General features: G+C 46.7%; 2 protein-coding genes and 1 pseudogene across 9 annotated transcripts in view; 2 read left to right on the plus strand and 1 right to left on the minus strand.

The window, feature by feature from the left end:
• Positions 1–138005: 138005 nt before the first annotated feature.
• On the plus strand, positions 138006–881660 carry USP15 (ubiquitin specific peptidase 15). Of its 7 annotated transcripts, none has more exons than XM_085653348.1 (22): positions 138006–138137; positions 196593–196720; positions 200427–200557; positions 333344–333470; positions 341451–341596; positions 363053–363114; positions 370974–371057; positions 414838–414982; positions 415666–415839; positions 429737–429895; positions 429994–430218; positions 499315–499398; positions 499489–499583; positions 580144–580332; positions 635376–635491; positions 668584–668859; positions 670217–670287; positions 715387–715502; positions 754865–755014; positions 764557–764660; positions 870984–871072; positions 881110–881660. In XM_085653348.1, the coding sequence occupies exons 1-22, from the start codon at positions 138049–138051 to the stop codon at positions 881296–881298; spliced, it is 2949 nt and encodes a 982-aa protein (XP_085509474.1). In that variant the 5' UTR covers positions 138006–138048; the 3' UTR covers positions 881299–881660. The 7 variants fall into 7 exon arrangements, with proteins under 7 accessions (XP_085509474.1, XP_085509473.1, XP_085509478.1 ...); XM_085653347.1 differs by having other exon boundaries at positions 668566–668859; positions 881110–881413; XM_085653349.1 differs by having other exon boundaries at positions 138133–138239; positions 668566–668859; positions 881110–881413.
• A 151867-nt stretch (positions 881661–1033527) lies between these two features.
• The window catches only part of MON2 (MON2 regulator of endosome-to-Golgi trafficking), a 1036128-nt gene continuing 916222 nt past the window's right edge, over positions 1033528–1153433 (plus strand). Inside the window, exon 1 of one of the 2 annotated variants that reach the window (XM_085653355.1) lies at positions 1033528–1033862. In XM_085653355.1, coding sequence (XP_085509481.1) covers positions 1033749–1033862 — 114 coding nt within the window. In that variant the 5' untranslated portion in view covers positions 1033528–1033748. The remainder of the gene's footprint in view (positions 1033863–1153433) is intronic. The other variant, XM_085653354.1, reaches the window with a different exon arrangement.
• Positions 1103863–1104016, minus strand: LOC146855522 (5.8S ribosomal RNA; annotated as a pseudogene).

Raw genomic sequence — 1153433 nt, forward strand, 5'->3', positions numbered from 1 at the left:
TCCCCTCCTATGGAGGTTGTGTGGGGTCTCTTGGGGGTTCTCCCTCCTCCTCTGGGGGTCCAGTTAGTTTAACTATCTATGGGGCGACAGGCACACTGCACATTGGGGGGGCTGTTTGGGCTCATGCAGGGGTGCAGGGAGGGGGGAGTTTTGTTGGGGTGGGTGGGCAGGGATGGGGCGTTGTTTGTTATTATCACAAGGCAACCCTTTTTTTGTGTAGGCTCTACTGTGCTCTCGGGGGGACGAAGGATGGTCTTTGTGTATGATGGGGGGTAGGGAATTGACTTTGTTGTCTTGGAACGTTAATGGACTGGGGGACAGGATTAAACGAGGTGTGGTCCTGCAGTATCTGAAGCGACTCTCGCCTGATGTGGTCTTCCTGCAGGAGACACACCTTATCGGCAATTCCTTCTGCGCCATGAATCGGCGTGGCTACCGCCTTGTGGCCCACTCGGGCTTCACGTCAGGCTCGAGGGGTGTGGGTATCATGGTAAAGAACTCGCTCCCGTTAGAAATTGATGAGGTGCTTCATGATGACAGGGGACGTTACGCTGTCTTGGTGGGGAGAATGGAGGGCAAAGTGATTGTCTTTGTGTCAGTGTACGTCCCACCGGGGTTGCAGTCGACCACCTTTGCAGATCTGGGGCGCCTCCTCCTTGGCCTTCCGGGGGGGCTTCTGGTGGTGGGGGGGGATTTCAACGCGGTGGTTTCTGGAACTGTGGATCGTCACCCCCCTAGGGACCTCCCCCGGGCACAGGCGTGGCTATCCGGCCTCTTGGATACACTGGGATTGGTGGACTGCTGGCGCTTAAAACATCCCACACAGTTGCAATACACTTTCCACTCGGGGGCCCATGGTAGTCTCTCACGGCTTGATTATGTCCTTGTCCCGGCGGCCCATGTCGGGAGGGTGGGGGAGGTGCGCCATTTGGCACGGGGTATCTCGGACCACTCCCCGCTACTGTTGCATGTTGATGTCTTTCCGAGGGCTGCGAGCAGGGTGGTCCCAATCAATTCCTGGTACCTGCGCGACCCCACCATTCGCGCTGACTTGATTAAATCCCTCCAGCGCTATTTTGAGGAGAACGTGGGGTCAGTGCCTTCAGCTATCTCCCTGTGGGAGGCCTTCAAAACAGTACTTAGAGGGGAGGCCCTATCCCTTATTTCCCACGCCCGGAGGCGTGAGCGGGAGGAGGTGACCCGGGTGGAGGCTGAAATAGCGGAGCTGGAGGGTAATCTAGAAGATGGGGTGACGGACGCTGCACTACATGTCCTCCAGCTCAAGCAGGCGGCTTATAGAGCCCTAGTTACGGAGGCGGCCAGGGGCCTTAGTAGAGAGCAACAGGGGCGGCTGTATGATGTGGGTGATAAGGCTGGTAAACTGATAGCGTGGTTGGATAAAAAGGAAAGAGCGAATCGTGTGGTCCCGCTGATTGAGAAAACGAATGGTGTGTGTGTAACTGAACCAGAAGAAATTGTCTCCTGCTTCGCGGAGTATTTCCGCGAGGTGTATTCCCCGGTCTCTTCTTGCTCGGAAGAGGACTCCCGTGCCCTGCTCAGAGATATCGCACTGCCTTCCCTGTCCGGGGAGGACAGGGTGTCGCTGGACGCCGCTCCCACCTCCGATGAAATCGCCCTCGCCATACGCTCGGTCGCTTCTGGCAAGGCCATGGGCCCGAATGGTATCCCTATCGAGCTGTATAAGCTGCGACCGGATACATTGGCGCCTCACCTCCGCGCAATGTTCCTTGCGGCCCACTCAATGGGCTCCCTCCCGCTTGACCAGCGTCTGGCTACAATCGTGGTGATCCACAAGGAAGGGAGACCTCGGGATCGGGTTACTTCTTATCGGCCTATCTCACTACTGAATGCGGAGCCCAAAATTCTTGCTAAGGTACTCGCCAATCGGCTGGTCGGCGTGGTGGGAGATCTGGTTCACCAGGACCAGTCTGGCTTCATTCCCCATCGCAATACAGCCCTTAATCTGCGGCGTTTGCATGGGGTGCTTGCGCGCGTCCCATTCATACGGGAACCGGCCATTTTGGCGTCCTTAGACGCCACCATGGCGTTTGATACGCTTGAGTGGCCATACATCTGGGCGATGCTTGCTAAGTTCGGGTTTGGCCCAGGATTCATCAGTTGGGTCAAATTGCTGTATGCGGGCCCATTGGCACAGGTGGTCGTGAACGGAAGAGTATCGGCCCCGTTCGAGCTGGGCCGGGGCACGCGGCAGGGCCGTCCCCTGTCGCCGCTTCTTTTTGCGCTTGCCTTGGAGCCCCTGGCGGAGTGGCTGCGGTGGGAGCCTTCCATCCGTGGTCTCCGTTGGACCCCCGAGTATGAGGATCGCGTATCCCTATACGCTGATGACATCCTTCTGTACCTAGCCTCCCCACGCAAATCACTTATAGTCCTAGTTGATGTTTTACACTCGTTTGGTCGTAACTCCGGTCTCGTCATCAATTGGGCTAAATCGTGTGTGTATGTTCTCTCTGGGGAGGCTCCTATTCTCCCGCGGGGCTGTCCGATCCAGATCGCCCCGCAGGGATTTCGGTACCTGGGTGTCTTCATTACTCTGGACCCGGAGGCCCGGTATGAACGGAATCTGCTTCCCCCCCTCCAGCGTCTGCGGGTAGATGTCGCACGATGGCGGCGCCTGCCGCTTTCGCCGCTCGGCCGGGCGGCATTGTTCAAGATGATGTCTCTGCCGCGTTTTCTGTACGTTTTGCAGAACACTATGGACTTGGTCCCGGCGCGCTACTTCCGTGAGGTGGAGAGTCTGCAACGCCGCCTGTTCTGGGACGGGAGGCCGCGCATTGCTCTGGCTAAGCTGACGCTCCCATGGTTTGACGGGGGATTGCCCTCCCGGATATTAAACGGTACTATTGGGCCTCCCAGCTCGCTGCCATTAACCATGGCCTCTACGGGCCCGCCTTAAACCCGGCTTTTGAAATGGACAAGATGCTCCTGCCAGGTGGCGACTACAATCGAGCGCTCTACTCTAGCGCGCCCGACGTTCGTCTGACGGGCCCCACGCGTGTCATGGTGCAAGTCTGGCACGCGGCCAATGCAGCTATGGGGTGGAAGGACCGTTTGACCCGGGCATCACCACTATACGCGTCTGAGCGGTTAGGTTCCCTGTGGACCTCTAAGGGCTTTGAGAACTGGGACATGATAGGTATCAGTAAAGTGGGGGATCTTTGGACGAGGGGAGGATTTAAAACGTTCGATATGCTGCAGACGGAATTTCAGTTGCAGGGCAATGAATACTTCCGGTATTTGCAGGTCCGTCATGCGCTGGGTTCCGTCTTCACGGATGTTGCCTCCATCCTGGAATATTCCCCCCTGGAAGATAGAGTGCTGGATGGGCATGTCCCGGACAGCACGATCTCACTTATATATAAAAAGCTGATAAACGACCGCTCGGGCCTGTTGACCGCCCTTCGTGCGGCTTGGGTTGCCGACGGGCTGGAGTTGGACGACGAGGACTGGACCTCCGCGGTGGCCTCCCCGAAGGAGGTGGCCATACCGGCTCGCCTTCGCTTCGTCCAGCTCAAGATACTCCACCGGGTCTACATGACGGGGCCAAAGCTTCTGCGTATGGGCTATGCCGGAGATGGGTTATGTAAGCGTGGGTGTGGTGCTTTGGGGACCTTTATGCATATTTTGTGGGAGTGCCCGGAGGTAGAGGGGTTCTGGCGTGGTGTACATGAGGTGCTGCGTCTGGTTACGCATGTGGCGCTGTTGCCTGAAGCGAGAAGATGCCTGTTGAATGTGTGGGAACCGAATGATTACTCAGCGCCGCAGACGTGGTGGGTGACTCTGGGATATATGGTAGCCAAGCGTGATATTGCTCAACTGTGGGGATCCCAGAGGCCCCCGACGGTCTCGGCCTGGAAAGAACACATGGACTGGTGCATGTTTCGCGAAAAAGTGGTGTATGTGGCGAGGGGTAAGCCTGGGACATGGGTGAAAGTATGGGGCCCCTGGAACGCCTACCGAGGGGGTATCTGTGCGCCACCGCTGCTGCCTGATCCCTCGCCAGCCCCATCCCCTTAGCCGACTCATTCCCCCGCTGCCGGGCATTGGGTTCCCCCAGTCCTCGCTTTGCTCTCTTCCCCCTCTTCACACTTCTGTGTATAGTTGGGATCCCCCCTCTTGGGGAGCACGTGCTGCTATTTTTGATTGTGGGTTGCCTTGTGGGTGTGGTTTTAATTTTTGTTGTTCTTAATTTTAAATGAAACCGCATAATGGGGCCTGGATGATGTGGTTTTCGACATTGTTATCTATTGAGAAATACTCCTCCTGTAATACCACGTGTTCCATGTATATATGTCGTGTGTTCCTACTATTGCTAGCGGCCGGCCGGAAGGTTGTGGGCCCATACTTGTATACTTTTAAGACCTGTAATAAACGGTTTCAAAAAAAAAAAAAAAAAATTATTGTAATTACACATTTCATTAATATTTTTATCATTATATTAACTTATGGTATGTATTTTATTGTGGAATAGGGTGGAGAGTACTTTAAAATAAATATTAATTATTATTCTTTTGGATTTAAATAGTTAAACAAATGTTATAATTAAAATGTTAACTTATTAAAAAAAATAAAGGTGAAAATAATTTTAAAAAATTAATCATTACCTAAGTATTTCTATTTACATTTAGTTTTTCATGTTATTATATTTAGTTGAATAAATAAAGTAATATTTGAAAATGAAAAGCTTTTATTTAAAAAAGAAATTAGGGGTATTAATTAGAGGTATAACAATTATTTATGTAAACATACTGTTTTGGCCATGCTGTTTTTTTTTAATTAGTTGTGATATATCTAAATATATTGGCTGTAGCTACAATAGTAAAGTTGCTCCCTTCCCACCACTGATTTTATGCTCTTAGCTCAGTGTTTATAGAACAGGAGTTAGAATAGTAATTCTGCTCCCCCTTTTTCACTGTCAAAATATAGGCACTGTCATAACTGTTAGTTGAACTGAGGTTAGAATAGTAAATCTGATTGCCATATTTAAATACACTTTCTCAAACGGTATTTAGACTCGAGTTAGAATAGCAAATTTGACCTCCTATATTGTTGTTAGACTAGTGCATTTGACAACTCTTAAATCTATGCGATTGAAAGAAATTGGCTTATTAGTTGAGAGAGGTGAGAGCTGCACTCAAGTAATATTACAATCCTTGTCATGGTGAACCTCACAAAGTCACTAAATAAACTTGTGCTTAATCCTCTGGTATTTATGCAGCACTCAAGCAGTAACGAAGTGCAAACCCAACAGAAGAGTAATACCAAACTAATTTAGAAAATAGAGAATATTTAATAAATAAAATGACACCAAAATGGAAAACAAACAATCAGTAGAACCGGAGTTATGCGGATACAAATTTTAAAGATCAAATAGTGCCAAAAACCTGCGAAATGCCATCTGCAGGTATCTGCTCATGCCAGGCTGGGATCAAGTCAAAAGTTTGTGTGTCAACAAAGAAGCATTGGTTGGGTACGGGACCAAGTGCAGTGCACTGGGAGTTGTGCCTTTGGTATGGGGCTGTGCAGTGCTGCAAAGCAAGACTCTGCATCACGTTGCGTCGGGTCTGTAGAGTCATTGATCCTTGGCAGAGATCCTGAAATGCAAATCGTGGTCCCCAGAAGATTCATGCCCCCAAAACTGTGGAGAGCACTGGCCCACATTATTAATCCCACCTTAAACCCCTTATGGAACAATTTGGGCAGGCAGTTGTAATGACAGCAAGAAGGTTGTTCACGCTTTCCCCATTATGAATGGGGGATCCTGACGATGTCATGAACGCACGCTGTGACCACAACTGCCCGAAGTCATGTGTGGCACCAAAGCCATACTCCCTACCGGTGAAGATGGTAACTCTCAATTTGTTAGATAAATTGCATGCTTGCATCAAGGTAACCAACTCAGCAACGTGTGCTGAGTACACACCCTGCAACCAAGAAGCTTCAGTCACACCTGCAACTGTGCAATCAGCATACGCTGCTTTCAGATTTCCCTCAGCATCACGCAAACAAGTTCCAGCTACAAATAGTACACAATCAGATTCAGGCAACAGAGTCTCTAGGATCTCTGGCCTAGGCTTCGTGCACAACTCAGTCACATCCAGGCAATCATGATCTGCTTCATCTACCACAATCTTATTTCCAGGCAAGGGCATCAAAGTTGCAGGATTCAGACTCGTACATCACATCAGAGTCACGTTCTCTGCTCCCAAAAAAACCTGTTAATACTTTGTGAGATGGCAGCTAGTGAGATGTTCACAATTCACAATTTATCAATGCGAACAATAATATATCACAAAAATACCAAATTATATATCACACAAATTATCGACGTGGCGTTTCGGTGGTATGCAGTTGGTTCACCCCACCTTTTTCAAAGTGATAAAATCAATAAAATTATCTTTGGGTCACATTAGACTATTTCCTGTTTTTTCCTTTTTTTGGATCAGTTTACATCACTTATATCTGTTAAAATGGTGATCACTTTAATTAATATTGAATTTGAAAGGTCACCCTTGCATTCTGAGCGGTGAATCACTCATTAGTCTAAGTTTCTTAACTTCAAATGAGTCTCTTGAATTTCTCTCATTAACTTCATAGAAGACCAAAACCATTAATAATTCAATGGCCTTCTCCACATTGGTGGGCCTTTTGCCGACTTTTGTTAAGTTTGACTAACAAAGACCCGATTGCTGTAACGGAATCGCGGGACTCGAAAGAGTACAGGGCTGAAAGGAAAGAAAGCCCCCTGCAAGAAAAAAAGATTTAAAAAAATCTCATTTCCAGGCAAGGGTATCATAGTTGCAGGATTCAGACTCGCACATCTCATCAATCACGTCTTCTGCTCCCAAAATATTCCTGTTCATACTTTGTGAGAGGAATGCTAGTGAGATGTTACATTTGAGTATGAGTTAGCAAGATCGTGACAGAATGAGGCACATGCATTTTCAACGGATGTCCCATAACAATGCTCTCACTCTGTTCCAAAGTCACAGACGTCACAGCAATAGCCACAGGGCTAAGCGCAGTATCATGCATTTGAGCTAGCACTGACAATGCACAACCTTCACGCTCATTGCAAAACAGAGTAAAGCTTTTGTTGTAGTTGGGCATTTCCAGAGCTGGAGCTCGATAAAGACTCCCTCGCAGTTCAGTGAAAGAGCGCATGTATTCATCATCCCAAGGTACGGGATCTGACACATCTTTGTGGGTAAACTTGGAAGAGGCTTTGCTGTCAAAGAGAAGTTAGAAATCCATTGGCGACAATAGCCAACCAATCCCAAAAACATGCAGACTTCCTTTTATTTTCTTGGTGGATTCATTTTTAGAATTGAAGTTAACCTGTCTTGTGATACCTTTCTGACTCCCTTCTCAATGTGATGTCCTAAATATGGAACATCTCTCTTGCAGAACAGCTGTTTGGATGGTGACACTTTGTCTTTTCTCTGCCAAGTGATTCAAAAACGTGATAATAGTACACATGCAAACCTCCTACGCAATTGACGCCACCAACAGGTCGTCAATGTACTGGATGAGGACAGAGTGACTGGGCATCACTAGTGACTCCAGATTCTTTTTCAATATCTGGTTAAAAATTGAGGGGCTTTCCGTATACCCTTGAGTGACTGCGCCATACCAAGACACGATTGCCGAACAGGAAAGCAAATACAAATTGACTGTCCTTGTGCAATGGGATAGAAAAGAAGGCTTGACACAAATCAATAACAGAAAACCATTCAGCTTCATATGGGATCTGGAAAAGGATCACAGCTGGAATTAGTACAACAGGACAGCATGGGATCACAATCTGATTAACTCGGCGTAGGTCTTGTACTATCCGATACTTCCCATTGGGTTTCTGCAAACCCATAATAGGAAAGCTGCATGGACTTCCCATGATTTCCTATAGAATTCCCAGCTCAATTAATGATTCAATTAATGGTGTAATCCCTGCAATGGTTTCTGGACTCAGATTGTATTGAGAAAACCGAGGGAATTCAAAATTGGGTTTCACAGTAAATCGCACTGGAGATACACCTTTAATTAGGCCAATATCCTTTCCTGTAAAATTCCTACGGATGGCACAGTGTCTCTCAATTCTAGGGGCAAATCATCACTTCTCAGCACAGGAAACAATCCTCCAGCTTCAGAAGTTTGTTTAGTCAATTTAAAAACAATGTCTTCATCATTAGTGTGGAACTCTAGTCCTTTTGGCGTACAATAAATTGAACAGTTGAGCTTATACAGAAAGCCCTGTCTAATAGATTTACCGGACTTTGAATCACAAACACAAATTTGTGAAAATCCTCAAAGGATCCAATTTGAACAGCTATAGGTTTTGTGGCTGGGTTAGACATAATCGATTTGAAACTCCTACAACTTGGATTCTTTCTCCTGAGAGGGCTAAGTTTGAAACTTAAGTTGTTCTCACTGTGGAACGTGTAGCACTAGTGACAACAAGGAATGAGATTGGAGACCCATTTACCTTGCCATCCACATAGGGACCACTCTGATGTACCTCTAAGGATGCGCCACGTATGCATTCCTCCTCTCCCCTCAGGCACCGTCATTGGGACATATCTGAATCCGTATCATCAATCTGGATAAAATATTTGTGGGCTACATTCTGATTCGAATCTGCTTGAGCATTTGTGTGAAGTTCTTTTTTTGAACTGTAGCTCTGAGTCTGCTGATTTATTTGAGGCATCGAGACTCGAGGCATATTTAGATTCTGATTTATTTTTCTCTGAATTGGCTGACCCTGTACCATGTTACTTCTTTGTAACTGTGCATTCCCAATCTGATGAACCTGTCCATTCACCTGATTAAGGAGATTAAACCAACACTCGCGCTTCCAATGCCAAAATCTACTGCAAATATGACACTGGTCAATCTTTTTATTTATCATCTCGATTGAAACGCCTCTATCTCTACCTTACCGTGGCATACCCTGTTGTTATCCTCCCCCTATATCCCGTATTCCAGAATTCAACTGACAATCTCCCTGTATCATATTTGGGAAGTCACCAACAATACCACTGTAACCTTTCTTGGCAGCTTTCATTTGAGCTATAATCAGCTTCTCCTTCAATTTTTAGACTCGAGTCCGTCTCCGCAGTACTTGGTATATCGGAGAATTTTGTCTATGGGCTTGCTTTGCCAGCAAATAAATGTTGCTGTATCATATTGCTGATTTCAATTCTCAATCCATACACAAACCGGTAAAGAAAATGTCCCAAATCCTTTTCCGACACCTTCTCATTTCCACTGTACTGTTTAAATGCCTGCAACAACCGCTCATGGTAGGCGTGCACTGTTTCTTTTAATTCCTGCATTGTCCTGTCGATTTTCACCCAATCTATCTCTTTAGGAGAGATTTCCCCTTTCAAATAGTTATTAGCTCGATTGTACTTTTTCATTACCTCAGGTGATGATCCACCTGTGCGTGGATGTCTTACTGGTTTCAGTTTCCTGCCAATCTATAGCAATTTTGTATTCTGCCATAAATCACCTGGAACAACAGTATCAAATACAGTATCCAAATCCTTTAACAGAACCTTCACAAATCTCTTGACTTGCTTGTACCATTTAACTGGATTTTCTTTCAATCCTGGGAAATCATTTGCAAAGGACAGTATATCTGGTCTTGTCCATGGAACATGTACATACCCTCCTCCATGTACCTCTCTCATAAGAAGCATACTCACTCCCTTACCTACATCATCCTCAAAGACTGAAAACCTTGCATCTGGATTTTCGTTGCTTCCTTCTGTTTAGGCCATCTTCCTTCCCATTTTCTAAGTGTAGTCAATAATTCTTTCATCTGTAATCTCATTCCTAGCAGTCTCATTTTTTTGATGCCTCTGTCACTGAGTCTAATCTATATGATCACTGTAGTGCCTTTGAGTCTATATTTTTGTGCCAATTCCGACAGTTTCTCATGTGTGTTTCGAGCACGTCTAGTGACATCTTTGCATATGATAATAGTTTGTGATCCTGATAAGTAGGTATCCTAGCGAGGCTTAAATTTGCTATTGTTATTTCTTCTAATTCTACCTTGGGTTTTGCTACATCTAAGGTCTTATTCTTTGTAACCTTTGAAGCAGAGGTTCCTTGGGCCCCTGCACTCCTCCCGTATAAAGAAGGAGCTATTTCTTTGATCCAATCATCAAGTTCCCTGGGTGTTCGGCCCACCTGTCTTTCTGGAGTATTTCAAAGCACATCTTTGCTTTGTCCTTCGGCACCTGTTACAAGAGTGGATGGTAAAAGGGGCACATCAGAGTCAGGAGATCCTTACTGAAGGATTCTTCCTGCTATGTTTTGTGACCCCCTTTGTGAGGTTTCTAATCTATTTCCAATTCTCCCACTGAAAGTGGTTTGTTGTGCCGAATCTGAATTTGGACCTACGTTTATTCCACTGGGAACAACTGCTGAAGTCTGAATCAATAATTCTTGATTCGTCTGTCCTGTTCTCGGATCAGTAGTGATATGGACTGAGCCATTTATTCTAGTAGGCACGGCCAAAGTATGTACGTTTTGCCCCCTATTCCCAGACTGGTATAACGAAACTACAGGACCTATGGTTACCAGAACGGTCAAAGCATCCGGAGCAGCTATTATAGTCTGATTATTTGTTTCAGGTCTTTCTGCAATATCACTCACATGTAGCAAAGGATTTTGTGAATTTGGACTTACCGGAATGGCAGGTGCACTTGGAGTTTTCCCACCATAAGAATATACCAAACACTGTGGTTGATCCTCATTTTAGGGTAATGGACGATTTATTTATAATTAATTTAAGAATTTGTAATCAATCTCATTCTCACTAACGTCAGCCTGTGTCATCAGTGTCTGAGACGCCTCAAGGCTTTTCTTCTTTCCTTACACTTCTTCCCTCCTTCTTTCTCTGCAACTAATACAGGATACAAACAAGCTCCCTCAGCTATATCTGTGCTCCAAGCTTTCTACTGTGCATCCCATCTAGCCTCGAAATATTGATTTAAAGTGTTTTATATTTTCCCTAAAATGTTTGCTTCTCTTTCTGATGAATCATGTCCCCATTCACTATGGGCTTCAAATTGCATGGGTCCCGTAGGCGGTTTGATCTCATATAAATGCCTTCGTAAGTTCTCAAGAATCAGAATGTTAATGTTAAATGTTCCATACTGTGTAAAAGCTAACGGCCCATCTTTCTCAGTGTATTTCATCCAATTCTAAAGCTAGGTACATGTGTGATATCCTCTCTCTTGTGTCATGTATAAAGCTGGTGTGCCCTCGGGTGGTATCTGTACTTCTTCTCTAGTGGGCATGGGCACATCTCCCTACATCAAACGCTTTCAATTTTTCAAAATCTTAATTTTCCCCAAATTATTTAATGTCCTTCACAAATGATTCACTTTCTTATTTAGTTACAAGCAGCAAATACCAGAGTGACTCCTCTATGGCGTTTTTAACCTATTCCAGTGCGGCATTACACCAACTGATCAATACCAGCGTGACAGTCTGTGATGTCACCTCACTCCTTGCAACAACCACCCCTCCTTCACAAGCCTCCGTGCGTTTTCTCTTTTAGGCAATTTTCACAAAAATGCAAGCATTTTCAAAACCTTCTTTCTGCTCCACTAAAAGAAAAGATAGTATCAACTCACTCACAAGGTTCAATAAACACACCAATTTTCCTATCTCTAACACCCATTCTAACTGAAGTCTTGACCAGCGCAACCTCACTCTAATCATTACAACCGCTCTGTCTAGTTCTGACTGTATGCGTACAAGCTCCTCAGGATCAGAACGATGCTCAGATTGGGTCCACCCCTCAATACCCCCAATTCCGCATACCATAAAGGCACAGAAGTTTGGAGTGATTGAGTGAGGGAAAGGGTTGTGGGGAAAGGAACTGCAAGGAAGGAGACCTGTAAAGAAAAGATAAAGACAATTAAGGTCCCCACTCTCACTGCTATTAGAAGATAACATAAATATATTTTTTTGTTATGAAAAATACTTTTCACATGGGGTGCTGCCTTATGGAACCAATGACTCTCCTTATGCACCACATTTAGGGGCAGATGTAGGTGGCTAAATACTGGTCGGTAACGCAGAAAATCTGCAAATTTCTGCATTACTGACCGGTATTTAGCCATGTACAATGTAGGTAACAACAAACGCCATTGCAAATAAGGAATCAGTAAAAATAAGGGAAACCAGTTACCGATTCCTTAATTTCCGATTAGCAGACACCGAAACCCCCACATACCGATTCGCTAAATAAGAAATCCTTAAAAACTCGCAAATCGATGTACCAAAAATCGGTAATACCGATTTTTCCATTTTTCGGTATTTTGGAGTCGCTAATTACCACTGACTCAAAGCAGGTGGTAATCACTGCATTTAAACAGCCCCAAAATGCAACAGTGTGAACATAATGGCGGCCCTCTAGGTCATTGCTAGGCGGCTACGTATGCAAGTAGCAGGACTGAGGATCTGGAGACGGGAGGAGCGCGTGTACAGACTGCGTGTTACACTGTTCCAACTGACTGAGACTGAAATCCATGAGCGGTACAGGCTAGACCCCCAAACCATCCTAGACCTACTGTGCCCTCACGGCCGGTCACTCCTTACCTCTGCTCTGCTCCGCTGACGACGACGCCTGCTGCCTGCCACTGCCTGCTGCCTGCCGCCGCCCGCTGCCTGCTGCCGCTGCCTCTCTCCCTCGGGTGGGGGTCAACTCCTGCTCCCCGCCGGACGCGTAGCTTCCTTTGGTGCCTTTTCCCGCCACCGCTGCCCTTGGTGAGTCGCTTCTCCCGCCGCTGACCCCAGACCCGCCTCCCCTCGCCTCCCATTGGTCGCCTAGCCTCCCGCCTCCCAGCCGACCCTCCCACACGGCTACCTACTTAAGGGGACCACGGGGGACCGGTCAGTGTGACCCACTGTGCCCTCACGGCCGGTCACTCCTTACCTCTGCTCTGCTCCGCTGACGACGCCGCCTGCTGCCTGCCACTGCCTGCTGCCTGCCGCCGCCCGCTGCCTGCTGCCGCTGCCTCTCTCCCTCGGGTGGGGTCAACTCCTGCTCCCCGCCGGACGCGTAGCTTCCTTTGGCGCCTTTTCCCGCCACCGCTGCCCCTGGTGAGTCGCTTCTCCCGCCGCTGACCCCAGACCCGCCTCCCCTCGCCTCCCATTGGTCGCCTAGCCTCCCGCCTCCCAGCCGACCCTCCCACACGGCTACCTACTTAAGGGGACCACGGGGGACCGGTCAGTGTGACCCACTGTGCCCTCACGGCCGGTCACTCCTTACCTCTGCTCTGCTCCGCTGACGACGACGCCTGCTGCCTGCCACTGCCTGCTGCCTGCTGCCACCCGCTGCCTGCTGCCGCTGCCTCTCTCCCTCGGGTGGGGGTCAACTCCTGCTCCCCGCTGGACGCGTAGCTTCCTTTGGCGCCTTTTCCCGCCACCGCTGCCCCTGGTGAGTCGCTTCTCCTGCCGCTGACCCCAGACCCGCCTCCCCTCGCCTCCCATTGGTCGCCTAGCCTCCCGCCTCCCAGCCGACCCTCCCACACGGCTACCTACTTAAGGGGACCACGGGGGACCGGTCAGTGTGACCCACTGTGCCCTCACGGCCGGTCACTCCTTACCTCTGCTCTGCTCCGCTGACGACGACGCCTGCTGCCTGCCACTGCCTGCTGCCTGCTGCCACCCGCTGCCTGCTGCCGCTGCCTCTCTCCCTCGGGTGGGGGTCAACTCCTGCTCCCCGCTGGATGCGTAGCTTCCTTTGGCGCCTTTTCCCGCCACCGCTGCCCCTGGTGAGTCGCTTCTCCCGCCGCTGACCCCAGACCCGCCTCCCCTCGCCTCCCATTGGTCGCCTAGCCTCCCGCCTCCCAGCCGACCCTCCCACACGGCTACCTACTTATGACGCCCCCTCAACGACCGCGCAGCGGACGCGCGCAGCGGGAGCGCCGACTGAGCGCCGAAGGTGCGCCAAAGGTAAGCCCGTCTGTGCCCGTCCGCGCCTGGACCGCGCCCAGCGCCAGAGCCCCTGGCCCCCGCGCCCGCCAACCCCCCCGCAGGACCTACGATGCCGCCACACTCATCGCACTCAAAACCGCCCGAGCACCCAGGTGCTACCGAGCGTCCCCGCGACGCACCCATGGACCCTTCGCCTGCCGATCCTGCAACTTCTCCTGCCTCCAAACAAGCACCACGCCCACCAAGACGGACAACAGCAACCACCTCAAGTGCATCCTGCTCAACACCCGCTCCGTCCACAGACACGCCGTGGAACTCTGGAACCTCCTCGACACAGCATCTCCAGACATCGCCTTCCTCACGGAAACCTGGATGAACGACTCTTCAGCCCCCGACATCGCCATAGCCATCCCGGACGTCTACAAGATCATCAGGAAGGATCGCGTCAACCAGACCGGAGGGGGCATCGCCATCGTACACAAGAGCACCATTCGCATCTCGACTGACTCCATCGACGTATTCAACGCCGCCGAATACCTGCACTTCCAGATCCACACCGACCCCAAGACTACCCTCAGAGGCACCCTCGTCTACAGACCCCCGGGACCACGCGCACAATTCTGCGAGGACATCGCAGACTTCATCAGCCCTCACGCCCTCCCCTCCGCCGACTACATCCTCCTCGGGGACCTCAACTTCCACCTGGAGAACAACAATGACCGCAACACCACCTCCCTGCTGGATAACCTCGCCAACCTCGGACTTCAGCAACTGGTCAACACCCCCACCCACTACGCCGGCCACACGCTCGACCCACTCTTCTCGTCCAGCAAGCACGTCACCTTCAGCCACTCCACCGGACTTCACTGGACTGACCACAGCTGTGTCCACTTCAGCTTCAGAAAGAACACGGTCCACCATCACCCGAAGCAGACTCCCCACAGAAACTGGAGCAAGATCACCGCCGACCAGCTCGCCACCTCCCTCAGCCAGAGCCCACCTGTCAGGACTACGGACCCTAACACAGCTGCCCTCGACCTCACGCAGTGGCTGACCTCCTGTGCCGACGACCTCGCCCCACTGAAGAACCCCCTCACCAGGCCCAGAAGCAAGAAGGCCCCCTGGTTCACCGACGAACTTAAGGACTCCAAGAAGGCCTGCCGCACCCTCGAGAAGGCCTGGCTCCTCAACAAGACCGCCGACAACAGAACAGCACTCAAACTCGCGACTCGCAGACATCACCAGCTCATCCGCACCACCAAGAAGAAATCTCTGAGGGAACGACTGGACAAGAACGCCCATGACAGCAAGGAGCTCTTCAACATCGTCAAGGAGTTCTCCAACCCCAGCACCGGCAACAACGACATCACTCCCTCACAGGACCTCTGCGACTCCCTCGCCTCGTACTTCCACCGCAAGATCACCGACATCCACAACAGCTTCGACATTTCACCCCCGCACCCATCGGTCGAACCTTCGCACCCCGCCGCCACCCTCCAGACATGGACCGAGGTGACCCCCGAAGACACGTCACGCATGATGAACACCATCCACTCCGGATCTCCGACCGACCCGTGCCCCCATCATGTCTTCAACAAGGCAGCCTCTACCATCGCACCCCACCTCCGAGACATCATCAACACCTCCTTCAACACAGCAACCTTCCCGGAGAGCTGGAAGCACGCCGAACTCAGCGCTCTGCTGAAGAAACCAACAGCGGACCCGACCGACCTCAAGAACTTCCGCCCCATCTCGCTCCTTCCTTTCCCTGCCAAAGTCATCGAGAAGGTCGTCAACAAGCAACTGGCAGCCTTCCTCGAGGCGAACGGATCCCTCGACCCATCACAGTCCGGATTCAGAGCCAACCACAGCACCGAGACCCCCCTCATCGCAGCCACCGACGACATCCGAGCTCTGCTCGACAACGGCGAAACAGCGGCACTCATCCTCCTAGACCTCTCCGCAGCATTTGACACTGTCTGCCACCGCACACTAGTCCAACGCCTCAACGACACCGGCATCCAAGGGAAGGCTCTGGAATGGATCACCTCATACCTCTCCGGCAGAACACAGAGAGTACGCCTCCCTCCGTTCCGCTCCGAGGCCACCGAAGTCATCTGCGGCATCCCGCAAGGATCGTCGCTCAGCCCCACTCTCTTCAACATCTACATGAAACCCCTCGCTGCCATCGCACGCCAACACAACCTCAACATCATTTCCTACGCCGACGACACCCAGCTGATTCTCTCCCTCTCCAGAGACCCCGACACCGCCAAAGCCAGCCTGCACGAAGGGATGACAGACGTCGCTGAATGGATGAACATTAGCCGCCTGAAACTGAACACGGACAAGACAGAAGTCCTCATCCTGGGACCATCACCCTCCGCATGGGACGACTCCTGGTGGCCTCCGGCACTAGGCACCGCACCCGAACCGATGGACCACGCACGCAACTTCGGCATCATACTGGACTCCTCCCTATCGATGACCAGACAAGTCAACGCCGTCTCCTCAGCTTGCTTCCACAACTTCCGCATGCTCCGAAAGATCTTCCGATGGATCCCGACCGAGACCAGGAAGACGGTCACCCAGGCTCTCGTCACCAGCAGACTAGACTACGGAAACACCCTCTACGCCGGTACTACAGCCAAGCTTCAGAAAAGACTTCAGCGTATCCAGAACGCCTCCGCCCGACTCATCCTGGACGTCCCCCGACGCAGCCACATCACGTGCCACCTGAGAGACCTGCACTGGCTCCCTGTCAACAAGAGGATCACGTTCAGACTCCTCACCCACGCACACAAGTCCCTGCACGACCTAGGCCCAGGGTACCTCAACAGCCGCCTCACCTTCTACACGCCCACCCGCCAGCTACGTTCCGCTAACCTCGCCCTCGCCGTTGTCCCTCGCATCCAGAGAGCCACCGCCGGAGGAAGGTCTTTCTCCTACCTGGCAGCTAAGACTTGGAACTCCCTACCCGTCCACCTGCGGAGGACCCAGGACCACCAGGCCTTCAGGAAGCAGCTCAAGACCTGGCTGTTCGAGCAGTAGCAGCCCCCCTTCCCCAAGCGCCTTGAGACCCTTACGGGTGAGTAGTGCGCGATATAAGTTCCATGATTGATTGATTGATTGAATGATTGACCTGATATGGGACCTGCACAAACTCCTGGAGCATCAGACACCAAGGGCGCACGTTATACCAACACATGTTCAGGTGCTCTGTAGCCTCCACCTACTTGCATCAGGTAGTTACCAGGGGGTGATAGCTGTGGCAAGTGGTGTGTCACAGAGTTGCCTGTCCCGTTTCTTCAACACTTTCCACCTTTCCTGGATGCCATGATGCAAAGAATGCATCACTACATTCACTTCCCCAGCACACAGGCGGAACTGCAGAAAACAAAGATGGATTTTTACCAAAAGGCACAGTTCCCACATGTAATAGGGTGCATTGATGGGACACACATACCAATCTGCCCACCTGCCGCTACAGAGTACATATATCGAAACCCTAAATGTACACATTCCATCAAAGTGCAGGTAATATGCGATGCGGACCACATCATCACTGACATAGTAGCCACATTTCCAGGGAGTACCCATGACTCCTACATATTCAGGAACAGTGGGATCTACACACGTCTGGCTGGGGGCGAATTTAGAGAAGGATACCTGCTAGGTAAATCAATGTGACACACCCTGATGTATACCTTGGATGAATCTGTTGGTGACTGTTATTAATGGCACTTCCTTTCTCACTCAGGTGATAGCACATATGCCGTGCCGGCATTTATCCTGACTCCATACCTCAACCCATCCACCCAAAGTGAGAGAAGATACAATGTGGCACATAGAACTACGCGCAACGTTGTGGAGCACACATTTGGACTCTTAAAAAGCAGGTTCCGTGGCCTCCACAAAAGTGGAGGTGCACGTCAGTACCGCCCCATCATCTGCTGTAAAATAATAGCAACATGTGTCATGCTGCATAACCTTGCCACAAAGAAAGGAACAGCAGTGGAACTAATGGACTCCGAGGATGAGGGTGAGGATTGTCCACAGCCAGAGCACAGCGCAGCAGGTGTGGCAGCAGCACCAGATAGGAGACACAGACGGGCTGAGATCACACGCAACTATTTCTAAGTAAGTAAGGAGGCGCAGCCAGTTACTGTAATTGTGTAACGGTGTTTTATTAGCATAGCACACCGCCACAACATGAAGGGCTTAACATACCAGGCCAATATGCAATGCAGACTACAAAGGCGAAATGGGTTACATCACCCATTTCTCTATACCATGTGATGGCTGGCATTACTTCCTGCGCCCACGTGCAGCACTGCTGCGTTCCCTGGGCACACTGTCCTCACTGGCAGTCTGTCCTTTGGCAGCGCTGTGCCATTCGCTGCGCCTCCTGGACTCAGTTATAGGTGGCGTGATGCTACTGCGGCTAGTAGCCTCTTCACTATCCCCCATCACCTGCACCTGTAGTGGCTATCTGGTTTGCCTGTAGCACTTCCAGTGCACTGGTCATTGTGACCAGCCCCCTTGCCACGTCACAGCTGCAGTGGGCCATCTCCTCCTGCATGGCCACCGAGCACCTGCAGAGCAGAGAGGTGGCAGTGGAGAGGCGGTTCACCGCCTTAGTGTAGTTGTCAAGTTTCTGCCTTTCCCTGCGCCTCGCCAAACGGTCCTCATCCATTTTGCTGCACAGCAGCCTCACTGCCTCGGACATGTCCCTCATGCCCTTAGCCACAGTATTGTTCATGCTGCTGATGCCCTTCTCGATTTGCAGCATGTGTCTATTCATGTGTACCATCTGACGTTGGACTGATCTTATTGCTTTGCCTTGCAGGCGCTGCACCTTGAGCATGTTCCCCCTCAAGACTGGCAAATACACTTTGTTCATCGCCCTGTGAAACTGGACTGGCTGCCCTTACTCTGCGGCGTCTGGCACCTGTGTGGGGGCGCTCGGTGGGGGAATGTGTGCCTGCACTGTTGGCATCCTCTGCCACCGTGGACTGTTGGCCTCCCATGCTGTCATCCTCGGGCACCTCCATCTGCTGGAGGCTAGCCACAGTATGCCTCCTGGCTCTCTGTGGTGGTGGTGAAGATGGTGGCGGTGGTGATGCTGGTGATGGTGGTGTTGGTGATGATGGTGGTGGTGGTGTGGTGTGTTCTGCAGGCGACAAGACCTCCTCCTCCTATGTTCTCTCTCTCCTGGGTGCCTTTCCCGTGTCCCCTGCTGCAGCCCGGCACGATGGCTCGCCTGTGGAGACAGAATGTACATTTGCTCACTTGTCTGGCAGCATTTGCGTAATAATAAATTTCATGACTACCAATCAAACTGACTGTCCTCTGCTTGCTAATTGCTGATGTGTGTCACATGCCTTTGGGTTCAGTGGACTGACTGTTATGATATGTGTTACTTCTGACTACATCTCCCATAATGCATTGTAGGTTTGTAGTAAAACATGTACTGGAGTGGGATTCATACTGCCTCATTGGAGATTGGGGATTGGGGTTAGGGAGTGGGGGGCACAGCATGCTGTGCATGCATCTTACCTTGCCTGTTGCCAGATCTGGCTTCGCTGTCTGCATCCCCAATTCCACTCACACTCTCCGGCTGGAGGGTGGACTCCACCAGGAGATCCAGTGTAGTTGGTGCAGGTGCTGTGTTTCTCCCTCCACCTGTCTGCTTGCTTCCTTCTCTCTGCCATCCTCTCCTTTGCACGCTTCCTGAGGTCATACCAGCGTTTTTTAAGTTCTTCAATGGAGCGCTGGGTTACTCCGATGGCATTAATCCTTTCCTGGATGACCAGCTATATCTGCCTCTTCAGAGATTCAGGCACGTGCAGGGAGTTCTTTCCAAACAGTTTGTCATGGTCCTTATTAACCTCCTCAATAAGGACTTCCAGCTCCCTCTCACTAAATTTGTGTTTCATCTTGCGTTCAGCTGCCTCCTTTTCCCTCTCCTGTTTGTCAATATCTTGGCTGTGATGTCAGCAAAAACTTGGAAGAGTAGCTCCTAGGTTGTTTGCTGTGCTCCCTGCCTCTCCCACAGCTTCAGGATCAGTGCAGGTGCATGGGTGTGGACACTTCCTGGTTGAGGTAATGAGGAAGCACAGGATTGGCTGATTCAACATTTTCCGATTTTTTAAAAATACCGTATCGCTAATTACCGAATCTGTATTAAGGAATCGGTGATACCGATTCGGTAATGGGGAATCGGTTTTTTTTTTTTTGCGATTTTTACGTAATCGCTAAATATTACAGATTTTTACCGATTCAGTAATTTTTAGCGAATTATTACCTACATCGGAAATACCGACTTCTTAATAGCGAATCAGTAAAATTCGCTTTTAAGGACTCGGTATTTCGGAATTACCTACATCTGGCCCTTTGTCTCAAATATCCTTCCTTGCTGATGTGCACAAAAATGCTGCAATACAAACGAATCACAGGTAAATTTAAAAATCCTCATTCAAAAAAAACCTTTATGGTACTAGTGTAAGCCAGGCTATCTGCTATATAGAAATTCATACATACCATGCACACACTGTAAATCCCATGTATGTTTGTCAATGATGAATATTCTTATCAACAAACCAAATAATGTCACCAAACATTAGATTCAGAAAATTCTTTCTTTTCTGTGATGGAAAATATGCAGCCAATAGACCAAAATCATCAAAAAGAAAAATCCTTCAGGTAAATTATATTTACTCACAAAAGAAAATGTTCATCCCAAAGTGTTCATTTATCTCCCAAGTTTAAATGTCACAAGGAGAAAAACTCCTTGTGACTCCTTACAAAAATAGAAGAACCAGTTTTGTATTTTGGGAGATTAGGAAAAAATCAGGAAGTATAAAATAACACTCTGTGATTCAGCAGCACAACAATATTAAAGTAAAAAATCAAATACTCACTTATCTGTATAATGTCAGAAGCCCAGCACATTTTGCCAAAACAGGATAAGAATTACAGCTAAACAGCTGTTCCTAGCAACAGGCTTGTAGAGTGAAGAAGGTCATGAGACTTCCACAAAGAAGAAATGAATTCAAATAAATCAAGTGCTCCCTGTGCTATAGAAAATGAAAACACACCAGCTGGTGTTTTATCGAAGAACAACCAGAGAAATCCTTCCCTGGTACTTTAACAGGAAACTTGAGAATGACAGAAAAGGAAGCCCTCCTTTAGCCACCGAAATTCACAGTTCTTTTTCCTGGAAAACATAGAAATGCTGCCAAAACTGGCAGCAATAAATCCTCACTTCTTCAGCTCACTCCTGAACAAAACTGTATTACCTTTGTCTTTTATTGTGGGTGTATTGAGCCTGAATATAAAACTTGAAGGCACATATGCCTGCCTTTTACTGACACGCTCCCTGTGCACTGAGAGCAGTTGTAATGACTGAAATTCTTCAACCTCACAAGTAAAAGTTCCTTTCACTTATTGGTACTGCCAATGTCTCACACACCTCACCTTCAAAACCACAGCAGACAGTATATAACACACTGAGACCACACGTAGGTGTATATCCCAAGATCTTAGGCCACTTTGGACCTGATAACTTCAACTTCACTGCACAAAGCGCTTCACTCACCACAACTCTAAAGACTTCGCATGACCTCATATGCACAAATTACCGCAATCCAAGCTTAAGCAATAGCAACGTGCAACCCTATTAATACTCACACCACTGTTTCGTTGTCTTCGTCGCACTCCTCCAACACTGGCACTTGGTTACCTTCAACTGAACATAGAGCTTTGGTTTTGGTCAACTTTTAATTAGGGTCTCATTAGGGATCTCAAAGGGATTCCCCCTTATATACTAACTTCGTCAGACAGGAAGCCATTAGACACACTACCAGAATTGTAGCATTACTAGGTCCATATCAGATAATTGCATTTAGTTTCCCTGTCTGAGTTTCATACCTCCAACGAATCTTGTTCCGTGGCGAGAGGAGTTGGAAATAAAGGGTCCTAGCAGTCATCCAGTGAGGACCAGGAATTAGATAACTGAACTACAGACTAGAAATCAGACTCCTATCGATTACTCTCAATACAATACTATAAAGTTATCACGGCTAGCCCAAATCTCCTGAAGAAACGGAGGCGAGCCCAAATCATACACACTAAGAGTTCTGTTATCGTTCAAATCTTTTTATTCTTGAACACCAAGAAATACAGTGTAAAGCGACAGTGTAGATAATACCGACATTAGAATCTAGCAGTCTTGGTATAAAGGAGCAACAAACAAGATCAAAACATCATACACCCTTGTCTTTCCTCCTGAAAAACACTCAAGGTGCTTTGGTAATACTGAAATTACACTGATGCTAGCACTGAGCTCATGTGACAGTCTCACTGTCAGTGGTGGGGACCAATTCTGACAGTCGTAGGACGCGGAGGTATTTGTGGCAAGTCAACTCTCAGAATTCGTCCCCCAGTGTGACAAAACATTTTGTATCACTGCGCCCACTCCTAAGCCAATCTACCTTCCCATTGTTTCAAGGGGTAGATGAGTCGATTGGGTAAGCCCAAGATTGTGTAAGAAGGAAATCTAGGGACATGTGTGTTTAGGTGTCGGTCGATGTCGTCAAGCACTTATGACCAATAGCCCTGAATGCGAGGGCAATCCCACAGAAGCTGCACCACTGTCCCCCCTGCCTCTCACTCTCTCCAGCAGGCTGCACTTTTGTTTGGGTCGATCTTGTGCATGCGTTCTGGGTCTAGTACCAGTACGTGGCTACTTTGGTAAATATTTCGGTAAAGGCTGTGTTGCAGGTGGTATGGCGGGCCCGGCAATATATATCTTCCCACTCCATACTGGTCAAGTGTCTCCCTAACTCCTTTTCCCAACGAGATTGATTAGATTTGTAGACATGTCAGGAGGGTTGGGTGAGGAAGGTATACGGAACTGAGATTAATCGTTTGTCAAGTGTCTTAGAAACTATTCATTTTTCATATGGGGTGAGGTGTCTTTGCATCGCTGTCTTATTGTCAGGATATAAGAGCCAGTGACGTCGTTGTCAGGAGTACAATCACTCTGTCTCTGGAACAGTGTAGTCTGCAAGCAGTTGTGTGAAGAGGATCACCTCTTCCTCATCCATCATGTGTCCTGTCAAACGGCAGAAAGACTGACGCCATCTGGAAAATGCCCCGGGGCTGTTGCCCAGTAAGAAGTCCGGGTTATCGAGTAGTGACATTAAAGGAGAGTGAAAGGAGGATAGGCCATATTTAGTGCCAATTCGATCCCAAGCCTCCATTGTCACTATTATGATTGGAAAGAGATATAGATTTTGGGGCCTGTGTGCTTTCTTTATAAAGGAGATCTTCCAAAGGGAAGTGCCGGCCACTGCACAATCCTGAAATAGCTAGTGTCGCTTCGACTCATCCCTGTTCCATTCAACCAGGTATCGTATTTGGGTTGTCTGAAAGTACAGTTGGAGGTTCGGTATCCCAAGGCCCCCAGTATCGGGGGGGAGATGGCTTACATCTCTCTTCATTCAGGGTTATTTCCCAGCCCAGACAAATTGGTGCAGTTCAGCTTGTAATTTGGGAATCATCTCTTTCGTGAGAGCTCGGGGAAGCGTTTGAAAGAGATACAGAATTTTGGGTAAAATGGTCATCTTTATGACTGTGACTCTTAACAGACGAGACCAAATGTCTCTAGGTCGGTCATGAAGGCCGGGAGGGACTTCGCGGGGCTGTCCAGTGTTGCCAGCATGTCATCAGCGCATAGGCTAATCTTATGCTGTTACCCCCGAAGTGGTCCCAATAATTTTAGGATTGTCGCAGACTCTTTGAGCTAGGGGCGCCATATAGGGGGCAAACAGCAGGGGGGGCAAGGGTCACGCCTGCTAAGTACCCCTGCTAATGGCAAAGGGCACGGAGATACAGCCATTCACCCTGACCAACGCTATGGGAAGGTGATAGCAATTTAGTACCCAAGCCTGGAACCTCTTGGAGATGCTGAAATGGACCAGGACTTGTTCTAGGAAAGAACAGTGAATCCTGTCAAAGGCCTTCTCAGCCTCGATAACTAAAAGCATATATTCTCCCGGAGCGCATGAAGCCTTCTCTATGATATGCAACACTAGTTTAGTGTTGTTTCTAGTCTGACATTGGGGAATAAACCCCTCCTGGTCCAGGTCTACAATGGACGGCATGGAGGGGCTCAATCTGGACGCTAAGATACAGATGAACAGTTTGAGACTGACGTTCAGTAGAGAGATCAGACGATATAAACAACATTGTGGTTTATCCTTACCGGGCTTAGGGATTACCGCCACCAGGGCTGTTAGCATGGAGGGAGGAATAGCTACGGGGGCTGAAAAGGAATTAAATAGCTGCATTAGGAGTGGGGCGAGGATTTGACAGAATGTTTTATAGAATATGGATGGGAAGCCTTCGGGCCCAGAGACTTCAAGATATTTTAGCAGGAGATCGCCAAAATATCCTCATCCACTCAGATCTCGTTATCCAGCGAAGCAATTAGGTCAGAAAAGAGGGGGGATGTGTATGACTTCACAAGATAGGGTGTACCGTCTGCAAGGTCCAGACGTTGACCAGTGTATAGGTCCGCAAATAAATCTTTGAATGCCTCTCCAATGGCGGCATCATCCGTGATCTGTACCCCCGTTTCATCAAGAAGTAAATGGACACCCATCTTCTGCTGCTGCATGCGTAGCATGTTGGCTAGGAGGCAGCCACCCTTGTTACCCTCAACATAAAAGGTGTGGCGAAAATGAAGAGCCACATTTTCAGCTCTCTTGAGGTCAATACTGGCCAGTTGCGCTCAAGCGGTAGTCAGTTGCCACCAAATTCTCGGGCCCGGGTGCACTGATCTATACCCTCCAATTCTTTCACCCGCCCAGACAGTTGATCTCTTTTCTCCCTGTATGCCTTAATATCCGCGGCTGAAATGGCTCAACTACAGAGTTATAGTTGCATGGTCTGACAATGTGGCAGGGAGGATCTCCGCTACGGAGGTAAGAGTAAGAATGTCCTTCGTGCCCAGGAATGATCTAATCTAGCATATGTCTTATGTGCGTGGGAGAAGTAAGAGTAGTCACGAGCAAGGAGGAGAAGTGTCCTCCTAATATCCAAAAACCCTAGGTCCGTGAGCCAACTGTGTTCCTCTTTGGTTAATGCTCCAACCTGGCCGTGCCTCCACACCGACCTGTCCAGGTCATTCTCCACGACTAGGTTAAGGTCTCCCACAACCAATATTCTCCTGGAGTGTGAAAAACGCCCGGAAAGGTTGTGTGTAGGAATGCCTCCTGGACTACATTTGGAGCATAGATGGATGCTACCACAAAGGACCAGCCATTAAGAGTGAGACGGTAAGCTAGAAGGCGACCCCTCGCCTCTGCTACCTTCGGACCGATCCGCCCCATGAAAGTACAAGCCATCAAAAGAGCCAACCCCGCTGTTTTAGTGCGTCCCGAGGAGAAGAATTGGTGTGGGAAGGCTCGTGAACAGTGGCTGTGGCAGTCCTGTGGAAGGAGGGGTGTTTCCTGGAGCAGGCAAAGGTTGGCCTTCGAGTTCTCCAGGAAGGACAGGACCTCCCTATGCTTAATTGGGCTGTTAAGGCCCTTCACATTAAGGGAAATAACCGTGAGAGGAGTGTCCCCCAAAGCATGACAGGGAGGGGCGAGCAGCTGTCCCATTGGCACCCGTTACGTGGTGCGGGAGCCAGTGCTGTGCCTCAATGAATTGGCCATAGCACTCTGTGCCTCGTACCGTAGCATTAGTGAGCTTGAGTAAACCCCCAAAACAGACAAGAACCCCCTAGAAACAGTAAACAAGTAAAAATACATAAACATGGATGTGCTGTTAAGGGAGGAGCAGCTCCAAAGTTCCTAGTGTCAATGAGAGGGGCCGAATCATGGCCTCGCTCCCCCCACCCAACCACCACGGCGCAGTCTGTGATCGTACTTGCCCAGCTGCAACACAGAGAGTACGCTTTAGCCAGTGCCCCAGGAATTAAGTCCAACACTGCTTGTTAGCCCTTGGCAATCATGGCTGGATCAGGTGGGCAGATCTTCTCACCGACTCACGGGAACACCACTGAGGGTGACCACCAGCCGCGTGAGTCGGGGATGTCTAGGATGCTGTGCTTTCGGCTGATAGATCGATATCCAACACCTTGCATGTCTCTTCCAGCGAACGCAGCTGAAAAAGTTTCTCCTCCAAGCGGAAAATGAGGCGGAAGGGATGCCCCATGAGTAAGGCACTCCGATGTTCCGGAGGCGGGAGGTCGCTATTCTGAAGGCGCTTCTCTTTTGCAAAGTGGATGCTGCCAGGTCCTGAAAAAGGGTGGGGTTTTGATCTCGGAGGGTGATAGGATGATTTTCCCAGGCCTTGTGTAGGATGTCCTCCTTCAGTTGGAAGTTGTGTATGCAGACCAGAATGTCTGCCAGGGGGCTGTCTCCCCACGTGGAGGGCTGACTCAGTTCCTTCAAACAAAAAACTGCGCCGAAGAGATCCGCGACATAGCCAGAGAGTTCCCTGCCTTCTGCTTTGGAGGAAATACCCCTGATCTGGATGTTATTCCCGTGACATCTGTTCTCTAGATCCTCCGCATGTGCCTGTAGGTCCAACTGTTGATCATGGAGGTGAAGGATTTCCTGTTTCAGGAGTTTGTGTTCCACATGGCTGTTGTCATGGTCCTCGTCGAATCAAAAGGAGGGAGGGGGAAGCAGAGATTAATTTGGCTTCGGTTAGGTATAGTCAAAATCAATGGACAATGAATCACACGTCCTGTTTTTTGCCAGGGTCTTATAATCTCATCTTTTGGAGACCCTCATTCACATTATGCTTGTAGAGTGGTATATGTTGGTTTTCCACTTGTAGAATACGTGAATTGCATCATCATTGGGTCTAATCACTTGGGTGTTCAGTTCTGCAAGTGATCTCCAGTCTTCCACTGGGAGGGAAACTGTCTGCTTTTTTAACAGTTGTGATTAGAAATTGAAGAGATATATTTAAAAAGGGAGTGAGATTAAAACTGTCTCCATTCCTTAGTCCGGTCTTTTATTTACCAGGGAAGGAGCAAAGTTAAAGGAAGTAGTTGGTGCTGTTGTGGAAGAGTTACTGTTCCACTGCACCAGGTGTGTGGTCGTGGTTGGACGACATGTTTCGGCCCTTGGTAGCCTCTATAGGTCTATGGGCCTTCTTCAGGACCAAAATGCAAGGTTGGCTACTTTTTAGGTAGCTAGTAAGTAGGTAAGTGAGTCACTGAGACTTCTTCACCAGTGAGCCCAATCGCTCTATTTCTGTGACAACACATTACATTGTATGTATTAGTACATTTACTATCCAAGATGACTTCATTATGATGGTCTAAGCTTCTAGCAATCTCTGTGTAATGCTAGATACCTATTTGTGGATTAGGGAGGGCTAGAAAGGTTATATGGGTTACTGGGTGTGGTAAAACATAAAGTTGCCTTCTGGTAGTGAACTTAGAAACAGTGCATTATATTTAATGACTGCTTAATCAGTGCTTGTAAATTTATAGACTTATTGTGGAAAAAATAAAAATCAAAAAAATGAATGGAGCCATATTATGTGAAATTAACTTTCCACGTGGTACTCAAAACTGTAATACGGTAATGCAAGAATTGTGACTTAGGACGACTATATTATTCGCTAGGAGCGATCAGGCCGTTTAAGGGTTGTGAAAACCATGATGCGGCTGTGCACGCATTGAGACTAACAACAACTGCTGTTAATCACTAAACGCGATCTAGCTATTAATGAGTTTGATCGTGTGAAACGTAAACGAATAAATGAGAAAAGTTACCTTATTGAGGGGGTATAAATAGCTCCTTTGGGGAACGGAACAGTGTAGGTCTTGCTCTGTAGGAACAATTTGGAGCGTATGAGACAGTTCTTAGGACCCCCCCAGGACCTGCGCGTTTTGGATGACCTAAACTGAGGGCTTGGTGTGCAGACAGACTCTGGACACCCCCACAGGATGAGTCAGCCATGAGACCAGCTAGCTCTACGGTGGTGTATGTAGTTTCTGGCAACCACTGAACATAACAATCCTGATTCCTCAGGTATCGTGAAAACAATACGGTATCTTTAGCTCAGTCACTTGTGCTTGCTTTTCTAAGAATACACATAGAATGACGATTGGAATGGTTTCAATAATTACTTATTCGTCAAGCGCCAGTCTAGTATGAAACATGTTAGCTGCATGTTAGCTGTGACAATCAAAAGACAGGAGCAGACAAATGTAATCGCTAGTACCAATTTCGTGAAGAGTAGATACATTTCTACCATAGTGCTAATAAGATGAATAAATACATATTATGTCAAACAATAGCCTTGACGTACTCGTACGATGTGTAGCCTACCTAAATGTACCTAGCCTAGGTTTGTGGGTAAAGCCTGTGTATGTATATGTCAGGATAGATCTAATGGAGCCAAGAATCCCCTGGGGTAGTACTAACCCCTCACCTGATGGTTCTGAATAAAGGACCCCGTCTCTGCGTCGAGGATGGCACCCCTCAAGGGATGTCAGGTCTCTGCCTGTCAAAGGATCAGCCTGCAGAGTCTCGGTCCAGCCTGGAAGGAATTCTCCTCTGTTCTGTAAGGAGGAGTGAGGTTCTTTTTGACTAAAGTGGTCACTCCAGGGTTTTTCCAGAATCAATATGTTTTTAAAACATTCACTAATCCTTTGCTAATCCTTTTCTAAACAAAAACACTTATGCACAGCTGGCTATTGGCCATGGATGAGAAAAGTGGGGACCCCTATACAGAATAAATCTACTGTGCTTGGGGACATGTTTATGTACTTCAGGTACAGGGTTTAAGATAGGATACCGAGAGCCTGGTTGTCTAAGAGACAGAAGTTAGCTACTAGGTAAAAGGTCAACTGTGTTTAAGACCGTTATGTCATGTGGATGGGACACAATGTATGTAATCGGTATGTACATGATGGGACTATCCTAGAGAACATGACAATAACTATTCGTGATCGTTAACTGGTACTGCGGAGAAGGATCTTACCTATTCGGCGTCTTGTCTGCTACTGTGCTGACTCTGTTCTTCATGCCCCGAAAGTGGAAACCGCGGGCACGAACTGGCGGATACTTAGAGGCATGTGATTAACATCAAGGAAAGACTAGTTAGGGATCAAGATTGAAAATAGGAAAGGGAAAAAATTATTTTCTCTTAATAAAGAATTTTCTCATATTAAAAATATATGTATTGATGAGTGATGGGAAAATGCTGTAAATACCTATTAGATCTTGCTGCTTGTAATTCATGTGTTAGTTTCTCCTATTAAGCAAAGAACTTGTACTTGAATTGGCAGACAAATAAGAGTTTGTGTCACTGATAAGTAAAATCATGACTACTCTAGTCGTAGGTGTAACAAGTTTGGTTATTCTAATGAGTGCCCAGTTCGATAAATGGCCTGTGTAGCAGTGTCCATAATTCATGTGTATCACTTCATGATTGAGAGCCAGGGTAATACTTCATTCTACATCGTGCATACCTCTGCCCCGCCCAGATAAACAAGTATTTCCACCACACTGATTCTGAATGTCTCAGATGCTGACTGCCTGATGCTCTGGCATTGCCCTGCCCTGGGAGGGTAATGGACTGTCATAGCGACCACTTTAGCCCGCTGCACCAAGCGTGACATCTCTTTTCATTGGGAGGTGTATATATTGCACCTTTTTAAGAGGGGCAGGAAACACAAGGTCACCTCATGATTCTTAGACCTAGGCCTAGTCAGAGCGAAGCGCCTGATTACTAAAAGGTGGAAAGACCCTGTGGCACCCCATGCACAGGCCTGGCATTGCTCATTGCTCAACTGGGCCAGGGCCTCTGCCCTGGCCTTCACAAATTTTCCCTGGCTATTGACTGGGGGACTATTGTAAACATATTGCAGAAGATAGATAGACCTGCCGAGAATGCACAGGGGGAGTTGGAGGCCTAATGCCACATACTGCTTTCACCACTGCGACGCCTAAGGTGGGGCGGCGGCCCTCAATCCCTACTCAGCCAGGCACATCATAGGATCCTAATGTACACTACAAGCAGTCATTCACCTGATTCATCACCTTGAGGCCTTAAGTCACAGGCAGTTACCCCCTCCCCTTTGTAGAGGTATTTTGTCCATATTTTGTTGTACCTTCTGCCCACTGTTCAGAGATGCACTACACCACACATAGATCAGCGATGAGCTGCGCAAATGGATGGCGGAGCATGCACTGGCACCTTCACCCAAGTGCCCTAACGATGCTGACATTTTTAATCCCTCACATTGGACATATTACATACATGCTATAACCATTGTGTCCACATCATATGATTTGCTATTGTATTTTCTCTTGGTATACAGTGTTGTTGATCTATTGCTGTACTGCATTGTTAGAAATTGTAAATTACAATAAACAGATTTAAACAAAAAAGAAAATGATTGAGAGCCAGGGTATGTTATCATTCAGACCTCTGTCATGTGTCATCATTGTTCCTTCTCAAAGAGTATGCGCTCCGCATTACGACCTTTTATGTGAAGGGTTTCTAAGATGACCGATTTGATGTCATCTGTAGTGTGTTTCAGGTTGAGGAAATGGTTACTCATCCGGGTTGTGGATTTGCTGCATTTAATGTTGCTGCGATAGGGCAAAGAACTAGGATTTGGAGGCCAGATCGCGACGCATCAACGTACGCATCACGGGCGTCCCGGAGACTAAAGTCATCACGAAAAATGGAGATATATATCTCTGACCTTTTGAAGGATTTATTCGCGACATATCTGTCACCGCAGTTTGCTGTGGAGAGGGCGCACCGCACTCTCGGAACTCGGCCGCCGGTGGGAGCCCCGCCGCGTCCCATATTGGTGCGGCTGTTAAACTATCAAGATCGGGACGCTATACTGCGACAGGCACGCACTATGGGGTCAATACAACATCAAGGGAATCAAGTTGCCTTCTATCCGGATTTCACACCGGCGGTCCAGGCGGCCAGAAGAGAGTTTCTACCGGCGAAACGGATCCTCATGCAGTCGCAAATCCCGTATTCCTTGCTCTACCCGGCCAAACTGAAAGTATCACACGAGGGCACCACGCACTTTTTCACCGACGCCAAGTCTGCCTTGAAATTTGCCAAACATGTGGGTGGGAAGCCGAAAAAATCAAGCCTTCGACCAGGCGGGACCAACGAGAATCAGCTGAGTGACAATGACTGAATTGTGGGCTATCACGCACACACATTGTCCATGTTTGGGAGGATATTGTTGATGGCTTGTTGGGAGGGAGGGCCGGGTCGCGACTGGTTTGCTTTTGTCGTGAGGGTCGGCCTCTGGTCTTTGTATTTATTTAGCTTGGCTAGTCCTCGGCACATGACCAGTATCTAATTTTTGCTCGTGAGTATGTCATTATAGCATTGCATGCGTGCTTTGTTGTAACGGCGGGTTGAGGAGGGTGAAGTTAATATGATTGTAACCGCAAGTGAAGTTGGAAGTTGTCAATATGCTTAAGCCACTAGGTTGTCCATATTAAGTCACAGTACAGGTCTATCCACTGCAGTTTCTTGGCCACCCTGCACAAGCGGGGGTTGCCGTCCGGCATTCTTTCAACCCCATGGGAAATTTCCCAGATATGTTTTATTGTATAAGTTTTGTAGGGGGGGTATGCTTCAACCAAGTTGGGGGGTTGATGTGGGTGGATGGGTGGGGTTGGATGTCAAGTTTGGTTGGTTTGGGGTTGTATGGCAGGGCTATGGTGGGTATGATGTTCCACATTACGAAACGCAATTATCCTTATTGAGAGAATCTGACGCAACAATCTTAGGTAACGCACACTGCACGGGATTAGCATAAATTGTTTATCCTGGAATATATGTGGCCTTAATGATGGCAGGAAGGCCCGAATGGTCCATGCCTATCTCACGAGACATAACATCGACATATGTCTATTACAAGAAACTCACCCCAGTATGTCTACGTCTGCAAGGCTCAGACATAGCAGAGGGGGGTATTCATACTCCTCGATATACTCAAGTTATGCTAGAGGGGTGGCAGTTCTGCTAAAGCGCGGGCTGGATTGGAGGGAGCGAGAGGTCCACTCAGATACTGAAGGTCGCTATATTATTTTGGTGGGATATTTGGGGGGCACGATGCTGGCTCTGGTGGCACTATATGGACCAAACGTGGACTCGCCGGAGTTTTTTCGGGCAGTCTGGGCGAAGGTCAGAGCCACGGGCTGCACCACGACTCTATGGGGGGGCGATTTTAATGCTATAATCCATGACAACCTGGATAGACAGTGCGAGGCTAGGGCTCACCACACCGCGGCAAGTACGGTTTTGAATACGCTGATAGAAAATGAGGAAATGGTAGACATTTGGCGTATGCGCAATCCTTTGCTTAGGGAGGGTACATGTTTCTCGGAACATCGCCGCGCGTGGTCTAGACTAGACTACTGGTTGATGTCCAAAGATATGACTGGCTGGGTGGTTGAAGTTGGGCACTTGGCGAGAACGCTCTCGGACCACTCCCCTTGTCTTCTGAAGTTATCCCTTCCTAACACTCACCGTGGGGAATTCACCTGGAGGCTACCTCCAAAGGCGCTACTTGATGAGGCATTCAAGGAAAAAATACGTGCGGATATATCTAAGTATTTTGGGCTGAATGCTGGGTCGGTGGGTACGGAGGCGGTCCTGTGGGAGGCCTTTACGGTGGTTATCAGGGGGAAATGTATCTTCAGGCAGGCAGGGGTATTGAAAGCTATAAGAAACACCCTGGTGAATATTGAATCTAAAATAAAAGAGCTGGAGGCCCGCATACAAAATGGTGAGAGCACGGCACTACTTGCTGACCTGAAAGATAAGCTGTTAGAATATGAAGATGAAGCTAACAGAGAAATAAAATTCTTAGGGAAACACGCTGAAGCACGTAGATATGGCGAAGGGGATAGACCAGGCCGCACACTTGCGGGCATGCTCAGATCCAGACGGGCTGCGGCTTTTATTCCTGAGCTGACTAACACAGATGGTACCAAGGTGAGAGGCTCCCCTGCCATAGCGGAGACATTCTCCTCGTTTTATGCCCAGCTGTACAAAGCTAGACTCATGGAGTGCCCGGAGGGCATGCAGGAGTTTCTTGACTCCATTGCTCTGGCGTGGTTCAACGATAGGGCCCGGGAGTATATGCACCTGCCATTTACGTTGGAGGATGTTAAGAAGGTTATCATGAGCCTGCCCTTAGATAAGGCACCAGGCTCGGACGGGCTAACTGTAGCATTTTACAAGACATATGTGGAGGAACTGGCTCCCAGACTACTGGCAGTCTTTGAGGAGGCGTTCGAGAAGGGACTTCTTCCTCCAACGATGCGTGAAGCTATCATAATTACCTTATTGAAGCCGGGCAAACCAGGGGATGAACTGGACTCCTACAGGCCATTATCACTCACCAATGTAGATGTTAAAATTCTGGCTAAACTGATAGCTAATAGGCTCCAGCCTATGCTCCCCATGATCGCTCTGCCGGATCAATCGTGCTTCATCCCTGGCAGGTCCACCTCCCACAACTTACGCACGGTTTTTTCAGTGATACACTACCTCCATCCAGATGTTCAGGCGGCGTTGGTTTTCTTAGACGACACCAAGGCGTTCGACACGTTGGAATGGCCTTACCTCTTTAATATATTGGAGAGGATGGGGTTTGGTCCGCTATTTCTCAGGTGGATAAAGCTGCTCTATGCTGGGCCGACAGCCCGGGTGCGAGTCAATGATCTTCTCTCAAACCCCTTCCTGATCATGCGTGGCACACACCAGGGCTGCCCGCTTTCTCCGCTGCTCTTCGCGATCGCGATGGAGCCGCTAGCAGCGCGTATCCGACAGCACCACATGGATAAAGGTATTGGCTTTAGCGCTCGCAGTCTGCTAATATCTCTTTACTCTGACGATGTCACGCTCTACATCACAGAACCGGAGCGTAACCTAGACTTGGTACTGAGGGAATTTATTAAATTCGGCGGCTTGTCCGGTATATCTATTAATTGGCAAAAGTCGGTGATCTTCCCCCTTACGGACAATACTAGGGCGGTCACCTCGGAGTTTCCGCTTCACTGGGAGAATGATTCGGTAAAGTATCTGGGTGTCTGGATACACAGAGATGTGCAGGAGCTTTGGTAGGGCAGTGAATTGGCTGGAAGACAAAGTGGCAATATGGAGAGGACTCCCGTTGTCACTGGCGGGTAGTATCGCACTGACCAAAATGGTTATCTTGCCTAAATTCCTATATCTCTTTGTTAATCTGCCACTTATACTCACTCAGTCCTTCTTTAACACGCTGAGGTCGCTGCTCCTCTCGTTGATATGGGCAGGAGGGCAGGCTAGGGTATCGTGGGACCTCCTGACGCTTCCGACCAGGCAGGGTGGGCTGGGTGCCCCAGACATGCAACTATATGCCCTGTGTGCACAGGCACAATTCTTACAATATTGGATACACCCGACACCTTTTCACCCGCATGTAGCGGTAGAGGAGGCTGCGGTCGCCCCGGTGCCGCTGCAGGTTGCTGTATATCAAAAATACAAACGCCCAAAGGATGGTTTAGATACGGCAGAGACGCTCAGATGGGCATGGGAGGGGCTGCGTAGACGGGCACAGATTCCGGTATTATATGCTCCTTCAGTCCCACTTGCGCAGAACCCACTTCTGCCCAACATTCGAGATGAGGTGAACGGGAAAATTGCGCAGGCAATGAAACTACACACATTTGCTGATTTATACCCAGAGGGTCAGTTCAGGGATTACCCGACAGCCGCGGAGGGTGAACGGGTACCATTTGGCGAATTGTTTTTGCACCACAAGCTCCGATTGGCTTGTGGAGCCTTGCATGCTAGCTTTCCATCCCAACCACCAATGCTGAATGCGCTGGAGAACATCACCACGTAAATTGATAACCCGCTGGTATACACGTATGCAGACGGACGCCCCTGTGGCGATCTCTGGAGCCCGTCCCAAATGGGACGCTGAATTGCCCACACCTCTGGCGGACACTGAATGGGACTATTGCTGTGCCAAAATGACTGAGCTTTCGCCCAACTATAAGCTCCGACTGATCCACTTTAAGTTTTTGCATCGATACTACAGGACACCCATCAGCTTATATAGAATGGGAGTAAGGGACAATGACTGTTGTTGGCGCAGTGGAGCGCCTGCTGCCACTTTCCTACACATGGCATGGTCATGCCCGGATGTAACCGGGTACTGGAAGAAAATTTTTGACACCATAAATCAGATCCTTGGTGTCCAGGTACCTCCTTCCCCACTATTGGGCTTGTTGGGTTTTGTCAAACACACTCACTTTAAAAAGCGTAAGCTACATGCGCTACTTTTACTGTTTGCAAAAAGACAAATTGCTGTAGATTGGGGGAGGCGCAGGAAACCAACAGTCAAGGTATGGCTGAGAGAGGTCACGTATGGCCAGGCCCAGTTTGCGCTGTTTTAGACCCCGGGATATCTGGGTGCCGTTTCTGGACTGGGCTCGGGATCAACCCACTGCTTCTGCTCAGGCTGAGGGGGGCGAGGCAACTGAGCTACCTGAGAATCCCAGTACCTGAGGTATTACACTGTGGTCTCTTTCATGATCTGTTGTGCTACATAGTTGAATATGTCGGGGGGAGTTACCCTCTCGCCAGGCTGGTCGGGATTAACTATACCGGAGTTAAAGCTAAACAAAATGGGTGTTGTCTGTCTGCCAGAATTGGGCAAAATGTGCATCATGTGGATATTTTATCGTCATGCTTATGTTTCGTATTTCAATCATGTGTATGGATTTCTCTCGCCAATGTGATGCTTTGCTGTATACCCCCACTGTATATGTTTTGGAAAATTGAAAATAAAATATAAAAAATAAAAATAATAAAAAATGTTGCTGCGATGCTCGCAGATCCTTTGATTTGCTCTGTGACAGGTCATGCCTATATATTTCAGGCTGCATGGGCAGGTGATCATGTAAATGATATGAGTAGTGTTACAGTTTGTATGTTGTCTGAGGGTCATTTCAAAGATTTCAGTCAATTGGAGGATCTTTGTTGCTTTCGTGAGTTTACAAATGGAACACAATCCACATGGGTAATGTCCAATGACAGATGTGAGACCCCACATGTTCATTACAGTGACTCTTGGCGGCCTGTTGGTAGGTGGTCTCATGTGGATTAGTAGATTCCGAATATTATTCTTTCTTTAATTGGCAAACCTGGGTTTTGGTCATTTGAGGTTTCCTGACGTGAGTTTCCGCCAGTGTTTGTTGATTGTCTTTTTCACCAACTTGGTAGTTGTGCTGTAGGATGTCTGTGTTCTTTTCTTTTTTAGCAGTTTCCGATATTGATTACTTGCTCTTTTTTGGCATTTCCAGATGATTTTGTCTGGATAGTCTCTTTCATGTAGCTTCGGGCTCAGGTATTTAGCTTGTTCTTTATAATCATGCAAGTTGCTGCAATTCCATCAAATGCGTAGAAATTGGCTATATGGAAGGTTTTCTCTCAGGGAGGCCAGGATGGAAGCTAGTGAATGACAACAGACTATTTTTGGCTGTTGGTTTGTAGAATGTTTTGGTGTTCATGTTATTATTCTCTACGTAGATTGTGATGTCCAAAATGTCTAGTTTATTCTCATCTGCTCTGTATGTAAACCTCAGGAATTCATCTCTTGTGTTTATCCATCCATGGAATTCTGGTTGTGTGTCTGGTGTGCCTTTCCAGATTAATAGTACATCCTCTATATAACGTTTCCAGAACAGGATTTGTGTTCTGATAGGATTGGTGTCATTCAGGATGTGTTTGTCTTCAAAGGCACTGACGTAAAGGCCGGCCAAACTTGGGGCGAACGTGCTGCCCATCGAAGTTCCGTGGGTTTGGAGATAAATTGTGTTTTCATTTTTTTTAAAACTTTCGGTTAAGGCTAGACAGCAGCATTCGAGGATAAAATGTCTAGGGGTGTTGTAGGTCCATTGTTGTTTGAACAGAATGTCTTCAATGGTTTGTAGAGTAGCTTCTTGGGGTAGGCTTGTGTAGAGACTTTCCATGTCCATCCTACCATACGTGAGGTCCCTCCTTGGAATGTTAGGTCCTAAAGTTGATTCAGAAGTCTTTTAGGTACGTGGTGGTGTTCTGTGCAAGTGGTCTTAAATAGTGGTCCACAAATTGGGATAGTGGTTCTAGTATGGATCCAATTCCTGAGACGATAGGTCATTACTGGGGGTGGTGACTTGTCTTTATGGATTTTTGGAAGTGAATAGAAATACGGTGTTTTGGGGGGTTAGTTTCTTTAAAAGTCTGCTTCGTTCTTTGATATCCAATGGTTGGTTTCAGTCTCTTCTACCATTTTTTCTATGGTCTGTTGCAGTATTGGAGTTGGATCCTGGGTGATGTTTTGTAGTATCTCTCATCAGAAAGGAGGTCTGCACATTGTTTTTGGCAATTTTCAGTTGTTAGTAGAACAATACCTCCCCCTTTGTCATCTGGTTTTATGATTAAGCCCTCTTACTCCCTTTTTAAATTCATTGCTTCAATTTCTAATCACAACTGACAAAATACTAGACAGTCTCCCTCAGGGTGGAGGACTGGAGATCACTTGGAGAACCAAACACTTGAGTGATTAGACCCAATGATGACGCAATTCACTTATTAAGCGGAGAACTAACATATACCGCTCCTCAAGCATAGTGTGAATGAGGGTCTCCAAAAGATGAGATCATTAGACCCTGGCAAAAAACAGGACATGTGATTCATTCTCCATTGATTTGTTGTCATGGTCCTCCAGAGTGGCTACACGATCTCCCAAGGAGTCCATATCCCTCCTGAGTTTTCTGAAATCGTTGGAGAGGTCCCTCTTGACTTCCTGTAGGTCCTCTTGAAGGAATGTGAACAGGGACTCGAGGAAGGAGCATGTCACAGGTTCCTCCGATTTCTCCTTGAGTGACACAGAGGGAGTGGGAGCTGCAGGGGTGCGATCCCCAGAAGTTCCACCCACCGGCCTGGAGAGCATCACCTTCACACAGCGTTTTTTCATAGTTCTGCCTGTAGTCATCGCCGGTCAGACCAGCTAGAGTCACCACGGGTTCCATAAGTGCTTGACAGTCCCTACCGCACTGGATTTACCAAGCAGTGGCAGTCCCTCAGGACGATGTCCCTTTTGTTCCCCGCGTTCAGAGTCTACCCCTGGGGGCTGTAGGTCTGCTAGAACCAAACTCGCGTGCTCGCTCCAGGGGTGCTTCTCAGCAGACCGTGCAACGCGGCCAGCTCACACTGAGCCAGAGAGGGGGTCAACCCGATGTCACCAGTGGTATCCTCGGGGGATCCGCTCCCTCCTTAATTCACCCTAGAGGATGCTGTGGGTAGAGGGTCTTGGTTCACGGCCGGCGTGCATCAACAGGAAGGGCTAGTGGCCCTCAGCGGCATTCCCTCACCTCCATCAGGGCCCAGGTCTCTGTCCCAGCCAGCCTCAAGGGATCAAGCCCCTGGCTCATACAGTCGCCGCGTCCCTCGCGGCCTGAATCCGACCCCTGCCACAGACCTCAACCACAGGGCTGGCTTTCTTGGTCCACACACCCCACTTGCCTGGTGCGCTGGTGCCTCGGGTTCCGTCTGTGGCTGGTAGTTCCTCGACTGCTCCTCAACGCAGCAATATGGCGGTAGATTCATTCAGTGCGCCCCACCCAAGACGCGTGAAATGGTCTGGCCCGGGTCTAGGCCCTAGGTACCCAGACAACCTCCTCCAGGCAGACGCAGGTCTCTCTGTCTGCATCTTCTTCTATCCATGGGCCAGGCACACGCTAGGCGCCGGGCAGCCCACTCACTCCTTTCCATAGGGACCCAGGCAGATCCCTCAGCCAGGCCTGCCGCCGGCGCCTTTCAGTTCGCAACCACCCGCAGGCACGAGTGGGGTAGCCGCTACAAGCAGGTCGGTCCAGCCTGGCATCCTCTCTCATGGGCTGCTCTCAACTTGCCGGCCTCCCAGCACAGCCGGCAGTGTCCCCGGCGTTGGATCGGGTTTTTAGGAGAGCACCAGTGCAGCCTGGCAAGTCCAGCTCCTCAGCCGCTCACGGGCAGCTGCAGCAGGGCAGAAACGCTAAATTATGGTGATGGATATGGGCAGCAGGGCCGAAGGGACGGACAGGAACGTCTCACTCGGCCGCCATCTTGGCCACGCCTCCCTAAGAGATCTTTTAAAGCAATGCAAATTAACAACATTAGTATTTGATGTTCTGAGATCTCTCTAATATGAATTGATGAAGAAACAATCATGATAACTGAGTCAGTAAAGTAATTTAAGTTTGGTTTATCAAACTTAATGTAAGCAAGTGCAACAATTACTTCCGGTTCTAAACAAGTTTGGTTAAAATCTAATAGAAAAGTTGAAAGAAGATACCAAAGCTTAAGAGTTCAGGAAAGGACATTGAGTATGCCAGTTCAAGCAGTCTCCTGAGATGGTAAAGACCACTAAACGCACACTGCTTATGCGTCAGTTCGTAAAAGACGCCAAGTGAGTCCGCATTGGTCAAACCAGACTTTGCCAAGGTAAGTTCTGCAAATAATTTCCGTAAGTAAGGATAGTGAGCAGTCAATCCTATCACTAACTCAGGGAAAAAAACACTGTTACATGTTATTAGTTATACTGAGAAATTCTCTCACGAACACTGGATTCACCAAGTCAGGACACTACACATATTCAGTTTGGTCTACATTAAATCGTGCTAATATAATGTGAAAAATATAAAATTGTTTATCATACATTTATAAGAAATAATAAGATGTCATGATCCTAGTATGGCTGTTTATGCACTTGAAATCATTTAGTATGGTTCACAAATAATACGTGTCTGCAAGACAAACTTCAATCTTTTTGAATGTATTAACGTGCAATTACATTTAAAACATTAGTTAATTAAATTCGTTCTGGGTGCACTGCATTAGTACAGGTATGAAATATTATCTATAAACGTCCCATAAAGGCACCATTAGTTAGGAATGTGTGGCACCTACTATTCCTTTGTCATTTCAGTGCCCCAATTTACCTGAGAAAAATACATTTGAATTGAATTCGAGTAAGAGGTACCCAGTGAGCCACTGTGAGCAGCACGGCGTTTCGGCCCCGGGGTCTTGAAAGGCGTGCTGGCCCTCGGATTCTGCCGCCAGTTGCTATGCCTGCAACTTTGCCTCCCGCTGCTTTTCCGTCTTGCCAGTTTGGGAGGGAGAGGTGGGGGGAGCAGACCACAAACCCACGATTGTGTGTAAAAGGCCGCTTTATTGAAACAGGTGCACATAACAGTATAATTCCTCGGCAAACGCCTTACAAAACTAAACCTCACTAATCAAACCACATACCTGACTCCTGACCCCGCCCCCAAAATGTCCCTGAACCCGCCCCCACCCGTACATTACAACATTACAAACAATACAAAGCAATGCATCAAAGTATAACCCCATAAATTCAACCCATCCGTTAAACAACCTCCCCTGCCTGCCTCTTTACAACTGTCAATCACCCAACATGTGTAAACGAACTAAAAATAACCTGCCTACCCTTTCCCTGTCGATAACCCAACTTCAACAATGACCACAAAGCCTCTGCCAACCCTGGCAAACTTCCAATAACCCCCGCACAGCACCTGTTCCAAGCGACAGTACATAGCCAAACCCCTGCTCACCTGTCCCAACAGAAGCCACCTAAAATAAGGAAAAAAGGGGTAAAAAACCCAACCAAAAATACCATACAAAAGGGGAGGGAGGGAGGGCAAAAACTACTCTACGCCAAAGCTCCCAGCCACCAAACCTAAAATGGTGGCCAGGAGCAGGAGCCCAAAGAATTTATAATTGAGATGCTATTGTGCTATAAATAAAATGAGCCCAAAACAAAATGGCTGGCTTGAAAAACGCCCCCCCCCCCCTCCCAAACTGCCCGGGGGGGCCTCCCTGCGTTCGGCTACCCCCCCAAGCCCCTCTTGATTGCTCCAGACTGCACAGCTCTCCTTTACTCTCCCACCTGGCTTGTTGCGGACTGAGGATGCTGCAGCCTGAGGACACCACAGCCTCCCTCCTGTGCTCCTGAGTGTTACAGGTTAGGAGTAGGTGTAGCCAGGCATACATCTCGGAGAGAGTGTTCTACTCAGGGGCTGGAGAGCCGGTCAATTAGTGACGGACCAACGGTTTGTGACTTGCGGCAGTGAGACCCAAGGATACGGGGGTCTCAAGTAAATTTACTCCTGTGTCACCTCTGCTTTTGGCCCAGGCTGCTTCCTGCAAGAGCAGCAAAGGCAGCAAGAATGAGGTGAGCTGGGTGAGGTGTGGCAAGGCTGAAGCAGAGTGGAGCGTGGAGCATTTATCGAGAGCTCAGGGGAGGGGTGTGGCGAAGCACTGGGGGCGTGGTTATCTCTCGGTAAGAGTGGAAGCCACCAGCGTTAAGTCGCAGCAGCTTGTTCCTCCCGGGGGACCCCGCACGCCTCACTCCTTCACTGCCTCACGTCTGTGATCTGGATGGCACTCTCCTCTGGTAACCCACTGTTTTTGATTCCAAAAAGGAATTGGATGAAGGTTTTAATTTGACACTTTAACACTAGGTATTTAGCACTTAAGGAGGAGGAGCAGAGTATTACCCTGCAGGGCCAGTCCTAGGATATGTGGATCCCGGGCAGAATAGGAACATGTGAGGCTCCTAAGCAGCGACGACGTGGAATTGGGCCGGCTAAGGAAAGTTTTTGGGTTTTTTAATAATTAAAATTAAACCAACCCCCGTGACCCCCACACCCGCGACTCATGCTGGCTGCGACTGGGTTTGGTCAATGGTTGTTAGCTGTTTAAGCTAAATGAGTAACAACAATAACTTATTTTCCTTTCCCCTTGTTGTTTTGACCAATAAGTAGCTCCTTCACACACATTTGCATAGAATCATAACTGGAATGCAGGCTCTGCAGAAAGGCCATATTTTGAATGATCATGTACTCTGAACACCTTTTATGACCCACAGACAGGCACAGAGTGAGCGTTGTACTGCCTGCAGCCTAAACTCCAAGGTGCTCAACTGTAGCTGTTATAAACACCTGGAGGCAACTCAGTACACAGGGTATATCATCCAAGAGTAATATGCTGTGAGATGAAATACAGAAACACACATGCTGGAAATAGCTACCACTCTAGGGGAATGCAAGATTAAGTAAAGCATGTGAAATATAAACAGGAACAAAATCACTGCCATTGATTACCATAACATCAGGACCACTGCAATTATGCGACAGGAGAGGGCTAAATTATGTGGAAGGTTGAGTAAATTATGTGGCAAGAAAAGGCAAATTATGTGGCATAATCTGGCACATTTTGAAATAGTATTACTTCATTTTTTTTAACCATTTTTAAACTTGGTAACACTGTTTGGGCACTGGCTGCACCCCATTAGTACCAATTTAACAACCAAATTTAGCATTGGGAAACAGAAAGTTTACTATTCCAGCTTTTCAAAGGACCTTCCCACATGCAGCAAGATGTGTCGCTGCATTTTTAGTAACTTTTGAACCGTTTGAGAAATAAAGCAATTTTATTGTTAAAATCTGTAGATTAGGCAGCAGATTATTGATTATGTGGCAAATGACTCAAACGCATAATTCTACAAAATCGCCGCTGCTTCACAATCGCATAATTCCAGTGGCCCTGCCAAACATGCAGCATCAGACTGGGAAAGAAAATAGGCCCAGTACCAAAATATAAGGGGCCCCCATTAGTGAGTTAATTAGCTAGAAAAGTGTCCCATGTTTGCAAACTGGGGTAGTTTTAAATTGGAAAGATATGCTGTGTAAGTTTTTTGTAAGGTATGGAAGACTACACGGATTTCAGTTTTGTACAGGCAATGTTTGCTTTAATATCATAAACATCAATAGTAAAAACCGTCTCACCTGCCCATAAAGCAGGTTAACAACTAGCCCACAAAACGGCCTACATACTGACCTGACAGCAGGGCTTTAAGTGGGATGAAAAAAACGGGGGTGTCTTTCAAAGGGGAGTTGCTGATGTAATTAAGGGTGTGGCTTAAAAACATGTAAGCTATATAAATCTGTGCTTAGCATAGTCTGCCGCCTGACTGGTATTTTGCTGCCTCTGTCATTGCCTCCAGAAAAATATAAAGTAAAATTACACCTACAACAAGCCAGGACTATTGGCTTTGTCCGTGGTTATTATTAGTTGCATAAGATGAATAAGAAACATCTACGGCTTACTTGTATATTATATTGAAAATGCTCCAGTTCTGACATGATGAGACTGTGAAAGAATTATAACGAGTCTCTTTGAAGTTTTATTGAAGGTAGCGAAGGTGGGCACTGCTGCAGAGTTAAGATTTGTTTTTTCACTCTGAGGGTGAGGGCAAAAATGGAGAGCGGGCCCGTCTCATCACCTGCTTTTCAGAACTTTCATTCATTGTGCAGACACTGGATCAATGTTTTTGCAGGCTAACTTAAGGTCATGAATATAGGGCCCCTTTTGAATGTCCATTTTAATTCACTACCTGGTCTGAGACTCGAATGACCCAGCACACTTTAAACCTGCTCCATCCACTTTTACACGCTGATTCTCTTCCTCTGCGTGCACCTCTTGTCTCACTGCCGTACACACACCTATCTGCTCCCCCATTACTCTATTCAATGTGTCTTACCACTTTAATCCCCCTCTCTGCTCCCTTTCCACTTGTCCTAGGTGAGCAGGTTCCATTGTGATGAGCCAACATCGCAATTCAATCTTTTGCTCTGCACCCAGCAGGATATTCTGCCTTTCATTGATACAGGGCCAGGGCACCCTTCACAGCAAGGGGACTTCAATAAACTTTCTAATTGCTGCCATCAACATGGAGATGCAGCCATTAGGCCCACAGAGACAGGCCTGCAGGGGAGATTGTTCAAACAAAGAAAAAATATAAATTCTTAGGGGACCTCTTGGGCCTCAATAATCTGGAGTCTTTAAAGGTGCGAGGCCCCATGGCTGCGAGCAGGCGCGGGGCCCTGGGCAGCTGCCCACGCTGCCCATGCCTAGCACCGACCCTGTTACCCTGCCATCTTTTGCGCTAAGCCACCTGTATAAAAGCAGTTTTTACCACTGCATTCCATAGGAACAGCAGCGCGCCCACATGTTTGTCTTTGCTGCTGAATAATCTATTTGATTGCCATCAAGCTTGGTGTGTGCCTCCTCCACTTCCTTTCCATGCTTGGAGTAGGTAAGCACAAACGATTGGAGAAATATGTTAATAGAACTCTTTCTGGGTTCTTAGAAACTCATTCACTACTGCATACTTCCCAGACAGGTTTCTGACCACAACATGGTACGGAAACCACTCTCCTAGCAGTAGTGGAGGAATCAAGGAAAATCCTCGACCAGGGAGGAGCAGTGGCCATCATCCTATTTGACCTGAGCTCCACCTTTGATAGTGTCAACTATAACATTCTTCTTGACAGACTCAGAAGGGTTGGAGTCTCAGGTAATGTCAAGGCCTGGATCAAGACTTTTTTACTTGATAGATCATTTCAGATATTTGAAGGTAACAACACTTCTAAAAGTGTGCCACTCACATGTGGAGTCCCCCAGGGTTCTTCACTGAGCCCAACTTTGTTTAATTTCTATTTAAAACCTCTTGCTGAGCTAGTCCTGCCATATGGGGTCCATATCGTCAGATATTCTGACAATACACAGCTAGTGGTAGCATTAAAACATCCGAAAAACTTGCCAGCTAACTTAGAAACCTGTCTGGAAACAGTGGCCAAATGGATGGACCAGTTGTGCCTCAAGCCTAATGGAGACAAGACCGAGCTAATTATCTTGGGCAATCATTCCATCTCTGCATTGGAATTGGGCTGGCCTAACTGTCTTGGCCCTCCACCAGCCCCTAAACACAAGATCAAAAGCTTGGGAGTGTGGTTGAATAGCTCTCTAAAATTTGATCACCAAGCAGTGAAGCTTGCAGCCACCTGCTTTGGTATCATTAGATTGATTTGGAAAATTGCAACTTTTCTTCCGTTACCCACTTGGAGAGTCATGGTTCAGGCGCTGGTTCTCTCCCCCCTGGACTAGGGGAATTCCCTCTACTTGGGTGCCCCTTAATTCACTACAAGGATACTGCAAGTAGTGCAGAATTGTGCAGCTAGGTTTCTACACAATATATATATATATATATATATATATATATATATATATATATATATATATATATATATATATATATATATATATATATATATATATATATATATATATATATATTATCTACCGGCGGTCGCCAGTAGATAGTTATAGTTAGGACCGAGTTTTCTATTTTGAATAACTTTGGCACCGGTTGACGAATCCTCGCAAAATTTTCAAAACAAATGGGGCGCTCCGTTCAGCTCCTACCCTGAAAGTCTCGGGGTGATTCGTCAAGCGGGGGCCGAGAAAAAGGGGGGGTCCCAAAACGCGTTTTCCCCATGCATTTTTCCATAGGACCTTTAGTCGAAGGTACAGCCCGAACGGCTGAACAGAATTACGTGAAATTTGGCAGAGAGGTAGCCATAAGGTCAAGGAAGTGCCTTTTGCAGGTGTCAATCTGTTCAGTATTTCCTGAGAAAATAGCATTTAAAAGCATATCAATATCTATAAGCGCGAACCCTCTGGGTTCTCACCACACTACCGACGGGGAGACCGAGATGGCGCATGTAGATGTAACGGCTGGAAGTGCTGAATTCAGACAGTAAGAGTGTGACTGCCTCGTATATTTGCGAAGGTGTAACTTTGCTTCACCTTCTGTTGAGAAAGTGTGTGTGTGTGTGTGTTGCCTACACTGGGCATACAAAACACTTTTTAAACTGCACAATAGTGTATGTTGGCCTTTGAGTCACAGCCCTGTGGATGCACAAACAGGCTTTGACCCTCTGTACCTCTCCACTGCAGAAAGTCACAGTAGGCCCTTCCACCCTCGCCATCCCATGGAGCAAGTAGAATAGTATTTTACGGTAAGAAGCATACTGCAATCACTTCATTTGCTGAATGACGACACGTATACTTGCCACGTGTCTCATAAAGACCACACCACGCGCGCAATATGTGTGACGTAGCATGGATGGCAAAGTTTGCCACTTGAAATATACTTACACTTCTGGTTTGTATGTCTTTTTTGTTTCCTTTTTTCCTACAGAATCACTTACACTGGTACTACACTGATCGGGGAGCTTGATGCCCACAGCCCCCGTTCCTCCGGTGGTAGGTCCTTTTTGCACCACGTGCAAAAAGGCTGCTCCCATAGTTAGAAACCCTTTGGTCCTGACGAATGCTACGTACCCTACGGGGACATGAATGCAGCAACATGTTGACCACCCTTAACACAGTGAAGGAGAGTAACGTACCAGATCACGTTCACCTCTTTTAATACCATTCATTTGCTCCCTGAATAAATACAGTTTATTGACAATTGTAATGGTTTTTAGATCACCTTTCACTATTTCTATTTCACAGGCCACCACTTAGCTTTAGAAGTGCATCCCTGTCTCCAGGTGTATGCCCGCCCTCTATCAAACGAAGTTTTTAGAGGGCAAGGACAGCCGATGATGAAGCATTACACCGGGCGGTGTGTGAGGCCAGTCTGTCACTTTTTATGAGATGCCCCCACTGGTGATGCATCTCAAGATAACTCTTTAGGAAACTGTAGGAACTCATACTAGGGGCAGCCCATTTTTGTGTATACATATCGTATTGGAGGCTGGCGAGTCCCTAGGCCCCGTGCCTCTAGTTCCCTTCCCCAGCAAGGTAAGGGGCTAGTGTGTGTGGATTATTATGCTACATTATATACGCAAAACTCACTCTGCCAAGACGGCTCTCAAAACATTGCACTGGCTGCCAATAAAGGAGCGCATAATATTTAAATCATTATGCATAGCTCATAAGACCCTCTAGGGAAACAGCCCCAAAATCAATCACTCCCTCATCACCTTCTATCGCCCCCTTAGATGTCTCCACTCATCCAATTTGTTTCTGGCATCTGTACCCAAAATCAAGAGAGCCCGCTCCGGTGGCCGCTCTTTCTCTTACAATGCCTGTAGACCAGTGGTCTTCAAACTTTTTGATGTTGAGACCCCCTTGTCAAACCTTCTTAGGTGTAAGGACCCCTTCTGACAATATTTTCTAGAAAGTGGTTCTCCTCATCATCATCATCTGTCGATAACTATAAATGCCCCTGTTATATCTGCCATCTTTTGGCATATTTACCCTGTTTTTTTCCTTTCTGACCTAGGTTTGACTCTGTTTTTGCTGGTTTAGTGTCTCTGTGCACTTTCTCACTGTTGTTCAGTGTTAAAGTGCAAGTGCTCCTATTGTAAATTGTATTATGGATTGGTGTTTCCATGATTGGCATGTTTGACTTACTAGTAAGTCCCTAATAAAGTGCACTGAGGGTGCTGGGCCTGTAAATCAAATGCTGCTGGTGGGTCTGCAGTACTGATTGTGCCACTCACCCATGCAGCCCTGAAAAGGGTTATCAGACCTGCCATTGCAGAGTCTGCGAGGTTTGTAACTGCAATGTCGACCTGGCAAGTGCACCCACTTGCCAAGCCCTAATCTTCCCTTTTCTTAAATGTAAGTCACCCCTAAGGTAGGCCCAAGGTACCCCTGTGGGCAGGGTGCCGTGTATATTAAGGGTATGGCATGTACTGGTGTGTGTGACATGTCCTGGCAGTGAATTACAGTGTGGTTCTGTTTTTCACTATGGAAAGGCTATCTGTCTCATAGGATAATGGTAGTTTACTTATAACATCTTATGAGCATATCTTCCCATTGGGACAAGATAGAGAAATGGGGTTTAGCTTGCCTGAACTCAGAATATAAAAATGCATCTTTTAGTAAGTAGGCATTTTCTTGCTTAGCCATCCTGTGTGCCTCTGCTGGGTTTGTATATTGACCGTCTGGCTTTGGAGTGACAGGGGCTGGGGATGTGCATTCTCATCAGACAGCTACTGGGGGAGGTCAAGGTGTGTCCTTCCTTTCCCGGATGAGTCAGGGCTGAGCTGAATAGACCTGGGCTGTATTTATAGTAGTGGGAGGAGATTATCTTGCACCAGATTGGGTCTGGTCTGCCTTGGACAATGCTGTCTCCACCTCCTGCCAGGAAGCTGGACCACAGAGGATGGAACTGGTTTGGGCTGGGCACAGGCACTCTCTGCCCAAAAGCACAAAGAGAAACTGAGTATAAATATTGAGGTCCAGACCCTAGAACTGTAGAACTCGCTGGAATCAAGGAACCTTGATGACGATCGCCGAGCTGGTACTTGCACCGTGACCTGTGGGCACTGCACTCCGCCTCGCTTCACTTCACAGCCCTGGTCTCACCAACGCCGTCACTGACTTTGACAACCGTGACCGCACCGTGGCTTGGGGGCACTGCTCGTAAGTCTTGCGACACACTGCCCCGTCCCACACTGCAGTCTGGACCAACCAACCGACGCCAGCTCCCCGCAAAGTGCATATTTTTAAGTACTGTATGTTGAACTTTTATCATTTTAGTCTTGTTTTGAATATATAAAGTATTGGATATTTTTCTTAACTGGTGTGGTGTCCTTTTGTAGTATTTTCAGTGTATTGCTGTTGGTTATGTGCAAATCCTTTACACACTGCCTCTGAAATAAGCCTGACTGCTCATGCCAAGCTACCAAGGGGGTGAGCAGGGGTTTTCAGAAGTGTATCCTCTTACCCTAGGAGGGATCCCTACTTGAACAAAGGTGCAAACCGTTGCCAACTAGAGACCCCCATTTCTAACAGCCCCCAATTACCACAGCAAATATTTTTACGGTGGAGAATTTGTATTAAAAAGTGTTTAGCAAACCAAAGGTCATTGAGTGTAGGGATGTAGCCAAAGGTGCAGCTAAAAACAAACAGCCTTATTTAAGAGGAATTGGCTTAGGACAGCGCTGCAAGTCTTCTTGCAGCACTGCCCAATGACAATGTGAATGGGCAGGAATACACTGTAATATTCCAGTTCTTTTCCCTTCCCAAATTGCTGCTAGCACCAACGTAGGCAGAATTGTTTTTGTACGGAAAGAGGCACCTTCCTTCACCAAAACAATCCTGAGGGGCGTTTTCCTATTTCTATGAGAGCTGCAGAATGCAGCACACATGGAAAGAGGAAAAAACAAGGAGAAATTAAAACATTTCTCCTCGTTACGCCTCCACTAGAGAGGCGTCAGTTTTTGGAGCTGTCCCAGGTTTACGTGATTTTGTAAATATGGGGCAACATCAAAATCCATGGGCTTTGCGTGGCAACCCCACGCAAAGCCCATGGAACACCTCCTTGATGCAGAGTAAGGCAACACAGTGATTTGCACTGCTATGTCTTACTGATTACTCCATATCTATGAGGCAATGCATAGCCATGCAGGGTGACTTTGCACTGCCTCATAGGTATGGTTGAGATGGTTGCGCCACCAGAGCATCAAAAAAAGTGATGCTCTGGCGATGCAAGCTTCTCATAAATAAGGCCAAAATATTCTGTATGTTTTTTAGGTCTTTCACCTTCAGGTATCTACATATAAAATAATGGGCAGTGTAAATGAAAAATAAATAAAATAAATTATTGCTCAGTGGGAAATGGACTGTAGTACATTATGAAACATCTATTAGTTAATGCACTGCAGCGGTCTGTGTGTAACCAGAGGACCACAGAATTAAATCTTAATTGGTGCAGTGGAGAACAGTGATGTGTATTTTTAGTGCTACAAAGTCACAACCTGTGATGGAAAGCACTGTGAATATGTAAGTACATTTTTTATACTTGCATTACACACAGGGTAAGATACAATGTTGCAAAACATGAATATAGTTTTACAATAAAATGGTGCTTTCAAAATGTAGGTTTTAATAATACCAAAGCGTATGTAATGTATTTTTCTGTTTTTTACATAACTGTCCCTTCAACACCTCTTGGGGGCACTAAGGGCTGTGTAATGCAGTTAAAATTAAAAGCAATAACTTCCTAGCCCAGTAGTTAACTCTTTGCACTTCAACTAAAAAAAACACACATCTTTGTCTTCACAAAGAGCTAGAACTGCTCCCAAGCATCCTTTACACTTGCAGATTCCCAACACATTTGCCTTTCATTCAGCTGATAACGATCTCAATTAGCCGTCCCAGGACAGCTGTCTTTTTACAGGGACAAGTGAAGCTGGGGAGTCTGCGACCCCCTTCCTAGGACTCCACGACCCCCCTAGGGGTCGCGCCCCACAGTTTGAAGACCTCTGCTCTAGACTATGGAACACCCTTCCTAGTCATCTTCGATCAACGGCCCATAATCTATCCTTTCGAAAGCAATTCAAGACCTGGCTATTCCAGAATATGTCTTAGAACCCTTAACTCTGTCTGCTTGTTGTCGCTAGCTCTGGGATGCCTAAGGGTATCTATGCGCTTAACAAATGCTGATTAATAATAATAATAATAATAATAATAATAATAATAATAATAATAATAGTAACTATTATAGTTACAGTAAAAACTGCTGAATATTCCTCAGTGACCAGCCAGTCTATAGATGCCTCCTCCAAAGAAAAAAGGTGGCAAACCTTTGGGAACAGTGAAAGGGAGAAAAGCAGGTGGATGACATCAAGCATTTCGTCAACAAGGGATTCTTTAGGCCTTGTGTCTTGTCATGTCCTTTAGGATAGTCCCATCATGTACATACCGATTATATACATTTTGTCCCATCCACATGACATAACGGTCTTACACAGGTAACCTTTTACCTAGTAGCTTACTTCTGTCTCTTCGAGACCACGCTCTCGGTACCCTATCTTAAACCCTGTACCTGACATACATAAACATGTCCCCAGGCACAGCAGAATCATTCTGTAGAAGGGTCACCACTTTTTTTCATCCATGGCCAACAGCCAGCTGTGCATGATCATGTTTATTTAGAAAAGGATTAGCAGAGGATTAGCAACTGTTTTCAAAACATATTGATTATAGAAGAAACCCTGGAGTGACCACTTTAGTATAAAAGACCCTCACTCCCCCTTACAGGAAGAGAGGACAATTCCTTCGAGACTGGACCGAGACTCTGCAGGCTGAGCCTTCGACAGGTAGAGACCTGACATCCCTTGGGGGGTGTCATCCTCGACGCAGAGACGGGGTCCTTCATTCAGAACCATCAGGTGAGGGGTTAGCACTTCCCGGGGATTCTTGGCTACCTTAGGATATATCCAAGCACTTACATACACATGCTTCACCTACATATCTAGGCTAGGTACGTTTAGGTAGGCTACACATCATAGGTGTACGCCAATGCTATTGTTTTATATAATCTGCTTTTATTCATCTTATTAGCACTATGGTAGAAATGTATCTGCTATTTAGGATATTGTTGCTACCGATTACATTTTTCTGCTCCTGTCTTTTGATTGTTGCAGCGAATATGTTTCATACTAGACTGACGCTTGAGCAATAAATAATTATTTAAACCGTTCCAATCATCATTTTATGTGTATTCTGAGGAGAAAAGTAAGCATGAGTGACTGAGCAAAAGATACCGCATTGTTTTCCACGATACCTGAGGAATTAGGGTTGTCATGTTCAGTAGTTGCCAGAAACTACCTACACCGCTGTAGAATACAGGGGGTGGTAGTGGCACTGTAGAGCTGGCTGGTCTAATGGCTGACTCATCCTGTGGGGGTGTCCAGAGTCTGTCTGCACACCAAGCCCTCAGTTTGGATCATCCAAAATGTGCAAGTCCTGGGGGGTCCTAGGAACTACACGATAGTCTCCTTGCCATGATAAAGGGTTTCAAGAGGGACCTGAGGGTGCCCTTGCAGTTGATAAAGTGCATTCCTCAGCAAAATCTCTGGCTGTCTCAATAAAGGACTTTGTGGGGAAGCTTTTTTAAGCCATTTGCATTGCAGGACTCGGCAAATGTGGGATAAGCGGCCACCCCGATGGGGGTGAGGGTGGGCTCCTGAAGGCATTAGATGCCCAGCTTTGGATTTGTTTGGAACTCCGGGAGTTATTCATCCCCTTTTAATCTCCTCCTCTCACTGTTTGTTTCGTCCAGCTAAGCTGAGCTTTGCGAGCTCTGGCGAGGGGTCTGGAGCAACAGAGAGTGTTGAGGGAAATAAGCAAAGCAAAGAAGAATCCGTAAATGGCCAGATGAGGAGAGTTCTGCCTGACATGACTGATATGGTTTGTCAATCGATGGTGGGGATCAAGGGACCACCCCTGCAACAAATATTAACTCCTCACTGTCAGGACCTTCTCCAATGTTGGACGTCCTTCTTTTATGGCAAAGATCTTTACAGAGACTATTTGAAGCCTCTCTTGTGGCAAATTAGTCATTGAGAGTGGAGGCTGGACTTTTAAAGGAGTTCCTTTGTGAACTAAAATCTATTAACTCCTGTATGCCCTCGCTTGTAAGATCAATAGCCTCTCAACCTGTGGGCAGTGAGGAGCTGCCGGCACAAGGAGGGGAACAGGGTTGTTCGACTGAATACATATCCAGAAGACCAATGTTGGTGAGGAAACCAAATCATGGGTGGGGCATGAGTTGTCGTTTGGGTCATTTAAAAGGGAGGAAAGGAAGGAGTTTGGGTACAAAGCTAAGAGCCCTTACTGAGAAGCAGAGGGCGGCTGAAGGCCATGAAGAAACTTACACCCTATAAAGAACCAGCAGGTGACTAGAATGGCAGCATCAGGTAAGAAGGGTGCAAATAAAAAAGTTAAATGTATGGTAAAGGAGGGCCCTGCCCAAACGCAGGCTGGTCCCAAGATCAAGAGTAGAGGTTATACAAGCAAACCTCTAATGGAATTCACCTCCACCTGCAGGCTGTAAGAAGCCCTAAGAGGTCTGAGGGGCAAGGCATGTCCGCTACGGACAACATGATATAGACTTTGGCCAAGACCAGGTAAAGACTGTGTGTAGGGAACGCACGTTAAGCTATATATGTGTATTTTGAAGTGGCCATAAAAGAATAAAAGCAAATAAATGGAAGTCTCTAAATAGATCACATTTATTAAAGGCATTCTCATCCTGCACGGGATTGGAGGAGGTTATGTCAAGGGACATAGAGAATGTAGCCTTCACTCAATCCAAAGCAGGTAAAAAAGTTTAAAAAAAACTTATTAGCTCCCCAATTCTTGTGGACTCGGTACTAGAGGATATTGGCGAGTTTAATAAACTTGGCCTTAGGATTGTGGCTACAATTGAGGTAGAATGTCCTCGTTTAGAATTGCCCCTCCTGGTACACCATGCTGGCCTAAATCCGGAACAATTAAATTTGGTAAATGGAGGGAAGGCAATCCCGGCCCAATCTCGTGTGGTGAGGTATAATCGAGGTACCTTAACGGTAACCATTCTGTAGAATCCAAGAGAGGGAGTGATAGACTCTATCCCACTTCACAATAGGTTTGAGAGTTTAATGATTGATAGGGAGAGTGTCTCATCTTGGGTGGGGGGCAGGTGGACTAGGTAGCGCCTTATCCGCCAGCCTCGGGGTAATATCCTGGAATGTTCATAGGCTGGAAAACTTAATAAGAATGACAGATCTTACCTAAATTTGGAAGGAGAACTGGATAATTTGTTACTAGGAGACCTGGCTGGTGGGTGATTGAAACCACCGAAGTGGGTTTATGCAGTTTGTCAAAGGAGGAATTAAAATGTTACCTGGGCAGGTAAGAAGTGACCTACAGACACTGATATTGACAAAATGCAGCAAAGGAGCTAGAATCATCAAGTAGTGGGTGTCTTTTGGCTTGTTTTCTGGATTTGTATGATGACTGTCTTCGGTACAGTAGCTTAATAGTTCCAAATGTCGGAAAACATGGCGGCCGCTAGCTAGAGCGGTACGCACGCTCCGAGCAGCCTCCTGAAACCCGCACCGCTGCATTTTAGACGGCAGGCTATGCCGACATTTCTGACTCACGGGTGTCTTTGAGACGGAGTGTGGCAGTCTTCAGCTGATCGTAAAGGGTTTTGACAGCGCGAATGTGCTGGTCAGTGGAATCTCTCTCCCCTGCTCCTGCTCCAGCCTTTCTCCCACGTTGGAGACAGGCAGCCGTGGAGTACAGGCGCGGCCGTGTGGCCGCTGCTCGAGGGCTTCATACCACAGTATCAGCCGGCAGAGTAAGAGGGAAACTGACGCCGAGGGACACAGTACTTCATAGGTTTCGCCTTACTGGAGAGACATCGGCATCGGACTCAACTGGAGTGGCTGCTGGTTTGGAGGAGCCGGAAAGACTGGGACGATTTTCCCCCGGCTTGGTTGAGGTGGCTGACGTGATTAAGGATGGATTAAAGACAGTGAGTATTAAAAGTAAAGACCCTCAATTAGGAACCACAAGGAGCAAGACTGGCAATCGAGGTAAGGGGCCCAGGTTGGGAGATACTATACCACAACTCCCAGAGTGCACCATGGGGCTAACTCCAAAAACAAGTCAGGAACCTAATTTAAGCCCAGTCGAGACCAACCGAGAGACTGTAAAGGAGGGGGAAAAAAATACTAAACCAAAAAGGTCTAAAAATAAGAATTTGAAAACCCCAGGAGCTATAACTCCATCACTGCGCTCTTACTTTAAAGCTCTGCTTCAAGTATTAGAGATCACATAGGTTATGGCGGCATCTAGGGGGGAAAGCTTGCAGCAGGATAAGCAAGGAAAGCAGGCTATATCCAACGTTAATGCTATTGCTATTTCCAGCTCAATCTCCCCCTCTAACCCATCTTTAGAAGTGGTTATGCCCGAGGGACCCCTTTTACCTACCCTCCCTGACTCGGCTATGGTCATAGAGACGGTCATAGAGACGGCTATTGTCAGCAAAACATCTAGCCAACAAGATAAAATGCCTGATGAGAGAACACGAAAGGCAACAGCATCAGGGAAGGTGTCGAAACAGGACGTACTAGACCAGGGTCAGAGAGATTTGGGAGTAGGGAATACACTTGAGGCCTTGGTCACCTCTATTGCTGCAATGAGGGAGGAGATAAGACACGATTTTGCAGTCTCTAAAATTAACCAAAATGAAATAAGAGTAACTTGTGAGGTATTAGGTCAGAAGGTGGATGGCCTATGTGAGAGAACTGTAGTATTGGAATCTTCTGTAGGTCTCTTGACTACAGATCTAGAGACTGATAGATCTAAAATAGACACCCTCCAAAGAGATGGGGATAACATGAGAGAGAGGATCGAAGTCTTAGAAAATTATTCAAGACGCAACAACATTAGGCTTCTGAAAATTCCAGAAGGCAAGGAAGGTGCTGATCTTAAAGGCTTTATAATTCGGACATTAAAGGAATCCCTTAACCTTGAAGAGACAATTGAAGAGTTAGACAAGGACATCCAGAGAATCCACATAGATCCGTTTCGTATGAACCCGGCCAGAACTAAACCCAGAAAAGTGTTAATTAATTTTTTGACCTATGCACTTAAAGAAAAAATCCTAAATCTGGCTTTGAAAGCTAGAACAGTGAAGGGTTTGGATTTCTCCTTTGAGGTACGCTCAGACCTTTCCAAAACCACACTTGATAGACAGTGGGAGTTGGGGCAGCGTATGGAGAAATTTAGGTCATTAGGTGCCACAGTCCAGATGAAGTTTCCAGCATTCCTACGGATCATGTACAACAATAAGATGCACAATATCCGTTTTATTCATGATGCCGATGCTCTACTAGAATCGATCAGAGGACATGCCCAGGCCCAGAGTGCAAATTAACTCCGGTGTGATTAGTAGTATCAAAGCTTTTTTGGCCCCTAAAAAGGAAAAACCACACAAAGAAAAAAGAGGAAGAAGGAAAATGGGGGAATAAAGATAAAAGATAAAAGATAAAAGGGAAAAAAAAAGAAAGGATATAAGGGCAGAAAAAGGTGAAATCAGGGGGAGAGGAGAGGAGAGGAAGGGAAAGAAAGAAAGAAGGAGAGGAGAAAGGGTGAGAGGAAGGGGGGAAAAAAAAAGAGGAATAATAGATGAAATAGATCCTAAAAAAAAAACTGAAGGTTGTCTTTAATTACGTAGGGTTTTTTTTTTCTTTTTTGCACTCATATTGGTTGGCAATAGCAGCTTCTCATCTCAAAATATAGCAGCGGGGGGGTCAAAGGGTAGGGCTGTAGGTGGGCGTAAATCTGGCCAGACACCAGGCCAGAATAAGTAGGGATGGGTTTTCCAGGGGGTGAGGAGGGGGAGGGGAAAAGGTTTATATAGTTAAAAATCCTCATGTGTCTACCCTCTTTATTTTTTCAGTCTGTCCTTTTTTCCAAAATCAGATTTTTTACATGCTAAAACTAAGATGTTACCAAATCGGGTATAAAATAGTTCCATGACATTTACTCACTATATGTCCTGGAATGTCAATGGTCTGCGTGTGAGAGATAGACGAGATTGTATATTTGAGGGATTCTCAGGCGCAGATCATAGCTCTCCAGGAAACACATCTCCTTAGAACAGAGGCCACTACCCTGCTTAAAAAACAGAGGTGGATTGATAAATTCTGTTCAACAGATCACAACGCTAATATCAGGGGTGTTGTATTCATTTTCAAAAAGTCTGCAAAAGCTCAAATCTTAGACTGTAAGGAAGACCATACAGGGAGATGGCTACTAGTGAGAGTCTCGCTGGATGGCCAGATTCGTATCTTAGTGGGCTACTATGGTCCCAATTCAGATGATTCCTCACATTTGGATGCTGTTAGAAACCAACTAGTATCAGTCCAAGATCCAGTGATCTGGATGGGCGACTTTAATATCGTCCTTAACCCCAGGCTGGATAAATCAACAAAATCTAGAAAGTGTAGTTCCGTCAAATCTAGACAAACACTTATTACAACTATGTCACAACACGGCCTGGAGGATTTGTGGAGAGAAAGGGTGGGTAACAGGCTAGGGGTGTCCTTTCGGAAAAGTCGCTTTAAACATAAATCTAGAATTGACTAAGCTCTTTTTAGTTACTGCTTAAAAGACACTCTGACAGCGATAGAATATCTACCATCACACCTGTCAGACCATTCTGCATTAACGTTCACTTTGAGTTCTGAAAATATCGTCAAACATTCATCTTGGTCTTTTGACCGGACACTTCTGCTCGAAGATGAAGAGGTGAAATTTCTGCTAGCTGAGTCCTCAGTATTCTTTGATATAATAGGGATTCTGCAGGCTTGGCGGTGGTGTGGTAAACATTCAAAGCCTTTTTAAGAGGTCAGATTACTAATAGAGCCTCTTATAGGCGGAGAATGTATAGAGAGAGGGTAGCTACCCTAGAGCAAGATATGAAACTCCTAGAGCTAAGGATTGACCCGGCCTCAGTAACATCAGAGGGTCAGGAAAAACTGGATGAGTTAAAAACACAATTGAAAAACATTCTACAGGAGAGAGTAAATAAAAGGTGGGAAGCGACCAAGACTTTTCAATTTGAATTTGGCGAAGCCTCAGGGAAAGTCTTAGCATGGAAAATAAAAGCAGACCAAGCCCTCAAATATATTAAGGAAATCAAGATAGAGGGAGAGGCTATGGTAAGATCTACTGACCTAGATATAGGTAAAGCCTTCTTCAATTTTTTTGAGGCAATATACAGGGAAGATCTCCCCAATGACCAGCAGGCAAGAGACAGATGGTTGGAAGCTATCACGCTTCCAACTCTCTCAACGACACAGAGTAAGGCATTAGAATCTGAAATAACAGAGGCTGAGGTCAAAAAAGATATTAGTAAATCTAAAAAAGGGAAAGCGGCAGGCCCAGATGGTCTCCCGGGGGAGGTCTATAGATCATTAGAAACTGTTATTACCCCCGTGCTGAGGGACCTATTTAATGGTATCCTAATAGAAGGAGATTTACCACCTAAATCCTGGGGGGAGGCTACAATTGTACTCATCCCGAAACCAGGTAAATCTCCCCTGGAGTGCGGGTCATATAGACCAATATCACTACTAAATAACGATTATAAAATCTTCACAACAATTATTTCAACAAGACTGGCTAGTGTTATTGGTACTATAGTCCACTTAGACCAAAAAGGATTCATTAAAGGCCGACAATTATCAGATTTAACACACGAACTGATAGGGGCCATAGACATTGCCACAGCCTTTTCCCTACCTTTAGCTACCTTAACCTTAGACGCAACTAAGGCTTTTGATAGAGTCAACTGGTTATATTTGAATGACGTACTTAAAAAATTCAATTGTGGGGAGGGTTTTCGCAGAACTATAAACTTGCTTTATGGTGCTCCTTCAGCCAGGCTATTGGTCAATGGGGTTCTGACGGATGCCTTTAATATAACCAGAGGCACAAGGCAGGGCTGCCCGCTTTCCCCTCTCCTCTTCAACTTATATATTGAACCATTTGCTCAGCTTTTGCGTGAAGAGGCTAATATTCCATCTTTTAGCTTTGGAGAGTGGGAAAGGCGGGTAGCACTCTACGCTGATGATATCTTGGTCTTTACATCTGACCCTTTAAAGGCATTTCCAGTTGTTATTAAGCGGGCAGAAGAGTTTGGTCATATCTCGGGCTATGATATCAACTCGAGTAAAAGCGAAATAATGGCATGGAACCTATTAGATATACAACTGGGGGTAAACATCTCGACCTCCATGCGTTATCTTGGGATAAAAGTTACGCAAGAAGTGGGTAGCATTGGACAAGCTAACTTGGATAGAATACACACAGAGAGCAAAAGTCTTCTAAAATCTTGGACTCACTTGCCACTTTCTATAATTGGCAGAGTAAATTTGGTCAAAATGTGTATTCTTCCGAAGTTTACGTTCATTTTCAATGCTATCCCTATGGCATTTGACCTTAAAACAATAGAAAAATGTCAGCGAGAAATTAACTCTTTCATATGGAACTATAAACCCATCAGAATAGCATGGAAAAAGTTGAGGAGAATAAGAGAGAAGGGTGGGCTTGCTTTGCCGGACTTACTGTACTATGCATGGGCCTTCCAGATGTCACATTCCAGGATGCTTCTAAAAACGCCATCTAATCTTCCTACTGGGTCAATGTATAAAGCTATGCTAACGGGGGCGAATTTAACATCAGATGGATTTATGTTTAAATTTGGGAGCCAGAAATTTTTTTTAAAAATCAAACGAAAATTTTTACAGTCATGGACCAATACCTGGCTTATTATCAGAAAAAGATTGGGTTTGTCATACTATTCTAATTTCGCCACAATTTGGGACTCGCCTGGTCTCCCACTATGTCTGAGAGATAGCCTGTCTTCCGTATTAGAACAGGCCGGTATTATGAGATGGGGTCAGCTTTTTAAGGAAGGATTATTGATAGCTTGGGATGAGCTATACGAGTATGCTGGACTTGGGCTTTCTAGATTCAAATATATCCAACTGGAAAGCTGGGCGAGATCTCAACGTCGCATAGATGCTCATTTAGGGAAGGTTAGCATATCGGAGCAGCGTTTAGTGGAACGACCATTTGGAGGGAAAGAAGTAGCTATATGGTATTGGCAGTTGCTGGAGGAAATTGATGGGGAGTTTCTTCTCCCGGATGAGCTATGGGGGGAGGCGACTGGCCTCCAATGTGAAGAGATGTGGACAAACTCCTTCGGTCTTCTTCATAAAATTGTCAAACCATCATGGTTAAGACGAAATCACCTACTTTCAGCACATCGGGCGTATATAACACCGTTGAAACTGTCTAAATTTCTCCCTGAAAAAAAGTGTAACAAATGTAACCTTATTGGAGCATGTGATGTTCACATGTTCCTGGAGTGCCCGGACATCGCTAAATTTTGGGAGGAAGTGAAGCATACTTTAAATTCCATCTTGAATGCATCCTTGTCAATAACTCTACCACTTGTCATCTTTGGGCTGGAAGATACTATCATTGGCAAAGCAAGGTCCTTCCTCTTCTATGCAATTTTATTGGCCAGAAGGCAAATTTGTATACATTGGGTAGAGAAAACAGCCCCATCACACTCTGGGTGGCTCTCGTCCTTATATGAAACATCTAAAACGGACCTTAATAGATCATGTAGTAAACGTAACGTGGCTTTTTGGAATTTGTTGATCAAGTGGAGATAATATCCCGTTTTTTTTTTTTTTTTTTTTTTCCCCGGGTCCTATGATTATGCCATAAACACTCCTTGGACCGGGTCTAGCCTAGTTACGTTAATGGTCCTGTAGGTTGGAATATACCTAGATGGAGTCAGCGATAGTCTCTCAGAATTTGAGATATTTCCACCACAGACATAACAACTTACGCCTTCGAGTTGTGTAAGGTGGCTGGAATCTCCCATACTGAGGGTAAGGCAAATGAGGACAAAAAGAAAAAGAAAAAAAATAGTTCCAAATGTCTTCATAAATCAGGTCGAGTCCAGGAAGGAGATGTGGGAAGTGTTCCAGAGAGATTTGCTGGTGTTGCCATGAAGTCCTGCCCCCCTGATTCTCCTAGTTGTGGATTTGAACCTTCGCCTTGTTCCAGGGCAGGTAGAGGGTGGGGTTTTTGACATATTAGAGAGTTATGAAATACCCAATGCCATCTTTCCAGAATGTACTCAATCCAAGTTAGAAGTGAAATGTTACAACATTCCTCTCTACGTGAGGTTTTGTTTGCCTAAATGCCCATTTTAAGGGGATATACCAGCAGCCCAAACTTTGTTTGCACAGGAAGGAACCAGTGATGGAGCAAGGACTCGTAGAAAAAAGACTTGCTCGTACGCAATCTGCTCCTTTAACTTACTAACCAGTTATTAAGTTTGTTTTGTGTAAAACTAATGCGCACCACATAAAAACGAGGGTTAGCGAAACTTGGCAATGTGTTTACTAACGTTAACAGAATGAACGAAGGACTAAAGTGCTCTAAACGGGGAATCTTTACTGCGCATGCGTCAACTGCATCTACGTAGTATGACGTTTTAATGCTTGGAGGGAAATTTTTGCACATGAGCAGAAGGCACTAATATTGCGGCTTGAAGGCTCGCGTGCATGGCATCTGCTTTGCTGGAAAGAAAACAAGCTATTAGACTAACGCTAATGCAGGCAAAGTAATAATAAGTAAACTGGAATAGAGTGGGTGGTATACAGTGTGACCACTTTATTCTTGAAAACTAATATTTGTCTTTTGACTTTATCTTTAGAGCACATTTGGGCCTCTCGAGTATGACAGAAGTAAGCAGAACCATGTGATTGATTCGTTCATCTGCGCATGCCGAACGATGACTACAAACTTGAATACAAGCCAAGGCCGCAGAGTGTCCTGGCCTGGGAACTAAGTGGTGAAAAGTTCACTGGAATGAAGGAATATGTGGAAGTTATTATAAATGTTGCAAATGTAATGTGAATACGAGTGGAAATAAAGTTTGTGAATAAAAATTAAGGGGATGGTTCTATAGACAATGGGCTAACTGAAAAGGATGACATGTAAGCATGATGTGATGATCATCCTCCCCTTGCCTGACCAATTAGATTTCAAATTTTTACGATATTGAAACATTAACTGTTGGAACAATCCTGAACGAAAGGTATAACTGAGGTAGCCTTTAGTTAGAGAGACGTCGATGGTGAGATGCTGTGAGCCGTGGGTGTTGTCGGAGTAGCGAGAGATGCTGATGAAGAACCCGAATGCAGAGCCCTCTATCCTAATTTAATTAGGTTAGAAAGAAGATTCCTGGAAAAATCTCGAGGAGCATGAGAGTGTCAGAGGTAACTATCCTGTCCTGAAACCTGGCCTGAAGTTTGGCACCTGAACTATCCTGGGGGACCCTTACCAGCCCTTTGGCCAGGGGTTGGTCTTCACACCAGTCTTGGTAATTTTATTTTCATGATATTTGTAGATGATATTTTCTCCCTGTCCTCTCCCGTTCTGAGCACAAGTCATTGCAAGTGTTCGAAGTATGTGTTGATGATTAATTGAATTTTCTCTCCTAACGAATGAGGCTGTCTGTGTTTTTTGAAGTGGTTCACATGCTCAAAGTTTAGATAACATTTTTAAAACGTTAAAGGAGTCTGTGGTTATTTCAATTTAAAGCATTGATAAGTTAGCTTAATGTCATTATCACCATCAATTAGTTCAACTAATGGTCCATCGACCAGAGGAAAGAACTTGTTGATCTGTGAAGGGTTAGTGAAGGTATCCTAGACTAATCCAGAACTTCTGTGAAAACGTATAAACTTGACAACTCAGAGGTTTTACTCAATTATGTGTTTGATGGGCCCAGGTGAGTATATGGTAGTAGAGTATCTGTTGTTGGTAAACCGCTGGATCACCAGCATTGCCCAATAGATTACATGTTTATACAGGCGTGGTTCTTTGACTTCTGCACGTGGTTCAAGATGTTGAGAATGAGGGGCAGTGATCATTGTTGCTTGAAAGTGGCCTTAGCTGCTGCTACACCTCCTAGGGAGCAGGTGATCCCAATGGAAGTGACTTTTCCTAAATGTTTAACTACAAGAATAGATGAAGGGCAAATGGCCCAGTTGACACAGTATCAAGTCCTCAATGAGCTGGAGGTAGGTGGGACGCTGGCTTATCTATCCTGGATTGGTATTCTAAAACCATTGCTGAGGTAGTTAGACGCCTAATGCCATTAGTACAGTAATGCAATGAGCAGATTAAAAAGGAAAGCCCTGTTGGTCTGCTAAACAGCCGTGGTTTTGACAAGGAGTGCTTACTGGCTACGAGGGAGTTAACAAAAGTAGAAAGGGTCAGACGCTCCCTGAATTCCACAAATAAGATTCATTGTAAAAAAAGAAAGATAAGAAGAAAAAAAGGGAGTATGAGGACCTGGTTAAGACCAAGGAGCAGACTGTTTTAAAAAAACATCTTTATTGGCATTTTCAGTATCTAAGCAAGGCAGGATTATTACAGCACCGTCGTGGTGCTTCCCCTTCCACCCTCTCCCACGTTCTCTGTAATCATTTTCCTTTACCATACTTTTTTTTTAATGTCATCAAAATTAACAATATCCTTTTCCTTGCCATAATGTCTGTACCAACATAACCATACAAACTCCCCTGTTGTGTCTTGGTCTCAAGAGTCATTGTTGGCCTCACATGGAGCTAGCATAATTGCTTACGATGTGCATTCCCTGTCTTTTCTCCCTTCATCAAACTTCACCCTCTAGCACAAACCTTCTGCTAAGTTTTTTGGATTTGGGCGTAGGTAGCAGCCCCAATATTACAACCCGTATTGTCTTGGGAATTATCCACCCTGTGGCAATGTGTATTCGATCTACTATATTCTCCCAGTATTGTACAAGTGATGGACACTCCCACATTATATGAATGAAATGTGCTTCTGTTTGACCACATCTAGGGCATGAGTTTTTAAGATCAGGGTCAATTTTGCTTAAGGTCAGCGGAGTTAGATATGCCTGGTGTATGGTATTGTATTGTATGAGTTTAATTGGAGCTCACCCTTTTGACTCCGTGTATTTTCAACCACTCCCGATCTGTCAGGGGTTCATCTATTGCTTCTTCCTATCTTGTCTTTACTGGGAGGGTCCCCGCTGGGAGATCTTCACTTAGTGCTCTGTGTGTGTGCGAGACCAGTCGACGGCCCCTTGCCATGCAAAGCATTGCCCTTAGCACCGTGGTGCTAAGAAGCAGGCCTGTTATCACTCAAATTGGGACCTTATGATTAGCACACTCCAAGGCAGGAATAAGAGAAAATTCTGGAGGTTAGGCCAGTGGGGGTGTGGTAAAGCCATTTCCCCAGTCAGGTGTACAGTTCCAGAATCTGTTTGGGTAACTTTTTAAACCAATATTTATAAGGCCAGAGAGGAAAACAAGAGGGATAAGTGGCCTAAATTAGGGGAGGAGGCATTGGAGTGTTTCTCTGCCCAATCTATAGTTAAGCTCATAACAACCCTAAACTTAACCAAAGCAGATCGGCCTGATAATATTCCCACAATTGTGAATAAGATTAATCCTATGTGGTGGGGAACTTTCTTTTTTTTAAAGTGTTTACAGACATATCTAAGATGGGTATATTTCCGTACAGCTGGAAGGCTGTGTTAGAAATGGGATTTCTGGTTGGCTAGGGCAGAAACCACCACTCTAGTCAGGGCAAGGGAGTTACAAGTTGAAGATAACCCCTGCTCACCCCCTTGGTAGCTTGGTACGAGCAGTCAAGCTTACCTCAGAGGCAATGTGTGAAGCGTTTGCGCAACACACAGCAGCAACACACTAGGCACACCACAAAAGAAACTCCACACAAGGTTATATCAAAAATAGCCTTTGTATTATCATAAACACATTAGAATCATAATCACACAATACACACTGTGCCAACTGGCACTAGGCAATATTCACAGAGGATTATATACAGGACCAGGCCAATAACTGCTGGTACCATAATGACCTCAGCATTATCACATTAGCATTAGACACCATCCCAAAATATCATAACATGACATTAGGTGTAATCACATCAGCCCCAACCTCATTAGCATAAACACATTACGCATTAGGCCTCACCAGCATAAACACAATATGTAATAACCTCATAAGCATAAACACATTACGCATTAGGTATCACCTTGAGACAATAACAGTAGGCATAAATCACATCATGCAGTAGACATCACATTAGGGCTTTGTGCCCTACCAACATAAACCTGACCCCAGGCCAACTGGTCTTTTACTGGGGCTCACATGCCCTATGTCCAAATGGTTAGGGCGTAAGATGTGGGCCTTTCACTGGCGCCTTGGCTGCCCATGCAGCAGAAACACAGTGCGCAGAGGCGCTGGGGCGTGGTGCAGCTGCCCGCGCTCCTGCGGTGCAGCTGGGGAAATGCGGCCTGGCACAACTGTGCCTCCAGGGTCCCAACTGGGACTCTAAAAATGATATTGCCCAATTGAGAAATGAACGCTGGCACTTCCGGCACTTCTGGAGCACCAACATGGCTCTGGGAGCCCCCTTCACCGGGTCCCCTCTGGTCAGGGATCTCACGGGCACCCATGGGCAACAACAGTGCTTCCCTGCAGGCCCCCACTCACCGGGGCTCTTGGTTGACTCCTCCGGTCTTCTTGGCCGGTAGGGTGCCTCAACAGGTCCCGCCTTCACTCACCGGGCTGTTTTGTAACTACCCTGGTCTTGGGACTCCGGCAGACTACCTGGCAACACACAGGGCTCCCACCGGCACACCGGAGCCCTGCTCGGGCAAGTGCCGACTTCCTCTTGGCTCTTCTGTGGACGCGGGGCTTCCCTCACTGATACAGGAGCCCGGCATCACATCAGGCACCGTGTTGCCTGACTTCCTCTCCTCTCGCCACCTTTCGCTTTCGTCCGAAAGGCCCCGCCCACGTCCAGGCGTCCCGCCTGACTTCCGGCTCAGCTCGGGCCGCGGCGGTTCTCCTTTTAGCGCCACAGTGCGGGGTAGGCTCCCGCCTTCTAAATAGGCATAAAAGTGGGGTGGGCTTCCGCTGATCCGTAAAACGCGGAGTGGGCTCCCGCTTGCAGGAGCACCAAAATGGGCTCCCGCTCAAAAGGCACAAATTCAGGAGAATCCCCATGTCGGGATTCCCTCTAAATAGGTTGCAGCTCCGTGCTGCAAAGCCCCCAGCACTCTCCTTCAGAAATGCAGTTGCAGTGCTCACGAGGCGCTAGGGTCCTCCAGAGTCAAGGGACAAAGCTGGGCCCAGGCAGGCCAGCACACAGGGCCATACAGCAGGGAGGCAATCCCACATGGATGTTCTGCAGCAACAGGTCCAAAGGCAGCACAAAGCACACCATTTTCATGGGGTCACAGCCCCAGTAATTATACCAGTATTCTCTTTGCCTGCCCTGGCACAGGGCTTGGGGGGAACCAATCCTAACTGGTTCTGGGGAGTGTGGAGCACTTTGTGTACAGTGCTCACACCCTCCTTTGTGAGATGGGGCTCTGCCATCAGACACACCACAGGGGGGCGGAGCCAGCATTCACATAGGCAGGCACAGGTCTATTCAGGGTCAGGGGACTACTCTACCCACTACTCCAAATGCAGATGCCCTATTCAGCCTAGCGCTGACTCACCCTGCCCCTCCTGGAGCCACACACACCTCACCAGCTCCTGCCACTCCAAAGCCAGACATGCAATCCACCTCAGGCAGGCAGACACATAGCACACAGAAATGCCAGCTTCTAGAAGTGGCATTTCTAAAATAGTGATAATATATCTGCGCCCACCATTGCACAGCATTTATTATTATTATTCAAACCATACCAAATTTGACCACACTGCTCCTCTAATGTTAGGACTTACCACTGAAACACTTATCAGGGAATCCCCAATGCATTCCTATGGGAGGGCAGCCTCACAGTAGTGAGAAACCAAAACGGCTGTTTGTCACTACCAGGACATGTCACACACTTAAGGTACATGTCCTACTTGTTACCTACAATGCACCCTGCCCTTGGGGCTAGCTAGGGCCTACCTTAGGGGTGACTGACATGCAGTAAACGGGGGGTCACAGACAAGTCACAGCGGCAGTAACACTGTGAGCACAGGCCCTGAAATGGCAGAGGCCTGGGATAGGTTTGAAAGGCTACTTTGGTGGGTGGCGCAATCAGCTTGGCAAGCCCACCAGTAGCATTTAATTTACCAGCACTGGGTATATGAGATACCACTTTACAAGGGCCTGACATGTAAATTAAATAGGCCAAACAGGTGTAGACCAATCTTACCATGTTTACCACAGAGAGCACACACATTTTACACTAAACAGCAGTGCTAAAGTGCCCAGAGTCCTAAAACCACCAACACCATGTCAGAAAAATGGCTAGGAGAAAGGCAAACAGTTTAGGGATGACCCTGCAAAAAGGGCCAAGTCCAACAAGGTGCAATAATTAAGCTGATTCATAAAAAAAGGGGAGTTGGATGCACCTGGCAACTATTGCTTGATAAGCTTGTTAGCTGTTAGGGCAAAATTGTACTCCAAGATTATCCTCATTTCATTAAAGAACTGGATTGAGTGCAATGAAATAGTCCCAATGGAGCAAGGGGGTTTCAAACTTAGGCATTCTATGATTGAACATTGCTTCAGTTTGTGGGCCTTGGGGCAAAAGGCGAAGGAAACAACAGGGAATCTGTTCTGTTGTTTCGTTGATTTTAGCTTGGCTTTTTATTTGGTAGATCTCAGTAAACTATGGGCTAAATTACAACAGCAGGATATTCCTCTGAGTTCACTGGTAATCCTTCAGGAACTACATTCTCAGAATTGGGCCCAAGTGGAGCTTGACTTGGACAGTGCCCTTTCAGAAAGAATACCTCTTCAGAATGGGATAAGACAGAGCTGTGTTTTGGCCCCTAACTTGTTCTCTCTGTTTTTAGCAGATCTCCTGGGGGTGTTGGAAGCCTCCCATTTCTTCTCACAGAAAACAGGGGGTAGACATGTGCCGTACCTTCATTACGTAGACGATCTGGCGAGTTTAGATTTGACTCAAGTAAGCCTACAGAGGAAATTGAATAGTTTTACCCTTATTGTGAGGTGAAAAAATTCAATTTGGAAAAAGCAAAAATAATATATTTTTGGAAAAACTCCAAACCATTAAATGGTTCCTGGGTAATAGAATGATTGGTATCTTCATACAAATATTTAGGTATGACATTTACAAAAAAGCTGAGCTGGACCATATTTTGTCATTGGCTGAGATGCTGACAGCAGCAACTATAGGGGGCTTAATTCGTTTTAAGAATACCTTCGGTGGTCCCTCTTTATCTCCGCTTTTAGCAGTTTATAATCCAATGGTCCCCACTCACTGTCTCTACGGAGCCGAGGTATTGACTTAAGAATGGAGGGAAGCTGAAAGAGGTTTGAAAACAAGTGTTTGAAAAAACTGCTAGGCCTCCCAAAAAGTGAAATGGGCCTCTCAATAAGACTGGAAGGTGAGCTGCAGGCCTGGAAGTTCCTTGCCTATAAAATGACCCTCCGATTTTGGGACAAACTGTGGTCCTGGAAATGGTACAGAAGATATCAGTTCTCTGCACTTCTGAAATTGGAAGGAGTGAGTAATGGTGGGCGGTGCAGGTCAGAAGTAGATTAGAGATCCTTGCTGAGGCCCTAAAAATAAATACATTTAAGTTGGCTGAGGCATCCCTTCTGTGAAGGGCAAACTGAATAAATGGCCTGTAGAAGGGAGTCAAGTTTGGATGATATGGAGTATGCAAGGACCAAACCCTCAGCAAAATATATGCTGGAATAGTGGGAAATGGGTGGGTGTTTCAGTACATATCAGCTTTCCCTGATGCCCTCTTACGATCATTATTGTTAAAATTTTGAGTAGCTGGGGGCGTGGCCTGAGGCGTCAAGATGGGGGTCGCACTCTAAGAGTGCTCCGGACCCCTCCGTCATCTGCCTCGAATCCCGCTGCATGCGGCTGCCATCCGAGTTCCCTACCTGCTTGTGGAGAGCCCCGGACTACACACTTTGCATTGGTGTGCCTGGACTGCTGCTCAGGGCTTCAGGCGCCCTGTTTTGCTCTGGCTTCACCTAGGCCTTGGGGCCGCAACATGGCGGATGATGTTGCGATCGGCAGATGACCGCGGCATAATCCACTGGAAGGAGCCGGTCGGAGCTGCTCCTCCTGACCTGTTGGTGCCCCCGCGAACCACCGCCTGGCCTCCGAGTGCTGCCTTGGCCATCTGCCATCCTGTCTGAGGCTCCGGTTCCCCCGCGCATCAGGCGCATAAGATGGCGGCCTCCGGTGCCCGCGGCCAGTGAACTGTTGAGCCGGGCACCCGCCTTGGGGCTTTGCGCCCCCGGTCTGACCTGTGGAGAAGTGGTGGCACCGTGAGTGGTGGTGTGCAGCAGAAGGAAATGGGGAAGGGAGCAGGGTTCGGCTGCCGTGTCGGGCAGCGGTGCAGGAGGTCGTGCTGAGGCTTCTCGCCCCCCCTCCTTGCTGGCTCCGGTGCTGCAGCCTGTTTGTAATGGGGCGTTAGAGTCCCCCCCCTGGTGTCTGGGACCAGACCATTGTCGTTATGGTGGGCTGACCTGGCGGGAGGGGTATAAGTGCCGATTGGCTGCACATTGCGGGCCGCAGAGCCCCCCCAGGTCACCTGTAGAGTTGCTGGTGGCGGCCTCGAGACCCGAATCCCGCATCCTTCAGTGCTTGCCCAGCGTCTCGGCTGGCACCTGCGGGCCCTCTCACCAGGCCGGCCCTGGGCTGCAGGACTTGAGTGTGGCCTCCCCTGGTGCGGGGAGAAGGGACCGGCTGTCGGTTTGGGCAGCGGCGCAGGTGGACGCGCGTGCCCCTCCTCCTCATTCCCCAGTCTGGCGCTGTGTAGCATTCCTCACCCCCATCCCTGCTGTGGGGCTGACTCCTGGAGCGCTGGTGTGTGCTGGCCTGGCTGGCTGACGTGGTGCGTGATAGCCTGTGTTTGCGGTTCTGGGCCTCCTCCTTGTTGATCACAGTGGCCTACCACGTGTGGCTGACCTCCTGCCCGGCCTGAAGGTGGCATCATCCCTGGTGAGTGGGGTGGGGACCGGCTGTCAGTTTGGACAGCAGCGCGTCTGAAGGGCGAGCCCCCCGCAGGACTGGCGACATGGGACATCTCTCCCCCCCATTCCCACCAAGAACCAGGGTTTGGGAACTGCTGTCCCTCGGGGTGCTGAAATGGCCATCCCCTGCGGCCCCTGTTGTGTGGGGGATGGCGAGGCCGGCGGCATGGCCCACTGGGTGGGTGGTGCTGGTCCTGCTGATATGCCACATCAGTGGTCTACCCTATAAAACGAGGCTCCTTCACTGCTGGGTGGCCGCCTGTGTGGGCCGGGGCTCCGCACACAGTCCCTGAGTAGTGACCTGGGCCCCTCGAACGCTGACGGGGGTCTTGGCCTTCCAGCAGAATCCTCTGATTGCTGGGTTCCTCACATGCCAGGTCATTGACACCCAACCAACGACAAGAGCTGTCGCCAACTATGGGGAGAGACAAGGCTCCTATATCCACACCGGCCCCCACGCATACGAAGATGGACCGGTTTACTACCGCCGAACAGGATCCCCCTGGGAAGGCGACTGGGGGCCCTCCTCCCCCGCAGGGCGGGGATCTCGACACCATCCTTCAGGCCATTAGCGCTTCACAAGCGTCTGTTGAGGGGAAGATTGGAGAAATTAAGGTGGATGTGTCCCTCCTCCGACAAGACCTTCATAACGCCACCGCGAGGCTGACGGTAGCTGAGTCTCATATATCCACTGCGGAAGACGACATCGCACAATTGAAAGAGCAGGTGGCCCACTTCCGCACTCATAGCGGGGAGCTCCATCGACGGGCCGAAGACGCTGAAAACCGCGCACGCCGCAACAACCTCTGCTTGGTGGGGTTTCCGGAGGGGGTTGAAACGGGTCAGGTGGCCGCATTTGTCGAGGCTTGGTTCACATCATGGATGCCTGCAAATACCTTGTCATCTTGGTTTGTGGTGGAAAGAGCTCACCGGTCCCTTGCACCACGGCCGCTCCCGGGCGCTCCGTCTCACCCCATCATCCTGATGGTCCTCAACTTCAAAGACCGGGACGCCATCCTGCGAGTGGCGCTTGTCACAGGTCCTCTCAAATTTCAAAACCACACCATCATGGTATTCCCGGACTACACTAGGGAGGTGCAGGAACTCTGGCGCTCTTACACGGACGTTAAGAAGAAACTGCGGGCCCTTGGCCTACAATATCAGCTCCAATTCCCTGCACGCCTGCAAGTTATTTTTCAGAACACAACGCAATTCTTTGATTCACCACAGGCAGCATGGACATGGTTGACGGAGGAACGGCAACTCCACCAGAGGTGCGACCCCTCCCCGGGGCTCGCCGGTTCCCAGCCCAAGGGGCGCGGTCACCGGGACGCTAGCGCTGCACGCAATCCCGTAGGGGGCGACAGTCACAGGCAGCAGCGCTTCGATCCTCGAGTGTGGCGGCCCATGGGCATCGAGACTCCTCCATCCAGTCGGGCTCTCCGCCTCGCACCAGGCACCGTTCTACTGAGGGCCTATCCAGACCATCTTCGTCACTAACCCGGGTGCGATCTCCCGGACCAGACTCAGACCTTTCTCGCACTCCTACTCTTTGAGGGCATGCAGGGCTCGACAGGCTTTCCTTTAAACACCGGGACGGGTCGTTCCCTCGGTGGGGTCCTCTGACATTGGTAGACTACTAAGTTCATTCACCTTGTTCTAATGCCGCTCCATTGCAGATCCGTTCTCCTGGAGGGGTCTTCCACGCACCTCATACGAACGTTGTAGTTTGTTATTGTTCACATGGGGGGTCGACAGATGCTTCCGTTCCTGAAGTGTAGGGTGGGGGGAGGTTTGGGAAGGTTTTTTTCCCTATGTTGTTATTTTTGTTGTTTCATGTTTCAGCAATCACGGAATGACATACGTTCATCTTATCAGGGATGGATATGCCCTTACAGCCCGCGACTACCCACATCGTCCTGGACCAGGTATCAATTGTCATGACCACTAATAATACGCCAAGGGCGTCTCTCCACGTGTTGCCGTGGAACGTCAAAGGCCTATTCGACCGACACAAACGCACGGCGGTCCTGCGCTATGTGCAATGCCTTCACATAGATATCCTCATGCTTCAAGAAATACACCTCCTAGATAACTGCTGTCCCTTCTTGGCCCGCTACGGGTATGATAGAGTATGGCACTCTGGCTTCTCCAGGGGCTCCCGAGGGGTGGCCATCCTTCTTAGATGCACCCTGCCCATCGTCCTTTCCCGAGTGCTTCACGATCCTCAGGGGTCATCCGTGACTGTCTATGAGTCATTGGCTGGCTCCCCCCTCACCCTCATGTCTGTTTATGCCCCCCCCTCGATGCTTACGCCCACACTTGCACACACCGCTGCCCTGCTGGACAACATGCCTATGAGTAACATGGCAATTGCAGGTGATTTTAATGCAGTTTCGTCCCCGGCACTTGACGCAACGGGTCCTCCCTCCGCTTGGAACAGCCATTGTCCCTATCGTATGACGCCCGCCCAGGCCTGACAACTTGCCCACCTTCGGGATGAAATTAGACAATTGTCCTTGAACGCTGCTAAGCTCCTTTGGAGGTCGTCAGTGGCGAGAATCTATGGGTGGGGGGACAAAAACGGCACGATCCTGCACCAGTTGGCCACATACCCTAGGGCAAATCGCATTATCCCAGAGGTGATGGACGAGGCTGAAATGGTACACAGCGCCCCTGTGGCGATGGCCAACACCTTTGCCGGCTACTATCGGCAGTTGTACACAGCGCACAACCCCGAGCTATCGCTCCCAGTTCTCCTTGAGCGAGGTAGGGTGCGGCTCCGTAGGCTAGAACTGGCCGCACAGAAGGATCTGGATCACCCCATCTCTTGGAAAGAAATTGAGGAAACGATCACCCTCACCTCCTCGGGTAAGACCCTGGGCCCTGACGGCCTTCCTCAGGAATACTACGCGGCATACCATGAAACTCTCATTCCCCACTTGGCTGACTTATTTCGGGAGGCCGTGGAGGGAGGTTCCTTTCCGCCAGAAACAGATATCACCACCATCGTGGTTCTCCCAAAATCCCAGCCTCCCTCTCGTAGATGTGCGGACAATCGTCACATCTCCCTTCGCAACACGGAAGTCACGTTGTATGCCACCATTCTATCACAGCGATTAAAGCCCTACTTTACCCTGCTGGTCCACCCAGACCAATGTGGGACCCGCCATTGTCTCCGGAGGCTGCAACTGGCTCTAGCCCACCAACACTTGCTTATCCCGTACTTAGCACTTCTGTCCATAGATTTCGAAAAAGCATTCGACTCGGTGGACTGGACATATTTGCAGGGCGTACTGGCCAAGATGGGGTTTGGGCCTCAATTTAGGGCTTTGGTTCAGGTTCTCGATGCCCACCCGAGAGCGCGAGTGTTGGTCAATGGGGTACTATCTGAGGCCTTTACCATTGCCAGGGGCACTAGGCAGGGCTGTCCCCTTTCCCCCCTGCTATTCGCCCTGGCGATGGAGCCCTTGGCTTCCCTAATGCGGGCTGAGGATTGTATTCAGGGCTGGGAGTGGCCTAATACTGAAGCTGATAAGATTACGCTGTATGCGGATGATGTCCTGGTCTTCCTAGCTGAACCAGCCTCCTCTGGGCCATACTGTCTCCAGATCTTGCACTCTTTCGAACAGGCCTCAGGTCTGCGACTGAACCCTGGGAAATCAGTTTTGGTTCCCCTGTATCTCTCTAAGGACTGCTACGATTGGCAGTCCACCATACAACTTCGGCGACATTCCTTTAAATATTTGGGGATATGGATAACACTTCTTCCCGAACTGGGCTGGTCCCTCAATGTAACCCCATTGGTTAAGAAGGCCAGGGAGGATCTCCATAAATGGAAGTCATTACCCCTGAAGCCCCTGAGGAGGGTTGCCCTGTTTAAAATGATGATCCTACCCAGATTCCTTTATGTCCTTCAAAATGCTCCCTTTTGCTTTCCCAGGACTTGGTTCCGGGACCTGGACGGTCTGGCTACTAAGTTTCTTTGGAGCAGAGGGAGGGCGCGCTTGGCTCTGTCTACATGCCGGATTCCCTCCTTCGACGGGGGTATGGGGATGACACATTTATATCTCTATTTCCTGGCTGCACGTCTCCTGGTGGTCCACGACTGGTTCAATGGGGGCTGGTCTGATCCGGCTTATAGGCTCGAGCTGAGTGAGCTGGGAATATCTAAAATACAGGCTATGATGTATGGGGGGCCCATTCCATCCCAACTGCCTGATGTGACACGCTCCATGCTATTAGCCTGGCGGGCCTCGTTGTGTCAAACTGGCTAGACGCGCGAGCGGACCTAATGTACGCCCCTCTGGCATGGGACCTGGCTTCGGGAAGTTAGTGGGCTGCAGGGTTTTAAATCATGGGACCTCATTGGCATCTCACAGCTAGGGGACGTGTGGGCTAAAGGCCTTATACTTACCTTCCAAGAGCTCCAAACCCGCTACTCCTTACACTCGTCCCAATTCTATAAGTATCTGCAGATGCGGCATGCCCTACAAACGCACATCGTGGACGACATGAGGCTCCCCGAATATAGCCCCACCGAGGCGCAGAAGCTGATGGGAGACTTAGGTAAGGGGGGCATTTCCCGCATATATAGCTCCTTAGTTAACAACACCCCCACCTCCTTAGACAAGTTGAGGGACCAATGAGTGGAATTGGTGGGCCCTCTCGACAAGGTGGACTGGCGCGATGCCCTTATGGCCCCCTGGACAGTCACCGCCTCTACCAAACTTAAGTTGATTCAGCTCTACTATTTGCACACTGCGTACCTCACTCCCCTGCGCCTTCACCGAGTGGGCCTGCACACAGACGGGTCCTGTACGAGATGTAATCACGTCCCGGCTGACTTCTTCCATGTGGTTTCGTCTTGCCCCCGCTTGGAGCAATTTTGGGGGGATATTGAGGAGGAGCTTACGGAGGAACTGGGATGGGGGGATCCCCACGACCCACATCACTCCCTATTGGGGATCACGGATGGGCTGGATGGGTCCAGGAATGAAAAGTTATTTTTTAATGCAGCCATGATTTTGGCCAAGCGTGACATAGTGGCGGCCTTGAAAAGTCCTGACCCGCCTGACCTTGGGAGGTGGCGCAGATGGGTGGACTGGTGTGGGACCCAGGAGAAAGCCCTCTATATGACAAAGGGGTGCGGCAAAACATACCGAAGGGTGTGGGGGAAATGGTCGGGTACCGTGGAGGGTTTTGATTGAATTGTTTCCATACTTTACCTGTGTATATCTAGTAGGGTTTGCAACCGTGAGATGCATTGTTTACATCAATGTCAACGATTTAATGTCCTCCATGCACTTGCTGATTTGTTTCATGTGTTTGAAAACAATAAAATTTGACTATCAAAAAAAAAATTGAGTAACTTTGAACGCCCGGTACTTAAGGGGTGGGAAATATAATGCTTTTCTGGATACATAGAATAACTGCACATGGGTTAAAGTTCCAGAATTTTAATGTTAATTTTTTATTGAATATGATCATTTATTTAGGATTTGTTGCCACATTTTATAACCACTTTTTATCAAATATGATATAAGATATTGTGATAATGCACTTGCACTTTTATTAAATATGGAATTTTTAGATGTTGTCTGTGCTATGGCAAAAAATATATATATATACTTGGACTAGTGATGTAAGGAGGTGGTGATTTAGTGTCTTACTAAATCATTTTTAAATTGCTTTGAATTTTAAATGTTATGTATTTATATTTTAAAAACATTGTCTAAGCATTAATAAACTTCACTTGACTTGAATTAATCATCATATTCGGTTAAATGTTGATAGTTAAAAGATTTTTATTAGTTGTACGCACACATATAAATGATAATAAAGTATGTTTAGAGATAAACTCCAAGTTCACCATTGTACATGTTTTCTAGCACGTTAATAAAATGTAGTGTGTTTCTTCAATATATCACAACGTACCTTAATTATACAAATGATATCATCTAAACGACACTTTTTCTGCATGCTTTTACGATGCAGTAACTAAAATTGTTTTTCTGCACCTTTTCTATAACGTGTAGTTGGTGCACGTTTAGTAATTTTTCTCTCAAAAAGTGTCATGATCGGTTTTTCTAAGGTCTATAAAGTGTAACTGTAATTTCCTCTCCAACAGGGTCCTTGGGGGAGCTGTAGATCACATTTTAAATTGCTATCTTCTAACATTAATTGTTTGAATCATGTACTGATAAGGGGAAAAATATCTGCTTTAGGCGAATTTGCTAATTTGTATACTGCCAGGGACATTAAAATACCAGTCACTCCGGAATAAAACAATCTAGGTGGAAATGTTATGTGCTGCTTATGGGGAGGATGTGATATAAACATGTCAAAAGGTCAATGCTATCTTAAAACAGGAACAGATTTGTCTACAACACTCTGAAAGCTGAATAATGATGAAGAGTTTTAGATTGATACGCACAATAGCATTAACACAATAATAGAAAATGAACATGTAGTTAAAATATCGACAATATGTTGAGGGAATTCTCTAATGTAGGCCTCAATTACAAATTGGTAAGTGCTGATGCAGCCATCTTTCAGTATGCCATTCTTTGTATTTTTGCCCCACCCTGCACATAGACTATTCGTGTACAAGCAACTTTGTAAACATTGTTTTGAGGTGTAGTGCCACTTTCTCATGTGCAGGATGATGTTTCTTTTCTCTAAGCTCAATAATCCCACAGAGAGTGAATCCTCCCAAGACTTCACCCATTGGGACAACGGTGATTTCTCATGAAAACTGGTCACTGTTAATTAAGTAGCAACATTTCTATTAACAATTTTGGGGTCTGGAGGGCACCAGGGTTGAGAACTGCATGAATCTGAGGAATAGTGCTGAATAATGTGATTTCAGAAACTATCGTTCTTTTTTTACGCAAGATTGTTGCGTGGCCCAACGCATATCGCACCAAAGTGCCAGATCCTCACCCAGGTGAATCGGTGTGATCAATACACCTGAAAGGATATACTTTTGGCTCCTCACCCACTGGTACCACCTGTGGCTTGCGTCATCATCGGACCCACATCCCACTCACCTAGTGTGGGTGGTGTGCTCGACAGGTTTGTAAGCGGAGCGCTTGAACTGATGTTCAAGGATTTGTTTGTGTTAAAATTGCCTGCCGGATCCTAATGTCTTTTTAATTGGTTGGTCCTACTGCCATTAGTGTTATCAAATGCTAACTGTTAAGACCGATCTTGAACAAGTTCTGGCTTTTTAGCCAAAATCAATTTGCATTCTTGGACTTATAGGTGCACATTTCTCAATGATGGTCATAAATTGTAGCTGGATGCATTAAAAGCATCGCTAAATAGAAACATGTTTCCAAAGCTGCAATATGCATGCGAGAGCCTCATCAGCAGCCTTTGCTGCCAGTTTCCAAGATAACCAGCCTGTCCACTAACAGGCCTTTGTAAACTTGCTCATAATAGCCCAGTGCACCGCTGATCTTTATGATGAAGAACAGGCTCAAAAGTCCCAGGACACAAGTGGGACAATTATTTTAGAAAATGGATGCAGCTGAGTGACCTTGTATAAGTACTACAGGTGTGCTGATACTATTTTAAAGTCCTATCCAGACCGTTACATTGCACTCGATACGGTAATATTTGAAATGTACCTCCTTTAATGTGTGGTAGGACCAGCAACAGGTGTTCCACAAAGTGTCACACGTAAGCCACAAATGTCACACATAACCACTCATGTTACACATAAGCAAATAGAAAACTTGCCTCCTGTGGTATTCAAAAAAATGGCATGCCCGCCTTGCAGGAGTGTTGTGTCCCTGCATGGATGGGGTGAGAAACAAGCACAAAAGTGTTCAGCAGCATGCGGGCAAGCAAGTACTAATTTGAAGGAATACATTTCATGATCCCCTGTTTTTGTGTCAGACAACCCACTGCCATCACAGTTGTAAATTGCTGATTTTTAAGAGCATTCTTAAACAAGTTCTGGCTTTTGAGCCAAAATCATTTTGCATTTTGGGACTTATATTACACATTTCTCAATGACAGGCAGACCCATAAATTACAGCTGGATGCATTAAAAGCACCACTAAACATAAACGTGTTCCCAAAGTTGCAATAAGCATTAAAGTTGCTCATCAGCAGCCTGCTGCCAGTTTCCAATGTAAACAAGCATTGGAAATGCAGAAGGTCTCGTATTTGCTTGAGTTAGGCTTTGTAAATGGCAATGTCTTTTAGCCAAGTGTTTTAATTTGGAGTAAAATGGATGTATGTGGTGTGTAGTGGAATTATTTGGGTTGATTGGAATTGTTATTTGTGGAATTGTGTGGTGTAGAGAGGATTTGTGTATTAGAATTATGTGGCATGGTGTGCTGTGGAAATGTGTGGATAGTAAATATGTAGTACTGAGTGTACTTGAATTATGTGAAGTGGGGTCGTGTGTTATGGAGTGTAATTATGTAGATGGTATTTTGTGTTGTGGAATAGCATGTAGTGGAGTTTTATTATATGGTGTGCTGTTGAATTTTGTGACACGATGTGGAATTCTGTGGTGTGGATTGGATGTATATGGTGTGTTGAGTAATTGTGTTGTTGTGTTTAATTATCTGGTTTGGTGTTGAATTATGTGGATCTATCAGGATCTAAATGTGAACGATTCTTGAAGTGTGGGCCTCTTTGTATCCAGTGCTCTGAAACCTAGACTTCCACTGAAGTGCTCATCAGCAGAGTTGCAGCAGGGTTGCAGCAGTTGGAAGCACATATGTACAGGAACGCCTAAAATATTACGTTTGGAATAAGTGGGTAACCCCTCTCTTCTTTCTGTGACCTAGCTCCTAAAACCACCATGTCCTTACAGAGCACCCCGGGTAGTGCGGGGGGATATTGGGTTCCCTGGAGCACTGGTGACCTGTAGGCAGGATGGTAATCTGAGAGTGTGCACCTCGTCGAGTGACAGTCCTCTTTTTTTTGAGTGTGGATCCCTTCAGGCAGATGTGCGGGTGAAACACAGGGACACCCGTGGAACAAGAAGACACAGCACCGGGAACAATGATATTGCTTTCCATCTTGTTGTCTCAATAGGGCGTGCATCAAAGACCTTCATGTGTTTAAAATTTGCACTTGAAAAGAATTTCATGGAGCAAATTGCAGTGCAAGCCCCAATTATCATGTGTGGAGATTTGGTTCAGATATGCTCTTTTGTCGTGCCAACAGTGGCTCTGCCGCGGCCAGCAGGTCTGCCCTGTTAGAAAAAAAGGTGTAACCAGTCCTTCCACATTCCTGCATTGTTGGCAAATGTCCAACAAATCCAGTCAAAAACGACAGTAGGTCAGCATTCCACATAGAAAGTGGTACGCAGAAGACGCTGTTGGTAGTGGCGCCCCTTAGAACAAGCATTGGCATAGCCAATAGGTCTTGCCTTTGGGACCTTATAAGTGTTAGCCATGCAACAGTTGCATAACTAAATACTTATAAGGTCCCAAAAGCGAGACCTATTGGCTATGCCAAGCGGCCATGAAAGTGATCGTGATCAAACATCAAAGCGGCCGCGAAAGTGAAAGTAATCACGGTCAAGCGCGGCGCGCGCGCCCGCGCACATGCACTGTAGCTCTAGGCTGGCCTGGTAGCACTTTTTGGCGCCCTCTCAATAAGTCTCGCCAGACCAGCTCATGCGCTGGGTCAGGCGAGACCTAAAAATCACACATTCCAAGCTGTATGCAGGTAGGCAATGCAGGCAAATCGGGAACAGTGTACCCGGTCTACGGTCCTGCCTACGTCCATCTTTCCTTGGAGGAGCCACAGGTTAGCTGCTCGTGATATAAATATGTGACTTAAATATGTTTATTTCCATTATAGACCTACACAATGCAGCACTATTTGTAAGCGCGCGATGGCATGTCCAAAAGTATAGCGCTTTAAAAATGTTAATGCATACAGGAAGGGAGATTACTTTTTCAAAACTAACAAGCAAGGATGGGGTAGTGGTTAGGGAGGAGACAGCACACAGGGAATGGTGGCTGGGAGGGGGAAGCAGTAACAGAGTAACAGAAGCATTGGCAAAGCCATTATTTTCGGCTTTGGCAAGCCTCAAATGTATTTTTCCATTTATATAAGAGTAAAAGTATTTAAAAGCAACAATGCCACCACCTAAAGTTGCCATGCAAATACTCATTACAAAAAAAGGTTTAAAAAAAACATAAAGAATGGCCTTGTGCAAAAATAAACAAAAAATGAAAGCAGAGATTGGCTATCAGCCATGACATTGTATTGTAATTGCATTTATATAGCGCTTACTACCCCTGACGAGACAGTATAGTGAAATATGAAAGTAATTTGAGTGCTGGATGATATGTTAGTCGGTTATTTAGATTCAGAAGGGTAGCAGAGGGATAGAAGAGGGACAGAGGTTTGCATATATATATATAGCGCTTTTTACCCCTATTGCGGCGTTGAAGCACCTTTTCAGCGAGTAGCACCCTACTCTGGAACCCATAAAAGATTAGTGGTGAATGAGTATAGTGAAATATGAGAGTAATTTGAGTGGTGGATATTACTCAGTTATTTGGATTGAGAAGGATAGCGGAAGGATAGAAGAGGGGAAGAGGGTTGCATTTATATAGTGCTTGCTACCCCTTATGAGGTGTTGAAGCGCTTTTTTCGGCGAGTACCACGCTACTCGGAACCCATAAAGGATTAGTGGTGAATTAGTATAGTGACATATAAAATTTGATAAGTGGACATTTTAGCCTGTTATTTTGATTGAAATTAATAGTGAAGGGATAGAAGAGTGAAGGATTTAGATTTTTTGGGGGGGGAAGTCATAGCAGTAGTGGGAGGCTTGGGATGAGTAAAAAGGGATGTGGAGAGGAAGAGTCCGAGGGAAGAGTTTAGAAAGGCTCGTTTTGGGGGATCAGTATAGTAAAAATAGGTGTCGGATGGTGCAAGGAGGGGTAGAGTGGGGGAGAGTCTAGAAAGGGCTATTTTGGGGGTCATAGTAGTGGTATGGGGTTTGAGATGAATGAGAGAGTGGATGTAGAGGATATATTGCTAGAGGTATTGGGTGAGAAATAGTGTAGTGCATTGGAAAGAGTAGTAGAAAGAGGTTTGAGATGAGTCAGAGCTGAGGTAGAAGATATATTGAGAGAGGTATAGGGTGAGCAATAGGGTAGTGCATTGGATATGCTGAATTAGAAGAAAGTAATAAATATATAGGTCCATAAGTACATGGAAAATTTATAGATGCATAAAGGAAGTAAGTAGATGTAGATTAAAAATATTGATAGAGGTATAGGATGAGAAATAGGGTAGTGCATTGAATATGTTTTTTTGGGGGAGGAAAGTAATAAATACAAAGATGCATTGGCCTGCTCTACGTTTTAAGTTGACGTGTATGCAGGAAAAGAGTTACTCACAGTGTAATGAGCCAATGGAAGAAATGGATGAAGTGGCCTGAACCATTGCCACATGCTATATACTGCGGTGGTCAGAAGCAACATGTGAATGACACAGACCAGTGACTGATGAGGGCTGAATAAAAGAGAGAAAGAAAGAGAGGGAGAGAGGAGCGAGAGAGAGAGAGAGAGAGAGAGAGAGAGAGAGAGAGAATATATATATATATACATACACACACACACATATTAGTAGGAACCTTTTGGAAAACATGAGGCTGGTGAAGCAACTAAAGCGGTCTCTTAGCCAGACCTACATATGGAGGTGGGCAAAGAGCACACCCTAAAAGACGAACAAGGCCAGGTTTCCCCTTTGATATTAACCCTCCATGCCACACATGCTAAGCAAAACCAGCTACCTTCCAAACAAGTATTTTAAATACTAATTAAATTGATTTATGAAAGGGCTGGTATCTATGCAGTAGAACACATAAAGGTTTGCACAGTCGCCCCTTTCTAACAAGCATTGGCAAAACCAAAAAAACATCTCATCCTGTATACCTCTTCACTACATGAAAGAAGAAAAAATGCGCAATGAGCCAGCCACAATTGATGGATGTGTCATTCTGCAGGAGACTGATTACAGACCAGATTGCAGCTGGTCCCATGAAGCTCCATATAAATTAAGTATGGCATTTATAATTTGTGCATATTAACAGCAGAGTGACATGATTATGGTCCTGATGAATGTCTACAAATTTAATTCACGTGAGGCAGAAACATGTTGACCTAGTCAAATAGGGAACATCCATATCCCTATTCCTCATACTATTTTTTAACTCTATCCCTTGGGCCAGCAGAATAAAACAATTTTGTCCCTTGGAGAGATAGTTTTAATTCACCCCCTTATATTATTATTTTTTGCACTCTGTCCCTCACTCACATGCACATTGAAGGATTAAAACACCTCACGCTCCTCTCCTGTGGGAGATTTGTAGCCCACACAGTGTACCTTGCGGACACAGTGTGTCAGAGGGAACCCAATGATGAATTATGTCACCTTGGTGAGTGAGGGTTCTCGTCTTTATGAATAATATTTTTTGTATCATTTAGATAATTAGCACACCCTTATTTTTACACTCACACTTACATTTACATTTAGGTATAGTGGACATATTATCCGGTTACTTGTTGTGAGATTGATTCTGCAGGAGCATGCATGTGCTCTTACATATTGCCGTGTACGCTTCACCACGCGTGAATGCACCTACAAAATGACAAGAGTGACATTTTCTATTTTTGTTTTCATTTACCAATGTAAAACTGCCAATGCCACTTTGATCAGTACATAAGAAATAAATGACATTTTAAATGCACGAAAGTACTTTTCTTGAGGAGGACAGTCTGACAGTGCATGGCAGCTGCAGGATGGTCATTAAAAAACCTTTAAAAATGTAAGTGTCTGCAATGCGTGGGGCAGTGAAGTAACAGAGCAGAGGGTGGGGCGGAAGCAGCGGGGTGATGGAGGGATTAAAATAAATCAACGGAATGGGGCGAGAAGAAGGAGAATAACAGCAAGAGAGCAGCATAGAAAAAGGGTAAAAGCACACAAGGGAGAGAACTAGAAAACACACAATGAAAAAAAAGAAGCTCCCTGAAAGTGTGCAGTGGAAGGGTCCAGTCAGCCAATCAAAGGGATGGTAAAGAGGATATGCTCTTCTGTGGAAAGTGGTGTGTTAGGGGGACAAACAACCATCAAATATGAAGCAAGCAAAAAAAAAAAACAAGCAACAGAATAATTATTGAGAAATGAGTCTTTCAAGTATGGAAGTACATGTTAGAAAAGACAAGAGACTGGTTTATTTTAGTAGGTTTAACCTGCTATAGATGAAGACTTACAGGGATAAACTTTGATCCCTGAACGAGGCACCATAGGTTCAGAACTGAAGGGAAACTCCTTCCTTAAGCCTAATGGTGTAATGCCAATATGTTTTAATGCAGAAATCTTTCTAGCTGCGACCATGATGGATGAGCTTATCAGATACGCTTTTCACTATCAAAGTGAACTGTGGGCAGCATCAGAGTGGTAAAGCAATGCATACAAAGAACACACTTTAACCCCTTCAGTGCCCATGACGAGCTGGACTCGTCATGGGCCGCGGTGGCGCTGTGCCCATGACGAGTCCAGCTCGTCATAGACCCCGCCCGCTAATGCAACGGCCGGCACTGGGCGGGGAAAGGGGCGGGCACTGAAGGGGTTAAGGGCTGGCTGGCATTTCTCTATCAAAAGTGGAAGACTAACTGATTCCTACGCCCACAAAAATGTTCAAGAAAATTGGATGTGCCTTTAAAAACTGGCATTTCTCCAAATACTGAGCTAAACACGGATGACAGGTGCTACATCTGACCTTAGGGCCCAGATTTCGAAGAGGGACAACACAACAGCAATCCTTTCACTAAAGTCTGCTCTAGCACCAACTTTGGTAAATATTTGTTTCCACGGATATACTAATACGTTAGTTTATGGGTTGAGTGCCCGCTGCAAAAAGCTGCAAACAACCTGCAGGTCACATGTTCAAATTTCAGCCAGACTAAATTAGACTCTCATCCTTCCAAAGTCGAACTAATGGAGTACCAGAGAGTTAGGTGATAAAACAGAATCTAGAGCCAAAAAACAAGCTTGTTGTGGGCGATAGATAAAAGGCTGGCATCTTACATAGGAAATATGCCAAGGTTGAAATGAAGGCTTTTCAAAAATATCAGTGTTGGACACACCTAATGAGGGCCCTGTATCCAATCCACCTTTTTGGCTTGGACGCTTCGAGCACTATGAAAAGGAGAAACTAAAATGGTTGAAATATACTGTAAACCCCTTAGCTGATACGAAGAGGCTGCCACAGCACCAAGCAATGTCATGCAATTTACAGCAGCAACCCTTTCCTCTCCTTCACTGACCAACCGATCAGATGCAATATCAGATTGCACCCCACTCTGTTCAAAGATATCCTCCATCCATTCCACATCGTTATTCTCGTTCTCCTTCAGACCTTCTCCTTCTACCACTCCAACATCATCCTCTACTCCCATAGTCACCCTTTTATTTTTTTTTTTTTTTTTTATTTTAGCGATTTCTACAGCGCCTGGTGACCCAAGGGTATCCCCGCGCTATGTAACTTGAACCTATTGAGACGGGAGGTAGTCGAAGGGTGTTACTTGGGAAACAAGTGGGTCTTAAGTTTTTTTCGGAACGCAAGGTAATTGGATTCCAATCTGAGGGCCAGGGGGAGTGCGTTCCAGCCTTTGGCCGCCTGAACGGAGAATTGGCGGCCTCCCGTGCGGACTTTTTTGAATCTGGGAATGTGGACTCGATTCTCATTTTGCGATCGTAGCACTCTGGTTGCTGTATAGGGTGTAATCATGTTGCTGAGGATCGCTGGGCCGGAACCGTTGTAGAGCTTGTGTGTGATACACATTGCTTTAAAGTGCACCCTTTGGCGCACCGGTAGCCAGTGCAGGGTTTTAAGGGCTGGCTTGGCAGATGTTCTGGAGGGGGTGTGGGTGATCATACGTGCTGCCGCGTTCTGTGTGCGCTGGAGTTTCGAGATGGTAGCCTCGGGGGCACCCAGATAGACTAAATTGCTGTAGTCTAAGCGGGACAGCACTAGGCCCTGGATAAGGAGCTTTCTGGACATAGGAGGGAGTAGGGGCAGGATTTTACGAGTCTTACACATGAGCCCAAAACATGTGCCCGAGGTTTTGGTAGCCTGGGTCTTCATCGTGAGTTGTGGCTCTAGCCACACCCCGAGTGTTTTGATTTCAGATTTAGGGGGGGGGATTTCACCGAACACATCGGGCCATATCGTGGGAGGGATAGATGTCCATTGCTTACCGAGTAACATTACCTCTGTCTTTGTCCCATTCAATTTCAAAGATGATTCGTTCATCCAGTTGTGGATGTTTATGAGGCAGTTAGTCAGGTTTTCCGGATGGTCAATCAGCTGGGACAGGGAGACAACCAGTTGGGTGTCATCGGCGTAACTCACCATTTTGATGTTAAATGGTGTTACCACGTCCTCGAGGGGGGCCATATAGACATTAAAAAGCGTGGGGCTCAGGGAAGAGCCCTGAGGCACGCCGCTGGTGAGTGGGAGGGTGGATGAGTGGTGACTGTCATCCCAGACTTGAAAGGTGCGTCCTGTAAGATAGGATTCGATCCATCCGATAGCTGTCCCGGTAAGTCCTGCTTTCGCCAGTCTGCTCAGAAGGACACGGTGGTTGACCGTATCGAAGGCTGCACTTAGATCCAGGAGGATCACTGCCACTGATCCTCCTGAATCTAGTAAGCCCCTTGCCTCTTCAATCACCGCAAGCAGTGCGGTGTCCGTTCCGTGGCCTGGGCGAAATCCGGTCTGGGATTGTCTGAGCAGTTTGTTTGTCTCAAGGAACTGAGATAATTGGATATTTACCAATTTCTCGGTGACTTTACTAATGCCAGGGAGTAGGGATATTGGCCTATAGTTGGTCAGGTCTGCTGGATCCAGCTGGGGTTTTTTTATGAGTGCTTTGACCACCGCACTCTTCCAGCTGTCGGGGACGATGCCATGTAAAAACGAACAGTTGATGAGGTCCGTAATGGTGGGAACTATTACTGGGGCTACTGTCTTAAGGAACCTGATAGGGGCTGGATCCAGGGGCGATCCACTTTTCATTTTTACAAGGGTTCGCTCAACCTCTGCGGGAATGACAGGTCGAAAAGTCTTAAGCGAAGGACGACAGCTGCTTTCAGACAAATTGGGGACCGGACTGCTTTCCGTAAGGCTGGGAAGGCTGGAGGGAGGGAGGGAAGCCAGGATACGGGTGATTTTTTCGTTGAAAAAAATGGCTAATTCATTGCTTCTGTCGACTTTGGGTGTGTTAGAGGAGGAGGTGGTGGGGACCTTGGTCAGCTCTTTGACGATTAAAAAAGATTCTCGGGCTGAATTGGATGCTTCTTGTATGCGTGTGGTATAGTAGGAAGCTTTGGCTGATTTGATAGCTTCTTTGTAAATTTTGACCGCAGCCTGGTAGTCTTCTTTGTTGGCATTTTGCCAGGTCTTTCTCCAAAGACGTTCGGCCTTTTTGCAGTTTTTGCGGAGTGCTCTTAGCTCTGTGGAATACCATGGAGCTGAGCCACGTTTGCCGTTTTTATTTTCCCTATTTCTGAGTGGAAGTATAAGGTCTAGGGAGGCGGTAATCCAATCTCTGAATCTTTTGTCTGCGGTATTTGGGTCTTCTGCCTGGGCAGGGATGTTTTTTTCCAGGGTCTGAGTCCATTCGTCCGTGGAGAGTCTGGGCCAGGTCCTATCCTTGCTAAAAGTGGGGGGTGTGCGATTTTTCTTGGAGGTTACAGGTAGTTGGAAGGAGACCATAAAGTGGTCTGTCCAGGGGAGGGGCAAGGCCTCTTTGGCTGACATTGAAGGCGAGTTTGTAAGTACAGGGTCTAAGAGGTGGCCCTTGGTGTGGGTGGCACCGGAGTTTAGTAACCGGATGTCAAGAGCCGCTAGATCTTGAATCAAGTCAAGGGCTGCCGAGTTGGCCAGGTCTTCAAGGTGGATGTTCAGGTCGCCAACTATCATGTAGTTAGAGAAGGCGTGGGCTTGGGTTGTAATTAGGTCCAGAAGCGAGCTGATGAAGGGGCCCGGAGTGCCGGGAGGGCGATAAATGAGGAGTCCTGTAAGGGAGGTGGTTGGGTTGAGAGTTACGGAGAAATGCAGGCTTTCTGCGTCGGTAACCTGGGCGTCGTAGGTTTTGAAGTGGAGGTGTTCTCGATGGATAATGGCTATCCCTCCTCCTCTACCTAGAGGACGGGGTAAGGACTGAATACAATAGCCCTGTGGGGTTGCTAAGACCATGTCAGATTGAGAATGAGGGCCGAGCCACGTTTCCGTGAGAAAAAATATATCAATTTCATGGTCCTCTATGAGGTCGGCAATCTGAGTCGCGTGTTTGGGAAGAGAGCGGCAGTTCAGAGAGGCAAGGTTGAGGGTGACAGGCTTGCTGGGTCTCGCGGGTAGCCTAAGCTGCGTTGGTTTGCATGAGGGGCAGCTAATGAAGGGTCCCTTGGGATTATGGATGTAATCACAGGACTGCGGAGGAGGTCTGAGGCTCAAAAGGTCTCTCCGGGAGTACCGTATGTTTGAGGGGAGGGAATCAGGCAGGGGTTCTGGCCCTAGGCCCGGTCGTGCGCGGACGGGCGCAGACGGGCTTGCCTTAGGCGCGCCTTCGGCGCGCAAACGGCGCTCCCGCTGCGCTCGTCCGCTGCGCTGGGGGGGTCGGCACATTTGTGCTAGAAGTAATGGGCGTGGCCTCGCAGGGGGCGTGGCTCCGCCTTTGGCGCGCTCTCGGTGATGGCGATTCCCCGAGGGTGGGGGACTGGATTTAGCGCGTCTCAGCAGCGCTTCCAGCAGGTGAGCGAGAGCGTTTTTGTGCTTTGAATGAGCAAGTGAAACAAGTTATTCAGTGACAGTTTTTAAAATTGAACAGTAAAAGAAACCTCCGGCTTCCGCCTCAGAGGGTTGCAAGTGACTGGAGTCGATGCGCTGGGAGAGCGTTTAAGGAGTTGGTCGGTGGGCGTGGCCTCGCAGGGGGCGTGGCTCCGCCTTTGGCGCGCTCTCGGTGATGGCGATTCCCCGAGGGTGGGGGACTGGATTTAGCGCGTCTCAGCAGCGCTTCCAGCAGGTGAGCGAGAGCGTTTTTGTGCTTTGAATGAGCAAGTGAAACAAGTTATTCAGTGACAGTTTTTAAAATTGAACAGTAAAAGAAACCTCCGGCTTCCGCCTCAGAGGGTTGCAAGTGACTGGAGTCGATGCGCTGGGAGAGCGTTTAAGGAGTTGGTCGGTGGGCGTGGCCTCGCAGGGGGCGTGGCTCCGCCTTTGGCGCGCTCTCGGTGATGGCGATTCCCCGAGGGTGGGGGACTGGATTTAGCGCGTCTCAGCAGCGCTTCCAGCAGGTGAGCGAGAGCGTTTTTGTGCTTTGAATGAGCAAGTGAAACAAGTTATTCAGTGACAGTTTTTAAAATTGAACAGTAAAAGAAACCTCCGGCTTCCGCCTCAGAGGGTTGCAGGGTTGCCTCAGAGGGTTTAAGGTTCCAAACTTTTCCATTCTTCAACCTAACAGCATTCCTCAAAACCTCCACCACTTACTGGGGTGCCCAAAATTGACTCTCTCTTTTGGGGATCTTTCCGGGTTTCTTCACTCGCACCCAATCACCAACCTTCACCTGAACATCCTTCACCCCATGTGCTTTGTCAAAATAGCCTTCACACCTTTCATGTGTCGCCTCCAATCTGCTCCTGACCGCTCTGAGCGACCACTGCTCCACCATTCCATTCTTCAGCCACGCCGAAGCAAACTTGCATCTGGGTCTCTTACCTCTCATTATCACAAAAATCATTACGCAAATCACAAAACACCATATTTACCTATTCTGGCTATTGTCGTCCTCTAAGTCATCAAATTTAGTCATCAGCACGCTACAGTCCCAAAGATCAAGTCAGAGACCAGAGACGTGCAAGTGTCGATCAGTGCCCATAGATTTCAGAAGTCTTTAGTTCATCAAGAAATTGGGCAGCAATTCAGTCTGTCAAAGATTCAGGAATCTCAGCCGTCGCGTAGCGTCACCGTCGTCTCCGTCAGCAAAAGAAAATATAAGGAAGCAGCGAAGCAGCCCTCTCTATTCTACCGTCATTTATATAATAGAAATAAGGCCTAAAAAGATACAATATAAAGAATTTGGGCTCATCCCATTGGTCGGTTGGGGTTGTCCGGTGAGGTTTCACTCAGTTCATGATGTCACATCGTCAGGCATGATCCATCCGGTTTTTATAAAAGTCTATTGTCAAAACACTTGGCAAGCATCCCGTCGTGACCTTGCTTTGGTACATCGAGTCTGGGGTTATGTCGAGGCCACTGGTACGTGTGGTTGGCGCAAGCGCACTTCACCCGAAACCTCGTGGAATGGTGGCCATCGCGTCGAGTCAGTCAGGCGGCCATCCTGATTTTAGGCCCAAAGGCCAACTTAAGCAAAACAAACACAAAAAGTAATTAAAACGTAGAAATAAAGAATACAAATGTTAAACCCTCACTAATTCCCTTATGTGCTTGTAATTATCTAGCATATTGAGACATTTAAAGAGTTCATACTCACCCATTGATGTCATCTGGTGCAACATACGATAACGTCACAAAAGCAACATATATCATGCGATTTTCTATTTTTCTAACGTTAATATGCGTACATATGTTAATAATAACAATTATTTAGCCATGCAAAAAGCAAATCCCACATGTATTTCATACAATAATAATTGTTGATTAGATTTCAAGCAAACACATTAATAGTATTATAATTAATAAATTATTCTAATTAGTATAAACATGCAGAATAGGGGGGTATACAAAATGTTGTACTACCCGCTCCATCAATCCCCGCTTTGGTAATTTTATCACCACACCATTAAAATGTTGTATCCCTTTTTCATGTAGTCAAAGTCATTTCTTGCTTTTATTCACATCTCAGTTTCCCAAATATCTTCTCTTTTGGCTGTCTTATACATATTCTCCTTAATTTCTTCTAATTCTATTCCTTCAAATTCTCTCTCTTGTTTCTTATCTTTTCTTCTTAAATTTTCTCTTTTTAACTTTTTCTGAATTTTCTTCTTTCTATGACAAGGACATCCTAATCTTAATATTAATACTAGGAAAATCACACATGTTAATGGAAATAAGATTTTACCTATAAAGGTACTACCTAGGTTTACTAAGAAATTCTTAACAGAAGATATTTTCTTACCAATCTTTCCCCAAACACCTTCAACCTCCAGTGGTGCAATTTCATCATGCAGTTCAGTTATATTTTTAATATAAATTTTTAAATCTTTACTTTCATCTGGAATGTAAGTACAACAATGTTAAACTTTCAGCATTCCACAGACTCCACCCTCTTTTGCCAATAATATATCAGGGGCAAGTCGATTTTGCATTACCATGGCACGCATGGCAACCATTTCAGTATTAACCAATAAAAATCCTCCAGCGGTGCTTGTTGACAAGCGATCCACTACTGTTGATAGCTTTCTAATTTTGTTCGCATTCAGAGATATTCCCACTGCTGGTGTCAATGCTCCAAAGATGTCACCTACAATTTCTGACCAAGATACTCTCTTTCTACGTGCTAAATAACTACCTAACTTATGTACACCATCTTCTCCTCTTCCCATATGAAAGATCTTTGGGAAAACCAGGCCTACATAACATGTGCCATACCAATGGTCTGGCAAACGATAATACGCCTTGCTCCCACAGATAAAGTATAATCCAGGAAAAACTGGATAATTTCCTCCTTTAAATCCCCATCCACCCATGATTCGGTATGTATCATGGCACTCACTGTTACCTACAAAATAATTATCATATGCAGTCTGATTCCTTCTAATACACAATTTTCCCTTCTGAGGCCAATCTAAAGCCATAGTTGGACTAGCTTCTCCCTTCAGGTGTTTTTCCATTTCTACATCCCAAACTGTCTTTTCCACTTTTCCCTCAGATGCCTTCCTTTGCATTTTCAATCTCCTTTCTTCAACCATATCTAAAAACGTATTTTCTTCTTTCTTTAAACTGCAAGTCAAATTATTCCTATATATATATTCTAATGTTAGTTCTTTAGTCTCTAAGAAAAACTCACCTAATACCTTTGCAGGTTTTACCTTATTTAGCTTGTTAATTGATGGCACTTGTGAAAATATGTTATCTACATCTGAAAAATAATATTCTAACTTCCCTGTTTGGTAAAATAAACTAGCTATTACACTACATGTTATTCCATAAGTTACTGGAAGGTAGTGATAAGTCACTCCCTCCGAAACAGATGCAGGTAACTGCATACAGACATAGCAGTCCCTTACGTCCATTGTCTTTACATATTCATACAGTAATTTCGAAAATACATTGTTAAAAAAATCAGTTACAGACCTGTCTTTATGCAAATAATTTCTATCTATTTTAGTTGGAACTACCTTTTGAATCTTCTCTACATTAGTTTTGTTTTCACTATGTCCTTCTATTGTATCTATGGTAACCTTAAATGAGATTGTCAGAGCTAGTATACTCCCCAGAAGCATTAGTAATCCTGTACAACAACAACACATTTTACACCATCTCTTCAAAAATATACATCTACCGTTTCTACTATCTGTGTTTGCCATTTTTGTAAAAATGAACAGTGTCTTTTGACTTAGCCTCTTCCACTTCACAACTAGTTTTGTCTAACCCAAGGTTCTAAGCACCTACTTGGTTCTACCAGTTTTTTGTCTTTTCCCGTATTTTATTGTCTTTCCATTAGCAACTTCCTTGTCTCATTCAGTTCGGCATTTCATCATCCTTCACTTTTCCTTTGTGATCTGAATACAGAATGTCCTGAACATCCGTCTCTTTTCCAATATCGGATAAGATGACTCTCAGGATTTCCGATTCCTCGTCTTCCTCAACCACTTCTGGTACAGTCACCTCTGGGTTTCCTTGGCTATCCGCCTCTTCTTTTATTTCAGGCAGGGCCACATACGTCCATTCCGGCGACTTATACTTCTGGTTAGGTTTTCTCGTTCTTTTGCTTTCCATCATTACAATTATTTCTTCGTCTTTTGATTTCTCTTGACTTGTCACTTCATTCACCTGTTCAGCCCTTGGTGAATTTACTCGTGTCAGTCGATATCTCAGCCTTTTTATTTTGTTTGGGCAGACTTCGTCTTTTGCTGATCTTTTCAGTTTACTTCCTTTATCATTCTTTTCAGTTCTCCAAGCTCTCTTTCTTAAGACTCTACCTTCTGGTACTTCATTTTCGCTTTCCTCTGACTCACTTTCAATAACTTTTCTTTCCACCACTTCTTTCATTTTCCCTACTTCTGTCCCTCCTCGAATCTCCGGCACGCAATCTTCCTGCTGACTACTTGTCCCTATTTCTAACTGGATGTTGGAGTTCCCTACACCTCCTTGGGGGTCTTCCGCAGAAATCTTTCCCTCTCTCTCTGTATCTGGCACCTGTCCATCTAGATTTGTTATTTCAGATGGAATTTCTCTCAATTTTTCATCTAGAACTTCTCTCTCAGCAATTTCCTTTATTGTCTTTTCACTGTCCTTTTCTTTCCTTGAGCCTAGAGTTCCTTGTTCAGTCTCTGAGTCTGAGCTGGTATCAGAAATCTGTAACCTCCTCCTCAGGGAAATACTTCTTGGGACAAAATCTGATTCTGATTTCCCCCTTTCAGGGTTTTCTGTTGTTCTTGTCTCTTCCTCATCTGATTCAGTACTAGATTCTGTTTCACCAAAATATTCTCTTTCTGTGCTATCCACTGGATTTGGAATCCTTAATGTGTGATTTGCATGAATCCAGTTCTTAATTCCAGTACACTTCACAGCTGTCGTGGTAGTCAAAATCACTTGTCGTGGTTTTCCCCACCTCGGAACCAAACAGTTTCTTCTTCTGTGTACTTTGATTCTTACCCAGTCACCTGGGCTCAGATCATGAGCTTGCTTCTTTTCAAGGGTGGTGGCATCCGCTCCAACCTGATGAAACACAGAATGAACTGCGTTAGCCAGGCTTTTACAGTAATCCAACACCATGTCATCAGTTATAGGCAACAGCTTGTTGACTGGTATGAACACATGACGCATCGCTCTACCCATGATAATTTCTTGGGGGCTCAACCCTGTAGTTCTATCTGGAGTTGATCTAATAGTCATGAGTACTAGAGGCAAGACATCAGGCCAGTTCATACCCGTGGCTAAACACATTTTCCCTATCCTGATGGTACCATTCATTTGTTCCACCACAACAGAAGCCTCTGGGCGATAGGCACAATGTAGTTTTTGTTGTACATTCAATGCTTCACAAATCAATTTTATGATCTCATTATGGAAATGTCTTCCTCGGTCGGATTCAATTGTTACTGGGAAACCGAATCTAGGAATAAATTCCCTCAATAGCAATTTTGCCACTGTGATTCCATCATTTCTTCTCGTGGGGAAAGCTTCCACCCTTCTAGAAAACAAACAGACCATAACTAGAACATACCTCAACCTGTTACAAGGAGGCATTTCAATGAAATCTACTTGCATTCTGGTAAAAGGTCCTCCTTCTCGACCTATTGTTCCTAGACTCACCACTGTCTTTCTTCCAGGGTTGTACTGCTAACATATAAGGCATCTCTGAAAAAGACTTTCTGCTACAAGTCTGAATTTTGCATTGTACCAAGTCTGCTTAAATGACCTCATCATGGCATCTCTCCCTATGTGTCCCTGACCATGATACATCCGTGCCATGGCAGACATCATGCTATCAGGCATAACTGGTCTTCCATCCCGATAGACCCACACATGGTCTTTCTCTCTTGGTGCACATCCTGCTTTTACCCACTGCTTCATTTCCTCATCTCCTGCTTCTTCCTGCAACTGCCTTACTTCTTCCCAGGTACCCACTGTGTTAGTAAACATCAAGGTGAAAGAAATCACTTCTTTCTCCTTTGCCCTGTTTATTGAATTCTGATTACGTGCACAATATTGAGCCATATCATTGGCATACTTGTTGCCGATGGCGATGTAATCGCCAGACTGACTGTGGGCAGCACACTTCACAACAGCCAATTGCCTAGGCAGCTGTATCGCCTCAAGAAATTTTCCAACCACCTCAGCATTCTTAATGGGAGTTCCACTTGATGTCAAAAACCCTCTCTGCAGCCATATTTGGCCAAAATCATGCACCACACCGAATCCGTACTGGCTGTCAGTTATCACAGTCACTCTCACACTCTTCCCAATCTTGCATGCTCTAGTTAAAGCAACAAGTTCAGCTACTTGGGCTACTTTCAGGTAGGAGGCTTCCATTACTGCTGCAACCGTGCATAATGCATATGCTGCACTCAACATTCCATCATCTGTTCATCAAGTACATCCAGACAATCATGATCTGCTTCATCTCTGACTTCCACATTCTCAGCATCAAGCAGCAACATTGACCGATTCACATTCAAACATCTCTCAAGGCTTACATTTGTTGCACCTAATATGACTTTCTCATACTTAGTCAGCCGACTATGTGTCATGTAGTGAGTGCGACTCCTTGTTAAAAGAATTGCCACATCATGAGGTACAAACACTTTCACAGGATATCCCATCACAATTCCTTCACTCTGTTCCAAACTTCGACAAGTAGCAGCCACTGCTTTCAAGCACCCAGGTAAGGCTACAGCTACTGGGTCTAGCATTGATGAAGAGTATGCAATTGGTCTCCTCAGTTTTCCATGCTTCTGTATTAAGACAGAAAGTGCACATCAATTTTTCTCACTGCAATACAACTCAAATTCCCTTTTCATAATCAGGCATACCTAATGCAGGTGCTTCACATAACCCATCTCTCAATCGCTTAAAAGCTGCCAGTTCTTCTTTGTTCAAATCAATGGGATCTCTCACATCACTTCTTGTCAGGCATACCAAGGGTTTTGCAATCAGGGAGAAATTGCTTATCCATTGGCGACAATATCCAACCATTCCAAGAAACATTCTCAACTCTCTTTGCGTCCTGGGGGGTCTCATTCCTTTTATGATCCTGATTCTGTCTATTGTTATTGTTCTCAGTCCCTTTTCGATATTATGGCCTAAATAATGTACTTCTTTTTTGCAAAATTGCAATTTTGATGGTGACACTTTAAGTCCTCCATCTGCTAGATGATTCAGCAAGACCATAGTGTCTATTTCACAAGCTTCGTGTGTCTTCGACGCCACAAGAAGGTCGTTGATATATTGCACTAACACTGAATTCTCAGGCATATCTAGACTTTCTAAGGATTTCTTCAGTATCAGATTAAAGATCAAGGGGCTTTCTGTATACCCCTGTGGAATTCAGCACCAAGCCAAAATACGCTCGCCAAAACGAAACGCAAACATTTGCTGGCTGTCATGGTGCAATGGAATGGAAAAGAAAGCATGGCATAGATCAATTACAGTATACCATTCTGCATCATAGGGAATCTGATACAAAATCACAGATGGATTTGGTACAATAGGACAACATGATACAACAATTTTGTTTATCTTTCTCAAATCTTGCACTATTCTGAACTTTCCATTAGGCTTTTTCAGTCCCATGATTGGGGAATTACATGGACTACTCATTATCTCTCTCAAAATGCCTTGTTTTATCATTTTCTCAATTATTGGAGTAACTCCTTCAACTATTTCAGGTGTCAGTTTATATTGAGGGACATTTGGATAGCTTACTCCTTCTTTCACCGTTATTTTTACTGGGTCCACATTTCTCATTAGTCCCACATCTTCTCCCGTGAAATCCCAGACTTCTGCATTTACAGTCTGTTTCAATTCTTTGGGTAATTCATCAGGGTTAAATACAGCATAGGCTTCAGTAATCTCAGTTTCTCTGTTCGCCATAGTCATCTTATACAGCATATCCTTATCGGGGGTCTCAAATGCTATACCGTCCGGGGTACAGAAAATGGTGCAATTCATTTTGCACAGCAGATCCCTACCTAATAAATTTACAGGACTAGTGTCGCACACGACAAAGTGGTGCATTTCAGAGAACTTCCCTATGCTAACTTTCACTGGTTCTGTAAGATAAGTCTTAATCTGTCTGTTGGATACACCAACTACTAGGATTGTTTCATCCGAGAGAGGAAGATTCTTAACATCAGCTGACCTAACAGTTGATCGAGTAGCACCAGTATCGACTAAGAAAGTAATGTTTTCATCATTTATTTTCCCATCCACAAACGGGCCTGTCTGGTCTACTTCTAGAGTTGTGCCAAGTACGCACTCTTCTTCCTCCCTCCGGCACCGTCAATAACCTTCCTCTGAATCGCTCGCATCGCGTTGTAGCCAATACTGTGAAACAGTGCTAGCGCGCAGCAGCTTAGTTACCTGTTCTTCGTTGTAGAATCCTGTCTCATTACTGTATTTCTCTGAATTTTTGCTTTGTGGAAAAGGCGGTTTTGGCACCTGATTCTGTTGGGAAACAAACTGCTGCTGTCGCTGCGGTTGACCACTCACCTCATTCTGCACCTGTGGATTCAATGATGCATTTTCATTATTAGTACTTAGGGGAAATTTACACTCGGATTTCCAATGCACTACTCTACCGCAATTCTGACATGGGAATTTCTTTTTGGCATCTTCTATGTTAAAATTTCCCTTACCTTTCCCAGGAGTGAATTTTCTGGGGCCTGTATTATTCGCCTGTTCTGCTAACTGGGCTTCCTGTCTTTCTGCCACTTTTACTTGTGCCCACATAGCCTTCTCTTTTAATTTACGTTGTTTGGCTTCAATCTCATCACTGAAATATTTTGTGTGTCTCAATACTATCTATACTTCATCTATTTTCTTATTTTGCCAATCTACAGTATGTTGTTTAATCATTTCACTAATTTCTGGACGTAAACCATATACAAATCTGTATACAAAATGACTCAAATCTTTTTCACTCAAATTTTCATCACCGCTAAACTGTTTAAAGGCCAAAATTAATCTTTCATAATAGGCATGTACCGACTCCTTACTTTCCTGGTGAGTTCTGTCAATTTTTACCCAATCAGTTTCTTTGGGAGGTACTTTATTTTTCAAAAAGGCAATAACCTGTTCATATTTCTTCATTACCTCAGGATCAGGAGCTCCTGTCTTTGGATCCTTAGGGTATTCTTGTGTGGGCCAATTTATCATTAGCTTGCACTCTGTCCAAAAATCTGATGGTACTATTATGTCAAATAGGCTATTCAGATTAATCCATAATACTTTAGATAACTTCACAAATCTGTCCACTTGCCTATACCACTCGACAGGCTTTTCGCGTAGTCGAGGGAAATCATTTGTAAATGACAAAATATCTTGTCTAGTCCATATCTAGACATATCCTCCTCCTGGAATTTCTCTCATGGGGCATTCTGTTGCTACCTTTTCCTTTTCTCTAACAGGGAAAGCTGCAAAAGTTTTATCTGAGGCATCATCTCGTTTTTGATACCATATGCTTCTCCATTTATCCACATCTCCCCATTTTCTCAGCAAGCTAATTATTTCCTTAATCTGACTTATTCGTCCAGTGGTATTCAAATTTTCAATATCCTTTTCAGTAAAATCTATTCAACATGGTTTCTGTAGGGCCTTTACCTTTTCAATATCTATACCCATTTCATTTGCTACTTCTTCTAATCTTTGATGCAGAGTTTTTGCTCTCCATGTTACACTTTTGCACAAAAACAATAACTCCTCATACTGGTAATTTTTTAACTTTTTTGTTGGGATAGTTCCTACTATTAATTTTTCCAGTACCATTCGTAGTTTGACCACATCTATTGATTGGGATTCTTTGTCTTTTCTCTGCAAGCTTCTCAACCATTTGCTCAATTCTTCTGAAGATGGTCCTACTGGTTTCTCTACATTACTTCGTTCTGAGTCCCTTTGTGTCTCTAATACTGATTCCATGATCATTGTATGTCTTTCTGCTACATTTGGACTTATAAATGGGTTTTTCGAAACATTTGGCTCAATTGTACTTATTGTCTGTCTCCATGGATTTTCATTTAGGCTCTGCTTTGGCTTCTCAATCTGTTTAATACTGTTATAAGGAACTGTTAAACAATGTTCACTATCTTTCTGTTTATCAAAAATAGGCATCACAGGGCCTATAGTCACTGGAACAGTTAAAGCTTCCAATTCTCTTATCTTTTCAGTTAATTCTAAAGTTATTTTTGCTAATTCTGACGAATTTTCACCACTCGTTTTATCATCTGATTTTCTATCTCTCTGATGGCAATATTTTTGCCTAATTCTTGGGGAACTGGTTCAGTCTTAATGATTCGCAAAGTCTCTCTCATTGGGGCACTTGGTGTCAACATTTCAGATTCTGGTTGATACGGAGGTGGAATTTTATAAAAACATGTCATCAAGAACATCATCTTCCGATTCATTCACTCCATATCCTCTTGACTCAGCAGTTCTTACAGGAAACAGACCGTCAGTCATACTTGCATCCCTCCACCTTCTCATTCTCTCATTATGAGTGTCATGTCTGTATCTACCAAACATGTATCTATACCTTCCGCCACTTCTCTGTCTTTCTCTGTCATGCATCTCATCTTCCCATTCTGTCAATGCTTCAAATTGTGTTGGTCTGGGTCTTGGTTCTAGATTCATCATTTTCTCTCTCAAATTTCTCAAAACCGCTAGACTAAACGAACCATGCTCTGGAAATGCCAAAACTCCATCATTCTTGGTATACTTCACCCAGTTATCCAACCAAATACAAGTATGATATTCGTATTTCGCAACCATGAAGGATGCGGGGTTTTCGGTGGGGGAAGCAACTGTCCTTTCCTAGTCACAATCGGTTTGTCCTTTTTAAACCATTTCTTAATTTTCCCAAACCAGGACTTTTTCTCCTTTTCAGGTGGATCGTAATTTTTGACTTTCGTGTATCGCTAGTCTTTTCCTTAAGACTGTTCTGCTATTTTAACCAATCGCAGCGCGATTCACACTAACGCACCAATCCGGAGCGTCTACGTCACCCTGTATTTCTCCACTCCTAGCGCAGCGTACACTAACGCACCAATCAGGAGCGTCTATATCACCCTGTAATTCTCCACTCCTAGCGCGGCGTACACTAACGCACCAATCCGGAGTGTCTACGTCTCTGGCTAACTGGCCAATCCCAGCGCGGTCTTGCTGACGTCAGCAGCTGCTGCCGCAGCTTCTGCTCCTGTTGACCCCTCCTTTACAAAATACTCTGGGTAAGCTTTTTACGTTCTTCCAATTCACAAATCTGTTAGTAACAACATAAAAACGCCACCATTGTCCGCTTCGCTAACCAAAGAATAGTTAATGACCTTTATCACAAGAATTCAGTCTTTCCCGAGAGCAGAGCTTACCTCTGCCCTACTACGGAATTGTTACTTCCGTTGATAAAGTAGCACATCCCTCTACCTTACCCTTCTAGCAAGCATTAGCTAACCGTTTCTCCAGAATTAAGACACCTAGTTGGAGACCCAATGCTCCTGAGAAATAAAACCAGAGTTTCACAATTAACCCGAATGCCTTTCCATTCACGCACTTTCACACGGGAAAAATGTAGTTCATTCACACAGAATTCTGTCTTTCCCGAGAACAGCGAACAGTCTGTCCTACTACAGAATTATGACACACGTTAATAAAGTAGCACTTCCCTCTACTTTATCCTTCTAGCAAGCTAAGGGAACACCTATTACCTTTCCAGTGATAAGCGTTATCAGAGCTCCTTCTGGACTCCTGGTACCTAAGACCAAAATTTCACAGGTGACCTTCACTACCATACACTTCTCTCATACAGAAGATATTTCTAATGGCAACACACGGCGATGTTACCGAACCGAACCCAGACAATGCGTCGTGCAACTTCACTCGTTACACGTTTCCCCTGTGCACCTACAGGGCAACAACAATTCCGTCTTTCCCGGGAGCAGCGCTTACCTCTGCTCTACTACGGAACCGTTACAAACTTCCGACTTTCTACATCCCAGAAGCCGTGCCAACAACATAGAACTTAACGCGACTCAACATAGAGTATTAATACATAAACCAAAACTTTCCAATAATCAATAAGCTATTTACAGGCAATAATCACCAAACCAAAACAATAAAAACCATAACTCTGCTACCAGAAAAACTGTTGGAGCGGGGAAACCTGGGTATCGGGATTCTAGTCAAAACCCCGTACCTACTATCCTCCCTTCGTCACAGGCCAAATATCACATTAACACATTCACTCTTTCAATCAGTGGTGGGGCCCATATCACCAACATTCACACTTCTCTTCTTACTGGCCTGCACTTACAGGAGAGATAAATGTTTCAAGCGCTGACATGAAAGGAATACATTATAACCTATCGGAAGATTATTTACACATCGTACATTAAACCTTATATCTACACATCATAAACCTGAAACCTTTAAGATACTCCTCCCACGTAATAGATGAATCATTTAGTTGGATTGGTAAGGTAATTTACTCCGGCTAAACACACATAAAATACTGATCTGTCCTCTCTTAATAAATGACCAAAACACATTTGTTTGTTTTTTTTTTTTTTTTTTTTTTTTTTTTTTTTTTTGAAACCGTTTATTGCAGTTTATAAAAGTTACAGGTATGGGCCTACAACCACACGGCCGGCCGCTAGAGCATCAAAAGCATATTACATACATACAGCAAAAAGTCTCTCAGCGGTGCACCGTAGGAAAACAGGGGTAATCTATGGTGCAGGCCTCATAGCTCCATGCCCACAGTACGGTTCCATTTTCTTAAAACAAAACAACATCAACAAACCACAACCGCAAGGCAACCCGCGATCCAAAGTGACAACACGTGCTCCATAAGTGGGGGATCCAAACAGCAGCAAGACTCTGAAGAGGGGGACGGGAGTGAATCAGGGACTGGGGGATCACGCGCCCGCGGCCGAGGGAGGGGGGGCCATCTAGGGAGACGGAGCAGGCGAGGCAGCCGGTAGCAGTGGCGGCTCACAAATACCCCCGCGGTAGGCGTTCCAGGGGCCCCAGAGTTTCATCCACGCCCCAGGCTTACCCCTCGCCACATACACCACCTTTTCACGAAACATACACCAATCCATATGCTCTTTCCAGGCCGACACCGCAGGGGGCCTCTGGGATCCCCACAATTGAGCAATATCACGCTTAGCTATCATGTATCCCAGAGTCACCCACCGCGTCTGCGGGACCGAATAGTCATTAGGTTCCCAGACATTCAGCAAGCATCTCCTCACACATTTGTTTGTTAATCAATATTTTGTTTATCTAAATAATGCAAGAATTTTAGTTCCATCTAGTAAATTTATTAATCATTACGCAAATCACAAAACACCATATTTACCTATTCTGGCTATCGTCGTCCTCTAAGTCATCAAATTTAGTCATTAGCACGCTACAGTCCCAAAGATCAAGTCAGAGACCAGAGACGTGCAAGTGTCGATCAGTGCCCATAGATTTCGGAAGTCTTTAGTTCATCAAGAAATTGGGCAGCAATTCAGTCTGTCAAAGATTCAGGAATCTCAGCTGTCGCGTAGCGTCACCGTCGTCTCCGGCAAGCAAAGGAAAATATAAGGAAGCAGCGAAGCAGCCCTCTCTATTCTACCGTCATTTATATAATAGAAATAAGGTCTAAAAAGATACGATATAGAAAATTTGGGCTCACCCCATTGGTCGGTTGGGGTCGTCCGGTGAGGTTTCACTCAGTTCATGATGTCATATCGTCAGGCATGATCCATCCGGTTTTTATAAAAGTCTATTGTCAAAACACTTGGCAGGCATTCCGTCGTGACCTTGCTTGGGTACATCGAGTCTGGGATCATGTCGAGGCCACTGGTACGTGTGGTTGGCGCAAGCGCACTTCACCCGAAACTTCGTGGAATGGTGGCCGTCGAGTCAGTCAGGCAGCCATCTTGATTTTAGGCCCAAAGGACAACTTAAGCAAAACAAATACAAAAAGTAATTAAAACGTAGAAATAACGAATACAAATGTTAAACCCTCACTAATTCCCTTATGTGCTTGTAATTATCTAGCATATTGCGACATTTAAAGCGTTCATACTCACCCATTGATGTCATCTGGTGCAACATACGATAACGTCACAAGAGCAACATATATCATGCGATTTTCTATTTTTCTAACGTTAATATGCGTACATATGTTAATAACAATTATTTAGCCATGCAAAAAGCAAACCCCACGTGTATTTCATACATTAGTAATTGTTGATTAGATTTCAAGCAAACACATTAATAGCATTATAATTAAGAAATTGTTCTAATTAGTATAAACATGCAGAATAGGGGGGGGTATACAAAATGTTGTACTACCCGCTCCATCAGCATCATTAGTGCTTACCCTATAAGCTTAAACAGCTTTTTTTCACTCCAACTTCCAGTACCTTTGCTTGTTCATAGCTACTTGAATAACCCCTTTCAACACCAGGTTAAACCGTTCCACTGTGCCATTTCCGCTGGGATTATAAAGTGAAGTGGTCTTATGTCTCACTCCAGTTCTTTCAAAGTAACTCCTTGCTGTTTTACAGGTGAACTGCACTCCATTGTCACTCAACAACACCGCAGGAATGTCCTCTGACACAAAAACACTGTCAAGAAAATCCAACACAGTATTAGTATCAACCCTCTCCACAATTTTCACCACAGGCCATTTAGAAAACAAGTTGATCACCGCTATCACAAATTCCTGCAATTCTCCCACTGGTTCAAAAAGATCCACTGCAACACATTCCCAAGGTTGTTCTGGAATTAACCCCTGAATCAACGGTGGCCTTTAAAGTATTTTATGACTCGTCTGCCGAAGAACACACGGAACACCCTCTCACAAACCTCTCCACTGCTCTATCCACACCTGGCCACCAGAACACACTCCTAACAACAGCCTTAGTTCTCACCACTCCAAAATGCCCCTCATGGCAGAGTTGCAGAATACTATCTCTTAGACCCTCTGGTAGCCCGACTCTGTCCCTCTCAATACCACATCCTTGTCCACTGACAACTCCATTCTAACGTCCCAAAAGGGGCGCAACACTTCTGTCACTCCATCTTTCCCAGGCCATCCCTTGCATACATGTTCCATTACTGCTTGTAAAACCTTATCCTTTTTTGTTCTTCATTCCAGTACACTCTCTTAATTGCTGACTCCCCTGAATCTTGAACAAAAGCAATTTTGAAATTCCCCACGGATCATCCACACACTCTTCCATTGGGACCGGCATTCTAGACAAACAATCTGCCACAACATTTTCTCTTCCAGGCACATACACCAACCTGTATACATACTCCTTCATTCTCATAGAAAGCCTTGCCAGTCAAAAACTTCACCAGGGGTCTGTGATCGATCGAATGGTGATAGACTTCCCCCACACAAAAGAACAGAAGTTCTCTAAAGCCCATGCACAAGCTAATTCCTCCCTCTCTATTATTGGATATTTCCCTTCTGTAGGAGACAATGACCTTGAAGCAAAACAAATTATCTTCTTCCTACCTATAGAATCCTTCTGTGATAACACCGCTCCTAGCCCCTTGTCACTAGCATCAGTCGTCAAACAGCACTCGGTCCGGGTCAAAACTACTCAAAGCTGTTACCTTTTCCAGATCAGACTGGACCAGGTTGAACTCCGCCTCACAACTTGTGCTCCATTCAAATTCCACATTTTTCTTTAACATCATATGGATGTTATAAACTTTACTGGCAACATTTGGGATGAATTTTGCATAGTATTCTGCATTCCCAATAATGACCTCACCAGAGCAAATGTACCCACGATGGTATTCACTGGTGAAGGTTTGGGTTTCACACCTTCCTCACTTATCATGAGGCCCAGATATGTTACACTCCTCTGTGCAAACCTGCCTTTGCTGAGCTGCACTGTTAATCCTACATCCTTCACCACACCCAAAACCTTCCTCAACCTTTCCTCATGACTCTCCTTACTCTTTGCGAAAACCAGGATATCATCCTGGAAAAACTTCGCACTTCACTTCTTCCCAGACAGTCTATGCATCAGCCGCTGAAACAGCAGCTGCCGATGCTAGCCCAAACGGCATACGTTTGAATTGGTAACAACCTAACGGTGTTATAAATGCAGTGAGTTCCAAACAAAACGCGCCGGGACGAGCAAGATGGTGCCTGTGTGATTCCCCGTCTCACCCCCGCCTGCGCCACGGGTTCCCTCGGCCGTTAGCTATGCGGCCTGACCAGGTGTTACTGCCTCGCTGGGATCAGTTAATACCAGACTGCTGCTGTGGGTGTGCCGGCGGACTCTCTCGATCTCGAAGAGCTCCGCATTTTCAAAAAATTGCAAGAACGCCGAGGAGATTGCCAACGTTGAGACGCAGCGTTGGAACGCTAAGAAGCCTGACAAACTCGAGACACAGAACTGGAGGGATACATTGTATTGCGCGGAGCCTCCCTTTTTACTCTGGTGAAGGTCGGATCGAGCTGCGGCACTCCCTGCTGGCTTGGAGCGGCCCCGCTTGCCTGTTTGGTTTTTTTGCTGCCTGGCTGTTCTCTCTGGCAATTGCAATACTTGTTGACCTCCTGATGGGTGAGTTGAGCATGTCTTCTCGTGGGGTCCGGGGGGTAAAAGGCAAGACTCCAGCTAACCCCAGTTCCGGCTCCTCAACTGCAACGCTTCACTCTTTGGATGCGGAAGCCAACCCAGTCCGGGTTCCGCAGCAACCACAGCACCGAAACTGCCCTCATCGCCGCCACTGATGACATCAGGACCCTGCTAGACAACGGAGAAACCGCGGCCCTCATCCTCCTGGACCTGTCAGCCGCCTTCAACACGGTCTGCCACCGCACACTATAAACATGCCTCTACGACTCCGGAATCCAAGAGAAAGCCCTGGACTGGACCTCCTCCTTCCTCTCCGGCAGGAACAGAGAGCATACGCCTCCCCCCTCTCGCTCTGAAGCCACCGAGATCATCTGCGGCGTACCCCAAGGCTCATCCCTCAGCCCAACGTTGTTCAACGTCTACATGGTACCACTCACCCACATCGCACGACGGCACGACCTCAACATCATCTCCTACGCCGACGACACCCAGCTGATCCTCTCCCTCACCAAGGACCCCCACACCACCAAAACCAACCTCCACGAAGGAATGAAGGCCATCGCCGACTGGATGAGGAACATCCAACTGAAGCTGAACTTGTACAAGATGGAGGTCCTCATCCTCGGATCCACCCCCTCGGCCTGGGACGACTCCTGGTGGCCGACTGCACTAGGAACACCCCTAACACCCACTGACCACGCACGCAACTTAGGGGTCATCCTCGACTCTACCCTCTCCATGACGAAGCAGGTCAACGCCGTCTCCTCCTCCTGCTTCAACACCCTCCGCATGCTTTGCAGGATCTTCAAGTGGATCCCCACCGAAACAAGAAGGACGGTCACCCAGGCCCTCGTCAGCAGTAGACTGGATTCCGGAAACGCACTCTACGCAGGAGCCCCGGCCAAACTCCTGAAACGGCTTCAACGCATCCAGAACGCCTCCGCACGCCTGATCCTCGACATCCCTTGCTGCAGCCACATCACACGCCACCTGAGAGACCTACACTGGCTCCCTGTCAACAAGAGGATAACCTTCAAACTCCTCACCCACGCACACAAGGCACTCCACAACACTGGACCAACGTACCTCAACAGCCGACTCAGCCTCTACACCCCCATCCGCCAGCTCCGCTCCGCAGACCGCGCCCTCGCCACCGTCCCCCGCATCCGAAGTGTGACCGCCAGCGGTAGATCATTCTCTCACCGCGCCACCAAGACATGGAACACCTTCCCCATCTGCCTGTGGCAGACCGAAGACCTTCTGACCTTCAGAAGACTTCTCAAGACCTGGCTCTTCGAACAGTAGCAGCTTCCCCCCTCACCCCCCCCCCCCCCCAGCACCTTGAGACCCTCGCGGGTATGCAGTGCGCTTTACAAATGTCATGATTGATTGATTGATTAAAAGCAAGTGAGAGACTGTGGGCCTTAAAAAAACATTAAATAAATCTGCTGGTGGGGGGGGCCTCAAAAGATGGGGGCTCCTCTCAACCCTCAGTTGCTAAACTATTCTCTGTTATGGGGGTGGTGATAAGCGCTGGTCCTGCCAATGGGGGTAGACTCTCAAACAATGTTGATGGCAGGATTGAAAATGACTCAATGAAAACAGCTTTGTCTAGCTCAGCCAAACCTCCTGATGCGCAGATTGAGCCTCAAACTATCCCTCTTTTACCTGGCTTACTCGGCTTGGAGCCCGGCCTGACAATCCAAGATCAAGGGCCTCATAAAGATACCTTTAATTTTAACTCGGGCGTCCCTGCTCTTCCTGCTCTCCCTGTAGAGACTGACCTGCTGACCAGCGCTGACTCCAGCTTGTTTCCAATCCCCCAAGACCCTCAGGTTCATACTATTTGGGGCCCCTCGCCCTCCGATGCCTTGGACGCAAAAGGTACTAGTGTTTGTGCTAGTGCTCAATGGCCACCAAATTCTGGCTCTCCAGATCCCCCTGGAGAGCACTTTTTCTCTGTCTCAGACGGTTCAAACTCTCCGGCCGAATTAAGCTCTTCTTCTTCCAGTGACTGCGACCTCTCTGGGCCTAACTTCAGTAATGCCTCAAAAGGGAGAAGCACGGTTCAAAAACAGAAGCACCAGGGGGCGAAAAGTTGGGGGAAGAAGATGGATAAGAGAGATCAGCTCAAATGGGACCACTCTGGGTCTCACCTCTCTTTCTCCTCCAACGGCGAACCTGCAAAAATGGCCTGTGCCCTACAAGATGAAATTGCTGAACCTTCTTTGGCTGCCATACTGTCCTCAATTAAACAATTTCAGGAAGAAGCCAGGGTAGACAGCCAGCAGGCTAAATGTGCTGCTAAAAAATTACAGGGGGGTCTTCGTAAACTTAACAAAACCTGCTCTGACATTTGTGAAAGAGTGACTATGATGGAAGGCCGAACAGAAAGTCATGAATCGGAAGTCGTAACACTCAAGAGCCAATGCTCCGCTCAGGGGGATCAAATGACGGACGTCATGAGGAAATTGGAAGAATATGAAAATAGGCATCGCCGAAATAACCTCCGCCTTCTTGGGATTCCGGAGGGAGTGGAGGGGGAAGATCCTTGGCGCTACATCATAAATCTTCTCAGGGGGGCCTTTCCTGATCTGACGGAGTGGTGTTGGGAGCATGAAATCCAACGAGCTCACCGCTTCCCTTTTACACAAAAAAAAAGCAGTCTGGCAATTCTAATGAAGCCACAAGACATCGAGCCTTCTTGTTTTTTTCCGGAACTTTGTACTAAGACAGCTAATTTTTGATCAAGCTCGACAGTACTCTCAGAAGAGCTTTGAGGGGGTATCTTTTTTCGCCAAACCTGACTTTTGCCATACAACTGTGGAACAAAGATGGCGTCTCCGCCAGTTAATCACCCCATTTCAACAACTGGGAGCACAGGTTTTCCTCATGAATCCTGCTAAGCTGAATGTCATACTGAACGGCGCCTCACGAGTTTTTACGTCAGAAATTAAGGCTCAAGAGTTTCTTACTGACATAAAACCAGAAACATGCCAAGCTAATGCTATTTCTGGATTACTATGGCTCTAGCTAACCTTTGACTCGATAGTTTGCTTTCCATTTATTATTCCTTATATTTTTTGCTTGTTATCTTCTTCTCTTTCTTGCTGGCTTTGGTTTTTCTTTGGGGTGGTTGGTTCCAGACCACAGGGACTAGCAAGCCCCCTTTGGGCCTTTTTTAGTCAATAGTTTGTAACGGCCTGGTGTCTTAGCATATGTCGCAAGCTAAACATAGGCTTTTCTAACATGGCAAGGGACGGGTGGTGGGGCATTACAATAGGCATCCATCATTCAGGTTTTTCCTGATTGCTCATTTTTTGGTGGGTGGGGGGGTGTTTGGGGGGGCTGGAGGGTAGAGTAGGGTTGGGAGGGGGGTGGGGGTCCAGGGAGGGAAGGCTGAATACAAAGTTGTTCCTTTTGTTTCTTTGATGTGTTTAGTGCTTAATGTATCTGAACAGTTAAGTGTCAAAGGTATATCTAGATTGTCGTTAAGTCTGACAAGGGCTATGTTTCTGTGCAGTTTGGGCGGACCTCAGTATGTCTTGATGTGCTTCATTTATGCTGACTTTATGACTCATGGATTCAATAGGGATCCCGGTTGCGCATTATATGTATCTTGCGCACACTTATTTACAGTGTTTCACTACGGTTTTTTTTTTTTAAATCTTGATGAATCCTATACATTTTAAAATCATTTATTTGAATATTTGCGGGTTAAACGACTCTCGAAAAAGGCAGAGGGTAGCTCAGAGCTTATGGTTGATGGGGGCCAACATTGTGTGCCTTCAAGAGACACACATAGAAGGCTCTCAGGTGCATCTTTTAAACACTTTGGGAAACAAAGTTATTGGGGGTACATTGCAAGGAACTCGAACTAGGGGTGTGGCTATTCTAGCACGCCATAATTGCTTACCCCAATCTACCCGAGTTAAATCTGACCCCCAAGGAAGATGGGTGTTTGCAGAATGCCGTATAACTTCCACCTTTTCCTTCACCCTCTGCTCTATATATGGGAATGTTCTGGACGACCCTAGCGTTCTAGATTGTGTTTCAGCAGAGTTGGCACATTGGCCCCTTCCTGTCATCTTATGTGGGACTTAAATATTAATCTACCCTGCAACTGGGGGTTAAATTCTCAAGTTCGGCTGACTACTCGCAAACCTAAAGTGCTTCAAGCCCTTAAAAAATCTAATGCATATTCATGGGCTTATCGATGCCTGGTCTTACTTAAATCCAACTCTGCCAGGCTACACATGTTTTTCCTCACCTCACAAGTCTGTTTGCACGCTTGGATTTCTTTTTGGTTTCCTCCTCTTTAATTTATAATAGTAACATTGATTTACTTCCCCGCATTCTTTCGGACCATAATCCCTTAACCTTCAATATTCAGGGTCTGATTACCCGCAGGGAAACCTCATCTTGGAGCTTTGAGAGAGCACTCCTGTTAGATGAGAGTTACCAGACTCACATGAAGCAGTGGATACAGTCTTTCCTTGATATCAACCTAGGCTCAGCTCCCATTATGGTAGTTTGGGATACACTAAAAGCCTGTGCTCGGGGCGAAACCTTACAATTTTCATTGAGGAAAAACCGGCAGGAGAGCGCACAGCTGATGGAGCTACACGCAAAACTAGCTAAAAAAGAAGAAAACCTTATTTTGCCTTTTCAAGCGAAGGGGGAGACAGATACGGCTCAACTGGCCGTGGCGGCTGTCAGGGTTGAGATCTGCTCAATTCTAGCCGAGAAAGCCGCCTCCAAGTGGGCTGCTGCACGAGATAAAACATATGAGTGTAGCGAAAGGATCGGCCATCAGTTGGCAATGAGAACAAGACTACAGACCACCTCTAATGAAATTAAACAAATTAGGACTTCCTCAGGGGTTATGACCAGTAATCCGGAAGAAATTCGCACAGCCTTTTGCGAATTCTTTCAGGGCTTATACTCAGGGGAAAATGTGGTAGCTCAACCAGATGGGCAATCTGAGCTCAACCTTTATTTGGACCCAATTGTGCTGGCATCCCACAGTAGTGATGAGTGGGAGCAACTTGGGGCTCCTCCCTCCTGGGATGAAATCACCAAGGCCCTGACCAATCTACCCGACGGGAAAGCTACTGGGCCTGACTGTATCCCAGTCAAATTGTATAAGGTTTTTCTTCCCCAAATCAAAGATATTTTTAGTGCTGTAGTAACGCAAATCTTTTATGGTGCCACTCCTCCTCAATCCTGGTCTTTAGCCAAGATTATTGTATTTCCTAAGAAAGACAAACCCCCAACAGAAATGGGCTTGTATCGCCCTATCACCCTTATAAATGGTGACTCAAAGGTTTACTCTAAAATCTTTGCCTCACGGCTCTCGGTCAGAATTGAAGGTCTCATGTCCAGCTAGCAGCATGGGTTTATTCCTGCCTGAGCATATTCGGAGGGTAATCACTCTGCTTTACGCAGCACAGGTTTCAGGAGAACCGATGGCTGTAATACTGCTAGATGCCGAAAAAGCATTCGATCGGGTCTCCTGGAATTTTCTCTGGGGCGTCATGCAGAAAATGAATTTTGGGCCTAATGCCATCCCGGCCATTCAAGCACTATACCTTACCCCTACGACGAGCGTGTCTATAAACGGGACTCTAACAGAACAAATAAAAATCTTGCGGGGGACCCGAAAAGCCTGCCTCTGCTCCCCATTACTCTTTGCTATGTACATTGATCCACTTAGTAAAAAACTAGAGGGAAATCAGGGTATACAAGCAATGAGTAGATTTGGTCTAGTAACTAAAATCATGGCCTACGCCAATGATCTGGCTTTGGTTACACCTGACCCTGAGAAAGCTATTTCTGAAATCAAGGCCGAGGCCTACTTATTTGGTTCTGTATCAGGATACAAACTAAATAAAGGGAAAACGCAAATTATAATCAACAAAAATATCACCTGGAATGATGGAAGAGTAGTGGCCAAAGCTAAATATTTGGGCTTTAACATCTTGGCTGATACCGATCTTATAGTCGACCAGAACATGGACCCTCTTGTCTCAGAGACAAAGAAAGCCTTGAACCGCCTAAACAACTTACATCTTTCCATCGTTGGCCGCTGCCAAATTCAAGACCCTTTTGGGGGTATACAAGGTTTTAACTGCCGTTCGCAAGTATTTAGGTATTGGCAGATTGAATTTTTATACGCCTATTATGAATAATCCCAACCTACCGGATATTTTTAGACCATCGTATTTACAAACCTGGACTGACAAGGGTGTAAAGAAACTAGGTGACATTTGGTCACCTCAGGAGGTTTTTTCTTTTGAAGTACTTCAATCTATCTACAATCTTGACAATAGTGACTGTTTTAAGTATCTTGCTATTAAGTCCTTCTTTCTTCGGAAGACTGGGGGCCCTCAGGCTTTGCCAACTGCGAACTGATTGGGAAACTTTGTGGGACTACGCCACGTATTGGCATAATTTACAACTCTCTCAATAGCTTAATGCCCGATGATATGTCTATAGTTTCAACCAAGTGGCAACAAAAACTGAATATTTCTAACAATGCTTTTAGCTTAGCGCTTAAAACCGCCCAAGATGATTTGCTGTCTGCTAGTCTTCAGGCGCAATTTTATAAAACCTGTTTTTTTTTTATATTTCACTCCTTCTAGGATAGCGAAATGGGGGACTGGGAAAGGTACACATTGCCCGCGCTGTGCAGAGTTTGGTGCTGACTCAATTCACATGTTCGCTACATGTGTTAAACTGGGTCCATTAATACATAAAATTCAATCCTTCCTAGGCCAAGTGCTACTCCAAAATGTACTTCTAACGCCCTCCACTGTCTTACTTGGCATACGTAGCTCAATAGACAGAAAGAACGGGGGGCCTTAATATTCATCGCCATGGCCATCCACACGCTGTGCATTGCGACGGCCTGGCTGGACCCTGATCCCCTATGTCCGTGCATTGGCTTGCTCGGTTTTACTCAATCTCCTCTCTCGAAAAAGCAATTTACTCCAAAAAGGGACATCGGGCCAAGAAAAAGGGTTAATTATCTCGGAGCCTCTTACTCGTTGGCTAAACCGGTCTAATCCCGGAGCAAATGAAGATAGTGCTTAAAGATTGTCTCTATCCAAATTAGGAAACTTTTTTTACTAGAATGTGTGTTACTCTGCCTTTTTTTCATTGCTGAATTATTGCACTGGTCACTTTGTTCGATGCCTCCTTGCTATATTGTTTAATATATAATCTGCTGTGGGGTTCTCCATCTTATGGATGTACTGTTGCACTGGTCACTTTAGCTCATGCTCCTTGGTATAACTACTAATTTTTATCCCTGTTGTGGTGCTCTCAGTCTGATGAAGTAGGGGTCCACTTGTCATTTTATCATGTGATTTTATCTAATTTGATGTCATTTGTTCTGCCCAACTGCTCGCTGAAGCATTTTATACTGTATTTGGATACCTTGGACTTCGACACTCTTGCTTTAACATGATGTATTTTAACTGGCTTTTTTTGATCTGACACTCTTTGTAAAATCTCAGCTGGGGGAAAAGGGGGGTTGCTATACATTGTATTTTTCTTTTTCTAAGTTATGTATTCTTTGGTCACTGCATATTTGAAAAAAAAAAAATGCTGTGATTTTCCTTGTTTCAGGCATGAGCACCACCTGATGATATGCCGCCGAAAGATAAATGGTGGAGAACCAAGTAGCACCTTTGAGAGATGACACCATTCTATTGATCTTTGACAAAGAAAATCTTTCGATCACAATGTTATTATTCAAGTGGCGCAAGTCAATGCATAAACGAATCATGCCAATGCTCTTTCGCGCTATCACCACTAGTGAAATCCACTCAGAGCTTTCCACCTCCTCAATCACGTCCTTTTTCGATCAGTCCATCCAGCTCCTTTGCGACCTCATCTCTAATTAGAATAGGAATCTCCCTCACCTTGTGCACCTTTGGTACTGTGTCTTTTTTTAGCACAATAGTATGCTCAAATCACTTCAAGTCTCCTAAATTCTTTCCAAACCCGTTTGGAAAGTATTTTGACATTAAATTACCCATCGCACAGCACTCGTCAACAATCGACAATTTTTCTTCACTGTTAGGATCCAAAATGATATGTGTAAATTTTTCTGGTCCATCCAAACTAAAACTGATGGTCCAAACTTAGCCACTTAGAGTTTCCCTCTCTCCAACCTACCCTTGAATGAAAATGTCAACCATCTGAAACCCAGCATATTAATTTTTTTCCCCATGAAATCTCAGGGTTTACATCCGTCGGTATCAAATGCGGTCCTACTTTGCTCACAAACTTTTCCTTCCACACCCCTTCATTAACTATAGTGAATGGGGACCTTGACTCAGCAAATATTTTAATTGGAACTCCCCCGTCAACATACCATACACTGGTTTCCCTTTAACAGAGCAATCAGAGATATTAAGTACACAATTTCCTTTCAAACTCTTGACACAGCCCAATTTCAAGTTTTCAATCTCTGCTTCGCTTTCTTCTGGACTGTCACCTTCCAATACGCACTTTACATTACTCTTCCTTCTCCTGCAGACCTTAGAAAAAATGCCCTGTTACCCCACAGTTGCTGCACTTTTGCTTTGCTGCAGGGCAATATTTACTAAATGCCAAGTGATCCCTACTGTCACAACAATAGCGTCTTCTCTCCTCTGGTCTTCTCTCCTTTAAAATACTCCTCTGCTCCTTGCTTTGATTTCTGTAACCAGTGTTCTCTACTTTGTAGACAACCCCTGTCTCCTTTTCCGACTCTTTAGGTTCAGTCGTACACCTTCCCAACATCTCCGCCTTCCGCACAATTGCCAGAACCTCCTGCAACGATGCACCTCCATTGATCCACAGCCGTTATCGAATCGCAGAATCACTTGCATGCATGACCAATTGGTCTTGTATAAAATCGTCATGTAAATTCCCAACCTTGCAATCAATGGCCAATTTCTTCAGTTCCGCTATATATTCGCCCACTAATTCTCCTTTGTTTTGTTTCCTTTATACCGCACAATGCCTATGCATACTTTTGGTGTTAACTAATTATCCAGATCTTTCAAGGCTGCCTCAAAAGCATTAACATCCCCACTTGTAATTATCTTGGGGATGCAAGTGTACGTTTTCAAACCAACCGGCCCTAGAGAATGCAGTAAGATCCTCTTCATTTGCTCCGCCTTCATTTTACCAGCATCATCTACTGCCTTTATGTAATTCACGAAATAGTCCTTCCACTCCACCCACTTCATAGCTTGTTCTGAACCAAATGCCCAAAATGCATGTGGTGGGCTGATAGTAAAATTGTCCTGCGCCATGTTCTTTTCAGGTGCGCAATCCCCTTTTTTTTTCAATACACTTGGCTGCTCACACCCCTCACAGAATGTTTATCAATGTCAATGCACATGGAAGCTTCCGCTCGCTTTTCTCACCTGTTTCTTTAATATTTCATTGTTTACTTGCAGGCTTAGGTGCTCTTCCTCCTTCACTTTCCGCAGTGCGTGCAAAGAGTTTTCCTAATCCATGCAGCGCAATGTATCTAGCTCACTCCGGTTGTTGCCTGGCAACTGTATCTCCTAGTGAATACTTCCCCCAAAATGGCCGTCACGCAAGGTCATGTTGCGCAATCTCACAAAATAACGTGTTGACGAGCCAGCTAATTCTCTCCTCTCACGTTCAACAATGCTACCTGAGAACACTGCTGCCACTTAAAAAACATGGTGGACCGGCGGTTAAATCCGACGGCTTCACATACCTCGACAAAGGTAATGCCTGCAACGTTACATTTTCTTCTTTCCTTCACGTTGCTCAATTCCTGGTGTACCGTTTCTTTAAAGTGTCTTGCAAATTCAATGCATCGGCTTCCTTTAAAACTCGATAGTTCAAAATCCACTGATCTCTTGCACAGGCATAGCCATCTCCAAATAGTCACCAATTGTAATGTTGGCATGCTGCATGAACCACAGCGAAGGTAATCCTCGTAAAGGCCTGTTTATTAGTTGACACATAAGGAAACAGGTGAGAGCCGGGCATCATAGCCTCCACTCTAGGACCTCTCCAAGAACGCTCCACCAATTCCATGCCCCATTCCAATACAGAGTTATTCTACCAACACTACACATAGCCAATTGAGAGATTAGCACTCCAAGTATACACTTCTATCTTGTTAGACCTGTCAGCCCTTTGGGTGGTCCCTCCTCATCATTATTTATTTTGTCCCACTTTTGCCTCAAACCCTGTTAGTATTTTTCCTTTTTGGGAACCACCAGACTTTTTAGTGTTGATGCAGGGTCAGGGAGCCATTTTCCCTACCCCTGGAACTTCTGTCTGAGGGCCTGAAACACAAAATGGTGGCCACCCATTGTCACCTGAGACATAGCTGGAACCTACTAGTACCTTCCAGAACATTCTAGAACCCTGTGACAGTGTGAGGCAGGTTTAGAATGTTGGGAAGCCAGCTCAGAGTTGGCAGTTGGAGTAGGCAGTTGGCACCTGACTGGTGAAGGGAGAGCAGCACAACACTGAAGGAGGAAGGAGTGAGGCAGCAGGGGTGGAAACCTGTGCCTGGAGTGGCGTCTGGAAACCCATCCTTGATACTAGTCCCTACTGACTGAGCCCAGCCTAGAGCCCTGTGTGGGAGAAAGTTAAGAAGAACTAACTCAAGGACCTGAACAGCCGGAACAGGCCTTGGAAGTAAAGAACAGCAAGTTCCTGACCTGTCTATTGGTATCTTCCTGGAGTCCGACGCCGAGAAGCCTAGAGACCTGGGGCCGGAGGTGAAGAAGCGGCGCTGACTGGAAAGCAGACGTCGTACCCGGAGCCGCCAGAGGTCGAGAGAGGGCGCCGACGAAGGTCGTGGAGACACCAGAGGTCGAGGAGGAAGTCACCTGAGGTCGAGTGTGCGGCGTCGACGGGGGAGTGAAGTCCGCCCTCCGGAGTCGCCGGAGACCGAGGTGAATCGTGCCGGAGGTCGGGAGTGGAGATCGCACTCCGGAGTCGCCGGAACCTGAGAAAAGGAGTTCGGGAGTGGAGATCGCACTCCGGAGTCGCCGGAACCTGAAGGGAAGAGCACCGGAGGTCGGGAGTGGAGGTCGCACTCCGGAGACACCCGGAAGTAGGGAGATCGTGTCCCTGTGACGCCGGAGACCGACATCGAGCCGAGGCCGCCCGCCGACATCGATCCGGAACCACCTCACGGCGTCGACAGGAACTGACATCGAGGCGAGGCCGTCCGCCGACATCGATCCGGAACCGCCTCACGGCGTCGACAAGAACTGACATCGAGCCGAGGCCGGCTAGCGACATCGAACCGGAGCCGCCCCACGGCGTCGACACGACTCCGGCGGAGTCGGAAGTTCATAAAGAGGGCAGTAAGTGGAATAGAGGGCGCCTAAGGCCCTGTGGAGCCCTAAGAGACCATCCTAGGGGCTAGAGAGGTGTTAGGACCAGCCTGGGAGTGCCAGGGGTGGACTGAGACTGATACAGTGACCTGTGTGAGGGGTTGTGTAGTTTGGGAGAGCCAGATTCCTAGATTACCTTTGATCTACCTCAGTTTTAGCCTCAGCCTTATCCAAGCTAGGTGAGACACCCTCAGGCCATCCACATAACCACAAGCTGTGATTGGGCCAAATCAACCCTTAGTACCTCACAAATGTGACCTGATTTGAAAGTGTACTGATGGCTTATCTTTATTGAGAGTATTGTATTCTTTGTATTTATCCTATTTATTGTCTCACAGTATTTATTCCCTCACAGTATTTATTTGCCTATGTATTTTATGCACATCTATTTATTCATTGATTATTTATGATCTGAGCTTATTTATTTGACCTACCCTTTTTACAGAAGAAGCTTTGTGTACTGTAAGTGTGTTATTATTTATTTAACCTGCAACTAAGAGAAAACAAGATAAACACAGATATATTTTCATAAATTTTTACGGTGTAGTGTCGTTTTTGGAACGGATGCACGCATGGTTATTGTGAGGGTGTGACGTACGCTTAACACGGTGCCTGACCCCCGACCGCTCGAGCCAAGCTACCCCTTGTGTGTTGGGAAACACCGGGTGACTGCTAACCCGGTTGCCCGGGGTTTTCTAACATATCTACTCTCTTTTCACCTCTGATGCACCAACATCCGCTCTCAACCACCATCTTTCTCCACCTTTTAACCTTGTACCCCAATATCCCCCACGCACCCTCACCTCTCCCTGCCCTACCTCGCCAATTACTCTCCCTCCTGTATCCATCGAGCAACCTAACATGTCATGCTCAGCCCTACTCTCTCTGGAAAATAAGCTAGGATCTCTCCTCATCTCCATCTCCCAGCTTGAACCTACCATCTCACTCTTAAGCACTAGGATTTCCACCTTTACAAACACCCCAATTCCCTTGGCAAATACTCTTTTCCCCAAACACCTGAGAAGCACCTCGCCCCCACGCCCCAAAAAAGCCAATCACAATCTGTCTACTGCAGACATTGTCAACCTATTGACTAGTTAAAAGCCCTCGAAAGCCACCCCCCCTCCTCTTTCCTCTCCAAGTAAGTCTACTATCTTCACTATTCCGACCATCTCTTCTGTCAGAACTGATCATCTGCCTTATTCCTCCCGGGCACCCTCTTACAAGAACAATATCCCTATCACCCCTCATAGCCCAATCGACCCCGTCAGCAAAACAGTCTCGTCAGAGTTGCGCTGTTTGCTCCACAACTGCAGATCTGCAATGAAACACAAACTGGAAATCTCTGACACCATCACCCTTCACAATCTCGACATGCTCGTCCTCACAGAGACCTTGTTCAATGACACCTCTCATTCTATGTTTGATCTTCTGCTACCCACTGACTACTCTATCCTTAGAAATGACAGAACAGACAAGGTTGGGGGAGGTGTTGCAATCATCTTTAGAAACTCCCTTCAACTGAAGGCTTTTCCTAACAGCTCCTTCCGTATATTCGAATGCCTATCTCTTGAGCTTCAAATCCAACACTGCTCACCCCTCGGATTTCATGCCATTTACCACCCGCCTGGTGGCAGCTCTTCTTCTTTTTTGGAGGAACTCACCGACTTCAAGAGTGACCAAAACTCACAAAGTGACAGACAGATCTTCCTGGGACACTTCAATCTTCACTGGGAATTGTTGGAAGATCTCTCTGCTAGTAGGCTGGCCACCTTTCTCTCAGCAAACAACCTTATCCAACACTGCACTGAAACAACACACTCGAAGGGCTCAATTCTGGACCTTGTTATATCTAAAGCAGACATGCTTATTATTGCTATCCCTATTCATGTAGACTGGTCTGACCACTTTCTCATACCCTTCTCTCTTCACCTTTCACACTCTATAACTCTTGGCCATCCTAAAAGGAGTACTACGTGGTTCCGTAACACCAAAAACATTGACCTCGATACTCTCTGTGATTCTGCTATGCTATCACTTCCAAGGCTAGATCCGAACTTGGACGTCAATGATCTCACCTCCCAATGCCTCTCAGTCCTTGCAGTCGAAATCGATAATGTCGCTCCACTTCAAATCAAAAGAAAAAAGCCTATTCCTTCAGCACCTTGGTTCAACAAATCCCTTTATGAAGAAAGGAAGAACCTGAGAATCCTGGAGAAACAATGGAGACAAGCTCCATCCACCACTAATCTTGCTACGCTACGTTCAGCAAGATCCAAGTACCACAAACACATCTTCCTTGAAAAAGCATCACACTTTAAAACCCTCTTCGACTCAGCCAAAAAAAGACCCAAAAAACTATTTGATCTCATCAAAAATCCTAACTGCTCTCCCCAATCCTCAAGCCAGAGGATTCTCCAAAGAAAGCAGAGTAATTCGCTATATTCTTTGATGAAAAAGCAAAATAATTGGTGGATCAGATCATTCATCCTACTCCCTTAGAGGAGCGCAAATCCTTAGTCATTTGGCAGAACTTTGACGCCATCTCTGAAGATGCCCTCTTCAAATGCATCCTCGAAACAAAGTCTTCCAACCATTCTCTTGACCCCATCCCTAGTGACATTGCCATTGATTTCTACACCCATACTCTTTCCTATTGGACCCGTCTGGTTAACCTCTCCCTCAGTCAAGGCTCCCTTCCTATTACCTTTAAAACAGTACAGGTTACCCCTCTTCTTAAAAAACCCACCGCTGATGCGAACGACCTCAACAACTTCCGCCCCATCACTAACCTCCCTTTTCTTGCGAAATCACAGAAATATTTGTAGCGAAACAACTTTCCCGTCGTATTAAGGACAATGATCTTCTTGACAATTTTCAGTCTGGTTTCATTCAAAACTGCAGCACTGAAACAGCCCTGCTGCAAGTGATTGATGACGCGCTGCGCATACTCGATTCAGGGGAGTCTTGTCTTTTGATTCTTCTAGACCTTTCTGCAGCCTTTGACACTGTCAATCACAACACTCTCCTTAACACTATTCAACAGAGAATGCGTTTGGAAGTCACAGTGCTTAAATGGTTTGCCTCTTTTCTCTCTGACAGATCCCAAATAATCAAAATAGCGAACAGTCTCTCATCTCCATTGGCGGTAGGTCAAGGCATCCCCCAAGGCTCAATCCTTGCACCCACTTTGTTCAATCTCTATCTGGAACCATTGGGAAATCTCTTTAGTAAATATGAGATCCTCTACCATCTCTATGCGGATGACACCCAAATATACCATAAGTTGTCCTCCACTCACAATGTCTCGATCCTTAACTCTACTCTCCACTCTATCCAAAACTGGATGTTAACTCATCAACTCATTCTAAATCCATCCAAAACCGAATTCCTCCTACTCTCTTTCTCACTCTCTCCTCTTCCTGTTCAATCTTGGATGGATCAGCTGAATCTACTTAACAATAAACCTATCGTTGTCGACAGCGCAAAATCCCTTGGTGTCGTACTCGACAAAAGGCTCAATCTTCTTTCCCACATCTATTCCATTGCAAAGAATGCTCGATACCAACTGCGCCTTCTTTGGGGGATTCAACGCTTCTTCCCGGAGCAAGACGTAAAAACCCTGGTCCAATCGCTGGCTCTCTCCAGATTGGACTATTGCAATTCTCTTCTTACTGGCCTCCCCAAATACCACCTTTACCCTCTTAAATCCGTTCTCCATTCAGCGGCTCGTTTTATTTTTGGGGCCAAAAGAACTCATCACACCCTTGTTGTCTTCCCTCCATTGGCTTCCCATCGAGGCAAGATCAAGCTACAAAACTGCCTGCATCACCCACAAAGCCTTGCACATTTCCTCCCCTCACTACCTGGCGAATAAACTGAAAATCTCTGGAGGCTCTAGACCGTCTCGTAATGCGGAAAAACTATTGCTTGAGCCCCCCACTTTTAAAAGGGAAAGATCGATGGCTCTATCCTTCTTAGGCAATGCGGTGAGAATCTGGAACTCACTTCCACCATAGCTCCGTACCACGCTCTACCCGGACCTTAAAAATTGACCTCAAATCTCTTCTCTTCCAGAACTAATACACGCCTTTTCAAGTCCCCCAAGGAAGTTATTTCGCTATTGTAAATTTGTATTCTATGCCTGTACAGGTGTCATTCTAGTGTGTTTGTGAGTGACTGCCATCTATTGCTGTATTATACCTCTTCTTGTATATCGTTTGCTTCTGTAACGTGTACTTTTGTAACATTATCCTCATGTAACGTAACTGGTCCTAGTGTGAAGCGCTTTAAAACCTTTGGGTAAAGTCCGCTGTTATGTAAGAAGCCAGAACTCCAACGAAGTAAATATGTAGATTTATTGTAATGCGCAGCACCACCAGATGACATCCGCATACGACCCAGGCAAGCTAGTAACTGCTCTCCAAGAACCCCCACGGCATGGACCCAAAACTCTAGAACATCAATAGAGTCTAAACAGGGCCCGTGCCAACAACATGTTTACATTTGTACATGTTTACTTTTGCACAGCCAACCACATTATACATAACACATCTTCCTCCCTCAAACAAAAGAAACAAAAAAAAAAAATTATGAGTACATTTTTTTGGGGATAAGAGTTACAAAATCAGATAACCATGCAGGTTTTTTACGTAAACGTTTAGTCTCTGAAAAACGTCCATTTTTTTGACTGACCTCAGAGCTAATAGAGTTGGAGGGTAACACAACATCATCACAAATGTTCTGACGTGAAGTATCGCTACTATCAACACTACCATTGTTGTAACTATCAACTCTACACTCTTCTGGGATATCCTCCAAAACATGGCTTTTTTTAGGAGAATAATGAACCTCTTTATACAACTTTCTATCACCTTTAAGTACAGCAATTTTGTTCAAATTCCACACCTTGCCATTAGAAAGTCTGCCAGCCTTTTTCAAAACTTCTTTGACAACAAAGGGACCCATGAACTGACTTTCACCTTTAGAAACCTTCCATGGTTTCTTAACTTTCACAAACATACCTACTTCTACGTTAGGATCTGATTTAAAACTTCTACTAAGGTTAAACCTATGTTTGTTCACAAAATGGGACTTCTCTAACCTCTTTGTCACCTTATCAAGATCTATACGGCATTTGGTGGAAGAAATAAGCCAAGAAGGATTGACTTTTGTCCTTGGTAATCTGCCTCTCATAATCTCAAAAGGAGCACAATTAGTCATATCATTGGTAGTGATCCTGCACTTCCACATGGTCTTCATTACCTGACACTCCCACTTTCCATCACTAACACCAACCATTTGAATTGCAGCTTTAAGTACTCTGTTGAACCTCTCAATTATTCCATTACCTCTTGGATTATATAGTGAAGTGGTACAATGAATAACACCAGTCTTTCTAAAGTATTCTTTCACCTTATTGGATAAGAATTGTACACCGTTATCAGTAATTACACGTATAGGCAAGCCTTCCTCTGTAAACACCTCATCTAAGAACAGCAAAACAGTGTCAGTATTAACCTTATCAACTACTTTTACAACAGGCCATTTAGAAAACAATTCAATGGCAGCAACAATGTATTTGCTCAATGAACCGATAGGACCCATAATGTCCATAGCAATGCTTTCCCAAGGGCCATTAGGAATATGATGTCCTTGCATAATAGGTTTTAAATTCTTCAAAGACTTGTCAGCATTTGCACAAAGGACACATTCTCTGACAATTCGTTCAACAAAAATGTCTAATCCAGGCCACCAGAACGTCCTTTTAACAGACTGTTTAGTTCTGATAATGCCATTGTGGGCCTCATGACCATGTTTGACAATAATATCCCTCAAACCGGAGGGAGGGACGGCTTTATCACCTCTCCAGATAGTATAATCGGAAAAAGACAATTCATCTTTCACCTCCCAAAAATGTCTCAACTCAGGAGAAAGATTCTTTTTAATGGGCCAGCCCCCAATTAAATACTTTCGAACTTCTAATACTTTATCTTTGGAATAATCCATGTTCCAATCTTCAACCTTAATAGGCAGCGCACCCTCATCATGAACCAAGGCAATGCGAAAATCATCCCAAGTATTCCGAATGAACTCTTTCAGGGGTAAAGGGAGTCTGGATAAAAAATGAGCTGTGACATTGTCTCGACCAGGAACATAAACCATCTTATAAATGAAATCTTGTAATGTCATGGACATACGTGCAATCCTAGTAAATGATGCTTTAATTAAACCATCAGTAGTGAGTAATCGTACAAGAGGTTTGTGGTCAGATCTAATCTCACATTCTTTTCCCCGAACAAATACCCTAAAATGTTCAAGTGCCCACACCACAGCTAACGTTTCTCTTTCGATTGTGGAATATTTCCCTTCAGATGGAGTTAAAGCTCTTGACGCATATGCAATGGTGGATTCACTACCATTCTCTCTTTTCTGAGACAGAACGGCTCCCAAACCCTTCGAACTAGCATCAGTGGTGACAATACAAAAGAGCTAAGGATCAAAGTTATTCAGTGCAGCAGCATTACTAATAGCTGATTTGACATCCATAAACCCTTTTTCGCATTCTGCTTCCCATGAAAATTTGCTCTTATTTTTTAAAAGCTGTCTAATGTTAAACACCCTACAAGAAAAATTTCGTACATATTTGGAATAAAATTCTGTCAACCCTAAGAAGGATCGGATGTCATCTTTAGATCTAGGAGAAGGAGCAAGTTGAATGGCTTCCACAAGGTCAGGTTTAGGTTTGACGCCATCAGCACATAGAATATGCCCTAGGTATGTAACAGAGTTAACTCCAAATTTACACTTACAATGTTTAACCGTAAGTCCATTAATGGATAATCTACTGAGGACTACCTCAAGAGCTTGATCATGAGTAGATTTGTTGTCGCCAAACACAAGTATATCATCTTGGAAACAAACTGCATTCTTACAATCACCAAAAATATTGTGCATGACCCGTTGAAACACAGCAGCAGCTGAAGCAAGACCGAATGGCATTCTCTTAAATTGAAAACACCCAAATGGTGTGATAAAAACAGTGTACTTCTTACAATTTTCATCTAAGACAATTTGGTGGTATGCAGATGACAAATCGATACATGAGAAAAGCTTAGCCCCAGAAACCAAAGCCAGCATTTCAGAAATACGGGGAAGAGGGAATTGGTCGACTACAATATTGTTGTTAAGATGGCGCAGATCAATACATAACCTGATATTTCCATTTGAACGTCTGGCCACAACAATGGGAGAAACCCATTCAGAGGAATCAACTCTCTCTATAATGTCACTCTCTACCAATTTATCAAGTTATTTTTTGACTTCATCCCTAACTGTAATATGAATATTTCTTGCTTTGTAAATTTTGGGGCATGCATTGCCTTTTAAAATGATTTTATGTTTGAAATTAATCAACTCCCCAATACTGTCTTTAAATACATTAGGGAACTTACTCAACATGACGCTACCACATTGGTTAGGTTCCCCAATAACCATGACAGGGTCTGGACTATTGGGATTGAGAATAATGTCAAGTCTTCCTTGTTCAAACCACCCTAGAACAGAAGGTCCGTGTTTGGATATATATAATTTAGCAGTACATTCATGACCTTAAAATTTGAATACTAGTACTCTAAAACCAAGAATGTCAATTTTCTCACCTGAATACCCTTGCGGGTTAATATCCTCAGGGTACAACAGGGGACAAAGTTTATCTATAAATTTAGACTTCCATACACTCTTGTTAATTATCGAATAAGGAGAACCTGAATCTGCATAAATTTGTAGCTGTACTCCCCCAATCGTCATCTCACAGATAGGTTTTTTTCTAATTAAATTATTGCCAATATTCAAAATGATAGACTGTCCTTCTGTAATATTTAACATGTGTGACTTTTCAAAATCGCCCTCTTTAGTGTCAAGGTCATTCTCATTGAATTCACCATCCTCAACACACCTTACTTTTTAGGTCTCGCCTGACCCAGCGCATGCGCTGGTCTGGCGAGACTTATTGAGAGGGCTTCAAAAAGTGCTACCAGGCCAAACTAGAGCTTCAGTGCATGTGCGCGGGCACGCGCGCCGCACTTTACCGTGATTACTTTCACTATCGCGGCTGCTTTGATGTGTGATCGCGATCACTTTCACTTTCGCGGCCGCACGGCCGCTTTGCATAGCCAATAGGTCTCGCTTTTGGGACCTTATAAGTATTTAGTTATGCAACTGTTGCATAGCTAAACACTTATAAGGTCCCATAGGCGAGACCTATTGGCTATGCCAATGCTTGTTTATTTTTACTTTTTCTACAAGCCTTGGCAATATGGCCTAAGACACCGCAGACAGAACATCTCTGTTTAATTGCTGGGCAACCCTTAAAACTTGCTAATGTGAACCACTGTCGCACCTCAACTTGTTGGGGTCCATCGGGTATTCTTTAACAGAATTGTTTTTTTTATAATTGGATTTGATTTTGGTATTATCAATCTTAGCTACGACATTGCTAGATTTATTATTTTCATCAACTTTAACCTCTTTTGCACTTCTGCTAGACACTCCTGCCTTTCTAACAATCGCTAGAATATCTTCTAATTTCGAGTCGCCATTCACCCACAATCTATCCTGAATAGAAGTGTCCTTAATCAGTCAGTCAATTATCTTTATTCGATTATTGAAAATCATAAAAGATCGAGCAAAGAAATACATAACAACATTTCATCAGATCATTGAATTTGCATACAATTATCAGAAAAAAAGAAACAATTAAATTTGTACATTTAAAACATACATAAATATTTTAAAAAGAATAAAAAGAAGGGTATATTACAAAAGAGAGGAAGTTCATTTTTCACAGATAAAGTGCCTATGCCTTATTTGGAACTTATTCAAACGTGCTCCTGCCACTAGAAAACTAGCGACAGCGAAGGCTACTTTTATATTAGGAAGAAGTTGCAAGAACAGCAGAGCTGGTTTTACCTGAATAAAGCCCTGAGTGCGTAAAATAGGAAGCAAGTACCTTTTTCTAATCTCGATATAATGACCGCAGAACATGATAAAGTGCATCGTATCCTGAACCGAAAAACAGTCGCAATCACAAGGTTCAGCGTCATCAGGTCTGGCCCAGGTTCCAAAATTACCCAAAATAAAGTGAATTAAATCGAAACGAAATCTCGTTAAGAGAAAACGATGGTAAGGGTTTGTTACCCACAAAAGGTATGGTTCCATTCCAGGAACAGAGGTGAGCAAGAAGTGTTTCCTTACCATGGGTTTTTTTAGCTCTTGTGCTTCCCTTTCCAGAGCGTATAGATTTAACAGGGTATTTTTAACTAATTTTAAATCTTCGTAAGTTATTTCAACTGGAGATGAGAAGAGCTCCGGTCGGCCTGCTAAGGACAGCTGAGTTCTCACATATCTTACCCATGGGATTTTAAGTGCTCTGTCCAGGGCTAAACAATCTTTTAAAATGATGTGATTTAATGTAAGCTCCTGGTTAAGCCAGATTTTTAACCAGCCAATCACTGGTGCTAATTTCAAGGTGTCAGATATATAGCCCAAACCTACCTCTGTATGTAATGCAAATGTCGGGGTTGATTGGGGAACAGAAAGAAGAGATCTTAAGAATTTATTTTCTACATTCTGTATTTTAATGGGGTTAATATATCCCCAAATAATGGAGCCATACTGGGCGACTGACAAGCATTTTGCTTTATAAACTTTAATTATGCTTTCCATAGGACGTGCGCCCAGTTTTTTGGCAAAACCCAGCAGCCCTGCGGTCGCTCTAGCAACAGCGTTACTTTTAACCAGAAGCTGGGGGCCCCAGGAGCCCTTTTCATCAAAAGTCACACCTAAATATGGGAAAGAAGGAACTCTCTTTACCTCCTTCCCTGCGCAGTGAAATGTTAGCGTCTTTTTTTTTCTGCCTGCGTGTCCAGAGATCATTACATGTGATTTATCTGTATTGATTTTCATATCCAAAGATACCATAAAAGCTCCAAAAGATAAAAGGAGTTTATTCAATGCAACTCCAGAGCGTGCAAGAAGAACAGCGTCATCCGCGTACAGGAGGACAGGTATCTTTGTCTCCCCTGCTCGCGGAATATCACTGTGTGATGTTTGCATTACTGTCTCAAGGTCATTAATGTATAGGGTGAATAGTAGGGGGGCGAGTATACACCCTTGTCTAACCCCCCTCTCAGACTTAAAGAGGCAGGTGCATCTTCCTTCCCTAGTGACTCTAACTGAAGTCATAAGATCCTTATGTAGCTCGGCTAAGTAATCAACTAAGGGTGGGTCAAGGCCCATGGCCAAAAGGATCCCCCACAGCCTTGACCTGTTAACCAGGTCAAAAGCTGAGGAGAGGTCCATAAAGGCCATGTACAGTGAACCACCCCTAGCGACCACATATTTGTTTATAATAAGCTCTAGGTTTAGGCACTGATCTAAAGTTCCTCTTTTGGCTCTAAAGCCATATTGTGCATTAGATAAAATACCCTTACTTTCTAAAATCGTGGACAATCTGCCTAACAGGACTCTCCCCAAGATTTTGACACTTGAATCAATAAGAGAGATGGGCCTGTAACAGGCCGGATCTGTCCTCTGTCCCTTCTTGAAGATTGGCACAATGGTCGAAATAGCCCAACTGGGGGGGAAAATAAATTCCCTAGTGGCGTTAAAAATATTAGTTAAAATTTTTGAGCTGAATTGAGGAGCGGTCTTAAAGAAGTCTGCAGGGACCCCGTCTGGCCCCGGTGCCTTTTTGCAAAGTGTATCTTTTAATGCAAGTATCACCTCTTCCTGAGTGAAGGGAGGAATTTGAGTCAATGATTTTAATGCTGTTGTTTCACAATCTGTTGTGGTGTGAGTTTGACTATAAATGTTACTAAAGTGTGACACCCACTGTTCATCTGGGATAATACAGTCAGCTCTTTGATTATCTAGTCCCACAAAATATGGGTGGTTTATGACTGCCCAGAATTTAGCACTGTCTTTCTGTGTCTCGGGCAGTAACAAATCATTCCAAGCCTCATTTTTAATCTCAGATTTCCTCTTCCTAATAGCAAGATTGTATTGTTTCCTCAATGATGCTATCAGTACTCTATTTCTAGGTTTACACTTTAGAGCCTTAAGAAGGGCTGAATGGGCCCTAGAGCAGTTTGTGTCAAACCATCTAGGGCCAATTGTTTTGTTTGACTTTGCCTTTACAGTCAGATCTAAATTAACTTGATGACATATGACACCAAAGGCATCAACCATTTTGGCACTCGGGTTTTCGTTATCTAAACAAATGGCAATTTCATCAACAACTTTAGCCAATGTCTCCTGTAAAAAGGATGTTGGGATAACTTGGTCCCATTTCAGCCTGCGATTTTGATCTTTAAGCTCAAGACCTGTCGCGCACAATGTGTCAATCTTCCTATTTTCCAGGACTCCATATGCTATAACCTCTAAAATCACAGGATTGTGATCGCTAAAAACAGAAGTTTCTACCATATAAACGAATGTTTTAGGTAGAATACTTAAAGAAACAAAAATGTAATCTATGATTGTACCAGAATCATGACCCACATATGTTGGTAGCCTCAAATAGTTTGAGCAGGTACAAAATTCATAAAGATTGAGGGTAGCCAAAAATGATTCCAAAATCTCTCCGCTTGGAGTGTGTTCAAAATGCGGAGATGAAGGATGAAAAGGAAGCATCTCAGTTTCCCTCTGACAACCTGCCAAACAGGGATGGATATTAAAATCTCCCATAAGGATTACCTCAAATTCGAAACAGCTATTCTCAATATGAGTAGATAAGAGATCCTGTAAGGCTAACAAATGCTCGTTAGGAAATTGACTGGTCGAAGAATTATAAAAATTTACAAATAAAATAGGGTTACAGTTTGATAAAGTCAATTCAACCATTAAGCAATTTTTGTATTTAGACTGGATATATCTGGGTTTACCTTTAACGTCAAGAGAAATATACACAACTAGCCCACCCCTAGCTCTTCCTGCTTTACTAGGGACTGCAGGCACTGAGAAATGAGAGTAGCCATCTAGGGGCAAACACTCTGACGTGTCCCAAGTTTCTTGGAAAGCAAGAATGTCATAACTCCTGATTTTATCCAACCACATTTTGTCTTTAAATTTGGTTCTGAGTCCAGCAATGTTCCAGCTCAAAATTCTACAGGCTCTATTGCCTGCGGAGAACTGGAGAGGTAAAACGAGAGCCGGCTGTGGTTCCTCAACATCATTAATTTGACTTGGCAAGAGTCAATCATTTTGGTCCATAAAAGAAAGTGGCGCAAAACGGTTAAACAGTTCCAAAGGTTGTGTAACAGGGTTAAATACAAAGGGTTGTTGTCGTTGGGCTGGTGCGTTATTCCTTATATCTTGACCCCATCTAGAATGAAGATCCCAATTTGTATTCCATCCTAAAACAGGAGTCCTTGGGATTGATACATTCTGTTGTTCCCCGTAAAAGAATTTCAGAGTAAGGGGAACCACAGTGCCTTGTCTTCGTTGAGGGGGAAGGATATTTGCAAGGATATTAGGAAGAACATGTTGGTTTGAAAAGCTCACAGCCACACAATCACCTTTGAATTTTTTTGGACGGTTTCCCAGCCAAGAAACCCTAGATGCTGATTTGATTACACTTGCGAGATGTTGCTGTCCTCCTGGAGCTAGCCGCACATTGCTGGTTAACCAATGTAAAGCTTTGCTACACAGTGAGTTAGAACTTTCCACCGTGCCTCTTTCTAATGGAGGAACATTTGCAAGGACTAACACCACGGGTGTGGCTTCAACAATAAATTGCAGGGGATCCGACGTAGAAGTATGGGGTTGTAATGTTTGCATGTGGGTAACATTCGCCGCAGGGATTGGGTTTACTGGGGGGCACTGGAGCGTAGAGGTCCCAACAACGGCGTTGGAAATCAGTGACGATGGATTCTCCCCAGAGGGCTCTGTTCCCTCTCCGACACCCAAAATAGTTCCATCAGCGGCTTCCCCATGATTATTGTTCAGCAGAGTAACTAGCGTGGTTAAATTTTCAATGCCACTTGCAACTGTATTTTGATGACCACCCAGCTTCTTGACCTCTGCTTGTAATTTATCTATCTTGGATATGAGGGGTTTGATAATGAAATTAATTTTAGTCTCAATAAAGTCCGCAATTTTGTCTAAGAGGGCTTCTTCAATAAAACGAATAGAAGGATCCTCAGCATGATTCATTTGTGTACATTTTGAGGTATTAACCCTCTTCCCTTTAGCCCCAGAACGTAGACCACCCCGCTTAAGAGGGATCTTGGTGCATTGACGTTTGGGTCTAACTTCATGAGCTGTAGGAGTTAAGTCAAATATAGGCACCTGGGATGTCTGAGACTGTGTATCTTGGTCAGAATTAATGTCATTCAAATCATTTATATCACCCTCAATGGACGAATCTTCTGAAGCAGGAGTTACATTGTCCGGAATATCAGGTATGACTTGTGAAACAGTGTCAGCTGACATGGTGGCGCTAAAAACATCTTGTGTGTAAATTTCATCAGACGAGGTAATAGCAAAAGTGGGTGGGGACAAACAGAGTAAGTCCGGTGATTGGCTCAGCCCCAATGACTCCCTCCTTTGCGTATTGATTTTCTGTACAGTCTGAACCAAATAATTGTTCATCTTGTTATTTTGGACTGTAACTGCTTTTTTAGGCATGACTTATACTGTAACCGCAAATCGTGCGATAAGATGAATGTGGGGACTTCTATGTGCTCAACTTACTTGCGCAATGATGTCCGATATGACTCCGGCAGCGTGTGTGGCCCTGCCCCTGCCTCTTCCTGCCGATGAGGGCCGTAGAGGGCCCGCCCTTTGCCCGGGCTTCGCTCCGGGCGTCCCGCGAAGCGGGCCTGACGCTGATTTTATGCGCCTCCTGGCGCCGTTGATGCGTGCGTGCTGTGCGCCGCCGCAACTGCTGCCGGGATTCGTAGTCCCGTGCGGCGGCGCGGGATCTGGCTGGCGATGACTCCTGGCGGTGGCGGCACAAGCGCGTGGTCTGTACGGACTCTTGGCGATGGCGGCGTTCAGGTAAGCTCGGTTCCCCCCGCTCCGCCGGCCTGACGCTGATTTTATGCGCCTCCTGGCGCCGTTGATGCGTGCGTGCTGTGCGCCGCCGCAAGTGCTGCCGGGATTCGTAGTCCCGTGCGGCGGCGCGGGATCTGGCTGGCGATGACTCCTGGCGGTGGCGGCACAAGCGCGTGGTCTGTACGGACTCTTGGCGATGGCGGCGTTCAGGTAAGCTCGGTTCCCCCCGCTCCGCCGGCCTGACGCTGATTTTATGCGCCTCCTGGCGCCGTTGATGCGTGCGTGCTGTGCGCCGCCGCAAGTGCTGCCGGGATTCGTAGTCCCGTGCGGCGGCGCGGGATCTGGCTGGCGATGACTCCTGGCGGTGGCGGCACAAGCGCGTGGTCTGTACGGACTCTTGGCGATGGCGGCGTTCAGGTAAGCTCGGTTCCCCCCGCTCCGCCGGCCTGACGCTGATTTTATGCGCCTCCTGGCGCCGTTGATGCATGCGTGCTGTGCGCCGCCGCAAGTGCTGCCGGGATTCGTAGTCCCGTGCGGTGGCGCGGGATCTGGCTGGCGATGACTCCTGGCGGTGGCGGCACAAGCGCGTGGTCTGTACGGACTCTTGGCGATGGCGGCGTTCAGGTAAGCTCGGTTCCCCCCGCTCCGCCGGCCTGACGCTGATTTTATGCGCCTCCTGGCGCCGTTGATGCGTGCGTGCTGTGCGCCGCCGCAAGTGCTGCCGGGATTCGTAGTCCCGTGCGGCGGCGCGGGATCTGGCTGGCGATAACTCCTGGCGGTGGCGGCACAAGCGCGTGGTCTGTACGGACTCTTGGCGATGGCGGCGTTCAGGTAAGCTCGGTTCCAGCAATGTGTTGTTATTCTAGATAGGAATGTGTCAGACAGATCTCTGGTACTGCACTTGGAGATGCGTGGATGTGTTCACCTTGGCTCCAGACAATAAAGGAGTTGTACACTTGAAAATAGAGTTTGTCATGTGTACACAACAAACACTCATTGGAGGGGGCACCGCATTCGGTTTCGCCCAGGGACCTCTCCCAGCTAAAACGAGCTCTGGACCCAGAGAAGTGTCCTTAATGTGCATGACGACCTGATCCCTAATAAAATCTTCTTGTAGATTCCCAAATTGACAATCCAGAGAAAGTGTTCTTAAAGCAGATACATAGTTATCCACAGATTCGTCAGCATTCTGTTTTCTCTGAAAAAACTTGTATCTTAAAATACCAATGCACACTTTGGGCGAAAAGTAACAGTCAAAGTCGTTGACAGCCACTGTAAAAACATTCTGATCACTGCCACCGCTAATTTTAGACATTTGATTGTAGGCTTTAAGACCTTCAGGCCCTACAGAATGCAGAAAAATCCCTTTTTTTTCCAGAGACATTTTGCCTTTCACATCTAATGTCTCTATGTAGTTGATGAAATATGCTTTCCACTCTGTCCATTCCATGCAGGGATTACCACCAGCAGGCCAGAAGCATTGAGGAGGTGCCAAGTTATAATTTTGAGCACTCGCCATCTTAATTAGAAGAAATGCTTAAATAATTTAAAAAACGAGTGGAGAATCTTTTGCTGACAAATACAGATAAAGGGCTCACCAAAAATACAAACTGAAAGAATAATTTTGAAAAATAGGTATGGAATACCTCGTAGGAGATCAGCGCGTAATGCTCGGTCCACAATGTTGATTACTCGTTGCTAGGCAACCATGTAAACACCAAGAGAATAAGAGAAACAAAATGGCGGCACGTTGCGTACGTACGCGCAGGCAACCATAGAGATGCACGTTGAAGGCAGGAGAGTCCGTGTATCCCTGGTGCTGTACAGGAAACACTACTCCGAGCCTTGTAGAATGCGTAGAAGATCGGCGGAAGACGTCACACCGAGCTCATAAAGCGCCGCAGGAACCATGGAACCTTGAAGAGGTCAGCAGTTGCAGTAAGCGTATTTTTCAAAATAAATGATGAATTTGTTCAAAATCCGTAAAAATAGAATGAACCCAAGTAGAAAATCCTGGTTAAAAATTTTGAGTACATCCCGATGTGTAGACGTCAAAGCACACACCTGCAAGCGGGGAAAGTATTCTTTAAACGCATACGTGAGTTCGTCCTGTTAACCTTTCAATAGTTTTCAGACTTTAACGTTGGTTGCAAAGGGGGAAGATGTGTTACGTTCCTCTTATGTCCCATTCGGGACACCGTTCTTGTTTGCCACCCATGTGTCCCTGCGCGGACACCATACCAGTGAGGTCATCAGCTGTCCAACTGTTCCTTGACAGTTGACAGCTGATCGCCGATCTAGCAAGTCGTCATTCGCTCCTCCCCTGTCGGAGCATGTGTTGGTATTACTAATAAAGGACCTTTCTACTCCACCCCGTGCCTGAATCTTCTTAACAACTTGGCGATCGAGGGCCAACACGGAACCCACGTTCGTCGGAAAAAGGAAAAAAAAACTTTCCTGACAAGAGGCTTGCAGTTTCAAGGATCGGACATTCTAATTTAAATTAAATGAAATTTCGACAGGATTTCACCCAGTACATAGGGTGATTAAGAAACTTTTCATCTCTACGAACTTTATTCATATCTTGGTCGTGTTCAGAAGAGAGAAAAAAAAACAACAACAAGGAACGTTCAGCTTTCTCTGAGGTGAATATTTGCCAATGTGACGCTTTCACTTTAAGAAAATATTTTTGGCAATTTTAAAACTGTCTGATCTACTAATCGTGCAGTTGCTGAGTGATTGTGAGGAGAACCTTCGTTTCAAGCTTATCATGGACTGCATCCAACGTTTCACTCAACCGCTGCAACTGTCATCTGTCAACTGTCATTCGTCAACGGACTTCCATCTCAGCTGCAACATACGTCATCACGCTCTCACGTGATACATGCCGCCATATTGGAAAACCCTCCTTCCTGCACTACGCTGTCTAGTGTTCCTTGGTGACGATCGTCCTGCCTACGACGCACTACGCTACGATCCTGGAATCACAAGTCAATTTCAACGCGCGCACCGAATTTAGCAACGAAACCCTCACCGGTGCAGCGCGTGTTCGAGGATAATTGACACGGAGTAACGAGGACATTCCAACTGTACATCACAAGTAGTAGGTGTTTCCTAAAATTCCCCAAATTGACAATATCTACTGGCATATTGTGTACAATGTAAATCACTTTTGCTCTTTATCGTTTGGCAGATACTGTGATGCACATCACATTAACGCATTTCACATTTCCTATCTTAAGGATCACACTCACCAGTTCACTTCACGTGTACTTGCCTAACACTTCTACTGCCATACTCTGACTGACTAGTTTTAACATAATTCAGTGTCATGGCATCAGGATACGTGTGGAATCTCGCACCTCCCGAGACATTTTTAAGAGCAGGGGATGAGCCTGTTCTCAGATGGGAAGAGTGGAGAGATTATTTTTTAAACTACATTTCCACACTAGAAGAAGATGATGAAGTTAAACCTGAAAGGAAGTATAAGCTACTCATGCATTCATTGGGGGCCGGCGGAATAAAAGTGTACAATGCTATAAACAAAACAATTAGGGCTGAAAATGAAGGTGACGTTTTCAGTAATGCCATTGACGATCTCAATACGTACTATAAACCCAGAGTATGCGTCGGAGTAGACCGCTACAAATTTTTCCACAGAAAACAAGGTGACAACGAATCTATTGACGACTACGTGTCTGCATTGAAAAACCTAGCATTAAATTGTCGCTTTGGAGACTTGCATGATGAACTCATACGTGATCAGATAGTAATGCAAGGATCTAATTCCAACATACAAGATAATCTGTGGGCTAAAGGAGAGTATCCTTTACAGAACATAATTGATATTGCCAGAAAGGCAGAACTTACAGGGCGCTGCGCCAAGGCAGTTCTGGCGGAAACGAAAGAGAAAAATAAAGGTGATGTCGTGGGGAAAGTGGTTGAGAAAAAGAACTATTCCAAACCCAATGTAAATCAAAAAAACTGTAGAAAAGTGTACAAGAAAAATGAAACCAGAACCGAAATTCATTGTTATCGATGTTTGAGTCCCTCTCACTTGGCAAATGATCCTAAATGTCCTGCCAAAGAAATTAAATGCACGCATTGTGGGGTGAAGGGTCATTATGTAAAGGCTTGCAACAAAAGAAAACCGCAAAAAATTAAAATGATTGAGTACAGTGGGAACTCAAGCGAAAATGAAGATGACTATGATGACGTTAACATGTACGTACTAAATATTGATGAGGAAAGGGGCGAAAACGTAAATGTAATAAACACAACAGAAAAGATAACCAAAACAAGAAAACCAATATGTCACATGACGATTGGAGGAATAAATATTGACATTGTGGCAGAATCTGGGTCACCGTACACCATAGTCAACAAACAAGTATGGAAGGATAAGTTTGAACCAAAACTGGGTAATGACCTAGAGAAACCAGATATAAAAATAAGGTCATTTACTGGAGAGCCTATTGAGGTATGTGGTTATAAGAGACTCAATTTCCAATACAAAAGTCGTGACTCAGACAGTAAATTATATGTTTCTGAAGTTGGTCCATCTGTATTGGGGTGGATGGATCAGGGAAGTTTGGGAATCATCCTTGATCCAAGCAGAGAGGAGCCCGTTCTAAGTCTTTTTGATGATGGAAACTACGCAGAATCCTTGCTCAAAAAATACCCCAAAGTATTTAGTGGGACTGTAGGAGAGCTTAAGGGATATCAACATAAAATACAACTCAAACCTATTAACACACCCATAATACATAAAGCAAGAAATATCCCATTTGCCATCAGAGAGGAGGTAGAATCTCAATTGAATCAACTTTTAAACGAAGGGATTATTGAAAGAATCGATGCCTCAGAATGGGTTGCACCTTTGGTAATTGCCAAACGAGCCAACGGAAAATTAAGGCTCTGCGTCGATCTTAGAGACCTCAATCAGAACATTGTCGTAGAACAGTACCCACTTCCAAAAATAAACGAAATGTTAGCTGCCACCAAGGATATAAAATGGTTTTCAACTGTGGACTTGAAGTCCGCATACCACCAAGTGCCTCTACATCGTGACAGCAGGTCACTGACCACTTTCATTACTCCACAGGGATGTTTCAGGTTCACCCGAGTACCTTTTGGCTTGGCCTCAGCGGCAGCTATGTTTCAAAGACTTATGAACCATGTCTTCAAGGGAGTAACAGGTATTTTACTATTTCAGGATGATATCCTGATTATGGGGAAGACCAAGGAAGAACACGATAAAAGGGTTGAGCAAGTTCTCGAAATTTTGGAAAGTAAAGGTCTTACCGCAGAACATGCCAAGTGCAAATTTGCAAGTAAGTCTGTAAATTACCTGGGCCATAAGATAACTGGTGATGGTATTAGCCCAAAAATGGAATTGTTACAAGCAATTAAGGATTCCCCTGTGCCATCCAACAAGGATGAAGTAAGATCGTTCTTAGGACTGGTGGAGTTTTACTCCAAATTTATCAGAAATTTTGCATTGAAAACTTATGATCTTAGACAACAGCTCAAAACTAAGAACAAATTCGAGTGGAACAAGGACTGTGAAACTGCATTTCAAAACCTAAAGAACGACATGTGCACGGCGTTACCATTGCAAGGATATGATTCAACCTTGCAGAACTATTTAGCAACAAGGGTATTGGCGCGGTCCTAACCCAAAAAGACTCCAGGGGCACTGAGTACACAGTGGCTTTCGCCTCGCGATCACTAACTCCAGCTGAGGAAAAGTATTCCGTGATTGAACGCAAAGCACTTGCGTGTGTATGGGCACTGGAGCATTTCAGGCAGTACATTTGGGGAAGGATGGTCCACCTGTGCACAGACCACAAACCACTAATCAAAGTACTGACAACGAAAGGATTATACACAGCATCCTCAAGGTTGGCGAGAATGTCTGTACGCTTATTTGACTTTGTGTACAAGGTACGTTACATACCAGGGGTGAAGAATGTCGTGGCCGACTATCTCAGCAGAATGCCTTTGAAGAATAGGGAGCAGACTGATGAGGAAAATGAAGAAATGTGCATTGCTAAAATTTTTGATGAAGACAGCAGGATTGGAAGAGATGAATGGTTCGCTGAACAGAAGAAAGATGACACCATTGTTCAAGTAATGGAAAAAATTAACGGGGGGTGGCCAGCAAAGAATAGGCTACCAGAAAAACTCAAACATTTTTGGGAAGTCAAGAATGAATTGTGCCAGGAGGATGGATTTTTGATCAGAAGTGGAAGATTCATACCACCTGAGTCGTTACGCACCGATATTCTTAAAATATGCCATGAAGGGCATCTAGGTATTGCTAAGACGAAAAACAGGGTAAAAAACATGTACTGGTGGCCTGGTGTGAGCAGAGACGTTGAAAGAGCTATCAGAGAATGCAAATTGTGCATGGACGCAGACAAATCACAAGTTACATTCAGACCACCATTACAACCCATTATCTCACCCACCATGCCGTGGGAAAGAATAGGGATCGATGTGATGGGACCCATTACTGAAGCGCAGGAACAATGGTATGTGATAGTTATTAAAGATCACTTCAGTAAATGGCCTGAAGTAAAGATAACCAGCAAGCCAGACGCACACAACCTTGTGAAATTTATGGATGAGACATTTTCCAGGGAAGGACTTCCCAAGCAAATAATTAGTGACAATGGCGCACAATTCATGTCTCACATTTTTCAAAACTATATACAAAGACACAATATTAAACATAAAACCACATCTGTGTATCACCCCGCTGCCAATGGTGCAGTCGAAAGATTTAATAGAGTGTTGAAGGGCACTATCAAATTGGCTGCGAACAATAATCTCGACTGGAAACAAGAAGTGTTAAAAACTGTGTGGGCTTACCGCATTACACCTAGTGACACCACGGGGCATAGCCCATTTGAACTTATGCGCGGTAGAACTCCACTATCAAAAGACAATGTGGGGTGGATAAATGCAGCCAAAAGAGTGGAGTGGTCAGCCAGTGCAATCCGAGAGAGACTTATGCAAGCCCAGCACAAAACAAAAGATTACTATGACAAAAAACACGGATGCAAAAATGTAGAACTCAAAGTGGGAGATCTTGTCAAGGTGAGAAGGAGTGGTCACGTGGGGAAAACACAGAATAGATATACCCCCCCTTTGACTGTAAGGAACGTTTATGGTAACTCAGCACGTCTGAGCGACGGAAGAGTGTGGCACTTCTCAGCACTGTCGGCACACAAGTATCCTGCAAACACTGAAGCAGAATCCAAGAAGGATCCCAGTCCAGAGATCTACATGGACAATCAATGTACAGCTGCCAAAGACAACAAGACATCCATAGACTTTTCGGACTACGAGTCTGACTATGAGTTCCCTACAACACCCAAGACTGTGGGAAGAAGCAACACAAGAACCACCATGGAACCATCAATAAGAATAAACGAAAATCAGGCTGTTAAGGAAAACCGGCGCAAGTTGCCACCTACACCGCTTGAAGGGAATTCACCACAAATCCGCAGAACACGTGCAGGGAGGTTGTTGGGAGCACCGGTTAAGCTCAAAGACTATGTTTGTGAGTGAACCTCACCTTGTCAGAGACCTGTTAACCTTTCAATAGTTTTCAGACTTTAACGTTGGTTGCAAAGGGGGAAGATGTGTTACGTTCCTCTTATGTCCCATTCGGGACACCGTTCTTGTTTGCCACCCATGTGTCCCTGCGCGGACACCATACCAGTGAGGTCATCAGCTGTCCAACTGTTCCTTGACAGTTGACAGCTGATCGCCGATCTAGCAAGTCGTCATTCGCTCCTCCCCTGTGGGAGCATGTGTTGGTATTACTAATAAAGGACCTTTCTACTCCACCCCGTGCCTGAATCTTCTTAACACCCAAGTAGAAAATCCTGGTTAAAAATTTTGAGTACATCCCGATGTGTAGACGTCAAAGCACACACCTGCAAGCGGGGATAGTATTCTTTAAACGCATACGTGAGTTCGTCCTGAATGGTGGTGCCACTGATATAAGTTCTCCGATCGTCGCCAAGTTTGTTATGTAAGAAGCCAGAACTCCAACGAAGTAAATATGTATATTTATTGTAATACGCAGCACCGCCAGATGACATCCGCATACGACCCAGGCAAGCTAGTAACTGGTCTCCAAGAACCCCCACGGCACGGACCCAAAACTCTAGAACATCAATAGAGTCTAAACAGGGTCCGTGCCAACAACATGTTAACTTTTGTACATGTTTTCTTTTGCACAGCCAATCACATTATACATAACATCCGCGCTATATAAAAATGCATAAATAAATAAAAGTGCTTGAAATTGAACACATTGGGGAAAAAAGCGCCTAAAATGTGCGGCAGTTACAGTAGTTGATCATGAAAAATTATTCGGCTCAGTCCAAAACCGAGCGCCTGTCCTCTCGGTGTTTTAAAGTTAGAAAATAACACATAACTTGGATTGTGTCCGAGTGAGCTTTTCACTTAACAAGATGGCCGCCACGTTTCTGTCGGAGTTTGGAGAAGAACTTAACTTGTCCTCTTTCTCCCTCTATCGTCGCCGGGAGCCGGCGCGTGGCGTCACTCCCAGCATGCTGCGGGCGGCGGTGGCTGCTGCCTGAGCCTGGGAAGATGGCGGAAGGTGGGGTGGTGGACCTGGAGACCCAGAGGGGCGAGGTTGCGGCGCTACAGAAGACACCCCTTCGGAAGGGAGACACCTGGTAATGGGGGCGGGGCTAGGCAAGGGCAGGTGCGTGTGGGCGTGGCCCCTGCATGGTTGGTGCTTTGGACACTTGAGCATCTTTGGCAATGGCAGGCCAGGGGTAGGTATCTTAAGAAATAAATAGCAGCAGCAGCTAGATAAAAAAAAAAAATGACATGGATACAGAGACCATTGAGGGCAATCATACCACTACGCGCCAAACGTACCACAGAGTAGATAAGAGACAGATGAGAGACATGGATAATAGAGACCAGCAAATGCAAATTTTGTGCAATGGACCAAAGGGCAGCTAGAGAGGCACTAACCTTAAAGACTAGTCTTTACAACTATAAACCACTGTAAACGGAACTGGTGAGTACTGAGTCTTGGGCAGTAGAGAACGTAACTGGCATGTAGAAGGCTATGTCTACGGGGAATGAGCCGGCGAAGCCAGAGAGACAGGTGCTATTGACAACAGCAGAAACGGCTAGAGCGCAGTGCACCAGAAACGCATCATCGGAACCATAAACTTTATCTTAAGAAGTGTATGGTGCATGGATATGTTACTTCATGGTGCTTTACCAGTAGAGACGAATGGGATCCGAGCCCAACTGGCATAGTAGGAAATGCATTCACGTATCGTGCAGTAAAGGTTCTGGAGTGAGACACGAGTCCTTTGGAAGGGTTATTTATACAAGTACATCTGTTAGGCTGAAGATACCAGTCTGCATGTGGATCATGAATGGGGGACGCGCGTCTGCCGATCAGACTGCAGAAAAAGACCGTGAGTCGGCCAATTTGGATCGTGGCATGTTGCTGTCTAAATAAGGCGTGTAACTCTAGGTGTTTGATAGGGAAGAGCATCTGTGAAAATGCAACTGTCTGTGTTTGAAGGAGAATAATAAACCTGCCTTTAAGTGTTAGATTTATAATCGGGAGCGTGTGTGCGGAGATGGTAATAAGCTCTGCTGTCAGTACCCGAAGTTATAAGTTAACTTGCTGTTAATATTTTATGGTAGCCATGATTTCAGTTGTCAATTTCTGGTAGTGGGAGTAACCTCAGCAATCTGTGTTTGAGGGTAGACATAAACCTACTTGACGATAAAAGACATCTGGGAGTCAACATAAATCTAACTGACATGATCTTGGGAAATATTTGGCGCGTGTGGTCAGTGTTTTGGCAGTGATTGGTAAACTTGTTAATGCTGTCTAGTGTCAGATGTAAGTCCGACTGTCAATATATGGTGACTAACAAAAACCTGAAAATCTTTGTCAAAGTGCAGCTGCAACTTTGTCTGTCAGTGTCCCACATGTGTCCTGGTTTCTTTATGGATGTACGCTTTACTGTCAGTCTCGGGGTAAGTAAGTAGCTACTGGGGTGTATGTTTCTATTACCCCTCTTGTATTTTTGTAGTACTGGAGATAGATCTATCTACATCTGTTGATAAATGTTGGTGGACTTAAAGCAAATTATCAGTCACTGAATAGGTTTATTTGCATAAGTTAACTAAAACCATTGCAATACAAAATAAACAAGCATTGGCAAAGCCAATAGGTCTCACCTTTGGGATCTTATAATTTTTTAGCAGTGTAACAGTTGTTGTTTTTGCAATAAGGATTTTGTTTTGGATAATTAAATTTTTTTTTGCTTTTATTGTGTATGGAAATAAGTTTTCTAGCAGTTTGACTTATCCCTGAGTTAATGTGTAAAGCGTTTGTGCAATACGTACATAGCAACACCATACTCTCCTTTAACTATATACTATATCTCAAGCTGAACCAAAACAATGTAAAGAATGTTGAAAAAATGGCAAGCAGAGAAGTTAAGGAGAATGTAGTATTTTGTCAAGCTGTGAAGTGGAATCCTTTAGCAATGCATCGACACCTTGTTTGAAAAAGACTCCCAAGTGTAGCCGTCATCAGTCTGGACTGGTGTGAAACGTCCGAACTGTTACTACCTGTGGTTAAATGGGAGTCGGCTGAAGCTGAATAAAGACAATGGTTTCCTCCTCGTAAAGGTCAGTATCAGCGTTAGGAAAGGCAAATGTGGCGTCACTGCAGTTGCACAAATGGTTGAAGGTTTAAAAGCAATATAGGATGTTTGGAGCAGTCAAAAGCAGAGACCGAAACAGAGATGTTCAATAATGAAGTCAAAACAAAAACAGTTATTTGTACAATAAAAAGAGAAGCAGGGTTGTCTGGCGTTTAGTAAATGCCTAATCTAATAATAACCGGGACAGAGGGAAATGTGAAAATGAGCTCCAATTAGATTAAGTATATTACTTGTGGATGAGGCTGGCTTTGGGGACATAGCACGTGAGTTCAAAATGCAAAAGGCCCGAGCTATATTTATTTTTTGATAAGCCGGAAATGTTTATTTAAGAACGAAAAAGTTTCTAAATCGTGTACGAGGCTGGCTTTGGTGAGAGAGCACGTAAGTTGAAAATGCAAATGGGCCGCGCTCTATTTATTTCACAATAATGCGCCGGAGATGTTTGTTTAATGCCTAAAAAGTGTATCAATTGTGGACAAGGCTGACTTTGAGAGAGAGCACGCAAGTTCAAAATGCTAAAGGGCCGCACTCTATTTATTTAATAATAACGCGCCCGAAATGTTTGTTTATTAACACAAACGTGTACAAATTGTGGATGAGGCTGGCTTTGGTGAGAGAGCACGTCAGTTGAAAATGCCAAAGGACCGCGCTCACACGCCACATGCGTGCTTGTAAAAGTAAAACAAAATCACACTGCTGGCACTGCAATGATGTCTTTGCTGGGGCCGCGCTCTATTTATTTAATAATTATGCTCCGTAAATGTTTGTTTAATGACTAAAAAGTGTATCAATTGTGGACGACGCTGGCTTGAAAAAGTGTATAAATCGTGTACGAGGCTGACTTTGGTGAGAGAGCACGTAAGTTGAAATGCAAAAGGGCCGCGCTCTATTTATTTTGCAATTATGCGCCAGAGATGTTTTTTAATGTCTAAAAAGTGGACTCTATATATTTAATAATAACGCGCCCAAAATGTTTGTTTAATAACGCAAAAGTGTACAAATTGTGTACGAGGCTGGCTTTGGGGAGAGAGCACGTCAGTTGAAAATGCCAAAGGGCCCCGCTCACACGCGTGCTTGTAAAAGTAAAACAAAATCACGCTGCTGGCACTGCTATGATGTGTTTGGTGGAGCAGCGCTCTATTTATTTAACAATTATGCGCAGTAGATGTTTGTTTAATGACTAAAAAGTGTATCAATTGTGGACAACGCTGGCTTTCAGAGAGAGCACGCGAGTTCAAAATGCTAAAGGGCCGCTAATAATAACGCGATGGAGGTGTGTGTTTAATAATGAAAAAGTGTGTAAATCGCAAGACAAGGAGGCACGTCTGGTGAGTGGTGTGCGATGTGCGCGCGCTGTAAGGGTGCCTGCGTGCGATGCGCTTAATGAGCCATGACGAGAGGAAATCCAGATGGCGCCTGTGCGCGTAACCAAAAGCTTTAGGCCACAAGCAAAAGCATGTGGTCAGCTTTTTGAAGCCCCCTTACGAAAAGTTTCACCAGGTCAGCGCATGCACTGCCTGAGGCGAGACCTAACATTTTCTTGTACAATAAAAAAATTGATAAAATACGGTTCTTAAGTGCCAGCAATTGTCTCGGGTCTTATTTTCAAATTTGGGTTTGACCGTTGCACTGTGGCCCCTCCCTTAGGAGATTATCGCCACCCAGACTATTCGGGACTCCCAGGACTGCCTTTATTGCCGTTCCTCTTGTTTTGAGATATTTCTTGTGTAAAGTGCTAATACATTGTTAATTCATGACCTGATGAGCCAGATTCGTATCTGAGTATGTACAACTGCTGCGAGCTATCTGGAGATACAGCCTCGTGGGCTCATAGTTTCGTTTGTCCGGTGGCTGCGACCAGTAAGGTGCGAAGGAGCTATAGGTTTGATTGCTGCTTCCTAGGCTTGGGCCGGTCTCTTTCGGGGACCTTTGTTTGAAGTAATCCGGGATCAGCGTTTGGACTGTTCGAGGGCAAGGTGTAGTTGCAGGGTGGGGATAGATGGCTTCAGGATATACTGAATGGTTGGCTTCCAGTGCCTGGGAGACATCAGTCTTAGTGCTAGTGTTCAAGAGCCAATTTTTCTTAATAATGTGGAGTAACAGAAACCTGTAGTTTTTTAATTTATTATATGTTATCCTTCATGCAATACAGTTTTTATATAATCCTGAATCACTTAAGCTGTCAATGTCCAGGTGTGCACATGCATCTGATTTTCAGTGTCTAGCGGCAAACATAAGCTTGTTTGCCAGTATCCAATGGAAGAGAGGAGAATGTTTGTCCGTATCCAGGGGTAGACTTAAGATGGGCTCTCATTGTCCAAGGGCAGACATACGCCTGGGTTGCAGTGTGCAGAGATAATTGTAATCCTTATTGTCACTGTACAATCAAGACCTAAGCACATCTGGCAGTCTCATGTGTGGTGGAAGTGACAGTAAGAGAGAGTGACACTTAAGCCCACGTGTCTGTCACATACATACACACTGTCAGCAAAGTGGGAAATAAACTCTGTTCTACCATTTAATTCAATTCAATTTTTTATTTTAAGATTCTGAACTGTGAAGGAGGTCAACATGAGAACAATATAAAAATTATAAAATACAATAATATATTCCAGCATACATAACTTTAAAGAAACAATACCAGACAAATCATCAATGCAAATTAAAAAAGTTAAACATTTTGGCACATACCATTTCATTAAGAGGATTAGCGGGCCTCGAGCGCTGATTGTACATTGTATTTTAAAAACACCAGCCTTAAAAAGTGATATCGTGAAAAGTACAAGGAGGGACATGTAAACATTACACGATTTAAATCTTGTACATGGAGATTACACAAATCACAAACTCTCTGTCCCTTAGGGACAGCGTCCCAGATGCCGGTTACTATTTGCAGGGGCAGCAAATTAAATCTCAGCAGTAAAACTGTTCTCTGAACCACCATATGAAGGGTATTCCAAGTGAGATAAGGTTTTTTTCCGTAAACAGCTTTCTTGTATAATCACATTTCTCTCAAGACGCGGCGTAACAAAATGTCCTGGTTTAAACTTACTTTGTCAGAGAATTTTTGTAGATTGCTTTTGAAAAAGTATTCGGATGTAGGAAAACCACTAACATGATCTATCCCCATAATTTCCCTATTTTTTTTTTTAAAGGAACAGAAAAATGTTCTTTTTTCTTTTCTTAAGTTCTGTAACAAAAGTTGTCAATACTTCAGATGTAGGTTGTACAACGCTGCTATGGAATTCAGATAGCAAATCTGACGCAAAATGTGGCCTTCAATTACATTGAAGAATCTCCAATACCTCATATCCATCACCTCACAAGCTTAACTTAAGAAAGAAGGAATTTTTCTCTAACAATTGTTAATACATGGGCAAAATACCTTCTCCCGCACATTTTGTATAATCTATTACGTGCACTAGCTTGCATCGTGCCAGGGTGTGCTACTTCTTTCTGCTGCTCGAGTAGATATCCTACTCAAGCAGCAGCTTCCTCAACGCGAACAGCAGATTTCTCACACGAGTGGTCGTGACCTGCCACCGCCTGTGTTGAGAAATCTTACCCGGAGGAGATCTAGCATGCGATTTTTCTCGATTACCATTTTAACTTTGGTGAATCGTGCAAGAGAAAAAACTCCATTCTGCGTCACTTCGCAGAGTTTTGTGGAACTCCACACGGAGTGGGCAAAACTCAGCGAACACTACCGACAGAGCGGTATTCTTCGCCCACCTCTAATTTTGGGCTCTTTTTTGGATAGTGGCACAATATTGCTACCTTTCAAAGACTTGGCAATGTGTTTTTTCCTGAGCGGTTACAGTGTTCAAATAATGGGAACAAAAAAGCTGCCCAGAGTGTATCCTCCTGTTTAATAATCGAGCTCAGGATTTGGCCCATTGTGCCACACGCTCTGACATTCTTTAGGAAACCCACGATCTCCTGAATTGTAGGGGGCACATACAATCCAACAATTCTGCATCTACTCTCAGTTCCAAAGTGCGACTAGCATTGAGATTTCTGGTATAAATATCGGAAAGCATAACTTCAGGAATAATGAATTTTTGCCCAAAAAATGTTAGTACAAGAGCAAAATAACTTCTCTCACACATTTTGTATAATCTGCTACTTTCGCCTGCTTACAACATAGCCTTACTCGAACAATGTTTTACATGGTAGTATTCACTGCAATTACTCTAGAAGAATTTACCTAAATAGGGATATAAATGAACCATCTCCATTGTTTCATACCCCAGAAACAATTAAAGCTTAAACCCACCCCCCCCCCCCAGTCTAGAGCCCTTCTTCCAAAAATAAGGACCTTACTTTTAAAAATGTTTATTTTTAAGTAATGCTCCTCTGTATACTGTTGCAGTGCGCTAAGGTGCCCCTGGAGACCAACGGCTTAAGTCCAGGGCAACGTCGTCTAACGTCGTCTGCATAAAGGAGACAACATATATCCATTTTGCCAGCTTTCGGAGCCTCCCCCTCTACCTTTCCTACTATGAATAGGAGTTTATTAATATCTAAGGAAAATAACAAAAATGCCAACAGGCAGCCTTGTTTCAGACCATTATGCCTAAACATGAAAAAGTAGCCTGCCAACTAAATGATACAACGAGGCCCAATACAGGGTCCAAGATAATAGAAACTCAAGACCAAAGGCTAACCAGGACAAAGGGCAACTCAAAGAAATTTGTTTTACAGAACTTATTAAATCATTTTATTTTTTTGGATTAATTTTTTGAATTATACACAGATATGTACACAAAATATTTTTATGCTTTAGGTGTATCAATTAATGACACCCAACAAGGTAAAGAGTAAGAAACATAGTAAATTTCACATATAAAACAAATAATCATCCCACACAACTCCATCAGAACAACACAGTCATACTGCTACACATCCAACAACCATTCAACCTCAAATCATATCAGTACAGGTGAAGTAAAAACAATGAGTAATTAGAGGGGAATTTCCGCAGGTCAAATTCCCTAGAAGGAATTTCAGCAGCCCGATGGGCTAGAGAGCACCAGTGAAAACAATCTCGAAAGCCCAAAGTGCTTAAAAACGCCAACGCGCGTTTCGGTGTTATGGCCAGATGGGGGCTACACCTTCATCAGGGCGAGGGAGGGCATGTAGAGTGGGACGAACAAACCTAAGAATAAAAAACTGTATAAGTACATACACATATAAATACACATATAGTTGCCCATAATTTATAAAAAATGAGATGACAAAGACATAATAGAAAAATAGGCATTTCTAATGCGGAATATCACTCGACTTTATGTTGCATTTAATGGTCATAAAGATATCAGCAAAGGAGGCCTGTATAGATAGGCTCAATTGTCACACAGGTTTGCCAGCGGTCAAGAGGAGGAGATATAGCTTTAAACTAAATAACAATTAAAATTCGGAATATAGTGCAGAAGCAGGGAAGAAACGAAAAAGTAGATCAAGAGATGATTGAAATTCTAACCACATGTTTACATAATATAACATATATGTCCAAGAGCATATATCCAAACATAAGGGACGAAGATAGTGGAAAAGGATCTTCACCCGAGACCAGATAATTGAAAAAAATGCACGATACATAGCATCGAAAGCGCATCAAAGAATAAACTAATGAACGCTGTGGAGAGCAGACAAACAACTCAGTCTCGCAACCTTATAGCCCAAAGAAAGGAAAGGGAAGTAATTAAAAACCACATTGCATGAAAAAGGCTTAAGGTAGTGCTCAAGGATATAACAAGACCAGAAGATACCTCACGATAAAAATGGCTCTCAGCAAAAGTAGAGGTTCCCATATGTTACACAGAGTTCCAATAGTTAGAAACAGCCTGGAATATTCAAGCTTCTAAACATGGGAAGGAAACGGAGGCAAGGGTAGAAGATTAGATCCCACCAATTGATAGAATCTAGCTAAAATGGCCAAGGGAGAATTAAAGGGTGTGGCAAGTACCCACCCGAAATCGATCTAGGCGTTAATCCAGGTGCAGAGGCAGGCGGAGCGAGAGCTCATCACCGGTAATCCCGGACAGCCGAAGGTTTTCAATCCATAATAGAGACTTAAAGGGAACAAGTTAATCCCAGTCAGAGATAGGGGGTGCGCAGCGTTGTGACGGATAGGTCAACGTGGCGGTCGGAGCTGGATCTAAAGAAACAAAAAATAAAAAATAAAGGATAGGGAGGGGGGGGGGGAAAGGGAAAGGGTCGTGGTTATCAGTACAAACGTCCGTATTTAGAACAAAAATGGAAATAGGGGAGGAAATAAAGACGGCGAAGTTCACGGGCCACTTACCGGCTTGAACAGCGGGTACACGGGGCGAATAACTCGCTACGAAGCAGAGGATAGCGTGCTTCCACAGGCAGAGGCTCGATAGAACAAATGGCACGTCATAAGAAGGGGCAGGATGCGAGCTGGCCAATGGGAGGCCAGATCTTAATGATGCACAAACTCACGGAAGAAAGCGAAACGGGACTGCGTGATGTAACTATAGGGAACATGCATAGCGGCCATGTTGGGCGAGTATGTCCAAAAAGTTTCAGCAAAGGAGAGTCCCGCTATTCACTATTAAAAGGGGGATGGGGTAAGGGGAGGGAGGAGGGGGGGGGAAGTATGGAAGAGGGAAAAAGGGGAGGGAGGGAGGGGGGGGGGGGAGTTGCCCTTTGTCCTGGTTAGCCTTTGGTCTTGAGTTTCTATTATCTTGGACCCTGTATTGGGCCTCGTTGTATCATTTAGTTGGCAGGCTACTTTTTCATGTTTAGGTTTCTTGTAGCTCCCCTGTTGTACCTGCCCCACATTATTTCAGGGGTCCCCCTTCTTATTAGTTGTTTAGTCACAGCCCTGTGCTGTGGGGGCTTGTTTTGGTCCACTTTGGAATAATTGTGCACTGATTGTTTCCCTTATCTTTTGTTTCTTTGTCTTACTATTTTTCCCTATACCATCTCTCCTTTTTGGTTATCGGTTTGTGATCTCTTTGATTGATCCTAACTCCTCTACCCCCACATCATGGACAGTATCAAGACTTTCGGATTTTCCGATGAAGACTTTGCTAAAATGATCGGCCTAGCTGCTGGGAACGATCAACAATTCTCTTGTAACAAAGGGTTGGATGGGGAATGGATAAAACTCCTCAATTTGAAGAAAAAGAGCAAACGTACTGAATTTCATGCCAAATTCATGCTGGAATATTTAAAAGCAGGTACGATCCCCATCGGACTTAGGGTCAGAAATATACCTGGCCTCTTTATCGAGATTAGACAATTTTTGGAAAAATGGGCACTAATTTCCAACAGATGTTCCAGAGATTGGATGATGTTGATTGTGGAAACTGCCAGGGAAGTTATAACTATTCTCAATAAAGAAATAGAAGAACTTGAAGAAAAATTAAAAAAAGACAACTCTGTGGAAATGGGGAAGAAAAAACTAGAGGAAATCTGTTTAGAACTCGATTCCTTTACGGATTACCTCATAAAGAGGAAAACAGATAAGCTCAGAAAAGACATCCGCGCATTCACTCAAGAACGCGCATACCCCTATTTAACTACGAACTTCTACAACTCCTCTGGAGGCCTCACCCCTGGCAATGATACCCCCAGATGGGGCAATAGACGAATCACCACCTTCTCAGATACCACCGACTCAGAGGGTGAGAGCCCCAGCAACTACGATCCCAATTACCAGCATAGACAAGAGATATTTGAAAGACCAACTATGCCCAATCGTTTTTTAGGCAGCCGCAGGGGAAATTTTCGCCCCAGGACGCGAAACCCACACCAAAGGACCTACCGTCAGGATCAATCCCAACCGCAAATGTACATCCAGACACGCCAACAACAGTGCTGGAAAACGTAAGAAATATCCCGGTCTTTAATCTGTCTACCTCCGATGTGGGCCCTGAAGCGCTGACCTTGCTATCAAGGGGCCTGTCCTTTGTTCCCACTAACAACTTTAGCAAATTTGAACTCCTGAAGGATCTCTATCTTTTCTTCCGCAAGATTAGGCTAAAGAAGTATTTCTTGAATAGAGCCTCCAGTGAAATGGAAGGAAATCTGTCTGGCCTTAAGCCCCCATCTAGCTTTACCCCCTCCTTGGAGGCAGTTGGCCCGGAGGTCGGTATCCTTGAGAAGGTGGTAACCAAAAAGATCTGTAGAATTATCAAATACGTACCCAAACCTCCTAGCAACCTCTCTACTGTGGAAAACAAGACCTTGCTAGCTCTTAAGTCCAACCAAAATTTGACCATCAACCCCTGTGACAAGGGCGGTGGTATTGTGATATTTGATACATCTACATACATTGACAAAATGAATACCCTGTTGGCTGCCGATAGACACTATAAACAAATTGGTAAAAACCCTGAACCCACCTTGAAAAGACGCATTCTTACCCTGGTGGAGGAAGCCGTTGACAAAGGCTACATCTGCCCCAAGGAAGCGGAGTTTTTAACACCGAGCTACACCCGCATGCCTATCATCTACGGGGTTCCTAAAACCCACAAAAACACCCTGGACCCCCCCCCCCCCCCCCTGAGACCTATTGTCTCGACTATCAGTTCAGCCACAGAACCCCTCTCTAAATATATTGATCGGTTCCTTCAACCGTTGGTATATGAATTGGAGTCCTTCATAAAAGATACTGGTCATTTCATCTCTAAAATTGAGGGGACCTCCTTTTTTGCTAATAGGGAATTGTTGGTCACCCTGGACCTCGAATCCCTATATACCAACATCCCCCAGGAGGGTGCCCTCCTGGTCATTCAAGAGATCCTGGCGTCTAAACCTGAGATTACCAACGCGCACTTTATCATTGAATGCCTTAAAATAGTGTTATATGAAAACTATTTTGAATTTAACCACTGCTTCTTCCAACAGATACAAGGAGTTAGCATAGGGGCCTCTTGCGCCCCTAGCATCGCTTGCCTCTATATGGGACAGTTTGAGAATAAGAACATCTACAATGAGATGGCCCCCTTTTATGAGAATGTGCATTCATGGGTCAGATTCATTGACGATATCTTTCTCATTTGGGAGGGTGACCAAACATCTTTGGATGTTTTCCTGGCATGGATCAATGCGGCTGACATCAACCTCAAGTTCACGGCCCATTCCAGTAACTCCCAACTGGAGTTTCTTGATGTTTGGATTAGACATAACCAGAATCGACTCTATGTATCCCTTTTTACAAAACCTACTGCCAGGAACACCTTGTTGCAGTATGGCAGCTTTCACCCTCGCTGCCAAAGGGATAGTATCCCATTCAGCCAGTTTCTCCAAATTCGGAGAAACTGCTCCAACATCAAGGATTTTCTGGGACAAGCCGATGTTCTCAAAAGAAAACTTATCCATCGAGGCTACCCCCAGAAACTCATAAAGGACTCTCTCAAAAGGGCGAGATATTTCAATCGAGACTCCATGTTTCTCCCCAAATAAAAGCAAATCTCTGACAAACTTGTCTGTGTGACCAAACACTCCAGCATTGATCACAAAGTGAGACAGACCATAAATTCATGTTGGCATCTACTGAATACGGGCAATGAAGATCATATCCTCCCGAAGCCCATCTTTGCGTTCAAAAGGAACAAAAACCTTAAGAACCACTTGGTCAAGGGCAAATTACTGGAACCCCGCCCTCTCCATCAAAAAGCCATTATCGGCGCTGGACCGATCTTAGGCAACCACCGATGTGGCAATTGCCAGGCCTGCCCCAATGCCCTTATCGGAGACTCCATTGACCTACAGGAACGTCCGATTAAACTATCTATTATGACAAACTGCCGAACCTCCAACATTGTGTATGTGATCTTGTGCCCATGCTGCCTAATCTATGTTGGAGAGACTGGACGTGAATGTAGGACCAGGATTGGTGAACACAAATCCAATATCAGGACCAAGAAAACATCTGCCCCCCTGGTCAATCATTGGCTCGAAAACAACCACACTGAACAGGACCTTAAGTGGTCTATACTGGAGAAAATTGTGACACATCCCGGAAAAGATCCTGAGCAGATTCGCAAAAAGAGAGAGGTTTTCTGGATTTATCTGCTTAATGCAGTGAATAAGGGCTTAAACGAACACTGCCCATGGGAGAATGCTATTATCTAACCCCTTGGGGCTATGTCCACCTCTGTTCCGCTCTGCAAATATCATTAGAACCTCCCCCCTTCCCCCCCCCCCCTCCCTCCCCTTTTTCCCTCTTCCTTCTTACCCCCCCCAACCCCCCACCCTCCTCCCTCCCCTTACCCCATCCCCCTTTTAATAGTGAATAGCGGGACTCTCCTTTGCTGAAACTTTTTGGACATACTCGCCCAACATGGCCGCTATGCATGTTCCCTATCGTTACATCACGCAGTCCCGTTTCGCTTTCTTCCGTGAGTTTGTGCATCATTAAGATCTGGCCTCCCATTGGCCAGCTCGCATCCTGCCCCTTCTTATGACGTGCCATTTGTTCTATCGAGCCTCTGCCTGCAATAATGCCTGGCAAACGTGTGTAGCGAAGCCCACGTTGCCGCCTGACAGATGTCCTGCAAAGGGACACCCCGTCCCAAAGCAGTAGTAGCCGCCGTGGCCCGAGTAGAATGGGCGCGCAGCCCAACAGGAGGGTCCTTTTTTGCCAAGGAATAACAAATTTTGATGCACAAAACGACCCACCAAGAGATGGTCCGTTTGTGCACAGCTTTCCCCTTCTTAGCACCCACGTATCCAACGAAAAGTTGGTCGTCCACCCAGAACTGCTTTGTGCGGTCCAGATAAAAGGAGAGCGCACGTTTTGGGTCCAGACGGTGGAGCCTCTCTTCCTCTTTGGAAGGATGCGGAGGCGGAAAGAAGGTGGGCAAGGTGACAGACTGCCCAAGATGAAATGGAGTCACCACTTTCGGAAGAAAGGAGGGACGAGGGCCGAAGGACAACCTTGTCCGGATGAACAGACAGAAAAGGAGGCTTTGAGGATAAAGCCTGGAGCTCACTCACCCGTCTAGCCGAGGTGATGGCTACCAGAAAAGCAGTCTTAAGAGTCAGAAGACGAAGAGGACAATTGTGAAGAGGCTCGAAGGGAGCGCACATCAGGAATGTCAAGACAAGATTCAAGTCCCACTGAGGCATTACAAAAGGGACAGGAGGGAACGTGTGAGTAATGCCTTTCAGAAAGCGTGTAACTACAGGGGACTTGAAAAGAGAGGGCTGATCAGGAAGCCGCAAGAAGGCAGAGATGGCAGCAAGATAACCTTTCAGGGTGCCCAGGGCAGAGCCCTGCTGGGCCAAAGAAAGAAGAAAGAGGAGAACCTCAGAAAGAGGGGCGGAAAGGGGATCCACAGCCTTTGCTGTGCACCATGCCACAAATTTGTTCCACCGGCAGGCGTATACCGTCTTTGTGGAGGGACGCCTGACTGCCAGAATGATATCACAGACTTCAGGAGGCAAGTCAAATGGCATCAACTGCCGCCGCTCAATCTCCACGCATGGACAGGTTCGGGTGGAGGACCGTCCCCTGCTGCTGCGACAGAAGATCCTCCCGAAGGGGCAGACGTATCGGAGGATCGGTCAACATACTGAGTAGCTCGGGATACCAGTACCTTCGTGCCCAATCCGGAGCCACCAAGATGACTTGGGCCCGGTCGTGCCTGATCTTCTTCAGCACTCTGGGCAGAAGTGGTATAGGCGGAAAGGCGTACAACAGACCGCAACTCCACTCGTGACGAAAAGCGTCGCCGAGCGAGTGCCGCCTTGGAAATTCCAACGCGCAGAACTGCTGACATTGCGCGTTCTCTTCGGTGGCGAATAGATCTAACCAAGGCTCTCCCCACTGCTGAAAGAGACCTTGCGCCACTTCGGAGTTCAGACGCCATTCGTGATCCATCATGCACCGGCGGCTGAGTTCGTCTGCTCTGGCGTTCAGAGAGCCCGCCAGATGTTGAACCACCAGGGTGACGCCCTGGTGTTCCAGCCACGTCCAGAGGCGCAGAGCCTCCTGACAAAGGGTCCACGACCCCACCCCGCCCTGTTTGTTGCAATACCACATGGCGGTGGTGTTGTCCGTGAACACCTGCATGACACTTCCCCTGACAGAGGGAAGGAAGGCTTTCAGTGCAAGTCGGATCGCTCTCAACTCCAACAAGTTGATGTGGAGACGAGACTCCGCCGGAGACCAGAGGCCTCTGATCTCCGCCTCTCCCATATGGCCACCCCATCCCAGGAGGGACGCATCCGTCACGACGACATGCTCCGGTTGGGGAAGGGAGAGGCTCTTGCCCTTGACCCAATCGTAGTCCGTGAGCCACCACTGCAACTGCTGTGCAGTGCCCTCCGAGATCAAGACATGGTCGGACAGGTTGCCGTGATGCTGGGCCCACTGAAACTTCAGGTCCCACTGCAGAGCCCGCATGCGCCGTCTGGCGTGATGCACTAGTAGGATGCAGGAGGCCATCAGCCCCAGAAGCCGCAATCCTCTTGGACCATCATTGTTCCCTATTGGTATTTATCCAGGTTTCTCTCCGGAAATTGGGTAGCCATATTTCATTTCCAGTTGTCTAGAGACCTGCATATGCTGACCTGCCAGCATCCATGGGCATTCACAATCCCTTTTGTTTGGGGTCCATTATTAATAGGTGCCAGTGTCCAAATCCAACCTGCCTGTTTGGGGTTTAATGTAAAGTTAGCCAACCAGTATCCAGGGTAGATATAAACCCAAATAATAGTATCGGGGTTGAACATAAGGATAGTTGCAAAATACTGAGCATAGACATCAGCCTGCTTTTGGAGACTCATACTGAGAAAGGGAGAGATGGACAAATGTTGTCTATTATTGTATATGTAGTCAAAGGTTTTAGTCGGTATCTGCGGCAGTAGAAAGATTGAGGATTTTTCTTCCTGTTCAGTCTTGTGGAGGTATGAGGCCTATTTTGCTCTTGTGATTTACCAATGTTTTCAAGACTGTCTCATTGTGATAGAGAATAGTTCTAATTCGTTGTTCATGAAGAAAATACATTAGGTTTTCCCTTATCTCTGAGGAAAATGTGGACCATCTGTAGACCCATTCCTTGTATATAACTTTAAGAAGAACAAACCAAACTCAATAGGTCTTGTCTATGCAAGGCCTATTGACCATGCCAATGTTTTTTCCAGCCACGTATAGTAGCACAACTGAAAGTTTAAAAAGAAAAAAAAGCGCTGTGACGCAGCCATGCTGGCTGCGTCATAGAGCTTTTTAGGGTCGAGTGACAGTGCATGCTATCTTGTTTGCGAGACATTATTATTTACAATAAGCCGGTTGCTTACCATTTGTTTGCTTCAGTGTCACTCTTCTTTACTGCCTGCTAATTGGCCAGCGCAAGCCAAGCATCATTTTCGTTTCTTTATGTGGAGCACGGACCAAGCACAGATTGATTCTACTTTACTAGTGCCCATCTGCTGTCAAGGGTGTGGAATTTAATTAAACATCTACTTGTCTATGGGCCAGGTTACTTCTTAAATCAACTTGTCCTGTAACAAAGTCCACTTGTCCCTTTGGTGTCATGTACTGCGGGGACAAATTATGGCAGCAATCTCATTATATAAGAACTCTGATATAGCCTCTCTGATAATGCCAGGGCTCATACCATAGTAGTTGTGAGAAGTTGGCCTGGTATATGCTGATCACTAATTAAAGTGAGCACCTTGTACCAGTCCAAACGGCCCTTATTGATGATTAGGTTAAAGACAACTTTTATAGAAAGCTATCCTAGTGGTAGCTATTGAGAGCAGCCTTCAGGCTAAGTCTAGAAGGAATGTAAAGCAGCTTGTTTACCAGATTAGAACCGCCTGAATGACCAAATGAAAGGAGAACCTCACAAGAGATATATAAAATATATGTATTCATTACTAAACACTCTCTACTGACCTCTTTATGAGATTAGAGAACAAATCACACAATATTAAATCACTAGAACGACAGTAAATAACACAATACACAGCGGGCGACCGAACCATATACTAAGAAAGTGGTATAACAACCACAACTTGACTAGACACAGTGCCTAGAGCACGTAGAATCGCTGGGACCCCAAGGAAGCTCCCAAAGTAGTGACACAGGGGACTCATGGAGGACGGGTGCAGTGTGTGAACACAGGCGCGAGCTCTGTACACTCCTATGAGAAAATCGCGGTTGGATTTTTAAAGATTAAGGACACTTCGGAGAGGACTTTAAGCAAACCCCAGTCCAACATAGAAGGTTTTATGGCCAGCCCTCTTGAGAGTACCAAGATACCCGTGTTACCTATCCCAGAGGAGCCGGGTGTATAGGGGTCAAGTGATGTCGGGAACCTTCGTCGTTTTCAATAGCGTGATGCAGAAAATTGCTGCTGCTGGGAAGATGAAAAGTGTCCGATGGGATCCAAGCCTGGATCCGAGGTGAGACGAACCTGAAAGCAGAGGGTACAGAGTCTGTGTCACTTCACAGTGACCAGGGGCATGATAGACGAATGCTCACGATGTCGGGTGTTTCAGGTGAGTAGAGGTGAAGCTTGACTCTGCAGCCATGGGGACCAGGAGATGTCGACGATGACCAAAGTACGGAGGTGAGCTGTCCCACGAAGAATGTCGAGTGCTGGGGGGGGTCAGTGTCTGGATTGAACATTAACAAGCCTTGGCAACTGCAACCCATGCGGGCAGAGGAAAGATGCTTCGGTGCGCACCAGCAAGGTCCTGGGGACTCTCCAAGCTATGGAGAGTCAGGGCATGTCTGGAGCAACCAGGAAAGCCCACGGAAAGGCAAAGTTACCTTCACAGGGACCAACAGGCCAATGGACCAGGGATCGTGAAGGGACCTCGAGCTGAATCACGAACTACCAGCCCACGGAACACTTGTGCAAGTAGCCCAAAGCACAGCCTCAGGGATCGCCAAAAAGCATAAGCTGCTGCAAAAGTACACGGTGCACAGGGGTTCTGGTTGCACGGTCCCCACGAGGGATACTGGGTTCAGATTTGCTGAGAGCGCAGATTGACCTCCGAGACCATGGGAACCCACCTCCTGTGTTGCCAAAATCTTCGGAGTCCTTCGGAGCTCGGGAGATACAAACTGGTCAGAAGTGTTTAGGTGCCTGCCTTGCAGGGGTGTAACTCCTTTACGCCAAGGGAGATTCTTCAGTCATCCAGCGTCGTGCAGATTGTCGATGTACTTGGTTTCTGTAGCAGAGTTTAGTCCAGGTAAAATCTAAAGTCCTGTAGTCAAGGGTTTCTACTTTATACCCAAGGAAGGGGTGGGACAAACTCTGGGGACCCACCTATGGGAGGGTTAGGAAAGAGGGATGGCTACACCCATGTCCTTTGTCCAGTTTCGTGCCAGAGCAGGAGCAAATGGCTCCTGCAACCGCTTTGTGCTGGTCTATGCACAGGGAGACCAAATGTGTCCCCAGTGCAGACTTCAAAGCACTCTCAGAGGTCACCCACCCAGCCCCAATACACTGAAGCCTGTCTGGGTGGTGGTCACACCTCCCTGTGACAGGAAACCTATTGTCAAGCCTTCCCCTGCTTGAGCTTGGCTCAGCAGCAGGAGGGCAGACACGTGTCTGTGGCTGGCAGTATCGATTTTGTGATGCCCAGGTCGAGAAAGCTGGTACTGGGTAGCCCGGTGTGTCACATATGTCCCTCTAGAAGGGTGGAATCATACCTTCCCTGCCAGTTACTGGCGGGGAGGTATGATTCCAAGGTGTTTGACACCAAACACAACATGTTTCTAAGTAGCCGTTTTAAAGTTAGCATTTACCGCGAGGTTATAATACACTTAAATATATATGGTTGGCTGCATCACAAACAACACCAGAAAATAGGTTCCGAAGGCTGCAGAGGGGCTCTGCTCATGCAGGTGCACCCTCACATAAAACCCAGCACCCTGCCTTAAGGATTAATAAGGCCTGCCATAGGGGTGACTGATAGGGTTATATATGCAGTGATATAGAATGGATATAGTGAACCTATATCTAAGTAAGGGGTGCATGCACCACCTTACACAGGTTGCAGAAGCAGACCTGTGGTGTCAGTTTGAGTGGTCTCTCAGGGGTGGCATAATACATGCTGCAGCCCCTGGGAGGCCTCTGGGGTACCTATGCCCTGGGTACATAGTATACCATATACTAAGGACTGATAAGGGTACCCCGGAATCCAATATGGATTGTACCTAAAGTACATGCAATCAATTTAGAAGAGAAAACAGATAAACTGGGGTCCTGATTAGCAGGATCCCAGTCAGACTAGTCGAAAACCAGCAAAACACCAGGAAAAAAAGTGGGGGTAACTATGCAGTCAGATTCCACCTTCCTACAGTAGTGTTTGAATACTTGCAATCCCCTTATGGTGCCACGTTTCCGCAGATCTATATACTCTGGCTGAAGGTAGTGGTAAGCAACGGTTCCAGGGTTAGAATGCCCTTTGAGTCTGTCCAAACATACTAATTTGCATGTTTTAGGGGTTCTCAACAACTCTTCTCTAATCTGTTCCCATACTGAGAAATGGTGGCAATTTATTCCTGACAATGACAGACGTAACCCTCTTCCAGAGTTGTGAAAAAAGTGGTTGAAGCGAAAGTGAACATGCTAACACTCAGATTTTCGCATGAGCAAATCTACACGTGAAAATTTGCTCATGCTAAAATACAGTTCACAAATATTTACTAGGAGTACTATTTCTTGTTATACTTCTGTAAATTCTTGGGAATTCACTAAAGCTGCATAGATGCACTTAATGCAAGGACACATACCATGTGTGCAATTTTGAGACTTAATTCAATAATTGGGCCCCTAATTTGGTCTGGCGTTGATTGTGACCTTTTGAGTTTATTAAAATTCTGTCTCTCTCGCTGTATCATCTGGCTTCACTATGAGTGACAGCATTCTGCTCTTTCACAAGGAGCGTATCGGCACACAAAGTCGTTTTGTTCAGTGCCAGTAACTACTGTGGCAGTGTGTGCTTTTTGAGACCAAAACAACTTTTGCTTTTGCCAATGTTTGTTATAATTGTGAGGGCCTGGCAGCTCCCACACCAATAAGGTTTTACAAAAACCATGCCAAAACAAGTCACACATTGACTAAACTAATAAGCCGACCACCAATTTCAGACCTACTTGCTTTGGCAGTGCTTGTTTATTTTTGTTTCCCATAATCTTATTGAAACTGGTTACACTGATTTTCCATTATGAATATTTTTGGGAAATACTAGCATGCATCAACACGTCACTAAATGATGCTGCAAAGTAATGGTACCTAAAATTTTACAGTTGTTTAGAGAAATGTTTTTTTTTTTCTGCTTTCATTTTTTTATGAATATTTTTATTTTGAAAGCAAAGAATCATCAATCTTCATTTCAAGCTTATGCAAATATTTTCATCAAATAAGAGTGCATTATACATAGCCTCATATAGCAAAACTTTGAAAACGTGTGTACACATTTTAATACTGGAACAACGCACTGTCAGTAATGCAGTCAGAGCTTATAACAATTACTTAGAGCGCTCACCCTAATAATAAAATCTTTCAATTAATGAACCATAAATACAAGTTTGAACAGCATTAGCATATGGACAAACATATTACCTTAACTTCTGACAGTGCCCTTCCCTGATCCATAATGTGCTGCAGGGGGTTGGGCCTGCTTGTCCCAAGGACAAAATACACATGAAAACTTGTTGCCCTGGACCCCAAACAATATGTCCTGGGCGTCGTGCTGTAGGAATTCCACATCCCTGGCTGCTCAATCTGTGATTAAGGTACTATTTCTTCTCTCCTCTCCCACTTCTCCTGTCCCAGTCTGGCTCTCCCTCCCTTGTATTGTTGACAGACTGGACAAGGAAGGATGGACAATAACGACAAGAAAAAAAACGAAGGGTAGACATAAGGCAGGGCAAGCAACAACAATGTAGGGCAGGAGAGACTGCCTTCAAACACTTGCGCTCTTATGGAGTGCTACAACGAATTATTATTTTTTAAGTATCTCGGAAAGCGTGCATTCAGTGCAAGAGCACTTAGCGCCAAAGGGAACCATGCTTTCAGGGAGGAATGACCAGGAAGTGAAGCCAGCACATGCTAACCAAAAATAAGCAAGGAATGAGAGTGACGATGAAGCCAACCCACTGATAAGCAATGGGATTTGGTGGGGGACGGCTCCAAGTCCCCTGTAAGCTAGCAAAATGTATTGCATCCAACAGCACATACGCAGTCTCAGACAAGGCCTAAAAAATTATAAATGCCAAACTATTTAGTGGGCTGTTAAAATACTTCACTTCTTAACAGCCACTATAAATTTAGGCCAAATATTTCATATTTACTAGCATCTAGAGAGCACCACGAGGAAGAGCTTGCACCTCTTTTTAAAATGTTGAAAGGATTTGCTGAATACATGTTCTGTAAACTATAGCTGCAACAGGAAGAACTGGTCCTAGCAGTATGCTGCCTATGTGCCCAGTCATCATTCATGAAACATTCGGTCCAACAGCTGAGCCCTTGTTTTGAAAGGGAGCTTTTGAAAAGACGACTGCTCTTACTTAATAGGATGATTACCCTGCGTTGTCAATGTGAGCCTTAAATGTAATATGTACTTCATTATACTGGGTACACGATTCATTGATCTGTTATTGTGATACTTTTTCCAGTCAATACTATTACGATCTTCCGAACGCCTCCATAAGGGTATTTGAAGGTGTCGGTTTTTGATGACAGTGTGAGGCCCGGCTATATTATCGTGTTGGTCAGTTACGTTCTCTACAAAGTAAGTGAAAGGAATACCAACGCCTAAAACTTTTGAGTTGGGATTATTGCACTTTTGGTGCACTATGTTTGTCTTTTCTAAAAAATAGTGTTGTAAGCCAAGTTGGGATTTTGTTCGGAGCTTTGTTAAAGGCATTGCATTATAAAGAGATTTTTGGTGAGCAGCATTTTTTAGATTGAAATGCTACCAACTACTTGCGCCTTTTACCTCTGCTTACTCGTAGCTCAGTGGTGCAGTTAGTATTTGGTAACTCCACCATATCAGTCTTTTGTTTTGGAGGAACCACCTGCCAACGCAGGATTCTTCAGATTCGTTGCAACGCAGCAAATGGCTGCTCCGCCGAGTTTGGCTTGAAGAGAGTTCTATAAATAACGATGTATGGCAGATTTATGTAAGTGTTCGTTCGCCCTTTACTTTTCCCGGAATGTCCCTTCTCTGTTTAAGGTAAATACGTAATTTTCCTTTTAAATTGCAGTTTTCAGCGGAGTGTCGTTAAAATGTCCTGGTTCAGCTTTTCCTTTTTCCAGCTTAACAATTAATTCTCAACTCTCCAGGTTTGTCTACCTCTTCCGCATATTGCGGCAAATCTTCAAGATTCCTAGTGGTTAAAAGTACTCTGCTGCCACTAGACGCCTACTTAAACTGTCAAGGCCAGTATCTGTATTTCACTAATTATGATGATTCTAAAGGAATAAGAAACCTTCTGATTGAGGTTTAAGTTTTACACAGTAGAGTCCAGACGAATATAAAATTGTGATGCTTTTGAATCACTTTGTTTTGACTTACTTTTGACATCTGTGAGACCTAATTGATTGCATGTACCTTATATGCTTTCAAATGGCTGTAACATACCATGGAACACTATCTCAGGAGTTCGGGACAGGATTACTGTAATTTACTTTCCCTGCCCTATTTCGTCATGCGAGGAATGGCGGAAATGGGTTCGCACATTTATAAACGTGCCCCATGCACAGGAAATAAGCACCCAGTGTACCAGGCCCATTTACTTTTTGTTAAGAAAAAACAACCCCCCACTTTGGGATCTTGTATTTTTTTCTGGACAAAAGAAGTTTCCAGTACGTCCTCTTTAAACATGGTGCCTAGTCGGCAGACTTCACTGCTGTGAAGGAAGTTGCAACGGTGGTGGCTCCCTTCACATTAGAGAGATCTTCATCAGGAAAACAGGTATTTCGAAGAACATCGAGAGTCCCTCTGCCAAGGTAACTGAAGCCATAGCTCCCACTATAAAGCCTGCATCCAAGCACCCGCCCTGTCCCAAGTGCAAAAAGACAAACGAAATTAGTAATACGATTTTTAAACATTTAGAAATCACCAAAGTTTTGGCTCGCTTTTCTTGTCTTTGGGGTGTTTATTTTGAATAATCATGTCCAATATAGCTATGGAGTTGCCTTCAGTGTTAACTTTTTTTAAATGGTGCATAAGAATAAGATGATGTAACTATCTCACATTCATAATAAGTGATGCAATTTTTAGGTGTCGCCTAAAGACAGCTTTTAGCTGGCCCTTTGAGAAAGACCTCTTTTGCGGTATACCAACAACTTACGGTGGATTTAGAGCTAACCTATTGCTTACCAATGGTTGGCTTTCTTGTCACTCAGATGTTCTTGCTTCTTGTTCGCTTACTTTACTTTCTCTTATTGTCTTTATCTCTCCCCTTCAGCATAGCTTCTTTACCATCCTTTTGACTGGCTGACTCAAATTGTTCCACTGCTTCTATGGAAGGAACTACTTTATTCTTTTTGTTTAAACACTCCATGAAAGTGTATGTGTTTTCCAGCTCTTACTTGTTTTCTGCACCCCCATGCCTGCAAACTCACCCTGCACTTGTTGTGTTGCCCCACCCACTTGCTTCCTCCCTCCTGTCAGTTATTACAGACCCAAAGTTTAATCTGCGGATCCGAAAGAATCTAATCGGCTGGTCATAACATAAGAAGCATATGATAATGCCACCATTACAGGACTCCATTTTCCCTACATGGCTTGCAACGGGCGGGGGTGGGGTGTGACGCTCCAATGCCCTCGAGAGGAAGCTACCACTGGTGTCTCTTCTCATCCACATCACTTGACACTTCACATGGCCTCTGCTAATTAACCCAGAGTCAAGCCCACCAGCCGCATCTATGAGATCAGATGCAAGCAGGACAACACAAACCAACAAGTTGTCTGTAATGGTTTTTTAAACTTCACTTTTTGTAAGGGCCCCCACTTATCTTTAGAAGTGCATCCCTGTCTTCAGGTGTGTGCCCGCCCTCTATCAAACCGAGTTTTTAGAGGGCGAGGACTGGTCAATGATGAAGCATGACACCAGGTGGTGTGTGAGACTAGTCTTTCACTTTTTGTGAGATGCCTGCACTCACAAACTAAAACTAGTACACAGTAGCACTTAGGTCACTATACTAGGAGCGGCTCTTTTGTGGTAAACATTATAGTTTGGAGGCTGCCTCTCCTAGCACCCCGTGCCTCTAGTTCCCTCCCTCAGGTCCTCCCTGAGGTTTTGTGGTTAAACACAGCCCAGAAATGGGGAAATGCCCAGTCTGTGGATGAGCAGAGCGCGGGCTGGGAGACATGGATGGGAGAGGGAGGGGGAACAATGGTGACACAAGGAGGAAGCGCACGCAATGGAGCCTGCTTCAGGAACCATGAAGCGTGGCGTCCGTGCAGCTGGCGGTGGTGGGAGGAGGTTAGGAACATATTTAAAAGTTATAGTGCGACGTCCATAAAGCGAGCACCGCGCTGAGCTACTAAAAAGCACTGCTGGAGACCAGGCAGGACAAAGTGGTTTTAGAAAATAGTGCTCAAATGCTGTAATTAAAGCCTATTGAGTAACAACAGAAGTAAGAGGGCCAGTCCTCATGGGAGGTTACAAATGCAGACAAGGCGGTACTAAGGAGGGACTACTAAGCCTAATCACGAACCAAAAGCAACCATTTAGAAAGGACACTAACAGGAGCCAATTGAAAAGATGGCGAAAAATGGGGCGAGCTTTAAGTCGATACCTCAATGCAGCATGTCTCGAAGAGGCAGTGCATGCACTGCCTAGGCGAGACCTGAAAAGTGAAGAAGGGTCTGGCCACTGACCAAACCGTGGGCTAAACCCGGTTGATCAGGCTTTGAGTAATAGAGGTTGGCTGCCTGTGGAGGTATAAGTAAGGTGTCTGACCAAAGGCCAGGCCCTGCAGCCAACCCTGCTGCACACAGTCAGAGGCTGTGCACAGCAGGAGTTCCATATCTATGGTAGAATGGATGCAGGCGGCAAGGCCCTTTCAACCTGACCGTGTACAGTCAGGGTTGGTTGCCTGCAGTGTATTGACCCTGGTGAAGGGATGGGCAGATGACCTGGCCACCGTCCAGCTCTGCAGCCAACCCCCCCCCCCCCCCCCCCCCCCCCTGTGCACAGTCTTTGCCTCCGTCCGTTGAAAGGTGGCACCTGCGGGGGATGGATGAAACCAAAAGAAACACTGGTTAGTATAAGTATTCATAACTTTCACTATGGCCATGCAGTTTATGAGCGAGGTATGGTTTCCATGGATGTTGCACGAGTTATGGATTCTGATCCCAACCATGGCTTATGAATTTGTGTGTTTTCGGTTTTAATTCGTAACCATGTCTGCACTGTATCTTCATTTTGTAAGCAAATATATATGTGTATATAGTGAAATAATTGGAGCAGTGCACCACCAGATAGTCAATTGTAATCACACCAAGTGGTCAATTCTGTTCATAGAAAAAGTCTTTATTGCGGTTTTCCAACCATATAAATGAAGAACGTCTCAGCCAACGCGTTTCGTTCAAAGAATTGAACTTCGTCAGGGCTGAAAGGAGTATAGAAAAACATAGATAAGAAAACCAACACAGGACCAACTACAAAGAAAAAAAGACACAATACATATAAACACAATTATATATAAAACAATGAAACATCACAATGTGACACATGTTTGAATTATACAATAGACTCTTTGCGTGTATCATTGCGCATAGATATAAATACACCAACACGTTTCAACACCATAACAAACAACAAAAGATCAGGCTGTTAAAATGTGTGTACACAACATAAATTCCAACAAAAACTATTTAAGTACTAAGACAAATTGAAACCTGCCTATATATCACAAACGAGACTTTTCACCCCCTACGATCCCAAGACATATTGTACGTAGTCTGCCATTGGTTCTCCATCGCAATCATATAAATGCGGACTTTTCAAAAATAAATCACTGTGTGTATTTTTCATGAAGCAATCATATAGATGCGGACTTTTCAAAACGTCAATCACTATGTATATTTTTCATAAGGTAAGAGAAAATGAAAAATAAGAATACATATAAGGAAGCTTGTGAATCAGTAAAATGTAGTATTTAATAACTGCATAAGTTTACTTGAACTTATATTAACTCGCTATTCCTATTAAAATGCAAACACATTACAAATGCCTATATTTATAAGCAACCAAGTGGGTGAAATCTAAAGCATGACAAACATGAAGATGCAGGAACACATACCGTACTCCAGAGTGTTTCTCAATCCCACAGTAGGTCCGCTACTTGTATCGTGGGTGGCCCGTCTCAAAATAAAGAGCCTATAGCGTGAACATGAAGTTTCCATCTCCATAATATCTGGTGTGTCTCGTGTGCAGGCGGATGCCTCCTTGATAAGGGCACCACAAAAGAATCTATTGGTCAAAAAACAAGACAGAAAATGACATTCCGTGAGTCATAAATCCCAATACTTGGGATATAGTAAAATTTAAGGGACTATACAACTACTAATCCTCAATAGGAGGGGGATGGCCCAACCCGTACGCATGAGTACACAAACAACAATAATGTGTACTAGCTAAAATGAAAATACGTAAGCAAAATGCAAGCGTGAAAGGTGACAGTATGACAAACCCGCCTTTCATGTAACCTGTGATTTTAAATGCCTCGAGTGAATGAATAATGGTTATAAACTGCTGTGCACGGCTACCCGAAAAAATCACAGAGAGCAACACCCTGTTAGTCTGCCAATGTGCGCTGTGTCGTTAGTGCGAACACACACAACAAATCTAAGTAACCTGTATGGTCCGTATCTAGATATGATAAAAAAAAATGACAGAACTGGAGCCCGCCCTTTAAGTGACATTTGTAAGGTGGTCATACGAGGCATCCAATGTGCGTAAAATAAAAGAATATAATATAAAGGCGAGACTCAATAATACCGTAAAAACAGACAAAGTGATATCCGAGTACCGGCATATGCTGTGTCTGTAAAGCAAACTGAAACAGAACAAAAATCCCGAGAATTTGCTTACCGCGAGCCTGCGACCCTCCGCGCTTCTTCCTCTACAATCCAACAGGTGTGTGATCACGTCCGCCATATGATCAAGTGCGCCATTATTTAAACGCAAGGCGGAAGTGAGAATGCCGGTGTACGTCAATCCCGTCATGGAGACGTGGATCGACGTGAAACACCCGGCCGTGTTTACCGTCTCCATGGGAACCCTAGGGTTCAAAGCTAATAATCGAAAACGGACTCATGTATGAATACAGGAACAGTCAATGGGGAAGAAAGCCCCCTATCGTATTTAGGAAATTCGTAAAAAGTAGAAATAGAAATTACCGATGTTTGCACTGCAAATATACTTTTATTCAGAGCACGGTGTTATGGATATAAGATACGAGGCAAGGCTACACCTCTAATTAACACGCGCAGTCTTACCAAACAGATCACAGCACAGGAGCATTAAAGCACGGTGTTGAGGATATATACTACGAGGCAAGGCTACACTAATAGTAAACGCGAGCAGTCTTGTCAGACAGAACACAGCACGTGGGTGTGATATGGACCCATGGGGAACAACTATAAAATTTAATGTGAGAAAATGAAGAAAAATGTGAAAAATATTTTATTTATGAAAACAAAAGGACACATGGCTGGAGACAGCACATAGTGTTACTGAGGATGCAGTAAATGACCTAAATATTTAGAGAAAAGTTCTATGGACCATACCACCTGGGAAGGTAAAATGACAGCGATATAGGAAGTCACATAAGCACATTTGGGGCCATGTGGGAGAATGGTATCCATGATACAAGTACATTGTATATTTTTCTTAAAAATATTTCTATATGTCATTTTGGCCAAAAAACGAAGATGTAAGGGGCACTGAGGTGTAAAGCCATAGGTGAAGATCCACCCCAAACATGTTCCCAGAGACTATGTAATGGCTCGAGCCATAAGTGATGATCCACCCCAAACCCGTCCCCGGGGACTATATAATGGTCCGAACACCCGATGTATGAGGCAATACGCTATGTGTCCATCAGTAATAGCCTGCCCCAAATGGGTCCATTTTGAGCAGGCAGGTGCTATAAGATCCTTTACTGACATCTCCGAAATTGGGTTAATATTATGTTAGAAAATAATGGAAATCATGGTCAGAGTTGTGTCCTTGATCTACAGACCGTAATCTACATATCCGTTTGGATTCTGTCTGTCTCAGAGTCAGGTCCCGATTCCCACCCCATTTGTTCAGGGGAATATGGTCAATCCCACAAAATAAGAAAGATTTATCCCCCTTATGTGCCGTGTTATAATGGTCAGTCATGGGATAACGTAAGTCATTATTGATAAGAGCACGTCGGTGTTCCTGAATGCGTGTCTTGAGACATCGCACTGTGCTCCCAACATAAATCTTCCCACACGGGCACTCAAGTGTGTAGACTACGTACTTAGTATTGCAGTTGATGAAATGTCCTATTCGATATACCCTGTCCATGTTGTGACTGAATTCTTTACATTTATTGCGTCCAAAGAGGCATATATTGCAGGAAGTGCATGTGTAAAAACCTAAAGGTGTTGTTGGAAGCCAGGTGTTCAGGTTTTTCGGGGTAACCACATAGCTTGGACATAGCGCACTTCTGAGTGTGCGTCCCCTTCTATATACTAGAGAAGGTTTAGTACTAATAAGGGGGCGCAGTTTGGGAATATCCAACAAAAGATGCCAATATTTTCTGAATGCCATGAAAATTCTGTTGCTATGTGCCGTGTAATCAGTGAAAAAACAAACCCTTTCTTTGCTTCCAAACTTGGCCCTCGTCCCAGCTTGTGTTGAGGTCTGTGATCTAGGAAGCTCCATGACTCTGCGTTCTGCTTTATTAAGAGTTATCGGATCATAACCCCTACGTTCAAAACGTTGTTTGATGTCTTTAACATTCCCTTTAAATTTGGTCTCTTCACTACATATGCGTCTTGTCCTAACCATCTCCCCGTAGGGGATATTGGAAATAACTGAGTTTGCATGTGCACTAGTAGCATGCAAAATGCTGTTGCATGCTGTATGTTTCATGAACAAAGTGCTATGTATCTGGCCCTCCTTTATGTAAAAATGTATGTCTAGAAAATCAATGTTTTCTCTGTTGCAGATCATTGTGAGTTGTACATTGAAGCAATTGTCATTAAGATACGCTAAATATTCTCTCAGTTGGATCTCAGACCCAGACCATAGACAAACAATATCGTCTATGAACCTCCCCCAGAACACAATGTTTTTGGTCCAGGGGGAGGCATTTTTGTTCCAGGCATGCTCCCTCTCATACCAGCCCATAAAGAGCCCGGCATAAGAGGGAGCAAACCTGGATCCCATAGCTGTACCCTGTAACTGATGGTACCATCTCTCGTCATGCTTGAAAAAATTATTTGTCAATATGAGATCAACCAAAAAATGTAACAAAGCTGTTCCTAAAGTGAGTGAGACGGACCATGTGGTGTTCAAAAGGATTTTGTTTGGATATTGGAACCCTCACACAACCATCAGGATGTCGTGAATCACGTACCCATCAGGATGTAGTGTTTCATCATCTGGCTGCTCCGCGTCGAGTCGGCTGGTGCAATACCCGACGGGCTCTTGGTTAAGGAGCGCTCTTATGGAGATCTTTTTATCCAATACAGCCGTTAGGTGAGGTGGGAGTGTGGGGCTCTTTTGTAATGTAGATGAGGGAAATGGTTGCTAGTAAAATAGGGAGGGAGTGCTGTCTCTATCAGTTTATTATGAAGCCTCCTTACCTAATTAAAAACTATGAGGTTGAGTGTTGGTAACTTAGGTTAAAGTGCTAGGTTATAGACACTGCCTCATCAGGGTCAACATGTTTCTCGCTCTGAATGAGAATTACTCTAGCGATTCTTCAGGACCTAGTATATTCTATCTACATATGAATTAGTATATCCTAATTGACAATAAGCATTCGCATTTGTAGCTGGTATTTTACCTGCAACTCGGTCTACCCTATAAGCTCCGTAGGATAGCACACTGCAGTTCCTGGTAGGCTACGCAAGGAGTTCCTCGCGTTAGACACGCCGAGTCCGTGTCTCCAGTTGACCTACCCCGCTCTACTAGGACTGGCCCCATAAAGACAAGAGATCACCCCAGAAGCCTCACTGGCTGGCACCGGCACTGGAGAGGGTTAGAGGGGTCTTCCTTCGGTGCCTGGGGCCCTGCTGCATAGAGCACAGTTTGTCGTGAATAGAGGGAAGCATACACTTTGACATGCAGCCAGCGCCTGCTCCACAACACAGTCGTCACATGTGTGCTCTTGGGCAACTATTTACTGTCTGGCACACACTTTCCTCCCGGAAAGGGCATGACCTTCTACATGTGCAAGTTGTGAACATTGCTCAAGGACTTCACAGTTCAAAAGACGTTTTTTGATCTTATGGAGAGCGTCATCCAACTTGGGTGTTGTGAGTTCACGTGATGTCACTGGAGCGAGCAGCAGGGACTGGCCCTGTGCTGCGCTCTGACTGTGGGTGCTCTGTCTGGGGCTGCCTGCATGTCGGAATATTCCGGCAAACGTCTAACGCTACAAAATTTTGCATCCAGAATACTGGCTGCCAAACATAGTGAAGGTAAAGAGCTTGTAGGTAAGTATAAATGTCCTATTCTGAACCGCGCATCGACGTGCATCAAAGATATATATCGCCACGGTACATCTAGATGGAGTTACGAACGGTAAATGTGTTCTTACCTAAAAGCAGGGTCTGGGCCACTGGAATTAATCGATTTTGCGGTCGCTGCGTTTTTTGCTGCATAATCTGCAGATCTGTTCCAAAAAAATGTTTATGCCTTAAATGGGCCAAAAGGTAAGAAAAACGCAGCAACATATGTTGCCACAAAGTGGAAGGCTATTCGCAAAGGGTGACTACTCACTTTTCTGGCGCTTATTATAGTGTTTGGGTATTAAAGTGCTATTAATGAGGTGAACGCTTTCCCCAGGCAGTGCTGGTCTGTGTAAAAATTACAATATAATAAAGCAATACTATCACAAAATGTACATCGTTACGCCACAGAATTTGAGTTTTCTTACTGCATAATTTAGCCAACCCTGCCGCATAACGTGGCTCCTCTCCCGCATAATTGCAGTGACCCTGTAGTTTCCTTCACCTATTTCCGCAGCACAGTATTTCAGACTGAATGTTCTGGTACTACACCGATGCACATGTCTCTTCTTTCCTACAAATGGAACCAGGTGGAAAGTTCTGGAGACGAGATTTGAATCTCATTTGCTCTGGCAAAGAATGCAAGTTTGTTTTAAGTATTTGATGTATTGTTTTTAAGGCACTTGTACGACCAACGTACACTACAAATAAGCAACAAAGTCACGCTGTACATTTTGATCTTTAATAGAGTAATAATCAATGTAAACGCATTTATATAGCGCTTAGAAAGTGAATCCCATATGGAACAGGCGCTGTCATCACTGCAGGCGTGCGTTGGGTTGAGAGTGTAGTGTTAGCCCACACAGCCGCGGAGAGCTTACGCAGACCAGCAGTGGTGGCCAACTGCTGCCCGGGGCTACTTTTCGCCAGCTGGCATCAGGCCTGAGTTTTTCCTGAAGTTGGAATTTTGTAGGGATTTAAATGTCAGTAGTGGTGGGGTGCGAAGGCGAGTGTAAGTTGTATTCTTTAAGGTGGCTTCACTTGAAAGGTTGGCGCCAGCAGGAGGGCGGGAGGTCGCCCACCAGCCTGGCACCAGCAGGGCTGGGAACAAACAGAGGTTTGTTATTGACCCAGTTCACACCCCTTACCCGGCCCCCGGGCTGTGATTGGCCGAGGCGGAGCCTCCTAGCAGCTGGAGACGCAGAGTCCTTGAAGCAGCAGCAGTCCGTGTCAGAGCAGGCAGCGTTGATAGAGGCAGCAAGGGGAGGCTGGAGCCAGACTGTACAGCGCCCACATCATAGCGCCCACATTACCCAGGGATTACTAGAGCTGGAAACGCGCCACCATGTCCACCGTGCAGGTCATCTAAACACTTTTGGGCCGATATCTCACCTCATTAGTACAAGTTTAACATCTGAAGACAGCAGCAAGCATCAGAAAGGGGCCAGTCTCTGTACAGGGCATGGCACTGCTCTGTAATGTGCGTGGCTGCATTTTAGTAACTTTTGATCGAGGACATTTTGTTTATTAAAATCTGCAGAGTATGCAGCAGAGGGTGGGTTATGTGGCAAATCCCTAATTATATGGAAAACACTGCAGTCACAAACTCGCATAATTCCAGTGGGCCGGGCTGAGACCCACTAGCGGGACTTAAACACATGGCCAAGGCTGCAGGCACCGCCTCTAACCGGAGCTTACTGCACAGTCATGTTAGTGGTATTTCTATAGCGCTTTCAATTATTCCAACGCTGCTGTAGTGCTTTGTCCATCTTACAACCACTCCTGAGGAACTAGAACAGCCATTGTATGGTAGTGTCTGTCGCTTGTGTGTGGTTAGAACAGAAGAGAGGCTTTTAGTCTTCAGGCCTTGTTTATGTCATTTACTGTGAAAGTAAAATGTGTCTGTTCTAGGAGAGTGATTATGTGTCTGTTGCGTATGTGTGAGTGTGAAAGGAGACTTTCCATGGCAATCAAGCTTCTTATCAGAAGCTTCGTCATGTTACTTTCCTGTTCCCACCCCCTCCCGTCGGCCGTGTTCTCCACCCCCCAGCCCCCTTCCCATTGTCGTGTTCCCGTTCCCTTTGTTCCCACCCCCCTTCCGCTGCCCCCTCCTGTTCACCGTGTTCTCCATTGCCCCGCCCCATCCTCCTTTCGCAATTTACACCACCTTTTTGGAATCACACTTTTTTTGTATAAATAGCTGGAGAGGATGGGGCGCGAGGCGGGGCATGCCCCCCTAGCGTATGGTGGGTTTGGTGGAAAACAATTAGCGCGGGTTGCTTTTCTCTGGCCGGAATGGGCAGTGTATAACTGTTCTCAAGAAATCCAGACACTGGTGGTGTATTCTGACTTTTTATTGTTTTGGAAGCAAGAACGATGAAACTATTGGGAGTGAGTTCTGCCTTTCCGTGTGTTACACTGCTGCGACCGAGAAGCATTAGTCCCCTGAGCTCTGACATGGACTTTTGAGGGTCCTCGCAGGACATCCTTCTCAGTATTTTACAGAGGATCGGTTTAAAGCAGAAACAGAAGTTGCGGGAGTCACAAACAGTGGATCAGTACATGTACCATGTCATCAACCCCGCTTGTATACCAATAAGTACACACGTCGTAAAAAGCGCTAAACATGATTGCCGGCAGGGCCCTACTGCTAAGTTAAAACCCCTGATGTGGTACTCACGAGCACTCTGCTTCTAGGCGCTTAAACCGAACATTGGGCCATCTTCCGCAGTTGCGAGGGGGCGGCTGAGTTCCTGCTGTTTTTTCACAACGTCCTGGTAAAAGCAAACACTCATAGGGACTGCAAAACTTAGCAAACCATGTGAAATGTAAGCAGGAACAACATGTTTACCTTAACGCTTTTACACTCACTATTTAGAAATCAGTGAGTGCTTTTGCCTGAAAAGTTAAAGACATGACTACAGGGCCCAGAAAGGACCCGTTTTAATGTCCATTGCTTAGATCCTTACAAAACGTAAGCAGTATAGTAAAAAGAACACATCCCTGGACGCAGAGCCGCAGTGCACATTTTGTTTTTCAATCCACACATTGCAGTACCTCCAGGATTGGCGCAGTAGTTGCAAGCCCAGGGAAAACAAAGACAAGAAGAAAAAATAGCGCTCTACTGGCAAACTCTTTAAAAGTGGCGCTAATGTATTGGGGACCTAGGGGGGGGGGGTATAAGACGAGATGTCACGGTTTTCTGAATCACCGCTCCTTGGATGTTTGTGTGTCACCCACGGTTCACAGTTGAGCCCTCGCTGTTCACGGGACGCGCAGTGTAGTTAGTTACTCCTGCCTGTTTCTCTCTCTCTCTCAAGGCCTCTAATTTTCAGCTCATTTATTTGACATTCATTAATTCTGATTCGCCCGAATGGGTAGTCATTCATGTATCTATTCACGTGCACATTACCTAGCGAAGAGGGTTAAAGACAGGGTGGTCCATGGGCACAGACACCCCCTTACAGACACTCGCGGTCGCAGACTCGAAACCCACCAGTCGATCCTCATTCAGGGTCAAACCATGAACACAAAATCTCGTTGTGTAATTACACTCAGCCTTTCATCCTTCAGAGGTCAACCAATAAGCACAGTGTCCTTGTGTAATTGCTCGCTGCCTTTCATCCTTCTGGTACCGACTCGGGTGCTGCGTGGTTGTGGGTTTATAGGGGAATAGGGTGGGAAGTAATTTAATTGTAATTAAATAACAAACATTACAAATGCAACAGGTTTCGCGTTTGTGTATGTTGAAGCAATTTTATTAAAGATATCACTATATATACATATATCCATCCCAATATCACTAATATATGCTTTTATACATGTATAGAACTGTATATGTATGCACACTATGCTATTATATTCCCATATAGACCAACATATATATGCACATATATACACATACAATACATCTGCATATCTAAGTAACGAAAGAATACATGCTTAAATATGCATATTATGTACATTGAAAAATGCTAACACAATAATAAAAACACTTCTAAAAAGAAACACCATTTGCTAGAAAAAATGCTCTGACTTGGACAAAGACGAGACCTGTTGCGTTTTGAATGCTTGTTTTTATTAGTGGCCTAGTCTTTCGGCATCCATTCATGTTTTGTTGACCACTGACTAGTGCTAAAATGCTTGTGTTCTCTCTCTAAAACATGGTAAATTTGGCTTGCCATTTTAATTTACCTAGAAGTTCCTAGTTTATGGTACTACATGTATCCAGGGCCTCGAAGTTAAATGCTGCTAGTGGGCCTGCTAAAGTATAAAAAAAACTAGTGGATGGAATGTTTGAATGAAGCACAGCAACCGTTAATTCCTCGAGGCTGCATCTCAGTCCATTGTTATTTTGCACACCATGCCACCTCAGTTCGGACTCAGCTATGTAAAAATCAGTCTTGACCCTGATCCAGTGGAAACACTAAATACTAGACCAGGTCCTCCCTGAACTGGAACACAAGCAACCCAGGACCGATTTTGCCCTAGTTGTGGCTCATCAGCCAGGTATAGTTTCGTTCCATTGGCCCAGTGTGCACAAGACCCTCATCTGGGCATAGCCTTCCCTCTTAGGATAACATACTAAAGCATACCAAAATTTTGGACAGGCTCGATAAATATACCCTCACACAGTACAGGCAACGTCTCCATAGGGAAGGGGATAAATCAGGTCGACTTCTGGCCTGGATTCTCTGGCGGGAAAGAGCCCCAGATGTGATTGTGGCTTTGCGGGAGCCTACGGGGGGGTCTGGTACACTCTGAGGTGGGACTGCTGCGGGACCTTAAGTCTCATCTCCAGCTGGTGTATACCGCGGACCCTGCCGTTTCCGAGGCGTCCTATCTCCCTTACCTTCAGGATCTGACCCTACGGTTTATCCCCACGCGGGCACAGGAGGACCTTGACGAACCCCTAACACTGGCCGAGGTACGATCCGCCCTGCAGCACCTACCGAGAGCCAAGTCCCCGGGTAGTGATGGGTTCCCTCCAGAGTTTTATCAAGCATTCGAGGGTACGCTTCCCCGACTCCTGTTGCAGGTTTATCTCGAGGCATTTGATTGCGAAATTCTCCCACCGAGCATGGCGCTGGGGGAAATATGCATGATCCTGAAGCCGGGAGTGGATGCCCAAAAGCCTTCCTCGTACCGCCCGATCACGATGATCAACACAGACGTTAAAATCTTGTGCAAGCTCCTGGCCTCTCGCTTAGCGCCATACATGGCTTACTTGGTCCACGAGGATCAGTGCGGTTTCATACCGGGACGCAACACGGCTATCAATCTGCGGCGGTTGAATCACATTCTACATGTGGTGCGGGGTCGGGATGAGCAGATAGTGTTGGTGTCTGTTGACCTCGCCAAGGCGTTCGACGCGGTGGATTGGGGTTACCTTTTGGAGGTCCTCCGCGCTGTGGAGTTGGGTCCCAACTTTTGTCGCTGGATTCGCATTTTGTATACGGCCCCCCGCGCTAGGGTGAAGCTTGGGCGCGCGAGTTCAGAAAAGTGGCGACTGGGACGGGGTACACGCCAGGGGTGTCCCCTCTCACCGTTACTCTTTGCCCTAGCCATAGAGCCCTTCGCTGTCCGGGTTCGGACCGACATGGAACAGTGGGGAATCGGGGTGGGTGACACGTGCAATGTTATCTCCCTGTATGCTGACGACGCTCTTGTTTTATTTGGCTTCTCCTCGGGACGCACTTCCGGTATTGCTACACCACTTAGACCGGTTTGGGGAGGTCTCTGGATTACGACTTAACCGCGGTAAGTCACTGATTTTTCCACTGGCGGGTCTGGACTCCGTGCCCCTGGGGGACTTACCAGATCTCGGGTTGCGCTGGGAACAGGTAGGGTTCCGTTACCTTGGGATACAAGTGGCCCGACGGACACGCAGGCGCTAGCCCGGAACGTAGATCGCATAATCGCGTCCTTACAGCAGTCGGTGTCCTTTTGGAATTCCCTACCGCTTTCATTGATGGGTCGGCTGGCCATCGCTAAGATGGTAATGCTCCCTAGGACTTTATATGTACTCCAGAACTCACTATGTCCGTTGCTGCCACGAGTTTTCAGAACTCTAAACACGTTACTTACGTCCCTGCTCTGGGCGGGCCGGTGCAGTAGGGTAGCTCTTCACACCATTATCCGCAGCTACGAGGAGGGGGGGGCCTGGAAGCTCCACGCTTCGACCTATATTATTACGCGGCCCATTTACAACATGCGGCACGTTGGCTTACAGATACAGACAATTGGGATACACACCTTCTCTCTGGTAGGGTGGACACCCTGACACTGCAGGAAGCACTGATGCAGGGTAGGGGGTCGGACAAGTCCCTTCCCTATATTGTGCGACACACGGCCGGTATATGGCAGCGGTTCGTTGAAAAGGTCTTACGGAGGGCACCCTTTCACAGGGAACTTCCGATCTGGATACTGGCCCCCTTCATCGACATGGGGCAATATATGTCCTTTCAATCTTGGAGGGAGGGCGGGTGCTAAGTTCTGGCTGACCTTTATCCCAACAAGACCTTCCTTACCTACGAGCAGGCGGAGGAGACCTTTGGCCTTGGACGGGGACAATTCATACACTTCCGGGGACTCCAGGAGATGGTGAAGGTCACCTAACCCAAATACCCGGACATTCCACCACTGACACACACCCTGGATGTCCTACTTTCATGCGGTAAGGGTCGTAAATTGATCTCTCTCCTGTACAAAGCCATGAAACAGGATTCAACCCCCCCGGTTCCGCTGTCTCGGGCTGCTTGGGAGACAGATCTCGCCACCCCGCTGGAGGAGAGACAACGGGCACGCATTGGCTCCCTCACACACACAGTTTCTTGTAACGCCAGGTTTAAGCTGACTCACTTCAATTTTTTACACCGCACCTACCTAACCCCGGTATCCCTGAAACGTATCTCTGGGGACAGGGGAGATAGATGCCCTAGATGTGCCGCTGAGAAAGCAGAATTTTTACATTTGGCTTGGGAATGTCCATTGGTTAGGCAGTTTTGGGTGGGGGTGGTTGATCGGATAGTTGCAGTTACAGGCCTTCAGATGGCACCTGAACCCTTGTATTGTCTGCTTGCATTAGTCGGAAACCCAAGAAAAAGAAACTCCTGTATAAACTCCTACAATTAATGCTGGTACTAGACAGGCGCAGGGTGGCAATAACGTGGATGGGGCAGAAGGCCCCGGAGGTGCCCATCTGGCTTCAAGATGTCCGTGAGTGGTCCCTAGCCGAGGAAGCCCACATGCAACTTACTCGACGGGATGACAAGCTGCAGGACGACCTAATGGCTTGGCGGGTCATGTGTGCTTCTGGATTAGCAGAAGGGGAGCCCTCCCCACAGGATACGACGGACAGTGAGGGAAGTGGGTTGGATCTATCCATTGGGTCTGAGCCCGACGGAGAGAAAGAGGGTCGGCCCCAGAAAAGTCCGCAGTGCGATAAAGTGCTGTGCCCGGTTCCTTCCTCACGGTGCTCTGTTTGCACATTATTTATTTTATTTTTTCTTTCCCCATGGTCCCGTTCCCTCCCTGATGCTGCCTGTAGTCCTATGTGCCGTTAACAATTGTAGATTTGCCTGTACACAATGATCTGTTGCCAGTTTGTGTGTTTTCTGTTTTTATAACATGTAAACTGAAAAATAAAGTTTATAAAAAATAAAATAAAAATAAAAGCATAAAAAAAGTGATTGATGGAATGCTTAAATTGATCTCAGCCATTGGTAATTACTTGGGACCGTAGCCCAGTCCATAGTTAGTTTACACACCATGCCACCTCAGTTTGGACCAGCCCTATCCAAACCAGTCCTGACTCTGCTCCAGTGGGAGCAGTCCAACCCGAACTGCTGGTGGGCCTGCAGCACTCATGGTGCACCCACTAGACTAACCCTTTAAAACATGTCTCGGGCCTGCCATTGCAGCCTGTAGTGCAGTTTTAAGCTGCCTGTTCGATCTAGTAAAATAAGCCTTTTGCCAAGCCTAAGCCTAACTTTTAAATACATATTGGTCACTCCTAAGGTAGACCCTAAAATTTTGCAATTGGATATCTCCGGTTCTACTGATTGAGGTTTTGTCATTTTGATCCCATTTTATTTATTTATTTTTCTAAGTTGGTTTGGGATTTTTCTTGTGTTTTGTTTTCACTTTATTACTGTTTGTGTGCTGCATAAATACGTCGCACATTGTCTCCCAAGTTAAACCTCATTGCTTTTGTGTCTAGCTACCAGAGGGTTAAACACAGGTTCATTTAGGGACTTATATAGTTCATGCTGACCAGGATAATGGTTGTTGCCTGAGTGGGGCTTCCACCTCCCTGGAACAATAACCTAATTTCTTACATTGACGGCTAAAGTTAAAGTATCTTTTTGTGTTTGGAGTGGGCAGGGCACAACACCTTTTATCCTTTTTCACCCTCCCAGCACCCTGCTTTTTCACGTAGTCAAGGGCTGAGGAACTGCCTGTTTTCCACTTCACCCTTGGATAAGGTGAGGGAAGACACAGAAGCATTTCACACCCTCACCCTTTGGCATGGCGAGCGGGTATGGCGGTAAGCCTTTGGCATGGCAAGGGATGACAAATTTTCTTTTCCTCCTGGCATTTAGGTATGTTGAAGGGGGAGAAGTGTATCCCCTCTTCGTCCTTGGACACAGTGGAGGAGGGAAGGAGTCTTAATCTGTCCTTTGGGAATTCAAGGGTGATGTTTTTTGTAAATCCTCTTCTCCCTTTGCCATGATGAAGTTGCACAGCCAGGGTATCTGTCGCTGTCCTTAAGCAACTTTAAATAGTTTATTGCATGTACTGAGTGTTGGATACTGCCCCTTTTTGACATCCCCGTGTTTTCCTGGTACATGATGTGATTTTGATTGGAAGGGCACTGTGTTTCTGCTAACCAGGTCCGCAGCGCCAGAACACTTTCCACAAAATTTTACATTTGTGTTCCCCATTGGCAATACCTTTAGCACTCTCTGTAAGTCCATAGTAAATGGTACCCATGGTACCTAGGGCCTGAGCTACTAAAAAGGGTCCCCAAGGGCTTCAGCAAGAATTGCTCATGCAGGACAGCCATTGCAGGCTGCGTATTTTGGTGCAGACAAAAGTAAAAACACGACATGACAGAGTCTTAAAGCAGGGTACTTTATATTACATGTGAGGACATATCTGCAGGAGTAGATATGCTCCTGTGCTGGCCGGTTTTAGTTTTGGCAGCACGAGTAATCAGGGAAGACATTTTATCCCATGTGCTGGACACTGGGGAAAACGAGTTCCTCAGCTACATGATGGCTTCACTGAAAATAGGGGTATTTGGTATCAAACATCTCGTATTCACAAACCCACCCTAATTCCAGTTGTGGATTTGTGAATACATGCACACCCGTGAAAACCTTCCAGCCTCCGGTGTGTTGGCTGACTGGTCTCTGCCAGCCTGCCACCTAAGACAGATTTCTCACCTCCCAGGGTGAGGCCTCTGCTCTCAGGAGGTCGGAAACACAGCCTGCCCAGGAATGGGGTGTTCCCACCCCCTCACTCAGTATAACCTGCTGATTAGCATTCCAAGGCAGGGGAGCTTCAAAGAAGCCCACGCCTTTGAAATGTGAATCTGGCTCATACCACAAACCTAAGCAGCACACAACATAACACTCTACTACATAATGCTCCACACCACAAAATACCATTCCACATAATTATACTCCATAACACACAATCCCATTCCACATACTTCTAATACACTCAATACCACATTCTTACTATCCAAATAATATAACTGTACACCATGGCACAAAATTCCACTCCACACTTGACTTGACTTGGCATAGGTAAGAGACATTTACATTTACAATAGCAATAGCTCTCTCTTTTTTAGCACACAGATCTAGAGCTTAGCTCCTACCTATTTGTTTGTTTTCATCACCAAAAAGGCAAAGTTATCCAGACAGTTCCACGTCACACAATTTAACTCCAAACATTTCCAATCCACACCACATAATTCAACATCAAACCACATAATACAACTCAACAACACAATTGCACAAAGCACCACACAATTCAACATAGTGCCCTAAAATTCAACAACACACCACATAAACTCTAATACATACCACTCCACAACACAAAATACCATTCCACATAATTAAACTCAATAACAGTCTCACTACACATAATTCAAGTACACTCAAAAATACATAATTACTATTCACATAATAGCAGAGCACACCAAGCCACATAATTCCACGACACAAATCCACTTCTCACCATACACTTCCATGCCACACAGTTACACAACTAACTAATCCAATCCAGCCCACATAACCCCACTACACACCACATACATACACTTCATAACACATAGGCAAATACATTGCCATTTACAATGCCAATAGCTCCAACTCAAACAAATGCAAGACCGATTGCATTTCCAATGCTTGTGCTGACTAGCTGTAGGTTCCCCAACTATATAACGCCTGGCCATGGAGTGGTCAGCGCTATATAAAGGCAATTTCAGTTGGTGCCGGTTGCTGCCTTTTTTTCGCGCACGCCCGCACCTCCGTTTCAAATTCGCCACATTACTGTCCAACAGAAGTAGTACGTTTGTTCGCTAATTCGTACACACAACTGCTACATCGGGAGCAGAGCTGCCCGATATTTTTTGGTGCTCTAGGCGAAGGGCGCACTATAACACATCCCCCTCCCACCCTAAGCATATCAGCAGGTTTTATACCTAGCCGACATACGTGACAGCCTAGACTAGGACCATTATAAACAATAGATTTTTTGAGTTATATGCAAACCTCAGATTTTCCTTTTATTTTAGTTTACAAGTACCTATATCGCTGCAACCTCCCATTACGGGATGTACCTGACTTGACTGCTTTAACGAGCTAGCTGTGTATTCTCAATGTTTATCAATTATTATTCAAATTCAAACTGTTTGATGTCGGCTACTCAAAAAAAAAAGCGCCCTGAAGCAACATCCTCCCTACTTGAGCACCATTAGAAAGAAACCAATACCAGATAAGACACGTTTCTGTTTCACTCTTACAATAAGGCATCATATTGTTACTTTGCTTGAAAACATTGACATAGTATTTACATTTTAGCAATTAAAAAAGATGAGCTGCTTTTATTTGGTAGGTTGCCGTCAGCGGGAATTGTGTTCTAAATTTAATTGTTTTGGGTCTGGCCTTTAGGCATCTATATAGTATCATGTAATAAAAAAAATATATGTACATCTAGATAGAGGGGTTTTCGGTCTTCCCTTTCCATCCATTGGCCTGTTGATCTCCCTTTTGTTTTGCTTCTGTCCAATAATCCAATACAGCATAGAGCGGGATCTTTCGCCACGATTGTCAGTATTTTATCCTGATCACATGTGCTCATCCATCTCATAAGAAGTGAACTCCATTTCCAAGGTTGGTGGAACAAACTATTGTATTGTAATTGCATTTAATATAGCGCTTACTACTCCTGACGAGGCCTCAAAGCGCTTTTTCGGCGAGTAGCATGCTACTCCAGAACCCATAAAGGATTAGTGTTGAATTAGTTAGTATATTGAAATATGAAAGTAATTTGAGTGGTGGAAATGTTAGTCAGTTATTTAGATTCAGAAGAATAGCGGAGGAATAGAAGAGGGTTAAAGGTTTACATTTATATAGCGCTTGTTACCCCTGATGGGGTGTTGAAGCGCTTTTTGGCATGTAGCACGCTACAATGCGATTTTTCCGTTCACTCCTTATCATTTTTAGGTCTTGCCTGAGATAGTGCATGGCTGTTGCTTGCGAAACAGCTTGTTAGCTTACAGTGGGCTTAAAGCCTCACCCCCCCACCCATATTTTCCCACTGGTTGGCTGCATTGAAACTCATTTCCTTGATGCTCTTTGTTCATTGCAAGCTGGCTTCATTTCCCCTTCATGCATCTGTTCCTCCCCTGGAGTATGGCCAATGTACTTGGGTTCTTCCACTGTTCACGCTTTCAGAGCTACTTTTTTGTTTTAGTTGAACCACTCTATAGGACTGCATGTGTATGTTGGATGTTTCTACTCCCCTCCCACTCTATCACCCTGTGTTGTTGCTTTCTTTCTCCATGTTTTTGCTTGCCCCCTCCAGTGCCGCTCAGTGTTATTTCTTCCCCACTTCCCCAATCTGTGTTGTTGCTTGCCTCTGCCCGTCCTTCTCTGTGTTGTTGCTTGCTCCTCCTACCCTTCCACCCTTGTGTTTTTATTTTTGTCCCCTCCTGTTGCACTCTGTTTCTTTGCTTGACCCAGTTACACTCCATCACATTGTTTGTCCCTCCCACCCCACTCCATCCGGTTGCTTGCCCCCCCACTCTGCATTGTTGCTTACCTCCTCCTGCTCCATCCTATGTTATTTGCCACCAACTCTATCCTGCATTATTGCTTGCCCCCCCTCCTGCCCAATCCCACGTTGTTGCTTGCCCTCTCTTTCCTCATCACTCCGTTGTCGCTTAACCTCTTCCACCTCGTCATACTTTGTTGCTTGCTAGCTCCCAACCGCCCAATTTTGTTACTTACCACCCTCCTGCTCTATCCCCATTTGTTACTTTGCCCCTCCCACCAGTCCTACGTTGTTGCTTACCCGCTTCCAGCCCATCCCATGTTGTTGCTTGCTTCCTCCAACTCTCATGCCCTCCTGTCCCACCAGCAAAAAACAAGAATTGGCAAAACAAGTATATTTCATCTGTGTGATCTGTTGGCTTTGCCAATGTTTTTAGCCTTTATGCACAGCTGGTGTACAGCATTGCGGAAGGTTTTTTATTAAAAAACAATTACTATGACACTGCTAGCAGTTGCTGCTTTGGATCGGGTTTTTCAAATATTTGTGGCAGGCGGCATTACACCCTCCGTCTGAGATGCCTCCCAATATCAATAAAAAAAGCGATATGATTCGGTCAGCGCAGTCTTCATTCCACTGCTTTAAAAGAAACAATTATTAAGCCATATTGCACAGAAGCTGCACTGCGGTGCAATATGGCTAAAAACATTGACAAAGCCAATAGCTTGCATAGGGAAGATCTATTAGATTTTTCAGCGATTTGTTGTTTATTAGGTCGCGCCTGGGCAGTGCATGCGCTGCTCTGCGAGGAATGCTGTATTAAGGTATGCCATAAAAGCTCCACCCATTTCCCGCCCATATTTTCAATTGGCTCCTATTACTGTCCTTGCAAAATCATTGCTTTTCATTTGTGAATAGGCTTAGTAGTACTTCCTTGGTACCGCCTTGTCTGCATTTGTATCCTCCCCTAACAACTGAACTTTTTACTTCAGTTGTTACACGGTCTGCTTTATAAGTCGGTGAGCACTATTTTCTTCAATGATCTTCCCCTATTCCACCCACGACATAGCAGCAGGCCACCTGCTTTTATATTACTCGTATTTAAATTATAGCACGGTCCGCTTTAACTATAGCAGCCACACTTAGTTAATTATTTATTTTACAGTGCGGGCCGCTTTAACTTTAGCGACTGCGCTTATTCAATTATAAAATTAACTGGGCGGGCCGCTTTCACTTTAGCGGCTGCGCTACACAACCTTTAAATTGATTTTTTTTTCGCTTTGTGTGAAATCGCACCATACACGCTTTCACTTTCTTTAGAAGATGCTCGCTGTAACCTGAATACGGGGAGCAGCGTCTAAAGAAAGGGTCGCGGCCACCATACAGGCACATCAGTGGAAAATATGATTCTTACTGTAGCTAAGAGGTACTCTTGGCTTTCAGTTACTAACCGTTTAAAACATAGTTTAAACTCACAGGGATGACAAACAAGCATTTTCATTGCAATAGGTCTTGCATTTGCGAGAGTTTGAGCTATTGGCATTAAAAATGACAAAATGCCTTTTATATATGTGTTGCTTTAAAAAACACATAAATGAAAGGCATTGTCATTTACAATGCCAATAGCTTAAACGCTCGCAAATGCGAGACCTATTTTATTGAAAATGCCTTTGTCATCCCTGTGAGTTTAAAGTATGTTTTGAGCTTATAGTAACTGAAAGCCAAGAGTACGTCTTAGCTACAGTAAGAATCACATTTTCCAATGAACTGCTTCTAAGGTGTTTCTATACCTGATATTAGTATATATGCCGATTTCTGTTCTTTTAAAATTATAAGCTATCAATTTTTTTGTTGTTTTTAGGGCTTGCGCACTAGTGTTGCAGTGCGCAGCACTGCTCGCGCAGGCAAGAGCCCTTTTGTAGGGGGTTTAACCCCTTCGCTGCAGCGCTGGGGGGGTTTGGGGGGTTTGCGGCGCCGCTATGCTCATGACGGAACCACGCCGTCATGAGTCACGGGCGAGCTGTGCTCATGACGGCGTGGTTCCGTCATGACTCCACCCACTTGCGCTAATCGCCCGCACAGGCAGGCGGAGCGTCCGCCAACGGCCACAGCATGACGGAACCACTCCGTCATGAGCACACGGCGCCCGTGGCTCATGACGGAGTGGTTCCGTCAAGGGCATGCAAGGGGTTAAAACAGAGCCTGGAATCACACACGCTTGTGCGTGTGCTTTTCCGATTGGCCTTTGAGTGCGTGTATTTCCCAAAGACAGCATACAATAGGCCAAAGGCGGACGCATTGCTCAGCCCATGGCCTATTGGTGTCAATTACGCGCACCAAAGGCCATGTGGTTTCAATTATCGTGCCCAGACACGGGCGCGATAATTGAAAACACATGCTCGCTGTGGCGCGCGCGGGCACCACTCGCAGTCCTGTTTTTTTAGGTCTCGCCTAGTTTGTTTACACGCTGCAACACAGACAGGAAATAATGAAAATGAGCAAGATCTGCTCCGTTTTCACAGCTATCCACTATTACGGGATTATACTTGAGTCACGTGTGGGCAGTCTTAAAGTATTAGTTGCTCCTCACGTCTGCCTGCTAACCTGAATGTTGCCTCTGGAGCATTCACCGCTGATGGAGGAGTAGAGCTGCCCAGGGACTACGTGAATAGTACACTGCCTTCTTCCAAATGCTGACCCCATCCCCCACCACTCCCCAATGTTTGAGGAAGCTGTTTGGACGGCGACATGGGCCAGATATCAGTATGATTAAACAAGGGGGCAGACGGCGCATTTGCCAAATCTGTCCTGAACAATAATAGTTTTCAACACTCAGTGGTCTTTTTAATACTTCTACACAGTGTAGTTTTCCAGACCATTTCGAGGAGCTTTGTTGCTTCTATCTACTCATTAATGGATACGTGGGTGGTATGTCTATATATGGCATTTTCTTCTTGTACACTAACTAGGTTATCTTTTTTAATATCTGTTTATTGAGATTTTGTAAAGCATTTAACAGGAAAAAATTAAAAATTTAAAAAAAGAAGAAACATTATACATTCACCTGATACATCATAGGCCATGCCTGCAAGCAGCATCGCCCAAGAACTACGTTAACTATTGATTAGGGGTATGTTGAAGTTTACGTACGATCTTTTGGAGTAAGTACACTCAATTTCGGAAATTTTATGCAAAATCCAGGTCTGTTGTTTAGTGCTATATTTTAGTGTGAATGTGTCTTTGCGTCAGTGTAAAGTCAGCAAGGTGCATCCAACAGAAGATAGAGGCTGGTATAAGGTGGAGTGGAAGCTTTTATTGTGTACACCTCAGCCACAACTAGCTCTAACTGTCACCACAGCGTCCAATAGACCGGGAGCAGCTTATTTTAGAATCTGATGACGCTAAGATAATGTTCTAGTATATTCTTGATGGCAATCAAGGGAGTAAGATGCCACACGTCCCCCTATTTTAAAAAGAAGGTAAATTACCCAAATAAATATACACTATGCAATATGAAAACAAGCATTTGCAATGCAATAGGTCTCGCATTAATAAAAGTTTTAGCTATTGGCGTTGCACATTATAATGCAACACCAATACCTCAAGCTTTCAGTAATGCGAGACCTATTGCATTGCAAATGCTTGTTTTAATTGGTATGAATCTCCTTATTGAGTTGCGTGTATGATGTACTGACTATTGTGTGTATTTATGAATGTCTTACGCCCCCTCTGATAAGCCTATGGCTGCTCGACCAAACTGCCCCCTAGAAGAGCACTTGTTAATTGCTAGAGCCTGTCGGCTTGCAAGGGAATCCCTGGACTCTTGGCATAATAGATCTTATTTTGATATATCATATCAAGAGCGAGCTTCCTATGCTGAGTGTATCACAGAGGCCTCTGTAGTTAGGATTCATGTAGATTATTTCCATCCTTAAAAATATTCTTCTTTTACCGGTCTTCTCCAAATTTTGGGAGGCTATCTTTAGAAAGTGCAGATCATTCCAAAAGTTATAAAGGATTCTTATTTTTTTCTTGTTAATAAAATAGGACTCCCAGTAGCATGTTTTCTGCAGACTTAACAAATGGTTGGCACTGGCAGCTTATTTATGACATGGAGGCCTTCCATCATTCGGTGCCTCTTTTAGGGCTAAGTCTCTCAGACAGCGTTGCTTTCCATTGTTTCTTTGTCACTGTTTTTGCTTGCTTTCTCTTTGATTTTATTTGATTTAGCCCATTCATCTACTGCTTGACCCACCTGGGGAGAATAGCCTGTTTACTATCTCTCTGACTGGCTCCTTTTAGTCTTCCACATGGGACTGCTTTTTGGTAAAAGTTTTGTGAAAGCACTCTATGAAAGTGCATTTCTTTCTCATATTCTATGTATTTTCACCCTTCTCCCACCACATACTTCAATATTAAATAACATCAACCTCACATTTCTTCACTTTTCTCCTGCACCTTTCCTATGCTTTGCAACGACACTACTAGCTTATGCAGTTTTTACTGACTCACAAAGAGAACAGAAATGCTTACAAATAACACTTCAATTCTTGTTTACCAACTACACGTGTTGTCTGTCTGATTACATTCAGCACATGTAGACGATTTCTGCTTACAAGCAGTATATCTAAAGTGCATGTGCTCACAGCTGCATAGCTAGACTGCCTGCGCTTACAAGCAGGGCTATTTATTATCCCTGCTTGCAAACTGTGTGTGTAGTCTGTCTGCTTACAAGCACCACACACTGTGACAGGTATTTCACTTGCACCTTTCCCTGATACAAATGAACACACCACAGCTGTACACAGTAAATGCACCTTCATGCACACACGCTTTCCGTACTCTTTTGTCGTACCTTCTATGTCCAATGCTTGATTTGTCCAGATTTTGGCAGCGTTTGCAGGTCTTGATTTAGTTTTCCGTTAAATTCCCTTTTCTTTCCAAATCGGGGGGTGGGGGCGGGGGGGGGGGAGGAGCAGTGGCATCTGGCATGTTAGGAGGGTGGTGAGGCAGGAGGGAAGAAAATATACAAGTTATAAATACATTTAAAAAAAATTACACTTACCTTCAATCTTGGAGAGACATCCTCTTTGCTCGGGTCCAGGCAGCAGGCTCTAATGTGGGACCAGGAAACTGCAGTAATCAATCCTGACGCTGCTTTCATGCAGCATGAAAGAAGTGACCGGATTGGAGGGAGCGTCGTCTCTTGCCGCTCCTGAGAGCACTGGAGCCCTATGCTGTCTCTAACCCAGCTGTCTTAGACAGGCAGCAGCTGAAATCAGAAAGCTCCGCCCCCGTCCTGATGCTCTACTCGGGGCAGGGTTTTGAAAAATAAAATGGTTATAAATTAACTTTATCGTTTTATTTTTCCATATCTGGGGCCAATTTGGTTAGTGGGGCGATGGCCCTCCGCCTTAACGGAGGAGCCGCCCCTGCTCAGGGGCCCTGCCAGTAACCTTGCATTTGGGCATCACCTTATTGATTAGCAAATCCTGCCAACCCCCTCCCCTAGCCCCCCACAGAACACCCAGTCAAGATTTCCACTCGGTTCCCAGCGCTAGGACCGAAGCAATCCTACACTGCGGAAGGATAGGACAAGGAATTGTGGCAAGTGTTATGGGAGTTCAACCTGCTCTGCATCGGCAAAATGGCAGACTTACGAAGCAGTAGAATGACAAACCTGGCCCTGTCAGCTCCCAGTTTTCGAACACACACGAATACTGAGGATGGTAGGAAGACCTGCTCCCATAAAGTCAGACTTCTCCTTTCCACAAACTCACATTTCTGAAATTCGATATTCTTTCAAAGTTCGAAATTTCTCAATCCCAGACCACATCTGCATTAAACTGACAAAAGCCAAAAAGGGTATTACTTGTCGATGATAGGTGAACACATCTGAGGGATTTCTCTCTGATTGACAAAGACACCTTTGAATCAAAAGACTTCGCCTACTGTCCTTGGCATTAGTCTGGATCCTGCCAAGGAATCCCAATGGACACAAAGTGACTGTTTCTCTATTAAAATGTGCCTATTGCCAACTTGTGGGTACTCCTTGATTTGGGGGACAATCAATAAACCATGTTAAATTGGGTGCGCTTTCCTCATTTTTATTACCATAACCTGGGAGTTCTTCAATACAGAATTGCAGCATTTTAGTCTGTCTATGCGAAATTAGATACCTCTGGCATAGTCTCCTGCAGGACTTTCTTTTACACTGAATGTTCTAGAGGACAATGACGTCAGCCAATCATACCCCATCCAAGTTTCACGTCCTGGGCCACTGGCAAAGATGCAGAATAATAATACAGGGAAATTATCTCACTGATAATGCCCTCTAGAATTTTAATGAATGCTATCTCAACATTATTATAATGCAGTGACAGTCCACTTTTGTTCTTAGAAAACCAGCTACCCCCTCAAATCACAAGTTGACTCTGTCTTGGTGGTGGACCCTCCATAGCAGTAGTTTCCAAACTTTTTAGAACCACAACCCACTTTTTAGAATGACAAACTTTCACGTCACCTAGTTTTAGTGGACGTGAAGTGGGCTTTTTTTTTTTTAATGTAACTAAAGCATCGTGTGGTAGCGCACTGTCATTTACTGACAGCACATTTTACATTGAAATGGGCACTAAATCTGCACAGATGTGCCGTTTTCCTAATAAAGCTGTATAGCACACAAATGATAATGTGTGAACATAGGGTTTTCTGGGAATATGCACCATTTGTGCATGACCAAGTAAATGTATTGATTTGTTTTGATCCTATTGAAATCTATGTTTCAATCACAATTCAGACTTCTAAAAGAAAATGTGCTTCATTTTTCCATAACTGCTGAATGTGCATAGTTTATCTGCAGGTATTTACGTTTTATTTACTGACACCCTACAGCTTTTGTTTTCAAACCCCTGTACCCCAACAAGATTGTCAAATAATTCCCTTTAACTTTCTTTCGGTGACTGCAAAGTAAGAGGTGTTTGTAAACACCAATCATCAGAGTGACATTTGACCACTGTCTTTGAAGCTCACCAAATGTGACGACATAAATACAGAATTTAAAGGCTTTTTTTTATTTAGTGCTTGAATTTTCGCGACCCACCAAAAATCTACTCACAACCCACAGTTTGGGAAACACTGCTCTACAGGCTACTCTCATATAGTTTTGCACTATTAAATACCGCATGCATGCTTACTTGGAGCAGCTGGGATTTTTAAAACCACTATGGGTTTAGTTAAAAAAGGTTATGAAGAAATAAGAGTGTTTGCTTAGTTTACTTGCAAAGCTTTGTCGGGTGACAGCCCTAGGGTGAAGCACCATGGTGACAACGAAAATCACAAAGCAACAGGCAAAGTTATGGTACTCAGACTTTGATTGGTGGATTGAGAATTATACATCATAAGGTTCGCAACTCGCGAAACAGGTGTTAACCAGCAATTCCAGCCTTCTCAGTAAGCATTCTGATTAGTCAGTTTATTGGTTGCATGCTCTGATTGGTGATAGATATTCCAGGATGTGGCATGTTTTTAAAAAAAACTTTACAATCTCTGCTTCAAGGAGGTGCTACCTCCATTAAACCAAGAAGGTTAGCACCTGGACACCCTTTTCCTGGGTAGGTGCAGATTTTATTTAATTCATTCATTAATTTTTAAGCTCGGCCAAAACCCCACTCTTTCTTCACCTGATTAGATATAGATTTTTTCCTTTTGGGTCTCTCTTAAAATAGCGTATGGGCTGTCTGTTGCAAGACATATTGTTAGCTTACAGTAGGTTCAGAGCCCGCCCATTGCTTGCCATTGGTTGGCTTTGGCACTCTCATTTACTTGCTTCTTATTTGACAGCTTCCGTGGGCTTTCCTTCCTCTTCTGGTGTTTGCCTCTCCCATGGAGCATGGACCCATTCATTACTCATTTTTTCCACTGCTCCCCTTTCAGGTGGTATTTTCTTTTTTGGTTAAGCACGTTCAAGACTGAGTTGTATTCTTATTTTTTGCCTGTGTGATTCTTGCCTCACCGTCTCTCCCTCAGTTCTCGTTCTTGCTTCCCCCTGGCCCCATCTCCTTCTGTTTCCATTCTTGCTTCCCCACGCCCCCCCATTTTCCCTTTGAGTCCCCATCCGTCCGCTTCCCTTCTTTGCTTTCCCATCCCCACCATCTGTGCTAAAAATATTTAATATATTCTTACTCTCCTTTCTATTCTAGCCGTACTGGGCCCTTTACGATTAGACAATCTGAAGAATTTCCATTTACCACAGAGTCAATGATCCTCTGATGAATCTTTCTCCGCCGATAAGAGGAGTTGAAATTAGGGTGACCAAACTCTACGTTAGCTTTCCTATGAGGACCATTAATTGACAGCCAGCTCACATATTAAAGATCAAATTTAGATACACCACTCTTAAGACCATGTTGTAGAAATTAAGAATACAACAGGAAAACCCAACCGCCTAAAGAAGTTAAGTCGGGCTAGAATCCTGCAGCCGAAAAGCTCTGCAACTGCAATGCAAAAGAATAGAAGTAACACCTGAAAAATGTATTGTCACAAGTAATTTCTTCAGAAGTTTAGTTAAGAATATCACGATTTGTGTAACCGTGGCAAATATTTAAGCAGGTGTTTTTTTGGGATGGTTATAATCAGAATCCGCCACAGAGTTACATAGTCCTACTACCATTAAGGCAGAAGGATAGTTGTTGGCTAACAGCTCAGGTCCTACAAAGATGGCGAAAAGGGTTCAAAATTAAAGTCCATTAAAGGGAGAGTCTATCAGCAGAAACAAAGAAATAAAGGAATCCAAAAATGGAAATGGTTCTGCAAAGAAGGTTAAGTCCATCAGCTACCAACTGTAGCATTAACCAAACAGTCCAAAAGCAAAGAGAGTTAAAAAATTGATCAACATAGCATCCGAGTCTTGTGTAGGAAAATCAGAATGGCGTTCGTCAAGAAGCAAAAATCAATGGCGTTGCCCCTCCTTTGGGGTTTCTTCTATAACGTTTTTAGGCACGTCCCTCTGAGTTGGCATAACACCACCATGTAAAGACTATCACTTGTCCATACTCTCATGGTGTCACCTAGGCCACTTGCAGCAATAAGAAGTTTTCCAATGCTAGTCATGAGAAACAAAAGGTTCTCAAGTCCTCATGGACCTGACAATGATGGAAAAGAAACGCAAAGTTGCATTCTAAAGTAACAGCTGCAATCCTATTCTCACAGGAATATTTCACTGTGAACGTTAAAGAAACATTCAAGAATGTCGGGGTGTACACATGTACAGGACAAATAAACAATATTTCACTAGTAGAAAATGAACCATTGTATTAAGTCAGGAGAAAGGTCCGCGTTAGAAAAAGCATTTTGAAAAGAACTTTAAGTTAGCATCACATGTTTAAATGAAATGAGCTTTAAACAAACATCGAATTTAGTGAAATTAAATCAATTCAAAAAAGAAATATATTGAATTCTTCACTGGTCATTATTACATGAAATTAGCAAACGTTGGTAAATACTACCTGAATTTTTCTCAACATTCATATAAGGGCATGTTTTTCTAAATTCACCTTTCAAAATGTCTTCCTATATTTTCATAAACTATAGAAGCCCTGAGATCACTATGTGAAGTTGTAATCTTGCACTTCACTTCTACATGTTTTTGCAATGACTTTTCTAACTGGTGTATTCTCAGCAGAAAGCTTTTGAAGCGATAGACCACTTTACTTAGCATCAAAATTCCATCCATATATGTTAATAAGCAATATATGCGTTAGAAATTCATTATTGCAACTAATTTAAATGTGTTATAATGGTCTTGTATGTATGTTTTCTTCATCTTCACGTTTTAAAGCACTCTTTTACAGTGCTTCTACTACACTTGTCTCATTTTCAAATGTCACTATGTCTAATGTGTGCAAAGTGTTCTTTCAGCGTTTCGTCTTTTAATTTGCAAATATGTCGTGTATTATGATTTTTATAAATCGTGCTGCATCACCACCCTAAATTGTCTGTTTGCTTCCCTGTTGTTGTCTCTCATTTGCCCTTCTTTCTCGGTCCCTCCATTCCGCCTTATGTTGCCCTGTACCCACCTACTTCCATTTTTTAGGTCTCGCGTGCGTTGCAGTGCAAAGCGCTGCTCTGCCTCCGCGAGAGATTTTGTAGGAGAGGATTTTCAGAAAAGGGCTTGAAGCCCCGCCCCTCATTTCCATTGGGTAGCGTCAGCGTTTATGGTAAACGCTGGCTTCCCATTGGAAAGGAGGGTTTTTCGTTGCCTCCCTTTGGCTTTTTGGTCCGGCCCGTCCGTACTGGATAACCTGCTTCACGGCTGTCGTGAAGACTTTTCTTATCTGCTTGTTTATTTAACAAGCAGATAAGAAAAGTCTTCACGATGGCTGTGAAGCACACGAGCCAGTGCTCCGGGCTTCCTGCAACCATGCTGCCTTCACGCCTGGTTTTGGTATTGGCTGGGACGGAAGCGAAACATTGTCACGTGATCAAAGGACGCGGACGCTAATATGTGGACGCTGATTTATATGGATGTAATATAATGCGTTCCTTAACTGAGGGGCCTGGTAATGCTTTCCATTCCCATCCACAAAACCTTCTCCCTGAAGAAAACCCCGCCATTGACTGAAGTTACTATTTTTGCAGTTAGTGTTCTAAAACATGAATTTTATTCACTGAGAGGTGCACGCTTCGTGAATTGCTCGCTGCAGCTTAAGGCATGGATGGGTTACTGACTGCAGCTGGTACGGAGCGCGCCACTGCTGCTGTATTTTGAGTTTTTGTGCAGCACATGGCGAATAGTGTCCAGAGTCAGGCACCTTCTGTGTTGGAGTTTTGGTTCAGCACATGGGCATTGTTCAGACCCTTGCACTCCCTGCAGTGGGGTTTTATGCAGCACATGGTGACCAGTGTTCAGTGGCATTTCCTTCAGCAACCCCCTGGCTGCGAGGGGTGGGCGCGCGGTTAAGCGTGGCGTATTGTCCGGTTATTTTGTTTTCCTAGTCCGTTTAGATGCTTTGCCTTATTCAGGTGAAAGTGCTGCTTTCGGGGCACTCGTGCAACCCCCATGTTTAAGTGCTGTTTTCCTCTACAGTCCACATGTCGCTCTCCGGCTGAGTGTGTATTCTTGCCTATGTAGGCTTATTCTCTGCCTTAAAATGCTTATTTGTGCTAGTCCTGAGTGGTGTTTGCTTCCTTGCACGAAAGTGTGCACGCGGAGGCGCCTCCGAGTCTCACAGGATATTCATTGATCTTGGGGTGAATTACCCCCTCTGTGTTTTCATGTATGTATTACTTTAGTCTTCAGATTAAAGTGCTTCCCTCCGAGCCCCCACATTGTGTTTATATTCATTTATCCGTTTTAAAGTGCTTTGTACTCCTCGTGTGACCACTGCCGCGAGTGAGAAGTCGTGTATGGCATGTGCACTTTCTATTTAAAGTGCTGTTTTCAGATTACGTGCTGGTGTGTTCTTGTATGTTTAGTTGGCGAGCCATGCTGAGGCTTTCCTTTCAATCCATGTTACCATCCTCCAGTTGTGTGTGTTCTTGCAGTACGTGTACGGGCTCTCTTGTGTCACACGGCACCCGCTGGAAGGCTGTTTTGCATGTTCGGTGTACCCTGCAAGTGCTCCGCGTTGTTGTGTCCAGTTGGAGAGCCCAAGGATATCACACACGTGAGGATGTTCTTTCATTTGTGTTAAGGTGTAGAGTTCAAGGTGAAATACCCCACGAGCCCGCCCCCTGCTGTGAGGATCTTTTTAGGTCTCGCCTGAGCCAGCGCTTTAGCGCTGCTCTGGCGAGAGCTATAGAAAACGGGGATTTGGAAGTGCAAACAAGTGCTTTTCAGGCCCTCAACTACAGTGCATGTGCGCCGGGCGCGCGCACCATTTGGCAGCCTGCGTGTACATTTCGCGGGCGCTTTGATGTTCTCAGTGAGCTGCGCGGCCACTGCGAACATCAAAGCGCCTGCAAAATGATTACTTTCACTTTGACGTTCGCACTTACTTGGCAGACTGGTTCTCTGTTGCTCTTTCCTCCTCTGCTCTCTCTCCTCAGAGTCCGTCCCTCCCCCTGTTGCAGCAGCTGGCATTACACGGGGGAGGGTGGCTCTTCGTGCCTACCAAAAAACAAGCATTGGCATAGCCAATAGGTCTCGCTTTTGGGACCTTATAAGTATTTAGTTATGCAGCTGTTGCATAGTTAAACACTTATAAGGTCCCAAAAGCGAGACCTATTGGCTATGCCAATGCTTGGTTTTTTTGCAGGTTTTCCTCTGTGCGTTTTGTTTATCGGATTGAGATGCGGGCTCCATTTCAGAGTCTTTGTCCGACCCCTCCCTGCTATCAATGTAAAAGTGCGAAAAGACACAGCGAGCTGTGGGAAATCCACAGAAGATGATGAAGCCCGGCATCTCCGACTTAAATACATTGTTTTATCTTTGGCAAACTGCATTTTAGCTACAGAGGCAGCAGTACTATTAACTGCTGCACACAGTGGTATGGAAGGAGGCGGGCGATTAAAAAAAACTTGAACTGAGCAACAATGCTAGCAGCATGCCCGTCCACTAAAGACTGTCAAAATTGCAGCTGCGCCAGAAAACGCTTACCAATTAACCACTCCCCTGGTGCCTGAGGCACTGCCATTCTGTTCCTGGAGTATCACGAGGCACTAGAGAGTCCATTTGGTAAACAAAAAAATACCCTTAACAGTGCGAGCACACGTTGTAAACAAAACAAGCATTGGCATAGCCAATAGGTCTCGCCTTTGGGAACTTATAAGTGTTTAGCCATGCAACAGTTGCATAACTAAATACTTATAAGGTCCCAAAAACGACACCTATTGGCTATGCAAAGCGGCCGCGAAAGTGAAAGTGATCGCGATCAAACATCAAAGCGGCCGTGCGGCTGTGAAAGTAATCGAGGTAAAGCGCGGCGCGCGCGGCCGCGCACATGCACTGTACCTCTAGGCTGGCCTGGTAGCACTTTTTGGAGCCCTCTCAATAAGTCTCAATAAGTCTCGACATACACTGGGTCAGGCGAGACCTAAAAAACACCTCCTGATTAAGTTGCACGTAAGGGTGCTGGAGGTAAGTACCTAAAACCGCATTCTACAGAGAGAAAAAAGTGCGCGAGCCTTTAATTACTTAAACAAGAAATCACAGGAAATTAACTAGGAAAATAAAAGTGAAAGCAAATGGTTAAACAGGCACTGAAATTGAACAATAACAAAGGGAGGGTCAAATGGCGGGCAATTTAAATCTCATAAGGCTGCTTGGAACAATTTAGGCTTCCTTCACCGAGCCAGAATTTTTGCGACCAGTGTACACTGTCAATCCATTAGTAAATATGCTCGTCCTAGAGAACGGTGGTTTCTGCCCAAATATTCGGTGCTATAATTTGTCAGTCCGATGACATACATTTTATCCAGTTATGAAAGGCGACAACATTCATGCTTGGATAGCCTGCGCCTCAGAGGGGATGGGTGGGTAATTTTCCACTCAGGAGTAGGCCTCCACTCATAAGAGCTTTTGTACTTAATTGGCTCTTTCACAAAAATGTTCCTTCAGTCCTCGCAGGGGTTCTCTCCCCTGCAACTCCACTTTTCTCATATTGTCTTTTTCGTCTTTGAACCTTAAAACACTTGTCAAAGTGTCTGGCAATTTTAAACAAATGCGTATGCCTGGGGGAATTGGTAAAGCCAGAGATGAGGTACTGTGGTGCTCGAAAAAGGTAGATATATTGGTTAATAGGAGTGAAAGTTATCACTTTAAGCCGCCAAGAAGGGACATGGAGAAGTGTGAGTAAAACCGCTCGCCAAGCGCCCTTTCATTTTGTTTTGTGAGCTACATTTGCGGTCATTATTATTTTCAATATTATCAAGCTTGGATGCGCGCGCTCAAAAAGGCATCAAAGGGCCTGCCACGTGCGACGTAACTGCAGCTTAGTTGAAGGCTCAACAATTGGATAGTGTTAAATGTTAATAATACTATTCATATATGTATACATGGACACATGTGACTACCTCTGAATACTCAAACGTAAGTCATATGGTGTGGAGCTGTGTGTCTGTTGCTAGCTAGATAAATGTAGTGGTCTCCAGACTGAAGTCAGTGGTAGGTAGTCTGATTGGATGTACAATTGAACATTGTCATCAGGGGGCAAAAGACATTGTCATTTACAATGCCATTACTTGATTAATGCCTCACGAAGGGAAAAAAAAACAGCAATACAATTTTCAATGCCAATAGCTCAAAACAATGTCATTGCGAGACCTATTGCATTGTAAATGCTTGTTTGTAAAAAGCACATGAACATTATATCAAAACAGGCACATTTTGTGCACATTTTAATTTATTAATCCATCTCCAATTGGTAAATAAAATAAAAAAAATGCATGCCTTGTTTTGTAAGTGCGTGCTTGTGTGTTGGCACACACAGACAAAATTACGAGATGGCCGCATCATTGCAGTTTTTGTTATTTTACATTATTTTAAATCTTTCTGCACAGCAGGAGCGCTGCTGTACAGCATGAGTAAAAATCTTTGCCAGAGCTAGTAAGACTAATAGGTTAGACCATCTGGCTTTGTCAATGCTTGTCAGATTTGGTGAACATGCCTTCAGCGTTTTTAATGTACAAGGCAGGCTTAGCTTCCAGCACTCATGTCAAGGTATTTATTCTTTTAAAAAAGATTGCAAACACTGGACTGCACAGTTGTTCACAATAGCACCACACTGTGTATGGTAACCGACTGCAAGTTTTCCTCCAATTGTTTGCAAAAAGTGATAGGAAAACAAAAGAAGCACCAAAAACTAGAATGCAGCACGCTCCTCTGTGACCCACAAAATTGTGCAGTCCATAGAGAGCGGGTTACATGCTACGCATTCTTTGCCCTTTTCCACATGGGTAATGGATAGTATAATAATGTTAGTGGCTTTACCGCCACTCGCTGATCCCTGCGCTCAGCTTTTTTGTGTGTTTTTATGAAAAGTCATTTAGATAAGGTGGACTATTATATGTATACTTACACATTTTATTGCAGTGCGATGATCAAATTTCATAATGTTCCCATAATGCAATCTATAGAAGAGAAGAAACCAATCATCGTTTGCTGACTTAAAATTATATGGTAACAAGGCCCATAGTCACAAGTCCTACTTAATGATATTTAGTCTCAGTGCATTGACTTCTAGTTAAATATCTTTGGGCCTCCTTATGATGTCGGTCAGGTCGCAATCGACAGGCTGCCAGTTTCTATTTGACCGACCTCTGCAGCGGCAGTCCGTCTGTCGCATTAAGATGCGCGGCGGTCTGGAGGCAGGGCGGAGGGACCAACTGACTGTTCCAACAGGCTCAAGGAGCCTGCCCTACCATTGGACAAAATGTAATTCCCTACAGTAAGGGCGGTGCCTGCTCAGGCACTGCCATATGGGTTGCAATATCCCTTTCAATAGTGATCTGACTGCGATTGAAAGGCTGTCGGAAACTGACTTTGGGGACCCCTAGTAGGGCCTCCGCGACCTCCGCTATGAGGCCTGGGGGGCACCTGTGGCGCCCCCACAAACATCCATCCTTCGCGTGTCAGGCACCACATGGTGCCTGACTTACGGTGCATGAATGTTTGAAAACATCCATTTTACCAATGCGTCCTGTGCTGCGCCCCTTTTACCTACTACAGCATAAGCCGCAATAGAGAAATTGATGTTTTCGGCCACCTCATGGACTGTCGCATGCTCAATTGTCGGATAGAATTGCCAACTACTGGTTGGTCGGTTTACAGTCCAACACGATGCCGGTTGGATGAGCGTCCGACCAGCACCGTAACAAGACCCAGAGTTTTTAATTTGTGTTCAAGAAAAGACATCATAGCTTATATGGATATATGCCGAAAGTCATTTGCTATTTATACTCCTTGTTAAGGCAAGGGAAGTGACCTCAGTACCCATCCAAGATGTGTTTGTCATGAGTCATAATCCCTCCCCGCGCTCGGATATAGCAATATACAGCATATTACAATCCACATATCATCCGTTATTTTATTTACGTGAGACAGAAAATATCAAATAAAACATCTATCATAGCCATGCGCTTCTCTGAAAATGTACGTATTTTTAAGTTGCCGAATTCTAGAATAATTCATTGGTTTTTTCATTTTCATTTTCATAACCAAATATCTGAATTATCATGAACTGGGATGAGACTACTGTGCTGTCTCTTGATGACTTATTTAGAGTAATACATTCCCACACTCCAGTTCTAAAGCAGGTTATGTAAATATATACATATCTATTTTACAGTTTTACCCACCCACATCTCGTGTTTTATCATGCATTGTTTTTAAGCAAATAACTTCAGATGTCAATTTGAAGTAGCTATTATCTGTGCTTGAAAAATTGTTACCTGCCGTTTTTTTTTATTTCCGTCACATTTTTCACTCGAATCTTATTTTCTCTTTTTCTCCTTCCTTAGGTATTTGGTTGATAGTCGCTGGTTCAAACAGTGGAAAAAGTATGTTGGGTTTGACAGCTGGGACAAATACCAGATGGGAGACCAAAATGTATACCCTGGTCCCATTGATAACTTCGGGCTACTCAAAGGTCATTCATTTTATTTATTTTACTTTGAGGCATGTATAATTTACCCAGAGGAAAACATGAGACGCATAGCTGTCTGGTACTATATTATTTTGCATAATACAGTGATTATTAATGTTATTTTTATTGTCATGCCCTGCTCACCATTGCAATGCAGTAGATGTTTAAGAATTTCTCACTGACTGCACAATGCTTCATTTATGTGTACTAAGAACAACGCTAAGTAAACATTGTTTTGAAGGCACTTGTTTTGTCCTGAAGCTTTATATAATCTATTTAATCTCGTTTGTACTTCGAATTAAGTAGTCGCTTTGCCTATTAAAAAATTAGAAAGCATGTCGGATGCCTTTCTAAATTAGCCTATTATTGTTCTATAGAGTACCATGTTGAGGAATATACATGTTTTTCAACTGACATGCAAAGTGTGATGGAGGTTCCTGAACACAGCAAGAGTAGTGATCTTCTAAACCAGAGAGTAGACCACTTAAAAATGTCACACCCCCGTGTTAGGGAGACACTGAGAGTCATTATCAGATAACTGTATGCTGAATGAGACTGGCGAGTTGGAACAAAATAAAAGATTGGCCTGTGAGGGGGTTGAGTGCTGACCCTGTAACCCTCTCCAATGACAGCACAAAAGCTTTGGACTTGAAATTGAGAAATAATACAGAAATTTCCTGCTTACAAAACGAAGTCAAATTTCCTCAGACTCCGAACAAAGTGCGTTTCAGCTTTTTTGAAGGCTATGCAGCCTGCGTTTTAGAAGGCATAGCTCTATAGAAAGACTAATAATAACAAGCATTGGCAAAGCAAATAGGCCTCGCCTATGCAAGAGCTATTGGCAAGGTGTTTTAGTTATGTTGGACACCATTGTGGCTGCTGTTTAGCATGACTAAGAAGTTAGTGGAGTGGGGTAGATTGGAGTTGGATAGATTGGGGTAGAGTGTAATGGAGTAGACTGGCGTGGGGTAGCGTGAGTTAGATTGGACTGTAGTGGCGTGCGGCAGATTACAGTGAAGTGGAGTGGGGTAGATTGGCAAGAGTGAAATGGAGTGGGGTAGATTGGGTGGATTGAAGTGGCTAGATTAGAATTGGGTAGAGTGGAGTGGAGTTGGATAGATTGAAGTGGAGTTGAGATTGAAATGGAGTGTGATAGATTGGGGAAGAGGGGATTGGGGTAGATTGTAGTTTAGTGGGTAGATTAGGGAGGAGTGGCGTAGATTGGGTGGATTAAAGTGTGGTAGATTGGAATGGGGTGGGGAATTTTGGGGCGGGGTTGATTGGGGCGGGGTTGATTGGGGCGGGGTTGATTGGGGAGGTGTAGATTGGGGAGGGGTAGATTGGAATAGGGTACATTGGGCTGGAGTGGTTTTAGGTAGGTTGGAGTGGAGTAGATTGTGGTAGATTGGAAGAGAGTGGGGATATTGGTGTGGGATAGATTGTGGTAGATTGGGGTGGGGTAGATTGGAAGAGAGTGGGGTAGATTGAAGTGGGATAAATTGGAGTGTGGTAGATTGGAGTGGCGAGAAGTTGGATAGATTGTACTGGAGTGTGGAGTGGACTAAATTGGAATGGACAGGGGTAAATTGGACTGGGGTAGATTGCAGTGTAGTTAAGTGGAGTCTGGTCCGGTAGATTGGAGTGGGGTATATTGGAGTTGCGTGGATTGGGGTAGATTGCAGTGAGGTATGCTGAGTAGATTGGAGCAGAGTGGGGTAGATTTGAGTGGAGGGTGGTAGATTGGATCGTTGTGGAGTAAATTGGGTTGGATTGGAGTGTGGTGAGGGAAACTGGGGTTGGGTAGATTAGAGTGGAGGGGGTAGATTGGGTGGAGTGGCCTAGGTTGGGGTAGATTTTATTAAAGTGGAGTGGGGTAGATTGGAGTAAGGTAGAGTGGAGTGGAAGGGCGTGTATTGGCGTGCATTGTAGTGGCGTTAAGACTAGCGGCTTGGTTTGCTGTAGATTTTCTTAGATTGGAGGGGCATAAAGTGGAGTCGCATGTTGTTCAGTGTCGTAGAATGGAGTGGCGTGGCATAGAGTGGAAGTTCATAGAGTGGCGTAGTGTGGAATATACAGTGTGGAAGCGCACTCCCATTGCAGACCACACATTTTCAATTTAAATGACCATTGCATTTGCACCGAAATATGGTTTTGCTGCACTCAAACGATAATGTATGGAAATCTCATCACCTACTGTATTGATGTGTTTCGATTGTTTTTAAATATTTGTTTCCACCGCACTTCAAAATTACAAAAAAATGTGCTTCATTTGTGCTAATTCTGATATATTCTGAACAGACCAGTTAATTCTTTTGTTGTGTACTAGGAAAAAAAAACCATCTTACACCCTCTCCTCTTGCATGGGTACTCAGCAGGTCAGAGAAAGAAAAGTAAACACTAAGCTCCCTTGGAAGACATGTTGACATTTGACCTCTGTCTTTAAATGCACAGCAAATGTGACAAGATAAGAGCAGGATTTAAAGGCTGTTTACAGAAAGCGAGTTTGTGGAAGAATGTATAAAACAAGGTTTGGGCAACGGGAGGTACTAACTCAAGCTGGACAGCCTAAACCAAATAAAGCCAGCAAAAATGAAAGCCAGAAAATGTGATTTACAAACCACAAAGCCAATGGTCAGAAATAGACTGAATGCATTCCTAGGTCAGCTTTCTGAATGTCCTCAAGATATCTTTAGCAAACCAGACAGATGCACTATCTGGTAGGCTTCCTCCTAAAAAGCAGTAATATATCTTGCTTAAAAGCAGAACCTGACCACATTATGAATACCATTGTCTAATTCTGAGCGCTATTGTTCAAAATGCAGTCATGATCATCCGTTTGACTTAAAGGCGGAAAAACTATTGATTCTCCAGGATAGAGCTCAAGTTACCTTGTTTTGTGCATTTGTATAGTGATTTTTCATCCTTTGTATGGCCCTTCTTTATCTTCACAATTTGGGTAACTGTTTCTCTTGGTTCTGGGATTTGCCCATCAACTCGTTTCAGCTATTCAACTAATTTTAAATGTGTCCAAACCACCGGCACCCAGCTGCCGCCAGTGCTTCAGACTCTACATTTGAAAAGAAAGAGTAGCTCCAAAGCCAAAGTAATGTCATTAACATGTCCTTCACTTTAACTCAAAATAGCCACATCTGACCACTATCTAGAGACTCTCTTAGCCTTTACATTTCTGACCTCCACCTTACCATATCAACACCCACTCCAGTATATGATTGTTTAATTACATAATTATCTTCTTGTGTTGACTATTGTAATTGTTGCACACGGTTTAAGAGCTGTTGATTAGTGTCACATAGCCGTTCGTTCAGAGTACATTGTTAGGCAAGATCACTTCAGGGACTGCTGTTTACACAGACCGTCATATCTGTAGGTATTGGCACACCAGCCTGTCGCAGACAAGATACCATTGCTTGAATGAGTAACAGTTTGTTGTTTGTGTAAACATTCAGAATTCAGAGAGACACTAATTGTAAACATAGTCTGAATTCGAAGAGGCACTGTTTCTTACTATCTTGATAAGTTCAAGTTTTAAGCCTAAACCTAACGTAGAAGAAATTAATTATTCAGGCTATTAGTAAGCACCTTTATAGGATAACACACTTATCTCCTACATAGTGTGAAAGCATGTTTGTTATTGATGTAATGTCAAACATATTTTGTCCTGATACACTACTAAAATCTTTTCTTACAGAAAGTGACTCACAGTCTCTTAAGGAGCACCTCATTGATGAACTTGACTATATTCTTTTGCCCACGGAGGGCTGGAATAAATTAGTAAGCTGGTACACTTTGATGGAGGGTCAAGAGCCTATTGCACGCAAGGTAATCTTTAACATTGATTGAGTTTTGTATACAATCACAATGTCTATATTCAATAAGTAAGTAATATTCTTCTAAAACGCGTGAATGCTAAGGCGTCTCAGCGCTAATGAGTGCTATCACTGTCCAGGAGAGAGAGATATACTCAAACACTAGAGACAAAGAGCCAGGCCTTCAAAGATTTTCTAAAGACCAGCCTGCCTGTTTGAGACCTCAATGAGAATGTCATGGAATTCAACAGCTTACAGGCCAAGAGGAAGTGGGAAAAACCTCTGCCCCCCCCCCCACCAATTGCCCTCTTTACCATGGGGTTGACGATCAACCGGGCTGTGGGTGATATTAGGTCACGTCGAGGGACATCCCACCAAAGGGACTTCTGAAAGATGGAAGGGCCAGAACCATGGAGGGCCTTATGTACAATACATAAGGCCTTACATTTTACCCTAGCCTGGACAGGCAGTCAGCGTAGATACCAGATGCTCTTTGATATGGGCCGACATTTTGGAATTTTTTGTAGTAAGCAGGCTGCCGCATTCTGCAAAGACTGAAGCTTCGACTGCTAACACTTCTGTACTCCCAAATAGAGAGTGTTACAGTAGTCTAGCTTTGATAGAACCAAAGTAACTATTATCATTTTTTGTAAGTCTAATGGAATGAATAGAAAGATGTTTTTTGTAAATCTCCAAGATATAAAAACATGAGGAAGTTACAGGATTGATTTGTTCTGAGAAACAAAGTTGATTATCGAACATAACTCCCTTATTTTTTACTTTTTAAACTGGGGATGGGCGCTGCCCTGAGACGACCGGCCACCAAGAATTGTTCCAGAAAGAGGTGTTTCCAGAGAGTTAACGTCTGTTTTCTCAGTTTTCAACTTGAGACAGTTTCCCTGCATCCATCTAGTAATGTGTGCTAAACAGTTGCTAAATTATTTGGCCATGCTGTCTAACTCAGATGAAATTCATACCACTGTCTGTGTATCATCTGCGTTTGATATTGCAGAAAAAACGTGAGATCGAATGAGTTGTGCCAATGGTGTGAAATAGATGTTAAATAGTGTTGGGCATAATGATGATCCCTGAGGCACCCCACAGGAAAGAGCAACAGAGTTTGATGCATACACTCCCAACACCACAGTCTGTTTTCTGTTTGACAAAAAAGAACTGAGTTGGTCTCAGCGCCATAGCCTTGATCCCCAGATTCTGCAGTCGGTTGACAAGTACTTGATGGTTAACCGTGTCAAACGCGGCTGAGAAGTCCAGCAGAATAAATGCCCCCTCCCCTCCCCTGTCTACCTGTATTTGGATGTCCTCCGTAGCTGCAATTGACACTGATTCTGTGCAATGCTGTGGCCTAAAACTGTGTTGCGATGGATCCAAATGTTCATTTGCCTCCAAGAAGGCCTTCAAGACTTGATTTAAAGCTTTTTCTAAGATCTTAGTGAGGAGCGGTAGGCAGGAAGTAGGCCGATAAGTTTTTCCCTCTGTAGGATCTTGTGAAGGTTTTTTTTAAAGATGGGGCGAACCAGAGATTTATTTTCACTCTATTGGAATGTGCCCTAAAGTAAGTACTTTATTTAGAAGTAAGACAAGGTGGGTCGAATTCGTGTGAGGAACCAGTTGTAATGCATAAGGTGGACACGGGTCCATAGGGGATCCTGATTTAGTGGTTTCCAGTAATCTTGTTACTCTTTCCATCGTTAAAGAAGGAAAATTGTCGAACCCATCCTGTGAGTCTTTATGTTATGTTATGTTATGTTATAAATTTTATATAGCGCATCTGTTACCCGTGGGTGTCCTGGCGCTGTTTGGAGGTCATCCTTCAGGTGAGTGAGATAGTCTAAATTGCCTATTAATGTACAAAGAGCCAGGTTTTTAATGCCTTCTTAAAGCTGAGGTGATCCAGAATGCCTCTTAATTGTGGTGGTAGGTTATTCCAAGCCCTAGTGGCTCCAACCAGGAAACTCCGACCACCCCAGTTGGCTTTTTTTGCTGGTGCAATTTTGGCCAGTTTGGCCTCTGAAGAGCGTAAAGTTCTCTTGGGTTTATACCAGTGAATGTGCTTGGTAAGATAAGAGGGCCCTTTGCCCTGGAGCGACCTGTGCACAATACACATGGCTTTAAACAAAATTCGTTTTTTTACTGGAAGCCAGTGTAATTTTTTGATTTCTGGTGAAATAGCTGCATACTTGGGAATCCCTGTGATGAGTCGGGCTGCTGCGTTTTGGAGCAGTTGAAGTTTATTCAAAAGCCCTTCCCGCATATTTAAATATAGGCTATTGCAGTAATCTAGTTTAGAGAGCACAAGTGCTGATATTACCGTTCTTAGACTCTCTTTGGGAAGAAGGGGCAGGATTTTTTTGCAGGATCTAAGCGTGAATGAGGTGGCCGAAGCCACCGCATTTATTTGATCTTTGTGGGATAATTGATTGTCTATCATTATCCCTAGATTTTTAACTTTCCTGCTGGCTGTTGGAAGTGGCCCCATTGTGTCTGGCCACCATTCTGGAGTCCAAAAATTTAGGTCATTCCCAAAGAGGACCACCTCCGTTTTACTAGAGTTCAGCTTGAGGCAGTTTTGAGCCATCCATTTGCCAATCTCTGTCATGCAGTCCCTGAACCCAGAAGTAGTGTTCTGGTGTCCACCTGGTTGCAGGGACACCACAATCTGGGTATCGTCGGCGTATGAGGTGAGAGAAAATCCGAAGGATTCCACCAGCGGGGCTAGCTGTTTTACATATATATTAAAGAGAGTAGGGCTAATGGATGAGCCTTGAGGGACTCCACAGGGAAAGGAGAAAGGTTTGGCTGAGAAATCTCCCAGACTGACTGTTTGCACTCTGTGTTCCAGAAAGGATTTAATCAATTTCCAAGCCAGGCCGCGAACACCGATCTCCTCTAGTCGGTCCATCAGCAGTCCGTGGTGGACCGTATCAAAGGCTGCTGATAGGTCCAACATGATCAGTGCCGCTTTTCCTCCTTTATCTAGGGTGGCCCTGATCTCTTCCGTCGATTTGAGGAGTGCCGTTTCTGTGCTGTGACCCGCACGAAAACCATATTGTGTGGGGTCCAGCAGCTGGCCTGTCTCCAAAAAGTCACTTAGTTGAATATTCATAATTTTTTCCACGATTTTAGCCGGGAACGGAAGCCTAGATATAGGCCTATAGTTGTTGGGGTCATTATTGTCCAGTTGGGGTTTTTTCAGGAGCGGTAGGATAGATGCTGTTTTCCAGGCTAAAGGGAAGTGGCCTTTTGTAAACATCTCATTAATTATGGATGTTAGAAATTTTGTCACTGGATCAGGGGCGAGTTTGAGAACAGATACCGGACATGGGTCCAGTGCGGATCCTGATTTTATTTTGGTCATTAGTTTCCCTAGTTCTGGTGCTGAAATAGGGGCAAACTGGAGTAGCTGGTTTGGTGAGGGATTAGAGTTATTCTGATTAGACGTGTTTGGTTGGGATTTTTGAGGTAGTTGAGAAAAAGTAGAAAAGATTGCATTTACTTTGTCAAACAAATGATTAGCTATCCTGTCGCAGAGTTCTTGGGAGGAGATTAGAGGGGGGGGAACAGGGTGTGCCAACATCATAACTGTTTTAAATAATTCTTTAGAAGAGTTTATATTCTCTCTAATTTTAAGGGCAAAAAATTCTTGTTTCGTTGTGTGCACCAGGTTTTTGTATTCCTTAATGCACTCTTTATATGATGATTTTTCTGCTTCATCATAATTTCTCCTCCAGTTTCTTTCAAGTAATTTGTATCTAAGTTTTTTTTCTCTAAGTTCTGGTGTGTACCATGGGGACGTTGGTCGTTTCCTCGTGTTCTTGCATATTTTTTGTGGGGCTAGCTTATTGCTGACGGCTTCTACCCAGCTATGGTAGTTTCTAGCGGCGTCTTCTAGATTAGAGGGGAGGTTAGGAGAGGTGGCACCTAATAAGTTGTTTAATTCTTGTCCATTAACCTTCCCCCAAGCGCGATATCGCCGAAGTGAGGTTTTACCTAGAGCTTGGTCAGGAGAGGGGGAGGTAACAGAGAAAACTACTGCATTATGATCAGACCAGATCACTGGGAAGATGTCCAGGAACGTGAGTAGTTCATTGTTAGAAAAGATTCCGTCTAGGGTGTGCCCTGCTTTGTGTGTGGGCCCCTGGACCATCTGTTTCAAATCCATTGAGTTCATGAGGTCGATTAACGTATTACTATCTAGGTCTCCTTCTTTCTCTAAATGAAAGTTAAAATCCCCTAGTATCGTATAGGACTTTGAACCAAGTTCGTTTTCGATCCAGCTGGAGGCATGCGAGAGAAATTGAGATTTAATACCAGGGGGCCTGTATACCAGAGTCCCTTTGAACGTATCGCGTTGGGAGAGATAGAAACAGAAGTCCATTGCTTCACAATCTGGTGTTGTTGAGCCCTTAAACATGGCCTTCAATGACTCATGAAAGATTACCGCAAGCCCCCTCCTTTCTTGTTCGCTCTATTGAGTGAATGACAACTATATCCAGGTGGAGTGGCTTTGACCAGATCTGGCCCTGAGGCCTCATTCATCCAGGTCTCTGTAATAAAAGCTATTTTAATTTTTTCATTTTCTATAAACTCCGCACACTCCAGACTGTGTTTGACTAGTGATCTTGTGTTTAGCAGCAGGCATTTAAATGTTTTGTTTTCGTGTGCTCCCTTAGTTCTTTTTTGGCTGATTTGTGTCTTCATTGACACGCCCTTGTGGTGTAGTAGGATCCTTCCGTTACAGTTGGGGCATGATATCTGGTCTATTCCTGGGAGTGTGTTTGGGAAAAGGCCGATACAGCCTGAGTTGTGAAATTTGCTGTTAAGATCATGCAGTTGGGAGCTTGAATATATCTGCCGTATTGCTGCTTTACCAGTAAAGCCGACATTCGGGCTGGCGCTGGTCGCTGATCGTGCGCGGACGGGCGCAGACGGGCTTGCCTTTGGCGCGCCTTCGGCGCGCCAGCGGCGCGCCCGCTGCGCGCGTCCGCTGCGCGTTCGCTCCAGCTTCCGGCTAAATAGCCTGCAGGAGCGAACACTAGAGCGCCAACCAGCCTTCTGTCACTCAATGGCGGTTAGCGGTATGACGTGTGGACCCGTGAGGGGCAGGGCATCCACGAGGTAAAATTACAATTAAGTATCACACAGTAATGTTAAAATACTTAAAATTCGTTACCTAATTTTAAAAGCAGGATAAAACACAGTACGAGCTACAGTGAACACTTGCAATGTCGACCCGGCTCAAGCCTCAGGTGACGTCCGCTCGCGTTCGCTCCGGCTTCCGGCTAAATAGCCTGCAGGAGCGAACACTAGAGCGCCAACCAGCCTTCTGTCACTCAATGGCGGTTAGCGGTATGACGTTTGGACCCGTGAGGGGCAGGGCAGAGTCTTTAAGGTTATCATCTGGATTTCCAAGACCAGAGCAAGCAGACTCAGCCAAGTGTCATGCATTCTGATTAGCGGAGAACTCCTCGTAGACAACGTTTACTTTCTTGTAGAAGAATTCCTCAAGTTTGTTGCAAAAATCTTGATCTGGCTTAAACGGTTTACTCTGATCAAAGTTCGAAAGTGCAGTGACCGTTTTGAGGAGTTTTCTAATTGACTTCCTATCTAAAATATAGTTTTTGCTGAAACAATAGCCGCTTTATACTCTTCAGTAACTATTTTATACCTATTTGTCTCTTCCAAACAATAGTTTAATGCTTTCTTTGGAACAATTCTAATTTCATTTTTTTGTTCGTAAAAATAACAGATGCATGGATAATAACATAATGTAACACAGAATTAAAAACTGCTAATAAATAAAGATACACTAAAACCGCATTCAACTTTTTCTCAAGTAGCCCAGAAAAAACCCATAGCGAATTCATACACTTCAAACTTTAGAAGATAGTGGTTGGGCTGAGGGATACAGCATCATGTTATTATTTGTATAGTATATGGATGATCAGCCATGTAATTACCCTAATGTTTCTAAGCTAGTTGAAGAACAAGGGTATGTGGAACAGATATTTTGGCTCCCCACAATAGCGCCCTAAGAGGAAAAATTGTTCTTACCTGAATAATGCATATATGCAGTTTTTTCACAGGTGAATGGGGTATAGAACTTGTGTACTTAAGATGTGTAGTAGCACTGTGAAGAGAAAACTATACATACCATAAAAGTGCTGCTTGTATTACCCTTTGACTCATGCTGTGGGCTATACCTTCATGTTTTATTTATTTTTTACTTTGTTGTTTTTTTTTGCTACGTTTTTTAGCTTTACTTTACATATCATCCAGCTACATTACTTTTTATATTCTATAGTGTACAAAAAAACAGCACAAGTGTCCTCTGTCCCTAAGGGCAGTGGGGATGTTATCCTTGATCTGCTACAACATAGTATTCTGTTAATAACAGTTACATTTTGTTAAGGATCGGAAGGTTATTCGGCATGACACCCACTCTTCTAAGCAGCTGTTCATTCCTCAACTTTGCTGTAAGTAGCATCGTAAACAAAAGCGCATATAATTCCCTGACTGTTACCAAGCTCTCTTGTAACAAAGCACATTCAGTAAGTATCAACATTATTTAAGGTGGTCTTCTAAATAAACACAGGATCTAAAATAACCACTGGCCCAAAAATGCCAGTCGCCATGGTGTCTTCAAACATGCTTCACTGATGCCTCTTCCCAGTCCCACGTGATTCACAGTTTTAAAATGTCGGCCTGTTGGGCTGCATCTTCTCCACTCCAGTAGGTCCTGTAGGTTTTAGATGGTGTAGTTGTGTTCTTGGGAGCTACTCCAGTAGTTCCTGCAGTTTTTATATAGTGTAGTTGGGGTCTTAGGAGTGTTTGTGGTTTTATTAGTGTGTTCTGTTGCCTGTCCTTCAGGTAAAACGACTTGAATTAGCTTTTCAGCATAATTGCATTGCACCCAATCTATGAACTGAACACAGTATAATTTTTAAAACAGTCAAACTGTAAAGGACTTTAGCAGTAGCAACAACTGTAGATATGAGTGTTAATATTGCAGCTCTGTAGCATGTTAGCCAATTTAAAAAAGATCTTAAAGTTTTAGAATAAATGTCATACAGAATGTTTGATCACTTCAGCTTGTTCGCAGGGTACAGGACTTTTATGTCAGTGATTGGAAAGAAGGAAATATTTCATTTTCACTGTGGGTAACTTGAGAACTATGTACTTTTGCCAGCATGGAGTTCCACGCCTCCATGCACACCTGAGGTCTCCGGCTCCAGGCTCCTCCCCTCCCCTTCGTAGCGCGGCGAGGCTGATGGCGGACGGCAATGAAGGACGCTGATACCGGGCTCCGAGGTTGTGAGATACTGGAACGGAGCGGCTTTCTCTTTCCTTTGTGGCGTTGAAATTCGTGCCGCCTCGCCAAGGGGGGTGCCTTTGATCAGTGGAACGGTGTAGAGTGGAGCCGTTTGTCTTCTCAGGTGGCGCTGGATGTTGGAGGAGTTGGAGAGGACGCCGTTGTGAGTTGTACTTGGGGAGCTTTTTCTCTGCCTGTGTAGCGGAAAACTGCTGGCTTCAGCCGCTGTCTTCGGACCTCGGTGTCTGTATTTGATGGGACGGCAGGACGGCTGGATTTAAGGCTGGATTTAAGGTACAGCGGCTTTGGGCTTGAATCTAAACTTCAGGCATTAATTAATTAATTCTCTGCTGCCCCCGTCTTTTCTTAAATATGGGGAAGCTAACTAATACACGTAAGGCAAAAGCGCTTCGTGTCCAGGTCAGAGAAGCAAAAAACGCCGCCAAGTTATTAAATAAAAATACCATCTGCGATAAAGGCGACGCAGGGGAAAAAATTGACAGTTCTGAAAGCTCAGATGAGATGCAGGAGTCTTTCGTGGAGTTTTCAACAGGTGGCACGTTCTTCTCCTACTCCGGGTACTATTTGGAAACAAGAAGGTTCTATGGATGTGCTAAAAGGTGCTAAATCTTTCCCTCTTTTTGATAAAAAAAAGCAGCATTTCGTCAGATCATTCCCGCTCATGTATGTTCCTCTTCCGCTTCCTCAATCATTCAACCCCCAAATCTTTTGCATAAACCTAACCTCTTGGCACCTTCAACGAGTTTGACGTCTCAACTCAAAGAAAACTCTTTGGAACACTGCTTGAAAATTATGGACAACACTCAGAAAGAGGCTTTGTCCTCGGAAAATTCGGCCACAGCTGCTTCACTGTTCAGCAAGCTCCCCAAAACTGCTGTTGACTTAGTATCAAATGATAGTCACCTTAGTCCTTTGTTAGATTTGGACACTGAGACTGTCGGTGAGATCCAGATGTCAGTCAAAAATATGCTAAATTTAATTCTTGATGAGGTTCGAGAATTAAAGAGGTTTCAAAAGTCTGAGTTGGCTTTGATCAATCAGTGATTGGATAAAATGGAGTATCTTTTTTCTACATTTCCTGCCCGCTTTCAAGAAGCCGAAACTCGCATTTCTAATCTTGAGGATCAAATGATCGAGGTTAAAAAAGATACAAGTCAGCTTTCCCTTACTACACGTTCACTAGAAACTAAACTGGACGATTTGGAAAATTATAATCGTCGTTCGAACCTTCGCATAGTGGGGGTTCCCGAAGGCCTTGAAGGATCCAGTACGTTGCAATGGGCTACCTCTTTTTTAAAATCAAAAGTGATCCCTAATCATGAGGGCGACTTAACTATTACGCGTGCACATCAAGTTCCTGCCCAGCCTTTTTCAAATTCTTCTCTTCCTCGAACAATATTAGTAAATTTTTCTGATATACTGATTAAAGAGACTATTCTTTCGATGGCAATCCAGAAAAGACAATTTTTTGTTACTGAATCTGCGAAGTGTCGGATTTTCTCAGACATGTCTGCCTCCGCAGCTCGGAGGAGAAAAGAGTTTGTCCAAATGCTACAGTTGTTTAAAGCTAAAGGGGCCCAAGCGACGATAGCGCAACAGTCTAAGCTTAAAGTTTTGGTGAAAGGCCAATTTTTTATGATATAGCAGCAGCACAGGATCTTCTTAAGGAGATTTCGACCTCTCAATCTAGTTAGATTGGGAGGAGTATATGTTGAGCTATGTCTTTTTCTGTCCATAGGATGCTATAGGTTTTTTTTTTCTGTGAGCTGATTAACTGGAGGGTGGGGGGTGGGCTAGGAGAGCATGAAGGAGTGCGGAACACAGGGGGCCCAGGGGGGGTTAACAGGTCACCCCAATGAAGTGCGGTAGGTTCCTATGGTCTGCGTGGGAGGAGGAAGTTTGGCCATTGGAGGATAGGGTTTGGGGGGGGTGAGGGTGGTGATGGTTGGGGTGAGGTTGTCGGTGATGGGTGGGATGAATCAAAAAAGGAATTTGATGGTGTCAGGATATGTTTATTTATTTTTTCCTTGATTTCGATTCTAAGTGCCAGAGGGTACATAATGTGCAAGGGGTGGTCTGATGATATTTGTCTTCAGCTAGTTAAACTCAGATTTCAATGTCTATCAAAGAGAGTTTGAAGTTGTTTTCCCTTAATGTTAATGGTTTAAACAATATTAAGAAAAGGCGTGCTGTGGAATGCTGGTTAAAGGCTGAAAATCCATCCGTTATTCTGCTACAAGAGACTCATATTCCCTCTTCTAAATTAGATGGGTTCTCAATGTTTAAATCATGGTCTTCGTTTCGTTGCTTTGCATCATGTGATGAATCTAAAAGAGGGGTGGCGATATTTTTAAATAAGAATATCTATCCTGAAATTATTCATTCAGAAGAGGGAGGTTCAGGACGTTGGTGTTGGGTCTCTTGCAGAGTTAAAAGTAGACAAAGACCCTTCATTTTTGTATGCTGTTATGGACCTTTAAATGACGATTTCAATATGTATGAAGATATGTTCCAATCTTTATTAACGGTGTCAGGCGATATAGTGATTGGTGGTGATTTCAATGTTTTGATGGATCCTAAATTGGATTCATCCTCACAATTAACAAAACAACTTAAACCCAAAGTTTCACAAACCATCTCTAATTATATAAGATTATTGGATCTCTCTGATCATTGGCGTTTAGCCAATCCTTTTAAAAGAGAGTATACTTGCTGGTCGGGCAGATTTAAGTCCTCCTCTCGTATTGATTTTTTTTTAGCTTCACGCAAACTTAGGCTTGGTTCTTATAATACGGTGCATAATGTATTTTCCGATCACGCTATGCTCATTAGGGAATTCATTCTCGGGGATATCAGAAGGTCCCCTAAAAGATGGGTTTTCAATAAAGTTTATCTTAATGACGAAAAATGGGTTTCCGAATTAAAACTTGAGATTAGAGAATTCCTAACGCGCAATTCTGGCACCGCCTCTCCTAGTATTATCTGGGATGCTTTAAAGGCTTTTATTTGTGGAATCTGTATTGGAAAAGACGTTGCCACATCTATGGAGGCTAGGGCCACAAAAAAATCATTAGAACATCGTATACAGGTTCTCAGTGTTCAAAGACAGCAAAATCCTTCCAGAATTATCAAAGATCATTTAAATGAAGCCAAACGAGAATTTAGTTCATTCTTATATGAGCAAGGAGAGGCTTTCTTTCGTAGTCAATACCAGAAACTATACGAAGAAAGCAATCTTACGGGAAGATTCTTGGCTTGGCAAGCGAAAGAACAAGTAGCGTCTAATTTAATTCGGGGGATAAATTGTCCAGCCACGCTTCAATTTACAACTGATCCGCATGAGATAGGTAAGATAATGCATTGTCATTATCAAAAAATATATAGCCATCAGCATAAAATTGACCAGTCTAAATTGAACGCCTTTTTGAGGAAGGCTGCGATTCCTTCCCTTTCCCAAATTGAACAATTGAATATGATGGGTGGATTCTCTTTGGAAGAGGTAGAGTTCGTAGTGAAAGAACTTCCTTTGGGGAAAGCCTCTGGCCCAGATGGGTTACCCGCCGAATTTTTTAAAGTCTTTTTTCCTGCCTTCTCAAATTTTTTTCTCGACCTTCTCAATTCTATGTTGGCAGGAGCTCTTATTCCAGACTCATTTCGTGAGGGCACTGTGGTTAGCTTTTTGAAGCAGGGGAAAGATGCTAGAGATCCTAATTCATACCGTCCAATTACCCTTTTAAATTCTGATTATAAGATCGTTACCAAATTATTGGCTATTCGATTTAATCAGATTTCCACGGATTTGATTCACGAAGATCAAAACGGCTTCATTGTCGGTAGACAGCTGCTGACCAATAATCACTACTTGTCGGAAGCTTTGGATTATTTTTGAGACACAGAGGATTCCAGCACTTATTCTTTTATTGGATGCGGAAAAAGCCTTTGATTTGGTGGTTTGGGAGACACTTTTTATTATTTTGTCACACTTTCATATTCCGCCAAATATCATTAACTTTATTCGAAATCTTTACACGGGTGCAAAAGCAAACATTATTATTAATTCACAAATGGTCGGGTCAGTCTCTGTTAATCGGGGAACATGGCAGGGCTGCCCCCTTTCACCAATTCTTTTTGCTTTTTTCATTGAACCTCTCGCAATTGCAATTCGGAAGTGTGCTGAGATCTTACCTCCGATTCCTTTCATGTCCAAGATAAAACTTTACGCTGACGACATTATGTTACTTATTAAATCCGATCTACAGTCTCAAGTTTCTGCATTCCAACTTTTTGAGGAATTCGAGACTTTTGGGGGTTATCGGATTAATAACAAGAAGACAGAATATTGGTCTGTGGTAATCATAGTCCTGAATTATATCCGGATCTACGGGGCAGTATTAATAATATACCTAAGAGATATCTTTTTTTTTTTTTTCATCTTCAGTTAAAGATCTCTACCGTTTGAATTTTGATCCCCTTCTTCAGAAGGTTCGCTCAATGTTATCGCGTTGGAATAAATTACCGCTTTCAATCTTGGGCAGAGTCGCTTTGATAAAAATGTCTATTTTACCGTTGTTTAATTTTCTGTTTTCAACAATCCCTTGCTTTCTCTCAGGCACTTTCTTTACTAAAATTGAATCTTTATTTTCTTGTTTTTTGTGGGCACATAAAACACCTTGTATCGCGATGAGTACTCTTTTTGAGGATTTAGATAATGGAGGCCTTGCACTTCCAAATATTAGAGATTACTATATCGCCTATTTTGCTCAGTATCTTACCCGATTTAAAATTCCAACTTTAACCAAATTTATACATTAGCTTTTTTTTTTACTTAATTTTTTCGGAAAGTCAAATACCCTCCCCTCTTCTGGTACCTAAATCCCCCAAATTGGTTAGGTATAAAATAATTGCATGTTTTTTTAGGAAGCGTACCACTTGCTTAAAAGATATTCTCTTTCTCTTTTTAATTCCTCCTCTTCTCTTTTTACCTTACTTTCATTTAGTGGGTTGAGTCCAGGCTCTGACTTAATGGCCTATTGGGCTAAAGCTGGTTTTAGCAAAGTGGACGATTTTCTACAACAGTCAAGGTGGATAACCCCTCCGAGATGCGAGTACTACTTTCAGGAAATTTTTTGTTAATCGGGTCTTATAAATTTTTTTATCAATCCTTGCTAAAGTATACTCCCATTTCATTTCCTCATTAAATAATGATCTTTTCTTTAACAATACTCTGATAAGGAAACCCGGAGAGTGGAAACGTTCTCTAGCTCAATCTAGACCATGTGATCTGAGTTCCAAAGCTGTCAAAAAATGGTGGGAACAAGAAAATCATGTTTTATGTTTGACTGCATGGCGGACCATTAATAAGTTACATTTTTCTACTTTAAGGGGAGCTAATTGGCGCAGAATGTTATTTTTTGGCAAGTGGCTTCTATATCGCACCCTGGCGGTAATTGCTAAAATGTACAGTAATTTTATACCTAATTGTTTCAGATGCCTGAACTTTGCCCCAGCTAATTGGACTCATGTTATAATTGATATTCCTAAATGTTAAACTGATGCTTTATGGTTTTGATCCTTATCTTAATTTCTCTGTACCACTTGCCAAACTGGTGTATATTTGCATGGCAGTGGCTAGATCGCTGCTTCTTCAGAACTGGCGTACAAATCAGACTCCATCTATGCATGAATGGTTACTCAAAATGCGTAGAGTAAAGATAAGTGAGCAAAGGTATGCTGTGAGAATTGGGGGGGGAAGAAAATTTGAAAGAATCTGGGGGAATTTTTTCTGAATAATTAATTACCTTTTTGTCCTTTGACTTGTTTTTCGATTTTGGAAACCTGTAAATTATCCATATGTTGATTTCTGCTGCTGAAAGCAGGGTCCCCTGTACAAGAGACGCTGTTCACATTTTTTATGTTCTCTTGATCAATAACTATGTATGACACCAATCAATTCCATTGCCAGGCTGGTGTTTGGCTGGCTCTATTCAGAGCCAACATAGCTGCTTCTATGATAGGCACCAGGATCCCTCAAAAAGTTTCCTGGGAAAACATTTTGACTAAGAGACAGGGAGTGAGATTTAATAAAATGAGCAGGCAGGACAGCATCTGCATGATGGGGAAGATGACGAGGTACAACCGAGGTTGGCACCCTTGCTGAGAAGGAGCTATGAGAGTACATAAAGTAGTGGTTGTGAACAGACGTGAGTAGCATTGAGCAACTTGTTTTTCATGCAGTGCTTTCTGCAACATTAATGCAGAATTACACAAAGCCGTAGCCAGTACAAACCAGTCACAGGGAATTTGCGTCTGGTGGAAACTTCAGTTATGGTACAACTCAAACATTGCATCAGATTGGAGGTAGTGGTGTGAAGGTGGAGAATAAATGTGGCAGTGGACCAAGAGTACACCATCTTGCAGTCTCAGATGACACCTGTTTGATTAAGAGTTTCTTACCAAATTTCATCTACTGCCTTGGGTTGATGTTCATTTTATTTTCATTATATTAATTGTAAATAGTTTTGTAAGTATGCTGTTTGCTTGTTTGGAGAGATAAGTCCCCCAAAGTTTGTGAATTTCAAGGGTGATTTTAGAATTCTAAACAATATTTTGTGGTTTATAGTTGCATGCAAATTGATTACTGACTACAGGTAGTTTGCTTGCTTTGAGAGAGTTCTGTAGGCTATCATATAGAATGATTGTATTTGATGTAACCTTGCACAATCAATGTGAATTATCAGTAACAAAATGTGGCACAAGTTCTGTTGTATGTTTATTTTTGAAAGTGTACATGTTTGACATGATTATTGATGTTTTTTCAGCTAAATTTAAGTTTCCTAGGCAGTGCTAGTGGTCTTTCCATACAAATATGAGGGAAGAGAGTTAGAGATAGAGGGGAGAGGTAAGCAGACATCTTCTGAGGCCTACTTCTGAAGGATATTTATTCTCACCGAATCCTTGCCTGTTGAACATTTTTAAGGCACCAGACTGGATCCAGACAATTTTTACACCAGTAATAGCTCTCTAGTGCTGACAACCGGCACCTTGCCAAGCCAGTTGGTGCTCTGCCTGTTTGCGTTAGTTCCTCTTTTCCTGTACTTTATTCTGGGGCTCTTTTTCAAAGAATTTTACAGTGACTAGGTCGTGTCTCCTCCTAAATTCTTAAGATTTTATCCCCGTTGAAGGTGTCATAAGATGCTTGCCATTTTGGAAAGGAGCACTACACCTTGGCCTGACTTGAGGTACATCAGGGAGATGGAGACCAAGTTATTTTTTTACAAAGTCCCACAACAAAACCTTTAAAAGATCCCTCTCCTCTCCCGACAGAAATGCATCTCCCCAAGTGATCCCCTTAAAAAAGAAAACACAAAAAAGCCACAGGAAGGAGAAATCCGGTTCTTCCTCGAGTGAACATTCCCACGAATATTTGGATGTTCAGCAGCACTGCTCTCTGATGTTAGTGTCTACCTTGTATCCAGTTCTGGTTATTGAAAAGGTGAAATCAGGGTTTCCAGGTCCATCCACCAATAATTCACATTAACATATCTTTAGGGTGGGCCCTTATTCCTCTCTGATAGCCTCCTAGAGTAGCAATGTTCCTTCAGAAATATAGATTTTGATGTCTCTGGCGCCTCTATCGCCTTGCCTCGCCTCTAAAGACTCTTACTTCAGCACTACTTTAAGGAATCTCTTGCCTACCAAGGTACCTCCCATTGGCCTCTGGCCCCAGTCAGTGGCGCTATTCTCAGAAGTGCCTTCTGCGCCAACTCAGCCATCAAAGTGTGCAGACATTGAGTGGCAAGAGGAAGAGTTTGAGCCTCTGCCTAGAGCACAGTGATGGTCTCAACTGTAGGAGACCTTTGGCTCAGACTCTGGTGCCTTAAATCAACATGTCTTATGTGGCTTCCTAATCTTTCATGAGTGATTTATGGTTTTATATTTTTCTTTTAAGGACATTTAGGGCTCCTTTGATCTCTGTTGGACCTTGCTGTCCTGAGTCTTTCTTTTTTACATTTTTTATTTTATAGTGATATATAGGTCAGGTGAGCTGTAATTTGTTTGGGCTTTTTTGTCTATTCTTTCCCAGGTTTCTATTTATATAATCCTGACCATTCCCTTATTTCTTCTCAATCTTTCATAGGTTGCTACTTTCTTGTCCTGAGGAAGACCCTGTTCAAATGACTTCTTGGGGTCGAAACGTCGACTATTTGGTCTCAAACACTTTTACTTTTAGTGCCAGACATGAAGCATATCTAAGAAATCTTTCTTTAATTTGATTCTATTTTGTCAAATGATGTCCATGTGATTAAGACATTTACTTATATGTTCATTCGCACATTAATATACTTTATTTTCACTTGCATTGCGCTGTCAGCTGTAGCACCTATTCTTTACTCGAAATTGACACTGCCTTGTGTATATGTGTGTATATATATATAGGTGTTTCAGGGGTGTTATAGTTAGCTGGACTTTTCACTTGTACAAAACCATTGAAATTCCCCCGTTATAGTTAGTTCAGCTAACTATAACTCGCGTGCCCGCAATGCACTGCTGATGACGTCACATATTACATCACTCATGACATGGTCAGTGACATCACTCATGACATCACTGCCACTCATCCATAGAGTTACTCACACACAGTCACTCATGCTAATAAAGAATCAAACATACATTTATTTGCATATACAGTTATACACACACCACCACACTTACTTCTACGGAAACTTACACATACTTAGTCTTTTAAACAATCACTTATAGAAACACATACTTATTCATACAGGAACTCTTTCAATCTCTCACTCTCACATATACTCACTTATATACACCAATAGTCACATATACTAGTTTGAAACATATGTAGTTACTCATAAAGACACTATTGAGACAGTCATTCACTCACTAACACACCCATACACACACTCATCCACCCATACAGTCCTGCACACATGCTGTCTTCAACACATACAAAGAGTGAGTCACTCATTCATGCACCTATGCACTACGTAATACCCCCCACCGAACCATGCAGACACTCATTCTGATACTCAAAAAACCAACTAATAACCTATATAGACACCCATGTAGCTACTCACCAACCCATGCAGCCACTTATACACAAAGTGAGAGACTGATACAGATATTTACATATTTAAACATTACTCACTAAGCCATGTATTCACTATGATACACTTAATCAATCAGTTACACAATCAATTTTTCAAAAACAAATCATCCATTTAGACACTTATATACCCATTTATTCTTCCATCGACCTTGAGATATACATATATAAAACATATTTAATTTTCAAAAAAACACACATTCACTGGATGATGTCATCAGTGATGTCATTTGAGATGTCATCAGTGATGTCATGAGTGACGTCACTGACCATGTCATGAGTGATGTAATATGTGACGTCATCAGCAGTGCATTGCGGGCGCGCGAGTTATAGTTAGCTGAACTAACTATAACGGGGGAATTTCAATGGTTTTGTACAAGTGAAAAGTCCAGCTAACTATAACACCCCTGAAACCTATGGTTTTTCCAGTGAATTTCTGAGGTTTTTTAAATGCTAATTCCTAACTATAACGTGCCTGAAACCTATGGTTTTTTCTGTGAATTTCAAAGGTTTTTTAAATGGTAATTTCTAACTATGCCTACAGAGATAGGACATGTGAAGAAAGAAGAAAAAATGCACAGAAAGAAAAAAAAGAAGTGCAGAAAGAAGCAACAGAAGTCCTCAAAGACGAAGAAAAGTGCAGGAAGAAGGATAACGTGCAGAAAGAACAAAAAGAAGAGCAGAAAGAATCCTTGTTGCAAAATCATCCTGTACCCTCAACTTTTTCAGACGGATACTGGTGGTAACTGAGTCTGACTAACCAGTCCTAGAGCCAGTGCTATGTTAAAAGACACTTCGAATACAGTGAAAACACCTACATACACTAGGGAACATTATGCGTTGGGGTCCCCCTGTGATTAGCATGACCTCCTCTGTAAGCCCCTAGTATATAATAGGGCAGGGGGATTAAAACTACCTCTTAAAACAGGCCACAGGGCGTTTTTGCACACGTTAACTCAGGCCCCGTCCCCTCCCTTCACCACTGTGTAAACACGCCCTGTGTCCGTTTTTAGTTGGGAGATTAAGTTCATTTGAATCCTGAGGGTCCCTAGGGTCCAACTAGCCCACTAGGTACCCCCAGTAAGTGCCACAGAGCTGCGTTGCAGAGAGGTGTAAAAAGTGGCACGGCCTGGACCACCTCTCTGCAATGCAGCTCAGTGGCGCTTACTGGAAGCATTTGGTGGGCTAGTTAGCCCCCAGGGGCCCTCAGTATTGAAGGAAAATTATATCCCCAATTTAAAACGTGCATAGTGCGTGTTTGCACTCGTCACCTCAGGCCCCGTCCCCTCCCTTCACCACTGTGTAAACGCGCCCTGTGGCTGTTCTAAGTTGAGAGATTAAGTCCCCTTGAATCCTAAGGGTCCCTAGGGTCCAACTAGACCACTAGGTACCTCCAGTAAGCGCCACAGAGCTGCGTTGCAGAGAGGTGTAAAAAGGGGCTTGGCCTCAGAACACCTGTCTGCAGCGCAGCTCCCTGGTGCATACTGGAGATGCCTGTTGGGCTAGTTGGCCCTCGGGGACCCTCAGTATTGAAGAGGAATTAATTCCCCATCTTACAACTCGCCAGGGGGCGCGTTTGCAGAGTGCTGCAAGGAGGGGGCGTGGCCTCCGGCTCGATGCCAGTCTTTTATTTATTTTAATTTTTTAAGAAGGGGGGCTGTGTAGTTCCCCTTCTTATTCTAATTTATTGGCCCTGATGACCCCATCCCCCAGGGCCTGTCTCCTAATTATATTTTTTTGACCCAATCCCCAGGGCCGGCCACTGTTTTTTATTATTTTTAAAAAATATATATTTATAGACACACCTAGGACATGCTGGACAAACCGTACGTACCTATCACCATGACGATTTGCGTGATATTCATTAAAAGGCGACTATGCATACAATGAATCCACGTGGAATGTATTTACACCACTAGTGAAGCTCTGACATGTTTGATGCCCTACCGTGCCTAATCCCGGTAGACACCCTTGTCGTTTATTTATACAAACATGGGTAGCTATTGACAGGCACATTTAATACACATGCACACCAAGCCATTCAAAGGGGATTCGACAAAAATTCGACCAAAATTATGCAAGAAACCCCTCTCACGGTTAATAAAACACACATCCACTGCCGGATGTGTAATACTTTTTATTTTACTCTCTGGAAAGGGGACGAACATCACTTGAGAGTCACAGCGCGCTCCTGGCAGAGCCCAATGCTGTGTTACACCCACCATTGCCTGCTGAGTGCCACACACCTCTGTGTTGTATTCCACTAGCTAGTGCATATGCTATGACACTCTCTAGCCCATGTGCACTGTAACACCACCCCGTGAATAATGCATGCCACACTTGTCTTCGCACGGGTTATATTGCCCCATCTAACGTGCCTTCCTCGATGCCTATGTTATAACGCACAGTGCTATGCCATACATATTACAATCTGGGATCCATATCTTTGTCACAGTGCATATGCAACGTTACACTCCCCAGCACATATTTTATGTTACAACTTTAGAGACTAGTTAGGTTACACAACACTGCCCTGTGCATATTACACTCCAAGGCGCATATCGTATAGCACGCGCTAGTGCCTGTGCTATCTCGCGCTCTCCAATGAATCTGTCATTGCGCACAATGTATTGCATATTATATTTCACGCCCGGTTCATCTTATATCACACTTTTTGGTGCATAGTTTATACCATACACTATATCTAGTTTTCATTTTCAATCGTGCTCTCAGGACTATGTTCTATATAACACTGTGTTCACCTACCCTTTTCACGGGCATTACATTTTGCGATAGGGGGTGGAGGGTCAGTGGGTGTTTCTGCCAAGTGAGCCCGGAGTCACAGTCACAAACGTCCTCTTCTTCCTGAATAAAAGTGAGATTATGCTGCATACTTGTTCATATTTTAAGTAGTTCGCACAGACACACGTTTTAAAAACAATAAAGTTCCTAATACCCGCCTTCTCTGAACAGTTAGCTTGCTGCCCCATCCCCCTCCTCCCTATCCTCTGTTGTGTGAACCCATGGACTACTAGCCTCCTCCCTCCTGCCATGCATGGTCTGATGTGCTGCCACTGCCCTCAATTTAGTATGATGTACCAGTCCACTCCTCCTGCCCTCCATTGCCCAATTCTATGCCCCATCATTGACCTCCTGCTTAAACTCTGTGCTTAGCTTGCTGCCCCTATTCTCCTTCCCCCTGCCCTCCGATGTCTTTCTGTATGCCCCTGCTCCATCCTTTTTGCCCACCATGTTCCATGGACCTGCCACTCCTATCTACTCTGAGTGTTCTGTTGAGCTGCCACTCCCCTCCCACCTGCCTAGCATTGTCAGATGACTGTAACCTGTCCCTGCCACCTCCACCCTGCCTGTCCACATGCCATGCCCCTATCCTCTTCCTCCTGTCCTACATGGTCCATTGTACTGCCACACCCTTCTGCCCTCCCTGGTCTGTTGTGCTGCAACTGCTCCTCCTGCCTGCCCCGTGCGGTCTGTTGTGAGGCCCCTTCCCCTGAACTTTCTTGTCTGTGCACAGGTCCTGACCCTCCCTTCTATCCTCCATTGTCCTTTGTGCATGCCCCTGCACCCTCCTTCTTGCCCATCATAGCCATTGTGCTACCACTAACCCTCCCACTTGCCATGCATGGTCTTCTGTGCTGCCATGGCCCCTCCCACCTTTCCTTTGTGGTCAGTTAGCTGCCCCTGAACCCCTCCCACCTTCCCTCCATGGTCTGTGTGTATGCCATCACAGTCTCACTGTTGCTCTTCATGGTGTGTCTGCTTCTAGTGCCCATCCTGCCTGACCTCCATGGCTATCTTGCTGCTCCTGCCCTGCCCCCTTGCCCCCTGCCCTCTGTTTACATGTGCAGACCCCTACTCCCTCCCTCCTGGCTTGTCTGTTCCATTGTAATGCCCCTGATCCATCCCTCCTGCCCTTTATGGTCTGTTATGCTGCAGCTTTCTCTCCTGTCTGTCCATTATGGTCCTGCCTCTTGCCCCTATGTTCTCTGTTGTCCATGTGCATGGTCCTGTCCCCTCCCTCTTGCTTTCTATGGATTGTTGTGCTGCACTCCCATCCCGCATGCCCTGTGTGGTGTATTGTGCTGCTGCAAACCCTGATGCCTGCCCTGCAGGGTCAGTTTGGTGCACCTCTCCATGTCCCTCCTGTCCTCTGTTATCCAAGTCCATGTCCCTACCCCATTTCCTTCCATGATCCAATGTACCATACTTGCGAACATTTTGAACTTGGTAAGAGGGAGATTTTGAAAAAAACTGGGGTATTGATTTTCCCCTTTGAGTTACATTGAAAAAGAGGAGATTGTAGACAGGAGACAGATAAAATAAAGCCCATTTGAGCTTAAAAACATTGGACGTTTCCTGGCTGAATCGGGTCTGTTGGCATGTATGGTTGTACTACCATTGCCTCTTCCTTCTGCCCACAATGGTCTATTACATTGCCACAGCCTCTCTTGCAAGTCCTGTATTGTTGGTTTGTTGCCCCTGCCCCCCTTTCCACTGCCCTCCATAGTCTGTTGTGCTGCCACGGCCCTTCCTGCCTTCTCAGTTTGGTTAAATTGTTGCCTTTGCACCCTCCTACCTGCCTTCAATTTTCAGAGTCCGTGCCCCTGGCCTCTGCCTCTCAATAGTATCCTAATGAACAACTAGATTGCTAACATTCTATATTTATTACAAAAGTGTGGAACGCCTGACGTCATCTTGATGTAATCAAAACTGTAATACCTAGAGCATTTCCTTTAGAAATTACATATATGAGAGGGTCTTATTGGCATCAAAATTATGGTTAGTGCTCTAAAAGACTAAAATAAGGACATATTTTCTGAGTTTTCAAATAGCGAGAAAGCACTTTTAAATTATTTGTTACCTTTATGTTTTTTTATCCAGTTGACCACTTGATTAAATGTTGCACTTAGGGGATAGGATGTGGTGTTACTTCCAGAACTGCAGACTTTGCAACTGGGGAACCAGGTTGGACTTTCTGCTTCAGCTCGACATTCTGTGATTCTGGTCAAATCACTTAGTCTCCCCATGTCTACAACCAAAATGAATTTGTTCTTGTGTGATGTAACCAATGCTCATATAAAGCACTCCAATACCTGAAAAGTCTGCACTATATAACACTGCAAAAACACAAAATAATAAGTGTTTTGCACACTTCTGTCATTGGGCTATATTTGGGCTACATCTGGGTGATTTTGGGCTACATTTGGGCTCTTTTGTCTCCGGTGGCCATCTTGGGAGATTTATTTGTTATGAAGTTTCCTAATTTCCTCATGTACTGCAGTCTCCTCAGTAGGAAATGCTTTCATTTTTTTACTTTGATTCCATCATGAAGGTATTCAGATATGTCACACATTTGCCATAAATTCTGAATCTTAGCACTCTAGTTGCTCCTTAGATCACTGTAGTAAAACTACTGTTCACCATGGAAGTCTGCTCCTGGTATTAAAAGTGCATGTTTCAGTCTGCATGTCAGAATTTTTTAATGAGATAGAAGAGGATTTGAGAAGTCACTCAAAATGTGCCCTCATTTTCTTTCTTCAGCATTAATCATAATTTCTATGGCAAAACGAACCCCCTCATTGTGTTCCTTTTTAAATTAAATGTTTTAAGTGTTACCAGTTTATTCCAACCAAGATGGCTTCAGGTGTGCCATACTTTTGTCATGATGAAGACAGTAAGCGCTCTAGTTGTTTTTAAGAACACTCTGGGACATTCTGTCATTGGGCTATACTTGGGCTACATCTGGGTGATATTTGGGCTACATTTGGGCTCTTTTGTCTCTGGTGGCCATCTTGGCAGACTTATTTGTTATGAAGTTTCCTAATTTCCTCATTTACTGCAGTCTCCTCAGTAGGAAATACTTTCAGTTTTTTACTTTGATTCCAAAGGCATTCAGATGTATCACACATTTGCCATAAATTCAGAATGTTAGCACTCTTTTTGCTCATTAGATCACTGTAGTAAAGCTACTGCTCACCAGGGAAAACTTCTACTGGTATTGAAAGTGCATGTTTCAGTCTGCATGTCAGAATATTTTTATGAAATAGAAGAGGATTTGAGAAGTCACTCAAAATGTGCCCTAATTTTTCTTTCTGCAGCACTAATCATACTTTTTATGGAGAAATGAACCCCCTCGTTTTGTTCCTGTTTAAATTAAATGTTTTAAGAGTTACCACTTTAATCCAAGCAAGATGGCTTCAGGTGTGCCATAAGTTTATCATAAGTAGGACTGTTAGCGCTCTAGTTGTTCTTTGGAACACTCTGGGAAGCTGCAGTAGAACACAAAGGAATCAACTGACAGTCTCTGCCCTTGTTGGATGTACATGTTTTACTGAGAATGTCAGACTTCATTCGCACATGACTGAGAAAGATAATGTGAATTTACAGAAAATAAGCTCTCAGTTTAGCTTATAGATCACCTTCCAAACCTCTGTGGGAAAAGCATGAGAACATATTTTTCTCTCAATCATGATATCCCAGCAGAAGGCTTTTTCACATGGTGAAATCACCTTAGAACATACCACAATTCCTAAAATGAGTATGGTACCATCAACAAATGATTTATAATGTAACTAAAGTCTTAAAACCTTCTATTAACTGCAATGCTTTTTAATGAGGTGCTATCATGTATATTGGTCCCAAGATGGCTGCCAACACTTCTTGGATGAAGTGCTGACAGCCAATCAGATCTCAGGATGAGATGTGTGGTTAGGCTCCGCCCACATATATATATGATTTTACTTTTGATTTTCTCAGGAACTACTGAACAGATTGACACCAGACCTGCAAAAGGCACTTCCCTGACCTGAGGACCTCCTCTCTGCCAAATTTCAAATATTCTGTTCAGCCGTTCGGGCTGTACCTTGGACTAAAGGTCCCTATGAAAAATTGCATGGGGAAAACGCGTTTTGGGACCCCCCTTTTTTCTCAACCCCCGCTTGACGAATCCCCCTAAGACTTTCAGTGTAGGAGCGGAGCGGAGCGCCCCACCTATTTTGAAAATTTCGCGAGGATTCGTCAACCGGCGCCAAAGTTATTCCAAATAGAATGTTGCGGATTTCCTATGGAAACACGGTCCTAACTATATATATATTTTATCTAATATATATATATATATATTATTCAGAGTTCCTCGATCTCAAGGACGCCACTCACCAAGCAAGTAAGTTGTCAAAACTTCTTTATTAGGAAACTGCGCATGAACCTGCATTTTCAAAAGTCCCCCGACGCGTTTCGAAGCTGCTTGCTTCTTCTTCATGGGGCAGCAAAAAGACAAGTAACGGATTAACGGCAGCCATTCATTTAACCATTGCGCATGCACTCATCGGTGAGTTGCATGCTGGTGGATGCAGTTCAATCTATCCCACAGGTGGGGTCCGTTACAATGTCACAGATAGCAGATCAGGCAAGCTGGCGAAGGAAGCTGAACGTGACACCTGGAACCCACTGGAGGGATGTTGAATTGTAAATTTTAAAGCAAAGAAAACTATTGTGACATTGTAACGGACCCCACCTGTGGGATAGATTGAACTGCATCCACCAGCATGCAACTCACCGATGAGTGCATGCGCAATGGTTAAATGAATGGCTGCCGTTAATCCGTTACTTGTCTTTTTGCTGCCCCATGAAGAAGAAGCAAGCAGCTTCGAAACGCGTCGGGGGACTTTTGAAAATGCAGGTTCATGCGCAGTTTCCTAATAAAGAAGTTTTGACAACTTACTTGCTTGGTGAGTGGCGTCCTTGAGATCGAGGAACTCTGAATAAGATAAGACGCGGCAGCCTCAGCCGTGGAGGATGCACCGCCCGTTGGAAATGTGGTAACGGGACTGCTGGGATGCACCATTCGTCCCGGATAGCAGATCAGGCAAGCTGGCGAAGGAAGCTGAACGTGACACCTGGAACCCACTGGAGGGATGTTGAATTGTAAATTTTAAAGCAAAGAAAACTATTGTGACATTGTAACGGACCCCACCTGTGGGATAGATTGAACTGCATCCACCAGCATGCAACTCACCGATGAGTGCATGCGCAATGGTTAAATGAATGGCTACCGTTAATCCGTTACTTGTCTTTTTGCTGCCCCATGAAGAAGAAGCAAGCAGCTTCGAAACGCGTCGGGGGACTTTTGAAAATGCAGGTTCATGCGCAGTTTCCTAATAAAGAAGTTTTGACAACTTACTTGCTTGGTGAGTGGCGTCCTTGAGATCGAGGAACTCTGAATAAGATAAGACGCGGCAGCCTCAGCCGTGGAGGATGCACCGCCCGTTGGAAATGTGGTAACGGGACTGCTGGGATGCACCATTCGTCCCGGATAGCAGATCAGGCAAGCTGGCGAAGGAAGCTGAACGTGACACCTGGAACCCACTGGAGGGATGTTGAATTGTAAATTTTAAAGCAAAGAAAACTATTGTGACATTGTAACGGACCCCACCTGTGGGATAGATTGAACTGCATCCACCAGCATGAAACTCACCGATGAGTGCATGCGCAATGGTTAAATGAATGGCTGCCGTTAATCCGTTACTTGTCTTTTTGCTACCCCATGAAGAAGAAGCAAGCAGCTTCGAAACGCGTCGGGGGACTTTTGAAAATGCAGGTTCATGCGCAGTTTCCTAATAAAGAAGTTTTGACAACTTACTTGCTTGGTGAGTGGCGTCCTTGAGATCGAGGAACTCTGAATAATATATATATATATATATATGTAGAGACCACGCTGGGGAACACTTGGAAAGCAGCTTTTATTCCTTTGTGGGGCGAATGCATTTCGGCTGCATATCAGCCTTCGTCAGCGCCATAATGTCCAGGAGGCTTTCACTTAACGATTGTATGTCCTGCTGCCCTCTTATTGGCTGAGGGCCCGCTCCGCCCCCTGTAGTACACTGCTCACCTGTTGTCAGTTCGAATGATGTTAATGAACTGCAACACCCAGAAGGCAAAGTGATGAATCCAGGTAGGTAATGCAACGGGGGTGTAACGCCTGGTGGATGCGCGGAAAAGCAGAACAGTTCGTATTTAAAAACCAATTTCCTGCTGGCAAAGGAACATCACGCCTCCTTGTGTCCCCCGACTGCCTCAGCCTCAGAAATCAGGGATTGTATTTGGCAGGGGCAACAAAGACAATGCATGTCGCCCAACATGAGGTTAGATAACCTCATGACCACCGTGTTTCCTCCCCAAAGTCCATGGCGGGTCCCGATCTTCCAATAACTTGGATGCACAGACTGCCACTGCAACAGCGACAAAGCCAGTAACCTCAGGGCCAACTAATGAGGCAGGGGTCTCTGAACCGTGTTTCTGGCACACACGGAAACTAAATACACGAACCTCCTTCTTGCGAATGAGTAGAGACCACGCTGGGGAACACTTGGAAAGCAGCTTTTATTCCTTTGTGGGGCGAATGCATTTCGGCTGCATATCAGCCTTCGTCAGCGCCATATATATATATATTTGTTTTGTCAGAAAACCACTATTCCAAACCTCCTGCCGGCGAGAGGAAAGCACACGAACCATCAGAAATGGTGGCAGAGATTTTTTATTTTTCCAAAGACCTCATACGTGACGCGTTTCGAGCCCTTGATCGCACGTTAACACAAACGCTGAGGCTGTTTTTTTCTTTTTTAAAGATGCAGTGCTACACCCGATCACATGTGATGGAAATAAAAAAAAACTTTTTACTTTTTTCTCCAATCTGAAAGTTCTTAAATAGTTCTTAAAAAGTGAAACAGGGTACGACAACAGTACATAATTGTTCAGCACCGATAAAACATGCGGATAATACATGAGCCATACTGACATAATTATTTAGATAAGATTATTCGTGTTTTTAAAATTGAGTTTGAATTAACTGTTTGCAAATCAACGTACATTTTTTTTTTTTTTAAACTCTTTTTATTATAAGAACTTCGACAACACGGCATAAGTTCACAGAGATAAAAAATAGGCAGTGGCATACACAAGGAGTCATCAGTACACAATATAATTTTACAGTTGGACTCACGGGGAGGGGGAAATATATTGGTCACTCTGTTGGGGGGGGGGGCACAAATCTCGCCTCGGTACATGTTCCAGGGGGTCCACACCTTGGACCACTTCCGGGGGCATCCCCTCGCAATGTAAACAGATTTTTCACGTTGCATGCACCAATCAAGGTCCTGTTTCCAGTCTGCGATTTTGGGTGCATGCGGGGCCCCCCAATGTTGTGCAATATTACGTTTAGCGATCATACAGGCGAGTGTGACCCATTGTATGGCGTAGGCATTGAGGTCTGTGGGCTCCCAGATATTCAGGATACACCTGGGAGCCTCAGGTCGGATCCCAACCTCCAAGACTTCACTAAGAATCGAATGTATCCTATGCCAGTACTTCTGAATTATCCCACAGTGCCATATGATGTGCATAAAAATACCTGGTTGGGTGCACCCCTGTCTGCAGGACCCATCAGCTTGTTTCCCCATGTGTACCAGTTGCGGCCCAGTGAGATATGTTCTGTGCAAAATTTTTAGTTGCTCTAGGCGGAGTCTTGCTGATATTGCGACTGTTTTAGGGGACGAGACCGCTGTCTGCCACCCCTCGTCATCTAATTCTATACCATCCCCCGCCCATCGTTCTCTCAGTAGGGTGAGGGGGTCGTGCATGTTGTTGATCAGCTTTTTGTATGTCAGAGATATGGCCCGCTCGGGCAGATATCCATCAAGGAGTCTATCCTCCAGGGGGGTGCTAGCAGGTGGTGGGACGTCCCTTGGCAGAGCGGTCTTCAGTGCATGTCGGACCTGGAGGTATCGGAATCGCTCCGTGTCTGCAAGTGAGTATTGGGTCTGCAGGGCACCAAACGGTTTTATTCCCCCCGCCTCCCAAAGGTCGCCAATGGTGGAGATACCGATCAAGTCCCACTTGTCAAACCCCTTGGAATCTCCCAAGTATCTTAGCTTTTACGAATCCCAAAGCGGGGTAGCTAGCGTCAATCTATTGGCCCAACCCAATGACTGTGTAGCAGTGTGCCATATCTTAGTCGTGTGTTTGATAGGTCCTGTCAGGGGGAGCTTACCGGGAGCGGAGTACAACGCTCGACCATACCCCCCGCCGGGAATGAGCCAGCGATCCATGCGGAAACCTGGGTCATCGGGGGAGCCATAGGTGCCATGGTTGATAGCGATTAGATGAGCTGCCCAATAGTATTTTTTAATGTCCGGCAGTCCAATTCCGCCGTCATACCAGCCAAGCGTGAGCTTCGATAGTGCTATGCAAGACCTACCTCCCCAGAGGAGAGTCCTCTGGAGGCTCTCTATCTCCCCGAAGTATGTGTTAGGAACGGGATTGGCGGCGTTTTGCAATGCATAGAGGAAGCGCGGCAGTGACATCATTTTGAATAATGCCGCTCTACCCAGTAAGGAGATAGGGAGCGCTTGCCAGTGCTGAATGTCGCTTTTGAGGCGTTGCAGGGGTGGGGTTAAGTTACGCGCATATCGAAGTGTCTGATCCCTAGAGATAAAAATGCCGAGGTATGTGAAGCCCTCGGAGGCTATTGATATGGGGCAGTTTCGGGGTAGTTGCGGTGTGTCACCGTTAAGGACATATATGAGCGATTTCTGCCAGTTAACCCGAAAGCCCGAATATCGCCCAAAGATATCAAGTAGGACAGTAAGGGATCTTTTAGGGGAGGCGAGGTATAGAAGAACTTCGTCTGCGTACAAAGATATCCTGTCTTCCCATCCCGGTGCCCATTGTAGTCCGCGAATGGCAACATCACTACGGATCCAGGCAGTTCGGGGTTCGAGGGCCATAGCGAACAGAAAGGGAGAGAGGGGGCAACCCTGACGAGTACCTCGCCCAAGTTCGATGGGGGCAGATTTTTTGTTGTTCACCACTACCTGCGCCATGGGCGGGGCGTGGAGGAGTTTCACCCAGCTGATAAATACCGGACCAAGGCCGAACTTTGTGAGCACCGCAAATAGATAAGGCCATTCGAGGGTGTCGAACGCCATAGTGGCATCTAAGGAAGCAATGATAGCGTCCTCTCGTATAGTGTGGGCCCTTCCCAGCACCCCGTGCACTCTGCGCAAATTCAGAGCAGTATTCTTCCGTGGCATAAATCCCGACTGGTCGGGATGGACCAGGTCTCCCACAACCTTAATCAATCTGTTAGCGAGAACTTTGGCTAGAATTTTGGGCTCAGCATTTAGTAAGGAGATAGGCCGATATGAGGAGCAGTCCGTTTTGGGCTTCCCCTCCTTGTGTATGGTAACGATCGTGGCCAAGCGTTGGTCCGGAGGCAGTAGCCCCCTGTCGAGGCTGGAGGTGAACATGGACCTAAGATAGTGACCTAGTTTATCAGGGCGTAGCTTGTACAGCTCGATAGGGATACCGTTGGGGCCAAGAGCTTTACCCGGACGGAGCGCTCGGATCGCTATTGCGATTTCCTCAGTGGAGAGGGAGCTGTCTAGGAATTGGCGGTCTGTCTCTGAGAGGGTAGGAAGGGAGATGTCCCTTAGAAGGTCAAGGGAGTCTTCGACAGTGTGAGGGGCACCAGAAGCGTATATGGTAGAGTAGTGGGTCGCAAAGCAAGCGGCTATCTCTTGAGGGTCTGTGACAGGGGTCCCGTCCACTCCCAGGAGTTCAGGGACTAGGCGGCTAGCACGTTCTCTCCTATCGAGCCAGGCAATCAATTTCCCTGCCTTGTCTCCCCAGTCATATATACGGCCCAATTTTTCTTGCCCCAGTGTTCTGGCGCGATCGGTAACCAAGGCCCGGTAGTCGTCCTGACAGATCCTGAGTTCATGGATCGCGTCAGGCGTAGGGTTCGCGCTAACTGCATGTTCAAGCAGGTGCACCCGATGTTCAGCGTCAGAGATGTCTTTCAGTCTTTCCTTTTTTTCCCCCGCTATGAGGGACAGGGCTTGCCCTCGGATTACAGTTTTAAACGCCTCCCAGAGCGTTTGCGGGGAATCGACCGAGCGTTCATTTTCTGCAAAGTAGCTGTCTATAGTTTTGATCAGCTCCCCACGTATCTTAGGGTTCTTAAAGTGCCAGGGATGGATGGGGGCGATACAACCTATTTGCGTATGGTCTAGTACGACGTGGGCCCATAGGGGGGAGTGGTCAGATATACCCCTCGGTAGATGCCGAATTTCGTGAATATGAGCAGCTTGTGAGGCAGGGGCAATCATGTAATCCAATCGGGAGAGGCTGTGGTGTGCGCTAGAGTAGAAGGTGTGTTGTATTTTGTCCGGGTGGTAAGTGCGCCATAGGTCCACCAGACCCATAGCGTCCATAAAAGTGGAGAGTGCGTATGCCGTTGGGGACAATTGGCGCGCCGGGTGCCTGTCTAGTTCACCCGATACGACAGAGTTGAAGTCCCCGCCTATGACAAGCTGCCCCACCGGCAGGGTGAGTAGCAGAGCGCTAAGGTCAGTGAATGTCGTTGATTGCAACCCAGGGGGCACGTATACAGAAAGAAATTTTAGGGTATGCCCCTCCCATCTGCCTGCGACACCCACATATCGCCCACGGTCATCTACAAAGGAGGATGTGATCGATAGAGGGAATGATTTCTTTAGCATAATCCCCACTCCCCTTGAGCTAGATGTGAAGCCAGCATGTGCCACCATCGAGTATCCCCACCTGGACATTGCTCCACACTTGTTACTGATTAGGTGCGTTTCTTGGAGGAGGACGACATCTGGCGACAGTCTTTTAATGTGTTGGGTAACCACCCCTCGCTTGATTTTGTCCCCCAACCCGTTAACGTTCCAACTTAAGACTTTAAATTCCTTGTTGCGTTGCGTACCCATTTACGTGTCGATGAGGAGTGAAACAGCAATAGAGAATTGAACATTATGCCATCAAACATACGATAGTACACAGCTACCGAAAAAACCAACAGTCCCTCCCAACTCCCCCCCCCCTCCCTGCTGCCCTGCACCCCGGGCTTAAAACTACCCATAAAACAAGAAATGCAGAGTGCCTGTCGCCCACAAGAAAAAAAAACAATTAAGAAAAATTAAAATGTAACTCAGCTACAGGAAGAACGTGGGGGGAGGCTATCGCAGGTCCCCGATCCTCACTCCCAAGTGATTGTACATCTAAGCCATTATGTGAAATGGTCCAAGTGGGCAATGGTGCACCATTCCGGGGCACCATGTTCTGTCCTGCAAGAGATCGCCCCGCAGAGCCCCCTTGGCAAGATCATCCACACCGGATGACGGCGGCTCCACCACCCCTAGAGAGGTGTCCCGTACGGCCAACTCGTATATATCAGCCGTCTGAGGGGCCAGTCCTCCGAGGGTCCCCCCGACCCTCCAGCCAGCCAGAGACAGCATCCGGATGGTCGAAGAAATAGGTCTTCCCGTCCGCTTCCACACGTAGCTTCGCAGGGAAAAGCATGGCGTACTTCAGTTCCCTAGCTCTTAGCTGCGTCTTGACCTCTTGGAATGTACGCCGCCGCATCTGCACCCCGCGGGTGAAATCAGGGAAGAAGGTGACATGCGCATTCTCCAAGCGAACCGGGGGGGCCACCCTGGCGGCCTGGAGGATAGTGTCTCTGTCTCGGTAGTTTAGCAGGTGGGCCAGGATTGGGCGGAGCCCCCGGCGTCGGGCGACCTCCAGGCACCCTATGTGATCAACGTACATTTTGACTGCCCAACTTGTAATGCTATCACTTTAAGTGGTGTTGCCATAAATGTTTTGGACTTGATACCTTAAAGGTAACTGACCCAGTTTGTCTTCATTCTGTGTATAAATACACTATGACCGATTTAAAACACAACAAAGCTAATCCCATTTGTCATATATCCTTCGTCTTTGGCTGATTGCAAATATCCATGCTAACAACGATAACAATAAAGTTGTCTTGTTTTTTACTGTGATGTTATTCCAACCCTCATTTCTTATTACTTGATCCGGCTACCTCTAGATTTGACACCGTCTAAATCTATGACATGAGGTAGTATCAGTGTAAGTTTAAAAAGTATGTGCAAATTACGCCTCATGAATAAAGTGCAAAGTGCTAGTAATAAAGTGCTTGAATCAACTAAAGTGCTTGAATGCTTAAATGCATAAATATAACTTACATATAAATTTACTTTAAAAAAGTTATTCAAATAATAGAACAACCTTTCAATCAAAAGATTTTATTTCATATTACCTAATTATTTCAAATTAGTTCCAAGATATCGTTAATTTCTGAGGTGGTCCTATTAAATTGTTTTTTGTCAATACTAAAGTGCATTCTGAATTTTCAACATACAAGGAATCACAATGACTAATCACATTTCTCAACTCCAGCATGGTGCTTTATATAAAAATGCATAAAAAACGCACATCTCATAAAAACCACGCTTTAAAATCTAGAATCTCATAAGAAATAGTGCATGTCCTCAGTGGTGTTAAGGCCGTTGGGGTATTTACTGTCCAGCTCTAAAATAGTTCTGGACTCCAGTTGTCTTAATAAACGTTCTCTGTCTCCTCCCCTACGCTGTTTTGGAATGGCTGCAATCACAAAATACTTTAAATCCTGTAAGTTATTGTTGTGTTGGGCTTTGAAATGTCTAGCTACCGGATAAGCTGTATCATTATACGATAGCTCGCAGATGCTGTAGAATTCTGACGTGCACCTGTAATTTAGTGCTACCCACATATCAAAGGCCACAGGTGCACGTCAGAACATACACAGCATGGTCTGTTCTACAATTGTAGTTGCCTCTGATTGCCTGTTTCTCCTTGCTGAATGGAATGAAAAAATGGGTTGTATTTATTCCAAATTTACAGGCCCGACATGTGCTGCATTTGAAAAAACCCAACTTAGGTTGCATCCAAGATTCCGTTTTGCCTAGTTCTGGACTGCTTTTGACTATCTGTGATCGCATTGTGATCCCTTTCCTGAAAGTAATAGTTGGGACAGTTCTGATTCTAGATGCTAGGATTCCATCTGTTAAAATGATTGGCCAATTTTTATTTATGATTGATCTCAATTTTCTTTCTTGCTGATTAAATGTGAGAATCAATCTTGGTCCTTCATTGTCAGTAGTGTGCTCCTTTCTTTTCCTCTCTGAATCCTGTTCTAGGAGTGAATTGCGTGACCTTGTATTCGCTTTATTGACTGATGATGTTAAAATTGCCTCTCTATACCCTCTTTTTCTGAATCTATTCAGAGCTTCCTCCGTGCAGGCCTCAAAGTCTTCCTGTGTGCTGCAAATTCTTTTTAAACGTAAAACCTCACCATACGGGATATTATCGATGACCTGTTTGGGATGTGCGCTTTGGGCATAGAGTGTGGAGTTACCTGCCGTAGTCTTTCGGTGGAGAGTGGTAGCTAATTTTCCTTCTTTCAAATAAATTTTCACATCAAGAAAATCTACCTCCTTGGCACTAATTACAGATGTAAATTTAAGATTTTCATCATTGTTGTTGATAGTTTCAACAAATTCCACAGCGCTGGTCATGTCTCCTTGCCAAACAACAAAAACATCGTCTATAAATCTTAACCAATGACGAATGTGTCCCTCACATTCAACCGAGTGGGCGCACTTGAGAACCTGTGCCTCCCACCAGCCAACATGCAAGCAGGCATAGCTGGGGGAGAAACAGGCTCCCATCGCGACGCCCTGCCTCTGAATATAAACATCATTTTTGAACATGAAAAAATTGTTGTTCAGACATTGGGTGATCATGTCAATTAACATCACGTTGTGATTAAAACAGTCAATAGGTCGTGAGTTTAAAAAATGTTGGATTGCTTTGATACCTGTTACATGATTAATGCTCGTGTATAAAGATTCTATGTCTAAAGCCATAAGAATACAATCATCAGTCCATTCAATGTAGCGGATTTTGTTAAGAAAATCACCCGTGTCCTTTACATATGACGGTAGTTTTTTAACCAGATCTTGCAAAAAATAATCTATATATTGAGCAATATGCTCTCCCATGCTGCCTATTGCCGAAATAATTGGCCTACCTGGAATTGGGACCCTATTCTTATGTACTTTGGGGATAAAATAGATTATTGGAAGAATTGGACATTCAACATGTAAAAACTTAAATTCATCTAATGAAATAAGACCAGTTTGTTTCCATTGCATCAGCTGTTTTTTCAGGAAGTCTTTGGCTATGTTATATTGTTTGATGTTTGTTTTTTCATAGCACATAGTGTCACTTAGATGTCTTGATGCTTCATTCAAGTAATCTGCTTGTGGCCAAATGACAATGTTTCCTCCCTTGTCTGCTTTTGAAATAATTACTTCGTGATTTTGTTGCAATTTCTTAATAAGCTTTTCATATTGAATGTCTCTGTAACGGCGGGAATACGTTTTCCGCGATACTTGATGGTGAAGTGATTTGATATCTTCTACCACTCTCTCGTGGAAGATATCGATTGCATCCTTAGGCATGTTGGGTATTAAAGTAGATTTGGGTTTGAAAGGACTAGAACCTGCCCCACTTTGTCGAATGTTGGCTTGGACAATCTGAGATTGTGTTGATTGGTTTGCAGGTATTTCCTGTGCTGGTATGTCCGATTCATTACTGAGATTGTGAAGTGTCGGTAACGCTGGAATGTCATAAGCTTGTAATGTATTGTATTGCCTGGAGTTACATTTTCGTCAGAATCAGCGCTGTTGTCTTTTATACCATCTGTAATGGTAAAACATTTTTTACGTTTTAATTTGCGAATAAACTGGAAAACATCCACCCTAGTGCGTGTGTAGTTGAAATCACACCTGGGAGCATAGGTCAAACCTAACGATAAAAGCTGTTTCTCTGCTTGTGTTAGTGTAGAAGTTGAAAGATTAATGATGGTTTTATATGAGTCAAATGTCCAACTAACTATAACGTCCCTGAAACCTATGTTTTTTTTAGCGAATATATATATATATATATGTGTGTGTGTGCATATGCAATCACATCCAACGTGCGGTAGCATCAAATCTAATTTTTGTAAGTGATTCCTTTCTGAACTGTTTTCTTGACATGTGTTTCATTACCCTAGCTCCATGGGAATACAGTGTGCCCCGTAATTTGGATTTGCTGCTAATAGATAGGCCATAGAGGTAGTGTCCCTGGAGAAAAGATGCACTGGACAATACTCCGTTTACGTCTTGGTACTCTAAAAGAATGGGAACCTTGGACCCATTCTAGGCATGAAGCTTTTCACCCTCTGCAATGGGTAGGAGAAGTTCAAAATGGTGTCCCTGGCCCAGCTATTGATGGTCCACAATGCATGGGATTGAATGGTGTACCTGGATCTCAGGACGCTTATGTCTGTTAACCAATAATTTTTTATCACAGATGTTACCTCAGATTCATTGTGGGGTCCCAGCACTACCAATTTTCAGTACTGCCATTTGGTCTCCTCCGCATTCTATGAATCTTCACCCAAGTGCCTGATGTAGTAGTGGCTTTACTCGGGAGATTCGGAGTCCATGTAGTTCTGTACTTGAACAAATGGTAAAACTCAGTCCCCTGTGCTTGTTACTAAACATCTACAGTGCACCTTAATCCTTCTCCTGAGCTTCTCGAGCAATATGCAAAAATCCCACATTGTCCCCACTCAGGTGCTGACCTTTGTTGGTGTGGGGTTTGGACACAGCCTCCTCAGAGGATTATACATATCTGGAATATGAGTCTGATGTTTCTGAATCAAATCCCAATCCCGGCTCTGAAATCCTCTATCTGTAGGAGTTGATCGCCTAAGACCTTTGGTTCATATCAGCTGAACAACTAATCAGTGTGCTAAAGTTTTGGGCAGTTGTCTTGCCCTTCCATTTCAGGTAATGTTGCCTAACTTTTGTTGGGCAACAAATTATCTTTCTTTACATTAACAAACCCGGATATGTGTGTTGTTGGACTCTGGTAGAGTGCTTTATGTCTGTGATGGTGGGCTGATTATATTTGCAGTTGTAGACCATGTATCCGGATTCGCCTCTCATCAGGGTATCACAAATTGGAGTTTCATCCAAAAGTGATGGACATGATCTTCTCTGAGAATGGGATGCCTCAACATAGACCTATTAGCTTCAGCCCTGAACAGGAAGTGTCATATTTTGTTTGCCCTCCGGTTCAGACTGCCACAGGATATAAATAGGACCCTACACAAGAAGGGAATAGGTGTCACCTGCCTACGGTATAGGATGAGCATGAGGCGTCTCTCTATAAGCAAGCCGATATCATAAGCGGGGAGCAGAACCATAAGTAACACAAATACCAGACGATATTAACAAATATATGAAGATATCAAAAAATGCATTGTACACAGATATTTTATTCAAAATAGAAAAATCTGTAAATATTTTCAAGAATGTTTATAATGGTTTTACATATATATTAGAAAATTACCGTAAACATACATATTTTTCTTCAAAATGCACCCACAAAAACAATAATGTATCTCATAAAGTGTCCCCCAGTCCAAGTGAATCACGGCAAAATAATTGCTTTAAAAATCATCTCAATTGCACAAAAGCACTCATAAAGTCAATCATATCACAATTGCATCCATACATCTATCATACTGTCAAAGCCAACCAATAAAATATGCATATATAGACAGGAGCCACAGACAAAACTGGTAGTAGTATCATAAGCAATCCGTTATCTAGGTGCAATAGTACAATGTTGTATAAAGATGAACAGCCAGGTTTTGGCTGGAATACAATGAGTATGAATATCTGTTGTACTAATAACCAAGAATTGTCATATACAATTTCTTCAGTCAAATAACATTGGTTTCATATGCCTGTGGAGAGAGGGAATAGTAAGTTGGGGACTTTTAAGCAATTCACATTCCTCTCTTTCTTTTCATATACCACTGCGTAGTTCTTGTCATACAAAGTGCCGATATGCGATTCAGTGAATGGCTTCAGTGCATCCGCCACCTTCTTCAGGGCTCAAACAAGATGGAATCCAGAAGGTGTGCCATGTGGATAATTGGGGGGAAGGCGGATGCCAAACAAGAAGCAAAATTCAGGGCTCCGTTAGTGGCAAATCATGGCCCTTAGCGTTAATACGCGGTCAATGCCAACGTACGATGCCGACTTTTGATATAACTTCAAGCCAAGGAATAGAATAACTTCGAGAAGGAAGAATCAAGTCTTCGAATAGTAAGATGAGTAAGGACTGGGTGGTCATAGACCCCCAGCAAAGCGGGGCCGACTTCAAAGCCTGTCCAGAAATAGCGCAGCCCACTAAGGGCCCGTACCCGAACATTTGTTTCAAACAAATTCAGGACGCCGGTCACTACAGACAGACCTTCTCGGACATCTTTGTCTGACATCCGGCTCACCTCAGATTCTTTGAGACACTTCACTTTTCAGCCGTACAAGAGTGGGCTCTCGCCCCAGGACGGACTCTTAGTGGGCTGCGCTATTTCTGGACAGGCTTTGCACTCGCCCCAGTTCTCTGGTGGTCCAAGCTGGGTATCTGCTATTTCCACTTGGATGGAGTCTTACTCATCTTACTATTCGAAGACTTGATTCTTTCTTCTCTAAGTTATTCTATTTCTTGGCTTAAAGTAACATCAAAAGTAAATTCTTGAAAATATTTACAGATTTTTCTATTTTGAATAAAATATTTTTGTACAATGCATTTTTTGATATCTTCATATATTTTTTAATATCGTCTTTACTTATGGTTCCGCTCTCCGCTTGAGATATCCGCTTGATTATAGAGACACCTCGCCCTCATCCTATACCGTAGGCAGGTGACACCTAGTCACCTTCTTGTGTAGGGTCTTATTTATAGTCTTACTTTCCAGAAGCTATCTGCCTGTATTTCTTTTTTGGGAACGCTTTCATGTAGTTTGTAGTCGGAAGGCCACAGGGTCTGCTCCCTGCTTTATTTCCTATCCTTTTGTCATTGAAGGTTCTGCAGATGTTGTGAGAGAATCTAGTGCTACTGATTTTTATTGCCTCCAATTGGGTGCAGGGAATTTGGCACACTGATTTGTTGGAACCCAGCAATCTGCCCCCTTATTCTCTTCCACACAGAGTGGAATGGTCTGGTCCTCCATCCCAATCAGCAGAAGCTTCATTTGCAAACATTAAGCACTATCTAGACAACATTTGCTTGCCACTGAAAGTAGCACTTGTCATCCTGGCGACCAAAAGAACTTGCTATCAAGTTTGTTTATTTGGGTTTCTGGTCAAAAATGGTTTCTTGGTGTGAATCTGACAGTTCAGTCCCCTTCAAGTCTCATCTTTGGGATGCCATGTGCGTTCCACTTTCTTTGGACAGCAAGGCTTGGCAGTCACTACTTTGAAGGTTATTAGGCTGCTGTGTCCATCTTTATATTTTTTCCATATCAACCCTCTTTGTTTAGGTCGCCATTAGTGGTGCGGTTTGTAAAGCCCCTTTATTGTTCAGTGGTGGAATTTAATTTTGGTGTTAACCTTGCTTTTGACCTCACTGTTTGAACTGATAACACAATTGCTCAGTCAACTTGCTTACTCTACTGACTGTAGTCATATGGTGGTCACTTTGTGCGTAGGGTTAGAGAATTGCAAGCATTGTTGGTCCATCCATCATTCACTGTTTTTAGGTCTTGCCTAGCGTTGCAGTGCGCATGCGCTGCTCGCTCTGCTCGGCTTCTTGTAATCAAGCCAATTTCAGAAGTGGAGTCCAGGCTTCGCCCGTTCTTTCCATTGGCTTGCGTCATCGTGCATGCTAAACCCTGGCTTTCCATTGTGAGTGAGGCTTTTTAGTTCCTCCTTGTTAACGCCCTCTCCTTTTGGCCCCGCCCACCCGGACTGGATCGTTTATTTGGTGCGTTACACCCACGGTCTCCATAAGTCAGTAAGCACTCTTTTTTTGTTTTTTTTTTTGCAACGCGGTCCTCTTTTTCTTTAGGGACCGCGCTTGTTTATTAATTCATTTGCCGTTTATTTAATTAATTTGCCACGCAAACCGCTTTTACTTTTGCGGCTGCGCTTGTTATTTCCATTGCAGGGCTTGACCGAAGGCCAATCACAAAATGTTGTGCTTTTGAAATACTCCTGCTCTACACATTTTGGGCTCACGGCCGTCGAAGTCAGTCTGAGGCTGCCTAACTGCAAACACACGAGTCTCACGGTATTTTAAAAGCTTTGTAAACATTTGTTGGCTGTCTGCTACTTTTATTGTCTACAGGAATTGGCAGGATGACATTTTGGCACGTATCCGTGGGCTCTTTAAGAGTGCTTGCCCCCACCACTTTATCCAAAGCGTGCTTTGATGCACCGACTTAGGGGCATCTTAAAGGTCTTCTTTCTGCGGGGATGTCTTGGACTGGTGCCCTTTCACCGTTGTCGATCCCATCCGAGTTACACTTTTAAAGTGATCATTCGTAAATAGCCGTTTCAGGAGGGAATGTGTTGCAAGAGCCATGGGTTCCCCACACTGGAAAAATGCATGCTATGTGCAAAGTACCAGTTTATTACACAGGATAGACAGTTCCATAGCGTGTGCCAGGTTTTCAGCCCAAACTAGCATATATTTTATTGGAGTGAAGTCTGACGCCTCAGCGAGCAGTCTTCACCTAATGCCGCTGCCCTCCCTAACTGTGCACCACATGTTCTTCGGAGCATCCATGCTTCTTCACGATAGAGGCTCGTCTTGGGTTAACGCTTGCGGTGAACGTTTCCTGCCTGCACCTGTGTCCCTTTAAAGCCCATATTGCCATTCTCTGTGCGCTGCCTTGTCCTGCCTTGGAATGTAAACAGCTCCTTTGTTCAACTGACTGATGCCTGGAGGCCGGGCCTGCCCCCAGATCTTTCTCAGCAACATGTTTAAGCCGCAGGGGGCTGGTGTGCAGACCACTTACATTTTCACCGTTTCTTTTTTTTTTCCAAACTTTTTTTTTATTTTTGCAATAAACAGAACAAGACACATGAATATTCATTCCATGTAAATCCTTAGACACTACAACAGCCCAGTGTATACCACGAGTAAATACTGCATACTTATAACGTAGTTCCCAGCCAGTATCGGTCTCTCCCATCGCCGCCCTAGAGTCTAGCGTCTCAGTCTGAATCAGAAGTGTCTTCATGTGGCGTTGGCGGTGGGTCACATATATTTCCCCTAAATTTGTTCCATGCCCCCCATAGCTTATCCCACTTGCGGGGGCAACCCCGTCTGAGAAACGCTAAGCACTCGGCAAACATGGCCACGTCCATATCTCTCCCCATACGGTCAGGGAAGGGACCTCCCTCACCCCCCACTTTTGGGCTATGTTCCGCTTTGCTGTCATTATGCCCAGCATGGCCCAGCCCTGGGCCTGACGCCTGAGGTCGTTGGGCTCCCACACATTCAACAATACCACTTTGTTTGTCTTCTTTGCAGACATCCAGACCTCCCCTGTACATATTACAAATTTTAACTAACAACAGTCGGTCCTGAAGAAGGTGGTCTCCCACTGAAACGCGCGTTGACCGCGATTTTGTTTTCATCAGTGCTATTGAAGATTGATTTCCAGCTTGCCAATCTAATCCAATCTGACCAACCTAGCGGTCCGGTGCTTATCCCTTTCCTCCTGTTTTTCCTTTTATATTTAATAATTCCTTTTTGTGAATGAATGCTAGTATGAATGATTGATAATGTTCACATTGTTGTTTAGGATGTGGTAGTATTTATTGTCTTGGATGTCTAGGATGCTATGATTAATTTGTTTGTCATACCAATCATGTGACATGTCTGCACAACATAAAAAATGTAAGTGTATATATACAAAAAATGGAAAAGAAAAAAATATATTTTGACTTGATTTGTATTAAAAATAAAAGATTTTTCTTAACCTAAATATTGCAAAGGATTTATATGTTTATATAAAGACAGTGATAAACTTCAAAGTGACATTTGGCATGCTGCGGAATCTCAATAGATCCACTACTAAATTATATAGGCCGGCTCAGAGGTTAGTTATATTTCCCTTTTCATTGTTCTCTCCCTCCTCTGGGGCCTAAAAGTACAGAGGAAGAACCTTTATCCTCAATGTCCTGCCTTGGAATGTAAACAGCTCCTTTGTTCAACTGACTGGCGCCTGGAGGCCGGGCCTGCCCCCAGATCTTTCTCAGCAACATGTTTAAGCCGCAGGGGGCTGGTGTGCAGACCACTTACATTTTCACCGTTTCTTTTTTTTTTCCAAACTTTTTTTTATTTTTGCAATAAACAGAACAAGACACATGAATATTCATTCCATGTAAATCCTTAGACACTACAACAGCCCAGTGTACACCACGAGTAAATACTGCATACTTATAACGTAGTTCCCAGCCAGTATCGGTCTCTCCCATCGCCGCCCTAGAGTCTAGCGTCTCAGTCTGAATCAGAAGTGTCTTCATGTGGCGTTGGCGGTGGGTCACATATATTTCCCCTAAATTTGTTCCATGCCCCCCATAGCTTATCACACTTGCGGGGGCAACCCCGTCTGAGAAACGCTGAGCACTCGGCAAACATGGCCACGTCCATATCTCTCCCCATACGGTCAGGGAAGGGACCTCCCTCACCCCCCACTTTTGGGCTATGTTCCGCTTTGCTGTCATTATGCCCAGCGTGGCCCAGCCCTGGGCCTGAGGTCGTTGGGCTCCCACACATTCAACAAGTAGCGCCGGGGCTCTGGTACCAATGAGACGCCGCACGCCTGCGACATTGTGCGCATCACCCGCCGCCAGAAGTCTTGGATTGCCGGACATTCCCAAATGGTTTGGTAAAACGTACCCTCCTCACCGCAACCACGCAGGCAAAAGGGGTGCAGCGCTCTGCCCAGTTTGTGCAACAAGTGCCTGGTTTAATATGAGCGGTGTAAAATTCGGAGCTGCACCAGCCGCAGCCGCGACGGTATCCCCGCCTCGCGCGGCGACGCCAGCACCTCGCGCCAAGTCGCCGAGCTCCTCAGCCCACTTCACCCGCAAGGGCCCCATGAGGTCCGGCATGTTATTGATGAGCTTGTGGTACGTGAAGGACGTATCCTTCTTAGGCATATATTCCGTCAGCAGCCTGTCCTCTAACGGGGACGCCTCTGGAACCTCCCCGCCCGGAGTCAACTTTGCGTTTAGGGCATGTTTAATCTGGACGTACCGGAACCATTCCGAGGGAGCCAGGTCATACTGCCGCTGCAGGCGTGTGAATGGGACGACCGCCCCCTTCTCCCACATATCGCCTATCACAGAAATTCCAATGTTATCCCAACCATCGAACCCCTTACTATCCCGTAACCGTCCCAGCTGCTTCGTATCCCAGAGTGGTGTGAGATGCGTCAGGACCCCCCGCCACCCCAATTTGGCCTGTGCCGCATGCCAGATAGATACAGTCTGCCGCAGGGGGCCAATCAACGTCGGCGCCAGTCTCCCATCATATAGCGGCGACAGCATGCCCCGCTCGCCCAATATATCTCTATCCGCCTTAAATGCAGGGTCCGACCGAGGCGCGTGAAGCCATTGATTAATGACCTTTAGCTGAGCCGCCCAGTAGTAGAGTTGGATGTCCGGGAGCGCAATTCCCCCATCGTACCACCCACAAACCAGTTTAGACTGCGCAATTCGTGCCGGCTTGTTGCCTCATAGAAGGCTCGAGACCTGCGCCGCAATCGCACGAAAGTAGGCCGGTGGGACCGGATATGGCGTGTTCTCCAACACGTATAAGAACCGTGGCAGAGCTATCATTTTGAAGAGCGCTGCTCTTCCCAACAGGGTCAGCGGCCGCGCTCCCCAGTGATGTACGTCCCGCTTGAGGCGCTCCACAGGGGGACTCAGATTGCGCCGGAAAAACTCCATTTGGTCTAGTGTAATGTGGAGACCCAGGTATCTGAACGAACCGGCCACCACGCGGAGCGGATACTCCCCCGGCAACCGCGGCGGGGGGCCATGCAATACGAACAGGACTGACTTCGACCAGTTAATCGTGTAGCCCGACGCTCTACCAAAGACCGCACAGATATTAAACAGCGCCAATATAGAACGCCTAGGGGAGGACAGATACAGCAGCACGTCATCCGCATACAGGGAGACGCGGTCCTCCCAGTCGTCAGACCACCTAAGGCCCCGTATCATGGGCTCCCAGCGTATCCAAGCCGCTAGAGGCTCAAGCACCAAGGCAAAGAGCAATGGCGACAGAGGACAGCCCTGGCGCGAGCCACGCGTCAGGGGGAAGTCCTCTGATGTCCATTGGCCGTGACATGGGCTACCGGGTTAGTATAGAGAAGCTGGACCCACGCGCAGAATTTGGGCCCAAACCCCAGATGCCTCAGTACTGCGAAAAGAAAGGGCCATTCAACCATGTCGAATGCCATACACGCGTCCAATGAGAGAAGCACCGCAGGCTCGCGCAAGCGTTCCGCACGGGCCAGCACTCCGTGTAGACGCCTCAGGTTATGAGATGTACTTCTGCCGGGCATGAAGCCTGACTGATCCGGATGGACAATCTCGGACAGGTGCGGCGTCAGTCTGCTGGCCAGCAGCTTCGCAAGGATCTTGGCCTCTGCATTGAGCAGGGAGATGGGACGATAGGAGGTACATTGATCGGCCGGCTTGCCCGCTTTCAGAATTACCACAATCGTGGCCATACGTTGGTCTAATGGGAGCTCGCCCAAACGCAAGCTATGGGAAAACATGTTTAGTAAATGAGGGGCAAGCGTCTCAGACAACTTTTTGTAAAGTTCAATCGGTATGCCGTTAGGCCCCAACGCCTTGCCGGGTTGCAAGGCCCCAATAGCCGTTTGTATCTCCTCTACCGAGAGGTCGGCTTCCAGGGCCTCCCGTGTCGCCGACGAGAGCGTGGGCATCTTGAGGTCTCTAATGTATGTCAGCGCCTCCTCCACCGTCATAGAGGAGGTGGAAGAGTAGACCTGCCGAAAGTGCCCAGCCAGCACACTCACTATCTCGCGCGGGTCGGATGTCTTTTGCCCCTCCCCTGTGATAAGGTACGCAATCCACCTATCGCCTCTGTCGCGCCTGTCAAGCCACGCCAGTAGTTTTCCGGTTTTGTCACCCATGTCATAAACTGTGTGCCTCGAAGCCTCCAGGCGCTGTCTGGCGCGCTCCGCGAGGTGTTCCCTATATTTTGTCTGCGCCAATCGCAGGTCGTGGGAGGCTGCGGGAGACGGGGCCCGAGCCTGGCGGGCCTCCGCTGCCTGAAGCTTAAGCTCCAGTGCCTGCAGCTCAGCGAGTCGCTCACGCCTATACCCCGCAATGGAAGCCATAGCCTGTCCCCGAACGACCGGTTTGTACGCCTCGCAGAGAGTAACAGGGGAGTCAACCGAGGCGACATTTTCGTGAAAGTAAAGGCTCGTCGCCTTCGTTACGGATTTACGAATAACAGGGAGTCGCAGGCAGCTGGGGTGAATCGGGTAAATGCGGCGCCGCGTCAGGTGGTAACGGGTGTACTGCAAGAGTATCGGGGAGTGATCTGATATACCCCTGGGCCTAATTTCTATACTATCAATATTTTGGGAGCAGCCAGCCGACCCCAGGAAGTAGTCTATGCGCGTTAAGCTATTGTGCACCCCAGAGTGATACGTGTATTGCTGCGTCGTCGGGTGATGCTGCCGCCACAAATCTGTGAGCCCAAGTGCCTCCGTGAAGCTCTCGAGACGCGAGACCCCCCCCCCCCCCTCCCCTTAACCGTGGAGGGCACCGGTCACGAATGTCGTTCATCACAGCATTAAAATCACCGCCCAGCAGCACCTCCCCTTCTGGTAAGGTCAGTAGAAACTCGCTGAGCGCCGGGAGCGCCTCGGCATGCAGTGCAGGTGGAATATAAACAGACACTATATTAAGGGGGCGTCCCTCCCACTGGGTATGGAGCGCCGCAAATCGTCCTGACCCATCAACTTTGGCGCCATGCACTATTAAATGGGACTGTCGGCGTACCAAAATGCCCACCCCCCTGGAACCGGAGGTGAATTCAGAGTGGGCCTGCATCGTATAGCCCCACCTATCCATTGCTCTACAAGCGGTGCTAGTCAGGTGGGTCTCCTGAAGCAGGACCACCGTGGGGGCACACCTCTTAATACTCTGCAGGACCAGTCCCCGTTTGATTTTATCTCCCAATCCTCGCACGTTCCACATGAGTAGGGTGAGAGGTCGCACCGGGGCCATATTAGGTGCCGTGGGCGTACTCTGCGTTAGATACGACATATTGGCCGGTGGGGGAAAAGGCCGCAATCACTGCGGCGAACCCGGCGTAGGACATAGGTAGAGCTTTGAGGGCGTGTATAGCGCGGTGCAAGTGTCAGTGTCATCAGCAACTTAAACATACCAACAAAAAACCAATAAACCAGCCCCCAACCCCCAGACCCCCTCCCTGCCTACCTGCCATACGGACCCAGAACTGCCCGCCACCCCAACTCAGCAGAGCGCTCAAACCCCTTAACCCCAAACAGTACTTGCGTGCAAAGGAGCGGGAGGTCCGAGGAAGACCACAACATCCCCTGCCCCAAGGTCCCATAAAGTGTTCGATAGTGAAGCATGAGGCAGACCACTCCGGCGACAGCAGTTCGCTAAGTGCACCAAAGAGCAGCGCGCCCCGAGAGGCGCTTCCGGAGCTGTTATCCGGCGGGACCCTCCTCCGCCACTTCCGTCCGCTGATCCCGACCACCAGGATCCTCCGACCCCCCGGTCTGTCGTCTCCTCCGGTCCGAGCGCCCAGTACCTTGGACCCGTTGCCATCCCTCCAGCCAGTCGTGCGCCTCCTCTGGCGTTTCGAAGAATCTCGTCGTTCCATCTGCCACTACCCTCAGCCGCGCCGGGAAAAGCATAGCATAGGGAAGTTCTCGGGCCCTGAGCTTCTTTTTGACGTCCGAGAAGCTCCTCCGCTGCGCCGCTGTGTAGTCCGGAAAGAAGAAAATTGTGGAGTTCTGGAGGCGGAGGGGCGGCGCCACCCGCGCCGCCTGGAGAATGGCGTCTCTGTCACGGAAATTGAACATTCGGGCCAGGACTGGTCGAGGCGGCACGCCAACCTTCGGTCGGCCACCAGGAACTCTGTGGGCTCGCTCCACCGAGAAAAAGGCTGGGTTGCAGTTTGGACTTTATCAGGTCTTCGACATATAAGTCCATGGCAGGGTGCCCCTCACTTTCGGGAATCCCCGTGATGCGTACGTTGTTGCGACGGGAGCGGCCCTCCTGGTCGTCCAGTCTGGCCGCCATACGCTTGTTTTCGACTTCCAGCTGGGACACTTTTTGCAGGAGATAGCCAGAGTCTTTCGCCAGGGTAGCCGTCACCTGCTCCACATCTGTGACCCTGGCCGACATTTTCTGAAAGTCTGCACGGAGGAGGGACACGTCCGAAGAAATCGACCCCACGGTGGATTGGACCTGCGTCAGAGCAGCCATAATGTCCTCCAGCGTTACTTTCTGCGCCAGAATCCCTGCTATACGCAAATTTATCCAGCTTGCCCTGGTGACTCGCTCGGGCCCCCTTTCCACTCATGAACGCCACGGGAAGCCCCACCAAGGACAGCCCTCCGCCGTTGCCAGTCAGTTGGCGGGGCAGGGAGCCTCGACCGGGCACTGTCCAGCCGAGGTCAGCGCAGGGGCCGTCCATCACAGTGAGTCACACCCCCTGGCACAGTACAGTAGATAGTCGCAGCACTCCAGGCAGGCCAAGGCCAACACAGGGCACCCCGCAGTCCGCAACACCCCCCCCATCTCAGTAAGGGGGGGGGCCGCCAGGGATCTCCAACGACGACGTCATTCAGGGCCACCATACGCTCCTCTAGCGTCCTACGCCGGGCCAGGGCCAGCCCCTGCAACAAGAACTCCCCGGGGCACTCCCCGGGCGCCTCCCGCCACTCGCCGCCTCTGCGAGGCCGTCGTCTCTCGGGCCACTCGAGCCCCGCCTCTCTCCGGCTCCAACAGGGCCCCAGGCAGCAGTCGAGGAAGGGAGGAAGGGAGCGGGGCGCGATCGGCACGCACCCCCCGCTGGGCTCACCACGAGCTGCAGGCGCCCTCCGGAGGGCCCGCCAGGTCAGGCAGATGGTCGCGCACGGCACCCGGGACACCTCCTCCACTCAAGGCCCCCGCGCCAAATGACGGCACAGGCAGCAACACTCCGGACCGCGTCAGGAGCGCTCCGGGCCACGTAAAGACTCGGGAGTGAAAATGCAGTGGGTCGCTTCTCTTGAGCTTGCAATCCAGGGACCTTGTGGGTAGAATCGCACGCGGATAACTTGTCGAATGCGAGGGGAGTCGGCCTCACCCTCGGAGCTCGATCAGGGTGCGGCCATCTTGCTCGGCTGCTAGCCACGCCCCCCCCCACATTTTCACAGTTTCGGTTGGTTTTAAGCAATACTGTAACCGTAATCGTAACTATTGGGATGACTGGTGACCCCTAGAGTGGGTGGGTGGAGCCTCATCAAGAGGATCCAGGTTGGGAAAGAAGCCCTTTACAGCGTAGCCAATCCCAGAATCGTGTTCCTGTGCACAGAGCTAACAGGACAGCCACTTCCCCGCCCGCCACCCCCAGTTCTTCTGGGCTCACTTCTGCCCACCTCCTTCTGCATAGCTCAAACCAAGCTAACGGGCTGCAGAGTCCTGTACAGGGTAATTAGATTTCACAGTAGATGGCTATCTGTCCTTCTGAAACATGTACTTCAGTGCACTTCATTGCGAGGCTGAAGCCCCACATGGCTTCCAAATTGTTCTTTCCGAGCTCTATGATTTAAGAACAAGCATTTGCAATGCAATAGGTCTCGCATTTAGGCGAGTTTGAGCTATTGGCATTGTAAGTGACAATGCCTTTTATTTATATTTTGGTTTTTAAAACCTAAATAAAAGGCATTGTCATTTACAATGCCAATTACTTAAACTCTCGTAAATGCTAGACCTATTGCATTGTAAATGCTTGTTTGCTCAAGTAAGCTGGTCCTTTATATGTGGCGGTTGTTGCTGACCTAGGTTGTATCTTCCTTCCACATAAGCTAGTCTATCACTCTTTCAGCCTTCATTCTCCTCGCCCTAACAAGAAAAAGGAGAGGTTACATAAACTGGATCCCAGGCATGATGTATTTTACTAAATGAACTGTACAAGACAGGACAGAGTGGACGAATAGCTCTTTGTGGTCTTTGAAGGAGTCAAAAAACGCACAGCAGGGACTAAGAGCACTATGTCTCTTTGGATGATAGCTGTTTGTATAAAGGCCTCTTATACCTGGGCCAAGACCTTCCCTTTGCATTTGATCACATTCCACAAAGGCCTTGGCAGTGTCAGGTGCCGTTACCAAAAGCATCCCAGTTGCTGATAACTGTTCAGCCACTTGGTCCTGTTTGCATACCTTTCCTAGCATAACTGTTTCATAACTCAAGAGCACAATGATGAATTTCCCCCTGGGCTGTGTTGCATGACTTCATTTCTTGAGCACAACTAAGTTCTACCTACTGGTGTGGAATCTGCAGGAGGAAGTATTCATCAGAACAAAAATGTAATAATGTTTCTGGTGGATACTGTATCCTTCTGCAGATTCATCACTGTCACCGTTCCCCCTTCACCTTGACGAGTTAGTGCTGATTCATAGTAGGTTCCCAAGAAGGTATTCAATGATATGCTTGCAGTTCCAAATATATTCTAATGCATTCACTCCAATAAAAAGTGACTATTTTATTTCATACATTAGGATAAATAATTCCATAAAAAGTCTGTGGATCAAACATTCATTAAATCCTAGTTTTAAAATCTTCACAAAAGGACAGACTTATTTGGGTTCCGTTTTCCCTTGTCAACACATTTTTCATCAACCGGGCAATTCACCCCATGACTTCCTTAGATCCCGAAGAGTCAATAACAGAACATTAAAAGCATAAACTACAGCATTCCTCACCCATCCATGATATCAGGTCAGCATTACCACTACTATATATATTCACGTGAATTGATTTCACAAAAGAAGGCCTAATGTTCTTCTTTTCTCCTCAAAGAGACATAAATTGTTCAGCATATAACCTGTAAGAAGAGAAATTGAGGATTTATCATGATATCACCACTCATTATCACCACACCCTAAAATAAAAAACCTATCTTTCTAGCAGCAGCGATAATCACCAGACTATGCATACAAACAAAAGTGTAGACACCTGTGTATAGCCAAATAGTATTATCATGGTTAGATGAATAATTACCTGAAACTAACATTTTTTTGTGCGTCAGTTTCTCCATTGATTGTGAAACGACACCTGTATCAAATAAAAACATTGTAGTTCTATATTGTATATTATAGTGTCAGTACTATGCTTTCCAATATAAAACATGCCTAAATTGGTACAGGGCTTGATATATTGATTGAGTTAGAGCATATTAGCCTGGAGATTTGAAAAATGAAAACACTGCTTACTGTATAATAAAGAGCCTAAGGCTACGAGCTCTATGAATATATTGGCTAAATGTACTCTCCTAGAGGGGATGCTATCCTGCCAACAGTCTCTTCTCCATTTTCATTGTGAAATCTATTCGTCGTCCTTTTGTGCTCCTGTATATAGTGATTTTTCAGCTTCATAAAGCAGTGTTGTTATTGTATAGCTTGCAAGTAGGCACCAACTTGTAATGGTAACAGTACACAATAAAAATCCCTCTCAAATTTATAGAAATAGAGTATAATTGAGTTAATACGATGACCTCAAAAAGACAAAAATCCAGTAAGGGACACTGTAGATATGAATTTTAAAAGGTATCAGGCAAACACACCAAGACAAAGTAAAGCACCAACTAGTAGTCACTGTTTGATGGTGATTGGGACCTAGGTGCGATTTTAGGCCGAATGTGATGGAGCATGGATTCGATAAGTCAAGCAGGTTCGTCCCGATCAAAGATTTTACTTTGGCACATAGTCTGTGCAATGGAAGTTGAAATCCTCCAGCAGGACAAGGCTGCCGGCTCTATTAGATGATGTTGTCCACAGTGCCAAATACCTTCTTGCAGCGGGCCAGCTGAAAAGGATTTGCTGTTGTGAAGAAGCTTCAAGCAGGAGAAACCTGGTTCTTCAGTCCAGCAAAGTCTTGCATTGGCCGTATTGGCTGAGATCGGGTGGTTGATCCTGGTACTCCTGCAGCTAGAAGTCAAAACATTTCTAAGCAACACTGCTTTTCAAAAACAGCTGGAGAACTCCAGATAGACACATGCAGTGGTTTTAGTACTCACTCCAGCAGAGGACAACAGCAGGGTCCAGCCAGGGTACAGTTGCTACTGGTCAGCTTGGCACTTTACGGAAAAGGCATCTTGCACCTTGTTGCGTCCCTGTAGCCACGCAAGATTTCAGCCACTGACCCTTGGAGTCCACTTCTTTGTCCTGAGTACAGGTGTTAGCAGGTTCAGTACTTTAGGTCTCCTCACAGGTCTCAGGCAGCAGATGCAGTCCTTCTTTTGATTTTTCACAGGTCCAGAAGGTGTTTTGGGGAGGGTGCCTTGAAGTGCCACATTTATGATTAGCACCAGCTAATGGGTAGGGGAGACTCCTGGCTCCTCCCTTACCGATTGGGTAAATGTTCCCAGGGTCAACCCTCCCCACTGTTGCAAACTTTCCTGTTTGCACTGCTGTTAACAATCCACAGTGCAACTTATTGCCAAAATCCAAAATGAGGGGACCTTTCCTCCCTTATGCATAGCCTGTGTGCCCACCCCCAATTAAGGCTAGAGAAATGAGCTGTCCCTTCTTTTGTGCTCACTCAAAACAAGTTATGGGGTTTGGTTCCCTCCTACTCGGTCTGGTAGCAGCTGGCTGGGAGAACATAGGGTTCCCTTCTCCAGGTCTTACCATAGCCTGTGAGAGGGAAGGACTCTTGGCAAAGTAATTAGGTTCCTGGGTCCACCATAACTGGTTTTCCTGCAAGCAGAAAAAACACCTCCCCACACTCAGGCCATGAATCCTACTCTGGGAGCAGTTTTTACACATCATTAAGGTCAAGCACTGACTAAGTAGGTGCCTGAAAGGTAATGCAAATTAACCTCCAGGAGTTTGATGCAAGTGAAAGGTAACTTTCTAATGGTTATATTTCCTAAATATTTATTAAAAAAACAACTTTGCCATTGTAGTGGGCTTTTAATAAATATAAATAAATATTTTAAACTAATTGTTGAAATTACTAGTTTTTAATATATTTTACCCGAGGAACTTCCTCACTTCGCTCTTGGCATTTCCTGCTTCCCTGGTCCACTACGAGCCGTATGGCACGATTGTGGAGGGAAGCAGGCAGCGGAGCACTTCCGAGGAGGGGAGAAGACCGCCAGGTAGCGTTCTAGTGTCTTAAGTAGACACTACCATATAAGGGTAATGTGTACACAGACGCACCAAAGGCAAGCCCGTCTGCACCTGAAACCCTGGTTCTCGCGGAGGGGAACAGACATTAATGATCAGATACCCCAGAAATTTGCTATTGAAGCTTAGAGGTAGGTAGGAGGCCCCCTCCTGCACTGTGTTGTCTTTTTCAAATCTTTATGAGCAGCAGCAATGTGACTGCTCCTCATGTTGTTTTCCATATGAATTATCCTCAAAAGAAAGTCTGGGTTCATAACATATGGGAGGGCAAGTTCAAAGGGACCTCTACACCTGACATAACTAAAAAGCACACTGCCCCTATTTTAGAGGAGAAACCTAACCGTTTCCTCATAACTTCTCATTCACCCATAAAGCATAAATTGGAGTTTGCTGTTTTCTTGGCATCTTTGTAACCTGACTGGGTCTTTATCATGTAAACATGGGCTAGTGAAGCATCTGGTCCTGATTTAGTGGATGCCATTCAGACAAACTATTCAATCATGAGGGTACACAGGGCCTCTTGGCTGGGTGGGGGACTGGCTATTGTGTTCAAATCTCACTTTAAATGTTTGATAGAAGCTGGATTTGATCTAAAAACATGAGAAACTCTCTATATCAAAATTATTTTATCAGCTACTTGCTCATTTAGAGGTTTGCTGATATACAGACCCCCAGGACCCAGATCTCCTTTTTTAAAGGAGCTAAAATACCTAGTCGAACCTTTTTTAGCTAACATGCTTGACCATCATGGACAATTTTAATTTCCATCTTGAATAGACCAACCACCAAGACTCTCTATCAATTATGGAATTCCTTTCGAGTTTAGGAATGACGCACTTGGTATCTGCCCCTACCCATAAGGCATGTCACAAAGTAGATGGTATTTTTAGGTCTCGTCTGGCGTTGCAGCGCACATGCGTTGCTCGCTCTGCGAGGGCCTTTTGGAATCGATACGGTTTCTGAAGGGGGCTTTAAGCCACGCTCTGCTTTTCAATTGGTTTGCGTCATCGTTTATGTTAAACGACGGCGCGTGATTGGCAATCAGGCTTTTTGGGATTCCGCCTTGTCCACTTTTAGGACGGCTCATTTCGACAGGCCGACGCCATCTTTGTTCCCATGACGTAGGAGGGTGTGCTTCTACCTTGTTTACTGGCTTCTAATTGGTAATTACTTTGGTTTCCGTTTAGTGTTTACTGGCTTGCAATTGGGAATATCTTTGGTTTCCGTTCAGCTGTCGGGAACATTAGCAAAGCGTAGCGATCGGCACGAAAAGTAGGCTTTTGTGCAGCTGTGTGGATTTTTGCTGTGTGGGCACAGTATTAAGTGAAGAAGTTTTGAATCGTAACGAAGAAGTAGTGGTTGTCATGGTGTTCGGGTACAGTTTACATTTTGGTGAAATCAACAGAGAACTTTATTTACTTCAAGACTTGTTCCAGATAGCTTTCCTATAGTTCACATTGGCTAGCGTTAATGTATGCCGAACACACGTGCAGCTATTGTAGTTAACAAATGCTTGTTTTCACTTGGTAAACTTGAGCTGGAGGACGGATCAGAAAACATCCCCTGGTACCTTTCTAGCCTTACAAGCTTTTATTATTGCTGAGGTTGGTGTTGTAGTTAATCACGGCTCCTCCTCCATAGCCGCTCCCACCGTTACCAGGCTCGATAATACGTTGTTGCGGCGCTGTTAACCATAAGTGATAGATTTGCACCAGCTTAATGGCATCTTCAGTGTAAGCGCTGCATAAGCCTCCAGAAGAACCATAATGAGCGGCTGCCTTGTGCTTTTCATCTCTAGTTGCGATCTGTGAAAGCAATGGAATGGGATTACACAGCAAGAAAAAGGGGGCCAAGGCCACTAAAGGAGGGACGAAAAAAACAAGGAAAAGGTGATTATACTGCTCATTTCATTTATAGAAACGCTTTATTTTTACTTACAGAGAAATCTGGTCTGCGCCAGATTATTTATGTAGGCGCACTTTATTTGTAAGGGTAATCAGCGGGCCTGATGTTTTTTCGGGCGTTGTTGGCATTTAGTCTTAAGTGTGGCTTTATGTCGTATTGGTTATAAATGTAAATTGATGTAAAATGTAAATTGATTCTTGTATAGCGCACTACTCACCCGCAAGGGTCTCAAGGCGCTTGTATGAATACCGCTGTGGAACCCATCCTGGCTTTCCCTGTGAGGCGTCCACTCCTGGGCACCCCCAAGGTGGAGGCCAGGCATCCTTAGCGTTGTGGGGGCCGTTGTGGAGATTAAGCAAGCTATTGCCCAGAGTTGCAGAGTGGGACTCCATGATTGGAATAGGCACCGAGGCGAGAATTATCATGTCCGTGGAATTTTTGAGCCCAAGACCTGCCGAGGCGGGGAATTGAACCCTGGTCCCGGGCTAGACCTCTGCATCCGGGTCTGACGCTCTAATCATTGAGCCACACTGCTCCATGAATACACCCATTCTTTATGTGCTGAACGTTAAAGGTGGGCAATGCCCACCGACTGCTGTTTCCGAGTAGCGTCTTTGCTTCTGTATCTTGTTCAGTATTGCTCTCTGGTGCGTAATCCATGCTTTGCTTAGCCACGCTGTTTAAAAGCCATCTTATACAAAGGGTGTAATTTCTTTTTTTACAGAGCTTTTAGCTTTATTTAAACAAATGCGGTACATCTCGAATTGATTATAGTGTTTGTTCACATGTTTGTTGAAGCGTTAACACTTAAGGAGTTATGTACGTGGGGTGCATCTGGTAAACGCCCTCCCTAGTAAATTGCTTTTCTTTTGTGTGAACCTCCCATTTGAGGCATTATCCAGTGTGCTGTTTGTTGCTAGTTCGTCCACTTGACTGGTGCCTTGTGCTCTCCAGTCTACATTGGTTTGGTGCATCCCTCTTGTAGTGAGAGATCAGGATTTGTTTCAGTTTATAAGAAAGATTGTGGCTTCCCGTTAAGTGACAATGTGGTGAAGTGCGTTTTTTGGGGACTATACTAGCTTTTTTTTTTTATTTATTGCTAACAAACAGCTATTGCGACCTGTCAAATGTCCAACTGGCTTTCCTCTAATGAAGTATTTATTCTCCCAAGACCAGGGTGTTCAGTACACAAAACTTTGCAGCTTAATGGTTTTGGTTGTTAGCTAGAATCTGTAGGTCCTGGCTGATATCGGTTTTCGGCCACAATTTTGTTCACAGGAACTCTACTATGTTTAAAGGGACATGTATTCGTAAATTTAGCTGGGAAGCTTTTATATAACAAGCATTTGCAATGCAATAGGTCTTGCATTTTCAAACTTTGACCTGTTAGTATTCTAAATGACAATGCCTTTTATTATTGCAGGTTTTTTAAACACATAAATAGAAGGGATTGTCATTTACAATGCCAATAGCTCAAAATCTTCCAAAGGCGAGACCTATTGCTTTGCAAAATGCTTGTTACTAAGGATATTAAGGTGTGTCATCAATCAGTTATCCCCGTGAGCTGGTCCGATCACAGCGCAGGAGCTTTTTCTTTTACATCTCCGTCAGCAGTAGTCAACCCCTCTGAACCACGATTAGGTCAAGAAGTTGGAAGGGGCTATCTGCTTAAGTCCTGTCCGAAACCTTGGACAGCATACTCATTGAAATCTTGGAGGACATATATAAGGGGGCAGAGGCATTTGCAGAGTGGCTGGAGATGGCGGCCAACAAGATAGATCCCCTCAAAGAAGTCACACAAAAAAAGTACAATGACAGACTCAGGACACTCAAGCAGGCATGTTGCCAACAAGAGCGTATATGGAGTAAACACAAGAAGAGCAAGAAAAAATCATGTATAGGAATCCTATCAAGGTATATAAAATAGCTTTGACTGAGGAAAAATACAAATATTGCACACAAAAAACTGAAAATGCCTCTTCTTCCAGAGAACTCTTTAAGGTTGTGCAACAGATCGCCACCCTCCTGGTCAATGGAGAGCCTGAGGGCTCACAACTATTTTGCAACCACTTAGCAAATTTCTTCAAATCTACGATTGTATAACAACCGACTGGAATGGCCGCACTCTGAAGCGGCTCCGCTACCCTCACCGTCTTTTCTCATTTATCCGGTCCGAAATCGGCAATTACCCCCTTGTTCTAAGGGGCACAGATCCCACGGACACCAGCGCTGCATGAACTGAGCAGCCCAAGCCCGGGCGGGAACAACAGCAGAGGCAAAACGGTGCCCCTGGAGCTCCGCCGAAAACAACATGGCGGCCTGCTCCTGTGTTCCCGATTGCGGAGGTGAGAGGGCGAGAGCATCCCGGTGAGGAAGCGACCGGAGGGCTCAGGGGCAACCCATCAATGAACTGGGACCTGCTGGGAGCCGCGCACGCACCATCTGGGCATAAGCTAGGGACGACCGCAAGTGGAGGGCGGCGCACATTCCCCCCGACCTGCCTACTAATTGAGGCCCCGGTTTGAGGCCTAGTTGCGCGACAGATCCCCCCAGCAGCCCAAGGATCTTCACTGGCCCAGGATACTATCTCACTGGGCCACGTAACTAACCTGCTGCATTGCGGTACTGCCGGGGGCCTAAATAATTGAACGGCGCCTCTGGAGAACTGAAGAAAACAACATGGCGACCCGCCCCAGTGTGCCCAACTGCGGAGGTGTGAGGGCTAGAGCACAGCGGTAAGGAAGCATCTGGAGGGCTCAGGAGTGACCCATACCTGAGTCAGAACCTGCCGGGAGCCACGAACGCACCATCTGGGCAGAGGGGAGGGACGCCTGCAAGTGGGGGGCGGCACATGTCCCCCCCCCCAGCCTACCTACTAGTTGAGGCCTTGGCATGAGGCCTAGTGGTGCGAAGCAACCCCCCAGCATCCCTAGGATCTCCACTGGCCCAGGATACCACCTCACTGGGCCACCTAACTGACCTGCTGCATTGCAGTGTTGCTGGGGGCCTGAACAATTGCTGATGGCCCAGGTTGAGAGAGGCCCCAAGGGCTGAGAACTTGGGCCTGCAGGGGCGCAAGAAAGGGAAAGTCGTCGTGAGACACTAGAATCCACCCTAAATCAAGCCCACAGAATTATAAGTTAAGAAGGCCCCATTTTGAGGACACGGCCTCTACCTTCGCCTAGAAAGCGCAGCAAGCGTTTTTCAACAGCCATTTGGAAGTCCTAAAAGCAGAATTCAATGGCGTTCTTTTACCGGGGTACACCACCGTCTATTTGACCGGGAAAACTGACAGGCCGACGGGGAGGGACACTGTAATTCCCCCTTCCCTGGGCAGGCGGTGGCGAGTACCGATACAAGGACTGCACAGTAAGTGCTCATACCCTGCAATGGCCAGTGGCAGGGGACGCTGGCCCAAAAGACGCTAGCTAAATTTGCATGGGGGAAAACGGGCGACGACACAGACACAGCAGCCAAGGGTAGGGCAAACGACCCTCATCCCAAGTCTCCTCCGTATGACCCTACCCTCCAGGATGTCATGGAAGCAATTGTGGGAGTTCGGACATCTCTAGAATCACGGATTGACACCGTCAACATCGAGATCTCCCTCATCAGAGCGGACCTGCGCAAAATGGACGCCAGAGTGAAAGATGTGGAGGACGCTACAGTTGCATTCACGTCTGACACTAATCTCCTTAAACAGCAAGTAGCCCAACTCCGAAACCAGTAGGCGAAAATGGAAGGCCTCCTCGACGATTATGATGGAAGGGTGCGAAGAAACAACATACGCGTACTGGGGATCCCGGAGCGAGCGGAAGGGCCTGGGGCAGATCTCTTTGTAGAAGACCTGGTAACGAACAAGCTGCAGCCGAAACGATTGTCCGATTATTTCTCCATTGAACGGGCCCATCGAGTCCCCGGGGGTAGGCCCAAGCCTGGGGCTCCCCCGAGACTACTCATTGCAAGGGTATGTAACTTTTGGGACAGTGATTTGATCCTCCAAACGGCTCGTGCTTGACCACCCTTACAGCTGGAGAACAGTGCAATCACTTTTTTCCTGGACTTCACAACTAAAGTTCAGGCCCAGCGACGCAGCTTCTTATCGGTCAAGAAAGCGCTACGGGATAAAGGAATCAAATTCTCTATGCTCTCTCCGGCGAAGCTCCGGGTTGAATCGGAAGGCAAGACCCCGGTTCTTTTCATCCCCAGAAGACACTTGAGACTGGCTGGAGGGAGGCGACGAGTGGGGAAACAAAACAGTGGCAGGCACAACAGGAACACAGCGGATACACCAAACAACGGGGTCGAGCCTCGTGGCTCGGGGGTAGAACACCTCGGACTCGAACGGATGAGTGGGTAGGAGGTAGAACACTGCTGCTTAATGCAGCCCGAATGACTCTTGGGACCTCGACAAGCAAATGAAGGTATGGTGGGAAACGATGTGTAAAGCGGAAGCCCCAAGTTGACTAATGGCGGATGATCACTGTCAATCTGGGCGGAATCGCTAGTACTCTAAAACATGGCCGATTGAAAGTGCTAAGGGGTTCACGAGGATCTTATTGATTTACTGTGTAACATGTATCCATCCTTCATTCACCGTGAGGGTGGGAAGGTTGTACACCAGACACCCACATATGGGAGGGGGGGCCACAGGCACTCTGCCTTGTTGGGGGGTGGGTAGTTTGAAATCCACTGGCAGGGGAGAAGGGAGGGGTGTGGGGGAGAGGGGTGGTTGGAGGGTTATTGTTTCTGTTATCGTTAGTTGTCACTTTGCAAAGAGAATTCTACGTGGTTTGACAAATTGTGACCAAACTCGAGTGATGCCATATACGGGACATGCAGTTGTTCGATCCTCCATAACGGATATCCAGCCCCTACTGAAACACATGGGTGCCCTGCTTGAACTAGTTCCCCTCCCCTCGAGGGGGATATCGACTACGCCCCTTTGATCACATTATTGTTCCACACTGACTAGTATCACAGATACAAAATTGTCCGCCCTCACGTGGAATGTTAATGGGCTAGGGGACAAACTAAAGAGGGGCGTAGTGTCACAGTACCTAAAGAGACACGCACCAGATATAGTCCTGCTGCAGGAAACCCATCTCATAGTTAATAGTTGCAAGGCCCTCAGCAGGTGGGGTTACAAATTATTGGTACACGCGGGATTCACTTCTGGCTAAAAATGGACTGGTATCCTAATGCGCAAGGGCCTAGCTCTTACACCCACTTGTATCTTGGCGGACCCACAGGGCAGATTTGCGGTTCTGGAAGCCACCTGGGAGGGGAAGGCATAGAATGTAATTTTCGGTATATCTCCCTCACGCACTGGTAAAGGAGGCACTTAGCGACCTAGGTAAACTACTATTGGACCTACCGGACGGCACCCCGATAATGGGGGGTGACTTCAACTTGACTATGGACGATACGATAGATAGACATCCCCAACGACCAAATGCTAGACCAAACACCCTCATGGCGGAATTCACTCAGGCCATGGGACTGGCGGATATATGGCGCTCACTGCAGCCGCACATGATGTATTACACCCATTACTCCAATGCACACAAGAGCATGTCCCGCATAGACTACTTTCTTACACTGCTGACGGATGTGGGTCACTTTCAGAATCCCCGCGGGGGATCTCGGATCACTCCCCGGTGTGGGTCGCGCTTACCTTCCACCGACAAAAAACGCTTAGCTCTATAGTTTTAAGCCCATAGCTTCTTAAGATCCCTGATATAAAAGAACAGCTAGCTGAACAGACAGACCACTACTTCACAGAAAACCTGGGGTCAGTGGAGTCAGCACAGACGATTTGGGAAGCGTATAAAGCTGTACTGAAAGGCCATGCTCTAGCGCTAAAAATTGGTTATATCCGACGTCACAATGAACACACACTCGAGGCCGAGAGCGAATTACAAAGGCTAGAGTCACTTCATAACTCCTCGCCCAGTGAGGCCACAGCGCACCGCTTCACTATTAAACGTCTTGTGTATAAAACACTAGTGCGAGAAAAGGCAAGGGCGCTACTACTTTCAACACGACACAGGGTGTACGAGATGGGGGAAAGAGCGGGTCGGATGGTGGCCTGGCTGGAGCATAGGGAGCAGAAACATAGATGGGTGTCTGAATTATCCACTGCCACGGGCGTGAAGATATCTGACCCATAGGTTATAGCAGATAAGATTGCGAGTCATCTGGAGAAGGTATACACACCCTCCACTACTTTTACGTCGGAAGACTCCCGGCAACTACTGATGGACAGTAATTTGCCCTCCTTGTCAGCAACTGAAATAGCCAACCTGGAGGCTGACATCACAGATGAGGAACTCTGCAAAGCCATTTTTAGTGTAAAATTTGGGAAAGCGATGGGGCCTAACGGTATTCCGATAGAGTTCCTCAAATCCATGGCAGCGAAAATAGCCCCCCACCTCAACCTTATGCACTCAGAAAGTCACAAAAAGGGCAAACTGCCACCAGATCAAAGATTAGCGTCAATAGTAGTAATCCGAAAGCCAGGGAAGGCGGCAGATTGTTGTGGCTCGTATAGACCGATCTCCTTAATAAACGCAGAGGCTAAGATCCTAGTGAAACTATTGGCCTCGTGCCTAAACGCTGTTCTGCTCTCCCTGGTCCATGCAGACCAATCTAGTTTCATGCCCGGACGAAACGCAGCATTGAATATTCGCCGGGTGAACAATGTACTTGCGAGGCAACCCTGGGTGGAAGAAGACGCAGTGATTATGTCCTTAGATGCCCCCATGGCATTCGACTCTATAGAATGGCCATATCTTTTTGAAGTGCTTGCATACTTTGGTTTTGGCCCCAAGTTTATAGCCTGGGATCGCTTGCTTTATACTGACCTCCACGGACAGGTGCTGGTGAATAAACGTACTTCAAGGGAGTTCACGCTACGCAGGGGAACTAGACAGGGCTGCCCCCTATCCCCTTTACTGTTCGCGCTTGTTCTTGAGCGGCTGGCGGCATGGGTATGACGAAACGTAGTTTTAAGAGGCCTAAAATGGGACGAGGACACTGAGGACAGAATATCATTATACGCGGACGATATTTTAATTTACCTAGCTTCCCCATACGCCTCGATCCACAATCTGCTCAATAGCTTTACCAACTTCGGAAAATACTCCGGTTATGCCATCAAATGGGCAAAATCAGTACTTTTTGTTCTTCATGGCCCCACACCTAGATTACCCAAAGGATGTAATGTGGAGGTGACCAAGACTGGTTTTAGATACCTGGGAATCTTTATCACCCCAGACCCCAAAACCTTTTATGACAAAATCCTCCACGCCCCCTTGCAAAGATTTAGAGAAGACGTCAGACATTGGAGATCTTTACCATTGTCGTTATTGGGTCGTGCGGCCCTGTTTAAAGTGCTAGCACTGCCAGGGTTCCTTTATACACTCCAAAATTGCCCATACCCTATCCCCGACTCATATTTTGTCAGTTTGGAGGCGGAGGTTCGGACACTGTTGTGGGATGGAGAGATGCCACGTATCACCTTAGGGAAACTGACGAAGAGCTGGTACGACGGAGGCATTGCACTCCCAGACCTACGCCTTTATCATTGGGCATCACAATTAGTGGCAACTAACCATTGGCTATACAGTTCCCCGTCTAACCCGGCGTACCGACTAGAGAGAGATCAGACTGGGCGTGAGGGAGCCCTATACACCAAACCCCTCAAGGGAAGATACTTGGGACCAATGGCTCATACGACCTCCATTTGGCATTTAGCTAACAAACGCTTGGGGTGGCAGGGGAGGTTGACAAAGGCTACGCCCCTATGGGCATCTCCGCCCCTATGGGCATCTCCGCAACTGGGACTACTATGCTATCAAGCAGGGTTTAATAGGTGGGATACGATAGGGATCTCCAATGTTAGGGACCTTCTACAGAAAGGGAAACACGAACTGGCACCAAAAGAAATTTTCCGATATTTACAAATCCGACATGCGCTTAACACAGCCCTAGCAGACCTGACGACTATCCCAGATACATCCCCTCTGGAAGATCGACTTTTGTCTGAGCCCCTCCTGACCAAGTCCATTTCCCTTACGTATCGCAAGCTGTGTAATAACCTACCAGACCCCTTCCTTACTCTCAGAGACAAATGGCAATTAGACCTAGGACCACTCGACGACGAGGACTGGCAAACCGCCTTGATGTCCCCTAGAGAGGCTGCCATTAACCAACGCCTTCGATTGATTCAACTGAAGGTTCTACACAGAACATACCTCACCAGAGTGACATTGGCCTTGATAGGGACCCGACTAAATGCACTTTGCTTGCGTGGCTGTAATCAAGTTGCCACATTTTATCATATACTATGGGATTGCCCCTACGTACGGCACATTTGGGAACGAGCTACGAATAAGATGCAAGAGGCACTGGGGAAACCACTCGTACTGACACCCCCACTGGGAATCCTGAACGTTTGGGAAGCAAATTATCTCACAGACATAGAACAACAATTCACTACCCTGGGGTACACCCTGGTTAAGAGAGCCATCGCTATAAAAAGGGGGGCCGCAGACAAGCCGTTGCTAATAGGATGGGTGGCGGAAATGGACTGATGTATGGTAGCTGAAAAAGAAGTCTGCAAAACTAGAGGTGGGACAAAAAGTGGGGGTCCTGGAATGTCTATCGGGGGGAACTATGCATCTCGCCAACAGTAGAATTTGAAATGTCGCAAAGAAGAACCACTGAAATGTAATACCTACTTGTGATGTTGTGTATATTATTGCGTTTTTCTCTTTCAGAATTCAAACTGTATGTAATGACGATCTGCAAGTGATGCTTGTTATATTGCCAATAAAAATCTTATATAAAAAAAAAACAATCTACAATTGTAGATATCCATAAAGGATTTGAAGCAGCCAACTCCAAACAGAAAGCCTCAATTGGCATTTTGGAAAAACTCATTTGAAACAGATCATGAGACTAAATTACTGTCGATCTTCCAATCTCTTACCCCTAAGATGGTGGAACAATACCTTCTTAACACGAAATCAGGGTCACCCCTTGAAGCCTTCCCACCCGCAGTTCATCTGGCAGCAGTACCATAGCCCACCCTCTTTCCAATTTAATGAACCAAGTGATTATCTCTGGATTTTACTCCCGGAGATGGAAGGAGGTAATTATTAGGCCCCTTCTAAAGAAATCGAACTTGGACAGTATGGATTGCAAAAACTATCGTCCTATTTCACTTGAAGGAAGTGACCCACTTAGGGCCACCCGGGTCACCTCTTACCACCTCTCAGCCTTCTATGCTAAATGAAGAGTCAGAGAAACAGTGGAAAATATATACCAATAATTATTTACTATATACGCTCAGAGCTGGGCAGTCTCGAGAGAATACTACGGAGGGAACTGAGAAACTGCAAGTATAAGGATCTATTATATGCATTGCATGGTCAACTAATAACACACCCACAGTGGAATTTTTCCAACAGATGTGGGCGAACAGCGTAAAGCCAAAAAAGATTTTAACTCTTGTATCTTACACAGCTCAGAACACTTTTAAGGCCGTTCCACCCTCGGCTGCGATCAAACTGCCAGACATGTGGGAGAGGTTCTTTATCGAGGGAAAGCTATGCACTTGCACGTACAGTCCTCGTTACAGAAATAAAACTTAGCAAGGGGCATTTCTTGAAATCAAACAGGATTAGTTTCTATCAGTACATAAAATGGTGCCTGAAAAAGAAAATGGCGTAGCGAATGCTAACTTAGACATAACATTAAAGAGCGTCAACGAGCATAATCTAACACACTGCTTCCCTGTCCAGCAAAGATTCTAGAGGAACATCTTAATATCCATTTGATGAAAGTTAAGGAACAGCAGGGCTGGCTGCGCAATTCTCAGTTCGGCTTCAGGAAACCTCATGTAACGGATACCCCAGTGATTTTAGCCACAGACTGCATTAGGCATTTAGTGGATGAAGGACAAGGTGTGGCTCTGATACTCCTGGATCTATCATCAGCGTTTGATACCATCTCGCCTTTGCTGCTGATGGAACGTCTTCAAGACCTGGATATCACTCATCAAGCCCTGGCCCTTCTTCCTTATGGATTGTTCTCAGAGAGTGAAGCTACATCACTTCTACAGTTTTTTCTCTGCCATGTGGAGTCCGCAGGGCTCCTCATTAAGTCCTGCGAAGAAGGACAAAAATCTTGGAGTTCTTTTATCTACTCAAATTAATTTTAATGCCCAGGTTAATCGTACGGTGGCAAGCTGCATCTGGATCATAAGGATGCTTAGGAAAATCTTCCCGCTTATTCAGCAGTCGGTACATAAGCAAATTGCCCTTGCCCTAGTCATGTCCAGACTGGATTATTGTAACTCGCTATACCTAGACTCCAACATAAGTACCCAGCACGGACTTCAACTGGTACAAAACGTGCTTGCCAGATTAATTCTGACTATTCCTAGGCGCCAGTCTGCCGCCAGGGCACAAGAGGTCTTACATTGGCTTCCTATCAGAAAGCGCATCATGGTTGCACAACTCTTGCTGAGCTTCCTAAGATTTCAACAGCCCAACTAAAAGCCTGCCTCAATGCTGCAGCGAGACTCGTAACAGATACAATAAAATTTGACCACATCACTCCACATCTGAAAGCACTCAAATGGCTACCGTACAAGGCAAGAATTCAGCTAAAGATGGTGTGTATTACACACAAAGCTTTAAACTACAGAACACCACTTTACCTTGCACAGAAAATCACGATTTCTGGAGGCCTTAGATCATCGAGGGTGGTTGAAGATTTCCTACTGAAACCAGCAATGTTCCGTAAGAAAAGAACGTACGATAGAGCATTCTTGGGGTCAGCACCAAGAATTTGAATTGTGCTTCCACCAAATATTATAGGAATCACCTCTGTCTCGCATTTTTATAATGAGGCTCAGTCCTTTCTCATGAGTAAATTTCTCCCGTAACCAACTACGGCCCTCTTGCGACTCCTTTGAGACCTTTACTCATCCCTGAATCTACTAGTTTCATTTGTGTTAATAGGTGGAGATAACAGGATGACTGTACTGCGAATATCAGAGTAATGGCTCCGGGATAGACAAGTCATTGTGTTTTCATCGAGTCTCGCCTATGGACCTCATTCAGACCAGCATGGATACCCTAGTCCATACGCAAAATTCAAGGACGATAGCTAATGAAGATACCTCTATCAAGCCACTTGGTTATAGATCTGTACCTGTAACTGTGCATCCAGTTCTGAAACCAGGTTTTCTTTAGAAAAGATAGTTGTAAACTTGTAAACGAAACTGTTTGTGGCTGAACTGTAAAGCGCTCTGACACCCAGGATTGGGTCATGTTCGTTCTATAGAAAACACTAAAAATAAAATTAAAATCATGCTTAAATCTCTCTTCATAGTGCACAAGGCTCTTTTTCTCCACAGCCCATAAAGATATGTTTTGCTGTTATCGAACAGTAAGAAACCTGCGATCAGCACATCAAAATCAGCTCATGATGCCTAGAACCAAAAAAAGATATTGGGTGATAGAGCATTCTCAATTGCGGCCATCAGACTTTGGAACTCCTTCCCGCAAAGCTTAAGGATTAACCCTCAGCTGATGCCTTTCAGGAAAGCACTCAAGACTGGTCTGTATACTATAGGCTAAGTATGGTTCTCCAGATGGTCGTCTACAGTGCCTTGATCCCTTCGGATAACTGCTGCACTCTATAAATGTCAAAACCAAATCAAAAATAGCGGCTGAACTATTTAGCTGGCCCCAAACCCAAGATAACCGAATTCATATTTTAATCTGTACTCTAGTTGTCTTCATAGGACAGCCAGGGGTATAGATACAATTGGTGCAGCAGGTGGAGTGATACCAGGGCACAAAGCTTTGAGGGGCTGATTTAACCCTGATAATTGCTGTATTTTACTTCTCCAACTGCAGTCAAAGGGACCAGTTTTAGTGCTTGTGCCAGGGCCTGTGGCATCCTTGCTACACTACTGAGGACAGCTGAAGCTTCCACAGTGAAAATAGCTTTTGTGGCCTTGTCAATGGGTACCTTTATAATTCTACAGGCCCACGTTTACATACCATGCAGGCTACATGTGGGCTACAAGGCCTTCCTAGGGGTGACTTATTAAGATTAAAAGGAAGGCTTTTCCTTGTCAGAAAGGGTTGACCGGCAGGAGTACGGGTTTAAACTGCAGCAGTCAGACTCCACTGGAAGGCCTGAAGCCATTAGTGGATGGCATAATAAGTGCTGAAGTTCACAGGTGACATTAACTTTCCATGCTGTGAATGTAGTTTCTACACTGTATTACACCATATGCTATGGCCTTATAGGAGAGTTAAATATGCCAACCAGGGATTAACTAATTTCTATACGTCGTAGAGGTCAGAGCACATACACTGGACAGTTGTGCTCCAGTGTGCAAAGTCTAAAACCAGCAGTACAATTCAGAAAAACAAATGGGGGTGACCACATCAAAAAAGAATATTTTCTCACAGCCATGATGCACGTTTTATATATAGTTACTTGTTATCACTGTCAGTCAATACTGCTCGAACCAGTTATACAGAACACAGATGTCTTTCCCATTAATGATCACCGTCTACAATGCATGATAAATTATATTCTTACTTCAGAATTCTATATAATGGTATCTTCGTTGCAAATTGAATTTCATATTGTTTCATAGAATGCATGATCCCTCTTATGGCACTTTTCACATCTGTGCATTATTACTTTTGATAGTATAAAGTAAAAACTGATAATACATTTGTCATCTAGGTTTGACTGGCAGTGTTGAAATTTTTGTACACATACAGGACTCATAATTTTAACCATATAATAACATCCTACCTCATTTTCATGTTTCACCTATGTATCTGGTGTATGATCTTGTACATCACGTAATCAAACAGTAATTTCTATGTGCTTGGTTTGCCATATATTGCATCTCACATCTGAAAGAGACACATTAGAAAAGATACCCCTTAGAATATCCCCAGGCGTCAGACTGGATCCGGAAAGTTTTGCTAGCAGTACCCCTGCACGTCAGTAGGTGGCGTCCTGCGGCTCCGCGACCGTCGCTGGCGTCGAACGCGCCGAGATGATGTCACGGAGACTACTTGGGCGCCACCCATGCGCACTGTTGGACCCGGCCTCATGGCGTGGTCCTTAACCCCCTGGATTGTGCCCGTTCCCCGCCCCGGCCTTCACGGGCCACCCGTCTGAACTGCACCAAGGCCCTTCACCCGGAGCTGCACGTGGTCGCATACTCCTCGTGGCTCCGCCATCTTGTTGGCATCCACGTCACACCGTGCACCAGCCAGCGCGACCCCGGCGAAGCCCCGACATCGAGGCACCACGAACTAGCCAGGGGGTGCCGCAGGAACCATTCATCGCCCCCGGCGGAGGACAGTATCGATGGGACCCCCAACTGTCCTCCCCTCTCGAGGTGTGATCGCCCTGCAACTCCCATGGGCCTGGCGCCTCTCCTGCTGGGCGTCTGGCCACCTCCACCCGGCCACTCCGCCCCCTCGGGCGCATAGGTCCGGACATCAAAGGGCTCCAGACCTATATCTGGGGCGACCCCACCACAGATCGGCAGTTGTATCCCGGAGTCGAGAGCCCTGCTGATTGAATCGCGGCTGACCCTACGGAGAAGAACTCTTGTCGGAATCATCACGAGCCCTGCTGACTGCGTCGCGGCTCCTTCTTGTGAACCCTTTTTGAACCACCTGGAACATCGGAGCCCTGCTGACGCTGTCGCGGCCCAACCTCGCTGAAACCTTCCTCGGAGCCCTGCTGACGACGTCGCGGCTCGAGCTGAGCAGAAACCATCTTGAGAGCCCTGCTGATTGAATCGCGGCTCTCCACGAACTGTACGCCAGAGCCCTGCTGACGCCGTCGCGGCTCGACCCATCCGAGATCCGGAGGTCCTCCAGCTTGAGGATAAGAACTGGGCCCCAGGTACACTCGTACCGCAGTCCTGCTAAAGACTGTCCCGCTACCCCTACCCTTCCAAAGAGACACTGAGACTTTTGGTGGATCCCTCGATCCCTTCGTGTAAATATTGACCTCGTAACCTTTTTATTGCTGATAAAGAATTGCTTGTCGCAAGACAACCTCCTTGAGTCCTGTGTGGTGGTGTTACTGTGCTAGTACGTGATAGGAGAAGGATCTCTCAGGAGACTTCTCGGCAGCGCTCGGCTACTTCGTGCAGTGTGAGGGCCCCCCTTGGTGGTCTCACCGACTCCTCGGGGTCCGCCTTCCAACATTTGGTGGCCAGCGACGGGATCCGAGCCGAACGCAGTACGTACCAGCCAGTACCCACTAGCTACCCATCCAAACGAACAGCATCATGAACAACCAGGAAAACAATGCGACAATGGAGTTCCAGCCCGAACGGCTGGAGGAATATACGCACAAAGAATTAAAACAGTTCTGCAAAGACAAAGGCATTGCAACCACCAGCCTAGGTACCAAAGAGGAGATGCAGAAAGCTCTGAGGGCATGGTTGGAGGCCGGGGCAGGCCCCTCCCAGGAAGAAGGGCCCCTGCCCCTGACTGAGACCACAGCAACCGCACTGACTCCGGCAACCGGAGGAAGAAAGAGCCTAGAAACCGGCCTCTCCGAAGAAGAAATACGAGAGCGGGAAAAGGTCCGGAGCCACGAGCTAGAGCTCGCACGGCTGCGGCTGGACGGCGAACTCCAGCTGGCAGAAAAGAAACTGGCCCTAGAGCAGCTACAGCTTCAAGAAGAGATAGAGGAGAAGAGACGACACCGGGAGTTGGAGGAAAAGAAACTAACTCTTGAGCACGAGCGCAGTCTCAAGGAGCTCGAGATCAAGGCCAAGAACGGAGGGACCGACACCCCCAGTACTAGAGACACTCTACCGCCTTCCGAGACCAAGGTACATATCCCGAAAGAGGTCGTCAAGGAGTATTACAAGAATGACGACATCCAACAATGGTTCAAGGCCTACGAGGTGGCCATGACCTCTCATCGGGTGCCCCGAAAAGACTGGGGCGCGGGCCTGTGGGGGCGGTTCCTGAGTGAGGGGCGAGACACGCTGCTCCAGCTGCCGGAGGAGGTGATGACCTCCTACGATCACATGAAGGAGGCCCTGCTCACCCGCTACGGGCTAACAGCAGAAATGTACCGCCAGCGGTTCAGAGACTGCAAGAAAATCCCGGGTACCACATGGGTGGAATATGTGGACTTTTTCAGTCGGGCCCTAGAAGGGTGGATCAAAGGGAGCAAAGTAACCACCTACGGGCAGCTGGTCGACCTCATCGTGTGGGAACATCTTTCCAACAATTGCTTCGTGGAACTGAGACAGCACCTCCTCGACAGCAAAATGACCGACCCGCGAAAACTTGCCGTCGAGGCCGATCGATGGGTCAACTCCCGGGTCCCCCGGAACTCAATGGGGGAGTACCAGAGGAACCCCAACGGACCCCCCCGCCAGCGCGGTGGGGGGGGAGGGCCGAACAGGAACCGAGACCCTCCCGCCGGGGCCCCCAGGAGCCCCCCTCGAGGGCCACCGCAGCAACATCTCTCCCCGAGCCTAGCCCGAAGGGCGGGCCCGGCCCGACCCGGACCACGGCCACCAGTGACCTGCTACGGCTGCCAACAAACCGGACACTTTGCCAGCGATCCGGTCTGCCCCCTGAACCGAAGAAACGGGGCCGGCGGGCCCCCGCCCCGACAGCTGACAGCCGCCGCCCTGGGAGGAGGAGAAGAGGAAGAGGAGGCCCTCGACCGAGAGAACACTGAGTGGGAGCCGGCAGCCATGTCCCTGGTCTGCCTGGGTAGCCGAGAGATGGTACCCTGCACCCCCATCCCAAACAACACCCAGAAGTATCGGCAGCAGGTCACGGTCAATGGACAACGGGCCGAAGCCCTTCGTGACACAGGCGCCAGTATCACCGCTGTCCGCTGCCACCTGGTGACCCCTGAACAGATTCTACCGAATGTGCTGTGCCCCGTACGGACGGCCGACAACAGTGAAAGCCTATGCCAGATGGCCCTGGTCCCCTTCGAGTGGGGAGGGGTGACGGGCCTGCTGAAGGTGACAGTGCGCGACGACGCCCCGGTCGACTGCCTCCTGGGGAACGACTTGGAGAGTTCCCCCTGGGCTAAAGTAGAGCGACGAGAGCACCTCCGAATGTTGGGACTGGCTGATTGGGCCTGCGCCATCACCCGGTCCATGACCGCCCAGGCCCCCCGCTCATCCTCGACCTCCGGGGCCGCCCAACCCGAGGGGCTCACACCCCCTCCCACCAGCAGCGAGGAGGAGGCGGACACCGACCCTGGACCCAGCGAATCCTCCCCCGAAGAGATGGCTTCTCCGAGCGCCCTACCAGAGCTGACACAATGCGACACGAAGGGGGCCCCACCCGAGAGCAGTTCCAGCAAGAACAACAGTCCTGTCCCTCTCTCGAAGGGGTCCGACAACAGGCGACCGCGCAAGCCAACGGTGACCAGACCGGCACCCACTGGGTCTACTGGGCCGAGGGCCTGTTGTACAGTGAACAGAAAGTAGCAGAACTCGGGGCCAGCCGCGTGTTGGTGGTCCCCCTCCGCTTCCGGGAGTTCCTTCTCAACCTGGCCCATGATGTGCCCCTCGCCGGACACTTGGGGCAAGACAAAACGTACAGTCGTCTGGTGACCCACTTCTACTGGCCCCGGATGCGGAGAGACGTGGACAACCACTGCCGGTCCTGCCAGACCTGCCAAGCCAGCGGGAAGACGGGGGGTCGGGTCAAGGCCCCCCTCCAGCCCTTTCCAGCCGTCAGCACCCCGTTCGAACGGGTCGGAATCGATATTGTGGGGCCCCTGGACCCCCAAACCGCCCTGGGCCACCGCTTCATCCTGGTCCTCGTGGACCACGCCACCAGGTACCCGGAGGCGGTCCCGCTAAGAACTATAACGGCCCCTGTGGTAGGCCGGGCCTTGATGGGGATCTTCTCCCGAGTGGGATTCCCCCGCGAAGTGGTGAGCGACCGCGGCACGAACTTTATCTCCAGGTACATGCGGTCCCTGTGGCAGCAGTGCGGGGTCACATACAAGTTCACGACCCCCTATCACCCTCAGGGGAACGGACTGGTTGAGCGGTTCAACCGAACATTAAAAGGGATGATCCAGGGCCTGGAAGAACCCCTCAGGCGGAAATGGGAGGTCCTGCTGCCCTGCCTCCTGTTTGCCTATCGGGAGGTCCCGCAGAAGTCCCTGGGGTTCAGCCCGTTTGAACTATTGTATGGACACCCGGTCCGCGGACCGCTCAGCCTGGTCAAGGAGGGCTGGGAGGTGAAGCCCCAAGGCGCCCCTCCTGACGTCTACCGATACCTCCTGACCCTCCGAAACCAGACCCGCAAGTTCCGAGCCATGGCCGAAGCCAACCTCGAGGCCAGCCAGGAGGACATGAAGCGGTGGTACGATCGAAACACCTCTACTATAGAATTCGAGCCAGGTCAGAAAGTATGGGTCATGGCCCCGGTCGAACCCGGCGCCCTCCAGGACAAGTGGACCGGGCCCTTCAAGGTGGTGGAGAAGAAAAGTCCCGTCACCTACCTGGTCGACCTGGAGTCCCCCCGGAACCCCCTCCGGGTCCTACATGCTAACAGGCTAAAACCCCACTTCGCCCGGACCGAACTGAGCCTGCTGCTGGCGACCGACGAGGGGGGCGAGGACGACTCCGAGCCCTTGCCCGACCTCTTGCAATCCGTCATTCATGATGGATCGATCGAAGGGGTCCAACTCGCCTCTTCCCTGACTCCGGAACAGCGCAACGACTGCCAGCAATTACTGCGGGACTACGCAGCCCTCTTCTCCCTCACCCCGGGGGTGACCCACTGGTGCGTCCACGACGTCGACACCGGGGAGAGCCCCCCCATACGACACAGAGCCTACCGGGTGCCTGACCGAGTGCGGGCCTGCATCCAGGCCGAAGTAGCGAAGATGCTGGCCCTGGGGGTCATCGAACCTTCCGACAGCCCGTGGGCCAGCCCTGTCGTCCTGGTGCCCAAGGCCGCAGCTCCCGGCCACCCCCCAGAGTTGCGATTCTGCGTGGACTACCGAGCCCTGAATGCAGTAACCAAGACAGACGCACACCCGATACCCCGGGCCGACGAACTCATCGACCGCCTAGGGGCCGCTCGCTACTTGAGCACGCTGGACCTGACCGCCGGGTACTGGCAAATCCAGCTCACCCCCGGCGCCCAAGAAAGATCCGCTTTTTCGACCCCGGATGGGCATTACCACTTTCGGGTGATGCCCTTCGGAATGAAGAACGCCCCGGCCACCTTCCAAAGACTGGTGAACAAGGTTTTGGCCGGGCTTGAGGCCTTCAGCGCGGCCTACCTAGATGACATTGCCGTATACAGCAACCACTGGGCCGAGCACCTCCTCCACCTGAAAGCCGTCCTGGCCGCCCTCCAGCGGGCCGGGCTCACAATCAAGGCCAGCAAATGTCAAATCGGCCACGGATCCGTGACCTACCTGGGCCATCAAGTGGGGAGCGGGCAGGTGGCCCCCCTCCAAGCGAAGATAGATGCCATCCAGACCTGGGAACCCCCCACTACCCAGACCGCTGTCCGGGCCTTCCTGGGCCTCACCGGATACTACCGGCGGTTTATCCGGGACTATGGGAGCATTGTTGGCCCCCTCACAGAGTTAACGTCCAAAAAGCAGCCCAAGAAGGTACACTGGACACCCCGCTGCCAAACAGCCTTCGACACCCTAAAGACAGCCATGTGTACTGCTCCGGTGCTGCAAGCCCCGGACTACCAGAAGGAGTTCGTGGTACAGACGGACGCCTCCGAGTATGGGATCGGGGCCGTCCTATCCCAAGCCGACGAAAAGGGGCTCGACCGACCAGTGGCCTTCATCAGCCGACGACTACTGCCCCGAGAGCAACGCTGGAGCACTATTGAGCGTGAGGCCTTCGCTGTGGTGTGGGCCCTCAAGAAGCTCCGGCCCTACCTCTTTGGCACCCACTTCCGGGTCCAGACCGACCACCGGCCCTTGCAATGGTTAATGCAAATGCGGGGCGAGAACCCCAAGCTGCTGCGGTGGTCCATCTCGCTACAAGCGATGGACTTTGACGTCGAACACCGGCCCGGCAATGACCACGCCAACGCCGACGGCCTGTCCCGCTTCTTCCGCCTTGACGAGGAGAATCCCCAAGGAGATGGGTGACTCTCCATGCCTTCGGCTGGGGGGGACGCCTGTTGGACCCGGCCTCGTGGCGTGGTCCTTAACCCCCTGGATTGTGCCCGTTCCCCGCCCCGGCCTTCACAGGCCACCCGTCTGAACTGCACCAAGGCCCTTCACCCGGAGCTGCACGTGGTCGCATACTCCTCGTGGCTCCGCCATCTTGTTGGCATCCACGTCACACCGTGCACCAGCCAGCGCGACCCCGCTCAACCCGGCCTCGACCCCAGCGAAGCCCCGACATCGAGGCACCACGAACTAGCCAGGGGGTGCCGCAGGAACCATTCATCGCCCCCGGCGGAGGACAGTATCGATGGGACCCCAACTGTCCTCCCCTCTCGAGGTGTGATCGCCCTGCAACTCCCATGGGCCTGGCGCCTCTCCTGCTGGGCGTCTGGCCACCTCCACCCGGCCACTCCGCCCCCTCGGGCGCATAGGTCCGGACATCAAAGGGCTCCAGACCTATATCTGGGGCGACCCCACCACAGATCGGCAGTTGTATCCCGGAGTCGAGAGCCCTGCTGATTGAATCGCGGCTGACCCTACGGAGAAGAACTCTTGTCGGAATCATCACGAGCCCTGCTGACTGCGTCGCGGCTCCTTCTTGTGAACCCTTTTTGAACCACCTGGAACATCGGAGCCCTGCTGACGCTGTCGCGGCCCAACCTCGCTGAAACCTTCCTCGGAGCCCTGCTGACGACGTCGCGGCTCGAGCTGAGCAGAAACCATCTTGAGAGCCCTGCTGATTGAATCGCGGCTCTCCACGAACTGTACGCCAGAGCCCTGCTGACTCCGTCGCGGCTCGACCCATCCGAGATCCGGAGGTCCTCCAGCTTGAGGATAAGAACTGGGCCCCAGGTACACTCGTACCGCAGTCCTGCTAAAGACTGTCCCGCTACCCCTACCCTTCCAAAGAGACACTGAGACTTTTGGTGGATCCCTCGATCCCTTCGTGTAAATATTGACCTCGTAACCTTTTTATTGCTGATAAAGAATTGCTTGTCGCAAGACAACCTCCTTGAGTCCTGTGTGGTGGTGTTACTGTGCTAGTACGTGATAGGAGAAGGATCTCTCAGGAGACTTCTCGGCAGCGCTCGGCTACTTCGTGCAGTGTGAGGGCCCCCCTTGGTGGTCTCACCGACTCCTCGGGGTCCGCCTTCCAACATTTGGTGGCCAGCGACGGGATCCGAGCCGAACGCAGTACGTACCAGCCAGTACCCACTAGCTACCCATCCAAACGAACAGCATCATGAACAACCAGGAAAACAATGCGACAATGGAGTTCCAGCCCGAACGGCTGGAGGAATATACGCACAAAGAATTAAAACAGTTCTGCAAAGACAAAGGCATTGCAACCACCAGCCTAGGTACCAAAGAGGAGATGCAGAAAGCTCTGAGGGCATGGTTGGAGGCCGGGGCAGGCCCCTCCCAGGAAGAAGGGCCCCTGCCCCTGACTGAGACCACAGCAACCGCACTGACTCCGGCAACCGGAGGAAGAAAGAGCCTAGAAACCGGCCTCTCCGAAGAAGAAATACGAGAGCGGGAAAAGGTCCGGAGCCACGAGCTAGAGCTCGCACGGCTGCGGCTGGACGGCGAACTCCAGCTGGCAGAAAAGAAACTGGCCCTAGAGCAGCTACAGCTTCAAGAAGAGATAGAGGAGAAGAGACGACACCGGGAGTTGGAGGAAAAGAAACTAACTCTTGAGCACGAGCGCAGTCTCAAGGAGCTCGAGATCAAGGCCAAGAACGGAGGGACCGACACCCCCAGTACTAGAGACACTCTACCGCCTTCCGAGACCAAGGTACATATCCCGAAAGAGGTCGTCAAGGAGTATTACAAGAATGACGACATCCAACAATGGTTCAAGGCCTACGAGGTGGCCATGACCTCTCATCGGGTGCCCCGAAAAGACTGGGGCGCGGGCCTGTGGGGGCGGTTCCTGAGTGAGGGGCGAGACACGCTGCTCCAGCTGCCGGAGGAGGTGATGACCTCCTACGATCACATGAAGGAGGCCCTGCTCACCCGCTACGGGCTAACAGCAGAAATGTACCGCCAGCGGTTCAGAGACTGCAAGAAAATCCCGGGTACCACATGGGTGGAATATGTGGACTTTTTCAGTCGGGCCCTAGAAGGGTGGATCAAAGGGAGCAAAGTAACCACCTACGGGCAGCTGGTCGACCTCATCGTGTGGGAACATCTTTCCAACAATTGCTTCGTGGAACTGAGACAGCACCTCCTCGACAGCAAAATGACCGACCCGCGAAAACTTGCCGTCGAGGCCGATCGATGGGTCAACTCCCGGGTCCCCCGGAACTCAATGGGGGAGTACCAGAGGAACCCCAACGGACCCCCCCGCCAGCGCGGTGGGGGGGGAGGGCCGAACAGGAACCGAGACCCTCCCGCCGGGGCCCCCAGGAGCCCCCCTCGAGGGCCACCGCAGCAACATCTCTCCCCGAGCCTAGCCCGAAGGGCGGGCCCGGCCCGACCCGGACCACGGCCACCAGTGACCTGCTACGGCTGCCAACAAACCAGACACTTTGCCAGCGATCCGGTCTGCCCCCTGAACCGAAGAAACGGGGCCGGCGGGCCCCCGCCCCGACAGCTGACAGCCGCCGCCCTGGGAGGAGGAGAAGAGGAAGAGGAGGCCCTCGACCGAGAGAACACTGAGTGGGAGCCGGCAGCCATGTCCCTGGTCTGCCTGGGTAGCCGAGAGATGGTACCCTGCACCCCCATCCCAAACAACACCCAGAAGTATCGGCAGCAGGTCACGGTCAATGGACAACGGGCCGAAGCCCTTCGTGACACAGGCGCCAGTATCACCGCTGTCCGCTGCCACCTGGTGACCCCTGAACAGATTCTACCGAATGTGCTGTGCCCCGTACGGACGGCCGACAACAGTGAAAGCCTATGCCAGATGGCCCTGGTCCCCTTCGAGTGGGGAGGGGTGACGGGCCTGCTGAAGGTGACAGTGCGCGACGACGCCCCGGTCGACTGCCTCCTGGGGAACGACTTGGAGAGTTCCCCCTGGGCTAAAGTAGAGCGACGAGAGCACCTCCGAATGTTGGGACTGGCTGATTGGGCCTGCGCCATCACCCGGTCCATGACCGCCCAGGCCCCCCGCTCATCCTCGACCTCCGGGGCCGCCCAACCCGAGGGGCTCACACCCCCTCCCACCAGCAGCGAGGAGGAGGCGGACACCGACCCTGGACCCAGCGAATCCTCCCCCGAAGAGATGGCTTCTCCGAGCGCCCTACCAGAGCTGACACAATGCGACACGAAGGGGGCCCCACCCGAGAGCAGTTCCAGCAAGAACAACAGTCCTGTCCCTCTCTCGAAGGGGTCCGACAACAGGCGACCGCGCAAGCCAACGGTGACCAGACCGGCACCCACTGGGTCTACTGGGCCGAGGGCCTGTTGTACAGTGAACAGAAAGTAGCAGAACTCGGGGCCAGCCGCGTGTTGGTGGTCCCCCTCCGCTTCCGGGAGTTCCTTCTCAACCTGGCCCATGATGTGCCCCTCGCCGGACACTTGGGGCAAGACAAAACGTACAGTCGTCTGGTGACCCACTTCTACTGGCCCCGGATGCGGAGAGACGTGGACAACCACTGCCGGTCCTGCCAGACCTGCCAAGCCAGCGGGAAGACGGGGGGTCGGGTCAAGGCCCCCCTCCAGCCCTTTCCAGCCGTCAGCACCCCGTTCGAACGGGTCGGAATCGATATTGTGGGGCCCCTGGACCCCCAAACCGCCCTGGGCCACCGCTTCATCCTGGTCCTCGTGGACCACGCCACCAGGTACCCGGAGGCGGTCCCGCTAAGAACTATAACGGCCCCTGTGGTAGGCCGGGCCTTGATGGGGATCTTCTCCCGAGTGGGATTCCCCCGCGAAGTGGTGAGCGACCGCGGCACGAACTTTATCTCCAGGTACATGCGGTCCCTGTGGCAGCAGTGCGGGGTCACATACAAGTTCACGACCCCCTATCACCCTCAGGGGAACGGACTGGTTGAGCGGTTCAACCGAACATTAAAAGGGATGATCCAGGGCCTGGAAGAACCCCTCAGGCGGAAATGGGAGGTCCTGCTGCCCTGCCTCCTGTTTGCCTATCGGGAGGTCCCGCAGAAGTCCCTGGGGTTCAGCCCGTTTGAACTATTGTATGGACACCCGGTCCGCGGACCGCTCAGCCTGGTCAAGGAGGGCTGGGAGGTGAAGCCCCAAGGCGCCCCTCCTGACGTCTACCGATACCTCCTGACCCTCCGAAACCAGACCCGCAAGTTCCGAGCCATGGCCGAAGCCAACCTCGAGGCCAGCCAGGAGGACATGAAGCGGTGGTACGATCGAAACACCTCTACTATAGAATTCGAGCCAGGTCAGAAAGTATGGGTCATGGCCCCGGTCGAACCCGGCGCCCTCCAGGACAAGTGGACCGGGCCCTTCAAGGTGGTGGAGAAGAAAAGTCCCGTCACCTACCTGGTCGACCTGGAGTCCCCCCGGAACCCCCTCCGGGTCCTACATGCTAACAGGCTAAAACCCCACTTCGCCCGGACCGAACTGAGCCTGCTGCTGGCGACCGACGAGGGGGGCGAGGACGACTCCGAGCCCTTGCCCGACCTCTTGCAATCCGTCATTCATGATGGATCGATCGAAGGGGTCCAACTCGCCTCTTCCCTGACTCCGGAACAGCGCAACGACTGCCAGCAATTACTGCGGGACTACGCAGCCCTCTTCTCCCTCACCCCGGGGGTGACCCACTGGTGCGTCCACGACGTCGACACCGGGGAGAGCCCCCCCATACGACACAGAGCCTACCGGGTGCCTGACCGAGTGCGGGCCTGCATCCAGGCCGAAGTAGCGAAGATGCTGGCCCTGGGGGTCATCGAACCTTCCGACAGTCCGTGGGCCAGCCCTGTCGTCCTGGTGCCCAAGGCCGCAGCTCCCGGCCACCCCCCAGAGTTGCGATTCTGCGTGGACTACCGAGCCCTGAATGCAGTAACCAAGACAGACGCACACCCGATACCCCGGGCCGACGAACTCATCGACCGCCTAGGGGCCGCTCGCTACTTGAGCACGCTGGACCTGACCGCCGGGTACTGGCAAATCCAGCTCACCCCCGGCGCCCAAGAAAGATCCGCTTTTTCGACCCCGGATGGGCATTACCACTTTCGGGTGATGCCCTTCGGAATGAAGAACGCCCCGGCCACCTTCCAAAGACTGGTGAACAAGGTTTTGGCCGGGCTTGAGGCCTTCAGCGCGGCCTACCTAGATGACATTGCCGTATACAGCAACCACTGGGCCGAGCACCTCCTCCACCTGAAAGCCGTCCTGGCCGCCCTCCAGCGGGCCGGGCTCACAATCAAGGCCAGCAAATGTCAAATCGGCCACGGATCCGTGACCTACCTGGGCCATCAAGTGGGGAGCGGGCAGGTGGCCCCCCTCCAAGCGAAGATAGATGCCATCCAGACCTGGGAACCCCCCACTACCCAGACCGCTGTCCGGGCCTTCCTGGGCCTCACCGGATACTACCGGCGGTTTATCCGGGACTATGGGAGCATTGTTGGCCCCCTCACAGAGTTAACGTCCAAAAAGCAGCCCAAGAAGGTACACTGGACACCCCGCTGCCAAACAGCCTTCGACACCCTAAAGACAGCCATGTGTACTGCTCCGGTGCTGCAAGCCCCGGACTACCAGAAGGAGTTCGTGGTACAGACAGACGCCTCCGAGTATGGGATCGGGGCCGTCCTATCCCAAGCCGACGAAAAGGGGCTCGACCGACCAGTGGCCTTCATCAGCCGACGACTACTGCCCCGAGAGCAACGCTGGAGCACTATTGAGCGTGAGGCCTTCGCTGTGGTGTGGGCCCTCAAGAAGCTCCGGCCCTACCTCTTTGGCACCCACTTCCGGGTCCAGACCGACCACCGGCCCTTGCAATGGTTAATGCAAATGCGGGGCGAGAACCCCAAGCTGCTGCGGTGGTCCATCTCGCTACAAGCGATGGACTTTGACGTCGAACACCGGCCCGGCAATGACCACGCCAACGCCGACGGCCTGTCCCGCTTCTTCCGCCTTGACGAGGAGAATCCCCAAGGAGATGGGTGACTCTCCATGCCTTCGGCTGGGGGGGACGCCTGTTGGACCCGGCCTCGTGGCGTGGTCCTTAACCCCCTGGATTGTGCCCGTTCCCCGCCCCGGCCTTCACAGGCCACCCGTCTGAACTGCACCAAGGCCCTTCACCCGGAGCTGCACGTGGTCGCATACTCCTCGTGGCTCCGCCATCTTGTTGGCATCCACGTCACACCGTGCACCAGCCAGCGCGACCCCGCTCAACCCGGCCTCGACCCCAGCGAAGCCCCGACATCGAGGCACCACGAACTAGCCAGGGGGTGCCGCAGGAACCATTCATCGCCCCCGGCGGAGGACAGTATCGATGGGACCCCAACTGTCCTCCCCTCTCGAGGTGTGATCGCCCTGCAACTCCCATGGGCCTGGCGCCTCTCCTGCTGGGCGTCTGGCCACCTCCACCCGGCCACTCCGCCCCCTCGGGCGCATAGGTCCGGACATCAAAGGGCTCCAGACCTATATCTGGGGCGACCCCACCACAGATCGGCAGTTGTATCCCGGAGTCGAGAGCCCTGCTGATTGAATCGCGGCTGACCCTACGGAGAAGAACTCTTGTCGGAATCATCACGAGCCCTGCTGACTGCGTCGCGGCTCCTTCTTGTGAACCCTTTTTGAACCACCTGGAACATCGGAGCCCTGCTGACGCTGTCGCGGCCCAACCTCGCTGAAACCTTCCTCGGAGCCCTGCTGACGACGTCGCGGCTCGAGCTGAGCAGAAACCATCTTGAGAGCCCTGCTGATTGAATCGCGGCTCTCCACGAACTGTACGCCAGAGCCCTGCTGACTCCGTCGCGGCTCGACCCATCCGAGATCCGGAGGTCCTCCAGCTTGAGGATAAGAACTGGGCCCCAGGTACACTCGTACCGCAGTCCTGCTAAAGACTGTCCCGCTACCCCTACCCTTCCAAAGAGACACTGAGACTTTTGGTGGATCCCTCGATCCCTTCGTGTAAATATTGACCTCGTAACCTTTTTATTGCTGATAAAGAATTGCTTGTCGCAAGACAACCTCCTTGAGTCCTGTGTGGTGGTGTTACTGTGCTAGTACGTGATAGGAGAAGGATCTCTCAGGAGACTTCTCGGCAGCGCTCGGCTACTTCGTGCAGTGTGAGGGCCCCCCTTGGTGGTCTCACCGACTCCTCGGGGTCCGCCTTCCAACACGCACTGACATCAGTTCTTTCTTTTTCCGCGCCAGCAAGCGCAGATCCGGATAGAGCACGTACCTTAGTCACTTTTTGACTACTCTTTTGAGACTTTTGTCTCCCCTTTTTTCTCCTGATGCACGTAGGGATGCCTGGATTTAAGTCCTGTGGGGCCTGCCATCGCAATATGTCGGCGGCGGACCCCCCAGGATGTTTGCCTCTACTGCCTGGAGACCGACCATGACTCCCGGGACTGTCGGGCCATGGTCCCGAAGGCCTTGAGGGAGCGATGCCGGAAACTCCTGGAGGTCCGGCACTCGTCCCAGCGCTGTTCCAAGTCCAGGGACCGGTCCCGGGACCGCTCACGGGCTGCAGTCGTCGCTCCTCGGGCTCCAAGTCTTCGCCCTCGGATTCTAGGTAAGCGATGACATAAAAAGAAGTCGAAGAAGTGTGTTCGCTCTCCGACGTCCCCCCGTCGGTCCTCGGATGCGGACGAGGGAGACAGGGGTTCTGCCCCTACAGCTCCTTTGGAGCCTGGGAGTCCCGCGGCCTACCCGGGTCCGTCTGTGACTCCAGAACAGGTGCAAGAATTTCTTGCAACCATGGACCGACTGTTTAGGCCTCGGGCTACCGCCGGCGCGCCTTCGGGCCCCCCGGTCCCGTGTCCAGAACCTGTTGGGCCATCGGCGGATCCAGCTTCGGCGCCACAGGATCCTATGCCGTTGGCTCCGGCCCCAGCGCCACGAGGTCCGGCACTGCCGGCTCTGGCGCCGCCCTCGGCTCCGCCTCCGGCACCGCAGTGGGTGCCGTTCGTTCTGCCCTTGCCCCGGTTCCAGTACCATTTCGTTCCGGCCTGTGACCCGCATTTGGAGACGGCGCCGGCCCGACCCCAGCCGGCGCCGTTTCCGATGCCGTATGTCCCTTCCCCGGCTCCGGCTCTAGCGCCGCAGCCGGTTCCTCCTGCAACGAAGGGGGAGGATGACTGGGAGGGGTCCGAGGACCCTCTTGCCCGTCAGTTTGACTCTGAGCAGGACTGGGTGGACGATTTGGAGGACGCCGGCAACCTCGTTGTCTTTTCTGACCCGGGGTTTGCCTCTCCCCTGCCTACCATGGAGGAGGGTGCTTCCTATATGATGCTGCTCCGTCGGGCTGCTGAGGTCCTCAACCTCGATCTTCCTACGGTGGCCCTCAAAACTAATCTCCTCACTGAGGTGCTCCAGACGGCGTCTACCTCGTCAGAGCCACTGCTTCCCTTCAACGACACCCTCACTGACGTCCTGTTGGGCACTTGGTCGCAGCTGGCCACGGGGGCCCCTGTGGATAAATATGTCGCCAGGCGTCACCGCCTGGTGACCCCGCGTTTCTGACCACTCATCCCACGCCTGAGAGTCTGGTCATCCAGGCCTCGACGTCGCAGAGTGCCTTTCCCACGGCTCCGCCGGATAAGGACTCTAAGAAGCTGGAACAGTTTGGTAAGCGGTTGTTCTCTTCGGCCATGGGACTGCGGTCGGTGAACACCGCCTGCTTATTGGGTCACTATTCCCACGCGGCGTGGGATACGGTTGCTCAGGTGTTGCCTCAGTGTCCTGAGGAGGTCCATGCTGTGCTTTCCCAGGCAGTTGCTGAGGGTAAGGATGCGGCTAAATTCGCCATTTGGTGTGGTTTGGACACCGCTGACTCGTTGGGCAGGGCGATTTCTACGACTGTTGCGCTGCGTCGCCACGCCTGGTTGCGATCTACTGGGTTCTCGCCCAATGTCCAGAGCTCGCTCATGGACATGCCCTTCGATGGCACTCGCCTGTTTTGCGATAAGGCCGACAGTGCACTGGAGCGTTTTAAGGACTCGCGGGCCACGGCCAAGTCCTTGGGTCTTTCCACAAAGGGCCCGGCTACTCCTGGTTTTCTTTCCTTTCGTGGCCAAGGCAGGGGCGCCCAGGTACGTTCCTTCAGCAAGCCTATGCAGAACCAGCCTCAGCGCGGACGCCGCTTCCGCAGGGGCGACTTTGGGAATCAGCGTGGGGGACAGTCTACCTCCGTCCCGCTGCTTCTACCTCCAAACCTTCCTAATCCGAGCTTTGTGGAGCACCCCACGCCAGTGGGTGGCAGGATTCGTCATCACTTCCCCCATTGGCATGCAATCACATCGGACAAGTGGGTGTTGCAGATCATCCGCAAGGGTTACTCCCTTCCCTTCCAGTCCACTCCTCCAGCCATGCCACCTCGGTACCACCGCATGTCGGGGGAACACATGGCGACTCTCCAGCAGGAAGTTGCGGCCCTCTTGGGAATGGTTGTTATTCCCACTACTTTCTGGCCCCCAAGAAGGACAAAGGGGGTCTGCGTCCCATCCTGGCCCTCTGGGACGTCAACCGCTTCCTCCGGAAGAAGAAGTTCAAAATGCTGACTCTGGCTCAGGCCTTGGCTGCCCTCGCCCCTGGAGACTGGATGGTAGCGTTGGACTTGCAGGACGTATATTTTCACATTCCCATCCTGCCGGCCCACCGGCGTTACTTGCGGTTCACGGTAGGCCAGGAGCATTTTCAGTTTGCGTGCTCCCCTTCAGCCTTACCAGCGCCTCTCGGGTGTTCACGAAGATGATGGAGGTGGTCGCAGCTCATCTACGTAGGTCGGGGGTGTCAGTCTTCACCTACCTCGACGACTGGTTATTGAAGGCGGGCTCGCCCCAGGCAGTCGTCAACCACCTTCAGACTACGGCCGACCTCCTGCATTTGCTGGGGTTTTCCATCAACATGTCGAAGTCGCAACTGAGTCCCTCTCAGAAGCTCCCTTTCATTGGAGCGGTTCTGGATTCAACGCTGTTACGGGTTTATCCTCCCGAGCAGCGAGTCCGGGATATTCAGGCTATGATTCCGATCTTTCAGCCTCTGTCCCGGGCTTCGGTCAGGATGACCCTCCGGCTTCTGGGCCTGATGGCCTCCTGCATCCTGCTGGTGACACATGTCAGATGGCATATGCAGGCTCTGCAGTGGGACCTGAAGTTCCAGTGGGCACAGCATCAGGGTAACCTGTCCGATCATGTCCAGATCTCGGGAGGGCACTGCACGACAATTGAGGTGGTGGCTCACGAATCGCGATTGGGTCAGTGGCAGATCCCTCTCCCTTCCCCAACCGGAGCACACACTGGTAACGGATGCGTTCCTCCTGGGATGGGGAGGCCACTTGGGAGAGGCGGAGATCAGAGGCCTCTGGTCTTTGGCGGAGTCCCGGCTCATATCAATCTGTTGGAGCTTCGTGCGATCCGACTTGCACTGAAGGCATTCCTTCCCTCTGTCCGGGGAAGTGTGGTGCAGGTGTTCACGGACAACACCACCGCCATGTGGTATTGCAACAAACTGGGCGGGGTGGCATCCTGGACCCTTGTCAGGAGGCTCTGCGCCTCTGGACATGGCTGAAACATCAAGACATTACCTTGGTGATTCAACACCTGGCAGGTTCTCTGAACGCCAAGGCGGACGAACTCAGCCGCCGGTGCTTGATGGATCGCGAATGGCGTCTGAACTCGGACGTGGTGCAAGGTCTCTTTCAGCAGTGGGGAGAGCCTTGGTTAGATCTATTCGCCACCGAAGAGAACGCTCAATGTCATCAGTTCTACGCGTTGGAATTTCCAAGGCGGCACTTGCTCGCCGACGCTTTTCGCCGCGAGTGCCCAGAGTGCTGAAGAAGATTCGGCACGACCGGGCCCAAGTCATCCTTGTGGCTCCGAATTGGGCACGAAGATACTGGTATCCCGAGCTACTCAGCATGGCGATCGGTCCCCCGATCCGTCTGCCTCTTCGGGAGGATCTTCTGCTGCAGCAGCAGGGGACGGTCCTCCACCCGAACCTGTCCAGCCTCCACCTCCATGCGTGGAGATTGAACGGCGACAGTTGACAGCTTTCGATCTTCCTCCCGAAGTCTGTGATGTCATTCTGGCAGCCAGGCGTCCCTCCACTAAAACGGTATATACGCCTGAAGGTGAAACAAGTTTGTGGCATGGTGCACAGCGAAGGCTGTGGATCCCCTTTCTGCCCCTCTTTCTGAAGTCCTTCTGTTCCTTCTTTCTTTGGCCCAGCAGGGCTCTGCTCTGGGCACTATCAAAGGTTATCTTTCGGCTATCTCCGCCTTTTGACGCTTCCAGATCAGCCTTCTCTTTTTAAGTCCCGGTTTGTTAACCGTTTCCTGAAAGGCATTATGCACACTTTTCCTCCCGTGCTGTTCATAATGCCTCAATGGGACTTAAACCTTGTCTTGACATATCTGATGTGGGCTCCCTTCTAGCCCCTTCATAACTGTCCTTTGCATCTTCTCACTCTCAATATGGCTTTCCTGGTAGCTATCACCTCTGCCAGACGAGTGAGTGAGCTCCAGGCTCTTTCTTCGAAGCCTCCTTTCCTTTCTGTCCATCAGGACAAGGTGGTTTTAAGGACCCGTCCTTCTTTCTTGCCAAAGGTTGTCACGCCCTTCCACATCGGACAGACCATCACTTTGCCCACCTTCTTTCCGCCTCTGCATCCTTCACGGGATGAGGAGAGGCTCCACCGTCTGGACCCAAAACGTGCACTCGCATTCTATCTGGAGCGTATGCAGCAGCTCCGGGTGGCTGACCAGCTCTTTGTTGGCTACGTGGGCGCCAAAAAAGGTCGGACTGTGCACAAACGGACCATCTCGCGGTAGGTCATTCTGTGCATCAAAGCATGTTACTTCTTGGTTTAAGAAGGACCCTTCTGTGTGGCTGCGTGCTCATTCGACGAGGGCAACTGCAGCCACTACTGCCTTGGGGCGCGGCGTCCCCTTGCAGGACATTTGTCAGGCAGCTATGTGGGCTTCGCTGCACACGTTCACCAAGCATTACTGCCTTGACAGTCCGGTCCGGAGAGACGGCTTCTTTGGCCGTTCTGTTCTCCGTGACTTTCTGGTGTAATCTTTTCGCATACCCACCACCGGGGTTGGTATTATTAATCGGGCTTATAAAGCGCCTGGTTACACTATACAGTGTGTCCCCGCGCTGCGGTGCTTGACGCTCTGATGATTCCAGAGACCTATCCAGGCGGGAATAGATGAGTTTTCAGCTTCTTCCTAAACATGCCCTCAGAGGGTTCCAGCCGAAGGCTCTCAGGGAGTTTGTTCCAGAGTTGGGCCGCCAAAAAGCGGAAGGAGCGACCACCCATCCTAGCTCTCTTCACAGCCGGGACGCGTACCAATCCCCTCCCCTCAGACCTCAGGTGGCGGGTTGGAACGTAGGGGGTAAGGAGGTTCAATAAGTAGGCAGGCAAAGTCCCCTGCATAATGCGATGACATACACATAACGCTTTAAACCAGACTCGTTCTCGTATAGGTAGCCAGTGGAGAGAGGCAAGAGCCGGTTTAGAGGCAGTTCTCCTCGGGCGCATCAGGGTCAAGCGGGCTGCTGCGTTCTGAACGCATTGGAGTCCCTTTATGCACTTTTCGGTGATACCAAAGTATAAGACATTCTCATAATCGAGACGAGAGGTCACGAGGGCATGAACTAGGGTCTTCCTAGCAGCAATAGGTAGTATATCCAAGGTTTTTCAGAGACATTTAAGGATTCCAAAACAGATTCCTGCGACCCGTCTGGTGTGATATTCAAAGGATAGGTGAGGGTCCATCCAAACCCCCAGGTTTTTGGCCTGGGCACATGGCACAGGGTTAGGGCCCAAGTTCTGTGGCCACCAAGCAGAGGACCATACGGATGGAGCTCTTCCCACCACCAGTACTTCTGTCTTATCATCGTTAAGTTTCAGACAGTTTCTGTCCATCCAAGAGGCTAATTCTTGCAGGCACGCTACCAGATTGGGCCCTGCCGACTGCTGTTCCTGTGTCAAGGACACCACCAACTGGGGATCGTCGGCGTATGAGACGACTTTAATCCCAAAACCATCAGCGATCTCTGCTAAAGGAGCCACATAGAGATTTAAACAAAGTTGGGCTCAAAATTGAGCCCTGAGTAACCCCCTGCTACAATCCCATGACCCTAGAGTAGAACTCGCCCTGCCTCACCTGGAAGCTGCGATTAGCTAGAAATGATATAAGCCAGTCTAAGGCCCTCCCAGACACACCTCCTTTCTTTAGACGGTGAACTTGAGTGTGGTGAGCTACCGTGTCAAAGGCCGCACTAAGATCCAACAGGATCAGGGCGGCCGTTTGACCAGCATCCACATATTCCTGAATGGTCTCAGTTGCCAACAGAAGGGCCGACTCTGTCGAGTGGTGTTTACGGAAACCCGATTGAGTGGGGTGAAGGAGATGACATTTCCCAATGTGAGCTGTAAGTTGTTCATTTACCACTTTCTCTGCGATCTTAGCAAAGTAGGGTAAAAGAGATATAGGTCGCAAATTATCTAATCGCTCCGGGCCTAACTGTGGTTTTTTTGGGAGTGGAAGTACTACTGCCTCCTTCCAACAACCAGGGACTGTATTGGTCCTGAATGAGACCTCCAAGAGATGTCTGATAAAGGGCTCCAAGGTTTCTAAGCACCCCTTAAGCCTACTGGGGGAGGTCGGATCCTTTGGGGAGCCTGACTTGATGCTCAGGCAGAACTTTTTCAGGATTTCAGGGGGAGGGATCACAAAACTCTCAAGTCTCTCATGCTCACCTATAGGTCTTGACACATCCAGAAGGTCCTGGTCGACCCCGGCCGACTCAGGAAAAGTGGAGTAGATAGTCACCACTTTGTCAGAGAAGAAATTCGCTATGAGATTACAGCGTTCAACTGACCCTGCAGCAGGAGCTGCCACTATGTCCAAGGAAGAGATCTCCTTATAAACCTTGAATAATTCCCTAGTAGAATTCCCAGCAGACCCAATTCTTTCAAGGTAATATTCTGCCTTAGTTTTCCTAATGAGTCCATGATATGCCTTCAGCACCGCTTTGTACTCTCACCTTGCTGGGGTATCTATTCTAAGGTAAGGAATCTATCACTAACGTGTCTCTTTCAGATGCACAAGTTACTACTTGTGTAACGATATATCTGTAAGAGACATTAGTTAGTGATAGATTCCTTACTGCCCCACCCATCCTCCCCGTTCTGCGAACTGATTTCTAGGGTTAATGTCATCCTTTTCAGGGCCCTAGTTTCTTGGCACCAGTGGTCAGTTTCTTGCATGGCGCTGTGTTCCTGGTGTGGAAAGTCGTATATAGAACTGACGTCAGCGCACATGGGTGACGTCATCTCAGTGCTTACAACGCCAGCGACGGTCGCGGAGCCGCAGGACGCTACCTACTGACGCGCAGGGGTACTGCTAGAAAAACTTTCTGGATCCAGTCTGACGCCTGGGGATATTCTAAGGGGTATCTATTCTAAGGTAAGGAATCTATCACTAACTAATGTCTCTTACAGATATATCGTTACACAAGTAGTAATTTGTGCATTACAAGATATTGTGTTTGAATGAATTTCATATGGCAGAATGCAAAATATCAAAATCAGTAGCCATGTGGGGTCCTTTAGAACTTCTTATAAGTGAGACCACATATCATATATAACTGATTGCGTTAAACAAAATCATGCTAATAATTGTTCAGTCAACTAAGAAATACTAGCATTCATAATCTATGTTCAATCCTTTCTACAGCTTTGAAGCTCATGATCTAATGCACTTCTGACCTTCACAGTTTAATTTTCCTATCTCGCACCTCTTATATGTCTGGTGTACTGCATGAAAGCTGTCATTAAAGCCTATCTCTGGATTTTGGAACTTAAATAGTTCATTGTCGTTGTTGACTAGATGTTATTTTGATTTATTGCACTATTATGTTCTAGAATCCTCTCTCGTATTGATTAATAGTGCTTCTAACCTAAATCTTTGCAGATCTGTATCTGATCACCCATATCACATAGGTAGTGGCACAGGAAATATAGTTCCTTGTATGTGTACATTCTGTTAGTATGAATGAATAAGAGTTTTGTTAAGCGCAGCGATTGCCGAGAGGCGTCTTGCTGCTGTGAAAGATAAGGAGCTGTGGAACTCAGCTGTCAGATTGCCGGACAAATAGTCAGGTTTTCAGCGATTTCCTAAATATGGAGAGAGTTGCAGCTGCTTTAAGATTAAGAGGGAAACGGTTCCAATGTAATGCCATGGACTTAAAGAAGCTTCTGCCACCGTAGAATGATTGTTTGAAGGAAGGCACTACCAAATGCATGACGTAACTGGAGCGTAGAGTTCTGCCAGGCATGTACCACCCCAGATACTTCTTGAAGTAGGATGGGCCATGCCCCTGAAGGGTCTTCTAGGTCGTACATAAAGCCTTGAAGTTGACTTGTTGTTTACCCTCAGCCAGTGCAGTTTACTGAATACCGCCTTTGCCGAATGAAATTTCAGGATTTTCAAGAGGAACCACAGCAGCGATTTGAAGAGTTTATAGTTTCTTTAGGGAACCCTTGGATAGATCCAGGTAAAGACTGGTACAATTATCCAGCCTTGTCAGAACAAGTGCGTTAACCACAGTTTTTATAAGATCGAAGGGTATGAATTTAATTTTTATAATTACTCTAAAAGTATGAAAGGAGGACAAGGAGACCTTATTCACTAGGGTTTTGTATTTGATATCATTGTCCAAAAGTACCTCCAGATTTCTTTACCTTCGGGCGGGTGTTGGAAGTATTACCACAGGACCAGAATGACGTGTTAATCCCCAAAAGAATAACCTCTGTCTTTGAGGAGTTTAGTTTCAAACAATTGCAGTCCATCCACCCACTCACTGCACTCATGGAGTTCCTAAATAGGTCACTGAAGTGGAACAGAATTTTTTGAGAGTGAGACTACTATTTGCCTATCATCAGCATATAGTTAGTAAGGTAACAAAAAGCCTCACAGCCATCTATGGAATACCTACACATAAACATTTACCACATATGTAAAGCGTTTTCTTTAGTGACTCAAACCAAGAATTCGACCTCTCACCAGTAGCATAACATTTATTAATTTATTTAGTTTTTATAAAGCGCAAGCATCTTTTGGGTGTCTGAGTGCTGTACAACATATAGGCAGATAAGTAAACATATACAAGTGATCTATCAGGAATCAGAGGGCAGTACATCAAGAGAGATAAACATATATGAGTATACTAATGCGGGGGGGCAAAAAAAGGTGACAAAGTACGGATGAGAGTCGACTTAAGTGGTCTTGATTCAGGCTAGTCTTTTCAAAAATATGTTTGGTATCATCGGATAGGTTGTGTAAGGAATCTGATTATTAGTAGTTGTTTTTCTTTCCAGTTGAATGGGTTGGATCTGGTCTCGGAGGAAGTGAGTTCCACATTTTGGACGCAACTCCGGAGAAGGAGCTTTTGTAGATCTTCTTTTATTTTGAGTTTGTGGAGGTGCTTCTTAAAGTTCTAATCTCGCCCGATAGGATGAGGTCCTTGGCCAGGTGAGTTTTTGTGTTGTAGTGAAGAGCTTTGTGCATAAGGCAAGCAATTTTTGGGTGTCTCTTTGCCTCATAGGGTAGCCAGTTCAGTGTATTGAGTTATGAGGTGATGTGATTATTTTATTTTATGGTTAACTTTGTTTTATTGATTTTCAGGCAAATGAAAAGGCACATTACATACAACGGACATTCACGTATTTCGTCAACTTGGTCTCCCCCTTCCCCCCCAATCCAGCCCAGCCACATTATACCCGTGAGGGCCCAGCTGTGATCCTTTATTGCGATCGCAGGCCAGAGCTGGCAGAGTAGGGTATGGATCTGAACCAGACAAGTAGTATATAAGGCGTAGAAGAATAAAAAAAACAACGACCCCCCCCCCCCTAGGCCTGAACCGGTGTGCTGGATCAATACTGTGTTAAGTCACTGCGTGGAAGGTCCATTTCATACAACACATTAGGTGGCCGCTACTGCCGGTTGAGCTTCGGTGAGCCGAAGAAGGCGGAGGTATTTTGGACATGTTACTTCATTGAATTCCAACGCTAACAGGGACAATAGAGGACGCCAGGTGGTGCTAAATGAGTCTGCTGAGTGTGTTAAGGTGGCTTGGATTCTCTCTATACCAATGATATACCATAACTTGTGTAGCCATCCGGTGTGTGCGTTGGTCGGGTCTGTGTGCCCCATAGGGAGAGAATGTGTTGGACAGCTGGTCCCATCGCTAGGCCCATCTGTTTCCCCTTGATTGACTTCAGTGGATATGTGAGAGAGTTAGGGAGCCCCAGCAATGTATAGGCAGAGAAGCGAGTTAATTCTGTCTCAAATTGTTTGTCGATGTCGTCTAGGACAGCAGTCCAGTATCCCGTCAATTCCTTACAGTCCCAGAGTAGGTGAGTCAGTGTTCCCTCCTCGTCACAATCCCGCCAGCAAGTCGGGCTACAGTCCGGATTTCCTTTATTCATTCTGGCAGGTATCAAATACCAGGAGGTTGCCACCTTGACTACGATTCTCTACTGGTCGTATTTTGGGCTGCATGGTTCGCCCTGAAGTAAATATCGTGCCATTCCTTCTCCGATGGATCTCTCCCAAGTTCCCACGCCCATCGCTTTTGCCGGGCTGAGGGCACGGAGGAAGCTGGTGGACGAAGCATATTGTAAAGTTCAGAGATCATCTTTTTGTCCGAGTATTTAGTTATAAGCCATTTCTCTTATGTCATTAGTTTTCTGCTGACCGATGGGTGCACGTCGGGGTGGAGGAGCCAAAGTCGGATTTGGAAGTATTGGTATCGGCTCGGCTCCATGATATCATAGGTTAGTGGCACGTCTGAGAACTTGAGGAATCCCTCTATATCAAAGAAATGTCCTGCTGACTTGGAATCCGAGGCCCGCCACTGCGAGAACGCCCGCTCTTCTAGCCCTGGAGCAAACTCTGGGTTATCAAATAGGGGTGTTAATGGTGAGGGGAAGGATGTGAGTCCGCGTTTAACCGCTACCGCGTCCTAAACTTGAACCACTGTGCGTGTAAGTGGAGAGCCCTCAAGATTCGGAGGTCTATCAGGACGCTTTAAAAAGGGTACCTTCCGTAGCGATAACTTCGCCAGCGCCCAATCTTGAAACAGCCATCTCTTTTCAGACTCAGGTCTGCTCCATTCTACCAAGTGCCTAAGTTGCGTCACCCAAAAGTATTCCAGGAAGTTTGGGATACCCAGCCCCCCTTCGTCTGGAGGTCTGTGGGAGATATCTCTGCGCATCCGAGGACGTGCTCCGGCCCAGATGAAGTGTTGCACGCCCCCTTGCAACTTGTGGATGGTCCCCGGCGGGGGCCATACTGGTAGGGTTTGGAAAATGTATAGCACTTTAGGTAGTTTGGCATTTTGACGGCAGCGATACAGCCAAGGAGCGACAGAGTGTGCTTCTGCCATTGACGAAGATCTTTCTGGATTTGGGAGAGGAGTTTGGTGTAATTATTTGCGACTGTTCGCTCAATTGAAGGGGACAAGACTATCTCCAAGTATAGGATCGTGGCCTGGGATTGGAGTTCTCCGTACGCCCTTTGCTCTCCCCTGTGCAGGTTCTCATTTAGGCCTAGCGGCAGGATTATTGATTTCCCCATATTTATTTTAAAACCGGAGACCCTGCCAAAGGAAGCCAATTCCCAAAGGAAGGCTGGCACAGAGCACTTGGGTGCCTCCAGAGTCGCCAAAATATCATCCGCATACAGACTGATCACGTGCCTCTCTCCTCCAAATGGAATGCCAAGGATATCAGGGTTGTCTCTTATCCTCTGTGCTAGAGGCTCCACGTAAAGCGCAAAAAGGAGAGGTGACATCGGGCATCTCTGCCTCGTGCCCCGTTGGATGTCGAAGGGCTGTGAGATTGTCCCATTGACTCTTATCGTAGCTCTGGGCTTGTCGTAACAACTCGCCACCCAGGCCCTGAACCGATCTCCGATGCCAAAGTGAGCCAGGGTTTTGTCCAAAAAACCCCAGTCGACTCTGTTGAATGCCTTTTCGGCATCTATCGACAGCAGCCGGGCATTCATCTTGGTGCGGTAGGCTTTGTCAGGTAAATGCAGTATGCGTTTGGTGTTGTCGCTGCTCTGTCAATTATGTATAAAGCCGGATTGGTCTGGTTCGATGATACCAGGCATACGTGGGCCCTGTAAACAACTTCAAGTCCAGATTGAGTAGGGAAATCGGACGGTGGAGCCACATTGTGTCGCATCCTTCCCAGGTTTGGGAAGGACAACAATATCAGCAGCTAGCATGTCTGGTGGAATAGATCCAGGGCCCTAGAAGGAGTTAAAAAGGCGAGTTAATCGGGGCGAGGAGTGGACAGAACTTTTTATAAAACCCTGCCGAAAAGCCATCCGGCCCTGGTGATTTCAGAGGTTTGAGACGAGAAATTGCCCCTATCACTTCTTCAATCCTAATAGGTGCATCTAAAGCTTCTGTCCCTGCTGCGTTCAACGCCGTTGTGGCGACGTGTTGGAGATAGGCCCACCATCCGCACCCAATTGTGGGTCTTTACCATATAAAGAAGCATAGAATTCCCGGAGAGTTTCCGCTATCTGATCATCTCGTTCCACCTTTTCCCCCTTGGTAGTTTGAAGTGACAGAATTTTGGAGCACTGGGTGCAGGCTCTAAGTTTACTCGCTAGGAGACGCCCTGTTTTATCTCCCCCCTTCATAATATGAGTGTTTGAGCCAAAGAGCCGCGTATTCAGCTGTCTAGATCCAGACTTGCTAGTTGCTCTCTGGCTGCTTTTAATTGTGCACTCTTTCTAATTCCACCACTCGTGCCGTAAGTAGTTCTCTCTTGTCTTTCCATTCACGAGCTTCTGCGGCGGAAATAGCTATCAGTTCGCCCCTCACTACTGCCTTGAGCGCCCCCCATATTGCCGCTAGAGGCGAGTCCGGAGTATCATTCGTCGCAAGATAGTCAGTGAAGCATTTGTGGAGCTGCTGGGTAACGCATGTTCGTTTAAGCAAGTTCTCCCTAAGTCGCCACCTCCCCGCCGGTCTATGAGTCGGGGGCATGTCGAGTGTCAATGTCACTGCGTCGTGGTCAGAGAGCACAACTGGGGCAATGTCCACTGTGTCTACTAATGTGTTTAGTTCGGTAGATCCTATAAAATGGTCAAGTCTAGCACACGTGTGGTGCGCGTTGGAATAGAATGAGAATTGTGTGCCCTGGGGATGAGCCTCCCGCCAAACGTCCACCAGGCCCCTGCTTTCCAGCCACTCCCTCCTATTTTTAGATAGGGCTCCCGTTTAGCCATAGCGTTGACCTGATCTATCTTTCTTCGCATCCATGACTAGATTGAGGTCACCTCCCACTACTATCCTCCTATCTTGGGTACTATGAACCTCTGACATGGCTCCCTGAAGGAAGTTTTCTCGTCCCGAGTTGGGGCATAAAGGGACCATACCACCAGGGGAGCCCCCCCACCCATATCTCGTAGGCCAGTAGACGGCCCTTTACCACTGCCACCGTATCTCCCACTGTGCCCTGAAACTTTCTCGCAAACAATATAGCTACCCCTGCCTTCTTGTCCATTGTAGAGGAATAAAATTGTTGTGGAAAGGCGCGGGACCTCATTCTGTGCCAGTCCTTGGGAAGGAGATGGGTTTCCTGCAAGAGGCACACCGCTGCCCCCGAGTTCGCTAAGTAGGACAGAATTGCTCCCCTCTTAATGGGGTTGTTTAGCCCCTTCACGTTAAAGGTGATCAACTGAAGAGTGGATCGAGACATTAGCTGGTCACCATTGTTGTCTGCGGTAGCTGTAGGAACCTACCCTCTTCAGTTGTGTAGCCGTGCTCACGGACCCTGGCTCAGTTGGTTAGTGACCCTGGCCTTCGTCTAGGCCCCACCCCTAGCAGCACACCGGTTCCACTCCCCCCCTCCTCCCTAAGCCCAACAACACCCCATCAACCTGCCCAGAGCTTTGCCTCCCTTGCTCCTGTGCTTTGCTCCAAGTCTGTGTCCGTCTCTCCCGCCTCCCTCTCCTCCGCCCTTGAGTCCCCACCAAAACCCCAGCCTCCCGGATCCCCCCCCGTTCCCCACCTGACCCCAACTGAACAATCCCCAAGTTTTACCATAGTCCATTGCCCATCATCCGAGGACGCGGGCATGAGGGAATGTAAAAGTCGGGGAATACGTGTGGCCCAAGTGACCCGGGGCCCACCCCAGCCCCTCCCTCCAGCCAGCTATAGTTCGGTGCCGTTGTACCCCATTGTGCAGATCAAAGTCGGTCCGGCGATGTGGTATCTTCCGACACGGCTTCCAGGGCTGCCAATCTTTCTTGTGTCATGGTTTCGGAATCCGGCCGCGAGTAAAGATTAGGCGAGTGTCTGCGGCCTACTCTCTGCCATCCTCCCCCTGAAGACTTTTGTGTGCGGCTGGGTGACCCGTCTGGGCTCTGATGCTCTAGTCCAAGGATCACACATGTTTCTTGGAAAGATCAAAGTTGGTGTAATTTGCCATTCCACTTAAAGATCAAACAGAAAGGGTGACCCCAAGAGTAGGTCACTGCCTTTCCCCTCAAGTATGTTGTCACCTCCCTGAAGGCTTTCCTCCTCTGTAGAGTGATGGAGGCCAGATCCTGATATAGTGCTACGGATTGACCCTGGTAATTGAGGGGTTGCTTAAGCCTGGCTTCGCGTAGTATGCGTTCCTTGAGGGGGAAGTCCGGTATGAAGGCAAGTATGTCCGGTGGAGGGGCTAGTGACCGTCTCGCTAAGCCCACTCGGTGTGCTCAGTCTATACGGATTTCAAAGTCAGAGGCCTCTCGCAGAATTTCTCTGAACATGCCCTGGAGGAATCGGGCGACATCGGCCCCCTCTTCTTTCGGTGGAACCCCCTTGACGCGAATGTTATTCCGCCTCGAACGTTTTTTGAGCTCCTCCGCGTGGGCCTGCAAGTCCAACTGCTGCAAAGTCAGAGGCCTCTCCCAGAATTTCTCTGAACATGCCCTGGCGGTATCGGGCAACATCGGCCCCCTCTTCTTTCGGTGGAACCCCCTTGACGCGAATGTTATTCCACCTCGACTGGTTTTTGACGTCCTTCATGTGGGCCTGCAAGTCCAACTGCTGGTCTTTTAGGTATATAATTTCCTGCGGCAATTGCTCTATCTCCTCACCTTTGGTTTGTTCACTGTCTTCAATAGCAGCTACTCGATCCCCGATCTCGTCCACATCGCGGCGGATCTCCCTCACCTCTCCCGCCACTTCATGTTTGAACGTTTGAAAGTCCTCCCGGAGGGTGTTGAAGAGCGTTTCGAGAAAAACGCAGGTGATTGGCACCTCACCTTCTCCTGGTTCCGCCTGTGGTTTAGGGTCTGGAGACATTCTACCCCCTTTCTCCCCTGACATGGAGCCTTTGACAAGCATCTCTTTTAGGGATCTCTTCCCTTTCTTCCTCACGGTGGACATTTTGGAACCACTAACCAGAAGGAAGTCGGCCTCCGCACTTATTTCGCACGCGTGTCACTGGGGTAGTACTGCTGTGTTTAGATTTGATTCAGACTCAGTCTTTACATAGCTTGCAGTGAATAGTTACTTCTGGGCCCCTCTGCCGCCGATCTTTGTTTCAAGCTCAAGTGTTCTCCGGTGCTCAAAGGATTACACAGCCTCTCTTCTCTGTGTCCCTTCGCTCCTCGGGCCTCAGAGGGATACACAGGCTTGTTCCTCCCACTGTACTCCTCCTCTAGCTGTCTGTGAAGGGCTCTGCACTTCTGCTGGGCGAGGACCCTGACTGAGTTTCGGCCACTTCTCACTCTGTTTCCCACTCCGCTTTGTTGCGCTGGACCCCCTCCACGCCACTGCTTTGCTCACTGCCTTTGCCCGGGGCCTCCCAGATCCTTCCTCTTTGTGTGTAAGGCCCTCTCTTCGTCCTCGCTGCAGTGGGCCCTGCTCTCTAGGCTCCAAGCGTTCCCTGCTGTGGGCAAGTTGTTTCACCAGTACTGCTGCCCTCTGGAAGTGCGCCGCGTGATCCCCCACTCCGCTCCTTCGATCTTGCAGCTTATTGGGACCCCTTCGCCGTGCCCAGCTTCCAGAGTGGTGAGTCTCCTCCACCAGTGCTACACTCGCCAAAGCGCTGCCTTCGGGGGGATCCTCTGCCGCCGCTCCACCGACAATAGAGCTCCCCCCCCACAAGTGAGTGCACCCGGGTGGGGCTTGCCTTCTATCAATCAATGATATAATTTGTAAAGCGCACTACTTACCCTTGAGGGTCGCAAGGCGCTGGGGGTGGGGGGTGCTGCTACTGCTCGAAGAGCCAGGTCTTGGGTCTGCCGTAGGTGGATGGGGAGGGTGTTCCAGGTCTTGGCGGAGAGGTGGGAGAAAGATCTGCTGCCGGAAGTCGCTCTTTGGATGCGGGGGACCGCGGCGAGGCTGGCGGAGCGGAGCTGACGGGTGGGGGTGTAGAAGCTGTCCCGGTGTTGTGGAGTGCTTTGTGTGCGTGGGTGAGGAGCTTGAAGGTTTTTCTCTTGTTGACGGGGAGCCAGTGCTGGTCTCTCAGGTGGGGTGTGATGTGGCTTTGGCGGGGGATGTCGAGGATCAGACGTGCAGAGGCGTCCTGGATGCGTTGCAGCCGTCTCAGGAGTTTGGCTGAAGCCCCTGTGTAGAGTGCGTTTCCGTAGTCCAACCTGCTGCTGACGAGGGCCTGGGTGACCGTTCTTCTCGTATCGGTGGGGATCCACTTGTAGATCTTGCGGAGGGTGTTGAAGCAGGAGGAGGCGACTGTGTTGACATGCTTAGTCATGGAGAGGGTGAAATCGAGGATGACCCCTAGGTTGCGTGCGTGGTCGGTGGGTGTTGGGGCTGTTCCCAGTGCGGTCGGCCACCAGGAGTCGTCCCAGGCCGAAGGGGTGGATCCGAGGATGAGGACCTCCGTCTTGTCCAAGTTCAGCTTCAGTCGGCTGTTCCTCATCCATGCGGCGACGGCCTTCATTCCTTCGTGGAGGTTGGTTTTGGCTGTGTGGGGGTCTTTGGTGAGGGAGAGGATCAGCTGGGTGTCATCGGCATAGGAGATGATGTTGAGATTGTGCTGTCGGGCGGCGTAGATGTTGAACAGCGTTGGGCTGAGGGATGAGCCCTAGGTTACGCCGCAGATGATCTCGGTGGCATTGGAGCGGAAGGGGGGAGGCGGACGCTCTGTGTTCTGCCGGAGAGGAAGGATGTGGTCCAGTCCAGGGCCTTCTCTTGGATCCCGGCGTCGTGGAGGCGTGATCATAGTGTGCGGTGGCAGACCGTGTCGGAGGCGCATGACCGGTCCAGGAGGATGAGGGCCGCTGTATCTCCGTTGTCTAGCAGGGTCCTGATGTCATCGGTGGCGGCGATGAGGGCGGTTTCGGTGCTGTGGTTGCTGCGGAACCCGGACTGGGACGGGTCCAGGATGATGTTCTCCTTGAGGTAGCGGGTCAGTTGTTTGTTGACGGTTTTCTCGATGACCTTCTCCGGGAGCGGGTAGATGGGCCGGAAGTTCTTGAGGTCCTTGGGATCCGCCTTGGGTTTCTTGAGTAAGGCGTTGATTTCAGTGTGCTTCCAGCTTTCTGGGAAGGTTGCTGTCTCGAAGGAGATGTTGATAACTTTCCGGAGATGGGGTGCGATGGCTGTGCTGGCTTTGATGTAGATGTGGTGTGGGCATGGGTCTGAGGGTGATCCAGAGTAGATGGTGCTCATGATCTTGCTAGTGTCATCGTCGTTGATGTTGGTCCAGGAGAGCAGGCGGTTGGTGCAAGTGGTCGACATGGGGGCGGAAGTCTCTGGTTGTCGGGGCGGTCACTCCTGGGGTGTAGCAGTGTTCAGCAGGTGGGTCCGCAGGCCTGTCTCGCCATCGTCGCTGGGCGCCCCTCTCTTTTCCCGCTTTGGCGCCAACCAACAATGTCCGTTGCTCAATCTTCTAGGGCTCACCAGGTGCCCCCTCTATGGCGAGTGCCTCTCGACCCGGCCTCAACTCCTCTTTCGCCTCCCAGGTAGAGGTTGTTGTGTGCGCCGCCTCTTCGCGAGGGCGCAGGACTCGTGCCCAGTTAGGCACGCAATCCGTGCCCTCGATTACGCTCTTCTACCCAGAGGGGAACTGCTGGCCTCCCGCGGCACCGCTCCCTGTCGCCTCTACTACAGCCGCTGTGGGCACTCACCCGATGCTGGACGGGGCAATATCCAAACCCGCTGCTGCCCCCGCTGCCAAAGGGCTCTGTCACTCTCGCCCGATCCGCAGCTCTACTCGGCTCCCGGCCTGGGCGCCATTTCCCTCGCCGTCGGGAGGGCCGTATAGGGTGTCGTCCCGGAGCGCGCTACTGCTACTTTTCGCTCCCTGGAGCGCCGCTTCACTCCCTCTCACCGTTCCACCTTCTGTGGTGGTCGAAAGGGGATCTGAAGCGAGGATTTGGCTGGATTAGGGGGCCAGGAGCGAGGAGCCTCCAAGCCCTGCGACCGTTCAGATCGCCATCTTGGCCACGCCCCCTGATCGTTTTATTTTGAGTAAGTAATGAGTCGAGCTACCATGTTAAAAGTTTCCTTCAAAGTGCCAGTTTTCCTTTTGATAGGCCCGCAAGTGTAGCACTACCATAATCTAGTTTGGAGATCGCTAGCGCTTGAACTACTGTCTTGAGATCTGCAGACAGAATGAAAGTTTTAATTTCCTTAGTAACTGCAGTTGGTAGTTGGCGCCTTTGGTGGCGGTGCTAATGTGATCCTTCATAGAGAAGTGATTGTCCAGGTTTATTTCAGCGATGTTGCTGAGGTTATGATGCAAGGGGGACAGTACAGGGCTGTTAGATTGACGAGCAATTTTCTGATGTTTAGATTGACGTTGGTACGAGAGATTAAGATGAATTCAGTTTTAGGGCGTTGAGTTCTAGGTGGTTGCGTTTGAGCCAGTGTTGAGTTTTTGACAGTGTGCTGTTAAGAGTGCCGATGTCTTCTAGAGAGATGGTTTTTAGACAGAGGGGCATATCATCAGGGTACATGTGGTTTGAGATGTTGGATAGTTGGAGGATTCCAGTCAGGGGTTCTATGAGTGGGTTGAAAAGGATGGGGGAGATTGAGAAGCCTTGAGGGACTCCACTTGTAACTGCCATCTGGATGGATAGGGCATGGTTGAGCATAACTCTTAAAGTCCTACTGTGTAAGAATTAGGAAAAGCATTGTATCACGGTACCCAATAAGCCCATCCTACTTTCTAGGCGTGTCAAACAAAGCTGACAGATAAAACAGAATTAATAGGCAGGATTCATTCTGGTCTAGGAGTCTCAGGGCACCATCGACGATATGGACCAGCACAATTTTGGTACTGTTACCCGTCCTGAAACCAGATTGGGATTGGTCAAGCAGTTGGAATTGATCTATATGGTTACAAAGCTGTTAATGTACTCATTTTTCCAGGAGCTTGGGCAGCAATGGAATGTTGGTAATAGGACGGTAGTTGTTGGACTTCGATAGCTCTGCCTTGGGTTTTTTAGTATAGGGTGACCTGGCCACTTTATAGACAGTCTGATACTGAGCCTTCAGTTAGGGAAGCGTTGATAATCCTGGTCCATAAAGGAAGCAGGGAGTGTTTGATCTCGTTGAGAAGTTAGTAGATTTAAGTTGTTAGTTTCATTAAATGTCTTAAAGATGGACTAAGAGGCCTTGTTTTTTTGGTTTATGGTGGTGATACTCAAATTGCGGCCTAGAGGCCACATGCAGCCCTCATTACCTTTACATGTGGCCCCCTGGTCAATAGCCGCACTGAGCGGCTGTTTACTTGACTCTGCGCTAACATTAAAAAGATGTTAAACAGGCAAGCATTTATTTAAAGGTTATTTTAAGTTAAAGAAAGGAAGTAACTGGGGTTTCTTGCTCTGTTTAACTTTAGAAATGCCTTCATTTTTATAGACATCTTGCAGCAAAAATGTAAAAGTAGGATAGTCAGTTCAGATTTTCAAAAAGTGTCTCATTCACATGCAGAACTGTTTCACCTTAGTACATCAGATCGTATCAGTACATTGAGAAGTATTTTATTTCAAATATGAATTTAGAAACATTCATTCTTTACCTCACCCTGACAACAATGCCAGCAGTGAACTAAGAGCCAAGTGACTTGTTTGGTACACTCTTTGGGTGGCATGGGTTTCTATTATACATGAACAGTATTATAGTATATTAAATCAAACACTAGAGGTGGTTTTGTACAGCACACATCATCAAATCATGTATTTCGATGTCATCATATTATGTGATATTGAAGAAAAAGTAGGGAACGTGAAATAAAACAATTGACTAGGATCACAAAATTTGGCTAAGTGGAGAACACAAGATTCTAATTTCATATTGTGCAATTCAGACACTAGATGTATGTGCTTCTTTTCCCCTATACCTACCTTACCGCCAGCCCCCACCTCAAATTCCTGAATGCCACCCTGCTGGCATCAGTGCGGCCCTCAATCAAATCACAGACCAAGCTTTGTGGCCCCATGGAAAATGTTTGAGTACCCATGGTTTAGGAGATGGGCTTTCAGGGTGGACTCCTTCAGATATGGGTGGGAGGGGGTGGTGGGGGTGGCAGGAGGGTGGCGGTTGTGGATAGGAGCTTTAGAGCAGTTTGGATTTCTGTGTCAATTTGTTTAGTTTTCTTAATGTAGAAGGAGGCAATTACATCGCATCTGAGTGGAGTTAAGTTAGTAGAGGAAGAAAGGGGATTGGGTTTCCTATTGGTTTGATTTTTGACAAGTTCAAACAGCTTTTTGGTATGACTAATGTTGATGCACAAGCCTGTGCATCAACATTAGTTGTTAGTTTAATCAGCCAATGATTGAGCCTTTTAGGGAATGGGGTGGTATTCCCTAGTGTGATAGCACCGCAGGTACTCTTATTGAATCAGTTATTTACATTATGGATTCCTGTTGGAGCGCTAGGTCTTTTTCCCTTACACCCAAACCTCATAAATAAATCTTTTTGGTATGGTTTTTGTCCATATCAAGTTGTGGTTTGAAGAAAGATGCTTTGTATCTTCTGATATGCCTTTTGTAGGCTTTCCTTCTAAGATTCAGTAAATTGAGGTTAGGCAGAGAGGGTGAGCGTCTCCCAGTTCTTTCAGCTGCTCTTAGTGAGCGGCATTCATCGGAAATGCTGTGGTTGAACCAAGGGTTGGATTTATTTTATCTTGATTTTTTTATCTGGATTCTTTTCAGTTGTTTGGGTACAATGGCATCCATGATGTCTGACATGGACTTGATCTAATAATCAGTGAGGTCTTGTGTGTCTGAGATGTTAGTGGGTGAAGGTAAAATGTTGTTACTAAGAGTAGCTAGCATGATAGGGTTGATGTTTCTGGTGTCTCTGGTCCAACATATGGGTTTCATTGCTTGGGCTTTAGAGATAACTACCCTATATGGTATGGAGAATAGGATGCAGTGGTGGCTGTCGAATCACATAGTAGAATAGATTCAATTGGGATGGTATGCCCCTTTGCTATTAATATGTCTAAGGTTGCCCCTTTATTGTGTGTCTGGCTGTTGCAGGCTTGAACCAGGTGAATGTTTTGGAGGAAAGATTTAAAGTTATTCACCAGATGGTCGTTTGTAACATTCCAATGGTTATTAAAGTCGCCAAGAAAAATCTGATTTTTGTGGGAGCTGAAGTTTAGTAGAGCTGATCTCCAGGATTTGTGATTGTCACCACGAAGGTGGTAGATCACGTGCAGCGTACACACTGTGTTGTCATTAGTTGAGATATTGATCCCCAGATATTTGCATGAGGATAGAGATTGAGTATGAGGTTGTTTTAATAAGAGATTGTTCCAGTGAATACAGGCAATGACATCGCCTATATGGCCATGGCGGTCCAAATGAATAATGTCATAGCTGGGAGAAACTAACAGGCCCAGTATGGGGGAGGAGGAGTCCGAAAGTCATGTTTCAGTGAGTAGTAAGAGGTCCAGATCATGAGTAAGGATAAGGTCGGCAATATTGGCTGCATGCTTTGCTGCAAATTGGCAATTGAGTGACACACATTTAAGGTTGGTTTTGGTAACAGTTATGGGTGGATGAGAAATGTGGATTGGTTTGAGGTTGGATTTAGTGATGGCCTTTCAGGTGGGATGGGGGTCTCTAAGTGGTTGTGTGATGATTATCTGGATTTTCTGGATTTACCCTAGGGGCCTGGAGTGATTGATGGGTGTCTGGTTATAGGGCGAGTTGCTGACCAATATATTGCAGGGCTCGACAAATCCACTCGACCGCTCGCATTTGCGAGGTAAATTTAATGAGGTCGAGCTATTTTTAAAACATACTAACTTTTGTCCTCTGTCTTTGAAAACGGAGAAAATGTGACAAGATAACAAGATTTAAAGGCCTTTTTATTGCTCACAAAGCAAATGAGCAATAAAGATGCCTTTAAATCTGGTTATCTTGTCACATTTGCTCCGCTTTCAGAGACGGAGGTCAAGTAGGTTACTGTTAGGTCGAGGAGATTTTTCAAGGTACTAGACCTGCAGGACTAGTACCATTTTTCAGATTTTTCGAGCCCTGTATTGGATCGGGAGGAGAGGTCAAGGTTCGGTCTGCCGCTCCAGTTATGAAAAGGGGTTTTAGTGTTGGCAGGGCTAATGTTAGTAGGGCGTTTGAGAGGGGGAGTATTTTGGGTTCCGTAATGCTTTTTTAGATTCAGATAATAGTGTTCCAGATTAGAGCCTTAGCTCACCACCGCCCTCAATAGCACCTCACCACCGCCAAACTCCGTCGCCAACACCGCAGCGCGCAACCTTCACCAATGGATTTCCAACTGCCCCCCTCAAGAAAGCCACCGTCAAACACATCAAGAAATAAAGCTGGTTCACGCCTGCCCTCCAAGAATCCAGACGCTTCTGCAGACGACTCGAAAAGACATGGAGGAACCACAAAACCCCCGGAAGCTTACACCGCCTTCAAAGCAGCCTCCACCGCACACCACCACCTCATCAAAACCACAAGGAAGAAGGCCCTCCAAGAAAGAATCTACACCAGCGCACAGAACTGCAAAGAACCCTTCACCCTCATCAAGGAATTCGCTAAACCCAACAGCGAAACCACAGACGTCCCACCCTCCCAAGACCTCTGCAACAGACTCTGCACCTTCTTCCACCACAAGATCAAGACGATCTATGACAACTTCGACAATTAGGACATCCCCACTGCACCTGCAACCTCCTCAACTGATGACCCCCGACAGACCCTGCTTAGTTGGACCCCACTCACCACGGATGACACCCTAAAGACCATTAAAAGCATCCACTCCAGAGCACCATAGAACTCATGCCCTCACCGCATCTTCCACAGAGCCGCCCTGCTATCGCACCCGAGCTACACCGAACAATCAACTGCTCTCTGGAGACTGCCTCCTTTCCCGACAACTGGAAACACGCCGAAATCAGCCCACTACTGAAGAAACCCTCCGCGGACCCAACAGGCCTTAAGAACTTCGGGCCCGTCTCCCTGCTCCCCTTCCCAGCCAGAGTCATTGAAAAAGCTGTCAACGCCCAACTAGCCGACTTCATCAAAACAAACAACATCCTGGACATCTCCCAATCTGGTTTCCGAAGCCATTACTGCACCAAGACCACCCTCTTCGCCACCACTGACAACACCGCTCTCTCCTCAGCCATGACGAAACCGCGTTCCTTATCCTCCTGGACCTCTCAGCAGCATTCAACACCATCTCCCACCGCACTCAAACCACTAGACTCCACGATGCCAGCATCCGCGACAAGGCCCTCGACTGCATCTGATCCTTCCTAACAGGCAGAACACAACGGGTCAGACTTCGACCATACCTCTTCGAACCGACGGAGACCAACTGCGGGTTCCCCGAGGCTCCTCTCTCAGCCCCACCTTCTTAAACATCTACATGTCCCCCCTAGCTACCATAGTCGGGAACCGCGGACTCACCATAGCCTCCTATGCCGACGACACACAGCAGATCGTCTCGCTCACCAATAAACCCAACGTCACCAGGCACACCTTCCAAGAAGGGATGAAAGCCGTCACCACCTGGATGAAGAACATCTGCCTTAAGCTCATTTTAGGCAAGACAGAAGTCTAAATGCTGGGATCCACCCCTCTGCATGGAACGATACCTGGTGGCCCCCTGCGCGTTAGGAACTCCCCACCCCACCCGACGGGCCATGCACGAAACCTAGGCATCATACTAGACGCATCGCTCACTATAGACCACCAGATGAACTTGGTATCCTCTACCTGTTTCAGTACCCTATGCCTGCTGTGAAAGACCTTTAGATGGATCCCCACTGAATCCAGAAAGACCTTCACTCATTTGGGTATTGGCGGAAGTAAGTTGAACTAGAGCTCAACGTTGCCTCAGTGTATTATGTCTAGGAAATATAATGCTAGGATGTGTATTAACTATTTGTGCAATCTGTTAGTCAGGTGTTAAATTAAGCCAATAATTAGTCCGGATTTTAGCTAAAACTGGTTAAATCCCTGTTGTACCTAGTAGAAAACTGCACAAATGCTTTCTGAATTCTGCGAGTAACTGCCCCAGCTGTTTATTCCTATCTATGCTCACTGCTCTTTCTTTGGTATTTTTTATTTTATTTTAACATGACTTTGTTAGCATTTGACACAAAGGAAGAGACACGAGAATAGCTCAGGTTACGTATAACCACACAGGGCATCAACATGCTCGGCACATCATCCAGCATGGTCACATAAAGGATTAAGTGATCAAATGCATTCTATAAACAATTTCAAAAAGACATATTGATAAATGTAAACCAAACATTAACTAGATAAACAGCGGCAATCCCAAAAGGAAGGGACAGTTCACAATGTCAGGGAGCCCTCCCCACCCAATCAATCAATCAATCAATCAATCAATCAATGACACTTATAAAGCGCGCTACATACCCGTAGGGTCTCAAGGCGCTGGGGGGGTGGGGGGGGGGAGGGGTGCCGCTACTGCTCGAACAGCCAGGTCTTCAGCTTCTTCCTGAAGGAGAGGTGGTCTTGGGTCAGGCGCAGGTCGGTCGGGAGGGAGTTCCAGGTCTTGGCGGCCAGGTAGGAGAAGGACCTTCCTCCTGTAGTCGCTCTTCGGATGCGGGGGACGGCGGCGAGGGCGTGGTTGGCTGATCGGAGGTGGCGTTTGGGAGCGTAGAAGTTGACTCGGCTGTTGAGGTAGCTCGGGCCTTGGTCGTGTAGGGCTTTGTGTGCGTGGGTGAGGAGGCACCCACCCAGACACATCATGTGAACGTGGATGAAGATAAATTTCAAGATGGAGTAGAGGGACCATAGGCGAGGGGGTGTCCGTGGAGGGAGAAGAGGCCAACCCTGGAATCAGGGGTGCGAAGGGAAGGCGAGCACAACCGGCACTCTACCCTCCCTGATCCACCATCATTCTACTGTACTCTGAAAACAGAGCTGTTAATCTGGGCTCCAACTCTGACACGGCACGTGGGCCCATCATGGAGGATGTCCCCAGGCCTCGATCCCCTGAGCTACTAGAGAGGGTAGGGGTCAGAACATCCACTCCCGACAGGCTAGTCAACATGTCCTCCCACAAGCCCAAATCATGCTCAGCATGTTTATCCATGCGAGCAGCTTTCAGGCGTCTCCTGTCTGCCTCGCCTCATTCCTGCATGTCCACCAACCATTTACCACTCATCGGGGGCGTTGGCTGTGTCCAGTGTATGGCCACCCTCTCCTTGGCCATCACCACTCCCAGCAGTGCAAACCTGTGGCGCATGCAAGCCTCACTCTTAGGGACAAGCTTCTGAGTGAGTCCTGTTCATCTTGTGTAACTGCAGTGGGGTCAGGCAGACTTGGTGTAAGTAGTAAAACTGTGTGAGTTTACATCTTGCATTGCTTGCCAATACCTTAACTTGGGCAAATGCTGTTTTCCAGGCCCCATCTGTGAGGGGTGTTGTCAGTGGCCCCGTCCACCTATCCCAAACCACTGTCTCGTTCATATGGCGCTCCTCTTCAAGAGCCCTGATCAAGTCTCAGTTCAACCCAGGGTCTAGTATAATATGCAGAGTCCGAAACTCCACCGGCGCAGTAGGAAAGGTCGGCCACACCACACAGATTGTATGGGATACTTTTGACTTATTGTAGGATCTGGCTTTGGTGGCATCCAAACACATCACTAGTTCACACCATTGTGAGGAATACACTGTTAGAGTATAGGTCTCCCACAGTAGTACAACCGCCCTCAAACCATTGTGTCACGTCCATCACAGATTAGATTGCATGAATAGGCTTAAACCGTCTCTGCTGCAAAAGTCTAGCATGTGGGGCCCAGTACAGCACACATGTGACTGCACTGTACCAGGCTGTAGCCGCCTGTCGAGCGACAAAGGGGTGATCGACTACGAGTCTCCTTCACAACATAAGAGAATGCGAGAGGTCCGCCGCAGCACCCCACGTGCTCAGTAGGTTTTTCTCCCCATTGGGACCATCGGAACACCACTGAGCGGCATATTGCCACATGCTTGCATAATAGTACAGTCTTGGACCTGGGAGACCCAGCCCACCCAGATCAGTGTCTAACTTCAGAAGGCCTAGTTTGACCCTGCTGCATTTACCCGCCCACACTAGGGACACCTGGAAGCTACTAAGTCTGGCAAAAGTAGACAAATGTCATTCAAAATGACTGGAGAGTTCTATGACGAGGCTGTGCAAGGTCTGAAGGTTGGAAGACCCTATAAGAAACTGGCAAGTATGTGCTGAGCTGGGTGGTTTGCAAAGGGGGAGGTGAGGGATGTTGTAGGGGAACGGAATGTCAACTGAATATGTCCTGCCAGATCTTATCGGAATTATTCTACATGTTATTGGCTTGATATGTGTCACCATGATTTCCATAACAATTGAGCAAGCCTCATGTTTGTTCTGAACGAAAACCAATAAATAGATCAGTGAGATCAGTAAAACAGAAGTAACCGGGTTAAATCAAAAATCCACATTTGTAACCCCCAATTCTGATTATTACTTCTGAAACTACAGTACTCTCTGCAATTTAAATACTTCCACCCTAATCTGCCACAGCCCTTGATCCAAGCTCTGACTGAACTAAAAGCGGCCATCAAACCAATAGACAAAGTTATAGTTTTCCCAAACAAAGATGAATATATTGCGTAAGGCATTATAAAGTTTGGGATGAGAACTACTACCAGACATTGGAATGGGATCCCGGGTGAGAACTACTGGAAGAAATGATCCCCCTTCTAGAACATGGGCATATGGATGGTTGGATCGAACCTAAGGATTTAAACTTCCTCATAAATAAAATGTTGAGAACAGTCTTCAACCTTCTCCCTAAGATTCATAAAGATATGTGTAATTAACCAGGCAGACTGATCATCTCAGGTTGTGACTCCATCCTTGAGCCTTTGTCGTAATACGTGGATTTCTTCCTAAAGCACTTTCCTCAAACAAGATCATTCCTATAGGACACTATGAATTTATTAACCATATAGAAGGCAAGACATTTGATACAACTACTGAACAGTTGGTAACTTTATATGTCATCTAACTATACACTAGGATCCCCCAGAATGAAGCCCTGGTGGTTATGCAACTATACCTAGATTGGAGAGAGACAAATCCAGATCCCTACTGACTTCATCCTTGAACTAGCAAGGCAAGCTTTGACTAGAAATTATTTTTTATTCAATGGATATTACTTCTTACAAACTTAAAGTAGTGCAGTGGGGTGCCCCATTGCCTCACAAATGGGAGTCTTGTACATGGCAGCATTTGAAGAGATGTTTATATATGATACCAACCCTTTTGACCAGAAGATAGCTTCTGGGTACCGGTTTATTGATGATATATTCTACATCTGAGCAGGGCAATCAAGAGTACCTGCACCATTTCTTCAAATGACTGAACACCAGAACAATACAATTTAACAACGTGCCTGACAAAAGAAAGATCACATTTTTAGATGTCACTGAAATGCCATTGGCTGGATGTCTATCCACCTCACTCTACACAAAAGCCACAGACAAAAATAGCCTCCTAAGGTATGTTAGCAATCACCTGAGAAACCTGCGGGAATCTGCCATTTGGGCAGTTCTTGAGACAAAGTATAAACTGCAAAATTAAAGATGAATACTTCAAACATGCAGAAGAACTTAGTAAGAAATCGAGCCTAGGAGATTATCTAAAGACGGTGGTTTAACCCATGTGAAACACTCTTAGAATGCTATGACCGAACAACAGAAGAGAGCATGTTTGAGCACAAAGTGATCAAAACAACCCACAAAGTCATTTCTAATTACGAATCTAAAAAGGGTATATATGGGATCCCTTGTCCATGAAACAAACTGTACATTTGCCAAACTAGCCAAGATATTCTTAAACAAGTCAGTCAGCATAAGTCACAAATCCGAAGTGATGTCACGTGAACCCCACTTGTCAAACATTTTAAGAAGCATGGAAGCAGAGTGCATGGTCTCAAATGGGCATCATTTACATTATGCAAAAGACCACAGAGGTGGCAGCAAGGATGACTCTTATTGACGAATGAAGCAACTTTAATTTTGTAATATGACACTATCCATTTTGGCCTAAACGAATTATCAGAAGGTTAGGGAGTATGGCACAATCTAATGCCAGTCTCACCCAAAAGTATTACACTTGAGTATCACCATGGTTACCACGAAGGCATAACTTGTCCATCTTAGGGGTGGCTCTCTTTCCACGCATCATAGAGGTTGCTTGAAGCTATTTCCTTCCTCCCCCTCAATACCTATGTACATTTTGGAGCCGTCCATTCATTGAGCTGACTTCAAGTTGTAACCCTCCTGTTCTTTGGTGCTGAGGCAATTTGAGCATACAATTAATAATGTTGTATGACTTGAGAGAAAATCATCTTTGAATGCTGTGTTTTTTGTACCCGCCAAGTTCATTCACACCAACTGTGGCGGCCAGTGCCCTGGAGTGCAATACATATCAGCACTTGCAACAGACCAGTGCGGCATGCTGAGCACCTCTTCTAAAAAACAATGGTCCCAGGGCACTCACTATAAGTGGATTCCAACAAGCACAACATGAAAATCCCTGCTTTACCCCGGACTTCAGAAAGTAGACAAATTGTTCTTCCCTGAATCACACAGTGAGAGCTCCGCCTGACTCAATATAATGCAGCCATCTCAGAATTATTACAGCATTATTTAGAGGTTTGCTTTTTTCCTCGAATTTTATTGAGGCAGGATAATTAAAAAGCCCCTAAAAGGGTAAGCCCAGCATGTGGTTTCACTCCAGCATGATTTTTACCAGTTTGTCACCTGCAGTTATGCCCTTCGTATTCTCCCCGCTCCCCCCACCCCCCTTTTTTTTTTACTTGAACAGCCATACTGGAAATGCCAGATCAGACAGTGTCCGAGACCTGTCTGTGTTTCATTGAGGCAGCAGGACCTTAAATAACCAAATGATTACTACAAAGGTGAACCCATCACAGTTTACTCCAACACAATTTCCCCTGCAGTCTTACCGTCCATTACACTCTTCACAGTCTCCCCTTCTTTCACTCGTACAGCCTTCCTGCAGTGATCGAATCTGACTAGAAATTCCAACCAATCCAAACTGTCAGGTATGATCATTACTTAAAGTACATAGATTGGTGTGACCCCCCTTTTTCTCATAAGTTGTCCTGATCCCTTCCTCCTGATCGCACTATACACTCACTCTAGACAAAAACATTTGAATATTGCAGTAGAGCTATCCACCGGAGTTCCATATCCCACCCGCTCCCTGGATCCTCCCTGAGGAACCCGTCTAGGAGGCATTTCTAAACATTTTATCTTCCATTTTGACTCTTTTAGAGAAATATGTGTCAAGGTCTGATCATGTGTTAGATATGTTGTCAATTTTATTGGAGATGCAGAATGTCAGTAAGTTTGGAGCTTCTAATACTAACACGAATTTTGTTAATGATATTGTAAAGACCTTGTGAAGGTCAGCAACTGCATAGCCCCCTGGAGGGGTCAGGTACGCTTTTGCCCATGTTGTTAAACCATTGCTTCATGAGGTGCCCGCAAACAATCTAAGCATAAATGTAGATGAGGACCTTTGCTTAAGCTTGTTGTTTAAGTGACATAGTCCGGAATTTTCCTCAGACACAAGTATGGTTGAGATCTCCCCATGTTTAAAGATGGGTGCTACAAAGAAATTTAAAAATAAAAAGATCAGAAGAATCTCTAAATGTAAACAAAAAAAATTGTGATTTCCTAATTATTATTATGAAATCTGTTTATTGGCATTTTGTGAATATAAACATGGCACATGGTACATTTGAGCAACCTGACAGTCAATGAGTAAATAAGTCTAATGATACATCCCCATTCATGAGTATGGTTACTAACAGGATCAAGTGCCACACCCGCTTGCTAGGAAAGGCAAACATTATGGGTCTCCTAGCCAGCACCATTATCTCAACATCCCCTATTGCTTTCACGTCACCGGGGGGTTTCCCCAAGGGAATCACTCATAATACACCTGCTTTTCCCTAGTGCAGTCCTCTAAACTGTTCACTTAAACAATAAGAAAACAGAGGCAGAACAACAAATGCCCCAGCATAGCAACAGCAGCAAGGTCGGCCTGTACTGTAAGATCCCCATGTTCCGTCCCCTGATCGGACCCCCCACCTCTAACTCCCCATCCCCTGGAACAGACAGCCGCATTGATAGCATCCTTCTGTTCCCCGGCACATCACCTGGCCAGCTAAGGCCCTCGCGACATTTTCCATGCCTGACCCCCAGTCCAGCCTCCGCCCCCCTCCCCCTCAGTGAGTGCCTCCCCAACGTGCGCCCCACAGAGTCCCAAGGGGGGGGGGGGGTGTGTTCTGTTGCCTTCCAGCGTTTGGTGAGCAATCGCTTCGCCACCACCAGACCCAAGTCGAAAAATCGAGAGGCAACCGTCGTAGATGGGGTTCTACGAAACAAATGCAACAGGCAAACCGACCACTCTAGCGGCGCCAGCTGACCCGCGCATTTACTCAATACTCCATGCACCATCCGCCAGTATGAGTCCAGCGCAGGACAGCTCCACAACATGTGAACCAATCCAGCATCCAGCACCTTGCAGCGTGGACAACTGGCATCTGTGCGGTGGAAATACCGATTTATAGAGTCGGGAGTGAGATATGCTCTGTGTAGTATAAACTATTGAATTTGGCGAAACCGCATGTTTCTGGGAATCCGCGTCGGTCCCTGTAGCGCACTACTCCATTCATTATCGGCCGTGGGACGATCCAAGTCCGCCTCCAACTTACGACGTAATGGCGACAAGTCGGTCGCCGCATGCGTGCGTAGGGACGCTGCGAACCAACGTATCATATGGCTCCCCCGTCCCATGACGTGCAGATATTGCATCGTGAAAAAATTGAGATTTCCTAATAGAGATTTCCTGATTGACTTGAAGGTTTCTAATGAGGTGACATTAATGACACCTGGGAGGGCAGTGCTACCTGTCTCCCTCCTCTCAATACACATTTTGACCCTTACAACCCCAAGTTGGAAGAAAGAGCTGTGGTAAATTTAGTTAAATCTTTACCCGTCTTGTTGTTACCCCACTACTACAGTGTATTCCAAAAATTGCTCTGAGTTCTTCGTACGCTCAGACAGGGGTGGGGGTGTCAATGGAAAGTGTGTTACCTCCTCTCTCTCTTGATGCTGAGGGTTTGAAGAACACTGCTGCCCATACAAATCTTGTTGGGTTATGTAACAGGGATAGTTTTCCCCTAGCAAAGGCAACTCGGGGCAATCAGGCTAATGAACCATTGTTTACTCGAAACGATCATGTACAAGGTACAGCAACTGTTCCTGATAATAAAACCTGTTTTTTGCTTAATGAAGGAGCAAGAATCTTTGTTCCAAGAACCAATGAGCCAATCATGGGGAGTGCCGAATGTTGCTCTCATGGGTGATCCTAGAGCAGAACATAGTCATCCTCCATAGATTTTATTTTACATTTTGATAATGAGTCCTTCCCAGGTGACTAGAAGTTCTATTCTAAACTCTTTTTCGGAGATCGTAGCACTAAGGTTATTAAAAAGTAGCGACATCAAACGTGTTTATACACTCAATTGCGCCAATTCCATATTCTAGAATTACTTTTGGTTCATTGGTTATCGCTAACCTGGTTTTGCAAAACTGATATTAATTTTTTTAAAGGGGGATTTATGTCATGCCTGTTGTGGAGCACTCAAGGTGATCTTCTTAATTTGAATTGGGTGGCGGGAGTCCTGAATAGTGCTTGTCTCATGTCAAAAAATACTGAGCCGTTTAGGTAGCTCTTGCGGGCTACTTTTGACTTGGAACATGGCTGGATTGGGCCGTAATGAAGCACAATTGAATTCTTTGAAGTCTCTTAACCCCTTTATTCTATTTTACAAGAAACCGGGACATAAGCTGATTTTACTGCTGATGATTATTTTGTGATCTTTTTTAAGGCAAGGTATTGTGTAAGGGGTCATGCCAGTGGGAGGTGTGGCGATTCTACTCAAGAACACTGACTTGGAATTGGAATGTTTTTATTCATCCTTCGAATTTATGTCTATGTTTGAAATTGGCCTCCCAAGATATGAGAGGTTGTTCATTCTTCTTTCTATTAGCTAACATGTAAACATTTTGTCCATCTAATGAGTCTATTTTTTAGGTCGAACCTGGGCACCACATGCGCTGCGTGGCATGCTATATTAGAGTATGGACTTGAAGCTCCGCCCATATTTTTTATTTGCTTGTGTCATTGTCCTTTGTAAATTCTTGCATCTGAATCTTTAATAGGCTTGTTAGTACCTCCTTAGTACCGCCTTGTCTTCATTTGTAACCTCCCATGAGGACTGGCCTTTTACTTCTGTTGTAACAGGGTATGTCTTATTTAGTTTGTAAGCACTACTTTCTTTAATGTGTTCCTGTTACTGCAGGCACCACATGCTTTCCTGCAACATTCAGCACGCCATGCCCGCTTTAACTCTCCAAGCAGCTCAGTAAAATGGCGGCCACTTTTTTGAAGTGAAATAGGTCTCACATTTACAAGAGTTTGAGCATTGACATTTTAAATGATAATGCCTTTTTTATGTGTTAATTATCAAAACAGATAAATAAAGGGCATAGTCATTTACAATGCCAATATCTTAAATTCTTTCAAATGCGAAACCTATTGCATTGCAAATGCTTGTTTACTTTGTCTATGATATTGGTATGGCTTAAGATTGTCCCCTGTTAATCATCATGGGTGATCTAAATGCAAAGGTTTCCAATCTGGCTTCTTTAATTTTTGCTGATGTTGAAAAAAAAGTGTGGTCAATTCAGGATATTTCTGTACTAGAAAAAATTAGACCAGATCAGCGTGGCTTTCTTTTACTGGAAACCTTCAGGAAGTATGACTTAGTGATCTTGAATGGACGATCCGCAGCTGGGGAGTCTTCCCCCTGTACCTTCCATTCATTCTTCAAGCAGACCTTACCTGACAATGTGATAGTATCCTATGAAATGTTTGGGGCTTATTAGAAACTTACTGTGTCTCTAGCTGACTTGAGCGATCATTGCATAGTGGGTATGACAGTTGTCCTTAACCTCCTGGAACTAGCACCTGGTAACCTATTAAACGGCGAGGTTGCCTTCAATAAGTCAGATGGGCGCATCTTTTGGGCAGCTAGGAATATTGAGTCTTTAAGTTTGAAAATCCAAGATGTATGTGTTAGAACTAATAAGCCATTATGGGGTGACCCAATATTCTCCTTTGAATCTCTTATGGTTAGTTTCTGTAATTTAGGTCCAAAGGATAAAGGCCCTAGCCAGCTGAAAAACTGTAATCTGAAGCTAAAGGTGTTAAACCAGGAAATTAATTTGTGATAAGGAGACAATACCTGCTGTTTTCCTCTTTAAGATAGAAGGAAATCTATTGTCTTAAATGTATTAGAGCAAGATAACAAGCATAAAAGCGTAGGAGTGAAAGTGATGTTAATTGGATTAAGCCAAAGGAGGCTGTGAAGTCTAGGGACGCAAGGACATTTTGGCAGTTGGTGGCTGAACACTATGATACCAGGGTGACAGAGCAGGCAATTTCCATTCCTAAAAACGTTTGGGTGGATTACATCCTAATGTTGTATTCTAGTCAGTCTAGTGAAGCGGACCCTGTTGTGTGGTGTATAGATGAAGAAATGTTTGTAGTGGGGATGCTTCATCTCAAGCTGAGAATGTTGGCTTTATAAAAAATGCAAGATCATCTATAGAAATGACAAGATTGCTTTAGCGGCTATTAAAAAGGAGGCGGTAGCTTGGGGTACCTTTATTAGCCCTTTTTAGGTCTTGCTAGCATTGCAGCGCAAATGCACTGCCATCGCTTTACGAGGCATGCAGTATACACAATAGTGTAGAAGCTTTGTGGAAGCTCCGCCCACTCTCCGGCCCATCTTCTTCATTGGCTTAGGTTATAGATGCTGTCTTCCGATTGGTTTTAAGCTTGTTAGTCCCTCCCCAATGCAGCCATGTCAGTCATTTGTGTCCTTCCACGGCTACTGGCCCCTTCACAGCACAGACTACTTTCTTCCGTGTCCACCCCCCCACCCCCCCCAGTCCGATGCATTCTCACCACCCCATCCCTCGTGTCTTGTCACCCGCACTGATTGCCATTTGCAATGCAATAGGTCTCGCGTAAATGCGATTCCTATTGAATTTCCAATGCCTGTTTTGTATACTGCTACCGAACTGGAATTATCCCTTCATCTTGGAAGTGTAGTGTCATTGTACTGCTTCATAAAAAGGGCCACAAATCCTCTCCGGCTAGTTTCAGACAGATAGCATTGCTGGATGCAACAGGTAAACTCTTTGGTAGGAGTTTATTTTCCCATTTACAACAATGGGTCCAAGAAAATAACATAATTTCCCCCAAACAAGTTAGTTTTAGGAAGAATCTTCACACCATTGATAATAATATTGCGGTTTTCCAAGCAATTGTTGAGAAACATCCTCTTTCCCGGGGTATGCCAGTGTATGCAACCTTCATCGATTTTTTTATTTTAATTTTTTTCCTTTTTTTTTTTTTACAGCCTTGAACTGAGTAGATCGAAGAAGGCTGTGGAGAAAGCTCTTTAGTGTGGGTGTCCCTCATCACCTCTTAAGTCTCAATATTGAATTTCATTCTGATGCCTGGTGATTCTTATGGGTAAAACTCAAAGCTTATCCCGAAAGGTTACAGCCTGAAATGGCTTAAAAATATATATATATATATATATTCACTGAAAAAACCATAGGTTTCACACACGTTATAGTTAGGAATTAGCATTTAAAAAACCTTGCAAATTCAGTGAAAAAACCATAGGTTTCACACATGTTATAGTTAGCTGGAAATTTTACTGATAAAAAACCAATGAAATTCCCCCGTTATAGTTAGTGCAGGCAACTATAACTCACGCGACCGCAATCCTCTGCTGATGACATATGTGTCTTTATGAAAAAAAAATATTTGTAATATATGTATAGCTAAAATTTAATGGAAGAAGACATGGGCAAATAAGTGTCTAAATACAGTATTAGCATCAGCAGAAGATTGCGGTCGCGTGAGTTATAGTTGCCTGCACTAACTATAACGGGGGAATTTCATTGGTTTTTTATCAGTAAAATTTCCAGCTAACTATAACATGTGTGAAACCTATGGTTTTTTCACTGAATTTGCAAGGTTTTTTAAATGCTAATTCCTAACTATAACGTGTGTGAAACCTATGGTTTTTTCAGTGAATTTGTTCGGTTTTTTAAATGCTAAGTTACTTTACGCCATTCGTGGCGTGCGCGCCCACTTAACGCAGTTCGTTCCGTGCGCGCGCGGTGCGCTTCGCGCACCGCGCGCCCACTTTACGCAGTTAGTGCCGTGCCGTGCCCATGTTACGCTAGATGGGCCATGTACGCACGATGCGCTTCGCGCACCGTGCGCACATGGAGGACATATGATGCGCTTCGTTGTGAAAGGTAATATTTTAATTTTTCACGATTTGTAATATGCCATGCACCAATGGTGCCCTTCGGGCAACATGTGCACATGGGGTGGGGAGAGTATGGATATTTTGTTTTTTTTATTAATTTTTACCGTACGCGTACGGTAAGCGTAATCGGCGAAATTATCGAAAAAATTAAAATTCCGTTTTTGGCCTTGGGGGATCTTTGAGGACTCCCTCAACATGGCTAGGTGCTTAGGAGCTGTCTAAACAGCCCCTTTACATGTTTTTGGCCTTTGTTTTTTAACCCCCTCTCAGACTGCGAGAGAGAAAATGGCGGCCGCCACTTCCTGGTTTCGACCGATTCGAATGTTTACTAAGATCTAACAGCCAATCAGAATCGCGCTCGCGCACGGCGGCGTGCGCGTACGGTAAGCGCACCGTAAGCGCACCGTAAGCTGGCTCAGATATATATATTGATTTAAAGGCTATTTTCTCAGAATCTACTGAACAGATTTACACCAAACCTACAAAAGGCACTTCCTTGACCTGTAGACTACCTCTCTGCCAAATTTCAAGGAACTCTGTTCAGCCGTTCGGGCTGTAGCTGTGTCTAAAGGTCCTATGGAAAAATGCATGAGAAAAACGCGTTTTGGGACCCCCCTTTTATCTCAGCCCCCGCTTGACGAATCCCCCCGAGACTTTCAGGGTAGGAGCGGAGCGTAGCGCCCCATTAGTTTTGAAAATTTCGCGAGGAGATATATATATATATATATATATATATATATATATATATATATATATATATAAAATCTACCTTGTATTCTAGGTCAGGTGCAGGGGGACCGGCCCAAAATTGGCTATACGCCTATAGGCTCTCTGGTGTATGCAGATAATGTGGCTATAATGGATTTAACCCCTATCAGCCTGTAACATATGCTTTCTGCTCTGATAAAGTTCACAGAAACGCACTTTCTGAAACTAAGCATATATAAAAGTAAAATTTTGATTTTCTGTAAGAAAGGTACAAGAACAGGGGGAAAGTTTATCTGGTAGTTAGGGGAAGAAAAATTGGAAAAAGTAGACTTGTGTTAGTGGCTGGATCTTTTCCAGTACTGGGTGGGATGATGACCATGTTTTTAAATACTTGGAGGCCCGTATGTGTCTTATGTGACAGTATGATGTCATTTCTTGCATTTCCTGTGCTGCACAAAGCACAGTGTCACTTTCTAAGACCATTGATTTTTAAATACTCTGAAGCCCGTAAGTGTCTAATGTTTCCTGCTAATTAAATGTTAGGTGACAAGTTTATTCATTGTTTTAGATGTTTTTAAAACACGTGTGTGCGCCATAACATAGGCCTGTCTCATGGATTGCGATCTTGTCTGACCAGGAGGGGTGCAAAAAGCGCTACCCCCATGGTGGTGAGAGGCTAGTGCCTTCACCAGGAGTTAAGCAACACAAGTGCAGTGGTAGTGTGTAGTGATTAGTAGGAGCGAATAGATCCCTTTTCACCTGTGTCATTGGAGTGAAGCCTAAAGGCTCACTCATTTTAAAGTGCTTAACTCTCCCTTGGCCTACAGTGGTTTGGTGTGCAGTGCTGTGCAGCTCTTGAGTTGTATATCTGCGCTGGGTGTATGTGTGCCTGGGAAGGCTAGCATACAGGGATAATGCAGTATTGAGCAGTGTGTGCATGGTGAGTGCATTTGTTGGGTGTCCATGTACCTGAATGGTACAGTACATAGAGGATATAGTGCTGTGTAGTGTGTGTAGGTTGTACACATGCACAAAGGTGTATGTGTGATTGTGGATAGAACAATACATGGATGGCCCTTGGTAGCAATTTGGGAGACCCAGGCCTCATGGTGAAACATGTATATGAAGTAGAGAAATCGCTTCAGACAGATTTTTGCAGTGCAGCATTCTTGTAAGCTGGGTGGGATACACACTGGAGAGGGGAGAGCCAGGCTTCCCTTGTACACTTCAGATGGTGCTCTTTGATTCAGTGAGGGGTTACGGAAGGGGCCTGGGCGCATGTCTAGAAAAAGATGGGATGATAAGAATCATAAAGAGTGGAGCTGGGGTCATGGGCTAACCTTTTGATACTCGTATCACTGTGGCTAACATCCACGTATGAACTCTAGTCACTCCCATAGCCTTTTAAGGGCTATCAGTGTTTGAGTCGCTTCTGTTGTAACAGACTGCTTTCAAGAGGAAGAAAAGAGCAGAGGAGTAGAAACTTCAAAAGAACAAGACCCCCAACATAAACCTCAAAAGCTCAGACTCCAAATCACATTTGGTGTCTGGGAATGGACTAGAAGAAGGGGGAGTTTTAGACCCCAAAAAGTTATAATCAGCCAAGCAACCAGATGGGCTGCGTGAGGAAGGGAAGCTCTGCAAGACTTCTGCCACTAACCAGGCCTGGGGACCAAGGCCTGCTAGTCTGCCTGCTGGGTGAATGGATATTACCCAGGGAATCCAAGAGTAACTGCCCTACCCCACTGTACAGACCCATACAGTCACTCACACACCCACTCACAGATCCATACATTCACTTACAATCACACTCACACAGCTTCTTACACACCCACTCACAGACCTAATCAACCATACACCCACTCACAAATCCATACACCCACTCACAAATCCATACAGCCACTCACACATCCATACACCTACTCACACACCCACATAAACACTCAGTGGAGTGGTGTGGCTCACTGGTTAGAGGCAGCAGACCCGGAAGCAGAGGATGGCCCGGGACCAGGGTTCAATTCCTGACGCGGCAGGGTTGTGGACCAGGGCCAGCGGACTCGATAATTCTCGCCTCGGTGCCTACTCTAACCAGGGATCACACTCGGCAACTCTGGGCATTAGCTTGCCTCATCTCCACAACGGCCCCCCACATTCGCCGGGGATGCCTGGTTTCACCTTGGAGATACCCAGGAGGGACAATCTCGCAGGGATAGCCAGGACGGGTTCCCCAGCGGTCTACAGCGCCAGGACGCCTCAGGGCAGCATTGCGCTTTACAAGACGCATACATTTACATTTGCATACATTTACATACAGTCACAGACACATACAGCCACTTGCTAACCCACTCACAAACTTATACTTCCGCTAACACACCTACTCTGAAAGATTACAGTTAGGAAATCACTAAAGAAACCAAACGTTACAGTGACGTTATAGTTAGGCTTGGATTTCACTTGTGCAAAACCATTGAAATTCAGCAGTTAGTTACTTGAGCTAACTAACTTATGTCCCCGCAGTGCTCTGCTTATGACCTCGCATATTGCATCGCTCATGACATGGTCATTGACATCACTGATGACTTCACGAATTACATCATCCAGTGAGTGTAAGTGTTTCGTAAATGTATATACTAAACAACAGCTTTACTTAAATTACTATTCTTTCTGTACTAGAAGTTAGTCACACTATACCTAATATATCTCATCTAAGTGGCTGTGTGACTGTATCTGTGTATAAGTGGGTTTGTGAGTGACTGTATGGATGTGTTTGTGGGTATGCGAGTAGCTGTATGGGTGAGGGAGTGGGTGTGTGAGTTGCTGTGCTGGAGAATGAATTGCTGTGTGAGTGACTGTATGGGTGACTTAGTGGCTGTGTGAGTGGCTGTATGGGTGAGGAAATATGTGTGAGTGGCCGCATGGGTGAGTGAGTAGCTGATTGAGTGTGTGTATAGGTAAGCGAGTGGGTGTTAGTGGCTGTATTTAGAGAGTGAGTCTCTGTGTTTGACTGGAAGGGTGAGCGAGTGGGTGTGTGAATTGTATGGATGTATAAATGGGTATATAAGTGGTTACTGTGGGTGAGTGGATGTGTCAGTGGCTGTATGGGTAAGTGAGTGGGTGTGTGAGTGCTGTATGTTAAATAAGTTTGTGTGTGAGTAGCTGTATCGGTGAGTGAGTGGCAGTGAGTGATTGAGTGGGTGTGGTTTTGGCTATAAGGGTGTGTGAGTGGGGGTGTGAGTGGTTGTATGGGTCTGTCATTGAGTGTGAGTGGTTGTGTGGGTATGTGAGTTGGTTTATGTGAGCATGTATGGGTCTGTGAGTGGGTCTGTGGATGATGTCATCAGTGATGTCATTTGAGATGTCGTCAATGATGTTACAGACCTTGCCATGATTGATGTAATATGTGAGGTCATAAGCAGTGCTTGCGGGGCCGTAAGTTATAATTAGTTCAGGTAACTAAAACTGCTGATTTTGGATGGTTTTGAATGAGTGAAACTGAGCCTAACTATAAAGTTCCTGTAACGTTAGTTTTTTTCAGTGACACTTAGATAGATATATAGATAGATGACATAGATACATACATACATTGTGTACCAGTTACAACCTGCCCAGTAACAGTCATTTTAGGCCTAGTTACTGGGGAGGAACTTGCCCTTTCTAATGTCACACATGTTCCGACCATAAACATTTATGCACACCAGCTTGTGGGCAGCAAGGAGTGCTTGGGTGACATTGAATATAGTTAAAATCAGGTTTTCCCTCCAGTCCTGTCAAAACTGTCATTTAGACCGGTCTGGCAAGAAGGGTTCAAGCTGCTCTATTAGGCTACATAGGATAGACCTGAAGCCATGTTTCTTACTGGCTCCATATTGGATAGCACAATCAGTGCTGCAGTCCACAAGTGGCATTTATCTTTCTATGCCAAGGGTGTATTTCTTCACTGCATACTATTGCCTTCTAGGAAAGGTAATTTTGCTAGTTGGGTTTAAGACAATTTAGGAGTAGGATTGCCCTGGATAGCTGTGTCCCAGTGTTAAAGTTTAAGATTAACAGCAGGTGAGTCCCCCCAAAAAATAAAAAACTCTGGGTGACCTCCGAAAGAGGGTCTCTTTGCAATAGTTGTATTCTAATTTGTTCTTGGCTATATTTCCACCTTGGTCTGCCTCAGGGATCATGGTCTTTTTGACTATTTGTATTTCTCGTTAGCCTGTCTCTCTCTTTTTTCTTTTCTTTTTTTTTTTTTTTTGTGGAAGGTCAGTACAGAAAAAAAGTATTGACAAAGTCAATAGGTATGACCCTTGAGGCCTATCGGTTTTGCTTTGCCTTTTTGCAGTGCATTGGCAAGACGCTGTTCAGCATAGGCAAAATAAGTAAAAACATTTTTTTTAAAAAGGTTCAATGATGAGTCCGTTATGCCTGCGTCGTTCTGTAGGGTTGCGCCTTTGTGATGATACAAAATAACAAGTGACATTTTTTCATATACCGATTCGAAATGGATTGGTAGATTTGAAAAAGCATAAACAAATGGCATGAGTACATGTTTTTTTTATTTTAAAAAAAAGCTAAGGGGCTGGCAGTAGTTTGCCGCCTGGTCTGTCACCCCACTAAACCAAAAAAGTTAACATTTTTTTTTTTAAAAAGACAGTGTATCTGTGAAAGGGGAAGAGAAGCACATGAGAGAGCAACACTATTGGATAAAAACATGAGTGAAAAAGCAACCCAAAACACAGGGAGGCTGGGAATTTGGTTTGGGGAGAAGCACACGAGGAGAGACTTTGAAAACACATGTCGTCTCACAGGATTCTTAAGCAAAAAGAAACAATTTGTTCCCTAAAATAGAAGTTGACGGTTAGAAGCCAGCCAGCCAGTGGATGGTGAAGAGGCGGCTTTGCTCAGGGGAGGAACAAACATAGAGATGTCGAATAAAAAGCAAGCAGATTAGAGTGACAAGCCAGCCAAAGTTATGCTACGGGCAGGCTGTTAGCCCTTGTAAGTTCTTGTAAGCCCACATTTGTTCTTTTGCAACCAGACAGCTTCCACTGTCTGGTACTTTCGGCCCATAAAGGGAAAAACATCTGACCAATACATTTTAAAACACGTCTTTGCTTATCGCCACCTAGGATGTTGGATGTATGTTTAACAAATGTATCCATTTACATTATTATGCTTAGCCCAAAAGATGTGCATTTTAGCGTATTTTATCCAAGACAGATGTTCCGCAGTTGGGCCCCATATTCTTGCAAGATGCCTCATATGATTTTCAATGGTCAGTATTGATATATCCATACAGACATGGTCCATAAAACAGCACCACTATTGTCTGTAGTTAGGAAGTTCCTCTGCCGTTAAATGCTTGACTATATCAAGTCTTGTTATTAGAATGGCGATAAAGACCATACCGTCATGTTCTGTCTGAACTTTAGATGAATATCTGAACAAGATTAAGGAGGGCTTAAGGCGTAAACTAAAAAATGTGTTAATTTCACTTAATACTTAGTTCCAGAGTTCCTGAATATGATTGCATTGAGCGAGCAGATTAATTGGATAAACCTTGGGTGTTTTGCTATGTTATGTGTATTTTTAAAGTACATCACCCGCAAGTGTTTCCTTGCGCCGAGTAGGCATGTGTGCCTAGCCCTGCCTATTGTAGTTTGGTGAAGTTAAAAGTCAGATCTTAAGCTTTTTGTGAAATTCAAGAAGCAAGGAGGAGGCTCTGATTTGGAGTCGGAGGCCATCCACACTTTAGGAGCAATGAAAGAGAACACCCATCCTCCTGATATGGTTCTCTGTGTATGAGTGGGATGTGTGTGAGTGGGAGTCCTGCAGAGAGGAGGTGTTTGGATAATTGGTGGAAGGAGATGTGACCGTTCAGGTAGATGGGGCAAGAGTTTTGTAGTGCTTTGAATATGTGTGACAGGAGGTTGAATTCAGCGTATTTGTGTATCAGGAGTCAGTGTAGACCGCTAAAGTGTGGTATGATGTGAGTTCTGTGTGAAAGGTTGAGGATGAGTCCGGCCGCCAAGTTCTAGATGATTTGTAGTCTTTTAGTGAGTTGCATTCTGACCCGGTAGTAGAGGGTGTTACCCAAGTTGCTGGGGCGTGAGTGACAGTTTTTTAAATGTTGTTTGGGAACTGTTTAAAGATCTTTCTCAGCATTTTCAGAGTTTGGAAGCAGGATGCAGTGATGGCGTTGACTTCAGCGGTCATGTCCACCAGTTTGCTGTTGATTATTACGAAGTTCCTGGCGTGGATTCCGAGTGTGGGTTTGAGCTCGGCTGGCCACCAATTGTAGTCCCATTGTGAAATCTTATTGCTGAAGATCACTACTTCTGTCTTGTTGGTATTGAGCTTGAGACAGCTAGTTTGGATCCAGTTTGCAACTTAGGTCATGCAGGCAGTATACGTGTTTCATGTGTTGGGGGTTGTGTCTGAGAAAAGAGAGTATGATTTGCATGCTGTCTGCATTATTGGAAAGGTTGGGGATGACATATGTGCGGATGACGATAGCCAGGCGTATCATGTATGCGTTGAAGAGGGTGGGGTTGAGCGATAAACCTTGAATCACTTGGATTAGTTTGTGGGCTTTTGAGGAGTAAGCTGCCAGGTTGACAGCTTGTGTTCTATCCGCTAATAGGGAGCAGATCCAGCGGAAAGCGGGTCCTTGGATGCCAATCTCGTGCGGTGAGGATGGGATGTGAGACTGATAGATGCTGCTGAGAGGTCCAGAAGAATGAGGGCTGCCATTTTATGCTCTGTGAGGCATCATGCGGATGTTGTCTTAGGTGGTTATGAGTACTGTTTCTGTACTGTAGGTGGGCCTTAATACGGACAGCGTAGCGTTGAGCTGCTGGTGTTTGGTGAGGTGGTTAGTAAGGCATCAGTTGATTAGTTTCTCTAAGATCTTTGCCATGTATGGTATGAGGGAGATCTGGCATATCTCCAGCATTTGAGTTTTGATATAATCCCAATAGTAACATTTTCAGGGATGTGTAATATAAATCCTATACCGTTTTAAAATATTTAACTTTTAAATTAGATGTATTAACAAATTTATGACTTTTCCCGATGCCATTTATCACTTCTTCCATTGTGCCATCTTCTAAGAAGTTTCTCCAACTATCTATTGGCTAAATGCAACCAGTTATTTTCATCAATAAAGAGTTTATGCAGTTGTTTAATAATACCTTTACTGTCTGTTTAATTAGAATTTCTATCAATAAGAATATGTATAATTAGAAATATTCTCCTTTTAGGTTTTTCTAAGGAGCAGTTAACTCTGTTATTATACAAAGGACCTATACACCATATTGAAGTCCTTTGGTATGACTGTATCCCTGTGTCTCTGAATACATCTGGGATAATAACATTAACCTATAAAAAGTTTATTCTGATGGATACATCTAACTTTAGATTCCTCACCTTAAGAATATCTTCAGATGCCAAATTATATGTACTGAATTCCTCAGCAATACTCCCATATGCTGATGGGTGGTGCCGTGTGACTCCGTGAGACGCTCCCCTGAAGTGACAGAGTGGAGTTGCATGTCTGCGCCATCCTTGTGTGCCTACGTCCGTCCCCCCCCAACCCCCCCCCCCCATCCTTAATTGTTCATTGACTCACTCATGTGTTAAATTTTACTCCTGAACTGAAAGGTGATCCAGAAGATGAAGCTCGACATCGCTGTAGAGATGATGAGGTTGTGGTAAAAACATAGCCCACACTGTTCACAATCCTGTTTAACAAGACAGTCCCATTCCCCCTCGAAGGCTTCCGATAAGTTGAAGGTGCACCATAAACACAAGAAGGCAAAGTGGTATTCAGAGCCATCCTGCTACTCCAAATCAAACATGGCGCCAGAGTATCACTCGAACAATCATACTTCATAACCATCTTCTGACTCCAATCTAGTCCTGCAGTTGGTCCTTGCAAACCCCTAAGGCCATCGTCAACCCGGCAGCAGATTTCTGTCTTCAAGGAGGTCATTCTGTCGGTTTTTCAGATGCTTCCAGTCCCTCTGGCATGCCTTCTGGCCACACACAACACGAGGAGCTCCACTTGGACTTAAGCAAGAGAGTCCTCTTTAAGTACCAACTGGCCTTATGGGACCTGTTCCCTGGCTTATCTCAATACCGTTTCATACTTGTACTCCTGCCCCAGCATCCATGTTCATGACAACGCCGACTCTGCTGGTGCCGGCCTATGCCCTAATTCGACCATTGATCTTTGACACTGATGAAGCGTTGTCAGCTTACTTCAGGCTTACGTTGCACTATGACATTTCGAAGGCATAACCAGTGAATTTGCAACCAATGAAGAAAAGTGCCTCTTTCGCATTAGATGTGTCAATGGCATCAGAAGTACATAACATAAAAGTGCCTACTGTTGAAATCAAGAGAAACTTGTTAATGGAGATCCTTCAACCCTGTCTAACTTGTTCTGGGCCACTTTTACCATTCAACAAGCCTCCTACGGACACTCTTATGGCTACTTGAGTCACGCCGTGCTCAGGCCTTCCGGGCAGTAGTTCTGTTGTCAGGTTACATATGCTGGTTTCCGGTGGTTCCAATTTTCTGACATGGTGTGCTACCCCTGAAAGTCTGGTGGTACAGGAATCTACAAGTAAATTCACTCCTAATGCCTTTGTGACTAACCCTAAAGGCAGACAGGTGAAACCTATTGATGCCTTTGGTAATAGTGTTCTCTGTCCTAGTTCAGCCTCGTGATCCTTAAATGCTGTATACCTTGTGGGCAAGCCCACTTATGTTTTATAGTACATAGCCAGCGAGATCTTGCCGGCCATCCCGGAAGACATCGGGGCCTCCCTGGTTAAAAAGATACATGATGGCCAGTACACAGAGAAGTATGTCTTGCCTGCTAGCTTGGTGAGCAAAATAACGATGGATTAAACCCAGATCTGTGACTGGGGGTGAATGTTTTGCCAATGTGCTACATTCTGTTCATCATCTTGTGTTTTTTGCTGTTTGCCCTATGTGGGAAGGGTATACCCAGACATGGGTCCTGTGCTCACTACGCCACTGGAGTCAAGCTATCCTTGCTGATGAGGGTTGAAACCCCGAAACCGGTCCTAGGATGCTTGATTCCGGTCCAGGGAAGACATGGCTTGGCAGTTCGGGCTGGACTGTTCCCATTAGGCACAGGGTCAAGACTGATTTGCATATGGCCATGTCTGAACTGGGGTGGCGTGGTGAGCAAAATAACGATGGATTAAACCAGATCTATGACTGAGGGTGAATGTTTTGCCAATGTGCAACATTCCGTCCATCATCTTGTGTGTTTTGCAGTTTGCCTGCTAGTTTGGACACCGTGGACTGTGTGCACAGAGATATTGTTACCTGTTTATTGCTTAAAGGGCATTCTAGATGTGATCAACCAGGTTTTATGGGACTGCCCCGGCATTACTTAAGGACATGCCCTTTGATGGCTTCAGATTGTTTGGGCAAAAAGATTGATTTGTCCCGCAAGCGATTTAAGGACTCTTGTCTCCCGCTAACCAGTTCCATCAATAGTACAGAAAGTTTACGGGTCCAGTTTGAAATCCATCACTTCAGACAGATGGGTCTTGAAAATAATTCAAAGGGGCTACACCTTGCCTTAAAGCTCTTCCCCAGCCTTTCTCTTCTCCCAATCAGAGCGGCTGCCAGTGTACCATTCCACAATCTTGCTGCAAGGAGTTAGTGTTATGTTGGACATGGATGCCATTCAGTGGATGCGGGCTTCGGATACAGAAGAGATTGCTATTCACGGATCTTTCTTGTCTTGAGGAAGGATGGAGGCCTCTCGCCTATAATGGACCACCGTCCACTAAATGCTTTTCTGCAGAATGAAAAATTCAAGATGCTTTCCCTATCTGAGATTCTTTCTGCTCTGGATCCAGGAGATTGGATATTGTCCCTGGACCTGCATTATGCGTATTTTCATATACCTGTCCTGCATTTCCACAGGCATTATCTGCTGGACACGGTAGTTTCAGAACACTTCTAGTTTGTAGTGTTGCCTTCAGGTGTTGACAAAAATGATGGTGATAGCCGCTGCCATCCTTTGAAGGTCTGTGAGACATGCGTTTCCCTAGCTCGATTCTTTTTACTCACGGTGGGCGTGGCGCAGTCAGTCTTGGGCCATCGTCGGACAATGGCCGAAACGGACATCGTTGATGTTCTTTAGTGAGCTGACGTCACACTTGTTCCTGATACAGAACATTCCCTTCATTAGAGCTGTCCTGGACAGGGTGACCTTAAAGACCTTTCTTTTGCCGCAGGGAGTCTAAGACAATCACAATATGATCCTGATGTTTCGGGCTCAATCCTGGTTCCTTGTGAGGGCGGCACTTAGCCTTTTTGGACTGCTGACCTCATACATCCTTCTCGTTCCGAAAGCCTGAAGGCATATGTTAGCCCTGCAGTGGAACATCTGATGTTTCAGTAGCCCAGCATCTGGTCTTCTCTCTGACTTCTTCCAAATCTTGCAGAATACTACAAAGAATCTTCTGTGGTTGCTGACAAGCACCAACATGACCTGTGACAGGCCTCTCTACTTCCTTACCCAGACTTGACAGTGACTGATTCATCACTTCTAGGTTGTTGGTGCCAGGGGGTCATGTGGACATCAGAGGCTTCTGGTCTTTAGCAGACAGCAAGCTGCTCATCAGCCTTTTGGAGTTCTAACCCTAAAAGCTTTCCTGCTATCTATCAAAGGAGGCTGGTGCAGGTCCTCATGGACAAAATGACTGTCATGGGGTACTGCAACCAGCAGGGTGGAATGGGGTGCTGGACCCTGGGGCAGCAGGCCCTGTGTGAAGGGGGTTGGAGTAGCAGAACATCTTTCTGATAGCGCAAACATCTATCAGGATCTCTGAATGCCAGAGCAGTAAAGCCGAGAAGACGACTGGCGGATCATGAGTGGCATCTCCATCCTAGGTGGCAAGGGACATCTTTGATCATTGGGGCATGCCCAGTTTAGATCTGTGCGTCACTGGCAAGAAAACCCTTTACCAAAACTACTGGGCATTGGATTTTCCACCCGTATCATCACTGGGAATCCCATAAAGGCTGCAATGGGACACAGGTCTCCTGTAGTTGTTCCTCACACTCCCTATTTTGCCTCAAATTCTGAGGAAAGTGAGGACAGACTGGGTCCAAGCCATCTTACTCTCCCCACCCCAGATTGGGTGGGGAGAGTAAGTAGTTGAAGTAGTCCTTGCAGAGCTACACCTTTCAACAAACTTCTTCTGTGCTGGACGCTGAGAGAGGTTCGTTGCCAGGTGTGGTGCTTGTCATACACAACCTCAGCAGGCCAAACTCTTGTATGTTTTGTTGTTTTTGTTATCGTTGGCCCAGCAAGGCCCTGCACAAAGATGTGGAAAGTGGAATTTTATGTGGTACGGGAATGTGCATGCTAGTCGGCCAGAGTGCAGAGAAGCTGGGGCAACCAGGTGGGCAACCTCTAAGGTTGCGATCTGGGTGCATGCCACGTCACCCAGGGCGCGACATTTGTGTCAGAGGTGAGAAGGCACCTTATTTGATACCAAACATGACATATTTCGGCGGTACCATAATGGAGCTGTCAAACTCAAGAATGCTCAGGTGGCCGTTTATGTTATCCTATGGACCGCTAACACTTATAGTAGTTTTCAATGGGGAATGCCACTATAGGGACATATAGGCTTGCACTTATATGTCCTCACCTTTAATATACTGCACCCTGCCTCCTGGGCGGAATAGGCCTGCCTTAGGGGTGCCTGACATACAGGCCAGGACTGTGCCACAATGGTGAGGGCACAGTTGTGTTTGAGCAGTTTGCAGTGCTCCTGCTTTCTGCAGTGGCAGCCCTGGTGACCCCTTTAACTTCTATGCCCTGGGTACCCCTTGTACCATATAATAGGGACTTATAAGGGGGTATACTAGGGACTTATAAGGGGGTAAAGTCTTTTATCAATTTGGGATTACCAAGTCGAACACAACAGTTTTAGGAGAGACTCCAGTGCATTATCAGTCATAACCATCAGCATCTGGAGCAAAAAAAAGGGGGGGGGGGGTTGACCTTTCACAAAGGGTATTTTCCTACAGATGACCTATTTGTTTTTAGTTTTCTTTGTTCTAAAGAAAGGAAAGGCAAAAAAGGACCTAATAAGATGGCTATTCATCTGCTTCAAGATGTGTTATTTGCTGGCTAAGAAGCAAACCCCTGACGTGCTGCTCATTCCACCTGGGCTACGGTTCTTGCAACACCATTGGTGAGGATGAAGCCATTTCTGGACATTTGCCAAGCTGGGTCATTGGTATCAGTACATATGTTCACAAAACACTACTACCTTGACAGGACTAATGGGAGGTTATTATGCCTGCCAGACCTTCTGGTCTGAGTCAATTTTCCAGATTCTCTAGCTTTGGTAGGTACAGCTATTGTTTCTAGTATTTTTTTAAAACTCTTTTTATTCATCATTTGCATCATTATGCTCAATACATGACAGTGTATATATCTTTTCCTTACGTTCTGTAACATATAGAGCTCTAAAAGAAGAGCATCGTAGAATCTACATGACAGTTTACATTTTGAGTGTCTGATTTCCAAATTCTAGTAAAGGCTTGCCTTGGTCATCATACATCTTTACATTCCACACTGAGGCTTCAAGTTCCCACATTTTTTCCCACTTCTGCGGGCATCCTCTCCCTTTATAAATTACTTGCTGCACATTCTGACACCAGTCTAGGTCAATCTTCCACTGTTATATCGTTGGGGGATATTGTATCTATTCTTAAGGTAAGGAATCTGTTGTTAGAAGTATCTATCAGAAGAACCAGTTACTTACCTTTGTTAACAGTCTTTCTAGTAGATGCTCTGTCTAACCTCATGTTCTTCACTGCCCCTCCCACCTTCCCATTCTTTGGTGTGGACTGCTGAAGGCACCATAATAGATTCAGAGTTTTTGGCACGCTGTCACCTGCTATTTGTTTGTCAGTCTGAGGATGAGGAGTCGAAATATAAGAAACTGACGTTAACACTAGGGGGTGCTGCTTATGTTCGGCTCCGCTCTGTCATTTCTGGGTTAGTAGGGAGTCATCATGGAGCCACATGAGTCCATTTTTCAGTGCCTGGGAACTTTGCTTTGAAAATTCGCTTGATATTTGGTTGGCGGGGAGTCTCAAGCTGAGGAATCTGCGGTTAGAGTATCCACCAGAAAGAACATTACTAAAGGTAAGTAAATTGTTCAGTTTGATTTAATTGATGGATTGCTCTGAGCCCTTTCTTTCTCAAAGTTATGTGAGTGTGTGAGTGGGACTGTGAGTGAGTGAATAAGTGCTTGACTGGATCTGTGAGTGAGTGCAAGAGTGTTAGTTAATTCTTCAAAGAAAATCCGCCAAATTAGAGTAGCACAACAGAAGTGGGAACCTACATATTTTTTGGTCTAATGGAAGGAGATGAAGACAACATGACATATTGTGTGGATTTCCTGGAGTCCTAGATTCCAAAAACACTGGGCATAAAGCCCAGTGTTTTTAGAACACTGAGCTGCCCAATCGCGATCCTGGAATTCAGGTGCACATAATGATGGGTTCTGTATTTGTTGGAAAAACCTCATGGAGTCAACTTAGTCTAAATTGCAGTAAAATTACCTTCTTGAATTTTTTCGATTTTGCTAGTAGTTGCAGCAGTAGCTTTTCTAAGTGCTTTCAATTGATTACCACAAGATAAAAATTATATTTAGGAGACGAGGGACACTGAAATCCAGGATTCAGGAGTGGAGCACTAGGGCAAGGCAACCATCTTCTCAGGCACATGCCACACCTCCTTGAACAATCACTGTTTCTGAAATAACTTTAAAGGGTTCAGACATTGCACTAATGGCTAGTAGAACCGGGTAAGGGTAGTCATCCATATCCTTAACAAAGAAAGTGTGATGTTCAAGCTGGTGTTTTCCTAGCTGTACAGTAGTTTTGATGATTCATTGTCTTGTAGATGACAGACCTTCCGCACCACTGCCTCCTTCATTGACTAAGCGTCTCATCTGTGCGTGAGCTATAGGCTTCTAGAGACAGTGATGTTCTGATAATCACCTCTTCCTTAAAGTGAATTCAAACTTAAATTTCCAATTTCAGATGCAATCTTTTAAATGTAATCATCTGTTTCAGGTTCATTGTTAGTATATGGAGTAAGCACCATGAACGTCATCACTGAAGTGGTAGATAAAAGAATGATTTAGTTGTTGCGTGAAGAAATGCAGTTTGGTTTGCCCTCAATCATCTTCGCCCCTGTTTGGGACTGAGTTAATTTATTTTCAGGATGCCTCACCTGTTGTCATCTATAAGTGACAAATGATGTACGGCGTAGTTTTTAGGATAAATGCCCAGTTCCACTTTTCTATGAAAGATTATGCACTTGCTTCTGGCCTAGCTTTAACCCACATTTAGATCACATTTTGTCTTGTTATTTCATTTGAAAAGCAGCCCTTTTGACATTCTATTTCAAGGGTGCCCTCCCTCCAATTTTTTAATATAGTGGTTCCTTAATTCTATGGTGCTCTTATACTCTCAGGAGCAGGAAATACCTCAAAGCAAGAACATTTGATTTCTTCATATTTGCAGACAGGTTGGAGGTTACTGTTCTTTATGACCTTTTTTATTACAATGATTAATGCCTGCCTATTCAAGCCTGGAGCCAGCAACCTTTTGTCAGATCACACACTTACTAGACACTCACTTGCCTCAACACCTCACTTTTTTCCCCCCACTTAAGTACTCTGGTCTGATGGGTTCTGTAGGCAGACAGCCAATAGATGACAGAGTAAGTTCTTGCAACGTGTTTCAGACAGCACTGTAACCCAGTTCTTGACTACTCTAGCAGCGGCAACTGCAGCATCGATCACACAGTCAGCAATACTCACTCTCTCATGAGTACAGACACAAAAACTGTCATAGGCAATCCTGTCTTCTTGTGTGGATTACTCACAAGTATCATCATTTATAATACAGTCAGTCGCATGTTTTTCAGTAGCCTTTTCAGGGATATACATTCTTGTGATATATTTAATTTCTTTGGTGTGTAAAAGATGCAGGTCATTCATTCCTTTATCCATGACACACATTCTCGGTACCTCATTTTGCTCCATTCTTCAGAATTGGGCACACTGATTCTAATGTTTTTCCTTTCATCTTGTGCCATATCCTTTATCTGTGATTTAAGACATCTGAGTTTTAGCTGTAGAATGCCCCTTATAGTTCCAGGTTGAAATTACTTTCCTTGATGTCTTGTTTCTAGTGCTTGCAATCAAATATGTGTCTGTACCAAGACCACAATGACCTGTGGCATGGCTTCTGTTTGGTGCCAATTGTTCAATGTGGATGTCTCCTAATGAATGATTTACAAACGTTTTTGTTGATACTACAGTTTGAAGAGCATTTCCTCCCACAACCAGTTTCAGGAGCACTTACATTTCTGCATTTTGTCTTTTAATGTACACCTCAATTTCTCTGGGTTTTAGTTGCCCCCATTCTCTCTTTCCTTCTCCCTTTTAGGCAACATATTTAATCAGTGAGAACAATTCAACTTGAATACCAATATTCTATTCTTAAGCTATCCCCAAGGTAGCCTCTCCTCTCTGTCTACTACTGCAAAGAGGCGTTGAGTTGCTAGTTGTTGGACTGTTAACGAAATGCCAAAGAAAAACATGGTTTTCATAGAACGTCCAGTTTTTCACTTCTTTGTCTTTTCCTCCTTTTATTTTCGAGTCTCTGCATTTTTCTCTCATTTCTAACATTAATGGAGCAAAGACGCCCGAGACCCTCCTGTGTTCACCCTGACTCTTGGAAGGCCTTCCTCCAATGCTCAGGCTTTGATCAATTTCTTTGTGGGACATAGCTGCATATGGAAGAAACAGCTTTCCTGATCTCTCTAATGCCTCTGCCAATTTTAGGGCTTTAAGGTTGGTGTATTTTTTAGCCTGCTTCATTGTGTTCAGTGCAAACCTTTTAAAACTGCTTGAAATGTGCACAGCATTTGATCAAAAGTAGCATTTGGATTTATAAAATGTTTAAAGACGTACGCAGCAAAAAACTATACATTTCACCTCCCACAATAAAATGCATACAACTCATGCCAGGATTAATTTGTGCAATGAGAGTTATTTATTTATCAATTTAGAACACTTACATTAGGGTATACAAAAATGAAGCAGGCTAACCAAAATATAAACCCACACTATCAATAAAGAGATAAAGGATGCATTTTATTGCTTAATTGTACTTGGGAGTATTTGAACTTTGAATTGGAATTCTTGTGATGTATATTTTTTTTAGGACTGGAGACCTTGATTTCTCCATTTCCAGTGGTCTTTCTTTTGCATTATGAGGAAGAAATACTATTGAATTACTCACTGGCATTATTCTGTGGGTAGAAATTCTAAAGTAATGCATCAGTAAAGGAGCACATTAATTGCCCCCATCTGAATTCCCATTTCTTTCCCTACTTCAACATGACACCATTCCACGATGTCATACATATGCCAGATGTCATCTGTCAACACATCTGCATCAGGGCACTCGAAGCCACCATAGTGCAATATATCATTCCATGGACCATTATTATTCCTCAGTGACCCTACCCTACATCACCCTTTGACTACTCCAAATTGCCCTTAACAACAACTTTCCCTCTACACTCACCACAGCATTGTACTCCATCTGTCCACACCAAACTACAATCCGTGTTTCCTTTTGCAACCATTTCTCCCCAGGTTGCTATTGTCTTTCCTCAAGTTGCTAGCATCCCACCACCAACTGTCCCTTGTCTCACTCTCGCTCATCTAAACCACTGCTGTTTCGCCCTTGTCATCTCTCCAAGTCACCATCTTCTTCCTCCAAATATTATACTTGTGAGGAGGAGTTATCCAAATAACTGTATTATTGCACCATGGTTGGATGGTGATGGGTATATTTCGTCATCAATTTTATGTTGATTGACCTCTTCACTGAGCCAAAAAATGCCTTGGAATTGTAGAAAAGAACAGGAGGATACAAACGTTCCTAAAAGCATACGATTCTTCAAATTGAACTCTTTCTGATAGAAATGTTCCAACAAACGTTTGAAAACACTCACTTGCAAATTTCTGGTGCATCATGGAGAGCTAATCTATAGTTTTACTGTTTACACTTAATTTTTGCTATGTTTTCAGGTGGTTGAACAGGGTATGTTTGTGAAGCACTGCAAAGTAGAAGTGTATCTAACAGAATTAAAGCTCTGTGACAATGGAAATATGAACAACTTGGTTACACGAAGATTTAGCAAAGCTGATACAATAGGTATGACTTATGTGTTGTTTTTCGTGTGTGTTCATAAATAAATCACTGTCATTCTTATAAACAGAATCTGCTTTGGTAAATGAGGGAATTGTTGTCCAGCTTATGAATATATGTGTGTGACACAGTTAAAATAGTTTGACCATTAATAGCATCTTTCTGTCAAATTAAAGGTTATTAGATGAGTACTTATTTCATATTGTTCACCTGTGTAGTATTAGATCCATTTGCTTCTTTATGAAACAAATGTCAAAGAAATATACACAGTCCACCACTTGTTAGTGTTTGCAAAGTTCTTTGTTAGAGAAATGATTTGATCTAAGGTCTTATATAGGGGCACTCAAGCGTGACATTTCTTTAATGTACACATTCCTACACCTATGTAACCTTACTGTGGAATAAATTCCAATTTCTTTAACTCCAGCTCACATAAGAACACAATGACCTCTGTGACACTATCTGAAAATGGTGTGTCAAGGAGGCTTGTAATCCTCTGATCACCTCATTCCTTCGATCATGCCTCACGAGAGAGTACACCGATTAAGAGACAGAGTACATTTATTAGGACGTTTTGTGGAGGTGCAGAGTGTCCACCAAGGTGCATTTACAAGCTCAGCAGCACCAAAATATTAAAAGGGAAACACAATTATGTATTCTGATGGTGAGCTATCAGTAAACAGAATAAAAATCAGCAAACTCCTGTCAATTAATTTTTTTGCCATATTATTCTTTTAAGGCAAGTTTTATCACATTGTTATGGTGTCACAACTACTCAATAGCAAGTAAGAAAAAATTGTATTATTCCTCAGTGATCACAATATCTAAAATGATATACAATGGCCCAAATAATTAACTCTGCCTTCCAACAGCCATACTGGCTTCAGACACTTATCAGCCTAGTTTCTATTATGTCTAATGGCAATACGTACATCTGCAATCATACAAGGAAAAACATTCTGGATTCTTAAAAAGTTAATCCCTACACATTAAAACGCTGATGCAGATAGGTGGTTGTGTTACAATCACCATCCTAGGGACAGTCATCTTCTTGTAAAAGAATCTTTTACACAGAGGAGTCAATCTTCAGAAAACCAATGAGCGCACATCTACAATTGAAGATACTATTATGCATTAATATAGCAAAATAGAGGAACACATTCATAATACAACCAGGATAAAAAACGTAATATACTTCAATGAAACCCCCACCAGTATTGCTTTGTTTAATTGAAAGCAACAAACAAATTATGCATAAAAAAACTTAATCAAAACAGGAGTCACAAGCCCCTAATCATTAAACCAATAAAACCTTCAAAAGGCAGATGCTTACAAACACCTTACTTTGCTTCCATTGAAGTTGTTCCTCTTTTTCCCCTTAAATTTTGACATTTTTTGTACCGAAACCCATTTATTAGTACAATTACAATGACCCATGCAGTTAATACAGAAATCATAACCTTTTTTATTTAAGACCGTATCTTCAGTCAAAACTTGACATTGCCTACCATTACATGGTTATACTATCCCTTGTATAGAAACGTTGGTGTGATTTAATGGTTGTTTATGCTCCTGCAGGTCTAATGTGGTCATCCTGCCTTCCCGTACAGAGAGTAAAATGTAGGCGCTGCCTTGAAAAGTGTCAACAATACCTATTTCATAGGGAAATCACAAACGCTTAACAACATTTGCAACTTTCTCGTATGAATAATTTCCTAATGTTTTATTATGTGAAACATCCCCGCCCTACCACCAAGAGTCTTCATCTTCAACTCAAATCTGATCTTTTGTACACTTTAATGCGTATCACTGAAAAACTTTTACATTTCTAGCAAAGAGGGAAATGAAATTGCCATCTTCGGAGGGTAGCTTAATCTAGATTCTGATAAAATTCAAAACTCGTCAGATCTGTAATTGCATCAGTTTCAGCTGCTGTAAAGTTGTGAACACATATAACTACTAACCCTGGCAAATATGTGTTTTTAAAAATCTAGACAAAGATAAGGAAGTTTAACTTTATATGAGGAGTGGTTAAATAATGACGCCAGCTAAGATGTTAATTCAGACCCTGGCTGTATGTATAACATTTAAAGGTCTAGAACTGTTGTCAAGGGTTTTTTTTATCTAGATTCCCACCTCTGATTTTTCCCATGATCTTTTTTATAATGGCCCATTTGAAATCTTTCTTGTTATGACCCTGCCTAAACAGAGCAAGACAAAAGGGAGTCATCATTTTCTTTGTCTCAATGAGTGACTTGTCTTTGCTAAAGCACATCCTCGTTTCTACTAGTTTTGCCAATGTTGTCTTTTCTACTTGAACTAATAATTAAGTAAATAGCATTCTTTGTCCTGCAATTAGTCATGTACTTGAATTTTTCCCTGTAATCCATTGGCGATTGCTCGAATTCAGTGGTGATTTCTATTTTAGAAGCATTAAACCCAACAAGGTACCAGATATTTAAGTATAAAAGAGGAAACCTCAGTGCATTCATGGGGCTGTGCAGGATACATTTGAAAGGCTAAAGTTTTCCCTTAAAAAGTACGAAGGCCCTCACTCATGCCTGTGGCCTTTTTTATCGTTTGGCCTTTCCGAAGGTTACCATGGTGGGCTCCCCATGGAGCTCTTGTAAAAGGTTTGTGGGGAATACCTCCCAAATGGTATGATAAGTGAGACCTTGAAGAAAGATAACTATGCATAATGGTTGGTTAGGTGTTAATCACTTTACTAATACCTCCTTATCACATCAGTAATAACAAATGCACAATAAGAATCTGTGTAATGCTGACTCTTAGTGACTTGTCAAAATGTTTCTGCCTCTTATTTATGGCAAGAATTGGTCCATGGCATTCATCAGTTCAAGGTCCCAAACCTAAGTATCTTATGTCCTGCCGTATGAGCCAATTCACTAGTTTGGAGGTCTGAGATGGCTAGAAAGGAAAAGAATAAAAGCGTGAATACTTCATACCTTTGTAGAGCAATCACTGTTTAATTTGAGCTATGAGCAGAAAGGAAAGCTATTACCATCATTCTGTCATTCATCAGTCCTCAATTATTATGCTCATCACATCTACACTGAAAAAATGGTCACATCGGTACGCTTTTGATTCTGCCTGTACAAGCGTGATTACTGCATACTTGAGCACTCTTGTATTCCACCAGTAAAAAACACTAAACACCTGCTCACCACCAACTGGAGAGAAATATCTATATTAAGATGTCATCTTGTATTTTAATGCTCACCTATGGTTTCTAAAAATATATCCATCTCACTGCTTCAATAGTTTTGTATGGCGCTGCTAGGATAGGTTCAGTTAGTATCAAATTGCCCCTTGTGTCCTAATGTCCAAGAGATTATAGTGGGACCGAAAGTATTGCTTATCCCTTTTGGTGGTCAACCCCTTAAAGGGGGAATACTACATGCCAAATGGTGCTTAATCGCAGAATTGAGCTATTTCAAATTGGCTGGGCAACCAGCAGAGAAACGATTCATCTTACCCTCTGCATGTTTCAAATAATCAACTTAAGTGCAGTTCGTCCTCTAGTGAAGCAGCTGCCTGAACTGAAATGTTGTCTTTGTGATTCCAATTATTTAGGTTCAAATTAGTTATAGAACCATGACATCATTGACACTAACTGGAAATGGTGTATTATCGTTTGCAAATCTCCAAGCACCCCATTTGTTTACCATTACTTGTGAGAGAAAATGCAGTTGATATCCAGATTAAAAGCCACAGTTTATCAAGAAGTTTAATGGCAAGAGCAGAATGTACATTGAAATGCAATATAAAGTTCATCGGCTTATAAAGTTGATGAGTTAGTCCCCTTAGCCAACTAAAACATATTTATATCCTGAAGTTCCTTGTTCACTGTTTTTTAAGAATATAATTGTATCAGTTTTACCAAAATGAAGTAACCTGGTCTTATGGAACGCATGTACAATGCATACACCTGCATTAGAGTCATATCCAATTTTCCCTTTTCTCAAACAAATCAGCTTGTAGTGGTTGTGTAAGCTTTTATGTGCAGCTCATAAATCCCAATGAAAGCATCTGTTCCTACCCTGACACTCTACTTTCCTTCTACTACCCACCCCCAGGATAGGCCTCTCACTCCCTCAACATTAAGATTTTGTGATGTGACATCAATAAAAATTCCTTCATTCTTTACTGGGGCATCCTTATGTATTTAAATGTGTACAATCCTTTTTATTCAGAATATTTTTCGACCATAACATTCCTACAGTGAGAGTGCTCCTCGTCTTTATTCACTTAGTTCTTATCTGTCTCACTCTGTACCTCATTTATTCTTCGTGCCCAGATACCCCCTTGAGGTGACAGTATATCACTATACAAATGCTGATTGATTGCTTCCTTTTGCACTTTTAACAACGTTCCTACTAAATTGGTGGCAGAATATACTTTGATCTTCATGTATTATCATCAGATTAGGTAGTAAACACGATCCCTCCTATTCTCAGTTGCTTTGCTGGCATCAAGGAAAAATAGTAACAGGACCATGTAGAGTTCTTCTTCCCTCTTTTATTTACATTTGCTGTACTTTCTCCAGTGTCTCAACATTTAACTCTACCATTTCCTTCACTCTTTGAGTGCTTCAACATTTTCCAATTATAGCCTCTCTTTTTTTCCGTGCCAACAAACCTGCTCCTCCAGCCATGTCCTTTTTGGTGTGTCGTCTTAACCCCTTTTCTGAATACGATGAGGCACTATGTCTCATGAAATGATTTGGGTCTTTTTGTTGCATCATTCATATACCATACTGGATAGAGTTAGGTTGCATTGTATTTATCCTAATTTCCAACTTCTTTAACACTTCACTCAGTTGAATCTGTCTTGATGTTGCCAGATTTAGTTTTTTGCAACCTTTGTATTTGTGCTTGCTTGGAGGGGTGACTGGATGGAGCAATTTCTTGGCGGAGATATTCTTTTCAACAATATACATAAACCATCTTCAGAAGATATCTTCAATATTCAGAAGCCCGGCTAAATCTTTAAGTATTTGTGTAAGGTAGCAAGCCTGATTCTCTAACTCTTCACAACCCTGTTCACTTAGTAAGTAGTATTTTCACAAATCACTATCGTGTCTTTTTGTGGGCTTTTAATGGCTGATTATTCTTATGTTATAACATTTATATCAAGGTACGCACTTTTACCTCCCAGTATTGTCTTTCCCTGATCTCTTAATTGTGAGCAGTGCCTTTTTAGTAAGGGCTGTAGTGTTTTTGGAGTACTTTCCCCAGACCTACTACAAGAGTGTTTCTGGCCCTCTTTCATTGCTTCCTCCTATGGAGGTTTACTTTTGTACACAGAGGCCTCCTTTTGTGGCTGACTCTGAGGTATACATATGGTGGGGTGAAGACCTGTTTGAAGTAGAAGAGGGACAGTTGTGTATTGTGTTGGAAAAAGAAAACCCTTATCTTGTTATAGATAGCATAACAATTGATCAGCTGTGCCACTTAATCAAAGGACACATTGAGCTTTTTGTGCCTTTATATTGTGACTCGTTACTAATATACATGTCTATTTATACATTTGTCATAAATAATACTTCCCCTAGCTGTAAAGATCTGAGCTAAAATCTGTGACACTTTGTATGATCTAAACATCAAAGTACAACATTCTGGTGCATCACATTGTTTTGGATTAAATGTGTACAAAAAACTCTTCAGAAAAAACATATTTTAAAGTGCTGTCAACACAACGTTCTTTAATCATTATATGAAGTGCCACCACCTTGAACTTGTGATACATGAAGTATAGTTGATATACTATGGTTTAATATCATTTTCTTGTATGTTCGGGGCAGTTTTGTACAGTCCCAACTGATGTACTGTAGTGCAATCTTTTCTATAGTTTCTTAGACAGGAGTATCACCTTGCAGTAGTTTATGTAGATAATTAAGGGGCAATGTGAAGAGAGTTTCAGAAGATTTTGCTGTCTTCTTTGTAGGAATAATATTATTCCATATTTTACTCTCTCCCTCATTTATAGTCAATGCATTTTGACACTTCTTTGATACCATTATGGTGTTCCTTATGAGAGCCGGGGCTTTAGTGTGACCTGTAAATTTGGAATATGTCATGTGTTGCATTAGTGATCCATTGTAAGTAAGATTGAGCACTATTATTGTATATAAAAGGGTAATTATAGCGTACAGCTTCTCTAACATGTAAAGTGGAGTACAGCTGTTAATTTACACTATATTTTATTATGAAGTAATTGTAAGCACCGTAGCTGCCAAATGGTTTCCTTGTGTACTAACAGATGAGTTATCTATTCAAGTCATTCAATTTATGTTCATGTGGGTAGAATCACGTTGTGTTTATCTAAATTGACTCGAAGGGGCTGTGTTAAGCTAGTTGTCATCCCTTCAACAAGGTGCCCTTATTTAGGATCCTCTTTGTCAGCAGTTTCTCTTCCCTGGTATGTGTGGTGGACATCCAGCATTAAAGATCATGATACGCAAGCACATATGCTGACACCACCATGCTAGCTCACTATTGTTACCAAATATCTATTATGTTTCATCAGAGACAGGGATGTCTGGGGTACGGAAACCATGCCACATGGGAAGAGAATATAATTTGCAGCTCGATACATTGTAAAGTTCATGGAAACATAACCACTGTAGCCTTTAGAGACGGGTTTACACCATGTCGTAGCATCCACTCTCTTTTTTCCCCAATAGTAAGGTTGCTTTGAGAACTGGTCTTGCTAGTTGATTGTTGAGCTCTACAAAGCCAGTCCTTTTATTTGTTGTTTTGCGTGTGGGCCAACAGGTTACTCTTAGTAAAGGGAAACCAGGGGCATGGTGGTGGGGTCCCTACTTTAAGAGTTATTTCTCCTTTATCAAAGATAGTTCCAATTTTTCAACTAACTTTTGAGGAATATTTGGGGATACTCCGCCTGTCATGTATGACATGACTGAGGCTGCAGATGATTCAGTGTTACAGTGACTTGTAGAGGCACCTCTTAAGTTGCACAAGTGACAGCCATTACAGCCCTCGGGTGATTTGAAGTCCACGTAACACCTGCTCTTTCCATGCTGCTTCCCCCTCTGGGTAAAATGTGCCCCAAATGAAGTCCGTGTGTAGATCTGCTTCCATGCTGATCTCCTTAGTTCCGCCTGTGTGGCGCACATCTTCATACCAACACTGATTTTCATACCAGCTCTCGGTTGTGCTTGGGTACCTCAGTAAAGCGGAAGCATCAGCCCAAACCACTTCAGATAGGTTTGGGGAGGGTAGATGGTTTTTGATACTCTTTACTGGTTTGCCCAAGCAACTAGTCGGGCTTTAACATTTACGATCTGTTACCTTACTGGAATGAATATCTGTTTGAATATGCTTACAGTAACGTGTATTCAATAGGCAGATTTAAACCTGCACCAGCTCTTCAACCAGGCCACATTTGGCCTCAACCCCTAAATTACTAGCAAGAGTTTATGATAAACTTGTTTTGCACTTTGTGGTCAAATGTGATAGTTATGTATTTTCACATCAGGCTATTAACACTGGGTCCTTGCTAAATGAGGAAAACAAATCTCAAACCATTATGTCTCAGAACGTATACAGCTTGAATTGATTTTTTGATTGGCATAGAAAGACTTAGCTGAAAGAAAACAAGCATATCATTTTATTTATGGTAATTGATTTCACCATTTTGTTTAGTTACAGCAGGCCAAATTAGTCTTTCATTTGCTGTTCAGGCATACATAATTTATCTTTTTAGCATATAGTTGTGTCTGGTACTCAAGAACTACAGATATGTTACCATGGATTTGTAGCTTTATTTGCCTGTTATATTTATTTCCAGTTTAGATGTCCAATGAGGGATATAAAGTATGCCTTAATCTTTGACGTGATTACTTATTCCCTTTTCTTAGAGTTGTTTTACTTGTAGAATGATTCAAACATACTGCAAGTGTTATAATTTCGCATTTCACTTATGTTTTCTCTCTTAACCTAGATTCCATTGAGAAGGAAATGAGAAAAGCCTTCAATATTCCAAATGAAAAAGAGACTAGATTGTGGAACAAATACATGAGCAATACATTTGAACCTCTAAATAAACCGGATAGTACAATACAGGATGCTGGTTTATACCAGGGACAGGTATTTCATTTTGCAATTGATTCATTTGTTAAAGAAAGGGCATGGTATCACTTTTTGTTTCCTAAAAGCTTAGTTCCTTGAATGCGCACCGCAGAAACTATTTATATAGAGAACCTGCTACACTTTGCCCATTGTTTTCCTATTTTTTGCCCTTTCCCAGCAGTTTCTGTTTTTGCAGTTTTTTTTAAATTGTGCTGACCTAGCCCAAATGCATTAGAGCACTTTACAACAGAAGCAGTTTATGGTACACATTTTTTCTTTGGGCACAGGGAGAATAACTTTCTATGAATTCAAACATTGTCATTTGTTTCTTAAACAAGTTTTCCTTTCCTAGTTTCTGCCTGAAAATGTGTAAATCCGTGAGTAATTTTTTTAAACATTTAAATGTTATATCTAATGGAAAGTTTTTCCACCAGATTCCACACTTTATGGCTATTCTCCGGGCATCAGACTGTATCCCGAATCAATGGCTCTCCAGCTCCGCCAGTTTGCACCAAAAGAGGTGATGCCACTTGGCACTAACCTATTCAATCTCCGGTCCCTCAATGCCAGATGTAACAAAGTGAGACGATATATAATGCCGTCAGACATACTGGTGCTAGTTCCTTTTGTATGCATGACTTAACTACGTAGGTCTGGAACTCTTGTAAATGATTTCACTGTCCAAGTTCCTCAGCAATTTTGATAGTGACTAGTTCAAAGCCACTGCTTACGGGCTTGGAGTTTAAACCCAAGCAATGGTGGCATAAAATGTCCTTATTGTATCCAAACAACGAAGGAGTTGCAAGATAACACCTCGTTCACCGACTCCTAGTCATCCATGCATCTAAAGGCCATCAGGAAGCGAGAGATCAAGCAATTTTTGGCAGAGTCTGCAAGTATGCTCCAAAACAGTCCTTCTGCCTTCTCCCGTCATTTGATTCTTCTGACAGGCAACAATCACCCAAAAGGCCCTCCCACAACGAAAATACATAAAAAGAAAAACAGAAGAGGAGCGAAAAGTATTCCGCCCGCAAAATATTCCCTCTCTCGAAGGTTTGTTGACTTGGAGGCACTGTTGCTCTCACCCAATCTTGTTCTCATCTTCAGCGCCTATTCTCGATCTTAAAAAGAAGAAACCTGAGGTTCCAGCCCTATGTACAGACCCTCCCAGGGTTACTGCTTTTCAACAGACCGTGCTGTATATCTACAAGATAGACCCTTATCCCTCTCTGACAATCTCCATGGAGAGTTTGAGGGGTTGGCCAGTCAGATGGCTCGGTCCCCAACAACTCCTCTCCTCCACTGGCTCTGTTACCAAGGACCACTCACCATGTCAGTACCAGTTCCACTTTTTCCCTGGCAGTCGGAGACATTGTTCAGGCATGGAGAGAAAAGTCAGAGCCTCCTTCAAAATCCATCCGCTGGTGGATCCTTTCCATAGAACCCAGACACTCACTCTAATGGATGAAATCTTTTGGTCTAATTATAATGTTTTCTAAATGCCCAAAAGAGATTACACACAAAGGAAGATGACTCCGAGACTGACAACCGCCCCTCCTAGCATCTTCTTAACCCTAGATGCGAGTTGTCCTGACACATCTCGATAGGGCAGTATTCCTCATCTCGCCGGTCCTCCTTTAAAGGAAGTCTTTACAGTAGTGGTGGAGAAGGCAGTGGAGGCACTAGAATTTTCCTTACCCCCAAATGAGGCAAAGTTCAACATTCTGAAGGAAATCCATCAGCTGTTTTTGTGTTGCCGTAGTCTCTTCTGCCATCCATCGAGGCTTAGTTGGAGCCTGTTTTGAGTGCTAGGGAGACCTCTCAGACCTTGCAGTCCACAAACAGTTCACATGGTGCCTTAGGACTTCACTTTAAAAACCCAAGTTCTGGTCCATGCATCAGTCACTGGAAGGCATAGTAGCTCAAACCTCTTTGCCTTTGTTGAGTCTAAACACTTTCCCCACTGCTCCTCCAAACCTTGAGTCCAAATGTTTTCAATACATGGGATACAAGGCCTTCGCATCACGCAGCCTAGCCATGCACACCGCCAATGCCACATGCCTTTGTGGACGGTATGTTTACGTCCTTTGGGAATTTGCATGATGAGCGGTTATTAACCATACTGAACACATGAAGAAACTGTTCTCTGATCTGAGCATTGATGTTTGAATGGTCTTGAAATTCTGCCTGGATTCTGCTGACACAAAGGCTAGGTCCATGGCTATGGTGATCAAACTCTGCAAGCTTACATGGATGTTTTCTGCTAGTTTTTCGGGAAATGTCCTTGCACCACTGATTGAACTGTCAAGAGAGACTTTGGAGAGAAGGCAGACTCCTCTCTGGAATGGTTCAAGAACTTCTGTGTCGAGGCCCTTTCACCTCCCCAAAGGAACGCCACCAACATTACGGGCATTTCCAGAACTAGTTCAGAGGATAAACCTCACCGCAACAGTGATCATCAATGCTGGTCCTGACCCCACAGCAGTTCTGCTGGCCATTTTTTGGGAGAGGGGTTATATGAAGGATACCAACAGCAGCTGCTCATTTCTCCCCAATCTTCCTCTCGATCTGCAGTATCATAACCTCTTTGATGACTCTTCGCCCCCCCACCCCCAACAACTTCATCATCAGCTGGGAGAGAATAAAAAGGGATCTCTAGTGGCTCAACTACACCCTCTTCTTACTGTCCTCCCCCATGGACTACCCATCTTCCACCAGAAGTGCTGTGTGGCATGTACCTGAATCATGGACATGGAGGTACATGCCATGCATAATAAGGGAACCATTGAAGTGATGTCCCTGGTGAAGAGTGGCATAGGATTTTACTTCATATTAACAGTGGCCTCTGACCCATTCTGAATCTGAACCCCCTCACCCTTTCATCTGGCAGGACAGGTTAAAAATTCTATCCTTTGGCCAACTTCTCCTGTCCCTTAGTGCGGAAGATTAGTTGATGTATGTGGATCTCCAGGACACCAATTTCCATCTTCCAATGCTTTCCGCTTACATGCGTTACTTCCAGTTCACTGTTGGTCCCAGCACTATCATTTTGCAGTTTTACCATTTGAACCCATGACCGGTCTATAAGTCTTCACCAAAGTGCTGGCTTTGGGTGTGCTTCACTGAACACATCAGAAGTGCATGTATTTCCATACATGTCTGACTTAATGCTGAAGACAAGGTGTACTATACTAGTGAGACACCATCTACAGTGTACAATGACTCTTTTGCACAAACTGGGCTTCCCAAACCACACGGAGAAGTCCAAGCGCCATGATATATGGTTTTAGCTCTATATATACCTACTGATCATATTTTGGTTAAATATAATACATTTTAATGTTGCTCTCCCAAAATGGAGGAGTGGTCCAGAACGCCTCTGCTGTGCCTCTGTGATGGTTTATCAAAAGAGTATGTCTCATTTTGTAATTTATAAAAATGGCTGATGCCATTGTTGAAGATGAATGGTTTAGAAATTGTAAGCTGGCAATGATTTTCTTGCAGAGGCTACAGGATGTATCTGTTTGCTCTGCTATAAATTGCTTTTTTTCAAATACTCGCTAAGACTGAGGAGACTATTAATATGATGTACGTTTTTGGCAATTGTTTGGTATGTTTTTGTTTTAAAAAATATTTATATTCTCTAACAAATTCTTCTTTTATGTACATCTCCCTTTTTGCCTAGTGTATACGTTTAGTTTGTTTGTTTAATTTGAGGCCATTTGTAATGTTCAGAATTTTATAATAGAATTATTGAATGATGCTAGATTTGACCTGAAGACGCGATTACAGATTTTTGTGAAACACGTTTTGCCAATCTAGCAATATCTTGTTTTCCTAAATTACTGATGCGGCATTGAAAACGCTTCTGAAATTCTTCAAAAATTAAACAACAATAATCATAAACTGATAACGCTGAGGACCTCAATCAGTCCTTTGTTTATGAAAAGAAATGTTCGAGGCATGTGAGCTGTAGATCACATGCTTTGCATACTCCTGCCATCTAGTGTTGGGTCCAGATGTTTGTACTTTGTTTTTCTTCAAAGAAATGTTTCCAGTCATGAGGTAGGTGACTCCTCCTTTCAGTGATAGTGCGCATGGGCATCGACTCCATTGTTAGATTGTTTTTTTCCGCCATCGGGTTCGGATGTGTATTGCTGCACTCGGGTTCGACCCCGTTTCTCAGGATCCCCTTGGTGCGCAATCCACTTACCCTAAACAATATTGTTATTTGAACGCGTTTCCCATTCTCTGCGTATTGTATCGTACAAAACAAATCTCTTTCGATCGGAAACTTCGTGGAAGGCCTTTGGGCCTAGCCGCGTCCGGCAAGCTCGCAGTCGATGGAACGAACTCCATTTAAATTCTGTCCTTGGTGCCACGCCAAGTACCCAGGCACATACTCGCACGAAGTGTGCAACTTGTGTCTCTCCCCGGAGCACAACGAACAAGACTGCTGCATGTGCAAGCCCTTCCAATCCAATAAGCCGCTCCGTGACCGTTGGACTCGAGATTTACAAAATTCAACATCAACACAGCGGCTCCATTCCGGACTTCTTCGGAGAAGGTTCCGAACAAGACGCTGACAATGGGCAAGGAACCGAGACAGAGGATGAGCACATTTCCCTGTCTGAAACCGAGTCAGACATGGAAGAAGATATTCCGCAGAGTCAACGTACCGTGAGTACCAACACTCCCTTGCCCCAGACTCTACCTCTGCCCAAGAAAAAGGCTCCGGTCCCGCCTCTGCCTTCAGGACAAGATCAGCACCGAGAACAGGTTTCCAACACACGCCTTTGGGCCCGGCACTGAAACAGACACTAAAGCGTTCCAGCTCGGGACCTAGTCGGACCCATTCGGGCACCGAGCCGAGACAATCGGCACCAAAACTGAAGCACGCTTTGGTAACAATCCCTCTGCTACCAAAACCGAAATCATCTTCGGATCTGAGCACTTCGAAACATCAGCACCGAAAATATTGGCACCGAAACAAATAACCACTCCGACTCCGTCAAAGGAGCATCGTTTCGACGTCCCGCCTTCAAACACGGACCCGAAACAAAAGGAACTGGTCATCAAACCCAAAACTGCACATATTCATGCAAATTTGCCATTGAAACGCAAACCTGATATAGAGTACACTTACCATATCCCTCTTAAGAGGAAACATGTTGGGACTAACCCCTCTCCTCCTCCTCTATCACCTTCTTCCCCACCTGACCCAAATTTGTTAGTAACACCCACAAATTCACCACCACCACAATCACCTGACAACCAGGATGACGGGGATGGGGATGTGGTAGACTACAGTGTTCCTGATCCATGGAACGATTATAATACAGATCCTAACACGGATAATGATGGAGACTTATACCCTACAAAACCCTCTCCACCTGGTGATAATGTAGGGTACATAGGATTAATAAATAGGGCTGCTAAATATCGTGGAGTTCATCTTCATAAGGAGTCACTTGAGAAAGATTTTCTCTTTGAAACATTAAGTTTTTCCCAGAGAACCACTCGTACATTGCCTATGCTTAAGGGTATGCTTAAGCATGCGGACAACATTTTTAAAGATCCCGTTCGCGCAAGAATCCTTACACCAAGGATAGATAAAAAAAATATTAATCTGCACCAACAGACCCAGTTTATTTCAAGGGTCAATTACCATTAGATTCCCTTGTGGTTTCTAATGCCCGTAAATGGGCAAACTCACAAACCTTGGGAGATACCCCTCCTCTGGACAAAGAATCTAAATTAATAGATGTCTCAGGGAAAAGAGCGGCTGCACAGGCAGCCAATCACTGGCATATTGCCAATACTCAGGCTCTCTTAGCTAGATACAACAGAGTGCACTATGATGAATTGTAACAATTGCTCCAATTTTTACCTGACGAACACAAGGCTAAAGCACACGTCCTGATTCAGGAAGGGAAAGTAATCTCAAACACTTCCATTAGATGCGCTTTAGATGCGTCTGACACTGCAGCTCGTTCAGTTAACACCAGTGTCTTGCTACATAGGCACGCCTGGCTTAGAATTTCAGGCTTCAAACCCAAAGTCCAGGCATCTATCTTAAATCTACCTTTTGATAAAGAGCATCTCTTTGGTCCTGTGGTAGACACTTCATTAGAAAAGATGAAGAAGGACACAGAAGTTGCGAAATCAATGGGAGCCTTGCAGTCCCCATCCAATCGGGGTTCCTTTCGTCGCTCTTTCTACAAGGGGGCTTCAAAACCATATCTACAGACAACACCTTAACATCATATGGAGGCAACAGTCAGTCACCCTCTTCAAGAGGTTACTTTCGAGGCAGATATAGAGGCAATAATGGCAAGGGAAGAGGTAATGGTTCCACACTCGCACCCCCCCATAACAAATAAACATTGACTTGCCTCCTCTTCCCCCGATCATTCCACACCTGTCGGGGGATGTCTCTCTCAATTCCTTCCCGTCTGGCATACAATAACTTCAGACAGATGGGTCCTAGGAATGATCCAATCTGGTTATTGCCTGGAGCTTACCAACAATCCCCCAAACATTCCTCCACGTTCACACAAAATGTCACCAGAGCATCTACATCTCCTCAAACAGGACGTTCACTCTCTTCTGCAAAAGGGAGCTATAGAGCCCGTCCCTTTACAATATCAAGGATCCAGCATGTACTTCCCATACTTTCTAATTCCCAAAAGGGACGGCCCACAGGCCTATACTGGACCTCGGGGAGGTAAATCAATACATTCACTCAGATCACTATCACATGGTGACACTTCAACAAGTGCTCCCACCACTACAGCAAGGCAACTTTCTGTCTACTCTAGACTTAAAGAACGCATACTTCCATATCCCAATACATCCCGCTCATCACAAATATCTCAGGTTTGTAATTCGGAGTCACCACTGCTCCCAGAGTATTCACCAAATGCCTGCAGTAGTCGCTGCCCAACAGCGAAGGCAGCAGATTCATGTCGTCCCATACTTGGACGACTGGCTCATCAAAGCCAGCTCTTACTCAAAGTGTCTCCAACACACTCAAATAACACTGCAATTACTGCACAATCTAGGATTTACATTAAATGTGTTAAAGTCCCATCTCCAACCTTCCAACACACAAGCATATTTGGGAGCCACTCTAAATACTCAAAAAGCTCTAGCCCGTCTCAATGCAGCCAGAATCTGCAATATGCAGGCTCTAATTTCCCAGTTTCAGACTAACATGTCATTACCAGCTCGAGTGTATATGCAACTACTGGGAATGATGGCGTCTTGCATCATGATAGTTCCCCATGCAATAAATGCGTCCCCTTATAAGAATGCTTAGCACGTCAGTGGATTCAGTCTCGGGGTCAATTGTCAGATCCAGTGTTGGTAGACTGCCGCACTATCGCTCTCTGCAGTGGTGGAATCCACAAACCCTATCTAAAGAGCTGCCCTTAATCGACCCTGTTCCACAGACAGTGCTAACATGAGACTCATTGCTCTCTGGTTAGGGAGCTCATCTCCAGACTCATACCATTCAAGGGTTGTGAAGGCAAAAGCAACTTCACATAAATCATCTAGAGCTGCTAGCAGTATTTCTAGCGCTGAAAGCCTTCCAGACTCACCTTGCAGGCAAAACTGTCCTGATACGCACTGACAACATGGCAGCCATGTATTACATACAGAAACAAGGGGGGACACTCTCCCTCCAGCTGTCACGCCTTGCATAAGTCATTTGGAGGTGAGCCATACATCACAGAATTTATCTCCTGGCAGAACAGTGAACAATCAGATCGCAGATCTACTCAGAAGGCAGAGACAACAAATTCACGAGTGGGAACTTCACCCTCAAGTTCTCCTCCCATTCTTTTAAATGTGGAGCTTTCTGAAGATAGATCTGTTTGCAACACACGAAAACGCAAAATGCCTAAACTTCGTCCTCAGGTATCCACACCCATTGTCCAAAGTTAATGCACTATGGATGAATTGGTCACGGATAGTTGCCGAAGCTTTTCTGCCTCTCCCACTCATTCCACTTGTGGTCCGGAAGCTCAGACAAACACCCCTCCCACTGATCCTAGTAACTCCCACATGAGCCTGTCAACCTTGGTTCACTACCCTGATGGAGCTTTCAGTAGTTCCTCATCAAAAACTACATCTCACACCCAGTCTCCTTATGCAGAGCCATGGAGAGATAAGACATCCAGAACCCAAAGATCTCAACCTAGCGATCTGGCTCCTGAAATCATAGTTTAGCTACCTTAACCATCCGCCAGAATATCATTAAAGAGGCCAGAAGGCCTACTATAAGGGCTTGCTACGCAGCTAAGTGGAAGCAGTTTGTTATATATTGTAATAACAACCATATCAATCCCCTAGATTTTTTTTGTTTAAATCTGTTTTTATTGTTTTAAAAGAAAACACTCTTTGGCAGCATACATTACATACAGGAATTCGTAAGCATGTTCAGGTGATCGTGCCGTACTTGGGCAGAGAGCTACTGTACTGTAACATGCATTCAAACTATACTTCAACCGCTACTCACTCCAGAGCTAACTGCATTATCCTTAGCAGTTCTGGTGCAGTCTCACAAGGAGTGACAGGAGCAACCGTGCATCAACCAATGCTCCGTACATGTTAGCATCTGCCGCCCGCTCAGTTCAGGTACTTAAAACAGACGAGTTACATACAATTCCCAAGATCTAATCATAACAATAACAATGGCAGCGTGGACGATTTATGCATACGTGTCTCTCCCCCTTCAACCACTATCTTCCCACCCTTCCACCCCCGGGGTCACTTGTGTGCGCCTCAGCTTTAACCGCCCCTGTGTGATTGCGGGCGCCTCATCGTCGGGCTAGAGGATGTAGGGCCATTCTATCCCGTCAGGGGAGTAGCCCGCGGTCCACTCTCGCTCGCGCAGACACTGCCTACCACCTCCATGTGCCCCGCGCAGCTCTCCGCTTCCAGGCGTCGGAGCTCCCCCAGCAACTGCTCCCATCGGTCCGCCATGGGTTCCTTCCGCAGCCCCAGAGTTTCCTGCCTCCGGATAGCGGTCCCCTCCGCCCTAGCCCATGCCTGAAATAAGAAGCTCCATGCCCGCGCATGCGGCGATTCATGTGCCTTCCATCGCCTCGTGATAAGACGTTTTGCTACTACTAGCCCCAGGTCTAGGAAGCGGGACGTTACCTTGTCTTTGCGTGATCTTTTAAAGTGGTGCAGAATGTGTTCAGGCCAGTCTAATGGGATGGTACGACCCACACTCCCCTGTAACAGCCCACTGACTACTCTCCAATAGGCGCCCAACCTCGGACAGCTCCACAGCATGTGTAAGAATCCCGCCCCCGGTTCACTGCACCTAGGGCACATTGCGTCGGTGCGATGAAAGTACCTGTTAATCAACTCTGGTGTGAGGTAAGCCCTGTGTACAATGAATAACTGGATTTGGCGGAACCGCATGTTTCTGGGGATACGCACTGGACCCTTAAGGATCCTCTCCCACTCCTTATCCGCCAGCGGCCGTCCCAGGTCCAAGTCCTATTTGGCGCGAAGCCGGTCCAAGCTGATCGCCGTCTGCTCCCTTAGTGAAGCCGCGAACCAGCGGATCAGGTGCCCACCTCTCCCCATGATGTGTAGGTATTGCATGGTTAGGTGCTGGCTAGGTTCTGTGGCCATGTCCCCCCATTTGGCAGTCCATCTCGCTATCAGTGAGCGGTGTGTCAGGAACCCACCGGGCGGGAGCCCATCCTCCGACACCAGGGTCTCGTATGGTATAAGCTCACCCTCTCGATACAGATCCCCCAACGTACGCACGTCAGCTTCCCACCAGTCCACCAGTGCGGGGGCCGCGAGCACTCCTCCACCACCGGGGGAGCCCTCCAATGGTATTGCCGGCGCATATGGGACAACAGCACGAGTGAGGTATAAGGCCCTCCGGAAGCACCTATGTGCCACTGCCAGAAGGAGCGGCAGCGGACGCGTGACTGTGTTAAGGGGATGAAAGGACCTAGTTATACGCTCCAACGAGTAAGGCTCCACTACTGTGGCTGTATCATCCCTGCCTCTATCAGCCAACCAGCGGGCTACCCATTGCAACTGAGCGGCCAAGAAGTAGTGTTCAAAGCAAGGAGCGGCTAGACCACCCCTGGCCGTCGGCAGAAACAACTTCGCGAGCGCCAGCCTGTGCCTGGCAGCGCCCCAGACAAAGTCCCGTAGCATCTTATTAAGTCTACCAAAAAAGGTGGGGGGAATATACGTCGGCAAGTTAGCAAAGTAATACAGGAGGCGGGGAAGCATGACCATTTTGGCGAGCGCCACCCTGCCCGTAATCGTCAGTGGCAGTGTGCTCCAGAAGTTCACCTGCGACTTAAGCGCCGTGACCGCCCTTCCCAAGTTCCCATCAAAGAGGTCAGCCGGACAGCGGTAAATTTGCATCCCCAGGTAACGGAAGGTGTCTTCCTTCCATTGGACCAGCGTACCATCCAGACAGTATCTCGGGTCCTCTGTCCCGGCACCAAAAGCGTACAGACAGGATTTAGCTGCGTTCACACGGAGTCCCGAGATAGTGGCGAACGTCCGCAGCAGCTGAGGCAGCGCCTCCGGCACGCACCCCACATCCTTAACATAGATCAACAGGTCGTCAGCATAGAGCGACACCTGGTGAACGGCGTCCCCCAGCGGTATACCATCTCCCAGGGTCGCCTGTATAGCCGCAGCCAGGGGCTCGATCGCCAGGGCAAACAGCAGCGGGGACAAGGGGCACCCCTGCCGGGTGCCACGGCCCACCGGTACTGCCTCCGAGACATAGGGGCCCAGTCGAACACCGACCGTGGGGCGCCTGTAGAGTAGGTCGACCATCCTGAGGAATCCCCCGTCCAACCCATATTGTAACAACACCGCAGATAGGTAGCCCCACTCTAGACAATCAAACGCCTTCTCCAAATCTAGGACCAGGCATCCCGCTCTGGGCCACCTGTGCACGGCCTCGGTTGCCACCCTGAAGTATCTTCGGAGGTTTAGCGACGTGGACCGCGCAGGGACAAAGCCGTTCTGGTCTGCGTGCACCAAGTGGGGGACCACTGGCGCCAGCCGCTCCGCTAGTACTTTTGCGAGGATTTTGTAATCCACGTTAAGCATCGCTAGGGGTCGATATGAGCTCAGTGCCGTGCGGTCTCTGTCTGGCTTAGGCAGGGAGACCAGGAACGCCTCCCGCATGTAAGGGGGGAGCGACCCCTCCTCCAACGCTTTATTGTAGAGTTCTTGCAGTAGCGGCGTCAGGGATTCGCGGTATGCTTTATAGTACTCTGCGGGTAGGCCGTCTGGCCCCGGCGTTTTCCCAGATGCCATTGACTGGATAGCCTCCCCAATTTCCTCCACGGAGAGAGGCTCATCAAGCGCCGCATTGTGCGCCTCTGAGGCCTCAGGTAATTGGATGGAGGCCAGAAACTCCCCAAGAAGATGTCGAGAACCAGTCCCCTTGGCCATGTACAGTTGTTTATAGTGGTCAACGAAGGCCCGATGTATTTCGCGTTGCGTGTAGACCAGCACTCCGTCCTCCCTTCGGATTGTTCCTATTGGGGCGCGCCGGTCCTCCTGCCGTACTAGCCAAGCCAAAAGTCGGCCCGCTCTATCCGCGCTAGCGTGTGTTCTGGCCGTGTGTGAAGCGAAATTTTGGCACCAGAGCCTCTCCAGGAGCTCCGCGTGCTTTCCTCGTAGATCCTCCAGGCTGTGCAAGTGCCTACCCCCTCCTTCTCCCTCCCTCTCGTACCGCAAGAGGTCGTCCTCTAGGCGCGCCAAGGAGTCCGAGAGTTCCTTGCGTATGTTCCAGTTGGCCCCCAGGCAGTGCCCCCGAATGGCCACCTTGTGGGCATCCCACTCTACCAATGCACTGCTCGCCGACCCTTCGTTTGTATCAAAGAATGCCAATATGGCCGTACCAAGGGAGGAGCGGAACTCCAAGTCCTCCAGCGCACTCGGTTGAAGCCGCCAGGTGGGCACCGGCGGCCGATCCGCCACCCAACTAATCTGAAACCACAAAGGGTTATGATCAGAGTGCGTCCGACCCAGATATTCTGACCGCGCAATGAGCGGGAGCAGGGACTGGGAGCCCACTATCCTGTCCAGTCGGACGTGCAGATCGTGCGCTGCCGAGTAGTAAGAGTATATCCTATCCCTCGGGTGGAGGGTGCACCACAGGTCCTGCAGCGCCCAATGCGTAAGCCAGTCCCCCAGTGCCCGAGGATTGGACTCCGCCATCGTGGCACGTAGTGGAGGAAAGGATCTCTCCAACTGAACATCCAGCACCATATTAAAGTCTCCTCCCAGTAGCCAGGAGAGCCCAGCGTAAGGGTGTAGGAGCTGCGTCAGCCGCACCAGGAAGGACGACTGATCCACATTGGGTGCATATAACGAGCCTAGCAACAACTCTTGACCATTCAGCTTCCCCCGCACCAGCGTGTACCTGCCCTCACGGTCCACCACCACCTCCTCGCAACTGAAAGGGACGCCTGCTCGCACCCAGATCAGTGTGCCCCGCGCATGTGCCGAGTAAGTGGTGCCGTACGTTTGCCCTCTCCAGCGTCTGGAAAGCCTGCCCAGTTCCAACTGTGTCATATGCGTCTCCTGCAAGAGGACAATCCCGACGGAGTGCCTCTGTAAGTAGGAAAAGATGGAGTAATGCTTTGACGGCGTGTGCATGCCCCTTATATTCCAGGTCACAATATTAGTGTGCGTCATCGTAAAGCTGGTTGAGCAAGCAGGGCTGGGGGTGAAGCGTCTGCACCAGGGGGGGGGGGGTGTTATGGCCCAGGGGAACATGTTAATGCGCTGCCATGCGAACAATGTAACTACTGTGAACAGTTTAACAAATAGGGCGTATTCCCAACGGGGCATCCGTCCAAACCTCAGAGATGCTAATTAACGTTGTGGTGTGTCAGTATAGTGCCTGGTGGGGTTCGTGTGCTATTATCGACTTGTTGGTACAATTCCCCTCCCCTAGTCTCCTCTAGGTGAAGGGGGTGCAGTATCTCGTCCGGTATTAAACTCCCGCGCTAGCCTAGCGTGAGGTGTAGCGGCAGAAGCCCACAAATGTGACACCCGGTGTCGCGTGCCATGCGCAACCCGCCCCCGCGCGGCCAGTCGCCCCCAGCGCTAATCCCACGCCCCCACAGAGTCCCAGGGGCCCCCGCATCACCCAACGCAGCTCCAGGGCAGGTGCACGGTCGTGTCTAGCGTGTATAGTCCCTACTCAAGCGTGGTACAATGACATCCCATCACACAATCAAGTCAGCAGTCTGTGGGGTTACCACTGGCAAAGTCAGGTCTTCCGAGATCGCCGTGGACGGGGACGACGCACCACTGGTTCCTGGAGCACTGTGGGCACCAATCTCCATGCTGTCACTGCTGTGTGGTGTTCCAAGTGTCGCCACCGCTTCGAGTACCTCCTGCCGCTCCATTCTGATTCTCTCAGGGCTAGGCGCCACCGGCCCCGGCCGCGCCGACTGCCGAGCTCCCCGTCGCTTACGCTTCCTGGGCCTTCTCTCCGGGCGGCCATCGGGATCCCAACTCGCGGGTCTCGTTCCCGTCCACTGCCCTGACTCCTCCAGCCAGTCCCATACATCCGCCGGGGAGTCAAAGAAACGGGTCCCTTCCTTTGCCACCACGCGTAGACGGGCAGGGAACAGCAGAGAGTAGGGTAACGCCAGCTCCCGAAGCTGCCTTTTCACCGCCAAGTAGCTGCTCCTGCGCCGCTGCACGGCTGCGGTGTAGTCCGGAAAGAACATAACTCGACTACTGCCAACTGTCGGGTCCCCAGATCTGGGAGTTTCACTCAGGACCGCATCTCTGTCGTGGTAGTTAAGGAGCTTGAAGAGGAACGGGCGGGGTCGGGCCCCCGGTCTGGGCTGCTGCGCCGGCACCCTGTGCGCTCTTTCCACAACAAAGTGTTGAGATAACACCCCCTGTGGCAGAAGGTCCTGCAGCCAGCGCTCCACATATTGCTCCGGGTTTCTTCCTTCCACTCCCTCCGGAAGTCCCACGACGCGTATATTATTGCGTCGGGAGCGCCCTTCTGCATCGTCGATCCGGTCTTCGAGCGCATGGACCCTGTCCAGTACATCTTGCAGTGCTGCGCTATGACTCTGGGCAACGGGCTGGAGCTCCCGAAGCGTCTGGCCGTGCACCGCAACCCTCTCGGCCAGCTTACGATGGTCAGCATGGAGGAGTGTAAAATCTGAAGTGACTTTGTCAACCCTTGTTTCTAGAGACTCCCTTGTCTGTTCCAGGGTGGCGCTAAGCTTCTCCACCCCCGCAAGCATGGTGTCCATTTTAGCCGAGAGGGCCGCCGATTGCGACTCCATGTCTCCCCCTGGGCGCCCCTGTGTGGGGTCCAGGCCCCCCGTGCGTGACTGTCCCTGCTGTGTTTTGTCACGGAGCCGACCGATCGCGTACTGCTGAGCAGTCTGCATCCACAGTCCGTCCACTGGCGGCGTGGGCACAACCAGGTGCAGGTCCCCCAATCCCTCTGTGGTACACCTCTCTGTGCGACTGCTGGAGCCTCCTCTCAAGTCCCAGGGCCCAAACGACCGACCCCAGACAGATGGGGAAGGAGAAGAGAAACCCCCTTGCTCGTGTAGGCTCCGAGGGGGGAAGCTGTTCCGTTTGGCGGCGATGTCCCCGGGTCAGCAAGGGGCTCCCAGAGCATTGTGTCCTGTATCCACCCCCCCCAGGACAGCGCGCCACTTCCCTTGTCTCTCTGGTGCACCGACCGGTAGGGTCTCCTGTGGCTCCCCCCAGCAGCGCTGAGCGCAATCAAACCAGTCACACACCGGCCTCACCAGGTACACCCGACAGGTGCCCGCCGGCGATCCGCCAAGTCCCCGGGTCTGCCCGCACCACGCCACCTGGGCCTCATGGGATACCACCAATCCAACGCTGCGGCCACCGGAGCACGTCCTGAGCCTCCACACCCAGTATCCAACACACAGTCTCGCAGCGGGCCCCTTATGTACTGTTTGTTCCTCGACGCTTCTTGCAGTGGTAGACTCACCGCTCACAGGAGCTGCCGCCGTCGACCTCAAGATGGCGTCGCCCACGAAATGGCACCCGCCGCCGGTTGCACCAGTCCTCAGGCCCTCTATGCAGACGAACTCAGCAGCGAGCGTCCCTCATCAGAGCCTCTGGGCCCTCCAGACCTTCCAGTCGCGCTCCCTCTCCGCTGCTGTGCCCCCAGGAGGCCGCTCCGCTCAGCGTCCCTCGATGTGTAGTCTGACCTTCTCTTTCTGCGTCTCGCCGCGGGCGCGACCACAGATCACCCGGGCCTCTGCTCTCCCCACAATGGCAGCAGATACTGTTCCCCAGGCTCCGCAATCGCCAGCAGTCCGCCTCTCACCCAGTCGCCGCAGGACTCACTGTGCTTGTGGGGCCCGCGCAGGCCCAATGCCCCAGTGCACCTTCCGCTGCTCCACCTCGATGTCTCGACAGTCCCCTCCACTCGGGGCTGCGGACTGCACGTCCTGTGGGCTGCACGTCTCTCCGGGCCACGCCGCTCCCCTGGGTCTCGGCTCCGCTGCGCTCAGCCACCAGTCGCTCCGCAGGCCGCGGCAGGCCCTCAGGTCACGGCTCAGATCGCCGCCCCTCCTTTTCGCGCCACCTCAGCTGGGCCTCCCGTTGCACCGCAGCACCCGGCAGGGAGCCCCCAGGCAGTCTCCGTGGCCAGTCTGCGGAAGCTCGCAGTTCGGAGTGCATCGCCCACCTGAAGGAACGGCCGCTCGCACAGCGCGTCCCCAAGCCGACCTCCAGTGCAGCCTCAGTCTCCAGCGGCCGGCTCTGCCGCGCGGGCGGCCACGCACGCCCTCTCCTCCTGGGCCACGCTAGGTCGCGGCGCCCCGATCGGCGCCCCGCAGTTCTCAGACCGCTGGACCGTGCAAGGCTCCCCGCCGCTTCCCCACACCAGACCAGCGTCCTACAGGCTCGATCTGCCCCTTCGCAGGAGAACTTGCAGGATTAATCGGAGGTAACGGTCGGAGCCTCAGGCACTCGCGTCCGCCATGTTGGCCGGTTGGCCACGCCCCCCATATCAATCCCCTAGATGCTTCCATTCAAAATATAATTTGTTACTTACTACACTTGCAGCAGTCAGGATTAGCTTACACATCCATACATCTTGCTGAGGTAGCAGCATACATTCAAAACAAACAGCACCTGTCCCTTTTCAGAGTACCCGTTATCAAGGCTTTTGTGGAAGGACTCAAAAGCGTTAATCCACCAAGACTTCAACCTGCTCCAGTGTGGAATCTTAACATTGTCCTTACCAGACTAATTGTTCCACCCTTTGAGCCATTGCACAAATGTGAAATGCAATTTCTCACTTGGAAAGTTGCTTTCCTTATTGCTATTATATAACTTAGGAGAGTGGGTGAGCTTCAGGCACTAACCATAGAGGAACCATGTTGTCAAGTCCACCAAAACAAAGTGGTCCTTCGCACTAATCCGAATTCCTACCCAAAGTGGCATCTGCCTTTCATATCAGTCAATCTGTTGAGTTGCCTATGTTCTTTCCTCTACCAGATTCAGTGGCAGAATGAGCTCTACACACATTATATGTTAAACGAGCATTATTATATTACATAGGAAGAACAACACCTTTTTGTAAAACTAAATAGCTCTTTGTAGCTTTTGCTCCGCCACACAAAGATAATCCTATCACTAAATCATGTATTGCTCGGTGGATAGTTAAATGTATTGAAACATTTTATGCAAAAGCACAGAAGACTTTACCAATTCCCCCTAGAGTGTATTCCACACGCAAAATAAGGGCTACTATGGCTTTCTTAGGAAACATCCCAATAGCTGACATCTGTAAAGCAGCAACATGGTCTACACCGCACACATTCATCAAGTACTATTGTGTAGATGTGTTAGCGAGACAACAAGCTAATGTAGGCCAGGCAATACTTGGAACACGCTTTCAGACAACTGCAACAGCTACAGGTTAGCCACCGCTTTGGGAGAATATTGCTTTATAGTCTATGCAAAGCATGTGATCTACAGCTCACATGCCTTGAATGGAAAGTGTTACTTACCCAGTAATCATCTGTTCTTGGCATGTAGAGCTGTAGATTCACAGGCGCCCACTCGCCTCACCCGGTACCTATACCTGTTGTAGTTCTCTCTTACTTTATATGTATGCCCATGGACATCTCTATTCTACTCTTACCAACTCCATTCTCACCCTCTGCGGGAAAACAATCTAACAATGGTGTTGATGCCCATGTGCACTATCACAGTCACATCGCACTATCACATCGTGACTGGAAACACTTCTTCGAAAAAAAACAAAGTGCAAACATCCGGACCCAACACATGAGATGGCAGGAATATGCAAAGCATGTGAATCTGCAGCTCTACAGGCCAAGAACAGCTGCTTACTGGGTAAGAAACATTTTCCTTATGATTGCATATTACGTGCAAATTTAACAGAGCCTCAGTATATGCAAAGTAAGCAAATAAGATAACAAGATTAGGTCAGCCTTTCAAAAACATCAATCGATAAATTTGAGAGTTTTGAAGTTTGCTAAAATGTTGAAATCCTGAGCATCCAGCCCATTTACAGTGTTCTACAAAAACAATGTTATTGTATTACTTTGGAAACAAAGGTTTAATCATGTCTATAAATTAGGCCTGGGCGGTAAATTCCACTCGGCTTCCGGAATTTTGGCAATTCCACGTTTCGCGGAGAGCGCGGAATTGCCCAAAATTCCGCGATCCGTTGCGTTGCGGACTTTTTTCCTTGCTCGCGCTTTCAAAATGCATGTTCGCGCACGCGGGAGCGACTTACCGGGATCCCTGCGTTCGCCGACAAATTTTCCTATCCGTTTGCATCCGGCCTCGCGATCCCGCGAGAGTGTGCGATCGTAAACACATCATTCGGACCCGCCATCGGACATCCGCATTCGCGAACAGGAAACACGCATCGCGAGCGGGCGGGACAAGTGAAACAAGTGGCTGCGACCGCATGGGCAAGTTCGCGAGATATTTCCCCCCGAGCATGCAAACAGCATCCCCGAACAGGAAAAAAGCATTGCGAACGGGCGGAACAAGCAATTCCGCGTGCTCGTGGAATTCTGTATAGCTCGCAGAGATTTTTTTCCGTTTCGCAAATTCCACCCACCCTTACTATAAATCATGAACCACCACAAAAAGATTTCTCAATTTTCTCAAAAAGTTCATTTTGGATATGGAGTATTTCAGGTGACCCATAACTAATCCTATTGCAAATGAAGCAGTTTTTTTTTTATTGTTACTTAAACCATTTTGGTATATGTTCATTTTAATTAAAATGTCACTGCTCATTTTCAGCATACTGTTGTGGGAATAATTATTTTCAATATACCCATTTTGGGGATTTATGTTCCTCTAGTTTGGATTCTGCAAAGAATTAAGGTTCTAGTAGAATGGGTGGATTTCTCATCTGAGTGTGAAAGCCTTCGAGTACAGTTATGGAGTGGCCTCACTATGGTATAGGCCAAGCTGTTCTTGATTGTCTGCATTTAAAATGCTGCCAGTGCTTTCTTTTTTATTTTAGGGGTACATCACATAATTATTCAAATAGAGTATGACGTTTTTTAAAACATTTATAGTCGCATCAGTTGAGTCTTTCTGTCCCAAGAACATGAATTCAAAGCGGTACGAAGGACCAAAACTTTTTGACTGCTCAGTGAGTAAGTCCTGTTTTTGTCTTCCTTCCTTTGAAAGATAACCAGAAAGGTGCATAATGCCTTTCTTCAGTAGAAGGCTTCTAGACTAAAGGATGAGAAACGGAGCATTGTCAAGGCCACTGAACTGTCTCATCCAATTCTCCTACCCTGCATTTGAGTCTTTGTTAAAACTCAAGCTCGAAGGTTTTAGGAATTATATTGATTGATTTGCATTGTCATCAACAAGTCAGTAACCTCTGATGTGCTTTCATACATGAGATGTTCACACTCCTATCTAGAAACCATTGAAGATCTTAACAGTTAATAAGAATTGAAGCAATCAATGCTAGCACTACATATCAAATCAACTTTTTGTGACTTAAGTTTTTTAACACCTTCACTGTCATCAAGTGGGCTGCTGTTTTGGTTTTCATTTTATTCTCTTTGTAGTTCCACTGTCAGTAACTGCGTTCCCAAATTTAGGCATTGGAGTAACTCTAAACACACCACATAATCAAAATTTGCTTGGCACCTAATACAGTGTGTTGTAAAACTCCTAACGTAAATAACAAAGGGATGGTAACTAGGTTGTGTTTCTTTATTGTGAAGCAATCAATAATATTCCAACCTTGTCATGAAGAAAACCGACACAAAATAGAGTTCATTTTACCGACCTGAAATGTTTTATGTTTAGGTGTCACCTCAAGGGAGTGACTAATAGCCATCATTAAGCCTGTGTCCAAACAATGATAAATATGCTTACTTTCTGGGGAAATTGCACCTTATGTTTTCTTTGAGTCTAATAATTGCTGAAAGTTTAACTTCTTGATGACCTGCTACAGAGATACATAGGCAATAACATCATGTAAATTATGTTTTGCTTGTGTGCACTACATGAGAACCGTTTCCAATTGTGACATTTGAGGTCATTTACCACTGGGGTCTAATTGTCCTCATATTGAATGACCAAGTACCTCCCTTTTAGCACTTAACTCCCTTAAGGTAACCTGGAAGGGGCGTCCGAAGCTTAATCAAGACAGTATTGTTGGTTTACACACCCAGAATTCAGTGAAACCAGTTAAATCAGCAACCTTTCTGTCAGTGCCCTACTTTACAAATAAAAAAGTACTTTATTAAACCAACGAAAAATGTACAATACATAAAGTGAAGTTAGGCTAACAAATCTAGAAGTCCCTAGAAACTTCCTAGTGATAAATATGGTCCCAGGTCTTTTAGCACAGGTCTGCACCTGGCTCACAGTTTATCCGTTCTTCCTGAGAAGAGGCAGTTCAACCTCTCCATCCGTGAAGGTCGGTCTTGCTCCATGCTTCGTCCACTATTATAGTCTTCATCAGGCTTGCCCAGAACTAGGGGCTTTTTTTAATTGAGTTTTACAGATGCAGGGTGTGTGCTCTATATATAGAGTGTATACCTCAGTACACTTGAAATGGGTATTTATGGCAGATGTCCCTCATCCACCAAACTCTTGAGTAACCAACCGCCTAGTCTAGTATGGTTGCAACACAGTCTGGTCATATCCCTGTATGACAAGTATTCCCTGCTACTGTGGTGTGCAGCTCCTCTTTGGATGGTAAGGGATTTGGAAAACAGTCATGGGGAAGAGACCCAGCACTTCTTTCCAGACCTAGCCAATCTGATTTGAACACCTTTTTCATGTAGGGGAGCTTCTCTGATTCTGGTGGGCATGCCCTCTTCATAATATGCGCATGCATCGTTTTTGTCTTCTTGAAGCCTGCCCTAGCTTGTTTGAGCTTGTCTAGTGAAAATTCATAAAAGCCACAGTCGTAAGGCCTGTTCCAAAGTTATATGCAGGTCATGGCAGTTATATGCAGGTATCACTCTGGCAGATGATCTTCTACTCATTCAATGCCCCTAACTCCCTCACGCTCGGGGCAGGAGGAATGTAAAATATGTAGGCTCCCCTGTCTAGCACGAACTCTTAAGTAGCTTCACACAAACGCAACCACTATTGTTTTTTCACCATACACATGGTGTCGGTGGACTCCACAAACACTCCACCAGCCATACCTAAGAATCACAAACCCAGCCACAATTCACATAAATATGCAGCGACACCATTTGCGCATATGAAGGGGCAAAGGACCCCAGTTTCAGGAAGTAAACAGCGTTACCTGAGTTAATCCTGTAGGCAGTTCCCTTAATAGAGCACATGAAAAAAGGACATACAATTAGACTATCACCACTGCCAGTCTCTCACAGCGTAGGCAAAGAATGGAAAGAAGGTTGCACTTTTCGTTCCTCCCTAAATCTAGCAGCCCTGCTCTGTGGTCTCATAACCTTTTGAATGGTAAAACGCTTAATGAGTCACAGTATTGTTGAGACCACTGCTGGAAAAAGATATAGCTGCATAGACAAAAGATACTGTGCTCAACAGCACTGCTCAGAGTCATGCAGGGAATTTGCCATCCTATTATCACCATTAGTTAAAATCCATGCCAAAGCCTTTAAAAATGACCCTGGCAGGTAGGATTTTACTAAAGGATTTCTTTAATAAAGTGGTGTTCATTTCATGTAACCAACATAATTATTGTTGCCAGCTAAACTAGCTGACCAGTTGCAACATTTAAGCAAATATTTTGCATATCCGTCATGTAGATAGATAACTGTTCAATGTATTTCTACTATAACTAAAAACAAACTTGGCACATATCCATCTGTCAACAAAGCTTCGACTTTAATATGTACAGGAAATGTTATGGAATCGTTTTATTTGAATTCTTCATGATATTGAGTCTTATTTCTTTGTATGAACGCCTAGGTCCTTGTTATCGAACAGAAAAATGAGGATGGGACCTGGCCCAGAGGCCCTTCTGCATCTAAGTAAGTCTTTAATTGAATAATATTTATTTTCACACTTTGTTTCGGCTAACAGTTTAAAGCTCATATTGGAAGAAAATACACTGTAAAATCTGCTGGTCCTGTTTGCCTTTTGATTGTGTTGTGGGAACTTTACAGATATACAGTTATCTCACATGACTTTTATACAGGTATTTTGTTATATCTCCTCTGATTTAGCAGTCCATGATACTAATGTGAACTACTTGCATTCCACCAACTTGCTTAAAATTATGCAATTAGTTGTAAAGTACAGAAAACAGTTTTCCAGTCAGACGTTCAGAATCTGTTTAGAGGTACAAGCACTTACCAGTGTTTCAGGCCTGCCACTGCACCCGTCTGGAAGAGGCATGTTAATTTTTTTATTCATTTTGGAAAGTGTTGCTCCACCTCATCCGGTGAGATATATTGTTTGTTTCAGATTTGTGGCTAATGTTCACCTTTCTATTTTCTGACCTCTAGCTTTGATTATCTCCTCAATTAATACTCTATTTGTTTTTGTAACACTGTATACACGTTGCCTTTTGGTTGAAATCTGTTGTGTGTTATAAGAGTTTCAGGGGATTTCGTATTTTTTGCTTTTTGGTGCAGCAGTAATTCATGTTCACATTGGGTTTGTGCTCTGACTTTTGGTCATAGTTGACAATTGGGGGCAGCTAACAAACTCTCTGAAAAGGAAGAGGGTGTGTTCTAATGGAACTTTTTGACCATCTTTCCTTAGGCCCTTCCGATCCCTTGCAAAAAGCAAGTCTGAGATTCATAGGCTTTTAGATGATCGTATGCGGAATCAGGTTTTATGTCCCCAAGTGTTCCGGGTGATAATTTCAAAGGGACAATGCATAATTAGGCAGACCTTCTTTTGGATGTATTATGCTGCCTAAATGAGATAACTGGTCTGATTCAGGCAAAATAAACATTGTCAAAGATTCTGTTTTCTTTCTCGGTTTTCTATGAATCTTGTGTGTAACCATTGAATGTGTCTATCTTTTTTGTTGCCTTACTTGTCTTTGAATTGAATGCAAATGTTGACGAGCTACTTCTTTCTTCTTTCGTGTATTTCCGAGCTTTACACAGTGCCTTCTGCTGGTTGATAACATCTTACTTTCATTACCACAGTGCCACCATCTGCCAGTTTTATACTCTGTAACGCAGAGGTCTGTACTTTTCTGGTTCTGTTCTTGCTTATATTAATTTTCCTGAAGATTTGTCATGTCAAAAGTCACTCCCACACCATAACGTCTACATTAAAGTTCATTGAAAGAGCTATGTCAAACATGATGTTGTAAAGGTCTGCATTTTGTAAATAGTTCAGATTAGCCTTGCGTTACTAATATGCTTTGTATGAGATTTAATGTGGCCAAATTTAAAACTTTCGTTTTATTGGCCTATATAGCTTTCAAGGAGCTAAAAAAAATACAAGTCAATCCTATTGAGACAGTAGGATATTCTGTGAAAGTCATACATTTTAAAGGCTTTCAAATATAAAAAGACGTGATATACTGCTCTCTCTTAATTATATTATAAAATTGGTCAGCAGGCCTTGTTTGTCTTTTTGTTCCATAGCCTTAATGTTCCTGTCTAGCCGAGACCTTATCCACACTCCTAACCCAACCCCTCCAGAACCACTGCACCAGTCATAGTCATGTGCAAGTCAAAATTGAGCTCCTCTGGTTCATGAGCATCCCTAATCCCCCCACCAGTGCCTTTGCGATCATGTACAGTTATTAATTGCACCTTTTCCGATGCATTACTGTAAAGAATTTAAGACCAGTTACTTTTATATTTAATAATAATGTGGCACATCAGTAGACTAATCAAGGGTACAGTCAAGTAAACATGAAATATTTTTCATTGCCAACAGTTTAAGTAGATTCCCATACTATTTTGCAATGGTGGGTACATGTATCTTCCACCACTTTGCAAGCAAAAGGTGCTTGGCTGCTCTACGGCCTCTGCGTTCTTGTGAAATAATGGATTCGATAAGACTGAAGGCCCAGCAGCATTTATTTTGAGTGTCCAAGTTTTACTGTCTCCAGATTAGTATTCGTTTCCTCTTGTACCATTTTCCAAAAGTAAGCAATTTCATAGCATGCCAAAAGTATATGTTATTAGAACTGGGGTTTCAGCACTCCGTCCATCATCTTATTGTGTTCGCTTAGTTCGCCCTAGTTGCAGGGCATATCCAGACGTGGGTCTCTTGCTCACTTTGCACTGGATTCAAGCTAACCTGACTGATGAGAAGTGTTACCCCAAAACCGGTCCCAGGATGCTGGTTTCCGGTCCAGGGAAAACCTGGCCTTGCCATACAGGCTAGAGTGTTCCCATGAGGATCAGGGTCAAGACTGTTTTTCATATGGCTGGGGTAACGAAGTGAGCTGAAGAATGATGCTGGATTTAACTCAGATCTAATAGTTACTGAGGGTGAGTGTCTGAAAAGTTTCTGCGCTCTGTCCATCATCTTATTGTGTTTGCTTAGAAAATCCCTCTCCATTCCCATGAAAAGATATCCCCACATACTGGGACTTGACAGCTCCACCCTCCCCTAAGGATTATTGGGCTCTCAGTTCATTTAAGGGCATAGAAAGCAAAGCAAGGAGGTAGTGATAGGGCTTGACCCTAGTTTGTGCTAGATTGGAGATAGAGCCTACCCTGAACATAGACTAAGGTCCCACCTATGACTTGTATCACCGCCGAGTAGAGTAGGCCTAACGATGGTTCCCAGCCATGCTTCACTGACTTAATGCAAAAACAACAATTGATGGACAGAATGCAGAACAATGTCACACATTCACCCCAGTACAGAGATCTGGGCCTAAATCCATCGTTTTTTTGCTCACCATGCCATTCCAGTTTGAACCCAGCCATATGCAAATCAGTCTTGACCCTGTGCCTCATGGGAACAGTCCAGCCCGAACTGCCAAGCCAGCTCCTCCCTGGACTGGAAACAAGCATCCTAGGACCGGTTTCGGGGTTTCACCCCTCTTCAGCCAGGATAGCTTGATTCCAGTGGCATGAAGAGCACGGGACTCACGTCTGAGCATACCCGTCCCACTCGGGGTGACAAATGCAAAAACAACAATTGATGGACAGAATGCAGAACAATGTCATACATTCACCCCAGTAAAGAGATCTGGGCCTAAATCCATAGTTGTTTTGCTCACCATGCCATTTCAGTTTGAACCCAGCCATATGCAAATCAGTCTTGACCCTGTGCCTCATGGGAACAGTCTAGCCCGAACTGCCAAGCCAGGTCCTCCCTGGACTGGAAACAAGCATCCTAGGACCGGTTTCGGGGTTTCACCCCTCTTCAGCCAGAATAGCTTGATTCCAGTGGTATGGAGAGCACGGGACTCACGTCTGAGCATACCCGTCCCACTCGGGGTGACAAATGCAAAAACAACAATTGATGGACAGAATGCAGAACAATGTCATACATTCACCACCGTACAGAGATCTGGGCCTTAATCCATCGTTTTGTTGCTCACCATGCCATTCCAGTTTGAACCCAGCCATATGCAAATCAGTCTTGACCCTGTGCCTCATGGGAACAGTCCAGCCCGAACTGCCAAGCCAGTTCCTCCCTGTCACCCCGAGTGGGATGGGTATGCTCAGACGTGAGTCCCGTGCTCTCCATGCCACTGGAATCAAGCTATCCTGGCTGAAGAGGGGTGAAACCCCGAAACCGGTCCTAGGATGCTTGTTTCTGGTCCAGGAAGGACCTGGCTTGGCAATTTGGGCTAGACTGTTCCCATGAGGCACAGGGTCAAGACTGATTTGCATATGGCCAGGTCTAAACTGGGGTGGCATGGTGAGCAAAAAAACTATGGATTTAGGCCCAGATCTCTGTACTGGCGTGAATGTATGACATTGTTCTGCATTTTGTCCATCAACTGTTGTTTTTGCATTTGTCACCCCGAGTGGGATGGGTATGCTCAGACGTGAGTCCCGTGCTCTACATGCCACTGGAATCAAGCTATCCTGGCTGAAGAGGGGTGAAACCCCGAAACCGGTCCTATGATGCTTGTTTCTGGTCCAGGAAGGACATGGCTTGGCAATTCGGGCTAGACTGTTCCCATGAGGCACAGGGTCAAGACTGATTTGCATATGGCCAGGTCTAAACTGGGGTGGCATATTGAGCAAAAAAACGATGGATTTAGGCCCAGATCTCTGTACTGGGGTGAATGTATGACATTGTTCTGCATTCTGTCCATCAACTGTTGTTTTTGCATTTGTTACTGCCTTAATGCAGCACATTTGAGTCCCAAAGATTTGCTTTCAAAATGCTTCTCTTCACCTCCAGAGATTGAGAATGATCAGAGAGCAGGACGGATAAGGGTAATCTTCATACCAGTGGCACAAAGCTGCCTAGTTCAGGCTCATTTATCCTTTATTCCATTCTTCTGGCTGGCAATGCCCATCCAAGGCAAATGTCCTCCAAAAGGAATTATTCTCTGCGCCCCAACCAGAAGGGCAAGTGGTGGCATCATGGCTGAAGGCTAGCACCTCTTATCTACCCTTGTAGGCAGATAATCCACCAGCCCCTCTTGTAGCAGTCTTGTACTATCCAGGCAGCCACTATCCTGCTGTCACATGGCCAGTCAGAGCCTTGTGATCATGGTCTTGCACACAAACTTAGTACCAATGGCAGTGATTGTCACTTTGGAGAGTAGTAATGTCCCTCATTCCTTCTGGGTGCCCCAAGTTTTCTACTGATAAAGTTCTAGCCGGAACCTCACACCTCTGCATTGATGTAGAGACTCAAGTCCTGGCCTCAATGCCCATATTTTATTTGTTTGCATCATCAAAAAACCATGGTCCCTACAAACGGACCTAGATGCTAATAATTTGTCTGATTTTTTTAAACACTACTAATCATTTATCGTGTCTCTTTGTATGACAAAGCATTTTTGACGTTTGTTTGTGTACATTTCTGTTGTGCTTTTATTGGTGAACTCCCCGTTCATCCTTGAGCTATATCTCGAACACTAGAGCACTGCTTTTAATATTTCTGTGACCCTTTACTGTACATGGTAGAGGGTGACACCAGTGCTTCTCTGTCCCTTACTCACAACTAATGCTAAAAAAGGCATTCCGCCTAATCCATACTATTACACTGATTTCTGTTTCAAATTTAATTTCCTTGCACATATGGGGTCATATTACATTAAGTGTCCCTGGGGCGCACTGGGCGTTTGCGCCCTCTTTGTTCGCCCCTGGGGCACTTTGATATTATAGAAGGGGCGCAGATGCTTGTGCTTCCCCTTCAATAATTCTAATACCTACCTTTGGAGGGTGTGCCCTCATTTGCATAGGGGCATGCCCTATGCAAATGAGGGGATTCCTTTGACTCTGCACCCATGCCATATTACAGACGCTGGCTTAGAGGCAAAGAAGCTCCCAGGAGGCACACTGACAGTGCGCCAACTAAAAGGTGGGGCACTGTTAGTGCGCCCCCCCTGATGGCAGCCCTCTGGGAGGGGAAAGGTGGGCCCATGGCCCCCTTGCAGGCGAGTGCAGTCACTGACTGCACCCGTCTGCAAGGGGATCTCTATTTCCCTGTAAAAGTGCAGGCGGGTGCAGCTTGCACTATGAAAACACAGAGTAAGTTGCTTCGTTTCTTCACATGAATGCGCTGCCCTGGGGGCAGCACGAGTTCGCGGATGCCCTGGGGGTAGCGCATACATCTTAATAGGACCCGTTGTCATTGTTTGCGCCCGGCACACCTTTTAAACGGGGCGCCGGGCGCAAACAATGACAATGCATAATACGGCCCCTGGTATTCTTCTCACAGTGACACTACATGAGTATAGGAAGTAGCTGCTTTAGCTCCATCTGCATGAACCTGATACTTTTCTTTTCATCGATTTTACCAGTTGGATTTTCTTTTTTTTCACAACAAATCTTAATGTCACCAGTCATAATGGGCCTGGCGAGGCCAGGTAGCCAAACAAGACAAGGTACATGTACATGAGTAAGATATTGACTTTTTTTCTATCTATCAGGCAATAGAAAAAATAACAGCGATATACCAGTTGGATTTTCTCTTGTTTTGTTTTCATCATAGAATTTGTCAATTAACATATTTTCTTAGGAATGAGCTTTGCAGGTTCAAGCGTATTAGAATTTATAGTTCACAGAGCATGTTCCTCCCCCTTTCTATCTTTTCATTTATATGTTCCATCAATATGTGTGTGTCTATATGTATACTCATATTTATATAGTTATGTAATTTAACTACTAGGTTAATTTTAATCTATTAAATTATATCTATCTTTCCATCTACTCCTATCTATTGAGCCATATGTGCCTGTTCAATTAAATCTGTCACGCATGTATGTAGCCTAACATAATAATGGCTCAAGCCTTGTGCGTCGATTTTGGTTATTAAAGAAGCACTTGCTTCCTCTTGGGATCAAAATGTCAAGGAGGTTGTGTTGTTATAATCACTGAAATGGCAAATACTGTGGAGGACGCCATAATTATTTAAAATGTTTAATCTGTAAATAAATTATTATACATGTCGATCTATTTATTTTTGGATTGTTATTGTCTATGTATAAAAATGAACCATAAAGGTGGATATGATACCTACAGTGCATTATAGCATGATGTAGGATTGACGTTATTTGGTAAAAACAGATGATTTGACTCCCCAGCATCGATGCATCTTACACGGATGCATCAAATATTGCCCTAAATGCCCATGCAGACCCATTTTGTGATGTGCAATTTTACAGGGGTAGTTAGCTAGGGCATTTTGTAAATGGACTTACTGAAGCTATTGAAATCCCAGTATTATAGCAGTGACTAGGAGTCTGGATTATGTCCACTGCCTGGAGTGCAATTTCTCTAGTATTATTGTTATTAATTTTAAGTATTAGAAGTTTGCAATTTTACTTCTGAAATTGATGCTGCTATGTTTTCAGCCTCCTTAGTCTTTAACTAGTTTCCAAAAATTAAGACTAGGGCCATCTGCCAGAAGACTCAATAGGTGTTGGAATTACTAATGCTTCTTTTTACAAATGTGATTATAGAAATACATTTTCAGTTGGATTTCTGATTTCCTCTCTTGGGTAGTATGTTGTATTTATTTTTTTATATTGAATTATTTTTGCTCTGAATGTATTCCAGCTTGTATGCAGACTATGCCGGTTCTAACAAGCTAAAACACTTTCTAAAATGGTGAAGGTTTAATTACCTACCACGGATAGGACTATTTTTAGTATGTGAAATATATTGAATCTGTTCTTTTCTGTGCTGCAAGAGTTCTCTAAAATGTTTGTTTAGTCAGAAAAATATATTGTTTTTTATTGTTTGCTCTTCATTTGTCAATACAGATGTTGTTCTTTGGACACTAAAGGTGTTGTGGGTTCTTGCAGCTTTCACATCATGCTTGTGGTATGAATTATTTCAGTGTCTGATTGTACGGCTAGTATTTACCATGGTCCAATCTGAATTTACGCTTAGATCAGAATGTGTAGATTCCATCTTTGAGTCTTCTCCAGTGGGTAGTAAATTATGACGCCTTTTACTATGTTTCTATATTCCTGATTTTCTTGGTACAGTTTGAATTACAAATTGTGTGCTTTTGTGCAAAGTTAAGAGTACCTCTTCTCACAATGCATCATTGAAAGAAAAATGTGTTTGAAGAAGTCAAAGTAACCAGATGTAAGAATGGGAAACCAGTTTGCGGATTATTTGTTCTCTACCTGGTAGGTCTTCATTTATTGATCATGCTTTCTTTTCTGCATACATTACCCATTCAGTTATTTTTTCCTCACTCCATGACTAATTTAAAAAATTCAGCGTTTTCTCCTAATTTAACATTTTCATATTTTTTGAAGCTCCCCAGGTGCATCCAATTTTTCAGCTTCACCAAAGATCTCTTCATCACTGTCAAATAATTATAACGGCTTCAACAACCGAAAGTAAGCATCGTCTCTTAAGAACCATTTTATGTAATCTATTAGACACATTAAGGCAGATTTACTGTGTACCTTGTGTTACGGTTGTAAGTAAGGTGTGTTTGTCCAATCAGAACTATAGATCAAATACTCCTAGCATAAAATATTTTCTAGGGTTAGGATATACACACTTCCATAATTACATAACTAATAAAAATATTAAGTACCAATTGTTGAAATTGATTAACTTCACATGTTGTATAAATACATTTGAAAACTGGTACAACATTTCATTACCATTCAAGGCTCCAACATAACTGAAAAACACAATGCAGTTTCTCAGTGAGATTAACTATAGAAGGGTTTTGCCACGTAAATATAACCTATCACTTGATCCATTATACAAAATATTGACCTATGTAGACTTTCTTCCAGTAGTGGAAGAGGTATCCATCAATTCTTGCAGGGTTTACCTTTCAGTTACTTGTACGTTTACGTGTGTTAGATTGAACATTATTTACTGAACAAATTTGTAGACTTAACATCCACTTCAGTTCACAAAGGGCAACACTATTGTTTAGGGACATATTACATGGTTATAGTGTAGCAATGACAAAACCTCTTAAGAAGGGAAATGCAGAGGAAATTCATTTTTATTTGGTTGTTCACAGTGGTGTTGAAACATCTATGCTTAACCATTCCCGCCTTACAGCCACGTGGTACTTTTACATTATCCATTGTATGAGTTCTGGGAGTCTCAGATGGTGTCCATTGGTGTGAAGGAATCAGGTTGGTGCATAGTTCCTACTTTATGCATTTGGAACAGCGACCGTAGACCAATCTACTTTGGTATCACTGACCTCCTACCATCCCGGCAGGAAAGGATTGTAAGTGTTGCAGTTCAGTTTGTGTCTTCAAATAAGAAATTACTCAAAGATGGTCCTGTCCAATGAACCCACTTTATAGATATAATTATCAGTTATGCAATTGAGTAAGTGTTTCTGGGTTAAGTGCCACTGTCAGTTGACGTTCCATAGCCTTGAGTTATCAAGGATATGTTTAAAGAGGTGTCCATTGTAAACTAACTTGCAGTGTATACAGAGCAATCTGCCACATCAGGCTGCTATTTCTCTCTCACAGCTCACTGTCCTTGTTGCCAAGAGTATAGCCATAGGAATGAGCACACAAATGCATTACACAGGGATTGCCTGCTGTAAATGTGTCTAGTTGGCCATATTTTTCAGGATGATACTGCACAGATAGATATTGAACATACCATTGAGAACAATGCTTCTTAGGATTCTCAAGCTCTAATGCACCTGGCTGTTTGGGTAGGTGTACATACGTGGGCAAAGGCCAGTGTTTTGGAGTTTCTGTGTGGGGAAGTGATCTTATTCAATGAAGAGAATTTACATCGTGACTCCGATTCACCCAGCCTTTCCTTGCTATGCACAACGGTTAAACTGTGAAACTGGATTTAGTAGGGAAACTTATACCTAGTTCATTAACTCTCATGAAGAGCTTTTGAAAATCAGTCATCTTCTTGTGAAACTTTTACCAAAAGCTGCAGTGCCCTTTTAAATTGCCTTGGAAGAGGGGTGCTGAAGTGATTCAATGAATAATCTTGTTAAAGTGGTCCTAACATGTCTTTGCTATTGGTCATTCTGGATTCCAGAATCAATTAAATTATTGATGTACGGGGCAATAACCCTGTAACCATGTGTTTTTAAAATTCACAATTTGATGAGTGATCTGAGTTTTTCCTAGCATTTCCACCTATTACTCTTGTTGATAAGATTTATATAGGATTTTGATGAAATCATCAACTGTTTCCTAAATCTCATTTTCCTGGTAATTTTATGATATAATTTTATTAATATGAACCTTCATTTGCTAAGGATGTCCACCACTTGAAGCAAAATAACTGAACATCATCAGGAACAGATAGTGATCTAATTTATTTATTTATTTTATTTATTTATGAAGTTTTATATAGTGCGAACATGACCCACGAGGGTATCAGAGCGCTTTACAATGCACAGTTATTAAACATTAGACGGTTAAGGTAGTATACATACATTCGGTATTTGCCATTCAATACAAAAGAGGGAGACAGTACTGTATGGATAACATAGGTGACTAGTAGTCATCATAGAATTAAAGTCTTGTTCATTAGAATCATCTTTACTTCTTTTTTGAAGGAGGTAAAGAAAGAGATTCTGCGTACCACTGGAGGTAGGGAGTTCCAAATCCTCAGTGCGATCCCTGAGAATTCTCTGCAACCAGTTCTCTTTTTATGGAAGGATTGTGGTTTCAGTAGTAGTGAACTCACACTTCGCAATAGTCTGCATCCTCCCGATCGCTCTAGCTTTAGTGCCAAGTAACTGGGGGTATTGTTATGCAGGGCTTTATGCTTCGTGCAGGTGATCATTAGGTGTATTCTTGCCTCGTAGGGTAGCCAGTTCAGAGCTTTCAAGGTCAGAGAAATGTGGTTATTTATTTTTGTTCCTGAGACCTTAGGATACTCATCTGATGATTAGCTCCCTTGGTGGCATTATTGATTTGCGCCTGTTTGTTCAAGTGTTTGTCTATGGTGAATCCAGAGGATTTTGCAGAGTCAATGATGTGGGGAGCACAGTCAAAGGAAGTTAGATGCTTCAACCATAAGTCTATCTTTGGTGTGTGGTTGGGTGGGGAGATGAGAAGGAATTCAGTTTTTTGGTGTTAAGCATGAGGTGGTTGCCAGTGAGCCAACCTTGGGTATTCTGTAGAATAGCATTGAGGTAGATGAAGTCTTCTGGTGAGGAGATTTTCATGTACAGTTGAGTGTCGTCCGTATACAGGTGATATAGAATGTTTGCAGAGTTCAATGCGTTTGCCAGGGGTTCCATGAGGAGATTAAAAAGAATGGGTGAGGCTGCTGAGCCCTGTGGAACCCCTATGGTGACCATGGAGGGTTGAGAGAGTGAATGCTTCATCTTGATTCTTTGTATTCTGTTATTTAGGAAGGAGGTGAACCATTGTAAAAAGAACTATTGATGGACAGAATGTAGAACAATGTCATACATTCACCCCAGTACAGAGATCTTGGCCTAAATCCATCGTTTTTTTGCTCACCATGCCATTCCAGTTTGGACCCAGTCATAAGCAAATCAGTCTTGACCCTGTGCCCTGAACCATTGTAACACTGGACATTTGTTCCAGTAGGGACAATAAGTTGTCGTGCTTAACCGTATCGAAAGCAGAGGATAAGTCAAGAAGTATCAATAGACATGATTCCTTGTGGTCTTTTTTTTTTAGTATGTCATCCAATATGTGGATGAGTGCAGATTCAGTGCTGTGACCTTGACGGAAGCCAAATTAGTGTTTGTCTAGAAGGTTGTAATTCTCGATGTGGTTGCATAATTGTATTTGTACACATTTTTCCAGCAATTTCGCCAAAGTGGGGATGTTGCATATAGGGCGGTAGTTGTTGAGATCTGAGGAGAGGGAGTCGGATTTCTTTAGTATAGGTGTGACCTGCCCTATTTTAAGACAGTCCAATATGGAGCCTTGTCTCAGAGAGGCGTTTACAATCTTTGACCATAGGGGTAGAATAGAGGTTTTTATAATTTTGAATAAAGAAGGAGGTAAGGTGTCAGAGAAGTGATTGGAGGGGTTAATCGCTTGAAGAGTGTTATAGATTTCTTGTTCAGAGATGGGTGAGAAGGTGTGCCAAGAGGCAATTTTTTTGGGAGATTTCCCTCGGAATACTAAAATGGACCTTAATCTGAGAGTAAAATTTAGTATCATGAACATTAGTTTGTGGAAGGGCCTTCTTTGATTGGATGTCGAGTTCAATGGATTTTATCTTTTCTAGGAAGAAATTGGCAAACTCATCGCATTTTGGTGTAGCCGAATCGCTTAGTTCCATAGAGTTAGGAGTTTTTCGCGCTTGTTGGTTGATGATTTTGAATAGTTTCTTGGGGCGGTTAATTTCTTGGTTCAGCTGGGTTTGGAAAAGTCCACCTTGGCCTTTAGGATCTTCCTGTTGTATGAATTCCTCAGCACTTCTAGGTGATATAGGTGATCAATGGAGGGTGCTGATTTCCATAGTCGCTCTGCTGATCTCAGCTTGCGCCGATCAGAGTTCATGTTCTCATTGAACCATGGTTTGGAGATTTGGGATGAAATGTTTTTTTTTCTTGGAGGGGCGCTGTAGAGTCAAGAATTTCAAGCATAGTGGAATTGTAAAAGACTGTGATGTCATGGACGTCAACCATGTCTGTTGTGGGGATCAGGGTGGAGGTGCATCGGTTTACCAGGGCGTTGGGGTTGATATTTCGTATATTCCTTTTCCATTGTTTTGTTTTTGTTGGTTGGCCCCTTTTTGGAATTACCTCAATATTGATGGAGAAGAAAATGCTGTAATGGTCCGTCCAGTCACATGGGGTGATGGATTCTAATGATACAGTGTTCGTTTTTGCTATGATGAGGTCTAATGTATCTCCCTTGTTGTGGGTTGGACTGTTACAGAATTGGGACAGATTCTGATCTGACAGAAAAGATTTCAGACAGCTTACACCATGGTCGCTTGAGTTGTTCCAATGGAGCTTAAAGTCGCCCAGAAAAATCTGTGGCACTTGTGAGTTGTCGTTGGATGTAATGACTTCCATTACCTCATCGATGAACGTCAGATTATCACCCGGGGGGTGGTAAATTCTGTCAAGTTTGCTGGTGTGGCGCTTGTCATCGGAGATGTTGATACAGAGATATTCGCAGGAGGATAAAGAGATGAAGTCTGCTTGATTGACTGAGATTGTGTTTTGAAAGATGTAGGCTAGCCCGCCACCGGGTTTCACGTTTCTGTCTAGGCGGATTAAGTCGTGACTAGAAGATACCAGTAGGTCTAGGATGGGAGAGGAGGATCTATTTTGCCATGTTTCGGTAAGGACGATAATGTCTAGATCATTCGCAAGGATGAGGTCGTAAATGTCAGGAGCATGTTTGCTAGCAGATCTGCAATTGATGAGTGCACACTTCATCTTGCTAGTCGAATGGGAGAGAGTAGTCTGCACTATGTTGATATTTGTGAGTTTTTTTCTGTTAATGGATCTGTAGTTGTGAGTGGGTTCTCTGAAGGGGTTGGTTTGAATGGATTGGATAGTGCCACATCGAGACTTACTGTTGTCTGTCGGACTGGCATAGGATATTAGGAGATCATCTATGTCATTGTCAGATAATTCAGCAGTTGCCTCCTAGGACGAGATGGGTCGTTGGGGGAAGGTATCTAATTACGGGTATTGGGTCAGTGAAAATGAACGATGCTGATTTATTGACTCCCTGACTGCAGTAAGAGAGAAATTGTTCCCTCTAATCACTAAGAAAAAGAGGTAGACTTCATACTATAAATAACTAGTTTACAGAGGACAGCAGAATGTAGGCATTTTGAGTGCTATTGTCTGAACCCTATCCCAGATTTAATGGTGAGTATCTCATAGATTTGTTATTGGCTGAGGCTTAGCATTTTGGCATTGACTGAAGCGAAACACAAAGATAACAGTGGTGAGAGTAAAGACCACGCCCCCACAATTTTGTTTCAAGCTGACAACCCTGCGATTTAACCACCACTTCACACTATCAAAAATATAGCACATAAACATGATTGAGTTGTTCCACGCAGCCATGGTGTCTTGAATGAAATGCACAACTCATTTAAGTTGACCGGCTCAATTTAATGATTGCAGTTACTCTAGATCAAGCTAGAAATCAACGATTGGAAACTTGGGCACAATTTCTCCCTGGTAGAGAGCTGCTTGCATTGAATACTGGCAGGGAAAAAAAGCATTAATTTCAAAATCTCGACATTGCCCCAAAGCGATTTCAGAAAGTTGCTTTTGTCATTCTTCAAATTAAATCTGCCACACAATGTCTGAGGATGCTTTCAGTGCCCACACGTATAGCTGATGATTTAATACAATCAATTTTTTGGTGTGGTTGTTGATTTTAGTGGGGCCTTGTTAAGATCACAGGAAACAACACAAATTTCAGGAATTGCTAAGGACTGAACTTTTTTGCAGGTCTTTTGCACTGGATCATACAAATCAGCGTTTGGCTTTATTACACTCTTGAACCCCTTATAATATGCCCGGTTGATGCAAGCCATACGCTGTGAAACTGCCACTGGGATACAAGTGATGCATGACATAAAAAAATCCAGACTTCAATGCTTGGTTCCAAGCGTCTGTCACTGAAGAATTGTTAGTAAAGTGGTAGTTGTGGAATCAGAAGCTTTGTGCTTCCCTCTCTTCCTAAACCTGTCAATGGAAGAATTAGTGGTGTAGGTTATAGTGATTGAATTTTATACAAAGGAACTAGAAGTGAGTGACATTTTTTTTACAATTTTAATTACATTTAACCACATTTGGAAATGTAATTTTGTTTAAAATCAATAAAAAATGGTAAATACTTTGATTTTCTTTAAATAATGGGTGATGTTGACCGAAGAACTAGAATTTCTGTGTCATCAATTTGGTGTTTTTGCTTTTTTCAGTTGGTTGTTGCTAAAGTAGATAGGTCAAACCCAATTTAAAAAAAATGCACTGAATACACACTTAGCTCAATATCCTATGATCTGCCCACTTGTGTCCAGTGTATTACCTTCCTAATGCTAAGTTTATTTGTTGCTGCTTCCTTTTAAACTGTGAAGCAACTGTTCCAGTTTAGTATGTTTAAGAAGAGAAACTGTTCCTTCACGGTCTTCATCTTTACTTGCAATAGTTAATTTGGCATTTCCCATGCACATTTCTGCCACTGCTGCTATTATTCATATTATATTGTGTTACAGGTTTATATAAAGTGAAGCATTTACCAAGTCCTAGCCTCTTGCGACTTCCACAAGCAAACATCTGTCTGCAGTCAGATGTATTTCTGATGGGGGGGAGGAAGTAAGAGTGAGAGGTGTCTTTGGCATCCCAACTAAGTTTAACTGATGGTGTTTGGAGCGTCAAGGGTTATCTCCATTGGGGATTTTTGAAAAGAAAGGGAGGGGGACTTGGGACCTCTAAACCTAATCTGTGTGTTTTACATATTATGTGTTTTCTGCAAGATATTTTTTGTACACAATATTATACCCTCTGCCCAAACCCAGTCAGCAATATAGTGCTGTGTGTAAAATTATGAATTCTCAAGTCCTAGACTTCCTTTGAGGAACAATAATTGTGTTCTTCCATTGGTATTGGTGAGGCAAATGTACATTAGTTCTGTGTTGAGATGTTGTCTTGGTTTCTTTAGTCAAGGCTGTTTCTTTCCTAACCTAAGATCTAGTGTGCACGTAGACTGCTTTGTCCTCTTCTCAGGGTCTTACTATGTGTCAGTTCCGTTGTGTTTACAAAATACCACCCTCTTGTCATCCTGGGTGTACATTGTCCACCTTTGTCACCAGTCCTCATGTTTCATTTCTTACTGTTCCTCTATTTCTTGATGTATTGATCTTGTAAATCAGAATTGAGGCTCCTAGTTCTAAGGGTCTGTCTCCTCAACTCAATGTGCTCTATATGTGTGAGTAGCCTCCAGTCTTTCTTGTCTGGTGCCCCTGTCTTTGAGATTTATTGGGTTCACAGAATAGGCTGCCATTATTTTTTCCAGTAATCACATTCCTGGTCTACTCCCAGAAAGCTGCTAGGAAGAGGTTTCTCGTCATCTCCCCACCAACCCTGTCTTCTGCATACAGATACTTCCCCACTCTACTTTAGGAATGCAGTAGTTTCACATTGGTGGAATAATGGACAACTGACCATGCTTGAAACAAGACTGTCAGGTATTCTTGGCTTAACAAAAAGATGAATTTCTCCTTTACATATTGAGTCATTTGTTTCAGGTTTCGATTTCAAGGTTTCAAGTCGTGCCATAAATTTATACTTTGCATTACAATCACTGGAAAGCTAAATCCCACTCATTATATCATGCATCCAGGTTCTCAACAGTGGAGGTGGCACTCCCATGTAAAAGTTAAGTAAAGCTAGGGAAGAGTATGTAGCCTTACGGCTAGAGCGGACGATCTCGAAACTGGGGAACCGGGTTCGTGTCTCTGCAACGAAGCTCAACTTCCTGTGATTCTGGGCAAATCACTTAATCTCCCTGTACCTAACAAAAATTAATGTGTAACAAAACTGGTGCTCATGTAAAGCGCTCTGATACTCGATTCGGGTCTAGTTCGTGCTAAATTAAACTCTAAAAATGTAATGAAAATGAAAGCATTTTAGTGTTGCTTGTTCTCAGTCTGTACAGTGGCAAGCTTTTTAACAGCCTGGGCAAGCAAGTACTATGTATTTTGTGTTGTTCCCAGGATTGCAATAACCTTCTCACTAAATTAGGGACTCCTGGTATCTTCGCATTTCTTTTTCTGGACATAAGCATTTAAAATATATTTTTGATATCTTTTTCGCTCAGTTCTAGCTGTAAGCATTTGCTATCTGTTTCAGTGTATTGGCAGGCTTTATGTGGTTTGCTTAAAAGGCATACAGATTGTAATATAGTAAAAAGAAATCCTAGCTAACTTAAAGGAAAGTTTCAATTCTCTTAAGGGCACAGAGGATTATGCTTTCTGACTTCTCTTTATTCAGCTTGATTTTAAGTAACTTAGCTTGAACTACTTCTCCCGTGATATACAGGGACAACAGTAGTTAAAAAAAAAAACAAATCACTTATCCTCATGTGCATAACACTGTCCTGACAGCAACCCTCTTCCTCTTTCTTCCTGCCGCCAGAATTAGATGTCCGCGAGTCCTGTCATCACTCCTGTTTCTATCCCATTCCTTTGCAAACAGATATAAAAATGGGTACCTCTCTGAATAATTACTCCATACATTATTATGCAAACCATATGCATGAACAGTTTGTCATTGCATAAGCAAACCATGTTCATTTAGTATGTCATCGATATAAACCATGAAATACCAGCATGAAAACAGTACATTAAATAACAATATACATATGCACAGAGATACTTCCCTTAATTCCATGGGTGTATCATCCTTTACACTGTATGGATAAATTCCCCTTGGGATAATCCTCGCCACCATGTCCTCAATAGAATTGAAACTTTACTTCACGATAGCAAGTAATTTGTTTTATTCTATGTCAGTACCAGAGGCTCAGATTATGCTAGTTTTAAGCTTGTGCACCACCAATGATGCCATGTTTTCAACTTGCTTGAAATAGAAATGTTTAAAAGCTGATTCAGACGACCACTCCGCTGCCTTTATGATGTCTTCTAAACAAGCTCCCAGAGAATACGTTTTGGAGGCCATAGCGCCTCTGGTGGCATGAGCTCCAAATATAGACATGTCAGTGCTCTCCTCCTGCATCACCCACCTGACCAATATAGCCATAATCTGGGAAGATACAGCCTTGAAAGATTTTGTGATTGCAATTAGAAGTTACTGTACCTCAGCAGGTCTGAGATCTTCAGTCATGTTTTCATAAACGGTAATGCACAGAATAATACACAGTTTGGGAATGTATTTATTTCTGAGTATGGTACAATCCTGGTGTTACCTTTTGTGCATCTAAAATGGAACAATACACTCCTTGAGGAGTAAAATCCTACCTGTTCAGTCCAAAGCCCGGTGTCAAACACATGTGTACAGGACATCAAACACAGAAGCTGGTCATCTTACCCGACAGTTTCTTCCTGGGGAGGAACTGATTCTGTTGTCAAGAAAGGAAGAGGTTCAGCGCATGATTGGCATCCCACATACCAGAAAACCTCCTATCTGTTGGAATAGAGAGTCTAACCCCTCTGAGGAGTCTGCATACCACAGGGTGTTCTCTGATAGCCAACTCCATCCACTAACACATGACCTCTTGAAATGGCTGATCTGAAGGAATTTACTGACCCATAACCTCTTCCTTCTGATGCTACTTCCAAAATAAAATTTATGACATGGACAGTGTCAGCACCCACAGGATCAAGGTAATATTCCAGACATCAAGAGGACCATTTAATGCCATGCAGATGAGTCATATTTAACTGTACTGTCCGACAAGGCTCATCTAATAAGAAACGCAGGCTGTCGCCAAGACCCAGGATTGACCATCATACCCTGTAGTCTGCAGTGCAGTCAGTCTCTGGAAACCTTCTTAAACCAAGTGATGATGGTTACCTTGCATCTCCTGGAGAATGTTCCGAAGTAGGGGGGAGACTGGCCTGTGAATCTGAAAGTTCCATGACAACTGGAAACCAAACTTATGATCTCCAGATCGAGGTGATGAGAAGCGCATCAACACCTTATCATTGTCTTCACTGCCACTCTGATGAGCCTGGTTGATTTGGTGAACGGTGGAAAGGTATAGTTGATTTCCGTGCCCCATTCGTCAAGGCATGCATTATTCACTGCAGCCCTTTAACCCCTTGCATGCCCGCCCCTTTCCCCGCCCAGTGCCGCGCCTTCCATTAGCGGGCGGAGTTCATGACGAGCTGGACTCGTCATGGGCACAGCGCCACCGCAGCCCATGACGAGTCCAGCTCGTCATGGGCACTGAAGGGGTTAAACCGGTCTCCTGCTAAAATACAGTGGGATTTGATGGTCCTGGTGGGATGCAGAGAGATCTGTGTGGCATGCAGCCCTTCTGTTAGTAATTGCATAGAAGATCTACATAAGTTGTCTTCATGCACTGGAAACCTAGAAACGACAGGATTGCCAATCCACAGTGGGTTTTGATGTCCTAAAAGGTGTTCCGCTTTGACAGCTCTCTAGCGTTACGGGCAGAAGAACCAAGTGTCCTTTGCCAGTTCTGCAAAAGTTCTTGATCTTGTCCCTCCATGTGATTTATGTAATGTACTGCTGAGACGTTCTCCATCTTCAGGAGTACACAGCATCAGAACATGTCCTTTGAATGAGAAGGAGCCCTCTAGGAGCTTCAAGCAATTGAAATGCAGTGGCAGTTTGTCCTCTGACTGTTTTCTTCTGTTGGAAAACTCTCCGCACCTGGAAACCCAGCCTAACTTGCTTGCGTTTGGTTCTTTAACCAGATCCAGGGACGACCCACAGATCGCTCTCCCATTTCATCCCTCCATGTATTGCCACCACAAGAATATCTCTTATCTGGCTCCTGAGTCAAGTCTATCTATTGAGACTATGTTAGGCTTCTCCATAGATGCAAAATCTTCAGGCGTTGCAGGGACCGGTAGGGCAGCGGTCGTGGGACTATGGCTTGTATCGATGACGAGATGAGTCCACCTAGCCGAACTAATTGACAAAGATACATTCGGGAATTGTTCAAGGCTCTACTAAATTCTTTCTTGATTTTGTCCCAAGACTGCTTGGAGTATTCCAGCTGGAAAATTCCTTCCACTTCGGGTGAACCTCCCCAGCCTTATCCCCATGTGTACCTCTGAGGAGGAGATTAGACTTACTGGAATAGCTTCCATTATTGGTGTTGGTGTTAGTGCTTCAGAAGGAACCTCGATTTCCACTTCCTCTGTAGGTCCCACATCAGGGAAAAAAAACACCATACAGACTCTGGTCATTTCCAGATCCTTGCCCTCTCTGAGGACCTTGGCAAATTAAGCTGCTGGGCAAATATCTTCTGCCTCTCCCTGCCCCTCCAAAATCCTTCTGTCCAAAGATCTTTTTTATTGAAGCCTATACTTTATCCAAAGACACAAAGGTGGAGGCGCTTTTCCCCAGTTCTTTCAAAATGGAGTCTCCTAACAAGCCTACTTGGGCAACAGAGCCTGCCTCTGAAAATGCCAAATCCCCCAGGTTGGGTTCCACTTCATTTTAGCAGGGATATGTGCCTTTCAGTAGAAATTGTACAATTAGCTTGGAAAATTTGGGCTCTTTGGGCTCATTCTTAAAGGACGTCTGGGTGGATAAGAGAAGCCAATTCCATGGCACCTTATGACTTTTCTCAAAAATATTCTGAGGGGTCTGGAAATGTGTAGTATTTGTCCTAGCATTCTTGCCAGATCTGTTGATCTCTTTCTTGGGATCCTTTACAAATTTGCCCAAAAAAGGTACAGATTCTTTCATCTATTTCGGAAGTAGCTGCAAACTTGCCATCCAGAGTTGGCGTGGGCCATTCCACCCTTAGGCAGTTTCTTACCTCTTTATCAGGAAGTTTGCGAAGGCACCTGGTCATGTACTGGGCCACTTTATAGGCAGGTTCGCATTCTGTGGAGGTGGAATATGTCCTCAAAATCCAGCATGTCAAAGGGGATTTTATCCTGTGGGTCCTCGGCCTCCAATTTAGCACGCTTATGGATGTGAGTGGTCCCACAACAATGTAACCATGATGTGAACTGGCCTGGGAATCTTTAATATGACTGCGGCTGGGGCAATGTATAAGGACAGTTCTGCTGGCTTGGGAATGGGATTTGTCCTGCTTTGATACCTTCCGGTGTGGTGTAGGACCATGAAAGGAAGGCCTTGCTAAGCCTTTCGATGGCATCCACACTCTCGGATTGCTCCCTTTCTTTTGGCCTTCACCTTGGTGGCACTCTGGCCCTCCTGCCTCTGGGGATCTCATAAGGGAACCCAGGTCTTCCCTTCAAGTGGGAGGCGTGGGTTTGCCATCGGCCAGAAGCGGTAGTTACTTCCTGAGAGGCTCCAAGGCACTGGTGAATGCCCTCTGAACTGTAGCATCTACTACCTGGGAAATATCCTTCCCCAAGGCGCATATGTTTTTTACCTCTACATAGTCACTGGAACTCTCCTCATGTTAGCACACTGAATTGCGTAGGACTGAGGAATGTTTGGTGCTACAAGTAACCCAATGTCACAGTGGAGAAAAGGTGAGCGGCCTTGCTGTCCAAGGATGCATCACCTTTACTTCCGCAGTTTAAAACGCCTGCAGTGTGTCCCATACTTTAAATAATACCACCAAAATCAGATGTATTTATAGGGATAACTATCAGACTATGAATGTCGCTTGTGGGGCGTAACTGCAGATGAGGAGAAGCCTCTGGTTTCTGGCTCCTAGCAAGATTCCGACAGGCTCGGCGCGTCTCCCAACAGCCATATGGAGAATGGAGCCATTTCTAATACACAGTCCCCCACAGCACCCTCATGTCCCAAGCGTGGGTGCGCCTGAAGCTGCATCAATGGAAACGGGCTAAGAACCGGCTGAAATCTGTAACTCTCGACAAATGAAGCCTCAATGTAATACCCACCATCAATCACTGAGTGACCTTCAATAAAAATAATTTTAAAAAATAAGTACATATCCAACAATTTACACTCTCATTAGTAAAACTGAGAGGCTATTAGAGAGAGCACTTAACTTTCCATCAGGCCAGCAAAGATAGAGGTAGAGGGTTGGGGAAACATCCTATACAATGAAGTTAAAACAACGACTTACTTTAACAACAAAGTCTTAACAACGAAACACGACACTTCAACAAAGACCGGAACCACGAAGTCTGGAACCGCGAATGTTAAATGTTAATGTTAGGCACCTCACTTCTCTCCGCTCCCCTACATCTTATCTGCATTTTGTTTCGCCAGTGTTGGAGTTTTTTTTTTTTTTAAAACCTTTATTCGTGCATATTAAAAGAACAAATACGGGCCTACAACCTTCAGGCCGGCCACGATACGGTTAAGCACTGATACAAACATTACGGCCCCTGTGCTTCAATGGTCAAGGTTAGCAACGATTTATGAAACATACACTGGAGAGATCCTTGACCCCAGGGAAAGGAGAAGTGAAGGTTAACTTTAAAGTTTTCAAAATAAGTTTATCAGGGAAATAGTCAGTGAAGAATAAGAACCAAGGAGATTCGAGTCCGCACGATATCTTCACCACACGGGAGAGCAGCAGCATCATTAAAACAGCAATGGAAGTAAAATCGCAGGCAGTGAGGCAATGCAGTTATATAACAGGATAGTCACATGAGCAAGTACGCACCCCTCCAGTGCCGCCCCCACTCAGTCAACCCCCCACCCGGACCCAGAATCGAAACAAGTATAGCGCAGAAACAGAAAGAGAAAAAAGGCCCATAGAACTAATTAGAAACAGTAAGTTACCCCCCCACCCTACACCAATGCGGAGGCTACGGCCTTCCCCCCCCCCCAGCATAGTGCCTGTCGCCCAATAAACCCGAAATATAGACAAGAAAGAGAGTAAGAATAAAGTAAAGAAAGATAAGAAAACAATACACCTATGTTAAAGGGGGTGAGAAAAGAATAGGACTATTCTAATCTAAACTCCCAAAAAGAAGAAGGTGGGGAGGAGCCTACGTATCATCAGAGCGCCCTAAACCATCGGCCATCTTTGGCTTCCACACACTGAGAACCCACTACCCCAAAAGCGGTCGTGTGAAAATGAATTGTCACAACAATGTAGATGAAGGAAGACAAATCGCGACGAATGCGCACAAAGTACAAATACAGTTCCAGTCCCAGTCCAGCCCCTCCGTGAAACCATGGCGATATTAATCAGTCTAGCCCTGGCCCGATCGCGGGCTTGAGATTAAGCCAGCCCCTACATGAAGGCCCCGCATCCCGTGCAGACAAAGACAATATGGCCGTTTGGGAGAAGATGGTGAAGTAGAATCCCAAAATGGCCGCCGACCATCTGTAGAGGTCCCTTTGTGCACCACATAAAGTCCAGACATGGCATGTAGAGTACAGGAGTTCCACAGAAAAGAAGCAGTAGGCCACCGTGAACGATTCCTCGAGGATGTTAGGTGTTGCTCAGCTGGATACTCTTGCAGACGCGGTGAGGCAGGCAACAATGAAGCAGGCAGCAATGAACGGGGAAACAAAGTATCCGCTGTTAAGCTGGAGAGCAATTGATCCTGGGTGCCGGGAAAGCCAGATGCAGGCACCAGTGTAGCACGATCACACACAGCCGTTGCGTCCCCGCAAGAGGACAAAGGCACTGGCAGACCCACGCCGTGTTGATGACAGACGGAGCGCTCACGGCCCGCAGCCGACAACAGGGAGTCAAACTGCTCACTTAGCGCCTGAAAGCGAGCAAACATTTGTAAACGAAAGTCCCGCAGGACGGCCAGTACGGAGCCGCATGTCAGCGGAAGCTGCACCCCCACATCGGCAGCAATCCGGGACGGCACCGTGGATCTGGTGTCTGGTGGAGGGAGGGCGAAGCGGGAAGCGGGCAAGACCGGAGTATCACCCCCCAGCCGCGAGCAAGCAAACAACGCCATGTTTTACCGCCGGACGGTACAATGGCCAGGGGGGGGGGGGTCGTAGCAAGGAGTCAGTTCCCCTCAGGTCTGCGCCGCAACCGGGAAAGCCAACAGGCGCCTCCCTTCCCTCGGGTTCTCTTTGCAGCCGACTAGGCAATAGAAGAAGGGGGTCGGCAGCCTCCCACAGCGCGGTCCACAGATCGGGGCAGGAGATCCGCCTCACCGGGGCTTACCTTACAGCCCCAGCCCTTCAGGCGCAGGGTGCAGGAGGTGTCTGGCCGTCCCTCCCCAGGCTCATCTGGCGACAGTCCGTGATGTTAGGTGAGGTCGGGGCCGCGGGGCTCGGATTTGCGCTAGCGGGTCTGCGGAGCTTCCTGGGGGCCGGCAAAGGCCACAATGGAGCAGGGGTCCAGGGCGGAGAACAAAAGCACCAAAAACTCCGGCATCCGGGCGGGCTGAGACTTCGGGGAAGTGGCGGCGTGGACAGCGCGTCGTCGTACACGTTTCACCTCGAGAATCGGCAAGGATAGGAGTCAGGATAATAGTCCGGGGCCAAGGGCCGACGGAGCCGGGCGCTCAAGCGTCTGCTCCGGTCGCCATCTTGGCTCCTCCCCCAGTGTTGGAGTTTAACGTCACTTTTCTCCGCCCCCTCACTCTTCTGAAATGAACAGTATTAAAAATGGAAATGTCTCACATTATTTGGACATGGCATTATTTTTATAATAGAAATTATTTTTCGCAAACCATGCCTTTTGAAAGGCATTGCTGCAAACATTTCTGGGTATATGGAGAAGCTCTACAATTGTTGTGCATGGAAACTGAAGGGATTTCTAGCTCAAAAATGACTACCAGAACTGGAGACAAAAACAAACAGTCACACAAAAAGATGGGTGAACGGCTTTGGGTCGCTTGTTCTTTATTTGCATTCAGACATCTACCTCCTCACTTGTGTTAGATGACCCCTAATGAATATATAATTAAATATTTGTATTTGGGAATGTTTTACTTTTAGAGACGGGATGTAGGGATTAAAGGGATAATGGGCTGGGAAGTTTTTTAATAATTCAGTATCTTTTTATTACTTAAGTATTAATTATTATCATTGGTTAAACTGTCTTTTGTTTGTTGTTCCTTCAGTGCGTGCCAAATTGCTTGGTATTTAATTGTGTCTCCCACACACTCCTAGACCCGCTGCTTCTCTTCGGCTGCCTTCCGAGCGCTTGGGAATATTTTAGAAGCCTCGCGGGATTACAGCTGTAAAATAAAATAGCCCGGTGACCTGACCTACTGCTTTCAAACGAAAAGCAAACCCCTTACCTCCAGCCCGTCACCGAAGGATGGTGTTAAACATCACCTCACTGTACCGTCACTACATTTTTACTACCCCGGAGTCAAAGGGAAGGTAGAACAACTGGTGCTGCAGGTCAGCACTAAGAGGCAGCAACAGAGCTGTCGGATGTCTGCTCGGTGCTGACATCTCCCGCAGTTAACATCAGCGGCGCAATTAAATCTTTTTTCTACGTGGATTAGGAAGTAGTTATTAAAAAAGTAGTGGTTAAGTACTTTTTGCTGTTTAGCTCTCGTTGTTCAGGAAGTCGTGGTTTAGGCAGTAGTTGTTAAATCATAAAATCAGAGGGTTGTTAACAGGAAAGTGTTAAGGGCTTCAGGATGTGTAATTGGTTGTTTTAGGGACTACTGTTGTCCCTGTGTTTCATGTGGAAAGTATTAGAGTTATGTTACTCTATTCAAAGTGAAGCCAGAAAGCATAATCTGAGCCTCTAGTACTAATGTACAAGTAACTCTTTTTACTGGAACGTTGCTAGCCAGTCGCATTTTTCTGCTTTGTCTTGTCATAGACATCTATGGTTATTTATGAAACCTAAAACTTTCATCTATTGCAATTACTTTGTTTTGCAATTTCCAGACCTAAAACATCTTTGAATGCCATTTATATTCATTAGAAGATTGCTGCAGGGATCTGCACAGGCTGTCATGGCTAGGGCCATGTGCAGATAAGCTCAAGAAAATTATGACTATAAACACTGCATTCGTCAGTTGTTAGTGTTGAAGTCTAAAACTTAACCAGTCGTTACTTTCAGTTGTAGCCCCTCCTTATAGGGAGGGTCTGCTACAAAATTGATACTTTTCTTTTTCTTTCTGAAACACTATCACACACTATTTTGTTACTGGCCCAATGGATCTCTGCACCAGAAGCCATTTGCAGTACTATTACTGAAGCAGGCTTCTGACTCTCTGTTTTTGGAAAGGGAGCATCATGACACTGGCGGGCATTACGCAAACATAGGCAGTCTGTAACCACATAGTCAAAGGTGTCTTGAAAACGCACTTGTTAGTCTGTTGTGATATCATGTGGCCATTTGAATGTGTGGATCATGATGTTTAATTACTTTTATTCCATAGTGTCAAACGTACTGAGCATAATTCCAACTCCCTGAGCAAGTCCATTAACTCCGAGGTTACCTGAATGTGTCCTTAAAACCCTACATATTTAACAGTTTGCAGCAGAAAGAACGTTGGAGCTCAAATCAAGAAGGTAGTGTAGTAAAGTGGCAAACATTAACATTTGCCTCAAAAAACTATTTCTCTCATCGTTTATGAAAGGGAGTTGAACATTAGGAGACCGAAGGCAGAACAGCTATTGCGGAGAGGAACTGTTACCTGATTACATAATCAGTGTACTGGTGAATAGCAGCAAGGAGCGTGGGTAGAGAAACTAATGACATGTCAAAAGATGTGTAGGCAGACTTTCACCTGCGCTGGTTCATTGAGTCAATAATTGTGGTCATTGGCTCAAGCAGTTCCTATTTATCATCCAGCTTTGTCCAGGAAGTTCTTACCTGCTGCAAGCTGTGTTAAAACATAGTGTTCGAGGCATATGAGCTGCAGATTGTACACTTAGCATAGATCGCCATCTGGTGTTGGGCCCGGATGTTTGCAGTTTGTTTTTGTTCTTTGAACAGTCTTTGGAAGTCACGAGTTCGGTGACTCCTCCTTCGGTCCGTACTGCGCATGGGCTTCGGCTCCATCCTCAGATTGTTTTTTTCCGCCATCGGGCTCGGATGTGATACTTCGTGCTCCGGCTTCGAACTTCTACGGTTCCAGCCTCGACGGAAAATCCTCGTTCATCGAGTTTCTTCATCTATCTTCATCTCTCGAAGAGGCACTTTTCTCGATTCCACACATCGGCACCGGCCTTCGGGCCCTCCTCGACTCCGGTCCCGGCCGATGGAAAGGACTCCGTTCAAAAAGTGCCCAAAATGTGGGTCTAAATTTCCCCACACCGACCTCCATCAGGTGTGTAACCTTTGCCTCTCTCCAGAACACGAGGCTAGAGACTGCCCCGCCTGTAAGTCTTTTCGATCAAAAAAGACCATCCGGGATCGAAGAGCTCGACGCACCATGGCGCACTCATCGACCGCGGCTCCACCGGACATCTTCGGAGACGACACCGAAGCTTCGGGGCAACACCACACCGAGCAGGAGGAAGACATCGTCAGCGCTTCTGAGGCCGACGACTCCGACCTGGAGGACATCACACCGGCGCAGAGGGTCGTGAGTACTCTACCCCCTCCCACCCCCACGCCCAAATCCAAAGAGACTCAGGTTACACCTTCGCCTTCGGGCCTGGGGAAAAACAAACACGCAGCTTCTATCACCCCACCTTCGGGCCCGGTGTCGAAGCCTCACAAGTCTCACGGCAGCTCGGGCTCGAGCCAGCCGACTCCTGGTGCCGATAAACACCGTTCGGCCCTGAAGAAAGTGACGACCAGCTCGACTCCGAAGCCACCGGAGCCGAAGCCTGGACTTTCGGTGCCGACGAAACACAAGCACAAATCCCTCGGCACCGACGCTCCGGCGTCGAAGCCTACCTCGACGCCGAAAAAACCGGAGGTTCCATAAAGACATGGCGCAGAGAAACCACCCAAGTCCTCGGCTCCGAAAACATCGGCGCCAGCGGACGATTCGTCGCCACCGGACCTATTTACACCCGATCCTTATCAAAAAACCTTATCAAAGGATCCAAAGACTGGGCTATTGACTTTGACTGTCAAGAAAAGACGTCTTGACATACCAGCTCCTCCTTCACCACCTAAGCGGAAGGACTCTGCCACATCTCCTCTCAGAGTGCCCTCCCCACCACCTCCTACACCTCCTCCTCCACCTCCTCCACCTCCTCTCCCTCCCAGGTCTCCGCCACCCTTGCCTCATCATTCCCCGACCCCGTCCCCAGATCCGGATTACGGGGATCCAGATTATGACCCCGCGGACGCCCCAATGGACCCCACACCACCGGGGACCCCAGACCCATGGGAAGATTACCAAAACCCTGACATACCAGATGTGCCTCAAGATGACCTCTACCCATCCAGGCCATCTCCCCCAGAGGACTCACTAGGGTTTCACCACTTAGTGCAGAGAGCAGCACACTACCACGGGGTGGAACTACATAGCGAACCAGTGGAAGACGACTTCTTACTGGATACATTTGATATTCAGGATAAGTCCACAGCCATCTTACCCATGCTTAAGGGTGTCACCAAACATGCTGCAGAGGTGTTCAAAGACCCTGTCAGGGCCAGGGTCTTAAACCCCAGAATAGAAAAAAAGTACAAAGCATCACCCACAGACCCTACATACATTAAGGGCCCTGCTCCCTTAGATTCCCTAGTTGTGTCCACAGCTAGAAAGCGGTCTAACTCCCAGTCCTCAGGTGAGGCCCCACCGCCAGATAAGGAATCAAAACTCCTAGATGCGTCTGGTAAACGCACTGCCTCGCAAGCCGCGAACATCTGGCGCATTGCGAATACACAAGCGCTGCTTGCGCGTTATGACAGAGCACACTACGATGAGCTTGAGGCTCTTATGCAGCACCTCCCGGAAAAACACAAACGTAAAGCTCATGACCTAATACAGGAGGGAAAGCTCATTACTAACACCTCCATTAAATGTGCCCTCGATGCAGCGGACACTGCTTCTAGAGCCATAAATACTAGTGTCCTGCTTCGCCGTCATGCCTGGCTCAGGATCTCAGGGTTCAAGCCAGAAGTCCAGGCATCCATACTAAATCACCCCTTTGACCAACAAAATCTCTTTGGGCCATAGGTGGACGAAGCATTAGAAAAAATGAAAAAGGACACGGACACAGCAAAGTCTATGGGGGCATTACAATCACAGACCCCTAAACGCTCCTTTCGGCGTTCGTCCTTTCGTAGCACAGGCAGAGGCTACTCCACCGATAGCGCCTCTACCTCCTACAAGTCCCCTCCTCAAAATACCTTCTCAAAGGGCTACCAACGGGGTGGATACAGGGGCAACAACAATAAGGGCAGGGGCAAAACTAACACCACCTGTTCTGCCACCCCGCCCGCACAATGACTTCCCTCCGCTCCCCCCAGACCATCCCACTCCGGTCGGGGGCAGACTGCGACACTTTATTCACGCTTGGGAGTCCATAACATCGGACAAATGGGTGACCCAAATTATTCGGTCAGGGTACTGTCTCGAGCTAACATCTACCCCACCCAATATCCCACCAAGGCACCGTCCAATGTCGCAAGAACATTCCTCACTGCTCAAACAGGAGGTGCTCTCCCTCCTCCAAAAACATGCTATAGAGCAGGTCCCCGTCAATCAGCAAAATCTAGGGGTCTACTCTCTGTATTTTCTAATACCGAAAAAAGACGGGACCCTGAGGCCCATTCTGGACCTCCGGCCTCTAAATGCATACATACACTCAGACCATTTCCACATGGTCACCCTACAAGTCCTCCCGCTCCTCTGTCAGGGAGACTTTCTCACTACCTTGGATCTGAAAGACGCATACTTTCACATTCCAATACACCCTTCTCACAGGAAGTACCTCAGGTTTGTGGTGGACGGTCAGCATTACCAATTCACAGTTCTCCCCTTCGGGGTCACCACCGCACCACGGGTGTTTACCAAATGCCTAGCGGTAGTAGCAGCACACCACAGACGTCAACATATTCACGTCTTCCCTTACTTAGACGACTGGCTGATAAAAGCCGCGTCCTACGACCAATGTGTGCAACATACAAACAGCACCATCCAACTGCTCCACCAGGTAGGCTTCACGGTGAACTACCAAAAGTCCCACCTCGTACCATCTCACACAAAGCAATATCTCGGGGCCACTATAGACACCTCCAAAGGTATAGCCTATCCCAATTCAGCCAGGATCGCATGCATACAAGCCTTGCGCCAAACGTTCCTTGCTCAGCACTCTCTCCCAGCGAGAGTGTTTATGAAGCTAATAGGGATGATGGTATCTTGCATTTTCATAGTGCCCCATGCAAGACTCCACATGCGTCCACTTCAAGAGTGCCTAGCACAACAGTGGAACCACGCCCAAGGACAGCTGACGGATCTGGTGTTGGTGGACGGCCGCACCCATCACTCTCTGCAGTGGTGGAACACCACAAACCTTTCCAAAGGGCGGCCGTTCCTGGACCCGGTTCCTCAGGTGATTCTAACAGCAGACGCATCGCTCTCCGGCTGGGGAGCGCACCTACTACACCTCACAATGCAAGGTCTATGGATGCCACAGCAAAAGTCGCTCCACATCAACCGTCGCTCCACATCAACCATCTGGAGCTCTTGGCGATCTTTCTAGCCTTAAAATCCTTTCAAAAACAGATTTCAGCCAAAGCAGTCCTCATTCGCACAGACAATATGACTGCAATGTATTATATTCAAAAACAGGGGGGGCACACTCTCCCCAGCTCTCCCGCTAAGCCCAGAGCATATGGAGATGGGCAATTCCACAAAACATCTTTCTCCTGGCACAGCACGTCCCAGGCATACAAAACACCATGGCAGATCTGCTCAGCAGACAAACGCAACAACTACACGAATGGGAGCTCCATCCACAAGTTCTTCGCCCATTCTTCCACAAGTGGGGGCATCCTCAGATAGACCTCTTCGCCACCCACGAAAACAAAAAATGCCCAAGCTTCGCCGCCAGATACCCACACCCATTGTCCAAAGGCAATGCGATATGGATGAACTGGTCAGGCAGATTTGCATACGCCTTTCCACCTCTCCCACTAATTCCATTAGTGGTCAGGAAACTGCAACAGCACTCCCTCACGCTCATTCTGGTAGCCCCAACATGGGCCAGGCAGCCGTGGTACACCACACTATTACAACTATCAGTGGTACCACATCAAAAACTGCACCTGTCCCCATGCCTCCTAACTCAGAACCATGGAGAAATCAGACACCCGGACCCAGCGCAGCTCAACCTTGCGATCTGGCTCCTGAAATCTTAGAATTTGGATACCTCAACCTTCCCCCTGACTGCATGAATATTATCAAGGAAGCCAGACGTCCTACCACTCGAGCATGCTATGCCGCAAAGTGGAAGAGATTTGTTGTTTACTGCCGTAACAATACAATCAACCCTTTAGATGCATCCATACAGCACATTATATGCTATCTGCTCCATCTTCAAAGGTGTAACCTGGCATACTCTTCCATACGCTTACACCTAGCAGCGATTGCTGCTTACCTTCAAAACAGACAGCATTTATCACTGTTCAGGGTGCCTGCTATTAAAGCCTTTATGGAAGGCCTTAAATGCATAATTCCACCCAGGGCACCGCCTTCTCCTGTATGGAATCTAAATGTAGTTCTTACAAGGCTAATGGGTCCGCCCTTCGAACCACTGCGTAAATGCGAGCTCCAGTTCCTCACCTGGAAAACAGCTTTTCTAGTGGCTATCACTTCCCTTAGAAGGGTTAGTGAAATACAAGCGTTCACTATACAGGAACCCTTCTTACAAATACATCACAGTAAAGTGATACTTCGTACAAATCCAAAGTTTCTGCCCAAGGTCATTTCCCCCTTCCATCTCAATCAATCGGTAGAATTACCTGTTTTTTTCTCGCAACCTCAATCTGTTGCGTAAAGGGCTCTACATACACTTGATGTTAAGAGGGCTTTACTGTACTACATACAGAGAACACAACCTTTCAGGAAAACTAAACAATTGTTTGTTTCCTTCTCTCCACCGCATAAAGGCAACCCCATCTCTAAATCAGGGATAGCTAGGTGGATTGTAAAGTGCATACAAATTTGCTATCAAAAGTCAAAAAGAGCATTATCTGTTCCACCTAAAGCCCACTCTACTAGAAAGTTAGGGGCTTCTATGGCTTTTCTAGGGAACATACCCTTAGATGACATCTGCAAAGCAGCCACATGGTCAACACCGCACACCTTCACAAAACATTACTGTGTAGACGTGCACTCCAAGCAACAAGCTAGTGTGGGCCAGGCTGTACTAAAGACACTATTTCAAACCGCTGCAACGGATACCGGTGGTCGCCGCTAGGGTTGGGTACTGCTATATGATCTATGCTAAGTGTACAATCTGCAGCTCATATGCCTCGAACGGAATATGCTACTTACCAGTATGCATCTGTTCTTGGCATGTAGAGCTGCAGAGTTGTACACGCCCTCCCGCCTCCCCGGCTACCTGTATCCGTTCCAGTCTATCTTATTTAGATACAACACACATGGGTTTCTCACTGTTATTACTATGCTCCATCATTTCCCTGCTGCCGAAAAACAATCTGAGGATGGAGCCGAAGCCCATGCTCAGTACGGACCGAAGGAGGAGTCACCGAACTCGTGACTTCCAAAGAACAAAAACAAACTGCAAACATCCGGGCCCAACACCAGATGGCGATCTATGCTAAGTGTACAACTCTGCAGCTCTACATGCCAAGATCAGATGCATACTGGTAAGTAGCATATTCCTTTCTTCTTTACATACCAATTTCAGCTTTACTGGACTCCATATACTTGGATCTTTATGGACAGGGGTTGCTTTTTCGGGCTCGCGCCCTGCGTCGCAGTGCATAGCACTGCTCGCGCAGGCGAGAGTCCTTTTGTCCGGGGTTTGAAAACGGACCCTGGAATCCCACACGCTCATGCGTGTGCTTTTCCTTTTGGGTTCCGCTATTGGGCTTTTTTGCGTGTTTTTAAAAAAAATAGATCACGTAATAGCCAAAGGCGGGCACATTTCTCCGCCCATGGCCTATTGGTGTCTGTTACGCGCACCAAAGCCCACGTGGTTTCAATTATCGTGCCCAGACACGGGCGCGATAATTGAAAGCACATGACTCATTTTATATTCGGTAGCATACTTCTTTTTGGTTGTTTTCCTGGGGTTAGGTCATGGAAAACTAAATGCCCTTCTTTTTATACTTCATCTACTTTTTTGAGAACTGGACGTGTAAATATCCTTCCAGATCATTCAGGATTTAGGACTGCACAGTGTCCTTGGAGCTGTTCCCTTTTATTTCTTTTCCTTTTAAAGCCGCTTCAAATTTTAGTTTATTTTGATGTTGTTGACAATTCATGCCGGTTTAATTCCATAGTGAAAATGTTTAATACTTTTCATCACCGATCACAATAATTTGCAACTGTAGGATAAACTGAGAGCTCCTTATCGATTAGGAGGCTCTAGTTTCCACTGCAGCCATTTCAGAGTCTGCTCCTGCCATGCAGGATTCAATGCCTTGAGTCTAGGGTCTACAACGTCAGTCTTTTTTACGTTATCCATTTTCTAATGTGGTGCTTATAAGAAAATCTTAATATATATCTGGCTCCTTGTCAGGCTCTCAGGTTCTAATTGTATTTTGCTTTTTACTTCAGAATGATAATTTTCTTTATATCTCTTCGTCCTTCAGTCCAACTTATTCTGCCTGACTCTTCATGTCCCTGCCTATCTGTCGGCATAAAGGCATCATGAAGATCCACAATTGAAATCCTTTAATAGAACAGTAGCAAAATGAGCCTCGTAACCCCTTAAAGCCAGGCTATACATGTAAGGAAAGAAGGTTCCAGGAAAATGAATAATTGTTAATAAATGGAACATAGACTTTAATTTATTGGATTAAATCCATACATAGTTAATTGATATCCCACCTATCAATTCTTCATAGGGGAGTTAATGGCCTCCATGCACATACACCAAATCACAACACCGAATATGGCAATTGTTTAGTTATCAAAATTGTTATGTTACTTCATATGCATTACTCTGCCCATAAACTCACAAAAGATGTTATTTGTTTTTTTGTTTTCAACAAAAGATGCTGAAATGTTTATAGAAAGATTAGCAGAGAAATAGCTACAGTAAAATCCTGAGCATGATCTGCCCAATTGGAGGAGACATTTTTGTTGTACCTCGTGTTGTGTGTGCTGTTCCATTTTTCTTTTGTTTGAGTTCTTATGAACAGTTATGCATTATATAAAAAATATTCAAGGGGCTCAACACCCATGGATATATGGTCAACAGGTGTCAGGTATGATGCTACAATAGCCATTTCTTTCACAGATCGATGTCTGCAGTCCTGTTATAATGGTAAAGGATTGCTGATAAAGTGCACATCTGCTGCTCTAGTTCAGTAGTCAGAAACCACTGCCGCAATCCAGGTTGGTGATAATTATAATTAATTTCTTAAAGGTCTATCAAATCAATCAACACGTGGAGGGCTCATATTCACATAACTCATTAAACAGGCTACTAATCCCATGCGTACTGAATAAGACATTTGAAATTATTACCTCTGAATGTCTGCATTGTAACCACTAAAAAGAGGGGTGAGAATGAAATCTTGCTAGAGGAGCTGCTTACTTGAAACTTGTATTCTCCTCTTGGTCGATTCACGTCATGTTAGCCTGAGCTTTCTACTTTAGGGTGATGTGAAAGTGTGACTGCTCTCTTTTGGGTAGTGCTCACAATCCAGTGCTTCACACCATGGCTTATTTGCTCACCCCTATGCTCACCAGCATGAATGTGTGACTGCTCTCTTTTCACTGGTGCACAATCCAGTCCTTCACACCATGGCTTATTTGCTCACTCCTTGGGTCACCAGCAGCCCTGGTTATGGTGTGGAGGCCTGGTCTTGCAATAGGTTCCTAACGCCTTACAATTGTTTTTTTCACTTAAACTGGGGGAAACCACTGCTCACTGAGAGATTTGTGTGTCTGCTTATGGCTGCATTCCCAACCCATCTATGGTTTCTGTACATGTGCTACACCTCTGCTTTGTTGCCCCAGTCCACAGGGGAGGCAATGTAACTGATAAAGCTGCAGGAACACTTGTAGCAATGTTACTGTACCTCTTTCTTGCTTTCCAGTAATCTCTGCCCTACATCAATCTAATTTACATGCTATTGCAAGAATGAAATCTGTACAGTAGGCTTTGTGGTTATGAGTAATAATACAGTGTCCCTGGAAAAAATGTACAGAATGCTGTTTTATGCAAGCGGTACATTTATTAAATTACTGAAAAAGTTTCCATGGCAATTGCCCGCAGTGCATGTGTTAAAGTATGTAAAATGTCCTATTTAGCATGAAGGAAATCTTTAATACTATTAATATCTCATAGGTTAACATTGCCCATCAGTCTCATACTACTCTTCCCAGAAAACACAGAGAATTAAGTAAATCAAACAACCAGTCACAGTTCATAGTATCCAGGGAAGAATCTGAAGAGACCCTCCCACTTCCTGTTTCTTCTTATGAAGCAGAACTTCACAGATAATTCCGGTCCTTGTTTTTGATCAAAACTTCATATAAAGAGACAAAATACAATCAATCATACAGAAACTCTTCCTGTACAGAGAGAAAAGGATGTTACACAGATGCATGACAAACGTCGCCGACTGGATGAAGAACAACCGCCTGCAACTGATTACAGACAAGACTGAAGTACTGATCATTTGCAACAGCAGCAACACATGGAATGACTCCTAGTGGCCATCAGGCCCGCACCCACTCCCTCCGATCACTCCAGAAACCTCGGAATCATCATTGACAACAAGTTCACCATGAAATCACAGATCAACGCAGTCTCCTTTGCCTGCTACCTCACTCTGCGCATGCTACGTATGATATTCAAGTGGCTGCCCGTACACACGAGTACACAGAGGCCCTCATCACCAGCCGACTGGTCTAGGGCAACGCCCTCTACGTAGGAATCGCCACACATCTTCTGCAGAGACTTCAGACCATACAGAACGCCGCAGCCAAACTCATCCTCGGACTTCCCAAACGTACCCACATCAGGCAACTCCACTGGCTCCCTGTACAGAAAATATGCAAATTTAGGCTGCTGACCCATGCAAACAAGGCTCTGCACTTTCTCATACCCCCTGCTTCTACCGGATCAGAAGTGGAGGAAACTCCTTCTCCCACGTTGCATCAAAGACCTGGAACAGCCTCCCCACGCACCTCCTGTCCATCATCTCACTTCCGGAATTCCGAATCTCCCTCAAAACCTGGCTGGTAGAACATGCCTGACAGACCTGCAAGCACCTGGATACCCTGTCAGGTGATTAGGTGCGCTTTATAAATCCTGATTGATTAACCAATCAAGGCCAGGGCCTCTGTATCGAGTACCTGGAACTCCTAGCTGCCTACCTAGCGTTGAATGCTTTCCGGCCTCACCTGATAGGCATGTTTGTTTTTGTCTGGACGGACAATATGACAGCCATGTATTATCTTCCGAAACAAGATGGCATCCCAGAGCATTTGGCAGTGGGCTCTCTGATACAAAATCCACATACTAGCTGAGTACCTCCAGGGGATGGGCAATGACTGTGCCGACCTCCTAAGCAGGATGCAAAAACAAGTCCTCAAACGGGAAGTCCACTCGCACGTCCTCCTCCACTACTTCCAGAGATGGGGCTTCCCAGAAATAGACCTGTTCGCAACAGCAGAAAGCGCCAAATGCCCAATCTTTGCTTCCAGGTTCCCACACCTACTGTCTAGCAACGATGCACTATGGATGAACTGGTCAAGGATATTTGTCTACGCTATTCAGCTGCTCACCCTCCTTCCGTTCATAGTTTGGAGGCTTTGGCAGATGTCCCTCACTTTCATTCTGGTGGCCACCTCGTAGGCCCTCAAGCCCTGGTTCACAACTCTGCTTGAACTCTCTCTGGTGCTGCACAATAAGCTCCCCAACAGGCCGGTCCTTTTCACTTCGAAACATGGGGAAATCAGGCATCCAGACTCCAGGTCTCTCAACCTCACTGTAGGAAGCTAGCTCTATATGTGATATTACCACTAGGGGCTATTACCGTGCACAGAATCCAGGGGTTCCCCAAAAGTGTACAGGGCTCAATGTAAAACTCAAAGTGCTTTATTAGTGGGAGCGTGGGCAAGCAGCCTTTGGCCTAACGCAGAGGAGTGTAAGAAATGTTTTGCTCCCACATGATCAATAATTGACACACGACTCAAGAAGGAGATCCAGACCAATTTTTAGAAAAAGTATACTTTGTAATTTTTTTTGCAAGACCAAGCCCTTCTAGCCAAAGTAAGTACATTTCAATTAGAGACACTTTTCACGTTCAAAAGTCGACAGTGCAACATTCAAACCGTTGAAGATAATCCTGTGGAGGAAATCAAGTGAGGGATGCATCAAGCAAGTATTCAACTTACAGTTCCAGTCTTTGGATGGACAGACCCACACTAAGTGCAGGGTCCGTTGTGGGGGACTGGGGCACCCGTAAGGTGCATATTTCAGTGTCTTTGCTGAGGCGGTTGATACCGGCAATGATTTTTACCCTCGCGGTCGGCGGGGGCAATGTGCGGGATAAGTTTCAGCCGGCGGCCAACACAGTTACCATCGCAGGTGGTCGGTGGCTGTAGATCGGATGGGGTCCACTGTTGTAGAATCATCTTGGAGAGATCACAGGCAGTGTAAGAGGGGACCGGCAGAGCCACGAGCAGGAGGGTACAGGCTCTCAGGCACGGAGCTGTGGGTAACCCGGGTCGATAGGCTAGGAGGATCCATCGAGGTTGTGTAGGTTGTCCAGTTGCAGGGCTTTTTTTGGGCAGGGTAGAGTCGTGTCGACACAAGTGGTGGTCCTCTACCACGGCGCTCTTTGGGAGATCTTTGGTAGCAGCGAGTCGCATTGACACCAGTGTCAGTCCTCAACTGCAGCAGTTCTTGGAGTTCTTTTGCAGCAGGGAGTCGCGTCGACCAGTGGTGGTCCTTCCTGTGGCAGTTCTTGGAGTTTGTTTCTTCTTGAACAGGTCCACTGTCTGCAGGAGATTTGAGTCTTTGTCAGATGCAGCAGTCCTACCAGAGTTTTCAGAGGTTGCTGGCCGCTAGACTGGTTGCAGGTTCGCAGAAGCTGTAGACAGGCCAGTAGGGCTGGGGCCAAAGCAGTCGTCTTCCATCTGTCCTTCAGGGTTGTCTTGTTGCTTCTTAGGTCGTTGCAGATCTGAGGGTCAGGTCTGTGGGAGCCCCATAAATGCTAAATGTAGGAGGCGTTTTAGGGGAGTAGCAGGTTGGGCCAATGGGCACCTTACCTGGGGGGCTACACCCTCTATTATGCCATCCTCCTAGGTAGGGGGCATAGACCTGGCCCTGATTGGAGGGATCCATCCATCTTTAGGATGGCGGAGACTGAAAGTTATGCGTCACCTCGCTTCCCCCCACCTTAGGGGTGGAGTTGACAGAGGTGGGCACACCTCCTACCTTTATGAATTTTCCTGACGATGTTTCCACCCAAAGTGGGGGTGTAAACCAGGGGCTGCCATCTGCTGTTAGCAGCAGAAGCTTGGAGTCTCATTACAAAGGGGGCAGACCTTTGAAGCTTTCCTCTTTGAGCACTGGTCCATCCTGGGAGAGGAAACATGACACCTCTGTCAAGGATGTGCATTGTCTCTGGTCCCAGAGAGCAGGGGCTCTCTACCCAGGGGGCCAGAAACATGGCTGGTGGTTGCTAGCTGCCTACAGTCGGTCAGAGACCACACCAGGGTTGGTAGGTATTCAAAGGGCACCTCTGAGGTGCCCTGTGAATACATATTTTAATAAATCTCACACTGGCATCAGTGTTGATTTATTACAAGGCGCTGTTTGGTACTAAACACTCCTTGGTTCAGTGAAGACATCCTGGTGCTGTGGAACTCGAGTTGTCAAGTTCCTAGCCCATGTAATCTCTGGCTGGTAAGGCCTGCTATGGAGTGACTTACCTATGTCTTTGGCAGTGCTAGCTGGTATGGCACACAGGCAGTGTGCCATGTTGGACTTGGTCATTTGTTCACCTCACAAGGTCATACCAGCTGCAGGGGCAGTGGCCTGGTCCTAATGAGTGGGTGATAGGGGACCCTCTTCAGCCTCCAGGCCCTAGGTACCCAGGGTACAACTTACTAGGGACTTACAGGAGGACAGAAGTACCAATTTTGGACATGTTTTAGGGAAAGAACACTGTTACTGGAAACCTGGACAGTAGGGACCCAGTGCTCTACAGTCGAAGTTGCATCAAAAGCCAATCAAAAGGTGCTGGGATACTGCCACAGAACCCCATTTTTTCACACTTATGATTTGGCTCCTGAGGTAATAAAATTTGGGAACCTTAATCTTCCACCTGAATGCATGAGCATTGTCAAGGAAGCGTGCAGACCTACTACACGGGCCTGCTATGCAGCCAAGTGGAAGACATTTGTGTACTACTGTCAATCAAAAGATATTGATCTGTTTAAAGACACAGTGCATGACATTCTCTGCTACTTACTCCACTAGCAGGTTTCTGGTCTAGCCTTTACCTCCATACGACTACACATGGCCGCCATAGCTGCCTCCCTTCAGAATAGACAGCGCATAGCTCTCTTCAGGATTCTGGTAATTAAATCTTTCATATAGGGTCTCAAGAGGATCATTCCTCCTCGGGTCCCACCGGCCCTGGCATGGAATCTTAACATTGTACTCACAAGACTCATGGGTCCCGCCCTCTGAGCACCTCCACTCCTACCCCCTTCAGTTCCTCACTCGGAAGTTGGCATTTCTGGTTGCTATCACTTCACTCAGACGTGTCAGTGAGCTTAAGACATAGAGATTTATAGAGGATAAGGTTGTCCTTCTCACCAACCCCAAATTCCTCCCTAAGGTGAGTTCCATCTTAAGAGAAGAAAATATCATGGCCCTTTTTTCCTGCAAGGCCACCGCAGTCTATGAAGACACTTTTCACATCCGAAAAGGAAAGCTGATGATATTTCCGTGGCTGTCATATGGAATTATAAACCTCTATCTGAAATTCTACCACCGTCTGATAAATCCAAGTGACCTCTTCCAACTCAAACCCCTTCCTTGTGAACTGTGCCTGCCTTATCTGATTTTTAGCTGGGGATAATCCTTATTTGAGTATCTTCTGAGTGCGTTGTCCATGCTGATAAGTGCTCCTCTGGACCCAAAACCTCATTCTCTGTCTCTTGATGAGCAAAACCCTCCAAAGCAGCTCTGATACTGCCATTGCTTCTTCGGAGGGCATTGAACAGGGATCAGCCAGTCAAGTGCCCCTGCCTTGACCGGCTTGTAAACGTTTGGTCTCAATATCCTCTTGATTGAAGCCTGAGTCTTAAACCGCAAGGCAAATTTAGCACTGATTTCCCTAGCTCTTTCAGGTAAGGCTCCACAGAGAAACGATTCTGGACTTTTTGACTCGCTTCCAGTGTGATGAAGCCGCTGTTCTTTGGACCCACTTTGATGACCCGGGGTCTTTTCCTCATTGAGATGATACCGTTGAAATTACCTTAGAAAATATTGATAGACTGTGCCCACCCTGATAAAGGTGTACAGCTTATCCAGGTAGAAGCACCAGGACTTATTGATCTCTTTCTGAGAGTCTCTCACAACCCTGGCCTGGAGGTTAGCCATCTGCTAAGGTATCTCATGTTTAAGGGCAAGCTTGCCCTACAGGAAGGGTTAAGGAAGCTGTACCCTGGAACCAACCTCGACCTCCATACTCAGTGGTTTCCCCTGTCTGCCAGGGACATATTGGGCCACCTTTTACGACACGGTCCATTCGTAAGGTTTGGGAGAGTAGATGTCTTACTGATCCAATGTATCCAGATGCTTAGATCCTGCTAGCGGATGCAAATGTCTTTTGAGTCAAATCAGTCATCCGGGCTCAGGAACCCTCCCAATAGCATTGCATGAGGGAGCTTCTCCCAATAGAGAGGGAATAGAAGGATGTAAGAGCCAGCCAAATAACCATTTCATAAGTCAGATGTCAAATTCACTGTGTTTGTGTCTTTGACATAGACACCTCTTTCAACCTCTCAAAGGCATCCGTCTGCCCTGGTTAGTAACTGTTCCTCTTGGCCTTCGCCTGGCTGGGAATGGGTATCTCTTGCAACTGGAGTTGAGAGTTTCCAGGTGACCCAGGTGTCCCACACAGGGATTCTGGCCGACGTGCTGCCTGCAAACAAAGTTTCCCCCATGGAACCTGAGTGCATCATTCACTACCTTTTTAACTGAGGTGTTAATACCATGTGAAAGCTACTCTTCCAACTGAGGGTTTCATGCTCCTCCTCTTTGGTAAATTCTGCATATCTGTGCTGCATCCCAATTCCACCACTTTAAATGGTATGGTGTCACTACATGCTCGGCATCAAGAATATCTATATTTTTTTTTACTTGCGCAGTATTTAATACCTAACAGTACAGGTCCTTGGACAACAAGCCGCATTTTGCCAAGGTTCATCTAAATGAGTCAATGGATATAAAGAGTAGACCCAGAGGTGCTGGGCACGAAAGCTGATAACTCTCCTGTCAGCAAAGACTGCCACTGTGTAACTGACCTGCCACACCCACTAGCAGGGAAGAACAAACATTGGTAAAGCCAGTAGGTCTCGCCCTTGTGACTTATTGGCTTTGCCGATCATTTAAACAATAAACTATTATCTTGAAACTGCTGCCAAGGAGTGGAATGGAAGGGCACTAATGTTGCGCCCTTGTAAGGTCATTGTACTGTAAAACAATTGTGTAACAATGCAATTAGACAATAAGCACATGTTTTGGAGGCAATACTTTATTAATGCTCTTTGCCGATATGCAAAGACACGCTATTAAATACAAAACGAAATACTTACTGGATGTAAGCGATATTTTGACTTCTGTTATAACATAAGCAATGAACTATTAAAGTCCATATGTACATACAGTTAAGACCGAGTAAAACACCTTCCCAACTGGACAAAACTATCAATGTCAAACAGGACAGTGAGAGGCATCACCGACTCATTCTTTCAGAGCTGGCATTAGCGCAGGTGTTGCCCAATGGAACTCTTTTTTCGTTTCCCAATGACCTCCTTTTTCAGAGAATCCCTTTTTACAATTCTCCAACAGTGCCCCTCATCTCTTCATAGTCACTCTCACAAACATTTAATTTGTTTTATAGTGCTGCTCATTTTAGTGCAGGGTGTCAGAGCACTTTACATCACACACACATTAGACAGACACAATGAATCATTCGTTGGTAATTCATTCTAGGAAATGTTATATAAAATGATGAGGATTACAAGATTTAGGAATCACGTCATCCATACTAGTAGGCAGTATATTTTAAGAGTGTTTGGTCTGGAGAAGCTCAAACTCAGGATTCAAAACGTACCACAGTGGTTGGGGTTGGTTTACTAATAAGAATGCATTTCTACCCAGACTAACCCCTTGTAGCAAAATTAGGATAATGGAAGAGCTTGGGAGGGAATATGGGGGGGAACATAACTGTATGACCTCTACTATGCACTTTACTGTAGCTGATGTCATTGACATTTTTTAGGTCACTGTGTAGATTAGGATTCTAATTTAGGAATTGCAAGTAAAAGGATCTCTGTGAGAAAAGCAGTAACCCACTAAATTATCCACATAAGATAGCATTCTGTGATATACAGAATAGACTTTCTTTACTGCCGGCACATTAAACCTCTGTGCCGCTGGTGAGTCAAAAATTGCTCTTGATAAAATTAATATCTGAAAGAAACACGTTAGTTAGATTCCTCACCTTAGAATATCCCCAGGCGTCAGGCTGGATCCGGAAAGATTTTTCGTCAGCAATACCCTTTGCGTGTCGCTAGGCGTCGTCTGCGGCTCCGCGTCCGCCGTCGTGCGCCGGAATGACGTTGTCGGAGTACTTAGACGCCGCACTCGCGCGCTGACATCAGACGGCGCCGATCCGGGAAGAGCTTACCCTTTTAGTCACTTTTTGACTAAACTTTTTGGACTATCTTGTCTACTCTCGTCGACTCCATACTGGTGCCGGTAGGATGCCTGGTTTCAAAGCCTGTGACTCCTGTCACCGACTGATGTCGGTAACGGACCACCACCGCCGGTGCCTTTACTGCCTTGGGGCCGACCACGATGCGGAGTCGTGCCTCGACTGCCGGGCCTTGACCTCGAAGGCTAGGCGGGAGCGGTCCCGCAAACTTCTCGAGCTCCGGCACTCGACTCCGCGTCATTCACGGTCCTGGTCGAGGGACCGGCCGCGGAGCCGCAGCCATCATCACCGCTCGTCGGGTTCCAAGTCTTCGGGTAAGTCGAAGCATAGTAAGAAGTCCAAGAGACGACATCGCTCTTCGGACTCCCCTTGCCGGTCGCGCGACTCGGTCGAGGGTCCGGGTGGTACTACCCAGCGGTTCCGTCGGAGCCGCAGGAGCCGCGTCCGTCCCCATACCCGCCGGTCTTTGGGACTGACGCGACTCCAGCGGAGATCAGTGCCTTCCTCTCGGCCATGAGGGGCCTGGCTCCGCCGTCGACGCCTGCCGGCACGCCTTCGGGGCCCCGCAGGCTTGACTGGGAGGCCTAGCGAGACAGCGGCTCCAGCCCCGGCGCCGTCGTCGACTTCGGTCCCGACGCCGCAGGTCCCCGCGGGATCCAGGCCTGGATCTCAGTCTGTGCCGGTCGACCTCACGACCCCTCCTCCGCCGGCATCAACACCGGTGCCACCCCCGGCGCCATCTCCAGACAACGCCGCTCCCCAGTTCAGTCCCGGTCCCGGTCCGGGCCCGACGCCGGTGCGGCGCCGCATCTGACGCCAATGGGTGACCATTTCATCTTCTGCCCGGCTCCGATCATTCCACCTGTTTACCAGGAATCGGATGACGGTGGTGACTGGGAGGGGTCTGATGATCCTCTGACCCGCCAGGGTCAGTTATCACAGGACTGGGCAGATGAGCTGGGGATGCCAGTGGCCTTGACACCTCCCCTGACACTGGCTTCATCTCTCCTCCGACTGTGGCTTCGGAGGAAGGTGCTACCTTTTCTGTGGCGTTGTATAAGGTGGCCGAAGCCCTTGGGCTAGAGCTCCCTACTGTGGCCGTGAGGACTAACCTCCTCACTGAAGTGCTCCAAACGTCAGCAAGCTCCTCGGAGCCTCTGCTGCCGTTTAGCGAAGCACTGATGGATGTTCTGAAGGGCACCTGGTCCAAGCCCTCCACAGTACCTCCTGTGGACCGGAACGTGGCCCGGCGCCACCGCCCTGCACCGGGCGACCCCTATTTCCTGTCCCAACACCCCACGCCTGAGAGCCTGGTTATCCAGGCCTCTACTTCCCAGACCTCCTTCCCGTCCGCTCCCCCGGATCGGGAATCCGAGAGACTGGAGCAGTTTGGTAAAAAGCTGTTCTCCTCCCTTAGTTTAGGGCTGCGGTCTATTAACACCGCTTGTCTCTTGGACCGTTACTCCCACTCTCTGTGGGATACGGTGGAGGACGTGCTGCCCCTGTGTCCAGAGGAGGCCCGGACGTGGCTCGCCCAGGCTCTTGCCGAGGGGCGGGATGCAGCGCGGTATGCTATCCGATGTGGTTTGGGCACGACGGACTCTCTAGGCAGGGCAATGTCGTCCACAGTGGCGCTTCGTCGTCACGCCTGGCTGCGGTCCACAACTTTTTCCGGGGATGTCCAGAGCACCCTCATGGACATGCCCTTTGGTGGCAGTCCCCTCTTTGGCGACAAAGCGAACAGTGCGCTGGAGCGCTTTAAGGACTCCGGGGCTACGGCCAAGTCCTTGGGTCTCTCGGCCCGCGTCCACAAACTTCCGCTTTTCGCCCCTTTCGTGGCCAAGGAAGGGGCGCCCCCTCACGTCCGCCTAGCCACAGGCCGCAGAACCAACCTCCATGCGGTCGCGGACGTGGATTCCGCCGAGGCGGTACAGGGGGACAACGTGCTGTTCCATCCACATCCACCCCAGCAGCATCCGCCTCAAAGCCCTCCTAGTCCGCGCTTTCAGGCCCATTCCACGCCAGTGGGAGGCAGAGTTCGCCATTAGCTGCTCCACTGGCGTTCCATCACTTCGGACAGGTGGGTGCTGCAAATCGTCCGAAGGGGCTACTCCCTCCCCTTCGAGACGACCCCTCCAGCCATGCCACCACAGTGCCACCACATGTCGGGGGATCACTTGAATCTTCTACAGGAGGAAGTTGCGGCCCTCTTGGGCAAAGGGGCCGTCGAGCGCGTTCCTGGTCCAGAAGTAGGCCGTGGTTGTTATTCCCACTACTTTCTGGTTCCCAAGAAGGGCAAAGGGGGCCTACACCCTATCTCGGACCTCAGAAGCGTCAACGCCTTCCTCCAGAAGGAGAGGTTCAAGATGCTCACCTTAGCTCAGGTTCTGGCTGCCCTAGACCCTGGAGACTGGATGGTAGCGTTGGACTTGCAGGACGCTTATTTCCACATCTCCGTCCTGCCGGCCCACCGGCGTTACCTGCAGTTCACGGTGGGTCAGGAGCATTTTCAGTTTACCGTGCTCCCCTTCGGCCTCACCAGTGCCCCTCGGGTGTTCACGAAAGTGATGGCGGTGGTCGCAGCTCATCTGCGCAGATCAGCGGTTCCAGTCTTCCCCTATCTCGACAACTGGTTGTTGAAGGCGGGCTCGCCCCAGCAAGTCGTCTCCCACCTCCAGACTACGGCCGACCTCCTGCATTTGTTGGGGTTCTCCATCAATGTGCCGAAGTCGCATCTGAGTCCCTCCCAAATGCTCCTCTTTATTGGGGTGGTTCTGGACTCGGCGCAGTTCCGGGCTTATCCTCCGGAACAGCGAGTCCGGAATATTCAGGCTCTGCTTCCCATCTTTCGGCCTCTATCCCGGGTTTCGGTCAGGTTGGTGCTGCAGCTTCTTCTGGGGCTGATGGCCTCCTGCATCCTGTTAGTGCATCAGGCCAGGTGGCGAATGCGGGCTCTGCAGTGGGACCTGAAGTTTCAGTGGGGCCAGCATCGGGGCAACCTGTCCGACCATGTCTTGATCTCGGAGGGCACTGCAAGACAGTTGCAGTGGTGGCTCACGGACCGCGATTGGGTCAGTGGCAGATCCCTCTCCCTACCCCAACCGGAGCACGTAGTAGTGACGGATGCGTCCCTCCTGGGATGGGGGGGGGGGGCCACATGGGGGAGGCGGAGATCAGAGGACTCTGGTCTCCGGCGGAGTCTTGGCTCCATATCAACCTTTTGGAGCTGAGAGCGATCCAACTTGCACTGAAGGCATTCCTTCCCATTGTCCGGGGAAGTGTAGTGCAGGTGTTCACGGACAACACCTCCGCCATGTGGTATTGCAACAAACAGGGCGGGGTGGGGTCGTGGACCCTTTGTCAGGAGGCTCTGCGCCTCTGGACATGGCTGGAACATCAGGGCATCACCCTGGTGGTTCAACATCTGGCGGGCTCTCTGAACGCCAGAGCAGACGAACTCAGCCGCTGGTGCATGATGGATCACGAATGGCGTCTCAACTCGGACGTGGCGCAATGCCTCTTTCGGCAGTGGGGAGAGCCTTGGTTAGATCTATTCGCCACCGAAGAGAACGCGCAATGTCAGCAGTTCTGCGCGTTGGAGTTTCCAAGGCAGCACTCGCTCGGGGGCGCCTTTCGTCGCGAGTGGAGTTGCGGTCTGTTGTACGCCTTTCCGCCTATACCACTTCTGCCCAGAGTGCTGAAGAAGATCAGGCGCGACCGGGCCCAAGTCATCTTGGTGGCTCTGGATTAGGCACGAAGGTACTGGTATCCCGAGCTACTCAGTCTGTCGATCGATCCCCCGATACTACTGCCTCTTCGGTAGGACCTTCTGTCGCAGCAGCAGGGGACGGTCCTCCACCCGAACCTGTCCAGCCTCCACCTCCATGCGTGGATATTGAGCGGCGACAGTTGATGCCATTTGACTTGCCTCCTGAAGTCTGCGATGTGATTCTGGCAGCCAGGCGTCCCTCCACAAAATCGGTATACGCCTGCAGGTGGAACAAATTTGTGGCATGGTGCACAGCAAAGGCTGTGGATCTCCTTTCCACCCCTCTTTCTGAGGTTCTCCTCTTTCTTCTTTCCATGGCCCAGCAGGACTCTGCTCTGGGCACTCTTAAAGGTTATCTTTCAGCTATCTCTGCTTTCTTACGGCTTCCTGATCAGCCTTGTCTTTTCAAATCCCCTGTTGTTTCTCGCTTCTTCAAGGGCATTACTCACATGTTTCCTCCTGTCCCTTTCATAATGCCTCAGTGGGATTTGAACCTGGTATTGACATATCTGATGTGCGCTCCCTTTGAGCCACTTCATAATTGACCCCTTCGTCTTCTCACTCTTAAGACTGCTTTCCTGGTTGCCATCACCTCTGCTAGAAGGGTGAGTGAGCTCCAGGCTCCATCTTCTAAGCCTCCTTTTCTTTCTGTTCATCCGGACAAAGTTGTTCTCCGGACTCGTCCTTCCTTTCTTCCTAAGGTGGTGACTGCCTTCCACATTGGGCAGTCTGTCACATTGCCCACCTTCTTTCCGCCTCCGCATCCTTCGAAAGAGGAAGAGAGGCTCCACCGTCTGGACCCCAAACGGGCGCTGTCCTTTTATTTGGACCGCACCAAGCAGTTCCGGGTGGATGACCAGCTCTTTGTGGGCTATGTGGGCGCTAAGAAGGGGAGGGCGGTACACAAGCGAACCATCTGTCGGTGGGTCGTATTGTGTATCAAAGCTTGCTATTCCTTGGCTAACAAGGAACCTCCTCTAGGGCTGAGGGCCCATTCCACTCTGGCCACGGCGGCGACAACTGCCCTGGGTCTGGGAGTTCCCTTGCAGGACATCTGTCAGGCAGCAACGTGGGCCTCGCTGCACACGTTTGCCAAGCATTATTGCCTGGACAGCCAAGTCCGGAGAGACGGCTTCTTTGGCCGTTCTGTTCTCCAGGACTTTCTGGTGTGATCTTGGTTCGCAGACCCACCACCGGGGTTGGTATTGCTAGGGTATGTATTCTAAGGTGAGGAATCTAACTAACGTGTTTCTTTCAGATGAACAAGTTACTTATCTTCGGTAACGATATATCTGTAAGAAACATTAGTTAGTTAGATTCCTCACCGACCCACCCATCCTCCCCATTCTGCGAACCTACATCTAGGGTTAAGGTTTTCCTTTTCAGGGCCCTAGACTTTTTTGGCACCCGTGTCGGTCTCTTGCATGGCTCTGCGTTCCTGGCGCGGAAAGCTATGTACAAGAACTGATGTCAGCGCGCGAGGGAGGCGTCTAAGTACTCCGACAACATCATTCCGGCGCACGACGACGGACGCGGAGCCACAGACGACGCATAGCGACGCGCAAAGGGTATTGCTGACAAAAAAACTTTCCGGATCCAGCCTGACGCCTGGGGATATTCTAAGGTGAGGAATCTAACTAACTAATGTTTCTTACAGATATATCGTTACCGAAGGTAAGTAACTTGTTCATCTATATCCATTAGGACCAGAATCACTATGTTATCTTAGGGAGTCACTGACAGTGCTGCGGAAATTAAGCCTGCTGCCTCGGACTGGTATCTGTAGCTGCATTCTGTAGTCTGTGGAGTCACTCACTGCTGATAACTGCTCTTACTGTTGATTGAAGTCACGGTGAGGTGGCACTGTGTGTTCAGAGCTGTGCCCTCTGCCTTTAGACACTCGGCGCCCGCTCTCAGCATGAGTGGAACACCCCCCGGCGGCCCCTCAGGAGCAGGGGAGGTCACCACATGGTAAGGATGTGCGGAGGTCCTTTAATTTTTAATTCTGCTGGTGGCAGTAGCAATTCCTGGGAGACCAGGCTGGCTGCAGCAGGAATTTAAAATTAAAACATCCTGCTACCACTCACACTCTCTGACCAGTGCCTTTCAGTGACCCAAAACTCTTAGCCAACTATCGCTAATCTCGCTGCTCCCATACTTCGGGAAGGTACTCGAGTCACTGGTTAACAGGCAGCTCGTAGACCATCTCGAGAATCATGGCTTACTCGATCCTTCACAGTCCGGTTTCAGGACCGCACAGAGCACTGAAACGGCGCTGGTAGAAGTCACCGACAACATCCGTCTTGCATTGGATAGAGGGCAGTCATCCATTCTCATCCTGCTGGACCTATCAGCAGCTTTTGACACCATATCCCATAGCATTCTAGAACAACGGCTCTGGGATATTGGTGTCAGGGGGAAGACCCTGAAGTGGCTAAAAAGTTATCTAATTGATCGAGTCACAGCAGTACAGATTGGCGATTTAGTTTCTTGTAGTAGGCCTGTTAAGATGGGAGTGTCACAGGGCTCAATTTTGAGCCCTACGCTATTTAATCTTTATATGACCCCTCTAGCCACGGTGATCAGATCATACGTCTTTGACGTAGTGTCATATGCTGATAACACTCAGATTCTGATCACCCTTGGTCTCGACCCTATGGAGACGTTTTAGGAACTGTATGTCTCACATAAATAAATGGATGAACATCAACCACCTACAATTAAACGGAAGCAAGACCGAGATTGTACTTTTTGGTAAAGCTCATGAGCATTGGTCAGATGACTGGTGGCCCCCAAATCTGGGTCCTTGCCCACCCTCAAAGCAGACAGTGAGGAATTTAGGAATTCAAATTGATAATCAATTATCAATGAAAAAACAGGTCAACCATATAATTGGTTCCTATTTTGGCATTATGCGCAATTTGCGCAAAGTGTTTAAGTGGATCCCGCTAGAAGCCAGGAAACCACTGGTACAGGGACTGATTGTCAGCCGCATGGACTACGGCAATGCTCTGCTGTCTGAAATAAATGTAGACCTCCTTTCTAGACTTCAGGTCCTGCAAAATACAGCAGCCAGGCTGGTGCTGAATCTTCCATCAGGAACCCCCTCAGCGCCTAGTCTTAGACATCTCAACTGGTTACCTGTGAAGAAGAGATGTTTTAAGATCTTATGCCTAACACATAAAAACATGTATTGTAGGGGTCCAGGCTACTGGAAAAAAAACTCAGCTGGTACCAGCCAAGCCGGCCCTTAAGATCCGGTAACAAATCCCTCCTCACTCCACTCAGAGTACCTACTGTCAGAAACGGGGGTCGGGCTTTTTCTTTTCTTGACCCCACTCTGTGGAACAAACTGCCTTTACATCTACGTATCATCTCTGACCATAATCATTTCCGCCAGAATCTAAAAACATGGATGTTTGACCATTAGCTCTGCCTCTCTTATGCTGACAACCTAAAAGCCGTCCGCCAGCGCCATGAGACCTTCGGGTGATGTGTGCGCTAAATAAATGTTATTTGATTTGATTGACAGTCCGTGACATATTTGTCTTGAATAGTAATTAGATTTAAGCCTACAAAAATATTTCCCTAATGACTACGATTGTATTATTAAAAGTTACAACTTTGGGATGGTTTTAGGCTGCTACCTATTTGTTTTGGGCTTACTTTGAGCTTGTAGTCGAGACCGTTTTTGGCTTGGGAAGGATTTTGAAATATGGTAGTAGTGCCCTGGTTGTGACGGTGTGAATGATCTGCACATCCGAGGGCCCTTCTCTTCAATTACACGGTGATTTCTTTTCTTCTAAAACTGTCTGGCTGATTCCATTTGTAACAGTGTGGTACACATAGCATCCGAGCATCAAGTATGGTCCACAAAATATCACACAAAACTGGGTAATGGAGCATAAGCACAATGTCACAACACAATATGCATAATACCTATAAGCTAACGTGTTTCTCCTTCCAGAGCTGTAATTGTAACAAACTATCAAATTAAAACATAGTTAAATAAAGTGCTGTTCTTTCGTTTATGACAGAATGAGGCCTTGTAATTTGTTCCCATGGGGACAGTGTTTGGAAAGGAAACACTAATGGCTCTGTAAGTAGAGGATCATAGATAAATAACGCACATTTTCGGGTAGCAGTGGTGACTCCTGGAGTACAGGAAGCCAAATTGCATTGGGGCTACAACGGGGCATGTTGCATTTTATTATGAACCGTTGCATTGTGGGATAGAGCGGGCCCGGACCGCGGAACGCAATTCCCTTCCCCAATCTTAAATATAATGATCTCTGTCTGGTGCGCGGGACAACAAATTTCATGTCAGCAACAAACGAAGAAAGAAGCAAAGAAAAACATGCATAAACTGGTGGAATGATTTGGGCAAGAGGGTATATTGCATTAGTTCGCCAACCGAGCCACCAGAAAATTTCACTCACTAGTAAAGAAAACAAGGGTGAGTGATCAGACAAGCAACCAAGAAGCAGCTGTCTATTACGTGACACACTCCAAGCATGCACCCTCCCCCTGAAAGAAGAGGGCTACATTCAGCTAGATTCAACAGGCTCTAGAGCCAAAGGGGTTAATTGGATAACTAGGCACTCCAGCGTGCATAACACCTGAAGGGGGATCAGTGCGGCGGACATGAAGCAGGCGCTGTGTTGATCAAATAAAAGGTGCACTGAAACATAAAGAGCGGCGTGTACTGATAACATAAAGGGCACAGATTTCCAGGCTGTCGGAGCTCTAGCGACTGAAAATACCAATGAGCTCAAAACAAAAAAAGTAGTTCCAAAACATACTGCGATGGTAACTAGTGGAGTGAAATTGTACTTGTTCCCTGCTTTCAGGGAGGGATAAACACTACATAAGACATGACAAATGCATGCCATTAACAAATAGTAAGAAAGAATACAAGAGTGACAAAGCAACCAGCAAGTAGAAAGCCTATGGGCAGGATCTAAGTCCACAAACTGAATACAGCCTACCTCGAAGAGACCGCGCATGCGCTGCCTAGGCACGACCTAAAAACTCTCAAGGTTTCTGTGCTTACAGAGGTCATAGATCAGGCACACTGCTATCCATGAGGTGTCATCCCCCCCACCCTTGCCTGTATGTTCTCCTGCGGCTGCACCACTGAGGTGCCTGCGACTATTCCTCACAGTGGCAAAACTTCAAAAAAAGGACCCATCTGCACAGATGACCTAGACTTGCACTGTGCCTCCAAAACCTAAAGAGGGAGAGAGAGAGAGAGAAAGGATCACACACTTATTAGGAACGGAGCTACTCTCGCACACTCCACAATCTTGGTGACTACCCAACGAGCCTCAAAGCCGTACGCCTATCGAGCATAAGCAAGTAAATTCATATTAAGCACTGTATAACAGAACAGTACATTATTTCAGTCATCCAGAGAATCGAGGTGTTTGTCTTTCATTAGTACCTGGCTATCACTATTACAAAGTGTAACAAAGCCAACAGAGCAAGTCATGACCAAAAAAAAAAGTTTACTTATTTGCTGAGCAGCAATAAATAGAAGTCAGAAGGCTCATTTGCTTGTCTTGGCCACTACGAATTTGGTTGTTTGATTTATCTAATGTCCAGTGTTTGCTGGGAAATTAATTTGAGTCTGCTTTTATGTTTTGTTGGAGCTGCTAATTAATAAACAAAGAAAGGGATACATAATTGTCACCTTCAGTCTGGTCATAGAATCATCTGTTGCCATTTCCAAATTACTTGAATGGATTTGATTAAATCGATTGAGATGTTTTTCCTTATAGCTGTCTGTATTCCACAAGTATATTCCTACAATGGTGTAAGCACTTCTTCTTGTTCCTGCAGTGTGAAAAATTCCAGCTACAGCCTCCCTTCATACCCTTCCTATAAGAATTATGATTACTTAGAGCCTGGGAGGCACAATGAGCAGCCTGGTCTATGTGGGCTCAGTAATTTGGGAAACACATGTTTCATGAACTCGGCAATTCAGGTAAGTGTTGGGAGCTGGGTGCAGTTGACAGATGTGTTGTTTGTTATTACTGTGTTCTCTTACATTGTCACCCAGCTTTACACCTAGTTTTGTGGCTTTACAAAGCCAGTTGATTAATACATTTTGAATGAAGTTACCTTGAATCTTTCCCTAGAATATATGCTTGCTACAATTACATTTGTGGGGGGGGGGGTGTGGCTGGGGGGGTTAAATTGTGTTTGTTCTGGTTTCTTAAAAACAGTCTTGAACAAAGATGGGGGTTCAGCACAACCCATTTGTCCTGTGAAAAAGTATTTTAGTGAATCAATGTAGTGGAAAATAATTTGGGAGGGTTGGATCGAGCATGGGATGGAGTCTGTCTACTCATCACCAGTTTATTGATGTGGCGCTTTCCTTCTTGCCTATATGTAATTGTAGCACAACTGCTTTACATTAGATTGCACAGTTTGATGATCATTCCGTTGCACAGATGTAATGTGGTGATTAGCAATAGATCGCTTTTGACTGTAAGCCGAATGTTTCTAAGATACATGCTAACCAATGCTGAGCCTCCCTAAGGATGATAGACTTAGTTATTTCTTCATCCGAGAATTACAGAATTGACCGTTTTCATGTGTATGTGAAAGTAATGGACTGATTGAAACTATGGCTCTGTACATTAATATATCTGTTTCTTTCTTCAGTGTTTAAGCAACACCCCTCCGCTCACTGAATATTTTCTCAATGACAAATACCAGGATGAGCTAAACTTTGATAATCCTTTAGGAATGCGAGGTGAAATAGCTAAATCATACGCAGAGCACATCAAACAAATGTGGTCAGGAAAATACAGCTATGTAACACCTAAAGCTTTCAAGGTTAGTTTTTAGACCTATGATGTAATTGTTATCTGTGAACTCTGCTCTCATGCAAACTGTTTATGTATGACTTGTAAAATGTGATTCAGAGAAGTGCTTTTCATTTCAGAAAGAGAATTCTAGCCGCAGATTCCTCACCAGCTTTGTGTCAGTTATTTCTATGAGTTTTCCACAGTGTGCAAAGGATGATATGCCCTAAGATGAAGGGTTTTAAGCCCTGTAAGGACTGTCACAAAAGGTGTCTGTGATGGATCCCCCACCAGGTTTGGTTGTGATGTCTGGGGTCAAGCCACAACATGCTGTGACTGCGTGTTGATGATCCCGAAGGCCCTCAGGGAACGTGAGGTGAAACTTTACATCACCAAGTACAATCCCTAGGATGAATTCCTCCTAAACAAAAGCTTGTTCCAGCTACCTTATTTGATGGAGTATCTCTTGAGGCTGGTCTTTACCACGCTCCAAAGCTCTTAGTTAAGCATAAGTAACATAAAAGTTGAAGCAAAGCTCTACTCCCCGCCATTCATATTTCCCTGACGAAGCACGTAGACAGCACCAGCAGTCCCGTTCCCGGTTCTGAAGTTGAGCAACTTCGGACCCTATCCCGCAGCTGGTTCCGGCACAACCTTAGTGTCCGGGGCCTTCTGTCACACTGTTCCAAATTGAAGAGTATGGCTGAGCCATTCCCTGGCTCTTCGCTTCCTTACCGACTCATACCGTCAGGTCCCATTGAGCCTAGGGGGTCTAACACCTGGATTATCGCCGGAGGGTTCATCCTCTGCATCAGCTTGACCCTCTGTGCCAAATCCGCTCTCAGCTTCAGTACCAATGCCACCCTGCGCTCTTACTTAAACCAGGCCTGGGCACGTCGACGTTAATGCTGACTTCGCTACCCAAAGAAGTGGCCCCGATTGTCCTTTCCGACTCGACACCGGTCCAAATTCGACCGACACCCCAACTGAATCCGACAAAGGTTTCTGCTCTTGCCTTACCACCAGGTGGGTAACACTCCTTATACCCTCTTTTTGCCACAAAGTCCAACAACGTTCCTGATGATGATGGTGAGTTTGCTCAGGCCTATGTTGATGGCAATTGGTATGAGGACATGCACAATGCTAGTGGGCTAAACACCTCTCCAGTATTTGCCCTTTTCTCCCCTCCTGGCCCAGCCACGGAAGAATCTGCCTCCTATTCCATGGTCATGCATAGGACAGCCGAAATCTTCAGTCTTAAGCTTCCCTCTATGGAGGTCTAAACAAACATGCTGACCGATGTTTTGCAGTCTGGTTGGACTGCTTCCGAGCCTGTCCTCCCCTTCAGTGAGACCTCAAAAGGATTCCCTTTAAAGGGCCTTGGCTAAACCATGCATCAGCCCTCCAGTTAACTGGCGAACTGCCAGGCACCCTGCCTTGGGCGACCGGCTTTTGTCTCTGAGCACCCTTCTCCAGAGAGTCTTGTGGTGCAAGCTACCACTAGCTGGACCAACCCCAACAATTTCCCCACCACTCTCCCTGACAGGGAATCTTAAGTGAGTGAAGACTTTGGGAAAATGCTTGCTCGCCTCCGCTAGTCTGGCTCTGCGGTCAATCAACACCTCCTGTTAAATGGCCCTCCCTGGTGTTTCTGAAGACCTTCGCTTTGTTCTCTCGCAGGCCATCCAGGACAGTTGTGATGCAGCCAAGTTCATGACTCACTGTCGATTGGACACAACCAACTCCTTTGTGCAGGCCATAGGCACTAATGTCGCCATTTGTGGCTATGATCCACTGAGTTCTCGGGCGATGTCAAGTCCTCCCTACTGGACATCCCGTTCAATGGGGCTTGCTTATTCAGGGACAAGGTTGACTCGACACTTGAAGGATTTAAAGAGAGTAGAGCTACCCCTTACTCCTCTGGGCCTTTCCGCCCAGCTTTGCCAGCAACACTTCCAACCTCAATTTGCGGCTTCGGCAGTGGCATTCCTTACCTCCAGCCTATCCCTCCCCAACAGAGAGTCCAACAGTTTAGCGAAAGGGGCCGTGTACCCCTCTGCTCCGCAATCAAAGTCAGTGTGGCAGTCAGTCCACATCCCTCCCCCACCAGCCACATCTTCAAAGCCCCTTTTACAGAGACACAGCCAACTGTTAGGAGGCTGAATCCACAGATTCTATCTGGGCTGGCAAGTGATCGTATCGGACAGGTGGGTCCTCCAAATCGTTCTCAAAGGCTATGCCATACCCTTTTTTCATCCCTGCCGCACCTTCCACCATCTACCCAGTAACTGACGGAGGACCATCTCTCCATTTTGCATCAGGAAATGCAAACACCTTTAGCCTAAGAGGCTATCAGGAGGGTGCCAGTACCAGAAGTAGGATGTGGTTGTTATTCCTGCTACATTCCGGTGCCCAAAAAGGTCAGAGGTCTTCGCCCTATTCTAAATCTGTGCCATCTCTATTTTTTCCTCCGCAAGGAGAAGTTCAAAATGATCACCCTGGCCCAGGTCTTGCCTGCCCTTGACCCAGGAGACTGACTGGAAGGTGGCGTTGGGCCTACAAGAAGCGTATTTCCATATTCCAGTCCTACCAGCTCATTACCTGCAGTTTGTGGTGGGAGAGGAGCATTATCACTTCACTGTGGTTCCCTTTGGTCTCACCAGCGTCCCTCGAGTGTTCACAAAACTGTATGGTGGTGGTGGCAGCACACCTTCATACATCAGGGATGCCAGCCCTCTCCCTACCTCGATTACTGACTGTTGATGACGGGCTCGCCCCAGGCAGTTGTCAACCTCCTCCAGACAACAGCAAACCTCCTGTCATCTTTGAGGTTCAGTGTCAAAGTGCCAAAGTCACACCTGACTGCTTAGATGCTCTCTTTCACAGAAGCCATTCTGGGCATGGTTTGGTTTCATGCCTTATCGCTGGTGAAGAGATAACAGGACATTCAGGCTAAGATCCCGATCTTCCAGCTTTGGTCCTGGATTTCAGTAAGTTAGACTCTGAGACTGATGAGCTACTGCATCCTGCTGGTCGAGCACGCCAGCTGGAATATGTGGTCTCTGCAGTGGGATCTGAAATCCCAGTGGGTCCAATATCAAGGGGACCTCTCCGACCACGTCCAGATCTTAGAGGAGACTACAAAAAATTTGCATTTTTGGCTACCGGACCACAATTTGTTTAGTGACTGACCCCTCTCACTTCCCCACCCAGAACTGACACTAATGACCGATGTATCAACTCTGGGTTGGGCGGCCATCTGGGAGAGGTGGAGATCAGAGGCTTCTGGTCTGCAGTGGAGCCCCAGCTCCATATCAGTCTTCTGGAGCAGAGGACCATCTATATGGCACTGAAAGCATTCCTGCCATCCATCAAGGAGAGGCTGGTACAGGTGCTCACAGGCCACACCACCGCCATGTGGTACTGCAGCAAACATGGCGGTGTGGGGCTCACGGCCTGTGCCAGGTGGCATTTTTGTCTCTGGAAATGGGTGAAACACCAAGGTATCTTCGTGGTGGTGAACCACCTGGTGGGCTCACCGAACGCCAGGGCAGACAAACTCTGCCATCGGCGCTTAGCAGAGCATGAGTGGCATTTACACCAGGATGTTGTGCAAAGTTTCTTCCACAAATGGGCAGAACCTTGTTTTGATCTATTCAACACTGTTGAGAATGCGCAATGTCACAATCTCTCTTTGTTGAAGTTTCTACTTCAATTGAATACCAGACTCCTGTATGCCTTTCTTCTGATACCAGTCTTTCCCTTTCCCTTTCAAGAAGGTCCGACATACCGGGCCCAAGTCATTCTAGTAACTTCAGACTGGGCACAGAGAGAATTGTTTCCAGAACTCGTGGGCTTGAGCATCTGCCCTCCGTTCAGGCTGCCCCTCTGGGAGGGTCTTCTGTCACCACAGAAAGTTCGAGTTCGCACCCCTGCCTTCGCAATATCCAGTGCATGGAGATTGAGCGGCGACAGCTGAACACCTTCGACCTCCCTCTATAGCTGGTTGGCGTCATCTTGGCAGCCAGGCATCCCTTGATGAACACTTTATACACCTGTCTTTGGAACAAATTTGTGTTTGGTCCGCTGCTTACCAGGCCAAACTGTCTGACGTTTTATTATTTGTGCTGTCTCTAGCCTGGCAAGGCCTTGTCCTGGGCACAGTTAATGGTTATCTTTAGGTCCGCTCGGCTTTCTTACAGTTGCCTGATAGCTGTCTTTATTTAAATCACCTGTTGTGAAGCAATTTTTAAAGGGCTGCAACATGTTTTTTCTGCGTTCTGTTAGTGATGCCTCAATGGGACCTCAATCTTGTCCTTATGTATCCGATGTGTACTCCGTTTGAGCTGCTCTATTGTTGTCCTTTACGGCTTATCACCATCAAAACTGTGTTCCTAGTTTCCATCACTTCAGCACAGCGTGTTAGTGAGTGTCAAGCTTTGTGTTCTTCCTCCATACACCACCTTCTTCCCTGACAGGCTGGTTCTGCGTACTAGGGCATCCTTTCTCTCAAACCTTGTGACTCCATTCCACGTCAAACAATCCATCACTCTGCTGGCATTCTGTTCTCTAAATCACTCTTCTAAGGTGGAGGAGAGGCTCCATCACGTGAACCCTAAGAGAGTGCTCATCTTCTACGTTGATCGGACAAAAGACCACTGGATGGACTATCAGCTGTTTACAGCGAAAAAGGCAAGGCTGTGCATAAGTGTAATCTCATGGTGGATCATGCTCTGCATTAAGGTTTGTTACGCTGTGGCAAAGCCACCGCCTCTGGAAAGACGGCATGCCTATTCCACTAGGGCCAAAGCTGCTACCACTGTGTTAGCATGCAGCATTCCTGTCCTAGACATCTGCCGGGCAGCTTTGTGGGTGTCCCTTCATACATTCCCAAAACACTATTGTCTGGACAGCCAAGTCAGCTGAGAAAGGCACTTTCCTTGCTTGATCCTGCAGGACTTTATGGTTTGTGTCCATCCACCGCCCTCCACCCTTAGGTACTGCTTTGGTACATATTCAAAAGGTGAGGAATATGCTGTTAGAAGTCTCTATCAGTAGAACAAGTTACTTAATTTCGGTAACGCTCTTTCTGGTAGAGACTCTTGTCTAGCTGCAGGTTCCTAACCTATCCTCCCTGTTGGGTTCGTCCTTTAATAAGGTCCCACGTCTCGGAATCTGCAAACTGATTTCTTGATTTACTTTGGGCGCCCACGTCTGGAGGCACGGACAGTCTTGAAAGCAAGAGACGTCAGTGTGCATGTGCGGCATCTTTATAGACCTGCACATTATTTCCGGAGCGGAGCAGCATCACTGCGGAACTGCACGGAGCCACTTTCCGGCACAAAGAGGTACTATGAAAACGTTTCTGGATCCAGTCTGATGCCTGGGAAATATTTAAAAAGGGAGGAATGTGCAGTTAGACAGTCTCTCCCAGAAAGAGCGTTACTGAAGGTAAGTAACTTTTTCGTCTCTTTGTTGATTGTATTGGTTTGTGTAGGAAAGGCCCCTTTTTGCATAGTTGCCCCCCACTTTTTGACTAATATTGATGCACTTAGACTGAGTGTGCCCTGGGTCCCTGCCGATGTTCTTTCCCTAAACTGTACTGTTCCAAAACCCAATTGACTACTCTCTGGCCACATACAAGTCCCTTGTTAAAGGTACCATAGGTACTGTGACCATGGAAGGCATCTAAGGGCTGCAGCACTTATTGTACCACCATTAGAGGCCCTGTACATTTACACACACACACACACTGCCATTGCATGCTGCCTGTTTTGGTGCAGAACAAAGTGTCAAGCCTACAATCCACTGCCCTGGCAAAGTTAAGCCACCCCTCTAGCTGGGTGCACTATATCAGTGGTGAGGGTACAGGTGCATGAGCCCTGTACCCCTACAGTATCTAGGTCCATTCTTAGACATTGTAAGTGCATCAATGCCATAAAGAGTATATGGTCTGGGAGTTTGTCATTACTAGCTCCATAGCACCATAATGGCTTTACTGAAAACTGGGAAGTTTGGTATCAAACTTCTCAGCACATTAAACCCACACTGATGCCAGTGTGGGATTTAATGAAAAATGCACTCAGAGGGCATCTTCGAGATGCCCCCTGAAAAACGACCTGATTCTAGTGTCCAGGCTGAGTGACTGTTTGCCAGCTGCCACCACCAGACATGTTTCTGGACCCCTGGGTCGAGAGCCCGCCTCTCTTTGGGTCCTGAAACAAAGCACACCCTCGGACAGGTGCCAAGCCTCCTACCCCAGGTTGGGCTGGGTCCATGAAGGGGAAGCTTCAAAGGTTTGCCGCCATTGTGAGCTACCCCAGCCATTTGCTGCTCCCAGCAATTGACCCCCACCGGTTCTGACCTCCACTTTGGGCAGGAGAATCAGCGGGAAAACCAAGTTATGATGGGTGTGTTCCCGCCTTTGCCAACCCCAACCCTCAGGTGGGGGGAGGCGAGGTCAAGCACTACTCTCAGTCCCCGCCATCTTGAAGATGGGGGACCCAGCCAACCAGAGGCTTATGCCCCCACCCACTGGATGGTGGCATAATAGGGGGTGTACCCACCCTGAGGAAGGGACCCATTGGTCCCGACCTGTACCTACCTGTAATGCCCCTAAAGTTAGTTTTTAGGGGCAACCCTGAATCTTGCCTCCTCAGACAACAAGAGAGAAGAACACCACCACAAGGAGGTCCCCCCGGCGATCCTGACCTGGGATCTGCTGATCCCTGACCTACCGCAAGTCTCCAACCGACGCCTGCAGCCCCTTTCTGTAGGATCCTCCCCGACCACGACCAGTCCTGATAAGAAGAATCCTATGCAGAGAGACACCCCTGCGCCCAACGTTCCACGGCTTTTGGGTGGCCCAGTCGATGGTGTCCCGGCATCCAAAAACATCCCAACTTACCTCTCCAACCGGAGGTCGCCTCCAGAAGATCTTCGTCACCGAGCCTGCAGTGTTTGTTGCAACCGGAGAATCCCCACTGAAAACAGGTCACCCGATGGCAAAACAGCACCATGCACCCGGCCTCCCCTGTGCCGCTGTGGGTGCACCTTGTGTGCTAAATCGGATCCCCTTTGCCCTGAGCCTAAGAACAGGAGCTTTGCTCCAACAACCTTGTGGTCTGCTTCTGAGCAGCCACCAACCAGAAGCTCCCTATCCCCCATTGGATAACATTGGGCCTCCGCACCCGGCTGCCCTAGTGCTGCTGAGGGTGCTTTGAGAGTGCATCCTTGACACTGGGGGAACTCTGGTTCTAACCCCAGAAAACCATCTTCCAATCCTAGCTACTTATGGTTAAGTCGATAACATTGTTTCTCCCATAAGAGTGCATTGACTGCTTTCTTGTGAAAATTGTTCCAAGTGTGGAGTTGGTTTGTATGAAACCCTAAGAAACTGCAAATGTACAAAAGCTGATTTACTTACCTTTTCTCTGGGAAATGGCCCAGTGTGATATCTAGGCATATCACACTGAGTAGAAAAAAACTTAAAGTAATCTTAAAAGTAACGTACAAAGTAATCTCAGAAGTAGCTGAAAAAGTAATTCCAATTGTTTTATGAACCAATGACTTACCTGTAATCAATCTAATTGCATTCAACTGCATTCAAACTGTATTTAAACTGCATTATTCTTGCAAAGAATTATTACACTTACCTGTACCAGGCCTGGCTTGGTTCTAGAAAATAAAATACAACTAAATAATATTTTTATACAATCAAAATTGGTCTGAGGTCAGTCTTTGAGTGTGTGACATCATTTCTTGCCTGAACGTGTACAATAAATGCTTAACACTACCCTCTGATATAGCCTTACTGCTAGCCCACACTATCGCAATTAGAGAGGAAGGTATTATCTACTTTAGCCTCTGTCTACATTTGGAGTCCTACTGCACTTTGAGCACACTATACCTTACTTTTGTATATTATATACAGAGCCAGCTTCTTACATTGGTGGATCAGCGGTGGGGTTGCACTTTGCGTTTGTTGGACTGACTTGGTCAACACCTGATCACACAATAGAACTCTTAAATTGTCTTTAGAATTCAGAATTTTTTAATTTACCCATTTTTCAAAATTACAAAAAGTCTTGATACGGCCTTGGTTAAGTCCCTTCAGAATTTTAGAATAATAAAAACTCACTATAGTTAGGGGTAAGAGGGTTAGAATCTTTTTGTAGAATGTCTCTTTACAAGAACCCACCTATTAGTAAAAATATTAGCAATGACATAGAGAACATGGTTGAGGAGCTCAACCTCACCCCTTAACTCTACTTAAAATTTGGGCAGTTAAGATCTCTATGTAAACTTAAAAACATTACCATGGGGTCCCATCCCTCCAAACAGGAGGTGTTGACAGGGTATGCTAAGGACCACCCCTCTAAGCAAGGTGAAGACCTCTCAGATTGGGAAGAGGATGGCGGGGGTGAGGATAACTTCCAATCCCCATACTTACTAGGGAGAACAGGGCCCCTGTGCCCTTGACTCTAAGAATACAACTTACAGCACTTAGATGCCACGCAGGTGGGTGCTTCTGAGTCCATTAAGGACAGCCTCAATGAGGAGACCAACCTCTTACTGAGGTTGACCAATAGATTAGATCTAGAGACCAGACTCCTTGCTCTAGAAAAAGAAACAGCAGTAATGGGCTTAGTTCCCATCAATGGTTGCAGCAACATACTAAATAGGGACAGAGAGCAGTCTTATGATCCCAAAAACCCCAAAGGGATTGATTGTCCCCAAATTTGAGGACGGTGATGACATCACCAAAAGGTTCACAGCTTTTGAGAGAGCCTGTAAAATGAAAAAAGGGAGGAAGTCACACTGGGGGCACTCCTTTGGGAACTGTTCACTGGTAACTGCAGACTCTTGACCCTTACCGGGCCAGATGCTGGGTCTTATGAACTCACGAAGAACACTCTGATTGAGGGCTTTGGATTCACAACTGAGGAATATAGTATTAGATTCAGGGGGGCTTGCAAAACCCAAAACCAGTCCTGGATTGACTTTGTAGATACTCAGTTAAGACACTAGATGGATGGTTAACTGGAAATAATGTGCATGATTTCAATGGACTTTACAATCTTTTTATGAAAGACCATATTTTGAGTAATTGCTCTAATGAGAAGTTAAAGTAACATCTTGTAGACCTAGAATTGGGAAAGAAAGCAGACCACTGGGTCAAGACTAGGGTAGCAAAAACAGCCACTGGGGGTAACCAAAAGAAAGGGGTCACTAAATCTCCCCTGGGGAAAGGGAGTGAGAACCCCAAAGACAAATAGCGTCTTCTAAAGGTCCCCAAAAGCCTACTCAGGGGGTTTGGTCCCACAACCCTTCCCATTCCAATGGTAGGTACAAAGAGAAGAACTTTGATCCTGAGAAGGCCTAGTGTTTCAACTGTAAGAAGTTGGGACATGTAATTGGAGATGCTATTTGTCCTAACAAGAAGTCCCCTAGTCTTCCTCCAGTTAGTACTGGTGTAGACAATCTCCAGATGGGATCAACAGTGTGCCCAGAGCAAATCTGAGTTCACACTGAAGCACACTGAGGGTGAAGTTGAGTTTGACACTTTAGCTGTATGGCATCGCAACTTAAAGAAGTATTTAGAATACCGCTTGATAAATGGGACTAGGATACAGGTGCCATTGTCACCATAGTGAGTGCCTCACAGGTTTCCCAAGAGCAATACCTGATTGGAAAATCTTATCCAATCACCAATGCTGACAGTGTTGCTACTAACAATGGCACGGCTATGGTAACATTAGACTTGGGGGTGGGGGGGGTGTTACTGGCCTGAAACAGGTAGTGGTCTCTCCAAAACGTCCAGCTGACTGTCTGCCTGGAAACGACCTGGACACCTCCGCATGGGCTGAGGTAGAATTGAAAACCCATGCTGCAATGCTGGACATCCCTGAGATTGTGTGTGTCAAGACTAGAGCACAGAGCCGAAAACAGGTAGAAAAAGAAGTGTTGAAGCTTGAAAGAGTAGCCCAAGCTTCCAAGAGAAGAGGTAAGAAGACTAGGAAACCAGCTTCTGAACAGCAAGAGATTCAGGACCCCTCTCCCCAGGGAGAGGACTTGGCAGCCCCAGAGGGAACTATGCCCTTGTAACTTTAACTTACCAGGTTGAGCTCTTATGCCCAGCGGGTCCACTATGGATCAGCTATGCATTGGACAGCAGACCTGTACAACTCTTGAAAGCCTGAGGCAGCAAGCTGCTGCACAGGAAAAGGGAGATACCAGTGGGACCCACAGAGGATATTGGGAGGAGAGGCTCCTGTAAACTGAGGCCAGCGACCGCAACCCTGGTGGGTGCCACTAGTAGAGTGGTAGTGCCTCGGGTGTACAGTGTGTTTTTACTCACCTTAGCTCATGACATCCCCATAGCTGGGCATCTTGGCCAGACCAAGACTTGAGAAAGGCTAGTTAGCCACTTTTCACTTTTACTGGCCCCAGATGTCCCAGAAAGTAAAGGAGTTTGTAAGCTCCTGCGTCACCTGTCAAGCCAGTGGCAAAACAGGTATACACCCAAAAGTCCCCTTAATTCCACTACCATTTGTTGGGGTTCCCTTTGAGAGGGTAACTGTGGACATAGGTAGTCCACTTGAACCTCCCACAGCCTCCGGAAACAAATTTATACTGATGGTAGTGGATCATGCCACCAGGTATCCTGAAGCAATTCCCCTTAGGACTCCTGCAGTAGCCAAGGCCCTCATTGGTGTCTTCACCAGGGTAGGGTTTCCTAAGGAGGTTGTGTCAGACAGAAGGTCAAACTTCATATCTGCATTCCTCAAACACATGTGGAAAGAGTGTGGAGTGCAGTACGAGTTTACTAGACCCTATCACCCACAAACCAATGGTCTTGTTGAAAGGTTCAACAAGACATTGAAGGGCATGATCATGGGGCTCCCTGAAAAACTCAAAAGGAGATGAGATGTCCTCTAGCCATGCTTGATTTTCGCCTACAGTTAGGTGCCTCATAAGGAAGTAGGGTTTTCCCCCCTTTTAACTTCTGTTTGGCCACCCTGTTAGGGGACTAATCTGTCATGTTAAAGAGGGTTGGGAGAAGCCTCGCCAAGAACCCAAATAGGAGATTGTGGACTATGTATTAGGCCTAAGGTCCAGAATGACAGAGTACATGGAAAAAGCGTCCAAAAATCTTGAGGCCAGCCAGGAACTCCAGAAGCACAGGTATGACCAAAAAGCTGCATTGGTGGCATTCCATCCATGGAAAAGGTGTGGGTTTTGGAGAATGTAGCTTCAAGGGCCACCCAAGACAAATGGAGTGACCCTTACCCCATCTTCAAAAAGAAAAGTGAGTTCACCTACTTGGTGGACCTGGGCACAAGCAGGACCCCCAAAAGGGTGATCCATGTGAACCGCCTAAAGCTTTTTCATGACAGGGCTGACATAACCATTCTGATGGTTACTGATGAGGATCAGGAGACAGAGAGTGAACCTCTACCTGACCTCCTCTCTTACAGCCCCAAAGATGGGTCAATGGATGGAGTTGTCTATTCTGACACCCTCACTGCCCAACAGCAGTCTGACTGTAAGCAGGTCTTACAGCAGTAGGCCAAGCTCTTTTCCTGGACCCCTGGTTAGACAAACTGGTGTACTCATGATGTGGACAGTGGAGACAGTGTACCTGTCAAAAACAAAATCTATCAACAGTCTGATCAAGTTAAGGAGAGCATCAAAGCTGAGGTCGGCAAGATGCTCGAGTTAGGGGTGATTGAGCCCTGAGAGCCCCTGGGCTAGCCCGTGGTCCTAGTCCCCAAGCCTCATCCTGGCAAGAGAGAAATGAGGTTCTGTGTGGACTATTGAGGTCTCAACTCTCTCACTAAGATAGATGCCCACCCCATACCAGTAGCTGATGTGTTGATAGACAAATTGGGAGCCGCCACATTTCTTAGTACCTTTGACTTAACTGCAGGGTACTGGAAAATTTGCATGGCCCCAGGAGCCAAAGACAAAAACCGTATTCTCCACACCTGATTGGGCATTATCAGTTTACTGTTATGCCTTTTTTGTTAAAAGAATGCCCATGCCACCTTCCAAAGGTTGGTGAACCAAGTCCTTTAGTTTGCAGTTCTGCTTATTACTACGCGTCTAATTTACAATTTCAATTGGGAACATTTTGGTTGAAGTTTAGCCTCATTAAAATCATGTACACATCTGAAGCCCACCATACTATTGAACTATGATTTTATATTCTAAGATAGAACTTGTACACAATCCACATTGGGTATGGTTCAAGCAAACCTAACCAGATATATGGCTACCAGTGTTTTGTTTTTATTGTTTGCAATGCACAACCACATTTGCCTTTAAAACAGTGTCTAAGTGCAACAAATTTGAAATAAACAACTTCTCATAAGCACATGATAAAATAGTTGGGGCGAATATCGATTCAGGGACTCCATAGGCTAGGGATCTGACTGATAAAAAAAAAGTTAAGCTTTTGTCCCCTATTGAAAGAGATGCCTGTATCCAGTCTTGCGCCTTTCCCTTTGCTGTGTAACTGTTTGATTACAGCTGTACAGTCCCAAAAGGCTTTTGCTTCTTTTACATATATGTGGCCCAGTGGGCATGGAAACCCCATATTTACATCAAGGAGGAGGATTGACCTGATAGCTGAAAACCAGTTGTATGTAAAGGAAATGCCTGTGTCTCAATACCATGCTACTGACCTATTTTTCATGACCTTAATGCGTCATGCACCTTTCCGAGGTCCTCTACCGAAAGAATCCTAATGGGGTGACCATGAACTCTTTCACTCCTCCAAATCACTGCCATTTGTGCCAGCGTCAAAGGCTTGTCCTCTTCTTGCAGCTCCCCCACAGAACTGCCCTAATGCTCTCTGTAGTTGCATCCTGACTGGATTGAACGCAGTGCCTTCTACAAAAAGATTCCAAAAATATGATTTCTTTAGGCGCAGGACAAACTAGCCCATGGTTGAAGTGTATTATCATCTTAGGACAGCACAACCACACAAACTTGGCTTTGAAGGTTTTGTACTGGCTAAAGTGAAGCTCAATTCAAGATTCTGTAATTAATGTGGAATGCACTCCATCACCACACTCAAAAACGTATTTTTCCTAACAATATCTCCACTGCCACTTGGTACCTTCCAACCACAGAGCATGATGCCCATGGTTCTTGAGAAAGTTCATTCAAGACATCTGATTCCCAGTCTGCAGCACCTCGCCAACTAGAGAAAAACCTACTAAAATGTTGCATAGACCAAAAAACACACTTGCTTATGAGTAAAATGTCCTTGACTCTGCTGCCCCATAGTGGACTTGAGTCTTGCCCATCCCTTTCCTGCTGGTTACACATATAAACATAAGCCTTGATTCTTGCTACTCAGTGGGTGTTAAGAGATTGCGCTTACCCACTTACCCTATTTCACGGCTTCACCTATACCATGGCACTAGTAAAGAATATTTAAATGAACACACTTCTGCCTGTTGGGCCATCATCTTTTTTGCACACTCATAAACACTTTCTTCCCCACAGAAAGCACTCAGAGGTGGCCTAAGAGCAGCATGTAGTGCTTTACAAAAACCATAAATGAATGAATACATATGAGATAGTGCTTGAAAATGGTACCAAGAAGTGAAAGAGTCCTTTTGAAGAGGTTCATTGCTTCCACATGTTTACTACTGAGCTCTTCTTTGTGCTCAATCTTTCAGCAAATTAAAAAGAAAGCAGTGGTTCCTCTTGCTAAGTGTTTTTTTTTCTCAAAGTCCTTTACTTATAATGTCATAAGAGAGGACTGCATGGCTTACAGCGTGAAATCTGTTGTAACATTGGTCATTAAATATCTTTTGTTCAATTAATCCTCCATCTTGTAAATTCATCAGTTATAAAAGCAAAAACATATTAATTAATTTTTCTTTTCTTAAATTCCACTTCATTTCATACAGACCCAGGTGGGACGTTTTGCACCACAGTTTTCTGGTTATCAGCAACAAGATTGTCAAGAACTACTAGCATTCCTCTTAGATGGCCTTCATGAGGATTTGAATCGTATTAGGAAAAAGCCCTACATCCAGTTGAAAGATGCAGAAGGCAGACCAGACAAGGTACTTTGCTCCGGAAATAAGATGTTTAGTAAGGTTTAAGTATGTCATATTCTAGTGCTGTATGAGACTAAAATGGTTTTCTTCATTTTGTTTTTTAGATAGTGGCCGAGGAATCCTGGGAGAACCACATAAAAAGAAATGATTCCATCATTGTAGATATATTTCATGGTCTTTTTAAATCCACACTAGTTTGTCCTGAATGTGCAAAGATTTCTGTAACATTCGATCCTTTTTGTTATTTAACCCTCCCACTTCCAATGAAAAAAGAAAGGTCTTTAGAAGTCTATTTAGTAAGAATGGATCCACTTGCCAAACCTATGCAGGTGAGAAATATGGTTTATTTTTACAGACTAGTCGCTTTAATGCTTGCAATTGTTTACTTTTGTTAACATACCTCTTAGACATGCTGTTGTCTGGGATTTATTTGTATTGTGTTGTAATTCAAAGAAGAAAAAACTATGTTGACTGTACAGATTATAACACGTAGTTTGGGGTTTAAGTGAATTTCTAACCTGCGATTCACATGCCTAGAATAACCACAAGAAGCCGAATAAGGACACTGAACCTTTATATCAGAATAGCAATTTTATCTTTTGTCATCATGATGCAGCATACTTAGAAACCATTGATGATGCAAACACCTGGGCCTGCACATTCTATTGAATGGAAACAGTTTCAGGGCTTATCAGACAGCCCTAGATACTGATAATTCTTCTCACTTCTAATGTTGCATCTCTACAGTCTCATTCTTAACAATTAATGAAGTACTCTCCTGTATTGCATGAACATAACTCATTCCTTCCTCTCTGCCTCTTCTACCCCATATCTTACAATTGCTGAAATCAAAATCCACCACCTTTCTCCTCATTGTTTGACTAGGTTTTCCCCTTATATCTTCTGCAGATCTAAATCAAATCCTCCAGTCTGCCAAACTGTCTTTTGCTCTCTATGACCTGTTCATTCAGCAAGCATTCAAACCTTGGGTGCCAACTCCAGGGTTTTTTTCTCCTTCCCTCACTCTTCATTTATTTTTAGATCCCAATGCTTAACGCTTTAAATCTGCAAAGAACAAAAAACGATGGACAGAACACTTGCATTAATGTCAACTGTGGGTAATTGTAGGAAGATGGCTCTTCATATAATATACCAAAAAGAGATATATTGTGTAGAGAAGCCAGATATCCCGTATGAGTTGACAGGACTTGATTTAACAATCCCAGTGTGCCCTTTTTGTGGTAGTGTGGTCGAGCAGCCTTAGCCTTATCAAGGAGGAGAGTTAGAGATTTGTTGCATACACCCAGTCAGTAAATGATACACACACACACTCAATCAGGAGATCCACACGAAATTAGAAAAATAATTCGTATTTTTACATAATTTTAGACACCAAGAACTTTGTTATTGGGTAAGTACTTTTAAAAATAGCAGTTTTGAAGAAAACTGGTAAATACTCTTGTATTGTGTCTAATGCAGTAGTGTTATCCTAAGGCAGTGGTTCCCAAACTGTGCACTGCGGCACCTCGGTGGGCCGTTAGGAGTCGCCAGGGGCACCGCGCATGATGTGGGAAAGATAGCCTGCGCTGAGGAAGCTTCTAATCATGTAGTATTGTAATTGTGAGAATGTGCGCAATTAACAAGTGATGCGTCTTTTGACATCATACCCCTACCTGTCAGCAGTCAGCTTGAAGGCAGCAAGACAGTGAATCTTATTTAAATGACTCCCAGCTGCGGCGCAACACACGGGGGAGTTTCAAATGCCACCTGTGTAATCTGAAATCATGGTTTGGCCCAGGAGCGCACGGCTGCCATACGCGCTTCCGACGTGCTTCCACGTAGCCTCCGCTTACGCACAGCAGACTGTCGAGCGTTATTGCCGACCCGTCTTCTGCTGCACAGCTCTTCTGAGGATCCTTCACAATTTAGACAGGTTGGTTTCACACGGACTAAAATACTCCTTGCTTATTGCAAAAAAAGGGGGACATGACAAGCTTGTGACCGGCCAAGCCCCTGTAATTATGCTGGCTGCTGTTCCTGCACTTTGTTCGTGTCCACGCCAGAAATTACGAGACAGAATTTCCAGTGGGCAAACTCGCTGCAGCATTGGAAATAGGCTACAAATGCAGCCTGGATTAGTTTCCCGGCCCCAGTCTGACCCTCAGCCAAGGCCAGGTACGAAGGATGTCATTTTTATTAGTGTAATAATAATAACAACCCTTTTCCTTCCAGCCTCAGTGAAAGCAGTTCCCCTTCTTCCCTCCGTATATTTCAGGAGTTTGCCAGTGAAGTAATTTTATGGTCGGATTTGCCAGAAATAAACACACATTCCCTTTCTAAGAAATAGCACCTCCTCCCAGCTGCCTCGTGTGACCCTCATTCCTTTCCCGAAGGGAAGACTTGTTCTGCCTCTGACGTCCCCCAATCCAGATTGGGGAAAAGTTGCGTTTCCGAATGATTTGGCTCGTATTGGACAGCCCCACTATCCCTGACGTCAGGGATCAAGATGGTAGCATCAGGGAAGGTCATTAGCATGTTTCATTCTCTAGTTGTGTCCACTGCTTGCCCGTGGCAGCAGATGGGAGGCTATAGGGGCCTTGGCCTGGCCATGGTTCCCCCTCGCTGTGAAGGATACCTTACTTGTGCTACTTCTTGCTAAATCAACATTTACGGAGAGTATTCTTTTTTAAGATGCCGTTATCTCCAGCATCACATGTGCTCAGGAGAGGGTTATATATGAAATATATATTGTCACAACAGTGATTGCTCGTCTATTCTGCTTTGCTGTTAGTAATTACCAAAATGTTCCCTTTTGCTGGACTCACTCCCCACTGCCCCAGGAAGAGACTCGGGTGCTAACAGGCAAAACGGCGCTAGTACAAAGTTACAGCTGTTTACTTATTATTTCAAAGCGTTTGTTTCTCATGATTCGAGGACATCTCAGTGTGATTCTCCTCAGGGAAAAGATGTTGCTTGGTGGTAATGTGCATGGAGTGCAGCATGTCAGCCGTGAGAGGAGAGCTCAAATTCATACCCTCCTATGTTTGTTTATTCTGTCCCTGCCAGGACCATCGCATTACAAGACAGTCAACAAGTGTCCCACATGCAGGTTAAGACTGTGTTCTTTTGTCTCTCTTGTGTCTCAACATTATGAGCTGAGGCTGAGCTATGGCAAGGACTCGGAGAGGACGTAAAACTCATAGGCTGGGTGTTGCAAATCTAAACAAACTCCATATATAATCGGTAATTGTTAGACCTGTCAGCCCTTTGGGTGGTCCCTCCTCATCATTATTTATTTTGTCCCACTTTTGCCTCAAACCCTGTTTGAATTTTTCCTTTTTGGGAACCACCAGACTTTTTCGTGTTGCTGCAGATTCAGGGAGCCATTTTAGCTACCCCTGAAACTTCTGTCTGAGGGCCTGGAGCACAAAATGGTGGCCACCTGTGACATCACCAGCATCCACTGGAACCTGCTAGCACCTTCCAGAACATTCCAGAACCCTTTGACAGTTGGAGGCGGTTTAGAATGTTGGGAAGCTAAGACAGAGAGTTGGCAGTTGGAGCTGGCAGTTGGCACCTGACTGGTGAAGAGTGAGCAGCAGAAACCTGAAGGAGGAAGGAGTGAGGCAGCAGGGGTGGAAACTTGTGCCTGGAGTGGGGTCCATAAACCCACCCTTGATACTAGTCCCTACTGACTGAGCCCAGCCTGGAGCCCTGTGTGGGAAGAAGCAAGGAAAACCATCCTAAGGACCTGGACAGCAGGAACAGGCCTTAGAAGTCAAGAAAGCAAGTACCTGACCTGGAAACTGGTTTCCCTGGAGTCCGACGTCGAGTAGCCTGAGACCCGGAGCCCGAGGTGGAGAAGCGGCGCCGACTGGAAAGCGGACGTCGTGCCCGGAGCCGCCAGAGGTCGAGAGAGGGCGCCGTCAGAGGTCGTGAGGAGTACCAGAGGTCGAGGAGGAAGTCACCCGAGGTCGAGTGAGCGGCGTCATCGGAGGAGTGAAGTCCGCCCTCCGGAGTCGTCGGAGACCGAGGTGAGGTGTACCGGAGGTCGGGAGTGAGGATCGCACTCCGGAGTCGCCGGAACCTGTGAGAATCGTGCCGGAGGTCGGGAGTGGAGGTCGCACTCCGGAGTCGCCGGAAACCTAAGGAGAGGAGCACCGGAGGTCGGGAGTGGAGGTCGCACTCCGGAGCCGCCGGAAGTCGACATCGAGCCAAGGCCGGCCGACGTCATCGAATCCGAGGTCGCCATCGGACCGGAGCCGCCCGAGGTCGACATCGAGTAAAGACTGCCCGACGCCATCGAATCGGAGGACGAGATCGAACCGAGGCCGCTGACATCGAGACCGGAGCCGCCTACCGGCGTCGTCAAAGAACTGACATTGTGCCGAGGCCGCCGACATCGAACTGAAACCGCCTCACGGCGTCGACACGACTCCAGCGGCGTCGGAGCATCAGAAAAAGGGCAGTAAGTGGAGTAGAGGGCGCCTAAGGCCCTGTGGAGACCTGAGAGACTGCTCTAAGGGGCTAGGGAGGTGCTAGAACCAACCTGACTGTGCCAGGGGTGAGCTGGGACTAATCTAGAGAAGTTGTGTGGAGGGAGAGAGCCAGGTCTCTGGTATTCCCCCCTTGATCTACCTCAGTTTAGGCCTCAGCCTTGTCCAAGCCAGGGAGTAGACACCCTCAAGCCTTCCACATCCCCACAAGCTGTGCCTGGGCCAAATCAGCCCTTAGGAATTCAAAAGTGATCTGATTCTATGAGTGTCACTGTCAGCTTTTAAGTATTTATTAGGGGCACTGTATTTATTGTATTTAACCTATTTATTGCTTCACTGTATTTATTGGTCCACAGTATTTATTGATGCACAATATTTATTGGTTTACAGTATTTATTGCCTCAGAATATTTAATTGCCTGTATGTATTGCACTTTTATTTATGCCTTCAGTATTTATGATCACCCCTATTTATTGAATCATTAAGCCAGTATTTATTTGACCTGCACTATCTAAAAAGTTTGTATATTGTGATTGTTATTTATTTTATCCAATCAGCAACTAAGAGAAAAAGAAGATAAAGAAAGATATTTTCATAATTTTTACGGTGTAGAGTCGTTTTTGGAACGGATGCACGCATGGTTATTGTTTGGGTATGTCGTATGCTTAGCACGGAGCCTGATTCCTGACCACTCGAGCCAAGCTACCACAGTGTATGTCTGGAGAGACCCCGTTACCACCACCCTTTCCGGTGTGGGAGTGGGGTTTTTCTAACATAATTGGTGTTCAGTGGTGGGATAGAGCTGTGCCTACGTATACTCAACAATAACTGTGGGTAGTCCATAGGCCTACACCGGGAGTTTTCTCAAAGCGGCCTTCCTAATTGTGGGTTTTTGTTTTTTCCAAATTTACTCTGGTGGTGGGAGGAGGTATTATTAAAGGTACCCCCCTGCATAGTTACTGCACAAAACCTGTCCTCTAACCTGAGTGGGCGAGATGGAATTTGTACTAGAAAATCTAGAAACGTACACTGTGTCCCAACTCAGGGAGTTTTGCCAGCGGGAGGGGGTGTACTGTCCCCCAGGAGCAAAGAAGTGTGCACTCCAAACCAGCTTAAGGGCTTGGGGGGAGGCACGCCGAGAAAGCAAGGCTGAGGAGGAGGACAGGGATAGAGAGCCTGACACCGAGGGGGCTGAGATGTACCAACCTGAGGTGGGGAACCTGTCAGCGGGGCCCAGAACCATTTCTAGGAAGGGCAGCAGTGCCTCTAGCGGTGGCTTGTCTGAAGTGGAGTTAACAGACCGGAGGGAGAAAAGACAGCTCACATGGGACTTAGCAAGGCTGGAGAAGGAGAAGGAGGAGCAGAGGATGGCCCATGAATTACGACTGAAAGAAATAGATCTTCAGATCCTGAGAATCGGGGCACAACCTGTTCCTAATGGTGGCAGCCAAACCCAAGAGATCACCAGGGAACTTAAACCCTACCTGCCAAAGGACATAGTAGCTAGCTATGGGGCGGGTGACGACATCGCCAAGTGGCTAGCGGCCTATGAGGTCTCGTTGAGGGCCCATGGGGTTCCAGAGAAGTACTGGGGAGGGGGATTGTACAAGTACATGCCTCCAGCTGGTAGGGATGCTTTATTGGCCCTCGAAGAGGATGAGCAGACCCACTACCCCACCATGAAACTGGCGCTCATAAGGAAGTTTGGACTAACACCCGAAAAGTACAGACAGAAGTTCAGGGGTAGTCACAAACTGGGCACACAGAATTGGGTGGACTTCCTGGACTATGCAAAGAAGGCACTGGAAGGTTGGATTCAGGGCAGTGAAGTGAGGAACTACGAGGGGTTGTTTGACCTAGTACTGAAGGAACACCTGCTCGAGAAATGTTTCCCTGAACTGCGGCAACACCTGGTGGATAGCAAGCTGACCAGTCCCCGGAAGCTTGCTGAGGAGGCGGACATTTGGGCTAGTACCCGGGTGTCCACAAGGGGGACTGGAGGGGATACTCAAAAGGCCGGACAGGGCGCCCCCCAGAAGAAAGAGGGAGGGGAAAAGAAAAAGGAGTTCTCCAAAGGCCCCCAAAATAACTTCCAAGGGAAGGGAACAGGATTCACCCCTAGGGCTAACCCACCCAGAAACCCTAATCCTGGCCAGAGTCAGCAGCCAAGGGTTGTCCATTGCTATGAGTGCGGTGGCGTTGGACACTATAAAGGAGATCCGAAGTGCTTGAAACGACCACCCCCTCCCACTGGAGGAAAGACCCCCGGAGTAGCTAGTGTAGTGCTCGAGGAGGAGATGCCCTTAACTAGGGGAAGGGAGTGGGCGGGTGTCACTTTAGTGTCCCTGGGAGAACGGGAGATGGTTCCTAAGATCCAGGTGCCCGCAAATACCGCAAAGTATGGGCAGTGGGTCACCATCAACGGCCAAAGAGGGGAGGCTCTGAGAGACACAGGAGCCAGTATGACTATGGTGCGTAGCCAACTGGTGTCTCCAGAGCAGGTAATTCCCGATGTACTCCACCCAGCCGCGATGGCTGACGGCAGAACAGGCCACTATCCAGTGGCCGAGGTTCCCTTTGAATGGGGGGGGGGTTGCAGGTTCACTTCGAGTTGCCGTAAGCCCTGCCGTGCCAGTCGATTGTCTGCTGGGGAATGACATGGAGCACAACGCTTGGAAGGAGGTGGAATACCGGACTCACACCGAGATGCTGGGTACACCTGATTGGGCCTGTGTTAGCACAAGGTCCGCGACTACCCGAAGAGGGAGTTCATTTCGGCTGGAGCCTGGAACAAAGGCCCAGCCAGCTGCCAGTCAAGGGAAGAACCGAGGACAGGAGGAGCCTGCCTCGGCGTCCCCACCCCGTAGGACGGATAGGCCACCGGAGGTGGTGGACCAGGAGTCTGCGGTGGGGGACGTTATCAACCTGGAGGACCTACCCATCCCGGCCGAGTGGCACGTGGAGGGAGGCCCGTCCAGGGAGGAATTCTGCCAGGGCCAGAGGGAGTGCCCTACCCTTGAGGGGCTGAGGCGACAGGCCGAAGCCCAGGCAGCAGGGAACGTTGAAGGGAACTACAGTGTTTACTGGGAGGATGGCCTCCTCTACAGTGAACCCAAGGCACCCCTACATGGATCGTCACGAGCCTTGGTAGTCCCTCAACGTTATCGAGCCTTCCTTCTGGAGTTGGCTCACGAGATACCATTGGCAGGACACCTGGGGCAAGACAAGACCTTCGCCCGTCTTGTCCCACACTTTTATTGGCCTCAGATGAAAGTGTCGTCCGATACCTACTGCCGGACATGTGTGTCTTGCCAAGCCAGTGGGAAAACAGGGGTGAAGCTGAAAGCTCCCCTGGAACCACTTCCTGTCGTTAGCACCCCCTTTGAAAGGGTGGGCATCGACATTGTGGGTCCGTTAGATCCACCGACTACAGCTGGTCACAGGTTTATCCTGGTTCTGGTGGATCATGCCACACGGTACCCAGAGGCAATACCTCTGAGGACCATAACAGCACCTGTTGTGGCTAGGGCCCTGATGGGAATCTTTACCCGAGTGGGTTTTCCCAAGGAAGTTGTGTCCGACAGGGGGACCAACTTCATGTCAGCGTATATGCGGGCAATGTGGAAGGAGTGTGGAGTGACATACCGGTTCACCACTCCTTACCACCCCCAGACCAATGGTCTGGTGGAGAGGTTTAACAAAACCTTGAAAGGCATGATCAGAAGTCTGCCTGAAAGCCTGCGGAGGAAATGGGACGTCCTCCTACCCTGTTTACTTTTTTCCTACAGGGAAGTGCCACAGAAGGGAGTGGGCTTCAGCCCCTTCGAGCTTCTGTATGGGCACCCTGTACGTGGACCTCTCAACCTGGTGAGAGACGGATGGGAAAGAACTCCCAGAAAGCTTCCCCAGGATGTGGTGAGCTACATGCTGGCCTTCCGGAGCCAAATGGCTAAGTTGTGGAAGCAAGCTTCTGACAACTTGGAAGCCAGCCAAGCAGTGATGAAGGCGTGGTACGACCACAATGCTCACCCGGTGGAGTTGGAGCCTGGCCAGAAGGTGTGGGTGATCGAACCGGGAGAGCTTAGTGCCCTCCAGGATCGCTGGTCAGGACCCTTTGAGGTGTTGGAGAAGAAGGGTCAGGCTACCTACTTGGTGGACCTGAAGACCCCTCGTCAGCCCCTGCGGGTGCTGCATGCCAACCGCCTCAAACCCCACCACGAGAGGCCCGAAGTCATCTTGATGATGGTGACTGACGGAGGAGAGGACGTGGAAAGCGAGCCTCTCCCTGATCTGTTTGCGTCTCAAGAGAAGGATGGGTCGGTGGAGGGAGTGATTCTCTCCCCATCTCTAACTCCTGAACAGCAGGAGGACTGTCGCCAGGTCCTGGGGCAGTACTCTTCGTTGTTCTCCCTTGTCCCGGGTAGGACTCACCTGTGCGTCCATGACGTGGACACAGGAGACAGCCCACCTGTGAAGTCCAAGATCTACCGGATGTCAGACAAGGTGAAGGCCAGCATTCATAGTGAAGTCACTAAGATGCTGGAGCTAGGAGTGATCGAACCTTCTAGCAGCCCCTGGTCCAGTCCGGTGGTGTTAGTACCAAAAGCTGCACCACCGGGTGCCCAGCCAGAACTGAGGTTCTGTGTGGACTATCGGGGACTGAATTCAGTGACCGAAACTGATGCTCATCCGATCCCTAGGGCGGATGAATTGATTGACCGGCTGGGAGCTGCCCAATATCTAAGTACCTTTGACCTTACTTCAGGGTACTGGCAGATCTCTTTGACTGATGGAGCAAGGGAAAGGTCAGCCTTCTCCACGCCCAATGGCCACTACCAGTTCTGTGTGATGCCCTTTGGGCTCAAGAACGCACCTGCCACGTTTCAGCGCCTGGTAAACCAGATCCTCACCGGAATGGAGAGTTTCTCTGCTGCTTATCTGGATGACATAGCCGTCTTCAGTAACAGCTGGGAGGATCACGTGCGTCACCTGCAAGCTGTTCTCCAGGCCCTGAGACAAGCTGGATTGACGATCAAGGCCAGCAAGTGCCAGATCGGGCAGGGGTCGGTAGTGTACCTTGGACACTTGGTGGGTAGGGGAGCGGTGCAACCCCTCCAGGCGAAGATCGAGGCCATCATGGCCTGGGAACCCCCCAAGACACAGACTGAGGTCCGAGCATTTTTGGGCCTCACGGGATACTACCGTCGCTTCGTGAAGGGATACGGTACCATCGTAGCCCCCCTCACGGAGCTCACGTCCAAGAAACAACCTCGACGGGTAGTCTGGACGGAGGCTTGTCAGCAAGCCTTTGAGAAATTGAAGAAAGCCATGTGCGAGGCCCCGGTCTTAAGGGCCCCAGACTTTTCCAAGGAGTTCATTGTCCAGACAGATGCATCAGAACATGGCATTGGGGCAGTGTTATCGCAACTCAACGAAGAGGGTCTGGATCAACCCGTGGTCTTCCTATCCCGGAGACTACTTCCCAGGGAACAGAAGTGGAGTGCAATAGAGCGTGAAGCCTTTGCAGTGGTATGGGCTCTGAAGAAGTTGCGGCCATACCTGTTTGGCTCGCACTTCCTAGTTCAGACCGACCACAGACCCCTTCGTTGGCTGATGCAAATGAAGGGGGAGAATCCCAAGTTGTTGAGGTGGTCTATTTCCCTACAGGGAATGGACTTTCAGGTGGAACATCGGCCTGGAGTGGACCACGCCAATGCAGACGGTCTCTCAAGGTATTTCCGCCTTAGTGATGAGAACTCCCAAGGGGTTGGGTAGCTCTCCCCACTTTCAGCCGGGGGGGACGCGTGTTAGACCTGTCAGCCCTTTGGGTGGTCCCTCCTCATCATTATTTATTTTGTCCCACTTTTGCCTCAAACCCTGTTTGAATTTTTCCTTTTTGGGAACCACCAGACTTTTTCGTGTTGCTGCAGATTCAGGGAGCCATTTTAGCTACCCCTGAAACTTCTGTCTGAGGGCCTGGAGCACAAAATGGTGGCCACCTGTGACATCACCAGCATCCACTGGAACCTGCTAGCACCTTCCAGAACATTCCAGAACCCTGTGACAGTTGGAGGCGGTTTAGAATGTTGGGAAGCTAAGATAGAGAGTTGGCAGTTGGAGCTGGCAGTTGGCACCTGACTGGTGAAGAGTGAGCAGCAGAAACCTGAAGGAGGAAGGAGTGAGGCAGCAGGGGTGGAAACTTGTGCCTGGAGTGGGGTCCATAAACCCACCCTTGATACTAGTCCCTACTGACTGAGCCCAGCCTGGAGCCCTGTGTGGGAAGAAGCAAGGAAAACCATCCTAAGGACCTGGACAGCAGGAACAGGCCTTAGAAGTCAAGAAAGCAAGTACCTGACCTGGAAACTGGTTTCCCTGGAGTCCGACGTCGAGTAGCCTGAGACCCGGAGCCCGAGGTGGAGAAGCGGCGCCGACTGGAAAGCGGACGTCGTGCCCGGAGCCGCCAGAGGTCGAGAGAGGGCGCCGTCAGAGGTCGTGAGGAGTACCAGAGGTCGAGGAGGAAGTCACCCGAGGTCGAGTGAGCGGCGTCATCGGAGGAGTGAAGTCCGCCCTCCGGAGTCGTCGGAGACCGAGGTGAGGTGTACCGGAGGTCGGGAGTGAGGATCGCACTCCGGAGTCGCCGGAACCTGTGAGAATCGTGCCGGAGGTCGGGAGTGGAGGTCGCACTCCGGAGTCGCCGGAAACCTAAGGAGAGGAGCACCGGAGGTCGGGAGTGGAGGTCGCACTCCGGAGCCGCCGGAAGTCGACATCGAGCCAAGGCCGGCCGACGTCATCGAATCCGAGGTCGCCATCGGACCGGAGCCGCCCGAGGTCGACATCGAGTAAAGACTGCCCGACGCCATCGAATCGGAGGACGAGATCGAACCGAGGCCGCTGACATCAAGACCGGAGCCGCCTACCGGCGTCGTCAAAGAACTGACATTGTGCCGAGGCTGCCGACATCGAACTGAAACCGCCTCACGGCGTCGACACGACTCCAGCGGCGTCGGAGCATCAGAAAAAGGGCAGTAAGTGGAGTAGAGGGCGCCTAAGGCCCTGTGGAGACCTGAGAGACTGCTCTAAGGGGCTAGGGAGGTGCTAGAACCAACCTGACTGTGCCAGGGGTGAGCTGGGACTAATCTAGAGAAGTTGTGTGGAGGGAGAGAGCCAGGTCTCTGGTATTCCCCCCCTTGATCTACCTCAGTTTAGGCCTCAGCCCTGTCCAAGCCAGGGAGTAGACACCCTCAAGCCTTCCACATCCCCACAAGCTGTGCCTGGGCCAAATCAGCCCTTAGGAATTCAAAAGTGATCTGATTCTATGAGTGTCACTGTCAGCTTTTAAGTATTTATTAGGGGCACTGTATTTATTGTATTTAACCTATTTATTGCTTCACTGTATTTATTGGTCCACAGTATTTATTGATGCACAATATTTATTGGTTTACAGTATTTATTGCCTCAGAATATTTAATTGCCTGTATGTATTGCACTTTTATTTATGCCTTCAGTATTTATGATCACCCCTATTTATTGAATCATTAAGCCAGTATTTATTTGACCTGCACTATCTAAAAAGTTTGTATATTGTGATTGTTATTTATTTTATCCAATCAGCAACTAAGAGAAAAAGAAGATAAAGAAAGATATTTTCATAATTTTTACGGTGTAGAGTCGTTTTTGGAACGGATGCACGCATGGTTATTGTTTGGGTATGTCGTATGCTTAGCACGGAGCCTGATTCCTGACCACTCGAGCCAAGCTACCACAGTGTGTCCGGAAGACCACCACCACCCTTTCAGAGTGGGAGTGTGGATTTCTAACAGTAATATTAAAGAAAGCAGCCGCTGTGGAGGCATACTTGCCAAAGTTAGCCGTTGCACATGAACAGGTGCACACCAGGCGGCCTATGTGGTGTTGTGACAAAGAGGGCGGACAGGTGATGGAGGCTGTGCGACAAGTGGCATTGTTAAAGTTCTCAGCTACGTATATAAAAGGGGTCATCAGGTGTCCACTGCTCATCCCTTGCTTTGCAATGCAAGCATAAACAAACAAAAAAACTTCAGATGTTTTTTTATAAAACGTTTTCTTTATCTTTCGTGCAGCTTTTTGTGTCCTAGTTAGTAACAAGAGTAAGGCCTCCCAAATAAAATGAGTGAGGCGATGTCAGGGCGAGTATTGTATTGTTACAACACATATCTTGATGGGTCCTAATTACAGGAACAAAGAATATATGTAGAATATATTGTTGGCCTGGCTGTTGAAATGTGAGATAAGACATGCACCACATATTTACCTGGAACTGGTACTTCCACTGCTCTGGAACTGTTTCTTAAAGCTGAAGTTGTATTTCACCTAGAGAAAATGTAGTGTTATGAAGCCACTGGACGTGCTGACATTTTCTCCACTTTTGTCTGATTCCGAAAAGCTCCCCTTAAACTTGGGATAATGATTTTTGAGCTTATTCTGAGTGGTCTGACGTGGTTATTTCTATTTTATTTTTTGGTTAATTACCGTTGCACAATTACCATTTTTACTGATTGTTGAGTTAAAAACAATGAAAGTGTGTTTCTGCTCATATTTTCACTTGCTGAAAGCAAGTGGGAAATATAAACCGAGATGTACCTGGAATTCAAGGATTACACGCTGTTCAGTCACTCCAGACTGGGCCACGTGTGTTTTATTTCTGGGAAGAGGAATGTGACAGAGGGATGAAAGAAATACCGGACACTAAAAGTGACACCAAGACAGTTTATTCGGTGGCTACGCAGCGGAGCAATGGCTGCTGATTGGTGGAGCTCTGTAGTCTCCTGCTCTAACCAACCTAGCTGACCACTTATCCGGGATGTCTTTGGAGGGAATCGGAAATCAGAAGGTGCGCGGAGTGCAAGTCTGTGAGAGTGAAACCTGTAAGTGCACTCCACGCTGAATTATCCTCATCGGCGATATCTGGCCGGCAACATTCTGAACGCCGGGACCTCAATTACAGCGAGGCGTGACGAGCGTGGCTATATCGACGGCGGGAGCCGGAGCACGGCTCCAAATCAATTGCCCACAATCCTCTCCTGAAGGCGACTATCCCCCACACCAACAACAGTGAGGAAGGGCCGCTGGCAGAACTGTGGGACAACAGTGAGAAACTGGGGAAGGCGACATCACCACTACGAACCTCATTCATACAGATCTCAATAAAAATAACAAACGTTTGAAACTCAAGACTACTAGCTTGGTGGAGACACCTCCCAAATCCAAACTGACATTAATGAACTGTAATCTTTCCGAAAGTTCGTAGAGACTAAACTCGACGACTATGAAGGGCGCCTTAGGTGCAATAACGTGCGCATACTAGGGGTTCCCGAGTAAATGGAAGTAGACTCCGTAGACCTATTCGTGGAAGAGCTCATTCTTCAACATCTAAAACCAATTGGTTTGTCATTGAAAGAGCCCACACAGTCCTGGGGGCTGCCTGAAACCTGGAGTCCCCCGCGCCCGATTCTGGTCAGGATCCTCCACTACTGGAATCTGGACACAATCCTCAAGCGAGCTAGAGCGGGTCCTCCACTCAGACTTGCAAACGGCAATATCACCTTCTTCCCTGACTTCACCCAGATGGACCAGAAGCAGCAAAGATCCTTCCTACGTGTCAAGAGGATGCTGAGAGATAAAGGCCTCAAGTATGCTATGCTTTTCCCGGCCAAACTCCACGTGGAAGCAGATGGAAGGGCCTGGTCCTTTGATCACCCAGAGGTAGCGACAAATTGGTTAGAGACCCGCAAAGCATGAGGCCGGGATGGCGGCGTCGGGGTGGGAGTCCCCCACACTATGGGGGTGTCAGGCAGAGACTCGGAACGCACCGGTCCCCCACGTGAGAAGCAACCGATTGGGGTGGAGCCTTCGCTGGATCCGACGAGACATTGAGACTGGTAACAGGGGTACATTTTGACTTCAGGCCGGGAAACCTATTGACCCCCTTTCTCCTCTCAGAGACTTATAACTTGTTTATTTCTAGGAGGGGGGAGGGGGGAAACGGGGCACCACGCATCCCACTTTTCTTCGATTAGTATTGAAGTTGGGCGACAGGCCAGTTTGGTATGGGCAGTTTCAAGTCCAGAGGGCAGGGAAGCAGGGAGGGGGGGTTGTTGGGAAGGGGATTTTGGTTTGTTTTTTGTTATAGTTTTTACATCGGAAAGCAATATGAAAGGCATGACTGAGGCTTTGCAGACTTCCTACAATTTTAATGCATACACAGTGGGATAAAAGTGCCAAAATTCTGAGCTGGAACGTCAGTGGTCTCCGAGACAAGGTTAAACGTAGGATCGTTCTTAATATATTTGGAAACAGGCCCATAACGTCGTCCTTCTTCAGGAGACGCATTTGATAGGTCACTCCTGTAGGGCGATGAGCAGGTGGGGATACAAATTGGTCGCGCATGCAGGATTCACAACAAGTTCTAGAGGAGTAGGTATTATGGTAAAGAATACATTCGCCCTTAGTGTGGATTCCACCTGGACCGACGATAGGGGTCGATATGTAGGTATTACTGGGTCCTGGGAGGGGCGCACCATTGCATTAGTGTCTATCTATGTTCCACCTGGCCTCCAGACTACCACATGTCAGGACTTACGCACTACACTTCTCTCACTGCCGGAGGGGCTACTATTACTGGGAGGTGACTTTAACTCAGTGGGCTCGGGTAGCATGGATCGTCGCACCCGCGTGAACTGGGGCCCGCCAATAGATGGCTACCTGACTTCCTCGAGGCCATGGGGCTAGTGGACAGCTGGCGTACATACAACCCCGATAAAAAAAACAACACACGTTCCACTCCGGGGCCCACCATAGCCTTTCCAGACTTGACTACATCCTGGTTCCCAGCTCCCAAATCTCACATATTCACAAGATCAGACATCTCGCGAGAGGCATATCCGATCACTCGCCACTATGGGTGCATTTGCTCCTAGATCACGTACAGGTGGGCAGAGTTGTCCCGATCAACCCCTTGTATCTCCGCAATCCCAAAATCCGTAAGGATCTTCTTACTGCAATGGACAACTATTTTGATGAAAATCCGGGCATGGTTGACTCCTTCCAGACACTTTGGGAGGCCTTTAAAACGGTAATCATGGGGGAGGCTTTGTCCCTAATATCAGGTCACAAGAAGGAACTACAGACAGCGGTGTCTAACGTAGAGAATGAAATTTACCAACGAGAGAGGGAAATGGAGATGCGGACTACTCCCGAATCACTCCATCTGCTACGTCTTAAACAGGACGAATATAGGGCACTAGTTACTGATAAGGCTAAGGTGTTGGGGAGGGAGAAACTCAGGAAACTTTACGATCTGGGGGATAAAGCTGGGAGATTGATAGCTTGGCTTGATAAACGGGAATGGGCAAGTAGATTGGTCCCGGTTCTCCAGGACACTAACATGGCCAGCATAACAGACCCTCTGGAAATTGCAAATCAATTCGCCGGACATTTCACAGCAGTGTATACGGCGGTAGCACCCTACACTGAAGAAGACTCCGCCGAATTGTTGAGGGACATAACATTGCCCACCCTCTCCTTGACTGAAAGACAACTATTGGACAGTTCCCTGACTACGGACGAGGTGGCGCAGACCATTAGATCCCTCAACTCAGGGAAGGCCCCTGGCCCTAACGGGATCCCCATCAAATTATACAAACTTAACCCTGATAAATTGGCTGCTCACCTTAAAGTCATGTTTGAGGAGAGCAGGGAGAGAGGGGAGTTACCGATGGATCAACGAATAGCTAATATTGTAACTATACATAAGATAGGCAAACCCAATACGGACTGTACCTCGTATCGGCGTATCTCCCTCCTTAATGCTGAACCTAAAATTCTTGCATAAGTACTGGCTAATCGTCTCATAAAAATAGGTAGAGCGGGCACTATAATGGAACCAGCTATTCTGGTTTCCTTAGACGCCACTGTGGCGTTCGATACGATCGAATGTCCTTAGCTCCTTGCGGTACTCCAGAAAATGGGGTTTGGCCCGGAATTCATTCGGTGGGTGCGTCTCCTATACTCGGCGCCATTGGCGAGAGTCTTGGTTAATAATAAAAAGTCAGACACGTTCGCCCTGAGCAGGGCACCCATCAGGGATGCCCGCTCTCCCCCCTTCTATTTGCCTCCGACGTGACCCGGTGATCCGCGGGTTTCGCAGGTCGCCAGACTGGGAGGAACGCATCTCGCTTTACGCTAATGATATATTGCTGTACCTGACCGACCCCAAAAAATCTCTAATCGCCGTACTGGACATATTGGCGGTATTTGGGAGGTATTCCGGGTTCACGATTAACTGGACTAAGTCCCATCTATATTCCCTCCATGGGGGTGTACCAGCCCTACCCCATAATTGTCCGATTCAAGTCAGTACCACAGGATTTAAATATTTGGGGATATTCATCTCCTTAGACTCTACACTCCGTTACAATAACAACCTGCTTCCCCCGCTTTTACGATTAAAACGTGACATAGCCAGTTGGAAATCTCTCCCTCCTGGGTCAGGTGGCCCTTTTTAAAATTATGTCCCTCCCCCGGTTCCTCTACGCCCTTCAAAATTCGCTCTACCTTGTTCCTCTGACTTATTTAAAGAAATTGAACGCCTCCAGAGGGAGTTATTGTGGAACACCACGTATAGCCCTACAGAAAGGTACCTTAAAATGGTATGATGGCGGCATTAGCCTCCCCGACATTAAAAAATACTATTGGGCGGCTCATCTAGCAGCAATTAATCACGGCACCTACGGTAGCCCTGACGATCCATGCTACCGAATGGACAAGTGGCTTCTTCCGGGAGGGAACTATAATAGGTTGCTTTATTCGAAGCCTAGTCGGCCTCCCCTGACGGGCCCTGCTGGCTATTGATAAGTGTATGGCATACTGCGCACAGATCCCTTGGTTGAGAGTGTAAACTGACTTTGGCCACCCCCCTATGGGACTCTGCACGTTTGGGTAACTTATGGGTTTGACAAGTGGGACATGATTGGCATCTCGCGAATTAAAGACCTGTGGGAGAAGGGAGGAATTAAAACATTAGCTGCCCTTCAAAGCTAACATGAATTGGCCGACTTTGAGCGTTTTCGTTACACACAGGTGCGCCATGCCTTACGCTCAGTCCTCCCAAAGGGTACCTCCCCCCCCCCCCCAAGAGTCCTCCTCATTGGAGGATAGAATATTGGATGGCTACCTTCCCGAGAAAACCATTTCACTGATCTATAATAAACTAATATATAACATGGATGACCCTCTTTCCCTCTTACGACAAAATGGGGTGGCGGACGGTATTGAGATGGATGATGAGGAGTGGCACGAGGCTGTGTCCTCCCCCCCGGGTAGTAGCGATTCCAGCAAGACTGCGGCTAGTGCAGCTTAAAATCCTGCACAGGATATATATGACAGGGCCTCGACTGGTGCAAATAGGTAGAGCAGAAACAGGGGACTGTCGTAGGCGTTGTGGGGACACAGGCACTTTTATGCACATCATCTGGGAACGCACACACATCCAGTCCTACTGGAAAGAGATACATGAAGTAGTGGGGGCGGTCCTTGCTGTTCCTATTCACCCAGAAGCGCATAGCTGCTTACTGAACATATGGGAACCAACCGACCTAAACGCACACCAGACACATTGGTCTACCTTGGGGTTCATGCTGGCAAAAAGGAACATCGCCCAGGCCTGGGGGGCGGCAGCACCGCCCACACTTGAAGCATGGAAGTTAAGTATGGACTGGTCCATGTTCTGTGAAAAGACATTATATGTTGCCCGTGGTTGCTCCAAAAAGTGGTTCCGAGTATGGGGGCCATGGAACTCATACCGGGGCGACATATGTGCTCCCCCTCAGCAACTTGCTTTGGATGACTTGTTTTCACCATGACATGACCTGTCCTTACTGTGTGTAATGTGAATGATTATTGCCGTATTTTATCATGCCTAAACTGATTTTGAATTGTTGCTATGATCGCTTGTATGCCAATGACTGTTAATAAAAAGATATTTAAAGAAAAAGGGAAAAAAAAAAGACAGTTTATTCATCGGCTTCATCCCAATTAACCTCAGGGCGAAAACAAAGTACTCCCGAGGTCTGGCTTACATCCTCCCACCAGTAAAAAAAAGTGACCTGATGGGGAGCCACGGCCAACGGCCAATTAGGTCAAGGGAGCCACAGTTTGAATAAGTTTGGGAACCACTGTCCTAAGGGTAAAAAACACATATACTGCATACAGGTACTAAGCAGCAACTTGCAGGACCAATCTTCTGGAATTAAGGTAAGTATGGGGCAAGCTCCAAGGTAGCACCAACAGGTCACCTGGGTAGGCTCTGGGGTGTCCAGGTGCTGATGTGCTTTTCGGCGTAGGGCGCCCCGTTAGCTTCAATGGGAAACAGTCCTGGGAGAAAGAGGCTGCATGCTATGGGGGGGGGAGGAGCGCGGGTAGTCCGGTTGAACACAAGGGGGAACGCAGTCTTTGAGATACTTGGGCTCATAAGGACACCGTCGGTCCCCTTCTCGGGCAGTGGTGCTTGGGTGCAGTGGTGCTTTTAGGCGTAGTTGAGGGGGCCTGCACAAGGAGGTTGCAGGCAGCTACTATAAGTCCAGTCTGGGTAAAACCGTGGTGGGGTATGATTCTGGAAGGTCTAAGGACCCTGTTGGCACCTTTGGGCCTCTTTGACTCGGGCTGGGGGGAGGCACGGGTGCAGTGGTGCTTTCTGATGTTGGGTTTTCGCTGTCTAGAGTCCTCTTGGTTCTTCTTGGGTGCCTTCAGGATTCAGGGAAGTAGCTCTCCTACTCCACAGGAGATGCTGGATGTTTCTTGAAGTGCTGGCTGTCCTCCCAGGATTTTGGAGGCAGTGCAGCCGCAGCACGAGTCGTCTTTGGCGCAGTTGTCTGGACAGTAGACAAGCTGGCAGGGTGGGGGGTTAAGTCAGTTACAGCTCTTCGGTTCTTTCTCTTCGCATCTCTTTGGTGTCCTTCTTCTTAGGTCATCAGAATCTGCTTTCCTGGTGCCAGAGGCTCCCTAACTACTTGATTTAGGGGTGTTACGGGGAGTGAAGGGTGGTAGCCAATTTGCTTCTTACTCTTGTGGTCACTACACCCCCTATATATCCACTTTCGATGGTAAGTGGGTATATCCCTGTCCCAGAGATCCTAATTCTGCCATCACCAAGATGGTAGAATTTTCCTAAAGGGGGGCACATCAGGCATCTCACCATAGGCATGTGACTGGCCTGGTAATGCACCACGCCTCCCTGCATATCTAATTTACCGCCTGTCCTGGTACCAAATGGGATTAGGGTAGGGGCGTTGGTATTTCCCCTGTCTAGTGAAGCCGTGATGTTTGGAGGATGTGATAACACCTCCGGCCAGAGCAGGCGTTGTTTCTGCCCGCAGAGAGCGTAGGCTCTCACCTGCAGGGGGTCTGAAACCTGTCTGTGGATACCAGTCAGCCAGCTTACTAGAGGCTGGTTGGTTTTCACGGGGCATCTCTGAAGTGCCCTGGTATTAATAAATCCATCAATGGAATTAGTGTGGGTTTATTGATATAAGGTGTTTGATACCAAACACCATAGATATCAGTGAAGTCCTCATGTAGCTGGTGAACTTGTTTTTACCAGTGTCCAGCGCATGAACATGGATTCCCTATTCACTTGTGATATCTAAGAATTTACTTAGACATCACAGGGGCATATCTGCTTAGGCAGACGTGCTCACACATGTAGAATAGTGCACCCTGCCTTAGTGCTGTCAGGCCTGCAGTCGAGGTGGCTTCCCTATACTGTATGCAGTGTCTGCAGGCATGGCACAGAGGGATGTGCACCATGTCATGTTTTCACTTTTCTCTGCACCGAGGCACGCAGCCTGCAGTGGCAGTTTGCATGTTGGTGCTCAGGGTGCCCTTTAGTGTGGCACAATACATTCTGCAGCCCATGGTGACCCTCTTTAGTCTTCTTGCCCTAAGAACTAGGGGTACCACTTATTAAGGACTTACAGGGGGTGCTAAAGATATGGCCAGTTGGGGAAACTATTGTACAGTTTAGGAAAAGAGGCCTGTCATTGAAAGCCTGGATAGGAGGAACACAGTGCACTTCTGTCAAAATTGCATCCGTTACCAGGCAAAACAAATGTGTGGGGGGGGGTGGGATGGGGGGGTCGTTAGGTTGGCCATGTCAAAAAGAGGCACTTTACTACAGTAATTACTTGGGGCTACTAAATGGTGTCACGCTAGATGGAGCCCTACCATGTGCCAGTCAGTCTTGGCCCCAAAAAAGGCAGTTCAGCTGGAACCACGTCTGATATGTACAGGAACACAAGCAACCCGAGGCATATTTCAGCCTCACCGCTATTGTCCATTCTGCAAACAAATCAACCACAGATATTTCTTCCTTTCTGGTAACCCACCCCACTTCTGAGCTCCCATTCTTCTCTAAAACCCTTTAGCATGTTGTGTTCATTCCGCTGACTCACTTTCTATCCCCACAGAAGATAGTCACGCCACACCAGTTTAGCTTCCAGCTTGCAAATGTGCTTTTATATTGAAAGCGCAGTAGGTTTAAATCAATTCGCTTGGCCTTGCATTTTGTTCAAATTCCTGATCTTGCTGAACCATTGACATTTCTACTTTACCATAGTTTCTAAGTGAACGCAAATTGATTATTAAATGCTTTTTCTGAAATTGTTTGTTGAAGTAGCTTATTCAAGATCATTTTATTGCTCACTCTTTTGTTTGAGCTAGACCCTTATTTTCTTCTTCATTTTCCAGACTTCTGCCATACTGACCTCCATCTCTCAAGGCAAACCCTTGGACTAATCCATTTCTTGTTACACATAACACTCCTGGATATATCATCATTTGGATTCTCCTATAAACTATATGCAGGCGATTTTCCTGTCTTCCTCTTTCCCGCCCTTCTATTAATATCTACACACTCAAACTTAAGTACTCAAAAAAGGAAATTATTTATTTCCATGAAAGCACTGCACCTGCCACCTTGTCTAATCCACCCCATGTATTTTCTGCCTCACTTTACCTCTTGTTCTCGCTTTCATTTTTGTGGCACACACCATTCACCAGATTGGCTGTTAACCTATCACTAGGCTAGTTACCAACTCCGCACAGAGGTCTATTGAAAGTTCTAACAATAGACTTTAAATCTATGCATGGCACCATTACAATTTTCCTCACACCATGCTCTCACACGTAGTACCCCAGCCCTAGAAATTACTCTGCAGTGAATAACCTCCTCACCAAGCCAAACCACCCTGTGAGGTGTCCAGGGTCCAATCTTTCTGCTTATTGTTGACCCATAGCACCAGAGCAACTACACTAGTCTCACTTCTTGACTCACTGTTGGGAAGGAAAAGTCCCCCTGCAACAATGTCTGGATCCCTGGTGATGATTTTAGTTGTCATGGACGAACATGGATAGTGCATGTGCGTCATGATGTAGTCCTGTCTCATGGATTGCGTTCTTTTTGGACCAAGTGGGGCGCCCAAGTGGGACACCAGTAGTGGTGAAAGACTACTGCCTTTGCCAGAAGTTAAGCAGCACAAGCTCAGTTGTGGCAGCATACTGTGTAGTGATTAGTAGAAGTGAAAATACTTTTTTGCCTGTGTCACTGGAATGAGACCTACAGGCTCACTCATGTTAAGTTCAGATGCTGTGTGCCTAACTCTCCCTTGGCCTACATAAGGTTAGTATGTAGTGCTGTACAGTGAATGTGTATTGCATGCATGTACTGGGTGTATGTATGTCAGTGGATGGTACAATAGATGTAAGATTCAGGGTTCCATTTTGGGAGACCCATGGCTGACTGGAGGAGCATGGGGAGATAGAGGTATCTCCTCAGATTTGTTTATTGGTGCACTCCTATGAGGTGGGTGGGAGACACAGTGGTGGAGGGACAGGCTTTGAGAAATCTACTCCCCCACACGCTATGGCAAGTCATTTCAAATAGCCCTGGACAGACTATTATTAGTGCTCACTAGCCCTGTCTGGTGAGAGAGCTCGAGCTGGAAAAAGACAGGTGTTCTGTTCATTCAGTAATTGAATAAGCAATAACGATGGCTTTAACTCCTGTTTTTATCTTGTCACATTTGCTGTGCATTAAAAGACAGAAGTCAGATTTGAGCTTATGGGATCTAACAAATTGGTGCTTATTTTAATCAGGAGATTGGTGTTTACTTTTCATTCTCTCACTGCAAAGTTAAAGGATTTTGTAAAATGAACTGTCTAACATTTGAGCTAGGCTCACTACATTTAAATAGCTTGGAAATGAAAAATTTCCTAGCCTTCATTACAGAAAGTTTCAATTCTATTAAGGACACCGAGGCGAGGATTAGGCTATTCTTTCAACAGCAGTCATTTTAAACCAGCAACAATCAACACAAAGACTTCATCTCCCATGAAGCCTGAGGAAACAACCATCAAGTTCATAATAAAGTCTCTTATCCAATCCGACGCCTCCTGGCTCAGTAACTGCCGATGACCCCTGCTGGACTTCCTCTTTCTTCCTGTGACAAAGCCAGCTGTGAAAGTTTCTTAATCCTATTTGAGGTTTCTGCACCTATGGACAGAAAACTGAGTCATAATATATTGCATGCGGTGAAGCTACCTCGCACAGCATTACGCTAACACATGAAAAACCAGGAAAATGCTTTAATTACATTTCGATGTGTGTCTCTTAACCCGGGTGGGTCCAGATTCATCCTGTGGGTGGGTAAATCCTCGCCTCAGTGTCCTTAATAGGATTGAAACTTTCCGTTACGAAAGCTAGGAAATTTTTTATTCTATGTCAGGACACGGAGGCGAGGATTAGGCCAGTTCAAAGCTTATCCACCACTAGGGCTGCAATGGAGGAGACTGGTTTAAAGTAAAACCTCTTGAAGGTTGAGCCTGATGATCAAGTCAACTGCATGCAAAATGTTCTCCAAGCGAACTTCTAGCATGAAGGCCTTCGACGCCAATGCGCCTCTTGCTGAATGTGCTCTGAGGACCCTCGTATTGATGCCTACCTCTAGCATTACCCAACATGCCCATCTCACAATGGTTGGCGATGAGACTGCCCTGAATGGTTTCCTCAATGCAATGAGTAGTTGCCTCTCCCCGTGTGGACGCATGTCCGCCGTCATGCCCTCATAGGCCTTGCTACATCTTACTGCACAAAGCATGGGTACCCCTAGGAAGGCTGGGTATGAAATCACCCGCGACTGCATTTGGTCAGACGAGACACATGGAAGGTGACTGATTTTTTGCCATTTTCCTGGACGGGAGGCTCAGGGTTGATCACAAAACTTAGAAAGGTGATCAAACGAGAAGGTAGAAGACAGGACTTTGCCTGGTTTTCACGAATCCCAGTGATTGGAGGAGATTCACTGCAGACTGAAACTGCTGGGACAAAACTTGAGGACACTGGTTCATGAACAACATGTCTTCCAGATATACGATCATCCTGACACCCTGCAATCTCAACCTTTCCACCACCAGGTGCAAGATCTTGGTAAAGCACCACGGAGCGACGACAGGCCAAAGGGAAGAGAGGTGAACTCGAAAGTTTGGCCTTGCCATAGAAACTGAAGGAAACGACGGTGGAAAAATGGAAACCGTAAGGTAAGCGTCCTTTAGGTCCTGCCGGACCATCCAATCGTTGGGGCGCAAGAGGTCGCGGAGCAGGTAAAAAGCCTCCATTTTGAAGTGGCGGTAGACCTACCACTCGTTGAACTCTCTGAGGTTTATCACCGGCCGTTGACCCCCGTCCTGCTTTTGCACCAGGAACAGATTCCTCAAAAAACCTCTGGGATGAGGAGAAGAACGGCCGATTGCCCATTTGTCCAGGAGTTCCTGCACTTCTTGCTGTATGAGGGCGGATTGGGGCAGGAGGGGCAACCTGACAGGAGAAGCTGTAAAACTCTACATGGAATCCCTGCATCATTTGGAGCACCGAAGCGTTGGCGGTCAGGGCTCGCCAGTTGTTGAGGAATTGCGTCAGTCGGCCCCCAAATATCGACAAGAGATGATAAAATAACTCACTGTGGGCGGGGGGAGCACCACCACCGCTGGCTCCGTTGCGCTGATCTCTGAGATGGGACCGACCCCTGGAGGAGTGAAGCCTCCAAAGCATGAGTAATCCTGCCACTGTCCCCTCTGTGACTGTTGGCCTCCGCCGGAGGCTGTCTGTAAAGAACAGCCAGCCGAGCGCCCCATGCCACGACTGCCCCGCTGAAAACCCGCTCATTGAAGATGCATTTCACTGTGGACTGGGCCTTGTCCAAGGAGTTGAAAGTGGAGACAAACTTGCTGAGCTCTTTTACAAACTGATCACCGAAGAGCCCGCCTTGAGCCACCTGGCCTGCTTCTGATGTGGCTAGCTCGCCTAGCTTGAGGGCCAGTTTGATGAGTAGCAACCTGCGCCTCTCCGTGGAGATGGCGCATTTTGTGTTACTAAGGAAAATGATGGGTCTTTGAGCCCAACTCGAGGACATTTGGTGGGATCAGGGCCCGACGTCTTAGCGTCCTCCGCCATATCAAAGATCTTTACCAAGGGGCCCCTGACATCCAACAGTTTGTCTTGGCATGCCTGCCAGGATCTGTTGATGCTCTTCTTTGGATCCTTAATATACTTGGTCAGGAAAGTCGCCATCTTGGCGTCAGTTTCCAGGGTAACTGCCACTTTACCGTCGAGGGATGGGCGAGGGCATTCTGCTCTAAGGCGGGAGCCGACCTCCTGATCTAGAGGTTTCTGTAGCCGGCCTGCCTCATATTTGGCTACCTTCTCACATAGGACCGACTCCGAAGTCCGGGGGTGTCGGAGCTCCTCCGGATCCAAGAGATTTGACTGGGCATCACTTGGAGTTTCTGTGGCCTGGTGCAGGTCCAGGGTCAGGAAAGGAGAGACCGCCAGGATCGCTCGTGGTCTGAGTCTCTGTCCGACCCGAATTGGCACTTGTCAGAGGGCAGCGGGGAGGTAGCCGAGCCCTGATGGCATGGGGGCGTTAGGTCTTGTGGGGCTTCGTCAGTTGGCACAGAAGGGGTTTTGGTGCCCATGAACGCCTGTTTTAGTCTGTCAGAAGCATCCAGGTGCCCCCTTCTGGGTGTGGGCGTTTGCGTGGGTTCTCAGAGGGGGGACAGTGGCCTGCTCTGTGATGGCTGTAACTGACACGCACTCCGTCCCGCATTGGCTGAAAGACAAGCGTCCCAGGGGAGGCACGCCCTCTGGCGGCTGCCGGAATGCCGCGCACGCCCGTCCCGGCACTGAGGAAATAAATTGCAGCCGCCTAGGAGCGACAAAGTGTTTGTGCAGCCGCACAGGCGAAGTGGAAGCTTTGTTGGAGCATACAAATGAGGCAATTAGAGTACAACGTACAACAGAGTCAGTGAAATGCAGAAAGTACAATCACAACAACAGCACTGAGGGAAAGTGTCGACACTTAACTGACACAGGCTGCAGCAGCGAAGAAAGAGGAAGTCCAGCAGGGGTCAATGGCAGTTATTGAGCCAGGAGACATCTGATTGGATAAGAGACTTTATTATGAACTTGATGGTTTTTTCCTCAGGCTTCATGGGAGATGAAGTCTTTGTGTTGATTGTTGTTGGTTTAATATGGCTCCTGTTGAAATTAAAGAAGAAAGAATAGCCGAATCCTCGCCTCCGTGTCCTGACATAGATTTAACTGTACAAATATTTCAAAGTATATTTCAGTAGATAGGAAAGCACTTTTTATAATTCTGAAGTGAAATGTAAACAAATACTTTAGTATGATGAAAACAAATCAGAATACTTGACTTGGTGATGTGCAAATAATAAATATTTGCTAAAGCCTGAGATCCGCACATTATTGTTTCTACGCTATATAGTTTCATCGGTAAAACTGCATATGAGTGGAAAAGTTTCTTGCCAATTCAATAGAATATGTCTGTCTGTAAATAATAGTGCTCTACCACATCAAGCTTTAGTAATATAGTTATTACAATTGAGAGTTTTTAACTATAAACTGAGAAACATTCCTGCCCCTGCCCCAATGAGAATGCTTTTAGTGAACTAAGAAGCAAGCCAGGGGTCATGTGTACCCTATATGTGAACTTCATTTTTATTGTACATGGAGCGAACGTTTACTGCATTACATTAAACGGAAGTGTTTTTTTTGTAAAGCGGACATGCTGAAATCCCCTATTTAATGATGGGCTCGTATGTGATCATGAGGAAAAGGCAACTCGATGGAATAAAATATCTGCCTAGGATCATTCCGTTTCAGACACGTTTATGGGTCAAGCGTACTGCAGTTAGTTCAAGTAGATTATTCAAGTCACAAGACCTTCAAGTCTGACAACATCTTTCTATTTTTTCAAGATCTGAAGGTTGTCCAGCACATTTCAGAGGGTGCTGTATGATTCAGAGAGAGGTCACTGGAAATGGGCCTGGGCACATTTCATGAAGGAGATGGGGATGATAAGAGTATCTTTAAGAGCAGGGCTGAGGCAGTGGGGTAACCTTTTGATACACATATCACTGTGGCTGGCATCCAGGTGTAAACCTCAGATCACTACCATGGCCTATGTTGTGGAATTATCACATTTAGAGTTTCTCCTGCTTTGGCAGACGGCTTTCTGGAGGAAGGACGGGACAGAGGAAAGGGCATTTCAAAAGGAAACAGAGCCCCAACACATACTTCAAAGACACACCCTAAATCACATTTGATGTTTGGAAATGAACTATAAGACGGTGAGCTTGATGTCCCTAACGTGGTCATCTGTCAGACGAGCTGTGCAAGAAAGAGAAGCTCTGCGATACTTCGGCCTGTGACCAGGGCTGAAGGCTAAGGTCTGCCAGTCTACAAGCTGGGTGAGGTGATATCACCCTTGGACATCCAAGACCACCTGCCCCTGGAGCATAGAGCACCAGTGTCTGCCTACGTGCCAAGACCAGAGAGCTCTGTGAGTAAGAGGAGAGTGTTGGAGGTAGTGGGGTCCATTAGGGGATCCTTGCGAGAGGATCGCTGTTGCGAAGTGTGAGGAGACAACTGCTGAACTGATTGGGTCGTTGCCAATGTGCAGGTTCAAGTCTGACCCTGTATGCCCTAGGGGGCCAGCGTGATGTTGCCCTGCCCACCGGTTCACTGCCCGTGTGCTGTGTGTAAGTCAGCGACCCCATATTCCGGAGGGGGCATCGCCTATAAGCAGGTTCATCTCTGTGACCCCTTATGCTAGAGGGGGCCGGCATGAAGTTGCCATGCGGATCGGGCTATTGTCAGTGTGTGGTGTGTAAGTCGGCGGCTCTGTATGCCAGAGGGGGGCTGCAGTCAGTTTGCTGTACCCATCAGGCCGTCGCCCCGTGTGGTGTGTAAGTCGGCTACCCTGTATGCCAGAGGGGGCCTCTGTGAAAAGGAACCTGCTGCGGAGTGAGGAGCAGGTGTGGTGACCCTATATGTCAAAGGGGAGGCAACTGGAGAAAGATAAGGATCGGCCTAGCATACCAAAGGAAACTTACCGTTGCATTGGAGGAGCGCAGAGGACTCTCATTTGCAGCCCCTGCTGAGCCACATGTGTGATACTTGCTCGAAGCAGCTGCCTCACCTGTGAGAGAGATGCTATTACAGTCTCTGGTCGAACAATCTCTGTGGTTCGGGTAAGACTGAACGAAATGGCAGAAGGCCTCAGCGGAACTTGTCTACCTGATAACGGATCAGCGCTGGAACACTTTTGACTTTCCTAACAGAATCTGCGTGGGGCTCCTGAGACTCACACTGCTACTGGGGCCTAACTTTAATGTTGCCTATGGTGAATGGGGAAAAACCACTATTGCTAGTGGTAGGGAAGGGGGACTCTGAGTACTGCCATTAAACACTAGAGCCCTGATCTCAGGGGGCTGTGTGCATTGTTTTTGTATGCCGTATTTTACTTTGTGGTTGTACATAAATTATTAAAGAATTTGACTGGACAGTCCTGTTTGAGGCATGTGCGCTGTAGATACACATGCTTTGCATACTCCTGCCATGTAGTGTTAGGTCTCGATGTTTGCAAGTTGTTTTTCTTCGAAAAAGTATTATACAGTCACTAGGCATGGGGACTCCTCCTTCCGATGATAGTGCGCATGGGCATTGACTTCATTGTTAGATTGTGTTCGAGGCATGTGCGCTGTAGATATACATGCTTTGCTTACTCCTGCCATCTAGTGTTGGGTCTGGAAAACAGATGCTTACAGGGTAAGTAACATAATCTTTTCTTTCCGCCAAAGGGTTCGGACGTGGTTTGCAGCGCTCCGATTCGAAACCATTCTTCAGGATCTCCTCGGTGCTTAATCCACTGTACCCTCCTCGGTATTGTTTATGTACACGCTTCATCATTCTCCGCATGTCGAAATATAGGAAAACTCTCAATCTTCGGTTGGGAAGACATCGTTGCCAGTCTTCGGGCCTAGCCGCGTCAGTAGACTTCCTCTCCATTCCGTATTAGCCAGGCTTCTGCAGATGGAATGGACTCTGTTTCAGTTCTGCCCTCGCAGCCACTCCAAGTATCTGTGCACCGACCTGCATTAAATCTGCAACTTGTGCCTCTCATCGGAGCCCAAGGAAGAAGATAGTGACGCTTGTCGATCGTTCAGATCGAAGAAGACTTTGCAGGATCGTCGGGTTCGATGAAGGGACATGCAACGGCAGAACATTGAACACAGCTCAGATATCTTCGGACAAGAGACCGAGCTCGAAGAAATGGAGATGTTGGCAGCGGAAGAGGAGGAGGCCTTCTCTATCCAAGAATCGGATTCGGAACCGGAAATCGAGTTAGAGTCCGAAGCGGGACAGGGTGCCATGAGTAACAGAGCCCTTTGCCCCTCAAACTTTCTTCCACCAAAGACAAGGCTTCTGGGCCACCACTGCCTCCTGTCCATGGTCGGCAACGAGACACTGCTTGGAATGCCCTGCCTTTGGGCTTGCCACCGAAGCAGACGGTCAAGCCTTCCGGCTTGAGACAGAGTCTGGAAAAACTACCTTCGGCACCGAAACCTTCAACCGCGGAAACCTGACGCTGGAAAGCACCATTGCACCTCAACCGCCTAGCCCGAGCTGAAGTGGGCCAACTGTGCCAACATGGTGCCCAGACCCTCCACACTTGAGCCTTGGGTTTCCCAGCTGAGGACTTCTCAACGACACATGCAGCCTCTGTTAGCAGGCTCCCTCTACTTCAACAGCTCCCTGTAATGAAAACCTGACGCCTAAGGACACCTATGCACCTGTGGCCCATGGAGAAAAGGACCAAAAGTGTCCCCGAGCATCGTAAGCACCTCTGTTGGTTCTGCCGACTGCCCCCCGCCCCAGTCAAAACCTGCAGCCTCTTTTCATGAAGACCGATCCCCATTGACTTCCATTGGGCTCCCTATGCTGGTTGCACTCCTACACCTGGCCCCCCTTGTGCTACTGGTGGTGAATTGCTGGTGTGGCCTTGGACCTGCCCTACACTCCCCTCAAGTGTTGGTGATTGGTCTATTTAGCCCCTGTCTTGTCCCATAGGATAACATTGCAGCTCCTGAAAATTGAATTGTCAACTTTTTAAACGCAAAAGTATTTCATTTCTGGTGTCTAAAAATACATATATATGTGTGTGTGTGTGTGTTATTTTATAAATTGGTGTGGATCTCCTTATTGAGCCATGCGCATTATTTATTGACTGTTGTGTGTCTTTGCAGATATGTTACACTTCTCTCTGATAAGCCTATGGCTGCTCGACCACACTACCACCCAGAATAGCTCCTTGAGCCTGCTAAAGCAAGCCCCTGTCCACTCATAATCGAATCCCTGGACTCTTTGCACAATATGTCTCAATTTGATATATCATATAAAGAGCCAGCTTTCTACATTATAGATAGCAGAAAAAATCCCATGACAGAGAAGGAAAAGTTACTTATTTGTAATGGTAGTTTCATGTCATAGGCATTTTCACTGAATCTATAAATAAATCTACTACTTGTCCTTGTTCCAGGGGAATGGGAGTAGTGATTCTTCTACGGGAATTCCTAAAAAGTAGTTGCTTTATTGATACATGGCATAGTGAGAAGGCTTGCAGCTTCTGAAATTCATAAAGGTGCTGTGTTATTTTGGCATTATTAATGCTCAGCCTACCCATTGCCCAAGGATCACTTGCAGATAAAAATGACAGCAAAATGGGTGCACCATTATGTTTAACAATTCTACTCATTTGTGTGCCGTAATGAAGGTTTGAATATTTGTTTTCAAGCTCATCAGTCACTAATTGTAACAGATATAACAAAGATGTGTGTTTGATAACTTAGACATCGCTTCCTCAAAACATTATTGGCCAATTCTCTTAATGTTCATTGCAAAATACATGGGTAAACGTGTTTATAATATCCTGCAAATAAGGTTGAGGTGAGTCTGACTTGACCTTTAGAGAGTTACTATGCTGCCCATACTTTAGCCTGACTGCAGATAAAATACACTCTACTTGGTAGTAATTTATTATATTAGTCATTACTGATGATTACTAAGCAGCTCCTCCTCCTCTTTATTTACACAATGCTATGAATACGTTCCAGTGCATTTTACCGCAAACCTTTGGAAAATTGGCCATTAATGTTAAATCTTTAGTATAGTGCTTGCTAAAGTGGTGTGTTCAGCTAAATATATTAGTTGTTTTGTTTTTTTTAAAATCTATTTAATCTTTTAAACAACTGAGAAAGTGTTCCTGTTGTGTGCATGCCTTTTTTCAATTTAAAAAACTCGTTTTTCAAGGGAAAAAGATTGTTAGTGTTCTGGGGTCCAACACATGTACAGGCTTATTCTACTGTTTTTGGATTCAGAGAGACTACCCTTCCAGTGATAGAGAACAAGGATTACAAGTAAGTTAATGTTCGAGGCATATGAGCTGCAGATTGTACACTTAGCATAGATCGCCATCTGGTGTTGGGCCCGGATGTTTGCAGTTTGTTTTTGTTCTTTGGACAGTCTTTGGAAGTCACGAGTTCGGTGACTCCTCCTTCGGTCCGTACTGCGCATGGGCTGCGGCTCCATCCTCAGATTGTTTTTTTCCGCCATCGGTCTCGGATGTGATACTTCGTGCTCCGGCTTCAAACTTCTACGGTTCCAGCCTCGACGGAAAACCCTCGTTCATCGAGTTTCTTCATCTATCTTCATCTCTCGAATAGGCACTTTTCTCGATTCCACACATCGGCACCGGCCTTCGGGCCCTCCTCGACTCCGGTCCCGGCCGATGGAAAGGACTCCGTTCAAAAAGTGCCCAAAATGTGGGTCTAAATTTCCCCACACCGACCTCCATCAGGTGTGTAACCTTTGCCTCTCTCCAGAACACGAGGCTAGAGACTGCCCCACCTGTAAGTCTTTTCGATCAAAAAAGACCATCCGGGATCGAAGAGCTCGACGCACCATGGCGCACTCAACGACCGCGGCTCCACCGGACATCTACGGAGACGACACCGAAGCTTCGGGGCAACACCACACCGAGCAGGAGGAAGACATCGTCAGCACTTCTGAGGCCGACGACTCCGACCTGGAGGACATCACACCGGCGCAGAGGGTCATGAGTACTCTACCCCCTCCCACCCCCACGCCCAAATCCAAAGAGACTCAGGTTACACCTTCGCCTTCGGGCCTGGGGAAAACCAAACACGCAGCTTCTATCACCCCACCTTCGGGCCCGGTGTCGAAGCCTCACAAGTCTCACGGCAGCTCGGGCTCGAGCCAGCCGACTCCTGGTGCCGATAAACACCGTTCGGCACCGAAGAAAGTGACGACCAGCTCGACTCCGAAGCCACCGGAGCCGAAGCCTGGACTTTCGGTGCCGACGAAACACAAGCACAAATCCCTCGGCACCGACGCTCCGGCGTCGAAGCCTACCTCGACGCCGAAAAAACCGGAGGTTCCAAAAAGACATGGCGCAGAGAAACCACCCAAGTCCTCGGCTCCGAAAACATCGGCGCCAGCGGACGATTCGGCACCACCGGACCTATTTACACCCGATCCTTATCAAAAAACCTTATCAAAGGATCCAAAGACTGGGCTATTGACTTTGACTGTCAAGAAAAGACGTCTTGACATACCAGCTCCTCCTCCACCACCTAAGCGGAAGGACTCTGCCACATCTCCTCTCAGAGTGCCCTCCCCACCACCTCCTACACCTCCTCCTCCTCCACCTCCTCCACCTCCTCTCCCTCCCAGGTCTCTGCCACCCTTGCCTCATCATTCCCCGACCCCGTCCCCAGATCCGGATTACGGGGATCCAGATTATGACCCGGCGGACGCCCCAATGGACCCCACACCACCGGGGACCCCAGACCCATGGGAAGATTACCAAAACCCTGACATACCAGATGTGCCTCAAGATGACCTCTACCCATCCAGGCCATCTCCCCCAGAGGACTCACTAGGGTTTCACCACTTAGTGCAGAGAGCAGCACACTACCACGGGGTGGAACTACATAGCGAACCAGTGGAAGACGACTTCTTACTGGACACATTTGATATTCAGGATAAGTCCACAGCCATCTTGCCCATGCTTAAGGGTGTCACCAAACATGCTGCAGAGGTGTTCAAAGACCCTGTCAGGGCCAGGGTCTTAAACCCCAGAATAGAAAAAAGTACAAAGCAGCACCCACAGACCCTACATACATTAAGGGCCCTGCTCCCTTAGATTCCCTAGTTGTGTCCACAGCTAGAAAGCGGTCTAGCTCCCAGTCCTCGGGTGAGGCCCCACCGCCAGATAAGGAATCAAAACTCCTAGATGCGTCTGGTAAAAGCACTGCCTCGCAAGCTGCGAACATCTGGCGCATTGCGAATACACAAGCGCTGCTTGCGCGTTATGACAGAGCACACTACGATGAGCTTGAGGCTCTTATGCAGCACCCCCCGGAAAAACACAAACGTAAAGCTCATGACCTAATACAGGAGGGAAAGCTCATTACTAACACCTCCATTAAATGTGCCCTCGATGCAGCAGACACTGCTTCTAGAGCCATAAATACTAGTGTCCTGCTTCGCCGTCATGCCTGGCTCAGGATCTCAGGGTTCAAGCCAGAAGTCCAGGCATCCATACTAAATCACCCCTTTGACCAACAAAATCTCTTTGGGCCAAAGGTGGACGAAGCATTAGAAAAAATGAAAAAGGACACGGACACAGCAAAGTCTATGGGGGCATTACAATCACAGACCCCTAAACGCTCCTTTCGGCGTTCGTCCTTTCGTAGCACAGGCAGAGGCTACTCCACCGATAGCGCCTCTACCTCCTACAAGTCCCCTCCTCAAAATACCTTCTCAAAGGGCTACCAACGGGGAGGATACAGGGGCAACAACAATAAGGGCAGGGGCAAAACTAACACCACCCGTTCTGCCACCCCGCCCGCACAATGACTTCCCTCCGCTCCCCCAGACCATCCCACTCCGGTCGGGGGCAGACTGCGACACTTTATCCACGCTTGGGAGTCCATAACATCGGACAAATGGGTGACCCAAATTATTCGGTCAGGGTACTGTCTCGAGCTAACATCTACCCCACCCAATATCCCACCAAGGCACCGTCCAATGTCTCAAGAACATTCCACACTGCTCAAACAGGAGGTGCTCTCCCTCCTCTAAAAACATGCTATAGAGCAGGTCCCCGTCAATCAGCAAAATCTAGGGGTCTACTCTCTGTATTTTCTAATACCGAAAAAAGACGGGACCCTGAGGCCCATTCTGGACCTCCGGCCTCTAAATGCATACATACACTCAGACCATTTCCACATGGTCACCCTAAAACAAGTCCTCCCGCTCCTCTGTCAGGGAGACTTTCTCACTACCTTGGATCTGAAAGACGCATACTTTCACATTCCAATACACCCTTCTCACAGGAAGTACCTCAGGTTTGTGGTGGACGGTCAGCATTACCAATTCACAGTTCTCCCCTTCGGGGTCACCACCGCACCACGGGTGTTTACCAAATGCCTAGCGGTAGTAGCAGCACACCTCAGACGTCAACATATTCACGTCTTCCCTTACTTAGACGACTGGCTGATAAAAGCCGCGTCCTACGACCAATGTGTGCAACATACAAACAGCACCATCCAACTGCTCCACCAGCTAGGCTTCACGGTGAACTACCAAAAGTCCCACCTCGTACCATCTCACACAAAGCAATATCTCGGGGCCACTATAGACACCTCCAAAGGTATAGCCTATCCCAATTCAGCCAGGATCGCAAGCATACAAGCCTTGCGCCAAACGTTCCTTGCTCAGCACTCTCTCCCAGCGAGAGTGTTTATGAAGCTAATAGGGATGATGGCATCTTGCATTTTCATAGTGCCCCATGCAAGACTCCACATGCGTCCACTCCAAGAGTGCCTAGCACAACAGTGGAACCAGGCCCAAGGACAGCTGACGGATCTGGTGTTGGTGGACGGCCGCACCCATCACTCTCTGCAGTGGTGGAACACCACAAACCTTTCCAAAGGGCGGCCGTTCCTGGACCCGGTTCCTCAGGTGATTCTAACAGCAGACGCATCGCTCTCCGGCTGGGGAGCGCACCTACTACACCTCACAATGCAAGGTCTATGGACACCACAGCAAAAGTCGCTCCACATCAACCATCTGGAGCTCTTGGCGATCTTTCTAGCCTTAAAATCCTTTCAAAAACAGATTTCAGCCAAAGCAGTCCTCATTCGCACAGACAATATGACTGCAATGTATTATATTCAAAAACAGGGGGGGACACACTCTCCCCAGCTCTCCCGCTTAGCCCAGAGCATATGGAGATGGGCAATTCCACAAAACATCTTTCTCCTGGCACAGCACGTCCCAGGCATACAAAACACCATGGCAGATCTGCTCAGCAGACAAACGCAACAACTACACGAATGGGAGCTCCATCCACAAGTTCTTCGCCCATTCTTCCACAAGTGGGGGCATCCTCAGATAGACCTCTTCGCCACCCACGAAAACAAAAAATGCCCAAGCTTCGCCGCCAGATACCCACACCCATTGTCCAAAGGCAATGCGATATGGATGAACTGGTCAGGCAGATTTGCATACGTCTTTCCACCTCTCCCACTAATTCCATTAATGGTCAGGAAACTGCAACAGCACTCCCTCACGCTCATTCTGGTAGCCCCAACATGGGCCAGGCAGCCGTGGTACACCACACTATTACAACTATCAGTGGTACCACATCAAAAACTGCACCTGTCCCCATGCCTCCTAACTCAGAACCATGGAGAAATCAGACACCCGGACCCAGCGCAGCTCAACCTTGCGATCTGGCTCCTGAAATCTTAGAATTTGGATACCTCAACCTTCCCCCTGACTGCATGAATATTATCAAGGAAGCCAGACGTCCTACCACTCGAGCATGCTATGCCGCAAAGTGGAAGAGATTTGTTGTTTATTGCCGTAACAATACAATCAACCCTTTAGATGCATCCATACAGCACATTATATGCTATCTGCTCCATCTTCAAAGGTGTAACCTGGCATACTCTTCCATACGCTTACACCTAGCAGCGATTGCTGCTTACCTTCAAAACAGACAGCATTTATCACTGTTCAGGGTGCCTGCTATTAAAGCCTTTATGGAAGGCCTTAAACGCATAATTCCACCCAGGGCACCGCCTTCTCCTGTATGGAATCTAAATGTAGTTCTTACAAGGCTAATGGGTCCGCCCTTCGAACCACTGCATAAATGCGAGCTCCAGTTCCTCACCTGGAAAACAGCTTTTCTAGTGGCTATCACTTCCCTTAGAAGGGTTAGTGAAATACAAGTGTTCACTATACAGGAACCCTTCTTACAAATACATCACAGTAAAGTGATACTTCGTACAAATCCAAAGTTTCTGCCCAAGGTCATTTCCCCCTTCCATCTCAATCAATCGGTGGAATTACCTGTTTTTTTCTCGCAACCTCAATCTGTTGCGGAAAGGGCTCTACATACACTTGATGTTAAGAGGGCTTTACTATACTACATACAGAGAACACAACCTTTCAGGAAAACTAAACAATTGTTTGTTTCCTTCTCTCCACCGCATAAAGGCAACCCCATCTCTAAATCAGGGATAGCTAGGTGGATTGTAAAGTGCATACAAATTTGCTATCAAAAGGCAAAAAGAACATTATCTGTTCCATCTAAAGCCCACTCTACTAGAAAGTTAGGGGCTTCTATGGCTTTTCTAGGGAACATACCCTTAGATGACATCTGCAAAGCAGCCACATGGTCAACACCGCACGCCTTCACAAAACATTACTGTGTAGACGTGCACTCCAAGCAACAAGCTAGTGTGGGCCAGGCTGTACTAAAGACACTATTTCAAACCGCTGCAACGGATACCGGTGGTCACCGCTAGGGTTGGGTACTGCTATATAATCTATGCTAAGTGTACAATCTGCAGCTCATATGCCTCGAACGGAATATGCTACTTACCAGTATGCATCTGTTCTTGGCATGTAGAGCTGCAGAGTTGTACACGGCCACCCGCCTCCCCGGCTACCTGTATCCGTTCCAGTCTATCTTATTTAGATACAACACACATGGGTTTCTCACTGTGATTACTACGCTCCATCATTTCCCTGCTGGCGAAAAACAATCTGAGGATGGAGCCGAAGCCCATGTGCAGTACGGACCGAAGGAGGAGTCACCGAACTCGTGAGTTCCAAAGACTGTCCAAAGAACAAAAACAAACTGCAAACATCCGGGCCCAACACCAGATGGCGATCTATGCTAAGTGTACAACTCTGCAGCTCTACATGCCAAGAACAGATGCATACTGGTAAGTAGCATATTCCTTCCCTTACACAAATTACAAGCAGATGCGTTTTATTATGTACATCCAACCCTTGTGTACTTCATGTTGAAAAATGTGTTGCTTGGAGATTTCCTCCCTCTGGGTTTGCTGCTCATAAACCCACTTTGGTGCACACAAGAACTTGAGTCCCTTCAAATCTGTACAGTTAGAGAAGTACTCTCCTTCAGGTATCATTCAGTTGTGCATAAACATCAAATAAAGAAGCATTCCATTGGCTCAATACAACTTTTTCATTTAATCATTTCTTCACCCAAAATATTAGAATGTATAGTACCCATTCTTACTCATCTTTTCATGTTCTAAAAGCAAAGCAGAATTCAACAAGCAACTTGTTTCATTCCCTAAAAGGAACTTCTTCAGGACCTAACTATTCAGGTTCACAGTAAGCCCGTCCACATACATCATTTATGATTGATCGCAATTTGAAATGAGCATTTATTTAAAATGTTGTCATTTGATAAAGGAAAATTGACCTCAAAATACATAGTATGCCATAATAAGTTTAGACAACGGATAGAGTTCAGTTGCAGTATTGATTGTGACAACAGCGTGAAGAAAATAATTGCAGGAGGCACCTTCTTTGCAATCATTTGATGAGTGATGGCAATCATTAGTTAGAGAGAATGCAAACCAAGTTGGGTTGGGAGTTGCACTTGGCCAAATGACAGAGAATGAGAATCGTAATAGATCTTCAGCATTCCGAAAATTGCAACACATAGAGCTTAAATACTCAGTAATAGAATAAAAATTATTGGCTTGTGTGTGGGCAGTAAACAAATTCATGACCCTTTTTCTGAGGTAGGCCGTTTTTGATACACAAAGGGCATAAGCCATTAGTGAGTATCTATGCGGGCGGCGGGGTTAGGTCAGGAAAAGTATTGTCACTTGTTGCAAAGTTAGCATGCAGAGTGCACAAATATTTTCACTGCTAAACACATTCCAGGAAATTGAATTCTACCAGTTAAATATATATTTTATGTGCACTGGGCAAAATAAAGAAATATGAGAATTAAACTAACTGATGACCTAAATAACTGATGGGCTCTTTCGAAGAATGAGTGGGTGCATGCTGTAGAAAGTGATGTTGAGTGTTCCAAATATTTTATTAAGTTTGACTCGGGGAGAGAGGTTATTGGAATGGGATCTTCAGCTGTATTGGACACTCTAAATACAAATAAGGTGTGCATTACAACAAAAACACAAATACTCTATCACGCTGGAGCACACGGAATTTCTTTCACTTAGTAATATTGTTCCATAAAAAACGTACATGCGTTTCCTTTCTTTTTTTCTTTTTGCCACTTCAGGTATTGTGGATGATCTTGATTGGAAAGTACAGTTCATTCATACACATCTGACAGCTGACACGTGTTTCGTCCATAACAATACTTTTTCAAGGCTCAAAATCAACAGGATGCAAAAATGGTATTCCTGTATTAACTAAAATACATAGCTATACATCCAATCATATTGTATGGCCACAAGAACCCGAGCAAGAACGAAGAGTGCAACATCACGCCTTTTTGGCATGCAGGCATTTTGCTGTGGCAATGCCAATCTACCTTCCTGCTGACTTATTTGCTAGAGGTTAGTAATAATACTAACATATATATTGGTGGACACATTTTACTTTATATTTTGTATTGTCACCTGTACTTTGGCTTATATTTTCTCCTTCTGGCGTCATCTCTATAGCCCATATTTATATGCCATTGGATGTATACCCATTTCTTTTAATAAGTGCAGGAATTCAATTTTTGTATACTATTCATTTTTCAGCCTTGGAAAAAGTCTTGTTAAAGACGAAACACGTGTCAGCTGCTTGATGTGTATGAATAAAGTGTTCAAAATAAAGGAGAAAGAAAACACACTTTTTTATAGCAATATTAGTAAATAACGAGTTCAGTGTGCTCCTGTGTCAGAGTATTTATGTGTTTATGGTTGTAGTGCACAATCAATGGCTCACCTTATTTGTAGCAGGGTGTAGACAATGTTTAGAGCACCTTGTACATCAATAATATGTTTAATGTTGGACCTTGATTTGGATGCTGAGTCACTGATCCCTTACTTTTTTGATCTCAGTAGATGTGAGATTATTCAAAACCACGGCTACCAAAGATTGTGTGAGTATTGGATGACCTAAGGGGGCTCAACCACTGAAGATTATATGATTTTGAGGGAGATGTTCTTGTGGTTCCTGAAGGCTTAGAGTAAAGCTAATATTTTTTGCACATGAGATACGTGTTCGTCTAGCTGGCACTAGGAGAAAATTTAGATTGGCTTATTTGTGGTCTGCTATGAACTTTAATGTTGATGTATGACTGTGATGTTAGTGTTTGTGTAATAATGTTGAGTATGTAAAGGTGTTCAGCTTTTCGTTGAAACATTTAAGCAAAGTTGCTATCATTTGCAGACTCAAAGGATCAGAAATCTGATTTGCAGGGCACAATAATGTTGATTATTAACAGGTGGCTTTTCATACACACCTCCCCATGAATAAGGATCCTGACTCTACTCTACATTTCACACTGTGCGGATTGCCAATTGACAGTGTTGGAATCTATGTCCATTGAAGCACTGTGGCCCCATTGATATACTCTGTGAAAAGGGATAACATATGATTTAGATACAAAGGATATTATACCATTCCCTTTCCACAGCCAACAAAACATGAAATGAAACAACAAAACACCAAGAAAAATCGAGGAGACACCGTGGCAGACAGCCACATATCAAAAACTACACAACATCAGTAGAGCATATAATAACTGAGATATACTACTGGCACAACGAAAACTATAGGATTAGAAACTGAAACAACTCACATGTACAGATTATCTCGTTGTGACACACACAACTTCGCTCAGAAAATGTACACAATAACCACCCATTTGTTTGACACTACAGTAGTAAACAAAGCTCCACCAACACCACTGAAACCAAGGCACCCTTAGAATACCTCGTATCCTGGAATGGGCATTTAAGAATCTTGGGAAGAAGTCCTAACACCAATCAGCAATGGGTGTTTGACCGAACCTAACCCTTTGTAACTTTCACATAGCTCTCTACAAACTCCACTTTCATCAGCTTCACTGTCAAGCTTGCTTAAACAACAATGCTTACACCAAAGGTCATTCTTTAAAACACAACCTCAATCGCTCTGAATTTGAACTCAGCCCTACATTAAGGAGCAGGTACAACTTGCATAATACATTTGATATGATCCTTCTAAGCATTGTGGTAATGTGTAAATATCATGTGAGCTAAATGACTGCACTTAAAACTGTGAAATGGTCTCTATGATGAAATAATCCAGTGGCATGAAACATCTGCTATGCTACAATATTAGCAGAAACAGAGCAATAAATATATAATTGCACTAAAATGTGTACAAGTATATGCCATAAGCTTCAAATCAAATTTCGTACATGCACAGCGTGCAAAATCATTGATTGTTTAATCACTGATGTAGGAAAGTGCAGTCTGTGGTAGAGCAGCAGCGGTTTGAAGGCAGGCACAGGGCATGTGTTAATGCTGGTGTGGGATGGAGCATCTTCATACTGCTAAAACTTTGTTGTAGACTACCCTGATTGACATCTTCTTAGACTGTCGGGATAGGAAGTGTGTGCATCGGTCAGTGCACACCATAAGCTGCATGTCGTTTCCATTTTCTCAAGATACATCTTTGCTGGGGTCCAAAGTTTAGATGATCATAACTGCCTTGTGACCAGGGCTTTTTGTGGTACTCCCAGCCTGTTTAATTCCATTGTTAGGGGATTTATCTTTATGAACATGGGAGGGCTTTCTATGGCATCTCAAATAAACTTCTAAAGGGATAAGAGGAGTGGTCTGACTTGAACTGGCAACACTTGAGCACATCTGCTGTCACAGCACAAGATCATGTGGTATGTGAAATTAGGAGTAGCACTCCTAGAAAGCTTCAACTCCTTGTTTGCCTTGTAGTATTCGCATTTCTATGTTTACATCGTGAGCAGCCTATGTCGAATGTTCTACAGCCAGATATGGCTCACTGTATTAGGAGTCTATTTTACTTGTTCCCCATGTGTGATAGTGTTCATCCTTATTGCTGTGGCTGTCGTCAGAGCCTCCAACTAGGGAACCAGGGTTAAATATGAAACTGGTGCGCTGTTTAGCCGGGTGAAACTTGTCTTAGCTGCTGCAACCATTATTATCCTGCAGCACAGTTGCATTGAACATGATCTCTTCACTATCATTCATTCACCTTGCCACTCGACACATCTGTTTGTGACGGTAGTGTTGTCAAATGCTGTATGGCTTGTTCTGGTAGTGTATGCCTGTGATTCTAAATGTACATCAGCTGTACGATTACATCCACCCTTGTTATCCTTGACTGGAAACATAGCCTTTTGGCTCAGACATTGAAGGAACGCATCCTAATGAAATCAAGGTGTCAACTGTTTGTTTTGCCTATTAAAGTACCTCTGGTAAGTGGGTACATTATAATGCTTAAGACAAGTCATCGTTCTGCACCCATTGAAGCATCCCATTTTAGACCGTTCTGCAAAATCAAAGCTCTGAGACTCCTCAGATGTCATCATTTTGGAACTGATAAGGACATGGCTCAGTTAATTAGTGATTCCCACTCACCTGGTGACCTCCTTGCTGACATTGAATGCATAATTATCAAAGTAAAGAAGACTCTTTACTTTAAAATTGATACAGTATCTGCTTTAACTGAGTTTTCAAAGTACTGTCTAAAGTATAAAGGAAAACAGAAAAGTTGCCTAAGATGTCAGGCCTGGAGGAAGAAATAGAATACAGTGACTAAGTCCTGACTGGATTTGGGGTGCAGTAGAACGCTACCATTCGACATAAGGGACATGCTGGTGTGGTCTAGAAAGAACCATGTTCTTTTAATGGGCCTACTGGAGGGAAACACAAAACCCGCTTTTAGGGCTCAATTTTCCAATTGTTTTCAGAAAAGCTGGTTTTGTATTGTTTGGTGTTGATGTTACACATTGTTTGATTCAGCGCCACTTCTAGGTTCAATCTAAGGCGGATCTTGATGTTACTCTCTGTGTTGAGGAAAGCAGGGAAACTCAGGCTCTCAGGACAAGCAGGTTGTAACTGTACTGTCATTTGTCTAGCAGGCCACACAATGCATAACCTGGTTACGAAGCAGTAGCAAATCCTGCAAGTGAAATATGTTTTTGTGGTCAAGATTAACCTGCGAGTGGAGATTGACTGACAGTAACTACTTTCATAATCCTGTTCAGCCTAATCATGGTCTCCCATTTTGCAGCAATTAAACAGATTGTAGTCCAGTAAATATTGTTTCACTGATGCATATAATTTTTTGTATCTTGCTCATTGCTACCTGTTGCCCGTGCCTGGTTCACCTGATTCCTTAGTGATAAGATTTGAGTACCTTACTTGACCTACTTGTGTTGTTGCCCGGGTACTCAAAGCATAAGTTTGTGTCTACGAATACTCCATGAGTAGGTGCACCAAAGAGTGACACCCTAGCAAATATGCAAAGGTCTTGTTGAAGCCACCGTGGTTGCAAGGAGCTGATGTGTTTTTGGGAGGACTTGGGTGGTGAGCATTGGGAATCCGTACTGAAAGAAGTTACTACTAAATTCATATACGTCGTCACTGTAGTACATCTTGTTTCTGCCAATGGGGAAGCCCAGGTGCTGGCTCTGACCTACTTTAGGACACTGTACCAAGCTCAATTTCTGTCCCTCAGCATAAGGGAGATATGTAAGCCGATTAATCCCCAACATTTTCTTCAGTGATTGAATTCAGGTGCTCTATATGCTAACATTGTGTTTGACGAAAGGGAACTGGAACAGTTTGACAGGCTGTGGAGAAGAACCAAATTTCTGTTCTTCATATGAAACAGGAGTATGTATCTTTACAAATAAATTTCTTCCCTTTAATATCCGAACTCTCATATGTTCTAACCAGAGAAGGCAGGTTTTGCTCAAGGGCAGCATCTACAGGATAGCGGTATACCTTCTGAACATTTACAGCCCATCCACAGCAAGCCAGAAGTTATTTTAATTTTTTAGCAGTCACAATCATAGGTATGAGTAACATGGCTCTGCTAGGGGTGGAGGATTTTAATCTTGTATTAATGAGCCTACACTAGATAGGTCTTCTTTAATCTACTGCTCCTGGGTGAGAAGCACATTGGCAATTTCGTCCATACATCGCAACTTTAACGAGGCATGCCCCAGCTGTCATGAGTACTCATTTTACACCCTGGTTTATTAAATAAAGCTTCTACTGGAATTAAGAGATTGCTGATGGGTTAGGGAAGAAGGGATAGGATTGTGCACAATTCTGTCCCAGATTGTTTAGTAAATCATGCACCCTTACTTTGGGTCTTGTGATGGAGGGGCCGGATATCCTACATCATGGCGGAGCCTTCAACCACAAGATTCATGTGATCTGAGTTTCAGGTTTTTTGATCAGGAAATATTGAACTCTATTTTGCCCTAAACCTAGGTTGCAACATGGAGTTTTCCTGTAGATGTGGAGCCTTTAAATTGCACATGAAGGCTATTAGTGTGTTTCCTGAGATGGGTGTCCTCAAGTCTCTTGTAAGGAATCATTCAAAGTTGTAGTAACCAATCAAATTAGTTGGTTGGAAGGTGTATTCCAGCATTGGTGCCTGCAGTTGATTCCGGGCTTATCAATTCCAGAAGCCAGTACATGGTTTCTGCTGATTGTTGCCTGCCTGCTAGTAATGTGGTATTTGCTCTGCTGCCAGAACATGTTGAAATTGAATTAAAACCTGATTGGCACATTTAACGTTCCTATAAGGCCAAAGTATATGGTACGGAAATACATCCCTGGCATGGAGAGTTAAATGACACTTGTGTACTGAAGCACCTTTTGTGCTGTCCTCTATAGTGGCATTGAATACATGACTTCAGGCCTACCTTGTATATCCTATTAGCAGCAGCATGAATGAACCCTTCTGCCCAGATCTGTCAAAATCATTCTTTTGACAGGTCGGGAAACATGATTTGAAATAATAAATAACACATCCGACGAAGGACACCTTGCCACCCACAAGTTTCCCCCCATGACTAGGCCCAAATTTACATTGTCACTGGCCAGGCGGTAACTGGTACATAGGAAAAATAAGACTATAGATTATTACAAGTTAATCTACAACTGTTGACCTGTACCAGCTACAGACTCCATTTTAACACTTATTTTTATATTTATTAAAAATCCAAATCTAATTGTGAACTTTAAAGTTTCTTAAATATATGGGAATGTAACATTTAGAAAGTTATATTTACCCTGCTAAATCTAAATTGACAATGTTTTCCCTCTGAGGCGGAAGCCGGAGGTTTGCTCTGTGTTTGTTGGATGTATTTGAAAAACGACTGACTGCTATACTCGTTTTAACCTTGTAATTATTTTAATCAGGCGCTGTTTTATATTCCCGCCCCCCCACCCAGGCGAGACTAATTCGCAGAGGCTCCGGTTCATTTCTTACCTCAGCGACGCTGTTCACGCGCTGGGGAGCTATTAGCTTGACTTTGGGCGCCATCTTGTGTTGGGAAGGCTGCCCGGTTTGCTCGGCGCCCCTCCCGCCCTCCCAAGGTATTTAATAGGCCCGTCCTCTCTTGGCCAGTAATTGACAATGTTTTCCCTCTGAGGCGGAAGCCGGAGGTTTGCTCTGTGTTTGTTGGATGTATTTGAAAAACGACTGACTGCTATACTCGTTTTAACCTTGTAATTATTTTAATCAGGCGCTGTTTTATATTCCCGCCCCCCCACCCAGGCGAGACTAATTCGCAGAGGCTCCGGTTCATTTCTTACCTCAGCGACGCTGTTCACGCGCTGGGGAGCTATTAGCTTGACTTTGGGCGCCATCTTGTGTTGGGAAGGCTGCCCGGTTTGCTCGGCGCCCCTCCCGCCCTCCCAAGGTATTTATTAGGCCCGTCCTCTCTTGGCCAGTAATTGACAATGTTTTCCCTCTGAGGCGGAAGCCGGAGGTTTGCTCTGTGTTTGTTGGATGTATTTGAAAAACGACTGACTGCTATACTCGTTTTAACCTTGTAATTATTTTAATCAGGCGCTGTTTTATATTCCCGCCCCCCCACCCAGGCGAGACTAATTCGCAGAGGCTCCGGTTCATTTCTTACCCCAGCGACGCTGTTCACGCGCTGGGGAGCTATTAGCTTGACTTTGGGCGCCATCTTGTGTTGGGAAGGCTGCCCGGTTTGCTCGGCGCCCCTCCCACCCTCCTCCTGCCCGCCCCGCTATGTATATTAACAACAGAGCTGCCCGACCGCGCAGCGGGCGCGCCGGCGGCGCGCCGAAGGCGCGCCAAAGGCGAGCCCGTCTGCGCCCGTCCGCGCCTGGCCCGGGCCCAGGGCCACCCCCCTTGGTCTGTTCCATCCTACCCCCCGTATCAGTTACTCAGCCGCTCAGCTACAGGCTTTTCGCCCCCCGACCAGTCATTCATGCTGCACATTCCATCCTAATGCCCTGCTTACAAAGCAAGAAGCATACTGCCCTGGCTGTCACGCCATTTTACCGGTCATTTGCAAATTTTCTCAGACTGGTAAGCACCATCTGACGAAATTTTACACCATTGCGCTCACAAACGTCCGTTCACTTAGCAAACACAGCCAGGACATCCATGAACTGATACAGGACCACAAAATAGATATCCTGTTCATGACGGAAACTTGGATGGGCCAAGCATCTGATCCGGATCTTGTCATAGCCGTTCCTGCTGGATTTGCCATTTATAGGCTGGACAGGCAAACCGAGAAAAAAGGTGGCGGCATTGCTATCATTGCCCGAGACACCTACATTGTAAGGCACACGCTAATTCCTCAGACTTCTTGCGAAGCCTTAGAATTCGCAATAAAACTGACCCCTTCCTACACCTTCAAAGGGATCCTTCTTTATCGACCACCGGGACCCAGGTGTGACTTCCTGGGGGCTCATAGATCCTTCCTAGAAACATCCGCACTGGAGAACTCCTTCACCATTCTAGGTGATTTTAATTTCCATTTTGATGTGCCCAACAATCCTGACACAACCACGTTTTTAGCTGACATGTCCACTTTTGGTCTATCCCCCTTGGTCCATTCCCCTACGCATGAAGGAGGGCACACACTAGACGGCATTTTTTCTAATGCCTCGGGCCTCAAACTTACAGAAATACTCCCTTTAATTTGGTCGGATCACCATCTCATTCTGGCTTCACTTCCAGTGGGCGACCCCCAGGCCGACAAGCCCCATTCTAACTCCTGTCCCCCCTACCTGGCATGGGATGACTTAGATGTACACAGGCTGGAAACCTTGCTTAAAGATACCCTCCCCGCGTTATCTCCGGACCCCAATAATGCTACGTCCCAATTTTACAACTGGGTGAGCACAGCAGCAAAAGATCTAGTCCCACTTAAACAACGGTCACGCAACAGATCGACCCCCTCGGCCCCATGGTACTCAGAGGAACTGCGTACCCAAAAACAACAGTGCAGACATAGAGAGAGACATTGGCGGAAGGACTACACACCCGAAGCCAAACTCCTATACAAAGAATCAGTAGCAAAATACAAACATCTCATCTTGGATGCAAAAAAAAAGTATTATTGCAACAAAATTGAAACAGCACAAAACTCTAATAAATGTCTATACGAGACCACCAAACAATTGGCGGGTTTCTCCGTGGATCTCACACCTCCCCCGTCTCAAACCCTTTGCGACGCTTTATCTAGGTTCTTCTTCAGTAAAGTGGACGACATTTACAGGGTCTTCACCAATAACGTCACTCTCTCCCACAGCCCATCTACTCAACCTGAAGGACCTATTCTCTCGCAGTTCAGTGAGGTCACGTGCCCGCAGGTGCTAACAACGGTATCCACCATTAAATCAGGATCGGCCCTCGACCCATGTCCCTTGAAGGTCCTGAGACCTATTATGGATACAGTTCTACCCTCCATAACCAACATCTGTAACTCCATGTTTAGCACTGGCATCTATCCCGAGACACTAAAGAAAACCCTTATAAAACCGTTGCTCAAAAAATCTACCCTTGATAAAGATGAACCCAAAAGCTACCGCCCCATCGCCAGTCTCCCACTTTTAGCAAAAATTGTGGAAAAAATCATGAATGCCCAACTCTCTTCCTTCATCGAGGATAACAAATGCCTAGATGAATCACAGTTTGGCTTCCGTCGCTTCCACGGTACCGAGACGGCCTTGGTGAAAGCGGCGGACGACATCAGACTTATCCGGGATGCGGGAGGTACCGCCGTCCTGATATTACTAGACCTGTCGGCGGCTTTCGACACGGTCGACCATACCATCTTGGTCGACCGTGTCGAGAGCATAGGCATCCAAGGTAACGCCAAAAATCTTCTTGCCTCCTTCCTGGCCAACAGGACCCAGGTCGTCACAGTGGGACCTTTTGAATCCTCCCCTCTGTCACTACCTTGTGGAGTTCCCCAAGGCTCATCCCTTAGTCCGACACTATTTAACATCTATGTGTCGGACCTTGCCAATGTCATCAGGGCACATGGGATGAGCCTTACTTCATACGCTGATGACACTCAACTGGTCCTAGCCGTCAAAAATGACGGCCTTCAGAAAGCCGACATGTTCAATCAGGGCATGTCGGCCATCGGGAACTGGATGTCGCACAATTGTCTGAAGCTAAACTCCGACAAATCGGAGGTTGTAATCTTCGGCAATCTCTCTCCGGAGTGGTCCTCCCGCTGGTGGCCGTCATCTATGGGCCAGCCCCCAGTTCCGGTGGATAAAGTGAGAAACCTGGGAGTTATGTTTGACAACCGTCTGAATTTCCTACCACACGCCAATCAAATATCCTCTTCAGCCTTTTATAAACTGAGGCTCATCAAAAAAATTCTGCCCTTCTTACCTGAAAACATGGCGAAAACGCTGGTAAGCTCCCTGGTGCTTTCCACCCTAGATTATTGTAACGCTTTGTTTCTAGGGGCCCAGGAGAGAGTGTTAACAAAAATGCAGTCCATACAGAACGCGGCCGCCAGGCTCCTAGGGCGAATCCCCAAATTCCATCCGGTTCTACCTACCATGAAACAACTCCATTGGCTTCCGGTGAGGAAGAGGATCATGTTCAAAACCTTGTGCTTGGTATACAAGACTTTACACAACGCTGTCCCAGCGTTCTTCACTCAGAACCTTATCCCCTATTGTCCATCCAGAGCACTGCGCTCTTCCAGCTCCCTGGATCTGGTGATCCCCCGAACCAAATCTGTTAACTGGGGTGACAGAAGATTTCTGGTGGCTGCTCCAAAACTGTGGAACACACTGCCTCACTTCATCAAGACCAGCACGTCCCTCTGGTCCTTCCGAAAAAACCTCAAAACCTGGCTTTTTAATCACTGACCTCCCAGTTCCCTTCTGGCTAAACATTGCAGTTACCTAGCGCCGAGATGCCCACGGGCCTTCGTTTCGCGCTTTACAAATGTCTAAATAAATAAATAAATAAATAAATTTGCATTAGCTATCCAACAACTGCTCAGCCAGTACCTGGCCTGAATTAGATGTGAAAGAGGTCTGAAAACTGCTTCCAGAGCTGAGACAATGGCTGCGTGTGCCTTGGGTGGGGTGGTTTGGGGGTGGGGGGTGTGGAGGGGGAACGTTTTCTTCCTCTGTCAGAAAGACCAGTTGATGTGTGACCCAGGAACCTAATTTGCTTTAAAGGTGCCTTCCATGTCACAAGTAAGTGTTTGGTGACACCTGGAAGTGGCATAGCATTTGTCCCCTAGTCAGGCTGCCACCAAACCGAGTGAGAGCAAAGCTACCCCAGTACTGGTTTTTAATGACCTCAGACGAGGGGGCTGCTCATTATCCTGGCCACTTTTCTGGATGGGTGCGCACACTGCACAAGAGGAGAAGGGTTTCATTGCTTTGGATTTTGAGAGTGAGGGGCACTTAGGGATTGCTTCCAGTAGGACAAACAAGAACTGCTGAAAAAGTTACTAAGGTTGCCTCTGGGAACGTTTACCCCATTGATTAGGGAATGTCCTGAAGTCTTCACCAACAACTAACTTGTGCCAGGCATAAATGTTGCCCCCAAGGTATCATCTTCAGAACGCTTCATGGACCTGCGGAAGATCAGAAAATGACTGGACCTACTGACTGTGACCTGAGAGAGGCCGGAAGGACTAACTTGCTTCAAGTATTCTGCCTTCGGTTCCATAGTGACTACTATACAGTTTTCATCAGCGGCCCTCTTTGAGGATTTTTATTTCTTAAAAAGTGACAAGGTCCTTTTCTATGCTAGGACTTAAAAACGTCTTCAAACTTTTTGACTGACAGACTTTCACAGGAACTAACGCACTTATTGTATCCGACGAGGGCTCCATTGCAGTCGGCCTCAAATCACATCAACTGCTTCCATAGACTATCAGTGTCGCTTTGTACTTTTATACACTATTTCCCTTTAAATCTTTACAAATTCATATCTCTGCCTCCCCTTATTGGATTTTTGTAGTTTAGGTCTTATTTTACTCATAAAATGTTTCTCCTTATTTCAACGTTGATCTTGGAATTGTATTTTTTTTGGTAACTTTTTCTACTGTGTATGCAATGCTTAAATACTTTACACATTGCCTTTGATTTAAGCCTGACCACTTTTTGTCACGTTACCAGGGATTGAACGAATACAGGTTAATTTTTTATGAAATTGTGTGACATCTAGCAGGTGGTAGCGTTATCCTTTGCAATTAACCCTTGACCACAATGATCAATTGACAGATATAGCTGTGGAAATGAAATACGTACAGTGCACACGAAAATGGATAGTGGAGAAGACCTGTAAAGAAAATGGACCCTCCTAACTACACCAACTGTCTATTTTGGATAGCAGTGTTGTCATGACTCAGCATGGATTAATAGTGAACTTCGTATATATTGCTAAAAACGTTGGTGTTGAATCCTGTTGAGGATACCTCACATATGGATGTATTGTTGGCTGAATGTGTACCATAGATTACTTAAAATCTGGGGGAGCAAAGAGGTGTGTTAGAGATTTCTATACACTAGTGACTTTGAGGGGCATGATCTGCAATAGCGCACCAGGCAAGCAAAAAATTGCTAACTTGAAAATGCTTTCCAGATTGTTATATGTTTACAACCATAGCTCCTGCCCCACGTTCGGGAGCCTCAAAGTTGTAGCAATTATACTTTGACTCATAAATGTAGCTCTTTTTATTGCTTTATAATACCATAGTCTTGGATTTTACATCTGTTTTTATGTTCTTCTGTGTCCAGTCTGTATCATTGCCTTGCTAGTTTTCTGTCTTCTTATTTTATAGGTAGCACTCTTTAGTTTGAACCATTTGTTTCACAGTTTGAACTCAGATGTAACTTTGCATGTCTTGAGAGGTGCCACTTCATCCAGTGTGTTTAAAATGTTAGGTATAGTTTTCTGAGAATGTCCTCAGTGCTTGTATTGTATCTCAAGTGAAGTCTATTCCTGAAGTAGGATGCTTGGAAGCCTGCCTTTGCCTTCCCTCCTGAGTTGTTTGCATTCCTTGAATTCAAGAACGTTAAAATGTTTCAAAATATTTTAGGTGCCGGAGTTTAATGGTGTTATCGAGGTTGCCAGTGTGCTTGTGTAATCAGAGTTTGTATATGCGTTTGTGACTAGAATTCTTCCACTAGTGTAATAAAGATAAGAAAGACCTACTATCTTCATCGGTGTCAAGTCCTGTGTTTTTGCTTTGCTTCTGGCTAAGGAGGCTTTGCAAAGTTTTACTTTGGAGGATTATGTGACTGTGTTCATCAGCAGGGGAAGGGGAGACAATCTTAATTTGTTGAGATGCAGTACTCGTGTAGTTCCCTAAAAGGTTAGGTGAATAAAAGTCCACTGAGTTGTGGGTCTTTTGTCATGGTTTATGGCTGCTAATAGTCTTCCAATTTACCCTTTTAAAATGAGTGTCTCATAATATAATTTGTCAACTGGTAAACTATATTAGGAATGAGACATTTGCAAGGAGGGTGCGAGTTACTGCCAGTGTCATCTGACTTACAGTTTATTCATTCTAAATGATATAGTTTCTTCAAATTGAAAGCATCTTTTTTTCCCCAAAGACTTTTCAGGTTGAATCTGTCAGTCACATGCGGTGTAACCTTGCTCTCTAGTAAGGTACATTCGGTGAAGCAGCTTAAGCTGTATAATTCGAAATTGGAAGGTTATTACCTTCTCTCTAGTGGCTGCTACCTCTTCCCGCCAGTCCCCGTCCTCCATCTGTCCCAGTTCCCTCTCCCATGCTGCCTTCACCCCCACCATCACAACTGACACGTTTTGAAGGAGCATTTGGCATATAGCAGACAATCATGGCCCTTAATATTTGGAAGAAGAATTTTCGCTTCTAGTGTAGAGTATTCGGGGATGCCCTCTTTGGACTAGATAGTTGGTAGGAGCGCATGGCAGAGCTGGAGGTACAGTAAGACCTGCGAGCTGTGCATAGTATACTCTATTTGTAAGTTTTGAAGAGACTTTAGTGACCCATTGTGCATCAAATGCCCAATGTAGATATACCTATGGCACTGGTCTTCACATTTTTTACTGCTGCCCACCAACCCCCCCAGTGGAGAAACAGATCACCAGGTCCCCTCTCAAACGTTTTCACAATTATTCTATTAAACTGGAAATGTTTAATTATGTAATAGACTTATTTAAACATTCTACTTAAGTTCTGTTACCGTTATAAAATGCTATCAAATACATGATTGCCAAACATACTATTCTGGTCAGGCAGGTCTTACTAACGTGTAAAAGTATCCACAGTGTGATTATTGGAAATGGAGATGGAGGATTTTGATGGATATTTGGAGTCCCTTCCCATTTAACACCTTCTCCCTTTCAGGTTATAAATGATAAAAGATGTTAGGGATGACCCATTACAGAGCGGTTTACTGCAGCTAATTTATTTTCTGCTGAAAACAAAGCACTGTTATCAGCATAAAGCTTCTTTAGGTCAGAACCCGGTGCCCTCACCAGGACCACTTGAGGCCCCCCTGAGGGGGCCTACCCCCCAGTTTCAAGACCCCTGACCTATGGTATCCCAGGCAGAGAAACCACAAAGAGCCACAACCTGTGAGAGTGTGCTACCTTTCCACAGCTGAGTCTCCAGCCTTAACCTACTTGTCCATCCCATGGATTTCGCAGCATCTGCCTAGACCTCCAGTGCCACTCTTGTGGCAGAAGGCATGATCAGCGAGACATTGCCACCATAAAGCAAGTGCAGAGGTTTTCTTTGACCCATGACTCCGTCGCATATGCCAGATCCTCAAAGCCCTCAAACCACCATTTGTTCACTATAAGCAAGTGTGCCGCTCTGTAGTTCGAATGCAGACGGTGGCAGAGTCTGTAGGTACCGCTTCTCCCTTGGTATTGCGGTCTTGAATTTTAGAACACTGCTCACTTTTTAAAATTGTGTGTGCGAATACTCTGTGACTATTTTTTAAGATTACTCTGTGAATATTTTTTTAAGAAGTACGAAGGAAACAATCAAAGCCTATTACCTGTGCATGATTAGATCTTCCTTGCCCCGGTCCATCACGGCTTGCGAGTGGCGATTGTACGGAGGGCAGGAAGTAGGCAACAGCACTTCCGGTGGCTGGACCAGGTCGGCGGTCTAGTGTGGAGGCGGGCGGGGCCTATTTAGGTGCATGCTTGGGAGGACGCGCAGCGGTTCGAATGCAGTCGGTGGCAGAGTCTGTAGGTACCGCTTCTCCCTTGGTATTGCGGTCTTGAATTTTAGAACACTGCTCACTTTTTAAAATTGTGTGTGCGAATACTCTGTGACTATTTTTTAAGATTACTCTGTGAATATTTTTTTAAGGAATACGAAGGAAACAATCAAAGCCTTTTACCTGTGCATGATTAGATCTTCCTTGCCCCGGTCCGTCACGGCTTGCGAGTGCCGATTGTACGGAGGGCAGGAAGTAGGCAACAGCACTTCCGGTGGCTGGACCAGGTCGGCGGTCTAGTGTGGAGGCGGGCGGGGCCTATTTAGGTGCATGCTTGGGAGGACGCGCAGCGGTTCGAATGCAGTCGGTGGCAGAGTCTGTAGGTACCGCTTCTCCCTTGGTATTGCGGTCTCTAATTTTAGAACACTGCTCACTTTTTAAAATTGTGTGTGCGAATACTCTGTGACTATTTTTTAAGATTACTCTGTGAATATTTTTTTAAGAGATACGAAGGAAACAATCAAAGCCTATTACCTGTGCATGATTAGATCTTCCTCGCCCGGTCCGTCACGGCTTGCGAGTGCCGATTGTACGGAGGGCAGGAAGTAGGCAACAGCACTTCCGGTCTCCCGGTGGCTGGACCAGGTCGGCGGTCTAGTGTGGAGGCGGGCGGGGCCTATTTAGGTGCATGCTTGGGAGGACGCGCGCAGCGGGCGTGCCGGCGGCGCGCCTAAGGCAAGCCCGTCTGCGCCCGTCCGCGTCCTGCCGGGGCCTGGGGCCAGAACCCCTGCCCGTCCCTCAACAACTATCAGTTTTACCCTTGATGACCTTTATAAACTGCGCCCTCCTGTAATGGCTGCATGTGCGCACAGCATACGGGTTGCCTCCAAGACACAGAAATGTAATCACTTCCCCTTCTCACTGGCTAACAATCAGGATGACACCATAAAGGAACAACATTTTCTCATAATGCTGGTCAACTGTAGATCTCTTACTAAACACAAACTTGAGTTATTTGATCTCCTTTTAGACAGTAAGCCGGACATTATGCTATTGACGGAGACTTGGTTGTCTGAGGACTCTGCCCCTGATATCCTTGTGGCACTCCCCCCTAATTATGGGATTTTAAGATTGGACCGCCCAACTTATAGAGGGGGTGGGATTGCACTGATCCATAAACTCACTATTGAATGTGCCCTGGAAAGGGTGGCCATAGAGGCCTGTGAGGCGGGTCTCTTTACAATTGGGGCTGATAGCTCCTATGCTATCAAAGGTCTGCTAATATATCGTCCTCCTGGCCCTATCCTACAATTTATTAATAATCTCAGAGAACAGGTCATCCACTTAGCGTTACGGTATGCTAAGATTATGGTGCTGGGTGACCTTAACCTTCATCTCGAAGATAGGGATAATGCCCTTGCTCAAGAATTATGTCAGGAGATGGCCTCGCTTAATTTAATGCTCCAATCCACTATCCCTACCCACCAGTTGGGACATTTGTTAGACCCCATTTTTGCCAACTGGGAAGGTATCAGGGTGGACGCTCCGATTCCGGTCCCATGGTCTGACCACTATCTGGTTCCTTTTAGTTTTACGATCTTCAAACCTCCGATTGTGCTTAAAACAGGTAAACCCCAGAGAAAGTGGGCCAGTTTCTCGGCTTCCAAGTTTAATCAGGCCCTACTGTTAGGAGGGCCCCCAGGGGGGAGTGATGTGGAAACTGCCTGCAGCGCCTTGACTCACCGTATCAATGAGGCACTCGATAAGGTAGTTCCTTGGGCCTCTAATGCTCCGAGGAGACAGAGTAGATCTGCTCCCTGGTTTACTGAAGAACTGAAGGTCTCCAGATCCTCCTGCAAGCGTTTGGAACGTAGCTGGAGATTAGACTTTTCCGAAGACAGAAAATTATCCTATAAATCTAGTCTTAAGAACTACCACTCTCTTATAAGAAAGACACGAGCTACCTATTACAACACCAAAATTGAATTAGCAGAGAACTCCTCTAGAGAACTGTTCATGATTTTTAAAGAACCATCGTCGCTGGACAGAATCTCTCCCCCTAATAGGGACTCAGCTGAGGCTTGTGATAGGATAGCTGAGTTTTTTTCCGAGAAGGTGGAGAGAATTTACTCTAGCTTTCCGGAGGCAGCTCGTAATGGGAAGTCCGCTCTGCCGAGAGTTGGGATCACGAATGAGGTATCCTGTCTCTCGAGCTTCAGTCTTCCTTCTGTGACTGACTTTCGAGCTCTTGTCCTGAGCATTAAGTCGGGCTCCCCGAAAGATCCCATGAAACCTAGGAACATGAAGGACAGTATGGACACTTTGACGCCTTATGTTAGACACCTCATTCAACTCTCATTTAACACAGGCTTAGTCCCACGGAAATGGATACAGGCTGTGGTTGTGCCTATCAAAAAGAAACCCGGAATGAACTTTAGTCAGCTGGAAAATCTGCGGCCAATCTCGCTTTTACCTTTTATCGCTAAAATTGCAGAAAAGGTGGTCAACGAGCAACTGGTGAGGCATGTTAATCAGAACAACTTGCTGCACCCCACGCAGTCGGGTTTTCGGGCAACATACTCCACAGAGTCCGCTCTGCTTTTCTCCACGGAAACCATCCGCAGACTGGTCGATGCGGGTCAGTCGGTTGCACTGATCCTGCTGGACCTTAGTGCTGCTTTCGATACTGTAGCCCACTCCATTCTGCTGCAGCGCCTTAAGGAAGATGGAGTGGCCAATCTGGCTCTGGAATGGCTTAGCTCCTTTCTACAGGATAGGAGTTTCCAAGTAGCCCAAGGTCTGTTCTATTCTAAGAACATCAGGTTGGAGCAGGGGGTCCCCCAGGGATCTATTTTGAGCCCTACGCTCTTCAATCTTTATATGGCTCCCATGTCCGATAGTATCAAAAAATATGGTGTCAATGTCGTGTCATATGCAGATGACACACAGCTTGTGGTATCGCTATCCCAATCTCGTGATGAGGATGCCTCCAACTTTTCACTATGCCTCCAAGAACTTGCCGGTTGGATGGCGAACAACTGCCTCAAACTGAACGGTGATAAAACCGAGGTACTGATTGTAGGCAGGGACACTAACTTATGGTCTCCCAAGTGGTGGCCACAGACCCTGGGCCCTATCCCTGCCCCGAGGGAGCAAGTGAAGAACTTGGGAATGTGGTTAGATTCTAAACTCTCATTTGACCACCACTCCAGGACGGTTGCTGGTAAGTGTTTTGGTATAATGAAAGGCCTCCGGAAAGTTCTGGACGTGCTCCCAGTAGCGCCTAGGAAAACCTTAGTCCACGCACTCGTCACCTCTCGCTTGGACTATGGGAATGTCCTCTACTTGGGCGCTAACAATAAAAGCATGCAGAGGTTTCAATATATCCAGAACGCGGCTGCCCGACTTGTCCTGATGCTTCCTAGGAGAGCTTCAATGAAACATGCGAGTCTCCTTTAAGGCCCTCTGCATTAGTCACCGAATTCTTCAAGGGAAGGCTCCGATCTATCTCAACAATCTTCTGTCCCCCTACTCGCCCTCCAGGGCCTTGCGGTCCTCGGGTTCAGGTCGAGTTCAAGCTCCTGTTATAAAAAGAGCAAGAATGGGGGGCCGATCCTTCCGCTACCTTGCGGATAAGCAATGGAACAATCTCCCCGTGGAATTAAGACTGGAGCAGTCCGAAACCACTTTCCGGAAAAAACTGTAGACCTTGCTTTTTTAGCCAGATTAGCTGTCTCAGCATCTCCTTTTCTTGACCGTCTTCGCTCAGTTGAGGACGGACCATTCTTGCCGCAGCGCGGGGACCTACTAGTTAGTATAACCAGGCGCTTTATAAACCTCTTTATTATTATTATTATTTGTACAAAAGAATGTCGGGAGTAGCTATCCCTCCCTCAAAGACATACCTAAAGCACTTCCTCAAGGATATTCGGGGTGCCTCCTCCCCACAGTACTTTTCAAGTCAATGCATTTACTTTGGTGAAAAAGGATCGACCCACCAGGAAGGGGTGGTTTTGCAGTTTATAGGAGGTGCAGAAGAGAGAACACTTCAAAAATGCCAGAGCCCTAGGAAAGGCAGAGGGAAGGTGGACCAGAATCTCACGTGTCTTGCAAGATTTTCCAGCTGAGCTCAAAGGTTGAGTTCATAGGACCGTGCACTATCTCTGTAATATAGACCCCTAGGTATGTAAACCACAGGGGGAATACCCATATTTCAGGTGCTCGTGGCATATCGAGTGGGCAGGGGGCAATCGGGTAGATCGAGGACTTGTTAGTGTTCATGTGCAGGCTAGAATAGGGTCTGAAGAGCTTGGGGTCCGATCGTCTGGCAACATCAAGACATCATCAGCATACAGCGAGAGTCTGTTGCTTAACATTAGAAGCCCCACAAGAACATGTTGACTCACACCCACACTGCCAAAACAAAACGCAAGGGGGGTAACGGGCAACCCTGGTGAGTGCCCCTCTCTATCTGGAACTATCTGATGTTGCCCCCCCCATACCTACGCTTTTCCTGAGATTGATAAAGAGCAAGGGCACGTAGCCGGTGAACTTTGGCCTGAATCCAAGACGGAGCTACTCCCAGTCCACTGAATCAAAGTCTTTCATAAAATCAACCGAGAGCAAGGATCTGCACCCGGGACTACCCTTGCACAGTTGAATGGTATTGTAGACCCTTCGTAAGTTGTATCGAGTAGCACGATGGGACAAAACCTGGATTGATCCGGGATGGGTTTTGACTCCAGTGAGCCGGTTGGCCAACATATTCTTACCTCCGCATTCAATAGTGAAATTGGCCTATAGTCCTCGCAGTGTACGTCGTCCTATCCTGGCTTTGGGATCACAACGATTTCTGCCAATCTGAGATCTGGCAGCAGTTCGCCTTGTGTTACAGCCTCCTTGAAAATCACCAGCAGCAAGGTACCTGTCTGGAGCCAAACCAAATGCCAAAACTCTGCCGGAAAGCAGTTGGGTCCCGACGCTTTGCCCGTCTGAAGCTGTGCCAAAACAGCGCGCAGTTCTTAGGTGACCGCAGCCTCCAAGGATTCACGATCTGTGAGGGATAGACAGGGTACTTGCAGGTCTGCCAGAAATTGATGCAGATCTGCTCAAGGGATTGCAGATTATGAGCTGTACATGCACCGATAGTAGGATGCAAAAGCATTTGTGCTGGACTCACTTATGAGCCGTATGTAAACATCTGAAAGAGACAATTAGTTATAGATTCCATACCCTGTGAATTACTCCCAGGCGTCGGACTGGATCCGGAGAATTTTTCTTCAGCAGTACACCTGCGCGTCAGTTGGCTCTGCGTTTGTCGTTGGCGTCGTGGTCGCTGGGATGACGTCGCGGCTGCTACTTAGACGCTGTCCTCTCGTGCTGACGTCAGTTCTTTCTTTTTCCACGCCAGCCAGCGCCCAAGAAGGACAAAGGCCTGCGTCCTATCTTGGATCTCAGGGACATCAACTGCTTCCTCCGGAAGGAGAAGTTCAAAATGGTACCACTAGCTCAGGTCCTTTCTGCTCTCGACCCTTGTGACTGGATGGTAGCGTTGGACTTGCAGGACGCTTACTTTCACATCCCCGTCCTGCCGGCCCACTGGTGCTACTTGCAGTTCACGGTAGGCCACGAGCACTTTCAGTTTACCGTGCTCCCCTTTGGCGTTAGCAGCGCCCCTCAGGTGTTCACAAAAGTGATGCGGTGGTCGCAGCTCCATCTCGACGACTGGCTGTTGAAGGCAGACTTTCCCCAGGCTGTCGTCTCCCACCTCCAGACTACGGCCGACCTCCTGCATTCGCTGGGGTTTTCTGTCAACGTGCCAAAGTCACACCTGACTCCCTCTCAAAAGCTATTCATCGGACACAACGCAGTTTCGGGTCTATCCTCCCGAGCTGCGAGTCTGGGATATTCGGGCTATGATTCTGGTCTTTCAGCCTTTGTCCCGGGTTTCAGTCAGGGTGACTCTGCGGCTGCTGGGTCTGATGGCCTCCTGCATCCTGCTGGTGGATCATGCCAGATGACATATGTGGGCTCTGCAGTGGGACCTGAAGTTCCAGTGGGCACAACTTCAGGGGAACCTGTCCAATTGTGTCGAGATCTCGGAGGGCACTGCACACCAATTGCAGTGGTGGCTAATGAACCAGAATTGAGTCAACGGCAGATCCCTCTCCTTTCCCCAATCAGAGTTCACAGTGGTGACAGATGCATCACTTCTGGGGTGGGGCGGCCACATGGGAGAGGCGGAGATCAGAGGCCTCTGGTCTCAGGCGGAGTCCGGGCTCCACATCAACCTTCTGTAGCTACAGGCGATCCGTCTTGTGCTAAAAGCATTCCTTCCCTCTGTCCGGGGAAGAGTAGTGCAGGTGTTCACGGACAACACCACCGCAATGTGGTATTGGAACAATCAGGCAGGGTGGGGTCATGGACCCTATGTCAAGAGGCTCTCTGTCTCTGGACATGGCTGGAACATCCGGGCATATCACTGGTGGTTCAACACCTGGCAGATTCACTGAATGCCAGGGCAGATGAACTCAGCCGCAGGTGCGTTATGAATCAGAAATGGCATCTTCCCTCTGATGTGGTGCAAGGTCTCTTTCAGCAATGGGGAGAGCCTTGGTTAAATCTATTCGCTACGGAAGAGATGGCTCAATGTCAGCAATTCTGCTTGTTGGAAGGCGGCATTCACTAGGCGACGCTTTTCATGGCGAGTGGAGTTGCAGTCTTCCATACGCCTTTCCGCCTATACCACTTCTGCCTAGAGTGCTGAAGTAGATCAAGCGCGACTGGGCCCCAAGTCATTCTGGTGGCTCCGAATTTGGCACGAAGAGTCTGGTATCCCGAGCTGCTACACATGGCCATCGATCCTCTGATAAGACTGCCTCTTCGGGAGGATCTTCTGTCGCAGCAGCAGGGGATGGTCCTCCACCCAAACCTGTCCAGTCTCCACCTCCTTGTGTGGAGATTGAGCGGTGGCAGTTGATGGCTTTTGACCTGCCTCCCGAAGTCTGTGATGTTATCTTGGCAGCCAGGCGTCGATCCACTAAGACGGTATACGCCTATAGATGGAACAAATTTGTGGCATGGTACACAGCAAAGGCTGTGGATCCCCTTTCAGAGGTTCTCTTGTTCCTTCTTTCTTTGGCACAGCAGCTCTCGGCACTATTAAGGGCTACCGCTCGGCCATTTCTGACTTTCTCAGACTTCCTGATTAGCCTTGTCTTTTCAAGTCCCCTGTTGTAAATCGCTTTCTTAAGGGCATTTTACTCACCTTTTTCTTCCTGTTCCCTTCGTAATGCCTCAGAGGGACTTGAACTTGGATCTTACTTACCTTATGTGCGCTCCCTTTGAGCTGCTTCATAACTGTCCTCTTAGACTTCTTAATTTAAAAACTGCCTTTCTGGTTGCCATCACTTCTACTCGCAGGGTGAGTGAGCTCTAAGCTCTTTCTTCAAAACCTACTTTTCTGGCTGTTCATCCGGACAAGGTTGTACTTCGAACTTGTCCTTCCTTTTTCCCCAAGGTGGTTATTTCTTTCCACATTGGCCAAACCATCACTTTGCCCACCTTCTTTCTGCCTCTGCATCCTTCTAAGGAGGAAGAGAGGCTCCACCGTCTGGATCCAAATGTGCGCTTTCCTTTCACTTGGATCGCACAAAACAATTCCGGATGGATGACCAGCTCTTTGTTGGCTACATGGGCGCTAAAAAAGGTCAAACCGTACACAAGCAGACCATCTCTTGATGGGTTGTTTTGTGTATCAAAGCTTGCTATTCCTTGGCAAAGAAGGAGCCTCCGGTGGGGCCTCACGTTCATTCCACCTGGGCGACGGCATCTACCACCGCTTTGGAATGGGGAGTCCCCCTTATCGACATCTGTCAGGCAGCAATGTGGACATCTCTGCACACGTTCACGAAACACTACTGCCTGGACAGCCAAGTCCGGAGAGACGGCCTCTTTGGCCGTTCTGTTCTCCAGGACTTTCTGGTGTGAACTTGGTGTCTGTATCTGTAAGAGACATAGATTAGTTATAGATTCCTTACCGCCCCACCCATCCTCCCCGTTCTGCGAATTGACTTCTAAGGGTAAGGATTTCCTTTCAGGGCCCTAGTTTTTGTGCCCCAGTGGTCAGTGTCTTGCATGGCTCTGCGCTTCTGGTGTGGAAAGTCATGTACAAAACTGACGTCAACGTGCAAGGGCGGCATCTCAGTAGCTGCCGCAATGTCATCCCGGCGACCACGACGCCAACGGCAAACGCGGAGCCGACCGCCGACACCTTCCGACGCACAGTGGTACTGCTGACGAAAATATTCTCGAGATCAAGTCTGACGCCTGGAGGTAATTCACAAGGTAAGGAATCTATAACTAATCTATGTCTCTTACAGATATATTGTTACCGAAGGTAAGTAACTTGTTCTACAGTGGCACGCGTATCCTTGGAGGTACACAGCCAATGCAAAGTCTTGCTGGCTTTGTCGCCCCATTGGTAAATTCGACTACGGGTGGCCATCCAGGTTTCTCGCGCCTCCTGTATGAGTTCCTGCCTAAGCAGAGTTTGCATGTGTAGTGAGTCCCTCAGGAGTGGCTCCTCCATTGATACCACATAGCGGCTCTCAAGGCAGAGCACCTTCTGCTCGAGATCTTTAACATTTCGTTGAGCGCAATCTTGTTGACTCTTGAAGTAACTAATAGTATCTACCCGGAGGGTGGCCTTCTGGAGCTACCACAGCGTTCCCTGTGATTTCACCGATCCGTGTTTTCCGGTGAGGAAGCGTTGACACATGTGCTGACACATCTTCCTAAACTCCTCACTTTGAAGGCTCCAGCGAATCAGGCGCCAGCCCATTACAGCTCGGGCAGGCGCCTAGCCAAAACCACTGCCACTTGTGAATGATCTGAGAGGCCGCGCACTAATAATTGTATACCTTAAACTTGTCCTTCATGGTATGGCATGTGTAAATGATCTAGCCGGGAGATGGACCAGTGGACTCCAGAGTAAAAAGTATACCCCCTAACCACCGGGTGGTGTGCCCTCCACAAGTCTAAGAAGGTCAGGTTGTGCAAAAAAGGTCACAAAGCGTCAGACTGCTGCCAGCGGCTGCAGAGGTAGAGGAGCGGTGTAGACCCGTCACACCCCATTGAGATTTCCTCCCAGTAGCCACCTAGCTTCTGGGATTTCATGTGTAGGACCACTCAGCTGTCCCAAAACTCAGACGTAAGAGGCGTAGGAGTAAGCACAAATCTAAGAGATCGGGAAGCCTTGTAAGATGCCTGTGACTGCTACATACCTGCCTAGTGATAATCCTGGGCATAACCATGGCAAACTAGAAAGGGGCAATGATTGCCAAGAAGGAGAGTCTCCTGTAGCATCAGGATATTAACTTCGGTTTTTGAGGCCACTTGAGTACCACGCCTTGCTTGACCCTGTCAAGCATGCCTTTAACATTCCACGAGGGGAATGTAAATTTGCCCGGTGACATGCCGCCGCGCCCCAGCCATTTGTTCAGGTGTACTATTTATTCTCTAACCAAGTCAATAAACTATGTGTGTGTGTCTTGTGTGCCTGTTGTTCATCAGTGTCTGATAGTTCCAGTTGAGGAGTAACCCAACACAATACCCATGTACCCCCTCCCCCACAAGTCCCACCCCATACTTCCTAGAGGTACCCGTCGTGGTACGTCTAGGGGAAGTGGCCAACAGGGCTAACCGGAAATGTGCATCTCCCCTGCCGTGCATACTTCCTATCGAACTAAAGCCAACTCAAACCTGTTAACGAAAAAAGGGGAAAGAAGGAAATAAGAAAAAGAATGAGACGGCTAGCCTGTGAAACCATGCTGAGCTTCCACATGCCTTCACTGTATGTTGCAGAGGCACCTACAAACATGTACTTATCTAATTATCACAGAGTGTCCTGCAGGGCATGCATCGAGTCATTACAGGCTGTCTGGACACCTGTTTCCTCTGCCACAGCTAAAGACTTACATTATGAGAAATCTTTCAGGGACCTGGCCCTCTACTCCCTGTAGCGCAGCTGCCTTCTCAAAGCTTTGCGCCATTCTCTGGGACTACCCCCTGTGCCTCTCCCTACACTCCCCCCACCCTCCAAGAATGCAGGATCTCCTGTGTGCAATGTGGGACATTCTTCTATCGAGTCCCTGACCGCCCTGGGGTATCTAAAAAGAATGTCTTGAAAGAGGACCTTTAGGTGGGCCGGGAAGAGAAGCATATAGGTGACCCCAATGGCCTTTAGTCTTTGTTTCACATCCTGGAAGGGTCACCTTTGTTGCTGGACCTTCAGGGTATAATCTGGAAAGATCATCATGGGAGAGGATTGCTAGGTTAGGTATCCCACCTTGTGTGCCGCTCTTAGAAAGGCATCTCCGTCTGCTTAGTTTAGCACCCAAGCAAGGAAAGGGCGAGATGGTGCACCCATGGGGGTTTTGCGATCTGTGCTCTGTGAGCCCCCTCAACTATAAAGCAGTTCTGATAGAGACATCTAGCTGCAGATTCCTTACTTGGAATCCTCCCGAGGCGCCAGACAGGATCTGGAAACGTTTTTCCCCACAGTACGTCCGCACGCCGCAGAGGGCGTCGAGCAACTCTGCAGCGGCATCGTCCTGGAAGTGAAGTCAGTGGAGTCTAAAATAACCCCTCCGCTGATGCGCTGATATTAGTTCTTTATTTCCCGCGCTTAACAACGTGGATCCAGAGCAGAATTCAGGCCATTATTGGGCCTTTCCTCTTTCTCATTGTCGAACAGTATGCCAACGCGATGTCTTCTTGGTTTACATCCTGTCGTTTTTGTGAGAGGCAGATGTCGATCGCAGATCTACATACTGTCTGCTTGTGGTGTCTGGGTGAACACCACTACTCTGCAGACTGCGAGACCTGTCAGGGTCTCCGGACGAAGGCTTTGAAGGAACGCCATATGAAATTTCTCGTGGTGCGGGTGTCTGATGAATCTGACATCGTTCGTCTTCCCCGAAAAGGCCTTCTGCGAAGTCGTCGCCCTCCCACAAGGCGCTGAAGACCAAGCGTACCAAACGTAAGTTGGACGTTGTCCTGCAACTTTCGGTTGCGGAGGCTTCTCAAGCGAATCCATGCCTCCCTAAATACCCTTGAGCTGGGCAAGCTTGGAGCAGATGAAAGAATACTTCCTTTCTCTTAAGCGTGTCTTCGATCCCTTGACTTCGTCTGGTGCGGTGTCCAACCCCAAAGAGGTAGGGAGTACCCCGGCTGCCTCTTTGCACCGGCTTCGACCTCCGCCACAGCGGGGTCCCCTGAATCAGTTAGCAGATTCAACATGGCGCCGGTGCTTAGCCCTCCGAGGTTCAAACCTTCAGCGACGGTGCCTCTCCTGTCTGCCGGCGCCAGACTGTGTCAGGTACGGCTGCGACACTTATTGTAGATCCGTCTACCAGGGTTTCCTGTGGGAAATCCTCGTTTTATAGGCAGAAAGGAGGATGTGGGGCAAACTCTACTTGGTACTCTTGCCCCACCACCCTTGGAAGATAACTGGCTGACTGATCTGGGGGATGCTAGCGGCCTGTCATCTTTCTCAGACTTGCTCTCTCATCTGGGCATTGCAACGGAGGATAGTTCCTCTTTGTCAGAGGTTCTGAGAAGAGCAGCTACAATTTTGCATTGTCAATTTCCTTCTGTGCAACTAACCACAGACCCCCTTGATGCAGGTTCTCCGCCAAAGTGAGACGGAAGTGTTCCCGTTACTCCCGTACAGCGAGCCCCTCTTCGACATACTGTTGGGGACCTAGGCACAACCCGTCACGGGGCAGCCTGTTGACCGGACAGTGGGCTACCGGCATCTTTCTGCCCCAAGAGATTCCCCCAGAATGCTACCGCGTAGGCAGAACCTTCTGTCCTTCCAGTGGCTCCTCCTGGCAAGGACGCCAGATGGTTAGATAATTGTGGCAGGGGTCTCTTCTCTTCTGTCAGTGCAGCCTTGCGATCTTTAAATACTGCTTGCGTTTTAGGCAGAATGTCTCATGCTCTATGGGACTCTGTTGCACAGTGATTGTCTTTGTGTCGGAGGAAGCTAAACAGGAGCTCCTTCAAGTAGTACAGGATGGTCTGGAAGCCGTCAAGTTTGTTATTAAGTGTAGTATGGACACCACTGATTCTGTCAGTAGAGGTATGGCTCAGGCTGTGGCACTGCGCAGGCATGCAAGGCTGCAGAAGTCGGGATTCTCGAAGCCTGTCAGACGCTTAGCAAAATATGCCTTTTTATGGTATTCATCTCTTTGGAGAGCCTCCTGTTTCAGCCCTTTGTCGGTTCAAGGCTAACCAACCTGATGAAGTGACCTCAAAGGTTAGTAGTTATATTTTAAATTTGGCCTCAGAGCGATATGATACAAATCTGAGTTCAGACTGTTTTTGTTAGCAACACCATTTTGAGGTAACACAATTATTCTGTTTATGTTACCCAGCACTCCTTTTAGAAAGTCCTTCTCTATTCCACTTGTGAATCCCAAGTGGGTGGCGCATGATTAGTGCCGTATTTTCTTTCTCTGCTAGGTGCAGAATTGCCTTTGTACTATGTGCAGAATTGCCTCCTAAGCTGTATACAGCGTGTTTACCGGCTTTATTCGAGGGGATATATGCGTATAGCTAGATTCCCTTTGTGTATCTTAATAAGATCCTATGTCTGTATACTTCCAGATATATGTATATTTCATGAGATTATCTATAGCTCATAATTATATTTATGGCACTTCTTGTGGATAGTTATTGCAATTATTTTTCTTCGCTATTGAGATTATTCCACGATATTAGGAGATTGCTCAGTGGTTTCTCAGAGGTTCTGTGTTCCACATGTCCTATTCAATGTCCTAGATTCACCTTGTGATCGCATTGGCCTTATTAGGTCAGTTACTGGCATTTCTTCTTGCCATGGGTGATTTCCGTTTACACTGTGGGTGTTATCTTGTCTACCCTGTGTTGGTTTCAGTTGTGGTCACCATATATACATGGGTCAGATGCTTTCGAGGTCGCAACTGCTTGTTTTTTTTCTTGCTGTGACAGGACAACCGGAATTAAGTTCCCATGGTTTTCGGTGAACAATTCTTTGCCTCCTGCCCTCTTATCGGTGCATGTGGTGATTAAGTTACTATGTCTTGAACTTTGACTGAGTGTGATAGTCTCCTCAGTCATCCTTTCCCTCGGTCTTTTGTTTTCTGACTGTGTTCATATCACTTGTATATTCTTTATAGTCCCAGTTCGCAGAACTTCCTCCAGGGATGGTATGGCTTAGGTGTCTGATTCTTAGTAAGGAATCTATGGCTAGATGTCTCTATCAGATGGGCAATCCTCCCCAGGTGCCAGACTGGATCCGGAAACTTTCTTCCCCACAGTACGCCTGTGTGACGGCAGACGGAGTTGAACGACTCCGCAGTGATGTCGTCCCCGGATGTGATGTCAGCGGAGTCCATATAACCCCTCCGCCAGTGTCTGTTTCTTCGTGACTATAGTCCACGCACAAAAAGTGGAGTCACATACCAACACTGCCTAATGGAACAGGGTGCAAAGACAATACACACCATGTATCACATATCTGTTGAATGCAAAGGAAGAAGAAAACAGTCAAGAATGCAAGAGGTCCAAAGCGACTCAGGGCAGAAAGCAGGAACAGCAATTCCCTTCTGCCCCTACAAGAATTAGACATAACCACCAAGGTACCACAGTACTGAAAGTATGCAGAAATGAAGCAGGAACGAACCTGCAACACAAACAGGATATCCCTAGGAAAGATATCTCATGAGCCAACAACACAACAAGAATGTCTACGAAAAGGACATCCCAAACACAGACTCGATATAAATGAACAAAAGAAAAAATAGTTTGCAGTGTGGGGAGGGGCGAAAGGAATCTGCGGCTAGATCCTGTCTCTACCAGATACATTGTTACCGAAGGTAAGTAACTTGTTTTTCGACACCTCTCCCATAGGAACCCAGCTTAGCAACCAGTTGTACAGCAATGTGGTATGTGCAGTCCCCTTAGCACCTTCTGTTATGCCCACAATGCGCAAGTTGTTGTGACATGATCTTCCTTCTGCCTCCAGCTGTCCAACTAAGCGTTGCAAAGTTAAGAGGTGAGCCTTATGTGACTTGACTGTGTCTTCAGTCACAGACACCCTACTCTCTACTTCTGTGACCCTGTGGGATGTATTCCGCAAGACTTGTCTGATCGTAACCAGGTCAACCTTTAGCTCTCCCATCTTGCCCTCCAGTGTGTCTTTAAGATCTTGAATTGCATGTAGTATGGAGGAAGTATGTGGTCCACTCCCAGTTGCTCCATCCTCATACTTTGGGACAGTGTGTTTAGTGAAATTATTGATTTTTTGTTGGGAGGCTGTGACCGCTGGTTTGTCTTGCACCATGATGTGTCTAAGGGGAATTATAGCTGTCAGTGTCAAGGAGGCAAGTCTTACCTGGTCTGCCCAATGTGCCGCCAACCCACTGCCCCTGTGGGGCATTCACTACGCCAGTTTGGAGTCGTGAAAATTATCTCTGGCTGATGAGGCACTCGTTTTCCCGAAAAAGACCACGCTCCCAGTGTGCAGGGGTCCAGGATGAACTCCGATGCAGAGGGATCACCCCATCTATTCCCCCCCCCCCCCCCCCCTTCTCTGCCACCAGCTCCTCACAGCAGTGGGATAGGGGGGCTGCGGGGCAATCCCCAACGAGCAGGGAGAGAGGCCCGACCCTGGCCAGGCAGCATCCATGGCAGTCTTGGTTGGTGTTAGCACACCCTCCACTCCGGCAGCCCCCCACAGCCCAAAGCTCGGTCACTGCCCTCAGTATAGGTCATCAAGTGCTCCCCGTTCCATGGATGACTGTCTCAAACCCGCAGGGAGCCCCGTGGAGGGGGGTTGATGGTAATTGCCCCACCTAGCACCGTGATTCAGCCGCTGCCCACATCACTCCCCAGACGGGCCACAGTCGCTCTGCTTTCACTCACAGTGGGACCACTCCTCAGTGCGTTGCTTGCCTCTAGGTCCTCCAGTGGCCCCTATGCACACATTTGTGTAGTCACCCGACGTATGTGCAGGCACCCGGCTTTCTTTCGCCAGAGGAGCAGAGAGGCAAGCCCAGCCCCGGCAGGCTCCACCAAATCCAGTGAGTAGCCCTCCACTCAGCACCTCATAGGGTAGGCAGAGAGCTCGCAACAGTAGGAAAGCAGAGGGGTGAGAGGAGAAATACGGCAGTCCCCAGCGCCTCGATCAAGTCTGTGGTTTGAGCACTACCTCAGCCCTCCTTAGTCTAGGCCTTCAACTTTCTAGCCTCCCCGCGGCCTCAAGCGCTCCCCGCCAGGCTCTGGGAATGTGCTTAAGTTCCTTACTGCAGCATCTGCAGTGCTCAGTAGCTACCGTGGTTGAAGTCCCTTGCAGCTTTATTGGGGGTCCCATCTCGTAGGCTGCTATTAAGAATGGGTCCCTTTCCTTTTAGTTCACGGGCTAGGTCCATTTGTGCGGCACAGGTCCCACCGTACACTGCCCCAAAGCGAGGCTGCGGATCAACCGATACGCATCCTTGCAGTCCACAAATGTCCCTCCTCTCAATGCGAGTGCTTCTCTCACCTTCCAAACCGCATCCAAAGAGCCACACATCTCCAGGACACCTCAGGCCCCCAGGTGTCGTTCTGTAATATCAGTCAGCCTCACTATCTATCAGCCTATCTACGAGCTTTGCCTCACCTCACCTCCAGGGATGGTTGTGGCTGCACCAGGCGAGGTCATAATGAGCATATCCGGACCCCCCTCCCCCCGGGGTTCTTGAGGTGACTAAAAGGGGTTCTCCCCATCTCCTGGACCTGGCTCTAGTTCATGTGTCCCGACCCTGTGAATCCCTCCCACCTCATCTCTGCGCAAAGCCACTGCTACAGCCACCGCTTGGGCCTGCTGGCCACAAGCACACTCAGCCCTCGGCTCACAATGTTGCTGTGGTAGCAATTTCCCTCAGCTGTGCGTTGATTCTCGGCACAGGAGAGGTGCCTGATGTCAGCCTCTGATACACACTCAACCCGGGCAGGATTGTCCCGGCGAGGGGTAGCTACAGTCAGATTGCAGGCACAGTACGGCGGAGCTCCTTATGGAGCGACCGCAATGCTCTGCAGTCAAGCCATGCCCGTGTTGAAGGTTTAAACATACTTTTGTACCAGAATTTCTCTTACTTGTAACTGGGAACCATCTTCAGGAATATGAATGATTGCTTTGTGTGTAAGGTGAATAGTTGTGATTCCTTATTTTCTCTTTTAAGAAATTTCCAAATTCCATCTACAGGATAATTTGACATAGGGTATTTTACGTGAATGAAATGATATAACAATTTAGCATTGATGGATCAAGAATATATTTTTTTGTAAGATTTGTTTCCAAATTATATTATACTTTTTACTTTTCAGTACAAGGTGATTGTCCCGAAAATCGGTAATATACAAGATCTTTGCACCGGACTGTCTGCTTTGTCTGGAATTCCTGCAGATAAGGTGAGCTGATTTAATAGCATATTATTAACATGTATGACTTGGTGTTAAAGATGTTCAAAATGTAAATGTGACTGTTTTCTTTCTGTTTAGATGATAGTTACAGATATTTACAATCACAGGTTTCACAGGATATTTGCCACAGATGAAAACTTAAGTAATATTATGGAACGGGATGACATTTATGTGTAAGTATTATTCGTATGATGTGCTGTATGTGCTTTACCTGTATGCTTGTAATGTTTTGGTTTCCCAGTCTGAAGACTATTTGTTTCTTTTCTCAGCATAAATTTTTTTATCCATGAAGTTAGATAGGTCATGTACATCATGTATGCATTCTGTACAGGCTAATACTAACAATTATTTCCTCTTAATATTGGCTCAGCTGAAGAAACATATATTTATTATTTCAGGTGCATGATAAACTGCTATGTATGTGAACATTATGACAACATATAGTGTATACAATATTGGAATCGCATTTGGAAATTGCAGAGTAAGGACCAGTATCCGACATTGGAACTCCACTAACTTCCCAAGCCTTCTAGTTGGTTTAGAGCCCAAATAACCTGTTTTTCTACATGAAATTTACTTAGGACAACAATCAGTCAACTGGATGGTTGTCAGCCAAAAGGGCTTCCATTTACCTGTACTTCAGGTATCCGTAGATATTAACACAAAATTCCTTCTTCAGCATCCACATCTCTGTTTTGTATAAAAGACTGATGCATCGGTATGTATAACCATACTGTTCTGCACATCTTCTGTTTAAATCTGTTTTATTGATTTTGTTGAAGAAGCAATATTTAGGGAGGTTACAGCTCAGGATTTGAGACAACTATGGTTCAATAATATTGTTACATGTGATATACAAGATGACAATATGAGGAGTCAATGTTCAGGGCAAAGAGGAGAAGTACATATGTTAATATATTAGTGTAAGATCACATTCAGGTGCCCATCAAGAGTGTTGCCGAGTCCTTGTGTGCTTCTGTCTGTGGAGCTGAGAACATGCGGTGAGAAAGTGGAAGAGGGCCCATCACTAGGCCGTTGACACTGTAGTACATCTCATTAGTGAAGGAAGGAAAGAAAAGTATATAACAACGTAGAACAGAAATGCAAATTGGCCCATCTTGGGTTTTGCCCTCTCCCCTATGCTCTCCACCAATCCTCCAACAAAGAAAACTATCAAGGTACATGCAACTCATTAATGATCACAGCAAATCTTTTGCTACAGATAAGGGCTATCACTACGGCCCTATCTCGGCCGTGCAGTGTAGAGCAGCAATCTAGGTTACCGTATCTATCCCACCTGTTTTTGCCTTTACATCAGTGTGCTCTGAGTCTCAGTGCTAGTCCTGTCACAAATCTTCTGATATAGTGTCCCAGTTGACAGCTATAGGCATCTTACGCAGCCCAGAGCAGCTTCTTTGTGTAGTGCGACACTTTCGGCCTGTGCCCACACCAGCAGCGATTGCCACCATGCCAGTAATGGGGTGGTTCAGGTGATTCCATTGCTTAGTAATTAAGCATTTTGCCACTATCAAACCCGGATAAAGAAATCAATATGTGATTCTTTGCTTCTTATTTTTGTGAAGGAGTCCTAAGGAGCATGCCTCCCATGTGTGTAGATTTGTGCGGCCTGTGCAGGCGGTCGGTTGGGTAGTTACATGTCGCCAGTAAGTGTGAAGATGAGGACACGCCCACAGCATGTGAAGGAGGTCTGAATCTCATAAATGACATCTGGGGCAGTGTGCGTCTGTTTGTTCATAGTATCTATTAATTTTCACTGGTATGATATAGGCTCATTGGGTTATGTAGTATTGGATGAGGCAGAAGCGGCATTCTGAGGGACGTGTGTCGGACCCTCCAGAACGGAGGCCCTCTCTCTATCTATATAGGGACGTGCCAGGTCCCCCTCTCAGCGCTGTCTCGGGGGTGTAAGAATTACTACTGTGTGCTGGCGGAGGTAGGCTGCGAAACATATCGTAAGCTGCCAACCCGTTCCCATAACATGCAGGTACTGTAGTGTGAGGTGCATTGAAGGTTCCCTTCCCCCCATGTGTCGAGGTATGAAGCTTATACAGGCCCGGAGGCAGCCATTCGTCCTCTTTCAGTGTATCATATGACACTAGGTTGTGATCTCGATAGAAGTCCCCCAATGTATGCACACTGGCCGCACTGCACGTGGCGGTGAGGTGTTAACGTTGCCTCTTGGCATGCTCAACAGTGGCAGCACCGGCGCATAGGGGTTAGTGGATCGTGTAAGGTACAGACCACGTCAGTAGCACTTGTATGCTATCTCAAGCAGTAGGGACTCGGGTGACTTCCCACGCACGCAGGGATGGAAGTTTCGGAGCACTGCTGAGCTGGTCAAGGCTGGGGACAACATTACAGAGCTGCCTCCCCGCCACCCACCGGGCCACCCACTGGAGTTGAGAGGCAAGATAGTATTGCTCCATATTGGACACTGCAAGTCAGCTTTGATCTGTAGGCAGGTAAACTTTTGCCAGTGCTACTCTGCACCTGGACTTGTTCCATATGCACTCTTGCATGGTTCCTTCAAAGGATCTAAAGTAGGGGGGTGCAATATATAGGGGCAGGTTTGTGAAGAAGTTTAGTAGCCGGGGCAAGACCACCATTTTGAGCAAGGGTACACAACCCAAGACAGATAACAGGAGAGTGTTCCAGAATGACATTCGGGATCTGAGAGCAGTCGTCGCTCTGGTTAGATTACCGCCTATTAAGTCAACTCTTTGATGATCTATCAGAACCCCTAACTAGAGAAACACGCTGGGTTGCCATTTGACTGAGGTACCGCTAAGGGTGAATGTTGTAGCAGGATACGAAGGGGTAAGATGGAACATGCATGAATTGGCCCAGTTAACTCACAGACCAGAAATGGCATCAAATTCGGTAAGAGTCTGGGGTAGGTCATTCCGATCTCATGTTTTGGATATAGAGGAGGAGATCCTCAGTATACAAAGAAATCATGTGGGTTTCACCTCCCATTGGAATATCTCAGTCTTCTCCCTGGGCCCTGATAGCCATAGCAAGTGGCTCTATAGCCAAGAGAAAAGTAGTGGGGATAGCAGACATCCCTGGCGTGTGCCTCAGCCTATCAAAATGGGGTCAGAAATATAAGAAGTTGTTTTTACTCTAGGCATTGGTGTAATGTAAAGCAATTTAATCAATTGGAGGAAGAGGCCACCACGCCCATAGTGAGTTAGTGCATCAAATAGAAAACCCCATTCCAGCGAATCAAAGGCTTTCTCAAGGTCTAGGACCAAGCATCCAGAGGGTGGCCAAAGGTGCGTGAAGTATTTTGAGACCCAGAAGAATTGCCACAAACTCAATGACGTGTTGCTAGCCGTGACAAATCCATTTTGGTGCGGGTGGACCAGCAGCGGTACTAAGGGCACCAAGCAGTCAGACAGTATCTTGGCTAAAATGTTGTAATCCATATTGAGAAGCGCCAGAGGTCGGTAGGAGCTTGGAGCCTTGGGATCTCTGTCGTGCTTAGGTAAGGAGATAAGTAGGGCCTCATGTAGCAATTGAGGCAGGGTATGTGCTGTGAGAGATGTTTCATAAAGAGTAAGTAGGCGTGGAGCCAGAGTAGGAGTTTATGCTTTATAATATTCAACTGACACAAGGAGATGAAGGATGGAGTGCTGAAACTTTTAAGACACTCACCCCTAGTCCTAGATCTGGGTTGAATCCATCATTGTTCTTTAGCTCACTTCGCCACCCCAGTTCAGACCAAGCTATATGCAAATGAGTCTTGACCCTGTGCCTCATGGAACCATTGCAGACTCTCACCCCCAGTCACAGATCTGGGTTGAATCCATCATCGTTCTTTAGGTCACTTTGCCACCCCAGTTCAGACTCAGCTATCTGCAAATCAGTCTTCACTCTGTGCCTCATGGGAACAGTCCAGCCCGAACTGCCAAGCCAGGTCTTCCCTGGACCGGAAACTAGCATCCTGGGACCGGTTTGGGGTAACACCCCTTATCAGCCAGGCTAGCTTGAATCCAGTGGCAAAGTGAGCAAGGGACCCATATCTGGACATACCCTGCCAACTTAGGGCGAACAAAGCAAACACAAGGAGATGATGGACGGAGTGCTGAAACCTTTCAGACGCTCACCCCCAGTCACAGATCTGGGTTGAATCCATCATCCTTCTTTAGCTCACTTCGCCACCCAAGTTCAGAATATAATATTTAGCTGGCCGGTCATCTGGGCTAGGGACTTGCTGGTTGCTAGGGCTCTTATTGCCCTGCAGATTTCTGAGAGCATTTTTGGGTCGTTCAGTTCCTCACGCTATTCTGGTGTGATGGTGGGAAGGCAGAGCGGGGAAAAGAAGCCCCCAGGCAAGCGTGTAAAGGGAGGTGTAGTGCCGTGCATGTATTTCGTGTGTGAAAGGGGTGACCTGTAGATGTGTTTAGTGAAAGAATGGTTTGTCTAGGCTGGTCTTGGCATACCAACCACGCCAGAAGTCGCCCTGTTTGATCAGATGTTGCATGAGGAATATGAGTGTAGTTCAGGCGCTGGAGTCGCTCCAGCAGAGAGGTGTGCTCACAGCGTGCCTCCGCTAGGCGTTGGGTGCATGCTTGGTCAGTAATGGAGTGTGTTTCAAGGTACAGAAGTTTGCGCGTGATGTCACCATCCAGTTGTTTTGAGTGTTCCAAATCAAACCCAAGCAGTGTCCCTTGACGGTCACTTTAAATGCATCCCATTCTATTAGTTTGTCTGTGGCTGTGTCATTATTGAACTCAAAATAGTCTGCCGTGGCTGTACCCAGGGATGCACTGAAGAGCGGGTCCTCGAGTGTGGTGGGTTGCAGTTGCCATGTAGGTAGGTCAGGTAAGGTATTGTGGATTGTGGTCCGAGTGCATATGGCCTAAATAATCTGTGTTGAATTATGGGAAGCAGATTGGTGGAACCTACAAAGCAGTCAAGTCTAACATCTAGGTTGTGTGGTGAGGAGTAGAAAGAGTATGCGCATGTTTTCAGGTTGCGAACTCACCGTATATCGGCAAGCTGCCAGTGTAATAGCTAGTCAATAGCTAGTCAGCGAGGGCCTGTGCATTAGATGTGTTCAGTGTGCATTACAGGACAGGAAAGGATCGATCTAGAGCTGTGCCAAGGACAGAGTTAAAGTCGCCCACTAGGATCCATGGGATCCTACTCCAACTGGACAACCTATTAGCGTGTGTAGGTACGAGGTCTGATCAGTATTAGGGGCATATATCACCCCTAAGAGGAGGCGCTGTCCATCTAAGCTTTTGTGAAGTAGCACAAGCCAGCCATTCTGATCCACTATAATGTGATCTGTCATGAAGGGGACCCCCAGCTTCACCCCGATCAGCATCCCCTCGCAAATGACGAGCAGTCTGTAGCGAACACCTGTCCCTGCTGCTGCCGCTGGAGCTTGCGGGCCTCAACCGATGTCAGGTGTGTTTCCTGCAGGAGCGCTATGTGTGTGGATCAGGGTTTCAGGTAGGAGTATACTGCGTAATGGCGAGACGGTGTGTGCATGTCTCTCACGTTCCCTGCTGATGAAATTAGTGTGGATCATGAGGGAGGTGTAATAAAATCCATATGTGACGACGCCACTGGGGGGATGACTTCTCGGTAAGCGCAGTAACGACGGTAGGCGAGGGTGATTAGGGGGCTCGGTGCACTCCAGGGAACCATTCCTAACTGGGGACAAGGGGAAAGTCCAAACAGGTAGTATCATTGGGGGGGGGGGAGGGGGGGGGGGGAGAGGGGGGGAATAACTGGTATCCACCCAAACTGCCAAACTATCAAAGGCACATGGTGGCCCTGCAGGCTAACTAGTTGTAGTGTAAGAGAAGTGCTAGAAGCATGGTGCCTCGACTCGCAGGATGTAGAGACAGCATTCCAGTGTGGCAGATGATAGATAACTGTGTGAGCGTGTGTCGCAGTACAGTGTCTATTCATACTCTATGCCAAAGCAAGTATGTCCTGTAGGGGGCAATCTTGTTGGCACCTGCAAAGCAATAGAGGTTACTGCATACATAAGTGACACTATGGGATAATAAAAGAAGTATTAGCAAGGCAGGTTGACTTGTGTGTGCATCAAATAACAGTAATTCATATAAGGTCGTCCGTAGTCTGAGGGGTGACCTCAGGTGGGGCCATCGAGTCAGCGCCAGAGGCCCATGTGGTGGAGGAACCATAGTTGCTGAAGGATTTCACAGAGGCTGCGCCAGGTTCCGGACTCTGGTCATGGTCACGTATTGTGGATGCCATCTTCAGCGCCTATGGTCATTCTAGGATCACCTGTTTCAGGTTTGGAGCAGAGCCAGGCTGCATCGATGGGTGCGCTGCCAGCGACCTCCTGCAGCACCACTAAGGCGCTCTCCTGCATAGGGTGAGAGGCACGTTGCTACGAGGCTGGTGGACTCTAGCCACTCCTATGCTTCTTCAGCGGAGTCGAAAAAATTTGTTGATCCCTCTGCTGTCACACAGAGGCGTTCTGGCTTGGAACAGAAGTGAATAGCATATGTCTAACTCTCAGAAACACTGCTTAACAGCAAGAAAGGAGCTTCTCTGGCACTGCTCCGCCATGGTGTAATCAGGAAAGATCATAATAGATGCATTGCCCACTGTTATGTTCTGTAGTTTATGTCCTTGCACGAAAGATGGAGTCACAATCCCTGTAGTTGAATAGACGAAATAGGAAATGCTTTGGATTGGCCCCAGGAGGTGGGCGACGGACCGTCACACAATGGGCGTCGCACAATGGTAAAAAAGGGTGTGAGAGCTCAGCGTCTGGAAGTAAGGTGCGTATCCAGTTCTCAGTGTAAGCCACTGCATCAAGTCCTTCTGCGCCTTCTGGTACACCCATAACATGTATGTTAGTTTGGCTGGATCTGCCCTCCGCATCCTCCAGTCTGCTTTCCAGTGCATGAACACAATCTAGCATGCTCTGCAGGTGTGATGCTGAGTCTCCTGTTGTTGGTGGAGCTCAGCTATCCTGTGTTTCTACTTCACATACTATGTCCGTCAATTTATGGTGATCTGTGTGCAGTAAGGTGAAGTCTGCTCTGACCTTATCAATTCTACTTTCCAGTGATGAACATGTCTGTTCAGGGGTTGTTCCAATATTCTCCACTGCCTGCAATACAACATCTAGTTTAGGTCCCAAGGACATTTCTGAATCCGGTGGGGCCTTTATGGCCAGATCTCTTATGGCCGCTCGATGGTGGATGATTGCTTTGGCGTCGCTGGTTGCAGGCTGGAACGGAGGCGACCCATGAATGGTCAGTATGTCTCAGAGGGCGGTAGGAGATCAGAGCAGCCGATGATCCCACAAAAGTCCCTTGCCGTGCCCACACGTGAACCTCGGACCAAGTCTGCTGCTGGTGGGATAGCTATCCCTGGAGATTTTGGCAACCCGGGAGTAGATAGGGTTTGGCCCCAGCCAAGTCGATTAGTGCCCACCTGAATGCATTGGGCGAATTATGGAGCGTCACAGTGTGAATGGTCCAGTGTGGCCTCAGGGCGGCGCGTCCAGCAGCGCGTGGAAAGGGTTGTTGATACCGGGGCCTGCTTGCTTGTACCCGTTTTGACAATGGCACCTTATCACGAACAACCCCACACACTCAAGTGGCAACGCTGATGGCGTGCAGAGTTAGAGTCCTCAGCGTGTCCCTAGGCGTCCACTGCTACCTTTAGGGGCCCGCTTGCTGACACCCTTCCAGCCTCCAGTGTGCCGCAGCCCCGATCCCACAAGGATCCCCAGTGTCTGACAGCGAAAAGAAGGGTGGATGAGGATGTTTGAGGCAGGTGAGCCCCAGCCGCTTGCGTTACAGTGATGGTGTCTCTAGGCTTCAGGGAGGATCGATAGGCACGGCTGCGAAAAAAAAGGGAGGCGCCCTGCAACCAGGTTGCAGATCCAGTGTGGGCCACAGTCTCAGCCCCCTCTCCCCCGACAACCCCACTCCCAAGGTCCCCAGCAGGCCACAGTGTAGATGGTGCCAGCCCACCGGGTAATTCACTACCCAGGGGTCCGCCCCGCACATTGAAGTACAGCGCAAGGGCCCCGTCTCTCAAGTGGGCCCACCTCCAGGCCACTAGCAAGCATCCAGTTGCAGCACGGGCTCCGGGGGAGCAGTCAGTTCACAGCGTGGCGTCATCATCTCCCTATGCCTGCCCCTTGGTTGAGTCTCAAGGCAGACTCCCCCATAAAGGTAAGCTGGTCGTGGGGGGGGAGGAGTGCAAGATTTCCTTGGATGCCTAGCCCCCTTCCAGACCCACCTCAAAAATGTCTGGGCCCAGTAGGGCTGCAGATGGCCTCCTCACATGTTATGGCCCAACCAGCTCGAAACTGCGTATGTTATCAAGGAAGGCGGTGGGCTCCTTCGGTGTTTGCAGACTCCTCCTGGGTGCAATGCAGGGGAGGTGGGTAGGGGCTGACGATGTCCCGCTCTATGGCCCAGCATGCCCAGCACGGCAGCAGGCCAAACCAGGCGCGGTGCGTCCATTGGGGCGTTGGGGCGTAGCCCCACTAAGCCACATGGACGCACAGTCACTCAAGCACAATGTGATCCGCTGCCCGCAATCATTATCTCGCTCTCGCTGAGAATATTATTATAAATATACGCATGTCCCGGTACCTATGAGTACCGGGACACGCCCGCGGCCAGACTGAAAACAATGCGCTGATGAAGCCAGGGGGTGGGGCAGCAGGGGCTGGGCTGCAGCAGCTGAGCCTGAGTGACAGTCCAGACTCAGCTGCCTGCAGCAGTAGAGACAGTGCGCGCATGTGCATTTTTGGGCTAGGACGAGCCCGTACATGCGCACAACAATCTTTCTTCCCTGAAGAGGAGTCAGGGACCCAAGGGGGTGCTGCTTCATACAGCAGCGCCAGGGCCGCAGCACCCGGGTCTCATTATGGGCGAAGAGTAACTGTGCCCTCCTAGCCAATCCTGGCGCTGCATGCAGCGCCAGGATTGGCTGGTTCACCACGCAGAAATGAGGCAATCCTTTTATTGGGTGCCGCGCCGCGGGGTGGTGGCACTGCCGCAGCCGCACTTATGTATGGCCAATCACTGTGTGACTTCATGTGAAGCCATGCAGTGATTGGCCATTTTTGGGTGGTGACGCCACATCCAGGCTCAGGCTGAGGCTCGCAGTGCAGCAGCAGGCCGACTCGACGTGGATGACTCCCTCACGTGTTTGCCGCCACTGCCGCCAGACTCACTCAGACGTCTACATGTGAAAAAAGTAAGGATCCGCACTCGCAGTGTAAATGCGTGAATGATGATACATAAATGATGTGTTTCTGTTTCAGTGAAGTCATGTAATGGTTAACCTAAACTGGTTTAGGTTAACCGTTACACAACTGAAACAAACACATCATTTATGTATCATTTATCATAGATAGTAAACCCCGTTTGTTGATTTTGTCAGCGCTGCCAGTGCAGCAGTTTCCCTGGCCCAGAGTAGAGAGAGAGTGGAAGCAGCCCGGGCCGGCCCGGCGGGCCTTGTGGCACACATTTGTGGGCTCGTGTTAGGTGAAGTTCAGAGACGTGTCCATGAAGTTCAGAGACATGTCCGATTGCCAAGTGTGGTTTCTTGGCATTCCCAATAATTGCGATGGCGAATTCCATGAGCGGAGGGCTAAAAGAGGGCAGCAGCGGAGTAAGGCAGGGAGGCGTAATGCAGGAACTTTGCCCAGCATCCGCCTCACTAGAGCCCTTGCTGCTCGCATGTCCCCAAGCACAGGGTGAGCTTTGGGGGACACAGTTTGCATTTCGCCGTGCAGAAGGAACACAAGTTTGTTCTTCAGTTTCAAATTCGTTTTCTTTGCCAAGACTGCCAGTCTATAATACATCGCCACCTACTCTGTCTTTTCACACTTTCTTTCTAGTACCACTACCTCGTTTCTCCTGTCTTTCCTCTTCTCTGTCTCTTCCGGCACTTATGTTAACCAATTTCACCTATGGCCCCCAGCGTTCAGAGATAACCTTTCCAGCCACAAACACCTTTCACTCTTCGTGACCCCCTCTGAGCTAATAAGTCTCCGGCATCTGAGACTGCCCTAAAAATCAGATATTGAGAAGGAGAGAGATATACATTACTGAAAAGGTGTCCATATTGTATTTAGCAGAGCCAGACAAAAATATGAACAAACAGATTTGTGTACTTTTTAAATTCTATGTTTAGCATGGCAGATGCTGAGCAGGGTTGATTTTTTCCGTCGGATGGGTGGCTGCACCTGTGCAAACATGATTTTCTACACTTCCATCTACCATTCAATACATCCATCATTCTCTATCTGGCTGATCTTACATCTGGGGCACAGTTCCCTCGATCAACTGCATGTTGGTTGAGGATGGGCTGCGGGTTGGAGTCCACAACCTGCGAGGTGCCTTGAGCGTATGACCTGTATCACTGGCATCTTCTACCTACCCAAAAGCCGAGACCTACATTTTGCAATTGGCCTCATTGGAAACGGCACCGGCCGAAAGCAGCTAGAATTCACCAGACTTACTCAAAGCGGGCCTCCCTCCTCTCTCAGCATCTAGAGAAGAGATTTTGAAACCTTTTTGTGTCGGCCCTACCCAAGTAAAGTGTTTTCAGGTCGCTTCCCCCTTCAAAGCTTATGGTCAGGCAAAGTGGGTGGGTAGGAGGGTTATTAAATCAGCGGTATTTTTATGTTGAACATGGTAAACGATTATGTAGAGCAGGGACAGTCAGTATTTTTCTCTTTATAAATATAAACTCAAAACAGGTGAAACAAGACACAATTACTTCAGAAGCATTTTAGAGCTCTCCAAATGTTTTCCGAAATAGCTTTAACTAAAAACGTTTTTGTATGGCCCTTCATACCATATCGACCATTTCCAAGCCCAGTAAGCAACAGGTGTTATCACTCAGTAATTTAATGTTCGGGAAACATCCTCTTGTGGATGTTGGAGTAGGGTGGGTGGTAGGTGGTGCTGCAGGGGCACTGGTGTTGTTGGGGTGTGCATTGATGGTAGTATTGTGCAAGTAGAAGGTGGGCCTGTTGGAGTCAGCGTACGTGGTATCATAGAGCTGTAAAGAAACGGGGGTGTGAGGGGCAATATGCAAATGTCTCATTACATTTTTTGTATGCTTTTACGTGCTGTCAATATTTATATGGCTATGGTTTTGGCAACGGACAAGTTACTGAAGCAACCTTTCCCCCAGCACAGTTTTTCTTAGCCCCCCTTCCACTCACCCTTCCACTGCACACCATTTGCCAGCGACTGCACTCCGCCTGTCACTAACACACTGTTTAATTAAAAGTTTCCAAGGGAGGCTTGTCCAACTGGCAGCAGGAGGTGTGAGAGTCAATCGCGCGGGAACAGTGTAGGCCTTTCACAATGGTTTTTACAGGAGCGGCCGCAGCGTTGGCGCGAGGCGGCCCATACACTGACGGCACTATAACCTGCCGTCAGAGTGTGGGGCCAGCGGGGAGCTCCCGGGCCACAGAGCCGCTCTTTATGAAGTTTACGGAAAATACACATATTTGGGACACATTTCCATTACACGCTCATGTGTTTCTGAATGACCGTATTTTCCTTGACGACATTGAAAGGATGCACGTAGTTTAAAATAACAGGCATACATCCTACGCGTGACACGGGAGAAAGTGTGTAACTGATTGGTGTCAGCGCCCCCCACATACAGGTGAAGTAGAGGGTCTGTGATTAGTATGTGATGCTGAGCGTGTAACGTGTATGGACGAGAATCCCCTTTATCATTCAAGCCGCGCCTGTAGTGTCATAGTATTTCTGACCAAATAACACGTGGTTTCTGGCAGGACCTAAAGTAAAATCAGATAACATGACAACTCTGTAAAGCCAGCAGGGCAGGGGTAGAGTCACCACTCACCACCCCTGCAGTTGCAGCCTTATAATGAGGTCAACCCTCCCCCACTCCTATTAGAAGCATGGACTGGCCATGTGGCTGACTGTGCTTCTGACCATTTAGCAGCAGCGCCTTTTTGAGAAAGTCCCCCAAATTCCTGCCAAATCAATTTGACAAGAAAGACCAGGAAGTATATTGTTTAACGTTTCAAATAATGCACTATGAGGCCTTGACATACGAAATAATAGATTGAGCAATGTCTCACAACCAAGGGCATAGCTTGGCCAGTAAGAAATGGGGGGTTTCGGGCGTGTGGAGGGAAGAAGGGGGGGAGCTTCAGATTTCCCGACAATCACGCTGTCATATAATGTTAAAATACATTATAGGACAAGCAGGCTGCATGAGATGGGGATATGGGTCAGAGGAAAGGGAGAGCATTGCTGATTGGTATGAGTGCTAAGTGAGAGAAACATAATATTTTGTAAAATCAAAATTTTTTAGGACTTCCAAAACATAGATGAGAGAGAGTGTGTTGTGTTTTTGTCAGTGTGTGCATGAAAAAATCCCAGGTGAAATCCAACAGACACCTCACCGCACCCGACTGAAAGCACTCACCTTAATGCTGCTTACATTCCCTCTGCTCTACGCTGTAATCTCTGGATTTTTTTTAAAGAAGTAAATTGTCTTTCAAAACTAGCGTGCGTGCTCCATAGATAGCAATATTATTCCATGTATGTTAAAGACGAGTCGGTAAAAACACTGTACGGGGAATGCTGTAGATGAAAACGTTCCCCGCGCTTCCCATACGCATGCAACTTTCTGCATTCCTGGAATGGTAAAGAGGTTGGCAGATGTTGGCCTGCAGCAGCTCCAAGAGTTGACACTACGGCCCACATTTGCATAGTTTTGCACGAGCGCCCACAGGGCTTTAAAGCATATAGTCGACGACAGCACCCGTTTGCACTGCTTTTCTTCAAAGAACGCCTACGCAAAACCTTAGTACATTTGGGCCCAGGAGAGAGAGTGTAGTCTTACGGGTGTGTACTGTTTATTTTTTTATATTCATTCTTTATAGGAAGCCGCTACCGAGTAGTAGGATGAGATTAGAGTTCTAGGCAAGGGTGTCCAAAGTGGTTTCAGGAGGGACGTTTCAGCGTGATTTTTCAGAATAACCCATGAACATGTTGATCAAGTCCACTGAGGTTCGTTGTATGCAGATGCGTGTTAAGTTGGGCAGCCTTGATGCAGAGCAGCGGTTACAAGCATCATTTTCATGGAGAGCAGCGAGTGAGCTGGATGGGCCTCCGAGTGGTGGGGCAGCCGTGCCTGGGACGCACTGAGTGCTGAGAAATACCCTTGTCCATGACAGTTCAAAGTTCGCGTGCATGTGATCTACTGTGCGTGTAGTTGGAGACGGCTCATTTGGGTGTAAAGGTGATGCGCTGAGATAGCGAGAGCAGTGGAGGCCACCTTGGTCACTCAACATATCTCAAATGTTCAGGTACCTGGGGTGTCTTATCTAGGGACTGCCCACACTGCTCTTAAGCAACGGTTTACAATGGGAATGGTTGCTTGGTTCATGGACATCTTAAGGGATTTGGCGGCCTTGTGTCAAACGTATTTTACTCTTAGAGCTGAGATTTCCATGAGTCTTATAGTCTGAATTCAGCACCTGAGCATAATAGGACAGAATGTATGAAGCTCTGTGGTAATACTGAATAAGCAGCTACCTATGTTATGCCATCTATTAATGTAATAACTGCACTTTCACAATTGCTTTATTAACCTTCCTGCTTTCTCAAATTTGCTTGAAAATGCACGATTTTTCTTCTTTTTTTTCAAAATTTTCATGGGGGGGGTAATCCCCCCAAACCCCCCTGTTGGGGTTCGGGCTCGCTCGCTGCGCTCGCTCGCTACGCTGCAGGATGCTAATTCGTTTGCGCCCCACCACTTGAAAATCTCACCCACCGCCCCTGGGCCAAACTGCCCAAGACGTTGGGCCGGGAGTCTCCTTTCCCCACCGCATTCCTACTCACTGCCTCCCTGCCCCAGGCAGCGGACAGCTCCCCAGGCAGGTACAGCTCCAATCCGGCTCTCCTTGTTTTAGGGGCCTCCATCGGGTCTCTGCAGGATTCCTATTACTGGCTCCAATCTGCTCAACAGGGGGACCAACGGATACAGGGCGACCCCAGGATCCCAGCAGTATTCGTGATGAGTTTAATGGCATGTCCAGGATGATGGCCGAATAATGGGGCGGCAGCGCCGAGCTTCTCTAGATTGCGTCTGCCATCTTGGCCCAGTTGGCCATGCCCCCTAACATTCTGCACATCTTTGTCTCTAGTTCCTCACCCTCCTCTCTCCATGCTTAGTCCCATTTTGCTACTATTGTCAAATCGGACTCCTGATATTTTTATTTAACCTTTTTATATAACAGGAGGGACCTCAGCAAGAACCATGAGTGTCTAGTGACCAGATGTTAATCCACTTAAGAACTTTTACTCCTGCCATTTGTTGATCTTGTTAGCTGTGCTGTCTAATGAATACGTTTTTGTTATTTTAAAAATTGTTTTGTAGTCCTGTTTTCTAACACTTGTGTTTACAATGTAATTCTAAAAATGGATCTGCATCACATTTTTCTTTATGACCGTGGTTTGCCTGGTTTCTGGTACTTTTTAGCTAGAATGTGATTTTTTTTGTCATTGCGAAATTTATCCTATAAAATGTATGTGCCTGCAGGATGATGTGTCTGATTTCAGGTTCAGTAGTGCTGAAAGGATTTTTTTTCAAAAAATTTGTTTGGATTATAAACCTAGATGTCAGCAGAGAGCTCCAGGAAGCTAACCCTATCAGTTGTGCAAGGATATTTCCTGGTTTGCAGCCATTCAGTGTTGTTTGAAGGTTTTCTTAAACTTTTTCATAGTACTTTTCAGGATGTATATTGAGAATCTTTTGATAAACGAATCTGATTGGCCACCTCTCATTTTGAAGTTGCTGACTAGTTCAAGTCCATTTGTTTGTATATTTTTAAATGTATTTTATTTTATTTCAATCTGTTGTACATATTTTAACATATAATAACCTTTAGCTTTCCTCCAACTGTTGCTGTCAGTGAAGACTGCAGCAGAAAGGTTCTTCCACATTGCATATGAAACACTTTCATACCAGTAGTAAAATCAGAAGGTTTTTATTCATACATGAATATTAGCTACAACATATTTAATTATTACATGATTTAGTTCACATCTTATCTTGGGTGTCATATATATTTTATAACACACTCAATGTGGTTTGTAGCCCTGTGGAAAAATATTTCTTCCAAACACGTTCTGTATTTCTAAAGTATCAATTAACTTGGCATTTTTTCCAGCACATGACCTTATTGTTCAGCTGTGAGCAATTCATTGTTTCCTCATCCAATCATCAATAGTTGCCTCTGGATGCATCCATTTAATGGCAATTCTACATATCGCCAAAGCTAGTCGTGCTAAACATTTTTATCATTGCCCAGTTTTTAACTTTAGTGATGTAAAACCCAGTACATGTGCTTTATCTGTGCATTATATCTCAATCCTCAACTCGTTTACAAAACCTGCCATATACATCTTTCCAGCATATAGCAATGACTGGGCAGTTTGAGTGTGGTGATACTAGACATGGCTAGATGCCTGTGCATAGGGCTGATAATTAGCGTCTGCAGGATGGACAGCGCAGGGGGTGCATCTGGAAACGATGGATACAGATTTCTGATAGCCGAGACTGTAGTATGTACATTTAAACAGCGGTGTCTCATTACTTACAAATGCCAAGTCAGTGGGTTCTAAAAACATCCTCTCTAGGTAATTGTCAGCCATTGTTACAATTCCCACTTGTGCAAGGAGGGTGAGAGTTCCTTCCTCCCATGTCACAGAGAAGGCTGTATGATGCCCTAGGGGAGCGCCGTGGCATACATTGGTAGTTTCCGGACTCTCGCAACCTATAGCATGCCACGCCGATGTTGTGCAATTGATTGTGTTTATTTCTGTGCGCGGCTTATCTTTTTGCCTATGTGGCAAAATGTTTCTCAGTAGGGTGTGATAGCCATCCTTTGCCTCCACTGCTAATGGGGCGTGTATGCCTGGGGTTGGTAACAGTAGTGTGCATATTATGCCTGGGCTCATAAATAGCATAGATAGAAGTCTAGCGCCCCGAAGCCGCCCTTCGCATATGGCATTGTCAATGAATTCCATTCCATTCGTGGTTGTTTGCCCGCCCATGAAAGTCTTATCAGGTGTGTTCGTAATGTTTGAAAAAAACCTTTTAGGGAGCACTATAGGGATATTACTAAATATTTGTTGGAATCAAGGCAAGAGTATCGTTTTCATTATAGCCACCCTATCCGCAAGAGAGAGGAGCATTCTTACCCACCGTTCTATCTGATCCTCCCTGCCATCATTTTCTCACATCACTAGCTCAGGGTCTCTGTGCACCCACACCCCCAGATACTTCACCGGGTTGGTTATCTACTCCCAGAGGGTAATCTAAAGCCTGCGGCATTGTGCAGGGGGTCAGTGGAAGCACCTTTGATTTCCTCTAATTTATGCTTAGCCCAAAGTGTCTCTCAAATCTGATGTATGAAATGACGCAAATTGCAATGTGGGTTGTTGTACATAAATAAACATGTAGTCTGCATATAGTGATATGTGAATGAGCGCCGTCTGAATCGGAGCAGTGCGTCTGCATGCCGCTGTCTAATCACGCAAGTAAGTGGCTCCAGTGCCAGCATAAACAGGATTGGGGAAAGGGGGCACCTTTCTCTTGTGCCCCAATAGATATGTAATGGTATCAACGTATGCTCATTGATGCGGATTCTTGCCACCGGATTTGTGTACAACAATTTCACTCATTGTGTAAAACTTTGTGGTATCCCCATGCTCTCGAATATAGTGAACCTATAGTCTCATTCTATGGAGTTGAAGGCTTTGGCGGTGTCAAGTAGTACCGCCGCTGCCTCCAACTCCGGATTCAATTGATGTTTGGGTGCAAATATAGTGCTCAAATTGTGTATGGTGCAGCTGACCGGTTCGAAGGCTGATTGGTCTGGTAGGATCATATTTGGTAGTAAGGGCTGGAGCCTCTTAGCTAGAATTTTCACTTGAATCTTCGCATCAGTGTTGATGAGCGAAAGGGGATGATACGAGTTGCACCTTTCAGGCTGTTTGTCTGTTTCAGGAGTGCTATTATTAGGCCCTCCCAGAGCGTCGGAAGAAGGGTCTGTTTAGTATAGACCTCTTCATACATTGCATGGAGGTGGGGCGAGATCAGGGCAGCATATTCCTGGTAAAATTCACTAGTTAGCCCATCAGGTCCCGGTGTCGTCCCATTTGGTAAGGACTGTATAGCCTCGCGCACATCCCCTATCTCTATGGTTTGCAACAGATATTCTCTTTACCCGTCGAGAGCCACTTTAGGGCAATGTCATTGAGATATGAAGCTATCTCCTGTGCCCCCGCCATCCCACAAGAGGCATAAATATTGCTGTAAATGTCAGAAAACTGTCCCGGTATCACTATTGTGTCATAACAGGCATTTCCTCCTCCTTTTGTGATCTTTACCACATGTTGTGGTCTGCCGTTTTGGTGTAGTTTAGTGGCTAAGGTACTCCCTGGTCTTCCTCCTGGACCATATGCTCTTGCCATGTGGCGGTGCCATGTAACAAGTCTACCGATCAGCCATGTCATTGTACTCAGTGCTTATGTTTACCAGTGTGATCAGGGCGCCGCATTTAAGGATGCCATGCAGTATCGCATATTGGCCCTGGTCATCAGTAAGTGTGCAGATTACATCGATCAGTGTTTGCACTCCTCTGGATTAGGATGACTACAAGCCTGTGTTTTCTTACCCCTCTTCGCATGAGTATGGTAGCTTATTTGCATCCTTGCAAAGTAAACTGTCAAAGCATGTCTCTGTGACTTCCTAAGCACCATCTTTGACATTATCCTGCTTGCAGATAAATGATGAAAGAGAGGGACCTTGTATACCGTCACTTGCTGGTTTGTAGTAGCATCTACTTTTTCTGTAAACCAGGTGGAGGATTGGGGATGCCGCTGGTTATAGCCAACAGTTCATCATAATGGGGGTGAGTTAGGAGTATAATATTCGGTGAATACTTTTAACCTCTTCAGTGCCCCGCCCTTTTCCCGCCCTGTGCCGGGCGTTGCATTAGCGGGCGGGGTTCATGACGAGATAGTCTCGTCATGGGCACAGCGCAACCGCGCTCCATGACGAGACTATCTCGTCATGGGCACTGAAGGGGTTAAAATGCAAGCGGAGTTTGTTTATTCTGGTTCTGGACTTTATACAGTTGCCTACTTTTTTTAGATAGAGAATGGTCCACAGCCACTGTTGACAGCATGAGAAACTTTTATTTTGCTGCTTCTATATGCTTGTAAAAATTACATCAGCCTTCCTTGTCCGTGTATAATTTAATACCTAAACATAGGGGCCTAACTGTGTTTCACAATTGATGCTGCCAGCTACCTTCACAAGAGACCCCAAAAATGGTGTTAAATATTCATAAATTAGTATATTCTAAATATATGGAAAAATTTGACAAAACAGACAACTGTCCTATGAGATTGTATAGTAATAACCTCTGCAAAAATTTAAATTTAAATTTTCTTTACTGAGAATACTAGCACATTTACTGTAGCTGTATATATATTTTGTGAAGAAATTAGAAACTGCAAAAGGAATCCTTCAAAAACTGGTTTCATATATTGCAGAAGAGCATATAACCACTGTTGCAGGATTTCTGCTCAGGAACAGAACTATGCTTAGGATCATAGACCATCGGCATGTAGGGATGCAGTCATCCTACCACCTCAGCATCTATGAGCTCAAGTCCGATTAGCAATAGTGCCTCACTTGCTCTCCTTACCTTACCGGAGAAACAAGTGAATTGGCCTCCAGAACACAACGCTCTCAATCCTCTCAGGGATCATGGTAACAGGACACACCCTTTCACTCTTACTCATACTCAATAAAATAAATAAGAGACATGAAGGAAGTTTAGAATATTTATTCACACATTCTTGTCCTGAAATGCAGTATTTGTACCACAATTGGAAAACAAATGTATACTAAAAATACTGTTTGCGTAGTCAATAAACCATATATCCAAAATCGCTGTTGTATTATAAGGCAGAATATCCTAAACCTTCCCCCTTCTACTGAAGCTAAATGATTATATATAAAAGATTTCTGGGATTAGTGGCGAACCCTGCACCTTAGCATACACAGATGGACGTTCTACAACTAAGCTGGCCGAGCAATCTTGTCTCAGAACCCTTGCTCAGTGTGTGTACTTAAACTCCTGAGCTCAGTTATATGACAAGACATGTATGCCCATAAACAGCAGCTGCATTCTCGTGTTATGTCTAGGTGCTATTGCCTGACCAGAGGGAATAACAAGGTATTGTTAGTTGACCATGTCTGTGGTGTTCAGTCTGAATCCCAGGAGAAGAACAGAACACAAAAACATATGCAGGTTCCGGTAGAAAGTACAATGTGACCCATAAGCAAGCGTGTTCATATATTAACATGTGCAAAAGAAAATGCGGCCTACAACGTGCACAATTTGGCTAACATAGGCAAAACTACAATGGGCCATGTAGGAAGAACATGACACCCTCCCTTTGATCAGGATAATAGCACTAAAGAGAATACTAAATGTAATAAAAGTAATCAGAAGGTAAACATACTCAAAGGATAGTTTAGAATTGTGAGTTACTGAAAACGCATAGAAGACAATGTCAATTTGGAAGAATTATGTTGCTTCGGAGGAATCCATTGTGTCACTCACCATCTCAAATGCTAAAGACTCCATAAAGGAGTCTGATTCCGCATATGATGATTGGCCAACTGCCCAAGTCTTGACCCCCCCAAAGAACAGTTCCTCTCTAGGTGCGGGTTCCTATGTGAGCCCGCACCCACACACGGTGGGCCCGTTCCAGTAGTCGGGTCGTCCCTCTCCCACACCTATGAGGCCTCCCTTCCTACCCTGCTGAGGTGGAGCCTCTGTACAAGAACCCTGAACTAGGGACTTGAACCCATTAGGGGTAGATCCCACTCTCTGTCCTACTAACAGAGGTCACCACATACACTGGTCTGCCTCTGGTCCTGAAGAAGTGTCGCTCTATCTGGGAGCACTGATGACACGAAACATGTTGACCCCAGTCAACTATAGGCTACCATAAATACCTTAAATCATTGCAGTAGCCTCACTGGTTTTACTTAGTCCCAGCCCTAACACTCTAATAAAGAATTAATAGGGCCAGGGCCTATTTTAATCACATCTTCACTTGCATCAGGAGTCATTGAATTCCTCAACCCACATACACCCTTCACAAACGGCGTTCTCAGATCAGAAGATCTCCGGTAAAGATGCCACCAGGCCCGTTGGACATTGCAGCGCCGGTCCGACGAGGAGCGCCCAATGATGAAGCATGACACCCTAACAGGTGTGTGAGGTCATTAAGATCTGAAATTCAGATCTCCCATTTCATTTCTTTCTGCTCCCCTCCATTCTTGGTCCACCATTAATACCAAGATACTACAGCCCCACCCCCCCCCCCCAAAGAACAGACATAATCTCCGGTCACAGTCGATGCTGAGACCGTTACCGGCAACCCGCATCCGTGGTAGCAAAGCCTGTATTCTGTGATCCATTTACTGATGCACATGTTTCTTCGTAGGCTAGTGGCTCAAACCTCGCATTGTGAAGAAGTCGCAAACCCAAAAAACAGTCCTGAATATGGGTCGCTAATAGACTCATTAGCAGTCCAATGTCCCAGCTGACAGGTGTCTGCGAAGCCAGGCAAATGTCTAGTGCCCATTCAAACAATAATGCTTTGAGTCTGCTTAGCTTGTTGAAATCTGCCTTCAAAGTTGAAATGAGCTATGTACAATCCCATGCAGAGGGGGAAACAAGACATTGTTGCAACAAGTGAAAAAACTGGGAGATGGACAAAATATATGGGACTCCAACTAGCATTCCGGAACGGTCTTGATCACTACGCATTAGATAACTCCTGTTAGAGAGTACCGTAATGAAAGGGAGGATTGTGGGAACTGGAATTTCTTTCAAATAACAAGCTAAATTAGGTGCTGAAGTATTACATGCGCCGTGAATTTTAACCTGTTTACAAACAAGTGAATGTCCGACAGTAGAGTCACATTCTCCTCCAGTTAGAAAAACCTCCGTATTGGTACGTTCATAACAGTCAGTGAAGGGAAATTACCATTATTCATGTATGAAGCTTCTTCCAAGGGGTTGATATCGGCCTTCAGGCTAGCTTTTCATGCAAGCTTTGAATTGAAATGTCGAAATAGGCAATTAAATAACTGTGTATTAACCACACACCGCCGAAGGCGTTTCAGCTATGGTGAATGGAAGTTGTTCTAAATTTTCTAAATGCAGCATTATGTAGGTTGTGTCTTTCACGGGCATCAGTTGTTGTTTCCGTGTTAAATTAAAATACAGAAATAAATCACTGCAATTCAAGTAATGCGGTGGAACACATGTTGAAGCATCCAGCTAAACTGCATAATAGACCTAAGCTGACTTTGCCGATGATACAGCGTCGATATGTCACTTTGCACAGTAGCAATAACAGATGATACAATGTTGTTTAAATTGTAAATAAAAGATGACAACGTATTAATACTATTACCAAAAACAACAAACACTTTATCCAAATTGGTCTTAAACGCGCAGCAGCTTCCATCTGGGATAATTCTCAAATGTAATTATAAGTAGCATATATAAATAGTTCAGAATATAGGCTTTTGGAACCTATAAGACAATCTGATAAGTTCATGTCCTCGGAAAGGATAAAAAGATGTTGTTTTCACTGCAGACAGTATGGAATGTTCCAGCCATTGTTGACATAACCGTCCCACCGAATAGGTGCTATTAATACCAGTGTGTGTTGACTGCAAGTATCAAGGATCAGGTCTGCTTGATTTAACTCTAGGTGTGGAATTGAGAAAACAGGCAAGACCACCATTTGGGTCCACTGGCCACAACAACCACCTTCAAGGATCCGAAAATGAAGAATAAAATGTACCAATCTACACCATATTATTCAATTTTTCTTTCGTGTCAGATTCTGCCATCAAAGCTGGCAACAGATGGAATGGTCGAGGTGTTCAGTTTTTTAATTTTGGCCAATCCCAGACAAATAGTCTGCTGAATCGTTTCATTCAAGAAAACTATTTGTGTGGGAATCAAATAAGCTCCAAATAAGGTTTCTGTGTCCTGAACCTGCCAACACTTCGTACCCCAATCGATTTTAAATCAATAGTGTCCTTCTAGTAACCAAGGGCCCGATTCACAGAACTAACTTAAGACAAAATCCTAAACTTACTACTTTTGGTATTCACAGAAGGCATTTAGTAGTAGTAAAGTTAGGATTTTGTCTTAAGTCTGTCTTAAGTCAAACTTAAGACAAAATCCTAACTTTACTACTACTACTACTACTGAATGCCTTCTGTGAATACCAAAAGTAGTACGTTTAGGATTTTGTCTTAAGTTAGTTCTGTGAATCGGGCCCCTCAACCTTTAAGGGCTACCTGGTTGTTAAACGAAGCTGTATACATGAGCTTATTCTGAGTAAACATATATTTGTTTGGTGATTTTGGAACCAATTTGAAATAATATAACGTGGGATCATATCCCATAAAATATGTGTACTTGTCCTTTTGCTTTTTAGAACTCCCTTGTGGGGGAAGTGGACAGTGTCCCCATTGTGTATAATTAAAATCGGGACGCTGACCACTGACTGTGTAGAAAATTATGTCCTTAATGATAAACATAGTTAGCAGAATGAAGCTGTAGCTCCTCTGATTCAAAAAATATAATACTCTAGTTCAGAAAGCATAGAATTTAAGGTGTCAAGATCCCAAAATCCGAATGTAACCCCAGTACTACATCACCCATAGAAACTTTGAACATTTATGGTATCTGCAGGATCTCTGTAGGGCCGAATATGTCGAAAGGAACCTTATCCCAGACAATACCATCAGTCACTGGAATGGCTGAAATGTTGACGTGGGACAAGTCTCTTTTCAGTTTATGCGATGAAGAATAGGGGGCAGTGGCAGCTCGCAGAGGGAGTGCCGCTAGCGCAAGGTAAATAGTTGTATTTATTTATTTACTTACTTTACTCCTGCTCGATGTATGTCCGACTCAAATACCCACCCCACCCAGCCCCCCCTGCCCCACCCCGCTGCACTCCCTCTACGAGTCGCTACTGAAAAGGGGGTCACCTCCCTGTTGACCAGTTGTGTAGCAGAGCATTCCAGGAAGTGATGGCCATTGATCAACAAAAAAACCCAGTATCAAATCCAATCCACATGAATAGAAAAAGCAAGGAGTATGATCCAGACATAAATCCATGGCAGGATTAGATAAGTTTGCTTTACCATGGAATAAAAACGCAAAATCGTGCTGGAGGCAGATGCAACACAACACTGCGTGAAGAAAAATCATCTTGATCCATATAGTACCCGGAGGTATTCAGCTGGAAAACAGGAGGCTGTGACATCGGTGGTGCTCACAGGCTGTAAAGGAAAGTCTTGTGGAATGGTATGCCTACTTTGTGGCAAACTATAGGGAATCGGCCACATGAAGTAGTTTGGCATGTTCAAGGGAAGCCAAGCGTTTGTCTTTGTATCCTTGAATGTGGTGGTTTAATCACAGTTATGATACCTTGTATGCCAAGGGTAACTTGTATGCCAAGGAGCACGGTATGTAGGGCCAAATTCCTTTTTGGTTGCCACCTTTTTACTGAACTTTTGTAGATCCTGTAAGACAGCACAATGTTTATCTACGTCAGACAATGTGCCTGCCGCCACAATGTCTGGAGCGTCAATGTTTGGAACATACATCTGGATGTTGAAAAGCATTATGTGCGGAGTCAGCTCACCCAGAGATCTTATGGGGTGTTATCTAATGCTTGTTAAACCCCATAGAGATAGTTCAACCAACCACGCCTTGTACCTAATACCTTTGCCTTTAAGGACTGCTTTAAGTCACGGTTCATACTTTCCATAACAGAAAGAACCTCTGGCGTATATGGTGAAGAATAATGCACTTGTACACCTATGGACTTCTTCGAATCACGGTAAGCCTTAGAAGCAAAGGCCGAATTAGCTCCGAGTCAAATGCACAGTAGGCATAAGTTCCGATGAAGACTTGCAAGTCTTTAATAACAGTTAAAGCATCAGTTGAGCGCTGTAGCCAAACCAAAGGAACCTAGAGCAAGAAACCAATTCAACCAAATACATTTTAACGCAGTGTCTGAAATCAGTGGACCACAATGCTCTAACTAAATACAGTGAAAGGGCTCATTGGAAAAAAAAGAGATGTGTTTGCGGTGGATGAGACAGTAGAAATTTTAATCTGTTGGCAGATGTCACAACAGAGAACATACTTTCTAGTTTGCTGGTATAAAACATGCTACCGATAGCATTGTAGAAGCAAAATAGTGGCAGCCACTCCTGCATGAGCGGAAGTTACACCTTCATGTGCGGCCACTATCAAATCATGTCTGCAGTCTGCGTTGGGTATCACAGGATCACCAGCACCTGGAATAGCAACAAAAGCAAAATTCTGGTCATTTAAATGATAAGCATATTGTAGGAAGTTGGCTCTGTACATACTATACCAAAATGAGGTATTGTTGCTCAGAGTCCCGTGGATCCCCAAAGGTATAAGAGAGGATAAAGCAGGATAGTGTTAAGCACTTGTACATAGTCCAGCATGAAATGATGTCACACACTCAAAGCCTGAATCCAGACCAATTATTAGTATAAAAAGTTATCATTTTGTTCTTTTATTTCTAGAAGCAAGATTTACTTAGTAGCAGGTATGTTCAACTCTTCATACAATATGACTTTTCAAAATACAGTGAACACTGGTTTTGTAGGAACATTCAGATTACTTTTTCAATTGAGAAAACGATTTGTAAATGGTTCTAAAATGCTTGCAATTACTTTTTGATTACTTTTAGTTTCTAGTTTATTTATTGTTGCACGACTAATTAAAGCCATTGCAAACAGTAAAAACATATAAAACAGCATAACTTGATACAATACCAAGTATACCATTGCGCAATTACGATGTGATTTAAAATGCATCATTTAAAAACAGGTTAAATACATTGGATATAAGATATCGCTCAGGTTTTTTCAGAATATTAATACAAGGAGAAGGAGGCTGATTTCAAGCATATTTTGTTTGAGTCTGTTGGGAAACATCCTTTTCAGAAAAACGAGTTTAACAGTGTTTTGATTATTACTCACTTTGTGGTTGATGTTTACAGTTGGCCCTTCCCCTTTTCGTAAAAGTAGATGGGGATTCCATTAATGCGTAACCAATACAACAAGATGATCGTGCCCTTGAAGCGATTCAGGTTATGGAGCAAGTTCGATCGTGTGTATTAGAAAGCGTACATGGTCAGCACTGGTAGAAATGCTGGAAAGGCCTACAAAAGTGCGTTCAGTGGGTTCTGAGAGCAGTGGATATATTTAGCCCAGTTTAACCTGGAGGGTTAGAAAGGAAAAGTGTGCAAAGAACAAAGGGAAAATTGGAAGGGGGGGTGATATGCTGCAGCCAGGCCACCCTGGATAGTTCTATAAACGTGTGTATAGTGCGTTCTAAGCCCAGTCTACATGCTGAGCCCGATTTTAACCTGATGGGATGAAAATGAAAGATGTGCAAAGAATGCAGGGGGATTGGAAAGGAGATGTGCAGTAGCCCGGAGCACAGGGGCTGCCAGTGTAAGAATTAAGTTTGATAGTACTTGATTTGTGCTTTTAGGACCAGTAGAATACAAGTACTGCTTACAATTTGTGAACATTTGTAAGGATTGTGGTTGGTACATAAGAAGAGTGGTCTCTGAGGTAGAAAGTCAAAGATGAGAGCCGAGCTAAATGTAAATAAAAAAAGATAGAGGGTTCCAGCATGCAGGTGACAAAATTAAGGCTATACACATTCATTCATTGAAACAGGTTATAACAAATATTGTACACATCAGCTTACAACCCAGCAGCGGTTATTCGTGGAGTTGAAGCTCTTAACATTTTATCGGGTTTGTTACAAAATCTGACCTATCCAGAGATGGTTTGAGGGTAAGAGTCGTTCCGAATGAATTCAACTGCTTCGTGAATTGTTTGGGTCCCTTGTTTGATCAGAGAATGACAGACATTTTCTGCGATCATCAGTTTGTACTGAGCAGGAGCAGAGAGGATCTGGTAAGCACTCCTGAAATTGACCGCAGAGACGTCGCTCACTGGATGGAGGACGAGTCGACCAAGGTGGAAGAGGTCTAATGATGTGAAGTTTCCCATCCAGATGAGGCAAAACTTGATTTTGCAGTGCACAGAGAAAGTGTCTGTAAGATATTTTTGCACCTCTCTTTTGTTGTAACTTCTCAGTGTGAGGTGTGCTTGCTTTTTAGCCATGAGGATCCTGCGGTCCTATTTAAATGATTCTTTGACGTGCTCTATTTAACTCTATTTTGAAATTCTGATGGGAGTGGTTTTCATTCCGTAGAGCTGTGGCAGTTTTTAGTTTCAGTGCTTCCCGAAAGGCAAGATTCCAAGGATTATGGGGATCCAATTTGTTCATTGAAGATACTTCCAGCCAGATTACATTTTTCAGTGTGTCTACTTTTGCTGCACGCTTTGAATGTAGGTATTTGAGTCCAGGCTTTCGGAGACAGAACTTGATTGCACAGCATAAATTCCTGTCGAATCTGGGCTGCAGAAGAGTGTTGTGGAAGTTCGAACAGCGTTCTGAAAACCAGAATGTGAGGTTTATTTAGGAAAGTGTCCAATTTCCCAGGGAAAGCTTCTGAGCCGTATCCCACTGTAGGGATGAGTTTGGTTTTTATTATTTTCAATAAAGTCTCTATGGTAGGCTGCTTTTGTTTGTTTAAAAATGGTTTGGAATGCATATTTTAATGATGCGACCTTGGGTTTTAATGATTTCTCGTGAGTTCCCAAGGTTCAGGTTGGCACTCAAGGGGCACCACCAGCTGCACTTGGGCAGCTGGGTGCAGGGGGCCAATTGTAGCCAATGGGGCACCTCGGTTGGGGGCCACTCACGGGAAGACCACTCGGTCTCGGGAGACAAGCTCCTAGAATTAAGGTTACGGCCAAGGGGGTCCTAAGTTAGCACCTAGTCCACACCACCAGCGGTGCAGGGGCGGCCGGGTGCAGGGTGCTCTGGAGGTGTCGGGAGCCCAATGCCTTTCAATGGAGGACGGGGCTCGTGGAAAAAGACTGCAGGCTGGAGCCAGAAGATGGATGAAGGAAACCAACAACTGGGGGATGAAGATGAAAAGTTCCTGGACACCAGGACACCGCTAGCTGGGCACCTCAGGTGTCAGGAGCTGCGGGTGCAGGGCTGTTTTTTCGTATCAGGTTCTTCTCACTGGTTCCGGCCGCGGTTTGGGGAACCCTTCAGTATGAGGCTGCAGGCATTGACGAGAAATTAAGTGGAAGTCGTCCAATGCTGTATCACAGGTCAGGATCGTTGGGCAGACCTCGCTAGGATGTTGGGCCACTCTAACTCGGGACGTGGGCATCGGGTGCTGAGTGATGAGGACTTGCAGATCCGGCTGGATCTGGAATCCTGGCTTGGGTTCGTGTTGGAGAAACCTGGTGTCAACGGGAGATAGAAGTTCTTGAGAAAGGCTGGGCATGTCTACTGGGTTCTTGGAGGTTGCTGACTGCAGGACACAGGGGTCCAGAGCATGAGACAGGCCGGTAGGGTTGGGGCCAAAAAAGTTGTCTTTGTTCTCCTCTTCTGCAGCACGGCTCTTTGGTCCTTGTTCTTCTTGTCACATTGAGTCTGAAGTGGCAAGGTTCAAAGGTGCCCCTAAATACCAGATTTAGGGGCATTACAGGGGTGTGCAGTTTGGGACCAATGGGTCCCTTCCCTGGGGTGTCTACACCCCCTAATGTGCCACAGTCCAGTGGGAGGGAGGCATAGGCCTGTTCCTGATTGGAGGGGTCCCCCCATCTTCAAGATGGGGGGGGGGACTGAGAGGTGGCCTTCACTTCGCCTCCCACACCTAAGAGGTGAGGTTGGCTAAGGTGCCCCACCTCCCTTCCTGCCTAGGCTTTCCCACTGGTTCTTGCAGCCAAAATGGGGGCCATAACCGGTGGTAGCTTGTTGCGGATAGCAGCAAAAGGCTAGGGGCAGCTAAAAAAGGCGGCAGGCCTTTCAAAGCTCCCTCTTCGAGGATTCTGTCCATCCTGGGGAGGAAACATGAAGCCTCTGCCCAGGATGTGCTTTGTTTCAAGACCCAGAGAGCGGAGGACTCTCTATCCAGGGGCCCAGAAACCTGTCTGGTGGTGGTAGATGGCTGGGAGTCAGTCAGAAACTACACCAGAGTTGGTCATTTTTCAAGGGGCATCTCTAAGATGACTTCTGTGTGCATTCTTCATTAAATCCAACACTGACATCAGTGTGGGTTTAATGTACTGGAAAATGTGATACCAAACTTCCCAGACTTCAGTAAAGCCATCATGGAGCTGTGGGGTTCGTGTTGACAAACTCCCAGCCCATGCATTCAAAATGGCTTTACTTCACGTACAATGTCTGTGAATGGCACAGACACTCTAGGGGCATATTGCTCTTGCAGCTATGCCCTGCCTGGGTAAAGTGCACCCTGTCTTTAGGGCTATAAGGCCTGCTAGAGGGGTGACTAACCTATGCCACAGGCAGTGTTGGTGGGCATGGCACACAGGGATGTGTGCCATGTCGAATCTAGTGTGGTCTGCATCAAAATACCCAGTCTGCATTGGCAGGGTGGAGGTATTAAGGTGAGGGGGTCTCTGAGGGTGACATAATACATACTGAGGCCCTGTCTGGTCACAAGGCCCTTGGTACCAGGGGTACTTTTTACATGGGACTTACATGTGACCTAGAGGTGTGCCAATTGTGGGGACAAAGGTACAGATTTGGGAAAGAACACAGGTGCTTGGGCCCGATTAGCAGGAGCCCAGCACACACTCAGTCAAGTTGGCATCTGGAATCTGGCAAAAAGTTAGAGGATCACCTTGCAAACAGGGTCACTTTCCTACACATATTTAGAAGGAAAGCCTTTCGCTAAAGGGGTGCTGTTCTAAAGAGCATTCCCAGCAGCCAAGATATCATCGTCGATACGAGTGTTAGAGCATTTTACTGTGAGTACTGTAGATTTGGCAGCTTTATCAGTCAAAGAATTGCCTACAGCGTGGGCTCCCACACTTTGATGACGCAAGGTATGTATAACATGAGTTTGTGGCACAAAGCAGTTTGATTGCACTACCCTTTGATTCTCGGAACTCATTTTGTCGCCAAAAATGTAAATTATCATTAAAAGATTGTACATAATAATATGAATTGCACACAATAAATGTGGGGAATTTAGGATCAGTATTTTTATATTGATCAAGATGCAGAACTGAATAAGTAATTGTACTTAACGTTTTGAAGACGTTGACTGCAAAGCTTTCTGGCCCAGGTGCTATAAGAATAGCCAAGAGGCTTAAAGGCTTTAATAGCACTTTTGTTTTTTTCAGCGATACTAAGGGAGATTATTAAGCTTCAGGTCTTCTTTTGCCCTTTGTCCACGTGGTAACCTTTTATTTTCCATTTTAATAAGGGTTAGTGTAGTACTCCTTAAATGCATCTAATTTTGCCCCTTCGATTTTAACAGCCGATCGGAGTGGTGTTGAATATTTGTAATGTAATTTCACTCTAACTTGTGCCAGAGGTGCTGGTTATCCAAGTCTATGGAGGATGAGTACTACCTTGGTAGTAGCTACCGCGTTAAGTTTACCTTGGAGGGAAATCACGTCATGTTGGAAAATTCTTGTGCGGTTATGTTTGTGTTCTTTCTCAGCTTGGGCTAACTCAGTTTGAGGAGCATGCATTCTTCTCTACTAAATATTTTAAGGGTAACTAAGGCTCTAATGCCTAATTCCTATGTGTAGTGATAAGTGGGTTCAGATTGAAGTAGAATTTTGCGAAAAGGAAAAACATCCATTGTCTTTGCTTTCTGTAACAATGTAGTTGCTTCCTGTTGTATGTTTAGGCTTAGACTCATTCGCCTCTGGCCCTTCTGAAATCCTACATTTCTCATCCAAAAACAAACTGAGTAATGCAAAGGCATATAGGTGAACTATGCAAATTTACACTTTATGCATGGTGGTAGGGGCATCATTATAAATGACATCACACTGTTGTGACATCATCAAATCTTCTGTCCTAAGAGGTCAGTCTGAATAGTACCTACTGATGAATATGGAAGAATTACTGTAGTTAAACCAAAACAGAGGCCACAATATTACCACTGGTTAACACCAGATTTTGTGTTGGAAATATACAGCACAAACCGTGCTCTTTTTAATTTCTTACTTTTTATAAGGCGGTTGTTTGACCAAGGTTAGCTACACGGCGCCTGTTGGATGGGCGGATCTCCAGGATCCTTACAGTGAATATGATACAAGCTCTTGTTGGAATAGGTGGGTCTTCAGTTCTTTGTGGAAGGTGATGTTGGTTTCAAGAGGCAGATGCGGTGTTACTGCGTTTCAGAGGTAGGAGCCTTGTTGGTGCAGAGATCTGCCCTCAATCCATTTCAGTCTTGAATGGCATAGTGAGCGACCATTGTCAGAAGCTGATCATTGCCTACTGATTTGGGTATGCATGATGAAGGGTTTCAAAATGTTGCCAGTGGTTGTGTCAAGCAGAGTTTTGAATTCAGTCCTTGGACTATTACCACTGGAATGGTTTTAGGATGATTGTGTCAGAGCCCTTCAACCTACACATGAAACAAAGTTCTGTGCACTTTATAGTTTGCACAGTGTTTTGCCAGGAGGTTTCCTCAAACTATATTGTGTATTTAATGTGAGGGAGAGCCCTGGCTACATTAAGGGTTATTTGATCTTTGGTTTGCAATAAGGCCAGTCACACAGAGTCGATGAAGATAGAAGAACACATTCTTGGTGGGAAAAATGACATGAGTTGAGAGGGAAAGTTCATTATTAAAGATTGCACCAAGGTTTCTGGCTGATTTGGAAAGGGTGGAAGGGTAGTCTAGAGAGTGCAGCAAGACCACAGGCAGAATATTGGCTTCTTCAAGCCAGTGAGAAGCATTTTGGTTTTGGCACCATGCCATTCCAGCATAACTAGTTGTTCATCTTTCATTGTTGCGCATGATGAGGTTAATTGTACACTTCCCTACTTCTTCGTGGTTACTTTCCGATCTTGATGTGTTGTTGAGTGCCATTAGCATTCATGTGTTAGCCAAAGTTGTGGCTATTAAGGATTGCAGCAAATGGAACCGGTATATGTGTTGAATAGAGGCAAGGGGAAGGATAATCCTTTAAGAACACCGCAGGTGAGCTGGCTGGTTTTCACATGTGTGGGATGAGTTTCACCTGTTGACTATTGTTGGCGAGCATTGATTTGAATCGGTGGACTACTCCCCCTATAGCCAAATTGTGGTCTCCATCTGTCAGAGGAAAATGTGGTGGGTATCCCTGTTGAAAGCTCTAGACACATCTTATATGATGTGTGCACTGCTTTGACTATTGTCTCTGACAATGGGAAACTTTTCCTTGAGGTTTAATAGAGCAGTTTTGTTATATCTTCGGGGCCTGAAGCCTGACTGTTGTTTTTCTTCTAGATAAACTGATTCTGTAGTGAAAACCACTTCTACAAGTTTAGCCAAAAATCGTTCTCTAGTTAATAAGCTTGTTTGGGTAATCAGCATGTTTCTTAAGGATAGGTGTTAAGATAGTATATTTAAGTTTGTTGGGGATAGCTCATGCTGGAAAAGATGCATGTTTTTAAAGGCAATTGTATAAAGTTAATTAGTGATACAACAAATTCAAGTGAATTTGTTTAAGTTGCTACTGGAGAAATAATGCCATGAAGTTTTCAGTTTGGTTTATTTTTCAATAATAGGTAGCCACAAGCAACTCCAATATTTTTTAGGTAACGCTTATGTCATTTTAGATAAGAGATGATGGCACAATAATTGCAGTTCCATACCACCCATGCACTGCTGCACTGGCATGGCACACCATATAGACATTGAATAATAAAGGTTCTTCGAGTAGTATGTGTGGACCTTTGAAGAGCATTGACACATGCATCAACTTTGCTGTCCATGGTCTCCTGCTGACAAAAGTAGACCAGGAAAAAGGCATAACCAATCCAAAACTCTGTCCCATGTGTTCATACAGGTCCTTTGGATGTTCAGCAATGCCCATAACCGATAGGGCTTAGGGGATAATAGACAATCACACAGTACCAAAAGACTTGAGTTCTTAAATTGAGTGTGCTCTCAGTGCTGTTTAACACCTGTATGTTTGCAGTCTCATTACTGCATTTAAGAGGATATCCAGGTTGGCTTCAGGTGTGGTCAACACTATGTTTGATATCTCGTATGATATTAAAGCAGGATCGGTCAGTGTTAAACCTTAATACAAGATGAGGTAATCGGGCATATTTTAAACACCCCAAATAAGTTAAACAGCACGGAATTATAGCTCCAGAAATAAGGAATCCAGAGTCTGCATTAAATAATGCATTTTCAATGCAATTGGTCTCTCATTTTTTAGAGTTAGAGCTACTGACGTAAATTAAAATGTCTTTTACTTATGCGTTTTGGTTTTTAGTGTAGAGTATGGAATGTCGTTATTTGGTTTGTATTGGAATTGTTAGTTGTGGAATTTCGTGTGGGGTGAAGTGGATGTGTAGTGGAATTATGTGGCAGGGTGTGCAATGAAAAGGATTATGTGAATAAAAGACACTGGGAGACACAGATAGTATGAGTGGCAAAACTAAAGAGAAAGAGAACGCAAATAACAGGGAGATAGATCTACCAAGTTTGAGAACTTGAGAGGGTGATAGAACACCTGGAAGCGAGAACACAGGGAGAACAATGGAGGCACTAGGCATGTGGTGATAGTGAGACCTTCAACATTTATGAGGGAGGGGAGAGAGAACAGTGCTGCTGTATGCTATGGGGCATGGTTAGTGAGTCTGGTGCGGGATGAGTTATCAGAGATTGTTGAAATATTGAGCTTTGACAATTAGTAAGCAGTAACTAAGCAAGTTTAACCTGTGCTGAGGATAGGATTGCTGTCTTACTCTAAACCCATTTCCCACTAGCTGTGAGTGTGTGAAGTGAAGAATATTAACACTTGTGTGGAGCCACAACCAGAACATGTACCGTAACTTAGTTCCCCTTAAAATTAGAAACGGAGGACGCTAGGTGGTGCCGGACCAGTATGGCCGCCTTGCGGTGAGGCTCCTGGCGCCGGACCCCACAAATCCTTCCTGCTCCGTCCTGAGCTGCCCTGGCCGGCTCCCTCCGAGCGCATCGGAGTGCGGAGCTGTCTCGCTGTCCCGGGTCCAAGTTTGGAGTGCATCTGCCCCCGCGGGGCTTGACCCGATGTATCGGCAGCGGACCGGCAGGGGGCGGCAGCGTTCTTGGTGCGGCGGCGCGGGCGGGCTGCCAATCGAGCCCGCGGTTCCCACGAGGTGTGTAGACCTGCGTTCGCCAGGCGGATGAGAGGAGGCGGCCCTGCGGACGTTGCGGGCCCCATCGAGGGAGAGAAAGCAGGGCTCCTGCCCGGTGTCCCCCTGTGGGCGTTGTGGAGGCGTGGAGCTGGCCCTGCGGGGCGGAATCGTGCAGTGGATCAGGCAGTGAGTGCGGCGGCGGGGAGGCGCCGGCGGAGTTGACGGAGCGGCTGTGGGGGCCGGGAGTGGTGGGGCCACCCCCCCATCGGGCCAGGTGTCGGCGGCCGGGGCCGGCTCCCCTCCCTTCCCACCTGCAGCACTGGCCCCTGACTCAGTTTTCCACGGCCGGCTGGGGTGATCCGGACGGTGCGAAGTCACCTTTGGGGCTCGGGCCGCAGGCCGGCGGTCACGAGGAGGTGTGTGCCTAACACCCCCTCCCCTCTCGTTGCTCCGAAGCTGGCTGTCTTGGGGGCGAAGTGACCTGAAGCCCGTCTGGAGCTGGACTTGGACCATGGTGGCGAGGGTCCCACCGAGAGGGATCAACAACGTGAGGGAGTGCATTCGTGTGTGCCTTGGAGGCCTATTGACTGCAGGAAAGTCGCTAGGGGGTGCTTGGGCCTGGGGCCTTGACTGGAGTTGTGGAGCCTCGTCTTGGCGGTGGATAGTGGCGGGTGATGATTTGGTGAAGGACTCCAGGAGAAAATCGGCTGCCATATCGGGCTGCTCACTGGGGACTGACCTGCGGTTCTTGTAGTGACTGGCCTTCTAACTAAGCGGGATTCCCTGACCGTGTCGCCTTCCTCCTGCCTTCTGCCTCCTCGGTCCTCGTGGCGGCTCTGGGGGTGCCTGTATCGCCCATCACCAGGCTTCGCCACCGCCATGGGTAAGGACAGGGCGGCCAAGCCGCTGCCCGCAGCCACCCAAACCAGGATGGACCAATTTACAACCTCTGAGAGGGGGACGGGCCCCTCCGACGAGCCGGCTCCGGCCCCCACCACGGACCTGGCTGCCATCCTGCAGGCCATAAATTTGTCCTGCTCCTCCCTGGAGGGCATGGTAGGAGAGTTTAAGGTGGATGTCGCCCTTCTCCGGCAGGATTTACGTAACGCCACCACCCGCATCTCGGAAGCCGAATCGAGAATATCAACCGCTGAGGAGAGGATGATATCCGCCAGCTGCAGGACCAAGTAAGAGAACTGACCACCCACTCTAAGGAATTGCACCGCCAGGTCGAAGATGCAGAAAACCGCACCCGGCGCAGTAACCTCCGCCTGGTGGGATTCCCGGAGGGGGCAGAATCGGGTCGTGCAGATGACTTTTTAGAGCGCTGGTTTAAGTCCTGGATGCCGGCGGACAGCCTGTCTGCCTCATTCGTGGTGGAGAGGGCCCATCGTTCCCTGGCTCCCAGGCCTCCGGGAGCGCCCCCCGGCCCTTCATCCTAAAGATCCTTAATTTCCGAGACAGAGATGCAATTCTGCGCGAAGCCCGGCGCACGGAAACCCTCAAGTATCAAAACCACATTCTAATGATTTTCCCGGACTACACCCGGGAGGTCCAAGAACTGCGACGATCCTATACTGAGGTGAAGCAGAATATGCGATCACTGGGCCTCCAATACCAGCTTCAGTTCCCGGCCCGCCTTCGAGTCATCTTTCAGCATAAGACACTATTTTTTGATACACCACGAGCGGCCTGGGCATGGTTAATGGAGGAACACCCCCTGCACCGTTCTGGAAAGGGATCACCTGTGGGTGGGCGGGGGGTGCCCCGGTCGTCAAGAAGCCGTCAACGGCGCCGTGCGCCGCCCCTGGGGCGCACAGAGGGAGAGGTGGTTGTTACGCGCTCCATGGGGCGGCCGCGCCGGGGGTCTGGGGCCTCTTCTGCCTCCTCTGCTGCACCCACCAGTCCCGCGGATGCCGGGCTGCGGGCAGCGTCGCCTCGGCGGGTGGGCTAATGGACACCTCGGACCTTTCCCGCAGCCCTACTATTTGACTTCCTTCTTCTGTCCGTGTTTTTGTCGGGGGGGGGACTGGGATCTGTACACCAAGCTGGAGGCGCTCGGAACTGGGCGGATGTGATCTGTTATACTCGCAGCTCTCGGCCAGGGCAGGGGAATCAGGCTTGTTTTGCTATACTAAGGGGTCCACTGGTGCTCAAGCCCGAGCGTTTTAGCTTGGTTGTTGTTACTTTTCGTTAGGGCGACAGATGCTTCTGTTTTCGAAGTATAGGGTGGGGGGTTGGGGTTGGTTTGGGGTTGTTTCTTCCTCCTAGGGAGGGTTTTGTTGGCGGAGGGTAAACTCCTCTCTGTTGTTGTTTCACGGCATCACATAACCTTTGACCTGCTCTCCTCTTTGATTTCCCGCTGTCCCTTCTTTCGGGGAGCTCGCGCAGCCGCGCCTCCCTCGACCCCTCCCTATGTCTGTACCCATGGCTGACACACCCGTTCCCAAGGCCGCCATGCGCGTATTGTCCTGGAATGTAAATGGTCTTTTTTATCGTTTTAAACGCATGGCAGTTCTTAAATCTGCACAGCGTGCGGAGATAGATGTGCTTCTCCTTCAGGAGACCCACCTTCTTTGCAATAAATGTCCCTTTCTCGCCCGTTACGGCTACGATAGGGTGTGGCACTCAGGTTTTGCGAGGGGATCCCGGGGGGTAGCTATCTTGCTTCGACGGTCCTTTCCCTTTGTACTGGCCCAAGTGCATCTAGACCCCCAGGGAATGGCAGTCGCGGTCTGTGGCACTCTTGAGGGACGACCCCTCACCTTGCTGTCCCTCTATGCGGCACCATCCCTATTACCGGCTGCCCTTTCCTATGCCACGGAGCTACTCCCGGAGCTTCCGGCGGGCTCGCTCGTGGAGGAGATTTTAATGCTGTTTGTGCGCCCCATCTGGACTCGACAGGTCCGATCTCCCTTGCTAGAGCCGCTCGCATGAAGCAGCTGTCGAGCTGGGCCGAATCCCAGGGCCTGTGTGATGTCTGGAGGATTTGGCACCCACAGGCTCGCCAATACACCCACACCTCGGCGGCGCACCACTCTCACGCCCGGATAGACCTCATCTTCGTCCCATCTACCGAATGCGCTGGGGTGCAGGATGTTCGCATTCTTCCAAGGGGATTGTCGGACCACTCGCCAGTGCTCCTTGCTCTTGGTCCGCCCCCCTTTTCTGCCCGCCCAATATGGCGTCTCAATGCTTGGTTTCTTCAAGACACAGTTTTTCGGACCATGGTGGGAGGTGAAATAGCTAATTACTACTCTCACAATGCGGGCTCCGTTTCCTCCTTAGCCGTCCTTTGGGAGGCCGGCAAGGCGACTGTTAGGGGGGCCGCCAAGGGACATGTGCAACAGCAGCGACGTAGACAAATTCAACAGCTCACGGCTTGCGAAGCTCAGGCCTTGGAGCTCGAGCGGAACCAGGAGGCGTTGGGAGATGCCGCGCGGGCGCGCCAACTGGCCTTTTTGCGGGAGGAGATACGCCTGCACTCTTTGGAGGCGGCGAAGACTCTTTGGCGCTCCTCGGTGGTCCGAGTCTACGGATGGGGGCACAAAAATGGTACTCTCCTCCACCGGCTGGCTACTTACCCCCGGGTGGGCCGGATCATTCCTGCCGTCAGAGACTCCGCAGGCGAGACCCACACGGTCTCTGTGACAATGGCCCAGACCTTTGCGGACTACTACTCCCAACTATACCGGGCGCGGGCGTCGGGGATCTCCCTTGCGGAACTGCTAGAGCCGAACGGGGCGGCTCTCGGTCGGTTGGGACAGGAGGCATGTGAGACTCTTGAATCGCCCAGCGCGCTGCAAGAAATTGAGGAGGCAATTAGCCGCCTGGCGTCCGGGAAGACCCCGGGACCGGATGGTTTCCCACAGGAATACTATGCTCACTACCACGAGACCCTGGCCCCGAGGCTTCGGGATCTATTTGTAGAAGTGGTGGAGAGGGGCTCGTTCCCGCAGGAAACAGACACAGCCACTATAGTTGTCCTTCCCAAGACACAACCTCCATCACAGTCCTGCTCGGACTACCGGCCGATATCCCTCATTAATACCGAGCTTAAGATATTCGCCACTGTCCTTGCGCAGCGGTTGCGCCCACTCCTTGCCTCATTGGTCCACCCGGACCAATGTGGATTTATGCCCAATCGGGGGACCAGGCACTGTCTGCGGCGCTTGCATCTCGCCCTGGAACACCGGGAGCGCCTTTCTCCCTACCTGGCCCTTTTGCTGGTTGACTTCGAGAAGGCCTTTGATTCGGTGGGGTGGGACTATCTTGGAGATATCTTGGAACAAATGGGTTTTGGCCCATGGTCTGTGTCCTGTACTCCAGCCCGCGGGCCCGTATGTTGGTCAATGGGGCTCTGTCCCGTCCATTTCCCATAGGAAGGGGGACGCGACAGGGCTGCCCGCTCTCGCCCCTCCTTTTCGGCCTGGCAATGGAGCCCCTGGCCGTGCTGATCCGGTCGGATCCCACGCTCCGTGGGTGGGACTGGCCGCGTATGGCCCCTGATAAAATTGCTTTATACGCGGACGACGTCCTCCTCTATCTCTCTGATCCGGCGGTCTCGGGGCCCCGGGTCTGCCGGAGTCTAAGCCGATTCGGTCAGGCGTCGGGTCTTCATCTGAACCCCAGGAAATCTGTACTGGTCCCGTTGCACCCGTCGAGGGACTGTTTCGACTGGCAGTCTGATATTCCCCTCCGGAGGCTCTCCTTTAAGTATTTGGGGATCTGGGTCACCCTTCTTCCGGAGCTCTGCTGGGCTCTTAATGTGGCCCCTGTGGTCAATAAGACCAGGTCAGACATGGTTAGGTGGCAGTCGCTCCCGTTGAATCCCTTGGGGAGGATCGCTCTTTATAAGATGATGATCCTTCCCAAGTTCCTATATATACTACAAAACACTCCCTGCTCCTTCCCCCGCCCGTGGTTCTGGGATCTGGATAAGATGGCGACTAAATTTCTTTGGGGTGGCGGCAGACCCCGCCTGGCCTTGGACCGTTGCCGGGTCCCCTCATAAGACGGTGGCCTGAGCATGACTAACCTTTACTTGTACTATTTGGCCACTCAGCTGCTGGTGGTTCATGACTGGTTCTCGGGCGGGTGGGATGATCCGGCTTATCGCCTCGAGGTGCAGTTCACCGGGTTCTCATCTATTCAGAATATGCTCTGGGGCGACGGTCCCCCGGTCGCTTCCGGATGTGGTCCGGGCCCCCTTTCTGGCGTGGCGCGCCGCCTTGCGGCATACCCGTTGGACGGGAACAGTGACCTTGGTCACACCACTTTGACACAGGACTTGGCTGAGGGAGGTGGCAGGGCTTGAAGGATTTCGAGCATGGGATCCTCTGGGGATCTCCTGCTTGGGTGATGTCTGGCGGGGGAGCCACATGTGTTCCTTCCAGGAGCTTCAGAATCGGTTCTCTTTATATTCTTCGCAATTTTATAAATATCTCCAACTGCGCCATGCAATCCAATCCCATGTCCCTCTCGATTCCAGACTGCCCGACCATAGTCCGCCCGAGGCTCAGGTAATGCTGGGGTGTCTTGGGAGGGGAGGAATATCCTGTATTTACAAGTCCCTGATCAACAACACCCCGGTGGATTGGAGCGGATTGAGGCAGCGGTGGGAGACTTGGGTGGGTCCCCTGGATGATGCTGACTGGCGGGACGCCCTTATGGCACCCAGGACGGTTACTACGTCAGCTAGACTGCGGCTCATCCAGCTTTACTACCTCCACGCCGCATATCTGACCCCGGACCGCCTATATCGTGCAGGCCTCCGTCAGGACGCTTCATGCGCTCGATGTGGGATGGACCCGGCGGACTTCTTCCACATGGTATGGTCTTGTTCACGCCTGGGGCACTATTGGGCTGAGATTGAAACCGAATTAAATGAGGTTCTAGGGTGGGAGGTTCCCCATGACCCTAAGATGGCTCTGCTGGGAATAACGGATGGGATAGATGGGTCCCTTAACGAGAAGTATTGCCTAACTACTGCGCTATTGGTGGCTAAAAGAGATATCGTGGCCGCATGGAAGCAAATCGATCCACCCGGAGGTGCTACTTGGAGACGAGGGGTGGACTGGTGTGCCGCGCAGGAGCGGACGTTGTACGTTGCCCCAAAACATTCCGCAGAGTATGGGGGAAATGGCTTGGGGGCCTGTTTTAAGGGGAGGGGAATACGAGGGACCGGGGCGGAGGGTCGGGGGGGAGGGGAAGGTCTTGCAATTGATTGTCAATGCTTCCAAGATAGGTTCGATTGATGCCAAGTTAATCAGACTTTTGTATGTCACCTTTGATTTGCTCTCTATAAAGAAAATAAAAATTTGTTTATCAAAAAAAAAATTAGAAACGGAATGTACGGGGTACCAGGGTAGGTAAAATGCCACGTTTACCTTGTGGCATCATGCCTGTGTGCATCGCCCTAGCATATAGAAACTGGGACATTAGCAATTGAAAGGGAATCGATTATCATAGACTGTTGAAATTTTGAGCTCTGAGAGTTATGAATCATGAGCTCGGGGACAGTAACCGGCGATAGGAAGTCCATTGTTAGAGAATGTTGTAATGTTAAGCTTTGAGGCTGTAACAGCATGAGCTCTGAAATATTAACCATTGGAAATAAGTCCATTGTTAGCTAATGTTGAAATGGTGAGCTGTGACACTGAAAAAACATTAACTAAGCAAGTTCAACAAGTTTAACCCTGACTGAGGAAAGGTAGGCAGTATTGAAATGTTGAGCTCTGTTCCTTACACTGTGGGGCCTGGGGTAGTTGAAAGAGGATTCCAAGTGAAGGGCAGGCCAGTGAATGTTGAAAGTTTGAGTAGTGTGTGTCATACCACTGACTCATTGTCAGTGAAATTGCTCTCCCACCCTCGCAGCTCCACCATTAAGAGAGTCCTCTCCAGAGCCCCTGCACTACCGTAGTGTTGGGTATTTGAGGCTCTTCTCCACCCGCAGGTTATATCTGCGCCTCATCCCTGGGGGTCCAGTGGACCTCTGACTCCTTTTTTTCGCTCCGTTTTCATCCTCTCCTTTCTGCTTTGTTTTCACCCTTTAGCTGTCTCACCCTTTCACTCTTTATAGCATTTTTCTTCTGCTTTCTGTTCTATTTCACCCTTTATTCTTTTCTTCCTTTTACTCTTTATATCTTTCTCTTTTCTTTTTTCACCCTTTTACTCTTTAAGTTTTTTCTCTTTTTTTGCTTGCTTGCCCCGTTTTTTCTGCTCCTGCCCCCGCAGCCCCTCCCCCCAGCGCATCCAGCCCGAGCCAGTTCCCCTCCCCGCTCCTGCCTCCCAGCTGTCCAGCCCTCCCCGACCCCTATTTTATGGCGGCCAAAGGCAAGCCCGTCTGCGCCCGTCTGTGACCAGCGCCAGGAGCCCTGGACCTCCACACTGCCAACGATACAACCCAGTGGCACTCCACGCGCTCAACCCAAGCCGCAACAACAACTGCAAGCTAGCATCACCAACCGACACCCACGGACCCTTCAGCTGTCACCACTGCCGGCACACCTGCAACACCGCCAGGAACACGGACCCAGCACAACCCGCCCGCAAGAACACAACCGAACCGAAGACCCTGCAATGCATCCTCCTCAATGTCCGATCACTCCACAAACACATCACCAAAATCTGGGACCTCCTCGACAGCACCACCCCGGATGGAGCATTCTTCACCCAAACCTGGACCAACACCACCTCGGGACCGGAGATCGCCATCGCCAATCCCCAAGGATACAAGATCTCCCGGAAGGACCACCCCACCCCCCGGGAGGAGGAATCGCCATCGTCCACAAATCCACCCTCCGGCTGAGCACACTCCCCGACGAGCCCACAAACCTGATGGAACACCTACACTTCAAGATACAGGCCAGCCCTACCACCACCCTCCGAGAAACTCTTGTCTACGGACCTCGCGGACCTTTCACCAACTACATCACGGACATCATCTCCCCGCAAGCCATCAAATCCACCAACTACACCCTGCTGGGAGACCTCAACTTCCACCTCAACAACCAACTAGACCCCAACAACACATCCCTCCTGGACAACCTCTACAACATTGGACTCCGCCAGATCGTGACCGAACCCACGCACTAAGCAGGACACAGATTACAAACTTTCCCAAAATTGTTAGAAAGTCGTTTGAACTTCTGGAACAAACGTGCACACTAAAGCATTCTATAGTAAGAAGGCCTCCGAACACATTGCGCACAAGCCTCAGTGAAATAAACATGTTTAAAACAACCCTGTAAACAAAAAAATGTCTTCCCTTTAAAGCTGTTCAAAACATAGTGCACATTCTCCACGAAAACACTTGCAACTTTGTAAATTCCATATTTATTATCCCCGTGCCTACAAAATAATTTATAATATAACTCCTGTGTATGTTTAGTGCCCCAGTACTTCTCTTTACCTTAATTGATACTTTAAAGTTTAAGTTTATTGAGAAAAGCTGATTAAACATAAGAGAACTTCATATACAATACAATATAGCATAGTAAATTGATAATCTTTATCAAAACTAATTTAAGAGAAAGGAAATAACAGAGGAAAACAGGGAGGGGAGATTGGGAAGGGAAAAAAGAAACAAGGGAAGGGGAAAAGGTCAAAATTAAAGACAACACCTGAGTTCAAACTTTATAGGCATTGGAAGAAAAATTCTAAAAATATATAGAGTAGTTGTAATTAACAATACAACAAAAGGAGTAATCATGAGCACATATTATGATTGAAATACAAAACCAACAGGTACCTCAAGGAGGTTTCAAGACTTCATCGGAAGTGTTAGCTGGTGTTGAGCTGATAGAGGCAGGGAGTGTAAGGTAAGAGGATAATGGTAGCCATAAAAGATATCTTTAAATGGAGAGGGATATTGGAGTAACATAACTAGTGTCCAGTCTATGATGAAAACAAACAGCATTCCACCATGCTTTGAAAGTGACTTTATCCGCCTGTTTCTAGTTGGAAGTTATCAAGTGGAAAGCTATTGCTAATAATGAATCAACTAGCTTAGAGTTATGAGACGTAGCACACCATGAAGGTGATAGAGAACCTAAGAAAATGTTAGTAAGGGAAAATGGAATCTGAGTATGAAAGATTTTGTTAATTTGAGACCAAATTAATTGCCAGAAGCGAGAAATGGGAGGACAGTTAAAAAGCATATGTTTTTAATCAGCCAGTAAGCAAGGACAGGACCAACAAGCAGAGGAAGAATCCGAAGAAATAGAAGCTAACTTTGCAGGGGTGAATAAAATGTGTTTATAAATAAAGTACAGGGTTTGAGAGGTGCTAGCAGCTCTGGATGTCTTGTGAATTTTCAGCCATAGTTTATCCCAAAGGGGGATAGGCCAATTTTCATCAAAATATTTCTCCCAAGCCAATTCAGCCTTCCCCTTGCTCCTAATAGAAGAGAAATATAAGCATCTATATAAAGAAGAAGCTGATGCTGAGGTTGTTAGTAAAGGAAAAATAGTGGAACATTTGGAAGGAGGAGTGGAGAGAGACGGTAAAGAATGAAGATATTGAGAAAGAGAGGAACACAATAAAGCATATTTAGCTTTACAGGAGGATGATAAAGAAAATGTTGACTGAAGATCTAAAAAAGAAATAGGAACGTTATTGATCAGTAATTGGGAGATCCAGAGCAATCTCTTGAGTCTCCACGTTTTCCAATAAAAGGTGCGATTATTTATGCGTAGTAAATTATTATGCCAAATGGGCTGTTGATCTAATGAGGACGAAGAAGGATAAAAAGAAGGAAGAAGAGGTGAAAGGATTTTACGCGTTTGAGAGATGACTGGAGAGCGAAAAAGAGAGATGTTGTTAGTGAAGGCAAGAGATTCCTTGAATTCATAAGGAGATAGAAAATGTTTTTTCTATATTCAACCAAATAGGAGGATGAATCAGTTGATCATCAGAGAGCCAGCGAGAGGATTGTTTTAAAGAAAAAGCATGTTGATAAGATTTAAAGTCAGGAAATTTAAGGCCACCAGATGATTTATCTGCTTTTAGAGCAGATAGAGCGATTCAAGAGGGTTTATTCATTCAAAGAAATTTGGTCAAGTGAGAATCAATCTTCTTAAAGTAAAATACAGGAATGTGAACCGGAATCATAGAAAGGAGGTAAAGAATCAGAGGAGGGAGCATCATCTTGATGGAATCCATTCGTCCCCACCAAGAAACAAAAAGTGAGTGCCAGCGGTCAATAGAATCAGATAAAGTTTTAATCATATTATCAAAGTTTATTTTTAATGTGTCAGGAATGTTAGAGGAAAACCACAAGCCTAGATATTTAATCCTTAGAGGTTTGCCAGGAAAAGCCTGTTTGTATGAAATCTTGCTTAAGACAAAAAATATTTAAAGGCAGAACTTCGCATTTGTCTGAATTAAGACGATAACCAGATAATTGGGAGAAAGTGTCAACTTGAGATAAAAAGGAAGGAATGGAGGTAGACGGATTGGAACAATATAAAAGGATATCATACGCATAAACGGATAATTTGACATGAGAGGTATCAAGCTGAAAACCAGTAATTTATTCATCTAATCTAATTTTGGTTAAAAAGGGCTCTAAATTATTATGAACAAGAGAGGGGAGAGGGGGCAGCCTTGGTGCACTCCTCTAGAGAGCGGAAAGTAGTCAGAAACCTTGCCATTCACAAAAATAGAAGCCTTAGGACCCGAGTATAAAATAGAAATAAGAGAAATTAATTTAGGAGGAAATCCTATCCATTTTAGTGCCTGAAACATAAAATCCCAACCTATTCTGTCAAACGCCTTTTCTGCGTCCAATGCTATAGCAGCAAGGGGATAATCAAGAGAGGAAGCCTTACTAAGGATGTTAAAAAATACTCTGGAATTATCAGAAGATAAACGACCTTTTACAAAACCTGATTGTTCCGGGCCAATACGAGTGGGTAAAATAGGATCTATGCGAAGCGCAAGGATTTTTGCAAAGATCTTATAATCCAAATTAACTAATGAAATTGGCCTATAATTTTTACAGAGAGAAGGATCTTTATTCTCTTTAGGTATTAAACAAATCATGGCTTCTTGAAAGGTTCCAGACGAAGAACCGCCAGAGATAAAGGCATTGTAAAGCGATAAAAGGCGTGGTAGTAAAAGATTTGCAAAGTGAGTGTAAAATTCAATGGTAAATCCATCAGGACCTGGAGCTTTCCCTCTTTTCAATATCGAAATAGTGCGAGTAATTTCAGATAAAGTGATATCCGCCTCTAAGGGAGAAAAGTCGATATCGCCAGGTGAAGTGGGTTCAATGGATTCAAAATAAGTAGACAGATCTGTATGACTTGGTTGTTGTTCAGGGGTATATAATTTTTTATAAAAAGAAACAAATTCATTCAAAATATCATTGTCTTTAAAGAAAGATAAACCCGCGTCATTTCGTATAGAATCTATTTTGATCCGATCACGTCTAATTTTCAAGTAATTGTCTAACAATTTCCCCATTTTATTTTGACCTCCATAGTATCGAGCGCTGCTTTTTAAGAGATAAGAGGATGCGGCTTCCGTGGATATTTTGTTATAAGTAAATTTTGCTTCAATTAGGTTTTTTAATGCGGATTCGGAATTCGAATGATAATAAGTATATTCAAGTTTTTTTATTCTAGCAAGTAATTGGGAGTTTTTATGTTCAAACACTTTTTTCTTTTGCGAAACAAAATTAATAATAAAACCTCTAGTGGCAGCTTTAAAAGAGTCCCATATCATTAGCTGAGAAGAATCCAGGGTAGAGTTAAAGGAAAAGAATTCAGAAGCAAAAGAGGTGAATTGGCTTGTGAAACTAGGATCTGATAATAATACGTTATTAAAACGCCAACTTCCTGCATGAGGTGTAAAAGGAAGTAAGTCAAAATCAACTAGAACTGGAGCATCGTCTGATATTAAAATAGAGCCAATTTCAGAGTGGGAAACTTGTTGAGTTAAGGATTTACTAAAGAAAAGATTGTGAGTGATGTGGAGGAGAGTAGAAGCTGTATTCGCGGATATCAGGATTGCAGAGCCTCCATATATCAACTAAGGATTTACGATGAATGGAGGAAGTAAACTGTGAGTGCATCTTTGTGTTGGAGAATTTAACAGAAGAATGTCTGTCTAATATGGGATCAAAAACTTGATTACAATCCCCACCCAAAATAACATATTCCTCATCAAACAAAAGACGTTTATCAGATACAAGGGTCCAAAAAGTATTATCAACATTTACAGGTGCATATACATTAAACAGAATTAGAGGTATTTGACCTATAAGAAGTTTAACAATTATCCAACGACCTTCTAAATCAGTCTCTTGATGTGCAGCAGTAATCTGGTATTTCTTATGACATAAGATGGAGACTCCATTTTTCTTACCTAAAGCAGGGGAAGTAAAGACATTGCCTACCCAGCCACGTTTCAATTTAGATGCCTCGCTATCAGATAAATGTGTTTCTTGAATTAGTGCAATATTAGCGTTCAATCTAGCTAAATGCGTTATTACCCGTCGTCTTTTAATGGGGTTATTTACTCCTTTAACATTCCAAGTTACAACACTAAAGGTAAACCATCAAATAGAACATGAACAGTTGATGTGTAAACAGAATAAAAAGATAGAAATTTCATTACAGAAGAGATTGGAATTGATGAGAATAAGCTCAAGAAAGACACTCAGGAAGGGATAGAAGAAGAGAATGAGCATAAGAAGATTGTTGTAAGGTGTAACCAGGTTAGAGGAGAGAAAAAAAGAATGGAAAAGATGGATGAAAATTAGTTGAGGGAGAGAAAAACACAAAACAAAAAACCAATTCAAATCGAACATTCGACCATAAAAAAAAAGTGTCAAAAAGACATACCACAAAAGAACAATGAAACTGGGGATGGTGCAGCCACATGAGGAAGGCAGCACACCGGACCGAAGACTCCATCGGGACGCGACAAAGGGAGAGCAACCTCCAGGCATACGTGACAAGAACATACATCAAAGGAGCACAACACTGCATCTAAAGGAAATCAAAAAGAAATACCATTAACCACATGACTCACAACGGAGCAAAATACAGCAGGTAGGATAGGATAACAAACTTCATAACATAAAAGACGCGTAAATGCACAAAATAATTATGCTTGAGGGATGTCCATAAAATCATCTCTACAAGAGTTCAGAAATTGTTGAAGCATCACCGGATCCTCATAAGTCGTAGTTTTGTTATTATAAGTCACTTTAAAGAGGCAAGGATGGAATAAGCCATAGCGAGCATTCAAGGAGCGAAGAGCAGGCCTCATATCCAGGAACTTCTTCCGACGATTAGCAGTAACTTTGGCGTAATCTTGTGCAAAGAAAAGATTAGAGCCATTCCATGTAATCTTCCCTTTCTGTTTGGCAGCTTGAAGAACCTTAAGTAGATCTGTATACTCTAGAAAGTACAGGATAACTCCTCTAGGTTTAGTTGAAGCAGAAGCGGCATTGGAGGAACAAGAGATTGGACCTAAACGATGAGCTCGTTCGTTGAATGTTTAAAGTTAGAGACCTTGGAAGACCAAGAAGTGTGGGTAAAAAGATTGAAAAAAGGATATAGAATTCGATCCCTCAAGGCCTTCCGCAAGACCGTAAATGCGTAGGTTATTACACCTATTTCGATTTTCTAAATTTTCAACTTGTTGCTCAATGTTTTGAATTTACCTATGGAGGCAAGGAACTTGTTCGGTAGCTATTTGAACTGAGGCCATTTTTCTCTCCAAATCCTCAACTTTTTGTTCAGTGTGTGACCAGTTATCTTCGAGATTTTGAAGACGAGAATTTGTTTCTGCCATATAGGGTTTGAGTGAGCGAATTTCCTCAAGTTGAAGTTCCATTGAGATAGAAGAGGGAGTATTAGTAGGAGAGGGAGGATTTGTCCTCACTCGTTTTCCGGGCATAGAAGCAGAAGTAGAGGGTATTTTAGGAGAAATTTTAGAGCTTGGGCGGGAAGTATGAGGAGAGGAGGTTTTAGCGGCAATAGAGTCATTTGTTGCTTCTTCCATGTTGTCTTGTAGTACACTGAAAGGGTTATTATCTTCCAAAGGTACTGTGGTTGCATTAATTTGCTGAGGAGTATTACGGGTATGACGTGAGAGCGCCATTGAAAAATTGAGAAGTGAGAAAAAATTAGTCAAACAAGTTCCAAAAGACTAAAATGACTGTGAATAATGAATACAGGAAATGCTGAGTGAGAATTCATGTAAGTGGAGGTCAGAAATCAGCATACCATTAGAAGAGGTTCAGTAACAACAGCAAATGAAGAAAGTGTTCGAACTCTAACAATATTTTAAAGAGAAAGACACCGTCTCCAATTATCTTCTATTATAAGGCATGAAATAGCTGATAAACCCAAGAAGCATAACTAAAACAAAAAATCAATTGTTTGCCAGTCGCGCTCTGTATAGGCAAGAAGCTTTAAGTAACAGCAAAAATAGTTTTCTTCCAGTTAGCAATCACTCATATAATTAATGATGTCAGCATTTGGAAGGCAAGGATTCATTATCTTGCAGCATGACAGCAGAGTTAGGCAATGTACTTGTGAGGCAGTATCATCACGAAATGGCGGTTGCTTCTTCAGCTGTGAGGCGCAAAGAGAGTTTTCCCCTTAAAAAACGAAAATTCCTTTCACCCCATTCATTTATAGCAGCAAATCCTGCCTTAGACGTGGAAAAGAAGCAATGCTCCGTTAGAGTAAAAAGCGCGGGGCAGACAAGCAGAAGAGCGCACACAGGAATCGCGGAAGCTGCAAAATGGCGGTCGCGCTCCATGCTTGATCCGCGGGTGTCGGAAACCGAAAAAAGCAGCCTGTTCTGCTCACCTCGTCAGCCCACAACTTCAAGTCTGAGGGCACAGGCGTTCCGCTGTACTCTGGCGCATCCTCGGAGACCGGGTGACCGTGTAAATCACCTGAAGGCTCCCGTTGCGGCTACACTCCCGTCGCAGCACCTCAAGACTGCAGCCATCTTCTCCGGCGCCTAGCCACGCCCCCCACCTTAATTGATATTTAAGTTGTTAAATAAATAAAGAACAGAAATAAGAGCGTGTTAAAACTGCCTTTGGGCAAGAGATGTGTTTCACAAACCCCAAAAAACAGGAACAGTAAGAGAACAAAAGTGGAGTCTGCTATGAACATAAACGTGACACAAATAGTGGCACCTTTACAAAATGTAAAGATGTTACAAATACCAATTAGTAGGAGCTAATAAGTTTGGAATTAGCATATGAAAATTGTGTGAAATAAAAGGGGAAAAAATATTTTTACTATAAAAAAAAATGCACGGTATATGCATGTAAATAAAATAGTGCTTAAACATCAGAGAATGTTGAAATGTTAAGATCCGTTACTCACACAGTATGTGCTTGGAGACATTAATCATAGAAAATAAGTCCATTATCATTCACTGTTGAAATGTTGAGCTGTGACACTTAGTAAGCAGTAACTAAGCAAATTCAACCCAAGCTGAGGAAAGGATTGCTGTCACACTCCGGACCCATTTCCCAATAACTGTGAGTGTGTGAAGTGAGGAACATTAACACTTTTGTGGAGCCATGATTCGAATACGTACCATTAATTATTTTCCCTTAAAATCAGAAACAGAATGTACCTGGCACCGGGGTAGGTAAAGTGGCACGTTCAACTTGTGGCCACACACCCCTGTGCATCGCCTTAGCGCATAGAAGCGGGGACATTAAGAATGGGGAAAAAACATTATTAGAGGATGTTGAACTGTTGAGCTCTGAGAGTAATGCATTATGAGCTGGGGGACTTTAAGCAAGGAAAGGAAGACCATCGTTAGAGAATGTTGAAATGTTAGGCTCTGAGGTTCACACAGCATGGGCTCTGAAGAGATTAACTATAGAAAATAAATCCATTATCATAGATTGTTAAAATGTTAAGCTGTGACACTCAGTAAGTAGTAACTAAGTTCAACCCAGGCTGAGGAAAAGTTTGCTGTTGGGACTCCGGACCCATTTCCCAGTAACTGAAGCACAATGACATTGAGAAACGTGCACGCTATATTACCTGCTCTGTGCTGAGCCAGGATAATTCTCGTTCAATTTAAAATCAAGCGTGTGCACAAGGGAGTTCCTGAGCAGGGGAAAGTAACAGTCTTTACAAATGCTGCAGCCTGCACGTAAATAAAATAGTGCTCAAACCGAAAGATAAAAGCCTTTAGAAAGGAGATAGGTAATAGGCCAGTACTCCAGGGAAGGAGCGAGACCTGAAAATGTGGAACAGATAAAGGCCATAACCCAATCAACAGCAAGCATTTACGAATGACGCACATTTGTACGAACCTCGAGTGAAAAGCGGAATTAAAGCCCACATACCGAAGACAGCATGTCTCAACGATACAGCGCATGAGCTGCCTAGGCGAGACCTAAAAACATGAAGGTTTACAAAAAATGTAAAAGTGCAATCCATAAGGCAAAAATATATTTAGCCTCAACGAACAGTCATAAGTTTCAGAAATCTTTTACTATATTTTCTTTTAGCATTTAAGATAAATGCAGCAATAAGCAAAATCTGAAAAATGGACTGAGTCAATATATGCAGCAAATCAGGCAGCTTGCATAGGGAATGAAGGGAAGAATCACAGCTCACTTCCAAAATCAGTGGATTTTTTATTGATGTGTACAATGGAAAGCAATGGAAATCGCACAGTCTGCATCGGGTGAACAAATGTAACAATTCATTGTCAAATCATAACACAGCATTATAGAAAGTAATATATTACCACATTCCTAGCACTATCCCCTCCAACTACATAATAATAAATTGCTGCTTACCTAAAGTGGTTGGATGTGTTTAGCACAGATGTAGCTAAAAAAGCAAGGGGAAGATTACTTGATGAACTGTCTACAATGTGTAAGAAGGAAGAGCCTTGAAGTGTATCAAAAAGGCTTCTTCCAGAGTTCTTCTGGAATAGCATGTCATCGCAAAATATCAGTGCATAATTTGCTACGTGCGATGTCAAGAAATATAAACACACAAGTATTGTGCATGCTCCAAAAGACCAGATGGAGTCAAGGCCTAGTTAGCCTAACAATAAAATAAAAAAAATCACATTTCTACTTATGTGCAACCTAATCTAAACCTATGTAAATATTAATTTAACAAAATAAACTTTCTCAGGAGCAAACGAACATGCATTTCATTGGTGCTCCCTGCTGATCAGCCTTTCGCTGGAAAGGAGGCAGGGTCTTTCTCGGCAGCACCTTCACACCGCACTGGGCCAGGACATAGAAGGAGCCAAAATTGTTGTGTAGGCGTGCTGCTCCTTAACCAAGGCCATACTAAATACTGTAGTGCCCAGGATGTGAGTGATCAGGAGATGTCTCTAGAGGACCAATTTAGCTGATCTCTGATGGACAAGGATGTAAACATCTGGCACTGCTAGTGGTTAATTATCCCCACCTATCCTCACATTCTAGACTCGTTCCAAATATCAACAGATTTGGTGGGGCAATGTTTTTTGTTTTGTTGTATTCTCTCCTCTATTGCATTTAGCATTGTAGCTTTACACTGTATTAGCTTGTCGTGTGTTCCATTCCAGGCTTGGTTATTTAGAATGTTGATGGTTGCCTGGATGCTCTGTTACTGGGTTCTCTGTGTTTTGAAAATGATCCAGAGAGCGGTTGGAGCTGGCTGTGTACCACCGACTCTCCTGTCTGCTGTGTAGCTGTTTTCTAATAAACTCAGCTGAACTCTCCCGCTGTCTACGGAGTTTGTCACTACAATTTTGTGGCGACGATTCTTGCTACACAGCCACACGTTGGACCCTGCGTGCACCTTTTCACTCGTACGTGGGTGATGACCAAAGACTGAAGGCTCGTAATATAGCAGTAAGACTGTTCCGTGTACAACTGTTATAGGACTTTTCTGTCTGCACACCGCTCTACCGCATTAATTGCCCGCATTTTCTACCTACTCTCCGCTCGCCTCCGCAAGTCCCTTTGGCTGTATAAAATATTTTACTGGACTTATTTTCTTCGCGTTTAAATTCCTCAAGTGCGGTCAATTTCAAGCGTGTGCTTTTGCGGCTTCACTGGCTCGCGCAGGCATAGACGTTAGGTCTCTCCTCTCCGGCCTTGTCTAGTTAATGCACGCACACCTGCTTGCCTGATGCTTGCCTCATCACACATCTTCACGTTGTCGACGCACGTCACAGCCTAAGCAACCGAACCAAGTGTTGCTTAGCGACGTTTCCAAACAAAGCATTGCTGCCTCGTCTCTGCCGACCGCAACAATTGGCTCGTTTTCGTTTCATGATATGGCAATGTCTATGATACAAAAGCGGATTACATGACGGTGATCCACACTTCAGTATATTTTCAATAGTAACCAGTTTGTACTCGTGTGGACACTTTTACAAATAATTTAATTGTATTGCAATCTTATGATCATTTCCACGAATACAAAGGCGGATTGCATAACGGTGATCCGCACACCAGTGCACTTTCATTTATAACCATCTTCCATTTCTGTGGCTATTGTTTTTACGTCTAACGTTTTCTTCTGTGACGGATCTCTTCATGGTGATTTGCACACCTGGGCTTTTATTTCCAGTTGACAAGTCCCTTGCTGCAGCAACTCTGTGACTTGCACACTTTATTTTTTGTGTTAGCACATCTGCAGTTATTTTCACAAATGTCTGAAAACATATTCCTTGAGAATTTCATTTTTCTCTCTATCTGTGGATGTTTGCTTGCTCTGTAATTTCCTCATTTTCCTTTGCTTCGTATCTTCTCTCATTTTTTTTGTTTACGTTTCCATTTCTCTCTTTGACAACATCTTTTCTTTCGTTCTTTTGGTTCTGTATCCTGTCTCGCTATCTTTCCTCTGTATAGTCATGCAATCTGTAACTTCTCCACCCGCTTTTCTGGAATCTCTAGGAAAGCCTCCTGTTCGATGGGAAATTTGGTATGATGCTTTTCAAACATACCTGGGAGCTATTGGTGCTTCTAGCTTCAGTAACGAACGAAAGAAATATCTCCTTCTCCATTCTCTGGGATTTGAAGGTAGATCAATCTTCAAACACCTCCCTGAAATTGTCCACCTTCCTGAAGATGATGTTGATGACTACCAGGACACCATAACAAAACTTAAAACAAGGTTTGACAAACAACCCAGTCTGATGGTCCTGGGACACAAATGTTTCAAGCAGCAACAAAATGAAAGTGAGGACGTTGACTCATATATATCTACCTTACGCAAACTGGCGTCTGTATGTCAATTCGAGACTTTCACAGACCAATTAATCAGGGATCAATACACGTGTCACTGTAAAGACAAACCGATCCGTCAGAAGCTTCTGTCTTTAGCTCATCCTACCCCTGAGGAAACAATTAAAAAAGCTAAAAGCATTGAGACTTCTCAAGTGTCCTTGAAGGAACTAGAGGATAAACATGTTGATCCCGTCAATGTTGTCACTAGTAGCTCTAAGAGCAAACAAAGCGACTCTCGTCAATCTTCAACTAGAAATTCGACACCCAGAAACTGTCCCAGGGTGAAGTGTATCAGACGTCCACAGTATGAAACAAATGTGTTATCGGTGTGGAAATGCTCCTTACCAAAAGGGAGCAAAGTGTCCTGGTGCCAATGTAGTATGTAGTTACTGTAAGAAAATTGGACATTTTGCAAAGGTTTGCTTTAAAAGAAAAATCAACAATCAGAAAAGGTCTGTTGAGGAGGAGCCTAGCGCGCAACCAAGATGGACGCCTAGGCACAGGGCTCCCCGGACCCTTGCCGCTCCTCGCAACTTATCCTGACATTATCCTGGATTTGTGAACGAATTCTGGAAGATGAACCTTGGCTGAATCCATAACTCTTTTCAGAACGAAAATCGGACCAGGGAGACCTGAAATATAGCGTCTTGCATTTTGGAGGCCCACCTGGAAGCTGTGCCCGGTGCTTTGGTGAACTGTGGGGCCGGGGAGTAGTTGAACAACAACGGCATCGGAGCCTTGCCAAGGACCGCGCCCCCACTTTCGGTTTCGCTTTTGCACTTCTGCATGGCCTGATTGAGGAGCTGCTTCGCGCGACTGGGGCGTCCTCCGGCCTTTGTACTGGACTGATTTGTGCCCTTTTTCTCCACTTTTCCGAGCGGGCTCTCGGACAGTCGGAGTCTGATCTGCTGGCACCCCTTTGCTATCGGTCCTGGCGGACCCCTCCGGTGAGCATCGCTTAACATGGCGGGCAAGGGGGATCCCGAGAAACGGAGGACCAAGACATCCCACCGTGGGGGACCAGTCCAGAGTAACATCATGGATCGTTATACCCAGAGTAAAGGATCCCCCGGGCCAGCAAGTGCCGCCGTGGAGGACTCTGGTGGTGGCCCGTCCGTGCCCACGGAGTTGTCGCTGCAAGACGTTATGGGTGCCATCAACGGCATAAGGGAGACCATCGCCCTGCAGTACGAGGCTCTGGCCCGTAAAATTGACACGGTTGCCATTGATGTCACGCTAATTCGGGCGTATCTCTCTAAGACTAACAAGAGGGTTCAATCGCTGGACTTGAGGACATCCACTCTTGTCACGGATGTATCAGACCTCCAGGCAACTCTTGGCGATCTAAAGTCGGCGAACGACACGATGTCCCGCCGGCTGGAGGATTTCGAGGGTCGGGCACGACGCAATAATATCCGCGTCATAGGTGTGCCGGAGACTCTCGACAATCGTCCGGTGGACCTCATGGTCGAAGATCTAGTCCTCAATCATCTTGCTCCTTCAGGCCTGAGCAAGTTCTTTGCCGTGGAGCGTGCTCATCGTGTCCCGGGCGGTAGGCCTCGACCAGGAGCTCCCCCGAGGCCTATTATTGCAAAACTTTTTCACTACAGAGACCGCGATGCGATCCTGCAGGCCTCGAGGGTACACGGCCCAGTTAACTATGAGAATGCCTCCGTTAACTTCTTTCCGGACTTCACCCAACTCGTTCAGAAACAGAGAATGGGCTTTCAGGGGGTGAAGCGCCGTCTTCGAGATTTGGAACTTAAATATTCTATGCTTTTCCCTGCCAGGCTTCGTGTGGAATATGAAGATCGGACTATCTTTTTTGAACGCCCTGATATTGTGAGTGACTGGTTAGACTCCCTGCCGGACCGGGGCGAACGATCTGGGCGTACTGGCGGTGCTGAGGGCGGAGGGCCTCCGCAGGAATGATTCTTGGTCCTCTATTTTGACATTTCCTTCTGCGCCCAGCCAGGTTCTACTTCAATTGTATATTTTGTCTATTAATGTGCTGTTTGGATGCGGGCGGGGACGGGTCCCTTCCCTCCTCTAGGGTCTTTTTGTAGCATGGGATTGTTAGGGCGACAGGCACACTGCAAGTTGGGGGGTCTGTATAGTCCGCAGGGGTGCAGGGTGGGGGGAGTTGTAATGGTGTGGGGGTGGGAGGGGGACAGGGGTTGTTGGGTTGTGTGTTTTTTCTTTTCAAGGCGGTGTGTTTGTTTCCTTTCAGTTTTAGGTGTCTGGCTGCGTGCCCGGGGACTCCAGCTTCTTGTGTTGGGATGGGGGGGGGCGGGTTGAAACTCATGTCTTGGAACGTCAACGGATTGGGGGACCGTATCAAACGTGGGGTGGTGTTGCAATTTTTGCGCCGATTGGCCCCTGATGTGGTATTCCTTCAAGAGACGCACTTGGTGGGTAATGTATGTCATGCCATGGACAGGGGTTGCTACCGATTGGTTGCGCATTCTGGCTTCACCACTGGATCCAGAGGTGTGGGCATCTTACTGCGATCTTCCCTCCCACTTGAGATTGACAAAGTTACTCTTGATGATAGAGGGCGCTATGCGTCCTTGACTGGACGGTGGGAGGGTCAGACTCTTTCATTGGTCTCGGTCTATTTTCCCCCGGGCCTCCAGACCTCCACTTTCTCTGATGTGGGTCGTATGTTACTTGAACTTCCTGATAGTCTCTTGCTTGTGGGTGGGGATTTTAATTCCGTGATTTCTGGCGAGTTGGATCGTTACCCTCCCAGAGCCCTCTCTGCCGCCCAGGCGTGGCTCGGCGGGTTCTTGGACACTTTTGGCCTAGTGGACTGCTGGAGGTTGATACATCCGACACAGAGTCAGTACACATTTCACTCCGGGGCTCACGGGAGTCTCTCCAGACTAGATTACTTTCTTATGCCAGCGGCCCAGACCACCCGGGTCCGGGAGGTTAAGCACCTGGCCCGGGGCATTTCCGATCATTCCCCATTGTGGCTCCTCTTCGAAACTGGGATGCGATCCGCCGGGCGGGTCGCCCCCATTAACCCCTGGTACCTGCGTGACCCCAAGATCCGCAAGGGTCTCATTAAGTCGCTTGACCAGTATTTTCTTGAGAATGAGGGGTCCGTCTTGTCCTCTGTGTCCTTGTGGGAGGCTTTCAAAACGGTTCTCCGAGGACACGCCCTATCCCTGATCGTGGAGGCCAAGAAAGCTAAGAACGGGGAGGTGGTTGCGTTGGAGGCCGAGATATCGGGGTTGGAGGCTGCCTTGGAGACGGCTGTCACTCAGGACGGGCTCCACGCTCTCAGCCTGAAGCAATTCGAATATAAATCCCTTGTTACGGAGGCTGCTCGAACAATGTATAGGGAACAGCAGGGTAGACTGTATGATGCTGGGGATAAGGCGGGTAAATTGATTGCTTGGCTTGATAAGAAGGAGAGAGTGAATCGAGTGGTCCCCGTGCTTCAGACGTCGGAGGGAGTGAGTGTGACTGACCCTGGTGAGATTGTGGAGTGTTTCGCTGATTACTTCCGTGCTGTGTACTCCCCGGTGTCTGATAGGGATGAGGCTGACTCCCGTCACTTGTTGAAGGATATTGCTTTGCCCTGCCTGTCGGTGGATGAGCGTGAGCAGTTAGATGCCCCGTTGTCGGTCGACGAGATTGCTACCGCGATTCGTTTCCTTCGCTCAGGCAAGGCTATGGGCCCCAACGGACTCCCTATTGAACTTTATAAACTGCAACCGGATAAAATTGCGCCATTTCTCCGTCGTATGTTTTCGGAGTCACTTGAACTTGGTTCTCTCCCTGCTGACCAGCGCTTGGCCACTATAGTCGTGATTCCCAAGGACGGTAAGCCTCGGGACCGTTGCACCTCGTACAGGCCTATTTCTCTGTTAAACGCTGAGCCGAAAATCCTTGCCAAGGTTCTTGCTAATCGCCTGCTTACTGTTATCTGTGACCTGGTGCATCCGGACCAATCCGGTTTTATCCCGCACCGGAATACGGCCCTTAACTTGCGGCGCCTACATGGCGTACTTGCAAGGGCGGAATATCTCTCAGAGCCGGCCATCTTGGTTTCCTTGGACGCCACGATGGCCTTTGATACGATAGAATGGCCGTATCTTTGGGCCGCCCTGGCAAAGTTTGGACTCTGGGCGGGATTTATTAGTTGGGTTAAACTCTTATACGCTGCTCCGTTGGCTCAGGTTGTCGTTAATGGAAGGGTTTCCCGGCCCTTCGTTCTTGGGAGAGGCACTAGGCAGGGGTGTCCGTTGTCTCCCCTGCTCTTCGCTCTGGCTTTGGAGCCGCTCGCTGCTTGGCTTCGTTGGGAACCGTCGATAAGAGGGATCCGGTGGGCCCCTGGCTTCGAGGATCGAGTTTCGTTGTACGCGGATGACATTCTTTTGTACCTCACCTCACCACGTCAGCCACTCAATGTGCTCTTTGACATCCTTACTTCCTTCGGCAAGAACTCTGGTTTGATTATTAACTGGTCCAAATCTTGGGCCTATGCTATATCCGGTGACTTTCCTCTCTTGCCTTCTCGTTTTCCTATTAAGGCGTCCCACTCCGGCTTTACGTACCTGGGGGTGCACGTCTCATTGGACCCGGCGATCCGCTACGAGCATAATCTCCTCTCTCCACTTCGGAGATTGAGGTTAGACGTGGCCCGTTGGTGTAAGCTTCCCTTGTCTCCCCTCGGTCGTGCGGCGCTTTTTAAAATGATGTCTCTTCCCCGATTCCTTTACGCACTTCAGAACTCCTTTGATATTATTTCGGCGGACTACTTCCGGGAGGTGGAGAGCTTACAGAGGAGGCTTGTTTGGGATGGTCGTGCACGTATTGCTCTTGCAAAACTGACTCTCCCCTGGTATGACGGGGGCATTGCGCTCCCGGACATCAGGAGGTACTATTGGGCCTCCCAGCTATCTGCTATTAACCATGCAACGTACGCACCTGGTCCGAATTCGGCTTTCGAAATGGATAGATTTTTGTTGCCTGGCGGCAACTTTAACAGAGCGCTTTACTCTCGATCGTCTGGGAGGAACTTAACCGGTCCCACTAAGATTGCGGTGCGCGTGTGGAGGGCTGCGAATGTGGCCATGGGCTGGAATGAGCGTTTGACGGGTGCGACCCCTCTGTTTGCGTCTGAAAGATTGGGAAGCCTCTGGACGACGAAGGGCTTCGAGCGTTGGGACACGATTGGCATCAGTAGAGGAGGTGACCTTTGGGTGAAGGGTGCGGTTAAATCCTTTGCTGCGTTGCAGAGTGAGTACGAATTGAGTGAGCGGGAGTTCCTTCGGTACGTCCAGGTTCGGCACGCCTTGGTCTCGGCCTTCGGGGCTGGGACTGCAGTCCCTGTGTCTTCGCCACTCGAGGACCGCATACTTGACGGTCACTTGCCCGACAGTACTATTTCCCTTATCTATAAAAAACTAATAAACGTGCGGGCGGATCTCCTCGTGCGCCTTCGGGAGGCGTGGACCGGGGATGGTGTGGAACTGGACGATGAGGATTGGCAGTCTGCGCTGTCCTCCCCTAAGGAAGTGGCCATACCCGCGCGTCTCCGTCTTGTCCAGCTTAAAATTCTCCACCGTGTCTACGTGACGGGCCCTCGTTTAGTTTTGATGGGTTTTTCCGAAGACGGGCTCTGTAGGCGCGGCTGTGGGCTCAGCGCCACTTTTCTCCATGTTCTCTGGGAGTGCTGTGAGGTAGCGGAGTATTGGCGCCGGGTGCATGCTGTCATGGAATGCGTCACTGGGGTCGCTTTGTTGCCCGAGGCTCGCCGATGTTTGTTGAACGTGTGGGAGCCTAATGACTATAATGCGGCTCAGGCTCGGTGGGCGGCCCTTGGGAACATGATTGCTAAGAGGGACATCGCACAGCGTTGGGGTTCCCGACGTCCTCCCACCGTGTCGGTATGGAAGGAGAGCATGGATTGGTGCATGTGCAGAGAGAAGACTGTGTATGTGTCTCGGGGTAAGCCGGGGGCGTGGGGTAGAATCTGGGGTCAGTGGAACGCGTACCGAGGGAACATCTGCACGCCCCCCCTCGTGGACACATCTGATGCTGCCTTGTCCCCCTGATCCTGAGGTTCCCGGACTATTACATTTTACCTGTAGACGGTTGTGGTTCTCCCGTCGCCCCCACCTCCCTCTTGCTCATCCTCATTGTCCACCTGCGGGTGGAGTTTGTATTGTGCAGTTCCCCGGATGTGGTTAGACGCCCCCCTTTTTCGATGGTTTCCGCCTTGTTTTTTGGTGTTATTTTCTTTTTCTTAGTTTGTATTTCTAAAATCTATGTATCCTGATAATCTCTGTGGTGTACTCAGTAACTCGTTAATTCGGCTGGGCCCCAGGGGGCCAGTTGCTGCCCTGATGTTGTTGATCATGTACATATTAGCGGCCGGCCCTGGTGGTTGTAGGCCCATGTTTGTATTGATTTTTATGTACAATAAAGGTTTTCGCAAAAAAAAAAAACAAAAAAAAAAGAAAAGGTCTGTTGCATGTGTATTGGAGTCAGATCAAGAATCTGATTCTGAAATAATTTCAGTAGTTACTGAATCTATTTCAGTAGTTACTGAATCTAATGATCATGTCTCAAATGTTAGTGATCCAGCTGACTGCATTGATCCCATTGTCGAGATTTGCATAGGAGGTAAACCACTAAACCTGTTGGTAGGCTCAGGTGCCAGAATCACTATGTTAACGCAAAAGTTGTTCTTTGACACGTGGGGAGACAGATTGCTTCAACCCCCTGATCGTTCTCCCGTCTCATATGAAAGTCGGAAAATTGATCTTCTGGGGTACTTTGAGGACAAGTTAATTTTCAAAGATAGAAAAATTAGTGGGAAGATTTACGTTGCTCTCAAAGGGTTGAACATCCTGAGATGGTACCATCAAGGTTTATTTGGAATGGTCCTCAAACCCGGCTCTTCTGAACAAGTCCTTGTAGTCTCTGAAGATCAAGATTTTGGCAAGTGGAAAGAACGTTTTCCATGAGTCTTTTCCGGGGGGCTTGGAACTATATGTGGTTTCAGACATAGAATTGTTGTTAAAGATGGAGCCCTTCCAGTTAAACATAAGTTAAGGGGTGTACCTTTCAGTGTGAGAGACGATCTCGAGACCGAACTCAAGTCCTTGTGCGATCAAGGGATTATCAAACCAACAGAGTCCTCCCTTTGGCTTTTGCCCTTGGTTGTCGCACTCAAGAAATGTGGGAAGTTGCGTGGAATTGAGGTCGCTCAATAAGGAAATCTGGATCGACTATCACCCACTACCTAAAATTTGTGATCTGTTTTCCAGTGTCAGGGGGTCACGCTACTGCTCAAAGCTAGATCTGGCCAGCGCATATCATCAAATAGAGCTGGACCCAGAGTCACACCCCCTCACTGCATTTGTATCACCCTTAGATACTTTTCAATATAAACTGATGCCTTTTGGGCTTGCCTCTGCGGCTTCCGTTTTCCAACGGGTCATGCAAAACATGTTAGGTGGGATCAACGGAGTCCTTGTGTTCCAAGACGACATACTCATTCAGACTAAAGATATTCCACCGCATAACTCTCTGTTAAAAAAGGTTATGGAGATTTTTAAGGATCGTGAGGTGGTAGTCAAGTCAGAAAAGTGCAAATTCCTCTGTGATGATATTGAGTATTTGGGTCACCTCATTTCCGGAGAAGAAATTAGACCCAGACAAGGACTGTTAGATGCCATTACTCATTCCCCTGCTCCCTTGGACAAAACTGGAGTCAAGTCTTTACTTGGCCTACTGGAATATTATTCAAAGTGTATTCCCAACTATGCCTCCCTAGTGCAACCAATTAGTTCTCTGCTCAGGAAAGGTGTTGTTTTTTCTTGGTCAGATCAATATGCATCGGCTCTGAGTAGTGTTAAAGAGTGTCTCTCCAACAGTGGCGCCCTTAAACCTTATGATCCAGAGTTACCCTCCTGCATTGCGGTCGATGCAAGTCAGGTAGGACTGGGGGTGTGTTGACCCAAGATGCCCGCAGTGGTGAGAATACGGTCGCTTTTGCCTCTAGAGTGCTGGCACCAGTAACTGCTGCTCTCCGATAATTCTCTGCTTGGTGTCTCGCCTGATGCAGTACCAGTTTGATGTTGTCCATGTTTCTGGGGGTAGAAATGTCAGGGTGGATTTTTTGTCCCGGTTCCCCATGAGTGATGGCGGAAGGGAGTCTGATGTCACAGATTGTGGAGAGGAAGATTCTGATGATTGTCTTATTGCTTCAGTTGACTTACCTGATCACGGTCTGGGCACCAAAGAGAGTTGGGTGAAGGCTCTTACTAATGATGAAGTTCTTCAACAAGTGAGTGAGTTTGTCAGATCGGGGTGGACCAGAGAACGTGTTCTCCCTCAATATTTACAACCTTTCTGGAAAGTTAAGTCAGAAATTTCTCTGGAGGGTGGTGTTTTGCTACGAGCTGACTACTTATTCCCCCCCAGAGTCTTAGAAGAGGTATTATTGCTAGGGCTCATGCGGGCCATTTGGGATCAACTCTCACTAAGCAACGAGTTCCTGACTGTTTTTGGTGGCCCTCCATGGACAGTGGAGTCAATGACGTTGTTGACATGTGTTCTATCTGCAAGTCAGCTGACAAAGGGTTGAAGGTAGCCACTCCACCACTTCTCCCTATTGAATGCCCTTCTGTTCCTTTGTCTAATGTGGAGTTAGACATCATGGGTCCTCTAGAGATTTTACCTGGAGGATGTTGTTTTATTATGGTGTTGATTGATTACGCATCAAAGTGGCCTGAGTTAAGATTTGTGAAAGAAGTTTCTTCTACCAGTGTTATTTCTTTCCTCAAGGATGTTTTTATGAGGGAGGGGTTTCCTGAAACATTGGTGACAGATAATGTTACACAGTTTACCAGTGCTGTTTTTGAATCCTTTTTACAGTCATGCAATGTCAAACATGTGAAGAGTTCTCTTTACCATCCCCAGTCCAATGAACTTGTAGAACGGATGACTCGGGTCGTGGGGGACTGTATCAGGTGGGCCAAGTCTTCTAATTGTGATATCCTGAACTCAATAAATAGCATGCTTTGGTTCTACAGAACCACCCCCCACACCACGACCAAAATTTCTCCATGCGAGTTATTAATGTGAAGGAAGGCAAATACTAGTTTTAAGCCCGCATGGATGAACACATGGATTAGGTCTGTTCCTGATGTTGACAGTCTTATGAAAGTGGTAAGAGAGAATGTTTCTATCTCCCAACACAAACATAGGTCTTGGTTTGATAAGAGGAAGGCTGTAAAAACTGTGCCTGTTGTTGTAGGAGACCTTGTAGGTATGAAGTCTCCTACACATGTGAAGAAGGGTGAGAGCAAGTTTGGTCCACCCATTCTAGTCACCAGGGTGCGAAGGAATGCTGTACAGGTTGAAGGAGATAATTGGTGGAACATTGGTAAAATTGTACAAGTTAGAAATGTCGCACCTTCTACCTCCGCTTTACCTGCTGCTCGCGAGACTGTTGGTCCTTATCAAGTCTCTCTTAGGAGGAGCACAAGGTCAATAGTAATTCCCAAAAGATACCGACTGTGAAGTATTGCTGGTTTCTGTTCATCTTATTTTACCTTTAACTGCTTTTATACGTTTTGTTTTTGTTTTTTTATTTCTTTTTGCTTATAGAGAAAAAAGGATATTTTGTACTCTCTCCCCTATTTCATTTAGCATTGTAGCTTTACACTGTATTAGCTTGTCATGTGTTCCATTCCAGGCTTTGTTATTTAGAATGTTGATGGTTGCCTGGATGCTCTGTTACTGGGTTCTCTGTGTTTTGAAAATGATCCAGAGAGCAGTTGGAGCTGGATGTGTACCACTGACTCTCCTGTCTGCTGTGTAGGTGTTTTCTAATAAACTCAGCTGAACTCTCCCGCTGTCTACGGAGTTTGTCACTACAGATTTGCATAACCAAAAGACAGAAAAATGCCTTTTCAAATCAAGTCAATATGGTCAGTATTCCCAAGGTGGTGTTTGTGTGCACATGTCTGATATTTAAATTAGTTATTTCAAAACATGTGGACTCATGATGCCCTCTATAACCAATAACAGGCAGAAGGGCTGCCACTTAATTGAGACTTTGCTACATTTTTTTATCTTGGTTTTGGAATTGTGCAGTTTTGGCCCGCTACAAACAAACAGATATAACTTGCAATTTTCCTTAAAATGTTCTCCCTTTGAGAAGCTATTCACAAGACTTTTTAAGCACCAAGCTGTGGCGTGCATAAAGACTTGTATAAAATAGCTTACAGTTACCCCTATCGTTTTCAAGCTTATGGATGTTTTTAATTCAACAAAAGCAACTCCTAATACATAGCACACCGTCTGGAAATTTAATGTTCAAGGTTTTTAGTATGTAGAGTTTTTGGATTTGAGGATGACTGATCATCTCTATGATAGAGGATATTATCTTGTGGCAAAGCTAGACTCCATTGTAGTTAATCCTGAAATAATAAAGAAAGTATGCTGTCTGATGCTTCCTATTTCACAACAGAATTATCTAAGCAAACTTCTACTGATTATTCTTCTGATTCGCTACCATTTTTAATCATCCCACATGCAGTTTCACTTAAACGTAAACCAAGGAACATTCCAAAAAGCAAAATGTGCTCATTTTTTATTTTATAATAAATCATTCAGGTAAATTAAAACTATTGTAGATGAAAACACCATTTCCATTTAGCGTCTGAACACTAAGAAATTAATGTAGCAAAGTGTGACCTTATGTTGACTTGGTAAACAAATGAGAATTGCCCCTATCATTTTAAGAAGGCACTATATCCTCATGCCATTCAGGAAATTAGAGAGGGCTTAAAACAGCAAACCTGTTTTTTTCTTCACTCAACATCTGTCTATACCAGCAAAGTTTTTCAGCCTTTTCTTCTCAGTTGGAGAGTTGTTTTATTTTTCCCTTTGCTCTGAAATTGTTTTCATCTGCTTTTTTTCTTTGGTCACAATGCATGTACTTTTCGAGGAGCATCTAACGTGATGGTATGATGTTAAGAAAAAATGTCCATAATTTTATGGTGGCCTGTCTTCTGGTCCCTCATTCAATTAAACACTACAGCATGTTTAGGAAAATACAAGAGGAAATCAGAGTAGTTAAGGCTGAAAGAGGGCAAATCATTAAAAGGATGACCTATGCCACTTTGATTATGAATTTGATGGCCCCTTCTATCTCTGCTTTTAAAGGGAGTGCTTTTGTCACTTTGAAAAATGAGTGTGGAGCATCTGAAGCTTGCTCTTGATGTGTGATAAGACTACTAACATCGAAGAAATCTTCATCCCACCATGCACAGCAAAGCATTCAGTGCTGACTCTTTTCCCTGTTTTGATGGTGTCTGAGTTGTCATTGAGGCATATCTCAGTGGCAATAGTGTCTTCATCAGACAGACCCGTTTTTCTGACTATTGCATGTTCTTTAGCCGGCCTACTGAGGAAAACCAGAACAATCTTTATGAGCAGAGCATCTTCTGGTTTGAGAAGAAGTCATCACCAATCCATCTTCAGAGGATCACACTTTTTCCTAAATCCAGTTTTCACTTTGACATCCCCAAAAATGGTCCAGCATATGGTCTATGCCTTTTGAGGTCCTCGTTCACCACCCTAAGAAGCCTATCCCACACCACCAGTTGTTGGGGAAAGAGATTTTCACATCCTAGGGTGATGCTGTTTGTCAAAATTGGAAAGGTCCTCAGGGCAATTTCAAAGAAAGAATCTAGAAGAACGGCCCAGCGAAAAAATTGTAAGCAAGCATCTGGATCTGAGCCCATAGAAAGAATCTCCCGGCCTGAGCTGGAGGGTCATTGCAGAGATGTTAATCATAGCAACATTTCTGACTGTGACTGTTTTGCTGCTGGGTCACCCTCTCTCCATCTTCTCCAAAATCCATTCCTTTGGGAATTTCTCCTTATTCACACTGCAACATCTGAAGTTCACACTAGAGTTGTTTTTTTTTGCACAAGACCAGACCAGACAGCAAAAAAGACCTATTGTGTCTCTGGTTCCTGGATTATTAGGACATTTAATAATGAGTACTTTCGTTTAGGTTTTGCCTGGCAAAATCTATTGTATTTCATATAAATCTTAAAAGGGGCTTACATCCTGACTTGCTTTTCATTGGTTCCTGTGCATGCCACTTACTTTTTCTCAGTTTCTGTTGGCTATAGCATACTATATCCTGTTGTTCCTCTGCGTGCTTCTCTTATCAATCTCCCATGGCCCAAGTACTATTTTCGTCTGCTTTGTGGGACTTTCTTTTTAAGCTTTTGCCTGCACAGTTCTTGCTCTGTGCTTGTTTATGGCTCTCTACAGTTGGTCACTGTCCCTCATGTTGCTCCCCTGATGACCAAATGAATAGGCAACTGGCGCAGGGTAATGAGGGGATCCAAGTAGGACACATAACACCCATATGTCCCCTAGTGGAACAACCAAGGATCATAGAGATCCCTCACAACATTAATCCTCCCATGGTGGGTTGCTCGATTCCAAATGGTGTAGAAAGACCCACTAAAATACAGTCTATCATACCAAATCCTCACCCTCCTGACAATTCTATTGTCGAGTATTCCATGGGAGGAGAGAACAAGATCGAAGAAGGAATAAAACACCCCCAAAATACAAATATTATACTAACAAAAAAGGAAGGTTTATCCCTCCTCTCATGGAATATCGCAGGAATTGCTAATAAGGTAATATCTCCGGATTGGTGTAGATTTATTGACCAGTATGACATTAATCTTTTCCAGGAATCGTGGTCAGTAGCCCCGGTCTTTCGCATCGGATTTCTTAATTTTTACATCCCTGTGGTCAAAAATGTAAAAGGTAGGCCAGCAGGAGGTCTAGTGATTTGGATTCGCCAGTCTTTGAGATGCAAGGTGCAGCAGGTCGGAGTATTAGCCAAAGATATCCTGGCAGTTAGACTAGAATGGCCTGACGGCCGTAAAGTAGCTATCTTTAATGTTTATGCCAGAGGACAACCCGGGGGACGAACCTCAGAGGTAATTGAAGCTCTTGATTCCCAGTTGGAGGATCTTTCAGAGCAGATTGCCCCAATAGTGAGGGGAGATTTTAACACCACTTATGAACCCCTTGGCCAGGAAGACCAGGATATTTCTGCTGATCAATAGATGGGGAATCCCTAAACTTGATGTCCCCGTTATAAAAAGATGGTCAGCTGCAGCAATCCAGCTCAAAGTAATGTGTTTAGAAAGGGGATTAAGAGCAGCAAATGGGAGAACTCCCTCTGATCAACAGGGAGCGAACTCCTTTGACAATGGGAGGTATAGTAGTCGGATTGATTATTTACTGGTGGATATCAGATTTTGGCACAGGCTGGTTGACATGGCCATTATACCCCGGTTAGAAAGCGACCATAACCCCCTCTGCTCGTCATTTTATGCACATAGGGGGGACCGAGTTGAGCCCATAAGAGGAGGGATAACTACCCTAGATATTGTTGCCTCTAATAATATGCGTCATGTCAAATGGGACAAATTATCGGAGAATCCTGCTCAGTTGGCTGCACTTAAAAATGAAGTGATTGGGGAATTGATTAAATTAAGTACCCAAATTAATAGACAGGATTTCCCCTGTATTATGCTTGAGGCCCATAATAATCTTTTTGCAAGACTTAAGGTATTCTTCCAGAAGCAACAACCAAGGGGAAATAGAAAACCAACATTGGTAACAACTAAGTGGTATAATGAATCTTGTAAACTTGCTCGGTCAATGCTGAGCAAAGAATTAAGGGCTAAGAATCCCATTAAAATTTGAGAGGCAAGGGATTCTTATAGACATACCCAGAAGGTGGCAAAAAGGCAGTGGGATGAGGACAGATGGCGGGATCTGAAATTGGCTTGTGCATCCAAGGATTCAAAGCAATTTTGGAATATTATAAAATATGATAGGGGTGGGAAAGGAGAACCCCCCCAAAACAATGTTCCTCAATCTCAATGGTTAGAATTTTTTAAACCCCAATATGCTTGTCACCGTGAGATAGAGGATTGTAGTTTCCCACCCACCATCCTTTATTCAAATAACCCGTTTACTATTGAAGATGTGAGTATGGCACTAGACTGTGTGACCAGAGGTAGGGCACCGGGAATGGATGGTATTCCAGCTGACATCTTCTTGAGTGATAGACCGTTTTGGTGCCAGTACTTTGCATTGCTGGCAAATTCAGTGGCTAGAGGTGCTCCCATTCCATCTTCTTGGAAGGGAGCAGAAATCATCCCAGTTTTTAAAAAGGGGGACAAATCACTTCCAAATAATTATAGACCTGTTAGCCTTATAGACTCGGCGCAAAAACTGGTTGGTCGTTTAGTCCAAAATAAAATACAATCATGGATTGAGGACCAAAACATCTTATCCCCATATCAAGCTGGGTTTCGTCCTTGTACCAGCGCAATCGACCAGGTCTTCTTTTTCATCCTATTGTATTGGAGGAATGTGTTGCTAACTAAGGGATCATTATATGCAGTCTTTGTAGACTTAAAATCGGCCTTTGATTTAGTCCCCCGTTGTAAACTTTAGTCTGTCCTTGCTGATCAAGGGATGCCATCTGATCTTCTGACTCTACTCGTCTGCCTGCATGAGAACAATTACGCCAGAATCAGATGGGGGGCTCAGGGTGAGGTCACTGATTCATTCCCTGTCGAGCGTGGGGTTCGACAGGGGTGTGTCTTGGCCCCTACTCTATTTTCACTTTATATAAATGGAATAGTTGAACATCTTTGTAGCTCCCCTACAGATGCTCCTATTTTGGCTGGTGCGCGCGTGCCTGTTCTCATGTTCGCGGACGACACCCTTATTGTTTCGCGGACCCCGAATGGCTTGCAGAAAGCGGTAAATGCCTTTGGAGAGTTCTGTTTACGACGTGGTCTTGAGATTAATACCACAAAAACTAAGTTTATGTCTTTGAACTTGTCCAAACCCTATAAGGGTAGAATTCTCTTAAATGGTACTCCTCTTGAGCAGGTTGATTCTTTTGTATATCTTGGAATCTCGCTCCAGGCTAATATGGGATGGAATTGTCATAAGGATATGGCCACATTAAAATTTCGCCATCTTGCAGGGGCCCTATCCTCTAAACACAAGTCCTCCATAACTAGGCCTGTTACACCTGCCTTGGAGGTCTACAATATGAAAGTAATTAATACTGCCCTTTATGGAGTAGAACTCTGGGGCTTTAACAACTTGAACCACTTAGTTAAAGCGGAGAATAAGTTCTTACGTAACTTAGTTGGTGTTCCCCAAAGTATCCCGATCATTCCGCTCTTGTTGGATTTGGGCAGGAAAAGTATTGAAGGTATAGCAAGGCTGCGACCGTTATTATACTGGAGACTCATTTGGTCCACTCCCGAACTTCTATATTATGCACAGGGACTGAAGGACGTAATTTTGGCTGACCAATTTCATAAAATCAAGTGGCTCAAAGAGCTCAGGTCTCTTTTATTAAAGTTGGACCTGAGCATCTTATGGGACAAACCAGATTTTTCAATTCTCCCATCTAAAAAACTAATGAAAGAAAAATATTGGGAAATGGTTCAGACAGAATCCCACAGAGCCAATATGCACACGAATTTAACTGGTCGGTTCTTAGATTTTAAATTTCGCCCATTGTGTGAAGCTTATTGGGATATTATTGCGAGGCCATTAGACCGTGAGTTATATTTTCAATTTAGGATAGGTACTCTTACGGTCAAAACATTCACAAATAAATGGTCCTCTATAATGGATGAGAAATGTCATAATTGTCTCGATATGATTGAATCAGTAGCACATGTATTCTTTGCTTGTCCCCTTTATGCAGCCCCGCGTCGCAAGTGGCTTAGACCTATCTGTCTAAAATTATTTTCAAGTAGACATATAGAAGCATTAAGGATATTGGGGTCCGACTGCTCGCCATGTTTGGCGGTGGCTGTAGCCAAATTTTTAAGTTGGGCTTGGATAATACATACCCGGACTTCTATCCAACTTACTAGTTGCTAGCAAACTTCTTGAATTCGCTATGCTGTTTGAATCCTTTTTAAAGAGGGAAAGAAATTTTATGTAAATTTAGTAATTGAAAATGTATATTAATTCTTTTATTGTTGTTTGTGTCTAATATGTTTTATGTGCTTTTAAGATTTACTGTTGAATAAAGCTTTTTGATGATGATGGTTGCTCCCCTCATCCCCTTTTTCTTGCTCCCACGCGCCACCAGTAGCTCAAATACCAAGTTTATCTGAGCTCTTGTGAGACTGCCACCATCTTGGAGTCAGAGAGTAGTCGCGCTAATAAGAAATCGTGTTTCTGCTGCACGGTAGGAGACTGCCACAATCTGTTAATTCCACATATCAGGGGACCTGTTGGGGCATAGTCAAATTCCCTCTCAATGATACCTTGTTGCATCACTGTGCATCAAACTGACAGTGCGTCATGTCGCACAGAGAGTTCAGGAGCTCGCGGTGTGAGTCCCACGGCACAGCAGTAACAAGAGGAGCAGTGTCTAATCCGTAGTATGTAGTCTCCTCCCTGTGCCCCTCTCGGGCTCTAGTTCCTCCAACACCATAGGATGTCTGTGGCTGCTGCAATTGCGCGCTCTAGCAAACAGGTAAGGGTTCTATAGGTAGGACCATGGGCACAGGGCGATCTATTGTCACGGGGGCAGAGCACGCTCGCTTGTCAACCATCAACAGCGAACTCGCTTTGAACTAGTCTTATTTCCCCATCAATATGATGAACTTCTTTCGCTTGACCTGTGTACCTATCCCTCACCAATCTAACCTTCTCCGAACACTCATCCAACTGACCTGTTTCACCTCTTCACCCCCCATTAAATTGAAATGAAATTGATTTGATGCCGTTCCCTTATTGAGCGGATCCTCTCCCATCTAGCGTTCGCCTTCCTTCCCCACTGCACAAATTCTTTTGAAATGACACTTATCTCACTTCACTTGCCTTAAACTGTGCTTGTGATGTCAGGGCTGAAACTCTAGGGTTTTGCCAGAGTAAATTGATCTCTACAGTTGTACATTAGCGGTTCCATAAGTCACTAATCACTTGTGTCTTCACCCACGTTGGCTTAATAGCTTACATATAACGAGGACTCATAATGCTGACCGCGTGGGATTTGTATATAAGCGGAAAAACTCTATCTGTTAAGATTCATAGATTTTTAGCCGGGCCTCTTTGAGAACTAATATGTAATTAAGACTTATATTGTGAGACCTGTATAATAGGTGTACGTTTTTTATAACATGATTTCGTTGTGTATTTAATCTCTCATCTGCTCGGTGTTCATGCATGTTTCCCCACTTTAAGATGGCTGATATTAGCAGTAGAGATTTTGGATTACGTATAATAGCTATAGGTCCTCTACGACATGAATCCTTTGTGTATCTAACCTCTCACACACTCTGCGCTCATGCATGACTTCTCACTTTAATATGGGTGACACTATACAACAGGATCAGAAACTCCTGTGACATAATTGGCATCTCCAAGAGGAACTTGGGCTCCGATATGATTAGCCCTTGGATGGCTTTTAAACAGTAATCTATCTGACTCCAGCAACTGACTTCCTTTCGTTGGGGTTCCATGCACAGGGGAGTCATCTGCCTGGTTTTTATGATCCCTCTGCAGAAACTTCTTCAAGATGGTTGACAGGTTCCCATACACTGAATGACTCGCTCTTGTATAAATAGGGCATTCTTAGTCCCCTTAGTATTGATGGCGTGACGGCCAGTATGGCATTTATTGACCAGCCCGCAGCATTCAGCTCCTGTAAGGACACAAACTGACAGTCTTTCCTGAAGTCCCCCAGCAGGGAAGCTCACAGATTTTGTTATGCGGGAGCCTCGGAACCGAGTCACATTACTCTTTTGTGCATTCCTACAGGCTGTAATCCCTTCATTGTTTGGCGTGCTGCAGTATCTCCATCATCGTGGGCTTACATACTTTATGCAGTATGTGGTTAGCTTTTAAGCACTACCTTTGTTCCAAGACCAAGAATTTATAGGTAATTTTGAAACGTATGGTATCCTCATAACATAGAGGTATTAGTGCTGTAGTAGGCAAAACAATGTACTGTGTATAAACTATCCAGTAGCGTACCGATTAAAGCGCAGCTATTTGGTACCATGTCTGACATAAGGTATTGAAGCATGAGCTAACCACACAATATATTAAAAGCTTAAAGCTGGTATTAAATATGAGGTGAGTTTTTGGTACACCACAATTCACTGAGGTTCTGGTTTCCTGCGCATAGTTCTGTGCATGAGCAGAATCCCTCGTACCGCCTAGTTTTGGATTACCAACATTTGAAGTCTCATTGCCGGACGTGCGGGGTACAGAATACCCACAGTTCTGCCCTCGTTGATAGTCGTGTGAGAAAAAGGTTTAAGACCACGCTTGACATATCCAATGGCTTTTACAGCCATAACCTCTCCTGTATTAGAAGTCAGTGGACAGCGTTTACTTCTGGCGGCAAACAAAAGCAGTTTAAGAGATTAGCCATGGGCTATAAAAACAGCCCTGGCGTCTTTGCCGCACGTGTTGTCTCTCTGTTAGAGAGCTTTGACCCTGATGCGTACTCGTATGTTGATGACATCTATCTCACAGACGACGAGTTGTGGCCGCATCTGTGTCGCGTTGATCGCATTATTGTTATGTGTGCAGACTTCGGTTACAAATTCAACTTTGCAAAGTCTCACATTGCAGAGTATTCAGTGTTGTTTTTGGGCTACGAGCTCAACAATGAGGGTCGAGTATTAGCTCCTCACTTTCTGGAAAAGTGCGCATGCCTGCGTGCTCCTACAACATTGAAAAAATGACAGTCTTTGGTGGGTTTTCTGAATTTCGGTCGTACGTACATTCCCGATTATGCCCAGCGTATCAAGCCACTATATGCCTTGGAACAACCTATTTTTTCAAAATCGAGCTGGCTGCCAGAGCATTCAGCTATTTTGCAATCTTTGCAGGCTGATCTTCTTGCTTCGAAATATTTACTAACACGTGATAACCACACTAACCTGGTGATAAGAATTGTGCCAGGCGCAGTGGGTTTCATGTACTTAACGTTCAATGAGGGCGATACCGTCCCCATTGCATCCAATCACACTTGTACACTTCGGCTGAACTGCACTTTTCCACGGTTGAAAAGGTTTTGACTGCGGTGCAGATGGCGATTCTTAAAGAACGAGCGCTGTCGCAAGGAAAACGCATGTTGGTGGTTACACCATATCCTGCTCTAGAGGCAGTGACGAAAGCCAGTGTACCTAATCTAAAGCTTTGCATCCGCGTTGGATACAATGGGCCACTTCTTTGACATCTGGCGATGTCACCTATATCTTCGGTGCCTCATTGTAGACTCAGAGGTTTTTGCAGTATGAATTCGTTCATCCGGCTCCTCTGTCTTTGCGCCCGCTCGAAGATTACCATTGTGTCATTTACACCGACGGTTCGGCGCAACCGGCGACAGGATCGAAGCATGCCTATTCAGCAGCCTGCGCAATTGTGGCGGGTACTTTCGTGAATGGTGAATTCCAGTCTGATGTCGTGCATACGCAGTCATTGGGTGATTGTACCGCACAGTTGGCAGAGCTCCGTGCTCTGGTGCTTGCACTGGAGTTTGCTGATCCTCGGGTTACTACTCTTATTGTGAGTGACTCGTTTTACTGTGTTCAGTCCTTTAACAACAATCTATTCTTTTGGTCTCAAAATGAATATTGTGATTCCAAGGGTAGCACAGTCAAGCATAAAATGCTTTGGGTTCGAGTGGCAGAACTTAAACAGCATCTGCCTCTCGTGAATGCAATTCACACTCTTGGTCACCAGGGAGTTGGTGTCCACGCTGTCGGCAACAGCTTAGCTGACGAGGCAGCGAAAACAGCAGTGGCGACATATCTAGTAGCAGCAGTTACAAGATCCTAAAGTAAGATCGATGATGACATTTTGGCAGCTATTGCTGCTACACAGAAGAGAAGTAATTACCCGAGAGGTTTCCCTTCTCGGTACCATTATCACTTAAGTCCTGATAACGTCCCATTAGTGAGAATTAACGACATTGGTGACAGATTGATTCCCAACGCGGACTGCAGGCCGTCCTTGATAACAGCGGCTCACGAGGGTATGGCCTCTGCCCATGCCGGCGTTGCAGCAACTGTTACTCTGTTACAACAACGTTACTGGTGGCACGGGTTATATAAACAGGCCCACACTTATGTTCTTGACTGTGACATTTGCCAGCCGATTAAACCTTCAACTGCTGCGCGCCCACCACAAACTCAGTTGTACATATCTAATAAACCACTTTGGTGTGTTTATCTAGATCACTGCGGTCCTTTCTCCTCTGATACTGCGTATAAGTACATCTTAGTTGCAGTGGATTCGTGCACACGTTTTCTTTGGGTATGGCCACAAAGGAGTGCTGATGCTCATACTGTCATAAGGGATTTGCGTGTCTTTGTGGGAATTTGTGCGTGTGGTACCTTTCATTCTGATCAGGGCCCTGTATTCGCCTCTAAGGCGTACAAAGAAGCCATGAGAGCCTTGGGGGTCCAAATCAAATTTTCGTATCCATACCGGCCTGAGGGTAATAGTGTAGTGGAACAAATGAACCGTGACTTAAAGCAGTCCTTGACAGCCAGGGTTTTAGGCACTGGCCGGAACTGGTTAGCCCATTTGTATAACGTTCAACGTGCACTTAATAATCTCCCTAGAAGGTCTCTGGGTGGGCGGACCCCATACATGATGTTCTTTGACATAAAAATGATTGTCCCGGACCTTGATGGTCTAGACATGGCGGCATCTGCCGCACCCTTTGACGTAGATGATCACTGTGCTGTGTTACAGAGTCTACAAGAGACCAGAGACAGTCTTGCAAAGGAACACTTGCCCTCCACATCTGATGCTGCGCTTCAGATTCCAGTAGTCGACTGGCTACCTCGAGTTGGTGACCTGGTCCGTGAGAAGGTGGAGAACAAGAAGGAGTTCGGCCCCTCTTATCGTGCCCCGGTTCCAGTGCTTGACGTGCAGGGTACAAGAACAGTCATTTTACCTCCACTTCCTGGTCGCAAGGATAACCGGTACATCTCCATTGACAATGTCAAACTACAGCGAGTGGCCGATTCTTCTTAGTATGACTCCAGCGGTCTCTTGCCCTGCGATGCTGAGAAATTCTGTTTTGGCTCCGGCTTCTACCACCATGCCTGATATTGCCATCGAGATGCATACATTTACTGCTCCTTTGTTGCTATCACCAGCTGGTGGTCTACCTGAAGATACTGAGTATGCTTATCCTGCAGATGTAACATTGCCTGTTTTACAATCAACCGCAGTTACCCAGTCACGTTTCTCCTTTGATACTAACTCTGACTTCCAGTGCCCCATCAAAAGTTTCTATTTTTGCTGTTTGTTTTAAAAGATATTTTTTGATTCCCCCTTGGACTTACATTTGGGTGATGCTCATATGTATTTTTTTGTTTATGTCCATCGGATTTGTGGTGGTATTTTTTTGTCTTGTGAATGGACACTACCTAAAAGAAATATCGACAATTAGACTAATTGATGGAACTTTGGCCCCCCACTCCTCATCACACATCATGAAGAGGGACCAGACTTTTGTGAATATTACTGCCTGGCCTGTGTTAGATAGGATTGCGTGGGATGCTGTTAAATTTCAAATTCATGGACCCACTGAGGTTATTAATGTTCCGAATGTATTTCGTGTTTCTATGGGTGATATGGTTAAACAAAACATCCGCTCTGATGATTGGGACGTTCAGGCCATAGAAGCACTGTTTTCTGATTTGAAATATTATGCCGCTTTTGATGCTGAAGATTTGTATTTAGATACTGCTAATTACGGGGAGCTGTTTTGCTATCAACATTATGGCAATCATTTCCTACATAAAGCTAATGCGTATCGTAATTTTGTGAATTATACGCAATGGGAACATTGTCCAACGCCAATGCTAGGCAGCTCTAGCACATTGGTGAACAAATTTGCCTATTTTACTGATTTCAGTGTTTCAAAACCTGCCTCCTTTTATTTTAAAGTGGCAGCGGAGTCTGCCTCGAAGGTTAGGCTGACACACACTAAAGTATTGTATTCCAAATCCTTTATGGATGATTTGGCGGTCAGGGATTATGATCTGTGGAAAGCTACTATTGATCTTAAATCTGTTTGGGGTTCTAAACCATGGCAGGTACAAGGAACAGAAGCTTTGCATCGTGCCTGCCTCATCCCGAACCACATATTATTTTTGAATTCAACTATTTTTCAGACTACCTGTTTTGGATTGGCTACTTCTAAAAAGCTGAATTCCCCCTCTATTCCAGATCTGGGTGCTTACCCAAATTGGGATAATCATACAGATCTGTCCCTTGATGCATTGCAGTCATACATTACTAATACATCATTCAATATTTCCAAATTAAATTCGGAAGGATGGCTAACTTGGCAGACAAGCTCAGATTCCTGTCAACATCGTTTTTTGGGTCTGCAGCCTGGGTATACGCAGGTTCGCGTAGACCCCCGCTTTGAATCTTCTCATTCTGTTACTACCTACTCTGTTGGGAAGTTATGCCAATCTTGGCTGCAACATTCCACCTTGGCATCTGTTAAACTTAATTTATCTAAATTACATGACAAAATAGATTTGAATGATTTAGTTAAGGGTCCTGTGGGTGGCAGGTCCAAAAGATGGGTGTATGCTATTTATAACGAGGTTTGGAAGTTATCACAAATTGAGGCTGCTTCCAGATTGAGACCTATTGATCAAGCCAATTTGGAGAAAGCACTAGCTGTTATAGATAATAGCATTAACACCCTTTCTTCCAGAATTTACACGTTCGATAATATTGTTTCATCTGTCGTTGATATTGTGCAGGATGATATGCCTGTTTTGTATCATGGTCAGAATGAATTGCGTTCTATAATGCAGTATGCATGGACTTTGCAAATGTTAAAGGCTGGGAAAGTCCCTTAGGACTACATGAATACTTCATCTTTATTCCTTCCCTTTAATCTAACTGCGAAACAACAATTCATGTCCATGAAAGATGCAACATACTCATTACTGCATATTGAAAAGTTAGAACCTTTGCCTTTCTCAGTGGCCGAATTGAACTCAGCTGTGTGGCTTATCCATGGGTTAATCACATTGCCATTTCCTTTGTTTAAATTCAGTTCGTGCATGAAACATTATGCCCTACGCAGATATGAACCGTTGGGTACTGCTTTCCTGCATGAAGTTTGGTCACTCCCATTTACATACAGGTGCATGAGAGAAGGTAAAGAAGTTTATTTGAAGGGCGAAGAATGCACTTCAACACCTGATCACCCTGTAGTCTATAGGCACATCCAATTGCATGGCGCATCCAATGTGCAAGTGCCTAATATTAGCATGCATCCTGAAAGGGATTCCAGTGCCAGCTATTACACCCTCTTTCACGTTGTTAGCTAACGGTAGTTATTTGCTTTTAAATAACAAGGCTTGCTGTGGAATGCTAGTGAGAATTCCTTACATTGTGACTGTATCGCAGAGAGTAGTCTGCTGTAAAAATGTCCTTTTCCCACCCCCGCATGGGCAGCTGGATGTATCCATCTGGCCTTCCATTCCAACCTTGAAAGCGGAGTTCAACAAGATGAGCAGAATAAGGGCTCTATTGTCTCAAAAAGAAGTCGCTCTGACTTTGTCCCGTAAAACATTTGTCCTTCACGTAGCCAACACCTGCACCGAGGTGCAGGCGCTTTTAAATACTGATCTCCCACTTCATTTTGGTGCCCTGATTCAAACTATATTTAATGCCTCGTCAACAACTGGCTTGGCGCATTTTTTCAAAATTGTGGGCTCCGGCCTCGTGACCTCCTTCCAAACTATTTTTGGTGTGATACTGGCATTTTTTCATTCTATTTTTTCCAGCGTCTTGGGCGGGCTCCCGTTGATTCCTGCCCTCGCGGCTGGTGTACTAGTGTTGGTCTGCTTACTGCGCAATGGCTGCACAATTTGTGTCACGCGACAGCCTGTCCCCGCTGCTCCATCTTCGTAACCAGATGCTTCAATATTATGGAACTTTACCACTGGCAACCCTGAGCATAGCCTATAGATTATCCTTCCGGTTTTCCTACTTTACATGCGTACAACCTGTTTTTCATTGCCTAGATTGTCCTTTCGAATGAGCTCTGGATTTGTGCTTGTCAAACTCGGTGTCTCCTGCCCCGAATTATGATCGACTGATGAGTCCATTAGTTGGACTGTTCTGGTGTCAAGATTATGGCCTGTGGAGCGGCACATGGAGTCCTAGGGAATTGGGACATCGGAACGGCAGCGTATGACTTCTTGGCAAGAAGTTATCTTGAAGAACACGCCAGTTGTCCTCTGATTGTGCTCGAGGCCCCAGTTGTCGAGGAACATGTATGTTCGTTTACCTAATTAGACAGGATGGCGGACACTTTTGCAAATCGTTCCAATGACTTCCTCTTGGAAGCTGTCGCTACATACTGTGCTTACACATTGATGGATTAACTTGAATGTCGTCCAGCTTCCCTTGCACAAACCACACATTTTTTTGTGTGTTCCAACATCTGGGCTCGTTGAGCCTTCGCATGATGTATTGACTTACCATTTTCTTTTTTTTCGAACTTTCACTTCTCTTTATTTGGATTTCCAATACATGCACTTGATTCCGCTCTGTCGAACTTGAACTCTGCATTCCTTTTTGTAACCCTATTTGTTCGTGGTCCGATCAAGGGGGGGTGTAGTGGAGGCAGCGTTTTAGATACATACATTGCTATGTTAGCATAAGCATGTTAGAAACACCATCTTGCCACTTTTTCTGCTTTTGCACACGACACTACAGCGACATGTTATTATTTGAAAACTGCTTGCTTGCCTTTTCTTCACATGAGAACTGTCTGTTGTTCACATTCCTGGACGTGCACTGCGACCTTGGTCTGAAGATTGTGTGCAGAAACACTCTGAGCCGCCAAACAATGTATGTTTTTGAGTTCAGGTTGATCGGCCCACTCTCTAGCCATAATATGCACACAGCTACAAATACCTGAAAGTCGAGAGCCTTTAATATTGCAGTTTGCATGCATTACACACACATTCTGGAGAAGAACTTTTCCAGGCACAGAGCAAAGCTGATCCTGTGATGTGATTCACCTAAGCTGATCTTTACGTTATGGGGTTCCCCATTCAAACCTAGGGACCTTCTATTAGTCTAATAATACTAGCTTACTAGTGAAGGGAAGGTGGCTGTATTCCACTGTCATTTATACTATGATTTCTCCCTTCATTTTCTATGGTATTGTAACAATGCTGATGGTTTTAATTTTTATTATTTGTCTGCTTATGTTAGCCAAAGTACTGCATGTTAGGACAAGTAGTTTATAAAATAAACATTTTAAACTTTACAGTGTCTCTGATTACTCTTGTTGTGGACTGATATGAGAATAATAACAAACAGGTATTTCTGATTCCCACCATTCCTGAGAGAACTCTAAGTCGCTTGTTCTGGGTTGTCTATACATTGGGAGCTCCTAGAGAATACAGATAACGAATGGGACACTGATGCTAGTCGGATTGGGGTTCTGGGTACTGAGGTGAGTTTTTGGTACACCACAATTCACTGAGGTCCTGGTTTCCTGCGCATAGTTCTGTGCATGAGCAGAGTCCCTGCAACAATATGATCTAAATTCCTTAAGGAGAAACCTATTCCATGCTGTCTTGAAGAAGCTCTGGAAAGACAAAGGGATAATGCTACGATTTCCACCTCCACTGGACATCCTGAAAACGGAGGCTAGAAGACTGTACACCATAGGGAAGATTGCTTTTCAGCTGGTATCATAGAAGACTCGAGTTTTCCTGTCCTTTTGGGCCATTATAATAGGTCCCTTTGGGAATCAGTCAGTCAGTTCTTGTAGCACCTGCTAAAAAAAGAGAAGAGTTTCTTGAATCGGGAATCTTAGCTTAAGACAGCATTACCAAACCACAAGATATCCTGATAACCATTCCACATTGGATTACTGTTATGTTTTCTTCATGCAGCATTTCTCATGGCTAAGACTCAACTCTTTTACTGTACTGGTTCAACAGAGCATCCAGGACATACTCTTTAATGGTGCTTTGTTACTCGACTTTCATTCAGAAGATGTGATACAAAATACGAAGACTGAAGCCTAGACCTTAAATCTGTAGGACTGTAAAACTTTACCGAATTTCCATACTTTAATGTACTAATCAGAACAAGACACATGAGTTTTCTGCTATTTAAAGTGGAGAGGAAACATTTCCGTTACATTCCTTTGTGATTGAAGTCAGTTAGCAAAACTTTTTTGAAGTGCATGTTGGTGGTGACATCTTTTCTCCAGTAGTTACATCTACCATTAGCAAAGCTTTTCCCTATGCAAGTTTTTTTTTTTTTTTTTTTTACAAGATCTTCGAATGACAATGCTTCTTCATGATGCGGGTCTTCAAATCAATAAAAAGAAACCAAGTCTAATTTCCACACATATTGTATTTACATGCAGATAATAGTAAAGCTCCTTTGTTGTTGGAAAGAATTCTTTCTATACAAATTAAATGGAAACAATTTCATTTGATTGAGTAAGGGTAGTTTGGCATATTCTGGGCTACTTAGCATCCTGCCTCTCTAAATTAAGATGTCAGACTACAGATGACACCTCCTCAAGAGTGCCTAGAGGATCGAATAATGTTACCAGATGATAGAATTGGATTAGAAAATCCCTGATGTCTTCAAAAGCTCTTCATTGGTGGGGTTGAAAAAATAATTTGCTTGCCAGAGTTTCTGAATGGATGGCAAGCCCACATAAGGAGATCTATCAACTCAGAAAACATGGTCTCCAGTGGAAAGGGGGTGCCATACAGATATAACAGAACTGCAGAAGAGACAGTACATCTACCTTTCAAATCCTTCCTTCCATCAAGCCAATCCTGTCTTGTTCTTCTGTAGATAGACAGTTTGACATCTGCTTTGTCTATGTTGACAACTGTGCATGTCAGAAACCAAGAGGGAGAGACTGGATCTAGACTTTTCTAACGAAGAACAGGCAATGTTGCATTTGGTTCAGGCGAAAAATATACAAATTGTCAGCAGGCAGGTCTGAAGAACCCGAAGACCTGTGAGTTGAAACTCCATCTGATAAAGCAGCTGAAATTGATCCCCCCCCCCCCCCCCCAAAAATGCAAAATGCCACTGTTACACCTCCTGGTTGACATGACCATGCTCTCTGCTAAATACTCCTTAAGTTCTTTGGTAGAGAGGATTTTTCTGTTTTTTTATTTTCCGACCCCTGTACTTCCCAAAGGGATTGCAAATTGAGTTCAAACACTGCAATTCCAAAATGATTCTTATAGTTATGGACTTGCCTTGTCAGCTATGCTTCTGGTACCTTCTTCTGCTGTCTGTTCAGCCACACAAGAGAATTCCTTACAGACCAAATCTGTGGTCCAGGATGTTAGACAGGATCCTACATCCCAGCCTACTATCTCTGAATTGAAGCACCTGGTTCCTGAGTAGACCTTACAGACCAAATCTGTGGTCCAGGATGTTAGGCAGGATCCTCCATCCCAGCCTTCTGTCTCTGAATTGAAGCACATGGTTCCTGAGTAGATGCAGTACGAACTCTTGAAACTCCCAGATTCTTCTAATGACTCACTTCTTTTTCTATTTAAAATGATTTCTGCATTATACACACCCTTTTGTTAACATCCATTTTTACTGAATCTACAACATTAGTGGAAAGGTCTTTACATGCACTTACAAAGCTTTGTGTTCTTATGTTGAGAATGCTAAAGATATCTAAAGGTAAACTATTTTTAAATTATGGATCTGTTCCTACAGGTTTAACATCTTCCAAGTAGATTATAGCAAACTGCCTCAGGGATTTTCAGTTGTTGACATCTAGCAATAAAAACATACTTATGAAAGAGTTGCCAGTCTGCCTTTTGTATTTCTTCAATTCACCACCCATCACTGCCTACAAATATGTGAATATTTTAAAAGACGAGAACCTTTTTATAATGACTGTTTCTATGTCTTTCAGATTTGAAACTGCCGTAAATGGAACAGAAGATACAGAACAAGTTGTTATTCCTATCTATCTCAGGGAAAAGTATCGCCACACAGGTTATAGTCATCATGGCTCAACATTATTTGGCCAACCTTTTCTTATGACAGTACCTAGGAACATCACTGAAGATAAGCTTTACAACCTGTTATTGTTGAGAATGTGGTGAGTACTAGATTTATTTACGAGTTTGTGGATGAAAGTTTGACTTTTTCATTTGCATCATACCACCAAAGTTCACTTTAAGTACTACTAACTGATGCAGAGGTGAGCACTGCCCATGGTTTCTATATTTGGTCACAGCTATTTTAATCGGTAAGAATTCAGAAATGTGTAATAGCTGAAAAATGATTACATATCATACTAGTGCAAACCTTTTTCTAGATGTAGATGGTAGCATAGTCTCACCATGGTTTCGTCCTCTTCCTGTCTTAATGAGGTTGTGTTGTGCTATTTGGCAATTGTTTGAAACAGAATGATACCAAAACTCAAACTTGGGTGCAACATAATTGTAAACCTTGACTGGGGGGAGGGGAGTAGCGGTTGAAAAGTTTCAGCACTCCATCCATCATCTTGTTGCGTTTGCCATGTTACCCCGAAGGGGCCGAGGGTATGCCCAGACATGGGTCCCTTGCTTGCTGTGCCACTGGATTCAAGCTAGCCTGGCTTATGTTGATTAGATGAGTGTGGATCTGAAGATGTTGCTCCCTGTTTCTTCACAAAATATCACCTAGGAGCACACTGAGCTCATAAAAGCACCCAAGACACAAGGGTGTATGATGTGATCTCTTGCCTTTGAATATGTGTTTTTTGCTTGCTGTGGCATGATTGGAGCACATCTCTGATTCTCGGGCAAATGACCTACACTACACTACACTACACTATACATACGCACACAAACACATTAACACCATACCATACCCCACCCCCACCCTCCTGGTAGCATGCCCACTGCTGCTATATGATCATCCACCTTGTCTACAGTGGGATATAGTGAAATTTGTGTGCCAAAGTGAGTTTCTGCAATCCCTTAGAAGACCATGTGGGTAAAGTACTCCTTACAATTCATGTTTAAGGCTACAAAATGACAAAAAGATACACACAGATTGCTGAATGCTTGCCTCTAACATAGCTTCCCTGTAAGAGATGCATCTGCAGTTTACTAGCATGCTCTTTTAATATATATAAAAGATTTTTAAAAAGTGTTGGAGCTTCTAGGCCCATAAACCTGCTAAAAAAACTGTTAAATACCACAACCATCTGCACATTTCCATTATACCAAGCGAACGCCCTATAAAAACCAATGCCAAAGATGAGCTTAGATGGGTGCACTTTGTCAGTGACGTTCCTCTGAACATTTACATTGGCGCTAACACTGTGAACCTAAGGTAGAATTGACCTTGTCTCGCTCGCCTATAGTGACTTTGCCTTTGGTGATGTTACGTGTATGGACCATTAACCTGATGTCTTACAAAACCTCTAAAGGGAGGAGTTCCATTACAGCGACAAGTACCCCTTAGTCACACACTGTGAAAAGCTACCGTTGATTAACCTAACCAGGCCAGCAATGAATGCCTACCTTAAAATCCCTCAAGCCCCTTCTTTGCAAACCGCCCTCAAAATTAATACTGTTGCTGTTCAGAAAAGCACCTAGAAGCAATTAAATAACATTGTGTGCACCTTACGAGCAACATTAACATGGATATAACAGACGTTCTGGCCCACTAGTCACATTGTGAAAAGCTAGATTTGACCTCACCCTCCCTGCCTGCAATGAATGCAGCATAAAATCCCACAAGCGCTCAGTGCAAACCTGTCTTAAACATACCACTGGTGCTGCTCATGAAAGCACTTAGAAGCAATTTAATTACCAGTGTGCACTTTACAAACAAAATGGACTGGAGTATACCAGCTGTTATGGCGCTGAGTGTACTAATTAATTAATGCATTCTAGGAATCTGTGTTCAGCCTCATGGTGACGGTTGAAATCGGTGTTGGCCACTTATTGTTTTATCCTTCCATAGGTCTACAAAATGAGTGTGATTTCATTGGGTAGCAACAGACATACTTCTCGCTCTGAAGAACGAACACTGTCTGCAATGTGGAAATGCATTGGAACAATTACACACCGGGATTCAATAAGGGAGGGGTGGTTCTGTTAGGTATGCCGACCCATGGCCATCCACAAGTCCTTCATCGAAAAGTACATCTTTAAGCACTTATTCGCATGCAGCTAATTATGTTCGGTATAGCTTCCGTAATTAGGGCAACTCTGTAAGTGTAGCAGCAGTCACGGTGGAGCTGTCTTTATGAGCTGCCACCAGCAATCAATTAGAGGCATACAGAGTGATAAAACAAACAAAAAATAATGGCCAAAAAAAGTTCTTTTATGACATCAGTCTTGCCAGGCATGTTTCGATCTGCTGATAACCGTGAGTGATGCAAATGCAAATACACCGACAAGTTACAATACCTCAACCTGGTTAGTGTTTCAATACGAACAAATGCGCAGTGGTTAAATGCGTACACAATTTATTGGTAAAATAGAGAAAAGTGCCAGGAAAAAATAAATATATGTTCGTGTAAACGAGTTATATTATTTTACCACATGGTTAGAAAGAACTGTGCGCTTGTATAAAAAAGGGATAAGTCACATTGTAAAAAACATTGGTATCATTGTTACCAGCTGCATGTGTTTTTTTAGGTCAAGCCTAGTGCAGCGCGCATGCGCCGCTCTTAAGAGATGACCTTTGTAAATTGGTCTGCACTTTTCAAGCACTCGTGCTTGTGGTGGCATCCACCTTGCGGGAGCGAGCAGCGGCGCGCAGGGGCCATCTGTTTGTAATTAACCTGGCCGCGCACACTTGTTCATATTTCTTTACTTTCCCTTCCACTGCCTGCCTCACCCTCGCCCTCCCTTGTCAACCGGTTCCTTTGAAACAACTTTGTGACTTTTTGATCTCTGCCAATTACTGTGCTACATATCTAGCAGCTGTACTTAAAAAATCATACTTAGTTAAAAGTATCTGCTAGCATGTATTTTTGTATAATACATTAGAACGGGCTGCTCTCTACACACGCCATATAAACAAGCGCTCTCTCCTAGCACATGCTGCCTCTCTTCTCAAGTTATAGGAAGGATGAAACTTAGAGTCAGCCCTGCTTTAATTTGAACCTCTGGCTGCTGTGTACGCACAGATTTCTCGGGTCATCTGTTTTTAATTAGCATGGCCGCACACACGCTTTTTTTTATATTTGTTTACTCTCTCGCCCCATTCCTGTCTCACCCTCGCCCTCCCTTGTTAAGCGCGTTCTCCTAAACAAGTTTGTGGATTGTTGATCTTGGCTAATAACTGTGCTACATATCTGGCAGCTACACTAAAAATAATCGTATTTTGACAAAAATATCTGCTAGCATGTATTTTAATCTAATACATTAAAACAGGGGCTGCTCTCTACACACACCATATAAACAAGCGCTCTCTCCTAGCACGTGTTGCCTCTCTTCTCAAGTTATAGGAAGTATGAAACTTGGAGTCAGCCCTGCTTTCATTTGAACCTGTGGCTGCTGCGTGTGTACAGATTTTTGGGGCCCTCTTCAATAACAACACAAGTGCACAATACTGAAATATATCAATCTATTGATATTAGCAATGAACTTCTAATGGACTGGTTTATAATCAATACAGAGGTGGAAGACTTATCCGATGCACTTATGCCATATTTACCGCAGACATGTGAAGTAATATTTTGCAATGGCATTATTACAAAAATATTAAGATATTCCAACAGAATGAATATATTTATAAAACATGTATAAATGTACATCATACATTTATTTTTTTCCACTCATCTTACTTTAAAGTACTAAAAATGTTAACAAAACATTCTTGCAACAAAATTTAAACTAACAAACATTTGTCAGTTATTCCTGTACAAACCGTTGCCAATATCTTTGGTTACACACTTATAAGGTGCCAAAAAAACCCACATATTAGCAATGTCAATAGCCCAAAAATAAAATCCATACTACCAAGCTCCAATTGGGTGTTTTATGTATGCTAAAAAAATATTACTGCACATTGCTCGGAAGGTACATTTTGTATTTTTATCCTTCAGGCTACTTTAGCATTGAAACTAATTATAAAGCTGTTCCACATTTCCTTTTTAAGCAAAAAAGCTAGAACAAGATTTTTCAGTAGCATACAATTCATTACTTTGTAGTAGTGTTTAGAAACATAGTTATGCTATAAAAACATTGCCATAGCCAATACGTCTCGCCTTTCAGAACATACAAGTATTTAGTTAAGCAGCACAATATCCTTGGTGCCACAACATCAACTGTTGCATGGCTAAACACTTACAAGGTCACAAAGGCGACACCTATTGGCTATGCCTATGCTTTTTTAACTTATAAAGATAGAGTGAAATCCAGTTAACAAGAAGATGCGAAGTTTACCACAGACAATCAAATTTGTTTCTGTTTGCTTTGTTCTTGCTATTAAATCACATTTGTTGTTTTTGCCCCTTTGTCTGAAGAAAGAGGAGGGGCCATTACATGCTATACAGTGTAATGGCCAAACAAAATGCTCTCTGAGTTAAATCGCCAGAAGCAGAGCTAAGCACACAAAGGAGGGGGGGCTCTCAGAAATGCAGCTATAACAAAGCTGCATTTCTGATTGACACAGACAACAGCCAATAGTAATCGTTAGGTGTGTCACATGCCATAGAATAGAATACAACCGGTCGTGCAGGCATCGCAAGCGCTGTCAAAGGCTTGAACGAAAAATGGAGGAAAAGTTAATAAACAAATTGACACCAGAATTACAGCAAGCATTTGCAATGCAATAGGTCTCGCATTTACGCGAGCTTGAGCTATTGACATTGCAAATTAAAATGCCTTTTATTTTTGTTTTTGTTTTTAAAACATAAATAGCTTAATCTCGCGTAAATGAGAGACCTATTGCATTGCAAATGCTTGTTTGTTATGTAAAACCACACATTGCACTAGTAGTCCCTGACACTGAAAGGAACTCCTTACTGTGCGGATGTGTGCATTGTGCAAGAACAGAATATCATCACTCACAGTTAGGCGGCCAATGGCCAGAACGGTCTAAGCCTGTGCGCCAGGCTGTAAGCTTTGATGGGCAGATGTAAAATATGAATGCCACTACATCACTACAGCACTACAGCAGATGAATGGATGGAGAGTGCTAATGGAACGCCAATGTAAGTATGTATAGCATATATATTTTTGTTTAAAAAAAATGTCTTGGTTAGCGCCAAACCGACAAAACAGTACATAATAGCCACAACAATTATTACATGCTGAACCAGACGTCAGTCTGAGATGGTAACCCAGAAGCAAGTTGACTGCGCTAGAAGGCTGTAGTACAGGCAGAATATGCTTTCCCTCTACCCCTCATCACCTTTGCCCCTCCGCCGTGAAAGCAGAATTATAAATCTTCCCTGTGCCTGTACTTTTAAATAGTTGCGCTATTTGTCTGGTGAAATCACTGATATATTCTGGCCTTCTTTTGTTTAATTTTTTTATGCAAATGCAACTTACACCATTAATTTGAATCCAGCCACTTATTTAACTTTACAATGCAGCCTTTTTGTTTGTTTTTTCGTCAATGAGTAGCTCCAAAAGAAAGGTTGCGCACAAGTTACACCAAAAAGAATAAAGGAATATATAATCAGCTACACTGAGCACAATTAAAAAAAACATAGGTGTGATAGAGGTTGGTGAGTGAGAGGTTGAAATGAAACCAAAACGCCTCCACCAAATTCCGAGAAAAAATATAGAATTGACTTTCATGTCAATGTCAAAACATTTATGTTCGAGGCATATGAGCTGCAGATTACACACTTTGCATAGATCGCCATCTGGTGTTGGGGTCGGATGTTTGCAGTTTGTTTTTCCTCTTGGAAAGTCTTTGGAAGTCACAAGGTCGGTGACTCCTCCCTTGGATCGTATTGCGCATGAGCCTCGGCTCCATCCTCAGATTGTTTTTTTCCGCCATCGGGCTCGGATGTAATACTTCGCGCTCTGGTTCCGAACATTTCCAGTTCGACGATCGAAGCGGAATCCTCGCTTATCGCGGTATTTTTTTTTTATTTATTTATTTTTTTTGAAACCGTTTATTGCAGGTTGTAAAAGTTACAGGTATGGGCCTACAACCACCCGGCCGGCCGCTAGAATGACAAAAGCATATTGCATACATACAGCAAAAGTCTCTCGGCAGTGCAGAGCAGTGAAACAGGAGTAATCAATGGTGCAGGCCACACAGCTCCAAGCCCACAGTACGGTTCCCTTTTCTTGAAACAAGACAACACCAAAAAACCACACCCGCAAGGCAACCCGCGATCCAAAGTAACAGCACGTGCTCCATAAGTGGGGAATCCAAACCAGCAGCAGAACTCTGAGGAGGGGAATGGGAGTAGGCCAGGGACTGGGGGACCACGCGCCCGCGGCCGAGGGAGGGGGGCCGTCTAGGGAGACGGAGCAGGCGAGGCAGCCGGTAGCAGTGGTGGCTCACAAATACCCCCGCGGTAGGCGTTCCAGGGGCCCCAGAGTTTCACCCACGCCCCAGGCTTACCCCTCGCCACATACACCACCTTTTCACGAAACATACACCAATCCATATGCTCTTTCCAGGCCGACACCGCAGGGGGCCTCTGGGATCCCCACAATTGAGCAATGTCACGCTTAGCTATCATGTATCCCAGAGTCACCCACCGCGTCTGCGGGACCGAATAGTCATTCGGTTCCCATACATTCAGCAAACATCTCCTCGCTTCAGGCAGCAGCGCGACACGCGTAACCACACGCAGGACCTCATGCACACCACGCATGAAAGTCGCCAGCGCACCACAGCCACGCTTACACAGTCCGTCACCAGCAAAACCCATACGCAGAAGCCTTGGCCCCGTCACGTAAACCCGGTGAAGGATCTTGAGCTGGACGAAACGAAGACGAGCCGGGATGGCCACCTCTTTCGGAGAGGCCACCGCGGAGATCCAATCCTCGTCGTCCAGCTCCAGCCCGTCGGCAACCCAGGCCTCGCGGAGACTAGTCAGCAGGCACGATCTATCGTTGATCAGTTTTTTGTATATGAGGGAGATCGTGCTGTCCGGTACATGGCCGTCCAGCACTCTGTCCAGCACTCTGTCCTCCAGGGGGGAAGACTCCGGAATGGATGCGACGTCCGGGAAGACGGAGCCCAGCGCATGGCGGACTTGTAGGTACCGAAAGTACTCACTGCCCTGCAGCTGAAACTCCGCCTGCAGCGTCTCAAAAGTTTTGAATCCCCCCCTCGTCCAGAGATCTCCCACCGTGCTGATTCCGATCGTGTCCCACTTCTCGAAGCCCTTCGACGTCCATAGGGAGCCCAACCTCTCAGACGCATACAGCGGTGACGCCCGGGTCAAACGGTCCTTCCACCCCATAGCTGCATTAGCCGCGTGCCAGACACGCACCATAACACGCGTCGGTCCCGTCAAACGGGAGTCGGGCGCGCCAGAGTAGAGCGCGCGATTGTAATCGCCACCGGGTAGGAGCATTTTATCCATCTCAAATGCCGGGTTCAAGGCGGGCCCATAAAGGCCATGATTAATTGCAGCTAGTTGGGAGGCCCAGTAATACCGTTTAATGTCCGGGAGGGCGACCCCCCCATCGTACCACGGGAGCGTCAATTTAGCCAGAGCAATGCGCGGCCTCCCGTCCCAGAACAGGCGCCGCTGGAGGCCCTCCACCTCACGGAAATAGCGTGCCGGGACCAAGTCCATAGTATTCTGGAGGGCGTAGAGGAATCGCGGCAGGGACATCATTTTGAACAAAGCCGCTCGGCCGAGCGGCGAGAGCGGCAGACGCCGCCAGCGCACCACGTCCTCCCTCAAGCGCTGGAGGGGGGGCAGCAAATTCCGCTCATAGCGGGCCTCCGGGTCAAGTGTGATATAGATACCCAGGTACCGAAAACCTTGGGAGGCAATCTGGATCGGACAGTCCCGTGGTAGGGCCGGAGCCTCCCCGGAAAGCACATAGACACAGGATTTCGCCCAGTTGATGACCAGGCCTGAGTTGCGACCGAATGAGCGCAAAACATCAACCAGGACGATCAGTGAGTTACGCGGGGAGGCGAGATACAGAAGGATGTCGTCAGCGTAGAGGGACACACGGTCCTCATGCTCGGGGGTCCAGCGGAGACCACGGATAGAAGGGTGCCACCGCAGCCACTCCGCCAGGGGCTCCAGGGCCAGGGCAAACAGGAGAGGCGACAGGGGGCAACCCTGTCGCGTACCCCTCCCCAGCGCGAATGGGGCCGAGACTCGCCCATTCACTACCACCTGCGCCAATGGGCCCGAATATAGCAATTTGACCCAGCTAATGAAACCCGGGCCGAACCCGAATTTCGCCAGCATCGCCCAGATGTATGGCCATTCAAGCGTATCAAACGCCATGGTGGCGTCCAAGGACGCCAAGATGGCCGGCTCCCGCACAAACGGGACACGCGCGAGCACCCCGTGCAAGCGCCGCAGATTGAGCGCCGTGTTGCGGTGCGGTATAAAGCCAGATTGGTCTTGGTGGACCAGGTCGCCCACCACGCCAACCAACCGGTTGGCCAACACCTTGGCCAGGATTTTGGGCTCCGCGTTCAAAAGCGAAATCGGCCTATAGGATGTGACCCGTTCACGGGGCTTCCCCTCCTTGTGGATCACCACAATTGTGGCCAGGCGCTGGTCCGGCGGGAGGGAACCCTGCGAGTGGGCCGCCAGGAACATCGCGCGCAGGTGGGGCGCCAACACATCCGGGCGTAGCTTGTAGAGCTCGATGGGAATACCATTGGGGCCCATGGCCTTGCCGGATGCAACCGAGCGAATAGCCAAGGCAATTTCGTCCGAGGTGGGAGGGGCGTCCAGCGAATCCCTGTCCTCCACCGTTAGGGAGGGCAGTGCGATGTCCCGAAGCAGGGCATGGGAATCTTCCTCCGAGCAGGGGGAAACCGGGGAGTAGACTTCGCGGAAATAATCCGCGAAGCAGGAGACAATGGCTTCCGGCTCGGTGACACACGCACCATCAACACTCTCAATCAAAGGCACCACGCGGCTCGCTCTCTCCCTCTTATCCAACCACGCAATCAATTTGCCAGCCTTATCACCCACATCATACAATCGCCCCTGCTGCTCTCTACTGAGGCCCCTGGCCGCCTCCGTGACGAGGGCCCGATAGGCCGCCTGCTTTAGGTGTAGAACATGCAACTTGGCGTCTGTTACCCCGCTCCCCAGGTCACCCTCCAGTTCTGCAATCTCGGCCTCTACCCGGGTCACCTCCTCCCGCTCGAGCCGCCGGGCATGGGAGATAAAGGAGAGGGCCTCCCCTCTAAGGACTACCTTGAAAGCCTCCCACAGGGAGATGGCGGAGGAGACCGACCCCACATTCTCGTCGAAATATCGCTGTAAGGATTTGATCAAGTCGGCACGAATGGTGGGGTTGCGCAAATACCATGCGTTGATTGGGGCCACCCCGCCATCCCCCCTCGGGAAGACATCGAAATGCAACAACAATGGGGAGTGGTCTGAGATACCCCGCGCTAGATGGCGCACCTCCCCCACCCTCCCTGCATGGGCCGCCGGGACAAGGATGTAATCAAGCCGCGAGAGGCTACCATGGGCACCCGAGTGGAAGGTGTACTGTCGCAATGCGGGATGCTTTAATCGCCAGCAATCCACCAGGCCCAGCGTGTCCAGAAGGCCGGGCAGCCACGCCTGTGCCCGGGGGAGGTCCCTAGGGGGATGGCGATCCATAGACCCAGAGGCTACCGCATTAAAGTCCCCTCCAACCACCAGCAGGCCACTCGGAAGGTCCAGAAGGAGGCGCCCCAGGTCCGCGAATGTGGTGGCTTGTAACCCAGGCGGGACGTACACTGATATAAAGATAAACACTCTACCCTCCATTCTTCCCACCAGAACCGTGTAGCGTCCCCTCTCATCATGGCGCACCTCATCAATCTCCAACGGGAGCGAGTTCTTGATCATAATACCCACCCCCCGCGAGCCCGAGGTGAAGCCGGAATGTGCCACCAAACGATATCCCCGCCGATTCATTGCATGAAAGGAGTTACCTATAAGGTGCGTCTCCTGCAGGAAGACAACATCTGGTGAAATACGTTTTAAGTACTGCAGGACCACACCACGCTTAATCCTATCCCCCAGGCCGTTAACATTCCATGACAACACAGTCAAGTCCCTACCCCCCATCATACGTCGAGTCAATCGGTCGTCCCCCATCGAGCATCCTAATAACAACAACATAGTAGCGGGTTTGCCCTGCGGTGCTAACAAACAACACCCCCCCCCACCCCCCGGTCCCAACAGAACTCCCCCCTCCCTGCACCCCTGCATGAGCCCAGACAGCCCCCCCAAAGTGCAGTGTGCCTGTCGCCCCATAGCTAAAAAACTAACTAGTCCCCCAGAGGAGGAGGGAAGCCCCCAACAGACCCCACGCAACCTCCATAGGAGGGGAACATACGCAAACAATAAATGGTGAAGGAACAACGTCCAGAGCAAGGCCTATTCAGTCACCCCTCAATTCTGATCCGGCGGGCCCTCCTCGCCAGCCGCGCCCCCCCCGCCCCCCCGGCCCCGATCTCCAGGCAGAGTGTCCAGCCAGTCCCCAGCCGCCTCGGGCCGGTCGAAGAAGTGCGTGCGACCATCCACCTCTACCCTCAGCTTAGCTGGAAAGAGCATTGAGTACTTGAGGTTCAGGTCCCTTAGGCGACGTTTAACCCCAAGAAAGCTCTGTCGCTGCTTCTGGACCGCCGGAGTAAAGTCTGGGTAGAAATGTATCTCGCTTATCGCGGTATTGTTCAGATCCAGATCTCCTCAATCATCTTCTCTTCGACACATCTTCGATTCCAGTCGTCGACGGCGGCCTTCGGGCCTACCCAAGCTCCGGTCCCGGCTGATGGAAACAACTCCTTTCAAGAAGTGCCCTCGATGTGAATCCAAATTCCCCCACACCGATCTTCATGAGGTGTGCAACCTCTGCCTCTCCCCTGAACACGAGGCTCAAGACTGTCCGGCCTGTAAGTCTTTCAGATCGAAAAAGACTATTCGAGATCGAAGAGCCGAAACATGGCGCACTCCTCGACCTCCGTTCCAGTCGACATCTTCGGGGACGACGTCGAAGATCCGGGACAGCAGCACACCAAAGAGGACCTCGTCAGTGCTTCCGAAGCCGACGACTCCGATGTAGAGGACATCACCCCGCCGCAGAGGGTCATGAGTACTATACCCCCTCCCACACCCGCGCCCACACCCAAAAAGGCTTCGGTCACGCCTTCGCCTCCGGGCCTAGGCAAGACCAGAGACACTGTTTCACACACCCCACCTTCGGGCCCGGTGAAGAAGCCAAATAAGCCTTCCGGCGGCTCGGGCTCGAGCCAGCCCTCCAGCGGTGCCGAGAAACACACTTTGGCACCGAAATAGAAACTGGCCTCTACCTCGACACCGAGCTCAGCACCGAAGTCCTCGGTGTCGAAACCCAGCCTTTCCGTACCGACGCCTTCTTCGGTACCGACCAAACCCCATAAGGCCCTCGGCACCGACACTTCCACGCCGAATCCCACCTCTGCGCCGACCAAGAAAACGGAGGTTCCCAAGCCCAGTGCTAAGCACGGCACGGACAAGCCTAAAAAGTCATCGGCCCCGAAACCTTCGGCGCCGACGGAACAAACATTGTCACAGGAACTGTTTACACCGGATCCCTTGCAAAAGACTCTTACCAAGGATCCAAAAGCTGGACATTTGGCCCTCTCTTCTAAAAAGAGACATTTGGACAAACCGGCTCCGCCTCCACCTCCAAAGAGGAAGGACTCTGCTACCGCCCCTTTCAGAATGCCTTCCCCACCTCCTCCACCCTCTACACCTCCGCCCCCTCCGCCTTCTCCACCCCCACCTCATCGCTCTCCGACCCCGTCTCCAGACGATGATGATCAGGGGGACCCATATTACGATCCAGGGGATGTGCTTCAAGTCCCCACCCCTACAGGATCCCCAGACCCATGGGACAACTACAATAATCCAGATATTCCAGACGTCCCACAAGATGACCTTTACCCTTCCAGGCCATCTCCACCGGAACACTCATTAGGTTTCCACCACCTACTTCAGAGGGCGGCACATTATTACAGGGTAGAGCTACACACTGACCCAGTAGAGGAGGATTTCCTCCTCGACACCTTTGATACCGCACATAGGTCTACCTCCATAATACCTATGCTCAAGGGGGTGATAAAACATGCGCCAGCGGTTTTTAAGGACCCAGTCAGGGCTAGGGTCATTAACCCACGCATAGAAAAAAAGTACAAAGCTGCCCCCACAGATCCTGCCTATATCAAAGGGTCAGCGCCACTAGATTCCCTAGTGGTTTCCACTGCACGGAAGAGGTCAAACTCCCAGGCGTCAGGCGAAGCACCACCACCTGATAAAGAGTCAAAGCTACTGGACGCGTCAGGAAAGCGTACTGCGTCACAGGCAGCTAATATGTGGCGTATCGCCAACACCCAAGCGCTATTGGCCAGATACGATAGGGCGCATTATGATGAATTGGAAACCATAATGCACCACCTCCCAGAAAGATACAAAAATAAGGCCAATGAATTAATTCAAGAGGGTAAGACTATAACTAACACCTCCATACGCTGTGCCTTAGATGCAGCAGACACAGCCTCCAGGGCCATTAACACTAGCATTCTCCTCCGTCGCCATGCTTGGCTGAGAATATCAGGTTTCAAACATGAGGTACAGGCCTCCATCCTAAATCATCCCTTTGACCAAGAACACCTATTCGGCCCAAAGGTAGATGAGGCCCTCGAGAAAATGAAGCAGGACACTGATACGGCGAAATCTATGGGAGCCCTGCAGTCACACCCTCCTAGGCGCTCCTTTCACCGCTCTTCCTTTCGGGGTACGGCTAGAGGCTACTCCTCAGAAATCGCGTCCACTTCCTACAAATCCCCTGCTCAGTCCACCTTCACAAGGGGTTATCAAAGGTGGCTATAGGGGCAATAACAATAAAGGCAGAGGCAAAACAAATACTGCCCGCTCTGCCACGCTGCCTACCCAATGACTTCCTCCCGCTCCCTCCAGACCATCCCACTCCGGTCGGGGGCAGACTACAAAATTTCCTTCAGTTCTGGGAGACCATCACCTCAGACAAATGGGTGACCCAAATTATTCACTCAGGGTACTGCCTAGAATTGACATCTACCCCCCAAACATTCCACCCAGGCAACGCCCATTGTCACAAGAACATTCCACATTACTAAAACAAGAGGTAATCTCCCTCCTACAAAAACAGGCAATAGAACAAGTTCCCGTCAATCAGCAAAATTTAGGGGTCTACTCCCTATATTTTCTAATACCAAAAAGAGACAAGACTCTACGACCTATTCTAGATCTCCGGCCCCTAAACACATACATACATTCAGACCATTTTCACATGGTAACGCTTCAGCAGGTACTTCCGCTCCTCTCCCAGAATGACTTCCTCACCACACTGGACTTGAAAGACGCATACTTTCACATTCCGGTACACCATACTCACCGAAAGTACCTCAGATTTGTAGTGGACGGGCAACACTACCAGTTCAAGGTGCTCCCATTCGGGGTCACAACAGCACCAAGGGTATTCACCAAGTGCCTAGCGGTAGTGGCGGCACACCTCAGAAGACAGCACATTCACGTCTTCCCATATTTGGACGACTGGCTGATAAAAGCCACGTCCTACAACCAATGTGTACACCACACCGCCACTACAATCCAACTACTTCACCAGCTAGGCTTCACGGTGAACCACCAAAAGTCCCAGCTAACACCATCCCACATAAAGCAATACCTCGGTGCCACCATGGACACCTCAAAAGCCATAGCCTACCCCAATCCGGCCAGGATTGCAAGCATTCAGGCTTTGCGTCAAAGATTCATACCTCAACACTACCTTCCAGCAAGAGTGTTTATGCAACTGATAGGGATGATGGCCTCTTGCATTTTCATAGTGCCTCACGCAACACTCCAGATGCGTCCACTCCAAGAGTGCTTAGCGCGCCAATGGAACCAGGCCCAGGGACAACTGACAGATCTGGTGTTGGTAGACGGTCGCACCCATCGCTCTCTGCAGTGGTGGAACACCACAAATCTTTCCAGAGGTCGACCGTTCCTGGACCCGGTTCCACAAATGATACTAACAACAGACGCATCGCTCTCCGGCTGGGGAGCTCATCTATTACACCTCACAGTGCAGGGCACATGGACGCCGCAACAAAAGTTACTCCATAACAACCATCTGGAGTTACTGGCAATCTTTCTAGCCCTAAAATCCTTTCAAACACAGATTTTAGGCAAGGCAGTCCTCATTCGCACAGACAACATGACGGCCATGTATTACATTCAAAAACAAGGCAGCACACACTCTCCACAGCTCTCTCAACTAGCACAGAGCATATGGAGATGGGCAATTCCACACAAAATCTTTCTCCTGGCCCAGCATGTACCAGGAGTCCAAAACACCATGGCAGATCTGCTCAGCAGATAGACGCAGCAGATCCACGAGTGGGAACTTCACCCACAGGTTCTTCACCCGTTCTTTCAGATGTGGGGGCATCCGCAGATAGACCTCTTTGCCACCCACGAAAACAAAAAATGCCCAAGCTTCGCCGCCAGATACCCACACCCATTGTCCAAAGGCAATGCGATATGGATGAACTGGTCAGGCAAATTTGCATACGCCTTTCCACCTCTCCCACTAATTCCATTAGTGGTGCGAAAGTTACAACAGCATTCCCTCACACTGATCCTAGTAGCTCCAACATGGGCCAGACAACCGTGGTACACCACACTGCTGGAACTCTCGGTAGTACCACACCAAAAGCTACACCTCTCACCATGCCTCCTAACCCAGAACCATGGAGAGATCAGGCACCCGGACCCAGCTCAGCTCAACCTTGCGATCTGGCTCCTGAGATCCTAGAATTCGGATACCTTAACCTTCCCCCTGACTGTATGAACGTCATCAGAGAAGCTAGACGCCCTACCACTAGAGCCTGCTACGCTGCCAAGTGGAAAAAATTTGTTGCCATAACAACACAATCAATCCTCTAGACGTGTATATACAACACATCATATGCTACTTACTCCATCTACAAAGGTGTAACCTAGCATATACATCCATTCGGCTACAACTCGCAGCAATTGCCGCTTACCTACAAAACAGGCAGCACCTATCACTTTTCAGAGTGCCTGCCATTAAAGCCTTTATGGAAGGCCTAAAACGAATAATTCCCCCCCGAGTACCACCCTCACCTGTGTGGAACTTAAATATAGTTCTCACAAGGCTAATGGGACCGCTCTTCGTACCTTTGCATAAATGCGAACTGCAATTTCTCACATGGAAAACAGCTTTTCTTGTAGCCATCACTTCCCTAAGAAGGGTCAGTGAGATACAAGCACTTACCATACAAGAACCTTTTCTCCAAATGCACCAGAACAAGGTTGTTCTCCGTACCAACCCAAAATTCCTACCTAAAGTCATTTCCCCTTTTCATTTAAACCAATCGGTAGAATTACCGGTATTTTTCTCGCAACCTCAAACTGTTGCAGAAAGGGCTCTACACACGCTAGATGTCAAACGAGCCTTACTTTACTATATCCAAAGAACACAGCCTTTCAGAAAGACCAAAGAACTATTTGTCTCTTTCTCTCCACCACACAAAGGCAACCCCATCTCAAAATCAGGGATAGCTAGGTGGATTGTAAAATGCATCCAGATTTGCTACCACAAAGCAAAAAGAACGCTATCTGTTCCCCCTAAAGCCCACTCTACACGAAAGATAGGGGCTTCTATGGCTTTTCTAGGGAACATCCCATTAGATGATATCTGCAAAGCAGCTACATGGTCAACACCGCACACTTTCACTAAACATTACTGTGTAGATGTGCAAACCAAGCAACAAGCTAGTGTGGGCCAGGCTGTACTAAAAACACTATTTAAAACCACTGCAACAGATAACGGTGGTCGCCGCTAAGGTTGGGAACTGCTATATAGTCTATGAAAAGTGTGTAATCTGCAGCTCATATGCCTCGAACGGAATATGCTACTTACCAGTATGCATCTGTTCTTGGCATGTAGAGCTGCATATCTACACACGCCCACCCGCCTCCCCGGCTACCTGTATCTGTTTCAGTCTATCTTATTTAGATACAACACACATGGGTTTCTTCGCTGTTATTACTAAGCTCCATCTTTCCCTGTTGGCGAATAACAATCTGAGGATGGAGCCGAAGACCATGCGCAATACGATCCAAGGGAGGAGTCACCGACCTCGTGACTTCCAAAGACTTTCCAAGAGGAAAAACAAACTGCAAAAATCCGGGCCCAACACCAGATGGCGATCTATGCAAAGTGTGTAGATCTGCAGCTCTACATGCCAAGAACAGATGCATACTGGTAAGTAGCATATTCCTTACCTCCATACCTTCACATACACGTTGCCGCAACAATTTCGCCATTTTACTTTCTGAAGGTGCATCATTGGTCTGGAGCCGTGATTCAATTTAGCTGCAACCAGTCATTTGTCTGAACATGTGGCAGTCCAGCGGGACAATGCCACATAATGACGAGGCCACACGTAATTAAGAACTAGAAATGTAAAACAGCGCAGTCAAGGAAGCTACACCAGATCCTTCATCAACTTTTCCAAGAAGACTGAAGCAGTACCCTGAAACACACTCCTTGAGTGGTAGCACACCTGCTGCACTGTACTATTCCAGAAATTAAATGCCACCTGCAAGGTATGTAACTCAGTTTTTCCCAAGGTAACCTTACATATTTTGTCTTCCTCCTTACTGTATTGCCTAAGAATATCCCTCCCAGACTATAGTATTCGCCTGTGGCCTGCCATTACACTGCATTTTATACCACTGCAACCTAATATCCTACATAACGCACAATACAGTCACCGAATAGCTTATATTTCCAAATCAGTGTTCCCCCACCAAGCATCTGAGCTCCAACGGTGTCCAGATTTTTGACCTAGAGCATGCTTACAACACAATCACATGTATGTATGTGCTTGGAAGACCAAAGAATGTGGAATTTTTAGGTTTGTGAAAGTTCTTAGGGATTGTCAGTAAAGCCCTTGGCACGGTCATGGTACGGCACTCATCAGCACCATCTTGTCAGAAGTACCATTTTCCCGCTTTATGAACCACAGCCTCTGGAAACCAAACACCTCAGTGCAGCCCAAGATTCCTGTCGTTCTGGCAGTTCATTTTTCAGCTCCTCGGGGGAGATATCCAAAAGATAAGAGTGGAAAAATATTAAGGTATTGGGAAAAAATGCACCAGAGTGATGAATGTCAGCGACAAAATGGAAAATCTAGACAAATGGTAGGAAAATACACAAGAGTGAAAGAATGCTAAGGAAATGCACAAATATGAGGGGGGGCGGAATAAAAGGAGTGCGATAGTAGGATAAAATGAGTGAGCTATAGCGGTGTAGTGATTTATTTTTGCTAAAAAAAATACAAAGTTCACCCAGACAGGAATCATTCAACAGGACTCCTCCAAGATTTAAACAATGGCGGGTGAAACACAGCTTTGTTTCAGGAAAGGAAAAGAACACAGGCTTGAAAACGAAATGATTAAATTCGCTTTCTGACGCACCTCTGCGAATTTTAAAGAAAGGTATCCTGTCCAGCAGGGCGGGTCTGTGACGTGGGGCTCCTCAAGGAAAAGAGCAGAGGTGGCTAAGCTGGGAGCTGCGGCGAAAGGACAAGATAATGGCTGAGGAAAATGGCGCTTCCGGAGGAAGTCATAGCAGCTACGGTGGCTGAGAAGGAGGTGAGATAGGAAAGGGTGGTGGCCATGGCCGTAGGATGATCGCTGCGGGAAGGTAGTGAAAGGGAGAAAGTGGCAGTAACTAGGCCGAGAACATAGGCGATCAGGGAAGGTGGTGGTAGCAGGGTTGAGAAGAGCACAACAAAAGGAGAATAAAGGTAAATTTAGAGAAGAAGGTGGCACTGGCTCGGAGGAAGGTGGCAGCTAAGGTAGAAGAAACCAGTAGGGAAATAATGATGCCACGTGTAGGATGTAGAGGCGTTTTCAGAAAAAAACTGCAGTATTAATAGCAGAGAAGACTGAACAGAGTGGATGAAATGAAGAATGGAATAACATTAAAAGAGAGAAAGATAAAAAGTGATGTACCTTATGAAAGAAGAAAACAAGAAAGGAAGAGGAGGAAGAAGTTTGAGCGGAGGAAGGAAAGGCAGAAAGTAAGAACAAGCGGCCGTGCGGCCGCGAAAGTGAAAGTGATCACGATCAAACATCAAAGGGGCCGTGCGGCCGCGAAAGTGAAAGTAATTGCGGTAAAGCGCGGCGCCCGCGCACATGCACTGTAGCTCTAGGCTGGCCTGATACCACTCTTTGGAGCCCTCTCAATAAGTCTCGCCAGACCAGCGCATGCGCTGGGTCAGGCGAGACCTAAAAATCCAATAAGGGGAGGTGGAGATATGAATTGTTACGTTTTTAAGTAGAAATAGTGCGAAAGAACACAAAGTGCCAATGGAAGTCGGTGGTTCTGCATTCTGTCCATTAATTGTTCTTTTTACATTTGTCACCACGAGTGGGACAGGTATGCCCAGACGTGGGTCCCGTGCTCTCCATGCTACTGGACTCAAACTATCCTGGCTGATGAGGGGTGAGACCTCGAAACCAGTCCTATGATGCTTGTTTCCAATCCAGGGAGGACCTGGCATGGCAGTTTGGGCTGGACTGTTCCCATTGGGTGCAGGGTCAAGACTGATTTGCATATGGCTGGGTCCAAACTGGAATGGCATGGTGAGCAGAAAACACTGGATTTAGGCCCAGATCTTTGTACTGAGGTGAATGTATGACTTTGTTCTGCATTCTGTCCATCAATTGTTCTCTTTGCATTTGTCACCCCGAGTGGGACGGGTATGCCCAGACGTGGGTCCCGTGCTCTCCATGCCACTGAACTCAAGCTATCCTGGCTGATATGGGGTGAAACCCCGAAACCGGTCCTAGGATGCTTGTTTCCAGTCCAGGGAGGATCTAGCCTGGCAGTTTGGGCTGGACTGTTCCCGTTGGGTGCGGGGTCAAGACTGATTTGCATATGGCATGGTGAGAAAAAAACAATGGAATTAGGCCCAGATCTTTGGACTGGGGTGAATGTATGACATAGTTCTGCATTCTGTCCATCAATTGTTCTTTTTGCATAAGGTACAATTTGAGGTTGACCGTGAAGGGGCGTGGGTTGGAAACAGAAACCAGGTTTGCCCTGGTCAAAGATTGTACCTTCTGCCCTCAGTTCTTTTTGTCCCAATCCACCACAGGATTACACTTCTAAATCCCCTGGGGACCTTAGGAGAGGCACTTGGAGACGCGTAGGTTATTAGGCAGAGGCCAACAGCAGGGTCTACTCCAGGTCCAGTGGCCACTGGTCAGCTATGTACATCCAGGAAAAGCCTATTATAGCTTGTTGTATTCCTGTAGCTTGGACAGGCCAGCCTTATGACCCGTTTAGTCCAGGTCCAGTCCTTCAAGGGTCTTCTCAGACAGCAAGTCCAGTCCTCTTTTGATCATCCGCAGGTCCAGGAAGTGTTCAGAAGTGGTGCCTGAGGTTCCACATTTTTGCTTGTCATTCACTAATGAGTGGGAAGGACTCCTGGATATGCCCTAATTTTTGGGGTAAAGGGTCCTAGGGCCAACCATACCCACATTGGGCATTTGCAAGATAGCAAAAGTCTAAGTTACTCTAAACCTGCACTCTTGAGGGGTGGGTGTGGGCGTGTACCTGGGCGTGTACTGTGGTAATCTAGTTTCCTTTCACATCTAACACTAATATCCAGTTTGAGGCACACACTTTACCCACAAAAAAACCTAGAGACAGACATCTGGTAGGAGAAAAGCAACACCCTTCATCAACAGGAATTCTACGAGAATGGTCTTTTCTTTCTTTCATGTGTGTTCCAAGTGTTATGTGTGAACCCACTAAACCTATCAAGCAATATTTGACACTGAAGCAGTTTTTGACACTAGTGTCAAAATGGATTCCCACAGCCCCACCCTGCATATTCTGCAGGGTTTAGAGGAATCTTCTCTACCCATTCAGGTCAGCCTATCGTTTGTTCCTGGGAGGGTATTTCATACCTATTCAAGGCAAATTACTGGCTAGTAGAAGCAAGAGAGCCAATGCAAATTAGCCTTTAGTGATTTCAGTCAGGAAAAAGGTAACTTTTCTAAAAGTAAAGTTTCCTTAATATATATGAAAAAGACAACTTTACTATTGAATTGGATTTTTAACTACTATTAAAAATTGTTGTTTCATTATTTTGGTTCCATTCCCAAGAAACATTATCAGTATTTTAGTCTCTACACTGGTTTTCTACATAGGAAAGCCGGACCTGCAATAGTGAAAATAGCTTTTGTTTGCAAGGCACTTTAAGGAGCATGTTAGCACTGCATTCTGTTAAATCTTACCTTTAAATACCGTACGCCCTGCCTTGTAAAAACATGTTTTGACTGCTGAAAGGGTATATTTTGACTGGTTGAATTGCAGTTTTTATACTGCTGCAGTCAGACTCCATTGGTGGGCCGGAAGCCATGTTTGCACCGCCACTGTAGTGGGTGGCACAATAGGTGCTGCAGGCCACTAGTGACATTTAACTTACAGATCCTGGATACACCATGTACTATATCATAGGGAAGCGTAGGCAAGTTAAATATGCCAATTAGAGTTGTTCCAATCCAACCATGTTTGAAAGGGGGAGCACAGCCACTTTACCACTGGATAGCAGTGGTAAAGTGCACAGAGTTCTAAAGCCAGCAAAAATATATCGGGAAAGGCTACTGAAAATGGTGTGCCTAAATAGCAATTCAGGAGAGTTAAAGACTTTAGTAAGCCAATTTGATACCAGGGAAGCGAATAGATTGTGTAAAAAAAAAAAAATGTTTTTAAATGTTTCTTTCTGAGTTGGTGCGGCATTCCTGACTGTATATATAAAATCAAGTAATACTTAGTCCTGGGTGTCAGTCATCGGCAAACATATCCCACATACTTTATTGAGTGGCTTTTGGTTTTACTCAGCAATGTTCCACAACAGGTTGTACCACATTGCCACGTCTTTGGTTGGATAACTAGTCCCTCAAACTGTTTCCTTCACAATTAGATTGTTGTCCTTATGTCGTTCATTCTTCCAGTAAAGCAGACCAAGTTACTAGTTAAGCATAGTTAAATAGTGATAGCCCACTACCTATTTTGTTAACCAGCATACAGTGGTAGTATCCTACCATATTTCAACCGATCCCCCAATTTTAACATCCTGCTTTCCGAATTGTATTCTTAGTTTTTTTGCCTTGAGAATTGCTTTCAAAGAAGCACTTTCCAGTAATGCAAAATGAGTTCCTAAGTTTTTAACTTTCACCAAAATGTGTTATATGGGAAGGATGCAACTGATGGGCAGAAACTCGTATGTGCCATTCAGATTGGGACCATGAGAGTGTCACACATGCCTTTTTGAGATTCCAGGGGAATCCCAGATAGTTTGGCAGCACCCAAAGAATGAGATTTTTACTGCTCACCTGATACCATACAATAGACCTGCATATTTAGAACTGCCTTCAGACTCCCCTTTTTTGAAGATTTTAGATGCTGAGTATTTAAATAAAAAACCCTTGTAACTTGGGCATCAAAAGTCGACTTGTCTATCTCCAGGTCATTGCTAACTCCTGTTGCTGATATTTTTTGGCTTTGCCAGCAACATCATTGTAGATGTCATAGTTTTAATTCATCAACCCCTTTAGGGTTCTCCTCAACTTTTACTTTTTCCAGAGAAGATGGGCCCTTTGAAGGAACAGATATTGGGGCGTAACACAAGCCCCTGCAAACACGGCATTACATGGGGGCCCCCACCCCTTCAGGTGCCTACAACTTCTAAGGGAGCATCTAGCAGTTCAAGGTCAATTAATATCTGTGAGATACGATAGACTCGGGCCCCTCATCACATTCTGTTGGGGTGGGGGCCCTATCATTTTGCGTTACGCCAGTGACCACATAAAGCTATTAATTCCCCCTCAATTTGTCTTGAGTGGAGCTCAAGATTCCTATATGCCTTTCCAAGGATACCACTCTTTTCCAGAGTTCTCAAAAAGATCCAGAATGGCCGGGCCAAGTTATTTTGGAGGCCCTGGATTGGGCATGGAGATTCTGGTATCTCGAACTGTTGAGAATGAGCCTTTGTCCTCCAATAAGGCTGCCCCTTTCGTTGGATCTCGCAGCAGGGCATGGTACTTCTCCCCAACCTGTCCACTCTCCACCTATATGCATGGAGATTAAGTGGCGATTGTTGAGAGTGTTGGACCTCCCTCCCGAAGTGTGTGATGTCATTTTGGCAGCTAGACGTCCCTCGGCGTAAAAGATTGACGCCTGACAATGAGACAAGTTTATGGCTTGGTGTGTATCCAAATCTGTTGATCCTTTGTCTGCACCATTTTCTCAAGTTCTGTTTATTCTATCCCTAGCCCTGCAAGGCTTTGCTTTAGGCTTGCCTAAGGGGTACCTTTCCATCATCGCCATCTTCCTTTGGTTGCCGGGCCCAACCTTCCTTGTTCAAGTCACCTGTTGTGACTTGTTTCCTTAAAGGTTTGCAACATGTTTCCTCCTATGCCTTTCATCATGCCCCAATGCGATCTGAATTTAGTCCTCACCTACCTCGTGCTCACCTTTTGAGCCGATGCACAGCTGCGCTCAAAGACTGCTGACCATCAAAACGGTCTTCCTTGTGGCAATCACATATGCCATGAGAGTTAGCGAATTGCAGGCACTTTTGGTTAACCTTCCATACACTACTTTATTCCCAGACACGCTATTTCTTAGAACCCTGGCATCCCTTTTGCCAAAGGTAGTCACACTTTTTCATGTCAGGCAAAACATCACACTGCCTACCTTCTTCCCTCCCACTCATCCTACCAAGGAAAAAGATATACTCCACCACCTGGACCCAAAAAGAGCATACAAAAGAATTCCGAGTGGTCGATCAGCTCTTTTTTTTGGGTTCATCGGGGAGAAGAAAGGAAAGGCAGTTCAGAAGCGAACCATCTCCCTGCGGATTTATTCACCGTAATAATATCTGTTAACAACTGCCAAGAAACAATCCCCTGAGGGTTTGAGAGCTCATTCTACAAGAGCTAAAGCTGCGACCACTGTGTTATCTAGAAGAGTCGCAGTTCTGGACATCTGTCAGGCAGCCACGTGGGCATCACTGTACATGTTTTCCAAACACTGCTACCTGGACAGTCCGATCAGGAGGGATGGGCATTTTGCCCATGTGGTCCGCCAGGACTTTATTATGAGTACCTCCAGGGAGAGACTGCTTTGGTATCTATTCTAAGGTAGGGAATCTGTGGCTTGAAGTCTGTATCAGATGAACAAATTAGTTACCTTCGGTATCGCCTTATCTGGTAGTGACTCTTATCTAGCCCCAGATTCCTTACTGATCCTCCCCGTTCCGCGGATTGTTTGTAGTTCTCGACTACAGAGATCCTTCAGGACCTCACTTGGCACACTACTCATTGCCTTCTCTGCTTGACTATGTGCTTCAGGTGCAGATAAACAGCAGAGAACGTAGGTCCGTGCGCTGGAGTAGAGCCTATATAGGCACCTTGCACCTCACTTCCGGTGCGGGCAATGCCATGGATACCATTCGGAGTCAAACGATGCCACCTACTGGCACACATGGGGATTTCTTGAAAATATCCAGATCCAGTCTGAGGAATATTCTAAGGTAAGGAATCTGAGGCAAGATAGAGTCTCTACCAGATAAGACATCCAAAGTTAAGTAATTTGTTCTTCTAGGCATGTGGGTAACTTATATAGATTTTGAAAAAGCTGACGACAAGCTGTTTCAATCAAATGGTTAGCGTCGGGTCCTAAATTCGTCTCTGGATCTCTAACTGTGAAAATAAAACTACTCCTGGTGTTTCTCTTTGTCTTTCATGCCCTAGCATAGTCAAGGACAGCATTCCTTGTGACTCCTGAATCTTTTTTCTGTGTGAAGCTGCATGAGGATCTTTTTTAAGAAAACCTTGTATGTATTCCTCACTACCTGAAGGGAGGTGGCCTCACAGTTATATTGGAAATATACAGATGCAGCTGAATTCACTATCTACAAATATTGAGTTAAAAAATAACTTCCAGTCAGTAACATCCTCCCTCGAATGGTTGATTATTTCACTAATATCCTTCCACAAGGATCCCTGAACCAAACAAAAAAGTCAGTCCTTGAGAAATGCCATACTGGGTAACATATATCCTGTTCTTATCCCAGTTTTTGATCACCACATAAGCTTAATTTATACTAGACATTTGTGCCCTAGACTTGCTCTAGAGTGATCTAACACATCAAATGTTTGCAAATTAAAATTGGCATTTCTAAAATATTGTGCCAGGATTAATTTAAAAAAATGTAGCAACCTCTAAAATATGTCCCAGTCATCCTTATTAGGGGCATAGCAAGAAGCACATTTGTACTTCTATATAAATCTTATTGCCCATCTCCCATCTGTCAGCTCTAATATGAAACATGTTGTGATCAAGAGAGCTACACCTTTGTTGTTTCCTGGTTGAGTGGAGCATATAGCCTTTCATATCCACCTGCTGGAAAAAATTTTTGCTTCATCTACACTGAAAGACGTTGTATCTTCTGCAAGAACAAAATATCTACTTTGAAATTCCTTATATGTTCAATGATTCTTCTTCAAACAAAAACAAAGTGCAAACATCCGGACCCAACACTAGATGGCGGGTTATGCAAATAATGTGATCAACGCCTCACATGCCTCAAACGGAAATGCGCACTATCACTGAAAGGAGGAGTCACCTACTTCGTGACTGGAAAATACTTCTTCTTCAAACAGATGGCGGGCTATGCAAAGCATGTGAATCTACAGCACTACATGCCAAGAACAGATGCATACTGGGTAAGTAGCATTTTCCTTTCTAACTCATTTGCCCAATCCTGTAATGCATCCAGGATTTATTTTGCCCTGACATATCGCCTGGGGCAATATGAGGATTACTCTGAATACTCTGCGTATCTTACACCCACACCAAAAGTGACCCCAATGCCCCCTTCTCCCTGAACGTTCCTGTAAGAACTGTCCTATTGTCCTCAGCACTGAGGTGTGCCAATTTTCTCCAATGATGGACCCTTCTAAGTCTTTTGCGCATCACCCATCCCCCTTCCTCCTGAGAAATCTCTTTGATTAGATTTTCCACCTGTTCAACCTGCCATCTACAGTTCATCTTGTTATGCGACAGTATTGTGAGCATTTTGAGAACCTCAAGTGGATTATGGTCCCTAACCTTTTTAGGACGAACCTGGGCAGCGCATGCGCTGCTCTGTGAGGCATGCTGTATTTAGGTATGGACTTGAAGCTCCGTCCATTTTCTGCCCATCTTTTGAATACTACTAATAGCTTGTTTAGTAATGGCATAATGGAGGCTGCATCAAATTGTTGGGCAGCGCGGTCCGCTTTAACTACAGCGGCCCCGCTCCTTTCTTTATTTACGTTGGCATCGCGGTACGCTTTAGCTATAGCGGACGCGCTCCTTCCTTTATTTAGGTTGCCAGCGTGGTCCGCTTTCACTATTGCGGCTGCGCTCTTTTATTTTGCCACGGTGGTCCGCTTTAACTATAGCGGTGCCATCTTTTCTTTTTATTGGAGTACTAGCCAATGGCGGTCGCGCGCCTGGAGTGGGGAGGCACGCAATTGGCACATAAAGGCGTGCGGCCACTATTGGCTAATAGTCTGTTCTCCCTTATCTCCCATTCCGTGCCCAACACCATCACGCCCCTCCCACTTGCCCGTCCCCACCACCCCTCCGAGGTTGAGCATTTAAGCTATTGGCATTGTAAATGACAATGTCTTTTATTTATGTGTTACTTTTCTAAACAGATGACTAAAAGGCATTGTTATTTACAATGCCAATAGCTTAACCTCTCGCAAATGCGAGACCTTTTGCATTGCAAATGCTTGTTTAATCTTGCATTCAATTTCTGAGCTCCCAATGTCTCTGTTTTCTCACAGATGCTGGTTCATACAGAGCAAGAGATGCCTTGTGCTTGTTGGGATTTAGATTTCAAAGCAGCTGCTAATATTCATCCTTTTTTCACCACATACATCTATCTGAATGTTTGCCAGGATCTTGCTTTTTTTCCTATTTCAGTAGCCTGAATCGACTTCTGTACTCTGGATTGCATATTCATGATTAATTTAACATTTGTAGTTTGTTTCCCTTACTGGTAAAATATTTTTATAACAAACAATTCGACATGACTTTGTTCTGTGGCTTCCAGCACTTCAGATTGCAGAAAATGTTTCTTCTATACTGGTTCTCAATTGTCTGCATGCCATCTTGCACTGATTTCTCTCTAGTCTCATATTTGCCTGTTTTTTTTTTGCTAGGCTTTTAATACTACATTCACACATTGTTGCCAGAAGAGGCTTGGAATCAAGCGGGCTAGCACACCAGCCAGAAGCCTAAAGGAATATATAAAGAGGCTCTGTTAATTTGCTTTGTAACTCTGACCAATATGGCTCCTCTGTTGATCAGCAGTTATCGTTGGCTGATCTCCTCTGGGGAAGGAGGCCTCTTGCCTGAGAATTGGGCCTGCTCTGCCTGCTTTCTGCATCACAGAAGGGTAAATTGATGGGTTCATCCTCTTGGTGGGGTCATCCTCTAGCTGACACTGCGGACACTAGAGAGTGGGACGTCAAAATCAGCATTAGGACGAAGCAAGCCTGGGCAATTGAGGAAGACACCTAAGATGGTGCCAAAACCGTAGTGACTAGATAAGATAATTGGCCTTAAGAAAGTCCAAAATAGAGGGTGTCAGGCTTATCCTGAAGTATTAAATAGATGTAGTGCTCCATAAAAAGGGCAGTTGTAGCTGATCATCCTTTAGGATTAGCTGTCGGTAGATTTAGGCTTGGCCTTATTAATCCAATTATCCAAGAGTGCAGGAAGATAGGAGGTCAGAATGAGGAGTGACACCAGAATGTTGTCTCCAGAAAGAGACAGCTTATAAACTGCAGCAAGTTGAACACCTCTAATTTCACCATCTTAAATGATATACTCCACCAGAAGGTCAATATATAGGGTAAACAGAAGGGGTGAAAGAGTGTGTCACTGTCTCATGCCCGTCTCATCTTCTGGGTAGTGTCCAGCTCATTCACTTGTATTTTTGCAAAGGGTTCAGCATAACCTGCCAGTTCGAGGCATGTGGGCTGCTGAATTCATATCTGTGCATAGATCGCCGCCTAGTGTTGGGTCCGGATGTTTGCACGTTGTTGTCCTGGAAGAGTCTTCGAAGTATCCTGAGATAGGTGACTCCTCCCCTGGACTACAGTGCGCATGGGCATCCTCTCCATCCTCAGATTGTTTTTTTCCGCCATTGGGTTCGGATGTGCTTATCTTGACTCAAGTTAGGAAAATCTAGTTTCAGGCCAAAAGGCCTTTAGTTTTCGACGGTACTGTTTCCGATCTGTATCGACAGTTTACAGACTAGTTTCGCGATTTTAACAACTTTTCGGATCCATTCAATCCGAACATCGACCGAACTTCGACGATGGAATCGAGGACCCCATTCAAGCGGTGTCCTGTTTGCCACGCCAAATACCCCCATATCGACGTCCACCCGGTGTGTAACAAATGCCTCTCACCGGATCATGACGAATCGAAATGCATGGCCTGTGCCCGATTCCGATCCAAGAAGACTCTACGGAATCGACGAGCCGCGCGACTGGAAGCGCAGCAAGCGGCACCGGCCCCGGCCAACATCTTCAGCACCGAGGACGAAGATGTCGAAAGCGTAGAAAATACACCCTCCAGCCCCACTTCCGAACACGGTTCCCGATCGGAAGATGTCGAAGAAGAGCTTTTTCACAGGGAAGAAGCCGACGATGAGGTAGGAGACTACGATGAGGCCTTAGGGGCCGAAGAAGGTAGCTCCGGTGAGGAGCAAGGCCTACCCGTCCAAATGGAGGATATCCCAATGGGTCAGTCGACGGCTCCGGTCGAGGGATCGCCTTCGGGCCTTACCCAAGACCAATCCTGCAGTTCCTCGGCCCCACCCTCTGGCCTGGCCACGGACATTCAGCAAAAGCCATTGTCACCTAAAAAGACTGGTTTCCCTACCACTAAACCGAAACCACTCATCGCACCGGTTCAACAGAAACCGAAAGTGAAACTGACACTGGTCGGCTCGAGGACCACCACACCTTCGACGCCAGCCAAACCCGTCGGCTCCGACCGCACCAAACGGGACTTCGGTGCCGAACTCGCTGCAGCCGATGTCGGCGCCGACCCAAAACGGAAATCTGTCGGTACCGTCAAAGCGCCGAGGCCCCCGGCACCGAAAAAATCGGCACCAGCCATCAAGGTGAAAATGGCCACTGCATCGCTATCCACCTCGAAGGCAGCGACTAAGGTACATTCATCGACGACGACGTCGGCTCCTACCCCTCTTCGGCTCGATGACCCGGTGACTTCGAAGAAGTCCACGCCTGCCGATACGGAACCTATCGGCGCCAAAGAACCATCAGCGTTCCAGGTGCAACAAGTGGCAGCGTCCTTGAAACGCATCAGGGAAAAGGCAGGCCTCCAGACCTCGTCGGGCTCCGAACCGAAACGGGCACAGAAGGCACCTTCGACACCGGACAACATCACCTTTGGTCTGCCGCCATCCACGGCGCCGAAAATGTTCGAAATCAGAACCCGCGTCACACAGACAAGGTCCCCATCTACCGAACACTCGACTACTGGGATATCGCCGTCCCACTTCATCGACGCCGACACCGGCAGGCTTATGCTCCAAAAGCGGAAGATCACTTCAGGGCACGCTTTGGACTCTTATAGGATCCCGCTGAAACAAAAAATGCCGGCGGGATCGGAACCAGTTCTTTATGAACGCATCCACACCTCTTACATAGATCCATCATTCTCTCCAACGCACTCCGACACGGCTGCAGTGGAGGACTACATGGGTGACGACACCATCTACCCCGAAGACATGGACCCTGAGGGCCAGCAAGACCCTGATCAGGTCTGGGATGACCCCGTAGAGCCTGGTGCCGCCCTGGATACACAGGACACGCAACTTTATGGCGCAAAAACGTCGCCCACAGAGGACACTGCTGCATTCAACGCCCTCATTGAACGTGCCGCAGCCAATCATGGAGTGCAACTCCACTCAGACACTATCGAGGATGATTTCTTGGTGGACACTTTCGCATCCTCAGAGAGGACTGTTAAAACTCTGCCCATGTTAAAGGGTGTCCTAAAGCCAGCAAAGGACATTTTCAAAGAAACCACCAGGGCACAGGTCATAAACCCCAGGATCGAGAAAAAATACAAACCCGCACCTGGGGACCCCACGTACATTAGGAGCCAGTTGCCTCTGGACTCCATTGTAGTTGCCAATGCTCGCAAACGAGCACACTCGCAGACAACTGGTGATGCTCCTCCCCCGGACAAAGAGTCCAAGGTTCTAGAAACCTCCGGCAAACGGATTGCAGCCCAGGCAGCAAACATATGGCGCATCGCCAATACACAGGCCCTCCTAGCTCGCTACGACCGTTCACACTATGACACATTAGAGACCCTACTCCAACACCTGCCAGAGGAGTACAAAGAGGCAGCGGAGATCCTCATCAGGGAGGGACAACTGCTTACAAACGCATCCATCAAGTGTGCACTGGATGCCGCAGACACAGCTGCAAGGGCAATAAACACTAGCGTCATGCTACGACGACACGCCTGGTTACGAATCTCCGGATTCAAACCGGAAGTCCAAAATAACATCCTCAATCAGCCGGTCAACCCCGACTACTTATTTGGACCGGAGGTTGACACCACCTTAGAAAAGATAAAAAAAGACACGGACACTGCGAAGTCAATGGGGGCTCTGCAAACGCAGACTTTTCGTAGTGGCTCCTTTCGTCGCCCCGGAAATAGAGGTGCAGGTAGAGGACAGGGGGCACAACAAACCTACAATAAAGGGGCACACAGGGTTCCTACGATAAAAACACCCGAGGTGGATATCGTGGCTCCAGCACCAAGGGCAGAGGACGTGGTTACGGCAATACCAGGTCCTCCCCCAAGAACAAACAGTGACGCCCTCTCCCTTCCCCCCGACCACATAACACCTGTCGGGGGGAGACTCTAGCGGTTCCTGTCCACGTGGAATTCCATCACCACAGACAGGTGGGTCAAAGATGTTATCCAACACGGTTACTGTCTCGAATTAACCGCCACTCCACCCACCATACCGCCAAGGCACCGTCCTATGTCCTCAGAGCACTTAGCGTTATTACAGCAGGAGGTGCTAAGTATGCTGCAAAAAGGCGCAATAGAGGTCGTGCCCGTACACCAGCAGGGAACAGGGGTGTACTCTCTGTACTTCTTAATACCAAAAAAGGACGGGTCACTCAGACCTATTCTAGACCTGAGACCCCTCAACCACTACATTCTCTCAGAGCATTTTCACATGCTCACCCTGCAGCAGGTTCTCCCACTCCTCAGACAGGGAGATTTCCTAGCCACGCTGGACCTCAAAGATGCGTATTTCCACATACCAATACACCCGTCACACAGAAAATATCTTCGGTTCACCATTCAGGGTCAGCACTATCAATTCAAAGTCCTCCCCTTCGGAGTAACAACAGCACCCAGAGTTTTCACAAAGTGCCTAGCTACCGTGGCTGCACATCTACGGAGGCAACACATTCACGTCTACCCTTACCTGGACGACTGGCTTGTTCAGGCAAAGTCAGCCCAGCAATGTGCCAGCCACATGTCCCGCACCATTCAGCTCCTTCACAGTCTGGGATTCTCACTAAATTACCCAAAATCACATCTCCAACCCGCACACGTACAACAGTACCTAGGTGCGACCATAAACACTCTGGCAGCCACAGCTCAGCCAAATTTAGTGAGGATCAGCAGCATGCAAATGCTAATTTCCAATAATTTCCAAGTTCAAACCCCAACACTCCCTTCCTGCGCGAGTGTTCATGCAGTTGATAGGCATGATGGCCTCCTGCATTTTCATAGTCCCACACGCGAGACTACATATGCGCCCACTTCAGGAGTGCTTAGCACGTCAGTGGAATCAGGCTCAAGGACAGTTGAAAGACCTAGTGTTGGTGAGCGGTCGGGCATACAACTCTCTGCATTGGTGGAATCCACAAAACCTTTGCAAGGGCCGACCGTTCCAAGAGCCTGTTCCCCAAATAATACTGACAGCGGACGCGTCTCTCCAGGGATGGGGAGCTCATGTACTCAATTACACAGTGCAGGGACTATGGACAACACAACAAAAGAAGATGCACATCAACCTTCTGGAACTGTTGGCAATCTTCCTAGCCATGAAGGCATTCAAAGTACATCTGTGCAACAAGGTCGTGTTGATCCGGACGGACAACATGACTGCCATGTACTGGCTCAGAGCATGTGGAAGTGGGTTATTCAGAGGAACATATTCCTCATGGCGGAACACCTCCCAGGCAAGGACAACCAGATGGCGGATCTGCTCAGCAGACACAGCCACCAAATGCACGAGTGGGAGTTACACCCATCAGTACTCCAACCGTACTTCCAGCAGTGGGGTCATCCAGAGATAGACCTATTCGCGACAAGCGAAAACGCAAAATGCCAAAGCTTTGCCGCCAGGTTCCCACATCCACAGTCGCAGGGCAATGCGATATGGATGAACTGGTCCGGCAGATTTGCGTACGCTTTTCCCCCAGCGCCATTGATACCGCTGGTGGCACGCAAACTGCGACAGCACTCACTGACTCATCCTGGTTGCTCCAACATGGGCACGCCAGCCATGGTACACAACCTTTCTAGAACTTTCCGTGGTGCCGCATCAAAGGCTGCGGATCAAACCCGCGCTTTTGACGCAGAACCATGGAGAAATTCAGCACCCAGATCCGCAACAGCTGAACCTGGCAATCTGGCTCCTGAAATCCTAGAGTTTGGCTACCTAAACCTGCCACCTGACTGTATGGAGATCATTAAGGAGGCCAGGAGACCCACTACCAGGGCTTGCTATGCAGCTAAATGGAAGAGGTTTGTCATTTATTGCAACAACAATGACATTAACCCGCTAGACGCATCCATTCAAAATATAATCTGTTACCTCTTACACCTATACCGATGCAATCTGGCATACACCTCAATACGTGTCCACTTGACCGCAATAGCAGCCTATCTCCAGAACAGGCAGCACCTCTCTTTATTCAGAGTGCCTGCCATCAAAGCTTTCTTGGAGGGACTTAAATGAGTAATTCCCCCAAGACACCCACCAGCACCGGTGTGGAACCTCAACTTGGTCCTCACCCGACTGATGGGTCCACCCTTCGAACCTCTCCACTCATGTGAGATTCAATTCCTCACCTGGAAAGTAGCTTTCCTAGTGGCAATCACTTCGTTAAGAAGAGTTAGTGAACTCCAGGCACTAACCATTCAAGAGCCATTCATACAGGTTCACGCAAATAGGGTCGTACTACGTACCAACCCCAAATTCATGCCCAAAGTAATATCGCAGTTCCACATGAATCAAACTATTGAACTGCCTGTTTTCTTTCAAAATCCACAGAATGTAGCAGAGAGAATGCTCCATACACTAGATGTAAAGAGAGCCCTCATGTACTATATAGACAGAACTAAGGTCTTTAGGAAGACAAAACAACTTTTCGTTGCCTTTTCTCCACAGCACAAGGGCAACGCCATTTCCAAAGCAGGTATAGCCAGATGGATCGTTAAAAGTATTCAAATTTGCTATCAAAAGGCTAAGCGCACATTAACGATTCCCCCACGAGCCTACTCAACACGTAAGTTAGGGGCGTCCATGGCTTTCCTGGGAAACATTCCTTTACAGGAAATATGTAGAGCAGCCACATGGTCCACTATACATACATTTACCAAACACTACTGTGTAGATGTACACTCAAAACAGCAGGCAGCTGTAGGACAGGCTGTTCTCAAAACTCTTTTTCAGACCGCTGCAGCTGGCACTGGTAGCCGCCGCTAATCGGAGGTACTGCTATGTATTCTATGCACAGATATGAATTCAGCAGCTCACATGCCTCGAACTGAATATGCTACTTACCAGTATGCATCTGTTCTTGGCATGTAGGGCTGCTGACATTCATATCGCCCACCCTCCTCCCCGGCGCCTGTAGCAGCTGCAGCTCTCAGAATTACTGTATAGCATGGTCATCACTTTCTGTATCTACTCCATCACTGCCACAATGGCGAAAAACAATCTGAGGATGGAGAGGATGCCCATGCGCACTGTTGTCCAGGGGAGGAGTCACCTATCTCAGGATACTTCGAAGACTCTTCCAGGACAACAACGTGCAAACATCCGGACCCAACACTAGGCGGCGATCTATGCACAGATATGAATGTCAGCAGCCCTACATGCCAAGAACAGATGCATACTGGTAAGTAGCATATTCAACATTATGTTAACATTTTTTGTGCCAGTGTAGGAAGCTGGCTCTGTATATACTATACCAAAGTAAGGTATAGTGTGCAGAGAGTCCAGTGGATCCCCAAAGGTAGGCAGAGGTAAAAGTAGATAATACCTTACTCTCTCTATTTGTGGTAGTGTGGGCGAGCAGTAAGGCTTTACCATAGGGTAGTGTTAAGCATTTATTGTACACACTCAGGCAAGAAATGATGGCACACGCGCAAAGACTGAACTCGGCACAATTTGTTTGTATAAATATATTATTTAGTTATATTTTATTTTCTAGATCCAAGCCAGGTCCGGTACAAGTAAGTATAATGACACTTTGCAAGAGTATTGCAGGTAAATACAGTTTGAATGCAGTTGAATGCCATTTGATTGGTTACAGGTAAGTTATTTGTTTGTAAGGTCACTGAACCTTTCTCCAATTATATTGATGTGTTCCTGAAACCCATCGTGCACAGATTACCACCCTATGTGAACAATACTGGACAAAATAGAGGACCTACCCTTGAACGATCCGAGTGAACTATCTATACTAACATCCCTCAGAATGAGGCTATGAGGGTCATACAGGAGGTCTTGCAAAGAGAAGACAATTGTAACAACTATGACTTCGATCATTAATGCATAGAGATTGTGCTCAAAGAAAATGTCTTTGAAATTAATGGGGACCTCTATCAACAGATCCAGGGGGTCAGCATGGGGGCGGCCTGTGCCCGAGAGTCGCCTGCCTCTATATGGGGAACTTTGAGTCCAAACATATTTACAATGAGGTAGCACCTTTTTTTGAAAACGTCCTACACTGGGCACGTTTTATTGATGATATCTTCTTCATTTGGATGGGCAATGAGGAAACTCTTGCGGAATTTATATTCTGGATCAATGCCTGTGAGCCTAATCTCAAATTCACTGCACATATCAGCAATGTGAAAGTGGAATTCCTGGACTTCTTGATAGAACAACAGAATTCACATCTCTCCGTGTCTTTGTACACAGCCAGAAATACACTACTTCACTTTAATAGTTTCCACCCCAGATGTCAGAAAAGAGGGATACCATTCAGCCAATTTCTCCACTTGAGGAGGAACTGTATCAGCATCACTGACTTTCTCACTCCCAACGGAGAGCCTTAAAGCAAATTGATTGTAATTGCTAGAGGATATCATGTTAAACTTACGGAAGACTCCCTTAAAAGAGCACAATAGTGCAACCAGGAGAGCATGTTCAGACCCAATAGCAAACAAAAGGAAGAAAAACTGGTGTGTGTGACCAAACACTCCAATATGGATGGCCAAATTCGACAAATCATCAATGGCATCTTCTCAACATCAATAACGACGAGAAGAAGTTACCCAGACCTCTCTTTGCATTCAGCAGGAACTAGAATTTACGGAACTGCAGAAGTCTATCACGGGCAGTGATTCCATCAAAGGCAACCACAAATGTGGCACATGCCAGGCCTGTGCTAACGACATTGTGGCAGATAATATCAGAATTAACAACAGAACTGTTTATCTTAGGGACATGACCAATTGTCGCTCATTCAATATCATCTATCTGATTTTGTGTCTGTGCCGCCTCGGATATGTGGACGAGACAAGCCGCAAATGCAGGACAAGAATAGGGGAACATAAATCCAGCATCAGCATTGAAAACATACTGCCCTGTTGGTGCAGCATTAGCAGGATCTGAAACACTCAGACAGAGATCTAAGGCGGATCATTTTAGAGAAAATAGTACCCCAGCAGGGAAAGGATACTGTAGCTATCCGGAAAAAATGTGAGGTATTTTGGATCTTTTCTCTTCAAACCAAGGAGAAAGGTCTAAATGAACTGATTCCTTGGGTGAATGCTGTTTAAATTCTTCCTTGCCCATACTGGTATGCTCCTCCTTGGACCTAGGAGCCCCTGATCCAAACACCTACAGTTGGGTGGGGATCTTTTAGACCCCCTGAGATAAAAAGGTATTGTCTCTTCTATCTCTCCCTAGATCTCCTCTGTTAGATATCGGTCCTACCCCCGTTCAAACCCCCCTCGCCCCCCCACCACCACCACCACCACAATGGGGCCCTGTTTTCCCCTTTTTCTTCTTTTGGATTCTTGATCAGCGGATTACCCTTTCTTGATGGCCGCCGTACCTGTCCTCAGGTTATTCCTTTTATTTGTGGGTCCTCCCATGTGCTGTTAGTGTCTCACCTTTCCATCATGGACGTTGTTTTTTCTGTCCATATCATCTGGCCTGTTATACTCGTGTGCTATTAGTGTTTCACCTTTCCATCATGGCCGTCGCGCTTTCTCCTTCTATATCTTCTGGCCTGTCAAACTTGCAAGTCTCCTTGGTGTGGAGTCCTTTATTGTCTGGGTCCCTCGCAGGGGCGTGTTGTGGTCCTGCTTTACTTTGTATCACGATTTGTGACTTAGGGCCCCCCTTCCCCCCTTTTTATGGGTTACATCTCTCTGTGCATCAGTAGGTGGATTATTTCACTTCTGTTCCAATATGGCGGCCGTCTTTCCGGCGTCCTTATGGATCTTTACTTCCTATCGGCATCGTTGAATCCATCGGCGTTGTATAACTTTGAATTATCTCCTTCCGTTTCCGATCCCATCGGTGGATGTTTCACTGACTTATTCTGATCCGGTCTCGTCTTGATGCTGGCTGTCGGTTCCTCAGCAGATTAGTAGCTTTGGAACTTCGCAGCCGCCCTTCCAGCCTGACTCCACATAGGATGGGCAGGCACCCTTCCCATGCCGCGACTTATGGCCCTCGTTTGAATCTCTTGCCTGGCCAGTTGAGCCCCCAATTATCCAGCCTCTATGGGTTTGCCAGCAATTTTCCAACCTATTTACCACTCTGTGATTCTTTTCCTGACCCATTAGAATATCCAGACGTGGTTACTGATGTAGCTTACGTTATGTTTTTTATCCCCCTTGAGTTTGGACGTCCTTAGGTGGTTGTTCCACAGGCAGCCCCCATAGTGGAGTGTTTCTGGCCCAGCGGCGCGGAATGTACTTCTAGGTGTTCCATGTTCTCTGTATATTCTGCTCACCCCTTATTGTGTTACTGATCTTAACCTGTATTTTATCTTTGCATTATTCTTTGTGTCTTTTTTATTTAGACTGTTGGGGAGTTTAAATGACTCACTTTTGTCGCTCCGGTACCCGATTTGAAAGGACATCCTCTATTCTGTGAGTAGAGGACTTTTTTAAACCATCCTGGCTACCAGTGGGTTGCGGTTGGCACTTCAGTGCCATCGCTGGAGGTTTGTTAAGTGATAGTATCTTTTGATTGGGAGCTTTCAATAGATACCATCTCTATGGGGGTTGTTTTAACCTCAGTGTTCCTTTATTATATTTTTATTTTTCCCATCAAGGAAGCCTTGGTTCCCAGAAGGTCGACCCATGTGAGAAGGCCCCCATTTCAGTTTATTTGGAGCTCGTACCAGCCCGTGTAGCTTTTTATGGTTTAAATCTTTTTATTGAAGGACAAGTCCTGATATTTAGAGCAATAGTCCAGTGCGTATGTGGGTCACGCAAGACCGCATAACGGCTCGTTGACTTGCGTGGTATACAAGAAAAACATAGGGAAAAAATCAAGGCAAGAGAAACGATACCCCCCGCCCCATGAAAAGTCAGAGAGGAAAGAAGAGAAAGTGGAAAAGAACCTCCCGCACCCTCACCCGGCCAGAGACAGGACAATGGTAGAGTCGTTCCTGAGGGGTACCCTATCAAGCGGGCGCGTTAGGCGCCTCTAGGTGGAGTAAGCTCAAGTAGCTGGGGCATGTTAACTCCCAAATGTCCTGGGTCAGCAAGGACAAGAGTGGTTGCCATAATTTGCTAAAGTCCCCCCCTTTTCCCACCATGGTGAGTGAGATTTTTTCCATTCCTAATATGTGCCACAGTCGGTGTAGCCCCCCCGTGTGAGTCGGGATTCGTGTGGATTTCCAATGGGTGAGAATATTTTGAGTGGCAGAACCCAACGCGAGCGCTATCTGCTTGCCCCGTCTAGACTTTAATGGGTAGGTAAGTGGGTTTGGCACTCCTAACAGAACGTATGCTGGAAAGTGCGGGATCTCTGTGTCAAGATATTTGTCTACTTCGTCAAGCACCTGAGTCCAGTACGGAGTCAACTGATCACAGTCCCAGAGCAGGTAGACGAATGTGCCCCCCCTCCAGCCCCCCGCCCCCTCCAGCAGTCAGGGTTGTGTGTCCTTTCCATGTGGTGCAGTCACTCGGGGGTGTAGTACCAGTAGTATGCAAGCTTGGTGTAGGTTTCCGAAAAGCCTGTGTGAGTTGCGGTGTGTCGCACTCTGTGACAGATCCCTTCCTATTCTGTGTTAGTGAGATCTCGGCCCAGGTCCCTCTCCCACCTAGCCCTACCAGCATGGAAAGTGCGGGTGTGGTGTGACAGGAGCATTCTATATAGGTCTGTGATCAACTTCTTATCCGAAGAACGGGTGAACAGCCACCGCTCATAGGGTGTGAGACGTCTGTGGGCCTGTGTACGGTTGTTGGGGTGAGAGGCCCAATGGCGGAGTTGTAGGTAATGCAGTCGTTCAGTTTCGGGAAGGTCGTAGTCCGCGCGCAGTTTCTCAAAAGGGATAACCCTTTCCGAATCGTAGAGTGTACCCAATGCGCGGCAGCCTGTACATCTCCAGATCGGGAAAGATGTGCTCGCCAGCCGCGGCCCGAAGTCGGGACTGCCAAAGAGGGGAGTAAGCGGGGAGGGGAATGTCGTAAGCTCATACCGCCTATTTGCGTGATTCCAGGCCATCAGAGTGGTGCGCGTTATTTGAGATGCATAGAGTTTGGGAGGGCGTTGCGGCTTCCGGAGGAATGGTATTTTCATTAAGGAGGTGTCTGCGACCGCGCGATCCTGGAAGAGCCAGTGCTTCTCTGACTCTGCCCGGCTCCACTCCACCAAGTACCGCAACTGGACGGCTCTGAAATATAGTGCCAGGTCTGCGATCCCGAGACCTGCTTCGCTGGGAGGGAGGAAGCTGGCAGACCTCTTCATTCTCGGTTTCCTGCCCTGCCAGATGAACTGTGATAGTTCTGACTGCACCCGTTGGATCCAACCTGTATGAGGCTGTAAGGGAAGGGTTTGGAAAAGGTAGAGGAGTTTCGGGAGAATCGCCATTTTCACGGCTGCTATACGCTATACGGGATAGCGTTTCCAGTGCCTCAAGTCCGTGCAGATATGGGAGTGCAGGATCCTGTAGTTAGCTGCCCTCGTGGCCTGTAGCATATGTGCCAGCTGGAGTCCCAGGTACGGGACCGTAGTCGAGGACCACTGAATGGGGTGGCGGTCCCAAAGTTCTGCCAATAGCGGAGGCGGTAGAGAGAGATTCAGTGCGATGGATTTTGCGACGTTGACCTTGAATCCGGATGCCCCTCCGAAAGAGACCAGCTGTTACAGAAAAGTGGGCAACGACGTGGCTGGGTCTGCTAAGGTTACTAGGACATCATCTGAGTATAGGAAAATGGAGTGTGTGTTGCTGCCGAAGCAGATGCCTGTGATCTGTGGGTGTTCCAGGACTCTTTGAGCCAGGGGCTCCATGTACAGGGCGAAGAGCAGAGGTGACAACGGGCACCCCTGCCTGGTGTCCCTGTGGATGCGAAAGGGACTCGACGCGTGCCCCTTCACCCAAACAGTCGCAGAGGGGTCCCGATAGCAATTGAGGATCCAGGTCCTCATTTTCTCCCCTAGGCCGAACCGGGCCATCACCGACTCAAGGTAGGGCTAGTGGACCCTGTTTAACGCCTTTTCGGTGTCGATGGTGAGTAACATGTACTCGCCTGGGATGCGGGAGGCTTTCTCGAAAAGGTGGAGGACTGTGTTGTCTGCAGTTTGTCTCTGAGGTATGAACCCGGCTTTATCAGGGTCAATCAAACCGGGCATGTAAGGGGCCAGGCGTGCCACCAGAGTACTGGTATAGAGCTTCAAGTCAATATTCACAGATGGGCCTATACGCCTCGCACAGTGACTTGTCCTTGCCCGGTTTGTGAATAACCACCAGAGCCGCCTCTAGCATAGAGGGAGGGATCGCTCCGGCCACAGCAAAGGAGTTAAAAACACGAGTGAGAAGAGGGGTAAGTGTGGGACAAAAGTGCTTATAATATTGCTGCAGTGTACCCGTCCGTGCCTGGTGATTTGGCCAATTTCATGCGGGAGATAGCAGAGATCACTTCTTCTGGGCGGATCTCTCTTTTGATGTGGTCAGCTTGGGCCCGGGAGACACATGGGAGAGCTATCTGATCCAGGTATGTCTCCGCGGCCTCGCTCCCTAAGGGCTGTGCATCGTAGAGTTGGGCGTAAAAGTCTCTGAAAACCTCCGCGAGGTCAAAGTCTTCTGTGCGGGTGTGACCCGCTTGGTCTTTGACCTCACGTACCCCTTCCCGCAACCTGGTTTCCCACAGCTTGTGCGCCAAAAGCCGGCCGCATTTATCGCCCCCAACATAAAAGGAATGATGCAGTCGCAGAGCCGCATATTCTGCCTTGTCGCGGTCCAAAGCTGCCAGTTGCGCCCTGACTGTCTTTAATTGGCGCCATATACTTGGGGCCCCTGTACGGCGGTGCATCTCTTCTAACTCCCGAATCCTCTGGGAGAGATCCTCCCTTTTGTGTTTGCGTTCCGCCTTCTCCACCGAAGATATAGCAATAACGGACCCCCGCACAACTGGATTCAGTGTCTCCCATCTGGTGGAGAGGGACGTGTTGGGGTTGTCATTATGGGAAAGGTAGTCGTCCAGAGTATGTTAGATCTGTGCCACGATGTCGGCGCGACGGAGGAGGGTATCTCGGAAGCGCCACTGTCGGGTAGGCCGTCGGATTGGGGGGAGGGTCAATGTGAGTACCATCGGGGCGTGATCCGATAGGGCAGCCACTGGAATGTCTGTGGAGGATGTGGCGTCTCTGAGGAGCTGGGAGCCCAGGAAGTGGCGTAAGTCTTATGGGCACTGGAATAGTAGAGTATTCCCTAGAGTGTGGGTGGTAATATCTCCAAATGTCAGTTTTCTGTTTGTAATTCTCTTTAAGACACCTTGTACCATTTCTTGCTGAGATTATTGTGTCTGATGCAGAGGGACGCCATTGTGCATGTGTTGTGTGAGTGAATGAGTATGGTTCTGTTGGTAGTATGGTGTTGGTGGTTTGTATGTTGTTGCGCCTGGGCACTACAAGTATGTACAACTGTTTTTTGATCTGGCATTGTATTTATTATAATATTTATTAAATGGTAATTTTGATATTCTGAGACACCAAGAATGGGTAAAATAAATTCCCTAAAATAATTGTTTCATGGTGTAGTTGTACAGTTTTTTACCTCCTTTTTGTTGCACACTGTTTTTTGCCCTATGGGGTTGGGATAATGTAGTTCCCTTTCCTTTTATTCTTGACGTACAGCTTATTTATAAATTACTTGCAGGTAGTGGGTTTGTTCTTGATTGATACACACCCATAGGGTGGCCAGGAGCTGAGGTGAACCCCACGCTTGAGAATTCTCCATCTTGGTAAGGAGCCACATAAGGTATCCACGCCAAATTTGCGTCCTTTTCTTCCAACATCATGGGGATTCTAAAGATACCCAGGGTTTGTGGATTCCCCTGGAGGGGTCCCAGAAATTAGGCAAAATACAGCAACATTTTCTTTTTTTTTTTTTAAATTGGAAAAACGGGCTGCAAATGAAAGTGTCTGGGTTTTCCCCTGCAAATGTTATCAAAAAAGGGTTTGTGGGACTGAAATCACCATTTTCCCAGCTTTTAGGGAAAGACAGACTTTTGTCAGAAAACCAACATTTTTTACAAAGTTTTGGCAATTTTCTGGGACTTAGCCTATTTTTGCTATTTTTTGTGCTTTCATCCTCCTTCCAGTTAATGGTAGAAATGGGTGTGAAAGTAATAATGGATCCTGGAAAGCTATACATTTTAGAAAAGTAGAAAAATTCTGAATTCAGCAAGAGGTCATTTGTGTAGATCCATCAAGGTTTCTTGATAGAAACTAACAGTTAAATATAGGAAAAATTGAAAATTAGTTTAAAGAAACAGCCTTTTGTGTCAACGTTTTCACCTGTAACTTCTTCTAATTATGACAGCTCTTTGAAAGCAATATACCGTTACATCCGCTGGACCTGGTTCCTGGTTGTGGAGATGTATAGGAATTGTAGGTTCACCAAGAACCCGACGAACCCAGAGTCAAAAACTGAGCAGCAATTTGCAATGGTTTTTTATTATGTTCCGGGTATATAGCAATTATTGTGGAAAATGTATACATGGAAAAATTGGTCTGAAAGACACCTATGCATGTCTGAAATGGGAACAAATTATAGAGTTTAGAAACAGTACATATTTGCACATTTTCGAAATTGGGAATACTCGTACTAGCATGAGAATTATCGTTAATTTTTCAAAATGACTTCTTTTTTACACAATGTCTTCCATTTGGAAGGCAGAAATGCATCAAAAATCAATAGGTAATAACTTATGACAAAAATGGTACCTCGCTTGTGTGGGTCGGCATAGTGTCCGCGACAGGAAACGGCGCAAAACGCAACGTGGTCACACCTCAATTTCGCAGTGAAAAATTACCCTTTTTTGGCAAAGTGCCTAGCTGTAGTTTTTGAACCATAGGTCTGCCGGCACCTAGGGAAACCTAGCAAACCTATACATTTGTGAAAACACAACGAAAGCATTAAAGGTTGCCAAGTGGAAAAGGTGGATAGCCAACTTCTTGTACCAAATGTAAGCCTTACGAAGAGCAGCATAAGGTTCCGACCTCTGATCTACTCTGTCAACACCACCCATGTGCCTATTATAGTCTAAAATGCACACAGGTTTGCGCGCTTCAGCAACCTGACCCCAAACAGTCACAGGTGCAGTGCTTTCATCATGGATGGTAGTCAGCATGTAGACATCTCTCCTGTCTGAAAACTTCACAGCTAGAAGCTCCTCGCAACGCACTGCACTGTCCCCGCACAAGCTTTTGACAAACAAGTTCTTTTGGGAAACCTTTACGGTTAGAACGGATTGTGCCACAAGCAACAGTGTCCACTTTGGCCAATTCCCTGAACAACCGCACACCAGTGTAGAAGTTATCTACATATAAATGGTGGCCTTTGTTAAACAATCCTCTACCAAGTTCCCACACAATTTTCTCAGTCACTCCAAAAGTGGACGGAGAACCAGGGGGGTTAATCCTGGATTCCTTACTGGTGTACACCCTGAAATTAGAGACATATCCAGTCCTACTGTCACACAGCATATACAGCTTAATTCCATAGCGTGCCCTCTTACTAGGAATGTATTGCCTAAAAACCAAGCGGCCCTGGAACAACACCAAAGACTCATCCACTGCAATTTCTTTCCCCGGAGCATAGATCTCAGAAAATCGATCAACAAAGTGATTAATGACAGGCCAAATCTTAAAAAGACGATCACAATCAGGGTGATCTCGTGCCAAAGCTAAACCATTATCGACAAAATGCAACATCCGAAGCAGAAGCAAATACCGATCACGACTCATGACTGCCAGAAATATAGCAGTTGCCATCAAGGGACTAGTAGACCAATATGAAGACATTGATGGCTTCCTTAGCAAGCCCATCAAAAAAGTTAAACCCAAGAACTTCTTCATCTCTTCCAGATTTGTGTGAGTCCACCGGGTAGCTCTAGAGTGGGGCTTAAGGCTGGCACTGTTGTCCCTCAAAAACTGTTCGGCATACAAATTAGTCTGCTCAACAATCTCTGCCAAAAGCACATCGTCCATAAACAACTGAAAAAAATTTATCGGCAAAACGTTTTCAGTATTCACTCTACACCCTGGTACACCAGTAAAGTCTGGCAATGCCGGCTGCACCATGACTGGGGCAACCCAGAGGTCAGCACTTTCAACGGGAAGCCTTGCAGCCCCAGGCTACAGCCCAGATGCCTCTTGCCGCACTATACCAATGGGATGCCTTGCAGCCCCAGACTGCAGCTCAGATGCCTCTTGCCTCACTATACCAACGGGAAGTCTTGCAGCCCCAGGCTGCAGCCCAGATGTCTCTCGCCTCACTATACCGACGGGTAGTCTTGCAGCCCCAGGCTGCAGCTCAGATGCCTCTTGCTGCACTATCGGCACATCAATGTCCTCCTCTAACACAGGCACTTCATCCGCACTAAGAGTAGCTTCACCTGCACTGAGAGTAGCTTCATCATCGGATGATGCCATGTGCAGAGAAAACACTGCCTGAATCTTCCCCTTCCACCTCTGCCTCAGAATCAGAGTCAGTATATGGACCATGGTCAGAGGAAGAATCAAAAAGCATACCAACAACCTGCTGAGCAGTAATCCTGCGGCTAGCCATTATCCTTACTAAGAAAGGAGAAACAAGTCAACAACCAACACTGTGCAAAATAAGTAAGTAAAAAAATGTGTGCCTTTATCACAAAGATCTATATACTCAAAAACTATATGATTCACTTGCAAGAGACAGCTACACCCACCAGCACCTACTCTGCAAAGACACAGCAAAAATCAACGATATCCCACTAGAAAGAAAAAAAAAAATACTCAAAATACAACAAAATACACATCAAGCACAAATGCAAAATGTTTTAGACACTCAAAAAACAGAAGCCAAACATACTGGTATTATTACACAATTTTCAAAAAACACATTTGTGCAGAAAAATGAAACTCATTTACATTGTACAAAAAAGTCTCTTACCAAACACATGCAACTACACAAACAGCAGAACCACCAGTGACGAAACCGCAACCTGCAACAGTCTAAAGAGCAAAAGCCTTGAACTAGAACAAAAAGGGAAAAATAAAGCATTACAATTACAATTTACAAGAAATAAAAACAATTCACATTATAACACGCTATATCACTACCCAAATGGGGGCAAAATGGTCAAATAAACGGGCTGGTCTGCATCCCCGGGGGGGGGGGGGGGGCAGAATACACATAAACAAATATATGTCCCCTGGAAGCAACCAATGAATTTATTTTAAAATTCCTGGCTCTAGTGGACCTCTCCCCTGATGCCTCAAGGCATCCTGATTTGGCCCCACCGGAGCAACAAATACTCACCCTTCCTCTGGACGCGCTGGAAACAAATGGTTTCCAGCGCTTCCTGAGCACGCCAACGTCATGGGGAAGCGTGGGGGGGGGGTCGGGGTGCCATCCCCCTCTAAGGTGCCAAGATCGATGCCCCAGGGGGGGTGGGGGGGGGGGTGGAGCACCAGCGCTTCCCCCAGGGGCTGTGCTCATGACGGAGCGGTTCCGTCATAAGCACAGCCCAACCGATGCTCATGACAGAACCGCTCCGTCATGAGCATCGAAGGGGTTAAGGGATCCCATGAACCTTGTTCCTCAAATTTGATGAGCTAAGAAGAAGGACCGTAGAACTGTGCAGTAGCAAAGGAGGAAGGCGACGACTGACTTAGTCCCAGCCCCGCAGGCCTGTTTCCCACTTCAAGGCCCCTCCTCACTGAAACCAGTGTGTCCTGCAGCCAGCAACCTCCAAGAACCCCGGAGACCTCAGCTGCCTTCGACAAAGACTCTGTTCTCCCGTGGACACAGATTTTTCCAGCAAGAAGCAAACCCAAGAACACCGGATCCAGGCGTATCTGTGACACTTGCATCACTCTACACCCGTCGCCCATGGCCCAGGTGGCCCACTGATCCAGGGACGTCTCTCCAGCGATCCTGACCTGGAATCCAGGGTTGGAAAAGCTCCCCTGAACCTCCCCACGACGCCTGGAGCCTCATCTTGAAAGGTCTCTCCCAACCGGATCTGGTGAGAGATGCCCGAAGCCTAAAGACACCCTTGCACCCGCAGCCCCCAAGCTTTGGAGTGCCCAACCGATGGTGTTCCGGCATCCCCCCACTATCCAACTCACCTCACCAATCGGTGGATTCCTTTACCCAGTCGTCTGGACCACGCCTGCAGCCTTTGCCTTCAACCGAGGATCTCCAGTGATTCCTAGAGGGCACTGGGCGCCTCCTTTGCACCCTGCAGCTGGCCGTACCTGTGCCACTGGAGGTGCAGTATTGGTGCAAATTGTTGGCCCCTACAGTGCTGACCTCAACCCCCAGAGCCTGTGTCCCTCAACCATGGGTTCTTACCTGCAACCGGTGCCTCTTTGAGGTGCCCCCAGCTCCAATAGGCTACCATTTCGCCCAGTGACCTCTGAACCCTGCCACTCCAGTGCCGCTGGTGGTGCAGTACCCACCTTGGTCCGACCCTTGCCCAGTGTTGGTGAAACCCTCTGAAGACTGAACTTGTAAGTACTTACCTGTCTTTCCTCCCATAGGATTACATTGCTTTTTCTCTGTATTGCACTAAGTGTTGATTCTGAAAATAATACAAAGTATCTCTTTGACCTCAAAGTATTTCATGCATCTGTAAAGTATTTTTAATGCTTATACATGCTTTGCCAACTGTATATTGAACGTATTACATTACTGAAACGTTTACTTGCCTGTAACTGAGTTCCACTTGGTTCCTAAAGTAAAAGTAACTAAAGTAATATTTTTGTAAAACTTTGGCCCGGAGTTGGTCATTGAGTGTGTGTTCTTGCCTTGCATGAGTGTGTACAACAAATGCATTCACACTACCCTCTGAAACGCCTAACTGCTCAGACCAGCTACCACTAAATTGAGATTAAGGTATTATCTACTTTATCCTCTGCTATACCTCTGTGGACTTACTGGACTCTGTGCACACAATATCTTTCTTTGATATAGTATATACCGAGCCAGCTTCCTACAGTGACATTTTCCCTCTTCTTGTCCCAGCCATACTTCCCTGCTTAATCTCTTTGTTTAAGCAGACTATTCCTGGCACCATTCTGTGGTGTCAGCTGGTTTTAGCATTTCTGAAAACTCCCATTTCCGGGAGTAACTGAAAAAGCCTCTTAATTTAGCTCTCAATGCTGTACATCTGCACCCGAGGAACCAGTCAAGGTCCTTGCACTGTTTCACCTTGATCATTTTCCAAGTCCTCAAGTTTTGCTTTTCAGTGGCCACCACTGTTACTTTGGATACTTCTGCTCTAATGAGCTGTAGATTCCTCCAGGGAAAAGACGTACCCTGCAAGTTGTGCACCTCTTTCATGACCGGTTGTTAATCTTTTTTAAGGCCTGGATTTTTTCAAGAAGAGTTCCTTCTTCAGGTCACGGAAGAGAACCAACATGAACTCTCTGGGACTTTGGTCACACACATCTGAGGACTTTGTTGGGGCGCACTGGTCTTTAGTTCCTCTGCCCCTTAAGGTCTTTTATGCAAATCTTGCTTGTGTCGGCCTGGCATGACAACTGCCTCTTCACAGAGGGCTCCTTTTTATTTTTAATATCTGCCGTAGCTGTTTAAGAACAGCTGAGCTGTTAAAGATGAAGTCAGCTTAAATACGAACATAAGAGGACTCCCAAAGCGTGTGTTTTGGGTCACTTAGTTCCACTGAAAGGTGTGTTCTAGAGAACAACTTCTTTAGGAGCTAATGTGTAGCCCAGCAGGGAATGAAAAATGGGGGCATTTCGTTGAACCTTGTGTTTCTCGAAAGTATCAGTATAGTACCTAGACGTTTCCCTTTACTCCCTGCTAGATGACCTTAGAGAGATTGCGATGTGGCGTCAGCTCTGATTGTTTTTTGGTTCTACACCAATTGTGGGTGGGTGGTCTCCACCTGTTGCACCCCTCTGGAACCCTCACCTCCCAGGTATTGTATCGGGGGTGCTGTTCTTTCTGAATGAGTACCCTTGTCTCACCAAAGAAATATCACTGTGTCCAACCTTCTGGGCTGCTCTTCAGATGCAATCCATAGTGGGCTGACTGCTGGGTCACCACGTCCCACAGAATCCTCAATACAAGCCTGTAGCTCTCCACAGGTCTTCAAAGTGACAGTTTAGGTTGCATCAGTTGTGAGTGAAGAGAGCCCATTTGGGCCATTGGCTAGCATTGATTCTGTTGACACTACCCAGGTCTGTTGTGCATCCTTGGATAGCTCTGCAGGGACCCGAGGCCGACACGGGGTGCAAGCAATGGTTTGGCCCTTAGTCTTTTAGTGATGGTTAGCTCCCGTCATTTCGGTGCATGTCCCCAATAACCTTACAAGGCCAGTGCCTGTTCACCTGATTCATTAAAGGCATTTGGGCTGGTTGCCTGTTGCTTTAAGCTTACCTCGCTGCATGTGATCGCATTTCTCTTTATTAGCATGATTAAAGGTAAACCAGTATCTGAATTTGAGTTCTGCATTACAGCGTCTGAGCTGCACTTAGTTTTCCCAGTCTTCCATATAAATAAAAGCTGGCTACTCACAGCCACTTCTATGGAGCTAATGTTCACAGTATGCTGAGTAGTGAAATGTACCTCCTACTAGCTCGTTGCTCATACTACGCAAGTCAACTGCTGAAATTTCCAATTTTAAGATAGGGGAGGGACACATATGTTAGATCAAGGCAGACGGTGAGTTATCCTGTGTACATATGTACTTCAGGAGCATTACCATTGTTCTAAAGGCATTTTAAACCACAAGCTTGCAAATTAAAATGTAGTTTGTACTTTTACCTCATTACACAGACATGACTTCTTTGTTCTTCCTGTGGTAATATGCCACACAGTGACACATAAAAGCACACTGAAAATATTGAATTATCACAAAGGAGCTAGCTGAAAACATGGCAGCTATTAGTATTACAATATTAAAATAAAAGACATTCAAGGTTTCATACATGTTTCTGCTTGTTAAACAGTTGATTCCCCTCTAAACCTCCCCTCCCTGCACACTACATATCTTCTAAAGTATTTGGGCACCTTGTCACCATTAGCCCCTTAACACTCTGGCTAAATGAAAATAGCTTCACCACAAATTTCCTGCCATAGATTCTATCAAAGAGATGCTGCATTTTTTGTACAAGTGGTCTGCTGTCAATATTAGAGATACCATTAATTGTGTTATATGATTGCTCATATTATATCTCAAGGTGAAAATAGTTACCTACCGAATCCCCCCCGCAAAACTCAATGCAAGCGAGCATTAGATTGGCCATTCTGTAATATTCTCTTTACAAAATAAAATCTCTTTCCGGTAAATGTGTATTACTTTAGAACTCTACCAAATATGAAACTCCGTGCCAACTAGATCATAGTTAGTCCAGTGTAGTAGTGATAATTTTAGGACTACATGGACTTATTGGTCAGAGTTGTAATATTATGCAAAATACATGCCTTGTGCATTTTTCTTGTGTTCTATGCAACTTGAAAAATTATACATTTTGTCCTGCTTGTCAGATTATTCTTAAGAGAATTAATTTTGCAGGTCTGTTTCCCATTTGATATAATGACTTGTGTGGTAGAATTTTCTAGTTGCGTTCTGAATACCTTTCCCTGCTCAGAACCACACTACATGAGGTCAGGTGGTGGTCCTTAGGACGTAGATATTTACAAATGAACAATTGATGGTCCTGTGGGTTCAGAATAGCAGAAGCGATGACCCAGGAGTCATTCAGTTAAAGAGAAGTCCTAGCGTTCGATCCCAGAGGAGGAGATTATGTTTCATTTTATGGCAGCTGCCCTTTAACAACATCTAATAAAGGTTGAGATTTCCAAATAGGTGGTGAACCTAAAAGAAGTGTGGAGTGAAAGAAACCAGCAGTTGACCGTGAAATCAGGTTCCAGACTCCCACAAACTATGCCTTTAAACATAATGTATGCAGGTGGAAGTGAGAAAACATACCACAGAGACATGGCATCCAACTAAGTGTATAAGCCTAGACACTGCATACCAGGTTTGATAGCATGGAGGGCAGTTTTACACTGATGCTGAATTAAGGAGCCACTTGGTGAGAGATGCCGAAGTCCTCAGGACTAAAGTCATGGGCCAACCAAACGTGGAGGTGACGCTTGGAGGATCTTTCTGGGTCTCCTTTAGAGGGTCCAGTAAGGCAAGTGCCGACATATTGACTGCATCATTGCTGTAAAACTTGTTGTGCATGTAACTGCAATCTTGACAACCGCCCATACGATGCAAATGTATCTGGCGCATGTATTTTAAGAGGTGTAGCCGAACAAGCGAAAATTTCAAGCATGTCTGTATCATTTATGAAAATATGAAAAACCCAATAAAGAAATAAAAAAAGAGGGTCAGTAAGGCTATTCATAAAATACACACTGAGGCTAAACTAAAATGCACATGAGCATGACAGTGACTGAAGAAATCTGCTATGGAGCCAAGGCAAGGAAAGGCTGATATTTTTCAGAGCCAAGGGTGCAACACAGCATCATGGCAGAAGACATTCTTACACACTTACCTTGAGGCAACCGGAAGCTAAACACACATTAACTTGTTGCCCTCAAAGAAAAGGTATTGTTGGGCATGCAGTTATAGGGTTTAGGACAATTGGCTAGCATCCCAGTAACATTTGGAGTTTAAAATTAAGGACATTCATAGACTGGTCTATAAAGAATCCATTATAAGTTGGATGGTATAAGCAGTACCCTAGCTTTGTTTATGGTTTGTGCTCGGTTTACCATTTCCCGCGGAAGTTTGGGCATGCCAAGGTAGGTTGGGACAGGCAAAGTGCATGAGTTGCAAATCCCTATATATTCAAGAGTTACATTTAATGTGTATTTGGAGGATCTTTAGTTCTACCCAAGTTCGTTTGTGCTACTTCTCTTAACTGTTTGCTATGCTTTCTCTCCTTTGACAAAAGGGAAACCTTTTTGATTAGTATGAATTCTTATTAAGAAGATGCATTAAAAATTCCAGAGAAAATACTAACATTACGATAACATTGTGAAATGTGCCTAACTTGCTCTTTTATTTAAAAAAAAAGTTAAAAGGAATACCTTCATTAGTTGGACATTATCCTGTAGGATTTTTGAAAATATGATCTATTGCAACCCCTTATATATGAGGACCGTTGGTATGCATAGTCCGACCAAGTGAACCTGCCTCTTTGTAGTAGACTTGACAAATGTTTTATGTGCAATGTAGCATATTTATTATCACCTGCAGCAAACATGTGGCTAGTACTACTGTGTATGAGGAAGCTACCAAGCTTTTTATTGTGGTTGAATGGCATCTTTGAATATTGGTTATTCTAGGGTTGGAAATCTGGCAAAAGAATTAGAGGAATCAGTCATTAGGCATAATATCACAGAATATTAGTGTATTTAAAGTAAAGTGTTTGATTCTTATCGTGCACTTGTAGAAAGGGTATGAGCAGGTAGACTTTTGAGTTTGCATGCAGAAAGACTGAGAAGGAATGTAGAGATAAATTGTATTGTACAGAAAGAGTAAGATCATTAGCACTCAGTAACAAAATAACCAATATGAAAATGCTAAGAAATAGAAATATTTGTTGCAAATGAAAATAGAAGTGCTGTATTTATTTTGTTAAGCCTCATTCACTGAACTTCTTGGGACTATGGTCAACACAGCTACAAATCCAAAGAAATAAACTACGCAGTAAACTATAACCGGTAGAGGGAAGAGAGCTTGTCAGCAGCCTTGTGACTGAAAAGCAACGTTTTCAAGTGGGATCTAAAAATCAATGTGAGATTAGACACCCTGACTGAGATTCTAAATATTCCATATAGTGGTTGCACTTACTGAAAAGGTGTTTAAAAAAAATCAAGTACCTTCTCTTACATGGTCTTACTTACAGTAGTCATTGCTTAAAAGAAGACCGTGTTTCGAATAGGAAGCCAATCCCTCCAGAATGCCAAGATGAAGCAATGATCAGTAATTAAGACAGTAGAAAACCAAAATAAGGAGAATCGTTTTAGCAGCAGAAAGAGAGCATCTTGCAGATAATAAAGATTTCATAGCAGCACCTACAAGCAATCATAGCATTTAGGATGCGAGTGATGTAGATAGAATCAGAAACAGCTCATGGGTTTTGAACAGTATTTGATGGTGGAAGAAAAGAGAGAAGGACAAATATTGAAGTGGGGAGAAAAGATATAAGGTCGGACAGACTATAGACATCAGAAGTCAGTGCCTTACAAATAAAGAATCGAATAAAATAACTATTTGCCAAACTTCCATCTAAAATTCACAGCACTGAAGAAGAATTGAAGCAAGTGGAGTGGGGTAGATGAAAAGTCAAAAGGACTGTAAGAAAATGCCTCTTGTTGCATAGTCACCCCCATTTTTTGTAGACTGATGCTGCTTTTTCAAAAAACAAAATTCACACTGAGGCACTGCTGCACACTCTCCAGTAAATACGATCTGAGCCCTAAACCATTGTAAAGTTCACTAACTCATAAATGGCATGTTTAGATTCCCAATAAGGCTATAGTATATGCTATAGAAAAGTACACCATTGGCATGGAAAAAGTAAATGTCAGCTGTGTGCTGCAGCACATGTTGTGCCATCCTCTGGGTTCACAAAGAAAACATGACTTCATGCCTATGTGGTAGCCTGACTGCCAACCAGCTTTTAAGCGAACTATTTTTACGGAGTTTTATATAGCGTGAACTTGACCCGAAGGTATCGGGTATCAGAGTGCTTTACATAGCACCAGTTGCATTACATGAGGACACATTCATGTTTTTTGTTATGCACGGGGAGATGAAGTGATTTGCCCAGATCTACAGGATATTCAGCGCCATTGCCGAGACTCGAACCCAGTTCCCCAGATTCATGGTCGATTGCCCTAGCCGTTAGGCCAACTCCTCTCCCCAACAAGTCAGAAAAACAGTTTTTTAATATTAAATAAGTCACCTCTAAATAGGCTTTGTAGCCCAGAAGGTAGGGTGTCTAGTATTTAGAAATGGTGCATAGCAATATTTAGTGATGTCAAGTACCTCCAGTGAATAGCCATCAAAAGCTATTTTCTCTGTAAATACGACTGTAGCTGCCATATGAGAAAAACTAAAGTCACAATAAATTAACCATAACTTTATCTCTGGTTTGGGAAAAGCTAACAGAATAGTTCAACCACTATTTTTAATGTTTATAAAAATTCAAAGTCAGTGGTGGAAGCCAATTGTAATAAATATTTAACAAATGTAACTTTTAAATTGTTAGACATTTGTGAACCTGCAGTAGGCTAATTAGCATTAGCCTGCCTGCCAGCAGCTTGCTACTGTCAGTTTTCCCCCTTTTGAGGTGGAAAACAACTCCCAGAGAAAAAACAATAGCTTAGGCCTTTTGGCAGGAAGACCCATGTGTGAGGTATGTGACTCCTATCAGCTTTTGATGGCAGCTGGGGAGGGTTCAGGAACTTAACTTAAAAGAAGCCAGGATGAAATCTGTCCATTCATAGTGTGGCGTAAAGGGATACCTGGGGAAGAAAGGCCTTTGTTTTCTGGGCCAGCCTGTCACACTTCCTTTGAGAGAGGGGCTAGTCCCAGAGTCAGTTTAATATAGTTTCATAAGAGGGACTGCTCATATTCCTTAACACTCCATGGACTAGCACAGCACCAGCCTCCAAGGGCAGAAAGCTGCATCCATTTTGGATTTGTCTCAGAATAGTGCACAGTGGGATAGTTTGCAGTAAGTCAAACATATTGTGCTGAAAAGGTGAGTATGATTGCCCCTGGGAACTCTTTTCCCGTTGTTTTGGAAGTGTCCAGTCTAGTGTCAAGTGCCACCGCAGGTAGAACTCGAGGGAGAGAGACTTGTCCAGATCTCTGACTCCAGCAGACCCTAGGAGGGAGAACTAAAATCCACGACTGGATGGATAGACTTACTCTTAACTACTTTATATCAAATTGATTACCATCTGTGAGGTCAAAAAGACCTAAAACTGTGCATGGAAAACACTAATGAAATGAATCGCCTCGTACATTTTGTCTGTTTGATATAGGCCTTAATACGGGTTTTTGCATAAATTACGCAGATCACTGTGCTCTTCAAATATTTAGCAATGCGGATTTCACAAGACCTCTACAAATTCTATATGGATAACTTCCGATCCTTTATGGAGTAAAGTTCTCTCTCTCCCCGTTCCGCTGACATGAGTTATTCAAGATGATTTTGCTGCCATGTTTTTTATACCTACTGTAAAATGTCCCATTTTCTGTAACAGATCCTTTTTTTTTTATTGTTTATTTGCTTAGAACATTATTATTGGAGGTGGTAGCAAGGGGGCTAGGATCTTACTGAAAAAGTTACATTAAAGTACATTTGAGGGCGGGATCGCATTGCTATATGCAAGATGTATTGTATAGCAGTCTATCTCATCATAATGAATGCATGGCCCTTTAACCAGCAACTAGAATAGATTATCAAGCATTAGCAGCAGAAGCAGTTTCACAGCTACTTTATGATGGTGTAGAACTGGACCCACATTCCTGATTGCCTCAGAAACAAAAAGGTGATAGACAACTCGAAGTGAACCAATAGTGAAACGGAATGGAGAGATAAACTGACTCGGAAGAGCCCCTTATGGGCGTGAACCTCACTGTCAATTCAGAAAATGGAATGTTGTATCTATTTCCACATTGGGTGATATCTGGGAGAAAGTTGACCAGCTACAATCCGAATTTGATGAGGACAAAGCGCAATTCTTTCAGTTTTTACAACTCAATGATGCCCTGCTAAAATGTATCCTGAGAAACATAGACATCTCATTGAAGTCGCCCCAGGAGGGTAAATGGTTTATTGAAAAGCTGCACACAAAAAAAGTCATATCTCTATGTAAATAGTTTAAAATTGCCTTTGGAATATGACAAACGTGAAATAGATTGTGCAGTTTGGAAAAAGGTTTAATTTACTCAAGTGTCCATTAATTCATGTTTCTGCCTTGTCCAGTACATTCTACACTGGATATGTTATTCTAGTATGCATCATCAGATAATTGGAAGAGTGGCACATCATTTCTGCCTTAAGGGGCTAGTTTTATCCACATATTATGGAAATGCTCTAACAAATTAACGTCTCTGTTGAGAAAATGGTGTAGGAGTTATTAATATTAAAATCAGGATATCAGACGTCATTTGTTAGTGTGGGAATGATAATTATAAAAAGGGACATAGCACAAAGATGGTTAATAACGCCTCTGTGAGAAAAGAATGGAGTCAAAATATAGACCTGTGCATGGCATGCCTCAGAAAACTTGTAAAAAAAATAAATAGGCTTCCTGCACAGAATACTACTGTTTAATTAAAGAATGGTACCGTACTAAAATAAATATGGTGGGAGTGTTACCAAAAGGGAGGAGTGTTGGTTGTTTAAGACCAGGACAGTGAATGAATTCCTTTGAACCTAGACATATTATGAAAATGGTGACTTTGCAAAAAGATATTTGCTGAACCGAAGATTTGCTTTTTTCATGTTGAATGTGTTCTTTGGGATGGTGAAACAGAACTGTACGGTAGCAATAGATGTATTGTTATATTAAATACTTAAAACTATGAAACAAAATAGAAAACATTGCACGTGATCTTGTACTCTGTTAGCAATAGTTTTTCTTTTTTAGAAAATACATTTTAATATGCAACTACCTGTACATATTTGAATTCAAAGCTGATACCAACTGTAGAAGTAACATATATTTAAACTGTTGAGTTATCATTGATTCCCCATAACCTGAGCCCAGATTGAAACTATTGACATTTAATAACTTTTTATCTTTGCCATTGTGTGTTGCAGTCGATATGTAAAAACAGCTGTGGAATGTGAAGACAGTGAAGGAACTTCCCGTTGTTGTAAAGACCTCAGCATCAATGGAAATGGCCCAAATGGAATACATGAAGAAGGCTCCCCCAGTAAGATTTGAGTGTTCCAGACACATCACTTTTGATTTAACCATACATGGTTCACATTGTTCTCAACAAAGTACCTCTGTTTTAAAAATAGAGTTTGATACATGTGAGTAGGTAAAGCTACATTATACTCTTATAAAATAAGTTGGCTCTGGAATGCTAAAACTTCAAAATATGATATAAGAAAAGAAGCATAGATATTGATGGCTCTGGCCGTAGTTGAAATAAGATACATGTTTCCATGATGACTTTGCTCAGCGTTCAGGTAGAATGAAGAGTAGCTACGGCATTAATAAATGGTAGATCATAGCTCTCTCGAATGTTTTGAAACTCAACACAGAAAGAAAAGTGTCTTTCAACAGCAAACTAGATACATAACTAACACAGTCCAGACAGTTTATTATTACAATATACAGACCCAAATTATATAAAGTATACATGTTTGTACTTTCTTCGGCCAGTGCATCTAACTGGAGTGGCCAGTAGTGCAAACATTACACTTCCCGTGCTCCTATTAGCACCCTGGCAGCACTTACACAATCGTATTAGGTAATGATCCATAGAGTAAAGGCAAGACCCTCGACCATGGCAGGATTCCAGAAGACACCAGGTATATTTCAGCAACACTGGTCTTAGTAGGGCTAAGCATTGGTTCCGTATTATTTCGGACTGCTCTAGCCCCATCTCATTCAGAATGTGTAACCCAGTAGTAGTTTATACTTCCATCTAAAACAGGGTCTGCACCTTTTTACATGGTGCATTTTCCATGCAATGTTGCTCTGTCAGCAGCAAGATCAGCATGGCTTTGTTCATCATAGGTGATTAGAGATTGTGTAATAGACTGTAGTATGCCATCTTCAGTAGCTCTTCACTGCCAGCTGTTACAAAAAGTCCCTAATATCCAGATGTAAAGAGTCAATAAAAATAAGAATTTGAAAAAGCTAAGAACTTAAAATATATAGATATGCCAACTGACATACATAACCGTAATCATATTATAATTTCATATGAATAAAAGCAGGACTGAATGAAGAAATGTTTGGAAGGTTCTAACTAAATGCATGCTGTTGACCGGAATCGATACTTTGATACGATCCAAGACCATTATCCACTAGAAGGTGGTGGGCTAGGAAAATGCCTCTTTAAAGTGTGTGTTAACAGAATAAAAAAAATTCCATTGTCTGCATAATGCAGGTGTGCATATAGCTGCTTCCTCGTTTTAATTTAAACTTCAGGAGCCCTGAAGGGTTGTTTATCACCATTTTTGTATATATGTCCATGTTCCCATGAAGTCTGACCATTTGCCAGATGAACCCCTTCATGTTAAGCTTGATCATTTTGCAATTCCTTTATGGTCTGCTTGTATCCATGTCTGTGTTCTGATCTGGAAAAATAAACTATTTTCTCTATTTTTGTATTTGCACTATTGGTTAATGCTCGCTTTGCAGGCTCTCACAACATGCTTTAATTGTACCACACCATCTATTTATTTTTGTTTCTAGATTCTTGTCTTCAACACCAGGTGTGAAATTAAGCTGCCATATATTTTCTGAATTCCTGGTTAAATTGTCTGGTTTTTGTACCTAGTTTTACTCCCATTCCATTTGTTGAATCTTCTTGTTTATTCACTGCAAAAGATTTTCTAGATTGTCTCTAGCTGTCTCTTGATTTCAGTTGTCTTTGACTTAATGGTCAAAGTAGGCTTATGAACCTTTCTAAACAGCGCTTCCTGCTGAGTAAATGCTGTAAATTGTGGTGAGACTCAAGATTTATCTCTTTGACTGTTCATTTTCTGCTGTCATATAGGGAGCATATTGTTATATCCACTTTTCTTTTTGCATCGCCCAATGTACTATTCAAATTACATTTCAAGAAGAGGGGTCAGTAAGCTCCTTCTTTCACTTATAAATATACAGTGCGAATAAAAACTCTACATACCCTTACAAAATATTTGCCTTTTTTTTCTTAAGATCAGTAACTAAAGGAAATGAAGCTGATTCATTTTATTTAGCTATCAGTCTTAATTTACATCTTCAAACGAAAATACAAGTTCGAGGCATATGAGCTGTAGATCCTATGCTTTAGCATAGATCACCATCTGGTGTTGGGTCCGGATGTTTGCATTTTGTTTTTCTTCAAAAAAGTCTTTCCAGTCAACATTGATCCGGCTTTTGTACACGTCGCCCACGGCGAAAGTCCTAATTAATGGACATACGTCCTCCTCCATTTCACTTTCTCGAGGCACGAGGCAGGGGTGCCCACTCTCACCCCTTTTATTTGCCCTCATCATGGAGCCCCTAGCTGCAAAAGTTAGACAGCATTATAGACACATAGGCCTTCGTTGCCTCCTCCACCCGATACTCATATCCTTATAACTCTATATGTTAAGGACCCTCAACAAAATCTTAACCCACTGCTATACGATTTCGTCAAATTTGGGGGACAATCCGGCATCCATATCAATTGGTCCAAATCACAAATATTCCCCCTGACCAGCTCGGTCATTCCCTTTGACACAGACTTTCCGCTTGCGTCGTGCGAGGATTATGCTAAATATCTGGGGATCCGTGTAACGTCAGACCGGTACGAATTAATGCGAATTAATTATGGCTGTGCAATGGAGCATATTACGGGCTGCATCACTCGATGGATTGCCCTCCCCTTAACCATGGCTGAGCGCATATCCCTTATAAAAACGGTGATACTCCCCAAGTTTTTATACCTTTTTTAAACATTCCTTATGACCCTTGGAGGCATTTTTTTTCCACCCTGCTTTCGGAATTGATTCGACTTGTATCGGGCGGAAAGCAACCGCACATACAATGGAGCACGCTAATGCGGCCCTATTCCCATGAGGGCCTTGATATTCCTAATTTCGAGCTCTATTACCTGTGTGCCCAGGCACATTACGCCCATTACTGGTTTCATCCACCTCGGTATAAACCTCACGTTGCCACCGAACACTGGCTCGCAGATCCCATCCCGTTGGAAGGTGCCATTCTTGCCCACACTGCGCCCCGCGACCGCAACCCGACCTCCGTGGACTGTACACGTATGGCATGGTCTCGCATCCTGGATCGTATGCAAGCACCCAGTCTCGAATCCTGGATCGTATGCACGCACCCAGTCTCGACTCCCCTCTCCTCCAACTCACATACCATCCAGAAATATCGTTCATACAAGAAGGGCTCTTCAAAAACACTGCACGCAAACTGAATATTCGCTGCTGGGGGACCCATACACTAATGGCAAATTCCGCACCCTCCACCAACTGTGTTCTGATCCTCCGCCGTCCAATATGGAAACGCTTTTATACGCTCTGCTTCGACATGGCATTCAGGCTAGCAGCAGTGTTTTCCCTTCCGAACCTGCTACATTTGCCCCGCTACACAGTGTATTGCGGGCCCCCACTACTTCACACTTGGTGTCCATACTCTACCACAGTTTATATGACGATACTGAGTACCCTCCATGCCTAGCATGGGCCAAGTGGTCGGCTGAACTAGGCCACAAACTCACTGATAAACAATGGCTCTATTGTTGTAAATAGACGGAACTGATCTCGGCCAATAGCAGACTCCGTATCATACACTATAGATTCTTGCATCGCAGCTATTACACCCCAGTTACACTACATACATTTGGGTTGAGAGATACACATAGGTGTGATAGATGCAAAAGGGAACATGCTGATTTTCTGCACCTTGCCTGGGATTCTCCGGACATCCATACCTACTGGGATGATGTCCTTGCAGCCCTGGACTCAATGGTCTCACTACCTCTCTTGAGATCTCCACTGTTGGCCCTCTTGTGGTATACTGAACAGCCACCCGCCAAGCATCGGAAATTTGTCTCCTTCTGCCTTGCTCTAGCCAAGCGATGCATAGCCTGCCGTTGGGGTAGGGGTCGGGCACCCAAATTTAAAGACTTGTTGTCGGACATGGCCCTATGGCAAGACCAACTTTGCACTTATGCAGAATTACTCCCCCGCTCCTCTCGCCTCCGGGACATTTGGGGCCCATTGCAGACATATTTATTGGAACACCCATACACTGACGAGGCCTAGTCTAAAAGGACACCATTCATCCCCTAGGCATCTATCCAACATGGAATGCTTTGTGTCCCCTTATTGACGCTCCTGCCGGACAGTAACTGTCTTCTCATATACTGTTGGAGCCCCTGGCGTACTCATCCTGTTGCAGTCTGTAATGGTAAATGCATGATGTCCTGATTACTCTTTGAATTCTTGTACTTCTTCGGTAGGGTATAATGGTCCACACTGCTAATCTATGTACCTGTCGAATTGCATTTCTGTATCCCGCTGTATCCTTTGCTAAGTATTCCCAATTGCCCCAGCTATGTCTCCTTTACAGATACTGAATCTTAATTGTCTGTTTCTTGATTGAGAAAAATTTCAATAAATAAAGTAAAAAAAAAAAAAGTCTTTCCAGTCACGAGGTAGGTGACTCCTCCTTTTGGTGATAGTGCGTATGGGCATTGACTCCATCCCCAGATGGATTCAGATGTGTATTGCTGCGCTCCGGTTCGGTATCGTTCTCATACTCTTTCGATGCGCAATCTTCTACCCTCAACGGTATTGCCATCGATCACAGTTCCCCATTCAACGTGCATCGTTTCGACTGAGAAAACCTTCGATCGGGAAACTCAAGGCGGGCCATTGGACCTACCCGTCTCACCACGTTAGCAGTCGATGGAACGGACTCCATTTAAACTATGTCCCGGGTTTCTCGCTAAGTTTCCACGCATCGATTTGCATGAGGTCCGCAACCTTTGCTTATCCCCGGGACACAGCGAAAAGGACTGTGGCGCGTGTCGATCGTTCCGATCAAAAAACACAATTCGTGATAGTCTGTCTCGACGCCATGAGATGCAAAACCACAGTGGCTCTGTTCCGGACATCTTCGGCAAAGATTCTGAAATCCAACACTCAGGTGAAGGAGCTGAGGAAGAAGAACACGTCTCCGTGTCCGAAGCAGACTCCAACATGGAAGAAGAACAGTACATCACTCCAGGTCAGCGTACCGTGAATACTAACCCCCGCGTGCCAAGTGAACATAAGACAGTGGCTCTGGTACCTCATTCGCCTTCGGGCTCAGGTCGGCACCGACAGAAAGTTTCAGACGCCCCGCCCTCCAGCCTAGCTAAAAAACATAAAGAGAAGCGTTCTGGCTCGGGCTCGAGCCGGCCCCATTTTGGGGCCGAACCAACACCTTCAGCACCGAAACATAAGTCAAAGCATACATAGGCACCGAAGACTACACCTTCGGCACCAAAAACTTTGGAACCGAAGACCCCTGTACCTAAAGGGTCGGAGCCGAAATCCTCCACACCTACAGGTTCGGAGCCAAAAGCGTCCACTACCAAAACAGTCAGAGCCGAAATCGGTAATACCGAAAGGCTCATAGCCGAAGCCTACCAAACACAAAGACTCTCAGCCAAAACCTGCCACACCAAAAGGGTCGGACCCGAAACCTTCCGCACCAAAATCGGCTCATAAAGAAAAGGACACTCCAGCCAAAGAGCCTCGATCTGATGAACCACTGTTGGATCCTAAACAAAAAAGACTTTTCATTAACCCTCAAACAGGTCATATTCATGCCGCTTTTCCCAAGAAACTGAAGATTGATCTCTAAGAGGACCCTCCTATGCCTCTCAAGAAGAAGGACATGGGTACCAACCCTTCTCCCCTTTCATTACGGCTCCTTCTCCTCCTCCTAATTTGCTTATCTCACCAGCAAATTCACCACCACCTCCTCTTTCACCTACCACACAGGAAGATGAGTATGGGGATGGGGATGGAAATACAGACTGAGAACAGGACATACCACAAGATCATATTATACCACAAGACACTGACCCTTGGGAAAATTATGAAAAGGAACCAGATACAGATAACGACCCTGACCCGTAGCCCTCTAAACCCTCTCCACCTGATAACGTTGGCTTTGTTGAGCTGCCCAATATCACGTGGTGGAACTCCATAAAGAGCCTTTGGATGAGGACTTCCTCGTTGAAATACTTACCTATTCATCAAGGTCTACTCATACTTAACCTATGCTAAAAGGCATGTTAAAGCACAGCTCTGGGATGCCTCCTGGTAGCTACGCGCTCCAAAATTACTGTTTCATTCATTCATTCAAAGCACACAGATGAGGTATTCCAAGACCCAGTTAGAACAAGAATACTCGCACCCAGAGTAGACAAGAAATATAAGCCCGCTCCTACTGATCCTGTTTACATCAAAGGTCAGTTGCCTTTGGACTCTCTTGTAGTCTCTAACGCTCGCAAGAGAGCTAACTCTCAGACCACAGGTGAGGCACCCCCTCCTGACAAGGAGTCCAAACTCATTGATGCCTCCGGTAAAAGAGTAGCTACACAGGCTGTAAATTATTGGCGTATCACAAACGCTCAGGCTCTACTAGCACGCTATGATAGGGCTCATTACAATGAGTTAGAACAACTAATGCAACACTTACCTGATCAGTACAAAGCAAAGGCTAATGATCTAATCCAGGAAGGCAAACGCATCCCTAACACTTCCATTAAATGTGCACTAGATGCAGCAGACACAGCAGCTTGTGTAGTAAATACTAGCGTGCTACTGCGCAGACACGCATGGCTTAGGATCTCAGGATTTAAACAAGAGGTACAATCCTCCATACAATCCTCCATACTCAATCAACCCTTTGATAAGTAACATCTTTTCGGACCAGCTGTAGATACCTCGCTCGAAAAAATGAAAAAAGACACTCAGGTCGCAAAGTCTATGGGAGCTTTACAGTTACCTACTAGCAGGGGTTCCTTTCGCCGCTCCTTTACAGGGGTGGCTCAAAGACATCGTCCACAGAGAATCTCTCTTCCTCTTACAAAGGGAATATTCAATCCACCTCCCCCATAGGTTATATTTGAGGAAACATAGAGGGAACAATAATAGGGGAAGAGGCAAGGGTAACTCCACCCGCACTTTCCCCACAAACAAACAGTGACTTCCCTCCGCTACCTCCCGATCATTCCACACCTGTTGGGGGACTTCTCTCACAATTCCTGCCTGTCTGAAACTCAATCATCTCAGACAAGTGGGTCCTACAAATTATCCAGTATGGTTACTGCCTGGAGCTTACAAGCACTCCCCCAACTATTGTTCCAAAACCACGTACAATGTCACCAGAACATCTCACTCTCCTAAAACAAGAGGTTCTCTTGCAACATGCACTAGAACCAGTTCCATTTCAGCATCAAGTGGCTAGAGTATACTCCCTGTACTTCCTAAATCCCAAAAAGGATGGCTCTCTCAGGCCAATATTAGACCTCAGACAGCTACATTTCTACATTCAATCAGGCAGTTTCCACATGGTCACACTACAACTGGTGCTTCCACCTCTTCGACAGGGCGACTTTCTATCCACTTTAAAGGACATCTACTTTCATATTCCGATTCACCCGGCTCACAGAAAATATCTCCGGTTCATGGTGAATGGACATCATTACCAATTCAAAGTTCTCCCGTTCGGGGTAACTACAGCACCCAGAGTTTTCACCAAGTGTCTGGCAGTAGTCGCAGCTCATTTAAGAAGACAACACATTCACGTCTTCCCTTACCTGGACGACTGGCTAATAAAAGCCAGATCACAACACAGCTGTATACATCATACTCACTAAACAGTTCAGCTGCTTCACGACTTAGGATTCAGTGTCAACCTCACCAAGTCTCACCTCCAGCCATCCAACATACAACACTACCTAGGAGCCACCATAGACACTTGCAAAGCTCTAGCATACCCCAGCCCATTCCGGATATGCAGCATGGAAAATCTGATATCTCAATTTCAGCCTCAACACTCATTACCAGCCCGAGTGTTCATGCAATTAATAGGCATGATGGCCACTTGCATTCTCATTGTTCCTTACGCAAGACTTCAAATGCGTCCCCTACAGGAATGCTTAGCACGTCAGTGGAACCAGGTTCAAGGTCAGTTAACAGATCCGGTGTTGGTGGACGGCCGCACCCATTGCTCTCTGCAGTGGTGGAATACCCAAAACCTTTCCAAGAGGCAGCCATTCGTCAACCCGGTTCCACAAATAGTGCTAACAGCAGATGCATCGCTCACTGGTTGGGGAGCTCATCTTCAAAAACATACCATTCAGGGCATGTTGACCCTACAACAAAAACAACTCCACATAAACCATTTGGAATTACTAGCAATTTTTCTAGCATTGAAAGCCTTTCAACTGCATCTTATAGGCAAACCTGTCCTAGTTCGTACAGATAACATGACAGCAATGTACAACATACAAAAACGGGGGGGACACACTACAGCTTTCACAACTAGCTCAAAGCATATGGAGATGGACCATTTCTCAAAAAAGATATCTCGTTGCAGAACACCTCCAGGAATAGACAACCAGATTGCAGATCTGCTCAGTCGTCAAAGACAACAGATCCACAAATGGGAACTACATCCTCAAGTTCGCCTCCCATTCTTCCAGATGCAGGGCTACCCAGAGATAGATCTCTTCGCCACACACCTCAATGCAAAATGCCAAAGCTTCGCCTCCAGGTATCCTCACCCATCGTCCAAAGGCAATGCGCTATGGATGAATTGGTCAGGAAAATTTGCTTACACTTTTCCACCACTCCTGCTAATTCCATTAGTGGTTCTGAATCAGTGGTTCCCTGACAATGATCTTAGTTGCTCCAACATGGGCTCGCCAACCATGGTTCACAACCCTGTTGGAACTATCAGTAGTTCCTCACCAAAAACTACATCTCTTCCCCCAAGCTTCTCACTCCGAACCATGGAGAGATAAGACATCCAGATCCCAGTCAACTAAACCTTGCGATCTGGCACCAGAAATCTTAGAGTTTGGCTACCTCAATCTTCCGCCAGACTGTATGAACGCCATTAAAGAGGCTAGACGCAGCTAAGTGGAAACGGTTTGCAATTTACAAAGAGACAGACAGTAACCTAAGTACCCAATACAGAAACTTATTGAGGAAAAAAGCCAGGTCTTCAACCTTTTACAAAAATATGAATGGTCTGTAATAGATAGCAATTCCAATGGTAGTTTGTTGCAGGGCACGGGAGCTAGATACGAAAAGGATTGGCCACCGTTACGGACCATTCTAATGCGTGGTTGAGCAAGGTGGAGCTTTGTGCATGACCTTAGGGAACGTCCCGGTACATACTATTGAAGTTTTATGGCCAAATAGTATGGACCGGTACCATGCAGTTCGAGGCATGTGGGCTGCTGAATTCATATCTGTGCATAGATCGCCGCCTAGTGTTGGGTCCGGATGTTTGCACGTTGTTGTCCTGGAAGAGTCTTCGAAGTATCCTGGGATAGGTGACTCCTCCCCTGGACTACAGTGCGCATGAGCATCCTCTCCATCCTCAGATTGTTTTTTTCCGCCATTGGGTTCGGATGTGCTTATCTTGACTCAAGTTAGGAAAAACTTTTTTCAGGCCAAAAGGCCTTTAGTTCGCGTCGGTACTGTTCCCGATCGGTATCGATAGTTATTTGTTAGTCTACTAACTTCAAGACCAACTCTTTTCGCATCATATCCGACCATCGACCCGACTTCGACGATGGAATCGAGGACACCATTCAAGCGGTGTCCTGTATGCAATGCGAAATATCCCCATGTCGACGTCCACCCGGTGTGCAACAAATGCCTTTCACCGGATCACGACGAGTCCACATGTATGGCCTGTGCCCGATTCCGATCCAAAAAGACTCTCCGGAATCGACGAGCAGCGAGACTTGAAGCGCAGCAAGCGGCACCGGCCCCGACCAACATCTTCAGCGCCGAGGACGAAGATGTGGAAGACGTGGAGAACCTACCCTCCAGCCCTGCTTCCGAACACAACTCCGGATCGGAAGACATCGAAGAACGACTCTTTCATAGAGACGAAGCCGACACCGAGGTAGGAGACTACAATGAGGCCTTAGGGGCCGAAGAGAGTAGCTCCGGTGACGAGCAAGGCCTACCCGTACAGACGGAGGATATCCCAGTGCGTCAGTCTATGGCTCCGGTCGAGGGATCGCCTTCGGGCCTTACCCAAGACCTATCCCGCAGTTCTTCGGCCCCGCCCTCTGGCCCGGCCTCGGACATTCAGCGGCAGCCATTACTACCCAAAACGACTGGTTTCCCTTCATCGAAACCGAAACCGAAAGCCGTATCGGTTCCACAGAAACCGAAACTAAAAGTAACACTGGTCGGATCGAGGCCCACCACACCTTCGACGCCAGCCAAACCCGTCGGCATCGACCGCACCAAACGGGACTTCGGTGCCGAGCTCGCAGCAGCCGACGTCGGTGCCGACACACGGAAAAAGGCCATCGGTGCCGCCAAACCGCCTCGGCTCCCGGCACCGAAACAATCGGCTCCATCCACAGTGGTCAAAATAGCTGCTGCGTCTCACACTACTTCGAAAGCAGCACCAAAGGCACAATCATCGACGCCGTCGACAGCTACTACCTCTCCTCGACTCGATGACCCCGTGGCGCCGAAAAAGTCCACGCCTGCCTCTACAGAACCGGTCGGCGCCAAAGAACCGTCGCCGTTCCAGGTGCGGCAAGTTGCAGCATCCTTGCAACGCATCAAGGAAAAGGCAGCCCTACAGGACCCTTCAGGCTCCGAGCCGAAAAAAGCTCAAAAAGCTTCTCCAGCACCGGCCAATATCACTTTTGGCCTGCCGCCATCCACGGCACCCAAAATGTTCGAAATCAGAACACGTGTCACCCACACTAGGATCACGCCTGCCGAACGCTCTCCTACGGAGACGTCACCATCCCACATCATCGATGCCGACACCGGCAGAATGATGTTCCACAAACGGAGGATAACTTCCGAGCCAGCTTTGGACTCCTACCGGATCCCTCTAAAGAAAAAGCTGCCAGTGGATTCGGAACCAGTTCTTTACGAACCTATCCATACCTCTTATCAAGATCCACAGTCCTTCTCTCCGACACACTCTGAAACCGACGTTTTGGAGGACTACATGGGTGACCACGTCCCCTACCCCGGAGACATGGACCCTGACGGCCAACAGGACCCTGATCAGGCTTGGGATGACCCTGCAGACCCGGGTGCACATATGGATACACAGGACACGCAGCTATATGACGCAAAAACATCTCCCACAGAGGACACTGCTGCATTCAACGCCCTTATTGAACGTGCTGCGGCCAATCATGGTGTGCAACTCCACTCCGACACAATCGAGGACGATTTTCTAATGGATACTTTCGCATCCTCAGAACGTAATATCAAAACTCTACCCATGTTGAAAGGTGTCCTCAAACCAGCAAAGGACATTTTCAAAGAACCCACCAGGGCACGAGTGATAAACCCCAGGATCGACAAAAAATATAGGTCGGCGCCTGGGGACCCTACCTACATTAGAGGCCAGTTGCCTCTGGATTCCATCGTAGTCGCCAATGCTCGCAAACGGGCGCACTCACAGACAACTGGGGATGCTCCTCCCCCGGACAAGGAGTCCAAGGTGCTAGAGACCTCCGGCAAAAGGGTTGCAGCCCAGGCAGCTAACATATGGCGTATTGCCAATACTCAGGCGCTCCTAGCTCGCTACGATCGCGCACACTATGACACATTAGAAACATTACTCCAACATCTCCCTGACCAATACAAAGAGGGAGCAGAGATCCTCATCAGGGAGGGACAACTCCTCACTAACGCATCCATTAAGTGTGCACTGGATGCCGCAGACACAGCTGCCAGAGCAATAAACACTAGCGTCATGTTACGACGACACGCCTGGTTGCGAATCTCCGGATTCAAACCGATGGTTCAGAATAACATCCTCAATCAGCCGGTCAACCCCGACTACTTATTCGGACCAGAAGTTGACACAACCCTAGAAAAAATAAAAAAGGACACAGACACTGCAAAGTCCATGGGGGCTCTCCAAACGCAGACCTTTCGGAGTGGCTCCTTTCGTCGCCCCGGAAATAGAGGAGCAGGTAGAGGACAGGGGTCACAGCAAACCTACAACAAGGGCAACACCCAAAGTACCTACGATAAAAACACCCGGGGTGGATATCGTGGTTCAAGCACAAAGGGTAGAGGACGCGGATACGGCAATACCAGATCCTCTCTCAAGAACAAACAGTGACGCCCTCTCCCTTCCTCCCGACTACATAACACCTGTCGGGGGAAGGCTACAAAGGTTCCTGTCCACGTGGAACTCCATCACCACGGACAGGTGGGTCAAAGATATTATCAAACACGGTTACTGCCTAGAATTAACCTTAACTCCACCCACAATACTGCCAAGACACCGTCCTATGTCCTCAGAGCACTTAGCGCTATTACAGCAGGAAGTGCTAAGTATGCTGCAAAAAGGCGCAATAGAGGTCGTACCCGTCCACGAGCACGGTACGGGGGTGTACTCCCTGAACTTTTTAATACCAAAGAAGGACGGGTCACTCAGACCCATACTAGACCTGAGACCCCTCAACCGCTACATTCTCTCAGAGCATTTCCACATGCTCACCCTCCAACAAGTCCTCCCATTTCTCAAACAGGGAGACTTCCTAGCCACGCTGGACCTCAAAGATGCGTATTTCCACATACCCATTCACCCATCACACAGAAAATATCTCAGGTTCACTATTCAGGGGCAGCACTACCAATTCAAGGTTCTTCCCTTCGGCGTGACAACAGCGCCCAGGGTCTTCACAAAGTGCCTAGCTACAGTGGCTGCACATTTACGGAGGCAACACATTCATGTCTACCCTTACCTGGACGACTGGCTTGTTCAGGCAAAGTCAGCCCAGCAAAGCGCCAGCCACATATCCCGCACTATTCACCTCCTTCACAGCCTGGGGTTCTCACTAAATTACCCAAAATCACATCTCCAACCCGCACACGTACAACAGTACCTGGGTGCGACCATAGACACTCTGGCAGCCACAGCTCAGCCAAATTTAGTGAGGATCAACAGCATGCAAATGCTGATTTCCAAGTTCAAACCCCAACACTCCCTTCCCGCACGAGTGTTCATGCAGTTGATAGGCATGATGGCCTCCTGCATTTTCATAGTCCCACACGCGAGACTACATATGCGCCCGCTTCAGGAGTGCTTAGCACGTCAATGGACTCAGGCTCACGGGCAACTAAAAGACCTAGTGTTGGTGAGCAGTCGGGCATACAACTCTCTGCATTGGTGGAATCCACAAAACCTTTGCAAGGGCCGACCGTTCCAAGAGCCTGTTCCACAAATAATACTGACAGCGGACGCGTCTCTCCAGGGATGGGGAGCTCATGTACTCAATTACACAGTGCAGGGACTATGGACAACACAACAAAAGAAGATGCACATCAACCTTCTAGAACTGATGGCAATCTTCCTAGCCATGAAGGCATTCAAAGTACACTTGTGCAACAAAGTCGTGTTAATCCGGACGGACAACATGACTGCCATGTACTACATACAGAAGCAGGGAGGAACACACTCTCCACAGTTGTCTCATCTGGCTCAGAGCATGTGGAAGTGGGCCATTCAGAGGAACATGTTCCTCATGGCGGAACACCTCCCCGGCAAAGACAACCAGATGGCGGATCTGCTCAGCAGACACAGCCACCAGATGCACGAGTGGGAGTTACACCCATCAGTACTCCAACCGTACTTCCAGCAGTGGGGTCACCCAGAGATAGACCTATTCGCCACAAGCGAAAACGCAAAATGCCAAAGCTTTGCCGCCAGGTTCCCACATCCGCAGTCGCAGGGCAATGCGATATGGATGAACTGGTCCGGCAGATTTGCGTACGCTTTTCCCCCAGCACCATTGATACCGCTGGTGGCTCGCAAACTCAGACAACACTCACTAACACTCGTCCTGGTTGCTCCAACATGGGCACGCCAGCCATGGTACACCACCTTTCTCGAACTTTCCGTGGTGCCCCATCAAAGACTGCGGATCAAACCCGCGCATTTGACGCAGAACCATGGAGAGATTCAGCACCCAGATCCGCAACAGCTGAACCTGGCAATCTGGCTCCTGAAGTCCTAGAGTTTGGCTACCTAAACCTGCCACCTGACTGTATGGACATCATTAAGGAGGCCAGGAGACCCACTACCAGGGCTTGTTATGCAGCCAAATGGAAAAGGTTCGTCATTTATTGCAATAATACTAACATTAACCCGCTAGACGCATCCATCCAAAACATAATTTGTTACCTCCTACACCTGTACCGATGCAATCTGGCATACACTTCAATACGTGTCCATTTGACCGCAATATCAGCCTATCTCCAAAACAGGCAGCACCTCTCTTTATTCAAAGTGCCTGCCATCAAAGCCTTCTTGGAGGGACTTAAACGAGTAATTCCCCCAAGACACCCACCAGCACCGGTGTGGAACCTCAACCTGGTCCTCACCCGACTGATGGGTCCACCCTTCGAACCTCTCCACTCATGTGAGATTCAATTCCTCACCTGGAAAGTAGCTTTCCTAGTGGCAATCACTTCGTTAAGAAGAGTTAGTGAACTCCAGGCACTAACCATTCAAGAGCCATTCATACAGGTTCATGCCAACAGGGTCGTACTACGTACCAACCCCAAATTCATGCCCAAAGTAATATTGCAGTTCCACATGAATCAAACTATTGAACTGCCTGTTTTCTTTCAAAACCCACAAACTGTCGCAGAAAGAGCACTCCATACCCTGGATGTAAAGAGAGCCCTCATGTACTACATCGACAGAACTAAAGTCTTTAGGAAAACAAAACAACTTTTCGTTGCCTTTGCCCCACACCACAAAGGTAACGCCATCTCCAAAGCAGGTATAGCCAGATGGATCGTTAAATGTATTCAAATTTGCTATCAAAAGGCTAAACGCACATTAACGATTCCCCCACGAGCCCACTCAACACGTACGTTAGGGGCCTCCATGGCTTTCCTTGGAAACATTCCTTTGCATGATATATGTAGAGCAGCCACCTGGTCCACTACACACACATTTACCAAACACTATTGTGTAGATGTGCAATCAAAACAGCAGGCAGCTGTAGGACAGGCTGTTCTCAAAACTCTTTTTCAGACCGCTGCAGCTGGCACTGGTAGCCGCCGCTAATAGAGGGTACTGCTATATATTCTATGCACAGATATGAATTCAGCAGCCCACATGCCTCGAACTGAATATGCTACTTACCAGTATGCATCTGTTCTTGGCATGTAGGGCTGCTGACATTCATATCGCCCTCCCTCCTCCCCGGCGCCTGTAGCAGCTGCAGCTCTCAGAATTACTGTAAGCATGGTCATCACTTTCTGTATCTACTCCATCACTGCCACAATGGCGAAAAACAATCTGAGGATGGAGAGGATGCCCATGCGCACTGTAGTCCAGGGGAGGAGTCACCTATCCCAGGATACTTCGAAGACTCTTCCAGGACAACAACGTGCAAACATCCGGACCCAACACTAGGCGGCGATCTATGCACAGATATGAATGTCAGCAGCCCTACATGCCAAGAACAGATGCATACTGGTAAGTAGCATATTCATTATCTTGTGTGTGATACGTAGGATTTTAAAACGTCCTCTTTGGCGAACCGAGAGCCAATGCAAGGTTTTAAGAGTCGAAACCGATGGGGTACGGGAGGGGAGGTTAAGAACAAGTCTGGCAGCCGTATTTTGAAGGATTTGAAGTTTGGAAAGCAGATCTTGGATAAGTACAGTAAACAGGGCGTTACCATAGTCAAGACGACTAATGATAAGTCCCTGGACCAGTGGTTTCCTAGCTTCAATGGGTAACCATTTAAAGATTTTTCGGATTTTACGCATAATCCCAAAACAAACTCCGAGCACCTGATTAATTATGGGCTTTCATGGACAGGGAGTTATCGATGGTAATACCCAGGTTGCGCACTGCTAGCTTGGGCGAGGGACAAGTGCCCAACTCCGTGGGCCACCAGTCCTGTGTCCAGAACTGCTCAGCTTTTCCGAAGAGAATGACCTCAGTCTTACTGCCATTCAACTGCAATTTATTTAAGCTCATCCAATTGTTAATCTGGACCATGCAGCTCTTAAAACGGGCTTGAACACCATCCTGCTGCAATAGCTGCTTACCTACAAAACAGACAGCATTTGTCTTTATTTTGAGTGCCCGCTATCAAAGCTTTTATGGAAGTACTCAAAAGAATCATTCCTCCTAGGCTTCCACCTTCCCCAGTGTGTAATCTTAATATAGTTCTTACAAGACTAATGGGTCCACCATTTGAATCTTTACACAAATGTGACCTACAATTTCTCACCTGGAAAGTAGCCTTCGTTATAGCCATCACATTTCTTAGAAGAGTTGGTGAGCTTCAGGCACTAACCATTCAAGAACCATTTTTGCAAATACACCAAAACAAAGTGGATCTTAGGACTAATGCCAATTTTTTACCCAAAGTGATCTCTGCCTTCCATATCAACCAGTCTGTTGAGTTACCCGTGTTCTTCCCTCAACCAGACTCAGTGGCAGAACGTGCTCTTCACACATTAGATTTCAAAAGAGCCGTACTGTATTATATTTAGAGAACTAAACCCTTTAGGAAAACAAAAACACTTTTTGTTGCTTTTGCACCACCACATAAAGGCAATCCCATATCAAAAGCAGGTATTGCACAGTGGATAGTTAAGTGTATTCAAACATGCTACATTAAAGCTAAACGCACATTAACAATTCCACCTAGAGTGCACTGTGCACGCCAACTAGGGGCTTCTATGGTATTCTTAGGGAATATACCATTAGATGACATCTGCAAGGATGCAACATGGTCTACACCACACACATTCACAAAGCACTATTGTGTAGATGTGTTAGCAAGACAGCAAGATAGTGTGGGCCAGGTAGTTTTACGAACACTATTTCAAACCTCTACAACAGCTACAGGTTAGCCATCGCTTGGGGAAATAACTGCTATATAGTCTATGCTAAAGCATATGATCTACAGCTCGTATGCCTCAAATGGAAAATGCTACTTACCACAGTATGCATCTGTTCTTGCCATATAGAGCTGTAGATTCATATGCGCCCACGCGCCTCTCCGGGAACCTTTATCTGTTGCAGTATTATCTTACTTCGAGACATTATACATGAACATCTCTTTACTACTCTTACTAACTCCATCATCACCCTTATGGGAAAAGCAATCTGGGGATGGAGTCGATGCCCATGCGCACTATCACCAAAAGGAGGAGTCACCTACCTCATGACTGGAAAGACTTCTTCGAAGAAAAACAAAGTGCAAACATCCGGACCCAACACCAGATGACGATCTATGCTAAAGCATATGAATCTACAGCTCTATATGCCAAGAACAGATGCATACTGTGGTAAGTAGCATTTTCCTTCTACAATGTTTTAGGAAAAGTATTAAAAATAAAGACTGAAATAATTTGAATTGGGAAGTCTCTAAAAATTAACCTAGTAAGCAGCAGCCACTTCGTATGTTAAATTGCAAAGCAAATATCAACCATGACTACCATGGAGATTTTAACCAAACTTTGCAAAAATGTTGTGAAAATGCACACAGATTAGGGGATGTATATAAAAAGAATTCATAGGCCTTGAATAGCCAAGACAATTATAACACTGTGGAAAATGCTTAGTGCCATCAAGACCCTGCCTCTATCAGTTCATTTAGGCATCTGGATGATTGAGAATGGACAACACTTGTCAGGGAGGCACTCAAGAAGCTATTTCCACTTTAAAAGGCCCTATAGGTTTGTATGGCAAAGTCTGATCACTGTGTATATGGCAACAATATTTCAAGCACTCCCTAAATTTGGGCGGTGTGGTAAAGTGTCAAGAATGACCTCATTACTCAAGAAATACCCCTTTGAACTTGTTTGCAGCGTGAACAATCTAAATTAGTTGTTGGTGACCTAAATGCAAATTTGGTGCTAACCCTGGATAGTATATCACTAAAGAACACAGTCACTAATGTGAAGCAGGGTGGTGGCAGAATCAGGTTATTGCAATTGTTCTCACTGTTGGGCACTGGAGCGCTTTTCAGGTTGGAAGGGATTATGAATAGAGCAAATTACCTTGAAAACCTGCTTCCCTTGGCAGGAAAACTGAAACTGAGGTGAAAGTTGACCTTTCAGCAAAGCAGTGAAGAGATACAGAAAGTCAAAGTGACAGTGGAAAGCTTATCTTTTTTGTCACAATGATTTTTTTCCCTGTTAAATGTATGGTGTTTAGAAAGGTGGAATGAACCAGTCATTCTAAGGCTCTGATGCAACAAAATGTAGAAAGAGTTCAAGGAGATGTAGCTTTTTCATAGGAAATGTAAATGTTCACTGCTCTCCTTTGTCCGGAGAGTGTAGAACAGTGCCCCCACTCCTGTGTTTCTAGAATTGGGGTTCACCTATCATCTCTCAGGACCATGGTAGATGTCTGGCCCCTACTCAGTTGGCCCCATATTAACTCCTAAGGCTATATGCTCCATTTTATTTTCCCTGTGCCACTGCTTCCAAATCTTGGAGTAGACACTACATGGTACAACTTCCCTTGTTATCACAGCCCATGCTCTTCTAAGTGGAAATGTATCCACATGCTGATGTTGCTGGTGTCACAGACCAGCACCTCACAGATCAGTAGGCAACATATTTTAGTCATGTGGTCGTTAGTGGGGATAACATTGAATTTTACAGAGCCTCCAAGTCACTTTGCAGCTCACTTTCACTACAAAAGGCCCGTCCCTTGATTTCCTATATAGTACCACTCAACTGAAGTGCTACCTCCAAAACCTCACCAGCGCAGGAAGACCAGCAAGCTTGTCTATGCTGGAACTCTCACTTTACACAGTCTTTCCTTCTCTCCACTCCATCACCAAGTATTGTATTCAGTAAGTAACAATAACATATTTGACCTGAAAAAATCTGTGGAATGTGGTAGCAATTGTAATTTGTTATATTATTCAACTTATCAATTTCTTCAAACATTTCCAGTGAGCATCATACTTTGGTATCAGCATTACTATTTTATTATGTATTAGTCACGTTGCTTCATTGGAATTTCTTATATTGTACTATGTATTAGCAGGGATGAATATTCAAAATATTATTTTGTACATGGATGGAAGAAACCATAAAATGTGCAAACTTCACCTAAACCACCCTATTGTGTTTTTATACATGCAGGAAGGTAATTAGGCAATGATTGGTTTTTGTCATATGTTGGTGCCCATCCATACATATGTTCTTAACTCTTAAATAATATGTTAATTGAAACAAAGGGTAAAATAAATGCTCTGAACAAAGAAGGTTCCATAGGGTTGGTGTAGAAGATGCTGATACAAATTATAATAAAATGTCTTTTTGGCCTTTCAGGCGATCTGAAATGCTGAAGGAATCTATTATAAAGTTCAGTATGCCTAGGACAAGTTAGCTTTATCAGGATAAATTACTGTTGCGGCCCATTTTATATGTCATTAACTTAGCCATACTAGTTTGCCTAGAGAGTTTGAGACAGATGTCCACTGAACTGGTCAAAATCCCAGTGTTTTTGTGACAAGTGTGGTATTTTGCAAACTGATCTTTGCATTAATAGGTTGGTTCATAAAAATACCGATTCCTAGTGTATTGCAAATTGACATACCTCATATATATGACTGAGGTAGTTTGTAAATTGGGGCCCACTAGGAACTATAGTCATCACTGAGATTGTGACCTACTGAGGTAAACAGACCACCATGTGTGTGACTGCATTTAATGAAAGCATGTTTAAATGCACCCATTTTCCTTATAGGAAACGGGATGAGATTAAAAAAAAAAAGAAATCAAATGTTACTAACATTTTTTAGGAGTAGACAGACACCCAGGGACCTCTGTCTACTCTTAAAGAAAAGAAAAAAATGAGAAGAGAAGAGTTCCAGTTTACAAATACTTTATTTTTTAAAACTTATTTTATTTAATGAGCTTTACATAGCGCTGGCAAGACCCATGGGTATCAGAACTCTTCACAGCAATTATCAGACAAAGTACAATAAAAATAAAATGTTATGAGTCTAGACAAATTTCAATCAATCTCAGAGAAATAAAAAGATAACAATTTCGAGAGCTTAGTCATTCTTATTCAGTAATCGTGTATCATGATTGTGAAGTTGAGTGTCAAGTCATTGTATAGAGCTTGCAAAAGGGGTACCATGTAGCTTGGAAGAGTTTCCATGGTGCAAAGAATAGATTATTTCCTGTAGGGATAAAGGTGCTGGTTTAGGAAAAATTATTTTAGTTGTCTCGAAGCTCGTCAAGGAGGAGTTGATTCTGATGTGGGCTGGAAGAGATTTCCAGATTTTGAGAGCTTTGCCTGTGAAAGAGCAGGAGAGGGCTCCTTATTTGTCTTTTGAGGGGGATGAGAAGAAGGGTGTTGGAACTTCTTAGGTTTGTCTAATTGGCCTGCTTTTTCGGGTTTGGCTGCAAGGTAATATGGTTTGCCAGTGTTTAGGGCTTTGTAGGTGAGACAGGCAGTTTTGAAACAGCATTGTGCTTCGATTGGTAGCCACTTTAGATTTTGGTGTGCCGGGGAGATGTGATCATGTTTCTTTGCTCGGGTGACTATTCTTGTTACTGCATTTAGAGTGGCTCTCATGGGAGCAACGTGTGCTTTAGCTGCTATTGCGAGTGTGGCATTGCCATGTCTGGTCTGGAAAAAAACAGTGCTTGTGTTGCAGTTTTTAGGTCGATAAGAGGGAGGAAGAGCTTGATTTTGTGGAGGAGTTTTAGTTATGAAAAGTGCCCTTTGCAGTGGACCTTATGTGTCAGCTCAAGTTTAATCTTGAGTTCAGAGAGATCCCCAGAGATTTGGTGGAGTCTGCTAGAGTGAGCTTGCAGTTCAGGGCGTCCAAATTCTTTATCCATTCATGGACCTGTGGTGATTGGCCGTGGTTGAAGAAGTCAAGAATTTCAGTTTTTTCTTGGTTGTGTATGAGGTGGTCCTGTGATAGCCAGTTTTGTACTTTTAAGATTGTGGTGTTAAGCTGGTGTATATCATCCAGAGGGGATATTTCTAGGTGGAGCTGGGTGTCTTCAGCATAGAGGTGATAGGCACTGTGTGCTTGTCTCAGAATTGTGGTGAGGGGCTCCATGTAAATGTTGAAGAGTGTCAGAAAGAGGACTGACCCTTGTGGGACCCTCCGGGTGATGAGTGAAATATTGGACATTACGTTGTTGCTGTTTATTAGTTGGGATCTGTTTTGCAGAAATGAGGTGAACCATTGCATAACAGTGCCACCTGCTTCGATTCATTGTTGCAGGGTCTCCAGAAGTAACTTATGGTCTACCGTGTCAAAGCCGCTGATAGGTCCAAAGGGAGTAGGCATCGTCCTCCAGCCCCATGGTTTAACGACAGCCTTAAAATAGAAAAATCAAAATGCAAAGTACTAGAACGCAAATGGCGTAAAAAGTACGACCCTAATGCCAAAAGAAGCTATCATGAAGCCAGAAATCATTATCATGCTGCCTGTACAAAAGCGAGAGCTGCTTTTGTCTCTAAAACAATTATCGAAGCAACTAACATGCCTAAAACTCTTTTTTCCAAAGTTAAGGAATTGGCGGGCGCACATACCACAGCTGTTGCACCCCCACTAAGCACACAACAATGCCAGGCGTTAGCTTGTTTCTTTACTGAGAAAATCGATAAAATTATCTCAGACATCAAGACAAAAAATTCTGATTCTGATCCTCCCCCTCTTTTTGACCCATTTTTGCCTCAACCCATTGCTCTGGGTGAAAATTTACTAGAAGCATGGCCGACTCTTTCATTGGAGAAATTGAAAGGAATCCTAAAAACTGTTAAATCCGGCTCCCCTAGGGACCCCATCCCTATTAAAATTATTAAAAAGTTGGATGACCAATCTTTGGAAATCATTGCCAATCTCCTAAACTTATCCCTCGATCTCGCCACTGTCCCAGCCTTATGGAAGCATGCCATGGTGACGCCCCTTTTGAAAAAGCCTACTGCTAACCCAGAAATAATGGCCAATTATAGACCTATATCTCTGCTCCCTGCCTTTTCTAAATGTCTTGAGAGACACGTACACTCTACTTTAGCCATTTTTGCAGAAGAAAATTCCTTACTCCATCCTTCGCAATCTGGCTTCAGGGCTGGTTTCTCGACTGAAACCGCCCTGTTAGGTGTCACGGAACACATCAGAAAACTTCTTGATCAAGGCCAGACGGTCGCACTTGTGTTATTGGACCCAAGTGCGGCGTTCGACACCATCTCTCATGAAACGCTTATTAAAGAGCTTTATATAAATGGTGTAAGAGGAAAGGCTCTGGATTGGATCAAATCCTTCCTGGCAAATAGAACCTTTCAGATCGCATCTGCACAAGCCGTGTCAGACACCCTACCTGCATCACATGGAGTGCCTCAGGGGTCCATCCTGAGCCCTCTGTTTTTTAATATCTATCTGAAACCTCTGGCAGAATTTGTTGAAAAGTTAGGTCTAACGCTTATGAATTATGCCGACGATACCCAAATCATTTTTTCCCTATCTGAATCTTGTCCCCACTCCCCGTCGTTACTCAAGGAAGGACTATTAAAAATCTTGAACTGGATGACAACAAACCAGTTAAAATTGAACGGCGACAAGACGGAAATACTGATTTTGGGTAAGGATCAAGTTCTCTGGAATCCTGCACATTGGCCAGACCAGATGGGCACTTTTCCCACCCCGGTATCCCATGCTCGAAATCTGGGCTTTATACTGGACAATGCCTTATCCATGGACAAACAGGCCAGCAAAGTAACCGGCCTTTGTCTCACCATAGCTAAATGGTTGAGGAAGATCCTGTGGATGTTGCCAGTGTCAACGCAAAAGACCGTAGTCAATGCCCTTATTACATCAAGGCTTGACTACGGTAACATCCTCTATCTGGGCGCAAATAAATCTGTGATCGGACGACTACAGGTAGCGCAAAACGCTGCGGTCAGACTCCTTTGTAGCATTCCGAAGAACTCTGGAGTCTCGAACTATCGTCGGAATCTTCATTGGCTCAGGATAGAGAGCAGAATCCGTTTCAAGGCCCTGAACTACATGTTCAGAATAAAAGCAGGAATAGCACCAAAATATCTTCAATCTCTTGCCTGCCTCTATGTGCCCAAGAGAAACCTCCGGTCACAGACAGCAGCCTGTTTCTGCATACCAAGGTTTAAACGTGCAAGAACAGGTGGCAGATCTTTTGCCTATCTGGGACCCTCCCTGTGGAACACGCTTCCCCCCGGTATTCGGAAGGAAGAAAACCACTGTAGGTTCAGAAAGCTTGTAAAGACCTGGCTGTATGAACAATAATCACTTAACAGTCATCCCTTCCTCTGTCCTCAAGCTAGCTGTGTCTAGGCGCCGGGAAACCCTTCTTGGGTAGCTGTTGCGCCCTATAAATTGATAAAATAAATAAATAAAAATAAAGGTCAAGGAGGATGAGCAGGCAGCATCTCTTTGAGTCTAGGGATTTAGCAATGTCATCTGTTATATTCAGTATAGCAGTGTCAGTGCTGTATCCCTTCCTGATCCTGACTGGTGTGAGTTGAGTAGGTAATTAGAGTCCAAGTGTTGGTTGAGTTGGGAGAGAAATCATTTCTCAAGAGTTTTTGCCAGGAAGGGAAGGTTGATTATGGGTCTGAAATTCTTGGAAAGATTTGGGTCTGCTTCTGTTTTTTTTTTTTTTTTTTAAAGGGGGGTGATTTGGCCCTGTTTGAGGCAGTCGGGCATCAGCCCGTTTTTCAGGGAGCTGTTAATAATCTTGGTCCATAGAGGGGTTAGGGCGTGGTTAAGGCTTTTTGCCAGGGATGCAGGTAGTGGGTCTGCGTAGTGGGAGGAGGGATTGGATTTGACACTCATCATGGATATATCCTCCTCTGTAAGTGGTTTGAAAGCCTTCCAGCTCTTGGGGGTAGAGGAGGGCCTTGAGCATTGGTTGATGCTTGTAGTTGTTGGGGAAAGGGCCTCCGTTTTGGGGATCAAGGAGTGATTGAGGGTTGAGTTTTCCTCCATTGTGTGGGATGAGTTGCTAGAGTCATGTGGTATTGTAATCAGTCATGTCGTTTTTTTAGAGCGCGGCTTGGCACCCTGGGGGGTATCCAGGCGCTTACGGCTGGTCTCATTCGAACAACCAAGTCTTGAGTCCCTTTCTGAAGGCGGTCAGTGATGGTGCAGTGTGGAGGTGGAGAAGTAGGTCATTCCAGGCTTTGGCCATGAGGTGGGAGAAGGAGTGTCCTCTGGTGCGGCTGCGTCAAATTTGTGGTATCTGCAAGGGCGAGGTGTGCTGAACGGAGCATCCTGTTTGGCTGGTGTAAGTGCAGGCGGTGGTTGATGTAGGCAGGTCCTTGGTTATGGAGGGGTTTGTAGGTGTGGATCAGGGTCTTAAAAAGGCATCTCTTCTTGACTGGGGCCAGTGGAGGTCCTTCAGGTGCTGGGTAATATGGTTTCTCTTGAGCAGGTTGAGGATCAGTCTGGCCGCTCCGTTCTGTATCAGCTGTAGTCTTTATATGAGTTCAGTGGTGGTGTCTGCATAGAGTGGGTTGCTGTAATCCACTCAGCTGGTGACTAGGGCCTGTGTTACAGTTTTCCCGGTGTTGGTGGGGAGCCATTTGAAAGTCTTTTGGAGCATACGGAGTGTGTGGAAGCAGGGTGAGGAAACAACATTGACTTGACGTTTTATGGAAAGTTCGCTGTCAAGGGTGATACCTTGCTTGCGAGCGTGGTCTTTTGGAGTGGGGGTGGTACTGAGTTCAGACGGCCACCAGGAGTCGTTCCATAGGGTGGTGTGCTTGCCGAAGGTAATGACTTCCCTCTTGTTTGTGTTGAGCCTAAGGCGGCTGTCCCTCATCCGGGCTGAGATGTTCTTCATACAGTTGTGGAAGTTGATTTTAGCCGAGGTAGGTTCCACTGAGAGCAAAAGGACCACCTGAGTGTCGTCACCGTAGGAAATTATGTGTTCGAGGCATATGAGCTGCAGATTGTACACTTAGCATAGGTCGCCATCTGGTGTTGGGCCCGGATGTTTGCAGTTTGTTTTTCTTCTTGGACCGTCTTTGGAAGTCACGAGTTTGGTGACTCCTCCTTCGGTCCGTACTGCGCATGGGCTTCGGCTCCATCCTCAGATTGTTTTTTTCCGCCATCGGGCTCGGATGTGATACTTCGTGCTCCGGCTTCGAACTTCTACGGTTCCAGCCTCGACGGAAAATCCTCGATTCTTCGAGTTCCTTCATCATCTTCATCTCTCGAAGCGGCACTTTTCTCCATCCCGTACATCGACACCGGCCTTCGGGCCCTCCGCGACTCCGGTCCCGGCCGATGGAAAGGACTCCGTTCAAAAAGTGCCCAAAATGTGGGTCTAAATTTCCCCACACCGACCTCCATCAGGTGTGTAACCTTTGCCTCTCTCCGGAACACGAGGCTAGAGACTGCCCCGCCTGCAAGTCTTTTCGATCGAAGAAGACCATCCGAGATCGAAGAGCTCGACGCACCATGGCGCACTCATCCTCGGCAGCTCCACCGGACATCTTCGGAGACGACGCCGAAGCTTCGGGGCAAACACACACCGAGCAGGAGGAAGACGTCGTCAGCGCTTCCGAGGCCGACGACTCCGACGTGGAGGACGTTACACCAGCGCAGCGGGCCGTGAGTACTATGCCCCCTCCCACCCCCGCGCCGAAAACCAAAGAGACTCAGGTTACTCCCTCGCCTGCCGGCCTGGGCAAAACCAAAACCAAAACTTCGATCACCCCACCTTCGGGCCCGGTGTCGAAGCACCCAAAGTCTCATGGCAGCTCGGGATCGAGCCAGCCGACACCCGGTGCCGAAAAACAGCATCCGGCACCGAAGACTGCAAAATCCAGCTCGACTCCGAAACCACCGGTGCCGAAGCCTGGACACTCGGTGCCGACCAAACACAAACACAAATCTGTCGGCACTGACGCTCCGGCGCCGAAACATCATTCGACGCCGAAACACCCGGAGACCTCAAAAAAGCATGGCGCACACAGACCATCGAAACCCCCGGTTCCGAAATCACCGGTGCCGACAGACGACTCGACACCGTTGGCTCTGTTTACACCAGACCCTTTACAAAAGACTTTGTCCAAAGATCCAAAGACTGGGCTTTTGACTTTAACTACCAAGAAAAGACGCCTTGATGCTCCGGCTCCTCCTCCTCCACCCAAAAGGAAGGACTCTGCTACTTCTCCCCTCAGAGTGCCCTCCCCACCACCGCCTCCCCTACCCACTCCACCTCCTCCACCGCCTCCACCTCACAGGTCTCCGCCACCTTTACCTCACTACGATCCGGCCCCATCCCCAGATCCGGATGATGGGGACCCGGACAATTACCCGGCGGACGCCCCAATGGATCCCACTCCACCAGGGACCCCAGATCCATGGGAGGATTACAATAACCCTGATATACCCAATGTACCTCAGGACGACCTATACCCATCAAGGCCGTCTCCTCCAGAGGACTCCTTAGGGTTTCATCATTTAGTGCAGAGAGCAGCACACTACCATGGGGTGGACATGCACAGTGAACCAGTAGAAGAAGACTTCCTACTGGATACATTTGATATACAAGACAAATCTACTTCCATTTTACCCATGCTTAAGGGTGTCACCAAGCACGCTACAGAGGTGTTCAAAGACCCTGTCAGAGCCAGAGTACTGAACCCTAGAATAGAGAAGAAGTACAAGGCGGCACCCACAGACCCTGCTTACATCAAGGGCCCTGCTCCCCTAGATTCCCTAGTTGTCTCCACAGCTAGAAAGCGGGCTAACTCCCAATCCTCAGGAGATGCCCCACCGCCAGACAAAGAATCTAAACTTCTGGACGCGTCTGGTAAACGCACCGCCTCCCAAGCTGCAAACATGTGGCGCATTGCAAACACACAAGCACTGCTTGCGCGATATGATAGAGCACACTATGACGAACTAGAGGCTCTTATGCAGCACCTTCCAGAAAAATACAAGCACAAGGCTCATGACCTCATACAGGAGGGTAAACTAATCACAAACACCTCCATTAAGTGTGCCCTCGATGCAGCCGACACTGCTTCTAGGGCCATAAATACCAGTGTCCTGCTTCGTCGCCACGCCTGGCTCAGGATCTCAGGGTTCAAACCTGAAGTCCAGGCATCCATACTCAATCACCCCTTTGACCAGGAAACACTCTTTGGGCCAAAGGTAGACGAAGCGCTCGAAAAGATGAAGAAAGACACAGACACAGCAAAGTCTATGGGGGCACTCCAAACACAAGCCTCCAAACGTTCCTTTCGACGCTCGTCCTTTCGTGGCACAGGTAGAGGCTCCTCCACCGATAACGCCTCTACCTCCTACAAGTCCCCTCCTCAAAATACCTTTTCAAAGGGCAATCAGAGAGGTGGTTACAGGGGTAACAACAATAAGGGCAGGGGCAAAACCAACAACACCCGTTCTGCCACCCCCCCGCACAATGACTCCCCTCCGCTCCCCCCAGACCATTCCACTCCGGTCGGGGGCAGACTACAAAACTTTATCCACGTATGGGAGTCCATAACATCGGACAAATGGGTGACCCAAATTATTTGGTCAGGGTACTGTCTAGAGCTAACATCTACCCCACCCAATATCCCACCAAGGCACCGTCCAATGTCTCAAGAACATTCCACACTGCTCAAACAAGAGGTACTTTCACTCCTGCAAAAACATGCTATAGAGCAGGTCCCCGTCAACCAACGAAATCTAGGGGTCTACTCTCTATATTTCTTAATACCAAAGAGAGACGAGACCCTCAGACCCATTCTGGACCTCCGGCCTCTAAATGCCTACATACACTCAGACCATTTTCACATGGTCACTCTACAACAAGTCCTCCCACTCCTCTGACAGGGAGACTTTCTCACAACCTTGGATCTGAAAGACGCATACTTTCACATTCCAATACACCCCTCTCACAGGAAATACCTCAGGTTCGTGGTGGACGGGCAACATTACCAATTCACGGTTCTCCCCTTCGGGGTCACCACCGCACCACGGGTGTTTACCAAATGCCTAGCAGTAGTAGCAGCACACCTCAGACGTCAACATATTCACGTCTTCCCTTACCTAGACGACTGGCTGATAAAAGCCGCGTCCTACGACCAATGTGTGCAGCATACAAACAGCACCATCCAACTGCTCCACCAGCTAGGCTTCACGGTGAACTACCAAAAGTCCCACCTCATACCATCTCACACAAAGCAATACCTCGGGGCCACTATAGACACCTCCAAGGGTATTGCCTATCCAAACTCAGCCAGAATCACAAGCATTCAAGCCTTACGCAAAACATTCCTTCCTCAGCACTCTCTTCCAGCAAGAGTGTTTATGAAGCTCATAGGAATGATGGCGTCTTGCATTTTCATAGTGCCCCATGCAAGACTCCACATGCGTCCACTTCAAGAGTGCCTAGCACAACAGTGGAACCAGGCCCAGGGTCAGCTGACGGATCTGGTGTTGGTGGACGGCCGCACACATCACTCTCTGCAGTGGTGGAACACCACAAACCTTTCCAAAGGGCGGCCGTTCCTGGACCCGGTTCCTCAAGTGACTCTAACAGCGGACGCATCGCTCTCCGGCTGGGAAGCGCACCTTCTACACCTCACCATGCAAGGTCTATGGACGCCACAGCAAAAATCGCTCCACATCAACCATCTGGAGCTCTTGGCGATCTTTCTAGCCCTAAAATCTTTCCAAAAACAGATTTCGGGCAAAGCAGTCCTCATTCGCACAGACAACATGACTGCAATGTATTATATCCAAAAACAGGGGGGGACACACTCTCCCCAGCTCTCCCGCTTAGCCCAGAGCATATGGAGATGGGCAATTCCTCAAAACATCTTTCTCCTGGCACAGCACGTTCCAGGCGTACAAAACACCATGGCAGATCTGCTCAGCAGACAAACGCAACAAATACACGAATGGGAACTGCATCCACAAGTTCTTCACCCATTCTTCCAACAGTGGGGGCATCCTCAGATAGACCTCTTCGCCACCCACGAAAACAAAAAATGCCCAAGCTTCGCCGCCAGATACCCACACCCATTGTCCAAGGGCAATGCGATATGGATGAACTGGTCAGGCAGATTTGCATACGCCTTTCCACCTCTCCCACTAATTCCATTAGTGGTCAGGAAGCTACAACAGCACTCCCTCACACTCATTCTGGTAGCTCCGACGTGGGCCAGGCAGCCGTGGTACACCACGCTACTACAACTGTCAGTGGTACCACATCAAAAACTGCATCTATCCCCATGCCTCCTAACCCAGAACCATGGAGAAATCAGGCACCCGGACCCAGCTCAGCTCAACCTGGCGATCTGGCTCCTGAAATCCTAGAATTCGGATACCTTAACCTTCCCCCTGATTGTATGAACATCATCATGGAAGCCAGACGTCCTACCACTAGAGCATGCTATGCCGCAAAGTGGAAAAGATTTGTAATTTACTGCCGTAACAATACAATCAACCCTCTAGATGCATCCATACAGCACATCATATGCTATCTGCTCCATCTTCACAGGTGTAACCTGGCATATTCATCCATACGCCTACACCTAGCAGCGATCGCTGCTTATCTACAAAACAGGCAGCATTTATCACTCTTCAGAGTGCCCGCTATTAAAGCCTTCATGGAAGGCCTTAAACGAGTAATTCCTCCCAGGGCACCACCTTCCCCTGTATGGAATCTAAATTTAGTTCTTACACGACTAATGGGTCCGCCCTTCGAACCAATGCACAAATGTGAGCTACAGTTTCTCACCTGGAAAACAGCTTTCCTTGTAGCTATCACTTCCCTTAGAAGGGTTGGTGAAATACAAGCGTTCACCATACAGGAACCCTACATACAAATGCATCACAGCAAGGTCATACTTCGCACAAATCCGAAGTTTCTGCCCAAAGTCATTTCCCCCTTCCACCTCAATCAATCAGTGGAATTACCTGTCTTCTTCTCGCAACCCCAATCTGTTGCAGAAAGGGCCTTACACACACTTGATGTAAAAAGGGCGTTACTATACTACATACAAAGAACGCAACCCTTCAGGAAGACTAAACAATTGTTCTTTTCCTTCTCTCCACCACATAAAGGCAACCCCATTTCAAAATCAGGGATAGCTAGGTGGATTGTAAAATGCATACAAATTTGCTATCAAAAGGCAAAGAGAACACTATCTGTTCCCCCTAAAGCCCACTCTACAAGAAAGTTAGGGGCTTCTATGGCTTTTCTAGGGAATATACCCTTAGATGACATCTGCAAGGCAGCCACATGGTCTACACCGCACACCTTCACAAAACACTACTGTGTAGATGTGCATTCCAAGCAGCAAGCTAGGGTGGGCCAGGCTGTACTAAAGACACTTTTTCAAACAGCTGCAACGGATACCGGTGGTCGCCGCTAAGGTTGGGTACTGCTATATAATCTATGCTAAGTGTACAATCTGCAGCTCATATGCCTCGAACGGAATATGCTACTTACCAGTATGCATCTGTTCTTGGCATGTAGAGCTGCAGAGTTGTACACGCCCACCCGCCTCCCCGGCTACCTGTATCCGTTCCAGTACATCTTATTTAGATACAACACATGGGTTTCTCACTGTTATTACTACGCTCCATCATTTCCCTGTTGGCGAAAAACAATCTGAGGATGGAGCCGAAGCCCATGCGCAGTACGGACCGAAGGAGGAGTCACCAAACTCGTGACTTCCAAAGACGGTCCAAGAAGAAAAACAAACTGCAAACATCCGGGCCCAACACCAGATGGCGACCTATGCTAAGTGTACAACTCTGCAGCTCTACATGCCAAGAACAGATGCATACTGGTAAGTAGCATATTCCTTCTTGTGTAATCTGACTAGTGCTGTCATGTAGCTGTTGAAGAGGGTTGGGCGGAGGGATGATCCTTGAGGTATGCCGCAGATGCTGTGTTTGGCCTGCGATGGGAAAGGAGGGGTCCTGACTTTGAGTGCGTCCCGTGAGAAAGGATGACAAACATTTGAGAGCGTTGTTGGTGATGCTGATGGCGATTGACTTGAGGGTGGTGGGAGACAGTGTTGAAGGCTGATCAAGCAGTACCAGGGGGGCTGATTCTCCTCTGTCCAGTAAGGTGTGAATGCCATCTGTTGTGGCGATCAGGGCTGTCCCAGTGCTGTGGTTAGTTCTGAAGCCTGATTGTCAGGGGTTGAGAAGGTTGTTTCTTTCCAGGTGCTCGGTGAGTTGGAGGTTGATGGTCTTCTCCAGGACTTTGGCGGAGAAGGGGAGCAGCGATATGAGTAAGTAGTTATAGTGATCGCTGGGGTCTGCCAAGGATTTCTTGTGGAGTGGTCTGACCTCTGTGTGTTTTCAGGTGTCGGGGAAGGTGGATTTGGTTAGCGAGGCATTGAGGATGGTGGCCAGTTGTCTGCTGATCTCCTCTGTTCCGAGGTTGAAATGTCTGTGGGGGCATGGATTGGTGGGTGCTCTTGAGTGGATCATGTTCATCCGTGTGGTTGTGTCCGATGTGCTGAGTTTCCATTTTGTGATCTGGTGTTCAGCGGTGGTGGTTCACTGCTGGCAGAGTAGGCTGGTGGGTTGGGGGGGTCGAAGTATTTGTAGATGGCTGCCATCTTGTGGAAATGAGTGAGTCCATGAGTGACAGCCCAAGGAGAGCTCGCTCGTTGTGATTTTGTCATTAAAGAATTTGGCCATGTTGTCGCAGCGTGGTTTATAGACGGGGGCTATCCTTTGGTAGATTTGTTGACTGATGATGTTAAAGAGCTCTTTGGGGCGTTTTTTTGCTTTGTCTAGGGCATTACGGAAGAAGATAATCTTCTCTTTTTGGATGTTTTTTTGTAGTTCCTGCTTTCACTTCTGAGCTGGTAGAGGTGGTTAGTGGATGGGTTAGCTCTCCAGAGTATTTCAGCAGCTTTTACTTCTTTCTGAGTTTAGGTCTTTATTGAACCAGGATCTTGAGGGGTGCCTCTGATATGTTTTAGTTTCAGGGAGGCCAGTTGGTCCAGGGCAGTTTTTATTGTCGAGTTGTTGAGGGTTGTGAGCTCATCTGTATTGAGGTGATCTGTGGTGGGCGGAATAGGGATGACGATTTTTCTTCCAGGTCAGCTAAAGGGTTCAAATTGGTGTTCCTTCACCACTGGCAGGTTTTCAAAGACTGATTGGGAGGTGCTAATGCTTGGTTGATGTGGTAGTCTGACCAGTCGATTGGGAGAATATTGTTAATGCTACTTGTTTCTTTTTGGGCTATAATAGCATCTAAAGTTGAGCCTCTGTTGTGGGTTTGTCCCTTGCAGTAAGGTCTTTGCTGAGCAGGAGTACTTTTAATGATTGAATTAGTGTGTTCATCTCGTTCTTCCAGCGGAGATTGAAATCACCTAGGATTATGTTGTTGGAGTTACAGTGAGAGCATTGCATTAGCAGATCAGATAGTTGTTCACCGAAGGGAGGGGTGTTTCCTGGAGGGTCGTAGATGAAATTACATTTTGTCACTAGGGTGGGGCGGAGTTATTCGATTGTAGTATAGGAGAAGAAGTTTGTTTCAGTAATTGTGATGCTGTTCTAATGTATTTTTGGTCGCAAAACAATATATAGCAATCCGACTTCTTATTTGGAAGGGATGCCCTAAACACCCCTCCTCCAAATACCAAAACGGTATTTGGTTGCAAATCCAAATTTCGATTCAGTAACATGTTACCGAATCGCAATTTGGGTTTCATACATAATAAAAATTATTTTTGGTATTGCAGACGGTGCAGTTGTGTGCAAAGGCTTCACGCATCTCACCCTCTGTGTATTGAAGTATTCCTTGTTCTACCTGGTAATTTCTTGACTACACCCAACATATTGTTTGAGGTGCAATTTGGGCCAAATTATAATATAGTACTTTGCAATCCTTTGATCCTGATTACACTTTTTCCATATTTCCAACTTTTTGTAAAATGTGTCAATGACATTATACATTTATTTCAAGATGCACATTATCTCAAGAGTAGCCATGTTTGTTTGTTCTAAGCATTCAAAGGCCCCTTAATTTATGGAACCAGTTGTTTTTGCTGCCACAGGTGAGATGGAAACGGATGAGCCGGATGACGAATCTAGTCAGGACCAGGAGCTCCCTTCGGAAAATGAAAACAGCCAATCGGAAGATTCAGTTGGGGGAGATAATGATTCTGAAAATGGATTGTGCAGTGAGGAAAGTTGTAAAGGCCAGCTACCTGTGGGACACAAGAAACGTTACTTTACATTCCAGTTTAACAACTTAGGCAACACCGATGTCAACTACATCAAAGATGACACAAGGCATATTAGATTTGATGATAAGCAACTCAGGCTGGATGGTGAGTTCTTATGTTATTTTTTTTAAAAATCACTCATTCATAAGTTATTGTGAAAAAGTCACGTAATTATTTCAAATCTAGACATTTTCACTGTAACCCAAAGACTACAACAGGAGCACAGAGGTCTGAGCAACATTTTATTTTTACTGAAACCTCAATGTATTTGATAATATTTGAATTCACTTGTACATAAAATCATGAGAGAGTGTTATGGCCCAGAACCTATGACACATTCAGCTATTTTTGCAGAAGGAAAGGCAAGGGAACAATGCAAAAAGGCGGAACCCATAAGGACCTCATGTATGTAATACTTGTGTTTTTTGCTTCTTGTTTTTTTTTTTTTTTACTTCTAAGTGCATACTGGTGCCAATTTTGGATGCAAGGAAGCACATTAACATAAATAATAACCCAAAATGCCAGATTTGTGTTAATTTAATTCTACAAAAGTTTCCTGACATTCCACATGATTATGCAAAAATAAAGTACGTGGCTTTCACACTCTGCTAGTTATGAGGTGCAAACCTGAATGTCCAACCGATGTTGCATGGCTCCCACAGATTCATCAGTTTGCAATGTATGTATAGAACATAAAGCAGGTAGCATTTGAGGACAGTGAGCAGAACAGGAGAAGTGTCTTGGAGTCAGAGCGAGACATGCTATTGTGATTATGCAATCGGAAGGCATGTCTGTGAGCCTCCAAGAAGACTGGGGTAATAAGATTCAGTAATGACCATGGATTTGTGGCCTACGTTTATGGTCCTACGGGTTAATAAAGACAGCATGTAGATCTTCAGTGTTAAAATTTTGAAGAGAACTTTGTAAGTTCCTCTGACTGTGGCAATTGTGGCTTGAAGCAATTTCTAGCATATCTGTTTTGTGGGAAAGATATGAGATTGTTCTAGTTTCTGTGTTTTATTTTTATAGATTAGACCATGCATTTTGATGTAGGGAGAGAATTCAGCAACATAACACAAATTTAACATGTGGAAAAAAGTACTTAATTAAAAAAGAGGATGTGTTACCTCATAGTATGAGTTTTGCAAACTGTATCTGCATTTCATTTATTAATTAGATGTGTATAGTTGTATGAATGCAGGATATGACTGTATTTAAGTACATTACAGCAGCCTAAATGATGAGATTTCTATAGCATGACAGGGGAGTAAATCCAAAAACAAAAAGCTCTACATTTTTAGTTATTTTCAAATGACATCTAAGACCAGTAAAGACAAGGCTGAGTGTGAACAAGAAGAAATTACTCATAATATGATATAGACGCTATAGAGTCAATCTGTATGTCTTTGTTATTGCAAATATTGCATTTTGGAAAACTTGGTTGTATCTTCTCTCGTTGTAGAACGGTCATATCTTGCTTTAGACTGGGATCCAGATTTGAAAAATAAGTTTTTTGATGAAAACACTGCAGAGGTAGGTGGTACATCTTACTATATTCTCTGTTATAATAACTATAAATGAGATTGTGTTTGCCTTATTCTTCTATTTAATGGTTATTACTTCAATGTTGAAGAAATAGCTGAATTCAAAAAGAAAAATCAAGTTTTAACACCTTTACTACTTACCCTCTTGTTTTAGTAAGCTGACCTACATTACTTCCTCTCACACTAAGTCACTAGTTTTTTAACTACTTGTATTCAGAAAAATGCAGTTCGAGGCATGTGAGCTGTAGATCACCATTTAGTGATGGGTCCGGATGTTTGCACGTTGTTTTTCTTCAAAGAAGTCTTTCCAGTCAAGAAGTAGGTGACTCCTCCGTTCGGTGATAGTGCGCATTGGCATCGGCTCCATAGTTAAATTGTATTTTTCCGCCATCGGGTTCGGATGTGAATTGTTGCGCTCAGGTTCTGCACCGTTTTCGGTATTGTTTCTCGATCGCGTTTCCCATTCTCCGCGTATCATTTACACTTGAAATCCTTTGATGGGAAGATCGTGGGGGGGCGTTGGGCCTACCCACGCTGGGGTCGATAGCAGTCGATGGAGCAGACTCCAATCAAGCTCTGTCCTGGGTGTCGCGCTAAGTTTCCGCGCACCGACTTGCACAAAGTGTGCAACCTTTGCCTATCCCCGGAACACAGTGAGAAAGACTGCGACTCGTGTCAGTGGCTTCGCTCACAGAAGACGCTCAGTGACCGTCGGGCTCGACGTCACGAAATGCACCAACAAAGTGGCTCCGCATCGGATCTTGTCGGAGACGACTCCGAGCATGAAGAATCCCACGCGCAGGAAGCCGAATTAGACGAAGAACACATCTCCGTGTCTGAAACCGACTCTGATGCCAAAGACCTCACACCGGGCCAACGGATCGTGAGTACAGAGACTTCCTTCCCCTACCATCTCCTACACAAAAAGGCTCCGGACCCTCCTCTGCCTTCGGGCCAAGGTCGGCACCGAGAAAAAGTTTTGAGTGCCCCGCCCTCGGGCTCAGCGGCGAGACTCAAATAAAAAAACTTCCGGCTTGGGTTCTACTCATCCCCACGCTGGTGCCAACCTGAATCCTTCGGAGTCTAGTAAATCTTCGGAGCCGAAATTTTCGACGCCATAACCGGCATCTAAAGAACCCAGTTCAACCCAAGAGCCTCTGTCCGACGTTCCACCTTCGAATCAGAAACAAAAGGAACTGGTGATTAATCCAGAAACTGGACATATTCATGCCAAATTGCCTATAAAAAGGAAAATGGGCATACAAGAGGATTACCACATTCCTCTAAAGAAGAAAAATGTGGGTACTAACCCTTCTCCACCTTATATTCCGCCTCCTTCACCTATTGATCCAAACTTGCTCATCACATCCACACATTCACCATCACCACTATCACCTGACCCACAGGATATAGGGGGTGGGGATGAGGATGAGTATAGACCACAGAATACTGACCCATGGGATCATTACAACACTGACCCTCAGCCGGATAATGACCCTGCCTTTTATCCGTCCAGACCTTCTCCTCCAGATGACAATATTGGATATATTGAGCTACTTAACAGAGCTGCACAGTATCGTGGGGTAGAGTTACATAAGGAGGCTTTAGAGGAGGATTTTTGTTTTTAAAGCCTGAGTTCCTCTCAGAGGGCTACCCAAATACTGCCTATGCTACAAGGTATGCTTAAGCATACAGATGACATCTTTTTTTATTTTTTTATTCTTTTTTTTTATTGATTTCCAGAAAAGACAGTTACCTTCATCGCCATGCTGGGCGGAATACGTCGATTAGCAAAATCAACAGCACACAAACTTTATAACCACTGTGATTGACCTTGTAAACATTATTTCTGCACTTATAGACCATGTCACTCATTTCTGGGCATTTGTCACGAAAACGTACACTCACATTTCAACAATCCTCAGTATCTGGGTTCGCTTCACCCTGAGCACGCTCCAGGAGATACTGACGTAAGGGCTCCCATATATCTTTGGGTTTAGAGGTCGATGGAAGTTCCTCTACATATAATTCAAGATTGTCTTTGCAATATACCATATTCCGGACCTTTTACATGGGGGGGTCAGAGTACTTTCCCAGGTGAGTGCTATGCGTCGCTTTGCCAGTAGGAGAGCAATTCTCACAAATCTACCTCTTGTCCCCTTCAATTGAGGCATATAGCTTAATAAGCAGACCAAGGGTGTGCACCTCATTTGAGCTCCTGAGATGTGTTGAATACAGTTCAGTACTTCCTCCCAGTACTGAGCAACTGGCGGGCAATACCATGAAAGATGCCAGAAGTCTGCATCCGATAGACCACAGCGCTTACAATTGCTCGTGTCCCTAAGACCAAAGGTATATCATTTCAGAGGTGTGTGATATACCTGGTGAATATACTTAAAATGTATGATTCTCAGATTGCCATTGGGAATGAGTTTGCCAGTGAGGGCGCAGATATGTTCCCATTCCAATGTCGTCAGTGGGGGATCAAGTCTTTCATTCCAGCGACGCAGACTTCTATAGTGTCTCTCACTGTCTCCTCCCTCACCGCTCTGTACAATTTAGTGACCATCTGGCGTTGTGTGGGTGCAACTAGGAGGAGCTGCAGGGTTTTTAGTGAGGGCGGTTCAGCAGAAAATGTTGTATAATGTGTTTTAACTGCTAACTTTAAGCGATGCACTGTGAACTGAGATAGCGGGGATTGGTTAGTAATGTGTTGCAGATTTTCAGCTGTAAGAAAGTGCCCATCATGATACAAGTCCTGCATTTGATCCATGCTGGCTTTTATGAGTAAAACGCATTGATCCCCGTTCTTGTGTCACCGTAAGGACTGCATGATATGCCAGTGGTAAAGCCGGGCATATAGGGGAAGCTTGTCTGTAAGTCTCCTAGTTGCCTGCCAGGCCCCAATAGTAGCATTCAGGGTGTTGATGTCCGACCTTGGCGTTCCTCTGCGCGTGTGTGTAATCATTCCGGTAAATGGGATGGGGTGTGCGTCTCTGTCTTCCACTACAGCATGAGGTGTGAAAGCATGTGGATGATACCAGTGATACGCATATTGCGCTTGGACGCACAGGTAATAGATGTAAAAATCTGGAGTGTTAAATCACCCTTTATCCTAATTCAATGTAAGCGTGGTCCAGCACACTCGAGCCTGTTCCCACCCCCAAACGCCCCCCCCCCCCTCCCCTCCCCCCAATTAGTCTGAGCAGTAGGGTTCGGACAGTCTTAAAAAATTGGGTGGTCAGTTTTATAGGAACATTACAAAGATATAAAAAGCGTGGCAGAATGACCATCTTTATGAGAGCAATACGGTCCGCTAGGGACAGTGGTAGGGTCGACCATCTGTCCACTCGGCGCTCCAAATCTATGCATGCTTTTCCCTAATTCTCCCTTATGACCACTTCAGGGTCTCGATGTACCCACACACCCAAGTATTTAACCGGCTCTGTGGACCAGATCAATGGATATTCCATAGTCAGGGGAGTGGTTATTGTCGTTAAAGGTATTACTACCGATTTGTCCCAATTGATTGTGAGGCCGGAGAACAAGCCGAAGCAAATGTATTCCCACAAAACAGGGGCGAGGTACTGCTGTGGTTCGCGAATAAACAGTACCATGTCATCATATAGAGATATGCCCACTGGACGGTGACTAAAATTTAACGCTGACTCTCTGTGTCTCTGTCTAATCACACATGACAAGGGTTGAAGCACAATGACGAATAATAGTGGCGACAGAGGACAACCCTGACGGGTGCCTCTCTCAATCCAAAAGGGCTTGGAGGTGAGACCTCCAACGCGCACCATACCCGACAGGTCCGAATATAGCAGTCGCACCCACCCCAAAAAGAAGTGCGGAACTCCCATACGAGTTAAGATGTGAAACAAATGGCCATTCAATCGAGTCAAATGCTTTAGCTTTGTCAAGCAGGAATGCAACCGCGGGCAGATCAGGGTTCTGCACATAAAACATAGCGAAAATGGTTATTAAGTTGTGGGACGTGGATCTTTCAGGTATAAAGACAGCCTGATCCGGTAATATCAATCGTGATATTAATGGTTGGAGCTTGGTAGCCAGAATTTTAGCAAGGATTTTCGCACCCAGGTTAATCAATGAGAGAGGGCAATACGAATCACACTGGGAAGGAGGTTTATCTTTTTTGAGTGGTGCTATAATCAGGGCTTGCCGAAGACAGGGCGGCAATCTACCGGTCTCATGCGCCTCTGCATACATCTCGAGCAGGTAGGGTGTCAACAGATCAACATATGCTTTGTAAAATTCCGCTGTGAGGCCGTCCGGCACAGATGACATCTTTAAAGATTCTGTAAGGGCAAGAATCATTACTCCCAGGGTGGAGAAAAAGTATAAACCTGCACCTACTGACCCCGTATATATTAAAGGTCAGTTGCCCCTGGACTCTCTTGTGGCTTCCAACGCTCGTAAGAGAGCTAACTCTCAGACCACTGGTGAAGCCCCTCCTCCTGATAAAGAGTCCAAATGAATGATGCCTCGGGCAAAAGAGTAGCATCACAAGCAGCCAATCATTGGTGCATTGCTAATGCTCAAGCTCTATTAGCTAGATATGATAGAGCTCATTATGATGAACTTGAAAAGCTCATGCAATTTCTTCCTGATGAGCATAAATCTAGAGCTATTGACCTTATTCAAGAGGGTAAACTCATAACAAATACCACTATCAGATGTACCTTAGACGCAGCAGACACAGCAGCCCGAGCAGTAAACACTAGCGTACTGCTCCGTAGGCATGCTTTGTTGAGAATTTCAGGATTCAAACCCGAAGTGCAAGCTACTATTTTCAGCCAACCATTTGACAAGGAACCCCTCTTTGGTCCAGCAGTTGACACCTCGCTGGAAAAAACGAAGGAGGACACTGGGGTTGCAAAGTGCATGGGGGCTTTACAGTCAACTTCTACCAGGAGATCCTTTCGTCGCTCACTTTACAGGGGTGGTTCCAAAAATACATCAACAGAAAGTCCATCCTCCTCTTACAAGGGCAACAATCAATCACCTTCTTCAAAAGGTTACTTTAGAGGTGAATATAGAGGAAACAACGGAAAGGGAAGAGGCAGAGGTAACTCCAAACGCACTTCACCTGCAAATACCAAACAGTGACTTCCTTTCGCTACCCCCCGATCATCCCACTCCTGTCGGGGGACATCATTCCCAATTTCTACCCATTTGGAATACAATTACATCAGACAAATGGGTTCTACAAATTATCTAATCTGGTTACTACCTAGAGCTTACAAATACTCCACCGAACATTCCTCCAAAATCACACCTCAAGTCTCAAGAACATCTCACCTTTCTAAAGCAAGAAGTTCTCACTGTTGCAGAAAGGGGCTATAGCACCAGTTCCATTACCATACCAAGGGGCAGGGGTGTACTCCCTCTACTTCCTAATTCCCATAAAGGAGGGCTCTCTCAGGCTGATATTGGACCTCAGAGAACTAAATCTGTACATTCAGTCGGACCACTTTCAAATGGTAACACTCCAACAAGTTCTTCCGATCCTTCAGCAAGGCGACTTTCTCTCCACTCTGGATTTAAAGGATGCCTACTTTCATATCCCAATACACCCTGCACACCGCAAATACCTCAGGTACGTGGTAGCAGGCCAGTCTTACCAATTCAAGGTGTTCACATTCTGAGTATTATTATTATTATTATTATTATTACTGAGTTTTGTATCGCGCCTGGTTACCCTTGGGCATCCCCGCGCTCTTCCAGAAAAAAGGCACCATAACACAAGACAGCGGCATTAAGCAGGGAACAGGTGGGTCTTTAAAGGTTTTCGGAAACGTAAAGTACTCGTTTCAGAGCGAAGGAGTAACGGAAGGGAGTTCCACAGAGTTGCAACGTTTATGGAAAATCTTCTGCCACCAGTCCTGGCCTTCCTCACTCTCGCGACTTGCAGCAGATGTTGGTGATCCGAGCGCAATGTACGAGGGGCCTTGTAGGGTTGAACCATCTCCCGTAGGATGGGTGGCCCTTTACCCTGCAGGATTTTGTGGGCCATGCAGAGTGCTTTAAAATTCACCCTCTCTCTGATAGGAAGCCAGTGAAGCGCCTTAAGCGCCGGGCGGGCAGATTGACGCCTGGGAAGATCCGTCAGGAGCCTAGCAGCAGCATTTTGTACTTGCTGCAGTTTGTTTAGGGTTGTTTCTGGGGCCCCCAGAAACAGCGCGTTGCTGAAATCCAACCGTGAGATGATGAGTCCCTGGATTAGCAGCCTCCTCGAAGCCATCGGGAGAAGAGGTAAGATCTTCCGGGCAGCCCGGAGCAGACCAAAGCACACGCCTGCTGTTATTTTAGCGTGTGTCCTAACAGAGAGGTCCTGCTCCAGCCACACCCCCAAGCTCTTAATCTCCTGTTTGGGGGTGGGTGCCACTCCCAGGCAGCTGGGCCAGCTGCTCGGTGAGAGGGAGGGAGGGGAATTCCCCAGCATCATCAATTCGGTTTTCGAACCGTTAAGTTTGAGTGCTGAGCTGCACATCCACGTAAAGATCTGAGATAAACAGGTGTGCAGCCGGTCGGGTTGGTTAGCCGACTGGGGGAGCCCTACCACCAACTGGGTATCATCAGCGTAGCTGATGATCTTGATACCCAGTGGCAGCACCACACTCTCCAGTGGGGCCATATAAATGTTAAACAATGTAGGGCTCAACGATGAGCCCTGTGGCACACCACACTGGAGAGGGACAGATGTTGATTTCTCCTGGCCTTCCCAAACCTCAAACGTCCGGCCCTCCAAAAACGACGCAAACCATTTCAGGGCCATCCCGGAGACCCCCACCCCCGCCAGCCGTTGGTGGTCTACGGTGTCAAATGCCGCACTAAGGTCCAGGAGGATCACTGCCACCGATCCCCCTGAGTCCAAAATGCTCCTGGCATTCTCCACGACTGCGAGCAGGGCAGTGTCCGTCCCCTGACCAGGGCGAAAACCCGTTTGGGAATCACAGGAGGGAATTGGATTCCAAAAAACCCGATAGACGCCTGTTCACGAGTTTCTCCGCCACCTTGCTAATGCCGGGGAGCAAAGAGATAGGCCTAAAATTAGCAAGGTCGGCGGGTTCCAGGCTAGGCTTCTTCAAAAGGGCCTTAACAACCGCTCCCTTCCAACTGGGGTGCACCACTCCTTTGGAGAAAGAAAGATTTATAAGGTCAGTCACAGGGCCGCCGATGATAGAGGCGACCTGCTTCAGGTATTTCATCGGTACAGGGTCTCTCGGTGACCCACTCTTCACAGTCGCCAGAACCCCGAGAGCTTCCTCCACCGTAACTAGACCAAAGGAATCCAGCTCCACTGCCCGCGGCCCAGGGCAAAGCCCTGGGCTGCCACCCGAGTGTGTCTCCTGGGCTAGCTGAGGAAGGGATGCCAAGATGTTTTCAACTTTGGTCTTGAAGAAAGAAGCAAGTTCGGAACATTTCTCACGTGGGTTGTCGTGAGTAACCAGGGGTTCAGGAGTTTGCAGGAGTTCTCTGATAACCCTGAAGGATTCCTTCGAGGAGTTGGAAGAGAGACCTATTCTCTCCTCGAAAAACACAGCCTTCGCTGCCTTGATGGCAGATTTATAGGTACCGAGAGCCACCCGATATTCTGTCCAGCTGTTTTTACTCCAGTCCTTCCTCCAAGTCCGCTCCATCCTCTTGCAGCCCTTCCTGAGTGTTCTCAGCTCTGGTGAATACCAGGGGGCTGATCCCACTCTTCTACCCCTGGTAAGTAATCTTTTCTTAGGTAGAATGGCATCGAGCGAATTGGTCAACCAGGTGCTAAGGTACACATCGGCTACCAGCGGATCGGACCCAAGAAGGGGCCGGGACGACTCCAAATGTGTTGCCCAGATGTCCACTGGAAGCCTAGACCAGGCTCTTCCAACCGTAAATACCCTGGGAGTTGATGCCACTGCGACATCAAGCTGCCATTGGGCCGGGACCATAAAATGGTCTGTCCAGGGCAGAGCCAGCGCGGGCAATATTTTGAGGCGATCCGAATTTGAAAATATGGGATCAAGCAGATGTCCCTTTGCATGCGTTGCACCCAAGTTGGCCAGGCTGATCTCAAACGCCTTGATGTCGAACTGCAGATCTGCACCCAGAGAGCAAGAGGGGTCGTCAAAGTGAATGTTGAAATCACCCAATGCCACAAAGTTGGCAGTAGAGGAAGCAAGGAGCGCGACCGTTTCGAGAAAGGAGTTGATAAAATTCCCCATAGTCCCAGGGGGGCGGTAAATCAAAAGGCCAGCCAGGGACGCCGTAGGCGACAGACGTAGGGAGAACTGACAGCTCTCGCAGTCGCTCAACCCTCCATCTTGAACCTTACACACTAACATATCCCTGTAAAGGATGGCAATACCTCCGCCCCGGCCCACAGGTCTGTCTAGATGGAATATGAGGAAGCCTGGTGGAAGTGCTCTAACCATGTCCGGGCCGGAGCATGAGGAAATCCAGGTCTCCCTTAGGAACAAGACATCCAATTTATGGTCAAGGATGAGAGAGTTAATTTCCGTCGCGTGGTTGGGTAAAGAGCGGCAGTTCAGCAAAGCTAGTGATAACACAGAGTTATCCAAATCCAGATTGCAGGCCCCACAAGGGAGGAACGGATATCCGTCCGCATGAGCAAAGCTACAAGTAGATACAATAGGGGACCGCCAAGAAAGAAGGTCATCCCTCCTATACCTGATACATGTAGAAGGTGGCTCCTGTGAGACAGGCAGGGGGACCAGCCCTGAGCCCGTCTGGGCCTGGACGGGCCCAGACGGGCTGAACTCTGGCGTAACTCCGGCGTCAGTCCGGCGTCCCCGCTGCGCATCAACATGGCTACCTAAATACTCTCCTAGCAAGGTAGAGAGAGGACTTCAACACGCGCTAGGACCCACTCACCTAAGATGGCCGCCACGGGACAGGGGCGGAGGACCCACAAAGAGCGGTGATTTCACTATTATAGTGCAAGTATGGTGACAGAGGTGGGGGTATGCGAGGCAAGGCTGATTAAGAACAAGGGACAAGTGTTCAGAAACAAGCTAAATAAAAGGCAAAAAACGGGTATTTTAAAATCAAGGAACTGCCAAGAGCAGCGCTCCAGGTATAGCGCTCACGCTGGAATAGGGCGGCGCTGCAGGATTTGCCTACCTAAGTACTCTCCTAGCGAGGTAGAGAGAGGGCTTCAACACGCGCTAGGACCCACTCACCTAAGATGGCCGCCACGGGACAGGGGCGGAGGACCCACAAAGAGCGGTGATTTCACTATTATAGTGCAAGTATGGTGACAGAGGTGGGGGTATGCGAGGCCAGGCTGATTAAGAACAAGGGATAAGTGTTCAGAAACAAGCTAAATAAAAGGCAAAAAACGGGTATTTTAAAATCAAGGAACTGCCAAGAGCAGCGCTCCAGGTATAGCGCTCACGCTGGAATAGTAACGACTGCACCCAGAGTTTTCACCAAATGCTTGACAGTAGTCGCAGCCCATCTATGAAGGCAACACATTCAAGTCTTCCCTTACTTGGACGACTGACTCATAAAAGCCAGCTCGCAAAACAGCTGTCTATGCCACACACAGAAAACAGTGCAGGTGCTCCACGATCTTGGATTCACAGTAAACCTGTCCAAGTCCCATCTGCAGCCATCCAACACAGTATCTAGGCGCCACAATAGATACACAGAAAGCTTTGGCCTACTCCAATCCGACCAGAATAGGCAACATGCAGATGCTACTCTACCAGTTTCAGCTTCAACACTCATTGCCAGCTCGAGTGGTCATGCAGTTACTAGGGATTATGGTGTCTTGCATTCTAATAGTCCCTTAAGCAAGACTGCAAATGCATCCCCTTCAGGAGTGCTTAGCACTTCAGTGGAACCAGGCTCAGGGTCCGTTATCGGATCTAGTGTTGGTAGACGGCCACACCAATCGCTCTCTGCAGTGGTGGAACACACAAAACCTTTTAAAAGGGCAGCCCTTCAGCGACCCGGTTCAACATATCATGCTAACAGCAGACACATCACTGACAGGTTGGGGAGCTCATTTCCAAACCCACACAATTCAGGGCGCGTGGAGCTTACAGCAGAAGCAGCTTCACATAAATCATCTAGAGCTGCTAGTGATTTTTCTAGTGCTGAAAGCGTTTCAAGTTCATCTAGTAGGCAAAACTGTCTTGATTGGTACAGACATGACAGCAATGTACTACATACAAAAACAGGGACACACACACACTCTCCAGCTATCACAGTTGGCACACATCATCTGGAAATGGACCATAAATCACAAAATGTATCTCCTAGCATAACACCTTCCAGGAGTAAACAATTAGATGGCAGATCTGCTCAGTCATCAAACACAACAAATCCATGAATGGGAACTGCACCCTCAAGTTCTCCTCCCATTCTTTTAAATGTGGGGCTTCCCAGACATAGATCTGTTCGCCCCACACAAACGCAAAGTGCCCAAGCTTCGCATCCAGGTATCCACACCCATTGTCCAAAGGCAATGCACTATGGATGAATTGGTCATGGATATTTGCTTACACTTTTCCTTCTCTCCCACTCATTCCATAAGTGGCTCGGAAACTCAAACAATCGTCCCTGGCACTAATCCTAGTTGCTCCCAAGTGGGCAGGTCAACCGTGGTTCACAACCCTGTTGGAGCTATCAGTAGTTACTCATCAAAAACTACGTCTTACACCAATCTCCTCACACAAAGCCATGGCGACATAAGACATCCAGACCCCATTCAACTCAACCTGGCAATCTGGCACCTGAAGTACTAGAGTTTGGCTACCTCAATCTACCGCCAGACTGTATCAATATTATCAAAGAGGCTAGACGTCCTACCACAAGAGCCTGCTGTGCAGTGAAGTGGAAGTGCTTTGTAATATACTGTACTAACAATCACATCAACCCACTTGATGCTTCTGTTCAGGACATTATATGTTATTTATTACATCTGCAGCGTTCAAATTTAGCATAAACGTTCATACACTTACATCTGGCCGCAATAGCTGCATACCTCCATTATAGACAACATCTGTCTCTCTTCGGAGTGCCTGTCATCAAAGCGTTTATGGAGGGTCTTAAAAGAGTAATCACCCCAAGACATCCACCTGCCTCAGTGTGGAATCTCAACATTGTTCTCACCAGACTAATGGGTCCACCCTTTGAGCCATTGCAAAGCTGTGAACTGCAATTTCTCACATGCAAGGTAGCTATCACATCACTGAGGAGAGTGGGTGAGCTTCAGGCACTAACTATCGAAGAACCTTTTTTTACAGAGACATCAAAATAAGGTGGCTCTTCGGCCCAACCCTAAATTCCTACCCAAAAGTCATTTCTGCCCTTCATATCAATCAATCTGTTGAGCTGCCAGTGTTCTTCCCTCAAACAGATTTTGTGGCAGAACGTGCTCTACATACATTAGATGTGAAAATAGCATTACTCTACTACATAGAAAGGACAAAACCTTTCCGTAAGACAAATCAACTTTTTGTCGCTTTTGCTCCACCACATAAAGGCAATCCCATATCAAAACACACAAGATGATGGATGGAATGTTGCACATTGGCAAAACATTCACCCCCAGTCACAGATCTGGGTTTAATCCATCGTTATTTTGCTCACCACGCAACCCCAGTTCAGACATGGCCATATGCAAATCAGTCTTGACCCTGTGCCTCATGGGAACAGTCCAGCCCGAACTGCCAAGCCATGTCTTCCCTGGACCGGAATCAAGCATCCTAGGACCGGTTTCGGGGTTTCACCCCTCTTCAGCCAGAATAGCTTGACTCCAGTGGCGTAGTGAACACGGGACCCACGTCTGGGCATACCCTTCCCACATAGGGCGAACAGCAAAACACACAAGATGATGGACGGAATGTTACACATTGGCAAAACATTCACCCCCAGTCACAGATCTGGGTTTAATCCATCGTTATTTTGCTCACCACGATAGCTTGACTCCAATGGCCCAGACGAGGGTCCCGTTATTACTACGCCACTGGAGTCGAGCTATCCTGGCTGACCGGTCCTAGGATGCTTGATTCCGGTCCAGGGAGGACATGGCTTGGCAGTTCGGGCTGGACTGTTCCCATGCGGCACAGGGTCAAGACTGATTTGCATATGGCCATGTCTGAACTCTGGGGCCCAGACCATTCTACTGCAAACATTATTATGTTCCTACTGTTATAGCCCTAGGATATTAATTCATTAACCATGGATTAGTGTCTCACTGATCTCCATATGGCCTCTCTACAAACTGCTGCAGGCCCCACTTCAGTTGGCAGTTCCACCATAGGAGATTTACTTGATGGACCCAGCACTTGGAGACTTATTGAGGCTCCATGGGTTGATGGTAAGCAGAAAAGTGGTGCCTTCCTTTTTGCCCTTTACCTGAATCTTCCTAAAGTGTGCTGAGCCCCAGTACAGGAACTGATATTCGTATCTGCAAGACAGCTGACTGGCCTGGTGATGCTTGTAGGTTGCTGGGACCAGATGAAGCAAGTCAAGACAAGGGTGTCTCTCTGTACAGAAGGAAAGAGACCCAATTCGGGGAGCGCTGCACAATTTGGCTGTGTCTGCGTTAGATCCCTGGTTGAATGCAAGTGGATTGATTGTGGGAAAGTCTAGAAGTCAAAAAGTCCTTATACATGCTGCCAATAAAAAAAGTGACACAATAAAAAATATCATTCTAGATGCATCGACTTGCATGTGCCCACATTTCCCATAAAGTATCCTAACTAAGTTTGTGGAATAGCATACCATAGGCACAGATTTTTTTTTTACTTTACCCTCACCTAATCTGTCTATGTTGCAGATTTACAATGTTGTCTAAACCAGCCTAATGGACTACCCCAACACGTTGTGCAAGCAATCACTATCGTGACTTAGCTCTGGAATCCCACACACCCCAAGCCAACTGGAACAGTCTAGTATTTTCCCAAGATGGATTCAGTACATTGTGGCAAAATTCCCATGCTTCAGTTTTACTAAGCAGGGTAGATGGAATGTCTGGATTTACTCAGCTAGCATCAAAGGTGATGTCTAAGGATGTTGTTGCATGTGGACTGCAGGTCTACAAGTACCACATACAACAGCACCTTCATAAGTGTAACGTCTCTCTTGGAACTGATCAAACTTGAACACTTGGTCCACTGCACTGTTTATTTTTTCTCAATCCCGCATGGCAACGTGAGAGAATGTTATTATCCTAGGCCCAAGAATCCCATCTAGTAAAACCCATCAAAACATTTTTGTGCATTACCTAAAAGGCTAATTGGGTCATAATTTGCTGTATCCTTCATGCAGCCATTTTTATGTAAACACACTGTTTTGGCGCCCAGCCAGGATTTCAGCAGAATTGCAGTGCTTACGAGCTGCATGTAATTGCCCCATAACATATTTTCAGATGTTTATGTTTGCCAGGTTTTTATCTGGGCCCAGAGCTTTTCCCCTTTTTTGTCTACTCATAGCTGAGAGGACTTCACTTAAGGTAAAGGGTTTTAAAAGAGAGCAGTCAACAAACAGCATGGAACAAGATGTCCCAGCACCAGCCTAGTTATTATCCTCATAATTAAGGCACTAACAGTGTTCTTGTGTTTTATGGATTTCATGCTTGTGAATGAGCATATTGCTGGCCAGAATAGTGTAATTTCTCTTGACCCAGCTGTCCTGAGTAAGTTATGCCATCTAGTCTGTTCCCATTCTCCCTTTTTCTGGCACCGGATGGTTTTATATTCACTCCTGAATTCTCTAATATCCTTTGCAATCCTGCTCTTTATAGCCCCCAAGAGGGAGGCTTTGGCTAATCTTTAGTCTCTATCAAAACATTTGTGCCCTTTAGGTTTCAGTGGCATGTGGGTTTGGTGACCCGCAAGCAAAACATTCACAAAATATCAAGTGTGATGCTGCGAGTTGGTCTGTGTTTAGAGAGGCAAGGTTGGGTGAAGTTATTGCAGATACAACCAGATTTGATATAGAAAGGGGTGGCACCACACTCTACGTAATCCCATTTCAAATTTTACTGATTATTTGGGACTAAGGCATTATCATAGTCGTGGCATATGGTTATAGTTTTCTAAAAGCACTTGTTATGCGATGTTAAAGTAGGGTGTTGTCACTTTCCTGGAGCTTCTCCAGTAGATTTCTTCTCCACGAGCAGGACAAAGTCCCTTTTCCTTTGCAAGTCATCAGGTGCAGCAAGTGCAGTGCACTTAGGTGCAGCCTCTGTTCGCCGGTCACTTGGTGCTGAAGGGCAGTCCTTCTTCGGTCATTTTTCCAGTCCAGTTGAGATCTGAGTTCTGGAAGCACTTTTTGTGCCCGAAAATGCCCACAGGGTAGGATGCAGATGGTAGCCAATGGCTACCAGGTTTCCTCCCTCCTGATGAACTCTTCGTGTGAAGTGTGGCATCTGGCTATCCCAGGATGCACCATCCTGCCCACTTGCAACATGGCAGAATCCCTCTCTTGATGTCCAGCGTTCCCTAGCCAAGAGGAGTGGCTACAAAAAGCGCTACACGCCCTTGGAAAACCGGTTTAGTAACTGGTTTTCCCCTTCCCCTAGTGCCAGCCTGTCTACCTAGATAATGGAGCACCTCTTCTTTCAAGTGTTTCTCATTTGCCCTTCAAATGTGGCTTATCCTTTGAATCTCGCCTTTTGGGCGAACACCTGTGTGGCTTCCTGCAAGGGAGCTAACGCCTCCCTCCTGTGCGGGCTTCTTTTGTAACTTTTCCCAAGAGTCTTTAGCACGTCTCCCCAGGAGGGCAGAAAACTGTCTCTGAGACAAACCCCCATATGAAACCGTTAAGGGCACAGGAGACTAAAGGAACCAAAGAAGCAACTTTGTTAAAGTTGCATACTACAACAAGTTACATTAATTTTGGCTTGCAAATCCAGTCGGGCTTAATGTAATAAGTTGTTTGATACCTTGGAATATCAACTTTGGTTGCACCTTTCAGCAGTTAGCACTGCTGAGGGGTCATTGTGTAACTCTGTGCTCTGCTTTCCCATTGGGTGACTAAGTCTTTCCCCAGTAAAAAATGAACATTTTGCCGTTTTTACTGTTGGAATTTGCTGCACACTGCCTTAGGGCTTGGTAGGACTATCTAAGGGTGACTTACACATACTGCAGGGGAGGCTCGGCTTTGCCATTGCTTTAAATGGAAAAGTCGAGCTAGCAGTTTTAAACTGCCCCTTTACCTGTGTCACACCAAGGGTGGCACAAATAGTGCTGCAATCCTTGGGGTGACCCTCTAATGTACATGCTCTAGCTACCATTGGTACCATATACTAAGGACTTCTAGGTAAGTTAGGTTATGCCAATTCGGTATAAGCCAATTCAATATATACATTTAAGGGTCATTGCACTTGCATTGAAGTCTGGTTAGCAGGTCTCAGTGCACTGAGTCAAAAAACCAACAGCATTAGTCTAAAAACTTTGGGGTGATCATAGAAAAGGCATTTCCTCACACCACATTAAAGATATTTGTCATTATCATCAGTTAGTAAGGGTACTGTCCTGAAACTATTTTGTTGGGACACCTGACATGGGGGTGGGAGGAGGTTATCCCATACATTCCTGTAGTGGTAAGACTGTTGAAAGCTGGCTCTTTATGTAGTGTACCAAAATGAGGTACAATATGAAGAAAGTCCAGACAACCCTTATTTGCTTAAAGAACTCAAATTAATATTCCCAAATGCTCTCTTTGTGGTAGTGTGGGCGAACAGTTTAGGCTTATCATAGGGTGTTAAGCATTTGTTGACCGCACGGAGTCAATAAATGAGATACACTCTAGGTCATTTAAAAAAAAAAAGTATCTTTTTATATATTTTAGAAACCAAGAGTTCGAGGCATATGAGCTGCAGATTGTACACTTAGCATAGATCGCCATCTGGTGTTGGGCCCGGATGTTTGCAGTTTGTTTTTGTTCTTTGGACAGTCTTTGGAAGTCACGAGTTGGGTGACTCCTCCTTCGGTCCGTACTGCGCATGGGCTTCGGCTCCATCCTCAGATTGTTTTTTTCCGCCATCGGGCTCGGATGTGATACTTCGTGCTCCGGCTTCGAACTTCTACGGTTCCAGCCTCGACGGAAAATCCTCGTTCATTGAGTTTCTTCATCTATCTTCATCTCTCGAAGAGGCACTTTTCTCGATTCCACACATCGGCACCGGCCTTCGGGCCCTCCTCGACTCCGGTCCCGGCCGATGGAAAGGACTCCGTTCAAAAAGTGCCCAAAATGTGGGTCTAAATTTCCCCACACCGACCTCCATCAGGTGTGTAACCTTTGCCTCTCTCCAGAACACGAGGCTAGAGACTGCCCCGCCTGTAAGTCTTTTCGATCAAAAAAGACCATCCGGGATCGAAGAGCTCGACGCACCATGGCGCACTCATCGACCGCGGCTCCACCGGACATCTTCGGAGACGACACCGAAGCTTCGGGGCAACACCACACCGAGCAGGAGGAAGACATCATCAGCGCTTCTGAGGCCGACGACTCCGACCTGGAGGACATCACACCGGCGCAGAGGGTCGTGAGTACTCTACCCCCTCCCACCCCCGCGCCCAAATCCAAAGAGACTCAGGTTACACCTTCGCCTTCGGGCCTGGGGAAAACCAAACACGCAGCTTCTATCACCCCACCTTCGGGCCCGGTGTCGAAGCCTCACAAGTCTCACGGCAGCTCGGGCCCGAGCCAGCCGACTCCTGGTGCCGATAAACACCGTTCGGCACCGAAGAAAGTGACGACCAGCTCGACTCCGAAGCCACCGGTGCCGAAGCCTGGACTTTCGGTGCCGACGAAACACAAGCACAAATCCCTCGGCACCGACGCTCCGGCGTCGAAGCCTACCTCGACGCCGAAAAAAACGGAGGTTCCAAAAAGACATGGCGCATAGAAACCACCCAAGCCCCGGGCTCCGAAAACATCGGCGCCAGCGGACGATTCGGCGCCACCGGACCTATTTACACCCGATCCTTATCAAAAAACCTTATCAAAGGATCCAAAGACTGGGCTATTGACTTTGACTGTCAAGAAAAGACGTCTTGACATACCAGCTCCTCCTCCACCACCTAAGCGGAAGGACTCTGCCACATCTCCTCTCAGAGTGCCCTCCCCACCACCTCCTACACCTCCTCCTCCTCCTCCACCTCCTCTCCCTCCCAGGTCTCCGCCACCCTTGCCTCATCATTCCCCGACCCCGTCCCCAGATCCAGATTACGGGGATCCAGATTATGACCCGGCGGACGCCCCAATGGACCCCACACCACCGGGGACCCCAGACCCATGGGAAGATTACCAAAACCCTGACATACCAGATGTGCCTCAAGATGACCTCTACCCATCCAGGCCATCTCCCCCAGAGGACTCACTAGGGTTTCACCACTTAGTGCAGAGAGCAGCACACTACCACGGGGTGGAACTACATAGCGAACCAGTGGAAGACGACTTCTTACTGGATACATTTGATATTCAGGATAATTCCACAGCCATCTTGCCCATGCTTAAGGGTGTCACCAAACATGCTGCAGAGGTGTTCAAAGACCCTGTCAGGGCCAGGGTCTTAAACCCCAGAATAGAAAAAAAGTACAAAGCAGCACCCACAGACCCTACATACATTAAGGGCCCTGCTCCCTTAGATTCCCTAGTTGTGTCCACAGCTAGAAAGCGGTCTAACTCCCAGTCCTCAGGTGAGGCCCCACCGCCAGATAAGGAATCAAAACTCCTAGATGCGTCTGGTAAACGCACTGCCTCGCAAGCCGCGAACATCTGGCGCATTGCGAATACACAAGCGCTGCTTGCGCGTTATGACAGAGCACACTACGATGAGCTTGAGGCTCTTATGCAGCACCTCCCGGAAAAACACAAACGTAAAGCTCATGACCTAATACAGGAGGGAAAGCTCATTACTAACACCTCCATTAAATGTGCCCTCGATGCAGCGAACACTGCTTCTAGAGCCATAAATACTAGTGTCCTGCTTCGCCGTCATGCCTGGCTCAGGATCTCAGGGTTCAAGCCAGAAGTCCAGGCATCCATACTAAATCACCCCTTTGACCAACAAAATCTCTTTGGGCCAAAGGTGGACGAAGCATTAGAAAAAATGAAAAAGGACACGGACACAGCAAAGTCTATGGGGGCATTACAATCACAGACCCCTAAACGCTCCTTTCGGCGTTCGTCCTTTCGTAGCACAGGCAGAGGCTACTCCACCGATAGCGCCTCTACCTCCTACAAGTCCCCTCCTCAAAATACCTTCTCAAAGGGCTACCAACGGGGTGGATACAGGGGCAACAACAATAAGGGCAGGGGCAAAACTAACACCACCCGTTCTGCCACCCCGCCCGCACAATGACTTCCCTCCGCTTCCCCCAGACCATCCCATTCCGGTCGGGGGCAGACTGCGACACTTTATCCACGCTTGGGAGTCCATAACATCGGATAAATGGGTGACCCAAATTATTCGGTCAGGGTACTGTCTCGAGCTAACATCTACCCCACCCAATATCCCACCAAGGCACCGTCCAATGTCTCAAGAACATTTCACACTGCTCAAACAGGAGGTGCTCTCCCTCCTCCAAAAACATGCTATAGAGCAGGTCCCCGTCAATCAGCAAAATCTAGGGGTCTACTCTCTGTATTTTCTAATACCGAAAAAAGACGGGACTCTGAGGCCCATTCTGGACCTCCGGCCTCTAAATGCATACATACACTCAGACCATTTCCACATGGTCACCCTCCAACAAGTCCTCCCGCTCCTCTGTCAGGGAGACTTTCTCACTACCTTGGATCTGAAAGACGCATACTTTCACATTCCAATACACCCTTCTTACAGGAAGTACCTCAGGTTTGTGGTGGACGGTCAGCATTACCAATTCACAGTTCTCCCCTTCGGGGTCACCACCGCACCATGGGTGTTTACCAACTGCCTAGCGGTAGTAGCAGCACACCTCAGACGTCAACATATTCACGTCTTCCCTTACTTAGACGACTGGCTGATAAAAGCCGCGTCCTACGACCAATGTGTGCAACATACAAACAGCACCATCCAACTGCTCCACCAGCTAGGCTTCACGGTGAACTACCAAAAGTCCCACCTCGTACCATCTCACACAAAGCAATATCTCGGGGCCACTATAGACACCTCCAAAGGTATAGCCTATCCCAATTCAGCCAGGATCGCAAGCATACAAGCCTTGCGCCAAACGTTCCTTGCTCAGCACTCTCTCCCAGCGAGAGTGTTTATGAAGCTAAGAGGGATGATGGCATCTTGCATTTTCATAGTGCCCCATGCAAGACTCCACATGCGTCCACTCCAAGAGTGCCTAGCACAACAGTGGAACCAGGCCCAAGGACAGCTGACGGATCTGGTGTTGGTGGACGGCCGCACCCATCACTCTCTGCAGTGGTGGAACACCACAAACCTTTCCAAAGGGCGGCCGTTCCTGGACCCGGTTCCTCAGGAGATTCTAACAGCAGACCCATCGCTCTCCGGCTGGGGAGCGCACCTACTACACCTCACAATGCAAGGTCTATGGATGCCACAGCAAAAGTCGCTCCACATCAACCATCTGGAGCTCTTGGCGATCTTTCTAGCCTTAAAATCCTTTCAAAAACAGATTTCAGCCAAAGCAGTCCTCATTCGCACAGACAATATGACTGCAATGTATTATATTCAAAAACAGGGGGGGACACACTCTCCCCAGCTCTCCCGCTTAGCCCAGAGCATATGGAGATGGGCAATTCCACAAAACATCTTTCTCCTGGCACAGCACGTCCCAGGCATACAAAACACCATGGCAGATCTGCTCAGCAGACAAACGCAACAACTACACGAATGGGAGCTCCATCCACAAGTTCTTCGCCCATTCTTCCACAAGTGGGGGCATCCTCAGATAGACCTCTTCGCCACCCACGAAAACAAAAAATGCCCAAGCTTCGCCGCCAGATACCCACACCCATTGTCCAAAGGCAATGCGATATGGATGAACTGGTCAGGCAGATTTGCATACGCCTTTCCACCTCTCCCACTAATTCCATTAGTGGTCAGGAAACTGCAACAGCACTCCCTCACGCTCATTCTGGTAGCCCCAACATGGGCCAGGCAGCCGTGGTACACCACACTATTACAACTATCAGTGGTACCACATCAAAAACTGCACCTGTCCCCATGCCTCCTAACTCAGAACCATGGAGAAATCAGACACCCGGACCCAGCGCAGCTCAACCTTGCGATCTGGCTCCTGAAATCTTAGAATTTGGATACCTCAACCTTCCCCCTGACTGCATGAATATTATCAAGGAAGCCAGACGTCCTACCACTGGAGCATGCTATGCCGCAAAGTGGAAGAGATTTGTTGTTTACTGCCGTAACAATACAATCAACCCTTTAGATGCATCCATACAGCACATTATATGCTATCTGCTCCATCTTCAAAGGTGTAACCTGGCATACTCTTCCATACGCTTACACCTAGCAGCGATTGCTGCTTACCTTCAAAACAGACAGCATTTATCACTCTTCAGGGTGCCTGCTATTAAAGCCTTTATGGAAGGCCTTAAACGCATAATTCCACCCAGGGCACCGCCTTCTCCTGTATGGAATCTAAATGTAGTTCTTACAAGGCTAATGGGTCCGCCCTTCGAACCACTGCATAAATGCGAGCTCCAGTTCCTCACCTGGAAAACAGCTTTTCTAGTGGCTATCACTTCCCTTAGAAGGGTTAGTGAAATACAAGCGTTCACTATACAGGAACCCTTCTTACAAATACATCACAGTAAAGTGATACTTCGTACAAATCCAAAGTTTCTGCCCAAGGTCATTTCCCCCTTCCATCTCAATCAATCGGTAGAATTACCTGTTTTTTTCCCGCAACCTCAATCTGTTGCGGAAAGGGCTCTACATACACTTGATGTTAAGAGGGCTTTACTGTACTACATACAGAGAACACAACCTTTCAGGAAAACTAAACAATTGTTTGTTTCCTTCTCTCCACCGCATAAAGGCAACCCCATCTCTAAATCAGGGATAGCTAGGTGGATTGTAAAGTGCATACAAATTTTCTATCAAAAGGCAAAAAGAACATTATCTGTTCCACCTAAAGCCCACTCTACTAGAAAGTTAGGGGCTTCTATGGCTTTTCTAGGGAACATACCCTTAGATGACATCTGCAAAGTAGCCACATGGTCAACACCGCACACCTTCACAAAACATTACTGTGTAGACGTGCACTCCAAGCAACAAGCTAGTGTGGGCCAGGCTGTACTAAAGACACTATTTCAAACCGCTGCAACGGATACCGGTGGTCGCCGCTAGGGTTGGGTACTGCTATATAATCTATGCTAAGTGTACAATCTGCAGCTCATATGCCTCGAACGGAATATGGTACTTACCAGTATGCATCTGTTCTTGGCATGTAGAGCTGCAGAGTTGTACACGCCCACCCGCCTCCCCGGCTACCTGTATCCGTTCCAGTCTATCTTATTTAGATACAACACACATGGGTTTCTCACTGTTATTACTATGCTCCATCATTTCCCTGCTGGCGAAAAACAATATGAGGATGGAGCCGAAGCCCATGCGCAGTACGGACCGAAGGAGGAGTCACCGAACTCGTGACTTCCAAAGACTGTCCAAAGAACAAAAACAAACTGCAAACATCCGGGCCCAACACCAGATGGCGATCTATGCTAAGTGTACAACTCTGCAGCTCTACATGCCAAGAACAGATGCATACTGGTAAGTAGTATATTCCTTATTGGAATCGGGAAAGTACTTTATATGTTATCACATTTTACAGTAAAAACAGTAGAAAAATACAGCTGTCGGATTTGAGGCATGAGCCGCAAACACTGTAATGTTATCCTTTGGAGAAACAATCTCTGCATAGACACGCTTACAGATGACTTACAGTACTGTTCTTCTGGACTTAAGGTAAGTAGGGGCCAGGGTCCAAGAAAGCACCAAGAGTTCATTTTTACCTACCCTGGGGTGCCCAGGTGCAGAGGTGGTTTCAGCGGTGGTAGCCTCAAACTCAATGGGAAAACTAAGTACCTGTAAGAAAGAGGCTGCAAGGGGGGCTGGGGGACCAGTCAGGCAGAGCCCAAAGGGGGGATCGGCTCTTGAGGATCTCAGGACAACAGAGATACTGTCGGTCCACGTGAGCCCAGTTTGCGGAGCTCCGGTGCAGAGGAGTTTTGTCCGCCGGGTTAGTGAGTTAGAGGCTCTCATGGTTCTCAGTGTTCCTACAGAAGAGGGACAAGAAACTCAGCAGGGTCACTCTTGGTGTGGAGCTGGCCTCTCTCGGAGTCCTTCCACGTGCAGGTAAGTTTTGATGGTGGTGGAGTTCCGACTGAACACGAAAAAGCCTTGGTGTTTGCAAATGGCTACGGATCCTCAGGTATTGGTGCAGGTCGGCTACAGGGGGCCGTGCCATCTCCAAACTTGGCAAGGGGGAACAGATCTGACCTCCTGGAACACAAAGACCTCTTGCAGAGTTGCTGCTCCCTTGGTGGGCCAGGGAATCAATAGAACTGTGTACCGGGCAACTGCAGGCAGGGGAGTGGCTCCTCTATGCCAAAGAAGATATTGTTGGGTCATAAAATGCTGAGTAGACCTACAAGGGTTTGGGGAGGCTATTCCACTTTGGGACGGGTTGGTGATTGTCGGGAGAACAGCAGTCCGACCAGAATTTGTACAATAGTTAATGCTGGACCACAGTTATCACATCTTCCGCTCTTCTTTGTCCTTCTTCCTTTAGGCAGACGATTCAGAGTTCCTGGGGTCAAGGGCCACCTAAATACTCAATTTAGGGGCGTTAAGGGGGTGAAGGGTGGAAGCCAATAGTCTACTTACCCTTGGGCGTCACATCACCCCCTATATAACCACTTTCTTACGGGAGTGATCATAACCCTGTCCCAGAATTCCTAATTCCACCAAAAACAAACTATTGAAACCCTTCTTTTGTGGAGCAGATCTGGTAGCCCACCTTAGGTATGGGACTAGCCTGGAGGTGCAACACGGCTACTTGCATTGCTAATTTCCTGCGTGTCCTGGTGCCAAATGGGCCTCAGGGCAGGGGATGGCATCTCTCAGATTTATGGCAAGGCGGGGTCGCATATCAAAGGCAGGAGAGGTTTCGAAGTCCCTTGCCTTGTTATACTAAATCACTAGCCATCCTAGTGGAGTAGGTGTGAACACCTTCCTGCAGAGCAGGCATTGTTTCTGGCCTCAGAGAGCGCAGGCTCCCACCTGCAGAAGGTCAGAAACATGTCTTTGGTGGCAGGCTGGACGATACTAGTCAGCCAGCACACTAGTTTGTCAGGGGGCACCTCTAAGGTGCCCTATGGGTGCATGTTATAATAAATCTAGTACTGGCAACAGTACAGGTTTATTAAGACAAGGTATACCAAACACCATAGGTTTCAGTAAAGCCATCATGCAGCTGGGGAACTCCTAATGAGCAATACCTAGTACCTATTCTGAACATGGTTTCCCTGTCTAGTTGTACAATTACAATCTGGTAACAGAACTAGACAGCAGAGGGGCATATCTGCTCATAGAGATATACCCTCACATGTAATATTATGCACGCTGCCTTAAGGCTACAAGGCCTGCTGTAGGGGTGACTTATATAAATTCCATGCAATGACTTTGGCATGGCATACAGTGAGTGTGCCATGTTGTGATTTGACTCATGGTTTGCACCATGAAACGCAGTCTGTAATGACAGCCTACTTTCCATTTTTTTGGGGGGGAGGGGCAGGGGGGGGGGGTCTCTTAGGGCGGCATAATACATGCTGCAGCCCTTAGGGAACACTCTTTGGTAACCATGCCCTAGGTGCCAGGGGTACCACTTACTAGAGACTTACAGGGATGCCTAAGTGTGTGCCAATTGTGTTAGAATTAGACAAGTTTACCTTGTTTGTAGGGAAAGAGGACTGGCACTTGGACCTGGTTAGCAGGGACCCAGTGCACATCAGTCAAAAAACATCATTACCAGTGGCAAAAAGTGGGGGTGACCATGACATAATGGGCCATGACAAACGAAAGAGGATGAGACTAACCTTTTTCAAGAGAGTCTTCCTTGTCCAAGTAGAAAACTTGGATAGCCCATCTGCATTGTCATGGTCAGTCCCAGGTATGTGTTCCACTATAAAGTCCATACCCTGCAGGGAGATGGACCAACTCAGCAGTTTTGGATTTTCCTCCTTCCTTTGCATCGGCCTTCTGAGAGGCCTGTGGTCAGTTTGAACAAGGAAGTGAGTCCCCATCTAGTAAAGTCTCAACTTCTTAAGGGACCAAACCACAGCAAAGGCTTCTCTCTCAGTGGCACTCCAGGGTTGTTCCCTGGGGAGTAACCTCCTGCTAATGAAATCCACAGTCTGGTCCTGGCCATCATTGTTGGTCTGGGATAGAACAGTCCCTATCCCATTCTCTGAGGCATTGGTCAGCCCAATGAACTGCGTTGTCTAATATGGAGCTTTTAGAATGGGTGCTGAACACATTGCTTCCTTTAGAGTGTCAAAAGCCTTTTGACTGCTCACTGTCCAGTTTACTTTCTTTGACTTCTTCTTTGAGGTCAGTTCTGTGAGTTTTGCCACAATGGTGCCAAACCCCTTCACAAACCTTCTTTAGTACCCAGTCAAGCCAAGGAATGCCCTGACTCAAGTTTGGATTGTTGGAGCTTCCCAGTCCAGAATAGTCTGGATCTTGGGTTGTAGGGGTTGAACTTGGCCTCCACCTACAAGGTTCCTCAAGTATACAACAGAGCCCTGCCCTATCTGGCACTTGCTTGCCTTGAAAGTGAGTCCTGTGTGCTGCAGAGCCTCAAGGACCTTTCCAAGGTGGATCGGGTGATCTTGCCTGGTAGAACTATAGGCAGCAATATCATCTAGATATGCTGTACCAAAAGACTCCAGCCCAGCCAGGACTTAGTTTACCTACCTTTGGAAGGTGGCAGGGGCATCCTTTAAACCAAAGGGCATCATAGTAAACTGGTAATGCCCATCTGGGTGGAGAATGACAAATTCTCGTTTGCTCCGGAGGTCAGCCCAGTCTGCCAGTACCCTGATGTCGAATCAAAAGTACTGGAAAATGTGGCTGCCCCTAACCTGTCAGTGAGCTCATCTGCTCTTGAAACGGGTGTGTATCTGTCTTCATGACAGCATTGAGGCCTCTGTAATCCCTACAAAACCTATTCTCTGGTTTTTCTCTCTAGAAATGAGGTTTGGTGACTAAGACCACTGGAATGGCCCAGGCACTCTCGCAAGGTTCAATCACCTCCAGTTCCAGCATCTTGCTGACTTCAGCTCTGATGCTTTCCTTGACTTGGTCAGACTACCTGTATATTTTGTTTTTGTAAGTTTGTCTGTCCCAAGTGTCCACATCATGTGTACATCAGGTTGTCTGACCAGGGGTCAACAAGAAGAGCCAAGCATACTGCCTTAGGACTTGCCTGCAGTCAGTCTGCTGTTGGGCAGTGAGGGTGTCTAGAAAACCATTCCTTCAACTGACCCATCTTGAGGGATGTTTGAGAGGAGGTCAGGGAGAGGTTCACTCTCATCTTCCTGATCCTCATCAGCGACTATCAGCATGGTCGTATTAACCTAGTCATGATATAGTTTAAGGCAGTTCAAATGGATAACCCTTTTGGTGCTCTTAGAGGTGCCAAGCTCCATCACATAGGCGGCCTCCCCTTTTCATTCTAGGATAGAGTAGGGTTCACTCTACTTGTCCTGGACGGCCCTTCGTGCCACAAGCTCCAATACCCATATCTTCTTCTCTGGTTGGAACTCCATCAGTTGAGCCTTTTGGACAAACCCTTGCTTCTGGAGCTCTTGGCTTGCCTCAAGGTTTTTATTGGCTTTCTCAGCCATCCTGGAATGAAGACCAAGCACATAGTCTACTATGTCCAGTTTGGGTTCTTTGAGAGGCTTCTCCCAGCCTTCCCTTACCAGACTTAGTGGACCTCTCACAGAATGGACTAACAGAAGCTCAAAGGGACTAAACCCCACTACTTTCTGTGGCACCTCTGTGTAAGCAAAAAGCAGGCATGGCAAAAAGACATCCCATCTCTTTCTGAGTTTTTCAGGGAGATCATAGCTTGCATCTTGTTGAATCTCTCAACCAGACTAATTGTTTGTGGGCGATATGGAGTGGTAAACTTAAACGTCACCCCACACAGCTTTTAGGTAACCAGGCACGAAGTTTCGACCTCTGTCTGAAACAACCTCCTTCGGAAGGCCACTAGTAAAAATACTTATGAGGGCCTTGGCAACTGCAGGAGCAGTGACAGTCCTAAGTGGAATTGCTTCAGGATACCTGATGGCATGATCCACTATCACCAGCACAAATCTGTTTCTTGAGGCTGTTTGGGGATCAAGGGAACCAACTATGTTAATCTCTACCCTCTCAAAGGGCATCCCAACCACTGGCAGTTGGATTAGGGGGGCCTTTGCCTTGCTACCCGTCTTGCCACTTGCTTGACAGGAGACACGAGAGCTCCTAAACTCCTTCCATTCTGGGACATACCTGGCCAGTAGACCTGGGTGACTAACCTACTCCAAGCTCCCATTTTAGGGGCTGTCATGTGCTAGAGAGAGTAAGAACTCCCTTTACCTCTGAGACACTACCACTCTCCTATTAGCACCCAGTTTGGGGTCTCTGGCCACAGTGTACTGGAGTGCCTCCTCCTAATAGGTTTGGTGTGAGCCACTGACATATCCCTTTTCCTGGTCAACAGCTTGCTGTCTCAGGCTCTCAATGGTGGGACAGGTCCTCTATCCCTGGCAAAGATCTTCCCTGTAGGGTCTACCTGGGCCTAGGAGCTCTGCCTGGTAAGGCCCAAGTTCCTGGGGCTCAGTTTCCTCTGGGGTTGACAGGCCTTCTCCCTGAGGAGATGGGGGCCTGACGTTTGTGTGTACAGAAGTTAGTTTCCCAACTTTCTTGCCTTTTTTCTTGCAGGGTTGGACCATTATTTTTCTAGGCTCCAACTCCTCTTATTCACCCTGGGCTTTGCACTGTGCTCTAGTTTTCACCATGCTCTAGTTTCCACACACACCCATTCAGGTATCCCCAGCAAGGATGCATGGGATCTAAGCTCTACCTCAGCCCATGCTGAGGTCTCCAGATCATTTCCTAGCAGACATTGGACTGGAATTGTAGAGAACATGACCACCTTCTTCTGGCCAGTAACTCCTCCCCATTCTAAGGTCACTATCGCCATGGGATAGACCTTGGTATGGTTATCAGCATTGATGACTAGATATGTTTGTCCAGTCAAGTACTGTTCTGGGGATATCTGTTTTTCAGTCACCATGCTGACACTTGCACCTGTATCCCTCTGTGCTTTTACTTCCACCCCATTGATATGTGGCTTTTGTCTGTACTTCTCCAGGTTATTGGGCCAGAAGACAGGGTATCTATAGCCACCCACCTTCAGAGTCTTCCCCCTTTCAGTGTGCTCTCTGACCTGGTAAGGTCACAACATGGATCCCATCTGTAGACTCGCCACTCCAGTAGAAATTGGAGGTTCACTGGGGGGACAGGAAGAGTCCCCCGTTTGGTGTCCATTGGCCATACAATTGAAACATAAAGCCATTTTGGGATCCCAGTTTTTACCCTTATACCCACCCTTTGATTGGGAAGTGTCTCTGGAACCACCCTCCTGAACAGGTTTTTAGGGCCTTAGAAGACTCTTAGTTTTTCCCTTATGTGTCCCACATCCTTCCCTTGGGGAGGATTACCAACCCCTTTATTATGGTCCCCCCCCTCTCCCCACACACCCCCCATGGGTCTTTCAGGACACCCTTGTTTTGATTCAATGTTCAGCCTTCTTCCCCAGTTCTTGAGGAGAGACTAACCATAGATTCACTAGATACTGATGCAGTTTTTCAGATGTACACTTACTTAACAAGTGCTCCTTCATCAGCACATTGTAGAGCCTTCATAATCTTGCTCCTTACTGCCTTTCAACCAGCCACCTAGTGTTTTGAGTGATAAATCAGCAAAATCTATACAGGACTGACTACAGGTTGTGTGAGGCTCTCTGAACGTAATCCTGTACTCCCCAGTAGTGAGTCTAAAGCCTCAATCAGAGTATCCTACATGAGGTCATAAGACTCAACATATGCCTCATCCAGTATCAAGCAATCTATCCCTGCACTTTCCTGAGAAGACATCCCAGAATAAGGATCCCCAGTATTTCAAGTGTAACCTCCTCATTTTACATGCCCTCTCAAAGTCCGTAAACCATTTGGTAATGACATCACCTTCAACAAATTTAGGGGCAATTGCTTTGGGGATTTTTCGATCAAACGTTTCCTCTCCATATTTACTTCATTGATGCCACCACTTGTGGGTCCGTAAACCATCTCAGCCCTTTCTCTTTCTATGGCCAGGATTTTGGCCTCAAGGGCTGCCGTTTTAGCTAGTCTTGGAAAGTATAAGTCCTCTTCATACTGCTCCTCTTCCTGTCCTGACCTACCCCCAGTAGTGGTAGACCCTCTAGGTACAGTGTCAGCGTAGATGTGAGCGGTCTCCTCATCATCTGTACCATTGGTAAGGGAATCATCCTCATGATTGCTGGTAGCACAGTTATCCTCATTAACAGTTTTTTTCTTTAGGAAGGTCAGGATTCTCTGCGTTTGCCTGGGCTGCATTAAACTCAGCAAGCAAACAACTCCTGGAGTTGTGCCTTAGTTGGAGAAGACCCAGGTTTAATTTTACAAGCTTTACGGCGAGCCTTTAACTGCTTCACATTAAGTTGCAGATGAGGTGTCAGGTTGAGCTTCTTGATTCTCTCCTTTGTGCTTGTCATGGTTAATATAGTTGGGACCTTTTTAGAAAATCGACCAAAAAATTCTAAATAGACTTTTAAGGCCTAACTAACTAGTACACTTTTTACATTTTTAATACAAAAATACTGGGGGGCTTAACACAAAGCCTTAACAGTTCAGGTTAGAAAATTTCGGTGTAGGAAGCTGGCTCTGTATATACTATACCAAAGTAAGATATAGTATGCACAGAGTCCAGTGGGTCCCCAAAGGTATAGCAGAGGCTAAATTAGACAATCAATACCCGCTCTCTTTGTGGTAGTGTGGTCGAGCAGTAAGGCTTATCAGGGGAGGGTGTGTTAAGCATTTATTGTATTCACTCAATCAATGACTGATTGCACACTCAGAGACAGAATCCAGACCAATTGGGTAAGTATAAAAGGGTATAGTTAATGTTTTATTTCTAGAACCAAGCGGGACTTTCAATTGTAAAACTAAATGCAATTGGGAATGGATTTGAAATCGTTACAGGTTTGTATGTGCTTTAAAACAGTTTAAATTACATAGAAATTACTTTTGGTTACTCTTGGATTACTTTTCAGTTACTTTAACTGCTTGAGGTGATAGGCTGAGATATCACACACTGGAGTTTGTCACTTAAGTACGGCAATTATTAAGTTAAAGCAGAGTTACTTTCTTTTCATACAAACCAGTAGGTCAACATTTTTTAGGAACAAAACTCGTAACATTGGTTCCTATGTAAATGACTTACAAGTATGAGTTTTGGGGGTTAGGACCAAGGCTCCCCAATGTCCAGTAGGGCACTCAAATTACACTACCAGCGGCACTGGAGCAGCCGGGTGCAGAGTGCAGGGGCCCTGTGTTAGCCACTGGGGCTAAAAGGGGGCCTTCGGTCAGGGACTGCTTTTGAGCAGACCACTTGGCTGTGGGAGCAAAGCTCCTGGGTTAGGGATCAGCACTGCAGGGGCCAGCAATCCGCACAGGAGCTGCACCACCACCAGCGGCGGCATGGATGCGGCCGGATGCAGTGTGCCAAGGAGACGTTGGGGACCCTGTGGATTTCAGTGAAGATTTCTGGTTTGGAAAAGCTGCTGCAGGCTCGGTCAGGGAGGCTTCCTGAAGATGATTACCAGCTGGAGAGGTGCGTTGGGTTCTTGGGGATGCCTGGACACCATAGGTTGGGCCGCCCAAGGCCGTGGGGCGTTGGGTGCAAATGTGTCTTTTGGCGTCTGGTCGTCTTACCAGCTCCAGTCGTGGTCTGGGGGACCCTTCAGGTTGAGGCTGCAGGCGTTGGCTTGAAGCTTGAGGGAGGTCGGGGATCCCCAGATCAGGATCACTGGGGAGACGTGTGGTGTTGGCCCATTCGAACTCGGGCCGTAGGTGTCAGGTGCAGAACCATGGAGCTGCCTAGATCCGGGTTCTGGTCTTGGAGTCTTTGTTGAGCAAATCCGCTGCTCACAGAAGACCGAGTCTGTAAGTTGGGTGCAGGGCAGGTCCTCCGGGCTCTGGGGGGCTGCTGGACATGCCGGGGTTTCCGCTGTAGTCAGGTTGGAGTCGAGACAGGCCTTTAGGGCTGGGGCAGAAGCAGTTGGGCTGGACTATTCCCATTGGGCACAGGGTCAAGAGTGAATGGCAGGGGGAGAAAAAAACGATGGATTAGGCCCAGATCTCTTTGCTGGGGTGAATGTATGACATTGTTCTGCATTCTGTCCATCAATTGTTCTTTTTGCTCTTCTTCCTGGGTCAGCACAGCTCTTTGGTCCTTCTTCTTTCTTCCTCTAATCTAAGGAGGGACGGTTCAGGGTTGCCCCAAATACTAAATTTAAGGGCGTTAAAAGGGGTGTGCAGGTCGGGACCAATGGGTTCCTTATTTGGGGTGGGTACACGCCATAATATGCCACCCTCCAGTGGAAGGGGGTTATGAGCCTCTCCCTAATTGGCTGGGTCCCCTCATCTTCAAGGTGGAGGGCACTGAGATGGGTGCTTCGCCTCGCCTTCCCCACCTGAGGGGTGGGGTTTGCAAAGGTGGGTACACCTCTCCTCCTAACTTAGTTTTCCAGCTGATTCTCCCACCCAAAGTGGGGGTCAGAACCAGTTGGAACCAGATGCTAAGGGCTGCAAAAGGCAGAGGCATCTTACAAAGGTGGTAGGCCTTGGAAGCTTCTCCTTCGTGGACCCAGCCCATCCTGAGGGAGGAGGCCTGACAACTCTGCCCATGATGGGCTCTGTTTCTGGACCCAGAGAGCGGAGAAACTCTACCCAGGGGTCCAAAAACTTGTATGGTGGTGGCAAATGATGGGCAGACATTCAGGAACCCCACCAGGACTGGTCGTTTTTCAAGGGGCATCTCGAAGATGCCCTCTGAGTTCATTTTACATTAAATCCCAATCTGGCATTAGCGTGGGTTTAATGTACTGAGAAGTTTGCTACCAAACTTCCCAGGTTTTAGTAAAGCCATTATGGAGCTGTGGAGTTCCTATTGTCAACTCCAAGACCATTATTATTATTCCAGAATTTGTAGGGCGCACAGCTACCCCAAGGGGTTTCCCGGTGCTGGGCAAGGGTAGGGAGAGAAAGAGGGAAAACACTAAGAGCTTGAAAACATGAAGAGCATATTTCTTTATGGCTTTACTACACTTAGACTGTCTAAGAATGGACTGAGACACTTGGGGGTACAGGGCTCATGCCAATGTACCCTCACCTGTGGCTAGTGCACCCTACTAGAGAGGTGACTTTCTTACGCCCCAGGCAGTGGGTTGCAGGCATGGCACAGAGGGATGTGTGCCATGTCTACTCTTCACTTATCTCTGCACTAAAACACACTGCCTGTAATGGCAGTGCGTGGGTGTTAAGGTGCAGGGCCTCTAAGGGTGGCACAATGGGTGCAGCCCTTTTGAGGCCTTCCCTGGTCACAGTGCCCTTGGTACCCATGGTACCTTTTACAAGTGGCTTACCTGTGGCCAGGGATGTGCCAGTTTTGGGTATAAATGTACCGTTTAGGGGAAAGAACACAGTCCCTGGGAACCTGAATGGCAGGGACCCCGGGCACATCAATTCAAGCTTCATCAGATGTCTGGCAAATAGTGTGTGGGGGGGGGGGGTTGACCACGCATAAAGGGACACTCTCCTACATTAGGAAAAATCGGAATTGTAAAACATTTGACATTTTTTGTTGTTGACTAAAGTCAATTGTGGGTTTCTACGTGGAATTACCTATTGCCAATGCAAAGTCTTATACCCCACCTCTGATCCAGCAGTGTCGGAAGCTGGCTTTATATGTAGTGTACCAAAATGAGGTTGACTATGTAGAAAGTGAAGACGACCCTTATTGGTTTACAGGGCTTAAATTAATAATCCCAAATGCACTGTCTGGTAGTGTGGGCAAGCAGTTTAGGCTTATTAGAGGATAGTGTTAAGAATTTGTTGAACACACTGAGTTAGTAAATGGGACACACACTCAAGAAGAAACTTGAGACCAATTTAGAAAAATAATGTATCTTTTTATATAATTTTAGGCACCAAGATTATCGGAATCAAGGTAGTACTTTAGACGTTATCAAATTTTACAGTAAAAATTTAGAAAATGACAGCTGTCAGATTTGAGGCATGAGCTGCTAACACGGTAAAGTTATTGTATGGGAGAAACTTTCAATGCTTAGACAAGCTTACAGATGACTTACAGGACTGTACTTCTAGACTTAGGGTAAGCAGTGGCCAGGGTCCAAGAGTTCAAGTTTACCTGCCCTAAGGTGTCCGAGTGCAGATGTGCTTTCAGTGGTGGTAGCCTTGAACGCTATACGTTAATGTCGATGGGAAAGTGTTTGTAAGAAAGAGGCTGCAAGGTGGCCTGAGGGACCAGTCCGGCCAAACCCAAATGGTGGGGTGGGGCGGAGAATGCGGGGCAGGCGGGGCTCGGCTCTTGAGGATCCCAGGCCCCCAGAGACACCGTCAGTTTACGTGAGCCCGGGCCGGGGAGCTCGGGTGCAGAGGTGTTTTGTCCAGCGTTTCAGTGAGTTAGAGTCTCTCACGATTTTTGTTCCTGTAGAATAGAGACAGGAAACACAGCAGGGCCACTGTGGTGTGGAGCTGGCCTCTCTCGGAGTCCCTCGAAGTGCAAGTAAGTTTAGGCGGTTGGCGGCGGTGGTGTTCCGACTGAGCACCTACCAGCGTGGTTGCTTGCAACTAGCTGCTGAACCTCAGATATTGGTGCAGGACAACTCCTGGGAGTCTGGCGTCTCAAAACTTGGCAAGGGGATGGATCTTACCTCCGGTAGCAAAAATACCTCTTGCTGGGGTGCTGCTCCCTCCGTGGGCCGAGTCGATGCCTGCTGATGCAGAGGAGTGGCTCCTCCACTCCAAAGGAGATTTTGCTGGGTCGAGGAACTGCTTTGCATACCTCCAAGGGTTTGGGGAGGCTGTTCTGCTTCGGTACGGGTTGGAATCGGTGATTGTCGGGAGAGCAGCAGTCAGGCAGGGTATTGCGTCAAAGTTAATGCTGGTCCACAGTTCTCACATCTTTGGCTCTGTACCTTAACGCCCACACACTGCCAGTGCAGGCTGCGTGTTCTGGTGTCGAGAAAATTAAAGAGTCGACATGGCACACATCCCCGTGTGTCATGCTTGCAACCCACTGCCTGAGGCCTAGGTAAGTTACCCCTCTAGCAGGGTGCACTAGCCCTCGGGTGGGGGCACAGTGACATCAGCCCTGTGTCCCTACAGTATCATAAGTCCATTCTTAGACACTGTATGTGTATTAAACCCATAAAGAATATATGGCCTGGGAGTTGGTCATTACGAACTTCACAGCTCCATAATGGCTTTACTGAAAACTGGGAAGTTTGGTAGCCAACTTCTCAGCACATTAAACCCACACTGATGTTAGTGTGGCATTTAATGTAAAAGGCACTCAGAGGGCATCTTAGAGATGCCCCCTGAAACTTGACCAGCCCTGGTGGGATTCCTGAATGGCTGCCGCCATTTGCCACCATCAGACAGGCTTCTGGACCCATGCGTCAAGAGCCTTTGCTCTCTGGGTTCAGAAACAAAGTCCATTCTGTGCAGAGGTGTCATGTCTCGTCCCCCAGGATGGGCTGGGTTCACGAAGGGGAAGCTTTAAAGACCTGCTGCCTTTGGAAGCTATCCCTGCCTTTTCCTGCCCCCTGCAACTGGCTCCCACCAGTTCTGGCCACCACTTTAAGTGGGAGAATTAGCGGGAAAAGCAAGCTAGGAAGAGAGGTGTACCCACCTTTGCCAACCCCACCCCTCAGGTGGGGGAGACGAGGTGAAGCACAATTCTGTAGTAGGGGATATCTGTGTATAGTCATAATCTAGTGAATAGTCCCGCCCATGTGCGTGGACCCCGGAGCAATAAAAAATAATCTCTAAAGGTGACAAATCATGCAGACCTGCATACACCTTTAAGAGAGAATTTAATTTAAAGACAGATAATGCAGCCTATACCCACAGGCTACACTGTCCAGTACTTCAACTAGAATTCCACCAACTTCCACAAACAGCACTGCCTGTCCAGCTTTTCTCCCCATAGGAAAAAACCCTGCCTCTACCAGCAAAAGCCTCTGGAATGATAGAGAGGAAGGAGTGGACAGACAAGCCCCATAGGCTGCCATTATGTGGCTTAAAACAGGATACTGTGCCTTTAAGAAAACTTTCCAGATTTCCAGAACTTTCCCCAGTATCCCAGAATGCCCAGCAGGTCCCATTTACTTTCAGTTATTTTTTCCGGCTCCTGCTAGCAGGACCCTGGAGCATTGAGCTCTCCCCTTTTCAAGGGTTTATTGTAGTTTTTTTGTCAATTTGTGTCACTTTTTCAAGTGCTTAGTGGCTGGTACTGTCAACATGCCTGGCTTGTTCGACAAGTGCCCGGAATGTGGTAGAAAGAAGGCTAAAACTGATCCACACGAGGTGTGTATAGGTTGCCTTCCCCAGTCCCACGTGCCTGAAGGCTGTGATATCTGCCACTCGTTCTCTGCCAGGACCCTGAGGGACAGAATGAAAATCAGGCTTCAAATCCTGGAGGAGAGAAGGCTGAAGGCACCAGGTGGGTCTGGAGGGGCTGATTTGGCCCATACTGAGGCCTCTGGGGGGCTCCCCAGGGGCAGGAAGACCAGTAAGCGTTCCCACTCCCCGTCGACGTCGAGGGCGTCGACGGCGGCGTCGAGGAGGATGACCACCATCTGTTCGCCGTCTCCCCAGGGCTCTGGGGAGAAGCGGCGTCGGCGGTCGACGTCGAGGGACCTGAATAGGCCACCGTCGACTACATCGGCGTCTTCGGCGATGACGCCGTCTACGGCGCCTTCCAGCAGTCGGCGTCGAGATCGGACCCGGCGTCGGCGCTCGTCGTCGGGGGGAGATCGCCGTTCGCCGTCGGTGAAGAGGAGACGGTCGACGTCGCCGTCGAAGAGAAGATCGACGTCGAGACGCTTGAGGTCAAGTAGATCACCGTCGAGGCGCAGATCGCCGTCGAGGCGCAGATCGCCGTCGAGGCGCAGATCGCCGTCGAGGCACAGATCGCCGTCGAGACGAAGGTCGCCGTCGAGACGAAGGTCGCCGTCGAGACGAAGGTCGCCGTCGAGGCGAAGGTCGCTGTCGAGACGGAGGTCGCCGTCGAGACGGAGGTCGCCGTCGAGGCGTAGGTCGCCGTCGAGGCGAAGATCGACGTCGAGGCGAAGATCGATGTCGAGGAAGAGAGAGTCATCGGGATCGGTGTACTCTGTGGTGTATACGCCTCCTCGGATACCTACGCCACCGCCTCCTCCACCTCCGACTCCGCCTCCACCACCACCGCCAACACCACTGCCGCCACCACCACCGCCTCCACATCCGCGGCCACTGCCTCCGCCGCCCCCACCTCGGTCGTTGCCACGCACTCCATTGGGACTGCCGGCGGTTCCCCCGCGGTCGGTTTCCCTTCCGAGGTACCCGACTCCGCCGCAGGGGACTCCGAAGCCACGACGCCCGCGGTCTCCGGGACCGGCTAGACCTGCGGGCAGACCGAAGCAGTTGCGCTCCTGCTCTCTCAGGAGGAGAAGATCACGGAGCCATGGACGGTCATCGTCGGACTCAGGACGACGCCGTAGGAGGCACAGGTGCAGGTCGCACACGCGATCCTCGACCAGAGATTTTTCCCTGACGCTGTCGGACTCGCCGGGGACTAGGGTGTCTCCGGTGGACGATTTGGTCTCTTTCCAAGAGGTGCTGTTGAGAGGGGCAGCAAAGTTGGGTATCACGGTGACGGTTCCAACACCCACGACGTCCGTGATATTCGAGACACTTCATAAAAAACATCTGTCTCGCCCTCTACTGCCCCTTGTACCAGGACTGGTGGAACCCGCGTTTGAGCTGTTCCTCACTCCCGCGGTGACGAAGGCCGCCCTCTCCAGGCTCATGAAAAAGTATAGGGCCCCGGAGTGGGACCCTACCTTTTTGAGGGTGGACCCGAAGCCGGATTCGGTCATCGTGACGGCGGCGAGGAAACAACATGCGACCGCCCCTTCATCGACGGTTCCGCCTGACAAAGAGAGCCGCTGGCTGAAATCTGCGTGCAGGAAGGTGTGTGGGACCACCATGAAGGCGGCGAGTGCAGGGGCTTTGTTGGGCTGTTACGACCGGGCCCTGTGGGAGTCCCTGCAGCAGTATGCGGACCTGCTGCCCCGGGACAGGAAGGAGGACTTCTTGGAAACAGTGCGCGAAGGCATGCTGGTTTCTAATCAGGTGATCGGCGCGGCGGCGGATGTATCCTTGTTGGCCGCCCACGCCTACTGTCATGGCGTCCACCAGCGGCGGCATTCGTGGCTGCGCCTGACGTCCCTCAAACCAGAGGCACAGCACAGAGTGGCCAACCTGCCCTTTTCGGGGGAAACCCTGTTCGGGAAACATGCGGATGATGAGATGGCCCGCATGAAGGCGGAGGCGGAAACCCTGACGGCCGTCGGGTTGGAGAAGGCCGAGAAGAAGAAGCGCCCGTTCCAGCGGCGGTTCGGGTCTTCGGGCAGAGGGCGTGGGCAGGGTTCGGGACAGCAGCAGCACCAACAGCAGCAGTTCCGGAAGCCCTTCCAGAAGCGCCAGAGGGGTAGAGGAGGCCAGCAGGCGACTACCACTACCAAGGGCCCGGCCGGGTCTCGGCCCTGAGCGGCTACTTCCCCCTCAACCGTTACCCACTCCAGTGGGGGGAAGCATTCAACTTTTTCCGGCAGAGTGGAGAAAAATTACTCAGGACAAGTGGGTGCTGAATATTGTTTGCAATGGATACAGTCTTCGGTTTATCAGCCCGCCTCCAGCGATTCCGCCGGTCAGCTCTCGGTTCCAGCTGAGAGAGCTCCAGGCGGAAGCAGACATCTTGTTGAGAAAAAAGGCGGTAGAAGAGATACCTCTGTCTCAAAGGGGAAGAGGTCTGTACTCTCGGTTCTTCCTCGTTCGCAAGAAGGACAAGAACGAGTTCAGGCCCATTCTGGATTTGCGACAGGCAAACAAATGGATTCGCAGAGAGAAGTTTTGCATGCTATCGTTGCACCAGATTTACCCTCAGCGGCAACGGGGAGACTGGCTCTGTGCCATAGATCTACAGGATGCGTACTTCCATGTGCCCATAGCACGGAAGCACAGGAAGTTCCTGCGACTCCAAGTCGGCGCCAATGACTATCAATACACAGTACTGCCATTCGGGCCCAGGACCTTCTCGAAGTGCATGGCGGTGGTGGCGGTGCATCTGCGAAAGAACAAGGACGATTGGCTGATCAAGGCTTCATCCTTCTCGGAAGCGCAAGATCACTTCCGGTGGACGTGCGCTCTCTTGCACAAGCTGGGGTTACACGTCAACATGTCCAAATCGGTCCCGACTCCGGTCCAGTGCATACAGTACCTGGGAGCCTCCATCGATACGCGGTTAGCAAGCGTGTCTCCTTCGGAGGAGAGACGGTTATCACTCCTTCGGAAGGCTCAGGACCTCAGGACTGCTCCATCGACGACTGTGAGGAAGGTGTCTTCTCTACTGGGATCGATGGCCTCCTGTATCTTCCTCACGCCTCACGCACGGCTACACATGAGACCACTGCAGGAGTGCTTGGAGGATCAGTGGGATCAGAGGACAGACTCGTGGGACGACAAGATAGGACTGTCGCTGCATGCTCTTCAGTCAATCAATCAATATTACTTTATTTCGATTTAAGTTTATAAATCATAAAAAGCATACAATAAAAGACAATCAATAAGATACAATTCTTTAAAAGTAATAAAAAAAGAAGAAGTAAAAAAGAGAAAAAAAAGAAAAAATCTTTCCAGAATAAAAAGGAGTGCTTTAGAGTAATCGAGCATTCAGTGAACATAGCTAAAAAGAGTTTAAAATTTACACAATTATATCATTAGATAAAATCAATGATTCTTTAATCTAAAGTCTTTCGATGGTAAACAATAGACTTCAGGAAGCTGGCTACTGTAAATGTCAGTAAATCTCCTTCCACATCTGCAGGAACAGAAATGCTGGGCGACATTGCCTGAGTCCTAGACTCCTCAAAATAGGAACAAGTAATTTTTTCCTGCTTTCAGCAAAGAATTTACAGAAAAGAATAGTATGCATGGTTGATTGTGCAGATGTAAGGTCACTGGGGCAAACCGGTAGATTTTTTACCCAATTATTCTGAACTGGGAAGGCTATTATTCGGTGAAAAATATTCATCCTGAGTCTTACCAATAAATAGCGTTCATGATTTGTCATATTTAGGGTCAGATATGGCTGCAGGGTTGGGACCAGTTGGATCATTAGGCTATGGGTGACAGATGGTTTAGTAGCTTCACTCAATAGCCTCAACGCCTCCAGATGGGCGAGAGCTTTGGTTTTTAAAGTTTTTCTTGACACCTCACATATTGACGAGGGATCATAGAAATACTTGTCCCAGCCCAAATCATGGAGGAAAGTTGCTTCAGTCTCTGAAGTGGTGGTGTTCGGCGGAAAACCTGTTCCCTTCCACAAGGACATTCCCACGACGAGTGTAGTGACGGATGCGTCTCTCCAGGGCTGGGGAGCGCATTCCGGGGACTTGCAGATTCAAGGAAAGTGGTCTGCTTTGGAATCGACGTACCACATCAATTTCCTGGAACTCAGATCTGTCTTCCTGGCACTGAAGGCCTTTCTTCCGTCCTTCCAGACCAACTCGCTGCTGATACAGACGGACAATACAACCACGATGTATTACCTCAACATGCAGGGGGGGTCGAGATCGCGCACTCTGTCGCAGGAGGCGCAGGCGATCTGGCACTGGCTTCTGGCCCGAGGACTAACGATTACGGCCACGCATCTGCCAGGGGTGCAGAATGCTCAGGCGGACGCCTTGAGCAGGCTGATTCAGGAAAACCACGAATGGGTCATAAACGACGAAGTACTAGGAGAAGTCTTCGCAAGGTGGGGGACTCCAGACATAGATCTGTTCGCCACCGCCGAAAACAGCAAATGCCGAGACTTCGCATCCAGGTACTACCAGCGGGGGACGCTGGGGAATGCGCTATGGATCGATTGGTCGAACAGCTTTCTGTACGCTTTTCCACCCATTCCCCTGATTCCGGCAGTGCTCATCAAGCTGTCCCAGTCCAGGGCGCGGATGATCCTGATCGCCCCGGAGTGGCCCAGGCAGTGGTGGTTCACGGACCTACTTCACCGGTCTCTCCTTCCTCACATGCGGTTGCCGTGCAGGCCGGACCTTCTCACGAAGTTCGGGGGGCGGATGGTGCACCCCAACCTCTCGTCTTTGAGTTTGGCGGCATGGCTCCTGAAATAGTGCAATATGGCCATCTGAATCTACCAGACGATTGTATGGACATACTGAAGGAGTCTAAACGACCTTCCACTAGGACATCCTATGCTTACAAGTGGAAGAGGTTCTGTATCTGGTGTACGTCCAAGAACTTTGATCCGACGACATGTAAGGAAGATGTCATCCTTCCGTACCTTTTACATCTGGCGCAGTCTGGCCTTAATTTCCATTCCATTAAGGTTCATCTGGCTGCTTTGACTGCTTACAGGAAATGCCCTTCACAGACTTCCTTCTTTCAGATCCCTGTGGTCAAGGATTTTTTGGAAGGCTTGAAGAAAGTGTTTCCTCCCGTCAGACTTCCCTCTCCTTCCTGGGACTTGAATGTGGTGCTGTCCAGACTGATGAAGGAGCCTTTTGAACCCATTCACAAGGCTTCATTGCAGCACCTATCCTGGAAGGCGGCGTTCCTAGTGGCCATTACATCGGCCCGCAGGGTTAGTGAACTTCAGGCATTATGTTGTCAAGAACCTTATACTGTATTTCATGCTGCTAAGGTTGTGATGCGTACTCACCCTAAATTTCTTCCTAAGGTTATCTCTGACTTTCATGTCAACCAGACTATAACTTTACCTACGTTCTTTCAGAATCCCTCTTCGCCAGCGGAAAGGTCTCTCCATTCCCTGGATGTTCGGAGGGTGTTGAAATTTTATCTGGATAAGACCAAGGATATTCGTAGGTCTGACCAATTGTTTGTTAATTATGGCTCAGTCAGGACTGGTCTTGCGACCTTTAAGCAGTCCATTTCTCGGTGGATTGTGTCCTGCATACAATTGTGTTATCAAAAGGCTAATAAGACCTTAGGGGGTAAACCTAAGGTTCATTCCACCAGGGGCAAAGCTGCCACGACGGCTTTGCTGCGTAATGTTCCGATTGCGGAAATCTGCAAGGCGGCCACTTGGAAGTCGGTCCATACCTTTGCTGCGCATTACTGTCTGGACACGGATGCCAGGGCAGATGCTCAGGTTGGGCAGGCTTCGCTGCGAAATTTGTTCGCACAGTAGTGGTAGTGTCTTGTGTGTTCTCCACCGCTTTTGCTGTGTGGGGATGGGCTTGCCATTCTATTCACTAGATTATGACTATACACAGAGATCCCCTACTACAGAAGGAGTAGTTTCTTTTCTGTAACTCCAGTTCTGTAGTAGGGATATCTCTGTTATAGTCATAAGCGCCCGCCCTCCTCCCGGGTGGAGAGATACTTATTCATATGTAGAATGCTACAGGTCTGGCGTGCTACGCCTTCAAAAAGAACTGAAAGTAAATGGGACCTGCTGGGCATTCTGGGATACTGGGGAAAGTTCTGGAAATCTGGAAAGTTTTCTTAAAGGCACAGTATCCTGTTTTAAGCCACATAATGGCAGCCTATGGGGCTTGTCTGTCCACTCCTTCCTCTCTATCATTCCAGAGGCTTTTGCTGGTAGAGGCAGGGGTTTTTCCTATGGGGAGAAAAGCTGGACAGGCAGTGCTGTTTGTGGAAGTTGGTGGAATTCTAGTTGAAGTACTGGACAGTGTAGCCTGTGGGTATAGGCTGCATTATCTGTCTTTAAATTAAATTCTCTCTTAAAGGTGTATGCAGGTCTGCATGATTTGTCACCTTTAGAGATTATTTTTTATTGCTCCGGGGTCCACGCACATGGGCGGGACTATTCACTAGATTATGACTATAACAGAGATACCCCTACTACAGAACTGGAGTTACAGAAAAGAAACTACTCCTTCTCAGTCCCTTCCATCTTAATGATGAGGGGACTCAGCCAATTAGGGAGAGGTGCATGCCCCCCTCCCACTGGAGGGTGGCATATTAGGGGGTGTACCCACTCCAAGAAAGGGACCCATTGATCCTGACCTGCACACTCCTTACATGCCCCTAAATCTAGTATTTAGGGGCAACCCTGAACTTTGCCTCCGCAGATTCGAGGAAGAAAGAAGGCCTGCAGAGCCGTGCTGACCCAGGAAGAAGAGGAAACCTACTGCTTTGCCCTCAGCCCTACTGGCCTGTCCTGACTCCGACCTGCCTACAGCGAATAAACCGGCATAGCCAGCTGCCTCCCATAGCGCGAAGGACCTGCCCGGTATTCACCTTACAGACTCTGTCTCCCGTTCAGCTTTCACATCCATAAGACTACACCTAGTGGCTGTAGATGCTTGACTTCAGAACTGATAACATATTTTCCTATTCCGAATTCCAGTCATTAAAGCCTTCATGGAAGGTCTTAAAAGAGTCATTACTCCTCTGTTCCCTCCAGCCCGTACATGAAATCTTAACATTGTATTGACAAGTCTAATGGTCCCTCTATTCGAACCCCTCCACTCCTGCCACCTCCAGTTGCTAACCTGGAAGTTAACATATCTGGTCTCCATCACTTCTCTGAGACATGTCAGTAAGCTTTGGGTACTATCCTTGGGAGATCCTTTCTTCCAAATACATAAAGATAGGTTTGGGCTCCGCACCAACCCTAAGTTTTTCCCAAAGGTTGTTTCACAATTTAACCTGATTCAATCAATTGAACTTACTATATTTTTCCTTCAGCCTGACTCAGTTGCAGAATGGTAATCCATGTTAAATGCACCATTAAGTATTATATTGACAGAACTGAATCTTTTAGAAAAACAAAATAGCTTTTTGTTGCTGTCTCAAAACCCCATACAGAGAAAGTCATTGCTCAATCAAGCATTGCTAGATGGATTATTAAATGCATCCAAATATTCGATGCTAAAGATGAAAGGATTTTAACTCCTAGAGCCCACTCCACTAGGAACAAAAGGTGCCTCAATGGCCTTTCTTGGAAAAATTCCTATTTCTGACATTTGTAAAGCAGCTACATGGTCCACACCACATATGTTTACAAAACACAATTGTCTGGATATACTAGCCCTCCAACAAGCTAATGTTGGTTAGGCTGTTCTATGCACACTTTTCCAAACCACTACAACTTCCACAGGCTAGCCACCTCTATTTTGGGAGGACTGCTTTACAGTCTGTGCACAGCATGTGTATCTACAACCACACATGCCTCGAACTGAAAATGTTATTTACGCAGTAAGCATTTGTTCGTGGCATGTAGTGCTGTAGATTCACATGCACCCACCCTCCTCCCTGGATGCCTATTAGTTGCAGTCAATTTAATATTTCTTACTTTCCTCTTTGCATGAACATCTCTATATACCACACTTCACGTTTTATCCTCACCCACCATGCGTAAAGCAATCTAACAATGAAGTCCATGACCATGCACATTTCCAGCAAGAGAGGGAGTCACAATACCTCATGACTCGAAAGACTTTCTTTGAAGAAAAACAACTTGCACACACCTAAGCCCAACTTTAGAGGGCAGGATTATGCACAAGTGAATTTACAGCAGTACATGCCACAAACAGATGCCTGCTGGGAAAGCAACATTTCCCTTCCTTAAAACCCATTCTTCTTTCGTCCTAAACGTAATTTACGATTTTCATATCAACCAAATAATCTCTTTCAACTTTTTTTTCGGTCACTTAACACTGGTAGAACTACCACTCTGTAGCCTAGATGTGAGGAAGGCACCGAAATACTAGTTATACAAGACTAAAGCTATTAGAGAAATAAAACAACTGTTCGTAAATCAGGGGTTCGTACTAGTGTGGCCTCATTAAAACAAGCCATAGCTAGATGGTTATTTTCCTCTATAGTTAAACCAAAAGAAACACAGACCGCTTTTGGGTAAGCCAAATGCACATTCTAAATGTGGAAAATTAGCCACTGCTGAAGCAGACGGTTCCAGTTCCAGATATGTGTTAAGCAGCATCCTGAAAATTAGTGCATTCTGTCACCAGATATTACTGAATTGACTCTAACGCCAGAACTGTGGTAGGTTTGATTCACTGATCAATATATTTGTCACTTGGCCTTCCAAATTGGAACCCTCCACCATGGTGGAGCTTAATTTAACTTGCTATTCTGTTCATGATACCTGAGAAATAAAAAGAGCATAAAGGGGCAGATTGATCCTACCTGACCTCCAGGATCATGTGAGGGGACCTCAAAGGAACCCCTCTGACATTAAAATGAATATTAACAAACAATTACTTTATCGTGGTATTCATGACCCCTGAGAACACACCTGTGTCCCATGAACCTTCCTGCAGTGGCAGAATTTCTGCAAATTATGATTTTTTTAGAAAGAAAATCCCCAAGTTTTAATAATATTTTGCACTACCGCTGTGCTTTGCAATCATGACCTTTGGCTGTCTACATCGGGGGTTGACTACCCGAGGTGGGATAGAGGCTGCCCTGTGGCCAACCCCTGCAGTGTACTTCAGGAGTTGGCCACCTACCGTAGGATGGGCGCTGAAGGCCATGTGCAGTAGGAGTTAACCAACCGTGGATAGTTGACCTTCAGCCATGCCCTGCACCCAGTCCCTGTTGTGGACAGCTGAACCGCGATGCACAGTGTGGTTGCCTGCCTATGGAGAGCTGGCTGACCCCCCCCCCCCCCCCCCCCTCCACCACAGCCAAAGACAGTGTGGATTGGTGACTCACAGAGGGCTCACCACAGACTCTGGTCTGGTCCCTAACCCCCTCTAAGCATGACTAGAGGCCAAAAAATTGCCCCCCTTGATGCTGTTATCAGTAATGTTATTGATGATGCCATTTGAGAAACCGTCAGTGGCGTCATTTGATATGTCAGGAGTGATGTCATATGTAAGATCATAAGCAGTGTGTGATGTTGGTTGGTTTCCTTAACTAGAACTATACAAAAGTTTTGTTTTGTAGATATAACTGTACATTAACTGTGTTTTGTGTTTAGTGAATTTCTGAGGTTTTTTAAATGTATGTTAAGGTCTTTGTACAAACTTCACTTTAACTTATGATTTTCTCAGTGTTGTATATTTATATAAAAACAGTTCACATCCAAACCAGTTCAGCAATTTGATGCTGGTGCCTGCCCTATTAGTGATTTACTCCTGGTAACAAATATACATGTTCCTCTTACACACATTTTCTTTGTAAAAAGTGTTTTAATCTTTGTATTCTTGGGCACCTACATATGCACAGAGGTATTCTACTGTTGATAGATTCAGAGAAAATACCCAAGACTCATTCCATCTACTACTTGCCCACTTGGTCCACCGGATCAGGAGGTGCCTAATAATAGCCTCTTCTTGGCGTAGTATGTTTAACAAAACAGAAGGCTGAGCAGATTCAGTCTCTTAGAAGTAGTTTCCTTTTTGTTTTGACTAATTTTAATATGTTGTATTTAAGTGATAAATATTTTTTTCCATTTTTTGAAACCTTAGTTTTGGGGAAAATAAATTATGTAGTAATGATAACAGAAATCTTAAAAGATATATTAATTTTGCAGGGTACAAATGTCCTAAAAAGAGGCTTAACTAGCTATTTAACGGACACTTCCTACTGCAACAAGAAATCACTAAATTTAGTTTTATTTCATCTGTTCTTTCTTAACTGAAGAAATAATTCTCTTTAGGATTTTGAAAAACATGAAAGCATGGAATATAAACCACAGAAAAAAGTCTCTGTGAAATTAAAAGATTGCATTGAACTTTTTACGACCAAGGAAAAACTAGGTGCTGAAGATCCATGGTAAGTTTTTTTTGTTTGTTGTAAATGATTGTGTTATTATATGTGTCTGAGTTTACCAAGTAATGTCCTTTTGCAAGTATTGTACCATTGTCAGTTAATTCTCTTCTAGGAGGGAGAGAGATTTCATACACTTGCCAGTGGTTTTTTTCCTGAAATTGCATAACATGGCTCCCAGTTTTTTTATTCCTTTTAGCAGCTCCCTGCCTAAGAACATGTGTTGCCATGTAGGTGGGCAGCATGCTTAAGAGCTGGCAGCAGATGAGTGATACTAGTGCATGTTCCAAGTTGTTCCATTTTAGTTTAAGGTTTTGGATGCTGCTCTTCATTGATTCCATTGTTTTTCTGCTCCTACAATTGCCGTCTGAATCGAGTCTCCATGTTATTTTATTCTCAGGAGTCTCAGGTTTATTTCTGGTTTGTGCCCTCATTCTCTTTAGGCTTCCCCTTCACTTATTGTATAACCCATTTGCAGTTTCCACTACCCTTATTAAAGTGAAAACAGGTTAACCTGCAGCTCTAGTGTCTCTGTTGGGCACCAGTGGGGGGCTGCTCTGAGTTTCTGCCCTTTCCTAGGTTTGTAGTTTAAGTGTGCATTAGAAAATGATTTCATCTCAATTATTTCTTGATCATGTGGCATCTTCCATGGTTTCAGTTAATAGCTTCAGCCAAGAAAAGAGTATGCTCTTGGAAGACACTGCTTACACTGAACATAAAGGCTATTGTGCTTCAAAGTATTTAACCTCCCTCGGCTGTCACCATCCCATAGTGACATATTAATGCTTCTTCTGATACATGGCGTGCAAGCAAGCAGTGCAAGAGATTAATGTGCCGATGCCCTCCCTCTCTTGACAGAATCTGGAAAGGCTTGCCATGAATGTTTGGTTAATCACGTTTAACATAAACCCAATTTCAGGCATTTCCACAAGATGCTATCTAGCAAAGTGACTTTTACTGTTGTCTACTCTTGGTGACTTCAAGCAAGACCACAAAGCATGACATTGTTGAGCTTGTAGGCAGCTTAAGACACTGGTCCTGTGATGAAAAAAATAGACTTTTTCAATTACGTTATTGCATGGACTTTGAATTATATGTCTATTAAGGTACTGTTTGAAACAATATTTTAGTTATTATTTTTGTGTAATTTTGAAATGCACCCACTCTACTCTACTACAAGAAACGCTCTAGGTTCATATGTACAGATCATGCCTGGTATTTCTTTACTTTGCAAAATTACCTCTATCCTCAGATTGAGAGATCCGTGACTATTTTCTATATTATGAATATGTGGATTGTGTCTACACTTTCAAGAAGAGACTGGAAATTCATCACAATTACTATCATATGTAGCAGGTAGTGGTCAACCGCTCTTTATGGGTTAATCTTTTTGTTCCCGTCAGTGATGGTGTTATAAGCTTTATTTCTTGCTTCATCCATCACTCATAATTTCAGATTGAATGAAATGATATAATAGTGTTAAGTAGTGCACCTAACTATTAGTTGAAGCTAGTGGCAAGTGGCTGACCTTAACTAACCTTGTGAGCCAGTCGAAGGAAATGCAGAGGTTCAAGGTAATTTCCTCATTGAAACACATTTTGATTAGAAATTTGGATGCCCCAGTTGGTGATTTGTTAATGTGTGAAATATCAAGACACTCACATGTACTAGTTGGTAGTGGTGTTGCTAAGCGTTGGATCGTATCCTGCTTAGAGAAGATTCTACAAAAAAAGAGAAATGAAAGAGTATTAGTAACCAAGGAGGGAATGCTAAAGCTAGAAGGCCTTGGAGATGGCCTGTGTGTATTAAAGATTAGCTGTATCTAAAAACATGCCACTAAATAAAGGCACCATATGTTTTAAAAATGTTGCAGAATGATGTGTGGTCTGTCTTTGTTCCTTTACTAACGTTCAACAGCCCATACCACAAACTGGGAGAAGATGATACCTAAAAGATTCTCTAGGGACCTTGAAATGTCATATGTTAAAAAAGAGGTAAGTGGGACACCTAGAGAAGCAGACTTATTACCAAGTGGCTCTGGCCGAGACAAGTATTTGTTATGCTCTGGGGAGCAGAAACAAACACCATGCTGAAAACAGTGTTGTGTTTTTTTTTTGAGAAATAAAACACAGTGGCATTGAACCACTGTGTAATTGGATATCTGTAACATGTTGATACTCATGCTCTTTCTGGGGTAAGTTGTCAAAGTGGGGTGTTGGAGGTGATTCAAATAACCCTCAAAGTCCCTCCACCTATTTTTGATAAAGTACCACACTCTTGTATACTTTCACACTCTTGAGCCGAAATAGCTTTCAATAGAATTTTGGAAATCATGCCTTTTTAGTAGAGCTAACCAAACATAACTGCAGTCTTTGACTCTGTAAATGGGTTCAGAGAAAGCTGCCAATTTTATAGAATAACTGTGAGATAAAAAAATGTTTGTCATTGTTGGAGGGGCAGTCAACTTTTTTACACGAATGGCGGGTGGCTTTAGGAAGTTTGAAATTCATTACCCTAGAGCAGTGGATTTTAAACTGTGGTCCTGGGGCCCCTGGGAGGTCTCTGAAGCTTACTCAGGGGGTCTGCAAATGCTTTGAAAATGAAATAATATTTAAAGATTAATAAGTGTATATTATTTAAGAAGCAACATGTAAAAAATATAAATGTTTAAACCTTTCTGTAAATCTGAAAGAATTCAGAATTGGATGCTAAAAATTAACATTGTAAACTCAGATTGATTTGTGGGAGCAGTGCAAATGCATCGAAACAGAATCTAGTATGGAGAGTGAATGGCCTCAATTGAATTTAGGAAGGCTCCAACCTTCCAATAATAACTAACATTTTGTTTTTTTTTAAGATATGTTTGTGAATCAAATAAAACATTTAATCATTTGTGTATTTGTTTATTGAATACTTATTTCTGTATTTCATGTGTATTGTTTTGAGGTTCAAATAATCAATGCTCAGGCAGTGGTTCCCTGATTTCTTTAATGACTTAGTGGAGGTCCCCGGGTTTCATTAATGATTAAGTGGCGGTCCGCAAAAGTTGCATGGTTAAGAACCATTGCCCTAGAGATTCCCTTGGTGGGTTTGCTTTCGTAGAAGTGGTTGTCATCTACTTGACTAATTGGTGATGTGCACATTTCCAAGTTTAGTGTTATGCAAGTAATGAGGGTAGGGAGTCCGTTGGGCTACATGAAGAGAGACATTTGTGCTCATGAGTGACTAGTCAAGAAGAAAGAGGAAGGAGAAACAGAATCAAGGGAAAGAACGAACAGTCAATCTAAGGAACCAGAAGAAGTTGAACCTTTTCCCACAACGTAATCATACCGCCTGTCCACCCCAACCCATAGCTATTTACTGAGTTAAATAGAGCATTTGAGACTACTAGTGGCTATTGAGTAGTGCCTTTGCCTCCTCTTATTCTGGTAGTACGTGCTACTGGCAGTAAGTGCTTTCCCTTATACATAAGCTAAAATCCAACTTCATGATTTGGGATATACTAGGCTTGCGTTGTGTGCGTTTGTTTTTGCAATAAGGTATTAATCAGTAGTAAGCTATGAATCGGTAATTCTCAGATTAACTTCCCAGAGAACTAGAATAATGAAGGAACAGGATTGTTTATAACTAGGTTTACTAAAGTTCCAATGTTAAGTAAAGTTTGGATCTTTTAACTAGGAACTATCCTCAGACTAGTCAGTGTCCAAAGTATTTGAGGATCTTCCAGCCTTAGACTTACCTAATTCTGATACAATTACCTGAATCAAACCTTACCCTTTATACTCCTCTTACTACACAAAAGTTCTAATGCTCCTGGCTAATGCTGTGATTCTGAGTGTTATACATTGACAATTTGTCTGACTCATGTTTTTGACTCCACAAACCCTGTTGCTTGGGTCATAGGAATGGCTGTCACACTACGTCAACATGTTTGGATACATGCTACTGGATTTTAAGGGGATATCCAGGATATGCTCATGGACATGGCTATTTGGGGAGAAGCCTTACTCCTCTTTGCAACATTTCAAGAGTAGCAGGGATACCGTTTTTGCCTTATTCTTGGCCTCCCTGCATGGCAGTTTTATTAACAGTATTGAAGTCTGTTTTTAATCTAGACCTATTCAGTTCCAACCGCCACAGCCGTCTCAACCTATCTAGACGAAACAGCAAATATATTGCTCCTGACAAGGCAGGGGTGGATCTAAGTGTCACAGTAACAGCAGATCCAGTCCTCACCACCCTCTGCGGGCTCTACCACCTGAAAACCCCTCTGACATCCCCCTCTGACATTCCCCTCACTATTCCAGGGGGTGGGAGGGTCTCTTATGTTGTCACTCAATAGGAGGTATTCACGATGGACCACTGCCAGATCCACCTTGGCTGCGTCCTTTCTTTCCTATCCCCCAGACCACTCCAATTTCTTCAGAGCATGCTTGCCTGCTTATGCCTCTATTTTGGAGATTAAAGTCCTTGCCTTGCTAACAAGAGGGTGCTTAGTAGAGGTGCCTCCTTCAGAGAAGGAGACAGGATTTAACTCCATTTACTTCTTGTTCCCCAACAAGGATGGAGGTCTGCAGCCTTTCCTGGATCACCGCCTTCTAAGCCTGTTCAGCCGATGGACAAGCTCAATCTCCGGTTCCTGAGCTATGTGTTGCCGGCCTTGAACACTTGGGATTGATTGGGATACTTGAAAGTCCAGGATACCTGTTCTAACTTCCTGATCTCTCCACCCACAGGTGCTACCTGAGGTTCACACTGTGGGCCTTACATTATTTGCGATCCTCCCATTCAGACTGAAGACATGCCCTCGTATTTACTGGCTTTCATGGCAGTCTTCCTACTGAGGTCACGAGTCTATGTGCTTCCCTAGATCGACAACTGTCTGGTCAAGGGAGAATCCCCAACACTGGTCCGGGAACATCTCCAGCAGATGACGACTCTCTTCCACAACCTTCACTCCCACACTGTGGCTGACTTTTATTGAGGTATCGACTGAACCTCAACACCCATCAGGACATGCACCCCCCACCCGGCGCCTTGAGACCCTCATGGGTGAGTAGTTGCGCTTAACAAACACTGATTGATTGATTGATAACTCAATACAGCCCTTATGCAAGCCTTCCCTCCTCAGGGGATTGTGGATAATGAAGGGCTGATTCCGATTCGTCAGGCTAAAACGTGGATACCAGGCCTGTAGGTGTTGAAGGCTGTTAGTCTCATAGCCTTGTTCATCATCTTGGTGTCTCACTCTAGATGGTGTACGTAACCAGTGGTGTATGAGACAGCAGTGGTGGGAACACCAAGGTAAGCTTTTGGCTCCGATGCCGTTTTACCAGTCAGTGCATCCGAATCTGCACTTACGATGGACCACTCCAACATTCTAAGTGGTCACCCATTCAGCTCTGTGAATGCTCAGGGTATTGTAGAAACGCAAGCCTTTTTGCTGGCTAGGGTCTCATCTGGGCTTCATGAAGGCACAGGGACTTTGGTCCATATGAGAGCAGCACCAGCACATAAATATGGTCAAGCTGTGGGTGGTCCTTTCTACTTCCATCTCTGTGACCAACGTCTTAATTCTGGCAGAGAACACCACTACTATCCATTGTAGGAACACGCAAGGAAGTATGGGATAGTGGATACTACGTCCAGTAGCGATTCACCTGTGGAAGTGGGTGCATCTACAGAGAATGTTCGTGCTGCGGCTCATTTAGCAGGCCCCCCTCAACATGAGGTTAGATGCTTTCAATCACTTCTCGCTGTAGGACCACAAGGCGAGTTACATCCCAAAGTGACAGGGTGATACTCTCTAGATTGAAGCTTCTTTTTGAGAATTTCTTTGCCATTAACCAGAACATGAAGCGTCCTTGAATTTGTGCCATACATTTTGACTTGTCTTCAGACACAATTACACCATTCACACTTCTGTCCTATGTAAAGTCATACAGCATCAAGCACAACTGATTATGATCACCTCAGATTTGGCGAGAATGATGTGGTACCCCAATCTGTTGACATTGAGCATTTGGCTGCCCCTTCTTGGACTTGCTGTCATAGTAGTATAGTAAGGTCTCAACGTTTGTCCGCAGATTTTGCTGCTGCATTCATGGATATTGAGTGGTACAGGTTAGTCATTTTGCCTTCATGACAAGGTTGCAGACATCATCTTGGCAGCCAAGAAACCTGAGACTAAGTCCATCTACACAGGCCACTGAACTAAGTTTGTTCAGTGGTGTAATTAAGAGGCCACCAGTCCCTTTAAATCCTAACTTTTCAGTGTCTTAGGATTTGTATTGTTCTCTTCCAGGGGATCCTCATCAATAGTCATAAGCACTAGAATATTCCCGCCTTTGCGCGGGACCCCAGAAACACAATCATATATGTGATAAACATATATATATATATATATATATATATATATATATATATATATATATATATATATATATTAATATATTTATATATATATATATTACCTACTGGCGGTCGCCAGTAGGTAGTTATAGTTAGGACCACGTTTCCATAGGAAAACCGCAACATTCTATTTTGAATAACTTTGGCGCCGGTCGACGAATCCTCGCGAATTTCTCAAAATAGGTGGGGCGCTACGCTCCGCTCCTACCCTGAAAGTCTCGGGGGGATCCGTCAAGCGGGGGCTGAGATAAAAGGGGGGTCCCAAAACGCGTTTTTCCCATGCATTTTTCCATAGGACCTTTAGAACGAGCTACAGCCCGAACGGCTGAACAGAATTACTCAAAATTTGGCAGAGAGGTAGTCCCTAGGTCAAGGAAGTGCCTTTTGTAGGTTTGGTGTAAATCTGTTCAGTAGATTCTGAGAAAATAGCCTTTAAATCAATATATATATCTGAGCCCGCTTACGGTACGCTTACCGTACACTTACGGTAAGCGTACGGTGGCGTGCGCGAGCGCGATTCTGATTGGCTCTTAGATCTTAGTAAACATTCGAATCGGTCGAAACCAGGAAGCGGCGGCCGCCATTTTGTGTATTTCACTCTGAAAAAAGAGTGAAAACAAGGAAAGGGGGCAATGAGGAGAGTTACAGACCCCCTAACATTTGTAAGGGGGTCAAAGAAGGACAGAAAAGTACAAAAAAAACATTTATTGATTTTAAAAAAAATCACGGGGTACGCGTACGGTAAGCTTACGGTAAGCGTACGGTAAAAAAAATAAAAATAAATAAATGAAAAGCAGATTTAAGAGTTTAGATATTAGGGAGCTCTAAAAAGAGCTGTTGTGTTTATGAAGTCATTTTTTTAGTGGTTATATATATGTATATATTACCTACTGGTGGTCGCCAGTAGGTAGTTATAGTTAGGACCACGTTTCCATAGGAAATCCGCAACATTCTATTTTGAATAACTTTTGCGCCGGTCGACGAATCCTCGCGAATTTTTCAAAATAGGTGGGGCGCTACGCTCCGCTCCTACCCTGAAAGTCTCGGGGGGATTCGTCAAGCGGGGGCTGAGATAAAAGGGGGGTCCCAAAACGCGTTTTTCCCATGCATTTTTCCATAGGACCTTTAGACAGGGCTACAGCCCGAACGGCTGAACAGAATTACTAGAAATTTGGCAGAGAGGTAGTCCTCAGGTCAAGGAAGTGCCTTTTGTAGGTTTGGTGTAAATCTGTTCAGTAGATTCTGAGAAAATAGCCTTTAAATCAATATATATATCTGAGCCAGCTTACGGTGCGCTTACGGTATGTATACCGTACGCGTACGGTGGCGTGCGTGAGCGCGATTCTGATTGGCTCTTAGATCTTAGTAAACATTCGAATCGGCCGAAACCAGGAAGCGGCGGCCGCCATTTTCTCTCTCGCACTGAGAGTGATGTTTAAAATATAAAGCACAAAAACATGTAAAGGGGCTGTTTAGACAGCTCCCACACACATAGCAATGTTGAGGGAGTCCCCAAAGATCCCCCAAGGCCATAAACGGAATTTTTATTTTTTCGCTAATTTCGCCGATTACGCTTACCATACGTGTACGGTAAAAATGTAAAAAACAAAAAACAAAATTATCCACACTCTCCCCACCCCGTGTGCAATTGGTGGCCGAAGGCCACCAATTGTGCATGGCTTATGACTTTTTGAGATAAACAAAAATGTAAAAAAATAAAAAAAAAAATTATCCACACTCTCTCCACCCCGTGTGCAAATGGTGCCCGAAGTGCACCATTTGTGCATGGCTTATAAAATATACGAAAAATTAAAATATTACCTTTCAAAACAAAGTGCATCATATGTCCTCCATGTGCGCAAGGTGCGCGAAGCGCATCGTGCGTACATGGCCCATCTAGCGTAACGTGGGCACGCGGTGCGCGTAGCGCACCGCGTGCCCACCGTGCGTGCATGGCACTAACTGCGTAAAGTGGGCGCGCGGTGCGCAAAGCGCACCGCGTGCTCACTGTGCGCGCACGGTGCGCGAAGCGCACCGTGCGCGCACAGAACGAACTGCGTTAAGTGGGCGCGCACGCCACGAATGGCGTAAAGTAACTTAGCATTTAAAAAACCTTACAAATTCACTGAAAAAACCATAGGTTTCACACACGTTATAGTTAGCGGAAATTTTACTGATAAAAAACCAATGAAATTCCCCCGTTATAGTTACTGCAGGCAACTAGAACTCACGCGACCGCAATCTTCTGCTGATGACATATGTGTCTTTATGAAAAAAAAATATTTGTAATATATGTATAGCTAAAAATGTATGGAAGAAGACATGGGCAAATAAGTGTCTAAATACAGTATTAGCATCAGCAGAGGATTGCGGTCGCGTGAGTTATAGTTGCCTGCAGTAACTATAACGGGGGAATTTCATTGGTTTTTTATCAGTAAAATTTCCGCTAACTATAACGTGTGTGAAACCTATGGTTTTTTCAGTGAATATATATATATATATATATATATATATAAGTAAATGCAGCCTTTCATAACCAGAGCTGAATAATGCTGTAAGGACTCTCCTGTATATCATAAATAAACTATGCATTATAAACAATATATCACAAAAAACAGGGAAGAAACAGCAGCAAAGCATGTTTGAAAACTGTTTTAATGCTTAGCATTTAGCCCAAAACCTCAGATAGGACTGAAAGCATTGACAGCTCACAGGCTGCATTGTAGAAAAGCACAGCCTAGCAACATAGAAAAACTGGCACCGTTCCCTTTAAGGCAGCTATGACCCCTAGCTTCCCATCATGCCTCAGGGGTGACAGTTTGGTCAGTTGTTCTTTCCGGCTCCTTCAGTCAGGACCCTGGTTACACAGCTCCACTCTTTTCTGGTTTTGTTCAGAAATGTTCTACCTTTTTCAGAAAAATGTTAACTTACTTCGACGTCTTTCATCCAGTCAAGTAAGGTGTTTGCTTTTTCTGATTATTTTTGGCATATTTTTACCACTCAAAATGCCATCCCTTTTTGATCCCTGCCCTTCTTGTGGAAAAAAGAAGGCCAGATCAGACTCTCACTCGGTCTGTATTCTTTGCCTGCCTAAGGATCATGTCCCAAAGACTTGTCCTCATTGCCAGTCTCTCTCTAAAAGAACTTTAAAGGAAAGAGTGAGGATTCGTCTCTATGGATTGGCAGAGAAGGCTTCCAGAGGCAAGTCTCCGGTAAGAAAAGGCTCCAAGAGGCCCAGATCCTCTTCTAGACCCTCAGCGTAGGGCTCGGCGCTGAGAAAGCAGCCACCGGAGGGGCATGCAGCGAAGAAAAGACCGTTGACGGCGGGCTTGCCGTCGAGAGAACGCAGACATGAAGGTACGGCATCGACGTCGAGAGTCCGTCAGCCTCCGCCGTCGTCAACCCGGCGACGAACGGCATCGAGGAGTTCCAGTTCACCGCCTGCTTCAAGACGTCAATTGGCTTTGAAGAGCCAAAAGCCCTCCGCCGTCGTCAACCCGGTGACGATCGGCGTCGAGAGCCAGCAGACCTCCGTCGACGTCGGTTAGACATTCGACGTCGAGAGCTGATAACCCTCTGTCGCCGTCACATAGACGACGTCGAGGAGAGAGAATTCTCCGCCGTCGCAGACCAGGCGGCGATAGGCGGCGAGAACGAGTCCTCCGACGTCATCCCGACGACGTTCGACGTCGAAGACCAGAAGCCCTCCGCCGACGTCATTCGAACGTCGTTCGGCGTCGAGAGCTGGCAGCCCTCCGCCGTCGTCATCCCATCGGCGTCGAGGAGAGAAAGCCCTTCATCGCCGTCGAGGCCACATCGCTCCACGTCGAGACGAGGAAGAATTCTCTCGCCGTCAAGGCACCATTCGCCGTCGGCACATTCGACTCCGAAGAAGCCTCAGTCAACGCCGAGACCGCTCCCTGAACCTGGTCGAGCCTCGACAACTGGAAGATCTCGATCGACGTCGAGGAGGCCTCCGTCGCAACGGGATATACGCTCGACGTCGAGACCACCATCACATAGAACTGATGAAGGTTCGGTAGTCTTGGTGGCGGAATCAGCGTCAAGACATTCTTCTTCCCACTCCTCGAGATGCCCTCATTCTCCAACTGCGTCTCCAGAACATCAGAGAAGGTCGCGACAGAGATCCCTGTCGCATCACAGACCCTCTCCTTCTATACATCTGTCTCCAAGATGGCTTTTACCAGTACATCACTGGAGTAAGACTCCGGCGGGAGCAGCGAGAAGGCAGGAGGAGTACACCAGCCCTGTCCACAGGTCCCCTCTGCAAAGATTAGTACAGGAGGTGGATAGATCGCCTTCACCGGTACGCCACCACCATGCAGGTAGATCTAAGGAATGCAGGCCTCCTACGTCATATCACCACAGAAGGAGGTCTCCCTCTTGGTCATCCTCCTCCACCCACTCCTCTAAGAGGGACTATTCGCCTACTCTGTCGGACAGCCCTCAGTCGCGAGTGTCTCCGATAGATGACATTAACACCTATCAGGATGTGCTACAGAGAGGGGCTCAGAAGCTGAACATTGCAATGTCCACTCCCCAGGTCGCAACTACAGTGATCTTCGAGACGCTGCACCAAAGATCTGCTTCGCATCTGTTGCTGCCTCTGGTTCCTGGCCTTATGGAACCAGTAATTGCCATTTTTCTGACCCCTTCAACGATTAAAGCTGCACCGTCCAGAATCCAGAAGAAGTACAAGCCGGCTGATACAGACCTGGTGTTCTTGAAAACTGATCCACCTGCGGAGTCCGTGATAGTTGCAGCGGCACGTAAGACGCACGTGGTTTCTGCTCATGCGTTGGTCCCTCCGGACAAGGAGAGTAAGTCCGAGGATTCTTGGGGTCGAAAAGTTTGTGGCTCGTCAGCCTCTTCTCTCAAAGTCTCTAGTGCAACAGCCTTATTAGGTCGAAACGACCGATCCTTATGGGACTCTTTGGATCGGTTCAAGGAAAAGTTGCCAAAGGAAGATCAGAAGGACTTTGAAGAGATCATTACGGAGGGTTCCTTGGTAGCTAATCAGATGCTCAGCACTGCAGCGGATGGTGCCACACTATCGGCACATTCGTATGCGCATGGAATTTGTGCGAGAAGGTCTGCCTGGCTGAGGCTTACAGCCCTTAAACCGGATGCTCAGCAGAGGATCCTTAACCTGCCTTTTTCGGGTTCTTCATTGTTTGGCTCCCATACGGATGAAGAAATGGCTCGGATAAAAGCCGAGTTGGACACTTTGAAGGCGGTGGGGCTAGAAAAGAAAAAGAAGTTCCGAAGAAGGTACAGGCCCAGCCAACGCAAGGGATACCAACAGAGGGTTCAAACCCCTCAGTGGTCCCAAGGCAAGAACCAAGGGCGATCCAATTTCAGGGTTGAAAGTCTACCAGAGGTAGAGGGGGTAGCCAACAACAATCCTCCTCCACCATTCGACCAACAGGAAAACAATGAGCCAGAGCTTCCTCTGACGCCGTTGCCCACTCCAGTGGGAGGAAGTGTTTAGCAACATCTGAGAGAGTGGTGCAACATAACGAAGGATCGTTGGGTGCGCAGTATACTGCGCAATGGATACGCACTACGTTTCCGTGTGACTCCAAAGGACATTCCTCCGAAAAAACTCGTCCTCACCAGCTAAAATTACTACGTCAGGAAGTGGTGGCGCTTCTACAAAAGAAGGCCATAGAGAAGGTTCCCATCTTCGCAGCGAGGAAAGGGAGTTTACTCCAGGTACTTCCGTGTGCCAAAAAGAGATCAGGAGCACAAGTTCAGACCAATCCTGGACCTGCGGTCTCTGAACAGGCTCCTCTTAAAAGAAAAATTTTGCATGCTGGCGCTTCATCAAATATGTCCACATCTGCAAGCAAGGGACTGGATGCGCTCGGTGGAATGTGGAAGTACGCATCCTGGAGATCCACCGATGTAGAGTCTTCACTATGGGAAGCAATAATGCATATCAGTGTAATCCGGGTGTTCAAGTCACATGGAGGGGAAGTAGGATCAGATTCCGGCTTGGATTCGTAATAAAATGAGGAGTGTTCATACACGATCCTTACAAGATCAGGGTAACGGCATGGTAACCGGCATCCCTGCCGGTTACCATGTTACCATGAGAGTGTAACTATGGGACTATATTTTCCCTACCCAGCACATGGATCGTGTATGAACACTCCTCATTTTATTAGGAATCCAAGCCGGGATCTAATCCTACTTCCCCTCTATGTGACTTGAACACCCAGATTACACTGATATGCATTATTGGTTTCCATAGTGAATACTCTAAATCGCATATTAAGCCCTGATGAAGTTCCTTCTGCACAAAGGAACGAAACGTGTTGGCTGTGTGCCAGTTTTAAAATATGTTTTGAATAGAGAAGTCTGATGGACTCAATTTGTTCTCTTGAATAATTTCTTGGTGCACCTTCCATTCTAAAGAATCTTTTCGTGACAGTGGCACTCAACGACCACGAGTGCTGGAAGTAGATCCACAGAAAACTCACTCTATAAAGAAACAGGGATTGAAGTGCTTAACCTTGGTCAACTGTTGTGTGCTTCTTTTTTTTAAACTAATTCATGTAACATATTTAATTCCTGATACAAAAATACTTATGTTCGAGGCATATGAGCTGCAGATTGTACACTTAGCATAGATCGCCATCTGGTGTTGGGCCCGGATGTTTGCAGTTTGTTTTTGTTCTTTGGACAGTCTTTGGAAGTCACAAGTTCGGTGACTCCTCCTTCGGTCCGTACTGCGCATGGGCTTCGGCTCCATCCTCAGATTGTTTTTTTCCGCCATCGGGCTCGGATGTGATACTTCGTGCTCCGGCTTCGAACTTCTACGGTTCCAGCCTCGACGGAAAATCCTCGTTCATCGAGTTTCTTCATCTATCTTCATCTCTCGAAGAGGCACTTTTCTCGATTCCACACATCGGCACCGGCCTTCGGGCCCTCCTCGACTCCGGTCCCGGCCGATGGAAAGGACTCCGTTCAAAAAGTGCCCAAAATGTGGGTCTAAATTTCCCCACACCGACCTCCATCAGGTGTGTAACCTTTGCCTCTCTCCAGAACACGAGGCTAGAGACTGCCCCGCCTGTAAGTCTTTTCGATCAAAAAAGACCATCCGGGATCGAAGAGCTCGACGCACCATGGTGCACTCATCGACCGCGGCTCCACCCCACATCTTCGGAGACGACACCGAAGCTTCGGGGCAACACCACACCGAGCAGGAGGAAGACATCGTCAGCGCTTCTGAGGCCGACGACTCCGACCTGGAGGACATCACACCGGCGCAGAGGATCGTGAGTACTCTACCCCCTCCCACCCCCGCGCCCAAATCCAAAGAGACTCAGGTTACACCTTCGCCTTCGGGCCTGGGGAAAACCAAACACGCAGCTTCTATCACCCCACCTTCGGGCCCGGTGTCGAAGTCTCACGGCAGCTCGGGCTCGAGCCAGACGACTCCTGGTGCCGATAAACACCGTTCGGCACCGAAGAAAGTGACGACCAGCTCGACTCCGAAGCCACCGGTGCCGAAGCCTGGACTTTCGGTGCCGACGAAACACAAGCACAAATCCCTCGGCACCGACGCTCCGGCGTCGAAGCCTACCTCGACGCCGAAAAAACCGGAGGTTAAAAAAGACATGACGCAGAGAAACCACCCAAGTCCTCGGCTCCGAAAACATCGGCGCCAGCGGACGATTCGGCGCCACCGGACCTATTTACACCCGATCCTTATCAAAAAACCTTATCAAAGGATCCAAAGACTGGGCTATTGACTTTGACTGTCAAGAAAAGACGCCTTGACATACCAGCTCCTCCTCCACCACCTAAGAGGAAGGACTCTGCCACATCTCCTCTCAGAGTGCCCTCCCCACCACCTCCTACACCTCCTCCTCCTCCTCCTCCACCTCCTCCACCTCCTCTCCCTCCCAGGTCTCCGCCACCCTTGCCTCATCATTCCCCGACCCCGTCCCCAGATCCGGATTACGGGGATCCAGATTATGACCCGGCGGACGCCCCAATGGACCCCACACCACCGGGGACCCCAGACCCATGGGAAGATTACCAAAACCCTGACATACCAGATGTGCCTCAAGATGACCTCTACCCATCCAGGCCATCTCCCCCAGAGGACTCACTAGGGTTTCACCACTTAGTGCAGAGAGCAGCACACTACCACGGGGTGGAACTACATAGCGAACCAGTGGAAGACGACTTCTTACTGGATACATTTGATATTCAGGATAAGTCCACAGCCATCTTGCCCATGCTTAAGGGTGTCACCAAACATGCTGCAGAGGTGTTCAAAGACCCTGTCAGGGCCAGGGTCTTAAACCCCAGAATAGAAAAAAAGTACAAAGCAGCACCCACAGACCCTACATACATTAAGGGCCCTGCTCCCTTAGATTCCCTAGTTGTGTCCACAGCTAGAAAGCGGTCTAACTCCCAGTCCTCAGGTGAGGCCCCACCGCCAGATAAGGAATCAAAACTCCTAGATGCGTCTGGTAAACGCACTGCCTCGCAAGCCGCGAACATCTGGCGCATTGCGAATACACAAGCGCTGCTTGCGCGTTATGACAGAGCACACTACGATGAGCTTGAGGCTCTTATGCAGCACCTCCCGGAAAAACACAAACGTAAAGCTCATAACCTAATACAGGAGGGAAAGCTCATTACTAACACCTCCATTAAATGTGCCCTCGATGCAGCGGACACTGCTTCTAGAGCCATAAATACTAGTGTCCTGCTTCGCCGTCATGCCTGACTCAGGATCTCAGGGTTCAAGCCAGAAGTCCAGGCATCCATACTAAATCACCCCTTTGACCAACAAAATCTCTTTGGGCCAAAGGTGGACGAAGCATTAGAAAAAATGAAAAAGGACACGGACACAGCAAAGTCTATGGGGGCATTACAATCACAGACCCCTAAACGCTCCTTTCGGCGTTCGTCCTTTCGTAGCACAGGCAGAGGCTACTCCACCGATAGCGCCTCTACCTCCTACAAGTCCCCTCCTCAAAATACCTTCTCAAAGGGCTACCAACGGGGTGGATACAGGGGCAACAACAATAAGGGCAGGGGCAAAACTAACACCACCCGTTCTGCCACCCCGCCCGCACAATGACTTCCCTCCGCTCCCCCCAGACCATCCCACTCGGGTCGGGGGCAGACTGCGACACTTTATCCACGCTTGGGAGTCCATAACATCGGACAAATGGGTGACCCAAATTATTCGGTCAGGGTACTGTCTCGAGCTAACATCTACCCCACCCAATATCCCACCAAGGCACCGTCCAATGTCTCAAGAACATTCCACACTGCTCAAACAGGAGGTGCTCTCCCTCCTCCAAAAACATGCTATAGAGCAGGTCCCCGTCAATCAGCAAAATCTAGGGGTCTACTCTCTGTATTTTCTAATACCGAAAAAAGACGGGACCCTGAGGCCTATTCTGGACCTCCGGCCTCTAAATGCATACATACACTCAGACCATTTCCACATGGTCACCCTACAACAAGTCCTCCCGCTCCTCTGTCAGGGAGACTTTCTCACTACCTTGGATCTGAAAGACGCATACTTTCACCCTTCTCACAGGAAATACCTCAGGTTTGTGGTGGACGGTCAGCATTACCAATTCACAGTTCTCCCCTTCGGGGTCACCACCGCACCACGGGTGTTTACCAAATGCCTAGCGGTAGTAGCAGCACACCTCAGACGTCAACATATTCACGTCTTCCCTTACTTAGACGACTGGCTGATAAAAGCCGCGTCCTACGACCAATGTGTGCAACATACAAACAGCACCATCCAACTGCTCCACCAGCTAGGCTTCACGGTGAACTACCAAAAGTCCCACCTCGTACCATCTCACACAAAGAAATATCTCGGGGCCACTATAGACACCTCCAAAGGTATAGCCTATCCCAATTCAGCCAGGATCGCAAGCATACAAGCCTTGCGCCAAACGTTCCTTGCTCAGCACTCTCTCCCAGCGAGAGTGTTTATGAAGCTAATAGGGATGATGGCATCTTGCATTTTCATAGTGCCCCATGCAAGACTCCACATGCGTCCACTCCAAGAGTGCCTAGCACAACAGTGGAACCAGGCCCAAGGACAGCTGACGGATCTGGTGTTGGTGGACGGCCGCACCCATCACTCTCTGCAGTGGTGGAACACCACAAACCTTTCCAAAGGGCGGCCGTTCCTGGACCCGGTTCCTCAGGTGATTCTAACAGCAGACGCATCGCTCTCCGGCTGGGGAGCGCACCTACTACACCTCACAATGCAAGGTCTATGGATGCCACAGCAAAAGTCGCTCCACATCAACCATCTGGAGCTCTTGGCGATCTTTCTAGCCTTAAAATCCTTTCAAAAACAGATTTCAGCCAAAGCAGTCCTCATTCGCACAGACAATATGACTGCAATGTATTATATTCAAAAACAGGGGGGGAAACACTCTCCCCAGCTCTCCCGCTTAACCCAGAGCATATGGAGATGGGCAATTCCACAAAACATCTTTCTCCTGGCACAGCACGTCCCAGGCATACAAAACACCATGGCAGATCTGCTCAGCAGACAAATGCAACAACTACACGAATGGGAGCTCCATCCACAAGTTCTTCGCCCATTCTTCCACAAGTGGGGGCATCCTCAGATAGACCTCTTCGCCACCCACGAAAACAAAAAATGCCCAAGCTTCGTCGCCAGATACCCACACCCATTGTCCAAAGGCAATGCGATATGGATGAACCGGTCAGGCAGATTTGCATACGCCTTTCCACCTCTCCCACTAATTCCATTAGTGGTCAGGAAACTGCAACAGCACTCCCTCACGCTCATTCTGGTAGCCCCAACATGGGCCAGGCAGCCGTGGTACACCACACTATTACAACTATCAGTGGTACCACATCAAAAACTGCACCTGTCCCCATGCCTCCTAACTCAGAACCATGGAGAAATCAGACACCCGGACCCAGCGCAGCTCAACCTTGCGATCTGGCTCCTGAAATCTTAGAATTTGGATACCTCAACCTTCCCCCTGACTGCATGAATATTATCAAGGAAGCCAGACGTCCTACCACTCGAGCATGCTATGCCGCAAAGTGGAAGAGATTTGTTGTTTACTGCCGTAACAATACAATCAACCCTTTAGATGCATCCATACAGCACATTATATACTATCTGCTCCATCTTCAAAGGTGTAACCTGGCATACTCTTCCATACGCTTACACCTAGCAGCGATTGCTGCTTACCTTCAAAACAGACAGCATTTATCACTGTTCAGGGTGCCTGCTATTAAAGCCTTTATGGAAGGCCTTAAACGCATAATTCCACCCAGGGCACCGCCTTCTCCTGTATGGAATCTAAATGTAGTTCTTACAAGGCTAATGGGTCCGCCCTTCGAACCACTGCATAAATGCGAGCTCCAGTTCCTCACCTGGAAAACAGCTTTTCTAGTGGCTATCACTTTCCTTAGAAGGGTTAGTGAAATACAAGCGTTCACTATACAGGAACCCTTCTTACAAATACATCACAGTAAAGTGATACTTCGTACAAATCCAAAGTTTCTGCCCAAGGTCATTTCCCCCTTCCATTTCAATCAATCGGTGGAATTACCTGTTTTTTTCTCGCAACCTCAATCTGTTGCGGAAAGGGCTCTACATACACTTGATGTTAAGAGGGCTTTACTATACTACATACAGAGAACACAACCTTTCAGGAAAACTAAACAATTGTTTGTTTCCTTCTCTCCACCGCATAAAGGCGACCCCATCTCTAAAACAGGGATAGCTAGGTGGATTGTAAAGTGCATACAAATTTGCTATCAAAAGGCAAAAAGAACATTATCTGTTCCACCTAAAGCCCACTCTACTAGAAAGTTAGGGGCTTCTATGGCTTTTCTAGGGAACATACCCTTAGATGACATCTGCAAAGCAGCCACATGGTCAACACCGCACACCTTCACAAAACATTACTGTGTAGACGTGCACTCCAAGCAACAAGCTAGTGTGGGCCAGGCTGTACTAAAGACACTATTTCAAACCGCTGCAACGGATACCGGTGGTCGCCGCTAGGGTTGGGTACTGCTATATAATCTATGCTAAGTGTACAATCTGCAGCTCATATGCCTCGAACGGAATATGCTACTTACCAGTATGCATCTGTTCTTGGCATGTAGAGCTGCAGAGTTGTACACGCCCACCCGCCTCCCCGGCTACCTGTATCCGTTCCAGTCTATCTTTTTTTTTTTTTTTTTTTTTTTAAACCTTTATTCTTTGAAATCAGTGACACAGCTATTCAGCCGACAACCCGGAGGTACGGCAGCTTTAGAAACACAACACATGCGAGTGTCCACATTACACAGACAGGAGAATCAAAGGTTCTATTTTAAATAAACACAAACCCAAACCTGAACACAAGCAAGGCGATAAGTACTGAAAGCACAAAAAGGGTTCCCATCGGGGGGCGCGAGCCCCATTTCGTCCATCAGACACAGGTCTATAATAAGGGAAGGGAGGGGAAGTCAGAGACTCAAGAAGACAAACACATACCAGCGAGGAGTACAAAGCCGGAAAGAAAGCTAAGGGGAGAGCTGCTCCTCAGGCGGGTCCGGGTCTGGGGGCAGGCATATGCCCCCTCTGTACTGGTTCCATCGCCCCCATACAGAGTGACATTTCCGAGGGCGCCCTCGAGCACAGTACACTGTCTTCTCCCTAAACATGCTCCAATCCATGTTTTCCATCCACGCTGTCAATGTAGGAGGCCTAGGAGAGCCCCACAGGCGAGCGATGTCGCGCTTGGCTACCATGTTCCCTAGGGTCACCCACTGAGTCTGTGCCGCGTCGTGGTCAGTAGGACCCCAAACATTCAGGAGACAGCACCGCGCCTCCGGCTGCATGACGATGCCCGTCACCTCCCCCATCACATCGTGGATTCGCTTCCAAAACTCCATAATCGCACCGCATTCCCAAATAATATGTAGGAAGGTGCCCACCATACCACAGCCTCTCTTACATAAGCCCTCCTCAGAGAAACCCATATGGACCAGCCTGGGCCCTGTCACGTAGATCTTATGAAGTATTTTAAGCTGCACCAGCCGCAGGCGCGCGGGGATCGCAACCTCTTTGGGAGAAGAAACTGCATACTGCCAATCCTCATCATCTAGTTCGAGGCCGTCCCTGGTCCATTGATCGCGCAACCCTAGAAGAAGATCCACCCGAACATTAATTAGTTTCTTATAAATGAGTGAGATCGTACTCTCTGGCATATGGCCATCCAGGATCCGGTCCTCTAACGGAGAGGACTCGGGCACCTTCTCCCCCTCTACAAGGACTGACCGCAAGGCGTGGCACACTTGAGCGTATCGGAAGAACTCCGTACTCCCTAGCTCATATTCCTTCTGCAGCTCCTCGAATGACTTTACCCTACCCTTAACCAAAAGGTCTCCAACCCTGGATATACCGATCAAGTCCCATTTCTCAAACCCTTTTGTATGCCAAAGCTTTCCCAGAATATCGGAGTCAAACAGAGGGGTGGCAAGGGTAAGCTTACCCTTCCAGCCCAGTGAATCCGTTGCCACCTTCCATACATGCACGGCCACCCTGGTGGGCCCCGTAAGGGTTAAGTCCGACGACTTCGAGTACAACGCTCTGTGGTAATTACCCCCACGCAGCAACCATCGGTCCATGGCGTAGCCGGGGCTCAGCGCCGGACCATATACACCATGGTTAATCGCGCTCAACTGAGTGGCCCAATAATAACGTTGAATGTCTGGAAGCGCGATACCCCCGTCATACCACGGAAGCGTCAACTTAGCAATCGCTATGCGCGGACGCCCTTCCCACAATAGCGCGCGCTGGTGGCTTTCGACCTCACGGAAATAACTGGCCGGGACCAAGTCAAGGGTATTCTGCAGGGCATAGAGGAAACGGGGAAGAGACATCATTTTAAACAGGGCGGTACGGCCAAGGGGGGAAAGCGGCAACCGCCGCCAGCCCGCCCCGTCCCGTCGCAGACGTGCCAAGGGAGGGAGCAAGTTCTTCTCGTATCGTAAAATGGGGTCGGTGGAAATATAGATCCCCAAATACAAAAAGCCCAGACGTCACAAACCACTATCAGAGATTTCTTAGGCGGGGCGAGGTATAGCAGAATATCGTCGGCGTAGAGTGAAATACGGTCTTCGTGGTCAGGCGACCAACGAATCCCACGTATATCCGGGTGCCATCGTATCCACGCCGCCAACGGCTCAAGGGCAAGGGCGAACAACAACGGCGACAGGGGACAGCCCTGCCGGGTGCCTCTCCCGAGCTCGAACGGTGTCGACGCCCGCCCGTTCACCACGACGCTAGCAAGAGGCCCCTCATAGAGCAACCTCACCCAGCCTACAAATCCAGGCCCAAAGCCGAACTTGGCTAGCACAGCCCACAGGTATGCCTACTCCACCGTATCGAAGGCCATCGACGGACACCACAATAGCCGGCTCTCGCATCGTGCCCGTCCTAGCAATCACTCCATGAAGGCGTCTAAGATTCAGTGCAGTGTTACGGTGCGGGATAGAGCCCAACTGATCCGGGTGGATCAAGTCGCCCAGTACCCGGACCAGGCGGTTAGCAAGGATCTTAGCAAGGATTTTCGGCTCGGCGTTGAGAAGTGATATCGGCCGATAGGAGCCGCACTTGTCCCGGGGCTTACCGTTTTTATGTATTACCACAATCGTCGCCAGCCGTTGATCGAGCGGAAGAAACCCAGTCACCCGCGCCTCCACGAACATGGCGCGCAGGTGAGGAGCCAACTTATCCGGACGAAGCTTATACAGCTCAATCGGCAAACCATTTGGGCCCGAGGCCTTACCGGGACGCAACGCACGGATAGCACACGAGGCTTCGTCTACAGTTATGTCTCCATCGAGGTCATCCCTATCAATGGCAGAAAGGCAGGGCAGAGCGATATCACGCAGGAGGTCACACGAGTCCTTAGTCGGCCTATCCGAAACCGAGGTGTATACCGTACGAAAATAGTCCGAGAAACACTGAACTATACCGTCGGGGTCAGTGACGACCTCTCTCCCATCCATCGACAACTCCGGCACCACTCGATTAACACGCTCTTTTTTGTCCAACCACGCCAGCAATTTCCCGGCCTTATCACCAACATCGTACAATCGACCCTGTTGCTCCCTATTGAGGGTCTTGGCAGCGTTCGTCACCAGATCCCTATATTCCAATTGCTTCAAGCTCAAATTATGCAGTGTGGCCGGTGCAACATCCTCTTCCAAGGCCACTTCTAAAGCCGCTATCTCGTCCTCTACTTGCGTCACCTCGGCGTCTCTCCGCCGCTTGGCGGCCACTACCAAGGAAAGGGCCTCCCCTCTCAATACAGTCTTAAAAGCTTCCCACAAGGACACCGCAGATTCAACTGAACCCTGATTATCTTGAAAATAGTGATCAACAGTCTTCAGCAACGCCCTGCGCAGCTTGGGGTCACGAAAGTACCAGGGGTTAATGGGAGCCACCCTGCCCCCCACCACCCGGCCAACATCCAGACGGGCCCACACCGGCGAATGATCAGATATGCCCCGCGCCATGTGCCTAGCCTCAGACACCAATGAGGCGTGCGCAGCCAGAGTGAGCAAGTAATCAATCCGAGAGAGACTCCCGTGGGCCCCGGAATGAAAGGTATATTGTCTCTGAGTGGGGTGCCGTAGCCTCCAACAGTCTACCAGACCAAAAGTATCTATAAAGTCGGGAAGCCACTTCTGAGCACCCCCGGTGTCCATGGGCGGGTACCTATCGAGCATTCCAGATCCAACCGCATTGAAGTCTCCTCCCACTATTAGCAGCCCTTCGGGGAGTTCCAACAAGGCCTTGCCCAGATCAGCAAACGTGGAGGCCTGCAGGGCAGGGGGGACATAAACAGAAACCAATACCAACGTTCTACCCTCCCACCTCCCCGCCACAGCCACAAATCGCCCCCTGTTGTCAGCGATGGTGGAGTCAACCTCAAATGGTAGGGAAGCTCTAACAAGTATGCCCGCACCCCTGGAGCCCGAGGAGAACCCCGAGTGAGCAATGAATTTATAACCCTTTCTGTTAAGTGCATAACATGTATTCCCTATAAGGTGGGTCTCCTGCAGGAGGACCACATCTGGCGAGGTCCGTTTCAAGAATTGCAGAACTATCCCCCGTTTAATATGATCCCCTAAGCCATTAACATTCCAGCTAATTATGTTTAAGCCCCTATCCCCCATCCCCAAACACAAAGAGACCTCCACCCCCCCCGGAGAACCACGATCGGACAATAATGACAACAGTTGCTACGCCTTGCAAGAAACCCCCCCCCCCCCAACAACAACCCCAACATCCCGAATCCCCCCCCCTCCCTGCACCCCTGCGTCAGCTTACAAAGCCCCCCCCAACTTGCAGTGTGCCTGTCGCCCTATCTAAAACAAATCTACAAAAAGTACCCCAAGGGAGGAAAGAGCTTCTATCTTCCCCCCGCCGCCCTCCCATTACTGCAGTAGGGTGCGAGTCACTGTCCGGGGCTGAGTCAAAACAGACCGACACCGGAGGTATCACTTTTGTCCATCCCGGTCGCCTTCCGCTCCATCCACGCGGTCCCGGCCGGGCTGTCGCCGAGGGAGCGCATCCAACCAGTCCCCTGCCATGTCCGGTGATTCGAAGAAGAAAGTCCGATCCTCATACACCACACGTAGCCTAGCGGGGAAAAGCATGGCATACTTCAGGTCCATCTCCCTAAGCCGCCGCTTCACCCCCAGGAAACTCTGCCTCTGTTTCTGCACCATCTGGGTGAAGTCAGGATAAAAGCTCACAGAGGCATTCTGAAAAGGCACCGGGCCTGTCACCCTCGATGCTTACAGGATAGCGTCTCGATCCCGAAAATTAAAGATCCGGGCGACAATCGGCCGCGGGGGGGCTCCCACCTTAGGCCGTCCGCCAGGCACTCGGTGAGCCCGCTCAACCGCAAAGAACCTGCCGAGGCCCTTAGGCGCAAGATGATTCACCACCAAGTCCTCGACGAGTAAATCCACGGAGAGCTCAGCCGAAGTTTCCGGGACCCCAATAAGGCGCACATTGTTGCGCCGGGCCCGACCTTCAAAGTCTTCGAGCCGGCGGGCGGAGAGGTCATTCGCGGTTCGTAACTTACGAACCTCAGCCTGGAGTTCCGAGACATCATCCGCGAGGCCAGTAGCCTTGAGGTCCAGGGACTTGATCCGCTCATTGGTTTTGCCCAGGTCCGCGCGAATCAAGTTGACATCCACCAAAATCATGTCCACCTTGTGCGCCAGGGTCTCGAACTGTCGCCCAATCGAAGATTGCATCCCATCTATCGCCCCCTTGATATCCTGCAATGATAACTCCGAGGCTGGGGATGAATCGGCCTTCTGTGCTTCCAGCGACTGTCCCGATCCACCAGGCGACCCCTCCTGCTGGGCATAGCGATCCATGTTGTTGGATTGGATATAGCCTCCCCGCCTGGTAGTCTTAGACTTCGGCTTGTCTGCCTCCGATTTGGTCGACATCCCGAACGGCAGGGCGGTCAGTATTAAAAAGACATTCCTCACTCAGCCAGAGGAAACAGGGTCAACTAGGACTTCAGCAGCCAGCCAGGGTCGAGTGGAGGTCTTCCAGTTAACAGGAGATCGGCACGAAGCACTCCCAACCCAGAGCAAGCCAAGGGCGAGAAAGCGAAAGTGAAAGTGCAGCGGCACCCGTCCGCCAGTTCACACCTCCCAAGGCCGCTGTTGTTCAATTAGTGGCCGGGCATCCTGCCAACGCAAGCCCCTGGCATCCTTCGGAGGTAGGCCGCAGTCTTCCGCCATGCACAACTTCGGTCCCCGGTGGGCGATCTTAGCCCGGACAACGTCAATCGCCCCAGCTGTGACTCATCTGCAGGATTCCGTGCATGAAAATCAGGATTTAGGACAGGATAATTGCAGGAGGGCGCGAGGGTCGCGGGAGCTCAAGGCTCACGCACCATCTTGGTCAAGCGCTAGGCTCCTCCCGTTCCAGTCTATCTTATTTAGATACAACACACATGGGTTTCTCACTGTTATTACTACGCTCCATCATTTCCCTGCTGGCGAAAAACAATCTGAGGATGGAGCCGAAGCCCATGCGCAGTACGGACCGAAGGAGGAGTCACCGAACTCGTGACTTCCAAAGACTGTCCAAAGAACAAAAACAAACTGCAAACATCCGGGCCCAACACCAGATGGCGATCTATGCTAAGTGTACAACTCTGCAGCTCTACATGCCAAGAACAGATGCATACTGGTAAGTAGCATATTCCTTTCTCCTGACTGGTCTAACAGTAAAAGTACTTCATACCACTTGGACTATTCCCAGCACTATGTAAAGAAACAGACTAAACAATAATCAACTGACTAGAGCATCAGCTATCCCGTATCTTGCAATTTGCTGTTCTGGGCTACCATACAAAGGAGGACCCATTTTAAGATTAGCCAGACATGGTGACACAGTGCAGTCTTAATCCAGCTGCACATTGTGGTTAACTGTTATGCAATGAGGTCTGTTGACTTATTTCTAAACACTCTGTTCAACAATTTTGTCACCATTAATACAGATCTCACAATATATAGCATTATGAATCATCCACCACAGTTTTTTTGCCATCAATTTACTGTAACATACGACTGTGCCCCGGAAGCTGCATATGTTTTGTACTGGTATGCTTTCTAATGTTTAGTTAATATTAGAGCTCATATTTGCAAAGTACATTTTGTTAAGTGCTTTCTTTATCTTTTTCCTTTTCCCCATAGTTTGCTGATAATGAATGCCTTTGTGCCCTCTGGCCTGGACTACTATTATTTTCTTGATCTTCCTCCCTACCTAGAGATTACAGATACTCCAAAACTTCGCTGTGGCAGGTTGTTGTAGGCCTTTGTTCTAAAGACTATATCTCCTCTGCTCTCACCTTTGCACTGGTTTCCGGTGGTACAGTGGATTCTTTTAAAATCTTTGTGCCTGGTGCACAAAGTTGTTCACTTTCCTCATCGATCACTTCTACATTCCAGATTCCATTGGTACTGCTCCTTTGCCAGTTACAATTCGCTGAGCAAAATCTGCTAGTGGTCCCTGCCATCCATCGTAAAACACCAGAAGGCAAGGCTATTTCCATCTCCACTCTCTCGCACCGAGAACGTTTTGCCTATTGATGCAGCGGAGTTTACCAGCTCTACACATTCATTCACACAACACTCATTTGGGCCCATATACATTCATTCACACAATGAGCTGGCAAATATCCACTGGTCATCAATTTTATTTTACCCTAGTAAACCTTTACACCAGTATTCTTACCATTCCTGTCTCCTGAGTAAATGAACGTTTCGATAAAATCTAGTAGTAGATTAGAATAGGGAGGAAAGACAATAATGCATTTATCTTTATTTAAAGAACCACAGACTCAGAAGGAGTTTTAAAAGTTTATCTGAATTAATGATTGTGTGAGTCAAATCAAAATACACATGAATATACCAGAAATCTCCATCAGGAAAATAGTACAGTTAGCTTATAATCAGTTTGCATTAATAAATTCTTGCAATGACAGCACCTGAGGAGACAAAGGACTGAGAGCAAGTACGGAGCATTTACCCCACAGATATATTTACCTAGAATGGTGTGAGGACCCCGACATCAGAGAGTCAAGGATTCAGGACAGGTTCGGGACAGGGAAAAGTGACCTCTTCTAGTGCAACGCCAGCATTACACCCCTCTCTGGTGCTACTCTCTCCGGCTCAGGCTCGTCCGGACCCCTTACTAGATGTGCCTCCTCGGTTGTTCCGCGAATTTTCCCTAGTGTTGGATTCTTCAGTCAGATTGCAGCAAAATCGGGCAGCATCTCAGCATAGCATCAGCATTTCAGCATCAAGTGTGTCTAACTATCTATAACTTACCTCTGTTATACCAAATTCAAGTGTATGATCCATCCCCAAATGTTTCAATTCCATGTTCACCCACAATTTGATTGGGCCAAGCAGTGGGGTGAGGACATCACACCATACCAAGTGCAATATTTTTCTTTAGTCTTTTGTCTAATTCCCTGCCTCTTAATTTTAATACCGACAAGCTTTATTCCCACAGATATTTCATATGTGGATCGGTAAGTCTAATTTACAATGTTTCTTCTCCTTTTGTAGGGTCAAAAGTTGGGTTCCCATGTCCTTGCTGGGCTTGAGTTTGGCAGTCAGTCAATTTTAGTTCACTTGTTCAGAGCAAGCAGACGTTTTTACGCATGTGTAGAAGCCACATGGAGACAGGGACGCGGTCACCCTCCAAGGCCCAAATGGGAACTATTAATAAAGTCAAAGAAGAACACATTAGAATACATATTTAAATGCATTCAATGTATACCACTTACTTCTACTCTAACCCCATTTACTTAATAAATCTTTTGCATTAATAGCTTAGTAGAACTTGCATGGGTTAGTTTCAGCTCAGCATGCGCGTTAGTACTTTAAAGCGGCCATTTTAGAAGCTACTGCACAGCTGCAAAGTTTTCGCCTCCAAGCGACAGAAAACATCATACTATGTAGATGTAGTAGACGCATGCGCAGAAGAATTCCCACGTTTTAGCGGCCATTTTAGGACACTCGGGTTACTTCTTAAGACAGCACATAGAAAAGCTTCCCCTAGATATGGTTATGTAAAATGTGGTGCAAAATTAGTACTCACAGACAGATTGGTTATAGTATTACAGGTTATTCGAGTGGTTTACATACGAGCAAGTTTCTTTTGCTGCGAAACCTTGCTCCATCACTATCCATACCAGGGTAGAGCCTAACATGCTTGGGTTTCATAAACTTGTGAAGAGAGGGCTGTTATCTTCCTTTGTGAAGGCATCGTCCTTCTAGGCCTTTTATTTCTTCGGGTTTTCATATGTTCTGCAAAGAGAATTATTTTATAGCCGAGAAACACAATTTTGTTTGTATGCTCTAGTTCACAAATCCCAAAAGTAAATTAAATGTATAAAACTCAGCCTAAAATCTGCTTCATAGATAAAGCAGGGGAAAACTTGGTAAGACAAGCTTAAGGGAAGCCTACAGGAACCGTTGGTTAAAAAGCAACATTTTCAGAAGTCTTTTACAATGTCTGAAATTGGACTTCAGATGTAAAGTGAGGCTCATATAATTCTACAATTTAGTCAGCAGCAGAAAACCGTGTTGCCGAACGTCACTGATTTGACCTTTGGAATATCCACAAGACATTGGTTAAAAGATTACAGTGTATGGATCATGGGGTATCCGAATCAAATTCATCATTTAGAAATTCAGGAGCATTCTCATATAGTGCATTATGCACAATTGACTGTAGTGATGTCATGGATAAGAACTATGGTTGTGTAGTCATGATCACGTAGAATCTACAGGGATTCTATTTTAGTCAGTTGCTGGAGACTGGGATACTGGAAGCATGGGACTGCTCTGTGTCCATGTAATAAATGTCTCAAAACAAGATTAAGGCTCCATCATTACAGATTGGCGACGAGCGCCGATGCGACCCCACGCCTGCCTCAGCTCTTATAATTTCAGTAAGAGCGCTTGCTGTAAACTGTCATTATTGAATGAAGAAATCAGCGTGATCATCAGAAATCAGAAATATACAAGAAACTGCCTGTATATGTCTGCCTGTGTAACACGCTGAGTAGAAATCGCGCTAAATAACTTTAAATAAGGAGAACTGCTTACCGGTGCAGCGCAAGGAGCAGAATTGATTGCCATGAATGTGAGCATGTGCAAAGCAAATCTCGCATGACTTCGTCTGATATGTCACAATTGGCGGCCATCTTAGATTCAGGCAAAAGAAAATAACGCAAGAGTTCAAAAACTCGGTGGCCATCTTGGAGTCAGGTAAGTTTTGGGACATTGCACTGAAATACCTCATGACTCCATCTTAAGATCAGGCAAAGGAATTTTCACTCAGTTTTAAGCAAATAAAACATAATTAAACAGCTAAACTACTTAATTACAAACAAATTTAAAAGTATTAAACAACTAAAAAACATAATATGGATACTATATTAGTAGAAGGTGAAAATTCAAACAGTGTGTCTACACACAGACACATAGATGAACAAGAAGAGGAAAGTGTTTCCGGCGCAAATTATAGAAGACCGTTACCATTTGATGTTACAGATGAGCAAACAATTGCTCAAAGATGGACGATTTGAACATTTTCTTAAGGCAACATGTAAAAAATATACCAATGAGCAAGCAAAAGATCTACTACTCAATTTAGTGGGTGATGAAGTGGAAGATATTATTGTTACATTCCCAGATGCATATAAAAACACGTACAAAGTCATCAAGAAGAGTTTGAATGAAAGGTTTGACCCACAAAGAAATGTAGACTTTGAAAGATACACTTTTAACATGACATGTCAACAAGACAACGAAACAATTGATGAGTTTGTAACCAAATTAAAAACAATAGTCATGTTCTGTGAATTTGATCAGTTCAATAATGAAGAAGCTGTCCGGTTGAGTCATTCAAGGATGTAATTCACTAGAATTCCGGAAGAAACTTCTTCAAAAAACCTATGATTTAAACACAATTTTGCGTATGGCACGTACTGAGGCTCAAGCAAAAAAACATGCGAATATCATGGAACAAGGAAGAGTTAAAACATTAGAACAAGTTCACCAAATGACAAAAAAGGACAACAAAAGTGAAGAAAAAGATAAAAAGAAAGATGAAAAAAAACTAGTAATAGAGTGGAAAAGTCAACAAACTTCAAATAGGAAATGGAAAAGCCAACACTTTTTAGAAAGAATATGTTATAGATGTGGAGAATTATTTCCACATATGAATACATGTCCAGCATTTGTACAACAGTGCAAAGGGTGTGGAAGGATGAATCACTTTGCTGCTGTTTGTAGATTCAAAAGAAAGGATGGTGGAAAAATGTGGAAACATCAAGGAAGTACAAGGTATGTCAGACAAATGGAAAGTGTTGAAGATTCTTCCGCTGATGAATTTGAACAAGAGCGTTTATATCTAATGTCAGAAGGAAGTGAGGGTGAGAAAATCCATTTGTTAAAAAAAGAAGATATTGAAAAAACCGCTCCTGTTGACATATTAGTAGGATCCCAAAAAGTTCTGTTTGTGCTAGGTAGCGGAGCAACGTGTAATATCATGTGTACGACTGAGTATGACAGAATGGGAAAAAAAAACGCCTCTTGCTTCATCAAATGTAAAAGTTTTCCAATGGGGTACAAAAAACCCTTTAACATGTTTAGGGAAATTTGAAGATAATCTATCATATGGAAAGATATCTCTGAAAGAAGAAGTACATGTGTTGAAAGGAGAAACTGCTGGGCCATGTTTGTTAAGCAATGTCACAGCTCAGTTAATGAGACTATTGGCTATGACGTTTCGTATGACAATAGAACACTATATTTTAAAAGACTTTCCTGTTCTGACGAATCGTCTTGGAAAGTTGAAAGGGAAGACTATTTTGTTGCACATAAATGTAAAAGTGAAACCAGTAGCACAAATGCACAGGAGAGTAAAGTTGAGAGTAAAGTTGAAGAAGAAATCAATTCTCTACTCAAACAGGACTTAATTGAGCCTGCTACGGGTCCAACACCTTCGATGTCTCCGATTGTCGTAGTGCCAAAAAAAGATACGGACCAAATTAGGATTTGTGTTGATATGAGAATACCGAATACTGCAATACAGAGAGAGAGACATCCTAGGCCCCATTTGAATGACAGGATTAGTATTCTGATCGGGGCAACAACTTTCTCCAAATTGGATCTCTGTAAAGGATATCATCAATTGGAAATTGATAAAAAGTCAAGATATATTACGACTTTCTCAACACATATGGGTTTATTTTGTTACAAAAGACTCAATTTTGGTATATGCTCAGCTGCTGAGATTTTTCAAGAAATTATATTTGGAAAAACAAAAAGTGAACATGATCAAGCACTAAGAGAAGTTTGTCAAGAGCTTATGAAAGCTGGGTTAACACTGAGCTCTGAAAAGTGCGAAATTTGTAAATCAGAATTGACGTTCTATGGTCCTATATTCTCAAGTAAAGGAATGAGACCGGACCCAAAGAAAGTGTCATCTCTTGTGGCAATGTCTTGTTCAAAAGACATTACAGAATTACGTTCTTTTCTAGGAATGGCCAATTACTGATCTCGTTATATTAAAGATTATGCTACTACCAGCTCTTCTCTCAGAGAGTTAACGAAAAAGAATAAAACATTCCTTTGGCGTAAGGAATGCAACAATGCTTTTAAGAAAATAAAGAGTGACATAGCAGCAGCAGCAAATTTGAAATACTTTGACCTGAACTTATGCACAGAAATTGTGGTAGATGCAAGTCCAGTGGGGCTAGGTGCTATTTTGTTTCAACATAAACAAGGAAAAGATGCCCCGAGATTTTTGGTCTTACATGCTAGCAGAAGCCTGACGGATATGGAAAAAAAATATTCTCAACCAGAGAAAGAAAGTTTTGTGGTAGTCTGGGTATGTGAGCACTATCATGATTTTTTGTATGGAAAAACATTTGTGATAGTAACCGATCATCAAGCCCTCACAACTATTTTTGGAAATCCGAAAGCGAAGAGACCCCTCAGGATTGAAAGATGGGGCTTGAGGTTAATGGACTATGATTTTTAAATATAATTCATAAGCCAGGAAAAGAGTATAATCCTGCTGATTATTTGTCTAGGCATCCAACAGATGAGAATAAAATTGAAATGAATGATACAGAAAACCACATAAATTTCATTATCAAGTCAACAGTTCCTGAAGTGATATCTGAACAAGAACTAATTCATGAATCTATCAAAGACAATACTTTAGTGGAAGTAAAAAGAATGATAAACCTAAATAGATGGAAGCATGTCAATGTTTCAAGGAAGTTTCAACTGGGAGTATGCAGAAGAGACATGTTTGCCTTCAAAAATATTCAAGAAGAATTGACTATAGCTACTGCTGGTATTCGTATTAGAGGAAACAGGATAGTTATTCCAAGCAGTTTGCAGAGATGTGTCATTAACTTTGCACATGAAGGTCATAGAGGAATATCAGCAACAAAAAGTCTTTTAAGAGAAAAAGTGTGGTTTCCGAGACTCGACAATCAGGTAGAAGAGATTGTGCAGTCTTGTCATTTTTGTCAATGCACCACAAGGGAAAGAACTGTTGAAGAAGTACAACTGTCTAAATTGCCAGATGCTGTCAGGTCTGATCTGGCATGTGATTTTTATGGACCTCTGGATTCTGTACGTTATCTTTTTGTTCTGATTGATGAATATTCTCGATTTCCAATTGTAAAAACAGTGACCTCTACTTCTGCATCTGTGATTTTACCTATTCTTGATGACATTTTTTCAGCTTGGGGTATACCTCATGTTTTGAAGACAGACAATGGTCCACCTTTTAATGGGAACGAATTTGCAAAATTTCTTGAATATATGGGTGTGAGACATAGGAAGATTACCCCACTCTGGCCACAAGCAAATGCTATAGCGGAAAGACTGATGGCCACATTAAAAAAAATGTGTGCAGAGGGCAAAGATAACAGACATTACCGTAAATCAAGCTGTGTGTCAAGTATTACGAGACTATAGGAATACACCTCATGGGTCGACTGGAAAGATTTCTGCAGAGCTAATGTTTGGCCAGTCTAGACAGACACGCTTGTCACAAATGCCTTTAAGACCTTCTAAAGAACATACACAAATTACAAAGAGAGATGAGAAAATGAAAGGAAAAAATGAAGAAGAATGCAGAACAAAGAAAGTATGTTCGCAGAGGAAATTATGAAATAGGGGATCTGGTGTTGGTAAGGCAAAATCAAACAAGAAAGTCTATGAGTAGATTTCACCCATCTCCTTTGGAAGTGACTAAGATGAAAGGTTCAGCTGTCACTGCTCAGAATGAAAATAAAATGATAAGAAATAAAGCACATTTTTAAAAGTTTGTAAGCCCCTCAAATGAAACCTGCAGAGAAGGGGATGGTATTAGTGATTGTGCTCGTCTTAGAAGAACAGAAAGGATACAAAAGAAACCTCAAAGACTGATTGAACAATGTTAACAGTTATTTCTCTTTTCTATTTTTATTATTTATCATCTGTTATCTGTAGTTTTCTTTTGTTTGTTCAGTAGGGGGAAGATGTAGTGATGTCATGGATAAGAACTATGGTCGTGTAGTCATGACCACGTGGAATCTACAGGGATTCTATTTTAGTCAGTTGATGAAGACTGGGATACTGGAAGCAAGTGGACTGCTCTGTGTCCATGTAATAAATGTCTCAAAACAAGATTAAGGCTTCGCATCATTACATTGACCAGGCCGTAAAACAGACCATGCTGCTTACCATGGGTACCTAATATAAATAAATGAGTATCAGAGACATATGTTCCCTTCTTGAAAGCCCTGAAACTAACTCAGCAGCAGTATTTTGCAGCATTTTAAACATTTTAGATTTTTTGGGGTTGCCAAACAGATTGTGCTGATGTAGTCAAGTTTGGACTAGATTAGCGCTTTGATGACAGGAATGTGATAGTGAAAGCCGCCTTTACACTCGCCCCTTTGTACGGTTAGGGAAAGTTAGCGATTCCTCATTGGCGAATGTCTGTGTGCAATACTTATAGATATCATTTACTCCTGATGAGGATTTCTGGTTATGGAAGCGACAGCACAGCTATGAATACTTGTCAACAGTTCTTTACTGTGACTACGCTGCAAGAAGCATCCACTGCATTTGCTTCTGCTTCAGATTGTTAGATTGAAATTACATTTTGCAAGGCGGCACATTAACTCAGTTTTTTAGAAACATGTTCTAGATTGTATCATTTCTCATATTTATGAATTTGAATCCAAGCATAATTCTTTCATTCTTTTGAAAAAAGGAGGCTCTACTTGTCTTGAAGGGGGATGGAAAGATAACAGTGCTGGCGTTCCAAACCTTGACTGCTGGCTGCCTAATCTCAGAGCAGATTTATAGCATACTGAGCCGCCGTGCCCATTCATCCTTTTGCTTTTATTTAAGGAAATAATGTTCTCATTGCGAAACAATAACTCTGCCATTCTTTATACAAAACTAAGATGTGGCCAACCAGACGGAGACTATACTCGTCCATGCTTAGTGAGACTCTTTGAGGAAGCATAAAGTTCATGGCTAATATTTTTTTTCATTTCATGTGTTGGCCGTAACTGGAAAAGGGTGAAGTTATGGCTGTCAATTACACTAGTGGGCAGAGAAACGAAGCTGCCCACCTGGGCCGCACTTTACTATTTAGGTATGAAATCTTGTTATTGATGTTAGAATGCAAACAAAAAAAAACTCTCACCTACATCCAACGGCCGGTGAGGTAGAAATTAGGGGCAATCGGGAGGAAGACATGAATAAAGAACAGCACTGAGCAATACATCTATGCTTATGGGAAGGTAGGTATAGGTAGCGAGGGTAGGTGGGGTTCAGGGTCGGGGAGGAGTCTGTTATCACGGTGCTTCTTGTCACAAACAGTTAGGTGGATCCATCTGTAGGGTGTTATAGGTAGTGGGCCCAAAGTTCAGCGAGCTGTATTTCGTAGACTTTGGTCAAGTGGATCTCTCGTAGGTATGCTAGGCAGGTGAGTTTGCAAAACTCCTGTGCTAGAAGGCCCCAAATTTTGTCAAAGATGAGTTTGTCCTCAAGGAAGGCAGTTAAATTCTCCATGCCTAGTAAGCCCCAGAGTTTATGCAGCTAGTCCGTGTAGGTGAGGGTGGTATCAGTGCCCCATTTTGCAAGGATGGCTTGTTTGGCCGCACAGAGTGCCAGGGTAATGCCCATGCTTCGTTGGAGCGTTGGGGATAGATCAGGGCATTAGGAAGCCCCTATAAGACAAATCTAGGCAGGTTTGAGACATCAGTTTGGAAAATCTCATGACTGTCAGTCAGTACCTCTTCCCAATATTTTGTGCCACAGTAGGCATTCCTGTGTAACCCCCTCCGTGCAAACAGCTTCCATCTTTCTGCAGTCACCATCGGGCCTGTCTTAGCTGGCATGTATTACCAATAATGTATTAAGTTAAGCATAATCTCTTTGTGAACAAATGACCAGCAGGTTCCCATGAGGAACAAGGTCAAGAATGATTTGCATATGGCTGAGTCTGAACTGGGGTGGCGAAGTGAGCTAAAGAACAATGGTGGATTCAATCTAGATCTGTGACTGGGGGTGAGTGTCTGAAAAATTTCAGTACTCCGTTCATCATCTTCCTATGGTTGCTTTAAACATATTCTTAGTCACAGCGGATGTTGCCACTGATGGGCTGTGGATGCAGGTACTGGGTAGGTTCCTCTAAGACCATGCACTATTGTTTGTAGAGTGAGGAGTGGGGGTGTGTCGAGGCCTTGGGCGACAAGAACAGAAGGTGCCGAAATCCACAGATGCGAAGCCTGTGTCTTTCCTCTACCCCAAGATAGTACCCCCTTAGGGCATTTAAGATACCCAGAAGGTGGGGAATATCTATAAGGAGAGAAGAGACCTAGCAGCGCCGCCAGAGAGTGTCAGGAGAGCAGTGGCAGGGAGTCAGGTAGTGTCCGTAGGTAAAAGGAACCTGCAGGAACTAAAGAAGTTGGAGAGGAACAGATTAGCACTCACCCCTAACTTGTATACAAACAAACAATATACTTTCTCTCTGAAGTTCATATGCCTTGTGTACCCCCACACACTTACTCGGAGACCAGCAGGAGAGGCGGGCTATTTATGATAGTTCCAATAAGGGGATTGGATAGTGTCTCTGTGTTCTCAAGATCCCCCAGGATTAGTATAGTGAAAACAAGGTCCCCAAGACGTCGGGGTTCGAACTTCCAGTACCAATGCAAAAGCAAAAAATGAAGGAAAATATGCACGCAGTGCTCAAGCAACAAAGTACTGAGCTTATATAAAAAGCTCTCAGAGTGGCAAAGAGTCACCTACATGTAGCGGAAGCTCTCCACTCAACACGATTGGAGGCCGAAGCGGGGAGTATATATCCGTCCCAGTCGTTCTTCTCGACAAAGGCTTGGAGCCGTCTCTGCCGATTTCGAAGGGACGCGAGTCCTTGTTCTCCACAAAAAATTTCAATAAAGTAAAAAAAATTCCTTCCGGCAAGTTGTTTTCCGCTAGTGTTAAAGGCACAGCGTGCCTTTTCGTTGTAGTCAATTTCTCCACGCTTTCGCCCGGGAATATCCTGGTTATCGCACCACGATTGAGCCGGGGTCTTGAAGCAACGTTACCCTCCGTTGTCGTATTGTGGTTTTCTGGGTAATCAGCAGCGGTGCGTCACGCTCCCGCAACAGGGAGAGGGGGGGGGGGGCGAGAGATATGTCAACGAGCGTCCCAGCGTGTTAGGAAAAGTTGTAAAAGATTCAAGAGGTAACGCTATATTCAGGTGCATGAGGGAACTTAGCACAGGGGACGGGCGGGGCTTTCTACAGGAATCAAAGCCAAGCACCTGGGACTGGTTGCTGAAGGCTTATAAACGGTCTGTCAGCTGTTCTTCTCTCGTTGCAGTCTGGGACGGCACACAAGGATTCCCTAGAGTGGTGCATTATGGGATTTGTAGTTAAAGCGGTACTAAAAAGTGTTCCTTGGTACTTCCCACCGTTAACAGGGGGGGCCAGCTGTCCTTTAGTGCCCCTGTGGCAACTCAGACCGGAGGCACTCACTGATTCATTGTTCGGCGAGGGGCGGGGCCCTTTGAATATTTTGATTCTGACTAGTCAACAGTATCCTGTAGGAGTAGAAAATGGGATGCACTGAAGTCCGTGATATGGGGGGAATGCTTATTGCGTATTAGTGGTACCAGGCATCGCTTGGAGGCACAATTGCTCGAAGAGGAGAAACGACTAACAAACCGCCAGCAGGTTCTTCCTGCGTAGGAATCTCGACGAGAGTCACTGCTTTCCGCGTGGAGGGCAGTGGAGGAGACCTGGAGCAGGTTAGACCGGTTGGTCCGACGTGTTTATCGCCAGTTGCTTCATCGTGAGGGCGATACATCAAGGTGACTGCTGGCATGGTTGCTTAAAAGGGAACGCCTACCCCTGGGGATACTTTCTCTGAGGTGCCGCAGTGTTATGTTTGCGGGGTCCCTGGCTGCAATCAATTTCCTTCTGCAGGACCATCTTGCGTTCATCTATGGCTCTGCTATCCCGAGCATTAGATGTTTGGCTCTCTGCCACAAAATACATTTGCTAGTGGAGTACTTTCCGGGGTGAACAACGATTTTGCCGACCTCATCAGCAGGATGCAGCAGCAAGTCCACAAGTGGAAACCCCACCCGAAAGTCCTTCCCCCTAATTTCACAGATGAGGTTTCCCACAGATAGATTTATCCGCAACAGCAGAAAACGCAAAGTACCCAAACTTCGCCTCCAGTGTCCCACAGTCCAAGGAATGCACTTTGAATGAACTGATCATGGATATTTGCATAAGCGTTTCCGTCTGTTCCCCTTCGTCCATTTGTGGTTTGGAGGCTTCGGCAGATTTCCCTCACTGTCATCCTGGTGGAACCCTCATGGGCCCGCAAGCCCTGGTTCACGACTCTGTTCAAACTCTCTCTGGTTCCACACGAGAGGCTACCCAATAAGCCAGACCTTCTCACACACTACCATGGAAACATCAGACACCTGAACCCCAGATCCCTCAACCTTGCGATCTGGCTCCTGAGGTCATAGAATTTGGTTTTCTTAATCTTTCACCTAAATGCATGAGCATTCTCATGTAAGCATGTAGATTTACCACCGAGCATGCTATGTGGCAAGGTGGAAAACATATATGTGCTGCTGTCCTTCAACGGATACTGATCCTTTTAATGCCACAGTACAGGACATTGTCTGCTACTTACTACATTTGCAGGTTTCTGGTCGAGCCTTTACTTCCATACAATTACACCTGGCCGCCTACCTTTAAAATAGACAACACAACTCTCTTTTCAGGATACCAGTCATTAAAGCTTTCATGGAGGGCCTCTGGAGGATCATTCCTCCCTAGGTCCCACCAGCACCCTCATGGAATCTCAACATTTTACTCACACGACTCGTTGGCCCTCAATTTGAGCCCCTCCTTTCTTGCCCCCTTCAGTCCCTGTCTTGGAAGGTGGCATTTCTAGTTGCTGTCACCCCACTCAGGTGTATGTCATGCATTAACCCTGGAAGACCATTTCTTCCAAGTACGTAGGGATAGGGTTGTCCTCCACACCAACCTCAAACTACTACCTAAAGTAGTATCTCATTTCCACTTTAATCATTCTAATGACCTTCCTGTCTTTTTCCCACAACCTGATTCAGTTGCAGAATTGGCTTTCCATACTTTGAATGTAAAACAAGCCTTCATGTACTATGTTGAGAAAACCGGGCCATTTTTGAAGACAAAACAACTTTTTGCTGCTTTCCCCAAACCCCACAAAGACAAGTCTCTATCCAAGGCAGATATTGCCAGACGGATAGTTAAGTGCATCCAGACATGATATGTTAAAGCTAAGAGGACTCTGGCCACTCCTCCTAGGGCACACTCTGCTCGCAAGATAAAAGCCTCTATGGCCTTCCTGGGAAACATCCCTATAGCTGACACATGCAAAGCAGCTACCTGGTCCACGCCACACATTTTCACAAAACACTACTGTGTGGAAGTTCTAGCCTGCCAACACGCTAATGTAAGTCAGGCAGTTCCCTGTACAACCCTTCAATCTTCTGCAACACCCACAGGCTAGCCACTGTGTTTTTGAGAGTACTGCCTTACAGGTCTATGCACAGCATACGTATCTACAGCCACACATGCATTGAACTGAAAATGTTACTTACTCTGTAAGCATCTGTTCGTGGCATGTAGTTCTGTAGATTCACATGCACACACCTTCTTCCAAGGGCACTTGTGGTCATTGCAGTATCTCTCATTATCTCTTTTGTTTCCTCTTAAGCATGGACATCTCTGTAATCATCACTTCACATTCCATCCTAACCGTTGTGCTGGGAAACAACCCAACAATGGAGTCGATGACCATGCACATTATCACCAAGAGGTGGAGTCACAGTGCCTCAAAACTCGAAACACTTTAAGTAAAAACAACTTGCACACATCTGGGTCCAACGCTAGATGGCAGGATTATGCATAACATTTTCCTTCTGTTATTTCCTGGGAACACAGTTTTACAGCTAATTTGTATGATATTTTCAAATAACAAAATCAAGTGCTTTTCATCCATTGTCGTTTGGATGAAAAGGCAGATTGAATTGGTTTGGGGCACTGCAACTCAGAGGTGATAGAAAGGAATTCCTTTGACATATTATGTATCTGCCTTTTGTAGGTGACAAAAACGTTTCTGGGGTTGAGCGAATATTACATCTTCCACCTCTTCTCTGCTTGTCGAGCTTGAGTGTCCTGAGCTCACAGAAGAACCAGAGATTGGTGTCGGCATGGCTGAAAAAGGATTCCTTTTCTGTTTTTCTGGATGTGAATTCTACCACTTTAAATATGGCTCAGTCCATCGTTTACACATTATAAATAAATACAAATTTTCCTTCCCACTACTTTAAATTTAGATTTGAATGGGGCAGAATTTGTACTAATTTATTTTAGAATCTGTGTTGAAATAAAATAGTATATTGTCTTCTTCTGCAAAATGTATGTTTGGAAGGACCAAATAACAGAGCAGGAATGCATCCTTGTAATTGCCTTGGTGTTAAATAGCCTGTGTAGTTACATTTTTTTTTTTTTTTTTTTTTTTTTTTTTTGCAATACTCCATATTGTCTCCATCTATAATACTTGCAAAATATGTATTAGTTTGTTGAGACTATTTATCTTGAGGAATGTTCTTATGTGGTTAAAAAAAAAAAAAAAAACAACCACAATTGTGCATTAACTTTAAAAAGGTTTCCTAGTGCAATATTCTGTGCTTGTTTTGTCTTTTTACAATAATTTTCCTTATATTTTAGGTACTGTCCAAATTGCAAAGAGCATCAGCAGGCAACTAAAAAGCTTGATCTCTGGTCATTACCTCCAGTGCTTGTGGTCCACTTGAAACGCTTTTCCTACAGCCGATACATGAGAGATAAATTGGACACCTTAGTTGATTTCCCCATACTGTAAGAATAAATTACATGCATGCATTAATTAATGTCTAACCTGCAACATTTTTTAAAAATATATTTGATAATATTAAAGTGGCGTGGGTTACATTGTACATGGAGTTTGTTGTGATATAAGTACAGTGTAACAGTTGATGAAAGAGCTGAGGATTTAATTATTACCAAGTTTATCCCAGGGCAAATTACGAGTGCCTTCCTCCATGTACATTGTTTAAAATTTGAGGTGGGGGAGAGTGGAGGAGCAGAGAGCTAGCCTCTAAGAAGGCCATGCACTAAGGTGGTCTAGTAGCCTTGCCTGCAGTCTTTCAGTGTTCGATCATACTCCCCTATCATCTAACTCGCAACTTGAGACATAGATATGCTCTGGATAAGCACTGAAAGAAAGTAAACTATTAATATTCTAGTTTACTGCACTCCTGAGACCATCATAGCGATTTAGACACTGAGTGAGGTTGGAAATACAGAAGGGAATAAATTACCTGCATTGAGAAAATTGATGCATCTACCGGCTGTGAGGTGTTATGGTGTTTGATGGGCAGCAAAACATTAGGATTGAAGTAGGGCTAGAGTAATGGGAGACAAGGCTGTTACCTGCTGCCTGAAGCTGCCAGCCCTACATTGGCAAGCCCCTCCCAGATACTGCAGTGAAGGTCCTCTCCGATCTTTGTGGCGCCAAGAGATGGAGAGTTCCACAGAGGGAAAGGTCTGGAAGGATCGACACGCCTTGAGCCAGCAAGAGTTTGGCCGTCATAGGATTTAACCACAGTGACTGCCGCTTGGAGGGAGCACTAAGTTCTGGCAGGTGGTGACCCTTCAGTGCAACTTGATTCTAATTGGCAAACCTCTTTCAGTTGCTGTAATACAAACTGAACTGCTCATTTCTGTGCCTTCTTCCTTGGCGGGTGGCTGCTTGATATGCTTCTTGACAGACTAACCTGGATGAAGATTGTACTTGCCAAGGGGGGTGTACATGAACAGAAGCTGGCACCAGGAACATTTAAGTGAGATATGACAGCCTGGATAGAACTTCCTTGAAGAGTGGGTTTGTGTAGTTCCATTTGCACACATCTAGGATAGGTGACTCGCTTCTTATGGTTGTAGCCACTTTCAAGGCTAGCCATATGGACGGCTCGGAACTATTAATGCTGGACATGTGCATTAATTAACAGCAAATGGCAAATGGACTATAAACTATTTTATGGGGACCATTCAAAGCAAATGGAGAAAATTAAGGTGTGTAATTCACAGAAACACCCTGGAAGGTTAGTGATACCTGATTACAGGGCCTAGGCTTAACACAGGCTGTGATAGGTAACAGCTATAGTATCACTTTGGAGTAAAAGCTCAGGGGCTTTGTAGGCTGCTTGATCCACAGTCAGCATTTGGGATTCTTCTTTTCCCATGTACTGTAAGGGCATTGAGTATACTGTGGCTGAAATGGGCAGAGGGGCTCAGTATCAGTCTAATACCCCTTCATAGGCAAAGCACTGTGCAAAGATGCATTTCAAGAGTGCAGAAGAGCATGCCACTCCAAAAAGCAAAGATGACTTGGAGATTAAATCATTGCTGTTGGGCATGAGCTAAAGACTACAAAATATAGATGGAAAAACTAATATAGCTGAAAGACGGTAGTTATAGATTCCTTACCTTACAATTACCCCCGGGCATCAGACTGGATCCGGAGAAATGTTTTTGTAGCAGTACCCCTGCACGTCGGTAGGTGGTGTCGTTTGATTCCGCGTTCGTCGTCAGCATCGTGGTCGCCGGGATGACGTTGTGGTGTCTACTTAGATGCCACCCCTGCGGGCTGACATCAGGTCCTTCTTTTTCCGCACAAGCCAGCGCAGGTCCAGGGATAGCGTGCCCCTTAGTCACTTTTTGACTAACCCTTTTTCGACTTTAGTTGACATATTTTTGAGTCTTCGATTCCCGGTGTAGGTGGTGTAGGTTGACTCTGTGTTAGTCTTCAGCGTCGTGGTCGCCAGGATGACGTCGTGGTGTCTACTTAGACGCCACCCCTGCGGGCTGACGTCGGGTCCTTCTTTTTCTGCACCAGCCAGCGCAGGTCCAGGGATAGCGTGCTCTTTAGTCACTTTTTCACTAACCCTTTTTCGACTTTTGTTGACATATTTTTGAGTCTTTGACTCCTGATGCATGAGGGATGTCCAGCCGTCGGCCCAGTTTCAAGCCCTGTGACTCCTGTCACAAGTTGATGTCGGTCACCGATCCGCACCTCGTGTGTCTTTAGTGCCTGGAGCTTGACCACGACCCGTAGTCGTGCTTCGACTGCTGGGCCATGAACCCGGATTCTTTGCGAGAGCGGTCCTGGAAGCTTTTGGAGGCTCGGCAGTCCCCTCCATGCCATTCGAGGTGAAGGTCGTGGGACCGGTCGCGCAGTCACCACCATTTATCCTCGAATTATTTGCACTCCTCGGGTAAGTCGAAGCACAAGAAGAAGGTGAAGAAGTATCATCGCGCTTTGCCTTCTCCCCGTCCGTCGGCCGACGTGACTCAGGACCCGTAGCGTTGTTGCTCTCCAGCTGCTTCCTTGGAGCCCACTGCGACGGCTCCGCGCTTCCCTCCTTTTCCCGGAGCGTCCCCTGCCCAGCTTCGTGCATTTTACGAAGCACTGCACAGCATCTTTAGCAGCCCGACTCCGCAGGCGGGCCTTCAGGCCCCACAGACTCGGCTGGGGTCCCTGGGCTTCGATGCCGGCTGCTCCGGCATCGGCCCCGCAGGGTCCCCAAGGATCCTGGCCTGGATCCAGATCGGTGTAGGTCATTTTGGCCCTACCCACTTGTAAGTCACCATGTGGGCTGATATCTGGGAGAGGTCTATAAAATGGACAATCACTTATTTTCCCCTGTTTGACACAGGATTACCAAGCACGTTTTTTGATTGATGCTGCTGGATTTTCGACCCTGAGAGTGCACCGAGGACTGCTATCCAGATTTCAGTGCCTGTGCCCTGGCCCTGACCCTAAAGTATATATTGAATTGGCTGCACCCGATTGGAAATGGCTAACGTTCCTGTGAGTCCTTAGTAAATGGTACCCTACTACCCAGGACATGGAAGTTAGAGGGGTACCTCAGGGCTTGCAGCACTGATTGTGCCACCCTGGAGGTCCCCAAGTAAAACAAGTCCCCCAGTCTGCCACTGCAGACTTGTAAAGCAGTACTACACTGCTAGCCCGACTTTACCATTGAAAGCACTTGCAAAGCCACCACTTCCCCTGCACATGTGTGTAATTCAGCTCTCTGGCAGTCCTACCGAGCCCTAAAGGCAGGGTGCAGCACATGGCCCAGGCAGGACATGTACTTTACATGTCCTGGCAGTAGGGCAAGCAAAACCACCTTTTTACTGTGGAAAGACTTGGTCGCCCAATTGGCCAGTACCAGGTTGCACGCTGACCCCTCAGCTGTGCTAACTCCTGAAAGGTGCGACCAAAGTGAGCACTCCAAAGTATCAAACAAGTCGTTACATTGAGCCCAACTTGTATCTCTTTTCAAAATTAATGTAATTTGTTGCAGTGTGCAGCTTTAGCAAAGCTGCCATCATATTGCCCTTAAAACTCCTGTGCCTTCCCTGGCCTGCTCCACAAGACAGCTTTCTGCCCTCCTAGAGAGACGTGCCAACTATTCTCAGGAAGGAGAATAATGGGGGTTTGCAGGCCGTAGAGGTGACACCTCCCTGCTGCAGGAAGCCACTTGGGTGTCAGTCCCAAAGGTAGGCTTCAAAGGTGAAGCTGCCTTTGAAGAGCAGATGTGTACCACCAAGGGGGGAGGCTGCTCCATTGTAGAAATAGACAGACTGGCACAGTAGCAGCGAGGGGAAACCAGTTGCCAAACTGGTTTCCCCAGGGATGTGTTTTCCTTAAGATAGCCACACCCACGGGTGGGCTAGAGAGGTCTCGCCATCTTGGGGGTGGGCAGAATGGTGCACCCTGGGCTAGCCAGATGCCAAACTCCACAGGAAATAGACACCAGGTGGTCAGGAACCTAGATGCCCATTGGCTACCAACCACATCCTCCCCTGAGGGCACTTTCCGAGCAGAAAGGGGGCACCCCTGGTAGCCAGACCTCAGATCTCGACTAACTTGGAGGTTTGACTGAAAAAGGACTGCCCTGCTGCACTGAGGGACCAGAAAAGAGAGGCTGCACCAACGAGGACTGCAGCAGCTGCACATGGTGGCTAGCGATAAGAGGGAATGTGCGCGCTGTGTCCTGCTCAAGGAGAATCTGTTTCCAGAGCCCAGTCAAGCCAAGAGAACTCCAAGGGCCAGGCTGCCCCCCCGTTCACAACACAGGGACACAACAGCTGAAGAAGCCTGCAAGCAGCAAGTTTGTAGGCCAAAGTCTTCTAGCTGGTACGACTGCTGCCATGCAGCACTGAGGACCAAGACGCGATGCACAGAGTTGCACCCAAGTTCGCTGAGCCCGAGAGTGCGGTCAGAGAGTTGCTGGGATGCTCAGAAGGGAAGTTAAAGACCCAGGAAGCCTTTGACCACAACAACAGGCTACTGGACTTTGGCTAGAATGGAGAAGCCATTGTGGGATGTCGACTTTGCAACCAGGACCCCCTCGCCATCTTAGTGGACTGAGAAATCCCTGCAGGATGACCCTTGTCAACCCCGTCCTATCCAGAGCATTCTTGGAGGAGCTTCAGAATCCTTCATCCCTTGCATCAGGACCACTCCATAGGGATCCATTGCAACGGGGATAAAGTGCCTAGAACTGCTGAAGGACTGCTTCTGTGAATGTAACTATACTTAAGGATCTTGCTCTTCCGTCTGACTAGCCCCCTGCTGGAGTTGGTCATCCCAAATACTTCTAACTGATCACAATGACACTAACCTAATTTTTGTTTTTAAAGAATTTGCATATCGCTTAGTTCTTCTTGCTTTTTAGGTCTTGCCTGAGCTAGCGCGCATGCGCTGCTCTGCAAGACATTTATTAAGGGCTTTTAAATTCCCAAAACGCGCTCGTGCGTGTGCTTTTTTTTATCACTTGCTTTTGGGCTTTCTTAGAAAGGCACCACGCAATTGGCCCAAGGCGGGTGCATGTCTCGCCTTCTGTTGTGGCCTAGGGTGCTCGAGAGCGAGCAGCAGCGCCATCTGTTTCCAATTATCGCGGTCACGTTAATTGGAAACAGATGGCTGACTGTTTAAATTCCTTTTAGCGAGCGTACCACTCCCGGGCGTATTGTTGTACAGACTAAGCACTGCCGGAGGCATGCAAATGTCACAAATACGGGATTCGCAAACCAAGAAACATCACACAAACAGTTGGAGAAACCTTGTCAGCTAGACTGCCATACGTGGTTTCAGCTGCCCCTCTGAATAACTACTAGCTTCCCCTTTCACAGTTATCATCACATTTTGCAGGCAGTACCTGTTTCACCAAACACTTTGCTCGCTTCACTTTTCCCGCCGTCAGACATAGGCTCTGTAACTGTTCGTGCCACAAATTTCACCTTGAAGCCTGAGAAAAGTACTCGACAATGCCAATACGTATGACACAATAAAATCTTTAGTAGTGCCAAGAGTAGCACGCGGAACTGATTCTTAAAGCTTTGCGCCAACATTATAGTGTGTTGTGCACTATTGCCTGCGGGTGCCGTGTCAAAAATGCGCATAATTCTTAATTTCGCGCTGGCGCGTTTAAATACCTTGTGAATGATATTGCTGCCACTCCCGGTACAGAAATGATGAAACCGGTATAACTGCACCACTCGCTTGAAGCGCCGTTCAGTTGAAGCATGAAACTCCATTAATCACAAAATGCCTGATGCGCTGCTCACCGGAGGTGAAGCTGGTGTGCACGCTTCATACATCCATTAAATTTATGCATTACTGCAAACACAATACATATATTTTAAGTGTTTACATACTCCCAAGATGGCGGCACGTTTTATATATTGCTTGAGTAGGTCACGTGTACAGTGCGCTATCCGGTGTCACTGACGCGCACCGTGAACTACTGAGGCGTCTTTCTTTAGAACGGTGATGCAGTTTGAAAGTACCATTGCCGCAACCACAACAGTGCTTCTATTGAAGGTAAAATTAGTTCTTACAGTCACAATCCCTGATTTTTCCTTGTAGGGGTACCAGGCAACATTTCTAATTCCCTGGTAACGCTATTGGGCAGTTTAATGTGCTTGACTGTTTCTGTGCGTATCGTCATCATTTTCTGCGCCGGGGCTGATTATCTGTTCTCTTGAGAAATTCCATCAGTTTTTATTTTGTAAAGAATGTACCACACTTAGTGGAAGGAAGGTTCCTTTATTCAGCCCCTGTAATAACACAGCAGCAGTGGACACATACACCTCCAACTATCGGCGCAGTCCCTTCAAACTCCTACTCCCCGTACATTCTGTCTACGTTTCATTATTCTGCTACTGCGTTTCCGTATTCTAATTTTGCGCTTCTCCATTCTTATTCTATTGCTTACCTCACCACACAAAGCGTATCCAATATAATAGAGGTTTAAGGTTTGCTACACAAACTACTACTATTTAAAGCCAAATCCATACGTAATGGCGTCAACGGGGCACTCTGTGGTAGACTAACGTGAGCATTTTATGAATCTGTTTTTAGCCCAAGACCTCTTAACTGAATTACAGGTTCCCCATATCTTGGAGCCATATAACGCAGGCCCAATGGCTTTGGCATGGTAAATCTCTAAAGCAGTTGAGAGGGCAAAAACATACACTCCACACAATACCACTCAGTGCCACATAATTATATGCTACATAATTACACTACACTCAATGCAACATACACTCCAAATAATACCACTCAGTGCCATATAATTACGTGCCACATAATTACACTCTACTGAATGCAACATACACTCCACACAATACCACTCAGTGCCACATAATTATATGCTACATAATTACACTGCACTCAATGCAACATACACTCCAAATAATACCACTCAGTGCCACATAATTACACTCTACTGAATACAACATACACTCCCCATAATACCACTCAGCACCACATAATTATCTGCTACCTAATAACACTGCACTCAATGCAACATACACTCCAAATAATACCACTCAGTGCCTCATAATTATATGCCACATAATTACAGTGCACTTAATGCAACATACACTCCAAATAATACCACTCAGTGCCACATAATTACATACCACATAATTACACTCTACTGAATACAACATACACTCCCCAAAATACCAATGAGTGCCACATAATTACACGCCACATAATTACACTCTACTCAATGCAACATAAATACACTCCACATAATACCACTCAGTACCACATACTCACACGTCACAATTACACTCTATTCAATGCAACATAAATACACTCCACATAATACCACTCAGTGCCACATAATTACACACCACTTAATTACACTGTACTCAATGCAACATAAATACACTCCACATTACATCACTCAGTGTGACATAGTTATACACCACATAATTACACTTTACTCAATGCAACAAATACACCCCACATACCACTCAGTACCACATAATTACAAGCCACATAATTACACTCTACTCAATGCAACATAATAACACTCTACATATTACCATTCAGTGCCACATAATTACATGCCACATAATAACACTCTACTCAATGCAACATATATACACTCCATATATTACCACTCCGTGCCACATATTTACACACCACATAAGTACACTCTACTGAATGCAACATACACTACACACAATACCACTCAGTGCCACATAATTATATGCTACATAACTACACTGCACTCAAAATAATACCACTCAGTGCCATATAATGACATGCCACATAATTACACTCTACTGAATGCAACATACACTCCACACAATACCACTCAGTGCCACATAATTATATGCTACATAATTACACTGCACTCAATGCAACATACACTCCAAATAATACCACTCAGTGCCACATAATTATATGCTACATAATTACAGTGCACTTAATGCAACATACACTCCAAATAATACCACTCAGTGCCACATAATTAGACTTCACATAAGTACACTCTACTGAATGCAACATACACTACACACAATACCACTCAATGCTACATAATTACACTGCACTCAATGCAACATACACTCCAAATAATACCACTCAGTGCCACATAATTACATGCCACATAATTACACTCTACTGAATGCAGCATACACTTGACACAATACCACTCAGTGCCACATAATTATTTGCTACATACATACACTGCACTCAATGCAACATAAATACACTCCACATAATACTACAGACTGCCACATAATTATATGCTAATTACACTGCACTCAATGCAACATACACTCCAAATAATACCGCTCAGTGCCACATAATTACACGCCACAAAATTACACTCTACTCAATGCAACATAAATACACTCCACATAATACCACTCAGTACCACATAATTACACACCACTTAATTACACTCTACTCAATGCAACATAAATACACTCCACATAATACCACTCAGTGTGACATAGTTACACACCACATATTTACACTCTACTCAATGCAACAAATACACCCCACATACCACTCAGTACCACATAATTACAAACCACATAATTACACTCTACTCAATGCAACATAAATACTCCACATATTACCACTCAGTGCCACATAATTACACACCACATAATTGCACTCTACTCAATGCAACATAAATACACTCCTTATATATGCACTCTATACCACATACCACCAATCAACATAAATGCACTCCACACCATGACACAATTCCACAAAGCATAATTTCACTCAATACCACAGTTCCAGGCCACGCAATTCAACTCCACACATTTCCAATACACACCGCATAATTATACACCAAACAACATATTTCAACTCCAGAACTCCAAAATTCACAATGTACCTCCAATCCACACCATAAAGTGTCACCACCTGAGCACCAAACATCATTCACCACCACCATTTTGCATCAGCGCACCACCTAAGCATCACGTCAGTCTGCCCTTGGAGTCTGGCATCTGTTGATTCTCCCCTAGTGTCCGTCTGCTGCTCGTGTTCTAATTAAATTACTGTTTTCCAACCTCCACTCCCCCGTTTTTTGTCCCGCTCCCCCATAACAAAAAGAATTATAACAAACAAGCATGGGAACAGGCAGGAAGAAGGTGCCAGCAGTGCAAGTACAAAAAACTAGAAGACATTTTTTATGTTAAAATCTTTTTTAAATCCGGTTTTTCAGTTGTATATAATGTCGTCTCCGTTTGTATAAATTAACAACAATGGTTAACACTCTTTGTTATAACTTTTAAACATAATGTACAGCAGCCACAATGCTCTACAACATAGCCAAAAGTTCTGGCTAAACACATAAGGTCCCAAAACCGAGACCTATTGGGTATGCCAATGCTTGTTTTAACTGTGACATTAGTAAAATATGTGTATTACATCTGTTATTGAAATTGGAAGCATGTGCGCCCTGGTAGTATTTGGTAATTTTTTGTATTGGTGCCATCTATTAATTGAAAAATGGTTATACTAAGTCTTTTTATTCTTGTTACAGTGATTTGGACATGGCTGAATTCCTGATAAATCCAAATGCTGGACCTAGCCGTTATAATTTGATTGCTGTGTCAAACCACTATGGAGGAATGGGAGGAGGGCATTGTAAGTGCCTCTTTTATGTCTTAAATGGTAACTAGTTGTTACTGTAAAATTACTCTCTACACGTAGGGTATAGTTTCAGCTTTATAACATAATTAACTTTGTTGCTTATATAAGTTCCATCACCCACCTCATCTTCCATTCCATTCCAATTTAGTTCACTCCCATGCTTGGTTATTATTTTTTCAATGTGAGTAATTGACCTATGGACTTTGTTTTAGAAGGGTTTTGCATGCAATTGTTATTTTAGATTTCTTAACCTTCTTGAAATCCTCCATCATAACGCTCAATAGTCAAGTAAACAATTTATTTGTTGGATTTCATAATTTTTTTTTTTATAATACATGTTTTTATTACAACTGTGCATGAACATCATCGTACATTTAGATTTCCTAATTAAGTTCTATTTCTGTACTGTGCTATCAGTACGTTGTTCTATAAAATAGTCACCTTCTGCTTTATGGCAACGCCTCATTCTGCTCCCAGGCCTCCCAGGGGCAGGTGTCGTCTCACTAGGGGCCAGAGTTTCTGCGGGGCTCTCCTTGCTGCGTTGGCCTCACATTGGGCCTGCCTCACTACGGCGTCACCGCCTCTCCCAGGCCCGCTCATGCCTGGCGCCAGGCAGCTTTACCTGCGTCTTTGTGGCTTGTTTTCTGAGGGAATCAGGCTTCCTCGGTGCTGCTACCGTCAAAGTTCGAGGTAGCTGAAGGCGCTCTCCACTCGGCAATTAGCTAAACTTCTCGGGCACTCCGCTCCGATCCCTCACTGGAGTTCCGCGGGCCGGTACCAGCATGCCGTGCCTCTCCCTGTCTTCTCTGGCAGACGCCGAGCACTTCCTCCGGTTCCGCGGCACCTTGCAGGGTAGCCTCCAGTACGGGCCACAGCTTGAGGGCTGTTTCAGGACCCTGCAGCCCCGCTTCTCAAAGCTGTGTCCACGGGCCCGGTCGGCAAGACCGAGCGAGGAGTAGGCACGTCCTACTCGGTCGCCATCTTGGCCACGCCCCCCCCCTCCCCCCGTCATTTTTTGACAGACTTTTTTTGACTTTTTGTCAACTTCATTGGTGTGTTAGGAGTCATGTCGAGCAAGAAGACTTCTGGGTTCAAGCCTTGTGGCGCCTGTCACTGTGCCATGTTGGTGACTGACCCTCATTTAGTTTGTCTCTGGTGCCTGGAGCGCGACCATGACTCCAAGTTGTGCTCTGGCTGCTGGGTGGGGGTCTTTAAAGCTTCTTGCAGCCTGGCGTCCTGCACTGCAGAGGGTTCCTTATCAGTCTCGATCCAGGTCTCGGTCAAGAGGAAGGTCCGAGCTCCGATCCGTTGAATCGAAGTCCTCCTCATCAAAGTCAGGTAGGAGGCACCACAAAAGGCACAAGAAGTCGACGTGTGCTTCGTCTTCGCCCTGCTCGAATTGTGATGCAGCGGAGGAACCTTAGAGTTCAAGGCCCCGCTCCGCGGAGCAGGTGCCTGGGTCGGCTCCGTGTTTCTCTCCCTGGCCAGGAGCGGCCCCATGCCCAGCTGAAAATTTTATGACGCCATGTGTGCCATATTTAGGCGGCCTGACCCTGCCCGGCATGCTTTGGGCCCCACAGGCTCAGAAGATGGAGAGGTCCCCGTGGTTCCCATGCCAGGGGCTCAGGCCACGGCCTCCGATTGGACCAGTTCCTGATCCAGACCGATGCCGGTCGCACCTCCACATCGACCTTCCCCGGCGTGAGGTCCTCCGCATCGCCGGCACTTCCCCAATCCTCATTTCCAACGACACGGAGCCGGTCAGGCGTCCTCCGATGCCGAAACCCGCACCGACGGAGCCGTCAGGCCTCATGCCATTCACCCTGCCCTATTCTAGGATTAGGTATGGAGGAAGAGGATTGGGAGGGGGAGCAGGATCCCTTCCAAATCCCGCACCAAAAGGATGTGGACTGGTACGAGGAGCTGGGTGATGCCAGTGGTTTAGACACCTCTGGCATTCTCTCCCCTCCTACTCTGTCTATGGATGAGGGAGCATCTTTTGCCATGGTGGTGCGTAGGTCCTCAGCCTGCAGCTTCCTACAGTGGTGGTCAAGAGTAACGTCTTGACAGAGGTCCTGCAGCCTGCGGTCTTTAGCTCGGAACCCCTGCTGCCTTTCAACGGGGCCTTAACAGACATCCTTCTGGGAACATGGTCAAAGCCAAGCGCAGGGGCCCCTGTGAATAGGATGATCGTCCACTTCCATCGCCCTGCACCGGGCGACCCACTTTTCCTCACCACTTAACCCACTGCCCAAAGCTTGGTGGTCCAGGCTCCCACTTCTCATGGCACGTTCCCTTCCGCAACCCCGGACAGGGAATCCAAGAAAATGGAGAACTTTGGAAAGAAAACATTTTCTTCTGCCAGTCTAGCATTGCTGTTGGTGAACACTGCATGCCTTTTGGACCGTTACTCCTATTCGATATGGCATAAGGTTGCGCAGGTGCTACCTAGAGTCTCGGAAGAGGACTGGGCTCTAATCTCCCAAGGTATCTCATACGGGAGAAACGCAGCTAACTTTTCCATCAGATCTGGCTTATACACAATCAACTCGCTAGGTAGAGTGATTCCCACGACGGTGGGCGTTCGTTGCCACGCCTGGTTGATAATGTCTGGTTTTTCGAGGATGTCCAGGCTGACCTCATGGAAATGCCCTTTGATGGCTCGCGTCTCTTTGGAGACAAGGCGGATTCTGCCCTTGAGCGCTTCAAAGACTCGCGGGCCACAGCCAAATCTTTGGGCCTCACACAACCCCTAGGGCCTCATCCATTTTCTGCTCCTTTCGTGGCAATGGAAGGGGCTATCAGCTGCACCAACCCTATTCCGCACAGAGGACCCCACAAGTTCAGCAATGCCTGGGGGTTTATGGACGCGGTTCAACCCGACCCCGTGGGTCGGGAAACCAGAAGTCGAGCCAATCCATGATCCCTTCCTCCACCGCAAAACCTTCCTAGTCCACTCCCCCAGGAACACTCTCAGCCGGTCGGTGGCAGAGTACGCCATCGTCTCCACCACTGTCAAGACATTACATCGTACAGGTGGGTCTTGCAAATAGTCCGAAGGGGCTATTCTCTCCCCTTTGAGACTGCTCCTCCATCTATGCCTCCAGTGTACAGTCGGCTGATGGAGGATCACCTTGCTTTACTCCATGAGGAAGTCAAGACTCTCTTGGCCAAGGAAGCCATAGAGAGGGTTTCCGGGCCTGAAGTAGGCAGTGGTTGCTATTCCCACTCTTCCCGAGGCCTTCATTCTATCCTAGACCTCAGAGCCCTCAATTACATCTTCAAAAAGGAGAAATTGAAGATGCTCACTGTTGCTCGGGTCCTGTCTGCCTTGGACCCAAGTGACTGGATGGTACAGCTGGACTTGCAGGATGCTTATTTCATATTCTCATCTTGCCTGCCCATCGTCACTACCTGCGGTTCACAGTGGACCATGAGCCCTTTCAATTTGCGGCGCTCCCCTTTGGCCTCACCAGCGCCCCTTAGGTGTTCATTAAGGTGAGGGCGGTGGTGGCAGTCCATCTGCCGGGATCAGAGGTTCCAGTCTTCCCCTATCTCGACGACTGGTTGTTGAAGGCAGGCTTGCCCCAAGCAGTCGTCTCCCAACTCCATGCTGTTGCATACCCTCTGCATTTTCCGGGGTTCACTATCAATGTGGCGAAGTCACACCTGACTTCCTCTCACACGTTCCCTTTCATTGCAATTCTGGACACGGTGCAGTTTCGGGCCTATGTTCCAATGGGCACAGCATAGAGAAAAGCTCACCGACCTGGTTCAGAGGGCACTGCGAGAGACTTGCAGTGGTGGCTAACAGATTGCGATTGGTTCAAAGGCAGACCCCTCTCCCTTCCCCTCACAGATCTCACAGTAGTGATGGATGCGTCCCTTCTGAGATGGGGCGGCCATTTGGGGGAGGTGGAGATCAGAGGACTCTGGTCTCCAAGAAAGCCAAGCTCCATATCAACCCCTTGGAGCTTCAAGCAATCTAACTGGCACTGAAAGCCTTTTTACCATCAGTAAAGGAAAGGCTCGTACAGGAGTTCACAGACATCACCACTGCCAATTGGTACTACAACAAACAGAGTGGGGTGGGGTTGTGTACTCTTTGTCAAGAGGCTTTGCATCTCTAAACTTGGCTGGAACAGCAGGGCATTTCCCTGGTGGTTCAACACCTGGCCCATTCTCTAAACGCCAGGACGGACAGGCTCAGCCGAAGGTGCCTTGCCGATCACGAATGGCATCTCCGTCCAGAGGTGGCACAAGGTCCCTTTCAGCGGTGGAGAGAGCGTTGGTTAGATCTGTTCGCCTCAGAAGAGAACGAGCGATGTCAGCTGTTTTGGGCGTTTGAGTTTACAAGGCGGTTATCGCTCAGTGACGCTTTTTGCAGCGTGTGGACCTCAGGCATCCTATACGCCTTTCTGCCGATACCACTCCTGCCCAGAGTGCTCAGGAAGACCAGGAGCGACCGAGCACAAGTTATGCTTGTGTCTCCGGATTGGGCACGGAGAGTGTGGTATCCCGAGCTTCTAAACATGAGCATTGATCCTCCGGTCAGGCTGCCCTATCGGGAGGATCTTCTGTCGCAGCAGCAGGGGAGGGTTCTCCGCCCGAACCGGTCCACTCACTGCCTCCTTGCGTGGAGATTGAGCAGCGACAGTTTACTGCTTTCAACCTCCCTCCCGAATTCTGTGAGGTTATTTTGGAAGCCAGGCATCCCTCCACAAAATCGTTGTACGCCTGCCGATGGAACACATTTTGATAATATTGAACAGACCGGTCTATTGCCCCTGTATCTGCTCCATTATCTGAAGTCATTCTGTTTATACTTTCTTTGGCCCAGCAGGGCTCTGCTCTGGACACATTGAAGGGCTATCTGTCAGCCCTTTCTTCTTTTCTTTGACTGCCTGATCAGCCCTCTCTTTTCAAATCTCCTTTGGTGCATAGATTCTTGAAGGGGTTAACCCACTTGTTTCCTGCCTAACCTTTTATTATGCCCCAGTGGAACCTTAATTTCTCACCTTTCTGATGTGTGCACTGTTTGAGCCGCTGCATAACTGCCCTCTTCGGTTGCTCACCATCAAGACAGCTTTTTTGGTGGCAATAACGTCTGTCAGGAGGGTAAGTGAACTGCAAGCACTCTCTTCGCAGCCTCCTTACCTGACGGTCTTTCCAGACAAAGTGGTACTCCGGACTAGGGCATCTTTTTAGCCTAAGGTGGTAACACCCCTCCATCTGGGACAATCTGTTACCCTGCCTACCTTCTATGCACCCCCGCACCCTTCCAAGGAAGAGGAACGTCTCCATCATTTGGACCCATAAAGAGCGTTATCGTTCTACCTTGATCGAACCAGAGAGTTCCAGGTGGATGACCAACTCTTTATACGATACGTGGGACTATATCCCGATGGGTTATCCTCTATATAAAAATCTGTTACACCTTAGAAAAGAAAGATCCCTCTTAAGGTCTTAGGGCCCATTCCACCAAGGCAAAAGTGGCCACAACGGCTCTTCAGTGTTTCTGATATCTGCCAACCAGCCACGTGGGCATCTCTGCACACGTTTGCCAGACACTACTGCCTGGATTTCTTGGGTCGCAGAGAAGGCCTGTTCGGTCGCTCTGTTTTGCATGATTTTCTGGTCTAAGCCGATCCCTAGTCCCTCCTTCAGGAATGGTATTGCTTGGGTATCTGTTAAATGGTAAGGAATCTGCGTCTAGATGTCTCTATCAGATAGACAAGTTACTTACCTTTGGTAACGCCTTATCTGGTAGAGACATGTTCTAGCTTCAGATTTCTTACCGACCCACCCATCCTCCCCGCACTGCGGAATTGGGTTTAAGTGTCAGAGATGTTACCCTTCAGGGCATTAATTGTTCAGTTTTTAACACACCATGGTCAGTCACTTCATGGCTTCGCGCTTCTGGCGTGGAAAGTCTTGAAAAGTACTGACGTCAGTGCACCCGAGTGGTGGTTATATTGACGTCACGCAGAGTTGACCTACGCCCAGGGGTACTGCTAAGAATATTTTTCCAGATCCTGCCTGACGCCTGGAAGTTCAAAGGTAAGGAATCTGCGGCTAGATCATGTCTCTATCTAATAAGGAATACGGACGGTAAGTAACTTGTCCCTCAAACCTGGAGTTTGTTTAAAAAAATTGAAACTAATGATCCTCACATCATAGGAGTTTTCTTCCATGGTGTCTGGCTTATTTTTTTTATTTTTACTGTCCCTCACCATTAGGCTTCACTTGACTGAGACGGAAAGCAAAAAATAAACATCAGACGGTCTAATTTAAATTGGTCTGACAGGCGGTACCTCCGACAGCCCCTTTTTCATCAGCCCATCAGAGGAGTATGTTGGTTACAGAGCTGGAGTAGACTCCATTTTTGAATACTTAAGTTGGGCTGATGGACACTGAGTTTGACGGAGAGGGTACTTCATCACTGTTGCAATGAAGTACCCTCTCCTCCAAATACTAAATTGCCCCCTAAGATTTATGCTGCTCAAAATTCTTAATAGTCTTTACTTTGAGTTCCAGATTGTACATTATGTAGTTGAAGTTAGAAATAACCTCCAGCTTGTGTAGGTGGTAGGGTTGGACTTTGATATAGCTACTCTGTAACTATCATGAAATCCAACATTTCTGGGACAGTTAAAGAATTTCCCCACATTTTGGTGAAAGTAATTTTAATGCCTTATGTGGCAATGTGTCCTCTTTTATTGCCCATACACAAACTGACTCTATAAATTTGCACTGATGCTTGTTGGTTGCAATTTGGCCAATGAGTGGGAACTTTTAGGATTTCTGGCATAGCAGGGTGGTGGATCGGTATTGACTAAAGCATGACTGGGGAAGAAAGCATCGAAGAAGTCTGACGAGAGATGGATAATATGGAGGTATGGCTGACACTATACAATTGTCTTTAGGCGAGTTTTTGAAGATAAGAGTGGAGTGGGTGTCCCTTTTTTCCTTCCCTGTCTCTACTCCCACACCCCAGTTATTTTTGATCACCTACCTATGACTACGCTGTAATAGTTCAATAACTGATCCTATCCTGTTGGTACACATTTTGGACATCTATTGTAACTTGACTTGATGTCAAGTTTTTGCTTTGTGGTTTAAAGCAATAACTGCTGTTTAAAAATATGCTTAAGTAGGACTTTACCTATATTGAAATGACCCTTGGTTTCTAGAGGCATGACATCATAAATCACCATAGTTTAACTCCGCCCATTCATAAACTGAATACTGTGTTTCACCAACCTACTGCTGAGTCAGAAATGTACTTGTGAGGTCATATTACGTAATGCTGTGGTAATTTATGCCATTACCCTTCAAACGTTCCTACATCCTTGTTGAATATAGTTTGAAGTATATAGGTATCTGAAAGAAACACGTTAGTTAGATTCCTTACCTTAGAATATCCCCAGGCGTCAGGCTGGATCCGGAAAGACTTTTCGTCAGCAATACCCTTGCGCGTCACTAGGCGTCGTCTGCGGCACCGCGTCCATCGTCGGTGTCGTGATCGCCGGGATGACGTCGTCGTAGTACTTAGACACCGCCCTTGCGCGCTGATGTCAGTTCTTCTTTTTTCCGTGCCAGTAAGCGCATACCCTTTAGTCACTTTTTGACTAAACTTTTTGGACTTTTTTGGTTCTTCTTTCGAGTCGACCTCGACTCCTGGGATGCCCGGTTTCAAGCCGTGCGACGCCTGTAACCGACTGATGTCGGTTACGGATCACCACCGTTGGTGTCTCTACTGCCTTGGGGCCGACCATGATGCCCAGTCGTGCCCCGACTGCCGGGCCTTGACCTCGCAGGCTAGGCGGGAGCGGTCCCGCAAGCTCCTCGAGCTCCGGCAGTCGCGGAGCCGAAGTCATCACCGCTTGTCGAGTTCGAAGTCCTCGCATTCAGGTAAGTCGAGGCACAGTAAGAAGAAGTCAAAGAGGCTACATCGCACTTCTGACTCCCCTCGCCGGCCGCGTGACTCAGCTGAGGGATCGGGTGGCATCACCCGCCCGGCTCCATCGGAGCGGCAGGAGTCGTGTCTGGCCCCATACCCTCCGGTCCCTGGGCCTAACGCGACTCCGGACGAGGTTCGAGACTTCTTCGTGGCCATGAGGAGTCTCGCTCTGCCGTCGCGGCCTGTCAGCGTGCCTTCGGGCCCCGCGGGTCCGCTTGGGAGACCTAGCGAGCCAGCGGCTTCGGCCCCGGCGCCGTCGTCGACTTCGGTCCCGACGCCGCAGGTCCCCGTGGGATCCAGGCCTGGATCCCGGTTGATTCCGATCTTTCAGCCTTTATCCCGAGTTTCTGTCAGGATGGTCCTGCGGCTGCTGGTCTAATGGCCTCCTGCATCCTGCTGGTACATCACGCCAGGTGGCGGATGCAGGCTCTGCAGTGGGACCTGAAGTTCCAGTGGTCTCAACATCGGGGCAACCTGTCCGACCACGTCCTGATCTCGGAGGGCACTGCAAGACAGTTGCAGTGGTGACTCATGGACCGCGATTGGGTCAGTGGTAGATCCCTCTCCCTACCGGAGCAGGTAGTGTTGACCGATGCGTCCCTCCTGGGATGGGGGGGGGCCACATGGGAGAGGCGTAGATCAGAGGCCTCTGGTCTCCGGTGGAGTCCCGGCTCCATATCAACCTATTGGAGCGATCCGACTTGCACTGAAGGCGTTCCTTCCCTCTGTACGGGGAAGTGTAGTGTAGATGTTCAAGGACCCACCACCACCACGTGGTATTGCAACAAACAGGGCGGGTGGGGTCGTGGACCCTTTGTCAGGAGGCTCTGCGCCTCTGGGCATGGCTGGAACATCAGGGCATCACCTTGGTGGTTCAACACCTGGCGGGCTCTCTGAACGCCAGGGCAGACGAACTCAGCCGCCGGTGCATGATGGATCACGAATGGCGTCTGAACTCGGACGTGGCGCAAGGCCTCTTTCGGCAGTGGGGAGAGCCTTGGTTATATCTATTTGCCACCGAAGAGAACACGCAATGTCTTCAGTTCTGCGCGTTGGAATTTCCAAGGCGGCACTCGCTCGGAAACGCTTTTCGTCGCGAGTGGAGTTGCGGTCTGTTGTACGCCTTTCTGCCTATACCACTTCTGCCCAGAGTGCTGAAGAAGATCAGGCGCAACCAGGCCCAAGTCATTCTTGTGGCTCCGGATTGGGCACGAAGATACTGGTATCCCGAGTTACTCAGTCTGTCAATCGATCCCCCGATTCAACTGCCTCTTCAGGAGGACCTTCTGTCGCAGCAGCAGGGGACGGTCCTCCACCCGAACCTGTCCAGCCTCCACCTCCATGCGTGGAGATTGAGCGGCGACAGTTGATGCCATTTGACTTGCCTCCTGAAGTCTGTGATGTCATTCTGGCAGCCAGGCGTCCCTCCACTAAAACGGAATACGCCTGCAGGTGGAACAAATTTGTGGCATGGTGCACAGCAAAGGCTGTGGATCCTCTTTCCACCCCTCTTTCTGAAGTTCTCCTCTTTCTTCTTTCCCTGGCCCAGCAGGGCTCTGCTCTGGGCACCCTCAAGGGATATCTTTCAGCTGTTTCTGCCTTTTTACGGCTTCCTGATCAGCCTTCTCTTTTCAAGTCCCCTGTTGTTGCTAGATTCTTTAAAGGCATTACTCACATGTTTCCTCCTGTCCCTTTCGTAATGCCTCAGTGGGACTTGAACCTGGTGTTAACCTATCTGATGTGCGCTCCTTTTGAGCCACTTCCTAATTGTCCTCTTCGTCTTCTGACTCCTAAGACTGCTTTCCTGGTTGCCATCACCTCTGCCAGAAGAGTGAGTAAGCACCAGGCTCTTTCTTCTAAACCTCCTTTCCTCTCTCTCCATCCGGACAAGGTTGTTCTCAGGACTCGTCCTTCCTTTCTCCCTAAGGTGGTTACTGCCTCTCACATTGGCCAGTCTGTTACATTGCCCACCTTCTTTCTGCCTCCGCATCCCTCAAAAGAGGAAGAGCGGCTCCACCGTCTGGACCCAAAACGTGCGCTCTCCTATCTGGACCGCACAAAACAGTTCCGGGTGGATGACCAACTCTTTGTTGGCTACGTGGGCGCTAAGAAGGGGCGGGGGGTGCACAAGCGAACCATCTCTCGGTGGGTCGTTTTGTGCATCAAGACCTGTTATTCTTTGGCTAAGAAGGAACTTCCTGTGGGGCTGAGGGCCCATTCCACTCGGGCCACAGTGGCTACGACTTCCCTGGGACGTGGAGTCCCTCTGCAGGATATTTGTCAGGCAGCAGCGTGGGCCTCGCTGCACACATTTGCCAAGCATTACTGCCTGGACAGCCACGTCCGGAGAGACGACTTCTTTGGCCGTTACGTTCTCCAGGACTTCCTGGTGTGATCTTGGTTCGCAGACCCACCACCGGGGTTGGTATTGCTTGGGTATCTATTCTAAGGTAAGGAATCTAACTAACGTGTTTGTTTCAGATGATCAAGTTACTTACCTTCGGTAACGATATATTTGTGGGAAACATTAGTTAGTTAGAGTCCTTGCCGCCCCACCCATCCTCCCCGTTCTGCGAACTGATATCTAGGGTTAAGGTCATCCCTTTCAGGGCCCTAGATTCATGGCACCAGTGTCGGTTTCTTTCATGACTCTGCGTGCCTGGCGCGGAAAGCTATGTACAAGAACTGACGTTAGCGCGCGAGGGCGGCGTCTAAGTACTCCGACGTCATCCCGGCGATCACGACGACGGACGCGGAGCCGCAGACGACGCCTAGCCACGCGCAAGGGTATTGCTGCCGAAAAATCTTTCCGGATCCAGCCTGACGCCCGGGGATATTCTAAGGTAAGGAATCTAACTAACTAATGTTTCTTCCAGATATATCGTTACCGAAGGTAAGTAACTTGTTCAATAATGTACTTTAGAAAACTTTCTGTAAAAAACACATGTTGAAAACGTATTATGACTTCTGTTATCAAGTCTGCTGTCCACCTAGAGCTATCTGAAGTGACCATAAAGCGACATAATGTTCAGTGCCTTAAAAAACTCAACAACAAAAAAATGAATAAGAGCAAAGGTCTATTGCAACAAGAGCCTAAATATATATAATTTTCTCTCAATTCATACAGAGAACCTTGACCAATCATAAATGTGGATTTTTAAGGAATTGTATGCTATTGGTGCTGACGATGTACCATTTCACAAAGTCATAACTTTGAGATTAACTGCTGACCAGCAGTAGAGCTCTCAAAATGTTGAGATTCAAACCTCAGACCGCAGAGTTCGGGGATCCATTAATACACTTAATGACAAGCAGGACTTCCTCATAAAATCCAGCACATTTGGACAATTTCAAGTTGGGTAGTTTGAAACCCCTCCTCCTACAGTACCTCCAACATCTGTATGAAAGCCCAAGTAAATCGGGTTTGATGTCCCGAGGTCTGCTGTCCTACCATGGCTCTGCAAACTGGTTCAAGTACAACCCTGTCACCACTTGATTCTCAGTGGTAGCATTGGCGAGCAGTGACAGACTTCTGGAGGAGGTAATGTGGTAGTGTTTGAGATCATTGCTCAGCAATCACATAGCAGTGCAATACATGAAGTTCCAACCCAGTGCTTATCCTTTAAGCAAGAAAGAGTTTTAATGCACACTAGAATGTAATAATACACACTAATATAACCAAATACAATGTAGTGTCCACAGGTGCTATTGGTGCAGATTGGGGTGTACAAAATCTCCCTACTTCCACGGATAGAGTAAATTCACAGATACACGCACATACACTCATCATACGCTTGGGCCCATTTCACTAACATACACTCAGATTACTCCATTAGTACTGAACCTGTGGAAAGAAACCTTCTAAACACCCTGCATCTACACTGAGGTCGATAAGACCTAGTTATTGTAACTGTCCTGAGTCATGATCTAAACAATCTATACAACAATAATCAAAACAGAGTACTCAATAATTGACAAGAAATAACCACCAACACTGTATTTAAAATTATGGTACTTTATCTAAAATTAGTCAAAGGGAAATCAATCAAAATAAATCATTATTCTCATAATTACCTATTCTAGCTAAATGTCAGAATGGGTCAGGACAGGTTTCTCAGTAAAAGTCTCCCGAGTCGCCGTCCTCACAGCATAAGTCCTCACCAACGCAGGTTTGGGAAGAAAATGGCAAAGTGGCAAAAACCCTCTCTAGGCTAACAATATTTATAATAATTCTAACAATAGAAGGCAACATAAAATGTTTTCGATATCCGCTGAACCGCTGAGCAAAGCGAGCAGGAAAGGATGTAGCATCGCTACATTTGGAAAATCTCCGCTCAGGAAAAATCACAAAAATAAAAAGACAGAACAGGAACTTAAAATTAAAAAGTATCTCTCCACATCCACATTTCCTCGGAACTAACATCGTGATCTCAGAGTTCATTCATTATGGCTCCTTTGTCCTCCAAGGCTACTCGGATGTATCTGGAGACTTGCCCAGAACTGCTGCTGTCCTCACGGAAAATTTTAACCAGGCGAAGACTGTGGTCAGATGACTCTCGACCATGTTCAGCAAGGCCTTCTCATCACAAAATTCACTCGAATACAGGCTTTAAACGGTAGCCATTTTCCCACCAGGCCAAAATGTACCATCTTAATTAAAAGAGACAAAACAACGTTACCACAGCATAGTGATTAAACAGTGTTAACCTCACTAATACCCTTATGTGTATGTAATTATCTAGCCTTTGCAACACAAGAAAAGCATTAGTTCATAACATTTAAAAAGCGTTTTCGTGCTTTAAAATACACTGCACTCAGCAACGTTTATTAATAAAACATGCACATTTATTAATTAGCAACGCAAAAGCATTCCCACGTGTCGTTTTTCTCTCATTAGTACATATTGGTTAGTTAAAACATGTACACAAAACAAATAATTAATAGTTAAAATTAATATTTTATTAATCGACAAATAGACAAACCAGAGCTTTAAAAACCCAATAGATTTTCAACAGAAAACTCTGCTCCAGCAATCCCCCCTTTGGTGATATTATCACCAAATAAACAACCCAAAAAAAAACAAATTAGTAACATTTTAATCCCAATTTTTAGGAGAAACTGGAAATGTCTTTTTCTTTTTCACAACACTAGACACCAGACTCCCTTTCATCATCCCTCTTTGTCTCCAAATAAACACTCTCCCTTAATTCTTCTAATTCTATTTCTTGTGGATCTCTTTTTCTTTTATTTCTCCTTTCAATATTTCTTTTAATTAATTTCTTTTTCCCTCCCCTGTTTTTACAACACAAACACACTAATCTTAGTATCAATAAAGCAATAATTATACAAGTCAAAGGAAACAATATCTTACCTATAATAGTACTACCTATTTTTGCAATAAAATTCTTAACAGCAACTACTTTATTAGCTATTTTAGTCCAGATACTCTCAGCTTTCAGTGGTACTAATTCTTCATGCAAATCAGTAATATTTTTGATATAGACCTTCAGGTCTTTGCTTTCGTCTGGAATGTAAGTGCAACAATGTTGAACTTTCAATATTCCACAAACCCCACCCTCTTTGGCCAATAAAATATCAAGGGCAAGTCGATTTTGCATTGACATAGCACGTATGGCAATCAATTCCGTATTCACCAAAACAAACCCTCCAGCGGTATTTGTCGATAAGCGATCCACCACTGTTGACAGTTTCCGAATTTTATATGCATTCAAAGAAATTCCCACTGCTGGAATTAAAGCTCCAAAAATGTCACCCACTATTTCAGACCAAGTTTCTCTCTTAAAACGTGTTAGTAAATTAATATGTTCTACATCTTCTATTCTATCTATATGAAAAATCTTTGGAAAAACCAGGCCCACATAACACGTGCCATACCAATGGTCAGGCAACTTGTAATAAGCCTTGTTCCCACAAACATAATACACTCCTGGAAAAATAGGATCCTCTCCTCCTCTAAAACCCCATCCTGTTGCAATGAAGTATGTATCATGACACTCACTAGTCCCAACAAAGTATGTATCATATTGGGATTTCCTTCTTGTAATGCACAGCTTACCCTTCTGTGGTGCATCTAAAGCTAAAGTTGGACTAGCTCCATTTCTCAATTCTTTTCCCATCTCAATGTCCCAAATTGTCTCACTCATTTTGTCTTTCCCTGCCTTTTCATGCATGCTCAATCTCCTTTCCTCCACCATGTTTAGGAAAGCTTTCTCCTCTTCTTTCAAACTGCAAGTTAAATTATTCTTAAAAATGTAATCTAATGTTAATTCTTCTTTCTCAATAAAAATCTCACCAAAAATGTTAGCTTCTTTAGCTGGATTCAGCTTCTCATTCATAGGCAATTGCCCAAAAATACTATCTTTATTAGACATCTTATAATCTATTTTCCCTAGCAAATAAAAACCACTACTCAACACACTACAAGAAATTCCATACGTAGCTGGTAAATGGTGATAAGTAACACCCTCTGAAACGGATGCAGGTAATTGCATACAAACGTAGCAATCCCTCTCTTCCATTGTCTTCACATATTCATACAACAATTTTGAAAAAACATTACTAGAAAATTCATTAATTGACCTATCTTTATGCATGTAAGTATTACTAATTCTAGTTGGAACTACTTTTTGCGAACTTTTCTCTACATTAGTCTCATTCTCAGTATGTATTTCAAATGTACCTATTGAAACTCTAAATGTAACTAATAAAGCTAAAACACCCCATAGTTGCATTAATAATGCAGTACAGCACCAGCACATTCTACACCATCTTTTCAAGAAGGCACATCTACTTTGATTATTCTCTATGTTAGCCATTTTACTACTTTGACCTTGTCTTTTGACTTAGCCTCTACTACTCCACTACTGTATTACTCTTTAATTCTGGATTGCTTCAAACAGCTGGATTTCAGACTTTCTCCTTTTCACTTTTCTCCAAGTGATTTCTTCAGTTCACTCAATTTGGATATTCATCACTTTTCACTCCTTCTTCTTCAGCAACATCAAATTGTATCAGATCATCAACAACATCCTGTGCATCCGACTCTTCTCCAATGTCAGTCAGGATAACTTTTAAGATTCCAACAGATTTGTCTTTTTCCTCAACCACTTTTCTCAAGATCCCCTCCGGATTGTCTCGATTCACTGTGTCTTCTTCTTCTCCTCCTTCAGACAGTGCCACATAAGACCATTCCGGTGATCTGTACTTTTGGTTGGGTCTTCTAATTCTCTTTATCTCCTCAGGTTCTCTTGACTCCTTTTGCTCCTTCCTTTTTACTTCATTTTGACTCGACACCTCATTCACTTGTTCAGCTTTCGATGTATTTGATCTTATCAGTCTGTATCTCAGCCTCTTTACTCTGTTGTTAGGCCAAAAATCTCCTCTTACGACCTTTTTTGGTCTCGTTTCTGTATTATTTCTCTCTCCAATCCAAGTTCTCTTTCTCAGAACTCGACCTTCTGATTTTTCATTCTCACTTTCATCCGATTCTGTTTCAAATGCCTCTTCTTCTTCAGCAGTTTTCTTTCGCTCCACAGTCTTTTTCACCACTGTTTGAGACTTCCCTACTTCTTTCCCTCCTCGAGTCTCCGACACGCAATCTTCTTGCTGTCTACTTGTCCCTTCACCTAGCTTATTAGAAGTGTTCCCTACACCTCCTCGGGGGTCTTCCGCAATCTGTCCCTCTCTATCTTCTTCTGACCCTACTTCTTCAGGTATAATCTCAAGTGGTTCTTCAATCTCCTCCTCTTCTGATTCAGGAGTAATGTCTGTGGAACTGCTCTTTTCTTTTTCCTCCACTGCTTTTTGGAACTTCAGGCTCTCTTACAGAATCTGATCTCTCTTCTGAGACTCTCAATGGTTCTCTTGAAGTCTTTTCTGCTTCTTTTCCTGAACTTTGATTTTTTCTCACTGGTTCTGGGTCGTCATCACTGGAATCTGATTCTTCAAAATACTCCTTGCCAGTCCCATCCTTTGGGTTTGGAACTCTCAGAGTATGACTTGCATGTACCCAGTTTTTCACACCAGCACACTTCACTGCAGTTGTCGTAGTCAAAATAACTTGTCTTGGTCTTCCCTACCTTGGAACCAAGCAGTTTCTTCTTCTGTGTACTTTAATCCTCACCCAGTCTCCTGGACTCAGATCATGAGCTTGCTTCTTCTCAAGTGTGGTAGCTTCTTCTCCAATCTGGTGAAACACAGAATGAACTGCGTCAGCCAGGCCTTTACAGTAATCCAAAATCATGTCATCAGTTATTGTCATCAACTTATTGACAGGCACATATGCATGTCGCATTGCGCGTCCCATTAGGATTTCGTGCGGACTCAAACCAGTAGTTCTATCTGGAGTAGATCTAATAGTCATTAGCACTAGAGGCAAGACGTCAGGCCATTTCATTCCAGTGGCTAAACACATCTTACCAATCCTGTTCTTTATTGTGCCATTAATCTGCTCAACAACACCAGAAGCCTCTGGCCTGTATGCACAATGTAGCTTTTGCTGTATGCCCAATGCTTCACAAATCAAACTCATGAGCTCATTATAGAAGTGTCCACCTCTATCAGACTCAATCGTTACTGGAAACCCGTACCTAGGAATCAACTCTCTTAACAGTAACTTTGCCACTGTTATTCCATCATTTCTCCTAGGCCTCCACCCATCTTGAAAACAAACAGACTACCACTAGAACATACCTCAGTCTATTCACTTGGGGCATTTCAATGAAATCTACCTGCATTCTCATGAAAGGACCACCTTCTCTACCTATCGTTCCCAGACTCACCACTGTCTTTTTCCCAGTGTTAAATTGCTGGCAAATCAAACACCTTTGACAGATGCTTTCTGCAATTGTCCTGAACTTTGCATTGTACCAAGTCTGTTTAAAAGATCTGATCATCGCATCCCTTCCCAAATGTCCCTGGACATGATACATCCTTGCCATTGCTGACAGCATGGAGTTTGGCATGACTGGTCTGCCATCCCTATAGACCCAAACATGGTCTGTTTCTCTTGGGGCACAACCTGCTTTAATCCAGTCTTTCTTTTCTTCCTTTCCTGCCTCATCCTGCAACTGTTTCACTTCATCCCACGTTTCTAGGACATTAGTAAACATCACAGAACAAAAAGACATTTCACCTTCTCGTTCCCGATTAATTGACTGATTATTCTTCGCACAATATTGTGCAATGTCGTTAGCATATCTATTGCCAACTGTCACGAAATCATCTCCTTGTCCATGAGCAGCACATTTCACCACTGCTAATTCTTTAGGCAGCTGTATCGCCTCAAGCAATTTCCCAATCACTTCAGCATTCTTTATTGGAGTCCCACTCGACGTCAAGAAACCTCTCTGTAGCCAAAGTTGGCCAAAATCATGCACAACTCCAAATCCATACCGACTATCAGTCATCACAGTTACTCTCAAATCTTTCCCAATTTCACAAGCTTTCGTCAATGCCACTAATTCAGCAACTTGTGCGGATTTCACTCCTTTCAATGGTGATGCTTCCATTACTTCTGAAACTTTGCACACTGCATATGCTGCACACAGCACACCCTCATCATTCCTCAGGCATGATCCATCTACAAACAGCACATGATCACTCTCAAGTAAGGGAAGATCCCTTATGTCTGGTCTCGGTTTTGTACAGTACTCCAGCACATCCAAACAATTGTGATCATCTTCTGTCTTCACACCCACATTTTCAATATCTGGCAACAATGTCGCTGGATTCACATTCACACATCTCTCAAGAGTCATATTTGATGCTCCCAGAATGACTTTTTCATATTTAGTCAACCGACTATGTGACATGTACTGAGTTCTGCTTCTTGTCAAAAGAATTGCCACATTATGAGGTACGAATACCCTTACAGGATATCCCATTATAATTCCCTCACTCTGTTCCAGACTTCTGCATGTTGCAGCCACAGATTTCAGACAACCTGGTAAACCCACAGCTACAGGGTCAAGTGTCGATGAGAAGTACGCAATAGGCCTTCTCAGTAATCCATGTTTCTGAATTAACACTGAAAGTGCACATCCATTTCTCTCACTGCAGTACAATTCAAACTCTTTCTCATAATCTGGCATACCCAAAGCAGGGGCTTCACACATTCTGCTCTTCAGCTCCTCAAATGCTGCCATTTGTTCTCCATCTAGTTCCAATGGATCTGTCATCTCACTTTTTGTCAGCTTAATCAGTGGCTTTGCTATCAAAGAGAAATTAATTATCCACTGACGACAATAACCCACCATCCCCAGAAACATCCTCACTTCTCTCTGAGTCATTGGGGCTCTCATTCCTCTGATAATTTTGATCCTGTCATCGCACACCTTTCTCAGACCTTTTTCAATATTGTGTCCAAGAAAATGCACCTCTTTCTTGCAAAATTGCAATTTAGCTGGAGATACCTTTAACCCTCCATCTGCCAGATGATTCAGTAAAGCTATAGTATCTACTTCACAAGCTTCACGTGTCTTTGATGCCACTAGTAGGTCATCAATATATTGTACTAGCACTGAATTTTCAGGCATGATCAAACTCTCCAATGACTTTTTCAATAACTGATTGAATATCGAAGGACTCTCTGTATACCCCTGTGGGATACGACACCATGCTAAAATACGCTGGCCAAACCTAAATGCAAAAATCGGCTGGCTGTCATGATGCAATGGAATTGAAAAGAAAGCATGACACAAATCAATCACTGTGTACCACTCAGCATCATGTGGAATCTGATACAAAATCGGACGGATTTGGCACAATAGGACAACATGCCACCACAATTTGATTAACTTTTCTCAAATCCTGTACAATCCTGAACTTCCCATTAGGTTTCTTTAGCCCCATTATCGGTGAGTTACACGGGCTACTCAATAGTTCTCTCAAAACTCCTTGCTGAATCATTTTCTCAATTATAGGAGTTATTCCTTCAATTATTTCTGGTGTCATTTTGTACTGAGGAATGTTAGGATAAGTAATTCCCTCTTTCACTGCAATTTTCACAGGATCTACATTATTCATCAATCCCACATCTTCTCCAGTAAAATCCCAAACTGTCCTTTTCACTGTGTCTCTCAGCTCTTGAGGCAAATCCTCCGGATCAAACACAGCATATGCACCAATTAACTCACTCTCTCTATTTTCTAGAGTCATTCGGTACAAAACATCCTCATCTGGTGTTTCAAAAGCTATTCCATCCGGTGTACAAAAAATTGTACAATTCATCTTACAAAGTAGATCCCTACCTAACAAATTCACTGGACTAGTGTCACAGACAATAAATCTGTGCATGTCTGAAAATTTCCCTATTTGTACTCTTACTGGTTCAGTAAGACGTGTCTTGATTTGTGTATTGGCTACACCAACTACTTGGATTGCTTCATCCGAGAGAGGAAGATTTCTAATATCTGTTGACCTGACAGTTGATCTTGTTGCACCTGTGTCTACTAAAAAAGTAACACCTTCTTCATTTATTTTTCCATCCACAAATGGTCCTGCCTGGTCTATTTCTAGAGTTGCACCAAGTATGCACTCTTCCTCCTCTCTTCGGCACCGTCAATAATCACCTTCAGACTCACTCTCTTCATTTTTTAACAAGTACTGCTGTACCTGGTTAGAACGCCTTGGTTTATTTACCTGCTCATCATTGTAGAATCCCGAATCCGGATTATACTTTTGTGACCCTCTATTCTGCGGCAAGGGCGGTTTTGGCTCTTGACTCTGCTGTTTCACAACAGAAGATTGTTGCTGCTGTCGATTATTCCCTTCGTTCTGCACCTGTTGATTTAAGTTTTTATTTTCATTATTCGCTAATGGTGGATTGGTACACTCAGATCTCCAATGTCCCAGTTGGCCACAGTTGTGACACGGGAACTTTTTTTTGGCTTCCTCAAGATTCCCCTTTCCTTTACCTGCATATCTAGGTCTATTCCCTGGATTATTTCCTGCATTATTTGCCTGTTCCACTAATTGTGCTTCCTGTCTTTCCGCAACTTTCACTTGTGCCCACATTGCTTTCTCTTTCAGCTTTCTCTGTTTTGCTTCAATTTCATCACTGAAGTATTTTGCATGTCTCAGAATCTCATCTATTTTCTTACTCTGCCAGTCCACAGTATGCTCACAAATTCTCTCACTAATCTCAGGTCTCAGGCCATATACAAATCTGTATACAAAGTGACTCAAATCCTTGTCACCCAGGTGTTCATCCCCACTGAATTGTTTAAAAGCCAGTATCAGCCTCTCATAAAAAGCATGAACTGATTCTTTTGCTTCCTGATGTGTTCGATCTATTTTAACCCAGTCTGTCTCTTTTGGAGGTACTTTATTTTTCAGGTATACGATCACCTGCTCATACTTTCTCATTACTTCTGGATCTGGTGCTCCTGTTCTCTGATCTCTTGGATATTCCTCAGTAGGCCAACTTACAACTATTTTACACTCAGCCCACAAGTCTGCTGGAACAATTATATCAAACAGACTATTCAGGTCAATCCACAGCACTTTTGACAATTTCACAAATCTGTCTACCTGCCTATACCACTCGACGGGCTTTTCTCTCAGTCAAGGGAAATCATTCGTAAATGATAAAATATCCTGTCTGGTCCATGGAACATGTACATATCCTCCTCCAGGTATTTCTCTCATAGGATAAGCAACAGTGGATACTTTCTCTTTTTCTCTCACAGGAAATGCTGAATAAGTCCTATCCCCTGATTCTTCTCTTTTCTTGTACCACCTATCCTTCCACTTCTCAACATCACCCCATTTTCGCAATAAAGCGATCATCTCTTTAATCTGTCCTGTTCTACCAGCACCATTCAGATTTTCAATATCTTTGTCTGTGAAATCCATCCTGTAAGACTTCTGCAAAACTTTCACTTTATCAATGTCAACTCCATAGTCATTTGCTATTGCTCTTAATCTGTCATGTGTATTTTTAGTTCTCCAGGTGATATTTTTACACATAAATAACAATTCACCATCATGATGATTTTTTAGAATTTCTGTAGGAACTGTCCCTGCAACAAGCTCTTCTAATTCTACACGTAACCTAGCCACATCAATTGCCTGTGAATCTTTATCCCTCTTTTGAAGAACTTTCATCCATTCATTCAAATCCTCAGCTGTTATTTCAGTAGATTTTCTCACTGGAACCACTTTCTTCTGCGGTTCTAAAATCGGCATCCCTGAACAACTAGCTTCACCAGCATCCAATCCTGAATTAGACTGTATCTCCAATCCTTCACTACATGTCTCATGTCTGGATTTTTCTGTCCTTTTTCCTGAATCTCCTGAAGGACCAGCCAAACTTGTCAATCTATTCCCAACATATGGAATCACCAAACCATTCTCACCTGTCCTCTGCTTATCAAAAACAGGCATAATCGGACCTATGGTTACAGGCACCGTAACAGCGTCTAGATTCTTTGTCAGCTCTTTGATCTTTTCAGTCAACTCCGATGTAGTTCTGGCTAATTCTCTCGTATTTTCGCCACTACTTCTATTTTCTCTTTCCCTGAAAGGATTACCACTTCTTAACTCAGGTGTCACATTTTCTGTCTCAATGATACGTAATGTATCTCTTATCGGAGAAACAATTGGTGTGCTCTCTTCTGGTCCATATGGAGGTGGTCTTTTGTAAATCATGTCATTCAAGACTTCATCCTCATACTCATTAACTCCATATCTTCTCACTTCTGCCTCAGGAACCCTTTCTGTACCCTTCTCTTCAACTGTTCTCATAGGGTATAATCCCTCTGACATACTAGCATCTCGCCATCTCGTCATTCGATCATGATGAGTTTCACGACCATGTCTCCTCCCAAACATATACCTATAATTTCCCCCAGACCTCTGCTTCTCTCGCTCATGTACTTCCTCTTCCCATTCCACTAAAGCCTCAAACTGTGTCGGCCTTGGTCTTGGGTCAAGACATAACATCTTTTCCCGCAAATTTTTCAACACGGCCAAATTAAATGAACCATGTTCTGGAAATGCTAGAACACCATCTTCCTTTGTATACCTAACCCAATTCTCCAACCATATACAGGTATGATACCCATATCTCGCAGCCATGAAGGATGCAGGCGTTTTCGATGGAGGTAACAATTCACCCTCTCTCGTTTTAACATCTTTATCCTTGTCGAACCAATTTTTTATCTTTCTGAACAAAGATTTTTTCTTTTTCTCTTCTTGGTAATACATTTTAGCTTTTACCAAACTTTTCTAATCCTTTCCGTAATACAACTCAATAGTACGATGTTTTATCCAATAACAGCGCGACTCACACTAACGCACCAATCCTGGAGCGTCTACGTCACTAGAGTACAGAGTGACTCTTTCCAATCCCTGCGCGGCTCACACCAACGCACCAATCTCAGCGCGAGCACTGTTCTGATCTAATATCCAATCAGAGCGCGGTCTGTTTGACGTCAGCAGTCGCTGCAGTCTCTTGCTCCTGTCTCCTGTCAGTCGTCTACCCCTCCTTTACAAAACTTCTCAGTAGACTTCTTGTCAGATTCTACAAAATCTATTAGTTACAACATATAAACATCTCCATTGTCTGCTTCGCTAACCAAAGAATAGTAAAAAAAAATCTATTTCACAAGAATCCCGTTGACACAGTAACATGCATTCATTAACTGTTTCCTCTAGGACTGCTCCAAAGAGTATTTCAATTAACTAAATATATGAGCATTCACGCACATTCATACAAGAAAATGTAGTACATACACACAGAATCCTGCTTTTCCCGAGAACAGCGAACAATCTGCCCCACTACAGAATTATAACATACGTTAACCAAGCAGTGTTTACCTCTGCCTAGTTCTTCAAACAAGCTCAGAGAATACCTATTACTCCTCCCGCAATAAGCTTTAACGGTGAACCTTCCGGATCCCTGGGACTTAAGACCAGAGTTTCACAAATAACCTTCGCTACCATACACACTCCTTTTATACCAGATATATTTCTAATAGTAACACACAACGATGTCACTAATTCCGAACACAGACAATGTGACGCGCAACTTCAATTGTCACACGTTTTCTTTTCCTGCATACATACAGGACCAACAATCCCATCTTTCCCGAGAGCAGCATATACTTCCCTCTGCCCTACTATGGAACTGCTACCAGCTCCCAAATTCCAGAAGCACTACATAAAACTCAACATGACGACTTCAACATATAGTATTAGTACATATACCAACATCAATCAATAATCAATAAATCAAAAATCAAAAGCCAATATACAAGCAATCTTAATCAGATCAAGACAATCATCAATAACCATCAAATTCTGCTACCAGGAAATTGGTGCAGATTGGGGTGTACAAAATCTCCCTACTTCCACGGATAGAGTAAATTCACAGATACACGCACATACACTCATCATACGCTTGGGCCCATTTCACTAACATACACTCAGATTACTCCATTAGTACTGAACCTGTGGAAAGAAACCTTCTAAACACCCTGCATCTACACTGAGGTCGATAAGACCTAGTTATTGTAACTGTCCTGAGTCATGATCTAAACAATCTATACAACAATAATCAAAACAGAGTACTCAATAATTGACAAGAAATAACCACCAACACTGTATTTAAAATTATGGTACTTTATCTAAAATTAGTCAAAGGGAAATCAATCAAAATAAATCATTATTCTCATAATTACCTATTCTAGCTAAATGTCAGAATGGGTCAGGACAGGTCTCTCAGTAAAAGTCTCCCGAGTCGCCGTCCTCACAGCATAAGTCCTCACCAACGCAGGTTTGGGAAGAAAATGGCAAAGTGGCAAAAACCCTCTCTAGGCTAACAATATTTATAATAATTCTAACAATAGAAGGCAACATAAAATGTTTTCGATATCCGCTGAACCGCTGAGCAAAGCGAGCAGGAAAGGATGTAGCATCGCTACATTTGGAAAATCTCCGCTCAGGAAAAATCACAAAAATAAAAAGACAGAACAGGAACTTAAAATTAAAAAGTATCTCTCCACATCCACATTTCCTCGGAACTAACATCGTGATCTCAGAGTTCATTCATTATGGCTCCTTTGTCCTCCAAGGCTACTCGGATGTATCTGGAGACTTGCCCAGAACTGCTGCTGTCCTCACGGAAAATTTTAACCAGGCGAAGACTGTGGTCAGATGACTCTCGACCATGTTCAGCAAGGCCTTCTCATCACAAAATTCACTCGAATACAGGCTTTAAACGGTAGCCATTTTCCCACCAGGCCAAAATGTACCATCTTAATTAAAAGAGACAAAACAACGTTACCACAGCATAGTGATTAAACAGTGTTAACCCCACTAATACCCTTATGTGTATGTAATTATCTAGCCTTTGAAACACAAGAAAAGCATTAGTTCATAACATTTAAAAAGCGTTTTCGTGCTTTAAAATACACAGCACTCAGCAACGTTTATTAATAAAACATGCACATTTATTAATTAGCAACGCAAAAGCATTCCCACGTGTCGTTTTTCTCTCATTAGTACATATTGGTTAGTTAAAACATGTACACAAAACAAATAATTAATAGTTAAAATTAATATTTTATTAATCGACAAATAGACAAACCAGAGCTTTAAAATCCCAATAGATTTTCAACAGAAAACTCTGCTCCAGCACTATCAGGGAGTGCGGCTCCTCTGTCTTCTATCTCTCCTGGTTACCCCTTGATATAGATGGTCCCTCCTCTCAGGGTAAGAGATCTTAGCACAGCTATTACAGTTCGGATGCAGTTTTCACTACATCACAGGCTTTGACGTAGTCTCTTAAAGTAAAGTTTATATCCGCACACGGTGGATCAGTCCTCTGGGCATAGGCCCATCTTCTCCATCAGTGCGCTCGCCCCCCCTCTTTTGTGGACTCCTATATGTCTTTCTGCCGATACCACTCCTGCCCCATGTTCTCAATAAGATTAAGATGGTCCGGGTCAAGGCACCGTAGTGGCCCTGGATTGGGCACGCAGAGTTTGGTATGCAGAACTCTTGAGCTTGAACATCTATCCTCTGATAGATGCCCCTTCTGGAGGTTCTGCTGCGGCAGAAACAGGTCAGGGTTCTTCACCCAAGCCTTTGCAATCTTCACTTTCTTATGTGGGGATTGATATGCGACAGCTGAAAACCTTCAACCTTAGTGTGGAGGTGGTTGGTGTCATTTTGACAGCCAGGTGTCTCGCGACAAAAACTATATAAGCGTGTTAGTGGGGAAAATGTGTGGTTTGATTTGTTACTCAGTAAAAAAAAAACCTTGAGGGAAAATTGATGTTTTGTTGTTAGTTTTGCCCCTAGCCCAGCAAGTTTTTTACTCTGGGCACAGTAAAAGGTTACCTTTTGGCTCTTTCGGACGTTTTGCAGCTGCCGATCATCTCTCATTGTTTAAGTCTCCAGTTATGTCCTTTTTGAAAGGTTTACAACATTTCTTTCCTCCCTCCCCCTTTATCATGCCACATTGGGACGTTAACTTGGCCCTCACATTTCTGATATGGACTGCTTTTGAGCCGTTTCACAGCTGTCCCTTTCAGCTTCTCACAATCAAGACAGTGTTCCTCGTCACCATAACATCGACGCAGCATGTGGGTGAGCTTCAAGCTTTCTGTGCCGACCCTCCATACATCACCTTTTTCACAGATAAGCTGGTTTTGTGGACACAGGCATCTTCTTGCCTAAATTTGCGACGCTGTTCCACGTCTTTCAAAAATCATCTTGCCAGCGCTCTGTGCTCAGCCTCTCCCCTTTAATGAGGATGGGAGAGTCCACCGTTCGGACCCCAAGAGAGCTCGCAGCTTTTATATTGATCATACTAAATGTCACAGAGTGGACTCCCGCTCTTCTCTGGAGTGAAAATATGCAAGGCTGTGCAGAAGAGGACGACCTCTTCCTGGATCGTGCTTTGCATTAATATCTGCTACACATTGGTCTAGAAGCAACTTCCTAAAGGACTGTGTGCTCATTCTAACAGGTTACAAAAAATTGAGGAACCAAGAGCTTTTGTACTGAGGTCCTGCACAGTGCTCCACATGTATGATAAACAAAACCAGGAGTGCAGTTCCTCTGGGAGAGAGTGGGGGTGGGTGGGAAGAGTGATTAGTCTCTATAGAATGCCCTCACACACCTAGCAAGGTGTCATGCTTCATCATAGGGCTGTGCTCCTCGTCGGGCCGGCGCTGCAATAACCGACGGGCTCCCGCGAAGGGGCTCTTTTTCAGAGATCTTTATAGAGACATCCGTATGGGTGCCTGGGGGTAGGTGCAACAAGTGTAGTGAGTGGTGGTGTGGTGGGTTAAAATAGGTATGGTATTGCCAATCAAGGAACAATTTTATTCTGGTGGTATACCAGCCTAATTAAAATGGGTGACCCCCAAGGGGATTATGATGCTCCCCATGGAAGTAGAAAGGTCGACATGTTTCTTGCCCTGTGCCCAATACGGGTCGGTGGCAATTCTTCAGGACCAAGTGAGAGAGTGCTCAAATAAATATAAACTTTACTACATAGTGGGTGATAGTAAAATTAGTACATCACCAAAGAGAGTCCATTGGGTCCCAAAGGGGAGTGGACCCACTGTTGCGAGATCCCCTGGGATACAGATATTGCTGTACGGGTTCGCCAATAAGGCTTCAGTAGGAGTACGGCTGCATGCACGCCCAACTTTCGGTGAGCTAATTCCGGCTTTATTGGCGAACCCGTACAGCAATATCGGTAGAGTTGATATATTTTTTTTGAGCACTCTCTCACTTGGTCCTGAAGAATTGCCACGACCCGTATTGGGCACAGGGCAAGAAACATGTCGACCTTTCTACTTCCCTGGGGAGCATCGTAATCCCCTTGGGGGTCACCCATTTTAATTAGGCTGGCATACCACCAGAATAAAAGTGTTCCTTGATTGGCAATACCATACCTATTTTAACCCACCACACCACCACTCACTACACTTGTTGCACCTACCCCCATATGGCTGTCTCTAAAAAGATCCTGAAAAAGAGCCCCTTCGCGGGAGCCCGTCGGGCATTGCAGCGCCGGCCCGACGAGGAGCACAGCCCTATGATGAAGCATGACACCTTGCTAGGTGTGTGAGGGCATTCTATAGAGACTAATCGCTCTTCCCCCCCCCCCCCCCCCCCCCCCCTCATTCTAACAGGGCCAAGGCTGCTACCATTGGAGTTTCTGTCCTGGGCAAATGCCTGGCGACTAAAAGTGCTTCCCGCCATACATTTACCAAGCACCATTGCCTAGACAGTCCGGTTTGCTGTAGGAGCATTTTGTGCTCTCTGTACTGCAGGACTTCCTGGTGTGAGTCCATTCACAGTCTCACCTTCAAATAGGCACTGCTTTGGTACCTACTCAAAGGGTGAGGAATCTGTGGCTAGAAGTCTCAATCAGAAGAAGTAGTTTCATTCATGATACTCTTTCCAACTCTATGTAGCCAAAGATTCCTCACCAACTCTCCCTTCCTCCCCGTTCTGTTATTAGGCTCTATCAATTAATAAGATCCCAGGTCTAGGAATTTTCACACTGGTCAATCAATTTGCTTTTGAAGCTCTGCGTCTGGGAGTGCAGACATTCTCAAAAGCAACTTAAATCAACGCTGTTTGCTCTGAAGAAAGAACCTTCCCTGTCCAGTGTTTACGTACCATTAGGGCTTCGCTCTGATGTATCCTGGATTTGCGAGGGATAGTTATTATATTTTCCTCAGTAATCTAGTATTTTCTCTCTTTTAGCCGGATAGTTGAGATCCTAAAGATTTTTTAATAGGAATCTCAGGTGACTCATGGGCAAAGATTTATACACGGTGTATGTGTGCACAAATTGGATGGCATCAACCACATGCATATCTTATTTAAGTATTGTCCATGGAAGGTGATTTTCATACATATATCTGTTCCCAGAAGACATTTGTCCACAAGAAGAGTGTTAAAGGAAGGAGGAGAGTAGAGAAATGGGAGTAACACATTTCAGACACCCCAACAAAAGCAAGCGCAAAAAAAGGTAAACCCCCACAACCTACCTGCCAAAGGATCCTATAACAGTGCACTGGTCCAGTCTTGATGCCACCCCTAGACCCCACTCCGCCCCCAAACTCAGTGCCTGAGGGAACAAGTTTACCAACTTTTTTTCACCAAGCACTTGGTGGCTAAAAGCTAAGTCCTACTATTTTACTAAAACATGAATTGTATATTTACTCCAGTATTAGAGCCTTCTATAGATTCACATGCCTGAATCATTCCCCGTCGTCGAGACGGGAGTCTCCGGTACATAAAAAAGCATTGTTTAGTATCATAGCAAACTGAAAAAAGGCCCATTTTCCTTTGCAACCCATAACCTTCGTTATGTAAAAAAGGACTAAACTTGTCCCTGAACCAATCAGAGCCCCTCACCCTCTAGAACACTCCTGAGAGAACCTTCTGCCCTCAGATTTTCTACCGCACGTTGTGCTAGGGCAGGGGTACTCACAAACTTTCTGTCGGGGGCCAAAATTACAGTGTGGTTAGTGGCCGAGGGCCGCACTGGTAGGGGTGGAGTCAGTGGAGGCGGGATCAGTGGGGGGCGGAGCTAGAGTAAAAAAAAAACCTTTCAAAACATCTGTCTCCCTCTCTCTCTGTCTCCCTCTCTCTCTGTCTCCCTCCCTCTCTGTCCCCCTCCCCCTCTCTCTCTCTCCCTCCCTCTCCTTCCCTCTCCGTCTCCCTCCGTCCTCTGTCTCCCTCTGTCCTCCGTCTCCCTCTGTCTTCCGTCTCCCTCTCCCTCCCTCTCTGTCTCCCTCCCTCTCTGTCTCCCTCTCTCTCCGTCTCCCTCCCTCTCCGTCTCTCTCTCCGTCTGTCTCTTTGCCTCTGTCTGTCTCTGCCTCTATCTGTCTGTCCCTGTCTCTGTCTATCTGTCTCTATCTGTCCCTGTGTCTGTTAGTCTCTACATCTGTCTGTCTCTGTCTCTCCCTACTGCCCTCTGTCCCCTTACCGGACTCTCACACCCTGCTGTTCTCTTGTAATTCTTTGTCACCTCGCCCCCCCCCCCCCCTCCGCTTGTGTGGCAGCAGAGGCAGCTTCCCTTCCAGGGCACACACACAGCCCCACCCGAGTACTTCACAGGTCTTTAAGAGACCATTTGCATGATAAGGAGGCTTTGTTGTATTTCACCTCTTAGCGCCCCAGCAGCTCCACTCGGACTATCCCTTGAATCCCCGGCCCCCACAGAGCAGAGTCTGTGTTTGCTGACACTGTTCACTGTTAAAAAAAAACACCGGTACGATCATACATGCCAACATTTCAGAAGAGCAAAGTGGGAGATTTAAAAAAAAAATCAAAAAAAAAAAATCGGGAGAATGGGGCCCTGAATTGGGTTACTGTCATGTATGGGCATTGGAAGTGTGCTGCTGCAGGATTTGAAACGCAAAATGCACGTTTTTTTTCTTCCTTACCTTTCAGAAGCATTGAGCGCAGTGGCAGAGAGAGGGTGATGCAAGTGTTGTGCACTGGCCTGGCAGGTTGCTGGCAGTGCATACAACCCCTGTAGACCATGCATACAACCACGCTGTAGAGTGCTAATTCTTCCAGCAATAATCAGAGTGGCGATGCAGGGGCTCTAGAAAGGGTGAAAAAGCAATTCAAAGCCTCATCAACAAGCGAATGGTTTTTTAAAGACCCGTGAAGTACTCGGGTTTTTGCTAGCAGGAATCGGGAGGCGGGAGACTAGCCTTGAAATCGGTAGTCTCCCGCCTGAATCGGTAGGCTTGGCATGTCTGGGTACGATGTCTGGAAGGTCCGCGGGCCGCCAAGAAAGGCTTGCCGGGCCGCTGGCGGCCCGCGGGCCGTACTATGAGTACCCCTGTGCTAGGGAGTCTCCTTTGAGCTCTGCTCAAATTCTACAGTTGGTTCTAGATTGAGGAGATTTTTTTCAACTGAAATTTCTACATCATCTTGGAGAATGGCTGATAAGGAAAAGAAAGGCTTGTTTAGGGCCTGTGCCACCTGTTCAAAGAAGAGATTATATACTGACGATCCTCATAAAGACTGTATATACTGCCATTACCCACACCACCAGGCGAAGGAGTGTAAGGTATGTCGCACCTTTTCTAATAAGACTCTGAGGGATCGTGAAGGCAGGCTGTTAATTTGGCTCCAAAAACTTAAAACCAGGAAGGACGTCGTGTCTAGTGACAGTGATGAGGCGTCAACTGTTTCAAGGAGATCTCAGAAGAGAGGCAGATCTCCTCAGGCTCATACCTCAGGGGAAAAACCTGAGAAGGCTCTTAAAAAGACCACTTCTGGGTCTTCAGAGCGCAGTCCCTCAAAATCTCCTAAAACTAAAGAAAAGGAGAGCAAGGGTCATGCTTCAGGGGTGAAACAGTCAAAGAAAACAAGTTCTGGGCCTTCAAAACCACCCCTTAAAATCAAACATACGCTTAAAAAGCCAGCGTCTACTTCACCTGAGGAGAAATTAGAAAAATCTACATCGTCGACAGGATCGTCGACGAAGAAAGTAGCGTCGTCGACGAAGAAGAGTGAAGTAAAAGTCATTATTAAACCTATACTCTCGTCGACGGCAGTGTCGACGACGAGAGCGTCGACGACAATGACGACGACCACAACTACATCGTCGACGGCACCGTCGACGACGGTGTCAACTGCATCGGCGACAACGATGTCTACAGCGTCGACGACGGCATCGACGACGGCGGTGTCGTCGGCGGTTACTATGGCAATCTCGTTGACGGGCTCGTCGACGAGGGAAAAAACCCCAGAAAAGCAGGATTTTGCCAGGAAAAAAAAGGATTACCCCGGATATTACGTCTCCTAGTAAGGTAACGCCTCTGGTTCCATCCCATTTATTGGAGGAGGAGGATTCTCAGGAGGATGATAATGAGGGTCCGTTTGGCTATGCAAGTAGCCCCTCTCAGTTACATGTTAAATGTCAGGAGGATGACTGGGAGGATGTGTATGGGGGTTATCAGGACCGCCCCCGACAACATGATCAGGAAGAGATGGTGAGTGTTCCAGCTTCTCTTCTGACGGATTTGCAGTTCATGTTGGATGATTACAAGAGAAGGCATACTTTGCCTCAGTCTACCCAAAGGATGCCAGTGGCTCCGGCGCACTCTGTTCCTTGTACACCAGTGCGAAGACAGGAGGTACCGGTTCCGGGGCCAATATCACCTTTGCCACAGCCGGTTCTGGACACATCTGAGGATGAAGAGCAGGAGGAAGGGGAGATAACAGATCCTAGTAAGGAATGGGATGAGTATTTGATTCCGTCCCCTTCATCTCCGTCACCAAGACCTGTGGACTCCCCTCCGGAGGACATTGGAGGGTTCCATAATCTGATGGAAAGAGCCGCGCAGAGATTTGCGCTCAATATGTCATCAGATAAAGCAGAATGCTTTTTGTATGATTTCAAAGAACCGTTTCGCAAGACGGTTAGATCTCTTCCAATTGTGAGTCATCTATGGGAGGAAGGTCTCAAAGTGATGGAGACGCCGGCAACGGTTACTTCAGTGCTTGCTAGGCTGGACAAAAAATACAAAGCGCCTTCCGATACTCCGGCTTGTTTATTAGGTCACCCCAAACCGGACTCGGTTATAACTCAAGCGGCGCAGCAAAAATCGAGGAATCCGTCTGCTCCAATTTCGACGCCACCGGACAGAGAGGGTAGGCGCTTGGATAATGCAGGGAAAAGGTTTTCGTCCATGTCTGCTCTTCTGGTCAAGGCAGCAAATGCCCTAACCATCCTGGGCAGGTATGATAGGCAGATGTGGTGCGACCTATCACCATACATTGATAGCATACCTGAAGCGGACAGACAAGAGGCCAGGAAAATCCTCCAGGAAGGTGAAAGGACTTCGGCTGAAGTCATAGATTGTGCAATGGACATTGCGACCACGGCCTTCAGATCCCTGGGAGGAGCGGCTGTTTTACGCAGACAAGGATGGTTGAGAGCAACATCTTTTAGGCCTGAAGTCCAGAATAAGATCTTGGATCTTCCGTTCAATGGGGGAAGATCTGTTCGGAAAGCATGTGGATGAGGCCTTACAGAGTATCAAGAAGGATACGGAAACAGCAAAATCTCGGGGAACATTACAGTATAGAAAAGTTCCTTTTCGTGGCTCACGAGGTAGGGGCCAACCTTCTTATAGAGGAGATTATCAACAAGGCCGCTATTCTTAGTACTCCACATCATCTCAACCATATCGTCAACAATATTCACAGAGACAGACCGGAGGTTTCACAAAATCTACTCCTAGAGGTCGAGGAGGTCGCCAAGGGAAAGACACCACCCGAAGACAATGACATTCTGGTGACACTTACTCCTCATATGTCGCATATTCCCCTGGGTGGAAGAATTTCCTATCATCATCAAATTTGGCAGCAGATAACGACGGACCAATGGGTCCTCCACATAATACAATTCGGTCATACTCTAGAGTTTCTGGAAATCCACCCGTGTTCACCTCCAAGATTTCAAGAGGTCAAGTATTTACACCAGATGCGTCAAGAAATTCGGACAATGCTCTGAAAGGGAGCAATAGAACTGGTACCGAATTCCCAGAAAGGAAGGGGATTTTGTTCCCGTTTTTTTCTGATCAAGAAAAACATTCTTCAATGGCGCCCCATTTTGTATCTCAGATCCCTAAATACTTACCTCAAGGATCAGACCTTCAGAATGATCTCCCTCCAGGATATTCTGCTGCTGTTAAACCCAGGGGATTATATGACCAAACTGGATTTACGGGATGCGTATTTCCATATCCCAATCCATCCTTCACACAGGCAGTACCTTCGGTTCGTGGTGGCCGAAGATCATTACCAATTCAAGGTGCTTCCCTTTGGTCTGAAATCGGCCCCGAGGATTTTTACAAAATGCCTGGCTCCAGTGGCAGCGGTTCTAAGGAGACAGAAATACCAAGTGTTTCCTTACCTCGACGACTGGCTAGTCAAGGCTCCATCGAAAGCGTCAGCCCAGTTGTCAACAGAGGCTTGCATAGAACTATTTGCCAGATTAGGCCTTACTCTAAACGAGGAGAAGTCAACTCTGCAACCGTCAAGAAATATAACTTTCTTGGGAGCAATTCTGGATACGGAGGTAAACAGAGTGTTCCCCTCCGAGGAGAGACCGCGGGGAATAATATCTCTATCCCAGACGTTTATAAAAAAGAAGGTCTCTTTCAGTACGCAAGTACAAGTCATTGCTGGGAACGATGTCATCTTGCATTCCCCTTGTACCTTGCTGCAGGCTACGGATGCATCCGTTACAAGAGCAGTTGGATCTTTAGTGGCATCACGCGACAGGATCCTTCGAGGATATAATCAAAGTGACGCCGATCATGATCCACGCGGCGACATGGTGGACCCGAAAACGAAACATCTCGCAGGGTCTTTCTTTCCTGACTCAGCCAGCTCCATTGGTGATTACGACGGATGCGTCCTTGGAAGGATGGGGAGCATTCCTTCAGGATCTGCAGGTCAGCGGTCGTTGGAAAGCGGACGAACAGCAATTGCATATCAACCTTTTGGAGCTCAGAGCTGTCCGCTTAGCATTGTTGGCGTTCCTGCCAAGGATTCAAGGGGCAGCCGTGTTGGTAAGAACAGACAACACAACAGCAATGCACTATTTGAACAAACAGGGAGGAACAAGATCACTCTCCCTGTCTCAGAAGCCCAGTGGATATGGGAATGGGCTCTACGACACGAAGTATCCATTACAACGGAACATCTTCCAGGGGACCAGAACACCAAAGCGGATACTCTAAGCAGACTAAAATCTGTCTGTCACGATTGGGAAATCGACAACGGGATTTTGAACAACATCTTCCAGAAATGGGGAACTCCAACAGTAGATCTTTATGCGACAAGGGAGAACAGAAAATGCCGGTTCTTCGCAAGCTGGCTTCCCCAACGGGGATCTTGGGGGAATGCGTTTTTGATGGCATGGTCAGGCATCTTTGCCTACGCCTTTCCTCCAATTCCCCTCCTGCCGCGGGTTCTTATGAAGATCAAGAAAGAACCATGCAGGTTAATCCTGATAGCTCCGTAGTGGCCCAGACAGCATTGGTTTGCGGAGCTTCTTCTACTGTCAGAGGAGCGCCCGATTTGCCTGCAGCCGATACCGTCTCTGCTGACAATGTTCCAGGGGGAAGTTCTGCATCCGGATCCGAAATCTCTGCATTTAGCAGCCTGGCTCCTGAATACTGTGAATTTCAGCATCTGAATATCCCTACGGAGTGCAGGGAGATTCTATCTAGAGCCAGAGCGGATAGTACAAACAAGACATATCGGATGAAGTGGAAAAGGTTCTGTTTATGGTGCAAAAGGTCTAACATTCATCCGCTGCTGTCAGAAGCTCATGAGATTATTCCATACCTCTTGCTTTTGGCTAAGTCAGGTTTGGCTCATGCATCTATAAAGGTACACCTAGCTGCAATTTCACGCTTTAGAAGAACGGCCTCTGGTCCATCTCTGTGGTCTGCTAGAGTCATCAAACAATTTATGAAAGGTCTGTTCCGAGTTTTCCCTCCAATAAAACCTCCACCAACTCTCTGGCAATTGAACGTCGTTCTTTCCCAGTTGATGAAACAGCCCTTTGAGCCAATTCACAGGGCGGAACTTAAATTTCTTTCCTGGAAAGTTGCGCTACTCATTGCGCTCACTTCAGCCAGGAGAGTGGGGGAGATTCAGGCTCTCACGGTCCAAGAGCCTTTCTTGCAGTTCAAAGAGGACAGGATAATACTCAGGACTAATCCAAGATTCATCCCTAAGGTTCCAACTGACTTTCATTTGAACAAACCTTTAATTCTCAAAAGATTTTTTCCACAACCATCAACAGACGCGGAAAGAGCTCTCCACTCGCTGGATGTCCAGCGTTGTTTGAAGTTCTATTTGCAGAAAACTAAGCCTTTCCGCAAGTCTTCACAGCTCTTTGTTGCCGACAGCGCACTCAGGAAGGGTTTCCCTTTGTCAAAGAGAGGAATTGCCAGATGGATATCAAGTGCCATAGGGTATTGTCATCAGGCAGCTGGCCGACCTTTGAATGCACGAGTCTGTGCACATTCTACAAGAGCAGTCTCCACCTCTACTGCTCTATTCGCAGGAGTACCGATCCAGGATATCTGCAGGGCGGCGATCTAGGCGAGTACACACACCTTCACCAGGCATTACTGCTTGGATGCAGCCACAGGGAGAGATGTGGCGGTGGGAGAAGTGGTGCTGAGGAATCTTATCCAGTAACGGTGAGCCTTCTTTACCATCCCTCCTTCCTTTATTATGTACTTTGGCACATTTTATTGTTGTTTATTGTATTACCATTTGCAAAGTATTTTTGATATGTGGAATTTGGTTTACAGATACCATTTTTATCACACTATATATGTTTCCTGGATTCACTTTCTAGGTAACAAAAAATGTGCATTTATTTACTGCTCGCTATTCTGATTCAGGCATGTGAATCTATGAAAGGCTCCAATACTGGAGTAAGAAAACAAGTTACTTACCTGTAACTGTAGTTCTCCATTATTGGACCTTTCATAGATTCACATGCAACCCACCCTCCTCCCCTGAGAAGGGCACCTCGGATTTAGCACAAAGAGTGTTATTGGACAAGTGCACGAAAATCTGAGGGCAGAAGGTTCTCTCAGGAGTGTTCTAGAGGGTGAGAGGCTCTGATTGGTTCAGGGACAAGTTTAGTCCTTTTTTACATAACGAAGGTTATGGGTTGCAAAGGAAATGGGCCTAGACCTTTTTTCAGTTTGCTTTGATACTAAGCAATGCTTTTTTATGTACCGGAGACTCCCGTCTCGTCGACGGGGAATGATTCAGGCATGTGAATCTATGAAAGGTCCAATACTGGAGAACTACAGTTACAGGTAAGTAACTTGTTTTCTTACTGATATGTTAGAATTTTAACTCCGTGAGACTCATTGTAAAGTCATAGTGCAAGATGCCTGATTTTCGATTCACATACAACAATAGGCACTATCTCTTGGTGTAGACTCATGGTTCTGCATTAGTTGTTTGCAAACTATAAACAAACAGAAAAGAGACGTCCATTCCTCCTAGAAAGCTGGAACTGAGAATAAACAACCCTCTCCCGAGGAGGAAAGTTAGACTTGTGGGTTATGTGGGAGCGAATTATAAATTTCCCTTCTTATCATTTTTAGGATCTATCCCATTTAAGATGTTTCCTTCCATGGCAGGTCAGTTGGTTGGAAGAATATATGTAAGTGTACCTTAAAGTTGAGTGATATAAATAAAGTAGCTCAGACTGCTGAAGTTAGTGAAGCATCTCCTTTAACAAACTCAAACTCTTGAACTGAAATACCAGTTGCCATTTGGCATCAAAATTAAACCTTGTTAATTATGTAATTATTTCACTTTTCCATCTCTGCTTCACTGCAGTTAGGAAGAGACTCAGCTTATTCCGTAAACATATGCTATTTCTCTTGGTATGTGATTGACATCTTGGAGGGCCCTATGAATTTGAAACCAGTGTCCCTTTTCCTCATTTGAAGTGCCTTTCACAAGGTCTTGCTCATAAGTCATTTGTTTGCCTCTTAGGTTCCTTATTGGTCTTCTTTAGTTTAATTGACGTGTAGAAAGCAAAGAAGATGAATTGCACAAGGGTGTTGACAATTTGTTTCTCATGAGAAGGCATCATGTGGAATCTTTCTTTTTTTTAATTTTCTTGGCACTAAGGAGCCCATGCTCTTCCAATCTAGTTTCCCCCCCAAAAATACTGAACAGGATTCCTCACCTAATAAATAATTTTTCCAGTCTTCAGACTGGTCAGGAAAGCTTTTCCATAGCAATAGCTCCACCTACGACCCTGCCTCTGGACGACTACACTGGAGCATATTGGGTGCCAATCCGCATGCTGACTCAGTTCCTGTCTTTCTACGCCAAATCTGTGCAGGTCCAGATCTCGGTCTCTCTCTTTCTTTCTTACTGTCAAAATTCTTCAGTATTAGAAAGCGACTAGGTCAAATGCCTCCTCCAAAAATTTCAGGTTTCAAGCCTTATCAAAAATCCTGCAAGATGTCCCTTTCAAATCCATATGACAATCGCATGTGTTGTCTTCAAATGAAATTCGATGCAATGGCCTGTAATTCATGTATGTCCATGCACCAAACAGCCATAAGGGATTGGGAGGCCGAGTTGTTTTGAAGCCTAAGAAATGTCCCTCACTTGAAGGGAAGTCACCTGTTATTGAATGATCTCACAAGAGAGGTTCCCACAATAAAAACTGAAAAAGCACGATGAGAAGTACTTTTCTTCTTTGAAAACATGACCCTGTTCCCAGACAACAACTCTTCCTCCTTGTCAGAGCAGATTCTGACACTCATGAGAAGAGAATGGAATTTCTAGGTCCATCAGCCACCCCTACAGAGTTCAAAGTCTTTCAGCTATGTTGGATTTGTTCTGGATGTCTCCTACACCCTTTGGACCATTCTTGAAGGGGGAGCACATTCCTGTACTGTTGTTCTGACCCTGATGTCACACTTCCACAGGCTTTGGTACTTAAAAAGAAATTGAACCTTTCTAAGACACCATCCTCTATTTGGTGGGAAACTCCCTTGGTGCTGACAGCATCCACAAAGTGAACAACAGTACCAAAAGTCAAGTTATCTTTGTGGCAAGGAAACATGTTAGGACAAACTTAACTGATGTTCCCTCTGCAGATCACTTCTGAGGGCTCAGAGATTTGCATAGGTGAAGGTCAGTTTTAGCTTTGACTCATTCCCCTTGCCGTGTATGATTTGGTGGGACAGAGGCTGATAATCTTCTTACTCATAATGATGATGACTTTTTTCAGAACTTATACAATTTGAGAGACTTGTTGAGTAAGTTACGACTTTGGCGTAACTCTGCAAGGGTGGCTTCCCTACCCATGGGTGACACAGGTAGACTTGGTTCAGTGCACCAGTGATCAATGTGAAAGGCAAGTTATTGTAGCCCCGTAAGACACTATGCAATGTGTAACTGAAATAGAAGTATTGCTTTTGGGTTACTAACAATCCCATAAAGGGATCAGGGACACAGTGGAAACCGCAACAACCCTTATTTCGTTATTCACAGTATCACACAGACTGTACTAATTAGAATAAACACGTTTATGTTAAATATATTTATTACTACAGGAAGAATCTGTTTCTCAGTATATCTAAAACAACTACACAAAGTATTATAAAAACAGCAACAAGACACGTTATACATAACAAGAACATTTCCAGCATTGCGAAATTGTTGTTTAAAATGTTATCTAGAACCTAAAGCCTACTTCTTTGTGCTATAGAATGAGAGCATGACAGGCAGAGAAACTTGCAGTCTAGAGTTTCTTAGGGAGGAGAGACGCAGTGCATACCTTGTTGACAGCAAAGGCTGTCTTTATCAGCGGAGGCGTGAAGACAGTGTTTCCCGCGAAGGGCAAACACCCTCTGGGTTAGCAGTCAGAAGGTCTTCCTCCTGCACTGGACTTAATCATTTTCGGGCGTCAGGCCAGATGTTTCTTCAGTGAAGTGTGCAGATAGCAAGTGAGACCGCCTCTGACAGAATCTCAGGCGATAATCTGGGTGAAGGACCTCTACTCTCAAGTTTTCAAGTGCGAGTCCTTATAGCATAATTCTTATCAGAGACTGGAATTTCTGACATAAGTTTAGGAATGTCTGACCTAGAATATGTGCATCAAAGTAGATGCCCCAGGCATTGCCTTATGAACATATAAGGCCAAAGGACGTTAATTCAGACTACATTATCTCGGGCATATGTATGTATGTGTTCTTATCCTACCTTGACATGGTGAGTGGTAAATATTTGACCCAGACAAATTTCGCCTCAGATATTGTATCTATGTCATTAATCTTAATGATATCACAGTTCCTAGAAAGATAAGGACAGGCCACATCTGCGTCTAAAGGCAGACATGGCATCGAGTTTACATAAATCAAGGAATCTAGCAATGTCCATGAACTAAGTGGAGCCGGGTGTCTACAAAGGATGAACTTGGACCTTAGGAACTTTACATCAAACCTAGATACCTTACCAGTAGGGGACATGCCATAATCCTGCCCCTGAGGATCTTTTCTCATTTACGACTCTAGTAAGCAGCTTAAGACTGAAGATTGACCTTGCCACCTGCGAGGATGATATCTTACATTTTGACTGAATCCTACAACCCTCCTCCTCAGTGTCAAAGCAATTTCTTCCATTCATTGAGGCTCTCTTCGATGCTTTCAAGATTGTATGAGAGAAAACCTTTTCGGGTCCAGCAGTATGCACACACACAGCCAGATGCCAGAGTCTTGCCCTGAGTGATCACCATTTTTGTCTTCTCACAGATCACCTGTGTTGGAAATGGCACTTTTTGCAGGGTTATCCCCAAACCTTTGGCTTCTTCCTCCTATTTTTTCCAGACCTGTGTTTGTTGGCTATAGGACCACTGCTGATCAGTGCTAAAGTGCATATGCTCTCTGTGTAAATTGTTATTGGGATTGGTTATCCATGATTGGCACATTTGATTTACCAGTAAGTCCCTAATAAAGTGCACTGAGTGTTTCAGGGTTGGTAAATCTAATGCTACTAGTGAGCCTGCAGCACTGAGAGTGCCACCCACATGAGTAGCCCTGAAAAGATGTCTCAGGCCTACCACCCCGGTGCGCAGTTTCTTAACTTAGCATGTCGACTTGGCATGTGCACCCACTTGCCAGGTCCTAACCTTCCCTTCTCTTACACATTGGACACCCCTAATGTAGGCCCAAGGTACCACCCTGGGCAGGGTGTCGTGTATGGGAAAGGTAGCACATGTACTGGTGTTTTTAACATGTCCTGATAGTGAAATACTGCCAATTTCGTTTTTCATTATTGAAAAGGCTATCTTGCCCCATAGGACAGAATGGGGAATGCTTTGTAACATTTTACAAGCATATCTTCCCATAGGGATAAGATGGAAAAATGGAGTTTGGTATCCCTGAACTCAGGCATTAATAACACCTCTTTTAGTAAAGATTGTTTTTAAATTGCGTTTTTGAAAATACCTCTTTTAGAAAGTGGCTAGTTTCAATCATCCTGTGTGCCTCTGTCTGTTTGTGGATTGAATGTCTGGCTTTGGAGTGACAGGGGCTGGGGAGGTGCAATGGCTCCAGGAGTCTGGATGGGTCAGCACTAGGCTGAATAGGCATGATCTGTATTTGGAGTGGTGGGAGGAGTAGCACCTGTACCTGAATAGAGCTGTGCCTGCCTTCCACAATGCTGGTTCCGACCCCCCTGTGGTGTTCCTGGAGCCAAGACTCACACTGACAATGGATGTAGTTGTGCGCTTGCTGAGTGCCCCCCAGAACTAGTTTGAAATTGGCTCAGAACTCCTTGCACATAGATAACTAAGACATTTTGTGGTAGAAGTACCAGTCCCAAAACCCCAGACTTTTAGATCATTCCTGGAATTCAAGAGGAACATTTGCCAAGGAGAAGAGCTTGAAAGACTGAGGAGAAGTACTGCCCATGCTGTGTGTCTGGGGTTGGCCTGCAGTTGCTGTTTCTGCCAAGGAAAGGAGAAGGACTTTACTGTGTGCTGTGCCCCCTGCTTGAAGGAGATCTCCAAGGGCCTGAAGTGTGCTGGCCTCCTGTTCTGAAGTCTCAGGGACACAAAGACTTCACCTCCAGCTCCCCTGAACTGAGTTCTGATCTCCCAAGAGGTGCCTGTGCCAGTTTTGGGCCTCTGGAGGTTGTTGCTGCTGTTTGGGAGCTGGAAGCAAGAACAAACTCAAAGAACTACAGAAATCGACGCATCGCTCTTCTTGCGGTTGTTTTCCCGACGCATCTCCACGGCGCGAGAAGAATTTCCACGCATTGCCACGCTGCTGCGATAACCGCCGCAGCGCCTGTCGCTGCTGCAAGAATCGACGCATCGAGGGATCGCGGTTTAAGAGGACCGACGCAGCGTCGCTCGATTCCACCGCATCGATCGCTGACGCATCCCGGATTTCCACGCATCGCACCTGTGCATCACCCGCAGACAGGAACCCCCACCAAGAATCGACGCATCACTCCCCGTACAGACCAGATTCGAAGCAACCCTTCCTCTGCATGCAGCGGGACTGTCACATCACCTCCCCACGGTCTCAGGAGTGTCTCATCTCTTTGTTTTCCGACTCTGTGGCTGTTTGGCTATTGGAACTTTGACACACCTACAGGTACTTTGGTGAAAAGTCATGCATCCATAGTTTTCTATGGTACAAGTTCTTGAAACATTTTGAAAGTCATATTTTTAATTGGGTATGTTGGATTTTTGTCATTTTGATCTTGTTTAGTTTAGATAAAGATATTTTATTTTTCTAAACCGATGTAGTGTCATCACTGTGTTACTGTGTGTGTTGGTACAAATACTTCACACATTGCCTTTGGGATAGGCCTGTCTGCTCATGCCAATGGGTTATCTAAAGTGTGTATCCCCCTTACCCTGATTAGAAGCAAGGGTCCCTATTTGGACAAACATACTTACCTCTGCCAACTAGAGACCCCCATTTCTAACCACCAGAAAATCTGTTTGTCCAAATGTTGTCTTCTATGCGAAACCCAGACGCCTTTATCACAGCTCCTCACAATAGAAAGTTGAAGAAACGTGGAGAGAAAAGTATTTGCTTCTGGTAGCCCGCCCTCCATACTGATTCTGCCACCTGCTTCTTGGGCTGATGTGTTAATTTCTTGTGTGAATTAGTGAAACTTACAGTGACCAGTTTGCCAGGCCACAAGAAACTCCCATATTGAGAACTTCTGAATGCTTGGATGAGTCCAGAAACCTTCAAGTGTTGGACGCCATTGCTCGATACACAGGCACAGCTGTAAAGCTGCACTGGCATGCTTGAATACTTTATACTGACATCTCCGGGGATGTCCAAGAAAATATCCTCGACATGGCCTTCTTGGGTGAGTGACTGTTCAGAGAGAAATTCATCTCCTTACTGAAGCGCTTCAAAAGCAGAAGAGCTACAGCATAGGCATCGGGCCTTGCCTCCCAGATGCGTTGGTTACATCTACAATGTAGGTTTGCCGCATTTCATTTTGTCTTTAGGTATTTCTGACTATCACGTGCATCGATGCATAGGACTTATATCTTTTTAACCCTGTGCTTTTTAGTATTGTGCTTAATCCTGTGTTTTTTTAACTCTTTTATTGTCTTGAGCTTTCTTTTCAACCAGCAGCATTTTTTTAACCAGCAGCTCCTTATTTTATAATATATCCTAAGGCATTTGATTGCTATCGGTAGACTAAGACCAGCTTATTACTCATGTAGTCGATAGCTGTCTTCCGGTTCAAGGCCTCGTTCCACCACGGCTGATGCCGATTGTTGTGGAGAGCTTAGTGAACCGGAAACACCTGGAATTGTTCTTCCGGATCAAACTGGGCAGCCGGTATCTGCGCGCCAGTTTCCTGCGGCTAATCTCTACATAAGTAGGATGTCGGAGCGGACGCGCGTAGTGGGCGTGCCAAAGGCAAACCCATCCGCGCCTAGACCAGGCCCAGGGCCATAACCCCTGCCCGATCCATCTCAAATGAGGGACTCAGAGTGACCTATTCAAATAGTGCTCTTCTGAATACAATGAGACGCAAATTATCTGTTTTTAGTATTCATAACATCTCCATGTGTTTCCTGACATTCAGGCGCCTGCCTATCGGTTTTATCCATTACCTTCTGGCCATTGTATACGCTGGACAAAACAAACAGAACATGTACAACATCCTTCTCTACTCCCGATTGGCATAGGTTTAGTTGGAGACCCCTTCTTTAGATTGAGATGTTGCCCAATTGGAGGTAAAAACATTTGTCTGAAATATTTCATATATAAATTTCAGATATAATGACTTTGCTAATTGAGGTTCGATTTCGTCCAAGAAACAAGGGGTCATTTTGAACAGTAAAAATTGCGTAGTGAGCCTTCCAAATGTCCTATTTGAAATAACTTTGTGCCTGATAAAATTCCCAAAAATGTACTTAATCTCGCGCTTTGATTCAGGTGTCAGCTGCCTCGGGTTCGTCCAAAATCTGCTCAAACCTAAATCAAGAAGCCATTTCTGAATGTGAACCAACCAGGGGAAAGTGACTTGAGCATCCAATTCCAACAGCGCACTCAAGGTGTTGTCCAAATTCTGACCCAATATGATAATGTTCTCCAAATGTTTTATGCCCATATCATAGGTCAGAGGAATCAATGGGGTATGTTGGGGGAGGGCCACAAGCATTCTCAGAGTATTTTTTCCCCCAACAGTTAATGATTTGAGAGTTTTGCCACCCAATATCTCTGAGCCATACAGGGCAGCGGTTTGAGCTCTGAATTTATATACTTCCTGAGCGGGAGTAATAGCTTTTGACACCATTGCAGAATGTTTTTTTACAATGGGGAAGGAATAAAAATGTGCCTAGCCTTCCTGCAGGTAAGTTTCAATTCTATTAAGGACTCGGAGGCGAGGATTATGCCTTCTTTCTTCACTTTTATTTTTTACAGCAGCAACATGAGTAACCCAACAGAACTACATGTTCGAGGCATATGAGCTGCAGATTGTACACTTAGCATAGATCGCCATCTGGTGTTGGGCCCGGATGTTTGCAGTTTGTTTTTGTTCTTTGGACAGTCTTTGGAAGTCACGAGTTCGGTGACTCCTCCTTCGGTCGGTACTGCGCATGGGCTTCGGCTCCATCCTCAGATTGTTTTTTTCCGCCATCGGGCTCGGATGTGATACTTCGTGCTCCGGCTTCGAACTTCTACGGTTCCAGAATCGACGGAAAATCCTCGTTCATCGAGTTTCTTCATCTATCTTCATCTCTCGAAGAGGCACTTTTCTCGATTCCACACATCGGCACCGGCCTTCGGGCCCTCCTCGACTCCGGTCCCGGCCGATGGAAAGGACTCCGTTCAAAAAGTGCCCAAAATGTGGGTCTAAATTTTCCCACACCGACCTCCATCAGGTGTGTAACCTTTGCCTCTCTCCAGAACACGAGCTAGAGACTGCCCCGTCTGTAAGTCTTTTCGATCAAAAAAGACCATCCGGGATCGAAGAGCTCGACGCACCATGGCGCACTCATCGACCGCGGCTCCACCGGACATCTTCGGAGACGACACCGAAGCTTCGGGGCAAAACCACACCGAGCAGGAGGAAGACATCGTCAGCGCTTCTGAGGCCGACGACTCTGACCTGGAGGACATCACACCGGCGCAGAGGGTCGTGAGTACTCTACCCCCTCCCACCCCCGCGCCCAAATCCAAAGAGACTCAGGTTACACCTTCGCCTTCGGGCCTGGGGAAAACCAAACACGCAGCTTCTATCACCCCACCTTCGGGCCCGGTGTCGAAGCCTCACAAGTCTCACGGCAGCTCGGGCTCGAGCCAGCCGACTCCTGGTGCCGATAAACACCGTTCGGCACCGAAGAAAGTGACGACCAGCTCGACTCCGAAGCCACCAGTGCCGAAGCCTGGACTTTCGGTGCCGACGAAACACAAGCACAAATCCCTCGGCACCGACGCTCCGGCGTCGAAGCCTACCTCGACGCCGAAAAAACCAGAGGTTCCAAAAAGACATGGTGCAGAGAAACCACCCAAGTCCTCGGCTCCGAAAACATCGGCGCCAGCGGACGATTCGGCGCCACCGTACCTATTTACACCCGATCCTTATAAAAAAACCTTATCCAAGGATCCAAAGACTGGGCTATTGACTTTGACTGTCAAGAAAAGACGTCTTGACATACCAGCTCCTCCTCCACCACCTAAGCGGAAGGACTCTGCCACATCTCCTCTCAGAGTGCCCTCCCCACCACCTCCTACACCTCCTCCTCCACCTCCTCCTTCACCTCCTCCACCTCCTCTCCCTCCCAGGTCTCCGCCACCCTTGCCTCATCATTCCCCGACCCCGTCCCCAGATCCGGATTACGGGGATCCAGATTATGACCCGGCGGACGCCCCAATGGACCCCACACCACCGGGGACCCCAGACCCATGGGAAGATTACCAAAACCCTGACATACCAGATGTGCCTCAAGATGACCTCTACCCATCCAGGCCATCTCCCCCAGAGGACTCACTAGGGTTTCACCACTTAGTGCAGAGAGCAGCACACTACCACGGGGTGGAACTACATAGCGAACCAGTGGAAGACGACTTCTTACTGGATACATTTGATATTCAGGATAAGTCCACAGCCATCTTGCCCATGCTTAAGGGTGTCACCAAACATGCTGCAGAGGTGTTCAAAGACCCTGTCAGGGCCAGGGTCTTAAACCCCAGAATAGAAAAAAAGTACAAAGCAGCACCCACAGACCCTACATACATTAAGGGCCCTGCTCCCTTAGATTCCCTAGTTGTGTCCACAGCTAGAAAGCGGTCTAACTCCCAGTCCTCAGGTGAGGCCCCACCGCCAGATAAGGAATCAAAACTCCTAGATGCGTCTGGTAAACGCACTGCCTCGCAAGCCGCGAACATCTGGCGCATTGCGAATACACAATCGCTGCTTGCGCGTTATGACAGAGCACACTACGATGAGCTTGAGGCTCTTATGCAGCACCTCCCGGAAAAACACAAACGTAAAGCTCATGACCTAATACAGGAGGGAAAGCTCATTACGAACACCTCCATTAAATGTGCCCTCGATGCAGCGGATACTGCTTCTAGAGCCATAAATACTAGTGTCCTGCTTCGCCGTCATGCCTGGCTCAGGATCTCAGGGTTCAAGCCAGAAGTCCAGGCATCCATACTAAATCACCCCTTTGACCAACAAAATCTCTTTGGGCCAAAGGTGGACGAAGCATTAGAAAAAATGAAACAGGACACGGACACAGCAAAGTCTATGGGGGCATTACAATCACAGACCCCTAAACGCTCCTTTCGGCGTTCGTCCTTTCGTAGCACAGGCAGAGGCTACTCCACCGATAGCGCCTCTACCTCCTACAAGTCCCCTCCTCAAAATACCTTCTCAAAGGGCTACCAACGGGGTGGGGGCAGGGGCAAAACTAACACCACCCGTTCTGCCACCCCGCCCGCACAATGACTTCCCTCCGCTCCCCCCAGACCATCCCACTCCGGTCGGCGGCAGACTGCGACACTTTATCCACGCTTGGGAGTCCATAACATCGGACAAATGGGTGACCCAAATTATTCGGTCAGGGTACTGTCTCGAGCTAACATCTACCCCACCCAATATCCCACCAAGGCACCGTCCAATGTCTCAAGAACATTCCACACTGCTCAAACAGGAGGTGCTCTCCCTCCTCCAAAAACATGCTATAGAGCAGGTCCCCGTCAATCAGCAAAATCTGTATTTTCTAATACCGAAAAAAGACGGGACCCTGAGGCCCATTCTGGACCTCCGGCCTCTAAATGCATACATACACTCAGACCATTTCCACATGGTCACCCTATAACAAGTCCTCCCGCTCCTCTGTCAGGGAGACTTTCTCACTACCTTGGATCTGAAAGATGCATACTTTCACATTCCAATACACCCTTCTCACAGGAAGTACCTCAGGTTTGTGGTGGACGGTCAGCATTACCAATTCACAGTTCTCCCCTTCGGGGTCACCACCGCACCACGGGTGTTTACCAAATGCCTAGCGGTAGTAGCAGCACACCTCAGACGTCAACATATTCACGTCTTCCCTTACTTAGACGACTGGCTGATAAAAGCCGCGTCCTACGACCAATGTGTGCAACATACAAACAGCACCATCCAACTGCTTCACCAGCTAGGCTTCACGGTGAACTACCAAAAGTCCCACCTCGAACCATCTCACACAAAGCAATATCTCGGGGCCACTATAAACACCTCCAAAGGTATAGCCTATCCCAATTCAGCCAGGATCGCAAGCATACAAGCCTTGCGCCAAACGTTCCTTGCTGAGCACTCTCTCCCAGCGAGAGTGTTTATGAAGCTAATAGGGATGATGGCATCTTGCATTTTCATAGTGCCCCATGCAAGACTCCACATGCGTCCACTCCAAGAGTGCCTAGCACAACAGTGGAACCAGGCCCAAGGACAGCTGACGGATCTGGTGTTGGTGGACGGCCGCACCCATCACTCTCTGCAGTGGTGGAACACCACAAACCTTTCCAAAGGGCGGCCGTTCCTGGACCCGGTTCCTCAGGTGATTCTAACAGCAGACGCATCGCTCTCCGGCTGGGGAGCGCACCTACTACACCTCACAATGCAAGGTCTATGGACGCCACAGCAAAAGTCGCTCCACATCAACCATCTGGAGCTCTTGGCGATCTTTCTAGCCTTAAAATCCTTTCAAAAACAGATTTCAGCCAAAGCAGTCCTCATTCGCACAGACAATATGACTGCAATGTATTATATTCAAAAACAGGGGGGGGGACACTCTCCCCAGCTCTCCCGCTTAGCCCAGAGCATATGGAGATGGGCAATTCCACAAAGCATCTTTCTCCTGGCACAGCACGTCCCAGGCATACAAAACACCATGGCAGATCTGCTCAGCAGACAAACGCAACAACTACACGAATGGGAGCTCCATCCACAAGTTCTTTGCCCATTCTTCCACAAGTGGGGGCATCCTCAGATAGACCTCTTCGCCACCCACGAAAACAAAAAATGCCCAAGCTTCGCCGCCAGATACCCACACCCAGTGTCCAAAGGCAATGCGATATGGATGAACTGGTCAGGCAGATTTGCATACGCCTTTCCACCTCTCCCACTAATTCCATTAGTGGTCAGGAAACTGCAACAGCACTCCAGCACTCATTCTGGTAGCCCCAACATGGGCCAGGCAGCCGTGGTACACCACACTATTACAACTATCAGTGGTACCACATCAAAAACTGCACCTGTCCCCATGCCTCCTAACTCAGAACCATGGAGAAATCAGACACCCGGACCCAGCGCAGCTCAACCTTGCGATCTGGCTCCTGAAATCTTAGAATTTGGATACCTCAACCTTCCCCCTGACTGCATGAATATTATCAAGGAAGCCAGACGTCCTACCACTCGAGCATGCTATGCCGCAAAGTGGAAGAGATTTGTTGTTTACTGCCGTAACAATACAATCCACCCTTTAGATGCATCCATACAGCACATTATATGCTATCTGCTCCATCTTCAAAGGTGTAACCTGGCATACTCTTCCATACGCTTACACCTAGCAGCGATTGCTGCTTACCTTCAAAACAGACAGCATTTATCACTGTTCAGGGTGCCTGCTATTAAAGCCTTTATGGAAGGCCTTAAACGCATAATTCCACCCAGGGCACCGCCTTCTCCTGTATGGAATCTAAATGTAGTTCTTACAAGGCTAATGGGTCCGCCCTTCGAACCACTGCATAAATGCGAGCTCCAGTTCCTCACCTGGAAAACAGCTTTTCTAGTGGCTATCACTTCCCTTAGAAAGGTTAGTGAAAAACAAGCGTTCACTATACAGGAACCCTTCTTACAAATACATCACAGTAAAGTGATACTTCGTACAAATCCAAAGTTTCTGCCCAAGGTCATTTCCCCCTTCCATCTCAATCAATCGGTGGAATTACCTGTTTTTTTCTCGCAACCTCAATCTGTTGCGGAAAGGGCTCTACATACACTTGATATTAAGAGGGCTTTACTGTACTACATACAGAGAACACAACCTTTCAGGAAAACTAAACAATTGTTTGTTTCCTTCTCTCCACCGCATAAAGGCAACCCCATCTCTAAATCAGGGATAGCTAGGTGGATTGTAAAGTGCATACAAATTTGCTATCAAACGGCAAAAAGAACATTATCTGTTCCACCTAAAGCCCACTCTACTAGAAAGTTAGGGGCTTCTATGGCTTTTCTAGGGAACATACCCGTAGATGACATCTGCAAAGCAGCCACATGGTCAACACCGCACACCTTCACAAAACATTACTGTGTAGACGTGCACTCCAAGCTAGTGTGGGCCAGGCTGTACTAAAGACACTATTTCAAACCGCTGCAACGGATACCGGTGGTCGCCGCTAGGCTTGGGTACTGCTATATAATCTATGCTAAGTGTACAATCTGCAGCTCATATGCCTCGAACGGAATATGCTACTTACCAGTATGCATCTGTTCTTGGCATGTAGAGCTGCAGAGTTGTACACGCCCACCCGCCTCCCCGGCTACCTGTATCCGTTCCAGTCTATCTTATTTAGATACAACACACATGGGTTTCTCACTGTTATTACTACGCTCCATCATTTCCCTGCTGGCGAAAAACAATTTGAGAATGGAGCCGAAGCCCATGCGCAGTACGGACCGAAGGAGGAGTCACCGAACTCGTGACTTCCAAAGACTGTCCAAAGAACAAAAACAAACTGCAAACATCAGGGCCCAACACCAGATGGCGATCTATGCTAAGTGTACAACTCTGCAGCTCTACATGCCAAGAACAGATGCATACTGGTAAGTAGCATATTCCTTCCCATGAACACTCGGGAAAACAAACGAGAGTCACAACGGGAGTCCTTCCTCTCTGCCTGCACGCCTCAGTCCTCATAGTCCTTCTATGCTGTCTGCTCCTCCTCTTTCTTCGCGCAAGGCATCACCTGATGGATTTCACGCATCCTGTTTAGAACCATCATTTCCTGCAACAAAAAGCAGTGTCAGAGGCTGAGAAAGAAACCACTGAGGCATAACGTAAGCCAAACGTCCATTGTGAAACAACATGAACAAGTCAAGATTGCATTTATACAGACCCATAAATGGTTTACTTACAGCCATACGGGGAGGGTCCACATCTTCAGTGGTCATTGGGTGGGATAATCCTCGCCTCCGTGTCCTTAATAGAATTGAAACTTACCAGCACAAAGGCTAGGCAAATTTTCATTCTATGGCAGGACCGGAGGCTTCGGATTATGCCAGTTCAAAGCTTGTAGACAACCAACCTTGCCACATCCAGCACCGGTTTAAAGTTAAACCTCTTAAAGGTGGAATCTGAAGACCAATCGGCCGCACGCATCAGATCCTCCAACTATGCCCCCAGAGCAAAAGCTTTAGAGGTCATCGCACCTCTCGGTGAATGGGCACCAAACTTCTTGGTATGTACCCCTGCCTCCTGCATCACCCAACGCACCCATCTGGCGATGGTTGGGGATGAGACTGCTCTGTAGGGCTTGCGTAGCATGAGGAGCAGTTGTCTCTCGCCCGGAGGGCGAATTTCGTCGGTGATCTCTTCATAAGCACGGAGGCATTGTATCACACACAGACTGGAAAAGCCGGTTAAGAAACCACTCTAGTGTTGCTCTTGGTTCTTCTACTCACCGTGAAAGTCACCCCTTCTGGGGAAAACACTCTGACAGAGATGTCCAAGGCTCTTACGTCAGAGACGCGCCGGTATTACACTAGGCACAACAAAACCTATTTGGCTGCCACAAGAGAAAAAGGTTCAAAGCCTGGTTCACGTCCCAAAGAACGGAATATCTTGGTTCCGGGGGGGGGGGGGGGGGGGGCAAAGACGAATCCCACGAAGGAGCCTACAAACCAAAGGGTGCTCGCCAATGGGAGAACCCTGCACCACGACGTGGACGGCCGAGCGGAAGTTATTAATGGAGCGATAGGCAAATCTATCTTCCGCCAAACCGGCCAGAAAATTCAGGACATGAACTACATCTGCCCCCACGGGATCAACACTCCGTCGCAGACACCCACGATGCCATCTGTGCCAGGCCAACCGATACCTCTTGGTTGTGCTGTCTGCCCACGCCTTGGTGAACAAGTCCTCAGCCTTTCCCGAAAGGCCTGGGAGCGTCCAACGACGCCGGAGATCCTCCAGGCCATCAACTTCAGTGTGCCTTCCTCCACCAGACGATGCGGAGCGCGGTCGGGATTGAGAAGAATGTTAGGAAAGTGGGGGAGTCGGATTGGAAAATCCCAAGAAAGTTCCAGTAGAACCGGAAACCAGACTTGAGACCTCCACCAGGGTGTGATCAGCACCACCTCCGCCTGCTGGCGGCGAAGCAACGTTGACACTCGCGTGATCATGGAAAACAGGGGAAAGGCATAACCCCGCTCCCCCTGCCAGTCCTGGAGGAAAGCATCCGTTGCCTCTGCCAGAGGATCCGGTCGCCAACTGAAAAATCTCGGTAACTGATGATCGAGCCTGGACGCAAAAAGATCCACTGAGAAGGGACCCCATCTCTCCGACAGACTGGAAAACACCTGAGGGTCCAGCTTCCAGACACTGGGGTCCAGCAAGTGACGAGAGTGCTAATCGGCCACCTCGTTCTCCCGACCCGGCAGGTACTCTGCCGTCCCAGAAATCTGGTTGTCCAGGCAGAAGTGCCAGAAGTCCTTGGCGAGGTTCACCAACATCTTGGACCTGGTGCCTTCCAGGTGATTGATGTAGCGGACTGCGGAGACGTTGTCCATCCTGAGGAGGACACACGACTGTACCCGATCCTTCTACCAGCACTGTACCGCAAACGACCCTGCCAACAACTCCAAGCAGTTGATGTGCACGGCCTGCTTGTGAAAGGAAAACTCGCCGCACCTGGCCCCCCACCCGGATCGACTGGCGTCGGACTCGATAACAATATCCTGATACTGATCCTACTCCTCCTGCATTACGAGGTAAATTAGGCTCTGCAGGAACTGAAAGGAGCGCCAGGCAGCGGTGTGCAGTAGCACCAACTGAAGGCCCTGAACAGGCACAAGATTTTTGGAGCTGTGAGGGCGCCCAGGCGAATGTGGGTGGCCGGAGGCACACAATAGACGAGCAGAGCCCGTGGGACACACCAGCCCTTCTTGTCACAGGGCAGCCACCCGGGACTGTGTCCCACTGCATCACAGCACTCAGTGGAAATTACGACCCCTCAGGGTGTTCAGAGGATGATATACAGACCCACAGCGGGCGTTCAAAGCAACAAGGGGAGATACAACCCTCAATCGGGCGTCACACCGGGCAGCTATGGGCAAGGTAAACTCCCAGAAGACAGCGCGCGAACCAAACTCCATTTCTAGGGGTTTGAAACTCGCACTACCCACCAAGAGCGCGCTACGTTCCCTGGCGGCGGGAGGACCACACCGCACCAACACTGGGGAAATGCCGCGTCAGGCATGCAACAGCGTCCCACGACACACAGGGAATCTGTGGAAAAAGATACCCCCCAAGCACTTCAAACACAACGCGCACTAAGCACAAAAAAACAATCTCAACACCAAGAGAAGAAAGAAAACCGATTTAACTTGCTGCTGAGCAGCGAAGAAAGAGGAGGAGCAGACAGCGTAGAAGGACTATGAGGACTGAGGAGTGCAGGCAGAGAGGAAGGACCGTTGTGACTCTTTTGATTTCCCGAGTGTTCATGGGAAATGTAGTTTTGTTGGGTTACTCATGTTGCTGCTGTAAAAAATTTAAGCGAAGGAAGAAGGCATAATCCGAAGCCTCCGGTCCTGCCATAGAATTTTGCATTAAAATGGACTTTGATTTCTCTATTTGTGGATTCCAAGAAAGTTTAGAATCGAAGGTAATCCCCAGGTATACAAAGTTGGATACACGCTCCAAAGCTGCCCCATTCAAGGTTATTTTGTTCTTAAAGCATTTATGTGGTCTCAAGGTCATGTATTTGGTTTTAATTGGCCTGATTTCTAAGCCTTTTGCTTTACAATATTTGTTAAGGCTGTCAATTAAGTTTTGTAAACCCCTGGAAGATTGAGACTACAGAACTGTGTCGTCTGCAAATGTTAGAGCACAGATATGGTTCCCTCCAAGTTTGGACGAGTCATGGGAAGATTTTTGCAAGTGTTTAACCCGATCGTTTACATATAAAAGAAACAGAGTTGGCGCACACCCCTCCTAACTGGGATCTCGTTGGTGAGCTCACCTCCTTTGCCCCAACGTACCTTGGCAAAGTTTCCCTCGTGCAGCCTTATAATTTGGTTTAGAATCTCATCTGGTACCCCCTGTTGGAGTAGATTTTTCCATAGCTGAACATTGGGATTGAATCGAATGCTGCCTTTAAATCGATAAACAGTATCGGACTAAAGGAGGTAGCCCATATACCCTAAGGAGACTAGGTCAATCATCTGTAACATACAACAATGTCTCAAAAGGGTGATATTTGGAGGTCAAATACATGTAGCACAATTAGTTGCTGAGAATTAAATCAAAAAGGGAGAAACCCAGGGAGACATTTCTTTTGTGATATAAATTGTATTTTAGTGAATATACATATTAGACATATTAAGCTTCATATATACAAGTATATGGACTGGTAGCACTGCATTACATTGAATGGCTTGTAACCTGTCAGATACTGTGCACAAGTGCTCGTGAAGGATTGTGACGGCGCAAGTAACACGTGAGAAAGTATGTACAGCGATAGTGACGGGCGCAACACAAAACAAGTGGAGTTAAAATGACATATTTAGGATACCCTAACAATAAATGGTAGTGGATACAAAAATAATCAGATGGGGTATCCCTGTAGGGGGCGCCAAGAATTCCGCTGTAGAAGTCGACGGCGTATCGGCTTGTTGAGGTATTAGGCCATCATCAGGACCAGGTTACAGTTACTTATATGGCAGTGCTGGGGATAGAAGGATACAAATATCTCTATACATGTGGTCATTCTGTGGTGGACCAAGAAGAGGGACAGATAGGGCAGAATATGAAGAGTTGCTTAAAATTGAGCCAAAGCAGGGGGAGTGGAAAAGAAGGGGGGAGAGGGGGAAGTGAGGGAAAGAGGGTATACATTAGGCGCCGCAGAGAATTACCGCGTGACTAGGCTCAGAATAGAGAAGTGTGTAATATAGCGCTAGTCCCAACTCGGGTGGATGACTTATGCGAGAGTGCGCACTAACAGAGTTCCGGTAGGGGCAGGGTCCAAATTGAATGTAATGGCACAGGAGTTGTCGAGGGGGAGAAGAGGAAGGAAGGAAGAATTAAGTACGCGGGTGGAGAGGGAAGGGCAAAAAAAAGGGGGGGCAAAGGAAAGAGAAACTTACTGGATGGGACATTAATGATGTCCCAAGGATTTCAGCGAGGGATACAAGGCATCGCTACAGTCGCGAAGGCCCAGGTGCTGCTGGTAAGCACAATAGGGCACATGCATCAAGGTAGGCTTTTGCGATTCCTTAATTGCGATTATTAAGGAATCGCAATTAAGGAATCGCAAAAGCCTATGCATGTAGAAATCGCAAAAAAAAATAGCGATTTCTAAACATTCCTTAATTGCGACTCGCAAATTGAGAGTCGCAATTAAGAAATGTCTTCCCATTCATTCCTATGAGCCTAGAGGCCCATAGGAATGAATGGGAAATGCATTCGCAATTTGCGAGTACCCAATAGGTAATCGCAAATTGCGTATGCAATTTCAAGGGTGCAAGGGTTCCATAAGGATACCCAGTTGCACTCCTGAAATCTGCCTATGAGTACATGTTGCACACACACACGCCCCAAGGGCATGTGTGTGTGTAAAATGGAACTTTGAAAAATGCACGTTAGTGCATTTTTCAACTTTTCGCAAATTACTATCAAGTACAAATTGATGGTAATATGCGACTCCTATTAGCGAAATAGCATTTTTTTTTACTTTAATGCATTGCATTTAAGGAATCTCAATTTGCAGTTCCTTAAATGCAATCGCAATTTAAGTAATCGCGATTTAGAGATCCCAAATGCAAAATTACCGGTCACAAAGCGGCAGATTCTGAGAATCTGCCCGTTTGCGACCGGTTTTTCTTTTGATGCATGTGGCCCAATGGGTATAATAACTCGGGGTCCTAGGTGAGGGCTAGGGTAGTGTGGTGTAGCCACTAATGGATGTGTCCACGTAGGCCGGGGGCGGTGGCCAAGGGGGACCACGGGGAAAGGGAACCGAAAACCATGCGTGGGTGCAGGCTGACACGTGAAAAGCTTAGCTGGGCTGGTGGATAAGTAAGGTCTGGATGAATGTCCCCGTGGTTGGCGGAAACGGCCAGTCAAGAGACACGATGCCAAGAGGTGCGGAACTCCTGAGGAAGGTAGCGTGCTACCGAAGTTTCCATTGCACTTGAATGGCTCACAGGGTGGAGCAATGACGAGCTATAGCTCATAAGCATGTGGCGTATATGAAACAGGGCTGTCCAGTGAGGTCCGTGGGCGGCGAGAGCGGCACCGGTATCAATGGGCTGCACTTCCTTGTCAGCTTGAGGAGGGGAGGTGCATCAGCGGGCCGGCGTTAGTCAGGCTCTGAATGCGAGTTAGTCGGAGCCTGCTATGAGTGTGAGACAAGTCACGTAGTCCTGGCAAAGAGCACACTGATTATTAGCCTTAAACCCAAATGTTCATGAAAAAGCACCTATTTGTAACAATACCAGTATTCGTAATCAGTCGCTCAAACTTGTTGTTTTGATGTTTATACTATGTTTGGGAAGGCTATCTGCACTTTACCGCAGCCATAAAATAGTGGTGTGCATGAGTACAAGCAACTATATAACAAATGTATCAACTATACAGCATTCTATGAAGAAAATATGAAACTCCAGGGCTCGCTTGCTAATACCAGCATAGTATGAACAATTTTGGGTGCGTTAAGAAAGTGCATTGCCTTCAGGCGTATGAGCTCTTGACTGTCCCTTGTAAAAAAAAAAATATATATAGAAGATATATAAATGTAAAGGTTTTTGCACAGCTTCCCATAGGGCTCTCAGTCAGGGAATAATTCCAATGATGGCAAATTAATTCCAGGGCTGTGCCACAATCATGGAAATCCACAGTCTAGTTCTATTTGGCCTAATGTTCCTAGATGGAGAACCAGAACCAGTCCAGAGGCCAAAATCTCAATTACAAGAGTTCTTACCAAGTGGCGCCGTGATGCTGTGATAGAACCAGGGGAGGTGGCAATGCCCTGCCTCTTACTGTCTTTGACGGGCTAAGACGGGCCCGGCACAGGACGCGCACGCCCTCATGCGTCCCGCACTGCGGGAGCCCGCAATTGATTTTAAGGCGCCTCCAGGCCCAGAGAACTGACGTTGGCGTCAATGGACGCTTGGGAGGCTGGGACTTGTGGTCCTGGTACCCTTCTCCCCCTCAGCAGGTGGCGGCAGGCAAAGATCGGCGTCCCGCGCTGCGGGATCCCGCAAATAATTTTAGGCTTCTCCAGGCGCAGAGAACTGACGTTGGCGGCAGCGGCCGCTTGGGAGGCTGGGACTCGTGGTCCTGGTCCCCTTCTCCCTCTCAGCAGGTGGTGGCAGGCAAAGACGGGCGTCCCTTTCACCAAGACATGCTCTCAGGCACACGCTTGAGTTTTGGAGGCGGTTGTCCTTGCCCTATTGAACAAAGAGGCTCTTGGGGTGAAAGAAAGGGGCACAGGATTCTATTCCCTTTACTTCCCCAACCCCCTCTCTCACTTGCCTGCACCTCTAAAGAAGGATGGAGGTCTGAAACCTATCCTGGCTCTTCGCCTTCTGAACTTGTTCATTCGACAGAACAGTTCAAGATGCTATCCTTAAGCAAAATCCTAGTGGCCGTGAATGCAGGAGACTGGGTTGCATCCCTGAATCTTCAAGGAGTTTACTTAAATCTTCCCATCAACAGATGTTGTCTGAGGTTCATACTGGGATCTCCGTATACCATAATTTCACAATTCAACTGTTTATAGTGATGAATGCCTCACATTTCTTTACAAAAGTTCTGGGAGTTAGTGCTGCTTCACTGCAACAGGCAAGAGTATATGCATTTTTATACTTGGAGGCCTAACTAGTAAAAACAGAGTACACCGTCAGTGGATGTAGTCTCCTCCACAATTTGTGCTCTGTTGTTAATGGCCAAACAGCAACTAATCTTCATAGGGACAGTAATGGACATGATCCACACAAAGACTTTACCTACCTCTCAGAGGATCATGGATATATGGGAGAGGCTTTGAAATTTCTGACGTGGGGCTCGGATCCTGGTTCTCCAGGTCTTGTTGCCACACACCAGATGGCGGATGAGCGTTCTTCAGCGAAACGTTACTCTGCACTATCCTTACTGTTTATTGTGACCATCACTCTTGCTGACTGACACCTTACAATAATTAGCAGTGACCATCTGACAATGAAGAGACCTGTAGATGACCTTGACAGTTATAAAGGAGAGCAGACTATTAGGCGGTACATCAGTTATTGGCCTACAAAAAAACTTTGAACATGTGCCTAACTGTAAAATGTTCACCGTATTTGTTCCTATATAAATACCTCAAATGTTTCTCAGAACTCTTTCTTGTAATCTTGGGTTAGATTTATTTTCATTTTCATCATCCTCTTATGCTGCATGCTTTATAACCTTGCTTCATACTCAGATCATATGGCTCACTATCATTTGCCTCCCTCTTCAGTAGGGGGAGCATTGGATGTACTTCTTTTGCTCAAGCTCTTGGAGTTACACAGTTAAAAGTGCATTTAGCAAGCAAGGGGACATCAGGTTGTTGTTGCCTAGGGACATTGCGTGATGTGGTGCAGTGGATTGGTTGTCTTGGTTCCCTTCCGTTGAGATCTAACCCTGCAATGCCCCCACGTTTCCGTTATTTCTTGGTAAGCCATGCAGCTCTCTAGGTCTAATATTTGGGACCTCTGTGCCTTCATTTTACATAACCGCTTTTCTTTCATTCTGACATTTTCGTTCATGACTGAGTGTTCCTTCATATCATTGCAAGATACTTCCAATACTGCTAGTATGAAAAACGATATCAGATGCTGGGAGAAGAAAGCCACAGAACTGCAGCTTAGAGAGCTTTATTTTCTGACTAAAGTAAGAAATAACTAGCAAAAGTAATAACTAGCAAAAGTACTTAACAGTAAGGACATGCTAGTTGTTCATCCAGCCATCTATCACCCTAACTCACAAAGCAGCTCAAAACATAGAGAGAGTATTCAACTCGGGTTGCGTAAATCAAAACTTGTCTAACAGATGCTACAGTGTCCTTGACCTAATACATTAGTGATTCCTAAAAACAATCATACGTGGTACATGCAGAGAATCATTTGAGGTACACCAATCGTACCACCCACTGTGAAACAACAATTTTATTAGATTTTTCACAGTATATAATGTACCAATGCAGTTAGCAACGTACAAAAGCATGACCTTGGAAAGCTCAAAGCATTACTCATCTTTTATAACAGAAGCCTAAGAGATAACCCATTCATGGTTCGATTTAAGGCAACATAAATCTTTGGAATGCTACTGCATACAAACTACAATAATAAAGAAGAAGAACCACAGAACCACCCTCCCTCTTCCTCCTCACTGAACCTTGTAGATTCTGAGTCTTATAAAAGTCATTACTGGTTTTATACTATGTTCAATCCTCAGATCCAGTCTGCCAGTATCCTCCCTCCTTCTTCAGAATCTAAAAAGTGTCAGGCTTACACAATAATTCCTCTGCCTCTTTAGAGACTGAAAATGTTTAGTCTAAAGGCTAGGCCGATATGATGCAGAAGATTAGATTTGCGAGCACTGGTCCCCCAGGTGTGTCCAAATCTATCTTTTTCTCTGATACATCCATGAAACATTCTTAAGTTCTCTGTAGTCTGTATGGCAATATTACCAGGAAGACGACTAAAAGGGTTTTAACCCAAGGTTATCCAAACTCAGAAACTTTAGTGTGATTTCTTTTTTTTTGTAAACATGTTTTTATGGGTATTTTGTAATTTACATTACCACTTACAAGAGTCCAGTTATTACTCAGTTACAGTCATCTTTTACATTACAGTGTTACAGCAATTTATACAACTTACGCACACAGGGTATGAGTCCATGTCTTTCTTTATACAAATTTTTAAGCCGGAATGCAGCCTAATGGCTCGTCCTAGCCTCTGATTAACAAATATCTATTAGTCTATGCCCTTTAAGTGGGCAGTTGTTACCATTCTAGGTCTTAACAATATCCTTCATATTTGAGGGAAAAACAGTAACTTCTCACTATTAACTAGAACTTGTGCAGGAGGGTGGTATGTAGTTAAATGTGTCTTACTTGGGGTAAACAGTTTGCAAAGCTCATCAATGGGCTCATGGGAGGGCCTTTCATGATATACTAATTTCCTTTGTGATTCCACATCTTTTTTTTGGTTATGAACAGCCCTGTTGTCCAGTAACATATTGTTCGAGGCATATGAGCTGCAGATTGTACACTTAGCATAGATCGCCATCTGGTGTTGGGCCCGGATGTTTGCAGTTTGTTTTTGTTCTTTGGACAGTCTTTGGAAGTCACGAGTTTGGTGACTCCTCCTTCGGTCCGTACTGCGCATGGGCTTCGGCTCCATCCTCAGATTGTTTTTTTCCGCCATCGGGCTCGGATGTGATACTTCGTGCTCCGGCTTCGAAATTCTACGGTTCCAGCCTCGACGGAAAATCCTCGTTCATCGAGTTTCTTCATCTATCTTCATCTCTCGAAGAGGCACTTTTCTCGATTCCACTCATCGGCACCGGCCTTCGGGCCCTCCTCGACTCCGGTCCCGGCGGATGGAAAGGACTCCGTTCAAAAAGTGCCCAAAATGTGGGTCTAAATTTCCCCACACCGACCTCCATCAGGTGTGTAACCTTTGCTTCTCTCCAGAACACGAGGCTAGAGACTGCCCCGCCTGTAAGTCTTTTCAATCAAAAAAGACCATCCGGGATCGAAGAGCTCGACGCACCATGGCGCACTCATCGACCGCGGCTCCACCGGACATCTTCGGAGACGACACCGAAGCTTCGGGGCAACACCACACCGAGCAGGAGGAAGACATCGTCAGCGCTTCTGAGGCCGACGACTCCGACCTGGAGGACATCACACCGGTGCAGAGGGTCGTGAGTACTCTACCCCCTCCCACCCCCGCGCCCAAATCCAAAGAGACTCAGGTTACACCTTCGCCTTCGGCCTGGGGAAAACCAAACACGCAGCTTCTATCACCCCACCTTCGGGCCCGGTGTCGAAGCCTCACAAGTCTCACGACAGCTCGGGCTCGAGCCAGCCGACTTCTGGTGCCGATAAACACCGTTCGGCACCGAAGAAAGTGACAACCAGCTCGACTCCGAAGCCACCGGTGCCGAAGCCTGGACTTTCGGTGCCGACGAAACACAAGCACAAATCCCTCGGCACCGACGCTCCGGCGTCGAAGCCTACCTCGACGCCGAAAAAACCGGAGGTTCCAAAAAGACATGGCGCAGAGAAACCACCCAAGTCCTCGGCTCCGAAAACATCGGCGCCAGCGGACGATTCGGCGCCACCGGACCTACTTACACCCGATCCTTATCAAAAAACCTTATCAAAGGATCCAAAGACTGGGCTATTGACTTTGACTGTCAAGAAAAGACGTCTTGACATACCAGCTCCTCCTCCTCCACCTAAGCGGAAGGACTCTGCCACATCTCCTCTCAGAGTGCCCTCCCCACCACCTCCTACACCTCCTCCTCCTCCTCCTCCACCTCCTCTCCCTCCCAGGTCTCCGCCACCCTTGCCTCATCATTCCCCGACCCCGTCCCCAGATCCGGATTACGGGGATCCAGATTATGACCCGGCGGACGCCCCAATGGACCCCACACCACCGGGGACCCCAGACCCATGGGAAGATTACCAAAACCCTGACATACCAGATGTGCCTCAAGATGACCTCTACCCATCCAGGCCATCTCCCCCAGAGGACTCACTAGGGTTTCACCACTTAGTGCAGAGAGCAGCACACAACCACGGGGTGGAACTACATAGCGAACCAGTGGAAGACGACTTCTTACTGGATACATTTGATATTCAGGATAAGTCCACAGCCATCTTGCCCATGCTCAAGGGTGTCACCAAACATGCTGCAGAGGTGTTCAAAGACCCTGTCAGGGCCAGGGTCTTAAACCCCAGAATAGAAAAAAAGTACAAAGCAGCACCCATAGACCCTACATACATTAAGGGCCCTGCTCCCTTAGATTCCCTAGTTGTGTCCACAGCTAGAAAGCGGTCTAACTCCCAGTCCTCAGGTGAGGCCCCACCACCAGATAAGGAATCAAAACTCCTAGATGCGTCTGGTAAACGCACTGCCTCGCAAGCCGCAAACATCTGGCGCATTGCGAATACACAAGCGCTGCTTGCGCGTTATGACAGAGCACACTACGATGAGCTTGAGGCTCTTATGCAGCACCTCCCGGAAAAACACAAACGTAAAGCTCATGACCTAATACAGGAGGGAAAGCTCATTACTAACACCTCCATTAAATGTGCCCTCGATGCAACGGACACTGCTTCTAGAGCCATAAATACTAGTGTCCTGCTTCGCCGTCATGCCTGGCTCAGGATCTCAGGGTTCAAGCCAGAAGTCCAGGCATCCATACTAAATCACCCCTTTGACCAACAAAATCTCTTTGGGCCAAAGGTGGACGAAGCATTAGAAAAAATGAAAAAGGACACGGACACAGCAAAGTCTATGGGGGCATTACAATCACAGACCCCTAAACGCTCCTTTCGGCGTTCGTCCTTTCGTAGCACAGGCAGAGGCTACTCCACCGATAGCGCCTCTACCTCCTACAAGTCCCCTCCTCAAAATACCTTCTCAAAGGGCTACCAACAGGGTGGATACAGGGGCAACAACAATAAGGGCAGGGGCAAAACTAACACCACCCGTTCTGCCACCCCGCCCGCACAATGACTTCCCTCCGCTCCCCCCAGACCATCCCACTCCGGTCGGGGGCAGACTGCGACACTTTATCCACGCTTGGGAGTCCATAACATCGGACAAATGGGTGACCCAAATTATTCGGTCAGGGTACTGTCTCGAGCTAACATCTACCCCACCCAATATCCCACCAAGGCACCGTCCAATGTCTCAAGAACATTCCACACTGCTCAAACAGGAGGTGCTCTCCCTCCTCCAAAAACATGCTATAGAGCAGGTCCCCGTCAATCAGCAAAATCTAGGGGTCTACTCTCTGTATTTTCTAATACCGGAAAAAGACGGGACCCTGAGGCCCATTCTGGACCTCCGGCCTCTAAATGCATACATACACTCAGACCATTTCCACATGGTCACCCAACAACAAGTCCTCCCGCTCCTCTGTCAGGGAGACTTTCTCACTACCTTGGATCTGAAAGACGCATACTTTCACATTCCAATACACCCTTCTCACAGGAAGTACCTCAGGTTTGTGGTGGACGGTCAGCATTACCAATTCACAGTTCTCCCCTTCGGGGTCACCACCGCACCACGGGTGTTTACCAAATGCCTAGCGGTAGTAGCAGCACACCTCAGACGTCAACATATTCACGTCTTCCCTTACTTAGACGACTGGCTGATAAAAGCCGCGTCCTACGACCAATGTGTGCAACATACAAACAGCACCATCCAACTGCTCCACCAGCTAGGCTTCACGGTGAACTACCAAAAGTCCCACCTCGTACCATCTCACGCAAAGCAATATCTCGGGGCCACTATAGACACCTCCAAAGGTATAGCCTATCCCAATTCAGCCAGGATCGCAAGCATACAAGCCTTGCGCCAAACGTTCCTTGCTCAGCACTCTCTCCCAGCGAGAGTGTTTATGAAGCTAATAGGGATGATGGCATCTTGCATTTTCATAGTGCCCCATGCAAGACTCCACATGCGTCCACTCCAAGAGTGCCTAGCACAACAGTGGAACCAGGCGCAAGGACAGCTGACGGATCTGGTGTTGGTGGACGGCCGCACCCATCACTCTCTGCAGTGGTGGAACACCACAAACCTTTCCAAAGGGCGGCCGTTCCTGGACCCGGTTCCTCAGGTGATTCTAACAGCAGACGCATCGCTCTCCGGCTGGAGAGCGCACCTACTACACCTCACAATGCAAGGTCTATGGACGCCACAGCAAAAGTCGCTCCACATCAACCATCTGGAGCTCTTGGCGATCTTTCTAGCCCTAAAATCCTTTCAAAAACAGATTTCAGCCAAAGCAGTCCTCATTCGCACAGACAATATGACTGCAATGTATTATATTCAAAAACAGGGGGGGACACACTCTCCCCAGCTCTCCCGCTTAGCCCAGAGCATATGGAGATGGGCAATTCCACAAAACATCTTTCTCCTGGCACAGCACGTCCCAGGCATACAAAACACCATGGCAGATCTGCTCAGCAGACAAACGCAACAACTACACGAATGGGAGCTCCATCCACAAGTTCTTCGCCCATTCTTCCACAAGTGGGGGCATCCTCAGATAGACCTCTTCGCCACCCACGAAAACAAAAAATGCCCAAGCTTCGCCGCCAGATACCCACACCCAGTGTCCAAAGGCAATGCGATATGGATGAACTGGTCAGGCAGATTTGCATACGCCTTTCCACCTCTCCCACTAATTCCATTAGTGGTCAGGAAACTGCAACAGCACTCCCTCACACTCATTCTGGTAGCCCCAACATGGGCCAGGCAGCCGTGGTACACCACACTATTACAACTATCAGTGGTACCACATCAAAAACTGCACCTGTCCCCATGCCTCCTAACTCAGAACCATGGAGAAATCAGACACCCGGACCCAGCGCAGCTCAACCTTGCGATCTGGCTCCTGAAATCTTAGAATTTGGATACCTCAACCTTCCCCCTGACTGCATGAATATTATCAAGGAAGCCAGACGTCCTACCACTCGAGCATGCTATGCCGCAAAGTGGAAGAGATTTGTTGTTTACTGCCGTAACAATACAATCAACCCTTTAGATGCATCCATACAGCACATTATATGCTATCTGCTCCATCTTCAAAGGTGTAACCTGGCATACTCTTCCATACGCTTACACCTAGCAGCGATTGCTGCTTACCTTCAAAACAGACAGCATTTATCACTGTTCAGGGTGCCTGCTATTAAAGCCTTTATGGAAGGCCTTAAACGCATAATTCCACCCAGGGCACCGCCTTCTCCTGTATGGAATCTAAATGTAGTTCTTACAAGGCTAATGGGTCCGCCCTTCGAACCACTGCATAAATGCGAGCTCCAGTTCCTCACCTGGAAAACAGCTTTTCTAGTGGCTATCACTTCCCTTAGAAGGGTTAGTGAAATACAAGCGTTCACTATACAGGAACCCTTGTTACAAATACATCACAGTAAAGTGATACTTCGTACAAATCCAAAGTTTCTGCCCAAGGTCATTTCCCCCTTCCATCTCAATCAATCGGTGGAATTACCTGTTTTTTTCTCGCAACCTCAGTCTGTTGCGGAAAGGGCTCTACATACACTTGATGTTAAGAGGGCTTTACTGTACTACATACAGAGAACACAACCTTTCAGGAAAACTAAACAATTGTTTGTTTCCTTCTCTCCACCGCATAAAGGCAACCCCATCTCTAAATCAGGGATAGCTAGGTGGATTGTAAAGTGCATACAAATTTGCTATCAAAAGGCAAAAAGAACATTATCTGTTCCACCTAAAGCCCACTCTACTAGAAAGTTAGGGGCTTCTATGGCTTTTCTAGGGAACATACCCTTAGATGACGTCTGCAAAGCAGCCACATGGTCAACACCGCACACCTTCACAAAACATTACTGTGTAGACGTGCACTCCAAGCAACAAGCTAGTGTGGGCCAGGCTGTACTAAAGACACTATTTCAAACCGCTGCAACGGATACCGGTGGTCGTCGCTAGGGTTGGGTACTGCTATATAATCTATGCTAAGTGTACAATCTGCAGCTCATATGCCTCGAACGGAATATGCTACTTACCAGTATGCATCTGTTCTTGGCATGTAGAGCTGCAGAGTTGTACACGCCCACCCGCCTCCCCGGCTACCTGTATCCGTTCCAGTCTATCTTATTTAGATACAACACACATGGGTTTCTCACTGTTATTACTACGCTCCATCATTTCCCTGCTGGCGAAAAACAATCTGAGGATGGAGCCGAAGCCCATGCGCAGTACGGACCGAAGGAGGAGTCACCGAACTCGTGACTTCCAAAGACTGTCCAAAGAACAAAAACAAACTGCAAACATCCGGGCCCAACACCAGATAGCGATCTATGCTAAGTGTACAACTCTGCAGCTCTACATGCCAAGAACAGATGCATACTGTTAAGTAGCATATTCCTTCCGGCACATGGCAGTTTTTATTCAACCCATTAAAAGTATTAAAAAAAATGTAATGTGAACACTGCTCTCTATCCTATTACAGAAGAATTGATAGAATCTTCCATGATTTTAAAGCAAAGAAAGTCTACTTTAAAAAAATCATATGTGTTTGCTCACCTTATACCATGCTGCTTAGGTTATAATTCGTAAACTATAGACCCATGTCTGCTAAATTTCCATGGTGTTGTGGAGCAGGATAGAGTAAATCCATAAAAGGTATATTTCTCTAGGCCCTCAAAATTTTCAATCTTGCCTCGATTCTGAAAAGCAGGGAAAACAGACATAAATTCTTGCTGAGCTGTCTGGAGATAATCTCAGATCCTGCTGCAAACTGTTTCCATGGTATTTTGTATTTTTTGAAAGATCTCTCTCTCTGCCCTGAGAAGTTATATACAGTTACAGTTCTGTTATGTTTAAAGCCCTTTATTTAAAAATACCCGGGGGGGCGTGGCTTGCTGCCGACGAAGATGGCCGCAGCTTAGAGCGGCTCCGGCGCCTAACGCCTGATCACACATCAATCCTGGCACGGATCCTGGCCGAAACCGGCACAATACTCCCGCCGACGTCCCCTGAGGAGCGGAGGCACCGGCCTGCAAAGCTACGCGCCTGGCGGTGGACGTGGGGGCACTGAGCCGCGCGCCGCCGAAAGTGCGGCCTGGGACGGAGAGCAGCGCCGGGGCCTCGGGTGACGGCCTGGAGGAGTCTCGATGGGCGTGGCCTCCGCCTCAAACCCCCGAGTTGTGGACGCCGGCGGCCGGGCTGTTGGGGCTGCATTGGCCACGGTCCGTATATTTAACTTCCGGGACAGGGACGCTATCCTGCAGGCAGCGCGCACCGCTCCCCCGCTGAAGGTGGACAATTGCACGGTAACCCTTTATCCGGATTACACCACAGCAGTGATGAAGCAGCGTCGCGACTTCCTGGCAGTCAAAAAGGAGTTGTGCGCTCGTGAACTTAAATACGCGATGCTCTACCCGGCGAAGCTGCGGGTGGAGGCGGAGGGACGGACATGGTTCTTCACCACGCCGACGAAGGCAACGGAGTGGCTGGAGGGGTGGCGCCCGGCGAGAGCAGCGGACCGCATGAGACATGAACGTCGACAGCGTTCTGGGTCCCCCGAGGCTTCGGACGACGCCGGCCCGGGGGGCACGGAGCGCACACCACCGGAATAAAGCAGACAGGGGAAGGACTGGATTTTTTGTGGTAAGGTGGTGCGGTGTGACGGGTGGGCCCCCGTGGCTGCAGGGAGCATGGCAAACATTGGGGCGCTGAAAGACTGAACTTCGATATCCTCAATGACAGGTTTCTCGCATTGACTCATATGTGATGATTGGACAGGGCGCTGGACAGGGAGCAGCTACTCCCCCATACGCAAGTACCAAGTTATGGAATCTAAGCACTCTGCTAAGTTGGGGTGGCGGGTAATTCCAAATCCGCTGGACAGGGAGGCAGGGAGGGGGGTGGGGAAATGGGGGGACCACGGGAAAGTTTTTCCATGTTTTGTTATGTATGTTGCAGCTATACATTGGCGATTGACGCAACCTAGGCCTGTTATCACACAAAGGATAGTGTACATGTTCAGCCACATCTCTACTACCCTACATGACGGAAGCGGAACACAAGCCCACTTCGGAGATAAATACTAGCTTAAATGTGGGGAGTACGCAACCACCCAGCCCCTTGTTTAGAATAATGTCCTGGAATGTGAATGGATTGGGGGATAAAATCAAACGGGGGCTGGTTGTCCAATACCTTAAGCGCAAGGGGGCAGCAGTGGCGCTCCTGCAGGAAACACACTTAGATGGCACGGCTACGAAGGCACTGGAGAGATGGGGGTTTAAAATGGTGATACATTCTGCATTCACATCAGGTTCCCGTGGGGTGGGCATATTAGTGAATAAGCGCTTCCCCCTGATTATTGTTGACTCCCGTGGCGAGGATCAGGGTCGCTTCGCGGCTGGACTTGCTGCGGCGCCCGGAGGGCCCTGCAGGGTGCTTTGGGGGAGGCCCCGCGTTGTTTGGTGCCGGCGTGTAACGCGGAGGCGGGGTGCAGGCCTGGACGCTGCATAGTGGAGATCCGGGACGTCCTTGGCCCCCCTCCCACCCCCACGCTCGGGGCCGGAGCCCTGGCTTGCTCCTGAGACGTGGTCTGGCGACCGGCACACAGCGGTGCTGGTGTGCGAAGTGAACGGGGCGGTGCAGGTCCCGATTGCGGACTGGAGCGTAGCTGGTGCGCACCGGATACTTTGGGGGGGCGGCGGGACTCCAGTGAACCCGACAGGCCGCACGTGGACGGTCCCGTGGCAGGCGGCGGCGACAGCTGGATCCCTGCTGCACCTCCCTCTCGCCTGAAGACCCGGACCAGCAAGGGGACTCCCCGCCTGCGCCGGCCATTATGGGAGGTAAGGGGCCTCGTGGGGGGCCGCACGCCAAACTGGACAAATTCGCCTACCGGAAGGGCCAGGCGGGCCCCCCCCTCCCCGATGAGCCTAAAGAGATCACCCTGCAGGACGTCATGGCCACGCTGACCCAGATGCAGGTCTCCATTGGGACGATCTCAACGGACATAACGCTGCTGAGAGCCGATGTCGCTAAAATGAATACGAGACTGTCGGAGGTGGAAACGGCCGCGGCGACCCTTACCAGCGACACAGTGGAGTGTAAACAGCGAATACGGACGCTGGAACTTGTCCAAAAGCAGCTGTTGGACAAGCTGGATGACCAGGAAGGCAGGTCCAGAAGGAACAACGTCCGCGTCGTGGGTGTGCCGGAGAGCGAACGGGGGCCGGCGCTGGACCTCTTCATTGAAAAACTTATCACGGACCAGCTGCAGCCGCGTGGGCTGTCAAAATTTTTCTCCGTGGAACGAGCACATCGGGTGCCCGGAGGACGGCCAAAACCGGGGGCCCCCCCGCGACCGATCCTGGTGCGTATATTTAACTTCCGGGAGAGGGACGCTATCCTGCAGGCAGCGCGCACCGCTCCTCCGCTGAAGGTGGACAATTGCACGGTAACCCTTTATCCGGATTACACCACAGCAGTGATGAAGCAGCGTCGCGACTTCCTGGCAGTCAAAAAGGAGTTGTGCGCTCGTGAACTTAAATACGCGATGCTCTACCCGGCGAAGCTGCGGGTGGAAGCGGAGGGACGGACATGGTTCTTCACCACGCCGACGGAGGCCACGGAGTGGCTGGAGGGGTGGCGCCCGGCGAGAGCAGCGGACCGCATGAGACATGAACGTCGACAGCGTTCTGGGTCCCCCGAGGCTTCGGACGACGCCGGTCCGGGGGGCACGGAGCGCACACCACCGGAATAAAGCAGACAGGGGAAGGACTGGATTTTTTGTGGTAAGGTGGTGCGGGGTGACGGGTGGGCCCCCGTGGCTGCAGGGAGCATGGCAAACATTGGGGCGCTGAAAGACTGAACTTCGATATCCTCAATGACAGGTTTCTCGCATTGACTCATATGTGATGATTGGACAGGGCGCTGGACAGGGAGCAGCTACTCCCCCATACGCAAGTACCAAGTTATGGAATCTAAGCACTCTGCTAAGTTGGGGTGGCGGGTAATTCCAAATCCGCTGGACAGGGAGGCAGGGAGGGGGGTGGGGAAATGGGGGGACCACGGGAAAGTTTTTTCATGTTTTGTTATGTATGTTGCAGCTATACATTGGCGATTGACGCAACCTAGGCCTGTTATCACACAAAGGATAGTGTACATGTTCAGCCACATCTCTACTACCCTACATGACGGAAGCGGAACACAAGCCCACTTCGGAGATAAATACTAGCTTAAATGTGGGGAGTACGCAACCACCCAGCCCCTTGTTTAGAATAATGTCCTGGAATGTGAATGGATTGGGGGATAAAATCAAATGGGGGCTGGTTGTCCAATACCTTAAGCGCAAGGGGCCAGCAGTGGCGCTCCTGCAGGAAACACACTTAGTGGGCACGGCTACGAAGGCACTGGAGAGATGGTGGTTTAAAATGGTGATACATTCTGCATTCACATCAGGTTCCCGTGGGGTGGGCATATTAGTGAATAAGCGCTTCCCCCTGATTATTGTTGACTCCCGTGGCGAGGATCAGGGTCGCTTCGCGGCACTGACCTGCCAGTGGGAGGGGAAAACGTATAACTTAGTGACGGTATACGTCCCCCCCAGCGCTACATCAGGATACCTTCCGGGCGTTGAGAGATTTTCTGCTGTCGCTCCCACACGGGGAACTAATCATAGGTGGGGACTTTAATGCGACGATGGATCCGCTACTGGACAGGTCGTCCGCCAGGAATCATGGTAGTACTACTCCCAAACTACGCGAGTTCACGGAGGCATTGGGCCTCATAGACACCTGGAGAACCCGCAGCCCAGAGGATAGGCAATACACATTTCACTCGGGGGTCCATAACAGTCTCTCCCGTATTGACTACATATTCGCACCAGCAACGGGGTTGAGGGGAATGACGGACGTCACGCACTTGCCCAGGGGCATCTCAGACCACTCCCCAGTTCTTGCTACATTTGCAACCTTCGCCCCACAGAACCGTAGAGTTTTTCCAATTCACCCTGGCTACCTCAAAATACCTAAAATTAATAAAGCCCTTCTGGTAACCACCAAACAGTATTTTGCAGAAAATAAGGATTCGGTGACCAGCCCAACGACACTGTGGGAGGCGTACTAAACGGTCCTTCGCGGGCAGGCAATCTTGATGGTGGCAGATCACAAGAACACCCAACGAAGAGTGGTACTCGAACTGGAACAGGGGGTGACTGCGGCAGAGGCCGACCATGCTACGCACTCGGACGACAACACCACACATAAAATGCTTCTGGCGCAACAAGAGTATAAATCTTATCTTTGGGAGGCGGCACGGGCTAGACACGCTACAACACAACACATGATCTATGAACTAGGGTAAAAGGCGGGTAGACTGCTAGCCTGGCTGGAGAAAACGGAACGTGCAGTGCGATGGGTGGCACGGATCCAGTTAGAGGCAGGTGGCTTCACGTCGGAGCCTCGGCTGATCGCGGAGGCCATGTCGGCACACTACGAAAAGATCTACACTCCGGAGGCCTCGTCCACAGTTGTGGACAATCTGGCGTTCCTTCGGGACATTGCTATGCCGGTGCTGGCCCCGTCCGAGGTCGCGGCCCTAGAGGCAGACCTGACCACGGAGGAGATTACACTTGCAATTGCCGCCCTCCGCACTGGGAAGGCACTGGGGCCCAATGGAATTCCGGTGGAATTCTATAAGAAAGCGGCTACTCACATCGCCCCGCATCTATTGGCTATGTACACTGATAGCTTACAGAAAGGGATCCTTCCCCGAGACCAGAGACTGGCCACCATAGTGGCCATCCCCAAACCTAATAAACCACCGCATGTTTGCGCCTCCTATCGCCCAATCTCGCTGCTAAACGCCGAGGCGAAGATCCTTGCAAAGGTCTTGTCGACGAGGCTGCAGCCCCACCTCTCTGCCGTGATACACCCGGATCAGTCCGGATTTATGCCTAATTGTAATACTGCCCTGAACATACGGCGGTTGCACGGGGTCCTTGCACATCGCTCCTCGATAGAAGAGGACGCGGTCATCCTCTCACTAGATGCGCAAATGGCATTTGATCTGGTGGAATGGCCTTTCCTCTTTGCGGTCCTTAGGCATCTGGGATTTGGCCCCAAGATATGCGCATGGATCCTGCTCCTATATACTAGGCCGCTGGCGCAGGTCGTCGTCAATGGGCACATCTCGAACGCTTTTCCGTTGGAGCGAGGGACGCGGCAGGGCTGCCCCCTTTCCCCACTCCTATTTGCGCTAGCGCTGGAGCCGCTCGCGGCCTGGGTGCGACAAGACCCGGTCATCCGTGGCCTAAAATGGACGATGGGGTGGGAGGACCGCATCTCGCTCTATGCGGATGACGTCCTGCTATATCTAGCTTCGCCAGCGCGCTCAATACGCTGTTTTCTGGACATCTGTGCGGCATACGGGAGGGTATCTGGCTACACGATAAATTGGGAAAAATCCTACCTGTATGTACTTCAGGGCTCCCCGCCGCGGCTTCCGAGGGGATGTGACATTCGAGTGGTAGAGGACGGATTCAAATACTTGGGAATATATGTGACGGCGGACAGAACAAAATTTGTTTCTGAAAACCTGGCGAAACCCCTGGCGCGGTTCCGTAGCGACGTCAAACACTGGCGTTCCCTGTCCCTGACACTGCTGGGACGGGCCGCCCTCTTTAAAATGATGGCGCTCCCCAGATTTCTCTACTTGCTCCAGAATACACCCTTCCCGGTTGCCTCCACTTACTTTACCTCCATAAATGCAGCGGTGACGAGCCTCTTGTGGGAAGACAAGGCGCCACGGATTGCGCTCCACAAACTGACCAGAGGCTGGTACGATGGGGGTATCGCCCTCCCTAATATCAAGATATACTACTGGGCATCACAGCTTATGGTAATAAACCAGTGGCTCCATGTGCCAGGGGACGACCCGGCCTACCGTATGGATCGTCAATTGCTGGGGACCGGGGGGGTTATGGGCGCGCTCTATAATTACACTAAAAAACGTGGCTTCACGGGCCCTACGGCACACACTCTGACAATATGGTTTGAGGCGCAACGTGCTCTTGGTTGGGATGGGAGGATCACCCAGGCCACACCACTATGGGAGGCGAAACAGTTGGGGGTGCTGCGCACTACCAAGGGGTTTTTACAATGGGATCTGATTGGGATATCGAGGGTAGGTGATCTCTGGAAAAAAGGTGACATAGTCACGTTTGCCCATTTACAAGCTGAATATGACCTGGCAGACGCTGAACGATTTCGCTACCTCCAAATCAGGCACGCACTCCGGGCGGCGGTCCCGCCTGGGACTCGGCTGGCGGAGTCCTCGCCGTTGGAAGACAGGCTCCTCGCGGAACACCTGACTAAAAGAGCCACATCCCTGACATACCGGAAGGTGATAAACAACCAGCCAGACCCATTTTTGGCCCTTAAGGCCAAGTGGGAGACTGACCTGGGGGAATTCGATGAGACGAACTGGCAGGCAGCGCTTTCCTCCCCTAAGGAGGTTGGGATCTCGTCCAAACTGAAGCTTGTACAATTAAAAATTCTACACCGCACGTACTACACCCGCACACTCCTCTATAAACTTACTCGGACCGACTCACCGCTCTGTCTCAGGCAGTGTGGCATGGACGGCAATCTTTTCCATACCCTTTGGGAGTGCCCCGTAATTGCCCAATACTGGAAGGCGGTCATGCGCACACTTTCCCAGGTGACAAAAGTTCCAGCGCTTCCGGAGCCGAGGAGATGCCTCCTCAACGTGTGGGCGCCTACAGATCTTAACCGCGTAGCGCAACTCTGGGTGACATTGGGACTTCTGCTGGCAAAGCGCAACATAGCCCAAAAATGGGGGTCTAGGCAGGCCCCTACCCTCGCCCAGTGGTGCAGAGACATGGACGCCACAATGGTTGTCGAAAAAACAGTGTACATTCATAGAGGCTGCCCCAAAAAGTGCTCCCAGATATGGGGGGGGTGGAACGCTTACAGAGGGAATATATGTGAACCCCCGCATGAGACCTCAGAATCTGAACTGAGTGACTGAGTTCCTAGGGCCTAATCATACACCGAATGTAACCTGCTAAGTTACTGCGTGATGCGGTAGCAGTCCAATGTGCTACTATATACCACTGATGTACCAATGTCTAATTAAGGTATTCTGTGACTCTTATGTACGCTAGCAGACGAATGTAACGCCGATGTATGCAATGCCAATGTACGTTGTTTTGTGTTTGAATTTCTTAATAAAAATATTTACACAAAAAAAAAAAAAAATAACCTGGTCTTTAGAAAAAGTGTAATAGTGAGCATTAAACAAACATTAAGAGATTTAATCATTAAAAATGTGAATAAAAAGAACACATAGAATATTTTAATCTAAGAACCTACATCTAGCCCTCTTGTTAGGTTCTAAGAACATATCCATCTCCTTTAGTTCAGCAAGTGCACCCTCAGCGGAATCATTGTCCATAGCGCAAGTATTTGATGTGCGACAGGATAAAGCAGTCTTCTGTGTTTGTCCAAAAGCCTTCACTGAACAACTGAAATTAGAAATATTTATATACTGCTTCTGCTATATCCTTCTGTAAATGTTTGTTTCTTTCCCTCTGGAGATCACCACATGTGAAGGAAAGGTTAATCTATCATGTTATCACACACACATGCAAATGAATAAGCACCATAGCGGGCTTTCACACATTGTTATTCAGTCAATAGTGCGGCATAGCAAAACATTTGAGGTTAACTGTCTTAAATTGTGCCTTAAAATAATACAGTGTAATAATCTAGTGATCAAGAATCTTAACTCTGTCACATCTTGTATATACCATTAACATTTCCCCTAAGAGAGCAATAGTCATACGTCATAAATAAGAGTGCACTTTTTCTCCAACTTATGGGAAGCAGACCATGTACTGTAAGGGCTTCAGGAAAATGTAAAACTTCACAATATCCCTTCAGTGCATTGGCTCACTCCCCATAAGTGTTCACAGTGATTCCATGATAGCAGTACGCCGCAGCTATTTATTGGAATGGGCTATGACCACTCAGAAATGGCACCTGGGGTCCCACACCTTAAGTTCTGATAGGTGCTTACTACTGGATATTCCTCACTTTTTTTTAATATTCTTAGGCTGCATATTGGATTCTGAAGCTTTTCTCATAGCTCTCCTCCACCAGTGGTTTGCCACCAGCACCAAAAGCAGCGGAGGTGTGACATTCTGAATCCACATAGCATCATTCCAGTGCACTGAATCAGTTCCCTATTTTCCACGCCCTTTGACAGGGATCCAGAGCTGCTTTCTATGAATTTTCAAGTTTTTCATCAGTTTTCTTCGATTTTCTCTTCAATTCCAAATGTTCAGTGCTCAAGGATGTCTCCCTGTATGAAGTGAGGGTTTACGCCTTGTCACTACAGGCATGAACAGATGTCTATATCTGACCCCATGAGATTTATAGGGGTTTGAGGCTGAAATATGACTCAATGTTATGCAACAATTGTAGCGTCCTGCACTAAGGCTATTAGGGAGCAGGAGGGCAAACCCTCTAAGGCACACGTGTAAGGAGCATCAGGCCTAACGCCACTCATGGTTAGCCTCGAAGGCAAGGGGTTATCATCGTCCCTGAGTCATCAAAGAAGTAGATTAGGAAACCTAAGAAGGAGAGAAAGAGACAACAATTGACCTCCGGGTAGGTCACCTAGCGTTCCCCTTCACATGTGAAGTATTTCTCAAAGCCACAGTTCAACAACATCACTCTGCTTAAATGGCCACTATCTCTGGCGCCTTCCTTGGTACCTGTTCTGGGCCCCTTGCTGATCCCTCCACTGGTTCCAGTGCAAGTTCTGACACCATTGCCATTCCTAGCGCCAGCGTAGTATAGTCCAGGACAGGGAGAAATCCCAACCTGGTACCATGCCATGCAAACAATACTGGCAGGCAATAGATATTTTTGGCTCAGATTCGGACCACATCCTGCGGTGGTATTGCATGACGATGATAGCAGCAAAACAGCCATTTGCTTCCTCTTGCCTCTAAAGACAAGGCTGACTACTTAGTATTGCAGAATGCCAGTGTGCTCAATAAGTCTCCATTGACTGAGATGAAGTGGCCCTGTGGACTGGCTCCACCTTAACTTGCCTGTTTACACGTAGCTCTAAGAAAGGCTGGGGAGGTGCTGAAGCTTTCGCTAACTACTGTGGAAACCAGACCCAACATGCTCACTGTGGTCTTACAGCCCGCTTCAGCGTCATCAAAGCCATTGCTTCCATTCAACCAAGCTTTGCCTGACCCGTTGCAGGTGGCTTAGGACAAGCCGTCTTCTACCCACACTTTAAATGGACTTCTTGCCCTTCGGTTTAGGCTGGTTCCTGGGGAATACATTTTCCTGTATGCGCACTCCTCGCTGAAAGTTTGGTGGTGCAGGCGTCCTCTTTCAGCAAACTAAATCCAGGGGCATTCCCCATGGCTCCGGATAAGGTGTTTTAAGAAATTAGAGGAGATAGAAAAGTGTGTTTTCTCCACAGATGCTTAGCCCTAAGGTCAAACAACACACATTCCTCCTGGCTAAACACAATCATGCTTTGTGGGTGACGGGAAACATGGTGGTCCCCAGCCTGCTTGACCATATAAAAGACCACTTTGAGCAGTGGGTACCTCTGTGAAATTTCTTAAAGACTCTATATTTTCCTATGGTCGCGGTTGTAACCCTAAAGGTATGAGATATCATAGGAACACAGAGGGACTTAACTTCCTTCTGCTCGCCATTCACACCAAAATAGGGCCTAAAAAGACAAACTTTCCTTCGGTGGTGAGAGGCGGGTTGTAGAACATTTAAAGGCATGTTTAAGGTGGGAGAATTAAACCCATTTGATCAGATTAGTACGACAAGACTGACGGTGATTTAAATGCTGCCAAGTGTGCCATTGGACTTACACAAACACATAAAGAAAGCAGCTTCTTTAGACTTCTCTCCCTTCAAAAATTGCCTCATCTGATACGATGAAGACGGGCATGTAATCTCTAAATTGTATCAGTTTCTCAATAAACCAAGGCCAGGATATAAATGTTCATTCCAACAAACCTGGGACAGGGTACTCAGTATAACACTGGGCAAGAACCAATGGGGTAAAAAATTCAGACTGGAACCAGTGGGATGGCTAGCCATGTGTGTGGTAAAGAAACTATTCAAAACTTGATACTGATGGCATTACACACCAGTTAAATTAAGGGCCATGGACCACTTAAGAGATGTGCTCCGATGGAGGGGTTGTCGAGAGCTTGTGTCTCTGACTCATCCTTTGGTTACGAGATTTATGGAACTCTGTATTGCAAACATTTGAAGCAGTGAAGGATCACAAATAGTGAGGTGCCCAGAGGCTATCTTGCTAGGATTTCCATCGGTAGAAATGCACCTTTATGCACTAGGAAAGGGAAAAACATCCCATATGCTTTTAGCTGACTAGCCGGCCATCCTAACACACAGTCTGGGCACAGTAACAGTATTTGTAGTGAATCCTCAGTATGAAGAAACTATGTAACACAGCTCAGGGGAGAACAAAATAACATTTAGAAGCAGAGGGCCTGTAGTAGACTTCTTGCCCTGGATCTTTAAGAGCCTTCCCGCCTCAAAGGATTCAGGGCATTTGGGATATGATTCCGATATTTTAGGAGAGAGTATGTGTTCCAATCCTAATGGTTCTTTGCCTGTTAAATCTACCGTATTTCATCATTATACTGGTCACGCATGCGTGCTGACACATGAGAGCTCTCCAGTGGTGCCGCCTTCTGCAGTGGTTCCAAGACAGTGGCGATCTGTTAGACAATAGCGGAATCTCCTAGGACACAACAACTGACTTGCTCTGGTGGTCAGCAGAGGAGAACCTGATGCAAGTTATGACCTTTTATCCTCAACTGGCAGTGGCCACAGTAGTGACAGAGACATCCACATTAGTGTGGGATGCATGCCTATGGAGGAACTGAAGATCAGGGGCCTCTAGTCTCCAGGAGAGAAAGCTCAGCACATAATCTGCTCGAGCAGCAGGTTATGCGGTTGGTTGAAATCCTTCCTGCCCTCCCTTCATGGCCAGTCTGCCCAGTTCTTGACAGAAACCCCAACCAGAAAGTGGTAGCTCAACAAGAGGGAAGTGTGAGGTCTCCTCTTCTCTGTCGGGAAGCCCTGAAACTTTGGGTATGGGCTCAGGTGCATGGGATCTGATTGGTCACAACCATTTTGCAGGTTTTCTGAACATCAGAGCCAAAAGAGTAAGAGTCATCTTTCCAACTATAAGTGGCTACTCCCCCTGGAGGTAGTTCAGAACATCTTCACCCTGTGGAACACCTCTCAGATGGACCTCTTTAGTACTCTTGAGAATATTTATTTTTAAATATTGAGTTTTATATATTGCGAACATAACCCTTTCAGGTTATCAGAGCGCTGTACAACATTGAGGCAAACAGATAAGCATATACAAATGACTCTTTCGGGAATCAGAGCACTGTACATCAGGAAAAGAAAGTGTTCTGCACTCCATTTTCCATTGCAGGGAGTCTTTAAGAGATGTGTTTCAGTTGAAGTGGAATTTTCCACTTCATTACTCATTTTCCCCCCATACACTTTAATCTTTTGGGTATTGAGGTAATTGTGTCAGGAACGGCCCAAGCCGTTCTGATCGCCCAAGACAGGACAAGAAAGGTGTGGTACGTAAACCTTTTCCGACCTTCCCCGTGTCCTCCGCGGTGGAGCTGCTCTCCCAGGCATATGGACAGGTTCTGTATACAAACCTCCAGCGCCTTCGCCTGAGATTAAGTGGGAATGCCTGAGCTCTTTTCAGTTGCTTCCAGAAGTGGTCAACTTCTACAAAATCTGGGCATTGTGTGCAGAGCCCTAGAGGCAGATCTATCTGGTGTGTTGTGTTTTGTCCCTATGGTAGCCCTGCAAGGTTGTGTGGTGGACCCTAACTGAGGATACATTGCTGTCCTTTCAGTATTTTGCTGTTTTCCTGACCATCCTTCCTTGTCCAAACATCTGATTGTTTTCAGATTTTTGAAGGAGTTCACATATATATTTTCCTCAACACTCTTTGTTATACCCCTATGAGATCTTAATTTCTTTTCTTGACTTTCTTGATGGGGGTCCCTATTTAAACCCCTTTACAGTTGCCGGTTACGTTTGTGGACCAAACCTTTTTTCTTTTGGCTATCTCTCCTGCGTAAACTGCAGGCGCAGTGTGGCTGCCCTCCTTTCAGATTTAGTTTTATTACAGACAGACTGGTCTTAAAGACTAAAGCGGCTTTCCTGCCTTAGATGGTGACTCCCTTCAATCTGGGACAATCCATTACTCTTTCCATTTTCTTTTTATTCACCCCATTCCCATACATCCCATACATTGACCAGACTAGAAGATTAGGTCTGATGACCAGCTCTTCGTCAGATATCTAAGCAACAAAAAGGGAAAGGCGGTCTAGAAGAGCACCATATAGCTCTGGATTGTTCTATGCCCTTGTTAAGAAGGAACCATCCAAGAAAATTCATGCTCATTCCACCAGAGCAAAGTCTTGAACTTTAGCACTTGCTTGGGGTTCCACATGTCTAGATTTATTGCTTAGTGACATGAGTTTCCCTATACACTTTTGCAAAGCAGTGTTTTTTTGACTCTGCTGTAAGAACAAATAGCTATTTCGCTCATTCCTTCGCTGACCTCTCCTGCAGATCCACCACCTGGGTGAGATACTGCTGTGGTAGCTATTCAAAAGGTGAGGAATCTGCATTTAGGAATATCCATCAGAAGAATAAGTTATTTACCTTCGGTAGCAATCTTTCTGTTGGATACTCTACCTGGGATACCTCACTGATCAGACCCACCTCCCCATTCTGATCGGATATTTTGATACTATTATCAGATCATTGTAAGACATCACTGTTGCTTTTCAAAAGGTATTCCAAATTTTTCTCCTGCTTTTCGATTTTGCACGACGACCCAGTCATCTGAATGGATTTGTTAATTCTGTTGCCCCTCACCAAGCTGATGGCCTTATTTCTCCTCCTCCTCTGTTGGATGGCCACCGGGTCTATTGATCTTCGAGTCCATGTTGGAGCAGTCTTATAATGTCTTTAAGTGAATGGTGGAACACTAGTAATCACAAGGTGCATTTTATTGTATAGTGAAATGTGAACCTGTAGGTTCTAAGAAATTGATTAATAGCCATCTCAATATCCTTGTTCTATTCCAAACAGATGCAAATGACTTTGTTCAGGGTTCTCAGTATTCACTCTACCTCTTCATTGGCCTGTGGCCATTTTGTAGTAATTTTCTCTTATTGAATGTAGTGAACTCTAGTGATAGAAGGTACTGGCAAAAGTTCACCCCACTACATTGTCAGTTTACGGTTTTTGGCAGGGCAAAGATGCTGAAGATTTTTCCAAACTTCTGGCGAACAGGCCAAAAGCTTTCAAAGTCACAATTTCCACAACTGGGAACTTTGAGCATTTGCCTGAGAGGATCAACCAGTGCCCATTCGGGAGTCATCTTAAATCAGAACTAACAACTTGCCACCGACTATTACTTGGTTCTGTGTTGACGAGAGTTGTCCTGTCTGGGGTTCCTATTGCCTGGCACCATTGACACTCTAAAATTTGATTGACCAGCATTTCCATCCCAGGAAACCCTACCTTTTCCCAAAGGCAGGCCTTTGTTTTCACAGCACCTACTGTGGAAGATTGTTACATGCGAATAATAGACTGAGGTACAACCAGACGATCACCACAAAACATCATCTGTGCTACCTAGTTAATTTCTTACTATGAAAAATGCCTTTAAATCTCTACTTTCTTCGATCCTCCTTTGTGTGTCTGTGAGGAATATCTTTGAGTGATTAGTTCTACCACCTATCCTGCTTTCTGTATACAGTGAGTGAGTAGTTCCATCAGCAAAGTCTTCATGCTTGCTAAAGTAGCTTCCCTTTGTATCTAAAAATACTTTTCTTTTGGCTTTGGAGTGAGCTCAGCTGGCGAAAATGATTGCTATCCAATTTCCTTCTCTCTGCTGCTGTACAAGCACTGCACTGCACCCAACAGGACTAGCGTTGACTACTATTGGTTCTGACTCTTTTGAGGGTTCAAAGTACACATTGATGTATCTTAGAGAAGGGAGGCTTTTATCTTTTAAATGACCTATCTTCTGATTCACCCCACGTCCATGAATACCACATCTTTATAAGGAATCTGAGTGGCGCTGCTGATAAGGTGAGGTTTGGGAGAAACTTCTGCAATATGTTGCCTTCCCAAGGAAGCTTTGGATTTCTGTCACTGTAAGTCAGCGCAACTTGTATTTCTTAGCTAAGAACACGTAAGCATAAAATTCATCTTCAGACTTAAAAAAAGAATCCTATTTCTTTTTGCCGAGCGGCAGCCCCACATGAGGTAGTTTTTGAAGTATCGGCCTTTGTGTCTTGTGGTGCTGCAGGATGTTCCAGGCATACAGCAAAATGTCATTCCTGTTGTTGAGTACTCCTAGTCGTGCGGAAAAAATGCAGAAATTCATACGCCTATATCTCCGGAGGCCAATATGTGTTGTGAAGGTGGTGATATGACCGCAACCTTTGTCATGTTGCAGTTGGTGGTATTTTGAGTTAAGGTCTATTTTTAAAAACCATCTTACCCCACTGAGGGCAGATATAAGGTCATCAGTTCTGGGTGTTGTTTGTATCCTCTTTTTATTGCTTTATTTGGAAGCCTCATATCTATGACAGGCATATTTTACCTGGTTCCTTGACTTTGATTGCGACGACCATTGGCAATACAAAAGGTATTGGTTTTGTGACCCTTCAATTACTCATTTGTCTTCTAATCTTTGCAGTTCTACTTCCACTGCTGTTCTTAGGTAGAATGGCACTTGTCTGTGAGGGAGAGCCTTGGAATACCGCTGGCCATCTGTTCAGGACTCTGTTCTCTCGGTGCACAGCTCCACCGCAAGTGCCCCGCTTAGCACCGCCGCAGACCCCGGTTCGAGGCCATGTGCTTCTGCCTTTTCTTTCTCTCTGCTGTTTTCTCTCTTCCTTACTCTTGTTTTTCCTATTTTGCCTTTTTATTCCTACTTTTGCTTGGGATTCTCACTTTCCCCGCTCTTTGCTCCTTATTTGAGTTTCTTTCCTTTAGTTCTCCTTTATTTCCGATTGCCTTTATTTTGGATTTCTACTTTTTGCCCTTTTTCCCTGCACCGTTTCGGACCCCACTGCGTTGGCCCCCGCACCACCCCCTGAGTGCTCCGGCTCCTCACGCCCACCTCCTAGTTGTCCCGCCCTCCCCCAGCCCCTACTTAATAGCGGACGCTGCTCGCCGGATTGAGCAAGACCCTTGACCTTCTGGTCAGGACTCTGCTTTCTTGGCACACAGCTCCACCGCAAGTGCCCCGCTCAGCACCGCCACAGACCCCGGTTCGAGGCCCTGTGCTTCTGCATTTTCTTTCTCTCTGCTGTTTTCTCTCTTCCTCACTCTTGTTTTTCCTATTTTGCCTTTTTATTCCTACTTTTGCCTGGGAGTTTTCCTTTACCCACTCTTTGCTCCTTATTTCTGTTTCCTTTAGTTCTCCTTTATTTCTGTTTGCCTTTATTTCGGGTTTCCACTTTTTGCCCATTTTCTCATGCCGTTTCAGACCCCACCGTTGCTGCCCCCGCGGCCCCTCCCGCTCCCGAGTATTCCCGCTTTCAGCGCCTGCCTCCCAGCTGTCCTACCCTCCCTTGACCCCTACTTAATGGTGGACGCTGCGTGGCGGCACCGCTGGCGTGCCAAAGGCAAGCCTGACCGCAGCCAGGAACCCTGGTCCTCCGACCCACCAGCGCTACAGCTCTCTAAACACTCAACACCGGCAAGAACAACATCTGCAAGCTCTCCTCACCTCTCGACATTCACGGGCCCTTCACCTGCCGTTACTACCGCCACTCCTTCACCCTTGCCGAGACCCAGGACCCACTCCCACCCTCCAGCAACAACTCCATCATACTCCAAACCCTGCGATGCATCCTCCTCAACTTCCGCTCCCTCCGCATACACACTGCAGAAATCTGGGACCTCCTCAATGGCACTGCCCTGGACGTCGCCTTCCTCACCCAAACCTGGACAAACGCCACCTCTGGACCAGACATCGCGATCACCATCCCGGAAGGACCGCCCCGGGGGATGCATCGCCATCACCCACAAGGCCAACCTTTGTCTGAGCACCTATACCGATGGGCCCACAGATCTGATGGAACACCTCCACTTCAAGATACCGACTAACCCGTCCACCACCCTCCGAGGAACCCTCATCTACAGACCCCCCCAGACCCTGAGCATCTATTGGCGAATCCATAACCAACATCATCACGCTGCATGCTATCACCTCCACTGACTACGCCTTGCTGGGAGACCTCAACTTCTACCTCGACAACCGCCAAGACCCCAACTCCACCTTCCTTCTGGACAACCTCCATGTCATCGGACTCCAACAGATCGTACCAGAACTAACGCACTCAGCAGGACACACCCTCGATACCATCTTCACAGCAGGGAACTCCCATCACCTTCAGCCACACCTCCAAACTCCCTTGGACAGACCACCGCTGCATTTACTTCACCTTCAAAGGTAAATCTCAGCACTGGAGTTGGAACAAGATCTCCGACGACTAGCTCGCCGCCACCCTCAGCAGCTCCGCTCCCACCACCACAGATAACCGCCCGCACTCTACACAACTGGATCATCGACTGTGTCAACACCGGCTCCCTCCACTCAAGAAAGCCTACAACCCTCACGCCAAGAAAGCCAGCTGGTTCTCCACCGAACTCTGTGACTCCAGATGCACCTGCAGACGCCTCGTGAGATATGGAGGAACTCCAAAACCCCACCAGACCTTGATAACTTCAAAACAGCCACCACCGCCCACCACAAACTCATCAGATACTCAAGGAAGAAAGCACTCCAGGACAGAATCTCCACCCACGCACACAATAGCAAGTACCTCTTCAGCATCATCAAAGAGTTCACCCAACCCAACAGCGAGACAACAGACATCCCCCCTCCCAAGACCTCTGTGACAGACTCAGCGCCTTCTTCCACAACAAAATCAAGGCCATCTATGACAACTTCGACGACAACAACCTCCATGAGGTACCCGCTCCCACCACTACGAAGCCGACACTAGACAGCTGGACCATCCTCAGCATCGAAGACACACTGTAGACTATGAAGACCACCCACATCCGGGGGGCCCACGGACCCCTGCCCCCACCACATCTACCACAGAGCCGCAGACATCATCGCCCCCAAGCTTCAACAAATCATCAACCGCTCCTTCGAGACCACCTCCTTCCCCGACAACTGGAAACACGCCAAGATCAACCCTCTCCTGAAGAAACCCTTGGCGAACCCCACCGACCTCAAGAATTTCAGACCGATCTCCTTACTCCCATATCCGGCCAAAGTCATGGAAAAAGCCGTCAACTCGCCGCCTTCATAGAAGAAAACAACATCCTCAACTCCTTCCAATCAGGCTTCAGGAAGAACCACAGCACCGAAACTGCCTTCCTCGCAGCGACAGACGATATCCGCTCCCTCCTCAACAGAGGAGAGACTGTGGCCCTCGTCCTCCTGGACCTCTCAGCGGCTTTCGACACAGTCTCCCATTGCACCCTAGCCCGCAGACTACACGACGCGGGAATGCGGAACAAGGCCCTCGACTGGATCCGCTTTTTCCTCTCCGGAAGAACGCAACGGGTAAGACTCCCTCCCCCCCCCCCCTTTCCTTTTGGTACCCACACCGACCACCTGAGGACTCCCACAAGGATCCTCCATTAGCCCAACCCTATTCAACGTCTTCATGGCCCCGCTTGCATCCATCGTCAGATCACATTATATTGTACGCAGATGACACCCAACTCATCCTCTCCCTATCCAACGAACCCAACATCACCAAACACAACTTTCAAGAAGGTATGGAATTAGTCGCCAGGTGGATGAAGAACAGCTGCCTACAACTCAACACGGACAAAACCGAGGTACTCATCATGGGCCCACACCCCGACACCTGAACAACACCTGGTGGCCCCCTGCCCTCAGAAACCCTCCCTTCCCCACGGACCATGCACGCAACCTTTGGATCATCCTGGACTCCGAACTCAGAATGGACCACCAGATCAACGTTGTCACCTTTTCCTGCTACCACACACTCCGCCTACTCCGTAAGACCTTCAACTGGATTCCCCCTGTACACAGGAAAACCATCACTCATGCCCTCATCAGCAGCAGGTTGGAAACCGGCAAGGCACTCTATGCCGGGATCAACAAGAACTTCACCGCAATTCCAGAACGTCCAAAACACCGCCACAAGACTAGTCCTAAACCTACCGCGGCACTGCCACATCAGTCAACACCTGCATACACTACACTGGCTCCCCTTGGAAAAGAGAATGATCTACAAGCTTCTGACCCTCGCCTACAAGGCCCTTCACAACACCGGACCTGCCTACATGAACCACTGCCTCACGTTCCACGCACCCCAACGTTCCCTCCGCTTAGCCCATCTCTCCCTCTCGACGGTAACTCGCATCAAGAAGACCAAAGCAGGAGGACGCTCTTTCTCCCTCCTCGCTGCCAAGGCATGGAACTCCCTCCCTCTCCACCTCTGACAGACGCCATCACTCCCCAATTTCCTGAAGGACCTCAAGACCTGGCTCTTCAAAGCTCCGTGATCTTCCGGGAGCTGCGCACCCCCATACCCCCTAGCGCCTTGAGACCGTTTCGGGTGAGTAGCTGCGCTATATAAACCCCTGATTGATTGATTTCACCATTTCATGAATGCGAAAGTATACATGTGGCTACAACTAAAGCCTTTGAAAAGGTTGCTAAAATATTGTCAGTCTCATTCAACTGTTCGCTGAATGCAAAGTGGATCAAATTCTTTAGCCATTGTGCAACTGAATATAATCACAATGGGAAATTTTGTGTAGCAGCTTTCCTCCTCGTATTTGACATTGGAAAGTTCCAGCCAAAGGCAATAATCCTATGCTGCCATATGCAAAACCTTTTCTGCTCAATGTCCACTTTGAGGGTTGTCTGCTTTCCCGTATTCATGGTCTTTCATTTTAGCTTACTCTGTATCTCGTTCGCTCCTTTTTTTTCTTTTCTTTTTTTTTGGGTGTGTTAACTGCTTTTTTTCTTCTGTATTTTAAATATGCCACTATATGCGGTTGTGTCCTATCTTTCCTATTGGCCTTAAATACTGTTGTCCTAATGATTAGGCATTTGGTTTCATACACGCCCAGTTAATAAAAACTAGTTTTAAAATAACAAGTAGCACTTTTCAACTCCAAACACTAGGGTGGCGCGATATATGCATAGTAGGTGAGTAAAGTTTTTTCTAGCTTTTGTAACAAGAATTTTCGATTCTATCAAGGACACGGATGTGAGGATTATGTTTCTCTTTTTTTACTGTCAATACCACAGCAACCAATCAAAACACCAGTAAACATAAACTACAAATCCCATGAGTATAAACCCCACTCCCCCTTAACACCTCCCTCCCAGTCCACCACTCATTACTCCTCAATGTCCTCAAAACGGAGAAACACCATCTTACTTTACTTCCTTTTTGAAAGAAGACGTTGATGAGATTCTGCAGACTTCCAGTGGGAGAGAGTTCCAGTTCTTTGGGGCCGAGCCTGAGAAAGCTCTGTGCCGCATTCTCTTTTTGCGGAAAATCTGTGGTATCAAGAGGAAAGAGTTTGCACTTCTTGATGGTCTGCCCCCTCCTGATAGTTCGAGCTTTTGCGCGAGGTAATGTGGGTAATGAAATGGAGAGCTTTGTGAGCCATGCAGGTAATCTTTAGCTGTATTCTTGCTTCAAATGGCAACCATTTTAGGGATGGGGAAAATGTGAGCATTTCTATTCGTACTCATAATCAATCTGGCAGCAGCATTTAAGGAAGCCCTTAATGGTGCCAAGATATATTTGGGGAGGCCACAGAGCGTAGCACTGCCATAGTCTAGCCTCGGCAAAACAAGCTCTTGAACCACCTACTTGAAGTCATCTTGTGGAAGGAATGGTTTGAGATTCCCAAGTATACTCATCTGATGCTTAGCACCCTTGCATATCTTACTAATATGATTCTTCATGTCCAGGGTGATTCCGAAAGATTTGGCTGAATCAATAGTGTGAGGAGAGGAGTTGAAGGCTGTAAGGTGTTTAATCCAGTGGTCTATCTTGGGGGTATGATTAGGAGGAGATACACATTGGGGATACAATAATTTTTGGGACCTCTGGCCTTGCCACACTTTACCCCTCCATACAGCGCCTACTGGGGTTGCAAGAACTTTGGGTGTTATTTAGGGGTGGCTCCCCCTTATTATTCCAGCGTCTGCGGACGTGGTCAATTGTCGGTATGTCTAACTGTGAGCCTTATGATTCTGCTGAATATGAACTATGCTAGTACTATTTATAATGGTTGTATGTGACTTCATAGAAAAATTATTGAATGGAATACCATTACTGAGAAGCCATTCCAACTAAACAGTTAAATTAAAATTTTCAGGATGAAGGGCATTTACCATTTCATAGAAAATCCAATTAATAGAAATTGGTTCCTGCATACTTATTTTTAAGATGTAAATGAAATGGTAGCAGGTCTTAATTTCAGAAAAACAATTCTTAGGATATTTAATTCTTTACGTCAGGGGACATTATGGGGACATTGTTTCAACTTTTACATCTTTTACATTGTCAAACTATTACTGTGATGCTTTTAATTCACTTCACCACCCCTGAACACCAATCCTCTCTGCTGCCTAAAAATGCCTCCCAATGCATAAGCTGCGCCCATCTCTGAACCCTAAACTCCAACAATCCCTGAACCCTTAAAGCTCTTTCTATTCCTAAATTTTACCCATCTTTTAACCTAAAACTGCACCCATCCCTGAACCCTAAAAAACCCACACCACCTCTGAAAAGCACCCATTCATGACCCCTAACACCCCTCACCACCCCTAAACTCCTGCATCCATGAACCCTAAAAACCCTTGCTATATGTAAACTCCACCTATCCCTGAACCCTTAAAACACCACACCACCCTCAACTCCACCCATTCCTGAACACGAAAAATGCTTCACCACTCCTAAACGCAACCCATCCATAAAAGCTAATAAAATAAGTCAACAACCCTGTATGCCAGCTATTCCTGAACCGAACAACCCCAGACCAACCTAAACTCCACCAATGCCTCGACCCCAAACCCTGCATCGCCTCTAAACACCACCCACCCTGAACCTAAGAAACCCTCACTACCCCTAATCTTCACCAAAAGGTGTGATTTTGGATGTTTCCTTAAAATGACCTTTTCTTTAAAATGTTTCCTTTCATTTTTGAGTTATTTGCATTTCCATAAAATCGTCTTTCCCTAAAACTGTGTTTTCCATTATTTGTTTTCCTCCAATGTGATTTCTCCGTTTTTTTCCCATTAATTCACATACATCATTAATAAGAACCCTTAGATTTTGTGGGTGATCCAGGGAAATTTCCTGAGCTTTTATATGAGGCTTGCAATGCTGCCCGATTTTCGTGTGATTTTGATTTTCACTTAGAATGTTTTCTTATTTTTACAGTTTGTATTATTTGCATTTGAGAGCCTTCATGGCTTAAGCTCTGTACCGCTTATTTATAATTTTTGAAAATAAAACCCTTTAACTTTTCATTGATCTAGAACTCGGGTATTGAGTGGACCTCATTACTTATTGAACTGTTTTTACTCTGCTAATTTAATGTTCTGGGAGGTACCTTAACTCGGGACGCATTGCCTCATGTAATTTAGGTTTAACACTCTCTCCGATCCAGTAAACTGTGGGATAATTGAATGAGGTAAATTATTGGAGCGCCAGCATTTTGGGGTTCGATTTAGTCATACAGGATCTAAACAGATCATTCTTTCCAGATTAGTTTGTATACTGTAAAAGTTTACTTAACAGTCTTTACCTCTCTTTGTTTATTTTGTTGTAGCACACACTACAAATGCTCATGCGTTATTCTTAAAAGTCATAAGCTTCAGACTTCCCCAGTTCCTTTTAAGGATTTACCTCTCAAAGTTTGATCTCATTTACAGCTGATTCTATCTCAGTACAGCCTTTTGAAGGTTTTTAGGTTGCACACCAACCTTCTAGATGAAGATAATCTTTCTGGCACACACACTATGTTCACACAAAAATATGATGGACGCCCACAGAGCTGAAAGTACATTTCTAGGGTTAGCCTGTTTGGTTGCTAAACGTGATGTGGCACGTGCATGGAAGTGGTAGAAGCCACCAAAAATTGGGAGCTGGCAGGCAGGGGTTGACTGGTGCGCTCATCAAGAAAAGCCTGTCTTCAAGGCATGTGGCTACCCCCAGAAGCATGCAGGGATATGGGGTAAATGGAGTGAATCGTATGGCCTGTTAATTTGAAATAGTAATGTTGTACACAAACCCACCACAATGTCACTCATGTACATTGCTCGTATTTTACACTGTTTAATGCCGTAAAATCTCAATAAAGTTGGTTTAAAAAAATATATATATATATGATGAACAGAATGCTGAATATTGTCAAAAATTCACCCCGTCTCAGATCTGGGTTAAGTCCATTGTTTTTCTGCTCACCGTACCACCCCATTTTGGACCTAGCCATATGCAAATCAGTCTCGACCCTGCCTCCCCATGGGATTAGTCCAGCCTGAACTGCCTCCTTGGACCAGAAGACAAGCATCCACTGAAACAGTTTTGGGGTATCACCCCTCATCAGGCAGGGTAGCTTGAATCCAGTGGCATAGGGAGCACGGGACCCACGTCTGGGCATACCAGTGGTGTAGTGAGCAAAACAAGTTTGATTTAGGCCGAAATCTCTGCACTGGACATACCCTTCCCACTTAGGGCGACCATAGCAACACAAAAAGATGATGGGCAGAATGCTGAACATTGTCATACATTCCCCCTCAGTTACTGATCTGGGTTGAATTCATCGTTTTCTCACCATGTCACCCCAGTTTGGACCCAGCCATATGCAAATTAGTCTTGACCCTGCTTCCCAAAGGAGAACAGTCTAGCATCAACTGCCAGGTATCAGCCCTCATCAGCCAGTGGCATATTGAGCATTGGACCCACGTCTAGGCATACCCTCCCTCTATCCAGTGCCATGGTGAGCAAAAAAAACAATGGTTTTAGGCCCACATCTCTGTACTGGGTGTGAATGTTTGACATTGTTCAGCATACCGTCCATCAATTATTCTTTTTGCTTGTGTCACCCCAAGTGGGACGGGTATGCCCAGACGTGGGTCCCATGCTCACCATGCCACTGGAGTCAAGTTAGCCAGGCTGAGGAGGGGTGAAACCCCGAAACTGGTCCCAGGATGCTTGTTTCTGGTCCAGGGAGGACCCGGCCTGGCAGTTCGGGCTGGACTGTTCCCATGGGGATCAGGGTCAAGATTCATTTGCGTAGGTCCAAACTGGAATGGCGCTGTGAGTAAAACAAAAACGATGTATTTAGGCCCAGATCTTTGTATTGGGGGTGAATGTTTGACATTGTTCATCATTCCGTTCATCGTTTTTTTTTTTTTGCACAAATACTGTTGCCTGTTTACCAAGGCAAAGTGGTCCCCATTAAATTGACATCACCTTTGCCGTGTACTACCCTAGACGGTTCGGTTCAAAAATCTTTATTCGATTCATACAATGAATCATAAAAGCACAAAGTTAAAAAACATAATACACAAATAAGGTGATCCATCCATAAAATAAAAATTACAATTCAAAAAAAAAAAAAAATCCATCATACAGCATAAATACAAATCCAATGGCAAAGCACAGTTCTACAGCTAATTTATCCATAGCGTTTCCTAATCTGAAGTGAAACTCTTATAAAATTTAACATGGCACAGCAAGTATCAACAGAAGATAATGACAGCAAATAATCATAGCCTTCTTTATAAGTGCATGGTTGCCGCCCCTTCAGGACAGGTTTAATAAATCTAATCCTAGGATCTTGATATAAGGAGCAAAACAGGACAACATGTATAGTACTTTGGCTAACTCTGTCATTACAGGGACAAGGGGGTAGCTGCTCACACCAACCCCCTTGTTTAGGAAAGGCGAAAAGAAAATGGAGGGTATTTAGCCTAAACCTCGTGAGATAAAACCGCCATTGGACATTAGTTGTAAAAGTTAAATAAAATTGATGCTGTAACTTAGGTACATAGCCAATAGGGCCTCCCAGACACCGTGAGCCTAAAAACTTCCAGTAATTTGACTTAATTTGGGTTTTTATGTTTCCCTGGATGTTTGCAGGATTTTCATAAACATGACCCAAACCTATCTTATTCAACATGTCCCTGACGTATGACAACCAGGGGATCTTGTTTGCATTATCCAGGCTCAAGCAGTCTGAGAGAATTTCTCTCGAGAGCTGCAAATCGTCAGATAACCATATTTTGCCCCATAATAATAGGGGTGACAGACGAATGATGTCAGTCACTTTGGTCATTCCCATTTCATTATGACAGAAGCTATTCGATGAACCCGATGGAATCAGTAATACCCGTTTTAGGAATTTATTTTCCATCACTTGTACCACTGAGGGGTTTTCGGTCCCCCATACTCCTGCCCCGTAGGTAGCCACAGATAAACATTTAGATATATAAAGAGTTTTAAGGTGCGCAACAGGTTTTTGACCCAACTTACCACAGAAGCGAAAAAGACCTTCTATGGAGCGGGTAGCACTCTGGGCTCGAGCCTTCATTAAAGGAGCCCAACTTAGTTTGCTATTGAAAAGATTTCCAAGGTAATTAAAATTCTCCACCCTTTCAATAGTAGAGTGATTCACCACAAATTTTCTAGGTTTTGTTCCTTTAGGACCACAGACCATTGCAAAAGATTTTCCAAAATTTACCTTCAGGTCAAGATCCAGCATGAAGGTGTTAAAGGCATCTAGGCACAACTGCAAACTGTTTCCAGTGAGGGTCATTAAAACAGTATCGTCTGCATATGAGAGTATAGGAATACTCCTACCGTTTACCTTAGGAAAATCACAACAGTGGTCCAACAAGTACTTTTCTAGTCCATTTGTGTATACTAGGAACAAGAAAGGCGCCAAAATGCAACCTTGACGCACCCCCTCAGTTGAGGGAATAGGTTTAGTTGTTTCCCCCCCAGGTCCAAATCTTATAGCCACGGACGTTGCTGCGTGTAGTCTGCGGAGAAGTGTCACCAGGGGTTCTTCGAAGCCCATATCGTCCATCATCTGCCACAGCCTGCTTCTACAAACAGTGTCAAAGGCGCTTGACAAGTCCATGAAGGCAAGGTAAATTGCAGAACTCCTTGCCTTCATGTACTTGCCAATAATTAGCGCCAAATTCAGGCACTGCTCAACTGTCCCCTTCCCACTTCTGAATCCATACTGGGAGTTCACAATTAGACCAACAGAGTCAGCCCATGTTTCTAATCTGGCCAAAATAACCCTCCCCAATAGTTTACATGATGCATCGATCAAGGATATAGGGCGATAGCATCGGGGATCACACCTATCGCCCTTCTTGAAAATCGGCACCACCACTGCCACCTTCCACGATACAGGGATGCGACCAAGAACAACAGCCCTAAAAACATTCAGTAATAAAGGTGCCCAAGCTTCAATATTATGTTTAAAAAAGTCTAAAGGGACGGCATCAGGGCCCGGGGCTTTTAATGATATGCCCTTCCTCAAAGCTACTTCAACCTCTTCCAGTGTAAGTGAAGAGCTAAGAAGCAAAGCTGAAGATGGTACCACCAAATCCCCTACATCATCCAACAAATCCGAAAGTAATAATGCTTTGGGATTAAAGATTTTACCAAAGTGAACTTCCCAAGATTCACCAGTAATCTGCGTCAGTATACTTTCTTTGGTGTCATTTTTAAACAAGGGACGATTTACTACTTCCCAGAAGAGCCTACTATCTTTTAGCTCAGAGGCCTTCTCTAGATCGTCCCAGGCTCGATTTTTCAATTCCTGCTTCCTCTTTGTGATGGCCTCTTTATAAGCCCTTCTGGTCGATCTTATCAGTTCCTTATTTCTTGGTTTTTGTGTAAGGGCAGCTTTTAAGGATTTATGTGAGGCAGAGCATGCGGAGTCAAACCATTTAAAACACCTTAAATTCTTTTTCCCCACTGGTTTTCTAAGGTGCTCAGCCACGTGCCCACATAATTTTTCAAAACTCCCAATGACCTTGTCTGGATCAGACGTCAGAGACAGGCATGATTCGATCTCAGTTTTACAAACATTCAGAATCTCTACCTCAAGGCCTTCAGCATTTATTTTCCCCCACTTCATGGTAACTCCCTGATTTTTATTATATGTTATGGGTTGCTCCCAAACCAAATGTTTTCTACTAGCAGGGGCACTCAAGGATAGCATTAAAGGATTATGATCGCTTACGGCACTTGCGATTACCTCAAGCCTATTAACATAATGAAGAAAGTTACTAGACACAAATACAAAATCAATAGTACTCATTGCACCTCTTGTTCCCTGAAAGGTTGGTATTGGCGATATATTTGGGGCAGCCCAGGGCTCTACCATACATAAGTCATTTAGAATAATGATATTATTTAAAGCGTCCCCCTGGGGCGTGTGTTTAAAATGCATCAAGGGCTGTTCATTTAGATCATTGATACCACAGACATTGCAGCCACCAAATTTGCACAGTGTACAATTAAAATCACCAACCCAAATAACTACTAATAAAGCTCGATCACTACGAGCCTTACATATTGCTTCCTCCAAACTCTGGATTGTAGATACATCATTTCTATCAAAGACATTATGGTACCAATTAATTAACAACACGGGCTCTGGGAACAAATTTTCCAACAAGAGCAACTGGTACCAAGGAGTATCCACTATTTTTGAGGTTATCAGGTTCTTTAGTTTGATGGATAGAGCTGTCATTAACCCACCCCTTGCCCTCCCAGCTAGTGATGGGACCGCCAAAACATTAAAAGATTGAAAACCATCAATTTCCCCACCCACTCTGCTCCATGTCTCCTGAAAGCACAGGATATCCTGACCACCCACATGCTCCAGCCAAGCTTCATCCTCCATTCTACCCGCAAGACCTGCAATATTCCATGAGATTAGACACAGCCCAGGTTCCCCTAGGCTATTGTCCACAAACTTTATTGGAGTTTCCAGGTCAGGCCCAGTAATTGGTGGGTTTAGCTCACAGGCTAAGTTGCTAACAGTTTGACTATCCGAACGCATATTAGGTTGAGCATTGTGGTCGAAAGCGTCCACCACCTGGTTATCCTCCTGCCTTATCCCCCCGTTTTCCCCCATGACCAAATCTGTGGTAGATAAAATGCTTTCCTTTTTCTTGTCTAATGGTCAATCTAAACCCTCCATTCCCACCAGTGGGTCAAATCGGTTTCTTAATGGAATATTGTTATTTGGCATCCACCCTAGGTATTCCTCCCCCTGGAATCTCCTTCTTGATTGGTCATAGGGGGTTTGCCCAAAATTTTTGAAACTTGTTGGCCCCATGAAAGATCCATCACCCTGGAACCACAAACCAGGATGATTTTGAGGGGGTCGAGATATAGTATTAATCTGAGTCCATCCAGAGTAATTATTACCCTGCACTCTCGACCCAGGAAAGCGAGGGTTAGGGGGAAGATGATGCAAGTTGGGATAAAAATATTCAAGACCTATACATTGAATATCCCCCATTCTAGCAAACCTTGCTTTGTTACAGATTAAGTCCTTGACCCACCTGTCCCTAAAATTAATTAGGATACAATCCCCCTCTAAATCCTTCTTGCTTGGGCCAACCCAAGGGACCCTTCGTACGTTTAATATTTTTGTACTAGAGGCTGGGGGGAGTGGTCTATTGTTGTTGAGCCAGAATATGACTTTATTTGATAGGTCCTGATTTGATTCATGTTTATTTGGTGCGACCACCGGGACACCTGTCAGGATGGCCATAAAAGGTGCAGATTCGGGGGGTATATTCACACATATTGGTTTACTTGGAGGTGCCATTTCATCCAGAACTAATGGGCCGCTTAGTGGAGTTTGTTTAACTTGAGATGAGGCTACTGGCTTAGATGTAATTGAGCTCGGTGCTGCTGCTATAGCCATAATCGGTATTGACTGAGAGTCCCCATCAGCCACCAGTGCAGGTCTAGTTGGGACTGATCGTACAGGGGTTCGCTGGGAATCAACAGATGCAATAGGCTGGGGCGGATTACTTGGTTTTTGAATAGAGGTTTTATGAGCCCCCTTCTTTATTTCAATACAATTCCCCTGGGCCTGTGGAAATTTGCTGTTGTTAGCCAAAATTTCCAGCGAATGTGTGTTAACTGATATTAAGTGCTCTAATTGGTCCAATTTTAGGTTAACTATTTGTGTTCTCTCAATAAGGGGTAACAAGAGATTTTTTACCAGCTTCTCAATATGTGTTAACAAAGCTTTGTTGTTGTTGTTTTGGCAGCAATGAGTCAGATCACCAGGGTCTCCCATACGTATGACCCTTCCCTTCAAGTGACCTCCCCCTCTTTTACGTTTACTAGTTTTTGTGACTTCTGGAACAGAGGCCGAAGCTTTGGATTGTAGGGAAATGGGGCCCGACAGGGTCAAATTAGGGTGTTGGATCCCATCCTCAATATTGCTCAATACAGAACAATCTTCTATTGGACCGTTCACTACATCGCCCATAGATATTTCTTGATTATCTGAAGTAACGGCTAAGTCTGGGCTGGCTTCCAAGTCGTTTATTATGCTCTTTTCAGGAGTGACCACAGATGCAAACCGACCCAAAGATGAACGCTTCCCCGTAACTAAGTCCAGAGACAAACGCTTTTCAGTAAGAGCAATTTCCTTATCTAATATCCCCGTGGCACGGGTGATAAAATCATCTAAGGTTCCAGTGGCTTTAACACTACTTGACTTTACTGTAACCCGCCTACCCTTTCTTAGTGATGAGGACATCATAAGACTAAAAATAAGGAATAATGTGTACAATTTAAAATATAAATTAGATAAAAGTTTAAAACTTCAATTACACATTATAACTACATTCAACATCTTATCACATTGATAACTAAAACATACTTTGAGTCCTCGAATCCCGAGAGTAAGAGAAAGGGCCCGGCCCGTCCCTGTACGTCCTTGGACGGCCTTAGACGGCCCGCCCTTTGCCCGGGCTTAGCCCCGGGCGCTCCCGCGCGCTCCCGCGCTGCGGATGAGTGGCTGCTTAAGTTTGGAAATTAGGTAGGTGAGGGGGGCGTGTCGTGCAGGGAGAGCAGCCCAGGTGTAGGCAATGGGGCTCGCAGGGACTCCTGGGCAATGGAGTCCCCTGCTGCTCGCAGCCCTGTACAGATGCGCTCACCCCGGTGAAGGCAACCCCGTCCAGGCGCTCTTACGGTGTTCACTGGACGCTGCGGGACCCGCGCAGCGGGTCCGGCGAGTTGTTGGGCCGGGAAAGGCAAGAAAGTCAACTGGTTAGTCCCACGTCGTTCCTGAAAGCAAAGATGAATCCCAGGGATGGGAGCTTGGTGTTCTGCTTTTAATCACAGCTATGCAGGGGGGCGTGTCGTGCAGGGAGAGCAGCCCAGGTGTAGGCAATGGGGCTCGCAGGGACTCCTGGGCAATGGAGTCCCCTGCTGCTCGCAGCCCTGTACAGATGCGCTCACCCCGGTGAAGGCAACCCCGTCCAGGCGCTCTTACGGTGTTCACTGGACGCTGCGGGACCCGCGCAGCGGGTCCGGCGAGTTGTTGGGCCGGGAAAGGCAAGAAAGTCAACTGGTTAGTCCCACGTCGTTCCTGATCCGTGCTCCCCGCAGGCAGTGCTACTACCTAGACAGATATGAAGAAACGCATTCCCACATGCTTTGCAGCAGACAGGGGTGCTATAAGCCTGCTCTAATACCAACTAGATTTAACATCTGCCTATCAGCAGGGATTCAAAATACAGATGTGTAACTACAATGTAAGTTGCTTCTCCTCTACAGTAGCATATGTCCCATTTGATAATCAACACTTGAGGCAACTCTTACCAGGTAAAAATGTAGCTGCCCTTTGTATGCTTTTTGGTTGAAGGTGTGCTGGTGCTCCAAAGTTCTCCAGGTTTCTCATAGTCTACACAAATGTTCAGAGATAGATTCAACTTCTCCCTCATGTTTATAGTATCAACCTAAACCTGGAAGTACAAGGTTTCAGTAGTGCTTAATTTTTAAAACAATAAGTTCCCAGGAGTAAAGTTTTGGACTGAAGCCTGTTGCCGTTGGTAAGAATATTGGAGTTGCCAAATACCAAGCCTGGGTACTCTTGATTCCACCTCATGTATCTTTCAGCCACTCCCTGCCTATCGCCCTTAATGTTACTCTTGCACGTACTTTTCATTCCTGCTTTCTCCCTGTGTCTTTGCCTTTCCATCTTTCTCTTTTTCTGTCTCTTGCTCTGGATGAAAGTCTGAGGAGGAAACATACTTAGCACTGGGCTCCAAATTTAGTGTAAGTGGGCCCTACCAGCAGACACCGCCTCCGATTAGGCAGTGGGTTTCAGGATTTATATTCTGATCCAATAATTAAATCCTAGGCACTCCTATTGAGCTGGTTGCCTGTTGCATAATTGCCCTTTTTGAGAGGGCACATTGTTTAGATGCCCCGTTTCCCTAAGAGACGTGGGTACAAATGTTGCTGCATGGAGGAATAGAAAACACAGATATCTCCAGTTTCTCCCATTGGGCAGCGCATAGTGGAAGAAATGTTTGGAGGGCAGCAAACGTACTAGAGGATTTGAATGGAATTAGCAGCGCTTACCCCGTTTCAAATCTCAAATCAGTGTACACACAAAAGGCAATTATATTTTCATTGTAAACTAACATTCTCTAACATTAATTTATTATACACCAACCTGTGATACAAAATATGGATTATATTACTAATGGCTATAATACAAACATTAGCAAAGGTAAAATAAATCAAAGTAAAGACAATAAAAATGCCAAACGTAATTCGTCTGTGAGAATCCTAGCTTACCTTTGTTTAGAGATCCCCTGAGCCATATAAAACTGCACCTCACAAAATGGCACAACCAATATGATTAGGCTGTTGGCTTGGTAGCGTGAATATCCTTGGGGCAGCCAAGGCTCCCAGAGGTGCTAGTGGTCCTTCCGTCTCATAAGGATACACAGAATTACATAGTCTTAGTTCCTGGTTACAGCGGCTGCCTGGTGAAGAGGGCATGGCAATCTGTTACTAGGCATGGATGCTTAGTAATCCGTTGCTCCCCTTTATGTGCCCCGGTTGCTTAGTGACCAATGGCCAGGCAAGGTGATGTTACTTCCCCATGTCTTACTGAGATCTTACAGGAACTCAACGTAAAAACTGTTAGTGAATCACGCATTATTATGGCAATACTCAATTTGGGCATATAGTTTTCTCGAAGATTGTACTGTATCACTATCATATCGTTCTGACAACATGCATACAGCCAAATACTCTTAGGCCCTATAGGCTTCAGAGATAGTATGAGTAATTAATAAAGCACTATACCCTACAATTATGAGTCCTGCGTAAATGTAATAAATAAACCAACGAAGAAAGAAATTCCATCTGGCAATGTAGGGAATGGAGACAAACAACCACGCCACAGTCATTTCTAGGAAAAAATAACTTTTTTAGCTTGAAAGTTTAATTCCTGAAGAATTACACTATTCCTGTAAGGGAATTTTTGAAGCTCATTTGTTCACCTCAGATGCATTGCAAAACTATTGTGGGCTGACTTACAGATCGAGGTGTGCCTTGAGATGCCCATTATTCAGATTTTCAAAGCTACTTTATGGCAGTTCCCATCCAGTCTAAACCACCTTAGTTTCCCACGAGTTATGGGGATGAGTAGCAAGGATTAAGAGCATTTGCATCAATGTGATAGGTGTTTGTCATATCAGCGTCTCGACATTAGTTCCAACTCCGGGATTTGTAAATCATATATATGAGTGGTGTGTGTGTGTGTATGTATATGTGTGTGTGTGTGTGTGTGTGTGTGTGTGTGTGTGTGTGTGTGTGTGTGTGTGTGTGTGTGTGTGTGTGTGTGTGTGTGTGTGTGTGTGTGTGTATATATATATATAGTTATAGTTAGGACCACGTTTCCATAGGAAAAGCATTTTTTCATGTGCTTATAACTTTGGCGTCGTTTAACGTATCTTTACGAAATTTTCCAAAAAGTTTCTCTTTTTTGATCAGCTCCTATCTTGAAAGTTTGGGGGTGATTGGTCAAGGGGGGGGGGGGGGGATTAGAAAAAAGGGGGGGTCCAAAAATGTGTTTTCTCAATGCATTTTCCATAGGAAACGTTAGACAAGGCTACAGGTCAAACTGCTGAACAGAATTACGCCAAATTTGGCAGGGAGAAAGGTCTTGGTCCAGAAAGCACGCTTTTGTTGAAATGGTGTAAATCCGTTCAGTAGTTTTTTAGATATTAAAGGAAATAAATATATATCTATATCTGGGCGGAGCCTAACTCCCGAGCACGAGCTTGCCTCTGATTGGCTGCTAACTCTTCAAACCAGGAAGTGTCCTCTGATTGGCTGCTAACACTTAAAACCAGGAAGTGTTAGCAGCCATCTTGTGTCTCGTATCGAGTGAAAATGTAAAACAAAGGTGCCGGGGGCAATTTAATATACTGGAGCTCTGTCCGTGCAAGATACCCCTTTCACGCTCCCTCTGCCCACATCACCAGCTCGCAGCTATGCATTTAGAAGGCAGTCCGTCGGCTCGCAGCTCTCTACCTTTGCGAGCTAGTACGCTTCTGTGCCTCTTTGCGAGCGGACGCGCCACATTTGTCAGGGAGAAAGGTCGTGTTCCAGAAAGCACGCTTTTGTTTATACCCCTTTCACGCTCTCTCTGCCCACATCACCAGCTTGCAGCTATACCTTTAGAAGGCAGTCGGTCGGCTCGCAGCTCTCTACCTTTGCGAGCTAGTACGCTGCTGTGCCTCTTTGCAAGCGGATGCGCCACATTTGGCAGGGAGAAAGGTCGTGGTCCCGAAAGCATGCTTTTGTTTAAATGGGGTCAATCCGTTCAGTAGTTTTTGAGAAATATATTGTACAGATATCGATATTTGAGAATTCTGACATCTGATTGGTTGAGGCGTTACGAGCACGAGCTTGCGGCTCATTTTGTAATTTAGTCCGTCAGCTCGTATCTCTCCGTTGTTCTACCTCTGCGAGGCAATTCTGAAAATATACCGGAGCTCTGTCTGTGCGAGATTCCCGTTTCACGCTCCCTCTCCCCACATCACCACTTCGCAGCTATGCCTTTAGAAGTCAGTTCATCAGCTCACAGCTCTCTACCTTTGGGAGCTAGTACGCTGCTGTGCCTCTACCTCTGCAAGCTAGTACGCTGCTGTTCCTTTGGGAGCGGCCGGCCCGTAGTTCTCCCTCTGCGAGTCGAGCCCACGGGCCGCAGCTGTCCCTCTGTGAGCCTGGGTGCGAACTGTTGATAAGTCACACTATATGAGCAATGAAAAGCCATTTTGTGATTCGGTCCGACAGCTTGCATCTGTCCGAGGCAAATCTGAAAACATACCGGAGCTCTGTCTGTGCGAGATACCCCTTTCACACTGCCTCCTCCCACATCAGCAGGTAACACACCCTCTTCCCACATCACCAGCATACCCCCAACAACCTTCTTGGGCCCGCAAGTCTCCCTCTGCGAACCACCGGTCAGCTCGCAGCTCTTCGGGTGTGACTTCTCGTGCCTGCAGTTGTATCTGTGAAGCCAAGACTGGAAATATACCGCAGGTCTCTCTCTGCGAGATACCCCCTTCACGCTCCCTCTCCCCACATCACTGTTCCTCAGCTATCCCTTTGGAAGCAGACAGCCCGCACCTTTCCCTATACCTGTCGGCCCGCAGCTGTTCCTCTGCGAGCTGGCCCGCAGCTCTCCCTCTGCGAACTGACGGGCTGCGGCTCGCCCTCTACGAGCAAGCCAGTTGGCTCGCAGCTCTTCATCTACGAGCCAGCCCGCCGGCAATGGAGCCAACGATCATGCAGGTCGGAAACCCAACACTGCTCCGACACCCCTCAGCAACAGCTCCTTGTCCGCCATCCCCCCTCACCCCCACCCCGCACAAACAAATGTGACAGTCACGTTAGGGAATCTGGAATGTAAAAAATTGGCTAATGTCGTACAATTATTAATAAGAAGATGCTTGTGAGTTTGGACAAATAAGAATCTTAGTCAGGTATGGATTTACATATAAAACATTTTATTTAAACAAAAGAACAAAATAAAAGTAGGTACAGGTATGGCGTGTCATCCCTCGATAATTTGTGAATCACAGCCTGCAAGACAAAAAGAAAGATAAGATGGTGCGTCATACGTTCAGCAAAGGAGAGAGAGAGAGAAAGAGTTTTGGGGGGAGAGGAGTTGGCCTAACGGCTAGGGCGCTCGACTTGGGGAACTGGGTTTGAGTCTCGGTAATGACGCTAAACATCCTGTGATTCTGGGCAAATCACTTAATCTCCCCGTGCTTAACAAAAAATGAATGTGTGTGTTCATGTAACGTAACTGGTGCTATGTACAGCGCTCTGATACCTGATTGGATTCGGGTCAAATTCGCGCTATATAAAACTCTGCAAAAACAAAAGAGTGAGAGAGAGGAAGAGAGAAAGAAAGAGTGAGAGAGAGAGGAGGACAGAGAGAGAGAGAAAGAGTGAGATACAAGAAAGAGAGAAATAGTGAGAGAGAGAGAGAGTGAGAGAGGAACAGAGAAAGAAAGAATGCGAGAGAGAGGATGAGACAGAGAAAGAGAGAAAGTGTGAGAGAGAGAAAGGAAGAGATAGAGAATAAGAGAGGGAAAAAGTGTAAGTGACAGAAAGGAAGAGATGGAGAGGGAGAGTGAGTGTTGACACTGTGGAGAAAATCTTCACCGCTCACCTTTCTGCCACCGGTGTGTCTCCAACCACGTACCGGGATATAATGCAGCCCTCAAGTTTAGTCATCTGAAACATAGTATAGAAACAGAGATGGCAGAGTACATACAACTGCACACGCGTAATTCTCTGTTTCACCCCTGCGCACTCAGGCTGCTGCACCCCATCGACTCCTGTCGCCCAGAGGTTTCTGTCCAGCCTGCGCACTCAGGCTGTTGCACACCATTGACTCCTGCCACCCAGAGGTGTCTGCCTGCGTCTGCGCACCCAGGCTGATGTACTCCATCCACTCCCACTACCTAGAGGTGTCTGCCCGCTGCTGTGCACCCAGGCTGCTGCACCCCACCCACTCTCAGTGCCCAGAGGTGACTGCCCGTTCCTTCGCATCCAGGCTGCTGCACCCCATCCACTCCCAGTGCCCGGAGGTGTCTGTCCGCTCTTGTGCACCCAGGCTGCTGCACACTATCCACTCCCACCGCCCAGAGATGACTGGCCGCTGCTGCGGAAACAAGCCTCTCTGCTCACCTTCCGCCACAGGCGTGTGTAAGAGGGTGCACCACGTGCCGAAGCAACCTTCTCAGGCGTTGCGTACACACGGTACAGCAGAGCTCACAATTCAGACTGGACGTTGATTGTCAGGATGGCCACGCATCATTGCAGGCTGCACACGCGTTCAGCTCTGGTGGCACTGAGTGGCAGGAGTTCCGTGTTGGGGGAGGGACGTCAATCCGTGAATCACAGACTGTTAGACAAAAAGCAAGATAAGATTGTGCGTCATGCGTCCATCAAAGGAGAGAGAGACGAAAAGAGTGTGATAGAGGAAGAGAGAGAAAGAAAGAGTGAGAGGAAGAGAGAGAGAAAAGAAAGAAAGAGTGAGAGGAAGACCGAGAAAGAGAGTGAGAGGAAGAGAGAGAAAAATAAATAAAGAGTGAGAGGAAGACAGAGAGAAAGAGTGAGAGACGAAGAGAGAGAGAAACAGTGAGAGAGAGGAAGAGAGAGAGAAAGAGTGAGAAAGAGGAAGAGAGAAACTGGAAGAGTGAGAGAAGGAGAAAGAGTGAGAGAGAGAAAGAGAGAAACAGTGTGAGAGAGAGGAAGGGAGAGAGAAAGAGTGAGGGAGAGAAAGGAAGAGATAAGGAGGGACAGTGAGTGCCCACACTGTGGACAAAACCCTCACAGCTCACCTTTACGCCACCGCTGTGTCTCCAACCACGTGCCAGGACCTAGTGGAGCCCTCAAGCTCCCACATCTGAAACATAGTACAAAATCAGGAATGGCAGAGGATATACGACTGCGCATGCCTAAATCGCTGTCCCGCTTTTATGCATCCAGGCTGCTGCACATCATCCACTTCCACTGCCCAGAGGTGTCTGCCCACCCCTGCGCACCCAGGCCTCACTGCTCACCTTTTCGTGGACAGGGCACCCTCCACATCATGCAGCCCCGCTCCGCAGGCCACCAGGTCTCGCATTTGGTGCTGCGTCTTGATTTTACCATGGCAGAGGACATACCAGTGCACCCACCATCATCAAGGTTACTAACTCAGTGACCATTGAGGCCACGCATGTGACGGTAGGCCCCGCTTTTCGATGGCTCTGGCCTACACTGCGGTCCAGCAGGTCACACAAAACATGAGCTTTCCGGACCACCGGGACGGGGCTTCCTCGCAGACTGCACACCCGCTCAGCACTTACAATGCCCCTACCTCAGTGGACCAAAAATTCACCGTCCTGTGGCGGTGTGCCTGTGCCGGCCGCAGTGCATCTGGGGTCACCAAGTCTGAAATGGAAATGGCGTGGAGCACATGCGTCCGGTCGTTTTTATTGGCAGGGTCACGTGTCCTGAGACGCCTATGCTTGATGAGTGTGGTGTGGGTGTAAACCAGCCGTCGGGGAGTGGCTGTGGCGTACTGAGAACTAGACCTCTGAGCAGCAGATCTCTACAATGAAAAGCTGAGCCATGTAGCATTGTTATCCCTCCCTGTATGTGTAAACGGTTTGGGCTGGCCTGGTGTATGCTAGTCCTGCGTGAGGCTGTGAACAATGACTCCGGAGCTCTGGGCGTGGTTCCGTCCTGGGCTGTATGAGGAATCAATTGATGTGGGTGTCCCTGTTACAGTGGTGCCGCAAGCGCCAATGTCTCACCCTGTACTCTTCGTATTGTGTGCATTATTATTGGTAGGTGACTTGCGTTCTTCACACGTTTGGTTGCCACATCTCGCTACATTCAGCTATTGTGTGGCTGAGGGGCAATGCCGTTTTTGGAAGGTCCGCTGTCCTGGTGTGCGCTGCCTCGCTGGTAGTAGGGGGGGTGGTCCGGGGGGAGGTCCAGAGGGTGGTGGCAGTGGGTTATGTGTCCTTCTTGGGTGTCGGAGGTGCATGAACAGTAGCTCTATGACATGTGTTGGTCTTCAGGTGTGATTTAGGGCTGAGCTCCCTTTCACACTGTAGGTAGTCGTCCTACTTAACACCAGTAAAAGGCAGATATTACACTCCTACTGCTAACGCAGCTTATCGCCTGTTTTTGGAACGCACTGCAGATTTGGCTGCTCGTTGAAAATATCGGGAAGTGGTGTTTTCGTGTTATTTTTGTAGAGGAACGCCTACTCTGTATATTATTTGTGTTAGTTGTTACTCTCATTTGTGGCAATTCTTTTGGGCGGGGGCTATTGCTGGAAAACTGGTGATATTGGCTGTTTTAACCAGGTTGAGAATGGAATGATCATTTAAAATCACTGGAAAAACTATAGGTTAATGAATATTATAATTAGAAATTAACATTTAAAAAAACATTTGAAATTCACTGAAAAAGCCATAGGTTTTACAGACGTTATAGTTAGAAATTAGCATTTACAAAACCCTTGAAATTCACTGAAAACCATAGGTTTCAGGGACGTTATAATTAGAAATTAGCATTTAAAAAACCTTTGAAATTCACTGGAAAAAAACCATAGATTTCAGGGACGTTATAGTTAGTTGGTCATTTCACTCATACAAAAACAGAGAAATTCGAACATTATAGTTTGTAGAGCTAACTAATAACACGCGCCCCCACAATGCACTGCTGATGATGTCACATATTACATCACTCATGACATGGTCAGTGACATCACTGATAACATCTCAAATGACATCACTGATGACATCAGCCATGTGATAATCTGATGCACCTTCTTCACACCCTAATATAACCTTTGATACACCCAGTCTAAAATACAGACTACCATTTTCGAAACCATAGACAAGTCAATAGCAGTTACTATATACCCACTGACTAATTCCTAGCTATACATACATTCATTCACCCATACAGTTACTCATACATGCAGTCACTCATCAATACAGCACTATTATATGTACGCATACACCTATACAAACACTCATACACCTTCACTCATCCATAGAGTTATTGACACACCTAGCTAGTTATGTAAAGAATCAATGACACTGCCATTTACTCACCTATACAGTCATACATTCACCATCTAACCTATTCGTACAGATACTAACATATACTTACTCTCGTATACAATCACTGACATAAGCACACACTCATTGATACAGCCACTCTCACAATTACTCACTCTCACATATAGCCATTTATATACTCCAGCACTCACATATACTGCCTTTCACATATGTAGTTACTCATACATATACCAATGAGACATACATTCACTCACCAACACACTGATACACACGCTCACTCACCTATACAGCTATTTCCACATGCACTATTGAACCCATACACCAAGTAAATTATCCACTCACACATGTAGGCAGAAAGGCAAACACCGCCAACCCACCCACCCACCCACCCAAACACTGAGGCACCCATACAGATACTCATGCAACTAATAAGTAACCCATATAGACAGTCATGTACCTCATCATCAACCCATTCAGCAGCTTACACAACAACTGAGAGACTGATACAGACATTCACACAGTTTAGTCACTAACCCATGCATTCAGTAAGACCCATTTAATCACTAACTTATACAGTCAGTCACCCACCTATTAAATGCTCCACCCACACACTTATACACCGACTCATTCTTCAATACACCTTGGCATTAACATATATAAAATATATTTAAACTTTACAGAAACACACATTCAGTGGATGATGTCATCAGTGATGTCACTTACCATGTCATGAGTGATGTAATATGTGACGTCATCAGCAGTGCATTGCGGGGGCGCGAGTTATAGTTAGCTCCACTAACTATAACGTTAGAATTTCTCTGTTTTTGTACAAGTGAAATGACCAACTAACTATAACGTCCCTGAAACCTATGGTTTTTTTCAGTCAACATATATATATATATATATATATATATATATATATATATATACACACACACAAATCAAATCACTGTGTAGCATCCAAACCTTATTAGAAGATTGTATTGTGTCATCATTTGCTCTATTTTGTGTTGCCTTTTCTAAAAGGTTATTTTTCTAATTATTTAATCTAACTCGGTGAGATCAAAATAATTTAGTTTCAAGAATATATAAACAATAATCTATCTTCACAACTGAATATTTTTAGGTGTGCTTATTTTGGTAGTTGTGGATGTATAGGATTTAGTTTAAATAATAAAGCTATCTGAACAAAAAAGTAGAAAAAAGAAAAAACAGAGTGGTTGCTGGAAGTTATGCTTATGAAACTGCACTGAATAACTTTAAACGTGTATTTTCTAACGTGTCACCTGACAGTTTACCTTTTCTGAGTGCTAATGACCAATTTGAAAGGAAACAGCAATTGAATAAGGATAGAACTTCCATGTTTTATTTCTAGATGTGCTATACAATGTAGTCGTTTTTTAAATAAGCCTTTCTTAAAGAATTTCCCCCTTTGGGGTAGCAAGGAGCATGAAAGATACTCAGCTCAGTACCCAGATGGAATGCAGTTGGGGTATTCAAAGAGAGTAATAAAACATGTACACACCAAGATTTCAATATCATCTTCTCTATTGTGACAACTGGGTAAGAATGCTTAATTTGCACTTGATATTGCAAGCAGTTGATGATGAAACAGACCTTTAATCCATACCAACCAGTCATCTCATCCGCACCAAGAGTGTTGCTGGAGGATTTAAAAAGTATTTTAAATATAGTCACATATGATGTAGTTGTCTTCTTAGCAATGCCTAGAAGGAGCTTAAAATGTTTGATCTTGTTCGGCAATACAAACACTGTTTTGAACTATTAAAGCAATAAAAAGAGAGACTGACTGAATGTAAACTGAATGCAATTCACCCCACCCAGATGTGCAGAGTCTCTAGAACAAGATCCACCCTGACTATATTAGGTGAAACGATGATTACTGACACGTAGGCCCAACAACCAGGCCCATAACCAAGTAGTGAATGCAGAGTGGAAGTGCATCTCTGAAGGGGTGGAAACTGGGAGGAGTGGGGGTAGAAGAGCTGGGTGCAAGGAACGAGCTGAATAAATTGAATAGTTAAACAACTGTTTATAATAATTTAAGAAAGTACATTATTACTTGGACTACTAAAACACTGGTATCTAAAAATATGTAAGATAATACACTAGTAGAGCCTACTGTATTTGAGCCAATAAAAGCCGACATGTGGCAAAGTTGCAAATAACACCTAAACCCAATAAAAACATTTTTTTTTTTTTTTTTAAAAGTGTTTCGACATTGGACTATTTACGACTTTTTCTCTTTATTGCCTTGCTCCATTATGCTGTCTCATGATTAGTCTTAGTGGCAAGCTGAACAGCCCTGAGAACTATACAGAAATCTTTATCTTTGATCAATTGTCAATATCATTTACATTCATAATGTTCTTTTTCTTTCTTAGATACAGCTTTTGCAAAAAATAAAGATGACGGAAAATGGTACTACTTTGATGACAGCAGTGTCTCAACTGCATCACAAGATCAAATAGTGGTACGTATCATTGTAAATTGGTTATTTCATTAGGAAATTGAGAAATGGGAACTCAGTGGTAAATGAAGCAGTATGAAAGAAAGAAATTACCTAACAAATAGTCAGTAATATGAGAAGCTGCTCATTGCAAAGAGGAAACACCCAGTGATACATGTCTATTAGTGTTGAATTAGACCCTCATTTGGAGTTTGGCTGGACCGGTACAAGGCTATAAACTGGCAATACTCATACCTGCCAATCTTGCTGTTCCCTGGATGCTGATCCGAGTCTATGATTTGAACACAGTTCTCTGATGACACATGAGTAGCTATAACCACTATGCCACACTGCCTCTCTGAAAGCTCAGCTCGTTTGAGCTTGAGGTTTGTAGAGGACCTCTAGTTGGCTCAAGCTTTAAGTGGCTTAACCACCTCTTGTGCTTGCTCAGCATTCATCTGTGCCTTAATAGCATCCGCTGTACCAATCAATGCACTGAAGCACAGAATTTTCAATGAGACGGGCAAGGATCTCTAAATGTACCGAGGTTGTGGGGGAGGCATGAGTCTCTGTTGGGCTTCCATTACTTTTGTTGGTCTGACTGGAAATAAATGGTGCGACCTGTCATAAAATCACAATACAAATCTGAATGTGTATCTGAGTTTATATGAATGGCAATGCCACTACAACAAAGCACTTACTTGAAGTGTACAATTGAGTAACTTAGGCTAATACGGTAAGCATTTGAACCAAAGATTGCTTTGTATCAAAGCACAATCTGAACACTTAACACTCAATAGTAAAAAATACCTCCTGACTTTAGGAGCAGTTATAATAAAAAAAAGGCTACCTCTCTTGCACACAGCTCTATTGCTCCAGCTTGCCTGTATCAGATACTGTCAGAGTCAAAGGAATTTCTCTTTTGTAATTTATAAATGGTCTCATTGATGTTGAAACACATAAATGATGTTAAAAATGGGGGTCTAAAGGTTGACAGTGGCTTGCACCCTGTTCAAGTAAGGGACCCTTATTCTAGTCAGGGTAAGGGAGTTACATACCCAAGATAACCCCTGCTCACCCCCTTGGTAGCTTGGCATGAGCAGTCAGTCTTATCTCAAAGGCAATGTGTAAAGCATTTGTACGTAAACTCACAGTAACAATAAAAACACTACAGGGAGGTGATGAGTCTATTCTTTATTGTCGTGAAGGGAAGGTGATGTGTTGATTCCTTACTGACAGGGGAGGTGATGCATCAGTTTCAGGACACGCGGCAACGTTTCCTTATTGCTGGGCTACTTCAGTGAAGAACTTGCTGCACTGGTGCAATGCGTTGAGAATCCTTACGTGCTGGGGTCACTGAGGCAGTGAAACAGGCACTGTGTCAATTTTCCAGATGCGAGCAGGTGATACGTCCATTTCTTCAGCTGCACAACCGGCCAGAGTCAGAGAGGGTGCCTCGGACGGCAGAGACAAGGTGCTCAGAACTCAGGCTGCGGCAATCTTTTCAGCTGCACGGATAACTGCTCCCAGAGAAGAACGTCAAGGGGTATGGCGGTTGGGACAAAATAATTTTTAAAAAGCCTGCAACATGTGTAGTGGACCTCCCTCACAAGCTACTTGTGCTGGTGTGGGTATGGACTTGATCCAGGGAACATCCACTCTGTAGGGAGAGAAGGGCAAAATGGGATTATCTACGCGCTCAGCCCCCTCAAACACTCTGTCTCCACGCATATGGGAATTAAGGTTCAGGGTCACACTCACACTGCCAAAGCTGAGACCGTATACAGACTTACTTCTATGGCACAGGCTGTTTGTCAAATAACTATGGAAACAGGAAACGCAGTAGAACTTAAGTGCATAGAGATCAGTGCCTTGCGACCTCTATTTAAAGTTCTCCATGCTTTCCAAGAAGCCACATACGGTTATGCATATCCTGGATTAGTAGTACAAGATATAGTGCATGCACCAACACAGTATTGACTCCTAGAAGCGATGTGCACTTCACTGTCAACACATTCAATCTATAGCTACATCAGCAAATTAGTACGGTTAGACACACGCTCGCACAAGGCCTCGCTGATGTGGAATCTCCTCGATGAGTCCAACAGCAGCTGTCGATGTGGCGGGTCCCTTGACTAGAACAACAGGACTGTCCTACAGGAAAAGAAAGGCATCCCCCAACAGCAGCTTATTTCTGGGAGATGCTACGATTCCAGACGGCTGAACAGGAACGTTTTTTTCTGATAGGCGGATTGCCTAGCAAGGTTGTGGACGATGGGAGTAGTTTATGTACCCTCCGCGGCCGACGCTCCAATACGGCTACCAGGGTTTGCACGTTGACATAAACCTGGGCATGATGGAACATGAAGTCATTTGGTCCCCGCAACATTATTTATGCCATAACGCTGTCTTAGCCATGCTCGTGGTTGCGGTGCCCTTGTTACAGTGCTGTATTCATTTCCACATTACATACCAAGGTAGGCTCAAACATACGTGTTCACCATACCGCATTCAGTCATACTCAGCATACGGCAAGGCATACAACTCGTGCTTTTATACAGCAGACTGTCTTCATATGCATTTAACACAGCACTGTACTGGACTCTCTACCTCCTCTCACCTGTCCTCACAAAGGGGTTCTTCACCTGGGACCCTAGTGTGGTGTACACTGCGCCAGCGCCGGGTGTGATCAGTTCAATGGAGCCCCTTGGATAGGAAGTTTTGCTTTATTATATGGGTCATCCTAGCCAGGACTTGTGTGCCCATGACACACAGCCCTGTTCAGGTGTCAGTGACAAATCCTCCCACCACTCTAGCTCAGGAAAACCCATCAGCCTGGTGATGGGCCATCAGGATATGCAGGGCACACCTCAGCTACCTTTGTGTGACTGTCTAGAGTGAATGCACAAACAGCCCAACTGTCAGTCTAAACCAGACTTGGATTCCTCAAGCAGGCAGAGGCACAGAATGATAAAGCAAAAAAAACACTCACTTCCTAAAAGAAGCATTTTCAAACACACAATATAAAAAACAACTTCACTAGAAGATGTATTTTTAAATTGTGAGTTCAGGGACCCCAAACTCCAAATCTCTATCTCTTCCAAATTCAAAATTACACTTGTAGGAGGTTACAAGGCAGCCGCAGTGATAACCCATGGGAGAGATAGTACTTGTAATAATGAAAAACGAAATTGGCAGAACATGTAAAGCACACCAGTACATGTTCTGCCTTTCACATACACTGCACTCTGCCCATGGGCTACCTTGGGTCTACCTTAGGCATGCTTTACATGTAGTAAAAGGGTGGTTTGGACTTGGCAAGGGGGTGCACTTGCCAGGTCGACATGGCAATTTAAAACTGTACTCACAGACCCTGCAGTGGCAGGCCTGTGGCATGGTTGCAGGGCTACTCATGTAGGTGGCACAATCAGTGCTGCAGGCACTCGAGTGTATTAAATTACAGGCTCTAGGTGCGCACAGTGCACTTTACTAGGAACTTACTAGTAAATCAAATATACCAAGCGTGGATAACTAATTACACAGGGAGCACTTGCACTTTACCACTGATCAGCAGTGGTAAAGTACCCAGAGTTCTAAAACCAGCAAACCCGAAATGCAGCACACAGTCAAAAACTGGTCAGTAGCAAAAAGCCGGGGAAAAACACACCAAACATGCCAGGTCTAACAAATGAGGTAATCAGTGTGGTAGTTAAGCAATAATGTTTTTATTTTGGTTTTTACGTTGTGAAACGGATTAGAGAAGAGTTCACTTTTAGGAGTGAGGGCACCTGTCAAATTTAGAAATATGCTATAGCTCTTGTACAGCAGACTATATTGCTGTTAGTATTTAGATCTTTAGAACCTATCCCTCTGTATATGTGGTACTTATCCCATACCTTGTTCAGAAACTTCTTGATGGCCCTCACCTTGCCTGTTTTTACCGTGGTCCTTTTTTAATTTAATACTATAAATTCTTATATCCCTTAAGTAAATAAAAGAAGAAACAAATATTCAGCAGCTCTCCAGTGTGTGTGTGTGTGTGTGTGTGTGTGTGTGTAGTGTGTGTGTGTGTATACACACATACACACACACACATTATATATAATAATGTGTCAAATTGCTTCTGACTCACAATTTCAACTTTGGTGTTCTTCTACTCCGAGGGGGTGCCTAAGATGAGGCGGATACGTTCACCGCCTAATACATTTAAATCACAGTATGTTTTAACATACCATAACTCTGGATTCGTGAACAGTGATTAGTTTATTTGATACTGACCATTCAAATTTTATTTATATATATATAGATTCACTGTGAATACAAAGGTTGCAGTGGAGAAGATAGTAAGATTCTAACTTACATTTGAAAAAAAAATTGAAATCTGGGGTTGCCTGCCAGAAGGGAGATGAATGCAGGCCAGGCCCTGCCACCCTCAGGCCTAAATGTATGCACAGAGACAGAGTTGGGTGAATATGATAAAAGAAAAATTAAGATATTCACTGAAAAGTTTTAAGAATACTAAAACCCACTGAAAAAAATAGGTTAAAGTGACGTTATAGTTCGGAGCTGGAATAACATAAACAATGATGGTTAAAAAAAATACAGAAATTCACCAGTTATATTTTACAGAGCTAACGATAACTTGTGCCCTGCTATACACTGCTTAGGACCTCACATATTTTATCACCCATGGAGCTTTATATGACATATCTGAAAGAAACACGTTAGTTATAGATTCCTTACCTTAGAATTACCCCCAGGCGTCAGACTGGATCCGGAAAGTTTTTTCGTCAGCAATACCTCTGCGCGTCGGAAGGTGGTGTCTGTCTGCTCCGAGTCCGTCTTCGGCATCGTGGTCGCCGGGATGACGTTACAGCAGCTACTTAGACGCCACACTCGCGCGCTGATACCAGTTCTTTCTTTTTCTGTGCCAGCCATCGCAGATCCGGGAAGAGTGGTACCTTACTCAATTTTTTGCCAACTTTTTCACGACTTTTGTTGACTTCTTGTTTCGAGTTTCCGACTCCGAACAAGTGCACGAGGGATGCCCGGATTCAAGGCCTTCGGTTCCTTTGACCGACTGATGTCGGTGACGGATCCACACCGCGTGTGCCTCTTTAACCTGGAGCACGACCACGACCCCCAAGTCGTGCTCCTACTGTCGGTCGATGGCACCGAAGGCTTTGCGGGCACGGTCTTGAAAGCTGCTTGAACGCCGGCAGTCTGCTCTGCGCCGGTCAAGAGGATGGTCGAGGGACCGATCGCGGCCTCACCACCATTCCGGATCGAAATCACCGAAGTCTTCACACTCTGGGTCGGGTAAGTCGAAGCATAAGAAGAATTCGAAGAAGCATCGTCACTCTTCGACTTCTCCTCATTGGTCAGCCGATCCGACGAGGCACACGGCTGGTGCCCCTCCCGCGGCTCTGCACACAGAGCTCGAAGGGTCGACCCTGAGTTTCCCTCCCTTTCCAGGACCCGGAGCGACCCCCGCCCAGCTTCGTACGTTCTTCAAAGCGATGCATGCCATCTTTGGGCGGACCGACCCCGCTGGTGCGCCTTCGTGCCCGCGGACTCGGTTGAGGGGCCTAGGTCTTCGCTGCCGGTGCCACAGGCCCCCCTTGGATCCAGACCTGGATCAGGATCGGCGCCAGTGGTGGTCAGGACTAACCTCCTGACAGAGGTGCTTCAACTGACTGCGAGCTTTTCGGAGTCCTTGCTGCCGTTTAACAAGGCCCTCACAGACGTCCTTTTGGGCATGTGGCCCAGGTCCAACACGGGGGCTCCTGTGGACAGGATGATGTCCGGCGCCACCGCCCAGCTCCGGGCGACCCCACTTTCTTCTCCCAATATCTCCACCCCCCCCCTGGAAAGCTTGGTAGTTCAAGCTTCTACCTCCAAAAGCGCCTTCCCTACCGCTCCACCGAAAAGGAAATCCAAGAAGCTGGTCCACCTTGGCAAGAAACTTTTCTCTTCCGCTAGCTTAGGACTGCGGTCCATAAACACCGCATGTTTCTTGGACTGTTATTCGCACTCAGTGTGGGATACGGTGGCGCCGGTGCTGCCTCAGTGTCCGAAGGAGGCCCGGGCAGTGCTTTCCCAGGCTGTGTCTGCCGGGAGGGATGCAGCAAAGTTTACAATCCGTTGTGGGCTGGACACCACCGACTCTCTGGGCAGGACCATTTTAACGTCGGTAGCGCTTCGTCGCTATGCCTGGATGAGGTCCACTGGTTTTTCAGGGGATGTCCAGAACACCTTGATGGACATGCCCTTTGATGGCCGTCGCCTTTTTGGCGACAAAGCAGACAACGCCCTAGAGCGCTTCAAGGACTCACGGGCTACGGCCAAGTTCTTGGGCCTCTCCACCCGTCCGGCGCAATCTGCTTTTCGCCCCTTTTGTGGTTACGGAAGGGGTGCCCTGCTACGTCCCACCCAGAGCCACAGGCAGCAGCAAGTTACCCAACCTTCGTGCGGCTGAGGATGTGAAAACAACCGGTGTGGTTCCGGGGGCCAGCGGGCGGGCCAGTCCACCAACCCCCTCTCTGCAGCAGCCTCCAAACCCTCCTAGTCTGACCTTTCAGGCCCATCAAACGCCAGTGGGCGGCAGGATTCGCCATCACCTCCCCCACTGGCGCACCATCACTTCGGACAGGTGGGTTTTGCAAATAGTCCGAAGGGGCTACTCCCTCCCCTTCGAGACTACCCCTCCAGCCATGCCACTGCGATACCACCGCATGTCGGCGGATCATCTGGCTCTTCTCCAGCAGGAAGTTACGGCTCTCTTGGGAAGCCATCGAGCAAGTTCCTGTCCCAGAAGTAGGTCTTGGTTGTTACTCCCACTGCTTTCTGGTTCCCAAGAAGGACAAGGGCCTGCGTCCTATCTTGGACCTCCAGAAGGAGAAGTTCAAGATGTTGACGCTTGCTCAGGTCTTGTCTGCCCTCGACCCGCAAGACTGGATGGTAGCGTTGGACTTGCAGGACGCTTATTCTCACCTCCCCGGCCCACCGGCTTTACCTAAGGTTCACTGTAGGCCACAAGCACTTTCAATTTACCGTGCTCCCCTTTGGCCTCACCAGCGCTCCTCTGGTGTTCACGAAAGTGTTTGCAGTGGTCACAGCTCATCTGCGCCCCAGGCAGTCGTCTCCCACCTCCAGACTACGGCTGACCTCCTGCATCTGCTGGGGTTCTCCATCAATGTGCCAAAAAAGCTCCTTGTCATCGGATTGGTTCTGGACAGCAGTTTTGGGTCTATCCTCCCGAACAGCAAGTCCGGGATATTCGGGCTATGATTCCGATCTTTCAGCCTCTATCCCGGGTCTCGGTCAGAATGACCCTGAGGCTGCTGGGCCTCATGGCCTCCTGCATCCTACTGGTCGATCATGCCAGGTGGCATATGCGGGCTCTGCAGTGGGACCTGAAGTTCCAGTGGGCGCAGCATCAGGGAATCTGTTTGTTTGCGTCCAGATCTCGGAGGGCACTGCTCAACAACTGCAGTGGTGGCTCACGAACCAGGATTGGGTCAATGGCAGATCCCTCTCCCTTCCCCAGCCAGACCACACTGAAGTGACAGATGCATCCCTTCTGGGATGGGGCAGCCACATGGGATTGGCGGACATCAGAGGCGTCTGGCCTCCGGTGGAGTCCAGGCTTCACATCAACCTTCTGGAGCTCCGGGCGATTCGTCTTGCCCTGAAGGCATTCCTTCCCTCTGTCCGGGGAAGAGTAGGGCAGGTGTACACGGACAACACCACCACCATGTGGTACTGCAACAAACAGGGCCGGGTGGTCCTCCGCCTCTGGACATGGCTGGAACATCAGGGCATTTCCTTGGTGGTTTAACACCTGACAGGATCTCTGAACGCCAGGGCGGACAAACTCAGCCGCAGGTGCATGATGGATCACGAATGGCATCTTCACTCGGAGGTGGTGCAAGGTCTCTTTCGACAGTGGGGAGAGCCTTGGTTGGATCTATTCGCCACTGAAGAGAACGCGCAATGTCAGCAATTCTGCGCGTTGGAATTTTCAAGGCGGCACTCGCTCAGCGACGCTTTTTGTTGTGAGTGAAGTTGCGGTCTGTTGTACGCCTTTCCACCTATACCACTTCTGCCCAGAGTGCTGAAGAAGATCAGGCTCGACCGGGCACAAGTCATTCTTGTGGCTCCGGACTGGGCACGAAGAGTCTGGTATCCCGTGCTGCTCAATATGGCCATGGATCCTCCGATCAGACTGCCTCTTCGGGAGGATCTTCTGTCGCAGCAGCAGTGGACGGTCCTCCACCCGAACCTGTTCAGTCTCCATCTCCTTGCGTGGAGATTGAGCGGCGGCAGTTGACGTCTTTCGACTTGCCTCGCGAAGTCTGTGATGTAATCTTGGCAGCCAGGTGTCCATCCACAAAGACGGTATATGCCTGCAGGTGCAACAAATTTGTGGCATGGTGCACAGCAAAGGCTGTGGATCACATTTCTGCCCCTCTTTCTGAAGTACTCTTGTTCCTTCTCTCTTTAGCCCAACAGGGCTCTGCTCTGGGCACTATTAAGGGCTATCTTTCAGCCATCTCTGCCTTCCTTCGGTTGCCAGATCAGCCTCCTCTTTTCAAGTCCCTGGTAGCTAACCGTTTCCTAAAAGGCTTAACGCATCTTTTTCCTCCAATCCCCTTTGTTATGCCTCAGTGGGACTTGAATCTTGTGCTAACCTGTTTAATGTGTGTGCGCCCTTTGAGCCACTGCATAACTGCCCTTTACGCCTTTTGACTCTTAAAACTGCTTTCCTGGTAGACATCACTTCTACTAGAAGGGTGAGGGAGCTCCAGGCTCTTTCTTCTAAGCCTCCTTTCCTGTCTGTTCATCCGGACTAGGTGGTTCTCAGGACCCGTCCATTCTTCCTTCCTTAGGTGGTCACTGCCTTCCACATCGGGCAGACCATTACTTTGCCCACCTTCTTTCCGCCTCTGCATCCTTCAAAGGAGGAAGAAAGGCTCCAGCGTCTAGACCCAAAACGTGCGCTCTCCTTCTATCTGGATCGCACAAACCAGTTCCGGTTGGATGATCAACTTTTTGTTGGTTACGTGGGTGCAAAGAATGGTCAGGCCGTACACAAACGCACCATTTCTCGATCGGTTGTGTTGTGTATTAAGGCTTGTTACTCTCTGGCTAAAAAGGAGCATTCAGTCAGGCTGCGCGCTCACTCCACCAGGGCGACGACAGCCACTACTGCCTTGGGAAGGGGAGTTCCTCTGAATGACATCTGTCAGGCAGCCAAGTGGGCATCGCTGCACACGTTCACCAAACACTATTGCCTCGACAGCCAAGTCCAGAGAGCCGGCTTCTTGGCCGTTCTGTTCTCCAGGATTTTAGTCGTGTACCAAACTGACATCCGCGCACGAGGGCCGCGATGTCATCCCGGCGACCACGACACCAAAGACGGACGCGGAGCCGACCGACGCCACCTTCCGACGCGCAGAGGTACTGCTGACAATAAAACTCGGCTCCAGTCTGACGCCTGTGGGTAATTCTAAGGTAAGGAATCTATTACTAACTAATGTTTCTTACAGATATATTGTTACCGAAGGTAAGTAACTAGTGAAATTGATTACATCACTGCTGACATCAAGAGATATGACAGTTTACTGTAAGCTTTTCATAATGGAAGGTATTCGGCAAGGTACACGTAGACCCAATTTTCCATAACATCTGTAGTACTAATGGGCGTATCCTTTTGTATTATGTAGAATATGAAGGATATCTGTGAAATAACTCAGAATAATTAGATATTATCCTTTTTTTACGGTAGAGATGCATAGGAAATGTAATGACTTTGTCGACATTAATAAAATCTGCAATTTATTAAAAGTTGAAGACCCTTCAAAAATAGTGTTTATTATTATTTACCTAGTGAGATGTGCCTGTTAAAGATGCCATCTTACACAGAATTTAAAAATACTCTACACGTATTTCTGAAATTCACAGAATGGTGTGCACCGTTTTAAAAATGTTTGCATTCAAACGTACCTTTAACTTTGTTTGACTGTTTTTTTGTTTTTTGTGCTATTTTTGTTTAACAGTCCAAGGCAGCATATGTACTCTTCTACCAGCGGCAAGACACCATCAGTGGAACAGGTTTTTTTCCTGTTGAAAAGGATTCTTTGCCAAGCGCTTCATCTGCCTCAAGCCTTCCAGTTGAAAGTGACGAAGATAGCAATGAGAATGACAATGATTTAGAAAATGAAAATTGTATGAACACTAATGAATGAGCTGCTAAAACAGTAGTAGCCACCAAAAATCATGCACACACAAATAAATGGTACTGTGTGTGTATGTATGTGTATATATATATATATATATATATATATATATATATATATATATATATATATATATATACACACACATACATACTCACATACCATACGTGTGTTACAAAATTTTGCAAAGTCTTGGGAAGTTTGAGATGACCGAATGTAGATCATTTTTCAATTTTTATCAGCGAGAATCTTGAAGTTGTTCCCAATGAAACCTTTGACAGGCACTGCCTATACTCCATTTGCAGTCTTGTTTCTAAAAGGTACATATATTTAGGAATTCCCGAACCTTGATATAAGTTTTCTGCTGCTGTTTAGAAGAACTGTATGTTTTTCATTGATTGTTTTGGATGTGAGTTAATTGATGTCAACAAAAATATGTTAAGTTTGTGGGCATTGGTAATTTATCCTGTTGTGTATTTCCAAGAAAATTGGTGCAAGGCTCTAGTTTTGAATGAATTGTCTGTCTGCTTAGGCAGCCACACACACTTAACTCATTCATCATATTCGCTGTATTATGATGGTAGTTAGCAAGTGTGGCATGTAAAATTGCAGTAGTGTTCAACACTATATTTTCTAGGGTTACCCTGAAATCAGTGCAGGCCTTTGTGAAAACCTAATTATGTTCATGAAAAGAGAAAATGGATAGCAAAGGTGTTTTAACCTTTTGTGGTATAGTTAAATCTTCAGAGTATTATGGTTTACTTATCGCTGCTGTGGAACGGGTTGAAGAGTGTTCATGACACTAAAAAAAATAAGTTGTGTTTCAACTGAATGTATGTATCCATTGTTGCTTGTTGGACTCCTGTTCTCTCGCTTTTCTTTCTGAGCTCTTACATTTGTGCTGTAGGTTTTCTATAGTTCTGGTAGCTTGGTGATTTTCACCCTCCCAACTATTGTAAAACTGTTTGGTTTGGCATTTCGACGTTGCCATTCTAAAGAAGGTGCATCAAGCTTTGCTTTTTTTTTATTATATAACTTGCCTTTAAATTGCTACCAGACTGTTGCAAAGGCAGGTCTATTCAATTTCTTTGTGTTCCTCGTGGAATTCACCGTAGCCTTACAGCTCATCTCAAAATACAATTTGTGACACTGTCGGAGAACTGGCATTTGCATGAAAGAGTCAGAAATTGTGCAGTAAAGATCATATATAAACCTTGAAACTGACTTCATTTAACCATTTAAAGGGTATAGGATGCCAAAATGGGCAAAAATGGCTTAAAGCAGGCATTTTTAAATTGTATACAATTCTGCCTTTAAGAGCGTCTGCATATTACGGGACAAAACACTGCATATCTACTACCTGAGGAATTACTCTTTCTCCCACTGCTATGAAAAGAATGGAAAAGTATGTTCTTCACTCGAACTAATGTAATACAGATACAATAGGTTATAAATTGTGTATTGTAAATAAAAGTTCACTCTGTGAGTGCACATTTTGGTAAATTATTTTATTTATACATTAGCATTAAACATTGACCAGGATAAATGAGGTATGTTGGACTTGGCTTTGCTTTGTACCTTGATATTGAAGCTGGTGTTACATCCTGGTATTTTAAAGCTGCTTTTTTATGTAAATAACCTCCTGCATGACAGAGGTTACAATCTGGTCTGCACTTAAGTTCACTTGGGTTTACATTTGAAATGTGCATGTTTATTTATTTATACAAATTTCAATAAAGATATTTAAGGCCTTATTTAGTTTCTATAATTTTTTAGATGCACTGCAAAGCCTGAGGTTGCATTGTGTTACAGGAGACTTTCATTCCCTCTGATTTAGAACAAGGAGGTATTAGCTGAAAAACCTTTGTATTGGTAGTTCATATTGTCTTATGCATAGAAACTGGAATAACGATCAGTATCCGCCTACCATTTCTTGCAATTTTTCAACATAATTTGAAAGATAAGACATTAGACTATTGTGAAAAAGTCCAAGAGAATTTATAAAGTTGTAACTTGCTTCAGTTAGATAAAGAATATCTAACATTGATACATTCATGTGCAAGGTGTTATATCAAAATGTTCTTGCAACATCGGGATTCCTTGTAAAAATGTTGGAAGCTGACTTTTTGGAGGATGTCTTCTTGCAAATTCCTCACCTTATGAATATTCTTCAGGCACTATACCAAATAGGGAAAACTTATGTTCGAGGCATGTAGAGCTGCAGATCACACACTGTGCATAGATCGCCATCTGGTGTTGGGCCCGGATGTTTGCACTTTGTTGTTGTCCTTTGGAAGTCACAAGATAGGTGGCTCCTCCTTTGGACAATAGTGCGCATGGGCATCAACTCCATCCTCAGATTGTGTTTTTTCCGCCATCGGGTTCGGATGTCTTCATCGCGCTCCAGTTCGGTGTCGCTACCAATCATCTTTTCGACGCAAAATCCTTCACCTATACATCGGTATTGTTTCGATCGCATTCCCATTCGACGCGCATCTCTCCAAAACTTCAAATCTTTGATTCCGGTCGTCGACGCAGGCCTTCGGCTCATGGAAAGGACTCCCTTTAAAAAGTGTCCTAAATGTGGATCCAAGTTTCCACACGCCGATCTACATGAGGTGTGTAACCTCTGCCTTTCACCCGAGCACGACACCAAAGATTGTCCAGCTTGTGCCTCTTCCCGCTCCAAGAATACGACCCGGGACCGTCTAGCTCGAAGAACAATGGCTTGATCATCAACATCCATCCCCGACGACATCTTCCAGGAAGGCATCAATGTACTGGAGCAGGAGCAGATCCAAAACAGCACCATCAGCTCCTCCAAAGCCGACGACTCCGACGTCGAAGACATCACTCCGGGGCGTCGGGTCGTAAGTACTGGCGTCGACCCCTCCCCACCCCCCATTCCCAAAAAGGCTTCGGTCACACCTTCACATTCGGGCCTAGGTGCACACCGGGACAAAACTTCTCACGCCCCGCCTTCCGGCTCGGCAAAGAAGTCAATACAAAAGCCTTCAGGCCACTCGGGAGCGAGCCAGCCTGCCGTCGGTGCCGAAACTCCATCCACGGCACCCAAAAAGAAACCAGTGCCTTCCTCCACGCCAACGCCTACCTCCACTTCGACGCCTTCGGCACCAAAATCCACTGGTACAGACGCCCAGGCTCCGAAAAAATCGGCGGAACTGAGCAAACACCCGCCTCCGAAAACCTCGGGCGCTCAGCCTTCGAAGCCCAGAAAATCCTCGGAAACGACCAAACAACCATTCCGATCACCACTGGCGCTCAATCTATGAATCCGAAGAGACCACCGGAACCGAAAAAACAATCGGTCCCAAAATCACTACAGGAATGAAAGAAAATTCTCGATTCAGGCCTATAGAGCACACAAAGACCCCAAGGCCCCTGACACTGACAATCGGACCCGAAAAAGTCGGCACCGAAAGAACTCATGTCAGAGGAGGAGCTTTTTCAACCTGATCCGACCCAAAAAACACTTCGGAGAGACGCTAAAACAGGTCAACTCATACTTCGCCCTTCAAAGATATGGAAAATAGACAAACCTGTACCAGCTCCTGTACCAGCTCCACTTCCTTTAAAAAAGAGAGACATTGCAACTTCTCCTTTAAGGATTCCTACTCCACCTCCCCATCTACACCACTCTCCTATCCCATATTCACCTCCCTCACCATCTCCTCCACCTCCAGATGATGATGACACTTCGGATGACCTAGGGGATGATCACCCTTTAGGGGAACCCAGTCCTCTTGGTGCCCCAAAAGAACCATGGGAGGATTATGACACACCAGATGTCCCAGACACACCTCAGGACGACATCTACCCATCTAGGCCATCCCCTCCTGAGGACACTATAGGGTTCACTCAGCTTATACACAGGGCAGCAGAATATCACGGGGTAAACTTACATACAGACCCTATAGAGGAAGATTTCCTCATGGACACTTTCGAACCATTCCAAAGGTCCAGTGCCATTCTCCCCATGTTAAAAGGGGTAATCAAATACGCTCCTGAAGTGTTTAAGGATCCTGTAAGGGCCAGAGTACTAAACCCCAGGGTAGAAAAAAAGTACAAAGCTGCCCCAGCTGACCCTGTTTATATTAAAGGGCAAATACCCTTAGACTCCTTAGTGGTCTCCAACGCCAGCAAAAGGGCCAATTCACAAACAACAGGAGATGCCTCATCTCCTGATAAAGAATCAAAACTGCTGGACGCGTCTGGTAAAAGAATGGCGTCCCAAGCAGCTAACATGTGGAGAATTGCCAACACACAGGCTTTGCTCGCAAGATATGATAGGGCACACTACGACGAGCTAGAGACCCTAAAGCCCACTCTACCCGAAAGATAGGGGCTTCAATGGCATTTTTAGGGAACATTCCCCTAGATGACATTTGCAAAGCAGCTACATGGTCTACACCGCACACATTTACAAAACACTATTGTGTAGATGTGCAGGCAAAACAACAAGCTAGTGTGGGCCAAGCTGTACTCAAAACACTATTTCAAACTACTGCTACAGATACTGGTGGTCGCCGCTAAGGAGGAGTACTGCTATGCAAACTATGCACAGTGTGTGATCTGCAGCTCATATGCCTCGAACGGAAAATGCTACTTACCAGTGTGCATCTGTTCTTGGCATGTAGAGCTGCAGATCCACACACGCCCACCCACCTCCCCGGCTACCTTTACCTGTTCCAGTATTATCTTATTTAGATACAACATATATGGACATCTATTTCCGTTTCTTACAAAACTCCATCATTTTCCTTCTTGGCGAAAAAACAATCTTGAGGATGGAGTCGATGCCCATGCGCACTATTGTCCAAAGGAGGAGCCACCTATCTTGTGACTTCCAAAGACTTTCCAGGACAACAACAAAGTGCAAACGTCCGGGCCCAACACCAGATGGCGATCTATACACAGTGTGTGGATCTGCAGCTCTACATGCCAAGAACAGATGCACACTGGTAAGTAGCATTTTCCTTTCCCAACAATATCTCTTCAGTGCAGCCATGTGGTACCACACGACTCCAGTTATGTCTCCTTCCACCATAGATATGACAACATTATGCAATATATGGCGCCATCTGTCATGCTGGTATAATTCAGGTTTTTCTACACTTTACCAGTGAGGGCCTGGAGCGCCTCTTGCGTTTTTCACCATCTAGATTCCTCTTTGAATTCAACCTACGTCACTGTTATTTTCTTGATCTTGGGGGTTCAACTCTCTGGACATTGTCATAAGAAAATGTCTTTATTGGATCTTCACAATAGCTGCATGTTGTGTTTGAGCTCCAGTCATGAACCCTAGTAATGCAATTCCTTGTTTGTCAATGCACCTGATAGCCACCAAGAAGCGAGAGGTCATGCTCTTGTTTGCACAGGCTTGTAAATGTACTCCAAAGTGGTCCATCTTCCCTTCTTAAAGTAAGACTCCTACAGGCAGCAATCTCCCATGGAGTTTTCCTACAAGAAACACACAAAAACTTGATAGGAAGGCGACATTTTTTTATCCTTGAGGAAGCATTACTGTACCTGGGAATGTTTCAAGATTGTACTGCTTCTTTGACTAACACTGTTCTATTCCTCCTCTTCAGAGCAGATTCTGGTACTTAAAAGCATGAAACTGTATTTCCTGATTCCATCTGTCCTTAATTCCTCTGGTGAGGCTTTTTAGGTCGAGGACTACCGGTCTGCCGAAGGCAGAACCGGAAGTCGGAAGATTTAATGTTTCCTAGAGTGGCTATTTAGCCCGCCTCTCTTTTTGCTTCTCCTCCATTGGCTGGCTTCCTAAACGGAGGCCAGCCATTGGAGGAGAGAGCCGTCCCTCCAAATAGGCTCCGTCTTTTTCAGATTCGGGGGCGTGTTCCTTGCTGTTCTTTCCACTTTTTAGCCACGCCCTTTTAGAACAGCAGGAACACGCCCCCGAATGCGAAAAAGTTTCGATTCTTCCATCCGCCATTTTTATGCTGTTCTCTGGCCGTGAGGATCCATCCGTCCGGCGCCGTGTTGTTGTGCTGGTGGCGGCGCTGCTGGGGCAGGCTCCAGTTCCACGAGCAGGGATCCGCACCGTGCTTTGGACGTCTTTCCCCCTTGTGCCACCGGATCGGGTTTGTGTAAATCCGGGAGGGAGCTCCTGAGTTCCGAGTTTGCTTTCCGCGGTCACGAGATTACACAGTTGGCGGGAGGGAAGCGCTGTTCTTTCCGTGCGGCCGCAGTCCTTTGGCCCTCCACCTCTCCCGGTTACTCAATTAATGGGGCTGTGCGATGTAACTTCAGGCAGCGCGCGAATCCCGGCCCGTCAGCATTCCACGTCCCTCCGATCCCGGCGCAGCCTGCACGCGGCTCCCATGCCAGGGAGAAGGCGCATTTACATTAAGCCTGGCACACGCTGCCAGCAGGCTGCAATTGCATTAGGACTTGTGTCCTGCAAAGAGAGGTGAAAATGTGAGTGGCGCAGTGAGGAGTGCTGCAGCAGGCAGGATGTTAGAACTTCGGCTGCAAACAGTCGACATTGGAAAAACCTTGAAGTGAGCGCAGTAGTCCCCATACAGCTCCACTTGAGACCATGAGACATACGCCCGATGCTTATTATTACAGAACGACATAACTCAGTGTTGTAATTCCCTAACTCCGCCCTCTACTATGCCCCTTGGTGTGCACGTTGTGCGTCGGAGCGATGCACAGCAGTCTTAAAACGAGCGGCATTTTTCCTATATGCTACGGCTGATGCAGTCCGCAGAGTGGTGTCATGAGCCCTGGTTTTGAAGCAGGGGTCGACTCAGCGAATCCTGAAATAATTCTGCTCTGTGTTTCTGTCAGCCCCAGAGACAGGGAGCACATGGACTGCCATACCATGACGCTGCTTTGACCCCCCCCCCCCCCCCCCCCCCCCCCCCCCAGTTCCAAGAAGAATAAAAAACACGAGTTAAAACCCTGTATTTTTAAAGCGCGAACTAATCTCCCCCAAGGCACTGGGGGCCGTCGAGAAGACTAAACGAGCTACTACCCAGAGTCACTTGGTGCTGGCTGAGCTGCCGCCGGGATCCAACCGTGAGCCCCGTGCTCTGGAGTCAGCCGCCTGGTCGCTGCGCCACACCTCTTCGCAAGCGAAGGGGTGTAACTTCAGATGGTACAGCAGGTGCAGTGTCACTGGGGCCTAGAGGCCATAGTACATCACTAAACCCTGATTATTGCAAGTTCAAACCGAGTGTATCAAAAGCAGATTGCACAGGGCTGATGTCCGGGGAGTAAAGAGTAAGCTTTCTTTCCAAGACTAAGCCAACAGGAGCTCGCTGCACATGGCCTACACATGCATGTTTATTGCGACCTCGACATAAATAAACATCACTTTGCACCGGAGGAATATAAAGGGAGTCCTTATCAACTCAAATCCTATCGTTAGTTTACATTGTCCATTTTAAACACAGACCATTACTGTTTCAAAAACATAGGGCCTGACGCCAGGGTTCTCAGTCACAAAACTGTCAGTGGGCATGAAGGTACCCATTATATATTGTAATTGTAAATATCCAGTTTTGGACAAACGGCAACCAAGCATTTAGTCTAATTCTAAACGCTCACAATCGTTAAAGGCCCAAGATCACACAACCTGATCTCCCGTATACATGTCCACACACACACACTGCATCTCTTGCCTGTTTGTGCTGCTGCCTTTTGGTTGGATGTGATACCTGTTATTGTGTTACGTTCAGATATATTTTTTGTACATAGTTTTATATAGCATGAACTTGACCCGAATCGGGTTTCAGAGCGCTTTACATAGCACCAGTTGCATTACATGAGGACACATTCATTTTTGTCTCTGGGAGATTAAGTGATTTGCCCAGAATCACAGGATGTTCTGCGTCATTGCCAAGACTCGAACCCAGTTCCCCAGATTCGAGGTCGGACGCCCTAGCCAACGCTTTATAGGGCGCTACAAGCAGCACTAGTGCCATTTCTAAGCACTGCAAATGAAAGATGTCACTATTCTGTATTGCAATACATTTAAAGTTGAAAGGCTGAGTCTGCCTTCCCGGATTCGAAATCTTGATCTTCAGAACACCGCATTTGTCAGCAGGGAGCGCTCTGCTCACCGAGCCTTCCTGCAGGCTTTTTGCAAAGATGTTGTGTATTGTGGTGATGTTATGATGGTCCAGATTTGTCACGAGATATCGTGCTATTTGTGTATTTGAGTTAAAAAAAAAAATCTTTGACAGTTGGTGTGGCACTGGCGCGTGGTTAAACCATTGAGAGCATATGAGTCCTTCAGTTTGTGAGCGTTCCATATATAGGAGGCGCGTGGCTTCTAGACTCCTACACAGCCGTACTGCAGACCGTGAGCATTGTATCGCAGTGTGTGATCTGTAATATTTGCCACACACACATGCAGCGGATCACACATGCGGTGGAAGCTCTTTTGATCCTATTGGAATATAGGATGCACAACCCAGGGTGTCAAGCGCAGGCCCGATCCACTGTATAGTTTCTGGATAATGTAATATGCAGGAGTTCAATATAGATTGTATATTATACGTTAGTGCTAGGTTTCCAGAGCCTGTGTTGAAGGTGTTATATAGTCATTCTAGAAATTTTTTTGGGAATGTGCGTTTCATCTTCACGTGAAACACCGTTCTGTGTGCCAGTGGGCTGGGGCTGTACTCCAGGGGTGACTGCCCTTTTACAGGTGACCATCAAGGGACGCTGACGAGCCCACCCTTTGGACTCAATTGGCTGTTGCGGAAATCCATTATAACGGTGGAATGTTCACATAAACAAATAGATGGATGCCACGCCGTGCCAACTGTGCCCACCCCAGCAGTGTGGATGACTCCACGTCCGTGGCATTCAGTTTGTGAAGTGTGTTTGTATAGCGGGCCGATCTTGCAGGCACCCAGCATTGGCACCGGATTCGCCAGGATAGGATTTCATGTACCAGTTTATCCTTTGGGGAAAAAAAGCTTTTAAACTATCACCCTGCAGACACAACATCGGCAGTCAGCACAGCTTCCCTCTGGTGTTTAATCATTCATTCATTCAAATGAGGGGAAGATGCCCAGGATACAATACGCCCCTAACCTGCGCATGCCCTGCTAAATCTGGAAGGCAGGAGTAAATCAAGTGCACGCCCGTCTCATCCCCTCAGAGGAGGAGTAAGTGCGCACCCGTCTCACCCCCTCAGAGAGGAGTAAGTGCACGTCTGCCTAACCCCCACCCCCTTGAAGAGGAGTGCATGCCCGTCTCATCCCCCTCAGAGAGAAGTAAGGGTAAGTGTACGCCCGTTTTACCCCCTCAGATAGGAGTAAGTATACTCCTGGTACATTTGATCCCCTCAGCAAAGAGTAACTGCACGTCTGCCTCACCCCCTCGAAGAGGAGTAAGTGCATGTTAGTCTCATTCCCCCAGACAGGAGTAAGTGCAGCCTGCTGCTGCGCTCCTGTCTCACCAGAACACTCAGATAAGCATGTCGGTGCTTGGGTGCGGCGTGGGATATGCTGGGCGAATGGGAGTGAGGTGGAGCTACAATAACAAAGGACGTCACAACGCAATCTGACAGGGCAAGGTTAGTGGGAGGGGGTGAGAACTGATATTTGGAAGGGTGGCAAATTATACTATTAGCAGGCTGCTTTTTGTTTCCCACAGCTATTCTCTTTGTATTGGTTTTATTTTTCAATGCACTGAAAAAGAGGCAGCACAACTGATGGGAGAGGTTTGTGTATTTCCAAAACCCCGTGTTATCTATCGTTCTGTTTTACATATGACCACAGTTGCCTTATTTCACTAGAACACTTTTATTAAATAGCGATATGACCGCACTGTACAGTATGAAAAGGTACACGTAATACATTTCAAAAGTATGCGTACTGGGGTTGCAGCAATGGCTACAAAGCACAGCATCCAGGTGTACGCATATTATGCACAGGCAGCCAGTACACCCTGCCTGCTGAGCCTCATCGCTCCAGATGTACTCATGAACTGATATTAAAATCTGTGGGCTTCATACTACACTCAAGTCATTCTGAAAGATAAGATGAGCAATTAGTAGCTGGCATATATTCATAGTGAATAATAGGTTAGTTGTAAAATGTAATATCCAACGTGAAATAGGATTGAGTCCAATCACAAGAAAGGCCAGTCACAATATCACTCTATGCTTATATATCACTACCTCACAACATCCCTCTCCCTCACTACCTCACTCTTTCACTACCTCACTCTCTCTATCTCACTACCTCACTCTCTATCTACCTCACTCTCTATCTCACTACCTCACTCTCTATCTACCTCACTCTCCCTCACTACCTCACTCTTTCACTACCTCACTCTCTCTATCTCACTACCTCACTCTCTATCTACCTCACTCTCTATCTCACTACCTCACTCTCTATCTACCTCACTCTCTATCTCACTACCTCACTCTCTATCTACCTCACTCTCTCTCACTACCTCACTCTCTATTTCAATACCTCACTCTCTCTCTCTCTCTCTCTCTCTCTCTCTCTCACTACCTCAATCTCTCTCTGCTAATGCAATAGGTATCACATATGCAAAAAAAAGCTAATGCCAATAGAAATGACAATGCCATTTATTTAGGGATACAATAATGATAAAAAAATAATGAGCAATACCAATAGCTCTACCTATAATATTGCCGAGACCATTGCATTGTAAATGCTTGTTAACAGGCTATTCTGTATATCTTCAGAGCGGGCCCTTATGCGTCTATGCCACTGCCCTGAGGCAAAAAGAACAATTGATGGACAGAATGTTGAACAATGTCAAACATTCACTCTAGTACAGAGACCTGTGCCTAAAACCATCGTTTTGTTCCCCATGCCATTACAGTTTAATCCCAGCCCTATGCAAATCAGTCTTGAACCTGCTCCCTGTGGGAACAGTCTAGCCCAAACTGCCAGACCAGGTCCTCCCTGGACCAGAAACAAGCATCCTGGGACCGGTTTGGGGGTTTCACCCCTCATCAGCCAGGCTAGCTTGACTCCAGTGCCATGGAGAGCCACGTCATACCCATCCCACTTGGGGTGACAAATGCAAAAAGAACAATTGATGAACAGAATGTTAAACATTCACCCCAGTACAGAGATCTGGCGCTGAATCCCCAGAGGCAGGCCAGCTCTTGAGGGGTTGGCGAATCAGGCTGCTGAGGCACCTCCTAATTCTGTATCTCCACAGGCTCCAGCCTTAGAGCTGTTTCTGAGAAAAACCTTACCTACCTAGGCCCTGACCCCTTTAACTTCGGGGCTGATCACGATGTCTGCCCTATTCTCAGAGCTGCAATAACCTCTGCCGTCAAAGTTAGCTCCCTAGATCTTTCTAATAGAGGAACTCCTCATCATTTAGCCTTGACACCATGGAAATGTCCAGAAGAGATTTATAGTGCACGGATAGAGATGACTCGGAGGCCAATAACCTCCTCCCTCCTTATGACATGGATGTTAGCCTTTTCCTACACTTCAAAGTGGTAATGTTCATCACACACCTCCAGAGGGCGATATTCTGAATCTCTGTGGTCCTCCTTGTAAGAATATTTATTTTTTTACAACTGTGGTACGGAAAGCAACAGAGGCACTATAACTACCCTTACCAACTGCAAAGGCAAAGTCCAACATGCTGATGGAAATTCTTCAGCTTTCTTTTGCGGCTCCACTACCTCTTAATCTTTTCACTAAGCTATTTTGGAGTCTGTAGTGGATGCCTGCTTTTTGGGCCCAGCAGCCTACAAACAGATTGCACTGCACCATAAGCCACCTCCCAAGACTTTATCTACACAACTGTCACCGGTAAACCTGGTTGTTCAAGCAAACTCGGTCGACCTGATGGCTAGGACCATGGCCTCAGTGGTCATACACCATAGGCATAGCAGGCTTTATTCAGTGGGTGTCACATGAGATGTAGAAGCAGCACAGAGGGATATGCCCTTTGACAGCAAGTGGCTCACCAGGAAGAAGGCAGATTCATACCTAAAGCACATAAAAGACTGCTATGCCATTGCCCATCCACTGAGCCTGTCCTTGCCAATGAAACAATTACACCTACAATGCCAGGGCACCTCCAGAGAACAACTCTTGTGGCAATGCCAACCCATCACAGATAATCCAGATCCCAAAGCAGCTCAGTCTGTACTTTGGTGGGAGAAAAAGGCACAACGCGTGCCAAGACAAGGAGCAGTAGTTCCAATCTCCCCATCTTCAGCTGGATGTGTAGCATCCAAAACTCTTTGTCTCCTCTCTACTCTACGGCCTGCTTCAGAGGGAGTGGGGGTATTCTTACACTTTATCTCCATCGGGAGAGGATTATAAGGTTTCAGTGGGTAGTTAGATTATCTACAAGAGCTACACCCTACCCTTGCTGTCTTCTTCTGAACCACCCTATTCCACAGGGATGTGCTCTGTGACACATGCTTTGATCTTGGAAGTGAAGGTACTTGCTCTGCTGATCAAGTGAACCATAGTGATGGTGTCAGTGACAGAGTGACTGGGGGCACTGAGGGTACGCGCACATGTTTTGGTTGTACGTGATCCAGATGTTCCTGCTCATCCGTCTGCTGATTGGTTGTGTGCTAGACCGGGGTCACGTCTCTGGGCCAAAAGAGGATGGGAGTTTTCTTCGGAGTGTGAGCTGGGTTGGGAGAATGTGGAGGAAGTCGTGAGGCAGACGGAGGCAGAGAAGACGACAGATCTGAAGCCAGGAAGCGAAGAGCAGGTGGAAACCCAGTGAAAAATGGAAGACGAGGACGGAGGGATTACCGCATCCATTGACTGAAGCAACTGGCACCTGAGGGATGGCGTGCTGGACGAGGCAGCCATGCCACAGGCAAGTATGCGCGATAAGCGCATGGTTCTTGGGAGTGTGGCTTGTGGCGAATTGGGTTCTTCTGCTCTGGGAAGTCGGGAGAGTCTATCGGGTATAACTGCTTGCTGCTTGTTCCGCCCTACAGAAGTTCCAACCTGGGGAGGATCTGGATTTTTCCTTTACTAATTTCGAACGAGTAGCCAGTACTACATCGTAGCCACCCGAACGATGAGGGCAGTTTATCGCTCCGCTATTATCAGGAGGATTACCGATGGCCTATCAGGCGGCAAATCCAGCTGGTGTGACTCCTTAATCCAGAGATAAAGAGAATTATTATGTACCGGTTAGGTTATGACAGTGAATATTACCGCTTGAAGTTTCGTAAAGAAAAGTGGAATTCACATGACAATCAAAGGGCCCCATTCTATTGTGTACAGGATCTGGATAATAGTTGGTTACAACCCACTTTATCAACTATGGACGAGATTCTGGATAAAGTGTATCTGGAACAGTATTTGGACGCCATTACGAATCCAACTAGGGCTTGGATCAAACAACATCCGAATGTTACTGTGAGCACAGCTATAGATTTAGCATGTGCTTATCATAAATGAACCAATTTCAGGGCCACAGAAACCCGACCCCCTGAGATGAGAACCGCCCAACCTAGGATACATACACCAGTTTCTCTACGGTGGAGGTTTTCCAATAAATACCCCTCGATCTGCCATAGAGAGTAGACCACCAATTTGTTTTCCCAGTAGAGATACTGGGCCAGGACCACAATGTTATCACTGTGGGGAGTGGGGACATATTGTAAGGAACTGCCCCCAAAAGACTCACCAAACAGAAGCAATGGAAGTAGGATGTTCCCGAGGTCCGGTATTATGGGCAGGTGTTGGGGCTGAGAAATACCACAAGTGAATACAAGTTAACCAAGTTCCAACGAAAGTTTTGATTGACTCTGGGTGTCGTCACTCAGTGATAAGTTCTGATAGCGCAACGAAAGTTTTGATTGACTCTGGGTGTCGTCACTCAGTGATAAGTTCTGATAGCATCCATTGGCTATGGTGGAGCTTGACTGGGATGGACAGAAAGAAAGTATACGAGTCGGCGGAATACAACAGTTAGTGGAGGAAATGACCCTGGGCACAAATTATGTGGGGTTCTCTTTCCTCTTGGCTGAGGCCATAAAGGAAAGACAGGAACTATTGTGGTTGGAAGAGGCACCTTTTGTGCATGAAGAGTTAACTGAGGGTAGGCATAAGACTAAGTTGTCCACCGCGAGAAAAGATTACATAACAAATGGGGTGGAATTAATGACTCTTCTGTTTCTACTTCCTCTTCTACTGATGGGGAGTACAACGCAGTTTTAGGGCCGTCTAACAAGAAGATCCTAATACAGGATGTGCATGGGCTCAGGCCACTGAGAATGAGGAAGAGCAGGTAGGACCATATTTTCACATCACTGAGAGTTTGTTGAATCGTAAATTAAAGAAAACACACAAAACAATCTCTCAGTTGTTGGTTTCTCTACCTTTTAAGGAACAGGTATTACATTTAGCCCATGGACAGGCTGGGGGGAAGGACATTATGACAGGGATAAAACGGAGGAGTACTTGTTGAGAAGGTTTTATTGGCCTGGAGTGTTTCGGATGTTAGACGATTTTGTGCGTCATGTTAGAGATGTCAGTGTGCCAATACACCCCATATCCCTAAGCCTCCCTTATAACCTTTGCCTCTTATTGAAGTAACTTTTTGCCGAGTGGGTATGGATTTGGTAAGACTGTTGGTCACATCTTCTTGAGGGTATCAATATCTCCTGGTGTTGGTTGACTATGCAGCCCGATATCCTGAAGCTATACCCTTGACTAGCATGACAACGAATGTGGTGGCCCAAGCAATGATTGTTTCATTTTTTATTTTTCGTTTGGGGTTTCCAAAGGAGTTACTATCTAATCAGGGAACACCCTTTATGTCTCGTCTGATGGCTCAGGTCTGTAAAGTATTGGGTGTTAAACAGATTCGGGCTTCGGTATACCACACACTGACAGATGGTCTTGTGGAACAATATAACCGGACTATTAAGACTATGTTAAAGAAAATGGTGACTGAGACCGGTAGAGATTGGGATAGGCAGAGTCCTCCACTGGGTACTGTCTTTTTTAATTGTTTTTTGGCCGGAAACCTCAAACCTTATTGGATATTGCAGTAGAGCATTGGGTGGATGAGGAAGATGAAGGGGTGGACCTACTTGATTAAGCAGCCACATTGAGTCAAAGGGTCACTACTCTGTGTGAGGAAACTAATCAGAATTTGGAGAAGGCCCAGGAAAAATAGAAAACTTGTTATGATGTCAACACCTAAAGTAGGGAGTTAGAAGTAGGTGACAAAATGTTGTTACTCCTTCCCTCCTCTGATTACAAATTGATGGCTGAATGACAGGGTTCTTATACGATTTTGGCTAAGGTCACCCCTGTGACTTACCAGGTAGCTGTACCTCATATGGATCCTATGGGTCTGATATACCATATTAACGTATTGAAAAAAGGGGTGGAAAAAAACGAATTGCACCTTATTGGTGACTGATAGTAATCCCCTTGAGATTTCCTTTGCTATCCAAGAAAGACCTGAAGAGGTAGGAAGGATTCCTTTGGGATATAATCTGACACCTTCACAGCAACAGATTCTTTTTGATTTGGTAGATGGGTATGAGGATGTCTTTTTTTAGACATCCTGGTAAGACTCAGTTGATGCAGCATGACATTAAGACCGAGGGTGCAAGGCCAATCCGGCTTCGTTCTTATTGAATACCTGAAGCCAGACGACAGGCAGTGGAAGATGAAGTAGAGGAGATGTTGAGAGCATGGATTGTTGAACCCTCTTGTAGTGCATGGTGCTTTCCAGTAGTCTTAGTTCCTAAACTCAGTGGATCAATTTGTTTTTGTATTGATTTTAGGCGATTGAATGAGGTCTCCCAGTTCGATACTTATCCTATGCCGAGGATGGATGAAATGGTTGAAAACTTGTGCTCCGCACGATACATGACCACCTTGGATTTGACTAAAGGGTACTGGCAGCTACCATTGACACCAGGAGCAATGAAAAAGACAGCGTTTTCTACCCCTTCTGGATTGTATCAGTTTAAGGTCTTACCCTTACGATTACATGGAGCACCTGCCACATTCCAACATTTGATGGATTTGATATTGAGGGAACACCACAAGTATGCAGCTGCCTACTTGGATGATATAGTTGTGTTTAGTCAAACCTGGGAACAACACATACATCAGTTAGAGGCCATTTTGCTTTGTCTCATAAAGGCAGGTTTGACAGCTAATCATAAGAAATGTCTGTTGGCCACTAATTCAGTCGGTTGTTTAGGATATCATATACAGAAGGGCATGATTTGTCCACAAGTGCATAAAGTAAAAGCAATTAAAGGCTTGCCGCAACCTGTGTCAAAGAAAGAGATCAGAGCTTTTCTGGGATTGGTTGGTTATTACTTCTGTTTTATACCTCGCCTTTCGGAGGTAGCTGCCCCCTTAACTGACTTGTTGACAAAGAAGTCTCCAACCCATATGAAAGAATGGTTACCCTGCCACCAAAGGAGTTTTACCCAACTAAAGGAGATGCTGTGCGGGGAACCGGTCTTGGTTTGCCTGGATTTTACCAACCAGTTTGTTTTACAAACAGATGCATCTGACATTGGATTGGAGGCTGTTCTTTCTCATACAGATGATTCAGGGCTTTTACATCCTGTAGTTTTCTTAGTAGGAAATTGCTGCCTAGGGAGTCCCTTTATCCCATCATTGAGAAGGAATGTCTGGCAATTATGTGGGCTATGGAATCCTGCCGATATTATTTGTTGGGTTGTTCCTTTCTTCTCTTGATGGATCATGTCCCCTTGATTTGATTGTCAAGACTTAGGCACACTAATGTCCGTATTTTAAGGTGATTTTTAGCAATACAACCCTTCTCATTCCAAATTCAGCATCTACCTGGAAAGTTGCATGGGGCTGCGGATTTTTTTTCACGGGTTGCTACGTCTTCATGGCACGAATATCCATGCCTAGAAGAGGAGTATTGTGACAGAGAAAACAAGATATGTTTGGAAGGACATCCCGGGGGCACCGAGGGTACGCGCACTAGTGTTGTGTTTGTACATGTCCCATATGTTCCTCCTCATCCGTCTGCTAATTAGTTGTTTGCTGGACCGGGGTCACATCTCGGACCAAAAGAAGACGGGAATTTTCTTCGGAGTGTAAGCGGGGTCAGGAGAATGTAGAGGAAGTCGTGAGGCAGACGGAGGCGTAGAAGACAGATCTGAAGCTGGGAGACGAAGAGCAGGTGGAAACCCAGTGAAGACTGGAGGATGAGCTCCGAGGGATTACTGCATCCATTGACTGAACCCACGAGCACCTGAGGGTCGGTGTGCTAGACGAGGCAGCCGTGACTCCAGTCCGGAGTCATGGGCTCAGACAAGTGTGCGCGATAAGCGCGTGGTTCTTGGGAGTGTGGCTTGTGGTAAATGGGGATCTTCTGCTCTTGGAAGTCATACACTTCGGGAGAGTCTGTCAGGCATAACTGATTGCTGCTTGCAGGGATTAGTGGAGATCAGTCACTCTATATTGTGAGCATAAAACGGAAAGCAGGCTGTTAGATCCGGTTTTGGGCACAAACTGGTGATGTCAGGTACATGGGTGTGCACTTGAGGAAAGTGATAAACAAGATTGGATCACTCAAAGTACTCCGGTTATACCATCAACTGGTCCAAATCGGTAATCTATCTATTGCTCAGCCCCGCCCCGGTCCTACCAACCAACTGTGCAACTAGGATAGTGACAGAGGGATTTCAATACCTTGGGATATTTGCTATGGCAAGTCCCTACTGGGACGTGCAGCTTTATTTAAAATGATGGCACTACCATGTTTTCTGTACGCCTTACAAAATACCCCGTTCGCGATCTCCGAGGCGTACTTCGAAACAATAGCTGGGGAGGTCAGGACCCTACTCTGGGATTGTAAGCCCCCTCACATTGCGGTTTAAAAACTGGTCAGAGGATGGTATGATGGAGGGATTGCATCCGAGAATACTATTGGGCCTCGCAGTTGTCAGTCATTAATAAATGGATGCATCACCCACAGGACGAGCCGTCCTGTTGGATGGACAGGTGGCTGATGAGCACAGGGGGATATAGAGAAGCCTTATACACAAACCCGACGATACAGCTTCTTGCTGGACCGACTGCCCAGACGATCGCTCTATGGCACAAAGTCACCAAGAAACTGGGTTGGAATAACAGGGTGGCACTAGCTACACCCCTCTGGGAAGAGGAGAGATTAGGGAAATTGGGCAGATGCAGGGGATTCGACAAATCGAACATCATATGAATATCAAAAATAGGTGATTCATGGATGAAGGGGAATATAATTTCCTTTTCAGATCTAAAAAAAGAATATGAACTATCGGAAAAAGAAATGTTTAGATACCTACAAATACGACATGCCTTCTTAAGGGCAGCCTGGCAGGCCCAAGCAGACATTCTGGATGCCTCGCCACTAGAAGATAAACTCCTGGCAGGATACATGCACAGCAGGGCCATTTCACTCACGTATCAAAAAATAATAAATCATCTGCCCGACCCACTCCTACGTCTTCGCGAGCGCTGGTAGGCAGACGTGGGAAGCTTGGAGGAGGAAGACTGGTGTGATGCGCTCTCTTCCACACCTGAAGTAGCTATCTCATCAAGGTGAAGATTGATCCAACTAAAAGTCCTCCACAGAACATATTTCTCCTGCGTCATGTTGGCAAAAATGGGAAGGAGGTAAGAGACCGGGTGTAGAAGACTATGTGGGTTGGAGGGCACATTCTATCACACACTGTGGGACTGCCCGGCAATCCAGTTATATTGGGAGGCAGTGGCAACATGTATAAAATATGTCATTGGCGGAGACTTTCAGGCATCCCCTAAACTGTGTACTTAACATATGGGAAGCAACGGATATGACCCACATGGAGTAACTCTGGGCCTATATGGGATTTATAATCTCCAAACAAAACATAGCTCGAAGGTGTGTAGTTGCGGAATCACCAATTCGGGTGGAGTGGGAATGAGATATGGATTGCTGCATGATGGCTGAAAGAGCAGTATATAAAAGTAGAGGGTGCCCACGGACGTGGGACCGGATCTGGGGTCAATCGAATGCGTGGAGGGGTAATATTTGTAGTTCCCCCTCACTCCAGGGGAATAATTGCGAAAACGAAAGGAGCAATGGCAATGTGATCGAAACGGAAATGTAAATGGTATTCCATTTGGGATTGACAAAAATGAAAATGTATGTCAACTGTATTTCTTTTTAAAAATGTAGTGATCTTTGTTTTCTGCTGTCTTGTTACCAAAATCAATAAAAAGATGTTTTAAAAAAAAAAAGATAGGATCACTCACGGGCATAGAGGTGTATTTGGTGAAGGACATTTATGAAACTTATACCACAGGATTACTGACCTTATCTTTATGTTTCCTGAGGGTGCTGAAGAGATGCAGAGGGACAGAACAATAAGCAGGATTCAGAGGACAGTGCCATAACATCAAGAAGAGAGACTTTATTATTAGTATTTTGGAGACTTTAAATTGGAGAAATAAAACTCTAATAATATCAGACTTAGTGGGTGTCCTGTCACAGTGTCCCTAGAGTAGAAGGGATTTTACTCACTTTGTTTATTGGTTACCATTCTGGGTCTGAGGTTCCTCATTCTTTTCATCAGACTGAATATGTTCAAAATGTTGTCCTGGAGCCACATGCTCCATGTCCTCAATGCAGGGGTGATTGGATCTTGTCCCTGCAGCTCCATGATGATTTGCATTTTCCAATCATTCCTTCCTTCCATCTCACTGGTGTTATCTTGAATTCATGCTGGGGACCCAGCACTACCAATTTGTGGTTCATCCAGCTCTTATTTTTATTTGTTTTTATTGGCATTATAACAAGAAATACAACAATGCAGCAGTGACATACACAAAACATAGAAGGGGAATGGGAGAGGGTAAAGGTTATGGAGAGGAGAAGAGGTTGCACAACATCACAATAGTGTAACAGGATACAGTAGTTCCGTACGGTGACCCAGTTGCATTATGTTAAACAAGGCGAATAACTGTGTGTTACAATGATATGTAGTGACCTGGGGTTGAGATACAGGGAGGCACAGATTGTCTATTCGATATGGAACAAATTCCAGGGACTATATGTTTTAAAACTGTACCTGATTAGTTGGGATGGGGTATTTGGGGTCCAGAGGGATCAGGGTGGGCCTTGAAAAGGGTGTCTTCAGGCGGGGGGGGGTGGAAGGGGGGGAGACTATTTGAAGAATATAAGACAAAAAAGGTTTCCATATATCTTTGTGGTGGGAGCGTACAGGCATCAGTTCCAAGAAGTGAGAGAGTTGCTCCTGACATATGTAAAATCCTGGAGCCCTGAATTAACGATAGGGGCAGGACATCAGCCCCAATTAAGGGCCACTCTGTTTGGCCATAAGAAGGAGCATAACACTGAGCCAGCGGTTACATGCAGGAACGCCTTTGACGTAGCCCAAGAGGATCACTAGTAGACAGCCAGTGGTGCAGGTGCCGTGTGATGGCATGAATGATAGAGAACACCTCCTCGCAAAACTCTGCAACTCTGGGGCAGATGTATGAAAGAGTCTTGCGGGGAATTGCATCTACTGCAATGCTGGTCTACCAGCAGTCCCGTACTGCAGAGTTGTGTGGGGGAGCAGTATATGCATTGTAAAAACTTGAAGTGCCAATACTGCCTCAGCCTGTAGTTTGGCGAAAGGCCTGCCATCTGAGTACATCTTTAGGACCATTGGTAATAGGTGGGTCAGTGTTCTCCTCCCACTCCAAGCACACTGCCGGTTCAGTGCTTGGTGCAGAATTTTGCATGATAGTGTAGAGGTGAGTAACTAGTTTGCGCAGTGATGTTTTGGTGAGTATATGTTCTAGCGCCTGGAGTCTAGAGGGGGAGGCAGGAAAAGTGACCTGTAATGCGCAGCATGTAGCACGAACTTTGTAGTATTGGAAAGTTTCCAGTGCTGTAGGAGGCGTGGGCCCTCCGAATGGTGGTATGAAAGTGTCTGCCAGGTAAAGGTCTGAGAAGGTTTTAAGATCTTGCCCTTGGGCACGCATCCTGGCTCCCATATCCTGCAAAAGAGGAAACTGGGGCTTATGCCCAAGAGGCACAGCAGGGGTATTGAGGCAGGGGAGTCCTACGTGTTTCCGCGTAGGCTTGGTTTCAATAGTGATGTGCTGGTCTCAACCTGCATGGAAGCTTTTCATGCTTGTCAAACGGTTGTAGCTATTCAGGTTTGATTCAGATGTTTCTGAATCCAGTTCTAATACCGGTTTTGCAAGTTCTCTGCCTGTTAGGATTGATGGCCTTGTGTATCCTCTTGCTGCCACATACCAGATGGCATATGTGAGCTCATTAGTCGTGCCTCAGACAGCAGTGACTTCAGCATTTAATGTTCTCCAGTATTGGATCTTTCATAAATTCACATGCTTGAATCATTCCCTGTTGTCGCAGTGGGAGTCCAAACTATAAACTTTAACCAATTAGGCAATAGCACCCTCTAGAACACTCTGAAGACAGGCTGAATCCCTCAGATTTTATACCGCACGTCTTGTAATGAGTCTCTTTGAGCTCTGCTTATTTTGCTACCTTTTCTCTCAACCCTTGAGAAGAATTTTCTTACAGGACATTATTTACTACCAATATCGACAGATATTCTGACTGACCAGCCTGTTACAACCAACTTAAAAAGGACTATTCAGATCTTGTGGCATGTGTGGTAAAAAGACGCTCCACTCTGATGACCCACATAAGGATTGCATATATTGCCTTCAACCGAAACATAAGATGAGAGATTGCAAAATGTGTCGCACCATTTCTCAGAAAACCTTGAAGGACAGGGAAGGTAGACTTTTAATGTGGCTCCAAAAATTAAAAACTAAGGTGTGCACTTTGTCTGAGGACAATAGTGATGAGTCTTCAAGGAATGTAATGTCTCAAAAAAGGGATCAGTCTGCTCTGCTAAATAAGTATTTTCAGGACCGCCTTCTAAGGCTGTGAAAAAAATCTTACTTCTGGGCACTAAAAAGGCATGAGGAGTGTCCTTGTTCATCAAAAAAGGAAAATATTGCCTCAGAAATGGTTAAATCGTCACCTACTACTCCTTCCCTCAAAGAAGTTTGTCCAAAAAGAGCCACAAAGTCTTTACCATCGATGACCAAATCCCTGAAAATGGCTTCAAGTTCCAAATTTGTATTCTCACCAACGACCACGCCGTCGACAACCACCTCGCCGATGACAATGTCAACGGTGACTACAAAACCTTCAAAGTCGACATTTATCACAGCTTCTTCGCCCATGATCATTTCCTCTTCACCGCTGTCATCGACGACGATCATAACAGCGAGTATACTTAAACAGGTGTCAACGAAAATACCCTGACGACGACTCTACCACTTCCACAATGGTTGAGCCAACGATGAGGGAAGAATCGGCGACGAAGCAACCGGCGACAAAAAGGCTAAAGTCGACGGCACAACCATTGACACAACAATCACTGACGACGCCACAACCGTAGACAAGAGTACCATTGATGAGGGATCGATCGACAAGGGAGCAGTCGTTGAGAGAACCATCGACGATCGAACAGTCAACAACAAAGATTTCATTAAGAACAGCATTTCTCTTACTGTCTTTGATCCCGTAAAGGGATAAGTCTACTACAAAGATAATTCTTTCAGGTCATACATCACCAGGCAAAGTGTTGTCCTACCCACCAGCACACCTCTTTGATGACGAGGTCTTTGATCAAGAGGGACCCTTTGGAGTGACTCATAACACATCTGAACTTCAGATAAAGTGTCAGGAAGACGATAACAAACAGTATTATGAAGAGCACTGCTAAACTGCTGGAGAGCAGTCTGAACAATACCAAGAGGAATATTCAGCTCATGATCAATAAGAGCAACAAGAACCATTCATTCAGATGCCTATGTCTTTAGTAAGCAATCTGCAAAATATGCTCAAAGACTATTACCGTAGGTTCCCAGAATCTATGGCCACGGCTCCAATACCACAAACACCAAGACCAGTGCCATCTCCTCAAATTTGAACATTGCTTCTGCGGTCATCGCGACTGTTTACTACACCTGCAACTCCTCTACCAACGTTGGGGCTACACTAGCTGAACCCCTAGCTGACGATACACATTCCGCAAACAAAGACAGAGAGGATGGAGAAATAAGAGCCACTGCATCAGTTCCCAATGAGTGGGATGACTATCTGATCCCAACACAGTCCACTTGAGCGTCACCACCAGTAGAATCCCTGCTGGAGGATATCAGCGGTTTCCATAATCTTATGGAAAGGGCAGCTAAAAGTTTTGAACTTCCGCTTCTCACTAAACTAAAAAAAAGTATTGTTTCCTTTATGATTTTAAAGAGCCCACCAAAATTCCCTATCATTGATTGTGTTTTGCAAAAAGGCTTCAAAGCCATGAAAAATCCAGCTACAGTCCCAGCAGTCATCCCCAGATTGGACAAAAAATACAAGTGATTGGAAGATTCTCTACATGTTTGATTGGACAACCAAAACCAGACTCCGTTGTATCCCATGCAGCCCTGTGTCAATCTAAAAATCCTTCCACTCCTCCAGACAGGGATGGTCGGGGGCTAGACAAGATTGGGAAGCGATTCTCTTCCAAGCCAACCACGACAGTTAGAGCAGCAAACAACGTAGCAATCTTAGGCCATTATGACCACCAAATGTGGTTGGATATTTGCACATATATCGACATATTACCAGAAGATGCCAAACTGAAGATTCTGCAAGAAGGGGAAAGAATATCAGCAGAAATCATAGACTGCGCCACTGATATCTCGTTAACGGGATTCAGGAAATTGGCACGTGCAGCTGCCCTCCGAAGACAGGGATGGCTAAAAAAAACCTCTTTCCATCCAGAGATTCAGAGTTAGAGACTAGACATGCCTTATGATGGAGAATCACTATTTGGTACGCATGTGGACGATGTGCTCCAGTCCATCAAGACTGACACTGAAACAGCCAAGTCCCCGGGGACTCTTAAATTCAGGAAACAGCCCTTTTGGGGAGGAAGGGGCTGAGAAGTCTACTCCTTAAGAGGAGGTTACCAACCCTAAAGTGAGCAATATCAGTCTTGCCAGAGTCAGTACTGTCCACAGTATTCCCAGCAACAATACGGACAACCACTAGCGGTGGCATATAAACATACAGACAGAGGAAAATATTCTCACTGCAGCAGGGATTCTAATAGAAAACAGTAACCTCTGCATGGTGCCGACTAGCCCCTGCAAACCACCAACGCAGCTTGGGGTTGAATTTCAAATTATCTTCAACAATGGTCCTGTTTTACATTTAATAAAGGGGTGCTCGATATCATCAACCAAGGACACAGCCTAGAGTTCATCAAAACTGCACCGAATACTCTTCCAAAAGGAGCACCACATCCACACCTCAAACAACTCCTAATGCAAATATCAACAATGCTGGAATAAAGGGCAATAGAAGTAATTCCAAAGGCTCAGAGGGAAATTGGTTTCTATTCTCGCTTCTTCCTCATCCGGAAAAAGTCAGGAGATTGGTGCCCCAGCTTAGATCTTCGGAAGCTAAACAAGTTCTTAAAAGATACAATCTTTCCACTTGGTTACTCTTCAGGATGTATTACACCTTCTCAACCAGGTGGGTTATTTGACGGCCTTAGACCTCCAGGACCTTCCATGTCTCAATACACCCAAAGCACCTTAAATATCGACGATTCAAGGTAGCCAGCAACCACTACCAGTTCAGGGAACTAACATTCGGACTGAAGTCAGCACCACGCATTTTGACGAAGGTGTTAGCTTCAGTAGTGGCCTATCTCAGACAGAGCGGAGTTCAAGTATTTCCAATCCTGGATGACTGGCTCTTAAAGGCAGGCACGTCTCAGCAGGCAGCAAAATACACAGCCACTTGTCTCTCATTATTCCACAATCCGGGTCTCACAGTCAACGACCAAAATCCTTAGCTAAATTTGACAACAACCTTAACATTCTTTGTTCAGGTTGATACAATCCAGCACAAAGCTTCGCATCGCAGAACAGGCAGACAAAAATTCAACAACTAGTGAAAAAGTTAGCCACAAAAAAGTCTGTTTCTGTCCGAGTATACAAATGACTCCTCAGAATGCTCTCTTCTTGCATCCCCCTCATTCCATATTGCCTTCTCTAGATGCGGCCACTTCAAGAGGAGTTGGACAAACAATGACTCCAAACGCAGGGATCGTTCAAGGTCATCATTCAGATAACTTCAACAATGATTCAAATCATGCTTTGGTGGACATACAAATCAAACCTATCCAAAGGTCTATCATTTTTAGCACAAATCCCTGAATACATCATAACAACAGATGCATCCCTGGAAGGATAGGGTGCTCACCTACAAGACCTAACAATAGGCAGCAAAGGGATTGCCAATAGACAAAAAATGCACATAAACCTGCTGGAACTGAAAGCCATTTCCTTGGCTTTAAAATCTTTCCTCCCTAAGATAGCACAGTCATTGGAGCTAATTTGCATCGACAATACTACCAGCATTTTTTATATCAACAAGCAGGGAGACACTCAGTCACCAGTGCTGTGTCATCAAGCGCAGGAAATCTAGGAGGAGCGTGGCCAAGCACCGAAGATGGCGGACACGTCTTGCTAACGCTCCGTGCTGAATCCCCTGTTTATCCTGAGCATCCCTTTTAATTGGCGATTTTACCTGCCTCGATGAACGTCTACCGTGCCTGTGAGGATCGTCGGAATCCGATGCTGGCCTCCTGAGCCCTGACGACAGTATGCGGAGGCCCTAGACGGTGGGGCCTGTGCCTTGGCGAGAGCCTGCTCCCGACGGGACACATGAGGCGAACACGTAACTCCTGCTGCTACCACGACCTCCGGCGTTCCCTATGAGGCCCCCGGGACTGTCACGCGCTACTGCCCTCTGAATCAGCGAGGACCTGGAGAGGGCAGGGCACGCTGCCGACAGGGGCCTGAGGGGAGGCGGAGGCCGCGCGGGAGCCTGCCATGAGTGGTGCCTTCCGTGAAGGCCCGAACTGCTACTGAGAGGGCTGTCCCCGCCGGCTGCCTGGTGACAGTTGATGGAGCCTCGGTGGCTAAGGTAGGCCTCTGATCTGTGACTGCGGCATCTGCTCAGCACCGGAGGGCCACGGGGATCGGTCGGGCCTAGGGCCCCCGCCTGGATACAGCGCACAGGCTGCAGCGTGGTTGCTGAGGCATGCTCTGGGGCTGGTGCTGCAGCGCTTTACGGTGGGTAGCCACGAGGGTCGATTGGGCCTGGGGCCCCCGCCAGGGTGCTGCACTGAGATCGCTGGGAGCCTGTTGTGGCGTGCCGCGGGATGAGCCTGCTGCTTCTGCGCTGTGGTGGGGGGCCCCCAGGGTCGGCCGGGCCTAGGGCCCCCACCTAGACTTAGTAAGAGGTTTGCGGCATGGCTGCTGTAATGAGCGTACGAGCGGTGGCTGCGGCATTTGCCCTGGTGTGGAGGGCCACGGGGGTCGGTCGGACCTAGGGCCCTCTACCGGACTCTGGCCGGGGCACACCACTCCACTTTTAGAGACTTCTGGTCTGTCTACTGCAGCCCTCCTTAGGGGCCTGGTTCTACAGGGCATCGGAGGGTGCTGGCCACGGCGCACCCGGAGTGCAGGATAGCCAGACCCATGCGGCGGCCGGGTCTGGCTGTGCGTGGGGCTTCTTATCAGCATGGCGCTGATGCCCTCTCCTGAACCCCTATAGCGGGTGCCCCGGTCGTTGTGGTTTCCACCTACCTGTTCCTGTTGACGGGCCTACTGCTGCGGAGGGCCTGTGTGGTGCAGCTGCGGTGACCACTCTGTCCTTTGGGGCCACGGGGATCGGTCGATCCCAGGGCCCCCACTTGCCTGCAGCAGCGGTGGGTCAGCTCGGTGAGGGCCGGGCCCCTGTCATGGTGGGGTCCCTGAAATTGTTGGCCTCCCCGCCTTAAGGCCCATGCAGGAGAACATTCTCCCCCTCTCAACCCATTGGCCGGGATATGGCCCAGAGGACGAATGCGCATTGCAGGGCTCTGCCTGAGACTTTCCTCGCTGCGGCCGCTCCAACCAGCCCCCAGTTATACTTCCTGAGATCTGGACCCACGCGTCCGAGCTGCCTACCTTTGAGAGCGGGGAGCCTCCCACCTGCATTTGCCGGCCCTCCAGTCCTTCAGCTGGGGAACCGCCCGGAGACCTCACGGGGGCTCAAGTGGGGTGCACTGGGTGGCTGTCATTCTCGGTGCTGCCCGCTGCGCAGAGGGGGTGCCCCGCTTGGCGGCTGTGCCTGCAACATGCAATTGGTGATCGGACTGGAGAGACACTGAACCACGGGTTAAGCGACTAGCATAGTCCTCAACATGACCGCATCCAGTGCGCCTACAGTGGAGTGATCTTGCGGAGGTAGGGGGGCTCAAGGGTCGGTCGGGCCTAGGCCTCCTTATCCTCCCCCCGGCAGGGGGTGCACCAGAAGGAACTGCCTACCCTTGCTACCCTTGAAGTGGCCCTGTGGTTGCTGTGACCACGGTAGGTCACATCGTTGATTGCAGCGCTACCACCTCGTGGCGGATAGGGTCCTGAGCGCCGAGGCAAACACTGAGTGGGGAAATCACAGTGGTCTGACATCCTGGCCTCGCTCCCTATGAGAAGCGCTCAGCAAATCGTCATGGGCCACCTACGTAACAACACCCCTCGCGATGTGCCCCTTGGGGACAGGCTGGGACATTACTCACGACCCCCGGATCAACAGCTGCGATGAATCCACCTGACATTGCCACCACACTAGACTCTGTACTGGCGGCTGTTGAGCGCATCGGCAGCATCCTGGACTTGACCCGCACCTCCTTGGAAGGCCGAATGGACACTATCACCTCGGACTTCACGCTCTTCCGGGCCGACCAACACAAACTTTCAGACTGGGTTCGTGACGCGGAGGCCACGCTAGCAGACCTCCAGCCCCGATCCCGGAATTACTCCTCCGTGCTTCACAGATCTACTAGACCGGGTTTGCACCCTGGAGGAGAAGGTGGATGACGCGGAGGGTCGTTCACACCGGAATAATGTGCGCGTGGTCAGTCTCCCTGAAGGCGCGGAGGGACAGGATCCGGAGATCTTCACGGAAGCCTGAAATGAAATGGATGAAAGAGCTCATGCCCCCGGATCGCTCTCCTGGGGAAATATGAATTTTTATGGTCAATTGTGTCCCCTATCTTAGACCCCAACGGCTCCATGTACATGCTACAAGTACATGTATGTTCCCTCCACTTCAAGCTATGAAGACGCAAATACATATGCGTCCAACGTTAACATGTCCTCTTTCAGATCTGCCATGAATGGGTCAGATATTCCGTTCCTAAGTATGCCTTGCCACCGTCTTTATATGGTGTACTTTTCACGTTTTCCAGCTCTGGCAAGGTAGGCCCTGAATTCTGCCATCGAGCTTTTCCTGCTTCTGCCTCTGAATGCTCCAGCCTGGACCTGCATCTGTATCCATGGCCTTTGTCTTACTTCCTGCGCGGCTAACGGTGCCTGGCCCGGCCTGTTGCCTGCCAAAAACTGTATTCAGCCTTCAAGTTATCTGCTCCGCTCCTCGAGAAATGCATTCCTGTCTAGTAGCTTAGGTAAACATCCTTCCAGCTACAGAGCAAAGGGCCCGGCCTTACTGTCTCCGAGCAAGTAATTCATGACTTCTGTTGCCATGGTAGGCCCATGCCCCTCGCATCTCATGTAGACACATAGACGCTTATACTCGCACTAGTAGTTAGTATAGGATAGCCTCTGCCTGAGAGACCTTCCCTTCCAGATAATATAGTTCCTTAAACACAAGATATTAGATACGATTTGGGATTAGGTTGTTTTGACATCCCAGACTTCTGTCTCCTCATGTAGGGCTAAATGTCAAGTCCCCTTCACCCTCTAGTTACACGTCAATCACACGTCATGCGGCTGCGCGCGCATATCTGCCATGTATTTCTGCTGACATTGCAGGATTCTCTTATGGATCCACCCACCTGTGTCATCATCATAATGACGTTTCTAGTATACGCCTTTATGCACGCCTATTGTAACGCCTTTTTTATTACGTATGTGTATTCTTATCTTCCTATCAGCTGTTACGCCTCCTGCATCTGTCTTTACTGTAATGCATTTACTATATATATTATAACCTGTCAATAATGTATTGCCTATCCCTTCCTGAACCTTCGTGGTGACGGAACCCGATTGCCTGGTTCGAACCAATTCCTTTGTAAGGAATAAATTCCCTTTTATAACCTCAAATACCACGGATTCTGCCTCTTATTTTTACTGAGTTATTCTTATTTAATTTTACCGCATAAATTAAGTCTAGGTAATTAAATTTACCACATAATTGGCGCCCGAACAGGGACACCTCTCACACCCCACGCGCCGGAGGTGCGTTGCAGACCCGGTCTCCTGCCACAGCCGGACGGACAACTACGCGTACCCGCAGGATTTCCTGTATCTCCCTCAGGCCAACGGGGGTGACTGAGGCAGCGATCAACACCCAGACGAGGCGGTGAGGAGTGCGGAGAATCCCGACCAGAGCCTAGCTGAGAGAGCAAGATCCGAGGTATACAGAGGCCCACCAGATTCCGAAGTTCCGAAGTATCTAAGTCACGAGTCGAGTCGAGTCCAGTTTGGTCTAGTCCAGTCCAGACTTCCGAGGCCTTCTGTTCCGTTCCGTGCTTCCCGGTGAGTACCGTTGCTGGGGACGCATCTAGACGTGCACATTGGTTTGTGCCGGTCAAGACTGGTTTGGGTACACAGATCCGGTCTGCACTGTCTCAGCAGTGTATCTGTACTGTTTAGCAGTACATCCAGTATATTTAGTATTATGTCAGTAACTAGTTTTATTCTAATTATTATTGTTCGTTCTAAAATGTTTTGATATGTTTTAAATGTCGTGGTATGAGTGATTGTTCGATCTTCATTATTGTGTTTATTGTATTAATTATGTTCAAGTCCAAGTGTTAAAATTCAAGTAAGAATCAAGTAGCAAGGTTCAAAGATGCCGTTCTTTTCAAAATTAAGACAGATAAAAACTAGAAAAGGGATACTCGAAGAAGCCGTTCCCATTCCACCTAGGGACACTCCAGGGTACTTTATGTACCATAAACATGGCCTAGATGCCGTATTATATCTTGATTTATGGGTGGACTATACCAAGGATTTAGCAGAGAGTCAGAGATGGCCCGCTGCCGGGACATGGGATGCAGATTGCATCATGAGAGTAGAAGAAGTATTATGGAAAAAGAAAGCCAGACAGTCACAGAAAGATGCCATTGAATTATGGCGTAAAGAATCGCATAGACGCGCAGAGAAAGCGTTCAGAAAAGAAGAGAAAAGTAGAGAGAATTCAGACAAAGCCCGAGAAAACATATTAATTGACGAAGGTATCCGAGTAAAAACAGAACAAGTAGACAGACAACGAAACACTCTTATGAATGGTATGTATCCTCTTCTGGCCGAGGGTTTGCCTAAGGCCACCCTGGAGGTACCAAAAGATCTGCCACCTCCATTACTCCCGATTAAAGTACATCCCAAGACCGCAAAGGACATTTTCCTTTCTTCCTATTTAGATGATGCCGCCCCCGAATATGCTAATGGTGCACAGCCACGCGCACCACCTGTTGACGACGCTCAACCCCAAGATCATCTGCCCCCACCTCCGCAGCAACAAACTCCTCCTCACGTTCTAAACGTTCCACCTGTTTCTACAGTCCTTCCTGCATCTACACTCTCTACCCTACATCCAACAAATCCTTTTGGACTTGGCACCTCAGGAGGTGCGACAGGAGGTTTTTCCACGCCACCGCCAGCACCTAGGTTGACGTATAGGGATTTAGCACACCAACGTACACCCCAAACAGCTAATCACAATATATTTAATGAGCCTCTTACAGATTGTAGATATGATCCAGTGCCCGGTAAACACGACAGAATGTTGCTATCATCAGTACGTTTACGACGAGTTTCGACCTATCTAATGACGCTACCAGGAATGATTGGTCATCTAGACAAAATATATCACTTTATCCAAACAGGGCAAGCTCCTGAAAGTATTGGCGAGGCCATGGAATACCAGAAAGTGGACATGCAAAAATTATTGTTACGCTTCTTCATAAACTGCTTGATCAGAAACAGAGATAGGCCTGAGGTAGATCCGGAGGAAATGCAAGTACTTACCAGATGGGGTCAGAATATAGCAGACGGAAAACATGATAAACAGAAGAGTATAGAAGTTATGTACCGAAAGATCAGAAAAGAAGTAGAACGAATACATGAAAGAAGATTAGAGGCAGATAAAACTGAATCAGAGGGAGAGGAGGAGGAACAGTCAGAAATAAACACAGGACAATTAGAATTACCAGCTAGAGAAATGATAGCTTATGTAGGTAAGGGAAGATCTTTTAATAATGCAATGCGTCCGATACGTCCAGAATGTAACAGAATTTTTCAAGCAACGATATCAAATCCAAGGACCCCTGAACACTTATTCCAGGCTACTGATAAATTACTTCGAGAACGAAGGGGGTACCATGTGCTCGATTCTATGGATGAACAAGAATTAGCCAGGTCAGCAGTACAATGGGCTGACAGTTCTGAAAAATACAGTGATGATGCGCTAGCACACACGTTTCTGAATCTCACACCAGACGAACAGCGTTTAGCTGGTACATACATGATACAACACCTCCTTATATTGTATAAAAACGAACACTCCGATCCTGGTCCCCTACCTGATATACTGATAGAATTACTCACGAATAAATGGAGAGGTATGGGTACCGATCTAATTAAAGAAATTCTAGAATACCGACACAGATATAGTGCCTTTTTGTGTCCAGAACATGATCCAGCTCCCTCCATGGAAAGAAAAACGTATTACATAGACAGACAGAATCCCTTACGCGAAGTACACCCAGTCAGGAATGATGATAATACTTTTAGACGCATGTTTGTGTACACGCCTATAACTAAAATAGAACTATTGGAAATGAAAAAACTAGTGCCCAGCCATGACAGAGATCCAGCAGGTTTTCACCGAGAAATAAAAGACATGTTACTCATGGGTGATTATACCTATCCTGACATTATGAAAATATTGAAAGTATTACTGCCTGCCGGTATTTACGAGAAACTCAAAGAAAAAGAGTGGGAGGTGGGAGAACAAAAGATTGATTGGACAGCATTAGAAAACGAAGAAAATGCCCGAACTGCAGGCGTAGGGCTTGGGGACAAAACTAAAGCATTACCAGGATTATTAGTACAAGTATTGCCACGTTTATTAACTACGAAAAAGGAAGACTGGGGAGCAATCTCAGCTTGCAAACAGAAACCCGATGAAGACACTAGTGATTTCTATTCCCGATTTGAAAAATGTTTTGGTATTAATAGCGGCCTAAAAGCAAATAGCGAGTCATATCCACATCTTTTTGTAACAAAACTAGTCGAGAATTCCCTGCCCCAGGTTAAAAACAGAGTATTGAAAGTTGAGAGCACTTGGCAAGCTAACACTCCTTCACAAATGTTACAAATGTTACAGTATCACCAGAATAGAATTAGAGAAGAACAAGACCACGAACAGAGACGTATGAAAGACACAAAAATGAAAATGCTTGTTGCTCAGTCAGTTCCAGCTGACGGTCATAAAAAGGGTGCGACACAGTCCAGTAATTCAGCGGTTCCCGTTAAAGGGACATGCAACTATTGTAAACAGCCAGGTCATTATATAAACGATTGTGCAGTTCTGAAACATAATATCTCTACGGGTAAAACCAAGGAGAGACCACGTCCGCCTAGACAGGATCAGATCCAACAACAAGCACCTCAGAATGTACAGCCTATGCAAGCTGCACAACAGACCGTAGCGGTACCACAGTCACAGCCTATTGCCGCAACACAAAACACGACACAACAGATGTACCAGTATGCACAAAATGACTATCCAGATTATCAGCGATACACATGAAATAGCCTAGAGAGGGAAGTCGGCTTACCCCTTATTGAGGTTCCCGTAGATCAAGAGGGTCCTTATGTACAGAGTCAAGTATTAGGGAAAGACAGAAAGTTTTTACTTGATACAGGGGCAAGCAGAACAACTATAAGTCACGACGAGGTTCCAGGGGCACCCCTCTCAGGCTCACAAAATGTTTCCCTTGGTTTTTCAGGAAAGCCTACTATTAACGAAGTATCGCAACCGCTTCCTCTTACAGTTGGTCCATTGACACGGACTACCGATCTATTGCTTACAAAATCATGCCCAGAAAACTTGTTAGGTATAAAGACATTGAAAGCTCTAGGAGCTATAATATGTTGTTCTCCGGACGGAGTACGACTATTTTTGCGTGACTTTAAAGGTCACTACGTGTCAAGAGACATGGATCACCGGTTACAGAACCTACCTGCACATTTATGGGCACAAGGCCCCACTGATGTAGGTTGTATGCACATTACACCATATCGAGTCACACTCAAAACAGGAGTGGTATTACCACGAATTCGGCAATATAAGTTACCTCCAGATGCTGTAGTGGCTTTGCTGCAAATCATTGACGAGCTCATTGCACAAGGAGTGGTTGTGGAAACGGACTCCAATGTGTGTAATTCTCCTATCATTCCGATTCTTAAACGAACTGATCCAAAAGCACCCCCAGTATATCGATTAGTTATTGATCTGCGCGAATTGAATAAATGCATTGTACCACAATATCCCGTGGTCCCAGATATCTCTTCATTACTGACAGCTATTGACTCAGAAGCAACGTTCTTTACTGTAATTGACCTCAAGACCGCCTTCTTTAGCGTCCCAATCGATCCGGAAAGCCAATATTTGTTCGGATTCTGTTTAAATGGACGAAGCTTTAAATTCGCACGCGCACCTCAAGGATTTACAGAAAGTCCTAGCATCTACAGCCAAGCACTGAAAAGACAACTTGACAGTATCCACATGCCTGTTAACACTGCACTGCTTCAGTATGTCGATGATCTATTGATCACCGCCCGAAGCGAACCCGAATGTGAAAAAGCATCACTGACGGTTTTACATTTTCTGGCCGACAAGGGGCACAAGGTGTCCCCTTCGAAGCTACAATTCTGTGTTCAGCAAGTTGTGTACCTTGGGCACTTGCTGTCCAAGGGGGGGAGACAGCTCACACCTGACCGCATCCAGTTAATTGTAAACATGCCACCACCCAAGACACAAAAGGAGGTACGGGCCTTCATAGGCCTCACTTCGTACTGTAGACAGTGGATCCCCCAATATGCATTTCTAGCAAAACCACTCATTCAGTTGACAACCCAGGAGGCAGCGACATCGACTGTCCTCCCTTGGACTCCAGAACATACACAAGCTTTTGAAGACTTAAAGAAAGCCTTATGCCAAGCACCTGTTTTAGCGACACCATGTTACAGTAAGCCTTTTACACTTTTTGTTACAGAACGTGAAGGTACTGCCTTGTCAGTACTCACTCAGGAACAAGCAGGATCACACAAGCCGTGTGCTTACTTTTCTAGCACATTAGATCCCGTAGCTCAGGCTCTTCCTGCGTGCCTGAAATCAGTCGCAGCGACAGCTTTAGCGATCAGACAAAGCGATTCCATAGTATTAGGACATCAATTGACAGTACAAGTACCACACGCAGTAGAGGTTCTCTTGAACCGGACACAAACACAACACTTGACTATAGCACGACTGACGGGTTATGAACTAACATTGTTTCAGCCACACATAGAAATCAGACGTTGTAGTACATTAAATCCTGCCACACTTTTGCCATTAAGTGGAACAGACCCATTGGCACATGATTGTATTGAAGTCATTACTATTACGACGAAACCCAGACAAGACTTGACAGACATTCCATTATCAGATCCAGACCTGACATTTTATGTAGATGGTTCATGTATGAGAACAAGTACAGGAGAGTTAGTGGCCGCTTATGCAGTCACCACAGACACTGAAGTCATTGAAACGAATTGTATTAACACTTTGTCAGCTCAAGCAGCAGAGCTCATCGCTCTGACACAAGCCTGTATTCAAGCCAAAAATAAAAAAGTTAACATATATACAGATTCACGTTATGCATTCGGAGTTGTCCATGACTTCGGAGTCCTTTGGCAAGAGAGAGGTTATTTGACTTCTCACGGTGCCAACATTCAACACGGTCCCCTCATTCAAACTCTGTTAGATGCAATACATCTGCCTACTGCGATATCTATCATGAAGTGTAAGGCTCATACAAAAGTCACCGATATTATTTCCCAGGGTAACGATCTAGCAGACCGAACAGCTAAACAGACAGCTCAGAATCGGACTCACGCAACTGACTTGACAAAGACAATAGTTCCGACACCGACACACTGCATGACAGTTAGGGATCCCGCCCTTGATGTAATTGACATACAGACACATGCTACACCAGAAGAAACTAAGAAATGGACTGAAATAGGAGGGATCCAAACAGATCAGGGATGGATGACGAAGGGAAAATCTACATGGTTTCTCCCCGACTCAATGGTTCAAGTTATCATTAACACAATACATAGTCCAGCGCACCTAGGAGAAAAAGCTATGTTAGACAGTATTCAAAACATTTGGTTTAATAAACACTTACGAGCTGCAGCCAAACAGAAAGTGCGTACTTGCATGATTTGTTGTCAGTTCAACCCAGGTAAAAGCATTCCTGTAGAGCAAGGTGGATTTCAACCTCCTGATCACCCTTTTGAAGTCCTCCAGATGGATTATATCCAGATGGAACGTTGTCGAGGATTCAAATATGTCCTCGTAGTTGTATGCGCTCTTTCCCGTTGGACAGAGGCATATCCCGTCTCAGATTACACTGCCCCGACTACTGCCAAACAGTTAGTTCGTGAATTCTTCCCACGGTATGGTTTGCCCCGTATCGTGTACTCAGATAACGGCCAACCGTTCTCATCCGAGCTAATGAAACACATTTCACTCTTGTTAGGCTATCAATGGAAATTCCACTGTGTCCGACATCCCGAGGCAGCAGGTCTCGTGGAACGTCATAATCAAACTCTGAAAATTCGACTTTCAAAAATCTGTAGAGAGAAAGGCGTTGACTGGATAGTAGCCTTACCAGTTGCACTATTTTACATGAGAATGGTAGCACATTCTCGCACAGGGCTATCCCCGTACGAGGTGGTCTTCGGTAGGCCACCAAATATGTGGGGGACGCCTATACCTCGTAAAATCACTGATGTTGATTGTAATATGCTGACAGGTTACCTTGCTTCCTTGATGTCTGCACTACAATCTTGCCGTTCACAGGTAGCTGCAGCCTTTCCCGACAACACTGAGGTGAAACCCCATGAAGTGGTTCCCGGAGACTTTGTATTCATAAGAAATTTCGACAGGAGGAGCCCGTTGGAGCCTCGCTGGCAAACGCCAAGATTAGTACTCCTGACCACAAGGACAGCAGTGAAGGTCGAGGGTCGCAAAGGTTGGCTACACTCGAGCCATATCAAGAAATTTCATGGACTACCTTCTGATTTGAACCCTCAGCCCTGCCCCCTTCCACAGACTGATTTAAAACTCCCCCTGGTCGAGAACACTGTTTCTCAAAACTATAAACTGAAACTAAGGTCTAACAAGTCAGACAATTCGATTGTTTAAGTCCTCTCCTAGGTGAATCGGTTGAATTAGTCTCTGACGTGTATCCTCTAGACCGAAATCGAGAGAGAGATAGACAGAAACAGCTCAAGAAATATGCATATTGTAAATCACTTCATAGTCACTGTATAGTGACATTGTTGATTATGTTTTTTCTAAATCTTCTGATTATTGCTGCAAGTATACTGTTGCACATGTACTATCCTATTTTCAAGCGTGCTCATTCTGCTTACAATGTTACTGCCGAACATTCTTTTAGCGAATTACCTTCACATGAGTTGCCCTATAGACTTGCGCAACAACACATTCATTAGTATGTTACATCATTCCCATCAGACCAGCAATGCTACAAATTGTTGGATATGTGGCCGACTCCCTCCCTATCAGAAATACAAAGGAGTTCTGCCTCTCTTTCCGTATCCATTCACACATAATGGTTCCTGTGGCGCATGGTTTAGTTTGATTAATTCTTTAGATTCAAACACTGTAGTTTACCAGAGCAACTGGGTATGGGGAAACCTGAACTTAGTTTTGCTTAAAGCCTGTTATCCTAACAAGGAGGGACTTCCCCAAAGAACAGGAACTAATCTAGAAAATGAAGTATATGGATTAGGTAATTTTACACTTAACCTCATGATTCTGAATGTTGAATCCGAAGCTGCACCAGTCTTGCCCGCTATGTCAGTATTTCCAGTCAAAGGTGAATTATGTGTAAGAAAGAATGGTTCAGTACACCTGGGTCATAGTAAATGTACTACTGTGATCGAATTCAGTGATAAAGGCAAGTCTACATTTAGAGCTTCCCGTCATTCCTACTTCATATGTGGTCATACCGCATATATACGCTTACCTCTAGATTGGGATGGTACCTGTTACATTGCATTCCTTCTGCCACCTGTTTTCCTAGCCCCTCCTGATTATCATAGAAATACCAATCTAGTACACAATAGACCCCAGAGAGATATCCCGATTGTTGACTACACTGAAACAGCATGGGAACAATATACCGACTTCAATAAAGGTCTCTTTCCTTACATAGGTGTTGTCTCAAATAGTAAACTGATACGTAGATTAACCAGAACCCTTGAAGCAGTAGTGAATGAAACTACTTCCGCCCTAGGCAACTTAACAGAGGAGCAGTCTGCGATGCGGATTGTTGTTCTCCAAAATCGTCTTGTCCTTGACGTCATCCTAGCCGATAGGGGCGGAGCCTGTAGGGTCATCGGATCGAGTTGCTGTGTTTTCATTCCAGAAAACGCGCCATCCGTATATAAAGCCATAACTCGTCTTCACAAGATTGCAAGCCAGATACATCAGAATCCAGGCACCTGGACATGGTCCGGTTGGTTCTGGAGCGTGTTGTCAGCCTGGGGATGGAAAGTCCTATCCTTCCTAGGTATTGGCCTTCTCATAGTATTCAGTTGTTGCCTGTGTCTACAATGTGGACCAGCGATTTGCGGCCTGTGTGCCACATCATGTATTCCACGTTCAAGTTCTCATTCAAAATCCCGGAAGAAGAAAGAAGAGCAAATGATGTTACATGAACAGATTGATGGATTCCTGAGGATCGATATTTCATGAAGGGTCCGTAGGGGACAAGGAGGGAATGAGGAAATATGAATTTTTATGGTCAATTGTGTCCCCTATCTTAGACCCCAACGGCTCCATGTACATGCTACAAGTACATGTATGTTCCCTCCACTTCAAGCTATGAAGACGCAAATACATATGCGTCCAACGTTAACATGTCCTCTTTCAGATCTGCCATGAATGGGTCAGATATTCCGTTCCTAAGTATGCCTTGCCACCGTCTTTATATGGTGTACTTTTCACGTTTTCCAGCTCTGGCAAGGTAGGCCCTGAATTCTGCCATCAAGCTTTTCCTGCTTCTGCCTCTGAATGCTCCAGCCTGGACCTGCATCTGTATCCATGACCTTTGTCTTACTTCCTGCGCGGCTAACGGTGCCTGGCCCGGCCTGTTGCCTGCCAAAAACTGTATTCAGCCTTCAAGTTATCTGCTCCGCTCCTCGAGAAATGCATTCCTGTCTAGTAGCTTAGGTAAACATCCTTCCAGCTACAGAGCAAAGGGCCCGGCCTTACTGTCTCCGAGCAAGTAATTCATGACTTCTGTTGCCATGGTAGGCCCATGCCCCTCGCATCTCATGTAGACACATAGACGCTTATACTCGCACTAGTAGTTAGTATAGGATAGCCTCTGCCTGAGAGACCTTCCCTTCCAGATAATATAGTTCCTTAAACACAAGATATTAGATACGATTTGGGATTAGGTTGTTCTGACATCCCAGACTTCTGTCTCCTCATGTAGGGCTAAATGTCAAGTCCCCTTCACCCTCTAGTTACACGTCAATCACACGTCATGCGGCTGCGCGCGCATCTCTGCCATGTATTTCTGCTGACATTGCAGGATTCTCTTATGGATCCACCCACCTGTGTCATCATCATAATGACGTTTCTAGTATACGCCTTTATGCACGCCTATTGTAACGCCTTTTTTATTACGTATGTGTATTCTTATCTTCCTATCAGCTGTTACGCCTCCTGCATCTGTCTTTACTGTAATGCATTTACTATATATATTATAACCTGTCAATAATGTATTGCCTATCCCTTCCTGAACCTTCGTGGTGACGGAACCCGATTGCCTGGTTCGAACCAATTCCTTTGTAAGGAATAAATTCCCTTTTATAACCTCAAATACCACGGATTCTGCCTCTTATTTTTACTGAGTTATTCTTATTTAATTTTACCGCATAAATTAAGTATAGGTAATTAAATTTACCACACTCCCCACAATTCGTAGTGGAACGGGCCCACTGAATACCTGCTCACAGGCCCCCCCGGGGGTCGCCCTCGCCCCTTCCTATTTCCAGTCATGAACTTCAGAGACGCTATTCTACGGGAGCACTCACTTGTCCCGATGACAGACCTTAACGTCATAACCTGGATTGTCAGGGGTATCCAAATACCTTCTAAGTGATACGCCATTTACGCCTATTTGCAGTGTCGCAAGACGAGTGTTGCACTCTTACAGGAGACGTACCGGACAGCCGTTGAAGCTAGCCACTTACGCCGCCGATGGCGTGGCCAGGTAGACAGTACCAACTACTCGTCCATGGCTAGAGGGGTGATGATATGGGTTAAGGCGGGGGTTCCATGGGAGGAGAAGGAAGTCCTGACAGAAACGATGGGGCGCTACGTCCTGATAAGTGGTAGACTGAACGGCCAACCGATTTTACTGGGTTCCTATATGCCCCCAATATAGCACAGGATACCTTTCTGAATGAGCTCTCAGAGATACTGCTCCGGTGGAGGGATGTCACGGTGCTCCTGGGCGGTGATTTGATGTCTCCCTTTACTGCTCCTTCCCTCCTCTCACTAGTACTACATCTTCCTCTAATGCTCACCTTTTAAAAACCTGGCTAGGTAACTGGGCTCTTTCGGACATCTGGCGGGAACGTCATGCTCACTCCAGAGTATACTCATTTTATTCCCCGGTCCATAAGTTACATGTACGCCTCGACCGTATACTTGCATCCGCATCCCTCCTCCCCTTGATACAGACGACTGATTATCTTGGTCGGACACACTCGGATCATAATCCCTTGGTAATGCGCCTGGCCTGGGAGGCGCAACCCCCTCTGATTCCGGCCTGGCGCCTGCAGACCGCGGCTCTAGAGGACCCCCTCTTCCAAGCTCGCTGGAAGCAGCGATAGCTAGTCATTTTGCACTTAATACCGGTTCCACGGACTCGGTTCTCACTGAATGGGAGGCCTTTAAGGTGGTAGTTAGAAGTTACTGTCTAGGACAGACTTGGAGTATTCACAGACAATAGGACACTTCACTGGCCCACACTGAGGGACGGCTGCTCTTACTCGAGACGCTGGTTGCCGCCAACCCGGCGCGACAGCGGCACCTCGATGCTGAGGCACTTCTGGACCGCCTGAGGTGCCATAATTATTTGGCGCATTTGATTCGCTCACATTCCACTGCGGACAAAGCCGGGAGACTACTGGCTTATATGATCAGACCGGAACATCCCCAACGCCCCATCCCTTTTTTACTTGATGATCTTGGTCAGGAGCGCAGCACCCAAAGAGACATTCATGCATTGATGACTGAACACTACACTCGCTTGTACGAGACCCTCCTAAAGGGCAACACCCAGGATGTAGGATCATTCCTAGACACGGTGGAGTTGCCCACCCTGACGATAGACCATTCCCTAGAGCTGGACTCTCCTATAACTGAAGACGAAGTACGAGTAGCATTGCGTTCCTTGTCCTCTGGTAAAAGCCAGGGGCCCGACAGCCTTCCTATGGATTTTTTTTAAACCTACGCGGAATACTTGATACCGCACCTCCACTCGATGTACATAGAGGCAATCTCGGAGGGAAATCTGCCCCCAACCATGCACACCGCTAATGTGGTATCTTTGTTGAACGCTGGTAAGGACCCCGCGTCTCCCGGCTCCTATCGACCGATCGCAATATTGAACTCGGATTATAAGATCCTGGCAAAGGTCTTGGCCAACCGGCTGGTTCCACTGGTCCCTGATCTAGTACACTCAGACCAGAATGGCTTTGTTCCGCAGCGTAGTATGGCCCAGAACCTACGCCGCTACTTTCGGGTGGCGGAATATGCCCCGATCGACTGGCCGTGCTCTGGTTGCATGGTATTGGACCTTGAGAAGACCTTCGATTAACTGGCCTGGAGCTTCCTTTTTGCTGTTCTGGCTCGTTTTGGGGTTGGACCATCCTTCCTTGGCTTGGTGCAACGACTATATCACAAACCGTCAGTTCAGGTTCGTACAGGCCCATATATTTCGGCCCGTTGTCCCCGCTCCTGTTTGCGCTAGCGGTGGAGCCGCTAGTGGCCCACATCCGCACACATGTCGATATGGGGATTGAGCTAGGAGATGGCATACATACCATTTCGCTTTACGCAGATGATCTGTTACTATATGCTCGGGACCTTCATGACATTCCCCCCCTCCTTTGACCGAGCCCTTAGCCATTTCGCGCGTGCCTCTGGGCTACGAGTTAACCCAACAAAATTCATACTTTCTCCGTTCTTAGGAGATACGCCTGATCCGAACTACAGGCTTGGGGGAACGCCTGTGCCCTGGTGCATCGACACTTTTCGCTATTTGGGGGTCCGGGTGTATCGCACCATAGCTGACCTCTTCGACGGGAATGTCATCCGGGCTGCCGCGGCGATTCGGTCCCAGATGGGTTTCTGGAAGTCTCTCGCATTGGCGATATCTGGTAGAATCACCCTGGTCAAAATGGTGGTTCTTGCCCGCCTTCTCTATTACTTTACCACTTTACCCCTAATCATCTCTCCCCCCTTCTTCAAACAATGTGAAAGGGTGGTGCGAGATTTCATATGGGGGACATCGCGTCATAGAGTGTTCATGGGAAAGCTTTATCTGCCTACTGAGCTAGGGGGCCTTGCGGTACCAATTTTCGAACATTACTACCTGGCCTCCCAGCTGCAATGGATCGCCCGGTGGATGTCCTCCCGTTACTTATCGGACACGGCCTCTCCCCTGTCGCCCCACCCGCTTGCTTGGTGCTGATCCCTGCTTAACTGGGCGAAAGCGGAGGGTGCGGCGCTACGCAGGGAGGACCTACTGGGCATTCGAATGTTTCCACTGGCAACTCAATGGGATGCAATGGTCTCCAAACTCTTGGGGGTGGACACTGACGCAGGGACCCCAACTACAACACAAAGAGTTATCACTCAGGATATATCCCCCAATGGCGTGAATGCGGTCTAACGCCGACAACCGGACTGCTTCAACCCCTCTGTCTCAGACCCCCACTGTCACTAAGTCTTGGCGGTTTTTTGACCCCCCAGCAACATTGGATGCGACAGCAGGTCTTGAGTGACTCTCCCCTAATCTTCTTTCACTTTAGTTGTCCTCATTTGGTTGTGCTCTATGTCCCCGGTTGAGTTTGAACTGCACTGCACCTGCATTATTCGCATGCTACCTGGTGCCGTGGTTTGTCAGCACTGTTCTGTCCTTTTTAAGATATTGCCACACGATTTGATGTACTCACCATACCCTGTATCTCCGCTTTCCTGTTGCTAATAGTTATTGTGTACCGTGCAACTGGCAATCAATTTTCTTTCTTTTCCACCAATGACATGAGCGCTGTTCTGACTGTATGCTTTATTGATAATGTGCAACACAAACGGTTAATAAAAACTATTTAAACAAAAAAATCAAGCACAGGAAATCTAGAACTGGGCTCTTCAACATCAAATAACGCTCAGAGCAGAACATGTCCAAAAAATATCCAATATACTCACAGATTCATTAAGAAGGACCAATACTACCTACCACGATTGGGAGCTCAACCAGCAGATTCTGGACAACCTCTTCCATTGTTGGGCCAAGCCAAATTTAGACCTGTTTGCGACGACAGAACAGGAAATGCCAGTTCTTTGCAAGTTGGCATCCACAGCTGGGATGGTGGGGGGACGCGTTTTGTTGAGATTGTCAGGAATCTATTCTTTTCCCCCGATCCCATTGATCCTAAGGCACCTCAAGAAACTGAAGAGAGAGCCTTGCTGAATTCTCGGCATTGCTCCCAGGTGGCCAGACAATTTTGTTTCACGGAGCTTCTGCTCTTGTTGGAACAACCCCATGTCCAGCTGAAACCAATACAAACGTTGAAGACAATGAACCAGGGCCAGGTCCATCATTCCAACCCGACATCGCTACACTTGTCAGCCTAGCTCTTAAGTTCAATGGGTTTGCCATGTTAGATATTCCTTCCGACTGTAGGGAAATACCTTTGAAAGCAAGGGCAGAGACCACTAACAGAACATATAAACTCAAAAGGAAGTGTATATGCATCTGTTGTGTAAAATCCAAAGTCCACCCTTTCACATCACCACAGGAGAAAATTCTCCCATATCTTCTCCATTTGGCAATATCCGAGCTAACCCATTCTTCCAACAGAGTCCTTCTGCTGGCAATTTCCATATTTAGAAGTCTAGTAACACATCTTCTTTATTGTATAGTAGATTATAAAACAATTCCTCTAAGGCATGTTCAGTACATTTACTCCATTAAGAAGACCTCCTCCATCGTGGCACTTTAATGTTGTTTGAAGACAGCTTATTAAGCCACATTTTGAGCCCATTCACAAAGTAGATTTAAAATATCTCACTTGGAAGACAGCACTTCTCATAGAAATCACATCAGCCAAGAGAGTGAGTGACATTCAAGCATTCCCATTAAAGGAACCTTTCCTCCAATTTACGTCAGACATTGCAATACTTAGGACCAACCCTCAATTTATACCAAGGGTCCCTTTGGACTTCAACTTGAATGAACCAGTAATACTACGAGTATTCTTTCCATATCCTCAAACCATTGCAGAGAATTCATTACATTCTTTAAACGTCAAACATTGTATCACATTTTATTTACACAGGACCCATCAAATCCGCAAGGCAAATCCATTATTTGTGGCCTATGGGGACCTTAGAAAGGGTTTCCCAGTTTCTAAACAGACCATAGCCAGATGGATTGCATCCGCCATCCAATGTTGCCATGAGACAAGCAGAATGACTATTTCAAAGCAAAGTTAAGCCCCATTCCACCACAGGTGTCTCAATGTCCACAGCTCTTTTTGCTGGTGTGCCCATTCAACACATCAGTCTAGCAGCAACATGGTCCAACAGGCACATCTTTACACAGCATTATTGCTTAGATACGTCTGACTAGACTTATGTGGCTCTATGACCAGCCATGTTGAAATCTGTTTTAATAAGGTCAGCCTTTGATACTTATCTTTCCCACCATCTGCTGTTATTATGCTATTATTGTTGACTACTCTATATTGCTAACTATTCTGATTCAAGAATGTGAATCTATGAAAGATCCAATACTGGAGAAGAAAATTAATTACTTACCTGTAACTGTAGTTCTCCAGTATTGGTATCTTTCATAGATTTCCATGTTTGAATCTTTCTGCGCCTAAGTGGGAGTCCCACAGTATCATAATAAAGCAGTGTGTATCAGTATTACAGACGATAATGGTAATGAACCCATAGTTTTATAGCCTAGTCCTTTTTTTAAAAGGACCAAACTATCAACTTTAACCAATCAGGCGATAGCACCCTCTAGAACATGCCCAAGTGAAGCTGAATCCTTCAGATTTTCAAGCACAAGTGGAACAAAATAATCTTGCTTTATAAGGGGAGCCTCTCAGGGGACGAGAGTGGGTCACGTGTATACATGAGATACGAATAGTAGAGAACTACAGTTACAGTTAAGTAACTCATTTTCATTCTTTCTACTTGAGTGGACATTTTTTGATCTGTCCTCCAGGAACTCCAGAGGTGGGGGTGCCCTGCCAGTCTTGCAGTGGGTCATTCCTTCAGCCCCCACACACTTGTAGGGCTCCATAGTCACAAACACCTTCTCTTTGGTTTGGGAGGCTCATCTAGGGAAGATGGCAACATGAGGCCTTTGATCCGTGTAGACATGCTGCACAAAAACATGCTCAAGCTGCGAGTTGTTCGCCTTGTCATTAAGGCTTTGATTTCTTCCAGTTTGGGAAATTTCAGATAAATCAATTCAGACAACGCAACCATCATTCATTATATCTGCAGACAGGGCACTGTGGGTACTTGGCTCTACCTGAAATGGTAAGCTCTGTGAAAGGGCATTTTCCTAGTGATAGCATATTCACTAGGCACTTTGAATGTAAGAATGTATGCTCAGAGTCACGTCTCAGTAGAGGCTCATGAATGTGAACTCTATCCCGAAGTGATTGACATGCTGTTCTCCAGTTTAGGATGTGGCTATATGGATTTCTTTTCCAAGACGGAATTTTTTGTTCTGTAGCTACCTCTAAATGGTTCCCTGGGGCACATCTTCAAGTTCAACTGCCCGCAATATCTGCTACACAGGTTCCTTTGAATCCCTCTGTTGTTAATGAGTCACATGAAGATGGACCAAGTTTGACATATTTTGTCCGATGCTGAACTTCACAGTAACACCACTCCTCTCCCCACCCAATCCTCCTAATAAGTCACAGAGCACCCTTCTGGGTGACCATGACCGCATAAATGCAGTTGCAGTCCAAGCTGCGAGGATACCCATTCAAATGCTGACAATTTAATCATGCAGCGTGCTGCCTAGCCATCCATGCTATAAACACGCCCCCTTTACCTGTACACTTGCCTCCTCAGGTGCCCTTCCAGCAATGTAACTCTGGATATTTGACCTCAGACATCATCAGATATAGGTGGGCGGATGTAGGAAAGTGCTCATTTTTGCACGGTTGCCCCCCACTTTTTGCCTGACTTCTAATACAACCTGACTTGATGTGCCCTGGGTCTCTGCCAATCAGATTACCAGGGCCTGTGTTCTTTCCCAAAACTGTACCTCTGTAACAACAATTGGCATATCTGTGACCACAGCTAAGCCCCTTGTAAAAGGTACCATGGGTACCAAGGGCACTGTGACCAGGGAAGGCCTCTAACGGCTGCAGCACCTATTGTGCGCTCTTTAGAGGCCCTGTACCTTAACACTCACACACTGCCATTGCAGGCTGCGTGTTTTGGTGCAGAGAAAAGTGAAGAGTCGACATGGCTCACATCCCTGTGTGCCATGCCTACAACCCACTGCCAGAGGCCTAGGTAAGCCACCCCTTTAGTATGGTGCACTAGCCCTCAGGTGAGGGTACAGCTGCATGAGGCCTGTACCCCTACAGTGTCTAAATCCATTCTAAGACATTGTAAGTGTAGTAAAGCAATAAAGAGTATATGGTCTGGGAGCTGGTCATTACGAACTCCACAGCTCCATAATGGCTTTAATAAAAACTGGGAAGTTTGGTAGCAACCTTCTCCGCACATTAAACCCACACTGATGCCAGTGTGGAATTTAATGTAAAATGCACTCAGAGCGATGTCCCCTGAAAAACGACCAGCCCTGGTTTGGTTCCTTAATGGCCGCCCGTCATTTGCCACATCCCGACATGTTTCTGGACCCCTGGGTAGAGAGCCTCTGCTCTCTGGGTCAAGAAACAAAGCACATCCTGAGCAGAGGTGTCATGCCTCCTCCCCCCGGATAGGCTGGATCCACGAAGGGGAAGCTTCAAAGGCCTGGCGCCTTTGGAAGCTGTCCCTGCCTTTTGCGGCCCCCAGCAACTTACTCCAATTGGTTCTGCCGCCCACTTTGGGCAGTAGAATCGGCAGAAACCCAAGCTAGGAAGAGAGGTGTTCCCACCTTCCCTACCCCAGCCCTCAGGTGGAGGAGGCTAGGTGAAGCACACATCTCAGTCCCTTCCATCTTGAAGATCAGGTGGCACAGCCAATTAGGGAGAGGTTCACTGGAGGGTGGCATAATAGGGGGTGTACCCACTCCAAGGAAGGGACCTATTGGTACTGACCTGCACGCCCCTCTGAATGTCTCTAAATCTAGTATTTAGGGGCCACCCTGAACCTTGCCTCCTCAAATTCTAGGAAGAAAGAAGGACCAAAGAGTCATGCTGAACCAGAAAGAAGAAGACACCTACTGCTTTGGCCCCAGGCCTACTGGCGTGTCCCGTCTCCGACCTGCTTACAGTGAAGAACCCGGCATGTCCAGCATCCTCCCAGAGCCCAGAGAACCTGCCCTGCAATCACCTTACAGACTCTGTCTCCCGTGAGCACCGGATTTGCTCAACAAAGACTCCAAGACCATAATCCGTATTCCGGCAACTCCGCATCCAATGCCCACGGCCCAAGTTCGAGCGGCCCTACACCACAAGGAGGTCTCCCCAGCAATCCTGACCTGGGATCAGGTGATCCTCGACCTCCCTCAAGCTTCAATACGATGCCTGCAGCCTCAACATGAAGGCTCCCCTTGACCGCAACCGTAGCTGGTAAAGAAACCCAATGCCAAAAGACACCCCTGCACCCGATGCCCCACAGCCTTGGGTGGCCCAACTGTCGTGTCCAGGCATTCCCCAAGAACCCAACTTACCTCTCAAGCCGGTGGTCGCCTTCAGGAAGTCTCCCTGCCCGAGCCTGCAGCAACTTTGCCGAACCAAAGTTCTCTATTGAGAATCACAGTGTCCCCGACGTGTTCTTGGCACCCTGCACCCAGCCGCCGCTAGTGCAGCTGGTGGTGCAGCTCCTGTGCTGATCGTTGGCCCCTCCAATGCTGACCTTAACCCCAGGAGCTTTGCTTCCACACCCGAGTGCCCTGCTTGTAAGCAGTCCCTACTTGAAGGCCCCTTAGCCCCATTGGCTAATATTGGGCCCCTCCACTCTGCATCCGGCCCCCTCAGTGCCGCCCTATTGCTGCTGGTGGTGCACCTTGAGTGCCTACCTAGACATTGGGGAACCTTAGTCCTAACCCTCCAAAACTCCCACTCGAAAGATGTTTACTGTTAAACTGATTTTTTCCCATAGGAACCCATGTTATGAGATTTTGGCCCTAAGGCGTTGAACTGATGTTTGTATGGAGAAAAGATAACTAAAGTTGAAAAAGTATTACTTACTGTATATTGTGAGATCTCTCGATGTGGTATCTAGGCATACCACCCCCCAGTAGTCAAAGTAATCTGAAAGTATTCTAAAAGTAATTAATAAAAAAAATTCTAAATAAGAGGTCATTTTAAAGGTCTTATTCTGATGCGGATTCCAACTAATCTTTTCGATCAGAGAGATTACCTCCTAGTGGAGGCTTAAAGACCCGATGATGATGCTACCAGCTACTGATACTCCAGCATATACCAATGACCGAAAATAACTGTTGAGGGTCCCACAGATTTTTCTGAAAGGGATTCCTCCACAACATATGATCCCACTCTCTTTTGATTTTCAATGGTAAGATTGACATTCGAATCACAGCAGCACGGCCCATTATTGAAATAGTTAAATTAGTCCATTTTACAAGCAGTCCCTTAATCTTACTTATTAAGGGAACATAATTCAAAGAATATAAATCATGAACATTTTCTGAGACATATGTTCCTAGGTATCTCTTGGGCCTTTAGTTAACTGAAGGATGGAATTCAGGGCCATATGTAGAAAGCAAAATTGCGATCGCAAACGCCGAAATTCGCCGAATTTCGGCGTTTGCGATCGCAATTTTGCTAAGTGGGATGTAGGAAGGCAAATCTGCATGCAAAATAAGGAATCGCAAAATTTGCGATTCCTTATTTTGCAAATGCATTTAAGGAATCCCAAATAGCGATTCCTTAAATGCAATGTAGAAAGCACCCAAGTTGTGCTATTTTGGCTTAAGGAATCGCAAATTACCACCAACTTCAGGTTGATGGTAAGTTGCGATTTCTTTCAATAATGCAGTTTTTTGCATTATTCAAAGTGCCATGTGGCACACATACATGCCCTTAGGGCATGTATGTGCGCCACATGTGCACCCATGCTCATTACAGGGGTGCAAAAGGGTGTCATGTTGACACCCTTGCACCCTTGATATTGCATTCTCAATTTGCGATTCTCTAATTGAGAATCGCAAATTGAGAATGTCTTCCTATTCATTCCTATGGGCCTTTTAGCCCATAGGAATGAATGGCAAGGTATTCCTTACTTGCGATTCTCAATTAGAGAATCGCAAATAAGGAATGGGTGGGATTCGCAAACAAAATTGCTAATCCTACCTACATAGCGTTTTGCTATTCTCTAATTGCGATTCCCTAAAAATTGCAATTAGAGAATCGCAAAACACAGCCTACCTACATATGGCCCTCAGTTAATAGAGTGTCTAGTGCGCTCTTACATAATAAAATCTGTTTTTTAATTTATCTATTTTATAACCTCCCAATAATTGATAATCTTGAAAAATGTGAAACACCCTCTTTTGGTTACCTATATTGGGTTTAAGAAACAATGCTATATCATCAGCGTATATTTTAACATTAGTCATCCCTTTCAATTGTGGTACTTTATTCACATTAGTATGGACAGCTATAGCTTGTGATTCTATAAAAGTGGCAACGAGTATAGGTGACAAAGAACAGCATTGTTATGTGCCTCTACTATCCTTGCAAGTACCAATATTACTAGAGTTGATAGTTATTTGTGCAGAAGCTCCTTTATATAAACAGGATTTTATTTTAATAAATTTAGAGGAGAGCCCAAATTTGCTGATGATAGTAAACAGGCTTTCCCAACACACTAAATATAAAGCCTTTTTGGTGTCTAATCACATAATCTAAGCCGGAATTTGTTTTGTGAAAAATAATCCAAAACTTTAATCAGAAAATTTGTATTAAAAAATAGTTGTCTCCCAGGTACAAAGCCACAGTAATCTGTATTGATAACCAAGCCTAAACTACTGCTCATTCTATTTGCTAAAAGTTTAGTTATAATTTTATAATCCACATTTAAAAGACTTATAGGTCTTTATGAATTGACATCTTCCTTATCCTTGTTTTTCTTCAAAAAACTAACCAAACCTGCAGTGCGAAATGATGCAGGGATATCATCCCCTTTTAAAATATGACTGGCTAATTTTACTAGCTCGGGGTTTAATACCAATGCAAACTGTTTATACAGTTCAGCAGGAAAACCATCTTCTCCACAAGCCTTTCCATTGACCAATGATTTCACAGCATCTTCAATTTCTTTAAGAGAGATTTTTGCTACCAAGGCTTGCGCTTGGCTTGTCTACAATTTAGGATTAGGGAGCTTGCTAAGGAAAGCCCTAAGTCTTAAAACATTCACATTCTGTTGCGCACTATATATTGTTTTATAGTGTTTAAAATATCTATCCTGTATTTGCGCCAAATCCGTTATCGAAACTTTTGTTCCTTATCTGTAAGAGATGTTATCTTATTTTGCGCTTCACGTCACTGTACCTGCCATGTTAAAACTTTGCCTGCAAATTTACTTTCCTCATATACTTTTTGGAGATATGCTTAGTTAGAAGTGTACCCTCTGGCATAATAATATTCTTGTGTATACATCCTCTCTTGTCTAAGTGCCAGTGTGCTAGTAGTAGTTTTATTACATAAATATTGCACATTTGCCCTGCTATAACCCTGTGCCCTATGCCGTCCCCAACAAAAACCACCCCCCAGTGTACCATGAGAGGGGATAGCCCACCCTTACACCTCTCAACTTTGAATTCCCTGGGTGCCATGACGTTGCACCCCTTGGCTCCAAACCCGCACCCGTATGTTTGCCATTAAAAGGCTGTATGAGGAAACCGTTCATCGTCATTTTAAATAACTGAGATGAATTCATGACGCCAGAGAACCCTAGGTCTAAGTCTAGGTTGAGAAAATACCCCATACACCGTACTATAGATCTATCAACTAAAATCTGGGAAGGGCGATCACTGCATTGCGATCACAGATGACTATCTGGCAAACACTTGCCCTGTTGGTGGTGGGTCGGATGGCTATACTGAAAATGGTAGTTCTCCCCAGGCTGCTATATTATTTTACTAACTTGCCCCTCTACATCACACCTTCTCATTTGAGGACATTGGAGCGACTGATGAGGGACTTCATTTGGAATAATTCCTGTTGCAGAGTGGCCCTATCAAAACTTTACATCCCAACGTGCACTGAAGGTCTAGCAGTCCCCAACATGGAGCAATACTACCTGGCTTCACAACTCCAATGAGTGGCCAGATGAAACTGCTGCCAATGACCCACCTGAGTCGCTGGGTTACATTCTTCGAACTATTCCATCCCTGCGCTAAGCACAGAACACTTGGGCAGCTATTCCGAAAAGTCACGCACCAATGTTTTCGTAGAAGCACTGTGTCGACCTACGCACCGGCATTGCCAATGCGTGGCACCTAGCGGGGAGGGAGTGTCGTATCCACCACAGAGCTATCAAACTGGTTGGAGGCAGAAGTACAGACGTTGGGGAATCTATACCAAGATGGGTCCCTCCTACTGTATGACACGCTCGCAGAACTGAATGACCTGCCACCTGGCCACTTTCTCCTGCTGAGCCTCCTGGCGACCCTAAGAGACGAATGGGGAGACGTATCTACAGAAATGTCTGCACACCTGACCATCCACTACTTACATGGGATGGGGCAAATGTTGGAGGGAGGCCCACCGGGTAGTCGGGGAGACTATTCCGGGGCACCTTCCTACCGCAAAGTTATAGCCGAGCGCCGCTGAGAAGCCCTCTCGGGGAGGTCTTTCTCGTATGATCGTACTAGGCCCAGTAACACCACCACACAGGACTCAATATCAGTTGCGTGACTTGGTTCTTGATCAGTAGTAATACGTGCAATATTTACAGTGGGATCGAGGGATCCTATAAGAGTCTCAATGTCCGTTAGGGGAATAGGGTAGCGGGACAGTCTTAGTACCAACCAGGTACGGGAGGGCTCTGCGCCAGACCTTGAGTGCGGGTCTCAGAGCGGCTCGGACGTGGGGAGCCGCGACGGCGTCTGCAGGGCTCGGGTGGCAGTTCCGCTTAGGTCGAGCCGCGACGCAGTCAGCAGGGCTCCGGTGGTAGGTCCGCTTCGGTCGAGCCGCGACGAGGTCAGCTGGGCTCTGATGGTAATGTTCAACAAGGTCGGGCCGCGACAGCGTCAGCAGGGCCCCAAAGGTTCGTGAAGGTCTTTAAGCACGGTGGAGCCGCGACGTCGTCAGCAGGGCTCAGAGGGTGGGTTCAAGGTGAGTCTTCTTCCGTAGGGTCAGCCGCGATCCGATCAGCAGGGCTCTTGACTCCAGGATACAACTACTGTCCTGTTGTCGGGTCGCCCCAGATATAGGAAGGGAGCCCTTTGATGTCCGGACCCTTGTGCCCGGAGGGGGCGGAGAGGCCGAGTAGGGCGCGGCCAGACGCCCAGCAGGAGAGGCGCCAGGCCCCAGAGAGCTGTGGGGCGATCGCACCTAGGTGTGGTAGGACGGTTGGGGGTCCCATCGATACTGCCCTCCGCCGGGAGTGGGAAGGGCTCACGTGGTATCCCCCGGGCCAGGGGTTGGCGTCTCGATGTCGGGCCTCGCTGGGACCGAGGCCGGGTAGAGCAGGGTCACGCAGGTGGTCACGTGAAGTGACGTATAATCCAAAATGGAGGAGCCCCGATGTGCATGGGACCTCGTGCGGATTAGCGCGGGGAAACAGGACCACGCCACGAGGCCGGCTCCCACATGCGTCCCCCCAGCTGAAGGCAGGGAGAGTCACCCATCTCCTTGGGGGTTCTCCTCGCCGAGGCGGAAGAATCAGGACAGGCCGTCAGCATTGGCGTGGTCGTTGCCGGGCCGGTGTTCTACAGTGAAGTCCATCCCTTGCAGCGAGATGGACCAGCGTAACAGCTTGGGGTTCTCGCCCCGCATTTGCATGAGCCACCGCAAGGGCCGGTGGTCAGTCTGGACCCTGAAGTGGGTGCCGAAGAGGTAGGGCCGGAGCTTCTTGAGAGCCCATACCACGGCGAAGGCCTCCCGCTCGATGGTGCTCCACCTCTGTTCTCGTGGCAGCAGTCGGCGGCTGATAAAGGCCACCGGTCGGTCGAGGCCCTTGGCGTCCAGCTGGGAGAGGACCGCCCCGACCCCGTACTCCGATGCATCGGTCTGGACTACAAATTCCTTGCTGTAGTCGGGGGCCTGTAGCACAGGGGCAGCGCACATGGCCGCCTTGAGAGCATCAAACGCGGTCTGACAGCGGGGCGTCCAGTGCACCGCCTTGGGCTGTTTCTGTGAAGTGAGTTCCGTAAGGGGGCCCACAATGCTGCCATAATCCTTGATGAATCGTCGGTAGTAGCCTGTGAGGCCTAAGAAGGCCCGGACAGCGGTTTGGGTTGCGGGGGGCTCCCACGCCTGGATGGCGTCGACTTTTAACTGGAGGGGTGCCACCTGGCCACTCCCCACCTGGTGGCCCAGATAGGTCACAGATCCTTGACCGATCTGGCATTTACTGGCCTTAATGGTGAGCCCGGCTCTTTGGAGAGCGGCCAGGACTTCCCCAAGGTGTCCTAGGTGCGCGGCCCAGTGGTCGCTGAAGACAGCAATGTCATCGAGGTAGGCTGCGCTGAAGGCTTCTAGTCCGGCCAGGACCTTGTTTACTAGCCTCTGAAAGGTCGCTGGGGCGTTCTTCATACCGAAGGGCATTACCCGAAAGTGGTAGTGCCCATCGGGGGTGGAGAAGGCTGATCGTTCTTGGGCGCCGGGAGTGAGCTTGATCTACCAGTACCCAGCGGTGAGATCAAAGGTGCTGAGGTAGCGGGCGGCCCCTAAGCGGTCGATCAGCTCGTCGGCTCGTGGCAAGGGGTGGGCATCGGTCTTGGTGACTGCGTTCAGGCCCCGGTAGTCGACACAAAACCTGAGTTCAGGGGCCGTGCCGGGGGCGGCGGCCTTCGGCACCAAGACTACCGGGCTGGCCCACGGACTGTCGGAAGGCTCGATGACTCCGAGGGCGAGCATCTTGGCGACCTCGGTCTTTATGCAGGCTCGGACTCGGTCAGGTACTCTATAAGCGCGGTGTCGTACCGGGGGGCTGTCCCCCGTGTCCACGTCGTGGACGCACCAGGGGGTCACCCCGGGCGTGAGAGAGAAGAGGGCAGCGAAGGGTTGCAGCAGCTTCTGGCAATCATGGCGCTGTTCTGGTGTCAGGGTGGCGGAGAGGCGGACGCCCTCCAAGGAGCCGTCTTTGCCCGAGGACCCCAGGAGGTCTGGCAGGGGCTCGGAGTCACTTTCGCCCCCATCATCGGTAGCCAGCAGTAGGCTTAGTTCAGTTCGGGCAAAGTGGGGCTTGAGCCGGTTGGCGTGCAGGACCCGGAGGGGGTTCCTCGGGGACTCCATGTCGACCAGGTAGGTGAGGGGGCTCTTCCTCTCAACTATCTTGAAGGGCCCGGTCCACTTGTCCTGCAGGGCGCAGGGGTCAACGGGTGACATGACCCAGACTTGCTGGCCCGGCTCAAACTCGACGGCTGAGGCATTTTCGTCATACCAGCGTTTCATGTCTTCTTGACTGGCTTCGAGGTTGGCTTCTGCCAGGGCCCGGAACTTCCGAGTCTGGTTCCGCAGGGTCAGGAGGTACCGGTAGACGTCGGGGGGGGGCATCTTGGACGTTCGCCTCCCAGCCCTCCTTGACCAGGCTGAGGGGCCCTCGGACGGGGTGCCCATACAACAGTTCGAAGGGGCTGAAGCCCAGGGATTTCTGTGGTACCTCCCGATAGGCGAACAGGAGGCAGGGCAGCAGGACATCCCATCTCCTCCTTAGGGGCTCTTCCAGGCCCTTGATCATCCCCTTCAGGGTTCGGTTGAACCGCTCGACCAGTCCGTTCCCCTGGGGGTGGTAAGGGGTGGTGAATTTATATGTGACCCCACATTGTTGCCAGAGTGATTTCATGTACTTCGAAATAAAGTTCGTACCCCTGTCGCTCACCACTTCTCGGGGGAACCCCACCCTGGAGAAGATGCCCATCAGGGCCCGGCCCACCACTGGAGCTGTCACAGTTCGGAGGGGGACGGCCTCTGGGTACCGGGTGGCGTGGTCGACCAGTACCAGGATGAAGCGGTGCCCCAGGGCGGTTCGGGGGTCGAGGGGCCCCACGATGTCGATTCCCACTCGTTCGAACGGGGTGTGGACGGCTGGAAATGGTTGAAGGGGGGCTTTCACTTGTCCCCCAGTCTTCCCGCTAGCTTGGCAGGTCGGGCAGGACCAGCAGTGCTGGTCCATGTCTCTTCTCATTCGGGGCCAATAGAAATGGGTCACGAGGCGGCTGTAAGTCTTGTCCCGCCCAAGATGTCCGGCGAGGGGCACGTCATGTGCCAGGTTCAGGAGGAACTCTCGAAATCGGAGGGGGACCACCAGCACCCGGCCGGCCCCTAGTTCGGCGACTTTCTGCTCGCTATACAATTAGTCATTGTCCCAATAGACCCAGTGGGTTCCCGTGGGGTCCCCCGCAGCCTGGGCGGCCGCTTGCTGTCGGGCCCCCTCGAGGGACGGGCAGGCCTTCTGCTCTTGCTGGAATTGTTCGCGGGTGGGGCCCCCATCATGGCGCCACTGGGCCAGCTCGGGATCTCGCTGAGGGGGGCGGCCTCGTTGGGAGAAAGTTCGGATGGCCCGGCCTCCTCGTCAGGTTCCTCCGTGCCGGAGGAGGTGGATAGTTCGGGGCCCGTCGGCTTGTCGGGGGCCGTGGCAGCGGCTGGTTGGGCGGTCATGGACCGAGTGGTGGCGCAGGCCCACTCGGGTAGTCCTAGCATCCCCAGATGCTCTCGGCGTTCCACCTGTGCCCAGGGTGAGCTCTCTAGGTCGTTCCCCAGGAGGCAGTCCACCGGGGCGTCGTCGCGGACAGTTACTTTTAGGGTGCCGGACACTCCTCCCCACTCGAAGGGGATCCTGGCCATCCGGCACATGCTCTCGGTGTTGTCCGCGGTCCGGACAGGGCATAGAACGTGCGGCAGGATTTGTTCGGGGGTCACCAGATGGCAGCGGACAGCGGTCACACTGGCCCCAGTGTCCCGGAGGGCCTCGGCCCGTCGTCCGTTGATGGTGACCCACTGTTGGTACTTCTGGGTGTTGCTGGGGATGGCGGCTCGGGGCACCATCTCTCGGGAGCCCAGGCATACAAGCGACATGGCAGCTGGTTCCCACTCGGGGGACCCGTCGTCGTGGTTTTCCTCCTCGTCTTCTCCCTCCCCCAAGGCTGCGGCGGCTATTTGTCGGGGAGGGGGCCCAGCGGTCCCGTTCCGTCTGTTCAGGGGGCATGCCGGGTCACTGGCATAGTGGCCGGTCTGCTGACAGCCGAAGCAGGTCACTGTCGGTCGTGGTCCAGGCCGTGCGATAGGGGTCCCCCTTCGGCCCTGGGTCGGGGACGTGTGGTTGGTTGCTTGACCTCGTGGCGGGCTTCTGGGCGGCCCGACTGGGAATTCTTGACTGCGGTGGGACCCCCCTCCTCCGCCTCGCTGGCGAGGAGGTCCCGTGGTACTCCGTGTGTAGTCCCCCACGGGGTTCCGGGGGACCCGGGTGTTGACCCATCGGTCCGCTTCGGCGGCGAGCTTCCGGTGCTCGGTCAGTTTACTGTCCAGGAGGTGTTGCCTTAGTTCAACAAAGCAGTTGTTGGCGAGGTGCTCCCAGACAATGAGGTCGAACAGTTCATTGTACGAGGTCACCTTGCTTCCTTTTATCCATCCTTCCAACGCTCGGCTGAAGAAGTCCACGTATTCGACCCATGTGGTACCGGGGAGCTTTTTGCAATCCCGGAAGCGTTGCCGGTACATCTCGGCTGATAGTCCGTAGCGTGTGAGTAGGGCTTCTTTCATGTGGTCGTATGAGGTCATCACCGCGTCGGGGAGTTGCAGCAGGGTATCCCGGCCCTCGCTGAGGAACCTCCCCCATAGGCCGGCACCCCAATCCTTCCGGGGTACCCGATGGGAGGTCATTGCTACTTCGTACGCCCGGAACCATTGCTGGATGTCGTCATTTTTATAGTACTCCTTGACGACATCCTTGGGGATGTGAACCTTTGGCTCGGTCAGGGACAGAGCGTCCCAGTCTCCGGGGTTGCTGGTCTCCCCTGTTTTAGCTTTTAGTTCAAGTTCCTTAAGGCTCCTCTCGTGCTCGAGGGTTAGCCGTCTCTCCTCTAGTTCCCGATGCCGTTTTTTTTCCTCGATTTCCTCTTGCAGCCGTAGTTGCTCCAAGGCTATCTTCTTCTCCGCCAGTAGGAGCTCACCGTCCAGCCGGAGTCGGGCGAGGTCCATTTCGTGTGTCCGGACCCTTTCCCGTTCTCGTATTTCTTCGTGGGAAAGGCTGGTTTCTGGGAAGGTTCGCTCCCCCTCTGTCGGGGTTGGGGTCGGCAGGTTTCCATCCCGGGCCGAGGTCCCTTCGGCTCGGGGTGGCGTGGTCTCGGGTTCTGCCCAGGCTTTCAGGGCTTTCTGCATTTCCTCCTTGGTGCCCAATCCTGTGGTTGGGATCCCTTTGTCCTTGCAGAATTGTTTGAGTTCTTTGTGGGTGTATTCTTCCAGTTTTTCCAACTGGAAGGTTGCGGCCACGGTTGCTTCTTGGCCGTCCATGGTTCCCTTTTTTCTTTTTCCTTCTGGTCAGGTAGTGGGTGCGTTACTTGCCTGTACGATTGCGTCTGGCTCGGATCCCGTCGCTGGCCACCAAATGTTGGAGGGAGGCCCACCGGGTAGTCGGGGAGACTATTCCGGGGCACCTTCCTACCGCAAAGTTATAGCCGAGCGCCGCTGAGAAGCCCCCTCGGGGAGGTCTTTCTCCTATGATCGTACTAGGCCCAGTAACACCACCACACAGGACTCAATATCAGTTGCGTGACTTGGTTCTTTATCAGTAGTAATACGTGCAATATTTACAGTGGGATCGAGGGATCCTATAAGAGTCTCAATGTCCGTTAGGGGAATAGGGTAGCGGGACAGTCTTAGTACCAACCAGGTACGGGAGGGCTCTGCGCCAGACCTTGAGTGCGGGTCTCAGAGCGGCTCGGACGTGGGGAGCCGCGACGGCGTCTGCAGGGCTCGGGTGGCAGTTCCGCTTAGGTCGAGCCGCGACGCAGTCAGCAGGGCTCCGGTGGTAGGTCCGCTTCGGTCGAGCCGCGACGAGGTCAGCTGGGCTCTGATGGTAATGTTCAACAAGGTCGGGCCGCGACAGCGTCAGCAGGGTCCCAAAGGTTCGTGAAGGTCTTTAAGCACGGTGGAGCCGCAACGTCGTCAGCAGGGCTCAGAGGGTGGGTTCAAGGTGAGTCTTCTTCCGTAGGGTCAGCCGCGATCCGATCAGCAGGGCTCTTGACTCCAGGATACAACTACTGTCCTGTTGTGGGGTCGCCCCAGATATAGGAAGGGAGCCCTTTGATGTCCGGACCCTTGCGCCCGGAGGGGGTGGAGAGGCCGAGTAGGGCGCGGCCAGACGCCCAGCAGGAGAGGCGCCAGGCCCCAGAGAGCTGTGGGGCGATCGCACCTAGGTGTGGTAGGACGGTTGGGGGTCCCATCGATACTGCCCTCCGCCGGGAGTGGGAAGGGCTCACGTGGTATCCCCCGGGCCAGGGGTTGGCGTCTCGATGTCGGGCCTCGCTGGGACCGAGGCCGGGTAGAGCAGGGTCACGCAGGTGGTCACGTGAAGTGACGTATAATCCAAAATGGAGGAGCCCCGATGTGCATGGGACCTCGTGCGGCTTAGCGCGGGGAAACAGGACCACGCCACGAGGCCGGCTCCCACAGACACCTTACTAAAAAGCTTGCTGACTCATTACGTCATCACCTGGAGGTGTCCCTTGCGCCGCTTAGGCAGCGGTGGGAGACAGACAGAGGTCGTCTTTTTGATGACAGGGAGTGGCCTAAGATATTACGCAGCCCTCCCTATGTTTCACGCAACATGCATTTCAAACTCATACAACATTACATGATTCAGACAGCATACCTCACCCCAGCAAAAATAAACACAATTTACAAGCAGACGTACACAGAGTGCCCCAGGTGTCAATTACTAGGCGCTGACCTCCTCCACATGCTTTGGGCCTGCCCGTCACTGGGCACTTACTGGTAGCAAGTCAGTGACGCACTGTACTGGCTGCACCCTGACGTATTACATGTGAGGAATGCATACTCCATCTCTACCCTAGAGGTAAAAAGCGGAAGGTCACCTCCCGCTTCCTAGACCTGGGCATGCTGACAGCCAAGCGCCTGATCACAAAGAGGTGGAAGAGGCCTCCTGGTGTGGGCTAGAGCGGAGGGAGCGGCGCTGCAAACTGAGGACGCCCGGGGACTTTGCAAGGATCCTATTGCGGCACATTGGGAGGCCATTATATACGACTTCCAGGGGACACATATGGATGATACACAGACAACTCCTCAGCCCTCCCCTGTTAGATCTCACAGTTGACACTAAAGAACATGCTTTGGGGCACTGAGAGACCAGTAGCTGTATGGCGGAAGGAGTCCTTACACACGACTGACCTCCCTCATAATTCGCCCTTAAATACTGGAAAAGTGGGTGTATCGGCATAGAGTAGGGCCACCAGTGGCGGTACTGGGTTGTGTGCTTCCCAGAGGAAGGCTGCCTCCGACAGTTAGCTTCCATACCCTGCTGCTTATCACATTTTCCCACAGTACGCGATCGGTCGCACTCTGCATCACAGTGGCAGGTATATGTGGAGTGCCCCCTTCTGCACGCAGGAGTGGTGGTTGTGCGAGGCAATGTGCACTCAGTGATCTCAGCCTGCTGTTGATCGCCCCTCACGATATGCACCCGAACCATAATAACGCAGCCGCCTGACTGGTGGAAGTGGGGGGAAAGCATATGACACTCATGGGCACGGCTACTTAGCCCCTCAAGTCATGTAGCTACTGAGGCACTAAGGAACACATAAATAAATAAATGAATAAACATATGAATAAACAAATAAACAAATGATGGATACAAACTTCAAGCACTGAGGAAGGTGCCAGGGGCGTGGAGAGGGGAATCGTTACCTAGATGGTACTAATTTCTGCATCGCTCAATTGTTAACCTTGTTGATATTTAAAACTGTTATTGGACTAGTCTGCTTACTGGTTGATACATGCAAAACATATTGTTCGGACATGGTTAACGCAAGATGGACATTGCTGTCAAACCTAAGATACATAGAAATTGCATACAACAACCTAAAGCTGAATGATAAATGGGAAATGCCCGAATGTATGCCTTTTTTAGGGCGTGGATATACACACCCTTATGTTTGTAGCGGGATATAACCTATGTAATGTGAAATCACGATGTTGAAAATATGCATTTCACATCATAAATGTAACAGAAAACACAATAAAAATGAATAAAAAGAGGTCCCATGGGACCTCTTTTGGCCACATATAGTACTGCACCTGCAAAGTTGGAGTTACTGGCATTATAAATGCCAATGTTTTTTACCTAACCATGTTGCAGGGTGCAGTACCATATGTGACCACATATGGTGCTGCACCCTGTAGAAGATATGGTAAATCCACCCTATCCATAATGCATTGCATGCAAGACAGCACAACGATTAGATTCAAATAGCTATGTCCATATATACAATTAGTAGCTTTGAAATGTGACAAAATAATTATTATATTAATTTCAGATTAGGGTGTACTCTGTGTGGAGCTGATGAAGGGGAATTTATAGAAGGTCTCATATAAATGTGAGATGTGCTAGTGAGCATTATAAATGCCAATGTTTTTTACCTAACCATGTTGCAGGGTGCAGTACCATATGTGACCACATATGGTGCTGCACCCTGCAGAAGATATGGTAAATCCACCCTATCCATAATGCATTGCATGCAAGACAGCACAACGATTAGATTCAAATAGCTATGTCCATATATACAATTAGTAGCTTTGAAATGTGACAAAATAATTATTATATTAATTTCAGATTAGGGTGTACTCTGTGTGGAGCTGATGAAGGGGAATTTATAGAAGGTCTCATATAAATGTGAGATGTGCTAGTGAGTAAAGTAACCACTGCCAGCCTAGCTTAGGACCAAGCGTGTGCCCTGTCTGAAGCCCTTTAGGAAAATAGTGCCTTGAGGCTGTAATTGAAACCTAGGGAGTAACAACACATGCATGTAATGGGGTGTCCTCATGGGAGGTTACAAGAAGAGACAAGGCAGTACTAAGGAGGGACTACTAAGCCTATTGAACAATAAAAAGTCACTATGTACAAAGGGCAGGAACAAGAGCCAATTAAAAAGATGGGAGTAAAGTAGGCGGTGCTTTATGCTTACCATTTACAAAGGACAGGAACAGGAGCCAATTAAAAAGATGGGAGAAAAGTAGGCGGTGCTTTATGCTCATATCCTGAATACCGCATGCCTCAAAGTGACAGTTCAAGCGCTGCCTAGCGAGTCCAAAACTGATTCCCCCATACACCTTTTTTAAAGAAAAGCAATCATAATTCTGATGCAGTGGGACCTTCACACCTATAGACCTCAGCTCCCAGCTACACCTGGTTCACTAATAACAGTTACTGCCTTGTTAAGAAAATTGTCTCACATGGGGCGGAGCTTGTCCGGCTGGGAGATGGCCGCATCCTGCTAGAGCTCCGCGCTACGCCGCAACCATAACTTCACAATCCGTTGAAAATCCTGCAGCAGCAGCTCACCCGATGTAGGGACCGTGGATTGGCGCCCGCCCTTGCCCGGGCGCCCGTCTCCAGTGTCCTGCGGGGGCTCGGCGGTTGTGGTGGTGCGGCCTGCGCATCCCCGGGCTGGAGTTTGGGGCTGCCTGGTGCTACTGTCCTCTGGGACGCGCTTTCTGGCACCGCGCTGGGCGCCCCTGCGGCTGAGATTCAGTCTGTGACGGCGGAGGCGGCACCTCGGGCGGGCACGCGGCGGGGGGCCGCGGTGGCTCCTCACTGCCTGCTGGTGCTTTTTGAGGCCCGGCTCTGCTCGATCTGGGGCTTCCTGACCTGTAGTTATCCCCGGCGTTGGAGGAGAGGCCATTTTGCCTGCCAGCTTGGAGCACCTGTGGGAAGGTACGTGGCTTTGTCTTCACTACACCCTTGCGCTTTGAGGTGGATCGCTCCCCTGGTCCTGAGGCAGTTTTGGGGCCTTCCTGGTGACTGCCCACACCTACTGCCCACCTGGGAGCGCTGCAGTAGCCTGGAGACAACGTTGTTTGGGCAGACTGGGGCACAATAGTCGGACATTACTGGCTCTGGACCCCTTGTGGCTGCTGCTGTCTCGGAGACTGCTCTCCTCCCCATGGGCTGCCCACTGCCACCTTTGCCTCAGAATACACTAGGTCGCTGTGCAGCTCCCCTCGCTTTGGGTCTGGGCAACTGGCCACGGCATGGAGAACCTCCCTTGTGTCTTGGGGACCCTAATATCTCTGCTGCAGAGAGTACCTACCTGCTTCACTTGCCGGCATGGGGAAGGTTGATACGTCCCAACCCAAGCTCCAATTCGAGCAACGCAAATCCAGGTGCAACGAGGAGGGAGCAGAGGGGGGCCCTCCCCCTTAGAAACAGACACTTCGACGGATGACCCGGATGGGGACATAAAACAGATCACTGCCTCCATGCAACGGGGCCTGACTGTTATTGACACCAAGATAGACTCACTGGCTTACAGAATGGATCGGGTCTCTGAGCGAGTCGACAAACACTCTGAGTGCCTGGACATGGCGGAGCGCCGCATAACCGAGGTGGAGGAGGCTCAGATGGACGCGGGTGACACGCGGAAGCAGATGGAACACGCCCTCGCGGCACTACCAGACAAGGCTGAGGATCTTGAGGCCCGGTCGCGACGCAGCAATCTGCGCATCACAGGCCTGGCAGAGTCCACTGCCACAGGAAACATGGAGCAATTCGTGGAGCGCCTTCTGACCTCCCTCCTAGGTGCAGAAACATTCTCTCATCTCTTTGTGGTTGAAAGGGCATGCCGGTCGCTTGGCCCTCGACCCCAGCCAGGTGCCCCGCCTCGCCCCATAATCGCAAAACTCCTGAATCATCGGGACATGAATGCTGCGCTGCGGAAGGCAAGAGAGCTGGGACCCCTGCTGTATGAGGGATCGGACATCTCTCTGTTCTCCGACTTCACCCTAAAAGTACAGGAGGCACGGCGGCAGTTCACCTCAATGAAACGTAAACTGCGGGACCATCACATTGAATATGCTATGTTGTATCCCGCCAGATTGAAAGTCCTCTTTGATGGGAAGCCGCGTATATACCAAGACCTGCAATCCCTTCAGAAGGCCTTCCGAGAATGGGAGAAGGCCAACAAGCGTCCAAACACTCAACGAGCCTCCCCAGCACCGAATGCTGACGTCGGAACTATGGATGACAATGACTGAGTGCCTGGTGATATCCCCTTTGTTTGTAATGCTTTTTATCCTGCTCTTATAGCCAATGATTGCTAGTCTAGTTGTGGTACTTTCTAATGACCCACTGGGGCCTTGTGGCGGGTGAGACGTACCTGCCCACATGTTACCCTAGTATATGTTATCTTCTCCGATTTGGAGTTTATTATTAACATGCCCCTCTGTTTAGTTTAGTTTATAGTTTATAAAGCACGTGAATCACCCCCGAAGGGGTCTCTCAGCGCTGGCCACCGTGTGCTGATGTGCTGAGGTATTATCATTCCGAGAAGAGAGTGGTCTTAAGAGACTTTCTGAAACCGAGATAGTCGGAACATTGTCTGAGCGGAAGGGGTAGTTGGTTCCATACCAAAGGAGCTTGGTAGGAGAAAGATCTGCCACCCAAACGTGTTCTCTTAATCCTCGGGACGAGTAGCAGCGCTTTGGATCCAGACCTCAAATCACGGTTTGGAATATACAGATGAAGCCTTTCGGTCAGGTAGGAAGGGCCAGGACCCCACAGTGCTTTGTGGGTCAAGCAGCAAAGTTTGAACTTGACACGCTTCCTCACTGGTAACCAATGCAGTTGCCGGAGTAGCGGGATAGAAGCAGATCTGCTAGGAGCTTTAGTAACCATTCGTGCAGCGGTGTTTTGCACCACTTGCAGACGGTTAAAAGCAGATTCATTAGCAGCGACCATTAATGCATTACAATAATCCAGCTTGTTTAATACCAAAGCCTGGACCAGAGTCCTACGAAAAGGGTCTGGAAGATATGGCAAAGCTTTCTTCAGAAGGCGCAGAGTGAAGAAACATGTACTGACGGTATGAGAGACATGATCCTTCATGGACAGGGCCTGATCAAAGCGGATGCCCAGATTTTTTGCTGTAAGCTTAGGCAATGGGACAGGCCCCAACTCAGTAGGCCACCAAGTTGGTGACCACGAGATGGTGGCGTCTCCAAAGAGAATGATTTCTGTTTTACTGGCATTCAGCTGTAAAAAATTACTGCACATCCACTCTGAGATGGCCAGCATACCTTGAGAAAAACAGGTTTGAGCAGAAGGTGAGATTTTATCAAATGGAAAGATTAGTTGAGTGTCATCCGCGTAGGATATGGGGATGAACCCAAGAGATCTTAAAAGAGAGGCAAGGGGAGCCACATAGATATTGAACAGTGTAGGGCTCAAACATGAGCCCTGTGGCACACCCTTGGTCAGACACTCTGTGGGGGAACGAAAAGGGCCAAGGTTCAGGGTTTGAGTACGGTCAGTAAGAAAGCTGGCTACCCAGCTAAACGCCGTACCTCCTAATCTTGCCCCTTTTAATCTTTCGAGCAGGGTCCGATGGTCGACCGTATCAAACGCGGCGGAGAGATCTAAAAGGACCAAGATGGCAGACTGTCCCTGATCTAACTTCCGTCTGATACAGTCGGTTACAGCAACCAAGGCCGTCTCAGTGCTATAATTAGCACGGAATCCTGATTGTGACGGATCCAGGTAGCCGGTTGTTTCAATATGGTTAGAGATGTGTTTATTCACATATTTCTCAAGGACCTTGCTCAAATGGGGGAGGAGGGAGATAGGGCGAAGGTTGGTAAGATCCTCCATGGGAAGCTTATTATTTTTTCGTAGAGGTATAACCTGAGCAGCTTTCCAAGAAAGGGGAACTAAGCCCGTACTTAAAGATGAGTTAAACAGCGTGGTAGCAGAGTCCGCAAGTGTGTGTGCCAGAGATGCTCCTAATCTTGCAGGCATAACATCTACGGGAGAGCCAGATGTAACATTGCGTAATAATGTAGTGGTCTCCTCCCGTAGGATAGGGGGAAAGGACATCTGTATACTCGTAGTGTGTGGCCTGGACATCGGCCTTTTCCTAGGGGACTTGCCTCCCTACCGATATCTTGCTTTCCCCAAAACAGAGTTGTGCTGCACGCTCCTTGCACTTAAGTAATTATAGATAAGCTGTTGTAGGATTAGTACTTGCATGCGGTGTTTGAGCGGGGGTGGGCTCAGTTTGTGTACCCGGGCAACATCCACCCCACTGCGTTAACCGCTGCTCTACTTTTTGTTGTTGGATGTTTCATGGGAGAGATGGGTGGGATTCCCTCACATTTTATTTATTTCTTAGTGAGGGTTGGGTGGGTGGTGGCTTGCCTCAGCAGTGTTGGGGTATGCAGGGTGTGGGTGGGGGGTGGTGTGTGTTTATGGACTGTTTTATTTTATTGCTTAACATTTTACGCTTGGAACACCTTTTTTTGTTTACAGGATGTGGGGGGTGGCCGGCGAGGCTTACCTCTGTACAGTTGTTTTACACTCCCTTTTAGTACGCCTTATGCCAAATATGCAACCCAAAGCTGACGCGCCGCGGCGCCTAACCTTTTTAACTTGGAATGTGAGGGCCTTAAACAATGGTCGTAAAGTGCGCAAAATCATCGCATACCTAAAGCGCAGGGAAATAGATATAGCGCTGCTGCAGGAGACACACCTGCGTCCGAGCGGAGCTCTCCCTGCAAAGCACGGGCTAGCGAACACTTCCCATGCGGCTTACTTTACCTCACACTCAAGGGGTGTCCTAACATGGATCAATCCTAGAGCAGGCCTTCGTCTCGAGGCTTTGCATACAGACACGGCAGGCAGATACACAGTGTCACGGTGTTATGGGCCCCTTTGGGAATTCTTACTAGTTAATACGTACAGCCCTAACTATGATGACCCCAGCTTCTATAGATCCCTGTTCACAATACTCCAATCCCGCAGCCCCCTTCCGATTATCTGGGGTGGTGACTTTAACTGCATCTTGGACACAACTCTTGACCGCTCATGAGGCCCTCCCCGCCCGCTCTCTGCTTCAGCTAAAGCTGTGCTAGACGTCACCCTACATTTACATTTGGCGGATGTGTGGAGGTAGCGTTCACAGGTCCAGGGAGGGTATACGCATTATTCAGCACCACATGACGTTTATACCCGTATTGACTATTGGTTTATCCCCCACGACATGGTTGCTAGGGTGTTAGACTGCTCCGTCCTTCCACGCACCTTCTCGAACCATTCCCCAGTTTTGTTTTCTCTGGCTGCCCCACCCTCATTTTTATTATGATTTCTCCTCTACTCTTTATTGGACGCTGTTTTCCGCTCTGACCTGCAAGAAGCAATCTCTGAATTCTTTACCAACAACGTGGGCACGGTCGACTCCTTTGCTACGGTATGGGAGGCGTTTAAGGTATAAATCCGTGGTGTAGCTATCGGTAAGCATGCAGGAGTCCTTTGGGCTATCCGGGACCGCTTAACTTTACTAGAGTCCCGTCTGGCCGACCTTGAGGTGCGGCGGACCAGTGCTGATGACACGGCGCTTAATGAACAGTTTAAATCCACTATAGCGGAATTCCACGAGGAAGCTGATCGCGAAATCAAACATATGAGCAAGTACGCATCTGCCAGAGCCTATGGTGAATCTGATCGCCCGGTCTCGGTACTGGCAGCATTAGCGTGGCACCGGGCTGGAGCTGAGGCAGACGTTGAGATTGAGGACGAGGATGGCTCCTTGCTGACAGGGAACGCTGCGATCAGTGCACGGTTCCGTTCCTATTATCAAGATCTGTACAGTTCTCAACTCTCCCCGAGCGATGAGGACATAGGTGACTACCTGGAATATACACAACTCCCATGGTTGCAGAACTGGCTTCGTGAATTCTTGATGCGACCTATTGAGGTTGCAGAGGTCTGCCTTACGTTGGGTTCCATGCGTGAAGGGAGTGCCCCAGGTATGGACGGCTTAACGGTCGCATTTTACAAAAGCTTCAGCGACCTTCTTATCCCCCATCTTATCACTTTATTTCATGACATTGCCGCTGATAGTTCTATGCTCCTACCATGTGCCAGGCGCTAATTATTACTCTCTTAAAACCCAATAAAGATCCACACAAATGCTCGTCCTACCGCCCCCTATCACTCCTCAACGTCGACGCCAAATTATATGCCAAAATTCTTGTGAACCGACTATCCCCGCTTCTCCCTCAACTGATTGGATCTGAGCAAGCTGGTTTTATTCCTGGTCGTACACTCACGCAGAATATCCGTACTGTCTTTGGTGCCCTGCAGCACGTGAGGCCGGAGGTCAAGGCCGCGGCAGTCTTTCTTGACCCCGAAAAGGCCTTCGATTCAATCGAATGGAAATTTATGAAGGCTGTACTGACCCGAATGGGTGTTGGCGGAGTATTCCTGCAGCTGATTTCAGAGCGGCATCACGCTCCTGTGGCCAGAGTCCGAGCGGGTGATGCAGTGTCGGCCAAGTTTCCAATTTCCCGGGGCACCCGTCAGGGATGCCCGCTGTCTCCGCTATTATACGCGGTTGCAGCTGAACCACTGCTGCAGGCTTTACGAGAATACCACAGTCACAGGGAACTACGTTTCCCCCGATACAATCTAATAACAATTGCGTACGCTGATGACACCCTTCTATATGTTAGGGACCCCGAAGTCAATCTGTCTCCTGTAATCTGCGAAGTCCTACGCTTTGGTGACCTTTCTGGTCTGTCGATTAACTGGGATAAGTCTCTCATATTCCCTTTGACACCTGGGACGCAGCAATTCACGTTAGAATACCCGCTGCAGTGGACTACGGAGCCTGTGCGATACCTGGGTATCCAAATAAACTCTGATGCAGATGTGATCTTAAGGGACAACTACGGTACATCGATAGGGAAACTCACAGACGACATCGAACGCTGGATACGTCTTCCTCTCTCTTTGACGGGCCATGTCGCACTGATGAAAATGGTGGTCCTCCCACGCCTACTTTTCCTTTTTGTTAATATACCTTTAGTCCTCCCGCAGAACATGTTTTGTAATCTCCGCTCATTAATGACTAAACTAGCATGGGCGGGTGGGACTCCGAGGGTGGCGTTGGACACGCTAATGCTCCCATATTCCTCTGGGGGATTAAACACCCCAAACCTGGAATTGTGTTACAGAGCTGCTCAGGCTTCGCACGCTTATAGCTGGATACACGGGCCCCGGGAGCTATCCCACCTTCAGGTAAAAGGGGTTGCGGCTGCCCCGCACCCTCTGCCACATTTGATAACACAGACCCCCTCTCGTAGATGTGGAATACTTGACTCCATCAACTCCGTCTCTCATGCATGGAATGCGCTCCTTGATATGCACAATGGAGCGCAGCTTTAAACCCCCCGACTACGGGTTGAGTGGTGCCAATGGTTTGGACCTAGCTCGGACAGGGGCGCAATTGACTCGCTTTACAAGCTACATATACAGACTATGGGGGATCTATTTCGAAGGTGGGGCGGGTGCGCACGTGGGAGGAGGTAGCAGGCACTACTGACGAACACTCAGCACTGACTAAATTTCATTTTTTTAGAACTCGCCACACCTTGCAGGCGGTCCTCGGTGAGGAACTTCAGGAACCCTTGGACATTCCCCCTATAACCCTTTCAATAAACGGTCGACATCGACTTGCCAATTTTAAGTTCCTGAACAGGGTGTATCATTCTCTATTGCGCCTGTGCCGGTTCGGACTACGGGAAACTGACAGCTGTGAGCGATGTGATGCCCCCCAGGTGGGTTTTTACCATCTGGCTTGGCTCTGCCCCCCGGTAGCGCAGTACTGGGCGTTGATCTTTCACAAACTCAGCGATATCGTTGGATCACCCTTGTCCCCGGACCCACTGTTAGCCTTGCTAGGATACACTAAACCTCTTAAAAAGGGAATGCGCAAATTGATTGCTTTAGGCTTCCTCTTAGCCAAGCGTAGGCAGGCGATGAGATGGATGAGAGGACCACTGACCGCCCTGGTGGAATGGGAGCGAGATATATTATATTGTCATACTCAATCAGAGGTTTACAATGAGATGAGGCCACCGTGTAATCGCTCGAAGAGTTTCTGGGGTCTCTTTGCTCAATGCTGTGCACTCCAAATGTCTAATCCTGATGCTTCTGATGCCTAACTACTGTTAAGGCTTGCTTTCGTTCCATGCATACTCTGATGTGTGTTGACCGTTGTTGCTAATCCCCCTTTTCTTGCTGTAGGGGGTCTACACGATAGTCTGACACCCTGCTAAAAAATATGTGCTAAATTGCCTTCCCACCCCCTGAGTCGCATCATCCCATAAGGCGCTTTTCCTTGCCTGCCTGCTCATTGCCCCCCCCCCAATCCCCTTCTTATCAGTATTGTTTATTTGATCCAAGGATTGTGATACTAGCGATATGCATTTGTTTTCTAGTGTTTATTGTCTTGTCTATTCTTTTCAGATATGTATTGATTTTTGTCTTTAATTTTATGTTTTGTATTTGAAAATTCAATAAAAAAAAAAAAAAAGAATATTGTCTCACATTATGCCCCATCCCTCTCCCTGTCATCTCTATAACGCTATGATTTGCACCTCCCCTGGGCCACTGGTAGGAGGCTCAAAGCACCACTGGCACAGCAAGTGTGTGCTGGGCCATAATGCAGGCAAAGAAGGATAGTTAAACAGCCATAATTAAGGTTTAGTTGACCCCACATACTGCTGGACCCTGGTGCCACTGCACCAGCAGCACCAATTATGCCTACAGCTCTGTGAAACAGTCTGTCTGTTCTGCCTCCTCCAAAGTGCCATCATTCCTAGGCTTGTGGCACAAGTAATGCTTTCTAAGAATTTGTTTAAAAGAAAAAAGGGCTAAAAATAAAAAAATAAAACACATCTCATCAATGCGCTGTTGCTTGGGTACAGTTCTGTGCACATCAAAAGTGACTAGGGCCCTAATGCTAGCAAGGAAAATAGGCTGTCATTCTCCTGTTTGGTAGTAAGATAGACATAATTGAGATGCAGAGGCCACTCACACTTCTGGGCTCAGTGCCACAGCACCTGTGCCACTAAAGGTAGTGATGAAACTTTATTAAAAAAAGAGACCCATATGTGCCCCCCCCCTCCAAGGGGCACCTCTTTGTAAACAAGAAAAAAACGAACCCCCACATCATGCCTCTCTTTGACAATATCAGTGGATCTGACCCTTCTCCTCTTTGACCTGGTGCATTAGTCTGAGGCCCCAGAGTATCCGGCCTCTTCATTCAAATCAACCCTGCTGTCTTCCTCCCTGCCACACCCTGGACTCACCCTTTTAAAAAACAACCATACCTGAGAGGTTAAGGCTGACATTGCTATGCATCTGCCCAAAAGTGAAAAAGGGTTACTTCTGTGCTGTTAAGCCAAGGGAGGGACAGAAGAGTAAAGAAGAAACTAGCATACTCACCAGGGTGCTTCCTACCTGTAGGAAATATAAATATGTCAATATATATAAAGGCTGCTTACGAGCTAATATAGGCTTTAATTGATGAGTTACTTGTACTCTACGGTGTCAAAGATTGATTCTCCTTGAAAGGTAATGTAAGAGTGTTCAAGCTGAGTTCTGTAGTGTATTCTTTTAATGGACATTTCAAAAAACGTTCCTAGGTACTGTCTAATAACTTACTAATATATTACTGATTACTGATATATATATATCCTTGCCGGCTCACTTTCGCTGGATATTACGGCGCTTCTACGGCAATGCGGTCCCAAAAACGGCAGAGCCACACCGTATATTTATTCCAAACAGGCTTTGACACCAGATCGGGTTGCACTCACAGGTAAGTCATAATTCTTTTATTTTCTCATTTTAAATAATCCATGCCATCCATATAACCAGGACCAACACAAATCCCAGCGTGTATCGGTCTCGCAGGGACCTTGTTCAGAGGTAGAAAAGCGGAAATTCAAAACTAATTAAATACAATCCCACATCTATTGACATCACTTCCTGTTTTTGCCACATGTCATTATGGAAGATGTAGTGCCCTAAGTGTAAATTAAGAAGTTTTTAATACGAAAGTAAAAGTGCAATGTGCTCAATTGTGCAATTACTATATCCAGGAGAGGATAATAAAAACAATGAATTTGATGATATATGTTTCTATTATGACACCATCATTGGTCTTAGGGGACTCGAACACCGGCCTACCTCTGGAGGTCACTAGCCCGGCCAACCCCAGTGGCAGGCCCACAGAGCGCATGCCACCGCACCTGGCTTTTTTTTTCTTTGTAACATATTTTTATTAAGTTTCCGTGACATTACAATTTACACAAAAAAACGTGCATAGCTTATACAGTAGACTATAATAGCAGATACAAACGTAATACTATTCTGCCCACTCCCTTTATCATTGAGGACACGCTCTATATCCGTGTTCCATTTGTCTCTAGTGTTCTGAAGTGAAATTACAGTGTGCGTCTGAATCCCTCGGTATAACCATTTTGTCAGGTGCCTACCATTTCCCATCAAGTATTGCATATGTGTCAATGCATGCGTCGGAGGCTCCGTACCCTCCGGGGCCCAAACGGTTCGAATGTATCGTGTGATATTTGCATGAAGCAGAAATAATGTATTAGGCACACCCTGTGTGTCCACGAATGTGTCGTGATTCATCAATGTACCGTCCGTAAATAGCATGCCCACCGTGTTCACACCCAGCTCTTCCCAAACCTCTATATGCCTATGCGTGACTTTCCCTAATGGTAATGGGAGTCCCACTAGAGAAATATTGGGAGCATACGGGGATAGTACCTTTGTGTATCGTGTTGCCTTTTTCCAGAACATCAAAGCAATTCTGAGCACTGGTGGTACTGTCGGAGGAATTTTGCTGCTTGGTAATATCAGCGTATGTAATTCTACCCGTTCCCAGGCACGGCGTGTCATGGTGATTTCTTGTAAATTGCATCCTGCAATGCAATACGCCAGCCACTGTAACTGTCCCGCATAACAATTAGCTTTCAGGTCTGGTACTCCCAGTCCTCCGTGTGTCGTGTTCAGTTGTAGATTAGTGAGCCCTAGCCGTCTCCTTTCCGCACCCCATATTAATTCTATTAGTATGGAATCTAGTAGTTTAAACACCGGCGCTGCGATCATGATAGGCAGATTGGTGAAATAGTATAGCAGTCTGGGAAGGACCACCATTTTTGCAATGGCTACACGTCCCGACACCGATAGTGGCAATGAGGTCCAGAACCGTATTTGCGCCTTAAGCGCCGCTATAGCTCAGTTCAGATTTCCATCTAGCATGTTCTTCGTCGCTCTATATATCTGGATTCCCAGATATCTAAAGGTAACAGGTACTGTTTGAAATGTCCAGCGTCCAAAGTGTATTGGGGCCACCCGTGCCTTGTCTTTAAAAAAAGTACACATATGATTTGTTTTCATTTATGGAAAGACCCGAAAGCCACTGAAATGTAGCAAAGATCGTGGGGATTGGGTCATAATTCCCATTCAAATTATTGAAATATAGTATGAGGACATCCGCATAGGCCAAAACAATGTGTGACTCACTTCCTATCCGTATCCCCCTATGTCCTGCCAGACACCGTGCCTAGCTTGATGATATATATTTTTTACCTACTGATGATTGCCAGCAGGTAGTTATAGTTAGGACCTAGTTTCCATGGAAAAAACATTTTTTGTTGTGCCTATAACTCTGGCGCCATATGATGAATCTTCACGATATTTTTAAAACGAATATGATGCCCAATTCAGCTGCTATCTTGAAAGTTTATGGGTGATCCATCAAGAGGGGACTGAGAACAAGGGGGTGCTTAAAAACCCCGTTTTCGCCATGTTGCTTTTCATAGGACTGTTAGACATAGCTACAGCTCGAACTGCTGAACGGAATTACACCAAATTTGGCAGGAAGGTAAATGTTGGTTCAAGGAAGTGCCTTTTTGTGAGTTGGTGTAAACCCGTTAAGTAGTTTCTGAAAAATTGAAATTCCCGGTTGTATATGTAGGGACATGGTGGATTTGCGACCCCTCCTGATCGCGTGCTATGATCTGATTGGCTTCTTACACTCCAAACCAGGAAGTTTTGGCAGCCATCTTGTGACTTGATGGAACCGAGTCACAAAAAAAAAATTCTAAAAAAAGAAAAGGGGACAGGGTAGAAGCACCATGACCCCCTAGTCCTATTAGAGGGGTTGCACGGTGACTCCGCAGGGCTCAAAAAGCACTTAAAAAAAACAATTGGCGGGAATGGCGCTAGATCTGTGACTCCAGCTGAAATCTTTTTTTAAATGATACCCTGGCTCCCGTGCTTTATTTAACATAAGTCCCGGGTGGGACAGGTCCCAGAGGCAATGTTCTAATAGTAATGCACGGGGTGCTCATGTGGCACCCCCCTCACATCAGGGTCCGCCACCTCTCCGGGGCAAAGATATTCAAACTGATGCGGGGGGTTGCACGCTCATCCCACAGCTCAGGCGACCGCCACCTTCTCGGGGCAAATTAAATAATCATACTTGTGGGGCTCCGACTCCCCACACAGCCCCGGGTACCACCATCTCCCTGGGGCAACGCTCTAAAATTACATACTGGGGCTGCACGGCCCCTGGAGCCCCTAGGACCACCTCCTCCCTGGGGTTAAGTACATTGGGGGTGGTGCAGCTCCCCTTATGGAGCTCTAGATGGCCATGGGGACCGACACCCCCCAGGTTCAGCTACAGCAATGTCCCGGGTGCCCACACCCAGACATTGCGGTTCACTATGGCTTGGCGGGAGCCGTGCTCCCGCCAAGCCATTGTAAACACTCTGCTTTCAGCAAGCAAGAGCAAAAAATGCTCTTGGTTGCTGAAAGCCGAACATGTCGGTTTCCCTGCTCGCTGTCAAGCGAGCAGAGAACTAGGCACATTGCTTTAAGATTCAGGGAGCTGCATGTTAGCAGCTCCCTGGGTCTCAAAGCAATGCCAACTCACTCAGGAGGTGGGGAGCCAGCAGGGAACGCTGGGGCCTTGAACCTTCCCCCGCGGCCGCCAACATTTTAAAAGTGGGTGCCTTGGTTTGGACCACAGCACCCACACTACAGGCTGGGCCCCAGGGGATAGGGTCCCCGGGCCAAAATCGGCCGCGGGAAGGAGGGGTCACATGGTCCCCCTTCTCCAATAATAATAATATATATTTTTACTCAACGTGGTCGGAGTCGCGATGCCATCGCGGTGCAGAACCCCCGTGTAACCTCTCTGAGGAGTGGCGGACCTACCCAAAATAAACACCCAAAAATTATTCATATATTAATCAACTAAATAATGTTTTGGCTCATATAGTTATACAAACAGTGACACGTGTACTTACAGATAAATTCATAGACTTATGTAGACACTCAGAGCCAATGAGTCTCTGATGCATCCACTCACAGACCTAATAAGACACTGATGCACCCACTTTCAGACACTAATACATCCACTTACAGACCCACTGACCTATTCAGATGTCCAGTCACCAACCCATACAGACATTGATGCACCCACTCACCAATCAACTCGGACACTAAAACACCCACTGACAATCCTAGTCTTATACTGATACATCCACTCACAGTTTCTCACAGACACTGACGCATTCTTTCAGAGACCCACTGAGTTGCTGATGTAGGCAGTCCAAGAGTCACCCAGACTCAAAAGCATCCACTCACACACCCGCTTAGACACAGACACACCCACTCCGACTGTGATGCACCTTCTGACAAACCCACTCATATATTAATGCCCTGACTTTCAGACACACTCAGACACTGATGCACCCACTCACAGACTCATGCAGACAATGACGCATCTTTTCACTCAACTACTGATTAAGTCAGTGCAAGACTCATTCAGACACTAACGCACTTATTGACGCACTCAATCTCACACACTGACATACTCACTTAAACCCTTTTGCAACCATTGACAGACTCAGTCAGTCATTGACACAGCTAGTCACAGACCCACACAGGTACTGATGCCTTCATTTGCAACTCCACTTAGAGACTGATACACCCTCAAACAGACCAACTCAGATTCTGATGCATTCTAGCACAGATACACTCAGACACCTGAGAAGCCTATCATAGAGGTACTCAGAGTGAAGCACACACTTACATTTACATATACACACTTACAAAACTAGTTCATTTTAATATGTGTAGAGTGAAAATTATAGTTGAAAATCCAAAATGTGTTGTTGTGTATTGATTTTGCGCTTTTGTTTTGTGGATCCGCAATGGGTTCGCGAATCCGGAAAAAGGAATGTCGTTTTTGAAAAATATATACTTTTCGGTGTTGGGTTATAGGGTGGCTCTGAGAAGAGCTGTTGTGTTCATTATGAGTTTGTTGCCACTACATATAAGTGTGGATATATAGTTTAAGGTTGCTGAGAAACACCATGTTGCCTTTATCTGTGAAGTGAACTCCATCACTTCTATAGATTTCATGCACGTCAAAACGCAGGTTGTTGTTGTAGATAGATCCCATTTTATGGTCTCTGAAGTAAGCAAAACAGTTTTATCAATATTTCCTGGCTTTGTCAATCTGTGGACAGAATTGATTTGACCACTTCCATTTTGGTCTTTGGCATATGTTAGAATACACAAAGACAGTGTGAGGGTAAAGCGACATCAGTTGTGCAAAGGTATCCTTCATTAGGATTTCCAGCCCTAGCCCAGTCAGTGTGCCTAGGTTATTGCCACCACAGTTGTCAATGATGAGGTCAGGGGGTTGGAAATCAAAATGCTTTTAACTAAAGGCTGCAGTTCATGCCACTGTAATCCTTTCCGCCCAAACCATTTAGTATCCACATTATGCAAACCCAAGTCTTTATCAATACCTATGTCTCTAACAAACCTTTTGCCCCAGAAAACATAGCTGTGACCCACAATCCATACTGTAAGCATTTTGAAGGAAGGCGCTGTAGCAATCAGGAGAAGTTTTTAGCTGAATGTGGCAGTTGGTATAATGAAAAGCATCTAAAACTGAGGACAGAATGTGGCTTAAGAAAAGGAGTTACGGCTGAGGAGCCTAGCGCGCATCCAAGATGGTCGCGTGAGCACAGGGCTCCCCGGACCCTTTCTGCTCCTCGGAATATATCCTGAGACTATCCTGATTTGGTTTATGGAATCTGGGAGATGAAGACCAGCTGATCATATATCTCTTTTTAAAACTCTAATCGGACCTGGGAATCCTGAGTTGTCGTCGTCGGAACTTTTGGGACCCACCCGACGGAGGTGGCCGGGGTGAAGGTGACCCGTGGGGCCGGGCTGCAATTGAACAACAGCGGCCTCAGCGCGGTGCCAGTTGCCGATTCAGCACTTTCGGTTTCGGTTTTGGCCTTCAGGAGATCGGCTGGCGTGCGTGCTCAAGGTGGCGAGGTGCCTCCTGGGCCTCTGCCCGAGGCTTGCTTCCATCTGCTACTGGTGGGCTTAACGCCTCCGACCCCTACATCGACAGTTTGTGGTCCTTTTGCTGGCGCCCGCACACCTCTTGATCGGAGGTCCCATTGAGAGACTGCGTTCGCATGGCGGGCAAAGGGGGTCCGGAGGGGCGCAAGACCAGGGCTTCTCTGCGCGGGGGAGCGGTCCAGAGCAACAACATGGACCGCTACACCCAGGGCAGGGGGTCCCCTGGCGCTGCTGGCCTCTCCCCGGATGCTGCAGGGGGAGGGACGACCGGCTCTGCGGAACTTTCCCTGCAGGACATTATGGGCGCCATCGAGGGCATCAGGGAAACCATCGCGACGCAATATGAGGCCCTGGCCCGTAAGATCGACACTGTCGCGATCGATGTCACCCTGATTCGGGCAGACCTCTCCAAAACCAACGAGAAGGTCCAGGCCCTTGATACACGGACCTCCACCCTGGGTGCGGAGGTGTCGGATCTGCGGGCCGCGCTTGGGGACATTGGAGTGGTCAACGACCATATGGCCCGGCGGCTTGAGGACTTCGAGGGACGGGCCCGACGCAACAACATCCGCATCATTGGTGTACCGGAGTCCTCCGACGGCCGCCCGGTGGACCTCGTGGTCGAGGAACTTATCCTGCAACAGCTGTCCCCGGTTGGCCTAAGCAAATTCTTCGCCGTGGAGCGGGCCCATCGAGTTCCGGGCGGCCGGCCGCGGCCGGGGGCCCCCCCGAGGCCTATCGTGGCTAAACTGTTCCACTACAGGGACCGCGACGCTATTCTGCAGGCTTCACGGACCCGTGGCCCGGTCCGCTACGAGAACTCGACCATCCATTTTTATCCGGACTTCACGCAACTGGTCCAGAAACAGCGGATGGGATTCCAAGGGGTGAAGCGCCGTCTCCGCGAGCTAGGCCTGAAGTATTCGATGATCTACCCGGCGAAACTCCGAGTGGAGCATAGAGAGCGGACAGCCTTTTTTGACTCTCCTGTGGCCGCAAGTGACTGGCTGGACTCGCTGCCGGACGGGGGTGGCCGGCCCGGGCCCTCTGGGGGCACCGCAGGTGACGGGTCCCCTTAGACTGACATTTGGTCCTTGCTTTTGTGGTTTTGCACTGTACAGTTGGGTCTTACTTCTTTTGCATACTGTGTCTTACCAGGACCCGTGAGGGGTGCGGGCGGGTTCGGGTCCCTTTCCTCCTCCGGGGTCTTTTTGTAGAATGGGGTTAGGGGGGCGACAGGCACACTGCAAGTTGGGGGGGGTCATTGGCCCGCAGGGGTGCAGGGTGGGGGGAGTTGGACTTGGGGTGGGGTTGGGGGGGAAGAGGGGTTGTTTTGTTGTGTGTTTTTTGTTTACAGGGCGAGGTATTGATTTTTGTCCATATTTGGGAACCGTACTGCGGGCTGGGGGCCTCTTGATCTATTGGAGGGGATGGGGGGAGACGGGTTGAGGCTTATGTCATGGAACGTCAATGGGTTGGGGGACCGTATTAAGCGGGGTGTTGTACTGCAATATTTGCGTCGTGTGACTCCTGATGTGGTGTTTCTCCAGGAGACGCACTTGGTCGGCAATGTCTGCCATGCGATGAACAGGGGGGGATACCGCCTCGTAGCCCATTCTGGTTTCACAACTGGCTCCAGGGGGGTGGGCATTCTCCTGCGAACCTCCCTTCCGGTGGAGATCACGAGGATAGTCTCGGATGACAGAGGGCGCTATGTGTGTTTGATTGGGAGGTGGGAGGGGCAGCCCCTTACCCTGGTTTCAGTCTACGTCCCCCCGGGCCTCCAGAACTCCACCTTTACTGACTTGGGTCGAATGCTGCTTGACCTTCCGGACGGCCTCCTGCTCATGGGCGGGGACTTTAATTCTGTGGTTTCGGGTGAACTGGATCGTCAACCACCAAGGACCCTCCCCGCTGCCCAGTCATGGCTGGGTGGGATGTTGGAGACCTTCGGCTTGGTGGATAGTTGGAGACTAATGCATCCGACCCAGTGTCAGTTCACCTTTCATTCGGGGGCGCATGGGAGTCTCTCCAGGTTAGACTACTTCCTTATGCCCGCGGCGCAGACTGGTCGGATTCGAGAGGTCAGACACCTGGCGCGTGGTATCTCCGACCATTCTCCGCTGTGGCTTCTCTTTGACACCGGGTCGCGGTCCGCAGGGCGGATAGCTCCTATTAACCCCTGGTACCTGCGGGACCCTGCGACTCGTGACAGCCTGGTTAAGGCCATGGACCAATACTTCAGTGAAAACGAGGGGTCGGTGTCGTCTGCGTTGTCCCTTTGGGAAGCCTTTAAAACTGTGATACGCGGACACGCCCTCGCCCAGATAGTGGTGGCCAAGAAGGTTAGGAGCGAGGCGGTGGTGAAGCTGGAGACTGACATCTCGGGGTTGGAGTCGGCCTTGGAGGCGAATGTTACTCCGGACGGGCTACATGCCCTTAGCCTGAAACAGTTCGAATATAGGTCCCTGGTCACTGACGCGGCCAAAACTATGTATAGGGAGCAGCAGGGCCGATTGTATGACGCGGGGGACAAGGCGGGAAAGTTGATTGCGTGGCTGGACAAAAAGGAGAGAGTGAATCGTGTGGTCCCCGAGTTGCGTGCTGCGGATGGTGTGTGTGTGACTGAGCCGGATGAGATTGTGGAATGTTTCGCTGACCACCTCCGGGCGGTGTACTCCCCGGTGACTGACAGGGATGAGGATGACTCTCGCCTCCTACTGAGAGATATAGCTCTGCCCGGCCTGTCCGTTGAGGACCGGGAGCGGCTGGACGCCCCCTTGTCGTCGGATGAAATAGCGACCGCGATCCGTTCCCTTCGCTCGGGCAAGGCTATGGGTCCTAACGGTCTGCCCATTGAACTATACAAATTGCGTCCTGATAAGCTTGCGCCCTTCCTCAGCCGCATGTTCCGCGACTCTCTTGCGGCGGGTTCCCTTCCGGCCGACCAGCGCTTGGCCACTATAGTCGTTATCCCCAAGGAGGGCAAGCCGCGAGACCGCTGTACTTCTTACCGGCCTATTTCACTGCTCAATGCGGAGCCTAAAATCCTGGCGAAAGTCCTGGCCAATCGATTGTTGAGTGTCGTGTGCGACCTTATTCATCCGGACCAATGCGGCTTTATCCCGCACCGCAACACCGCTCTTAACTTGCGGCGTCTTCACGGTGCCCTTGCCAGGGCGGAGTTCCTCTCCGAACCGGCCGTGCTGGTTTCTTTGGATGCCACGATGGCCTTTGACACTATTGAGTGGCCATTCCTCTGGGCCGTCTTGGATAAATTCGGCTTTGGAGAGGGATTTATTGGCTGGGTGAGGCTCCTTTACACGGGACCCATGGCTCAAGTGGTGGTGAATGGGCGGGTCTCTCGGCCCTTTGCCCTCGGCAGGGGCACGAGGCAGGGGTGCCCGTTGTCCCCGTTGCTTTTTGCTCTCGCCCTGGAGCCACTCGCTGCCTGGCTCCGTTGGGAGCCCTCGCTTAGAGGGATCCGGTGGGGCCCGGGCTTCGAAGATCGGGTCTCGCTGTATGCGGACGACATTCTCCTGTATCTCACCTCACCGCGGCAGTCACTCAACGTCCTCTTTGACGTTCTGACCTCCTTTGGGAACAATTCGGGTCTCACGATCAATTGGTCTAAATCCTGCGTTTATCCCATCTCTGGTGGTCCTCCTCTCCTGCCGCCTCGGCTCCCGATTCAAATATCTCTGAGCGGCTTTAAGTACCTGGGGATATACGTTTCGCTGGACCCGGTGGCTCGCTATGAGCAGAATCTCCTGCGTCCACTTCGGCGACTGCGGGAGGACACGGCCCGGTGGTGCAGGCTCCCCCTGTCCCCGCTGGGTCGGGCCGCGCTGTTTAAAATGATGTCCCTTCCCAGGTTCCTCTATGCACTCCAGAACTCCTTCGACGTTATCCCAGTGGCCTACTTTCGGGAGGTGGAGAGCCTGCAGGGGAGACTGGTGTGGGACGGGCGGGCGCGTATTGCTCTTGCCAAGCTCACTCTCCCCTGGTATGACGGGGGCATCGCGCTTCCTGACATCCGCAGGTACTATTGGGCCTCGCAGCTATCTGCCATTAACCACGCCACGTATGCGCCCGGCTTGAATCCGGCGTATGAGATGGACAAGTTCCTGCTTCCCGGCGGGAACTACAACAGGGCACTTTATTCCCGCCTGGCTGGCCGGACCCTTACGGGTCCTACTAAGATTGCGGTGCGGACCTGGAGGGCTGCCACTGCGGCCATGGGCTGGAGTGAGCGATTAACATGTGCTACGCCCTTGTTTGCCTCCGACCGCCTGGGCAGCTTGTGGACCACGAAGGGGTTTGACCAGTGGGACACGATTGGTATCAGCAAAGTGGGAGACCTGTGGCATAAGGGCGCGGTAAAGACTTTCGCGGTGCTCCAGGCCGAATACGAGCTGACCGACAGGGAGTTCTTCCGCTACGCCCAGGTTCGACACGCCCTGCTCTCGGTCTTCGGGGAGGGGACCAAGATCCCTGTTTCCTCGCCCCTCGAGGACCGCATACTTGACGGACATGTCCCTGATAGTACTATTTCTTTAATTTATAAAAAATTAATTAATCACCGGGCGGACCTTTTTGTGCGCCTTCGGGAGGCTTGGACTGGGGATGGGGTGGAATTGGACGACGAAGATTGGCAGTCTGCACTGTCGTCCCCCAAGGAGGTTGCCATTCCGGCTCGTCTCCGGTTGGTACAGCTCAAGATTCTCCACCGGGTGTATGTGACGGGTCCGCGCTTGGTCTCGATGGGATTTTCCGGCGACGGGCTCTGTAAGCGAGGGTGTGGGCTCAGCGCCACCTTTCTTCATATCCTTTGGGAGTGCCGCGAGGTGGCGGACTACTGGCGCCGGGTCCACACGGTTATGGGACAGGTCACTGGGGTTGTGCTGCTGCCGGAGGTGCGTCGCTGTGTCCTGAATGTGTGGGAGCCCAATGACTACAGCGCGGCTCAGACTCGGTGGGCGGCCCTAGGGAACATGATTGCCAAGAGGGACATAGCGCAACTTTGGGGCGCCCAACGGCCGCCCACCGTGTCAGTATGGAAGGAGAATATGGACTGGTGTATGTTTAGGGAGAAGACTGTGTATGTGGCCCGTGGCAAGCCGGGGGCATGGGGTAGAATTTGGGGGCAATGGAACGCGTATCGCGGAGGCATCTGTACGCCCCCCCTGGTAGACACTGATATCGCCATGTCCCCCTGACCCTTGATGGTTCCTGGCGCCTTTTGGGACAACTACATATGGACGTTCATCTCCCTTGACCCCCTCCCCCCCCCCTCCGTCCCCGGCCTCCCGGTACTCCTCTCTTTAGCGGTTTGCTCAATTGTCCTGACTGGAGTTTCCCGGGGGGAGCCTGACCCGCACTGGTTTCCCTCATAACTCGCCTTTTGTTTTTATTGTTTGTCTTTTTGTTTTTGTGATTGTTGGACTTACGCTTCCTGTTCCTCGAGAACTATCTGGAGCCACTGCGGGGCAGTGCCCTGGGAACTGATTGTAGCCTTGATATGTGTAGATTTCCTTCTGTACCTAGCGGCCGGCCCGGGTGGTTGTAGGCCCGTACTTGTAACCGAATTATTGCTCAATAAAAACTTTTTCAAAAAAAAAAAAAAAAAAAAAAAAAAGAAAAGGAGTTACATCATTGGGTGTTCATAGACAATGCGTACCTAAAAATAAGTTGTATCTTAGTTTGTAAAATAACTATTTTTCTGACTTAGAAGAACATATTGAAATGTACAATACACTGGATAAGCTAATATTTTCAAGTAGTCAACCATACTTGCTACTGTTTAATTAGAAGCTAGTGTTCTGTAGTTAAATATATGTTGAACTTTTGACTTACTGGTACAGTTCAATGTTTCATAAATTGTTGCTATTGATACTGAGGTGAAGCAGTGTAGGGGAAGTGTTTGAAGTATACTGTGCTTTTAAATTATAAATGGAGTATTTTATATTTTTTATACGTTTGAAAACGTAATTTTTCCAATCTAGTAGTATGTATGTTTGAAAGTTATATGTTGTTAAAAAATGAATTAGTATTATCGGAAATAGCTTTTGAACTCCCATAAGGATTTGCGACTCCATCACGACGTCACATGGGGGATCGCGCTAGGCATCACGATGGAGTTGCGACTCTAGGAAGTTTCACTACCAGATTGGGCTTCTTTAGAAGAGACTAATGAAGGGTTAATATGACTATCCAATGGAAAGTGTTTTTAGATTTTGAAAAAATGAAGGAGTATTAATGCCAGTTACATTCAGTTCTGTGGAAAAGTAGAAGGAATATTTGCCATTACTGTTTTTTCCTGATTGAGAGTGGTACATGACATAAAGGTGCCGATTAGGATCCTGGAGAAACCGAGTAAGAACCGTCGGACGCAGGCTTTTCTCCGTCCGACTCGTACCCGGTTGTAAAACTTCACAAACATGCAAGTACGATTCGCACGAAAACCCTACTTCCGTACGATTCGTACAAAACACCAACCGAGGAAAATAAACATACAAATGACATCCGGAAAAGCGCCGACGTGACGTCGGGACGTATGCAGCCTGCGTTCCACGAACCAGGAAGTACGATTCGCACCGATGTCATCCCGCACGGAGAATATTTTCCGGCAGCCAAAAACTGCCGGGAAATCAGGACGACGCGCACAAGGAGCACCTGTACGCGACGGACAGACATGGACCCGAACCTACGTGTCATCCCGGCCCTCATAGCAGTCGACCTCCTCTACAGGTACCGACGCAGATGCCGCAGAAGGTCAGAACAACAACCAGGGGCAAAGGGGGGGGGGGCAGGGGCAGGACACAAAACCCCCACCCAAGTCACACAGCACACATGCCCTGGACATACCTGACCTCCAGGCCCTGGTCACTTCGAGGGGGTGGGGGCGTGTCCAGCAACGCCAGCGTCCGCCACAACGGAAGTGGGGGACGACGCGAACCGGCAACACAACAATACAGGTACGTACCGTACCCACGCCTTAAGAGCGTGGGTACGAGTCGTACCACGCCCACACCCACGTCACCCCAACAATGGCGGTACGGCCCGTACCCATGTGCCAAAGGCCTGGGTACGGGCTGCACAAGCATTCCACAGCGTGGGCACGGGTACGTACGGACCGTACCCTCACCCGCGTATGTATGGAGCGTACCCCCACCCCAACAGTGTATGTACGGACCGTACCCCCACCCGCATATGTATGGAGCGTACCCCCACCCGCGTATGTATGGAGCGTACCCCCACCCCAACAGTGTATGTATGGAGCGTACCCCCACCCGCGTATGTATGGAGCGTACCCCCACCCCAACGGTGTATGTACGGACCGTACCCACACCAGCGTATGTATGGAGCGTACCCCCACCCGCGTATGTATGGAGCGTACCCCCACCCCAACAGTGTATGTACGGACCGTACCCCCACCCGTGTATGTACACCAGTGTATGTACGGACCGTACCCACACCCGCGTATGTATGGAGCGTACCCCCACCCCAACAGTGCATGTACGGACCGTACCCACACCCGCGTATGTATGGAGCGTACCCCCACCCGCATATGTATGGAGCATACCCCCACCCCAACAGTGTATGTATGGAGCGTACCCCCACCCGCGTATGTATGGAGCGTACCACCAAACCAACAGTGTATGTACGGACCGTACCCACACCCGCATATGTATGGAGCGTACCCCCACTCGCGTACGTATGGAGCGTACCCCCACCCGCATATGTATGGAGCATACCCCCACCCGCGTATGTATGGAGCGTACCCCCACCCCAACAGTCTATGTATGGACCGTACCCCCACCCGCGTATGTATGGAGCGTACCCCCACCCCAACAGTGTATGTACGACCGTACCCACACCCGCGTATGTATGGAGCGTACCCCCACCCGCGTACGTATGGAGCGTACCCCCACCCGCGTATGTATGGAGCGTACCCCCACCCCAACAGTGTATGTACGGACCGTACCCACACCCGCGTATGTATGGAGCATACCCCCACCCCAACAGTGTATGTGCGGACCGTACCCTCACCCGCGTATGTATGGAGCGTACCCCCACCCCAACTGTGTATGTACGGACCGTACCCTCACCCGCGTATGTATGGAGCGTACCCCCACTCCAACAGTGTATGTATGGATCGTACATGCCCAGACGCAGGAGGGGTGGGTGCAGAGTCCTCCCAGCAGTGCCCAGACACAGGAGGGGTGGGTGCCTATCACTCCCAGCAGTGCCCAGACACAGGAGGGGTGGGTGCCTATCACTCCCAGCAGTGCCCAGACGCAGGAGGGGTGGGTGCAGAGTCCTCCCAGCAGTGCCCAGACACAGGGGGGGTGGGTGCCTATCACTCCCAGCAGTGCCCAGACGCAGGAGGGGTGGGTGCAGAGTCCTCCCAGCAGTGCCCAGACACAGGAGGGGTGGGTGCCTATCACTCCCAGCAGTGCCCAGACGCAGGAGGGGTGGGTGCAGAGTCCTCCCAGCAGTGCCCAGACACAGGAGGGGTGGGTGCAGAGTCCTCCCAGCAGTGCCCAGACACAGGAGGGGTGGGTGCCTATCACTCCCAGCAGTGCCCAGACGCAGGAGGGGTGGGTGCAAAGTCCTCCCAGCAGTGCCCAGACACAGGAGGGGTGGGTGCCTATCACTCCCAGCAGTGCCCAGACACAGGAGGGGTGGGTGCCTATCACTCCCAGCAGTGCCCAGACACAGGAGGGGTGGGTGCAGAGTCCTCCCAGCAGTGCCCAGACACAGGAGGGGTGGGTGCCTATCACTCCCAGCAGTGCCCAGACACAGGAGGGGTGGGTGCAGAGTCCTCCCAGCAGTGCCCAGACACAGGAGGGGTGGGTGTAGAGTCCTCCCAGCAGTGCCCAGACACAGGAGGGGTGGGTGCAGAGTCCTCCCAGCAGTGCCCAGACACAGGAGGGGTGGGTGCCTATCACTCCCAGCAGTGCCCAGACACAGGAGGGGTGGGTGCCTATCACTCCCAGCAGTGCCCAGACACAGGAGGGGTGGGTGCAGAGTCCTCCCAGCAGTGCCCAGACACAGGAGGGGTGGGTGCCTATCACTCCCAGCAGTGCCCAGACACAGGAGGGGTGGGTGCAGAGTCCTCCCAGCAGTGCCCAGACACAGGAGGGGTGGGTGTAGAGTCCTCCCAGCAGTGCCCAGACACAGGAGGGGTGGGTGCCTATCACTCCCAGCAGTGCCCAGACACAGGAGGGGTGGGTGTAGAGTCCTCCCAGCAGTGCCCAGACACAGGAGGGGTGGGTGCCTATCACTACCAGCAGTGCCCCGACACAGGAGGGGTGGGTGCAGAGTCCTCCCAGCAGTGCCCAGACACAGGAGGGGTGGGTGCAGAGTCCTCCCAGCAGTGCCCAGACACAGGAGGGGTGGGTGCCTATCACTCCCAGAAGTGCCCAGACACAGGAGGTGTGGGTGCCTATCACTCCCAGCAGTGCCCAGACACAGGAGGGGTGGGTGCAGAGTCCTCCCAGCAGTGCCCAGACACAGGAAGGGTGGGTGCAGAGTCCTCCCAGCAGTGCCCATGGAATGCAAAGGGTGGAGTAGCCACAGATACAATGCCCACAAATGTCAGTCAGGTGCACAAAGACCCTGCAGTACATGTGCACATGTGTGCGAGGCTGGGAGTACACACATGCATAGCGCCTAAAAGAGAACATGTCCACATGAAGTCATGTCAACAGTCTACATACACAAGTACAGTGACCACCAAGGATGCCACGAATGATGCAGGTGGAGACATCGCTCAGCATGCATGTGCAAAGTTGAAGGAGTCCGTCACACACCCAGCTGATGTAGACACAGCTCAGCACCACATAGTGGAAACACCCTGCAGGGAAGATGTCAGGTTACACAGAGGAAGGAACACACCTTGGGACGATGTCACCATGCAGTAACTGCTTACATGAACAAAGTAATTTAGCCAACAGCTTGTGATGGCACACAGATACCAGGGTCCACCCTATGACCAGCACAAGACTACATTTCCCACACACCCAACACATTATCACCACCCAAAATCATGGAGCTGGTCCACCAACAGCAATACCAGATAAACAGTAGTGTTCCAGGGAAAAAACAAATTGCTTTATTCAGCAGGATGTAAGTAATAATCATCATAAATTTCAATATATACAAGGCCCATAGGGCAGTCCAAGACTCTAATCCGGATGGGGGACACAGTGGTACGTGTGTCCCCTAGCTTGCCTGCACAGTCAGACTCCTTTGTCTTCCACAGGGGGGGGGCATCATGTTGGGGGGAAGGACCAGGCACCGCAGGGACAGGAGGGGCAAGGGGAGGTGTTGTGGGTGCAGGGACGGACGACTCCAACACAGGGGGTGGGGCAGCGCCAAAGGTGGATTCGAGCACGGCGCTGCACACTACTGCCAGGTCGCCCAGCGTCTCCCCTGCACCTGAAGGAACCACAGGCCCCAAGGAGGGGGGGGGGGTTGGAGGGATGGGTCGCAGCGCTACTGGGGGGGGGGTGGACAGGGGGGGGACTCAACTCCCCTGCTGGTACCCTGCCTCCACCGCTTGCGGGGTGGTGCCACACTGGGGCTGATGGACAGACTGGGCAGGACTGACCCTGTGTCCGACTCTTGGCCAGGAGAGCTGAGGGGAGTGGATTTGGAGGGTGGTGGTCGTGAGGAATGTGGACTCCCACTCTGGCTGCGTGTCTTCCGTTTACCCCCCGACCCAGTGGGTGTGCCTACTTCACCCTGTGTGTGCGTGCCAGGAGATGTGCGCTTTGCCTTCCCTGCTGGTGTGGTGCCTGTGTCTGGTGGGGTGTGTGCATGCTGACGTCTGGGTGTACGTGGGACAGGCATGGGAGTGGGAAGTGCGGATGGGGCATGGGTAGGGGTGGGACGAAGTGCTGCAGGAGATCCACTGCTGCAGTCTGTGTCGAGTCAATAGACCGCAGCAAGTTGCGTTGGTCAGCCTGCGATGCTGAAATGCCCTCCAAGTATGCCTCCATGTTGTTGAGCACTCGGCTGTGGCCATGGAGGACATTAAGCATCGCAGCCTGACCAACCTGCAACTGCCGCAGGATGTCCACAGACTCGGCATTGGCGGCAGCAGTGGAGACAGGGGCAGGGGGTGCGGTGCCTGGCAGGAAGGAGACACGTGGTGACCTAGCACGCCAGGAAGGGACACGAGCAAGTGGGAGGCCGGTGATGGCAATGGAGGGGGCGGAGAGAGATGTTGTGCTGCTGTCAGCTGTTGGAGCAGCCTCCGCCCCCTCGGAGAGCTCAGCCTCGGACCCGTCAGCTTCATATTCTGTGGTGGCAGTGGACAGGTCCTCCGGCTCACTCCCCTCGGCCTCAGTTCCACTCGATGTGCCAGCTAAGATGTCACTGCTGGCACTGGTGCCCGGTCCCTCCGCACGGTCCGTGCCGGTGTCTCCATCCGTGTCCCCCGACGATGCTGTGGGCAAGGTGAATAAACAGGAATTAATCAGACACCTGTATACATATGTCACATGAGTCAAATCTACATAGGTTACAGTGCATAGTCTGAAATGAAAGATGAGTAACATCTACAATACAAGGTACATATATAGGCCCTGCAACACACAGTTGGTTCACCCACCATGCCACTGAGAAACTATGGAGAGCATGACACATTTGCTAATGACATGATATGGATTTGGACAGAGGAGCCAGGCTCTGGGGACAATCCAGCACTGCATCTGCACCACACAGCGTTGCCGTAACTAGGGATGAGCAGGGACCATCTCCATGAACTTGAGGCACATGCTGCAAAGGTAATACTTAAAAACATGCCCAACATGAATGGGACACTGCACCTTGAGTGTATGTTCAGACAAACATCACACACTGGCCAGACCGAGCAATGAGATTTCAGGTGTCGACATGTAGGCCTTGCCCGCACCAACCACCCCCTACATGCGACAATTTGATGAGACACAGGAAGCACTTGCATCTCTTAGTCTGGGAGAAATACACATGGGCTGCCAGAAACCCATATTGGACCCAAAATACCCCATGTGCGCCTGTACAACGATCTCATTTACAAATGGCCATCATCAGATAATTGTAACAAGACACACAGGCACTGGCCACCGTGAGTATGAACGAGGAAAATTAGGTCAGGCTGTACAGTGGACACTTGTAGAACACGTTACGGAAATATACATGGTGCCAGGGGACAATGGCACAGAGCACATCCTATGCTGTAGACACTGAGAGTGTCCACATATTGTGATGACACACATGATACCTAGCAAAATATGTCCCAGGGGACAGTAGTGGCCACAATATTCCATGGTCCTGAATGGTAATGACTGCAACACAGGCCACCATCCCTGCACTCTGTGTATCGCACACTCATGCACATCATGTCACAGGCCACAACATAGGACATGCTTGCTGTAAGGCATTACACTTCAGAGACATACTCCTATGTCTGGACTCAGCATCAGTGCCAATTGACATGGACCCCACAAGTACTAAACTGGACAGGGCACAGGCAAGGTCCCAAAACCTGTTACACACCACCCTCACACATGATGCTGCAAGCATTGGTCACGTGGATAAACTGCCAGCCCAGATGACCTTGTGAAAGAGTGACTACACACAGACCAGGGAACACATGGCAAGGAGGGGAAGGGAGGAAGGACAGCACCGCTATACTGTGGGTGACAGGACCTGCACCGCACATTTAAACACTGGCAGTGTATCCATGCAACTGCGCACTTACAAATGCTGGTGACACACAACAAACACACATGTACCTACCCCCTTCCTGCTGCTGCTTCTCCCGTAAGCGCCTGTCCATGTCTGGAAAGACCACCGCCAGCACACGCTTGTGGATGTGGGTCAGACGGCGACGCCCATGGTTCTTAGGGCCCTCAGGTGAGTCCCTCAGCAGGACCCGTGCGATCCTCCGCGTCCAGCACCGGATATCCTGCCAGCGTTTTCTCACCTCGGCCAGGCGCCGCTTGCGACCCTCCGTCCTCCTCACGGCACTGACGGCGTCCCTCCAGATTTGCTCCTTGGCAGAGGCGCTTACCTGCGGGGTTGAAAAAGTGAGACTACATCAATAAACCTGCCACATGTCACAGAGACACACATTAGAACTATTTATCTGGTTTCAACAAGGCATAGTATGCAGCCAAAGCATTGCACCTTTGTCATAGGGACTTTTTTCTCTGTGTAAGGGCAAATGCACCACGTGCCATTGAAAGTACACAGGTGGCATGAGGGGTACGACACAATAAATGATCCAGACTCACACTGTGCATCAGAAGGTACACCAGGATTATGTGCAGCACCTCAAAGCAGTCACATGCCACAGGCCACTGACGCTACCTCAGCAGAGTTCACAGACACACACAGGCACAGGACATACACCTGCCATTGCCAAATGCAGCTACAAACCTCACTCTGCACATGTGCCACTAGACTGGGGGGGCTCACAGGTGTGGGGCTGGCTCTGCACGTCAGACACACAGCACTGCTCCCTGCTCGCATCAGATGGGCAGGGTATATCCATCCCTCATGCAGCTGGGGTGCTACACTCCACATATGCACCCACCCACATGACAGGGGACTTACACACACACACCGATGTCCAGGGTACGCCCACATCATGTGGACTCTCTCAGCACAGGTACACTGAACAAACACACATCTGTGGGTACAGTCACCTGTCACACTGGGGTGACCACAGAATCACATGAGGACTGTAGAAGCAACATTCCCAGGAGGATTAGACAGGCCGAATGTGGCATGCACCATGCAGTGATTGTCACAGTAAACACAATGCAAGTGAGGAGGGCAGACATGCACCACAGCATGCTCTGGCTGGGAGACATCAGGCATTCCCCCCCCCTGGGACCCACTCTACAGTACAATGCATGTGTGTTACACCTGGACACAATGCCAGAAGTCCCAGTCACAAAAAAGGGACACAGTATGTGCTAGTGGACTCTGCACTCACCTGAAACCCTGGTCGCCCATACAGCAAGGGGTACTGTGGGAGGATCACATCCAGCAATGCCAGATTCTTCTCCAGGGTGAAAGGCTGGGCCCTCTCCACAGACCTTGACATGGTGCCAGGAAATCACGACCAGCAGCAGTGTTGTAGAATCAAAAGATGTGCAGGCAAGTGCTCTCTCATGGGACCTGGCTGCCTTATATCTGCCTTGCTGGCCTGTTTCATGCACAGGAGTACAGAGTGATTGGTCACTCACATTTGCATCCTATGTTTCCTCCAATCCCTTTAAACCTAGCACAGTCAGTGGCTTTGCTTTATTTTCTTCTTGAGCATGATGTCAACTCCACAACCACTTTGCAACAAAGTAGATTCTTTCAAACTGACTTTTGCTGGGCACCTGATGAAAAAAATTCAAACTTTAAACTTGGTCTCCATGACAACCAGCATGCATGTAGGGCTTTATACTTGTCCCTCATGTGTCCCCTATGTAATTTGGAGATTCACACACAGGTACGTTGCGTTCTGGGGCCCTAGGGCACCCCAAATGCATAGCAACGGGCCGTACAGGCGTGTGTACGGTCCGTATCACTATGGGTACGCATACGCGAGCAAACCCATAGTGATACGGACCGTACACACGCGTGTACGCTCACTATCACTATGGGTGTGCTCACGTATGCGTACCCATAGTGATACAGACCGTACACACGCGTGTATGCTCACTATCACTATGGGTGTGCTCGCGTATGCGTTCCCATTGTGATACGGACCGTACACACGCGTGTACGCTCACTATCACTATGGGTGTGCTCGCGTATGCGTATCCATAGTGATACGGACCGTACACACGCGTGTACGCTCACTATCACTATGGGTGTGCTCGCGTATGCGTACCCATAGTGATACGGACCGTACACACGCGTGTACGCTCACTATCACTATGGGTGTGCTCGCCTATGCGTACCCATTGTGATACGGACCGTACACACGCCTGTACGCTCACTATCACTATGGATAGGCCTACGGCAGCACTCCCATAGTGATAGGGGACGGACACACGCCCTCAGAGCGAATGTACAGTGCCTTTCACACATAACAGTGGTGACAGGCAGCACACAGAAAGGAATAGAGCTGACATACTTGTCCATGGATGGTCATCAAGGCATTGTCTGGGCAGTACTACATGTGTGGGGCACAGGTGTGAAAGGCTGTGATGTGGTACATTACTCCTGAGTTGTGAAGGCAATAGATGTATGATGAGATGTGTACAGATGTTATGTGTGATGGTGCACTATGTGCCAGACATGCCCTTCAGTCCTTTGACATGTGTGCATGTCGTACAGAACACTTGAGATGAGCGTCACTGGCATGGCACAGTCAACAACACACGCAAGTGTCCCCTGATGCCCGCTACAGGGGTTACCACACCTGACATGTGACTACCCACGTTGCACGATGTGACTATGTCATGTATGTGTGGTGTGTTCCCATTAGCTTGATGTTGGTGTTCCCTCAAATGCATCTGCAGTTGCTGCAACCAACATGTGTCTGTGTGTAGATGGCCATGGCACACTGTTACGCACACCAGGCCACATGTGGTATCGGATGTAAGGTGTGTATGTATGCATGGGACACGGAGTAGCGTAACAAGGGCCTGTCTGCATCCTCTCAATGTATGTGTGGTCAGTCATGACATGTACGCCTTCATGGCAAGGTGTGTGGGCTGTCCTAGTGTAATGCCATGTGACCTGTGGCTCTAGTGTTCCGCTACCTGTCTCTGCAATCAACATCCTACTTCTGCTGATATGTTGATGTATGTCACTCCTGTATTGCGTCTGGCTGTTCACTTACACTGGGACACAGCTAGTCCCATGCCATGGGAAGTGGAGTTTCACAATCCCCGTATGTAGCTGGGTCTTGGTAGGAGTGTCACCTGGCAGCCATACGTGTCCAGGGCATGTAGCACATACCTGACTCCGTATGTAGCATATGTGTATTGACAGATTAACATGTGCTCAGTACATATAAATTGTTGTTGTAGTGCACTCACTCTTCCATGTCACTTCCAAATTACTGCAGAGCGCCGCCTCTTCCCCGACCAATTCCGGACTTGGCTGACATGCGGGAGGATGACTGTATACGCTGCTACCGCTTCCCCCAACCGTTGATTGATGAGTTGACGGCAAGGCTGGCACCACACCTGCAACCGCTGCACAGGTATCCTACGGCACTGACACCCAAGCTGAAGGTAATGGCAGCCCTACATTTTTTTGCCACGGGTACCTTTCAATATACCATAGCTCATGTTGGTGGCATGTCCCAGAGCATGTTCAGCCGTGTGCTGCATGATTTTTTTAGAGGCCATGTTGCTTCACCTGGATGAGTTCATCCATTTCCCAACTCCTGAACAGTTGACAGGTGTCAAGCGTGGATTCTATGCCCAGGGAGGGATGCCCCATGTCATTGGGTCCACAGATGGGACACATGTGGCTTTGGTACCACCACAGGCACAGGAGGTAGCGTACAGGAATCGCAAGCACTACCACTCCATCAATGCCCTTGTGGTATGTCTGTCAAACATGGTGATTTCACATGTCTGTGCTCGTTTTCCAGGATCAGCACACGATGCCTACATCATGAGGCGTAGCAGGGTGCCTGAAATGATGACGCAGCTGCGCAACGAACAAGCATGTGTTGTTGGTGGGTACACTCTGTCTGTCCTGTATTTTGCGTAGACTTCCAGCCCGACTGCTTCTCCTGTCCTACTTATGTCCATGTGGTTTCCATGTAGGGGACGCTGGCTATCCCAACATGCCATGGCTGATCACACCTCTCCGCAACCCCAGCACGCCGGCCCAGCTCCGCTACAACACCGCCCATGGCCGGACAAGGCGAGTGATAGAGAGGACATTTGGCCTCCTGAAGAGCCGATTCAGGTGCCTACACAAGACCGGCGGCGCCCTCCCATATGCCCCGGCAAAGGTCTGCAAAATCTTCATGGTCTGCTGCATGCTGCACAACATGGCAGTTGAGAAAGCTGTGCCACTCATCCTGGATCAAGATGATCAGGACCATCCACCCGTGGAGGACAAAGGGCTTGGCAATGGGGCCAGTGATGTGGAGGATGTGGTTCCGCAAGAGGACATCCGGAGTCGGCTCATACGCGACTTCTTTGCTTAGTGGTGAGTACCAGTGTCTCAGTGTGCACGCATTGGTCCTTGTGTGGCATGTGTTGCAATGTGTGTGTCCATCTGCATGTATGCCACGTGAGTCAGAGGTGTGTGTGGATGTGTCACTCGAGTGATGGTGCCAGTAATGAGTGTATTTCCACAGTCATAATTGTGACCTAGCATGTTGTCATCCTTACATGTGTCGAGTACATGCACATGCAAGTGGATGTGCTTTTTGTGGCTGACTTCTTGTGTGTCTCTCATCCCCAGGTACTTGCGCATGCCGTCTGCTGGTTGCATTGTTGTGGCACTGCTATTCCTCATGGACACGTCATTGTGTGCTAACTCAGCGTTACACGCACGGACAAGTTTGGAAGTCTCCTTAGGGTAAGGGATGCATCAGGGGTGTATTGGGTGTGGCAGTTGTTTACGATGTGTGCACACTGCCCCTGTCGATGTTTGGTTCCTCTGCAGACATGTCGCATCACCATAGGACACATGACATGTAGCTGGATACACCTGAATAGATGGTCAGACTTGTTGACAGTCATCTGTAATGGGATAGTGGATTGTGATGATGGCATCAATGTGTGTAACACTGCCCTCGGACACATGCGGTTTGCATTGGCTTGACATGGTGTGGGACTTCCACATCAGAGGATCAATGGTGTATGGCAGCCTCTCCGTGAGCAGCAGGGGGTGTTTAGCTGTTACCCGACACTTGTGTGCCAGTTCCATGGATATCAAGCATTTGTGGTGCAGAAGGGGGGTGCCAGTGTTGGACCCACATGTTACTCCACATGACCTGTGTATGTGTACTCCGAGTTGCCTCTGCATTCCGGAATACATGACTAATAAAGGTGTCCCTATGCCTCCAAGGTGCCTCTTCTCAGTCAATGCTGGTGTGTTGCCACGGTGCATACGGCATGTCTGGCATGGTTTTCAGTGATAGTGGCTATGTGTCTATGTGTAGAGTAGCAAGATGCAAGCTGTTTGTCTGGGATTAGACTCTGTATTGTGCATGATGTCCATGACTGTGTGGGTATTGTGACATGTGCCATCCCCATGCATCCAACGTTGGCCAGGCCACCATTCTCTGCATCCACCTGACTCAAGCTTGCAGGACATGATTCTGCCACCTGTCTACACATACCTGGGTGCCCCCCAGGACACTCCACATGATCCCTGACCTCTGCGCATGACTGTTGCTGTACTCAATATGTCTGTCGGCACGGTTGTGCAACCACCCCCTCAGCTGGTTGGGCCCATCACGGGTGTGTATGGTGCTCCATGTCTGTCTTGCCTAATACATTGTGACCCATGTGTGTCCTGTGCCAGACTCAGGCCCCAGGGTATGGATGGTTGAAGTCATATGAGAACTCAGGCATGGTTAGACTTTACAAGACACATGTAAGGTAATAATGCAAAATTTAGGCATCATCTCTTGATCGTGTAAGTTTTTATTTGTGTTGGGGTACGTGTTGGGGGTGGGTGTATGACAAGAGGGGCTTTCCGGGTGTGTGGAATCCAAAGTTCACTGGGGGAGTTGGTATCCTTGCCATTGGAAATCATCACAGTCCATGCCACAGTCTTTGTCAACATTGGTCAGACAGTGACCAGCAAGTCCATGTGGCAGAGAATGTCATTTGCTGATGTGCTGCTGTTGGGCCAGTGGGCCAGGTGCCAGGCCAGGTGTCCTGGGAGATGGTGCTGTTGCGCCGACCCTCACGGTCTTTTCCGTGGACGACCCGCCCTCCTGCGGGAACCCTCAGAAGCAGGCCGTGACGATGTTTGGGATGCTCCGTCGGATGTATCCTCCTCCTCCTGATGCCTCCCTGTGGGTGGTGATGTTCTTCGCCTGGTGGCACAGGGAGGGTTGCCCATGTTGTCGGCTATCCGACGGAGTGAACGGTTAATTCCCGTGAGCACCGTCACGAGCTCAGCCTGTCTGTCCTCCATCCGTCCTTGGTGTCGCTGTTGACAGGCATGTTGCTCCGCATGTTGCTGGGCCTGCTGGGTCTTGATCTCCTCGAGGGTCCCCTTCATCTCGTTGAGGGTGGACACAACCTGGCTCATGCCCGTGGTGTCCTGCCGGTATGTGTCCAGGATGTTTCTTACATGGGAATATACCGGTTCCGCAGCCAACTGGTCAGGCTCGTGCCTCCGCCGTCCTCCACTCCCACCCCCCCTGCCCACTTGCACCTGGCCTGCCCTTGTGGGCACATCGGGTCTCCGGGACCCCTGAGGGGTGGCATTTGCGTTGTCGCCTGCCTCCTCCTGGGTGCCCGGTACACCGTGTTCCTCCTGGTCAGCCTGGCTGCGTTGTGGTGGTGGGGCAGGGATCCTGGGTGTCTCCTGGGATGTGGCAGGAGTGGGGGTGGTGGTTGGCCCAGTTGTACCTGACGCAGGTGCTGCAGGTTGTTGGACACCAGAGGGGCCAGGTTGGTCGGGGTCGTCCACAGAGTGGTGAGAGTCGTCGCTGCCGGTGGGATCGTCATCCCACAGAGCCAGGTCCTGTGAGTCTTCCCCCCCAGTGTTGGGGGGTGATCCACGACGTTGACCTGTGTGTGAGAGAGACAATGTTATTTCTGTTCCATGCAACATCCATGTTTCATTCGTTTCAAAGTTGCCACATTTCCTCTGGGTATTTGGATACGTCTTGCATTCCACTCACAGTGCACTTGTGCATGGGTATGTCCCTTGGCCACAGCTTTTGAGACTTTACCTATGTGTGACACAGTCTTACTTGCTGCGTCAATTGTGACTGCAGTCAGCAGTGGAGTGAGCAGGTGTGGCGAGCCATGCATTGGCGTCTTCCGTGTTGCACTGTACGTGGGCACATGGAGTTGTTCCACACACTTATATAATGCAGGTAGCTGGCGTTGTGCTCGTGCACAGGTTGAGACATGGCCCAGTGTTTTGCCATGGAGAAGAGAGGGGGATTCAGGCACTGGCCACCCTTGTCTACATGCACGCAGTCCACCTGCTGACGAGCAGACATTCCCACACCACCCAAGGCTGAATTGGTCTCCCTGTGTATCCCTTTCTCACTCCCTCTCTGTCCCCCTCTCCCTCCCTCCCTGTGTCAGCCTCCTCCCTCTGTCCGTCTCCCTGTGTCTCCCTCCCTCTCTCTCCCCCTCTCCCTCCCTCTGTGTGTCACCCTCTGTCACCTCAGCCCAGCTTCCTCGGCACACACTTTTTGCAGATCTTTGAATGGCCCTTGGCTTGTTCATGTGAGTTTGTTTCTGATCTCCAGGCATTCATTGGGTGTAGTGTCTGTGTCTGCGCTGCTGCTGTGGTGGTGTGTGCTGCCACTCTTTCACAGTGTTGGCTGTTTATTAGCTGCTGTCATGTGCAAAAAGTGCCTTCACCCCCATGTCTTCATGCAAGGCGTCTGCCATTTGCGGGCAAGTCTTTCCTGTGTGAGGACACACTGTTTGTCTGGCTGTGACCTAGGCCATATGGGCAGAGGGCATTGTTGTCTGCTTCTAAGTTGCACTATGTGATTTTTGAGGCCCACACTCCCGCCATCCGGGTTACCATGTCTTGTGTTGGTGTTTTCTGTGGCCTGTGACTTGGCATTGTCTAGCTGGGTGCATGGGGCATGGTGGCGCTAGTGGCATGTGCATGTTTATGGAGTGTGGTTGAGTCATGCGATAGCTTTGGGGTGGTTGCGTGCATGATTGTGAGTTTGGTTGTGGATGACGTTCCCCCCATGTGAGGTGAGTTGTTTGAGTACTCACCAGGCTCTCGGAGTCCTTCTACTCCCTCCACTCCCACCAGCGGCAGTATGGCCATCACCTTCTCCTCCCAGGGATGGTATTGTACGCGTCTGCGGGGCGGCCCTCCTCCAGTGATGTTGGCCTGGTTGTGGTCGTCGGTCATTTTGCGGCGGACCGTCCTCCGCAGATCGTACCACCTGGCTTGGCATTCATGCCTGGTCCTTCTGGTGGACGCAACAGCATTCACAGCATCGACAATCGTCTGCCACATGGCTGTTTTTTTGGAAATGCTGGTCTGTCTGACCAATGTTCCAAAGAGGTGTGGCTCGACTCTGATGATTTCGTCGACAAGGACCTCCAACTCTTGCCTAGTGAACTTTGTATTCTTGTTAGTGGGCATGGTGAGGGGTGTGGGTGTGGATGGTTGTGGGGGGTGTGGGTGTGGATGGTTGTGGGGGTGTGGGTGTGGATGGTTGTGCAGGTGTGTGTGTGAATGTGATGAGGGGGTGTTTGTGAAGGTGGTTGTGTGAAGGTGTGCAGGTGTAAGGTGTAGTGGAGGTTGTAGTATGGTGCAGTTGTTTCTCTGTGTGGTCTGGCAGCAGTGGGTCTGTTGCAAAGGATCATGGTTTGTGTGTGTTGGGCCTTTTTATTGGTCCATTGGTGGGTGTGGCTGTGTTTGAACTTTGGGTGGGTGTGTTATAAGGAGTGGTTGTGTTTTGGGCCTCTGTTTGGGAGTTTGGCAGTTGCAGGTCAGTGAATAGGTTGTATTTGTGCTTGTTGGACATGTTTTGTGGCTTTGTGCGATTCGAATGGAGTCTTCTTGTGTTGTTTTGCTTTGTCCTGGTTGTGTACGTGTGTTTTTAGCGTCTGTACGGTGCGTACATCGGCCATTTTGTTGTACAGTGCTGTCCTTGTCTCTGGCTTGGTACGACTCGTACATGCGCGATGTTGGGTGAGGGTGCTGGTGTTGGGGCCTGGGGTGCGCTCCGTACTTAGACTGGTGGGGTGTGTGTTCGCTCCGTACATACACGGGTGGGGGTACGGTCCGTACATACACTGTTGGGGTGGGGGTACGCTCCATACATACGCGGGTGAGGGTACAGTCCATACATCACTGGTGTACATACGCGGGTGGGGGTACGGTCCGTACATACACTGTTGGGGTGGGGGTACGCTCCATACATACGCGGGGGGTATGGTTCGTACATACACTGGTGTACATACGCGGGTGGAGGTACGGTCCGTACATACACTGTTGGGGTGGGGGTACGCTCCATACATACGCGGGTGGGGGTATGGTTCGTACATACACTGGTGTACATACGCGGGTGGGGGTACGGTCCGTACATACACTGTTGGGGTGGGGGTATGCTCCATACATACGCGGGTGGGGGTATGGTTCGTACATACACTGGTGTACATACGCGGGTGGGGGTACGGTCCGTACATACACTGTTGGGGTGGGGGTACGCTCCATACATACGCGGGTGGGGGTATGGTTCGTACATACACTGGTGTACATATGCGGGTGGGGGTACGGTCCATACATACACTGTTGAGGTGGGGGTACGCTCCATACATACGTGGGTGGGGATATGGTTCATACATACACTGGTGTACATACGCGGGTGGGGGTACGGTCCATACATCCACTGTTGGGGTGGGGGTACACTCCATACATACACGGGTGGGGGTACGGTCCGTACGTACACGGGTGTATATACACGGGTGGGTGTACGGTCCGTACGTACAGGGGTGTACATGCACGGGTGGGGGTTCGGCGCGTACATACGAGGGCTGGGGGGGTGGTTGGGCGCGTACATACGGGGGCTGGGGGGGTGTTCGGCGCATATGCGGGCACATGTCTCCATGGTTACTATGGGAGTTCGGTGCGGACGGTGTTTTTTCCATACGGTTGTAACATCGGACGCACGGGATGGATCGTACTTGCGCGGTCGGACTTCACTTTTCACATTTGTATGGTAAATCGTCCGGGGTCGTGTCAGACACATTTTCCGACCCGAGGACGTGTGGGGAATTATTCCCCATGCGATTCGTATGGACTTTTTCCCATGCGAATCGTAATTGGCAGTTTGTACGGCACTTGTACGATTCGTACGGCAAAAAGACCGGATACGAGTCGTACGGGGAAATTTTCTCCAGGATCCTAATCGGCACCTTATTGTCTCAAAAAGAAAATTATCTAAGAGTTTCTGATAATTTCAGAATCTACTGTGGAATTTCACAGTCAAGTTACAAATGTGGAAAGAGTGTGATCTATGGTGTAGGAGCCCAAAAATTATTTTAATTTATTTTTTAACTATGAGATGAACTGTCAGTGGAAGTTGTGAAGCATTTCAGCAGAAAAAAATATGTACTGTATTAACTGTGTCTCTTATTGATATAAATAATGGAATATATATGTAGTTTGATATAGGTTGAGTAGCACATGGTTATATATAATAAAATGAACAGTTAAATATGTAATAGTGTACATGTACTAAGTAGTTATTTCTACAAATAAGTAGGATTGTTATCGTGTTTGAGGTCTGTTTGAGGCGCAAATTGCGCCGCAGCGCTGCCGCAGTGCTGACATTCCATTCCTGGGCATGGTCATGACGTCTCCCGGCCGTCGTCCGCACACGCCCATCGTGACTCATGACGGCCGGGAGACGTGATGAGCATGGAAGAGGTTAACGAAGAAAGCTATTTACAGGAGAACACATTTGTACATGTAGTTGAAACAAGTGGTCGATGTTATAAAGTAAAGGATAGTATTGTGGTTGCAAAAGAGGAAATAATTGCTAGGAATGTTGAGGAAATTATAGCAGAAGAGATACAGGAAAGGTGGAGACAGGCTCATCTATTTAAGTGGATACTACAGTAGCATTTGTAGTGTTCAACAAGAGTCTATTGATAAAATTAGACACTTTCTATGTGAATTTTCATGCAGAAGTCTGAAAAAGAAAATTGCAATTTTACAGGGATTAGATCCATGCAAAGTGAGAAAGTATACCAAGTTACAGGGACATTCACTCGCATGTTTGTCAAAGAAAGTATGTCTATGTGTTTTTCATAATTTCAGAATGTTAGCTGTTTATCACTCTTAAATGCGAAAGTTTGTTAGGAGACTTTACTATGTAAAAACTACAGCAGCATTGTAGGAAAGTAGGATCTGTACTTAGGTACACTCCAGATTGGATACTGGGGTATCCTTGCCAGTCCCTAGTATATGGTACCCATGTATCCAGGGCATAGGTACCCCAGAGGCCTCCCATGGGCTGAAGCATGTATTGTGCCACCCATGAGAGGCCATGCAAAATGGAACTACAGGCCTGCTATTGCATCCTGTGTAAGTTGGTGCATGCACCACTTACTTAAGATATAGGTTTACTATATCTAAGGGTTAGCCCTGCACCTTCACTAGGCAGACTGTACCCGGATGCGAATGCGCCCACTTCAAGGTCACATTAAGCCCAAACTATGCTATGTCAGAGCTTCTTGTCTACCGGCCCCCTGGGCCATCCACAGACTTTAAGGTAGCACTTGCAGAGGCGGGCAGCAAGCTGGCAGTTAGCGCCGCCAACTTTACTGTCACTGGGGATTTGAACATTTATCTAGACAAACACGACGACCCTGACATGGCTAATTTCGTAGCTGACCTGGCAGCCTGCCAGCTAGTACAACTGGTGTCAAGCCCAACAAACACAGCCGGCCACCTGCTGGACCCAGTTTTCACGAATATACCTTCTCTGACAGTTCACGCCTCCATCCCTATGGGATGGTCTGACCACTACTTGGTCCCCATGTCACTACAAGATATTACTCCTTTACGGAGCAAGGATCAGAAGTCCTCGCTCAAACGCCCTTGGCACAAACTTAACTGGGATTTATTCCATGCCCGCCTGTCCACATCGTGCCCTAGTCTGCCTAAGGACCCTACTGAGGCATACAGGGCTTTTTCAGACTAGATCAGCCAGCCACTAGATAGTCTTATCCCTGAGAAATGGTCACTGAACTGCAAAGGCGACTAGCCGACTTGTGCAAGGGCTGCAAAAGGCTAGAACGTATATGGAGAAGGGACCGCGAAGGACATATATCGGACGGCGGTTAAAAAGTACCATAAGGCCATTCAATTGGCGCATGCAACATTCTATGCCAACCAAATCCGCAACAGCGACAACCCAGCAAAGAGCGTATTCTCGATACTCTCCAGCCTTAAATCGCAGCAGATCACCGCAGGGCCAACGATCAAATCCAATGAGCAGTGTGAGGACCTTGCCACCTTCTTTGTTAGGAAGGTAGAAAACATATATAGGTCCTTTCCAACTACAGCTATCATCCTGCAAGTAGTATGGTATGGTCAAATCGCTAATACCTTGGAGGTATTCCCTCCAATCTCTGCAGACCAGCTGCAAGCGTTATACAGGAAAATTAAGTCAGACTCCCCTACTGACCCTCTTAAACCAGAGCAATTTAAGAAAGTGCTTCCTGCGATTATGTCCTCCCTGATGCAGGTAATAAACATGTCGCTCTCTACGGCAACCCTGCCCGAGGCTTGGAAACAAGCCAGGGTGCTACCTCTGCTTAAAAAGCCCTTGCTGGACCCGGCCAAACCAGAAAACTACCACCCCATTTCCTTACTCCCCTGGGTGGCTAAGATCACAGAGGCATATGTCAACTCACCCCAATCAGACTTCCTGACTAAGAACAACACGCTGGATCCCTCCCAGAATGGCTTTTGACCTGGTCACAGCACGGAATCTGCCCTCCTGGCTGTGACAGAACACCTTTGGTCAGCACTGGACGCTGGGCAGACGTCGGCACTGATTCCTTTGGATCTCAGTGCCGCGTTTGACACACTGTCTCATGCTATTCTGTTACAACGCCTGGAGGAGGCGGGGATTGCCGGCCCGGCCTTGAAGTGGCTCACCTCGTTCCTCAGTGAGAGGTAGTTTGTGGTTACTGTCCCCCCCATTGCTTCGGGCATACACCCCATCAAACAAGGTGTCCCACATGGTTCCTCCCTTAGTCCTTTACTATTTATTCTCTACGTCCAACCGTTGGCTGCAGTGGCTAGGAACAGGGGACTGACCATGTTCTCCTACGCCAACTATACTCAGCTAGTGGTGGCACTCTCAAACAACACCGAGAGGGACTCACTGAAATTTCGGGGCAACCTGGCGGCAGTCGCTGAGTGGATGACCACCAACTACCTCCAGCTGAATGCCAATAAATCGGAGGTATTGTTGGTGGGGAAGGACCACGATCTGTGGAATGAACTCTGGTGGCCGGAAAGCCTTGGTAGTGCCCCCCCTCCCAAGCAGGCCGTTAAAAACCGGGGGGGGTGGCTGGACTCGTCCCTTAGCTACCAAGTTCAAACCAAAAAGGTGGCAGGGACCTGCTTTGGGCTTTTCGGGGGCTTAGACCCCTACTGGGCGTCTTTGACCCACCCACACGTCAGACCATCATTCAGGCATCAATAATGTCCAGATTGGATTATGCCTGTTCTCTGTATCTATGGTCAAATAAGGCTGAAATTGCGCTGCTACAAAGGGCCCAGAACGCAGCAGCAAGATCCCTGCTTGGCCTGCATAGGTCCTGCCCAGTGTCAGACACCATCCGTCGGCTGCCTTGGCTGCCCATGGCCAGTAGAATTGAATTCAAGGCTCTTTGCATCACATTCAAAGCCCTGAAATTTAACACCCCTAGCATTCTAGCAAACTTAGTTACTCCCTACGTCCCCGCACGTCACCTCCGCTCACTAGGTCAACACCTGGTGGGGGTTCCTACGTCTCGAAGAGTACGGGCGGGAGGCCGCTCCTTCCTCAGCAGGGCGGCCTACCTCTGGAACTCGCTGCCTATACCCATCCGGAGCCTCACCAACTACTTAGAATTCAGGAAGGCCATTAAAACACACCTGTTTCCTGCCGTGTAGTCTGTGCCCCTACTCCACCCTTTCGTGTCAGTTGCTCTGCTGTCAGCGCCAGGACGCCCCTGTGCTGGAGCAGCTGTTGCACTATACAGATTGCAGTAACATAACATAACACTAAACTTAAAACCTATAAGTCACCCCTATAGCCGGCCTTTACAATCCTGAAGTCAGGGTGCTTGGTTCTAAGTGAGAGGGTGCCACTGCATGAGCAGAACACCCCTGCAGCCTACGGAGTCCAATCTCCTGGGTTGTCAGTCAAGCAGCCATAAATGACATATAGAGGGGCATTACCTGACTGCTTGATGACCAACTCTAAAACGGCTAAAACAAGCCCATCGTGTTTGGTGTCAAGCATGTTAGAATCATACCCCCACACCGGTAACCAGAGTGGGAGGTATGATTCCACCCCTCAGAATCGAGCTTTGTGGGGCCTCCGTCAACTAACCAGCCTTCTAACTTCAGGCAGCACAAAATGGATGCTGCCGACCAGAGACACATTTCTGCCCTTCGGCTGCTGAGCCAAGTTCAAGCAGGAGAAGGCAGAACAATAGGCATCCTGTCACAGGGAGATGTGACCACCTCCCAGACAGGATTTAGTGTATTAGGGCTGGGTGGGTGTGCTTACCAGTGACCAAAAGTCTGCATGAGGGGCACATTTGGTGTCCCTGTGCATAGTCCAGTTCAAACCAGTCCTGAGAGCTGTTGGCTCCAACTCTGGCACGAAACTGGACAAAGGACATGGGTGTAACCTTCTCCCTGTCTAGACCCTCCCTTTGGAGGGTCCCCTGAATCTTTCCAACCCTATCCCGTGGGTACTTAGAGCTTACCTGGCTGTAGGACCTTAGATTCGTTGTGGACAATATTCTAACCTGAAACCACTGCACTTCGACAGTCTGGGCCCTCTGGACTTCATTTGGGCCTGACTTTGTCTCCCTCTCAGTCTGCTGTATCGCCTGTGCCTGTGCACCATACAGGATCCATGCAGGACCTTTGGAGCATCAAAGATAACTGAAGATAATCTCCCTTGGAGTGAAGGAGTCACTCCCCTGCATTTGCAGACACCGCAACACTGCTGACCGGTCTGCTGATCCAGAGCTCCTACGGACTCCGAAAGGCTCAGCAACACAGGAGGTGAGTTCCTACATCCCTCGAGGTCAGAGATGCCCTCTCACCAAGTTTGAGGTCAGAATCCCTCGTGGGGGCTGCAATACCCGAACTCCTATGCACCGCATACTTTTGCAAGTGCATGTGCTTATTGGCAATTCCTGAATAGGTGCATTGGGCTCCGAGTAGCCCCGACCTCTGGCGACTTCGTGCACAAAGATCTTCATCAACCTCGCACCGAGTGCTCCGTAGCTTGCTGCTTTGTGAACCTGCTCGAGGTCCTCTCGCGACTCCCTTGCCTCCGGCCTGTGGGTCCATTTGAGGGTCAACTTTGATTTTCTTGGGCTCCCCTGGTTGCTCCAGGCTTGTCCTGGCTCCCCTGTGTATGGTGAGTCTCCTGGTCCGAACCGTAAACTCCCTCGACCTTCTGCATGGGTAGCCGTTGCCAAGGCTTGTTGGTGCTCCAGCCGGACACCAACCCCTCAGCACTCAATATCCTTCATGGGACAGCTCGTATCCGGCTCCTGGTCATCGTCGACTTTGCCTTGTCTCAGCAGCTGCAGTGTCAAGGTCCACGTCAACTATCCTGAAGCACCCGACATTGGTGGGCATTCGTCTACCGAGCCCCTGGTTACCCTGAAGTGACCCAGACTCTGTCCCCTCTGCTTTCAGGTACTCTTCGACTAGAATCCACGTTTGGATTCCAACGAACATTCTTCTCCCTTCTAACAGCGGCTCTTCTTCGAAGTCCTCCATTGGGTTCGACTGCAATTTACGACGCCATTTCACACCTATGCACCCGGCTCCTCTGAGTTAGGTAACTTGGGTATTTCAGTATCCATGGGTGGGGTGGCTCTCCAACCATCTGTCTTCCACGGGGTTTCTTCGTATTCTACTGGGAAGGGTCCTTAATCTCTAAAACTCCAACTGCAACTTTCACATAGAGTTGTACAGGGCATGCAGTCGTGTTATCACACTGCACCAGTTGTCTGTGGCGTCCCTATCTACTCACCTTGGGTGGTTCCTCGGGGTCCCAGAGATTCTACGTCCTCTCGACATCGTCATGACTCGAATCGTGGTTCTTATATTTATTTAGAAATCTGTTTATTAAGTGTGCAATTATCATCATACAGTACATCTCATATTGGCAGAGAGCATAGTTACATCCATGGTATGGTAAAGGCTCAGGACACATCGCATACAGTCTGAACATGTTATACCAAATGAGTGGCATGTAGCATTGTCCAAAGTTGCAACCTGTGAGGCTATGAATAAAGCTATCACCACGTGTGGTTTTGCGATCTCAGCGCTTGTGGAGATCATCATACCGCCGACTCCGTCGCCAAATGAGTACGTTTCCCAGTGCACCCCCAAACAGATATTCAAACAGTGCTAAACTCCCCATTCTGCAACTGGGTAGCTGTCCCCTCCACAGCGTAGCAACTAAAACAACATCTAACAGCAGCTCTCAGTTTTTATTCCAGATGCCCCTCCCTCCACACCCCTCTCCCGTCGGGTTCCTTCCCCCGGCCTCCGCCTCCAGGAGTACCTGGTTTACTATTATCCGAGCCGCGGCATGCACGGTCATCGGTGTCAAAGTAGTTATACCCAGCGTCGTGACACCCCGTCAGGTCAGACAGCCCCCTAGCGTCTACCGTAGCTCCTGCAGCTCACCACTGTCCCCTGCCAGGGCCACCCCCTCCGATTGTAGCAGGACCTGCAGCATCTCCCCCCATTGGGATGGAATTGGCGTCACCCTAAGGCCCAGTGTTTCCTCCCGCCGAAGTGCCACCTCCTCCGCCTTTGCCCAGACCAGAAAAGAGCCGCGCCATGCCCGCACATGCAGCGCAGCGTCTGCCTTCCAGTGCTTAGTGATAAGTCGCTTCGCCACTATGATCCCCAGGTCTATAAAACGAGAGGCAACCTTAGCCGGGGGTGGCCTATGAAAGAGGTGCAACAAGTAAGTAGTCCACTCAGAGGGAAGCACCCGCCCCGTACACCTGCAGAGCACCCCGTGTATTGTCTGCCAGTATGTGTTCAGTTCCGGGCAACCCCACAGCACGTGAACCAGGTCAGCATCAACCTCCGTGCAACGGGGGCAGCATGCATCCACGCGATGGAAATATCTATTAATGGCAGCCGGCGTAAGGTAGGCCCTATGCAGGACGAAAAACTGTATTTGGCGGAATCTCATAATCCTGGGCACCCTCCTCGGCCCCTGTAGCGCCCTCTCCCATTCTTTATCCGCCATAGGGCGGGCAAGGCCCACCTCCCATTTCTCGCGCAATGCCCCTAGGCTCGGCGCCGCATGCGCTCGCAAGGCCGCGGCGAACCATTTAATCAGGTGCCCCCCTCGGCCCATGACATGTAGATATTGCACCACTAAGTGCTGTTCCGGCTCCTCCCGTAAGTCTCCCCAGTGACCTGCCAGCGTCTCTATCAGTGGCCGATGGCGGAGGAACTGGCCCTGTGCCAGCCCCGTCTCCTCCGCAAGGGTCGCGAATGGCAGAAGGCCTCCCTCATGGTATAGGTCCTCCAAAGTGTGGTTATCAGCCGCATGCCAGTCCCTCAGCTCCGCAGCCCCAAGCGTGCCCTGCCCACAAGGGGAGCCCTCCATGGGTATAGCCGGGGCGTAAGGGAGCCTGGTACTGGCAAGCCGGAGACTTCTACGGTAGCATTTACACGCCATCACTAACAGCAGTGGCTTAGGCCGCAGAGCACGCCGTGCGCTTGAGCCTATCCAGCAGGCCGTTCACATTCCAGGACAGGATGTGCAGCTGCGCCCTGGGGGTTACGTCAGCCATGAATACAACGGGTGCATCGGGACACTGCAGGGTCGGAGCCACCCCAGGGGCGTCGTGAGGACATCATGTCGCACTGGCGCGCAGGGAGGAAAGGAGGATCGCCCCGGACCCGTGGGGAAGGCAGGAGGCAGGCAACAGGGGACCAGGGGTGCCCGGCCGGGAGCGAGCGGCAGTAGACCGTGTGCATGAGCCATCGCAGAGCGCTGCAATGACGCCCGTGGGAGGAAGCCAAGGGGCACCAAGACGGGAGCGGGCAGCAGCAGATCGTGTGTGTGGGCAAGCGCGGGGCTTTGCAGTAACGCTCGCGGGAAGCTGCGTTGCGGCACACCCAGAAAAGACCAGACATGAATGAAAAGGACCACCCTCCCTAGGAGGAACATCCAACAAAACATCCAACAAAACCCTCCCCACAACCCCCAACCCCCCACCCTACACTTCGAGAACTGAAGCATCTGTCGCCCTAACTTCAACAACTATTACAAAAGCCCCAAGCGAAATGCTCGGGTGTCAAGAGCGTAGTGGACCCCTACAGAAGTACGGATGCAAGCGTTCCGGCCTAGACTACTACCCATGAGCGGAGATCCGCTGAGTCCAGGACCATAGTGGCGGCCCCGGCCGCGGGACCGGGCCACCAGAGCTGCTGCCAAGACAGAAGACCACCCCAAGTCAAATGGTTGGGCTGCGGGAGAGATCAGAAAGGTCCACAGGCGCGATGAGGGGGGTCAGGGACGGGTCCGGCGGGCGCGGCGACCGGCTCCGGAGGCCCCCAGCCGCCTGAGAAGATGTCCCGGATGAGGCAGATGAGTCCCTCGGCCTCCTGCCCAACATGCTCGTGGATCGAGGCCCAGCTGCCAACCCCCCCCCGGGGCCGCCGGGACTGTGTGCGTCTTCTACGGCGTGGGCGAGGAGGCCTGGTGGTGTCCAGTTCCGTAGGCCTCCGGGCCGGGGACGCCCGCCCAGATTGGCGCAGGGGTCGCTCCTCGGTGAGCCAAGTCCAGGCCGCCCGAGGAGTGTCGAAAAACAAGGTCTTATCCTGGAAGACCACACGGAGGCGGGCCGGGAATTGAAGTTGGTATCGAAGACCCAAGGAGCGCATCTTATGTTTCACCTCCAGGTATGAGCGGCGTTGCTCTTGAACCTCCCGGGTGTAGTCGGGGAAAACCATGATGGTGTGGTTATTGAAGGACAAAGGAGACTGCGCCCGCGCCTCCTTCAGAATAGCATCCCTGTCTCGGAAGTTGAGGATCCGCAGGATGAAGGGGCGCGGTGGGGCCCCCACCGGAGGTTTGGCGGCCAACGACCGGTGCGCTCTTTCCACCACGAACCAGGTGGACAGGCTGGCCGCCGGCATCCAGGACTTAAACCACTTCTCAAGAAAGTCATCGGTGCGGCCAGATTCAACCCCCTCCGGAAAGCCCACCAGGCGGAGGTTGTTGCGGCGGGCCCGGTTTTCGGCATCCTCCGCCCGCCGATGCAGCTCCTTGGAGTGGGTCGTGAGTTCCCGGACCTGATCTTGGAGCTGCCGGATGTCGTCCTCCGCGGTCGAAATGCGGGACTCCGTCTCGGTGATGCGGGCCGTGGCGTTGCGGAGGTCTTGTCGCAGGAGCGCCACGTCCACCTTCACCTCCCCGACCATCCCCTCCAAGGACGTGCGGGAGGCGGTGATGGCCTGCAGAATGGCAGCAAGGTCCGTGCCGGGAGTCGGCGCCGCCTCCCCCCCAGCACCCGGGGGCTCAGCGGTCGTGAAACGGTCAATCTTGGTCTGGTGGGGTGCAGCCACCGACTTGGCACCCCGGTCCTTGCCCATGACTGCCCTCGGGGCGCGCGCGCCGGTGCTCAGGTGCCGCGTGGCTTGCCGTCCCAGTGTCCCAACTGCCAGCCGGTGCGGATTCGGGGGGCAGGGGTGGTGTCCTCACCCCGCTACGACGGGCCACCGGGGGTGCCGCAGCCCCGCGTAAAGCGATCCAGCGTGGTCGAGTCCCACCGTTGCTCCAGGCACAGGGCCCGTGTCCAATCAGGCCCCCACAGCGGCCTCTCGGGCTTACTCCGGCGGTGCTCCCCGCCGCGATCGGCAACGGTGCCCCTCCCTGAGGGGGGAGGAGGAAATAGGGGGCCCTCTCTGTCCAGGCGGCGACGGGGGAAGGGAGCGCACGGACCCCCGTGTGGTGATGGGCCCCCGCCGCCAACCGCCGGCGCCGGCGCCTGCTGTGGGTACTCACACGTCGTCTGCACCAGGCCTCGGCCACCGCAAGGAAGGAATCCAGGCCCACGCACAGGGACGCGTCTCTCTCTTCCGATCGGCGCTGTCTCGGGGTCCCTGCAGGTCTCAGGCTTCCCGTGGGCACAGCTCCGGGCGGGACCGGGACCCCCCTCTTCGGGTCTCGCGCTGTAGGGCCAGCCGCCGTCAGCCACACGGCCCGCGCCCCCCTCGGGCGCCGCGGTCTCACGTAGCCCCGGGCACCGACCTCTGATCCAGCCAGCCGCGTCTCCTGCGGCCGCGGAAGCGAAAGGCGGCAGAACTCAGGCCAGGCGGCAGGCAGACGGCCAGGAATGCCACCGATGATGGAGCCCCGGTCCCGCAGCAGGTAGGGACCTCCGGGGCGCTGCTAGGGCGACGGAACACGGAGAAAGTTCGGATGCGAGGGGTCTAGCATCGGGAGCCTCACATCAGTGCGGCCATTTTGCAGTGCGCCACCTAGCGCTCCCCCATTTGAGCACTTTTACAACTGTTCAAACCATGGCATGATGAAACAGTGTTGTTTGGAGATTATGATTCTTACGAAGATTCCTTTAATGCTGTGAAAGAAAGTATTTAGTGTTCAGTCTTTCCTTTGTATTTGAAAATGTTAAATGATGAGATTGAATAAGAAGAAACTATTGTATCGGCAATAGCAAGAGAAAGTTTACAAAGTAGTCAAAGTTCTGATCCATTTAGTCAAGATCCACTTGGCCAACCAATTATTCAGAATGAAGCAGTAACAACAATGAATGAACTGGAAACAGCAATGGAACTAGTAAGACAAGAGATGATTGATTTTGAACATTTAGAAGGACAACTGAACAGTAAACAGAAAGACATCTTTGAATAAGTAAAAGTGAAAATACAATATGGCTTCTTGCACGAAAACAAATAATGCCAATGCTCATCATTTAAATCTATCTTATTATATATTAGTGGTCAAGCTGGAACAGGAAAATGTTCCTAATTAAATTTCTAACCAGTTATCGTCACAGAACTACAGAATTAAATATATCAATTAATAAATGAAACTGTTTACACCTGAAAAGACTGAGGATGTAGCCTAATGGCTAGGGCGGTCGATCTCAAATCTGGGGAACCGGGTTCGAGTCTCGGCAATGACGCTCAAAATCCTGTGATTCTGGTCAAATCACTTAATCTCCCCGTGCCTAACAAAAATTAATGTGTCTTTGTGTAACGCAACTGGCGCTCATGTGAAACACTCTGATACCTTCGGGTCAAGTTTGCACTATATAAAACAAAACAAAAAAAATGTATAATATGATTGCAGAACAGAAACCTATAGTTTGTTTAATGCCTACACTACAAGTGTGTTCCAACTTTAATGAAGAAATACTGAAACTGGAAAACCAAAACATTTTGGAACTGACAGCTATTGATAACATTGAACACCAGGGAGTAACAATGCTACTAAGTGGAAAAACTAAAAAAAAAAAAATCGTAAAAAAACTCTATCAAAGACTGCAGGATTAGAAAAGTGTTTACGTATGTGTAAAAACTGACAAGTTTTTTGTGACATAATTTGAGTATAGAGCAAGGATTAGTTAATGTTGCTATAGGTAAAGTTGTTGATTGTGTTCCTTTTCCAAACAGGATCTTTAGAATTTTTAATTGTAAAGTTTGATCAGATTAATGCAGTAAAGCACATTGGGCATTGTGTTGTGTGTTTTTTGCTTGTAAAGGACTTATGTGTTTGATGAAAGTAGTTCCCTCTATCTTTAGCATACGCTGTAACTATCCATAAATCACAAGATTTAAGCCTAGACAGAGCTTTTGTAAATATTGGAAGTAGTGTGTTTAAAGAAGGAATGGCATATGTTGCATTGTCTCGAGTAACAACATTATCTGGGTTTGTATTTGATTGAAATTGATGACAAAAAATGTTAGTGCTGATGGAAGTTGTGTAAGAGAGTCTAATCGCTTAAGAAGTCTCTATGGGCCTCATTTAAGTGAATACCCGATCTATAAGAAACATATAGTATGTCTAAAAGGGAAATATATAAACCCATCAACTGAACTTCAAGATAAGAAAGGTTATCAATACAAAGTTGAAGGCATAAAGAAAAAAAAGAGGAAAGTGAGGGTGATATTGTAGGATACCAGTTAGAAAACAGTTCAGGTATCAACTGTTATTCTAAGGTGGGTCTCAATGCAATCTTTCATTTACTACATCTTCTTAATGAAATCATGGAAAACTGTAAAAAAAAAGTTTCTGTTCGGCACTACATCATTTACTTCAATAGCTGCTTACTGACAGAAGTAAAATAAATACTCTTTCTGGCGTTTGACATCTTTTGGATATATGTAGCGGACCAGTAGCATTTACTCTCCACATACAACAAGATGCACAAGAATTTATATTAGTCATGCTTGGAGTCTTAGAAGGTGAAGAAGTAAGGGCCAGATGTAGGTAAAAACAAATTGCGCGTTCTTAAGAACTCACAAACCGCAATGTAGAAAACAAAATCGCAAAATGCCTGCGATTTGGTAAGAATTGCAAACCCCTGTCCGAATCGGCATTACAGATTCTGAATTAGCGAAATCGCAAATTTTAAAAATCGCAAATTAGCGAATCTGACATTCAGGTGCACCCTGATGACATCACACACAGGAAGTGGCCACACTCATGCTGTTTCTCAGTGCCTGAGCTGTGGGAGAGGCTGAGAGCAGGAGCACACAACCAGGAGCTGCACAGGAGTTACCAGGCAGACACCAAATACCAGGATGGAGACACAGGCGAAGGGAAAGGAGCCTGCAGAGAGGAAGAGGAAGCAGAAATTTAGTGGAAAGGAGTTGGAGGTGTTAATTGAAGAGGTTGTGAAGGCTCACGACCAACATTTTGGGAAGAAATCTCTGCATGTTCCAGAATCCCAGAAAAGGAAGATCTTGCTTGAAATCCAAGGCAAAATGAATGCCATTGGTGTCACCCAGCGCTCCATTGAGGAGCTGAAGAAGCGCTGGTATGATCTGTGCTCACGTGCAAAGGAGAGGGTGGCTGACAGGCTTAAACAAGCCAAGAAGACAGGTGGCGGACCATCCACAGCGTCTGCAAGCACACCCCTGGATGCATTGGTGGAGTCCACCCTCCAGCCTGAGACCACCAGTGGGATAACAGATGTGGACAGCTCAGCCAGAGACAACAACAGATAAGGTAAGATGCATGCACAGAATGACCTGACCCCCCCCCCCCCAATTCCCAATGCCCCATGAGTAAGTCAGAATTCCACTCCAGTCCATATTTTGTAAACAACTAGCAATGCATCATGGGTGATGTAGTCCTGAATCCCATATAGCATATCAGTGAGTTAAATAAACACGAGTGCAGGACCCAAACATCTGTCAATAAACAAGCCGAGAACTGTTATTGTGAATAGTGACACATGTAATTTAATGTAACACAAATGCTGTCAAGCAAGTCAGTAAATGGATATTCTGTATCCCCAGGCGAACCTGCACCACAGACTGCAGAGAGGGAGACACAAGAGGCACCTGGGGGACACCATGCTCAGGAGGAAGAGACCCTGTCACCCACAGACGTCACACCACCACCACCACCAACCCCCAGACCCAGGAGGTACATAGTGGGTAGCCTGCAGGAGATGGAGGGGTCAGAGGAGGAGAGCACAGGAGCCCCACCGACCCTGCACGACGAGCAAGCACAGTCCCCGGAGACACAGTCACCCATGCAGCGTAGCCACACCAGTGGTCCCAGACGCAGAGCAAGGGCACACAGTCCAGATGCGCAGGGTGGAGGATCCAGTGTCTTCGCAGGTCTGGAGGGCACAATGGTGAAGGTGCAGTCGCTGCAAGGGAAGACAATGCGGTCAATGCAGCAACAGATGGTGTCCATGAACAGGAACCTTAAGGACATCAAGGAGGGCATCAATGGCTTGAACCAAACTGTTGCAGAGGGCATGCGGGACATGGCTGAGGCAGTGAGGCTGTTGTGCACAAAATTGGACAGTGAACGTGGCGCAAGGCGCAGGGAAAAACAGCCACTTAGAAGGGGGACCCCTGACGGCTAATGCTAGGCAGGTAATGCAGGGGAGATAAGGGAAACCAGTCAATGAAAAGGTTACCTGCCTTGCTTATTCTGTAGGGCCCTCAAAAAGGATCCCATAATTGGCACAACCAGGCCGGATCAGACAATTGCAAAGATAGTCCAGTGATCAACTGGTTTTAGAAAAAATATTTTTTATTTTTATTTTCATATGATCAAAATCAGTTAATCAGACAATAAAAAAACAAATATATACAAAGATTACATTCAATAGTAAAAGTCAGTCATACTAACATGTACTCACATCAATACACACATTCACATTGTAGAACAAATATCAACAAGTGCATCAAAGTGACACAGCTGCCACATGATGATCGAATAACAAGATTTCATATATCATCCAGGAGGTAGGGGTAGATACAATCCAGCTACCCAAAACAGATTAAACGCCAACGCGCGTTTCGGTGTCTCGCCCCAACCGGGGCCACACCTTCATCAGGGCGAAGATGGACAAGTGGTGTGGGACAAGCAAACACATCTAAAATCACAGAGAAATACATCATGAATAAACATTATAACACACTGTTGCAGCATCAATAAATTGTTAGGGCTAGAATTTTCTAGGAGCAGCGATCAGACCCAGAGGAACAAAATAGTTCAAGTTTTTGAATTAATTTTAAATTAACACAGCTACCAAAGCTGAAATGACCGGAATAGGGTGCACCGAACCCTTGAAGATGGGAGCAAATGTGACACATAGACAACCCAAGGACATAGATTAAAAAATATATATATTTTTTTATATATGAAATGTTTAAGATAGACAGTACCCGATTGACATAAAACCAAATAAGGGATGAAAAAGAAAACCGTGCAGTATATTAGAAAAGAGAAAGTTGTGGGTCTAACAGACAGAGATAAAAGGGAAAAGGTTCTCACAAAACTCTATGAAGGGCTACCTGGGGGGTGGGGGGGAACGACTAAGGTCCCCACAGGAGCAGGCAGAGTGTGAGATGACTAGCTCCAATCCGGCAAAGAATCTGGGGTGGGGATCGAAAGATGGCATTACAAATATGAGAAGGGAGAGTATACAGACGCCTTCAGGGAGCATCGAATAGACAGACAAAGTAATAGTACTCCGTCAAGACACAATACCCACCAGAGGTTATCCAGATAGATCAATATCAGATTTCCATTCCAACGTTAAACAATAGATAGCTCCCGAGAGAGCCACAAGGCGAAATCTATCGAGAGGCAGTAGCAGATGGCTTAAGATAGGACGATATCTTTAAAAGCATTCAGATATTTCTGTGTAGTAAAAAGAAAGAATAAAATAGACGGTAACATTATAATCAAAGGATCCTAAGAATGTTGTATAAAGACAATCAATGCTAAATATAAAGCATATTTTCTTGTAGCATACCAAATACTCATTCCAAAGCATGTAGGGACCCCCTTCAAGTGATAGATATGAGGAGTTCCGAGGGGGGTTGACTAAGCAGCTCTTTGCGGCTGGCGCGCTGACTGAGAAGAAGCAGGGAGGGGGAAGGGAGGAGAGGGGACAGGGGGGAAAGGGGGGACGGGAGGGACCTAGGGGCGAAAACCGCTGGCAACGCTGCTTGTTAGGATCACGGTCGGTTTACCGAAAGGAACCACCCGGGGATGGAGACAAAATAAAAGTAAATAACAGGACAGGGTTTCAAGGCGTTAAATGGCTGGCCGGTGGATAAGCAGCATCAGCCCGGCTCGAGGAAATAAGTAACACATGAACGGCCTTGCGGAGGTCTAAGGAATCCAAGGGTGAATTGAGGTACCCAAAAAAGGGAAAAACAGCGCCAGGAGGGTTTCACCAAGGCAGTGAACCGCCTAGCTAATGCCTCTTCTGTCCTCAGCAGGCGCACAGTGGCCATGCAATTGGAAATGGCCCACTGCAGCTAGGATGTTGCTAGGGGGTTGGTGCAGGTTACCACTGCGGTCGAACTGCTCCAGACAACAAACATTGCTGCCACAGGGTGTGGGGATGGTGGAGACAGTCAGGAGGTCACCAGCTGCAGCAGCATTACTCCACCCATTGCTGATCCCAGATGGTGTAGGGCAAGGCAGGGGCAACCAGCAGAACAGTCCTCTAGGGAGGGCCGTGTGCAAACTGAGCGGGGCACTGCTGTGCGTGGCCGCAGAAGATGAGTCCATGCTGCCGCAGATGGGTGAGGTAACCCTTGGGACACACTGATAGTGGAATGCAAGGTGCATGCAGTGTGTTAACGCCACACTGGGCTACTCATGGCACTCAGAGGCAAATATGGTGAGGCAGTGTGCATTACTATTGCCTGATGTAAGGACAATAAAACACCGTTACACAATTGTCATCAATGGCTTTGTCTCATTACTTACTTAGAAATCGTTGTGTGTGATCTCAGCGCGTCTGTGTCTCCCATCCACCACTCCTACAACACCTCCTGTGCTGTGCAGTGGCTGTGGGCATTCCTCATCCTCTGGGTCTGAGTTGGTGATTTCAACTGGTGTCCCCTTCTTCGTGGCCAGGTTGTGTAACATGGCAGAGGTGGCAATGATTTTGCAGCATATCTCGGGCAGTACTGCTGTGCACCCCCACTCTTGTGGAGGCAGCGGAACCTGCTCTTCAGGTGTCCGAAAGTCCGCTCCACCACATTCCGCGTGGACTTATGGGCAGCATTGTATCTCCTCTCACTTGGGGTAGACGGGTTGAGGAATGGGGTGAGTATGAATGCACGCACTGCATATGCGCTGTCATCCAAGTGGGAAAGGATGAGACTTTAATCACAGGCACTAACAGATACAACAAATGTATACATCAGGGTGTGTCACATGCATTCACCTAGCAGGTATCCTTCGACAAATTCACCCCCAGCCAGACGTGTGTAGATTCCGCTGTGCCTGAAGATGTAGGAGTCATGCGTGCTCCCAGGGAATTTTGCAACTATATCAGTTATGATGTGTGACTGTAATGCTCAGATCTCCCCTGGACCAAGGTATGTACCGTCACTTTCTCAGGGAGAGAATATCAGTTCCAAACTTATGAAATATAACATATACACAGCACTTCCTAAGGTGGGCAAACTTTCAACGCTCCCCCAAAGGCAAGGCAAGAAAACAATATATACACAGCACTTCTCTAGAGCAAAACATACTTTGCACATCACTTGCCAGGAGTAGAACAACTTCCTATAACACAATTACCTGCTAGAAGGGAATTCACTCATCCTTCTACAACAGAATACTTGGCCAAGAAGAGTCCACACCTCCTGCTACAAGGAAAAGACGAATTGGTATATCTGGGATATATTTATTAGTAAATAGCACCACACTGTAAGCCAAATGTATCTATCATAGCAGACTCTAACATATCAATAGTATGATTGAAACACAATCAAGGCAAATATATATGTAGAAATATATATGTATGGATATAAGAATCAGAAAATAATAAGGAATGGAAAGAATTCAGAAAAGAATCAAGAGACAGTTAGTAGCAGAGACACCTCACCTAGTGCTTCATCATTTCACCCCACTTTGCTCAAGGGGAGTCCATTGCTTGAACCGGGCGAAAGCTCAGAGGTGACACCAGCCTCCACTCTTCCGTGACAGCACGTCTGCTCCACGGCATGAACTTCCACCAGGCCAGTGTAGGCTCCCCTTTTTAATACAAATTCAAACACAACAAAGCTTCTAGCAAGCCTCGCCTCCTCGTTCTCATGAGAGCCCGTACCAGCCTGCTCCAAAGCCACTGCATCGGTTGATCAGGCCTTTGCTATGGCTCCGAGACAGACCATGTACATTCCTCTGATAAGAACCAGTTCTCTCTAGTCAGTAAACTGCGAAAAAACAGGAGAAGAGCAAAACATGCCCTCCCCACCTACTGCTGCTTCGTGCAGGCACAGAAAATAGCTTCAGTCATGAAAATGGAGTTAGTTAAGCCATGCACACAAAGGCCCAAAGCAAGATGGAATCAGAAAAGCAAGGATGACATGAAACCATGTCAAAGGCAATAGTCAGCACTGCCATAAGGCAAGGTAAAGTCAGAAATCAGAATGACATGAAGCCATGTCAAAGGCAATAGTTCAACACATAATTCACATAACCCAAATAACATTATACACTTAATCCCTCAGTATCCAACATTGAGCACATGTGTGCACCATCACCCACAACACTGCACCTCGACATCCCACACCTCCTATTCTTGGAAAGACTATTCTACTAAAAGACAGCAAGATTACAGGACAGAAGAGAAGCAGGCATATGCAATCCCATCCTAAATTAAGGCTAAGGTAACATAACACACTTAAGTCAGTACAAAATGGTGGTGGTTGAGGGTCATCATAGGGTGTCAGACCCGAGGGTCACAGAGAGTAAAGGAGGAAAAGCGGAGACTGGAAGCGCAATAGAAGGGGAGAGTACCGGGTAGCATGGGGAGAGAGTCCGTGCAACAGCAAAGGCACATTGTAGGCAAATACCTATAGGTCTGGACACATTGGGAATGGCACGCAATGGGGGAGCACACTGGAGGCAGGGGTAGGGGTAGGGGTGGGACGGGGCAGTAGTTTTGTGGTTGGGGAGGGCTGAATGAAGCAGATATTGGTGTGTAATAAATGTTGAGAGACCACGGGACGTAGCAAACAGTGGCATGGATAATAACGTGCACTCTTATGGTTGAACAGAATAACAACTTTGTACGAGAGAAGGGGAGAGCAATTAATAACTGTGTATTGTATGCAACATATGTGGATGAGATGATGAGGAGAGGGAAATTGAAAATAATAAAAAAAAAATCACAAAAAAAAAAAATCATAGGGTGTCAGACCACAAAAGTGGCTCATTCACTACAGTGACGCATTACAAATGACCTGAACGTTGATCGAATGATATGACTTCATGTTCCGATATATGTACTCAGTGGCAGGGGGGGGGGGCAGATTGTGATATGTGTCCCATTGATGCACCCTATAACATGTGGGAACTGGACCATCTGATAAAAATCCATCTTGGTCTTATGTAGTTCCATTTGCATTGAGGGAAACCTGATATAATGGTGCATTCTCTGAAGCATAGCATCCAGGAAGGTGTTGAAGAAGCGTGACAGGCAACTTTGTGAGACTCCTCCAGCCACAGCTATCACCCCCTGGTAACTACCGGATGCAAGCAGGTGCAGGGAACAAAGGACCTGCACATGTGGTGGAATTGCATGCACCCTGCGTGTCTGCTGCTCCAGGATGGGGTGCAAGTCACGTATGAGGTCTAGGATGGTTGTGGGGTGAAGCCTGTACCTGTCATGTATTTCCTCTTCTGTGAGTTGGAAAAAGGTGGTGCGTACTCTGTATATGCGTTCCTGTCGCCTCCTCATCCTCTGTGCTGCTGCTTGGATCCGCACTCGCCTTGCAATGACACAGAGGGCTGCCATTGTGTTTGAACTGCTGCATTCTGGGGCTGTTTTTATGCAGTGCACCTGGTTACCACCTGCTTTGAGTTGGTGGTAATTTGCGACTCGCAAATAGCGATTTTCCAAGAAATCGCTATTTGCGATTTTTCTTACATTGGTCTGCAAATTCTTTTTTGTGATTTCGCATTTTGCGAGGCGCTATTTGGGAGTCGGTGGGTCTGATTCGCAAAATAAGGAATCGCTAACTGATTTCGCTTTTTTTTTAGCGATTCCTTATTTTGCGTTTGCTTTTACATTGCACATGGGTCTTTTACGATCGCAAACGTAGGAATTCTGTGAATTCCTGCATTTGCAACCAGTATTTCGCTTCCTACATCTGGCCCTTAATATTGATAACTTATTTGGACTAAGTTACGAATGGGAGGATGTTTGTGAAGATTTTCCATTTACCTTTACCACTGAAATGCACGCAGAACGATTCCTTTACTTAACACTACCAAATTGTAAAACAGTGTCTTTTGACAAATTAATTAAAACAGCAAATCAAAATATGACCTGCTCAAATTGTAGATCAGATATGATGTCTACATTGCAGATACAGAGTATTGGAAAGATCTGATTTTAATAATATAATGACGTAAGAGTAGATAGAACAAAATGACAAACAGAAATTACAAACTTCAAAGTAGGTCAAATATCTATTTCGTGGAGAACTTCTATAAAATGTGCTTTTATTTTTCAAGAAGGACCTACTATAACATCTGGACACTATACTGTGTTTTTAAAGAGTTACAGCGGATGGACACATTGCAATGATGCCAACCTGAAATTCAAAGCTAGATTGCCTTCTAAACTACAAAATTCTTACGTGTTTTTTTATGCAGCCAAAGTTCTGAGGACATCATTCGGCCTATTGGGGGTGATGCCCTTAAAAATGGGTTGGATGCTATCAGCATTTACAATTAGTCTTTTGCTTATTATTTCACTTAATGGACATAATATTTTGAAATATGTTTTAAAAAATGAACTAGAGTGCATATTTGTTTGTAGTACTGTACCAGGTATAATAGTAAAAAATTATTTAAAATCTATTTATGTTAAGTAGTAAAGTTAATAGAGATGAAACAACTAATTAAGAAATACAAATCACTGTGTATGGTGAAGTTGTATTAAATCTGACAACAGTAAAAAATGGAAACTGATACTGGTATCTAATTACAATACAATGTTGATCTTTATGAAAAATGTACATTTAATGTTTTGACATAAGGTTCTAATATATTTGTTTTTCTTTTTGTTTTTAACCTGTTCCCTGCTCATGACGGAACCATGAGCCATGGGCGCCGTGTGCTCATGACGGAGTGGTCCCGTCATGCTGCGGCCGTTAGCGGCCGCTCCGCTCACGCGGCACTGATTCCCTGCCTGTGCGGGCGATCAATGCAAGTGGGCGGAGTCGTGACGGAACCACTCCGTCATGAGCACAGCGCACCCGTGGCTCATGACGGAGTGGTTCCGTCACGAGCATGGCGGCGCCGCGCTGACCCCGAACCTCCCCAGCGCCGCGGCGGAATTCGTGCCGCGGCGAAGGGGTTAATAGCAGTTACACTTTAACATCCTAAACTACTTTGAAAACAGTAGTGTTTAGGAAAATATTATTCCAAAAAGTCCTTTACTAGATGATCTATCAAAATTATTTGAAAGGTAATAATATAGAACCTAATGTTGGTGATAAACTGTATATGGCCGTTTTTATGATATTGAGGCATATTGTGCCATTTGGGATATACTCTTATTGAGAGTTTTTTATACTGCCAAGAGGGTCATCAGATTACTATAACCTCTAGGAGGTCACCCCTTGTCAGTTTTTAACTCACTATGCACGCAAATTTTTTGTTACCCCTAGATAGGACCCACCCCGCACACCCTCATGCACCATCCGGCATGCCTCAAAAGATCTCCGACAAAGTGACCCTTCGGGGGACCCGTTGGGAATTGCAGCGCCGGCCCAACGAGGAGCACATGCCCGATGATGAAGCATGACACCTTTCGGGGTGTGTGAGGGCAACAAGAGGCAAGATCTGTTCTTTCCTTTACTTTATGGGCCCACCTAACTTAGGACTTCTTTTTATGATGTTTTCTTTTTCTTTTTGATCACTAGGCATATGGGTAACTATTTTGACCCTGCCTTGGAACAGTGTCCTCTTTTTGTTGATAAACTGTATATCCCTTAGAAATATGTCACACGTCTACTGCGCAAACCTTCAACGTGTAAGGACATCTCATAGTTAATAAAGTTTCCTCTAGTACGTATACTGAAAAATACATATTGATGTATAAAATAGTTGTTGGAAGCCGGAGTCCCAGTCCCGCACCGCTGTCACCAAATGCGAGACCCAGGACTCCTCACTCAACATTAGGACAAGTAGGGACACCGTTTGAAATAGCCCTGCTCACCCCCTTAGTAGCTTGGCATGAGCAGCCAGGCCTATCTCCAAGACACGAGTGTACAGTATGTGCAACCACACTCACAGCAACCCACTGGTTACACCACAAATGGACTCCACACGAGTTTGATAAAACGAGTATAAACTTTATATAAAAATATATACGATCAGACCACACGATACAAAAGCCAACATATAATAAAGGGTAATATTCGTTCCGGCTGGCTGGTAGGTTCAAATCCCAACCACCGCTTTCCAAATGCTATGCTGGTCGTAATACGGGAATCACACACGTTGCAAAGGACAAATAATAGTGCACTGCGTAACGATACAATCCTGTGCTTGGCAAAGGAGAAATAATACAATGCGTAACGATACACCCCGGTACCTTGCAATCGGAGAAATAATGCAATGCGTGCCGCTACAATCATGCACTACGCAATGAAGGAATTATGCAATATGTCACACTCCAACCACGTACTTTGTAATGGAGAAATAATGCAATACGCACCGCTACAATCATGTACTTTGCAATGGAGAAATAATGCAATGCATAGCGCTACAATCGTGTACTTCGTTATGCAGAAATAATTTCAGGCGTCATAAGACAGTCCGGCAGTTTGTTAGCAGCAACATTGGCAATTTGCATTATGACAATTAGCCTCTTTGATAACAGTTGCTCCCCCACACGTATCAACGATGACATAAAGTACAGCTTCTCACTCTGGCCCCAGTACGGCCACTTGTTTGGTCAGTACGGGCTCCAATCTGAGCCGAAGCAAAGGCTCACGTCGCCAGAAGGAATGAGAGCCCGAGAGAGTGTCACTCTGAGCCCGCACCCCACCCAGGTAGTGATCCATGTTACCTGGGGGCGCGAACCCACTCTCCTCTCCTCCTTCAGCGAACTGGGCCTTCCATGCAGAACTTTCTCAATGTCGCCTCAGCGGCTCGGCCTGGCAGCTCAGCTCCTCCGGGTCTGTCGGTCCGAGGTGCGACTGTTACGAAGGTCTCAGGCGGCCGCAGGGCACACGTATCCCACGCCTCTGAGATTACGTTACTCCGGGTGCACGTTCACCAAAGCACCCTCCGGGTCTCCTCTGGCACGAAGCAACACACACAACGCTGATGGGACTTCACGTCGACTCCGAAGTACACGTTCACCAGGCACTCCTTCCTGCGGTCTCAGCCTGCACCAAGACACGCACACCGCGCTGCAGAGAATCACTTCCTTCCGGTGCACACGAAGATCAGCCAATCACCTCCAGTCCCAGGTTGCACCAAAGCACGCAAACTGCTTCACTGAGACATACTCCAACTCCGGTGCCCCGATATCCAGGTGCTCTTCACCAATGCCTTTGGCTGCCCCACGACACACTCACCGTGTCCAAGCCTCACTTCTCCTACGGTGCACTCGATGACCAGGCGCTCTTCACCAGCGCCTCCGGTGCACCCCGACACGCACCCTGTGCATCCGAGACTCCCTTCACCTCCGATGCACATGTTGACCAGGCGCTCTTCACCAGTGCCTGCGGTGCACCACCACACGCACCCTGCATGTCCGAGTCTCACTTCACCTCCGGTGCACACACTGACCAGGCGCTCCTCATCAACGCCTGCGGTGCACCACCACACACACCCTGCATGTCCGAGACTCACTTCACCTTCGATGCACACGTTAACTAGGCACTCTTCACCAACGCATCCTGTGCACTACGACACGCACCCAGCGCATCCGAGTCTCACTTCTTTTCCGTGTGTCCAAGATCACAGGGTCCACCTTCCGAGGGTCTCAAGTTGCTGCAACACGTGCCCATCGCGTCGCTTGAAACTTCTCCGGAAACTTTTATGTTCCTGTGTTTCCAAACAGGAAGCCAGCTCACCTCGGGCCCTTGGGGTAACAAGACAAAGCACAAAGCACAGTCTTCTTCAAGAGGGACCCAGCGCACAAAGCACAGTCCCAACAGCCTCTTCCTTGGTTAAAACAGAAAACTGCAGACTAGCCGCAGATCCCAAAGCAAGGGTCGGTCCTTCCCAGCAGTCTCTTCAGTTGTTCCTTCCTTAGCAGAGGTTCGTCTTGACCACGAAATGGGTCCAAGCCTTTTCAGTTTCAATCCATTTCTATTCCCACGTTCAGGGGTCTCAGCTCTCATAGTCTAAATGTCTTTGAAGATTGTTGTGCTCAGGGGTCCCTGACCCCTGCCTAAATCAGTTCTGGGTGTCTCCCTCCCAGTGTCACCTTTCTCCCTTTGATACTGGGGGTCTGGATCCTTAATCACTCAGCAGGAGACAGGCCAATTGTTTTATAGCAGCAACCCAGGCCTCTTCACCTCCCGGGCTTCTCCCCCTACTCTCCAGATGCCGGTCAGCCTGGTGCCATCTCAACCCCTCCCTGGGTCAAGACCTCCCCCATCTCCTCTCACCTCCCAGATCAGGACAGTCAATCCACAATCAGCAGAGACACACAGAAATGCTTAAAGCACAAAACTCAGCCACTTTCTAAAAGAGTGGTTTCTGAACACACAGTGACAAAACCACTTTCATAGAAAGATGTGTTATGACACTGTGAGTTCATACATACTAAACTTCACCTCTCCATTTTAAACCTATGGGAAACTAGGCTAACAAACACAATACCCACCTCCCCCATTCTGTCCTATGGGCAGGATGGCCTTTCACCAGTGAAAAACAAAATTAGTGTTTTTCACTGTCAGGACATAGCGCACGCCTCCGTATATGTCCTGCCTTTTACTTACACTGCACCCTGCCCAGGGGTTACCCAGGACCTACCACAGGGGTGCCCACTGTGTACGCAAAAGGGAAAGTAAGGCCAGATAAGTGGTTGCACTTGTCAGGCCAACATGCTAACTTAGCAAACTGCGCAGAGGTCCTACACTGCAGGCCTGAGTTCCCTTCTCCGCGCACCTTTGCATTACTAGCCCTGGCACACACAGTGCATATCACTAGGGACTTTACTAGTAAGGCAAACATACCAATCATGGCCAACCAATTACCATTACACTTTACACAGGAAACACTTGTACTTTGACACTGATCAGCAGTGGCAAAGTACCCAAAACATCTAAATTGGCAACTCTATGTCAGGAAAACGGTCTAGGAGGAAAGCAAAATGTTTAGGGAACTTTAGCCAAAAAGGCCAAGTCCTACAATGGCATTTTCACTTTTTCTGATGTTGTAATGATACTGCTATTCTTTTTATTGTACAGATATCTATGTACACAATGATAACAATTGAGAATGACAGCCAGGAATTTTGTAAGAAACTTTATTACAAATACCAAAAAACACTCATATAGGAACTGAAAGACTTATGCTAAAATGTTGTAAAGATCTGACATTACCAACTCAACCATCCAGACAAGTAGGCTTTTCAAATTATTTCAGAACTAGTACATGCAGGCCTGCAGCTAGACCAACTTGGTGTTTCAAAACCCTTTACGATCTTTAACATGGTATACTACTAATTAAAAGTGACTTATAAGGTAGCCTGTAGCTAGACAAGAGGGTAAGCATAATGTACATAAAAGCAAAGACACGCAATACAAACTTTTTCACAGATACATGCACACTTTTAGCCGTATACCATGACTTATACGTCCAGTGTTCTCCATTCAGTTCAATGTCAAGTAAGTAATTATACAATTGAGCTGGTAATACATCCTCTCACACAGTGTTTTAAACATCTACACTTTCACTGACACCTACAGACACAAATCTTATGAATGTGGCAGTAATGGACGGAGTAACCCTCTTACTAACACAACTGATTATTGAAAGGTAATCTATGCTACCCTTTACATAAAGATTTACACAGTCAAACAGCGAAAAAGAGTGCCGGCAATATACTAAGAAACTTTATTACATATACAAAAAAACACTCAGATAGGAACTGAGACAGGTATCAAAGTATGTAATAAAGGTCTGACATTACCAAGTTAAACATGCAGACAAGTAGGCATTTCAACATATGTTAGTAAACTTGACTTTGTACATGCAGTAATAGAGCTAGGTGTTTCAAAGCCCTTCATTAGCCTTAATCTTCCATAGGTACCTTGCAGCTAGGCGTGAGGGTAAAGTGTATGTTCATGAAACCATAAACATGTATTTAGACGTTTTTTCACAAGTACATGCACACTTTTAGTCGCATATGCTGACACACATCCAGTGCATTAAGTTCAATGTTATGGAAGGTTAGAGATACTAATACATTATCATAGACAGGGTTTCAAGCATTTACACCTTCACTCACATGCACAGACATAAGTCGTCTGTATCTATCGGTAATGGAGGCAGTGACACTCTCACTAAAACAACTCATTAGTGACTGACAAACCCAAGAGACAATCCATGCCACACCATACATATAGATTTATAGAACCAAACAGCCAGAAAGAGAGCCAGTAAAGCACTAAGAGACTTTACTACAATATAGAAAAAAAAAACAAGATAGGAACTGAAAAATGTATCCTGATATGTAGTAAAGCTCTGACATTACTAAGTGAACCATCCAGACAAGTAGGCCTTTTCAACATATCTTAGGCCTAGCACGCTTGACCTTGTACATGCAGGTCTACATCTAGGCCTACGTGGTGTTTCAATGCCCTTCATGAGCCTTAATCTCTTGTATTAGTACTTAAAAGTCAGCCCCAAGGTAGTTTGTAGCTAGAGAGTGAAGTGTATCTGCATAAAAGCAAAGACATGTAACTAGACGTTTTGCACAGGTACACACACTTTTAGGCGCATATAGTGAATTATACATTAACTGTTGTACGTTCAGTTGAATGTCATGTAAGTGAAAATGAAAGGGTACTTTTTACTTATACATCCTCTCAGATACTGTTTGAAGCATCTACACCTTCCCTGTCATGCTTAGACACAAATCTTTAGTATCTATTGCTAATGGAAACAGTGAGTCTTATTTAGAAAACTAATTAGTGACTGTCGCACCAAAGAGATAATCCATGCCACCCCTTAGATTTAGATTTAGAGACCTCAATAAGCACCGACCCAGCTAGCAGTGTTCTAAGAGTATTTCTTCATATCTTGAAAAAGACCCAGATAGTATCCTCATGTGTACTAAACCTCTGGCACAAGCAAGTGTACCATATAGACAAGCAGTCCTTTTAACATATCCCAGGTACAATACAGTTCTCCTTAGACATGTACTTGTACACCTTGGCCGATTTTGTATTTAAAAGACCTTGACATGCCTTATCCTACTGTAGTACTACTTAAAAGTTACTTCTAAGGTAGACTGTAGCTACGTCAGAGGGAAGAGTGTATATGTATAAAAACAAAGACATGTAGCAAGGAAGGTTTAAGAGGTACATAGTTGTACCTTTATAGAGTGACTTATACGTCCAGTGTTCAACATTCAGTTGAATATTAAGAAACTCATTTTGATTGGGTATAGCTGCTAATACATCCTCTTGAAAAATGTTTGAAACATCTACACCTTCCCTGATTTCCACAGTTACAAATTCTACATATCCATCACTAATGGAGACAACGCCAATCTTATTTAAGCAACAGGTTACAAACTGCCATACCAAAAAGACTATCTATGTCAACCATTACATATAGATTTATACACCCATATAACCACAAACACAGCTATCAATGAGCTAAGAGTTTAGTATATATTGGAAAAAAAATCCAGATAGGTATTGTGACGCCTATCCTCATCTGTAGTAAAGCTCTGACACTAACAAGTGAACCATCAAGACAAATAGTCCTTTCAACATATCTCAGTCACAGTACAGTTCTGTTTTGACATGAAGTTGTTCAGCTGGGCTAATTTTATATAGAGTTATTGTGATATGTAGCACAGCACTGATTCGATCACACTTGCACTATTTAGTCGCTCAATCAATCATGCAGGGACTGCTCATATGCTCATACAACCATAAAGGCACTACTCATGCACTTATCCAATCACCCAGGCACTACTCAGACATTCATACAATCACGCATTTGCTACTCATACACTCATCCAATTGCATAGCACTACTTATGCACATATCCAATCACTGAAGCAGTACGCATCCAGTCATCCAACCACCCAGGTACTGCTCATCCAATCTCACAGGCACTACTCAACAACTCATTCAGTCAATAAGGCACTAGTAATGCACTCATATAATCACCAAGGTAATACTTATGCAATCAACCAGGCAGTACTTATGCATTGATCCAACAATCCAGACACTAATCATACAATCACCCAGCCACTACTCATGCACTCTTCCAATCACCCATGCATTACTTATACACTCTTCTCATCACCCACACACTTCTTATACACTTTTCCAATCCCCGCACACTACTCAGGCACTTATCCCATCACCCAGGAACTACCTACACACTTTTCTAATCACCCAGGCAATGCACACACATCCATACATGCACGATTTTGTGATGTAATATAAGAGGTCATAAACAGTGCATTCCGGGCTCGAGTTATAGTTAGCTCACTAACTATAATGGCTATATTTGACTGGTTTTGTAACCTTTGGTTCTTCAGTGATTTTCTACATTTTTTAAAATTCCATTTCCTAACTATAACGTCCCTGTAACCTTTTTTTTTTTTTTGTGAATTTCCAAAGATTTTTAAATGCTAATTCCTAACTATAATGTCCCTGCAACCTTTGTTTTTTCAGTGATGAGGGCCTGTCTCAATCTCAGTTTCAATAGACTGCACTAGCAGCTAACGCTGAAGAGGCTCCCATGTGTCACGGATCGAGAATTTGTGGGCAATAATTCTGCATAGGTGGTTAACTGGTCTTTTTAGTAGATCAGGTCCTGCATCTATTCCTTAAACTTCAGCGCACGTTCCCTACCCCATTTGCATGCAACTCTACGCTTTGCCAGTAAAAGACTGAGCGCCACATATCGTCTATAAGACAAGTCTACACCCTCTGTCTGCCCCAATATCACAAGTAACGGTGTAAGAAATAGGGGCTTACTAACCATCAGGGCCAGTGCATCAGTAGTCTCCCCAATACATTTGTATCAGGCTACACGCCCAAGCCAGATGAAGGAAATCCGCTCCTGCCATACCGCACTGGGCACATATTATCGCCAGAGCATAGATTATATCAATGTGATCTAGCAGGAGTGTGGTACACCTGATGCAGGAATTTTAAATGAATGATGCAAAGTTTGCTACTTGAGGCTAAGCAACCCGTCTTTTGGTAAAAATTCTGTCATTGTTTATCTGTCAGTGGTGTCTCCAATTCTCGGTCCCACCCAGCACAATCACTGCCTGTCAATTCAGGGGCCTCGAGCTGAGTCAAGTGGTATAACATTGACACAATATGCCTCTGATTGGTGAAGCTAATCAGTGTGTGGAGAGTGTTAAATGTGGGAGGTTCACAAGAAAAATCAGGCGTGGACTCTTTTATGTTATGTCGAAGTCAGATGTATGGAAATATATCCAAAGGTGTCTGCGCTTCCCTTGCAAAATATATGTACCGGGTTACGAACAGCCGCTCAGCGTATAAATCATACCATGTGGTAATCCCCATCTTGTATAGCATGTTCCCGCAAGCCGGTCCGTGGGTGACCGGCAGAGAGGATTGGTAAGGCAATGGGTTGAGCGGAGAGTAGAGGATTCGCCTCTCAAGCTTTTTCGCCAACTTGTTCCATGGCGCAGTTTACCTGCAATGCTGGAGTCTGCTGTATAAGCAGTTTGTGCACGTGTGCCCAGGTAGACAGGTGGTGGAAAAGGAGTCATATAACCCTGTTCTATGGCCAAATGCGGCAGAAGGGGTTGGTCTATACCAGTAAGTAGCATAGCAAGCAAAAAAATATAGCTCCATGCCAGGCGCCTCGAATCCCCCTTTAGAAAAGGGCTGTGTGAGCACGCTCCACTGCAATCGTGGTTGTTTTCCCACCCAAGCTAGTCTGATCAGTTCTTTTTAAAAAGTGGCGCCCAGGTGAGTAAGGAATATCTAGGAACAGATAGTAAAATTTCAGCAGTATGACCATTTTCAAGAGGGAGATACGCCCCACCAAGGAAAGGGGCAATGATATCCAGCAGGTGATATTATCTGTTATTGCAGACAGAGCAGTGCCATAGTTTGTGCGTATTAATTTTTCTCTTTCCCTGGTGACCAATATCCCCAAATACCGGAGTTCTGATTCACATCATTTCAACGGATAATCCATACTGTATGTTTTTGTGGCATGGGTGATTAGGTGTTTTTCTTCAGATGCAGCACAAAACACACAGTAAGCAGTGCTGTTGGCAGATGAACTTGAAGTCTTTGATGTTCTTGAGACTTCCAACAAGAGGCAAGCTCTACTTCAAGCCCTTGGAGAAACTCAGATAATAAGTTGCAGAATGTTCAGTCCAGACCTTTCACTGCCCAAGACAGAAGCAGCAAGCAGCAGGTCAACACAGCAAAGCACACAGCAAAGCGGAAGTCCCTCCTGCCAGCTTCTCCCGCTCTTCTTTTTGACAGGTTCTTTAGTCCAAAGGAGTTCTAAAGTTGTGGGGTCAGAGCCCCAGTACTTATACCAGTTTTAGTCTTTGAAGTTGGCAAACTTCAAAGAAAAGTCTTTCTTGCCTTACTAGAACCAGTTCTGTCCTCCACGGTCCAGACACACTACAGGGGTGGAGACAGCATTGTGAAAGGCAGACATAGCCCTATTCAAGTGTTAGTGACAACTCCTCCTACAACTCTGGCTTAGAAAGATCCATCAGGCTATGCAGGGCACACCTCTGCTCTCTGTGTGTGAGTGTCTGGAGTGAATGCACAAACAGCTCCTGTCGGTCTAAACCAGACGTGGATTCCACAGGCAGGCACAGAATGGTTAAGCAAGAAAATGCCCACTTTCTAAAGGTTTTGGCACTCCGTCCATCATCTCTAGCTAGCCTGGCTGATGAGGAGTGTTACCCCTGAAACCAGTCCCAGGATGCTTGTTTTCGGTCCAGGGAAGACCTGGCTTGGCAGTTCGGGCTGGACTGTTCCCATGAGGCACAGAGTCAAGACTGATTTGCATATGGCTGGGTCTGAACTGGGGTGGCGAAGTGAGCTAAAGAACCATGATGGATTCAACCCACATCTGTGATTGGGGGTGAGAGTCTGAAAAGTTTTGTCGCTCCGTACATCTTCTCCTTGTGTTTGCTTTGTTCGCCTTAAGTTGGCAGGGTATGCCCAGAAGTGGGTACCTTGCTAATTTTGCCGCTGGATTAAAGATAGCCTGGCTGATGAGGGGTGTTACCCCGAAACCGTTCCCATGATGCTTGTTTCCGGTCTCTGGAAGACCTGGCTCAGCAGTTCCAGCTGGAGTGTTCCAATGAGGCACAGGGTCAAGACTTATTTCCATATGGCTGGGTCTGAACTGGGGTGGCGAAGTGAGCTAAAGAACGATGATGGATTCAACCCAGATCTGTGACTGGGTGTGAGTGTCTGAAAAGTTTTGGCGCTCCGTCCATCATCTCCTTGTGTTTGCCACTTTCTAAAAGTGGCATTTTTGAACACACAATTTAAAAACCATCTTCACTAAAAGGTGTATTTTTCAGATATACCAAAATCCAACTTTCGATCATCTTCCAATGGGATTCTGCACTGGAAAGGTGTTTCCAGCTAGACCTCACGTTAACCCATGGAAGAAATAGCCTTTCAATAGTGAACTACATGTCCTACCTTTTAAGTACACTGCACCCTGCTCATGTGGCTGCCTTGGGCCTACCTTAGGGTTGACTCCTATGTAATAAAAGGGAAGGGTGAGGTCTGGCAAGTGGGTGCGCTTGCCAGGTCGATATGGCAGTTTAAATCTGTATGCACGGTGTGTCTGCGAACCGCCGAGAGCTATGGTCGCTTTCTAAAGCGGCTCCGTCCGAGCGCGCCCGTCCATGCTAACATCCGCAGTACAAAGATCCAGCAGCGGAGAAAATTCCATAACAAAGGACGCTGGAGCCCACCCTGATTCGAAGGAGTGCTTCCCGGCAAAATCTGACCGGCCAATACAGTGATCGGCCCACTAGCACACATTGCGGCTGAGAGGAGGAGCCGCCTACCGCGTCGTGTGGAGTGCTCTGAGCTAGGACCTGCGGCTTCGGCCTTGTGATCGGGCCGTGTCTCTTTCTCCTTATGGACCTCCGCTTGCTTGCCATCTGACTGGGGGCCCTGGAAATCAGACTTGGGCTTGGCGCACACGATCTGAGTCAGCTGGGGAATCATTGTGGTGAGGTCCGGACTCGCCTCGCCTTGCCTGCCTGCTTTCGGCAGCTGAGACACCCTCAGCTGTGCATGTGCACGATACCAGGGGCCACGACCTGCCCTGCGCTGCTGGTGAGGGGATCCGCCTGCTGCGTCCTGTGGCAGTCAGGCGGTCCCGTTTGGGTCACGGTGAGTGGAATTGGAGCTGGGCGTGGTGACTCGGCCCACCTCCCCCTTCTTTGGGCTTTGTGACCTCTGAGCTATACACGGATAGTGCGGGACGGCCCTGCCCTTTCACCACTGCAGCCCGCACGGCGGGAACGACTGTGCCATGGCCGGAGGTCGCGGTTCCAATGCGGCCATCCAGGCCAAACTGACCAAATATGCGTGGGACAGAGGTCCCGGCGCAAGCCCAAAGGGGAGATCCACCGTGCAGGATAAGCCACAGCCAGGTGAGAAGAAGAAGGAGCCGAGTGTAGGAAGGTGGATATCTAACTATGGTTACCCCCAACTTTTTGCCTAGTGTCTAGCTGGTTTTTCGACTTAGTTGGCCTGAGATCCTACCATTCAGGGTCTCAGGCTGTCTGCTCTCTCTTTAAAATGGACTCCATGTACCCTAGGTACATTCCCAATCGGTAAGGATCACCTTATTGGACCCTGTACAGTGTACCCTAGGTACCCAGGGCATAGGTGTACCCTAGGCCTCCCAGGGGCTGCAGCATGTATTATGCCAGCCCTGGTCTGGCCTTCCAATCAGACACAACTGGCTGATCACTCAGCTGGGGCAAGGTTGTGTAATCACCCCTTGCTTAGATATAGTATACCTATATCTACCCTTAAAATAGACACATGTGTACCTATCAGCCACTCCTATGGCAGGCCTTAACAATCCTGGAGGCAGAGTGCTTGGTAACATGTGAGATGGTGCTCTAGCATGAGCTGAGCCTGTCTGCAGCTTTCGGAACCATGTCCTTATAGCTGTTCTATGATATAGCCTACCATATACTCTTAAAGTGCCTTATAATCTTAAACGGTTATGGTAACTATGGTTTGGCTTTATCAAAACATGTCGTGTAAGGTGTCTAACACTTTGGAATAATACCCCCATACCATTTCTGGAGATGAGGATATTATTCCCCCCTTCTAGAGGGAGAGACATGTTAAAATCCTACTTTACTGTTTAACTCTAACCAAAGCCTCAGCATCACAAAATGGATGCTGCTGCCACAGACACGAGTCTGACCTCCTGCTGCTGGGAGTGATCCCAGCAAGGGAGGCTTGGACAATAGGTTTCCTGCTTGGGGAGGTGCTAGCACCTCCCCAGACAGACTTTAGTGTATTGGGGCAGGGAGGGCTGAAAGGAATGAGACATGCCTGGGGCACACAAGGTGTCCCATGCATAGTCCAGTTCAAACCGGTGCTGGTGCACTCCAGCCCCAGTCCTGGCGCGAAACTGGACAAAGGGAAGGGGGTGTAACCACCCCCCTCCCAGGTCCCACCCATAAGGCGTGACCTAGCAGGTAACCGAGCCCCCCAGATTTGGATAAGAGTGGTAGCTGGGCCCCAGGAGATTAGATTATCCTGAACCTGCAACTTGAACAGAAACTCTGGACCTTCGACATTCGACGAAAGAAGAAGACTGAAGAATCTCCCTTGTGGCCAAGGAGTGGCTACCCTGTGCAAACAGGCACCATCAAGAGACTACCATTTGCTTTGCTGAAGTTCTACGAGGGACCGACTGCAGAGCCCGACCAGAGCCTTGACTTCCAGACTTCTCCGAGCCTGATCCACATTTATTTATTTTATTTATTTATTTTAGGTTTTTATAGAGCGCGTAGTCACCCTCGAGTATCCCAGCGCTGAAACCTCGGACTCCTAAGGGGGGGGCACAGGGAAGCTTCGCATAAATCAGGGAAAAAGGAGGGTTTTGAGGGACTTCCTAAATCGTAGGAGGTTTGGTTCAGCTCTGAGGTTCGAGGGGAGAGCGTTCCATTTTGTGGCCGTGTTTACCGAAAATCTGCGGCCGCCGATGCGGGTTTTCTTCACCCTAGGGACAACGATAAGGTTTCCCTGTTCAGACCGGAGCGCTCTCGGCGGTCTGTATGGAGTGATCCAAGTGCTCAGAATGGGGGGACCAGCGTCGTGCAGGACCTTGTGTGCCAGGCAGAGGGCCTTGAAGGCGACTCTTTCCCTCACGGGGAGCCAGTGAAGTTTTCTCAGGGCAGGTTTGGCCGATGTTCTTGCTGGGGTGTCTGTGAGCAGGCGGGCTGCGGCATTTTGGGTTTTTTGAAGTATTTGGAGGGTGGCTTCCGGCGCCCCGAGGTAGATAGCGTTGCTATAATCTAGCCTTGCTAGCACTAGGCCTTGAATTAGCAGGAGGCGGGACTGGAATGGTAGTAGGGGGAGCACCTTTCTGCATGATCTAAGTAGCCCATAGCAGATGCCGGCTGTTTTCCTCGCCTGTGTCCTAAAGGTGAGATCTGTCTCCAGCCACACTCCCAGACTCTTAACCTCTGTCTTAGGGGAGGGGGGGTCACCCATACAGGCGGGCCAGATGTTAGGGGGGAGACTCGAAGTTTTGTGACCGAGGAGAAGGATCTCTGTTTTTGACCCGTTAAGCTTTAGGTCAGAGTCGCCCATCCATTGATGGACGGTGGAGAGGCAGTCTCGCAGGTTGGAGGGCTTTAGCTTGGGGTGTGAGAGGGTCACCACCAGCTGAGTGTCGTCAGCATAGCTGACGATCGTGACTCCGAATGGGGCGACCAGCTCCTCCAGTGGGGCCATATACACGTTGAAAAGCGTGGGGCTCAGTGAGGAGCCCTGAGGCACTCCACACCGGAGGGGGATTGAGGGGGAGCGGCTTTCTCCTTCCCAGACTTGGAAGGAGCGTCGGGAGAGAAAGGATGTGAGCCATCTCAGCGCACTGTCTTGTACGCCAGTATTCTCTAGGCGCTGGGCTAGGACCTGGTGGCTGACAGTGTCGAATGCCGCGCTAAGGTCCAGGAGGACCACTGCCACTGATCCTCCTGTGTCCAGGATTTCCCTCGCTTTTTCTACGGCCGCCAGGAGGGCGGTGTCTGTGCCCTGACCTGGTCTGAAGCCTGTTTGGGAGTTTTTTAGGAGATGGTTTGCCTCTAAGAAGTGGGACAGCTTTTTATTTGCAAGCTTCTCCGCGACCTTACCTATCCAAGGGAGGAGGGAGATGGGTCTATAGTTGGATAAGTCCGCGGGGTCTAGCGACGGCTTCTTCAGAAGACCTTTAACAACGGCCTCCTTCCAGCTTTGTGGGACTTCTCCTTGGGCAAAAGAGGTGTTAATGAGGGCCGTGAGTCTAGCTGTAATGGTCCGAGCGATGTTTTTAGTGAACCGTACGGGAACTGAGTCGCTGGGGGCCCCACTTTTCGTGGCTGCTAGAGTAGTTGTCACTTCTTCTTCTGTGACTGGTCCGAATGAAGCTAAGCGAGGGGGTTCGGGTTTGTCCGTGGGGTTTCCTGGCGTGAGGGCACGATCCTTGGCTATTCCCGGGGTGGCCTGATTGGTGGCAGGTAGGGAAGAAAGGATTTTCTTAATTTTGTTGTCGAAGAAGTTAGCCAGGTTGACGCATTTCTCCTCGGCTGCTTTGGGGTCCAAGGGTGTCTGCGGGGGGGCTGGAACATGGAGGAGCTCTTTAAGGATGGAGAACGTCTCTTTGGCAGAGCACGAGGAATTCTTTATTCTTTACTCAAAGAAGGAGCTTTTTGCGCTGTGGAGGGCTTGTTTGTAAGCCTTCATGGCTGTTTGATAAGCGTTTTTGTCCGTCGCCGATTTGTTTTTTCTCCATGTTCGCTCCGTCTTTTTGCACTCCTTCCTAAGAATGTTCAGGGGTGGAGTGTACCAAGGAGCATGGTTAATCCTTTTTACATGCTTAAGAGAGCATGTTAATGGGATGAGGCTGTCTAGGGGGTTGGTAAGCCAGCTGTTGAATTCTCTATCGGCGGTGTTAGGGTCAGTTGAGAGGGGGCCGTCGGATTCCCTAAGCTTCACTTCCCATTCTTCTGGACTTAACTTGTGCCAACGTCTGGTTAGTATCCTGGTTTTCTGTTTAGGGACCGAGGCGGGCTGATAGGACCAGTGCATAGGGACCAGAAAGTGGTCAGTCCATGGAAGGGGGGTAGGGTCTTGGGTTTGGAGATTCCTAATGTTGGTGAAAACTGGGTCTAGGAGATGTCCTTTCTCGTGAGTGGGTTTCGAGTTCAGGAGCAGGAGGTCAGCTGACATAAGGTCTGCTAGGAGATTAGCGGCAGTGTTGTCTGCCGGGTCTAAAAAGTGTAGGTTCAAGTCCCCTAGAAGAAGAAAGTTGGGCGTTGCTATTGTTTTTAAGAGGATGTGGTCCATCAGAGTGCTTGAGAAGTCACCTATCGAGCCTGGTGGTCGGTATACCAGAAGACCCGATAGTGAGGTGGTGGGGGAGATCTGGAGGGTGAAATTACAGTTTTCACAGTCCTTAACCGTACCGTCATTGATCCTGCAGCTGAGATGGTCTTTAAAGAGAATGGCGAGCCCGCCACCTCTTCCTACTGGTCTGTTAAGGCAGCAGATTTGGTAGCCGGGGGGGGTTGCATTGACCAAGTCTGAACCGTTGCTGGGGGTCAGCCATGTTTCGGTCAGAAATAGGGCGTCTAACGAGAGGGTTTGAGTGAGGAGGTTTATCTCGTGCGAGTGGTTTGCTAGCGACCTGCAGTTCAGGAGGCCCAGTCGAAGCGTGTGGCTAAGTTCCGTGGCTTCGGGGGTGTCGCAGAGGGGACATCCTGTGAACGGGGTGTCATCCTTGAGGATGAAGTCACACTGAGGTTTTTTCTTTGTATTCCAGAGACGGAGGGTATCCGGGGGATAGGATAGGTGGGGCTGTGAATTGGGCATAGTGTCTGGTCCTAGGGCCGTCTGGGCCCGGACGGGCCCAGACGGGCTTGCCTTTGGCGTGCCTTCGGCGCGCTGACGGCGCGCCCGCTGCGCCCGTCCGCTGCGCTTCCTAGTGAGACACATAATTTATGACTGTGGGAGAAGGCGTCACGGGGGTGTGGCCAGCTGAGGTGGGCGTGTCTGACGTCACGCCTCGCCCTCGGTAATGGCGATGTGAAAGTATCAGACGTTGCAGCGCTAAATCCGCTGTTCGTGAGCAGGGAGGTGAGTGATTTAAAATAAGCAGAGTATCACACAACAGGAATTTTAAAAATTACAGGCTCACATCCACAGCCGAGCTGAGATCCGTGGAGGCGACGAGAGATGTGGGACCGGCTACCTGGGAAAAGTGGCTAGTATCTTCCAGCGCAGCTTCTGAGGCACCCTCGAAGTTGTGCACCGGGGATTGAGAAGCCCCAACCCCAAGCACCATCTGCACCGAAGATCAGCCCCCCACACTCCACGAGTCCTGCGTGGGGCCCTTCTGCATTTTCCTGCTTGCCGCGTCTGTCCGGTTGCTTGCCCGTTGGCTAGTGGCCTTTGTGACGACGCATCCTGAAATCTTCACCGCTGGTTTGGCTCCTCCAGACTGGCTCCCGCTTCTTTGCAAAAGAGAAGCACCCCAGACCTTCCTGGTCTGCACCAGAAGCAAGTCCTCCGTTCTTCGTGGGTTCCGCTTGCCAAGGCTTGGTGAGTCCTAGTTCGACTTCGAAGCCGCCGACAGCAAGAGCCTTCGTGGGACAGCTCGCCTCCTGGTCCTGGTCGTCCTCGACGTCTCCTGGTGCCCGTGGCTGCAGCGACAAGCTTCACCTTCACCTGCAATCTTCACGACATCGCCTGGTTCCTTCCTGGTTCCACGTGGTCACTGGCTAGTGACCTTGACTCTGTCCCTTCTGCTTGCAGGTCTCCTCTCTTCTTGATCCCAGCCTTGGGATCCACCGGACACTCTTCACTGACTGCCTGTCAGCAACTTTCCTTCAGGCATCCATAGAAGTCCACGACGAAACCCGACGCAAGTTCACACCTATGCACCCACAGCCCGTGGGCTAGGTAACTTGGGTACTTCGGTGCTCACAAGGGTAGTGACTATCCTAGGGTCTAGTTTCCGAGTCTCGACTCTCTAGCTGCTTCAGAAGTGTCCTTAAACTGTTAAATTCTAACTGCTAGTAATTCTATCGACTTCTACGCATTACGCGTGAGTGTTTCCACTCTGCACCTGAATCCCGTGGGCCTCCCACTTCCTAACTGTTGCTAGTGTAGCCCCAGCGATTCCCTAGGCCTAGGCCTATCCTATTTCCGTGACAGTGGTCCTTATACCACTTCTTTAGTATATGGTTTGCGTGGCCCCTAGGGCCTAACTGTATTACTTACCTATGTGACTTAATGTATGCATAAATAAGACTGTGTTGTACTTACCTCTAATCTCAGTGCTGAGGGTTTGACTAGAATAAATACACTTTATTTTATATATATATCTGTTGTGGTGTCCTTTCATTTGGTATTCAAGGGATTATATATGGTATCACAGCTGGCTTCACATGCCATTCAGAGTTTAGCCTAAGACTGCTCTTGTCCATGCTACCACTAGGATAGCTGGTCTATAAGGTTGACTTTACAACCAATCACCATAAGGGTTGTTTGGACTGATATAAGGTGTACACTAGAACTAGTGACATCATACATCAGGCCAACTTCTCACACCGACGCTACAGGATATCCTCGAAGCTATCACAACCGTACTCACACCGCCAAACTTGAAGCGCAACTTGACGACTATGAGGGACGCTCTAGGCGTAATAACGTCCGCATTTCGGGAGTGCCGGAACGTGCGGAGGGACCGTCGGCGGACCGGTTTGTGGAAGAATTAGTCACCACCCATCTCAAACCGAAAGGGCTCTCCAACTTCTTTTCCGTTGAAAGGGCGCACCGAGTGCCAGGTGGGTGGCCGAAGCCCGGGCCCCCCCTGGGCCCATGTTGGCTAGGATTTTCAACTTCTGGGACAGAGATGTCATTCTGCAGTATGCTCGGTCGGTGCCTCCGGTGGAGTATCAGAACAGCCGCATCACCTTTTTCCCAGACTTCACCCTCAAGGTGCAGCGACAACGACGTAGCTTTCTGGATGTTAAAAAAGCACTTTGCGAGAAGAAGCTGAAGTACGCCATGCTCTTCCCGGCCAAACTCAGGGTGGAGTCTGAGGGGAAAGCCTGGTTTTCCACCACTCCTGAGGAGGCCTGGGACTGGTTGGACGAATGGCGCACAACGGGCCGGAGAAACAACCACGCTTGGTGAGCAAGAATGGAGGAGGGAGCCAGGGACTCCGGCAGGGGCACCCCGCCCGAGGAGCAGGAAGTGGCAATGGGAGGATCCGAGTAGTTGGTCTGTATGTTTTTTTTTTTTTCTGGGTGGTGGGCTTGTTAATTGACTGTGGGAGGGGTTGGGGCGTCGGCCCTTCTTGGGTGCAGCGGTCCTTGGAACTGATCCGGGAGCTGAATCCATTGGGGACTCCTTTTCAAAATAGACTCGCTGTGTCTTTCCTTTAACCCCAGTTTTCATTGTTCTGGTTACAAAGTATGTATTGGGGTTGACAGGCGCCTCCGGACTATTTATGTTTGCAAATTGTGATTCTCAGCTGTCCATTGTTCAGTGATGGGTGCTCGGTTGGTTACATGCAGCCACAAGTTTTTGAGGGGTGGGCGATAGGCACTCTGCTAGTTTGTGTAGGCGGGAGGTTTTGACACCGCCAAGCAGGGAGGCAGGGAGGGGGGCTCCGGTGAGTGTGTTCCGGGCTCGTGGTGGGTTGGGGGGGGGGGTTTGTTTTATTTTGTGTTGTAGTTTATTTGTTGTGTAGGCATGACGTATTTAACTGGCCTTTGACAGAGGCGGATGCAGGTTCCATGTTTTTGTTCTATCCATTGATGAAGGGACCAAGTATACGGGAATGTTTCCCCTCAGGGACCTTTCTGGGTGGTTCTCTCCAAAATGGTAGCTACCCCTGAGACGGAGTTATGGGCACGATGCATAGGCAGAAGCTGAAGTTAATATCATGGAATGTTAACGGCCTGGGGGATAAGATTAAGAGAGGTGTGGTTCTCCAATTTTTAAAGCGACCCTCCCCAGATGTTGTTCTTCTGCAAGAAACCCACCTGCTTGGCAATTCATGCAAGGCCTTGTCCCGTTGGGGTTTCCAGCCGGTGGCCTACTCGACCTTCGGCTCTGGTTCTCGGGTGTGGGTATATTGGTCCGGAAATCGTTCCCCCTGGCTGTCGCGTTGGTTCGAACTGATGCCCTAGGTAGATTTGTAGCCCTTTCTGGGACATGGGAAGGGCGCACACTTAATCTCGTCTCGGTCTATATACCACCGGGATTGCACACTCAGGTCTTTGCAGATCTTGGGGATCTCCTTCTCGGTCTCCCGGAAGGCAGATTGTTGATTGGGGCGATTTCAATTCCATTGTCTCTGACTCCCTCGATCGGTGGCCCCAGAGGGCCTTGCCGACTTCTCGCAGGCGGATCCATGGCTTTCTGGCCGCGATGGGCCTGGTGGACATTTGGAGGAGCCTGCATCCGTCTGAGCTCCAATACACTTATCTTCTGGACCGCATCGCAGTATGTCCCACATTGGTTATGTATTGACGCTAGCGCACCACCTTCACACCGTCAGAGATGTACAACATCTGGCCAGGGGGATTTCTGACAATTCACCCATACAATGTCATCTTGAGGTGGGCGAGCCCACAGCTGGTTGTGTAGCACCGATAAATTCCTGGTACCTAACGAATACCTCCATTAGAGTTAAGGTCCTGAGCGATTCCGAACTCTATTTTCAGGAAAATGAAGGGTCAGTTGACTCGGCGACAACACTCCGGGAGGCTTATAAAGTGGTGATACAGAGGGTGGTCTTGGCCCAGGTTGCCGGACAATGTAGGGAGCGGGGAGCTGATATGGCATGGTTGGAGGGGGAAATCCTTGATTTAGAAGACGCGGTCTGGACACAAAATACTGTAGAAGCGCGTCAGAAGCTGCGCATTAAAATGAAGGAATTCTCCGATCTGGCCACAGAAGCCGCCAAGAGTCACTATAGAGCCACACTTAGCAGAATCTATAATGCAGGCAACAAGGCAGGCAAGTTATTGGCTTGGTTGGATCGCAGGGAAAGGGCTCAGCGTGTTGTGGTCGAGATCGAAACAGACTCACAGTCCTCCCTCACAGCACCACAGGAGATAGCGAACGCATTTGGTCAGTACTACCAGTCGCTTTATACGTCCCATACGACGCACACAGAGGAGGAGGCTTCCTCTCTCTTACGCGATATCTCGATGCCACTCCTCACTGAGGAGGAGGGCTCCAACCTCGACCTTGATATTACGGCGGTGGATGTCAAATAAGCCATACATGACTTGTGTGGTGGGAAGTCATCGGGCCCTAACGGCCTGCCTATAGAATTATATAACCTTAAGGCAAGTAAGACTGCACCCTTTCTCACCGCTATGTACCGGGACAGCAAAGAGAGGGGCACCGTTCCTGAGGACCAAAGACTGGCTAACATTGTAGTCATCCATAAGGCTGGCAAGCCGCCTAACAAATGTTTGTCCTATAGGCCCATCTCGTTGCTTAATTGTGAAGCGAAGATTCTGACGAAGGTTCTCGCTACCCACTTGCTCTGGGTCCTAGCCCGCCTGGTCCACCCGGACCAGTTGGAATTTATGCCGGCGAGGAATACCTCCCTCAACCTGCGAAGGCTCCATGGTGTGTTGTGCCGTGTTGACACGATTAGAGAAGATGCTGTTGTGGTGTCCCTGGATGCGGTGTCGGCATTCAACACCATTGAATGGCCCTACATCTTCGCAGTGCTCCATAAACTGGGTTTTGGGCCTGAATTTATCAACTGGGTGCGGCTTCTATATCATCAACCACTTACCCAAGTAACAGTCAACAATAGGAAATCTCCAGCTTTTCTGCTTGGCAGGGGCACAAGACAGAGCTGCCCCCTGTCGCCGCTTCTCTTTGCCCTGGCCCTGGAGCCTTTGGTGACTTGGGTCCGACAAGACCCCGCTATCAGGGGCCTTAAGTGGACCTCAGGCTGGGAGGACCGCATCTCTCTATACGCAGATGATATCTTGCTCTACCTGGCCTCCCCGGCGGCGTCCCTCAATGTGGTCCTGGACATATTTCAAGTGTTTGGAAGGTTTGCTGGATACACAATAAACTGGTCTAAGTCGGTACTTTACGTCCTTTACGGTAACCGGCCCACGCTCCGCCATGGCTGCCGATTGGCACAAGCAGCTGATGGCTTCAGGTACCGGGGGATCTGGGTTTCCAAAGACCTATCTAAATTTCATGATAATAATCTCTTACCACCTCTTGTACGTCTCAAATCAGACGTCCAGCACTGGAAGTCCCTCCCGTTGACTCTGGGGTGAGCGGTCCTATTCAAGATGATGTCCCTTCCTAGACTTCTATATGCATTACAGAACACCCCACTCCCTGTCGCGGCCTCGTATTTCAAGGAGCTCGAGTGTATTGTTTGCTATGGGAGGGTAAACCACCCCGCATCGCAACACATAAACTTACGCTAGGATGGTTTGATGGAGGCATCGGGTTACCAGATATCAAAAGGTACTATTGGGCTTCGCAACTCGCAGCTATTAATCAATGCACGTATAGACCGCAGGACGACCCAGCCTTTTGAATTGACAGGTGGCTCCTCCCGGGGGGCGGCTTTGAGGGTGCTTTATACACATGGCCTTTGAAGCCCGCTTTGACTGGGCCGACCGGCCATGCCGTGCACGTGTGGAGGGTGGCTAACAGGAGCCTAGGTTGGGAAGGCAAAATCACACAGACCACGCCACTCTGGCACTCTGACCAACTGAGCAGGTTGATTCGATCAAGGAGCTTTGACAGATGGGACCTTATAGGTATCTCCACAGTGGGTGATCTTTGGAAGTCGGGTGGGATAGTCCCCTTTTCTTGATTGCAGCAAGAGTACGAACTCGCCCAGTCTGAATATTTCAGGTACCTCCAAATCAGAAATGCCTTAAACGCAGTGCTCCCCAAGGGTAGTGCGCTCCTTAAATCCTCCCCACTTGAAGATAGGATCCTGGACGGCAATCTGCCCGAGAAAGCCATCTCCCTCATTTATTAAAAGCTCGTCAACAATATGGCGGATCCCCTGACTCGCATGAGAGCTAAGTGGGACCATGATGTTGCGGGTCTGGACGATGAGGAGTGGCGGGCAGCGGTGGCCTCCCCTTGGGAGGTGGCCATCTACTCGCGGCTCCGCCTGGTGCAATTAAAGCTGCTCCATAGATCCTACTTGTCGGGCCACTTCTGGTCAGCATGGGTTACACCCTGGATGGTGGTTGTGCACGGAAATGTGGACAGGAGGGAACTTTTATTCACACTCTCTGGGAATGTCTGGGGATCCAGAGGTATTGGGGGAGGGTTGCGAGCCAAATGGAAGAAGCGCTGGGGCAACAGATCCACTGTACTATCAAGTTGGCATTATTGAACATTTGGGAACCTACAGACTTGAACTCTAAGGAGCGTACATGGGTCACCATGAGGCTGATTGTGGCTATAAGGAATATAGCACGGCTATGGAGGGCTCTGACCCCACCGAAGATTGTAGATTGGGCCACCGAAAAGGACTGGTGTATCTCAATGTCTTCAACTATTGCGATTGTGCTGTTTATTATTCTTTATTACTTGTTGACTGTCCACAGGAACCATTGTTCCCTGCTAAACTATAATTACCCTGGTTCCATGGGAGTAGGGTGTCCCTTGTGTCCTTATACACAGCAGGCCCACTAGTAGCATTTGATTAACAGGCCCCATGTAAATACAAATTATTAACACAATTTACGGAGGGAGCACTTGCACTTTAGCAATGATCAGCAGTGCTAAAGTGCATAGAGACAACAAGGCAGCAAAAACGAAATTCAGCATACCATCAAAAACAGGAGGTCAGAAAGCAAAAAGACTAGGGAAACACGACAAAAGATGCCAGGTCTAACACTGAGGATGGCTAATGCTAGTATTGCATTTTGTACAGACTGGTCCACAGCCTGTAGGACAAAATGGAGAGGTTCATGGAGTATTTGACAGAAGACAAAAGGATTGAGGCAGAATCCTTAACTTCTATTTTGACTTGTTTTAACCCCTCCTAACAATCAAGGGGACATCATAACCAAGTTAGACCTTCAAGTTGCTTATTTCCTAATATTAGCGCATCAGGATAACAATAATTTTCCTTGCCTTATACTGGGCCATACCAAATGCTCAAAGTACTTCATTTAAGGTTAGAACCTGAGTTAATTACATTCATTAAAATTCTGCCAGTTAAAAGAGACCATCTGAGACATTGGAGCCTATGCGGCAACCCTGATCTGAACATTTCACAGTAATAAACTCACTCATAGATGTCAGCGCTTTTCTGCATCAAAAGGGTTGATTGCTGGATAGGGTCTGCGTGTGATTCTTTACAGATGAGTACTCTGTACATAAATTCATTTAAACCCAGAGAAATCATACAGGAAAATACACACGAGACAAGGTTCAAAATGCAAACAGTGAAGGTAAAAACACAATAGTTAGCCAATCAATTCAAGATAGTCAAAATGCAAACAATTGTAAAATGTCATTGGCAGCGGAAACTGAACCCAAAACTAATCAGTAGCCAGCACCAAGTATAGTCTAACATAAGGCAAACGAGAATGTATGCACATGTTGTGTTTTCATATGTTGAACAGAAAAGTGAAGCGATTGCGCACTCCAACTTCGGACGCACTGCAGAAGGCCAACAATATATCACAAATACACCAAGTTGTTCGAGTATTTAATCCATTTATTCAGGTACTCCAAATTTTTCTTCTTAGTTCATCAAATTGCACAGTAATCAATTGTATAGTTAGCTTCTAAAACGGCAGATGTGCCACTGGCCTCTTTCTGTCGCATGCCTTATACAATATTCATATCCTATGATATTGAACCTGTCCTGACACAAGTGGCACCAACGATTACCGGATATGAAACTAAGTTAAAAAGGCACACGATAAAACCTTGGAATCATCATCATCATCTATCCTTTCATAAACGGCAGTTTGAAGAACATGACGATTGAAAAAAAGTTGACATTTGTAATGTCATAAGACGTCTCATTATCATCTTGGTTAATTGACATTTTACTGATATAGAAATTGGACTTCCGTAAAATATTGATTTGACGTACAGAGCACATCTTTAAGGGAGGGCGGGGCATATGTGTTAAAGCTCAAACTGTCTTAAAATGATTGACACTTTGGTTACCTATGAAATGACTGTTGATGTATATTTTGCATTATGGGAGTTGAAGTTTAGACGGGTAATGACGCAAAACTACCGGGTAACGACATTGGTTAATTAAAAGGGAGGGGTCTGTTGTTTAAATACGAGAACGTTAGAAGTTGAAAATAACGCTGTTCAGCGCACATGAAAGTTCGTAACGACAGATATTGAAAGGTAAGAAGGGCGGTGGTTGGGTAACTATTGAAAGCTTCGAACACAGGGTGAACAAATGAAAATTGGTCATTGAAATGTGACAGAATGTGGCTGTAGGATAAAGCGGTATTACAACGGGTGGGCACGTAAAGGGAAGATTTGTTTGAGCATGAAAACATGTTTAGCGGGAAACGTTCATCAAGAGTCCAGGTTACGTAGATGAATGAATTGTTGAAATGTGAACAATAGTTGGGACGTATAATCTAATGGTCACGTTTTTTTGAACTTCTAGTGAATCTCTGAAGAAGGGCTATGTACTAAGCCCGAAATGCATTGGATTATAATCACTAAGGATATGAATATTGTATAAGGCATGCGACAGAAAGAGGCCAGTGGCACATCTGCCGTTTTAGAAGCTAACTATACAATTGATTACTGTGCAATTTGATGAACTAAGAAGAAAAATTTGGAGTACCTGAATAAATGGATTAAATACTCGAACAACTTGGTGTATTTGTGATATATTGTTGGCCTTCTGCAGTGCGTCCGAAGTTGGAGTGCGCAATCGCTTCACTTTTCTGTTCAACGTTTTGAAATACATGGCTTCAGGGCAGGCCATGGTCAGGCTGCACGCCATTACCTTTAAACGAGGGTTAAAACTATTTGAAGCTATATTACCTACAGAGTGCACTTGTTCCAAACTTTTGGTGTTTTCATATGTCCCTGCGTGGACACCGTAGTCCCTTGCACTGTTGTCCCAGCTGATACGCCGTATCAGCTGTGACGTTCCAGCGGTGACGTGATCAGCTGCCTTCTGTTATGACAGTTGACAGCTGACCACGCAACGCTCTACATGTTCTGCCGGCTTCGCTGTTGGAGCCATCGTGTTGGCTTTTGAGGAATAAAAGAAGTTACCTCCAATCTTTCGTATTTTGTTATTCAACAATTTTGGCGACGAGGATGGGATTGAGAGTCAGCGGTCTAGTCGACGCACGTAAACGTGGAAGCCATTTTGAAAAAAAATAATTTCTTCCATTACTATCCTCCACCGTGCGCGTATTGCTGCAGTGCTTTGTGGTCAAATCTGATTGTCGCAGGCATCGCGCACCGGACTACAGGTAATAGACTTCCAGCGCACTTACTCGCCTTGCGCACTGTTAACACTTCGGACGAACATTGAATTTAGTGAAACATCACAGGCATCGTGCACCGGACTACTATTTCTGATCTCTCAGCGCGTTCATTTGCTTTGCGCTCTGCTCACGCATCTAGCATAAGGTAAATTGAGTGAAGTATTGACATTTGTGAACCTGTTCCTTCCCCCATGTCAGCAACAGTAGTGTTTCTGTACCTATTAGTCAAGAATCTTATGAACACATATAGGGTATATTCCCAGGAGTTTTATGAACTATTCTTAAAATACTCAGGGTTTTTGTGAATTTCTTTTTCTAAGGACGTAAAGCTGGTACATCATTTAGAATTTTTGTACTTCACGCGATCTTTGTGAACTATTCATAAAACAGACACATCCCTACTTGCCTTGCTTCTGAAGTCTAACCATGGCATCTGGCTGCATTTGGAATCTATCTCCGCCAGAAACATTCTTGCGTGGGGGTGGCGAACCGACTTTAAAGTGGGAAGAATGGAGGGAGTATTTTCTAAATTATATTTTGACCTTGGAGGAGGACGACGATGTCAAGCCAGAGAAAAAGTATAAGATGCTAATGCATTGTCTTGGTGCTGGTGGCATAAAGGTATACAACTCCATTAACAAAAAAATAAGAGCAGAAAATGAGGGTGATGTTTTTCAAAATGCCATAGATGATTTGAATACGTATTATAAACCCACTGTTTGTGTAGGTGTGGATCGCTACAAGTTCTTTCACAGAAAGCAAGGCAAGGAAGAATCTATTGATGATTATGTGTCGGTGTTAAAGACTCTTGCAATTAATTGTTGCTTTGGCGCACTGCACTATGAATTCATCCGGGATCAGATTGTTATGCAGGGTTCCAATGAAAACATCCAAGACAATTTGTGGGCCAAGGGTGAATACCCATTGCAAAATATTATCGACATAGCTCGCAAAGCTGAACTGACTGGGCGTTGTGCCAGGGCAATCCTCTCCGAAGAAAAAGAGAAGAAAAGCTGTGAGAATGTGTGCAAAGTAAGTGACCATAAAACCACTATGAAACAAAACTGGAACAAGGGTGGTCAAAAAACGCCTAATCAAAAGCATGAAACTAAAGTCTGGGGGCGCTGTTATAGGTGTGGAAGCGCGTACCACCTGGCTAATGACTTAAAATGCCCAGCGCATGAAGTGAAGTGTACCAATTGTGGGCTGAAAGGACATTTTTCGAAAGCTTGCAACAGACGCAAACCTAAACAGGTGAAAATAGTTGCTGAGGATTGTGAAAACAAACAGGATGTGTCTGAAGATGAAGATATGAACATGTTTGTCCTCAACATTGAGGATGGGAATAATGGTAAGAGTGCATATGTGAGTGCTACCAAAACGAAAAAACCCATTTGCAAAATGACCATCGGTGGCATAAACGTTAGCATAGTCGCAGATTCAGGCTCGCCCTACACCATTGTCAATGAAAAGGTGTGGATGGAAAAATTTAAAGACAAATTGGGAGATAGACTATGTAAACCTGACATTGTGATAAAATCCTTTACAGGGGAGCCCATTGAGGTGCGTGGTTACCGAGCCCTTATGTTTGCCTACAAAGGTAGGGAGTCAATGTGTAAACTCTATGTAGCGAAAGTTGGGCCATCTGTTCTGGGGTGGATGGACCAGGGTGAACTTGGAATTATCCTGGATCCCAGAAAGCAGGACCCCGTACTGATAGTAGCTGAGCAAGGAGGATTGAGTGAAAATGTATGTCATGAGTTTCCGCAGGTCTTCAGCAAGAAGATAGGTGCACTTAAGGGGTACCAGCACAAAATTAAACTAAGACCAATCACCACTCCAGTAGTTCATAAGGTAAGAAACATACCCTTTGCCATCAAAAGAGAAGTTAAAGAACAACTCAATAATCTGCTAGGTGAAGGAATAATTGAGAAGGTGGAGGCCTCAGTTGACCTGCGTGATCTAAATAAAAACATCGTGGTTGAACAGTACCCACTGCCCAAGATTAATGAAATGCTAGCCACGACTTAAGGTGTAAGATGGTTTTCAACAATCGATTTGAAGTCGGCTTACCACCAAGTGCCGCTTCATAAAGACAGTAAAAAATTCACCATATTCATTACGCCATTTGGATGCTACCGGTTTACACGAGTACCATTTGGTTTGGCTTCTGCAGCCGCAATGTTTCAAAGATTAATGCATAATATGTTTGATGGTGTCGAAGACATTTTGATCTTTCAAGATGACATCTTAGTCATGGGTAAAACTAAAGATGAACATGACAAGAAAGTGAGACAGGTACTTGAAATATTGAACGTTAAAGGTTTGACTGCTGAGTATAACAAATGTAAATTTGGTTGCAACTCAGTCAACTACCTTGGTCATCAGATAACTGGTGATGGCATTAGCCCAAAGAAATAACTAATGGATGCCATCGAGAACTCGCCAGTTCCCACCAACAAAGATGAACTGAGATCATTTCTGGGAATGGTGGAATTCTATGCGAGATTTATTAGGAATTTTTCACACAAAACTTATGATTCGAGGCAACTCCTAAAATTGAAGAACAGATTTATTTGGTTGGAAGACTGTGACCGGGGTTTCAGAAACATAAAGGAAGATATGTGCGCAGCACTATCCCTCAAGGGTTTTGATACGTCCCTTAGAAGCTTTGTAACAACGGATGCAAGCAACAAGGGGTTGGGTGCTGTTCTTACGCAAAAAGACTCCAAGGGTGTAGAGTACACCATAGCCTTTGCGTCACGCTCTCTCACCGCCTCTGAAGAAAGTTTTTCAGTGATAGAGCGGGAAGCGTTGGCGTGTGTGTGGGCTTTGGAACACTTCAGACATTTTGTGTGGGGCCGCAAAGTCACATTATGTACCGACCACAAACCGTTAACAAAGGTATTCACCACCAAAGGTTTGTACACAGCTTCACCATGTTTAGCAAGACTTTCTGTCCGCCTTTTTGATTTCATGTATGAGATCGAATATGTTCCCGGAATCAAAAACGTTGTCGCAGACTTCCTAAGTAGGATGCCAGTGGTACATCCCAGTGAAGAGCTACCTACTGAGGTGGAAGAAAATGCGATAGCAGCTGTGTTGGAGCAGGTCTGTGGCATAACCAGGGATGAATGGTTCAAGGAGCAAGAAAATGATTGCACCATTGTACAAGTAATATCATTTCTAAAAAATGGCTGGTGTACCAAGAATAAACTCAACGAACAGCTTAAAGCGTTCTGGGAGGTGAAAAATGAGTTATCATATGAGGATGGTTTCCTACTCCGAAGTGGTAAGTTCATTCCACCCCACAAGATTAGGCACAAACTGTTAAAAGTGTGCCATGAAGGACATTTGGGCATAATTGAAACCAAGGAGAGGGTTAAAAACCTATACTGGTGGCTGGGAATCAGCCTGGAAATTGAACGCACCGTGAGAGAGTGTGCCCTTTGCATGACAGCAGACAAAACACAAGTCACATTCAGACCCCCTCTCCATCCATTGACAAGCCCAAGCATGCCATGGGAGAGAATCGGAATAGACATTATGGGGCCAATAACTGAAGGTCATGAAAAATGGTATGTCTGTGTCATGATAGACCATTTCTCCAAATGGCCAGAAGTATTGTTCACAAAAAATCCTGAGGCATTAAACATCGTGAAATTTATGGATATTTTTTTCTGTCGCGAGGGCCTACCTAAATTAGTTGTGAGTGACAACGGTACCCAATTTACTTCTGAAATTTTCCAAGAGTACATAAAGAAAAACAACGTCTGCCACAAGACAACATCTGTCTACCACCCAGCTGGTAATGAGGCAGTAGAGCGATTAAATAGAGTAATTAAAGGCATAATACAAATAGCCAATAGCAACGGCTTGCAATGGAAGAGTGAAACAATGAAGACTATAAGGGCATACAGGATCACCCCATGTGAAACAACGGGTCACAGTCCTTTTGAACTGATGCGGGGAAGGACGCCGTTGTCCAAGGACAATGTAGGCTGGATCAAGGCGGCTAGGAAGGTTGACTGGTCATCAAAATTGGTACAAGACAAGCTTGCTGAGTCTCAAGCGAAAGCTAAGGTGTACTACGATAAAACACATGGGAGTAAAGCAGTAGTGCTTAACAAAGGTGACTATGTGAAGGTGAAGAAAAGTGGGCATATCGCAAAAGGTCAAGATAAATACACCCCGCCGTTACAAGTCCGTAAAGTATATTGTAACTCTGCATTACTAAGTGATGGAAGGGTGTGGCATTTTTCAAAATTATCTGCAGTCAAACAATCAATGGGGGTTTCGGATGCCCTCGTTTCAACAGGACCAGGTTACCCAAGCATTGAACCCGAGAACATGGACTTGCGCAAGCAAGCCTTTGACTATGATTCAGAGGGTGAGATACCAGAGGATCTTACGACCTGTGCTGACCAGGTTGTGATGACTCCTCCTGTTCAGATCGCGATGTCAAGTCCTAAGGGTGACAAAATTAGACACAAGTTGCCTAAAACTCCGGAACTGGACAATGCTTTACCAGTAACAACGAGCAGGGCAGGCAGACTCCTGGGTCCACCTGCGAGGTTGAGAGACTTTATTTGTGAGTGAACTACTCCACGTTCAGGACCAGTGTTTCTTTTACTCCTTCCCCTAAGGAGGGGGATGTGTTGTGTTTTCATATGTCCCTGCATGGACACCGTAGTCCCTTGCACTGTTGTCCCAGCTGATACGCCGTATCAGCTGTGACGTTCCAGCGGTGACGTGATCAGCTGCCTTCTGTTATGACAGTTGACAGCTGACCACGCAACGCTCTACATGTTCTGCCGGCTCGGCTGTTGGAGCCATCGTGTTGGCTTTTGAGGAATAAAAGAAGTTACCTCCAATCTTTCGTATTTTGTTATTCAACAGCACATTTGTTAGCTGCTAAGTAAAGGGGCACACAGTGTGCCCCTGTAGGATGACGGCCCTCTTAGTGCCGCATTAGGCACAACCCCTCGCACCACTTGCTGGGACCCCTTCCCACGGGAGTCCCTCCTAAGTCCAATGCCTCTGCGGCATAATTTCCGGCACACAGTGGGCTGCGGACAGGTATTTATACCTTCCCCCACCCACTGGCCAACCTCTTTCTTCCCCGCTGTACACGCTGTCCAGTAGGTGAAATACCATGCATTTTTCTCAAATTGTGAGTTTTTATACACTTTTCGTCAAAGAAACTGTATACTCTCTGTGGTCTGACACAGAAAGTTAATAACACTACTCAGAAAACACATCATAGGGCAGTGTGACTTAGAACCACTCTACACCTGTATACCCTACAAAAGAAAGAATAGCGCATTGAAAATGCAAACAGCAACTCCTTTCAGCTGAAGGAAGTGGCATTCAGTTTGAAAACAGTTGTTAATCCATCCTCTTCAGGGACATTCGTAACAGAAAACAATACATATAAATGATAGCAAAACCATATAAGTAACTGAATTTTATGCATATATTTGAAAGCTGAAGGACACATTTGAAGCCCCCGGTGCACAGGCAGGAAAGAGAAAACAGGATTACATGCTCTGCTGTTCTGCATCTCCCATGCATTGGAAATGTACACTCTGAAAAGATAGCTAGGCCTTGTTTGGCCTGCTTAACACTTTCATCATAGAATGACTGTGATGAGGACGAGTAGGGTTACGCGTAATGAAGATTACCGGTAAGTAATCGGAGCATTAAAATTATTTTGACGAGGAAGAGCGGTCGTGGTGGGTGGAAGATACTCAATATGGTTTACCAGCAGTACGGTTCCAATGGAATGTACAGATTGTTATTAAAGTTAGCATTCTAGTTGTTTTTAATTCTTTAGGAACCTTACTGGTTCCTAACTGGGTTTGTCCTTCTTCCCTTTTCATTGTAGGCCCTCTCGTTAGACCTGTCAGTCACATACTACTCCTATTTCCATCGAACGCCAAGTCCCTCTTTACTGTCCCTAGTGGAGATTTGGTCCCGTCTGTCTGTTTACGGAAGTGCCCATGACGTGTTCAAGGAGCTCGGGATTGTGGGAGCTGGGGGGGGAGGAGGGACTGACAGCGGACGCTGTGCGGGAGTGGGAGGAGCTACGCTGCAGTGCCCCGTGTCAACCCTGGAGAACACTGACAGCTAGCCCTCAGGTAGAGTACTTGGGGCCAGAGTATAACACTTGTCTTCGCTGGGAGTATTTAGAAGGATACTACTGAGCCAGCCCAGGAGGGCTTCGTGTGGGGACAATACCGTTGAGTGCAAGCCCGGGGCCGCGACAAGATGTCAAGCAGCACCAGCAGTCCCGAGGCCATCAAGAAGCTGCTGGAGAACACGCAGAGCGACCTGCGGAGCCTGTCACTGGAATGCAGGAAGAAGTTTCCCCCTGTCAAGGAGGTAAGGCTAGCGCATGGTCTTACACTTGAGGCACGCCCGTACTAGTACATATGCTGTTCCTCCCACAGTGACTCCTTTACGTGTGTTCAAACATGCCACCTTGTAGCCTTATCACAGTGGTCTGTCAGCCCCCCAGAAAAGTCCTCTCTGACACACCAGCACACACAATGACACATGCACATGACACACTGTGACACCATAACACCGCCTGTAGCAATCAACATACTGACTTGTACACACACCGTAGCTGACCACCATAACTTTCTGCAAGTTATGGTTTTTTTCATATTGCATTTATGTGTAATTCTGTCTGTCTATTTTCAGAAATGAGAGCATTTCGACATGATGTACGTAATAACAGTAGTCGCAGCACCCAGTTTTTTTTTTTGTAACATATTTTTATTGACATTTTCAAAGTTCATATACTGTACATTATACAGATCTATCGAGCAGTTATGCCATATAGTACAGTATGCGGTATCACACATCACCTGCATCGACTAGTGGAAAGTCAGCGGGAAGAAGTAACATTCAAATACATCACGATGTGTGTACCCAATGGGCTCTGATGCATAATATGTCACTTGAACTGGGGTGTAACACAGGTATAAACTAGGGAAGGGGCATGGAAGGTCATATCCGGTCCTCGCAAGCGAGTGCATAAATCGTCGTATGGGTATGGCGCCTCTATGACTCGTGATTGCACTTCCACTTAGGTTTGACCTGCAACTGTGATAGTATATCCAATACTGGGGCTTTGTATGTGATCATGTCGGTGTATTACGGGGGGTCGCAGCACCCAGTTAAGATAGATTGTCAACATCAGGTCATCTAGAGATTCATAGCTTGTGTAACGGTTGCAGCTCACCCCTCAAATAATAGAAACTTTACCCATGCATTTCTCTTTTCTGTCTTAGATCCGCTTTTCCACAACATTTTATAAAAAAAGTGTATTAAAACAACGATGATTAAACATTTCTCCATTGCATCACCTATGTTTAAATCGAGTCATTTGCCCGCTCGACCCCAAGCAGGGGGAACCATAACCCGAAGGTCAAATCTCGGCTAATGTGTACCTTTCTGTTCGAAACTTACACACATGGATCAGTCCAGAAGTAATACCTCTCAGTAGACATCCGATCCTTACCTGACTTTTAGTCTAATTAAGCGAAGGTCAGCTTGCATTCATCCAGGGTTCGATCTCGATCAGCAAATCACATGGACTGTCATATTTCGAGCAGGTTACGTCCGCTTCTAAAAACAAAAATCTGTGTATCATTTGGATAACACTGAGAATGTAAATTCTCTTATCCAGTGATGGAGAATAATAGTTTCATGTATGTGTTGAAAAGACATAGAGACCGTGAAAAGCCCTGAGAAATACCAGATTCTAAGGTTGTGGAATCACAATAAAGTTACACTAGTGAACTTGTGTACGGCCTAATAAGAAAAGAGCTGATCTTCTGCCTCAGTGATATTAAACCTGGTAAATACCACATGGTGGTCAACTGTGTCAAAAGCCACAGAGAGATCCAGGAGCACCAGAAGAGCTAAATGACCTCAGTCACATATTTGGTTTTAGCGGTAGGGGCAGCCCCGACGTTGTAAACTCTCCTGTACCTATTCACCTTTCATTTATTGTCTATCTTCAAGATGGACAGAACTCCTATAGCAGAAGAGCTATTTCAAAATTTGGCCAAAGGAGATACAGTGGCAGCAAGCGTTAAAAACACTACTCAGATGAGAAAGGAAGGTTTGAGGGATAAATTTGTGAGACTGGAGAAACTGAAAAAGAATGAAAATAGCAAATGGTGGACGGGATCACTCTAAAACAATACATGAGACTAGACAGAATACTGAGAGGGCTGCGTGCTCAAATCTTTCCTACCTATGATGAGTTAGACACTGATCTGTTAAAACTATGGAAAGAATCACTCACCTTGAACTCTAGAACTTTAATGGGACTACCAATTGAAAATGCTGATCGCAAAGTGGCAACATTACAAACAGAGATTAAGAAACTAGAGGAGGAAATTAAGGATCTAGGTATACCAGAGGCCACTGAAAAGAATTATGCCATCCTTGCAGATGTATTATCTAAACATCAAGAAGACATAAAACAAAGGAAGGCAAGAAAGCTTAAACAAGATTAAATTGACTACAGGGAAGGGAGAGTTTTTACTTTTGCAAAAAAATATGACGTTATACTAACCAATGGCCAAGAGATGAATAAACCCAATAGACAGCAAACAATCTCCATTTAATCTGTGTCAACCTCCTCCAGTGTACCATTGTCTAGTGATGGGGAATTGGATAACTTGCCGGGCTCCTCTAATACTTGCAGATCAGAGAGCTCTTTTTTAAAAGAAGGACAGCGTATAAAAAGGGGAAACAGGGTGCAATCCAACAGTGGGATACCAACCAAAAAACTAGGAGAGTCAAGAGAGCAGGTCACAAACGACTACAGGAGAAACCTAAGGTCAGGGGACAAGAGGAATTGAGAAATATACAGGAATTGAGGGTTGACATCATTAATCTTTCCTCCCTTAACCTCACAGACGACATGATATCCCTTCTTAAAAGAGGCTTAGGATTTTGCCCTGTAAACAGAGGGGAAATTTGCAAAGCAAAAGTTGATTTGTTTAAATATGTGAGAAATCTGAAATTGAAAAAACTGTTTTTGAATAATCCCTTGATTAATAAACATGCTAAAAACATTCCTGTGTGCGGAGAATTGGATGTGCTCAGTATTCAAGATCTTTACGATACACAGTTGTTACTATCTATCACAAATCAAGATGCAACACCTGATGATTTGAGCCAACTGCTCACTGACCTTGATGTTGAGAATGATTATTCCATATTAAGTGGGTTGAAATCTAAGTCCAGATGGACCCCAACCTTACCTGGGGGTAATACTATTGACACATTCTATAAACTAGTTACACAGGATATAGACAAATATGAATCTAAAGTGAAACCTAACAGGAGATCTAATCAGGATAATCTCACTCAGGGAGAACGTCAGGCCCTTACTCTCCTTTCAAACAATGCATCAATCACCATTAGAGAAGCTGACAGGGGGGGCAACATTGTGATTATGAATCAGCAGGATTACAATAAGGAAGTTTTGGGGCAGCTTAATTATAACACCTGTTATGAAACACTAACCAACAATCCTACAGATACACTTACTATCCTTCTCAATAAACACCTCAAGACATGGCGGGAAGAGGGTTTACTCAGCGAAGAAGAATTCCTGTATCTTAGGGTAGAGAGACCCAGGTACCCGGCTCTTTACACCTTACCTAAAATACATCAGAACCTTCCCTTCCCCCCTGGCAGACCCATCGTATCCAGAATAGGGGGACCTACAGAGAGAATTGCAGAATACGTGGATATGTTCCTACAACCGATTGTACAGAATCTTCCGGCTTACATCAAGGATACTAAGCACATTCTAAGCCTCTTAACTGACCTCACCTGGCGAGATGACATAATCCTTGCCACACTAGACGTAGTTTCTCTCTACACTAACATTGATCCACAGATTGGCATGCAGGCTTTGGAATGGCATTTTAGCATGAAACCAGCTACACAGTGGCAACACACTAGAATGCTACTAGCAATGACTGAAGTAATACTCAATAACAAATGTTTCATTTTTGAGGGACGCTGGTACAAGCAGATACGTGGAGTGGCCATGGGATAAAAATTTTCGCCTTCTTTTGCTAACCTCTTCATGGGGTATTTTGAAGCCAAATGTATTTGGAGTGAAACTGGTAGTAGGTTTAATGAATTTATTGTATACTGGGGACGCTACATAGACGACTGTCTATTATTGTGGTCAGGAACAGAAGAAATTCTTCAAGAATTTTATCTTCATTTGAATAACAACACATTGGGAATACAGTTCACACATCAGCACAGCGAGACGCATGTGATTTTTCTGGATGTGGAGCTGTACGTTCAGAATGGCTCAATTCAAAGCAAATTACATCGCAAACCCACCGCTTGCAATGCCATCCTACATGCAGATAGTGCACACCCTAAACATCAAATCAAGGCCATTCCCTATGGGGAATTCACTAGAGCAAGGAGAAACTGTAGCGAGGACACAGAATTCCACACATGTTCACACTATGAAACAGAGATTTCAGAACAGAGGATACCAACTGCCAACGTTAGATAGAGCAGAGAAACGTATCCTATGTGTTCCACGCACAGAGACACTTAGAGAAAAGAAGTCCAGCAACACAATAACCGCAACCAGTTAGACTTATTACCAACTACAACCAGAGAGCTGATATCATGACTAAGAGTATGCATAAACATTGGGAGGTTTTACGAGCAGATAAAACCTTGGAGGCATTTACTACACATAGACCCCTTGTCACCTACAGAAGAGGTACCACACTGAAGAGTATATTGAGCCCGACTGTCCCCAAAATCATCATAGGTAATGATTGGCTTACTAAGCAAGCATCAGGCTTTCATAAGTGTGGGAGCTGTGGTGTGTGTGTAGGTGGGCCGCACATAACAAATCCAATTTCATTGGTCCAGATGGGAGTCAATATCAGATTAAACAGAATATAAATTGCATGACACGCTATGTAATATATATCATTGAGTGCAGATGCCACAAACAATATGTGGGTATAGCACCATTCGAATGCTTAAAGAAAGAATCAGTGAGCATGCCAGAGCAATCAAACAAGGAGACAGCAGATACCCTATGGCCATACATGCTGTTGATTGTAAAGAACAAGGCTGCTACAAACAATTAACTTTTTTTGGCATAGAAGTCATACCAACTCACCAGAGAGGTGGGGACAGGGAATTGTCTTTACGCCACGCTGATGCCACTTGGATAATGCGCTTGAAGGTGGTAGAGCTAGGACTCAATACCGACCATGAGCTACAGTTCTTTTTCGGAGATTGAGAACAATGTATTAATACCTTGTGATGCTATGTTGACATTACTCACTACAATGTATGTCTTTCTTAAAATCTCTCCAAAACCCAATGAGATATTGTACTAACCAATGCATAGTCATATTGTGATACTGCCTTTAGAGTGGTTGATTTTGTCTTTTCTGTTTTTTAGTGTTACCATCTGTACTGTGATCTAATTGTTGTATTGGTCTACATTTTGGACTGCCTAAATCTGATGTGGAGAATTTGAATACTGTTATGAATTTCATCTTAATTGTATGCAGGCAATGACCTATAGTGTACTGCTCCGTTGTGTTCTAACTATTTGATCTGCTTCCCTACTCGAGTCATATCGCACACTCTATTGAGGGATAGCCACATATGCTATATGTCTTGTGTTCAGCCACCCTGTCCCTATTTCTTTTCCTTATACATCTTCCTATACCAGCACTCTTTCTCCTCTATTTTCATTGTCCTCCCTCCCGAATATTCTGTTTTGTCTTGGGTGACTCCTGCTACGATTTTAGGAGGTACACCTTGAATTGCATAACATATTCATCATTGCCTGAGAGACTGTGTCACCCATCTCACGTTGAGATCTGTAGGGCCAATCGAGGTTTTGATTCAGATCATCCTTTTATTTCATCTCACATTTACCTATTCATGGACCTTGTAATATCGGGAGCATAAGTCTTGAGTTCAAGATTTAAAGCTTATCGAGACATGCTGTGTTTTCAGGACAACCGCACTTACATTTGTTTCTGCTGTCTCACTCACTTCCGGTTTTCCACCAGAGTTTGCGTTTACCTTCTAGTCTCTCAACATGTTTCCGATACTTAAGCGGAAGCCATGTTGTTTCTTTCATTTCCGGTATCTGATACTTCCACACACTTCTATGCGTACTCGCTGATGCCCCATATCAGGATCACATTAGGTAAGCCTTCACTGGAGTTGCAGATGCGGCTAAAGATATATTTTCACTCTGACTCGTTTGAGTGCCTTAGTATGGCACCAAGGCCTGGATTACCGGTGACATTGTTGTGTTTGGAATTGCGGTTAATTTACGCATGTTTGCCTCGTTTTAGCATAAACTTTATTGTTTGAGAGTTTGACAATATAGATTGAATTTGCCTAGCTCCCACCTCGTGGCACTTAAATTAGTGTTTTAACCTTATTGATTCATATCTTCTTGTACGGATGTCGTACTGAGTAAATCTTTTAACTGCATTATAACATATTTCACCTAATTGACATAAGCATCGCTTCATGCTCACGTGAACATTTATATGTAATGACCCTTTATAGTTTCTAATTGCTTAACGTGGATTTTTGACCGCCAGAACTGTATGCCACCATGATTAATTGCAGACTTTAAGCATTTTTATTCGCCCGCACTGCCGGTTACCCACAGTGAATCCCTTTAATGTGTTCTCAACAGATGGGTCTGGTAGTTGGCTGACGTAGGTCATTCTTACGGTTAATTTCTACACGGTTTAATTATTGACCGCTTTTTTGGATTTGTGTAATAGATTACTCTCAGCTTTTGGTATTTTTTCTATTAGGAGGCGCAGGCGCCATTACCCGTTTGTCTCAGTCACTGTTGTGGACCTGCTTTCTGCTCCCCGTTCCCATATTGATATTTATTCGCCATCCTTCCTTCTTTTACAGTGCTCCTGTTCTGGTACTGACCTCATAATTTCGCATTGTCCTTTCTATCCATATTTGCTAGCCAGGACGGAATTACAACCGGCGTAGAGGTGAGCATACTATGCATCCTCTGACTGACCCACATTACCCCTAACCCCCTACTGAGCACATATACTGACCCAGGCTTTTTTGTCGTCACTTGATTTCAGAACTTTACTCTTTCTGACAATCTGTCCATTAGGTAAGAATTTTGAATGTGGAACTATGGTTGTATTCATATCTTCTTCGCTTTATCATCTTTTCACTTGACTTCGGGTAATCACTATTTGTTCTTTGGTGACGGTGGTTTTCTTTGCAGCATGACATAGGAAGAGTTCATTTTCTCAAATAGTGTTATTTTTCTCATGCCACTATTCTCCAGAGAGTTTTTTCGAAGAAATCATTGATCTAGTATACCTAAGTGTATTGTTAAATGCTCATGTTGTAATACATGCGTTGTGCATTGCTGTTATAAGGGTCAGTCACATACAAGTCATATTATTTTTTATAATTTTTTTATTTTTGTATTTTATTTGTTTCTTAACGTCACTGACAGGTGATGGGTCTGGTGCATCACCGGGAATTTTTGTACTCCGTTATCAAAATGTATTGTCCTTTGTTTCCGTTTGTTCTTTATTTCCTTTCTCTCTTTTGAGTTGATTGTATTCCTTATGTACTATGTTAATATATTGTCATTTCACATCCTGTAGCCCTGAAGAAGTCGTGGGTTAACACCCCGACGAAACACGTGTTGGCTGGGCAATTGATCACCAATTAAAAACCACAAAAGAAAGAAAACTCCATCTGACCGCTGTTATAATCGTGTTTTTGTTCACTGACAGTAATCTATACTGTTAATATTCTCATGTGTGCACGGGTCATCTGTTTTTGCAAATACCACATGGTGGTCAACTGTGTCAAAAGCCACAGAGAGATCCTGGAGCACCAGAAGAGCTAAATGACCTCAGTCACATTAAGCTCAGTAGAATCTTCTGTGTACAGTAGGACCATTGACACCTACAGTGGTCAGTGACCTTAATAATTGATTCAGCACATGGTTCAAATACTTGTCATTTCTTGCAATGACCATTAAGGCAAGGCATCATAAGTTAAGTCTGCTATATTGACTTATTTTTTGTAGCAATAGTCTATTATAGGTTTCATAAAACTATTTAAATAGGCACAATTAACATTAAAAGTGAACATTAGCACATGCAATCCAAAACAAGCATCTGCAATGCAATATGTTTCGTGTTTACGCAAGTTTGAGCTATTGACATTGTAAATGACAATGCCTTTTATTTATGTTTTGGTTTTTGAAACATATATAAAAGGCATTGTCATTTACAATGCCATTAGCTTAAACTCTCGCAAATGCAAGACCTATTGCATTCCAAATGCTTTAAGGCATCGCTGAGTTGCCCCCTTCTGTCTCCCATGGTCCCTGAAGAGCTCCCCGTTTGGTACGAGTTAAATAAACAAGCCGGTGGTCACAACTGCGCACGAGAGACCCTTCTAATTAAAGAAAATAGTGCTTGAAGACTAAAGAAGACGAACTGTGCAGCAACTGAAGTTAAATGGACAGTCCATATGTGAGTACGAATAAAGACAAGGTGGTACTAAAGAGTGACTAACAAGCCTAATAGCGAATCAGAAGCCAGCATTTATGAAGGACAATGACAAAAGCCAACAACAAATCTGGGCAGAGAGTGGGCGGGGCTTCAAGTATATATTCCAATACAAGCATGGCTCGCAGACCAGCGCATGCGCTGCCCAAGCTTCACCTAATAAGCAATTAACCTAAATGAAAGCATCTCCATCTCTCTACATATGGGGGTAGAGAAGTCTGCAAGTATGCTGTTTATTTATCACATTTTTATCAAGATAAAGTAACACCCTTTATCTAAGTATTTCCCCAGCCTGTCTTTGTTTTTAATGAAATGCGATTTTGTATCTTTTTGGCAAAGTCCTCTATGATAGACTGCTAGGTAGAATATCAGTGCTGTGCTTTATTTATGGTGCACTGTTGGGAGCAGCAAGGAAAATGAGAAGAAAGGGGCTAGACAAAGCGGGAGAGAACCTGGTGGCGGTGAAAGGAAGGAGGACATGACCGAGTCTGAAGTCATGATTCTCTGTAGAAGCAGTATTGGGATGGGCCAGAGAGCAGGTCTATGGGAGGCAGAAGGCAACCCTCCCCCAACCTCCAGATCGTCTGACGTCAGACCTCTTATGCAGCCAAACCTGGTGTAGACGGGCTCCCAAAAAGTGCTTCTTAGGCTGAATTTTTCCTAAAATGCAGCACATAAATGATTGCATTAATCAAAACCAAAGACCACTGGCAGCAGTTTCAGATTATGGAAAGGCGTCAAGTTATGAAAATATATGTAAAGATTCAAATGTTTCTGAGTAAAAAAAATGAAAGTGCTTCATGTGGCCGTAGTTAACGTTTTGCATTATTTTACTTTGTTACATTCCTGACTCACAGACTAGAAAGTAGAAATTTTTTATTAACCGTACGATTACTTAAAATCTTTACAGTAAAACACATTAAATAGATAAAATAAAGTGCACCATGCCTGCATGGGCACAGTTTTTAGCAGTATGCTCCTGAAAGGGACTCGGGTACAATAAGTTAAAATTACGAAGACACTCCTGAACACACCAATGATTGCTTTGTCCTGTAAAAATCCCTATTTACATAGAATTCATCAGTCATTGTTGCCAGTTCTAATTGAGCTCCCTTCGAGGACCCGCTCTCTTTTATAGTCTGTTTGACCACATTGTGGGCCCCTAAGTTTTTTTTTTTTTGTTGCATATTTATATAGCGTGAACTCGACCCGAAGGTTTTGGAGCGCTTTACATGAGCACCGTATTTACATTACACATTCAGGCACGGGGAGATTAAGTGATTTGCCCAGAATCACAGGATGTGGACGCGACCTCGAGGCTCGAACCCTGGTTTCCTGCACCAAAGTCGACAGTTTAAGCCGACGGACTACATCCTCTCCCCTAGTTAAATAACTTTCACCAGGGCTGAAGCGCCTGCTGATTTGATTACTGGGAAGTTGAAGCCCCAGTGTCTGCAACCAGTTGCTGGGGGTCAAGTGCTATTCTTATTTGATGAGTGAACTTGCTGACTCTATCAAGAAGGCAAGTAGTTGACTTCGAAAAGCACCAGTCCAAGGCATCCCTGCATGTTCTCAGGCCCTTGTCCTTTAGTGCTGGGCGCAACAGACGATGACGGTCCGCAGCTAGTTTTGGGCAACACCGTAGAAGGTGTAGCCAGGATTCCCTGTGGTAATCGCATAACCAACGTTATTGTCTATTTGCACCTATTTTGGGTTGAAGTCCAGAATCCTGAGGGCGGTGAGATGAAAAAACAGGATTTTCCTTCTAGCTTGGGCTGAGTGACGATCGCGCATATAAGGTTTAGCTTTCCCAGGAGTGTATGAGTTGTTTAGCAGCGATGTGAAAGAATTTTACTGGAGTGAGGATTGATCCAGTTCGAAGGAGAGAGTCTGAACTTGATGCTTCACGGCTTTGGCCCAAGCAGAATAGGGGATGTCATGGAGGGTCATGCTCCCTGCCTCTATTTTCAAGCACTGTATGGCTTGGTCCAGCTTCACGTGCCACGGGGAACCCTCTGTCCTAAAGATCAGCTTTAAAGAGTGTTTAAGATTCTTTTCTGGCGCTTTCAATGCTCCGATGTGAAATTTTATTAGGTTCCCCTGAAGAACCAAGTCCCGTCTGTTTAGGCCTATCTCCAGCCTTAGCCTGGTGTTTCGAGCATGTCTAGGCGCCTACAGCACTGTTTTGTATGCTTTTACCTGAGCTGCATTGATAACATTAGTTAAGTGGCCGTAAGTAATTGCGGGCATTAGTTTGGCCTAGTCACCACTTCAACCTAGTGATCTTTCTTTTCGACTGCAAAAATAAGCTTAAATGTGAACCATAAACATTCAGAAATGGTGATAAGTTTGCATACACTAAGGTATGCATCCCGTGAACAAACAGTGACCCATAGGCTACCCAAGATTAAAAAACGCACTGTATGGCACTCAGAAGTGGAAAATTCCTTTTAGTACCACACAGGCAGTCAGTCCACGTTTGGGCTCAGTTTTTAAAGCGTCTTACATTTCAGCAACTTTCTTTTTTTTACCAATTTGTGAAACTTTTCTAAAGACTAATTCACCTAATGATTCGTGTGTGTGACTGTGTGTGAGAGCGTGGAGAGAAAAACAGGTCGATAGTATTGAAGATTGTGTAGGATTTCCTCTGGGCCATAGTGTAATCAGAAAAAATAAAAGGTGCTACTTTTGCAAAAATAACAGATAAGCTTTATGTAAGGTAAACATATTGAATAACTGGTGCTCTACTGAAGGCAAAACTGGAAACATAACTAAAAAACACAACATATTTACTGTTAAATGTGACCTTTCACCTCTCAAGCTTCAACACTTCCTCCAAAACAATTACAAGGACACTCATACGTCCCTGAAAAGTTTCACTTTGTATTCAAGGCAAAAGGGTGACCTAGCCAGCTCTCATTGGTGAATCGGAGTATTGAAACTGAAGATTGCGTATCGTGCATTTACAAAACAGATTTTTCAATTTGTCTGTTTCCGTAGAGATAGTTCGGAACTGAAAATAGAAGCAATGCACGCACATGAAAGCAGTCACACAGGTGAAAGAAAGGAATGCTCCCTCCCCCCTCCCGTCCACCTCAGCTGCACGGTGTACTCCGCAGGTTATGCCACGTTTCTGCCCCCGCAGCGATCCGCATTGTTCCCTGCTTGCTTATATGACACTATGAAGCAGGTGAGGTGGTTAATTTGACCATCTAATGACATGCTGACTTCACCCGTTTGGACATAAACAGAAGTTAAAAGAACCCAAGATACACAGCAGCCTCTCTCTGAGTTACAAACATGGAGCAAAAGAAACTGTTGCACACTCCAGAGCACGGCGAGAGACGCGAACCATGTGCCTCGAATTCTTCCAGTTTCTTCATTGTGGTTGACGCAATCGTCCTTTGGTAGATTCTTTGAAATACAACATTTTTGTTTATGGGTCAAAAGGTAACCTTGTGCCAGAAAATAAGCCCCTAAAGTTCGTCGGCGAACTTCAACAGTGCAAATAGTTTCTGAACTGCAACAAATAACACAAAGCTATACAGGGCTGACAAAGCACGTCGTGACTGCAGCAAGACAAACTCAAGAAAGAAAATAGTGCTCACCCACTAGATAAAGTACACCGTGTCCGAGCGAAGTAAAAGGTCCAGTCCTTATGGGCGGTAACAAATGGAGACAAGGCGGTACGAAGGAGGGATTAACAAGCCTCATTAATCGGAAGCCAGCATTTAGGAAGGACAATGACACAAGCCAATTACAAATATGGGCGGAGAGTGGGTGGAGCTTCCACTGCATACTCTATTACAGCATGCCTCACAGAGCGAGCAGCGCATGTGTGCTACCGCTAGACTCAACCTAAACATAGATCAGCTTCCTCATGTATACAAAAAAGATATACTGCAACATAATTTGCAAGAAGGATTCAAGGACTTCAGACTTGCAAAATCTACATGTTTAATCCTCAATTAAAATTCCAGTCCAATCTCTTTTTACATTGTATAGTTTTTTTTCCTTTTTTCCCACACAAACCTGGAAATATCAAGTTTGAATTTGAGAGTTCTTGGCATACATGGATTAACTGGTTATTGCATTGGACAACACTTCTTACTGTCCATACTACAGGAATACTCGCTAGTCCTAGCAGTGGCATCAGCTGCACGTGCCAACATAGTCAGCTTGTGTTCAATATCAGTTAAAAACTACTTCACATTTGCATTAGAATTACTAAATAGATCTGTACAACGAATCATTGCTATACGGATGCCACATCTATCTTTTTTGTCTCATTATATAGTTCAACACATGTCAAGCCCAGCAACTTGGCTCCCAGCACATTTGAAGCGTTGTAAAAAAGACAGTAAACTGAGTAGTTTTAACTCCTATATCAAATACTCAGCTCGAGTGGATTTATGGATGTGAAAATAAGTTTGTAACATTTTTGCCTCTACTAAATCTATTGCCAATTTTTAGTCCTGACCTTTGAGACCGTTTTAACTTTTTCACCTGACTTTTTTTCAGAAAAATCAACCATAATATAAATATACAGAGGACATTTTGGTCAGTGGGCTTTATCCATTGATCTGTTAAATCGTCATTCACATTTTGTTCCAAGTACATCAAACATCATGGGGCAGTCAGTGGGTTAGCCCACTTTTCCCATTGATCCATTCATTTTCAGTGACTGCACGAGGTTTATGAACATTGTTCACATCTCCTAAAATTAGTTATTTTCTCAAGGTGGTTCAAAGTGTGCTTTTAATTTTATTTGTATATTAACCTTAAATTCCAGCAATTTATGTTGCCTGCAATGGAAGTGCCCAGTTAGCTGGCCATTTAATTTCCGTCTCTTTTAAGGAAAAAATTATTATAGTTTTTATCCTAGTTTATTCCTTGGTTATATGATGCTTTATTCTTGTTCCCCTTACAAATAATAATACAATTCTTGGCGCAATTGAGAGACTTAATATTTGAAAACATGCCTAGTAACATAGGTGCATCTGTGGGTTTTTTTGTATCCAAAATTGTTTTTGCAAGCATATGGAAGCCATAGTTGGTAGGTTCGTGCCTTCTTTTTTCCTTTTTATATTTGTGGTACACGCTTGCAGTGAAGCCTAAAAAAAAATCTTTTACATAGGAGCTAAATTGCTTCCTGCTGAAGTATAGTTACCATACTGCAACTTGAGCTACTCGGGGTGCTTGCTACAGTTGTACTACTTTTTCCCCTCTAGTACTGATGCTAGTATAACCAATTTAGTTTTCCATCACCTTTTGGTTCCTATGTATTTCTAACACTTAACCTATTCAAGAACACTTTCATATCAGTGGTAGATAAACTTTCTGGAAATTGTATTAAACACAATTATTTGTGTTTTATTTAAATATACTGTCATCCTATTGCATTCTGCAGATTTAACGGTAATACTTGATGCCTATTGAAGTCCGATGGATGTTCTGTCTAAAATGACAATTTCATATGCATAGGATATACTGCTCATTGGTACTCCACCTAACCAGCGCGGAAGCAATACAGTCCACAGCTAGTTCTTTGTTTAACTCAACTAGCTAAAAATTGAATTAAGGGTGTAGAGAAACCGTGGTACCCCACACTCCTATAACATAGAACGTTTCAACCTAGCTTTATACCTCGTTTTGGGTTTCATAGTATAGCTCAATGATGGGAGTAACTAAATATGATGAAATATCCATCAGGAATAGCTTTCTTTCACAGAGGAAATCAGAGATCTGTCCAATTTGTCAAATGTTATTGAGTAGACCGCAAATGCACAGTATTTGAGAATTGATCTTCGGACAAGACATAACTATGTATTTACTACACCTGTGTCATAATACACCATCTAGTCCATAATTTGCAGATTTTCAACAAAAAAGTAATTCAAATTCAAATGTTACTAAACAAAAGTTCCACACATGACGCTTCACAGTGGCAGACTCTGCAAATGCTGATTGGTTACATTACAGTTGATACTACTGTATTCAGGTGTTAAACTGGTACTAAAGATATGAAGTGTTTGCCCATAGGGTATTAGTATGTGTTAAAATAGCAAAACACTGCTGCCACAGATTGAGCTGTAGCAGCAAGATTAGTTATTGGGACTAAAACGTTTGACAATGTGCTCCAAATCCTCATCTCTCTCCAGTGGCTCCTATTTGAAGCAAGCAGTATTTTCAGTATTTTCTAACTGGCCTTTGTGGTACATAATATATTTCATTTTGGTCATTCCAAATATCTGGTGAAGGAATTGTCTACTCTTGACAGACTTGCTCTGTTTGTAAAGATCCCACTTCATGCGATACGATCCCTCAAGTAACAGTACACTCTATTAGTTCTTCTTGGGCAGTGGACCCAAGATCTGTGATTTTCATCCACCATCTCTCCATAGCAATCCATCTTTTCCTGTCTTCAGGTTGGATCTGCAACATCTTCTGTTCCAACGGACTACATTCTCTCTTGATAGTTAACCGCCTGTTTATACCTTCCTTAAACTATCCCATCCCATCTCTATTCCCCCTTTGAACAGGTATAATGTTCCATTCAGTCTTCAGCAATAATATGTCACAGAATTTTGTACCTTCTGTGTTCTATTCAGGCAAAAATATAACATAATATAAAAATTCCCACTTGACCTGTAGTGCTTCAATAATGGCTTACAGTGGCCAATATCTCGACCACCAGATACTCCAAAAAATAACAGCATACATTTTTATTTATATGTTTTATTCAATTTGTTAATCATTTTTAGCTCATCTTTTTTTTTTCCCAACATCATTTATAGTTGTAATAGCCATCCAGATATAGGTTTTTGAATGAACAAATTTCACATTTATGTCTAAATTACATATGTTCAATTCAAAAACACACAATGTGACTCATTAATATACACACTTTTTACATAAATTTCTTTCTTTGTATGTTTCATCATACCTCAGATCACTCACACTTCAAACAACACACACTCTCATTCTCACTTCAACCACTTTCATTCACCAGCCCTGTCTCACATACACCTTAAGTTACGTTCAGAAAAGATCTCCAGTTTCTTTTATTATTGTGTTGTGAGATGGGGATTTCCAGACATATAGGTATGTGGGAATCTTTATATTACATTTTTGTGGATTTTCCCCCTTTTCCCAGACCTAGAATAACATTTTTTAGGGGGTACAATTTTCTATATTGTTTGTTCCATTCAGGCCCTTGAACAATATGCTTATTTTATCTACCTTTGTTTCTCCATAGTTGCTTTTCTTCTAGTGTTAAAAATAATTTTCATCCCATACTGAAATGTGTTTGTTTGCTATTCATTAAGCACTCTGATATTTAGCGTGGCTTGTACTTGCTTCAGATAAGCAAACAATACTGTACGGTTTTAGTACTTCCAGTAATGCAGCCTCCTTCTAAAGTAAACTCAGTTTTTATTTGGTTACCATAATGTATTGTTGAAAGTCATCCTGCTCCTTTTCAAAATTTTGGATTGAGGGCAGTATCACCGAGAAGTACCATAAAGAGTTTTAACAATATATATGACTGTGATGCAGATCTTACTCTTCTGTCTTGGGAATCTTCTGATTCCAAAGAATATATGGGAGTGCTGGGATGCATATTAGGTAGATAATCAGATAGGTTTACCTGCAGCTGTTTTACTTCACCATAACATTGCCTGGATTTATTAAAAGATATCAACATGAACAAGAAGCAGGTGGGACAGCAGGCTTATATGCAGTGAAACTAAGGACTAAAGGCTTTTTTTTTGCCCAAATGGTGCAAGTTGTCAATGAGCATTTACTGCCTCAGTACTTACAGAGATGGAAATAATGCAGTTCCTAAAGTCTGTCTGTGTCTTAGAAAGAAAATTGTACTCCATACAGTGTCTGTCTGGCTGCAAAAAGCACTGTGATTTTAAGGACAAAAGTACCAGACAAGCTGTGTTGCAGTCTGCCCTAATATTTTTCCCCGTATCCCCCATATTTCCCCAGTAATTTTTTTTATTTTAGCAACAGTTTGAGGTGCCCCTTATCCCTAGGGTCCCTCCTCACGAGCTTTGCCTCGCTAACATTCGAAAAAGGATGGAGGTAAATTCCCCCTAAGTTCAATAGGCTAGAGCCTTCAACATTACTAAAAAGGCCATGAGTTTCTCTAAATATTCCACCATTAATCAGTCCTCTTTTACAATGGACTAGAAATTGAAAACATTGAAGGTCAACTTGGATGTTACTGTCAGCATGAGAAGAACAAGTCAATTTTGCAACTAGTAGCAGCTTCCTCTCAGTCTTCTCCCTGGAAATCGTTATTCACTTTATTACATTGTGGGGGACACCAAGCTTGACTTTGCCACCTGTCTATGTCTAGATCTGCTCCTATAGAAACTGACATGAAGAGTGTTTGTTAAAGTTTGTTGATTAATTACAATCATTCAGTATAAGTAATTCACAATTCATGATATCTGATAAAATACACCAATTAAAAAGGCCCCCTCATCAGAAAATATAAGCCAAAATTAGGTGTCTCTTACATCATTATTAAATAATAAAATAATGAACCCTAACAAAAAATTACTTTATAGTGTTAAATATAAAAGTAACTTTGAAAACGTTTGTTTTGAAAAACGTTTTTATTGGCATTTATAGGTAATAATATACACATGCACAGGTGGTTTCACCATTAACACAGAGACTTACATAGCAAGAGCGCCCAATCGCAGCCCTTCCGATCTCACAGTCTCGTGGGCGCTCAGGCCATCCGACCCTATCCTAAGTAGGGCTGCAGGTGCATGGCCGGGATCAGCCGCTGGGTATGCCCTACCGAAGCGCGCCCTGATCGCCGCGCCGCAGGGGCGCTGTGCAATGTGATTGAACCCCTGTGGGTGTCTCGGGGGCTAGAGAAGTGCCGCCAATGAGTAACTATGAACGAACTGGGGGCAGGGAACCAGGGGATGGGGGTGCACTATGTCGTCTATCAGGAAAGCTCGTGGCTATGCGCTCAAGAGCTGAATCAACGTGAGAGAAAAAGAAAAAAAGGGGGGGGTTCGGGGTGGCCACGGATGCAGAGAGGGGGAGGCCGGATGGGCTGGTATATCGGTCGTAGCCTATGAGGGATCTGGCGGTGGGGCCTGTGACGCCTGCCTCTGTGAGGCACCGGGTGCTTGGATTGCCCGCGCCGCTCCCAGGGTGGGCTCCGGGGTCGCTGGCGCCCCCAGGGGATCAATAGGTTGTGTGCGCGCTGCAGCCGCTGTTTCCTGCGTGAAGGCGTGCAATAACATGGCCCAGGGCATGGAGATCGGGTGTTTGCGCATCCCTCGGGCCTCCTCCGTTCTAAGTGTAGTCTCCTCCGCCTTGCCCCATTTCTTGACCGCTCCCACCCATGCCGCTACTGGGGGACCCCCCGGCGTCTTCCAATGCATAGCGATGCAGCGTTTAGCAAGGAGCAGCATTAAGAAAGCGAACCTCCTTTCCACTTTCTGTGACTTGTGTCGTGCATGAATACCCAGCGCACACGCCTCCCATGTGTCCAGGTCCCGGAACCCTGTAACCGCTTGTAGGGCAGCGTGAATAGTGTGCCAGTAACTGTAGAGCGTCGGACAGTCCCAAAACATGTGCTTAAACGAGGCAGCGGGTTCTAGGCATCTAGGGCAACCAAACACCCCGTCGGGGAAATATTTCTGCAGCTTTTCGGGGGTCAGATACGCCCTGTGCAGGATATGCAGCTGTATGCTCTTGAACCGATAATTGCGGGACACTTTTTTGGTGTATTCCAGGGCCCTGGCCCACTCCCTGTCATGTAGAGGCCGTTGGAAGTCGTCCTCCCAGTGTTCCCGGAGGGTCGCTAACGTAGGACTCCGCAGGGATCTCACCGCTTTGTAGATCCACGTGACGAGATGACGACCCGGCCCCATCTGCAGTATCGCATGAATGACCGGGTGTGTGGGGGGCTCCGTCTCGATCCCTCCCCACTGCCTGCGACAGTCCGTGAGGAGCTGCCTGTGCCGGAGGAATTGTCCCCCGGGTAGCTCGAAGTCCCCGACCAGTGCCTCGAAGGGCTGCAAGCTCTCACCGGAGAACAGCATCCCCACCTCCGTTACCGCGTGATCCGTCCACACCCGCATCATTTGCTCTGTGTAGTATGCCCGGCCCCAAGGGAGCCCCGCCAACGGTAGCAGTGGAGAGTACAGGGGAGTACAACTTTGAAAACGTTTGTATAAGGAAATGAAGCAGCAATATAAGCATACAGAATTCTTTGCTAAAGGTGAAAATAATTCATATAATTTCTTCAATCACTTGATTTGACTAAATTATTAGCTAACTTTATTTGCTAATAAAAAGCTAAGCCACATACATAATTTTCCAGCATTTGCTGTCATTTTGAGATCATCTAGGACTTGGCGACAACCCTTTGTGATAAACAAAGGCCTAAGCCATTTTCTGCATACATCAAGTTGGAACAGGCAGAGGAATAAGATATGAATTAATGGCTCAGGTGACCCGCCACATAGGCAACAAAATTTAGTATGGCTGTTGAATGATGGCCATGAATGTTTATATTTTATACTAGTGTAATTAATAAAAATGCATAAGTAGATAGATGCCTTGTTGCTACTGCTAGAGGACCTGATAAATTATTTGTTAGCCTCCTCTAAAAAAACTAGTAGAAATGTAATTTGAAAATGTCTTTTTGCCCAAAGTTTCAAAGTCCCTAACAAACAAGCCTTTGTGCTCTTTTTTTTTTTCTGTACCCTGTGTAAAGTTTGCTAAATAATTTGAAGATTCCCATAAAGGTTCCAACCATAAAATGCTCATTGACCTATTAGAATATTCTGACCTCGGAGGTTATCAGTCATACTTCTCTGATAGCACATACCAAAATGTTGATCATAAAGTATTTTACCAGCATGATATAATGCATAACAACAGGCCAAAATCTGTGACATCAATGTAAGTGATTTTCTTTAACATGCATTTACCTCTGACACCATTGATCACAAAGATATCTTTTCTCAGCCTGTTTAATGACTGCGAGTTTTAAGTCAATTGTTACAATCTCTGGTTGTTTGAAAACAAAAAGAACACTTCTTCATTTCACGGCACACGTGTCCTTTACATAAAACAGTGGCAAATATTTACATTTTATACAGTGACTTCATGACATATCATACAACATGAAAAAAGTACTTTGGACAGACGAAAGAATTATTACACAACAATAATAAGGTGTCCACTTTTATATGTATTGGGAACTCAAGCCAATTGGATCCTCAAAGTTTGACTTTGAATGTGGTCCTGAGCAGAGTCAGATAGCTATATCGTAGTGATTCTGGGGAGCAGTAAACTGATTTGCTATTTTGGCTCTCTGGGGGACACTAATGTCTGATTTTTTTATCCCAAGCGTGTCTGGATCTCTGCTAACCAGCCGACGCGTTTCGACCTATGTCGTGTTGGACCTATATTGTGTTCATAAGGTCTTCTTCAGGGCTGTTCTGTGGTTCAAGTGGGACATCTTTTTCCTTATTATTGTTGTGTAATTATTCTTTCGTCTGTCCAAAGTACTTTTTTCATGTTGTATGATATGTCATGAAGTCACTGTATAAAATGTAAATATTTGCCACTGTTTTATGTAAAGGACACGTGTGCCGTGAAATGAAGAAGTGTTCTTTTTGTTTTCAAACAACCAGAGATTGTAATAATTGACTTAAAACTCGCAGTCATTAAACAGGCTAGCTGAGAAAAGATATCTTTGTCATCAATGGTGTCAGAGGTAAATGCATGTTAAAGAAAGTTAGTACAGATTCCAGCCTCTGAATACCTCATTGAATCTTCCCCCTATTTTTAGTATCAATGTAAGTGATGGCTGCTGCAAATGAACCTCTAACTTAATTTATCATTGACTGGTGGGATCTGTAAACCAAACTTCAACCTAAAGGCCTTGCATTGTGTACTGTCTAACCAACACCCTAGTTCCCTGTGAAAGCTATAAGGCCATACTCCAGAGATGGCAATATTTTGCAGAGGTGACATTCCATATGGGCTTGATAGATGGACCGTATTTATTTTGGTAAAGCTGGCAAATCGCATATATCAATGATGAAGCTTTTTATTTTTGGGGATCATAAATGTGCCTTAGCAGATCCTTGTTCCTTTAGCCACGCTCCCAGATAATTGTATTTTTCAAGCCTTTCAACTGAAACCTTACCAGTAAGCCATTTCTGACCTTTGCATTGTCTTTTTTTAGCATTATCCTCCAGTATTTTACCAACATTATAATTATTTAGCATTGTCAATGATCTCTGCAGGCCTGCCACCACATGATGTAAGATGAGTGTCACGGCCATACTGTAGTGTCTAAAGATTGCACCTACCTATTCTAGGCAGCCAACATCTTTCCACTGCAATATCCTTAGTCAGATCAGCAGTAAACAGGTGAAAGAGCAGATGAGCTAACACACACCCCTGCTTTAGTCCTCTGTATGTCATAATTTTTATTTAAATATGAGCATTGTATGCCAATTTATCTGAAACAGACGTGTTCAAGTATAATGACTGGCTGGCACTCAATAGTGTCAATTCACCATTTTGATAGTTTCGATCAGTGTTGTGCAAGTCTCTGCATCAAAAATCATTCAACAGTCTATGAAACAAACAGGGTATTTTTTTTTACCCTCATAGTCTCATGAATTACCATTGACGGAGCCAATGTGTCATCCCTTGTGTTACTATCTATTCTAAAGCCTGTTTCACAGTAGGGATTAGTTTCTTTGATTTAATTCAGATATAAAGTTCAGTAAGTATTATAACTACACCCTTGATCTCCTGTTCACCAATGAATCAAACACTAGGATGGATTCTTCTCTCCCACTGGTCTGGTTGGCCCACCACTTAATTAAATTCTACGTACAATTAGAAACTCCCCTGGAAAGTGGGGCATTAATTCAAAAACCGAGCAGGCCTTGGAGAAAAATCGACTTAGCCTCCTTCTCCTCACTTTTCTGTCCCTCCACACTAAAGGGACTTAAAAGTCTAGATGTGGCACTGGATGCCTTTGAAAAATCATAGCACAATCCCTGGATAAAGTAGTGGCAGTCTCAAAAGTCAATAACAAAACTAAACACAAATGTAAGACTGCACCATCGTTTACAGACTCTCTGAAAGCTGAAAAAGCAGCATGTAGGAAGGCAGAGCATAAATGAAGAGCAACAAAAACAAACGAGGATAAACTATCATCTAAACGGGCCTATAGGCAATATCTAAACAACATTAAGAACGCCAGGAAAACTCACATCATCAATAGAATCGAAAAAGCTGACAATTCACATAAGGAACTATATAGAATTGTAAAGTAATTCACTAATCCCATATCCTGTCAAATTTCCATCCCAACATCACAGGACCTGGTAGAAAAGCTGTACATCTTCTTGGGGGAAAAAATAATCAACATTTATAACACCTTTCCCATACATAATTAAGAAGAAAAAAGTGTGCCAAAAAGAGTGCAGTAGGAAAGAAATCACCCATATGGTACTATTAAAGGAGTTAACTGCAGTAATCCAAGATGACGTTAGGACCAAAGTAAATAGGGTCAGATCAGGATCACCACAAGATCCAGCCCCTCCCTATATTATGTCCACTATATCCCCTGCCTTACTTAAGTCTTACAGACTTACTGAACATGTAATTAAATATGGAAGCAGTCCCAGCAAAATGGAAATTGGGAAGGATTATACCAATCCTCAAAAAACCAAGGGCAGACCCGAACGAATTAGAAAACTTTAGACCAATTTCCTTACTTTCATACTTCAGGACGGTAATAGAAACACAAGTGAATAAACCACTCACAACATATTTAGAAAGTAGACAATTTTTCGACTATTCTCAGTCAGGTTTTCGGACTGGACACAGCACCGAAACAACACTGGTAGAAGTAGTGGACAACACAAGACTCTCTCTGGATGAGGGACACCCATCAATGCTGGTCCTACTAGATTTTTCAGCTGCTTTAGACATCATGTCTCATACAATCCTAGCAAAAAGGTTAGAAGAGATCGGTATTGGAAGGAAAGGAATCAGCTGGCTAAATGACTTCCTGAAGGGAAGGACACTCTTGGTACAACTAGAGTCTTATGTACCCTGCACCATATCTATTGACAAGGATGTCCCCCGGGGTTCGGCACCGAGCACCACTCTTTTTAATGGATATGTCGCACCGCTGGCAAAAGCCATCAAATCATTTGGATTTGATGTCATCTCATATGCAGATGACACACAGCTGGCCATAACTATGGGACCAAAGCCTGCAGACACCAAAATTAGATTTAGAAACTGCATGAATCATATTGCCACATGGATGCAGACAAACTGCCTACAATTTAAGGCAAGTAAAATGGAGGTGACTATTCAGGAAAGCACTCAAATTCTGGTCGGACGACTGGTGGCCAGCAAGTCTCGGCCCAAGCCCTATATCGAAAGCAACAGTAAGGAATCACAGTAGAAAACAAACTGTCCATGAAGGATCATGTAAACTACATATCAGGCACCTGCTATGTCATCATGAGCTCCCTATGAAAAATATTCCAATGGATTCCACTGGGATTAAGGAAATCCCTAGTCCAGGCACTTGTAATCAGTCACCTGGGCTATTGAAATGTCTTAATGGCGTCCATGAATAAAGAACTATATACCAGGCTCCAGGTGGTACAAAGTACTGCAGCACGTTTGATACTTCATCTTCCTACACATTCACCGTCCGACCCCATTCTAAAAAACCTACACTGGTAACCAATAAGGAAACAAACATGTTTCAAACTCATCTGCCTAACACACAAATCTTTAAATGGAAATGGGTCACAGTACATACAAAAGAAAACTTAATTGGTATGCGCCAATAAGGAATTTGCGGTCAGGTGGAAAACATTTGTTGCTCCCTGCAATGCCCCGCACTGCCAGGATGGCTGCATATCATTTTCTTACCTAGCCCCTCAATACTGGAACCAGCTCCCTATACACCTCCAGGCCTGTTCAAACCAGCATTTTCAATGCAATAGGTCTCGCATTTGTGCAAGGTAGAGCTATTGACTTTGTAAATGACAATGTCATTTACCTATGCGTTTTCTGTTTGGTGTGGAGTGAATGTATGTGGTGTGTAGTGGAATTGTTAGTAGTGAAATTTTGTGTGGTGGATTTGTGTGGTGAAATAATGCAGCAAAGTGTGCAGTGGATTTATGTGGAATCGTGGTATTGAATGTACTGGAATTATATGAAGCGGTATTGGGTGTTATGGAGTGTAATTATGTGGAATGCCATTTTGTGGAGTGGTATGTAATGGATTTTACTTATGTGGTGTGCTGTTGAATTTTGTGGCATGAGATGGAATTTTGTGGTGTAGATTGGATGTATGTGGTGTGTTGTGTAATTGGGTTTAGTTGAATGATGTGGTTTGTTGAATTATGTGGTGTTGAATGGAAATGTGTAGAGTTGAATTGTGTGGCGTGGAAGTGTGTGGCATTGAGTGAAAAATATGTGAAGTGGCATGTGTGGAGTGTATTTATGCGGAGTGCTGCTACGTGGCATAATCTGGATTAATGTGGAGTGTATTTTTTGTGGTATGGAGTAGAGTTTAGTAATGTTGAGTTGAATTATGTGGTGTTGGGTGGTATTTAGTGGAGTGTAAGTATGTTGTGTGGTAAATTGTGTCGGGCTGAGTAGTGGAATTGAGTGGCGTTGTGTGGAATTATGTGGCATGGTGTGGTGTATAATTGTGCGGAATGGAATTATGTGGCATGTTGTGGAGTTGTATTTTCTAGAGTGTAATTATGTTTTTTGGAGTCTTGTGTAAATATGTGGTGTGAAGTGTAATTATGTAAGTTAAAGTGGAATCATGTGTAGTTGAACTGTTTGGAGTTGAATTGTGTTGTGTGGAGTGTCATTTTGTGGGTTGGAGTGATATTAAGTTTCGTAGAGCGCCATTATGCAATGTGGAATTATGTGGTATGGAGTGAAGTAAAAATGTGTTTTTTTAAATTTTTAGGATTGTAAATTGTGGTATGGAATGTTGTGGAGTTATTTATAGTTGAATTGTGTGGCATGGAATTGAGATGTTCAAATGTGCTTTGTGTGGAAGAATTATGTTGTGTGGATTTGGAGAAGCTGTGCACGCTATGGCATTTATGTCATGGGGTATAAAGTTATCAATTTATTGGAAGAGGACTTCTTTCGAACAACTAAAGTGCAATCGTAAACCGCTTACAAGAGTGTGAAGGGAAATGTTTGCACGTGAGGGGTAACCCGTACATTAGAACCAAGTATGATTTTTCCTAGAAACTTTTCATCTGAAAATATCTCTCTGTATGTTTTGGTTGGTGCAAGAGTTTGTCCCCATTAACGTAAAACGTGCATGAGGCACACACTACATACATCGTTGGTTCACAAGGTGTACATTGTATGTTATTGAGTTTTTAATTATAAATGAACAGTAAAACGATGCTGTCTTCCTTCAGAGTGCACCTGTTCATGTTGAGTTTACAACGTGTCCCAGAATGCAAATGTACTCTGTGATGTAAAGCCACTGCAATTGAGAGAAATGTGGGGCTAAGAGGATCTCTCTCTCTCTCTCTCACTCACTCACTCACTCACTCACTCACTCACTCACTCACTCTCACTCTCTCTCACACACTCTCTCCTCCCCCTGCCCCCCACACACAAAATTGACGGAAATGACTTCTTGCCAGGGGGGAAGAAATTCAAACATGAGAAAAGGGATCCTTTGTTGGGGTGTAACCCCGCATGGTTCTCATCAGTCGCAACACTTGGAAATAGTCACACTTCAGTATTGGTATTGGTTAGTGCCTCTCAGTCCTTTGTCACAATTACTGCTGAATTGGTAGATTTATGGCAGCAAGTCGCTTCTGAATAATAGTCATTTCTTGAGACATCGAGCTTGACCTTTTTTTATATTTAAAGTCCATTTGAACCCTACTATAGCAATTTAGGGGATCTGGCACCAATTAATCTGAATTGATGCACAATGGACTGAATAACCTATTCACTTTGAAAATATCACAATCATTATTTTAGTGGTTTACTGTCATAATAAAGCGATCTTTAGGTTTCACGCAGCACACATCTTATCACTCCCCTTCCCACATAGTAAAATACATAGTTGCCAAGGTTTCAGACTGCTATGTGTGAGATTTTCATAATTCCAGTGTAATTATGAGTGATATTTCAACGACTATGAGTGACATTTCTTAACAAGTAAATCCAACCAATGAAATGCACAGAAAGAGAAAAATATCAGAAATTACACCCATTTGAGCAGAAGCTCTGAAAACTACTTGAAATAGCTACAAAACCCCTGAAAAAGGAAGGCTGGGTTTATAAGGAACTCAATTAGGTGCCATCAGCCTACAGAGATATGGGTTAGCGTTTGTTCTAATGAAAGCCTAGCAGTTCCAGGCCTCGGAGTTCTAAATAGTGCTGCACTGCTGCCTACGCCGTCCCGTGTCCTAGCAGTATTCAAATACGCCCGTGAGCTCCAACGGATCAAACTCGAATCACAAAGGCCCAAAGAGGATCTGAGAAAACCCAGACTAATACCACGCGGGCTCTTTGAGAGCACGTGTCTGTTAGTCCTGTTGCAGTCTATAAATGGGACCACTGGAATGTGCGTGCCAGATACATCGGCGGGCGTGTGATAGTGGCTGACATGAGGTTAGTGCACCTCGCCAAGGCCAGCAAATGTGCAAAAGCAGGTGGGTACATTACCACCGCAAGGGGAGATCAGTTGTGACTGCTAAACATAATTTATCTGTCTTCATTTTTGTGTCACCCCTTTCACCACTGTAGCATGTTTCATGCAGTTCTCGAATAAACGAACATAAAAGAAAACCGTAATTTCTGAGAACTCCCCAGCTGACCCCCAAAGGTCACAGCCTGCCAGGACGCCCACATCTCTCAACGGCCACCCCTAGGACCAGTCCTCTATTGTTGCTCCAGTCGGGCTACTGCCAGCAAGACATCACCCCTCTCATAGGAGGGGAGCTGGCAGGAGTTATCATAAAGAGGAAGGCCGAGTCTCAGGCGCCCATGAGCTGTGGAATAGCTTCGGTCAGTAATAGCAGGGGCCTCAGACCATAGCGAGAACAGGAGTCAGGCCAACCAGAATGCCAGTGGGAAAGCAGGCCGCCATCATGCCTCAACAGTGGGCCGATCCATGCACTAGGAGGGCACATCAGGAAGAACTGCAAGTAGATAGAAAGGCCGCCTGAACCTGTAGCAGAGAACCAGCGTGTAATAAGGGAGGCATGGGGGACAGGCGGGTGCGCACTCACCGTGACCGGAGATCCAGCGCGGCCAGCAGCATGGCCCCATTGGCCAGAACGTCCCCCAGGAGCTGTGAAGCCCGGCAAGCGATAGCGGCAAGCACGAGGAAAGGAGGTGTCCAAGAGCACCAAGGAAGCCTCGCCTGCTCCTCTGTGCCATGACTCTCAGGCTCAACAGCAGCAGCTGCACAGTGAAGCGGTCCATGGGATTGGTCCGGTCGCAGAGATCGTTCCCATTGTTTTAAACAAAAGTTACTGCGTGCAAGCTGCACTGGCATTGCCACAACCTAACTTCATGAACTGCAACTACCCGCTTGCGCAGCCGTACTCTCTCATGATGTAATCAATCAGGAATGCCACGTGAATCCTATTGCTACAATTGTAGCAGTTCTCAGCCAGTCTTCCCCAAGGCTGCCGGCCCTGCGCGCTGCCGACTTCAGCTTTAGTTTCAATTAGCATTAATGGCGCATGATTAGTAGCGCTAGGACTTCACAGGCCAGGAGGCGCTAAGCCTATTACGCATGACGTGGCATTTCAGTGCGGTGATGCGGACCACCACACTGAAATGCGTTAGTCTCACGCCTGAAGCGTGATACTTGGCAGCGCCCAAAGCATATTTGGAAATGCACATTGGAATTAAATAAATCTCAGCACGAACGAGTAACACAATCAAATATTATACTGCATGGAGTACTCCAAAATAGGTACCGAGTGGCAGTGATGAACACTAACAAATTTCCCAGGCCGGACCCCACGCAGATATTTGCATGCCTTGATGCCATTGGACATCAATCTACCCAGCTTTATCAAACCGTCATACTAACCATAACCAACCTCTTTTCTCGTCGCACATGATTGGTCAACGTCAGAGACATCAATCATCTAAAATTTTCATAGTGCAGCTCTGGTTCTCGAACACCTCCGGTCTGGTCTGCATTTTACTCAGTGGAGAGAGGTTGCTGCAAGAGGCCGAAAAGCAAATGGCCGGTAGCGGTCCTCCATGGAAAATGTTAAAAGCTTTGCACATAATTTCTGCACTCACGTAATAGTTTACACTAACTGTCAGGAAGACTCATGTGCTCACAGTCCACACACTACAAAGTTTCAATTTAGGAAAATTGTAATAAACGAATTGCAACATAATAGGTCTTGAGAAACAAAAGCAAGGTGCCGACATTCAAAGAGGAAGACTATGAAAAAAACATTTGTTGCGTTTTTTTTTTTTTTAAAACATATTTTATTTGTCAACTTGCACAATTATCGCAGGGCTCTGCACACCAGAGGCATCTGCAGAATCAAGCCAGATAGGACCAAGAAGGCAATCGACTTTCGTAGATGGCATAACGAAAGCATATCAAAGAATACAGAACCCCCCCCCCAACTCCCTCCCTCCCCCCGAAGTCGCACAGTGTCCGCATAGTCCTGTCCACAGCCTTCATACAAAAATACACAGTTCCAGCAAGAGAGCACACACCCCTCCACCCCCCCACCACCTCCACCGACCCCCCCCCCCTCCCCCACATATACATGAAGATATCCCAATGCTGGCGCCTCTACATCTGCTGGGGGCTCCAGCCACCGACCCCGGTAATCCGCCCATCTCTTCCATATTTTGTAATGTTTGCGTGGGCATCCCCTGGCAACAAAAATAGGCTGTTCTAGCCCCATACAAAAGTCTAAGCCATTCTTCCATGCAGCCACTGAGGGGGCCCGTGGTGCCTTCTACTCCCTGGCAATATCTCGCTTCGCTAAAGTGAGGCCCAGCTGCATGAGATGTCGCTTATATATGTTACCCCCTATTCCCTCCATCACGTGTAGCAGGGCTAGTCGCGGTGTATGTGGGAGCCCCCACCCCAAAACCTCCGAGAGGAAGGAAAATACTCCTCTCCAAAATCGATCAAGGGAAAGGCACTGCCAGACAGTGTGCAGGAACGTGCCCTCCTCCCGACCACACCGAAGACACTCCGGGGAAGCAATCAAACCCGCTCGCCACAGTCGAGATTGGGTAAAGTAGACCCTGTGCAGATACTTAAATTGGACAAGGCGAAGGCGCATCGCTATGGCTGCTCCCCGCGGTGCTGCCTGGGCCTCCCTCCAGTCCTCCTCTTCCAGCTCACCCACATCCTCCTCCCAGTCCCCCCGAAGCTTCTGAAGCGTGGAGGAGCTATGTGTAACGAGGGATTGGTAGATCCGCAAGATCTTCTTTGTCTCTAGGTCACCCATAAACACTTTTGCTTGCAGCGGACTAAAGTCCGGTAGAGACTCCAGCCCTTCCAGGCTAGGGGATAGGGCATGTCTGTGGCATGCAAATTTCCCTCTGCAGATCTTGGAAAGACTTGAGTGTTGTGTCCCTCATAACATCTCCCAGAGTCGACACACCGATATTGTCCCATCCCCGGAAGCCCCGCAGGGCCGCCAACTGGGGCAAGCGTCCATTGTTCCAAAGAGGAGTCTCCCGAGTCAGGGTAATTCCACCACCCCATGCGTCGTAGCGCCTGCCTCCAAATCATAAATACCACCTGTGTGACGGACGGCAATGTGCCTCGCAGCGGCGCAGAGTAAAGAATTGTATGCAGTGTATGAGGCCCCATAAGCCGCCGCTCCAGCGCATATGCCGGGTCTCCCCTGCCCCAATACCACCACTCGTTAACGACCAAGAGATGTGAGGCTTGGTAGTACGAGAGTATATCCGAGGACGCGAGTCCTCCACAGTAGGTGGATACAAAGCAAGTTTGCAAGGCTACACGCATCTTTCCCCCTCCCACAGAAATTGCCCAAGCACAGAATTCACCCGCCGAAACCATCTGGGCTGGATCGGGTACGGGTGATTCTGGAGCTGATAGAGCAGTTGAGGAAGCGCCACCATCTTGAATATTGCTGATCTGCCATACAATGTCAAAGGCATGCGCGACCAGGATTTAATATCTGCCCGGACACGCTCCCATACTGGGACCAGGTTCCGCTCCCAGGAAATTGCCGGTGCGTCCGATAGAAACACCCCCAAGTATTTCAGGCCTCCCATTGCCAACCGGACCGTGGATGCCCATGTGCCAAACCTCGTCCGATCCCCCATGGCCCAGAGCGTGGATTTGCGGGGATTCATATAGAGACCCGATGATTCCCCAAATATCTGCATGATTCGCAGAAGTAGCGGCCCCGTCTTGTCCACTGCTGTGAGGAAGAAGAGGACATCGTCCGCGTACAGTGTTTACCTGTCAGACAGGCCCAGAGCCCACTCAAATCCCTGGATCTGTGCATCAATGCTCACCCACGCCGCCAACGGTTCCATGGCCAGGGCGAATAAATACGGAGAAAGGGGGCACCCCTGCCGTGTGCCCGACTAATAGGGAAGGGAGAAGAGACCTTCCCCGCCACTCGAACTGACTCCAACAGGTCCGTGTACAGGAGTCGCAGATATGAAAGGAAACGTGGGCCAAGATTGAGTCTGTGCAACAATGGAAAGAGATATACCCAACTCAGGGAATCGAACGCCCTGTCCATATCCGCTAAGAGTAGCGCCCCTGATTCCCCGGTCTGCTGGATGGCCGCTACCACCACCTGAGCCCACCGTATGTTATGCCTGGTCGCCCTTTGGGGCATAAACCCAGCCTGGTCGGGGTGTATAAGCGCTGAGATGTGTGGCAAGAGGCGGTTGGCCAGTGCTTTGGCCAGAATTTTGGCGTCCTCGTTTAAGAGAGAGATGGAGCGATATGAGGCATGTTGTTCCGGGGGCCATCCGGGTTTATGATACACCATCACCTCCGCATGTCTCCAGTCCGGGGGATCAGGCCCTTCTCCCGGACCTCCTCCCCAACCTCCCGCTAATATGGGGCCAGCGGTAGATTAAAACGGCGAAAAAATTCGCTCGGAAACCCGTTAGGTCCCGGCACCTTCCCAGAGTTAAGCTCACCCAGGGCCATACCCAACTCCTCGACCGCCAGAGGTGCCTCCAGTTGATCCCGCACTTCATCCAAAACTGTTTTGGACGGCAGATCGGCTATGAATTTATTCACAGTGGACGCCAATAAGCATTCGTGGGGGGCATAAAGATCCGCGAAGTATGTAGCGAAGCTCTCCGCTATAGCAATTGGATCTGTAATCGGTGTACCCTTTAGGTCCAAAAGACCCGGGAGAGCCTGGGAATGTAGAGTGCCCTGACAAAATCTATGGAGCATCTTGCCGGACTTGTCCCCCCCCCATAGGCCTATCCTGCTACGCGTCGCCAGCCAGACTTGGCGAGCCTCATCCATCAGGAGAGCAGCGCAAGATTGTTGAGCTAGGAGCAGTTGTCTCACATACTGGCCCCCCCCCGCCTCTCGACTGCGATGTTCCAGTGCCTCTATATCCGCCTCCGCCCGAGTCAGTTCCTCCTTGCGCTTCCTGCGGGCTGCTGCACACCATGATATGTCCACCCCCGTAAGTGTAGGCTTTTAATGATGTTACCCACCTGTTTGCCTTTGCAATCCCGGATTAATGTATAACAAAATGGCACCACAAAGCTGCTAGGCGTGTTCACTCAGGATTAGGGAGGGGCCGGGCGCGACTTTTGTGGGAGCGTTAAGGGGGTCGGGAGAGACAAAAGGAGGTAAACTGTGAAGCAGTACTTAAAATTTAAAAGTAAACCGATTGGCATAGCAAGGTGAGCTTTAGAAAACAGGCTTTATTTGTGTTCAGGTCAAAAGCAGTAGCATGCTATCCCCAATCCAAAGAGAGAGAGAGGCTGTGGTGCTGTTGTCAGAGCTGCCCACTTCGAAGCTGAGGATCCCTGTTCGATCTTCGGCATCGGCTCAACATCTAGTGTTATGTTATTCTGGCATTTCACTTAATCTCCTGCCACGCACACTATTAATTTTAATTAAATAAAAAAAGAAACAAACAATAAATAGTACATTTTAGTGATTACTGCATGTCTTACAGACAGCGCATGCGCTATCAGGCTCGACCTAAAAAGGGCTAAAAACATGGTTGTTCTAACTATCCTTAACACCACTGTCAATATCTGTTGGAAATCTCGCAGCAGTGTCATGAGACCGTTATAGGGTGAGATGCTCACGCTTAACAAAACCCAGTTAACAATAACCATTAACATAGTACTTAGTTTCAATGTTTAACATAGCAATCATTCTTTAGCTTGTTGTAAAGGTGGAAGTACCCTTTTTATAAATCGGTTTGCAGAATGGAGCCCAGTCAAGAGGTCAGATCAATTCTGGTTTCAAATGTGCAAGTGTATAATGTAAACAGTCAAGGCAACCAAAATTCAAGGTTAGCGTTAAAATGGTTATTTTGTAGTATGTTAGGACCACAAGCACCATCAGATTTTGATCCTTTAATGATCTTTACTTTCAAGTGAGTGCTTACATGGGGGTGAGACGTAGGGAATTTCCCTATCACCTGTGTCGTTTACATGTAAAAACTTAATGTGGGGGACACAAGCTTGTTCTGGGATTGAGTTGGCCACATCACTCATATACTGCGAGTTCAGTTTGTTTATGAACTACAAAAATGTTTTGGACTGCAAATCTAAAGATGGCAATAATTTGATCCATTGTTGATCTATGTAGACCTATCTGGCTTCTCATAGCTGCTGTTTATAGCATTTTTCTAATTGCCTAACCCTTTCTAACAGAGAAATGTTGAATGGTAAGTGCCAAAGATTTCTTAAATTTCTATTCAGAATACTTGTTTTTCTCTTATTTCTTTAATTGCACCATTATTTTTTGGGTGCACGCTGCGGTGATATCTGTGAACTGCTGTTTGAGGCAGTGGTGAACTATGAGTTTGATCATTTGTCACCAAACAGCCCAAAATGCTGATGGAACCTTACCCCTATCAATAAACTCTTCAGCAGAGCATGTCCGCTGTCTGTGGCTGTCCTATTTCATAAACTTGTCTGAAATTGATTTGGTCCAGGGAAAGCCTTATAATTATTGTCCGTCATTACCCTTGCCAATTTCCCTATTGATGTGACATTTTGCAAAATGATTTCCAAAATGTGTCTGTTGGGCAGCATGGTCACTCTCTATTCTTGTCTAATGTGCGCAGCTGAAGCAAAAGTATAATCAAGCACTGCATTTTGGGAATTAAAAAAGTCTGTGTATTTCAGAGGGATATTAGTATCAATTCTACTATTCAGTGACTGTAGGTCAGCCGAAGGTAAAATCTTGATAATTTAGAACCCTGGGTATTGATTGTTGTGGTGAATGGACTCCGATACGTGGAATTCAAAACATAGATTCCCCAGCCACCATTCGTTCTACAATCACTGCTGATAATTGTTTTGCTTTTGTTTTTGAACATGCTTTCTAAATTAGGTGAATTTAAATCTACAGTTGTCACAGTTCTAGTGCTGCTTCTAATTTCGGGCACAGTGCCGCTTTGTTTTTGTGCACTGCTGCTACTATATGTTGTTAGTTATTTTGATGCGACAAGGCCTGATTCTGTATTGGGTGGGAAAAAAGGATTAATTCTTGATTAGCCCTAGGATTTCACCAGCAGGTGTCATATAGGTGGCAGGTAGCTCTGGGTTTCCTCTAGCAGGTGTTCCCTGTTTCTGTCCATGCCAGTCTGTGCAGGGATGCCAAAACAGATTCACACCCACCCTTCTATAAATGGACTGCACCCACAAGTGTTCACTCCAGTCTTACCTCCTTCAGTAGCGACTGATTTTGTTAGGTTTCTGAAATTCGGGTTTGAAAATATTGGAAAAAATCTACGGCCCTGGCCGGGATTGGCCAAACTAGTTACATTAGAATTGAATGTATGAGTATTGTTTACCTTAAACACTTTTTTTTTGTGTTTCTTTGAGAGCTTTTTTGTTAAAGTAGATTCAGACTTTATAGATGTAGGTTGGGCCTCTGCTAGTAAAAACAGACAGGCAACACTTGTTCACATTTGAGGCACTTAGAATGCACTCACTTATACACCATAGGGGATAGTGTTATTGATAGCTAATACTTGAAAATATGTATTATGTGTACAGTTAACATTCTTGGTTCCCCTTCTGCTGTGCATGCTTTATAATTAGAGGGTCATTTACTTTGGGACTACATATTACCTAATACATTATCTGGCATGGTACAGTGTGTGCTGAGAACTGAGACAACAAATGCTTTATCATAGGTGCATTCGGATCGTTTTTGTTATGGTGTATTAGTGCCTTCAACTAGGATAGACTCGACCCATGGATGTGCTCATGTAAGTAGCAAGTGTAGGATGTCCCTGTATGTCTTGAGGGCAGCATGACAAGTGACATTTAATGAAGTGCCCTGGTTGATAAACAGAGCGATTCTTGTTCATGCTTGCCCTCCGAATGAAATTTCATGTTGTCCAGTTCATTTGAATCTGGATTTTGAATTATAGGGGCCTTTAATTCTAAAGTCTCCTTCCACACCAGTTCCCCAAGCAGCACACACAAGAATGTTTACAGAGATGTGCATTTTGCATGCTACCCCCCCATTATAACGGTTGCATTGTAGCGACTTTAAATATCCTAGGATGACCTCTTTGCCATAGTAATGATAGCATTTCTTCCGCAATTTCATCAAATACACTCTTTGGGAGTGGGTGGTATATATCTTTTGAGGGCATACAGGAGTTGGGGTAGTGTGATCATTTTGAAAATCACCGCTAGCCCCAGCAAGGAGAGAGGCAGATCCCTCCATCACTTTGCATCTGCCTTACATTTTGATATTATTTGTCCCAAGTTGTAATGTCGGCATAGCTCCTTGTGTGTTGTTATAAAAATGCCCAGATATCTGAAGCCTTCAGTAACCACTTGTGCGTTACTGGGCAGAGAAGGCCAGGTAGGGGTGCATCTTGGGCTGTACACTATTGACTTGTTCCAATTAATCTTGTACCCAGAGTGCCTCCCATACTCCTATATTTTCAGAAAAAGTGTGGGTATGGTTGTCGTGGGATCCATCACGTAATGGAGGATGTCGTCCACGTAGAGGGATATCTTCTTCTCCATACCCTCTCCGGAAGTAGTTTGAAAGCCTCGAATCCCAGGATGTTCACGGATTATGCAGGTCAGGTATTCCATTGTGCGGGCATACAGGAGTGGGGAAAGGGTACATTACTACATTTTTCCGTGACCAAAGGGGAAGCCGCAGATACTTTACCATTTACTCTCACCGCCGCTATTGGCTTGTCGTATAATAATGCTACCCATTGGTGAAATTTGGGTCTCGCCCTGAATTTAGCGAATGTAAAGGCCAGGCATGGCCAGTGTACCATATCAAACGCTTTTTCCACGTCCAATGACAGAAATACGTGTGGTGCATCGTGGTCCTTGACTCTAATGAGCCAGTTGTACGTTCTACATAGGTTCAGCCGGGTAGCACAGTCCACCATAAATCCAGACTGGTCATTATGAATAAGGGATGTGATGTGCATCAAGAGGCGGGTGACAAGAATTATTGCTAGAACCTTGACCTCCGTGTTGAGTAGGGAGATAGGGCAATATGACTCACAGTTGTTCTCAGGCCTACCGTCTTTATGTATGACCATAATTATGGCTGTCTGAAGGTCTAGGGGAAGGGTACCCTACTTATATGCATCCTGGTATAATCCCAGTAAGTGAGGGCCCAGTAGATCTATGCACCATTTATATAATTCAGCCGGGATGCAGTTGGGGCCCAGGGTCCTACCTAGGCGTAGTTAGAAGACTGCCTCCTGTATTTCTGTTACCCCTAAATCTTGCTTTAACCCCTTGATCTCCTCTCCTCCCTACTTCGGGGTCGGTATGGCCTCCAGATAGTCCTCTATATCAAGGGGCTACTGTGTGGGCGAGCCTCCTGAAATGTTTTATAACTATCTGCGAATACATTCGCCGTGTATTCGTCTGTAGTGTAAGTCACTCCTGAGTCGCCGACAATCTCCTGCACTCATCTGGCCTGTAGCTCTTTCATGCTGAGCCAGGCAAGGAGTTGCCCGGTTTTTGTCTTCCACTTGGTAAAGTTGGTGCAATGACGCTAGTCTCTGTTTCCTGGCAGAATCTATGGCCAGGGCACAGTATTCCAATCTCAGTGTCTCTAGCCGTTTCGCGACGGTACTGTCTGACTTTTCAATGGCCTGTCTCTCGAGGTGGAGTATCTGTTGTTCGAGGCATTCTAGTGTCTCAATTCCCTTCTTTTTTCCATGCCATCTAGTTTTGAGCCCTATCCCGCAGCACCGTTTTGTAGGCCTCCCATAGTATTGACCCAGAGTTAACTGAATTTTCGTTTTCTAGAAAGAAGACTTTGGGATCTGCACGTATATCACGCAGGATCTTGTCGTACCATAGGTCCCAGGCGTTGAACCTCCACCCTGCCTGCCTAGGGATTCTTGCTCACAGTTTTCTCAGGAGAGTGGAGTGGTCAGACATCCCCCTAGCGAGGTATTCCACCTTCCCAATTTCCCCAGCCTCACTTATCCAGTCTAGGATGTACTCTGTGTGAGCCTGAAAAATAAGAATATTGTCTGTCATAGGGGTGCTAATGGTGCCATATGTCAGTAAGCCTGAAATTGTGAGCAAAGCGCAGCAACAGGGTGACACCCGTCGGTCCGTCTCTAACCCCAGAGCGGTCCAGTGATGTATTCATTACCGAATTAAAGTCACCCCCCACCACATGCAACAATGAAGTTGTCTCCAGGAGTATGCCTGCCACTTTACTCGGGGTAGGGGCCTGTAGTCAGGGTGGTGCGTAAAGGCATACCAGGGTAATGTAGTGTCTGTCCCACTTCCCCGTGATTCCCACAAAGCGCCTCTGGGAGTCTGTCCATCTGCACACCACTTAAAATGGGGTGGAATTGTTAATTAAGATTGCTACTCCCCGAGACCCGGAAGTGTAGCCCACGTGGGCCAGGGTAGTGTACATGCCTCTTCCGAGGAAACCACATTGGGTACCTTGTAAATGGGTCTCTTGGAGCATAACTGTATCTGGGTGTATTTGTTTAATGTACTGTGCCATGGAGCCTCTTTTAATCTTGTCACGTAGGACATTAATGTTCCACGTCATCACTGTAAAGGAATGGGTCATTACCTGTGGCGTGGCCGTGGCATGTGGGTATCAAGCATCTCGTATGTGATGTGCCATTCACTTGTGTTCTGAGTGACTGTGTAACAGGAAATAAAAAAAAAGAAACCTCCCTCCTTCTCCACCAACCCGCTTCGACAACCCCCCACGACCTTCCCACATCACTTTTTTTTTTTTTTAAAACAAACTTTATTCGGATTTTCATGTGGAGGTACATCGCAATACACATCACATTGAACACTGTGATTATTCAGAAAGTACAGGCTACAATTCGGGCATTGTGCGCCATCTGTACCCATTATAGTGTTGTCCACAATACATTCCAAAATGTCCCAAGACAGCTGGGGAAGCCACCAGTCCATCCCAGTGTTGTGCATTACATTCCTAGCCTACGAACTATTGTATTCAAGGGGAGCTGTGTCCGCTCAACTGTCCCACAACCCCCCAAACCCTCCCGGAACCCACCCTCCGTACCCAACCAAGCCACGAAGAAAACAATCTTAGTCTGGGGGACTCAGAGGACCTTCCCACATCACTTAACCTCTTTATCAGAAAGGAATAGTTGTGTGCAAGAGGAGAAGGGGAGGTCTGTCCCCACCCCCCAGAATAGCACGCAATGCAGTTATATTTAACACTTAAAACATCAACACTGGTAAATTAACCAATAAGCAGACTGAAAAGGACCACAACAATAACTTGCTTCTTCAACAAGGGGCATCTGTTGCCTAGCCAGAGCTCCCATGGTCGGTGTAAGTGGTACCAGTTCATGTTTCGGACTGGTTCAGGTCTCGCAGATCCTTCTGCTGCAGCAGCTGGCCTGTGTCCATAGTCTTCTCCAGGGCTACGATTTCAGCTGCAAGGGGGTGCACGCTGTCAAACCCTGATGCCTTGTCCAATATGCCTGAATCTGGGTGGGAGCCCGCAGCCATTCCCCCACATCTGTAGATAGCCCCCTTCCCTGACTCATCCTCCGTAGCGTGTATGGTGTCCCTTTGCCTCTGTGCCTGAGTCTCCAGTCATTACTTTGTTTCTTTCGTATAGTACTCTTAGGCCAGGTGTCCACTGTCCGGAATCGCCCCTGTCCTGAGCTGGGCTCTCTACGAGGATGCAGCACTGGCCGCTCTGCCCAAGGCTTCTCCGGTAATTGGAAGAAATAGGCCTTGCCCTGGTACATGACCTTTAACATTGCAGGAACCAGTAACATATACTGCTGCTGGAGGGCCCTTAGTTTCAACTTAACTGAATCAAAGGTTTGTCTCTGGTGGTGGACCTCCCTACTATAGTTTGGCAATATCATGAGCTTGGAATTACCATACCTGATTTTGCCCTTTTGGCGCACTTCCCTCAGTATAATGTCCCAGGCTAGGAAGTTGAGAAATGTTGCAATGATGGGTCTAGGTGATGCCCCGGGGGGTGGTTTTGCAGTCAGTGAGCTTGTTCTATTACGAAGCGGTTGAAAAGCATCCAGGTGGAATGGTATCCTTTAGCCAGCCCGCCAGGAATGCAGGTGCATTGGCCCCCCTCTGCGCCCCCCGGAAAACCCATGAAGCGAAGGTTATTCCTACGTGCTATATTTCTACATCGTCCATTCGCCATAGTACCTCCTGCCACCTGGTGGTAGATAATCAAAGAAAACACCACACACTTGTTGGCAATATCTTGGGCATGACACAGGGTGTCCCTATTTTTAGTACACACCAAATACTAAACCAATACAACAATAAATATATTAGATACCTTCTAGAGACCTTTTGATCACATGACCCAGGTTGTGGGCCTTTAACAGCTCCTTTACTTTTCTGCAAAACTAAAAACAAACTGGATATTACATTTGGATTATGATTTTGTTATAGAAATTTGCCCTGAAGAAGTCTGCTGTGACAACAACAGCTTGAGACGAAACACGTGTTGGCAAAGGGCTTGTTTAACAATTTAAGGAATAAAAGGACTATTGAAACCACAATCTCAACTTATGTCTGTGTGCCTGGAGAATAGTATTGTACATCTTAGGTCACTGCAGCTCCTTCATTCCCTTCCTTATGCCTTGCACAGTATTTTCTACGTTGGAAATTCGAGTCTCCGCTTCCGTCACTGTCTCCGAGACTTTGCGCAGATCTTGGTGCAAGAGCGTTACCCCTGAACCCACCTCTCCTATCTAGCTCTCCAGTTTTTTACTGTGAGGATTGAATCGCCTGAAGCAGTACGGCGGTGTCGGGGGTGGGGGGTTGGGCGCTCTTCCCGGCATCCTCTTGGGGGCAAAGAACTTCAGTATAGCGATCCATATTGCCCTGTCGGGGGTGGTTTGTGTCCTTGTCCTTTGCCATTATTGTGAGTAATCACAAATGAAGGGTGGTGCAGAGCCCTCCCCAAAGTCCCCAATTGATCGCCAGACCGGAAAGGTTGGAACAAGGGTGGACCATCCACCAAAGCCGAGGCAGGTGGAGGGACAGGCAGGCCAGGCCACCCCAAGGGGGATGTTCGTAGGTACAGACTACCATTCCAGTGACGGCTGAGCGGCAAGGAGCCTGTCACACGGGTGAGGGCAGGAGGAGTCTCTTTCTGTTGTTCCACAGTGCCCCGCAATATACCCCTCGAGGAATCTGGCTGGGATGCACCCATCATCAAGGATGAAGCTCTTCTAATGTCCCAATGCTAGTCATTAACTGTTAGTTTGTCTTCCCTTGGTATTTGTAGGCACTTCACCCTGTTCTGATCACAGTGGGGGCTGCATGAGGGTCTCTGCTCCACCGCCCCCAATCTTGGCTCCCAGCTTTAGCCTGCCCCCCCAACTCGTGCCTCTTCAGAGCAGCTCCTCACCTCTAATGGGAGACCGCAGCCTCTACTGCCGCCAGGGTCCAAGGTGTTTTGGTAGCTCCAAGTCCTCCAGTCACGCCAGTTCCAGCTACCGCCCAGTGCCGATGTTTCTGCGGCTCTGCTCTGTCTACAATACAGGCCGGGCCTCTGCCTGCAGGAATTAGGCAGTCACGGTCCACCCAGATGCTCCCTGGTCACACTCCGCGACCGTGCCAACAACTCGCGGCCTGCTCCGCTCTGCCCCCGCCGTCTATACAGAGGGTTTGGGGGAGGAGAAGGATGCCCCTCATGCCCCTCATGCATCTCCCTGCCTGACCTAGCAAGGAGAGCAGGCTTCTGGATTCTTGGTTCCATCAGAGAAAGGCAGCCGCTGGCAGGGCCCGGGGATGCTCGGGCCATGCAGGCCGGCATGTTACGGAGTCCCAGGCGGTCCGCCTGTAAGCCTTTGTCTGTTGGCTCTACAGGTTAGATTACAGCACAGGAATGCCCTGCTGAGCTCCCCCTCTTCGGTGGGCCTTCTGGTTACAACAGGCTTTTCAGAGACCGTCTGGATCCAGTACGGATATAGTGGCTCTGGCCGGAGCTCTCAGAAAATGCAACCTACATGGCCATGCTACGGGGCCCAAAATTGAAAATAATTGAGACATTTCAGGGTCTCAGAGAACCACGGACATCACTCCTGGAGACCAGATGAGCTGGCCCACTTACATTTACGCATTAGGGTTTGCTACTTGTGGTCAGACGGGAACAAGAAGGTGCCTTCCAGTGTAGTGTTGATTGCTTCTGCCTGGTCACAAAGGAATTGCACTCATCCTGGAATGCCAGACGGTGCTCTCTGCTATTAGTCTGTATGTATGCACTGGCAATTGTAGAGCATAAAACCTAGCTTGAGAGCAATGGAATTAATATTAAGTTTGTGGCAAATTATATATAGGTTCCTATTGTATGAAGAGGTTGTGCTGTTTGACGAGATAGGTCTTCAATTGTCTCTAAGTTACATAATGGTGGGAAACATTCCGCTGTTAACAGGAATGTTGTTCCAGATCCTGGATGTAAAACATTGGAAAGGTTGGTCTTCAGGTATTTTCTTTCTTGCAATTGATCTCCAGTCCAATGATGCTCAAACTCCTAGTTTGGCACTGTCCACATGAGGTTGGTAATTACTTGACTAGGTATTCAGGGTTACCCTTTCTGAGGGGCCTGTAGGTGATGGTGATTCAGGTGCTCTCAAAGATGATGTCATGGGGGGCCAAAAGTGTTCCTCAGTGTTGGAGTGATGTAGTCAAACTTCTTTAGTTTTTTTAAATAGGCTGCAGCATGCCTTTCACTGTTGCCATAGTGCCGGTGGCGAGGACAATGAGCAGAGCATTAAGACCATCCCGGAGAGGAAGTACCAGGACTTGCACTGTCATCTTGAAGTCCGTTTTAGGTAAATAGAAGTTCACTGTTTTCAGAAGGGAGAGCTGATATCTTTCTTTCATGGATTGTACTTTGACTGAGAGATCTGTGCTTAGGGTAAATCCAAGTGATTATGTGCTCTTGGGTATGTCGCATATATCAAACTGTCGGGCTTTAATCTATATTTTTTGGTGCTGTTAGCAAACAGAAGGAATTCTGTCTGTGTTGGGTTGAGTTATCGGTGGATGCTTAAGATTTAGTTCTAGCCTAGGTCAACATATCTTGAGCCTAGGAGACTTTGAGGTAAAGTGGGGTGTGCCTGGCTTTTGGGCCTGTCCCTCTCTGCAGGGTCACCCCCAAACCTTTAGCAATTACCCTCCACTTTGTTTGGGACTGAATTTGTGTTTGTTGGACTTAGGACTCTGCACTTTACCACAGCTAACCTGTACTAAAGTGCTCTCTCCTTAAAACATGATAGAATTTATTTATACCCAATTAGCATATTTATTTTACCTATACGTCCCTAGTAAAGTGGCACTACTTGTGCCCAAGGCCTGTAAATAAATGTTACTCCTGGTCTTGCACCACTGATTATGCCACCCACTTAAGTAGCCCTTCAGACATGTCTCAGGCCTGTCATTGCAGCCTGTGTGTGCAGTTTTAAGCTGCCATGTCGACCTGGCAAAATAAATCTTTTACCAGGACCAAACCGTCCCTTTTTATACTTATAAGTCACCTGTAGTGTAGCCCTGGACAGTCCGAAGGACAGGGTGCAGTGTATTTAAAAGGTAGGACATGTACTTTTAAGTTTTACATGTCCTCGTAGTAACAATCTCTATGGTGAAATCAGAGTTTAAATTACGATTTTGGAAATGCCATTTTTTTAGAAAATCGAAAGTTTCCTGTCTTAGCCAGTTTGTGCATGTAGCCTGTCTCTGGGTCACATGACTGGGTTTAGCTGGACTTTGTTTATTCATCCTAGACAGCCACCCACAGTAGAGAGCTTGAATGACAATCACTTGCAGGATGGGAAGGCTAAGCTAGGCCCAGCCCTACCTACTCTTGAGTAGACTGTGTACTGCATCCACACAAATGGCTGCATACCCCCTGTTGTTAGTCTGGAGCCAGGACAGGGAAAGCAGGATGCTTAGGGACTGCAAAGGTAATTTCTAGAAGCTTCTCCCACCTTCCAGGTGTTCTGAAGCTGGATTGATTGTCCTATAGAAAGTTATTATTGTTGATACATTCTATCACTTATCTGTGTGTCTTGTTTACCTGAATTCAGAATGAAACTCAGTTACTGGGTTATGATATTCCCTTTAAAGGATTTTGCTTGGAAAGGACATTCTATACTCGCCCATTATTGCATAGCTCCTGCGGCTCATTATTGTTTGCAAAACTGCATGATTTCCATGTCTGAAACCCTTTCATAAGGGGCTGTGAAGACCAAATTATTTACTATCTCTATTGAATGTGGGTTAATTCTTTTGATTAACACTTTTGAACGTAGAATGGTTCTACTGGGAGGTTATAGAGTTTTACCTGCCACTATTAGATTTTGACCGGGCCTTCAAGCCGAAACTCAGACATGGTTGTATCCAATGTGGGGCGTGGAATCCGGAGAAATCATAATGTTTATCGTTACTGGTGATATTGGTTTTGTTTTATTTTTGATTTTTAAAAGCTAATGGGATCTTTTCAGGCCTTTTGGATAGTACACGGAGCACTTCTTTCAACATTTGTTCTGTGTTAGACATTGTACATTGTAGCTAGAAACGTTTGCTTATTTAACTAGGTGTCTTGTTAATTTCTAATTTCTAATTTAAAACATTTATAAAGCGGAGCGTGCACCGAACGGTTTCTTGGCGCTAGTGGAGGGTATTGGCAACAGAGGCAAAGTAGGAGCCTGTGGTAGAGCAGGGGTGGAGGTTACACAGGGAAGGCCTGTTTAAAAAGAAACGTTTTTAGTTCCTTGCGGAAGGACACATAATGGGTAGCCGCCCGGAGATGGTCAGGGAGGGAGTTCCAGAGAGTGGGGGCCAAGGTAGAGAAGTTGGTCCCTCCCCACTTTTTACGTCTGAAACGTGGGATTTGAAGGAGGGACTTGGAAGAAGAGCGAAGCTCTCTGGTGGGAACGTATTCTTTTAATAATGAAGAAATAAAGGCGGGGGCAGTGCCTTGACGGGCCTGGAAAACCATGCAGGCGGTTTTAAAAAGGGAGCGTTCCTTGACAGGAAGCCAGTGGAGCTCCCTGAGAAGGGGTGTGGAGTGGTGGTAGCGTGGGAGACCAAAGACCAACCGAGCAGCCTGGTTTTAGACCATCTGGAGCCTCCTCAGGCTGTATGCTGGTATGCCGTTGTAGAGGGCGTTGGCGTAGTCCAGCCGTGATATTACCATGCGGCCATGATCATTTTGAGTGCCTGGGGGGAAAAGAAGCGAGAGACAGTGCGGATAATTCGGAGGGTGAGGAAGCAGGAGGAGACTACAGAGCTGATTTGAGAGTGGAGGGTGAGCTGATTGTTCATTTTGACCCCCAATGTTTTGACCGTGATAGAAGGAATAGGGGCGGGACCAAGGGAGGAGGGCCAAAAGAGAGAGTTCCAGGGACTGGAAGAACCCCCGGTGAGAACCAACTCGGTTTTATCCGGGTTCAACTTGAGATGGTTGTGGTTCATCCAGTCCCTGATGAATGTCATGGTGGACTGGAAGCTAGAGACAGAGAAGGGAGAGGAGGATAAGTCAAAGATGAGCTGGAGGTCATCCGCGTAATTGTACACGGTAACCTCCAGCTGCTGAAGAGCGAAAATGAGGGGAGAGATATAGAGATTGAATAGTAAGGGAGACAGAGAGGAGCCCTGGGGAACACCACAAGTGACGGGGAGTGGGGTGGTTGTGAAGTCTCCCAGCCGGACCGCCTGGTTACGGTCCCTCAGGAGGAGGAAAGCCACACCAGGGCTGATCCCTCAATTCCAGCCGCCTTGACACGGGACAGTAAGATGGTGTGGTCCACCGTGTCAAATGCGGCAGAGAGATCGAGGAGTACCAGCGCCTGGTGTTTGTTATGATCCATACCCTTCCTGAGGTTGTCAAGGACTGATACCACGACTGATTCAGTCGAGTGCCTGGGTCGGAAGCCAGCCTGGCGGGAAGCCAGTCCCCCATTGGCCTCTACGTGGGCGCTGAATACCGCGGTGACATGGCGCTCCAGCACCTTGCCCAGATAGGGCAGCAGGGAAATGGGGCGGTAATTGGCTGAGATGGACGGATCAGCGCCAGGCTTCTTTAAGATGGGCACTATGGTAGCTGATTTGAGCGCAGGGGTCACTACTCCCTGCGCTAGAGAGCTATTGAGGAAAGTGATGGGGGGTTCAGGGCAAGAGGAGTAAATTTGTTGCAGGATTCGCGCCGGACAGATGTCTGCCGGGGAACCAGACTTAACTTTGGGGAGTATCTCCAGAAATACCTCCTCAGTGAGGGGAGGGATGGAGGTAAGATGATTTTGGACAGTAGGAGGAGAGGGGTCAACAAAGGCAGACGAGGGGGGGGGGATGTTGGCCTTGATGGTAGCGATCTTGTCGAGAAAGTAAGTGTTAATTTGGTTGCATAGAGGCTGGGATGGGGGGATTTGGGGTGAAGCTCTGTCGGAATAGGCCAGGTCATTCACTATACCGAAGATTTCCCTGGGTTTATTCTCAGCTGACATTATTTTTGATGAAAAATAGGAGGTTTTGGCGGCAAGGATTGCAGTCTTGTATTCGGCAAGTGATGTAAGATAGAGGATTTTGAATGAGGGGCAGTAATTTTTTCTCCAGTGCCTCTCTGCCTGTCGAACAGACAGTTTTAGCTCTTTTAGGTGGTCACTGAACCACCTGTTCGACTCCTTGGGTCGCCGGACGGAAATGCGACGCCGGGGAGCCACTGAGTCACAACCTCTAGCCAACCAAGCATTAATAGTGTTGGCTTGAGAGTCGGACGGAAGACCAGAGAGGGTCGGAGTAGAGTTCCGAAGGTGAGAGGTCAGTGTGGGAAAATCAACTCTGTTCCAATTCGGCGCCCAGGTATTTTTGGCGTGTAGGACTTTGGATACCGGGTTGAGAGAGATGGAGAAAGAAATAAGGGCATGATCGGACCAAAGACAAGGAGAGACCGTCACCGGGGAGACTTGAAGGTTGAGGGACCAAACCTGGTCAAGTATGTGACCGTGAGAGTGAGTGGGGACAGAGATGTGTGACACAAAATTCAGAGATAGAAGAGACTCCGTGAATTCTTTCGAGGCAGTGCACTCAGAAGGGTCCGAGGGCCAGTAATTGAAATCCCCTAACACCGAGACCGAAGCGTAGTTAACCACCATATTGGCCAGCATGTCTTGAAATGCCGGCAAAAACAGAGGGGAAGACTGGGGAGGGCGGTACATTAGAAGACAAGTAATGGGGGGGGAGAAGACGAGGGAGCGGACTGTAAGGAATTCGGTGGAGGGAATGGGGGGAGAGGGAAGGGTTTGAAAATTCAATTCCGACCGGGCGATTAACGCCACACCACCGCCAACCCTACCCGCCGGGCGGTCGGCGCGTAAGGCAACGTAGGGAGGGGGGAGGGTAGCCAAGAGAATGGGGAGGGAGGAATCACAGAACCAGGTTTCGGTCAAGAGCAGTAAGTCAGGCTTCTCAGAATCGAGCAGGACAAAGAGCTCATGATGGTGCTTGACCGCTGACCTGGTGTTGAGTAAGAGAACAGATAATGATGGAGTAGAAGGAAGGGGGTCAGTCGGGGAAGGGCATTGTGGCGGAGAGGCGGACAGGGAGGACGGCGATGTAGGAATGGGAGAAGGGACAAGCCCTAGTGAGACAATGTGCCTGCGCACGGATTCTGAAAGTGGCCAGTGACCTTGGAGGGTGGTAAGCTCTTCAGAAGAGTATGAGATAAAATTGGCATGGAGTCGTGCCCCTAGCCCCGTCCGGCCGCGGACGGGCGCAGACGGGCTTGCCTTAGGCGCGCCTTCGGCGCGCAAATGGCGCGCCCGCTGCGCACGTCCGCTGCGCGTTCTGTAGATGCACATTTGAAATAGGGGGCCTCAAGGGCGGGAAGAGGGCGTGGCCAGGAGGTGGGCGTGGCCAACGGCGAGGGACGCCGGTGCAAGGGGTCACGTGAGCGCTAGATCCGCTCCGTGATGCCCAAAGTGAAAAGTGCTTGATAAGGTGTCTAAGTAAGGTTTAAAATCACATAAAATCAAATAAGCTCACAAACAGCGTCTACTCCCGGCTTTTCGCCTCAGGAGACAAACCCATGTTAATGTTTGTACATTTATTGCCCAGTGGTATACTCTCCCATAAACCTTGCTATTCTTGGCTCCTAGCTTCTCTGTGACAGCACTGATGTTGATTCGATCTCCCTGCATGTTCGCTCCAGCTGTGATTTACTTTTGCACAAATGAAAGGCAAATCACAAGGAAAAGGGGAATAAGATTGCAATAAGCATGCTGCTTCACAATGCGCCATCCTCTCCTTGCTGTAGATTAGGTGCCTAGAAAATATGCAGCAACATGGTACCGTTAACTAAGTTAGACCACTAACCTCTCAATAATTGTACGTGTATTCTCTGATAAGTCCCCTGAGGATCTTCTCCGTCTTGCAAGTATTGTGAATATTGTGCTGAGTGGAAGGAGCACCTTTGCTAGTTGTCTCTTTATTACATATTGCAATGTATTGCATTTAATACATACGTGGTTGTAACTGTTAGTGTGCATGTAGCCCCTGGTTTTAGCATGTCACAAGAAGGAGGGTGAGCATAGCTTCCCTAAACATAGAGGCTATGCCCTGCAGGTTATAAACTTCCAGACACTGAAGTGAGGCTACCTCTAGAAATGTTATGAAGACATTGTTGTCAATTGACTGCTCAACAGTTCTTCCTCTAAACTGCAATTTGGTAGATGGGATGATGAGTGAGTAGTGTAATTCTAGTTTCTTTTGTTCAGCATGAATACATTTCAAGGCCTAGCCTGCCCTTTTATTTGTCTCTTATCAAAGCTTCACTGATGGCAGCCAGGTGCATTGTGTTCGTATTTTGGGGGCTCCTGCTTGGAGACAGTCCCAGTGCTACCTGCTTTGAAAAGCATCACTTTACACAAAGGCTCTGTCTGAAGAGTAGCCCAGAAATTACTTTTGAAAGAGAACCAACTAAGTCCTGAGATTTGAGTCATGATATTCTGATTCAATGTTCCTTGTTGGTAAAATGTGTGTAAAAGTGGGATCCAAACCACCCTACTTTGTTTCAGTTCCAAGTTCTTCTTGACCAAGGAAGGAAGTGCTTTCTAGGGTGCATGATGAGCTGCTGTACAACAAGGGCTATTGTGTGTGTCTGACAGCTATTCTCTCTGTGCTCTTTTTTTATTGGCTAGGGGATCCCAACTACCATAAAAGGGTACGCTTTAAGATACTGCAAGATATTAACTGTATCTGGAAGTGGATTTGTAAGGATTATTTCGTTATCAATAAAAATCCCCCCGTATTTGACAATCCTGCTTTTCCCCTTATTTCCCGGTATCCAACCTGTAGTCTCGGCACACTGTAGTATTATAACTATGGGCCAATTATTTGATTTGAATGGTTTTAGATATTTTTCTGATTTGCAAGACGCTTTCGCATTCCCTCGTCATTCTTGTTAGGTCGAGCATTCAAGACCTCTTGTATGTACTTTAGTATATACTTATGTGTATGTACTTTGTGGGCTCTGGAGATCTGCCTTAGGACTTGTCTGCTTCTGCTTAGGGACTTTTGTTTCTGTTCAATTGCCTCTATTTAACTGTCTTGATAGAAAATGACTAGTAGAGGTCAGTAAAATACCAGAATTGCTTTCTGCTGAGGGACTTTCTTTTTTAAATTTTTCTGGCACCTGCCTATATTTAACTTTCTTGATAGAAAACGACCAGCAGAGGTCAGTAAAATACCAGAATCACTTTAGCATTCTCTAGAAATTGTCTTCCACGCGCACCTGTAGACAATATTTGTTTTTAATTTGATATTTTCAGTGATATGACCACTGAAGGCCCTGATTTTGTATTAAAAACAGAGCTTTGCACTATACCATTTCCCGCTGAAAGGCAATATTTCTCTCCATGTGTTCCCATACCTGGCGTGTCACGCAGTTTGGCGCTGACTTTCCCTCCATGTTAAAGAACAGTAGACGTTTCAACACCCAGGCTAATGTGCTACATAGCTAAATACATATAGTGTCCCAAAGGCGAGACCGATTGCATTGCAAATGCTTGTTTTAAAAAACCTTCAATTGGGGGGCTATATGCGGACGAGCCGCGTACATGCAAAAGACATTTTATAGCTCAAATCTTTCCTCATGCTATTTTGAGCCTGGTATTAAACCTACTAAAAGCATGATGTATCCGGCATTTTCGCAGCTTGCTGTAGAAGACACTCCACTATTAGCAGCAAAGTGGAGTAGGCCCCTCTTGTTAGAGGTTTCGGCTGGAGAGATCCAGATGGCTTTAGATCTGCTGGAACGCTCCTTACATTCTGTTAATCTTTAGTTACAGTGGCGCACGCTGTGTCTTTTATATTATATCCCAGATGTAATTTTAAAATGGGGAGCAACTGCCTCTACAGATAGAACAGGGAGAACAAAATGCCCTAAGTGCAATCTTTTTGCTGTGATGTCTTGCATCTGTTCGCGCTTGAGCCCTGCTTTAAAAAATTCTGGGAAGGGGTGATGAAGTTTATGTTGTTTAATCTGGGCTTTCCAGTACAGTTATCTGTTAAAGAGATAATGATGGGTGTTAAATATGAACTCGAAGGGGGCTTTTAGAAATTAATAATAATTATCCTGGTATCCCCCTGACTTTGCACTTTTAGGGCATGGGTCTCAGGGAGTGCCCCTAAAGATTCGGAGTGGTGTTCCCCTTATCTATCAGATATATTAATTGGAGCTCGCTCTGGGCAAAGCAAGGGGCCCCACCTCGCTGCTAAAGATTGATAAGATTTGGAAAAAATGTAGTTGGGATTTTATCAATGTCGATTATGATTAATTATATTTTGACTTTTATATGTGCGCAATCCCTTTTAATACAATCTTGTCTAATCAATTAATTAGTTAATCAACTAATTAATTATAATTATTTCTACTTGAGCTGTTTCTTTTTGATGTTCACCCTGTATGAATTGTGAACCCCAGAGGAAGCTGATGACCTAAGGGAGTGATCCGAAGTGACGAGTGCAGTGTAGAGGTCCCACGGTCTCTCTGCGCATTTGAGGAGTAAAATTAACCAAGCCTCTATAAGAACGTATGACTCGGTAGTCTGCTGCAAGCTCGAGAGATAAATAGTGCCACAGCAGACCAACAGAAGTTCATTGAGCCACTTTTGGAGCAGAGACTCCTGATCGGTATGGAGTCCGCAACTGCCCCAGTCACTGCTACAAGAAACTTAGCCCAGAGGCCACAGTTGCCATTGCTGAGCATTGCACTGCATTTGCCTCATAGGGCTATGCTGCCAAAGTCTGGTGCTACAGTGCACACCACTGCGCCCCGACTGACCACAGAACCTTTTCGTGAAGCTATGTTGACACTGTGGCTTCCTCTGCAGAAGAAGAGCCAACTTTGAGGGCTGATGTGTAGCCCATTCCTACCTCACAGCACAAATCACCAGGAACAAACACAGGTATATTGCTTGCCTTACCCTGCACAAGGAGACAAGAAATAAAGGGGTACAGACAGCCTGACTCGCCAGCCTGAATCTGTTGTGTAAGTGAACAATAAGGGCTATAGAAATGAATTGCTTCTTGTGAGAAACTGGGTGTCTGTTGCAGTACCCACTCCTCCCCCCACACACACACACATTTTTTGCCTGGTTTCTGATGCAACTTCTACTGGAAGTGTACAGGGTCCCTGCCAACCAGGTCTCCTGTGCCAGAAGTTCTTTCTCTAAACTGTACCTTTTGTTTCCCAACTGGCACAACTTCATTACCCCTTGTAAGTCCCTCGTAAATGGTACCCCAGGTACCTAGGGCATTTGCACTGAAGAAGGACCCCAAAGGTAGCAGCACAAATCATGCCACCCTAAGGTCCCCTCACCAAGGCCATGCACAATGCTATCACAGACTGCATGCCTGGTGCAGACAAAAATGAAGAGTCGGCATGGCACACATCCCTGTGTGTCATGCCCACAGACACTGCATGGGCTATAGGTAAGACACCTATAGAAGGCCTTTTAGCCCTAAGGCAGGGTGCACTATTTTATTTTATTTAAAAGGTTTTATATAGCGCCAGCTTGACCCGTGGGTGTCAGAGCACTTACACTATATCTCCTGTGAGGACATATGTGCATGCGCAGATATGCCCCTGCAATACCCATGTCGATTCTTGGATATTGTAAGTGAACAGGGAAGCCATAGAGAGTCATGGGCTGGACACTCGTCATTAAGAGTTACCCAACTCCATGATGGCTTCACTGTATTATGGGATGTTTGGTACCAGACATCTTGTCGTAAAAACCTGCACTGATTCCAGTGTCAGATTTATTAATATTTGCACACAGAGGGGTCCCCTGAATCTCACCAACCCTGTGTGTGAAGTGTGGTAACCAATTGGTCTAAGCTAGCCTTCACCACCAGATAGAGTTCTGACCTCGTGGGGCGAGTGCCAGCACGCTTAGGGGTTGAGAACAAAGCCTGTCCTGTGCAGAGGTGTTCACACTTTCCCCCACTCAGGAAGAGCCATCTGTGGCGTGAATCTTCAAAGGCATTGCTGCCTTTGAAACGTGACCCCAGCTTCCCCTGATAGAAGAAGCAGACCCCTCCTGTCCTCACCCCCTTTTGGCGGGAAGACAGGCAGGAAAACTTAGAAAGAATAGGAGGTGTGCCCCCCACTGCCAACTCCTCCCCACGTGCTGGAGGCGAGGTTAAGCACATTTTTCAGTGCCCACCGTCTTGAAGATGGTTGGACATTCAGGGCCTGGGCTATGTCCACCTTTCACAGGAGGTGGGCATAATAGATGGTGTGGACATCCCAGGTAAGGGGTCCATTGGCCACGTCCTGTCACTCCCTTGTAAACAGCCCTAGATTTAGTATTTAGGTGACTTCCCCAGACCTGAACAGTAGTATCCACAGACAGACGAACGTAGAACCACTGTCGTACTGAGAACTGCAGACCTTGTAGTGGACTTTGGGCACAGAAATCAACAGTTGCCATCCTCCAGCTCGTCTCCTCGCTGAGTTGCCTCCTCAAACCCCAGAGAGTCTTCAGCACTTTGCAAATCGCCAGAGAAACTCCCTTGAGATAGGTCTCTAAATCAGAAAAGCCCAGTCCATCGTCATCCAGCTCCCCAGCCTGACCAACGTCTCTGAGTACCAGTCAAAGGTACACTTGCTCTAGAGGGTCAGCTCGGCCTCTGAACCAAGTCTTGAGGTGCCAGGACCCACCAGAGCTGAAAGGCACTAATACCCGGGGGACCAGAAACTTGCTGCAAAAACCTTCAAAGCAGGGTCCAGGCGGACTCCAACTCTACAGTAAATCAGCATACGACGAGGGACGTCAGGAATCTGGAGACCCACCTCAGCAGTGGCCCATCAGTGTCAGTATTGTCGCTACAAGTTGTCAGCACTTGACCGTGAGGTGCGTCTTTGCTCGCCTCTGCCCAACTGCACATCTTCACTGCACCCAGCCAGCCAGCCTGGCTGGGCATTTTCAAACCAGCTGTGCTCCCGCAGCCCCAGAGCCCTTGTGACCTCTACTCTCCCTTGACAGCCCGTGGACTTGCCTGCAAGCCCTCCTTTGCTTTTGCAGGTAGACCCCTGTCTTAGTAGCGTACCAGCTACAAAGTCCCCTTTTTCCTTGTTTCCTGAAGAATCCGCGAAGTTCCCGATAACTTGGCCATGGCACCTTGGACTTTGTCCCCCAAACATTTTGCTTCTAAAAGGTGAACCACTAAAGCAACTGCATTGCATTGATTGTCCAATTGACTTTTTCCTTTCATATGAAATGCATTGTGCTTAGTTGCACACAACTGTGATTTATTGTGATTTTATCAATTTGTGAAAAGTATTTACCTTGTACCCGAAGCTCTTGGTCTAAATATTCATATAAAAAGAAGTACTATTTTTTTTTTTTGTTTGGTCTCGACTTCATTTATTGCCTCTGTGAGTACAACACATGCTTAGCACTGCCCTCTGATCAGCCTAACTTATCGTCCACACTACCACAAAATAGAGCATTAGTATTTTCTACTTTTGCCTCTGTAAGCCAATGAGGGACTCCCCGACTTCTCTGCACAGTGTACCCCATTGTGGCACACTATATAGAGAGGCGGGTTTCCTGCACTTCTCGAAACAATGAGAAATGTTTGAGCCATCTGCATATAAGCCTAATCTTGTCTATACCCCCAGAGGTTTAAGGAGAGTGTGTAATATAGTGGGAAATCTAACCCTAGCGGGAGAGATTGCCAGGAATGAGGAGAATGTAGCATCTGACTGTTATGATGCAATTTGGATGACCCCGTTTAACATGCCTTTTGAATGTCATAATGTTTAGTTTTTTTTTTTTTTTTTTTTATTTATTAGCATTTTATCAGGTCTTACAATGACCAGAACAATTTAACAACATACAGATTGCAGTACAACCACATCCATCATCCAGTATATTGCAAATAAAACAATGTCACCTTTTAAATAACATGTCGTTTTACAAGTCGATGCACAGTTAAGCAGCTTGATTCGTTTGCAGATATACAACCACGTATTTCCAATAGTCTCTGGGTTGATGTATAAAATTGGCCTCTTCTGCACCACACCGTTAACACCGAGCCTCTGAACAGAGCCCATATTTACACAGTCTGTCGGGAGTGTAATATGTTTGATGAAGGTATTTATAGTGCAAAATGCGCAAATTACCATTTGGTGTGAGCATGCCAGTGAGGGTGCAGCAAGTTTTCCATTCAGCTTCTGTGAGATGGTTGTCAAGTATAGTATTCCAACGCATTAAAGCTTTGTCCGTAGTGCTATCTGTGTCCTCTTGTAGTGTAGAGTATAATTTCGATACCAAACGTGTGTTACGAAGTTCGGTGATAATCCGCTGTAGTGTGGTTAATTGTGGCGGCTCAGCAGGATAAGAGGGATATAATTTCTTGATGGCTCCCTGTAGTCTATAATATGTGAATTTAAAGAGTAATGTCTGATTACTAATATATGTTAGGTCTTTAGGTTCTATAAAGGAGCCATTTTTGAACAGATACCCCATTGTATCGATACCTACTTGTTTTAGTAAACCTATTCTCACATCTTTGCGAGTAACTGATATTTCCGGATGATGATGCAGGGGCATCGCAGGTGCATAAAGCGGACGTTTACTAGCCAATCTACCCATCCTGCGCCATGCTGCATTAGTGGCGTCAATGGTATTGATGTCTCGGGAGTGTAGCGGGGGTCGTTTGTGAGTTATAATAGCATTCAGCGGGGCGGGTGTGCATCTCCTTCTTCTATTGCCACATGCGTAAGATATGGGACACGGTGATACCAATAATGTGCATATTGCGTGCATAAATAATAGAGGAGAAAATCTGGGACCTTGAAACCGCCTCTGGAGTAGGGCAGTACAAGGGAGCGCATCTCAATTCGGACTTGCTTACCCGCCCAAATCAGACGTCTTACCATGGCATTCAGACTCTTAAAACACAGCTGCTGGAGGTGGGATAGGGTTGTTATTGAAGAGGTATAGAAACTTAGGAAGAATGACCATTTTAACAATGGCCAGTCGATTCTCCAATGTTAATGGAATTTGTATCCAGCGCTCTATTTTACCTTCCATGGCACTTATCGCTCTCCCATAGTTTGTACGAATCACTATTTCTGGATCTCGGTGGTACCAGATGCCTAGGTATTTGACGGGGTCCGTCTGCCATTCAAGGGGGAACTCCGTGGGGTGTGGCTTTGTAGTGTCTGTTAAGGGTAAAATGAGAGATTTAGACCAGTTAATTTGGAGCCCAGAATGACGGCCAAACTTAATATATTCTCTCAGCAATGGGGCCAGGTGCGTATCAGGGTCCCGTACATATAGTACCATATCATCCGCGTATAAGGCGATATGTAACGGCCTTTGGGGGAACTGAAGCGCAGAGTAATGATGTCTTTGCCGTATTTTGCACGCCAATGGTTCAAGGGCTATTGCAAAAAGTAAAGGGGATAATGGGCATCCCTTCCTTTTTTCCTCTTGCAATTGGTATGGCATTGGATACATACTTATTTACTTTGACTCGTGCTGTAGGCGCTGTGTAAAGTATTTGGACCCATTGTAGGAAAATTGGCGGAAACCCCATTCTTTGTAATACCGTGTGGAGATAGGGCCATTCAATTGAATCAAAAGCTTTTGCTGCATCCAATAGGACTGCAGCAGCCTTCGTATTCGGGGTCAGATAGTGTGACAGTGCGAATAGCGTTCTGGTGTTGTGGGTTTTTAATCTACCAGGTATAAATCCCGACTGGTCCTGGAGTATGAGATTGATCATGAATGGCTGTAGATGTTTTGAAAGAAGTTTGGCCAATATCTTAGTATCTGCATTAATTAAAGACAGCGGCCTATAAGAGTCACATTGTTCTGGGTCTTTATTAGGTTTTAAAAGAGCGATAAGCATGGCTTCTCTCAATGTGGGAGGTAAGATCTGTTTGTCATGGGCATCCCCGTACATTTCTACAAGGTGGAATAATATGGTTAATACGTTAACAAAGCAGCGCTTCCCTCTCCTTTGTCCTTCTAACAAGCTCAGAGAATACTTATTACCTTTCCAGTGATAAGCGTTATCGGAATGCCATTTGGATCCCTAGTACCTAACACCAGAATTTCACAGGTAACCTTCGCTATCATACACACTTCTCTCACACAGAAAATGTTTCTAATGGCAACACACGGCGATGTCACCGAATCGAACCCAGACAATGCGTCGTGCAACTTCAATCGTCACACGTTTTTCCTGTGTACCTACAGGATTACAACAATTCCGTCTTTCCCGAGAACAGCGCTTACCTCTGCTCTCCTACGGAACCGTTACAAACTTCCGACTTCCTACATCCCAGAAGCCGTGCCAACAACATAGAACTCAACACGACTCAACATAGAGTGTTAGTACATAACCCAATATCAATAACCAATAATCAATAAGCTATTTACAAGCAATAATCACCAAACCAAAACAATAAAAACCATAACTCTGCTACCAGAAAAACTGTTGCAGCGTGGAACATCATATTCCCCTTTCGTACCAGACCAAAATCCTCAACAGCAAATTCACTCATATACATTCATTGGTGGGGCCCATAACACCAATACTTACACTCCGTTGATCTGCTTTCCTAGGGAAATAAGCTTCCAAACGCTGACCTGAAAGGAATACCTTTACCTTACCCTAAATATATTGACTTCAACCCTAAGATATTCCTCTCATAAGGAGATGAATCATTTAGTTGTTATCTATGATTTTAGTGATTAAACTCATCTATTTACACGCTACTTTATCTTAATTTTCTTCTTCAAATAATCAACACAACACATTTGTCAATTAATCAAATATTCTTTATCTAAGAAATATTGCAAGAATCGTTAGAAATCATCAGCATTTCAGAGCATCATATTTACCTATTCTGGCTAAAAGTCGTCCTCTAAGTCAGTCAGGTCAGGGAAGAATTTTTATTCAGCAAAGTTAGGCCGCAATTCAGTCTCTCAAAGATTCAGGATAACAGCTGTCCAGCAGTGTCACCGTCCTCTCCGTCAGCATAACGTCAGGAAATGGAGTTCGTCAAAGAAGAGCGCGTTTTTTAGTTCAATTCCCTACCTACTTTTATAATGAAAATAATGTCAAAAAGTATCAAGATCGGGGTTTAGAAAGTCCTGATTGGTCGACTTGGGGTCGCGTGGTGAAATTCTCAGGGTGTCCGTGTGATGAACTCATCGCACTTGCTGGTTCCGGTTTTTAAATCGGTCATTGTTTTTGCTGCTGGCGACGTTCCCAGAGAGATCTTGAAGGGTACATGTTCTCCCGGGGTCAGGTCCAGGCCACTGCTGCTGGCGGTGACGCCTGCGCACTTCACCCAGAACTTCGTGTTGTCAGGGTAGTCACATTCAACGTCTCGTTCAGCCATCTTGTCTAGGCGGAAATGGTCAACTTAAGCAAAAGAAACACAAAAACGTAATTAAAACATAGAAATGACTAATAAAATGTTATCCCTTCGCTGATACCCATATGTGTGTGTATTTATCTAGCAGAAAGCAACACTCAGAGCGGTTTATACTCACTTAATAAAGCACAAATCACAAATACATCACCAAAGCAACATATACCATGCAATATTCTAATTTCCTACTATTAGTATGCGTACTCAAGTTAGTTTACAATTAATATAGCCATGCAAAATGCAATTCCCACGTGTAATTCTTGTTAGTATGATTGATAAGTATTTCACTGCAAACCAATTAATAAGATTACTATTAGTTAATTATTCAGATGAATATAAACATGCAGAATGGGGGGGGTATACAAAATTTTGTACTACCCGCTCCAGCAATCCCCCCTTTAGTGATTATATCACCACACTAACCAAAAATGTTGTATCCCTTTTACGGAATTTTAAATTGATTTCTTGTCTCTTTCATATTTCAGTTTCCCCTGTTACTTCTCTTTTTGCTGTTTTATACATGCTATCCTTAATCTCTTCTAGTTCTATTTCTTCAAATTCTCTTTCTTGTTTCTTATCCCTTCTCCTTAAGTTTTCTCTTTTTATTCTTTTCTGGTTTTTATTCTTGCTACAACAAGTACAACCTAGTCTAATTATTAATACTAAGGAAATCACACATGTTAATGGAAATAATATCTTACCTATAAATGTACTACCTAATTTTACTACAAAGTCTTTAATAGCTGATATTTTCTTACCAATCTTCTCCCAAACACCTTCAACCTCTAGTGGTACAATTTATCTGTAATATTCTTAATATAAATTTTCAAATCTCTACTTTCGTCAGGAATGTAAGTGCAACAATGTTGAACTTTCAGCATTCCACTGACTCCACCCTCTTTTGCCAATAAAATATCAAGGGCAAGTCGATTTTGCATTACCATAGCACGCATGGCAACCATTTCAGTATTCACCAATAAGAATCCTCCAGCGGTGCTTGTTTATAAGCGATCCACTACTGTTGAAAGTTTTCTAATTTTGTTTGCATTCAGAGATATTCCCACTGCGGGTATCAGTGCTCCAAAATTGTCACCCACAATTTCAGTCCAAGATTCTCTCTTACTACGTGCTAAATACCTACCTAAGGTATGTACACCATCTTCTCCTCTATCCATATGAAAATTCTTTGGAAAAACCAGGCCAACATAACATGTGCTATACCAATGGTCTGGCAAACGATAATATGCCCTGTTCCCACAAATGAAATACAGTCCTGGAAAGACTGGATCTCTTCCACCTTTAAATCCCCATCCTCCCATGATTCGGTATTGTATCATGGCACTCACTATTCCCTAGAAAATAATTGTCATTCGCCGTCTGATTCCTTCTTATACACAATTTCCCTTTCTGAGGCCAATCTAAAGCCATAGCTGGACTTGTTTCTCCTTTCAAGTGTTTCTCCATTTCTACATCCCAGACTGTTTTCTCCACTTTCCCTTCTGAAGCCTTTCTTTGCATTTTCAATCTCCTTTCTTCAACCATATCTAAAAATGTCTTCTCTTTCTTTAAACTGCAAGTCAAATTATTTCTAAATATATATTCTAATGTTAGTTCTTTAGTCTCTAAGAAAAATTCACCTAATACCTTTGCAGGTTTTACCTTGTTTAGTTTGTTAATTGCTGGAACTTGTGAAAATATAGTATCTACATCTGAAAAATAATACTCTAATTTACCTGTTTGATAAAATAAACTAGCTATTACACTACATGTTATTCCATATGTTACAGGAAGGTGATAAGTCACTCCTTCAGATACAGATGCAGGTAATTCCATCCAAACGTAGCAATCCCTTAAGTCCATTGTTTTTACATATTCATACAATAATTTTGAAAACACATTGTTAGAAAAATCTGTTATTGACCTATCTTTGTGTAAATAGTTTTTATCTATTCTAGTTGGAACTACCTTTTGAACTTTCCCTATATTAGTTATGTTATCACTATGTCCTTCTAATGTATCTACAGTAACTTTAAATGAAATTAGTAGAGCGAGAATACTCCAAAGAAGCATTAATAATCCTGTACAACATCAACACATTTTGCACCATCTTCTAAGGAAGGTACATCTACTTTTGCTACTTTTTACGTTTGCCATCTTTCTAAAATGAGCCGTGTCTTTTGACTTAGCCTCTTCTACTACACAACTAGTTTCTAACCCAAGGCTTCTAAGCACCTACGTGGTTCTACCAGTTTTTGTCTTTTTCAGTGTTTTATTGTCTTTCCATCAGTAATTTTCTTGTCTCATTCAGTTTGGCATCTCATCATCTTTCACTTTCCCTTCATTCTCAACATACAGGTTGCCCTGAACATCCGCTTCTTCTCCAATATCGGACAAGATAACTCTCAGGATTTCCGATTTCTTCGTCTTCCTCAACCACTTTCGGTACAACCACCTCTGGATCTCCTTGGCTTTCCGCCTCTTCTTTCACTTCAGGCAGGGCCACATATGTCCATTCCGGTGATTTATACTTCTGGTTAGGTTTCCTTGTTCTTTTGCTTTCTTTAACTACTGTTTGTTCTTCTCCTTTCGATTTTTCCTGACTCGTCACTTCATTCACCTGTTTAGCCCTTGGCGAATTTACACGTGTCAGTCAATATCTGTCTCTTTATTTTGTTTGGCCACACCTCGTCTTTTGCTGCTCTTTTCAATTTACTCCCTTTATCATTCTTTTCAGTTCTCCAAACCCTCTTTCTCAGAACTCGTCCTTCTGGTATTTCATCTTCGCTTTCCTCAGACTCTGTTTCAACTTGCTTTTTACCCTCAACGATTTCTTTTTCCACCACTTCTTTTGTTTTCCCTACTTCTGTCCCTCCTCGAATCTCCGACACGCAATCTTCCTGCTGACTACTTGTCCCTGCTTCTAACTGGATGTTGGAGTTCCCTACACCTCCTCTGGGGTCTTCCGCAATAATCTTTCCCTCTCTCTCTGTATCTGGCACCTGTCCATCTAAAGGTGTTGTTTCAGGTGGAATTTCTCTCAATCTTTCATCTGGCACTTCCTTCTCATGAATTTCTTTTATTGTCTCTCCACTGTCCTTTTCTTTGTTCTTCCCTTGTTCTTTCTTGGAAGAGTGTGCTCTTTGTTCTGTCTCTGAGTCTGAACTGGCATCAGAAATCTGTAACCTTCTCCTCAGGGAATTACTTCTGGGGACAAAAGTTAAACTTGGCTCTGTCTCCCCCCTTTCAGGGTTTTCTCTTTCTTTGTCTTTTGACTCTCCGTCATCTGACTCAGTACTGGATTCTGATTCATCAAAGTACTCCTTTTCTTTACAGTCAACTGGATTTGGAATTCTCAAAGTATAACTTGCATGGATCCAGTTCTTCAATCCAGCACACTTCACAGCTGTTGTTGTGGTCAAGATGACTTGCCTTGGTTTTCCCCACCTGGGAACCAAACAGTTTCTTCTTCTGTGTACCTTTATCCTTACCCAGTCCCCTGGGCTTAGATCATGGGCTGGCTTCTTTTCAAGAGTGGTGGCATCCGCTCCAACCTGATGAAACACAGAATGAACTGTGTCAGCCAGGCTTTTACAGTATTCCAACACCATGTCATCAGTTATAGTCATCAGCTTGTTTACTGGTATAAACGCATGGCACGTCCCATGAGGATCTCATGCGGACTCAAACCAGTAGTTCTGTCTGGAATTGATCTAATAGTCATGAGTACTAGAGGCAAGACATCGGGCCATTTCATACCTGTGGCTAAACACATTTTCCCTATTCTGTTTTTGATAGTACTATTCATTTGTTCTACTACACCAGAAGCCTCTGGTCGGTAGGCACAATGCAGTTTTTGACGTACATTCAATGCTTCACATATCAGTTTTATAATCTCATTATAGAAATGTCCTCCTCTGTCTGATTCAATTGTTACTGGGAACCCAAATCTTGGTATAAATTCCCTTAACAGTAATTTTGCCACTGTCATTCCATAATTTCTTCTTGTTGGGAACGCCTCTACCCACCTGGAGAATAGGCATACCGTCACCAAAACATACCTCAACCTGTTACAAGGAGGCATCTCAATGAAATCCACTTGCATTCTGGTAAAAGGCCCTCCCTCTCGACCTTTTGTTCCCAGACTCACTACTGTCTTTCTTCCTGGATTGTATTGCTGACAAATTAGACATCTTTGACAAATTCTTTCTGCTACAAGCCTGAACTTGGCATTATACCAAGTTTGCTTAAAAGACCTAATCATAGCGTCTCTCCCTATATGTCCCTGTCCATGATACATCCGTGCCATGGCAGACATCATGCTATCAGGCATAACTGGTCTCCCATCTCGATAGACCCACACATGATCTTTTTCTCTTGGTGCACATCCTGTTTTTACCCACTGTTTTACTTCTTCCTCTCCTGCTTCTTCCTGCATTTGTCTTACCTCTTCCCATGTTCCCACAGTGTTAGTAAACATTGGGAAACAAGAAATCAATTCCCTTTCCTTTGCCCGATTGATTGAATTCTGATTTTGTGCACAATATTGTGCCATATCATTGGCAAATTTGTTTCCAGTGGCAATGTAATCACCACTGCGACTATGAGCAGCACATTTTACCACAGCCAATTGCCTAGGCAGCTGTATTGCCTCAAGCAACTTTACAACCACTTCAGCATTCTTAATGGGAGTTCCACTTGAGGTTAGGAAACCTCTTTGCAGCCAAATTTGGCCAAAATCATGGACCACCCCATAGCCATACTGGTTATCAGTTATCACAGTCACTCTCACACTTTTCCCAATCTTACATGCTCTGGTCAGGGCAACAAGTTCAGCTACTTGGGCCGACCTTACTCCTTTCAAATAGGATGCTTCCATCACTGCTGCAACTGTACATATCGCATATGCTGCACTCAGCACTCCATCATCTGTTCTCAAACAAGATCCATCAACAAACATGACATTATCACTTTCTGGCAAAGGTTAATCTTTTATGTCCGGTCTTGGTTTTGTACAGAAATCAAGTACATCCAAACCATCATGATCTGCTTCATCTCTTACCTCCTCATGCTCTACATCAGGCAACAATGTTGAAGGATTCACATTCACACATCTCACAAGACTCACGTTTGTTGCACCCAAAATGACCTTTTCATACTTAAGTCAGTCGGCTGTGCGTCATATACTGAGTACGACTTCTTGTTAAAAGAATCGCCAAATCATGAGGTACAAACACTTTCACAGGATATCCCATCACAATTTCCTCACTCTGTTCCAAACTTGGACATGTAGCAGCTACTGCTTTCAAACACCCAGGAAGGGCTACAGCTACTGAGTCCAACATGGTTGAAAAATACGCAATTGGTTTCCTCAGTTTTCCATGCTTCTGTACTAGAACAGAGAGTGCACATCCATTTCTCTCACTGCAATACAACTCAAACTCCTTGTCATAGTCAGGCTTCCCTAATGCAGGCGCTTCACACAATCCTCTCAATTTCTTGAATGCTGCCAACTCCTCTTTGTTCAAATCAATTGGATTTCTCACATCACTTCTTGTCAATCGTACCAAAGGTTTTGCAATCAATGAAAAATTGCCTATCCACTGACGACAATATCCAACCATTCCCAGAAACATTCTCCCTTCTCTTTGGGTCATTGGTGGACTCATTCTTTTTATGATCCTGATTCTGTCTATGGTTATTTTCCTGTGTCCACTCTCAATGCTGTGTCCCAAATATTGGACTTCTTTCTTACAAAACTGTAATTTCGATGGTGACACTTTTAGTCCTCCATCTGCCAAATGATTCAGCAAAGCTACTGTGTCTACCTCACAAGCTTCATGAGTTTTCGATGCCACAAGCAGGTCATCGATATATTGTACTAGTACTGAGTTTTCAGGCATTTCTAGACTCTCCAAAGACTTTTTCAATAGCTGATTAAATATTGAGGGGCTTTCTGTATACCCCTGTGGAATTCGGCACCACGCCAAAAAACGCTCACCGAAACGAAATACAAAAATTTGCTGACTGTCATGGTGCAATGGGATGGAAAAGAAAGCATGGCACAGATCAATCACTGTATGCCATTCTGCGTCATGAGGAATCTGATATAAAATCACAGATGGATTCGGTACAATGGGACAACATGGTACAACAATTTTGTTCATCTTTCTCAGATCTTGTACTATCCTGAACTTCCCACTAGGCTTTTTCAGTCACATTATTGGTGAATTACATGGGCTACTCATTATTTCTCTCAAAATTCCTTGTTTTATCATTTTCTCAAACACAGGAGTAACTCCTTCGATTATTTCGGGGTCAATTTATATTGTGGGACATTTGGGTAACATACTCCTTCTTTTACAGTTATTTTTACTAGATCTACATTCCTCATCAATCCTACGTCTTCTCCTGTGAAGTCCCAAACTTCTGCTTTTACTGATTGTTTTAATTGTTTTGGTAATTCATCAGGGTTAAATACAGCATAGGTTCCTGTAACCTCTTTCTCTCTGTTTGCCGTTGTCATTTTATACAGCACATCATCATCTGGTGTTTCAAAGGCTATTCCATCTGGAGTACAAAATATGGTGCAATTCATCTTGCACAACAAATCTCTACCTAACAAGTTCACAGGACTGGTATCGCACACTACGAATCGGTGCATTTCAGAAAATTTCTCTATACTAACTTTCACTGGTTCTGTAAGATAAGTTGTAATCTGTCTGTTGGATACACCAACTACTTGGATCGTTTCATCCGAGAGAGGAAGATTCTTGACATCAGCTGATCTAACAGTTGATCGAGTAGTACCAGTATCAACTAGGAAAGTAATATTTTCATTATTAACTTTTCCATCTACAAATGGGCTTGTCTGGTCTACTTCTAGAGTTGCGCCAAGTACGCACTCTTCTTCCTCCCTTCGGCACTGTCAATAAACCTCTTCTGAATCGCTTTCATCGTGTTGCAGCCAATACTGCGAAGCAGCGCTAGCGCGTTGCGGCTTATTTACCTGTTCTTCGTTTTGGAATCCATTCTCCTTACTATACGTCTGGCAATTTTTGCTCTGGGGAAAAGGTGGTTTTGGCACCTGATTCTGTTGTGTTACACCGTGCTGTTGTCGTTGCTGTTGACCACTCACCTCATTCTGCACCTGTGGATTCAATGATGGATTTTCATCGTTAGTACTTGGAGGAAATTTACACTCGGATTTCCAATGCCCTATCCTACCGCAATTATGATACGGAAATTTCTTCTTAGCTTCCTCAATATTCCCTTTATTTTTCCCAGGATGAAATTTTTGTTTCGACCCAGCTTGTTCTGCTAATTGTGCTTCCTGTCTCTCTGCTACTTTTACTTGTGCCCACATAGCCTTCTCTTTCAGTTTTCGCTGTTTTGCTTCAATTTCATCACTGAAATATTTAGCATGTCTCAATACTTCGTTTATTTTCTTATTTTGCCAATCTACCGTATGCTGTTTTATCATTTCACTAATTTCTGGACGAAGACCATATACAAATCTGTATACGAAATGACTCAAATCCTTGTCACTTGAATTTTCATCTCCACTGAATTGTTTAAAGGCTAAAATTAACCTCCCATAATAGGCATGTACTGATTCTTTGCTTTCCTGATGTGTTCTGTCAATTTTTACCCAATCTGTCTCTTTAGGGGGTACCTTGTTCTTCAAAAATGCCATAACCTGGAGCTCCTGTTTTTGGATCCCTTGGGTATTCCTGTGTCGGCCAATCTATTACTATTTTACATTCTGTCCATAGATCTGCTGGTACGATTATGTCAAACAAGCTATTCAGATCGATCCACAATACTTTGGATAATTTCACAAATCTGTCCACCTATCTAAACCACTCGACGGGTTTTTCAAGCAGTCGAGGGAAGTCATTCGTAAATGACAAAATATCCTGTCTAGCCCATGGGACATGTACATATCCTCCTACTGGAATCTCTGTCATAGGGCATTCTGTCACAACCTTCTCTTTTTCTCTCACAGGGTAGGCTGAAAACGTTTTGTCTGAAATTTCATCTCGTTTACGATACCATCTGCTTTTCCATTTGTCTACATCTCCCCATTTTCTCAACAAAATAATTATCTCTTTAATCTAATCTATTCGTCCTGTGGTATTGATGTTTTCAATGTCTTTTTCGGTGAAATCTACTCGATCGGGTTTCTGTAGTGCTTTTACCTTTTCAATATCAATACCCATTTCATTGGCCACGTCTTCTAATCTTTCATGAAGACTTTTTGCTCTCCATGTTACGCTTTTGTACAGAAATAACAACTCCTCATCTTGGTAAGTTTTTAACTTTTCTGTCGGGATAGTTCCTACTATTAATTCTTCCATTACCATTCGTAATTTGGCCACATCTATTGACTGCGATTCTTTGTCTTTCTTTTGCAAGCTTCTCAGCCATTCACTCAACTCCTCTGTAGATGGTCCTACTGGCTTTTCTACATTTCCTTGTCCAAAATCCTTTTGAGTTTCTGACATGGCCTCTACCATCGTCATACACTTTTCTACACAGCTTTGACCTAAAAACAGGTTATTTGAAAAATTTGGTTCAATCATACTCATAGTCTGTCTCCATGGATTCTCACTCTGACTCATTCTTGGTTGTTCAACTGGTTTATTACTTTTGTAAGGGACTGTCAAACAATGTTCGCTACCTTTCTGCTTATCAAAAATAGGCATTACTCGACCTATCGTTACTGGAACAGCTTCTAGATTCTTAGTCAATTCTCTTATTTTCTCTGTTAATTCTAGGGTAGTTTTTGCTAATTCTGCTGAATTTTCTCCATCTAATTTTCCTCCGGACTTCTTTTCTACCTCTCTAATGGAATTCTTTCTTCCCAAATCTTGGAACTCTGGTTCCGTTTTTATGATTCGTACTGTCTTTCATTGGGGCACTTGGGGTTAATATTTGTGGTCTGGTCGATATGGAGGTGGATTCTTATAAAACATATCATCAAGAACATCATCCTCTGATTCATTCACTCCATACCCTCTCGATTCCACATTATGCCTCTTTTCCACACACTTTCGTCCTTCATTCTCTCCTACAGTTCTTACGGGAAACAAACCCTCAGTCATACTCGCATTCCGCCACCTTCTCATTCGATCATCATGCGTCTCATGTCCATATCATCTGCCAAACAGGTACCTATATCCTCTACCGTTTCTCTGTCTTTCTCGGTCATGCATTTCGTCTTCCCACTCCGTCATAGCCTCAAATTGAGTCGGTCTAGGTCTCTGTTCTAAATTCATCATTTTCTCTCTCAAATTTTTCAAAACAGCCAAATTAAATGAACCAAGTTCCGGAAAAGCCAACACTCCGTCCTTCTCGGTATATTTGACCCAATTATCTAACAAAATACAAGTGTGATATCCATATCTCGCAACCATGAAGGATACAGGGGTTTTCGGTGGAGGAAGTAACTGTCCTTTCCTAGTTATGATCGGTTTGTCCTTCTTAAACCACTTCTTAATTCTACCAAACCATGACTTTTTCTCCTTTTCTGTTGGATTGTAATACATTTTCCCTTCTTTCGTGTCTCACTAGTCTCTTTTACGACTGTACCACTTTTATGTCCAATCGTAGCGCGACTCACACTAACCCGGAGCGTTTATGTCACTTTTACAATTCTCCAATCCCAGCGTGACTCTCACTAACGCACCAATAGGGAGCGTTTACGTCACCCTGTATTTCTCCACTCCTAGCGCGGCGCACACTAACGCACCAATCCAGAGCATTCTACGTTTCCGACCGACTGTCCAATCCCAGCGCGGTCGTTCTGACGTCAGCAACCGCTGCGGCAGCTCCTGCTCCTGTCTACCCCTCCTTCACAAAATCCGCTCAGTAAGTTTTTGTTTCAATTTCTACAATTCTGTTAGTAACAACATAAAAACGCCACCATTGTCTGCTTCGCTAACCAAGGAATAGCAATAGACCTTTCTCAGGAGAATTCCGTCTTTCCCGAGAGCAGCGCTTACCTCTGCCCTACTACGGAATCGTTACTTCCGTTGATAAAGTAGCACATCCCTCTACTTCACCCTTCCAACGAGCATTAGCTAACCGTTTCTCCAGAATTAAGACACATAGTTGGAGACCCAATGCTCCTGAGGAATAAAATTAGTGTTTCACAATTAACCCGAATGCCTTTACATTCACGCACTTTCACACAAGAAAAAATAGTACATTCACACAGAATCCTGTCTTTCCCGAGAACAGCGAACAGTCTGTTCTACTACAGAATTATGACATACGTTAACAAAGCAGCGCTTCCCTCTCCTTTGTCCTTCTAACAAGCTCAGAGAATACCTATTACCTTTCCAGTGATAAGCGTTATCGGAATGCCATTTGGATCCCTGGTACCTAAGACCAGAATTTCACAGGTAACCTTCGCTATCATACACACTCCTCTCACACGATGTCGCCGAATCGAACCCAGACAATGCGTCGTGCAACTTCAATCGTCACACGTTTCTCCTGTGTACCTACAGGATAACAACAATTCCGTCTTTCCCGAGAACAGCGCTTACCTCTGCTCTACTACGGAACCGTTACAAACTTCCGACTTCCTACATCCCAGAAGCCGTGCCAACAACATAGAACTCAACACAACTCAACATAGAGTGTTAGTACATACACCAATATCAATAACCAATAATCAATAAGCTATTTACAAGCAATAATCACCAAACCAAAACAATAAAAACCATCCTCTGCTACCAGAAAAACCTTTGCAGCGTGGAACATCAAATTCCCCTTTCGTCACAGACCAAAATCCTCAACACCAAATTCACTCATATACATTCATTGATGGGGCCCATAACACCAATACTTACACTCCGTTGATCTCCTTTCCTAGCTAAATAAGCTTCCAAACGCTGACATGAAAGCAATACCTTTACCTTACCCTAAATATATTGACTTCAACCCTAAGATATTCCTCTCATAAGGAGATGAATCATTTAGTTATCTATGATTTTAGTGATTAAACTCATCTATTTACACGCTACTTCTTTATCTTAATTCTCTTTTTCAAATAATCGACACAACACATTTGTCAATTAATCAAATATTCTTTATCTAAGAAATATTGCAAGAATCGTTAGAAATCATCATCCGCATTTCAGAGCATCATATTGACCTATTCTGGCTAAAAGTCGTCCTCTAAGTCAGTCAGGCCAGGGAAGAATTTCTATTCAGCAAAGTTAGGCCACAATTCAGTCTCTCAAAGATTCAGGATAACAGCTGTCCAGCAGTGTCACCGTCCTCTCCGTCAGCATAACGTCAGGAAATCGAGTTCGTCAAAGAAGAGCGAGTTTTTTAGTTCAATTCCCTACCTACTTTTATAATGAAAATAATGTCAAAAAGTATCAATATCGGGGTTTAGAAAGTCCTGATTGGTCGACTTGGGGTCGCGAGGTGAAGTTCGCAGGGTGTCTGTGTGATGAACTCATCGCACTTGCTGGTTCCGGTTTCTAAATCGGTCATTTTTTTTGCTGCTGGCGACGTTCCCAGAGAGACCTTGAAGGGTACATGTTCTCCCGGGGTCAGGTCCAGGCCACTGCTGCTGGCGGTGACGCCTGCGCACTTCACCCAGAACCTCGTGTTGTCAGGGTAGTCACATTCAACGTCTCGTTCAGCCATCTTGTCTAGGCCAAAATGGTCAACTTAAGCAAAAGAAACACAAAAACGTAATTAAAACATAGAAATGACTAATAAAATGTTATCCCTTCGCTAATACCCATATGTGTGTGTATTTATCTAGCAGAAAGCAACACTCCAAGCGGTTTATACTCACTTAATAAAGCACAAATCACAAATACATCACCAAAGCAACATGTACCATGCAATATTCTAATTTCCTACTATTAGTATGCGTACTCAAGTTAGTTTACAATTAATATAGCCATGCAAAGTGCAATTCCCACGTGTAATTCTTGTTAGTATGATTGATAAGTATTTCACTGCAAACCAATTAATAAGATTACTATTAGTTAATTATTCAGATTAATATAAACATGCAGAATGGGGGGGGTATACAACATTTTGTACTACCCGCTCCAGCAAGGCGTCAGTTGGTCAACAAATGCCTTATAAAATTTGCAGGTGATTCGGAAGCGATTTAATAACTTCAGTTATCTCCTCCAACGTTACCGACAGGCATAATATTTAGTTTTGATGGGAGATTAAAGTACTTTTTTCCATAAAAATAAAACCTTAACTGGACATTATATTATTGTACCTTTTGGTTGACAGCGTGTTTACTTTGCTTGTTAATCATGGCCCCAGTTCCAAAACCCAACAAAATAGAATTAGAGTCTGATTCCAGTATCCCTACCTGAAGTATTCAGGCGACCAGTTTGCAATGAGCAGTGACCCCAGGACACTCCTGCAAGAGCATCAAGGTGGTGCCGAGAGGCAGGGGCTAGGACAGGTGGTAGGAAATGCACTGCGACGTGGACAGCAAACTCACCATGAAATGCCAGATCAGCACATTCTCTTGTGCCTGCTTACACACACCCTTCGGATGCTCCAAAACATCTTCAGATGGCTCCCCGTCAACATCAGAAAAGCAGTCATTTAGGCCATAGTCACCACCCGGCCAGACTGCGGCAATGCTTTCTTCGCCGTGATCACCATCCAACTCCTGAAAAGACTCCAGATGATATAGAAGTACGCTGCCATACTCGTCCACGGCCTCCCTAAAAAGGCCCACATCCCTCTCCACCTTAAGAACTTACACTTGCTCCCCATCCAGAAAAGGTACCAATTCAAGATGCTGATGCACATCTACAAGGCCCTTCATGACCAAGGACCAGCGTACATCAGCCACTGTCTGAACCTCCACCAACACTCCAGACACCTGTGCTCTGCCTCCCTCGCTCACACTCCCTGCATCCACCGAAGCTACAGTGGAGGACCCTCCTTTGCCCATCTCAACACCAAGTCCTGGAACAACTTTGCGCCTTCACTTCTGAACCTCATCCTCTCTCTCAGAATTCAGAAAGGGTCTCAAGATTTGGCTTTGGATTTGGCTTTTCGACTGAACCTACCTTAGCAGCAAGAGCCTAGCGCCTAGATACTCTCACAGGTGATAAGCTGCGCTGTACAAATCCGAGTTTATTGATTGTTTGAAATGCACTCTGTGCGGGCTGGGTGCACCCAAGCGGCAATCTCGCAGAGAGGATCCACTCTCCTGGGAGACTGGCCTTCCCACCATGTTGAATCCTCCGGGCATGGACCCCACCAGTTTACCTCTTTATGGTTTCGTGCCCACTTGAACTCTGTCTTCAAAGTTCCTTTTCAACTTTTCCTTATGGTACCTGTCGGCTATCGGTCTTGTGACCGTTTTCAGCCATAGATGGTGTTTACTACCCACTTTCGGCTGAGTTCCAAAGCAACCTGACTTTGATCTAGCAGTGTCTGTTAGGTTAGCCATGATTAGAAGTACGCCACAATATCCACGCCACCCCTAGATGGGAATTTGAGGCTGGGATCTTTCCTTTTTGCTCTCCGTTGCTCAGGGAATTCTGTTCATTTTCCTCTGCTTAGTAGTTTACTTAAATTCAGCGCGTTGCCATGTCCGATCTGAGCTCATAGTCGGATACTCAAGTGTGGGGGACCTCCGACGGATCCCTTAGATGCAGGGGGAGGTCACAGCTGTTCATCTAGTCCTTGATTAGAGACTGAAGCCTATGGGGACCAGTGTGGAAAGCAGCACCTGTGGGCAGGCAGTGAATGCCTGTGGTGGTGCGCCTAGGCAGCCATGGGACACCACAGGCAGCCACATGTGTCATGCAGCCAGGCACCCCAGGTTGTGCCTGGGGTGGACTGGTCGCCTGCCTTCTCCACCAAGTTGGGGGAGAACCAGGCATGCCTGCAGTGTACCTCTATGACAGGACCCGGGGGATAGGCGATGGGGGGAGCGGGATCGACCTTAGGGGGACGAAGCGAGCAGAGCCCACTGCGACTGCCCCAGCGGCGTGTTAGAAGAGCCCAAGGGCAATAGATGTTCAAGCGACCCTCAGACAGGTGAAGCCCAGGGAGGAACATGAGGCCACAAGGTGTGGTTGAAGTGTCTTTGGTCAATGTGTACTGCAGTTCATACTAATTCTCGCAGCTAGCGGTGTTCTTCATCAACAATTGAGCCTAGTGATCCGCCCCAAGATGCAGGTTGAGTGAGCGAGTGGCTCTCATAGGAGCGGAGTCAGGAAACCCTGCTGCTGGCCCTGCTGGAAGCGTGGGGAGGAACCGCGTGAGTCTTCAAACTCTTAGCCTGGCCGCAGGGACCAGGCAAACCTGATATCTGACAACGAGGAAGATTAGCCCCATCTGCACATCAGGCGTGCACAGCCCGGTGGGAGCCAGGGCTCGACTCCTGCACGTTGAAAGTCCTCTACTTATATGCTAAATCTGAGCCATGCTGGCGGGTTGCGGGCACTCTTGTCCTGGTAGGAGGTGCCAGAAAAAAAGTCTACCGCGGCCCGGAGGGGCCGCGGTGGATTGCAAGCCTGGTTTCCTCGTGCGTCGGTCAGGTTCACCTGTATGGAGGAGCCTGCACCCAAGCACCCAGCAGCCGTGGAGCGCTCTGCTGGCCAGGGGGCATGAGGGAATGGCCAGGCCCTGTGCCTTTGGTTTCGTCTGGCAGGTGGCTGAGGGTTTGGGCTGGCACCGTCAGTCACATGGGCCTCTTTATTGTTAATGCTCTATCCACAGATTCACCTTCGGAATCTAGATTGTCAAGTGTGATAGTCTTCTTGGCACTCCGCCAGGGCTTTTGCCGACCCTGGTGGGGCTGCTCCGAGGATCATACGAAACCATCCCATTGGTATTAGCGACTGTGTATGCACAGGGCAGGGACTCATGCTTGTGACCCGCACTTACTGGGAATTCCTTGATTATGGGAAATGCAATTCCTATCACAAATAGGGTCGAACCATTACCTGCACCTGTTGGGGAAAAGTAGACACGCGCTGGACTGCTCAGTGTAGCATAGAGGTGTCTTGTTTGTTATTGGAATTAACCAGACAAATCGCTCAACCAACTAAGAATGGCGGTGTACAGCTACCCACAGAATCGAGAAGGAGCTATCAATCTGCCAATCCTTTCCGTGTCCAGGTTTTCTGTGTTGAGCCAAATTAAGCTGCAGGCTCCACTCCTTGATTGGTCTTTCTGGCAATTCTGCAACCATACTCCCCCCTCCAAACCCCCAGGACTTTGGTTTCCTGGAAGCTGCTCAGCAGGTCATCTGAATAATACTGCTAGATTGCTAGTCGACATCGTTTATGATCGGAACTACAAAAAGTTATCTAATTATATTCGAACCTCTGTCTATTGTGCTTTAATCATGAAAAGGACTTACCTTAGGGAATGTGGGTGATTATCCAGATGACTATGAAGAAGACAAGCAGGCTGCAGAACTTCAGTCATAGTGTTAAGCTACTGGTAAATTAGTTATTTTGTTTCACCTTGGTTTATTCTTATCTCCCATCCTTTGGAGGGGTTGTGGACAGGTGGAAAAGGGGGCTGATGTTTAGTTTGCTACAGTTGTGCCACCAATCAGGGTGCTAGGTTCTCTCTCTCTGCCCACTTCTACTTCACTGAGAACTGGTTATGGGTTTCATTTGTTTTTAGAGTGGACTATTTTAATTTTGTTTAATGTATTTATGTGGCACTTTATAGGAAATAACACGATGCAAATAAGAGTAGCATCAATATTACTGTAATGGTGGGATGGAAGCGATACAAATTAACTATGTTACAGCTGCAAGCAAAATGTTGAATATACAAGCAGATCAGACTGACTGAGGCAGCACATTCTAAAGTGTGATGGCATTGAGAGAAATAACAAAGTGGGCTTGGAGGTACTGATTAGTCCAGCTGCCTGACCAGAGTTTGAGTCTTGTCAGAATAATGAGAGAAATATGAAGGGATAAGTAAGTGGGACAAGCCAGTGGGACAAGCCAGTTAACATTTTACAAGTGGAAGAGGAAATGAACTAATTTTAAAGATGATGAAGAAGTAGCCAATAGATAGAAGAAAACTATACTGCAATGTGAGCACTAAGTGGAAGTGAAAGCGCTGCTGATATCGGAAATAATTTACTAAAGTGATGATCAAGTGCATGCAGGAAGCCAGGAGATTAAAATAGGGTATGAATAAACCTCTGTGTAGCTTGGAATGTGATGATAGATTTGATTCTACATATAGATTGTAATCATCAGCTCCCTTATTATAGAGAAATGTGAAAAATGTTATGCCTGTTTGTTTTGTGTTAAATCCTTGTTAATTTTTGTAGTAGTTATGTGTGTGTGGGTATGTGTCAAAGCTGTTTTCCATATGCCTGTTGGTTACTAGGAAAACCCTTTGAGATCGGAGGGACAAATGATTATTCTCATTGTTTCAAGCACCAGTGGTCATATTCCAAACATATATGCAATGGCATGTTTTGTACATTACTGTGAACTTTATAAAACAGCACATTTGCTAGAACCTTCTGAAAATATAGACATCACACAGTGCCTCTCATCTTAGAAAAAGAAGTCCTTTGTAAATATGTGTGACCGATTTTATATATAGCCCCAATCCATTCTAATTTCATCATAGGTTATTTGTTAAACGTGTAGGAAGGAGGTGACGCACAATTCTAAGGAAATATGCCATCTCTGCTCTTCCCCTGATCAAATGTTTAACCCGTTCTCTGCGGCACAAATTTCCCTGCTGTGCGGGCGGATTTTCCGTGTGCGGAAATCGGACGGCGCCCACCATGACGTCAGATGGACAGTGGCCGTCCGATGCATGGAAGGCTTTAATCACAAGGCTCTTAGTTTACAAATATAGTATAAATCTAGTTGTTGAAAAACAGTCTGTTGTAATTAATGGAGCAGCTTGTTTGTTATTCTCATTAACGTTTTCTTCAGACCCCTATCAAATTGAAATGAGCCCTACAGGATTTGAAAGGTTGGGCTTTGATTGGCAGAAAAGTGACTTCACCAGATTCTTTTTAGGTCTCAGCTAGCGTTGCTGCGCACATGCGCAGCTCGCTCGGCGAGATTTAATGATATTGACTACTTTTAGAAAAGGGCTTTAAGTCCCGCCCCTCTTTCCTATTGGCCAGCGTCACCGTTTATGCTAAACGGTGGCCAGCCATTGGAAAAGAGCTTTCTATGTTGCCTCCCTTTGGCTTTTAGGGACGGCCTACTTGGACTCCCTCGCCTGCTTTCCTCCTGTCGCAAACGTTTTCTTAACTTTATGGGGCCATGTGTTTCAAACACATAGCCCCATAAAGACAAGCTCTGCGCGATCCTCTTTTGCTTTCGGGACCACGCTACCCCGCTCGCCCAAAGCAGAGAGAAAGAAGCATCCGTGCGCCGCACGTGTTTCCTCAAGTATGTGGGCCTTTGGCTCACTACTTTACACCAGTGTGCAAAGGAAAAATAAAGTAAATTCTTGCCCTTATATGATGTCCACTTACTAGAACGCAAACTTTACTCCATGGTCGTTTGTAGATAACATCCCTCCCTCTATTCGAATATCCTGAATGTGTCCACAGAAGTTAAAGCTTCTCAAACCTGCCTGATTCCCAAGCGCTTGTGCCGACTCTGGAGGCAGGCCCGGGCGCTTGTGATGCGGGGGTGACGGGCCCGCCCTGGGAGGGGCGAGGGGAGGCACTGACCTGCCCCGGGGAGGGCAGCCGAAAGGGAGGACCGAAAGCCGCCGCCATCCCGGAAACACGCACCATACCAAATACACACCAAAGCGTGGCCCAAGCAGGCCTGGAAAGGGGCTTAAGTAGCGCGAGAGACTCACGAGAAGTGCGCGGAGCCGGGCTGGGAGCAACGCGTGGCCACGCCTTCAGAGCCTTCCCGGTGAGTGACCCAGTGGGGAAGGGCCGCCAGGAGGTGAGGGAGAGAGCGCCTGTGGTGAGGACCGTTTCTAGGGGAGAAGGAGGTGAAGTGGCGAGGGAGAGCGCAGGCCTCTGGCAGGAAGAGGAGAGGCCGGGCAGTGGAGGCAGAAGGGGTGCGAGGCTCAGCCGCCCAGGGACCCCCTCTCCCTTCTTTGTGACATCCTTAGCTACTCCTATGTGTAAGCCAGCAGAAGTAACATCCTTACGGTGAGAAAACTACAAGTCCCAGAATGCATTGTGCTCTTGGCTAAGATACCAGACTGGTGAGTCGTTGGTAGATGCAAGGGGCGTGAAATAGGGGAAAGCAGTGGTACGGGGAAGGGACAGACGGGGGTGTGAGAAAGCAGGGGGCAGCGGTGGACAGTGGATGATTATTTTTGCAGTTTTATATAGCGCAACTCAACCCGAATGAATTGAAGGACTTTACATGAGCATCATTCATTGTCGCACATGCCCCTGCTGGTATTTTCAACAAATGCTGCACGTTCTGGAAACTAGTTTCGTTTTCACTAGTATGAGCAGAAGCTTAGAAACGGAAATGTGCAAACTGAAAAACAGGACGTCCTCAAAGTGTCACAAAGTTTATTCACTTGGCAGCAATGGGTGAAAGAGTAGGACTGGAAAGAAGTCCGATCAAAGCAAAGGCACAGTAATGAACTTGGGTGTGGGGAGGTGAACAGGTACGGAATGGGGATAAAGGGATAGATAGTTGCACTGGGGTAGGTCACATAAGAAGGCAGATGTTTGAAAAGGAGGATGGTGGTCTCAAGGGAGAGGAGCTGGTAGCCCTCGATGACAACATCTTGAAGTTTGTTTGACACAGTACAGAATAAAATGCCCTTTGCCAGGAAGCTGTTTTGAAAGAAGGTTCTGTAGAGACAGGCGTCTTTGAAGAGGGACATGCATACAAGAGCCTGGAGAAATGAGGACGATGGGACATCTATGTCCCTCTATTAGTGAAAAAAGTGACTGAAGACCAACAGGTAGTTGTCAACTCACCCATATTTGGCAGGTGTCACCTTCTTTTTACTTCGGTTCACCCGCCTCACAAACCATAGAGTGTAATAGGGTCACCTGCTTTTCAAATCAATATTACCCTCCAAAGAAGCGTTTAATTTGGCATTCACCTTAATGGGATTACCCCTCAAGTGGTTGACAGTTGTTACATCATACAGTGAATTCGAAGTCCAATTGAGTGTCCAGTCTGACACTGTAGACTGGATATGTATGTACACGCAGGATCTCTACTGACCTACTGTAGGAGCTGTGATATTTCACGGACACTAAACAATTATGTGCTTAGTTGGGTTGCTGTATAAACCAGCGTGACCCTGTAGTTGTACTAATCAACATCACACAGATGTTTGTTTGGAATTTGACCTTTCCACTGTCCCTGCAGACTTAAATACGAATGAACCTGTTCCTGCGGAACCCACAAACTGGTCCTGAAATTGGGTAATTCAGTGATTTTCCCCGAAGTATTCCTGTGGGCCCCACAAACATGTCCTGAAGTTATTTGACTGTCCCTTGTAACATGGCGCCTGTCAGCCCCCCACAAAGGTCCTGTATTTAGTTTGTTCAGTAATCTTCTCTGATGTATAGCCTCGGGGCCCGCAGAATGTCCTGAAATTGGGCTGTTCAACAATACCCTCTAATTCTCGCTGTTTTGCACACCAGAAAGGTCCTGAAGTTTAGTTATTCAGCAGCCCTCTTCTGATGCATCTTCTGTGGTCCCCACATATCCTGACATTAGGTTAGTCAGTCATCCTCTTTGCTATTTTGCTTGTGGGCACTCCTTCCCCAAGATAGGCCATGGCATTAGTTTATTCAGTGACCACAACCTACTTTGTTAAATTAATTCCATCTCCTCATATGAATTGCCTGTGGGCGCCACAGACGTGCCTTTAAATTAGGTTCAATCCCCTCTGATGTATTGCTTGTTGTCCCCCTAAATGTGCTCCTGATGTCAGCTATTCAGTGATTTCCTCCGTGAAGTATTACCTGTGGGTCCGTAAGATATATCTTTAAGGTAGGTCTGATCCCCTCTCATGTGTCAGTTTTTGGGTCCCACAGACATAACCTGACATGCGGTTAGTCAATGATGTGTGGGCCCCACAGAAATGCCTTTAAGTTATTTAATCCACCAATTCATCCCTTGTGGACCCCACATGCATGTTCTGAAGTTCTTTGCCTGCGGGCTCCACTTGCAACTAGCGAAATAAGGTTAGTTGATTAGTCCAGCTAATGTATGGCAGAAGTTGTTTTATTCTATGGCCTCATGGAAATAATGCTATTATTTCAGTCTTTACTTGACAACTACTTGACAACTACTCTTGTGTTGTGTTTTTTTTTTTTTTTGCTGTGACTACTACTTTTTGTTGTATACTTAATTTTACTGTACAATACCATTAGCAAAGCAAATGGCTCTAACTTAATAAAAGGCTTGTTTTATATTCTGTTTATTGGCAGTGTGAAATGCACCAATACAATTGGAAATGCATTTTGTGAAATTCTACGTGCGGGCAAAGGTCAGGAAGTCACATTGAAGATGTGTATCATAATAATAATAATACAGTTATATAAAGGAGTCAATCTCTTTTACTGGTGTTACATGTGTCATCACCCTGTCATCACCCTCTTGTTTGAATGTCCAGGCAGAAAGTGAAGCAGAACATCTAGATCCTTAATCTTCCTCAGGGGCCTCATATCTTCTCAAACCTTTTAGTGGCAGCCATGCCCCTGGGAGACAAAGATTTCAGCTCCCATACACCAGTCCGTATCCTTAGTCCATTGGTCGAGCAAGTGACGCGTAGGTAAACTCCACAGTTGTGCTATTTTGTACGAGTCACCATCATTCCCATATTGTATAATATTTTTTGATACCTTGTATCGTCCTGTTCTCCCTATACTCCAAGAACGCACAATATTTGATCCAGAGGCAGTGGTAAAGTTGTGACCGTGTTTAGACACTCCACCAGCTCATCAATTGGGATTGAACCCCCTGGCAGTCCCATATCGTGTACATAGATGTTCCCACACAGCCACAGCCTCAGAGACCATCCTTACTATTGATTCACCTCATTTTAATCAGTGGGTCCCTTGTATATGATTTGATTTGATTGATTTGATTTATCTATTTGTATAGCGCGCGATTGCCCGAGGGCGTCTTGGCGCTGAGATATACCACTGGGTCTGATGATGTTGACTACAGATGTGTGGAGAAAAGCCATGTTTTGACTTCCTTTCTGAAGATTTCAGGGATGGACTAGTTTTTAGGTCTCGGCTAGCGAAGGCTGCGCTTGCGCAGTCTCGCTCGCGAGATTTAATGAGTTTGAGAAGAGGGGCTTGCACCCGCCCCTTTTCTCTCCTGTTCTCCATTGGCTGGCCTCTTAAATGCTGGCCAGCCACTGGAGAAGAGGTCCAGTCACTCCGATTATGCCCCGTCCTTTTCGGATCGGGGGGCGTGTTTTTTGCGAGAAGTCTCAGGGAGGAGACAACAGCAAAACACGCCCCCCAATCCGAAAAGGACACTCCCTTTCTCCGAGGCATTTTCTGCTGTGCCTCGGAGAAAGGCGGTGGTGTCCCGGCGTTGCTCCCTCACCTGATCTCCTACTGTACGGCAGGAGCTCTGTGCTTGGCCGCTGAGGTGACTTGATGATTTTTCTTTCTTCAGAAAGGAACAGAAGTAAACGAGCCTCCAACGCACCAGTGAAACGAAACAGACGAGGAGCAGCGGAGAAACGAAACTTACTGCTGGGCGCGGTAGATTAACGAGAGAATGCTGAGTGTGCTTCTGCCGCCGGTGGGCGGGGCATTGGCGAGGAGGAACCACACACAACAGGACATCCACCCTCTCACAACTTCCACTGCCTCGCCCCCTGTGATCGGATCCACGCCGCGAGAGCCTGCCCTGACAATAAACGAGAATTATTTATAGCCTAACAGTTACCGGGCCGGCGGCTGCCTATTTCAATTATGACTTAGAAAACAAAAGCGGAGAATACCCTGCTCGCGCTTACTTTTTGCTGCAATTTAACGGGCGCTTGTGGCCGCAATCAGAAGTACGAAAAACCCCAAGTCTGCTGGAAGCAGCGTGCCTCAACTCTCCAGGAGACTCCAGGCCGGCCTGGACACGTGCGTGCAGCAGCATTCGCAAGCATTGCGCCTGCACTACAGCCGCCGTGCCGCCCCGAAAATAGTGCCGCCTGGGGCGGACCGCCCCCCCCCCCAGCTACGCCTGTAGCATCCAGGTTGCCGGTCGTCGTCGGCAGAAGTGGGGGCATTGCCACGGGATACCTGTTGCCCTTCCGTGTGGGTTATGGTCAAGGAGCGCTGAGCGTCGTCAGTAACATTACGACACGAGACAGCCTCCAGGTGTTGTATTTGGTCTTCGAGCTCAGTCACCCCCAGTAGGCGTTGGGACTCGACTTGGCGGACGTACCCCTTAAGATGGCCACACAACAAGGGCTTGGTGGCTGCCCACAGCTTCATCACCAATGCCTCCGACCCAATATTAAGCTATTCCACTTGCCTTCCCCTGTCCTCATTGCAGAGCTCTGTACAGTATAATTTCCGTGTGTTCTCCCTCTGTCCACACTAATTACTGTGCTGCTATAAATATCTCCCTATGCTGTCCACCCTCTGTGGTAATGGCGTCCCTTCCGGTAGGTGTGGCACACGTGGGTTTTTCTTCGCGCGTGGCCAGGGATCACACCGTAGCGATGGTATGCTTTTCTGGGGGAGGGGGCAGTTGATTACTTGGCACCAGAGCTCTGCAGTTTCTGGTATCCCTGGTTATGTGTGTCGACACCAATGTGCACGCGGGCCCCCACCCACAACTCTCGCGTGACAAGAGGTCGAGACGCCGCATCTGGTGTAGATTCAAGCAAGAAGCAAGCCCTCGCTTCACAATGCGCCAGAAAGGCGCAGCTTGACACCCAGGATGGTGCTGAATGTGACTGGGCCGGCTTTGCCAGAGAAGGTGATAGCCCGCACTATGAATGTGTCATGTAACGCAACTGGTGCTCCTGTAAAGCACTCTAATACCTTTGGGTCGAGCTCGCGCTATATAAAACTGTGGAAAAAATATATATATATTGTTGTATGCATTATATCACGTCGGTTTAATCACATTCACTACATAAACATAGCCACCACATCGCAGGGTAATAGTTATCCTAGTTTCATGCCCCCACAAGCCATCCCTGCAAAGGGACCTTTATCACTAGTGAAAAAGAGGAATAGGAACAGTCTTTCTTCCGGCCTCTCTGGTTACAGCTTGTGTTCATTTGACCCGCTCTTTTCAAATGAATTTGAGAACTACAAAGTAAGATATATTTTAGCGTTGCCTTAAAGCTGCTTGTAGCATTCCGTTACTTATCAGTTTAGTGGTTTATCTATCTGTCTGTCTGTCCACTCTTCGGTCTGATAGTCAGTTCCTCCATTTGCGTGTCTGTGGTCACTGTTTGAGTTTATGTATATGCGGGTGCCTGTGTATGTGTTTTTGTTTATGTGCGTGAGTGAACACAGGTTATTAGTTTGCTGCTGTTCTGTGTGCTTGGGGATACACGTGTATGCCTTTTGATCTTTGCTTACGTACATCTTCTGTGTGTGTATGTAGCAGTATATCTGCATGTGTATTGTTCATCTGTGTCCATACTATACATAAACTCTAGACCTCTTGGCTTTATCAGTGCAAGCTTACTTGGTCACTTCCTTTCCCTCAAATCAGAACTAACCCCTGGAGAAATGGCCAGGTATGCACCTGGTCTTCAGAGAGCTGCTGGTGACAATCCCTCTGGGCTGGCACGGCCTGTTAACCTTCCCAGGCGGATTACAAAGTTCACTAATGCTGTCCATGAGTTCTTTGAACTAATTAAAATAAGCATTTGCAATGCAATATATCTCACATTTGTGAGAGTATGAGCTATTGGCATTGTAAAGGACAATGCCTTTTATTTATGTGATTTGAAAACCTGCAAATGGTGCTTAAACACGCCCTTTGTATTTATAGTCCTTACTTACGAGAAGCAAGGGTGGCAGTAAAACAGGAGCAGTTACGGTCATCCTTGCTTCTCGTAAGCAACCACTACGTACAAAGTGCCTGTTTACTCACGGCTTGTTTTTTTTAGAGTTTGAGATCGGAACAGTTCTGCCAATGTATGGGGTACCTTATTATTTATAGGCGGTACCCTGTGTAGAGTATTCAGCCTGTTGCATACTAAGGAACGAGAGGGACAGTACCACCCGGGGCACACTTCTGGAGACTCTATAACCCGCCGCTCCTCACTGTGTCCCCAGAACCCCTCCTTCCCCACTAACACCTGATGCGTTGCATCACTGTGGCACACTGCACAGAATATTAGGGGCACAGTAACCCTCTCTGCAATAGAACTGTACAACAAGCATTTACAATGCAACGGTCTCGGCATTGTTAAAGTTAGAGCTATTGCCATTGCTCATGACAATGCCGTTTCTTTAAATGTTTTAAAAACAAAAAACATAAACAAAAATAATGTCATGAGCAATGCCAATAGCTCTAACTTTACCAATGCCGAGACCATTGCATTGTAAATGCTTGTTATGTCTAGTGGTAGTTGGTTCCATATTCTTGCTGCGTGTACCAGGAAGCTTCTTCCGCCCCAGTTAGTTTTCCGAAATCTAGGGACCCTGATGCATTTCGTTTGGCTGGATCTGAGTAATCTGTTTGGCTCATTTAGTTGCAGATGTGATTTTAGAAATTGTGATCCAATTCCGTTTAGTGCCTTGTATGCCAAGCATAATGATTTAAAATGTATCCTACTTACAATTGGTAGCCAGTGCATGTTTTTTAGTTTATGGCTTACTTGTTCGAACTTCGGTATTCCTAGTATCAACCTGGCTGCTGCATTCTGCAGGCGTTGTAGCTTAAGTAGGATTTTCTTCCTTGCTCCGGCGTATAAGCCGTTCCCGTAATCCAGTCTGGACAAGGCTAGTGCTGTCACCACTGTCTTGCGTGAATCATACGGTAAGTACGGTAGAATCTTTTTGATCATTTTTAGAATGTACCAGAGTGACGAAGCTAGTTTGCTGGCTTGTGCGTCGAAAGAAAGGTTAGTGTCTAACATGATCCCTAGGTTTTTTACCTTTTCTGACGACTCTGGGCATCTTCCCATATCTTTAGGCCACCATATGGGGGACCATATGTTTGTGTCTCTTCCTAGTATCATGACCTCACTCTTGTCCCCGTTTAACTTTAAGCAATTCATTCTCATCCATTGACTGATTTTTGTCATGCAGATTTGAAATTTTTCTGCTGTGTCCTGTACCTCCTTGCTTATTGACACCACAATTTGGGTGTCGTCGGCGTAGGATATAGGAGTGAAGCCGTTGTTCCTTATTATTTGTGCAAGTGGAGCTACATATAAATTAAAAAGAGTAGGGCTCATCGATGAGCCCTGCGGGACTCCGCATGGTAGATTGAACAGCTTGGATTTCGCTTCTCCTAATTCTACTGAGAAAGTTCTGTTCTCTAGGTAGGAGGCTGTGAGAGCGCATGCTGTGTCATGTATGTATGCTGTTTTTAACCGTGTAATGAGGATTTCGTGGCTGACCGTATAGTAGACCCTAAGAAGAATTTTATGTTGTATCAACCTAAACCCCACCCTGTTCTCCTCCTCCCTGAGCTATTGGAGTGCCTCAATCCACTTAGTATCCGTTAGGTCTACAACTTCCCACTTTCAGACTTCCCTTAACCCATGCACCTGACATGCTATTGATTAGTTTTTTTAATATAAGAGAGATTGCTTTACTTTCCAAGTTTTCAGACAATATTCGATCTTCCAGTGGGTTGTAATCCTCTATTTTGGTGTTTTTAGGGATATCTTTTTGTGAAGGGCATGTTGAAGTCTCAAATAATGGAAAACTTCCCCTTCCGAGATTTCATATTCTTCGTTGAGGGACTGAAAGATCTTCATTGTAGTACCTCCCAATCATCACCTAATTTGCTGATAACTATTTGGTCCCACCTGTCAAAGCTGGTTAGTGATTCAGCCAATCGCTGAGTATCCCAGGGTGGTGTTTACTTTGTTAAAGCTGCTTGCCAACCTAACAATCATAGCCCCGTGTTCTGTAAAGGACAGACAAATTTAGGCAGTGCTATAATTTTAAACATAGCTACTCTGCCTAGCATCCAGCGACGGAGAGACTTTTATCTGCCTGCATCCTTTGTGAATGTATTAAGGATATTTTAAAGTTTCCGTTTAATGAGTCTTTTGTGAGCGCATTACAAATATAACTAAATAAAGAAAGCACTTATTATTTTACTGCGTCTTCACCCCCATTGAGCTCATAGGTTTCCAGCTTGTTAATGGATAGGTCACTGATTTGGCCCAGTCAATGGGAAACCCACTGTATCTACCAAATATCTGAATCATCTGCATTGCTCTATCCTCAGAGAGATCAGGATCAGTGACTTATAGCAAGATGTCATCAGCGTATTAGCAAATGTTCCTCCCATGCTGTGTCCCATCTAGGGTCATATATCAAAGGGTCCTTCCTCACCTAACATGCGAAGGACTCCATTGCTAGGGCGAAGATTAATAGGGATTGGGGCAGCCTAGCCTAGTCCGATACTCAACAGAAATTCCTTGGAATACTCTCCTTTTTCTTTTAAACAGGTATGCGGCTCATGATTGAGCAGCTTGGCCCATTGCATGTATTTGGGGCAAAAGTTAGTGTTTTCCATTATGTGGAACAAATAGGTCCACTCGAGACAATCAAAGGCATTGGATGTGTCTAGGGCTATTACTACCAATGGGTCCGAAGACGTAACCGCTTGTGCCATGCAGCCAAATGACTGCCTGAGATTTAGTCGGGTGTTCCATCCTGGAATAAATCCAGGCTGGTCCGGGTGCACTAGACTGCATACCACTCATGTTAGTTGAGTTGTATGGACCTTGGCCTGTATTTTTGTGTCAGCATTCAGAATAGACTTTGGTCTATAGGAAGCACAGGAGTCACAGAGCTTACTTGGTTTATGAATGACTGTAATTAGTGCTGAACTTAGGCTTTCCGAACGCCGCGGATCGTTTGAGATCAGCGCCCAAGCGGGAGATAACTAGCGATTTGTTCCCAGTTCATCCCAGCATTACCACACGACAGACTAAAGACAGGTCCTGAAGACGCCGTGTCTTGCACCCCTCAAGCCTGAGCACGAGTGCTAGAATACCCAGCGGACGATCATCAGTAGACCTGTATGTGCTCCAAGCCAGAACGCTCAGGCACATTGCAGAAGGTAGAACCAAGAAGACTCCTGTTTCCTTAAGATCGGATCTGTTACCAATAAGTCCTCCTTGAATAAGACTCTCCTCTGATGTGCAACATTCCGTCCATCATCTTGTGTGTTTTGCTGTTCACCCTATGTGGGAAGGGTATGCCCAGACGTGGGTCCCATGCTCACTACGCCACTGGAGTCAAGCAATCCTGGCTGAAGGGGGGATGAAACCCCAAAACCGGTCCTAGGATGCTTGATTCCGGTCCAGGTAAGACATGGCTTGGCAGTTCGGGCTGGACTGTTCCCATGAGGCACAGGGTCAAGACTGATTTTCATATGGCCTTGTCTGAACTTGGGTGGCGTGGTGAGAAAATTAACAATGGATTAAACCCAGATCTGTGACTGGGGGTGAATGTTTTGCCAATGTGCAACATTCCGTCCATCATCTTGTTTGTTTTGCTGTTCGCCCTATGTGGGAAAGGTATGCCCAGACGTGAGTCCCGTGCTCACTACGCCACTGGAGTCAAGCTATCCTGGCTGAAGAAGGGTGAAACCCTGAGACCGGTCCTAGGATGCTTGATTCCGGTCCAGGGAAGACCTGGCTTGGCAGTTCGGGCTGGACTGTTCCCATGAGGCACAGGGTCAAGACTGATTTGCATATAGCCATGTCTGAACTGGGGTGGCGTGGTGAGCAAATTAACGATGGATTAAACCCAGATCTGTGACTGGGGGTGAATGTTTTGCCAATGTGCAACATTCCGTCCATCATCTTGTGTGTTTTGCTCTCCCCTGATGAAGACCTTCATTTTAAGAAACGCCAATTAGAAGGTCGAAACGCGTTGGATACGTTTTCCCAAGAAGGCAGCTGATAGAACCCAGTACAAATCCTTGCCCAGAACTTGGGCATTCACAGAGCTCATGGTGTACGGCCCTATACCGGGTTCCATATACTACAGCGACCTCCCATGGCATAAAAATATTATTGTAACGTGAGGACATTAATGAGAGGAGTCCCCATATCAATACACAAAGGAGTAGGACTAGTATCTGCCTGTACGCTGTATAGTTGTTGTTGCTTGTTAGCATCATTGTGTTTTATGTTTGTAAATTGCACAGTCTTATGTATAATGTATCGATGTGAATCTAATGTGATTATGGTTTAAAGTTTTTCATTATGTCTGTATATATTTTACATGTGAAATAAGGTAATAGATTATTTCTCTAGTAAGTCCTGCACAGGGACATCATGTCTTGGTTCAAAATATAAAAAACGTCACCTGTATTTAGTTACAAACCAGGGATAAATAAAAAAATATATCTGGTGCAAAAAAAAGAATACTCTTATCTATGGTGTCAGAGGTATTGTGCTTTGAATACAGTTTAGGATTCCCACCTCTAACTCCTAAACAGAATCATACCCCTGTTATTTATCGGAACTTAGTTCTCGCATCATGGAATCCTCCTGCCTTGTCGTGTTATACAGGGCTAGAAGAAGGGATGAGAGCTAACTAGCCAAACAATTTTAAATTTCTATCAGTAAGCTTCTAGATCCGGAGACATTTCCAGCTTGGAAGGTGCCAATCGCTTGCTCAGTTGCCGCAGTTGTTATCTGCAAATCTAGGGCCACCCTGTCCGTTTCAGTACTGCACTGCAGCTATATATTAGTTAAAATGTCCTGTGTTTCTCCGCCTGAACATTCGGAGGTCGAGGTGTACAGCTCCTGATGGTGGTCAGCAAATACCTCAGCGATGTTCCCTGTAGTTCTTGTACTTGTGCACATCCGAATAGTGTCTTGCTACCTCGCCTCTTCTTTCTTACCCAAACATGCGAATAATTTCCCACATATATTGCCTACCCCATAAACCTTTTTTCGGTTGCTAAATATGGATATTGTTGGAGGTTAGTTCTACGTATGCGCTGTTTGAGGTCCAGTCTGTGGCGTGTATTTGCCCCTGGATTGTGGAGATGTTATTGTTCTAATTTAATTATTTGTTTTTCTTATTTGCCTAATTTTTCACATTGTTGCAAACGTCTAGCTGTGGTTGTGGAAATCGCCTGTCTACGCAGTACAGTTTTAGGAGCCTCATCCAGGGTTGCAGACGAGTCCACTGAGTGCTCGTTTTTAATAAAAAATAGTTATCTGTCATTTAGTGCAGTTTCTCAACCACCTCCCTATGTTTTATTAGCTATATAAAGTATACAAAAAGTGATGAATGGAATGCTCAAATTAATCTCAGCCCGGGTAACCAATGTTTCATCTAATTATTTTTCTTGGTGTGAGGCAGTGCAGTGTTAAGTGAGCACTATTTTCTAAGTTCTGTGCGCAACCGACACATACCAAGAGCCACTATGCATGTGAGTGTGCTACTTCTCCAGCACTGAAAGGCAACAAATCTGTTACATTTTTTTTAAAGAAATGGGGTTAAGGTAAAATTTAAATCTTTTTATTCCAACTACAATAACTAGAAATCCATAGTTTGTAGAGATAGTGGTATAGGGCGATGCAGGGCTCATGAAATAAACCAACCCTTCAGACATGCTGTCATAGCTCCATGGATTATTGTACCTGCTGTAGGAATGCACTTTGCAAAACCCTGGCCATGGGTGGAAATACCTTAATCAGCTGCCTCAGCTTCTCATCCTTCCATGGTTAATTTAATTTAATCTTCTTATGTTATTTTAATAGGGGGATCTTGGCACTGAGATAACAGAAGAGTAAGGAGCTGCAACTTAAAACAGCCTGGTTTGAAGCGGTTTCTTGAAGCCTGCAAAGTCAGTACAAACCCAAATGACCAAGAGGAGTTTGTTTCAGTGTTACGGAGACAGGTGTGAGAAGGCCTGTCCACCATATTTAGATGTATGGATGTATTGAGGACAGAGAAGGAGCTGATTTTTTGATCTAAGGTTTTTTTTACGGGCAATAAGGTGTCAATTTGTCTTGTAGATATTTGGGCCCCTTACCTGCTTTAGGCATCAGACAAAGGAATTTGAAAATTGCTCTCCTCTTTATAGGAAGCCAATGCAATGCTCTAAGCAAAGGGCCAGAAGGGATGTCCGGTGGCTGTTTATTAACTAGTCGGGCTGCGGTATTTCGAACTACCTGCATCTTGGGTTGGAAAGATGCGTTTGATGCTACTATGAGTGCATTCACATAGTATAGGTGGCTGATAATCAAGACCTGGATGAGGGTCCTGCGAGAGTTAAGTGGCAGCCACTGGAAAATCCAATTAAGGAGGCGCATTGTCCCGAAACGCATGCCACATGTAGATATCACATGGTCCTTTATTCAAACTTATTATTGAAGAGGATACCCAAGTTCCTCACTGTGCCCCTAGGAGTGGGGGCAGGGCCGAGCTCCATCTGCCACCAGTGCTCAGCCCAGTGAAGATGAGCTTTACCAAGGAGTAGTATCTCGGTCTTATCCTGATTCAGTTGTAGACTGTTTAAGGACATCCAGCTGGCAAAGTCTCTCATACAGGAGATAAATCACTGTTTAACATCCTCCCTATCTTGTTCAAGAGAGATGACTAGTTGAGTATCATCAGCATAAGAGAGTTTCTCTAAGCCATAGGACTTGACTAACTGAGCAAGGGGAGCAACATAAATGCTGAAGAGAGTCGGACTTAAAGCAGAGCCCTGAGGAACTCCCCCTTTCAGGAACACAGTCTCAGACTGGAAAGGACCCAGATTGATGGTTTGAGTTCTATCTATCAAAACGTTGGTAAGCCAGTGTATGGCAGTGCATGTACACCTATCTCCTGAAGACCATGGAACAGAATAGGGTGTGACATGGTGTCAAATGCCACCGACAGGTCGACAAGAACCAGCATAGCTGGCTTGCCGGCATCCAAAGAAAGGACGACAGAGTCCCTTACTGCTACAATGGTGGTTTCTGTGCTGTGTAGAGGCTGAAAGCCTTACTGAGTGGCATCTAGCAAGGACTAAGCTTCCAAGTAAGATGACAGCTGTTTATTTATGTGAGGTTTCCAGCAATTTGCCAGTTATTGGCAAAATAGATTTGGGGCGATAAGCAGCTTTCCATTCCCGGTGGACGATAGCTGAAAACAGTGATAGAGTACATAAAGATGCGACTGATGGATCAAGTGAGGAAGCTAACATGGTAATAATGTGAGGGAGACAAATCAGCTGGGGAGCCAGATTTGATTTTAGCTAGGAGGTCTGAAAGTTGAATACGTGTGATGGGCTCAGATTTCTCCAGTGAAGCCTGATTTTTTTTTTTGTTATAAACAAATTTTTTATTTTCGGCATAAAGGACAGTATCAAGAATGATATACAACAGTGCGTTGAACATGGCATCCGTAACTTCAATCAGGGAAGCATTGACAAACAAATGTAAAAACCCCCCCTTCCTCCCCCAACCCCCGTCCCCGCCCCCTGCGCCCCCACCCTTCAAAATAGGCCCCCCAGCCATTTCCCCCATATTTTGCGGAATTTTTTGGGGCAGCCCCAGGCAGCGTATAACGACCGCTCCTGGGCCGCACACCAATCCACCCCTCTACTCCAGGTAGCCCTTCTGGGCGGATCTGGCTGTGACCAAACGGCCTCTATATCCCTCTTAGCTACCATTAGGGCAGTAGTGAGAAAGTACTTGTCGTTACGGGACCCATCCAGCCCGTCCGTGATGCCCAGCAGAGCCATTTTAGGCTCATGGGGGACCTCCCATCCCAGGACCTCCGCTAGTTCGGCCTCAATCGCTGCCCAGTAGCCCCCCAGGCGGGAACAAGACCACACCATATGGAAGAAATCCGCCGAAGCCACCCCACAGCGAGCTCAGGAGGCGTCCACGCGGAGGCCCGCACGATATAGGCGGCCCGGAGTCAGATAAGCAGTGTGGAGGTAAATGAGTTGGATGAGCCGCAGCCTAGCGGAGGTGGTAAGCGATCGAGGTGCCATAAGGGCATCCCTCCAGTCCGCGTCATCTAGGGGTCCCACCCAGACCTCCCATCGCTGTTTTAGTCCGCTCCAGTCTACCGGGGTATTGTTAATCAGGGATTTGTAAATGCGGGATATTCCCCCCCTTCCCCAGGCACCCTAACATCACCTGAGCTTCAGGTGGGCTATGAGAAGGCAATCTGGAGTCTAGAGGGACGTGGGCCCGGACCGCATGGCGCAGCTGAAGGTATCTATAAAATTGGGAAGGCTGTAGCGAGAAGCGGGTCTGAAGCTCCTGGAAGGAACACATGTGGCTCCCCCGCCATATATCGCCCAGATTGGAGATCCCTAGAAGATCCCACTGCTGAAAACCCGCCAGTCCCACCACCTCCCGCAGCCATGTCCCGTGCCAAAGCGGTGTGAGCTGTGTTTTCGCCCCCGACCATCGGGTGTGCCTCAGAGCTGCGCGCCACGCGAGAAAAGAGGCCCGCACGACGCCGGGGAGCGACAGGGGGACCGCTGCTCCATAGAGCATGTTTTGGATAGAGGAGAACCCGAGGCATTGCACCTCGAGTCGATAAGCCGGATCGCCCCATCCACTCGAGAACCAGTCATGGATCACCAGTAGCTGGGTGGCCAAGTAATATAGATATAGGTTAGTCATGCTCAGGCCGCCGTCATAGGAGGGGACTCTGCAGCGATCTAAGCCCAGCCGGGGCCTGCCGCCGCCCCAGAGAAATTTAATCACCATCTTATCCAGTTCCCGGAACCACGGGCGCGGAAAGGGGCACGGAGTGTTTTGTAGTATGTACAGAAACTTGGGGAGGATCATCATCTTATAGAGGGCGACTCTCCCCAGCGGATTCAATGGGAGTGACTGCCACCGGAGCATATCTGATCTGGTTTTGTTGACTACGGGAGCCACATTGAGGGCCCAGCAGAGTTCCGGAAGGAGGGTGACCCAGATCCCCAGGTATTTAAATGAGAGTCTCCGGAGTGGAATATCCGATTGCCAGACGAAACAATCCCTTGACGGGTGTAACGGGACTAGAACGTATTTTTTAGGGTTCAGATGAAGACCCGACGCTTGGCCAAACCGACGGGGAATCCGGCGGATCCTGGGGCCCAGAGGTCGCTGAATCAGGGAGGTAGAGGAGGACGTCGTCCGCGTAGAGGGCGATCTTATCGGGGGTCATACCTGGCCAGTCCCACACGCGGAGAGCGGGATCCGAGCCAATCAATACCGCCAGGGGTTCCATGGCCAGAGCGAAAAAGAGGGGCGAGAGCGGACATCCCTGGCGCGTTCCTCGACCTATGGGAAACGGGCGGGATAGAGCCCCATTGACTAAAACACGGGCCCGCGGGCTCGCATACAGGACCGCAACCATGGCACGGAACCGGGGACCGAAGCCCATGTGCTCCAGGACCTCACCCAAGTACGCCCACCCCACTGAGTCGAAGGCCTTTTCAAAGTCGACCAGCAGGAGGGCCAGATAGGGGGAAAGGCGGCCGCGGTGTGCCAGAGCGAGGTGCAGGCGCCGCAGGCAGTGTCTGGTCCCCCGATCCGGCATAAATCCACATTGGTCCGGGTGGACCAGGGAGGCAAGAGATGGGCACAACCGCTGCGCGAGGATCGTGGCATAGATTTTGAGCTCGGTGTTAATAAGGGATATCGGCCGGTAGTCCGAGCAGGACCGCGAAGGGGGCTGCGTCTTGGGGAGGACAACTATGGTTGCTGTGTCCGTTTCGGGCCGGAACGAGCCCGTCTCCACCACGTCCGCAAACAGGTCCCGAAGCCTCGGGGCCAGAGTCTCACGATAGTGAGCGTAGTATTCCTGAGGGAACCCATCAGGTCCCGGGGTCTTCCCGGGCGCCAGGCGGCTGATCGCTTCCTCAATCTCCTGCAGCTCGATAGGCGAATCGAGGGTCTCAGAAACCTCGGGCTTCAGCCGCTTAAGCACCGCTCCATTCGTCCCCAGCAACTCCTCCAGGGAGAGCATGGACGTCCGGAGTCGGTACAGCCGGGAATAATAGTCAGCGAACGCTTGGGCCATCGCCACCGAGGCTGTATGGAGGCCGCCCGCAGAGTCCGCGATGGCTGGAATAATCCTGCCTGCCCGGGGGTAAGTGGCCAGCCGGTGGAGAAGAGTGCCGTTTTTGTCTCCCCAGCCGTATACCCGGGCCACCGAGGAGCGCCACAAAGTCTTTGCCGCCTCCAGGGAGTGTAGGCGAATCTCTTCCCGCAGGAAGGCCAAGCGACGCGACCGTGTGTTGTCTTCCAACTCCCCCAGGTTGCGCTCCAGTTCCAAGGCTTGAGCTTCGCACTCCGCGAGTTTCTGGGATTGAGCACGTCTTTGCCGTTGCAGATGCCCCTTAGCGGCCCCCCGAATAGTCGCCTTGCCCCCCTCCCACAGGACGGCAGGGGAGGGGACGGAGCCCACGTTGTGAGAGTAATAATCGGCTATCTCGCCACCGACCACCTTCCGAAAAGCCTTGTCGTGGAGGAACCAAGCGTTCAAACGCCACATCGGACGGGCAGAGAGGGGGGGGGGGCCAAGAGCCAGGAGCACCGGCGCAGTCGGTAGATGGGACGAAGATGAGGTCGATCCGGGCATGGGAGTGATGGGCCGCCGACGTGTGGGTGAACTGGCGAGCATGCGGGTGCCAGATCCTCCAAACATCACAGAGGCCCTGAGATTCAGCCCAGGTCGAGAGCTGCTTTGCGCGAGCGACGCGGGCCAGGGATACCGGACCCGTCGAGTCCAGGTGGGGTGTGTAGACAGCGTTAAAATCCCCGCCGAGAATGAGGGAACCCGCCGGAAGCGTCGGGAGGAGGCCCGCGGTGTAGGAGAGGGCCGACGACAGGAGGGATGGAGCCGCGTAGAGGGACATCAGGGTGAGGGGACGCCCCTCCAGAGTACCACATACCGCCACCACCATGCCTGGGGGTCCAAGTGCACCTGGGTCAGGACAAAGGGAAACTACTTGCGGAGCAGGATAGCTACCCCTCGGGATCCCCGCGCAAAACCTGAGTGCCACACCCTGTCATAACCATAGCGGGAAAGAAAGGGACAGTTATTACCCAGAAGGTGAGTCTCCTGGAGGAGGAGCACATCAATCTCTGCGCGTTGCGCATATTTGAGGACCGCCATGCATTTAAAACGGTCCAGAAGACCATTGACGTTCCAGGATAATACGTGCATGGCGGCCCTAGGAACAGGTGGGTCAGCCATAGTCCAGGACAGAAGAGGGGGCCATTGGAGGCGCGGCTGGGCACGCCCCTAGAAGGGAAGGACAGCGGGACATCGGGCAGGAGAGCAGGTCAAAGATTACAAGATGCCTTGGCACAACAACAAGGAGGGAGTCACCCCCCACCAACAAAACCTTCCCAATGAGGAAGAAACAACCCCAAACCAACCCCAAACCACACACCCCCCACCCTATACTTCGCAAACAGAAGCATCTGTCGCCCGAACCAAATGGAAGAACCACCAAGCTAGAACGCTCGGGCTTGAGCACTAGTGGACCCCTGGTACAAGTGAAGTCAAGCCTGATTCACCTGCCCTGGCCAAGAGCAACACTGACAGCGGAGCACTCCAACCCCCGCCCGGGCACCCTCCACCCCCCCCTCCCAAAGAAACATAGAGAGTCAAATGTTAGGGCTGCGAGAGAGGTCCGAAGTGTCCACCGACTCGGCCGGTTGGGTCGCAGGGCCCGCCAGCCGGGACGACACGGCTCGCCGCCCGTCAGCCGCGGGACTGGCGGGCGCGGCCGAGGAGGCAGAAGATGCTCTCGACCCCTGGCGCGGCCGTCCCCCAGAGCGCGTGGTGATCACCTCCTCCGCCGTGCGCTCCCGGGGTAACGTGCGATTCCGCCGGCGGGTCTTCGATGTCCGGGGCCTCCCCCGTCCCCCCCGCACACCCGTAGGCGAGCCGCGCCCAGAGCGGTGCAGGGGATGCTCTTCCGTCAACCAGGACCAGGCCGCTCGTGGCGTGTCGAAGAACAATGTCTTGTGCTGGAAGATGACCCGGAGGTGGGCCGGGAACTGAAGCTGGTACTGGAGGCCCAGGGAACGCATCTTCTGTTTCACTTCAGTGTAGGAGCGGCGCAGTTCTTGGACTTCACGAGTGTAGTCCGGGAATATCATGATTTTGTGGTTTTGGTAGTGGAGGGTGTCCGTGCGCCGGGCCTCGCGGAGAATGGCGTCTCTGTCTCTGAAATTCAAGAGCTTGAGGATGAATGGCCGGGGGGGCGCACCGGGGGGCCTGGGGGCCAGGGAGGGATGGGCCCTCTCCACTACGAACGAAGCAGATAGGCTGTCCGCCGGCATCCAGGATCGGAACCAGCGCTCCATAAAGTCGTCCGCCCGGCCCGATTCGACCCCCTCCGGGAATCCCACTAGGCGCAGGTTGCTGCGCCGAGCGCGGTTTTCTGCATCTTCGACCCGGCGGTGTAGCTCCTTAGAGTGGGTGGTCAGCTCCCGAACCTGGTCCTGGAGATGGCGGATGTCATCCTCTGCGGTGGATATCCTGGATTCGGCTTCCGAGATGCGGGTGGTGGCGTTCCGCAGATCCTGCCGGAGAAGAGCAACATCCACCTTGACCTCTCCTACCATGCCTTCGAGGGAGGCACGAGATGAGTTGATGGCCTGCAGGATGGCAGCAAGGTCCGCAGCAGGGGCCGGGGCCGGCTCGCCCGTGGGGCCGGACCCCTTCTCAGAGGTCGTGAATTTGTCCATCCTGGTTTGGGTGGCCCCGGACGCCGGCTTGGTGGCCCTGTCCTTACCCATGTCGGGGGCGGCGGTCAGCTAAGCCGGGCAACAGGTTGGAGACACTCCTTCAGGACGTTGACGGGTGCTCGGGATGAAGTGGAAGCAGAAGGAGGTACGGCCGGGGGGTCCCGCGGCGAGAAATGGTCGGGCACCACCAGCCCCAGCGGTCAAGCCCCGGCGGACCTCCCAGCGGGACGGCCAGTCTGACCCCTGGCCACAGTCGCGCCCGTAGCCCTCCACCGACAAGGCGAGGTCCAGCACCGTAGTTCAAGGTCCCAGGCCCTTGGAGTGTCCCCCGAGTGCACCGCAGCCGATAACCTCCAACGCCTTGACTCCTGCGCACAGCCCACCTCTCCGAGGGGGCGCCTCACCGGTGTGGTCCCCCCACAGCCCCAGGGGGGGGCCATGTCGCCACACGGCGGATCTCGTCGTCCGGGGCCCACAGCGATGGGAGGGGGGGGGGGAGGACGGCACACACACCCCCTCGACCGCCGATGCGCGGCCCGAATCAAGGAGGGCCCCCCTGCACCCGGAATCCTTCAGTCGGCCTCGGGCCGGTGGGGCCAGCTCAACACTGCAGCCAGGAGGAGGAGGGAGAGGGGGGGGGCTGGGGGCCCGGGCCCCCAGCTGCCGACGCACAGCCCGATGGGGGGGGTCTCCCCTACGCACCCGGCCCCACAGCCGCCCCGGCAAAGCGGTCCCACGCAGCCGCACTCACCACTTGCTCCGCCACACCAGTCTACTCGGGGGGGGGGGGGGCCGTCGCACCACTCCTGGGTCTCCGCAATGTGCCAGCGGAGCAGGGCCGCACCCCTCTGGTGCCGACAGGGCCCGCGGCAGCCTCGCGGCCACCGTCTCCTCGTCACGGACAGGATCCGGCCTGTGCCCTTCGTGGGCGCCGCGGGCTCAATTTACAGCGCGCCCGGGTCGCAGCTCCACAGCCGCCACCGTCCGCCGCCGGCCGTGTTCCGCGGCGTCCAGGCGGGTCCCGCGATGTCCGCGGCGCCCCAGGATCAAGCCCGGGACAGCAGGGCAGCTCCACAGGTCTCCGCACCCAGAGCGAGCCGGCCAGGGCAGTGCAGGAGGGAGTCAGGAGGATTTGCGGGGACCGGCGCCGGGAGCCTTACTGAAAGGCGTCCATGACGGTCAGGCGCCACCTAGCGCTCCGTGAAGCCTGATTTTTACTGCAACAGAAGTTAGCCAGCAGGTGGAGGATGAAGCTAACATGTCGTTCTGAAAGTTGCTGTAGATGTTATCTATTTTATTTACAAAATGGGAGGCTAGGGTGTCGCAGAGAGTCCGGGAGGCCACCGTTGCTATGGTGCATGCACGAGGGTTAATGTGCTCTTTTACTACCTTAAATAGTTATTCGGCAGAACTTTCCTATACCTATTACCTAAAAGGATTAAAGTACAGTGCTCCATAATTGTACTGTTCTGTGATTTTAGGTTTTCTAAAATGTTGGTTTATGGCATCCTCATATTTTCTCCTGGCCCCACTATGTGACAGTTCTAACGTGCTACCAGACAGCGGTAGACTCTACCTGTTGAGTAGTACCCAAAGTGCTCCCCCTTTTTAGGTCTCGCCTAGCGAACGCAGCGTCACTGCTTCGCTTGGCGAGACTCTATTGTTGTGGCTTTTCCTAGCGAAGGGAGACAAACCATGTGCGCACACGGACATCCGTAGTGCACGCGCATGGTGTCTTCTCTGCTTCACACACTCCCCCCCGCACGCCCGCATGGCGTATCGTCTCTGGCTCCCACCGCGCGCTCACAAGCGCATCGCATGCTTTCTCTTTCTGTCCCCCGTCGGCTCCACGGAGACAGCTTGTTACAAACAGCTGCAGCTTGTAGGCAAGTAAAACAGTGTCAACATGTTAAATAATGTTAAAATGTTAAGGTGCGAAACTACAACGCTTTTGAAATAGTCGTTGAAGTCTGTAACTGCACACTCAACAGAGAAAGAAAAAAACTGAAAATTCTATTATGCTGCAGGTAAAAGCGGTTGGTGAAGTTCATACCTGTCCTGCCTGCGACAGTAGCTACATATTATAACTGTGCGAATGCGGGGAAGCCAGAAGCTACTGAGTGGTCGGCAACAGCTAAAAGTCAGAAGCTTTTATGCCTAATGGTGCATTCAGAGCCGAAAACAGATACGAACTGAAACCTTGCGACCTGTATGTTACAGAGAGGGCATGTGCCCTGCACCCCAGAGACAGCTTGTATTTTAGTGAGACCGCAAGTCTTACATGTGATACAGGGAGCCTGGAACCAGAACATTATATAGGACTTTACACCTTACAAAATCTGTATGTTTATGGCAGGTTATAGAGTGAGCTTTTATTTTGTGCCTGAAACGAGTGGACTGCACCCTGCAAGTTATACAGTGGGTTCCCGAGGCTTAGAGACATGTTTCAACTTAGAGAGGAAAGAAGTGATGTTTACGTTTGAGATTGAGAGACCGTGCTGTAAACTCGGGAGAGTACAGAACGCTGCCACAAAAGTACAGTTAAAAAGACCACGTTGGTTTGAATAGGATTTGCGTACACCATTAGTTCAGTCCATCATTGTAATCTACTCCTATTTATTATTAACAATTGAAGAAAGCAAGCAAGTTGAATACAGGTTTTTTCTATATTTTTTGCAGATTTGTATGGGGCAAACTCGACCGAAGGTATTGGAGCGCTGAGCACCAGTTACTTTACACAAGAACACATTCATTTTTTGTCAGGCATGTGGAGATTACGTGGTCTGCCTAGAATCACAGGATGTTGAGCCAACGCCGAGGCTCCAACCTGGTTCCCCAGCTCCAAAGTCAGCAGCTCTGGCCGTAAGACCACAACCTCTCACCAAATAATACATTTTATAAAAATGGCAAATTAATATTTGCCATTTTATTAAAATGATAAAAGATGCTAAACGGGGTCACGTTTCCGGTTAGCGTGGTGTTATTAGGTATGAGACAATAATATGGACACAAGTGTTACAAAAGCAATGGCAACTTTCCCATAATTTGTTAACATTATGCAGAGACTTAACTGAAGCATACTGCCAGTGAGAAATGTGCAGGCTATATTATGTGCACAGCTCTGAACCAAGACAAAAAGACAGGGAAAAAATGTCATTATTCTTGTGTACATGCAGTTGGTAAAGTCCATCGCTGTCCTACCTGCAACAGTAACTACGCATTTAATTGTGTTAATACAGGGTAGTCCATAGCTATTGTACCTGGAAAAAATTTAACCATTATGCAAAGAAAAGCAAAAACACAATACCATTATCGTTGGCAAAATGGGGTCGGTTAAAGTCTGTAGCTGCCCTTCCAAAACAAAATAAAAATGCCAAATGCCATTATAGTTAAAACAAGCATTTGCAATGCAATAGGTCTCGCATTTGCAAGTATTTGAGCTACTGGCATAGTAAAATGACTAACCTTTTATCTATGTGTTGGTTTTGAAAACCGATAAATAAAAGGCATTGTCATTTGCAATGCCAATAGCTTAAAATGCAAGACCTATTGCATTGCAAATGCTTGTTACTTTACTTGTTAATCTGGTTGATGACTATATTGATTTGATAGAGACACATCCCTTTCTTGTACCACAAGAGAGCGATCTACTGTCTCCCAGATGTAAATGCAGTGTGGGTATCCTTGTGTTCTTGACCCATCATGGATTACTGGGCTGGCTCTGGTTCTATAGAAACAGTAGTACTGTGAAGTGTGAATCGACTATAGTGCTGGAATACTGGGACGCTTATATAATTGGTCTGGCAGTCCTGCTTTACATTATTGTCTGACTGTTGATTCGGATACTGAAGTGACTGACCGAAGATACTGGATTGGCTGGGATGTGTTACATACACATGCAATGTAGATAATTTCCATTTCATAGTGCGCCAAATACTGGACCATTTTTGGCCTGACTCTGGTGCTTCACATACTGGGACAGTACAGGCCAGGTTGTGTTGATTTGCTGATTAAGCAGGTTATGGAATCTGTCCACGGTGTGGTGCTTCACCTTTTGCCTTAATACTGGGCTGTTTGCAATGCTTTACATACGTGGACTCAATGGCCTGGATATGGTGCTGTACATTTTGGTCCATCACAGAAATTGACCCAGTTATGTTGATGCTCTACAAACTGGGTAATTGTGAATTTAGGTATTGTTATAATGCTACACTTTGAAATGGTGAAAACTGACTTGCGTATGGTGCTTTATACATAGGTGTATTGGGGAAATTGGCATAACAAAGGACACTGCAGACGCTGCCATCAAGGCAGTAACTTTAACCTGTAGGGAAATTCTTCAGTGTGGTGCAAAATTCATGAAAACCAGCAGTCTGCAGGTATTGGATGACCAAAACTACCCTCAGCAACAGCCAATAGCAACATTAGCAGTTGATTAGGCCTGGCACAAAAGTACCCCCCCCCCCCCCATCTCAATGAGCAGCAATGGCTTGAGTTTTAATGATTTTGCCTGATTGGTTACATATTGGAAAGAAACAATAATAATTATCTAGCACCCTTATAAATGTGGTCACATCCTTGAATATTTGAGAACCACTGGTGTCATTCCGCTTGGCATAGACTATTTGAAGGTGTTTTCTTCCAAAGAGGACCACCTTGCATATAACGGCCACTGCTTTTCCTGCAGCACACATTTGTACCGGTTTGTGCAAAGGTGATGTATGCCTTTTTTATTTTGTGTCAGCTCTTAAAATAATGTAATATTTCATTACTTTACCATCAGGTCTGCTGTGAAATTAATTGTTTTTTAAACCATAAATTGAGAAAATTATGCTTTAAAATACACCGTGTTTTCCTACTGTTTTTTCCCTTGTCTCTGTTCTTTGGAGAATGTCAGTCTTACCCAATAAGTTGACTTGGTAAAATTTGGGGCTGGTATAGAAGAATATTTCCAGAGTTGCTATCCGTTTCCAGTCCAGCACTATGTACATTAAACGTAAGTGACATTAAAGGGATTAGTTTCTAAACATGAACTTAAAAACAATCTCATAGTCTTATATTCAATTATGATCATGCCATTAGTAATTAAGGAGACAAGTCAATCCGTCCTTCATACTCTATATACACAAACATTGTTTTTATATATGGAGTAATGTTATTTTTTATTAAACATACATGTGAGGTTTTTGTATAGCATACATCATGAACTGAATTACTTAAAGGTGTCCTCAGATTTAGCGACCATGAATAATGATGACCAGGGAAGCAAAGCGATTTGCCTAAGATCACAGGTCAAGCATGGAAGCTGGAATTCGGCTTTGTCGTGTAGTTCCTACAAATCTATATAGGATCTGCGCGTTTAGGTTACATAAACTAAGGGATTGGTGTCCAGACTGATTCCAGGCACCCGAAGGATATGTTAGTCTGTAGACCAGCTAGCTCACAGTGCCACTATGAGCCCCTCTCACCAAGGAGCAAATAGTGTCTGGCAACTATTGAACATGACAACATAGACCCCTCAGGGATCTTGGAAACAGTACAGTACTTTTCGCTCAACCACTCGTGCTTACTTTGTCTCCAAGAGATACACAGAATAAACGGTGGGTACGTTTTCAATAAGTATTTATTGAACCAGCGTAACTCTAGTATAAAATGCGTGTGCTGCAACAACCATAAGACAGAAACAGATATATACGATTATGAGTGCCATTAGAATAAAAAAAGATTGGGTTTAATTCTAGCATAGTGCTAAAATGAATATATGCAGGCATATATATATATACATAACAGTATTAATGCGCACTCTTAAGATGCAAACCTTAACTAGATGTACCTAAATGTACCTAGCATGTATGTAGATGTGTAGCCAAGAATCCCCTTAGGATAGAGCCAACCCCATTACCTGATGTTAGGAGAGTAATTGACCCCGTCTTGGTCTTGAGATGGTCGCCCCACAAGGGATGTCAGACCACTGCGTGCTGGAGTATCTGCTTATAGAGACCTCAGCGTCTCGCGTCAGCGTGTCAGCATGGAAATCTTTCTCCTCTGGTTTGTCCACTCCGGGGTTCTACCTAGTAGTGTACTGTGGGCATGTCAGGCAAGGATGGCAATAGTAGTGAACCTTATACAGAGTTATTATGCAGAAAATGGTAATCCTGCTGTGATACAGAAAATCCTCATGCATAATAAATTAGGGTAGTTTTCCGAGAAACCCACACAACATTTATTCAGCACCTAACCAGGTAAAAGTTCAGCATCAGACCCGCTATGTAGAACAATGGTAGGACAGATGTAGGTAAAAGGTTGTGTAACTACCTAGGCCTATAAATTAATTTAACATAAGTAGTCTTTCCAAAGAACAAAGTTAATTCTAAAGGAAAGTAGACTATGTTTTGCATTGAAATCACCTAGTTTTAAACAGACTGTTAGAAGAAGTGGTTTGACACCTGAATTTATACATTACCAAAACAACAACATGTAAAGCAATCCCACTGAGCCTGCTTTGTTGTAAATAGCATTCTGAACAACAAATTTGTTTCAGGGCTAGTGACAGACCGCATAAATAAATAATTTAGATGAACAAAACAAAATAAACCATCTAAGCACCTCCATTGTGGGGGGTGACTGAAAAGAGTAAGGAGCTGTAAAGCAATGTGACTGCAGAATATAAGCACAGCTTGAAAACTGAGCATTTTCCAAAAAGCAAGAGCTTTCTGTAGATGTTGCATATGCCAGATGCCTTGATCCATTGTTTATTTGTGTGCTTTAGCTCTACTTAACACAGCAGAATGACCCTTTGTTATGTGCGCCCCAGACAGTCCTCCTGTGCTGGTAACTACTTGGGCCGCATCCCAGTCCATAGTTTTTGCTGGGTCACACTGAGGCACTGTGCAATATGTCCATGAATTAGGATACAGCCTGAGTAATTACCAGTGGCTGAGATTAATTCAAGTATTCAAACCATCACTTTTTGTATACTGCAGCATGTCACCTTAAGCTGAACCGGTGTACCCAGACATGGATCCCGTGTACAATGTGTCACTGGAAACAAGCTGTACCTGGTTGATAAGCCGATAACAAGGGCAAAACTGGACTTGGGTTGCTTGTGTTTCTGTTCAGGAAGGACATGGCCTGGCAGTTCAGGCTGAACTGCTTCCATTGGAGCAGGTTGAAGACTGATTTACATATAGCTGGGTCCAAACTGAGGTTGCATGGTGTGCTTAATCACGAGGGTTTGGGATGCGATCCCGTGTAATTATCAGTGGCTGAGATTAAGTCAAGCATTTTGTTCATTTTTTTTTGTATACTTTAACAGCCATGTAACAAATTCCCATCCCTGGAAATCTTCCCTCTGTTATGTACCCATTGTGATGAATGATCATATATACCCTGAGATAACACCTCAGCACTCATAACGCACTAAATATATGAGCTCTGGATGAGTAAATGTACGTATCTGTAACCTGGTCAGTAAATGATCCCCTCTGGAATAGGAGTCATATGGACCTGAGTAGAACGACTACTGTGATACGGCTGGGTTGTAGCACTGCCACACATCCAGTAGACCATAGGTGTTTGTGAATCACTTCAGGTGTAAATTCATAGCACCTGTGCCCGAGCTGTATCTATCAATTGTGTCACCCATAGTGAGATTGAATTTACACCCCAACAACAACAAAACATCTGGGAACTGCATGGGGATCAAACCTAGCTCTTTCAATCCACGGACCTGTACCCTTGGTGGTAATTAGACCGACCTCACCACAAGTGTAATGTAAGTTCAGTCCCAACCAGAACTAAATACCGGCTCAAGGTATCACCCCCATCTGCATAACAACCAAGGGTACAGTCTTTTTAGATAGTATTGTCACTCCTCTAGTTCCTGAAGTATAGCCCCCATGTATCACAAGGTGTTTTTCACCCTCTGGATAGCATTTGCCATTTTGTCCCCATCAGGTAAGTTTCTTGGAGGAGGACTAAATCAGGAGCGTGGCACTTAAGATATCGATATACAGTTAACCTCTTTATCTTGTTGCATAGCCCATTAACATTCCAGATAGAGTTGTTCCGACTAATAGTCTCCAATGGAGACATTGTTTTGTTGTCTTTGATGTACCTCAGATTGCAATCCGTATATGTTCGTATATGTCAGTGAGTTTATCCGCACACTGCCAGTTCTTAAGAACATAATCAAAATTCTCTACATGAATTCCTAAACCCCCCTATCCAATCACCCATCCCACCACTCAGGGCTGCAACCACTCTCTATCCCAAATTCGCCAGGAGACTGTCACTCCAAAGCTGGAGCGTGGGTCTGGCCAAAAGCTAAGACGTTATAAACACCATCTCTCAGTCCCCTCAAATTAAGGCTCACAGCTTTTACTGATTTTTACAAATAAATACAGACCGAAATCAATGTGCTTCCCTGCTGTATTTATTTTTAAAGAAGAAAAATACAGAAAATTGGGCATCTCTCCATTTTGTTATTCATGAATTCCATGCCAAGAACTCAACTACTGAGCAAATTGACAGCATGAGGAGTCTAAAGAAAATGGTAGTGATTTCTTTACAAAATGCATATTTGAAAATATATTTGTAGTATAATACCAAAATGTTCATGTAGGTGTATTGTTTTATTAGATTATTTCTATTTAATGTGTTAAAACCCAACAGACATAAATGTATGAGCACATATTAATTTGTTAAATGAATGTGGAACTAAACAATTTCTGAATTAATTTATGCACTAAACATAAAATAAATATGGATTAAAACCAATTAGATGGGTAAAACTAAATATGGGTAAGCACAGACAGAAATGTTAAAAACATTAGAAAACCAGGAGCCAAACTTATAATTATAAATTATAAATACATCAGATCCAGCAGGCATTACCACATTCTTGGCACAAATTGCCATTCACAAAATTTGTGATGCCACTGTTTACTATACTGAATTGCATGCAGAACCCTGATTGAGAATGTTGTGCAAGTGAAAATGTTTCTTTAATCTTAAATAATTGACTTGAATTGTCATGACTATGACAACTTGTACATATTCAATATTGTGTAGCCATTTAGTTTGATCTCACTTTCTTTCATGATTGGATGTGTGTGTTATTCAGGTATGTTGCCATAGTTGTGGAAATGACATTGTTTATACAGGGTAAATGCATACCAGTATTCATTTGCTTGTCGAGAATATCACTCTGCTTTTTTTATTACTGTTTTTTTCTACTGAAGTTCTCCAGAAGTATTATACATTGCATTTTGAGATCATAAAAAATATTAAATGTGTTTTGCAAATATGGATCATGATTGGCTCAAATTCTCTATCTTAATGTGCTGTGGAAGGCAACAAAAACAGACCCCTTCAACTTGCACATTAAGAAGTACATTGAGCAACAGAATTCTAGATTCTGTTTCCCAGATTACATTAAAACTCCTCCCATTCCTAAAAGATTAGGTCACTCTTTCTGAAGCATTTTGTTGTTTTAGGTCAATACAGTGTAAACGTTCATTAGCCATGTAGTTCTACTCACACTTGTACAATTCATAGGTAGTTACAAAATGTATTTTCAAGTATCTGTTTTCTCCTCCTTGTTTTGTATCAAGGCTTAGTCATGAATAGCTTTAACAGATACTGGCAGCTTAAAAATATTTAGAGATACCTTAGCCATAAGACTCCAAAAAGCTTCTGAGTCTGTTTGGACGTTGCCATCCCCACATATTTACTTCCATTGCTTGTTGTCACCCTCCCTCAGTTTGAGCCATCTATCTAGATTTAAGTTCAGCAGCTTTATTAAAACAAAAATTCATATAAGTGTCATATACAGAGATTATGCAATAACTATAAAAAGTCAAATTCTAAGTAATAAATGATACAAAAAGACCTATTCTTAATGAGAAGATAGCGAAATCATGTCTAAAAGTGAGATATGTATGTTTTTTGTTTACTAGAGAGGAAAGAGGAGCAGGATAAGAAAGTGAAAGAAAAATCAAAAGGAAATAAATAATAGGCAGTGAAGAAAGATATCTGTTAGTGCATACAATACATAGTAAGTAGTGCATTCAAGATGATCTACCTAGAAAAGGGGTCTCCAACCTTACTCTCTGTACTGAGAGTTACTTATGTTCAATGAAACGTATTAACAGTTACTAATATTAGTGCTGTATAATTTGAATTTTTTTATATGTATAACAATTTAACCAAGCAAAAGCTTTCTAATTTAATAAGCTGGGCTGCTCACAGGTGAGCTACTCCGAGGTAGCTGGAGAGCTACAGTAGCTCACGAGCTACTGGTTGAATACCTGTGAAGAAGGTATTTGAGAAATGCAAGCAAACACTGCAGTGTGTGTATATATATATATATATATATATATATATATATATATATATATATATATATATATATATATATATATTCACTGAAAAAACCATAGGTTTCACACATGTTATAGTTAGCTGGACATTTTACTGATAAAAAACCAATGAAATTCCCCCGTTATAGTTACTGTAGGCAACTATAACTCACGCGACCGCAATCCTCTGCTGATGCTAATACTGTATTTAGACACTTATTTGCCCATATCTTCTTCCATTAAATTTTAGCTATACATATATTACAAATATTTTTTTTTCATAAAGACACATATGTCATCAGCAGAGGATTACGGTCGCGTGAGTTATAGTTGCCTACAGTAACTATAACGGGGGAATTTCATTGGTTTTTTTATCAGTAAAATGTCCAGCTAACTATAACATGTGTGAAACCTATGGTTTTTTCAGTGAATTAGCAAGGTTTTTTAAATGCTATTTCCTAACTATAACGTGTGTGAAACCTATGGTTTTTTCAGTGAATTTGTACGGTTTTTTAAATGCTAAGTTACTTTACGCCATTTGTGGCGTGCGCGCCCACTTAACGCAGTTCGTTCCGTGCACGGTTTTTATCAACTTTAATAAGCCCTGTACATTTGGTGGCCTTCGGCCACCAAAAGCACAGGGGGTGAGGTCAATGTGGATAGTGTTTTTTTTTATTTCGATTTTATAATTTCATGTTGCCAAAATTACGTTTTTTTTCTCTATTAATAAGCCCTGCACATTTGGTGGCCTGCGGCCACCAAAAGCACAGGGGGTGGGGTAAGTGTGGATAGTGTTTTTTTTATTTTTATTTTTTTACCGTAAGCGTACGGTAAGCGTACGGTAAGCGTACCCCGCGAAATTGCCGAAAAAAAAATAAAACCGTTTTTGCTCTTGGGGGATGTTTGGGGACTCCCTCAACATGACTATGTGGGAGGGAGTTGTCAAAACAGCCCCGTAACATGTTTTTGGCCATCATGTTTGATAAACAACACTCAGTGCGAGAGACAAAATGGCGGACGCCGCTTCCTGGTTTCGGCCGATTCGAATGTTTACTAAGATCTAAGAGCCAATCAGAATCGCGCTCGCGCACGCCACCGTAAGCTTACGGTAAGCGTACGGTAAGCGTACGGTAAGCGTACCGTAAGCGGGCTCAGATATATATATTGATTTAAAGGCTATTTTCTCAGAATCTACTGAACAGATTTACACCAAACCTACAAAAGGCACTTCCTTGACCTAGGGACTACCTCTCTGCCAAATTTCTAGTAATTCTGTTCAGCCGTTCGGGCTGTAGCTCGTTCTAAAGGTCCTATGGAAAAATGCATGGGAAAAACGCGTTTTGGGACCCCCCTTTTATCTCAGCCCCCGCTTGACGAATCCCCCCGAGACTTTCAGGGTAGGAGCGGAGCGTAGCGCCCCACCTATTTTGAGAAATTCGCGAGGATTCATCGACCGGCGCCAAAGTTATTCAAAATAGAATGTTGAGGTTTTCCTATGGAAACGTGGTCCTAACTATAACTACCTACTGGCGACCACCAGTAGGTAATATATATATATATATATATATATATATATATATATACATATATATACATATATATACATACATACTCCAAGACAGCGCTCCTTCCGATTGCTGGGACCCGAGAAAGCTGGCGCACACGCCGGCGGAGCACGCCGGAAATTAAATGTTCCAAATATACAGATGTCGTGCGCTCTCAGGAACAAATGATCCAACACAGATGGCAGAACAAACGGGTGTTTATTCACAACGCGTTTCGACTTGAAAAGCCTTGCTCACGTGAATATATAGAATATATAGGATTGCGGTCGCGTGAGTTATAGTTGCCTGCACTAACTATAACGCGGGAATTTCATTGGTTTTTTACGAGTGAAATGTACAGCTAACTATAACATGTGTGAAACCTATGGTTTTTTCAGTGAATTTGCAAGGTTTTTTTAATGCTAATTCCTAACTATAACGTGTGTGAAACCTATGGTTTTTTCAGTGAATATATATATATATTTATTTATTTTTTGAACAAATAGTAACTAGTGACCATGGATGATCACATTTAATAGTTAATGACAAAGACTTCAGATTAAATGTATCTAATCTATTATTTTGACACATTAAATTCCACCAAAGTTAAACTGAAATATTTTCCCTTATTTTAAAATTCGAAGTAATAACCTGTAGCACAATAGTTATGAATAGATCATCCAATTTTGCAAGCATTAGATTGAGACCAAATAACATGTATACCACCTAAGAATATGTTTTCCAAAGAAAAGGGTGAGAAAGCCCCAGTGATAACATTGATTTTGAACCATACTGGTTTTCAAAAATCTACAACTCTACTACAGTTGAAAAACACAGGCATATATGAACCATCAAAACTGTCACATCTCCAGCAAGTCTGCTGTTTGGCTAAGACAAACTTGGGTAATTTGTCTGGGGTAAAGTACATCCTGTAAACAAGAGTCTGTATTAAACTGGCAGAGTGAGCAGCAGAAAACAATTTGAACCAAATTTTGTCCCAAATATTAATAGGTGAAATGCAGCCTAAGACTGATTAACATATATGCTCACTATTGAAATTCGTTCTTGAAGATCCAAAAAGCTCATACTAACTATTTAGATCATATAATTCTCTTTCTATAGGACATGTATCACATGCTTATAGGTAGTGGATATTTGAGGAGCTAAATTTAATATGTAATAAACAGTTCAAAGTGAAGCGCCAAATTTAAAAATGCCCCTTCTCTGGAGCTGAGATTCGGTCTAAAAAAAAGTCAAGAATGTTGTAGGAAAATGCCTTTTAAGGCATAAGAACGGCAAAGATACAAAACAGTGAATTCATGGAAAATTAGGCAGCTATATTGCTCCATTTACATTCAAAGTTCCCAGGCTCAACCATTCAAAGTTCCAATTTTTTAACAACATTTACAAATTAATAGTTTTAACTGGGAACATTCTCTCATTAGTTGTACCTTCCATTGATGGGCAGTTTTTTTGTGGTAATAAGACTGGCTGAGTTAATCTGAATAAGGCTGCTTGATTTTATTTTTAAAGGTTTTGCACAAATAGATTTCAATCAAAAATGAACTACTGGGACTTAGATTTAATTTATTGTTGACTATTTACAACACATGATTAAGAAACACTTTGATATTAAGGGGAATAGGGGGCTGGAAAATGGCTGCTCTCTCATCCATCTTTAGCTTTGTGCCCTGTCTCCAGGTATATTCCATTGGAGTTTAAGGATATAGTGTGGAAAATAATGGGTATAAATTGAGATCTCTTTTATTTGCTATTACCAAATAAGGTAATAGTTTACCCATGAAGGGTTTGTGTTTCTCTTTAGGTAGATAAGCTGTTTCTTTTTGATTGTTTGGATCAGATTATTAACCTCTTCAGTGCCCATGACGAGCTGGCCTCGTCATGGGCCGCGGTAGCGCTGTGCCCATGACGAGTCCAGCTCGTCATAGACCCCGCCCGCTAATGCAACGGCCGGCACAGGGCGGGGAAAGGGGCGGGCACTGAAGGGGTTAAGAAGGTAGAGATTGAATGTACGTGGCTATTTAGACTGAAAAAGTGAGTGTCTTCAACCCTTTTGCAGATTTTATGAGTTTTATTTGTATAGACAAACTGCTAAATTAGCATTTTCATGTGAGTGCTTTAAGGTACTCCAATACCATGGTTAAACATGTTTAGTTTGAACTAATGCAACCCTGTTCTTCCAGCTGTTTTTCTAAAGCCATTGTAAATATCATTGTTGATTGGTCCATAGGTCTACTGATCCAGGTTGAGTGGTCACTTCAACATTGTTGACAGAGATCTGTAAGCTAGACGCCTGCCAAGCCTGTACTTGTTTAAACTGTCGCAAAGCACTGCTTCATTATTTCGATGAGGAGGCAAAATTTGGTGATTTAGTGTTGCAGCTTATTTTCAGATTCTTAGAGCCTCTTCTATATAAGGCAAGTTACCTACCTTTCCTCATGTTTTTTGATGCATACTCTTGCTTCTCAAAGATTTGTTGTCTCCTTCCCACCTCTCGTGTACATCATGAAGAATATCTTTTTAATGATGTGTCATTCAATTTCATTTAAGTTGTGTGCATGGAAGGGCACTTATGAAAGGAGTGATCATTTTAAAACTACTTCGATTTAGGTACAAGACTTTGCAATTTAATGAAAATAAATTGATCTTCAATTGCATAGTCTACTGTTGAGGTTTTCTAAACCAAACCTTGGGATTTGCTCTTCTCCAGGGTTTTCAACCCTGTGGCTGATATCTGCACCCTCTGTAACTAGATCACCAGCTCAGCTGCATTGTTGATTATTAATGCACTTAAGATAATCCAATTATGAACCCATCTATGTGCCACACATTTTCCATGCTAGTCTGTGCTGTACATAATATAATTTTTCCTAGTTTTCATAATGGAATGTTTCACTACAAGTCCCATGAACACTTAGGAAAACGTTCATCATAGTTCATCCTGTCAGGGTGCACATATCCCCTTTATAGTCCTCCGTCCATGATGCCGCCTCCTCTTTCTTCATTTGGCATTCTGGCGGACAGTTATCCTTTATTCCTACTTGCTCGAATCCTTCCCTGTGAACAAGAAACGACTTTGAGCCCACATCCTCAATAGTCAGACAAAATCATGTATAACCACATATCCTGATTAGTCTGTATTGACGTCATACATCAGAAAAACCCACACACAGCGTGTTACAAGGGCATGCAATTATAAAGATATTACTTACATCAAGCACACACATTATAAACAATACCGTGGGGCGGGGGGGGGAGAGAAATCAGTCCTCACCTCCATGTCCTTAATAAAATTGAAAGTTTCAGTTTCAAAAGTTAGGAAATTTGATTCCCTATTTCCGCACCAGAGGCAAGGATTATGCTAGTTCAAATCTTATCTGCCACCAGGGCTGCCACATTAGGAAGTGGATTGAAATAGAAACGCTTGAACATTGAGTCCAGGGACCAATCCGCTGCGTTCATAATGTCTTCCAAGCATGCCCCACCGAGATTGTTGAATGGAAGGTATTGACTGATCTGTAAGCCAAGACCTTGGTTGCCAATGTGGTTAAAAAAATCAGGATACTGACAATTCCCGTACCCACGGGATCCAAGTGTCTTTGACAACACCAACTCATCCATCTGGACCAAGCCAATCAATATCTCTTAATTGTGCTACCTGCCCATGCCTTTAAGAGTAGTAACGCAGCCTGGAGTGAAAGTCCCGGGGCAAACCATTGTTCCCGGTAATCCTCCAAGGCATAAGCCACAGTGAGGTCACCAGAACCAGATGGTGGAGATTACCTGAGCGATCCTTGAGGAGACCTGGGGACAGGGGTAGATGGATTGGGGAGACCCAAGAAAGTTATATCAGACCTGGAAACCACACTTGAGACCTCCAGAAGGAGGTTATTACCACCACAGTCGCCTGTTGTCTCCTGCCTTGGGTGAAGAGTTGCATTATCACAGAGAACATGGGAATGCATATCCTGTCTCCACATCCCATTTTTGCTAGAATGCGTGCGTCGCGATCGCCAATAGTTCCGGGCTACAACTGAAATATTTGCCCATCTGGTGGCTCAACCTCAAAGCAAACCGGTCCTTCGAGAAGGGACCCCATCTGGATTTGATCATTTAGAACACTGACAAATCTAGTTTCCAAAGGCTGAGGTCCTGATGGTACTTTGATTGCCAATCCGCCACTTGGTTGGCGGAGCCTGGGAGTTGTTCTGCCGTGACTGAGATCTGGTTCTCAAAGCAGTATTCCCAAAAGCTGTGGGCCAAGTCCGAAAGAGGTTTGGATGATTGATGTATCGGACAACCGCCACGATGTCCATCTTGAGGAGGATCAGCATTGAACTTTCTCATTCGTCCAAAACACTTGACCGCAAAGGAGGCGGCCATCAGTTCTAGACAACTGATATGTAGAGGACTCTGTTGTCTGACCATTTGTCTCCGGTGGAGAATTCTTCACATCATGCCCCCCAACGAACACCACTGCCATCAGATTCTATCACCAGGTCTTGTAATCCAAAGATGGTGCAGCCGTCCACGCCTCTATGTGAGCTAGTCACCAGTGGAGTTCCGCTTTAGAATTGTCTGTCAGAGCTTCACTCTGAGAGTATGTCAGATCCTTGCAGAGGTGCGAGATCTTGAGCAGTTGAAGGGCCCTGTAGTGGATGGGGTCGAGAAAAATGGCCTCAGTGGAGGAGAGGAGTCCTACCACTTGAGCAATCTGCCTCAAAGATGTGACCGGCCTGGATAGCATGCAAGTCAGTTTATGTCTTATCTTGGCTACTTATCATGTCAGAAGGCTCAGGGTGGCATGGACCACGTCCACTACGAAGCCCAGAAACACTAGGGACTGTTTCGGGGATAAGCCTGTTTTTTTATTTTTATTTTATTTTCTCTCATTGATGAGCAACCCCAGAGATTGGAGGAGATAGACCGTCAACTGAAGATAGGCATGCAACGTTTACAGGCTTTGATTCATCATCAGGATATCGTTCAAGTACATGCTTAGGCGAATGCCTCTGGCATGGAGATGCTCCACAGCAGGTTTGCAAACTTTGGTGAAACACCAAGGGGCCGAAGACAGCGCAAATGGGAGCACTGTGAATTTGTATGTGGTCTAATACTAATGGAATTGCAGGTAGCACCAGTATAGATCGGACCATTAAGTATGCGTCTTTGAGATCGAGTCGTGCTAACCAGTTGTTGGGAAGAAGAATGTCCCTGTAGAGCTAGATACACCCCATTTTGAAGTAGTGGAAGACTAACCACTCATTTAACTGCTTGAGATTTATGACTGTTCTTTTCCCACCGTCGCGTTTGTCCACCACAAACAAATTGCTTAGAAACCCTTACGGGTGGGGGTGTGCCTTGACTATGGCTCCTTTGGAAAGGAGGTCTTGGACCTCGGAATTGACAAAGGATGTCTGCTCGTTGGGGAATCACAGGGGAGGGGGGTTGGATGGGGGAGCTGTAAAACTCTTTCTGGAACCTCATGCTTGTGGTGTTCTCTGGGTCCTCTTCTGGAGCCCCTGTTTCGTGGATATCCGCAGGTGGAGGAGTAACAACCCCCAAACCTGGATTAATCCTGCCATTGCCCACATCTAGAGAGTTGTCCCCGGAACGAGGCGTTGTGGTGCACACAGCCCACCAAGCACTCCCTTCCACTGCCGGCTCAGGTGAAAACCCAGGGTTAAATATCTTTTTGATGGAGAACTGAGCCTTATCCAATGAATTGACTGTTCCAATGAATTTACTTAACCTTTTAGTAAAGGGATCACTGAACAGTCCTCACTGTGCCAAGGGGCCAGCCTCTGAAGTGGCCATATCCCCCAACTTAGGATTGATTTGCATGAGCAGGGATATCCTGCGCTCTGTTGACAGGGCATAGTTGGCATTGTCAAGGAATATAATAGCCCTCTGTGCCCAGTGTGACAGGACTTCTGGGGAGATAAGGGGTCCGGAGGATTGGCATCCTTCGTTATACCTAATATTTTGGTAAGCGACTGGCAGTGTCAAGGAGCTTGTCCTGACAGGACCGCCAAAAGCGGTCTATGCCCTTCTTAGGGTTACAAATGTATTTGGTGAGGTAGGTCGCCATGTGGGGATCTATTTCTGGGGTAAAGGCAACTTTACCCACCAGAGATGGGTGGGTAAAGGTGGGGACACTCCGCCTTGAGGCGGTTGCGGACTTCTTATCAAGAGATTTTAGACAGCGCTCTGCCACGTATGTGGCAACCTCGTCCGTGGGGGACAAATCAGATGACCGGGAATGCAAGAGGTCCTCCGGGTCAAGCATGTCTGAGTCTAACCTAGGCATTCTGTGTCCGCCGTTGCACTGCTTAGGTTCAGTAGAGCCGCGCCATGGCCTGTCTGGCTCTGTACCCCCTTCCGATCGGGGGAATTGTCGCCATCTGGTGTAAGGGAGGTAGGCGATGTCGCCGGGCATAAAATGGGTTGTTGGGGCACGGAGGGGGATACCCTTTGGCTCCGCGAAGGTATTATGGATCGGAAAGGCACGCTTCAGCTGGTTAATGGCATCCAAGGCGACCCCCCCCTGGGTCGGGTCGTGGGCTTGCTTCTTTTATGAGGTCTGGGGTGTCTTAAGCTGGCCTGTAAGCTCAAGATTGGACGACCCTTTGGGTTTTCCCCTCTGATTGAGGGGTCGTCGTAAGCACTGCGCTTCTAGATGGAGGAGACTGTCCTCTGTATGGAGGCATCCATGACCTCACAAAAATCATCATCAATTGGGAGTTAGGTACTGACTCTTCCTCCCTGTAGAAATCATGCAGCTCCTACATGTTAAGGCAGTTTATACTGGGTGAACCTGTGCCTTGAAGGCACCCAAGGTTACACTATAGTACACCAACGCCCTGTATACACTGTGCCAAAAATAATATTGGCATTGTATATTTTGTATAAAGTAATGCACTTGGATTGGTATAGTTAGTAGTCTGTATTGTAGGTGAGGTGCCTGGGTACGGGGTGCAAAGGTTCTATGGGAGCCAGCATCCACGCGGAGCACTCAACGAGCGCATTACAATTAATGACGCTCACTGGCCTCGGATACAGACCCCTGAATGGGGCGTCAGCCCGTGCTACTTACATGTCGGAAGAAACAGCCCAAATGCCAAACAGGGGCATTGTACTCCAGGCACCCAGGACTCGAGAGAGGTGGGTGGCTGGTCATGCTGTTCCTGTCGCTGTCTGTCCCTGTCGCTGTCAGAACACTACGAGCGGCGCATACACACCATAAACTAAGCCTCAGAAGAGATGCGCGAGCACCCCTATTGGTCGGATGACTGCGCCGCACAGCCCTAACACACCTCTGACAGGTGACCGCCCCTGACAAGTGACCGCCCCCGACAAGTGACCGCCCCCGCAAAGGCCTCGAACCCCGTAGAAGAGAGTTATCACTTCCACGGTGAGACCGAGTACCTAAAGGCAATGAGATTAATGAAAAAGCATAAACAGAATGAATGAAAAACACTTATACCAGAAGAGTACGGCCCACTGGTCCTTCACTTAACTATCGGCTGTGAGGAGCAGCGAAGAAAGAGGCGGAGCCGTCATAGATGGAGGACTATAAAGGGGATATGTACACCCAAACTATGATGAACTTTTTCCCAAGTGTTAATGGGACTTGTAGTTAGATATTGTTTAACATGGATGCTTATTTTTGTATTTTACCCTATTTATAAAGCTCATACAATCATCCATCTAGGGGACATCACAGCACTAGAAATGTCCCTATCTTTCCAACTGTGAGAACCGGAAATTAGATTTAGGGTCAACTCCTGATAAACGTTGTAACCTTTGAAAAACCAAGTTTTTCATTTTTTTCTAAACCACAAAGTTATCAGTCATGTGAAAGTCTAAGGGTAGAGTGTTCCAGTGGGCTGCTGCCAGATAAGAAACCGAGCGGATGCGGGTTTTTTATCCATTTGGCCTTGGCAAGCGCAAGGTTTTGTGACCTCAGTTTGCACGCTAGATTGTAAAATTCCACTCTGGCTTTAAGAATTTTGGGCCCAGTGTTCTATGATGTCCTGTATGTAGGGCAAAGGTTAAATCTGGCCCTTTTTAGGTCTCGCCTAGCGATGCAGCGCAAAGCGCTGCTCGCTATCGGCGAGATCTATTGTTGTCGACTTGCTTAAGATGGGGGACAGGACATGTGCACACGTACGGCACGGCCTGGACAGGAGATGTGCACGTGTATGGTGTGAGCAGGAGTTGTAATAACGCCGCAAGCCGTACGCATGCACATCAACTGTCTGTGCCGAAGCTTAACAAACAGGAGATGTGCACAAGTACGGCTTGCGGCGTTATCACAGCTCCTGCTCGCACCATACGCGTGCACATCTCCTGTCCAAGCGCGGCGTGCTTACCATGTGCAGCATGCCTCACCCCACTCACCGGCTCTTGTGGGGACTCTGCGCTGCTCCCCGGCTGGTCTCCTCGATGGCAGGGGGACTCGCCTCTTCACCCGGTCACTGCAGCAACACGCAGGGCTCCATCTTGCTCACAGGAGCCCCTCCTGAAATCTTGCTTCGGCCGCACCATGCGGCATTCACGAAGGCAGGGAGGGCTCCCGCCTGACTTCTTCTGCTGCTTGCCAGTGCGGGGTGGGTTCCCACCTCGCTTATCCTACAAGTGGGCTAAAATACGCGGGGCTCCCTCAGCTCACGGGAGCCCCGGACACTTCCTGCCGCACGCTCCATGCCCCGCCCATGTCCCGGGCAAGGACGGTGTGTCTTCTCTGGCATTCTCAGCTTGCGCTGGGACACCAGATGTGCACGCTCATGGCAACGCGCTCCCACCGCGCTCGGAATTTCGCGTGCGCTCCATCTCAGCTTTCACTTTCGCTGCGTCCTCACACAAGGCAGACACATGCCGGACAGGAGATGTGCACCACCCCCCTTCTGTTGTACGTGTTCTGTTTATTTCAGCGTTACATTCTTTGCTTTGCTAACCTGGGTTTACCCAGCAGCGTGCCTTCCTGGGTGCCCGCAGGCTATCTCCGGTTGCAGCGCTTCGAGCTGCCATGCAAGCGCTGCCACGTTACAGTGAGGATGGACCCGCACTGAGCCATAACCCACCTCCCCCACACTGCACGGGCGTCTTTGTGTTTTTAAATCCAGGCTGCTCATTATAAGTAATGATGCTGATCCATGCGTGATTAGCTTGCATTGTAGCGCCGTACAACGCGCGCGTGCGCCTCAACATTGTCAAGGTAATTATGTCTCATTTACAATTCGTATTCCCTTTATTTGACGCAGGGGACCGGAGTATTATTTCAAAACCTTTGCCTTTTATTTTTATTGTTTTTTTTGTAATGGATACCTTTTTTAAATTGTTTTTTAATAACCCCTTTCAGTGCCTGTGCGAGTTCGTTAACAGTTTAGCGCGCGTGCCCTGGAAATTGCATGGCTGAAATGCTGCGCATGCGGAGGTGGGAGTATGTTTGGGAGGCACGTGAGGTGCCTTACCACGTTTGTGGCCGTCACTTGATGTCCGAGTCATCTGCCCCGGCCCCAGCAGCGCAACACAGGAAAAATACACCAACCGTAAGTCGGGCTAACAGGCGACTCCACTTCCCCATTTTAGTTTGCAACCTATTGCATTCTGGGACTGTTAGTACAGGTTCTCTTCAGTTGATCCAGTTGAACTAAACAATTGAAAATATTTATTTTGTTTAAAACCCAAATCCAGGAATACATTGCATTCTGAGAGTCTTGGAGTCATCGTCTGACTTTGGCCACAATGCTGGTAAAAAATATTTAGCTTGTTGACTGCGAGAATCTACTGGGCAATCACGCCTTGCATAAGATGGTTGATCGATTTTATTATGGGCTATTGGAACGGGAATCTCTGGGAGTACCACTCCTACCAACCCCACACTGCCAACCAAATGCCAAAAGCATAGCGGGTTGGCGTTGCAGTGGTACAGTTAGGTGGCCACCAGAGGGTGTCCTATGTGCCTAGAAGCCCAGCGCAGTGTGTTTGTTGTTTTAGTCATTTGCTCTCTGCTCCTGTGCTGCATGCAGTTTAGCACATCAGACTGCAGCCTATATTGGCATCACCCCTTGCAGCATGTCCTGCGTACACTGGCCTCAATTTGCGTAGGGCTCTTCACAACGTATTGACAGGGATGATGCAAGTATTGTTGCTGTTGGCCAAGCCCCCTCACGTGCACGCGGTTCAGTTTTGTGACTGCAGGAGCCGCTTCGTGCCCTCTGCTGCTTGGACCCTTAGGGTCTGTCTTGCCTTACAAGTGCTTGTGCACCAGTGCTGCGCGTGACGCATCCTTCTGAGCAAGAGGCCCAGTTTGCAAGTTGAGGTTCCTGTGTGGTGTCTCGCTCGAAGAAGGAAAGGTGTGAATCGCCCACAAAATACTCTCGCTCATGGCACCTAGGTTCTGTCCTGGCGGGCACCATTGGCGTGCTTGTGTGCAGGTGTAGTAAAGAATATAGCGCCCACTAAGAAGTTACCCGCCTTTTGGCGCTGTTGGACTGGTGAGAATTAGGAGAGGCCCCCGTGTAATTTCTTGTAAACTTTGCCAGATGTCCTGGCGTCGAGGTCGCCTGGACCAAGCATGGCCCGCAAGGGGTTAAACGGCAGCCCTCGTCGCCCCTTATTTTCTGATTAATTGCTTTTAAAGGAACAAAAAAAAACTGCATCTGAAACATTTCCACTTTTTCCCCACCTATCAGCCTGGTGTTAAAGAGCTCAGAGGGGGTGGGGGGTAAGTGAAGAGGCCTGCACACGGCTGCGGAGTATTTACGGAGGCCAAACGGCAGGGGATGGCGGTAATTATAGTTTTAATTACAGCGGCCAGTCGCTGCAGTGATTTCATTATCTCCACAGACACGCTAAAGCCCAGGGCCGCGTTCAGCAAAGCAAATGGCTTTAACTTTATAAAAGGCGAGACCTATTGCATTTTTAATGCTTGTTTCTCATTGGCAGCCAATGAGGGTTGTCAGGCAGACTGATGCCGAGTTGTATCTGTCGATATTGCAGATCCGCCTGGCAGCCTGATTATTAAGCATAATCCTCGACTCTGGTCTCGACTTAGAATCAAAACCTTTGCTGAGTTCTAAGTAAATAATATTTGTTTAAACTCTATATACTGATTAGAATGTAATTTTGCTACCACTAAGCATTGTAAATAACAGCCGTTGCTCTCTCATACTGTGACGTTTTGCTCATGTTCAGTCCCTTAGTTAAAGAAGTCTGTTATATTATATTAGATTGGTTTGGCATGAATTTCTTTTGATAAACTCAGTTTTCCTTGAGTCCTTTAACCCCCTCTTTTCAAGGTATTTGACTACCAATTGTGAGCTCATAATTTTGTAGTGTGGAACTACATCTGTCTATCACCAGTCAATAATATCTAATCAAAAGGTTTTTCCTTGCTACCACAACTTATTAGTTTGCATGCCTTCTCAACTATTCTGTGTGCTTTTAAATTGTGTGAGTTTTAAGTGTCATTTTGTTTTATTTAGCGCCGCATTTATTTTTGGCACGCATCCATTTGAGGGCACTTACTATTTGGCTCTGGGGCTTTTAAGGGCTTTACTCCTTCCTCAGTCCACCACAGCTTGCCGATTCTGTGGAGGGAAGTGAGTATTTTACTTTCCGCTCCTCCCTCCCACTTCCTGCTGCAGTTACCGGGCGGCGCTCTAGTTGTTCCCGGCCCAGCCTATTTGACAGCATGCTGGGCCGGACGCGCAAAGGCAAGCCCGTCTGCTCCCGTCTGCGCCAAGTGGTGCGCCTTGTGCCAGAAACCCTGGCCAATTTACCCTAGTTCCCGGCAAGCCCCTTTTTTATTCCAGAGGACAGCTCCTGGATCTTCAGGTACAAAGAGGGTCTCATTGCAGGTCTATGAACCTTGAGCTTCTGGCAGGCTGCCAGGTGTACGAGTGTGTAGGCTGTGAGGCACTCATTCCGCTGAGTGTGGCTAGGAATCCCCTTAAGGATACTCCTCAGCGCCACCCTTTGTCCCTGAAGCATTCTTTTACAGGGTATCTTGTGAACGCCAGATCTTTGATTAGGAATAAGGTAGAATTTAGAGACTTTGTGTCCCTTCGAATACCTGATGGGTATTTATCATGGAAACCTGGGCCAGAGATTGCTCAGTGCAAAAACAACAATTGATGAGCAGAATGCAGAACAATGTCATACATTCACCCCAGTACAGAGATCTGGGCCTAAATCCATCATTTTTTTGCTCACCATGCCATATGCAAATCAGTCTTGACCCTGCGCTCAATGGGAACAGTCCAACCTGAACTTCCAGGATAGGTCCTCCCTGGACTGGAAACAAGCATCCTAGGACCGGTTTCGGGCTTTCAGCCAGGATAGCTTGACTCCAGTGGCATGGAAAGCACGGGACTCACGTCTGGGCATACCCGTCCCACTCGGGGTGACAAATGCAAAAACAACAATTGATGGACAGAAAGCAGAACAATGTCATACATTCACCCCAGTACAGAGATCTGGGCCTAAATCCATTGTTTTTTTGCTCACCATGCCATTCAAGTTTGGACCCAGCCATATGCAAATCAGTCTTGACCCTGCACCCGTCCATCAACTGTGTTTCTTTTGCTTTCTCGCCATAAGTGCGCCAGGTATGCCCAGATGTGGGTCCTGGGCTCACTGTGCCACTGGAATCAAGCTATCCTGGCTGAAGAGGGGTGAAAACCCGTAACCGGTCCAAGGATGCTTGTTTCCGGTCCAGGGAGGACCTGGCTTGGCAGTTCGGGCTGGACTGTTCCCATGAAGCACAGGGTCAAGACTGATTTGCATTTGGCCATGTCTAAACTGGGATGGCATGGTGAGCAAAAGAATGATGGATTTAACCCAGATCTCTTGACTGGGGGTAAATGTTTTGATTTGTTCTGCAGTCCGTCCATAAATTGTGTGTCTTTTAGACATTGCTCAGGGCCTTATTTGGTGGAGGCCATCCCCTCTGGGTATGCTCTTTCTAGATTTGATAGGGAAGGGAGGATGGGGGGGGGGTTTAGGAGTACTGTATAAAGACATCTACTCGTGCTTCACTGAGGCCCTCACCACTCCCTCAGATCCCTATCAGGCCCTTTATTTCTCTTTGAAGGTCCTACCAACTGAAAGTTTTGTTGGAGTGGTGACCTTTCGGCCTCCTGGACCCAGAGCAATGTTGAATCAGGATTTCAGTAATCGAATAGAGTCCTGTCTGGCAAGATCAAATATAACTCTCCTGGGTGATTTTAATTTTTATTTGGAGAAGACCCTGTGTACAGAAACACAGGTTTTCTTGGAAACTATGGATTCTTGTGGTCTCCCCAGTTGGTTAGGGGCCCCACTCATACAGCAGGACACATCCTTGATGGCATTTTTTCTAATGATCCTAGTATTGAGGTGAAGGATCCTATCCCACTTTCCTGGTCTGATCATTATGCCATTCCAATCCATCTGCAAATTGTAGCATCTCACCCAGACTTTAATATTAAGAACAGGGTGGAGATGAAGAGAAACTTTAGGCTCATCAACAATGAGACCCTTCTTAACAGACTTAGTAATTATGGATGCCTCCTTTACGCGGATGTCAATTCAGTTTACAATGACTTTTCCAATTATCTATCGGCAGCCTTGGATTCTCTTGCCCCTCTTAAAGAGCACTATGTGGCCAGAAAACAGCCGTCGGCTCCTTGGTTTTCAGAAAGACTGAGAAAGCTTAGACAAGGATGCCGACTCCAGGAAAGGAAATGGCGCCGGGATCCTACATCAGTCGAAAAAGATCTACACAAACTTAGACTGAGAGAATACAAGCTAGCTATTAATGAGTAAAAGGTATCATATTATGTTAGGATGACGGAATCCCTAAAGTCCCCAAGGGAGCTTTTCACTGTGATTAATTCCCTCCTAGTCCCCACGTCCATTGCTAACACTGACGATTCCCAGGATCTTGGTGATAAAATGGCATGCTTTTTTCATGCCAAAATCAAGGACATATATTCCTCCCTGGAGACTCTCAATGCGGGGGGGGGGGGAGGATAAAGGTAGTTCTCCCTTTGGATCCTCTGGTTGCGGATCATTTGGTAGCTCCTTTGAAGGAAGGCCACTTGTACTCCTTCCCTCCCATACTGCAAGAGGACACTGAGCAGCTATTACGTGGAATCAGCTCTGGTTCCCTGTTGGAGCCTTGTCCCTCGAAAATCTTGAAACTAGGAATGGAGGCTATTGCTCCACCTTTGACCTCCATCCTTAATGCGGTTATTACATCGGGCCAGTATCCTATCCAGTGGAAAACTGCGGTGGTTAAACCTCTTTTAAAGTACCCCTCTTTGGACCCTGTGGAGCTAAAGAACTACCGGCCCATTTCCCTCTTGCCTGTCCCAGCAAAAATGTTGGAGAAGCATTTGAACCTTCATCTCAGTACTTATTTGTAGGATTACCAGCTGCTCAATGGCTCGCAGCATGGGTTCAGAAGTGAGCACAGTACCAAGACGGCGTTAACCGTGGTATTCAACAACATATCCGAAATCAGGTTGACGCTGGTCACAACACCTTACTGGACCTTACGGCAGCCATTCGATACCATCTCTCCTTCAAGGCTGGCTGTGTGACTCAGGGAAATAGGGATTGAGGGCTCCGCTCTTAATTTGCTTACTTCATTCCTTATGGATCGGTTGCAAAGAGTTAAGATGGGTCGATTCTTCTCAGCTCCCAATCAGCTGTTCTGTGGAGTCCCTCAGGGTTCCTCATTGCGTCCTACCCTTTTTAATATGTATGTAGCGCCCCTTGCCAGGGTTGTAAGATAGTTCGGGCTAGAAGTGTTATCATATGTGGATGACACTCAAATTATGATCACTTTTACTGAGAGTGTTGAAGCATCTGCTGCAAAT

Source organism: Triturus cristatus, chromosome 4_1 (genome assembly GCF_964204655.1).
Source record: "Triturus cristatus chromosome 4_1, aTriCri1.1, whole genome shotgun sequence".
NCBI lineage: Eukaryota > Metazoa > Chordata > Amphibia > Caudata > Salamandridae > Triturus > Triturus cristatus.

Excerpts from the sequence above, each read along its gene's own strand:
- USP15 (XM_085653347.1), top strand. The coding sequence starts at position 138,049 with ATGGCGGAAGGTGGGGTGGTGGACCTGGAGACCCAGAGGGGCGAGGTT. Across the intron at positions 363,115-370,973 it reads AGAGGCCCTTCTGCATCTAA|CTCCCCAGGTGCATCCAATT; the intron begins GTAAGTCTTTAA and ends TATTTTTTGAAG. Across the intron at positions 635,492-668,565 it reads ACATGAAGAAGGCTCCCCCA|TTGTTTTTGCTGCCACAGGT; the intron begins GTAAGATTTGAG and ends TTATGGAACCAG.